This window comes from Syngnathus floridae, chromosome 7 (assembly GCF_059516105.1).
Source record: "Syngnathus floridae isolate MCC-2025c chromosome 7, RoL_Sflo_1.0, whole genome shotgun sequence".
NCBI lineage: Eukaryota > Metazoa > Chordata > Actinopteri > Syngnathiformes > Syngnathidae > Syngnathus > Syngnathus floridae.
In genome coordinates this window covers 14,945,380-15,958,335 of record NC_142419.1, presented here as the reverse complement: position 1 = coordinate 15,958,335, position 1,012,956 = coordinate 14,945,380, and the positions used below count along the sequence as shown (strand labels likewise).

General features: G+C 44.8%; 111 protein-coding genes, 18 long non-coding RNA genes, 5 other non-coding genes and 2 pseudogenes across 268 annotated transcripts; 53 read left to right on the top strand and 83 right to left on the bottom strand.

The window, feature by feature from the left end:
* The first annotated feature begins 4,626 nt into the window (after positions 1–4,626).
* On the top strand, positions 4,627–18,921 carry hic1 (hypermethylated in cancer 1). The gene is made up of 2 exons (XM_088381295.1): positions 4,627–5,041; positions 9,564–18,921. The coding sequence occupies exons 1-2, from the start codon at positions 4,990–4,992 to the stop codon at positions 11,780–11,782; spliced, it is 2,271 nt and encodes a 756-aa protein (XP_088237421.1). The 5' UTR covers positions 4,627–4,989; the 3' UTR covers positions 11,783–18,921.
* A 34,429-nt stretch (positions 18,922–53,350) lies between these two features.
* On the bottom strand, positions 53,351–61,845 carry LOC148395604 (uncharacterized). Its single transcript, XR_015859422.1, has 3 exons — positions 60,976–61,845; positions 58,071–60,878; positions 53,351–54,221 (listed from the first exon to the last, which is right to left on the bottom strand). It is a non-coding gene; the product is annotated as an uncharacterized LOC148395604 (long non-coding RNA).
* A 3,873-nt stretch (positions 61,846–65,718) lies between these two features.
* Positions 65,719–177,763, bottom strand: dph1 (diphthamide biosynthesis 1). 4 transcript variants are annotated; one of them, XR_015859421.1, is made up of 17 exons: positions 177,546–177,763; positions 144,967–145,077; positions 130,775–130,840; positions 111,184–111,278; positions 107,098–107,247; positions 100,192–100,255; positions 89,124–89,245; positions 86,807–86,961; positions 85,266–85,387; positions 82,230–82,298; positions 81,407–81,563; positions 80,372–80,472; positions 76,414–76,492; positions 74,387–74,515; positions 74,146–74,251; positions 71,068–71,187; positions 65,719–66,053 (listed from the first exon to the last, which is right to left on the bottom strand). XR_015859421.1 is itself a non-coding variant. In XM_088380725.1 (16 exons), the coding sequence occupies exons 4-15, from the start codon at positions 111,239–111,241 to the stop codon at positions 74,165–74,167; spliced, it is 1,293 nt and encodes a 430-aa protein (XP_088236851.1). In that variant the 5' UTR covers positions 111,242–111,278; positions 130,775–130,840; positions 144,967–145,077; positions 177,546–177,763; the 3' UTR covers positions 71,066–71,187; positions 74,146–74,164. The 4 variants fall into 4 exon arrangements, 3 of the variants coding, with proteins under 3 accessions (XP_088236851.1, XP_088236850.1, XP_088236852.1); XM_088380725.1 differs by lacking the exon at positions 65,719–66,053 and having other exon boundaries at positions 71,066–71,187; XM_088380724.1 differs by lacking the exons at positions 65,719–66,053; positions 71,068–71,187 and having other exon boundaries at positions 73,771–74,251; positions 177,546–177,762.
* Positions 78,637–82,785, top strand: LOC148395603 (uncharacterized). The gene is made up of 3 exons (XR_015859423.1): positions 78,637–78,874; positions 78,953–79,179; positions 82,391–82,785. It is a non-coding gene; the product is annotated as an uncharacterized LOC148395603 (long non-coding RNA).
* On the top strand, positions 108,422–176,192 carry rtn4rl1b (reticulon 4 receptor-like 1b). The gene is made up of 3 exons (XM_088380723.1): positions 108,422–108,899; positions 172,663–173,114; positions 173,738–176,192. The coding sequence occupies exons 1-3, from the start codon at positions 108,887–108,889 to the stop codon at positions 174,623–174,625; spliced, it is 1,353 nt and encodes a 450-aa protein (XP_088236849.1). The 5' UTR covers positions 108,422–108,886; the 3' UTR covers positions 174,626–176,192.
* Positions 116,643–117,792, top strand: LOC148395602 (uncharacterized). Its single transcript, XR_015859490.1, has 3 exons — positions 116,643–117,049; positions 117,151–117,249; positions 117,420–117,792. It is a non-coding gene; the product is annotated as an uncharacterized LOC148395602 (long non-coding RNA).
* A 10,409-nt stretch (positions 177,764–188,172) lies between the features above and the next one.
* On the bottom strand, positions 188,173–200,588 carry rpa1 (replication protein A1). Of its 2 annotated transcripts, none has more exons than XM_088381594.1 (17): positions 200,403–200,588; positions 200,110–200,157; positions 199,711–199,789; positions 199,512–199,620; positions 199,355–199,443; positions 199,188–199,271; positions 197,535–197,673; positions 197,357–197,459; positions 197,213–197,281; positions 196,927–197,119; positions 196,695–196,831; positions 195,930–196,078; positions 193,198–193,327; positions 190,833–191,009; positions 190,448–190,555; positions 190,290–190,376; positions 188,173–188,766 (listed from the first exon to the last, which is right to left on the bottom strand). In XM_088381594.1, exons 1-17 carry the CDS (start codon positions 200,430–200,432, stop codon positions 188,662–188,664), a joined length of 1,836 nt encoding a protein of 611 aa, XP_088237720.1. In that variant the 5' UTR covers positions 200,433–200,588; the 3' UTR covers positions 188,173–188,661. The 2 variants fall into 2 exon arrangements, with proteins under 2 accessions (XP_088237720.1, XP_088237721.1); XM_088381595.1 differs by having other exon boundaries at positions 197,535–197,643; positions 200,403–200,587.
* A 277-nt stretch (positions 200,589–200,865) lies between these two features.
* serpinf2b (serpin peptidase inhibitor, clade F (alpha-2 antiplasmin, pigment epithelium derived factor), member 2b) lies at positions 200,866–204,183 on the bottom strand. Of its 2 annotated transcripts, none has more exons than XM_088381625.1 (9): positions 203,982–204,183; positions 203,559–203,615; positions 203,436–203,495; positions 202,808–203,039; positions 202,498–202,641; positions 202,246–202,434; positions 202,035–202,177; positions 201,658–201,862; positions 200,866–201,589 (listed from the first exon to the last, which is right to left on the bottom strand). In XM_088381625.1, the coding sequence occupies exons 2-9, from the start codon at positions 203,610–203,612 to the stop codon at positions 201,237–201,239; spliced, it is 1,380 nt and encodes a 459-aa protein (XP_088237751.1). In that variant the 5' UTR covers positions 203,613–203,615; positions 203,982–204,183; the 3' UTR covers positions 200,866–201,236. The 2 variants fall into 2 exon arrangements, with proteins under 2 accessions (XP_088237751.1, XP_088237750.1); XM_088381624.1 differs by having other exon boundaries at positions 203,559–203,629; positions 203,982–204,182.
* A 418-nt stretch (positions 204,184–204,601) lies between these two features.
* On the bottom strand, positions 204,602–214,500 carry wdr81 (WD repeat domain 81). Its single transcript, XM_088381397.1, has 12 exons — positions 214,232–214,500; positions 213,171–213,629; positions 209,623–213,089; positions 209,433–209,540; positions 209,174–209,373; positions 208,930–209,111; positions 208,686–208,851; positions 208,346–208,511; positions 207,498–208,274; positions 207,236–207,381; positions 206,949–207,131; positions 204,602–205,731 (listed from the first exon to the last, which is right to left on the bottom strand). Exons 2-12 carry the CDS (start codon positions 213,530–213,532, stop codon positions 205,405–205,407), a joined length of 6,084 nt encoding a protein of 2,027 aa, XP_088237523.1. The 5' UTR covers positions 213,533–213,629; positions 214,232–214,500; the 3' UTR covers positions 204,602–205,404.
* Positions 214,501–214,879: 379 nt separating this feature from the next.
* LOC148395596 (U1 spliceosomal RNA) lies at positions 214,880–215,043 on the bottom strand. The gene has a single exon (XR_015859688.1). It is a non-coding gene; the product is annotated as a U1 spliceosomal RNA (small nuclear RNA).
* A 509-nt stretch (positions 215,044–215,552) lies between these two features.
* LOC148395594 (uncharacterized) lies at positions 215,553–218,530 on the bottom strand (annotated as a pseudogene). Its single transcript, XR_015859346.1, has 3 exons — positions 218,375–218,530; positions 217,870–217,970; positions 215,553–217,713 (listed from the first exon to the last, which is right to left on the bottom strand). The product of XR_015859346.1 is annotated as an uncharacterized LOC148395594 (transcript).
* Positions 215,594–215,784, bottom strand: LOC148395595 (U2 spliceosomal RNA). Its single transcript, XR_015859690.1, has one exon. It is a non-coding gene; the product is annotated as a U2 spliceosomal RNA (small nuclear RNA).
* A 311-nt stretch (positions 218,531–218,841) lies between the features above and the next one.
* Positions 218,842–225,286, bottom strand: LOC148395593 (uncharacterized). Of its 4 annotated transcripts, none has more exons than XM_088380260.1 (3): positions 225,120–225,286; positions 224,665–224,811; positions 218,842–221,225 (listed from the first exon to the last, which is right to left on the bottom strand). In XM_088380260.1, exons 2-3 carry the CDS (start codon positions 224,765–224,767, stop codon positions 219,310–219,312), a joined length of 2,019 nt encoding a protein of 672 aa, XP_088236386.1. In that variant the 5' UTR covers positions 224,768–224,811; positions 225,120–225,286; the 3' UTR covers positions 218,842–219,309. The 4 variants fall into 4 exon arrangements, with proteins under 4 accessions (XP_088236386.1, XP_088236387.1, XP_088236388.1 ...); XM_088380261.1 differs by lacking the exons at positions 224,665–224,811; positions 225,120–225,286 and adding exons at positions 221,387–221,487; positions 221,892–222,048; XM_088380263.1 differs by lacking the exon at positions 218,842–221,225 and adding an exon at positions 223,251–224,503.
* Positions 225,287–225,449: 163 nt separating this feature from the next.
* On the bottom strand, positions 225,450–228,955 carry LOC148395592 (uncharacterized). 3 transcript variants are annotated; one of them, XM_088380254.1, is made up of 3 exons: positions 228,849–228,955; positions 228,318–228,464; positions 225,450–228,152 (listed from the first exon to the last, which is right to left on the bottom strand). In XM_088380254.1, exons 2-3 carry the CDS (start codon positions 228,418–228,420, stop codon positions 225,991–225,993), a joined length of 2,265 nt encoding a protein of 754 aa, XP_088236380.1. In that variant the 5' UTR covers positions 228,421–228,464; positions 228,849–228,955; the 3' UTR covers positions 225,450–225,990. The 3 variants fall into 3 exon arrangements, with proteins under 3 accessions (XP_088236380.1, XP_088236379.1, XP_088236378.1); XM_088380253.1 differs by having other exon boundaries at positions 228,785–228,937; XM_088380252.1 differs by having other exon boundaries at positions 228,878–228,912.
* Positions 228,956–229,388: 433 nt separating this feature from the next.
* Positions 229,389–232,231, bottom strand: LOC148395591 (uncharacterized; annotated as a pseudogene). The gene is made up of 3 exons (XR_015859344.1): positions 232,082–232,231; positions 231,615–231,761; positions 229,389–231,470 (listed from the first exon to the last, which is right to left on the bottom strand). The product of XR_015859344.1 is annotated as an uncharacterized LOC148395591 (transcript).
* Positions 232,232–232,602: 371 nt separating this feature from the next.
* LOC148395590 (uncharacterized) lies at positions 232,603–235,676 on the bottom strand. Its single transcript, XM_088380292.1, has 3 exons — positions 235,502–235,676; positions 234,441–234,587; positions 232,603–234,286 (listed from the first exon to the last, which is right to left on the bottom strand). Exons 2-3 carry the CDS (start codon positions 234,541–234,543, stop codon positions 232,962–232,964), a joined length of 1,428 nt encoding a protein of 475 aa, XP_088236418.1. The 5' UTR covers positions 234,544–234,587; positions 235,502–235,676; the 3' UTR covers positions 232,603–232,961.
* Positions 235,677–236,020: 344 nt separating this feature from the next.
* On the bottom strand, positions 236,021–240,193 carry LOC148395589 (uncharacterized). The gene is made up of 3 exons (XM_088380249.1): positions 240,010–240,193; positions 239,529–239,656; positions 236,021–238,667 (listed from the first exon to the last, which is right to left on the bottom strand). Exons 2-3 carry the CDS (start codon positions 239,629–239,631, stop codon positions 236,392–236,394), a joined length of 2,379 nt encoding a protein of 792 aa, XP_088236375.1. The 5' UTR covers positions 239,632–239,656; positions 240,010–240,193; the 3' UTR covers positions 236,021–236,391.
* A 2,953-nt stretch (positions 240,194–243,146) lies between these two features.
* tsen34 (TSEN34 tRNA splicing endonuclease subunit) lies at positions 243,147–245,033 on the bottom strand. The gene is made up of 5 exons (XM_088380310.1): positions 244,831–245,033; positions 244,188–244,447; positions 243,985–244,117; positions 243,650–243,910; positions 243,147–243,558 (listed from the first exon to the last, which is right to left on the bottom strand). The coding sequence occupies exons 2-5, from the start codon at positions 244,440–244,442 to the stop codon at positions 243,368–243,370; spliced, it is 840 nt and encodes a 279-aa protein (XP_088236436.1). The 5' UTR covers positions 244,443–244,447; positions 244,831–245,033; the 3' UTR covers positions 243,147–243,367.
* A 1,498-nt stretch (positions 245,034–246,531) lies between these two features.
* Positions 246,532–248,625, bottom strand: gmnc (geminin coiled-coil domain containing). Of its 3 annotated transcripts, none has more exons than XM_088380308.1 (5): positions 248,465–248,625; positions 248,038–248,156; positions 247,837–247,919; positions 247,601–247,717; positions 246,532–247,265 (listed from the first exon to the last, which is right to left on the bottom strand). In XM_088380308.1, exons 2-5 carry the CDS (start codon positions 248,120–248,122, stop codon positions 246,633–246,635), a joined length of 918 nt encoding a protein of 305 aa, XP_088236434.1. In that variant the 5' UTR covers positions 248,123–248,156; positions 248,465–248,625; the 3' UTR covers positions 246,532–246,632. The 3 variants fall into 3 exon arrangements, with proteins under 3 accessions (XP_088236434.1, XP_088236432.1, XP_088236433.1); XM_088380306.1 differs by having other exon boundaries at positions 248,038–248,179; positions 248,475–248,625; XM_088380307.1 differs by having other exon boundaries at positions 248,475–248,625.
* Positions 248,626–251,002: 2,377 nt separating this feature from the next.
* ostn (osteocrin) lies at positions 251,003–252,978 on the top strand. Its single transcript, XM_088380334.1, has 5 exons — positions 251,003–251,122; positions 252,091–252,180; positions 252,327–252,523; positions 252,680–252,789; positions 252,854–252,978. Exons 2-4 carry the CDS (start codon positions 252,091–252,093, stop codon positions 252,762–252,764), a joined length of 372 nt encoding a protein of 123 aa, XP_088236460.1. The 5' UTR covers positions 251,003–251,122; the 3' UTR covers positions 252,765–252,789; positions 252,854–252,978.
* A 119-nt stretch (positions 252,979–253,097) lies between these two features.
* iws1 (interacts with SUPT6H, CTD assembly factor 1) lies at positions 253,098–259,136 on the bottom strand. Of its 2 annotated transcripts, none has more exons than XM_088380251.1 (15): positions 258,885–259,136; positions 257,685–257,767; positions 256,687–257,560; positions 256,569–256,625; positions 256,209–256,422; positions 255,921–255,978; positions 255,710–255,813; positions 255,435–255,585; positions 255,265–255,347; positions 254,993–255,122; positions 254,796–254,913; positions 254,610–254,721; positions 253,830–253,886; positions 253,636–253,747; positions 253,098–253,550 (listed from the first exon to the last, which is right to left on the bottom strand). In XM_088380251.1, the coding sequence occupies exons 2-15, from the start codon at positions 257,709–257,711 to the stop codon at positions 253,425–253,427; spliced, it is 2,223 nt and encodes a 740-aa protein (XP_088236377.1). In that variant the 5' UTR covers positions 257,712–257,767; positions 258,885–259,136; the 3' UTR covers positions 253,098–253,424. The 2 variants fall into 2 exon arrangements, with proteins under 2 accessions (XP_088236377.1, XP_088236376.1); XM_088380250.1 differs by lacking the exon at positions 258,885–259,136 and adding an exon at positions 258,070–258,296.
* Positions 258,525–260,227, top strand: wdr74 (WD repeat domain 74). Its single transcript, XM_088380295.1, has 2 exons — positions 258,525–259,266; positions 259,371–260,227. Exons 1-2 carry the CDS (start codon positions 258,655–258,657, stop codon positions 260,106–260,108), a joined length of 1,350 nt encoding a protein of 449 aa, XP_088236421.1. The 5' UTR covers positions 258,525–258,654; the 3' UTR covers positions 260,109–260,227.
* LOC148395583 (arf-GAP with coiled-coil, ANK repeat and PH domain-containing protein 2) lies at positions 260,203–266,156 on the bottom strand. The gene is made up of 22 exons (XM_088380259.1): positions 265,680–266,156; positions 265,541–265,598; positions 265,110–265,229; positions 264,910–264,963; positions 264,778–264,836; positions 264,508–264,691; positions 264,390–264,434; positions 264,175–264,270; positions 264,010–264,084; positions 263,843–263,946; positions 263,623–263,674; positions 263,416–263,516; positions 263,217–263,328; positions 262,954–263,138; positions 262,774–262,843; positions 262,530–262,618; positions 262,388–262,458; positions 262,135–262,298; positions 261,861–261,970; positions 261,680–261,790; positions 261,348–261,409; positions 260,203–261,280 (listed from the first exon to the last, which is right to left on the bottom strand). Exons 1-22 carry the CDS (start codon positions 265,730–265,732, stop codon positions 261,165–261,167), a joined length of 2,091 nt encoding a protein of 696 aa, XP_088236385.1. The 5' UTR covers positions 265,733–266,156; the 3' UTR covers positions 260,203–261,164.
* Positions 266,157–266,412: 256 nt separating this feature from the next.
* On the bottom strand, positions 266,413–268,956 carry ilkap (integrin-linked kinase-associated serine/threonine phosphatase). 3 transcript variants are annotated; one of them, XM_088380301.1, is made up of 10 exons: positions 268,677–268,956; positions 268,220–268,369; positions 268,013–268,130; positions 267,806–267,912; positions 267,624–267,717; positions 267,428–267,515; positions 267,113–267,258; positions 266,870–266,989; positions 266,723–266,804; positions 266,413–266,582 (listed from the first exon to the last, which is right to left on the bottom strand). In XM_088380301.1, exons 1-10 carry the CDS (start codon positions 268,714–268,716, stop codon positions 266,460–266,462), a joined length of 1,068 nt encoding a protein of 355 aa, XP_088236427.1. In that variant the 5' UTR covers positions 268,717–268,956; the 3' UTR covers positions 266,413–266,459. The 3 variants fall into 3 exon arrangements, with proteins under 3 accessions (XP_088236427.1, XP_088236429.1, XP_088236428.1); XM_088380303.1 differs by lacking the exon at positions 268,677–268,956 and having other exon boundaries at positions 268,233–268,370; XM_088380302.1 differs by lacking the exon at positions 268,677–268,956 and having other exon boundaries at positions 268,242–268,369.
* A 229-nt stretch (positions 268,957–269,185) lies between these two features.
* Positions 269,186–296,482, top strand: tyw1 (tRNA-yW synthesizing protein 1 homolog (S. cerevisiae)). The gene is made up of 16 exons (XM_088380258.1): positions 269,186–269,325; positions 269,789–269,916; positions 269,995–270,126; positions 270,277–270,378; positions 270,449–270,643; positions 270,780–271,055; positions 272,041–272,142; positions 272,721–272,850; positions 273,627–273,679; positions 273,750–273,868; positions 274,467–274,576; positions 274,688–274,865; positions 275,308–275,443; positions 276,747–276,857; positions 280,636–280,803; positions 296,056–296,482. The coding sequence occupies exons 1-16, from the start codon at positions 269,235–269,237 to the stop codon at positions 296,275–296,277; spliced, it is 2,253 nt and encodes a 750-aa protein (XP_088236384.1). The 5' UTR covers positions 269,186–269,234; the 3' UTR covers positions 296,278–296,482.
* Positions 280,811–282,476, top strand: LOC148395581 (uncharacterized). Its single transcript, XR_015859353.1, has 2 exons — positions 280,811–281,014; positions 281,126–282,476. It is a non-coding gene; the product is annotated as an uncharacterized LOC148395581 (long non-coding RNA).
* LOC148395580 (uncharacterized) lies at positions 282,845–285,390 on the bottom strand. The gene is made up of 4 exons (XR_015859348.1): positions 285,283–285,390; positions 284,504–284,653; positions 284,343–284,429; positions 282,845–283,382 (listed from the first exon to the last, which is right to left on the bottom strand). It is a non-coding gene; the product is annotated as an uncharacterized LOC148395580 (long non-coding RNA).
* On the bottom strand, positions 291,749–295,778 carry LOC148395579 (uncharacterized). The gene is made up of 5 exons (XR_015859349.1): positions 295,005–295,778; positions 293,263–293,379; positions 292,881–293,037; positions 292,466–292,555; positions 291,749–291,838 (listed from the first exon to the last, which is right to left on the bottom strand). It is a non-coding gene; the product is annotated as an uncharacterized LOC148395579 (long non-coding RNA).
* A 158-nt stretch (positions 296,483–296,640) lies between the features above and the next one.
* On the top strand, positions 296,641–307,699 carry caln1 (calneuron 1). Of its 3 annotated transcripts, XM_088380330.1 has the most exons (7): positions 296,641–297,438; positions 297,510–297,599; positions 300,649–300,770; positions 302,377–302,520; positions 302,795–302,907; positions 304,319–304,475; positions 305,018–307,699. In XM_088380330.1, exons 3-7 carry the CDS (start codon positions 300,656–300,658, stop codon positions 305,143–305,145), a joined length of 657 nt encoding a protein of 218 aa, XP_088236456.1. In that variant the 5' UTR covers positions 296,641–297,438; positions 297,510–297,599; positions 300,649–300,655; the 3' UTR covers positions 305,146–307,699. The 3 variants fall into 3 exon arrangements, with proteins under 3 accessions (XP_088236456.1, XP_088236455.1, XP_088236457.1); XM_088380329.1 differs by having other exon boundaries at positions 296,641–297,599; XM_088380331.1 differs by lacking the exons at positions 296,641–297,438; positions 297,510–297,599 and adding an exon at positions 298,895–299,118.
* Positions 307,700–307,792: 93 nt separating this feature from the next.
* Positions 307,793–312,156, bottom strand: galnt17 (polypeptide N-acetylgalactosaminyltransferase 17). Of its 4 annotated transcripts, none has more exons than XM_088380269.1 (12): positions 311,995–312,156; positions 311,610–311,924; positions 311,214–311,397; positions 310,983–311,149; positions 310,304–310,478; positions 310,011–310,208; positions 309,706–309,823; positions 309,416–309,601; positions 309,208–309,345; positions 308,804–308,899; positions 308,485–308,653; positions 307,793–308,391 (listed from the first exon to the last, which is right to left on the bottom strand). In XM_088380269.1, exons 2-12 carry the CDS (start codon positions 311,848–311,850, stop codon positions 308,261–308,263), a joined length of 1,803 nt encoding a protein of 600 aa, XP_088236395.1. In that variant the 5' UTR covers positions 311,851–311,924; positions 311,995–312,156; the 3' UTR covers positions 307,793–308,260. The 4 variants fall into 4 exon arrangements, with proteins under 4 accessions (XP_088236395.1, XP_088236393.1, XP_088236396.1 ...); XM_088380267.1 differs by having other exon boundaries at positions 307,793–308,419; positions 308,492–308,653; positions 311,995–312,155; XM_088380270.1 differs by having other exon boundaries at positions 308,492–308,653; positions 311,995–312,155.
* LOC148395573 (transmembrane 4 L6 family member 5) lies at positions 308,143–322,724 on the top strand. Of its 12 annotated transcripts, XM_088380313.1 has the most exons (17): positions 308,146–310,211; positions 310,290–310,515; positions 313,048–313,123; positions 314,266–314,373; positions 314,725–314,852; positions 315,345–315,511; positions 315,713–315,828; positions 315,955–316,214; positions 317,249–317,430; positions 317,561–317,692; positions 318,087–318,386; positions 320,468–320,580; positions 320,935–321,119; positions 321,259–321,327; positions 321,412–321,566; positions 321,644–321,836; positions 322,063–322,724. In XM_088380313.1, the coding sequence occupies exons 11-17, from the start codon at positions 318,358–318,360 to the stop codon at positions 322,081–322,083; spliced, it is 765 nt and encodes a 254-aa protein (XP_088236439.1). In that variant the 5' UTR covers positions 308,146–310,211; positions 310,290–310,515; positions 313,048–313,123; positions 314,266–314,373; positions 314,725–314,852; positions 315,345–315,511; positions 315,713–315,828; positions 315,955–316,214; positions 317,249–317,430; positions 317,561–317,692; positions 318,087–318,357; the 3' UTR covers positions 322,084–322,724. The 12 variants fall into 12 exon arrangements, with proteins under 12 accessions (XP_088236449.1, XP_088236439.1, XP_088236448.1 ...); XM_088380323.1 differs by having other exon boundaries at positions 308,143–310,211; positions 313,048–314,373; positions 320,957–321,119; XM_088380322.1 differs by lacking the exons at positions 308,146–310,211; positions 310,290–310,515; positions 313,048–313,123; positions 314,266–314,373 and adding an exon at positions 314,380–314,627.
* LOC148395575 (polypeptide N-acetylgalactosaminyltransferase 17-like) lies at positions 312,337–316,330 on the bottom strand. The gene is made up of 11 exons (XM_088380266.1): positions 315,972–316,330; positions 315,604–315,787; positions 315,364–315,530; positions 314,722–314,896; positions 314,448–314,645; positions 314,232–314,349; positions 313,565–313,753; positions 313,363–313,500; positions 313,052–313,147; positions 312,816–312,977; positions 312,337–312,737 (listed from the first exon to the last, which is right to left on the bottom strand). The coding sequence occupies exons 1-11, from the start codon at positions 316,246–316,248 to the stop codon at positions 312,600–312,602; spliced, it is 1,842 nt and encodes a 613-aa protein (XP_088236392.1). The 5' UTR covers positions 316,249–316,330; the 3' UTR covers positions 312,337–312,599.
* Positions 316,765–319,251, bottom strand: rhbdd1 (rhomboid domain containing 1). 2 transcript variants are annotated; one of them, XM_088380304.1, is made up of 8 exons: positions 319,116–319,251; positions 318,490–318,666; positions 318,096–318,375; positions 317,742–317,874; positions 317,582–317,670; positions 317,444–317,494; positions 317,253–317,378; positions 316,765–317,049 (listed from the first exon to the last, which is right to left on the bottom strand). In XM_088380304.1, the coding sequence occupies exons 2-8, from the start codon at positions 318,640–318,642 to the stop codon at positions 316,937–316,939; spliced, it is 945 nt and encodes a 314-aa protein (XP_088236430.1). In that variant the 5' UTR covers positions 318,643–318,666; positions 319,116–319,251; the 3' UTR covers positions 316,765–316,936. The 2 variants fall into 2 exon arrangements, with proteins under 2 accessions (XP_088236430.1, XP_088236431.1); XM_088380305.1 differs by having other exon boundaries at positions 318,490–318,663; positions 319,116–319,236.
* Positions 322,714–326,658, bottom strand: ppp1r14ab (protein phosphatase 1, regulatory (inhibitor) subunit 14Ab). The gene is made up of 4 exons (XM_088380333.1): positions 326,244–326,658; positions 323,827–323,907; positions 323,674–323,703; positions 322,714–323,414 (listed from the first exon to the last, which is right to left on the bottom strand). Exons 1-4 carry the CDS (start codon positions 326,463–326,465, stop codon positions 323,277–323,279), a joined length of 471 nt encoding a protein of 156 aa, XP_088236459.1. The 5' UTR covers positions 326,466–326,658; the 3' UTR covers positions 322,714–323,276.
* A 614-nt stretch (positions 326,659–327,272) lies between these two features.
* spint2 (serine peptidase inhibitor, Kunitz type, 2) lies at positions 327,273–331,022 on the top strand. The gene is made up of 11 exons (XM_088380293.1): positions 327,273–327,768; positions 328,437–328,607; positions 328,697–328,780; positions 329,034–329,078; positions 329,162–329,185; positions 329,297–329,458; positions 329,557–329,607; positions 329,684–329,866; positions 329,990–330,034; positions 330,171–330,279; positions 330,387–331,022. Exons 1-11 carry the CDS (start codon positions 327,357–327,359, stop codon positions 330,469–330,471), a joined length of 1,371 nt encoding a protein of 456 aa, XP_088236419.1. The 5' UTR covers positions 327,273–327,356; the 3' UTR covers positions 330,472–331,022.
* LOC148395570 (queuine/queuosine transporter SLC35F2-like) lies at positions 330,416–333,223 on the bottom strand. 2 transcript variants are annotated; one of them, XM_088380297.1, is made up of 8 exons: positions 332,928–333,223; positions 332,691–332,866; positions 332,468–332,595; positions 332,227–332,386; positions 331,942–332,098; positions 331,706–331,758; positions 331,480–331,634; positions 330,416–331,377 (listed from the first exon to the last, which is right to left on the bottom strand). In XM_088380297.1, the coding sequence occupies exons 1-8, from the start codon at positions 332,996–332,998 to the stop codon at positions 331,150–331,152; spliced, it is 1,128 nt and encodes a 375-aa protein (XP_088236423.1). In that variant the 5' UTR covers positions 332,999–333,223; the 3' UTR covers positions 330,416–331,149. The 2 variants fall into 2 exon arrangements, with proteins under 2 accessions (XP_088236423.1, XP_088236424.1); XM_088380298.1 differs by having other exon boundaries at positions 330,416–331,384; positions 332,928–333,203.
* A 2,399-nt stretch (positions 333,224–335,622) lies between these two features.
* On the bottom strand, positions 335,623–342,322 carry capn5a (calpain 5a). The gene is made up of 14 exons (XM_088380265.1): positions 342,137–342,322; positions 341,247–341,409; positions 340,645–340,776; positions 338,642–338,850; positions 338,380–338,572; positions 338,100–338,293; positions 337,950–338,027; positions 337,689–337,884; positions 337,447–337,569; positions 337,284–337,357; positions 337,073–337,195; positions 336,817–336,920; positions 336,606–336,742; positions 335,623–336,533 (listed from the first exon to the last, which is right to left on the bottom strand). Exons 2-14 carry the CDS (start codon positions 341,400–341,402, stop codon positions 336,360–336,362), a joined length of 1,893 nt encoding a protein of 630 aa, XP_088236391.1. The 5' UTR covers positions 341,403–341,409; positions 342,137–342,322; the 3' UTR covers positions 335,623–336,359.
* Positions 339,394–340,517, top strand: ompa (olfactory marker protein a). The gene is made up of 2 exons (XM_088380332.1): positions 339,394–339,560; positions 339,985–340,517. Exons 1-2 carry the CDS (start codon positions 339,492–339,494, stop codon positions 340,414–340,416), a joined length of 501 nt encoding a protein of 166 aa, XP_088236458.1. The 5' UTR covers positions 339,394–339,491; the 3' UTR covers positions 340,417–340,517.
* LOC148395567 (uncharacterized) lies at positions 341,951–344,711 on the top strand. The gene is made up of 4 exons (XM_088380296.1): positions 341,951–342,692; positions 342,879–343,045; positions 343,187–343,547; positions 343,865–344,711. The coding sequence occupies exons 2-4, from the start codon at positions 342,886–342,888 to the stop codon at positions 344,571–344,573; spliced, it is 1,230 nt and encodes a 409-aa protein (XP_088236422.1). The 5' UTR covers positions 341,951–342,692; positions 342,879–342,885; the 3' UTR covers positions 344,574–344,711.
* Positions 342,615–356,245, bottom strand: LOC148395566 (uncharacterized). Its single transcript, XR_015859350.1, has 8 exons — positions 355,616–356,245; positions 355,313–355,547; positions 352,712–352,880; positions 351,177–351,295; positions 350,992–351,104; positions 345,271–345,439; positions 343,497–345,079; positions 342,615–343,428 (listed from the first exon to the last, which is right to left on the bottom strand). It is a non-coding gene; the product is annotated as an uncharacterized LOC148395566 (long non-coding RNA).
* myo7aa (myosin VIIAa) lies at positions 344,885–361,385 on the top strand. Of its 6 annotated transcripts, XM_088380243.1 has the most exons (52): positions 344,885–345,170; positions 346,400–346,488; positions 348,790–348,903; positions 348,966–349,118; positions 349,224–349,241; positions 349,523–349,707; positions 349,775–349,896; positions 349,963–350,105; positions 350,172–350,285; positions 350,344–350,412; positions 350,474–350,558; positions 350,640–350,716; positions 350,977–351,096; positions 351,168–351,310; positions 351,370–351,580; positions 351,647–351,782; positions 351,858–351,964; positions 352,083–352,136; positions 352,389–352,526; positions 352,732–352,890; positions 353,083–353,175; positions 353,604–353,698; positions 353,769–353,853; positions 353,919–354,137; positions 354,207–354,314; positions 354,406–354,615; positions 354,676–354,882; positions 354,963–355,139; positions 355,254–355,343; positions 355,406–355,533; positions 355,661–355,787; positions 355,858–355,977; positions 356,048–356,221; positions 356,285–356,512; positions 356,595–356,762; positions 356,830–356,947; positions 357,016–357,142; positions 357,236–357,405; positions 357,484–357,674; positions 357,756–357,880; positions 357,954–358,111; positions 358,186–358,339; positions 358,416–358,571; positions 358,635–358,740; positions 358,807–358,920; positions 359,006–359,093; positions 359,164–359,270; positions 359,339–359,524; positions 359,624–359,740; positions 359,830–359,913; positions 360,034–360,153; positions 360,316–361,385. In XM_088380243.1, the coding sequence occupies exons 2-52, from the start codon at positions 346,471–346,473 to the stop codon at positions 360,406–360,408; spliced, it is 6,609 nt and encodes a 2,202-aa protein (XP_088236369.1). In that variant the 5' UTR covers positions 344,885–345,170; positions 346,400–346,470; the 3' UTR covers positions 360,409–361,385. The 6 variants fall into 6 exon arrangements, with proteins under 6 accessions (XP_088236369.1, XP_088236370.1, XP_088236371.1 ...); XM_088380244.1 differs by lacking the exon at positions 349,224–349,241; XM_088380240.1 differs by lacking the exons at positions 344,885–345,170; positions 346,400–346,488 and adding an exon at positions 346,793–346,989.
* Positions 361,386–361,540: 155 nt separating this feature from the next.
* On the bottom strand, positions 361,541–366,399 carry gdpd4a (glycerophosphodiester phosphodiesterase domain containing 4a). Of its 3 annotated transcripts, XM_088380290.1 has the most exons (17): positions 366,354–366,399; positions 366,180–366,285; positions 365,931–366,034; positions 365,414–365,507; positions 365,230–365,289; positions 365,024–365,122; positions 364,867–364,960; positions 364,488–364,633; positions 364,338–364,420; positions 363,660–363,810; positions 363,346–363,564; positions 362,962–363,119; positions 362,747–362,894; positions 362,594–362,676; positions 362,375–362,454; positions 362,070–362,243; positions 361,541–362,010 (listed from the first exon to the last, which is right to left on the bottom strand). In XM_088380290.1, the coding sequence occupies exons 4-16, from the start codon at positions 365,426–365,428 to the stop codon at positions 362,137–362,139; spliced, it is 1,443 nt and encodes a 480-aa protein (XP_088236416.1). In that variant the 5' UTR covers positions 365,429–365,507; positions 365,931–366,034; positions 366,180–366,285; positions 366,354–366,399; the 3' UTR covers positions 361,541–362,010; positions 362,070–362,136. The 3 variants fall into 3 exon arrangements, with proteins under 3 accessions (XP_088236416.1, XP_088236417.1, XP_088236414.1); XM_088380291.1 differs by lacking the exon at positions 362,070–362,243; XM_088380288.1 differs by lacking the exons at positions 366,180–366,285; positions 366,354–366,399 and having other exon boundaries at positions 362,111–362,243; positions 365,931–366,028.
* A 3,101-nt stretch (positions 366,400–369,500) lies between these two features.
* pak1 (p21 protein (Cdc42/Rac)-activated kinase 1) lies at positions 369,501–380,651 on the bottom strand. 3 transcript variants are annotated; one of them, XM_088380273.1, is made up of 16 exons: positions 380,481–380,651; positions 374,830–375,031; positions 374,578–374,672; positions 374,206–374,280; positions 374,060–374,132; positions 373,959–373,996; positions 373,500–373,613; positions 372,982–373,234; positions 372,134–372,197; positions 372,011–372,059; positions 371,775–371,887; positions 371,591–371,708; positions 371,427–371,526; positions 371,013–371,209; positions 370,751–370,888; positions 369,501–370,600 (listed from the first exon to the last, which is right to left on the bottom strand). In XM_088380273.1, the coding sequence occupies exons 2-16, from the start codon at positions 375,020–375,022 to the stop codon at positions 370,514–370,516; spliced, it is 1,707 nt and encodes a 568-aa protein (XP_088236399.1). In that variant the 5' UTR covers positions 375,023–375,031; positions 380,481–380,651; the 3' UTR covers positions 369,501–370,513. The 3 variants fall into 3 exon arrangements, with proteins under 3 accessions (XP_088236399.1, XP_088236397.1, XP_088236400.1); XM_088380271.1 differs by lacking the exon at positions 380,481–380,651 and adding an exon at positions 376,320–376,471; XM_088380274.1 differs by lacking the exon at positions 380,481–380,651 and adding an exon at positions 375,459–375,575.
* A 613-nt stretch (positions 380,652–381,264) lies between these two features.
* Positions 381,265–382,763, top strand: aqp11 (aquaporin 11). Its single transcript, XM_088380311.1, has 3 exons — positions 381,265–382,025; positions 382,148–382,264; positions 382,333–382,763. Exons 1-3 carry the CDS (start codon positions 381,428–381,430, stop codon positions 382,407–382,409), a joined length of 792 nt encoding a protein of 263 aa, XP_088236437.1. The 5' UTR covers positions 381,265–381,427; the 3' UTR covers positions 382,410–382,763.
* clns1a (chloride channel, nucleotide-sensitive, 1A) lies at positions 382,753–385,010 on the bottom strand. Its single transcript, XM_088380335.1, has 8 exons — positions 384,629–385,010; positions 384,016–384,152; positions 383,736–383,879; positions 383,540–383,650; positions 383,461–383,466; positions 383,218–383,391; positions 383,022–383,091; positions 382,753–382,956 (listed from the first exon to the last, which is right to left on the bottom strand). Coding segments are annotated over exons 1-8 (762 nt in total). The 5' UTR covers positions 384,748–385,010; the 3' UTR covers positions 382,753–382,955.
* Positions 385,011–385,103: 93 nt separating this feature from the next.
* On the bottom strand, positions 385,104–388,152 carry LOC148395560 (E3 ubiquitin-protein ligase rnf168-like). Its single transcript, XM_088380294.1, has 9 exons — positions 387,845–388,152; positions 387,628–387,703; positions 387,336–387,533; positions 387,043–387,244; positions 386,876–386,940; positions 386,570–386,725; positions 386,399–386,487; positions 386,262–386,334; positions 385,104–386,139 (listed from the first exon to the last, which is right to left on the bottom strand). Exons 3-9 carry the CDS (start codon positions 387,507–387,509, stop codon positions 385,543–385,545), a joined length of 1,356 nt encoding a protein of 451 aa, XP_088236420.1. The 5' UTR covers positions 387,510–387,533; positions 387,628–387,703; positions 387,845–388,152; the 3' UTR covers positions 385,104–385,542.
* A 314-nt stretch (positions 388,153–388,466) lies between these two features.
* On the bottom strand, positions 388,467–392,118 carry LOC148395559 (uncharacterized). 2 transcript variants are annotated; one of them, XM_088380257.1, is made up of 7 exons: positions 391,752–392,118; positions 391,194–391,371; positions 390,797–391,101; positions 390,643–390,712; positions 390,149–390,330; positions 389,498–390,081; positions 388,467–389,390 (listed from the first exon to the last, which is right to left on the bottom strand). In XM_088380257.1, exons 1-7 carry the CDS (start codon positions 391,905–391,907, stop codon positions 388,580–388,582), a joined length of 2,286 nt encoding a protein of 761 aa, XP_088236383.1. In that variant the 5' UTR covers positions 391,908–392,118; the 3' UTR covers positions 388,467–388,579. The 2 variants fall into 2 exon arrangements, with proteins under 2 accessions (XP_088236383.1, XP_088236382.1); XM_088380256.1 differs by having other exon boundaries at positions 390,797–391,104; positions 391,752–392,117.
* A 135-nt stretch (positions 392,119–392,253) lies between these two features.
* Positions 392,254–403,353, bottom strand: LOC148395558 (exocyst complex component 3-like protein 2). Of its 2 annotated transcripts, none has more exons than XM_088380248.1 (15): positions 403,205–403,353; positions 398,548–399,003; positions 398,197–398,435; positions 396,311–396,579; positions 395,984–396,235; positions 395,703–395,821; positions 395,515–395,629; positions 395,088–395,198; positions 394,552–394,652; positions 394,378–394,494; positions 394,131–394,272; positions 393,925–394,047; positions 393,710–393,865; positions 393,515–393,636; positions 392,254–393,435 (listed from the first exon to the last, which is right to left on the bottom strand). In XM_088380248.1, the coding sequence occupies exons 2-15, from the start codon at positions 398,976–398,978 to the stop codon at positions 393,108–393,110; spliced, it is 2,625 nt and encodes an 874-aa protein (XP_088236374.1). In that variant the 5' UTR covers positions 398,979–399,003; positions 403,205–403,353; the 3' UTR covers positions 392,254–393,107. The 2 variants fall into 2 exon arrangements, with proteins under 2 accessions (XP_088236374.1, XP_088236373.1); XM_088380247.1 differs by lacking the exon at positions 403,205–403,353 and adding an exon at positions 402,056–402,279.
* On the bottom strand, positions 403,304–405,865 carry LOC148395557 (claudin-7-like). 3 transcript variants are annotated; one of them, XM_088380327.1, is made up of 6 exons: positions 405,625–405,865; positions 405,093–405,315; positions 404,869–405,033; positions 404,712–404,793; positions 404,501–404,629; positions 403,304–403,451 (listed from the first exon to the last, which is right to left on the bottom strand). In XM_088380327.1, exons 2-6 carry the CDS (start codon positions 405,307–405,309, stop codon positions 403,388–403,390), a joined length of 657 nt encoding a protein of 218 aa, XP_088236453.1. In that variant the 5' UTR covers positions 405,310–405,315; positions 405,625–405,865; the 3' UTR covers positions 403,304–403,387. The 3 variants fall into 3 exon arrangements, with proteins under 3 accessions (XP_088236453.1, XP_088236452.1, XP_088236451.1); XM_088380326.1 differs by lacking the exon at positions 403,304–403,451 and adding an exon at positions 404,011–404,359 and having other exon boundaries at positions 405,093–405,367; positions 405,625–405,860; XM_088380325.1 differs by lacking the exon at positions 403,304–403,451 and adding an exon at positions 404,011–404,359 and having other exon boundaries at positions 405,625–405,855.
* A 268-nt stretch (positions 405,866–406,133) lies between these two features.
* On the bottom strand, positions 406,134–408,969 carry LOC148395556 (presenilin-associated rhomboid-like protein, mitochondrial). Of its 2 annotated transcripts, none has more exons than XM_088380299.1 (10): positions 408,807–408,969; positions 408,086–408,302; positions 407,867–408,007; positions 407,741–407,789; positions 407,570–407,665; positions 407,340–407,489; positions 407,182–407,252; positions 407,003–407,104; positions 406,841–406,938; positions 406,134–406,722 (listed from the first exon to the last, which is right to left on the bottom strand). In XM_088380299.1, the coding sequence occupies exons 1-10, from the start codon at positions 408,881–408,883 to the stop codon at positions 406,599–406,601; spliced, it is 1,125 nt and encodes a 374-aa protein (XP_088236425.1). In that variant the 5' UTR covers positions 408,884–408,969; the 3' UTR covers positions 406,134–406,598. The 2 variants fall into 2 exon arrangements, with proteins under 2 accessions (XP_088236425.1, XP_088236426.1); XM_088380300.1 differs by having other exon boundaries at positions 408,086–408,299; positions 408,807–408,955.
* Positions 408,970–409,365: 396 nt separating this feature from the next.
* LOC148395554 (uncharacterized) lies at positions 409,366–448,586 on the bottom strand. Of its 2 annotated transcripts, XR_015859351.1 has the most exons (5): positions 448,497–448,586; positions 447,572–447,697; positions 437,025–437,137; positions 409,481–409,648; positions 409,366–409,386 (listed from the first exon to the last, which is right to left on the bottom strand). It is a non-coding gene; the product is annotated as an uncharacterized LOC148395554 (long non-coding RNA). The 2 variants fall into 2 exon arrangements; XR_015859352.1 differs by lacking the exons at positions 409,366–409,386; positions 409,481–409,648 and adding an exon at positions 431,834–434,736.
* On the top strand, positions 410,652–446,742 carry LOC148395555 (RNA-binding protein Nova-1-like). 2 transcript variants are annotated; one of them, XM_088380286.1, is made up of 5 exons: positions 410,652–411,342; positions 413,446–413,514; positions 420,395–420,538; positions 434,587–434,753; positions 437,277–446,742. In XM_088380286.1, the coding sequence occupies exons 1-5, from the start codon at positions 411,186–411,188 to the stop codon at positions 438,297–438,299; spliced, it is 1,560 nt and encodes a 519-aa protein (XP_088236412.1). In that variant the 5' UTR covers positions 410,652–411,185; the 3' UTR covers positions 438,300–446,742. The 2 variants fall into 2 exon arrangements, with proteins under 2 accessions (XP_088236412.1, XP_088236413.1); XM_088380287.1 differs by lacking the exon at positions 413,446–413,514.
* A 2,251-nt stretch (positions 448,587–450,837) lies between the features above and the next one.
* Positions 450,838–452,273, bottom strand: polr1g (RNA polymerase I subunit G). The gene is made up of 3 exons (XM_088380934.1): positions 452,052–452,273; positions 451,824–451,965; positions 450,838–451,503 (listed from the first exon to the last, which is right to left on the bottom strand). The coding sequence occupies exons 1-3, from the start codon at positions 452,134–452,136 to the stop codon at positions 450,903–450,905; spliced, it is 828 nt and encodes a 275-aa protein (XP_088237060.1). The 5' UTR covers positions 452,137–452,273; the 3' UTR covers positions 450,838–450,902.
* Positions 452,274–452,534: 261 nt separating this feature from the next.
* On the top strand, positions 452,535–454,812 carry irf2bp1 (interferon regulatory factor 2 binding protein 1). The gene is made up of 2 exons (XM_088380932.1): positions 452,535–453,832; positions 454,025–454,812. The coding sequence occupies exons 1-2, from the start codon at positions 452,838–452,840 to the stop codon at positions 454,308–454,310; spliced, it is 1,281 nt and encodes a 426-aa protein (XP_088237058.1). The 5' UTR covers positions 452,535–452,837; the 3' UTR covers positions 454,311–454,812.
* On the bottom strand, positions 453,836–510,306 carry LOC148395547 (uncharacterized). Its single transcript, XR_015859450.1, has 14 exons — positions 509,638–510,306; positions 506,656–506,868; positions 506,462–506,579; positions 504,731–506,149; positions 504,398–504,657; positions 502,345–503,464; positions 489,779–489,994; positions 477,896–477,962; positions 468,516–468,663; positions 467,716–467,899; positions 467,544–467,608; positions 457,359–457,486; positions 455,355–455,401; positions 453,836–454,329 (listed from the first exon to the last, which is right to left on the bottom strand). It is a non-coding gene; the product is annotated as an uncharacterized LOC148395547 (long non-coding RNA).
* Positions 457,381–462,408, top strand: foxa3 (forkhead box A3). The gene is made up of 2 exons (XM_088380931.1): positions 457,381–457,748; positions 459,455–462,408. Exons 1-2 carry the CDS (start codon positions 457,677–457,679, stop codon positions 460,697–460,699), a joined length of 1,317 nt encoding a protein of 438 aa, XP_088237057.1. The 5' UTR covers positions 457,381–457,676; the 3' UTR covers positions 460,700–462,408.
* pld3 (phospholipase D family member 3) lies at positions 478,563–482,781 on the top strand. The gene is made up of 12 exons (XM_088380925.1): positions 478,563–478,729; positions 479,466–479,536; positions 479,699–479,749; positions 479,826–479,980; positions 480,116–480,299; positions 480,364–480,481; positions 480,648–480,775; positions 480,848–481,045; positions 481,119–481,258; positions 481,509–481,674; positions 481,745–481,844; positions 481,918–482,781. Exons 2-12 carry the CDS (start codon positions 479,510–479,512, stop codon positions 482,103–482,105), a joined length of 1,455 nt encoding a protein of 484 aa, XP_088237051.1. The 5' UTR covers positions 478,563–478,729; positions 479,466–479,509; the 3' UTR covers positions 482,106–482,781.
* On the top strand, positions 483,678–502,088 carry prx (periaxin). Of its 8 annotated transcripts, XM_088380911.1 has the most exons (10): positions 485,437–485,608; positions 487,953–488,008; positions 488,140–488,247; positions 488,797–488,922; positions 489,205–489,373; positions 489,446–489,639; positions 489,793–490,022; positions 490,238–492,465; positions 493,003–500,469; positions 500,661–502,088. In XM_088380911.1, the coding sequence occupies exons 4-10, from the start codon at positions 488,893–488,895 to the stop codon at positions 500,909–500,911; spliced, it is 10,569 nt and encodes a 3,522-aa protein (XP_088237037.1). In that variant the 5' UTR covers positions 485,437–485,608; positions 487,953–488,008; positions 488,140–488,247; positions 488,797–488,892; the 3' UTR covers positions 500,912–502,088. The 8 variants fall into 8 exon arrangements, with proteins under 8 accessions (XP_088237038.1, XP_088237039.1, XP_088237032.1 ...); XM_088380912.1 differs by lacking the exon at positions 485,437–485,608 and adding an exon at positions 483,678–483,750 and having other exon boundaries at positions 489,211–489,373; positions 490,238–500,469; XM_088380913.1 differs by lacking the exon at positions 485,437–485,608 and adding an exon at positions 483,678–483,750 and having other exon boundaries at positions 490,238–500,469.
* Positions 503,147–508,488, top strand: LOC148395548 (uncharacterized). The gene is made up of 6 exons (XM_088380924.1): positions 503,147–503,508; positions 504,033–506,080; positions 506,434–506,582; positions 506,687–506,802; positions 507,219–507,333; positions 507,476–508,488. Exons 2-6 carry the CDS (start codon positions 504,250–504,252, stop codon positions 507,605–507,607), a joined length of 2,343 nt encoding a protein of 780 aa, XP_088237050.1. The 5' UTR covers positions 503,147–503,508; positions 504,033–504,249; the 3' UTR covers positions 507,608–508,488.
* Positions 509,719–512,525, top strand: kcnk6 (potassium channel, subfamily K, member 6). The gene is made up of 3 exons (XM_088380933.1): positions 509,719–510,142; positions 510,583–510,975; positions 511,979–512,525. The coding sequence occupies exons 1-3, from the start codon at positions 509,824–509,826 to the stop codon at positions 512,179–512,181; spliced, it is 915 nt and encodes a 304-aa protein (XP_088237059.1). The 5' UTR covers positions 509,719–509,823; the 3' UTR covers positions 512,182–512,525.
* A 37-nt stretch (positions 512,526–512,562) lies between these two features.
* sertad3 (SERTA domain containing 3) lies at positions 512,563–515,642 on the bottom strand. Of its 3 annotated transcripts, none has more exons than XM_088380937.1 (2): positions 515,527–515,642; positions 512,563–513,974 (listed from the first exon to the last, which is right to left on the bottom strand). In XM_088380937.1, exon 2 carries the CDS (start codon positions 513,965–513,967, stop codon positions 513,140–513,142), a length of 828 nt encoding a protein of 275 aa, XP_088237063.1. In that variant the 5' UTR covers positions 513,968–513,974; positions 515,527–515,642; the 3' UTR covers positions 512,563–513,139. The 3 variants fall into 3 exon arrangements, with proteins under 3 accessions (XP_088237063.1, XP_088237061.1, XP_088237062.1); XM_088380935.1 differs by lacking the exon at positions 515,527–515,642 and adding an exon at positions 515,204–515,363; XM_088380936.1 differs by lacking the exon at positions 515,527–515,642 and adding an exon at positions 514,540–514,801.
* A 388-nt stretch (positions 515,643–516,030) lies between these two features.
* Positions 516,031–525,535, bottom strand: rsf1a (remodeling and spacing factor 1a). Of its 9 annotated transcripts, none has more exons than XM_088380915.1 (20): positions 525,392–525,535; positions 524,744–524,910; positions 523,432–523,523; positions 523,253–523,345; positions 522,893–523,098; positions 522,688–522,812; positions 522,487–522,573; positions 521,786–522,316; positions 521,192–521,651; positions 520,892–521,105; positions 520,555–520,749; positions 520,364–520,468; positions 520,156–520,235; positions 520,037–520,085; positions 519,862–519,965; positions 519,722–519,783; positions 519,449–519,617; positions 518,907–519,118; positions 518,657–518,842; positions 516,031–518,487 (listed from the first exon to the last, which is right to left on the bottom strand). In XM_088380915.1, exons 2-20 carry the CDS (start codon positions 524,895–524,897, stop codon positions 517,790–517,792), a joined length of 3,822 nt encoding a protein of 1,273 aa, XP_088237041.1. In that variant the 5' UTR covers positions 524,898–524,910; positions 525,392–525,535; the 3' UTR covers positions 516,031–517,789. The 9 variants fall into 9 exon arrangements, with proteins under 9 accessions (XP_088237041.1, XP_088237048.1, XP_088237047.1 ...); XM_088380922.1 differs by lacking the exon at positions 525,392–525,535 and having other exon boundaries at positions 521,786–522,158; positions 522,234–522,316; positions 524,744–525,099; XM_088380921.1 differs by lacking the exon at positions 525,392–525,535 and having other exon boundaries at positions 521,786–521,894; positions 521,958–522,316; positions 524,744–525,098.
* LOC148395542 (pannexin-1-like) lies at positions 525,285–528,749 on the top strand. Of its 4 annotated transcripts, none has more exons than XM_088380929.1 (8): positions 525,526–525,691; positions 526,467–526,656; positions 526,728–526,843; positions 526,905–527,092; positions 527,155–527,433; positions 527,501–527,723; positions 527,892–528,114; positions 528,190–528,749. In XM_088380929.1, the coding sequence occupies exons 2-8, from the start codon at positions 526,476–526,478 to the stop codon at positions 528,276–528,278; spliced, it is 1,299 nt and encodes a 432-aa protein (XP_088237055.1). In that variant the 5' UTR covers positions 525,526–525,691; positions 526,467–526,475; the 3' UTR covers positions 528,279–528,749. The 4 variants fall into 4 exon arrangements, with proteins under 4 accessions (XP_088237053.1, XP_088237052.1, XP_088237055.1 ...); XM_088380928.1 differs by having other exon boundaries at positions 527,149–527,433; XM_088380927.1 differs by having other exon boundaries at positions 525,285–525,691; positions 526,467–527,092.
* LOC148395543 (uncharacterized) lies at positions 526,104–527,437 on the bottom strand. Its single transcript, XR_015859452.1, has 2 exons — positions 527,326–527,437; positions 526,104–527,245 (listed from the first exon to the last, which is right to left on the bottom strand). It is a non-coding gene; the product is annotated as an uncharacterized LOC148395543 (long non-coding RNA).
* LOC148395541 (uncharacterized) lies at positions 528,135–529,608 on the bottom strand. The gene is made up of 2 exons (XR_015859451.1): positions 529,153–529,608; positions 528,135–528,300 (listed from the first exon to the last, which is right to left on the bottom strand). It is a non-coding gene; the product is annotated as an uncharacterized LOC148395541 (long non-coding RNA).
* Positions 529,609–529,745: 137 nt separating this feature from the next.
* On the bottom strand, positions 529,746–541,413 carry LOC148395540 (fibroblast growth factor 12-like). 3 transcript variants are annotated; one of them, XM_088381286.1, is made up of 6 exons: positions 540,888–541,413; positions 538,130–538,271; positions 533,834–533,944; positions 532,953–533,056; positions 532,357–532,555; positions 529,746–531,855 (listed from the first exon to the last, which is right to left on the bottom strand). In XM_088381286.1, exons 2-6 carry the CDS (start codon positions 538,263–538,265, stop codon positions 531,677–531,679), a joined length of 729 nt encoding a protein of 242 aa, XP_088237412.1. In that variant the 5' UTR covers positions 538,266–538,271; positions 540,888–541,413; the 3' UTR covers positions 529,746–531,676. The 3 variants fall into 3 exon arrangements, with proteins under 3 accessions (XP_088237412.1, XP_088237413.1, XP_088237411.1); XM_088381287.1 differs by lacking the exon at positions 538,130–538,271 and having other exon boundaries at positions 540,888–541,407; XM_088381285.1 differs by lacking the exons at positions 538,130–538,271; positions 540,888–541,413 and adding an exon at positions 534,761–536,289.
* Positions 541,414–541,518: 105 nt separating this feature from the next.
* On the bottom strand, positions 541,519–546,365 carry LOC148395539 (nucleotidyltransferase MB21D2). Its single transcript, XM_088381420.1, has 3 exons — positions 545,956–546,365; positions 545,476–545,858; positions 541,519–545,400 (listed from the first exon to the last, which is right to left on the bottom strand). The coding sequence occupies exons 1-3, from the start codon at positions 546,206–546,208 to the stop codon at positions 544,519–544,521; spliced, it is 1,518 nt and encodes a 505-aa protein (XP_088237546.1). The 5' UTR covers positions 546,209–546,365; the 3' UTR covers positions 541,519–544,518.
* Positions 546,366–546,948: 583 nt separating this feature from the next.
* Positions 546,949–553,820, bottom strand: gpr4 (G protein-coupled receptor 4). Of its 3 annotated transcripts, XM_088381422.1 has the most exons (5): positions 553,614–553,820; positions 550,436–550,503; positions 549,138–549,691; positions 548,766–549,030; positions 546,949–548,616 (listed from the first exon to the last, which is right to left on the bottom strand). In XM_088381422.1, exons 3-5 carry the CDS (start codon positions 549,264–549,266, stop codon positions 547,898–547,900), a joined length of 1,113 nt encoding a protein of 370 aa, XP_088237548.1. In that variant the 5' UTR covers positions 549,267–549,691; positions 550,436–550,503; positions 553,614–553,820; the 3' UTR covers positions 546,949–547,897. The 3 variants fall into 3 exon arrangements, with proteins under 3 accessions (XP_088237548.1, XP_088237547.1, XP_088237549.1); XM_088381421.1 differs by lacking the exon at positions 550,436–550,503; XM_088381423.1 differs by lacking the exons at positions 550,436–550,503; positions 553,614–553,820 and adding an exon at positions 549,866–550,067.
* A 1,208-nt stretch (positions 553,821–555,028) lies between these two features.
* On the bottom strand, positions 555,029–564,868 carry eml2 (EMAP like 2). The gene is made up of 22 exons (XM_088381484.1): positions 564,686–564,868; positions 562,295–562,519; positions 562,074–562,191; positions 561,895–561,999; positions 559,832–559,860; positions 559,616–559,745; positions 559,272–559,421; positions 558,963–559,032; positions 558,775–558,885; positions 558,609–558,704; positions 558,407–558,541; positions 558,161–558,260; positions 557,930–558,084; positions 557,732–557,857; positions 557,432–557,563; positions 557,290–557,357; positions 557,128–557,216; positions 556,959–557,056; positions 556,660–556,747; positions 556,494–556,589; positions 556,156–556,286; positions 555,029–556,048 (listed from the first exon to the last, which is right to left on the bottom strand). The coding sequence occupies exons 1-22, from the start codon at positions 564,780–564,782 to the stop codon at positions 555,923–555,925; spliced, it is 2,475 nt and encodes an 824-aa protein (XP_088237610.1). The 5' UTR covers positions 564,783–564,868; the 3' UTR covers positions 555,029–555,922.
* Positions 564,869–566,138: 1,270 nt separating this feature from the next.
* On the bottom strand, positions 566,139–575,603 carry pak4 (p21 protein (Cdc42/Rac)-activated kinase 4). Its single transcript, XM_088381396.1, has 11 exons — positions 575,446–575,603; positions 571,144–571,381; positions 570,871–571,043; positions 570,491–570,683; positions 570,185–570,418; positions 569,653–570,102; positions 569,345–569,478; positions 569,113–569,239; positions 568,902–569,027; positions 568,677–568,811; positions 566,139–568,571 (listed from the first exon to the last, which is right to left on the bottom strand). The coding sequence occupies exons 2-11, from the start codon at positions 571,342–571,344 to the stop codon at positions 568,416–568,418; spliced, it is 1,929 nt and encodes a 642-aa protein (XP_088237522.1). The 5' UTR covers positions 571,345–571,381; positions 575,446–575,603; the 3' UTR covers positions 566,139–568,415.
* Positions 575,604–576,221: 618 nt separating this feature from the next.
* LOC148395535 (putative transmembrane protein INAFM2) lies at positions 576,222–578,266 on the bottom strand. The gene has a single exon (XM_088381489.1). The coding sequence runs from the start codon at positions 577,933–577,935 to the stop codon at positions 577,624–577,626; it is 312 nt and encodes a 103-aa protein (XP_088237615.1). The 5' UTR covers positions 577,936–578,266; the 3' UTR covers positions 576,222–577,623.
* A 356-nt stretch (positions 578,267–578,622) lies between these two features.
* Positions 578,623–586,077, bottom strand: ccdc9 (coiled-coil domain containing 9). Its single transcript, XM_088381488.1, has 15 exons — positions 586,023–586,077; positions 585,524–585,581; positions 585,096–585,200; positions 584,850–585,008; positions 583,967–584,296; positions 583,800–583,883; positions 583,425–583,589; positions 583,140–583,321; positions 583,011–583,075; positions 581,326–581,446; positions 581,127–581,232; positions 580,613–581,060; positions 580,278–580,478; positions 579,876–580,037; positions 578,623–579,202 (listed from the first exon to the last, which is right to left on the bottom strand). The coding sequence occupies exons 2-15, from the start codon at positions 585,524–585,526 to the stop codon at positions 579,198–579,200; spliced, it is 2,136 nt and encodes a 711-aa protein (XP_088237614.1). The 5' UTR covers positions 585,527–585,581; positions 586,023–586,077; the 3' UTR covers positions 578,623–579,197.
* Positions 586,078–589,303: 3,226 nt separating this feature from the next.
* Positions 589,304–593,756, top strand: bbc3 (BCL2 binding component 3). The gene is made up of 4 exons (XM_088381889.1): positions 589,304–589,572; positions 590,603–590,819; positions 591,819–592,012; positions 592,680–593,756. Exons 2-4 carry the CDS (start codon positions 590,615–590,617, stop codon positions 592,773–592,775), a joined length of 495 nt encoding a protein of 164 aa, XP_088238015.1. The 5' UTR covers positions 589,304–589,572; positions 590,603–590,614; the 3' UTR covers positions 592,776–593,756.
* A 1,049-nt stretch (positions 593,757–594,805) lies between these two features.
* On the top strand, positions 594,806–597,487 carry aldoca (aldolase, fructose-bisphosphate C, a). Of its 2 annotated transcripts, XM_088380057.1 has the most exons (9): positions 594,806–594,969; positions 595,074–595,199; positions 595,294–595,505; positions 595,644–595,698; positions 595,773–595,933; positions 596,022–596,105; positions 596,177–596,351; positions 596,479–596,678; positions 596,783–597,487. In XM_088380057.1, exons 2-9 carry the CDS (start codon positions 595,088–595,090, stop codon positions 596,873–596,875), a joined length of 1,092 nt encoding a protein of 363 aa, XP_088236183.1. In that variant the 5' UTR covers positions 594,806–594,969; positions 595,074–595,087; the 3' UTR covers positions 596,876–597,487. The 2 variants fall into 2 exon arrangements, with proteins under 2 accessions (XP_088236183.1, XP_088236184.1); XM_088380058.1 differs by lacking the exon at positions 594,806–594,969 and having other exon boundaries at positions 595,055–595,199.
* A 77-nt stretch (positions 597,488–597,564) lies between these two features.
* On the top strand, positions 597,565–601,343 carry srsf1a (serine and arginine rich splicing factor 1a). Of its 2 annotated transcripts, XM_088380060.1 has the most exons (6): positions 597,565–597,980; positions 598,836–599,032; positions 599,342–599,514; positions 599,677–599,894; positions 600,520–600,621; positions 600,910–601,343. In XM_088380060.1, the coding sequence occupies exons 1-4, from the start codon at positions 597,793–597,795 to the stop codon at positions 599,884–599,886; spliced, it is 768 nt and encodes a 255-aa protein (XP_088236186.1). In that variant the 5' UTR covers positions 597,565–597,792; the 3' UTR covers positions 599,887–599,894; positions 600,520–600,621; positions 600,910–601,343. The 2 variants fall into 2 exon arrangements, with proteins under 2 accessions (XP_088236186.1, XP_088236185.1); XM_088380059.1 differs by having other exon boundaries at positions 599,677–600,621.
* Positions 601,344–601,795: 452 nt separating this feature from the next.
* dynll2a (dynein, light chain, LC8-type 2a) lies at positions 601,796–614,504 on the top strand. Its single transcript, XM_088380061.1, has 10 exons — positions 601,796–601,978; positions 602,378–602,557; positions 602,787–605,000; positions 607,432–607,706; positions 607,862–607,904; positions 607,977–608,056; positions 609,040–609,111; positions 612,159–612,297; positions 613,414–613,546; positions 614,438–614,504. Exons 2-3 carry the CDS (start codon positions 602,426–602,428, stop codon positions 602,922–602,924), a joined length of 270 nt encoding a protein of 89 aa, XP_088236187.1. The 5' UTR covers positions 601,796–601,978; positions 602,378–602,425; the 3' UTR covers positions 602,925–605,000; positions 607,432–607,706; positions 607,862–607,904; positions 607,977–608,056; positions 609,040–609,111; positions 612,159–612,297; positions 613,414–613,546; positions 614,438–614,504.
* A 121-nt stretch (positions 614,505–614,625) lies between these two features.
* Positions 614,626–626,796, top strand: hnf1ba (HNF1 homeobox Ba). The gene is made up of 10 exons (XM_088380056.1): positions 614,626–615,298; positions 617,316–617,515; positions 617,928–618,201; positions 618,588–618,814; positions 622,546–622,700; positions 623,283–623,409; positions 623,482–623,664; positions 623,735–623,838; positions 624,035–624,079; positions 625,178–626,796. The coding sequence occupies exons 1-10, from the start codon at positions 614,910–614,912 to the stop codon at positions 625,196–625,198; spliced, it is 1,725 nt and encodes a 574-aa protein (XP_088236182.1). The 5' UTR covers positions 614,626–614,909; the 3' UTR covers positions 625,199–626,796.
* Positions 626,797–629,001: 2,205 nt separating this feature from the next.
* Positions 629,002–642,997, top strand: synrg (synergin, gamma). 6 transcript variants are annotated; one of them, XM_088380976.1, is made up of 24 exons: positions 629,002–629,074; positions 630,045–630,085; positions 630,569–630,744; positions 630,898–631,025; positions 631,135–631,240; positions 631,302–631,413; positions 631,646–632,020; positions 632,377–632,631; positions 633,218–633,298; positions 633,366–633,562; positions 633,641–633,880; positions 633,952–634,091; positions 634,395–634,510; positions 634,578–634,640; positions 635,170–636,051; positions 638,667–639,185; positions 639,263–639,426; positions 639,511–639,564; positions 639,708–639,804; positions 639,872–640,020; positions 640,849–640,959; positions 641,035–641,073; positions 642,008–642,040; positions 642,364–642,997. In XM_088380976.1, the coding sequence occupies exons 1-24, from the start codon at positions 629,040–629,042 to the stop codon at positions 642,493–642,495; spliced, it is 4,245 nt and encodes a 1,414-aa protein (XP_088237102.1). In that variant the 5' UTR covers positions 629,002–629,039; the 3' UTR covers positions 642,496–642,997. The 6 variants fall into 6 exon arrangements, with proteins under 6 accessions (XP_088237102.1, XP_088237105.1, XP_088237103.1 ...); XM_088380979.1 differs by lacking the exon at positions 632,377–632,631; XM_088380977.1 differs by lacking the exon at positions 641,035–641,073.
* Positions 642,998–643,170: 173 nt separating this feature from the next.
* On the bottom strand, positions 643,171–646,291 carry dusp14 (dual specificity phosphatase 14). 4 transcript variants are annotated; one of them, XM_088380985.1, is made up of 4 exons: positions 646,164–646,291; positions 644,997–645,089; positions 644,485–644,659; positions 643,171–644,380 (listed from the first exon to the last, which is right to left on the bottom strand). In XM_088380985.1, the coding sequence occupies exon 4, from the start codon at positions 644,306–644,308 to the stop codon at positions 643,673–643,675; it is 636 nt and encodes a 211-aa protein (XP_088237111.1). In that variant the 5' UTR covers positions 644,309–644,380; positions 644,485–644,659; positions 644,997–645,089; positions 646,164–646,291; the 3' UTR covers positions 643,171–643,672. The 4 variants fall into 4 exon arrangements, with proteins under 4 accessions (XP_088237111.1, XP_088237110.1, XP_088237109.1 ...); XM_088380984.1 differs by lacking the exon at positions 644,485–644,659 and having other exon boundaries at positions 646,164–646,290; XM_088380983.1 differs by lacking the exons at positions 644,485–644,659; positions 646,164–646,291 and having other exon boundaries at positions 644,997–645,505.
* A 10,179-nt stretch (positions 646,292–656,470) lies between these two features.
* On the bottom strand, positions 656,471–662,963 carry tada2a (transcriptional adaptor 2A). 2 transcript variants are annotated; one of them, XM_088382016.1, is made up of 15 exons: positions 662,773–662,963; positions 659,952–660,058; positions 659,824–659,883; positions 659,593–659,684; positions 659,291–659,448; positions 659,142–659,230; positions 658,867–658,939; positions 658,726–658,789; positions 658,536–658,579; positions 657,845–657,955; positions 657,610–657,681; positions 657,401–657,533; positions 657,177–657,220; positions 656,938–657,017; positions 656,471–656,859 (listed from the first exon to the last, which is right to left on the bottom strand). In XM_088382016.1, the coding sequence occupies exons 3-15, from the start codon at positions 659,824–659,826 to the stop codon at positions 656,674–656,676; spliced, it is 1,149 nt and encodes a 382-aa protein (XP_088238142.1). In that variant the 5' UTR covers positions 659,827–659,883; positions 659,952–660,058; positions 662,773–662,963; the 3' UTR covers positions 656,471–656,673. The 2 variants fall into 2 exon arrangements, with proteins under 2 accessions (XP_088238142.1, XP_088238141.1); XM_088382015.1 differs by lacking the exon at positions 662,773–662,963 and adding an exon at positions 660,481–660,643.
* On the bottom strand, positions 660,934–661,097 carry LOC148395526 (U1 spliceosomal RNA). The gene has a single exon (XR_015859680.1). It is a non-coding gene; the product is annotated as a U1 spliceosomal RNA (small nuclear RNA).
* LOC148395525 (U2 spliceosomal RNA) lies at positions 661,715–661,905 on the bottom strand. Its single transcript, XR_015859689.1, has one exon. It is a non-coding gene; the product is annotated as a U2 spliceosomal RNA (small nuclear RNA).
* Positions 662,964–663,531: 568 nt separating the features above from the next.
* Positions 663,532–666,055, top strand: vstm5 (V-set and transmembrane domain containing 5). Of its 3 annotated transcripts, none has more exons than XM_088382032.1 (5): positions 663,532–663,682; positions 663,759–664,008; positions 664,725–665,051; positions 665,114–665,257; positions 665,701–666,055. In XM_088382032.1, exons 2-5 carry the CDS (start codon positions 663,927–663,929, stop codon positions 665,730–665,732), a joined length of 585 nt encoding a protein of 194 aa, XP_088238158.1. In that variant the 5' UTR covers positions 663,532–663,682; positions 663,759–663,926; the 3' UTR covers positions 665,733–666,055. The 3 variants fall into 3 exon arrangements, with proteins under 3 accessions (XP_088238158.1, XP_088238157.1, XP_088238159.1); XM_088382033.1 differs by having other exon boundaries at positions 663,587–663,602; XM_088382031.1 differs by having other exon boundaries at positions 663,532–664,008.
* med17 (mediator complex subunit 17) lies at positions 665,835–672,123 on the bottom strand. Of its 2 annotated transcripts, XM_088382014.1 has the most exons (15): positions 671,734–672,123; positions 671,505–671,639; positions 671,227–671,387; positions 668,736–668,980; positions 668,500–668,663; positions 668,219–668,438; positions 668,005–668,141; positions 667,838–667,919; positions 667,590–667,742; positions 667,302–667,432; positions 667,030–667,214; positions 666,825–666,962; positions 666,639–666,756; positions 666,408–666,567; positions 665,835–666,322 (listed from the first exon to the last, which is right to left on the bottom strand). In XM_088382014.1, exons 4-15 carry the CDS (start codon positions 668,968–668,970, stop codon positions 666,114–666,116), a joined length of 1,932 nt encoding a protein of 643 aa, XP_088238140.1. In that variant the 5' UTR covers positions 668,971–668,980; positions 671,227–671,387; positions 671,505–671,639; positions 671,734–672,123; the 3' UTR covers positions 665,835–666,113. The 2 variants fall into 2 exon arrangements, with proteins under 2 accessions (XP_088238140.1, XP_088238139.1); XM_088382013.1 differs by lacking the exons at positions 671,227–671,387; positions 671,505–671,639; positions 671,734–672,123 and adding an exon at positions 669,151–669,308.
* On the top strand, positions 669,509–677,779 carry cep295 (centrosomal protein 295). 2 transcript variants are annotated; one of them, XM_088382012.1, is made up of 29 exons: positions 669,509–669,869; positions 670,133–670,333; positions 670,430–670,554; positions 670,644–670,737; positions 670,839–670,958; positions 671,023–671,163; positions 671,233–671,416; positions 671,517–671,663; positions 671,740–672,021; positions 672,094–672,188; positions 672,258–672,413; positions 672,484–672,542; positions 672,629–673,586; positions 673,652–673,820; positions 673,891–674,022; positions 674,083–674,274; positions 674,383–674,489; positions 674,892–674,973; positions 675,044–675,252; positions 675,334–675,745; positions 675,881–676,224; positions 676,291–676,458; positions 676,526–676,660; positions 676,729–676,798; positions 676,884–677,065; positions 677,135–677,279; positions 677,355–677,430; positions 677,503–677,602; positions 677,668–677,779. In XM_088382012.1, the coding sequence occupies exons 1-29, from the start codon at positions 669,771–669,773 to the stop codon at positions 677,707–677,709; spliced, it is 5,226 nt and encodes a 1,741-aa protein (XP_088238138.1). In that variant the 5' UTR covers positions 669,509–669,770; the 3' UTR covers positions 677,710–677,779. The 2 variants fall into 2 exon arrangements, with proteins under 2 accessions (XP_088238138.1, XP_088238137.1); XM_088382011.1 differs by having other exon boundaries at positions 672,091–672,188.
* ech1 (enoyl CoA hydratase 1, peroxisomal) lies at positions 677,607–680,641 on the bottom strand. 2 transcript variants are annotated; one of them, XM_088382017.1, is made up of 11 exons: positions 680,511–680,621; positions 680,327–680,367; positions 679,739–679,907; positions 679,412–679,500; positions 679,204–679,328; positions 679,086–679,134; positions 678,943–679,007; positions 678,631–678,701; positions 678,498–678,569; positions 678,250–678,400; positions 677,607–678,177 (listed from the first exon to the last, which is right to left on the bottom strand). In XM_088382017.1, exons 2-11 carry the CDS (start codon positions 680,361–680,363, stop codon positions 678,073–678,075), a joined length of 933 nt encoding a protein of 310 aa, XP_088238143.1. In that variant the 5' UTR covers positions 680,364–680,367; positions 680,511–680,621; the 3' UTR covers positions 677,607–678,072. The 2 variants fall into 2 exon arrangements, with proteins under 2 accessions (XP_088238143.1, XP_088238144.1); XM_088382018.1 differs by lacking the exon at positions 680,327–680,367 and having other exon boundaries at positions 680,511–680,641.
* Positions 680,642–680,667: 26 nt separating this feature from the next.
* Positions 680,668–682,407, top strand: sbds (SBDS ribosome maturation factor). The gene is made up of 5 exons (XM_088382019.1): positions 680,668–681,217; positions 681,392–681,521; positions 681,610–681,810; positions 681,883–682,047; positions 682,118–682,407. The coding sequence occupies exons 1-5, from the start codon at positions 681,090–681,092 to the stop codon at positions 682,241–682,243; spliced, it is 750 nt and encodes a 249-aa protein (XP_088238145.1). The 5' UTR covers positions 680,668–681,089; the 3' UTR covers positions 682,244–682,407.
* On the bottom strand, positions 682,341–683,624 carry LOC148395518 (claudin-4). The gene has a single exon (XM_088382021.1). It carries the CDS (start codon positions 683,622–683,624, stop codon positions 682,950–682,952), a length of 675 nt encoding a protein of 224 aa, XP_088238147.1. The 3' UTR covers positions 682,341–682,949.
* Positions 683,625–684,046: 422 nt separating this feature from the next.
* LOC148395510 (claudin-4-like) lies at positions 684,047–701,105 on the bottom strand. The gene is made up of 2 exons (XM_088382030.1): positions 693,953–701,105; positions 684,047–684,689 (listed from the first exon to the last, which is right to left on the bottom strand). Exon 2 carries the CDS (start codon positions 684,680–684,682, stop codon positions 684,053–684,055), a length of 630 nt encoding a protein of 209 aa, XP_088238156.1. The 5' UTR covers positions 684,683–684,689; positions 693,953–701,105; the 3' UTR covers positions 684,047–684,052.
* Positions 685,020–687,265, bottom strand: LOC148395517 (claudin-4-like). The gene has a single exon (XM_088382022.1). It carries the CDS (start codon positions 686,134–686,136, stop codon positions 685,468–685,470), a length of 669 nt encoding a protein of 222 aa, XP_088238148.1. The 5' UTR covers positions 686,137–687,265; the 3' UTR covers positions 685,020–685,467.
* Positions 687,417–688,455, bottom strand: LOC148395516 (claudin-4-like). The gene has a single exon (XM_088382029.1). The coding sequence runs from the start codon at positions 688,370–688,372 to the stop codon at positions 687,740–687,742; it is 633 nt and encodes a 210-aa protein (XP_088238155.1). The 5' UTR covers positions 688,373–688,455; the 3' UTR covers positions 687,417–687,739.
* On the bottom strand, positions 689,050–690,316 carry cldnf (claudin f). The gene has a single exon (XM_088382020.1). The coding sequence runs from the start codon at positions 690,156–690,158 to the stop codon at positions 689,415–689,417; it is 744 nt and encodes a 247-aa protein (XP_088238146.1). The 5' UTR covers positions 690,159–690,316; the 3' UTR covers positions 689,050–689,414.
* Positions 690,569–691,866, bottom strand: LOC148395514 (claudin-4-like). Its single transcript, XM_088382026.1, has 2 exons — positions 691,635–691,866; positions 690,569–691,414 (listed from the first exon to the last, which is right to left on the bottom strand). Exons 1-2 carry the CDS (start codon positions 691,827–691,829, stop codon positions 690,971–690,973), a joined length of 639 nt encoding a protein of 212 aa, XP_088238152.1. The 5' UTR covers positions 691,830–691,866; the 3' UTR covers positions 690,569–690,970.
* LOC148395513 (claudin-4-like) lies at positions 692,387–693,434 on the bottom strand. Its single transcript, XM_088382027.1, has one exon. It carries the CDS (start codon positions 693,174–693,176, stop codon positions 692,538–692,540), a length of 639 nt encoding a protein of 212 aa, XP_088238153.1. The 5' UTR covers positions 693,177–693,434; the 3' UTR covers positions 692,387–692,537.
* Positions 696,149–697,230, top strand: LOC148395512 (claudin-9-like). The gene has a single exon (XM_088382028.1). The coding sequence runs from the start codon at positions 696,301–696,303 to the stop codon at positions 696,937–696,939; it is 639 nt and encodes a 212-aa protein (XP_088238154.1). The 5' UTR covers positions 696,149–696,300; the 3' UTR covers positions 696,940–697,230.
* Positions 698,309–699,291, top strand: LOC148395511 (claudin-4-like). Its single transcript, XM_088382024.1, has one exon. It carries the CDS (start codon positions 698,504–698,506, stop codon positions 699,158–699,160), a length of 657 nt encoding a protein of 218 aa, XP_088238150.1. The 5' UTR covers positions 698,309–698,503; the 3' UTR covers positions 699,161–699,291.
* On the top strand, positions 700,293–702,049 carry LOC148395509 (claudin-3-like). The gene has a single exon (XM_088382025.1). It carries the CDS (start codon positions 700,390–700,392, stop codon positions 701,035–701,037), a length of 648 nt encoding a protein of 215 aa, XP_088238151.1. The 5' UTR covers positions 700,293–700,389; the 3' UTR covers positions 701,038–702,049.
* A 1,870-nt stretch (positions 702,050–703,919) lies between these two features.
* Positions 703,920–706,040, bottom strand: LOC148395508 (uncharacterized). The gene is made up of 5 exons (XM_088380227.1): positions 705,830–706,040; positions 705,121–705,304; positions 704,463–704,980; positions 704,209–704,395; positions 703,920–704,113 (listed from the first exon to the last, which is right to left on the bottom strand). Exons 1-5 carry the CDS (start codon positions 705,901–705,903, stop codon positions 703,997–703,999), a joined length of 1,080 nt encoding a protein of 359 aa, XP_088236353.1. The 5' UTR covers positions 705,904–706,040; the 3' UTR covers positions 703,920–703,996.
* Positions 706,041–706,043: 3 nt separating this feature from the next.
* On the top strand, positions 706,044–708,759 carry LOC148395507 (uncharacterized). Its single transcript, XR_015859342.1, has 3 exons — positions 706,044–706,087; positions 706,400–706,489; positions 708,230–708,759. It is a non-coding gene; the product is annotated as an uncharacterized LOC148395507 (long non-coding RNA).
* ppp5c (protein phosphatase 5, catalytic subunit) lies at positions 706,566–711,329 on the bottom strand. Its single transcript, XM_088380221.1, has 13 exons — positions 711,171–711,329; positions 710,061–710,302; positions 709,582–709,729; positions 709,334–709,455; positions 709,196–709,261; positions 708,956–709,054; positions 708,659–708,764; positions 708,439–708,581; positions 708,241–708,328; positions 708,068–708,108; positions 707,809–707,987; positions 707,651–707,732; positions 706,566–707,533 (listed from the first exon to the last, which is right to left on the bottom strand). The coding sequence occupies exons 1-13, from the start codon at positions 711,265–711,267 to the stop codon at positions 707,471–707,473; spliced, it is 1,476 nt and encodes a 491-aa protein (XP_088236347.1). The 5' UTR covers positions 711,268–711,329; the 3' UTR covers positions 706,566–707,470.
* On the top strand, positions 708,816–732,952 carry LOC148395504 (cyclin-dependent kinase-like 1). 9 transcript variants are annotated; one of them, XR_015859333.1, is made up of 16 exons: positions 711,259–711,442; positions 711,622–711,684; positions 712,372–712,480; positions 721,262–721,309; positions 723,876–723,966; positions 728,550–728,664; positions 728,967–729,144; positions 729,216–729,337; positions 729,726–729,798; positions 730,036–730,126; positions 730,478–730,678; positions 730,739–730,821; positions 730,894–730,950; positions 731,090–731,245; positions 731,350–732,638; positions 732,759–732,952. XR_015859333.1 is itself a non-coding variant. In XM_088380228.1 (14 exons), exons 6-14 carry the CDS (start codon positions 728,977–728,979, stop codon positions 731,443–731,445), a joined length of 1,047 nt encoding a protein of 348 aa, XP_088236354.1. In that variant the 5' UTR covers positions 708,822–709,511; positions 712,372–712,480; positions 721,262–721,309; positions 723,876–723,966; positions 728,550–728,664; positions 728,967–728,976; the 3' UTR covers positions 731,446–732,952. The 9 variants fall into 9 exon arrangements, 1 of the variants encoding a protein (XP_088236354.1); XR_015859337.1 differs by lacking the exons at positions 711,259–711,442; positions 711,622–711,684 and adding an exon at positions 708,816–709,511 and having other exon boundaries at positions 729,219–729,337; XR_015859339.1 differs by lacking the exons at positions 711,259–711,442; positions 711,622–711,684 and adding an exon at positions 708,819–709,511 and having other exon boundaries at positions 731,077–731,245.
* On the bottom strand, positions 719,955–726,904 carry tgfb1a (transforming growth factor, beta 1a). Its single transcript, XM_088380226.1, has 6 exons — positions 725,692–726,904; positions 721,844–722,128; positions 721,535–721,769; positions 721,308–721,458; positions 721,062–721,172; positions 719,955–720,987 (listed from the first exon to the last, which is right to left on the bottom strand). The coding sequence occupies exons 1-6, from the start codon at positions 726,020–726,022 to the stop codon at positions 720,940–720,942; spliced, it is 1,161 nt and encodes a 386-aa protein (XP_088236352.1). The 5' UTR covers positions 726,023–726,904; the 3' UTR covers positions 719,955–720,939.
* On the bottom strand, positions 731,053–734,706 carry LOC148395503 (cytochrome P450 2F3-like). The gene is made up of 9 exons (XM_088380220.1): positions 734,436–734,706; positions 734,106–734,268; positions 733,632–733,781; positions 733,298–733,458; positions 732,989–733,168; positions 732,784–732,925; positions 732,337–732,524; positions 732,127–732,268; positions 731,053–732,053 (listed from the first exon to the last, which is right to left on the bottom strand). Exons 1-9 carry the CDS (start codon positions 734,610–734,612, stop codon positions 731,872–731,874), a joined length of 1,485 nt encoding a protein of 494 aa, XP_088236346.1. The 5' UTR covers positions 734,613–734,706; the 3' UTR covers positions 731,053–731,871.
* Positions 734,364–739,719, top strand: LOC148395501 (uncharacterized). 2 transcript variants are annotated; one of them, XR_015859341.1, is made up of 4 exons: positions 734,364–736,263; positions 736,336–736,700; positions 736,789–736,997; positions 739,626–739,719. It is a non-coding gene; the product is annotated as an uncharacterized LOC148395501 (long non-coding RNA). The 2 variants fall into 2 exon arrangements; XR_015859340.1 differs by lacking the exon at positions 739,626–739,719 and having other exon boundaries at positions 734,372–736,263; positions 736,789–737,905.
* Positions 734,752–737,861, bottom strand: LOC148395502 (uncharacterized). Its single transcript, XM_088380238.1, has 5 exons — positions 737,780–737,861; positions 736,418–736,676; positions 736,315–736,348; positions 736,059–736,248; positions 734,752–735,979 (listed from the first exon to the last, which is right to left on the bottom strand). The coding sequence occupies exons 1-5, from the start codon at positions 737,823–737,825 to the stop codon at positions 735,618–735,620; spliced, it is 891 nt and encodes a 296-aa protein (XP_088236364.1). The 5' UTR covers positions 737,826–737,861; the 3' UTR covers positions 734,752–735,617.
* Positions 739,720–739,751: 32 nt separating the features above from the next.
* On the top strand, positions 739,752–752,112 carry axl (AXL receptor tyrosine kinase). The gene is made up of 20 exons (XM_088380237.1): positions 739,752–740,087; positions 742,120–742,333; positions 742,727–742,827; positions 742,901–743,083; positions 744,409–744,489; positions 744,555–744,670; positions 745,895–746,090; positions 747,884–748,023; positions 748,102–748,246; positions 748,358–748,366; positions 748,796–748,925; positions 749,001–749,092; positions 749,514–749,609; positions 749,699–749,776; positions 749,973–750,065; positions 750,127–750,248; positions 750,313–750,422; positions 750,508–750,667; positions 750,741–750,877; positions 750,957–752,112. Exons 1-20 carry the CDS (start codon positions 739,952–739,954, stop codon positions 751,435–751,437), a joined length of 2,820 nt encoding a protein of 939 aa, XP_088236363.1. The 5' UTR covers positions 739,752–739,951; the 3' UTR covers positions 751,438–752,112.
* LOC148395500 (uncharacterized) lies at positions 747,246–751,462 on the bottom strand. Its single transcript, XR_015859343.1, has 3 exons — positions 749,670–751,462; positions 748,331–748,419; positions 747,246–748,243 (listed from the first exon to the last, which is right to left on the bottom strand). It is a non-coding gene; the product is annotated as an uncharacterized LOC148395500 (long non-coding RNA).
* Positions 752,113–752,714: 602 nt separating the features above from the next.
* Positions 752,715–755,002, top strand: b3gnt2l (UDP-GlcNAc:betaGal beta-1,3-N-acetylglucosaminyltransferase 2, like). Of its 2 annotated transcripts, XM_088380224.1 has the most exons (4): positions 752,715–752,863; positions 753,302–753,851; positions 754,123–754,238; positions 754,321–755,002. In XM_088380224.1, the coding sequence occupies exons 2-4, from the start codon at positions 753,330–753,332 to the stop codon at positions 754,916–754,918; spliced, it is 1,236 nt and encodes a 411-aa protein (XP_088236350.1). In that variant the 5' UTR covers positions 752,715–752,863; positions 753,302–753,329; the 3' UTR covers positions 754,919–755,002. The 2 variants fall into 2 exon arrangements, with proteins under 2 accessions (XP_088236350.1, XP_088236349.1); XM_088380223.1 differs by lacking the exon at positions 752,715–752,863 and having other exon boundaries at positions 753,255–753,851.
* Positions 755,003–755,119: 117 nt separating this feature from the next.
* bckdha (branched chain keto acid dehydrogenase E1 subunit alpha) lies at positions 755,120–758,447 on the bottom strand. The gene is made up of 8 exons (XM_088380222.1): positions 758,147–758,447; positions 757,367–757,543; positions 757,222–757,308; positions 757,043–757,151; positions 756,814–756,975; positions 756,515–756,721; positions 756,270–756,411; positions 755,120–756,173 (listed from the first exon to the last, which is right to left on the bottom strand). The coding sequence occupies exons 1-8, from the start codon at positions 758,267–758,269 to the stop codon at positions 755,822–755,824; spliced, it is 1,359 nt and encodes a 452-aa protein (XP_088236348.1). The 5' UTR covers positions 758,270–758,447; the 3' UTR covers positions 755,120–755,821.
* A 502-nt stretch (positions 758,448–758,949) lies between these two features.
* On the top strand, positions 758,950–760,423 carry exosc5 (exosome component 5). The gene is made up of 6 exons (XM_088380232.1): positions 758,950–759,097; positions 759,249–759,362; positions 759,604–759,725; positions 759,811–759,951; positions 760,046–760,135; positions 760,265–760,423. The coding sequence occupies exons 1-6, from the start codon at positions 759,004–759,006 to the stop codon at positions 760,358–760,360; spliced, it is 657 nt and encodes a 218-aa protein (XP_088236358.1). The 5' UTR covers positions 758,950–759,003; the 3' UTR covers positions 760,361–760,423.
* A 92-nt stretch (positions 760,424–760,515) lies between these two features.
* Positions 760,516–784,290, top strand: opa3 (outer mitochondrial membrane lipid metabolism regulator OPA3). 4 transcript variants are annotated; one of them, XM_088380233.1, is made up of 9 exons: positions 760,516–760,622; positions 761,249–761,370; positions 763,950–764,110; positions 770,368–770,462; positions 777,031–777,152; positions 778,285–778,383; positions 780,195–780,258; positions 782,977–783,154; positions 783,738–784,290. In XM_088380233.1, the coding sequence occupies exons 8-9, from the start codon at positions 783,013–783,015 to the stop codon at positions 784,064–784,066; spliced, it is 471 nt and encodes a 156-aa protein (XP_088236359.1). In that variant the 5' UTR covers positions 760,516–760,622; positions 761,249–761,370; positions 763,950–764,110; positions 770,368–770,462; positions 777,031–777,152; positions 778,285–778,383; positions 780,195–780,258; positions 782,977–783,012; the 3' UTR covers positions 784,067–784,290. The 4 variants fall into 4 exon arrangements, with proteins under 4 accessions (XP_088236359.1, XP_088236360.1, XP_088236361.1 ...); XM_088380234.1 differs by having other exon boundaries at positions 763,946–764,110; XM_088380235.1 differs by lacking the exons at positions 760,516–760,622; positions 761,249–761,370; positions 763,950–764,110; ... (1 more) ...; positions 777,031–777,152; positions 778,285–778,383 and adding an exon at positions 779,743–779,810.
* On the bottom strand, positions 762,819–770,512 carry tmem91 (transmembrane protein 91). 2 transcript variants are annotated; one of them, XM_088380229.1, is made up of 5 exons: positions 770,362–770,512; positions 767,571–767,622; positions 765,510–767,270; positions 763,934–764,080; positions 762,819–763,188 (listed from the first exon to the last, which is right to left on the bottom strand). In XM_088380229.1, the coding sequence occupies exons 3-5, from the start codon at positions 765,918–765,920 to the stop codon at positions 763,033–763,035; spliced, it is 714 nt and encodes a 237-aa protein (XP_088236355.1). In that variant the 5' UTR covers positions 765,921–767,270; positions 767,571–767,622; positions 770,362–770,512; the 3' UTR covers positions 762,819–763,032. The 2 variants fall into 2 exon arrangements, with proteins under 2 accessions (XP_088236355.1, XP_088236357.1); XM_088380231.1 differs by having other exon boundaries at positions 765,510–767,252.
* Positions 773,260–782,634, bottom strand: ppp1r13l (protein phosphatase 1, regulatory subunit 13 like). The gene is made up of 13 exons (XM_088380216.1): positions 782,456–782,634; positions 778,158–778,220; positions 777,951–778,072; positions 777,397–777,889; positions 776,646–776,738; positions 776,485–776,573; positions 776,043–776,409; positions 775,514–775,935; positions 775,299–775,433; positions 775,053–775,186; positions 774,821–774,987; positions 774,299–774,492; positions 773,260–774,142 (listed from the first exon to the last, which is right to left on the bottom strand). Exons 2-13 carry the CDS (start codon positions 778,192–778,194, stop codon positions 774,107–774,109), a joined length of 2,289 nt encoding a protein of 762 aa, XP_088236342.1. The 5' UTR covers positions 778,195–778,220; positions 782,456–782,634; the 3' UTR covers positions 773,260–774,106.
* Positions 784,291–788,757: 4,467 nt separating the features above from the next.
* Positions 788,758–797,817, top strand: hnrnpul1 (heterogeneous nuclear ribonucleoprotein U-like 1). The gene is made up of 16 exons (XM_088380215.1): positions 788,758–788,925; positions 789,370–789,626; positions 789,770–790,273; positions 790,507–790,720; positions 791,250–791,323; positions 791,414–791,553; positions 791,648–791,747; positions 791,819–791,931; positions 792,001–792,264; positions 792,370–792,492; positions 792,552–792,680; positions 794,919–795,087; positions 796,080–796,337; positions 796,479–796,633; positions 796,764–797,015; positions 797,214–797,817. Exons 2-16 carry the CDS (start codon positions 789,407–789,409, stop codon positions 797,328–797,330), a joined length of 2,832 nt encoding a protein of 943 aa, XP_088236341.1. The 5' UTR covers positions 788,758–788,925; positions 789,370–789,406; the 3' UTR covers positions 797,331–797,817.
* On the top strand, positions 791,039–791,177 carry LOC148395492 (small nucleolar RNA SNORA50). Its single transcript, XR_015859693.1, has one exon. It is a non-coding gene; the product is annotated as a small nucleolar RNA SNORA50 (small nucleolar RNA).
* A 166-nt stretch (positions 797,818–797,983) lies between the features above and the next one.
* rasgrp4 (RAS guanyl releasing protein 4) lies at positions 797,984–805,586 on the bottom strand. Of its 2 annotated transcripts, none has more exons than XM_088380219.1 (17): positions 805,252–805,586; positions 802,858–803,045; positions 802,442–802,553; positions 802,215–802,277; positions 801,988–802,113; positions 801,556–801,694; positions 801,252–801,425; positions 801,069–801,185; positions 800,663–800,938; positions 800,489–800,569; positions 800,098–800,202; positions 799,815–799,924; positions 799,592–799,742; positions 799,476–799,512; positions 798,769–798,900; positions 798,511–798,698; positions 797,984–798,446 (listed from the first exon to the last, which is right to left on the bottom strand). In XM_088380219.1, the coding sequence occupies exons 1-17, from the start codon at positions 805,266–805,268 to the stop codon at positions 798,333–798,335; spliced, it is 2,130 nt and encodes a 709-aa protein (XP_088236345.1). In that variant the 5' UTR covers positions 805,269–805,586; the 3' UTR covers positions 797,984–798,332. The 2 variants fall into 2 exon arrangements, with proteins under 2 accessions (XP_088236345.1, XP_088236344.1); XM_088380218.1 differs by having other exon boundaries at positions 801,556–801,697; positions 805,252–805,583.
* A 1,800-nt stretch (positions 805,587–807,386) lies between these two features.
* On the top strand, positions 807,387–844,227 carry ryr1b (ryanodine receptor 1b (skeletal)). 6 transcript variants are annotated; one of them, XM_088380429.1, is made up of 107 exons: positions 807,387–807,574; positions 808,579–808,652; positions 812,073–812,195; positions 812,271–812,372; positions 812,506–812,526; positions 813,491–813,565; positions 813,639–813,717; positions 813,842–813,954; positions 814,018–814,117; positions 814,219–814,315; positions 814,521–814,595; positions 814,701–814,857; positions 815,124–815,288; positions 815,352–815,473; positions 815,557–815,743; positions 815,812–815,947; positions 816,020–816,115; positions 816,184–816,302; positions 816,365–816,498; positions 816,582–816,823; positions 816,900–817,092; positions 817,168–817,384; positions 817,459–817,563; positions 817,727–817,830; positions 817,921–818,004; positions 818,086–818,245; positions 818,316–818,463; positions 818,526–818,731; positions 818,795–818,969; positions 819,042–819,250; positions 819,377–819,723; positions 819,796–819,931; positions 820,033–820,193; positions 820,264–820,426; positions 820,590–820,676; positions 820,753–820,979; positions 821,188–821,632; positions 821,732–822,259; positions 822,356–822,556; positions 822,623–822,734; positions 822,804–822,947; positions 823,160–823,433; positions 823,537–823,654; positions 823,829–823,961; positions 824,026–824,256; positions 824,322–824,505; positions 824,563–824,674; positions 824,744–824,864; positions 824,946–825,115; positions 825,184–825,404; positions 825,476–825,566; positions 826,045–826,185; positions 826,267–826,430; positions 826,504–826,582; positions 826,665–826,754; positions 826,824–826,961; positions 827,029–827,106; positions 827,178–827,253; positions 827,310–827,433; positions 827,829–827,944; positions 828,013–828,080; positions 828,229–828,350; positions 828,531–828,580; positions 829,118–829,178; positions 829,260–829,386; positions 829,453–829,561; positions 829,644–829,725; positions 829,805–829,935; positions 830,013–830,333; positions 830,405–830,645; positions 830,724–830,811; positions 830,909–831,001; positions 832,155–832,169; positions 833,812–833,982; positions 834,060–834,119; positions 834,314–834,448; positions 834,521–834,633; positions 834,696–834,792; positions 834,870–834,976; positions 835,055–835,106; positions 835,178–835,240; positions 836,604–836,703; positions 836,804–836,883; positions 837,018–837,094; positions 837,259–837,332; positions 837,458–837,475; positions 837,605–837,685; positions 837,899–837,987; positions 838,140–838,268; positions 838,439–838,543; positions 838,689–838,770; positions 838,834–840,140; positions 840,207–840,295; positions 840,396–840,561; positions 840,634–840,720; positions 840,793–841,050; positions 841,312–841,442; positions 841,563–841,605; positions 841,684–841,817; positions 841,890–841,950; positions 842,021–842,167; positions 842,236–842,370; positions 842,456–842,612; positions 842,769–842,833; positions 842,908–843,008; positions 843,124–843,175; positions 843,265–844,227. In XM_088380429.1, exons 2-107 carry the CDS (start codon positions 808,605–808,607, stop codon positions 843,358–843,360), a joined length of 15,174 nt encoding a protein of 5,057 aa, XP_088236555.1. In that variant the 5' UTR covers positions 807,387–807,574; positions 808,579–808,604; the 3' UTR covers positions 843,361–844,227. The 6 variants fall into 6 exon arrangements, with proteins under 6 accessions (XP_088236555.1, XP_088236554.1, XP_088236560.1 ...); XM_088380428.1 differs by having other exon boundaries at positions 835,178–835,258; XM_088380434.1 differs by lacking the exon at positions 812,506–812,526.
* A 634-nt stretch (positions 844,228–844,861) lies between these two features.
* On the top strand, positions 844,862–847,563 carry LOC148395488 (galectin-4-like). Its single transcript, XM_088380135.1, has 12 exons — positions 844,862–845,043; positions 845,180–845,268; positions 845,481–845,685; positions 845,747–845,860; positions 845,943–845,963; positions 846,067–846,117; positions 846,302–846,337; positions 846,447–846,473; positions 846,568–846,597; positions 846,742–846,830; positions 846,986–847,151; positions 847,280–847,563. The coding sequence occupies exons 1-12, from the start codon at positions 844,999–845,001 to the stop codon at positions 847,424–847,426; spliced, it is 1,020 nt and encodes a 339-aa protein (XP_088236261.1). The 5' UTR covers positions 844,862–844,998; the 3' UTR covers positions 847,427–847,563.
* Positions 847,564–847,671: 108 nt separating this feature from the next.
* Positions 847,672–851,386, bottom strand: napab (N-ethylmaleimide-sensitive factor attachment protein, alpha b). The gene is made up of 11 exons (XM_088380134.1): positions 851,164–851,386; positions 850,111–850,190; positions 849,910–850,026; positions 849,781–849,827; positions 849,635–849,712; positions 849,492–849,547; positions 849,326–849,410; positions 849,147–849,251; positions 849,016–849,084; positions 848,861–848,911; positions 847,672–848,603 (listed from the first exon to the last, which is right to left on the bottom strand). The coding sequence occupies exons 1-11, from the start codon at positions 851,259–851,261 to the stop codon at positions 848,502–848,504; spliced, it is 888 nt and encodes a 295-aa protein (XP_088236260.1). The 5' UTR covers positions 851,262–851,386; the 3' UTR covers positions 847,672–848,501.
* A 763-nt stretch (positions 851,387–852,149) lies between these two features.
* On the top strand, positions 852,150–862,616 carry bicra (BRD4 interacting chromatin remodeling complex associated protein). Of its 6 annotated transcripts, none has more exons than XM_088380128.1 (14): positions 852,150–852,245; positions 853,412–853,457; positions 853,559–853,604; positions 854,628–856,727; positions 857,223–857,375; positions 857,777–858,379; positions 858,458–858,680; positions 858,759–858,856; positions 858,982–859,116; positions 859,275–859,321; positions 859,403–859,551; positions 859,629–859,723; positions 859,790–859,895; positions 860,113–862,616. In XM_088380128.1, the coding sequence occupies exons 2-14, from the start codon at positions 853,417–853,419 to the stop codon at positions 861,579–861,581; spliced, it is 5,265 nt and encodes a 1,754-aa protein (XP_088236254.1). In that variant the 5' UTR covers positions 852,150–852,245; positions 853,412–853,416; the 3' UTR covers positions 861,582–862,616. The 6 variants fall into 6 exon arrangements, with proteins under 6 accessions (XP_088236254.1, XP_088236255.1, XP_088236256.1 ...); XM_088380132.1 differs by lacking the exon at positions 852,150–852,245 and adding an exon at positions 854,338–854,403 and having other exon boundaries at positions 853,396–853,457; XM_088380129.1 differs by lacking the exon at positions 857,223–857,375.
* Positions 862,617–862,764: 148 nt separating this feature from the next.
* ehd2b (EH-domain containing 2b) lies at positions 862,765–868,878 on the top strand. The gene is made up of 7 exons (XM_088380133.1): positions 862,765–863,020; positions 863,984–864,215; positions 864,730–864,906; positions 866,260–866,357; positions 866,771–867,183; positions 867,273–867,437; positions 867,511–868,878. Exons 2-7 carry the CDS (start codon positions 863,995–863,997, stop codon positions 868,069–868,071), a joined length of 1,635 nt encoding a protein of 544 aa, XP_088236259.1. The 5' UTR covers positions 862,765–863,020; positions 863,984–863,994; the 3' UTR covers positions 868,072–868,878.
* Positions 868,879–870,904: 2,026 nt separating this feature from the next.
* On the top strand, positions 870,905–878,100 carry LOC148395484 (uncharacterized). Of its 5 annotated transcripts, XR_015859316.1 has the most exons (9): positions 870,905–871,010; positions 871,098–871,133; positions 871,201–871,371; positions 871,452–871,916; positions 872,074–872,184; positions 872,281–873,679; positions 873,745–875,057; positions 875,128–876,172; positions 876,425–878,100. It is a non-coding gene; the product is annotated as an uncharacterized LOC148395484 (long non-coding RNA). The 5 variants fall into 5 exon arrangements; XR_015859318.1 differs by lacking the exon at positions 871,098–871,133 and having other exon boundaries at positions 870,964–871,010; positions 871,327–871,371; XR_015859317.1 differs by having other exon boundaries at positions 870,965–871,133; positions 871,452–871,479.
* A 1,802-nt stretch (positions 878,101–879,902) lies between these two features.
* Positions 879,903–887,678, top strand: LOC148395483 (uncharacterized). 4 transcript variants are annotated; one of them, XR_015859635.1, is made up of 6 exons: positions 879,903–880,021; positions 880,240–880,343; positions 880,414–880,510; positions 880,606–880,923; positions 880,999–881,053; positions 887,070–887,678. It is a non-coding gene; the product is annotated as an uncharacterized LOC148395483 (long non-coding RNA). The 4 variants fall into 4 exon arrangements; XR_015859633.1 differs by lacking the exon at positions 880,414–880,510; XR_015859634.1 differs by lacking the exons at positions 880,240–880,343; positions 880,414–880,510 and having other exon boundaries at positions 879,909–880,021.
* A 2,865-nt stretch (positions 887,679–890,543) lies between these two features.
* On the bottom strand, positions 890,544–898,989 carry LOC148395482 (uncharacterized). 6 transcript variants are annotated; one of them, XR_015859630.1, is made up of 6 exons: positions 898,869–898,988; positions 898,547–898,650; positions 898,380–898,476; positions 897,967–898,284; positions 897,837–897,891; positions 890,544–891,157 (listed from the first exon to the last, which is right to left on the bottom strand). It is a non-coding gene; the product is annotated as an uncharacterized LOC148395482 (long non-coding RNA). The 6 variants fall into 6 exon arrangements; XR_015859631.1 differs by having other exon boundaries at positions 898,380–898,469; XR_015859629.1 differs by lacking the exon at positions 898,380–898,476 and having other exon boundaries at positions 897,480–897,891; positions 898,869–898,989.
* Positions 898,990–900,789: 1,800 nt separating this feature from the next.
* On the bottom strand, positions 900,790–904,683 carry LOC148395481 (uncharacterized). The gene is made up of 7 exons (XM_088381371.1): positions 904,680–904,683; positions 903,984–904,610; positions 903,828–903,910; positions 903,653–903,757; positions 902,719–902,788; positions 902,327–902,465; positions 900,790–901,540 (listed from the first exon to the last, which is right to left on the bottom strand). Exons 1-6 carry the CDS (start codon positions 904,681–904,683, stop codon positions 902,446–902,448), a joined length of 909 nt encoding a protein of 302 aa, XP_088237497.1. The 3' UTR covers positions 900,790–901,540; positions 902,327–902,445.
* A 4,947-nt stretch (positions 904,684–909,630) lies between these two features.
* Positions 909,631–912,686, bottom strand: nup88 (nucleoporin 88). The gene is made up of 4 exons (XM_088380706.1): positions 912,544–912,686; positions 911,399–912,467; positions 910,635–911,214; positions 909,631–910,392 (listed from the first exon to the last, which is right to left on the bottom strand). The coding sequence occupies exons 2-4, from the start codon at positions 912,346–912,348 to the stop codon at positions 909,769–909,771; spliced, it is 2,154 nt and encodes a 717-aa protein (XP_088236832.1). The 5' UTR covers positions 912,349–912,467; positions 912,544–912,686; the 3' UTR covers positions 909,631–909,768.
* psmd8 (proteasome 26S subunit, non-ATPase 8) lies at positions 912,582–914,597 on the top strand. Its single transcript, XM_088380710.1, has 7 exons — positions 912,582–912,743; positions 913,130–913,202; positions 913,284–913,386; positions 913,479–913,644; positions 913,757–913,857; positions 913,988–914,099; positions 914,277–914,597. The coding sequence occupies exons 1-7, from the start codon at positions 912,639–912,641 to the stop codon at positions 914,412–914,414; spliced, it is 798 nt and encodes a 265-aa protein (XP_088236836.1). The 5' UTR covers positions 912,582–912,638; the 3' UTR covers positions 914,415–914,597.
* Positions 912,622–928,291, bottom strand: dhx34 (DEAH (Asp-Glu-Ala-His) box polypeptide 34). Of its 3 annotated transcripts, XR_015859414.1 has the most exons (19): positions 927,193–928,291; positions 926,796–927,110; positions 926,370–926,627; positions 925,853–925,955; positions 925,528–925,745; positions 925,217–925,391; positions 924,957–925,150; positions 924,670–924,771; positions 924,321–924,593; positions 924,058–924,231; positions 923,878–923,980; positions 923,644–923,741; positions 923,214–923,465; positions 922,946–923,137; positions 922,672–922,816; positions 922,389–922,551; positions 917,786–917,918; positions 917,282–917,455; positions 912,622–915,346 (listed from the first exon to the last, which is right to left on the bottom strand). XR_015859414.1 is itself a non-coding variant. In XM_088380705.1 (16 exons), the coding sequence occupies exons 1-16, from the start codon at positions 927,877–927,879 to the stop codon at positions 922,406–922,408; spliced, it is 3,435 nt and encodes a 1,144-aa protein (XP_088236831.1). In that variant the 5' UTR covers positions 927,880–928,291; the 3' UTR covers positions 920,310–922,405. The 3 variants fall into 3 exon arrangements, 1 of the variants encoding a protein (XP_088236831.1); XR_015859413.1 differs by having other exon boundaries at positions 912,622–917,455; XM_088380705.1 differs by lacking the exons at positions 912,622–915,346; positions 917,282–917,455; positions 917,786–917,918 and having other exon boundaries at positions 920,310–922,551.
* Positions 915,450–919,944, top strand: spred3 (sprouty related EVH1 domain containing 3). 2 transcript variants are annotated; one of them, XM_088380708.1, is made up of 6 exons: positions 915,450–915,693; positions 917,314–917,470; positions 917,980–918,148; positions 918,247–918,308; positions 918,396–918,548; positions 918,801–919,944. In XM_088380708.1, the coding sequence occupies exons 1-6, from the start codon at positions 915,683–915,685 to the stop codon at positions 919,800–919,802; spliced, it is 1,554 nt and encodes a 517-aa protein (XP_088236834.1). In that variant the 5' UTR covers positions 915,450–915,682; the 3' UTR covers positions 919,803–919,944. The 2 variants fall into 2 exon arrangements, with proteins under 2 accessions (XP_088236834.1, XP_088236833.1); XM_088380707.1 differs by lacking the exon at positions 915,450–915,693 and having other exon boundaries at positions 916,737–917,470.
* Positions 928,292–928,869: 578 nt separating the features above from the next.
* st14a (ST14 transmembrane serine protease matriptase a) lies at positions 928,870–936,226 on the bottom strand. The gene is made up of 19 exons (XM_088381485.1): positions 935,806–936,226; positions 934,076–934,235; positions 933,448–933,578; positions 933,293–933,363; positions 933,063–933,229; positions 932,945–932,980; positions 932,511–932,745; positions 932,150–932,292; positions 931,961–932,064; positions 931,627–931,739; positions 931,422–931,558; positions 931,200–931,304; positions 931,015–931,122; positions 930,796–930,912; positions 930,540–930,671; positions 930,231–930,414; positions 929,805–930,076; positions 929,556–929,692; positions 928,870–929,349 (listed from the first exon to the last, which is right to left on the bottom strand). Exons 1-19 carry the CDS (start codon positions 935,845–935,847, stop codon positions 929,191–929,193), a joined length of 2,553 nt encoding a protein of 850 aa, XP_088237611.1. The 5' UTR covers positions 935,848–936,226; the 3' UTR covers positions 928,870–929,190.
* Positions 936,227–937,073: 847 nt separating this feature from the next.
* aplp2 (amyloid beta precursor like protein 2) lies at positions 937,074–956,830 on the bottom strand. Of its 4 annotated transcripts, XM_088381081.1 has the most exons (17): positions 956,505–956,829; positions 947,024–947,197; positions 946,795–946,924; positions 944,399–944,511; positions 944,103–944,314; positions 943,765–943,958; positions 943,496–943,663; positions 943,120–943,328; positions 942,853–943,011; positions 942,635–942,763; positions 941,958–942,057; positions 941,100–941,276; positions 940,806–940,841; positions 940,200–940,282; positions 939,400–939,477; positions 938,829–938,984; positions 937,074–938,736 (listed from the first exon to the last, which is right to left on the bottom strand). In XM_088381081.1, the coding sequence occupies exons 1-17, from the start codon at positions 956,574–956,576 to the stop codon at positions 938,635–938,637; spliced, it is 2,292 nt and encodes a 763-aa protein (XP_088237207.1). In that variant the 5' UTR covers positions 956,577–956,829; the 3' UTR covers positions 937,074–938,634. The 4 variants fall into 4 exon arrangements, with proteins under 4 accessions (XP_088237207.1, XP_088237209.1, XP_088237208.1 ...); XM_088381083.1 differs by lacking the exon at positions 939,400–939,477 and having other exon boundaries at positions 956,505–956,830; XM_088381082.1 differs by lacking the exon at positions 940,806–940,841 and having other exon boundaries at positions 956,505–956,826.
* Positions 956,831–957,425: 595 nt separating this feature from the next.
* Positions 957,426–964,164, bottom strand: ddx6 (DEAD (Asp-Glu-Ala-Asp) box helicase 6). Its single transcript, XM_088381306.1, has 14 exons — positions 964,005–964,164; positions 962,501–963,117; positions 962,350–962,413; positions 962,159–962,263; positions 961,948–962,077; positions 961,624–961,770; positions 961,447–961,541; positions 961,239–961,361; positions 961,000–961,128; positions 960,811–960,927; positions 960,641–960,704; positions 960,252–960,353; positions 959,990–960,169; positions 957,426–959,876 (listed from the first exon to the last, which is right to left on the bottom strand). Exons 2-13 carry the CDS (start codon positions 962,692–962,694, stop codon positions 959,994–959,996), a joined length of 1,446 nt encoding a protein of 481 aa, XP_088237432.1. The 5' UTR covers positions 962,695–963,117; positions 964,005–964,164; the 3' UTR covers positions 957,426–959,876; positions 959,990–959,993.
* Positions 964,165–965,129: 965 nt separating this feature from the next.
* On the bottom strand, positions 965,130–983,907 carry bcl9l (bcl9 like). The gene is given in 10 exon segments (XM_088381149.1): positions 965,130–967,399; positions 967,487–969,809; positions 969,905–969,989; positions 970,077–970,251; positions 970,421–970,546; positions 971,949–972,222; positions 972,224–972,343; positions 972,440–972,534; positions 977,828–978,257; positions 983,831–983,907. Coding segments are annotated over 7 exon segments (4,323 nt in total). The 5' UTR covers positions 972,263–972,343; positions 972,440–972,534; positions 977,828–978,257; positions 983,831–983,907; the 3' UTR covers positions 965,130–966,098.
* A 284-nt stretch (positions 983,908–984,191) lies between these two features.
* On the top strand, positions 984,192–985,952 carry LOC148395472 (uncharacterized). Its single transcript, XM_088380507.1, has 2 exons — positions 984,192–985,233; positions 985,291–985,952. The coding sequence occupies exons 1-2, from the start codon at positions 985,179–985,181 to the stop codon at positions 985,641–985,643; spliced, it is 408 nt and encodes a 135-aa protein (XP_088236633.1). The 5' UTR covers positions 984,192–985,178; the 3' UTR covers positions 985,644–985,952.
* Positions 985,755–1,003,510, bottom strand: cdon (cell adhesion associated, oncogene regulated). The gene is made up of 20 exons (XM_088380505.1): positions 1,003,194–1,003,510; positions 1,002,841–1,002,999; positions 994,369–994,508; positions 994,007–994,285; positions 993,568–993,714; positions 993,352–993,495; positions 992,988–993,281; positions 992,648–992,917; positions 991,409–991,656; positions 991,150–991,324; positions 990,669–990,788; positions 989,974–990,177; positions 989,722–989,903; positions 989,269–989,374; positions 988,312–988,434; positions 988,051–988,242; positions 987,685–987,950; positions 987,505–987,584; positions 986,394–986,668; positions 985,755–986,277 (listed from the first exon to the last, which is right to left on the bottom strand). The coding sequence occupies exons 3-20, from the start codon at positions 994,439–994,441 to the stop codon at positions 986,132–986,134; spliced, it is 3,324 nt and encodes a 1,107-aa protein (XP_088236631.1). The 5' UTR covers positions 994,442–994,508; positions 1,002,841–1,002,999; positions 1,003,194–1,003,510; the 3' UTR covers positions 985,755–986,131.
* A 53-nt stretch (positions 1,003,511–1,003,563) lies between these two features.
* LOC148395470 (uncharacterized) lies at positions 1,003,564–1,009,969 on the bottom strand. Its single transcript, XR_015859381.1, has 4 exons — positions 1,009,402–1,009,969; positions 1,008,853–1,008,966; positions 1,005,634–1,005,771; positions 1,003,564–1,003,867 (listed from the first exon to the last, which is right to left on the bottom strand). It is a non-coding gene; the product is annotated as an uncharacterized LOC148395470 (long non-coding RNA).
* Positions 1,009,970–1,012,956: the final 2,987 nt, after the last annotated feature.

Below are 1,012,956 nucleotides of genomic sequence, written 5' to 3'. Positions count from 1 at the left end.
TCTTTCACACACCACTAGAGGGAGCCAGAACGCCACTATTGGTGCAGATTGAGAATGACAGCTTGAAATGCTCACTGAGCTGAGGTCATGCAAGATTTTTCTGCATGTTGTCACCTCTAAAATGTTTCTAGCTCTATGATTAAAAAAAAAATCCTCCTTCAGCTATTTTTTTGGCACACTTAAAGGTCCCACTATACCAGATTGGGATGCCCTCGCACGCTCCATTCCTCCCGTCTCTCCCTTTTGAGCTCAATTCCGAAGACCAACTGCAACGTGGTACATAGCGCCGAATCCAAGCCGTGACTTTGAGTGTTTGGCACATGTCTGCAGTCAGGAGACATGAATGCTGGTGACTTAGTGCTTGGTTGGCCCAAGAATGTCTTGCGGTTCCCACTTCACTGCCACCACACTTGGAAGGCGCCCTGCTGAAGATATAACGGGTGAGATCTTTTTCCATTGGACGCAGATGAAGAGGGCGGAAGAGGAGAAAAAGACGGCAAGAGAGATAAGACAAGGGCCAGCTTTAATAATGATAATAATATATAAAATAGTTTAAAAAAAAATGTGGGCGGAAGGAGTTGGAGGAATGTAGGGGAAAGGGGTGTGTGTAAAAAAAAAATTGCAAATTAAAATAAAAAAAATAGTGAGAGAATGTGGGAGAGTGGCTGGCGTTTATGGATTGCAGATGTGGCGCTGTGGGGTTTTGGCAGGGCCCTCGCGCGCCTAAATCATGCACCGGCTGGGTGGCACCGGGTTGAGAGCGAGGTCAGCGAGCCGCAGCACACAAGCCGTAAAGAGTATCCGGGGGGAAGAGGGGGGGGAGAGCCTCAAATACATACGGCACAACTATAGTGGTACATAAGGGCTACAAGATGGCGGCACATTCCCAATTCTGTTATCAATAAACCTTATTGAAGACACTCGGGGTCGTTCAAGAAGGTGACACGCCTGGCCAACACATTGCAAAGTAACAACCGCACATGAGACTCATTGAACGCAACATTCTTCGGATATTTTGGCACCGAAGTCGATGCGAGCTGGCATGACGTGGCCTGCCGTGTAACCGCTAATTATTTGGCCTCGAGTCTCCCCCCCCTCCTCACCCTTCAAGGTGCACACGTACCTTTCATCCACCTCCCGACTTTCCACCCGCCTGATTATCCAGGTGGGAATGAAATAGAAAGCGAAGGGGAGGGATAGAATTTCCAACGTCCGCCGCGCGCACCCCCGATGGGCCTCCCAGAGTGCTTTGCAGCTGACATCACCTCGCAGAAACCTGGCAAGCTTGTCTCTATCTCTCCCCTTGCTTCCTGGCCCTCATGATGTCACACTCCATATGGTTTTCAGCAATATCAAGCCGGAAAGAAGCGAGAAGGTCTGGGAAGTGTGTGTGCGCGTGGCTCCAAGTCGGACAAGGGAAAACAAAAGATTCGCTAGGGGGGAGGAGGTGAAGGGGCTCCTGCTTTGTGTGAGGCTTAACGAGGAGAATTGGGGTCCATGTGTCGGACACACGTTGGACACTTTATTAGGTACACCTGCTGGCTAATGTTATTCCCTGCAAAGTGACGCTAGTGAACAGTTAAGTGAATGACTGAAAGGTCATTTGCATTAAATGGGTCGGCTGCGATGATTCTCCAAGTGTGGCATGATATCCATCCGTCCATCTATCCATCTTTCCATCCATCCTTCCATCCATACATGAATCCATCCGTCCATCCATCCATTTTTTCATCCACCATCCATCCATCCATCCATATGGTAATCCTTCCTTCCTTCCTTCCTTCCTTCCTTCCTTCCTTCCTTCCTTCCTTCCTTCCTTCCTTCCTTCCTTCCTTCCTTCCTTCCTTCCTTCCTTCCTTCCTTATGTTAATCCATCCATCCATCCATCCATCCATCCATCCATCCATCCATCCATCCATCCATCCATCCATCCATCCATCCATCCATCCATCCATCCATCCATCCATCCATCCATCCATCCACAGCAGTCAAAAATGCTTCACGAAAAACCAAATTTTTGAGAGAAAACAACCGGAGCCCGTTCTCTACCGTCAATTCGTATCGGGAACGGGGATTTTGGATTCTCTCCATCTCCACGTTCGCACGTATCCATCTATGTACCGAATCCACCCAACCAATTTTTTTTTTTTTGCCCGACAAACACATTGCAGTGATCGATGGCAACGTAAGAGAGAGGAGACACCAAGCTTTGAGAATTCTCTCTCACATGGCGATGGCGTCTGCTTTTGAGGTGTTAAGTTTACATGTGGCGCAGTCCTGCATCGTGTCAAGCCTCGTCGCAAGACAATAAAGGCCAGTGGAAATCCAAAGTGCGACGGGGCCTCAGGCAGCCGAGGGGGCCTGCGGCCGATCTGCTGCCAGACGTCCGCGTGGAAAGATGCTTTCCACTTGATCTTCCGTGCCCTGCGCAAGCTCCGCGCCGCGTCACATGGCGTGGACCTGCAACTCTTGCAGGAATGTTGTGTAATTTAGTGGCTGAGCTCTACAGCTTCTGTCTTATGTCCACTTTTGTGCTCTTCTGGGTGGAAAGCTGCCCCGTACTGGACGCTCTTCTAGTGGTAACCCAATTATTCCTTACAACCAGCAATTTGGTGCTTATAAAAAAAAAAAAATCCGACAGCAGTTCATAAAAAGTTCAATGTTTGGGGTTTATTAGCGCCAGACTACGACTTGCTAAAATTGTGTTTTGACAAGTTAAAAGTCCAGCACAGGCCTCAGGAGGCTGATTGATAAGTCAGATAAAGTCTGCAAAGACAACAGCTGCGCTCGAAAGGCACACGTGAAATTAAACGCAGTCGTTTTGACTTTTTTTTTTACAGAGATGGGGTGGGAAAATTTGAGGAATTCAAATTTTTGCCCGACCGCTGTACTGTAAACGTCAGACAAGACAATCTATGTGACAAGTTTTGTAATGACACTGTACTCTATGTGGAAACTATTTTGGACCTTGGATGAAAAAGTCACATCCTCCACAAAGCGTATGCGTTCTCCAGGCCGCTCCATGTCTGTCTGCCAGTTTATCAGCAGTTCATCAGGGTAACATGGAAGCCCGAGACAATGCGCTCGTCCTCTCCTCGGCCCGGGTTCCTCGGGGTGTTGCGGATCACTTCCGCACACCGGCGGCCAGCACCTTGAACCGGGATCAGCCGCCCAGAGGAAGCCACCGGGGGCCTTTGTGACATTATCGCATGCTGTTGCCATCAAAACTAAACAAAGGCGCGCTTAGGAACGAGCCGTTCCGTGGTTGAAAAATGAGACCTTTAATCAGCTCTAGTTCTTTCAATCACACCGAGTGCTTGACACTGAGCAGATTAAAATCTCAGGAACACTCTTTGTTTATGGAGGTCGTGACCTTTGCTAAGTGTAGTGTAAAAAGTTAAAAGAAGTGATGCTAGAAATATATATATATATATATATATATATATATATATATATATATATTTTTTTATCTAATTAATATTAATTATATATATTTTTATATATACATATGTTGAGAGGAGCCAGATGAGGTGGCTCGGGCATCTTATCAGGATGCCTCCTGGACGCCTCCCTGGGGAGGTGTTCCGGGCATGTCCCACCGGTAGGAGACCCCGGGGACGACCCAGGACGCGCTGGAGAGACTATGTCTCTCAGCTGGCCTGGGAACGCCTTGGGATCCCCCGGGATGAGCTGGATGAAGTGGCTGGGGAGAGGGAAGTCTGGGAGTCCCTCCTAAAGCTGCTGCCCCCGCGACCCGACCCCGGATAAGCGGAAGAAGATGGATGGATGGATGGATGGATGGATATATACATATGAAAAAATATTGCAAAGTTAATTAGATAAAATGTTTTTCTATATATATGTATAAAATATACATATTGAAAAATTATACATTTACATATGGAAAAATATTCTCAAAGTTAATTAAATAAAAATGTTCTTGACTCATAGTTAAAAAATATTGTCCTTATCATTATTAATTTTATTGCTGTTGTTATGTATTTGTTTTATAAGCAGTTCAGATAATGGATGGATACACATCAACTGAATTAGGTTATAATTAAAAAAAGAATTCCCAATTCAAGGGGCTCCTCCTGCTATATTTTTGCCACTAGGTGTCACTGTGGAGCCTAAAATGTCAATGTCCGTCTGTGGTTCGAGCGGACCTCAGCAGAACAAGCTGGTCACAAGTGTCATAAAAGTCCTGTCAACTCGACATATTTCACTTTATTTAAGACATCTGATTGCAAACAAAGCAAGCTAAGTTAGGTTGAGACAAACTTTATTCTTTATTCAAGAATAATTGTGCAGTTTATTCCCATTTTTTCTTCTCTTTTGAGGGGACGCAGCCCAGATTTTTGTTTTATTGGAGCTTTATATTATTTGGGGCAAGCATATAAAAAAAAAAAATCAAATATGAAGGGTATCCAATTATAGTAAAGTTTCACTATTCGCGGGCCGGCTGGTCCCTATCTTCCGCGAAGTAAAGGAACTACGCGCCCCCCCCCCCAGTAGAGTTGCCTGTCCCTTTAAGACGATGTGCGTGGAGAAGTTCAAGTTGGGGTCAGTCGAAGTTCCTGCCCTCCGCGTTACCTTCTTGCTTTTTATTATAGACTGACATCACACTGGAGGCGAGCTCACAGAGGCTCCATTATCATCACCACCACCACCGCCGCTCAGTGTGCGCGTTATTGCTGCTCCAAAATAGCTGAGGAAATTAGTAGAGGGGAGAGAGAGAGAAAAAAAAAAAAAAAGAAAAAACAGGGAGGAAACTGATGCTTTTTTGGTTTGGATAGGAGGGGATGAGAAAAGAAGAGGAGGGGCAGAAAAGAGAGAGAGAAAGTGGGTGGGAGGACGGACGTGATCCCGCCGACGAGAGCTTTCGTATCAATTAATAATGATAAAAAAGAGCTGGTGAAAAGCACGCTGGCATGGCTGAGTGGAGGCTGGCACTCGGGACGTCAGATATGACTGCAGCAGCCTGCTGACATGATCATTGAGGCAGACTCGGATGGGATGGCAGCAGACATCGGGCATGCAGGTAAGCCACAAACACTTGCAATTTAACATTTTTGCAAGATCATTTAAAAAAAAACACGTTGTGTTTTAATAGTTTGTTTTTTTCTTTGATTTTTCCACGTTTTGCTTTCACCTGTTTCAACCTGCTTCGATGCAGATTTGCGGTTGCCTCTATTTTTTTTTCTCATGGTTTTGCGACAATACTAAGCAGAAAATCGTAACTGTTTGCGTATTTTTGCTTTTAAAAGTACGCTTGATACGATCGTTGTTGATGGTAATCATTTAATACAGCAAGAAAAAAGACACGGAGTTATAAAAGTGCACGATTAAAAAACTTTTTTTCTCACATTTCACGTTTTTGTTTTTGTATAATATAGTAAGTAATGCAGGTTGTAAGTCACATTTTCCAGTTGCTTATTTTTTTAAGATAAGTCTAAAATCATCTAAGTTAAAAATCACGATGACTTAAAAGTTACTCGTACAAAATTCGGCACATTTTCACGTTTTTTGCTTTAAAAAGTGTTTGAAGTGATCTTCAGTACACAATTGTCACAAAGATTAACATTTCTACTATTAAAAATATGATTAAAATGGCCTTAAAAGCTTCCAGTTCATACAACTTTTACTACATTTTCATCTTTTTGTTTTGAAGTGTATGTCCAAAATGATCATTGACGATTATCAACACTTTAATATAGGAAGCAAAACAAAAAGTAAAGTATCAGATGACAACCCTTAATGAATTCAGGAACTGTAAGTTCCAAAAATCGTCAAGTGGGGTGATCCTGTCACTCATATGCCGCGCAAGTCAAGACTTTCATTTTCATGCTTGTTCCAAAAAGTAAATGTTGACAATTATTAAAAAAGATCTTTATCAATAACTTGTCCTTAAAGGTATATAGAGGGCCAGAAAGTTGCATTTGAACAAATGACATTTGTCCAAATTTTCATGTTTTTTTTATAAATACATAAAGTGCTGAAAATGACTTTTATTGATTAGTTTTTCTTAAATTTTCAAAAACTGTGATCAACTAGTTGTTCAAAAATCAACATTTTCCACATTTTTTGTGGAACGCCAAAAACATTTTGATTGACATCTTATCAAACCAGAAAAAACATTCTTGCTACAAAAAATGTTTAAGTACATAAAATGTGCAAATGATTTTTTTTTTTTAAATCAGCAATGTTCTAATGTAAAAACAGAAAAACATGTCATCACATGCCAGTCCTAGTGCCGAACCGCCTTTCCCCACATTTCCGTGCGTTTTGTTTGAAAAGCCGAGAAAAGCCTTGACGCCCTAATCGATGAGTAACCCTTCAATGTAAAACCCAGAAAAACAGCAAAGTATGTGAACACTTAACAGTGCTGGAGAAATCATCCTGATCGTTTTTCCATCTTTTCATACTTTTATATTTCAAAGTGGAACACGAATCCACCAATTAACAAGACATAAATGTAGAAATAAAAACAACTATGTACACCATTTGGCTTTTATTTATGTATTTTACAGTTTAATGGCGTACATATGTCACTCCATTTGACCTTTTTTTTTTCATGATGTGGCTTTTCTATTGAGGTTTCTGACCAATATACCAGCGTGCTTGTGTGTGTGTGATCAGTGTGTGTGTGTGTTTTCAGAATCGTTAGATCCTCATTTTGCTGTCATATTTTCCTTTTTAATTTCTGGCTTGCCCTGCTGACAGCCAGGGATTTTATTTGTCAGTGTGTCTTTGTGCACTGTTGACATGTCTCATTAGTACAGTATAGAGTTGCTGTTACTCTTTTGGGTGCGGAGAAGACGTTGGGGGTGAGGAGGGGAGGGGAGGGGGGGTGTTACGTGTCTCATGTGTGAAGAGAACGTAGGCCGCCATGAATCGGGAGGCCCATCTGATGCTAATGTGACATACGTGTTACCCAACTTGGTTCCCATCACTATTTTGTCATCGCTTTCTGTGATGGTGTGATTTTTTTTTTTTTTTTTCGATGCAATCAGACAGGAAGTTGACGGGCTTTGCTGATGTGACTGAAGCGTGACCTTTTCACCTTTTGATACATGGGTGGTGAGTGGGGGGGTTCTTCTGCAAACATGTTAGACAAGCAGAGTACTTTTTTTTTTTTTTTTAAAGCACGCCGATAGCGTTAAAGCAGATGTCAGGTGTGTTTATGTGAAGGAGATGAATTTGTGTGTGTTCACGCTGTAAAAAATACAACTTTTTTTGGGTCATTTAAATTGGGGGAAAAAATGGAATTACTGTTGTTTATGGCTACACTGTTAGAAAGTAAACAAGTTGTTTGCTTAAAACTTCAAATGTTTAGTTGAATTGCCCGACATAACTTGAAAATTTGAGTCCAGCTTTTTTTTTTTTTTTTTGACAGTGCACACAAAGTTAAGCAGACACATTTCAAAGGAACATTTACTATGTAAATTGTGCTCCATGTGCATTTCATTCAGCACGTTTGTGTCCTTTTAAAGAAATATTCCTGGGACAGATACGTTCCGGATGCTTAAACATTTAGAATTTTTTTTTTTTTTTTTTTGCACAGGCAGTAAGGCCTTCTTGGGCCGCCGAGTGTCGTCACTTGACTGCGAGAGTTCACTAAAGGGCTACGTTGGGTTTGATGCAAGACCGCGGCTGAAAATTTATGTTAAAATATGATGGCCCCTTAATGGAAAGCAGAAGTGGAAACGCTCCAAAATGACAGCTTGGGAAAGGATCAAGTGTGATGTCAAATTAGTTTCTTTCACATTTTATTTTTTTCCAGATGAATTGGATCCTTTTTAATTAAACATGTCCTATTTGGTATTTTCTTATTTTTTAAATTTTTTTTAACAATCTTTAAATCTGCATTTTAGATGATTTTTATATTTTAAAATGTACTTCTTGATTCAAATGCCTTCTCTAGTTTCTTTTTCTTCCACATTTATTGCCTCTTAACCACATCATTACTTTTAATTAAAGCAGTTTTTTCCTCTTTCACAAAAATATTTTCTTAGCCTTTTATGTCTATTGTGACTGCAAATTACTTTTTATACGCACTCCTCCCCCTCTTACCATGCTAAACAATCAACATAATCAAAACCATGCCGTAAAATCCCAGCTTTGTCAAACTTTTTCGGTGCAAACGTCATTTTCCGTCCCGTCCGAGGAAAAATGTGACGCGCTATTTATTTATTGTCGACTTTGCTTGCGTTCCCAAAAACGCCCCGCCAGGGTCACTTTGTAAATGTCCTCAGATGCCTCGACGTCATGTTTAACACGTGATATGGTTTACTTTAGGAGTGAAGTGGTGATATTTGAGTGTTTGTGTGTATGCGTTTGATCCCCGGGGCCCGAAAAGTGTGAAGCTTTGCGCCATCGAACAAAAATGAACAGTGTATACTTTGCGTTGAGTGTTTTTTTTTTTTAAAAAGGTCACAAGGTCACAAAGTGCACGACGCAGCCCGTTTGTTCAAATCTGTGCTCAAAACCACAAGCAGACTCTAAAATACGTCTTTTGTTTCCTCTTGACTTCTCTCTCTCACGTTTCTCCCGCTGCAGAGGAAGTGAACGTGTGACGAACGGACTTGAATTTTTTTTTCTCATGATGAGAAATGCAGCGGCTCACCTTTTTCACTTCCCGTTGACTTTGAGCGAGCCCCCCCCCCTCCCTCGCCCCTCCCCTCTGGTATGCCTTTCCCACACAGTCGCCCCGCAGCCCGCTTGTTCTGCTGCACAATCGACACGACCGCCGACATATGTCAAACAATTCCGCCAGTGAATTTAGCAGGACCGCAGATTAATTACTTTCATACATGTACGCCGCTTTGTGACTCGCTTCGTCTGTTGTGTTGTGACATGTGGCCGTTCCGCCGACAATGGCTGAAAATGTGGAGATTTGTCCTCGTCTACTGTTGGACGCAAAAGAGGGCCTCCAGGCTCACTCTCGCCACTCTAGTGTTTGATGGGAGTATTTCACACAAACCCCACAAAGCATGTCTTGCTTTGTACGATTTGGAACTGGAAAAAGAAAAAAAAAATCCCAAACAAATTGTCTGAAATTACTTTTGGTTGGCTATTTTATATTACAGTATGAATTGATGTAACCTGTAAAACCAAAACCGTTATGTATAATAAATCAAATTGATTGAAATATAAATTCATGTATTGTTTTAAGAAAATACTTGAGAAAAATTTTATATTAAAGCGAATAGTAAATAGTGAGGAAATCAGCCCTGCTAACTAACTAACTAACTAACTAACTAACTAACTAACTAACTAACTAACTAACTAACTAACTAACTAACTAACTAACTAACTAACTAACTAACTAACTAACTAACTAACTAACTAACTAACTAACTAACTAACTAACTAACTATTGTTCCTTGTTCGAATCAAGGTTCCTGGCGTATTCCTAAAACACACATGCCTAGTTAATTGAAGATTAAAAATAGTCACAGTTGCTAGTTTGACCACGTGTCACTGGTCTAGTTATACCGAGTTCATGTAGTCATTCTAAGAATCCACAACATGAGATCTCACTGCTGCGTGTTTGTCTGTAGGTGGCGGACTGAAGACGATGCTGGATGCCATGGAAGTACCAAGTCACGCTCGGGATCTCCTCCTGCAGCTCAACAGCCAACGCACCAAAGGATTCTTGTGCGATGTCATCATTGTGGTGCAGAACGCTCTCTTCCGGGCGCACAAAAACATTCTGGCGGCCAGCAGCCTCTACCTGAAGTCCCTGGTGGTCCACGACAATCTTATCAACCTGGACCACGAGATGGTGAGTCCTGGAGTCTTCCGGGTCATTCTGGACTACATCTACACGGGTCGTCTCAGCGAGGGGGACCCCGCCTCTCCCAACGAGCCCAACCTGGGTGCTGTTTTAGCTGCGGCAAGCTACCTGCAGCTGCTTGACTTAGTCGCTCTGTGCAAAAAGAAACTCAAAAGAAATGGCAAGTACCCTCCTCGCACCACTCCCGCCTTCCTGCCTTACGCAAAGATGGGCGGCATGGGCTTAGGCGGCGGAGGCCGCTACAGGATCTCCACTCCCGTCATCCAATCGTGTCCTCCCGGGGGGATGCTGAACAGCCACACGCCCCGACCCCCGCCGCTGGAGGAGCTGATCCCCCATCGGCTCGCCATCCACGCCGGCGAGCTGTACGCCCCGACCTCTACTCAGGGCCCCCAGCCCTTCCCGTCCATGCAGTCCGTCCTGCCGGCTCAGCTTGGGCTACGTTCGGCGCTTCCGGAAAGGAACTGCTCCCCAAACTACGGTCTGGACCTCTCCAAAAAGAGCCCCAATTCCCAGTCTCAGCACACCCCCTCACAATCCCATGTGGTCAGCACCCACAATGACGAGGAGCGAGACGGGACACCGAGCGGACGTGCCAGTCCCACGCAGGGAACCAACGGCAGGGCCTTTCCTTCTGAAAAAATGGAGACGACGGATCAGACGAGTTCTCTCACTCCGCCGCCGTTCCCCCACAACCAACCGCTCGGCCCCCACCTTCCCCATCTCCATCGTTCGGGCTCGCAGGGCACCGAGCGCTACCCGTGCCCGCCGAGCCCGGACACCCTCACCGAAGTCATGGAGGCAGGAAGAGAAGTGGGCAACATTTACCGCTGGGTGAAACACGAGCCGCTTCCCTACGCGGCCGAGGACGAGGACGAAGACGAGGACGAGGAGGAAGGCGGGGAAAACGGAGAGCGGCGGCACAACAACCACAAGGATGAGAGCGAGGGTCCGGACGACAAGAGCGGCTCCGGCACCGAGGAGACGGGCAGCAGCGAGGGCCGCCCGTCCCCTTCCGGACCCTTGGGGAGGTTCCACGTTCCGTACGAGCCAGAGAGTTACGGCGACAACCTGTACGTGTGCATCCCCTGCGACAAGGGCTTCCCCAGCTCGGAGCAACTCAACGCCCACGTGGAGACTCACACGGAGGAGGAGCTTTACAGCAACACGGGCGGCGAGCTTGGAAGCGGCAACATGGGCAAGAACATCAGCAGCAGCACCAACGGCTACGGCGGGTTGACCGGCGGAGGCGGTGGTGGCGGCGTCCTAAGCGGCCTATCCCTGGAGACAAAGTCCAACCAGTCTTTGGCTTCGGGGACCATCGGCGAAATGATCCGCCCGTACCGCTGCTCCTCCTGCGATAAGTCCTACAAGGATCCGGCAACTCTACGGCAACACGAAAAGACCCACTGGCTCACCCGGCCGTACCCGTGCAGCATCTGCGGCAAGAAGTTCACGCAGCGCGGCACCATGACTCGCCACATGCGCAGCCACCTGGGCCTCAAACCCTTCGCCTGCGACTCCTGCGGCATGCGCTTCACTCGCCAGTACCGCCTCACCGAGCACATGCGCATCCATTCCGGGGAGAAGCCGTACGAGTGCCAAGTGTGCGGCGGCAAGTTCGCCCAGCAACGCAACCTGATCAGCCACATGAAGATGCACACCGGCGGGGGCGGCGGCGGCCTGACCTCCGAGGGCAAGCTGAAGCTGGACTTTGCCGAGGGCATCTACCCCCTGAGCAAATACACCGCCGAGCATCTGGGGCTCAAGCAGGAGAAGGCCAACGAGCTCCTCCTGCAGGCGCAGCAGCAGTTGGTGGCTGACGCCAAGGCCATGGAGAGCCTTTACCCGCTCTCCAAACTGGCGTCGGAGCACCTGGGGGCTCTGGGCCACGACAAGATGGACGTCCTGTGCCAGGCCCTGCCCCCTCCCCAGCAGGCCCTCTCCGAGGCCCGCACCATTGAGCGCTACTCGCCTAGCTAAGACCGCTTCCCACCACATGCCACACGCAGTATTCTGACGCCGTTCACCTCAAGTAAATAATCCCTCCGCACCTGACTCAAAGTGCCTTTCTATGCATCTAACCTTTGAAGCCTCCTACCCCAAGGAGCGCTGGGCTATCAATTCTGTGACCAAGGGACACTTGCTTGACAGCAGTATTTATGTTTGTATATGCAAAAAAAAAAAAAAAAAAAGCCATTGAGCCAAAGCATCAATTTTTTAAAAAAATGCTTATTTATTTTTTTGTATAATGACGACACCCAAAGAAAAGCTTAAACCCTGTGAGAAGCAAATGGACAAGATTCAGGGTTTGTGTCCACATCAGGTGGACTTTAAAAACAATGGGAGTTTTTCATTCTTGAATTTTCTATGTGTTCATTTGGAACCACTGATGGCGTCGTGGTACACTCGCATGTCGTGGGTTGAATGCGGTTCGGGTTCGGGAATGGCTTTAGGATTAGGGGCGGAGCTACCTGATGGGATCAACCAACATGGCCGCTGTTAGAGATTTACTCACTCCAACTTATTTCGCAAGAACCACACGAGAGACAAGCAAGTTCTTTTAGACACCTGCAGGTGGAGAGTTCACTCGCTCCAGGAATGAAGTCTCAAGCTCTCCCAACTGCAAGGACATATTTATTAAAAGAAAAGGTGGGGGCAAGAGTAGACTGAATAGGAAGCCCTTGTGCTCTAGTCAAAACATATCAGGGGGTGTTTTACGACCTTGTATAGAATGGGATTCATTACCGGTTGCATTCCAACATAATCATACGATAAGGATACTCTGTAAAACCCTAACAGCCGCAAAGTCATTGTTGATCACTCTATTTGCACAAAATAAAATGCAAAACTAAACCAATCACAATGCAAGTAGGAACAATTCCAAAGTTAAAAGCAAATTCAAAATTTAGATTTTTTTTTTTTTAAATTGTGAGAAAGTAAGTCACATTAAGTCCGACTGTGGATCGGATGGTCAACAATGACTTTTCACTTGTGTATGAATGCTCTGGCCACCCCACCGAAAACCTTCTAGCTACGCCCCTGGTTAGCGCTAGCCTGTCTGTCTTTAGCCTTGCCCTGTGATTGACTGGCGACCAGGACTAATCGCTCCATTGAGGTTAATTAAGTCAGTGAACCCCCCCCCAACCCCCCATTGCTACCGTTGACATGCCAAAGTGAGTGTTTAACGCACACGCGCCTTATCTCCCCGGCCCTTCCCCGCTCTATTTCACACACACTTAGCAAAGCTGCTAATCTGTCAGCGATACGAGCACGAGGCCCCGGTTGTAGTCCGGCCCAGCTGTTGTACGCCAGTAATCCCTGTGAAATCTCGCTTGCTCCCGGACAATTCGTGCACACCACGTCCCATTTCATGGCTGCCATCCCCTCGGTGCTACTTATTAGCGTCTGAAGCTTTAAATACAGCCCCCCCTTGTCTTTGCTAATATCAAAACCCCCAAAACAATTGTTTTTTCCCCATTGGGAGCGAGCTGCAGCCAGAAAACAAGAGCAGTTGAAGCTTGTTAAATTCAAAATGCTTTTATAATAAAGAAACTTCCCGAGGACTTTTACCCCCCCAAACACTTTGACTAGTTCTTAATTCAGATGGTCTGACCACTATAGTGCCAACGTCAACCTCAGAGGGTGAATGTGAAGACTTTCAAGCCATAAACACACTGTGATGGATCGAATGACTTTTAACTGAAAAAACTAACCAAAAAAAAAAAAAACCGCAAAAAAAACAATGTGCCTTACATTTTGGGCTGTTTTTATTTTTATGTAACAGTCATTTAAGGCAGCGGTGGGGAACTATCTCAAATTTATGAAGAAAAAAAAATCAAGCTCGTGGGTTAAATATTTTTTAGGCTTTTTATAACAGTTTCGCTCAATTTTTTTTATTATTATTTTAATCCATATGTTGTGTGTTCCCCACCCCTGCTTTAAGGGGCTTCGTTGGTGTACCAAATGTCCAATAGCAAACCTTGTTGTTTCCTGTCACTTTTACTTATCCAGCCAAAGTAGAGCACATGAAAACTAGTGCTTACCTCAGGACCACACACACACACACACATACACACACTACCACCCAAACATACACACACATGCAAACACGCAGTTGTTCTGTTTTTAAACTTGTGGTTCTTGTCTGTTTATACATTTCAGTTTTACAGCAGAGCGATGACATTTGATATTGCTTTTTTATTATTATTATTATGATTATTACAACGCGGCGTACACTTTCCATTGTGTTGTCTTAACAAAAAAAAGGAGAAAAAAAAAGAAAAAAAAAAAAGAGGCGTCTGCGGGTCTGCCCCGGTCGGTGGCTGTCTTCACGGACTGTCTGTGAACATCAGAACCGCACTCGGGGCTGAGCGCCGTGCCATGTTGATGTTGTTTGGGTTCAGAGTGGAGCTTCCAGGGACTTTTCACAGCCCGTTTGACTCAGTGTTAGAGAGTTTCAGGCAACACACACACACTTACACAGTATACACACACCCACATAGGAAGCCGGCGTGTGTTTGGTGGACCCTTTTTTTGTTGGTGGGGTTTTATTTTCCGATATGCGTTTGTGTTATGAGAGTGTGGGAATTTTCAGCCGGCTCATTCACTAGTTTTAATGAAAATCGCCCCCCTTCCTCTCCATTAAAATAACACACACTTTCCTCTGTCGCCTCAAATCTAAGCAGGGAGGGGAAGAGTCAGATAAAACTTTTTTTTTTTCTACAAGGAGAAGCTCCAACCCACACACACACTTATATACAGTACACACACTGGCAGAAAAAAAAGACTTCAATTATAGGTGTTTACTTGGACTGCAATAGGTCCCCAACTTTGTCCCCCCAGGGTCAAAGGTGGCCAAAGTGCTCACCCTCTGTACTCAAGTAGCAATAGTTTAAAATGTTTACTTGATTTAAAAATGACAAAGTACACATTCGACTCACTCTAACACTAAAAAGTAAATATTTTATATTCATGTAATCAATCGTAGCAAATTCCTGTTTTAATAACTTGACACAACAACCAAAAAATTCTCCACAAAAAAAAATTCCACTTTTATTAACTTACTCTGCTTGTACTCAGAGGAAGAAAAAAAAGAGGTCCCTTTTTTTCTTTTTTTTAAATCTAAGAACTAACAGCTTTGGCTCAGGCGTTTATGCTATGAAAACAACTTGTTCCCGAGCTCCCAAATGACTAACGAAAAACACTCAATTCAACTTTATTTATCTAGCATTATCTAGATAATTCTTGAATCCTCCCAGGCTCACACATTGACCTCCATCATTGCAATGGACACATTGTGCTTTGCATAAATCATAAAAGTCAGTAATCAAAATAATATACAAATTTAATATATTTTTTTAATTCAACTATATTATGGCTCCCGTTCCATCTTTTCGACCACTTTCCTGAAATTCTTTTTCTAAATTCTTTTCAAAGTGCTGTCACCAAACGTGAGCGCGCGTGCCCGCGCGAGGTGCTGATGTCGGGAGTCAGCGGGCCGGAAGCGTTCGCTTGTCTGTTTATGCCATCGGAGCTTTTCGAAGCGGGGCTTAATACACGTCCTGGGAATCAAGGCGGGTGCGAAGGAGACGAGCCGAGGAGCAGGAAGTGAACTTTTGGCCGAGGCGCAGGATGTGTCGAGGCAGATAGAGGGAGAGAGAGAGAGAGGGGGACCCAGCCGGGGCGAGCGAGCGCGCGCGCCGTGGAGCCGCAGCTATTGTCCGCCTCTGACAAGCCTGCACGGATTTCTAAAACGCTCCATTCACAAAACAAGTTGACGGTATCTTCGCTTTTCCTTCCTCGCTTTGCTCGTTTGGGAACAGTGTTATGATGATACGGCCGCACGCACTGGAAAGCGTTCAAGCGCTTTGTGGCGAGGATGTTGTGGATTTATCGTTATAGGGAGGGAAGGGGGGTGATGGGGTTACCAAGCATTTAGGTAGGCGATATACCAAGAAAACTGGAGTATACTTATTTAAAAGAAACAATTTCTCTTCCAAAGGCAATGGAATAAACCGCGGAGGCTACACAAATCATTTTTCACTTTGCAACTGTAACAATATTTAGACTGCCTTTGTCACTTGTTGCTAGGCAGAGTTCATAGGGCTCAACCAATTCTGCCCCATAGACCAATACAAAAACAAGACTAATCAGACATGTTTAATTTTCTTTATTTGTTGTGACAACTGCATTTATTTGATACAGAAAATTGCCGTTAGCCGCCCTCCAGCGTAGTTTAGATAAAGCTGTTTTGAAAGTGACAAAGAGGCTTTTATGAAATTCCATTCATTAGGCGAATCTAAATAAACGTCTTTGCGATGTGGGTTATTAGATTTTTATTTGCTCATGCTTGATTACTTACGGCATTTCTTTCCTTTTTAAATGTCATTGCCACAACCATAACTTTTCAAACACTGTCAGTATAGAAATAATATATATATTTTAAAAAGATAGTCTGGATGAATTCCAGCAGCGAGATAGATTTAAATCTTCCTACCAACATAAAAAAAACAATTTTTTTAGCCGCATCTAACCCGACGTTACTTAAAAAAGAAATCGCTCTGACTGTCTTTTCAGTTTTATGGATTCACGCGCCGGCTGTGCAACGTTGCCTTTTAGTGTGGATAATCATAGGAGCCAAAAGCCACCATTGTCCGCTGCCTATTTCATTTTTATTTTTTTTATGATGTGCCAAATTACAGAGGAAAAGCATCCATTTTCCTCCCTGAAGCTAAGAATGGACTTCTTCCTGCATGAGTGTGCATGAAATGAGCTTTGCCGCTGACGTCGGCAGCGTTGGCACTCTTTGTTCACCTGCGCCCCCCCCACATCCAGCCGACCCGCCTCCCACAAAATTAAATTCTGCAATCCTACTTTGAGCTTGAGTCCCCATATAGTGCCAATGACCAGTACACTCTTACAGATTGTACAGCTTTAACAGATTCCCTCATGCATTCATAAAAACTCATTTTTCTCTTTTTATGACACGTCCATCCCCTAAAAGTCCCACGTTTTGCCTTCCCTCTTGCCCGGACTCTCCCTCCCTAAATCTTCCTCACCTTCCACCGAACACAAGTCCCCCCTCCCTCCCACGCCCTGATCCACTTACTTCCAGCTGTTTCTCATGCTGAAGAAGACACTTGTCTAAATGTTTACAGCGAGGGCTACTTTCTTTTTCGCTAAGCCCTGATCGATTTCCAAAACGAACTCTGCCGCCGCATGCGTTGACCTCCGCTGTATGACGGTTACACCCCCGACCCCCCTCCCCACTCCGCCCCCCGGGCCAAGAAAAGGGCCTCAAGGAGGAGATTAAAAGCAGAGGAAATGTGGAATAGGCTTTCAGAAAGATGCCAGCAAAGTAAACATGTATGAAATTGCACAATTGCGCCGGGGCCTCCGGCAGCCAAGTCATGCGCCTAGATGAAGAGGAAAAAGAAGTGAAGCCAGAAAGCAAACCATAAGAAAGGGAAGGGGGGGAAGAATAGCGTCTTGGTGAACTTGAAAGTGTGCTTACCTTCAGGAAATGATGCAGGTCATTGTTAGACGGCTCAGCTGTCATGTCAGCTCGCCCTCACGAGCTCCGCTGCAGCTTGATGAGTAGCAAAAGTGCTAATTTTTGTTGTACTTATAATTCGGGCGGGATCATTTTGAAAAGTAATCTGGTTGGAATTTATTTCCCCTCAGTATGATTTAATATGCGATTATTTGGATTACGATTAACAATAATTCAAACAAAGCTGCCATAGAAATATAGAAAAAAAATAGATAATTTTTAAATTTTTATTTCAAATTTCAGCTGTTGCGATTTGCATATTACATTCCGCTACTTTGCAATATTATTTGGAATTTGATTAACTGAGTCCGACATTTTATTCACTGTCTGCTATGAGTGCCTTATTTGAATTTAGTGGGATCTTGCACAAAAATGTGATGCAATTAGCAGAGAGTTTTTTTGTCGTACTTGAAAATGCCTTTTATTTTTCAACAAAAAATGTAGCAGCTAAAATGTAGCACTTTTGTGGCAATATTTTGCTTTTCATTTTAAAATGCAGGGTTAACCTGCAGACAATACAAGGCAAACATTTTTGCAGCATTCCCTACTAAATTCTCATATCATCATGTTTGATTGACACATATAAAACAGTCACATCTTTGGAGCTTTTCCTTGATTTTTGGGTAAATTATGATTATTATGATGTTTGAATTCAAGTTATGAAAGTGTAGCCACACTTTAAACCCCATAGAGAAAAACTAAAAATATCACAAACTCATATTATGTGTTTTCCTCATTTTTGGTCCTCATAAAATGTCCCTCCAAATTGGTAAAACCAGTGCACATACATCGACGAATACCAAAAACTTAACAGACTCATCCGGTTTTCAGGCTTTTGTTACTGAAAGACATCCCCACAATGTAATTCACGTTAGCCATCGTGCGTCCCCATATTGTGATAAAAACCAGACATACACACACACGCAAACAAGGCTAGCCTGCAGCCTCCAGATTAGATCATCTTTAACGAGGTTGCCCTGCCGCGTTTGGAGTGTCGCTTCTCGTTGGAAAAGTCATCATTAAGAAACGGCCGATCGGAGGGAACACGCGTGCCGAGATCGTACACACCCTCAGGGTCTTCACAAAACACATGCATCAAAGATCACGTGCAAAATTGATGGATTGGGCGGCTGGTTGGATTATGAGCTAATGAGGATGACTCCGATGTCTTGCGCCCGAACAAAGTTCAAATGTGGGACACACATGGAAACACAAACACACACATTTGTATTGTCGCCATTTTGTTGTCTATCCATTGAAGCAATACAACCAAAACAGTATTTCTGCCTTTTATTTTTGACAAAAAAAAAAAGTCAATATGCTTTTCATGAGATGAATGTATTTATTGCATGTCCAAATGTTTTATAGTTATTTTTTTGTGTACATTTCAACTGTGGATTTTTTTATACATATATAAAATGTCATTGAATTATGATCAAAATGATGTCGATAAGGTTTTTATTTTGAAAAAGCGCAATGTGAAAACATGTCGCCATTTCTTTTGTCACTATACTCCAAATCTTCCTCGCAATAAAGTCCAGTTGCATAATAAATTTGAAAAAATATACTTTGTGTTGTGTTTTTGTCCTTTTCTGATGGTACCTAATATTGTAGCTCCACTTGGTGGCACCTCAAAATTTGAGACGCCACACATTAAAGGTCAAATGTCAAAGGGGTGTCTGATGTCAGCCGGCTTTACTCCTGCCTGCAAATCTTTTTATTTTTTTACCAACTTTGTGTGTCTGTGTGTGTCAAAATCCGAGCAAGAGAGAGACTAAATCTAGACAGACATGAAAATAAAATGCGCATTTGTCCGGATGCTGGCTAATTATGTAATAATATTTTGTTCCTTCGTGGGCCCAAGTTCAAGTCATTCACAAGACTTCTAAAGCAAAACGAACATCAGGAATTGATCATAATAATATTCTGCCATAAAACATCGTGTCAATTAGTGCTCACGATGTGACCATGTTCTTGCAGAAGCTTCTGCACAACGTCTGCAAGAGGTCGTGACCTTTCCCAGTTTCCAGTCTGGCACATTTTCTGGTGATGCCTGAAGCTAGGGTTAAGATTTCAAAGTAGGGTTTAAAACTAGGTTTTTTTTTTTACTTATAAGATTCAAGATTTAAGTTTTGATTCCTAGCCATCAACCATGACCTCACACTGTCATAGTGTGGCTCGTAGAGTATTGGACTCTGAAGATGGTGGGTTCAATCCTCGAGCTAGGTGCTCATATCAATATTGACCTCTTGACCTGCAGAGCGTGGCATCATTTATCATTCTTATCCCACAATTGGTGCTCAGTACCATCTAGAACGGAGTTTAAATGTGATGAAATAATTCTATTTTTATATCATATAAAGGCATTTCCACAGTTCCAACGGTTAGCATAGGCGCTAGTTCAATCCCCAGCACGGCCCTCCAGCTTCTTTTCATCAAAAACCATCCGTCTGTATTTAATAACTTGTATTCATTCTGTCAATTTATTTCCAAATGCACTGATTTCCCCACAACACGAAAAAAAGTCAAAACAATTATTTACTCGTGACATTTTGATTTAAATATGGCTTTATTTGCATGAGCGCTAACAAAGAGCCCATGTTGTTGGAGAACGAGGGGCGGAAAGGAAGCCGTCGTCATGACCCTTCCATGTTGTGTGTCCTGGCATGTTCGAGGGCCTGCCTCCACTCCCTTCGAGTCAATGGAAAACATATGCCTGCTCCCTCGCTCATGTGTGCCCAGTTGGGTTGAATCCAGTTGAGTGCAGTGGCTTCCCATCTACCGCTCCCATCTCCTCCAGCGTCCAGAGTGTTCCCTCGCGCCCCGTCCTCCTTTTTTAACAAGGTGGGGCCGCAGCTGAAAACAAAGAAGAAATGCATGAGAACGTGTTCCTCACCCACCAGTGGAACGCTTCCCCTTTCCTCTCCCTTCTGATAGTGAAATTAAATCTTGGTGTCACACCCAAACAACTCTGACCAACACTTACAGACAGTTACCTCCTTCGGGTACAGCTGTCAAAAATGACAAACCCTTTTCAGTGGAAATAGGACTAAAAATGTCTTTTCATCGGAAGACGAGTCACTCAGGACGTGGTGACGTAAAACCTGTAGCGGCTGGCAAAAGAAACAGAGAGGAAGCGGGGCGCCGTTACAAATCGGGTGGCCGCTTAGTTGTGCCAGTTGCAACTTCCTGATTGGACGTTGGCTAATATGAGGGCATCTCCGCTTTGTGGCTTTTGACTGGTAAGTCAAGCAGAGCTCACAAGTGGAGTGTCGTTCCGGGAATCGGGTGCATCCAGAAACACGTTGACAAATAGACTTCCTTTTTAGGGCATCATTAATCCGTCACCAGAAAGATACTGGAAGTGAGAAGGGGGAGCACCCAAAACAAACTGTTTACTGGATGTCGTTGAGTTTTTAGTATCGGGAATACGATTCCAGGTGGGAGAATATGACAATAGTCAATTGTCATGCAACTTGCGTGATTCATCTTGAATTGTTTGGTCTCATTGGTTTCATGTATTGAGAAAATGTAAATAAGGTCACCGTAGCTAGCAAATATTTTTTTTTTAATTTTTGCATTTTTTTCAGAGTATCACAAAACAAACTTATTATATTTATTTTTATTTATTTTTATTTATTTTTATGACCATCATGATCGTGGGATTTATGTGTATATAAGTTACGCTAAGAAAAATAAATTTAGGTTATTAAAAATAAAGTGGTAAATAAAAAAAGAAAGCAAAAAGAGAGTAATCTATGTAAATTAAAAAAAAATTATAAAAAAACTTTTCATAAGAAAAAAAGTCTGAATTTGTAATTTAATGACAATAAAATGTTCTTCTACGAGAACAAATTTTGAAATGTTCTTATTTTGCCCACGCGATAACACCCTTTGTATTTAAGTGCAAAATGCGTGGATGGAAAATTTTGTGTCAATCTTGTGGGAGTTTCAAATAATGAGCAAGACTTGATGCGCAAGTGTGTGAGTAACTCAGCGCATGCAAAAGTGAGACTGAAGCACTTGTTACTGGAACAACAACTAAAATAAAATCAAAACTCCTCCGAAGAGGCTTGCCAGACATTTCATGCAACCTCCCCCCCACACTGTGTCATCAATGGCGGCCTTCCGTCTACCAGTTCCATTTTGACCTGAGAATATTTCCAATGGAGAAGCCTCCATTTTAGAAAAAGCCAGCCGGCCTCACTTTTTCATCCTACTAAAGGCGATTGTGTAACCCATCCGTAGATTAGGAGCCCATTAGTCTGAGTGGATGCTCGGCTGTTTGGATGGAGTGTAAACACAAAGCCAGAACTGGTCCTGGATGTCCTCCCTTTTTTGATAACTCACACACAGGCAGGCCTCCCTCTGTCTCTGTGTGTGTGTGTGCCCTCCACTGGCATCATATCATCTATTTCCTGTGCCAGCTGCAAAATCCCCCCCCCCCCCTCGCCTTTCCTTTCACTCCCGTGGCGTTCCCACGATCTCGCCGTTAAGTGTTTTTGTGCTGAGTCACGAACGCGATGCCCGCATCTGCTGGAAACACGCTCAACAACATTTGGGCAAATTGAAAATTTGGATAAAACACCTTTGCATGTCGTTAACTTCTTTTTACACTTGTGATATTATATAATCAAAGAAAGATGTGGTCATTTGAAACTCGAGGTTTTTTTTTTTTTCGACCCCCTCTGCCCCAGTTTATTGGCAGCGGCCCGACTTTCCGTGCCGAAAGTCACGTCGCGAAGAGAGAGAGCGAGGGAGTGACCGACCAGGGTTCGGGGGGGGGAGGAAAGAGGAGGCCGGGGTAGCACAAAAAGGAGGACACAGGAAGTGGGGACAGATGAAGAGCCACGAGACAATGTGATGCACAGGGGTGCTGAACCAGTGTGGGAGGATGAGGGAAAAAAAAGCAAGCAGAGGAGCCTTGATGGGATTGGAGGAGGGAGGAAGAGTGGGGGAGGGAGGGGGGGGAGGAGGGTGTGTGTGCATCTGGCACAAGGAGGCAGGAGAAAGATAGCGTGGGCCAGGCTGGCCGGACGCGAGTGTTTGTGTTTGATTGAAGAGGGATGTGAGACGAAGACCCCTTGCTGGCTCACTGTTACTGGAATGCTGCCACATGAAAGATGGTCACACACACACACACACATTTGCGCACAGATTTGTGCAGTGGGAGCAGAACAGCAACAGAAAGGAAGCGGAAAAAAAAAAAAAGATGCTAGGCGGAAGGGAATCTTTATCTGCGAGCTGATGTGGTCATTAAAAACCAACGTGGATGTCAGATAGTCACACACTGAGGTTTAAATTAAACCAAGTCACTAAAAGACGGTTGGCTCAAAAAGAACCCAAAGTGGAGGAAGCAAAGGCAAACCAGGAGGAACTAACGAGCCGCCATGACGCTTCCTCACAAACGCCGACGATAACGGCCGTCTTGTTTGTTAGCGAGGTGACGCCAGTGTCAAGGCCGCGTGGCCGTTTGCCAAAACAGGAAGAACCTCAGCTCACCCTGTCGTCGCTTGTTTGCGTGGACCGCCGTGCCCGAGGGGGCAAGAGGGATGACGGGGGAGATAAGCACGACGCCTCCGTCAGACTCGGGTCATCACTTGAAGGTGGCCCTGGATCTTCACCCATCCTCATGCAAATCAGCCCTTCTGTAATAATTTTGTCCTAATCAAAAATATGTCCAATTTAAGGTCACAGAAAGGTCATGGGCTCATAATGTCACTCAAGGCTGGCCAACGGAGAATTTCTTCCCCCCCCAGGGTCACTTCCCGTGTTGCTATCGCCATAGAAACGACATTTGCAAAGTGAGTACAGGAGTCTTGAAACATTGTGCTCTTCCTTATGGCACTCCAGAGGCCACACACACACACACCTTCACGTCTTGAGCGGCCAGTGTGTGGGGGACGGAGCTAGGGGGGGGGTCCATTGTTTCAGATTAGAAGTGTCGGGAGGGAAAGTCAAGGGGAGCCTAAATTTAGCACCTCCGCTCAAGTATTTGAAATATTCATACGAGCTCACGTACGCGCCTTTGTTACTTCATACGATGATGTCATAGTGCCAACAAAGCATATTTCGACTTGATCGTAATGAGCGTGCTACACAATTGGACTTCGAGATACATGTGCAATTTAGGTTTGGGTCATTTCCTGCTGACTGCACGGTCGTGACCCGCCGTCATGGACACACACATACAAACACACACACACACGTTGGACATGAGCGCACGTCCAACGCTGCTCGCCACTTCCTGTCAGACAGCAACAGTCGCTCAGCAGAGAGCGATCTGTCTGCGCTACATCCCTGATGTACAACACAGCTTCTGGGACAGCCCAAGTCGGCTTTACTGGCCCCCGGTGGGCTTTGATGACCCCCAGGTCACCTTTAGAGGCCCCATGGTGGGTTTCCGTGAATGTCACTAGATCTCATCTTTCAAGGTTCTCAGCTGATATTTTTTCATCCAATATGGAGCATACATGGGGTCCCCAAACGCCAATAACTTTTACTAGCTTGTAAACGTGCCCATTGGGGCCCTCACAGAACCTTTATAAAGTGGACTCTGATGACTTTTGCTGTCCCTCAGCAAGATTCTTTGCCAGTACCAATGGCTCCTACATTGGGCCCCAACAAACTTTAGGGGCCCCGAGTAGGCCCCAGGAAGTTCCCCAATATTATTTATTCTGCTTCTCCCAATCCCGACTCAGGGGGGACTCGGCCCCTGAGGAGGTATTGCTCAGTGAACTTAAGTGCTCGGGTTCCACTCTGGGGACGTTTCATTATTTACACAATATTTACACCCAGGTTGGTCATAAACCATTCATAAAAAAAAAAAAAAAGATTAAAGCTGCTCTAGAATAACTTTGCAATGGGCGTTATTTACAATGTTTTCATGATAAATTCCATTTTAATAAGAATAAGAGGGGCAGGTTTGAAAGATTCACGTATAGGAACACACGCTTTCTCACCCGTAAGCGATAAATACAAATCTTATTGGATACGTTGCTGAATTACAAGCGGCGTAAAAGTTAATTTAATTAAAGTTTGAACTCGGCTGGGCGGGCGACCTGCTTGTGTGTCCGTCCATCTGGTTTACCTATCACCAGGGGCCGTGACGTGCTTCCAGCCATTGCTTCATTCGCGGGAGGCTGATGTCACTCGGGGGTTGAGGCGTCTGGGTCAGGGGCTGCGAATAGATTAGATTTGCAAATCTGCCTTTTTTAGGGAGGGGAGGGGGGAATAAATGAGCTGTGTGGGCCCCGGGCTTCCTCTTATTGAGAAGCAGCCGCTCGCTGTGCTGGAGTGTTTACAGTTGTTTCTTATTAACGCGAGTGTTAAACAGCATGGGGCTGCGTCCTGAAAGCAGGTAGAAAAACGAAACCGATGGCACTAAAAAGATCAACACTCATCTCGATTTTTTAAAAGGGGCTTGCGGTTAAAAATAAAAAAACTCGAGCGGCGGGGTGATTAACACAACAAGAGTGTTAAAAAGGTGGACTGAGACTTTTGAGGTGCACATAAAGACGAACTTTTAAAGTTGAACATATTTTTGTCAAGCTCCCTCTAGTGGTAGGCGAAAGAATGATTCAGTATTCAAACTGCACATTATGTTAATGTGGCTTTCACTTTTTATATTGGTTGATCTTGATTGACGTCAATATATTAGCAACGCTTAAACGTGTCGGTATCGTTTTAAAAGTGTCTTTAAAATGCTGTTATAATAATATGTCGAGGATTTTATATTACAGATTTACAGTTCGGTTGTATTTAACTTTACTATTTGCGAGGAAACGGGCCTGGCAATAATCAAAACGTAATTGACGGCCATTGAAATGCTTTGGGACAAAAAAACAAAATATAAAATTATATTGATCGTTAGAATTCGGTAGTGTTCCATTTTGGAGGTCACGCAGGATCCATGTTGCGTAACGCCTTGTCTTATTGCACACAACGATTGCTCATAGTGAGCCATCCAACCGTCACGGCGATGCCCTGCACTTTCACAACCCAAACGAGGAGTTGCCCTGCAACTTCAGCATTGCACAAGCGTGTGTGTGTGTGTGCATTTACATGTGTGTAATGAGAACCAAATGGCGGGGTGTGTGACCACATGGTTTCGCTCCCCTATCTCTAATCAGACAGGCCCCGGGAGAACGTTGCGAGCGAGCGTGGGCCCTGCACATAAATCAAGCCTACTGCCCAATGCACGCTCTGGTCTTTTTTTTTTTTTTGCGCACGCTCGTGTAGTGATTAAAAGTGTGAAAAGTGCTGTGAAGCTGCTGAAACATTGAATTATCCTCTGCTGACTCTCGAGGGAGTCGGGAAGGGATGGGCGGGGGGGGAGTTTGGGTAGGTGGTCTCTAATGAGAAGGCCAGGTATGGGGATAAGTCACGCTCGCCTCGCTTTGCGTTTAACAATCGACATTGTCAATTGCGTCCACTCCTCGTCTTCCCGCAGGAGGTGGCCTAGCCCCGTCCTCCAGCGTTCCTTCGCCTCCCTCTTGCTTCGCCGTCCACATCTGGCCAGGCAGCTGGGGCTGGCCGAGGTTCAGGAGGGGGGAGGGGGCGGCTATCAATTGCAAAGCCCAGGGCACGGATGAAAAAAAAAAATGACGCAAAAGGGGAACTGCTAAAAAGTTTGAAGCGGTCGGGAGGGAAGGTGCATGAGAGGGGCAAGCATTTCGCAAGCTGATTTCCACATTTGAAATTCACCGCCGGGCCAACGGGAGATATGCGCTACCTGTGCACGTACTTGGTGAATGCAATCAAGGAAGGAGTGATGGAAAAAAAGCTTCCTTCTGCAAACGTATGCCGGGTGGCTTTTTTGGCCCACCGTGTTCCTTCATTCATCTTCAACTGGCAAGGAAGCGATGAAACCAAGGAGAGGAAAAAGGCTCCAGGGCCACTTATGACATCTGCATTGTGGAATTCTCCTCCCTATTGTGTGTTGGTTTTTTTTTTCTTTTTCAATTCCACTGCCCAAAGAATCCATATATGTGCCACGGCGGCCACATGTGCTCACAGCTGCTAAACGCTCACAGATGGCATGACACACTCGCATTACACGCGCGCAGATGTCCGCCTTTTGTAGGTACGCGACACGCCGATGATTTAGCGCTCGGTACGTGCGTCATTGTTTTCCGAATTAGAGGATGTGGCTTTCTTGTGCCAGCGCCTTCGGTCAGTGCCAGGGTCAACCCGCCCCCCCCCAACTCGGACTCATTATGGAACCAAGTCAACTGGAAAAAAAAAATTCAAAAGGGCAATCAAGATGATGTGGTTGCAAAAGTGTGCACACCCCCATACAATTGTCATTGCAACACACCTGTCATCATGAAAAGATGATGTGGTTGCAAATGTTTGCACACCTCCCTTACAATTGTCTCAATTGTCATTGCAACACCTGTCATCATTAAAAGTGCATGAAAAGATGATCTGGTTGCAAAAGTGTGCACACCCCCTTACAATTGTCTCAATTGCCATTGCAACACACCAGTCATCATTAAACGTGCATCCGATTAGTGGCAAATAAAGTTCAGCTGGTTTTGTGCTAAAACAGGCCAGTTTTTGGTATTTCCTTTCTGGATCGTTTTTTTGGAACCGCTCCTAAACGCTGCCATCCCGACAAAAGCTGCAGCTGAAGAAAAACAGCCCTTACAGCGTGATACCTCTACCAGCATGCTTCACTTTTAGAGGGGAGGTCAAAAGGTCAAAGTGGGTTCGTCGGACTAGAGGAAAATCTCCCAAACATAAGATGCCGACAAATGGAATCGAAAAGTGATAAAAGATAGGGAGCGGTGGGAAGAATGGGAAAAAAGTCTGCCGGTGCGCTATTAAATGTTCCCGCAGATGGACGGACGGGCTGTTTTCATATGGAGACATGGATACCCTCTGGTCTATTCTCATGACTCCCACCCACACGTGAACATGTGTTTCGCATTCAAAAACGGAGATGCAACGGGCCAAGCGCCGCATTTGAGTGGCAGCTCGCTCCATCTCGCTCTCGGAAAGAACCAACAGAATGCTACATTTTTTTGTTTATGTGCGCGCGGGGGGAGACGGCTGCGGCCATATTGATTATGCATTCCAACGCAAAAACAATGTGGAAGGACTCGGTCCAAAATCACAAAAAAAAAAAAGTGAGGAAAATATTGAGTTGTTCCCCCCACTTTGTAGAGAAAATAGCATACAGTCTTGTGGGACGGCTTTCTGTGGGAATTTTTGTTTGGAATTATTTTTTGACTTGATTATTTGGTGACACGCCTACTTTATACTTTTGACAGAAACATGACGTAGTTGTGTGATTGGCACTTTTTTCACGACATTTCTCGACTGATGCAACAATTCAGTTTGCCCCCCAAATCTCCAAATGAAAAATTCCCCTGTGCCAAAAATGACGTTTTCACCACCACATTGCACATTTTCCACATTTACTCAACAAGTGGCTTATGAGGGAAACAGCCAGCCATGTTTTCTTTTACTTGGAACAAAATATCCTCCAGTACCACCATGTTTTTCTCAAATGCTACCTAACCTTGACCCTTGTGTGACTTGATTGTCAAATATTAAAACCTCCCTCAACATTTCACATCAACTTGTTTCAATGTATCTTAAAATAAAATAAAAAAATTGTTTCTTTGTATAACACGTCAGGGGCGGGTTGGGTGTGTGTTGAGCGGATGGGGAGCAGACACACACAAACATAAACACACATAAAAGGGAGAGTGAGCTAAAGGGAGACAGTGCGAGGAAACACATGGCATGCTCGGTGCGAGAGGGCAGCTCGTGTCTACAAACAAGGAGGCGGATAAGAGAGGGTGCCGAGACGGAGACAAAGGCGAGGATGGCGGGGTGGATGCTGCGTTGGCCCAGGCCGTGTGTGTGTATATACGTGTGTGTGTGTCCCCGGTTTCTTTGTCTCAAGTTTACCCAGCTGGAGAGCCAAAGAGACCCAGACCTCTGATGTCACCTACTGTACCCGAAGCCTCCCGGGTCCCTCACTTCCTGTCCCCGGCCGGCCTCAGTGATGTCACGGGCCAGCTGGGGATGTCACGTCCACACACACCACCGCCACCAACATACTCCACATTACCCTCGGCTGTCTGTCTGTCTGTCCCCCCCCTTCCCTCCCCTCATGCACTTCAATCAAAGTGGTCCTGCTGTGAATCGGCACAGCCGATGGAGCACGTACGGACTCGAGAGAGGTCACAATCGCATTAGCACATGTTGTAGCCATTAGCTGCAATTATAACAATCATTGACAGAATAGAAAAATACAATAAGACTTAATGGATTAAAAAAAAAAAAAAGTTTTCACAAATGGGAGACTAACATTATTTTGAGGAAAAAATAAAATTGACTATCACTCCCAATTATCCCAAAAAGAGACAAGTAATGCTTGCTTCAAGTTTAAAAAAAAAAATTAAATAATATATTAAAAAAAACAAAACGAAAGTTCACTAGCTTGTGTAAAAAGTATCAAAAATCAGTGTAAAAGTACAAATCACCTGGACTCCCCTTTCGAGGTCTTTTCTTTAAATTCAGACCAGATCATTCAATGAGCTCCTTAAAAAAGCATTAAGAGAGCGGCAGGGAGCAACTTGACAGATTTATGGTTTAATGCGACCGCAAAGAGCTCTTAAAGCATGTTCATTCTTTTAATGAAACGGCAGCTTCAACAAGATTTTTCTTTTCTCTGGGCAAACAGGGTCCGGGCAGGGGGTGGGGGGGTGGGGGGGGTCGGCGGTTGTGCCACGTTGCTAACATAACCCAACGTCCATTTTGTGCGTTTAGAATTGTAGCTGCATTTACAGTTTTCATTTATATGTGAAAGAATCCAAGCACAAACTACAGAAACATGCACTTGGCGTATAAAATAGTTTTTTTTTTCTTTATAGAACTGCCATCGGAAATGAGAACAAACATCCTAAACAAATGAACTGAAGCCAGAAGCGTATCATTATTTTTATTTTTTTATTCATTCGTTGTTGTTTGCAGACAAGGTGATTTATGGCGATGATTAAGTTGTTGAGAAGTTTAATGTGGGTGGGAAATGAGAGGAAAAAAAAAAGCTGAAAACATTCATGTTACAAAAGAGCAAACATTTGATTATGAGCTTCGCTCTCAGCAGATGTTATTCAAACAAACTAAACCAAAGTCAACTTGGAGGGCTGTCAGATTTGGATTTGTGGGCAGCGCGGTTGCTTTTTGAACAGTAGGTGTAACAAAAACTCAATTAAAACTAATTTACCTGGAATGGTTGTTTGGAGCAGCAGGTTTGTACGGCAACCTACGATCACACAGAAAAAAATATTACCTTCACATTAAAAAAAGAACTTACTGATGTTCTTGGGTGGAAATGTGGAAAAAAAATCCCTTGGAAAAAAAAATCATCTGGTCAGTCACCTGGGGGGTTGAAGCATATTTCAGAGGAGGCCAGTGCCCCTGCAGGCCCCCCATTAGCTCCGCCAGTGTACACAATATGTACAGTATTTTCAATCCATTTTTTTGCATGTGTTCAAATACAGACTTTAAAAAGTCTGTCAAAGCCGTATTTCCCGAGGAGCGATTTTGAATACGTGCAGGCCCACAGGAACCCCCATGTCGAAGCAGGACACCACAAACATCTACTCCTCCCTCTGGGACGTCCCGCTGCCCTGCCCCGAGCCCACCCTGTCCTCTTCAACAACCAACACTCGCTCGCTTTAATATCCGATCATGTTTCAGCACACTTTGATGGAGGAGGAAATGCTCACACAAACACACAAACAAAGCCATGTGTTGACTTTTCCTAAAAGCTTGGCGATCCCCGCTTGTCCGTGGGGGGGGGGGGAGATGGGGCTTGACCAATGCATTAGCTCTGCCCCTCCCCTTCTATCCTCTCCTTCGCTACAGTCTACCTTATTGTCCGCTTGTTTTCTCCGCCGGGTCCGACGCTTCCGTTCCCAGGCCGGGCCGTAGGAGGCGAAGGAGGGGCGGCTACCTTTTTTGGCATGACAAAAAAAAAGCACACCTGTGGAGTTTACAAAAAAGAAATTGGACATTTGAGGAGCATCATGAAGTCTGCCTAGCAACAATATCATTTTAATTATTAATTAAAAAACTTAGATGAAGAATGATCAAAAACAGATTTTTTTTTTTTTTATTTAAGAAGACGAACAGGATGATTATGAAGTGTTGTAGCGCTGTGAGAACATGAGCCAGCACGCCGCCATGTGCTCCAGGTGACATCTCGCACGCCCACCTTTCATTTTATGCTGACATTTTATCAAAGAGATTTTTTTTTTGCCTCTGGGCAACTTCTAATCTGGTTTTGAAGCGAAGCCGATCAAAAGCAATGAGTCACAATATGTAAGTTCTGCTTCGTATGAATTGAGTTGTAATTCACATGAAAGACTGTTTAATGGTTATTTAGCACAGGTTTGTCTTTTTTTATTTAATAAGGGTTTAAGCTCAGTAATTACAACAATGTGTAAACCACTGAAGCTCATAAAGTAGCTGTGTGAGTTCATAAAGTGTGCAGACATGAGTGCACACAGAGTACACAGGAAACTAAAAGCTGTCAGCACAACACAACTAAGCAAAGATATTAAAAGGCTACAGAAAAAAAGCGACATCACAAATTTGAAGGTCACTTGCAAACATTCTAGAATGATTAAATAAATCTACTGAATTGAAGTCATAGAATTTGTATTAGAAAAAATCATTAAGGCTCAAGAACATATCCCTGTGGAACTCCAGCTACATTTAGATTTAAAATAAAATAAATGTATGTTTTGTTATTTATTTTATTTTTAACTATTTAAAAATTAAAATATATATGTTTTGTCATTTTTTTTTATTTAAAAAAATTGAAAAAATACTTGAAATATTCTCCTACCCCTCAAAAAACAAAGCTGTAAAAAGCAGTGGGGAACAAACTCATAATCACGTAAGCCATGTAAAGATGAATTTCTTTTTGCTGCCTTGTCAATTGTCATGCTAATAATTGTAGTGAATGGCAGAGAAGGATTTTTAGAGCTTTGGGAAATCCCCTTCAAGTGGTAAATCGTTGCCTGCGATACATCGACTGGCGGCTGATCAAACCACTTCAATGAGAAATCTAAAGACATAAAAGCATGACAAATCAAACTGCCATCAGTCCAAAGACATTCACAAAACGGGGATTTTTTTTTGTTATTTCGGGAGAAACGATGAGGTCAGAGCGCTGCGTGAATGACCTTTTTTTTTTTATTTACAAAACTGAGCAAACAAAAAAGGTGACAGGATACTTTGAAATGTTGACGACTGTTTCTACTGGTCACGTCGGATGCGTTCGCCGTGCCGAGTTTGGCTTTCTTGCTCTAAATCGAGGGTGGCTTTTGTAAAACACGGCTCGGCGCAAACACACTTGACCACCGAGTGATTTCATTTTGGCACCGACGTACAAATTCGGAGGAAAAGAATCAACAAAGAAAACTTGTTGACACAACGACTGTTTTGTGTTTTCTTTTCCACAATCGCAGCTGCGGACGTTGAAGTGCTGGGGGCGCTATTTAGGATTTGCTCCAATGGCTTAGCTTCATCAATCACATGATGTTACTATGTTGCTAACGAGCAGGTCTGCATATAAGTCATGAGGTCCACATATTCCAGTGGTTCTCAAATTTTTGTCACTCAAGGAGTCAAAATATGTACATTGGTGCCGTTACAAAAGAGCGCTTGCGCCGTTGTGGGAGTGAACACACCCGGCCAATCAAAGCAGCTCATCTTTAAATTGCATTATCTCCATGATGGAAGCATTAATGACAAAAAAGTCAACACAGAAAACGATTTAAGTCTCATGTCCCCCTCTTAAAAGGCCTTCAAGTGAGCGGATGAAATCCGATTGAATTCCTCACCGAAGGCGCAGCGGGCGAGGCAGGAAGCTGCCAGCCATCTCGGAGATTACTTCGCCTTCCCCTCGGCTGCGTGCACTCGCCGTCACCCCCGTGACCTTCCTCCTCCCCGGCGCGTATGGCATACACACCGTGGGCCGACGAGCGTGCCAGCTGGCCTTAGGAAACACACACACACACACAGACACACACACACAGGCGCTAAATCATTCCATTCAAAAACAATATGGCCTTTCCTGGCACAGGATTGGAATGCTGAAGCGTTTAGCAGACACAACACAGTCACAAATTCATATGTCAATATTTTATCCATAAGGCTCTACTCAAGTACCCCCCCCCCCCCCCTGAACAAATTGTGGCAGTAATTTTCCTCTCTCACTGGAGTTTATGAGGCGTAATGTGAAGCACCTGTAGCCACAAGAGAGGCCAGAAATCACGCGCATGCACGCACCGGACGTCGGCGAGGGTCCCGAAGCTCATTTAAGCTACGTTGCTTAGGTGACGAGTGTCTTCGTAGTGTTGGGATTACGGTAATTGTCAGGAATCAATGGCGTCATGAGCCTGCCAGGCACTTGTGCTTTGAACGTGAAGATTTTTGGCATATCTCAAGTGAGCGAGCAGCAGGTGCATAAATCCTCAATGAGATTTCGGATGACGTGCCATCAATATGTTAGAGCAATCAGCCCCTCCCCCAGGGGGCGCATTCTTAAAAATTCACAATACTTATCAGCTTCTTCGTGATGGATCGGTATCCGGTTAAGAGCAGATGTAAATGTTTCCTCAAGGATAAATTCAGATTTTTTTTTTTGGAGGACAGTTGGTTGGATGGGCTACTTAAAGCATTAATATCGAATTTCTTGGAATGTGAAAGATGAGGTGAGAAAAAAATACAATGAAATACAATGCTAGTCCGATTGTACAAAGGTAGTAAATTTCGTTTTTGATTCGTATTGGAAGGGATGTAATCCTCGTGTGAATGTTGGGAATCTGGCATTTTCATATAAAAAAAATATTCTTATAATCGAAATTTTGAAATTACATCACAGCACCCATCTGCTTAATTTCACTCAGTTTGACTAGATTTAGCCCAAATTTAAAATTGTTCCTCACAGAGGTTTGACATGTCTAAACAAATACAATGAACATTTTTGGAACGGGTGTAAGATCACGACATTCAACTTGCAGCGAAAGCTAGAGGTCATCAATCAGTGTACGACTATCTAACCTCCACTTTCCATTTCATCTGTTTTCTATTAACGCAAGCCGTGGACTCTTCACGGCGTCTGAGTCACCAATTTTGGATGGAAACACAATGTTTTAAATGGCTTTTTTTTCGGGGGGGGGGAATCCGGCTCACTTTCCAGTGAACCCTGGCAACGAGCTAACCTTTCGACCCGCATCCCAAAATGAGCCCCTGGCGCGATGTCACACTGTAAAATCACGGTACACGCTGGCATTATTTTTAGACGACCGCACGCGTGCGGTTTGGGGACGACTTTAATTACGAAAGAGAGGCGACGCGAGGAAAAGTGAACGCTGACTCCTATTTAATTTGGCTAATTAAAGCAGGGCCTGCCACCACACTTGCACCGCACATGGCAAAGACTTCTTGAGCAAGGGCATGCTTTACGACGGGGCTGCGAGGATGCGCTTTTTCCCCCTCCATGCTGTTTAATCACTATTCTCTCTTGGAAATGCTCACACATGGCAACGAGCTCCCGCAGTTAAAAATATCAAAGTCAACGCCCCGGTGTCATCAAAACTGAAATAAATACAGATGAATTTCAAACTAAAAATATAAACTAGGTGGTGTAACAAAAGACAATTTAAATGGATTTTTTTCAATTGAATTATTTCGAGATATAAGATATTAAATTTAATTATTTATCTATTTAAATTAATTACATTTAATATATATTATATTATATTATATTATATTATATTATATTATATTATATTATATTATATTATATTATATTATATTATATTATATTATATTATATTATATATAAGCATGCCCCCTACTACTGAAGTCTGACTTGGGTAAAATTAGCAACATATTTCAATACATAAAACAAATTGAATACGCTTTTGAGACTGACATGTTTCTAATCACACCTGGTGTGCTTGTGTGAGAGCGTGTGGTTTTCTTCATTATCCGAGTCTGTGGATGGTGTTGTGATCCTGCTCCAATTCACTGAGACACGCTGCAGGGCAACACTTTGTTTGAAATAGAAACGCCTGCTGCTCTTCATCTACCCTTCCAGATACCACCAAAACCCACAGTGGTGATTTCCCCTGTTGATTTATCACTGCGGATCAATTGCTGAGCGAGCGGAATTCTTGTGTCATAGTGGGAATGCCATCTGCATGGGGAAAGTTCTCCACGTTGAGGCTTCAGTGCGCTAACATGGGAACATAACAAATGTTCTTATCAGGAGATGCTGCTGCATGGGGCTTCTTTCTAAGCATACTATAAATATGTGTGTGTGTGCTGTCCCCGCATTATGTCTTGTCTTCATCTGCAAGTCTTTTATCAGCTCTTTTTGACAGTAATGCGTGCCCACCCATGTTGCGCTGCCTTGGCTTTTCAAATTCATCCCAGCCTGCATGTGTGTGTGCACGTGTGATGAAGGTTTTTGCTTGACAAAAAGTAGGTCCCCCATTATTGCTGTCTGTGTGTTTAATGCTCAAGTTTGGATTGTGATCACTACAAACAACACTAGGTCCCAACAAGTCCCTATAAATGGATTTCTGTGTGTGTTTAATGCTCAAGTTTGGATTGTGATCACAACAAACACCAGGTCCCCACAAGTCGCTATAAATGGATTGGTGTGTGTGTGTGATGAGCACACATAATCAGACAATGAGAAGAGTGTTAATCCCCCGTTTCTCAGCCAACTATTCTGATGTGTACCCACCATCAGGATGCCGAGTCTCCCGAGATACGGAGCGAGGGGCCGTAAGCGGAGAGAGGCCCTGTTTGAAGTGGAAAGAAATCCGTTTTATAGCTTTTTCTTCTGCGTGCCCCTCTCTCCAAGGAGAAGGATTGTCTCTGTTTTCAGGCACATAAACTTTGAGATTTTGATGATTTATATAGACAAACCAAGGCAGAGAGGGAGCTGAGGGAGGGAGGGAGGGAGGTGGCAGGGGAGGGGAGGGGCGGGTGGGATGAGGGACTCAAACATGATGCAAACCATTTGGAGAAAGGGGAGCGGAGGTTGCCAGCACAGCCTGCTCTGTTTAAACTGGAGAGGAAGTGACCGTATATACAGCATGCCAGCAAACTCCCTCGCTGTCTTCACACACACACACGCACACACACGTGCACAGAGGTCAAATGATGTCCAATGGTTGGAGAGGCTGTTTGTTATTCTAATATTATGTTTCTTTACATCACCGTGGCTAGGCCCATCACCGTTATTATCATTATGACTGTTATTACAATGTGGAAGAATAAGAAGAGGGGGAGGAGGAAGTGTAAAGCAGCGCCAAGGAGTGTGTGTGTGTGTGGGGGGGGGGGGGGGCAGTGAAAAAGGGACAAGCAGAGGTCAGCGTTTTCCCTCAATGCTCGCCCAGTCAATTAATTTTATTCTACTCGCTTCCACTTGAGAGCTTTCCAAGAGAGGAGGATGTGTGAGAGGAGCGACTACACTCGGCGACTGGGCTAAGGTGAGAAACAATTAGCTCGAGGTCGTGACGGCGCTAGCGATTAGCAAAAATAATTTTTTGGACTCTTTAAGGGAGCAAAATTCAAAGATGGCAAAGTCAGTATTTCTTTTTCGCTAGTCCGGGCTACGCTAAGCTGCCGACCGGCGCTCTGATGATGTCATCTCAAAACCCACTTGTGCTGCTAATTGGCTCCCTGTCACCTCCTAATTGGCTCCCGTTGGTTTCCACCAGGGCGGAAAAATCACGGCGCTTTAAAAAGCAGCGCCGCTTCGCCACGGCAAAATGAAAAACTAAACATCATAATATCGGCTTTGCTCATACGGCCGACTTCTTCTGAGAGGCCCGTTTAACGAAGCCTGACCGACGACCACAGATGAGAAGTGTGAGCCAAACTCGAGTACATTGTAACCAAAATAGACAAAAGTAGCCATTTGATATCCTTGCTAGTAGCACAAATGTGACGTCAAGCAGCAGCACACACAACAAAACACAGCTAGAGTGACTAAAACATTCTGTCATGGCAATAACTTCCAAATTTAATAATTTCAATAATATTTCAATTTAAATAATTTTCAACTACCCAGTTGGAGACTTTAGTGGGCAACAAGCATGCCGCATTTAAAAAGAATAAAAGGAACTGGTTAGATTGGTCATGATTGAAATCAACTGACCACACCCACATTAGCGCAGCCCTCCTTTTCACAGATGTGCAAAATGTCTAACATCAGCTTTAAACGCCCCAGTCAGAAAAACAGATAATGGCGAGGAGTTTCATCTCTCCAACCCGCCCAATCGTCAACCCAATCTGCTCGCTGAAAACAATGAAAGTAACCCAATCTGCTACCCAGCAAGCGGGTTTGAAAAGCAAGCCAGCATTTTTGTGTGCCGTTTCCATTAAAGCACCGGGATACATAAGCTGAACATTCTTCAGTATGCAAATGCACGCCCACATCTGAGTTCAACTGCATTTATTTGTGTGTGTGTGCTGATGTTGCTGGTGGCTCAACTTCAGGATTGTGTCTGCGTGTAATAAATGTTCCTGGGCGATTGGGCCCAAAGAGATATATGACAAACAGAGCAAGAGAGAGAGAGAGAGAGAGCGTGAGGATAAAAAAGATGGGAAGAAAAAGGGAGGAAAAAGGGAGTCGAGGGGCAGGGGGCTGCCTTCCTTCTCTCGGGTCCCGCTATGTTTCCCATTATGTAAGCCCTGGTCACCGGCAGCATGCCAGCAGGCAAAATAAAAGAGTCTCTCTGGCTTGGCACGCCTCTTATTTTCCTATCCTCGGCTCGGGGTCAGAGAGGGGTCATGCAGCTGGATGGGGTGCTGGGGGGTAATCGGGGGATCTGGGCCGGGCTCCAAAACCCAAAAGGCCCAAGGTTCAAGTACCAGCTGAAAGCAATCACCGAGAGAAGGTTGGGGGGGCAACGTGGAGGGGCGGGGGGGATCTGGGAGTGCCACAGCTGCGTGGTTCTGCGGACTTCTTCCTTCTGTCCCATTTTTGCCCTTCGGCGCACACACGCACGTTCGACATACTTGAGACATGAAGCAAGAAATCCTCAAGGTGCCTGTGTGTGGGCGCTCGCATGTGTTTGCGAGCATGTGTACGCGAGGTCACCCAAAAGACAAAAAAAAAAAAAAAAAAGGGGGGATGAAAACAATAAGCTGGCCACGTCCAGCCCGCCTTTCGGACTCGGCTGTTTTTCCTCCAGACGCACATGTTGGGTGCGGGCGACTGCTGTGCATCACATCAGTGTGGCTGCAAAAAAAAAAAATTCAGGTGCAGCTTTTTTTTTCCCTTGTTCAAGGTCATGACACTTCATTTGAAATCCAGCAATGAAATACCAGCTTAGAGTACCAGGCAATAAAGCACTTGCCAGGATCAAATGGAGGGTAAAAAAAAAAAAATATCTGATTCAAAACAGGTGTTGTGAGTTTTCCTGTTCTGGTTTTGGTCTAATCTCCCCCCTCGGATGACACAATAAATGCCAACAAATGCAACACCATTTCCCGCTGATTGCTTCCATCCTTCGGAAACTTTCTCACTAGTCAATTTTTTTTTTTTTCCCCTTCTAGTCAGAAGACGGTGTTTCTAGCCGCGGGGGAAGCGGACTTGATTGAACACTTTGATGAAGCTAAAAACAACGTGAAAACCTCACCTCATGCTCTCAGTGATCCTCGCTTGACGTGATGTTTGACGGACTTTTTATGAGCTTGTCAATGTACAGAGCAGCGTAAGGAACTCGGAGGAGCAAAAATTGGAGAATTTGTTTTTATTTCTACAATATTAAAATCATTTTTTTTCCCTGTTACCATTTTCATTATTTTCTTAAATCTTTTTTTTCTTTGCAGCGCCGCCATCCACCGTTATTTGCGGGGTAACGTAATGCATGAATTGCATACTTGCAGATCAGGCCTGTGACAAAAAGCCTCGCGGTTGCGTTCTGAAAGACAGTTTGCGCTTCCAGGCCCGCAAAAATGTTGCTTCCATCAAGACCAAGTTCAGCGTGCTGTCAGTTGGTGCACACTGAAAAGTGTTGAAGTTGTGACACCTTTGATACAAAGTCTGTCATGTGAGACGTTGGGCATGAGCCCTGGTGGCTCGCCGCGCTATTCACCTCATAATCGTGTTCCAGCAGGGCCATTAAGCTTTTGTGTGCTTGCTCATGATGTCTGCTCAAAGTCCATTATGTCTTGTTTAATGGGAGCAGCAGATCCTCTCCTGGCCCGCCGCCCATTCTCCGAGTTGGCACCTTGAGAATCCTCCAGGCCTGCAACTCGTGTTATCATCTGGATTCCCAGTGCTGCTTTCTGGACTTGCTCAACATGTGCCCTTGGCCTGGTCCAGACACTGTGTGTGTGTGTGTGTGTGTGTGTGTGTGTGTGTGTGGGGGGGGGGGGGGGGGGGGGGGTAGGGTTAGGGTTGGGGGGACTGTGGGCTGGCTAGTGCACTGGTTGGAGTTTGGGGGTCCACAAAATAAATCACAGTAAAAAGTGCATAGCTACATACAGAAGAGTATAATTAATGATAATTAAAAATCAATAATGAATCGACAATGAATCATTTAGGATTTTTTTTATTTAAAATTGTCCAAATGCTCATATTTTCAACAACTTTTTTATTTTCAACTAAATCTTAATAAAAAATAAAAAATGTTTGTGTTGAATATTTTTTTTGTAACTATAGGAAGAAGTGAAAGTCAGTGTGAATGGTTATTTTTCGATACGTGTACCGTGATTGGCTGGCTGGTTCTTGCCAGTAAGGGATCCCTGGATCCAAGATGTTCCAGAACCCGTGTGGTGCAAAAAAAAAAAAAAGAGGAAACGGTAGAGACGATTGAGCCGTGAACCAGACACAAAAGAGCATACACAAACACGCATGTGGCTACAAATAGAAGAGGGGGGGCAGGGGGGGGTCTTGCCGATAAGGCACTCGAGGAGACAGTCAGTGGCTTTGAGTGACGGAAGGAGCAAGCGAGGCTGGCTGTCGTCAGGCCGGCCCAGAGCAGGAAGCGCGCTGGGGATAAAGCGGCCATGTGGCAGGATGTTATGGATTTCTAATTAGAATCATTCATCTGTCAGCGCCAGCAACGGCGGCGCTTTCACTCCAGCCACCCGAACGCCGGCCGCACTTCACACTCTTCACTCACACATTCATGTTCTGAGTCAAAAATTGTATTCATTTTTTCCTTGATGGGAGGTTAAGGATATCTCAAAACAACCCCCAATTTTTTTGAAAAAACACTGATAAAGATTCAATATATGTTTCCCTATGGGGAGGCAGTGCCCCTTAAACACCCTTCTAGCACCGCCAGTGGCCTGAGTTGTATATTGTCGATATCACAAACAAAATTGCTCATAAAAAGTGGAACTCTTCCTGGTTGAGTTGAACAAATCCCATGACTTCAAATGACATCTTATCAGCTGCTTTTCTCGAAAACAGAACAGATGACCAACTCACATCTGTTTTTTCCTAAAATGACTAAATCGATCTCTTAATCTGAAATGAGCCAACAAAAAGGAGGAGGATTACATGCGAACAAGCGCCTCTGACTGGTATCACCATGATGATGTCATCCCTGTCAGCAGTTCCAGCGGCTCACAGGGTGCGGCTCACGGGACAGCTGAGGTCAGCCGCTCCTCGGCTTTGACTGAAATGTGACCTGAATAGGAAATATGAAGCACACTTCTCCATAAAGTAGTTGACTGATTGCCATCATACTTCATAGTGCTACTCATAATCCCCTGAGGTTGACATCAGCCTGTGTTGAAAATACTTTTTTTTTTTTTTCGGACCTATCGCAGGTGCTCATTTGCAATCGTGAGATTTGGTGGGAAATGTGGAAGGTGACCCTCCGTCAAATCCTCTCATTCCTCCCTCATCTATCAAGACAGTCAACGGGTTGCGTTGCACCAGTATGAACTGTGCTAAGCATGCATCAAATCGGGAGGAGGGGGGGGGGGTATACTTACGCAACAATAAAGGCAATTCTGGAATTAATAAAGGCAGTGCCAGCATGCATTATTTTCTGTCACACACTAAAGCATCGACGACATCGGTTTGCGGCCAGCCAAATAATCCAAAGCAGCTCAAAGACGGCGAAGGAAATCAATCATCGGCGAGTATAGAAGCTCACAATTTGATGACGCATGAAATTTTCAATTGTTTTATGTAATTTGTACAAAGACCACATCAATCGTTTAGGCCTCGCGGTAATCAGAACGTCGCTCCGTGGATCGTTATTTGCAAAAGCCTGATGCGTTTTCACTAGGAGATTAAAGGAACTAAAAGTGGAAAAAATTAGTTTCGGATTTACGCTGAATGTTACAAATCAGGGATGGTATATTTGATTCCAGGAAATCTGTGATGTTCTTATTGAAAACTTCTGTATGTAAATTTACATTTAATGTGTGGATTGACAGCTTGGAAAATTGCAATTGTCCGAAAACAAAACATTTTCAAGCCTGCATCTTTTGTTTATATTTGTTTTGTTTTCTTACAGCGGCTCGCTCAACAATCGACTACGATGTAACCAAGGAACATGCGAGGGGATTTCCGATAGCAACGTTACAGAATGACTTGAATGGTGATTGATGTGCAAATCTCAAAAAAAGCAACCACAGCTTGCAGCTGCAGAAATTGTTGTTTGATTTGGTGATAGTGTCGCTAGGCAGTTTATAGGCTTCTCGTAGGCATACGTCAGTCATATGACGTTCCAATTGAAAACAAACGTATAAATATAATAAACCACTCAACACACTCAAAGCACAAGCAGGAACGGATTTAAAGAAAAACAACACTTCTGAAGAAGTAAGAGATTGTTGTGCTTCTTAAATATGATTTGAAAAAATGAGCTGTTAATCAGCCACTGGCGGAGCTAGCATGTTTTTCTTGGGGGGGGCTATGGGGGGGTGGCAAGGACATCGCATATGGTCCTCATAATAACTTTTTTTGACAAAGCCAAACAATTCCTTAAAATTTCATTATTAAAATTAAATCAAAATTAAAATTTATTACATCTTGTGGAAATGTTAAAAAAAAATGGGGAAAATGGTTTAATACCCAAAGGTCAATTATCCGGCCTGGGAAGAAAATCGGGGCTAAAGTGGCTTTTGACAAGCAGTGTTAAATGGGCAAGATGACATAAAACAGTCAGAAGAAACGGGTGAGGGTGAAGCAGAAAAAAGGGTGTGAGAGCGAACGTGGAGGGGAGGAAAGACGGGCAGAGAAGGCGGGGGGGTGCAGTGTGAGGCCGGGAACACAGAGCAGCGGCCGGGGGATGTTTAGATAGGTGCAGGCTGCCACTAGGAAGTCCACGCTCCAGTATAAACAGGCCGCCACACAAGCCAGCGCTCCCAACTGTGGGAGAAATCTGCCCCGAGACGCGAAGAGCGCAGCCGAGCCGATGGTGGGAGGCGAGGGAGGACGGGTACACGGCCACTTTCAGATCCCCACTGAATATATACACAGCTGACTCGTTCAGGCCTCTCTGGAAACATTTCCTCCCTCCATCCCTCCCTCCCGCTTGCCTTGCCTGCAAGACGTCCGTGACGGCGGACTCCCGAGGCCGTTTTGGCCGAGTCTTATCTCGAGCCGTAGCGCTCCTACCAAAATACACACATAGATGGACAACAACAAGTTTGAACGCGGTGGAATATTTTAAGGGGGAAAAGATGAGTCAGAGGCGAGAAAACAAAGTGAGTGAGAGCAACGTTAGTAATTGGGAGCAGATATTTCATTTATTTATTTTTTTGTATTGGAATTTGGAAGAAACATGAGGTTGGTTGTGCTTAAGTCGAATCAAGAAACTTGGTCGTGGAATTATGATATTTTCATGCCCCTAAAATCTTTCTTCTTGTGACAATATTTTCCCACACGTGGTGATAATATAACCTTACTATGCTGCTTCATGAAAATAAGATCATATTTGTCTTGCATATCATCTTAAAATAATAGTAAGATACACTAAGATAACAATATTTACCAGTTATTTCTCTGATACCTGTTTTATGTTTCTCTATTACAACATTTATATTGTTGTTAAAGCTAATGCTAAGCTAACAATTAGTGCCACACCAATTTGAACCAGCTAGCAAAGCGTGAACTCCATTCAGTATTGAAAATGATGCTACATCTATAAAACTAATATTAGCATTCCATAGCCTGTTGTTGATGCTAATGCTAACAATTGCAGTCTCGTTACCAAAGCATGACCTCCATTCATTTTTAAAAATGATGCTACATCCATAAAACTAATATTAGCATTCCGTAGCCTGTTGTTGATGCTAATGCTAACAATTGCAGTGACCCTTATTTGCACTTGCCAACCATAGCATTTTTAAAGGATTGTTTACTTTTTTCCCACAGCAAGAACTTTATTCTTTTGGATTTATATTATGATTTTTTTTTGTTACTATTCTTCAAACGTTTCGTGATTTTTGTCCCAATGCCAAAACAAGCACTTAGATACATTTAACAGCACATCTAACACAAGACGCTCAAATGTCATTTTTGGCATTCCGTTGGCTCGCTCTTGATTGGGACATTTGGTTCCTTTTTGCATCGAGACGCAATTCTTCAATTTCCAGGCAATCATACACAGACACACACACACACTTCACGCTGGTTTTTCAGGGGAATTTCCTTTGAACATGAAACCCCTCGCAGCGAGCAAAGACAAACATTCCACGAGCACCAACACACTGGCATGCGTCTCCTCTCAGTCACAGGACCTCCCACTGACATGTTTCCATTCATCACCTCAAGGGGGCGCACAAACAAAACACGCACACCTGTATTTCAGTCACCTCCACACTATTGATAGAATCAGGCCACAGACTTCATCAAGAACATTTACAAAAGAATCCAGCAGCAAATGAAAATTGAAATGAAAATTTTTATTTTTAGGGGGGGGGATGATTTTGCAAGTTCACCAGCCAGGCCTCTCCGCAAGCTTCTCATGACTTCATCATTTGGACTTCACACTTCATCCGCTTGTCGGTACTTCTCACTCTATCTGTATGTGAGTTGGCCAGAGTTTTGCATACAGTTTGGCAGACGCTGCACATGCTTTCGACACAGCGTGAACTACGAAAAGTTCAGTCGACTTCATTTAGCACGCCAAGCAATCGATTCTACACAACGTTGTAGGGGGTGCCCTGCTAGCTTAAACAAATAACCCATAAAACTGGTGCACATCTGGATAACACTGCAGATGGGAGCATTTATGCATCGCTTTTTGTAGTTACAGTTCACTCTTTGTAATGACCATTATCGCCGCCTACAGGACTGGAGTTGAACAGCAAGCCACTCGTGGATTTAGTATTTATGTTTGATCAAAATAAAAATAAACAAATTATCCTGCAAATAAACTAAAAGTAAGATATAACAAAAAATATATTACAAATGCATAAAAAGACATAAAATGTACATTAGCGCTGCCTACAGGACTGGAGTGGAACAGCAAGCCACTAGTGGATATAGTATTTATATTTGATCAAAATAAGAAAAAACAAATGCTCCCGCAAATAAACTAAAAGATATAACCAAAAAATATATTACAAATGAATGAAAGACATATATAAAATGTACATTAGCGCTGCCTACAGGACTGGAGTGGAATAGCAAGCCACTAGTGGCTATATTTATATTTGATCAGAATAAGAAAAAAACAGATAATCCCATAAATAAAAGTAAAATATAATAATTCTAATAAATATAGTATAGAGGACCAGCCCCAAGTTTTCATACCAAGTTATGAAAAGTATCAAAGGGTATGAAAGCTAAAAAGAATACCAAACATCTTCACGTCTCATAACAGACGTGAGGAGGAAGTGGACTCGGCTGCACTCTCGGTGACACACTTTTTTTTCCCAGGCTTCTCGCCGGCGTGCGTCTTGCGTCACGGCTGCTGGTCTCATGTGGTTTTGGCTGCGGTCGCAAAACTGCTCCAGTTCACAGCGCGAGAGAGAGCGAGCGTAGCTTCGAAAACGGCTTGATCGCTGATCCATCCTCACAACACACACAGTCCAAATGGAGAGCAAAAGGGATGATTGGCGGGATTATCCATGAATGAACGACATCTTAGGCCACACGCAAACTTTGGTTTAGTCGAATGACGGCCTGCTGTCGACAAATTTTCCAACCGTGCCTTTTCACTGGCAGATGAAGCCGACTAATGAAATGTTTACAAACCGGGTTTCTCATTCATTGGGGCCAATCGTGGAACGAAGCGACTTTCAAGTTAATCTAGCTATTTTCTAAAACGCAGAGGCTGTGAGCTATGAATAATAACGTCAGACAGTCATGCGGAGAGTCAAGCAGCATGCACTCAACACCTCGCCGAAGTTTTGTAAACTCCTCCGCTTGACGCTGCCATACCTGTGACTCGCACTTGACACGAACCAAGAGGGACTAAATGAACGCTGTGTAAACAGTTAGCCAGGATGAGCTACGACGGGCTCATGCGCTAAAGCCCGCTGTCTGTCTGTCCCCAGCAGTTAAATGCAGAACTGAGACTGGCCAGCGACGACTTGGTGTATAATCAGTCAAACACAGCAGCGTCAAAGCGCTACTACGGTCGAAGGAAGGTTTCGTCTACGTCTGACTCCCGTCGGGCGAGGATATTTTTTGCCGCGTCAGGTAGCAGACGCAGGCCGCGATGACAGATGAGGAGGTGGAATTTAAACATGTCAAAGGGAATTCATTTTTTTCACCAGCACAGACTCATCGGACCGTGGACATTTATCACTGAGGGGAGGGGGGGGGACATCACGGGGGGACTCGTGCATTTGGGATGACAGAAATGTTGCAACGTATGACCGGAGAGAGAACATTTTACAAGGAACGTGATGTGCATAGACGTTCACGCCATGTATCGACTTGAGTTCACATGTTTTGACGACAATTGGCGTGATGGTGATGATCGGGAAATCGCTGAAGTGGGTATAAATTAAGCCTTGTTGAATTCAATCTCGGGTGAGAAGCCAAACTTTTTTTAAGACAACCAGAACAATCTAGTTGAGATCGATTCAATGCCCTGACATTTTAATTTTCCTCATGGGATGAATAAAGCATCTATCTCAGTTTAACCGCTACTCCATCAAGCTTCCCACACTGGAAAAAATGTTTCAAACAAATTAGTTTGATGTTATTTTAAAAGTAAAAACACACTTTTGTATTCCCCTTTTGTTTTGAGAGTGTTTTGAATTTAGAGGGGGGAAAAAAGTACCAAAGAGCCCAGAATATAAAAAGAATTTTGGAAGTTAGTTAGAAAAGATTCTCAAGTGGGAACGTCCACACACACAATCACACACGTGTTGCAACGTCTGATTGATTGCGAGCGTCGTATTGTATGTTGAAGAGTGGGTGGGTGGGAGGGAAGGTGGAGGGGGTTTTGGTTTTTGCAGGTGGCTCGCCGAACTGTTCTGCCAAGAAAAGAGAATACCCCGGAGTGAGCTGGAATAAATGAGGGGAGCGGAGACAAGGGGAAACAGAGAGGAGGGGGGGCTTGATTTAAAACGGTGCTTATCATAATCGATAAAAAAAAAAAAAGTGCTTGCTCTGCTCGCCGGGCCGCCTCTGGCCCCCAGACCCGGGCCGGGTGGGGCTTCTAGAGAAGGGCCAGGCCAGATGACTTCATTGCCATATGCTATCTAACCTCTCAGTCACACTCATTTACAACAATAGCACGCATTCGCCGCTCTCCAAACGCTCCCTTTTGTTACGCGGGCCCCCGAGTCGCCCGGAGACGCTCGGACGGAACCGCAGCCAGGAACCGAGCTGCCGCGCACACTTCACTTCACTCGCATTTCCTTCAAAGATAGTCCATAATTTTGGTATCTTAAGTGGCTGACAGACAATGAACGCTCTATAAAAACACCCTAGTTAGCATTTAGGTCAAGGCTGTAGTTTGTTGAACATACTCGGGGCAACGTAGGGGCCGCTCCGGAGAAGAAGGTGCCAGCAGTGATGACTGTGATCATGGTGCAATGCCTCCACTTGGAGAACATACCCTCGGGCGCATAAATATATCAGACACCAGCTGTGTGTGAAGGCTAGATATTTCCTAGCGGTTAGCACGGTTAGCACGTCCGCTTTGCAGTTTGGAGGCTTCAAGTTCAAAAAAAGCTCAGAATTGAGCAAAATGTTGTATTTGAGGTCCCAGTGGGTCACAAGGTCAAAGTGGAGACCCCAAAAAAAAAAAACGAAAATCGAGGCAGCAGGGGGAAAGGCTGAACTCGCTCCGATAGTGGCACCGACTGTGGAATGCATTACGGAAGTGACAGAAATGGAAAAAGCCGCCACGCAGACAATCTCTCCGACTCGTCCTCGACTTCCCCGCCTCGCAACCTTCACCCTGGCTTCCGTGGCACCCTTTGAGTCCACGAGCATCCATCAAGCTGTCCCGCGGCTTCTCCCTCGGTGCCCAGAGTGGGACGGGGGCCCGCTTGTCTCGTCTGTCGTCATGTCCTTGTTTTGCAACTATTGGCTTTCGCTTTTCTGGCAGCGCTAGAAAGGTTAGCGAGAGTGTGCTGTTGAGGCTCGGGGGTGAGTTATGGGCACTGGAGCCAGGGGGACCCAGAAAGAACATAACGAGCGTACTTTTGGGAGAAGGATGAAAGAGTGAGCCAGGGGGAGGGGAGGGAGGGGGGAGTGATCAGGGTTCACCATGCCAAACGCTGATGTGTTTGTTTTCCATCATGACTCTTTTGGGCAGTGACAAAGAGCCAGAAGAAAAAAGGGTAACGCTGATAAATCACAAGCAGACTTTTCAACTCTTCTCAATGATGGCTCCACAAAGGAATGGTCCTTATCTCCTCCCCAAGGAGCACTCGCGGCTTTCGCTGCTTTTCTTTCTTACTACCAGAGAGACTGGGGACTCAAGTCACATGACTTTGACGACGCAGCTGATAAATTCAGATAGCAAAAAATCGAAACAAGCAAAGTTGGTGACTTAAAAAGTAACTTTTTAATTTGTTTTTGGATTTTTTTTTTGTACAACCAGAGTTTGTTAGCATGTGCAATTTGTTAAAATTTACGATTTTAACGGGTTTGTCCCGCTAACCATAGACGAAAAAAGGAAATAGCTGATGAAAAATAGCTGAATAGAAATAAAACGTGACACGAAAGGTCGCCCTTTAATATCTATCACGTGTTCAAATCTGCAACTTTTCACCGCCCCGTTTCCGCGGCGACCTGTCTACTTTTTGAACACTGTGCAGCACTTTGCGTTAAGTGTGAATACCTGTCTTTATAAGGCAGCGTGTTGCGGCGGTGGCGTGCGGCGACAGCTACAGGCGCGCCGAACGCGGAGGCCCAACCCGGCGAGGTTGCACGCGGGACACGCCGGAGGGCGGCACGGCGGAGAATTAGCTCCATCATCGGCTGACACGTATGGTGCAGCTGCAAATTGCAAAGGTAGACGCAAAGCAGCAGTCTTAGAAATATTTCTGCAACATCACTTGTTATTAACTTGACATGAGACATCAATTTGCCTCCATTGTTGTGTTTATGTGGAAAAAAAACTTTGGAAAATTAATCAACTCAATTCTGTTACAGACCAGCCCCATAATTAGTGAAATCCACAATAGAGGAAATTTAAATACACTGTTTTTCTAGCACAATTTATTTTTCAGTGGTGTTTAAATTCAATTTATATGAACTTAATATTCACAATTTAAACAGATAATATCGTAAGAGAGAGCAAAAGCAATGGATAACCTTTCCGTAGGAAAAAAAGGAAGGATTACACAGATAACATTCAATAACTATCAACAAAATCAACTACTTCTGGTTTCATACTTCTTTCAAATTCAGACTATTTAAAAAAAAAGAGATAATCGTCCTGCTATCTAGTGGTCAAAAGTGGAATTACACTGCAATATAGAGACGTATTAGAGCAAAATGAAGTGATTAACAGTAAAAAGTAAATACAATAAAAGACTAAAGACACCCAATAATAATTTTGAAACTTCACAATTGCGAAGAAAATGTAATGCAGAGCAACAAAAGTGCTTTCATACATTTTTCTAGTCACGCTTATATCGACACTTGTTGCTCGGCAAGAGTTCATAGGGCTCGATCATAAATGCTCCAATATGCGAGAGTACCGATGCACAGAATTACATTTTCTTTCCCATGTAAACGTTTTTTAAGTGTCTATTTAAATTATTCTATTTCCTCAAATAGAGGCCCCTGCTTTAATAGTCCCCGTGTGTAGCCCACTTGCAAAAATAAACACGTCCCCATAATAGCCGCCTTAGAGAAAAAAGGCGGAATTATCTCACTACTTGAACTGCTGAGCCCATTTGAACTCTGTTGCAAACCAAAAAAGCAGCACCTAACAGTCTAAAGATGGTCTATTAAGGCCGACGTGGGGTCGGCTCAACTTTTTTTTTAAATTTTTTTATGCCACAAAGTAAGCAGCACAAGTGAACAAGACAAGTAGGAGTATTAAAAGCTGATTATGGGATGTACGAGGGAGGGGAGGGGGGGGAAGAATAAAGAAACAGAGGAAGGGGAAGACCCCCAGCAGCCCACACAGACCCAACCTATGTGCTGGTCTGACCCGGCCGCTTTCTTATGAATGGAAGGAAATTGTCTCCATAGAAAAAAAAAAAAAAAGAGCCTAGTTAGAAAGCTGGAGTCATAATAATAGAATGGACTTGAGAACGGAGCGGAGAATAGCGAGAGGAGATGAGTAGAAGGTAGAAGGACATGCAAGTTTGTTTTATTAGCCTTCAATAAATATCTGACAGATTTCCTGAGGAAATATCTGGGATCACATGTAGAATAGTTTAAGACTGATGTCAACTGCAGCAACATATGAAATCTATTAGCGAGGAGCCGCAGCAGACGCGGGCCTGAGAGGGAGAACGAGAAAGAAAGAAAAGGAGAGACAAAGGCAACGTTGCTCAAAGTCAAGGGGAAGAGAGAGAGAGAGAGAGAGAGAGAGAAAAAAATATCACAACCTTTCCAAATTCTTCGAGAGGTAAAAAAGTCAGCCAAGACGCAAAATCAGAATAAGGGAGGGGAGGGGGGAGCAGGAGGCACACACACATAGTGCAGAAGTACACGCTGGAGGAGTGATCTCCGCATCCTGTCGGGTTCAAGGCCAAGCGGGGGAAATGAGTGCCCGGACGGCGCTGCCAGCTCCGGGGAGGCATGCCGACCCAAAAAAAAAAAAAAACTTGAGAGTCAGTGTGTGCCCACACAGCGTGGGGCTTTTGGGCCGCTTAGAGTGCCTCGTTGAGTACCCTGAGAAGGAACTAAATGAGAAGATTAATAATAATAAAAAAAAGGGAAGTCACTGTGGGTGCCAAAATACATTCAGAACACGCACACACACACAGTGGTGTTTCTACATTTTGGAAAGGGGAACATTGGGCCAGTGGTGCCAGGATGTCTGTGGCAGTGTGGCAGCCATTGCGTTCCACCACCCTCACCCTCGCTCCTCACCCAAACCGCAAGCCAGAGAGGCCTGCATGACGATACCCACCGCGCACATGCAGCTCGCCAACCACAAATAGCAAGTAAAGAGGCACGCTTGCGGAAAATGAGAGCGAGCGAGGTTTCCGTCTTCACTCCTTGTCTGAACGACGGGGGACCCGAGAGGGCACGAAGAGTTCAAGCTCGGCAGATGAGCGAGGCCCGAACACATCAGAGGTGGCTGTGAAGTTTTACCCACATTTTCTGCCTCCTAGTGAGGAGAAGCCATCCAGAAAATGGATGGATGGATGGACATGATACTCGTAACAGTCCCATTTCCCCTCCTTGCAATTTCCTTCTATTCGACCGTGCTACCCAGCGCAATAAAAGTTTTTTAAATCTCAACCCGAGTAAAACCACCGACTCTGATGTTCTACATCTGTGTTACTTGTTTGACTCCATAAAGTGAATCTGGTTGAGTTACAACAAAAAGCAAATGTGTGGAACACCGTTGACCTGCCTCCCACACCCACAACGGCGCATCACGCCGTTTGCGAGTGTCAAGCTGAGGGTCGCCGCGTACGTTTCCCGGCTTGTGTAACGGGCCCAGCGGATTCAAAAGCGATGAGAAGCCGATCCCGAAGCCCAAACCCGGCCCTTATATGGCGCTCTGGAGATGTTTTCACTCCTGGCCGCTGTCTCGCCTCCTCTCCAAAAGTGCTACAAGGTCGAGAAAGAGGAGAGGACATCTCGGCGAGTCAACATATTTACATATTTTCCGCAAAGTGGGGATATGAAGCAGAGTGCTGGCAGGCGAGCGGCCGGCCGGTCAGCGGGGACGGCTGAGAGTGGACATCTGGGCCCGGGGATTCTGGCAAAAGGCCGTTTGACTCCCTCGTCACCTTATCGTTCCACGCAGACGAAATATTAGCCGGCCGACAGCAGACATGCAGAGATGGGGAGTGGCGCAATGCAAGTACTTGCTTACTCGGTACAATTAAAACGGAGAAAAATGCAGTTGCATAAGTGTGCACACCCTCTTATAACTGGTGATGTGGCTAAGTCCACAACAAAGTAACAATAGTTTGTGTTATTTAAAGGTCAAATTAATAGTGGAAAAGGTTACAAAATGATTTTGCATTCAAACAGGGGTGTGTAGACTTTTTATACCCGCTGCAAGTCATTAAGAGTTGTTTCATTAGTCTCATCTTTTGGGCCTGCCGGGTGCCCAAGGGAACTCTTAGTCCCCCCCACTCCCTCCCTCATCGCTCACAGCTCCTGCATATGCACGGCAGCTCCGTGTTTCTCTTGGCAGAACTCTGCAGGCTGTCCCTGCGTGCCTGAAAACCAACGTTCTCCCCCTCGTCCGCCAACATTCACATTTCTCACATTTTCTGCCTGAGTGTCTTTCGCGCACTCGCTCTCAGCTGCAGCCCCCTCCTCCTCGCCCCCTCCCCTTCCTCCTCAATCTTCTGCCAGCCCAGGCAGGACAGGGTGGGACAAAGACGTCCTCTCGCTAACATTACATCCACTACCCCCCCCCCCCCCCCCTCCCTGACCTGTCTCTCTTTTCTCCAACGTCTGGCTATAATTCACGTTTCCCTCGGTCCAGATCGTGTCTCTCTAGTGGTTACTTTGCCTTTTCGCTCCGATTACGCGAGCCAACAGAGCGCAGGTGTGTTGGACCGAGCGCGCCGTTACGTCTTCTCCGGTTTGAAATGCGCAACTCGTTTGTTTCAAGCTCCTCTCGTGGCACACGATTCAGGGAAGATTCCATTTTAAAGATTGGGTTCGATTCAATTCGATTTGGTACGGCTCAGTGTACGACGTAGAGTTTCTTGCTGTGAGTTGAAATACATGACAGAATAAAATATATCCGATAAAAGACGATTCGATACGTATGTCGATATACTTTAAAGATTCCATTTGAGTCGATTCAGTACCGTTTGATTCAAATTGTTTTTTTTCTGGTTACACCAGGAAACGCCACACATTTGTGACCTGGAAACGTCAGATGACAGGACTGATGACTCCCTGACCCGAATGTGTCAGTGCGGTTCTAAACCGAGGACCCCCCGTCCCCCGTATGAGCAGTTTGGATGTCGCGGTGAGATAAGGAAAGGCCTCGGATTGGGCCCCGCTGTGCAGGTGCAACAAACCACGTTTGGAAGCCCACGTGTGTCTTCACCTCCATCCCACACAGTTTATGTATTTATTCTTTCATTTATTTCTTCTAATTCAGTTGTGGGGGCTGTATTTCCTCTGCGAGGCCCGGCCGGGTCGGGGCATTGCGGCGTGAACGAGCGTTCTCAGAGAAGACGGAGGAGGAGAGAAGAAAAAGTGGAGGCCGTCTCTTGGGTGCCCTTTTTTGCCATCCCATTTCCTATGCATCTGGTCTGTGTTTGTGCGAGGGGGGAGGAGGAGGGGGGAGGGCAGGCGGGGGAGAGGGCCGTCTGGGGCCGATTAATATCCAGTGATTTATAGGAACTTTTATGGAATAAAACAATAAGAAATGTGCATGTGCATGTAGGCGCGCTCGACGCCACGGAGAGAGCGATGCTGTTCTGATTCGGCGGGAATCAAAAAATAAATTAGCGCCGGATAAATTGGACACAGATGGAGGCAGGAAATCAAAATGGGGGGGGAGTATTCCTCGGTTTGCGTCGGACAATTAATCGAGTTCAAATCGACATTACGATGTCGCGGAATGCGATTTTTGAATCGTAAAGGTGGCAATCGGAACAACAACCAAAAATATTTTCCGAAATTACGTTTTGATTCGATGGCGATATTTTCCAAAAAGCTTCACCGGTAGAGGGCGCCGTCTCCAACCGGAGGGGGTGAAAAAGGGAAGAGGGTGAGTGAGAGGACAGGGATGATGTGGAGGAAGAGCAGCGAGTGGGAGGAGGACGTAGAAGGGAGGGGGGGGGGGGGGGGATCAGGGGAGTTCCCATGCCCTGTGCGCAGGAAGTGGCTTGAAGAGCGAGCATGTGTCCGCACTGTACGAGTGTTTGAGAGGGCAATGAGATGAGCAGACCTCTCTCTGGCACACAGCTGCGTTTCCTTGCCAACCAGACCCCAACCCCTCCCACCCTCCCAAACTTTTCCTCCCCATCCATCCATCCATCCCAGCGACACACACACACATGAAGCCGCAAGCCTCTTGGCTAAGTGGCTGTTTGGTGCACTCGTCTCGCCGTGAAGCCGATGGGAGCGGGTGGGCGTCGCACCGCTAATAGCGGGGCCGGGCCGCGTCGTCCCGCATTTGACTGCTCGCCGCGTGGAGAGATTTTGACAAGGAAAGTGCATCCTCATTTGTAGGGAAGCTTTGCTGTATATCTGCGGCTTGGACCACATGACGATAAGATTATTTTGTGAGAAAATTGGACGTGCGCTGTTTGCAAGGGCTGATGCGCTAACTTTTTGTTGCTATTATTTTTTAATATAGGGTGTGTGTAAAAGTTAAAGATTTAGATGGATGATAAAAAAATCTTCAAAAAAAATTTTTTTTCAGCGTTATCTTGAGTTTTTTTTTTAACAAGAACGTCAAGGTGCCACCGCACCGCTCGTTTCATACGTCAGACGTGACTGCAGACGATAAGATCGGGACAGATTATCTGTCAATCACAGAACAGTTGTGAAAGTCAGCTACACATTGCAAATTCCTCCTACAACATTCCTCTTCAAATTAATGTCTTACAGATGATTTGATTAAGAACGGGGAACCACAAGTGCACATGTGGCAAAGTTTTTCCGTAACTTCCATTAACAATCTCACATATTCACCAAGACCTAATACGACTTTCCTATTAGCCACAGCTTTGGGGCCATCTTGTGGCATCTTTGGGAATTGCAGAACTATTTTTTTTCGTAATCAAAAGAAAATATTTGTGCGCCTCCCTGACTTGGATCTGGCGTGTGACAGCCGCAGTGAGCGTAGGCAGCTGCTAGCAAGCACTTTTCGCTACGAACGACTTCCTGCTCTATGGCATCCTTCAGCCCCTTCGAGTCCAAATTGTTTATCGGAATACTGATTCATTTGTTGCTTGTGAAGAAATATACAATGCCAAAAAAAGTGCCCGCCCGTCCACTTTGCTCATCCAATCACAGAGAGTTCCCTTGGCACCGCCACCCACACGCCACTTCCCGTTGACCTTTGTTACCTCTAATGTTGGGTTCGACTCCGGTCGCCCCCCCGCCCGGGGTCGCGGTCAGCGCCAGGAAAGAGACCGGGGTTTTTGTTGCTCGTTGGCAGGGTGGTGGAAAGTGGAGAAGAGATTGGCTGGAAAGTCCATCAGCGGCTTGGATGGCTCTCAGCTGCGCCGCACCGAGCGGCGAGAGCGCTTTGAGGCCTCGTTGTGTTTGTCTTACTGTCACATTTTCGTAGCTTCTCAGCCCTTCAACAGAACAAATGGTGCGGAGAGAAAATATAGTGAGTCCTGGTGTTAACGGAAATGATCATGTTAATGTACAGAAATACCAATGTTAGAAAAAAGACTAAACAAAGGAGAAGATTTTTCATGCTGATCATTTTGATTTTATTGACATCACAAACATCTAAACAGGTTTTTGTAATGAAAATAGTTAACAAAAAAAAAGCACTTTTGAAAAATATGTACTTACAATAAATCTCTGGTGTAACAAGTTCACATTGGACAAACTATTTTCAGACTTTTTAGTTGTAGTAGTATTAAGTCATGTGTGTGATGTAAATTTAAATTCTTCTTCTCTTTTTCTGTGGTACTCTTTGTATCTTATACTGCCCCCAGGTGGCCGAGGTGCTCACAGCATAAACCGATGAAGAAAATGCCAACATTTTGAATTGTATTTGATTGTCAGTCCGATATATTTACATAATTACAGAATTCTATTTTCCTAAATTTAAAAAAATACTACCAAAATACTTCAATAGCATTATAATAATAGTACTCTTGTTAGCTGAGTGACAAGAATCTGATTCGCATGCGGTCGGTTGGGCCAACCAAGCGACATCGTGACATTAGATAACGCAACTTTTAGGAAATGACAGTCAAAACCGTCATCTTTTTCGCTTTCCCTCCCAACCGTCGAGCGACTACTGAAGGTTAAGTCGCTATCGCGGTTTCACAATGAGCTCCTTTGGTCGTGTGAAAATGCATTCTACCTTCGCTCCTGCTTGCCTTAAAGGCTTGAATCTTTGCAGTACAACCACAAAATGTACAAAAAAAGACCTTGAGGGGGGACAACCTGATGGACAAGAGGCCTACATGCTTAATCTATGTGTGTCTGTGCATGCATGTGAAAACGAGACACTTCCGCCCTTGTGGTACGACTAATATGTGCGTATTTGTGACCGCACTCAAAAGGAAAAACAAGAATGACGGGCGTCAGAGATGCAACGGAGATACGTCTGTGGGTACAAACACACACATACACACATACATAGACACATGCACACGCACAGACACACACAACGGCATGCAGTCAGTAAGCAAGCCACAGGTTTCACTTCTGTCTGGTGTGGCAGCACTCTCGAAAAACACCACAGGCACACCGGGGTTAAGGTTCATGTGCGGGTCAGGGCACACACATTCTGCTTTGGTGGTATGATGTTCCGAAAAAAAAAAAAGAACCCCAAGGGGAAAGAAAAGAAAGGAAAAGTGGTGAAGGAATGCCAGCGTGTTCACGTCGCTTACGGGAGGCCGAGCTGGTGAGAGTGCTCAGACTTGCCCGCGTCGCCGCCGGGCGGGAAAAAGGAGGCACACAATTGGGGAATGTTTGTGGATACACTCCAAGCGAGTTGGAGATCATTGACAGGATCATACTGGCTAAACAAAACGCACTTGTTTTTCTATTGTTATCGGTACAACTGGGCACATTTTGGGTGGTTAATTATAAAATGAGATGCTGAGATTGAGCTCAATTTTGTATCCACTAAATGTATGCAACACAATAGTGTGTAATTCACACACTCCTGGAGGGTGTTAACGTGTCAGTGTGTCAGTCCGCTCCATGAAGCGATTTCAGCCATCGTAGCCTGCCTGTCAAAGGGGGAGCCCGCCCCCTTGTGGACTAAACCTGTAACTGCATGTGCTATGCATTCTGTTATGTTTTTTTTGTCACAAACAGAAAACAACTAATTTGAGTTTTTTACTCCTAAATAATTATCATGTGAGGTTGTTATGGAGACAAATGAACACTTAAGCAAGACTACAGAAGTAAATGAATGTATTTAGGAATATATTTGACTGATGTGGACTACTTCTCGGACCCATAATATTTTGTTTAAGGATAACATTGGGCACCACAAGAGCGGCCATTTGTCAACGGCTTCAATACGCTTACGTACAGCGGGGGGAATTAAAACAAGTTTGTACGGTAGCCTGTGGAGACGCACAAATCACCTGTAGTGTCAACACAGTGTTGAGAGTGTTTCCATAGATTATACACACTCACTTGTAGGTGTGTATACAGTAGACGGGCTCTGCCACTTTGGCGAGTGGTGAGGTCATTTGTCTTGCTGTGATAAAAAGTCTACACACCCTATTCGAATATGACTGACAAAGTTTTCCCATAATTATTTTGACCTATAACTTTTATGAGTTAACAATCCTTTCTCATTGCTAAGCTAACAGACTTGCAAACAATGTGGCTTTACCCAGACTGAAAAATGTCAAGAGATCAGAATTGATAAGAGATTTTTTTTTTTTTGGTCAGACATTCATCACCATGAGGTGACACCCTAATCACTTTGGCAATTGGGGATTTTCCTTTCCCCACGCCATGAGGTTCACATTTGTGGCTTATGATAGAAAAGATCGTTGGATCGATCAGTGACGTTTGGTAAACATTCAAGGAGGACGTTTTATGACTTTGGTGACAGCTGAACTTTTTACTTTGCTCCTTTGTCAAGGATGAAATATAAACTTAAACGGCAAGACAATCCACGAGGGAGTTATTAAATAAAATAAGCTAGTTAGCGCACACAATGAATAGCTCACATAAAAAATGTGTTATTGGTCAGCAAAACCAAGAAAAGTGTGCTCTTTTGTTGGCTTTTGACTGTTAGTCTGCTACTGAAGATTCATTTTCGCCCTCTAAACCTTTATTTTGGGTTATATGTCATTTAAAGTTTGAAAAGAATTGTAAAAAAAAAATTGTGAATAGTCCCCGTAATCGTGAAACTATATTTATCCTCTCGAGTGGCCTTCACCTTGAATACCTACTGTCTTTAATATAAAATTTCAATGACGAATAAACGTAAACAAGATCTTAGTCGAGGCACACGAGGCCCCTCAGAACATTGCTAACGCACAACAACGCTGTGACGCACAAAATAATACAAGTGTGTGTTGACAGTAATGAGAAGAGTTCTCGTCTTGTACCAAGAAGCGGCTTTGTCTGCGTAAGAGGCTCGCTTGTCGCTCGTGAGCGCTGTGTGTCCTCATGACGAGAGGCGGTAACCATAGCAACAGCTGCTTTGCCACTGCTACTGTTTCTCTCTACCCACTGATGGCCATCGCATCAACGGAGGGAGCGACTGTCGTGAGTCATGATCAGAAAAACTGATTACCCGTGATGCCTCAAGAGTGAGCTGCGCAGATTTAATGAAAGTTAAAACAATTGAGCTCGCTTCCCGTACGTGTTTTTATGGAAGAAAAACAAGGACTAAATCAACCTGAATCACAACGAACAATATCAGATTTATGATAAATAAATAAAACTAAAAAAAATAAATAACTTATCTATGATTTTTCTATAAAATAAATAAAGCAAATAAAAATAACTTATGATTTTGTATAAAATGATATGTTTTTAAATTACTTTCGACTTGTTAACTTACTAAATACTGTTTCAGATTACAACAATAATGCAAACAAGTTTTCATGTTTCACACTACATAAATAAATTCGAAAAAGTATCATAAAATATTTTTACTTCTCCCAGATTGCATCTGCGATGTTGATTTCAATTCAAATGTGTGTTCTCGCATTGCCTGCTCCTCTTTTTTTGCGTCACACGCGATTTGAGACTCTGTCTATCGTCTGCGAGTTAAAAAGGCCCTTGAGACATATTTGTAATTGTTCTCCGAGTGCGTGAAATTGATTTGACAATGGAAAACCTCAGCGGTCTCCACCTTGTAGCTAAACCTTGCTCGTACACGCGGCAAATTGCTCGGCCGGCCTTAACGCCACATGGAAGCAATATCCAAACAAGCACAAACACGCATCTTGAATCCATCTTCTGGAGAATCTTCCACAGCTTACCTTCCCCTTTTGAGCGGACAGGTGTTACCCAGCCGTGCGCTCCCGGGCGGCCGACGTGCCGATGAAGATAATGTCTGTTGTTTGAAAGGCGACGAGAGACGCAATTGGTCAGCCAAACCTCGGTGGAAGCCAACGACAGCTGCTGGTGTGTTTGATCTGGAACCAGGACCTGACAGCACGTCATAACCACGTCCAATCAGCCTCTTTGGAACAATCGCAAGCATGTAAAAGTCAACGTAGGAAAAATCTAAAAACAAAGAAACGCATCTTGGCTGATCTGCAATGGGGGGTGCTGAATGAGTGACTTCAAGCTCAAGTGTACGTTTTATTGGCGCATAAAAAGCCAATGGAAATCGTGAGATGGTGTGTGAGAGCACTTGAGAATAAAAGCAAACAAGAATAAGGCACAGAGGTCAAGACACCTTAAGATCATTTTATTGGTCAAGGAACTTGGTAACACCCCACAGGAAACCTGTTTGGTGTCCCAAGACAATGAGCAAAAAAAATATATATATATAAAAAATAATATATATAATTAAATATAAATAAATATTCCTGTAAAACATTATATTGAAATACTGAGAAAGTGTGAGTATGAAAATGTATTTTAAAAAATATGCAGGTTCCTCTTTTTGTGAGACTCACAGCAAAATAAATCATGTTCCTGTTTTCGTGCTTTTCAATGTCATCAACATGAGGGGGAGAAAAAAAACATCTTGATTGCACCTAAAAGCTTAAATGTCAATTACGTCTTTCTAACTGGAAGCAAATTGTTGCAGCATTTCCTGGCAAATAATTTAAAAAAATAACGAACAATTATAAATAGATTTTAACTTTTAATGTTTAAAAAGTACAAACAAAGTAAAATGATGCCATTTAAATAGAAGGAAAGAAAGTTATCAGACAGGTACATTTTTTAAAGTTTTTAAAAAATACGTAACTCAAATACTACAATCGTACACAAAGAAATTCATACACTCCTGCAGATCGGCCGTTAGTATTCCTCTCATCCATGCAAAGTCTCGATTTAGCATCTTCACTTCCTCCAAAATGAAGCGCTGTCAATGATAATTTACACTTGCGGCCCACTGCTCCATGGAATGCGATGACACATAAATCATCGGGAGACTGCTCATTTACTTTTGCTTTTAATTAGCCCTCTAAGTGTGTGTGTGCGTGTGTGTGTGTGCGTGGGGGGGCCCCCAAAGTGCACCGACAGGGCACTTGCACACTGCAACGCCGCCACAAAAGACTAAAAAGTCACTTTTGGAACAAAAGCTCAACCATGTAAATTTCCATTTGACTTAGCCGCCATTTTGTTTCGTGACATCGTTCTTTCGTTGTTGTTTGTGAGCGGGAATACGCAGAATTGACTTTCCGTGACATTTTGCGGAGCGGTGGGGCGAGGACAGAGACAGAAATGTTTATTTTGGATGAAATCGCAAGAAACATTTTTGGGGTCATTTTAATTTCCTATAGTCAATTTAGGCTGGACATCTACAATTACAAACCCCTCATGAGCAAAAATGCCACAAGACATTTTTTTGACGTTTGCGAGGGAGATGAAGTGAAACTAGTCACAAAGCGTCACACCACGACAAGCGACAACCAAAAGGTCGCGACCCTGGGTCAAACCAGTGTGAAAAAAACAAAAAAGGATCACTTCTAGAGAAGCGCAAGATATGCTGGGCCTGTGTGGCTTCCCCCTCGCTCACCACTTCCCCGTCTGCAAGGGAAGTGGGCCGGTGCCAAGGTCAAGTGTTTTATGGCCCAACTCGCTACATTCCCACAAGCTTTGGTGACGGCCGATGTGACTTTCGACATGGCCGACCACAAGACGCGTGCTGTGTACTGCAGCACACACAGCGCTCTCATATCTTAAATCCCCAGAACGACGTTTTTAGGTTGCCTCGTCATTCATATATATATATATATATATATATATATATATTTAAAATATAGATATAAAATATATATATAGATATATATATAATATAAAATATATAAATATATAGCTAGATAGATAAAATATATAGATATATAAAAAAATATATATATATATAAAAATATATAAAAATCTTCTTTGTCCCATGCCAACGCACGAGCTAAGGAGGTGCTGGATTCATTCCTTCCACTTGGCTGTGCTTCGTACATCGGGAAGACAAACCTGCCTACAAAGTACCTCGAGGGAACTCACTTGTATTGCAGTAATTGTTGAGGGAATGGCTGAAAAAGAAAAGCTCTACTACTTCGCCTAGGTCCCGGTGCATCCTCGGCCTAGTCACCTAAGCTGGACTAGGGGACGTGAGTATTATGGGTAAGAATTTTGAGATGGTTCCAATTTGCTATTTTAAAGTCCAATATTAACAACGTATGTGGTGCAATGTGCTGTTGCATGAGCGAGGCTACACCTCATAGAAGACTGAGCCTGGATTAAGGTCCTTCCGCTCTGGACCACCACACCCTGCGTGCTTTGTTCCTAGAGTCGGAACTCAGGGGGGCCGCATACTTACCCCCTGAGTTGCATTGACCCTTCGTTAACACCGCTAGGTATCCAGGTCAAGCCGCTCAGGGCAGAAGAGCTGGGGATCAATCCATGATGATCAGAGTGAGAACCAGCCGCGGTGAACCGCTGCCTTTCTCCTCCGATCGAGAGAACTGGAGCCAGCCCTGACTTAGCAGTGCCTCTCCAGTGCTCTCCTCCCGGTTGTACCTACAAAAAAAGCTTCTTGAGAAATCTTCTTTGTTCCATGACAACGCACGACCTAAGGAGATGCTGGATTCCTTCCTTCCACTCCTACAAAGTACCTAGAAGGAACAGATCAGAGTGAGAACCAACCACAGTGTACCACTGCCTTTCTCCTCCAATCAGGGTCCAAGAGCACTGGAGCCCCTGAGCACTTACACCTGGAGTCACCTAGACCTTTCGTTACCACCACTAGATCCTTTAGCTCAGGACTCTGATCAGCGTGAGAACCAGCCTAGAAAAGTATGCTCCAATCTTCTTGATCCAGAATCTCCTTTGTCCTATTAGGACCTAAGGAGATTCTGGATTTAATTCCATCCACTTCCCTGTGCTTCATACACCGCAAGGCCCCAGGGAAGGCCAACCTGTTATTGTTGTGGTTGTTGCCAGAGGGTCACTTTTTCAGAAAGTGACTACACTCACGGTTTCCAATTATTCAGGTTCCTGGTGGCGCCCTCTTGTGGATCCCTTGTGTACTATCTGTCATTCTCCGGCGGTTACTCCAGGTAAATTTGGATATACTTTCAAGCAGCCCTGAGCGTGGCTTTATTGGATTTCCAATTGTTAGTCAAAACCTATTTTAATATTTTCCACCCTGAGTAGTGTGTTTTCAAATATGGCTGCGTCCTTTGTCCCTGTTGAGTACAAAAGTTGCTTATCCATTTCATACCATTCACTACCTTACTATTTTTTTTTTTTTTAGCCCCTACACTTTTGATCTCATTGGTTTTAATGTTCAGCTATCAATTTTATTTTGATAGTTAGTGATTATTGGTATTGCACTTCTACTTTTAATTCAAACATCCAATTATCACATTTCATTATATTGTACTTCAGTTTTAACATTGGGGAGTCCACTGACAGAGTATCCCATTTGATGTGATTCCTTAAGATCACTGAAATTTTCACAGCATCTTTTCTTGGTATCCGCTCTTACCTTATTTTGGGTGTCCCTTACACTCACGGTACCATGATTTTTCCAAAATGGCCGCCACACCGTCCAGTCACCCTCGGGCACCTCCTGGTGGCTATCCCTAGCATTGCGTCCGATTGAATTGAGGTTGGTTAGATTTTTTTAGGTAGTTTTTTGGGGGGTTTAATTCTGCTTTTTTTTTTTTAATTAGGGTTAGGGTTAACCAAAATTAAATTCAAATCGGTCATCCCTTATTTAGAATATTATTGTAACAATTGCACATTCACAATATAAGAATATATATATATATATATATATTTTTTTTAATTTGTGAAGTGGTAAACCCCATTTTCTATCTCCATCAGTGTCACTCTAAATCTCCAGCCGAGCACTCGGCAAACACAGCACCCACGCTGCGTTTAGAACGCTATATTTTGCCACAAAAGTGCAATATTTAACCACAGACGCGCTGCATTTTGCCATATTTTCAAAGCAATTATGGTTTTGCGGTTCGGTAGCGAGAAATTATTTTCATAACAAAGCTTTTTTTCCCCGCCGCCATAAAAATATGTCCGTTTTCGACAAAACCAATCACCTTTCGTTGAAAATCCCACTAAACTGTTCTAATGACAGGCTTTGCGCAGGGTGAGTGCCACCGGCTTGGAGCAGAATGACCGTTTCCAAAAAGCACAGGCCACAAATGTCCCCCCCCCTCCTCACCCTCCTCCTTGTGCTAGTCTCCTTGTGGAGCAGGCCGCCTCCAAATTGAAAAGGACGCCACTGGGCGGCTTTGGAGTGTGTGTTGGCACATTGTGGGAGAGGTTGACCAAAGCAAGATTACACAGGCGGCGTGTGCGGCGCGGCGCGGCGGTTGACGTGCCGCCTCTAAATCACTTTGGATGAGGCCCCGGCGTCGTGACCCGCTCACTCCTTCCCTGCAGGAATGTTAAGTGCGGACGTTCGCACCATACTGCCCACACTACAGGTATGCTCCCTCACCCTTCCATTTTTTATGTCTATTTTTTTTATTATGCATGAATACATCACACCACACTTGTGGAATATTCAGCCAGAGTCAATGAGAGGATACAATAAGGTGGGCATGCAAAAGGATTGGGAGGGGGGGGGGGGGCTTCACACCTAAGGGGGATTGTGGGTGTTTCAACACAACACCCACGCTAGATTAAGGTGTCAACACCCGCATTTCACCCAGTAAAAGGATTCATTAAGCTTCCTTTACCCAGCAACAAGTTTCAATATAGATAGGAAAACAGCTCACCCCCCCCCCCCAGACTTTTTCCTGGGTTGAACACTTTTCTTGTACCCCCGCTTGGCCCATTAGAATGACTCAACACCAGCTATACTAATGGATCAACAATTGGGCTGGAGCAACACTGACATCTACTGGTGAACACGTCACACTACATACTGAAGAGCCAAACATCGACGATGCCTTCTGAAATGTTTTCATACACGATAGCAAGTAAATGAAAATTTATATTTTACTTATACAATAAATCAATGTACCCAGAAATAATTAAAATAATAATAATAATAAATATAAATGTATAGAAGGAATTAAGAATATTTAAATTTTAATTTCAGGAAAAGTGCTGAGGGGACCTTTTTTCCAAATTCTCACATATGTATAAAAAAAATTACATATTTTAGATATTTATGCAAAAATCCAACATATATTGAACATTTGTGTTTTTAAAGAAATAATCACCGCTTTGAAAACGCGTGGCAGACACCACTTAGCTTTACATGCCTACGTGGTCAATGACGATTAAATATTTGAGGCCAAATTCCATCATGGGGTGGGAAAAAAAAAATTTAAGATGAGGACGTAGGTGGTGTGAAGCAGATCCTTGACTATGCCTTTTCACACATCTTTCTGCTTGTGTTCCTCTGTCAAGGTTATCCAGGGGAGATGACACAAAGATGTGTGCATGCGTGGGGGAGTGGAGGAGAGGGGGAGGGAGGGAGGGGGGGGGGTGACTCATCTGGATGAGTCATGTGCATTGTGTGTGGAAAGCTCAGGGATGGATGGATGGATGGAGGGAGGGAGGAAGGATGAGGATTCAAACACCTTCGCATCTCCTTCACCTGTCTGAGTGCTCACAGTAAGCAGATGTGTTACATTTGTGGCGACGCCTCCCTCTCCGATACATTTTGAACTGGAGTAGGGGGCGGGGGGGGGCGGGGGGGGGAGCAGCTCATCCATATTTAAGCGGAGGGACACGAGTGTGAGCAACTTTGATTAAAAACAAACAATCCCGTGCAGATCTGCTCAAGTCAAACTGGAATTTTAAGTTGGTTGAAAAGCGATTGAAAAATAATCCCAAAATTGAGTAAAAAAAAAAAAAAGTTATTCCAAATTTTTGGGGTAACCATAAAAAAAAATTGGGTCAAATGAATAACCCGCAGAACAACCCCTGTTTTTTCTTTTTTTTTGTAATTTACATTTATATTCAACTGTGCTAGTTCCAAATTACAGATACAATCCTTACTGTCCCACAGACAATGTCGTGATGATGCGAGCAAACACATCATTGGCATTCACCGGCTTCCTCTCACCTCGCAAAACACACACTTCCTCTCACCCTCGCAAGTCATTTCTTTCGACACCTGCTGCATTGCGCTCACGCAGCGGCCAACGCGACGTGTTAAGTCGCCATCCACTTTGGGTCGTGACTAGAGTGATCAAAGCAGTCCCAAAGTTTCAGATTGAGCTTCCTCCTCATGAGTCAGACAGGAGTGGACTTGAGGATTCTATCGCCGTCCATACTGTGACAAACACGCCGTCTCCATGCCAGCACTGCTTCACAAGCTTCCGGCTGGGGGGGGGGGTTAGACGTGATGTGAACACTCTAGCACTCAAACTGGATCAAATTGATGCTTGTTGGATTCATAATGGCCTCCGGTGATGTTCACAAAGGCTTACATGTTGTGAGTTATGAGTCAAGTTGAACTTACTGACAGGAACTCAATACTGAATGAGTCAATTACGATTAATTTTTTACCAGCGTTTCAGAGAAAAGGTGTTGTTTTTATTTATTTTTTTAAAACTAACACTTTAAAATGAATGCATCCTTGGATTGTATTAAGATTCGTAACAGATCATCTTTCACAGTCCTAAGAACTCCCATAATAAAAATGCATACATACGCAAAAAAATGGATGAAAATTTGATGTTCTTTGTTTGCACTAAACGGCACGGTCGGTGTTTATCAGCTCCGATGAGGCAACAGAGGCCACGGACGACGGAATCCTCCTCCATCGGTGACGCGGAGTCGTGAGGAACGACGAGTGATGAAGCGGAATACTGATGAGTGGAGCAATATGTGCCAATGCTGACTCCCTCTGAAAATATGGGAGCAGCGAAAAAAAAAGGGATCGAAGACGGTGTATATTTGAAGCTCTGGATGTTTTCATTGGTGGGATGCACGAGTGCGTATTTGGTGGTGATGTTGAGAAATAGTGCCCGGGGGTGAAAAAGTGACGTAGAACATTATTTATTCATGAAACTGAGAAGAGCAATGGTGGAATGCAGCATATCTGTGTGCGAGAACTGACCGGCGCTACCTTTGATTTCTCAACTGGGTTCAACCGGCCTCATTAGTTCGGGTAGCTGCTCGGCACGTTTCTTTTTTTCGTGAATCCAAGAGAGACGAATTGTGCCAAACCATTTAATGAGTGCATGAAAATTATAGAAATGTTTGACAGCATTGCGGCATCACAGTCCCTCAGTTGGTTCTTATTAAAATATTGATTGGATTTGATTAAAGTGATGCACCTCACACGGAATACGGTAAAAAGCGTAGCAGAATCGTAAGCAGGGTCAGACCGATTAATCGATTTCATATTAGCTCTTAAAAATCGGCTGATTTTCTTTTGTGTGTGCTGTTTTTTCAAAGTACAATACAATACGGAATAAAGAATAATATTCAAGGAAAAAAATTTGAAAAAAAATCTGCCGATTTTCCCCCTTTATCCTAGTCAATAATTCAATTTGTAATTCCGATATTTAATATTTTAAGTGAATAAAAAAAATCGATCGCACAAGTGGAGCTAAAGACTATTTCTTGACCATCACCGTATAATGAAGTGAGAACTTTGTCAGCGTTTGCCCGCCCTCGTTCAGTCCAACTCCTCCACACTGTGAATATTTTACCTTGTTGCTTGCCTTGCTCGTGGCTCCAGGTGAATCATCAGTGACGCCACCGCCTGTCTTTTTTTTTTTTCCCTTTAAATCCTTTTAATATCCTGCTACATGCTCACATGTTCATCAACGTGGGAACGGACATCTAAAGGACACCACCTGGGAGGAGATGACATGAATGACACGTAAGAAACATTTATTTTTATTTTGTTTGCGTGCCAATGATGAGCTATGGTTGACATGGTAATTAGTAAGGATTTTAGAACTGGGTATGAATTGAAGTGGGTCATATATATTTTTCTTTTACATGGTCCATCACAATTTCCAAAGTCCTGTAATAATTGTGGCCGAATTGGAGCCAAATTGTCCCTCAAATTGTTTAAAATGTACTTCTTCATTTAGTATTTATTCTTATTTCATATAAAAAAATTGATGATGCAATGTTAATAGTTTTGGGGTCTCCTGTAAAATGGAAAAAAAGAACATTACTTCACTTCTTAAATATTTAATGCAAATATGTTATGCAAAAAAGTTAAATACAACTGAACTGTACTTTTTTTTGCTTCACGTTTGATGCATATTATTTTACGTATGAAATAATCTATTTTTTAATGTACGGAATTTGATTAAATTGTGCAAGTGTATCTAATAGGGTGTCTGGAATGAATTGCGGGGATGCTGAAAGTGTGACGAGAGGAGGAAGCGAAGTGTGTGTGTCTGTGTGTGTGAGACAGTAATGATGATTGAATGTCAAAGACTCAAAGATAAAACAAAGAATAGGAAGATTATTTTTCAAGGGGGTTAAGGTGGCCTTCTATTCTTCATTTCCCCAAATAAACAAGTTTGTCACAGCATGACGAAGCGTCATGAATTGCACAACCAATTTAAATCTATTTTTGAAAGGTTCCATTATTTTTTTCCCATTATTGGCAAATGTTTCCCGCTTGGCTTCGATTGAAGTTGCTCATAAAAATGTGGGTGTCATCCCTGTTTATTATTAGCTGTTATTATTTCCTGTCCTGAGACGCCAAAGCGTCTGCCGATGCCATAACGAACATATGAAATCTGCTCGAGCATATTTCAATGCATGACTCACAGCTCAATCACAACAATTTATTCATTTGAGGGCAATTTACTCACTCATATATCATAACCTAATGAGGATATAAATATTTCAGATTTAAATAAGATTTGAAACACCCCTGAGTGTGAAATTTGCCACAAAAATGAATCAAGTGTGTAAAAATATTCTCGATTACTCCATGATTTTTGAAAAATTGCCACAGCATTAGAAAATAAAAACGTATTAAAAATAAATAAATAAATATATATGTATATATACATACACACATCCCAAATTAATATATACACATATATACTTAAACATTATGTGCAATAAAATACAAAAATACAATACACGTAAACACTATACTTAAACATTATGTACAATAAAATACAAAAATACAATACACGTAAACACAATAAAATCCAGTCATACAATTTTGTATTGAAAAATATTTGATAATATAAGAACTGTGCTAATTTCTTCTTTTATTGATTAATTCATATGTATCGTCTTTCCAATAGTAGCTGCAGCTAAAACAGGAAACCAGCAAGGCGATTGGATAAAAATAGTTTTAGTTTTAACTTTATTTGTGTGCGTGTGCACCGTGCCCCCTCGGGCTAAAGTACCCCCCCCCCCTTCCCCCCCTTCTTCCGCCTCGTACACACACCCCTGCCAGTTTCCTCGATGACGTAGGAGCCCACGTAAGTGGTGCGCGGAGGTGATGCTTCTGAATGAATGAACGCCTCCCCCCCGCCCCTCCCCTCCCCTATCGCTAGTACTACAGCATGTCTATAAGAGCTCAGCCGCGGGACAGCCGGGCGCCCAATTTCAGCGGATGACGGTGCCGGCGCATCTCGATATGATATTTTCGGAAGCGAGGACATTGCATGCGAGCTCACCTCCATCGCACGTGGACATAAAATGGTAAGTCTCTGCATGTTGCATGGATTGATTTGAATAATAATCTGGTGAAAATCGCAAATAATAATAATACTGATAATATCAAAATCATAAATTTTTCTTCATTATATATTTCTTTTCCTCCGTTCTATATTATTTTTGCCGTGCGTATCGTGTAGAAGCTTTACGGTAGCAGAGAGAAGCTGAAAGTTACTGCAGTGTGAGTCACTTTTGCGCACATGGGCCGTCACAGCTGGGCGCGCGCGTGCATGCGTGCTCGCGCGCGCACGTGCGCGGCATGTTTACCGGCCAGCGTGATCACGACTTAGAACTCATTGCTTCCAAAAAACCTATAATAACGTCATATGGTAGAATTATGTGTCCATATCTATTCCTCGACTCTGTCCCTCTCTATTGTATCCCCTCTCACCCCTTGTTTCCTTTTTTTCATCCTTGGAGGGGGGAGGGAGGGAGGGAGGGGGAGAGTAACATCGTGACGCGTTTGCGATGAAGTCAAGTTTGCGTCACTCCTTGCGCACACGTACGCGTCAGCCAATCGGGTGGCAGCAGAGAGTCTTAAAGAAACAGTGCACCAGCGGCGGCTGCACGACTGACGTTTGCCGGGCTCCCTGCAGCGGGACCACGAAGAGGGAGGGAGGGTGGAAGGATTTGGGAGGGGGTGATGCAAAATCCCCAAGGTAACTCCTGAAGGAAAGTGCAGTGAGCAGAATGACAATGAACGTGGTGGGGGAGACCCACTGAGCTCAATCCGGCACGAGGTATACTGAGAGGCGCTGTCCGTGGTGCTGAACGAGCCTCGTTTGAAAATATAAAATCACACTCGCCAGTATCAACCGTCAAAATAGACTCAACCATCCTCCACACTCAACAAAACTGCAACTAAAAAACAGGTGCTGCATTCATGTACCGCTGCTAACTTTTTAAATATTGGGATGGATAAGTTTTGTTCCAGTGATTTAAGATGTAAATTAGAAATTAAGAAGAAAAAGTTGAGAAGGAAGAGTAAAACTGCTGGAACAGGTGGTGGAACAGAGAGCGAAGATAGGCTGGGGTCATGTTGAGACACCCACACATCTTTTCATGATTCACCTGCCAAATATAATTTGGAATCCCAAATGATGTCATTATTAATAGGACAAGTCCTCCGATGAAATCCCCCAACAGTATCAGGTGTAATCCACCCCAAATAGAAAGTCATTCACACTCTAAATCTCACGAGTACTGCTTTCAGCACCATGGACAGCGGCCCCAGTCTTTTTACCCATTTGAGAAATAAGAACAAGACTTGACAAGTATCTTGCGGCCCCAGCTGTTGCTTCAGTCCACTCCCCCCGCACACACACACACAGACACACACACACGTGTCCCACAAAAGAGGAGGGGGAAGAGGAGGAAGGGCCCATGGACAAAAACACATCAGACGAGAGCTCTGACGTCAGTTGAGCTTGCATAAGCCGCCAAAGCCACGCCGCTCCCGGACGTCCATATCCTGTGTGACTCATGGATTATTGGCATCTGAATCAATAAGACGCGAAGGGGAGGGGAAGGCGGGTGTTTGTTGTTATTGTCAAACTGCCTGCCAGCTTCTTGCTTCCAAGCCAAGTTAGCTGCTAGCCAAGTTCTCATCATTGTCCTCTCTCTCTCTCTGTCACCTTGCAGTCAAATGTCATCCTTCCTTTCATTGTGGTCAGTGCATCAACACCTTGGCTCTAGACTGCTTACTGCTAAAAGTCCTTGCCAGTACAGTAACAGTCTACAGTCATGGCTACTGATGCCTGGCGAGAGCTCAGCGGGGGAGGGAGGAGGACGCCCGTCAAGTTTTTTTTTTTCTCTGCCCGACATCACTGGCGCCACGTCAGCCGCCACGGCGACCAATGGTGTGCTGCGGCAGCCTGCACCTCTCCTCTGTCTCCATGGCAACCGTGGCATTAGATTGTTACTGTAGCAACCGCACCAGTGGTAACAGTCTACAGCCATGGTCGCTAGGCGGCAAAAGAAACACCGAGACGGGGGTGGGAAACAAGGTGGGACTGTCAAGTGGAGGACTTTCTGTTCAAAATTAATTTGGTGGTCTAAATGTGTGTTGAAGGAGAGGAGCACAGTAAGTTCATACAAAAGAATTATTGTTAGAAGTAATAAGACCCAACTGATACAATTTTTGACAGTATAAAATTTGCATATGAGATTAATCGGCCAATGCCACCGGTCAACAAATTTTAGTTAATTTTTTTGATTAATTTGTTTGAATTAATTATCTGAATCTGCGGGTGTTTATTTTTCTAGCACATCAAGTTTTTACAATATAATGTATAATAAAAACATAATCATGTCAAATGTCATATTTAGTAATAATTATAAATTAATGGTTGGGTTCAGCAACAGGTAAAAAAAATGTCTGAAATGTTAGAGGTTTAAATTGATGCATGGCAAAATTTGTATTGCGCAAGCTTTTAGATAAAAAATTAAAAAATAAGAAAGAAAATGTTTCAAAAACCTAACATGCTAAAAAAGTTAACAAAAGTAAAATTAGCATCTAAAGTACATTTTGAGACATAAATTAGCTGTTGACCAGTGTTATTCCAAAAAGTGAATAAAATAATCTTTCTCATACCACCAAGAAACAAGTTACTGCCGATATATTCAATTATTTTTCAATTTCAACACTAACAACGCATACTAAGCATAAGTAAACATTTTGACAAAGTCAGATCAAATCAGTAAAACTCCACCCAATTACAATTCTTTTGACGATGAATCGGTCAGGCCCTTACAAATAAACCGCGGCACATTTGTTTAAGATCTCAACCCGAGCGGTTCTACTGTGTGTATGTGATGTACTGTATGCGCCTTTCAAAACAGAAATAAAAAATTCATGCAAGCATGTGACCTTGCTTCATTCATTCATGTGACAGCTCAGGGTTAGCTTTGCAGTCATAAATTTCATGCCACTTATTTATGAACTCAGGATGACGGTGATGGCAGCTAAAAGTAAAAATTCACATGTAGTCTACTTTTAGTGTCCCAATTCGTTTTGAACCAGCCGTAATGGGGGAGCGAATTCAGCTCTATTCTTGCAATTATCCAATTACCTTGTTAACGTTGGTGTGTTTTCTAAAGAACTTTTCCCAATTGTTGCCTGGGCGATAAACTTGTTGCTCTCGTGAATCGTACTTTCCACCAACTGACCTTAATTGGTTGTTGCCGAGAAGGTTGTTACGTGACGCGTATCCGTCCATACATCTACAAGGCCTGAGGGTGGAGCCCAAGCCTCTGACGTGATGGTGGCCATCCATCCAGCTCAAGTCTCTGTGAAAGGAAGCACCTGCAGCATCCCGAATAATAAAACTAATACTCGCCAGATGCTCCATTAGGTACAAATGAAAAATTCTGCTTTCATTGTACATCTGGGAGGTAATGAAAACGTTACAACTAAAACGGACCTCTTGGGTGGGAAAAATAGCAATTTATATTGTATGTTATAAAAAAATAACACACAGGAGTGACAGTAAAATAAAAATGAATAAAATAAAAATATATTTGTAAACTTCTGATGATACGGGTAAAAAACAGAGGGCTTAAAATTGATCCCTGCGGTACACCACATTATTCAAGGAGCATGTATCTACCGTGAAAGTTTTCCAGGATAAAAACTTACCATCTTTAACCTAAATCAAACAATAGTCTGGTCTATGTATTAAAAATGATGCTAAGGTTTAAAATCTTTTCTAAAATATTGCATTAAGACACTTGTCGCTGTTGTTGAGATCAATAAAATCTAAATTAATCCTTTAGAATAGGCCTCACCATCCTAGATACTTAATAATAGAAGGATAAAAAAAAAATCTGACGCTCAACATTCTCCAAGCCAATCACACAGCGAGCCAAGACATCCTCGAGGAGATGAGATGGTGCTCGGCTCTACTTGCAGCAGCAACAACACGCATCGCTCACCAATGAGTCACATTTCCTCCCTGCTCTCTTCCTGCTGTTTTGTTTCCCCTTCCTTCAGTCCTTTTAACAATGACTCAGAGGACTAATGGAAGTTCTTCTAAATCAGCATTATTTTTCATAACACTTGTTCCTGGAGCATCAGATGGGATACAGAAAGGAATCATCAGCCCTCTCAAAGGGCATCTCAGTAAAATAATGTATCACGGGAGCTAGTTTCCTTGAAATAACATTGTACGGACATCTCGGAAAAGGTCAAAGTGGGTTCATGGAGAGGAAAATTGAGGACAGTGATGACACCGTGCTGCTTGTCTAAGTGTGTGTGCGTTGTGGCGGTGGGGTGCTTGAGCCGAGCTCCTACGCAGGATTAGTCATCGCTTTATACCACTTATTTGTTTTCCTTCAAAGACTCTTTTTCAAGCTTCATGCACTCGGCAACCTCAACACACACACAGTGGTATTTACTGTTTAGATTTCCCCAGTGGTCTTTGTCGATGAGCCTTAACTCATGAACTAATTGCATTTGGGATTTTTCTAATTTCAACATTTACACAAAGTTGTCGGCCTTTTCTCGGGTTAAGGCATATTCACACCCTGAAATAATGGTATTGAAATAATCAGAGGTAGAAATCATAAATTTCAGGGGGTCTAGATATTAGTATAGTAGCATTAGCATATGTGCTAACTTAGCCATCAAGTGTTCTTGCACTGCACAAAGAAAAATAATAATAATAATATTGCCAAGGATGCGAAGCAGCTCATAAATGCCTGACAAAGATGTACGGTATCTTCGTAGCATTCCATGACTAGCCGTCATTATAATTGTCACAACAAAATCAAGCAGCCCACTCGGCATCGATTCTTCTACCTCATACTTTCTCAGTTTGTCAGCCACCTACGAAACGTCTCGACAGTTCACACGCAACACGATGAGTGACTATAAATCTAATTAAGAAAGGCTAATTAGAGAAAGCGAGGGGGCAGAGTACTGTTGACAAAAATGATTTACTTCTGCATTTCCTGCCAAACAGATGCAAAACATGAAAAACTGCTTTAATTTTTTTAAATTTCTGTGACAGTGAAAAAGTCACGGAAATTGTTAAGATGATTGTGCCGAACCACAAGGCCACTCCTGAGAGGTGACTCACATTGTTGAATATAAGCTGTGCAAACAGTGACATCTAGCGGTCACGCATGGTACTGCGGTTTAGCACAGATATTTCGAATCGTGATTTTCTGTAGGCTTCTGTCTTAATCAGTCAAGGGGTAAAAATGAGTGTAAGAAAGATGTCAGTTTAAAAAAATATTTGAAAGAAGAAAAATATTATTTTACTTTAATTTTTTACTTTTTGTGAGTAACATGGTAGTCAAAGCCAACACATAATTTCCCATATCAAATAGGAAACCATATCCACAATTGCCTGGCGATAATAAAATCCCTAAATTATTTTGTTTTAGGAAAGTGCAATTGTTATTTTAAAGAAACACTAACTATAATTGTCAAATGTTCCTCCAGTCTCTTGATGCAAAAAAAAAAAGTGCAAAAACCAACACAAAGGTTTCAGCAAGACAGATGATTTCTTCTTTGCTGCTGTGCATCTAACCATATGCTCAACGTGAGACACAAGTCGAGGAGGATCGACGTGTTGCCAAGGAGACGCCGTGGTGGGAAAAGTGTAGGAATTTTTTTTGGGGCATTAAAACCCAATCCCACCCACGAGGGAAGAAAAGGGGGGGGGGGGGGCAAGAGAGGTGGGGGGATCTCAGGTTGTGTGGAGGACAATTTTCCTGCAGCAAAATTTGTATGTTTTTCTTTTTCTTACATATTTATTTATTGACAGAATCCTCCATCCATAAATAATGAGGATGGAAAGAGTCGTGACTGGCAGATATTCTTGCTCCATCTTACATTTGGTGGAAAAAAAAACAGCTGCCAAAAACTCCAACAGAAATATATATATATTTTTTTCATTTATTGTATTATAAATTCCCATAAACATTCTACAGAGAGCTCGGTTAAATAAATAAAGAGCTCCATCTAATAGAGCAAATGCCACAAAGGGACCCAAGTTAAATCAAGGTCACAAGGGTCGACCAAAGTCACTCTGGGTCATTGTCTCTTTTTTTTTTTCAACTTTACATTTGCAGGTAAAAACACCCGTCCGCTTCTCCGAGGGAATATGACTCATACATTAGCATGTAGAAGCTATTATCTCAAGTGCACGCTGCAAAATAACGTATAACGTAATTTGCTGTAAAAAGTGAGAGATTTTTTTTTTTTGTGTGGCATGTTGGCTGGATTAAGTGTATACCCACTTTGTTCCAGTCCAAGTCTTCATTCCGCCTGGCAACTGCAGGGGGCGCACTGCGGCCGTGTACACTGTTTGTTGGCGTTCTGCAGGGAAGCAGCTGGAGAGCGTGCCTGAGATAATAAATCAGACCAAATCAAGACGGAATAGCAGTTTTCACACTCAAAAGAAGAGATTTGGAATTCAAGGTTATGCCGCAGGCGTCACTAGGTGTCAGTATGGCCACGTGCGTTTGAAGATAGCCTCACCTGGGCGCGAGGGGGGCGAGGCGGCTGGTTGGACGGGTGGTTGGGGGTCCACGGCCCCAGGCTCTGATTGGAATAGAAGTCCATGGGGTAGACCTCCTTCCAGGCTGTCTCCTGGAGGGCCACGGCTGCCTGAGGGAAAGATGGCAAGAGTAGATATCACTCAGGGAGGCAAGAGAGTTGGATTTCTCCTCTTCGTCTGCAGCAAAAGAGAATTTTTAAGAGTGTTTTCATGTGCGGGTAAGCAGAGAGATTGACACTACAGAGGAGACAGGTGTCAAGATAGTCAGCTTGGCGCAGGTGAGATGGTCACTGTTTGCTGTCTGCAGCAGCACGGCGAAGACAAGACAGCGCACTGGAGGAGAAGTGTTGCTTTTTTTTTTTTTTTTTACTGTCGACACTTTGTTGACGAAAATAGAGGAAAATTCATTCCAATTTTACTCGTGAACATTGTTGTGTATTTAAAACAACCACGTAGGTTTTGCCTTATGAAAATCTCCTTAGCGTATTGTTTGCAAACAATCCAAAACATCAATGGTGAAGCAAAACTTGTTGACAGACAATATAATACTCACAGGTAAATATTCTTGATCCTCTGCAATGAACTGAATCACAGAAGTGCTATTCATCTTAGTTTGTGTCTGCCTGACTGTAAAATGATCCCTCCTGGTGGCCAATTTCGGCACAACAGAAGGAGCAGTACAATGAAATAGATTGGCGCATAAAAACATGATGACTCCATGCTTTTATAAAGTGAAAAAATAATTGAGATTTGAATGTCTGATGCTTGTTTGTGGTGTTTTTTTACACATAATAATATAATATATATAATAATATTCCCCTGTCTCCCAAAATGTGATGGACGTGATTGTTATTGGACAGCGACAAAACGAAGATGAACAATCCCGCACTGAGCTAAGTGTGATTCTTTTGGCCTCGATAAAAGTCTTCTCGCTATCAATTGCCATTTTCATGTCAAAGCGAGAGCGCTCGATTGAATTTGAATGACACCAAGGTCACTTTTCTACTTTATATGAAGAAGAATCGAAACCGATTCAAATCGGTTCAAGTGAAGGTAATGGGAACAAACTGAAAAGGTGACTATTTCCCCATCTTATGTTTTTGCTCCACACTCTTCTTCTGTCCTTATTTTGGCGCCCCGCCTCGCCATCCTCTCCGCGCATGCTAGCTTGCGCCGCTAATCCCCACTCCGACAAGAGAGCCGAGTGCGTCTTATTGACTATAAATATAACATGAGAGGCCCTGAAAATAAGTGCCCCCCCACACAGCATCCCCTCTTCCCCGAGCTCACTCTCGGCTTCTTCCCCTCCCGCCGCTGTCATCGTCTCTCTAAATGCCACAGCACACGTAAAAGCACTCACTAGCGAGAGACCATGTGGGGATTCGTTCCTTACGCAAGTGCAGCCCGAATGATTTGAATGCAGATGCTACAAGAAAAAAAAAAAAAAAAAAAGCGTCAAGGGAGAGTAAAGCGGACTCCCACATGAAAAAGGGGCTGGTGTGGAAAAACATTGTGGCGTATAATCAGAAGAAAAACAATAAGCATTTCTTATTCAAGGCAGCCAGTCCCCTTGGAGACAATTCACAAGGATGTCGGAATTAATAGCTCACATTAGCAAACCGCTGCCGCAGAAACCAAACTCATCACAATGCAGTTTCATTTTTTTTTTTTTTTTTTAGGTGGGGTTGGGTTCTCTAATAGAGCAGCAGCAAGCTTTGAAATGGATCTCGTTGAGGACCTCTCACTCTCACTGACAGCAAGGAGGGGCGGATGTGCGAGCCGGCAGCCTGTAGGGGGAGCTGCTCGGCCGCTCGCTCGCCACAACTAGGCCCCCTCTGAACAAATTTGCCGCCATTTAAAAACACTTTTGGCACCCTTAGCGACGTAGGCGCTATAATGGTACAACTAGGCATCCGTCAGCGGCGCCGCGCGACCTCTGTGGGCGTTTAAAGAGCCGTGGGTGGGCAGGGCACGAAAAGTGGACGGCAAGAGTGAGTGGGTCATTTACCTCATAGGGAGACAGGAGCGGTTTGGAAAAGGCCGAACCCCAATCGATGGACAGGCGCGGACATGCAATCTGCACCCACCTGCAGGAGAGACGACAAAAATTTCCACAAATCAACCCAACATGTGTCAAACTCAAGGCCCGGGGGCCAAATACGGCCCGCCACATCATTTTATGTGGCCGGCCAAGACAAATTGTGCATCAAATTCGTGTCATTACTAGAATTGCAGTCTTCACTTTTAATAATATATATATTTTTTTTAAATATTTGACCAGTTTTTACTCGTCTGATTTGAAAACGTTTGTTTTGTAGCTTTTATTGAATATAATATGAGGTGCTCATACATTTATTTGGGTTGGCCCTCCGAAAGAAGCGATGATTACAATGTGGCTCGTCAAAAAAACGAGTTTGACACCCCTGCAATAGAACTTCACAAAGTATTTAGACTATGATTTTCTCACAATGGATTTGGTTAATAACCAATGAAGTGACTGAAGTGTTGTCTTTCAGCTCCAAGCGTTCTTCTTCTTTAGCTTAATGCTAGCAGTCAATGGAATGTATTATTGAGAGGCTAGCAAAAACTAGCATTCGATTACTTCCACTCTTCATCTTCATGTAAAAATGTTCCCATGCTGGCTGAAATGGCAATTCAAGCGTTTCACAACCCTTTCGCAAGTTTGCCAAGATGCGATTAGGGAGGCGGGATGCTCTCACACGTAGGAGCCGCGCAGCTTTCTGCCTCTCCACCTGATCTCAGGCATCTGTTGGCGAGATGTGTTCTGATTGGCAAGCAGTGGCGCTTACACGGCGTGACTGCAAAAGCAGTTTGGGGATGAGTGATACTGCAAAAAGAGGGGGGGGTGAGGTCGGGGGCATTTGGGGACAAGAGCAACATAATAAGGAGAGGTAAGGTGAGTGTGAATAAAAAAAAAAGGAGAGAAAGAAGCAGCATTCAGGTCTCCATGGAGGTAGCCTACATAGCTGGCAGACAGAGCAGAGGGAGGGAGGGAGGGAGGGAAGGAAGGAGGATGCTGGGTGGGGTCTGTGTATGAAAGAGATGAGGAAGACACAGATAGCGAAGCGAGGAAGAGCAATAAAGATGGAGCAGATGGAGAGCGGGGCGCTGGGGCACAAAAGGCAAGGAGAGATTGTCTGCGAGAGAAGAGTGTTTACTCTTGAAAATGCATGAGGAGGGGAGGGGAGGGGGGGGATCAGCTGGAGAAAAGCCATGGTGCAGGTTAGCTTAGTCAGATCAATCCCATCTGTGACGTGGTTGCCCACCTCTGATTCTAATGAAAGATGAGGCACGTGTAAAGGCGAAGGAGATCAGGCGAGATGTTAAAGCGCAAGTCGAAATTGCCCAACTTTGCCAAAGTTTGCACACCCGCGTGAGGGTTTTCTCATTCTCACCCGCCCAAACCTTTCCAAATGTTTCTTTTTTTCCATCCCTCGTAATTTGAGAGCCTGCTGAGTCACACGCAGGCTTGCTCGCAACAACCTCCTCGCGTGTGCCCGCCGTGGGTGCGTGACAAAGCGAGCTGTCTCAGAGGCAACTAGCTTGTACATGTTTTGTTTCTGCGGGCCTTTCTGACCCGGCCCTGACGCAATTAGGCTTTGGACATTCGCGAGATGTTAGACGCCGTTTAATTGGGCCGTTGTGGAAAAACTCCAATGGAAAAAGAGATTAAATGCAGCAATGCGTTTTGGCGCTATGGCGGCGGTCTCGGTGAGATAAGCGCGTGCGGCGAGCAGATATGTGTACAATCGTACAAAGCCTGCTCGGGGATCAGCTAATTACACACTTAAGAGAATATGATAATGGCGGCTCTTTTTTAGATGACTATGTGGGTGTCTAAAGACAGAGAAAGCCTGCAAAGGGGCTCCGTGGAAAATTCTCCCTCGTGCTTCCGCGCCTCCCACAATATAAAGCGACGGATTGGGCACACCGCGAGACGCCAGCCCGGCCTTGTTGCGTCTATTGTAGCCGCGCTCACGCAGAAGCTCTCATAGGGAACGACGGGAGGGAGGTGGCGGGAAAAAAAAAAAAGTGGCCGAACAATTTCCAGCTGAGTGGATCAGATAAGCCCAAAATAAACACAAGCGATGCGTATGATGAATTACGAATGCAATTATGAGCTGTCGCTGGCTTTTCGGAAAGATGGCTACCCAGGTCTGATGTGTAAAAAGAGCACGGGAGCGATTAAACACTCGGGTTCACATTTCGTCCTGTGGAAACTATTTTGATTGTAAAAGCGAGACTGCGTCGTTTATCACGCTGAGCTCATCAGCGGTTTCGCCGACGTGCGTCAACAGCTTCAGTTTGCACGGCACAAAGGAATTGGTGTTTATTTAGGTAATCCTTTGCGACTCGACAAATACACGGCGGGTTACATACAAATGGCTCCTGATATGCTTTGCACGTCTGCTGATGAAAGCAGACAACGTGTCACCGATGCCGCGACGGTAAAAGCTGACTAACTCGCCGTGACTGCCAATTATTTTCATGAAGACATAGCCGTGCTTGTTATCTTCTTGTTACAGAGAGCAATTTATGAAGATGCCCACCGAGCTTTGGACTACACGCATCAATTGTAGCAGGATGCGCAATTGCTCTTGGAAGATGCCATCCGTCTGAAGATTGTTTCTTGTTGCATCGCTGATTGACAAATGGTGCCCCCCCCCGCCTCGTCACTTGAGAGGACCAGCTTGCGATTGGAGCGCCGTATGGCGGCAGGTGACTCGCTTCACAATAAGCGGCAGTGTGGCAGGTAAATATTGTTGGAATAAAATGAGGCTTCAAGCTGTTCACGTTGTCAAAATTGAACAACAGATAAACAGAATTACACTTTTACACATACAATGGGGACTTATCACCATCTGTGTGATGTTGCAATGTTTCAAGCAACAGGTTATCTGAACACAAAAGGTGCCGCAGCACATGTAGACAGATAATAGAGTATTCAGATGCATGTATTCTTTATCCTCTGTGAAGCACGACCACTAACTCGGCCATACTGAGAAGACGAGATAAGAGGCGACAGAAGTGTTTGTATGTCGCCACCAGGTGGCCAAGGATATAATTATCATTCTATTTATATTAATATTAGCATTATAAAATAAATAATTATAAAATAAATAAATAAATAAATACATTTTTGGAGGTTGTTTTTTTTGGGCAGGGGAGGCTGGAATGAATTAATGGCATTTCTATTGACAGAAGTGTTTGTATGTCGCCACCAGGTGGCCAAGGATATCATTATCATTCTATTTATATTAATATTAGCATTATAAAACAAATAAATAAAATAATTATAAAATAAATAAATGAATAAATAAATAAATACATTTTTGGAGGTTGTTTTTTTTGGGCAGGGGAGGCTGGAATGGATTAATGGCATTTCTATTGACTTCAATAGGTAAAGATAACTTGAGATGTGAACAAATTCAATTCAGATCTCAAGGCGCACTGTGTACTTAGGTAGGCCTATTTTTTTGTTGGTGTTTGTTTGTAAAGTAGTATTTTAACAAACAAAGTTTCCCAAACTCATTTCTCATAGGCGGGGGGGAAAAAAAACTGACCAAAAATAAAAGGAACATATTATGGCCACAAAAGGAACACTTGTGACCTTTTCAAAGAGAGTACATTAAATCCCCCACGCATCCATTGTGGCAGCCAAACAAAAGGGGAAAAGGCCACAAGGATGCTTTTATTTGCAAGCCTTAAGCAAACAACACAAAGCAAGCTAATATTCATTGTCGTCGCCCAAATAAATTTCAAAAAAATGCAATATCACAAAAGTGCTCTCGGTCGTCACAATCACACGCTCATCATGAAAATGTAACCGAATCGTCAAACTCAAACGTCTTATTACAAGTGGGGAACATTTGAACTTAAGATGTACGTACATGTGACCTACTTTTTTTAAATTTAATCATGTTAGTGTGTATGTCATTACTCACGCGTCAACATCAGGCAGCAGATCCAACTTGCTGGGGAAAATCTCGGACAGGAGAACTCTGGAAAAGCTCCTGCCCACCGACTCCAGCTTTGATTCCAAGTGCTTGAGAGAAAACACAAGTAGAAGTTTGCTGAATTTCTAATTCTTGTCTCAAATCGTGATTTGCTTGAGGGTTAAGTTATGCTCAAATTGAATTCCTCCAATATTAAAAGTCACATTTTTGTCTCGTCCAAGGTGAGCAATCAATTGACTGCCGAATAGTTGATTTTTTTTTTTTTCTCTCCAGACTATACTTCAAGCGTTATCTGGCACTCCACTATTTAATCTTCAGATCAATAAGGGAGAGAAGTTCAGCCCTTAGTAAATCCCGCTTCAATCCTTCCCCTCCTCCTTTATGGTAAAATATAACCTCTCTCTTTCTCGCCATATGTCTTTGAATGTATATTTTACCGATGACATTGAGATTTGCCTCACGTAGAAGATTAGCATACGTGCTAACGCGTATCATACGTTAGGTGCCGAGCGGGGGTCTTGGGGTATCTCAACCATGAAGGTTGCAGGTACCGTCAAGCCCTGCAAAGTTTGATAATGCTCGTGTGGGTTTAAAATCGGGCTGGGCTGTTGGAGCGGCGAGCCGCGGGAAACGTGCGGGGTGAGAAATTTCGATAACGATGATAATGTATCGACGGCGGATCTACACAAATCAGAATATGCACATAATTATATGCACATAATAATATATATTTTATTATATATTTTTATTATATATATATTTTTGACTTTATTATATATATAATTTATTTGATTATTCATGTATATTTTTTTTATCATTCTTATTTTAAATCTGCGGCCCAGTAATGATTTTTAGCATGATTATTATTTGGCTTGTGCTCCACCTTGCTTCAAAACAACATTTGCTTTCCCAGAGATGATTTCTAGCGCTGGGACCTCGTGTTACTAAAAATGTCAAAGTGAAATACAAACTATTGCACAACAGGCCTCGGGACACAAACAAAACACACACACACAGACTCACCTCCAGAACTTTTGGATTTCCCTGCCGGCCCAGCGTGCCCAAAATGAGCCCCCACCTTTGGGCCGAGCGAGCCTTGCGGATGGCGTCCAGCCTCAAGGCGCGCATGGCCTCGTGGTCGTAGTGCTCCCTGGAGAAGATTTTACTGTAGGGGTCGTATCTGCACGTAGGAAAAAAATAACATCGACGATCTGAGCGCCGATTGTTCGGGTAACTTTCCCAACGCAAGACGAGATTAAAAATGCAATCATGGAAACATATCAGGTATGACAGGAGTTGGTGTAAACTGGAGCTACTTCAGAGGATCTAATCTGCTTTGGTAGATAGCAGGCCGTCGCTTGAGATTAAAATCTTGTTTGTGATGGAGACCGCCGAGCTGCGCGGCCGTGCGTTTACCTAGAACACAATTTCACTTTGCATATAAACAAACAATCTTCTAAACTGCATTTTATCCTCGCCGAGTCTTATCAGGACACACAGAAAAAAATAAATAAATCACAGTTTTGATTGATAATGTCAGATATTAATGTATCGATACTGTTACTGTTTTTGTATTTTGATAATCAAAGGCAAAATTTATGACATTCAACAAAGAAAATTAACGGGTGAATCGACAACTAATCGAGTATCAAATTATTCACCAATTATTTTAGTAATCGAGTAATTTTTTCACAAAACAATACAAAATAAGCCATAATAGTCGATTAATAAATTCTGAAATATACAAATTTAAAATAAAATGATTTTTCCGATAATATATTTGATATTGACAGCCCTACTAACAACAATAAATTATTCTTTCATGATGGATGGATATTTCTCATACCTATAGGCAGGAATATCTGGATTTGCAATCATGATGGACTCCAGATGAAATCGTCCATCTCCCAAATAGCTAAAGGAACCAAAAGAACGAAGACAGGAAATCAGGAGAAATGTAAATTCAAAAATCTGTTTCAACCTTTTGCCATCAATCTTTCCCCGCAGGCCACCTTGTAAACAACGACTCAGGACCAAGCGGGCCCGGCGCCCCGAGGCCGAAGCAAAGGATCAGCCTAGCTCGGCTGTCCGGGGAACATGACCCCCCACCGATCGGAACTAGCTGTTTACAGCGATCGCGAGGCCTTTCAATTAACCCTTGGCCTTCGACTGGGGATTCGGCGGACTCCGAGCGTGGGCGGTTTGTACAAACAGAAAGAACAGCCAGGCATGCAAGTGCCTGAAAACACCAGGCAAGGCAGATCTATTTTTAGATCACAATTCTCTCCAGAGAGACAAGGAACTGCATCACGCAGCATATAGCAATAGAAATTAAATCTAAAAAAAAATAATAATTAAAAATAAACCTAGGAAAAAAAAATGCTAATTACATGGGAAGGGAGGGGGAGGTTGCTAACTCAAGCACTTTTCTTCCACATGCTGAGATGGTTTTCTGTTATTGCCTCCCCGGAGAGCGGAGCCGGTCCACTCTGTCTGTGGATTGACATTTATTAGTCCACTCGGCACATTGTCGAGCCCTAAAAAAAACATTGTTGGTAGAATTTGTGGGTGCAGAGTGCAAAGAGGCTTTGGAGAGAGATTGAAGACATTCTCGCCCTGAGTGAGGACATCGCCTGAGGTGGCAACTCCCTCCAGTTGTGATGTGCCACAGAGGAGAGGCGCTGGAAAAAGGCGCCATGCAGCTTTTTGAACAAAAAAAAAAAATCACCAGCTTAGAAACACCTTCTCTGACTAGTCACTCCTAGATTTAAGACTTTTTGTAATTAGCTGTGTTGATCTCAAAATGACAAAACAGCACCATCTACAGGGATCTGTGTGTCATTACAGTAGTTTACAAATCTGGACAGACAAGCTAAACAAAATTCTCTTCCTCTTGGAAGTTCAATTAAAATAAGGCGTAAACACTGGACAGTCCACACTGAGGACGATTTTACCCCCCTCTCATTATTGCATCCGGTCTCGGGAGGGTGTGCAAATTAGCTCACCGATTGCCCAACGTTAATCGCTGCCAGGAAAGAGCTGTTGATGCTTAGCTGTGTACTCTACCTGCACACACACCGGCAAGATTTGATAGCTTTTCGAGTATGTGTGTGTTGTTAAAAGCACACACTAAGAGCTCTCTATGCATGCGTTACATCACACCAAACGATTGATTGTAAAAATGCACTCTGGCGGTCTCTCTATTCCAGCGCTTGAAAAGATCCAAGGACCCGGCGTGATAATAGCGTGAACAATAAGCTAGCTACACTTTTGTGACAGACTCGGGTGGAGGAGGCTGCTTTTGCTAAAACCTCCCTCTCCCCCGTCGATCACAGCCGCCCGCCGCCATCAATAATGTATTCTTCTTATTAAGTGTGCTTTTAGTATAACGTTGTTGCATTATGCAACGCCGCCATCTTTGCATTTGCATATTGAGCTATTAGAAGTGGATGTCGTCGATTTATCAATTATAAATACAGCGCGTAGTGGCTTGAGGAAGAATAACAAATCAAGGATGTGAAAACTTTCAAATGCAATCATTACCGAAATGAATACACGGTATTTAATCAATTTCAAGTTCTTTCAATGCCGGTGAGCAATTTGGTTGATTCGAGTCGGAACGCTTTGTCCACATGACTAATTGGCTCAAATTAAACACGACGGTAAAGTTAAAACAGTTTTGTGGATTTGTCGAGTTATTTTTCTGACATGGCCGATGTCAACATGTTAATTGTATTCGGGAAAACATGAACAGATAAATACAGCTCCTCGATGGAGGTGGAAACAAAATATGTTGTCACGGCAATTATGCAGCTTTAGATGCACTCTGCCGTGTGTTGTTGTTGGTTTTTTTTCCGAGCGATGCAGGTGCGCGGGTGAGCAGAAACAGAACAACGCAGCGGGAACGCTGGAGACAGCCGAGCGTAGCAAATCTCAGACAAACCAATCGATTCTCCGCCTCATCACAGGCCGACACACATCAAAGCAAAGGCATGTTGGATTAGTAGGTGAAGAGCCACAACCCTTTCGCTTTTTCTTTTTCCATCAAAGATACGTGGGAGAGCGCATACTCACACAAACACCTTTGTAGCCCCCTCCCCCCCTCCCCCTCGGGGCCTATCTTATGCATATAGAGTCGAGCTTGGCCTTGTCCCGTCGGTATAATCTCGTACTCTGGGAGGCTTCAAAATCACACGGGCCAACAAGGAGCAAGTGATACGCCTCCGCGTTATTTCACCCGGGAAATGACCTATGATAATATTTTCCAGCACTCTAGTTGAAGTTTACTGTCAAACTAAACACAGAATACAAACAATTATATATCGTGTGCTTAAAAACAACCGTGTGGCCTTTAGTCCATTAGCTTGAGGCTAATTCTAACAATGATTAGCATTTATGTGCTTTTCTGCGGCGGATATTTGAACACAAACGATGCAGCAACCCATGTAGACAAACAATATGGTGTAAAATATCCTGTTTTTTATCCTCTGAGACCGCAAAAAAAAAAGTCAAGACGGGAAATAAGGTTAGATATCACTGTCCCCTCAAAGCAAAAAAAATATATATATATATGTGGGAGGGAAAAAAAATGAATAATGTCATGTCAAGTCTCCTTGTAGTCGTTGAAGGTAATTTATGACTAGGAATAAAAAAAATAATAATTGAAAAGTTGATGTGGGTGTATGAGAGCGCTTGTCTGCTACGATTGCAGCGAGCGGAGTGATGTTATTTTTAGCTTCGCCTGCTTCTGTAAAATAAAATAGGCACCCAGTCATATCTACTTGTCACACTGTGATGTCACAGCCATGATTGGTCGAGTAAAAAAGGGCCACGGCCATGGCGGTCGGTGCTAATAAGAGAAGCGTGGGGGAGGAATGCTCACATGATGGCATTGACGTCACGGTCCAAGCGAGGAGAGGTGCAGCCCAAAATCTCTCCGGGTGACAGAGGTCGACACTGTGGCACCAGCACGTCGTACTCGGGCTTGAGGGCTGCGCTCACAGCCTGCGGGAAAAAAAAAGATAACGGTTGCCGTGACGACGCTTGCCGATCACTTTTTCCATTAGCGTGCGCGTTCCATTAATGCTATGCTCGCTTTTCACGCTATGACATATTCATCAAGTCGTTTGGCTCACAGACATTTTTCATATTTCTTTGCACACGCCGGCGGGCTTTTATCATTGTTCATCGACCCCCCCCCCCCTCTCCCGCCCCCCACGATTGCACACATTTTGTCATGTTTTTGTAGCTCCGCCTACAAATCTTTTCTTCTTTCTATTCCATACAAGAGAGAGGGGAAAATAAATAAATAAGAGCAAGAGTGAAGCCTAAAGCAGGCAAAGTGGGAGATTTATGCAAATTATATGTCGAGATTAAACTAGAGCAGAAAGTCGGAGAAAGAGGTCAGAAAAGATTACACCGGAGACGTGATCCCGAAAGTCATCGTCTCTCGGTCGTTAACGACTTCTTCTCCGTCACAGGATTGCCGAGTTGATTCGGAAGCGGCGGGTTGTGTCATGGAATAAATCCGACTGTACATGGGATGAGAGCGGCCGAGAAGAAATTAGCCGCAGCGCGTGGAGGATGACGGATGAATTGAACGATTAAAAGCTAATTTAAGGCGGCCGACGCCGGGGAGAGAGGCTGAACTCTGAGCTTTTGCCGCCCAACCCGTCGGAGCGCTTCGGCAGCCTACGCCGGTTGGAGGCGGAGTTCATACGGTGCAGCTAAATATGTACACCGGTCGCTCGCTCGGTTAAAAAAAAATGACCCGTGTGGTTTAAGTTTAAAAGCAATTAAATGAGGGGAAACCTTTACGAGCCTGTTCAAAGGATAACATGATAGAATTATAGAATGACAGGTAATAAAAAAAATCAATTTTATAGCTTATGATAACAAGCAGCTGAGCAGGCGTCAAATCCCAAATAAGTTTTCTACGTGTTTCTCCAGTTGAACTCGGTTTGCTTTTTCATAAATTTTCAAGAAATACGCTGGGATATTTATGCAAGCTTACTCACGCAATGAAGACGCAAATACTTGATAGTGTGAAATGGAAAATGTAATGATTGCATCACAGATTTGTGATTACACCGGGAGGTAAGGGAGGGGATTTTCGAAAAAGCCACATTAACAAAAAAAGTGCATGATGACATTGATTATTTTGGGTGAGGAATTCTCTACTTCTCCTTTTCCCTCAAGCGATGGTATGAAATAAAAATGGGCGCGTTTCATCAATTGAAGACCTGATTAATCGATTGACGATTAATCGACAACGAACAATTGATCGAGATTTTTCACAATCGCTTTTTGGTTTAGGAAAACTTGAAAGACCTAAATAAAGGGGACTCAAAACATGTTTTTTTGATTCATCGACAAAATAATCGATTCAATGACGATTCACTGGAGGCTAATTAGCTCCATCACCTGCAGCGCAGCCACAAACTGAATGGTGCTGACGAGCGCCAAGGACTGTCCGGGCCGGAAGTTGAACTTGAGCGTGTCCAGGAAGTGCGCGTTGTCCATCTGGATGTCCACAAACACGTAGAGCATCTTAATCCCGGCGGTGGAGTCGATGGGGACTGCGGAAATCCAAGACAAAAAGAAAAAAGCCGTTAAATAATTCAAACGGTCGTGTCAGGTGAGCACATGCACTATTAATGCCGCCCTCAAACGTGAGTGCACGGCACATGTCGGCGAGGACATACGTGTGATGCATCCGAACCTGGTTATGAATTTGCAGAGGCGGCGTCGCCCCGTTACGTTTCGTATTTAGTGGCCTAGATTAGCGTAACGTGGGAGAGGAATGAGAAATGGATCGCTCCACAAGAAGCGAAAGCGGCCGGAGAAGAGAGGGAAGAGGAATTGTTATTAAATTGAGGATGGAGGATGAGCATTTAACGGCACAGCGTTTCATTTCCGTATGATCCCGGTGACTACGAGCGTTACGAAACAACTGCGTGTTGTCAGATAGCTGACAACACAAGTGATTTATGATATCCGTTCTGAGCGGGGGGGAGATGGATTGGGAATTGGGAGTTTGAAAAAGGACTTGAATGCATCATGAGGGGGGAGGGGTCGGAGAAGTGGAGTGGAGTCTGCAATGGAGTTTGCAACCGTCAATTGTTTATGGGCACTCTCAAAAGGTAAAGGGCAAACAATCGATTGGCGCTGGAGTGAGGATGGCAGCCGGCCGGCCGGCTTTTAAGACGCTACAATTAGAGACGCAGTCAATGAGATGGACAGAACTCACTGACCTCATCACTGCGGTTATTGAGGCTGGAAATTGTGGACGTTGACTTAATGATTTCGGGTGATTAACCAAACGCCTCAACGTCAACTTTTTTTTTTTTTTAATATCTACCTTAGGCTCATTATCAAACCTGATGGGGTTAATTACATTGACGGGCACTGATTCTTTATCGTGATGGCCAAATTTTATATATGAAATGATTTTATAAAATTATTTTTATGAGAATATTTTGAAATTATTTTTATGAGAATATTTTTATTATTTATTATGATTATTTTCATAAAATTGTATAAATGTGGATTGTTGATTAAATGTGTTTTTGGAAAGTACAATAAAAATGTCAAAAAAATGTCTGAAACCAGCAGAGGTGTGTGATTGTCTGTATTTCAAGTTCAGCAAGTTTTTGGACTGAAGAAGAACACGAGACTATAGACCTCCTTCAGATGTTAGACTCTTCCGGTTTGCTGTTCTTATTTTTGGTCTTTGATAAGATAAAAATAACTAACTCGGCTCCTCTCTCTGTTTATATTGAGCATTGATTGAAAGGGACGTGTGAACATTTGTCTTAGAGTTCCAAAGCAATCTATTTTCATTTGTTTTGTTTTCACAATCTGGGTCTACAGCTAGAGGAGCTCCATGATGGGAGGGGGGGGATGACAGCGATGTCGAAAAGAAGAACGATGAGTGAAAACATGAAAGTGGAAGACGGGTCGGCCATGAGCCACAATGGCGCTTTTGATCTCTCACAGGTGTCGGTGGTGATGGAGAAAGGTCAAGACAAAATAGGTATTCTTCCTGGCAAGTTTCAAAAATAGCTTTTAATAACCCGACGCATCGCTTGTATTCACTCTGGACGCCGGCTTGAGCAAATAACATCAAACTTGGAAAACCATTTAATATTTGCTTCTGTTGCGTTCTCCACGCACCACCGTGTCCCATCTTGGATGTAAACATAAAGCGGCATCAGTAAAACATCATCTCGCAAGTGGAGCGCATTAAAATTCCGCTGACTAGTTCTGGTATTTGGAAGAAGCGGGGCGATGTAGCAGTAGCGATCGATTTGGGTTTCCTCGCTCGTTCTGTAAAAAAAGACGGCGAGCCGGGGCCGGAGGGGTGAAGGTCCGAGAGAAGGCGGAGGACACCTCTAATGTATGTTCCTCATTGATCCGCTGGGTCAATACTGGCCCATGTCTGGGCTCCGAAAGGTCTGACGAAGCGGAAGGTATCCTGGTACAAATCTACGTTGCGATTGATCAATATTTCGTTCAGTCAACCATCTTGTAGGTCGTCCTGATCGGACGGTTGTTAGCATTGATTGATTGTCTAAAATTGATTCATCTGTGCCTTGAAAGAATAACGGGAAAATGCTGAGCTGTTTTCTAAGGCTGATCGGGTTTTGTTTACGCAAGATTTGGTTAAGAACGTCGAGACAGTTAAGGACTGGAGAGAGAAATCCAACTTTTGGTCAAAAAATGGAAAAAAAAGACTCACCGAGACAGCTGTGCCCGTAGTGCACCATGAAGTCGGCTCCCAAGGCTCGTGCGGTGAAGTCGTCCAGGCAGCAAGCCCCGTACGTCACGTCCCCCATCACGATGGTATCCGCTTCCGTGAACCTGCCGGCGGCGAGCGACGCTAATTAGTGCAGAACCGACGCACATCCCGCTTGCCTGCCAACCGTCGCTCGGATCGATTGTCGCGGCATGTGAGAAGCGGAGAGTTGAATAAGATCAATCGCGTTCGCTTACGAGCGGATAGAAATGACCAAATCGTACGCGACATCAATCAATGGCCGAGTCGCGGCGTATCAGGAAGGTTTTTCGAGCAGGCTGTGCGAGACAATCCGTCTGAGTCCACTCCATCAATTGAGGCCTTTTGGTAGGATTGCAATTTTTATTCATTAACATCCCGTTCGGCCGTTGGAGTCCCGATCAATAAAATGCTTCCTCGCATTAAACTTTAATGTGGACGTTTAAATAGAATTAAATTTGGTGGTGCTCCAGCCAACGTACATGCAATCTGAATTAGCTCCACGTAGGGGTAAGCATAAGAATCGATAAGTTGATCGTTTAGTATTCGGGGTGTGCGATTCTTTCATCATGAGTGCAAACTTCAAATCAACACGTTCAAGAAAATAATAAAAATATAAATAAATAAATAAAATACAGATAAAAATACATAAAAAAGAAAAAAAATAATATTACGTCAAAAATAATACAAATAAAAACAAGTAAAGAAATAAATAAGCATAAGAATCGATAAATTGATCGTTTGGTATTCGGGGTGTGCGATTCTTGCATCATGAGTACAAACTTCAAATCAACATGTTCAAGAAAATAATAAAATACAAATAAATAAATAAAATACAAATAAAATAAAAATTAAAAATACATACAAAAGAAAAAAATAATATTAAGTCAAAAATAATACAAATAAAACAAGAAATAAATAATAATTCAATCAGTTGCCACTTAAATGGATGCAACCTCTGGAAAAATAATACAAATAAAAACAAACAAGAAATAAATAATAATTCAATCATTTGCCACTTAAATGCATGCAACCTCTGCTCATGGATGAAACAGATGACTTGCACTCCCCTCTCGCCATTTTACAACGCAGTTAACTCCCCGACACTAAAGAAACAAGACGTCTGGCATGTTGCTACGTGTAAGCAATTTAGCGTGTAATGAGGCTCTTAGCAAACATATTTATGATACGAATCAACACAACATGTTGCAGTAAAGAGAAAAGTCGACGCAGAGCAACAGGACCATAAATGCACGTGTGTCAGATCATTTGGAACAAAACATGATTATACCGCTGCCGAAGAAGATTTGTTAAGAACAAATGATCCGTCCCCCTATAGAAAAACGACTGCATACTTTCATTGCTCTTTATAGGCAAATAAAATGCTAAGGTGGATCGTAAAGGTTAACGGAAAATGCTTGAGGCCTTGTTCTTGAGATGGCTTGAAATGAAGTCGCCGTTAGCGAGCTTGATTCTGACAGATTTGAGCGAGGTGCGAAAGAGAGATGAGACAAAAGTGGACGAGCGATAAACTGAACAATGTGGAGATACGGACGGACGCTTGATAATAAGCCTCCCGCTGGCCAATCGTTCACTCGCAGTGTTTATCCCCCGCTTTTGCTCCTCACAAGGGGCTTCAGTCAAAGTTTCTATTTAGCGTCCCCCTCCTTTCTCTGATGTAATCTGGTTTGTTGGCTCCCGGGGCTGCTCCTCATCATGGCGGCGTTTTCGCTGCCTATTTTCACTGTCCCTTTTCCACCTAATGACGGCTCTCAAGTCAAGGGCGGTAGCAGCTGAGCCCCGCAACACACACTGAACGACTCTAAATATTTGCCTTGGAAATGGGAATCACTTACCCCGACGATTGTCGAGGTTTCGTCTCTGTTGTGTGCGTCGAGCCGACTGCGGGGGATAATTACGCTCGCCAAACATTCTCGTTCGCTTCCATCTATTGTTCTGACATCTGACTGCTGGCTGTGCGGAAAGTACTCAAATGGTGGCTGGCCATTGAAAATCCACTGAAATGCTTTTCCCGGGGCCATTGCTGTTCCAGGCTTTGTTTGATTCTTCAGTCTTCCTTCTTGAGGAGGTAAAATGCATCCTCGATTGGGTTCAGATATGGTGATTGACTTGGCCAGCCTGAAATTTCCCTTTGTTGTGTTTTTCGATCGTTGCTCAAGCTCGATAGTTCCGATGCACATTTCTGCAAATTGCTAAGAAAATGGTTGTTTGGTCTACAGGATTCAATCTGCTGCGACTATCACGATTTACATGACAGGAGAACGTCGGAAAAATGTACTGACACGGTTTCCTTGGTCAACAATTGATCTCGATTGACTTTTGAAGTCATTGGAGGTTCAGTATCTCGCTCAAGGACATGTCGATAAGAGTTTCAGAAGGTCAGGATCAGAACCTTCGGGTTGGAATCTGACCACTGCATCACATCAGGACTGCATAATCATTTTAGTTTCCAAACTTAGATTAACTCAGACTAGCTCATTGATGCAGTTAGTATTCCAGCAATTTATGGAAACACAATTTGCGCTCTATTCATAAAAAAAAAAAAAAAATGCCCAGATAATCCACTGCCGAGTATGCAGAACAATGCACACGGCGTTTGTATCTAATCAGCCATCCATCTTCCAGATATACCGTTCTCACGTTCTCTCCTATCTCGTCATTAGCATAGCCGGTGTACTAAACTGCCACGGTAATAAACGCTAGGAATTCGATTAAGAGTCCGATACGAGACACGCGATGCCGCTCGGACACGGCGGGGTAATTACCGAGCCACGCTCCGTCCTGCATCCCGACGGGACGGAGACGAGGAGATGGAGTGAAAGACAGCGAGAGATGGAATGGAAAGAGCATCGGTGTTAATCAAATCTCCTTCGTAATACGTCTAACGCAGGAAATACAGCCGGGTCGTTTTTTCGTATACGTTCTAAGGAACAAATTCGATGAAAACGTCATCATCTTTTCCTTATCTCCGATGTCAGACACTTTTCAGTTTTATGTATGGTTTCAGTCATTTCCGAGCCAACCGAAATGTCATTAAGATCTAATTAAGATGTCAGAGAAGCTTGTGAACTGAATAACAGCTCTTCCTAATTAGGTCGTCAGCGTAAGACTCAATACGGATGAGAAACTACCAAACGATCTGAATCTTTGTAATAAACTCCTGGGTTGCAAAAAAAAAAGTCGAGAACGAGGCGGGTGGATTTCATGGATTCACATACGCTCCCACGCAGAAAGATTTTCAGAGTGGAATGTACTGTTCTTCTGTTTTAGCAACAGTTGAAGACATTAATAAGGTTGACAAAAATAGCCACTGGCATGATTATTATTTTACCGTGGCGGGAGATGGAATGATTCTGGAAAGCTCAAACTTGTTGGCGCTGTGGGATGCGTGTCACAGCAGGCGAAAAGAAGAAAAACCGCTCGGGACCAAAACATGGGCACCCAAACGACTTGGCAAAACAATCGGGACACATATTTTTCTTGAAGAGACCGCACCTGAAATGGCAATCAGTAGTGTGGATCTCTGCCAAGGCCAAATAAACAGCGTGGAGCTGTATTTGTGTTTCTTCGGCCATCTGTTTGTTTGCTTGAGCTACTAACTTTCAAGGATTGTTGACCCAGCATGCAAGGCAAGGATAAAATGTCGCCATTTTGGAGTCAAGCGGATAATTGAAATTTCTCCATCTGCAGCTTTATCTGTAGCAGCCGCACAAAGTTTGTTTTTGGCGTGACTCAGTTGAGTCAAATTGGTCAGAACAATGTAAATTTGTGATTCCTGAACGAATCAGTCCAAATTTGAATTGACAACCCTAAAATAAACCTCATTGAAATATTTGGCTATGACGCTAGCTAATATCAGTAATTCAATAACACAATGTAAATAAAAAAAAAAAAAAAACGGTGGTATTGATGCGAGAAAAGCCACTTGGTCATTCCCTCAATGATCTCGTTAAAACGTCTGAATTTCCAGCGTTTCCATTTCAGCATCAACTTGCCCATTGAAATGTAAATCACGGCCAGCGTGCCATTTTCCTTAGAAGCAATTTACTTCACTTTTCGAGCACCGTTTCACTCGTTCAAATTATAGCGGTTGGGAAGAAGACTAAAATCATCATGCCGGTCATTTTCTTGATCTTTTTTTTCTTGATCAAATGACATGTCGAGGGGTTTGTTTACGAGTTTTTGCTAAAAGGTCGATACCGGCGACAATAATGCAGATTGATTTTTTTATGTGACTGTTTCAAATTTATTTACAGTCCACCCCCACAAAAATAATCAATTTTTTTGTTCTCTTTTGTTTGTCTTTCTTGTAAAGTTCATACTATTTTTAATTATTCGACTAATTAATCGGTTATCAGAACCGTATTCAGCCAAACATCGGAATGTGCATCTGCATCAAACCCGATATTGCTGGATGAATACATTTGCAACAGTGTCAATCAAATTTTTTTTTTTAAATCAGTTTGTGTTCTGGAGAGCACACTTCTTAAATTGCGGTCAATACAACAAACGACACGAATTTCTAATTAGGGGATTTGGAATGTGATGTTACAGCGTAATTAGAATGACCTTTGAAGTAATGTTGCAATATAGATCCATTCACAACAACCTCATGTTGTTTTGGCAGCAGCAAAATATTTGCTCAGCGCGTTTACAAAATGAGTCAAAGGCACTTTTGTTGGCTTAGCATGTTCTCCCAGCGGGTGTGCGACTTTCCTCCAGCAGCTCGCTTATACTCCAAACAAATGCAAATTCGAGGATGGTAAATGTTTGAAAAATTGGAAATCCATCTGCCTTTCACTCAAACCACGCTGTGATGGACTCCAGTAGAAGTTAACCAGATGATCGAAAAAAAATCCAACACTGGTCTCCCCGCGAGCAACGAGACAAGCGGGTCAGCGAGAGGCGCGAACGCCGACGCGACTTTGCCGCTGACAGCTCAAATAAGCGTATTCGGTGTATTTGCATAGCGAGTCGCGGGGTAACGCATCCATCCCCCTCGGCTCATCTCTTATTCCATTACATTTTAGGTATCAGTAACCATCAGTCTATTTTGTATCCCAGAGTGGGCTTTTGGCACCGGACCCGAGCAGAAGAGAAAGTGGAGCAGGGTAAAGCCGGCGGAATTTTATCTTGGTGTAATGTAATGTCTCGGTAAAAAAAAACAAAAAAAAAAAAATGGCAGTGCTCCAAAATTTCCAGCAATAACCACGTGATTGAATTTGACATTCACTAAGTCCCATTTACGTTGGCATCAAAATGGCGCCATTAAGAGGGTCGTTATTACGCCGTCTTGCCGCAATGTGTTGTTATGGCCATCGAGGGACACGTACGGTCGGATTGAGCATTAGATTGTGATTTCCGCACTTAGTGACAAGGGCGTAGTCATTTAGGAGACAACAGATGCTAATGGGCTAGGTGCTAAAAGAGTTGATGGACAAAATGAGGAAAAGAGGGAAACTTTTGATGAAGAAAGAAGAAAAGATGGTTTGGGCAGGATAACGCTGATTTAGCAATGTGGAGAATAAATTGAAGTGCTACTTTTACTTTTTGTATCTTGGTTAAAAACTTCACAAAAGAAATGCTGGTGTTTTTTGGGAGGTACTAGAACGCATTAATGAGGTTTCAATTCATTTCAATGGGGAAAACTGCTTTGACATCCAAACAAACCGGGATTCAATTGAACCTACCACTGTATTTGGAGTTTATCACTCGATGTCTAAATTCCAGCGACTGGATATGATTGTTGGCAAATATTTACAAGACGTGTTGACACTTAAATACCGTACTCGCATCTTTGCGTTCACGCTGTGACAACATTATTTATCAAGCCGCAGCCTTTTAAGCCACGTTTCCCGTGACATGAAGGATGATAAATAGCGCTAATGATTATGAAAGCTCTTTCTGGTTGCAATTGATGAGGACACATCCATCTAATTCCTCTTTCACTGATCCCCAAGGCCGATACGCATCATCTGTCACGCTGCCGGTTCGAGTCATTTCGGCCTCTGTTTTTTTTTCCCTCCCTCCTCTTATGTTGCTTGTCACAATTTCCCTGAGCTGCCGTCTATCATCTCATCTATCATTTCATGTTTGCAAACGGCCACTCGGGCTGAATTTTCGCCGAGCCTGATGAAGTTGTCCTTTATTTACGGTTTAACAGTCGGCCGTTTTTTCTCGTTTCTTCGCTCGGTGGCGAGCGTACAGCGTGAAACCATTAATCGAGGTTCTCGGTTGTCTCGCGGAATAATAATCGACCCAAACTTAATCGCGGTGACGACGTGTTTTCGAAGCATGTGCTTAAGTCTAAAACGTTTCGACAGGTGGTGCGGATCATTTCTCATTCATCCGCCATTTCAAGGACACGTGGGACGAGAGGAAACCATCAAGGCCACGCCGAGTCAACTTCACTACCGCCGTTAAGAAAGCAAAATACGTTTATATCATCGCTCCATAAATGAGAATTCTATCGTCTAACCCGGCGGCCATTTTGCTCTCATTACTATTTGCCTCTTCTCATTTGGAAGCCAAGTGGCGCACATTAGGAATAAACAAACAATCGTTTTTTTTTTATTGTCCAAGTTGAACAAGAAGCGATATTTCCTTCTCGGCTAGAATTTACTTTACTGCCATGACAGTTGAGGTAATTTCCACGTGTGAACCGGCGAGAAGATGGTGTATTGTACCGTGTCAGAAGCAATTGAGTTTTCAAGTCTGTTTTGGACAACATGTCCTCCTGGATGAGATGTAATTTGAGCTGAGTGACTACTTTGGTGCACCGTCGGGGTTTTTATCCTCGGGGTCTCGTAGGAACAAAGGTGTCGCTGATTCGTTTAGCACAACGTTGTCCTGACTATGAAGTCGATTTGACCTTGAAGAAAAAAATAAAACCACCGGCGGTCAGGAGCCGGACGTTGAGTTACGGCAAACGAAGACGCTATTTTTGGGGGTGATAAATAACCGAGAATTATTTCGGTATTATATTGTCGAAGTTAGAGAAGAATACTTAATGTGGCAATCGGAAAGGACGTCACTCAAAAAAGCAGACAGCAATTACTGCTTATCCCGCAGCGAGACAAGTTGAACACCGTCTTAAAAATAAAATAAAGCCATTGTTTACAATTTATCCTGCTCACTCAAGCTGACAGAAAATAAATATTTGTCATTTGAGCAGATTCAATGAAACCACTAATTAATCGAGTGTCATTTCGAGATCACTTATTTAACGAGCAGCCATTTTTTTTTTTTACGACGCAACCTTGGCAACGAGAGCAAAGGACGTATTTTTTTGGGGGGGGAAAATTATTGAAAACACTCATCATATCCACGCCAGTAAATCAATACATGGCACGCCGATATTTATTCCCTTTGAGATGTGTGCTGGCAGCCTAGCATAAAAGGCTTTTCTGCCACCATATGAAAGCTCCAACAAGCCCCCCCCCTTCCTAATGGTAGTCTTGACATTTACCCCGGGAGGCAGAATGCTGCCGCAAAAAAACGATTCGAGCCGCTGTCCAGAATACAGATGGATCTATTTTGATGGAACGGAGACGACAATGACGAAGGACCCGCGGATGCCTCGGGGGGGCTGCGTGGGCAGTCCGTACCTTGATTTACCAACACGTTGCTTCTGACAGGTCTTTAACTTTGAGCCGTCGAATACCCGTGTTTGACAGCCGTCTCGACTTGGATGGAGCGAGACGATGGTCCGAATAGTTTAGGAATCGAAATCCCAAATTCGGAGGTTCTGAAAAGTTATTTTGCTAGTGCACTTAACTCAAGCTAGCCCTCAAGGTGCTAACAGAAAACAAGGTCTAGGCCAACGCCGGTCAACGTTATTTCAGTCCAGCCGGGAAAAGTTTTTTTTTTTTTTGCCGTGGTATTGCGTTTTTCTTTCTGCGGTATTTTGCACCTTTCCACTTTTCTTGGCACTTGTATCCCACTGACACTAAAGCATCTCATCTAACAAGGTAGAGAGCGAGAATGGGTTGGATAGAGTAAGAAAGCTGCCAAGCGCGTTTTAACAGCTTGCGGGTCAGATTGAATCCGAGTGGATGAGGGCAAAAGACGGAGATTTGTCAAGCAAATACAAAGTGTAACAAATCTTGGCCTGGAGTCAACGCGTGTTGCTTTTGGCCACAATTTACAATTATGATGAAGATTTGGTGTGACTCCATCAGCTCAGACTCTTTTGCATTTTAAACGCTATTTATAACGGGGCTTTGCGATGGTGACAAATTGCAAAATGTTGCTGAAAGATTGAAAGCCGGGGCTGGAGGACATGTCTGTGTGGGCTTAGTTACACATCTTTCTTTCTTGAGGATCTTTTTTTTTTTTTTCTTCCTGCTCTTGTTTCTATATGAATAAAAATTGGGCAGACAAAACTGACAGATTTTAGCAGGAAGGATCTGAAGGCTTTTTACGTGATATAAAAATAAATGTGTGGGGGATAGCCGCTAATTGCCCTAAAATATAGAAAATGAGAATTCGCCTCTACATAATCGACTGTTACATAATCAATTAACATGAAGTGCCGATTATTCGGAATTGGATGTTGATTAATCACATCCGGAAGCAATTGAGGCAAAATGATTAGCGAGGTTCCAAACGTGCTCGCTTCGAGGTTGTGACCGTGTGATCAACTCATTTGGACCAGGAGCACAAGTAGATGTGTTTGGCTTGAAGCGGACCAGAACTTGGACGAGACATTTTGATGAAGAATCAAATGCCACGGCTGTCCCCAGGATTTGGACATTCATGCAGCTTGCTCGCTATTGTTGTCAGCCGAGCAGCAGGAGCATGTTGGTGGAGGTAGTTTTCAAAGCCATAAGGAGACAGCTGACACCATCAAAAGCTCCAAACCATATGGTGCGGTGACAGCGTATGAATCACCGCCCGTCCGCACGGGCTATCGTTTATCCTGAAAGCTTTTTGTTTACATCTTTGACTGGCACGCACTGTCGAGATCAACAAACACCGAAAAAAAAGTGAAGAATGAAAAGCTGAGGAAAACCCGACATAGAGCGTTTGCAATAAATCATCAAGTTCAATCGGTGGCGGGAGCTTGGCGTACGATTTATCGGTCTGATTTCAGCCATGACAACAATCGTGTTGTTTTAAGTGCATTAACCGCAGCCGCTAGCTTGTCGTCGGTATTAGCTGACAATTCCACAGAAGCTCCTTAGTCTGAGTGCGGCTTAGCCTTTTTTTATTTGCTCTGGCCACTGTGGACCTCTGCCCCATTGATCCAAGAGGTAAGGTGACAAAAGACCGTCTGCTCGCCGGCCATCACCGCCTCAGTCTAGAGATAACCAATCTAGATAACCTACGTCGACAAGACGGTCAATGAATTCTATTCTGGGTGCAGCAGTTTGACTGTATTGTGTGTTTTAACTATCTGCGGTTGCCAATTTGTCCTGAGTAGGAATAAGCTGACCATCCCACAGAAGCTCCTTTACGCTGAAGGCAGCTTAGCCCTTTTTATCGCCACTAGCTGTTGCGGACCTCTGCTCCATTGAGAAGAGTCGAGCTCGTAAGCTGAAGACTGTCTGACCGCCGGGCCAAAACCCAAAAGGTTACGTCACTGGTTTGACAAAAGCGAGAAATGCCAAACCAGACCAACGGGTTTGACAAAGGGGGACAGGTTCGAGGATAATAGACTTAATCATCTTTGTCCTCTTTGGATAATTTACCACCAGAACAGCCCGATTTTTCTCCAGTCCAGACAAAGATCATTTAAAACCGCTAATCCTGCTAGCCAATTAGCTAGCAAAGTGTTACACCTTCCCGAATTCAATATTTCAACGTTAAATGTTTTCAGACTTTGGACCACCTACTTAAAAACTCCTTTTCACGAGGGTCATTCTGACCCCGCTTACCCGATAACGGCTATTATCGTACAGTCTACTTGGAGGACAGACTGAATGGCGAAGGGGGGTCAAAGTTTACCAGCGTTTGCATCTTGTTTAAACACTTATCACGTCACATAAATACTCGCATTGTTAGATCTCAGGGGATGATGACTTTGCTGAAAAAGGACAAAGAATTAGTCTCGTCTTCGGAAGAGATAAAGAACTCCCATCACACTTTACTGACCTGTGGAGGTCTACTAAAACACTCTTGATTATAGCGCGGCGAATGATTGAATGAGGCCCGGGTGCCAAGGCCCATCTGGTCTTTGCTGTCGCCGTCGCAAAAAAAATAAAAATCTTAGTCTCGGAAAGACGGCGCATTAAATGACTCGAGTCATTTGTGTTTTACTGATCTCGTTAAAGGGAACAGAGTTGATAGAGCAGTCTCGATAAAAGGTTACATTCAGACCTTTCAACGTGGACCGGGTAAGATGGAACCTGGTCTGATAAGACCAAGAAGCCTCGGATCTTTCCTGTTTTCACGATAAGGAAAGTTTCACGGTGCAATAACGAGTATTAGAGATGCGACGATAGACGTGCGATACATCTGGATGAATCCAGAATGAAGTTTGTTATTTTATCATTTTTTTTCCTGACTCTGCTATCCAGAGATCTGATATCCGCTGCGGTTTCGAAGTTCATGGAAGCGCCGGCCGGCCATTATATCTGCTCCATCTTATAAACAGGTTAGTATCGACTTAACATCTATAAATGGAACCCACTCTGGGTGTTTAATGACAGGAGGCATTTCCTTCAAGGCGACACTTAGCAAGCAGGCAGCCTTCCCTGGGAGCAGAGAGAGGAGCGTAGGGACGGCAAGAGAAACATTTTGGTCTGCAAACCCGTCGTGGGTTTCAGGTGAGTGCTTTACAGAACGTGGGACTCTTTTTTTACATGTAGGCCAAACCACAGAGAAGACAAACTATCATGCATGGAGGTCATTAATATCGAGGTTCTTACTAAAGGAAAGTTAGGGGGAAAAAAATTTGTCTGTCCGGGTGATGGAGTACTTCGACTGAAACTAGATGTAATTAACAAGAATAATATCTTCTCAGTTCTCCGTCGTCCCAAACTCATTTTGATCATCTACGAAATTTTACCTCTCGATGATGTCGGCGATGACGCAGGCAAATAACTGCAGGCCTTCTGGAAACTGGAGAGCCACTGGAATGAGAAGAAGAAGCAAATGTTTGGGACCGGCAACACGATATCAACTAAGTGTGGGGCAGCAAAGCTATTCATAGGCCAGCGTGCGCCACTGGCAAGGAATAATGACATTTCAGGGCAATTTCCCTTCTGCCACACTTGCATTGTAGTAGCTTTATTTTACAAGCTGATGGGCTGTTGGAAATATAGCGTGAACTCATAGCCCGCGGCTTTCTTTCAAGGCGCCGTCTTCCTGATGGTTCGGAGCGCCGCGGTGCTTTTATTCATCCGTCCAACGACAATCGCTTTGTTTGCATCCACCGGCTGAATTTGTCCTTTTGCTCACTTCCAAATTTAGGCCACATTGTTGTTTTTGTTATGCAGTCAACAAGGCCTAAAGCAAAGATAAAATATGGATGAACTGATTGATAAACGACTGATGGTCCTACTGATGATTCCGCATGTTTACAAATGAGGGTTGTCCAGTTTCCTGACACGATGCCCGGAATGAGAAGAACCAATGGTGAAAAAGGTATTATTCCTGGTTTCATGTTAGCGTGGGATTTTAATAAAGCAGCCAAAAACCGAGTTGGCCGTCATCATCCTCTGCATTCTGACAGCGGGCGATGATGCGCTGCTCATTCAGGCATGCATACTAATTTAAGGAAGGATTACACAAATGATGACTGGGTGCAAGTTCTGCAAGATTTGCTTATGTAAATTCACGGGGCCAGTCATGCGCAAAAGGGCCGCGACTTCTAAAAGCCGGCTGGCACCTTGAGGAAAAAAAACACTTTTAAAGGCGGTTAAAGTTTTTAATAAACATCTATGAAGCAAATAAAAGGTGAGATTTTTTGGGGGGGAAATTGATAATGGATGGGTGGATGGATTTTAAAAAGGCTTCAAAAGATCTCAATCATAGATATTCATAATTCTAGTGGCATGCAGGTCTTGGCTCCACTATTTGACTGGGTTTATATTCTATTAGCATTTACTAGGTCATACAAGTCAATTTAGTTTAAAAAATATATATAAAATTAAGGCAATAAAATAGCAATACTTAATCATTCAGTGTCAACTATTGAAGTTTGGTGTGTATCTGCAACTTTGTATTTTAAGCATCATTTCTGTTTGTATTTTCCAGTTTGACCCCCTTATGATCAATAAACCTGTGGACAAGAAAGAAGTAAAGAAGGACAAGGAAAAGTAAATCCAAGATACTTACCAAGGGCGGCACAATAAGAACGTCTTTGAGGCGGAAAATATTACAGCTCGCACGAGGACGGAGAATGAACAGCAAAGAAGGATCAGTACGGACAATGTCTTGTGCCTCGCACGCTTCGGTAAGGTCAAAGGTTTCCTCCACCGAGGCGGCCAAAGCTCGGGCGAAAGCCGAGGCAGCAAAAGCACGTCTGTCCTACGCTCAAAAAGAAATGTCGCTCAAGGTCAAAAAAGCGCAACTCGAGGCGAAGATGGATATGCTATCGTTGCAGCAGGAAGCAGCGGCGGCTCTGGCCGAAGCGGATGTCCTAGAAGCTGCCGTTGAAGGAAGTCTTCGGAGTAGTTCCAATCTGAACCTGGAACGGTTATTTGAGCCTCCGGTCGACACTTTGGAGCGCACCAAGGAATACGTAGCCAAGCAGGTCGAAACGCCGCTCCGAGAGACGACGATATGGAATGAGACGCAGCGTTACGAATCACCGGATGTCTACTCTGGTCAACAGAACGGAAGCAAAACACCTTCGAGGTCACAAGACACTCCGGCCACCCGCCCGTATTCCAACAACATGCAAGACAGTCGTGAAGCTTACAGATCAAGCTCAAGTTCTTATCATCTCCCGTCCAGTCAGACACCTCATCGGTCTGTCTGTGATCAAACCAAAATGGCCGACTTTGCGAGATATTTAGCCCGGCGTGAGCTGGTTTCGACGAGCTTGATCAAATTCGATGATCAGCCGTGCGGTTACAGGGCGTGGAAGCAGTCCTTTCTGAACGCAATCAAGGATCTTAACTTGACGCCAAGCGAGCAGATGGATCTGTTGGTGGCGTGGCTGGGGGAGGAGTCAGCGGAGCACGCCAAACGCATCAGGGCTGTTCACGTCAACTCGGCAGACAGAGGACTAAGACGAATATGGGAAAGACTGGAAACGTGTTACGGCGCACCGGAAATGGTGGAGGACTCGTTGTTTGAACGAATCGCCAGTTTTCCCAAGATCTCCAACAGGGATTATTTAAAGCTCCATGAGCTGAGTGACTTTCTCATAGAACTGAAGGCAGCCAAAGCAGATGGAGACCTACCTGGCCTTACATATTTGGACACAGCACGAGGACTACATTTATTAGTTCGAAAGTTACCGTTCAACCTCCAAGAAAAGTGGCTTACTGTCGGAACAAACTACAAACTCCAACACCGTGTATCCTTCCCCCCGTTCGATGTTTTCGTGGACTTTGTTGAAAAACAAGCGAGAATTCGAAATGACCCAGGCTTCAAATTCACAGCTCATCTTGACACCTCAAAAGCAGGCAAAACTCAACGAAAGCCGATTTTCTACGACGGTGTCTCGGTTCATAAAACTGACGTTCTATCTTCTCCTGCCAAGCCACGCTTGGAGATTGACGATCCCGAGACACAATGTCCTATTCATAAAAAGCCTCACCCGCTCAAGAAATGTCGTAGCTTCCGTAAAAAGCCGCTGGAGCAACGCAAGGCATTCCTAAAAGACAACACGATGTGTTTGAAGTGTACGTCTACCCAACACGATGCCAAGAACTGTAAATTCATCGCAAAGTGTGAGAGTGACAAACACATCTCAGCAATTCCTCCTGAACCAACGCCGGGGATCCAAGAACCAAATCCCCCTACGCAGGACGACGGGGAGAAAATCCCAGAACCTTGCGAGGAAGTTAGTACTCGTTGTACAGAAGTACGTGGAGATCACCAGAACTCCAGATCCTGCTCAAAAATCTGTCTAGTCAAAGTATATCCGAGTGGCCGTCCTGACAGAGCGTTGAAGATGTACGCGATCATAGACGAGCAGAGCAATAAATCCCTCGCTTGCTCACAATTTTTCGAGGTCTTTAACATCCAAGGCCCTTCTGCTCCATACTCCCTCCAAACCTGCTCTGGAGTGACAAAAACTACCGGAAGATGCGTTTCAAATTACAAAATTGAATCTATGGATGGAAAGGTGCGCCTCTCGTTACCAACCCTACTGGAATGCGACGGTATCCCGAACAAGAGGTCCGAAATTCCGACACCAAACGCCGCGGCTAATCATGCACACCTTCAATCGGTTGCTAACTTGATCCCAGAGTTGGATCCAAACGCGTCCATCATGCTCCTTCTCGGGCGAGACATCATCTCAGTCCACAAAGTACGTGAGCAGGTGGACGGTCCGCGGGATGCTCCCTATGCTCAGAAACTCGACCTGGGATGGGTCATTGTCGGAAACTTGCATCTTGGAAGTGATCGCAAGGCTGAACAAAAGCCAACGAGAGTCTTCAAGCCCCGCTCGAATTTCTTTCATCTAAAGGAGACATTAAACCAGTTCCTTGCTCCTTATCACCCAAATGGAACCTTCTCAAAGGGATACAGAATGGAAGTTGATGAAAACAGTCCATCAATTGGTAACATCTCGGTCGTCCAAATCACAGAGATTAATTACAAAAAGAACAAGAGGAACATCTGGCTGAAGTTCCCTGACAACAAAGTCCAGGCCTTGGGTGTTTTTTCCTCTCTGAGATACAATTTTGAGAGAAAGCCAAAAAAAAATCTAAGTAAACAAGCTGAACTAGTCACATTGAATGAAGAAAGGTGCTACTATGATCCAAGGAACATCTGTATGCCGTTTTACTACAGCATCCAGCACCAGTCTGTGTCACCTGATGATGTCTTATTGACAGGAACTTGCCTCAACAACAACCATGTTGACCTTTTTCTCACACTTCAAAAGGAAGCTGTCGCCATGACAGCAGACATACATCGATGTTTCCAGGACGATAACCCATCTGAAGACAAACACAGAAAGCGGGTGTCCGTGTCTTTGGGAACTGGTCTGAAACAGTCTGAGAAGTACCAAAAGAGAAGTTTGAACGCATTCCCACCTCAGGACCGTGCAATCTCAATGCCTTAGATCGTTTCATTGATGACGGGTCACGAATCGGAGAAGCTGAACCCCGTTCAGAAGATAATACTCTCGTAATTTTTGGCAAGCACCATGTTTCCACACTTCTGATCAGGCACTACCATCAGGAAACATGATATCAGTCCTGAAGGTGATTTACAAGATGCTGGCTTATGGAATTTTAATGGTACAACATGAGTGAGCAGGGAGATTGATGGATGTGTCACATGCTGTGGATTCCAGTTTCATCAACACATCAGCAATTCCTAGCTATCCGGGGCCAAGTGAAACTGATCCATTCTGATGGAGGAACCAACAAGATTGAAGAGCGACAACACCAACGTGGAAAAGTTCCTGTCTGGTAAACCTTGCAGACTTTAAATATTCCTGAAGCAAATTCATACGAGCGGGCCATGGAACCAGGATGGATCCTCAAACTGACTCTTTAAAGACTCTCCAGTTTTCAAGGTGAAGATCCAAGTCTCAAAAAAGGGACAGGAACACAAAGTTCTTGTGGCCAGTCAAAAACAATTCTACTTATGGGGCCAGAGAAGCCATAGTATTCTTTTGGACATTTACGTAACTTCTCTAGAAGTTGTCCTGTTGTCACCTAGTTGCATCTTATGCTCTACAGAGGAACCTTGAAAGTTATCAGCCAGAAATGCAGGTCTTAAAATAATGGAAAAACATGAGTGAGGTGTGCATGTTGTCGACTTGGGAAAGTAAGCTAGCACGGATTAGCATGTCCATGAAAATATGAGGAAGTTGCTGAGAGAAGTGAAGTGATTTGAGTTATGGCTGTGATCCCGATGATTATCCTCTTAAATCAAGGTACCGCTGTATCTTTTCAATAGTATTTCCAAAGGCGAGGCATAAAAAGATGTTTCTATCACCTCAGCTCGGTAAATCTATCCGATGGAACACGAGCCCCTGCAGTGCGCCAGTTTTCTCACATAGCAAAGTTTGAACGTTTTCCAAAGATCCGGCAGAGGCAGTATTAAATAATAAAAGAACGAGACGGAGCGATGGATGGTGTGATGTATAGAACCGAGCCCAAAGCAGCGTCGGAAAGGTTTAGAGGTCACAGGCAGACAGTGAGAGACAGGTCATTACAGGAGAAAGGGCGGTTTTATTAGCCGAGAAAGGTTTTCATAACACGCCCTCGCCGCAGCTGACAGAGGTGAGGAGCCGTCACTCTGCTGCCTCCGACGAAAGGGTGAAGAGGATGCTGCAGGAAGCGCCTTTCATTTAGGAAAGAAAAGACGAAATCAAAAAATATATAAATAAAAAAAAAAAGTTAAGCCCACTAGGCTTGATTTTGTCATTTTTCCAGCACACGACGAGAAGAAAAATCACACAGAATGAAGAGTGTACGCGAACGATAATCTCGACTCAAAACGTGTTTATTAAGTTGGAAAATCTTCAAAAAATATGGAAAAACAGCTTAAGGGGTATTTCAAAATATTTTGAGATGAAAACAATCTCAGCACTATTCTTTGCCCGATAGTTCGGAAAGTAAATTTATCACAGAAAGTAAAATGGGAAGCCGGTAAAAAAAAAAAAAAAAAAAAAGGACATGGTACGACTTATTGTTTTGTTGCCGTGGGAATGATTTAAGAGCGAGCTTCTCATTTGGCTGCCGGAGTCGTGCGAGGACCTTGGAAAACAGAGCAAGTCCCAAAGCGGTGCACGAGTCTCCCCGGGAAACATGGCGGCGAGCTTTCAAGGATGCCGAGACACTTCAGGGCCGCCGCTTGCCGTCTTTGGGGCCGCATCCACAACTTGATTAGCTCTTTGCTTTTTCTGCGCCTGCCTGATTTAATAGTCATATTTTTTTTTTTTACGGCTGTTGTTTAAATGTTTAAAGCGCAATTTTGTTCACTCGCAATTGTAAGCCACGTATTGTCATAAAACACGCAAATGTTCATAATGTTAAATACGAATAAAGTTGTGATCTGCAAGCTAACGGCAACAGTAATGGATGTCCATAACGGAGTGGTTATGTTATGTCTGATACTAAAATGGAAATGTTAGATGATTCCTTCGAAAGAAAAGAAACATTTTATGGTACAGTCTGTGCCTTTAAAATAAGCGCAGATGCAAATAGTGATATTACAGAGACTCTGTGGCAAAAAAAAAAATCTCTATCATAAACATTTTGATTTTTAAGTCCTCCATCAAAGCAAACTTATCTTTTGTGTTTTATCAAAATAAGACATTTGCATTTTACAATGGGGAAACACTAAGCAACATTTTTTTTCCAAGCTTCTGATGTGGACAAAATAATTTTAATTTATTTTAATATCATGTGACTCAACCCTGCTTTCGCTTATTTATACGCATCGCCAAAATAAAAATTGCTTTTCGCCACTTGAAAAGAAGTGTCTGATTTTCTTCTTGTGTGTCAATGCCAAGGCTGCCGGAGGAACAGATGGACGTAAAGAGGAACAGGAGGAGGCAGAGGTGATACGTCGTCTTACTTCACAGAGAGAACATGAAGTTTGAGTGAAAGAAAAGAAAAAAAAAAACAGACACAGCAAAAACAGTCCTTTGAGAGCTACTGCATAGCCATCTGCTCCATTCCAGCTTCCTCACACATCCCCAAAACATTGAAAACACCAAATAAGTTCATGTCAAATATTTTCTCATATTTACAAAATCAGCAAAAATTGACTGTACCATCTTGTGATTAATCCCATTAAAGCAATCTTATGAAAGATATTTTGCCAAGCTCACCTCTTGTCGCCTTGGCTTGTCTCACTCGCCATACAGTCTTGGGGATTTCAAAGTTGTAGTTTGCAGGTAAGGCTTTCATTGCTTCCCGCAATTCGGGATCCTGCAGAATTTCATCCGGAATCTGATTGGCCACCCGCCGAGGTCTTTGGACTAAATAATAAAGTTTAAGAATGTATGAGCATACAGACACCAAGTCACTCATAAAAATTTTCAGAAAAGAGTGTTCATTAGTTTCAGGTGATTATCTGTACAGTAAAAGTTCAGGAATGATTATTGCTAGTTCTGATAAGCCCACTGTTGCCGTTTCATTAGAATAAAATGCTGTGTTCATTCCATCTGTTCACTGAATAGTTATTGTTAATTGCCTGCGTTTTTAATTGACTTCTGAGAGATGAGTAGCGCAATGCCTGAATCATTAAATAGCTCAGTCAAATTATAAAAAAAAGAAAAAGAAAGGTAATCTTAGTGTGCAGCAACAGCTGCATCAACAGATTGTGGAAAATCAAGTGACATAAACTCGTTTACAAAAACAAATATACATTTCTGGATTTTCGACATGTTTTGAAACCAGTGTGACGTTTAGGTACCCTCGTAAATCTGACTGACTTTTTTTACGGTATTACAAAAGCTATTTTTGAGCGATTAACACTGGAAGACAGTCGATGTTCATAAGCGTCTCTAACGCTTAAGTTTTTAATTTTACAGCAAAGATTATTCACGATTACAGATATTGATTTTAGACATGTTAAAGGAGGACAGATGTTTACAAAACGTTACGTCATGTGACGCTTTGACGTAAACTCCGTCGTCTACTTCGGAGACACTTTTAACTACCCCAATCATTCGTATTAATAATATCTAAAGAAAAAATTGTAATTACCTGCTGTAGGCTTTCTGATAGGAACAAGCTGCCCGTCGCACGCGGGCGCCGCCATGTTTTAGCAGCGCTCAAAACACCAGCCAGGCAAAAGCAGTCGATAACCGAGCGGACTGAATCGAGCACCGATAGACAATTTACGGATAGAATAATCGACGGTTATCTAATTTAACATTACGGTATTAATGCAGCTGAAAATATATAAAATATCAATTAATTTTAATACCCATTCCGATCTAAATCTGACGATTTAATTGAGTGATGAAATAGTTTTTTTATTTCTAGGACGCCTGAGTATCTTGTCGCTCTGCTCTCCTGAAGTTTAAATATAGTTTTGCGCCACGCATGATTGGTTTCCCCGCTGGTATTTGTCTGGCTCTCCAGTGAGAGAGGCTGCGCCTGGAGGAGGGAGGAGGAGAGGGGAGGAGAAGAAGGAGGAGGGTGAGGCGGCACAACATCACTTTCTCCCTCTTTGAGCGCAACGGAGTGCTGCACGGATGCAACGCACCGACTTCGGCACACACACGTTTGTTATCAGAATGCTTCTAAAAAATGCTATTTTTAAGGATCCATGAATGGAATTCGCTGTTTTTATTCTAATCATTATTTAATTTTGGGAGAGATCCAGCTGGAAGGACTTTGACTGGTCGAAAGGAGGATTGTTTTTTTTTTGTTATAGGGGAGAAGCATTCAGTCATCTTCACTGGACTTTCCGACTGACGGAATTGCTGCGCGTGGGTCCGTTTCGGGGATCATCATCCCCCCGATGTTGAAGACTGGAGAATAAAATTACACCTGCATAACGGGAGTGACATTTAAGTGACACATCAAAATCGGATCAACTTCCGAAAGTCTGGAATATTTGGATCGATGATTTCCAGACAGTGGAGCAAATTCACTTAGGTCGGCAACATGTTCAAAAGGGGTGAGTGACACTGAACTTTTAATGTGCTTTTTTAAAATTATTATTCCCTGACGCACACGTGCAAACGTGGTGTGGGTGCGTGTTCATTCCGCTTTCCTGCCTGCCGGCTAAAATCGAGTGCAATTTTTTTGCGCGTGGTGTGTGCATGCACGACAATGTGCTTGTTATAACCCAGCTGATGCCGCACTGCAGTTTATATGACTTGTGCCCCGGTCAGAAAGCTGAAGAATTGTTGTTATGCGATTATTATTGTTGGACTTGGTGGTCCACAAGGTCATTCACCCCCCCGGCCACACACACCAAATGATAATCCAAGACCTTTTTCCACCTCATATGCAACCAAGCCCTACCCTGAAAATACTTTAATATCAAGTTAGTGAAGTGAGAGAGGGAAAAAAACGTGATTTTTTAAATTATTTATTTATATACAAGGGCTTGTCTGCAGAAGATGGATGGCATCAGCAAGACATTAATACTCATAGGTCCTCTCATCTATCGATCAGTGACTGCAATCCCTGCTGCTGCTGAACAATTATTATGAGGGAGTAAAATCAAACTAGACCCCCCCATCCCACCCCAAGGAGGCTTTGATGAGGTCCCCTGCCACCCACTTGAGGAACCCTTGCACAAGTAGAGGCCACCACTAGGTGCGCTGTTTTAACGATCCAAACATTCCAACATAAAGTTGTAAATACGATACATATGCAGTGATTAGCAATCACATTAATTATTCAGAATTTGTTGATGTCATACTAAATAGATTCCACTTAGGATTTTAAGATGTTTTTTTCTTTTTGTTGTAATTTTAATAAGTAGCAGAAAGCCAGATACTGATTACAAAACAAAACCACACGGAAATCCTTGTTTGTGGCCTTGTTGTGTAGTTTTAAAACAAAAATCAGCAAACTCACTTCTTGTTTTTAAAACACAATTGGCGGCAAGTTTGTAAAAAAATAAACAAAGAAATCAGTTCACGTTAGACGATCATGGTGTGGAATGGACTATCAATAGCCCCGTCGCGGCTTAAGCCAGAAGGCGGCCATCTTACGTTGCCAGTTACCCACAATGTCTGTTATTTTTCCGCTGAAAACACTGTTTGCATTTTACGCTGAGATTTTTGTCTGGAATAATGAGAGTAGGTAAAAACATTCAGAATTAGCATCAATTCAATTAGCTCCCTCTAGTGGTACTTCAAAGAATCCCTGTCCAAGAACATTTCTGTTATTTTTAACTTTTTAGTCAAATCTTCCCATAATCAGGCACAGTGTTACTGCTCAAACTACGCATCATGACTATTATTTTCACCAACACATAGACCTACTACGCGACTGTCCGTCAATATCGTGGTGGTACTTGGAGTTTCACCAGTCATAAAAATGACAACCAGCTTGCCATGTCGGGTGAATTATGCAAAGGAGAGTCTGAGGAATCATTATAAATGCTCATTGTAGCATTGCCACAACAACACATCTACTGGTGGCCTTGTACACACAGCGCCGTCTCTTCTCTGCGCCGCGGGTCATGCTGGCACTGCAACACTGTATGGATAGATACCACCGCTCACTGCTTTTAGTCTGCTTTGTCAGACCCAATCTGTTTTGGATGCGCGTGTGTGTACTGTGCCTCAGGGGCAGCGAGAGAAACAGCCTGTTTTCCTTTGCCATCACATCGATTATTGCTGTTCCAAGAGTCGAGATGAAACACACCGCGGTGATGAGTGCTTATAGCTGGAACAGCTTGGGGGCGGGGGAGGTGGGGGGGAGGTTGTCGAAAAACTGCCTTCTGACAGCTTAGTGCAAGAAGTGATGCCATGTCGTTTAAAAGGAGTCATCGTAAGGTTCACGATTGTCTGCAGCGACCGATGTGAGTCACCATGCATATTTATGAACGTGCTGTTTTGGGAGTGTGTGAGGGCGAGCATGCGTGTCCTGTTTTTGTGTGTCATGCTAATGGACGTGCTGGTAGAAAGCTATTATTGGGTCTTCTGATATTTGATTGGCTAGAGTTGGATCCAGGGGTGTGGGCAAAGCCAGGGCGAAAGAATCTCAAAGTTTTTGTATGCAAATGAGCCATCTCGGGATGAAAGATTAATCGAATTTGAATCGACATGCAATTTTCAATTTTGTTTTATAAATTATGTGGGGAGGATTGCAATTTTCATAATCATTCAGCTCCACCATCGCAGGACGTTGGGGGGGGGGGGGGGGGGGGTGATCCTATTGAATTCAAGACAAATTTATTTGAGGTAGAAATTTCCCCAGTCTGCCAAAAAATGCAAGCGTACTTGCGGCATGTCTTGAGTTGGCGGCGAGGCAGAGATGTGTCAGCTTTGGCAGGAACATCGAACAAGTTCTCTGGTGAATTTGAATGACTTTGCACCTAGAAATAACACATTGCAGGGAGTCTGGTTAATGCATGAGGGCCCAGCACTGGCTGTGACACATCCACCATTCACAAACACATACATTGGAAAGAAGGAGGGAAAGGGGAAAAAAAAAAAAGTCTAAGATGATTCATACACGGCGGTGCTCAGCGTGACTTTTCACGGTGGCTGCTTGTGGCTAATTATTACGCTAACGAAGTGGGAAAAGTAGATTTGGCATTCACATGACGTCTGACTGCCCACTGGTTTGTTCAGTTGAGACGGAGGTGGATCGTCGTGGCGACAAGCTGAGCTCTCATGTACTCATGACATTACTATTATATATATTTTGATTGTTTCCCCAGGAAACGAATGAAAATGGAAAAAATCAGTGCGTGCCGCAATAATTGGGTCTTTAAACGTATAGGTTGTCAAATTCATTTTTTTCTCGGGCCGCATTGGAGTCATAGTTTCCTTTGGAGGACCATTATGACAAAGTGATGAAACCGGAGACGAGTAAAAACTGTTCAAATATTTTCAAAAGATCAATGGTAGCCATATAAAATGATGTGGTGGGCCGTATCTGGCCCCCGGACCTTGGCTTTGACACCTATAACAAAGTTTGCAAGCGATTCTTTTCACAACTGCACATATTTCTCAAGAAAGCATCAGTCCGTAAAGACGGCACCATCTGACAGCAGCGGAAAAAAAAAAAATACAAGATGTCCACCGCATGTACAGGACCACGCCATGTAATTCCAGCGCCATGTTCTGTAGGATTAATCGAGGCCGGATCAGTGAGGACCTTCCAATGTCAAGAAGACAAGTTGATCTCATCTTTAACATCATCTTCTGAACTGCTTATCCGACACCCTCTTAGTCCTCCATCCTTCAGAGTGCAGATATGACCCGCGGACGTCAAGTGTTTACGATAACACGTTAAAAAATGGCCGCCGTAACAGCCGCAAATCTACGCTCATTAGCAAAGGACAAACAGCCGCTTTACCGGAGAAGTGAGATACCGAGCCCCCGGGAGCGGGCGAGTGATTAAGTACGATGACATGAATTTGCACGAAAGCAATAAATGCCCATCTGTCACTTAACTACGTCGAAACATCTCCAGGCGCCGTCCAAACCCGGCGAGCCTTAATTCTATTTCAAGAGAATAGCTTGTCTAATCCTCTCAGTGTCACTCGGTGTCAAGTCGCCATTGTCGGACTCGCGTTTCGGACCGCTGACGGGAGGGCTCGGATCATGTAGAGAGCTGAGCAAAAAAAAATAATATATATCAACCCCCCAAAAGCAATCTCCTAAAGCTGTCGATAAGCCGGTTGGAAAATGAGAAGCGAATCAGGACCCGGGTGGGCTTTGCCTTTCCTGTCTTGTTACAGAATGTGTTCATTTATAACGATTAAGCCAATCAAAACGATGGAGGTAAAAAAAGTTGACTACTGGAGGGAATACTTCCGTTTTATAACAACAAAGCAATGAAAAAGTATAAGCAAATTGATGAATTGGTAGTCTGAAGATCTCACCTGGAGCGCATGGTGTCAACAGTAATTTACTGAAGAGCATCACCAATAATTGGATGTCTGACATTTACTTATGCTGAGGAAAAAAAAAAAAAAAAATCGTTGCGATGGCTTTCACATAATGCGCTGCTGGGCACCGATGTGCATCTCAAGCATCACATTTGCACAAGGAGCCATTTACAAAAGAAAAGAATACTCAGTCATGCTGGTCCATCTCGGAGTTGTTTGGATCGGCAATTTTTCCGTAGCGAAATAATGAAAGTAGAAATGGTCATGTAAGTATACAAATATGCAAATTAGTTGAAACAAATGCTGTGCTCATAGCCCCGCCCCCTTCTCATTAAAATTTAGCTTTTGTTGCATTTTTTTTTTTTTTAGAATTAAATAACGTGTAAATTATTAATTGCTAACAGTAATGTTTTATTATGTAACGAATTACAAAGAATATTTAACTTTGATGACATCAGAGTTTCCAGCACCAGTATCGGTACTAAAAAAAAAAAGTTCCGATACAACGACACTGATACATATCAATAAAGGTAATTAATAATATTTTCTAGGGGTCATGTTTTTGCTTTTCGGCATTTTCCCCTGCGAATATTTTCAATCGCCCGTATCCGCCATTATTGCGTAAATCAGATGCAAGGCCAGTCTTTAGCTGAGCATAATGAGGTGAAAGCAATAAACAACCTATGAGCCCTTTTGTTTTTTTAATCATTATTAATAATGAATTTCTAATGATGTGGTAAATAGGACTTTAAAGGTCAATGTGACTTGCGTAGATGGGAAGGAAGCAAGGAGGAGGGCATGGAGGAGTCGGGAGTTCTCCCAGGTGTTCTCCTGTGACAGCCCCCATCCTGCTCCCGCCACCCCTTCTCCTTCCCGAGGCTTCGGGGACTTTTGTCTGCTGTGTGCTGAGCAAAGCAATTCAGCATCAGCACCTGGACGTCTGCCCTTGTGCCATTGAACCGTAGCGTGTCCTCAAGGCCAAGCGGTGACAGAAGAGAACAAGCGGCACGGGGATCCACCATGTTTTCAGGAAAGCATCCACCACCCCGATTTGCGCTTGTTTATCCTGCATCCTATTAATCCCGCACTCCATCCACGTCCGAGTCGGCATTCCGACGCCGGCTAATTCGCTCCCGAGAGTACCTGCGGATTTAGGGAGGATTCAAAAATGAACGATTTCGACGGGCGGGAAATTCCAACGCGGGGTTGAAGATGCGATGAAGCAAACAACAAGTAGGGTTCATCTCGGAGGTTGATCTCACTTCACGGCAAATTATCTCAAGTATGTGTGAAATACACTCCGAGGACTGCGGCTCGGAGATGATTTGAAACATAATTACAACTTCAGTGTGTGTACATGCGAAGAAGACTCTCCGCTAATGACCCAGACGACTCCGCTAGTCTGATTACTTGTTGGATCTTGGTTTTGACTGTTTCGAAATTCAGGGGAGAACTCATCAGTCGTCACATAAATGAAAATGATTAACTCGTTCGCTGCCATCGATGACTATAGATTTGTACCTAAGCTGATGAATATTAATCAATGAATTAAATAGTGTTCAATTCCCTTTCCCACCACAGCTCCATCTACTGGCTCCCAATGTCAACTTCCAAAAGTCATTCCTCGACGGCTACTTTTTGATCCCATACTAACCAAACGTCAGTCAAAAGCCAGCGGCCTTTCACAGGCGGCGTAGGTAATCATCACCTCGCCGCTATCCGAGGTCTCCTCTCAGTGAGAGTTGGCCCTCCTCGCTCGCACTTTAATGAGCCAGCCTGCTGTCAGCGTGTCACCTGAGCTCCGAGCATCTGTCGCCTTGCCGCCATTCGTGTGTCTGCCGCCGTTCGCGTCGAGCTTTAGCGCCGATCGCTTTCACGGTAATTGCTTAACCTGCGAGTTAAAAGCCGTGCACCGGGGGTGTGAATATATGCCGACTTGAGATAATGTATGTTTTAGACCTGTTGAGCAACATCACCAGCACGTGACATCTAGCTCACCTCTAGTTCGCCCCCTGGTGGTTGGTTGACTTGTGATTTCTTCAATTAGAATCCTCCAAGACTCTTTCCCCAGTCACGTAGTTGTCGGATCCAAATCCCTCTTAATTGTCTTAGAAGACTCTTAAAGCCACTTATTTACAGCAGCAGACATGTTTTGACCTTATTACGCTTTGCGTGAAAATGCGGATAAGTGGAATTAGCTGTTTTCATCTCACGTCATTTTCACTCGGCGCAAAGGCCACCTTTGTGAAATTGGATTTTTGGCATACATCAGATTTACACCTCTCGTGCACTTGTCTGGACTTAAGTCCTTGATCACTACTCAAGTCCCCCCCAAGTGCGAGGTGTCGTTTGGAGCGCTAGAGATAAGCACGATAATTGATCAACAACATGGTGGCTGTAACAAGATGTCCTCCGAGGGAAGAATGTAAAAAGCTCCATGGCTGACTTCCTGAGATCCTCTTCTCACGCCGGAGAAGACCACATAGTGAGGAACGAGCGAAGCTGGCAGCTGCTTGTTTTACATTCCGTCCACCTTCACCCTGCAGGGATTCGCTCTTGCATCCCAATGACAGGCTTCTCCTCCCACCTTGCTCAGCAGCTTAAATCCACGCTCGGAAAGTCCTTTGAAAAGTGCGGATGAAGCTCTAAGAGGTCAAACACACATTTGTTTGACTTTCCAAACGGTCTTTCACGAAAAAAAATTGTTTCACACTGACGCCGTTATAGAAACTTTACATTTCTGCTCGTCAGTGTGGGAAAACTGGCGTTGTCAAGTCTCCTCCCTTCATTGTTCCGATTTAAATAGCGAGCAAAAGGGGAAAGCTCAGAGCTGTTTTTATTCCAAAAAGATTTCCATCTGCTTTGCTTTGGCGAGGAACCTTCAAGAGAAAGTCGCTTCCTGCCTCGCCCCCAGTATGAGAGAGAGAGAGAGGGTGGGGGGTATAAAAAAGAGCAGAGTGAATAGATAAGCGCTAACGTGCATTCTAGCTGCTCCTCTTCAAGGCCTTGCCTAGTGCAGTTCAATTCTCACGGGAAGGCGGAGCAGAGAAAGACTGCCCAATCAATGCCATATCAATACTTTTTACCCTTCCCCAGAAGAACCACAAGTCACTTTGCCCTTAGCGATGGCGCTAATGAAGCCGCTAACCCCACATCGTCGCGCCGCTCCATGTTTTGCTCGGAATCGAAAACGAATCGAGAGGGTAGATAGCAGATCATGAAACGATTGGATTTTTAGAATTTTTAAATTTATTTATTAAACAAAAATTTGAACCTGTTGCCATTTTTTTTAGATTATTTTTTTTTTTAGACATTTTAAATTTATTTATTTATCCCAAGAGAGAGGGCGAGAGAGAGAGAGTCCAAGGACACAATATGTCAGGGCTCAAATGGAAGTAATGGAAGAAAGATGTTTATTTTGGTCTTGTTTTTTGCGTTGGTGTCACACCAGCTCTCGCCACCTCTAGATGAAGAGGTCCTTTGGATGGAGATTGACAGGCAGAGCCCAGCCCACTCACATTTAGTTTTGTTTGTGGAGGTAATTGACAGAGAAAAGGAAGCATATAAGATGATGGCAAAATACATCATTAGAATGTCATTAAAAATATATATTTATATATCATAATATTATATATATATATATATAAAATATATATATATATATATATATTTCTTCATGTGACATTTGTGTTATTTTGTGTGTGCTAATATATATATATATAGATCCACTTTTTTTTAAGTACCTTTTTAAGTTGATAGGATTTCCATTAAAGGTAGCCAGAGGTTCATATGTGGTCAATAGATTTTTCTGACTTCATTAAGAGAGTGTGTATGGGGTGTAAGAATGGGAATCGAATGGTGACGGCGGCGAAAGTGGGCGATAATGACACGTGTTATTGACCTGAGAAGCCTGACAATCTACTTAGAGTTGTTGCCTTCCATCCTTATATAGCTTCTTTCTCCAACTTTGAAGGTGCTGATGAGTCAGAAAGAAAACTTTAAAAGAGTTGTCTCACTTTATAGTCGGCCACAAAGCATCTGGCATCGTCAATTGGGGCTACTTGAAGGCATTTAGGACTGGCGTTATATTTCCTCCTCTCCTTGGTGTGGTCAGAATTTCTGAATGAGCTGCAGCTATTTGATGCTCTTTTGATGGAGTCCAGTCAAAGAGAAGAGCACTAATCAAGTTCTCCCGGTCTGCTAGGTTGAAAGAAACGAGCTCTAATAACGAAACGACTAATTAGTTTGTAAGTTGTCCTTGAATGTCTTATTATGGATAACAAAAGTATACGTGGTGGGGAGGGCTGTTTTGCTCGGTCCCCTGATATTCCGTCTTTGTGACGAACAGAACAATGCTTCGAGTGTTTTCAATGCCGCAACAATATTACTTTCAAGGAACTGGAGAATCTTCTGGTTGGCAAATTACAGGAATAAGTAAAAGTGTACGGTATGTATAAATAAGATTCTAACACACACACATTCTGTACATACATTGAAGCGGGTTCTGACAGCAATATTATGGCGCTAATGGAAACGTTTTTTGTGTGGGAGCACTCAGCGTTGTCTGGCCGCGGATGCACAAAGACGCACGCTATTGTTATTTTGCGTATGCAACAGCCTCGATGTTCCCGCTGCCTCCCACCTAGCAGGTGTGTGCCGGACTTCCTCTGCCTCTCATCCTCTCGACCCGACCCTCTCGTCCCACTCAAGTGTGTATGACGGGAACAAAATAAAATATTGTACATGGAACAGGCTGCTTCTCTTCAATCTCTCGCTAGATGTTCTCCTGTTTCCCGACCGGATTTACATACTGTATTTATTTACAGTGGTGCCTTGAGATACAAGTGACACGATTTATTGTTTCGCTTTGACTTGTGAGCATAGACTTGAGATACAAGCGCTCTTTGGTGGTAGTGAACTTAACAATCAGCAGTAATAGTGAATAATAATTCAACAAAAAGGCTTAATTGTGTTAAAAGTCACTCCCAAACTAAACAAAATTAGAGAAAAGAATCACAGCTTTCCTAATGCTAACAAGCAACATCATTGACATGCTAACAGCTAGCATCGCAAGTTGCGGTTTTAGAAGTTTAGAATATTTCAAGCTAGTTGAGGCTAGTGGCTCGCGACAACTTCGTGCACTCCATTTAACCTTCATCCAGTCCTCACGAAATCTCAGGATTAGTAAGAGTGACAACCTTTACTCTGTTAATAAATTGAGTTTCCAAATGTGGTCCTGACTCAGAGTTTCCAATTTGCCCTAATGAACCCGCAGAACCTTTCCATTGCGGTTTCTTCTAATTAGCCACCATTGACAATGAGCTGTCAATCATCAATTTGGCATCAGTGTATTAAATCTGGATCACAGTTCAATTCATTTTTCCTCTCAGAATCACTGCTGCGGGTATAGGTGAACTTAGGCACGTGATTAAAAGTTGGGCTCAACCAATTAATCACATTTTGGTATTTCAAAACAAATACTGAAGGTCAAAGTATTGGAAAACATTTAATAATTCTGCCGGTAATTGATATTTTTATTATTGTAAGCGTAAGGGGACTAAATGAGAAGTTATCGTATTTTCATCGTATTTTCATCGTACATATATATTTTTATTTACTCAACCGATTAATTACAAACATAGTCCTAAAAATAAATATTCGTATCGTCAGGCGCTAATTAATAGCACTAGTGTGCTTGTCGTATGCGCAAAGGTCCGAAGTTCACATTTACGTGTAATCCATAAAGACTACGGCGGCGCCACAGGTCAGCGTGTCGGGTCCCCGCTGCGTTGTAAACATTTGCAAAGGGGCTCCGGTTTATCTCCGGGCACGAAAATAAACAGCACATTGTGGGAAACAGATAAACAGTAGGCCATTGCTCTCCGTTAGCGTAAACGAAAAATGTTACAGCGACCGAAAAGAATCATCTAGCAATTAGTCGTCTCGACGCTAATGCTATTAGCAACAAAACATCGTAGATTTGAGGATGATGCACGTATTAATCACGCGGAACACACGAGATAAGAAAAATGGGATGTCAAGTAGTGTACTAACGATACAAAGATCTCACCTCGGCAGCTTCCGCTCTTCCAAGCCTCCCTGGCAGACACTCAATCGCAAATAATGAATAATTAATGTTAATTGGAAGCGTTGGCAAGAGTGAAGAAATCGCAAGGACTTGTGCTAATTGGCAATTTTTTTTTTTCCTTTTAAGGGGCTGAGGTTTTTATTTTCCTCACTTCTGCTCATACCTTCTTGCCTGTGGTAAGAACTGAAAATTAGCACGACATAATGAGACGTGTTTTAGGTCAGAATTGGGAGGAAGTGGAGCAACCGAGTTAATAGACTTGCGAGCCGATAAAAATTGATTCATTTGTTGAGATTTACTTGAAGGCTTTTCGTTAGCTGCGTTCAATTGCTCGTGATGTAAGACGTCCGACGTTTGTCGGTTCAAAGCGGCGAATTGTGATGATGTCATCAAAGCCAGATGGAGTTTGAACAAGTCAAGGTTGTAAACAACAAAAAAAAGCAGATGGATTCTCTGCATTGACGAATAGCTTAGCCTTGTAGCGCACACACATCGCGCTTGTTAGATTCTACTCCCCCCCTCCCAACCTGTTATTCCTCTAGCTTCTCTCGCTCACTGCAGACTTGCACTCTTCATCTTGAATTATTAAAAACCTGTTGTGATTCCCTGTATGATTGTGAATCTGGGGCTGAGGCTCTTAACATGTTTGTTTTTCTTCTATTCACCGACTTCTCCGCCCACCGCTCATCATCCCGCCATCTCTAAAACCTGATCGTGATGCTGCAATCCTCCGGAAGGTGCAAATGTAACCCTGAAGCAGAATGAGGACTACTAAAAAAAAAAAAAAAAGCGCTGTAGTCCTAAGTGTGAATATTATTCATTTGGATCTGTATTCATGTCAGAGGACTTTTCACAAGGGGATGAAGATGGATATTTTTTTCATTTCCCAGCATGCATGGGTAGCAGCAGCGCTGGGACCCGAATTGGCACACACAGTCTCGGGCGGTTTCTCAGGGGATACGCCTCCCTCCCGTCTCCAAGCCCCAGTCGCCTCCCCAAGAGGGAGAACCTGCCAACGGCGGCCGTTCAACACAACACACACACGCTTGTTTTCTAACCCAAACATGCGGTAGAATCTCCAAGGTCGAAGGAAATTTGTTTCGGGACGCTCGTCTAAATCTTATTTGAGCGCAAATGCAATTTTGGCTCAAGAAAATTATGGAAAATTGTGTGTGAAACTTATGAAAGTTTCATTCACTGTTACAGCAAAATATTATTTGAATATTCCAAAGAGTCATGCAAGGAGAATAAAGCGTTAAGATGCTTTTTTCAGATATAGTGACTTAATAACGTTGGTTGAGTGAAGTGAAAAAAAAGTTATTGTCAACATAAACATTTAAATAAATAAATAATGACATTCCAAACTCATCTTAAACTGAAAAATAAAATGGCTTCCAGATTATTCAAGTCCGAAAAAATTGTGAAGACTCCCAATAATTTCCCCTAACAACCCAGGCTACACTTTTCCTCTCACCAACATATAAATTAGAGCTATATTATTGTACTACTTTCCTTTTTTAGACAGGCATATAGGTTCCACACAAAAAACAAATGTGTTGCATAAAATATTACAAAACTAATAACACTGAATCCTTTGTTTATAATAAAAATCCCCCCCCCCATAATAAAAACAAATGCCAAGCAATGATGCCAAAGCAGTGATGCCAACGTTGATGCGCCAACGTCTCCGAGGGACTGCGGCTGTCCTAAGAAAAGGTTACAAAAACAGCTGCTGGCAGATGAAAAATTCATGCGGCGAGCATTTCATTTAAGCGTCCTCCTCCATGCCTCTCCTCTTAACGCACGACAAACCGGTCCGAGCAACAAACGGCGGTCCGAGGCTCTTTTGTCTATGATCTGCGGGTGAATATTAATGTCGTGTGTGCTGTTGGAGCTGGATAAAACTAAAAAAAAAAAAAAAAAACAGCGAGTAGGGATTTGAATATGGCCCTGGCAGAACCAACGCTCTAATAAGCGGGTGAGGGAAAACACGAGCTGCATTGAAGAAGACATGGCGACTCCGCAAGGTCTCTCGAGCTTGCCAGGCCGGACTTGTAACTCACGCATGAATTTAAATTTTATTTTGCAGGCCCTATTGCATTAATAATGTGCTTTTGAATATCATCAATTTAAAGCGCAATATGTTTGAATAAGCTATCAAAGTGTTTTTTTTTTTTTTTACATCTTGCAGTTCCATGACAAACAGAAATGAGGTTAGCGGGTCAATTTGACCCCGGGGCTTTTTTTGCGTTGAGTTGGGTTGTTACGTCAAGACAATCCTTTACTGATTGAAATTCAACTGTGGCAGCTGGGTTCAGTATAGTAGCTTTAGAAATCCAACCCACCTAATATGGGTCAGTTTGACCCGCAGTCAAAAAAAATTCTACCACTTTGAGGCACCAAAGCCAGGTTCATAGGAGAGTAATAACAGGTGTTAAAGTGATCCAAAACTGAAGTTTAGCCTTAGTTGTTAGCAGTTTTTAATCTACTTGGTGGCAATTAACAAGCAGCTAGCAAACAACAAAGGTGACAATTTTCTTTTCAGATTTTTGCATCAGCACTTCTGGCGCATTATTAAAAAACGAACACACAAAAACATTAGCGGTGTTGCTAATTCATAGTCTAGTGCGATACTGAAGCGAGCCGAACCATTTGGGCATTTAATATCAAATACAAAGAGATTGAGCTATCACACCGGGGAAAATTACATTTGGTTAAGTGTCGTTAATGAAGAGTACCCAAAAAAAAAGCTTAATGCACTGCGCTTTAATTGAAAACAAAGAGGTGGATGTCACGGGATCACGGCGCCCGGAGCGTCTCGGTGTCGAACACTTTATTACGATCAATATGAACTAATGAAAGAGCGATAGGGATTATTCAAAATATGGAGATAAGGACTCTCACAATTTGTACATTCGCTTTATTTAAGAGAGCATCGATGCCGCCTCCGCATTTCAGCCACGCGCTCTCGACGACATAAGGAGCCTTGCTTGCCTTTTGTTCGTGAGGCTCTCAGACACGGCTCGTCTCGATATTATCTGTCGACGCCGGCTGCCAACGGCGTGTTGGGTAAATACAAGCTGCCTAATTGCAGCCAATCGCACCCCCGCAGGAGCTGCAATTTGGAGCGTGAGAAGGACCGCTGGAATGAGATCTTGGTGGAGGCACCCCGTGATCAGCCTTGCTCAAGAGACACTGGAGAGCACTGAGAAGCTTGGTTTTTTTTCCATGTGATTCCAGTTAGCCATTAGCATTCAATCCACAGATTTGGATACTGCGCTTTGGAGAGCAAACATTTGTTTTGACAGCTGTCATGAAATGCCATCCGTGTAGAACACTGGTTTCAAACCCAAGGCCCGGGGGCCAAATATAATCCGTCGCATCATTTTAAGTGGCCCGCCAAAACAAATTGTGCATCAAATTCATGTCAAAACTGAAATTGCAAATTGTCTTCACTTTTGGAAAAAAATGCTAATAAAAAAATTCACTTTTGGAAAAAAAATGCTAATAAAAAATAAATAATAAAAATAAAAAATGCTTATAAAATGCTATTTTTATTAGCATTCATCTGTTTAAAATATAGATAAATAAAATATAAATACTTTTTACTAGTGATTTATTATTTCATCTTGTAGCCTAAACTGTATATAAAAAAAATGCTAATAAAAAAATAAAGAATAAAAATAAAGAATGCTAATAAAAATGCTATTTTATTAGAATTCATCTGTTTAAAATATAAATATAAATAAAATATAAATACTTTTTACTAGTGATTTATTATTTCATCTTGTAGCCTAAACTGTATATGAAAAAAAATGCTAATAAAAAATAAATAAAAATAAAGAATGCTAATAAAAATGCAATTTTTTACTAGCATTCATCTTTTTAAAATATAAATATAATTAAATAAAATATAAATATTTTTGACTAGCGATTTATTATTTCATCTTGTAGCCTAAACTCTATATAATATAAGCACTTATATAGCACTTCAAAGGACACAACAACTAAATTCCAGTCGTTAAAAAAAATACCGCTTCGCTATCAAACCTCCCTGTATAATACGGATATAATAATAAATATAGTGTATAGCGAATAGCGGCTTTAAGGTCAGCCATGCAAGAAATAGCGATTCAATCCTGCACTAATTACCGCACTATATCTTCTTTAGATTCACTCACCGCGGGACGGCGGTATTTGGTTGTATTTTACCGCAATAAAACTGCAAGTTTACGCGTAGGGGGAGGTGGGAAAGCAAATGGTCCTTGAAGAGGCTCTCTCACAGAGGAGCAAGCTTTTGATGTGGTATAGGAGCGTATTCATTACCCGCAAGCCGTCATCTAAGCGTTACCTGGCCATCTACTGGATGTTCCTAATTCCCCGCGCCGCCTCTTGAAGGTCACAGCGTGATTTAAACAAACTCATCTGATGGGCGGAGGTGTATAAATATTGCCGATGCTCTCTCGCTCGCTCTATAAAATCTATCTCTCGGTGCGTCGGAAAGATGAGGTGACGTCTCTTCCATTAGCGACTGATTTGTATGTGTGAAGTAGTCAAGGAGTGTGATTTCTCTGCAAATTGAATATGTTGTGGCAGTTCTAACGAGCGGTTAGCGATATGACGGCCATTTTGCAGCGCTTCATGACCAAGCAGTTCAGAAAAACTGAAGTTTTTAATTAATTATTGGATGGATGGATGGATGGATGGATGGATGGATGGATGGATGGATGGATGGATGGATGGATGGATGGATGGATGGATGGATGGATGGATGGATGGATGGATGGATAAATGAACGAACGAACGAACGAACGAGCGAGCGAGCAAACGAATGAATGAATGAATAAATAAATAAATACATATTGCGACATTTTCAGGGATGTGCTGTTGTTTTTTGGCCCAAGATAAAATGTAATTGCTTTTCTATAGGTGGCCCGTCTATTGGCTCGACTTCAGCATTCCCGATGCATTGATGGACAGGTTGCCGCGGCGACGGGCTCACAAATTAATGTTTTATCTGTGCAAGGCTGTAATTGACTGGGGGGGATGGGGGTGTCATCAAATTGCCAAAATGCGGAACAATCATTCCGGCTCACAACCTCATAAGTAAAACGGCGTCGCAAATAAAACGGACTGCCCCCACGCTGACCGTTATAAAGCAAACAAATTGAGGACAGTTTCGTTTTAGAGTCCGCTGAGTATTCTAGAAGTGCGAGCCACGGGGCCGAATAAAAGTTGAACGACTTTTTGCTTGTTATTGATGGATCAATTGGAACAGTCAGCGACGACCACGGATAGACGGACTCGATTCAAATGGATTTGGGACTTGTCAATAGACCAACATTTGAGATCTGGTGCCTTCAAGTTTCATTTTTGAATTGAGGCAGTTATTCTTCTTGCTTCAAGACGTTTTATGTATCAAAGATTTCCAATTTTCAAGCTAGGGGGTCTCGCTATTTTGTCTTTTTCCTGCGTGTGTGCCATGTCATAAACTATTGTATAAATGTCCCACATTTGCGCTTATTTGCTCGGCTTGCCCCTGCGCACGCTCCAATGTTTGATTGATGCCGAATTAGAAGCGATGTGAGGAGGAGCAGGGAGCACAAGAGCCCCGCTGCGCCGGCGTTCTTTCCGCCACGCAGACATGCTTGTGCACTAATGAACTTCAAAACGCCTCACATCTCGACTCCTACTTTTGCTGCGTGACAGCTCGGAAACGACACAAGCGTGTCTGTTTTTTCTTTTTTTTTTTTCCTGCAGTTTCTGCTGATTTATTCGTACACCCGAGTGGAAAAAATATCGCCGGTCTTACAGTACGCGTGCGTAAAAAAAGGCCACCTCCATCGAGGAGGGGCGATACATTGTTATTTTTTCTCTCTGGGGTTTTCGTGAGTGAATGAAATCAATTTATGATAGCAGATTGTGGGGGGAGGGGGCGTGGCCTCCCGCGACCAAGGACGGACTAATTGGTTTGGAATGCGCAAACGGGGCCGAGGTTGTGAGTGGCGGGGTGTCAGACTGTCGAGGGGGAAAGCAAAGCAATCACGGCTAACGCTAACAGCGGATGGCAGCGATGCAGCAACAACACAAATTCCAGCCACCAGGCATTTTTTTATAAGCAGCTCACTTATTTGTTTCCAGGTTAGATGTTTTGACATATTGCGGTTGTTAGGGCTGTTAGTTTTTTTTTTTTATTCTGCAATTCTAGTCACATTTTTTTTAAATTAATTAATTAATTTATTTATTGTGCCATTTTCCCCCCAAAAAACAATGTGCCATTAGCCCAACGTAGCCATAAATAATGAGAAAAAATGTTATAGAAATTAATTCCTCTTTATACTAAGTGCCAATGTAACTGCCCGCCCAAAAAAACAAAAATGGTACAGTCTACATTTCAGCATTTTCTTATGTATTCCAACTTTGTCATTCAAATCACAATGGAGTTGCTTCCCTCTCCACAGCAGAAAAATGGTAGATTCCAGTACATCTAGTTCTCCTCACAACTTTTATATTTTTCCTACAACCAGAAAGATTTTAAATAACCAGCCGAAAATATAATCACAAACACTTTAACGTCTCCCACGGCTGTTGCCCTTCTGGCTTTTCCAATCAATGTAACTTAATCAATACTTCATTTTTGATGTTGTTTTGGATAAAACGTTACCATGCTAGGATTTCAAAAAGCTGCTGATGCCGCTTTTCTTCCAAAACGGAGCCTTTTTCCATTCGCAGGGTTCAAGTTTCACCGACAAACTTGAGCAGCAATGAACGATACCCCTTAAGGGACTCAAACCTTTGGACCAAACGGATGTCGTTCAAGTCCCAAAGTGACACTGATTAATCGCTGGCGAACAGCTAATTAAACATTGAACATTTCAACACCGGCTAATAAATCCACGTCCGCTGTGTAACAATATAAATTGCTACTGTGGCAGAAAATGTATTTTAATAAGTTTGAGCTGACAAGCAAGAGCTGAACATTTCTTGTGAATGAGTTTACAGGTCAGCAGCACCGCCGCCGCCGCCGCCGCTCTTATCATGACGGATCAGAGTCAGGTTCACCTGCAGCGGCGCAGTCCAGTGATTAGAGTCTCCGATAGAGCGGCCTTTTATTGCCCTGCTTGTTCTCTTGCGTGTAATTCGGATTCCAGAATTCATCACCATTCCCTCCTAGCGATCCATCCGTCTCTTTTGACAGACTGGGATGAGATGAGGATGGGGTGGAAAAAAAAAATGAACCCTCTGTCCTTTTTCCCGTTGCCTTTTTTTTATATCAGAAAGTCATTAAAAGAAGAGGAAACCCAATTAATTCCAGATAGAACCCGTTCCTGATCCACGTCTATGTGATTGAAGGCCTTCCCCAGATGATCAGACCTCCACGCTCACATGGTCTTCTTCCAAAGCACCACGTTGTAGATCCTATTTCATCCTGTCTATTTTTTTTTCTCCTTCTCCTTCCATTGTGAGCTATCCAGGAACAGAAAGGCAGGCCGTCTTTGCGAGATAATGAAGTAAACACTCCCCACAGCGCACGCAAGAAAAAATAAAAAAATGCTGATGTATGCAAATGAGTTCTTAGTTTAGAAAATTGAGCCATATTTTTTCTTCCTGAAGGGTGACTCTGCACATTGCTTCCCTTAATGCTCTTTAGGTGTATTATTTAAGAGCGACAACGACAAATCCGAGCCTGGAGCTGCCTTTTTTTTTTTTTTTAAACCGCTGCAGTGTCCGCAGGGAACGTTTGGATTTAAAGTCCATTGTGCACGTTGACAATCCCACTCAGGTGCGTTTTCGGTAGGTTCGCTAATGGGGTAGATTGCTTTTTAGGATATGTGGATGCGGGATGGAGCTCAGTGGAAGCTTGCAGATGTGGACGCCTTATGCTTATTTTATGAATAGCCAAATGCAAAATGGACAGAATTTGTCTGTTTCCTCATATAGTAGCTTCAATCCATAAATCCTCTTAGCTTAATGCTAACAAACAATGCAAAACGTCATTGACAGGCTAACTGTTAGCATCGATAGTGACGGTTTCAGAGGCAACGGATATTTAAATACAAAGAGTGGAGCAACACAGCTAGACAGATGATATAAATATAAGATAATGACGAATAAGCAAAAAAAAATAGTGGTTGTCTGACTTAGTGTATTATATTGCCGCCCGGTGGTCAGTGTGAGGGAGGGAGCAGCACGATTAATTGTATCGCAGCATTAATTCTTATGGGAGAATATTTTTAAGTGTTTCTTTTTTTTGTTTTTTAAATCGAAGAATTGACTTCAACCTAAGGCGCAGTGTGAAGACAAAAGTTTCTAATGATCCTTCAAAACATCTTTTAGAGAAAAGAAACTAATTGGATCGAATTCATCTGAATGTAGTTTCAAAATATTCTAGTAGAAAAAAAACATTTCATATGTCAAATATTTGTCATACCGCTGTCAAAAAAGATCTGAGGGAAATCTTTTGAAATTTCAGGAAACAGATCCTATATAAAAAAAAAAGAAGCGAGGTGAGGTGATTAATTTAATGATTGACATGCCATAAATCCATTAAATCCGCTTCCAAAGTATTCCTCTCCTTGCCACAACCTCTACATTTCTATTATTGCCTCTCATCCTTTCGTCGTCATTACACATCTGCAAGTTATCACAGACTTTTTTTTTTGAAAAGTTCACTTCAACTCGGCACTCTATTACCGGAGAAGAAAGAGGCGAACGCACATCGGCAAAGCCCTAAAACCGGCCCATTGCTCACTTCAACGGTATTCAAACACAGCTTTGCTCTGCGGGTAATTGAAAATGGCCTGTTGCCCGACTGTCATCAGCCAGACAGTGAAAAGTCATTCCCTCAATTAGACGGCTGCTATTTGCTCACCTGGCTAGAAGGCGGCCATAGTGAGGAATCGCCCGCGAATATTTGTTTTGTCGTCTTTGAAGCTTCCGATCGGTCCTCGTTGGGTTTGAATTGCAACTGTGCGACGCCACAGCTCGTCAGGATCATTAAACCGCCGGGAGGCTCATTTGGATTAAGGATTTGGAAATGGCGCAATGAGTCACCAAAATCCACGGAAGCAAATATCCAATATCTCCAAAAACGTTGGAGGCAAAGTTACTGAGAGGCTAACGATACGGTTAGCATCTGTTTGATAAAAATGAATGAAGGCTTGGATGTTCTAGTCGTGTGACCTTCGCAGTCGGAACGTTTTGTAAACAACCGACTTTGATTGGGATCGCCTGTGACTTGGATTGTAAGAAGAGACACGGAATGAAGATGCAGATTGTTGCTTTAGCTTCTCGGGCTATCCGGACACTGGCTAGCTGCCACATGCTTGTCACTTCTCGTTTGAATTGTTTTGTGCTCCAGTTATCCTTGTTGTGTCTTTACCGACTTCTATCTTTAAAAAGTTGCCTCACATTCTCTAACAGGAAGAGGCAAGTGTGTCATTTCCAAGCCTGAAAATAAGCGTAAACAGAAGCAGCTAGCTTCATGGACGTCGTCATAGTAATTAATCTTTATTTTCGGGGTTACAAACGCTTGGCCAGCTCCCGAATTAACCTTCGCCGAGGTCGTCGGCACGCTAATCCCTTCTCGTTGATGAATGCGGGACGTCATAGCCCTCGTCTTCAGCGAATGTGCGCATGCTAGCCCGCGCACAGATGTTAGCATACTTTTTCTGATGTGCTCAGCGCTCATCATTTTTCTCCGGTAGTCTATTTAGCGAAGTAGAAAGTGGATGGGAAGTTTTAAAAACATGTTTGAAGTCGGGTTGTCCTCTTTCGACCTGCTCTTAGCGCGGTCGTAGCCATCCGCGCGCTCCCCCGAGGGACTTTCACCTGACAAAAATGCTCTCAGGCTTTCTCCTCTTAAATCCATTTTCCTTCCAAAAGAAAATGAGCGGCTTGGTGCGCGTCAACGTGACGGCGAGGGCGGAAGGCGGAGCCTCTCTGACACGCCGGCGGATTACGGCGGGAGAGCGAGGACCGAGATGCGGCGGGAGGCATCAATGAGCGAAAACGCTTTCATCTGTTCGACGACTTCAAAGTCTTCAAAGAAAACGGGCTGCACTCGGAACACATTAACACTCTTAACACGCGCCCGGGATGTCAAAAGATCTCACACGTGCGCACTCCTTGCGCAAACACACAAAGTGACCTTTGCGTGGCACGATTTCAACAAGGACGCTATTAATAACCTCGGCGGCGCTCGTGCCGTACGTTTTTACCAGCCGTGACACGACAGCTGGCAAAACATGGCGGCGGCGGGCCTGTTGTCTCGATCATTTGGCTGACGGTAGCTCGCGAAGGCCCGAAGTGACTCGAGTCAACATTTTTTATGAGACAATCCTCGACAAGATCACATCAAGTTTGGACGCCGCCGACGTTATTTGGTGTCGGCTCGGCGAATTAACACGGCCATCTGTCGAGGATATCTGCTTCCGATTGGAGCTCATTTGGGCTTGATAAGCTGTGGAAGTTTCCCAAAATGGCAGCTTTGACACCAAAATGATCAATTTCCTGTTCAATTTCAGGCATGGCTGCTTTTTTTTATGCATCCTGTTATGATCGACATGTCTGGCCAATTTGGGAAACTGATGCTAGCGGAATATTTTTGCCTAGCTTTCCAGAAAAAAAGACTAACGTTATGATTTGTCCACCTTCGATGGTGGAAGGAAATAAGCAGGCGAAGCCCGTGACCGATTTTGACTACGGTGGCTCATTGGGGTCAAAAAAGCTTTTATTCTGAAATTAATCCTGTGATTAGCCGATGTAAGCTAACAACAAACCGTTCATCGGAATCAAACCCATATTGGTCACGATTTTTGCACCACCGATGTTTCGGTCTCATGAATAAAAAATATTTTTCAGTGAGCTAGTTAGCGCTCGAGGAGGAGGGCATTAGTTTACACATGGAGAGCTCTCTCGAGTGACTTGCGCGAGATCTTTGCCAGCAGCACCGGGACCCGCCCGAGGCCCTTTGGCACTCTCGGAGCAATGTCAGCTTGCCGGTGCTATTCGTGTGTGTGTGTGTTGTGTGTGTGTGTGTGTGTGCAAGGTGACAGCAGTGTTACCTTGGTGAGCAATGAGCAGCAAAGTGACTCGCAGGCCATCTGTAGCAAATACAACCTCGATCCGTGCAGAGGTCAAATAACGCAAGACACGCAAACCACTGGGAAGCTTTTAACGGCGACATTTCGAGAAAGTAACTTTTCAGTTCCGCACATACGTTTTGACTCTTATCATCCCTCGTTAGCATAGCGACGCGGTTCACATCCTACCGGGACGTGGAAACACCTCACGGCTGTTAATCTCTGGTAGCCTCGTCTCATTAAGACCCGGACGTAATCTCATAAGTAAATATGATAAGACTTTGATAAGTCATCTTCACTCTTGTGACCTCCGCTCTTAATTCAATGCTCCATTTTGGATGACACTTGGCTGACTTTTCCATCCGGCTTGTAAAATGAGGCAGTTTAGGAGTGAAAGTGACCCCCGAGGGAGTCATGGCGGGTGGCAACAGATGAGCCAATTGAGTCCACATGGCTCATCTGGCCATCTTCCACCTGTGTTTCCTGCAGCGAAGCACAGCTGCTCACCAAATTCTGCCTCCACCTTGGATTTTTTTTTTTTTTTTTTTTTGGTTGCTTGATGTTTCATAATTCACACATCTGCGCTTTAATCACCTCTAGCGGCTGGCTGTCGGTGCAGATACATGAGACCTGTTTGCAAATGGCGGCAAGTGTTCATACTTGTTGGATTCGTCATAAAGCAATTTTAGAAACACGAATGAGTTTTTTAGACTGTGCAAGATGTAACAGGGGTGAAGCAGCATGTGGCTCAATGCCCAAGTATGTTCTGTTTTAAGTAAGCATATGAAGGATAAACTTACCTGATCTTGTGTTTTTTATTTTTTCCTTTTGTGCCATCCTTGAATGGTGATTTTTTTATTTATTCACTGAAAGAAAGAAAAACAAACAAATGTGGTTATTTTGTTCACATCAAATCTTTTTGTTGGGTTAGGATAGAGGATCTTTTTATACACATATAGAGAAATGTATCATAATAAATACATAAATGAAACAAAAAAGAAAGTAATTTAAAAAAAAATAATAATAATAAATAAAAATAATAAATATAAATAAATTAATTAAAGATACATCTTTGTCATACATCTGGTTAGGAATATTTGGTTCTATGTGGCACGAATAAAAAATTGTTGCCCATCCTTAAGTATTTTGTAACGGATATTTACTTGACATGAAGCAGCATGTGACTCCTTGTTGTTCTTCTATGAACAAATTGCAAACAATTGTAGTTTTTAACCAAAGCCTTGTGCAAACGAGCAAGAAATAAAACAGCAACTTCTACTCTGCCAGTGTAAATATCATGTTGAGCTGCATTTCGTGCTTCTATTTGCAGCAGACTTTGCCGGGGTAATTTGAGCACATCCTATTTCTTCTCCTCTGTGTCTAGTGCAGAGTATTCAGATAAGCTTCTAATAAGCGTCACGCTGCTTACGTCGACCGAAGCCAATATTGTTTCCAAGCTTTTTTTTTCCCAGCCACCGCTCGTCTTCCCGTCTGTCTGAACTCATCACTTTCGTGAGACGGGAGTAAAAAAAAAAGAAATAAAAAAATGGCGCCGCCAATGATCTATTCTCATTTCCATCAACCCTGAATGCATCAAAGGCACAATATCCTCAAAGCACTCCCGGATTGTATATTTATTTCATTCTTTAGAAATATTCCAGAGTTCTTTACACACTACATCGAGCTGACGCAACAAGCGCTGCCAAAAAATTTTTCCCGTCACCGGCCGGACATGCTGGACGATAAATTCCTTCACTCAGGCCTGTGTTTGTTTTTCTATTAATTTCACACTTTGTACTCTTGAAATGCCTCCGAGACAGCAATGGCATTTGTTCAACCTCCCCCCAAAAAAAATTAAAAAACATGTTTTGCATTTTGTGTGTAGTTCATATTAAGACTTTTTTTTTTTTTTTTTTTGGTGATGCATATTGTGAAGGTTTACTGTACAGCGCAAGTTCTGCAAATCTTTCCGGATCACAACTTGGCAGACATCACATGACACCATTTTTTTTTTCAATATCATGATGCAAGATGTCATCATACATTTCGAGGCTTCACTTGAGCCAGAAAAGTTGTCTTAGTCTTTTCTTAGGCTTTCTCAAGCATCACCCGATGCATTGTTATCATAACGGTGTTTTGTTTATTTTGACAGTGGCTAATTTGATTTTAAGCTAGCACGACGATTAAGGAAAAAAATGTGTGAGATATTAATAATCCACAGTTCACGATCACAAAATAAAGTTGCATAAAATTTCAATAAAAAACTTAAGTTGGGGAATCCAACTAAATATTTTAAGTTAGATTTGAAGCTGTTGTGAAAATTGGCTTTCCCGCATTTTACAAGAAATAATTTTCCTTTTATTGTTAAATAAATAATAATAAAAGCATCTTGCTTGCTTTTGCTGTTGCCATAAATGTCAATAATTTATATTTTAAAGTTGCTCCAACTTAAATGACCGTTTTAGCCCGAGGTTATTTTACACAAATATAAAAAAAACGTGTCTTCAAATATCACCCGTACGATCAATACACATTTTGCATTTTTTGGCGCTCATATGAAGAATGGAGGAAGTTTAAAGGGACAACAAAGTAGAAGAAAGAACACTTTAGAAAACACATTAAGGATTTTGCTGCATGTCATCAAACACCCAAAGGGGTAAACATCCACAATGAATACACGGCAAAACTGAAATCACTCTAATATGAAATCGTCCATTGTCGGTACGACAAGTATAGAAATATCTTCTAACGGAGCAGAAGTTACAATGTTGTGGAGAATAAAGACGATGCATGGATTGTGTCGCTGCCTCTCAGACTCCATTAAGGCTGACGCGGCGCTCGTGAAGCGTTCCGGTGCTCTGCCCGCTTACGTTCCATCCCGCACCCGGCGGTGCACAAAGTGACGTTTGAACGTGACACATTCAGGCCACAGCTGGTTTCGCCTTTTCTTCTGCTCATACGTCTGTCATCTCCTCTCCATCGCCGACGTAGGCAAATGGAGACGGAAGCTTCGCGACACGAATTCGGGGACTGGGGGAAAAAAAGGCAGGGAACGTCTCGAGGGAGCTGTCCGTGGTACTGAGTAGAGACAAGTGTAGCGTTTTAGATGGAACGCTGCATAAATGTGTGTGTGTGTGTGTGGGGGGGGGGGGGGTCAGTGGATTTGAAAAGAGGAACATGTGATTCCTTTACACAATATCTGACAAACTACTTGACATCAGCTGCATGCATGTAAATGGTGTACATGAAAGGCAATATGATGAGTGAGCGCAAAAGTCAGTTTCCATATATTACATCGTTGAAAAGATGCTTCCACAATATGTTAATTATTTGGATATAAAAGCCATTTTGAGTGTTTTGCTCAGCTGGTGCGGCTAATTTATTCCATTCCATGCTACTATTAGCATAACGTGAAGGTAGCGCTGGCCATTTAATTAACTTAAATAATTTTCATTTTGTATTTTTAGTTACTAATCTTATTAAAATTCTTTAGGGATTTTATTTTAAATTACAAAATATATTATATATAAATATTTAAATAAGGGATTTTTTTAAGTATGTAGGGAAACTAAATTAATATATAAAATTATTTGCACGCATACACATCATAAGGGCCGTAACAGATTAAATGTTCAATTGAATTCCTGCCCTTTCCATTGATTGAGGGGAAAGTGGGAAATAAAACACACAAACTAAGGAACGACACGACTCAAGGTTATTAAAAAATAATCCTTGAGGAGAAGCAGAGTGGAAGATGAAGTGACAGATGGACATACAGTATCTTTATGAGCGGAGGAGGATCAGCAGGAGAGGAAGGGGGGTGCACATTTTTGCAGTACGTACAGTAAATGTCAGCAAGGAGCATCGCGCTATTTCTGCGGCTTGTGGTTGGCATTCATGTGCAGCTCCGCGAGGTCTTTACTAGGCTATTGCTTTTCATTTTGCCCCATGGACTTGCTGTCATGCTGATAAATCATAAAAGAATAAATCAAAGAAAAATATATATGACAAAGCGCAAACGTTACAGCTGGTTGCCCACTTTTTTAATGACGGATCAGTAGCGGTGCTAGAGAGGTGGCCGTGGGGGGCACTGGCCTCCCAGGTGCCAGGCCATTAAAATGACTTTGGGGTATTTTTAGATTTTTTTTTTTCTTTTCAATGGATAGTTAGAGTGGAGGAATATAGCATGAGTGACATTTCTAGCTGCTTGTGGCCAGATTCCAGTGATGTGTTCTTTATATCAAGCGCTGCTACTTTTCATTTGTATGGAATCTCTCAAAGGTTCTATTACCGCCTCTCGGGCTAAACGCAAGTATTGCATTATGTGAGAGAAAAGCCTGCAGGTGGTAAAGTAAATGAGCAGAGAGAAAAATTTGAAAAACAAACAGCTGCGAGAATCGCTGGCGCCACTCGAAAACTTTACGCCGCCAAGGCGCAAGAATATTCGAACAGAAAGAAGATTTTGCCCTTCGAGTCAGACCGTAGGAATTAAAACGAGCAACATGAAATCATGAGAGATTTAAAGAATCCTGGCGTCATATTCATTTATGTAGCAGGTGCAAGTCCAACACAGGTGCTCTTTTTTTTATTGCATCCAAATGTCGTATCCTAGCAACCAGGCTGCGAGAATAAAGCCCTTCGTCCCGCCCCGAGGTTACAGCCATTGTGACTGAGGCCATTTCGAGATGACTGATGGAGACTCGATGCACTCCATACGTATAAAAAGAACCAAATCCTTCAAGAAAAAACTTGATGACTCAGCATGAAACAAAGTCTTTATTGTGTCTTTTTGCAAAAGGGGTCTTACATAGGATTGAGGCTAACGCTTCATTTTGTGCTCAAGCAAACAAGTACAGACTCTTGGATGTACTTAAGAATCAAATCAGTACTTTGGATTTTGTGCAGGCCCTTTATCTAGCTCAGAGTGGGAGCACGACTGATTTTGTGCTGGAAATCTTGATACGTATTTAGATGGTATTCGGAGAGCGGGAGCAGGGATGCTGACCTACTTCACATCATGTCCAGAGCACAGCTGCTTCATGGCACCCTGCCTCACCCCCGGCATCACCCTTCATCCATCCCCCGATGAGGCCTGCCCTGTTGTTCCGACCTATACGACGCCGTGCGGCGCTCATAAATTCTCTCTCAGCGATGAATTTGACACGATTGATAATGACATGCTGCTCGTCAGAATAAAAAAAAAAAGAGTGGGTGGAGCTTATTGGTTTTAAATAGGTTCAAAGATTGGGATTTCTTCGTCTCAATTAGATGTGAGGTTCCACAGGGGTCAATTCTTGGACCACTTTCTCATCCATTTTCTTGTTTTTTGCACACCTTTTTTTTTTCAAATATTATTTTAGTGTTTCATTTCATTTAGCATTATTTTAGATTTTATTATGAATTTTGCAATTTTTAATATTTTGCTGCTTTTTCCCGTAATACTTCTGCAGCATAAATGCTGTGGAAAGGGGAAATCAATGGTACATTGTACAAAAAAAAAATCAAATCTATGGGGATTAGTCGGGATTCCCATCGTTCAAAGCTCCCGTGTCATCAAAATTCAAATTTCCCACCGATTTATACATCAATCAAAAGAATTCGTTGACATGGTTCAAGTTTAACATCGACGCTGTTTGCTCTGACGAGAACAAATAAACAGTGCAGCTCCTCACGCACTTGGTGTTTGATCTGTCTTCCTTGCACAGAAGAATAATAACATTTCTTTTTTTTAGGTTTACCTGAGAGATCTATGGTGGGAGGGCATATAAATATAGATATAAGTGTGTGTGTGTGTCCTTGGATGTGTGCTGAGTTGTGGTCTTGGGAATCAATCAATACTCGAGAATCGTGTGAGGAGGTCACGGAGACGTGCACCTTTCTCGTTTTTTTTTTCTTTCTTCTGTTGAACACACTCGGGAAATTGATTGGGAAATGATAACCATCTTTGACCGTGTAGAGTTGAAGGCTACAAATAAAAGAAAAAAAACGTGCAGAGTGTGCGTGACTTCAAGTCTATTGTGATGACTGTACTTTGATTGTGTGTGGATTATATAAAAAAAAAAGTAATGCACAACTCTGATTAGAGGAACACATTCCATTTGGAGTTAGTGTCATTTCACACAGAGGCGCTGATGAGCTAACTTAAATGATGAATTGAAATACGAACGCGGGGGGGGGGTTTAGGATGTTAACCTTAATGCACCACGTTCAGCGCTGAAGCTCATAAATATTGATTGGATTTTGGAATTTTGCGGCTGGTGAGATCTTAGAAAAGCATTGTCGTGTTATTTCACTATGCTGAGAAGAGCAGCTTTGTCCGATTTTCTCGGGTCTGGTGATCACATTTGACCCGATTAAACGGATGGGATCCTAAACAAAAGCAGCTCGGCATCCAATCTCCCTTCTTTGTTCTCTAAATGAAAAAGGATACGTTGCGTCGGAGCAGGCTGGGAAAAGGCGGAGCGGCCTGCCATGCTTTTCTTTGCCGTGTTGTGCAGACAACATAAATCATGCAGCGTGGCCACGTATCAGTGATGGACGACCAGAAAAAGAAGTAGGCCAGTCGACATCGCTTGTGATCTGCCGCTTCGTACTGGATCCAAGTCACCGAGGTTGGAGATATATATTTAGTACCGCCCCCCCCATCCCCTCCGAGTCCTTCCACCTCGCCTAGTGCCAGCCGATGTCAGAGTAAATTTGCAACATCCATTATGGAGACATGACATTCGGGCATGTGGACAAAGACGAGTCGGGCGAGACCGTTCTCAAAGTGAAATAGTGAGAAGGATGTGATCGAGGAAGTCCAAGGAGGATTTCAAACTACTCCTGGAACATTTCGGAGCAAAATAATGATAAAAAACGTATCTGATACCGATACCAAGTATCGATACCACTCTTGATACCACCTCCCCGAACAAAAAATTGTGCTTAATAAAAATAAAAGATCATTTTAAAGACCTGTAGTATTTGTTTCCAATATAGAAAAAACTTCATATTACATAAAATCAATGCAAATTTTCCATTCTTCCTATTTTGAATATCTACTTCCTGGTGGCAAAATGGCCACAAGAGGGCGGTAATCATTCAGTCAGTAATTACTAGACCTGAACTTCATCCAGTTTGCGTTTTTAGGACCCAGAAGAGAAGAAACAACTCTCGCAGAGTTTGTTGTGATTCTTCTGAACAACTTGCGAACTCAATCGTGTTCATTGTGGCCGCACCTAACAACTACTGTTAACGATTCTTTTCCCGCCAAAACCAGCAAGATCTTCCAGAAAGGCCATTCGATGTCAGTGAAAATACAAGACAATGGAGTTAATTAAGCGTCAACACAAAACGAGCTTTTCAAGCCTTACCATAGTGCACGAGCGTCTTTTGTGTCAAACCCGTCAACGTTATTTAAAGCGACAACAGACGAAACGCTATTCTGGGAGACGTCCTCACCTGGGAAGGCTTCAATACTCGCAAGAACTCTATGACTCATTGCGTCTTTGTTTGACACGACTGAAACTCAAGTGTTTTTAACACAGCGCAACAGGGAAGGGGAAAATAACGTCTTTTTTTTTTTATCCCAGTTGTTGTCACCACCGCAACTGAGTCTAGACATTTCTTTCCTTTAAGTGGGTGTTTTCAGAAGTAAGAGGTGTCAGATTACCTCGCCTCTTCCCCCAAAAAAAAGAAAAAAAAAAACGTTCTCCTTGCAAGTCTTTGTGATTGAATCATTGAAAAACATCAGTCGGAATTATTATGGAAAGATTTGCCAGACGGAAAATGATTGTGTTGAGATGCTTTTGTGTGACGATTTCTAATAGCACGTCGATTTACTTCGAGCTTTCGAGACGGCCCGCAGGCAACGGTCTAAGCGGAGGGGATTTCTGACAGGCGTATTCTTAGGCTTGCACTAATTCCACCTCCACCGGTGTGCCTAAATACTATGTCGCCTTTCTTCGGCAGGCATTTTAAGAGGGCGAGAGGAATCCGTTCAATATTTCCGTCGACTTCACCCACAAAAGGCTTGATAACTAATATTTGGGTTATCACCTATACTTAAGTTTCAAAAATATTGATTGGTTTAGAATGACAATAAAGATTTGAATTCACATTTATTTCATATTATATATTTAATCAAATATTTTTTTAAATATTTAAAAATGAAATATTTAATAAGATACAATGAGAAGCCACAAAAGGATCTTTCCTGTCATTCATCCCAGCCAACTGCAGTTCAACACATCACAAATCTTCTATTTTGCTGCCATTTTGTTTTTTTTTCCACTCCCTTCGGAGGCAACCCCCCGAGCCAAGCCTCATGACTCAGAGGAGGTTGGCAGCGAGAAGCTTCGTCTTTATCACTTCCTCATCAGACACAAGCGCCCCTGCCGGCTCCGGCTTCGGCTCCTCTGCGGGCCAGCATCCAAAGATGCCTGTTTTAGCTGCCCCGATTGAGAGCCCGGTGGCCTCATTAAAGCTGGACATGCGGCCACAAAATCTTAACCCCCAAAACACCAAACCTCGGGGCTAGAATTTAAGCTTCCAAAACAGTAACTGGATTTTGTGCATCTTCTGCACTGTCATTTTAAAATAATGTCAAATTAAAAAAATGTATCCGATATATCGATTAATTGAAAACAAAAAAATCTGATCGATAATGAAAATAATTACTTTTATGTACATACATGTGTGGATTTAAAAAAGCCACGATAACTAGATGATGAATTGTTTGAGCATTCAATTCAGTAATACTATCATCTACCACTAGAGGGAGCTCGATTACCACTTGCATTACGCGTACTGCAGTTTCTGCTGCAACGCATCATTCCCAGTCGTCGTAACCCTGCGAGAGCTCGTTACATTTTGGTTAATTTGTCTCCTGTTCAGACCGCTCTCTGACCTTTCAAATGTCCTGGCATTTACATTGTGCTTATCCGAAAAGGCAGCCAAAAACATAACACCGGGGACATGCTGAATTATTGATGCGGGAAGCAAGCGAGCCACAACAGCGGACGCCACCTCGTATTTTATACCTGGTCCGTTTCGCTTTCTTGCTTTATCCAACAACGTGGTCTTTTGTCATTGAATTAATTTCCCCCCCATCCCCCTTTTGTTTTGCCTGCTGCTCACGTCGTCATGAAGTCCCGACGGAATACGTTTGGTGGTGAGCGGATGCTCGTCATTGTCATTCAGCCAGAGACAGACGGCGTACTTAACAAGCCAAAGCTCGTTAGATTAATTTCTATTTTCCCCTCGCCCAGCTCCGCTCGGCGTCTGACTATAAACACTCCGACGTGTTGTATCGAGGCTTTTTGAGCCGACATTATTCCGCCAATAATAACAGCATTAGCGCCATTGTTAGCGTAGCGCGCCGTCACAGCCATGCCGCCTCCGGGTCACCTATTTTTACTGCCTTACCACGCCAAGGCTGCTCTGAAAAATATGCAAAAATGATTATTATCATTATGAAAAACTGTGTGTTAAGACTGCATGGGCGTTTGCATCCATTTATTTACAATGCGTCTCACAGCACAGAAGTTGTTTACGTTCTCATTTATCTGGTTCCGTATGCGGCAATCGTATCCGCAACTCTCGCTGATTTGATCTTTTTATTCGCACTGACTTCACGCTATTGCTCCAAATTCACTCCAATACAAAATCTGACAAGACATATAAAGCCAAACAACATCTCTCCCATTTCTGTATCAAAAGTGGAGCAGACGATCCTTGTTGACCGCTTGATCCTTCTTGTTACAGCCTTTGAAACGCATGGAAGGAGCAGAAAAGTGCACATTTTCCTCTTTCGCCGATTATAAAGTCACCGTCGATGCTTGTAACGGAGCCCGGCGGACATGAGCGATTCGCTCCTGCGAAACCAAATGGATGATGTGAGCCAGAAGGTCAACGCAGCGCTTGCAGTAACTTGCGAGACAGCAAAACCGCTCGCTACTAGAAAGAATTATAATCTCGTACATGAACGACACAAGTACTCAAGAAAGATTCACGTGACTTAAAAAGACACCATTCAATAATTGTATCAACATAATCTACAAAGACTCTTGAATACACAGCTAGGCTATAATGCTAACAACTTTACAAAATGGCCGCCACAGTGAACAAGCTAACAGAAGCCAAAATAAAATCTTTCACTCTTGACGTGTAATGTCAAGAAAATCAACGATTGATTCGAGTTTTTATTATTATTTTTTTTTTACTACTAGTACTTTGACTTTGAATTGTTTTACTAGTGAGCACAAAGAAGGTACTAGTAGCTGTACTTCAAGCGCTCACACATATTTCAAGTTTCTACCCTGTTTAATTTCCCATTGGTGGAATTTTTGACTTCCCTCTCAGATGACAGTGAGGTGTATGCCGGTTGTGTAATTAAAATGAACCGTCTCTTGCTCATGGACTCCTGAAATCACATCCTTAATTGCTTTCCTCATTAAAAAACATGCCTTGTGTCTTTGTGACGTGCGCAACATTCAACTAAATTACCGTCGTCGCCACTTAATCATACCTTCATTTATTTATTTATTTATTTTAATCAATATTGTCAGATCGTTTAGTGGCTGCGGAGATTAGCGTTCTCTAATGGGAGATACAATTCACCGCATTTATTTTTACCTTAATCCGAAGGTTCTAACACAAAGGTTGACAAGGTAACGTCGACACGTGTTTCCCGCCTCAAGGCCGTATTATCCGGGTGTTTTGGTTGTTATGGCAACCTGTGCTTTACAAAAGTATACATGACGTTCATACATCACACGTAGTAGTACTTGGACTGCACAAAGCGTCGTTAGTGAACAAGAAGGGGATTTCACTTCCATTTTTATATGAACAATCTTTTCTCAGGAAATTATTTCTTCATCGCTAACCGAGCCACATTATCGGGGTCTTGATCGTAATTTACGAGTCCAATCACCACTAACACCAGCAACCTCCTTGTTATTATGTCTGGATTGTTATGGAATTTAATTACTGCAATTGAATCACATGGAAAGATTTTTTTCTCCAGACAGGATGTTGAGGAAAATGCGACTCTCCAACATTCAATATGACCTTGAGGAATTAAAATGTATGCACGGCAATCTATAAGCGATGTGGGGAAGTCGGTTATATAATTCCCACATCTCCATTATTTCTTGTCAAGCGCAAGGCCAGACAGGACGTTGCGTATTAATGAATCAAAAGTATTGGGACAGGTGTTAGCTGGATTGCTGATAGATGACCTTGCTTTTTAAGGAGGGCTTGTCTCTCCGGATCACGGCGCGACGGTTTGAAACGGCGCTGAATATTTGATGGACCAAGCACAACCATCGTATAAATACAAGCGAGGTAATTAACCAACAGTTGAACTGCTCTGATTTCATACATAATACTTTCTTGTTTTTAGGGTTTTGGATGGAAGTGGATTTCAAATGGGTTTCTTATAACGACGTGAGCGAAGTTCGGGAGTTCATGAGCCTTTTAAAAGGAATTGTTGAGTCTCAAGCTCTTGTTCTTGGTTTTAAAGAGTGGTGCAATCTAGTTTCCTATTTTTTTGTGTGAAATTAATCACCAATATGGTCCAACTTTCATTTATATTGGGTGTAATTTCAATGTCTACCCCTAGATGGCGATATAATTATTTTATTTGAGATGGTGTAAATTTTAAACAGGAAGAACAGTTAAAATATGATTAAATATTTTGTTTAGTGCATACAGGATTGATGTGCTAATGCGTTTTAAAAAAAAATCTGCACAAAATCGCTGACCGCTTCGATTACCTAGTGGCCTGAAGTGGAATAACACCACCAAGCATCATTGGACCAGCATTGGCAGTCACAGAGCAGCAAAGTTACACCCCGATTTATTTAATTTAGTAGCCCCACTTTTGAGTAAGTCTCAACATTTTTTGAGGGGCTTCAAACAGGAGCTCTAATATTCTCCTTCATGGTTTCGAAAGGGGCGCACTTGCCACTTGAGTTGTCACTCTGGCCTATATTACATTCCAATTCAACCCAGACGTGTCTCAAAATGACACCCGGCTGGGAGAAAAAAAAAAAAAAAAAAAATCATATCCCTTTCACTGCAGGCAGATAATCCTCCAAACAATCCCGTCTATTCTCTTCCAGCCTCGTATTACATTCAGGTAATTGTGCTGTTTGACGCAGAGGCGATTTTTTTTTAGATGAGTTCCCAATCTGCTAATTAATTTACAAAAAAAAAGCTCAGCCATGAAAGAGCTGTCTGCTTTTACGTTTCATGCTTCAAGTGACATCATTTCAATATTTTTGCTCTCAAATGGCACAATTAGAAGATGCCTAATGGCGGTGATGAGAAAAAATAACACTTGGAATCAGAAGATGATAAGGCTTTTTTCCAAATGAGGAAAAATATCAAATAGGCGAACAGATTGGATATACTCGCTATTCAGAAATCCTGGAATCAATAAATATCCACTTCGAATTGCGATGTCATTACATTCGGGGAAAGTCAGACGGAACTATCTGCAATGTTTGAAAAGCATCGAAGAAAAGAAAGTCGAAGGTTCACAAGTTCCCACGTGATCTCACTCTTCCAATTTACGGGAATAATTTTCTCTCCTTTCAACTCTGTTGATCGTCACGTCGCCGCTGACATTCACTGCTTAAATGAATCTACAGAGAATTGGCCTTCTCCTTGTCTGGGCCTCAGCCAAATCATCAATCACGTCAGATCATCATTGTGCCGTTCCTTCTTCTGCTGCACGCGTCTTGACTTTCTCAAAAGTGAAAGCAACAAAAAGAAAATGGGACTGTACGGTTTTGTAGAGTTTGTAGTTTGATTTGAATTGGGCTCCAAATAGTGCAACATGAGCAAATTTCAGGAAAGGTTTTTTTTTTTATTATTATTTCTTGAGGACACTAAAAGATTTTGGCACAAATCCCAGTAAGGCTATGAAGTGGTACTCGGGTACGCCCAGGTCAAAGGTCCTGCTGACAAATCCGCCCACAACAGAATGTCAGGAAAATCATTTCCGAAATATTTCAGCAAGATATGAAAGTATGGCAACCACTGGCGGAGCTAGGAAGGGGGCAACTGGGCCACTGCCTCCCCCAGATAATTGAATTTTTTTTTGACAATTTCCACCTGTCTCCAGTGACCATATGATGAACATTTTTTAAATGTTGAATTTGTTGAAAGCAAAAGTTTCCCTCAACTCCAATAGTTGTCTCAAGTCAAAAACAGAAATAACAATCTCCGCCATTTTGTCCCGCCCTCGACTCGCCACCTTTAGCGTACGTTGGGTTGATTGCAGGTTGAATAATGTATTTGTTTGTGGTCCACCGCTTCATTTCCCCGCTACATTTCTCTTTATTTATTCAACATAATAGCATCCTATATGAGGTGTCAACACTGAGGCCGTCATAATGCATTATGCAACAACTTTTTTCCAACCCTACAAACTATTAGAATCAAGTAGGCTTCTCTCGTCTCTCCGGATGTTTTATTATTTCCCTTTCCAGGAGTGCGCAAACACCCGAGCACACACTTTCCGTTTGCACGCGTTATCATGCGACACAGAGCCACTTTGCTAGCTCAGCTAACACAGCGGGACGGACAAAGCGGCCCGCGGAACTTTCTAAATTATCCAGCTGCCCCTGGCTCGGTAGAGCTGCCCTCTGTGCACCGCGCTCATTTATAATAAAAGCCATGTGACAAGCTGCTAGCTACACGCGGACTTTTCCCAGCGCTCATCTAGACCAGTTGTCCCCCCCCCGCCCATTAAAGATGGCCGTCTGCTGCCACCCAGTTGTGTCGCCGATGGTGTGAAAATTAATTCAGCAGCTCATTGCGTATTAACACTGCAAAATGAGATAAAGCGATTAGGGGGGGATACAATTGGCGCGCACACTCATGGACACACACAAACAAACAAACTGTAGCTGTGGGACTTTAACTTTAGGAAGCACTACATGAGGGAAATTAGTTTAGTTTGCTTAATGAATTCGATTCTTAAATGCTGCTGCATTGTTGCTCGGCAGAATAATTATTGCGAAAGAAAAATACAGGATGTCTCCTTAAATATTTCGCAAAACGGAGTTTAAAATTCAAAACGGCTTCTCATCATTTTTTAATCACTTTTTTTTTTAATCTTTCTGTGCCCCGGCACACCTTCTTGCACTCTTCCATATCCACTTGACGACTTTAATTGATAGCGCCACACACCATTAGTGCCATTCTTCTGCTTTGCTGGCTGCTTTTAAACGGTTTTCGGCTGATGATTCATCATAGTTATACATTCAACCTTTACTGTCAATTCTTTCAAGTTTCATCTGATTCTTCGCTTTACTTTGGAGTCCGCCTGGTTATTTTAACGACGCGACCGTAACATTTGGAACAGACAAGATGATACGAGCCATGCTAAAGCCGATTTATGGTAGCAGCAGACTCAAGTTGCATAACGGTTTGGCAGATAACGCTTGTAAATATTCTTCCCCAAAAGAGGCTTCAAGCTGTGTTTTTCACTCTCTCAGCAGGTTACTGTGAAAGTAAAACTCAAAACAAAGCGAGCAGAGCTGCCATGTGCATTTAAAACAACTAGCTTAACGCTACAATGTGAAACTTCATCAGCTAACGGGCTAACAGTTAGCATTTACGTTGGTACCGTTTAGGAACACAAATGGTGCAGCAACATGTAGACAGATCATATAACAATGGGATAATATGAATTTACAATTACAATTTTTTAATTCTATTTAATTGACATTATTGTGTGTTTTTATTAAGTACAATAATGTAAGGTAATATTGTTCTAGGCAAATATTGTAAATTTTTTGCATGCATTTTATGAGGGATTGGAAGATATTGGTGTTGGTGTTGATTGAATTGAACAGTATTTGTTATTAGTTCCTTTTTACACAACAGAGAATAGGGAGCAAAGCAATTTGTCTTTTTAACGCCCAACAGTTTTCCATAAAAGCTGATAAGCAAATTGGCACAACAAGTGGTTGCATTCGACAATGGCGGTCGGCACCTTTTCAGACGGGTGGGCGCATCTCTTCATGATGACATGATTGTAGTCGCTTCCAACACCAATTTAAACGTCGGGTCCACTTAAGAACAAACGGTTTGTTTTTAACTGGGCCTGAAAGGAAGAGAAGAGCCAATTATTTACATTGATAGTATTTGGAAAGTGACTTCATTGCATTTCTCTTGAGGTCGTCTTTGTTTTTGCCTGCCTCTAATTGGGCTTTAACATCTACAGTTTATGCACTGATTTGTTTTTTTAAGCGAGTCGTCGGAATTGTAAATTATATCTAAACCTGATAAATAGCTTGACTTCAAAGAGAACGGATTGATTCGCTTTCCATTATTTCCTATGGGAAGTATCATTTTAAAATTGGACTTCTTTGGAAGATCCACAAATCAACGGTGAGAGTTTGGAATTAAAAGTGAGACGGTGTCTCGTACAAGGTCGACAGGGGGTTTCATATTTTGTGTTGGGGGAAAATGAGTGGATCAAAGTGCTGTGTGGGTTCACTGTCAGGCGGATGCCCGCACACACACACACACGGGGGTGCGCCAGCTCAATGCCCGCTAAGTCGTCTTAACTTTTCACATCCACCCCCCGCCGCGTCGTGAGGGTCACATGCTCTTTGATGCATTGTCTGGCAAAATAGCAGCCCCCTCCTCGCGTTAGGCAAACTGTCAAACGGGGACCGAGATATTCCGAGGCGCTCTGCAGCTCCTTCTGAGTTGTAAAAGATGGATGAGCGGGGGAACTACTAATGGAAGCTGTAGACTCCTGACTCAACAGATGCACACTTTAGTCAAAAGTATTTGGACAGGGTCAATCTGTCATTTCCCAAGTTAATTTCAAAACTTCACTACTAAGCAGGAGATGTGGTGTCCCAATACTTTTGTCCAATGCTTTCGCGTCTCCTTTCGTCCTCTCTCAGCTTCACCTCGTCTCGCATCATGATTCCAACTCTGATCCCCCCCAGTGACTCCTTGAGGGATGTGAATGGGTTTAAACTTTGATTAACCCTAATTCGAGCATGCAAATTCCAATTCACTGAATAATTACCGTCAACGATTATCTTGAGGTGTGATTTTGGGCGGAGTCAAGGTTGGCTGGCTGAGTTCGAATGTTAGCGTGTTGCGTGGCGGCGTCAGGACAATCAACAGCGCTTCTGCTCAATTTCTTCAAGACTACACAGCTGCTGAAATATTTTTGGACGTGGGGGATAAAAAAAAAATAATAATCAGCACCTCCAAACAGAGCAGTGCAGCACGTAAGTGGGAGTCCGCAGGCGATGTCGTTCCGTAACGAGCACATTGTCATACTACAATAGCCACATAATCATTCTGTAATGACACGATTATCTTAAGGTCAAAGGTGAAGCTAACCATGGAGAAGTGGATGACGTGGGTCACTTGCTAGCACACATGAATGGAAGCGAAAACTGAATCACGCATCTATCTGGAAACACAATCGGGATTGAAATATCTTTTGATTTCAGCAAATGAGTATTTATTTGTCTAGCGCCATCTACTGATAGACAGTGAAATTACACCCAAAATGAACAAGAGGCGGAGCAAATTAAATTCGCCTTTCGACTACCATCACCTTGGCGAAAAAAAAGTTGCTCAACCCCCTAAGCTAAATATTTTCTATGCTTTCTATGATGACAAGTTTGATGTTCATTTTCAGGGTTTTCCATAAAACAACCGATTCATTGCTTTAATTAAATTGCTTTCTCTAAATCAATTCATTAAGATGCAAACAAGGAAACTTCATCTGGCTAATGAGCGCTTGTGCAAAATTCCATTCAGAATGTCGAGGAAACGCACGAGGATGTTTACATGTCCATCTAATGTGAGCTAAAAGTTCTCCGTCTTGATTTAACAAACACAAATACTAATTCCCTGGTAGTGTCAATCAAAATGGAAGATCATTATTTTCATCAAGGCAGAATTATTGAGCCCTTATATTTCGATAACGGGCTGTCGCAGGGAAATGACATTTCTTAAATCGTCTTCCATCTAATTCCAGTTTTGTGGTAAATTGCATTTTTTAATTCAAGATGTCATTTAAGAATTGCCATCTAAAAGAAATTGAATCGTGACGAACATCACGACGGAGTAAAAAAAAAAAAAAAAACATTAAATGCCATCAGATTCAAAATAGCTTTTGAGTGTTTTTCTTAGAACTTTGCGACGGCTGCCAGCGAGCTTCCACGTGCCGTTTGAATTGCTGCACAATAATCGCTGGCTCCACCTTCATCTGGGACTTGACATCTTTGTGGGATTTTTTTTTTTCTGTATTGATGCACTAAGTGCACACAGACTCTACCTCGCTTTTCTGAAATTCTCCTGCTGTGTGCCGATAGGAAAAAGCCTCTTTTCCCATCCAATATTTAATACGGGAACATAACACACACACCGAAGCAGCGTACGTTGCACACATATCGGCTCGGTTGTGCAGGAGTGATGTTTACCGGAGAGGACTCGGACAAGAAGGATTAGCACTCTGTCACTTAAGCTCTACTTCTGCTTTGGGACAAGTCAACTTTTGCCCTTAGCCTGATAAGACTGGAGGAGGAAGCTTTGCAAGCACGATGCTAACTGCTAACATGCTACATGCGTTCATGAACGCGGAGCCGTTATGGCCTAGCAAAGCGATTTATATAGCTTACGTGGAATTGAATTGAAAGTTTTTCCATCTTCTGATTGTTTGACCTGAGCTTCTTGAATGGGATTCATAATTTTCTGGATGTGCAGGAAAGGACAAATGACATTAAAATTTCTTTCAAGTTGGCTCAGAATAAATTTGAATTCAAATCTATTAAATTCTTTTAATTTTATTATTTATTTCTAATTATTTATCCTGTTATATTTATTAAATTTGGATTCAAACTTATTCTCAGAAGAAATATTGAATTGATCGTTCATGAGCAATCGAGGAAACGCCTTATTGTGTCAGGATTGAGCAGAGCGACGTGCTAGCGGAATAAAAAAAAGATAAGAAAAGCTGAGGAAACAGGGAGCGAAGGGCGGGTTCCCACAGAGGAGGTTTTGCGAGGTGTGATGCAAGGGATCGGATCTTTCAAACGTTAATCGCTTCACTACCCAAAGGGGAAGACTCCCGACTCTTGACTCCCGACTCCCCGCCCTTCTGAAACAGACGGGTTGAAATGTAAACGAGGCGCATGGATCAGAAACAGGCCCGTGCATGTGCTCACATCTCCATGTCTTGTACTTGTTGGACTGAATCACGAAGAGAGAGAGCAACAATTGCCACCAAAGCCTCTGAAGTGTGTTAAGCTTGAACATATAAGCCCTGTCGTCATGGTAACGAAAGAAAAAACGAGGTATACGACAGAAAAAAAGAATACCTTGACCATTAAGGACCGAGCCTTCCATTCACAAACCGCATGTGGTCCTCAACCCAAGAAGCTTCTAATAGTAGCCCTACTGGAAAATAGAAACGAGTCCTTCTATCTATGTGGTCCTACTCAAAAGTACCCGAGGCACATTTCATCATTCATTCATCACGTCTCTTATCGTTTTGACACAGAGTGAGGAGCAAGCAAGCATGTGCCACGTGAATTTTTTTTTTGGGGGGGGGACAAACTGAATTATTCATTAACCTAATTATAGCCGAGCCTCGTTATCGTAGTGGACTCCGATTCAGAAGTCGTTTTTCAATAAATAGACAATAATTGGGCCCAGTGAAAGAAATTATTTGCATGGAGAACCAGATCATTTCTTCTACGCATATGTTTAAGTGAAGATGACATGCAATATTTTCACTTCATGGCCCTTCGTCTCTTCATCGTTCCCGTCCGACTTCACACTGGCTCGTCGTTAGCTGCAAATATGGCTCGTTTGATGAGCTTCTCACTTCTCACGAGACGGCTCTACTTTCCATCCGAAGTCTGCCACGAGCCGTCGGAGATAATCACGCCGACGTCGGTGGAAGCAAGCGAGCGTCTGCGGAATGACTCGAGATGGAAGGACTGCTTAGTAATTTCTCAAAACTGAGAAGAAGGCAGGTTTATGCTCGCCTATATCAATCAGTTGCTATGACCCCCCCCATCCCTCGGTGGTTTAGTCCCATTCATACATCTCCCCCGCAGGAACTGATTGAATATCAGCGCTGAGTTCTGTGTTTTCCATTTTCAGGAGCAGCCGCCGCATAAAAATGTAAAATCGGTAAGAAATGCTTAAAACAAGATGCAGAAGAAATCCAAGGAAGTGTTTTTTTTCTTGTTTCAAGTGGATTCCGAGAACACTTTAACAATGGAGAAAATTACTTTTTTTTTTTTTTGGGCATTGAGATAAAAACAACATCCTCCATGGCTGAAGCTTTTTCAGTTCAAAACGGTAAACGGCCCTTCTGATGCCATAGCGAGAAGAACACAAAGTGTTTGTAGAATTCCCAAATCCCCGACGGAATATCGTAAATGCCACAGCTGTCATCTAAAAGTAGGATTTAAAAACACATTTGGTGAATGTAGGCCATTTCTTTGACAATGTCGGCCATGAACTGACATCAAGCGATTTCTGCATTTCTATCACGGAGCTCATCTGATGCTGTTGGTTTTTTTTTTTATTCGAGCTGTCCGGAAGCTCCATCCAGCCATGGAGGAAGCCTTCAAATTGAAAAGTTGCTACTCTAAGCCTTTATCATCCAGGACAGCTCATTGATATCGACCAGTAAGACCATTTCACGCCTCACGTTCGAGTACCTGTTGAGAAGAGGAAAGGCTTTTGCGTCTGCATGTTTGGGTTTCAATCCGTGAAAGCTCTGCCTGCTAAAAGGTGTAGCGCTTGTGAAAGGCAGTATTGAGCGTTTAGAGATTTGCGGGTTTTAGCCGCGTTTGATTGCATTTTAAACCGCTATCACCAGTAAACAGATTCTCAGTGCCTCCAATAAACGAGTGGATTACAATTGCGGTGACGCCGGGTTTCGGCAAGATGACTGCTACTAAGGACAAATGAATCAGAGCGCTAACAGCACGGTGTCGAATAAATAGTCCATCCTTGTTGACATTCGGGTGCTAACTTAGCATAGCAGCTTCGCATCCTTGATAGCATCTTGTCATCTCTAATGAGAGCTAAATTATTCTGACATTTGAATTCTGAAAGTACTTTCTCGATTCCGTTTATTTACCCTCGCTGAGACTCTTTCCAAGAGTCGATGTTTAAAATGACAACAGTAAAAGAAACAAGACTGTCAGAAGGAGTTACAAGGTCGCGAGTGGTAACAAGCTAGCTTAATCGACCAGTGTAGCGGGGCTGTTTGAAAAATGGCTCACCAGTGAGATGTGTAGGTTTCTTCTGCCTCATAATTCAAAAGAAAAATCCTTTTCTGTCCCTGCCTTTCAAAAAAAATAATACAAAATTATAAAATAAATGAATTAATTCTAAAAAGTAGCAATAATGTAATACAAATAAAAGCACGAACAGGATCTAGCTTTAGGCTAGCAGCCTAAATGTTGCTGACTTAGCGGAATTGTATCATTTTGCCTTGTTAAGTGTTCCGTGTTATATGTACACTCGCTTATTGCTCCCTTTTGTCCATTTTAACTATTCATGCGCTCATCCTTTTTCATATAATCACAATTGTGATCTTGTAAGCCCGTTCCGCCGTGACTGTCCCCGAGTCCTCGTATCTGCACAAATCTTTTGTTTGCTATTGATCTTTATTTAGCGGCAAGTAGCCTTGTAGATGTAAAGAGCTCAACACTGCGGTAGGAGGAGAAGGGAGAGGGAAAAAAGTGAACATTTGTCACCGCGGGGCTGGTTTACCAGCTAATTTTATTCCGCAACAATCGACTGGCCCTGCGTTGACAGCCAGTGATTGCGTGAGCTCAGCCTTTTTGATGGCGTCGAGTCGATGCAGGAAAATGAGCCTTTGTCACCGCATCTCTCGAGCCAGTCAGCTTCTCAAACAGACGGGGATATTTTACTCACAATATTGACTCATGTCCTTGCAGACATGCTTAGAAGTCTTATTAGAATTTCAATGCGCTAATTTTTGGTGACAAGCTTGTCGCTAATGTATCCATTTCCTCTCAAATAACGGTTCATCTTTTTAATTGGAGTTAATTTTCCCGATATCTAGTAAAATTCCTCTAATATGTGTGAAATGTGGGAAGCTTTATCTGGCATTGTGCTGCAGGATGAGCTACTCGTGATTGGTCAAATGAAGCTTCGAATGTGTTTCATGAACCAGTTGTATTTTTGGATTCCTCTAGGTGGCAGTGTCTGTTCAACATTGGGCTGAAAACACACCAACTTGTCATTTCTTAAACTTCTATTTAAACCAACAGTGACATCTGAAGGAGTAAAAAAATAATACAACTGGTTCGTGAAGCAAATTCGAAGCGTCGTTTTCCTATCACGTCGTTGGCCCATTTTGTAGCAGTAGTGGAACTTTCCCCGATGCAGCCTAGCGATGTCACCTGAGGTCGCAGATGGCGACGAAATGAGCCCATAGAAGAAAGCGAGCACAAGACTCTTAACCCACCCCGCCTGATCACTCTAAAAAATATGAGCATGATGATAGAGCCCTTGAGCATTCGCACTTCAGGCAAGGTCGAGAGGTGGCCGCCATGCTATCTTCTAGTCGAGCTGGGCGGCGAGGCGGGTTGGATCTAATCCTCCAATCTTGTCATTTTTTTCTAAGATCATAGGATGTCGCTCTATGAGCCGGGATTTCACCAATCATCAGGGTCGAATTGGACCTCACTGTCACATAAGAGGAAATGTAGACCAGCTCTACTTTTTGCTCAAAGCAACTTTTGAGAAACCTGAGCGCTCAAGCAATTATTAATAATGACTTTTTCTCATGGAACCGCCCAAATTAAAAAAAAAAAAAAAAAACGATCAAAGACATCCGACGGGGAAAGTTGATTCGAACGGGCCAGTTCTGTTCTGGCTTTTCAAGGCGCGCTTACGCAACGGCTGGCAGGCTGTGAGGAGCCGCCTAAAAATAACATGAGCTTACAAAACAGAGAGGAGACGTCGCCTATCAACGAAACAAAATATGAAGACTGTATTATCTATTGTTGAGCGATCCTGAAGAACAAAAAAGACAAAATGCCCCCGAGAAATAATATGGCCGCCGTTTGACTTAAACAGTGTGATCACGGAGTTGCTTTGTTGGTAAATCAGGAGGATTGATTAGATGCCGGGAGAGCTATAGATTTGACATTTGTGCAAATATCCTGATGACATCATCATCAAGTACGTTTACTGTGAGGAAATCAAAACCTCTCGACACACTCACGCAATCTATGTGAGATCCTCCTCACCTTCCATTCCCTTCCCACCCGCGCACACACACAAAAACATGTGTTTGTGCACCAGCAAACCGCACGGCGAAATGAAAAATTAAAAATGACATCTCTGTTTGCAGTTTTAATTGTGTGTCAACATGCTCCCCGCGCTCAAACAAGGCCGGCGAATCGAGGCTGGAGTGCGCCTGGGGTCATGTGACAACAAATAGCGGCGAGAGAGGGGTTAAGCGAATGTGCGTGTGTGTGTCGACACTATCACTAATTCATGTGTTGTCTTCGCATCTCTTGGGACATGGCTGCCCTTGGATTGCCCTTATTTCTTTCTTTGGAAGGCCATCCGAACCCTTCACAGGAACTATTATGCTTTGATTAAAAAGCAGGCACACTAACGGGGAGCTTGCGCAGGCACATGAATTTCCTTAGTATGTCATTTAATGAGATTATAGCTCGTTCATTAACTGCAGATTTTGGAGGATCCATTTTTTATACGCTGCGTGCGGCCGGATCGAGGCGTACCTAATATTCTGACCTGTGACCGGATGCGCACACGTGTCGGCTCAGACGAGGGCTGCGCTCGTTTGCTTGCTTTGTGGTTGCCGGCGGCGCCCCGCTGAGCGGCGCGTGTCACCGCGGGTGATCCATGGATTGTGAACCGCCTGTCTAGACATGGGGGGGGGGTGACGGAGAAGGCGGGCAACTTGACAGTTGATGGATGTGCCGAAAAAAAAAATGCAAAGCGGCAATTTTTGTCACATAGCTCTAATTATTCATCCTTCTCCTCCAACTCCGTGACCCTCTTCCTGCTGCAACGGCATTAAAAAAAAAAAAAAAAAAAAAAAAAAAGACGAACAAACCACAAGAGATGTCATCTTGACGTATCATCACAGGAGTGCGCTGCACCGGTGTGATAAAGTGCCGATTGTGCTGATATACACTTTGCTAACGTGACCTTGCACCTAAGACACAGTGCTTCCCCCTAGAGGCAGCCCACTGGAATTGCACACTTAAGTGCGATCAATAAACACAACCGTCATCTCTGGCGAAATATAAAACACACAGTGCAGTACTTAGCATTCCCGTCACGTGTTTTACCTGCAAACATGCAAATGAGAACCAAGGACGTTTTTTCCGAGCAATTTTCAAGGCGCAACACCATTAACGGTGTCGCGATTAATTACGAGTTGATTCCATTTGAATGAACGGCATCCTGCTCACATGTGCTGACAGATATGACCACCTGCCTGAAATGAGTCCACGCACACGTGCGTGCAAATTAATGCCATGCACGCATGCTAATGGCGGCTGACGCTTCCCGCAAGAGACCCACCAAGCTGTTAGCGGCCTCACTCCTCGCTCTTCTCTCCGCCCCCCCAACGGCGGCAGGCTGCCTGTTGTGATATGTAAATGATCACAGATTTGACACCGTCAGCCGTAAATCTTCATTAGCGGGCGCTATAAGAGAAAGAATTTTTCGGATTCTTCAAAAGGCTTTGAAAGGTCACGCGTGTGAGTCGCCTCGGTTTGGCTTTTAGCGTCAGGTCGCTAACGGATACGCGCGGACATTGTTGGAGCTCATTAGCATCGTAGCAGTAAAGCTAATTAGCGAGTTCAAGTTGATCGCAGGGGATACATTCGAAACGCACCCACAATAGGTGAAAATATGCAATATAGAGAGACCATAACATTTTTATTTTGCAGTTTTAATCCTCTTGTGCGCTTTAAATGCGTTCGCACCTGTTAAAAGATGTATAAAGCACGGATTTCAAAGGATTCCTTAGCAACCTGTTCTCTTGCTCACGGAAGATTTGGAGCATGCTTGCTTCAAACTGCTTATTTCTCATGTGAGACACTAAAATTAAAGTAGACCGACCAAATTATATCGTTTCATCTACTTGCTTTATTCTAACATGAAATACAAGCTAATGGAAATTAGCATAGATGTTAATCGTCAACCATGCAACTGACTTTAAAAGAGAACTCAAGGCAAAAAAAAAAAAAAAAAAATCTTTGCATTAATATATTCTTCGTGCCCCATGAGACGAAACGCAGCATTTGTGGAAGAAGATTGTTTAGAATAAATGTTCTAAAAATAGATCAAGGATTCATGTGTTTGTTTGTAGCAAAGAAGAAATGTGCTCTTTGTCACTGAATAAGAGTTCCTATTAAAAAAAATAAAAGAGCCAAGCTAAGGTGTAGACATTTCAAAATGCCAACTATCCCCTTTACATCTTCGGAAGTGCCGCAGGAGAGGAAGAAGTCCTTTCCTCGCAGATACAAGGAGCAAAAGTTGGCACTTTACAAAGTCAGCACATTCCCTCGGTCCGCCCTATCAGTGATTCCACTTCACGTTATTAAAACGTTTCAACCCGATAGAATCCCGATGTTTATCACGCTAATCCGAGGGACGGACGACGTTTCCTCACTCCGACTATCGTCTTCTAACTAATCAGTTCTCATTACAGTGGCTCAGGCCGACTGGAACCGGATGACTTCAAAAGCAGCCACGGTGTTGACCAATCACAGAAGGATTTGTGATGGGAAATATCGAGCGGGCTTAACATTTACGGCTGTCGGGGCGGACTCATTTACGAGCACACCACGGGGTAATCTTTTAGGGACATCTGATAATTAGACCTTTGCGGGTTTTGAGCGGCGGTAGGATGGAACAATTACTCAAGTTCACATCCATATCACCTCTCGGGATTCTAATTTGGTGGCAAATCCAGCACAAAGTGGATTGAGTGGATAGTTTCATAGGGGCGTATGCGCCGTGGTGGGTGTGAACTTGTTTCCCAGCCATTGGAAGTGGCTGCAGGGGAATCACCTTTAACCACGGGGGAATCTTTTTGAGAAGAAAGGGGAGGCTGGGACCAAATGCTGAAATTTGGCTCGTGAGTCAGAACTTTGTTTAAGTAACTGAACATAAGGCCTGATTTACAGTTGGATTACAGAACTGGGAAACATTTGCACCATCTTGCGCTCTGTGTGTCTTTCTCTTCGGTTCACTCATGCATGTCACAGAGAATTTAGGAGGGACTTGAATGAGGCAAATCTCAGTCAAAGCCGGTCAAACAGATACAGTGAGAGGCAAGGCCACCCGCTCTGCTTTTCATGCACTGATAAGATTAGGCTTGGATTTTAGCCCGCAGCAGATATGTCACATAAGGAGATGAGTCTTGGAGCTGCGCTTGAAGGTCTCAACATTCTGTCTGTCGCTTTTCTCTCATGCTGGTCCTCATTAGGGTCATATTTGAGAAAAAAAAGTGATATAGCACATGAAGATGTTTACGTTCTATCTCAAAGAATTTATTGAACAATAATGTCCCCGTCATTCCGAAATCATGTACGGCGGGATTTCAACACTGAATAAATTTGACATTGTGCGTATGCTAAAAGGTTATGAGAAAAATCTGTCTTTTTTTGAGAGGAAGCAGAAAGAAGAGATCAGGGTTGAAATCCAATAAAGCTCAGAAAGTGATGATGTTGAACAGAGGCTGCTTTTTCATTTAACACCTTCTCTCTTCTCCTTCCGCTCTCCCGCCGGCTTATTAGCCCGTAGCTCGCTTAGCGAGGGACAACTAAATTGCTACGCCATTCATGAATCCTGTTCATCTTCCTTTTAACGTTGCGTCCCTTGAGGGTGATGCATGCTCTTAACTTTAGCTCAGTCTCGTCTACTTACACAACCCGCATAATCCCACAGTCAGTGACTTTTGCTACCTTTAAGGACCTCTGGAATTTAGAAAGCCGCAACCTTATGAAAACAATCAATAAGGTGAATTTAATTTTTTGTACTGCCCCTCCTGGCCACAGTAAAAGCTACAAAAACTCGTTTTCAAATCAGACGAGTAAAAACTGCTCAAATATTTTAAAAAACTATATATTAAAAATGAAGACAATTTGCAATTCTAGTACTTGTTAGCTGCAGAGGCAATAAGCTACAGCTGTTCACAAACTTGTCAAATCTTAATAGCAACTATGCCAAGGCGGATGTTTATGGAGGTGTTGCCAAGGTGAGAAAATACCTTCCATAAAATGTGTTAAAGTGTAAAATATTCCCCCGAGGAAATCCTGTAAGCGACCGAAGATGATACACCATGTTGTCGTAACACTACGTTGTTTAAATAATTCACAACGATACTTTGAAAATATGGAGTATGCCGTTGACAGAATAATTCCGAAAAATTCCAGCGAGTAAAATCCATTGGGAACGGTCAGTGACTTAAATATGGAGAGATATGAGACAAGGGAAAACAACAGTTACGCAAATTAAATTCAAATCATTATGCGTGCTTCAGTTTATGTTGCTAATTAAGTGCGATGAATTGATTCGCACGCACAACCTCAATTAGTTGGAACAGCAGACGACGAATTATTTTCTTGCCGTAAAGCTTCGTGCAGCCTACACACTCTTGTTTTATCAAATAAGTGTCCGGTCTGAAATGTACGGCTCATCGCGTGGTAACGGCCGCTTCCCCTTTTTACTGCAAATGAGATCGGAACGAGCCGCCGCACTTGAGTGTGTAGGCGAGCGTGTCGGCGTGTGACTAGTTCACCAGGGATCGCCGGTCAAGTGTTTTTGGCTGAGAAAGTCCGCCGAGGGCCCTCTTGGGGGTTAGCGAAAAATGATGGTGACCTTTTACGTTTGGTGTAAAACACATCGGCCATAAATCAAGCGCATTTTTCGGGTGTCGGTACTGGAAATGTAGCATTTCTGCATCGTTAGCGGCATATAAAGTTTTGTGACTTTGTTAATGAACTCATTCACTGCCAATGATGGATATAGACGATTTTAATTGGGCTGGCAAGGAATGTTGTATTTTCTTAACCTGGTTGAATTTTTGTAAATAATGATTCAAACGTGACTTCATGCAGCCGCCCTTGGTGCGGCTTTATGTCACAGATCAAGCAGGACAGAAGAACCCGACTGACGTCGGAATTCAAAGCCGTCACGTCTGGCCTTTGCCATCCACGACGCGAGGCCTACACAAAGGAATCGCGACCGAAAGACAGACGGCCAGTTTGAAGTTGATTGACAGCTCGTGAACAAGAGCGGGGACTCTGACAGCACGGTGGAGATGGAGGCGGTAATAATAAGGGGGACGAGATGGATAGAGAAAGCCGAGTAAACATGGTCACATGAAGAGATGATGAGAGATGATGGATGGCAGGATATGGCGAACGGAGATGGGGAAGGGGGGGGGGGGGCAGTGGCGTGAGGGGGGCGGGGCTTGGTCCAGTGGGTGCTTTGCTCTGTCCGAGCTTGTCTGGTCTCCGTCTGAGAGGGTTAATGCACGCTGCGCACTAGCACTTGAATAATACACTAGCCATGGAGTTAAAATGGATAAACACATAAAAGATTCATCAACCTGTCAAAGCACTGCAAGAGTGTGTGTGTGTGTGTGTGTGTGTGTGTGTGTGTGTGTGTGTGTGTGTGTGTAGTTGTGAATACCAGTCGGCTATGTGGGTCAATTCAGTGATACCTATTACACAGAGTACTGCATAACTTAGAATCCTTCGGGATTCTAGTTAGCTAAAAATGCTCCGAGTAACTGTTATAGTGCCACCTAGTGTTCACACGTGAAGTTTGAATTATTTTGGAAAGTCAGAAAAATATTCATGTGGACAGATTGATGTCAGACAGAGAGAGATGAAGTCAGCGTTTGCTGCAGATGATAAACAGCCAAAGTAATGATACATTGACTAAAAGTAGGAGCGGGCTGTCAATGGCGAGGCGCGGCCTGTCAAAAACAATCGGCGGCAACAAAGGGAAATCTCAATCAAGGCGTTCTGTCTGTGCTGCTGGAAAAAAAAAAAAAAACTCCACCAGTGCTTTGTCATCAACCCTGACAGACTGCAGCGTCATTAATAAAAATACAAATGTGCAAACGCACACACAGATAGACACACACATGAAGAGGATCTATTACATAACTCAAAGCAAAAAATAGTCAGGCTCCCTTGAAAGCCTTGCTGCTCCCTCAGATCAATTAATGGAGTTAGCTCCATCTCTGCGCTCTCGGGGGACTCGTCACTTGCGCGGTGAGAAAGCGTCATTGCCCTGCTTTTAAAAAGGAACAGCGCAACGTCCTCGAAGTGCGAGAAGAATGATGCAAAAGTGACAGCAGCCAATCAAAGACTCCAAACTGATTATTTTTGTTGTTTGCGTCAAACTCTTTGTTGAGACATGCATTCCCAATTGTGTTATGAAAAATAATATAATAATAAAATATAATAAATATAATAAAATAAAATAAAAATAGAATATAATATAATAACATGCATTCCCAGTTGTGTGTTGTGAAAAATAGTATATAATAAAATATAATAATAAATATAATAAAATAAAATATAAAACAAAAATATAATATAATATATAAATTGATCAATTGACGTTTATATCTGTCAATGGTCGTCAATGCGTTAAAAGTAGATATTTACCACAATGCAATAAAACAAAAAATATCAAATATCCACCGGAAAACATGACAAACCACCAAAAAAAAAACAAAAGCAGCAAAGTGGCGCTTGCCGTCATGCGCTCTTGTAGGTTAACCACAAAACAGGAGCAACCAAGCAATAACCACACGGCAGGTAAATGAGGACGGAAACAATCCAAACCAAACCACCCGCTGAGCTTCAAAACAAAAGCAACAAAAAACAAAATGTAGCGCTAATCTCGCCGCGGTATCTTCACCTTCCTTTGGAGAACGAGGATTACACGTTTAATCTATAATTATCTTCTGCTTAAATCACTCGCTATCTCATTATATGACAAAGTGCTGAGCTCGCCAGCCAATCTTTTCCTCGGGAGTCTTTTTCAAGTCATGCACACTCTGGCTGATATATCCGACTTAAATCCTTCCCAACAAATCAATTTAGGAGGAGACACTGCTGAGACAAAGAACATAAGCGGACACACGGAGGGGGTGATGCAACGGAGAGCTTAAAAATCAGAGGCAAAAAAAAGATTTACAAAAACCTGGTACAGAAATATAGATTTTGACGTATACATCAGGTTCTCAGTCTGGGTGTACCCTAATAATTTGAAAATTCAGTTAGGATGGAATGGAAAAGATGCCCTAATTTTATAAACACCCAAAAAAAAAAACTGAACACCTGGACTCGCTGCCCTCAAAACCCAAGCGGGGTAGAAAATAAGAAACAGATTGTGAACTGGAACAATCACTGATGGAAACAGGACGAGGGCAGACAAACAAACAAGCCACAGGTGGGGGAAAAAAAACAAGAACAAGAAGTCAAACAATAAGAGAACATGGAAGGCAGTTGTTGAAAGTATCTATCACTCCAAATGTTTTTTTCCCGCAGTCGATAAATGAGCGTCACTTTCCCCCGTTCAGATAAAATGAAGCGGATGAGTGGCTCAAACAATCATCCATTTAACGACTATTTTTTCTGTTGGATGCCGAGTGTGAGGAGCTAAGAAAATCATTATTCGTAAAAAAAAAAAGTGTGCATTGAAAGTACAATTAGAAATAAAACAAGTCTTCAGGTTGCATTATAGAATTGAAGGGGGCTCGGGATGGAGCCCTGCTGCTCATCGTCAGTAATTGACCAAATAATTACGATATATTAACCAATTACTCTGGGCTCTGAGAGTGCAGTGCAGTCGAGAAAAAAATACTATGAAATATGACGTGAAAGCTATTTTGTGAAACGGCGCTAGTTACATCAATCATGGCGCTGACGTATTTCGAAAGGAAGCAATTGCTCTTTGAAAGTTGAGTCCAGACCGCAATCTCAACTATTTCTTACTTTGCATAAACAAAGAAAAATGCCGCCAAAATGCTGAGGCTTATGCATTGATTCGTTTTTTTTAAGGTTAGGCTCATGATTTATAGATTATAAGGCAAAGTCCTGCTTTTGCCCAGAATATTCTGCAGGTGTTTGCACTTCAGGTAGGAGTAGGAATAAGTGAGTGAGTGTTGGTGCCTTCACTTGTCATGGAGTTCAGCCGGCAGTCACTCTGGGTGAGTACATCGGTGTGAGCTGCCACTCAGCGGCGACTTTCGCCCAGTAAAGATTGACGATCCCTTCAGCCGTGCTTATTATATAGAGGAATAAGATTAATAAAAGGCTGATGTGTTTTTTGTTTTTTTTTAGATGGGTAGATGGAAAAAATGAATACATATAAATATTAATAAGTAAACAAAAAATAAAAGAAATTAATAAAAATAATTTTACAAATTGAAAAGAAATAAATAGGACAGCTTGAGAGATAAGAATATGACCAGTTGCTCTTTTTTTTTTTTTTTTAGATGGGTACATGGAGAAAAATAAAAACATAAATAATGAAAAATAAAACAAAAAATAAAATAAATTAATAAAAATAATTTCACAAATTAAAAATAAATAAATAGGACAGCTGGAGGGATAAGAATATGACCAGTTGCTCTTGTTTTTTTTAGATGGGTACATGGAAAAAAATGAAAATAATGAAAAATGAAACAAAACAAATAGATTAATAATAAAAATCACTAAAAAAAATACATAAATAAATAAATAGGACAGTCTCAAGCTGTCCTATTTATTTATTTAATTTTAGGAATAAGAATATAAGAATATGACCGGTTGCTCTTCCCAATAACTGTCGCCCTGAAGGATGCGAGCTTGTTACAACGCAACATGTGTTAGCACGGGGATACTTGAAGAAATGTGCCATGACTAGCGATGTTTGAGCGTGAAGATCCTCCTGCAGTCAATCAAGCCTCGGAGGAGAAAAGTGTAGAGCGCTTCGACTTAAAGAGGATTTTTTTTTCCCCCATCTTCACTATTCCTCTTCCAAGAAACTTAGTTGTCGCGTACGCCGCCGAGTTTGATCTCCAACTCCCGTGGTCGTTATTAAAAATTCATCGTGGAGATGACAAATGGGTCCAGAAGAACATGAGAATAAAGTGGAACATTTCCCAACAGTGCCGTAAAGTTGCTATTAAAGGGGCTCCATTAACGTCTGGCACTGGAGAAGTTCGGCCTGTTGCCAGATTGCTTGTCTTGGATCTCAAACCCCCCAAAAAAATCAACATTAAGTTTTTCAGGAGATTTGCAAGCGAGGCCGACAGGTTCAGAAAGGCTTTCAACGGAGCCCAGTCAGAACTTACAATGAGTTCTGAGCACGTTGGTGCAAACAAGCAAAGCACAGAGTTTCCCTTTCAACTTTTTTGTTTGGTTGCGGCTCGCTTCTCTCGCAATTTAAGTTGACACGGCTTGACAGCCTGCCGTAGCTCAGATGAAAATATTGGCATCATCAAGCAGCATCATTGCACCAAATCAAGTGGAAAATATACTCAAATTCATTCTGATTGGGATTCATCAATGTTTGCCTGTCAAGGCGCTACGTTTCCATCTGTCTGCTAGCAAACTAATGTAAGAGGTTATTAAGGCGGAGAGCCCACATGCTGATCCCAAATTTGAAAAAAAAATTTCTCCTTAAGTCAGCAGTGACCCAATTGTCAGATGTCTCTGCTGATTAGCCTTCCCCAAAAACCGCGGCCTTTGCGATTTAAAAATTGCATTCTCCCACACTGCAGTCGATTTAAATTCGATTATTCAGCCCGAAAATAAAAGAGAAGCTGGTTTTGTCTCACAAGTCACAAGTCCCTATTCAAATTAAAATAACATATGAGTTGGCAACTAAAATGTAGCTAGCATACAAGCTAACAGTTAGCCTTGCTCCTTTTTTCGACGTGGCTCCGCATTATTCGTTCCTTTCCACTGCGAGCAAGAAAGTATTAAAATATTTGTGTTCGTACCTTCTCTGGCACCGACAGCCTAATTTGCAGTTGCAAATACAAATGTAGGTTCGCGGAAAAAAACATCACGGCGCTTTGCATTCGCCCGCTTTCATCACACGCGCCAGAGGAGAGCGCGGCAAAGAGACGCTTCTTGTGTTGATTACTAATGATACGATTAAACATCTAATTTATGGCACCGGATCAGAGCTACGAGACGCCAGTAGGAGTTTGTGTGAGGCTACGGGAATAGGAAAAAAAATCATCTGGGCTTTTTTTTCGTGTATTTTCTGGAGGGAAAATCATTAGCTGGCTGAAAGAAAAGCTGCTGTCCGGAGATAATGAGCGCCTGTCGTATGTTAGGACAGCCATTAAGAAGATTGTTTGGAGTGTAAAAGGGCCTCAAGCACGAACGCTTTCGCCGTACTAGACATTCTCATAAATATTCTTCTACTGCTACTTGGTTTGCATTGCCGAAGCGTTCCGAGGTGAGGCTTTGTAACCGTGGGGAAATTCGAGTCCAGTACCTGCAATGACTCATGCGTGACATTGCATCAGGTGGGACATTTCAATTCCAACTGCAAGTTTATTACCTCAATGTCATGCAAGGTGTTCTCCGCCTTGCTGTAGCGACTTTGCATTGCATTGCATTTCTCACTGATCGCGTATGAGCTTGTCGATTATTTCCGATTGGAAATGAAAAAACATGGTTATTAAGTAAAATAATATAATAAAAGTCAGATGTACACTGCATTTTTGAGTAGCAGTTAAAAAAACATCAATAGCAATGAAAGATAAGAACACTTCGACAATTAAATCGATATGAAATTAGGTATAATCGAGGGAATTACGTTTTAGCGATGTTCAGCTTTTTTTTTGAATGCGGGTTGGTATATATATTTTTTAATGAATCACAAAATATATAAAACAAGACTCCAAACTATGACAGTTTATGTGGACCCACAAAATACCAAACAGGGATGAGCCCATCGCCATTCTGTTCTTTAGCTAGCAAGCAAGCTAGCAAGCGCACTCGCTTGCATGCTAGCAACCGTAAACTAATATGATGTGTAGGCACCATTCAAAACAGTAAACCGGTGGAATCCATCGTTTCATTCGGGTCATGGCAAAAAAAATATAAATTCAAAAATGCAACCAGAAAGTAAGGCAACCATCGTAACATAAGCTATGTATTATTTCTATCATCGGGAGTACATTCAAGAAAATCTGTTCCAATCTTTACTTGAAATCAGATGCTTAGAGAGAAAATAATCATTATTATTGAGTGTTTTCCGGTTTGCCTGAGGATCAGAAGCAAAATTTTCTATCTGCAGCCTTTCCCCGTTTTTCTGTGGAAGAAATGAAGGCTCTCATTTTGAATTGAATCTTCCTCTGGGTGTTGCCTGCCAGTCTTATTGATGCTTCCAAATATTGAATTGCTGATGAAAGTACGGCCTTCGCACAAACACACAGCGTGCAATATCAAATTATTGATTCTGCACAGATTCTAGTTCACCATCTACGAGCAGAATAAAAAGCACTCCCGCTGCTTTTACGACCGACCAAAAAGCAAATGTGCACATCAGCGCTAATATGATAATGTCTTTAAGGCAGGTGGATTGACGCTTTCTCTCGTCATTTCGAACCGGGCCAATCGAATGGAGCTTTTCCCGGAGTAACGAAACTTTCTCCGTGACCGAAAAAGTCCCAAATCTAACATTTACACGACAAATAATTCTTCTTGATTGAGAGGCTGGAGCTGCATCATGAGCGGCTGCCTACAAAAATAGAACACGGAGTGTGAAAGTGACTTAATTAATTCTATGACATAAGCGCTGATTTACTGAAACGCTCTTTAATTTGCTGAAATACAAAATGTACTCTAACATATTTAAATATAAGACATAATCAAATGGTTACCTAAATACTGTTAAATATATTAAAATCAAACAATTCCTAAAAGTTATTAAATACTCTGAAATCTACTGAACGCTTGCTAAATGTAATTTAACTACTAACAACTAGTTAAATCCAAATAAACTGTATAAGACTGTTTTTAAACCCGTTTTAAATTATTAATTAAATTTAATTTAGTGGTGCAACACTTTAAAAAGCGAGCCCCTGTTGACAATAACATTTTTATATAATTACTTGTGATTTTCATGAACGGTAAACAAAGAAATGACCAATTTAATCCCAATTACTGCCATTAGTGCAGAAAAAAAAGTCAAATGATATTTAGATTGCAAGATCATTAAAACACCAGCAAACATCATACGAATGATTTAAGAATAAGCCTGCTCATTTACGCTGTTTTCTTCAGCGCTGCTTTTCAATTATTCAGCGCCTTGCAGAAGGAGGGGAGAAAGAAAAAAAAAAAACCTCTTGCAGCAGCTCTAAAACTTTATGAGAATCCTTTATCGTGACTAAAGCGCCGAGCCGAGTGTTTGCATCATGAATGATATTCCCTCCATTATCCCACCATGAAATGTGCTCATTGTCTTTACCTCTAATTATCATTAACATGATACTAATCCCCCCCTCCCCCCTCCCAATTTGCTTTTCCAGACAAGATAACTTGCACGCCGCATATTAACAAACCCCGGGCTAAACTACCCACCTCTTGATTTATCTCTCGGACGCCCACGTGTTTTTTCTGCAGTGGGCCCGAAAATAAATAAATAAATGGTGAGCGGGTTGGAGTGGAGCAGAACATCTGCAAGGGAAACAGAAGTGCGCTAGATAGTTGACTTGTTGAGTGTAGCCGAGGATTAGCGGGGCGTTTAGCGCGCCGCTGAGAAAGCGGCATTGTTTTGCAACAAGGCCGACCCAGTGAGAGCGATCCACATAAGCCGCAAAGTGGTTTTATGGCATGGCGCTATAACGTGACGTCGTTGATGATTTATTTACATTTTTATGGGAATCGCAGAGAGATTATTGCGATTCGCTAATGGGGTTCAATGTCGGGAAATTAAAGATTAAATAGACGGTAATTATCGTCGACATCGTTTTCATATTGATTTACTGTTCGGCGGGTTAGTAAACAGGACACGTTATGGGAAATTGATTTCGTGATTGCAGGCGGCGTGGTAAGGTAGTGGTGACGGCGGCTCGCAGTCTGGGGGTTCTGGGTTCGAGTGAACCCTGAAACTGAAGTTCCACTTCATTGTGAAGTGGTAGAACGCTATTTTTAAATCGTAAAGTCTGAAGTATTGGTGGAGGGGAGAGGTTACAAAAAAAAAAAAATAGGACCCCACTAGGTTACACAAACAGACACACACATACACAGGTGCCATTTGTCAAGTTCAACAGAAAGAATCGGTTTTGCAAACGCCACATATTTGAGTTTGGGCTTTTGGCCATTACAGCTCCCCCATGGTTGAGTGAGGCCTGCTGGAACCTTGGAAAGGGCCCGACCGGCAGGTTGGCGGTGAGATGTGGGGGAGGGAGTGGCGCAGAGGGCACGGAGGTGTGAAGATAATGGTCCCGATGGGGCGCCACACGGCGTTAAACTCGCCGTATCGGAAGCTTGGCTGCTCTCCTGTGAAGGAGTTTTGCATTGCACACTGAAAGACAAACAGTCCACTTGAACTTTTTTTTTTCTTTCTGGGAGCGGATCTAGCCGTCCCTCTTCTTGCTTTTTGGAATTACTTTTTGGATTTAGTGCAATGAGGTTGCGGGTCGGGGTGATGGCAAAGAGACTATTAAGTTCAGTTCTTGCTTGCGGTCTTATCACCACTAATCACCACTATGGCGTGACACGAAAAGTCAAAACGAAAACCCGACCTACTTGCGGACAGACCGAATGTTGACTTTTCGTCAGGGTTCGTTCAAGGTTACAAAATTGACAAAAGTCTTTAATGGTCGCACACAGTTTTTCTTGTCACGAAGAAATTTTGATCAAAAGACCTCAGCGATGTTCAACTTTATTGATTTTGCATTTTCTGTGCAGTTTTAACACTGGACTGTAAATGTGGGTGTAAAGCTGTACTTTGCTCCAATACAAACTGAGGACTTGACGTCTTTCAAAACAAATCTACTGCACTTGCATTGTGAGTGATGCCAGGAGAATACATACTTTTATCTTAAGCCAAATGCAGCTTTAAAAAATGTATACTTTATTATTCTTCTCCTCAGGCAGTGACCTGATCTAACAGTGTTTTCGAAGCCATTTCTTCCTCCAGTCAATATTGAACGGCGGAAGAGAAAACAGTCAAGCGCCTCAGAGGCAACCGAGTGTTGTTTTGTTAATGGAAAAAACCTGATGTGTTTGTTATTTGCCGATCGCTGTCAACTAGAGCTGACTTCTTTTTTTTTCAGTTTTAATCAAAGCATGTCCGCTTCTTTTATTCTCCTCCGACTCCAAAAATCAGGTTGTCTGATTTCACTACAGGCACCTTAGAGAAATGTAAGTCAAAGTGTTTAGCATGCTAGCAACTCAAATCGGGTTCAGCGTGACAAATGCAAAACAGAGACTTGCGAACGGCAGTGAGCGCTCGGGCCAAAGGACTCGAAAAGGCGGCCTGGATGTTGCAAGGTTCCGAAGACGGGAGCCCTTTGAAGTGAATCTTGGGTTGGCTACATTGTGCCGTGTGCGTGACTCACTAAATCCCGTAAGCCGCCACGGTATCTCCTGCAGCCAGGCCGTGTTGCCTTTAATCACCGCTAGACAGCGACGGCGTCTCGTGCGCCGAACCTCGGCGCTTTGTACTTTTCGGAAAGGAGCGACGGAATCAATTAAATCGCGCTAGGATAAAGCACCACAAGGGAGCCGCGGAAGAATGCGAAAATCCACTTTCGAAATCAAACGTTTACCGAGGGCACGGCGCTCGGGGCTGAGAAAATAATTCATAAATATATTTTACAATATCAAATAAAATGCTAGAGGGGCTTAACTGGCGCTACATAGATTTCTGAAGGGGGAAATAGCGCCCCCTAGCCTTGTGACTCTTGTTGTCCAATCACCTTTCATCTTCTACTTGCTGCCATGTCAATCTAATCTTAGAATAACAATCCACCAACTGACAGGACCTCCCTCAAGGTGTGTCTTTCAACTCGCTCAGACTTGGTCGCCGGGTCCGCCGCCCGTGGCTCAAACTAATCAGTCACAACGCAAAGAGACAAACATCGTTCTGCTTGATTTGCTTTTTTTTTTTTTCTTGCCTCTTTGAAGACTCTTGTAACTCGAACGTCTCTCACCTGCTATGAATAATTGATCTGTTTGGATCGAGTGCAGTTTATATGCAAGGAGGCAGCAGCAAGGAGATGCAGGGTGGGGGGGGCACTCAAGTAGAACCCCCCCATCGTATTTTTTCAGGTGCAGTTTCAGAGACCCGATGGTCCCAAAGTGCTAGCGTGCCAGTGCTAGATATTAAACCACAAAAAGCTTTTAGCGGCGTTCAAGAATGCCATCTGAACGCTTGTCAAGAGTGTCACGAACGAGCCGGGTCACCTCAAGGTTGGGGATGGGAAATAATCAACGATAAAAAGGAACCCGGGAGATCTTTAAGACAATCTCACCTCCATAGCTAACGCTAGTAGCCACAAACCACATTAGCGTGTTAACCGATGGGCTGATGCTAACGGAAATCTGTCGTAAAGGTTGAGTTAGTGCTCGCATTTGCGCGCCTGTACAACGGTTGTTTATCGGCGTTGCGATCGGCGACAATTGCATCGGCAACGCTTTCCATCAATGTAATGGCACTACAGTATATAAACTGTAGGAACACTTTGGGTGATTTATGTTTGTCAAAAGGAGCCATTAGCTCGCTAGCAGCAACGGGCGCCGGAGTGGTTTTTCCACTTGATGAATGAAAATGATGCTGATTTGGTCACATGACTCATTTTGAAGTGAAGGCCAAACGTACGTGTGTTTGGGTTCTTTGAAGAGAAGATGCGAAGAAGCGTCTGTCAAAGTCAGCGGGTGAATTACTATTCAATATTGATTAAGTCAAGAATCAACGTACTTGATTTCATTCCATCTTTGAAATAAATCAACCTCATCCACCTGCACGCCGTCATCGTTCCAAGCAGATTTTGAGCTTCTTTACGGAGAAATTCGGCTGTCATCTGCCTGAACGCTCGCTACTCATCTTGTTTAATGTTTAGCATCTCCGCTTGTTTTAACTCGCTAGCTTTTGTTTGCTAATAAGCACAAATTCGATTTTTATCTGTCTGGTTCCCACCGTTCAGCTGACTCTTATTGTTCTCCCACGCACAAACAATGTTACTTTTATCACCCATCTCCTTAGAAAAAAGGAGACAAAAGCAAGTTGGTGCTACGCTTATATAAAATGGAGGTGTTTATTCACATGGTAACTTTGAAGAAGAATATTTTTTATAAAAAAAAAAAAAATCCCCAAAATGTTCGGCTTAATAGAGGAGCTGGCAAATAGCAGTTTAAAGAGAAAAACAAAAAGAGGCCAAGTGTGCTTGCTTCGTGCTTTTTATTGCCACCTCAAGTTGAAAACAATCCAACATTGAGGATTTAATCAAACGGCAGAACGTTAGGAGCCAAACGACTGACAAGAAATCCATGGGCACGGTCTAATGTGGGCGGGGCCACCGCAGGAACTGATTAAACTAAAAAGCAGCCATTTGGATTCTAATGCCGCATTTCTGAGCATCATTTGCGCGAAAAACTCAATCACCAAGAAGCTCAGCCACAAAAACAACCAAATGGAAAAAAAAAAGACACAAAATGAGACTATTTGACAAAGCTAAAGCAGTTTTTTAATGGCTCTTTTACTTGTTATTAGGAAAAAGGTCCCTAATGAGGCTCTTAAAGTGTTGGTAAAAGGCGACAACAACAATAAATGGGTGCACGTTTAATTGAAGGCAAACACTTTGCCAACATCTTCAACAAAATGCAATTATACTTTTCTGGAATGTTCATTCCATGGCCATGCCTGCTACCTTTTCCGTTCCTGACTCCCGACACAACTTTATGCCCCGCCCCCTGACAAAAGAGACATACAAAGATGGCGTCGGGATCAAACTTAATGGCGGCAATCAGCGTGACTAACATCATGATAAACATTTGGAAATGTCAACGTCAGATGATTGGTGTTTTGGAAAGCCTGCGAGCAATCGTCTGCCTTTCGTGTGTTCTTCGCAACTTAATTAGCATAAATATGCAATCACTGACTCACAGGAAAACCTTAGAACGGGATGTTTTATTCAGAGGAATGTATTCCCCGCTGGGACATTTTATATAAAGTCGTATATTTAGAGCACGTTTCTACGTAAACCTTATCGCATCTTATTTTTAGATTTCTAAAAATTCAATAAAATGAGATGATGCAAGGGTGGAAGCATGTTACTGTTTTTGACATTGCTTTCTTCTATATCTCGGACAGTCGGACATTTTCTGCTGACGCGGGACGGTCGAGGTCACTTGCCAGCTCGACTCGAGTCTGCGCCTGTGATAATTAATTGCACTTGAAGAGACTCGCATGGCGTGTTATGACACAAAGAGAACAAGTCTTATTAATAATGCACGTTGGGACAATACTGAAGCTGCCCTCCATCGATTCCTCCATCGACAACATTAGCGTTAGCCGTTTTAGCATTCAGCTCACATGCCTGAGCATTGACACCGGGAAGAAAAAAAGCCAAATAAGCTTCACGTAAACAAGCGAGCTAGATCATGTGAAGATGGCAAACAGATTCCCGTGCCAATTTGACATCAGCTTTACACACGCATGACGATGTCGTGTGTTTACAACGGTGGGAGGGATCAACGACTGTCTTCATACATGTTGTATGATGTTGACATATGGAGCCGGCTGATCCCTGAGGCGTCCATCTTCTTGCAATTCAGTGAGAGATGCCAGAACTAGCTTAATCTAACAACCAGCCAGCTTGTAGTCTATGCAACTGACTTGTCTTCCTCTTAAGGTCATTTTAAAATAAAACCATCCTTGAATCGTATCGAAACCCGGTTCGAGATATGATTGTGTACACTAACGTTGAAAAAATTGAGGTCACTTAGAAATCTCATTCTTCAAATAAAATTGCTAGTTAAACAAGAACATTAAAGTAATCAGCAATACACTCTATATATTATGAATGTGGTAAATGACTACTCTGGCTTCCAAAAAACTTTTAATGCAATAGCTCCAAAGGCCCATTCCCAGAAACCATCCCTCAAGACTTCCAATGGTTCATTGTTCATTTTCCAAGAAGGCTAATGGATGATAAGAAAACCCTTAAGAAATTTTGTTTGTTTTCATGGAATATACAACATTTTCTGGAAGACCCTAAACCTTTGAATGGTAACCAAACACACTTGAAACCATCTAACAAAACCTCATCTAAACACTAATTCAAAAATCTCAATTCAAGACGTGCACTTGAGCAATGAAGTAGCTTTTTTGCACAGTTGTAAACACGGCATGTTCGTTCCAATCGTCGTACTCTGGAAATGGGTCCGATCTTTGGGGAGAAACGGGGGGAAAAAGGCGTTTGTCCCGTTTAATGAAGCCACCGTAATGCAGCTGGGCAGTCCTTCCCATTAGCACACATGCTTTATTCATAAGGGCAAATCCGGTTTGAACCTTGTTGCATTTGTATTCCGCCTGATGCCTTCTCATTGTCTATCAAGGGACTATATCCATTCCATTTGGGTTCCTTTATTTTCCACTGCTCAGCCTCGCAGGGGGGAAAAAAAGATGATGAAGGGGGCAAAAAGGGCAAAACAACCTTCCGCAGGGGGGAAAAAAAAAAGAAATTGAGACAGTCTGTCATTTCTGGTCAGTCAGGAAGGGTTAAGGCTTATAATGAGCTAACACGACCCGGAAACAATCAGCAGCTTTCAGGGCTTGTGTAGTATTGTCAAATGATAACCTTGCAAGTCCATTTTGTAAAATGACGAGATTCTCTGTGTTCTGAATTTTTTTTAAAGACAACCACTCGGAAGAATCAGTGCACCGAGGGGGCGGGGCTTCCCTCCCTGCGTAAAACGAGTTGCAAGTCAAAAGTGTGTCAAAATTTCCACATTACCATTCCGTCACACTCCTTTTGTAGCATGCTTATCTCCGTCCGCCTGTCTTTCTCCTGACATTATCTAATTCCATCGACGACATGCATGGAGCAAAACGTTAATGGGAATAGTACAAAAGGAATAGAATTAGTGAAAGGAGAGCCAGATCATTTTCCTGAATAATGGAATCTCTCGGCTGGATGCGCCGTCGCAGTTAGGAAACTGTAATAACAACTATGTAAATGTGAAAATGAAACTTTGCGCCAATGTTTTGGCTGTTGCGTTGATGTTTATTTAGCGTTAAACAGACCAAGATGAGAAAGATCCATCTTAATTACCACACTAAGCTCAAGCGGAAAAAAAAAATGTTGAATAAATAAAGCAAACCTTTTATTTCCCGAGAGCGAGAAAAGCTATTTACTCCGTCGGTCGAAGCCGAGCACGATAGTGATCCCTCGCTACTTTGCGTTTCGTTTATCGCGGCTTCACTTCATTTTTTTTTCCAAATAAAACAAAATTTAAAAGTCAAAATAAAACTTCTAAATTGAGGAAACGTGTTTAATCTTTAGGACAATGTAGTATTGCTCCAAATGTTCGTTTACATTCCTTTAGATGTCCATTTTCGCGTGTTAGCATCTTTCCGATAACTCGTTAGCCTGCCCGGTACTTCTTCTCGGTGACCGTACTTCGCGGATTTCACTTATCGCGGGTGTTTTTTTGGAACCAATTATCCGCGATAAACGAGGGATTACTATACGTCGGCAAAAGATTGAGAAACTACTTTCCGGGTGACTGAAGAAAAAAACTGGATACCGTGTTTTGATAGAGGTCAAAATTGTTTTTATCCGAGACCGATTCTGACAGTGCTCGTCAATGTGAAAAATGTTGCCGCTTCAGGAGGATACGTTGCCCACTGGCAGGGTTTAGCGATCGGGATTAGAGTCGAGCACACGCTTGTTCGGGTGGCGCAACAGCAAGCAGAATGACTGTTAAAGGTCGCTCAATGTCACCATTTGGTCACAGCCTCGTTGCGAACGGGCAGAAAAATACGCTAACCTCCTTGGCAGAAAGTTCTCGGCATAAAGGACCCCTGGATTAGAGGGTTAGTTAAAAGGCAACGGAGGCGTATCGATTAGAAGCAGTGAATCAGCCGTCTTGTGTGCGCTGAATAATAAAGCGAGTGGAAGGCAGCCCGAGGTTTGTCAGACGGAGCTTGCCAAACGGCCCGAGCGTCAAGCTCATTTAAGGAGGCGAAGAAATGTGGCTAAGTCACATCTCTCCCCCCCGTCCTCCAGGAGATGGCAAATCATGTCACCGATCAGGAAGTGCCTGGAAGCTTCTTAACACAAGTTTAAATAAGCGCTCCACGGCCAATTTAACTGGCAAATGGAGAGATGGCGCCCGACGTACGCTGGCTGACAAGTGGCGCCGATAGAATGGAGAGCAATGGCGTCGTAATGGCACGTCCTCATTAGGTCTGTTTGAAATACCTCCATTTGTGTTGCTCGGTGACTCGCCGGAGCGATTATTTGTTCTCTTCGGGCGCCGTCAGCCTAAATGTAACGACTTTGGGCTGTATGGGCCAACGGAGACAATCCTTATGTTTGTGTACAAATTAGAAGCAAATTGGGAAACGGTCCCTCTTGATTCCTGCTTGGCTTCTAATTCTAATTTTGTGCTCAACGCAGGCTGTGGGCTGGAGTTCCTGCTGGTTCTCTGCGGCCTGGAGTTTTCCTGGTCCTGCCCGCGTCACTGTATCTGCTACACGGCACCCAGCACCGTCTCCTGCCAGGCCCACAACTTCCTGACCGTCCCCGAAGGCATCCCGCCTGATAGCGAACGGATCTTCCTGCAGAACAACAAGATCCACCGGTTGCTCCGAGGTCACTTCAGCACCAACACGGTGACACTCTGGATTTACTCCAACAACATCACGTACATCGAGCCGTCGACGTTCCGCGGCTTTACGCTACTCGAGGAGCTGGATCTGGGAGATAACCGCCACCTGCGCTCCCTGGCTGAAGACACCTTCCACGGGTTGAGCCGGCTGAATGCTCTGCACCTGTACCGCTGCGGACTTAGCTCGCTTCCGAATAACATCTTTCAAGGATTAAGGAGCCTGCAGTATCTCCACTTGCAGGTAATCCAAGATCTTTCCTCAAATCCACTTTGACTGACTTGAAAACATTTTAATTTAATCAACGCTAGCTTCTTTAAATAATCTTTAATGGGTTCATCTGCAATGCTTCCGCTTCTTTGCTTGAGGGTTAAGACTACATAAGTGAGGAGGCGTCTTTTTCCAAAGTCAGCACAACATTTCCGACTGTGTTTTAGGGGGGCAAGGCAAAGATGTTTTCTCGGATTTTCCGTCTTCGACAGGCGGAGTCATTACTATTCATTGGGCACAGCTCATTAGGTTTCTACATTTTGCATGAGTTCAAATCAAAAGCCGGTTTATCGGGGTCGACAATGTCACCCGCCCAGGACAACCGGTTGAACATACACCATACGGAAACTATTAAAGATACACATCTGAATTATTGAACTAATAGATCTTGAATGGACTTGGTCCCCCTTCAGACCTCTCATTCAAATTTGCAGAACCTGTTTTCTATGGGACATGACCGAGACCATGACTTCAAGCAAAACAATTACTACCTTTGGGAAGAACTAGAACATAGATGACAACCACACACACATTCTCGTACTGAAGAAACCCATAGCGAATATAAATGACACCATTTTGTCATCTTGTCTCCTCAGCAAAATCATCTGAAATTCCTGCAGGATGACACGTTCGCTGACCTCCATAACCTGAGCCACCTGTTCCTCCACGGAAATCATCTATGGAGACTCAACCAGAACACTTTTCGAGGTCTGAACGCCCTGGATCGTCTGCTTTTGCACCAAAACCAGATCGAGTGGGTTCACCACCTGGCGTTCCACGACCTGAAACGTCTCACCACCCTCTATCTGTTTAACAACTCCCTCATGCAACTGTCAGGAGAGAGCCTGGACACGTTGCCCTCTCTGGAGTACTTGCGTCTCAATGACAACCCCTGGTCATGTGACTGCAAGGCCCTCACGCTGTGGGAGTGGCTGAAACGATTCAGGGGCTCGACGTCCACGGTGGTCTGCCAGGCGCCTGTGGACATGGTTGGGAACGATCTGAAGGATCTGCGCAAGGAGAACTTCTCCAGCTGTTCCCCAAGTTCTGAATCCAGAGCCCAGACCAACAACTTATCCGGCACGGTCAGCCCGCCGTCCATGAATCGCGGGGTAGTGGCGGGCTCTGGGGGCCAGAGCAACGTGGTGAACCCCTCCAGGGCCGGCCGTCCTCGCAACTGCTCAAAGAACCGCAATCGAGGGAGCAAGGGCAAGGGTGACAACGAGGTCCACCACTCCAAGGAGGTCATGGCAGACAAGGAGGATTCTTCTCCGGATTTTTCCGACGGAGGAAAACACGACCATACGTCCCCTGACGGCACCGTCACGAGAAGAAAGCACAAGTGTGTTCCCCGGACCACTGTTCGACCCCCGAGTGGGGTTCAACAAGCCAACAACAGGGCAACCTCATCCCGGCCTTTATTGTACGTCTACGCCCTCGCGGTTGCCTTGACGACAACAAATATTGACATTATTCTGCGCTGATCTTCGGCGGGTCTGGTAAAGGTTTACCGGAAAGAACAAGCCCTTAACACACACTCGCTCCTGGCCCCTGTGTCTTTTATGTGTGAGTGTGACTCTGTTGTATAGGAACCGTAACCATTCAGATGAGCACAAGCATAAAAACATCAGAAGGACTCGCAGGGAGTCCTAAGGTTGATGCAGACCAAGCGTGCACTGCCACTAAAGCCAGGTTTCATGTTCATGTGTTTTTTTGTTGGTCTGTTTCAGCTCTGGAGCTCCAAGAACCAAATATTGGGCAAAGGCAACAATATAATCAGTATAAATTTGGTCTTCAACATTCAATACTGACTGTCCCGTGTAGACTCTATTAAGCTCCAATCTCTTTCTTGCTAGCAGTTGGTCCAAAAAAAAGAACAGAAATATTCATTAACAGAAGTGGGAATGTAAATATTAATTCTAAAAAAAAAAATGGAATTTAAAGCCACTGATGAGTCAAGGCCATAAATAGCACGGCTAATAAGCGTATTCACAGCAAGAAATGGCTACAGCTAACAGCTAACTACACGGTAAGCTAGCAATCCAACGACACGGTAAGCTAGCACTCCAACACGTGAGGCTGCCTTTTCATTGACACATTTGCTCCTGCCCGACTGGATATGAAGCTGCTAATTGAGTCACGAAACTGCGGACCGCTGTCCATTCGCTCGGGGAGTGTCTGTGTGTTGTACTCGTACGTTTTTGTTTTTTTTGTTACTTTCCAAGACACAGAGTGGACCTAGCGATGAACTCGCGCTGCACGGACAAGTGAAACCGGGCTTTGTCAGTTTCCCTGGTGTCGAACTGAGCCCGCCTGCCTGCCGGCTGCTCATCACTTACTGAGGAAAACGTTTTTTCCTGAATCACTTGGTCATACAAGACTCAAGAGGGGGGGGAAAAAAAACGTTGGTGGGTTGTGTGCTATTTGAACTGACTTGTGTGATTTAATCCAAACACAAAAAAAGAATTCAAAAAGGAGCACGGCTAAAGGGGAAAGACTTTTGACCTCATTCTGGGACCGCCGTGTTCCGGGAAAGACTTTTGACCTCATTCTGGGACCGCTGCGTTCCAGGACAGTTGTAAGCGAGGTCCGAAAGGAATTCCGTAAAGCACACGCTGACCGGAGGACAAGTATGAGATGTGCCGGCGAACTTATGTGCCTCCCTCTGATGGACTACGACAGAGTTTGTATTGATGATGTAACATTGGAACGGACTAGAGTGCGGATATTATACATTATTGTCAAACTATGAGGAAAAAAAAAAATATATCAGTGGTATCAATAATGATAACAGGGTTTTGGCTCGTTCAATCGGGAGATATTTTTATTTCATCATTTTTTTTCATGGTATATTTTCAAAACCATTTAAATTGTCGACCTGCGTCCTCTCTGGTTGTATGATTTTTTGCATTTGTGCGTTCTTTACGTTCAGCGCGGTGTCACGGGAAAAAAAATTTATAAAGATATTAAAATCTATATCTTCTTATGTCTCAAAGTGGCAGCCTGAGTCTGTTTATTGGTGTTGTGATGTTTCATAAGCTGGTTTAGAGATGAATCAACGTTGCTCATTTTATTGCAGCGCCATTGCAGCTGTTGTCACTTTTGAAATGTCAAATCTATTCATTCCGACAAACACGCGTGTTTGTCATAGTTGAGTCGGACCAAAACGTGTCTTTCGGGTCCCCTGCGGGGTCCTCCGCCAAGAAACTGTTTACTTATTTGGATGGCTCCGATCTGGCGTGTAGCAAACACGGCGGCTTCCCGCCGTAAATGCAGCTGTGATTTTCCTAATTACAGAACCGCTCGCTCCATGACGTCCTCGCTCACCTGCTCGCTCAGCACACGCGACGCTTCAAGACTCCAATTGTGCGACCGAGCTTATAGAATTAAAAAAATGTTAATTTCAGCAAATAGTTGGGGTTAGGTTACTTAAAAAGAAAAAAGAAACGGCTCAAATATGAGCACCTGTGGTTGAAGTCTTCTTTTATATCAGCATGGCATAAAATTGCCCATTACACTTTATGGCAGGCTCACTAAAATAACATCCGCTCGGACTTTGGGTTTCCATTTGGCTTTTAATTGCCTCACTGTCACCGCTGTGTGGCGTTTAATTAAATGCGGGCAATTAGAAAAAAAAATGGAAAGGGAGAAAGGGAGCGAGCCGGCAAGGAAGACGGCGTGACACTGTGATTAATCGCCCCAAAAAAAGAAAACAAAATGCTTTGCACCTACTTTCTCAAGTTAATCACAAAGTTCACCTCTTTCTCATTCCAGCTGTTATTTTTGGCCTATTTACGGCGAGTGGAAAATTCCCCTAAGAGCGGCGGCGTGCTCCATTTCTGGCGAGCGAGTCGGGGCTGCATAATAAACCCGTGGCGGCCCGAGGCCTTGACGGCACCTGCGTGGATTAGACGCACGCTAATCCGCTCGTCTCTCACCTCAAATCAGACAGATTACGCCGGGGGAAAAAAAAAAAGACAAGTCACCGACGTAGGTGTCCTTGTGACGATGCATTTCGGTTGTTCTTCTTGTCAGATGGAAGAAGGGCGGGCCGGTAGTCAAAACATCAAACGACGGCTCTTATGTACCACCACGAGGAGCTTTTCCTCCACTCTGCTGCAGAATTTTTTTTTTTGTCTGGGCTATTTATGTCATCGTCGGCGTCACGTGTAATCAAAGTTAATTGAGCCGTTCCGCTGCTTTGCTTAGCGACGCCAGACTGCTGCGCCAAACTCGAGTCTCCAGCCGTGAGCCAAAGACGTGTTCCTGACAGACTGCAAAGCTACTTCGTCCTTCTTTTTAAGTTTTACTTCTCTCCTCTCAAATGAGTTTTGATGTGTCCTGCAATATTATCCGAGCATTTTTTTCATCTTTGCTTCTGAATAACAAATAAAGCTGCCTTACCTTGCCTTTGCTTTCCACTTGTGCTCTCCAAGTATGACTTTGGTGTCTTCCAATCAGATCCCTCAGCCACTTTTGTCCTTGCTGTCTCCTCAAGTGACTTGTATTTTGCTTCCTGGACTTATGCACTTGTGTTATTTTGTGTTTCCACATTTTCCATTTCATCCCGGGTCCTCAACCCTGCAATATCGTGACAGAAAGAACAAATGAGAAGTGAAAGAAACCAGGAAACTGACAATGAGGAACACCTGGACAAGACAAAAGTGGCCGAGCGAGCTGATTGGAAGACACAAGGGGGCGGGGTTACAAGCACAGGTAAAAAAATAAATAAAATAAGCCACAAATAAAGAAGACAACTTGAAACCCAACCAAATGTCAACGAAAACATGACATAATCTTAAGCCTCTTTTTCAAAATTCTGTTAAGGACTTGCCAACATTTCTCCAAGTGGAGTGAACTCTCGTCAATGATTGATGTACGCCGGATACTTGGTGGCTCTGCTTGGCTGTCTTTTGATTACTGGATGTTGCCACTCCGACACGCTGTCTGTCTTTATTTCCTGCCGCACATTATCAGAGACGTGAGCAACGTCACTGCCTATCACGTCCGCGCCAAGTCTGGAGTCGGAGTAAATATAGCAAAACCGACCTACCGAATCCAAAGGAAAAAAAAAAGCCCGGTTTGAGCTATTTTTTTGCACCTCTCAACTTTCTCTTATCGCAGAAAAATAAAACTAAGACAGTCATTGCAATTTAAATCAGACGAGGATTCCGTCAGTGGTTGTCAATGCTTCAATTTAGAGGCCAATATTTTTTTTTCTATTTAATTTATTTAATATTATTGATTTTTATTGTATTATTTATTAGCTAACTCGAGATTCTATGGAATTGTACATCATCCGGTCTTTTCCACCGGGGCTTCAAAGGTGTATCAGAAGGTTGCTCACACTCCACAGAGCAACACCAATCTTGCACTCAATACACAGTTAGGACGCTGCAGGGTGTCGGAGGTTGAGTTCCAACTCACTCCCTCACTGCTGGTGTTGCAGCCCCGCAGTGCCGCAACACTCACACACACACACACTCAAACCTCCACAAGCTGCTTTTCCGAGCCCAATAATTCATGCAATAAAAACACATATTTTACATGCAAAGCCCGTAACCTTTTGTGTGTGTTTGTGTGCCTGAACATCTAAGTAGGCTTCTAGCGCCCACGCAAGCATCATGCCGCTGCATTGTTTGGAGAAACAAAGCCCCTCAGATGAACTCAAACGGTGGCCACAAGCCAGATTTCTCTTCTGTGACATGTATGTGAAGGAATACACACAAATACACACATATGTGAGGTGGTGGGTAGGGGGGGGACTGATGTGAATTGATTTTGTGACCACTTTAATTGGTTGGGCCTCCAAGCAGACGGCAAAAGGCCATGACATACACCAGGAGAGCCGCAGGGGTGCAACTGTGCACCCCCGAGTAACAAACGCTACATTCCGTCGTTCAACAGAGATCGACGCTTCGGGTCGGTGACGGAAAAGCGCTCGTACTTAATCACACGTGCCTTGTGACAGTATTGTGACAGCAATATCCTCTCTGGTGACAAGTGTTCTTGTCTGTGCGGCGTGAGCGAAGTTCGAGAGGCAATCGCTCAAACTGACTTGGCTCCAGAGACTTAGCCTCGGGATGAGACGGGTTCAAGAACGAGTCGGATGATGAGTTCAGAACATTGGGAGAGAGCAAAATATAGTATAATAATGTACTATAATTTTATTTACATTATTTTATATATATCATAATATATTATATATATATATATGTTATAATTGGGTTTTTTATTTATATTATATATATATATATATATTTATATTACATTTAATTCTATATTTAAATATATATAATATATATCATAATATATATTATATATATTATAGTTTTATATTTTTTATTTATATTACATTATATATATTATAATATAAATTATAATATATTTATATTAAATTTCATTTTACATATAAATATATAGATATATCTATATACATATGTATAAATAAAAAGAATATTTCTAAAGCAAAAATAAAATGAATAATAAATTTACCGTCAACTCTTTTGATGCTTCTTTGTAGTGTTCTGGTTTTTTTTCACTGATTTTGTCTCGTGCCCATGTTCTCTAATTTTAATAATATTGAAATGAGCTCCCCCACCACAAAACAAAAACCACCGCTGTGTTATTAATGTTCTTTAACCAGACACTATTTTTATGAAGCGATGCAGGAAGGGAAAAAAAGTTACTGTGATCCATTAGCGCAATAAGAGAGCGTTAAATGGGAATTTGACTTGAATTAACTGCTGGGCAGAAAAAATGCGGGAAAAGTAGGAAGTGTGTGTGCACATGTGTGTGTGTGATGGAGCATGATGAATGGCAAGATAGATGAATAGATAAACAGAGCGCAATGAGAATGAAAAATGGTAAGGATTTTTTCTCTGCTTTTTAATTTAATGGCAAAAAATGGCCTGCCACCTTGTGTAATAACTTTTAGAGAGCGTGTTATAAAAATGTAAAAATGTACCCGCCAGTGTGTCCTTTGCCACGTCCCTTGGGGGACTCGAGCTGAAGACGTGAGCGCCGGAGCCGTCACATGCAGGGCCTTGAGTGCTACTCCGTCACAGGAGACTCAAGTCAGCTTCTTCTTCTGAATGCTAAAAATAAGATGTTAAGCTTTTTTTAAAACCAGTCGCCTCCCTTTCCACGTCGTTTGCAAACTTGTCTCAACAGGGAGATCCTTCAGATCCTGGTTTTACGCTCCTCAACAACCAGCAACGAGTGAACCGCTATTATCAAAAGAAGTCTTTGGAAAGCTTTTTGTTAGCAACACCATTTGATACGTTTCCAGAAAAAGAAAAAGCTGTGATGTGAAGAATTCAGGAAGATCCGTTTGCTGTTTTGCCACAGCTGGAAGTCTAGAAATCATCTCTCACTCTGTCTGCGCACCGCAGGATGTTCCTTTCCAAACGGGCAACATCTTTGGACGCCTTCTCAATCATCTTGACCGCTATCTGGCTTGTTAGATGTTAACTGTTACTAAAACTTCTTGTGAACGCGCCTCCTTGAGCTCTCGTAGGTTCTTAGACATGTTTCGTACATGCAGCGAGTTTTGAAAGTGGTTTTTGTGATCTCACAATATGGTGGATTGTTGAACTGGAACGTACCATTCGGGATTAACGGGGGTTCAAACTAAAACATACAATCTGTAAAATAAAAACTTTTCAGACTTTTGTTAACATGCAGATCAAATTAGTAGTCTCAACTGGACGCCATGAGACAAAAGGAAACGGCCGCTGCCTTGCGTCCACTCACGTGTCCTCTGTGCTGTAGTGCCATCTTGGGAAATTAATGTCAAGCCTGTCAGATCAAACGGACCACCTCTGCCTTTACGTCCCTCTTGGAACATGTAACAACGCCCGACAAGGATGGCAGTCAGAAAGATGATGCCTTTAATGAGTGTTTTCAGGAGACGCTGGAGAGAATTTTAATTTTTGGGGAAAAACTGTTTTGTATTTTATCAGGGAAATTTCTTGACGGAATTTAATTTCACCTCTAAAGTCAGGAAAAAATATGAGGATAAAATTTGGTCTCCAAATGCCCACGTGTAAACAAGTCCTGTTGACTCCCACAACGGCGCATACCCCCATTTTATCCATGTGCATCCATGAAAATACCGAATACAGCAGATTAAAGTATGATTTAAAAATGTTATTGATGTAGAGGACTAAAACAAAAAAAGCCGCTTGTTTGGTCAGTAAACTCGACTGCGTTCACTCCCACAACGGCGCATACCTCCATTTTTACCCGTGTGCATCCATGACGATACCAAATACATCAGATTAAATGAAGAAATTAAGCACAATTTAAAAATCTTATCGATGAATTCCATTTATAATATTTACAATCCTACGGGAAAGTGTCATTTTCGGATCATCATTCGGAAGGCCCCCGTTTTGTATCAATGTGCAGCAATCACGTGTTGATCTACTTGCCTGTTATTTTGTCCAAAAAATTTGTCATGAAACAAAAGGCTGCTATTTCTATTTTCTTTTTTTTGTGTGAGTCACACGCACGCCTGCTGTCCAGCGCACTCAGCGCGAGAGAGCCTGCGATGAGCTTTTTATTGTATCGGCTCAGCATCTGTTGCGCAACGCTCGCACCTACGTACATCAACCCACAAGTGTAGGAACGCAATGTCCACACAATCTCGCAACCCACACGCACGGGAAAAAACATCGATGTTGTTAAAGTTAAAAGTCAGCAACCCAGGGACAAAATGGCGTCTCCACAAAAGAATACTTGTTGTTCTAAGATTAATGGATTGAAGAAAAAAAAATACCCAGAGTTAAAAGACTTCACTAACTGGCACTCTTGATAGGCCTCGCACATACTCACTGCGGCTCAGGGGGTGCTACCTCGGGCAAGGTCAGCCGAAGGTCACATTGATTGAAATCCCAACACACGTGCCGGCGCACATTAAAAATGAACGGCGGACGACGGCGAAAATACTTAACGGGAGCTCTTTCTCTCTAGTATAAAGTGAACTGCCGGTGCTTCGGCTTTAATTTATTGCGGCGTAAACTCGAACAAACAAGGTGATGAGCGATCATAACGGCGCGTGATAAACATGACAGCAGTCGAATGAGCTGGAAATGAGAGCGTAACTGTCGTGCATAATGGCTCATCTGTTGACAAAACGGCAGAGGGTAATTATGGGATGGCGAGGACACGATAGGTTGAAAAGTTGCTGGGAGGGAAAAAAAAATAAAACAAAAAAATAATACTCCGAGCAGTGACTCAGCAAGATTTTTCACAGAGGATAAAGAATATATGACATATTCTAAGATGCTTGTGAGATTTTGAAGCTAAAAAAAAATGGCTGCTTGACAGATATTGTTGAAAATAATTTTATTAAATGTGTAATTGGTGAGAGTTTAGTGTTATGTTGACACCTGCTTTCATCACAAAAGCAGCGTGAACGTCAGGTACATTTAGTAGCTGTCAGGCAGATTAGTGTGGAAAATACAGATGGTGTTTATTCGAGAGGAACTTTTTGTTCTCTTTAGCAAGCCTCGAGTTTCTGCATAATGAATGTAATATGTAGTCTTGAGGTAACGATATAAAAGATGTCTCATTTCAAACTTAATTAAGTAAAACTCTTTGCTTGGCTTGACTGATTTGTCTGGCATAAAAAAAAATGGAGTAGTGATTTTTTTGTCATTGTCTATTTTTGAAATGCAACACAAGGTCACTGCCAGAATAAAAAAAAAAGCCTTTCATCCCTTTGGAATTGATTTTTTTGCGAGATGATAAAAATTTAAGAGAAATGAATATATGAATTGATGCCAGCCTTCGCAGGCCTGACACAACCTCGGACTTCTTTCATCAGCAGTGGCCCTGCCTTGATCTTCGGAATGATTTTGTGTCACATGGTCAGTTAAAACCAAGGCTCTTATTTTGGCAGCTTCATTGGACTTGGATACCCAAAAAGATAACAGCAATTAGATGATGCCTGCTCCTGGGAACGCCCGACCCAGAAAGATTTGCTATATTACGGTAATAAACATTGGGGCAAGGCTCAATGATGGAGGGTTAGTCAATCTTACACAGTAACCATTTTGAGTTAATAAAAAAAACTGTCATCTTAGCAAAAAAAAAAAAAAAAAACATTAAACACCACATTTTTCCTTTTAAACCAGAAACTCAATAATTAAATAAATGTATGAGCACCTCATATTATATACAGTAAAAGCTACAAAACAAACTGACAAAAAAATGGTTAAATATTTAAAAAAAAAAAAAAAGATATTATTAAAAGTGAGGACAATTTGCAATTTTAGTAATGACACGAATTTGATGCACAATTTATCTTTGCGGGCCACACAAAATGATGTGGCGGGCCGTATCTGGCCCCCGGGCCTTGAGTTTGACACCTGTGTTTTAAACCAACTCATCTGTTACTACTCTCTTGTTTTAATTTCAGAAAAATGGTTACCAGAAAACTAAAGAGAAATCTCAAGTCCCCAACGTGAAAAGAAAAAACTGATGAATGACCTCATGCAATTGTTTTCCCGCCAGTCTTGACAGTCCAGGCCACACGGACGCACATAAGGACAAATTGTCTCACCACTATTATCAGCCACCTCATGACAGAGATCAGGTCGAAGGTTCTCCTCCATGGCCTGGAGGCGCTAAGTAATTGTCAGCGTGTGCCACAAATACATACATCGGACATGACAGAAGCCTCCGACCCGTAGGTGGAAGGTTTCTCGTCTGCCACTCATCATTCCAAATTGGCCCCTTTAAGTGAACGGGGGTCGAGTCATAACGAGATCTAATCATGTTCGTCTTCACCAAAGGCTTGACTGCTTAAAGCAGGGGTGTCAAACTTATAGTTTTTCTCAAAGGGCCATTAAAATAAATGTATGAATGTCTCATATTGTATATATAATATAGGCTCCACAACAAACTAGTTTTCAAAATAGAGACTAATAAAAACTGTTCAAATATTTAAAAATTAAATATTTGAAAATGATTTAAAAATAAATGAATGGTAATAAAAAATTGCTAACAATAGGTCTATTTTTTAAAAGTGAAAACAATTAGAAATTTTGGAATTGACATGAATTCGATGCACAATTTGTTTTTGCGGGTCACCTAAAATTATTTGGCGGGCCGTATCTGGCCCCCGGGCCTTGACTTTGACACCTGTGGCTTAAAGGAATAGCGCCAGAGTTAAGCTAGCTCCTAGCCGCGAGTCAACAACTACATTCATTCATTCATTTATTCATGATAATTATGACTTCACTACTGTGTTAGCACAAGTTAGTGATAAAAATTGCAAAACAAAAAATTCAGGTTTTGTTACCACAATAGGAATGATGTTGCGTTATTAGGCAAAAAACGCAGTTAGCATTAAGCTAATCAGACTACAGCAGTTTGTTTTGAATGCACAACTTTTAATTGACTTTAAGACCTTCATGGTTCAATTTGAACAGGAAGTGCACGCAAAAAAGTGTGGTGGACTCTCAGCAGGGTCTTCACTGGACGCCGCCGATGGGGGAAGCTACAAAACAGCGAGCGTCTTCACCATCTCAATCGATTAGCGCATTGCTCAGATGCGTTAAAGTGTGACATTATGGCTAAAAATCGATTGAAGCAGCTTTTAAGTCGTTTTAATCTTTAATGTAACAGCAGGGCCGCATAAAAGCTTTACCGTTGCGTCGTTGAGACTCAATGAGAAAATACTTGTTTGATCGCTCAAAGACTTGGAGTGAGCAACAGGTGCGTCTAATCAATCCACAAGAGCTGCAGGCGCAAACACACGCACAAAAAGTTGAGCGAGATCAATAGACGCGTTAATTAAGGGTCAGCTTTGCTCTTCTTATCCTGCGCATGAATAATGACGGCTAATTAGCGATGGCATCTATTGGAAGATGTAGCTAACCAGGTGCAGGAGATGCTTTAAACTTCCTTCTGTTTTTATTTGTGAAAGTATTATACAACTAAATTGTTTATTCCATTTCCCTGCTGCAGTATTCCAGATAATGTGGTCGGCGATGCCGTACGGTCGCAATGAATGAAGTGTTTCAGCAAAATAATTGCTTTTTTTGCTTGTATATGCATGAAGCTTTGAGGAAGAGAACTGCCAATCTCATCTGGGTTACAGAATGTACACCCCCTGCAGCACTTTTATTTTATTCTATTTTTCCCCCAAAAAAACATCACACAAAAAATAGCCTTCATCTCCACAGCATTCCTTACGGGCTTTTTTTTTTTTTATTCCGTCTCCAAGAATGATAATGAGAATGGGGTTGTGGTAAATAGACTAAGTGGTCTTATGAATGACTGGGGGAATGCAAAAATGGGAGAAATAATCAAATGCTACTTTTTTTTTGGTTGTTGTGGGGTAAGAAAATAACGGTGACCGCAACGGAACGCCGTCATTAAGCATTTAGCGGCTATCGCTAGCGCTTATTTAACCTTGGATGTCTAAGTTTTTGTCAAATTCCCCGTTGCTCAACCACTGATGCATTTCAAAGTCTTGTTGGCAAAGCTTTATTGACAGTCGAACAATCTCGCCGTCTAACAATCCTGATAAAACCGGAACCTGACCTTCTTCTTTATCAAGGACGGCTAAGACATAGATGGCGGTTGTTGTTTCCAGCGAAGACAGGCGTGAAAGAAAGGATTACATTGACCCCAGCTAGCATCTTTGCGCCACGTAAACTCTTCCAGCTCTCCATCTAATCCTGAACGGGATTCCATGTGACATCTTTTCTGTCAGCCATCTCTACTCATATACTTGCGTTGATGGGATAAAGCATACAAATAGGTCGGGAACTTTAAATTCGTAACCTCGGGGTCACCGATGGGTCAAAAGACTTAAAATTTAAGAGTATGGTTGCTTGTTCTGGAAGAGACATAAGCACCCACACAAGAGCGTTATCTCCGCCATTACAGACAAGAACGTATCACCTCGAGGCAGAGTTGGCATTACCGTATATTTCTTTAAAATGATGTCGCACCTTTATTTTAGCCAGCTCAGAAGTGTTATAAAGCATCCTGTGGTTTTGGCCTGCTATCTGGATTTTTTTTTTTTTTTGCACTTTGTTAGTCAAATGTGAAGCCAAATGTCTTGCTTGTGATGATGTGAAAACACAGCTGCGGGGCATCTGCCGAATGAAAGGCACGGGAGAGTTGGCAGAGCACGGGATGAGGTCCCATGACAGATGGCAAGCGTGCACGGCGGCCCACAATTAGTCGCTTATTCACTTGAAGCAAAACAATCATTTCAAGTCCCACATCAGAAAATGAACTGAGCACCTGCGCTGCCAGAACTTTCCTGCAATCTATTTTGTGGCTCTGCCCAAAGTCATGTTAGATGTAGAACAACAAAGAGGTGACACTAGTCAGCGCCCTCCTCCGTAAAGTTGATCCTGAAGCCGAACACGGGTGAACGACACCCTTGCTAATCGGTCCAGGAAAAAAAAATAATTGCATTGGCGCATCCCAAATTATTTGCGTCATATTTTTTTAACAAGCTTCAGTCTATTTTCGGGTATGCTGACAAACTCACAAAAGTTACCAACGTCTGTGTGAATATTTGATACGTTTTGGGCTTTGCATTTATCCGAATATAGCTTGAAAAAGAATTTGCAAGTCATTCCGTTTTGATGTTTTTACACAGTGGCCCAATTACCGTACTTCACTTTTAGTTTCGCGATTCGCAATCTCCAAGCAAGGACGTGTCGAAAGAACTTCAACACCGGCGACTTGCAGATCTGGATTTGAAGGGACGTCAAGTTAGCGTCCCGCCTTCTTTATGACAGTAAGTTAAGAAGTCAGGAGGGTTGATGGAAGGGTGGGGGTCACTATAAATGTGACACAGTGTTACTGCGGCGAGAAAAATGACTGTGTCACCACGCTGCATCAATCAGAGCATCAAGGGGGCTGAACTACTCAAATGTTTGGTAGCCAGGGATCAAGGATGAGGAAGGGAGGGGGCTCGCTCCTCTCCGAGCCGGCCCTACTTGACATGGAGATATAATCTGCAAGCCCGGGAGAACAGCGGGGAGGCACGCAAATGTTGTTTTGCAAACCGAGACAACTCTTGGCATGAATTGGAATAAACACGCGAGATATTCAACTTCTACTGCACTGAACATTGCTAGGGTAGGTTTTTTTATTAGTATAACGCTGAGTTTTTTTTTAAAATTACCAATCTACCTACTATCGGGCCTATTGTGGTTCTAAACTGGAGGCCTCGTCTTTTTATTGTCATGATGCCGTCAGGTTGTCAATTTAATCACGAGTTGTTTGAACTCGGATGAGACGACGGCCCGATGAAGAGCAGCGGAGGCATCCAATTAAAGCCGGCGTCACTACAGATAAGGGTCACCTGCGCCTGCACGCGCAGCACAATGACATCCCGACGATCTCGTTGTCGCTGCTGAGGGCTTTTACAAAAGACTAACAGCAAACTTCAAAGCTATTTTCATATCGGACGGCGTCATCGGAATAGTAATTTCGACCCGGGTGATGCTGAAGCTTTGATGTGTCCTCTTTTATATTTATTTCTTTAGCCTTCTTCAACGTAATAAGAATGTGAAAATGGCGCCATTGGAGGCGCCCACTTGGTACTGATACTGGTTTTGTCCAAAATAAAATGGCAGCAGGACAACCCACGAATATTAATCATTCATATGGAAATTGCACTCGAGACTCTCATTAGATCTCACACATCCCCAAAAAAACAAAAAGTTTTAACTGACCTTGATGGTACTTTTTATTTTTTTAACAAAATCCCATTTGATTAACTACCTAATATGATCAGCCTTAGATAATAAAAAATGCATTAGAGTTCAAAAATTAATAATTCACCAATCACATTATTAAAATATACAGTTACGAAAATAAAATGGTTGACTCGGACAGGAAGTTTAGTGACTTTTTTGGGCAAATAAAATGAAAGCAAAACATTATTTAATAACATAAAAAAGATGAACCTTTTTCGGGATGAATAAAATGCCCGACCATTGAGAAGGTATCCGCTCCATCGCAATGAAAGCCACACTTAGCTCCAAAAGACAGAAAAAGTATTTTTATTGGAGAAACTAACATCACATAAACAACAAAAATGGTGATTACACAACTACATGAACACGTCAAGTCAAAAGCCAAAGTGCAAAAAAAAAAAATGTCTTGCAGAAACAATGTAAGGTCTTTTCAATCCAAGAGGCTCTCCGGCGCAGCGTCCTTGTAAGTCAAAAAAGGAACTTGGAGAATAAACAAAACTAATCAGGGCGAGCACAGGCTCTTGCAAAAAAGAAAAAGGAGGGGGCCACGACCACGGTGCCGTCAAGCGACGCCGGGCAGACTTAAGACAGACATCGTCTTGTTCGTGCTGGCGTGACTGAGCTTAGAAAACAAGAACTGTTCAAACATGACATGCCCGACATTCATTCTGTTTCGGGTCAACAGGATTTCTCACAAGAACAGAAATAATAAAAAAAAAAAAAGGAACTGCACGCTCAACTTTAAGCGCAAGACGTTAGTATATATTTCCAAGGGGTTTCTAATTGGTGGCCATTTTCCTGATGTTCATGATCAACCTTTTGCAGTATTCTTTGTGGTCCACGGGCTTCACGTCCATCGCCGTCGCCTTGATCCTGGACTCGTCCTAGCAGAGGACATCAAAATATGGGCGACTTTTAAACGGGGTCTGGCGCAGGGCTTCGTTTCCGCCGGGCGCTGCGACGGTTCAATTCGAGAAGAGGTCGGAAAATTCTGCGATTGGCTGGCAAGCCCCGCCTACAGTTACGTTTGAATCTCGGTTCGGGACTTCCTCTTTGGGTTTGAAATGTTTCGAAATGGAAACATTTGATTCGGTTGGGTTCGGTGGGATTACGATTCGGTGTAGGATGCGATCAAATTCTTGTCGTCTGTGCTGTACATTCCCTTCAAAGTTTTTAATTATTAATTTTTTGTGAGTTTTTTGACGATTCGTGCCTGACAGATTTTTTTTATTGACTGGCAACAAGTCCTAGCAAGCTTTAAAATTGCAAAAAAAAATTGGCCAAATGCAAATTCAGTATTTTCCAAGATGGCTAAAAGAAAATCCTTTTGTGAACAAATTTACTCTGGATGAAAATGCATCCCGATGTAACAATAGTGCAAATGTAGCGTGTATGACATACAATGGCTAATGGAATATTTTAATCCTCCACTACAAAGTGCCGAATGTGACAGCAAGCGGCGAGGTGAGCCAAAATGCCAAGAGCGCCCCCGCATCCGTCTAGACGGCAAAGGTTAGCCGTTATTCCTCGCCAGTAAACAGGTTGTGCTCGTTTTGTCTCCATTAATCCCCTTAAAAATATAAAAAAAATCTCAAGCTCGACTTTGGTCTGGTGCCCACGCTCAAGAACGAGCGTGCTGCGCCGCTGGCTTGCTTATTATGATGCAAGTGGACGCTGGATGCAGATGACATGACTGCAAAATGGCAGCATGCTTGAGATCAGGATTTATTATTATTATTATTATTTATTATTTCTGGTTGTTGGCATTGAATGACCTTCAGATATGCCAAGAATGCATACTGGTGCCTTAATGGTGTTATGATGACATCACGCTTCTCAAAAGGGCAGCTGTCAGACAAGCTAAAGCTTCCAAAAAAAAATGTTAATTAAAAAAAAAATAAAGAAAAATAAGTTTCTCTAATTAGCATTTTGCCCACTGTTCGTTTTACGTCTACAATACATAATATATCATTTCTTAGCACGTCAAATGTGAAAATATTTCATTCTTTCGACTTTTTTCTACGCTACACCTGGAGGAAAAAGTTTGGACAGCCCCGGTGGGAGCGACGCTGATGACGCTCGCCGCCACACAATGGTTGGCCGGCGGCGGTGAAAAGGAGGTTTTTGCAGGTGTCTCTGTTGAAGAACAGAGTGGCGTTTTGGCAACGGGAGCGACACACTGGCCTGGTCTGTGCCACGCCGGCGGATGCGGCCGCTGGCTGGGCTCCAGACTTCCTGCTCAGTGGGCCCAGCCCAATCAATTCTTTTATGCGCCGCAAAACAAAACTCTGTCTGTGTGACTGCGACAAAGCTGCGTGTATGCGCGTGAGTGTACGTGTGTCTTTCGAAAAGCCACGGAAAAATGAGCAGCGTTGGCAGGCCAAAGCAGCACACCGACCGTACTTACGTTATACGTTTCCAGCTTGACTCTGGTGCGGAACACAAAGTTGTTGAAGTTGGCTTGCTGGAAGACCTCGTCAAAGGCGGCTTCATTCTGAGGACAAAAGAATTATTTTGTCGAGTCGGACAGTGACGCAGGTTTCTAGCTTCAAAATGGTGTCTTACGGAGTCCTTGAGCTGTCCCAGGTATGCTGCGTTTTGGCCCAAAATGGCCTCGGCGCTCTCCTGGAAGCAGGTCACCCACTGGTTGTCGCTGTGATCTGCAATATTGGCCTGGTGAGAAAAAAAAATAAAATAGGTTAGACGCTTTAGCATCAGGCTGCTTTTTATTTTGGTGCCCAACAGATGCCGGCGTGATACCACAGAAGAAGAACATCTCAGGTGGAGGGCAAACGTTTGCTTATATCAGCATTTCTGTGACAAGGACGTTTTGTCTCAATCCGCTTGGGGGCATTTTTTTCTATAACAGCATTTATTTAAAAAAAAAGAAAAAAAAGCATGCACATCAGAACGTCTCGGGCCTGAGGGAGCCCGATGCTGAGTCACTCACTGCTAGGATGAGGCGGTACTTGAAGTTGGGGAATTCTTTGTCGCACTTCTCGCAGCGGTACATGCCGTTCTGCTGGTCCAACACCTTCTTGTTGCACTCTTGGCTCGGGCACGCCTGATAGAGGCACGACTCTTTGCGCATGTACACGATGGTGCCGACGCAGGTGAAATAATCGGCCTGAAAACGAGCCAAAAAAAAGTCTTCAAAAAAAGGTTACATGTCAAAACTGCTTGTGCACTCTGCTTCAACTCTTTCATGACCTTTCAATGCTGCAAGTATGAAGAGCGCAAAATCTTTTTTTTTTTTTTTGGCGCACTGGGTGCGGCGTGTCGGTGCAGCAGAATTCTAATGGCACTGATGCAAATGAGCGCTGGCTGCCTCTGTGAGCCCGAGAACGGCGGCTGCACATAAATAGCTTTTAGGAGACATCCCTCGTCGGCATGGGAAATATCCAAAGCGGGGGGGGGGGGTGGAAATGGATTTCACGTTCATAAATAGATGCGCGTGAAAAAGAGCGGAGGTGCGGAAATGAAGAAATGAAAACTGGGAGGGGCCTTTGCGATTCGATTTAGTGATTGTTCGACAGCAAAGCATTTAACCCAAGGAGCTTTTGGAAGTGATTGATGTCTTGAGTTTATCCCAAATTTATTTCTTTTTTTTTTTTAAAGACAACTTGAATTGGTGTCCCGTCCATTCCAATCCCTGTCAAACTTTTAGCCCACGTTGAGATTTTTCAAGCGCCGTTCCAAACATACAATTTCCTCCAAATGAAAGCGACTCGCGGCTTGGGCACATAACTTCTTCAAAATGGCGGTCAGACGATTACCGGTGCAATGTAACCCCCGCCGAGTCGGCCTCGGCGGGGGATACAAAAGACAGGATCGCGCCAAAGGCAAACATCCCCCCTTGAGGCCCATCTCCTGTTCCCGTTTCCCAGCCATTGTGCTGCGGCACGGGTGACATTTAATCGTAATTAACGAGGAGCAGGAAACCGAAATGTCGCTTTAGATAAACCGGGACAGACAAATAAAAAGTATGAAGTGTCAGAGCTGACAAAACCGTGACGTGTGGGCGCCGGCTAAAAATAGTCCACCTATTCACCTCTCGAAAGAGGCGGCATTCATCAAGTAAATCCCCCTTCAATTAGGACGACGCTGACCAGGGGAAGCGTCTTGGGACGAGGGACGGTCTTTGTTGGCGGCAGGTAACTGTCACCGGGGGGGGCAGGAGGTGGCCACGTGGAACTTTGCGCCACTGACACTTGGTGACAGGGCCAATTAATCGTGGCGGACTTCCTTGGGGGAAACGAGGTCTTCGGAGGCCTTGACCGCAATGTTTGCCTCGACAGCTTCAGCTCAGCTCTTCTGTCATCGCACGGGAAGAGCGCGAGCTTCGAAAGGCCGAGGGTCGACGCCCGCACGACAGCCGGCTAAATGCGGTCTCGGCGAGGAAATACGAGGACGGCTTAAGCAGCATTTTTGGCACCCCGGCTGACAGAGGAGCTTTAAAAATTCAACTCAAAAAGAAGCTTAAAGGTGAAGCAATAAGCCCAGGAAAAAATTAACAACAAAAAGAGTCAAAAGTGGTTCCTATGTTGACCTTAAACAAATTAGTGGGCAGATGCTAACACAGCTAGCACGCACTCAAACTAGCATGAGAATTAGCAACAATGGTAGCTAGCGAACAGCTTCCCTCAAAACTTTATCATTGAATTGAGATGTTTTTTCCTCCAAAATCTCAAGCGTGATCTTTGCGCCCTGCTTGGCGTGTCCGTGTCACCGCTTCCCAATTTGCACGTTCCCTTACTTAATCCCCCTCCTTCAACATATTGCGATTCCTAAACGAGCGCTAAATCTGGTTAAATGGCGTCTGCTAATACCGCGGAGCCGGCCGTCATTTTCCGCTCCAGTTGATTTATACACTTCCGCGAACACCATTTCCCTTTTGCAGTACAAACAAGCGGCGAGGAAATTAAAGAGCACATATTATTGTACTTATCCACGGGCGGTAATTTCATTACCGAGGGCAAAGAAGGAACGGGTTGGGGGGGGGTGCATATGTAATCGATAGCAGAGATAAATGTGACTTTGAGCAAGAGCAAACAGGCAGACTGAGAAGACAGCAGATTAATGAGCTGGTAGAGCAGATCGGGAACCTTTTCAGTATACATAACCCGCCGCCGCTGCCGTTTAATAAGACGGCGGTTAGAAAGAATCATCGGCCTGCTGGCGGAGAAGAACCTTTGTGACGTGACAAGGTTATGACGAGGAGGGACTAAACATGTACGTGTGGGCGAAGGTTTGGAGTCTGGAACACACTGTCCTTGTGCAAAAAATAATAATAATAAATAAATAAACACGTGTACCTTCTCTCCATGTCCCAGGTGCTCCGACTTCACGTCAGACAAGGTCTTCCAGTTGGAGTTTGCCATGCCGCCGCTGCCTCTGGACTCGGTCAGAGAATGTCCTTCCATGCTGTGGCCTTCCTTGTCAAACCTGGGGGGGGGAGAAAAAAAAAAGTCAACACGTTAGCGCTAAGCAGCGAGGAAGCTAATGTTCGATTCCAGACGACTCGTTGAAATTTGTGCCACTGCCACCTGTCATGTTAATCCAACCTAAATGGAGGGAAGGTGTCGAGCGGAGTGGCAAATTGTGCGCTACTTTGATACATCACAACTCGAGTGCAATCCTTTCCACCAGAACATCCATTTTGTGTGCGTGTTGCGTGATGGCTTTGTGGAAAGCGAAGGCTTGAGAAATAAATCAAGAGAAGAGGGATAGCAAAGTCATCCAGGGTCGGGCTTGTTGCAGCCACATCAAAAAACCCATTTTCGCACAGTGTCCTCTGTAATCCAGCGAAGACAACAGCGAGAAAAAGAAGCAGAGAAAAAAGTGGTTGGGGGAGAAAAAAAAAAAAAAAAAAAGATTGGAGAGGAGGGGACAGTGCAAAATGGTTGGCGGGATCAAAAGTGTCGGCTAATGTGTTGGGCCACGAGGCACAGCAGCACACAGGTCGGGTTGTAAAGACATGGCTTGCTCCTCAAGGCGAGACTAATTGAACGCATCCCTATTAATGCGACCGAGTGTTGCCGAGGCAACGTGCCAGCTGCCGCCGTCCGCTTTTTTTGCTGACTAACGCCAGCAAACTAACACCACGTGACGATGTTGAAATTTGAATAAATTGGAACTTGAGTCTTTTTTTTTTTTAAATATAGGAGGAATAAATATCGGTGCTCTGGATGACAAGACTTGGTAAAAACACAATCGATGGCATCAGCGTGCGGGGCGACAAACGGGCGCGTCGCAGTCACGCAACAGCGACTGCATGGAAACAAATGAGATGCGACGGAAAATGCGCAGCTGTCATTTGAAAGTGGGTGAGACAAACTAGCTCGCTCGGCTGCGGGTTGTCAAGATACGCGTGTGCGCGCCTTACACGTGTTCGACATCGCCGTGTGGAGGGAAGAGGAAGGAGCTGGAGCTAATGCCTATTTTGATATTAAAATTCCAGTAAGTGATGAATTGAAAATATATTGACTACAATGACAAGGATATTAAAAAAAAAATTGATTTAGTGGTAGCAATAAAACAAACATGTAAAGTAAACAGGAAAGAAGGGCAAGCATATTTATTGCATGTACACGCCGTCCCGGACAAGCAGTCGAGTGCACGCATGAGCGCATTCGCACCAGCCTGCGACCACACTTGAATTTTGAAACGACTTTCGCTTTACACAGGGGGGAAAATCAAGCATAAGTAAATGGAGTCCCTGAGTACGAGTTCAGCCAGTGCGGCTTTAAAAAAGGTTATAATGTAGGCGCGGGAATAAGGATGGAATGATAAAGCCTAAGGGTCACGGGACTGAGGCGAAGGCGCCTCGTTTTCTTCTTTCCCCTGTCACGGCGGGCGAGTGAAGGTCGGAGTGACGACGAGGCTGACAAGAAACACTCGCCCGGCGTTGAGTGACAGCGTTGGAAGCTTTTGACGCCAACGGCGTGTGGAAGTTAAGTAAACACAAGCCTGTCTTTGGGGCTGTGAGGTTGTTTACGAGATGTGCTGTTGTCACCTACTGGCAGAAAACACCAGCGCATGTGTGATTTTCCACAAGGAAAACAGAAACTCGCTTTGGTATAATTAGAATTCAGAAACATCTCTTGTTCCCCAAACTTTTGTCTTTGACATTTTCCATTGGCCTAAAGGATATTGACAAAGTACTTTTGGAGTAATCCCGCTAAGAAACAAATCAGAAAACAAACCAACCCGGGCGGAGGCGATTAGCAAAAGCTAACGTTAGCGCTTGAGTCAATAACCAATTGAGCAAAGACAATTTCGCAGCCGATTGTCCCGAAGGAGTGCGCGGGACGCCTCGGCGCTAACGACACAATGGCTGCTGAAAGGAACCAAGAGTTGAGCGACTCCCGAGCCCGATGGAAAAGAACCATCACAAGAGTCACTGGGAGCTTAATTGATTTGCTCCCCTTATTCGGTTTTCCAATCAAAGCGGGGACGCCGGGTGTGTGGCGGCGGCCGCGCCGAGACCGAGGATTATTAGAACGGCGACAAAGCGCGCCGGCCTTGGAACGTCTGAATGAAACGAGCACAATGCGACTTTGAGAATCACAAGACTGGATGAAAGAAAGAACCGAGACCTCCTTTGAAGCCTTTTCTCGCCCGGGCCGCCTTTTCCTTCAGTTGGAGCTGATTTGGTTTGTGAGCAAGCTACGTAATTAGCGTGATAGCAACACAGCGCTAACGACCGATGAACACCAACGTGAGCCTTGAGTTTGGACTCGATGGGTGTAAAGGCAATTTGGAGCGAAGCACAGAACCTGTGATCGAACAATTAGAGCGAGTTGAAAAGTCCGATTTAAAAAGTGCTCTTAATTTGCCTCCTACTTAGCCGCAAAGTAGAGTCACAACTCTTTTGTGATTGAGCAGATAAGCTCTCGTGATCAAGTGGAAAACACTCGCGGTCCAGATGGAAGCCAGCTGCAATCGGCTCCAAATGGAACCGACTTTATCCGATTTTTTTTTTGTTCCAAGAAATTGCTCGGATGTAGAGGGTAAGCGATTTCCCGAGGTGTGTCATCCATCTTACCAGCCTCGCAGCTTGTAGGCCTCGGGGATGTCCGGGTTGATCATCATGCTGCTGTTGAAGGACACGGAAAGCGAGACGCCGCCAAAGTCGGACAGCTTGGCGCTCTTGATGGCCACCACGGGCTGAGAGCTGCCGTCAAACTTCTCCGCCTGCATGACAAGAAGAGATAAAAGGAAAACGTGGCGAGTTGAGGTTCTGAAACATTTAGTGAGGCATTTTTACATGAGTCGTACTGTGTTAGTGCTGCTTGACAAAACAGAATCATAATAGATTGGATACTTGAACCAACCAGACTAAGTGAAACGTTTTAGTTGGATATTAGCGGGACACAAAGTAAAGTAAACACAAAGCAAAAGTGTGGTGGTGGGGGGGGGGGGTGAATTTTTCTTCGCTCTGCCTTTGTAAACAAATAAAAATCGGGCAAACTGAGCACAGTCCCCATGAGCAGAAGGTAAAGAGTCCAAATCTGGAGAGACAATATACGGCGCTCAATAATATGACATTTAAAAAGTGGCGTTCTTTGCACAGAATGAAGATGAACACCGCAGGGATACGCAGGAAGATTTCTGCGGTCAATGCGGATTAATGAATCCTAAAGTGTGGATTTATATTAAGATAACGTTGATGTGTCATAATCGAAGCAATATAGGATTTAAAGGACACTCTCGAATTGTCTGAATAAGAACTCTACTGATATATATATATTTTTTTACGCTGATGTTGATTTGGGAGATGAAAATACAGACACAAAAAAAAAAACCTTACCTCTTCGCCCCACAAGGTGACGTTCACCATCTTGCCCGACGTGTCCATCAGGTTGAGCGTCCGCTTGGACACTTCCCTGTTGTTCTTTGTGGTGAGACGGGTCACCTCGTCCACGCTCTTGCACACACCGATCACGTCTGTAGGGGAGGGGGGGGGGGGTTCGATGGTCAACGGCAAGCCGACGACAAAGTAAAAAAAAAAGTTGCTTTGGTCGAATCGACGTCTCCCTCACCCACAACGGAATCCTTCTCCTTCTTCTCCAGATCGCCGATGGAGATGAATTCGCACTGTATGACGGGGACGTCGCTGTCGTCCTCGCACGGGATGATGGAGGTGTCGCCGTTCAACGTGATCTCGTAATCGTTCTTCACCGAGGTGTACTGCTTGTTGGCCACCTTCAGAGCGCCTTTGGACATGTAGTAGACCTGAGATGCAAGGAGAAGGTGTTATGGAAATAAAACTTTGGATCAACTGGACTCATTTCCTTATAAAGAAAGAAGTTGGATGAAGAATCCCACCTTGCCGACCTCGATGAGGTCAAAGAACTTGTCGACTTCTTGGTTGAAGCCGGTCACCCTTATCTCTCCCTGGAAGCGTAATCGAGTGGAACGTCGCAAGGCGTGATATTTACGTACTCATAAACGTACGCTAGGAGCACTCACGGTCTCGTCCACGATCTCCATGGAGAAGAGTTTGCCGTCGCCGCGCGAGTTGCTCCACGTGCGGATGCTGCTCTTGTTGGTGACGCGAACGCGGATGGTCCATCTGAGGGAAGGAAGACATCTTTACTTACTTCCGGATGGTATTGAACTTCTGCAGATGTTTTGGCCGAGCACGTACTTGGACAGGTACGGGTTGAGGCTGGCGATGGGCACGACTTTGCCGGGGCCGCCCGGCGTGCCGGACGCGACGGGCTTCTTCCCGAAATCTTTGCCGCCCGCTCGGTTCACTGGAGGGAGGGAGGAGGCGGAGGAGGGCGCTAAATGGCGTGTGAAGAAGAGCGGAGTGAGATGTACTCGCTTGATGCTGCGATGACCTTTTTCGCAGCAGTCATTTTGGAACGGTGACACAAAGTCGTGGGAGAGACACACAAGCTTTGTTTCACGCCTCTGGTTCATTTTGATTAGAGAGAGGCGGCTTCCTGTTGCTCTCATGTAAAGTGAAGTTGTTCGAAACACGCTAACATGCTAATATGCTAATGCGCAGTATTTTAAGCTCTCACTATGACAACTCAAAATTTACGTAACAAGCGCGGCAGAAAATATAAACAGCCAATTACCTACTAACCAAGCCAAATGATGACCAAAAAAATAAAAACCCCATCTTTTGCAATTCTACCTCAATAAAATGCCATTTTGAATTTGATTATTTACTCAGCCTAATATTACTCGTGGTCACGATGGAAGTATTTGAAGTATTTTTTCTTCTGAGTGGTACTTGATAAAAACATTTTTAGTGCTCCTGTATTAGAGGATATGCGGTATTGCTCACTTTTATTTTATGGAATCTGTTTTCTTGCATTGATAGCCAGCATGTGCATTTCTAAGCGGGGGGGAAATAAATGTCATCAATGATCATGTAAATGCGCAGCTGGCGACTCAAATGCAGCAGAAGGAAGCAGCACATAAAAAAAAAAAAAAAAAAAAAGTGCGAGATGACAGCCTGGCATTGCGAGAGATGATTCACAGAACAGAGGCGAGTGTGAAACACTGTTACCTCCACCAAGGGAGCGCTAAAGAGCAGTCCAAACACGTGAGCCTCCCCCGTTTTGACAATTTTTTTTTTTTTTTGCGTGCAGCTCACGCAGAGGATTAGAGTTCAAAGTGTCCGCTTAAGTCCTCCCACTTGGCCAGCGGCTGCACATGCGCTAATTAAGCCCTGGGCTCGAAGTGCCGACAATGACCGCGCTGATGAGGAGGATGCTCGCCCCAAAACTCAATCCCCCTTCTGCATGGCGGATTAGAGGGATGAAGAAGACGCTATGACACTGGAGAGCTAAGAAGATGGTGGTGGGGGGGCACTCTGAATAACTCCCGGTACAGGTTCTGCATTGACTTTACGTGGTAGGCGTGCATTCAAAAGACATCATTTAAAGAATTATTTCGGTGTTGTGACCGTTTTTGGAACCCCAAAACTGGAGAAATTGTTTCCAAATGAGTTGTAAAAATGTCCTGCCTGGCACTGTATTGAGAAGACTGAAGAAATGCTTCCACCTGCTGGTTGACGTGAAGTACAAACGCATTTTCAAGATGGCAGTTTTTTTGTGTTTCATTCCTAATTATATCAGAGGTCGGAGGCCTTTAAAAAAAATTACATTTCTAGAGTTTCTAAGAACACTTATAAACTACAATCCACTATTCCACTAAGAGTTAAAATATTTAGTTAGTGGCAATGCAAAGAAAGCATAATTCCAATGTTATCAGAGAAAATACGCATAATTCCAAACCTTCAAAACTTAACATCTTTGAAGCATTTCAAGGAAGGAAGACTCACGGTCATTTCCAATTTGAGCCTGAAGTGGAGGACGGCTGACGGGGGCGGCCGAGGCCGGGGCCTGCTGGGGGGCTTTCATGTGTCCTGCACGCATTTGAGACACTGTTGAACTGATGAAATGATTTTAAATTCAAATGATTTTATATTCAAATGCTTTGAAGCGTTACCATCGCTGTAGGGCATCGGGTTGCCGATTTTGCAGTTGACATCTGCGGCGGACCTGAGGATCTCGAGCTCCAATATGATTACCACACGGCTGGCGAGAAGATGAGAACGCGCAAAATTATCTTCCGTCATTTTGCACCCTTATTGCGAAATTCTTACCGATCATCCTTGAGAATATTGGTCACGTGTCTCTTGAGAAGAACAATGCAATTGGGGGCCAGCTGGTTGTCTTGGGCCAAGCGGTTGAGTTGCGTGCAAAGCATGAACGCTGCGTAAGGGCAAGAGAAAAAATATGTAACACCAAAGCGACGGACTCGATTAAGATAATCCTAGGGCTGAAAAAAAAAAAAGCTCTCACAGGACATGGTGTGTCGGCCATCGCTCATCATCACGCGAAAGCGAGGTGGGCCGTTTCCACCCTCAATCTTACGGATGCTCTGAAACAGAAGAGAAGCCGAGATTTATCAGGATTTAGGCTTTTATTAAAGGGAAGATCTTAAGAAACCTTTTTCTATCGTATATTCAGCCATTTTCTACTAAATGCTCATAATTAACCTGGCTAGCCACCGGTTACTCGAATCATTGCTTTGTGTTCAACTTAGCCGATTTCACACTGAGTAAATTGACACAATCAATATTATTTTCATCAATATGTGTACTTTTACTGCCATTTTGTCAGGCGGGATTTTTCCTCATGTAAAAGATGTGCCTCAGCTCATTAAAGATTATGAAATGTATGTTAAAGCTTTATACTTACCACCAACTGAAGCACTGCGTCGTTTCCACCATTTCCACTGGCCAAGGCCTGAAAAATAACAGCAAATGATTTGTTTAAATGCACAGTACGTTTCAAAACTTACATTTAAGTTAACTTCATGTAATTATAACCAGTGAATGTTTTTGACACGACCGACGACAACAAGAACAACAATTAAGACTGTAGCACGTCAGAAACATTAACTAACGTCTGACTGTTTTAAGCTAGTTTCGTTGTTACCGATAAAAGCAGCACAAAAGGAGCGGAACCAAAATAAAATAGGCTAGCCATACCTCTATCGCTCCTTCTGTCAATTTTATCATTTTTCCGAAGATTTTGTTGTGTTGTTTAGGATAATTATATTTTCAAGAAAGAGACTAGTGTACGTATTCTTGCTTCTAGGCTGTGAATATCACCAATGGCGCCAAAGCTTCGTCTGTCCCGCCAGGTAGCATTTACTTCCTTCTTCCGGTTTGTTGAACTGATCCCGTTGCAGTTCCGCTCGGCAATAGATGACGTGCAGAAATGAGGCTCGAATGCGGCAGAACTGATTTGGGATCAGTAAAGTGACAGAGCGAGCGGAAGGCGCACTACGTCACAAAGACGCCTTCAAGGACTTAAACAAAAATTGGAAATTTTAATTTCGGTATAGTGTAATATTCTGCTGACTTGACACCTAAATTTAACAGGATAAAAGGAAGTGAGGAGGAAGAAAGGAACTAAAAGTATATCAAGACAACAAGGCAATATGACAGATTCTTCAAATTCAGCCACATTGTATTTATTTAACGTATTTTATAATTACACAGAATGGCTGATATGAGATTCAACTGGCCATACATTTAGACATTTGAACTAAAACTCCCACTTGAGGCATACATATTTTTTTATACTGTAATTTTAAAAAAAAAAAAAAGAAGTAATCATGATTTTGCATCTACACCAACATTTTTTGAATAGTATATTCACACAATGGTGGAAATCTAAACAAATGAAACACGGAATGACATTTTTCACATTTTAATCGAGCTATCTCGTATTGTACACTTATTTTGTATAATCACAATGCTCTTGCTCTCTTTTTTTTTTTTTTTTTAACCAAGTGGCATCTGAACACGAGAACGTCGCTACTTGGGAGGGCCTCCCAACGCGCCCATTTGATTCATATCACTTTGCACCTCATCTTTATCCTTACTCTTTTTTTCTCCTCTCGGCAAGACCGCCGCGTCGGGATTGGGGTTGTTGACGACGCCCATAAAAATCGGCACTTTCGTCTTCTCCTCCACGAGGGCGAAGAGGAAGGGGTGGCTCAGGTAGAAAATCGGACTGGACGAGCGCGAGATGACGACGGTGGTGGCGGCGGAAGCCTCGGCCCCCTCCTCGTTGATCTCCATGGCGGCTTTGTGCTGGATGCTGGACACCAGTAATGGCCCGTCGGCCATGTCGGCGAGGTTAGGGCTGGAAAACATCTCTCCGAGGCCTGGTGTGGAGGACAAGATGGATGTCGCTTGAAATGTGAAGACTTCAGATTGCACAAATGTGACTTACCCATTTTGGTGAAGACCTCCTGCAACTCCTGAGCGTACTCCAGCTTGAATTTGGGGACTTTGACGTGAACGACTCTTTGCTTGGGCAGACGAGAGTAAACGCTGGAAATATTCAGCTTAGGAGCAAGCGAGGAAATGTTGACGTGGCCGGACATGGGCATGATTACTAAAAAGCTCATCCCCCTCACAAACGGGAAACTTGCGACCTGCGTGGAGAAGAAGAAAATATGTCATAAAAATGTAAATCGATGGGATGGAGGCAGATTTGTTTCTGATGAGTCGGAGATGAAAGCTGCTAAGATGACTATAATCGTCTCACTTGCTCAATACTCGATATGGAAAGTTGTGAAGTCCGATGGAGAATATCAACCTTCTCACCTGGGACTCGAGTTCACTGTCGAAAAGAAAACTCAAAGGATGTTTGACATTTTCCATGATGTCCACGTTGACCATCTGCTTGTCGTTCAGGAAGAAGGCGCCGGTGGTGGTGGCCTGCGGGTCGAAGCGAGCTTCCCATTCACCTGAAGCAAAAACAGCGAGAACTTTGCGGTTACAGAGAGCCATTTTGTCGCTTGAGATGTTGGTTGACCTTTGAAGTGGACGGCGTTGATGAGCATGAGCAGCATGTTAGGCGGCAACGCAGACAGGAAGTCCTTCATCTTCCCGTTGGTGGCGTTCTCCACCCAGTCGTTGAGCTGCTTCAGGTTCTCCAGGACGGCCGGCTCCGAGTCGTACAGGCGTTTGGATTCCTCGAGGAAGTCCTCCTTTGGAATAAAGCCTACAACAAAAATGTACGTTCGATTTGAAATCTACAAGAATGAATCAAAGTTTTTTTTAGGACCTTGGCGAAGGAAGATGCGGGTGCCGATTTTCAGGTCACTGTTTCGGAGCAGTGTCAAGACGTAATTGACGGCATGGTGGTAGCACGTGATGGTGTTGCCATGGAGATGTTGCATCAGAAGCTCCTCGGTCTCGTTGACTGCCCCTGCGGAGAAAAGCGGGTGACAGGTTATGAAATCTGGGTGTCAAACAGATGGATGAGGAGATGGAGAGCCAATTATTCATAATCGTTTTGGATTTTCAGACCGATTAATTGATTATTACGCTAATCGTGAGTGATGGCACCGATTTTATGACTGTCACAATCTTACCAAGAGCCAACTGGGAGAGCGACAAAGCGATGCTGAAAGGCGATATGATGACATTGGGCTGCTCGGGCGTGGTCTTGAGATGCTGCAGCAGCTCCATGCCCAACTTCTGAACGGCGGCGGCGACAGCATCGCTGGACTCCGAGCTGCGGCCGATGACCGCGCAGCCCTCGTCCTCCTCCGAGTCCTCCTCGTCGGGTGCGGGCGTCGACAGCTCTGGCGTGCTTTCGTTTACCTGGACGGCATTTTGATAAAGGTCAATTCAGGTGTCAAAACACAAAAAAAGTAGATTCAGGTTGTGTCCTAAAGTACAAGTTGATAAAAAAGTACAGACAGAAACGCACTTTGTACCCATGTAGATAACTTTTTTTTTTTTTTTTTAAATCGACACAATTTTTATTTAAGCTGTTTGTTCCTGAAACGTTGCTAATATTCTGAACTGAGCTACAATAAAAATGCTAAATTAGCAAATAATGACAACATGTGTGTTTTTACGATCAGGCAAAAAATGTTGCCACCAAACAATAATTCTCATTTCAAAAAAGGATTACAAAATAATGGTATAACTAAAAAAAATACTGAAGTACAAAAATACTGACAAAGTATTTATACTTCATTCCTTCCTACTGACCTTTTGGCTGGGATTCAGAGGCACCGATGGGGTCGACTCTTCTCCTGCCACCTCAGCATTCTGTTGAGAAATTAAAATGTGAATTTTATGATAGAAAACATTGAGAATATTTGTGGCACTTACAGTCACTCCTTGGTTGTAGAGACAGATGAAGAGGAGTGTCAAGCGAAGATCCATCTCCTAACGAAACGTAGCTTGTAAAAATATTTTTTTTTAGTCCAGTGCACAAAATGTTCCAATTCGGGGTCAAAGTACATAAAATATTTTTTTTTGTTAGATTTTGCTGGTTTTAGAAAATCATTGTCGTCGGCCAACTTGTGGGAAACTAAGTCAGTCACAAACCAGGTTTCAGATCAATTTCTCGATCACATTAAATCCTACTTAATTTTGACTCCGAGAAATGTTCCAAAATCGAGAAAGCATCGAGTTTAGTTGTGCGATGGGTCAGTTTGTCAGGCCGTGGCCTCGTGTCAGCAAAGATCAACAAAAGCAGAGTAGACATCCAACACACTAATATTTTCCGTATAGTCAACATTTTTATCTTACCTTAAATTTAAATTAGTGTATAAAAAAAATAAGTAAAAAAACAAAAAAAAAGCTGGCGTCTTGTCCAAAAAAAGGCGCGACTGAGTGCAGATGGCGGAATTCCTGAAAGTCAAAGATTGGTTGTCGCACGGCAAACGGTTAAAGATCAACCCCCATTGATCGGGGCCTCATGGTAGCCACTGTTTGTAAACGCAGCACTCCGAACCTCCAGCACGATTAAATATCGAAGCTGCACAACTTGCGAAAAATACAATCGTAACTAAACGATAAACGTTTTTGTTTTCTGCTGGGAAATATGACAGCTCGTTTTGAAAGGTCAATACAATGGGGCACTTATTTTGGGAAAAGAAAAAAAAATCATGAGTCATATTGGATTTTTCCCAGAAATGAGGAAACATTGGGTTAAGGAAAGGAAACTTTTTTTTTTTTTGAATGGTCGTGACGAGTTTCTCAATTAAAAGTCCTATTTAAGTAGTAACATGAGAACACATGACGCTCCTCTGCAAACACGCCGGGGCACTTTGACCAAAATGATTCAGCCTGAGTAAAATACAAAATAAGTGTTACCTCTTGATCAATCTGGAACGACAAATGTGAATTTAAAACACGACACCACTGGGTCAATTCATGATTATTGAACTTTAGTGAGAGTCAAAAAAAAAAAAGTTACACTGACGTGTCAGGGGATTTGAGATTAGAAAAATACGATAAGACAGCAGAAGCATACAAAGTAACACAAAAATCCATTTGAAGTGTTTTAAGAGTGCATTTTCTGTACAATTGACCTTAAATGAATGATTTTTGCCATTTCCTAAAAATGTTCAAGTAGAAAATCTTGGCGTGGACTCAGACCATTGATATGGTCAATACTGTTCGGAAAACAATTAAAAAAAACTAAACTTTATTAGTGGATTAAAATCATTCGAGCTAAATATTGAGGCGAGGCAGGCTTCACTTGAGACGAAACAAAAACACAAAATAAAGATTTGATCTAGAAATACTGCATAGTTTAGTCAGTGCATTACGGGTAAAGGGTAAGTAAAAAAAGGTCACCTTTTTTTTTTTGGTATGTCGATTTTCGTGGTGGGTTGTACGAAATGTACAACCAAAACATGAATAAATGTGTATATATATTAAGAATTTGTGAGTTACATGTTTTGGGGTTTCTTAAATAACAGTTCCTCTGAGGTTTTATTTGAGTTAGGATTAGCATCCAATGCTCTCACAGGCCATGTTTGGCCCACGGGCCGTAGGTTGGCCACCCATTTTGGAATAAGACAACATAAGAAGTGGTCCCTGAGCAAGTCCGTTTTCAAACAGCATCACGGACAAGGTCCGAAAATAATCGAGATAGATTCGTCGGATTCCTAAAAAAATGCTTTTAGAGGATGTACGGGAAGATTTTCAATCGAGCGGCGCTTGTTCAAGCCAGCAAGCGGATGGCGCCGTTGTCCGAGCCCAGGAGCAAGAGCCTCTTGGTGGGCAGCACGGCCAGGCTGGTGAGCGTGCCGCGGAAGTTCTCGGAGCTCAGCTTGGTGCTGCTGACGGGGCTGAGCGAGATGTCCACCACCGAGTACACGCCCACTTTGTTGGCCATGGTGCCCGTCACGATCTCGGAGCCGTAGAAGTCCAAAGCGTGGACGGGGTCCGACTGCGACTTGTACAGCCGGAGGGGTTTGTTTTCCAGATCTTTCCACACGGCGAGGGTGTAGTCGGTGGACGAGCTGATGACCAAGTTGCCTTCGGCCGCCTGGAGGGTGACACACAAGAGCCAAAGTCAACTACCTCCAGAATTTCAATCAAAACTTTCGATCAATTGGTTACCGATTAATCGTTTTCTTTAAGTGATTGATATCAACTCTGAATTTGTGGGTTACAAAATGTGAGAAAAACATGCTGCACTAAAATGAGACAAATACATTCGTTGTGTTTCGCCACGATTGACACTCCAGGGCAGAACGCATTTATCTTATTGTATTTTATTTTTAGCGTAACCCCCGTAGACGGTTATTTTTTGTTTTTCAAAATGCAAGTTTTTTTTTCTCTATTAGAAAAATCTGTTTTGATGACATCTCACAAAGTTGTCTGTCTATTGAGCAAGTTGTATTTTTTTTTCCCTCAATTGAAAATCACGTGACCTTGTGTCCTCAGAATCTGAGATTGAGAAGAAAAATACAAAAGGTTCCGACACAAACCGAGCGTGTGCGAGCGAACGCACGTCGCTGCTTGTAATCTGAAGTCCGAGGGTGCCGACAAGAGCCGCCACGCTCCTTCTAATGAGTAACTTGTGTCCATATTTGCATAAACCTGGACACTTTAAAAGCACAGGCACAATCCTTGACCCAATCTGGGGTTAAATAAAGTTTGCTCATCCTTTTGCTCTGTTGACAGCAGATTGGCTCGGTACAACATTCGCCCACCCTCCCTGCATCCGCAAGTGTCAATCCTGTCAAAATAAAAGCTTGCTCTTGGGTCTAAAAAAAAAAATAAATACTGATGAAGCTCCAAAATAAAACAATTTGTGACGCTAGTTCCTGATAAAGTTCTATTTCCTCATATGACATCAAATCATATGAACGAATCAAAAACTGGATTCTTTCGATGATGACACTCAACATGTATTTTTAAAAAGATTTTTTTTCTTTTGGCGCCTGGCTCATTTGGACTGTTTTGGCTAAATAAACGACAGGCGGTGTGACCCGGGGTCCTCCGGCCCACGCCTTGTTCAAACAGAAGATATTTTCAGGGAAGTTGCAAAAAAAAAACACTCCAAAAAAAAAAAACACATTTGCTTCGATTAGTATCTGAACTGGATAAATCAAGACTTACCATTTCCTGTATAGTCTGTGTAACTTTTCATAAAATTAAATAAATTCTGCCTTTGTGCAGCAACACACAAATTGATTGTAATTTGGCCATCATGATGGTAACTTCCATCGTTAAATTTGTCTTCCGCACTCATTCTACCTTCATTTGGAGGATGTCTCCCTCATGCGCAGGCCATCCCCTCAGTACCAGGCCCGTGCGGGCATCGAGCAGGACGATGAAGCCGGATGAGAACCCCGCCGCTACGGTGCGTCCCGTCGGACTAACGGCCAGGTATCGGATGAGCCCGGCGCTTATATTGTTGTAAGCCAGTCGAAATTCATGCTGAGCGGACACAGAGGGGAAAATTCGTCACTGTCGAACGGCAGATTTTTACTGCGAGGACATTTGCCTCGAGGGGGGATGCGTCGGCGCGGATAATTTAGTACCTGCAATCCCGGCTTGCGGGGATCAATGAAGCGGAGGACGGAATCGGCGCTTCCGAACACCACGCTGCAGTGCGGCGCCGGCATGGTGGTGACGGCTGTAATTGGATTCTTCCCATCCACTGCTTCGTACGAGCGGATCTGTCTCCCTGGAACAAGAAGAAATGGCGTTGAAGCAAAGAAGCGAGTCCGATTGTAATATTCGGGCCTTTGTAGCGTCACGTTAGACATGAGAGGCGGGGAAAGGTTCCGATTTGTCCCTCACCCGTATACTGGTCCCAAAGGTGGACGTTGCCGTCGCAGCTGACCACCTCCTGTGAAGCCTCCAGTTGTCCCACGTAGAACACGGACTTCCTATGGTCCGTATACGTGAGCCTGGGTTCTACTTCCTGCGTGCCGTCGCCACGGTTATAAAGTGGCCACAGCTTCACGGTTTTATCTTTACCCCCGGAGAGGAAGTAATCCTCCCCGACCAGCGGCGCCAAACATTTGGTGGCGCCCGAGTGACCCGGGAAGCTCTGCAGACGTATCTGGTGGAAGTGGAAGTGAGGGTCTTGTTGGTTCAGGCCGATTTCGTATTGCCAGTAGGCCAGCCAGTTGCCCTGCAAGGAGCGTCCGCTACGAGCTAACTCCTGCTTCAGAGCGCTGTCCTCCGGAGGGGGGCCCGTCACCCAGGAGGATGAAAAAGGGGCCACCCCGACGGACGCGCTTGAGATGGCTGAGGTAACGGTCGCGGTGGCGTTAATGGCGGCGGTATGGTTGGAGCGTCCCCAAGAGCCGGCCAAACTCATGTTAGGGCTTGACACTTGGATTCGGTTCCCGACAAGATGGCTGCCAAACGTTCCCGACTCAGGAACGGGGTCTCCGAGCGGGTTGGAGTTAGAGAAGGAGGGGCTGCAGCCTGGCATTCGACTGAAATCCGAAGAGGAGGACGGCGGCATGTCCACTCTCGGTGCTGCAGGACTTACGCTTTGGTGGTACGAGGAAGCCAACTGCCAGACCAGCTCGTGGTTGGGAACCACTTTGCGGATCGCCATGTCACCTGCGGAACCCACAACAGGGTCTGTTTTACAAATCAGATGCTTAAAAAAAAAAAAAAGAGGCGGTCCTTACCAATGAGGCAGTAAAAAGGGATATACGAGGCGTGCGCCATCTCGGCGTTAAACACCGACTGCAGTTCCTCCAGGACGGCCAACTCGTAGGTCTCACTGGAACCTTCAGGTGTGCTCACGTCCACCACCGTGACCTCCCCGACGACTCTGCGGGGTGCGCTTTCCATCTGCAGTGTGGAGGAAAAATGGAGAAACTTTTCAAATACTTTCTTTCCCACTTCAATTCCAAGTTTCTATTTTTAGCCACGTGTGCCATTTCTTATAAAGCAAGCCACGACGGGACCCCGCCCCGCTGAAAGCGTTCTGGAAATAAACTCGGCTTGTGAATTCCAAACGTGTACCTGAGGCTGCAGAAAATGCAGCAGTGAGAAAACGGCAAAGAAGCGGCGCAGCGTGTCGGCCATGTGCTGCTGCACCATCTCCCTCCCGATCCGCAAGCAGATGAGAGCCATCAGGCTGAGTGTCTTAAGACACACCACGGTGCGTGTCTGCCCCCCGCTGGGGAACCTGGGCACAGCAGGAGGGTGCGAAATTAAATTAAAAAAAAAATTCCCTCGCAATTGTGACTGTCAAAGAGTTTCTTACCCCATGTGAGGGTTGGTGAGAAGGTCAAGGAGCGGCAGTAGCACGTCCCGATTAATTTTCATCAGCATGTCCATTAGTGTGGTATCGGAGAGGAAGACCACGATCTTCTGAGTCAGCGCCACAGCTCCCAGCAGGCTGGCCTCCTTGCGCGTGTTGAGACGCTGAGAAGATGGCGGAGACACCTGCGGGCATTTTTTACTTTTACAGTCCGTTTGATTGAATTCGCTTAGTCGGCGGGATTTACCAGGTATCCGATGTACGGCAGGTATTGATAGGTGAGCACGGGTTCGCCGTAAAGCTGAGCGATGTAAATGAGGCAGTCCAGCACGGACGCGGCGGTCTGGTCGCCCACGACGGGTCTTTTCTCGTAAACGCTGCCCATTCCCACGCTCTCCAGGGTGCTCTCCTCAAGTCCGGGACTGATAAAATGATGACTTTCGGGACCTGCGGGAAGCAAGGTGACGCTCGTTGATTGTTTTGGAATGCTAGCTTTGTCTACGTACCGATGTAGCAATTGGTGAGCAATCTCAGCAGGTTCCTGGCCACACATCGAGACGTCACGGTCGGTCCAAGTTTGGCAGAGAGCCACCGCACGGTTTTGCAGACTGTGTCTGTGGAGAGATTTTTTTTTTTTGAAGGGGGATTTAAGTAAAAAAAATGATTTTTGAATGAATCATTTCATCACAGGCTCACCTAGAAGGATTTTTTGCTCCTTGGCCAGCGATTCCTCCGTTGGATCCTGGTCTGCCTCTTCCACCTGCTCACCCATCATCCCTTTATCGGTTTCTTCCAGTACCATGGTGTTTACAAACTCACTCTCCAGATTTGCCACGGTAGTGCCTGAAACTTCTGTGAAACCGGAGAAGGAGAGCTCCAGCTTGGGGGTCGAAAGGTTATCCGCCGCCACTTTAAGATCATTGGTGGTTTCCTCCTCTTCCAGTTCTGCTCCTTCCTCTCCCTCGCTGGCCTGTTTCAGGTCCTGGCTGCTGTCAGCTGACTTAAGACTGGCTCGGTCCCGCATGGAGTCGGCGTCGCCCGACGAGAGCTCGCTCGCGCTGCTTTTGTCGCTCAGCTTGCCCACGCTCAAGGACTCGTGGTCGTGGTCCTTGGTAGAGGAGTTCTGGTCCGGCTGTTTCCCGCTCTCTCTCGCTTCGCTGTTAGCATAAAATTCATTCTGAAAGTCCTCGGCCTCGGAGAGAAACACCTGGTCGTTGAGACTGATGCCCGAGGAGTAATCGACCAGCCCGGTGTCGCCGACCCCCCCGCTGGCCCCGCTGCCACCGCCAACGTTCCCGCTGACAGATCCAGATGAAGACCGCGCGTCACCAGCCTGGAACCCCTCCTCTTCCTCTTCTCCTAAAGTACAAGTCGCACTCCGCATCCCTTTGCAAGCTTCCCCGGCGGAACCGGAAGTCCAGCTTTCGAAACCGGTCAGGACCAGCAGCACGTGTGGGAGGAGGTTAGACAAGAAGGCCTGCAGGCCGAGCCTCACGATCAGTTGCAGGACGAAACAATCGGTGTAGAGATAGAAACGTCCCCGTAGGCAGTGAGGGTTCTCGAAAACATTAACCAGTGGTTTTAGAAGGTACTTGTTTGCATTCCTGGGGCCCAGGACTCTGGAGATGGGTTCGAACAGGTACCAAGCGGCGTAGACGGCGGTGGACTCTTCGAGCATGAGGGCCAAGACGAAGGGTAAGAGAATCTCGAGACCCTCGGCCGTGATGTTGCTTCGCAGGAGCGTTTCTAACTGCTGCCACAAGTGGAAGACCACGTCCCTTCCGTGAAGGTTACACATCGTCTCCATCTTGGCGTGGTAGGAGAAGATAAAACGATGGAGTGCTGAGAAGTAGGACGGGAAAGGGAACGGAGTGATGAATGCGTTGAGTAACTGGGAAGGCGTTGGAGGGGGAAGGCCGTCACAGATGGGATCGTAGTCGAAAAGAAGAGGGCGTCGACACCGGTGCGTTTCTTCGGAATGCTTCTCCGTCGGTAGGAGTTTCTCAAGAGCGTGATGTAACGAAAGCGGGACGTCCCGGAAGCCGAGCGAGCACATTTTCAAAACGGCCTGGAAACGTTGTCTGAGCGGGGCGCCCGGTTTCAAGCCTCGGACTTTTGAGGAGTAAAATATCTCAGCGATGAGGACGCCCAGGGCTTGCATGTCTCTTTCGTAGAGCCTCGTGAGGGACGGCGGCGTTTGGATTACTCCGAGCTCACGTTCGGTGGCTCCTTCAGGGTGCAACACTTGGGCGTGCAGACTCTTCACCAGAAAGTTGTTCAACTTCTCCAGCTCTTCTAAAGGCTGCAGCGGGTTGAAGCCCTCAGGGAGGAGAATCTTGACGTCCTCTGTGGTCACGTTTCCCTCCCCGTGCTTTTTGTTCACCGGCCCACCTCTTTGGAGAACAGCGCTGCGCAAACCAGGTCCTAAAGCGCTCGTGAAATCACCGGAGAAGGAAGTCGGCGAGTTGGACATGAGAAGCGCCGCATCTCCCATCTTCCCGCTTGTCGTATTGATACCGGGAGGTGGGACGGAACAAGCGGCGGAGTTCGATGATCCCGTAGATATTAACGAGTCCAGAGCTTCGGTAGCTTGCTCCAGGTCTTCGTCTCGGTCTACCATGGTCCAGCCACTGGATTCGCACCCCGTGGACTCTGGCACCAGTCCATCCACAGAATCCGCCGCCGTGTCGATTTGCGGGATGTACAGAGAAGGCACGTCGAGGGCGGCGAGGCCGACGAGTGGAGGTTCTGCTGGGGCGTACTGGGAAGTGGATAAGCGAGGCGGGTGGGCCTGGTCAAATAACTGGACCACACCAAAGGTGGTCAGATGGGTGTGGTTGTCCACTAGGTGCAAGCAGACATTCTTGGCCTTGACTGCGTCTTTGCCCGACAGCTTGTAGCCAAAATTAAGGTCGATCCAGTGGTGCAGGTTCTGAGACACCTCCCTGCTCTCCAGGAGGCGCCGATGGACCTCGATAAACTCCTCGTAAGACTTGCACCAGGAAGGCACGTCCAGGTCCGGCATGTCGGGGTGTATTGATCGGAAGATAGATGGGTCCGTGTAGAATTCTGGAATGCACTCGTCGGGGGTCCAGCTTTGCATGCGCTCCATACTGGAGGGGTATTCATTGGGTTCCCACTGGGACCTCACGTGGTTGCACAAAACCCATTTGGGCGTTTGCCGGGCTTTGTAGACGTAGTACGTGATGTCTGAGAGAACATCTGATACGTGATGAGGTACATGGAGGTGGTCCGGTTGCCCGGCCGCACCCCCACTGTCTCCCCCGACACCGCTGCCCACGGCGGCCGCCAAAGCCTCTTTGGTCATCTCATAGGTGAAGTCCAGTTGCTTATCCCCCTTGTTGAGTCTGAACTTGGATCTTCGGAGGTCCCGGAATTTTCCAAACGGCACTGTGAAATCCACCACCCACGGCAGGACCGGGTGGTAATTTGGGTCTCCCTCTCGTCGCCCCGCTAACCTGTTGAGCTCCATCAAGTATCTAAAGTTACTGACCCGCCCGTGGACCCAGTCGAGAACTAAAGTTTTCAGCTCATCAAAGCAGTCCTTGCAAAGTGTTTTGTTCGGCTGGCTGGAAAATATGTCGTCGCTCGGAGGAGCGCTTTCGGGATCGTCGGCGCTCGGAGAGTCCAGTTCCTCATAATGGGCAAGGTTGATCTTAAGTCGGCTACAGAGCTGCTCGTCCACAGCGACGTCCAGCGGGGAGAGGTCCCCGCAGGACAGACCCGAAGCGTGGCACGCCTGCATAGCTGTTAGCAGCTGGTAGATAATAAACAACACTTTGGCGTGACTGTTGGCGAGCTTGGCCGGGCTGAAGGACACGATGTCGTGGAGTGAATACTGCGTGTAGGGTAGAACCACGTAGAGCATATCCGCCGTCTCCAGCAAACATTCCGCCGATAGAACATTGGGACACAAATGGTCCGATTTCGACTTGGAAGAAGTGGATGAGAACGACGGCAAGATGTTTTCCTTTTCTTTGGCCGGGGAGAGAGATGGTGAGACTTTTTCACATGAGATGAACGTAGAGTTGAAGAGTTTTTGAAGAGCGTGTCGGACCGCGTCCGCAGCCACCACGTGCATTTGTTCGCTCGCTCCGGCGTACGGCTGCACAAGTCTGGAGTGGGCTTCACGCCATAGATTCCTGGAGGAACATAATTAAGGGAAAAAAAGTGAGGCAAGCTTTGACGAAATATTTGGCTCAGACATTTTTGTCCTTCAGTACCTGACATTATGCAGCGACACGTGCTGCATGGTGCTAACGTACGACTCCTTTGTCGACGAGTCGTTCAGTTGAAGACACGGGTCTCGGACCAGTTTGTAGCTCAGCTTGCTTTTCCTCAAACCTTGCACGCACACTCGCGTCCAGCCAGGAGGCAGCTTAGCCTGGGAACACTGAAGGTATGTGCGCACTTCCGCTTCGCTGATACTTTCCAAGCGGACGAAACGTAAGAGCTTCCTCTCCCGGAGGGCCACCAGCCAGCGCACGGGCACCAGGGCGACAAGCTCCTGACGACGCGGCCCGACGCTGAGCTGCCGCCGGTCGATCCCCAGGTCCTTTTCCACGGCGTCCACCAGCCAATCCATTGTGACGTGCTCAGAGCTGCTAAGTGTCTGGCTACATTCACGTGTAGACAGGTCTCTTTAACCACAGCGGGACGTTTAATAGCTTCTCACACATGTCCTGAGAAGATAAGGGGAAAAAAAAGACAGGAGCTCACATGATGCGCTGTAGACACTCGTATTGCGTTGTCATTGAGGTCATTTCCTACTTCTTTAAAAAGAAACGTGGTATATATATTAAATATACACCACACTGTATGGACTGTTGATTCCAATTTCTTTATCAGGATCACCTTTTTTAATAAATATATTTTTGCGTTGAGTCATTGAGGTCATTTCCTACTTCTTTAAAAATAAATGTGGTGTATATATTAAATATAAAACACACTGTATGGACTGTTGATGCCAATTTCTTCATCAGGATCTTTTTTAAATGAATATATTTTTAAATATTCTAAAATATATTTTATCATTTGTTTTGTCTATAAGCGAAGATCCACTGAACTTAAATTATGCAACCTCACTCAAACAGAATATAAATGATTAACTGTAAAGTCACACTTTTTAAAAAATGCTTTTACTTACAAAAACGAGAAGCAGCCTTGAGCTTGGAACGAGTACGGAACGAGTTAACATGAACGTCAATTCAAACAGTCGTGTTAGGCATGAATATAGCACGCTTTAATGTACTTGGCATTAAAAAAAATGGAAAGATTAACTCACCTGGAAGATCTTTGGAGTTCTTCACGGCTTTGTCGAACGTCCCAGCTAGCGTCAAGCTACCGACAGCGAGTCGTCTCAAACTTCGCCATTGTGAGTCCGTTGTGACATTTGACCGCCTGAAGTGAGGCCAGGCCCGAAGGGCGATGGCTGTCAGCGCCGTCTGCTGCGGTATGAAGTCGTGTGTCAGCGACCAAACGACGTCCAACTTGTCCGCGTTCCTGCTGAATACGAGTCGGGGGCCATGTTTGGAGAAGCGGCATGTCACGTGACACAACACCAACCCAGTGTCATGTGACTCACGTGACCAGTAAGAAGCGGCAAATTTTGGCTTTGCGGTGTAAAACAAAAATAATGTACGGTTTGCAAACATATCTGCATATATTTTTATTTAGCTAAAACCGGAAAGCAACCAAAATGTACTAAAATAATATTGTTTTGTTATACTATTGTAATAATGTTATTAAAACGGATTTTATCCAGGGGCGGTGATAGGAGGAGGTGATTTCGTCCCGTCACAAATACGCGTAGTCCCGATTTAGCTCCAGAATTCACCCAACGATATAGTAACAAGGTTTAATTCACCTAGTGCGATTCAGCACTGATAAATTTAATATCTTGATGACAATATATTGTTATTAACATTTTAATCAGGGGAGAGCGCGGACGCAGTCCCCCACTATCAGAAATTATGCAGTCGAGATTCCCACATTTGGGGAATTCGCAGGGGTCAGCACAACCGGAGTGCAATGGTTGAGCCTCACCCTGGGTGAACCACCTTCTTGATCATGGTGTCTCCCCTGCCAGGTAAGTATGAGTTGCTAAAGTCGCCAGGCTGGAGTCTTTACCCGACACACCATCTTCAGTCACGGGCAAATTGGCTACAAACGTGTGAGCACACTCAGTGGATAAAATAGCATTCGAAGAACTGTTTACACAGTACTTTTTATCATTACAGTAATCAAACCATTATAAATTATGTTTAAAAACAAAAATCTGCAAAATAGTTCCCAGCATGCATTGCTTCTTTTCTATTTGCTGCTGCCATCTAGTGGTGCAGGGGCATTACTGTACGCGTTTTGATCATCCACCAGGATAGAAACGCTTCATTTGGGAATTTACATTTGGAATCATTACTCATATAAACACCATGCATTGTAAATGTTATTTTCATTCAACTCTTTTTCAATTGAGATTTTTTTTCTCAAAGTATGATTGGTATTCAATGAACATCTCACAGAGTTCTCCACAGTAAATGTATAATTCTACAAAATTACATTTAAAATATTACAGATATTGTCGATGCAATTAATATCAAACTAGCTTCAAGAAAAGAGTATTTATTAATTTGCATTTACAAGAAGAAAGGGGTACACCGTTCCTGGAGGTACTGCAATACCAGGTCGATGCGTGGAGTTGACAGAGCAAGCCCCTATTCCATCTCCCTGATCCAAAAATCAATTTAATATATGGTCCCCAGATAGGGGACGTATCAGATATTAAACTGATAAGAACAGATACTACACTTGATCTTAGCCAAAAGGCCGAGAAGCGACAAAAGTACTCCGATACTCTGGGACAGCGTCATTCCCAACACTACAACCTAAAGTGAGAGTGGCAAACTCAACTGGAGACAACAACACAGACATTGTAAAATGTGACTTCACTTCCAATGCCAAGACATTATAAGTGAAATGAGAACAGTTGTGCCGTTTTTCGGCCCATAAAAACAAATAAATATTGAGTAATTTCTGGGTACGACAAGTCACGTGATCCCAGGTGGTCCAATGAAAAAGCACAAATAAAGTTAACTCTATTAACGGCATTACAATGTTATTTGACACTCAAAGAATCTAACTACAGGTTATATTGCAAACATTACAAATACATGGTGGATTGTAATAGGTCATGGATGTTGCTTTACATGCTACAAATAAAAAATGTTTAAGCTATACCTCGCAAGTCATGTGACCCAGCGTGTCAACGTGAAAGAAAAGTCCTTATGAAAGTGATATTTTTTTAAAAATCTTTTTACTATGTCCAGCTGCCCTTTTTATACCCTTTAAGAGAAAAAACAGGGATCTGACAATTGGAGGGAACTCGTGAGCGTTAGTGTTGTGTTGTTAGCGCCGTTGTTTGCGCACGCGTCAAGTGCGAAAAAAAACCAAAACATTTTAATGTCACGTGATCGACCAGTAGTGGCTAGGCGATGGACCGGTCGATCGCGATCGACGTGTTGGGCACCCCTGGTCTAGTATCACGGAATTTGTGGCCACAAGCTGAGCATGAAAAAGGTTTCTCACCAGTGTGGATTTTCGTTGTGTGTGTTTTTAAATGTTTCCTACATGAGAATTTTTCGCCACAATCTGAGCATGAAAAAGGTTTCTCACCAGTGTGGCTTGTTGTATGAGTTTTTAATTGTGACTTCAGTGAAAATCTTTGGCCACAAACTGAGCATGAGAAAGGTTTCTCACCAGTGTGGATTCTTGTGTGCCTTTTTAGGCTTGCCTTCACTGAAAACATTTGGCCACAAACAGAGCATGAAAAAGGTTTCTCACCAGTGTGGATTCTTTTGTGCGTTTCTAAATGTTCCCTCCGAGAGAATGCTTGGCCACAAACAGAGCATGAAAAAGGTTTCTCGCCAGGGTGGATTCTAGTATGACTTTTTAAGGTTCCCTTGTCAGAGAATTTTTGGCCACAAACTGAGCATGAAAACGGTTTCTCACCAGTGTGGGTTCTTGTATGACGTTTTAAATTTCCCCTATGAGAGAATTTTTGGCCACAAACTGAGCATGAAAAAGGTTTCTCGCCAGTGTGGGTTCTTGTGTGCGTTTTTAAGTGTCCCTTCTCAGAGAATCTTTGGCCACAAACTGAGCATGAAAAAGGTTTCTCGCCAGTGTGGATTCTTGTGTGCGTTTTTAAATGTTCCCTCCGTGAGAATTTCTGGCCACAATCTGAGCAGGAAATGTTTTTCTTTCTTGTGTGGATTCTCATGTGTTGTTTCAAACGACTGCTATCAGCAAAACAAATTCCACAGCGAGAACATTGCCTATGTTTGTTTTGAGACTCATCAGCAGCAGCAGCATCAGGAACATGTGACGACACGTCATCACTATCTGAATGTGGAGCTGCTTGTGATCCCCCAGAGTGGTCTCCATCCCCTTCTCTGGTCATTTGATGACTTGAGCTGCAGCTTGGAGGCTCCGCCCCTTTGCTCACATCATGTTCACCCTCATCTAAACTCTTCACAGGAACACCAGTCACTGGCATAATGCAGGTATCTTCCTCCTCCTTTTTAATGTTGCAGAAGTCCTCTCCCTCCTCTTTAGTACAAGGCTGCTCCGACTCTTCCTCCTCTTTTTTAGTGCAAATAAACTTCTGCTCCATTTGTTCACTGAAGTGGTGGACCTCTTCGGCCACATCTTCCTCTTTAATGTTTGTGAGCTCTGGCTCCTGCTGCTTAGGATGAAGAGCTTCACTGATGTCTGCAAAAAAATCACATGAACATCAAAGGTTACAATTAAAGGGGGACTGCTCAAACCTATACAAGACCTTTTTCAATCTGACAATGACTTTGACAGAATTCTACTAAATATAAACACTGGAAAAGGAGTCATAATAGAAAATAGCTGTGTACTGACCTACTCTGTACAACACAACATAAGGCTGCAGCCAAAGAGCTTCCAGTCGTCGACGACTATGGTCCTTTTCCTCCACGTACTTTGCTGTGGTCATTTTCACACTGCAATCACAACACTTGTTCAACGATGTTTGGCTAACAAGAGTGTCTTTTGGACAGTGGAAAGCAAGCTATCTTTTGAAGTAATTGAATATAGGTTATCCCGTATTGACGCAATAGTGTTTTGTGTTGTGCTAGATAATTCGGCATGAAAATAAATTTAGCAAACGTGATTACGCGTAATCACCTGGTCGAGTACATGAAGGTATTGAGATTTAAAATTGGGAGTATGCCTGCCTCATTTGAGATCTAACATTTGTCGAGGATAATCAAACTACATATCATACAGTTAGCACTGTGGTAGCTACCATGCTAATGAAAGCGGGCCTCATTTCTGTACTGCAACCAAGCATTACTAAAAAAATAACGTTCTAACATGATAACTTAGGTCCATCGTCGTAACTTACCTCTTTCGTCGTTGTCGCGTAGTTAAGGTTAACAATTCACCACATAAGTTGCGTGTTTATATAATGCACCTAAATAGAAGGCGACAAGCTTCTGTTACAGTGCTTAAGGGCAGTAGATTTACTTCCTGCTACGTAATGATGACGTCATTTAAGTGAGGTCCCAGACGCCCTCTAGCGGAAGACCCTGGGACGTTTTTATGTTGTGGACCAGCAAAGTTGGAGGCGAACTACACTCACGTACTTGCCTGTACTTTGCAAAGATACGGCCCAGTCATTTTCACATCAAGCATATTAAATAAACGCACCCCAACTTTACAGCAAAAGCGTACATATTTGGATATCAAAGTCAAGTCAAAGTCAGCTTCATTAATATTTAATAAATATTAAAACAGATATTTAAATGTCTGTTTAAGTTATATAAATGTGGCTAGAGCACGTACAAGGTAAGAGGTTGAGACTTCAATGAGTACTGTGAAGTAAACAATTCTTTAATAAAATGTCTTAATATGCATCTCAAGTACATTTTAAAGTGTTAGTAGCAAGGCAAAGTAACAAAAAAGACAAATGGGGGATGTTCAACACATTTTTTTTCATTTTATGGATCCACATGAACACGAAAAGCGGAACAAAACAAAATCCTAAACAGACACTAATAAAAACTAAGCAACTTGCCCGGAATAGGAATGAAAACTAATTGTGGTTAAAAAAACACCACTAAAACCAAAATAAACATCAAGTATAATAGAAAATACAAAACTATTATCATCCCGAGGCCGGTTAACTTTATTTTCAAATTCATGACTAAAACTAAAATATGAACTTCTCACTGTAATAAAAGAAAGGAGTTCAGCCTCTCAATCAAAAGGTACATACTAGAATAGAATTATCATTGATGCATAAACTCATAAAGTGTGCTCAAATAGAAGGTGAGAACTTCACGGATCACTGCTCATCTCCCCAAGACACTCAGAATTCTCAACAGAGACTCTTTGGCGACTGACTGAGCAGGCAACAGGGCTCTCGCCAGAGTGGATTTTTTTAATGTGTGTTTTTAATCGTTCCCTCTCAGAGAATTTTTGGCCACAAACTGAGCATGAGAAAGGTTTCTCACCAGTGTGGATTCTTGTATGACCTTTTAAGTGTTCCTTCAGTGAAAATCTTTGGCCACAAACTGAGCATGAAAAGGGTTTCTCACCAGTGTAGATTCTTGTGTGCGTATTTAAATGTCCCTTCTGAGTGAAAGTTTGGCCACAAACTGAGCATGAAAAAGGTTTCTCGCCAGTGTGGATTCTTGTATGACTTTTTAGATTTCCCCTCTGAGAGAATGTTTGGCCACAAACTGAGCATGAAAAAGGTTTCTCACCAGTGTGGATTCTTGTGTGCATTTTTAAATGTTCCCTCCGTGAGAATTTTTGGCCACAATCTGAGCATGAAAAAGGTTTCTCGCCAGTGTGGATTCTTGTGTGCTTATTTAAATTTCCCCTCTGAGAGAATTTTTGCCTACAAACTGAGCATGAAAAAGGTTTCTCGCCAGTGTGGATTCTTGTGTGCCTGATTAAGCTTTCCCTATTAGAGAATTTTTGGCCACAAACTGAGCATGAAAACGGTTTCTCACCAGTGTGGATTATTTTATGTCTTTTTAAGGTTCTGTTGTCAGAGAATTTTTTGCCACAAACTGAGCATGAAAAAGGTTTTTCACCAGTGTGGATTCCTGTATGACGTTTTAAGGTTTGCTTCACTGAAAATCTTTGGCCACAAACTAAGCATGGAAAAGGTTTCTCGCCAATGTGGGTTCTTGTATGGCATTTTAAGGTTCCCCTGCGAGAGAATCTCTGGCCACAAACTGAGCATGAAAAAGGTTTCTCGCCAGTGTGGATTCTTCTATGACTTTTTAGACTTTCACTCTCAGAGAATGTTTGGCCACAAACTGAGCATGAAAACGGTTTCTCGCCAGTGTGGATTATTTTATGTCTTTTTAAGGTTCCGTTGTCAGAGAATTTTTTGCCACAAACTGAGCATGAAAAAGGTTTTTCACCAGTGTGGATTCCTGTATGACGTTTTAAGGTTTGCTTCACTGAAAATCTTTGGCCACAAACTAAGCATGGAAAAGGTTTCTCGCCAGTGTGGGTTCTTGTATGGCGTTTTAAATCTCTACTCACAGAGAATTTTTGGCCACAAACTGAGCATGAAAAGGATTTCTCACCAGTGTGGGTTCTTGTATGGATTGTTAGACTTCCCTTAAGACCGAATTTTTGGCCACAAACTGAGCATGAAAAGGGTTTCTCACCAGTGTGGATTCGTGTGTGCGTTTTTAAATAATCCCTCCGTGAGAATTTTTGGCCACAATCTGAGCACGAAAAGTTTTTCTTTCTTGTGTGGATTCTCATGTGTTGTTTCAAACGACTGCTATCAGCAAAACAAATTCCACAGCGAGAACATTGCCTATGTTTGTTTTGAGACTCATCAGCAGCAGCAGCATCAGGAACATGTGACGACACGTCATCACTATCTGAATGTGGAGCTGCTTGTGATCCCCCACAGTGGTCTCCATCCCCATCTCTGGTCATTTGTTGAGTAGAGCTGCAGCTTGGAAGCTCCGCCCCTTTGCTCACAGGAACACCAGTCAATGGCATCTTGCAGGTATCTTCCTCCTCCTCCTTTTTAATGTTGCAGAAGTCCTCTCCCTCCTCTTTAGTACAAGGCTGCTCCAACTCTTCCTCCTCTTTTTTAGTGCAAAGAAACTTCTGCTCCATTTGTTCACTGAAGTGGTGGACCTCTTCGGCCACATCTTCCTCTTTAATGCGAGTGCGCTCTGGCTCCTGCTGCTTAGGACGAAGAGCTTCACTGATGTCTGCAAAACAAGACAATCACATTAACAATAAAAGTTACAGTTGAAGAGAAACTGCTCAAACCTACACAAGACCTTTTTCAATCTGACAATGACTTTGATAGCATTCTACTAAATATAAACACTGGAAAAGGAGTCATAATAGAAAATAGCTGTGTACTGACCTACTCTGTACAACACAACATAAGGCTGCAGCCAAAGAGCTTCCAGTCGTCGACGACTATGGTCCTTTTCCTCCACGTACTTTGCTGTGGTCATTTTCACACTGCAATCACAACACTTGTTCAACGATATTTGGCTAACAAGAGTGTCTTTTGGACAGTGGAAAGCGAGCTATCTTTTGAAGTAATTGAATATAGGTTATCCCGTATTGACGCAATAGTGTTTTGTGTTGTGCTAGATAATTCGGCATGAAAATAAATTTAGCAAACGTGATTACGCGTAATCACCTGGTAGAGTACATGAAGGTATTGAGATTTAAAATCGGGAGCATGCCTGCCTCATTTGAGATCTAACATTTGTCGAGGATAATCAAACTAAATATCATACAGTTAGCACTGTGGTAGCTACCATGCTAATGAAAGCGGGCCTCATTTCTGTACTGCAACCAAGCATTACTAAAAAAATAACGTTCTAACATGATAACTTAGGTCCATCGTCGTAACTTACCTCTTTCGTCGTTGCAGTTGTCGCGTAGTTAAGGTTAACAATTCACCACATAAGTTGCGTGTTTATATAATGCACCTAAATAGAAGGCGACAAGCTTCTGTTACAGTGCTTAAGGGCAGTAGATTTACTTCCTGCTACGTAAGGATGACGTCAATTAAGTGAGGTCCTGGACGCCCTCTAGCGGAAGACCCTGGGACGTTTTTGTTGACCAGCAAAGTTGGAGGCGAAGCACACTCACGTACTTGCCTGTACTTTGCAAAGATACGGCCTACTCGTTTTCACATCTAGCATAATAAATAAACGCACCCCAACTTTACAGCAAAAGCGTACATATTTGGATATTTAAATGTCTGTTTAAGTTATTTCAATGTGACTAGCGCACGTACAAGATTTCAGTATGAGTACTGTGAAGTAAACAACTCTTTAATGAAATGTCTAAATGCATCTCAAGTACATTTTAAAGTGTTATTAGCAAGGCAAAGTAACAAAAAAAGTGGGATATCCAACACTATTTTTTTTTCATTTTATTGATCCACATGAACATGAAAAGCTTAACAAAACAAAATCCTGAACAGAAACTAATAAAAACTAAGCAACTTGCCCGGAATAAGAATGAAAACTAATTGCAGTTAAAAAAAACACAACTAAAACCAAAATAAACATCAAGTATAAGAGAAAATACAAAACTATTATCGTCCCGATGCCGGTTAACTTTATTTTCAAATTCATGACTGAAACTAAAATATGAACTTCTCACTGTAATAAAGGAAAGGAGTTCAGCCTCTCAATCAAAAGGTACATACTAGAATAGAATTATCATTGATGCATAAACTCATCAAGTCTGCTCAAATAGAAGGTGAGAACTTCATGGATCATTGCTGATCTCCCCAAGACACTCAGAATTCTCAATAGAGACTCTTTGGCAACTGACTGAGCAGGCAACAGGGTTCTCGCCAGAGTGGATTTTCTTTGTGTGTGTTTTTAATCGCTCCCTCTCAGAGAATTTTTGGCCACAAACTGAGCATGAGAAAGGTTTCTCACCAGTGTGGAATCTTGTATGGCTTTTTAAGCTTCTCTTCACTGAAAATGTTTGGCCACAAACTGAGCATGAAAAAGGTTTCTCACCACTGTGGGTTCTTGTGTGCTTATTTAAACTTCCCCTCTCCAAGAATTTTTGGCCACAAACTGAACATGAAAAAGGTTTCTCGCCAGTGTGGAGTATTGCATGCTTTTTTAAGTTTTGCTGGTAAGCAAATGTTTGGCCACAAATTGAGCATGAAAACAGTTTCTCGCCAGTGTGGATTCTTGTATGACTTTTTAAGGTTCCCTTGTCAGAGAATTTTTTGCCACAAACTGAGTATGAAAAAGGTTTCTCACCACTGTGGATACTTGTGTGCCTTTTTAAGCTTCCCCGACGAGAGAATTTTTGGCCACAAAATGAGCATGAAAAAGGTTTCTCACCAGTGTGGATTCTCGTATGACTTTTTAAGTTTTCCTTCAGTGAAAATCTATGGCCACAAACTGAGCATGAAAACGTTTCTCACCAGTGTGGATTATTCTGTGCGTATTTAAATGTCCCTTCTGAGTGAATGTTTGGCCACAAACTGAGCATGAAAAAGGTTTCTCGCCAGTGTGGATTCTTGTGTGCCTTTTTAGATTTGCCCTGTGAGAGAATGTTTGGCCACAAACTGAGCATGAAAAAGGTTTCTCACCAGTGTGGATTCTTGTATGACTTTTTAAGTGTTCCTTCAGTGAAAATCTTTTACCACAAACTGAGCATGAAAAAGGTTTCTCATCAGTGTGGATTGTTCTGTGCCTATTTAAATGTGCCTTCTGAGTGAATGTTTGGCCACAAACTGAGCATGAAAAAGGTTTCTCGCCAGTGTGGATTCTTGTGTGCCTTTTTAAGTCTTTTTTCAGACAAAATTTTTGGACACAAACTGAGCATGAAAAAGGTTTCTCGCCAGTGTGGATTCTTGTGTGATTAGTCAGACTTCCCCTCCGAGAGAATTTCTGGCCACAAACTGAGCATGAAAAAGGTTTCTCACCAGTGTGGATTCTTGTGTGCATTTTTAAAATATAATTCCATGAGAATTTCCGGCCACAAACTGAGCATGAAAAAGGTTTCTCTCCTGTGTGGATTCTCATGTGTTTTTTCAAACGACTGCTATCAGCAAAACAAATTCCACAGCGAGAACATTGCCTATGTTTGTTTTCAGACTCATCAGCAGCAGGAGCATCAAGAACATGTGACGACACGTCATCACTATCTGATGATGGTGGAGCTGCTTGTGATCCCCCACAGTGGTCTCCATCCCCGTCTCTGGTCATTTGTTGACTAGAGCTGCAGCTTGGAAGCTCCGCCCCTTTGCTCACAGGAACACCAGTCACTGGCATAATGCAGGTATCTTCCTCCTCCTTTTTAATGTCGCAGGAGTCCTCTCTCTCCTCTTTAGTACAAGGCCGCTCCGACTCTTCCTCCTCTTTTTTAGTGCAAAGAATCTTCTGCTCCATTTGTTCACTGAAGTGGTGGATCTCTTCGGCCACATCTTCCTCTTTAATGCGAGTGCGCTCTGGCTCCTGCTGCTTAGGACAAATAGCTTCACTGATGTCTGCAAAACAAGACAATCACATTAACAGTGAAAGTTACAGTTGAAGAGAAACTGCTCAAACCTATACAAGACCTTTTTCAATCTGACAATGACTTTGATAGCATTCTACTAAATATAAACACTGGAAAAGGAGTCGTAATAGAAAATAGCTGTGTACTGACCTACTCTGTGCAACACAACATAAGGCTGCAGCCAAAGAGCTTCCAGTCGTTGACGACTCCAGTCCTTTTCCTCCACGTACTTTGCTGTGGTCATTGCAGACATGATCACACCCCAACCACTGTCAGGACTAAGTAGGAACAGACGCACTGAAACAAAGAGGAGAAGACAACCAGTATTTATTTTACTCGCGAGTTTTTTAAAACCATCGCGAGCATGCCTGCAACCATCAGTGCTAATCCTCGACTTTGAGTATTCCCACAGTGCAGTACGGGCAAGAACTAGCATGTGATGATGGCTGATTTGAGATCCAACATTGGTCGAGAATAAATATCATAAAGTTAGCACTGGGGTAGCTACCATGCTAATAAAAGCGGGACGCACTTCTGTACTCTGACCAAACAGTACTACCACGGTGCTAACATGACAACTTAGGTCCATAGTATTCGTAACTTACCTCTCGTCGTTGCAGTTGTAGTGTAGCTAAGGTTAACGATTTACCACATAAGTTACGTGTTTATCTAATGCAGCGGAATGGAAGGCGACAAGCTTATTTCGGTGCTCACGTGCGGTCGATTTTACTTCCTGTTACGTAATGATGATGTCATTTGAGTGAGGTTGCCCTCTAGCGGAAGACCCTGGGACGTTTTTATGTTGTTGACCAGCAAAGTTGGAGGCGAAGCACACTCACGTACTTGCCTGTACTTTGCAAAGAGACGGCCCACTCGTTTTCACATCAAGCATAATAAATAAACGCACCCCAACTTTACAGCAAAAGCGTACATATTTGGATATTTAAATGTCTAGTTATTTCAATGTGACTAGCGCACGTACAAGGTAAGAGGTTGAGATTTCAGTATGTGTACTGTGAATTAAACAACTCTTTAATAAAATGTCTTAATGCATCTCAAGTACATTTTAAAGTGTTATTAGCAAGGCAAAGTAACCAAAAAAAATGTGGGATATCCAACACTATTATTCTTTCATTTTATTGATCTACATGAACATGAAAAGCTGAACAAAACAAAATCCTAAAGAGAAACTAATAAAAACTAAGCAACTTGCCCGGAATAGGAATTAAAACTAATTGCGGTTAAAAAAACACAACTAAAACCAAAATAAACATCAAGTATAAGAGAAAATACAAAACTATTATCATCCCGAGGCCGGTTAACTTTATTTTCAAATTCATGACTGAAACTAAAAGATGAACATCTCACTGTAATAAAAGAAAGGAGTTCAGCCTCTCAATCAAAAGGTACATACTAGAATAGAATTATCATTGATGCATAAACTCATAAAGTCTGCTCAAATAGAAGGTGAGAACTTCACGGATCATTGCTCATCTCCCCAAGACACTCAGAATTCTCAACAGACACTCTTTGGCAACTGACTGAGCAGGAAACAGGGTTCTCGCCAGGGTGGATTTTCTTTGTGTGTGTTTTTAATCGTTCCATCTGAGAGAATTTTTGGCCACAAACTGAGCATGAGAAAGGTTTCTCACCAGTGTGGACTCTTGTATGACTTTTTAAGCTTCTCTTCACTGAAAATGTTTGGCCACAAATTGAGCATGAAAAAGGTTTCTCGCCAGTGTGGATTCTTGTGTGCCTGATTAAGCTTCCCCTATGAGAGAATTTTTGGCCACAAACTGAGCATGAAAACGGTTTCTCACCAGTGTGGATTATTTTATGTCTTTTTAAGGTTCCGTTGTCAGAGAATTTTTGGCCACAAACTGAGCATGAAAAAGGTTTCTCACCAGTGTGGATTATTTTATGTCTTTTTAAGGTTCCGTTGTCAGAGAATTTTTGGCCACAAACTGAGCATGAAAAAGGTTTCTCACCGGTGTGGATTCCTGTATGACGTTTTAAGGCATGCTTCACTGAAAATCTTTGGCCACAAACAAAGCATGGAAAAGGTTTCTCGCCAGTGTGGGTTCTTGTATGGCATTTTAAATCTCCACTCCCAGAGAATTTTTGGCCACAAACTGAGCACGAAAAAGGTTTCTCACCAGTGTGGATTACTGTATGACGTTTTAAGTTTTCCTTCATTGAAAATCTTTTGCCACAAACTGAGCATGAAAAAGGTTTCTCACCAGTGTGGATTATTCTGTGCGCATTTAAATGTCCACTCTGAGAGAATTTTTGGCCACAAACTGAGCATGAAAAAGGTTTCTCACCAGTGTGGGTTCTTGTGTGCCTTTTTAAGGTTTGTTTCAGACCAAATTTTTGGCCACAAACTGAGCATGAAAACGGTTTCTCGCCAGTGTGGACTATTGCATGCTTTTTTAAGTTTTGCTGGTAAGCAAATGTTTGGCCACAAACTGAGCATGAAAAAGGTTTCTCACCAGTGTGGGTTCTTGTATGACTTTTTAAGCTTCCCCTGTTAGTGAATATTTGGCCGCAAACTGAGCATGAAAAAGGTTTCTCACCAGTGTGGATTCTTGTATGACTTTTTAAACTTTCCCTGTGAGAGAATCTTCGGCCACAAACTGAGCATGAAAAAGGTTTCTCGCCGGTGTGGATTCTTGTATGACTTTTTAGACTTTCCCTCTGAGAGAATGTTTGGCCACAAACTGAGCATGAAAACGGTTTCTCGCCAGTGTGGGTTCTTGTATGGCATTTTAAATCTCCACTCCCAGAGAATGTTTGGCCACAAACTGAGCATGAAAAAGGTTTCTCACCACTGTGGATTACTGTATGACGTTTTAAGTGTTCCTTCAGTGAAAATCTTTTGCCACAAAGTGAGCATGAAAAAGGTTTCTCACCAGTGTGGACTATTCTGTGCGCACTTAAAAGTCCACTCTGAGAGAATTTTTTTCCACAAACTGAGCATGAAAAAGGTTTCTCACCAGTGTGGATTCTTGTATGGATTGTTAGACTTCCCTTATGACCGAATTTTTGGCCACAAACTGAACATGAAAAGGGTTTCTCACCAGTGTGGATTCGTGTGTGCGTTTTTAAATAATCCCTCCGTGAGAATTTCTGGCCACAATCTGAGCAGGAAAAGTTTTTCTTTCTTGTGTGGATTCTCATGTGTTGTTTCAAACTACTGCTATGAGCAAAGAAAAATCCATGCTGAGAACAATGCCTGTGTTTGTTTTGAGACTCATCAGCAGCAGGAGCATCAGGAACATGTGACGACACGTCATCACTATCTGAATGTGGAGCTGCTTGTGATCCCCCACAGTGGTCTCCATCGCCGTCTCTGGTCATTTGTTGACTAGAGCTGCAGCTTGGAAGCTCCGCCCCTTTGCTCACAGGAACACCAGTCAATGGCATCTTGCAGGTATCTTCCTCCTTTTTAATGTTGCAGGAGTCCTCTCCCTCCTCTTTCGTGCAAGGCCGCTCTGACTCTTCCTCCTCTTTTTTAGTGCAAAGAAAGTTCTGCTCCATTTGTTCACTGAAGTGGTGGACCTCTTCGGCCACATCTTCCTCTTTAATGCGAGTGCGCTCTGGCTCCTGCTGCTTAGGACGAATAGCTTCACTGATGTCTGCAAAAAAAGACAATCACATTAACATCGAAGGTTACAATTAAAGGGAGACTGCTCAAACCTATACAAGACCTTTTTTCAATTGACAATGACTTTGATAGCTAAATCAAAGCTAAATATAAACACTGGAAAAGGAGTCATAATAGAAAATAGCTGTGTACTGACCTACTCTGTGCAACACAACATAAGGCTGCAGCCAAAGAGCTTCCGGCCGTTGACGACTCCGGTCCTTTTCCTCCAGGTACTTTGCTGTGGTCATTGCAGACATGATCACACCGCAACCACTGTCAGGACTAAGTAGGAACAGACGCACTGAAACAAAGAGGAGAAGACAACCAGTATTTATTTTACTCGCGAGTTTTTCAAAATCATCGGGAGCATGCCTGCAACCATCACTGCTGATCCTCAACTTTTGAGTATTCCCACAGTGCAGTATTACTCTTGGGACGGGCAAGAACTAGCATGTGATGATGGCTGATTTGAGATCCAACATTGGTCGAGGATAAATATCATAAAGTTAGCACTGTGGTAGCTACCATGCTAATAAAAGCGGCTACACGTCTGTACTACAACCAAGCAGTACTACTACGGTGCTAACATGATAACTTAGGTCCATAGTACTCGTAACTTACCTCTCGTCGTTGCGGTTGTAGTGTAGCTAAGGTTAACGATTTACCACATAAGTTACGTGTTTACCTGATGCAGGCAAATAGAAGGCGACAAACTTCTGTTTCAGTGCTTAAGGGCGGTAGATTTACTTCCTGTCACGTAATGATGATGTCATTCGAGTGAGGTCCGGACACCCTCTAGCGGAAGACCCTGGGACGTTTTTATGTTGTTGACCAGCAAAGTTGGAGGCGAAGCACACTCACGTACTTGCCTGTACTTTGCAAAGATACGGCCTACTCGTTTTCACATCAAGCATAATAAATAAACGCACCCCAACTTTACAGCAAAAGCGTACATATTTGGATATTTAAATGTCTGTTTAAGAAATATCAATGTGACTAGACCACGTACACGGTAAGAGGTTGAGACTTCCATGAGTACTATGAAGTAAACAACTCTTTAATGAAATGTCTTAATATGCATCTCAAGTACATTTTAAAGTGTTATTAGCAAGGCAAAGTAACAAAAAAGAAAAATGGGGGAGGTCCAACACTATTTTTTTTTTCATTTTATGGATCCACATGAACATGAAAAGATGAACAAAACAAAATCCTAAACAGACACTAATAAAAACTAAGCAACTTTATTTTCAAATTCATGACTAAAGCTAAAATATTAACTTCTCACTGTAATAAAGGAAAGGAGTTGAGCATCTCAATCAAAAGGTACATACTAGAATAGAATTATCATTGATGCATAAACTCATAAAGTCTGCTCAAATAGAAGGTGAGAACTTCACGGATCACTGCTCATCTCCCCAAGACACTCAGAATTCTCAACAGAGACTCTTTGGTGACTGACTGAGCAGGAAACAGGGTTCTCGCCAGAGTGGATTTTTCTTGTGTGTTTGTAATCGTTTCCTTTGAGAGAATTTTTGGCCACAAACTGAGCTTCAGAAAGGTTTCTCACCAGTGTGGATTCTTGTATGACTTTTTAAGCTTCTCTTCACTGAAAATGTTTGGCCACAAACTGAGCATGAAAAAGGTTTCTCACCACTGTGGGTTCTTGTATGACTTTTTAAGCTTTGTTTCAGACAAAATGTTTTGCCACAAACTGAGCATGAAAAAGGTTTCTCACCAGTGTGGGTTCTTGTGTGCCTGATTAAGCTTCCCCTATGAGAGAATTTTTGGCCACAAACTGAGCATGAAAACGGTTTCTCACCAGTGTGGATTATTTGATGTCTTTTTAAGGTTCCGTTGTCAGAGAATTTTTTGCCACAAACTGAGCATGAAAAAGGTTTTTCACCAGTGTGGATTCCTGTATGACGTTTTAAGGTTTGCTTCAGTGAAAATCTTTGGCCACAAACTAAGCATGGAAAAGGTTTCTCGCCAGTGTGGGTTCTTGTATGGCATTTTAAACTTTCCCTGTTAGTGAATATTTGGCCGCAAACTGAGCATGAAAAAGGTTTCTCACTGGTGTGGATTCCTGTATGACGTTTTAAACTTTCCCTGTGAGAGAATCTTTGGCCACAAACTGAGCATGAAAAAGGTTTCTCGCCGGTGTGGATTCTTGTATGACTTTTTAGACTTTCCCTCTGAGAGAATGTTTTTCCACAAACTGAGCATGAAAACGGTTTCTCACCAGTGTGGATTATTTTATGTCTTTTTAAGGTTCCGTTGTCAGAGAATTTTTGGCCACAAACTGAGCATGAAAAAGGTTTCTCACCAGTGTGGATTATTTTATGTCTTTTTAAGGTTTGCTTCACTGAAAATCTTTGGCCACAAACAAAGCATGGAAAAGGTTTCTCGCCAGTGTGGGTTCTTGTATGGCATTTTAAATCTCTACCCACAAAGAATTTTTGGCCACAAACTGAGCATGAAAAAGGTTTCTCACCAGTGTGGATTAGTGTATGATGTTTTAAGTTTTCCTTCAGTGAAAATCTTTTGCCACAAACTGAGCATGAAAAAGGTTTCTCACCAGTGTGGATTATTCTGTGCGCATATAAATGTCCACTCTGAGAGAATTTTTGGCCACAAACTGAGCATGAAAAAGGTTTCTCACCAGTGTGGGTTCTTGTATGGATTGTTAGACTTCCCTTATGACCAAATTTTTGGCCACAAACTGAGCATGAAAAAGGTTTCTCACCAGTGTGGATTCGTGTGTGCGTTTTTAAATAATCCCTCCGTGAGAATTTTTGCCCACAATCTGAGCAGGAAAAGTTGTTCTTTCTTGTGTGGATTCTCATGTGTTGTTTCAAACTACTGCTATGAGCAAAGAAAAATCCACACTGAGAATAATGCCTGTGTTTGTTTTGAAACTCATCAGCAGCAGGAATATCAGGAACATGTGACGACACGTCATCACTATCTGATGATGGTGGAGCTGCTTGTGATCCCCCACAGTGGTCTCCATCCCCGTCTCTGGTCATTTGTTGACTAGAGCTGCAGCCTGGAAGCTCCGCCCCTTTGCTCACAGGAAATCCAGTCATTGGCATAATGCAGGTATCTTCCTCCTCCTTTTTAATGTTGCAGGAGTCCTCTCCCTCCTCTTTAGTACAAGGCTGCTCCAACTCTTCTTCCTCTTTTTTAGTGCAAAGAAACTTCTGCTCCATTTGTTCACTGAAGTGGTGGACCTCTTCGGCCACATCTTCCTCTTTAATGCGAGTGCGCTCTGGCTCCTGCTGCTTAGGACAAATAGCTTCACTGATGTCTGCAAAAAAAGACAATCACATTAACATCGAAGGTTACAATTAAAGGGAGACTGCTCAAACCTATACGAGACCTTTTTTCAATTGACAATGACTTTGATTATATTCTACTAAATATAAACACTGGAAAAGGAATCATAATAGACCTGCTCTGTGCAACACAACATAAGGCTGCAGCCAAAGAGCTTCCAGTCGTTGACGACTCCGGTCCTTTTCCTCCACGTACTTTCCTGTGGTCATTGCAGACATGATCACACCGCAACCACTGTCTGGACTAAGTAGGAACAGACACACTGAAACAAAGAGGAGAAGACAACCAGTATTTATTTTACTCGCGAGTTTTTTAAAACCATCGCGAGCATGCATGCAACCATCAGTGCTAATCCTCGAATTTGAGTATTCCCACAGTGCAGTATTACTCTTGGGACGGGCAAGAACTAGCATGTGATGATGGCTGATTTGAGATCCAACATTGGTCGAGCATAAATATCATTAAGTTAGCACTGGGGTAGCTACCATGCTAATAAAAGCGGGACGCACTTCTCTACTCTGACCAAACAGTACTACCACGGTGCTAACATGACAACTTAGGTCCATAGTACTCGTAACTTACCTCTCGTCGTTGCGGTTGTAGTACAGCTAAGGTTAACGATTTACCACAAAAGTTACGTATTTATCTGCTGCAGCGGAATGGAAGGCGACAAGCTTGTTTCGGTGCTCACGTGCGGTCGATTTTACTTCCTGTTACGTAATGATGATGTCATTTGAGTGAGGTCCCAGACGCCCTCTAGCGGAAGACCCTGGGACGTTTTTATGTTGGTGACCAGCAAAGTTGGAGGCGAAGCACACTCACGTACTTGCCTGTACTTTGCAAAGATACGGCCTATTCGTTTTCACATCAAGCATAATAAATAAACGCACCCCAACTTTACAGCAAAAGCGTACATATTTGGATATTTAAATGTCTGTTTAAGTTATATCAATGTGACTAGACCACGTACACGGTAAGAGGTTGAGACTTCCATGAGTACTATGAAGTAAACAACTCTTTAATGAAATGTCTTAATATGCATCTCAAGTACATTTTAAAGTGTTATTAGCAAGGCAAAGTAACAAAAAAAGTGGGATATCCAGCACTATTTGTTTTCCATTTTATTGATCCACATGAACATGAAAAGCTTAACAAAACAAAATCCTAAACAGAAACTAATAAAAACTAAGAAACTTGCCCAGAATACGAAATAAAACTAATTGCAGTTAAAAAAAACACAACTAAAACCAAAATAAACATCAAGTATAATAGAAAATACAAAACTATTATCGTCCCGAGGCCGGTTAACTTTATTTTCAAATTCATGACTAAAACTAAAATATGAACTTCTCACTGTAATAAAGGAAAGGAGTTCAGCCTCTCAATCAAAAGGTACATACTAGAATAGAATTATCATTGACGCATAAACTCATAACGTCTGCTCAAATAGAAGGTGAGAACTTCATGGATCATTGCTCATCTCCCCAAGACACTCAGAATTCTCAACAGAGACTCTTTGGCAACTGACTGAGCAGGCAACAGGGTTCTCGCCGGAATGGATTTTTTTTATGTGTGTTTTTAATCGTTCCCTCTGAGAGAATTTTTGGCCACAAACTGAGCATGAGAAAGGTTTCTCGCCAGTGTGGAATATTGCGTGCTTTTTTAAGTTTTGCTGGTAAGCAAATGTTTGGCCACAAACTGAGCATGAAAAAGGTTTCTCACCACTGTGGGTTCTTGTATGACTTTTTAAGCTTTGTTTCAGACAAAATGTTTTGCCACAATCTGAACATGAAAAAGGTTTCTCGCCAGTGTGGAGTATTGCATGCTTTTTTAAGTTTTGCTGGTAAGCAAATGTTTGGCCACAAACTGAGCATGAGAAAGGTTTCTCACCAGTGTGGAATCTTGCGTGCCTTTTAAAGCTTCCCCTATGAGAGAATTTTTGGCCACAAAATGAGCATGAAAAAGGTTTCTCACCAGTGTGGATTCTTGTGTGCATTTTTAAATTATCCCCCCGTGAGAATTTTTGGCCACAATCTGAGCATGAAAAAGGTTTCTCGCCAGTGTGGGTTCTTCTATGGTTTTTTAAATGTCCACTCATTGAGAATTTTTGGCCACAAACGGAGCATGAAAAAGGTTTCTCGCCAGTGTGGATTCTTGTATGACTTTTTAGATTTCCCCTGTGAGAGAATGTTTGGCCACAAACTGAGCATGAAAAAGGTTTCTCGCCAGTGTGGATTCTTGTGTGCGTTTTTAAACTATCCCTCCGTGAGAATTTTTGGCCACAATCTGAGCAGGAAATGTTTTTCTTTCTTGTGTGGATTCTCATGTGTTGTTTCAAACGACTGCTATCAGTAAAACAAATTCCACAGCGAGAACACTGCCTATGTTTGTGTTGAGACTCATCAGCAGCAGCATCAGGAACATGTGACGACACGTCACCAATATCTGATGGTGGAGGTGCTTGTGATCCCCCACAGTGGTCTCCATCCCCCTCTCTGGTCATTTGTTGACTAGAGCTGCAGCTTGGAAGGTCCGCCCCTTTGCTCACAGGAACACCAGTCAATGGCATCTTGCAGGTATCTTCCTCCTCCTCCTTTTCAATGTCGCAGCAGTCCTCTCCCTCCTCTTGATTACAAGGCCGCTCCGGCTCTTCCTCTTCTTTTATAGAGCAAAGAAACTTCTGCTCCATTTGTTCACTGAAGTGGTGGACCTCTTCGGCCACATCTTCCTCTTTAATGCGAGTGCGCTCTGGCTCCTGCTGCTTAGGACGAAGAGCTTCACTGATGTCTGCAAAACAAGACAATCACATTAACAATAAAAGTTACAGTTGAAGAGAAACTGCTCAAACCTGTACAAGACCTTTTTCAATCTAAAAATGACTTTGATAGAATTCTACTAAAAATAAACACTGTAAGAAGATTCATAATAGACGTGTACTGACCTGCTCTATGCAACACAACATAAGGCTGCAGCCAAAGAGCTTCCAGTCGTTGACGACTCCGGTCCTTTTCCGCCACGTACTTTGCTGTGGTCCTTGCAGACATGATCACACTGCAACCACTGTCAGGACTAAGTAGGAACAGTCACACTGAAACAAAGAGGAGAAGACAACCAGTATTTAGGGTGTTTTAACACCTGGACCCTTTTAAAAGAACCAAAGTCAGGCCTCTTTAAGTGGACCAAGAGTAAAAAAAAACTCAGTTCTTTTTGTGTTCACATTGTGAGTGTATTTCAAAGAGGACCGAGTTCTCTTTCTGGTTCAGTTCAGCCTTGATGGGGCCTCAGTCCTCTTTCTGTTCACACGAGGTCCTCTAGAGCTCTCGCACTCCCACTGCACTGCATTCTGGGTAGTTTTCAGTTGTTTTTTTCACTTTTATTCTGCATTGAATAGAAGTTCTATCAAAACCGGCTGCTTTCATTCTCTCAGAAAATTCTTGAAATACTTTCGCAATACGGTGGGTCGTAAATAGTTGTGATTTAATGCTGTCGTCGTTCCAAATTTCCAAAAGACATTCCGTTTCGTCTTCTCCCCAAACTATGCCACGTCCAGGTGCCGTGGCAGAACTTTGAACGGAGCATGCTTCTCTACGTTTACTATTAGAACCACGGTCACGACCACGACCTGCTGCTGCCATACGAAGTGAACCCAGTGTGCTTTGTGTTCACAATGCACAGATTAGGTGAACCGTACCGTTGACTTTTTAGCGAACCGTACTGAGGTGGTTGGCGTGTTCACATATGCACAATAAATGCTGAGTCATCGATCGTTTAGAGGGCTGAAAGGGACCAAGTCTGAAAACACCCTAAGTCTTGGTACGGGCAAGAAGCAGCATGTGATGATGGCTCATTTGAGATCCAACATTTGTCGAGGATAAATACCATAAAGTTAGCACTGTGGTAGCTACCATGCTAATTGAAGCGGGACGCACATCTGTACTCTGACCAAGCAGTACTACTACGGTGCTAACATGATAACTTAGGTCCATAGTACTCATAACTTACCTCTCGTCGTTTCGGTTGTAGTGTGGCTAAGGTTAACGATTTACCACGTAAGTTACGTGTTTATCTGCTGGAGCGGAATGGAAGGCGAACAGCTTCTGTTTCGGTGCTCACGTGTAGTCGATTTTACTTCCTGTTACGTAATGATGATGTCATTTGAGTGAGGTCCCGGTCGCCCTCTAGCGGAAGACCCTGGGACGTTTTTATGTTGTTGACCAGCAAAGTTGGAGGCGAAGCACACTCACGTACTTGCCTGTACTTTGCAAAGATACGGCCCACTCGTTTTCATATCAAGCATAATAAATAAACGCACCCCAACTTTACAGCAAAAGCGTACATATTTGGATATTTAAATGTCTGTTTAAGAAATATCAATGTGACTAGACCACGTACACGGTAAGAGGTTGAGACTTCCATGAGTACTATGAAGTAAACAACTGTTTAATGAAATGTCTTAATATGCATCTCAAGTACATTTTAAAGTGTTATTAGCAAGGCAAAGCAACAAAAAACAAAAATAGGGGAGGTCCAACACTATTTTTTTTTTCATTTTATGGATCCACATGAACATGAAAAGCTGAACAAAACAAAATCCTAAACAGACACCAATAAAAACTAAGCAACTTGCCCGGAAAAGGAATTAAAACTAATTGCAGTTAAAAAAAGACACAACTAAAACCAAAATAAACATAAAGTATAATAGAAAATAAAAAACTATTATCGTCCTGATGCCGGTTAACTTTATTTTCAAATTCAGCACTAAAGCTAAAATATGAACTTCTCACCGTAATAAAGGAAAGGAGTTGAGCATCTCAATCAAAAGGTACATACTAGAATAGAATTATCATTGATGCATAAACTCATAAAGTCTGCTCAAATAGAAGGTGAGAACTTCACGGATCACTGCTCATCTCCCCAAGACACTCAGAATTCTCAACAGAAACTCTTTGGCGACTGACTGAGCAGGCAACAGGGTTCTCGCCAGAGTGGATTTTTTTTATGTGTGTTTTTAATCGTTCCCTCTGAGAGAATTTTTGGCCACAAACTGAGCATGAGAAAGGTTTCTCACCAGTGTGGACTCTTGTATGACTTTTTAAGCTTCTCTTCACTGAAAATGTTTGGCCACAAACTGAGCATGAAAAAGGTTTCTCACCACTGTGGGTTCTTGTATGACTTTTTAAGCTTTGTTTCAGACAAAATGTTTGGCCACAAACTGAACATGAAAAAGGTTTCTCGCCAGTGTGGAGTATTGCGTGCTTTTTTAAGTTTTGCTGGCAAGCAAATGTTTGGCCACAAACAGAGCATGAAAAAGGTTTCTCGCCAGTGTGGATTCTTGTATGACTTTTTAAGTTTCCCTTCCCAGAGAATTTCTGGCCACAAACTGAGCATGAGAAAGGTTTCTCACCAGTGTGGATTCTTGTATGACTTTTTAAGGTTCCCTTGTCAGAGAATTTCTGGCCACAAACTGAGCATGAAAAAGGTTTCTCACCGGTGTGGATTCTTGTATGACTTTTTAGATTTCCCCTCTGAGAGAATCTTTGGCCACAAACTGAGCAGGAAAAAGGTTTCTCACCATTGTGGATACTTGTATGTTTTTTTAAGGTTCCATTGTCAGAGAATTTTCGTCCACAAACTGAGCAGGAAAAAGGTTTCTCCCCAGTGTGGATTCTTGTATGTTTTTTTAAGGTTCCATTGTCAGAGAATTTTTGGCCACAAACTGAGCATGAAAAAGGTTTCTCACCAGTGTGGATTCTTGTGTGCCTTTTTAAGTGTCCCTTCACTGAAAATCTTTGGCCACAAACTAAGCATGGAAAAGGTTTCTCGCCAGTGTGGGCTCCTTTATGCCTGATTAAGCTTATCATATAAGAAAAGTTTTTGCCACAAACTGAGCATGAAAAAGGCTTCTTACCACTGTGGATTCTTGTATGACGTTTTAAGTGTGACTTCAGTGAAAATCTTTGGCTACAAACTGAGCATGAAAAAGGTTTCTCACCAGTGTGGATTATTCTGTGCGTATTTAAATGTCCCTTCTGAGAGAATTTTTGGCCACAAACTGAGCATGAAAAAGGTTTCTCACCAGTGTGGGTTCTTGTATGGATTGTTAGACCTGCCTTACGACCAAATTTTTTGCCACAAACAGAGCATGAAAAAGGTTTCTCACCAGTGTGGGTTCTTGTATGTTTTTTTAAGCTTTGCTTGGAAGACAATTTTTGGCCACAAACTGAGCATGAAAAAGGTTTCTCACCAGTGTGGATGCTTGTGTGCTTCTTTAGATTACTCATCTGAGAGAATTTTTGGCCACAAACTGAGCATGAAAAAGGTTTCTCACCAGTGTGGATTCTTGTGTGCATTTTTAAATGTTCCCTCCGTAAGAATTTTTGGCCACAATCTGAGCATGAAAAAGGTTTCTCACCAGTGTGGACTCTTGTATGTTTTTTTAAGTTTCCCTTCTCAGAGAATTTCTGGCCACAAACTGAGCATGAGTAAGGTTTCTCACCAGTGTGGATTCTTGTATGACTTTTTAAGGTTCCCTTGTCAGAGAATATTTGACCACAAACTGAGCATGAAAAAGGTTTCTCACCAGTGTGGGTTCTTGTGTGCATTTTTAAACTATCCCTCCGTGAGAATATTTGGCCACAATCTGAGCAGGAAAAGTTTTTCTTTCTTGTGTGGATTCTCATGTGTTGTTTCAAACTACTGCTATGAGCAAAAAAAATTCCACAGTGAGAACATTGCCTGTGTTTGTTTTGAGACTCCTCAGCAGCAGCATCAGGAACATGTGACGACACGTCATCACTATCTGATGATGGTGGAGCTGCTTGTGATCTCCCACAGTGGTCTCCATGCCCTTCTCTGATCATTTGTTGACTTGAGCTGCAGCTTGGAAGCTCCCCCCCTTTTCTCACCTCATGTTGACCCTCATCTAAACTCTTCACAGGAACACCAGTTACTGGAATCTTGCAGGTTTCCTCCTCCTTTTTAATGTTCCAGGAGTCCTCTCCTTCCTCTTTAGTACAAGGCTGCTCCAACTCTTCCTCCTCTTTTTTAGTGCAAAGAAACTTTTGCTCCATTTGTTCACTGAGGTGGTGGACCTCTTCGGCCACATCTTCCTCTTTAATGCGAGTGCGCTTTGGCTCCTGCTGCTTAGGACAAATAGCTTCACTGATGTCTGCAAAACAAGACAATCACATTAACAGTGAAAGTTACAGATGAAGAGTAAAGGGAAATGTGCTTTTGGCAGTTTGCAAACATATTTTATTAAGGCTGCGTTAGACCTATATATAATAACATCAATATAATCTCCAGTAGTAGCTGTGCTTGTATGATCACATGATCAGCGTTAAAGGAAATGTGCAGGCAACTGCACGAAGTTGTTTTCTTCTAAGTGTTGTGCAAACGGGATGTATCATCGGTCAAGCGTGATCGGGACAAACGCGCAGCTGGCGAAAACATCTCGAGATAGGTGAGAAACGAGAATAACACCCATGACCTTGTGATCGAGCTTCGCGAGAAAGACCCAACCACCAGAACAGCTGCACTCAGCGATAACATCCCGTGGGGAAGAGACGGCCATCGAGCAATCATCACACAATGTTTTACATGTTTGAATATTCATATTGTGTTCCTTTATAACTGGGCAACCCGGAAGAACTTATTGTCTCTTGATGGGCACAAGAACACACGAGTTTTAGTGTGAGGGACCCGGGACCCAGGTGACCCTGTATTAGCTTGCTTTGTTAGGAATAAGCAATTGGTAAATGGGGTCTGATTGATCTACTGGTCTTCTCTCTGACTGAACGAACTCGCAAAATTGTTAGGTGCGCCAGTGTGTGGTTTAGGATAAAACAACTCATGTGTTAAGTGTTGATCGCAATTTGGAGTTAGATCAATAACTAGAATCCGCTGCCTAACAAGAGAAACTGCTCAAACCTATTCAAGACCTTTTTCAATCTGACAATGACTTTGGTAGCATTCTACTAAATAGAAACACTGGAAAAGGAGTCATAATAGAAAATAGCTGTGTACTGACCTACTCTGTGCAACACAACATAAGGCTGCAGCCAAAGAGCTTCCAGTCGTTGACGACTCCGGTCCTTTTCCTCCACGTACTTTGCTGTGGTCCTTGCAGACATGATCACACTGCAACCACTGTCAAGCCTAAGTATGAACAGACATTAATTCACAAACTAAAACAAAGAGGAGAAGACAACTAGTATTTATTTTACTCGCAGGTTTTATAACATCATCGGGAGCATGCCTGCAACCATGAGTGCTAATCCTCGACTTTGAGTATTCCCACAGTGCAGTATTACTCTTGGTACGGGCAAGAACTAGCATGTGATGATGGCTCATTTGAGATCCAACATTGGTCGAGGATAAATATCATAAAGTTAGCACTGTGGTAGCTACCATGCTAATAAAAGCAGGCCGCACTTCCGTACTCTGACCAAGCAGTACGACTACAAATAACGGCGCTAACATAATAACCAAAGTCCACAGTCGTCATTTACCTCTTTCGTCGTTGCGGTTGTCGCGTAGTTAAGGGTAACAATTCACCACATAAGTTGTGAGTTTATATAATGCAGCCAAATAGAAGGCGACAAGCTTCTGTTTCGGTGCTTATGTGCAGTCGATTTTGATTCCTGCTACGTAAAGATGTCATTTGAGTGAGGTCCCGGACGCCCTCTAGCGGAAGACCCTGGGACGTTTTTATGTTGTTGACCAGTAAAGTTCGAGGTGAACTACACTCACGTAATTGCCTGTACTTTGCAAAAAATACGTCCCACTCGTTTACACATATAGTATAATAATATATAATATTTATTATGTTATTTGTTTATTTATTATTTATTCATCGCTCTTATTTATTCTCTTTGTATGTCTTGGCATGTGAAGAAATCGACAATAAAATACTAAATATTCTTTTAATTGTATTTCTTTTTTTTAAATAAAAGTGAGTTTTTAAAAAATATTTTAGTCTATCCCGTAGACGTCTAAGGGATAGACGTCTAATAAACTTTTAGTCCTTTTTTAGCCGAGTTACAGCCTAGACGTCTAGGTAGCAAATATAGACTGCTTTTAGACCACAAAATGCTCACAGGTTTATCTTACGTGTGTCGTAAAATGTTGGCAATTACTCACATCTTATGGATCTCCATTTTTTCGTGCATCACATGACGGGTGTCATCTTTCGTCATCGTTTAATATCATTCTACAATCATTACATAAGATTCAATACTTCACCTTTCTACATAGTTTAATGTCATTCGGTATGATTCGCTCTAATTTCATGATTCCAAGGCATTCCACATGCTTTCATATTTTGTCATTCGGCATTTCTACACAAATTGCTTCATCTATTTTCACTGCAAAAATGAAAAGAATTGGAAAAAAAGTGTTTTGCTTGCTTCTGATTTTTTTTCTTTACAAGTCTTGACAAATATGGGGGCAAAAATGTTAAGATGAACAAACATGAAAAGCTGAACAAACACTAATAGAAAAGAAGCAACTTACTCTGAATATGAATTAAAAGTAATTACAATTAAAATCCACAACTAAAATCAACATCAGGTAAAATGAAAACTACAAAACTGTTATCATCCCGAGGCCAGTTAATGACATCATCATCGATGCAAAAACTCATGAAGTCTGCTCAAATAGAAGGTGAAAACTTCATGGATCATTACTCATCTCCCCAATTCTCAATAGAGACTCTTTGGCTACTGACTGAGCATGAAGAAGGTTTCTCGCCAGGGTGGATTCTTGTATGACTTTTTAAGGTTCCCTTGTCAGAGAATTTTTGGCCACAAACTGAGCATGAAAAAGGTTTCTCACCAGTGTGGATTCTTGTGTGCCTTTTTAAGCTTCCCCTATGGGAGAATTTTTGGCCACAAACTGAGCATGAAAAAGGTTTCTCACCAGTGTGGATTCTTGTGTGCCTTTTTAAGCTTTGTTTCAGACAAAATCTTTGGCCACAAACTGAGCATGAAAATGGTTTCTCACCAGTGTGGAGTCTTGTATGTTCTTTTAAGGTTCCCTTGCCAGAGAATTTTTGGCTGCAAACTGAGCATGAAAAAGGTTTCTCACCAGTGTGGATTCTTGTGTGCATTTTTAAATGTTCCCTCCGTGAGAATTTTTGGCCACAATCTGAGCATGAAAAAGGTTTCTCGCCAGTGTGGATTCTTGTATGCTTGTTTAAATTTCCCCTCTGAGAGAATTTTTGCCTACAAACTGAGCATGAAAAAGGTTTCTCGCCAGTGTGGGTTCTTCTATGGCTTTTTAAATGTCCACTCAGAGAGAATTTTTGGCCACAAACGGAGCATGAAAAAGGTTTCTCGCCAGTGTGGATTCTTGTGTGCTTATTTAAACTTCCCTTCTCAGAGAATTTTTGGCCGCAAACTGAGCATGAAAAAGGTTTCTCTCCAGTGTGGATTCTTGTGTGCATTTTTAAATGATCCCTCCGTGAGAATTTTTGGCCACAATCTGAGCAGGAAAAGTTTTTCTTTCTTGTGTGCATTCTCATGTGTTGTTTCAAACTACTGCTATGAGCAAAAAAAATTCCACAGTGAGAACAATGCCTGTGCTTGTTCTGAGACTCAGCAGCAGCAGCATCAGGAACATGTGACAACACGTCACCGCTATCTGATGGTGGAGCTGCTTGTGATCCCCCACAGTGGTCTCCATCCCCGTCTCTGGTCATTTGTTGACTTGAGCTGCAGCTTGGAGGCTCCGCCCCTTTGCTCACCTCATGTTGACCCTCATCTAAACTCTTCACAGGAACACCAGTTACTGGAATCTTACAGGTTTCCTCCTTTTTAATGTTGTAGGAGTCCTCTCCCTCTTCTTTAGTACAAGGCTGCTCCAACTCTTCCTCCTCTTTTTTAGTGCAAAGAAACTTCTGCTCCATTTGTTCATTGAAGTGGTGGACCTCTTTTCCCACATCTTCCTCTTTAATGCGAGTGCGCTCTGGCTCCTCCTTCTCCTCTTTAATTTCGCAAGAGTCCTCTCCCTCCTCTTCCTTCTCCTTTATGGTGCAAAGAAACTTCTGCTCCATTTGTTCATTGACGTGAAGGACCTCCTTGCCCACATCAAGACAAACACATACACATTAACAATGAAAGTTACAGTTGAAGAGAAACCGATCAAACCTATACAATGACTTTTTCAATGTTCCAATGAGTTTGATAGAATTCTAATAAAAATAAACTGATGATGGCTGATTTGAGATCCAACATTCGTCGAGGATAAATATCGTAAAGTTAGCACAGTGGTAGCTACCATGCTAATAAAAGCGGCTGCACGTCTGTACTACAACCAAGCAGTACTACAAATAACGTTTCTAACATGCTGCTAACATGATAACTTCGTCGTAATTTACCTCTTTCGTCGTTGCGGTTGTCGCGTAGCTAAGGTTACCAATTCACCACATGAGTTGCATGTTTATTTGACGCGTTTGAGTGCTCAAAGTTACCAAGCGCGGTTTTGTTGTAGTCGATTTACTTCCTGCTACGTAATGATGATGTCATTTGAGTGAGGTCCCGTACGTCCTCTAGCGGAGGTCCGTGGGATGTTTTTTTGAGTGACGTTCAGGTCCACCTCGGACTTCTAAATTTCATTACTTAAACAGGAAAATAAAGTTCTTCCAATGTCAAAATCATCATTATATGTATTATTTGACTGCTCAGTGAAAAGGTACAATATGACTCAATGGAAGTCTTGCACAACATTCGACAATTTCTTGTGAACAAAGGAGTGAATGAACTACAAAGCATTTTTTAGTTAGACCTGTTTTAGACCAACTTTATTTTTCAGCTCATGTGTAGCTTCTGGTCCACAGTTCTAACCCTAACCCTCTCTCCCATTGTCCAATCAGACCATTCCGCTCCATTGGAGCGATGAGTACGTCACACCCTCACCATGGCGGTTGGGCGAGCACAAGACCAGAGTCTTCTTGACATTGGAACCAAGGCGAGCAGCAGCCAGGAGTTCCATCAGTGGCACACGTTCATCCACGTCCAGGCACATGCAGATGAAGTGTGCGTGGAAGCGCAGGGGGTCACCTGCAAACACAAAACAAGCCTATGAAGGCAAGCTTCTCTTCCTTCCTGCTTTATTTCCTGACTTCCTTTCTTATTTCTACATTCAGCATACCAGGATAGACGAGGAAATCTCCGCCAAACTTCCCGGCCGAGGTCAAGTAGAAGCCCCGCCCCCTCAGGTCCGCAAACACCCGGTACCTGGTATCGGCGGCGGGCGTGTGGACAGCACGACACGCTGGCCCCGGCGAAACCTGGGCCGGCCCCACCCTGGCTGTGTTTAATTGGACCGCTAGCGCAGTGCGTGGGAAACTAAATTGACGCTCCAGAGCTTCCAGGCGGTGCCGCGTGTCCTCCTCGCCGTCGACCTCCGACCCTGAGGGCAAATCACGATGAAGGGGTGTCATCATTCAGTCTCAGGGTCATAAAAGTCTGGGATTTTTTCATCACCTGGTTGTGACGAGCCGAGCGCACGTAGCACCGCCGCCTTTCTGTCTCGGAGAGCGAGGACTTGCTGCTCTTGGTAGTTTTGCTGCAGAGATTCCTCATAGAGCGCCACCTGGCTAACTCGCTCGACCGCATCCTGAAGACGGTGCATTCGTCACAAATAAAATTCACTCCAATTTGCACTCATCCGCAAGAAAGCCACCCACCGGTTGGGAGACGGCGGTCTCGGAGGCGAGGGCGCCACACTGACGCAGATATTGCTCCTCCTCGGGGAGTAACAACAACGGGCGTCCCAGACGTACATTCTGCCGGGGGGTGCGCGGCAGCGAACCCAGCAATGCCCCCACCACACCGACAGAACGGGCTGCGGCCACGTCCTCTGTACGCCACACCAGGGATGCCGAGTTACACTGACTGACGTGCACGGGCCGGATGGGAGACTCCGCCTCTTTGGAAGACATCACCGCTGTGTCAACACAACACTTAGGTTGGTGATCCAAGGTAAAACATTAGTTTGTCAGATGTAATTAATCTCCACAAATTATTTTATAAACATGAAGCCTAAACATATTACACAAATAAATGCCACAAAAGATAAACGAGGGTGTTTCAATTTCCGAGGTTATTCCCATAAGGGTGACCGTTGCCATGACAATTAAAGTTTTGGCCAGCAGGGGTCAGGGTTGTGTGCACACGAAGCTTGGAGAAATGAAGCTTTTTGGGGAAGTTCGACAAAATCTTAATGAGTATTTTAAACATTTCTACAGTAAATGACAATTATGAGAATCGTGTTGTACAGATTAACACACCGAACGCACGTGGAAACGCTTCATTGTTCGACGTACTCACGTGTTTCTGTTGCCCCAAGTTTTTAAGACTTTTTTGGGCTCCAAAATGACACGTTGCACATCCGCCCAGCAACCGAGGAATTTATATAAACACCGCGTCACGACGTAATTTTGTAGGTTAGCAGCCAAACGCTGTTGTCACCCAGCAGCGTGTTTTGATTGTTAGCTTTTGTGCCGTAAAGCGATGCTGCTGCCGTGCTGTTTTTACGTCACAACATTTGACAGTCGCCGTCATGATAAATGACCGCTAGAGGGAGCCTCAGATGCTTGAGGGTGTGAGGGTAACAATGCAGACGTGTTGTTTTGTTTTGTTTACTTAATAATGTTTTATATCAAAAGTATTCACCAGTTTGAGCAAAACGATTGTTTACTGAGTTCTGATATTTTTGAGTTTTGATGTAAAAAAATATCATCAAATAAGCATTCTTCAAGGAAAACTAAAAATGAAAAATCTCCTAGTAGTGAGATTGTAACTTTATTCCTGCAGACAAACTGAAGCTATTTGGGTTTGTATTGTGTGGTATGAATGAAGCCAACAGAAACCGCATCCCAAAGCAGTTGGCTTGCTTCCTCCCGACCTGATAACTTTGGTTTCAGAGCTGCACAGAGGAAACTTAACACTTCTGCTCAACTGGTTATTAATTGCACTGTACTTGTGACAAAGATCTCCACCATTTAGTTGCGCGCTTAGAACACGCGCCTGTTGATATCGGATCCAAACCACTCAACTCTGCCTCACCCATTTTAGTACATTTCATTATATTCTTCCTGAATGTGTGTTTGACAATGTTCTTTAGTCTAGTTTATATTATACTTGGTTCTTTAGTGGAAATATTTTGGTATAGTTTCAAATGTGCTTTTAACTAGCGGCTAATTAGCCTGTAAATTAGTTAGTTTTGGGGTGCTTATTTACCCAGTTTGCATCTTTAGCCAGTTGATGCTAACAGCTTTTTTCTTATAATAGTGTTCAACTTGGTTTATTTAAAAAAATAAAAACAAGAAAAAAGTTAGCAAAAATGCATTGTGGGAATGGTTAGTGGCAGACGGTATGACATCACAAATAGGGAACAGTGGCTCATTTAAGACACTTGATTTGAGGTTAATGCAGCTCCTCAGAGAATTAACGTAGGGTTATTTTGTAAAATGGGCAGTGGGCGTCAAAGACCCGTTGAGTGTTCAAGCTGTCAACTCGCTCGAGAAGGCTCATCCGAGGACAGATTGAGTTTCATGTCCATCCTCCTTAATGACCCGTCAGCGGAGAGGGTCGCTGCGTGATCTCTGTGTGATCCCCACCACACCCTCCTTCACATTCCCGCGATCCGCTCAGATGCGACCAATCTGGCTGACATCTGCGGCCCACCCCTGGCCTCACCGTGTTATTACCCATAGATTGCTCGGACACCCCGCTTCCGCAAAGCCTCCCCGACGCATCTCAGGGGACGGCTCGGTCTTTCGTGGACCACCCCAGGGAGATGAACCCCCTCCACTGTTACATGTGGAAGGAGGGCTGGGGAGGCGGGGGTCTCCGGGGAGTCACTGACCACCAACTGTTGTGAAACACCAGGAGGCGGCGCGCTGCCCGAGCTTGTAAGGGAGCTAAAGGACAGCTAATGCGCTTTGACGCCGGGTAATTCTTCCATTTCAATCCAAATGAGTTGTCATTGTTTGCAACACGAGCATTTTAGTCACTGAGTCGACTAGCTACGGTAGCCTTAAAGAGACAAAAAGCATTTAATGAAGACCTTGAATGTAGTCAGTGGTGATACAATTTTGATTTCAATGGACTTCAACATGTCTTTGTCCTCAAGTCCTGTCCATGTTACTGGAGGTGTGTGTGGGCAACCAAGTGAAGTTGTAGTGCCCTTGTGGGTCCCTCCTGACAAAAGCCTGTCCCTGAGGATAGCTAAGGGTCTTTACGCTACTGGCAGGGCTCAGGGACATCGCAAAAGCCAAGTCTGGATGTCCACCTTCACCCCGACCAACTTGCGACGGACTCTGGGGCGACCAAGAACAGTTCAGGACCGGACTGTTAAAAGGAGTCTGGCCAAAGTGAGTCACCTTGGAGATTGGTGGTCCTTGAGGTGGACTCCTGTGGTCTGGAGTGGATGCCATGAAGGCAGGATGACTTTGCGGACTTTCTGTGCTACCATAGCTGCAATCTGACTGTTCCGGTGAGAAGTTCTCCTGATACACAGTCGGCATAGAGGATGTGTCGATGGTGTCCGGGTCTTTCAGACCAAGAGTCCTCAGAACCCAAAGGTCCAGCTCAGAAGAGGAGGAACTGGATTCCGCGGAACTGAACTCAGTGGAATTGAACTCGGCGCTGAGGTTCCGGCAGATGCGTTTGCTGACCTGAAGGTGGCGCCGAACGGAGTTTTGGAAAGACCCACCGTTGCATGGCCGCTTCCTGTTTAGATTCCAGGTCTTGTCTGGAATCTACAACATTTATTTGAGTCTGCTTAGCATGAATGGAGACTCAGGGTAAAATACAAATACTATACGAAACAATAAAAGTAAGCACAGCCTTATATAAAAATATCCATATTTGGATCCACTTAGCTTGTTTGCCTCCCTAGTGTCATGTGACTCAATTTGGTGTTTTTGTTCTCACACCCATGTCAGGGGTGTGCAGACTTTTGTGAGATGCTGAAAGTGTGAATGTATGGTTGTCTACGTTTTGGCCAGTTTGCTTGTCTAATTTACCCTAAAACTGACTGATGACCAAACTGTTATTTGTCGACATCATCAAAAAAGTGCAATGATTGTCTCACTCCGGCTTTGTCTTCAAGATTCCTGACGAATGAAGAGTTGAGGAATTGTCGCAGTTTGTGGTTTTCCTCCTGGAGGCGACTCAGTTCCTCTTCCTGCTGCAAAAGCGCGTCCTCAAGCTGACCGCGACCATTCCATACACACACAGAGAGCACAATGAGCAACCTTTTCATTTTTGTATTCAAACAAGCACAATTTGATCTGATTTGCTAGAAAAGATTTGACTTTGACTTTGTACCTGTTTGTTCCTTTGGAGGTGAGGCGAGGGCTGCTCTGACCACTGTCCACCAGCAGGGGGAGACCTGTTAAACACACACTCCTCTGACACGTGCACGCGCATTAACCTTTAACATCAATTTATGCCTAAATAAACATGGTCACATCACTGAACACAATAATAATGAAAAAAAATCTAAAATTACTAAATATTTTGACTGACCCCATGGACACGAGGAATGCTTGTCTGCAACATTGGGGACGTTGCACTGATCGATCAGGGACCACGTGTTGGTTAGGGTTTCCATAGAAACAGAAATAGATGACGTCCTAAAGATCCCTCTGAAGGGGGAATCAAAAATATGCTGAAATAAAAAAATAAAATACATGCTAAAAAAACATTTAATAAATATTGTTTTATTAAAAAAGAATCAAATGCAAAAATATTAAAATACAATTGATATATTTTGATTTTAAAGTAAACCAAATTATATTAAAAAAAACTCGTTTGCTTAAGTAGTTTTTTAAATAATTATTTCAAATTAATTATTACATAACGGTATCCTTGCAATTTACAGATTGGATTCTTTTTTGTCGGCCCCATAAATACATTGCATACATAGCATGAAGCGTGAAAGTCACCGACTTACGTGAACTCACCGCAGCCACGCGCAACGGCGGATGTTCCCCACGTGCACGCGCGTCGCCAAACGTCCTAAGTCACAGAAAGTTAAAAAAAATCAAATGTGGAAATAATTGCAGAAAAAAAGATGAAGAGAACACATGCTGCTGCTTCTGAAGATGAAGATCCTCTGACCTCTGCTCGTAATAAGTCACACACACACCCTACTTAATATACATGCACACACACAAAACTAATCACAGCTCACCCAATCACATTCACGGACGGTTGTGACGTCATTAGACCATGCAGGTAGGACACCACCTGAGGATGAGAAGATGTGATGTCAGCACATTTGTTATAAGACTTTAAGACATAAATAAAATATGATTGCATTAATGAATGACACATGAATGTATGAATTATAAATCAAATTCACAAAAGAACATACCTCATAAAAACACCAGTTTGCATCAAAACAAAAATTTGTGTAAACAACTACGCAAGGACACAAGGTACAAATGAAAAATCATGTTTCCTCAACATTGATGTCGTGAATGTGACTATCACGTGGAGAAGACCACAGAGTGACCATCAGGTGTTTCATACATATTATTATGGGATGGCACAATAACCTTGTGTTCACCATATGTGCCAATCAAATTCAGCAACAACTGCGGGTGCTCATACGCGCACCGGGAGGGTGTCACTCAGAACTTTGATGTCCGGGTTGTTGCTACGGCGACACGTCGGGCCGCTCGTTTTCCAATTAGCCCCCGGGTTGCCGTACTTGCCGGCGGCGGGATGGCGGATTACCCATTTGATAGACTGGTGACCAGCTGCTAGCCTTTGGTGAACCCTGGACGGACAGCCAGGTGGACCCTCATCCACTTGTTGAAGTTCAACTTTGGTTCCATCCAACATGAATGTAAGTGAGTCTGCAAAATTTTGAAATCAAGGATGAACTTCTCAGCCATAATTCAATGCAAACACTGAACATCAGTAAAAGGACACTATGTCTCATCCAGACTTGAATCGTCAAAATCCCCAATAAGTGACTCGTGGGACCACAGGTGGTCTACCTGGTGGTCTAAATCTAGTTGTGAGCACAGATGCTCAATCCCGCCCGGCCCGCCTCCCGTTTAACGTCCCCGCTGGGAACCTAATGACGGGGGGGACGGCCGACGGGATTTGTTGGACAACATCAACGGCTGCCTAGCTGCCGGCAGTCTGCTCGCCGCTGGCCAGATAAGAATGGTGCTGGTCGTCGCCACAGTCGCTCGTCTTTGTTGTTGAAGAAAAGTCACGCTCCAGGTTAATCTCGAGTGTGTGAGATGTCCCCTGAGGAGAAGACGACAAGCTGGAGCATTTGACTTTTACACAGGAGGTCACTGCAGAAATAGACCCCCCCCCCCATCCCCGCTTAAATCGCGCTAAAAATGTGAAAATGCCGCACACACACAAACTTTGTTTTCATGCGTGCGTCCATTGGAAAATCGTAATACAATTGAGTGCCTGGAGTGGTCGCCCACCTATTGAGTGTCAAATTAAACCGGCAAGGTGTTTAAGTGACTCCAAGAGCTAAATCAAAAAGTGACCGTGGACCTCTGTGGAAATCTTGACTTTGGACTTATGCACTCTTACCTCTGTCATCGATATTTCTGCCTAGTTGTTCTTCGCAGAGGATAAATAATACACGCGTCTCCTTTCAACTTTCCTTTCTTTTAAATGCTCGAGACTTGTAATTCTATGATTGAAGACTCGTAATCCCCATGAATGCATTTTACTTCCAAACCGAGTTTCGACGTTCTTTTCTCCAGAGTGGCTGGAAGCTCCGCCTTCATTCCTGCAAATTATTGTGGTCTTGTTACATTCATCCACAAAACATTATTTCATGAGGATTATGTCCAGCGGGAGCGGCGGCGTAATGATAGGTTACAACGCCTCCCGAAAGCTCGGAGGGCTCGGGTGTCGTCCGGCGGCATGCCTACCCGCGCGCCAGGTGACCTCATCGACCTGCGGGTCTTCCGATTGGCTGCTCGGTCGAGGTCCCCGCCGGCGCGTGCCAGAAGTGAGCATTGTGAACACCTTTTTGTTGAGCTAGAACAAAATGTTTCGTGGCTGGTAAGGTGCGAGTTGAGATTGGATCATTCCGGCCTGCAAGCGTATTGTGTTACAATTAAGTCCATGACCGAAACGTAATCGAACGGAAGTCCTGTGATTTAAATTGACATCCCCAGAAGTCCGTAAGAAAAGCTTTTAGTCTACGTTTCAACGATAAATTAGAGTTACTGGAAAGACAATCAAATTTTTTTTTGTTTTGCGACTACATGGTTAGGAATGCACCACGGTCGGAAAAGTGGGGTGCAGAGGGCGTGGGCAGCGTTGGATGACATCAGCGCGACCCGAGAAGGTCGTCAGCAATTAGCGGTCAAGTTATTTCCATCATTATTAGCGCGTTAGCCGCTATTATTAGCGCAGGTGTGTTTTCTCAATGAGGGCGAGCGAGACGAGGAGATGGAGGTTGCCAGGCACCCCTACTAACATGAACACATTTACCCAATGGAAAAGGGGTACAGGAAGTGATGTCACGTGGGAGGCTGCACGTTGGAAAGACACACGGACAGCTGCTATAAAACCTGACATCAAGTCAGCGCACGGCAACAGACAAGAGGACTTGTTGAAGGTAACGCGTGTGTGTGTGTGTGTGTGTGTGTGTGTGTGTGTGTGTGTGTGTGTGTGTGCATACAGGTGTCTGCATGTAGAGAAAAAAAAGTTTTATTTTCATACTTGTTGTTGGAATAATTGCAATATTATCGATTATATAAAATTTTGAATGCTTAGTAAATGCCTGCAGCAGATCATAAAATGAAATATTCTGATCTGATACCACACTTTTTTTTTAAGTAAACAAATTGAAACTTTTTTTGTATTTTTGCATGTCATGTTTGCATGTTGGTGGTATTTTAATAATCTATACTTAAGGAATGGCAAGGCAGATTAATTTATACACCACATTTCATACATAAGGTAACTCAATGTGTTTCAAATAATTCCAAAAACAACATTTAAAGGTTAAATCATGTCATGTAATCATCATTTACTTATATAATTTATAATTAACTTTTATAATTTTATATAATAATTTTAAATACAAGAAATACTTTTATTACTCAGACATAAGTCTTCATTTATTTATCAATCATGGCTGCTCTTTAAATAAACTCAATGTCAAAGAAAAGTTTAAAATGTTGAAGGTGAGGGAAGACCAGGGTATTTTTGTGAATGGAAGAATTTCCTGCATGTGTGTCATGAATGGGACATGCATCAGCAGTGTGTGTGTGAACCTACAGAGTGCATTATCAAGAATGCGTTTGACGTTGGCGGCATGCGTGTGCGCACTAGCGCACATGAGCGTGCGCCTCGGGGGAGCTCGTTTTTGGACGGTCAAAAGGCGTTTATTCGCAGAGATGGAAAATGCTAAAATTAGCCCGATGTTGCTGGACAATACGCATCCCCGTCAGCAGAGCTAAAAGTGGTCCGTCCGTGTGTGTGTGCATGTGTGGATTCCACTCCAGGTGTTAGCGCGCGGTACAAATGTGTTTGTAGGCTAACATGCTCAGGTGGGAGGTGTGATGCGTTTGTGTGTTGCAGATGTACTTGTGCGGCGTTCTGCTCTTCATCTGTCTGCTGTCCATCAACATGCATGAAGGTGACGCTCACGAGCTGAGGCGACCACAACAGGTCGATTCCTGTTTTCTTTTTTAGCCATCCATTCATAATATGTTTTTTATCTCGTGTTGAAGCTGTTGAAGAAGCAATTCGAGGTGTTCCAATACTTCTGTCTATGTGGCGTACCTGATCTCACTTACCTGTGTTGGCGTTTGCAGCATGAAGATGCTTCGACGAGGTCCGGGCCCGCCGCATTAGTCCACCCGGACGTGACCAAAACGCTCCAGCCAGATAGTCGAGCGAAAGCAGAGAATGATGTCACGGAGAACAAGAGGAAGACGAGTTTCCTCGGGAACACGCTGGATCGGCTGTCCATTGGCGCCGTCAACTCCAAACATGCGGCAAACAGGCAGAGGTCAGAACACATGGAAATGAAATTAGGACAAAGTTCTGATCTAGTGAAATAAAATAGTAATTTTTTTTTTAAACTTTCCAATCTTATTTTATTCTTGATATTTATTTCTTGGGATGTGTTGTGCAGTACCTGAAGTGTCATTTGTCTGGCTATCAGAGTGATTGAGTTGCCACGGCGACGCCTCAGCCTCCCTCCCATGGACAGGCTCGGGATGAGACACTTGCCAAATAAAAGAGGATGAGTGACCCCATCTATGGAGAATTAAGGTAGCACGTCTTTGCCACGCACTTCTTTAACTATTAATACTCAATATGCTCCGCCCCTTCACAGGCCTCAGCCAATCAGCAGCTAGAACACTCGGAACCGGTCAATCGACGCATCTGGAAGTCAAGACTTTTTTTTTTAATACTTTAAATAGATGTCTGGATGTGTCGAAATATATTGCTGCCCCTTTTTTATGTTTTAGTAAAGAAAAAAATAGTATAAAGATTGTAAAGAAAACTGGGTTTGTTGAGTGTTATTTCTTTATAGCGACAACGATGACATTTAAGCATGAGGGAGAGATAGAGGCTAGTTGATTTTAACTTTTTTTTTATTAAAAAATATCCTGGACCCACAACAGAACAGTGCACAGAAAAGCTCTACACTTAGACCTTGGACATCAGCATGATTTAAGGAGGCAGCAACGGTGAGGATGTGACATCACCGGTGACTTCCCGTTTAATTTAAGCCTCTTCCCATTGACAACTTGACATTTCACCTTATCATGGCGACAACTGAGAAGGTCTTACCAAGTTGACGCTCTGAATAGACGGGGATTAAAAGAGTAAGAACTCTTGTGTAGAGCTGAACAGAACAAAAATCAACTGAGAGAAGAAAAGAATTCCTAGAGAAGTTAAAATCAGAGTGGCATGCGATTTCCCTCCACGCTGATTTTAACGGCATGTCCTGTCTTTGTGAGGCGTCGGATGTCCGCAAAGCGCCGCATCTGCTTGTCCACTCGAGACAAGCCCTTCTTCGCAGGACCCTGGGGAGAAAAAATGGCAACTCATTTACTTCCTTAGTGACAACATTCCTATATAGTTTTCAAATTGCAAAACATGGTGACTCACTCTGCTGGATTCCATCTCGACGTTCCATTTGGGTCGAACGACGTAGTCTTTGTTGGAAGGCATCGGTACTCGAGCCCTGGCGCAGAAACCCGGGTCGCCTGGTCGAAGCGCTCTGTGGACACGTGCACGATATGTTAGGTTGTCTACTTTGATTGTTGTTACTTGAAATATTTGATGGTCTCCACTAAGCTTACTTTTCCTCTCCCGTCAGCTGTTTCTCCAGGTCTCGACGGGGAGTTTGTCCCGCAGAACTGCAGAGACAAAAAAAATGGAAGAAGAGGTCAGCTTGGGCGTGGACGCGACCGACCGGGTCTGTTCGACCCAAGTCTCATGCGGGTTACTGCAAACAATAACCAGTAAAGAAAATAATTCAGAAGTCTGATAAGTAAAAATAATTTTCCCTGTTTTTTTTTCATTTTTAGGTTTTGTTAATGGTAATAACCTCAGTGCACACGCGTGTTGGAAAACAAACAGTTAGTTCGGCATGACCTCTATTCTAACAAACTCATTCAATTCTTCCAATTTAGGGGATTGTAAATTCCGTTGTAGGCCCCCCCCCCAACCCCAAGCGAAGGAAAAAGATCAAGCAAGTAGTCACATGTTTTGAACATGTAACATGCGAGATGAGAGAACCTGCTAGGTGGAGAGAAGACATCCGGTTCCTCGGCTCTCTCCACCCTCTGTGGATGACTGAGGACGAAGAAGAGGAAGGTAGGAAAAGGAGGAAAGAGCGAAGAGCAGACAATGGAAAATAGGGCTGGGCAAATTTGCCAATTTTTTTTTTTTTTAATCGATTCAGGTTTAATTCTAAGGATGATCTGACTTTATATTCTAAGGCCATATTGCCCAGCCTTACTGGAGAGTAGAACGTGGTGATGATGACTAGTGAGGACTCGAGCTCGTATTACAGATGAAAGAGGAAACGTTAAGGCAGGATGTGCAGCCGAGGAAGGAAGCGCTTCTTTGGGGTCTACCTGAGTCGTCTGCGCTGAGGCATCTGTTGGTCAAGGTCACGCTGCTGCCGCTCCTCTCTCGTCATTCCCTTGTAATTGGACGTCAGGCCGAAAATGGGCCGCGACCACTCGTCTGCGACGTCAACGACAGGAAGTGAGTTTGACGAGAAGAGGAAGAAGCGGCTTGTGTTAGTAAGGAGGTCTTACTGATGAGCTTGAGGGCCAGGTCTTTGTTGGATCTGGACTCTTTGGGGTGCTTGTAGAGGAACATGACGGCGCGGCCGATGCCGCTGTGCTTCAGCGTCTCCTGACTGACGCTGGGCAGCTGAAGGCAAAAGTTCAAAGCAGGTGTTGATTGTCCGTTTGAACCTTTGTTAGAACACACTGGCTTGGTTTGTACTCACTTCCTGCAGGATCTTGAGCAGCTCCTCTCGGATCCGGAGTGCCGGCAGCGACTTGTCGGGGAGCGGGCTGATCCACTCTTTGATGGCCGACATGACGCCGCTGTCGATGAACGTGTCTTTCAGATCCTGCCTGAGCAAGCGAACAAAGGAGACCTTGGATTTGAATCTTTGATATCTTCATTTGTGGCATCTCGGTGCAACCGAGTGAATTGAGAGTTTCATTTGTACAAAAAGTTTCATTCTACGTGCATAAATAAGAATTTTCTTTTTACTTTTTTAGATGCATGACCACTTGAGGCAGCAGAGTGAGCTTCTTGAGCGCCGGTTTCTTCGCACTGTTCAACGTTCTGTCCTCCTGGAAGAAGAAAAACAAAATGAATTTAGGATGATGGATTAGCTGCTAAATGGTTTTTTTTTTTTCGTGCAAGTTTGCCGGTCAGACCTCCGCGGCCTCGTTCATCTTGACGATCATGGCGCTGACCACGTCGTCGGCGTCGCTGATAAACGTTCCGCCGTCTCTGTGACGCCGCCGCTTGCCGCTCATGGCCTTCTTGCGAGCCAGCATGATGTCAAAGTCGGACATGAAGCTGATACTGAGTACACACAGGCAAAGGCAAAAGTTAAAAACAATAAAATTGCTCTTTCAATGTCCAAAAATTTTCCACTGAGGGATCTATACAAAAGAAAATAGAAAAATGTGCGTGTGTCAACGCCTACTCTTGGCCTCTGTGACGGATTCCCTCATCAGAATCAGAGTCCTCCATCTTCTGCAGCTTCTCCTTGGCCTCCTTCTTATCCTCCAGGTCCTCCTGGTTGAAGCCCTGCATATACAAATACACATGTAGCATTAGCATGTAGCATCTGGCACACACACAAACAAGCTGGTGTAGATGTAGCACCCACTATGTGCTGCACGTGTAGTACTCACCGTGAACTCTTCCTCCTCCTCATCGCCAGACTCTCCAAAGATGTCTGCGATCATTTTTCTTTAAGTCAAAAAGAACACAGATCAGATATAAAATCATTCGAAGCCCCCCCTGGCCTGAACTGAAGGTGAAAAAAATATATGAGTAACAACGTAACGTATTGTACAAAAATCCTGTCTGCTGCGTTGAATATGATTGACATTTTCGGGGGTGGACTTAAAGTCTTACATATTTAAATTCAGCTCATAAAAACGGGAGCAAAAACAAAAGCTACAAGATGGTGCACTCACTCCTCCTGGTTGTCGTCGTCGTCGCTGTCGCTCCCGAAGAGCGCCTTCTCGTCTTTGTTCTCCCCCGCCGCCTTATTGCGGTCGTCGTCGTCGCTGCCACTGTCGGAGCCCAGCTCCCGGAGCTTGGCGGCCATGCTCTTGTCGATTCCGCCCGACTCGGCGTCGCTGTCGGAGTTGTCGTCATCGTCGGAAACTGCGCGACTCCTCTTGACAGCTGAGGATATGACAAGATAGGATTGGAAAACTGGGTCATTTACAGATAAAGAAAAAAATTAAAGTCTTACTATGTAATTTTTTTTTAAATTTAAACTAACTATTTCACAGGACAAATTAATCTAAAAAGTAACATCCCTGTCTCACCTGGTTTTTCCATCTCATCGTCCTCACTGTCTGACACGATGGCCTTCTTCCTCTTCACTGTAACACAAACAATTGATTAACTGATCAATTGAGGTCATCAGTATTTTGAGTTTATTACCTGGCTGCTCATCATCATCACTGTTGTCCGAGCCTTTCTGCTTCTCTTGCGCTTCTCCGTCACTTCCCACGACATTGGCGGCTTTCTTCTTCTCCTCGCCGCCACCGTCCTCCTCGTTCTCACTGTCCGACCGCATGACGGCCTTCCATTTGCCTCCCCCACTTTCCTCGGCCTCTTCCTGGCGTGCATCGGACTCATCGCCAGAGTTCAGTGCCGCCGCTGTCTTGCGTTTGGGCGGCGTCTCTGTGTCAGAGTCACTGTCGGCAGCGGATTTTGCTTTGGCGTGCTCGTTGTCAGAGTCACTCTCCACCGCCGCTGCTGCTTTATTTCTGTCCTCCTCCATGTCTGAGCTGCTCCCCCTGCGCGTCACGGGGGGCGAAGCCTCCCGTTCCTCATTGTCTGAAGCGGCGTGTTTGACCGGCGCCTCGTCCTCCGACACGCTCATTCTGCGTTTTCCCACAGAGTCATCGTCGCTGTCAGCGGGCTTTGGGCGTTCCGGCTCCGAATCACTCCCCTGGTTGTCGCGGCGACCCGGAGCCTCGGCCTCAGAGTCGCTCATCGGATCGTCGCGGCGAACCGGAGCCTCTGCCTCGGAGTCGCTACCCTGGTCGGCGTGGCGACGTGGAGGCTCGGCCTCGGAATCGCTCCCCTGGTCTTTGTGGTGAACAGGGGCCTCGGCCTCAGAGTCACTTCCTGGGTCATGACGGCGAACGGGAGCTTCTGCCTCCGAATCGCTTCGCTGGTCGTTGTCACCATGGCGACCAGGCGCTTCCGCTTCGGAGTCGCTGTCACCACCTCGTCGGACGTCATTGTCCGAGTCGCTGTCATTTTGATGTTTGTTGTAAGACGCCTCCTCGTTGTTACTCCCCTCGTCCTGAAGATGAAATCATGTTACATCAATACAAGATTTCAATAACCGCTAACCACAATATGGTTGGCTACTTGCAGAGTTGAGTAACCAGTTGCCGCTTTGAAGTTATATGTTAAATATGTCTGACCTCAGAATGATGTTTGTTGCTGCTCATGTCCTCGCCATCCGATGCCTGATGTTCATCCTGAACAGGAGTTCCGCCTCCGTCATCTGTGGCGAAAAACATTTTTAAAAAAATTCACGCTGTTCATCATGCTAAATAATGCTAGCATCGCTAAAGGTCGCTACTGACAGATTCGATTTTCGCCAATATTCGTAAGAAAAGTTGACGAGTTCAACAGGGTCTGAAGATGGTTGATAAACAAAACACTTTTTGAGGAGAAGACGTTTTTGGTAAATAGGTCACTCTACAAGTGATCAAATAAAATCACACTGTGTACGAGAATGAAAGAGTTTTTAGCTAAATGAAAGAACTGCGTGTGCTTGTTATGTACCAAAGACAAAGTGTTTACCGGAGTGGCTGCCAGACATGAATTCGTCCTCTTCTCCGTCCATTTCCAGACGAAGACGGCGTTAAGTTTAGACGAAAGGAAAGCACGACAACTCTTTTATTAACCACACTTTGTTCGGATTGAGGCGGTCAAAGAAAACGTGAAGAAATAGAGACGGTTGGATACCAACTCAATGCCCGCCTGTAGTCGGAGGAAGACAAGCCAAAATGGTGCGGCCCGGCCATATACGCATGCGCAGAGGTCATCGGCGACTACCAGTGACGTAACATTACAACCAGATTTAAGAATATTTTGTTTTTAAAAAAATACACATATGAATTCAACCAATATCATGATCATTGAATCTTTAACCATAGTGATACTAATAGATTTTTTTTTTTTAATTTTACAAATGACTACTCGTGTTTTTCTATATTCTCTTCCTCCAGTAGATGGCGGTAAAGCAGCAAGCAAAAAGGAAACAAATTCATGACGCAATTGACATGCGACTCGGCAACTTGCGACGAAACGCGTGTTTGGATCACGGGGGTCAAAGCGTCGAATCCGGCCACTTGAACGCGTAGACGCCGTTGTCGAACCCGCGAGATGGGTGAAAGCAGTCGGCCATGCACCGTGTGGCTGGGCTCGGAAACGGGCATTCTGAAGGGCGTCAGTGTGTCCCGCAGACAAGCCTTCAACTTCTGCAACAGCTCACAGCTGAGCCGCCAGCACGAGGTCCGGACACTGTGCTGGGCCGACGCGGCCGAGAGCGAGCTCCTGGTCGGCGCCGTAGACGGAACGGTCAAGACATTCAGCGTGGAAAAGGGAGAATTTACCAACTTCCGTAGCTGCGCTGATCCCGCCGAGGGCTCTTTCGTCGGGATGGCGGTTGCGGACGGCGGCTCAACCCTGGTGACGTGCGTGGATAGTGGCGTGCTCAAAGTATGGAGAGACGAAAGCTCCGAGCCCGCCATGGAGATCCGCGTAGGGAGCGACGTGGCCCGGATGAGACAGAACACAGAGCACCCGCACAAGGTGGCAACCGGCGGGAAGGACAATTGTCTCAAAGTGTGGGACCTCGAGAAGCCCGACAAGCCCGTTTTCACCGCTAAGAACCTGCGGAACGACTGGCTGAATCTACAGCAGCCGCATTGGGTCAAAGACATGGCCTTCATTCCAGGATCCGACAAGGTGGTCACCTGCACGGGATACCACCAGGTGAGTCCCGAAGAAAATTCCTTGCTGTGAAAATAAAATTGAAGTGAAAGGTACTCATCAGCTTTGCAATGCAAATCAATCGCTATTCATATTTGTCTCACCAGATCCACGTGTACGACCCCTCCACACCCCAACGTCGTCCGGTCATGGAGGCCACCTACGAGGAGTATCCACTGACGTCATTGTCTCTTCCTGCCACCGGAGGTTCAGTGGTGGTCGGGAACACGCACGGTCAGATCGCTGTGCTGGACTTACGAAAAGGCCTGGTGCGGGGATGCTTCAAGGGTCTCTGCGGGAGTGTGCGGAGTCTGCAGTGCCACGCCTCGCAACCCCTGGTGGCATCTTGCGGCCTGGACCGCTTCTTGCGGATCCACAGCCTGGAGGACCGGCGGGTGCTGCACAAGGTTTACCTAAAATCCCGCCTCAACTGCCTCCTGCTCGCCAGCCGAAACTTGGAGGATTTGGACGACGCCGAGGACGCCGGGCAGGAGGTTAAGGAGGAGGACAACGATGTGGATGAAGTATGGGATGCCATGGAGCAAGTGGAGGAGCAAGAGGAGAATCTCAAGAGGAAAACATCCGAGGAGGAAGGTGACAACTCCAAGAGGAAAGCACTAGAGGATGAGAATTCCAAGAGTGTAACTTCTGAAGAGGAAAGAGAGAATCCTGAGAAGGAAACACCAGAGGAGGAAGGTGACAACTCCAAGAGGAAAGCACTAGAGGATGAGAATTCCAAGAGTGCAACTTTTGAGGAGGAAAGGGAGAATCCTGAGAAGGAAACACCAGAAGAAGCGGAACAGCCGAAGAAGAAGAGGAGGAAAAGAAAGAAAGCTCAAGCCTGAGAGGTGTGTTAAGAGACATTTAAAGATAAATGATGTCATGGGAGTGTTCCCTGGAGGATTTGCATCTTTTATCATTTTTTAACTTTAATTAAAATGGCCTTTTAGTCCGTTTTATTAAAGTGCCTGGAGATGCTTTGTTATGAATATTAACAGGGAAATACAATTCATACATGTAAGGAGGCAATACTTTTTTGTGGGTTTAAATTGTGTTTAATACACAACTAACATTACATTAGTAACAGTCAAAAGTGAAATATGTTCTAGTGGACATTGAAATGTTTCTTTTCTTTCTTTTAGCAGCAACTCATTTGTAATTCTTCATTAAGATAAACAAACATGAGCAGGCTTGTGAGACGTTCACTGTAAAACATTTTTAAATGTTAAAAAAAGGCAACATAGCTGCGAGGTAAACATATGTGACCTCCAAAGTGATCACGTGTTTAAAATGAGGCAAAAGTTCCCTTTGTGACCTAGTAAACGTTAAAAATGTCACATCATGCGTGAGCTTTGCCGTGAGGCTAACAAGTTATGTGATCCCGCTCAAGTTCTCATTTCTTGCTGTTTGAGTGCCCGTAAGGTAACAAGAATAGCTAATGTGGACGACTTCACAATTAAAATTTGTTCCCATGAATGACCAATAGATAAACACAAATGTTTGAGGAAATTTATTTAGTTAAATTAATAATTTTGGTTAATTTATTTATTAAAACAATATTTTTTTAATTAATTGGTTAATTATAAGATTAACCAATTGAATGGACAGAATATATCTATTTTTTTAAGGTATTCTATTATAAAAATCACATTTATATCTAGGTAGTTTAATTATGATTCATTATCAAATTTATAATATTCAAATTTAAGTAATGAACAGTATTTAAATGGTTATACTATCATTGATATCATTTATAAATATTAAAATAAATGTTTTACATTTATCATACCATTTGCAGCATTGTAACCACTGATAAGTTTTGTCAACATGATGTAAGTTTGTGCTCGAGTCAGGTGACAATTAAGACTGAGAAGGACAATTGGACCAAGCAGGTGAGACACTCACGGGTTCCCATCATTTCCATCGCGGCTGAACGTTCGTCTGGCCAGCTTCTCCGGGTCGTGCGACGCCATGTTGCTGAAGTCTCGGAAAATGTCCTGAAACGTTTGGTCGTCTCCTGGAAGAACCGCAAGGACGCCGCTGAGCGAATATCAAAACGAAATTTTGGAATTTCGCTGACTTACCCGTAGCTCCGAACGCTCCTTCGGAATCTCGCATTTCCTCGTTCATTCGGGCCATGCGTAGCCTGAAGAAAAAAGAATCAGCCAAGATTACTTTTTAATGTCCACCTATCAAGTGTCAAATTAAATCAGTCATCTAACCTCCTCCTTCACTATGACATCACAACTGGGCTAATTTAAATAATCCCGCCCCCACATAGGTCCTCTTAATCGATGGAATATTTTTAATTATCCATTTGGGCACAGTTCAGTTCCCAGAATGCAAAGAAGCACCGCCAAAGTTACAAAGCTACAGTGTTAGCGCAGATTAGCATTAGCAAACCACACTAACTCACAACGTGACGATGTCCGCGTGCGCCGTCTCCACGGCGATGGCCAGTGGGTCGCGTCCGCTCTCGTCCACCGCATACTGGTTAGCTCCTCGCTTCAGCAGCAGACACACCTGCCTGTGGCAACCAATGGGAACGTCACATTGAGTGCGTTTGCGTATACGCGCATGTGTGTGCGTGTAGCGACCCGGTGTGTCCGGCGGTGGCTGCTGCGTGGAGAGCTCCTTGCCCTCTTCGGTCTCTGTGGTTAACGTTGGCGCCGTTCTGCAGCAGGAACTCGGACGCCAACAGTGACCCCTGCAGAGAAATGTCAGATGACTCAAAAAGGTGCAGGAATAAACACTTTTTGTATTATTCCTTCTTTGACTTTAAAAAAAAAAAATGTTCTCATAGTGTCTTCCAAATTGATTTAAAAAAAAAAAATATTATTAAATAACAGTGACTTCCTGCTGTGCACTCACCCCTTGCGCCGCCCCGATGAGAGCGGTGCGTCCTTCCTCCTGTGCTACACTCCCGTTTACCGGCGCCCCCTGGGCCAGGGCCGCCACCAAGGCGACCAGGTCTCCAGCCACCGCCGCCCGGTAGAGATGCGACAGTGGCGAAGCCTCGACGTCGTCATGATGCACTTACACAAAAGGATTTAGATCACATTAATGATGGAAAGAAACAAGTCTTGAAATAATCTACAGTTTTTTTTCCTGCACTGAACCTTACTTGCGCCATCATTCCGCCTCACAAAAGCCTTCTCCACATACTTGTCTCGTATCCAAGCCTCCTTCTCAGCACTGACAAAGAGACTAGCTGTCACTCATCGGGTATCGAACACAGATTGATTGACAGGCGTGCGGGTGTTTACTGCGGGCTCTCCGTAGTGGGTTTGATTCTGTCGTGACACCGCGCCTCGTAAATATTGTTAATGGCGTCGTTTCCCAGGACGCACAGCAGCTATGACACAAAGGCAGGAAGTCTTGTTATGATACGGAATGGTGAACCCCTTTCACATACATAACGACAGAATTCACACAACTCCAAATTGCAACTTACCCCTTAAAAAACATGTAAACGATAAAATGTGAAAGGAGCTAAAGATTTTTTTTTACCTTGAGTTGCTCCGCTTCCCATGAGTCCAGCGTGAGCGAGCGCACCTTGGACACATGGACGCCGAGACTCCTGCACACAGGAAGAAAAAAAAGAAAGTCTCAATTTTTTTTTTTTTGGGGTATATGTGGGTACTTTATGTGTGTGTGTGTGTGTGTGTGTGTGTGTGTGTGTGTGTGTACCGGTGAATGCCAGAGCACTGAATGCACACGGTGATGCCCAAATTAACGGCCGCCCATCGCGGTTCCTCCTCGCCGCAGTCGCAGCAACGGCGATTTCCGGCCCCCTGCAGAGCGGCGCCCAGCACCGCCGTCTTCTGATTGGCCGCAGCGTTGTCGCCGCCGCTCGACGGGTGAGGCTCCTGAGGCTACAGGAGACTTTCAAGATTATTTTTCTTATTTCTACAATTGCCCTGATGAGGTAGCAGAGTGAACGAGGAGCGTGCCTGTGCGGGAGCGGCTTGGCCTCGCTCTCGGTACGCCTGATCGATGCTGCCTTGTAACGCTCCCATCCACGCCAGCCTCACGTGCTCAGAGTCGGCCTGAAGGGCACAACACCTGATGGGACAGAATAAAGAGCATTATGGGACAAATATGGGACACAACATTTGTCTCGTCTTTAGTTGTGTTACATTTTTGACTCACTTGTGAACAGACATCAGCTGGAAGCAGAATCGTCGGTCCAGGTCGTCCAAAGACTTGATGGCGCATAATCGGAGGTCCTCAAAAAGAAGCATAGACACGTCCTGAGGGGCCAATCGGAAAATTAGTTGTCAACACTTCCTGTCATAAAAATGAACAGCATACATATTATATAACTTCATGATTAATAGATGGATGAGAATGGTTTACTTTGTGTGACTTCCTGTAGATGAGTTGGTTGTCCCTGATGGAGAACCAGCATCTGCACAAGAAAAAATAAATACAATTCAAACATGTTTGTGCTTTTGGCTCCCTCTTGTGGAATCTTTTGGGATTGCCTGCGTTTGTGCCCCTTAAAGCTATGGTCGCTTTTTTTTTTTTCCCACTAGGACAGAAATGAGTAGATCATCAACACAAGGAGATATGTGACCTCTTCCACGTTTTCAACTTCCTTCTGGATCGTTTGAAGAGGTAACCTTGAATGATGTCATCATTCCCAACACACAATCGGAATAGCGTCTCTCCGGAGGCATCCTACACACAAACACACACAATTTGTGATTTTTCCAGTGCCAGAGATGTTTGAAGGCAACTTACTCTTTGCTGAACCAGCAGGTGATTGTGCTCCAGCTCTTTCCTTTTACTCGCACACTCGTCCGACCGCTCACACAACTGAAGACAGAGTCAAAAGAATTAAAATGTTCAAATCAAACATTCACAATTCAACTTTGTGTTGTAAGCGATTGTGTGTTTGCATCCGACCTGCGTGGCCATGACCTTCATGGCGGGCTCAAGGTCTCTGAGCAGGTCAAAGCCTTGATGGAAGTACGTCAGCTGAGCGTTGACCAAGGAGAACACCTAAACACAACAGCACAACTTAGTCACACTGCAAAGACAATTTTTGACTTAACTTCTGCTTTAAATCATGAAAATAGGAACTGCGTCCCAATATCAATGCTAAGTAATAAATGGCTCACCGAGTTCAAAATGTCCACCTTCTGCTGAGTCTTGAACGTGTTGAGCTGCACGACAAAAAAATAAAATAATATATTTATGTCCATGTCTTATGTCCTGTGTGTGTGTTTTCAGCACTACCTGCAGACAATAATCCAGGGCGAAGTGCTGATAGCATTTTCGTGTGGCGATGAGCAGGTGACTCGCTCTTTCGGCCTCGGCAGTCTTGTGTCGAGACACCTGAGCGTTCTTCAGCGCCGCCGTGTCCAGATCGTCACCGATACGCACAAACTCATCGCGCGTTTCCGCCAGCTGAGGGAGGAATCTTAAAAACAAAAATAATCAATTGATTAAGTTTGAGAGACCATCAAAAAACATGATTGGTGATTAGGATTTGTCGTGTGTACTTACTGCTTGCACAGGCTGCTGAGCTGATGACTGATGGCTCGCTGGCTCTGATCAAGCAACATCTGAAAACGCACACACATAAAAGCATGACTTCCGGGTGTCGGCGTTTGTGTGTCTGCGTGTGTGCGCTCTCACAGCGTGGAAAGTGAGCAGCTCCTGCAGGCCTTCCTTGAATTGGCTCAGGCAGTTCTAAGACATGAAAAAAGATGCAATCATTCTAAAGTGTGACTTGCGGTTAACAAGCGCCCTCTTGTGGCTGGTTGAAGAATCAAACCATACTACAAATTCATTTAAAACATGAAATGCAATGAAACAAGTTTCCAACTGATCCTCACCGCAATCACACCGTCCTCCTTGTGTCGTGTGAAAAGCTCGGACAGGCCGGCGAGGAACATCTGATTGGCTGTGTTGTACGCTTGTCCCGCCTCCACCATCTTGCCGCACAACCTCATGACCTGATTGGCGGCACGAAAAACACTATTTATACCAATAGCTCACTGAATTAAAATATTAAATCCAATGAAGCCTACATTATAGTGAATTGAGGAGCTTCATTTGGGCATACATGTTTGCTGCCATCTTGTGGCATCTTGGTGCTAAGGCACAATGTCTCATGTTGAGGATACACTTAAACAAAAGTATCGGTGCCAAGGATTTTTTTGGGAGTGACAAAAGAAGTGATTTGTTGCCATTTTGAGGCATCTATAGACCATTCTAAACCGTTTGTGCGGATTCTGGCTTCTTCAGGGTACAGTCAGTGTCCCACCTTGTCTAGTTGTGTCTGTAGAAGAAATACATCCTCCTCAAACTGATCCAGGTTCAACCTGAACAACACAATACACGAAAAATGAGGCATCAGTCCATGCTCGTCGGTGATGGCAACTCATCGGGCGAAAGCTGCTCACCTGAAGGCAGGAGAATCCGAGACGCACTCAGAGAAGTCCAGCAACGCGTCCATGTTGAGGGCCTTGGAAACTTGACCGTCGCCGAGTGCGCTGTCCCCACACTAATCTGTAGCCGGATACTTAACACTCACTAAGACTGCTCATAGTCAAAACAAATCCGTCCAACATACAGGCTAACGACAAAGACGAGATTTACAGTTTTTTTTATTTGTTGTGTTGCATGTAGCTAAACTTGTGTTGACGATAGAACAGCTGTCAACATCCCATCCCTCCAAAAGTGATGCTAACGCTGACCGCCCCGCGCTGCGAGCCCACATCCGGGTTATAATCAGCATGCAGAGACATCTAGCGGACGGGAGATCTTTAATTTTAAAAACCGGCAGTTAAATGTTTTTACTGAAAATAAAGGAGAGTAATGTAAATTTGACATCTTTAGCCACTCTGGGTCCGTATACTCTTTGGGTCGCTAAAACCACCGGCCGGAAGCGCACATAGTTGACATAGCAACACCGCCATATTGCTCAGGCAAATGACGTCATCAGGATGCGCGGGTGGAAATACGCACAAACCAACTAATGAAGGATCGCAATAATTACTTTAATGAACTAAAGTTGGAAGGAATTTTGCGCGAAGGATGTTGGCAACCCAGATTGATGGATTTTTGCTACACAAATTCTTCATTGCTTAAGTGCTCATTTGTATCATATGTGAGTAAGACACACAACAATAAACATTGACAGTAGTCAAGTATTTTATTGAAAAACAAAGTCAATGGATGCATCAGAAATCAATAGAAACCAAGATGACGGTGACATTATCAGCGCAGCCCCGTCGCACCGCCTCGCTGGCCAGTTGTTGGCAGGCCGCTTCATACAGCTCCTCCTTGTCTGTCACCTTACTGTCCTACAACCACACAAAGCTACATGTGACATCCGTCATGTGTAGAACCACAAAAACCCCTTAGGCTCATGACTAAGCAACAAAAAAAAAATTGGTGCTCATCTATCATTACTCACAAAAAGTCTCAAGAAGTCAAAAGATACCTGAAGGACATCAAGGACAAATCTGACAGCTTCATCTGCGGAAAACACTTTGAACAAGCCGTCACAGGCCAGGATGATGAACCTGAGGAGTCCAAAGTAGTCATTATCTGCTTCTTCATGTGTGTGTGCGAGTGTCCCTGTTCTTGCCTGTCATTGGCCGTCAGCTGACACCTTCTGAGGTCTGGGGTGGAAATGACGCCGCATCGCTTGTACTGACCGTCTCCGATGGAACGCGACACCTCCAGAACGCCAAGCACACGCCCCTCCCTGCCACATAAAATACCCACAGCCATAAAAACCAAAGAGAGAGAAAATATTAAAGTAAAATGTCTTCATTAGTAGTTCCGACTTGGGATATTACATTCTAAAGGCGGACGTTTATAGTGGTACCTGACGGTTCCTCCGGCTCTCTGGATCCTCATCCTCTCCTCGTAGATGATGGGGTTGTGTTCTCGACTGAGCGCCAGCGTGGTCGGCCTCCTCTGCCGCCCCTCGGGGGCGTCTCCCTCTTCCTCCTCCATGCGACACATCACCGCCTGCCAAGATGCTCCATTAGAAACTAGGAGAGCATTTCTTCTATATCCCTGATATTCATCTTAAGGTCCAAGTATTGACATGCTCTTTGTTCTCACTATCTTACCAATTAATGCTCAAACAGCTTTATCAAAAGCCATTTGAGGATTTGTTTGACACACTTGAAATTACCTTGCTGTCTCCCAGGTTGGCCACGTAGACCACGTCATCCAGCACTAGCATGCAGGTTGCCGTGGAACCATCTTTCCATGCTGGTTTTCTGGGGGGAGGTCCAAAATAAGAGATCAGATTTTTGTGAAAAAAGAAACAAAACACTGAAGTTTTTTTTTTTTAATGAACTCCCAAAACAGCAGCTAATCAGTCTTACTGGCTGGATGCTTTCTTCAGAAAGTCCTCGTCCGTCTGACGGAAAGTGTCCACCAGGCATTTTTTAATCAGCTTGTCCAAGTTCTCACTCTCAACTTAAAAAGACACACAAACATATTCTGCACGTTCCTGCATTTTGTTCCCACAACCATACTTCACAAAGACTGTATATTTACTGCTCACCTCGGGGAAAGTTTTTTGCCAAAATGTGGTGAAGATGTTCGGCTGCAAATCGTGATGCCCGAGTGCCACCATGGCCATCAAAAACGGCAAAGTAAGATGCCCCGGAACTTTGGAAACACCAGACAATATTCACAAATATTAACACCAGGAGAGAAAAATAAAATCACATCGATGTTTATGTGTGTAAATAATGAAAGTGTTTGTTACATTTGTGCTGGCAGCGGCGATAAACAGCTGCTCATGTCGGGAAGTAGAACGTGAGCATCCTGCATTTCTTCACGCTCGCCACGCCTCGCGGCCACGAAGCCTCGCAACATTGGGAGACCTGAACATGTACACACAAACAAAAACAGAGTAAATCGATCTGCGTCATGGATGCCATGCATTATCAAACATGGTGGCAACAGCGAAAACCTTCTCTACAAACTTTCTTGACCTCCTCCTCTTCTGCTTTTGAAGGCACATCACATTCTTCACCCTGTCGTTTTCGTTTGGTGCTCTTCTCCTCCTTGTTGATGTTTTTGGCCGATCTAGGCGAGACTGGAACGGCGGCTGAGCCAGGTCCTGACAACACACAAAGAAAACGTGGTTAAAATGCTGAAGTCTCAAAAAATCTGGAAATTTAGTCATTCTACATTTTTAAACGTATAGTAGCAAACTAAGATAACATTGTAAAATCAAACAAAAGGCATCTTAAAGTTATTAATATTATTATTATTAACAGTAATAGAAGTAATTGGTAAACAGTAATTTATGTGGTAACCCATAACGAGCATTTTATGAGGTGACGACCACCTCGTCAGTTGTCATTAAACCAGGGCTACTGCCGAGGTGGTCTTCTTCGTTTACCCGAGAAACCGCCATCACTCACCGGTCTGAGTGGGCTCTGGTAGATCGTCAAATAGATCCATTCTTCTCCGGAGCTATCTTAGCTTTTTAGCCCCTCTGTCAGTATGAACAGGCGAAGGTCGTACTCGCAATAGCGAGTATGGTTTACTAAAAAGTGATATGATTATAAGATTAAATTCCCTCACTAGGTAAAAAAAAATCTTGACGCTATATGGTTAATTTTTCATAAATTAAAGCTTACAACTAAAGGCACACTGCAAGTAACTGAAGGTGGCGTCTTCTTCGTCTTCATTTTAAAATGTTGGGAGGGCTGCAGTAGTGACAACTGCCCTCTAACGGTTTTGAAGTTAACTGCAATATGGCGCCGCAACTATCGATAATGAATAAAAATAGAGTTATTGCTTTTGCCGTAGTATAATATGAATAATAATTCATTTATAGTATAAATAAACATAATAAAACATATTTTACGGTGTTATGCGTAACCGCTTTGGTTTTAGACACTAAGTACTTCATTTCCCATGATGCTTTTCGGTCAGGGGAATGGTTCTGTACATCCCCGCCACCGAGGACTTTAACTATGTGTTCAGCTAAAGCGTTTGCCGCCATGCACGGTTTTATCGTCATCGCCATCCTTTTCGGAAGTTGTGCGACTACGTCTAACACTAAAGGTGAGTGTATATAAACTTTTAATTCAGACAGAAACCAAAGTTATGTGGACCAAACAATGGCAACGCTAGCTAGCTCGTACGTTAATTAACACACACTTGTCAAAGCAACAGCAGGTGATTTCCAGTTGTATCTTAGACTAAATTCACCCGAATTTTACACAAAATGGACTAAATAAACACACATTATGTCTTTTAAATATCAGAAGCATAAAAAAGCCTAAATATTTCCTCTCTACTTCAAAGTATCATGAAACTAACGAATTAGCGCCCCCTCCTTGTTGCCCTCGTCGTAATATAAACCCAATGCAAATGCTTTTTGAAACCGACATTTTGGGGGAAATAGACTTATGTATTTGTATGCAGATAGTTTAATAAAGAAAGTGAAATGACACAAACAAGTACAACTCCAAGTTTTTCCTTCTCATTGTATGTGTGTTAATTGTGATAAGATTTTTGTTTCCAGTACCGCAGTCTTCCCATAGTGCCTTCGAAAACTACGCCACGTACATTTGGCACAACCGGCTCTACCTGTACGTGGCTGCCGCGCTCACCTTTGCCCTCTGTTTTTTGCTCAAGATCCTCCTCAAGAAGGTACATTGCCGAGCGTATTCAGAGACGTGTGTCAGCAGTCATAATAAGACAATAACACCTATTTGTTTTGTCTATTAGAAAAGCTTCTCAAAGGATGTCAGCCGCTTGGTCCAGGAAGCCCTCAAGAAAGAAGATCGCTGTGATGAACGTGCTGCAGTTCACGTGTCGGGAGTGAAAATCTTCTTTGGCTCTCAGACTGGAACAGCTCAAGTATGAATATTTTTTTACACTGATCACTAGTCCGTAAAGCTGAAATCTGCATCAAATTTTCAAAGTGGGAAAGTTTAAATATACACTTTGATATTATTAATCAGTTCTGCAACCAAGCCTGTAACTCACCCCCTCCTCTGAACCCGGCAGAGTTTTGCAAAGGAGCTGTCAGCAGATGTGAGGAGCCTGGACCTCGCGACAGAGGTCATCGACATGAAGGAGTACGATCCAGACGATCGGCTGGCTGATGAGGTAAGACCGAGGCTCCTTTGGCGAAGTTCCGAGTGGGCATTCTTTTGATTCTGTTGTTCGTATCACCCAGTGCGGCAGCAAGTGTGTGTGCGTGTTCCTGGTGGCCACTTACACGGACGGGCAGCCCACCGAGAACGCAGAGTGGTTCTGCAAGTGGCTGGAGGAGGCGTCCACAGACTTCCGTTACGGGAAGACGTACTTGAAGGGTCTTCGCTACGCCGTGTTCGGCCTGGGCAACTCCCTTTACGCCACCCACTACAACACAGTAAGTCTGGGCCCATATGGACTCAAAAAATAATGCACCTTTTTCACAAAGTATCTCAAATACATTTAAATTTTTGTGTTGCTTCTCTGTCTAGAATTTGTGAAAACAAATCATGACGTACAACTTCTCTGTCCAGGTAGGCAAAAATGTAGACAAGTGGCTGTGGATGCTGAGTGCCTCTCGCATCCTAACTCGCGGCGAAGGCGACTGCAACGTGGTCAAGAGCGTCCACGGCAACATCCAGGCTGACTTCCAGGCCTGGAAGCTCAAGTTCCTCAAACGCCTGCGGGTTCTCTGCCAGGGCGACGACGACAAATGTTGCGGGAAACGCAAGGAAGGCGCTTCCTGCATCAAGACGGACGCACAGGAAGTGGAAGAGGAGATGAAACCAGATCTAGATAACTATTGTGAGGTAAGAGGTTCAGAAACAACTACAGCCGTTAAACAAGATAGTGGCAGAGCGCTGCTTTTGTCCAAATGACACTCCCCAACTCACTTCAGCATGGCTGTGGCGCCATCTTGTGGCGGATTGTTGCCAAACTAAAAAATGAGTTGAGGAGCTTCATTTGGACAAAAGTAGTGGTTTTCTGTTCGTCCATATAAAATAATTATCAGGTTGTTTCCCAACATGCGCAGGGAATGAAATAAAATTCAAGACCTGAGGAGTAAATATTTGTAACGGGCTTCCGTCCACACATATGTACGCGTACATAATGCTGCCGTGCGTCTCTCTTTAGTCGCCTTGGTTCCAAAATGTCCCACACGCCTCGCACCGTGACATTTCTGTCAGCTCCTCTGTCCGTCCTCCAGACGCACTCTTTGCTCTTCTCACCAATCACTGCATTTTCACACACGCGCACGCGCCGACGCACATGCACACACACGTAAAGCCTGACAGCTCACAGATGACCCGTTGCCATGGCAGCGGACACCTCGGGAGACGACTGTGTCGCCGAGACTTTTTCCCGGCGGCAGCTGACAAGCACGGCCATCATCTTTTTTCCAGCCTTTTAAAGCAATTTTTAGTTTTACACTACTTCCAATCTGTCATTTGACGGCCGGATGATGGCGAGAGGCGTCTTCAACACAGACACGGTTTTCAGGTTATTAAGGGAGATAAAAGTTGCTCATGATACATTTCGTGTCAGTCAAACAGTCACATTTACAATGCAAAGTGTCACATTTACACAAAATCGTTTTTTGTCGCTCATTAGTAGCGAAAAGGAAAGAAGGTGTTCTTATTTCAAGGCAAACGTTTGCGCTCCAACTTTTTCAATGAACCTCATGCTCGTTTTTGGACAAGTATCATCCACAAAAGTGCAAATCTTTCTGATTTGTCATTTCTAATTTCTTACTACATCTCTGAAGTTTTTCTCTCTTTGCGGCACGTCCTCCAGGAGGAGCCCATGGAGTCCAGTAGCGACGAGGACGACTCGTCAAGCTCCCCTTCCGTGTTGGACGTGGAGGATCTGGGCAGCCTGATGAGTAGTGTCAAACAGGTCAGTGAGCGGCCCGTTCTTATTTGCGTGCCTCGAAAGCAGCTTCGCCTCGCGCGGAAACGGCAGATGGCTCGGTAGACTCCACACGCCGGGCCCTGGCGTCAAGACGGGGCTTGCGTAAGAGCGCGGACGCCCACCGCCATGACGGCTGACTCAGGGGACATATCGTGGAAAATGCAAGACGCTATATATGATTTATTTTGAGTATATTTTTCATGTTTTTCTTTTTTTTTTCTTTTTCAAAAAATAGGCAGCGCTCTTGAATCGAGAAGTTGAATGATGGAAAATGAAATTCTACTGATAGTTGATATCCATCTGTCCATTTTTCCACTCCAAGCTACCTTGGAAGGAGCTTGCGTTGCAAACAGTGCCAACCTGAACAATTAGAGAATCAAACCTTCTGATTCATTTCATGAATTTGGAAGCACACCTGGACCCTGTTTTGTGTTTGTATCCAAAGCCAACGCGTGTTATAAATATTGATTTTGGAGCTGGGTCACATCAGCATCCGCAGCTAATTCCAAAAGTGGTTTGTAATACTAATATTCCTTTTTGTATCTTCTACAATATGTATGCAGTCCCAGACTCCCTCAAGCGATGGGCGGGTAGCCAAGCGCTCCAGGAAGGTGGCGAGCAAGAGCCAAGAAGAAAAAGAAGAGCGACGGGAGATGATCACCCCCGCCCTGAGAGAAGCTCTCAGCAAACAAGGTAGCGCCGCTCCGCCGTGCTCCAGCGACTCCCCAATGTTGCAGCGAATGGCTTTTTTTTTTTTTTCCTCTCCACGGGAGCATCTGCCAGGTGTTTGTGCGTCATGATAATGATAATGATGATGAAGCCAGAGCGTCATTACTCGCTAGTAATAAAAATAACAGGTTCTAAAGGGAAGGCGGCCAGATGTTTCCCGCCACTTGTCTCACCTTGTCCTCACAAGGACGACAAAGTTTGTCGACTTGTGCTGTAAGTCTGCCAACTTTTCGTCATTTTGCCCGAAAGTCAATGACAATGTAATCAAGCCCGCCAGAGGGCCGCTTGCCCGCGTGTCGCTTTTTTATTACAGTTGGTAATGCGAGACTCGAGAGCTGAAGTTTCAGAGCCATATTGTGACAAACGCAATGCGAGACAACGTTGCTTTTTACTCAAGGTGTCTTTGGAAGGTTTTAATTTAGCGCCCGAGCCGCCGCTTTGGCTCGCTTGCCCGCGTCTGGCAGCTTTTCAGCTTCTTCTCCCGCTGCTAGCCTTCCACAACAACCGCGCTATAAATAGCAACAAGTCACTCCTGTCCACCCCAAATGTTGACCTGCTGCGTTTTGTTAGGAACGCCGGGACATTGCTTGCTGTCATTGTGCAACACTGCTGGAGAACAAAACACTCTTCGCTATCATGAAAACCTTTAAGAAGTTGCAGTCGACAAGATCCGGCTACAAAGCGTGTGAAAGTCATTCAGCGTGGATGTACCTAATGAGCTGTCCCGTTTGTTGTCGCAGGTTACAAGTTGATTGGAAGTCACTCAGGTGTGAAGCTGTGCCGTTGGACCAAAGTACGAGACTTTTAGAAAGCATTTTGTGTAGCATGATTGACACTAGCTTATTGACACTTTTTTTTTTTAGTCCATGCTGCGAGGCCGAGGCGGCTGCTACAAGCATACCTTCTACGGCATCCAGTCCCACCGCTGCATGGAGACCACGCCCAGCCTGGCGTGTGCCAACAAGTGCGTCTTCTGCTGGAGGTAAGAACGGACGCTCTCCTTTAGTTTCTAAAAAAAAAAAATACAGAACTTGTCCGGCTAACATCTCTCACGCTCGTAATTGAGTGCGTGTCGTCGTAAGCAAGCAAGCAGCACTCGGTAGGCATGAGGCAAAGGTGGATGCTGAGTCACGGCGCCGTTGGCAACAAGCGAGGTGTTTGTCACCCCCCCGCTGAAAGGTCGCTGTCAGTGCACAGTTCCCCCCCCCCCCCTCCCTGTCGCCACATTTTTGCCACAAGTGGTAACGAAGGGCGACAAGACATCAGTTCCCCCCTCCTTGGTGCACCCACCGTGCACCTCCTCCCCCGCTGACAACCTGCAAAATAATGTCAGTTTGCCGACTTCAAAACAAGTGTTAAGTGTTACGGACTTTTTTGGAACATAAAATCATTGAATCGAACATTTGTCTTGGACGAAAATGGATAGTAAAATCTAACAAGACTTCAATTTTATAAAGCTCCTGTACCTTCCAATTTTGCATGTGTACCTAATGATGTGTCCTCTTGAGGAGCAAAAGTTCAGATGAAATCCATTTGGACATTTTTCGTTTGCTTGCGTGTTTGCCTGCCATGACCACAAGGCACCACACCAACCCGGTGGGCACCGAGTGGCGATGGAAAATGGACCCCGCTGAGAAGATCTTGCAGGAAGCGCTGGACAAGCATCAGAACATGATCCGACAATTCCGAGGTCAGTGGTGCAAGATGTTCTTGAAGGAGCCGTCTTAACATTTCTGTCAAATTTCAAGTACAAATGAAAAATTCCTCCTTGAATTCATGGTGACGGGTTTTGTCTCGCCAGGCGTACCCGGCGTGAAGTCGGATCGTTACGAGGAGGGTCTGACGGTGCAGCACTGTGCGCTGTCACTGGTGGGCGAGCCCATCATGTACCCCGAAATCAATCGCTTTGTCCGCCTCCTCCACTCCCAACGCATTTCCAGCTTCCTGGTCACCAATGCTCAGTTCCCCGAGGAAATCAGGTGGCGTAGCCTTTCCCGCTGCCTCGTAGCCAGCTGCCATCATTTGGTGTCGTGTTGTTTGTCAAAGCTTTGCAAAAGTAGCAATACGCGGGTATTTTCGCTGACTTTGCTGATTACTGAGCCATTTTATTGGTTGTTTGTATTGATTCTGCCAAACTAGTTATTTGCTGTAAAAATAATACTTTTGAGTTTCTTGGACTGATTAATTGAATTTGTATAACTTCCTATGAGAAGTATTGCTTTGGTTTTTGTACAATTTGATTCGAGGCAGTTTTTGAGCAAATTAATCGCAACATTCACGATAGATCAAATCAATTTTCCCCGTTGACATCATTCAAAATGCCATGAATGTGTTCCGCGACACTCAACTTGGCCAAATTCCTCCTCCACACTGTCTGTGGGAGTTAATTAGTGGAGGCTCAGTCGTTTGCGGTGCTTTCAGGAGCCTGGAGCCCGTCACTCAGCTGTACGTTAGCGTTGACGCCAGCACCAAAGAGAGCTTGAAGAAGATTGACAGGCCGCTCTTTAAGGACTTCTGGACGCGATTCCTGGATAGCCTCAAGGCCCTGGCTGAGAAGGTAAGACCACTTTACCAGATGACAAACTCGAATCCACCAATGGTTGCGCTTGTTCACTTGAAAAATATATAATAAGAAAAATGGCATCATTATGCAAATTCAGTTAAAAGGTGCCATAAAAAAATTATATATATATTTTAAATCATTGCATATTTATATTTATCAGAATTGGAAAGAAAATTAGCGATGCTTGACATATTCTTTGAAGTCACTAACCTATAATGTGAGTGTGTTTGACAATAAATGTCAAAACACTTTGGCCGCATCGATCCACTCTTATCGATGGCTTTAAAACGTCCAACTTTTGTGTCCGTTCCCTCCGGATGTGAGGCTGTGCCAGCATGCGTCCATTTCTATTTACAACGTATCCGTGTCTCGCGGGACCGCTCGGATAAAAGGTCTGGCTGGCCTTTTCCTTTTCAAGAAAAGAGACAAAAATCCATTAGCGCAGCCGGCGTCCCGCGGCACCCTGGTCCGCCTCTGTCGACGACCTGACGTGTACTCTAAAGAAAGAGTTGTTTATATTTGACCTTTGCGATAGCTACTCATCTGCAATATAGAGTTGGGCTTAACAATTAATAAAATTATTGATTTTTTTTTCATAATTGGTGACCAATCAGTCCACCAATTAAGTAAAAAAAAAATCAGTTTCTGTGACTTTGGGAAAGTGATCACGCAAAATCTCGCTCTATAGCGAAATCTCAGCAATCTAAAAATAAACGCAATCATATGATGGTGAAAATTGATATGATTTCCACAGTCCTACCGGCCCTCAGCGAAAATGAGTTTGACACCCCGGCCGACGTCATCCTGCACCATTCCAACAGCCCTCGTCCAACATTTTCTCCGGCTTTTTTTTTTGTAATCTGCTCAGGGAAAGTTCACAGTGTACAACATATCCCCTCATCCAATTGCTTTTGTTGTAGCATTAAAATGCCGGGGCGACCCCTCCCTCCTTTTCCATTCTATTTCTATTCCCTCTCTCGGCGCGCACCGCAGCGCTGCGGCGGCGGCTTTCGCGCGGAACACTGCGAGTTGTGTTCCCAGAATCAACAATCGAGTCTTGGCCAAGCACCAAAGAGGGAAAGGGGTTTTTGTTTTATTACAAATTACATTTCAGGACGTCCTTCATCGTCGTCCCCTCACTTCCTCGCCTGCCCTTGTCTTAAAAACAATCTGCCATTTTGTCTAATGTACATAAGCGGAGTCATCTTATTGTTGTCATGATTTTTTTGCATAGATATTTTTTTGTGTGTTTTATTTTCGCATGTTTCTGATTCATGTGTGTTTTGTGGGGGAACAGAGGCAGAGGACGGTGTACCGGCTGACACTGGTCAAGGCGTGGAACGTGGAGGAGATGACGGCCTACTCGGGGCTTGTCGCCTTAGGCCAGCCCGACTTTATCGAGGTCAAGGTAGGATACGGTTTTTGTTATTGTTCGAGTGGATTCGTGCGCTTTGCTTGGCACGCGTCCACATGGCGGCCATCTTGAGACATCAGTCAGCCAAGTCTTGTATTTTCTTTTGATAATGCGCCCAAATGCCAAAAGCACCCGCGGCTGGTTCAAGCAAAGTTGCTGGCACGCAATGTGCTGTTTGTGCTGACTTCAAACTTATTTTTTCATGAAGCGTGAAAAACGGAGTATATATTGATTTTTTATTTCTGAGAAACAATTAAATGATCTGTTTTATTCAGGCAAAAAAAACATGTTTTGCTATTTTAGAAATGTGATGATGTTTTTCTATTTATAGATGTTTTTGTAAGATTTTTTTCTAATACTTTTGTTACCAACTGTTTGGCTTGCTCTATAGTTTTTGTAATTTTTTTTAATTTGTTTCGATATTTTCGTGACGCGCCCAGTATTTCAATTATCCAACTAAAAGCATGTGAAACAAAAACATGAGTCAAAACCCAAATCACAACTTGTATAAGAGTAAAAAAAGCCCACTAAAACCGTATCTTGTCAAGTATTAGGATTCGTTTTTAGCGCAGCCAAAAAAACACGAAGGTTTCATTATTTAAGAATGTTTGAGTCCTTTTGCATGCGAGTCTATTTATTTTTGAAGACGCCGATGAATAATTGACTTAGTGAGGGACTGGTGACACGTGTCCTCATCAGCCAGCGTTTGTCCTCTCGTCAGCAGCTCAGGCTGGATTGCTCAAGTGTCACAATTCGGATATGCGGAAAGAGGAAAAAATCCGATGTGCAAATCTGGACGTGGAGAAAAATACGATGATCAGATGAGGTCAGATTTTGGCATTTCTGACTGCAGCTTTTTTGTTATTGTCACCATCGTTGCGTAGCCCCTTGACACCAAGATGCTACTAAATGGCGGCAAATCACTACTTTTGTCCAAACAAAGCCCTACAATACACTTAAAGTTCCTTGACATCATACTGATGGCAACAAATCTCTACTTTTGTCTAAACAAAGCTCCTCTATTCATTTCAACTTAGTTCCTTGACAACAAAATGAAAACAAATTACAAACCGTTGCAAATGATACTATTTCTGTACAAGGTCAAAAATGGCCATAAGCGAACTGAAACATTTGTCCTGCCAAGGGTTGACTCGCTCTTTAAACTTGCAAATGATGGCGATTGGCTTGTTCACAAAGCACACAGAAATTATATTGTTGTGCCATCCCAGAAGGAAAGAGCACGCAAGGCTCTTTGTCGGCATTTATGAGGCAGCCTCGCGGGAGCACGTCCTCTTTTCCTCTCATTCATAATCAAGAGCACACCACGTTCCCCCGGCCTCTTATTTCCCCCAGGGTGAGCCCGGAGTCCGTTTGCAGTAATCAGGCGGCAGAAGGGGCCCCCTAAATGATGATGGAAGGCGGGAGCGAGCGGTGAACCGCTGCCCGCCGCCTCACACGTGTGACAAACTCGAGTAAATAATTGAACAAGATTTTTTTTTTTTCTTGTAAGTCTTGCGTGAGGCATTTTGTTTTTCCGCAGGTGCCGGGGGGTGAGAGGAGCAAAGCTCCTTCCTCGCAGGTGTTTGCTCTGTGGTTGTTTTTTACAACAGTGAAGTGGATGGAATAGCAATGCAACGGCGTTTACACAACTTAGTAGTTTAGTTTACACAACTAAGTATTAGTTGTGTGCCATGGCAACCACTGCCATTTTGAAAGTTTAGTTGGGGCCCCGCTATGCCTCTTCTTTTTGCGTTTTATTCCGCTGCATCTCTTCCAGTAGAGCTCAGTGCTGCCACGCAGGTTTGTGGCACAATACGGTACTACAACACAGCAACTGAGATACATGAGGAACAGACTTTTCTGTTCATACTGTCAGTTTTTAATTGGTGAAGAAAAATGCGGCTGCTGACGCATGGTAATATGCAAAATGTGTGAGGCAAACACTTCAGTGCATATAAAGTACGACAGCGAGTCCAAGGGACACATATGGGCCTAATTAGAAACAAAACTTTCTGACTCGGTGTGACAAGCGTGTTTCTTGCTATGAATTGTGTTTTGAATTCTTGCTTACTTTGCGCTTTGCAACCACATTAAAACTAACAACCTCAACCTGCGTTAGCGCATCCGTCCTCCTCCCAGCGCCTCGCCTGTTGACGTTTTGGTTTGCTCTTCTCGCAGCTTTTTATTTTGGCTCGTCGTGTCCGCTTACCCGGTGTGAACGAGTCAATCAAGATGATGGCGTCAATCTTAGATCATACACTCAGCAGGCATTTCATTAGGAACACCAATCTATCTAACAATGCCCACTGAAGTTGTAAAAGTTCAGATGGAGACTTTAATTACAAATGTATTTTTCATACACATTTCAAAATGTAGTGTCAGCGTACGTTGCTTGGAGACAGTGATCTCTAATCCTTTTTCTTTTCTTCCTCTTCCTTCAAATATTGATTCAAGCGTGCTGTTTACAAGTCCGCCGCCGCCGTCTTCGCCGAAGAGAACGTGGCCGCGCTCCTTCAAAATGATATCCGCTATCGATTAGCACCGCGACCTTCTCATTTGTCAAGTGCTGACTAATGTTTGCAACAATAATGCTACCTGACTTACTCACTGGGGATTTTTGTGCCTCGAGCGGGCTTACCTTAACATCCCTTCATACAAAGCACATTGTTTGGTATTGTTTCATCTCAATTTATCCCCAAAAATATGAGCCCAAAAAAAAAATACAGTTGACATTTAAATCGCAAACATGATTTCTTTTCCAAATAGAAAGCAATTCACCGCACACGAGTGCAGTGTGGTGCATTCCCGGTGTGCCTAATGAAGCGTCCAGTGAGTGTACATAATGTGTTCTTTAATTTATCAGGATGCGTGCGCTTGCAGTGCAGAAAGCAAGCAATAATTGAATTCAGTGTCACATTTTCTTCCTTTTTGTCAGAGGAGATTTAGCGTGAATCATTTTCTTCCCTTTTGGTGTCTCGTGCTCGTTGGAGGGCCGATTGATTGTCTGGCTGCCGCGTCAATAAGTCTCATTGATTAAACAGACGCACCGCTAAATTTGCTCTCAACACAACCCACTCCATATTTTATACCCCTTACGGATTCACAGACTTAAATGGTGTGAAAAAAAAAAATCCAATAGTGGATAGAATATATTTCTAACATTTGCCCCAAAATTTCATCTGTAGCCAGGAAATGTCCATTTGTTTTATCCCCCCCACAAGACCAGCAAAAATGTTTCGGGGAAATAATTGCAGGGTTTAAAAATATCACAAAAATACATCATGAAAAATGTCAATGCTTTTTCACATATGTTAGCATTATGCTAGTGGACTTTTGATTGACGTCTATGGCCTTCAAAGGCAGTGAATGAATTAATCCCCCCCCCCCCGGGTCATGTTCAAGGCTTTGACTTATTAACAAGCAAACAACCTCAATGATGGGAGCACAAGCCAGCAGTCACATGACCTCCCGAAGGATACACGGCTTTTCATATATCGCAGCCATCATCCGCTCCACGGACCCCGCCGGCCGCCGTCTGGGCTTGTATCTACCGGGTGATTTATGGCGCGAGCCTCCAGGTGCAGCCGCCACCATCTATTGCGTTCCGAGTGCACAAACAATCGGCAAAGGGAGGAAATGTCAGCCCTCCAAAAAAATAAAAAATCCAGTCACCTCGACGCACAGATTTCCAATCATTACAGCTCCAGGTTTTGCTGTCTGCAGAAACCCACCAAAACCAGTTCTACAATTTGAAGTCTTCCTGTGTTCTCAGGGTGTGACCTACTGCGGCGAGAGTTCGGCCAGCAGTTTGACCATGGCCAACGTCCCGTGGCACCAGGAAGTGGTCACCTTTGTGCAGCAGCTGGTCGACATGCTGACCGGCTACGAGATCGCCTGCGAACACGAACACTCCAACTGTCTGCTCATTGCCCACAACAAGGTAGACCCTGAATGTGTCCCGACTCGTCTTATTTAGACCCGCTTCCACCAATTAATCCACTTTTACAGTTCTTAAATGGAGCTTTACACATTTTATACGGCCCATCGCCTTTAATAGTTGCGGCTCGTTTTCTTCAACCACATCTCGTCTCGGTTTCTTTGGTGGGGAAACAGTTCAGTTGAGGCGTGGGCTGATGTTTGAATATTGAATGGTGAGTCATTGTCTTGATGTTCGCACACACACACACGCACACTATTAGAATGTTCAAAGTGTCGTTTTTTTTGTTTGTGTGTGTTATTTTTCCTTTGGCCACCACCTGCAGATGTGAACCAGCGGCACTGCATGGGATCTGAGCGCCACTGCACACACACACATTTACACACTCCATCTCGCTTACACTTGCTCTTTTACTCATACACACACACACTCTTACTCACCTACTGTATCTGTCTTTTACAGACACACACACACCTCAATCACTCTTGCATACCGTGACACACACACACACTCTTGCACTCATAGACTTTCGACCCCCCCTCCCCATACACACACACACTCAAACAGTTCCTCTCTCTTTTCATCTTCTCGCTCTCTCCCTCACTCTTCCACACAATGAATATTTGAACCCCCTCATGTTTCCTGTCCTGCGCTGCAGTGGCCATTTGCGCGACAGCCTCAGACTTTGCTTCATTTGCACGTCCTTCTCGCCCACGCCTGTCAGCGTTTCCTAATATACTCGCGCACACTCGCAATCTTTGCACTCGTAGCCCAGATTGCCGTGTTGCGGCCTGATGCTTTTTCTCCAGCAGACACGCTAAGTCCGAGCCGTCACTCTTGTCTTCCGTTCAAAATGGACGCCGCTGATTTGAAACTTTGTCCTCCTACTTGATGTGCCTGCTTATTTGTGGATAACTTGAATGTGAGAAGACAAACATGCCCATGTGGGTTTATAAAGTACCAACAAGCGATCACGATCCGAACGTCGGTCCGTTAACCGCACAGACGTGCAGGAGTGACGCATTGACCTGTCGTGTGCTCTCGCGTCATTTGCTCGTCAATGTTCTGCCCTACAAATGCATAGAACCTTCACTCCACTCGGTGTGTGTGAATGAATGAGGCCCAATGAGACGGCACTACCACAGCTGTATATACGTGTTCGTGACATGTGGAGCGCAAAGCACAAAGGTTCTTCATGAGGTACACCTGGACCATACAAGAGTTGGAAAGCTCTCAGGACAAATGCATCGTTAGATTTGTTAGTGCAACATTTTTAGTGGTTAGAAATGAGTGTAAAGCCCGTGATGGGATGTACGGAATTTTTGTCCCGTTAGCTTTAAGCACCCTTCGCGCCTCGGCGGACATTTATTGAATCCGGCTTATTGAATCTACCACCCGCGCACAGCGGGAAAGACGAGAGGTCACTTGCTTATCTGCTTTGCTTGGAGTGGCGAGACGCACACACACACACACACACACACACACACACACACACACACACACACACACACACACACACACATCCTTGTTAACCTCCCTCTGCAGGACCCAAAGTACTTTACTGAGTAGTGGGGTCCACCCTTTCTAGTGGTCCAAGAACTATGAAAAAAATCAGGCAAGTCCCAAAAAAAATCTTGATATTAAAAATCACTTTCAATGAACACAATTCGAAACTTTTTTTTTCATGTCAGTTTTTCAGTCACATGAGGGGCCTGTTTCTAACATTCCGGCTTTGCGGGGTCCACATTTACACACATAAGATTTTTAGTCAGTTATGGGGCTCGCTTTTAATATTTCAACCTTAAGAGGTCCACCTATACACACATTATTTTTTTAGCCAGTTATAGAGCTTGCTGTTAAGATTTAAGACTTGTTAGGTCTGCCTTTATAAAGAGGATCTATCAAGTTCAACCCCAACCCTAATCTAACCCAAACATGCATTTGTGTGGACTTGATCATTTCAGAAAACCTAAAAATTTTGTTAGTGTGAATACTTTCATCTGGCTAAATATACTAGATATACATTGAAATGTGCATTCTAAAATACATTCTAAAGTCTTTATTCAGATTCTGGTCCATTTTCCTTGGTCACAGTCTTAATATTCTTCAATTTGTTCAGTCATATTGGTACATTTTAAAATAATATTTAAATTCTGCATTTTAGCTAACTATAAAGTACACAGGATTTACAAGTAATAATTGTCTTGAGTCAAAATTTTAAATGGACACATTACAAATGTAGCCAATGAATAAAGGAACTTATTTAATCTAACATTTATGAACAGGAGAAGTGGAGCATAAAAAAAAATCACAAACAAATAGTGAACAAATGGTGAAACAGAACCAGCCATGTGTTTCTATCTCTGTTAAGGGAAGCTGTTTCACTCATATTTTCTCCTCATGGTGGTTATTCTCTTTTTGACAAAGTACTTAACAGCTCAGTGCTTGTGGTTCTGCAGCAATGCATTTCTCGCAGTCAAGCTTACCAGGAACCTGATTTGTCAATATATACTTCCTTGAATGTTTATTTACTGCAGCACATTCCTCTGGGGTCCAGCTTCTTTTCACAACTTTTCCGTTACCTAAGGGCATAAGAAGAGCACTTTTTAGTTTACAATTTAATTAGAACAAAATTGCATAAAGAATACATTCACTTTATGTACAATTATCCGACAATATAATTTAAATGAGATATTTTATAACGTCAACTATCTTTGTCAACAGTGATGAGCCTACAATAGACATAAGTAAATCAGTTAATATCTGAGATATTACTCCGGTCATTTAAGTTGCTAGGTGGTCTTCAGTGTCAGCTGTTTTGATATTAACAAAATTAAAAATAGATGCACAAAAGGGTAACATTAGAATGGCCCCAGTTTTGGTGGTGGGGGAAAGAGGTCTCTCATTTTCTTGACTACTTTTAAGCAGTTTTGCATTTGATCAGAATGTCACTGCTGGTAGATGAAGCAATTCCTGGACCCTACAGAGGTTGCACAGGCAGTCAAACTCCACCATGGCAGCACATTGGGATGCACCATTTCTCTGACAAAACCATTAAGAACAGATACAAGTTGTTGCAAAATCAGGGAAAATAAAAATCTGTGAAAAACTTTTTTCAGACAGTGTTTTACATGTATGGGGAATTTGCTTTGATAACGTGCTACACATAGACAAACAAAGATGATAAAAGTAAATTTGGAAATATATAGTGTGTAAAAAATTAAATGTGTCATGTATACATTACCCCTATTTAAAAATAGATGTAAACAAACATCTCACATATAATCAAGGTTAGCAATGACCTGTAGCTCACATGAGAAAGGATGGGTCAATTTTCATTTTATAACAAAATTCAAAAGTTTAGACCTTACATGTCTAAGAAAAAAAGTCAAGTGGTGTTTAATATATCTTGCTTGGGTCATCTAAATCTTAGTAAGAAGCATATGTGAGGATAATTAGATACTGATACAGTAGTAACAATTGGGCAATTTAAAAGCAACTGTGATTAAGTTATATATTGAAAAGGATTACTCTCAACTCACCTCTCTTTTTGGCAGACTTTTCATTACTTGGGCCACGAGATGCGGAGGTACAAGAGGTCACTTCTATGACTTCTGGGATCAGCCCATCTGAAATGATGATTTTAAAGTACAGAAAAAATACATACAGTATAGCAATATTCTAAAACAAAAATTAACTGCACCTGTATAAGAATGCTTGGTCAAATTTAATATACTCTTGTTTTGAGCAGATTGATTTGCAGAGGTACAGAGCAGTCCTTTTGGGAATCATTGTCAGTATCATCACTGTCTGAGTAGTCCACTTTGAGAAACTCCTTTGATAATTGATAGCTCTATGGAGGGAATTAAAAGAAATGTGTTGTTAGTTTCTGCAAGCTACTCTTATATGCTGTATTAATATAAAGACTAGAATTTCTTTGCTCAAAATAATTAAAATTTCTGTCCAATATCTTAACTGGTAGATGACCGGTGCTGTACACATCCTCTGAAATATGCCAAAACCTTATATCACATTCAATGCACAGGAAATTTTACATATAAAACATGGAAAAGGCTCCAAAATTTACAACAAAGAAGCCACAAGAAACCATATTTCAGAAATCTGTTATGTGTGTGTGAATGATTGGCTTTGTTGGAATAACCATGACAACCTTAAATCCATACGGAGGGCCGCATAAGTAGCCATATTTAAGAAATCTATTATGTGTGTATTTGAATGATTGGCTTGGTTGGACCCCCATGGACGCATGTTTCAACAATCCATCTATAAGTGTGTGTGCCACTGGTTCGTTTGGGCCCTATGAGGAGAACCACTAAAACCGTGTGATCCAATGGTTGGCTGAATGCTGTTTAAGGTACCTTCTGACTAAAGAACAGCTTTCCAACTAAAAGCTGTAAACTAAGAGAACAAGAAAAGGTCTACAAAGTTTAGTTCTTACAACAAAGTCTAACTGAATGGTACCTGTTGGCTGGCATCTTGTTTGATGTTATCATCAGGGTCAGAGTCCTGCCAAGTTCTGGCTGGTTCAGGCAGCACACCATCAACAGGAGCCTGAGAGCCTGTCACCTGGAATTAAAACCACAAATAACTTACCAACATCATACAGACACCACAAATGACAGACTCAAGACCTGTAGAGTTAAATCATGTGAAGTTAGTCCCCAAAACCAAACAAGCTTTTCTAACTAAAGTGTTCCAGTCAGTACTGGATGTCTAATCAGGTCCTATGACAGCATCTTTATGGATGTAGTGGAGCATCATTAAGCATGACACTTCAGCCATTTAGCTGTTGAGGATGTGTGGAACTATAGCTGTAATATAATCAGCCTCCAAAATGTCCATAACCAAAATATGATCTAAAAACATGAGACAACCTTCGATCCATACGGAGGGCCCCACAAGTAGCCATCAGAAATCTGTTATTATGTGTGTGTGAATGATTGGCTTGGTTGGAATAACCAAGACAACTTTAGATCCATACGGAGGGCCCCACAAGTAGCCATCAGAAATCTGTTATGTGTGTGTGAATGATTGGCTTGGTTGGACACCCATGGGCGCATGTTTCAACAATCCATCTATGGGTGTGTGTGCCACTGGTTCGTTTGGGCTCTATGAGGAGAACCACTAAAACCGTGTGATCCAATGGTTGGCTGAATGCTGTTTAAGGTACCTTCTGACTAAAGAACAGCTTTCCAACTAAAAGAACAAGAAAAGGTCTACGAAGTTTATTTCTTACAACAAAGTCTAACTGAATGTTACCTGTTGGCTGGCATCTTGTTTGATGTTATCATTAGGGTCAGAGTCCTGCCAAGTTCTGGCTGGTTCAGGCAGCGCACCTTCAACAGGAGCCTGAGAGCCTGTCACCTGGAATTAAAACCACAAATAACTTACCAACATCATACAGACACCACAAATGACAGACTGAAGACCTGTAGAGTTAAATCATGTGAAGTTAGTCCCCAAAACCAAACAAGCTTTTCTAACTAAAGTGTTCCAGTCAGTTCTGGATGTCTAATAAGGTCCTATAACAGCATCTTTATGGATGTAGTGGAGCATCCTTCAGCATGACACTTTAGCTGTTTAGCTGTTGAGGATGTGTGGAACTATAGCTGTAATATAATCAGCCTCCATAATGTCCATAACCAAAATATGATCTAAAAACATGAGACAACCTTCGATCCATACGGAGGGCCCCACAAGTAGCCATCAGAAATCTGTTATGTGTGTGTGAATGATTGGCTTGGTTGGAATAACCAAGACAACTTTAGATCCATACAGAGGGCCCCACAAGTAGCCATCAGAAATCTGTTATGTGTGTGTGAATGATTGGCTTGGTTGGACACCCATGGGCGCATGTTTCAACAATCCATCTATGGGTGTGTGTGCCACTGGTTCGTTTGGGCTCTATGAGGAGAACCACTAAAACCGTGTGATCCAATGGTTGCCTGAATGCTGTTTAAGGTACCTTCTGACTAAAGAACAGCTTTCCAACTAAAAGAACAAGAAAAGGTCTATGAAGTTTATTTCTTACAACAAAGTCTAACTGAATGTTACCTGTTGGCTGGCATCTTGTTTGATGTTATCATTAGGGTCAGAGTCCTGCCAAGTTCTGGCTGGTTCAGGCAGCGCACCGTCAACAGGAGCCTGAGAGCCTGTCACCTGGAATTAAAACCACAAATAACTTACCAACATCATACAGACACCACAAATGACAGACTGAAGACCTGTAGAGTTAAATCATGTGAAGTTAGTCCCCAAAACCAAACAAGCTTTTCTAACTAAAGTGTTCCAGTCAGTTCTGGATGTCTAATAAGGTCCTATAACAGCATCTTTATGGATGTAGTGGAGCATCCTTCAGCATGACACTTTAGCTGTTTAGCTGTTGCGGATGTGTGGAACTATAGCTGTAATATAATCAGCCTCCATAATGTCCATAACCAAAATATGATCTAAAAACATGAGACAACCTTCGATCCATACGGAGGGCCCCACAAGTAGCCATCAGAAATCTGTTATTATGTGTGTGTGAATGATTGGCTTGGTTGGAATAACCAAGACAACTTTAGATCCATACGGAGGGCCCCACAAGTAGCCATCAGAAATCTGTTATGTGTGTGTGAATGATTGGCTTGGTTGGACACCCATGGGCGCATGTTTCAACAATCCATCTATGGGTGTGTGTGCCACTGGTTCGTTTGGGCTCTATGAGGAGAACCACTAAAACCGTGTGATCCAATGGTTGGCTGAATGCTGTTTAAGGTACCTTCTGACTAAAGAACAGCTTTCCAACTAAAAGAACAAGAAAAGGTCTACGAAGTTTATTTCTTACAACAAAGTCTAACTGAATGTTACCTGTTGGCTGGCATCTTGTTTGATGTTATCATTAGGGTCAGAGTCCTGCCAAGTTCTGGCTGGTTCAGGCAGCGCACCGTCAACAGGAGCCTGAGAGCCTGTCACCTGGAATTAAAACCACAAATAACTTACCAACATCATACAGACACCACAAATGACAGACTCAAGACCTGTAGAGTTAAATCATGTGAAGTTAGTCCCCCAAACCAAACAAGCTTTTCTAACTAAAGTGTTCCAGTCAGTTCTGGATGTCTAATCAGGTCCTATAACAGCATCTTTATGGATGTAGTGGAGCATCCTTCAGCATGACACTTTAGCCGTTTAGCTGTTGAGGATGTGTGGAACTATAGCTGTAATATAATCAGCCTCTATAATGTCCATAACCAAAACATGATCTAAAAACATGAGACAACCTTCGATCCATACGGAGGGCCCCACAAGTAGCCATCAGAAATCTGTTATTATGTGTGTGTGAATGATTGGCTTGGTTGGAATAACCAAGACAACTTTAGATCCATACGGAGGGCCTCACAAGTAGCCATCAGAAATCTGTTATGTGTGTGTGAATGATTGGCTTGGTTGGACACCCATGGGCGCATGTTTCAACAAGCCATCTATAGGTGTGTGTGCCACTGGTTCGTTTGGGCTCTATGAGGAGAACCACTAAAACCGTGTGATCCAATGGTTGGCTGAATGCTGTTTAAGGTACCTTCTGACTAAAGAACAGCTTTCCAACTAAAAGCTGTAAACTAAGAGAACAAGAAAAGGTCTACAAAGTTTAGTTCTTACAACAAAGTCTAACTGAATGTTACCTGTTGGCTGGCATCTTGTTTGATGTTATCATCAGGGTCAGAGTCCTGCCAAGTTCTGCCTGGTTCAGGCAGCGCACCGTCAACAGGAGCCTGAGAGCCTGTCACCTGGAATTAAAACCACAAATAACTTACCAACATCATACAGACACCACAAATGACAGACTCAAGACCTGTAGAGTTAAATCATGTGAAGTTAGTCCCCAAAACCAAACAAGCTTTTCTAACTAAAGTGTTCCAGTCAGTTCTGGATGTCTAATCAGGTCCTATAACAGCATCTTTATGGATGTAGTGGAGCATCATTAAGCATGACACTTCAGCCTTTTAGCTGTTGAGGATGTGTGGAACTATAGCTGTAATATAATCAGCCTCCATAATGTCCATAACCAAAATATGATCTAAAAACATGAGACAACCTTCGATCCATACGGAGGGCCCCACAAGTAGCCATCAGAAATCTGTTATTATGTGTGTGTGAATGATTGGCTTGGTTGGAATAACCAAGACAACTTTAGATCCATACGGAGGGCCTCACAAGTAGCCATCAGAAATCTGTTATGTGTGTGTGAATGATTGGCTTGGTTGGACACCCATGGGCGCATGTTTCAACAAGCCATCTATAGGTGTGTGTGCCACTGGTTCGTTTGGGCTCTATGAGGAGAACCACTAAAACCGTGTGATCCAATGGTTGGCTGAATGCTGTTTAAGGTACCTTCTGACTAAAGAACAGCTTTCCAACTAAAAGCTGTAAACTAAGAGAACAAGAAAAGGTCTACAAAGTTTAGTTCTTACAACAAAGTCTAACTGAATGTTACCTGTTGGCTGGCATCTTGTTTGATGTTATCATCAGGGTCAAAGTCCTGCCAAGTTCTGGCTGGTTCAGGCAGCGCACCGTCAACAGGAGCCTGAGAGCCTGTCACCTGGAATTAAAACCACAAATAACTTACCAACATCATACAGACACCACAAATGACAGACTCAAGACCTGTAGAGTGAAATCATGTGAAGTTAGTCCCCAAAACCAAACAAGCTTTTCTAACTAAAGTGTTCCAGTCAGTTCTGGATGTCTAATCAGGTCCTATAACAGCATCTTTATGGATGTAGTGGAGCATCCTTCAGCATGACACTTTAGCCGTTTAGCTGTTGAGGATGTGTGGAACTATAGCTGTAATATAATCAGCCTCTATAATGTCCATAACCAAAACATGATCTAAAAACATGAGACAACCTTCGATCCATACGGAGGGCCCCACAAGTAGCCATCAGAAATCTGTTATTATGTGTGTGTGAATGATTGGCTTGGTTGGAATAACCAAGACAACTTTAGATCCATACGGAGGGCCTCACAAGTAGCCATCAGAAATCTGTTATGTGTGTGTGAATGATTGGCTTGGTTGGACACCCATGGGCGCATGTTTCAACAAGCCATCTATAGGTGTGTGTGCCACTGGTTCGTTTGGGCTCTATGAGGAGAACCACTAAAACCGTGTGATCCAATGGTTGGCTGAATGCTGTTTAAGGTACCTTCTGACTAAAGAACAGCTTTCCAACTAAAAGCTGTAAACTAAGAGAACAAGAAAAGGTCTACAAAGTTTAGTTCTTACAACAAAGTCTAACTGAATGTTACCTGTTGGCTGGCATCTTGTTTGATGTTATCATCAGGGTCAAAGTCCTGCCAAGTTCTGGCTGGTTCAGGCAGCGCACCGTCAACAGGAGCCTGAGAGCCTGTCACCTGGAATTAAAACCACAAATAACTTCCCAACATCATACAGACACCACAAATGACAGACTCAAGACCTGTAGAGTGAAATCATGTGAAGTTAGTCCCCAAAACCAAACAAGCTTTTCTAACTAAAGTGTTCCAGTCAGTTCTGGATGTCTAATCAGGTCCTATAACAGCATCTTTATGGATGTAGTGGAGCATCCTTCAGCATGACACTTTAGCCGTTTAGCTGTTGAGGATGTGTGGAACTATAGCTGTAATATAATCAGCCTCTATAATGTCCATAACCAAAACATGATCTAAAAACATGAGACAACCTTCGATCCATACGGAGGGCCCCACAAGTAGCCATCAGAAATCTGTTATTATGTGTGTGTGAATGATTGGCTTGGTTGGAATAACCAAGACAACTTTAGATCCATACGGAGGGCCTCACAAGTAGCCATCAGAAATCTGTTATGTGTGTGTGAATGATTGGCTTGGTTGGACACCCATGGGCGCATGTTTCAACAAGCCATCTATAGGTGTGTGTGCCACTGGTTCGTTTGGGCTCTATGAGGAGAACCACTAAAACCGTGTGATCCAATGGTTGGCTGAATGCTGTTTAAGGTACCTTCTGACTAAAGAACAGCTTTCCAACTAAAAGCTGTAAACTAAGAGAACAAGAAAAGGTCTACAAAGTTTAGTTCTTACAACAAAGTCTAACTGAATGTTACCTGTTGGCTGGCATCTTGTTTGATGTTATCATCAGGGTCAGAGTCCTGCCAAGTTCTGCCTGGTTCAGGCAGCGCACCGTCAACAGGAGCCTGAGAGCCTGTCACCTGGAATTAAAACCACAAATAACTTACCAACATCATACAGACACCACAAATGACAGACTCAAGACCTGTAGAGTTAAATCATGTGAAGTTAGTCCCCAAAACCAAACAAGCTTTTCTAACTAAAGTGTTCCAGTCAGTTCTGGATGTCTAATCAGGTCCTATAACAGCATCTTTATGGATGTAGTGGAGCATCATTAAGCATGACACTTCAGCCTTTTAGCTGTTGAGGATGTGTGGAACTATAGCTGTAATATAATCAGCCTCCATAATGTCCATAACCAAAATATGATCTAAAAACATGAGACAACCTTCGATCCATACGGAGGGCCCCACAAGTAGCCATCAGAAATCTGTTATTATGTGTGTGTGAATGATTGGCTTGGTTGGAATAACCAAGACAACTTTAGATCCATACGGAGGGCCTCACAAGTAGCCATCAGAAATCTGTTATGTGTGTGTGAATGATTGGCTTGGTTGGACACCCATGGGCGCATGTTTCAACAAGCCATCTATAGGTGTGTGTGCCACTGGTTCGTTTGGGCTCTATGAGGAGAACCACTAAAACCGTGTGATCCAATGGTTGGCTGAATGCTGTTTAAGGTACCTTCTGACTAAAGAACAGCTTTCCAACTAAAAGCTGTAAACTAAGAGAACAAGAAAAGGTCTACAAAGTTTAGTTCTTACAACAAAGTCTAACTGAATGTTACCTGTTGGCTGGCATCTTGTTTGATGTTATCATCAGGGTCAAAGTCCTGCCAAGTTCTGGCTGGTTCAGGCAGCGCACCGTCAACAGGAGCCTGAGAGCCTGTCACCTGGAATTAAAACCACAAATAACTTACCAACATCATACAGACACCACAAATGACAGACTCAAGACCTGTAGAGTGAAATCATGTGAAGTTAGTCCCCAAAACCAAACAAGCTTTTCTAACTAAAGTGTTCCAGTCAGTTCTGGATGTCTAATCAGGTCCTATAACAGCATCTTTATGGATGTAGTGGAGCATCATTAAGCATGACACTTCAGCCTTTTAGCTGTTGAGGATGTGTGGAACTATAGCTGTAATATAATCAGCCTCCATAATGTCCATAACCAAAATATGATCTAAAAACATGAGACAACCTTCGATCCATACGGAGGGCCCCACAAGTAGCCATCAGAAATCTGTTATTATGTGTGTGTGAATGATTGGCTTGGTTGGAATAACCAAGACAACTTTAGATCCATACGGAGGGCCTCACAAGTAGCCATCAGAAATCTGTTATGTGTGTGTGAATGATTGGCTTGGTTGGACACCCATGGGTGCATGTTTCAACAATCCATCTATCGGTGTGTGTGCCACTGGTTCGTTTGGGCTCCATGAGTAGAACCACAAAAACCATGCGATCCAACGGTTGGCTGAATGCTGTTTAAGGTACAACAAAGTCTAAATGAATGTTACCTGTAGGCTGGTATCCTGTTTGATGCTATCATCAGGGTAAGAGTCCTGCAAAGTTCTGGCTGGTTCAAGCAGCGCATCATCAACAGAAGCCTGAGAGTAATTCAAGTAAAAGAGATTGATGCATCAATACTAGGAAAGAAAAACAAGAAATCAAACATTTTGTATCATATAACTAGTCTTTTAGTAAAATAAAAGTTAGCTTACAGAAATAAAAACTTGCAACATTTCAAAAGAAAAGTTGAGATGGAAATGTCTTTTTGAACGTCAAAGCACTAAATAAAAAAATTGTTAATTCCACAATCCTGATGTGTTATTGAAATATTGCTTCTGAGTGACTCACTAATATAGGGTATTTTATTCCAGTCTCTTTCTAGAATTCATAATTCTTGTATAGAAAATATTTGGATATACATACCACCAGTCATGATTCTGCCATTCAAAGTCAAAGAAAAATGTACTCTCCTTTTCAGAGTACTTGGTTGTTTGGCATTTTTCTGCCGACAGAAGTTGACCCCTGTATTCTAAGATGAAATCTCCTTGTTCAAAGGGCTGGGTAGCACACACGCCTCTTCCTGCAAGGACATTTTATATAAAACCATTGGTTATGAGAAAATATTTCTTTAAGATACACCTTTAACCAAATAATTGTGGTGTTATCTTACAATTTTAATACTAAGTTCTCGCTTAGAAACAGAAATACAACAACCAATCTGAATTTGATTGTTGTTTGTGTCATTTTATAAAATAAATAAACATATATACTTAATGGATAAATGGTCTAAAAATGAGTTTATTACCTTTTTGATCATCAATAAATCTTTCCACTAGTCCAGGTTTGTCCTTTGAGGATTGAATGTAAAAGGTTGCTTCATCAGCAGGCTTTTTTCTTGCTTTCCTTTTGGACATTTCTGTCTCTAAAAAATAATTCAAAACATGGCAGAGAGTACTTTAACAGGCACTCTATATTAATTTTAAAAGATTTGTAATCATCCACTGTATAAAGACTGAAGGAATAAGCCTGGCCTGAGAACTAACAGAACAAGAGTGATTAAAGAAAGAATATTTTTCTATAATCTTTTTCAGAAAATACTGATATATTAATGAAAATGTTTGTCGGTTTGAAGCTGAGCTTTGTTTCTTCTAACTAGTCACAGTTCCAACCAGATCCAAAAAAGGACTGAAACAGCCCTTTACCTAAGTGCAGGGGTGTCCAAGTCCAGTCCTCGAGGGCCGCATTCCTCCATGTTTTCCAAGTTTCCCTCGTTAAACACACCTGATTCAATGATCAGGCTCCTGCACAGGTGTGTTTAACGAGGGGAAACTCGGAAAACATGGAGGAATGCGGCCCTCGAGGACTGGACTTGGACACCCCTGCCTAAGTGGGTAGGTGTGTAGAATGCACACAGACTGAGAACTAGATGTACAGACACTAAATAGTGCAAAAGCACCATTTACCCCATTATTATTCAATTGGGGTACTCCACCCCACCAACAAGACCTCCCTAGACCCCCCCAAAGATCACAGCATGTAGTAATTCTACATGTTCACAGCTAATTTTATTATCTCAATAACAACAGGTAATGTCATGAGCTATTTCTGTCTCTACGTGGTCACTCTTCTACTTTCAGCTCTTCCTTGAGTCAATGTGTGTTGTGAACTGAATTCTTACAAACCCAAAAGCTGGACAAAAATATGCACGACATAACGCTGACATCCTGCTGAGTCACGTGTAGGCATGTCAAGACATGTCTGTCAGCAGGCAAGAGTGCACAGGAAAACATATTACAAAAACCAGCAAAGTAGGCACATGTATCATTACTTTTATAATGCAGTAACTAGATAGTAACTCAAATACCTTAAATGAGAATAACTTGTAACTATAACTACCTATTTTTAAAAAACTAACATGGCCAACACAGCACAGCAGCAGTGCTGCATCCAAAGAAAAGTTATTTCAATAGTTTTACCAGTATAACTCATACTTTACAGGAGCTACCAACTCGTTTTTATTATGTTTCTGTTTGAAAAGTGAACGTAGCATCCTGATTAGCGCTAGCTAATTAGCTAATTTCCGGATAGTTTTATTTGCGTCAGAATGCTTGTGTTATCTAAAGAAAGCATTCTTACATGATAGAAAACCACCGAGACATACAGAAGACATGCAGATATATCATAACACTGAGCTTTACCACGTGTTTAACGAGTTTTGAAGAGGTTTCGGCAATTACGGCCAGAGTCCGGTTCTGGGGTTAGCAACTATGAAACATTAGCACATCGAAATCACCCTGAATATAACACTGAGCAATTATACATGCTGTCGTTCTCTTTTACACCATTGTTTTTAAAACAACTGTAAGCTAAGATGAATGACAAGTTAAAAAGCCAGACTTTCTGAGGGGAAAACGTTACGCCATCCGAGTGGCAATATACCGAATCCGAAGCCATAATCATTGCATATAAACCCCTCGGGGTCTGGACAAAAAGCATTTCTACATCAGTTTCATGTACTTAGTATTTACATGCAGTTGATTTACTCACCGTGTATGTTGTGTTTCGATAGGAGCAGCGTGTCTTCGTCGCGGAGCAGTCTCAGCCTTGCGCCGTCAAACGTAGCGAAGTGCCGTTAAGCCGGCGGTTTTAGCCGCATGAAGCTAACACATGCAATACCTGCTGATTAAACTAATATGTAAACTGATGGTAAAGAATAAATTACTATTTATTTATACCTTTATTTTTATGTTTAGAACATGAAAAATGCACGAGACAGTTTTTAAAATAAGCCTAATAGAATGAGCGTATTTTTATAAAGCAAACAAGTGTCATGAATATTAAATAACATGTAGATAAATTGCAATTGTAATGCAGGAATTTTATGTTTACACTATTATTTTAGCTGCTATGGTTACTAAAATAATAATTACCTGGTTTAAATCTACAGGAAATAGCATTTTATTTTCTTAATCAACACTCGGATCACGAGGTGCCCTGATTGGTTGAATCATACACACTTCCGGTAGTGTGTATACTTGCAATACCACTTGCCATGGTCGGGGGGACGCTACTGAGCACACACACTTCACACACACATTTCTCAACATTGCGACCATGTGGGGTAAGTGAAAAAAATTCGTGAGGCATGTTGTTAGAGCATTTCAAGCTGTTTTAGAGTGGTTTCCCGAGTGGGGTCCAGGATTTTGGACCCCACAACGACACAGGGCCCCACTTTGTTGGTGGGCTCCCTGTCTTCGGACCCCCCATACTAATAAAAACAAGTGCACACACACACACACACACACACACACACACACATTGCATCAACCTCCTGTGGGCCCTTTAACAAGATGGATGGCGGCTTGGCTGCGAGAGTCATGATTGATAAGAAAGGAAGATGCCCAGAGAGGAGGAGGGAATTTTCACATCTTAACAACATATAGCACAACCTTGAAAGTTTGCTGACATTTATTCTGAAAGAAAAATGACCACAGAAGATAGCATCTGGACAGGAAGTCAGTAGAGAAAAGACCACGGTGGGGTTTGCTAGCTAGCTAGCACGTCTAATCATCCATGTGCTTTGTCACTCTCTTTTCAGTTCAAGGTGGACGGCAAGTGGCACACTTGGATCGATTACGATCGTTTCCAGGACTTGGCCAAGGCTCACCAGGAGAGCGGCGGCCTCGAGACTTTCTCTTCGTCCGACTACGTGGCCCGGACTCCCGACTGGGCGCTCTTCGGGGCGAGCCAGCAGGGCTTCGACCCGGCCGAAACCCGTTTCCAGAGACGCAACAAAGGCAAAGATGTCTCTGGATGCTGATTGCACTGCATAGATGAGGACTTTTAATTGGCTTTTACTTTCAAGACATTCCCTTTCCTCATTATTGGGCTGCTTGCTCTCCCTCCCTCCCTCCCTCTCGCTTTCTTTTTTTTTCTTTACATTTTTCTAATGAACTGACAGAATTAAATCTGGTGAGCGTTTGATGCTGGTTGATTAAATTAAATTGATCTTCTCTGCAGCTTCATTAGCGGCCTCGTTATAGAGCGCAGTTGTCAAACTGCAGGCTCGGGGACCCGATCGGATCCACTCCAGCTTGCTAAATGGATTTGTTCCCCTCAACATGACCTTTTTTCCTTTTCCTTTTTGTAGGTACAAGCTTTTTCGACCCCACACTCAATACCTTCTTAACATAAAACCAACAAATCAGTGTTTTCCCACATCCAGATTGACTGCACTTTTTTCCCCCCTGTAAACCTCCAGGGGGCGCTATTGAAGAAAGACTAACCTTCCAATCAAGTGTTTATTCGTAATAATAATTTTGATTCTCTTTATGAAATGAGTCTTACACATTGACGGCAGTGCGTTAGTTTAGCATAACGCTAAAGGCCGGCAGTAGTGCGATGATTCACAGCCGAGTGTGGGATGATTGACAGCTGTCATATGGTCTGCCAGAATATTCCCATCACACCTTTTGAGCCAACACCATGCTGAATTTGCTCCTTGCTAAATGTGGAATGGATGCTGCTTCCTTATGCGTCTTACACACATCCATCTGGAGCGGTCTTTTTGGTTTTTGGGAAAGAATTTTTACACAGCTGTTTTAATTCCTCCTAGGACTAAATTGGTCATTTTGGCTATGCATAATTTGTGACAGACTCAAACTTTCCCCTAGGTTGATTTACATGCGAGTTCCACGTGCGCGTTTCCTTTTGAGTCCTCATTTTTGCGCTTTAAAAAATAATAGTTGGCGGTAAATCCACACTGAACACATGCGTGGCATATCAACAAAAGTGTGTCATTATCAGACCCAAAAAAAAAATCCCAGACAGGGCGATGACGTCACCAAAGGAGCCAATCGACGCGCGCGCGCTCTCTCATCCGTCTTCCTCATCATCATCTTCATCATCTTTTTCCCGCCGCAGGAGGAGAAAGAGACAGAGGATGGAGGGAGAGCAGCAAGCAACATGTCGTCAGGGAAATGTAATCTTCATATTTTTGTTTTTATGAGACATGTCGGAGACGTGGAGGCAACAGACGTCTGCGAATTTTAGGAAGTAGGACAAGAAGAAAAGCAGAACCTGGAAGGCAGCGGATCACCGAGAAACCCAAAGAACAGAGGACATTGGCACACACACACACTGGTAAGTTGGCACCGTTTGTGGATGGGTCATCTCATCACACCTGTTGGATGATCGACGTGTGTGTGTGTGTGGGGGGGGGGGGGGTCGAGGGGGGGGGGGGCAGATCAAATTCTGTGTACTTAGTCCCTCTTAAATGGAGAGTTGCGCTGTAGGACGTCGCTTCAAACTGCGTTCATGGAAGAACACGACATTCTTTGACGTGATACTTTTTATTTTATTTTTTTTTAGTCCACTGTTGTGTTTTGTTTGTCCCTCTCCTACCGTCTTTCCAGCTCTACCTTTTATTGCGTCTTTCTTCTACCACTGACTGTTCAGTATATTACTTTCCTTAAAAACAAAAATCAATAAAATATTTTTCCCCGAATTATATTCTGATTTTTAAAAGACCGGTACAACTATTATATAGTGAAGTCAATTTCGTCATATTTGTTTCCAATCTGGGGTTTTGCAAAAAAATTTCCCCAGTGACTCTCTCTGTGGGCCTGTTCTAAAAATAGTTTACCAGTGATGGGACATTGTGATTTTCTAGGAACGATGTCGAAGCGATCATTTTGAAAATGTGACCACAATTTGTCAAAATTAAGTGTTGCATATTGATACTTATTATTTTCTAGTTATTGTGAGATTTCATAAAAACAAAAAAAAACAATGGCCTCACACATGAAGATAATTCCAACAAAATGTCAAGAAGTAGCTCTTAGTTTCATCTAGAGTTTTAGCCAATCCAGATTTTTTTTTTTTTTTTGTATCTCACATCAGGCTGTGATGCTTTTCTTGCCCCATAATAGGACCAAGGTGGGGTGCTGCTACATTCCACCATCTGACTGCTTCATCTATCTCCTCTCTACTGTCTCCATTGAATCTTTTCTTAACTTCTATCTTGACGTTTCTCTCCCTTCGTCCTCTCACCTCTCTTTCAAAACTGTCAGTTTCTCATATCTGTCCCTCTAAATTTTCATGTCTCTCTTCTGCGTCTCTTTGTCTCTACCTTCATTCTCCATCTCACCACCTGATCTCTGCTTCTCATGCGTGTCTTTACGTTTGTCTCCAATCCAATCTCTCTCCGGTTTCTACCTTTCCTCCTGCGTCTCTCTCTACCTTCTCTTTGAGGTAAATGTTTGCGTGTCTGTCTGGAGTGTGTCTCATTGTTTCTCAGTGTGTAAGTGGGACTCAGGGAGCACTCGTGCATCTGGAGGAATGTCAGTACGGTGGGAGGGAGTCTCTTTGAGGATGAAGAGAGAGGCGGCGGTGGCGGGAGAGGGTAGAGAGCGGGACGAGGAGTCGGCGTTCGGTACCTGCTGCTTTCACGCTCAAATATTCCAATCCGTACGGGCGCCGGTCGCGCGCACGTTGTCGTCGGGGATGAGGCTGCGGGGTTGCCGGACGGATTTGTGATGGAGGAGGAAGGAGGGGCAGCGGTCGAGGCGAACGGCGACCTGCCGGGGTACCTGAGGGACAGCGAGGTTTCCAGCCACCTTCTTGCGCAGTATCCTGGCGATTTACACGGCGGGCTTTGTGGGTAAGAGACCCCGCCGGTTTGTCACGGTCCGCTTGAATGGAGTCGCAGGTAGCTTTGTAAGATTGAAAGCAAATCACTGCAGTGTTGTCGTCCAACCGGTCGCTTTGCTGTTGAATATCATTCGGCTTTTAATTTTGGGTGGCGTTTGTCCTTAGTAAGGTCGGGGGGGTTAGCTGTCCCAGCTGACGGGGTGTATCCTGGACTGGCCCCCCCCTAGCCAATGTCAGGGTGGGTCCTGACTGGGTCCGATTGTGTTGAGACCAAAAAAAGAACTGGTCTGCAGTCAGAAAATGGGCTGGTCACTAGTCACTGTTAAGAGACTGGTCGCAAGTCAACATCAGAAGACAATGGATTGGTCGCCAGCCAGTTCATATTGACAAACAAGACGTGTCCTTATCTGTCAGGAAGTGACATCTATGGAGACACAAAAAAACACTTGAGTTGAACCCATTGTTACCCTCTTGTGTTATTTTCTGTGTGTGTGTTGCAGCCAGTGAATTGTTGGGGTGATTTACTATTATGGGATGTCAGCGGTGCTGAGGCTCGGGCGGCGTTAAATGGCATCGTATTTAAGGGCTTTTATGCCGCACATAAAACACTTTCACGCTGTTTTAGTGCGCACATGAGTAAATCGGGTGATGGTTAATACACACACACTACATCAAATGTGTAATTTTTAAATATGACTGATCGGATGAGAGAGCACAACAAGCCTTTTAGAGAAAAGAGAATATTGTATGTATTTTTATTGTATTTTTTCAAGAAACAAATGATCTTGCGTGAATAAAGTTAATCACACAATAATAGTCATTTATCTTGTAGTTGAATAGAATAAAATCATATTTAATATATAGAACAAACAAAAGAATAAAGTCGTATATCTTGAAAAGTAGTTGTAATGGATAATTTTGAGATTAAATTTGTGCTTGTTGCATAAAAACATGTAATTTAATGGGAATAAAGATGCATTTAAATAAATTTACATTTTGTTACAATAATAAAACAGTTCTTTTTCCAGATTTTGACAAGACAATAAAAAAATTATTTAAAAAATATTGTAGTCGTACAAATAGGGCACAAATAACCATGTTTTCTTTAAAAAGAATAAAAAGTAGTTTTAGACCCATTGCGTCAGGAGACTCCCTGTGAACCATGATGCAACACACACATACACACACTTAGTAGTCTAGCAGTGTGTCCCGCTCTGTGACTTTTCCATTTAGCGGATGAGTTGCGCTTGTTTTATTGTTGTTTACAGCCCTCTTTATGGAAGAGCTTGTTTTAGCTGGCACACGGTACCCGAGAGGCGGCCCCAGTAGCCTGTTCATCACCTCCGTGAACATTTCACTTAACGGAACAAATTTCAAAACACTCAAAGTTCAAGTTGACATAAGCGGCCCAGAGAATGGGTGGATAGATGTCTATCATAAATCGACCCACCTCCCCCCCAAAAGCAGATGTGTTCAAAGCTGATGAACCACATGCTGCTTCATCAACATCCTGGATCTGATCTCGTTGTGTTGCTGGCAGAGAGAAGATGCCGTTCCACCATGTGACGGCAGGCCTCCTCTACAAAGGCAACTACCTGAGTCGCTCGCTCTCAGACACCGACAGCGACGTGTTGGCCAGCATCTCCGTGGAGGAGCTCCATGGTGAGTCACATCTCATCATATTTTCATTTCATAATTATCTTTCGATGTGACAAACCTGAGACCAGGTCACATCACTGGAAACAACACAAGAAGAAAATATTTTAGCTCATCATGAACCCTGAGCCCAAGCTCTCCTCAAAAGCACCTCGTTCATCTTTTCTGTCAGGAGTTTCGAGTTAGCCTGAAGATGTTTTGTTATTTTCCATCAAGCATGTTATTATAATCCAAAAGTGGAGTGTCTGTTAGTGCATGTGTGTGTGTGTGCGTGCGTGCTTTTTCACTTTCTCAAGAAGCCGGCGAGCAGTGCAACTAAACACATCAAAGTCAGAGCAGAAAAATATGGCCTGCATACTAATCGACACACACACACACACACACACACACACTTCTGCAGCGCTACATCCACACCATGCAATGCAGTATATAACATACACACCACCATGTACTTTACATATCGTCGGCCTCGTTGCCCAAGTCATTTTCCAATATTTTTTAAAAACAAGAATTAAACATACCTTGGTATTTTCATATTGCCATTGTAACAAAAATTATAACAACACAAACCCCCCAAAAAAGGCAACACTGCCTCTCAGTCAACATGAAGGTCATTTGAAGGCTATCCATCTGTCTGTGCTCTTCTCTGGCGGCCATTTTGCCGATAGGTCTATCCTGACTTGACTTTTTATTTGCATTGTTAATAACGGCGTTCGCCGCTAATCGCGCTTCACGCACATGCGCGCCGTTAACTTTTATTTTACAGGCTGATGTTGTGTACTTTGTTTAGCACTGTGACCGCTAAGAGGCTCAAGCACCTGATAAATGAAGACTGCGCCACACATGCACACGCACACGCACGTAATGGGAATCCAATGGTGTCACATTAAGGCGCCACCTGGAAAATTGCTTGTGCAGAGCGAGCGAGAGTGAGAGGCTGTGTCGAGTGTTAATATGCTGGCAAGCATCGGCGCCGCATTAATAGGTCCATATTCCATTCATATTCATATGGCTGGACAATATCTGCAACACATTACTAAGTCCATATTTTATAGATAATAAAGTGTTCCCCTGCTGGATTGGTCCTCCTCCCTAGTGCAGTCAACGTATTGCAGATGTTTTTTTTTTATAATGAGTTTTTACAGTGTGCAGGCAAGTCCCTATTTACTTTTGTTTACTTTCCCTGTCAAGAAATACGAGACTATTGTGTAATATCACTTTAAGGGAAAGAAAAGAAAGTTCTTGCTTGCACAGGTCACTAAATAAGATGCAAGGTGTGCTTGCTTAAAGCTGTTTATTTTGCAGTGGAACCAGAAATTTTAATTCCGTGGCATTTCTTCTGCGAGAGGTCAGTGCTGCCGGGGCATGTTGGTGGCGCAACGTGGTACTACACTTAAGTCGTGCACTTCTAAACTAAGCAACTTGCTTAAGAACTGTAAGATAGCATCACTGTAATATTGTAATTTAGCATAACTGGCTAAATGTGTCATTTAAATATTTTTTAGATCACTAAAATGTGTCATCCTGCATATTTAACACAAAATCAGTTTGATTTGGCGTGTTAGGTGAGACACAGGAGGTTGACTCGGTTCACTTCCTGTTTGTGTGGCAGAGATCCGGGAAGCCTTCAAGGTTCTGGATCGCGACGGCAACGGTTTCATCTCCAAGCAGGAGCTGGGAATGGCCATGCGTTCCCTGGGATACATGCCCAGCGAGGTGGAGCTTGCCATCATCATGCAGCGCCTGGACATGGATGGTGAGGGACACACATTTGCATGGCTGGTTAATAATTCATCAATAGTTGTCACTCCAGACGGAAACTAGCATTCGCTTGATGATGCAACAGAGCAAGCCATGTGTCCATTTTTAGTTTGAAAGAGTAATTGTGTAACAACTTTTATTTTGAAAGCACAAAGAACCAACAGCCAAGATAAAACACTTGTGTTGTGGGACGTTTTTGGGATGAAGAATTTGAGTTTTATTTTGAAAAATAATTATTTCTATTTGTTAATTTATGTTATGTTGTGAAGGCGATGGCCAGGTGGACTTTGAGGAGTTCATGACGATCCTGGGACCAAAACTTCTTTCTTCTGAAACCAGAGAAGGTTTTCTGGGAAGCACCATCGACACCATCTTCTGGCAGGTATTGTGAGTCCACCAACACCTCTCCTCTGTGTTTCACATTTGCCGAGTGTTAAGTGGACCCCCACTGGAAGATTTTATTGCTCTGATCATCGTCCGTGTGATGGCGAGGCTCTCAGCTGACCTGCTGTCAGAAGCACTTTGATTTTTTTTTCTCTCTCATTAGAGCTCAGTGTGGCGGACTCTGATCATTTAATTCATCCATATGCAAATGAGCTGTGACACAACACAGCACAGTGAGCACTTGCAAATGAGCTAAAATCGTTTATAGCGATGTTGTGCCCATTTTTTTTCCCAATTGTTTCATTTTTTTTTGCATTGATGATATGCTGGCTTTCCCTGCATTAAAAAACAAAACAATAGCTGCACTTTTTTTTTTTTTTATTAATTTACTTCATTAAATATGCAATGGTCCACATCTTTTTTTTTTCATGTAACTGCAGACTTTATTTTTATTTTTTTGGTCACTAAGTATATTGTCTGCGTTGTGTTACCTCCGCCAAGGACAACAAAGTGTGAGCCAGAAGATTTGTTTGGTTGTTTGTTTGCGGCGGCGTTTATCGAGCGTGGCCGTATCTGCGGCGCGCTCGGCTAACGAGTGACGAGGCCCCTGGGCTTAATAAGCGCTAATAATGAATCACGCTGACACTAATTGGCTATTGATGACTTTGCTCTTCACCTTCGAGCTGCTAAACGACGTCGAGAGACACGGGGAGGACTCTCAATCTCATGGTCTCGCCCCCCCACTCACCCCGCCCCCACCCTTCCTTTCCTCTATCTCATTTTCTCTCTGTGGCAAACATAAAAGAAAAAAAAAAAACAGCGACGCAGTTCTGAGACAGAGCGCAGATTGAAAATAGATAAATGAAGTGCGCTTCATGACTGTGTTACACTTTAAGACCTTGATGTCTTTTCAAATCTTTTTTGTTGCCGGACTTAGTCAACAGACTCTGGTCATTTTCTAATTGGATGCTTTTGATTGTGGTCCATAATATTATTATTATTTTTTTTCCTGGCTGTCATCGCCACGGCCATGTTGTCCCATTAAGGTCGGTCGGCGCTGGAGGACAGCAGGCGCTGGCTGGTGCAGGGAAATAAATTTTTCATATTTTGCTTATCTCCCACCACCTGCTCCTCCCCATCGCCAGGGGCAACCATCTTAGGCAGCAGTAATAGGGTCACTGACCTCCCCCAAGGATAGGTGACATGCAGGTTTGGCTCGCGTGCTGCCAAACTTGCGTCACTCTGTTTATGATCAGTCAGCATATTTTCTTTGTCCTTCCTGACACCGCTCATCGAGTCCATTAGGAGGACACGCTTCAATTTGCACCCTAGTCTCAAAATGGTTTTTTTTCTTAGGAAAGTTTAAATTGCCTTCAGTGCCATCATTTCATATGTGCATGCGTTTGCAGTTTGATATGCAGAGGATCACGCTGGAGGAACTGAAGCACGTACTCTTCTACGCCTTCCGAGACCACCTGACCATGAAGGACATTGAGAACATCATCATCAACGAGGAAGAGAGCCTCAAGGAGAACGCGGGAAACTGTCAGACCGAATTTGAAGGAGGTACCTGTGTGTGTACCCGTGCGTTTCTGCATGTGTCTACTGGTGGTGGGGCTGTCGGAAGATATTTGACATTTCCTCCTCAAATCTCCCATCACCTACTGATTTATTGATTTGAAAATGCTGTCAACTCTGTGGGAGGAGGCGAGGAGGTGAGGATGAGGGCGTGAGGAGGATGAGCAGATGGATGGAGGGAGATTAGGATGAGAAAATAAGACCGAGGAGATGAGTAAGGCGAGGTTGGAAGGAGGATGATAAGATAGACAGACAGATAGGATGATAGCTAGCTAGAAAGTTAGCTAGCTTGTTGGCATTATTCAAAAATATATCAAAATACATGTTTTATTGTCAATATTATTATTATTTTTTTTTTGTCTTCAAGAAAAGTAAAGTGATGACCACCGCCAATGGTGACTCAGCGCTGGATTGATAAAAATGAACCCTGATGAATTATGAAACAGTTTTGGGTTGTTGGAATGCTGCGTTCAAGGACATGTCGTAAATGCCGGCTCTCCAGCTTGACTGTTATCATCTTTGTCTCTTAGTGCACCCGTCCAAGAAGAACCGTCAAACCTGCGTGAGGAAGAGCCTGATCTGCGCCTTCGCCATGGCGTTCATCATTAGCGTCATGCTGATTGCAGCCAATCAGATGCTGAGGAACGGCATGGAATAGCCACGCCCACTGTGACATACACACCCACGCATTCATTTTTTTTCCTCAAGCTCCACCCCTTTACTCCGACAGCAGGGACTCTCAAGGGCTGCCGTTACCCACAATCCTCCTCTGACCTCTTCGGATGATGCAATAAGACGGCGCCGGCGGCAGGAAGGAGCACTTGACTTTTGTTTGGACGCCACTTACGGCAAGGAGCCGCCGAATGTGGTCAGAAGGTCCACGTGGACAGCATCAAGATCCGTGTGGAGGAACAGGACATGTCCAACCTGGCGGCCTCACTCAAGTATGGTGAACACTCGTTCTGGCTACCGCAGGGAATGCTGGGAATTGTTGTTTTTTTTTTAAAATACAATTTGTCGGTGTGGACTGTAAGTCCTCCAAGAGGGGGATCAAACAGGGATCTCTTTGAGACAAGAACCCCAAACACTTAACGTCCTCCTTTCTCGTCTTCCTCCATTGTCGTCCTCTTTTTCGTCCTCCTCCTTTCCCCTCTTCTGCCCTCATCCTCTACTTTTCTTTTCCTCCTTTTCCCTTTTTCCTCAGAGCATGAATATTCTCCCCGTTTGTCGCCATCTTCTTCTGACTTCCCGTTTCTCACGGCAACCGAGTGTGTCGAGGAGACCAGGCGGCGCCGTCCCGTCTCGTCCATCTGTGCTGTTTCTGTGCGCGCGTGTGTCCTTTTCCGTCTTCTGACTTGATGAATCAATTCACTGTTATTGACTGATTAATGATTGATTGACGAGTGATGTTGCAGGTCACTTTGCATAATAAGCTTTATACATGATCAAGCACACATAGCAGCAATACTGATACCACAATACAATATCCATTTTTGCCAATCGGACTCCTCGTTAAGAGGGCCAACTGAACACTTGGCAGGAACAGTGAGACTCACCCTGGACTGGTCGCCAGCCAATTGGCAGACAAACCATTCCGATTCACGCACCAATGTCATGTCATTAACCTCTGTTAGCTAAATGCTAACACATAATGCGATAACGGAAATCAGCATAGATGGTCACGATAACACGTTAACACACACGGTGCAGCAACACATATAAACCGAGCATACAACTATACGCAGAGACATATTTTTTCTGCTCTGTGTGAACTAGTAGGGTAGCTAAACTTTGCTGTCTGGCGTCTTGGCACAACTCTGAATTGGGACGGCTCTATTTAAAAATGACGGGTTTTAAATCTGCGATCTTGTGCTTGTTCACTGTAAAACGAAGCAACATAAAACTAGCAGCACCTTTACTAAAAAAAAGGAAGAAGCCACGTGGTCTCCTAGGCCCCGCCCACACGTGTGTCTGTTATATGTGAATTCTATGAAGTAACAAAACACTGTGACTGCACAACTACAGTAACACTCTTGCGCCGCCGGGTGACGTCACTCTGAGGCGGAATGCGTGTTCCAAGCCATAATAGACTCAAACGGGATGACCAGCAAGCTTTGTTAAATTGCGCCCTCTTGTGGACAGCACGCAAACAGCGTGTTTGTTTACGCCACAGTATCACATTTTAATTTAACAATTTGTTTATTATTGTCGTCATGATACAGTGCACTTGTACAAGCACAATAATAAACATATTGTTAGTTTAATAATGATGAAGTGAGCATCATAGCTAGATTATTTTTTTTCTTGTTTGATGGTGTACCTAATGACTTGTCTAGTGAGAAGTGTCAAGGGGTGGGCAAACAATATTTTAAAAAGAAAAGATAGGCCATGTCATTTGTAGACGAGATACGTCACCGTTAAAACGTGTATGTAACACATGTAAAATAGTTTTATAAAATAATGGGATAATTATGCTGCATTGATTCATGATTACAATTAATTGCCAATTATTCCTTCAACCAATAATTGTCACATAGCGTAAATAATAAGTGATGGTTCATTGCCATTTTAAAATAATTACTATATTATAACCAATTATGTATTTTAAAAAAAAGTAAAATGCATGTGTAAAATATTTAAGTAATAATTAATTCTCAATGTTTTCATTTTCATGTAATAATATGGATGAACCAATTATTTATTTACACAAATAATTACATTGTAAATGCATGAATAAAATATTTTATTTTGTAATAATAAACCTATTAATTCTGGTTACATTTTATAAAACAGTGGGCCATTTTCTTTGCCCACCCCTGGTCTTACAGCAGCGTTTGCGGTTATTTTTTTAGAGCGTCCCATTTATTTTGAAACACAAAATTAAAAACTGAGCATCAAACCACAGGGAGTGGCACATTTTTAGTATTTGCCTCCCATAGTGTGTGTTCTTGTTCCATTCAGACAAACCAGCCTTGCAGGAATGTTTGCATGCCTCCTCCATTCCTGAGCTTTTATTTTGGCGGAGAAACGGACGCTGGTGTCTCTCTGGAGTAGCATGAACTCTCACAATATATTAACCAAGCACACACACACAAATTGCATGTGCGACAATGAACACAAATATACTTTAAGTTGTAATATTTAACAAGGCTCAGTGTGTAGATACTGAACATGCGTACAAAATCATGCAATAAATCTTTGTTTTTGCAAAATGGTTCTACTTTTTTACCTCAATGGGTCGTGTGACCTGTGATTAAAAAAAAGGCCACAAATCTCTGCACGACAACAGAACAAAGCCCCCAGGCTAATGAAAACAAGACATAAAACAAATTTATTTGGAGAACTTCTTTAAAAAAGTGAACAGCCCAAACAATACAGGCAGTCATACATTTCGGGGTTATTGCTATTTGACTGACACACACCAAACCCGCTCTTGCTGCATAATAGGTCACGAGAGGCTTGCAAATGAGCAATGAAGCCATCAAAGCTTCAGCACATGGAGCCCAAGCAATTTTGAAAGAACAAAACATTACCCCAACATGGGACTGTTGTGTTTTTGATCCATTTTTTGCATTTTTTTCTACGCTCAAAATATGTCTTTACTTGTATCGCTGGTCTGTAAGCACCTGCTTCAAAATCATAAACCAGGTTGATTTATTTTTTCTTCCAGCTCACTGCCCAAGTAAAAGTCAACAGGGTGCATTAGCATCCGAGGCAATCATCACTGTCCCAGAAACTGGTCCTGAGGTCTCCACACTTAGGAGTGTGTGAAGCTACGATGCTAACCGAACTTCAGCACCATCCTTCATGGTGTACTTGATGGTCCACCGCTGTCCAGAGCAGAACTTCAACACCGCCTGGTGGCCGAAGTTCAATTTGGTGGGCACTACCTCCAGGCAGCGGCCTGAGACAGAGTTTACTATGGAATTACCCTACAGGGGGAAAATAAACAAAGCTAAAAGGTGACCTAAACTAACTATTCATGAGAAGAAACTACCTGTCACCTGAGTGAAAATCCACTTGGTGTAGTATTTGTCTTTCTCTTTCTCACAGTCTATGAGTTGCGGGAACGAGGTGGCAGGATCGTCCGCCACGCAGCGAGTGACCTCCCCGAGACTGCTCAGGGAGCCCAGGAACAGATGACCATCTTTGGTGTAACGTCCTTTCTGAGAAACAACACAGCTGTGGGAACTAATGTGTCTTTTCCTTCTCCTCCTCAGTCACTGTTTTCAACCTCCGGAGATGACGGCAATCCTTTTGACTTTTTTGCCACCCTGATAAGCGAGTACTTCAGGTCCAGTTTCTATCCCACTTACCTGAGGATTCAACCCATGGCAGGGGTATAGGGTGGCCATGCGGTTCTCTTTCATACCGTCGTCCAAACACAGGTGACTCGCTTCGGAGTTGCGCAGCTGAAATGCCAAACGTAGCACTTTTGACTTGATCAAAAATGAATGTTTGAGCATTTGAGAAAATCATTGACTAGCATGCTGGCTAACATCTTGTTTACCTTTCACAGTGCTAAAGCTAGCTAACAGTGTTAAGCAAAGTTTGATTAGCATGCTAGCTAACTTGTTTACCTTTCACTGTGCTAAAGCTAGCTAACATTTACCCAGCGTTAAGTACACGTAACATCATAGCAAAAATGTTCAGCCATCCATTTTGTGGATCCAGGTCTTAAGAGGATTTGGGTGGAATATAAATTTGGTGTGGGACTCACCTCGCCATAATAGAGCGTGTCGCTATACGGTTTCAACTCGGGGTAAATGTTGTCCAGGTACCACTGGAAATTTTTACACTGCAGACTCTTCCTGAGCGCCACCCTCTCGGAGATGTCTCCAAAATCGATGCCGTGATCCTGCAGTTGTCACCATCAGATGAGCGCTTCGCGTGGATTTTGTATCAACATAGACGATGTGGGGCCTCACCTCCATGGGGAGGTTCCAGGCCAGGTAGACGTTGGACTTGAAGTGGTCCATCCAGACCTCAGCCACGCGCAGGGCGTTGCGGCGCGTGTATATGGCGATGTTGCTGGTGTACGGCTTCTTCGAGCGGGCGATGTGAGCCACGCGGGAGCATGGCAACACCTCCATGCTGCCCCCGCACATCCATACCTGTAGGGGGCGCAGTCGTGCAACACTCATTGGCAAATGACTGGATCATATTTTTATCCCTTGGGAACTAGCTGTGTGAACATTTCCACTGCGACAACACTAACCTTGATGCCCAGTTCGATGTTCTCTCCCCCATAGACATCCATGCCAGGGTCCAGCAGCCCAATCTCGCCAAAGAAGAGCCGATTGACCACAAAAGAGCAGCCAATCATGGCGGGGCTCCTGTCTCAACAAAGGACACTATCATTTGGAGATCCCCCACAAGATTGCATATGTTGAACATCACTGACATCCATTTTTGTATTATCATTTATCCTGTCTATGGAGTTCCCCATGATATGTTAGCATTGAGCTAGTCGCCATTTGTTGGACGTCATGATATAAACATCTATACGTGAGGCGGGCCCACCTAATGGGTGCCGTGAGGTCCCCATCGTCCCACCATTGTTTTGGTGGGCTGATATACATGCACCACAGCTCCCAATTGAAGCCGTGGGCCGAGTTGTCATAGCGCTCCACTTCGAAGGTGTCTTTGTCGATGTTGTCAATGGACGGCAGTATAATCCTCCTGCGGTCCTCCTTGATTCGGGTCAGAACTGGCTCGGCCCTGGTGAGTAAAAATGAACATAAATGCACATCGCATCATTTTAGCGGATGCAGCAACGATGACTAAGGCGTTTTTTTAAAGGAACGTTGGCTCACCAGAAGGGTGTGAACTCCACGTGGGCATCAAAAAATCCCGTCACCTCGGCAGTAGCTGCCTTCCAGCCCTCAATCCTGGCCCGGATCAGACCCTCACTCTTGTGGTTTCTGACGATCTTGACCAGACCGGGGTAGCGCATCTTCATGTAGTCCTCCAGAGGTCCTTTCAGCTGCTCTGCATCACAACAACAAAACATCTTCAACTTCTAGAGGTAAGACATTTTTTTCTCCTAATCTACACCATAGCTAAACTTTGAAGAAATCCAATTTGGAATGCAAACAACAAAGCGGCGCCTTTTGATGTGGGACCGAAATACTCGCACGCACTCGCTTCATCATCATCATACACCATTTTTAAGATGAGGAAGTTTTTCTAATTTGCAAAGGGACACTGTGAAGTAGCTCAATAATTAAAATATTGTTATTAAAGAATGATAGCTGCATTTCCTCTCAAAATGTGTAATCACATTATTTTCACTTCTTGTTTCTGGTAGTGTTAATGTTAATAAAGTGAAGTTGACTAAATCCAATTCCCACTTGACGTTTCGGTAATTTGCATATATTGGAACTTTGTAGTTCCCAAATGAATACATGAAAAGGGAATTTTATAGTGACGTTTCCACCAAATCTTTCACGTCTTGGAACTTGTAGAATTAGAAAGTGTATTTGTTGGCCGCACCGTCGTCGCTGTGATCATCCACCAGGATGATTTCTTTGAGTAGGTGGGCCGGCGTGTGATTGACAGCCGAGTGGACCGAGCGCAGGATGACGGACAGGGCCTCGTTGACAAAGATAAACACCAGCGCCATCTGGGGGAGATTCTGGGAATGGCCGACATTTGGACATCTAGAGAAAATACAAATAAGAACTTTTCAGAATGTTGCTCAAACAAAATGCGGCGGTGTCTAACCTGTCGGGTCTGTAGTCCGGGATGGTTCGGTCCAGGGAGATGGTTTTGCTCAGGTAGGCGTTGTAACCGTATTTTTCCCTCAGGTACTTGCTCTCGCTCTCCTCACTCGGAGAAAGGGTGGCTGCCAAGTCACCTGCTCTTCGGCCCCCGAAACCCTCAATAAGCCCCCAAGATTTGGACAGACCTCAACACAACAAAAATAGGAAATTATTAGAATCATGCGTGGGTGTTGAAATCCGAAAATAGGTTGGTGCTGAGATTTTCAGTAGAGCCACATTCTGCCGGTGCGCATGGTGCTCAAAGCGCAACATTCTAACTTTAAAGTGTTTCATCTCGTGCGTCATCTCCATCAAAGCCACCCCAACCAATGCTGAGTAAATGGCCAAAATTTACTACCCTGTAACTGTCTGTAAACGACGTTCTCCAGCGATCTGAGCCTATCGAGCAGCCCTTGGTGGTTGGCGGCGGTTCCGTTGGCCCGACTCGCCCTCGTACGGTCGGCGTCTGGAGCGTCCGGAGTAGCCACGCGGACCGTAGGCTTGCGCGCGCTACTGCAGCGGCTCCACAGCGTCATGATCCCGGCCAGCGAGAGCACGCTGAGTACCAGCAGAAACCTCCATCTTCTCAAAATAGCCATGGACAGCCAGGGCGGGTTCGGTTCCGGCCACTAGCAGAACACGAAGGGAACTCAGTGCGGCGAGCGTGTGACGGCTGCAGGGAAACGGTGATCAACATTGATTTTTTTAGTGAAGATGCTCCGTCGTGGTTCGGCGTCGTTTACCGTTGCGGGGTTTATCAGGCATTCCGCGGGTCAGCGCTCTCAGGCGGACAGCAGATGTTCCCTCCTCCGTGCCGGTATCAGCGACAACGTGTCAAAGCTTGTGGGGATGTTCGAATTCGCTTCCGTCGTCGCCAGTGATGATGATAATGCGCGTGCACGGGAGCACGCGCGCGCGCTTCTCTGATGATGCACGTGATGAGTGAATCCGTGTTGACTAATCAGATTATAGGGCGGTGTTATGTCAAAATGATATGCATTGGTACGTACGTATGCTAGATTTTTTTTTATTAATACAAAATGTGAGAAAACGGCGGGTGATGTCACAAAGTCAGAAAATGGTCATTTCAGTTCAGCAGTTCATGATAACTGCAAATGATATTTAATTATGTACATTATGAAACATTGTGTAAGTCGCCCCCTTCCCTAGAGAAGCCAAACAATCTTTAAAAAAAAAAAAATCACTAATGATGTACAAATATGGCCAAATAATAAACAAACAAGCTTGCATGATAATAAAATCAATGAAGGGTTAAATGTGATCTCAAGTGCGCACACAATAAATATGAAATATAAAAGATGCCCTACAGTCCAGGAACAGCAACAACTCAGAAACTTACGACGGGAATTGTTAAATTCCACCTCTGGCCCGAGCATTCCTGCATTACTACCTTGGAGAACGGGCTGGTTGGAATGGGCACCACCTCCATGCACCGTCCCGTGCCGGTGTTTTGGATCGGCTGACCCTACGTAGGGAACAAGATTGACACACTTTTAAGTCCAAACTGTCAAATATGACATCACAAAAACAAAGTACACGTTACCTGTTTGAAATTCCACTTGGTCATCGCAATGTTTTTCACCGTTTTGCAATCAAGGAGCTGCACTTCAGTGTTTGGGAGAATGTCGGCCATGCAGCGGGTGTCTGTGACGCTGTTGCCTAGCTGGCCCAGGAACAGCTGATTGATTGCGTTGTAGCGCACCAACTGTGGAACGAGTGCACAAGTTCTTTTGAAACAAATGACTCCCCTGAAAAATTGTGTTGTGATATGCTAGGCACCTGAGGACCCCAACCATGGCAACTGTACAGAATGACGGCGTGCCCCATCGGGTCACCCTGGTCCAAACACAGGTTAGTGGCGTTGAAGTTGTACATCTGAAATTACAAAAAAAGCCATTTTTCATCTCTGAGCCAAAATTGGCTAACACGTCAACCCAAGCCAATATAGACACATGAAGTCGGCCATTTTGGTTCAATATCTTCTCTCCAGTGACACTTAAAAGACAGACTTGTTCTAGAGATTCTGTCCCAATCATATTAGAACCACATATTTCAGACCGATTGACGTCACAAAATTGTGTTGGCCTCACCATGCCGTAGAGAAGAGTGTTTTGGTGCGTCTTCATTTCAGGGTAAACGTTGTCCAGGTACCACTTGAAGTTCTTACACTGCAGTCTCTTCCGGAGTTCCACCCTCTCAGTGATATTTCCATAATCGATACCGTGACCCTGTACCAGATATCACGTCAAGTTAGAATTAGTCGAGTATTTTGATTGGATCTGTGGGTGTTACCTCCATGGGAATGTTCCAGGCCATGTAGAAGTTGAGTTTGTATTCATCCATCCAAACCTCAGCCACGCGAAGACCGTTACGCCGCATGATGACCGCTAGGGAATCTTTCAGGTAAGGTTTCTTTCTTCGCGTGATATGCGCCACGCGTGAGCACGGCAGCATCTCCATGCTACCACCGCACGTCCACACCTGCAGAAAAGGCAACATTTGACCAAAATGTTGGCTGACCACTTCTTGTGAACAATGATTATAATTGTGTGCTGTGTTTTAGCTCATCTTGTTTTAATGTTTGACAAAGCACTGAGTGAATGTTGACTACTACGTTAACATTTATGCTAGCCACTAGCTAGCTTTTGAAGTAGCCACTAGCTAGCTAAACTGCCTCGTAAGTGTTTTACACTTTCAGTCCACCTTGTTTGTGATGCTTGACAAGATGGTGTATGTAGACGACCAGATTTGCTTTTGTGCTAGTCACTAGCTAGCTAGAACGACTTATGCTTTTCACATTTTCGATCCATCTTGTTTATGATGTTTGACAAGATGGCACATGGAGTGAGGTACTAAATTAGCATCCAGGACCAGCTGCTAACTAACTATCCAATGCTATATGATTGTCCCTGAAGTTTTTGGGTTGGGGCCGGGTGGTGAAACCATATGACATACTAACCCTGATGCCCAGTTCCACGTTCTCTCCCCCATAGATTTCCATTCCAGGGTCAAACAGGCCCAGCTCACCAAAGTAAACCCGGTCTACCAGGAAGGAGCAGCCAATCATAGAGGGAGTTCTGTCAAGTGACCCCAAAAAACAGGTTTACAATGACATTTTTTCTACGACATTTTAAACAGGAATAAATTGTAGGTTCCACGTAGTGATCCGGCCCACCTGATGGGGGCGGTGTCGTCATTCAGGGCCTTCCATGTTTTCGAAGGTTGTATGTATTTACACCACAGCTGCCAGTCGTAGCCATGGGCCGGCTGTCCATAGGTCTCCAACCCAAAGGTATCATGCTCGATGTTGTCGATAGCCGGCAAGATGATCCTGGTGCGGTCCTCCTTGATTCGGGTCAGAACCGGCTCAGCCCTGATTGGAGAGGAATCACATGGTTTGGTTAGCAACAGACTTGGTTGAAACTAACTTATAAAGTAATTTGCCTCACCAGAAAGGAGTGAACTCCATGTGGGCATCAAAGACTCCTATGACCTCGGCGGTGGCCGCGTTCCACCCCGCAATCCTGGCCCGTATAAGACCCTCCCTCTTTTTGTTCCTGATGATCTTCACCAGACCAGGGTAGCGCTTATTCACGTACTCCTCCAACGGTCCTTTCAGATTCTCTTCAACACAAAATAGAAACATCTTCTTGGGCAAGTTCAGCGCCCCCTGCTGGCACCAGATGTCACTGGCGCAGAGATTTGTTCTGTGGCTTCGCCAACTTCACTGATTTGTGAAGCAGAAGTGTCACATTTTTATGCAAATCAGATTTGATGTCATTTGCCCAGTGTAAATAAAGTACGTTTGAAAGATACCGTTAGCGCCTGGAGCTGATGAAGTATAATCCACAATCAAGGTGTGACAGTCATTAAAAAGAAGGCAAACTTGTCCTTTTGTTTGTTTATCAAAAGCATTCCAAAGCTATGGGAACACTCACAAGCCCGAGCAAAGCTCAAATTATCATGTCAAAATGTTTCTTTTGCTGATTGTCACTTGATTTCAGACTTGGTATATTACTCGCGTGTTGGTTCATGATCACTATGCCTGTTTTGTAACCTGTCCTGATCCAAGAAAAGGGTCTAGTCCATACCATCATCGCTGCAGTCGTCTACCAGGATGATTTCCTTCAGCAGGTGTGCTGGGGTGTGATTGACGGCCGAGTGGATGGAGCGCAGGATGACGGACAGGGCCTCGTTGACGAAGATAAAGATAAGGGCGATCTCGGGGAGCTCTGTCGGGTAGGTGTACTCTTTGCATCTACACGCAAACATACACGTATTATCAGAAGCAGAAATTGATTATTTTTTTTTTTTTACTCCAGTGTACTCACTTGCTGGGTCTGAAGTCTGGTATAGTTCGATCCAGCGAGATCTTGTCGCTCATGATGGCATCATAGCCGTACTTGTCCTTCTGGATTTCCGCTTGGATTTGGTCTTTAGGAGACAGCGTAAAGAGAACACCGTCTCCGCCTGGAGCATCGAAGCCCTCAACCAGACCCAAAGATCTGGAAAGACCTGAACACAACACAACCCGTGATGCAGACAAGTGAAAATCGGTAATTGTACTCAACAACATACATTGTACCTTGGCTTGTCTAAAACTACTGGGTTAGAAATAACTCAAATTAGTTGAAATAGCTAACTAAAATTCAAAAAGAAATGAGCTTTGGTTTTATTGTCAGGATTGGTGGAGTCCTACCGCCCAGGTATTTGAACACGATGTCCTCCAGGTAACGGAGCCGCTCCCTCAGACTGTCCTGGACGCTCTCACCGGTTCTCTCCGGCTCCATTGTCGTCGTCTCCGGTTCTTGTTCAGTCACCGGCTCTATCAGCGGTCTCCTCTCCAGCATCCTAGTAACATCCGGAACCGGAGGGTCATCGTGGGTCCATTTGATGTTGGACAGATAGAAGATTCCCACCAGTCCCAGCATGTTGAGCAAGAGTAAGAGCTTCCATTTTCTTGCCTTGAAAACCATGACAGTGGCGACGTGTGTGAAAGCAAACCAACTGGATGAGGTGTGTGTTGGTGAGTAGAGTCAAGTCACATTTTACACACCCAAGTCAAATTAGCAGAATGGGTGCCTTTGAGAATGTCAAAAATGAGATGAAGCCACACCTCTTACATGTATGCGTAATACAATTTTATACGTGTGTGTGTGTGTGTGTGTTAAGACCTTCTCTTAACCACAAACAGACATCACCTTATCTGCAGGTAATAATCTGGATGGAAGTTGATTATCATTGCATCATTGCTAACAGGCAACAATTCTATTCATGAGATAATTAGCCAGAAACTGACGTTACACTTGGCGTGTCACCTCACCAAACAAGAAGTTCCACTGAAAAGAAGAAACTAATTACTAAGTGCGAGTCCATACGTCAACAACTCAGCTCCATATTTAGTATCTTTTTTTACCATACAATGTAGGGAGATTTTGTGTTTGGATGTTTCATATGTATGCTTTTTTGCACCTTGAATGGGACAACAAAACGATTTTTATTACAAATGTTTATTGACAGTCACCGTGAGTAAATAAATAAAAAAACAAAAAATGTCGGAATAGAAAAAAGTGCTTCACAAACATCCATCCATGAAAAAGTTTCCAAAAGGCCAAAGCTTCCAACATTCCCGAAAGATCTGAGCTCCTCTTCTTCTTTTCTTTTTCACATGAACGCGTCCAATCGCATCAGCCTCCTGGCACGGAGCTCCTCATCCGTTAAGCGGAAGCCATATGGAGGTGGAGCGGGAAACTGAGGCGAACCATCACCGTGGCGTGCTGAAAAACACATTAGCTCGGTCGTTAGCGTCAACAAAGTCTCATGTGTTTGCTTTTATGCGACACTAAATATAGTGTTTTAGCCGACTAGCTAATTAGTGTTTGGTATTTAAGCCCAAATTAGCATCTAGCGCTAATCGCTCTTGGTGAAAAATGGAAATGTTGTTACTGTCGTAACAGTAATAATATTGCTCTATAGCCACCTGTGCCATGAAGACTGTTCCTGATGGCCGCCGCCAGCTGCTCCTCCTCCGTCATTCCGCCCGTGTACCTTGACGTCCCATCGTCCGCCGTGTACTGATCGCTTCTGGAGCTTCTACCGCTGTAGCCTACACAGAGTGACAGATATAGTGTTGTAAAAATTCAAAAATCGATAATGTGGTGAGTGTTTTACCTGAGGACGTGAAGTGCGTTCTGGGCGTGAAGGTGCGGGATGACATCAACCCTGATGAGAAGAGCATGTACAGTATTCATCCATCCATTATCTGATATTTAATTTATTCATTTATAGTGTTCCCATGCTCAAGCTCACCAGCACACATCTTCATCATCTTCTTCAATGGTCCAGCAGTGTAGAGGAGGCCCACCAGGATACCCGCAAGGTGACCAATCAGGGACGTCCTGGTGAGGAGGAGAAAGAAAGGTGAATACTGCCCCCTGCTGGCTTCTTGACTCCATTACAAACAACTCACCCCGGTGCTGTGATGTGGATGAGGACCAGCTCCACCCAGCTGGCGTAGCGGTTGGAGACAGGGAAGCCCATCACATATGTCACGCCGCCGGGATGGTAGTAGTTATTCAGGACCTTCAGTGAAAAAATCACCCCTAAAACAAATGTTCATAGAAAACATAAAGATGAATTCACCGTGAATGTTTCTGTAGTGTTGTTACATATTATTTTTCATTCGTTCAATGGGTCAAAAACAGCAAAAAATCTCTGCTAATATTTCAAGGTTACTTGTGGTGTAGTGGTGTATTATTGATTTAATTAGTTCATTGTGGTAAATTCAGTCAATAATTCTCCTTTGTTTGTGTAGAAGTCCGACCTGAGAATCCAACAGCACAGGCGGCGCTGTACGACTGGTCATCGGTAAGATGGGTGAGCCCCGCCTCCAGCGCCAGGTAGAGCGCGCCGGTGAGCAGCGAGAAGACGGCTAGCACGTACGCGAACCAAACGGCGCCCAGACGACGCTCCAGGCGGATGCCTTTCATGACGAACGACACCATGTTGAAGTAGAGGTGCATGTCGTCGGCGTGGTGGAAAGGAGACAGAAGGAGGCGGCGCCACTCGCCCGACCAATACGCCTGATGGACGCTCACGCATGCCTATGGAGAGGGTGAGCCAAAAAGTTTGTCACATTTTCAGTCTTGCTAACTTTCTGGAAATGTGCTGCATGCAAGTAAATCTAAATTTGAATCGGATAAACGTGCGTCGAGTACCTTCATCAGTGGAGCTACAGGGAACAGGAAGAGGTAGGCGTTGAGGCCCAGCACAGCCAGGGTGACAGGGGGGATGTTGTCTAAGCCCACCTGGTAGAGCTGCGAGAACAGCAGCAGAAGGCCGAGATGCGAGCTTCTGTGGCGGCCCCGCATCTTCTAAAATCGCGCCTCTATCTGCTTCGGAGCATCAATACAAAATGCCAGCTGTCATACGTCATCATCAGCTACAAGTGACTGATGCAATGCAAATGTAATAGCGTTACAAAAACAAGTCATATTCAAGTAAATGTTACGGCTACGTTCTTTAGATTATTCACGATGTGCTTAAAGTTTTCACTTGTCTTACTTTTATTACGGATGTTTAAACTTTCTATTTCCGCCACAAGTTCCGAGCTGCAGTGACAGCGTGGAAATGAACACTTGCGTTTAATCACCGTGTAATGACACTGATATTAATGCTTAGTAACGCTTGTTTTTAATGGACGGTTTGTTTAACGGATCGTTATAATGTATCGATTTGTATTTACGTGAACATGACATGTTATTAAGCAGGGCGTGTACAGACGAAATAAACACAACAAATGTAAGGCTATATGTCCCTGGCGCAGTACGCAAAATTGACCTACTTTCGTTTCTGTGTTGTTTCTTCGTCGAGTGCTAATGCTAATGAAGAAGTGTCCAAACTGACGCTGCTTCAAAACTTGTGACGACAAATACAGGAAGTGCGCGTCGTAATTTTTTTTTTTTTTAAAACTATCTTTATTGAACGTCTCAAATAATCAGAAAACTGACAAATATATAATACACAGTCGATACTAGGGTGATTTGAAATAAAAACGTGAAACAAAGTGCAAAAAGCAATAATATTTAAATGTTCATTTTGGTCGTGTGTGGGCGGGGCTAGTTGAGTGAGGGGTGACGTCAGCAAAGAGGGGCCGCACTAGGTTGGATTCTATTTAAAAATGTAAGAAAATAGGTTTTGAATGATTAAATTTAGTTTTGTGTAAATCAAAGTTCACTAAAATGATTAAATTCGCATGGGAAGGAAACTCAACAGTACATTATTTTTAGAGTGACTTCAGAGTCAATAAATAAACACCAGCATTTGTTTCAGGGGACACTTCACAAAATAAACACTCAACACGTGTCAAATTTAAAAAGACAATATTTGTCAGGAAAGCACATATGTTTAATTTCAAGAGAAATTTCCCTTGCTCTATTTGTAAAAGAATATTTCCCAACTGAAAAAAACAGAACAGTAAGCAATCTTTTTGATTTAAAAAAAAACAACATATGCATTTACAAATTTATTGTGAAAGACTGCCATTTGCTGAGGTAAGCCTAAAAATATCTGCGTCATAAATGTGATATTCTGCCACTTCCTACTTGGTCATATATGACATAAACAGCGAAGAACCACATTGCTGAGGTTGCTTCTGGTGCCGTCACTAAGTGAACTAAGTGTCAAATATGTGGTATGGTTTTTCCCAGGGGCCTTTGCTGCTCTGACATGACTCGAACTTTAGTGATACAATTTAAGAAGAACTGAAAATAAAAAAACCAGGAAGTATCTATTTTCAAGCTTCATCCTTATTTTTAGCATCTGTTATGGTGATGCTGATGGTAGCGCTAACAAGAGTCATCTCGGCTGGTCTACCAAATATTTGAAATTATGAAAGTAGGTCATCTCCAGTTGTCTCAGCAAGGTCAATGATTGAAATGCAACAAACTGTTTTTCAGCTGTTTTGTTACATATTGTTGCTTTAATTTGGTCCATGCATCAAATTTAGCAGATATTTTTGTTGCTTCTTTTCCATGCTTTTTGCCTTCATTTCAGATACTATAACATATATCTAATTTTTGAGTGCAATGAATTGCTTTATGTATTTATGGATCAAATGTAGGTCAGTGCAGTGTGATGGAAGTGTTTCCTCCTATGTTATTTATGACCGCCGGACACTTCCTGTTTCCTTATAAGGAAACCGGACTTTTCCTGCATCCTTATAAGGATGTTCATGTGGGCGCGTGTCCTAATATATACATCTCAGGGTTCCTCTTCCGATCCACTCAGACGTGGACATCCATCAAATGGTGAGTGGACCTGCGCATAAATTTCATAATAACGATATCAAATATAATTTATGAACTTATGTCATTTGAGTGAATGGTGAAGAGCTGAATTGACATGGAATTAATACTTTAATTATCTCTTAAATTTAAAATTTTAATCTCAAAATGTAGGAATTTGGGAACGTGATGAATGGATATCCGAAATGAGTAGAATATTTTGAGGCTGGCATGATTTGAATTGGAAAAAATGTAATAGTAAAAAATGAAGGATGAGTAAAATAATTGTTTTTTTTAATTGACGACTTTTACCATAAATATTTAGGAATTTGGTGAAACTTTACTGACACTAGATTGCTTTGCTGTGGCGTATTTCAGATCCTGAGATGTGTGTGTCCAGGTGTCTGCGCTGCGTAGGCGTGGCTCTGGTTGCCTTGGCAACCGTGTGCGCTGTGGCCAACGTCCTGCTGCTGCTGCCTGACCTGAAGGTCCACTTCCTCTTGGAAGGTCACGTGACCAGAGAGGCCACCTGGGCCACGGGACTGTGGAGCTCCGGACTCCTGGTGAGACCACACGCCGGGCTGGTCATCATCATGTTGCTGCCGTGTGACTTGCTTGTGTCTTGTGATGTTTTGGCTCCTCTGAGGTTCTTGTGGCTCTTGTAAAACCACCTGGAGAACATATTGTTGCTTTAATTTTCAGGTTGTGCTTGGTGCTCGAGCTTTTTTGCAGAGCAGCCACACAGCGGGATGCTGTGCCTTCAGGACACAGGTAACAAACACTGCAGTGTGTAATGGAAATAGTAGCAGTAGTAATGGTAATTGTTGTTTTGTGTTGTTTTGTGTGTGTGTGCAGATGTTGCGTCAGGCCTTGTACTCGTGTGCATGTCTGCTGTCTTCTGCTTTCTGTTGTCTGGTTAGCTTCACAGGGCTGGTCCAAGGTCCTCATTGTCTCTACAACACTACAAGTGGACCAGCCTGGGGTGTGCCACTTCAACCCACCGCTGACAGGTGACAAAAAAAAAACACACATACACACACTCACACATACACACACTCACACACAACTTACTATTGCATTACTACAGGGATGCCGGATACCTATACAACAGAAGTCTTTGGTCAGGCGTATGTTTGGAGCCCAAGAGTGTGGTCCAGTGGAATGTAATTCTCTTCAGCATACTAGGGGGCGCTAGTGGGTTGCAGGCTCTCCTCTGCGCCGCCAACTTCATCAATACCTTGCTGGGTGTCGTCTTGGGACGCGGTGTGGGTAACAATAAGGTATGTATGAATTATTACCTATATATTAAAGAGTTGATTCATGTATTGTATTATAATTAATTACAAATAATATAATAATAAATGTAATAGGCTGTTTTGGTTGGAAGAGTCACATTTATTTATTTTCTTGAATAACTGGTAGACCAAAAATATTCGAATTAATTATGAATTAAAAAATAAGGATTAATAATTTGTAAAAAAAAAAAAAAAAACTTTGTTGTTTCAGGTGGGCCCTGTTTCAGTGTGACTGTAATGACATCAGGTGAACGCCACTTTTTTTTAATTGACTGCACTTTACAATTAATTAAGCTGAACTCCGAGCACAAAACTTGAAGAAAATAAGCTAATCGACATCTAATAGATTTGTTCTGTTTGTACATCAATTTATCATTAATTCACGTTGAATTCATAAGAAAATGTAAGTATAGAGACATGATTGCAGGTTATTTTGGTCCTCGTTTCCTGCCCACAGAATTATTTATTAGTCGTAGTAATTGTTGATTATACCTGTTTATTTTTAACTGCCAATCCAATGATCATTATTTAAATGGTGTTAACAAGCTTCACTGATTCAACTGTTTATTTATTTTTAATGTCAATGTAGCTGTTTATAACATATTACAAATGCTTTAGCATAAATTAAATACAACCGTTTTTTAATACTATTCTCGTTTACACTTAAGTGACTGGCAATACAGTATTCTACCTACAGGTGGTGCTGTTTCCTCTGTAAAACCTCAAGAAGCAATAGTAATGAATGTACTTCAAATTAATGTTCTCATATTTTGTACATTTATTTTTTTCTGTCAACCAGTTGATTCATTGTGGTCAATTGTTCCAAACTCTTGCCTGAAGTACAAAATAAAATACCATAAAGTGCAACTAGAATCCTTTCAAAGTGAAAGGTTTTTTTTTTTTATTTCAAAACATTTACACAGACGGAAAATCTGAACCACACAAATTTATTATGTATAAAACGTGTGCATTATGTGTGTGTGTGCGCGCATGTGAGTGTGGCTGCAAACAAGCCCACATTCACAGACGCACACACACAAACGGCCTTGAGAAAGTCTGTGACTTAACATCATACGTTGACAGTTCGAAGAATGTGTGCCCATGTGTGTTTGACCGAAACCAGGAAATGAAACCTGTAAAAATGAAGGAAAAAAAAATTGTGCTCAGATTGTTTGTCAAGCATAATGAATGCTTTTAAATCTTAAAGTTCTGATGGTCCACTTCCTGTGTGCTTTGAGGTTCTTGCTGGTTTGGGAGCGAGTCTTTTGGGAGGTGCAGTTGATGCTGAGGTGTTTGGAATTACTCAACACATTTGGAGGTGGATGGATGTGGGATTTAGACGTGCTTGTTTTGTAGTCCAGCTTCCTACTGGCAGGTGGCCGGGGTGAGGTACATCATGATTGTACCCCTTGTACATTTGCTTTTTCAATGCAGCACCTCCCTGTCGGCCGATCCGGGGCGGGCAGGGTAGATGTGGAGCTGTGGTAGGTCGATGCCGTCGTTGTGCAACTCTTCCTGCTTTTGGAGGCCGTGAAGTTTGGCCACCAAATCGGCGATGAACACCTGCCAAGACCACACAATGCAGTAATTTCATTAGCCCATCTATGATGTTTTGCATTCTGTGTTAGCATTAAGCTAACACATTTTTATGAGACTATGTGATTTGGTTTATCTTTTTTCACAACGTGCTTTTTTTTTTTTTGCTCGCAACACAACGGAAAAATATTTACCGCGTGACGTCGCAAAACTAAAACAACTTGAAGGTATGCTAATCTGGTGCATCAAAATGATTACAAGTTATGAAATGGAATGTTTTGTTTACCTCAGTGTTGTTGCACGAGTGAAGAATCTCCTGGAATGAACACACACACACACACACACACGTAAGGACACAACACGTTATAATTCTGATTCTGGACACTTTATTCAGTAAGGATGAGTAATAAGAAGTAAAGAAGAAGTAAAATAGCGCCACCTGCAGTCGGTGCGTCCTCTCAGCATCAGTCTTCAGGTCGAGAAGATCGTCGATGTTTACCTCTTCAGGCATGTCCTCCTCCTAATCATCATCAATACAAACAGTGCTAAAAATGCAAAATGTTTTAATTGCACTTCCTGTGTGTGCCTACAGGGGGAGACAAATTCAACAGACGGGAGATGAAAGAAGGCGACAGCAGGTATTTTTCATGCTTTCATATGCGCACACTGAAAAAAAAGTGCATTTGAATCCAGATGATTTTATTTCGTGCAACCATTTGCCAAAGTATAATTGAGTAAAATCAACTTTTTTTTTCAGTGCATGTGTGCAACATGTTTACTTTTCTCTCACACATTGAGTGTGGTTGTGTGGGTTTGTTTGCCGTTCCTTTGCGTCATTACTGTTTCCTGTCTGATCTGTCCGTGTATGGTCAATTGCCAGATGTGTGTGTGTGTGTTTATATTGATTAAGGATGAGTTATGGACTTACCAACTGTGATATTATTATTGTAACAGAAACCAAAACCATCAGGGGGTAGCAGGTGTGTGTGTGTTTATGAGGGGGTTCTAAGCTCCGCCCCCTGTTGTTTATCAGCTGCAGACATCAGTGTGATGTCATCACGTCCAAGTAATGAAGTGTGTGTGTGTGTGTGTGTGTGTGTGTTCAGATTATTGTTCATTGACTGATTTGTGGTGTCAGCAAGTGTCGCTATACACACAGGCACACTAATCTGCGTGTTGGTCCATAATAGAAGCTCTATTTGACCTCGTTAGGTTAATGCTGACTCCTTTGTGTGTGCTAGTGTGAGTTGTGTAGACAACGTGTATGTGCGCGCGCATGTGTGTGTATTTATGTTGTGGGGGTCGGGGAAGGTACAAACTTAGAAAAACACGACCAGCTGCAGCAAAGACAAAAACACGCACTCACATTCGTGGACACATTTTTGCTCTTGCAATAGTAGTACTAGTACACACACACACACACACACACACACACACACACAACAGACAGATGTCAAGCTAATAAATCAATAGCACTAATAGCTGTTAGCATCTGTCTTCTTTGTCCTCTTCACCTTAATTTGCATGTCAGAGGCTTCCCCAATTGTTTCATTGATTGATGACTAATCGGTCAAATATTCTCATCATCACTGACATCACCAATGGAACGTCATCGAATAAACGAGTTGTGAGGTTTAGTGTGTTATCATCATTGCATGTGTGTTTATTATATGCAGTGATGGATTTGTGTGTGTGTGTGTTACCTTAACCAGACAAGAGTAGACTGAAGCATCATGACTTTGTGTACTCATAGTCATAACATTCTCAGCAGCATGTGTGTGTGTGTTTGTGGACCCAGATGGGACGTCTGACAGGAAATGAAGCAAACGGACAGATGTAATTATCTATTTATCACTGGACACATGGACACACACACACACATTCAGTCCACATGCACACACACAGTAACTGGCTAATATCAGGGGACAAATAATTGTCTTCCTCCTTACCTTCATCTATTATGCATTGAGCGTGAGTGTGTGTGAGATGAACAAAGACGACCGTTTGGACGCTGACATTATCAGTCGAAAGCCTCATGTATCTTCACATTTTCTGACACTTTAATAACCCCACTCTGTTCAATGGTTCTTGAATGAAACACACTCGGGAGTGTTTGATAAAACATGGAGTCCATAAACAAATAAATAAAAGGAAAACAGTTGGTGCAAATTACGCCATCTTTTTTATTAAGCCCTCAAACTCGACTTCTGAAGGCATATCAAAAACTGCTCATTACATAATGTTTTATATAAGCACTATAGTAACTAAGTTGTATTATCAATAGTAATCGAGAATTAACTATTGTAGAAGTTGGACGGTTAATTCTTGTGTTAGGAGTTAAGTAGTGTGTTAGTAGTGGTCGCAGTAATGTAGTTGATCGGATGGAAACTTAATACGGAACGATAAAAACACTCGAGCTGACCACGGGTGGCACTCTCACGTCAACATACCGAAATATTCTCCGTGAGATGTCAAAAAGTACTACAAGGATATCTGCACAACACACACACACACACACACACGCCTGCAGCTGCGTCTGCGCTGTCAGTTCCACTTTGCATCCACGCTGAACACTGCAAAGACTCTTGCAATCCTCCGTGTGACCTTTAACCAGGTTTCTACTGTGCACACATCCTTGTCATCTCTAATCATTACTTTTACCGTCTATTTATTTACATATAGTGACATTCATAAGATAAATTCATCTCCACATTGAACAGCACTGTTTTTAAGGGCATCTTCACAATAATATTAAAGAATTTGATAGAAGTAAAGTGATAGTACTCATTGTAGTATTAATAGGGTAGTAAGTCTTTGTGCCGCTGTTTTGGTCAGCAACTGTGGTCCAGTACTCACCCGGCCCCTGTAGAGCTCGTCCAGGCCGCAGTCGATCCACTTCTCCACGTCCAGCCTCCTCTGGAGCTCCTTGCGGTTGTACTTGACGGTGACTCGGGCCTGGCGCCGCTGCAGGCTGTGGCCGCCCGGTTCACGCCCGCCGCCGCTGCTGCCGCGGGCTCGGTTGGGTGACTGCTGGTTGCACACCTTGTTGACCCGCCGCCCGACCCGGTTCGCCGCCATCGGGAATGCGTAATTACTAAGAGGATGACTTAAGACAGTACTGATTATCTAAAAACGATAAGAGTAACTAGAGAAACTAACACATTGAGTGTTATTTTTTTCCTTCAGATGATTAAAAAAAAGAGAATTAAAATACAGAGAAATAATGCACGTTGGCCAAGGTACGTACACACACGCACAGGACTGATGAAGCGCAGCGGCAGGGTGGGGAACCACGCGGTGGCTTTCGTTGCCTTCACATGCTGTGGGAACCTGGAGAAGTAGCGATATTCTCTTTGACTTTCGATGCTCCCAGTAATGGGATTTTCTAGTTTCACTTTGAGCAAAACAATATTCACGCAAAACACAATTGCATTAAAAAACGTTATAGTCATCCGATTTTGAAGTGCCGCTATCAATTGGGTTCAGCGTCATATTGTCTAATTTACTAGTGGACATTAAACACAACATCACCTCATACTCTTTAGGTCCTAGCGCCGATTAGTTCAATGAAGTTTGTGAATAATTCATAAAAGAGCAACAACAGCGCCACCTGCGGGTTCAGTTTAGTACACGCATGAGTGTCGGTTAATAATTACGTCACTGATTATATTTGTCAATAAATGTCTGCAAGGGAGGTAAAAAAACATTTTTTAATTCAAATTTCTTAATCTATCAACAAATATCAATTTACAATTTACTTAAATGTCAAATGTGTTATTAAATGGAAAAAAATAAAAGTAGCAATGTTGCTGGAAAACGTCACCGTTTTTGTGGGCGTTCCCAAAGCTGACTCACCTGTAAAGCAGGTTGATTTTGCTGCGACACAAAAAAGCAGGAAGTGAATCTGCTCTCTCGCGAACTTGTTTTTCGGCTCTTATCGAGTGATTTTTTTTAACTTTAACATAAAATATGAAACGTAAAATGTCGCGTGGGAGCTTAAGACGTGTTTTGAATTTTCTCTGCATAGGCCTGGTTGTTTCTTGCGAGTGGAAGCCTTTACCAGACGATGTTTGGCAAATCCCGTCCTTCGAAGCCGGAGCTCAACAGGTGGCCGAGTTCGATATCTCCGACCCGGAGGCCTGCCGGCAGAGATGCTGCTCGAACGCCCTTTGCTCCGTGGCTCTTCTGGGCTACCCGGCGGACACCACGGCGAAGTGCATTCTGATGGGGTGCATCGGCGGATGTCAGCTGCGGCCCAGCTCCCAGTTTGAGGTGGTCGGAGTGAAGCAGCCGCCGATAGCCGTGCCACTTGATGGGAACTCGCCACCTGTCAGAAATGAAAGGCTTGCCGAGGCATCGGAGCCCTCCAAAAACAGCACAAGTAAGAACCATTTGAATTTTTCATTAAGTTCTGAGCAGTGATGGGAAGTAAAGAAATACAAATACTTTAACGTACTAATACTTATTTACTATTCTAGATTTGTTCAGGCTTCTCATGAAGGTATTCATTGTGCCAATTTATCAAAACAGATTATTGACAGTATTTATTTTTGCACTTTAGTATGCATAATATTCCTGCCATTTAAATTTAGATGTGATATTCCACTATATTCTGATTGCTTCAAAAAGAAGTCGTCGTCGTTGAGGAATGGCTTTTAATTTTTAAATGACGAGTGATCGTTTAAAAGTGTTGTGTTGTGTGTATTTTACTTGTTGTTGTGTTCTGATGTTTTCAAGTAATTCTATTAATTGTTCAACTGACTCAACAGGAAGTAATCCTACATTCTTAGAAAAACACAAACACACCCTTAATCTTATCCATTTCGAGGTATTTCTGTTTGTCCTTGCACAATTCTCTGGGAACATATTTGTCATTCTCGACAATGCGTGAGTTTGTCATACCGGTCCGACCAGTTCCTTCCAGCTTGCCGGACAACACCTGTAAACAGAAACAAAGCTAATCCGAGCTCAAATAAAAAGATTGAGGTCAGAGATCACCTCTGAGGAAATGTTTGTGTGAAAATTTTATTTTGTGGATTTTTCTTTCAGTTGCCTGTCACCAGCCCATGACAGTGGGCTCGTGTCGTGCTGCCTTCCCCAAATTCTACTACGACATCGACAACCAGACGTGCCGTAGCTTCACGTATGGCGGCTGCGAAGCCAACGGCAACAACTTCGACAGCCTCGAGGACTGCGAGGCCACTTGTAATGGAGTCACAGGTGATTTGTTATAAAAGCTAATCCTACAGGTCAACAGTTCATGGCATTGTTTTAAAAAGCTAAACTACTTCTCTCTGGTTTTTCCTCAGGATCCGTTCTTCCCGACGAGTCGGCAGCACCGACATCTGACGATTCGGAGAAATCCGTTCGAATGGCTCAGATCCCTTCTCTAAGTAAATATTTACAACCATACAAAATGCGGGTTAGCAACTTAAGACTTGACGACAATGCAGTGTTAGCGTGTCGCTAGCTAAAGTAGTAGCCCAGTGAAGGCTGAACATAGCAACAGTACTAGGCTAGCAAGATAGCTTAGCCTATCAGGGTCGGTACAAGGATTAGATTGCACTACATTCAGTACCAGGTTTAGTATATATATCAGTATTTGGACCAGTACCAGGAGCAGTACTCAGTATTTCGTCTTTGCAGATGCCGTGATGGCCGATGATTATGATGGTGATGTTGAAGATAAAGGTAAGGTGTGAGTGACTGGTCGCCTCAATACTGAAAGACCGCGTCATGTGACACAGTTGTCTCTCTCTCTCTCTCTCCTGTAGTGATCTCTGCTGAAGAATATTCTGGTATGTTACCCTTTTTTTTTTTTCCCTCTCTCTCAAAGTTAAACATTACTCAGTGGTGACATTTAGTGGGCATCGTTGACAAGGCTGACTAACTTTCTGTGGCCTAATCAGAGCGTTGCGAGGCGGAGCCAATGGCGGGTCCGTGCAGAGCTGCATTCCGCCACTGGTACTACGACAGCCTGCAGCGCCAATGCAAGACTTTCCTTTACGGAGGCTGCAAAGGCAATCAGAACAACTACAAGACCCAAGAGAGCTGCTTGGATGCGTGCCACGGTAACTCCAATACTAGTTCCAAAACCTACAAAGGGATTTTGGGTTAGCATCTGTACAGTATGTTATTGTATTGAATAATGACATTGTGTATTCTACAGTGAGTGTTGTCCCCGCCCCCAAGAAGCTTGCGTCACCTGACTCATCCTCAGGTACTTTCAACTTTGACCTCTTGTCAGATGACCTTGAACAAGTATTGACTTGGAATGGTACTGTATTTTTTTTTAGATATAGAAGAGGAATGCTTGTCGTCTCCCGACTCGGGTCCTTGCCGCGCCGCCTTCCCCAAGTTCTACTACGACCCGGCCACCGACAGCTGTCAATCATTTATCTACGGAGGTTGCCGTGGCAATAAAAACCGCTACAGCAGCGCTGAGGAGTGTCAGACCCGATGCAGTGGTGCCGCAGATGGTAACCACATATTTTTATTTGCACTCTCACTAGTATTTAGTACCAAGGTGGATACTCGCCAGGATAGGGACTAAAATCAGGCCTAGTTTTCTTCTCTTATGAGGTGTCCTCTTCTTCCGTCAGGTTTCTTGGCAGGTCGTGAAAAATCACGCAGTCGCTGGACCGCAGGTAGGTTCTCACAATCCTACACACACCAGCATCATCTTCTTCTTTTATGCTAAGGTGGAAGGTTCACTTGAAGTTAGCATGTAAACACATATAATAATATAAAATATTGTTTTTCCTTCCTCTCTGTGTTGTCCAGCATTTTTTGTTCTCTTGACTCTGGCGGCCATTTGCACTTTGCTGGTGTCCGCCCTGGTGGTGACCGTGCTGAGACGTCTGCGCGTGAGCCGCAGAACCTCTATCGTCAGGTAGGTGGCGCCATTGCGCCAGACATGACTCCTCGATGCCTTATCTCAAACAATGCCACTAAAAGCTGATTTGTGACTTTTTTTTTTTGCTTGCTTTGTCTCTTCAGTGACAAGGAGGAACTGCTTCCAGATGTGCGTTCATCTTTCGAGTCTCTGAGCGTCCCGACCTTGCCAACCTTTCGCAAAGCCTGAAACGTTTGCGGTAATCACTTTATTAGGTACATCCTAATGCAAACTACATATTGAAATTTAAAATTAAACATGAATCACTGGAACACAATTAGGATAATAACCAATATTACTTCATTAATTAAATGTTTTTGTATTGGATTGTATTAGGTGATGTAGCTAATAAATTGAGTTTGAGTTGAGGTTTGAGGTCTATTTCCTACTTCCAGCACAAAGGTTAATTGTAGGATTATTTTTTTTGTCATTTATTTTTCAAACGTTGATTAGTATGTGTACCACTTGTGGGCTTTTAATGTTATTGCTAATGAGCAGTAAGCTGCCTTAGTCACCTTAGCTTCCAAATATTTAATCATTCTTATCGCAACCTTTAATTAAATACTTTGGGCATGGTTTTGTCATTTGTATGTGACAACTTGTCAAAGTTTTAGTTGCATATTTTTATTTAATCAAAATTTTAAAGGTCAAATTACACAATTTTGTCACATTTTCAGGCTGAGTGTAAAATTTCAATTTTCTGTTCGTGAAATCATCAATAAACTTAACTATGATTTCGACCAATTGTTTTCCATTTGTCTTGACAATTAAAACATTGAAAGAAAGGATATTGTATGTGAAAAAAAACCACAAATGCAAAGCCAAAATTAAGATTTTGCACGGAGACCGGAGTTTTAAGTGAGCATTTCAGCTGTGCTTTGTGTAACAAATCTGGAAAAAAGTTTCAAAATGAAGTGCAGTCAACAACGTGAATGCTCTTGCTCTTCTCCTCTTCTGCCAATTCGACTTCCCTTTTTGTTGGCTCGTCTGCCGTGCTGTCATGGCAACCGTTGTCAGATGTGGCTGGTGCGATCGGTATGGCATTAAAGGTGATGAAGCCAACAAAGATGACCACCAGGGACACCACGTACAAACCTGAAAACTGCAGCAAGTAGGCTTAGCTCTTCAGAGTAGGGCTTAAAACAAATCTTCATGTTTCAAAGCAGGATTTCAAGAGACCATTAAGTCCAGACTCACCTTGTAGTGGAAGATGAAGATTCCGCAGAAGATGCTGAAGACGTCAGCAGTCAGCATGGAGAGGTTGATGGCGGCGGCGTTGCTGTCCTCTATGATGACGGGCATCAGGCTGTACAAGGTGAACATGCAACATGCAAAGGCCCCAAACAGCACAGCTGACCACAACAAAAATGAAGATTTATTGGAAGGAAAAAAAAAGAAAAAGAAAACCATGCGTAACACTGACCCACTTGCCAGCTCCAATGGATGATGGACACCTGATGAAACTCCAGGGCCATCCTAAACAACACAGACCAAAGACTTGTAAACATATAGAACTTGCAGAACTAGACAAACAAAGCTCTTCATCACTGGTTGATCATCTCTATTAGGCTGGCTAAAGCAAGACTAAGTGGTAATATTAAAAATAATAAAAATACATAAGTACATCACAGATGTTTACTTACATGTATATAATCTTACATTTGCACGCCGCTTATGACGGAACCAAAGAGCCCAAGCATGCCCAGGAACTCGAGACGGCTTCGGTTCTTGACGGTGTACTCCTGCCATACGTTGGATAGACCGTAGAGGGCAGCACTGAGCAGCACCAGGCCGTCACCCAGTAGAATGTTGGAGGCTGATGGCACCGAGACAACCGACTTTTACTGACGCAAAATATTTTTTTTTTCACAGTACTTTTTTTCAAATTTGGGTTATGATTTCAAAGTAGGGTTGAGATAAAAAAAAAAAAAAAAGTTAATTTACTGGAGCCCTGGTCTCGACCCGCCAGTAGGTCCGCCCCCACCATGGCGCCGACGCCCAGCAAACAGATGCAGACGGACACAAAGTGGACGGGACGGTAGCGCGTTTTCAGGAACCACCAGGACAGGATCATCACCACCGGGATCACAAAGCAGTCCAAAAGCTTCCAAAAGATTATGAACGATTATTTTAAACAATGCAATGATCTGGTAAGATGTGATTGGTCGGTGCGTGTTTGTGTCACCTGTATGCTGGTGAGTGTCGTGTATTGGTAGGCTTTGACCACGCTGTAGTTTGCCTCCACGTCCACTAGGCCCAGAAGAAAGTACTGAAGCCAGCGCTTACGACTCATCTGGAACACACTCCTCGGACCTCGCCATTTATAAAAGGGGACAAGACAACTGTTTCTTCCCATTGTGTGTGAACGCATCATTTGGAATCAGATGGTGTTGCGTTCAGTGTATCACCTTTCATGCAGAACATCGCCGGTGTGTAGACGAGGCAGAGGAGTGCATAGTGGATGGCACTCTGAAGCATGGGTGCGTCCACCTGGTAGGCGGAGCTTAAATACTGAGACGACACGGCCGTACCGCATACCAGCACCGCCAGTACCTGACCCAGGACCAGGTTGCGAAGCAAACGCCTGTCGCCAGAAAAAGCTCACAGGTCAGACGTCACGTGGTGGCGCTTCCCGGCGGACTCACCACGTCAACGCCTGCCTGATGCTGGCCAGCGTGCATGAGTCGAAGCATCCCGTCCGAGCGTCCAGAGACATCTTGGAAGATTCCGCTAGCTGCCAGGAACTAATGACTTTTTGTGTCTTCAAGGGATGAATGATTAACTATGGGTGGGCAAAAGTCACACGTTACTTATACGAGTATCTAGAATGACATGACACAGCTACTGTTGACATAAATGAGCCAGTGATAACTAGTGTGGACACATTCTTGCAGGTGAATGACTTTAACCCTTAGATGCATAAACATTTTCATATTCCAAGTTTTCTCCAACTTTCTCCAAATCTGACATTTAATTAACTGCTTTATATGACAATATGTGTATGTGTTTTACGTTGTGTAATGCGTGTTGGTGTCCCCCAAAATAAAGAGCACATTCTTGACACGAATAAAAAATGCATAGTTATTAGGTACACCTAAAAATGGTGGTGTACCTAATGGAGTGTCCGTGTGACGTCACAGATCAATCAGCCAATCAGAAGGTGGGGGTGAAGAATAACAGGCCACCACTAGGGAAAAAAATTAGGCGGTGTACCTAATGGAGTGTCCGTGTGATTCCCTCGTTAAGTGCAGGTGCGTGAAAACTTTTAGCTCCTTTTGACCGTGAAAGAAGCTAAAAGTTTTCACGCACCTGCGCTTAACGAGGGTCACTTGGAAAACATATTGGAACGCGGCCCCGTGGACTAGAGTTTGACACTTGTGACCTTTGACCATGATATTTCCCTAATAAAGTGGCCTGTTATAAGGTACACTTGAAAATGGTGCTGTACCTAATGGAGTGTCCGTGAGATTCCCTCGTTAAGTGCAGGTGCGTGAAAACTTTTAGCTCCTTTTGGACGTGAAAGTGGCTAAAAGTTTTCACGCACCTGCACTTAACGAGGGTCACTTGGAAAACATGTTGGAACGCGGCCCGAGGACTAGAGCTTGAGACCTGTGACCTTTGACCATGATATTTCCCTAATAAAGTGGCCAGTTATTAGGTACACTTGAAAATGGCGGTGTACCTAATGGAGTGTCCGAGTGATTCCCTCGTTAAGTGCAGGTGCGTGAAAACTTTTAGCTCCTTTTGACCGTGAAAGAAGCTAAAAGTTTTCACGCACCTGCGCTTAACGAGGGTCACTTGGAAAACATATTGGAACGCGGCCCCGTGGACTAGAGTTTGACACTTGTGACCTTTGACCATGATATTTCCCTAATAAAGTGGCCTGTTATAAAGTACACTTGAAAATGGTGCTGTACCTAATGGAGTGTCCGTGAGATTCCCTCGTTAAGTGCAGGTGCGTGAAAACTTTTAGCTCCTTTTGGACGTGAAAGTGGCTAAAAGTTTTCACGCACCTGCGCTTAACGAGGGTCACTTGGAAAACATGTTGGAACGCGGCCCGAGGACTAGAGCTTGAGACCTGTGATCTTTGACCATGATATTTCCCTAATAAAGTGGCCAGTTATTAGGTACACTTGAAAATGGCGGTGTACCTAATGGAGTGTCCGAGTGATTCCCTCGTTAAGTGCAGGTGCGTGAAAACTTTTAGCTTCTTTTGGACGTGAAAGTGGCTAAAAGTTTTCACGCACCTGCGCTTAACGAGGGTCACTTGGAAAACATGTTGGAACGCGGCCCAAGGACTAGAGCTTGAGACCTGTGACCTTTGACCATGATATTTCCCTAATAAAGTGGCCAGTTATTAGGTACACTTGAAAATGGCGGTGTACCTAATGGAGTGTCCGAGTGATTCCCTCGTTAAGTGCAGGTGCGTGAAAACTTTTAGCTTCTTTTGGACGTGAAAGTGGCTAAAAGTTTTCACGCACCTGCACTTAACGAGGGTCACTTGGAAAACATATTGGAACGCGGCCCTGTGGACTAGAGTTTGACACCTGTGACCTTTGACCATGATATTTCCCTAATAAAGTGGCCTGTTATAAGGTACACTTGAAAATGGTGCTGTACCTAATGGAGTGTCCGTGTGATTCCCTCGTTAAGTGCAGGTGCGTGAAAACTTTTAGCTTCTTTTGGACGTGAAAGTGGCTAAAAGTTTTCACGCACCTGCACTTAACGAGGGTCACTTGGAAAACATATTGGAACGCGGCCCAAGGACTAGAGCTTGAGACCTGTGACCTTTGACCATGATTTTTCCCTAATAAAGTGGCCAGTTATTAGGTACACTTGAAAATGGCGGTGTACCTAATGGAGTGTCCGAGTGATTCCCTCGTTAAGTGCAGGTGCGTGAAAACTTTTAGCTTCTTTTGGACGTGAAAGTGGCTAAAAGTTTTCACGCACCTGCACTTAACGAGGGTCACTTGGAAAACATATTGGAACGCGGCCCTGTGGACTGGAGTTTGACACCTGTGACCTTTGACCATGATATTTCCCTAATAAAGTGGCCTGTTATAAGGTACACTTGAAAATGGTGGTGTACCTAATGGAGTGTCCGTGTGATTCCCTCGTTAAGTGCAGGTGCGTGAAAACTTTTAGCTCCTTTTGACCGTGAAAGAAGCTAAAAGTTTTCACGCACCTGCGCTTAACGAGGAAAACATATTGGAACGCGGCCCCTCGAGGACTGGAGTTCGATTGGCTGGTTGATCTGTGACATCACACTCCATTAGATACACCGCCATTTTCAAGTGTACCTGTTGTGTACCTATGTTGCATTCAGTGTGTGTGGAAACCTTTGATTCATAATCAGCTTTATTGAATGAATAAGAAAGTGTAGCAATAAATGAATGAAAAGAATAAACTTGGAATATGAGTTTAACAAATGAATAAACAAAGGAGATAGTAGTACTTCAAAAGACACACATGCGTAAACAATGGCATTAAAGTGATGTTTCTTGGTTTGTTTAAAACAATCGTGCGGGGACATTTTATGACACTTGAGTTCATGTTTGCTTGAATAACAAAAGTAGTTGTAAGGTTGTAGAAAACTACTGGATGTAAACAAAATAAATGGTGATGGAAACAATAAATCATATTAGTGTAGTAAAGTTATCTTTTGGAAGCTGTACAACAGCGACACTGTTTCAAAGCAACAAAAATATAATCAAATTGAAATGAAATACTAATTGAATGACAAAATGAAAATGTCATATAAATATTCAAAATGACAAAAAAAAAGGTTTTAAAAAAATTGATTCAATAGAAAAATAGAATATTATATCAGAATAAAATACAAGCGGTGAAATAAGGAAAACAAAAAAGAAATATAAAATAAATGAAAATAAAATAGGATGAAATAAAAAGTTATTTGGTTTGATTTGTAGAAATGAAATAAATATGAAAAAGTAAACTTGGAATAAAACTTAATAAAATAACGTGCATAATTAAAAAAAAAATGTTTAAAAAGTATTCAAATAATACCGTCAAACTGGAAAGAAATGTAACAGAGGAGAAGCCTAGAGTGCGTCGTCTCAGAAGCTGGTGAGCACGGAGCTGCTCACCACGACGACGCTGAGGGTTCCGAGGTGCTCCAGCGGCTGGCCGCTTTTGTTCCGCAGTTGCATCCTCTTGCTGATGTCGCCCGCTTCAGTGGACAGCGTCAACTTGCCCAAGAACGAGTCCATCAACGTGTTCCGGTTATACACCTGCTCCCCCACCCACCACCACGTCAACACTTTGCATGAGCACTTTATGGTAGCACAAATATGAACACACACCTTGATGACAATCGAGTCGCCGCTTTTCTTCCGGTAGAAGATCCCCTTGGTGTCAAAGTTGGGACTGCGAGTCTCGTCGTGGACGGCGGAGCGAATCGTGTCTCCTTCGCAGTGAACGGTCACGTACGTGTTGTTACCTGCACACGGATAATAATAATAATAATAAATAATAATAAAAAAATCAAGCGATGAGGTGACACTGCAATCTCACCAGTCAGTGCGTTGCCTTCGATGATATGTACTTGCGAGACCAGCGATGGGTAACCGCACAAACCCGTCCAACAGGTGCGAGGGGGCTGATCTTCACGCAGCTCCCTGGCGTTTTCAGAATTATGAATGACAAACCACAAACATGCTGGTATGATATTAAAAACAAAAAAATGAGTGTTGATAGTGTTTAGCTAGGAATTTTTTATTTGGTCGTGTTTTTTTCCTTTTTTTTTAAAAAATATTTTAGTCTTTGTTACCTGCAGCGTGACGGCACATCGGTGAAGATCCGCAACAGGAAGTTTCCCTCCAGGTTGGGCTCGAAGGTGGTCGGCAGGATGACGTAGCGGCCCTCCTTCAGGTCAACGCGTAGGAACACAGACCTATGGAAAATGTATTCAAAATCTTTCATATCCATGTAAAAGCTGTTTTGTTGCTAATCAAGGCTCCACGTGGGCTTTGCCTACAAACCTGGCGTTGCTGTAGGTGCAGCCGGCCGCCTTCTGCTGGGGAGCGTGCATACGGTACTTCCGGTTCAACTCCACCTGAGCGCACACGATGAGGAACACGCTGTAAAACGTCATCAGCTGCAAACTTGACAATAAATCGACTTTGTCCAATTAGTATCTCTGACCTTGTAGATTTCAAAGCCGATGGCCAGGTTCTCTCCTCGTCCTTCCTTCAGCGAGGCCCTGCGGTCTCTCTGCTGCAGACATACGAGAGCCTCGTCCTCGCTCTTGGTCACGTCAAAGATGTACTACGACAAAAAACATGCAGGCAACAAAATGAACAATCGAGTCTCAGTTCTTGACTGTTAGAGAAGGAAGAGAGGGATGAGACCCTCCTCCAAGGCTAAAATGTTAAGGTGAGGAGCACCTGAGGGTTTTGGAGGAAAGTCTGCTTGTTGTTGGCGCAGCCGCCGGCCCGGTTCTTCAGCTCGTCGTCATGGCGACTCCAGGAGCCACGCAACGTCACCTCCTCCCAGGTCTTGTGCAAGCTCAGGTAAGACGTGTTGATCATGCGGCACAGGATGAGGTCCGTGAAGTTGGAGATGAAGTCGCTGAACGTCATCCTGAGCGGGGACAAACGAGGACGTCAATAAGCGCGTCCACGGTATGACGTGGCGCGGAAACTCACCAGAACTCTCCGTCATTTTGCACCACGACGCCGAGGTTCTCGCGTTCGCGGCTACTGACCTTCTTCCACTCTTCTGAACTGTGAACGCAATCACTTATCGTCATGTATTCATCTTCAGTGGCCTTCAAAGTGTACATTTGGGTGTGTCACCTGTCGCTCCAGGGTCCGCTCCACTCGCTGCGCCCCCAAGGGTTCCTCAGGCGGATCATTTCGAGTTTATTGGACTTGAAAAAGGCCAGGAAGCCGTGACCGAGTCGCACGCGTCGCACGTCCGTCACGGCGTAGGCGTGACCTTTGACCAGGCCGTTGGGCATGCGGGCCTCCATGTCGGATGAGCTGCTCGCCTAAGGGACATCGCAGTAAGCCATGTTAGCGCCACCTACTGGCAGCCAACAAGTCATGCATGAAATATGGAGTACGAGTTGCTCACCGCTACAGAGGCGCTGATGAGCCCTCCCCTCTCGTGGACTTTGAGCACTCGCCTGAAGAGCTCGGCTTGCATCTCCACGTTGTCCTTGGCGTCGCTTTCACTCACGCATATGGACTGCGACACGCCGCCCGTGAAGTCCACCAGCGCGTCCGCCGTGTTGCCGCCGTTCAGCGCCTCGTAGCAGCCGCACGTCCTGAAATGACAACCAAGGACTGTCTAAAAACTTTTGTCCACAACAGGAAGTGGGTGTGAGTGTCCATACTTAGCGTAGGCCTTCTCCACCAAGGCGCTCCAGAACTCATTGGGGTCATTGGAGCGGCAGTAGACCAGATTACCGTTGAGTGTGGGCAGCCGGTCGTCGATCACCACGTCCACCCACTCGCCGAACCTCCAGAAGCGGAAGTGGAAGATGCCGGCGTACAACTCCGGGTGGCTCTCGTCCCACTCTTGGTCCTTCCAGTCGGGAATGACCTGGCACAGATTAAATTAGACATAGCTGTGGCCTCAGTACAAATAAAGAACGAATCACCGAAAAACAAGACGATGCCATGAACATGCGAGGCTTGCTGGTAAATTTCTCTGCACGGCCTTGAGTGACACGATCCCAAAACGGTGACACATGTTCACTGAAACGGACATGCGCACACATACTCTGATATAAATAAAGAAATAAGTGATCCATTGAGTAGAGACGGCCCCTGGGGGCGCCAGGAAACTCCCAGAGTTCCCACCTGTACGTCATCGGCGCCACCTGTTGCCTGACAACAATACACGCGCACACACGCTTGACTTCCTCCTTCTTTCTTGAACGCTGCAAATGAATCTTTTTTTTGTTCCAATATAGTTACATAACTTGACAAAAACATTGATGTTATGTCCTCTCTGCTAATGTGAGGGTCAATCAATAAATGTTGCCGACAGGCCTGCGTGTATGTGTGTGTGATGGAAATAGCTGTGGAAATGCGAGGTGGGAGGGGCCAATGTGGAGAGAAACAAAAAGCAGAGAGTCCGTGAGAGATGCCTCATAACATCCGTCTATCCACCCGTCAAAACATCCACTCATAACTATTCATCCATCCATCCATCCAGAGAGGAGAGGACGGGTGCGGGACATGGAGGAAACGGGAGCGGCGTCCGATAGCGTGGTGCTGGAATTTAAAGAGGACACGGCGCTGACGGAGGTGAGAGCCTCGTTTTGTTTCAGGAAAACAAAATCATATACAAGCAATAATTAATAAATCATGCTAAATGTCCATATCTTTTAAATGTTATAAATTTTAATTTTAAATAATGCCTTAATTTTGTCGTTTTGCTAAATCTTTAAAAATCTTTTTTAATAATTTCCTGATTATATTAAAAGTATCTTGTTGTAATCATATCTTTACTATTTTACTTATTGACCCTGCCAGAGATAGCTAAATCCAATTTGACACTCCCCCAAAAACATTTATAATTGCCTAGAACTGCCATAAGATGGCGCCAAAGCACTACTTTTGTCCTTAGCTCATTTGACACAGAGATGAGAGTTGGCAGCAAAGCACCTGAGCATGCCACAAGACGTTGAAAGTGAATCTGGTGGTTAAAGACGTCGCTGTGATCCCACAGAAGATGCGTCTGCGTGTTTCGTCGCTTCAGTGCTCGGGCCAAAAGCGTCAAGATGGCGAGCGACTGCTGCTGCCCCACGAGGCCGTCTACCGGCTAGACTTCCGGCGGCAGGACCTGAGCTTCCGTCGCTGGAACGTATCTCTGGGCGGGCACGGGCGCGTCACCATCACGGGCATCTCGCAGCACTGGACGCCCGACCTCACCCATCTGATGACGCGCCAGCTCCTGGAGCCCGTCGGCACCTTCTGGCGCAACGCCGACGACCCTGACGGCTGCGGCCTCAAGTGGTTGGAGGCCGACATGCAGGAGTTCGGCGAGAGGATCGCCGAGCTGGCCAAGGTCCGCAAGGTCATGTACTTCCTGTTTGCCTTCAAAGACGGCGCCGAGGCGGCCAAGCTACGGTGCTCGCTGGCTTTTTCCTCACAGGAATGAATCTCGCGTTCCAGGCAGTCCAACGGAAACAAACACTTGTCTCGTAGAATTGTTGGTTTGTGTATAGAAAGCTAGAAATAAATCTTTATCTATGCACGACTGTATTTTATTTGGATTAATAATGTCATTCTATCATCGCCAATTATCTTTTGCTCCCCCAACGGATTTATTTTGGTCTTAGCAATCGTGTAGGTGAGGTTTAGTATGTAAACAAACAAGATGGCTGACCTTCTGCCAAAGACCATCTTGCGTCGCCAGGGTGGAGCAGGCTGCCACGAACCAACAGTTTCCCAGCTGGCCTTGGTGGAGGTCGTGGGCACTCAGGCCGTCCACAAAGAGGTGCGGCTCTTGACATAACTCCTGCTCAAACAAAAGTCAGTATGAAGCCTACTGTTTAGTTAAGCTCGGACAAGGATGTCATTTTAGTATTCAGCAGCAGGGCGGCGCCGCCATTCAATCTACACTAAGTAAACACACACGTACTTTGTAAATCCACTTCATCATCTATCAATCAAAGTTCCTGACGGAAACACAGGAGCATATTAATGTGGAAACAACACAGCAATGAAATAGCAAGAACACGTGAGAAAGGTCATAGGAAGTTAAAACACACTAAGGAATCAAACAAGGAAACATAGGAAAAGGAAACACAGCAAGGAACAGAGGAACAGAACAAGGTAACGCCCTCTGATTATGTTTCGTGAACCACAGGGAGCCTCAACGCTGGCAGCCAAATGAGAGAACGTAGAAAAACCACAAACACACACGGGCGCACACACTCCCTCCCTCCCTTCTTCTAGTTTGTCCTTTGAAAAAAGTTAAAGTGGTACCTGCGGCCTCTTCCAGATGATGTTGCCGATGCGGTTGGCCTGGTAGAAGAGCGATTGGTCTGTGGCGGGGAACAGGGGGTCTTCAAACAGGCGGCCGTTTTGGCGACATTGATTTCGCAGGGAGGTGAATGATTGGCCCTCGTAAGCTACCACCATCCTGACGCTATATCATTAATTATGAAAAAATATTGTTTTGCATGAGTGGGATGAAGATGTTTGTGAAGAAACCAAAACATGGAGATAGAAGGCGTGGCCACCACCCACTGTACAGATGTTCAAATATCATGTGTGACCTTTTTTGGGACCACATGACACTAAAATAGAATTTTTGCAAACCTTTTAACTTTTCTCGTGATTACAAAAAAAAAGGAACTATTTTTGCCTCTCAAGTGGTTTGGAGACATGTCAAACCAAACACAGGAAGATGGCAGCCAAAGGGAAGTTAAAAAAATCCATTTACAAAATAAACGGGAGTCAAAAGCAGTTTATTTTTCTCCTTTTTTTAACCGGGTAAAAAAAATAATTGAGATAAAATATCTGAGCCTAAATACATGTTGTTGTTTACTCTAATTTGTGGTGCCTTCGTGGACCTTCTGATAAAATGATTAAACAAAAGTAGGGGATGTCACGCCAAGTTTTCGCTTTTATTTTGAAACCTCGTATTGGAAGTAGTCTTATTTACGCGAACTAATCGATCAAACATTTTGTACGATTTGCCACATTCTTTGGTCATTTTTTTCCAGATGTAAACATCTATTATCTAACAACTTAATTCGTTTCACAGTGAAAAGAAGTGAAAGTAAACTCACACACGACAAAGAAAAGACATTTAAACCAACCGTCCACATCTAAAAGAAAACTTTAAAAGTTAGCTAAAACTGGGCGCTTACCTCAAAAATGTGGCTGTGACGTCAGCTGTGTTTTTTCTCGTCGTCGCTACCAGAAAAACTTTTCGTCTTGTTTTTAGTGTTATGAAGACGATGAAGTTTGAGCGTTGCTCTCACCCAAGAGACAACATCAGGGAGTCACCACTTGGTGGTGCGTACATGGACTATCTTGTCAAAATAAGGCGCGTGCAGAAATTGGGGTCGCGCGGTGCATTATGGGTAATGGTGTTTCTAGCTACCAATAGGCGGAAAGCAACATTTGGACCATGTTTTTGATTTACCTCGTTTACCTGCTGGTTGGTAGAAGCATCTGTGGCTAAAGCCAAACTCTGGTAAGGAGTTTAATTTCTGGGCTTGGATTTGACAACTCTGACATTCACAGATATTAATCTTTAACATCTTCATCTTTATGTGTCATGTGAGAAAGTTGCACTTTACACTCGCATGTTTCTAGCTGGAGACAAACTCACACACCTGTCAAGACCAGGAAAAAACAAACAATACTTTTATTGAACTTATATTTTTCATTACTATAATATTTTGTATATTTTGTATTCATGTAAGTATTCTTTTTTTATGTGATCTTTATTGCTGGGCACTCTAATTTCATTCACATGACTGAATCAATACAAATGATTTGGGACGATTTGGGTCAATGATTTGACAAGTGGGAAAAGCAAAGTAATCTTTCTGCTTGTCTTTTTTTGTTGTTGTTGCTCATATTATAAACTGCGCCGACTTGCAGCTTTGGAATGTTGGCCCGTTGCTTCATGGTCATAACATTCCTGGCTGTGTCAACCTGTCCCGGGATACCAGGACGCCCCAAGGTCCCGATGGTGGCACCCACCATCGAGGTATATGGTCACCCACAGGCGGTGGTGACTATCAAGTGCGGTGATGGTGGCAAGGCAGGTTAGTGACCTAATCAACACCTATTTTCGTATTCCACACTTTAAAAACACTTGGGTCAAAAACAAACACAATTATGGGTCAAAAGGTGACCAACCGGCACTTAGTTCAATTTGACCCAACTTTTTATTATTCTTTGGCCAGCAGGTGTGGTGGTGTACTGGCACACCCCCTTCGGACCCTTCCACTCACCAGGCCTCCACACAGAACTGACCCCGGTCCACGTGCGCCAGTTCGGCAGTCTGGTGGTCCACAATCTGAGTGACCTCCACCAGGGTTTGTATTACTGCCTGCTGCAGCATGACGACGGGGGGTCCACGCTGTTCCCCTACGAGCTACACGTGCAGGCAAAAGATGGCGAACGTGGTCCGAGGTCCAGGAGGGCCCTGAGGAAACAGGAAGCGGTTTCTGATGAAGTGTTTGTAGCAGCCGTGACGACGGCGGTGCTGCTCACCTTTGTGTTTGGGTTCAGCGCAGGAGCTCTGAGCAGGAGGCCTCTTCTCAGGTGGGCCCTCATCAACAAGCAGTCAAATCAGACTGACTCATAAAAACTCATCTTTTCTCTGCATGCACTCTACTTTCAGTCCATTTAAAATTATTTTTTTAGTCGACTTGTAAATGTACTTTATGCCCACTAATCCACTCACACCGTGATTGCAAAGCCATTTCTACATTTGCTGTCAAAAATACATCACATTAGCAAAACCGGCCAGCAGGTGTCAGTGTTGTACTGTTACAAAAGGTATGACTTATTTTGGAGGCCTAACGTGACTTGCAGTTTTCAACAGAACCATCTAAACTCGGATATATTTGTTCCTGCAGATGTTTGAGGGCGATCACTAAGCGACGACGATCACCACGGCAACGCCGCCCTGACATTACTATGACGACCCTCACCAACTGTCCTTCGTCACCATCTTCACCATCACCATCATCATCATCATCATCCTTACGTCCACCTGCCAAACCTCAGAGAAGTTTCCGGGACAAACGGAGCCAGGATGAGAAGGGGGAAGACAATCCCGCCGCCGCCTACCTGGAAGCCTGCGACCACGTAGATGACGAGAAAGGAAGAATAGCATTAAGAGGAGGAAGTAAAGGTGAAGAGGGGAGGAGGTGGAGAAGCATGGAGGAAGAGAAGGAAGTGCATGAAGTTCCTTCTTATGATGGGATGATGGAGAAGAATGAGAAGGAACAAAATGAAGATGACAGAAAGAACAGAAATGATGATGAAAGAAAGAATAGGAGGGAAGATGGAGATGAAAATATAATCAGTCAGTCTTCACAATCAGACAATGACAATCAAAACCAGGAAGTAGAATCATTTTCTCGCCCCCGCCCAAGTCGGGTCATCCGCGTTTATCAGTATGACCAAGATGGCCACCGTTACAGCCACCTTCCCGACCCTGAGCCGGGCCCCGTTGCCAGAACCAAGCAGCGCTCAATCTCCCTATCCCGCCTCAATGCCATCATGGCCGCCGCCTCAGCGGGGCCCATGGACACCCCACCCCTCCCAAAAGACACTCTTTGACATAAAATTTGAAATCAGGTCAGACACTTTTGAGACACTTATCATCTATTTGATCAATCAAATTAAAAGACAAACTAAGATGACTAATCTGAATTCTCAAACAAAACAAATTAAATATATTTAATATTCAATTTCTTGTACAACCAGATTAGACTAAATTAGAATCTAAAAAAACAGAATCTTGCTGTTGACTTAATAAAAAAAAACATCCAAATCAGCTCATGTGTTTGTGTACAATGTGTGTGCGTATGTGTGTGTCTGATTACACCCCCTGTAGTGTTGTAGTGTGCCAGTAACATGGGTCAGTGACAGTGAATGAGTTGCTCACATGACGCCTTAATAGCGACGCAGAGGAAGGAGGAAGAAGTCGAATGCTCTTGAAGCACGTCCACAAATTGGCATGACATCTTTGAAGACCGCAGGAGGACAAGGACCGGCTGGAGATTAGGTAAAGACCAAGACAAGGACATAAACGGAATGGACTGAAGACATCTGGAAGCAAGCATCTGAAGACAGAAGATAGAAAGTTTTTTTTTTTTTCCATTCCAGTGTTGGAGTCATTTTTCATCACCTGTTATTTTCATCACATCATGAACGGTGAGAAGAAGCTAAATTTAATGCACTGCATCACGCGAAGAGCCGAGTCTAATATTGACTTTTTGTTAACTTATTACAATGTATCTTGAATTTAACTTACTTGAAATATTTTGACAGGCCCCAGATAAATCTAGATATGAGTTGACACAGCAAGATGGCAAGTACGAATAACAAATTCAGGCCAGTGTGTCCCTCAGTGGGGGGTTCAGGACAGGCAGGGGGGCTGCTGATGGAGATCCCCTCAGGCTGTGCACTGACTAGATCAGGTTCTGGGGTGTAGACAGGAAATGAATGGGACAAGTCAGCGTATTGGTGAGACACAAAATTGGGTCAGATTGTTCTGGTTCGCCTTTGAGAAGACCAGACCACATATGTGACAGAAGCAAGCTAAATGATGCTAAAAGCTAACACATTGGGCCACTTGCCATTCACTAATTATTGTGTTTTCCACTTTTGCTCCATTTATCTTCCATTTTAATACACTTCTAGTTCTGTTGTCATCGTTGAATCTTTGTCCCTCCTCTCTCTGTGGTGGCCATTTTGATGGTGTGATGGAATTTCAGATGGCTTCCAATCAAATGCTTCACTGCCCTTACACAAAGACAACATGAATGGAGACATCCAAACTCCTTTCACATTGTCTGACTTTGCTCAGATGTGACTTTCAATGTGATCAAATGTAAAGCTAACATGCTAAAATATGACTTTTACGATCATGCTAACGTGATCCTAACATGCTCAAATATGACTTTCATTGAGATGCTAGCATGCTAAAACAACCATCTCAAAGAACTGTGTTGTTGACCCAGAGTACATTTAGTACAAAGAGAGCTTAAAAAAAAAAACCTTGTAGTCGGGTTGCTAAGAAAGTCAAACGATCAAGCTGACAGCATATAATGGCGACATCAATTATACACACACACAGTCATGCAGGCGTTTACGCACACACAAATACACGCAAGTAACCGTAACCGTGTCCAAGCTCAATAATACATGGAGAATACACACCACAAAACAAAGAGAAAATAGATGTATACTAATTAGCTTCATTAATGTAAACTCAAATTATCATATCAGGTCATACCAGGTAAAAACGTGGGCGATGACAAAATCAGAATAAAAAATCCATTAATTAAATTTGCACACTGCTGAAACAAATATCCAGCATGGATTCCCGAATGACTAAAATTTTAGTAATTAAAATAATTTTTCTTTTTTTTTTCCCCCAGAAGTAACACACTGCTGTTGATGTCCTGGAGCAAGAAGAACAAGAGCCAGAACTTAAACCAGAAAACGAATCATGGTCATCCTGCAGCAGGTTAGAACACACACACTAAGTGTGTGCTTGTATATGTGTGAGTGATGTGTGTTTGTTACACTCATTAGGGAGCAGACAGTCATTAGGTTGCACTGTGACATCTTTGTATTTGCTTTTTCATTTGTGCATGAGTGTGTGTCTGTGTGTGCGGTTGTGTTGTGGATGCATTGATGGACTCATCAGTCTTTCTGACAGACTAATTTGCTAGGACAGCGGCCCCATTTGATTGGGGTGCGCTTTAGTAGGGCGAGCCAATAAAATCAGGCAACACACACACACAAACACACACATCGTTAGATATCCTGCATTGTGGACATTTGACTTGTGTGGTCACATTGAGTAGGACAGCAAGTGTTTAGTTACTTTAAAATACTAAGGAAGTTCCATTGTGATGTCGTAACCATGGCAACCACATCCAAGAGAAGGGGCTCCAATTGGCCCCTGGAGGGCTGGGACCCCAACATACGCCGTCTGAGCTACAAGTACTCGGCGGTCATCAAGGTAAACTTTTTGTGTAGTTTAGCATTAGCATTAGCACATGGCTATCTGTCACTCTGTGACCTGTGTCTGACACCTCTATCTATATGCAAATGAGTAAATGACCGTCTCAATTATACATGCTGCTGCTTCACTTGACACGCTTATGCAATTACGGGTTTTACCCGCAGGGGGAGCTAACACTCTTCAGGCGCCTGTCTAAACATTTTAAATTGCAAAAGTACATTTCATTATGGTGAAATATGACTCTTATTTAATAATAAATATTTTATGTGCTGGCATAATGTGTTTATAATTAGTTTTTGTGTCATATTTTTCTAATTTAGAAGTGGGGGAAATTTTTGATTTGTTTTTATTGGATTTTTAGAGCCGGGTCATTTTTATAGAATAGGTGAAACAATTAAATGAGGTATGATATATCGTTTTGTATTATAATATTATTTAGAATGAATACATTTATAATTTTAGATTTTTACAAATATTTTTGTAGTTTATCCAAATAGTCAATGTTAATAATGAAATAATAATCCTCACTTATTGTGCTATTTTTAGTGAATGCGATTCTAATCCCTTCAGCAATTATGTGGTATTTTTTTAAATTCAAATGTAAATGATTTATTGAGTTAAATTGAATAAAATCATTAATCATAAAATAATAAATACACGAATCACCAAGTTATTTTAGAGAAAAACTAATGCAACAGGACTTTTTCAGTATGTTTGCATTTGATACACTCTGATGAATTACTACTGGTAAGTGAACACCTGCTTGAATAATTTATTGATAGAAATAGATGCGCTTGCGGTGCGAAAACTGTCCTAGGGACAGTTTAATTACGACAACGTGGATCATCAATATTACCTTCGGTGTAAAGTAAAATATTACAGTGAAGAGTATTGATTATTTTAGAACGTTAAGTCAACATATTGGCAGCATGCGTCGTCATGGCGATAAGAGGCCACGACCGGGAGACTCACTTTAATAATGAATGCAGAGCAACCGATCGCCAATGTAAACAAACACGGGTTGATCTTTGACAACACACACGCAATAGAGTAATCGATTTAATAATATGGGAACTTTGCAAAGGTAGTTGAAAGTTAGAGCTGGCTTTCAAGTTAGGTTTGCGTTTAAAGTCAAGTGACAGTTAAATGCTAGTAAAGTTTAGATGTGGATTAAAATCACTTTGCAGTTAGGTTTCAAATTGAATTTGGAGCGCAGGTCAAAACTAGATTTAAATTTGAGGACAAGGCTGGATGTAAATTTAAATTGAGTTTGGTTTTCATTTTAAAACTGGTTTAAAATTGGGGTTGCTGTCCAAGTCACAACTTCTTGTCAGGATGAGCTCTTAGTGTCTTCAAACCAGAAACCCAACACTTGCTTGACACACCTCAAAGGAGGAGGCGGCTTCTTGTTGCCGATGACAACCAAGCCGAGTGTGTGGGAGTCAGATTCAACACACACACAAGAAAATAGTGATGGATGAGAAAACCAGGATAAGCTTTTGCATTAGGTGATCAAGCCAGGAGATAAAACCCACAGTCTTCACTTTCTGAATTTTTGACGGGAACAACTGGCCTGGATCGGAACAAGACTTTTTAATCGCTAAGTGTGTGTGTGTGTGAGAAACCATGTACAAACGTCGGGACTATGTGGATCTTTACGAGAAGGATCAAGCCAAATGGGCTCTGTTCCGAAATGTCAACACTGTGGTGAAACAAAGCACGCTCTTACCGGTATGATGTGAATAATCTGCATATTGACTTTTTTTTTAAATTTAATTATGTAATTGTCTTTTTCAGGGCGACTATGTGTGGTTGGACCTGAAGACTGGTCGGGAATTTGAGGTTCCCATTGGAGCAGTGGTCAAACTCTGTGACTCGGGACAGATCCAAGTGGTGGATGATGAAGGAAATGTGAGTCATCTCACCATCTCCTTAAAAATTCAACCCTCAATTTTTTTTGACTGTTCCTCCAGGAGCACTGGATCTCCCCTCAGAATGCCACCAACATCAAGCCCATGCATCCCACCTCCATCCACGGCGTGGAGGACATGATCCGTTTGGGGGACCTGAACGAAGCCGGAATCTTGCGCAATCTGCTCATCAGATACAGCGACAAGCTCATCTACGTGAGTTCAACCAAGCTGATGGAGTTCTACCTCATCAAACATCTTCTCATTCTTCAGCATCTTTTCTATCTTTTGCCTTTCTTTCCATTCCTTATTCCTCAAAAGACAAACTGTGGTGGCAGGGTAAGTCTGCGACGCCATTGGCTGAGGCTTAACGTCCTGCTTGCGGCATGTTTTAAATGTTAGATAAGCTACAAATGTATGGATACAAAAGTTGACAGATGAACACCACCGCCTGGTGGTAAACGAGACGTGCACGCGTGCATGTCGACCCTTTCCAACATGGCCGCCTCTTCTCTCGTGGCCGACAGCGACACGCTCGTCTTCCACCCGAGATCCCGGACGCATGTTATATCGCACGCAGCTCTTGTCATTGTCAGATGAACTTTCCAATTTCCTTCTAGACCTACACGGGGTCCATCCTGGTGGCCATCAACCCATATCAGCTGCTCCCCATCTACACGGCGGACCAGATCCGCCTATACACCAACAAGAAGATCGGCGAGATGCCTCCTCACATTTTTGCCATCGCCGACAACTGTTACTTCAATATGCAGAGGAACAACCGTGACCAGTGTTGCATCATCAGGTATTCCAGCAAGCTCACTTGCTTTAGTCAGGTTCCGAAACGTTGGTTCTGATTTGCAACCCGATAGTGGGGAGTCCGGAGCGGGAAAAACTGAAAGCACCAAGCTGATTCTACAGTTCCTGGCAGCCATTAGCGGTCAACACTCATGGATTGAGCAGCAGGTCCTGGAAGCCAATCCCATTCTGGAGGGTAGGTTACCCTGAGGGGGAGGGGGGAGGAGGATCTTCTGAAACCAAATCCTTGCTTGTCCCGCAGCCTTCGGAAACGCTAAGACCATTCGCAACGACAACTCGTCACGCTTCGGTAAATACATCGACATCCACTTCAACAAGAGAGGAGCCATCGAGGGAGCCAAGATCGAACAATACCTGCTGGAGAAGTCACGGGTCTGCCGGCAGGTTCGGCTCACGGCTGTCAATCAAACACCATCTTGATACCGTTACTAAAACTGCTTTTGTGTGCAGGCTCAGGATGAAAGGAACTACCATATCTTCTACTGCATGTTGAAGGGCATGGCGGCGGACGAGAAGAAGAAGCTGGGCCTCAGCAAGGCCACCGACTACACCTACCTCACCATAGTCAGTCAACATCTCGATCTAAAACAATTGATGAAAAGCTAAATCGTGCTCCGTGCAGGGAAAGTGCACCGTATGCGACGGCCGCGACGACATGAAGGAATACTCCAACATACGTTCGGCGATGAAGGTAACACACTGACTTCCTGTTTGACACCTGACTTCCTGTTCAAATGTCACATTCGTTGCAGGTTCTGATGTTCACAGACAAAGAGAACTGGGAGATCTCCAAACTGTTGGCGTCCATCTTACATATGGGCAACCTGCGCTATGAAGGTCTTTTGAGAATTATTTGAAGTCAGATGTTGACCTTTGAACTCATTTTTGTTTTCGTGCCGACAATTTACGTGACTGCAGCACGAACGTACGACAACCTGGACGCCTGCGAGGTTGTACGCAGCCCGAATCTCTCCACCGCGTCAACCTTGCTGGAGGTCAGTATGCTTTGTCACTTAACACTATTGCAATACTACTACTACAAAATAAATTTAATTTAATTTAATTTAATTTAATTTAGTTTCAAATTTAAATTTAAATAAAAATAATAAAAATAAAAATTTAAAATAAAATAACTAAATAAAAAAATAAATAAAATGATAATTAATTATGATGAAAATTCAAATGTGAATGTCAATGTCACGTGTGTGTGTGTGTGTGTGTGTGTGTGTGTGTGTGTGTGTGTGTGTGTGTGCAGGTGGACGGCAAGGACCTGATGAACTGCCTGACGAGCAGGACGTTGATCACCAGAGGAGAAACCGTTTCCACGCCGCTCAGCATGGAACAAGCGCTGGACGTGCGAGACGCCTTCGTCAAGGTGCAACACTGGAACAAATCAGAGATGTTTTCGGAATGTGACAGCTGACATTTTTGTGTGTGTGTGTGTAGGGTATTTACGGTCGTCTGTTCGTGTGGATCGTGGAGAAGATCAACGCCGCCATCTACAAGCCTTCGTCCTCACACAGCAAAGTCGTCAGACGCTCCATCGGACTGCTGGACATCTTTGGCTTTGAGAACTTCACCGTCAACAGGTACAAGACACACACACACACACGTATACACAACATTAAGCATGTGTGTGTGTGGTCAGTTTCGAGCAGCTTTGCATCAACTTCGCCAACGAGAACCTGCAGCAGTTCTTCGTGCGTCACGTGTTCAAACTGGAGCAAGAGGAGTACAACCTGGAGAACATCAACTGGCAGCATATCGAGTTCACCGACAACCAAGACGCTCTCGACATGATCGCCATCAAGCCCATGAACATCATCTCACTCATCGACGAGGAGAGCCGATTCCCCAAGGTGCCATTAAACACGCTCAAATGATTCATTGAGAATCAATCATCAATAATTGTGTGTGTGTTTTAGGGTACAGACAGCACCATGTTGAACAAACTCAACTTCCAGCACAAAGTGAACACCAACTACATCCCACCCAAGAACAACCACGAGACTCAGTTTGGCATCCAGCACTTTGCCGGCGTGGTCTACTACGAAACCAGAGGTACCAACTCATTGTCACTGGGTCCAATTCTTGCTTCTGTTCCGACCCAAAACTTTTGTGTGTGTTTTTTTTTAGGCTTCCTGGAGAAAAACCGAGACACGTTATACGGCGATATCATCCAGCTGGTTCACTCGTCCAAGAACAAATTCATCAAGCAGATTTTCCAAGCTGATGTTGCCATGGTAACATGCATTTCCTTGCGAGATGAACAAAAATGGAAATTGAATTTTTTCCTCTCTTGCATGATTTCCAACATCTCCTTCTGTGTGTTGTTGGCATGATTTGTTGCTTTCCTGACAGTTTCTGTGTGGTTTTGCTCCTTGTCTACATCTTCCATCCAGTCCTCTCCCGAAGGTAAAAAGTCAAAAACATGTGTCTTCCTCTCTTTCACATGCACACTTTTAAATGATAATAATTTGTCTTAATAATAACTTGACAGGATTCTTTATCCTATGCAAAGAACTGATAATAGTGCTACACACAGGCCATACTATGTTCTACCCTCACTGGACCCATCAATATTTTTTTTTTTTTTACATTTAGACAAAGAGGAAGAAGCACAGGAAGGGCAAACGCCACCAGCTTTATGTGTGTGTGTGTTTTTAGGGGGCCGAAACCAGGAAGCGTTCTCCCACTCTCAGCAGTCAGTTCAAAAAATCTCTGGAGTTGCTGATGAGAACGTTGAGTGTGTGTCAGCCGTTTTTCGTCCGTTGCATCAAACCCAACGAATACAAGAAGCCCATGGTGAGTCCCTGTGTGTGATTGTTTTGTAAATATACCACAATGTCTGATATATTTTCTAGCTAGCTGTAACATCTTCTAACATGTAACTGTAACAGCAACTTCCTAAATGTGACAATGTTAGCCACTAAATAGCTGTTACATGGAATAATTTGCTTTTACACACAAACTGTTTACGTGTGTGATACCTTAATTGTGTGTGTTCCAGCTGTTTGATCGGGATTTGTGCGTGCGCCAGTTGAGGTACTCAGGGATGATGGAGACCATCCGCATCCGCCGCGCAGGCTATCCCATCCGCTACACCTTTGTGGAGTTTGTGGACCGCTACCGTGTTCTCATGCCTGGAGTCAAGCCGGCCTACAAGCAGGTAGCGTCAAAGCACGTTATCATATCGATGCCGTTGAACACAAACGATGCAGAAACACATGTTGACTGACAATATAACAGTCATACATTATTTGTCGTCTGCATAGATCAATCTGTATTAGTGCCGTATTGATGAGCTGAGAGCTACTAAATGGCGCAATGGAGTGATATTATCGACATGTGCTTCTTCCAGGAGGATCTGAGAGGAACCTGCCAGAGGATCGCTGAGGTCGTGCTCGGCCGAGACGACGACTGGCAGATGGGAAAGACCAAGATCTTCCTCAAGGTGATATTATTATTGCTTCTTTTGCATGAACGCAACTGATTGGGAATAATCCCAAAACAGGAAGTAGTCCGTGTTGGTGTTTCCCAGGGTTTGTGTGTTTGGGCTTCAGGTGAGCTAGCTAATATTTTCTGTTTTGATGTTTTTTTTTATCAGCTGATCAGTATTGTGTCAGGGTTTCCGTTCTCTTTCGCATAGAGTGACACATTTCCATACAAGTCTCCGGACTGCTTTCAGGAAGCCTGACAGGAAGTAGAAAGAGCAGGAAGGAGCTTCATGCTCTCCTTCCTGACAGGAAGCTGACAGACAAACCGCAAAGCAAAGGCTGGAAGAATAAGAAAGGACTTATTTTACAGATTTGCAATTTTAAATCAGGGCCCATGTACTGAATGGTCTCCACGGAAACGGCTATTGAGTTGTTGGTTCCTCAGGACCATCACGACATGCTGCTGGAGATCGAGAGAGACAAGGCCATCACTGACAAGGTCATTCTGATCCAGAAGGTGGTGCGAGGTTTCAAGGACAGGTAGGGTTCTGCATCCATGATTTCCATCATTTCTGTGAATTCAGCAGCTCTTCTATCTATGTACCATCAGATCAAACTTCTTAAGGATGAGGAAGTCGACGATGCTGATCCAGAAGACTTGGCGAGGATATCAGTGCAGAAAGAGCTATGGAGCTGTGAGGATCGTTGTGTGTCATCCGGTCCTGATGTCGTCCCTAAATCTTGGTTCTTGTCCTTTCAGATGCGGGCCGGCTTCTCTCGCCTCCAGGCTCTGGTGCGCTCTAGGAAGTTGTGTGCGTCGTACCACGTGGCTCGCCAGCGCATCAGCGGGTTCCAGGGTCGATGCCGAGGCTTCCTGGTCCGCCGGGCCTTCAGACATCGACTGTGGGCCGTCATCACCATCCAGGCGTACACCCGAGGGATGATTGCACGCAGACTCTACCGGAGGCTCAGAGGCGAGGTACAAGACATTTTTCTATGGTCTGACCAAAATTGGAACTTACTTGGATTCTCTTCTGCCTTGCATCAGTACCGAAGACGCCTGGAGGCTGAGAAGATGCGTCTGGCTGAGGAGACCAAGCTGAGAAACCAGATGTCTGCCAAAAGAGCCAAAGCCGAAGCGGAACGCAAACATCAGGCACGTCTTCAGAATTTCAATTGGCCCAACTGCTGTTGGAATCTCCAGAAAAAGTAAGATTTCCCATTTGAAATCATCATCTCCTCTGCAGGAGCGTCTGGTCCAGCTGGCCAAAGAGGATGCCGAGCGTGAGAAGAAGGAAAAGGAGGAAGCAAGAAGGAAGAAGGAGATGGTGGAGCAGATGGAGCGAGCCCGTTTGGAGCCTGTCAACGACTCGGACATGGTGGACAAGATGTTCGGCTTCCTGGGGACCACCAGTTCCTTTCCTGGCCAGGAGGGACAAGCTCCTGCCGGATTTGAGGTCAGTTAAGTGCTTAAAAACCGGGATTTCACTGGACTGATCTCTCCACCTCAACCACAGGACTTGGAGCGAACCCACCGGGAGCTGGAGGAGGAGGACTTGGACGAGGCTCTTCCCTTGCCGGAGGACGACGACGAGGAGGATCTATCGGAGTACAAGTTTGCCAAGTTTGCCGCCACCTACTTCCAGGGAACCACCACGCATACGTACGCCCGCCGACCACTCAAGCAGCCGCTGCTTTTTCACGACGATGAAGGAGACCAGCTGGTGGGCCAACGATGTTACGTCCAATCAATTTATCAGTTCTCGAAATGATGATGACCATGTGTACCTCAATCCGGTTTTAGGCGGCTCTGGCCGTGTGGATCACGGTGCTGAGGTTCATGGGGGACCTGCCTGAGCCCAAGTACCACACGGCCATCAGTGATGGGAGTGAGAAGATTCCGGTCATGACCAAGATCTACGAGACGCTCGGGAAGAAGACATACAAGAGGGAGCTGCAGGCTCTTCAGGGAGAGGTAGAGGTGAGGCTGGAGAGATGAGCTTCTCATGAAATTCCAGGATTAAATTCTGAAATTTTAACCGAACTAAGCACACATCATCTCAGTTTAGTCCCAATTCTGTTTGGCCATCTCCAGACTCCTCAACCCGACAGTCATCGCAAGAACAGCATTCGACACAAGCTAGTGTCGCTTACCCTGAAGAAGAAATCCAAGATCACAGAAGAGGTAAGCGGAAAGATCTTTGCCTTTTTCCCGATGCAGAGTTCAAAAGCATGAACCACTTTCAGGTCACGAAGCGACTCAACGACGGCGAGCACGGTCTCCATGGCAACAGCATGCTGGAGGACCGCCCGACGTCAAACCTGGAGAAACTTCACTTCATCATCGGTAATGGAATCCTGAGGCCAGCGCTCAGGTAATAAACAGCACCTAAGATCCGATCCGGAATGGAATAGGATTTACTAGGATCCAAAGAATCTGGATCAATCTGGACTTACCTTGGAAGACTGGGCTCAGTGATGTTGATGTTGTCTGTGCATTAGGGATGAGATCTACTGCCAGATCTGCAAACAGCTAAGTCAGAACCCATCCAAGAGCTCACACGCTCGAGGTTGGATCCTCATCAGTTTGTGCGTCGGCTGCTTCGCGCCATCCGACAAGTTCCTCAAGGTCAGGACAAAGACTTTCATCAAGTTACCAGAATAGTGCCAATGTGGTGTTGTGTCGCATTTATCTGCAGTACCTAAGGAACTTCATTAACAGCGGACCCCCAGGTTACGCTCCATACTGTGAAGAACGACTGAGAAGAACTTTCGTCAATGGAACCAGAACGCAACCTCCATCCTGGCTGGAGCTACAGGTACATACAAAAAACGTTGGCTGGGTTGGAAATGTATTCATTCAAATGTTGTCGTTAAATGTAAATCCAGGCAACCAAGTCCAAGAAACCCATCATGCTGCCGGTGACGTTCATGGACGGAACCACCAAAACGCTGCTGACGGACTCGGCGACCACCGCCAAGGAGCTCTGCAACACACTGTCCGACAAGATCAGCCTTCAAGATCGATTCGGCTTCTCACTCTACATTGCGCTCTTCGATAAGGTTGAGCAGCACGTTCAAAAGTTTCTTCCTGAAGGTTTTCACCATTCCGATGGTGTCGTGTAGGTGTCGTCTTTGGGCAGCGGGAACGACCACGTGATGGACGCCGTGTCACAGTGCGAGCAGTACGCCAAGGAACAAGGAGCCCAGGAGAGGAACGCACCCTGGAGGCTGTTCTTCAGGAAGGAGATCTTCACACCGTGGCACTGCGCCTCCGACGACACGGTCGCCACCAACCTCATCTACCAGCAAACGGTCCGGGGCGTCAAATTTGGAGAGTACCGTTGCGACCGGGTGAGCGATTCTGTTCTGGAAACAAAAAAGCCTCTTCTTGTCATCTTAATCCAAAGTCAAGAATCCACTTCCGTTATCCCAGGAGGACCTAGCAGAACTTGCAGGCCAGCAGTACTACGTGGACTACGGCTCAGAGGTCCTGCTGGAACGCCTGCTGAGCCTCATCCCGTCCTACATCCCCGAAAGAGAGATCAGCACATCCAGGACGGTGGAGAAGTGGGCTCACTTCATCATGGCGGCACACAAAAAGGTGCGCCTCATGAGTCGTTATTTCCGTTAGCAGAGGAACCAAATGTTATTCTCTCTTTGTTCTTCAGGGCATCTACACACAGAAGAGGTTTGATGCCCAGAAGGTGAAAGAGGAAGTGGTGGACTTTGCACGCCACAAGTGGCCTCTGCTCTTCTCTCGGTTCTATGAAGCCTTCAAGTTTTCTGGTGAGAATCAAGCCCCAGTTTCACCATCAAGTATTGATCCCTGATAATTTGGTTTCAATGCTCAACAGGTCCAAGTCTACCCAAAAACGACCTCATCGTGGCTGTCAACTGGACCGGCGTTTACTTTGTTGATGAGCAGGAGCAGGTCTTGCTAGAACTGTCCTTCCCAGAAATCACTGCGGTGTCCAGCACCAGGTAAGGCATGCTGGGAATTGTAGTCCGTTCTGGGACCTGTTGAAGTTAGCTTGGAGACTGGAAACTAACGATCAATGTTTGTTGCTCTTTGAGGGGCGGGAAGTTGCAAAGTCAGAGCTTCACGTTGGCGACCATCAAAGGAGAAGAGTATACCTTCACCTCCAACAATGCCGAGGACATCCGCGACCTGGTGGTGACCTTCCTGGAAGGCCTGAGGAACAGGTCCAAGTTCGTCGTGGCACTACAGGACAGTCCCAATCAGAGTATGATCTCACTGGACTTGGTGATGTGTTTGAGAAGCCCGCAAAGAGGTCACAAGCTATCTTCTGACTGTTTGGCAGATGGGGAACCATCTACATTCTTGAGTTTCCAGAAAGGAGACCTGATCTTGCTAGACCAGGACACCGGTGAGCAGGTTCTTAATTCAGGCTGGGCGCATGGCGTCAATGAGAGGACCAATCAGAGAGGAGACTTTCCAGCCGACTCGGTCTACGTCCTGCCCACCATGACGCGACCGCAGCAAGACATTGTGGTGAAATAAAACAACCTGGAATTGTTCCGAATCAACCGGGAGACGACTTATTGATTATGCTGATGTCATCTAATCAATCAGGCCCTGGTTACCATGACGCCAGATCAGAGGCAGCAGTCAGTAAGGGTTTCACAACTTGTCCTGCCGGACACTGAAGACTCCATCAAACCTTACACACTGGAGGAGTTCTCCCATGACTATTTTAGGTACCTGCACGTTGACAGTCATGAAACCCCAACACACTTGAGTGTCGTAATATAATCGATGTTCTTGCTGCAGGCCTCCCCCAAAACACACTCTGAGCAGGGTAATGGTCACCAAGAATCGAGGTAAGGACAAATTGTGGAGCTGCACCAGGGAGCCTCTCAAACAGCCACTACTAAAGAAGGTGGTCCACCACGAGGAGCTCGCTCAGGAGGCCTGCATGGCCTTCATTGATATCCTTTTCCATCATAAACCAATTTGTTCCGGTACCAATCAGAAGCAAAACGTTCCTTAGCACGTGTCCTACCTATGATGAAGTACATGGGCGACTACCCATCCAAACGCACTCGCTCAGTTAACGAGTTGACGGACCAGATCTTCGAAGGCACGTTGAAGGCCGAACCCCTGAAAGACGAGATTTTCTGTCAGATCATCAAGCAGCTAACGGACAACCATGTCAAGTGCGTGCTCATATTTGACGTCCATGAAGCTGACCTCGTCTAACGTCTCGACGTCCGGAACTGTTTGTGCCGGCAGGTACAGCGAGGAGAAAGGCTGGGAGCTTCTGTGGCTGTGTACCGGCCTCTTTCCTCCAAGCAATGTTCTGCTGCCGCACATCCAGCGCTTCCTCCAGTCAAAGAGACAACACCCGCTCTCAGCCGACTGCATGCACAGGCTGCATAAAGCTTTACGGTAAAGTTCCATCCCACTGATGGGCCAATGAAAAAATAACGTGTCTTCAATGTGGACCAACAGAAACGGATCCAGGAAGTACCCACCTCATCTGGTGGAAGTGGAAGCCATCCAGCACAAGACTACGCAGATATTCCACAAGGTTTACTTCCCGGACGATACAGACGAGGTGGGACGGGCGCACAAGTCAAGAAAACAAGAAACATCATGTTAAGATCATAAATGATCTGTGCAGGCTTTCGAGGTGGAGTCCAGCACTAAAGCCAAGGACTTTTGTCAGAACATCTCCACCAGACTACTGCTCAAATCCCCAGAAGGCTTCAGTCTCTTTGTCAAAATCTCAGACAAGGTCCTTTTTTTACTTCTCCTAAAAACAGGATCAGATTAATTTTGTGTCTTACTCAGATTAATTTATCTCTACCATTGTGTGTCAGGTGATAAGTGTTCCAGAAGGAGACTTCTTCTTTGACTTTGTCCGACATTTGACAGATTGGATCAAGAAATCGCGGCCGGTGAAAGACGGTATAAATCTTTCGGCAGATTTTTAAGACAGATCCCGAAGTGACTCAACAAAATCTTATTTACCCTTCAGGAGCTGTTCCTTCTCTGACCTATCAGGTTTTCTTCATGAAGAAGTTATGGACCAGCACCGTCCCGGGGAAGGACTCCTTCGCCGATTCCATCTTCCACTACTACCAGGTGAGCCCTGTTTGGCAGAAGACGAGCAAAGAAAGAGAATTTGATTTTGTCATGACACCTCTGAGCAGGAGCTGCCCAAATACCTGCGTGGCTACCACAAGTGTTCACGAGACGAAGTCTTCCAGCTGGCGGCGCTCATCTACCGCGTCAAGTTCGAGGACGACAAATCCCACTTTCCGACCATTCCCAAGATGCTGCGTGAGCTGGTCCCTCAGGATCTCATCCGCCAAATGTCCCCAGATGATTGGAAGAGGGTAAACCTGGAAATTTCTTGATATTTCTAAGATGAAACAGCAAAGAGACTTTTTAGTTTTTAGCTTATGTTGGATTTTCATTTTGTGTGTGTGTGACAGTCTATAGTGGCCTTCTTCAACAAGCAAGCCGGCAAATCCAGAGAAGAAGCCAAGTTGATGTTTCTTAAAATCATCTACAAATGGCCGACATTTGGCTCCGCCTTTTTTGAAGTCAAGGTAAAAATGGAAAGCACCTGCTTATGTCACTTCCTCTCTTCAACCCAATGCTGCTTCATGCTCAGATTCATCGTGATTTTTGTCTTCAGCAAACCACAGAGCCCAACTACCCAGAGATCCTCCTGATCGCCATCAACAAACATGGAGTCAGTCTCATTGATCCAAAGAACAAGGTTTGATCAATTTGACAGAAAATTAACAAGATTGTAAAATTACAGGAATTGGAAATTTTCAATGAAAATAAACAAAAATGGGTTGGATCTTAATCTGATGTCATTGTTTTGTTCCGACAGGACGTTCTGATCACTCATCCCTTCACCAAGATCTCCAACTGGAGCAGCGGGAACACGTATTTCCACATCACCATCGGAAACCTCGTCAGGGGAAGCAAACTTCTCTGCGAGACTTCCCTGGTGGGTCACAAAGTATTTCATAGGAAAAAAAGTCAATAAAAAAAATCAGGGCTAGAAATTCTGCCTAGCAACAAGAGCAAATAATTCAGTGAATAAAACAAATTCTGACACAAGTGGATAAACTCGAGACTTACTAACATTTGTGATCAACATTCCTCTCAGGGCTACAAGATGGATGACCTGCTGACGTCATACATCAGCCAGATGTTGACCGCCATGAACAAGCAGCGGTCTGAGCGTACTCACACCAAGTGAACGTCTTATTGGCAGGAGGCCGCCGAGCTCGCCCGCCTGCTGCGCCCCATTGGCCAGCACTGCAGCTGGGGCCGGACCTTCGGCCACCAGTTGTGGTGGATGAGTCAACGACCTTCTGTCAGCTCAGAACCCTGGAAGCTCCCCGGGGAGAGTTCGGTCGAAAGTGAAAGTGATGACGACCCTGGCGAAGGGCCCAGCAACTACAAGCGTTACCGTGCCGACGAGGATGAGTCGTCCAGTGAGGATGACTACCTCTAAGACACACTTTGTAAAGTGTGCTAACTGGTCCATGCTAAGCTAACCTTCATTTTTTTGTTAAGCTTGGCTTTTGAACAAGAATTCTTCCTCAGAACAAAAAAAAAAAAGTAACATGTTACTATGAAATACTATTTGTCAATTTGTAATTTTCTATTCGACCAGACTTACAGGTACAAACTCTGCCGAGTAACAAGTAGCATTTTTCTCAAGCATGTCATGTGACCAAGAAATTCTTTGACAGTAGTATTAAGCAACTATAAGTTCGGAAACTGGCTTTATCAACATAAATTAAAATGAGCAACAAAATAAAATGTCACGAGACCAGACAATACTTTTGTATTGACATGTTTGATTTAGCATGTTAGCATCCTAGCTCAAGCGGCTCACAGACACTTGAGGTGACCTCAATTTTATTTGCCTCAAAACATTTCACTGTGCCAAACTTTTCATGTAGTTTTGTTGTTTTTCTCAGCGCAAAATTTTTGTTTTTTTTAATAGTATTTAATCGGTATAAAATCTTAATTGTACTCACAAAGGGGGAGCAGACCACGTATTTAAAGAAGGATGTCTCATGTTGGTGGTGTCGTTTTTGTTTGTTTGGTTTTACTCTGTACAGTAATATTTTCTTTGCAGTGTCGTCTTTGGATCTCATCACTCGTTAGCCTCTGCTAAACACTAGCCACAAATAAACAATAAAAAGTGCTCCAAACCACTCAAAATGGCTTTTTTTTTTTTTTCCATGACAGCTCACTTGTTAACTGCTTTTATTTTGTGGAAATGACGAGGAAAAATAAAATCTCCGACTTGACCAACACATTCAGAGTCGCTAAAGTTCCACTCAAATGTTAAAATACATGACTGCTTTACAGCTGGCGTCATTTTTGTTGGGTCAGGCATTTATTTCATAACAGCACCCCAAAAAAAACTCATGAAATGACGTCGGCTTTACTAATTTGGCACAAAACGGAGAATTTCCGTTCCAAACATGACCTACATTCACTTTGTAGATCAATATAAACTAATTAGCTACCTTGAGGCGCCTCCAGTTGTACATTCACTTTGTCAGTCCATCGAGCGGTGTCCATTAAATCCCACCAGTTCCAAAGTTTTTGGTCTAATGCAATGGGTACCTGTACAAATTGAGGAGAAACAAAAATAGTTTGTCTTCTCCATCAGCTTTGAGTCCATCCCGTCCAGAAGACAAGAAGCAGCTGATGTAGACGAAAGTTCATGCTAAGCGAAGTTGTCACTCCTCGACGATGGTGGGCAGATGAAAGTGCGCCGGCGTCGTGGGCTGGTCCTGTGCGGCATTGACACTGGAGATGGACCAGACGTCGCTCAGCTCTGGAAAAGTTCAAGAGAGGTCAGCGACATCATCTGTGATATCAATCATGGATGTCTACCTGGAGACGCCCGGTGAAAATGAAGTGACGAGGGAGCATACAAGGTTTGGACATGAGGGGGGGGGGCTCATGCGGGGTGCGATGGGTTGAAGACCAAGGGGAGGGAGATGAGGGATCCGCTAGGGGCGTCAGAGTGGAAAGGACTCCAGCGACTGCAGAAGGGCTCCAAGGAGTCTAACGTACAACACATACAGCAAACACATTTAGACACATGGACATAGGAGCGTGCAGGGATCGCCTGTTTTTTTTTTTTAATTCTGCTAATTGTAATTAAAAATAAATTCAGAGACAGAAGGTCGTCATACCTGTCCTGAATTTGCTGTATGGTCCGTTTTCGTGCGCCTGACGACTACCAGACAAGTAGGGCAGACCTCTTTCTCGCCACCTTTAGCACACACACATTTATTTGTTGTGTCTTCATAAAAAATATGCTAAATACATATACAGGAATCCATGTTCATGACTCAACATCACTCAGCCACAACATCTAAATAAGTTGAATTTTCGTATTGGTATGTACGCACCAATGGAAAATGAAAATGGAGACGACCAGGACTGCAGAAATGACATCGGTCAGAATCCAAATCATGTTGTATTCCTCAGGAGTCTGGAAGGAGATGAATATGAAGATTCTCACCGCAGACCAAATGTTGGCCGATGTTGTGTGAAGTTCTCACCATGAGAAAGAGAGGCTTGCGGATTTTGGCCAGGATGTGTATGGAGTTGGTGGTAACCGACTGCGCTCCGGCACACCAAGCTAGCGTGTAGAGCCACGGCTGGCTGATCACAAACAAGTTGGTGCTGATATTCGCTGAGCCGTACTTGCTGCGGACACGTCAAGAGAGATGTTAGCGGGCTCTTCAGCGAATGCGGTTTTGTCGTTGGCACGTACCTGATCTGTTGTTGTGACATCTTGCTGTAGTGCAGATTGAGAGTGGCGATGTGCTCGTTCATCAGCTTCTGAATGGAGAGGCGCTCTGCTGACGTTTGCACCAGATCGGGGGCAGCGGCGTGTACCAGATGCCGGTCCTTGGATGAAAGCCAAAGCACCTGCACAAAAAGGAAAAATGCATTGAAAAGAAAATGCCATGAAGGAAAATCATTTTTAATATCAGATAAAAAAAATTCTGTAACTTGCTACCTATTTTTTTTTTGCTTTTTACTATTATTTTTTATTTATTATATTTATTATTTATCAATTAATTTATATTAATTATTCATTACATTTATTTTCCTTTAGCAACAACGCTAACGCCATTTGCGACTGGATGCTAACCTGAGAAGAGTTGATATGGGCCAACACCACCTGCAGGGTGACGTTGGTGTACGATTTTTCATAAGGGTGTCCAGCAGGCGGCGTGTGTAGGTCAAAAAGAACGCGTCGGCCGCTGCGCGACGCCACGTCCAGGAAGTCGGCCAACGAAGGAATTGATTGGTTCTTCGCCTGCTTGCGGTCTCCCTCGCTCAGGGAAGACGCGCTGCCAAATGGGTCCTTCTGTAACAGAGAAAAAAAAATTCCTTCAGAATCCGATTCTCATGCTACAAATCAGATTTTATTGATTTATTTTTTTGTGTGCATGTTTTTCTTACAGACAAGAACCATTCGCCAGCGTTCAGCTGCTGTAGCTCAGCCCAGGTGAACATGGAGGCTTGCAAGTGCGTTCTGTTTGGGAAAACATCGGCGACGTTGGTGGTTCTCCTCAGGGTCAAGTCGTGCATCAGGAAGGGAACGCCGTCATAGCTACAGAGCGCAAACACAACAATAATAAACATTTATGATAAACACAATATTCTTGCCGATAAGGAATTACATTGACTTGTGCCGAGGAACTTTGATTAGACAAAAGTAGTGCTTTGACGCCATTTTGGTGCCGAGGTACTATAACGGTGTAAGATGAGGAGTGTCATCAAATTAGCATACAAATACATAAAGAATACAATCACAAGCCTACTTTATTCGCGCTAACTCCAAAAACTCATTTGGGGCACTTTAAAGCAACACCGAGGCTCGCGCCCTGCTAATAATCCTGTTTTGTTTTCCGGCCGTGATGCGGTGCGCTAACCCGCCAGGAGTTGTTGGCGCGAGAGAGGGCTAAATGGATTAGCGTGGCGCTAATCATCTTAGCGACCTGGGCAACACGCTAGCATCAGGTCACGCCATATCCGCTCAATCGCCACCCACGAGGCTTTGGCGTTAATTTTAGCAGCCAGAGAGAACATAAGATGACCCCAATCCTGCATTTGTTTGGCATGAAAGTGAAAAAGTACCTAATGGTCACATCAGTCTCCAGTCCGTCTCCCCCAGCCTCCACCGCCTTCTCAAAGGACATGAGCGTGTTCTCTGGAGCCAGCTGACCCAAAAGAACCACAAGAATCACTCCTGACCCTTCGTACACGGGAGTGCCTCAGGCGTCTCACCATGGGCGCCCCCCTGTGGCCGATGAGCGTCGGGGCGGCTCCCAGCGTGGCCTCCTCTCTAATGCACGGCGAGTACATCCCCAACGGGACCAGGTAGAGAGAGAACAGACCGGACAGGTAGAGGCCAAGAACAGCAACCTGACGCGCTGCCGGGGAAGATTTTTGTTTCAATTATAAAATGCAGTATGTTAAAAACAAACACAAGAAATTTAGATTGCGTGACTTTAGTGTAGTACCACGTTATGCCACAAGAGGAAGCCAGGTAGCATTTGAGGCTCTATAAAATGTATGCTTTGTTTTAAACATGTCAAATTCCTTATTGATTGGATAACATTTGATAATGTTAAAAAGCTATTTATAAGACCACAGACCAGTATACCTCTCTTGTTCATGCGGAAGAAATGTAAAGCGACGGGCCAGGAGATGGTCAACATGACAAAAACGGCAGCGACGTGGAGCACAGGTGCCGTGACCTGATGGCGGATAACACAATGAGCCACTGATGAGTCTTTTTTTTTTTTTAAATTCGTGTCAACCTGAAGTGAAAGCAGCAGCGTGGTCCATTCATTGCTCCACAGGTGGGACACGATGATCATGGCGAGCATGTAGAAAGCCAAAGTCACCATGATGCCAGTCTGACACAAGAAAACACACTGAGTGGTCACCAATTTATCAGTTAATACAAAATATATATGATGAATAAAATAACTTTTTTTTTTTTTTTTTTTTATAAATAATCTACCTTGTGGCTCCAGTGAAGGTACAACCGTTGGCTCTCAGACAGAAGACACACGGCCAACACCTAAGTGATATTTATACATCTCACATTATTTAGACAAATAAAACAAATTAAAAAAAGTTCTTTACTGTAAAATTTTTTTTGGTATGATCCATTTGAAATATTTTTGTGAGCATATCATGCGTACCAGCAGGAGCGCCATGTACGTGAAGAGTGCAGCAACCACCACAAGCAAAACCAGCGACCACGGGAACCAGAAGCCGAAAATGCCAAAGCTGAACCTACGATGGGAAGCCAAAATTAAATCTTTTTGGAGGACAAATATGATTTGTGTCATGCTGAGAACTTGTTAGGGTTTTCAGGTTAGTTCGATCCTATGATTATGTTGGAATGTAACCTGTAATAATTAAACTCGCTTGAAGAAGAAGAAGCAATCAAAGTTGTTTTGTTCACACAACATCGTGAAGGACCCCCTGCTGTGCTTTGATCAGCCAGGGGCTTCGGCCATTTGTCTACTCTGACCCCCACTCTCAACCCCCACTCTGTTTCTCTTAATAAATATCCCCTCGCAGGAACGAGGGTTCAGACTTCATTCCTTGAACGAGTGAACTCTCCACCTGCAGGTGTCTAAAAAGGACTTGCTTGTCTCCCGTGTGGTTCTTGCAAAATATTGTTTGAGTGAGCAAATCTCTAACAGAACTCACCAGTCAAAGTCATTGTAGTCATTTTGGGCTTCGATCCAAAAATATAGGAACACAAAGCTCACCAAGAAAGTGAGGATCAGGAGGCCGAAACTGCTGCACTCCACCTTGAATACAAAAAATAACAAACCTCAATTTAAATTGGAATTGTATTTACTGAAAAAAAACCTCCAGTCAAATAATTTTGAAATCAACAAATTGATTTAATATGAAATAAATATTTTTTTTTAATCGTGAATATTGTGTCTATACCTTGCTGCAGCAGCACTCTCCCGGCTGGACTCGAGCTCTCTGGTACCGTCGCCATTGGCAACCGTACAAGCCGGCCAGGCAGGAGACAAAGGGCTGGTGTTCATACCTGAAAACAGACCCGACACGTTGGGGCGCGCTCACGAGTGGACCGAAGCCAGCTTGACGATGGGCTACCTTTGCAGCAACTGCCGCCGCACCACCTTGAGCTTCCCCAGCTTCGAAACGGTCGCGGGACACCCTCAGCCGTCGGCTAGCATCACACGACGACGAGGATGCGCCACAGACTCCAAATGTCTCCACTTTGCAATCTTCACCTGAGAAAACAAGTTACCAGCATCATCTTTTCTGACTTCCTCTTCAAAGTGGTGCATGGGTCCTTGACTGCATCCTGCAAGCTGATTCAAGTGGAGTCTTTCCACGTTGCTATGGCAACCGTGACATCACGTTTTTACTGCTGCTGCTGGGAAGGAGGGAGGAGACGACAGAGTAGCAGATGGATGAATAAAGATCGGCAGGAGTTGTTAAAAAAAATTGGTGATGAACAGGCGATAAAACTCAATGAGGTCTTCAAAGAATTTCCTCTCAGGTGGATGAGAACAAAAAGTTAAATCCAAATTAGACATTTTCCTATAAAATTTCCAATATGCAAAATTGAAATACATTCGATTGTGCGGACGCTAGTAGGAGACAGGACGCATGATACAATGGTCCTCTGTGTGTGTATGTGTGTGTGTGTGTGTGTGTGTGTTTGTTTGCATTGCTGTTAATTTCTGTAGCTACGCTGTGTGAGAAAAACATTAAGCGATTGTAATTAAAAATGAATACGTTAATAGACTTAAAGTGGGATTTTAGTAAGCTCCTTACAAAAACAACAAATGAACGGGCGGTTGATTTGTTGTGAGCCTATGATGACAAACAAAAAGAGTAGAAGATAAAAGAGTACAAAGAGATAGATAGAGTAAAGAGTTAACAAGAGGAATTAAAAGACAGAGTTCCAAGTGTGAAAAAAAAAATTCCAGTTGCGAACTTGGCAGCTACTCGCTGCGTGGCAATTAAGCAATTTAAGTGCGTTGGAATGTTTGTCGTTTGGAGACAGTGGATGGCTGGGAAATAAAATAAAATAAAATAAATATGTATAAACAAGATCAGAAACTGATCGACTGTTTTGCTGAGTAAAATGAAATGAACTATGATCAGACCCACAAAAACATCTCACGGCCAAGAACAAAAAAAGACACAGGGAAGTTGAATATAATTTCCAGTTTGATATAATTTTCTTTAAGTCTGATGGGCTCTTTGAAATGCCTGCTTTGAAAATGCAGCAAGTGACGCCAGTTTGACTCAGCAACATGAACATTGGTAGGAAGGTCTCACATGAGCTGTGCAGACGCAGAAAAGAAAAGTGTGAAAAATGGATAAGAACAAAAATCTTCCCCCAAAGACAGATTCACTAAACATCAAATCTGGTAGACCGACAAAAAAAAAAAAGTCAATAGACAGAAATAATTTTGATTTAAGGTGGTAATTCATTGCATATTTCTATTTAAACTTGATGCAATATTATGCGCAAATACATTTCTGAATGTGCACTTTTTATATTTACCTAAATAAAGCAATTTCTTACCGTTTCATGAGCGCTAACAATTAGATGACGTAAAATCAGCAGAGATTCACGCAGTTAGCTAAACAGTAAAGTATATGAACAGTCGTCATTTTTGCGGCACAACCGTTTGTTTACCCTGCACAACGCTAACCGGCGTGTTCGACGTTTAAATCTCAACAAATGACAATAAGCGAGCACAATTCTAAATTTTAGCAAAAGAAGTGTTCATAAATCATCCTTACCGAAATGCACCACCGACTGACGCTGCCGTTGTATTTCGATGAGCTCCAAGCGCGCCGCCGCCGCAGTGGCCGAGTGCCCGTGCGCGTCGAGGAAGGGCGCGCGGATAGTGCCACCTTGAGATGATGAAGAAAAACTTTTTTTTTAAACTATTAAACACAAAATACATAAATATGAGATTCGGGGTGCGTTCCACCTTAACAACAAATCTGGGGGGAAAAAAAGGTGCAATATCTCAAAATTAAATCAGGTTTGGAAACCGTTTGAAATAATTCGAACATTTATCACTTACCTGCAGGAGGAGAGTTTAGGAACCTCTGGTATGTGTTATTGCGGTGATGCAAAATACATATTTGACAATATGACGCATTTTCAGTTAAGGTGGCGTATAATTGGTCATGACAAAGCTTTGCGTCGTTACGTCGGGCACAAGCTATACGTTCTGCGCGCGTAATGAACTCGCAAGCAGTATTTCCATGGTAACCTCAGTGCAGACACTCATTTCCGATAGTTCTATGAAGGCAACGTTTGCAGTTAGCTACATTACGTAAAAAGTGCGGTGCGCGCTAATCCATTAGTAAAAATATCGGAAGAGATACGCCAGTACGCTGTACTGGCCTGGCTCACCGACGTGCACACTTGGCGGCCATGTTGGGAGGGGCGACAGCCCCATTAAATGTATTAAGTTAGTCATTCCTAATCAATTTTCATGACGTTGACGTTTTATGTCAATATCAAAACATGTTTCATTATACACAACATATTTGTGCATGAATAAAAAAGTCTTTTTTTTTAACGCGAGATTGTTTTTCCACTATGTAAATGAGTGAATTTGCATTTTTTGCTCGTTTGTGTGTCTTCGTGCCTTGCGTGTGTTAAAGTGATTGTGTGTGTGTGTGTGCATGGAGAGTGTGTTATTCATCTCTCTGCAGTGCTCTTCCTCTGCGGTGGTGGCTGTTATGTAACGTAATGAAAAAAAAAAAGGGGGGGGGGCGTAAGAGGGGTACACTGCAACAAAGAAGGCTCGATCAACCACGCACAAAACACACAGGTGCTTTGTATACGTACTTCATGTTCAAGCAGACAGAAACGCAGGGTAGCGTGAGGAGAAAAAAATACAAATTAATTAAGAAACGAAAAAAAAAAAAGGTTACACCCTGATTGTGTAACATGAACCGCAAGCAGCAAATTGAATAATTAGTGATACGATTTTGGAGTGAATAATCCTCAAGGGAGAGGCAATCATCAGAAGAGTTGACTTATTTCTAGATTCAAAGTGAATATATACATAAAGGATGAAAGAGTCCCTTGTGTTTGTTAAAAGCAGAAATGTTGTCTTATCGTAAGATGAATAAATTAGTATAGAAATAAGTTGATTATAAAAATATGATTCATTTCATAGCGTTCAATTTTGATGGGTTGTATGTATACCTCGCAGCCATGTGGTATATTTTCAAGGTAGAAAGCCAAAGACTAAATTGACTCATTATGGTTTATTTCTTCATTTGTACACCAGCGTTCTTAGGGAGGAGTCGTCATCACTTTTCTATCGTACCGAGAATTAGAAAAACAAAATCTAAACAAAAACATGCACGTTGTTTCTCCGCATAACTGACAGCGCTTGATGATAGCTAATCACTAGCTAGCTTTCATTAATAATTGAAGACGTTTTCAATTTGGGAATCTTTAAAAATCTATGTAAGCCCGTTTTAAGAGAGCTGTTGTGTCATGCAAATGAGCCACAGCTCACCGGCCACATTTTCATTTTCAACATAATTTCACACTTGATGGCAGGGCAGGCTTTTCACAAAGGAAAATCCAAACTTGATCTCTGCCACCGAGTTCAACGACTTGCATTTTTCCCCCCGGCAAACCTGAAGAGCATTTGCACGTAATTTCTTCATCGCATTCTGAAGCTCAGGGGTCACCTTACAAAGGAGTTTTTTTTTTTTCTTCAACCACGCACACAATGCCAGAAAGCTTTACTGTAGTCGGAACAACTTATTGGGCCAGTTTGGTTAAGTTATTGGCAGGCTGGACTTCCAAATAAAAATCCGAGCTGTGGCTTGTGACCCCCAGTTTGAGAACCCGTGTTGTAATTATTATTTTCACTATTATTATTAATCATCGTCTCTAACTCACAGTGCCGATTGGACCACGGGCGTAGCTACGCAAAGCTAAGCTAAGCCGTGTCGATGCTACAATCACTTGATATTCCAGCATTACCGTTTCTCCCCCCCCCCCCCACACACACACACATACACACTGATTTAAAAAAAGATCAAATAAAAACAAGACATTCAGATAGCAGACGATACACACGCAAGCACACATATAGAAAACAGTGAATTGAGTCCTTCTCTCTGCTGATGACATCACTGATCACACCAATGACATCATTGGCTTGGTCCCTGCCGCCTCTGAGAGTCCAGTGTCGAGCAAGAAGAGCAAGAGGAGGAGAAAAAGAAGAAGGAAGGTTGGCAGGCGCAAGTTAGCGGTTGTTCTTGGCCGCCTCCTTAGCGGCCACGATGAGCGGGGTCAGGCTAGAGAGAGGTTTGGCCATCTTCAGGAACTGGTGCTGAGCAGGAAAGGAAGAGACTTGATTTTACCCCCAAAAATAATAAAAGACCATCATGCCTGCGCTATAATGTAGATTTAGACGCATTTTAAATTGTTTTATATTTCAACCTGGAGTGAGTTGAGTAGTGCTTTTTTTTTCCCCTGGTACCTGCAGCAATTCTTTGGCCGAGCCTCTCTTCTCCACGTCCATCTCTAGACATCGATTCAGGAAATCCCTGAAGGTGGCTGACAGTTTCTCGGGGTTCTGTAACTCCGGCGTCCCATTGGTGGCGATCAGATAGAGTGCCTGGACCACCACATGACAACACATTTTTAACTACAGTGACCCCTGGTGGTGATGGAAAGTTAAACACTACAAAAAAGAAAAACTATTCTTGTACGATAAAATTTTTCTGGAAACTGTATCTTACCCTGAGCGGGTTTTCATTGAGGTATGGCGGCTCGCCTTCCACCATCTCGATGGCCATGATGCCAAGGGACCAGATGTCCACTTTGGGGCCGTAGGCTTTGCGGGTCACCACCTCCGGAGCCATCCAGTAGGGCGTGCCCACCATGGTGCTCCGTTTGCTCTGCTCTGGAGTGATCTGAGCGCAGAAGCCGAAGTCAGCTGCAAACAAACAAAAAAAAAAGGGGAGGGGGCAACAAATTTAAACTAAACTTCACTTCAAAAAACTATGGGGAGCTGTAAAAAATGTCTAAATAGCACCAGAGTGCCTCCTTCTGGTTAAAATTAGCAACATCAACCAGCAAGACTGCACACACAGAAACATGCAATAATGCCAATAAGATTTTTTTTTCTTCTTCTTCAAAAGTGGACCACTGACTGAGCTTGACGGATCCGTCCATCCCGAGCAGGATGTTGTCACTCTTGATGTCTCTGTGGATGACTTGGTTGGAGTGGAGGAACTCCAACGCTTGCAGACACTAGGGGGCAACAAAGGCCGTCACAATACTACAAGTACTCCTGAATTTTTTTTTTTTTTTTTACCTCTCTGCACACGGCTGCTATCTGAGCTTCATCCATGCAAGTCTCTGTGACCACATCAGTTAAAGAACCGCCGGCCAGGTATTCCATCACTACCCACAGCTCGTCACCAACCAGGTAACTATGGCGACAGATAACATAACATGAAGCACGTGTTTAGTTCGGCAATGCCAAAAGGTCATCTGACCTGTCCAGGTAGTTGACGATATTGGGGTTCTTGTTTTCCCTCATGACCAGGATCTCATTGATGATGAGTTCTTTCTTAGGCTGCTGTTGCAGATTCATCTGCTTGATGGCCACCTGATGCACAAAAACATCAAGTGTCAATCTTGCGTAGCATTAACACAGTGGTGTCTCATTTGTAAAGTAAGTCAAACAAAACTAGCCAACAAATTGACCAGATAAACCAAATAATTAACCAACCTCTTGTCCAGTGGCGATATCGATGGCTGTATAAACTGTGCCGGATGCGCTGGCGCCACAAAACAACAATTAAATGTCACTTTTGCTACTTTCCAAACATCAACAAAATCTATTTCTACTCACCCTTGTCCAATCTTCTCAAAGCGAGTGTATTTCTTTTTTGGGTCTCCGACACTCACAATGGTCCCTGTGTGACACACACACGGAAATACTGAAGTGGTAAATTCTCTATTGAGGTTGAATTAAGATGATAGAACACTGATATCATGTGTCTATCATCTTTCTTCATTTGTGAGACTCAGCTGCATGCTGACTGACGTGAAGAGAAAAACAAAGAGAGGTCACAAACAATATGGAGGGATAAGGAAATGCCCCCCACAGTAATAAAACCCAATATTATTGAAAACAGAAAGGGATGAAATAAAATTCAAAATAGTATTGGAATAGAAATTAAACAGAAATTAAAATGTAAATATTAACTAAATAGATCAGAAATTCAAGTCAAAATTAGGTGTCAAAGTGAAAACAAAATGATAGTAACTGGAAATGAAGTAAAATGTATGCAAGAATTGGAAAAGAATAGAAATAAAATGGGTGATAAAATATGAAAAGCAATAGAATAGAAACAAAACAAAAATATCTTAACAAAAAAAAAAAATAGAAATAGTAGGAAAGCTTTGTTCTGCGAGGTAACCACACTGGGAAAGTTTTGGACAAACCCCCGAAAGAACAGCCAATCAGATGAGAGGATTGGACAAAAGGGGCGGGGACAGTGTGCGGGGCCCAGTCAATTAGACTGACAGACAGTATCCTCATCTTACCAGCAGAGGGCGGCCTGAGTACATCTTCACAGGCGTGTGCGGTTTAGGGAAATACAGTACATGTATCAACGTAATTTCTATTCTTTTCTACATTTTAAAACCCCAAAATTCCAATGTTATTGACCGTTTTTGATGACCCTTGAAACTTACTGAGCTTCTCCAAGATCTCCTCATCCGACATCTTCTTCTTGCGTCCTTTGTCCTGAGGGCGGGGCAGGGAGGGCCCCGGCGCAGGGGTGGCCCCCGGCGGGCTACTGGGAGGGGCGCCTTCCGTGGCAGAGCAACCGGGCGGGGTGACGGCTGTGGCGGACGTCGTGGAGGAGGTTGGCACCACGATGGGGGAAGTGGCGGCGTCTTTGGTGGGAGGAGGCGGAAGGGGCTCGATGACGGAGCGGGTGTAAATCTGACAACATACAATTTAAGATTACTTTTTCATATTTTGGATTGCGCATTTGTGTGTGTTTGTTTAAACAGTCTGAGCAACAGTCCAATGATGGGGAAATAATTTGCCACAATTTAAATCATCAGTGAAAGTTTGCGTGTTCCAATCAGGACTAATAGTCATCACCATGGAGACAGACGCTGGAGGGCACCATAGCAGCAGCCTGTCGACCGCCAACATGTCTGAGAGCAACTATGTGCGTGCGTGCATTAGCGCGCCCTCTTACCGATTTAGTGTGTTCCGGCCGTGGGGCGATGACGGGCGGCGGTTCGGCTTCGTCCTCGTCTTCATCCTCCGACACGGTGGCGATGGCGGGCATCTCCGAGACGCTCTTGGAGATCTGTGACAGACGAGGACAGAATCATCGGTGACATCACTTCCTGTTTGGCTGAATGCTTTCTTCATCATGTTAATTTTCAATATTTTCTCAAAACTACTGTGACAGGATACTAGGACAGTAGGATGCAAGGAGACAAGGATGCTGGGCTTGTTTCCAAGCTGCAGAGGCAAGAAAGCTCAAATGTGCTGATTCACGTTGCAGAGAAAAGCAGCAAAGTAAATAAATTTGAAAAAGTCTTGCTCATCACTTTCTGTCCTCGCCTTCATTGTCACCTTGTCAGCATCTCATCAACAAATCCAATACAAGCCAACGCTTTCCAAGAGAGATCCTGATAATAACACTTACCGTTGTGGTGGACGAAGCGAAGACATCTGCGCTTTTGTCTGTGTAGGGGGAAAAAGGAAGTTACATTTGGCCAGGAGAGGTGTGTGTGTGTGTTTGTGTACCTGTGAAGCTCATGTATTTCTGGCTGTTGCTGGTTTCCTTGGAGTCGTAGAACTTGAGAACGTCAAGCACAGCCTGGAAGAACATGGCAGTCATGGAAGTTGGTAGGCAGGCAGGTTCTATTTGCCAATGCTGGTATGATCTTTACCTGAGGATTCTTCTTTTGCTCCAGTTTGGTGATGTTGGACGTCTGCAGGAGGCGGGCCCACTGCTCGGGCATGCCCTACACAGACAGAGAAGATGCTCCATTTGCAATTGCAGAAATGGGTCGCGCAATCTTGCTCTCAGACTGGGTCAGCACATGAAAGTTTACACTTGATTTCTTTTTCTGCTTAAATGATTCAGCCGGCGTGACTTGACTAAAACAAAAAAAAACTAAATATACACGAGCGCAGTAGCCAAAAGAGGTCAGTGAGGCGGATCGAGATTGAAACGAAACAAGGCCTCTTTGTCTGATGGGATTATTCAAAGCAACAAAAAAAAGTTCACACACACACACACATTTTGGTCGCACACTTACGGTAAACTCGCCCGTGACGGCGTCAAAGCCGACATGGATGGTGTGTTCAAAATCAGATGGGAGAGAAATCTCGGGCCGCTCTTTCTTTTTATACGCTGAAACACAAATATTTGTTCTGTGTCATGGCGGTTATAAGAAAACATTTGCCCATGCGTACATAACTGAGATTGGTTTAGCCAATTAGAAGCCAGAGCGGGAAAAGGCACATAATTCTGCAATGTATGATTTTTTAATTTTTTTATTAGTGCTCACTCTTGTCACCGCCGCCCGTCAGGATGAAGCGAATGGATCGGTCTTTCTTCTTCTTGTCCTCAGGGTTGGGGGGCAGCGGTTTGGAGCCGTGATTGACGGGGGCGGGGTCTTTGCCGCACGAGCCAATCATCGTGCTGGTGTTCCTCATGGGCGGGGCCGGCGGCTTGTCCTCCACCTCCCCGTTGTCGCACATTTTCTGTTCCTGAGATTTCACACCGATGTTAAACATTGATTCATGAATTCATTTTCACACTTTGTCCATGAAGGCAAATTCATTATTAATACATGACAAGAGAAACATTTGACGTTCACACACATCTAAACTGCTGTGCAATCTGGATCGGATCTGGATTCAACGTTAGCCTGCATACACACATCCTGCTAGATTGAATAATACAATTAGAATAAAAGGAGATTTAACTCTACACAATTAAACTTATTTTTGTTTCACACCAGATTAATTAAATGTTTCATGTAAAGATGTTTAATTTCCCAAAAAGGGATTCAAATGAATGATGCCATTTGAATTTCAAGAAATAAAATAAATATACTTTGTAGTAAAAGGCCTGAGATTTAAAAAAAAAGTTTGTTTCCAAATAAATAAATAAAATGCAAGATAAAGATCTTACCTGAAACGAGACACGAGCACCACGAAAACCAAACCGCAAGTGTAGCGCACAAGCACCTCGGACATCTTTTTACACAACCCTTGTGTGATGTCACTCTGTGATGTCACGAGGTGAGTCACATGACACACACATATATACATATACAAACAGTGTCATGTGGCATTTCCCCTTCAAAAGACAATATGACATTTGTGTGACCCAGACAACAATCAAACCAATAAACTTTACTCACATGCACTGAAACTCGATCGGAAGACTCGCACCCGGCCACAAAGTGCGCTTTGTTGACGGCCGTTAGACGTTCAAACGTTTGCGAGGAAGTGACCCGATCTTTGTTGGTCTTGAACACACACACACAGGTGTAAAGCTAGCGTATAAGGTCTCAGCTTTTGGAGGAACTCACTCAATAGAACGTAACTTGATACAGGTGAGTCCTCTTCCGACTGTTGCCATTTTGCACACACAAATATAATACGTACAGTGAAGGCAGTTTTCATAGGCAAAAAAATCTTTCTGCTATCCAGATCTTCATCCTGACATAACCCGCTTTCTCCACTCTAGCAAACTTTGCCACTTGGCGAGGTTCCACAACATGACCAAGATTTTATTGCGACTGTACTTTGAAATGAAGATTCAGGTAGGTGCAAAGTTCAACGGGAAACGAAACGTTTTATTTAGTGTGTCACTTGATTGTTGTCTGGCACACACAAGTGTCATTTTGTTTTTTGGGGGAGCAAACACCACATGATACTGTGTGCACCTGACGGCAGTGTCTGAAATGAGACACCCCGTCAGCACCTCCCTGCTAGCTTCTGTTTGCGTGTGCGTGTGTATTTTGTATTGTGTTGCAAAAGAACACACCTTCTTGTTCATCCTTACAAAGCTGTGCTTGTTCTTCTCAGTTTCGGACTTCCTGCATCTTGGTCTCTTAACATCCAATCTACTTATGCTAGACGTGCCAAACTTTGGTTTGCTAAATCAAACTAGCCTCAAAAACTGAATGTTCCAAAGATGGCATAAGAAGAAAAAGAAATGGGAAGTCACAAGTGAAATGGTCCAAGAAACCAAAGTCTTCATCACTGTGTGTGGACAGTAAGATGTGATGTGGTCATCCGCACACAAACACACACACACACACACTTTTATAACTTCCTGGAAGGACACATCACGGAGTAACAGCCAAGAAGAGCTCATTGCCTGCAAGGATGCATGACGCCCCGCCCAACAACAACAACATCACCACGGCAACCACAACCTCGAACTATGTGCGAGTGTATGCGGTCATCAATTAGACAACGAGAAAGTAGCAAGGAAAGAGTAAAGACTTGAAAATAAAACTATTGTGGTAAATAAAAGGACAAAAAAAATGCACACACACGCAAATACACACATCTAACACCAAACTCAGGCACTTAACATATCACACACACTGTAGTCACAGCTGGTCTTTAAATGCAATATAGACGGGTGCATGACAGATGGTTGTGTGTGTGTGTGTTGTGCTCAGTTAAAATTGGAAAAAAAAAAGTATGACATCATCATAATAATAATGCACTGCATCTGTTTCATATCAGGGTTAATATGTGATGGACACGCCCAAACCAGATCAGCATCTTTTACTAAGTAAACATTACACACATACTAGGTCAACTCCATGGGAATATGAATAAACTCAAAGGCTGTATTTCATACGAACATACTATAAGCATTGCCCAAAAGTTACAAAGTTAGTTGTTGCTATAGTGACCAACACTAGAAATAAATGAGGAACAAAATTTTCACAAAGTAACAATCATGGCAACAAGTAGATGCTACAGTTGCTATCAAGGCCATAAGTAGAAGCTAGTGGCGAGGGAAAAAAAACAAGCAAATGGAAAGCGTAGCCAAATGTAGAAGTCACTGGCAGGAAAATAATCTCCGCCAACAAGTAGAAAATAGAAGGTGACATTGAGGTTGTAATTACAAGCTAATAAAACAAGCTGGAGCAACAAATACAGTATAAGATAGTCGAAACTAATAATTTAAAGCTAATAGAACTAAAAATAGAGGTTAGCATTGGTTAGCGACAGTTAACGCAGGGTGTTGGCCAGGGTGGAGGTTTTAAAGCCAACATAGAAGAGCCGGGGCGACATACTGATGGATTGTGATTGTGACTCGCTGTCACACTCCACTAAAATCACATTCATGCTCCAGTTCGCGGCTAACGACAACAAAGACATGCTAATAGACCTCTGCTTTGTGTAGTGAAACTTTCCAAAAACGTCCCGTTGGTGTTTACTTAGTCATCGGGTGACTTCCTGGTTCTTGGTCGATGACTCAAAAGGCAATGAGGGGATTGACGCTGCCTTTTGGAATGATAAGAAAAAAAAAGAGAAAGTGGCGCCGATTGAGACCGCTCTCCCTTTCTCGCATATTTTTCTGTGTAGCTGAACCTTGCCCGCCCCCTCCCGCCTTCCTTTTAGGACATTGTTAAGCTTTTTAAAGACTCTCTTACATTCATTATTACACACACAGCTGTCAGGGTGGTTGCCGTGGCAACCTCATCAATAATGGAGGCCACGCTAGTGCATGATGGGAGGGACCTAGCTTGTCACAATGTAAAAAATTGTTTTTAAAAATCAAGTTGTTGCTTTGATACGGCCAGCATTGACCTAAAAAGTTCTAACTGACTGAAAAACTTCAAAAGTTCAAACTTGATTGTGTTTTGTAAATGAAGCCCTGCAGGTTCACACTCATGTTGTTAGTGTAAGCAGTGTGGGGACGCACTTTCAAGTCAAAGAAAAACACAAACGTGAACAAAATGCTGGCAGCTGTGCACACGTTCACACATCATCGATACAATAAACATGCACAGACACACGCACACACAAACAAACACACACACAGTCGCGATTTAGACGTAGCTAAGCTCTTATTACAGCAGGCTAATGCTGCATTTCGCCACCTGTGAATCTACTTTTCGTCTACGCGTGTGTTTGTGTGTGTGTGTCTGAGTGTCTTGATCACTTATGTCAAATACACATACGCACACATTCAAACTCGCAGTGACAGTCGGCTTTTCTGAAGCTTTTGCTAATCGTACCGCATGCTAAGCATCACAGACACACAAAGGTGTTAAAGTGTGTGTGTGTGTGAGTGCACATGAAGGACACGCAAAATGTGTGACACGTCGGCGTCGTTTGCAACCCAAGTGCGAACAAATCAAACGTCCCCTTTGGCTGGAATGTGGGCAGGGGGGCACTTGGGGGTCACTGTAGCTGTGGCTAAAGATGTCAAAATAACAAGAAAAAAAACCCCACATTGGTTTAACCAACTAACTTGACCAGGTGATTAACTAGCTGGTTGACTTACAGGTCAATTAACTGACAAACAAACCAAATAACTAACTGCTTAAATGATTTAAAAAGTTAATCCACTGACTGACAGACTAGTTGAATAACTAACCAATTGACTCATTAACTGGGTGACAGATAAACCAGCTAACCGACTACCAAATCAACTGACTAATGAACTGGCCAAATGGCTAAGTAGGGGTCAAACTTACGAACATAACTAACCGGACTTACTTCGTGACTGTCTTACAGACCAACAGCTTGACCAAGTAATTGACTGGCTAAACTACTGGCCAACTAACTGACAACTAACAAGCCGAATGACAAACGAAGAGGTTAACACACCTGACCGAGTCAATCATATTCCACTCCAATCCTTTAGGTGGCAGTACGAGCATTTCAAAACACTTCAAGACTGCAGAAGACAACTGCCAGTCTCTTAACCTAGATTCTCACGAGAATACTCAGCGGCTTCTTAATTTTGCCGGCGGTCCTAAACGTCGTTTTAAATTCTTTTCAGGGACCAGATCAGGAGAGACTTCCTGTGTGATGGAGTATTTATAGATGACGATGTTAGCGCTGCTTCACTGCACACGTCAGACACACAAGAGCTGGAAAGAGCTGCAAAAGGCTGAGGAGCAACACACTCGTCCATCCTTTTTATCAACACACTTCACCATGATGTCACATTCTTTCAGGTAGCAAAAATCGAGCTATTCCTTTATGAGATTTTATTTTAAGGCCAAATCACCCTAACAAAAACAGGCAATAGCCACGAAACCACAGTAGAAGAAAATTTATCATACTGTTGCCACTGCAAAAAAACACAAGGCAAGTCGATATGGACATTAGCAAACTTGTTTCCATCCATGCAAGAAGTGAAGACAAGTCACCACAGATGTATTCTTTCATTCCTTCATTAAGTCATCCATTGATTGATCAATTATGCAAATGAGCCAACTGGGCGCGAGGTGCTGAGGCGTGCGGAAACTGGAGCCACGTGACCATCTAGGAACGTTCATCGCCATCCATCAGCGCAGACACACACTGACTCGCTTCAGATTAAAACACCAACTTGTTACCTGCACCAAGGAAGAGCAGCTTAATTTATCTGCTTGTTTGTGTGCAATTTTTTCCTATGATCGACATCAACCTGGTGTTCTTCCCACCATGGCAATGTCTCCACCCATTTATTAGTCCTTCTACCTAACTATCCTTACAATATTTCATGCATTCATTCATTCATTCATTCGGTTCACGGGTAGTTGTAGTAGTATCCACCCAGCTGTCAAAACACCACATAAAACCAAGTTGAATCCAGATCTGATCCCAATTGCATTTACACTGATTTAAGACAACAATGCCTTCTTCTTGCTGAGGTCTCTGCAGCACCTATTAAAACTTCAGCGTGTGTTCTCCTCGCACTTTGTCATCTTGTAATTAATTTATTGAACACAAAGTGACCACAGCCAATCTGACATAAAAGCCGATATGACCACATCAAGCACAGCTTAATAATAGTTTTAATCATGAGAATAATAAAAGCATAAAAAAACACATTATGAAAGCAAGATAAAAGCTCTGTTTCAGTTTGTGTTCTTAACCCTTCTTGTGCTGCTGCTCCGCCACACCTCATCTCGTTCGAACATCGATCACAAGTTGAATGAAAAAGTAGAGAAATGAAGCTCACCTTTTGTCTGATGGCTGGTCAAAATCCGCAGGGAGGGGAATAGGAACGAAATATGGATCCAAGACGGTGCCACGCCGTCTGAAGTCGCCCCTAAAGTGACTCCGCCACCTGTGTTGCTTCGTCCTGCTGCCCCAAGCCGAGCTGAGCAACCTCTCCCGGCCTATTGTTAGCTAGCCACCGGGGTGCCTCCCCGGCGATGAAATCCCCGCCTCCTTCTTGGCAGAGCGGCCACGCTACTGGTCACTGTGTCCTCTTCCTCGTTGCTGATTGGTTGTTGAGGACGTTCCTTAAACACCACGAGGTTTCCACAGGATAGCAAGGAGGGAGCGCAGGTGGTGCGTTCAGGGACAATGGGGAATTACGTCGGCGGCATGCGCATGAGCTGGCAACGCCTTCCTGGCTGTCATCCACCTGCTGTGATTTTAATATTTCATGCCACGCGGTCACGTGACACGTCATTAACAACCAAAATCATATGAATAATATATTACAGTTATAATATATTATAGTTAATGTTTTCTTACTGTTTGTTGATCATTTTTATTTTCTGTTTTGTCGGATAAAAAAATCTGACAATACAATTGGAAGCAGTCAGTGTTTTGCTACACAAAGGACAAACAATTCTTCGGTTGCTGACTCCATTTAATCAGATTCGAAGTCTGTAGCAATATTTACTGTCTGTCTGTCTGTCCGTCTGTCTCTCCAGCTATTCATCTCTCATCTCTTGAAGACTGAACAGTAGCGACATCTAGAGGCCAAAAAAAGGGGGTCTGCTCCCCACTAACATCCCAAAGAGCAGAGGGAGGACTTGCTCACTTCCGCACCATGTGACCGATCCTGCGACACTGACGCTCCTTCGTGCCGGGCTGCACCCATCCGTCCCTGGCATAGAGGAGCAGCAGGCCCCGCTAATAAGCCAGTGACGGCCAGCCGCCAGATCACCCAGCATGTCCGCGGACGTCGCGGTGTCTCTGGCGGTGATGGCGTCGGCCGTCGTCCTGAGCGACGTCGCGCGCCGGATCTCCAGGCACCTGCTCCCGAGAACGAGCATGTGCGAGTACGCGGCGGAGTTTGCATCCGCCTTCCAGTTGTGCTGCTGCACAAATGAGCTTCGACTCCTGGGCGAGACGGGTGCTCTCCGAGGCGGAGCCGCACTGGTGTTGACTTACGCTGCCGCCGTGGTGCACGCGCTCACTTTCCGTGGTGCTACTGGAAACCCCATCGCTGTGCTCGAGCACGCGTACCGCGGCAGGACGTCGGGAGCGCGCGCACTGCTGGGCATCGTCTGCCAGTTCTTGGCCGCCGCCGCCTCGCGCCCTATAGTGCAGGTGCTCTGGGGGCGGGGCCTATCCGAGATGCACGCACGCCACGCGCTCAAAAACTTCCAGTGCGCGAGCGCCATTCGCGCGACGTTACCGGAGGCCGTGTGCGTCGAGATGGCGTGCGCGTTTGCCGTCCAGAGTGCGCACGCTCACACCCGCAGGATACAAGAGAAGTACCGAGTTCATGTCGTAGCCGCTGTCATCACGTCTGTTGTTTACGCAGGTATGTGAAGTACACACGTGATCGTTACTGAGTGGAGTGTGCTTGTTCCGGTGTATGTTGATCTTAATGTCCATTAATTTACAGCTCATTGTCCTGGTCCTGTTTGGTGTGTGTTCATGCAGGTGGTAGCATGACTGGGGCAGTGTACAATCCTGCATTGGCTTTCTCAACTCAATTTGGCTGCATTGGAAACTCGTTGGCGGAATACTGCATGGTCTACTGGATGGGACCCCTGATGGGTGAGACACGTGAAAGATGTGGAAGACAATCTTGCGTTCTCATCCTCACCTTGTACTTGTTCCTGCAGGCATGCTGGCATCCGTGTTGATTTTTGACCCAACATCCAGCCAGCCGTCGCCTCAGCATGTCACCAAGAGTAAATGATGAAGCTGCATCAACATGAGCACAAACTAAAAAACACAAGTTTCTTATCTCAAGTGTGAAGAGCTTTTAGGATTTGTTCATAGTAGTTCACTGTAACACTGTTATGTTCTAATCATAACTTTTTTTGAGGCCACTAAAAAGTACAATGTTATCCACATATTAACTGTTATTAATATTTGTGGGTAGCTATTTATAACAAGTGGTTAAAATTCATTATACACTTGTTAGCCATGCTTTTTGTTTACAGTATTCCTCAATTCTAATACTATTCAAATTGATCAAAGGTTAGATTTCCCAGCAGCCATGAATGCAGCACAAATTTTGTAAATAAAATACAAAAACATTTCTAGAAAACGTAATCTTTTATTGAGAATTGACTACAAACGATGCCTCATTGTTACAGTTGTTTACATACAAAAAGTAACTTGGGGAGGAATGAACTATTTTGGTTAGCAACAACACAAGTTAGGATGACTGACAGCGACAAACAGGAAGTGCCCAGGACGCCTTGAAGGAGTGCAGCTGCCACGATGTATCCGTGGTCCATCTACACACAGGACAATCTATTTAGTAAAAGTTCTATCTACGTGTGTGTGCATGTGTGAGACTGACCAGTGGTCAACATCTGCATCCTCAAACTGTCCTGCTTCGGCATCAGCGTCTCCATCTACCTCCATGCCATCTACATACGTGTAAAAAAAAAAACATCTTCAATAGTAGTACCTTGACGGACCAGTTCAGTAAAAACAAACCACGAGTGACTCCAGAGGCAATGTCATCTGGAAAATCAAAGGTACTCGAGTCCCACCTTCAAAGCGTCCGTCTCCCTGCTCGGTGCGTACACCGCCCATGTGGTATCTCTGTGCCACGCTTTGTGCCAACATGCCCTCCAGCCTCTCAAGCGTGGCTTGGCCCTCCTGAGTCAGTGAAGAAAGACCCTCGTCACACGTGTAGAACGTCGGGATGTCGGCGTGGCCGTGCTCTGATCCAAGGATTGAGACACACTGTTAAAAACGGGTTCAAGCTCAGCGAGTGTGAAGGATGCTCTTACCGGCCTCTGTAAAGACACACAAGGAAAGACATGGTAGTTAGTGTGTGTATGAGCGTGGATGCCTGCGTGTGTGTCTTACCGGCCTCCTCCACGTCATACTCTTCTCCTTCAAAGTCATTGTCAGAATCCTCATCTTCAGGGTCAGGATGCAGCGCCTGACACTCGCACATTGCTGCAAACATCGAGTCCACTGGAGACACGCAGGTACAAGTGTGTCGACACAAGAACATAACACGACCGCAACGATATCGTGGCAATTTTAATATTGAACTCACGCGCTGCTTTGTCACCGGGCACAAATCGAATCTCCGTGATACCTCCTTCCTCATCATCTCCACCATCATCTTCATCTTCCGAACTACCCACTCCGTCATCCTCATCTTCTGCCGGCTTCTCTGCCATTTCGGCCTCATTCTCCTCTGGTAGGAAGGTAGTATATGGAAAGCCACTTAAGCATTTATTCCATATCTTTGACAAATAAATTCTTATTTTTGCATAGCAAGCCTGAAGGAATGCACAGAGCGTTAACGACAAACGCTGTGTAGAAGTGCTGACCGCTGAGTTTTCCGTTGACCATGACGTAGAGATGTTCTTGCGGGTACGCGCTGACATCTCTGGAGATGGCGTGCAGGCCGATGGTAGGGTACTCCAGACTGAACCCCAACCCCGCACCATCAAACCATGACAAACGCCTGCAAACAGTTGAGCAATGTGTACATTTTATCCAACACATGTTTTGTCTTGTTAAATTAAAACGCAATGTGAATCGTTAGGATTTTGTCTTTGGGTCAATTTTCTGATTCTTATTTATTTTGAAGTTTTACTTTATATTACAAAAAAAAAAAACGAAATGTTATGACTCAGCCATCTTAAAGCATTTTTAATATCAACCCAAGTAAAGCGGTTCTCAAGCGTTCCGTCTCAATTCAAACTTTTACATGCTTTTATTTTACAAAATTTCCGATGCTAGATTTTACCGGAAGTTCCGGTTGCTGCTAGTGTGTGAGTAAAGCTCACATTTATGTCTTTAATGTAAATCAGAATAAACACAAATAGTTTCGAACACCAATACAATTATTTTATCATCACTTTAAAACACGCACACGATGAAACAAGTTGGTGAAAAATTGCATTAGCAATAGCATTCCGAAATGCTCCGCAAACTTACGTTTCGGCGACATAAAGCGTCCCGTTACCCAGCTTGTGTCCGTCCAAGACGGCCGCCGTGTCGGCCTGTTGCAGCCGAATTCCTTCGGTAGGAGGTCGGAGGTTCTTTAGCAAAACCATGGCGCGTTTGCACAAACGAAGACGTCAACAACCTCAAAGCTCTCGTGGCTAAACCTTAGCTTAGCTTACGTGGATAGAACAAATCCCTTTCATGTATTTATCCCGCAGAGAAGCTTAATCAGCCAGCCGGGCTGTGCGTGAGATATCCAGACTTATAAAACCGAACTTGTTGGGTCCAGAAAGCGCCAAGGCGAACTGGGTCGACGACGTGCGACGTTTGCCGCTAGATGCTGCTACAAGCGTGACGTTTATACGTATGCTTGAAATCTCGCGAGACCAGTGTGACAACGTGGCCTGGCGTGGTCTCGTTAAAAACCACACAGAATGAATAAATAATGCATAAATAAAACGAATACTTTTCAACAACTCTTTAATTACAAATCTATAGTAGCAGCATCCACACCAGGAAGTGATGTCACAAGCAAACATAACGAAATGACATTGGGCATATTTTTAGTCTGAGCACAAAAATAGTAAATAAGTTTTTCAGTCATCATTAGATAGGTTCCTCCCCAAAAATGTGGCAAGGCATATTTTCAAGTGCCAAACTGAATATGTTGGGGTTCACTGTAAATGCCATAAATTGGTGACAAAACAATATTTTCTTTTTAAATATGGCTCAGCTTCCCCTCTAAAATTTGCAAAGAGGTGAACTTGCAAATGCCGCACTGCAAAAACACGTGGCTTGGCTTTATTAAGGCTCATATTAGTCTCTTTCAGCAGCTTTTAGATCCCATTGTGGGGTGAGGGTCACACAGGACCCAGACTCGGTTGAGGGTCTCCTTTTAAGGGGCTTCAGCTGCCCAGGTCCGAAAACATGTCAGTGAGGGTGGACTGTCTGCTGCTATCATTTTGAGAGGAGGAGGTGGACACTTCTGAGGAGGAAGAGGACGATGACGAGGAGGAGGAGGAGGTAGACAGTGATAAGGGGGAGGTCATACTAGTCCTGGAGTTTCTCCTGCGGGTGTCGGGGCCTACGCGTCTGAGCAGATACGCGTCTATTGTGCCTTTTCTCCGGTCAGTTTGCTGCTGCCTCTCCTCTTGGTCGAGCTTCTCTTGCAGGAGCAGTGCCATCTGCCGGTCAGCCTCCTCCTGCTGACGGCGCCGCTCCAACTGGGCTTCTAGTTCCGCTTGTAACACCAAAGCGCCCTCTAGGGGCGGAGCCGAAGAAGATGACGAGGGCAAATGGAGGCGGACTCGCTTTGCCTCCTCTTCGTCGGCAGGTTCAGAGCTCTTCCTCTTCGACGTTCCTGCATCAGTGTGACGGATTCGGCAGTATCGCGCCTCCAGCGGCGAGGCCGGGCCGGGACAAGGGGGTTCCGGTTGGTCCTGCTGAGTCCTGTATAGGTCCGCTTGAGGGAGATGCTGCCCATGGGAGAGACGAATATTCTCCTGGAAAATGTCAACCGATGATCTTTTGTCAGCAAGTAGTCTGTTTGGCTTTGGTGATTTCAAACAAAAAAATCACCTGTTGCAATCATAATAAAGACATTGCTCATATGTTTGTGACTGACCTTGTTAGAAATCAAAGTGGAGGTCGAGCTGCACTCTGATGGGCTGGACTTGGACGGAAGTCGACACAAGAACCTACAAATATTCAAATGGTTTAAGACGGCCATATTGTATCCCACGGCTTCATTACACAACTGACTTTTCAATGTGTCCCGCCGTGTTGACTTTCTTCTTGGCCGGAGTGATGTGAGCACGATGATGGTTGTCAGGGGAGACGGGAGCGGTGTTCTACAACAAGAGAAGTCAACATCAGTCAACGTGTTTACCCCCCCTGCAATTATAGAAGAGTAGAGACAATGCCGTGACTGACCAGCTCTTTGTTGAGCACCTTGGCCAGCTGCTCATCTTCCTCGCTCCTCTTCCGCTCTTCCTGAAGGATCTCCTCCTCCTCGGCCAGGAGTTTGTGGATGTACTCCTCGCTGGCACGCTGCTCCTCCTCTTCTAGCTCGCGCTTCTCCTCAGACAACTGACAACAACGACACAAGTTGAGATCCCTCCCTTGCGTCGGAGGCCTTTGTAAAATAGCAGATTGATGTCATCATTTCTGAGGGGTAAGAACTCTATGTAATAAATAAAATTTTAAAAAAATGGGACGGCTGATGTTTAGCTTACTTACTTTGTTGATCTGCTCCTGATATTCTTGTCTCAGCTCACCAGGCTGACTTGTTCTGGGGGAAAAAACTAACACACACATACAAACATGGACAGACACACACAAGAAAGACAAATACTTAGTATCGGTGTCTACTTAAAACTCATAATGGCAGGATGCCGTGGTGGTACCCGTCAGGTCGTCATCATTGACGGCATCCTGCCCGCCGAGACGTCGTTGGCAGTGCTGCGGGAAGCTGAGCTGGATCTGTGTCCACAACTGCTGGTTGACCAGAGTCTTGTTCTTGTTGTTCAGCCGAACCCATGTGGACACACGCTTCCTGCACATGGGACAGCACAACGCGCTCTTGTCCACGGATTCCAAGAAGCAAGCCTGACCACAAAAACACACAATGCATGTTAAATGCCTCTTTTTCTCAAAGGTTTAAATTGATGGTGTAAACGAAGCGTGTCTGAAGACTCACCTTGCAGAAGGTGTGCATGCAAGGAAGCGTCACCGGCTCAAGAAACAAATCCAAACACACTGGACACAGACAGTCGTCCAGGGACAGCGGCTCCTCTCTCTTCCCCTTGCACTTCCCCTTGCCTTTACCACTCGACTGGGTTGGGTCTGGCACCTCGGCGTCTGAATCTGGCATGATCTTCTTCTCTCCTTCTTGCTCCTAGTGGCCAGTGGAGGCAGACGACAATGCGGTGAGGTTTCCACAACAAATGCAACAGCTATTACTCACTATGAGATATTGTAATAATCAATACCGAATGTCTTAATTTTCCCGGCTGGTCTTCGTCCCAACATCCGCGAACATCGAGGGTTGACTGCAAATAAACTTTCCTGGAAACATTCCAGCACAGATCACTTTGCATGTAGTACAAACGTGTCAAAGCTAATCTGCATCTCTTTGACAACAACCGGTCTGGTGTCACAACTCCAGGCAGTCAACAAAACAGAATAGTTACTTCTAACTAGTATTACCTCTTGAGTTGTGTCCTCTCAGTAGCTTTAATGGACGATTCTTAAATTTGCTCCTAGTCCCAAACAATCCCAGTTAGCCGTTAGCTCTAAAGCTAAACCAAGTCAGGCCGCCACAACTCCCGCTCGGACGGACGAATAAAGGAACGCCAAAGTAATCTATTAATCAAGTTTAGTCGATATATAATGATCTCTCAGGTGGGTGAGTTTACAATGTGGTTAGTAGTTAACTTGGGAAGATAATGCTCTACCATTACCCGCGCGATGAGGATGGTGACGTCTGCGCACGCGCATGACGAAACGTCTGGAAAAGCGGATGACAACATTTTGAGTGCTGCTACTTGTAAAATATGTTTTGAACATTTATTAGACATAGTAATGTCATGTCTAATATTTACCTTAAATAAATAGACAATTATTGTGGCATTAATAAGTGGTGTATAAATCATCTTATACATTTTTATTCTTGACCATTCAAAGTATTGGCGAATCACCTGCACTCTTTGACAACAAATATGGCGTTCATATGGTTTGCTCAAAAATGATGTTTGGGAAATACTAAAGATTTTGAAGTAACGAAGCATAAATCAGAAAATGCCGCTGCGTGGATTAAAAAAGTCATATATAATTTGGCTAAATAATTTTTATTTGTTTTTGTGCTGGTGTTTGTTTTTATTGTGAGTGAATCATTAACATTCCATTTCAAGCTGGCACTTTTTCCACCATTTCTACGATGCATCACTCGTTGACGAAACCGTCGCTCCAAGGGAAAACTGCGCTTTTCTCCTTGTTGCATTTGCTTCCGGACTGGTGCGAGGCCTTCGCCCCGTCGCCACAGCGGTGCTTCTTGAGCTGCCTGGAGTCAGAGAACCCGCGGCCGCAACTCTGGCACGAGTACAGCTTTACGCCCGTGTGGATCTGCATGTGCGACTTGAGCTGGTTGGACTGGCGGAACTTGCGGCCGCACTGTTGGCACTCGTAGGGCTTCTCGCCCGTGTGCACCAGGAGGTGTCGGTGGTAGTTCTGCGTCGTCCTGAAGGCCTTCCCGCACTGTTGGCACTGGTGCGGCTTGACGCCTGTGTGCAGCAGCTCGTGCTGGCGTAGCTGCGACTGAACCAGGAAGGCCTTCTGGCAAAAACCGCAGACGTGCGGCCGGTCGCCGCTGTGCTGGCGCATGTGGTAAATGTACAGGTGGCGCTGGTGGAAGGACTTCCCGCACGTCTCGCAGACAAACTCCTTGTGCTCGGCGTGGCTCTTCTCGTGCGTGCGAAGCGTGCTGACGCTGCTGAAGCTCTTGGCGCAGCTCTTGCAGCTGAAGGCCTTCATGCTCGCCGATGCCCGCCGACGGCGCCGGTTGCCGGCGGGCGCGCCGCCCGCCTTGGCGTGCTCCTTGTTCTTGTGGACCACGAGCTGGTGCTTCTGCAGCTGGCAGTTGTAGAAGAAGGTCTTGCCGCACAGGTCGCACATGAAGGGTTTCTCCACGCCGTGCGCGAGCATGTGCGTTTTCAGGGCCCACGTTCCGGAGAAGCCTTCGCCGCACTTCTCACACCTGCCGCACATGCAACAATGACTTTTTAATGTGGATGGATGGATGGATGCTTTCCATCAGTTTTCCTTTTTTTGGTGTATCTGTGTGCGAACTTAAAGTGATCTTACTTGAAGGGCTTTTCTCCGCTGTGGAGGCGCAGGTGCCTTTGGAAGTTGTACTTGAGTCCGAAGCTGAGTCCGCAGGTCTGACAGACGAAAGGCTTCTCCCCCGTGTGGACCACACGGTGCTGCAGCAGACCCATACGGCACTTGAAGGCCTTGTTGCACTCGCCGCACGAGAAGGGTCGCTCGTCCGAGTGCGAGCGCTTGTGGACGCGCAGGTTCCCGCTGGTGGAAAAGCGCTTGCCGCACGTCTGGCAGGGGTACGGCCGCGCCCCCGTGTGGACCGTCTGGTGCTCGCGTAAGCTTTTTTTCCTCAGGAAGCCTTTGCCGCACACGTCGCACATGAAGGGCTTGACATCAGCGTGCGAGATCTCGTGGTATCGAAGCACAGCCGCCGAGGTGAATGTGCGGCCGCAGGTGGCGCAGCGCAGGGGCGTTGCCTCCAGCCGGTGCGACGCTTGATGGGCGCGCAGCTGCCGGGCCAGACGGAATTTCCGATTGCACTGCTCGCACGCCAGCATCTTGTCAGGGTCTCGTTCCTGGGCCTCGCGTAGCTGGTGGGCCTGCTGGTGTTTGTGCAGTGTTTTTGCCTTTGCAATGGGGGGGAAAAGAAATCAATCCACAATCTTTATTTACAGATTCTTTTTTTCCACATACCTGGTAGAAGCCTTTGTCACACAGCGTGCACGGGAAGGGTTTGGTGTGGCGCAAGGCGTGTTTGCGAAGCTGGTGTTGCTGGTGGAAGCCTTTGTCGCACAGCTCGCAGAAGAAGCGCTTGTTCTTGTACTGCTCACGCCGGCGCTTATTCTCCAGCTCCTTCAGTTCTTCTTCACTTGCAGCTACATCATAAAGAAAAAAACGTTTAGCCTCCAAAAGCGAACTGCATTTTGGAACTTGAGCAAGATTTTCTATTCAATAAAATGAATTCATTATTTCGGCGGTTTATATTTACAGCATCGCTTTGATATTCGTGCTTGTGCCATGTTGTTTTTTATTAACCTGTTGAGTAAACATGGATGCTCACTACTTTTCCAAGTGCATTGTGGCATTCTGAGTGCCCTTCGTTTATCCTTTCAGGACATTTGGACACCGCAAAAAAATATAAATACTTAATAGTGTGTTTTATTCATCCCGTAATGGTAATGAATTACCTGGTTGAGTGTGGGTCACCCTCTCCTTTTCTGATTTAACGTCAACTGGTTCTGCCGTCTTACTGGCCTCCTGAACGACAAATAAATAAATTAGTGACCAAAACTGACATAGTGTGAAGGAAACTGGAGAGAAAAACAACAAAACATGCCCAACCTTTTCGTGAAGCTCCGTCTCGTTCTTGGTGGCCACCAACTTCTCAGGCTCCAGCTGCTCATCCACGACAGGAAGTGACATCACGACTTCACCCTGAGCGTGATCTTCAAGGTGGTCTTCAGATGGCGTCACCAAGGGGAAATTTGGGACCCTGAATGTGCTGTGAACCGGCGAGCTGATGATGACTAGAGGAGCCTGAGCCGTACCGCCGCCGCCACTGCTCGCTTTGCTGGAAATCGCTTTGGCCGAGTTGATGATTGACATGGCGAGGCTCATGGGGGCAGCGACCTGTCGTTTGTCGTCTCCTGCTAAATGACAATGAACAATTAAGTTTGAGTTCAATTATACCCATTTTGGTTAAGGTTGAACAATTCTGAAAAATAAGCTACTTTCTTACTCTTTGTTTTCTCCATCGTAGATGTTTGCTTGTCCCTCAGCTCAACCTCCAGCTGCCCCACTTTGTCTCGAAAGGTGTCATCTTCCTTGGGCAAGGTTGCCAGGAGCTGTCCAAACACACTGCAGATTTGCCGGACTGCCTCCTTCGCTGCCACACTCAAGATGGATGTTAGCTGACGCTGAGGAGGGAGAGGACATGAGGCTACAAGCACATATGCGGGGCCCATAATTTGACAAAGGAAATTGCGCCCTCTTCCGTTTTGGAGCGTATACTACAAGTTATTTGAGTTGTGACAGCAGTTTGCTTGTCAATGTAACCACGGTCGATTTGATGAAATACATATAGAATTTTTTAAAATATAAAATTATATTAACGTAACTGATAAATAAATTCTACTTATTGATTTATTTGCCTCGGCGAAAAGGGAAGTGAGGACGGGATTGTTATCTGGCTCTCGTTACTCTTCTCCTATAAACTTCCAGCCTCCCCTCCGTTCGTCTTCGTAAGTTGATAAGAATAAAACGAATATTACTACAATTAATAACAACCGCTGCTTACCTTCAGCTCGGCGTTGTCTGCAGCCTGGATCTGCCCGCCAACGAGGCTCCTGTGGAAAACTCCCACAGCTGCATCCACCGCCATCTCCATGATGAGCGTCGCCTGCGAGCGGAAAGTTTCGGCGATTGTCGCCTCGTCGTGGCTAGGCCGCTCCATCCAGACCTAAAGCAGGTCGCCAGGACGGATGTAAAATTTTAGAAAAATATTTATTATAATGAACAACTAATTCTGGTCTAACAAATTTGGGTCTTTAACAAAAACAGAGGCAATAATTCGGGATGGTTATCTGCGTTCAGACGTCCAATATGTCTGCGATGTTTACATCCGGGTCACGTCGGAGTCGTTTGAGAGTCGAGTTCGCAGCTAATGTGTGACGTAATTAGGAAGCGACAATTTTATTTATTTTTATTTTTTCATTCATTACGTGTTGCTGTCGCATAATTGACGTAATGAAACGTCAGCTGGTGGAACTGCGGTAATTTATGAATGAAATAAGGAACAATTTGATAGACAGAATCTTTTTTATTGCCGTTAATCAATTTACATAAATCCACATATACAAAGTCAACAGAAGAGGAGTCAGTAAACTTTCATTTCGGTTTTATCTTGGAAAAAGTGCCTAATGGTGGGCAGATAGCTACTGAGTAACTCACTCTTAATTTTCAGCGGAATGTTCATCAACAGCAAATATTTCCATTGACAAGAATCAATGTCGTTCACTACTAATAAATTATGTGAGTTAAAATCGTATTTTCCAATTTTGATCTCTGAAATTCTTACAACAAATCTGCGTGTACAATAAAAGGTAATCATTAGAATGTCAGTTAATTTGTTTTTTTGCACTACATCTCAATCACTGATCATAATTAACCACCCAAACATCCTTTATATGTGGGTTACACATTCCCTTCATCTCACTTTTAAATACAATCAATATGACGTCATCTAGTACCATGATTCATATTTCTAAGCATTCTCTTTTTCATGTGCAACAATATAAACAAGAAGAAAAAGAAAGACAGAGATCCTGCTGGCTAAAGTGCTCCCAAGAAAATTAAGAATGATGATAGAAAGAAGAATTCTCAAAATATCAGTCACATAAAAAAAATCCTCTAAGACATTGGGAAGCGTCAAGAAGTGTAGTTTGCCACAAAAGCTCCTTATTATTGCATCCATTCAAAAAGCATTAGCTAGCGTTCTTTCTTTAATGTGGTTCATTCTTAAAACCTTTCAGAAAAGTTTAGCTTTGCTTAGTTTACCATCAAGGTGGCTTGAGGAGAAACAAAGAATAGAAATTGTGGAGGCATCTCATCCAAAAGAAGGCTTTCCAAAAGTCTTTCTGATCTCGCCTCCACTTCAGAGGATGTCATCGCCATTATCGTGCGTCGACGTCCGAGCCTTTCGTCCACGGGGTCGCAGTGTAGCGTAGCAGGAGGAGGCGGCGAGGGCTACGCGGCTCAGGCCCACGTTCAGGCAGTGAACCTCGGAAGTCACAGGCACCTCGGAGAAGAGGGCGCGGTCCCGGGTAATACGGGCAGGACCCGCGGCACCGCCATCTGTGACCGTGCCGCCGTCGCTCGCCCCCGCGCCGCTCTCGATGTCCTTGACGATATTGAGGATTTCCTGGCGCTCGCGTTGTCGCGTCATGCCGCGGATGTTCAAAATGGCCGACACGTGCTTCTTCCTGGAAAGGGGTAAACGAAGCGTTCACGGACAAATAATGGAGTCGTTGCCAGTCAACGTCAGGCCGCATGTCGACTCACCTGATGTCTGGAAACTCTCGGGCCAGAACTCCGACCTCCATCTGAATAGAGGGAATATCCTCGAGTTGGATGATCTCCGAGATGTGAGACAGAGCTCCATCTAACCAGCTTGACGGAGACTCCTGACACACAAAGAATAATTTTAATATATTGTTGGTATTTCTTTTCTTTTCCTGTGAACAGCAACACACTGACCAGATCCTTGAAGAGCACTTTAATCTGCCGTCCTTCATCCCGGAGCCGTCCGGCCATCCTCTTCCTCTTCTTCAGTGACGTGCAGATGATCCGCCCTCGCATTACCGAGCGAAGGTACTCCATCAGGACACGCCGGTGAACTTCCGCCACAAGGAGCTAAACGCAACAATCAGTTACATCACCACACAATACACAAACAATATTTGTGTGCGTACCTGGTAAGGAGGTTCATCCATCCTGTGATATTTCTTAAAGTGTTCCTTGATCACCGCTTCGATTTGTTCGTACGCCTCCGTGTTGCTTAGCCACTTTCTCTTCACCAATCGCTCAAAGAAGGGCTGAAGAAACACACAAATTCTGAACATGCTCTTCGTGAAACTTACCCAAGAAACACACTTGGGTCGAATGCGTGTGTGGTTACCCTGATATGGAGGAAGAGGCGTTCCGAGAGCACTCGCACCCCCTGCTGGACGATGTGGTCGAGTGCTTTGTTGGCGCGCTGCAGGGACTCGTCGCTGGCTGTCGTCAATGTCTCGCGAGGAACGCATCGCTGAATGAAACCCCTGCGCACACACACAAACTGGTTAAATCATCAAAAATCAAGAAGTCTCATTTTTTCAGAACTATAATGAAGGAGTGTGGTGTGAGAGGAAGTCCAAAGTAAAAACCTGAAGGGCGGGCAGCAGTTGACAAGCGCCACGGTTTTGGATACGTAGCCATCCTCGTGCTCTCCAAACATTCCGCTCTGCATCCCCTCGTGAAACAGATCCACTTTACGCTGGAAACTGAGAGTCCACATCATCAATGACAGTGTGTGCATGTGTGTATGTTTTTGTGTGTACCTGTAGAGGAAGTCCGCCAGGCCGTTGAGGCTGCACTGAGCTACTCGAGAGCCCAAACTTCTGTTGATGGTGGCGGAACGTTCCAGATCAACTTGCATCCTCTGTTATAAATAAATAAATAATGAAAAATATTTACTTTATTATGCAAAAAGAACTGTATATTTGGGACAAATGTATCTATGGAAAAAAAATCGAAATAAAAATATATGTATATATAAGGATCATATTTTTAATAAATTGAAATTTGTTGCAGAAATCCAAAGAAAATTCTAAAAAAAATGATTTAGTTGTGTACTTTCTGTGGCCACTAAGAGGCACATCTGCTCTCATAATGATGTGTGTGTCTGTGTGTGTGTAAGAAAAGGAAAGCTGCTCATGTTGACTTTGGCACTAGCTGGAGGACAACGTCAGATGATAATCAGAGAACAAAACCCAGCGGAATGCACCTTTACGTAACAACATTCGGGAGACTAAACAGCTCGTGTGTGTGTGTGTGTTATCACAACAATAAAGAGGGTGGCGGGGGGGCTTGTCACCTGTATGATGGTTCTTGCCAGAGGGATGTGGTACTCCTCCGTGTGCATTGTCTCCAGCCACCTCTTCTCCTCTTCATCCAGGACTTGACTCAACTCGGTGGTCACTTTAGCCTGCAGGGACGAGCCAATAGATAAACAAACACACCTTGACAGCCAGCTGGGAAAACATACTTTTCCTCTTCTCGGCCACAAGGTGGCGCCAAAGCTGCATTTTTGCATTAGACATTACTTTGGCTTGATCACAAAATAGGATAGGGCCCAAAAAATATCTTCACGAGCTTCCCAATGGAAATTTAGTAGAACCTTTTCAGAAATTTACCATAAATTGTCCAACCCGAATTGACCCGCTCAGAAGTTCCAAACCCAGAACCAGTGACACGTTTGATCAAAATTCAGCTTTTTTATGTGATTATCTTATGTGTCTCACTCTGACTGAGTTGAGGCAGTCTTGTTCCAGCCTGTCCACGACATCCGAAGCAAGCAGAGGTCCCAGCTGGGAGCCTCTCAAAGGATCCGACACACACACTTTTGCCAAAACGTCCCTAAAACACACAAACACGCACATAACATGAATAAGCATGGACACACACGCACGTGTGATCAATGTGTGTGTACCTGTTATATATGTTGTGTAGCCAGTCCAGCAGTGAGTAAATGTCGGTGATCTGCAGCTGCTGCTTGGTGATGGCCTGCAGACGCCTGGCAACCGCCTGGTGGTAGCTTTGTAAGTACACCTGAAGGGTCATGAATCAAAAATTGAAACATTTGAAAGAAAAAAAAAATGTTATTGATACTATATGTCTTTGGGAAAAAAAATAATAATGGAAAAAAAGTCACATGACTAAGGACCGCCAATATCGAACGTCCATGCCTGAATCCCTTATTTCCCTACTCACCTGCATCGCCTGATACTCCTCAGGGTAGATGTTGACCACGTTCCTCTTAGCAGCATCTAAGTCGTCCACCACGCGAGCCCGGATGCGGTCCAGGTACTTGGCCAGATCCCCGGCTGTGAACTCGGCTTTTTGAGGAAGCGATCCGTCGGCCGCATCCTCCACCGCCTCCCTCCATCGCCGCTTCAGTTGCCGCGGTCTCGGTCCGCCCGTCGAGGACCAGTCCACATCTACCAGCTCCTCCTGCTGCAGGACCTGTGTGAGATCCCATAAAGTTTTTAGAACTCATTCAATCTTGCTTTGTCACAACAAAGGCTTCGGCGCCCTCACCTGAACCACCAGGCCGAGGTTAGGCCCGGCGGTGGGCGAGCGTAGAGACTCCCGGACCACCGCCCACAGCTCCTTCTGCAGCTCCTCGTACAGCAGCTCCACATCTTTAGCCTTCCGCCGCCCGCCGTCCTTCACGCCGCCGGCCGGGCTGCCCAAATCCTCCGGAGACGGGCCACCCTCGGGCCCGTTACACTCCTGCTCCAGCTCCAGGATGTGACTGTCGGCCAGGAGGAGATCCCGTTTCTTCACCAGCTGAAGGATCTCCAGCACTGGAGGATGCAAGGAGATGAGGAAACAAGGAGATGAGGAGACAACGGGGACATATGGGGACAATGTACATGGCGGACCTAATTATGTGTGTGTGTGTAGGGGGGGGCAGGGGAGGATGTGCAGATGTGATGTTTGTCTGGCTCAGCGTCCGCAGAGGAAGACAGGATGGCACACACACACAGGAAGAACATGAGTAGAACGGAACAATGCGGGCCCAACATGGCAGGTTTAAATGCAGTTTTCACTCGTATCCACTTCCTGGTCCTTTTTTAAAGGGGACCATGATGTCACATTATTATCTAACAACGAGTTGAACGGTTAAATTCACAAAACGTGTACATGGATGCCTTTGTGGGACTCTTTCATTCTCCATGAGATGAATGCCGAAATGGCGAAAAGCGCCGAGTTCAGCACAAACAGTGCTGGGCCACTGTAAGGTGATATCAGCATACTTGAAGAACCTTCACTCCAGACAAGACACGCACGCACGCGCACACGTGTATGTCGTAGCGGTGCGCCAACAGAGCTTTTATTGTTCCGCTGCAGGAAATGTTTTCCATCTGGGTGGGTGATGCCCCACCCACCTTCACCTGCTTCCTCATACCGTCGTCGCCATACACTAAATTGAATTTATGGACAGCTGAGTCAGCGTTTCCTTAGGCGGCCACCGGAGGCATCCTGGTGACAGAGTGTTCAGAAATGTAAATGTCCTTTTGTACTTGAAAGCAGTATTTGAGTCAAATAAATAAATAAATAAATAATTCTAGATTGATTAAATGATGTTCGAATTTTGTGGTGTCATCACAAGGCCACAGACGTCCTTCATACCACAAGGATGGACTTTGGATGGTGGCACCTTTCTGTTCTCTAAAGGCGTGTTAGGATTGATTAACGAGTAGTCAAAGTTTTATGGCGGCGATGACCTGAACCGAGGCAATCATTGACCGGCCCCATCAAACGGAATGTGAGAGTCTTATTGGTAATTGGAACTTACGCAACCGGGAACCAGATAGAACACCGCAATGATTCAGTGGAAACGGTTAAGGGAGTTTTAAAGTTCAGATTGACTTTTCAGATTTTACTGGAAGTTTAAAAAGAAATTCACACGAATCAGAAAATGACAGATTAGCATGCGTGTTGCAGTCGATGACACCTTAAGTTAAGTTTGGGTTGCTGTGGGTTTTTTTTTTTTTTCCGCATTGTTATCAACATGGCCATCAAAAGCCTGCAGAGAACTTCATCTCTTCATCTTTGCCTTCTTCATGCTAACGCGCATGACCACAACAAGCACAACAAAATCTTGTTGGTTCTTGTCTGCTTCTAAAGGTCCTCCAAAGGACACTTCTAGCTGGTTGGCTTTCACTGTGGCGATAGCGTGAAAGGGTAGAAAATGGCGCATCGCAGCCCTGCTGCTGGCCGTGTGTCAACAGTACACAACCCTGATGAAGGTGCAAACAGGATCGTGTTTGGAAATCACACATCAACACGCGTCAGATGACAACAAGCCCACACATGAACGAACATTCCCAGTAGGAACAAACACTAGGAGAACATCTAGAACACTCCTGGTCAAAATAAATAGTAGTGGAAGATCTAGAACAATCCCATGGATTTACCTGACAGCGGCTCCCTGGGCTTGACTTCCACTTGGGGTTCCTTGCGCACCAGCTGGTCCTCAGGACCCTGCATGGAGGGATCGGCCCCAAGCTCTCGCTTGGTCTTGCCGAGGCCGACCATCTTCATGAAGGACAGGCGGCGGCTGGACGAGTCGCACTCGCTCTCGGAGCAATTGACGTCACCGTTGGCGAGAGTCTCTTTACGGAAGCTGAGGGTGTCACGATATTTGCCTGCAAACCTGCGAAGGGCACAAAGATTATGTCGTTACTGTGACTGTTCGCTGTATCTGTGCCTGCAAAAGTCTGACACTTTTTTTTTTTTTACGCAAAGTTATGCTTGAGTGTGTTTACTTCAGTAGACTTCCTTCGGAGCTCCTGCGACCTCTCTTCTTCTTGTCCCCCGGTGACGGCGTCCCCTGCGGCGACGGCGTGCCGTCCTTCCCTCGCCCTGACAACCTCAAATTCTTCCCTAGCTTCCCCAAACTCTTCAGGGGCGACTTGATGAAGGATCCCTTCCCCGAACCCCCTTTGGCTTTCTTGCCCTCGTTGGCCGCGTTCTCATCCTCCTCGTCCTCGAAGGGGTTACGGTCCCCGGGAACGCTGCCGTCCAGGAAAGATCCGCCCGCCGACCAGGATTGGTCGCCGCGGCTGTCGTCGTCGTCATTGTCAAAGGGGTTGTGGTGGCGGGGGTTGATGTTCAGGCTCATTCTGCGAATGAACAAGGCGTTGTCCAAAGTGGGGCCACCTTTCAGGCGCACCGGGAGGTTCTTGAGGATGGGCATGGTGGAGCTCGGGGCGGGGAGGATCCTGGAACATGTTAAAAGTTTTATTTATTATGTCGAGGTTATCATAATAAACTGGCGCGATTGCATAAAATAGATATGTGGACGTATGTACACACCCTGCTAACAATATGTTGTAAAAGGCGTACACACACACACAGACACACACACACACCACAACTTGGAATGTATTTGTGCGCGTGTGTGTGTCTGTGTGTGCAAAATGTGCATATGCGGATGTTGTTGTCATGTAGTCAGTTTCCAGTCCCACCAGTGCAGGACACACTGCTGTTGCCAGAAATAGACACACACACACACACATACGTACACATCATCCACTAGCACACACACACAGATGTGTCAATGCAAAGCGGGAAACAATTCCACGGCGTGGCTTCCATAAATACCCAGCAGCCTCGGCGGCAGGCCAGGAAATACACGCCGAGCCACCGCGCTGTTTTCTTCAAGAGGGTCGCAGGGCATCGCGGAAGCGTGCCGACACAAACAATGAAGCGGAAAGGACAGCGATAGTGTGAAGGACATCAACAGACGGCTGGGCGCAGGAAGGGGGCGCCACTGAGACGCTCCCCGTGCCAGGGCGCTGGTGCTAAGGTGTTTAGCTACCTTTTTCAAGACCCTGACAATCACCAAAACTTAATTTTCAGAACTGCTCCACACCAACTGTGAGCCAAGAGGTTGTCATCTTCTAATATCACAAGACACAAACAGGAAACCAGGAAGATGATAGCCAATCAGACGACAGCCCAAAACTCAGCCTTGGCCTAACCAACGTGTGTGTGTGTGTGTGTGTGTGTGTGGCGGGTGGGGCTCTACGACTAATGACAATATAGATAAGTCGACGATGTCAAAGGAAGCAGACAGCAACACACAACAGGCACATAAGTCATAAAGACTTCCTGTAAAGTTTATCATCACTTCCTCTTCAGCGCTCATCTTTTATTTGTGCAGCAAACACACAGCAGGGCGTCACATGTCATGTGATGTGTGAAAGTGACATTTCGGGACGAGGGGAAACGATCTCGATACGGACGGATGCTTTCGAGGAGCGTTATCTAACAGCCGAGATGAAGAATTTGAACTAAACAAGAGCCAAAATAGCAGACTTCCTCTGTTTTTTTTTTTTTTTAGCATGGCTACTTGGGATTTTTTTGTGAGTCTACTCATGATAAACATGGCTGCCAAATTCCATGTTGCTAAGGCAACCTGGTTTCAGGGGCTGAATTTTAAGAGAATTCTGGGAGGCATTTGCGAGTCAATTAAAAAAAAAAAAAGAGCAACAAATGATGACAAATAAAATCTTGTGCATTTATGACTTACAAATGTCCAAAATCTCATAATACTCCCAGGCAGCAGTCCGCCACATGATGACTGCAGCCTGCAGTCTGACATTCCTACAGGATCAACGAGTCATTCTTTGGGATCTTTGGTGACTTTGGCCAGCATCAAAACGTGAACAAAAACATCTGCGGCCAATCCCAATGACGGCCATACTCAGGAAGTCTGTCCGGTTGATGGTGATGTCACAGGACAGCATGCCCCGCCCACAATCACTGTAAATTGCATCCTGGCTGTCAATCATTCATCCTAACGGTGGAAATATTTTTGAAATGATTAATCATATAATTTTTTGATATTACAAAAACCTAACATTTAAACAGGGGTGTGTAGACTTTTCATAACTACTGAACGTCAGTGTGTTGATTTCAGTCGGGTGTGTCGGAGTTTATTATAGCTCAAAGTCCGCATTGAGTTAGCGCGGGGTGATATGGCCTAAAAGCAACTTCAACAACCCTTTAATATATTACATGTGATAAGAAATAATTCTGATAAATATGATTTAATGGCCACAGCCATAGAAGCGGATAGTAGCAGCTGGTGGTTAGTGGCTAGCGGTTAGCGGCTAGCTGTGGGGTCAACTCTCAGCTACCAGGGTCACACGAGTTCAATGGAAAGTTCTTTGATTTTCACGAGGAAGTGAAACATGCCAACATAAGCGAAAAGAAAACAACCCCTAGGGAGCTCTTCTTCTTTATTTAAAAAAGAAACCATTCTTTTGAGTTCTTTCTGGCTCATTCATTCATTCATTGGTTCATTGCTGGACAAAAAGGCAGGAAATTGAGAGATGAAAAACGACGGATGTCAACTTTCAACTGGCTTTTCTTTCATGTGCCAACAAACAGTCCAGATTTTTTAAAAAAAATCAGCGTGAACATGCCATTGAAGGACAGACGACACACGCACTTTTTGTCTTTCCTTGACAAGTGCGAAAATTCCAGGGAATGTTTTGTCTGAGTCAACTGGCATGCAAACAAGTTCCATTGTCCATCACAGTCAATCATTTATTCCGCATGTCAGCCTGCATACTAACAGTTTTATTTGTCACACCAGTTTTTTTGTCAACGTTCCTCTAGACACCCGAACACACCACCAGCACCAGACACTTCATTAGGTACGCCTTAAAAAGCATGACAGCAACAATACCCAGAGGATTAACAATATTAAGCTTGAAGTGTCTAAACCTTTATCATCCATTTTTCGATTGGCTCTCATTGGACGACGTGTCTAATGAAATTTCTAGTGAATATTCTTGCATTGAGCTTTTGAGGGCAAACACATTGTTAGCCATTAACCTTCAAGTGCCTCACCCACAATAAACATCAAGTAAAGGTGACAACTCAAATAGTTGCTATGATGTAAATAAAAAGCTTAAGCACGCCTGTCAATGATCAACATGTAGTTAATCAACAGGTCGAGTTTTCCATTATATTGAATTCAAACAAGGATCATAATATACCACATTTCAACAAAATAATTTTAATCTTAATGAAATATTAATGACAATGCTGCGTTCACTGACTGATAATTCCTGTCGAAATTTGCAAAATGTAATTTTAATTGTGAGCGTAAATGTAAATGTTAGTCGTGCAATTAGGATAATTATGTTATGCGAAGCCTTTCAAACAAACTACGCGTATTTTAACTCCTTTTTGAATGTCTTTTAACTCTTAATTGAAAGACAACAAGGTGAACGATGGGGTTCGAACACGCTCACTCACCGCTGCGAGCCATGTTGGCGGCTCAGTGGTTCAAAAAGGCTCAGGAGAAGAAGAAGGAGGAGGTAGAAAACCTCAATATGCGTTTCTCGTGGAGAAGGTGGCTCGGTACGTTTCCCTCGTGGAAGAAGAAGTAAAATAGAGTGGCACAGAACTGTGCACCGTGCTGCGTTCACAGCTACTCGGAAATGTCCAAATTAAAGTTGGGTGACGCTGAGTGACACCTCTACTTCCTGTCTCTGGAGGTCACATGCTCGTCCTCTAAATGGACCACGCCCACTACACCGGCAGGAAAAGTACAATGTGTGTGTGTGTATGAGCAGTTGATGATTGATGCGCGTGCACGCGCATACCCACACACACACTTATAATTTAATTATGAAATCTACCTCCAAATGGGTGGTTGAGTGTGACTGTGTGTATAACGTCAAGCAACAATTTATTTCTCCAGTTCATCTTTACACTTTCACTACTTTGCCCTTATGACATGTTGCGTAACACGTCTCCACATACACGTGCGCGCGCACACACGCACGCACACGAACGCGCGCACACACATCCACGCACACGATGCAATAAGACCTAAAACATTTCACTTTGACTCGTTAGAAATATTAGCCTTGACTTGAAACCTCAATTTTGGAACCCTAACCCTTGCTTGAAACCATAATTAGAAGTCCTAATTTGACACCCTAATACTCATTTGAAAATTTTGCATTGACTTGAAAACCCAATAAGGAAGCCTAACTGTGACCCTGAAGTATAATTTAACACCATAAAAGCTATTTGAAAGACTAACCCAGGCATGCAACATTATTTTGAGATGATAGCCCCTGTTTAAAAACTTGAAACTGCATTCGATACCTTAACCACTGTTTAAACGCTAACCCAGACTCAAAACAATAGTTTAACACTCTAAACCTGTTTGAAACCCTAATTAGACACCACAACGTTGGTTCAAAATGCTAACTTGACACCCTAACCTTGTTTGAGAGTCTAACTTTGACTAAAACCCTAATCGGCACAGTAACCCAAGCTCAAAACCCTACTTGAAGCCGTTTAAAGTCCTGCATTGGGTCCATAATGTGAATCAACCAATCAGCACTCGGCATTCATTGATCAGCCAATCGATGAAAAGAGGGAACTTTTTACCTTTCTTCTTGTATTGTGATGATTAGAAGAACATTCCAAGATGTTTCCTCACGACTCCAACATTTCCCTGACAAGTGTGCGTTTGTGTATCCAAGCTAGGTTCTGGTCTGGAGTGTTGGTTCTGGTCCTGGTGCCTCACGGTCTCCTCTGGTTCCCGGTCGGGCTCTCGGAAAGTTGTGCTACTCATTTCCTGTTTGCTTTATTTTCTAGCAGCAACAGGAAATGGTCATCCTTTCCTCTTCCTCTCCTGTTGACACACACACATGGATAAACACACACACAAGTGTGTCTATAAATAAACGTGATGCATATACAGTAAGGAGCTCGAAATAGACTAAACAATGATGTCACATCATGAATGGAGCATCCCTGGGGGTTGCTACAATATGCTGTGATTTGATTTCCGGGACAGATGTATCTAATAAAGTGTCTGACTTGAAACCCTAATTTGACACCCTAATGAATGGAAATCCTGATTGAAACAACCTCACCAAGGCAATGAAACCTAAAACAGGTTTGAGAACTGTTATTTAAACATCAACCCTAACTTGAAACACTAACTTAAAATCCTAACCCTTGAACTGTGTACAAAAGCCGACTTTGGGACTCAAAAGCTGGCTTGAAACCATAAATGTCTTGAAACCCAACCCCCCCCAAAAATATCCGCCATTTTGACACTTTCAACAGTGCTAATATGGGCCGATTAAAATGTCAAACCAAAATCCTTGAAACCGTAATTTGACACCCCAAACCTTGTTTGAAACCAAATGTCAATAATGCCTGTACATCTTGAAACAAAACAAAAGTTATGCGGTTTCCACAAACATCTTTAATATAAAATGAACATTAAATATTTTAATCACTAAACAGATTATTCTACGATCAACTTCAATAAAATTGCTAGCCATTAATTTATTTACACCAAACAACGTGCATGATCTCCACCATGACGTAGTAATACAAAACTCAAATCTTAAAATGGCTACTAAAACATGCAAAGCTCAAAATGAACTGCTGGAACCGCCGCAATGGTGCATTCAAGGGCCGCCTCACACGTAAGCTTTGGTGCTGTCGTTGCTGTCTGAAGCGTGTGCCGCTCTGTAGATGTTCACATTATGACCTTGACCGCTTTTGGAGTAGTTGTACGAAAACTGTCTGGGGGGGGGGGGGACAAATGATGTCGTCACATGATATTCATGAATATTCAAATACTGGAATAGGAACAAAAAGAATGAGTGGTGTGGCAGCGCCCCCTGTGTGCAGTAGGGTGACCTGCAGGGTGGATTTAAAGTGTACCTTGCATTTGGGAAGGGTGATAATGATGAGGAAGAGCTCCCCCTGTAGGAGCAACACAGCATTGCGCCTCCCATCAGCGCCAGACCGGAAGCTGCCCAGCCCAGGTAGAGACCCGTGCCCAGCTCGAACCTGCAATGGACGCAGGTGTCCATCATCATCGGTGTTGGCATCACCATAATCATCACGTCATCGTTGTAAACACGTTCGTCACCTGACTGCACCGTATAACGGATAGTAGAAGTCATGGATCACCTTGCCAGCATACCAAGACACGGCAATCAGGGTGGACACACCTGTGAAGAAAGACAGACGGACAGTCAGACAGACCGCCACGCGTGTGCTGACATTTGCCCCTCGCGTCCGTTCACCTGACAGGATGAGCATGACCCCTCCACTCAGGAGACACTGTCCTTTAACTTGTGGAGAACCTCCGCCCACCTTACTGCACTTCAGACCCAAAATGGACACGATGATGGCGGCCAGGCCCACCACCAGCGATGACATCATCAGAGCGCGACACACCTGCACGTGCACTGGCGAGACACAAAGGATGATGACAACAGCGGGATGTTCAAATGGTGTCGTGACTGACCTGGCAGGTCGAGGAGCGTCTTGAACTTGTTGCACTGCAGCGATCCCATCGAAGTGGCGGCGCAGGTCATCCAGAGGCCCTCATACTGCCATTGGCTGCTCATCAGAGACTCCGCCTGGCTACGCACCTTCCACTGCTGCGACGACGTGCAGCTGGACTGAAGGCACCACGACAGCACGCCCGCTACCAGGCCGCAAATCTGAAGGCCCGTCGACATGATGCGCTGCACAAATTTCACTGGACCTGTCTCTCGGTTTGGTGCCACTCAGTTGTATCTAACGGAATTAAAAATAATTCAGCCTTCGATGCCAGTTTGATGTCACAACATGAAATTTGGTAGATATTTAAGATAGATATATAAGATATGGTAGATAGATATATACGTTTAAAAAAAAGTGAATTGTTAAGACCTCAAAGCAGCACGAAATTTGGCAAATGGTAAGTCTGCAGTCGAGTATTGGGTTTCTCCAAAAAAAGCAATCCGGTTCCAATCTTGAAAATAATGAAATGACCCAAATGGTCAAGTTCTTACCGTTCGTGTAAGTCTGGAGTTGGAGTAAGAAGGAGGAATTTATGATCTTCTCCCGCAGTGTTTTCAGGTGACCTGTGTGATGCGATGTGAAAGTTGATGTGAGGCCTTGAGGCTCTGAGCCGCGTTTCGGGTCGACGAACTCTGTGGAAGGCCGACCCTCTAGAACGCACGTCACTGTTTACCCGTCAAAATCGTAGTTTCACTGTAAATCTCTGCAAGAAGCTCAAACACAAACATTTACTTCAGGTTAGTAGTACAATTAAACAACTTGGAACTTCATTCTAGTTATTAAATTGGATTTTTTTTTTTCTCCATACTAAAAATCCACCTTGTGAGAGTTAGAGAACTGGTTTGTGGACTTCAGACTGTCAAACATATTTTGTTTGCAGGTCATCTGTTGTCAGTCAACGTTGATTCCTTCCAGAACAACACTTCCAGAAAATCACATGAAGGACATACAAAGTTTAACGGTGATTTATGTTAAAAATAAGTCGAGATTTTCTGGCATGTTTTGGTTTTCTGGCTTCATATTGTGCCTTTATTGGTGTCGCATAAATGCATAAAACAACATTCTTATTAATAAATGTCGCCCATAGGGTGAGTGGCTATCTTGCCAAAGTGCCACGCCACGATGTGACAGTTTAACAAGTAGATTTGTAAAAAGTCGCCAACCCAGACTTCTATTTAACTCAAAATGGTTTGTTCCACATACATTTTTGACCTTGTTATTGATTAACTGCTGAAAGTCAAGGTCAACCCTTACCAAAATAGAATTCGCTATGTGACTTGTACTTTGGCAAGACAATCGGGAAAAGAATAACAAAGATTGACGATCATGTTACGAAACAACTAGACGTTTTGATATATTATCGAGGAAGAAGGTTGGATCTGTACAGAAACTCTTTCTCAAATTTAAAACAAGTACTGATCAAGTCTGGAGAACTTAATCGTTCCCATGAGTCCATTCAAACGTCCTACGCGGCGCCTCCTGGCTCGCCTCCGTTTCCGCCACCTCGACCGGTCCGCAGCTCGTGCCAAATTTTGACAAAAGGCTCGCGGTTCTTCCAAATGAGCTCGTGTCCGAAGAGGATGTACCAACTGGAGGAGGGAACACGATAGATGCAAACACTATTTCACCCAAAACAGTTTGAAGCACAAAAATGCGCTTTTAGCACCATCATGTGGAGAAAATGTGTACTGCAGCATTTGGACTCACATGCCAAACATAGCACCTCCCAGGTGAGCCGCGTGGTCAAAGAACCGCCAACCCAGCACCAAACCAGCCGCATCCATGGCAACGATCCCCTTTAATGCCTGCAACGGAGACAGATTGACAGACGAGTGAACGGAGGACAAGTCAGCAGAGTGACGCTCTTACGTTGGCCGCAGTGAACGTGAACATCGGGAGGAAGATGATGGCCAGTTTGGCTTCAGGCATTTTCGTGCAAACTGCAGCCAGGATGGTCATGATGGCGCCCGACTGAAAACACACACATCGTGTGTCATACAACGTACTGACATATATGTCAAGGCTTCATCACGCAGGAAGTGACTCACCGCTCCCAAAGAAGGACCAAACCTCCCGGTGGCCATTTTGCTCACGTAGCTGAAAAAGCTAGCAATCACACCTGAGTCCGCCCACACACACACATAAGCAGATCAGAAAAATGTATGTAAAGATAAATTGTCTCAAAGGTGTGTGTTTGCGTTATTACCGGCCGACAAGTAAACGGCCACAAACTGCTCCCTCCCCAGCATGGAGACAGCACTGGTGGAGAAGCTCCACAGCACGTACATGTTGGCGGCCATGTGGAAGAAGGACACGTGGCTGAAGGTTGACAGCAGCATGGGCGAGCACAACGTCTCTGGAGTCAAACACACATGTATGAACATCAAGAGGAATTTGATTGCTCTGAGAAAGTGCCAAGAATGACGTTTGTCTGACTGGAGGCGGGGTCTGCGGTGAAGTACTTGAACATGGAGCGCTGGAGCCACGGAACTCGCCAGCAGCAGAACACCACCACGTTGGCGGCTAGGATGGCTGAGAGACAAATGCAACAGATATCATGAAGAAAAAAAAATAAATTGTGACAAGACACACAAACAGTCATCTCACCTGTGACTGTCTTCTGTCCCTCACTCAAACTGTTCCACCATTGGTTGACCTAACACACAAGGAGCCAATCGGAGTTGTGATCAAAGCATGAGTAGGCGGGGCATGGATGTCAATCAATTTGCTTGCCTCCTTGCGGACGTCCCCTCGCTTCTGCGGCCGCACCCTTTCCAGCCAATCGGCTCGCAGATCGTTATAGTAGCTCTGCACGCGGGACTTGAGGGACTCGTACTGCCAGATGGCCGCCGAGCCGAAGGAGCAGCCTGTAAACTGACAGGAAGTCAGCACAGGTGTCGCTTGGAGGAATTGATGTACTGTAATGCCCCGGTGCCTGTGGTGCCATCTTACCCCCACGGTGAAGAGCAATGGGCGCACCAGCCGGCCAAAGTCTCGTGGTGAACTAGAGGACGGAGGAGGAGGAGGCGATTCCCAGTGAGGGGCGGACGTTCGCCGGTGGGACGCCGTTTCTGATGAGTCCAAAAGTTCATTCTCCACATTTTTGCTTTCAGGTTTTCTGGCGACTTTGCGAAAACCAGAACGTTGCTGGAAGTTGTGAGACCACCTGCTAGACACAAAAACAACAACAAAAGGAACTCATGACTGGTCCATAGTCTGGATCTGTCAAGACATTTGGAAAAAAAATTAGGTGAAGACAGTGCGAGAATGATTAATTTAGAAAATGTCTCCATTCATTTCAACACAAATATTATATTTATAATTATGGCAAAAGTAGAACTTTTCGAAAAGTGAAAAATGGTTCCCAGGTGTTGAATATTTTGAAGTTGAATGGTCTGCATAGGGGGGAAAACGTCAATAGTAATAATGACATTAAGAATAAAAAAAACACTCTTTAGTATTTACAAACTTTACTATTTATACACTTAATAATAAACTTCGCAGACATGTCAGTTACTTTACAAACGAGGCGACCTCTCAAAACAATCTATCATTTGGCGGCTGGCTCGCATCCGTTTCATTTCCACTGCTTTCACACTACTATCTTAAAGCAGCGGAGGTTCGCCTGTGTGACAGCCACCCAAGGATCTCTCCATTCGGCCACGTTCCTCACCTGCCTCCCCTTAAACTCCGGAAAACGTCCTCGCCGCTCCGAGAGAGGAAGACGGCGTAGGTCCTCCACGCCGCCATGTTGGAGCGACTGTTCACTTCCGGGTCAGAGAGCCGACAACTGTCAAGCGCAGCTCAAAGATGGAAGTTTGATTTCTAAACACAGCGACACCATGAGGAAAACTCATAATCAGGCGGACTATGTGTTAGAATAGGCTTCTATGGCACATTTTATTTGTTCATTGAGGGATCGCTAGGAGAAAAAAATGTTTAAGTTGTGAGATAGCTCAAAGTTAAGTATCCCCATGACTACCAGGATACTTATTTTACCCGAAAGAAATAATGGTGGAGAAATGAGCTTTCCTAAACTGAGGACTCAGCGCTGCTCTTGCGCATCTTGACCTACAGATGGCGCCAGAGGATGAACATCTGCTAGTGGAATCTCCAGACTTGGAACTGACCATTACCTGCACAGATGTTTTTCCGAGTCCAAATTAAAACACTTCTTGTCACATCCTGTGTTGACTAAACTACAGCTTTTAGAATAGAAATATTCTTTTCGAGTTGTGCTTTTCGGACTCTCCCTGTGTTGAGTACAAAGCGACACAGGTAAAAATCAACATTGGTTAAAAAAGAAAGCCTAAACGAGAGTCTGGCTGGCGCATTATAACGACCCACCGTCCCGTTTGACTATTTTTTTCCACATGGCCAGCAGGAGCGTCTGGTGAAACATCTGGACGGATCCTGGGAAGGCAAAGGTGCCCATTGGCTATGCCGACCCCAAATGAACTGGGACGTGGTCCACTCTCACGCCCTTGCATTCTTTCCTGGACGTGGGAAATCACGCTGCAGAGAAAGCACATGCTTTAGAAACATGTTTTCAAAAGTCACTTATTAAAACACACCTTAGTGTCAAGAAATGCATCTTCCAGCAGAGCTCAGTGGTGCCCCGGAGGTTGTGGCAAAACATGGCACAACACTCAGAGTGCATAACTGAATTGGAACTGCTTCAATAATTGCTTACATTTTTGCGACGTCGTGGGCGTTCACCGAACGTGCGTGTGTGTGTGTGTGCGTGCGCATGCAGGCAATGTCACCTTGACTACAAGCTCCAGGAGGCGATGAGGGTACATCTGTGCACTGGATAGAGGAGAGAGAGAGTGATTGCCTGTCCGTTTGAGTGTGTGTGCGTGTGCATGTGCGTGTGCGTGACAAACAGCCGGAGAGGAAGAGCGAGGAGGCTGACTCGCTCCCGGTGGTAAGATCGAGCGGCGACCGGAGATTCACCTCTCTTGTCAGCGGCACCGACATGTCAACGCACTCAGGTGGGTCACGTGACCAGTCCCATAACGTCCATCTCATGTCACCGCATCACATCGTGCATGAGATATTTTAACACGAGACATTTCAGGACGATTGTCCAACACTTTACGGAACTTCACATTCCATGTTTGGATGAGTTTGTTAAGGAAGAGCAAGCCCACCAAACCTGTTAGGAAGACGAAGAACGGAGATTGCAAGATATCCAACACACGGTCAATCCCACTTTGTTAGGGATGAAAAATAGAATGCAGTCCAACAAAAAATAGTTTGATATTACAAATATTTTACCAATACAATAAATGTATTATCTTCTTAATGAAATAGGGTCTTTGAAATAACTAATTTCCATGGGGCAAAAGTGGCATGAATAAAAATGGTACAGTAGTTTTAATGTAAATGTGCGTCATATTGTGACATTGCCGTAAAGAAAATCCCAAATATGTTCCTTCACGAGTGAAGCTGGAGTTCACGGGAAGCTCGTGAAGGCACCGCGAGGGCTTGTGACGTCAGCGCCCCCTCCCTCCTCTTCTCTAAGCATCGAGCGCGAGTAGGGATGCTCTCCGAACGCGAGAGTGACTGCAGCATCTTCAGCGAGACGACGCACAGCAGCACGTCGCTCTCTTTCTCCTCCGCCTGCGCACTCCCGACGTCACGCACGCGCGGGATCGCTCTTCTTTTTCTACTGCGCATGCCCTGCTGCTTTCCCCATCTTTTTTCGCTCGGATTTGACCCGTTTCGTCGCAATGACACGCGCGTGATGGAAGACTGACGTGAACGCGCTCCACCAGCCTCTCCTGGAATCTTCTCCCCCCCCCTCCCTTGTCCACCTTCTCCTTCAACCCACCCTCCTCTTCCGCGCGCAGCATCTCTCCTAAGCGCGTGCGCGAGAGCCCCACACCGCTTTCTTGTCTAGTGCGGACCCGCGCGCGCGCGCCACCCTCCCGAGGACTCGCCCGCGCGGCCACGCTGCGTCAAGAGAAAGGGAGAGACAAAAAAAAGACGAAGAAGAAGAAGGGGGGGGATTTAAGCGGACCGAGGCATCATCCGAGCGAGCGCAAACATGATGGCCGGCGGAGCAGTGCAGCAGAACGGCCTCTTCGCCACCCCGCACCACCACGGCCAGCAGCCGCACATGGAGGCCGACCCGCCGGACTCGCGCAAAAGACCCCTGGAGACTCCCACCGAGGCCAGCAGCACCAAACGCACCAACACGGGAGGTAAGAGATGCGCGCGGGGGAGGGAGCGACCATTGGCCTCCGCTCGTCTTGCCCTCGGAATGGCGACGCTTTATTATGATGCCAATGATTACGATTACCGCGGAGCCTTCGGTTCTGCTTAACGGAGCGTTTTATTGGCTGCGTGAAGGGAATGGGACAATGAGGCACGACCGGGGATGCAAAGGCGAGGCTTCCGCGGCTGCCTCGCCTCCACCCGGGCTGTTTTTCTCCGCGGAAGCCCCGCGCCGGAGGAACAAGTGGGACGTAAACAAGTGAAATCCGGATGCGGCTGGTGCGTGAAGGCATCATGACCTTGTGTGTGTGTGTGTGTGAGAGAGAGAGAGAGAGAAAGAGAATGACTGAGATAATCTCACACATCAGCCGCCATCGCCCGATTAACAAGCAAGTGCGTCAGTGTGCACTCACACGCCACCGAGTCCCTCTTATTATGATTATGATGATGACTATTCTGGTCAGTATGTCGCCATGGCAATCTCCATTCTTGTTTTCTTTTTGTGTTTACATGCTGTCATGCATCCCATCACAGCATCCCAACCATCATGCAGTCACATATGATCTACATTTATACAAATATGCTACATAAAGCTAAGATTGAAACAAATTGGAAAATCTGCAATGTTTATTTTGACAAATTTTGTACAATGTTTAAAATGACCCCCTAAATGTGTGAAACGCTTACTAGCCACAACTCCTCAGATCTTAACTTACCCTTTTTGAATTATGCATTAGGAAACTAAAAATACAAGAGGCAGGTTCTTAATAGGAGTTCAACGGAAGGTTCCAGATTCTTACGAGTCAGCGTTATTTAAGCAATTCAAATTGTATGGAAATATTTTTTATGAAGCGATTTTGACAAACAGGAGTTGAGAGATCCTCAGACGAAACTATACTGGCCTGTGATTTAAAAAAAAAAAAAAATGGAACATTTAAATCGTCTCAAATCCGCTAAATCTGCGCCGCATCAAAACATTTGCCGAGTAGTTCTGCGTGACCTACTTGCCGAAAACCTCACGGAGACCAAGCTTGTTTAAGTCAGTCGTGTTTACAGCCGTTACTGTTGGAGTCAACTTTGTCCTTTACAGCGTCTATGACGAGTGATGTTTTCATGGACTTGCAGTAACTTGCTAACATTTTAAACAGCGAATTAAATCACCTTCGATTTGATGAGCAACTTCAATCGGTTTTCTTGTGTTTAATTGTGGGGCAAAAAAGATTTGTGGTAAAGTTGCGTTTCTATGAGTGCCTTACGTCACTTGGTATGATTTTTAAATAAAAGCAGCAATATTTTTGGCTAGGGACTACAATCAGCTATCTTTTGATCACTGATTGTTTTGATTTGTGATTGATATCAGTTACGCTGAATTAAATTCATGTTTTGATCAGTGACTTCATTCCTGAGTCAAACCAATGAATCTCTGCGTCAAATGAGTGATAATTTTCATGAATGAGTTAAGTCCATCGTATTTTGATTAGCGGTTTAAATCGGACCTTAATCTGTGAGTTGGCTAAATCGGTGATTTATAGTGAGTTAATTCTATGCAGTTTGATTTGATCGGTAACGTTTCGATGAATTAAATCGTGTTTTGATTAGGAAGTTAAATTGGTCACGCGTGAGTCTCGACGCGTGCGTAAAGCCGACGATATTCTGATTAGTGATTTAAATCGGCTATGTTTTGACGACTGACTTCAACGAGTGACGTTTTGGTTTGAGTGCAGCTTAGTGCTGCATGTAAAAGCTGCCCCCCCCCCCTTCCCCTCCCTGGGGATGCTGAGTGCAGCGGGCAAGCAGCCCGTCCATTTAGACAAATGAAAAGGTTGGGATGATGATGAAGAGCAGGATGAAGAGGAGGATGAGGAGGAGCGACTTAGCTACCTCAGCCAGCAGACTGAAAGATGGCAGTCTATTATTGACCAAAGCTAAAATCGAGTTTATTTACAAAGCTCGGTGTTTTTAGCGTTTAGCTTAGCCATCCTCTTGGTTTGTTTCTGTGAACAAATTAGTTGACGCCACCAAACTCCCCCCCCCCCCCCCCCTCCGACCCTACACCCCCGCCCCCCCCTCTCTGCTTCCTCTCTCTGTAGTGGCCTTCCTGCAGCCGCTTTTTGAAAGCGAAGGCATTGTTTTCCCACACCAAGACACTGAGAGCCATGGTAAGACTCCTTCTTTCTACCAATACCTAACCTTTATACAGACACACACACAACACACACACACACAGCGCATACCATACCAAGACATGCTAACGTGCTTTCTATCGTATCCATGACACCCATTTTTTTCCATATGTGTTTCCTTTCTCCACACTGCCAAGCTGGTGAGTCCTCATGACCTTTGAACTCATGCCAGCCATGCCATCATTTGGGCTTATTGTTTGTTTAATTTGTCACACGCAGGTTGTGTCGAAGGGATTTTGCCACGTGGGAAACAACAATGGTTACCTATTTTTATCTCGAACAATATAAATATACAATGGAAAAAAAAGCAGCTCTTTTCTAGCAAGAACTAACATTTAGAAGATAAAAAAAAAAAAAATTAATTGGGAAAAAAATGGCAAAGATAATTTTCAGGTGTTAAAACCATAAAAACCAACAACCACTGCTGTGTCAAGACTCAATAAGATAGCAAGAGATTCATATTTAGCCACTGTACACGTGTGTGTGTGTGTGTGTGTGTGTGTGTGCGTGTCCGCTGTCAGGTGGTCTGTGCGTGATCCAAATGGCCGCCTGCAGCTCATAAATCACGGCAAACGTCACATAAAGAGGTGAAGGTCTGAGAGATGAAAAGATCAATGAGGAGCCGCTGTTCCAAGCATCCCCCCCCTAACGTCCGCCCGGACAAGCCCCCCAACACCGCTTTAATCCGCAGACCCTGAACTCACCGTCATGTCAAGCAGACAGAAAGCAGGAATTAGAAATGTATTACATCTGCGCTATTTAGCACATTCCAGGCAAAAGGACAACAAATGAGAAAATTAGACGCTAACTAGGGATCAGGAATTTGACGGATATGTAAAGACAATTTATTTCAAAATAATTGAAAGACTTGCGCAGTTTAAGAACAACACGATCACTTCATGACATAATAGCCAAATGGCGCTAATTGCAATGAGACGGTTGTGCAATACTTAAATTTAATTAAAAAAAATAAAAACGTAAACAGATCCGGATAAAGATATGTTACGGATGGATTTCCCTTGGGCAGCGCCTGAAGTTGAAAGTTCGGGGAAGGAGCGATGCGCTAAACGAGTGAGGCGGGCGAAAAGGCCATTGACATTTGCGCTAACGCTCGAGATGCTAACGAGCGTGTCGGCCATTAAGCAAGAACGCTCAGTTGTGACCGTTAGCATGATGATTATGATGATGAGGAGGAATGAGGAAGAGGCTTTTTTTTTTTTTTGCTCTTGTTTTTTTGTTCGAGGAGGAAAGATGGCCTCGAGAGGAAGGTTTGAACTTTCAGTTGCTATGGCAACCGAACTGGATCAGCTTTCTATTTCCTCCCCTTCCCATTTCCTTTTGACTTCATTTGCTCTTCTTTTGTTTCATTGTTTGCAGTCAATTTCTTTCCATGCTTTAACTTTTATTCTTTTGGGTCTTTTTCCCACTCCAAACATTTCCATTTACTGTTTGTTTTACTTTTGTTTGCTTATCTTTGGCTTTTCTCCTTCTTTTTCCTTTCCTCCTCCTCCTTTCCCTTCAATGCCACGTTTTCTACCTTCTCCTCATTATTCCTTGTCTTTCATCTTTTTCTGTTATTTCCACGCTCTTCTTTTCTGTTTTCCATCGACTTTCCCTCCTCCTCAGTTTTTCTTGGTCATTCCTTAATCCCTTTGTCTTCTGTCCTTTTCGTTTTCCTTGACTTTCCACTCTCGGCTGTGCGACGTGTTCCAGTTCAATCTGTAAATTGTTGGACTGACGCAGCGTTTTTTTTTTTTTTTCTTTCTCCGGAAGGTCGAGACAAGGAATACAATCACACGCACATACATGGAGTCGATGAAAGCGACACGGAGTTGAGCGAACGTCTTCTTTTGTTCGTATTTGTCGAGTGACAAAGAGCACGTAGGAAGTTTATGAGTGGATACGGTGACGATCGCAGTGTCGCAAACGTCGGGGAACATTGCGTTCCCGGCCAGCCTTCTCCTTGCCTTCGTCCTCCTCATGCATTCTAATCAGGCTGTGTTCCAGACCCACACGTCCTCACCCTCCTCTTCCTCCTTCCATCCATCCGTCCATCTATCCATCGCCCGGCAACCGCCGCCAATCGATCGGGCAGGGCGGTGAAGCCAATCACTTCGACCTCTCTTCCACCTACGCCTTTTTTTTTTTTCCTTCAAAATACTGCATAAAAGTGAAAAAAAAAAAAAGACGAAGAAGCCAAGAGGCGGGGATGTTGCAGCTGAGCGAGCCCCGTGATTGGCTGTTCAGGGCGGCGATGAATATAGATGAGAGGGGGCGATAAAAAAAGGCTGAGCCAAGCAAGGAAGACTATTGCGCACCTCCCCCTCATCTAAAAACACACACACATACACACACACACACGGACTCACACTCTACAGGGACAAGGATGTTAGCATCATTAGCATAGCCGCTTTGATTTCATCTGATGAAGTGTTTCATTGAAATAATTGTAATTAGTGACTTCTCGCTCTAGCTAACTCGCAGAATAGTTCAAATCTTCATAATCGCCTTTATGAACAGTTAGAGATTCTTCCTCGACAAATGTGCCATTTTTTTGTGGTTCAACAATCACACACACAGTCGCAGTATTTTTTTTAGCCGCAATAACAATATACGATTCACAAAATGCGTCATGTCCGTATCTCCGTCATACAGTGGCTTAACAGAAGCTGCTCAAACATGTCATAAGTAAGATGCCGAGGTGAAACATAGACAACACACACACGGCATCAAATGACCCCCCCCAAAACCCCTTGATGAGCTCCGAGTGTATTTTAGCGTATCTTTCTCTCGGTAGACAGCTGGTGGAGCCTCTCTGCATTTTGAGTGTGTGTGTGTGCATGTGTGTGTACGTCGCCGTGTGCAACCCCCCAACAAAAGACCCCCAGGATGAGGGGATGTTAGACAAAGCATGTCTCCCCCTTCCCTCTCCCTTAAAGATGAATATTTGAATTCCCCAGAGGCCATGCACCCACGCCAGAATCCCCCACCACACACACACACACACACACAAAATTTCGATTATTATTATTTTTTTTTAATCTGGCGTTCCCATATATATCGGAAGGCTTCAAACTGGCGTCGAAGAAACGCGATCAAAGCGGCGAGCATTAACAAGCTCATAAAGCGGGCTCTGTCCCGTCTGGTTTTGCTCGTTACGAGCGAACGTTTAATCCGGTTGTAATCTGAGACCCCGGCGGACATTACGACGCTCAAACAGCTACATTTTAGCCCCGAACGTATTCCTGCCAAAAATTGGAAGGGTGGACTATCCGTGGGAAAGATGCGTTTTGGGGTGTTAGCGTAGCTAACCAGCTAACTCCACTTTGCAATTGCATAACCGTCGATGTGAAGGCCATCAAGTTTCAAAATGGTGGAAAAACTTTTGAAAGCTAGCCAGTGAGGATGACATCATTCAGTCTTTCAACAATTCTCTCGAAACAAATTTCTGAATCCACTTTACAGGCTCTTGAAGTTTTTAATTGTACGTGCGCGGTGGCGAGGATGAGGACGGTGGAAGCGGTTCGGAGAAAGAGGAGCCCCCTTTTCCTTTGCCCCGGGGACACAAGATCCCCAGGATTTAAGCCCTCAATCCCGCAGCATGTGGCGCCTATTCTGGGCCCGCTAGGTCGGCGCGGGCCTTAGCAACAGATTGCACTGTTTACTCGCACCGTGATGGTGTATTATTTATGATGGAGCACCCACACACATGTTGAACTCCGCTTATGAAATCTGCAAATAGCACACACTCAGGACAGTGGGGTGAAGTTGACATGCACGCTCGGGCAATTTGTTGCTTTAAAGCACAAAGTCCTGCCTTCTGCTTTTAAAAAAGCCTCCCCCCCCACAAAGAAATAATTAAAAATCATATATATACATTAAAAAATATATAAAGAATATAGTTTACAAAGTTAAAGAATATTAATATAATATTAATGAGGAAAAAATTAAATTATTAATTTAAAATATTGTAAAATTGTAAAAAAACTGTAAAAAACTGTAAAATTATATATACGTACAAATGTCAAAAGTATTATTAATGCAGTTGGGTTCATTGTGATAAAATGTTTTATTTTACAAGAAGAATATGCTTACAATAAAGTATTAAAATTTCAAGAATTAAAATGCAGAATTCGAAAATAATAATAAAATAAATTACTGGAATATATATAAAATAAAATCATCTTTCTCAGACAGCCACTATTCACATTTGCATGTCCTGTGCATGGATTAGCGAGACGCTAACAAGGTCGGGTCGACCTCGGCCGGATCCAGAGTGTATGCACGTGTGACGTAATTTATCTTGTTTTGGAAAGAAGATTTGAGATGTAAGATTTGTTTGTCGTAAAAGCTCTCAGCACCCAGGTTTATTAGCTCCTAAAGCCACAAGTGCTTAAACTGGCAAAAGCATGGCGTCCCTGTTTGGACTCTGCTGCCCAAAAAGAAGTCCAAGAACAAAATCATTTAAGTAAGAATGAATTACAGGAAAAAAAGATGTAAGGCAATAATAGTCATGAAATCCCGGGAATGAAGAAAATTACCAAATTTTTTTTGTGCCATTCCGATTTACCAATCTCTGCCTCCTTGTTAACACAAGTTGGTTATAATTAGCTAGCCTTCATCTAAAATAGGTCAGCGCCAAGGCTTCGCTTCGCACAAGTGGGTCATCGCGGCGAGGAGTCGAGAATCGAGTGCATGATGGGAAACGCCGAAGGGAAGGAGAAAACACACTCATTTGTTACATAACAGATTTTACGACACTACCGAGGACGAATACAACTAGCGGGAAGTTTTGAAGCGCTACTTGGTCTTGGCGCTAGTAGTTAACTTGCATCATATAGCCCAATTGCTAATTTAGGCCCAACTGCTTCGAAAGAAACGGATAAGTGGAAAGTTAGAAAAGTCAGAGGCAACCAAGTCGGATTTGGAAAAGAAAAAAAACTGAGTCTGGTGAACGTATGCGCTCCCTGCTTTTTGTCTTTCGTCGCCGGGCCGTCAGTGAGTGTTGAGGAAAAAACCAGTCGAGGCGTTTCCTGCCTCATGTGACCTGACGCAACGCGAGAAGCTCGCCGACACGTCGTTTGTTTGACTCGTAAAAGCAAGTGTGTGAAACAATGACGCCTGTTTCTTTTTTTAATACGCTGGAATGCCGCAGGGATTTTGTTTATTTCTGTCCACCGGTCGCCGCGTGGATTTGTATGTGAGAAGTCTGCAGACAGGAAGTTAGTAGCCTGACGTCTCCTTTCGAGGACAACAGTCCATGGAAAACACCTGTGGCGTCACAACAGAAGACTTTCAGAATATTATCACGGGACCGTAAAGAAATGCCAAAAATGACTCTCACGCCGGACTTTGAACACACCTGCCTTTTTGTTTTCACATCCATTATTACTATAATGACGGCATTTTAATAAATGTGAAATAAAAAGATACTAAAATATAACAAATACAAATTAAAAAAAGGTGAAGAATATACAAATATTGGAAACATTCCAAAAAACTGAACATTTTAGACAAAAATGCCAAATAGAATAAAATACATTACTGCCACCTACAGGACTGGAGTGGTCATGTCACATCCAGAGGGCCAAATTTAGAGTACCGTCTTTTTCTTGGCGGAGGTATCTCTCGTGACGTTCCCCATTTGCATCGGCCCCGCCTTTGCGTGAAAGTGTGGCACTGTAATAATAATCCTATTTTAATCTGCTACCCCCCGAGGTTACGTGTCCCGGATTATCCAACATGAGGACGGCACATGGACTCAAATTTGACGTGATACACTCGCTCACTGACCTTCACACTCTTTCATGACCAGGGGGCATTTAAAAAAAAAATTGCAAGCTGCATACCACAAGATGTATTCTTTTTCAATTCGTTCTACTTCCTTTTCCCATCCTGGTTTAAAAGCTAGCTGACGACAGTCTGTAATCAGGCAGAAAAGAGAAATACATGTGTCTTCATTTATTTATCAATTCGTGTATTTATTTAAATATTTATGTTTGTTTCCGTTGTGAGATCATCTCCATTATTCTCCCGCAAAAAGTTCTCGGCTCAGGCCCAGCTCACAGACATTTTCATGTAAATCTGTAATTATATGAAAGTGGAATGCAAACAAAAAACACATTTGCTTTGCCTTTTTTTTTTTTTTTTTGGTCGGAGGACCCTCCCACGCCAAAACCCGCGCTATGCTGTGGAGCTATGCGTCCAGCGGCTGGGGCTGGCCCCGATCCGATTAGAAGCTCGCTCCTCGGCTCCTTGTCGCCGTGCCAACACGCTGACGAGGACCAGATTCCTCGGGCCTGACGCCGAAATTAGATCAGGGCCGATGGCGAGGCCGCCGCGTTCAAAGGCTGCGCGGGGAAAGCGAGCAATAACGCCGGCAGGGAATCCTCACATTATGGAAATAATGACTTGTCGTGGGGATCGGTCATCCTTTGATGGACACTTGAGACCGAACGGGAGCTTCCTGGAACTCAATTTCCATGAAATGTAATTGGAATGAAAAAAAAAAAGAGATGGCAGGCTTGAGGACTAAAGTACAAACAGGCAGCGAACGTCTGTTTTAAGTGATTGGTGAAAATGTAAATTCACCTGCTAAGAGGGAAACAATTTTTAAAAATGTTAAAAAAAAAATGTGGGAAAGATAACATATAAAGTAAAATTAAAGCAACGTCAGCTAGCTTAATGCTAACATGTAATACAAAATCCATAATATTGAATTAAAAAAAAAATGTCTGGCATGAGAGCAAAGGTACAAACGGACTCCAGCTTTTTATTTTTCTGTCACGCTGAACTGCGCATGGAGGGAAAGATTTCCCTGCCGCCTAACTTCCCGTTTCCTGTTTTCCGGCCACAGAGGAAGGCGAGTACTTCCTGAAGGTTTTGATCCCTAGCTACGCGGCGGGCTCCATCATCGGCAAGGGCGGACAGACCATCGTCCAGCTACAGAAGGAGACCGGAGCCACCATCAAATTGTCCAAATCCAAAGACTTCTATCCCGGTAAGAACCGGCGTCCCATCACAAACGCTCGGCGGGTTTATTTGACTAGATCTTGAGATTATCAATTAAAGATGGACAGACGGATCAATGCAAAGATCAAAGATGATTGGTTGAATTTATGGCGGCTTGATAGATGCAAGATGGTTAGTTGTTTCCTGGAAAGATGAATGGATGATGGATATGAATTGATTGTGATGGATGGATGGATGGATGCATCAATATGGTCGATAAAAAGACAAATGGAGTGATGGTTTATCAATATGTAGGATTTATGTTATCTATGCTTGGTCGTCAGTGGAATATTGAACAGTGGCTGCTTGATGGACGTATGCATGGGTGGTTTATTGATGAATTGATCAGCTGTTTCCTGGAAATATGGACGAATGATTGATGATCAATAGTGTATTGATGTTTTGATTGGTTGTCTCGAGGGATTATGGATAGATGCATGGATCAAAGATTTGCTGGAAATTATGAATGGAATGAAAGTGTGTTTGGCGATGATGGATCTCGAATGGTGGTTAGTGGGATAATGATTTTATGTTTCCGAAATGATGAATGAATTTGTGGGTAAATAAATGCTCACTCATGGTTGCTTGCTTAAAATTCCCACCGCATTCAATTCCACTGCAGTGTTGTCATGGCGACGGCAGTCTGTGTGTGCCGCAATTGCCATTTCCCAGTCAATCACAGTGCCAGGCTGTGATTGTGTGTGTTTACCCGGTGAATTCTTGAATGTAGCCTCATGCTAACACGTCTCGCTATTGGTTTATTCGTAACATAGGCGGCCATTTTGTTTGTTTGCACCCTTCGATGCACAAACAAGGCGCCGTTGTTGTTGTTTTTACACATCAGACTTGCCTTGCCAGCTATGCACACACACATGAAAACACACACATGCACACACAGACACACAAAATTGCAGCAGGTGGGCCTTTTGATTTGTCACCCAGGAAGAACCTCTAATTTGCATACAGATGCCCCCTTCAGCGGCAACAACGCACACACACACACACGCACACACACACAACTTCTTCAGTGGAGTGCACAAGCGCCTCATTCTTTCTTTCACTTGTCGTCCTTCCTTCGCCCGGCCAGCTCGGCAAAGCCTTGCAGCTATTTTGGCAGAGCATATGTGTATGTGTGTGTGTGTGTGAATATTATTTACGCGCACTACTTTCATCTTGGATGTATGGCAGCTCGTGCTTTGGTATGTGCGTCTGCACGTGCGTGTGTTGGGAATGATCCGTCGCGTCTGACGAAGACAAAAAGGACATTTAGTGCAACGTCTTGGCCGGAGCGTCTCATTCCTGTCCTCTCTCGCTACTCGGAAGACATTAGTCACTTTCCTCCCCCACTCACATACACACACACCCCCACGCTCACACACACGGACCCTAACACATCCCCTCCCTCCCTCCTTCCCCCTAAAATGGAGCGTACCACTTTTCTCTTATCTGAATGAGAGGTTTGAATGAGACATTGAAGCTTGAAAATAACCTTGGCTTCTAATGAGGAGAGGAGCATGTGCTGTTGCCACGGCAACGCAAGAATACCTACTTTTAGACACCTGCTTACAATTCCTGCATGCCTCAAAGCGACTTGCCTTCATTGCCGTCTTCCTTCACCTCTATCTGCTTTTTTGTTCTGGGACTTTTCTCGTCTAGTCTCGTTCCCGCAAGTCTCCTTACATCCTTGCCTCCTTTGCTTAAAGCTTCAGACATTTTTGCTTCACTTTTCTGCCTCCCCATGTGCTGCCCCCCTAGTTTCCCTCTCCTGGTGTCCTTCCATCCCTCCTTCCCTCAGAGCCGTGTCGTCCTTTCATCCGAGCATCCTTCCATCCCTCCCCCGGCCTCATCCATCACATCTCTGAGGAGAAAAGTGCAGCAGCAGCACTTTGTCCGCCAGTGCGAGCGCAGAAGATCTCGCCGCCATTCTTTCGGTTGATTCTCGTCCAAATATAACCTCAGAGGACAAAGCGGCAGTCCACCATGCGGAAGACGTCGTCTCGTACATGAGGACCGGTTTATTCTTTTTTTTTTCCCATCTTGTCACGTTTCTCATTCGACGTCAGGCTCGCAGCTGACGGGACTTTTGCCGCTTCATCACTTTGCGCTAATGAAGCCGAGGCCCCTTCGCATTAAATATTTATCCCTTACAACTGTTTTCTTTTTAATTACAATCGACCCGTTTGCTTCCTCTCGCGATATTGAACACACACTTGCACTCACGCACACACACAAGCAAAGTCATAAATTCAGAAAGTGAATTACTATTGGTTCCACCCCCCTATATTTATGAAGGTTATCAATATGCTGAGAAACAAATCCTGGTTAGTGTTTTTGCATCTGGTATTAATTAATTAGCGAACATTTCTGGTTATTTCAGCAGAAAACTATTGTCGAGTTCAAGAAACTTATCTGACATGTATTATTCTTCTTCGACGGTTTTAGGAGTGACAGTGACTTCAAACTGTGCTACATCGCCACCGGGTGGTGCAACATCATAACTGCAATTAAAGCTGACACTTAACGACGATGCGTTCACAATCAAAGGCAATCTGAAAAACGATATTCTTGCCATGTTTTTGTTTTTACGCACGCTGTACTTTTGACCACGTGATGCCGCAATCTCCCGCCGCAGTCACAGCGCGCCACCATTTTAGAACATTGCCGGTAATCCTGCGCCATGATTGCAGCTCCCGACATACAAGCACATCTGTCACACATGGTGACGCACACACCTGACACGCACACACTCGCACACGCTGTTTGCATCTCTGTAAGCCTCTTATAGCACCGCTAAGCTCTGCCGCCGCAAAAACATCACAGAGCGAGGCAAACATGGCCGCCGTCGGCCTGGCGCTGTGATGTGTCGCGGGGAACTCGTCGGGCAGACCCGCACGAGCCCGTTGGTCGTCTTTTTCCGATGTTTTTCATCCGGCGGATAAAGTGTAGCTGTCACATTTTTTATTTCTCTTTTTCACATCGCCTTTTACATCCAGATGTCAGACAAGACAGGACAGGTGCTTGCTCCCTTAGTCACTTCAGCACATCAGTCAGCGCCCCGTGGCCCCGCTGACAGGCACGACTAATCGATCCGCTCGCGGCATCTGCGTCCCCGACGGGGTCAGAACCGGACGCGCCCTCCACGCCCCCTCGCCTCCCTCTTCCGCAACGGTCACGTCGCCTTCGCAACTTGCAGGACTGACAGCGGAGCGCGGAAAGGATGACGGATGGCGCTCGGTGCTCGTTGTGTTTGGCCTTTTAATGAGGAAGCGTTGAGGGTCCCACAGAGGCCTGAGCATAAATAGAACGGCGGGCCTGGCAATCGATTCTGCTGCTGCATAAAATGCATGTGTGCGTGTGTGCGTGTGTGTGTGTGTGTGTGTGTGTGTGTGTGTGAGCATTGCATGCGTGCATGTGGTGGGATAATGTTGTCTTCCAGTGAAATATGATCTTAGTAAACCCTCAAACACTTTTGCTGTCTCTCATCACCCCCAGAGCGCAGATATACACACACACACACAGACACACACTCACACACACAAATGAGAGGCCGAAAAATCAAACTGTTTCGCAAACACAAGCATAATCGGCTAGCTCGGTTCCACCAGTGAAAATTTCTGTCAAACAAGTTGAGTTAAAAAATACCAACTTTCCCTCCGGTCCTCATCGTAACAAAAGCCATACTCTGAATTTGTGTGACAGAACCCCCACCCTTAAAAAAAAAAAAAAAAAAAAAAGATGATTTCACCCTCAGCATGCTGTAATGGCTTTGCATGTTTTGACATAACGTCAAATACTTCATGAAGACATCAGCGACCGCTTTTAAATTGTGATAAAAACGCATCATGTGAACGCTGTAAAATAACTCTTTGCCTCTATGTGTGTGTGCATGTGTGTGTGTGAACACCGCAGCTCATCAAAATGTTGGCGGCCTCACCGCGAGACATGAAAAGTGCAGCACATGTTGGAAATAAAAGTCAAAACTTAAGCGCTCATGCACTCATTCGACTCGGAGCTGACACGATGATTCATGAGCGTGTGCAGCGTGAAACGTTATGTGATCGGATTAAAGACTTCCAGCTTACTGCAGGACGCACCAGAAAGCACACCGACGTTGAAGCGAGCCGTCATTATTTTTCTACAAATGGAATCTGTCAACGGTCCATCTATATGGAAGCCAAATTTCCTCCCGTGGGAAATAATCTGTACAATGTTTAAGTCAAGCTCACTGTGAGCGTCTGGCACTTTTTAAAAACAGCAAAACCAAAGTGACTATGAAGAAACGACTTCTGTGCAAAAAAAAAAAAAATACATCCGTCAAAAGCCAAGTGGATTATTGGATCTCCAAAAAAAGTTGAGTAATATTTTGATGGATCTAAACGAGAGTGAACAACAACAAAAACAAGTTAAAAGTATAAAGTTGACAGAAATTTATTCTGATCGCCTTTTCCTAAACACTTATATATTAAATTGAAAAAAAATGCTGCAATATCTAAACAAAAAAGCATAGAAAAGAAAAAAAAGTTAAAAAATTATAATAAAAATATTCAAAAAGATAAATATATCTGTTGCCAATTTTAATTGGTGGAGCCACAATAATAATATATTATTACTGGTTTGTGTGTGGCATTGGTTTCTATCTCTAGTTTTCTTCTTTTGAAAAAAAAAAGGCAGTAAATGCTTTGTTTTTTCTTTTTCTTTCATTCCACAAAGCTTTGATCCAATTCTGAATGATCCAACTTCAGCACTGCTCCAAACCCAAATCATCAATTATGTATCAGATCACGTGTGTGTGTGTGTGCGTGTGTGCGTGTGTGTGGGTGTGTGTTCAGTTCATCACAGCCGTGAGGATTGTTGTCAGCAGCGCAAAGCCAAGCCAATGTTTGAAGCCAAACAGTCCAAAACAAATAAAAAAAGATGTTCCTGTTCCTGGCAAATCCCATTTAACCCTTTTCTGTTCACTTCAAAATGAGCAGCAAAGTTTTTTTTCCAGCCGATGCCAATAAATTCCCGATTAATCATACGATGAACTTCAAACATACTTTGTATGCATCTAATAATTGAAATAACTTTTTTCCATTAATACTTACAATAATATAATAATTTGACGGTTATAAATTGACTTGTTTGAAAAAAATTGTTGTTCCAATTTAACATCAGTCAGGGCTTAGTAATATTATACTTGTATCTCGTGTTCATCTTATTATCAGACTTCCTCCGACTTTGTGCTGATCATGACGTTTTCTCTTTCCATCAGTCGTGTCCAGCTGTGCATGTGATGATGAAGAAGAGGAGGAGGAAGGGAGGGAGGGAGGGAGGGGGAGGAGGTGGAACAGCCAAGGAAAGCAGAAAGGGCAAAGAAAAGACAAGAAAGGAGAGGAAAGTTGAATGTGCAGAGGTTTCTGAGAGCTTCAATGGCCACCAACTGTCGGGGACAATAGAGGGGGCGGGGCTAGCCGGATGACAATAGCGCCTTTGACCCCGGTCACCACGGGGAGGGGAGGGGCCGGGGTTCCCATCTGCCGCCGCGCAAGGGAGAAAGTGTCTCGGAATAGAACGGGAATAAAAATACGTGAGAAAAAGCCTGAGAAATCGGGTCAATGTCCATCATGGGAAGACCCACAAAAAAAAAAAATCATATGTTGTTCACATGTTCAATCGCAGTGACATGACAACAAATGCTATTGGTGAACCCTCCACGACCCCCACCCCCACCCCTCCCTCGTGAAAAGCATAGCCAAAGGCCACATGGAGTCAGCGGAGTTTAAAGTGATGGGTGCCGCCGTGTCACTTTTCATGACGGCGCCAGACTTTTTTGCTTGCTAAGCTAAACAAATGTCACCATGCATCTTTGTCTCACACACTCTCTCTCTCCCTCTCATACACACTCTTTCACTTCCTCTCTCACAAAAAAACACTCTCACACACTCACAGAAGCTTCTTGTAAATAGCACATACATTGATTTGTTTCTGCGTTACCGCGGCGACACACACACACTGGATTGTGGGATGCCCATCGCCGTGGTGATGGAAATCAAAGTGACAAGCGCCGTGCAGCCATCGCCCCCACACACTCCTTCCTCTGAGCGACCCCCTCCCCCACTAGTGCTCCCCAACCCCCCCTAGCAGGTGTAAGAGCGCTAGAGAGAGAGATGTCTTTCTTCACATCTTGGTCCCCGTCCAGACCCTCTCGTCTTCCGCCCCCCCCTCCCCTCTTCCCCTCACAAAGTGTGTTTATGAGTGCATGTGTGTATTTCGAGCGACTTAATAAGACATCAGTTCCTCCAAATTAATACTGCAGTAAGAAAACGACATGAGAAAATTAATGCGAAATAAGCAATATTGCCCGAGAGAGAGAGAGAGAGAGAGAGAGAGAGAGAGAGAGAGAGAGAGAGAGAGAGAGAGTTACACCGCTAATTAGAAAACAAGACAACATCCACGAGGAGCGCTTGAAGACAACACAAAGCTCTTAAAGCGACGCAATACTATTTTGAAAATTGAATGCAACACAATCAAATACTTGGTGCGCAGTTTGTGTGTGTGTGCGTGTGCGAGTAGGCCTAAATCCAAACATTCAAATGAAAACAGCATGTTAAAAGCGATCCCGACACACACACGCACACAAACACACAGTATGTGCTGCATCCTGATTGGCCCTTGACAACAATGACTCTCAGCGTTGCCGGTCGCCTTGGCAACCTCCCCCGACTGGCACAAAGGGGTCACATTTAAAAGGTCCAAATGGGCTAATGTCTCGTCTTCTGAGTACTTTCTCTCTCGCTCGCTCGCCACAGATGTGTGCTCTTAAAGGGGCAGCGTGCCCTATTTTTTCCCCCTCTTTTCTTTTTATGGCGTGGAGTGGGTGTAGAGGAAGGAGAAGAAGGTGAGTGTTGCAAACAAAGAGGTGTATTGATGATGCTTTTTCATCTCTGGTGAGAGGGGGCGGCCCCTTCTGCACACGTGCATGCACACACACACATACGACAATAGTTACCCCTCCCGCCCCTTCTTCCATTATTTTTAATCCTCTAAGTGAAAGCCCACAATGCCCATCTTTACAGCCCCCCCCCCCCCGGCCCCGCCCCTTTATGATTAACACCCCCTCGCTTCTTATAGTCTGGGATCCCACAAAGCCGTCAGCTGTCACGACCACTGGACTTTCCCTTTAATTATGTGCGAGTGTCTCTGGTGTGTTTAAGGACATTTAGGATTTTACAGTCCTGTGACGAGTGTATTAGTTCTTGCTTCCATCCTTGTTCTTTTGCATTCCTTTTATTCTAATTCTTTCCTCTCCTTATTTCAATCCTTCCTTCCCGAATATATTCCCATCCTTCCTTTTTCCCCTTTCCATTCTTCTTTCACCTCTTCAAGTCTTTTCTACGCACATCTTTAAAACGACTTCTGTGTGTGTGTTGATGTTTGTCTTGACATAAATCAAAAGTAATTGCCTTCCATGTGCTTTTCATTCATTGCTATGAGCGCATACACACACACACACACACACACTGAGGATGCGCTACTGGAGCTGAGGAGGTTCGAAATGTGAAAAAAAAGGCGCAATTACGGAACTGAAATGCCCTCACATGTGGGCAAGGAGAGTCCCATCCTCCCCGAAGCACTTTCAGCTGTTAACCAAACTCACAAATACAAAACAAAAACACTCCGAAGGAACTTCCGTAAGCCAAAAGTGGGGCCCGGCTGCTGACAGTCAAAGTACCGCCGCATAAGAAATGTCCGCTTAGAAAACACCATCAAGGCAAATTTTCATAACTAACGGCCATGTTGGTAACTATGTGGTCACTTGCAGCAATGACATCATCCCCCAAAAAGTTCTGTTGGCGACGTTTAGGTCCATGATTCACACGCCAAACAAAGTGAAACAATATGGCTTCGCGCTCTGGGCTCGGCAGCCTGTTAAAAAAACGTGTTGGACAAAGTCCACGCCGCCAAGGGCTGCTTTTGTTTTTCTTGGTTTGGAATTAGGAATGTCATGTCCGACTTTTTTTTTGCGGGGGGGGGGGGCAATGAGGATGTTGTGACAATCAGAGTGTGTGTGAATGTTGCAGCGGCTGCACACACAGACACACACACTACTGTGTGTGTGTTTCATTTGTCGGAGCGTGAGCTCTAAAAAATAATGGCCCTGATAGCCCCTGATACCTATGTGAAACACACATATATTTGTACGCATTACACATGCACACACACCCTGGAACAAATGGGGACCAGATTGTTGATGAAGATGATGTAAAGGAGCAGGCATGCTGGTCTCCATGGCCAGCGAACTGTGTTGAGTAAATGTTGCGTGTGCGTGGAACTCGCTGTGTGATTAAGGCAGATGATCGCAAACCTGGGCCAACGATTTTTTCTTTTCTTTTGCTGCACGTCACTTTTTGGACATGGTGGGCTAAAGAACATTTATTACGCAACTCAAAGATGACATCTTCGTTGGCGTGTGTGTGTGTCCAAAAGTTTTGATTTACGTTGGAGGCTGAAAATGAGTTAAGTGTTGTTTTTATTGATACTTAGGTTATTGATGGTTACTTGGATACATAGCAGACATGCTAACTATGAAGCTGACATTGCCGATGTGGTTTAAAGTGAAAGAAGGTGCGTGTTAAATTGAAAGCTGCAAAATGGAGGACATGAAAAATGATTTTTTTTAGGGATTGTCCCAACTGCCTGATTTTTTTATTTTATTTTATTAAGTGTATTTATTTAAATGTATTTATTTATTTATTTATTTTTTTAAAAAAAAATTGACTACATTTAAAAGATCTAAATCTAAAAGAAAAAAAGGGTGCCCTGTTGACTCGGTGTTGACATGTTCGCATTCCAGGCGCTAACAAACTGTCAGCCTTGTCATAAACAACACGTCGTAAAATGTCGCAAAGCGGACCGTTGTGCTCTTAACGTGCGATGTTACGGTATGGCGTGTTTAGGAGAGCGAGGCTCCGGCGGAGGGCCCGGTTCGAACTGGTGCGAACTTGTTAAAATGTCATTGAGGTAGTTTGCGAAGCAGCTGTTAGCGTGCATGCGTGTTCACGCGCTTGTGTGAGAGAGATTTTTGTGAAGATATTTTAACTCGCGATATATTTAGATTAGCGTCATTAAGTCATTCAATAAGTTAATTAGACAGCTGGCCTGGTCTTGAGTGTGGTTGTGTGTTCATATTTTCCACACTAAAAATGTAAACCATTTGCATGCTCCGTCATGTCTCCGGTTTTACCGACACTTAGCATCAATTATAGACCCCAAATTTCTTTTGGGACTCATTAAAGCAGGGCTTGCTGACGGAAACTTTTGTCACACACATTTGATGTTTAAAAAGAGCAGTCGCTCAGGGCCTCGGGATTGGTCGCTTACCTGAGTGACTGTGATGCCATTTTCCACAAAATGGCCGCCTGCTGGGTTTGGATAAAGACGGGTTTGTTTAATTTATATTTCACAAACACGATGGTCACTCGTATACAGTTTCAGACGCATACGTAGAACACGACAATTTTTAACTTGACTTCCCCTTTTACCGTGTGTGTGTGTGTGTGTGTGTGTGTGTGTGTTGGACAGTGTCAGCTGTTCTAAGCCCCCTATCTCACCCTTACAGACTGCAGACCCCCCCAAAACCATCCCCACACACCCCCTTCATGTGAACACAACTGCCCCTCTCTATCCTGTCAGCTGTGCACACACACACACACACATACATACACACACGCACACACACACACAAAATGCCAAAGATAGACACGCACGCGTTAGAGATGAGGTTAGAGGGAATGTTTAGATAACTTTGAGGCTTTGGGAGGTCAAGATTCGTAGACACTGGAATAGATTGTGTATGTGTGTGTGTGTGTGTGTTAGCCCATACAAAGACAGGTGCGAGTGCACTAATGCAGTTGTGCGACACTAGACACCAACGAGGAAGATTACGCTCAACGAGCTGAAGACAGCCACTGTTATTATGGAGTGTGTGTGTGTGAGTGGTGTGATGACACAAAAGGCATACACACATGCACGGAGAAGGTCAACATGCTAAAGGTGACCCGGCGCGCCGCTCAGCAAGGCGGCGTGAGCAAATGTTGCACGTGGAAGAGCCGGGAAGTGGGGGGGTGGGGGGTTGGGGGGGAGTCGAGGAAACGTGTCTGTGAGTTCGCATTCCTGCCGGCAAGTTTGGAGCGTCTTCTCCAACTTCAAGTCTGACGCGTAAATCATTCGGGCGTGAACTTTTCGCTGCTTTTGAGCCCTGCAGCATTGAGCCATAAAAATTATGGCTATTTTTCTATTTTCTTCTATTTTTTCTCTCATGAGGATAAACGGTTCAGATGGATGGATGGAGAACCTGCTTTTGCTCTTTGGTTTTCTCCATTCAGGGGTTTGCTTGATTTTTCCTGATACTAAACCAGCTTTCAATCATTAGTAACTTTTTAAAGGGGCGTGGCCTAGTCAGTGGAAGCTCATTGGACAATTAGTCCAAACGTGAGCATACGGACGTGAGTTGTGGGCTACAGCTGCCACCCGTAAACGTTTTCATTTTCTCTTTGTGTGTTTGGTCCCTTCAATCAACACGGTCAGCGGCTGTGGTTCTTCTTCACCACTTGGAAGGTTTTCACATGACACCTTAATTGCGGAGGAGCTCTGGGGGGGGGGCAGAACTACTTCCCGATACCAAATTGTCGGATGAGTAGGGGCAAGGCAACCAGTCTACCCTGTTAGGACCCTATGAGATCATTTGGGGAGCATTGTGTGCGTGTCAAGGTAAGATCAGAAGAGCACTGAACTCACTGGGTTTGAGCAGGAATTCACACCAGGTCCAGTTACTGAGCCTGCGTGCGCCTGTGACAGATGAGGCCTGGAGTGATTAGGTGTGTATATATAGTCGTGTGTGTGCTCAGATAAGCAGCGCTGTGGGTGCGCGTGTTTGTTTACAAAGCACTACAAGCCACAATTTTGATCATCTTGATTTTAAAAATATGGAGGAATCATTTAAAAACTAACATCCTAAATATTAATCATAATAAAAAATAATAAAATAAATAGCTAACTAGAATAAAATATCACAAAATATATTTGAAAAAGATCCTCATGTGCCTCTTGTTGCTAGGCGGATTTCACTGTGATGTGCCGGGAGGGATAACAAGAGATTTAGGAGGGGTGTGAGGAGGAAGGAGGGGCTCCTTGTTTGCTCACCACTGGCGCGGTTGCTCAGGGAAACAACAGACATCCTTGCGTCCAAAATAAAAGAGCACAAGGGAATCATGGGAAATTGTGTGAGGGGGGAGGTGGGGGGGTTAACGGGGGCGTCCTGAGTGTGATGGGAAACGGGGGAGGAGAAGAGCACGAGTGAGGATGGACAAGTAGAAGTCAAAGACTAATTGGCCTTGGGGGAGGTCTCGGCTTTGCTTCTGCTCATATCCGCTCTCATCGTTTCGTCCGTTTTTTTTTGGACATTCGAAAACTTGCGCAGGCTCGTTCAAATGTCATTTTCCAAGGGCCTGGCGGTAATTTGGGGCGAGCTCGTAGGTGACTTAGGAAAGTCTGGCGTGGAGGGTTCCTTACATTTTGTTGTGGAGGCAGCAGCTGCAGCAAATGAAGAAAAGGTGACATCAGCGGGGAGGAATTCTCTCTCCCTTTCTGCCAGCTTCTTTTGTTTGCCGTGATTCTTTACGTTCAAGCTGCTGACACATGAAGGGCAGCCGGTGGGAGGTGGGAAGGGTGGGGCAAGGCGGGGGTTAACGTGGGGGTCGCCACACTGTAAAAGGTCGGGGAGCCTTTACCGATAAGGTCATTTGGCATGCACACATGTGGAAGCTGTCAGGTGCACACGCCAGAAGAATTTCACTTGCTCTCTTGTAGAGATCATGACAATGACCCCGGCCGTCAATTTTTCTCCTTTCCTAATTGGTCCTCATTTGGACCTTCAGTGTGTGTGTGTGTGTGTGTGTGTTCTAAGGAAACCATCACATTTTGATCCCCACAAGACTTGAGCGAGAACACATCCAACTTTCCTTCCTGCTCATGATTACATCAGCACATGATCGCACGCACGCACACATGCACACACTTTTCGCACGCGCTTATGACATCACCTGCAGCTGTAAAAAATCTTGCGCCCGAGTGTATTTTCTACATTTTCGCAGTTTGAGCATGGGAGTTTGTCGCCAGGGTTACAGCAGCAGACGGCTTCCGTCCAATCAGGTTTCATGTGTCATGTGATGTCATCGGTTGCCTTTTCAGGGTCTTAAACTCTGCTGGCGTTTGCGCTAGGATTCTCCAAAGTGGTTTTCCAGAAAAGTTATGTTTTCTGGGGTCACATTTTGAAAGAAAACGTTTTTATTTTAAAAAATAAATGTCAAAAATGTTTTGCTAGATTTGTTTGTATTTCATAAAAGGCAGACAGGAAAGGAGGAAAGGCCGTTTAGCGGCGGGCGTTGCTAACAGTCGGCTAATCCATCAGATGCGATCAAAGGTAGCCGACTAACGCCGGCTTATCCTCCACCTTGCGGCGATCACCTTAATAAGCTTAAAGTAATCAACGCGCCTCTCTTTAGCACCATCGTCTATTCCTCCCAGACGCGACTTGCATGGACGTCGTGAGAACATCCAGTGGAGATTTTTAGTAGCGACTGTTTATAAAGTTTGTGCTGGCAAACAATAATAATGAATAATGAATGATCGATGATGGAGAAACTGAACGCTGCTGAAACACTTTGTCCTTTAATGGATCTTCTGCTGGGAATGATTGCTAGCATTAGCATGGCGGTTAGCCCCACTGACTAGTGCCTCAGTTAAAATTTCACTTCAAATATCGCCTACACAGTTATAAAATTTTACAATGGTTGTACCGTGAAATTCTTTCCAAAAGGGACATTTATTAGTTTTGAAAGAAATGACTCAAAAGTCGAGCAGTGTCACGCCAAATGGATCGTGTTCCACTATAATTAGCGTGCTAGCAAATTAGCGGCCCTACAATCAACAGTGAAGCTCTTCGGGTCATCAGGGAAGCGAAGAGGAGGAGGAAGAGAAAGAGGAGGAAGGAGTGAGTCATACGAGCAGGCGTTTAATAAAAAGCAGCCCGCATAATGATGACGATGATGAGTGTTCCGCATGGTCGCCGTGCGCAGAAAGTGACCGACGGTCAAAGAGTTGTCAAATGAAAACGCACAAACGAATCCAGCACACAACTCAATTGAGAAGACACCCAACTTGTAAATCAAGGCAACGCTGCATGTGCTACTTTTTACGCGGCTGTCGGCAGCCCCTCCGCGGACATCGCCCTCTAGTGACCAATTGTGTCACTAAGCATGATTTAATCGTGAATCATTCATTATTGATTCATTTAGCGATTTGAATGACTATTTGATTCGCGGTTGGTCCCTGGGGGGGGGTATGAAGATGCGGCAGCACAGCTGGGCCAAAGCCTGGTCTCGAGCTTCCCCGAAAATATCCTGTTCTCACACACACGCACACACACACACACTCTCATGCCAAGACAATGGCCTGCTAATCCCTGCTGTTGATTGGACGAGAGCAGATTACCCAGAGGGCACCAGCTGTCGGCGAGAGGCGAGGCCCACTTTCTTTCGCCGTGTTTCTCTTTCACTCACACACACATGTACACGGGCAGCCATGTCACTGCTCAAATGCTAACGGTGACGCATGTTGATGTCTTGTGAAGGGACAAAGCGGGCAAGGTAGATAAAAACGTCAGCTCCGGCTTTTATTTTTAGCCCGGCCGTCCATCTTCATCGCACATGAGCTACACCATCTTTTCCGAGTAACGATAGTGAACGAAGTCACACGTTCATTGGACAAGTTGGTCTTTAAAAGACCGGGTGGAAAATTAGCGTAAAATAGCTGCTTCAAACTAAAATGGCAGACTTCCTGTGTCTTTTGGTCCATGTCTTCCCGAGATGTTTTTCTGGGTCGACTCATGATAGACATGGCTACCAAATATCAATATTGCAAAGAGAAACCTCGAACCAATTCCCCATGCAAACAAAGCTAATAATGATCATGCATTTGTTGTATTTATGTGTGCAGGCACCACAGAGCGGGTATGTCTGGTTCAGGGCACGGTGGAGGCGCTCAATGGCGTCCACGACTTCATCGCAGAGAAAGTACGAGAGATGCCGCAAAGCAGCCAGAAGTCGGAACCCGTCAGCATCTTACAGCCCCAGACCACGGTCAACCCTGACCGCATCAAACAGGTAGAGTGTGGAGGGCCATCAAAACTTGAACCTGAAGTCTGGCGTGAAAGTAGGGACCGGAAACCAGAAACAGGAATAGGAAGGTGACTAAAAGTTTGGAGAGTTGGCGTGAGGCAGGAAAACGCCACACAGGCACACACAAACATTACCCCTGCTCAAGTTAGCAGCAATTAGTCTCATAGATCGCTAACTTGGCCATTAGCCCGCTCTTTCTCTCTTCACGATAGCCGCCTAGTCGAGTCTGGCAGTGATAGTGTCTATTGACAGATGATGTCCGCCAAAGGGAAAACACACACTCACGCGAGCAGCATGCGATTAATTAAAAAGCTGGTTTAGCAGTTAGAGGCTAATGATGCTAACGCAATTAAAACGATCTAGCCACTTGTTGTGATGTTAATGGAGTCCTGTAGATACCCTGATACTCCCTCAGGGGGACGATCACGCCAAAGTCACCGTTTGCCAATTCGAATGTCCTCATGAAGCCTCATAAACGTGGACTCGGCACATCTCAGTTTTGTTTTCTTTCAATAAGACTAATCCAAGAAACAGCACGCTACATGCTAACCGGTAACCACGAACACAAAGAATATACCCGCGCGTCAACAATTTGTCGAGGGCAAGTCAAAGAATTTCTGTACTTTGTAAATCATCTCGATGAACACCAGCTGCTGGTCACGGTGGCGGCTGTTGGCTAACAAGAGCGGTCGCCGCCTATCAATCATCACAACGTCGCGTTCCCTTTTGTCTCGCCGCCATCGATATGGACGAAGAGAAACATTAGCCACCCCTTCAAATAGACTCAACGCTCTATTATTCGTGTGAGTGTGTCTGTGTGTGTATAAATAGTACGCAGAGTGACACGAGGCTTCTCCCTCCATTCCAAGTTAAAGATACGTAGTTACCAAGTCCCTGGCTGAGTAACATTTGTGTGCGGGTGGTATTATGTAAATAAGAATTTCTTTCAGTAAGCGTCAAATAACTAAAGATTGACTCTGTTGTTTAATTTCACACTTGTTCGTTTCCATAATATGTAAGTTCTCGAAGACTAAAAGAACAACTAGCTCCTTTTCATGGTGACTATTTAGGGCTGTGAAGTCTTAGACATGCACACAAGCACACAAACTTGACCGCAGTTTAGTCACTTCCTGTGTCCATTTCCTGTCACCTTTGACCTCAGCCATGGACACCTGTTTCCTACTTCCTGTTATTGCCTCTCCCGGTAGGAAGTCCACAAAATGTCACCCTCATGTTAAATTTGTAGACTGGTGCTTTTGTTCGAGACGGATCTAAAAATATATAGTAGCATTTTCTGGCAAATTTGAGTCTTGTAAAATTTGTCGCATTAATTAAGATGTTTTCCCGCCTAAGATGTATTTGATTTTTCAAATCCCGTAATTAGATAATTGCTTCAGTTAGTTATCATGAATAATAAACGCAACCGTAGTAGTGGGAAAAATGAGGATGATGTAAACGTGCGAGAAAAAGGGGGCGCTCATTAGTGCAGGAGGCCATGCGACCGACTAAAACGATGGTAGAAGCGAGCCATCGATCGTTAGCAGACGTGGCTTCTGTTTCTACTCCCACGACTTCTTCTTCTCCTCTGTGTGCGTGGGAGGAAAAAGCTGATGGGTACAATCTTTTCGACTACCTCCCTCAGTGCCTGTTACTTTTTGTTTTAATCGTTTTTTTTCCTCTCTTTTACTCGCTCCTTTACAAAACACTGAAGGTCGAATCGAAGCTTTTGTTCCACTTTTCTCCACTAGGTGTCACTAGTTTGTACTCCCCGTTTCTCCTCACTGAAGACATCGCCCCCTCCTCCTCCAAGGCCAAAAGTCTTTTCATTTGCACTGCATCTTTTCATTCACTTCAAAGCTGAAGTTGTTCATTGTAAAAGTCTCCATTCAGCCACCCACATTCATGTCGGGCACAATGCACACTTTGCAACTCACATTTCAGAAAGAAAAAAGAAACTAGTAGTAAAAGCTCACCAGTCCCCCCGCCCAAAATTTACTATTTGCCCACAACTGTCTTTAAAAAAGAAAAGGTATCCTCATAAAAGATTTCTTTTCTTTCCAATTAACTCCACTAAACTGTGTTTGTGCGCACTGGCTGCCTTTCACTTGCCTCTCATCTCAATACGGTCGTGGAGCTGTTTCCATGGCAACAGTGACCCACCGAGTCTTGTTTTTGCGGTGAAGCAGCTTTTTACAATCCCCTTCTCTCAACTCAACGGTGTCCTCCGCTCTCTATCGTGAGTGTTTTGTTTTTTACCTTGTTGCCGTGGCGACGCTGCACCGTCCTCCACATCTCCTCCGTGCACTCTTTCTCGTTGCATCCAAATGTTACTTCACGTCCAGCGGGAGGCTTGTTTGAGGTCACGCCATCTTTAAGAAATTAGAGAATGCGCACAATGAAGCGTACCAGCCGCATTATTGGTTTGCGTGAACAACCTAGTCCGTTTTTGCATGCGCAATCCTTCAGTATGTCAAATGTGTAACGTGCGCTTGTGGTCCCGTTTGGCAGGCCAAGCTGATCGTGCCCAACAGCACGGCGGGCCTGATCATCGGCAAGGGCGGCGCCACCGTCAAGGCGGTGATGGAGCAGTCGGGCGCTTGGGTGCAGCTGTCGCAGAAGCCGGAAGGGATCAACCTGCAGGAGCGCGTGGTCACCATCAGTGGCGAGCCTGAGCAGAACCGCAAGGCGGTGGAGATCATCGTGCAGAAGATCCAAGAGGACCCGCAGAGCTCGTCCTGCCTCAACATTTCCTACTCCAACATCACCGGGCCCGTGGCCAACTCCAACCCCACCGGCTCGCCGTACGCCAACTCGGCGGAGGTCATGCCGGCGGCGGCCGCTGCGGCGGCGGCTACGGCTTCCTCGCTCCTCGGCCAAGCGGGTCTGGCCGGGGTGGGCGCATTCCCCACGACCATGTCCAGCCTGTCGGGTAACGACCTGCTCACCATCACGTCCGCCCTCAACACACTGGCCAGCTACGGCTACAATACCAACTCTCTCGGGCTGGGGCTCAACCCGGCCGCCGCCTCGGGGGTACTGGCTGCCGTGGCGGCTAACGCTAACCCCGCGGCCGCCGCCGCCGCCAACTTGCTGGCATCCTACGCCAGCGACGCGTCCACCAGCGCCGCCCACCAGGCCGCGGGACTGGGAGGCTTCTCCTTGGGCTCGCTGGCCGCCGCCACCGGGGCCACCAATGGGTACCTGAGCGCCACCTCGCCCCTGGTGGCGTCCTCGCTGCTAGCCACCGAGAAGCTGGCGGAAGGGGCCAAGGAGGTGGTGGAGATCGCCGTGCCAGAGAACCTGGTGGGCGCCATCCTGGGCAAGGGCGGCAAGACGCTAGTGGAGTACCAGGAGCTGACCGGCGCTCGCATCCAGATCTCCAAGAAGGGCGAGTTCATTCCGGGAACCCGGAACAGGAAGGTGACCATCACGGGATCGCAGGCGGCCACGCAGGCGGCGCAGTACCTGATCAGCCAGAGGATCACCTACGAGCAGGGGGTGCGTGCCACCAATCCCCAGAAGGTGGGCTAACCCACCACGCCCACAAGGAATCGCGAGAGGGAAGAGGAGAGGAGAGCGTTTTTCTTTTGTTCTTTTTCAACCCCTCTGGGTCGTCTTCTCAGTATTACCCCCTCGAAAAAAAAGTGCTGGGATGACGAAAAAAAACAAACATGTAAAATGTAAATAAGTTTTATTACTTAACGTCTTTACGGACTTTTTATTCCTTTTTGTTGCGTAAATTAAGATGTTTGTTTCGTTTGCGTACTGTGGACACGCTGAATGACAGGAAGTAGGGGAGGGGAGGGGAGCCGCCCCAGCCTCCCCACCCACCTCCTGCAGGGTTTCAGTTTGCCCCTCCCCTTCCCTCCCCCCTCGTGAGGGTTCCGTGACTGCACAGGTGTGCGTACGGCAGAACAAATGCACCCGCCCCCTAACCCCAGCCCCACCCCTGCCCCAAATCTTCCGTCCCACATTGATGACCTCACGTAGCGAGCGAAACTGTGCTGCGCGGCGTGACGACATCATCGCTATTTATTCTTATCAGAGGAGTTGAATGTAAATGTTTTAATTTAATGTTTTTGGACTGCAGATGAATGCTAACGCCACATAGTGTAATATATGTCTTATTTAAGCCGGGGGGAGGGGGCGCCGCCTATGTTAGGGGTCTGCTCGTTAGCATCCCCCCCCCCTTATCTTGACCCGGCTTATCCTCCCTGGCGCTCGCTAAACCATAAAATGGAGTCCTTGTTGGCTAAAAAGCACTTGGGGACTAACTACTGAAAAACAGGCGGCGAAGGTGGCAGCGGTTACTGGCGTGCTCTGTTTGTGCGTTCTTTTGTGCTGTTGTTTTTTTTTTTGTCTGTTTTTTTACGGTCGGAGTACACTGAATTGTTGTCTTAATGCACTGTGAAGCGAGGGGACGCAACTGGACGACTTTTTGCATGGCAGGGAACACTAGCGAATATGAAATATCAACTATTATACACAGTATGAATATTCCGGAAGGCATATGGAGAGCCGGGCGTCAATCGGCGGAGGTTCCTTGGGGAAAAGACGGAACGTCTGGTGGGAGCCAGGAAGGGGTGGGGGAGGGGGGGGGGGGGCAATTTCCCTAAAACAATAGAACATTTCCCCATGATGTCACACGTACTTCCGGGTGGCAAAGGACGGATAGGATTGAATGAAACCACGTCAATGGCTCGAAATTAAGACATATCAAATAATTATTGCTTGACTAGCGGATTAATCAGCATAATTCGATGTCAGCTCCATGTTAAGCGGGAATCCCCAAATTGTTCTCGAACATGAACTGGGTTGACACCGTTGTGAAAAAGTTTCGTTTTAACCGACCGGTTAGGTTATCAGCGGTATTTTGTTGCTGTTACTACATGAAGTGTGTCCTCCTTTCTCAAAATGGCAACACACATACTAGCTAGCATACTAGCCGTTTTGCTAAATGACTCAGAGGCAACATTAGCTCCAAAAGCAAACTTCTGGATTTAAAAACAACCAAACACTCTCAATAGTTTTTCCTCATGCCCGTGACCCTCGCGAGGATAATTTCAGATGGTTTTCATTTCAAGTCAGTCGCCCGCTTTTCTGCCACCCGGAAGTCCCCTGGCGCTAATTGTTTACAAACAATCGAAAAAGGTCTTATTGAAGTGAATGTAAAAAGTCAGCAGCGGGGGTGCGTTGGAGTCATTCACCCCGGCGACCGTGCCCGAGTGGGGATTCCTCTCCTTCCTCTTCCTTAGTTTGTCTTTCGGAGGCGCCGCTGGGCCAGCCGGCGAGGCTGTCTGGTAAGGAGGCTTCTTTACTCCATCTTTAACTCCATCTTCACGCACTCCCCCCCAAAACACCCCCCCCCCCCATCCCGACGCCGCCCACCCACGTGCCCCTACCACATCGCTCCACGGGCGGCGGCCATGATGCATGCCTCCTCTTCTCGTCGTCTTCTTCTTCTCCTTCTGCTGCTGCTGAGGATCTTTGATGAGTCAAGCAGGAGGTCTCACTCTTCTTCTTGTAGATGTTGTCATGGCGACCATGGGACCGTTCCACTAGCTTGTTGTAGGACAACGGTGAAGCCCTGCATATTGGCGGATTAGGGAATCTGCAGATTTTTTTTTCCCTATCTTCTGTGATTATGAACTGTTTTTGCGCTCAGGCCAAAGCAATAAAAGTATTACTTTGGCGCCATATGCTGTCTAGGAACTACGCTGAAATGGGCTGAGGAATTTCATTTAGGCACTGCTGCCGTCTTGTGGCATTTTAAGGAGCTATGTTGAAGTGCATTTAGGAGTTTTATTTGCACACAACTAGTGCTTTGTTGCCATCTAGGTGTCAAGAATCGAAGCAAGTTAGACAGAACCAGGTCTTTCTCCACTTGTGGCATTTTGAGTCAATTATAACGCTTTTGGGAAGGGGTGAGGGCAGCCATTTGCGGATTTTTGCGGGTTCACGATATCGAAGACATCTCAGCTGAGTGGTGACTCGCTGAGCATTTTAGCAGATTTGCATGCAGCATTGCGGACTTCCTGCGGGGGCAGTGTTGTGCGTTCAACCTCCTTCTGCCCCTTCATTTGATTTGATGAAGGGATACGTGTTGTCTCGTCCCGTCCGTTTTCCCGTCGCGACGCTATTTTCCCGACTGATCGTAGTTTGGTTGTTTCTTTGTTTTTGTGTTGGTGGGGAAATGCTGCTACTAAGAAATGCTAACTGAAAAACATACAAAAAAAAAACACATATCGAGCGCAAGTTTCAAGAAAAAATAAGTCCTTCTCAAAGCTGTGCCAAATTTTTTTTTTGATTTGATATCGCAGACGTACAGTACTTTTTTATACCAGGAAAAATGTGAAAAAGTGCCAAATGAATGACGCATATTCTAAATCGTTTCTATCAAAAGCAGGGAAGCACTTCATCAGTGTTAGCCTGGACGCTTCGCAAATGCAACGGTTGAGGGAATAAATAAAACAGAGGGATAGCTTAGCGTTACCATGCTGGAATATGGAGAGGAAAAATAATGTGACTCCATCGCATTCTTAAACCCTTTTCTAGTGAAGATGTATTTTGTGGGACTCGATGTTTAACTTTTTGCACGTGTATATTGCATGACGTTAAGTATGGACAACAAAAAAATGGAAAAAAAAAATCACTTTAGACTTTGTGTCGTTCATTATCAACAAAAACATCGAACAAACCCCCGAGAACAAATCCCCAAAAGTCCCAAATCACTGCTATTTTTTTACGTCGCTAACATGGATGCTAACGTCTACTTCGAGCTCGGCCCACCAGTGCGTCCCTGCACACGCTCCGTGCCGTTTCACTTTTTGATGTTTTTTTAACGTAAATCAGTATTTGATTAATTTCTTGATGAATCTGCCTAAAACAAACTCAAAGCAGTATTTAAGTTACGATGAAGCATCCCTTTCCTGTCAAATTCGAACAAAAAAAGACATTTGCACTAGTTTTCGTGTGGCCAGGGGCCAAGCTGGGGAATCGGGGAACGTTTACTACAGTTTGTGCCGTGCATGCTCGGTCTAATCGTTCTTTTTCACGCCATTTTTTCACCACCGCTCTTGTGAGCGGCCAGCAACAGTCACCTTATCGCTAGCATGCTAATATGCTAACTAGATGTTTGCGACGTTTCCATGAAAAAAAAAAGACCTTTTACTACTTTCTACTCTTACCACACATATTATGGGACCCTGGTCAAACCCACAAGCCCCCCCCCCCCACCCAAAAAAAAAAAACTTGCCACCAATCACCCCTCTCAAAACTACCACTTTGAAACACCAGCAAGTGTCGACTGCATTTGTCATATCACTGTTTCCTGTTTTTTCTTCTTCTGTGGTTTATTTTGCTCGTTTGTGTTTCACTAACTGACAAATTGCCATTTTGTGTGTGTGTAGCCTGTTTACTCCCAAAACAGACACCAAGCCCTTTTCACACAAAATTTTCACCAAAAAATTGGTCATTTCATCAATAATTTCCTCGCTCTCAACTTTCCACTGTCCTCAAAGGAAGCATTCCGGCAAAATTTGGGGGTTTGACTTCAACCTCGCATTCCGTATCGGGAACCTTCACACAGCGGAGTGAGCTGGGGAAAAATCTGGCTTTGATTAGCAGTGAGAAAGTGAAGATTCATGATTTGGATTTTGCTGCTTTTGTTAGCATTGTTGACTCGCAAATGCGCTGGTAGACTTCGGCCCTCCATTGTGTGTCGCGGGTGAAAAGTTGGTGTGAAAGGGACTTCATTCATGACCTCTTTTTTTGTTGCACTTCACTGCCCACACACACACGTTGCTCCTCTTGCTCCTCTCTCCGTTACCAGTGCCAAACTTCCTGAGGACGCCCCCCACCCCAAAAAAAGGGTGCCACCGATCATTCCGAGCTTCGCGTCTCTCTCGTATCGGGACAGCCCGTGAAGTCAGCATGCACCGCCCTCCCCCCCCTCCATCACATGACGACACCACTACCACCGCCACCCCTCCCACCACTCCCTCCTCCTCCAGCAGGATTAACCCTCCCTACCCTCCGTTCGTCCGTGCGTCCGTCCGTCCCCGGCCCAGGTCCGTCCGAGGAGCCACCCATCCCCGCCAGCTGCTTCCTAACTCTTGTCATGCTGTTCTTCAGCTGTGGAGCTCCTCATTGATCGTGTGCCATAGTGTCAGGGGGCACCTGTCACCCCTTCCTCACCCTTTCTCTCTGTCTCCTCTTTCGCTCCATTTGTTGAAAAAAAAAAAAAAGATTGAAAACTCCCCCATTTTTTCTAACGACAAAGACTTTGGAGCTGATTTTCACCCCCCTCCTCTTCTCCACCACGCCACCACCCCTTGCTCGCTCGCTCATGAACTTTATTATTGATCTTCCTCCTCCTCTTCCTCCTCCTCTGCCTCCTCCTGTGTTCATCTCCAGCTGTCGGGACAATAACTCTCCATTCCATAAGTCCAAAAGAAAAAAAAAAAACCTCTGTGAGACTGTGCAATGCTCGCTGATATGACTTTTTGTTTTTTCTTGATTTCTTTTTTTTTTTTTTTTTTTTGCGGAGCCCCAGACATGACATGGTGAAAATAATTGATCGCTGCTAGCTACAGGGGCAAGACAAAAAGCTAATTTGTGGTCACAAAATATTCAATTGTAGTCACAAATTACAAAATTGTGGCCACTCAATACTAATTTGCTAAATATTTTTCATTTTGTGCACGGTTGTGGGCACATATTAATATTTTGCGAACACGACATACTAATTTAAAGTCACAAAATACAAAATTGTGACCAATAAAATACTAATTTAATAAATTTGTATCTTGCGCGCACATTATATATATTAGCGTTTTGTGTCCTGGTCATATCGGCATTGCGGCTACAATTAAAACATTTGCTCTCCATTTCATGTCCGAGGCTCCGTATTTTTTTGGCTCATCATCGGGGACAGAAAAAAAGAAAAAAAAAGGGGGGGGGGGGGAACAAAAAAGGGAATTTAATCATACAAAAAAAAAGTTGTTTCTTCACCCTTTTTGTTGTCATTGTAAATAAACTTTCTTTGTACAGGGTGGGGCAGCATAAAGACTTTAGCTGTACTCTTGTTAGTCGTGTTTGTCGTAGCTGCTGTACCGCCCCCTCCGTTTATGAAGTCCCCCCCCCTCGTAAGACATATCACTTCACTCGTTTAGTTTTTTTTGCTGGCTCGCGGCGCTGCTAACTTTGTGCAATACAGTCGGGTTTCCAGCCAGCCATCAGCACATATCCTCTTCCTCCACGTCATCACATGATCAAAAGTATTAATAACACCACCAGTGACAATAATTGTTCATTTCACCGCATGGCTCTCTCTGACTTCCACCCCCCTGATTTTATGCTGCCCGTCGCCCCATTTCCAAACACACACGAGCTATTTATTTCCTAACTCATTTAAAACAAAAAAAAAAACAAATGAGTCAAAAGGGAACGACTGGAAGAAGAGAAAATATTTTTTGGTTTTTTTAGTATCCAAGTAGTGGTTGCTTTTTAACACCGTTGATGAGCTGACGTAAAAAAAAAGAAAAAAAAAAGAAAAAAAGAGTATTGAATATTAAATGTAACTGTAGCATTGTGTTTGTAAAGAGACAAAAAAAAAGAAAAACAACATAGTGAGTTTGTGTTTGTTGACTTGTGGATTACCAGTGAAGTGAAGGCCATCTAGTGCTAATAATAAGAATATTAATAATAACTACTACTATTATTATATGATATATGAGGTCATTTTCTAAGATTCTTATTTTGCCACAGCAACAGCAGTCATTATAAATGTTCATTTTAGCATCACCTGTCTTCTGTTGTCTTATTCTTCACCTTCCACCACACTCTGCATCATCACACTTTAACACATCAGGGGCTGAGCGTGCCTGCGTGTGTTTGTTTGTAGGACAGGTTGGATGGATGGATGGACGGATGAATGGCTGAGGGTGGGATGGGGATTTGTTTTGTGTCCAGTGTCCACCAACAAGCTAAAACCAGTCAGGCTTCCATAACCCCTCATGGAAGCTCCTGACGTCGTTATAGCTGCCAACCATGTGACCATCATGTGATCTGACTCAGCTGACTGTCCATAACCCCGCCCCCCGAAACCCTCCACTCACCACCAATCAATCCACCACAGCCGCACCACCTTTCAAAGTCACCTGACCAAACCAAAATCAACCAATCACTGTCCTCCTCCACTGCTGCTGCTGCTGCTGCGCACCATATGATGTTCTCCATTGATAACATACTACTGTACTACTAGTGGCACCGTATGCGCTCACGCGTCTGCAGGCCTGGGGAAGAAAACAGCCCTTTACAGGACAACAATCGGCTCAGTGTATGTCCACTTAAAGACAATGATAGCAATTTCGTTTACATCCCTTTCAGTAATCCCCTCTATGCAAAGTACGTCGTATATAGGACAACAATCGACTTCCATGAATGTCCCTTTAAGGACAACAATCGGCTCGTGCATGTTCTTTCAAAGACAAAAATCTTGTACAACAATCAGCTCCATCGACACAAAGTTGGACCTGTGTATTTCCTTATGAAGACAATAACCGGCTCAGTCTAATCCTCGAAAAGGACAACAATTGCTGGGATATATTGCCTTTCAAAATTTCAGCTGCAGCAAACTAACCTCGAGATTATCGACCGCAACATTCTGACAAACTTTCCACTAAGCAGTGTCGGACAACAAGCTAGGCATGTCCCAGAACCAAATTCGGTACTCTGAACCAAAGTCGATACGGTTGTTTGGTTTATGCTAGCATGCTAGCTTGAACACTTGACAAAAAAACAACAAAGACAGCTGGCAAAGCAATGGCAGCACAATTTATTTTAACGGGACCAAACGATGCATGAGCAGCTCAAGTTCTTACTCATAAGTGAGGGAAGTATGGATCTGTGATGGACCACAGTGTAGGGTTGGGGTCAGGGTAAGGAGCAAGAGCCAATTAGGTTAGATCGGCTATTCGAAGTAACTGCTACAAGGTCCCTCCAGGGGCTTTGGGCCTCGGTCATCTGGATCAGGCTTTATTAGTGATGTTGTCTCTCTGGTGAGCTATTCATGGGCATCTCCTGCCAGGAGAAGACTCACTGGAGGGAATTTTTGTCTTTCAGCCAGCCTGGAAATACCTCAGGAGGTTGCCTCGAACAGGGAAGTCGAGGCTACCCTGCTCAAAATGCACTCCTCGCCATGACTTGCGTAGGAGCACTTACGTAAGGCGATCCCGCCTACAAGATGCAGAACAATCTCTCCCAAACGAAACTGCTTGGTGGAAAGGTGTCAGGGTTCGGCGCTGTCCTCCCCCGGAGCTGCAGACTACACTAGAGTTCATATTGGCGTACGTGGCGCTACGAGGTCCACCTTAACCCGTTTCCATGCCAACTACAGCGGAGTCAGTTGCACGGCAACCAGCCGCCGGTAGAGGCCCGGAGGAAGGAAGACGAAGTCAGGGGCGTGCTGCCGATTCTCAGGGTGTTGTCGTAGTTCTTGAAAAGAAATTTTAGCGCGTCTCCTCCCGACCGAGCCCAAAGACCAGTCCGCCCTTTTGTCAGAACCAGCCGTCAATCGATAGCATCGTTTCTCCGCAGAGAGAGCGAGAGAGACACTACTAACTTAATGTTTACAACCCAAAACGAGACCAACAACGCTGTGGAAAGAATGTCAAGCGACAGAGGAAGCGAGCGGACGCTTCTTTGTCGACCTACATTGAACTTTTCCGCTTACTTTTGTCTGTGACGTGAGCTCATGTACTTTTTTTTGTCTTCAAACCATTGCATGTGACTGTGAGAGTGTGCAATGAAACTGTGGGGGCTGGACGATGACGATGATGATGATGATGAAGGTACCCTTTTCTGTGACGTCCGTCCAGCGACCGCTCGTGGACCAATGAATGCTATTCTGTGACCATGCAAAGCTGTCAAGTTTTGTTGATTTGTACATGGTCCAATAAACCATTGAAGCAAAGTCGCATTTTTAGTCATGTGACCACAGGTAAGTGGAGGTGGTCTGGTTGGGGGGGGGGGCCCGTTACGCAGAAGGGTCCGTCCGTCCGTCCTCTTGACATATCCATCTACCCACAATCCTCCTGTGCACCAGAGCCATCCGATCAGCCAACATCCGCCATGACTCCACAACACGCCGGGTTCCTGCAGCCGCCCCCCTCTCCATGCCATCGGCCGAGCGGCTTCTTTCCGGCAGTTGTCGCAAAGCCTTCTGGGAAACGGAGTCCTCATTCACAGCATGGTCCGACCAACCTCCCGTCACTTTCCTCCTCCCACACTCTTCCTCCTTCCTCCTCATCCGCCAGATAAAGAAGCTCCTCCGGTGACAAGGCGCGCTCGTAGAGTGTTACCGCAGGATTTTAGAATTTTAAATATTCAACTAAAAGGTCCTCCTCATAATTATTGTCCATGAAGATGAAGCCGTTTGGGAAACACTTGCTTTTGACTGTCTCACATCTACTAATTACCACCAAAACATTCAATATTCGCCACGTAGGTTCTTTGATTTCAGAGTGTTGGATGTGCCAAAGTTTGAAGGTCTAGCTCAAAGATCTAATTAGATACACTGTCATTAACAAACGTTTGTTTTTGTTCAAATGCAGAGGGACGTCAAAGATTTAAGTGGAATTTTAAGATAACCATAGTTGACAGCAAAAGGTAAAAGCAATAAAACTCCATAACATCTCAAATTTGATAATAACTGACTGTTAAAGTGAATGAGTGTTATGAATGTTTTTGAACAAATGTCACAAAAATCCAAAGAACAAGCAAAGTCATTTGTTGACACTCACTTTGAGATGCGGTGCGTTCAACATGCCCAACATGGTATTTTTTTATGTCGAGCTGTAATCACGCCCAAGTGCCTCATGGGAGCACTTTCTGCTTCCCGAATTGGCGTCAGATGCTTCTTGTTGATTCTGCAAGCACATCAACGCTCATTTAAGGTCATTTTGTTAATTTAATTCAGGGGTGACACAGTCAAATAGTGGTTAGGACAACTGCTAAAATAATAATATGTGAAATTCAGTTATAGTCATTGAATAAAGCCATTAAACAAGCAATATAGTTTATATTAAACTCACACAAGTGGCCTTAAAGCGCTATATTGGCAGCTAAAACCGAAGCTCACAAGTGATCTTAAAGTTGTGCAATGTAAGAAATAAAGGTGATGAGAATGTTTATAATGTGTGCTAAATATGATGTACAAATAAATGTTTGTTGTACTAAATCATTTTTCCAGTGGGTGCTTCATGTGGGCGGGACCAGCAGCAGCAAACCAAGAGCTAAAGGGAAGGTAAGTTGTATGTTTTAGTTCAACGATGGCGCCCCCTTTGGTAACTTACTGTACGTGCACCCTGCAGAGCAATCAAGCAATAACGCTATTGCTTGAGTCACGTGACCTCGATGAAGATGATGAACCTAAACTTTACCTCACCAAATTAAACTTTAACCCAAACCAAAACTGAATGTAAAACAGAATAAACCTAAAGCAGAACGAGGAACAATTTGAAACAAACTACAGCTAACAAATAAACCTAACAAATACTCAAGTGGAGACCAAACAAACGAGGACTGTACATGAGCCCATGAACCAAGAAATGCATTTAAAAGGGCGTCTCTTTGTCAGTTGACTAGTGACGACACACTTTCATAATGTTACCAATTCATTTGTCATAAATATGTACAGTTAACATACAAAGTTTTGACTCAACTTACACGACTTGTCTGATGAACATTAGCTTAGCTAAGATGCTACGACGAACGTCATTCGTGTTGTTTCCAACCATCAACGCACCTGTCGGCAACAGCTTGTGTGTGCATCCTGGTGATTGACGCGTTCACGGGCAGCTCGGAAATGTGTGTACTGATATGTTCGACGAATTGAATTATTTGAATGGCTGTAAAAGTGTTCACGTGTGTATAGATTCAATTAGATGGGGAATATTTTCGAGGTTGCGAGTGTCTAATAATAATAATAATAATAATAATAATAATAATAATAATAATAATAATAATAATAAAATAATAAAAATAATAAAATAATAATAATAATAAAATAATAATAGTAATAATAATAATAATAGTACACACTGTCCATCAAGCAGCAAAGGGGAAAACATCCCAAACCCCCACCCTTGCAACACAAACAAAAACACACACACGGTCTTTGAACTAAACCTCGACAATGTTTAATGGGAGTAACTCTTAATCAGAATGAATCTAAGACAAGTCTAAGATTTGACTGTCTGAGTGGATTAAAACAAGGCAGCAGGGCAGATAAGAATGTTTTATCTTGCCTGGATGCATCTGCTATGAAGGACACATAAAGGACACACACACGCACACAAGCAAATAGGTCCACACAATGGGGGTACGTGGTGATGTGGTTTCCAAGGCAACAGCAGCAAGCTGCAAAGGGAGCTGCTTAGAGAACATATGTTACTCTTGACTGATCACACACACACACACGGGTGCACAGCCTGGCAACACATTCAATGTCTGCAGGCAATCACAAAGAATTCTGATTTTGAAGACTCGGTCCCGATCCTCATACTGGTCGTCAATCTACTGATGCTTAACCAGGCCCTGGTCTTGTACTTGATCATGGGTCACTTTCAATTTCCTTATCCTGCTCAATTTCGATTTCCTGATTGGAGACAATTTCCTGCTTCTGATCTTCATTGTGATACTGGTTAATTTCAGTCAGGCCACATTTATGATGATATTGTTTCTAATAAAATGATTTAACATTGAACTTGTGTCCGTGACATCGCCATAGCTGACATGATTGACTCCCGGTCTTTCGTCTTCGTGTGTGCTTGAGCGTGTACTGAATGGTGGTCTGGGCCATATTCATTACAGTCAGTAAGTGAGTGGGCTGGGGGGGGGGGGGGGGGGGGGGGGGCAGACATAAAGAGGGGGGCACAACATTAGTAGGCCATCAAGTTGCTGCTGCAGTAGCAGGGAACGACTACTGATGTTTGCCGCAGCCTCACACACCAACACGGAGAACTGTTGTGTCTTCTGGTGTGTTCAAAAGTGAAAAGACGGGTTAGGGTTCTTTCATGCACATAGTGGTCCACTGCACGCAGATTTTTGGTCCAATGGGGACATTGGTGACTCCCCCCTACACACACCTACACTTTCCCACCAACACACTGGTCCTTGGCAGGTCCCCATTGCCATAGCAACGCTCCCGTTGCCGCAGGCGAGCTGCAACGATGTGCACTGCTGTTTGCAAATAAAAGAAAGTGAGAGGGAGGAATGGGGGAAGGGGGGTTGGCTCGCCAATTCATTACCTCTATATAACAACTCCCCCACCCCTTGCTATTCCATGCATCAGCTGAGCCCAGCAAAGGCCTCAGCATCCGCTCAGCAGTCCGAACACGTCGCAGACAAACTTCCAAGCTGCATTTATTATTCATCTGCCAAAATTCGTACATGTACAGAAAAACGGCAGTCTGAAGACTGAGTCGAAAAGCGGGACACAGTACAACTAGTTAAACTCCGCCAATATATAAGTCATTCATGTTTTATGGCGAGTCAGCCCAGCTTTTGTAACGGTTCAAATTTGGTAGCAATCCAACAAAATCTCAAAAATGTGTGCCATGTCCATTTATAACGGTCTCGATCCCCGCATGAGCAGATGCTGGAGCTTTTCAGTAGTCAGGACCACACACTGGTGCAAAGACAAGGCCCAATACGCTCTTAACTAAACACATGAAAACACACAAGAAGCACACACTAACGGGTTGAGGAACTGTGAAGCTGTAGCGCCACCTGGAGGAAAAGGTGGATTCTGGCGCCACCTGCTGGCCACGCTAAGAATGAATTGAGATGTGCTTGAGAATTTTAAAACTAACGCATATGTGGGCTAAAAAAAGTACACAGAGATATGAAAATACACACTTATTATATTTCTTTTGTGGCATCACTTGTTGGTATGTGTGCATCACAGTCAAGAGGTTCCTGGTTCAATTCCTGTACAGAGTTTGCACGTGCAGCACACATGTCACCAAGAGTCAGTGGACATGGACAACATGATGGAGAATAAATGTTTGTTTTGGACTCTTCTGTTTAATAAAAAAAGCACAATCAAAGTTCAGTCTGAGCTGATGACAGTTAGTCATCAGCTGTTTTGCTTTTTTTCTTCTTTTTCTTCTTCTTTGCCAAGCCGTCCTCTTGGTAAAAAGCGTCCGCATCCACTTCAGTCTTCACTTCCGCAATTGCCACCTCTTCCGTGTCCTTTTTCCTCCTCTTCCTGCTTTTTCCCTCGGTATGTTCCTGGGCAGGTTCCTCAACTTCCTGTTTGATCATCACTTCTTCCTCCTGTTCCTCTATTTTAATTTTCCTGTCTTTCTTTTTCTTCTTCTTTCTCTTCCTGTCCTCAACCTGTGTCTCCTGCGATGTGGTAGGCGTCTTGCTTCCGAAGGGCTGGAATCTCTGTTTGAGTCCGGCCGGGATGGCCGGCGTGGGCGAGGCGTGGACGACGCAGGGTGGCATCTGGTCGCCCCCGTAGCTTTCACTCACACTCAGTATGCCAGAGAAGGCGGGCCCCACCGCCGGCGATGACGAATCTGTGGTGAGCAAGCGGAGATCATTGGTGCAGTGACTGGATGCCAGGATGTTGTAGACATGTTGGCCGTGGCGTTCTCCTGCGTCCGCGGCAGAAGGAAGCTTCAGCGTCTGAAAGCCGGAAAGATTCACGCTCGCTCCTTGTAAACTGCGAAAGCAAAATCCAGGAGTTATGCTTCATACGAGAATAGTATTCCGTAAGCATTTAGATTTTCATCACAATGATGATGCAAGAACCAAAGATTTACATACTCACAGATTTGGGAGGGGGCATTATTCACCCAAAAAACGAATCTTTTAAGTTTCTTTGTCCATGACAGGTCATGGCAATAAAAGTAACAAATGCCTTTTTTAAGACGTCCTAATTTGTTGACGGTCCTTTAATTGATTTGACTATTTCTTTGGAGCTTTAATGCGACCTAAGTGAGTGAAAAATGGAAAAACAAAGCAATTAAAGAAGCGACAAACCATCGTGGATCAAAGTTGGCAGGGGCTTTAATAAGCCAAAGTTCGCTCTTTTTTCTCTTCAAGCGCTCAGTCAGCGTGCTTCGGCAAGGCTTGTGGTCGAAGCACACGAAGTCATCGGGACACTGATATTTGCTGCTCTTTTCTGTCAAAACATAATTCAACGCCTCGTAAAATACATTTAAACACATTTTAAATTTAGGAGCTATCCATGTGAAAGTGCCAACTTACCGCTTTCCTTTTGCCCTAACGACGGTTCTGCGGGCGGGTTATCCGCTTCGTCCTCGCTCGACGAGGATGAAACATCTCGAGGCATTTTAATATTGATAGATTACATAAAAGTCTTCCAAACTGTATTTGCTGGGGTGCGTGCTAAAAAGGTAAATGCACATGTGCGTGTAGCCACAATTGAACTGTGACCTTAGGGTACCGCACAACGTCAGCCATGTTTGTAGTTCAATAACCAGACATGTTGAATCAGTTCGCATTCAAGGTCCAATAAATAGACTACATGACCCACAATGCACCACGCCAGATTACGCATTTATGCTGCGCTTTTGCGCAAATCATGGAAATATCGCGAGAGCGGTTATCAGAAGTTCCTGCTGCAACTGCCCAACTAGCACACGTGATGCGTTGGTTTGTATTGAAAGAGCGCGACTTGATAAACTACATCGCCCAGAATGCACCCCAAAGCATTAGGTAACGCTCCAAGCGTTTTTTTTTTTTTTTTTTTTGCAAGAGCGGGTTGACAGCAGTCAAGAACAGGCCGAAGTGGGTAAACAAATTGGGTATGTGTGGAAGAAATCGTCCAAATCAACAAAGTTTTATCTCGCTTTGTATTGATGGTATGCTCGTGGTTGTTCCCAAACGTGCCCGAGACAGTTGAAATAGAAGCTAATTAGCAAATAGCGCTCTTAACGCAACTTTTTAGATAAATAGGTTAAGTTAGCTAACGTGTGCTAGCTCGGGTTAGCCGGCTAGCTCGCCTGTCCGCTGGCTCGCTGTCCGGCCGTCATGTCATCGCCTTCCTCGTCCTCGCGGCGCCAGTGGTGTTACCTGTGCGACCTGCCCAAGATGCCCTGGACGGTGGTGTGGGACTTTAGCGAGGTGGTGTGCCGCGGCTGCGTCAACTACGAGGGCGCCAACCAGATTGAGTTCCTGATCGCTAGCGCGCGGCAGCTGAAGCGCAGCCACGGCATGCAGGACGGGAACGTCCGCTCGCCTGGACCGGGACCCTCGCCTCACAAGCACGCCGCGCCCGGCCGCGGAGAACCGGCGACAGACGGCCAGCGGTCGCATGGTGAGCGCTTTGACCGTGGTGGCAGAGGGGAGAGTGGCAACGTGGCCGCCGCTCGCGTACCGCCGAACGGGCTGCACCGCGACGGGCAGCCGCCGCAAGAAGTGAACCGCCAGAGTCCCAGTGGGAGCCGTAGACCCATGATCGGGGCGGCCATACCCCCGAATCTAGTGACTCAGAGCATAGCGGGGATCCCCCACGGGCTGCTGGCGGGCATGCCGGCGGGCCTGACTGCCAGGACGGCCCCTATGAGCAGCCCGATGATATTCCCGGCGCCGGTGCTGGCTGAAATGAACCGCCGCCAACTGGGCATCGGCATGGGCATCGCCCCCTTCATCACGCCGGAGCTCGAACGGGAGCTGAGCTCGTCCCAGCCCAAGTCGCAAACCCAGGGCCACGCCGGCTCCAGTAAGAGCGCCGGCTTGCCCTCGTCATCGGCCTCAGTTAGCCAGACGAGCCCCAAGCCAGCGTCGTCCCCGGCCAGGCAGCCGCGGCCTCTCACCGCCCGCGCCGGAGGGGAGCCGCTGTCGTCCGGCAGCTCGTCCGAGGCGGCCACCACTGCCGCCGCTGCGTTGCCCCACAGCGGCGCGTCCGAACTGGGCTCCACCTCGGCCGCCAGCAGCCTGACCGGAAGCACCTTGTCCTGCACGCTGTGCCACGAGCGGCTGGAGGACACACACTTTGTACAATGTCCGTCTGTGCCGGGACACAGGTATGTATCTACCAACACACTATATTTAATGTCGTATATATTGTCGATAAGGGGTAGGCAAAAGATAATAAAAATGATCAGCCTATTTAGAAATGCATCCTTTTCCTACGATATCAGTCAAACTTTTCTAACATGCAAAAAGGAAGTATAATGTTGCATTTATGTATTTACTTTGTATGTATCTACGTACAGGTTCTGCTTCCCATGCACCAGAGTGTACATCCAGAGCCGGCGGGGTGACGGTGAAGTATACTGCCCCAGCGGTGAGCGCTGTCCGCTGGACACGTCAAACAACAGCCCCCCCTGGGCATTCATGCAGGGTGAGGTGTCCACAATCCTGGGCACTGGTGTGGGGGGTGCCCCGTCAGCCGCCCCGCCGGGAGCGGGGCCCGGTGGACCAGGGGGGCCTGGCGGTGGTGCCAACGGAGCCGCGGCCCAGAGCGGCGACGTCACCGTCAAGAAGGAGCGGGAGACGTGATGATGGTTTCTGTGGCAACCTGGAACAAAGGCAGGCAGGTGGAACACACAAACATGATTCTCCTACTCGTTATAACCTCAGCGTGGGCCACCAAGTGCACACGTAGGGTGATAGCGCATGTTAGTGACAGAAAATCAAGAATACTCTTATTTTCCTCACGAAAATTACGGTGCTCAAACTAATTCTAGCATTGACATTGTGTGGATCGGACAAATTGTCCACTCAAAAATGGGAGACCAAGGGTGATCCCACTCAAGATACAAGTCATGGTTTCCCTGTATGGACCAGCCAAAACATCCCTTCACAAAGATTGAAAGGCATGAAGACAGATGACCTGTTCAATCTTTTTTAATTGCCACAAGATGGCAGCATAGCACTACTTTTGTCTCAATAAAGCTCCTCAACTCACTTCAATGTAGTTCCTTGTCATCAAGGCCAGTCAAAAATGTCCCCAAAGAAATACAGCACCACTTGCCTCACTAACAGAAAGACAACAAAAACATTCATCAAGCAATTAATCAATGGACGCACACAATTATTGTGTCATGTGACCTGCCTGCCAGTGGGTGAATGTAGAAGACAAACGAGTGTTTCCTTTTAGAAGGTTCCTGGTTGTTTCAAGTGCAATCCTCCAATTTACAAGCTGTTATTAAAACGGTTGCACGACATTACTGACAAGTTTTGTTTTTGTAATAGTTTGTCTTTTTTTTTCTTTCAAAAAAAGTAATTTAGTAGTTTGTTGGAGCTTTTTTTTCCTTTTTGCAGAACCAGAATGTTCCTCGCACAGACGAATCAAACCAAAGCCAATGTATGTGTATACAATCTATACGGCTATATGCTAATGCTAACGGTGTAAGACAAGTGCCTTGTGCAGAAGTGTCCCGCCTCCTCGCGGCGTCGCCATGGTGACGACCAATCTGCTCTTTCGTCTTTTGACTGCCGCTTCTTGTACAAAACGACCCAGTGGGGAATAAACCAGATTAAAAAAAGACACAGTTGTCTGGGTGTTTATTTTATCCCTTCAATTAAATGTCATCCACTGACCTGGTGCAGAGGTCATCATCTTGACTGGGATCATCTCATCATGAGGTCTGTCAATTAAGCAGAAATTATTTCATTTTAAATAAGTTATTGCGGGAAAACTTTGAGTTTTGTATAACAATTGCCATATCAATAATCATTTAGAAACGCGCTCAGCTTGTACTGTACAGTCGCATGGGCTCTAAAAACGATCTCCATATAATTTTGACCACTAGACGTCGCCGTTGAGCTGCTGAGTGATATATATTGTACCGCACTTAACTGAATCGCCATGATGTGACGTACTGCTGAATCTGATGTTCATGTTCAAGGAGAAAAGCAGCGAGAGGAAATGAACGTGGAAGTGGCTTTCCTAAAGTGTCAACTCATTACCGCCTTTGTGGGGACAATTATGCACGTGCTAATGTGCCACGAAGGGACTATTGACATGCAAAGGAAAGCAACCAGGGAGGCCACGCGCACACACAAAACACCCTCCAGATGCGAATTTGAAATCAAGTACTTAATTTGAACAGTCGTTGAAAAAGTCGTTTTTCGTTGTACCGTTTTTTTTTTTTTTTTTTTACAAGGAGTTTTAAAATATTTTTTCCAAGCCTTTTCTTTTGGCAAGTTTTATTAATACAAGAAAAAAAGTTTTATGGAGAAAAAAAATGTATATCACGACATTTAAGCTTTCAAGCTGATGCGTAAAAAACATTCAATGGTACTTTCTCAAACGTTTATCAAAATTCCCAAGAGTATTTCCAATTATTTCTCTAGTCGTTCCTAAAAGTTGCCTTTTCCTTGCGTAGATGACGTCACTAACAGAATTAGCTGTTGTAATTACATCATTACGCACGCACAGAGGTGTTCCCCTTGATCCTTCCTATCCTTGATGCAGCAGGTGCAAGCGTGTGTGCCCCCCCCCAGCCCCCCCGACCCTTTCCCTGCTGTATTAATCCCCGCCGACGACCTCCTGCGTGCGCGTCATTACATGTCCATTGAGACGGCCGCCATTCACATGCACACGCCCGGCTGTCTTGTGTATTCCAGCCCTGCGCATACATTACATTAATAAGGATTGAAAATAAAATAAAATAAATAATTCTCGCATCGTAATTCTATCATGTTGGCCAACTAGAATACTACATGTAAGGTGAGTTAATTTATATTTAAATTTGTATTTGTATTTAAATTGTACTGGCGATAATTACGCAAGAAAATGCAAGCAAAAGGCCAAAGAACATAAAATAATGAAATGTTTCTATTTCTTTAATATGCAAAAAGAAAACCCCATGAAAATGATTTTAGTTGGCATTACGCATTAGAAATGTTGCATTTTTCCAATTCTTATATTTTCATTTAGGGAGCAGTTTGAAATAAACCGACCACTCAATTCTAATTTATTTTCATTTTCAGCATTCTATTTGTTCTTGTGCTATTTAATAATTGCTATTTAATAATTGCTCTTGACTTGAGACGCATCATGCATGCATTCTAAATATTCTTATTAATAAACTTCCTATAACTAAGCATGTGCATGAGTGATTTCGTTTGATTTTATGGGACTTTTTAGGCAAATTTGCAGCTTTGTAAAAGTCTTCCTTTTTGCCAACGTGTTAAAGCTTCCAAGAAGGTGACAGCCGCGGGAATTAACGACTTTCACGCCTCCTCTATACACCCCACCCCCACTCCAACCCTCGGGCCACAAACTGACGGATCCCCCCCCCAACTTTTCTTCCCATGCGCACTTTTTTTAACTTGATTTCACTTGCGCGCTTTAAATGCTGCTATCTTAACTTTTAATGGGCTTTTTGTTCGGGGTACTGCTGCAACCGGGGTGGCCGCCAGTCCGACCAGGCCAATAAACAGCACGCCAGGGGGCCACATCGGCCTTTTTTGCGCGAGCCTTCTTCCTGACTGGCTCCACATTGAAATGTGCAGGACGGGAGGGGGGGAGCGGGGTGGGAGTGGGTCTGTCGAGAGTGGGAGTGGACTGTACCTTGCGAGTGGGGGAGTGGACTGTACCTTATAAAGGAGTGAGAATGAAGCTAGCGGTAGTCCTCACGCCGTTTTTTGCTCTCCTCACGTCCCGTCTGACACCCAGCGTTCTCCGGGCCCGCACGTCACGCCACGGGCCTCCAGTCTGCAAACAGCTGGGAAACAATGGGCCGATGAACTTTTAGTTACTTGACACAACTTTTCCATATCAGCGGATTGTTTTTTTTCCTTTAATGTGTTGCCGAGGAGCGTAACTTTTTTTTTTTTTCAAACGGAGGAAAAAGTGTAAATAAAAAAAAAAAGTGCGAGTAGCTCGTCCAGTTCTCCAAGTGTTTCTTTGTGGGGATGTTGAGCTCTGTGAAGATGGAAGCCCACGACCTACCTGAGTGGAATACTTTCTACAGCGAGGCCAGTGAGGTGAGGACAAGGAACACTTTATTTTACTTTGCACCAACACCGCTCCAAAAATTTAAACACCTACCTCTTATTGGTGTTGTCCAGATTAAAGATGTGTTTTTTAAACTAATGGAAAAAACTTCAGTTTGCTCAATTGCTTCATTTACTTTCATCCATAGGCTATATTTAGTGTTTCAAATTAAGATTACGAAATTATATATCATGAAATAATATAGAATGAGCTATAACTAGAGCTAAGGGCCAAAAAATAGCTGCGTTTAAACACGTTTTTCAGGCTGGAAAGAGCGCATAAAAATTAATAATCAGACATTTATATGTCAAAACAACAGTCAATAATTAAAATTAATTTAAAGGCCCCAAAGAACACAAATATATCTAAACATATTACACCACAAAACCTTATATAAGAGCAGCATAAAATACACAGAAAATAAAAATATACAGGCTAAAATTAACAGATTAAAAAGTGACGAGTATTTTCTATGCCGGAGAATAAAGAAAAAATAAAATAGGCCTACATATGGTACAGGAAAGGTACAAAGAATTTAATTTGCATTATAGGTAAAAACAACATAAAATACGTGACGTTTTCCAGGCCTAACTAAACTTGACTTGGTATATTTTCAATTTATTTATTTATATTTATTTTACCTTTCCTTAGATCATAAATAAGTTTATTTCAAACGCCAAAAGTATTTTTTACCTGACAAAGGTAAAATAATTCAATCTCTATTTCACAGTGCCAATCGGAACATTGTGTATTTTTTTTTAAAGATGAATTGTTCCCATTTAGTGACGTAATTGCAGTTTCGTTTAAGGGAGAAAACTTAAATTCAGACGCATTCACCTGTAAAGTATTTCAAACGCACAAAAGTTTCAAGTAGAAGTGATAATTAAATTAAAAGTTAACGTAATCAACTTCTGATGAAATTACCACGTTGTTAATATTTAACCCAAAGTGCGCGTGAGGGCTCAACTTTTCTCACTTCGAACTTCAAGTGAAATACTATAGCTCATCTTTATACATTTCTTTTTTTTTCTTTTTTTAAACATCTCGAAATTTTTGGGAGCTCCTTGCGTTTTTCCGTGCACGGCGAGGAAAGTGAGGGGGGGGGGCTGCGTGCGGGAGCAGTGTGACGCGCTTTTTACGCACTTTGACGTTCACGCGTGAGTGTGAAATCCGCGCGCACTGAGAGCTTCATTGTGCATTGACGCGAAGAAGAAGGCACTCACGAAAAGACTCCTTCACAATTTCCCCCCCAAAAAACTTCACACCTTTCAATTTATATACATTTATTTTTCTTGGTAGTCCAATTTTGGGTGGATTCAAGAAAATAGCAGCAAAATACAAAATGGCCACAAACCTTACGCGATGGACGTCCCTCAAAGGCGCACATCCAACACAGTGATCATAAATACCCACAATCCTGTCTTTTTAAAGTTTTTGTAAAGGAAAAGTTAGTGCATTGTTAAATTCAAATATTACCATTAAAAAATTAAATTCAAACATGATGGGTTAGAGAAGAAACAGGGTAGATTCAGAATGAACAACAAATAAATCTACAAAATTTTACAAACATTTTTGACCAGTGTGATCAATTAGTTATTGAAAAAATTACTGACCAGCGGGTCTAAAAATCGGCTCAGATAATAGCTCACCTTAATGAGGAAAAGTACAATAGAAAACGGTGTTGTCTGTGTTTCAGATGTATTCCTCGCCCAGCAGCATGAACGCCGCCTTGGCTTCGGTGAGCTCCATGGGGCCCATCAACAGTTACATCAACCTTAATCCGGCAGGCAGCGGTGGGGGCGGCGGCCTGAACATGGCGTACCCCGGCTCGGGGCTCAGCACCTCCCCGTTGGCCTCCATGGGCTCGGGGCCGGCCCACATGCCGCTGTCCCCAGTGGCGCCCTCTCTGGGCTCGAGCTCGCTGACCCAGCTGGGCCCGAGCGCCGCCCCTGGCTCCCTGTCCCACTACGGGAACATGGGTCAGTCCATGAGCCAGCTGGGTTACACGTCGGGCGCCACTCTGAGCCGTGCCGGGCCCAAGGAGATCCCGCCCAAGCCGTACCGCCGCTCGCTGACCCACGCTAAGCCGCCCTACTCGTACATTTCGCTCATCACCATGGCCATCCAGCAGAGCGGCAGCAAGATGCTAACCCTCAACGAGATCTACCAGTGGATCATGGACTTGTTCCCGTACTACCGGGAGAACCAGCAACGTTGGCAGAACTCCATCCGCCATTCGTTGTCTTTCAACGACTGTTTCGTCAAGGTGGCCCGCTCGCCAGACAAACCGGGCAAAGGCTCCTACTGGACTCTGCACCCGCAGTCGGGCAACATGTTTGAGAACGGTTGCTACCTACGACGCCAGAAACGCTTCAAAATCGATGACAAGCTGTCCAAGAAGGCGGGGAAGGATGGAGGCAAGGGGGGCGACGCGTTGGGCGACCGTAGCCCGGCTGGCGGAGGCTCAGACGAAGCTGACTCGGCCCACTCGGACAACTCCCACCCGGGTTCGTCTGACGACCAGTCGCTGCCCTGCGGGACTGCCGTCAGCTCCTTACTGGTGCCGCTTGACTGCCCGCCCCCACCGCCCGCCCCTACCGCCGTGCCGCCCACCTCCTCCGCCGCCATCTTCCATTCCCAGTCCACCCACCTCCTACCTGGCGCCATGGGCCAGCACATGGACCTTCAGAACGACGCCCTCAAGTCCCTGGACCCCCACTACAACTTCAACCACCCCTTCTCCATCACCAACCTCATGTCCAATGAGCAGAAGATGGACCTCAAGTCCTACCAGGACCAGGTGATGGCGTACAACAGCTACACCTCTAGCGGCTCACCCGTGGCCGCCAAGCAGATCTACGACAGCCCCGGACCGGCGGCCATGGACTCTGGTGCCTACTACCAGACCCTCTACAGCCGCTCCGTGCTCAACGCATCGTAACCTAGCACAATACAAGATGGAGGCTTTCTGAACAGACTCTAAAATGGCCGACTCGTACGGAAAGCCATCTGAGACTGTACTCCATACCCTTGAGATCCATTTAAATGTCCGTGTAGTAGGACAATTCTAACCTTATCGGTAAACTATTTAGCTGAACAGTCACAGAAATAAACCCAACAGTGCAGTAGTAGAACAACTATCGCTCATATTTTTTTTCAATGCTGAGTCAGGTTTTGTCCCACGTCAATTTTGACCTACTGGTGCGCAATTAAATCTTACTAGTAAACTATTACGCTGCAGTAATGGCACGACTAGCCCTAACTACTTGCTACATATTGGAACTTGGACCTTTTGGTGGCCATCAAGAATGTGGAATAAATGCCAGGTCAGCTTTCGCTAGCCATGTTTTGAAGGACCACGTTTCCCCCCCCCCCCCCCCCTTATGGAGACTCTCTGGTTACACACAATGATGAAGTTGATGACGGCGATGACGATGGACTTTGTAGAAAGTGTAAATAGTGGCAATGTATGTGCGTACGTGCGTGTGTGTGTGTGTATGAGTGTGTAAAAGGGGTATTTGCATTTATTTATAAAGGGAATAAATTTTAATATATCTTATATTCTGCTTTGTCCAAACAGTTACAAACATGTGCTTCAGGTGTTACTTTTGTGCTTCATGTTACAATTTTTTTTTTTTATTGCCTCCGCCACCATTTTGGGTTTAATCTGGAATAAGGGATGTTTCGGAATGTTTGAATATTCTACAATACAGAACATTACGGGACACAGATGTTCTGGTTTGGGAATATTTTAGAATAGGAATGTTCTAGAATGCAGATGTTCTGGAATAAATGAATATTCTGGAATAAGGGAAGTTGTGGGACACAAATGTTCTAGCATGGTAAAATTCTACAATAAGGATGTTCTGATAGAAGAAATTCTGGAAATAGAAATGTTGCGGAATATGGGGATGTTCTGGAATATTAAAAAAAATAAATGACTAGAATAAGGAATGTTATGGGACACAAATGTTCTGGTGTGACAAAATTCTTGAATGGGAAGAGGAATATTCTGGAAGGAGGACTCTTTGTGAAGAACAACATTATTGGTGTATGAAGATTTTGGGGGAAGGAAGGAGGCAACGTAAACTGTGGTAAAGAATTTCAAACAACATTCCGCAATTTCATTGCCCCCTTGTTACCTGTTAGAGTGGATTGGCTCGGACCTGACCATTTATCCAAGTGTGTGTGTGTGTGTGTGTGTGTGTGTATGAAGCCAGTTACAAATACAAGGGGGGGGGGGAGATGCACTATGGGAGATTTACATACAGTACTTTGCACTATGGAGCTCCCACTGACCAGGTGGGCTGATAGTGTGTGTGTTTGTGTGTGTGTATGTTTGTGTGTGTTCCAATTGTGAGGGGGTTGGTCTATCTGAGTTTAACCAAAGGTGTCACATTGCAGTCCAAAAGTGTCCCCCCGCCCCTTTCCACATGATCACTTATCAATAAAGTGAAGGATGATAAACGTTCAGGTCACATGACAGAAGAAAATATGTCATATTTAAGCTACGTGGTCGCTTTTTTGTTTTCACAAACTACTTTTTTTTTTTTTTAACTGCGAGTGTCCTTATCGTATATTGTTTATTCTTCTTTTCAGTGTGATGGCCATCATTCATGTTTCTTAATAAAAAAGGTTAAAATGGGGCAACTGCTGTGTTGTGTTTTTATGATATTTGGATGCAGAATTTTGGGGGCAGAAATCTTGGACTGCGAGCGATGGTGGGCCCAGAAGAGCCACCGAGGTGGTCGGATGCGTCTTGTTGAGACAGCTCGGAGCCAAATGGACGCGGCGTGCGGCAGACTAAACATGGCCGCCTCACACTGAGAGCCTCAAAGAGCGATCTGGGCGAGGGCCGTCGGCGCACGGATCCTGACCCCGGCACGACCCCGGCGCCGAGTCAACAAAGACGGCAGGGGGAGGAACGCCGCTGATTTTTGGCTTCTCGGCGCAACTGACAACGGCCATCGACGAGGCTACGTGCGGCGCAAAGATGAGTGACGCGTCGGAATGGCTAAATTGCAAAATTGATTGAAATTATCTCCTTTTGAGTTTTAGTGGCAGCATTGAAAACAAACATTGTGATGCCCAAAAAGTAAATAAAAAAATAATTTTATTGCATACAAAAGGATTGATGAAAATTTCGCTCGTCAACCGTGGCTACAAACTTATTTATTTACATTTAACTTATTATTCAAAGCAAAATTATTAAGTGCTGTTTTTTTTGTTGAGAACACGTTACAATTTTTTTTGTTTTTTTTTGGGCGACGGGTAATTTTCATTCGAGAAAGATGATTAGAGATTGGCGTCATGGAACAAAATGATGTAATTTCTCAACTTTGACTTCGCGAGAAAGAGAAAATTAAATAAGAAGATTGACCTGAGGCAAAAAAAGTTTTGCATATGTACTGATAAGAAGAGGAGTGGAAGAAGAGGTAGAGGAGGAGGAGAAAGAGAGAAAGGGCGCCGGCGACACTTCATCATGTTGAATATTTGCCGCCTCGGGGCACAACAGACAACTCACCCTCATGCACGCCATTAAATGACTAACAGCGAGAAAAAAAAAAAAGGGGGAGCCAACAGAAGACAAAAAAGGAAAAGTTGCGATAAAAAGTCCTAAAAAGAAAGAAATGGCAAAACGTGCAAGAAAGAGAGAAAGTGTGTGTGCCTTTTCAGGCACTAGGATGCAAATGAAACGGCGCATCCTGGATCCTGTTAGGTGGATGCTGTGTTTACTCTGCTTATTGCCTCTGGGGATGGAGGGAGGGAGGGAGGAATGGGTGAGGAGGGAGATGGAAGGAGGGAGGGAGGGAAGGATGAGGGAAGAGTGAAAGATGGGGGGGAAAAGGGACGAGAGGCCGCAGGGGTAGGAAAGGAGGAGGAGAAAAGCGGCATTTACAGTTCTGCCTTCGGGTCATACACTCCCTTTCTTAATGGGTGACATGAAGTGACACACACACACGCCATAACTGGGTAAAAATATAACACGTTCAATTTGAGCATGAACGTTTAAATTGGTGACAAGTAGGAGTTGCAACTAACCGACCAGCTAACTAGCACAACTGAACTCTTTATGTTTTGTTTTAATCACTTTTATTTATTTATTGATTGCCGTCATCCCACCAAGTTAAGAAACTACAATCAACTGCTGACAATCGCTCGGAATGAAAATAAAAATTCTTTTTCGGCCTACGCATCAAGTCGTTTTACAGTCTTTTTAGCGTGCGCTCGTAAATTCCAGCTCACTTTGATGAAAATACAAGCGTGGCCAAAGTTAATCATTATTTAGTGACTAAGTTGCCTTTGAATCGTGAATGATGAATGCCGAGTCTCAGGGATATATGTCGCAATGCATTCATTTTGCAGATTGGTGAACATGCAGGTGCTGTAAACGCACGCACACACACACACAGACACACACACACAGGGAGTTAGTGTGTCAGTCAGACGTTCAGATAAACATTTGGACTTTGTGCTGTCGGGCAAAGAGAGGCCTGATAAAAAAGAATGTTCTGAAGGGACACGCAGACTAGAGTGATTGCGTTAAACACTGAAGGCGTGTGTGTGTTTGTGTGTGTGTGTGTGTGTGTACAGTATATATGGATTGACAGCAGGTGACCAAAAGGTTGCTAGTTGCCCCCCACCATTTTTCTTCTTTTGAACATTTTAACGTAGCCACAAGTTGCCTCGTGCTTTTTTTTTTTTTTATTCTTGCGACTTCCCGTTGCCACTGACCCACTTTCCCTCCCTCCCTCCCTCCCTCCCTCCCTCCCAGAATCATTAAACGTTTTTTCTTCTTATCAACTTTCTGTTCTCTGTTATGACGGCACACCTGCACACGGAATGCTCGCTGGTACAACATGGGAGATGTTTCTAAACGGATAAATGACATTCAATTCAATCATGGCTTAACGATTCCAAAAGTCTCAAAACGTGCCGAAAAGAAAATTTTGAACAAGCTGAAGAGTTGGGCCGTGTTCTGCCGGTGTCTTGGGGATGTTTGTTCATGCGTCAGACAGGAGATGTCAAGGCAAATATCCTCAGGACCCGAGGAGGGAGGGGCGATACGATGAGGCTGAGCGACGAGAGCAGCTCAAGCGACAACGACAAAAACGAAAAACTGGTGAAGGTAACAAACATGATTGTTAGCAACTGCCACCAGTAACCAAATCACTCCGTTACAGTTTGTGCATAAACTAGAAATTATTTTAAATTAAATTCCGTGGTGCTGTTCTGGTGTTTCCACTTCTCCAGGCCCAACTTCTGCTCGGACCGAGTTAAGTTGCTTCCCCGGCAAGCCCATAATCATATCATAAAATATTTGTCTGACTGCAACATCCGCCTTTTTTTCCAGCTTTTTTTTTTATGTCTATGCTGTTTATACAAATAATTGTCGAAGCTGATTTAAATAAATAAAATAACAGATGAAACGCTTATATGGAATGTGTGTGTGTGTGTGTGTGTGTGTGTGTGTGTGTGTGTGTGTGTGTGTAACGCAGCATCACAAGTGTGACTTTGCAAATAAGCCGACAACACAGATTAGTTCGCTGCAAATATTTGCAGCAAATCAGAAAATTGGTGTTGTTTGAGAGTAGCACAGACAAACTCTGATTGTGTAATATGACAGCGGCTCATTGACTCGCCGAACTTTCACTGGCCACTCCATTAGGTACACCCCCCCCTCACCTAACTGTAATGTACTTTTAATCGACATTGTCCGATATGTTCGTTATCGTGCTTGTATGAGCTTTTAATCGTCGAGTTGCCAGAAATGTACCTAATGAAATGGCCAGAGGGTGTATTTTATGCAGTCGGTGGAAGTGTATACACACACACACACACACACACACACACACACACACACACACACACACACACACACACACACACACACACACACACACACACCAAGCCCAGAAGTTATCTTATCACCCATCACAGGTGCACATGTTGGAGGGACCCCACCCATTACCGGTTTCCATCTGGGAAGCGTGTGTGTGTGTGTGTGTGAGGGTGTGTGCGATTTTGATCGCAGCACAAGAAAAATCCAACCGTGATGACATCATCAAAATGGTGCCACTTGCAGATCAAGCAGTGGTGAGCGGCTAGCGCAGCACCAGAAGAAACTGAGGAGCCGAGACGGTCATTAACAGAGTGCGTGTGTGTACAGCTGGACACACAAAACACACATGCACACACACAGACACACACAAAAGAAAAGGGTGGAATGAATGCATGCCATGCACAATAATGGGAAAACCCTCTCACCTGCCGGCTTTATACTTTCTACTGATATCCATTCTGCACAACTTTTTAAAATGAAAACTTAGCTAAGCTAGTTCTTTTTTTACTTTTGTTTCTAAAAGTGTGGAGGGGGGGCCCAATTCGTGACAGCTGCAGGTCTCCAGACGGACTCTCCCATCCTCACAGGAATTCCATTCTTACTTTCACCCCTCTGTGACTTGATGTTGTTTGTACGTCGCCTCCAATCGGAGGACCCCCGGCCTGCCCCAATTAACAAGCCCCCGTTGGCCGCCCCCCCGGCTTCCCACACACATACAGATGCACCGAGTGTGGCACCCAGCTGTGTCAGATTAGCGAGCCTCCGCCCAGGCCATTAAGATGGATGCTTTGAAATTAACACTCACACACCAGAGACGAAAAAAAAAAAAAAAACTGTGAAGAGGACACACGTGTCACCTGAGGAGGATGTGACGCCACTCTCGTGTCTGGCTCAAATCAAAATTAAGCAAGCTACAAATGAAGACTGTGTTTATTATTGATAAGCTAACATTAGCGCGTGTTTTTATTTTTATCAGCTCAGTTAGTTGCAAAGCAAAGCAAAGTGGAGACTGCGGATTACAGCATGGCAGCCTCCATGAGCTAAGGCGCAGCACCATGCTAACCTAGCGTTAGCATGCTTATTCTGGCATCCAATTTGCTCAGTAGTTTTACAATGATGACACCAATATTGGAGTTATGCATGTTAACAGGTTGAAATTTTATAGTTGATTAGCTACGTAGCACGAATCAGTCGAATCAGGATAGCTATGCTAGGCTACATTTAGCTTGTCGGGCGACAGTGATGGGCGACTCGATTAAAAGGATGAAAAAAAATGAGAGGGAGGATGGGGGAGGAGGGGATGAATGAATGAATGCTGCTGTGTCTTCAGTACATGCGTGTGTGTTTTTAGCCAGGTACACAAGCTCTTCTTATTTCTAGGCAGAAACGTGCAGTTTGGCCCTCTGAAGCCACCGTAGATAAGGTGATTCGATTTTATAAATGAGTAATGGAAAAATCGTAGTGTTTCAAGTCCAGTGTTTCATCGGAGAGATTGTTCACTAGTCACTAGAGTGAAAATAGAGGCAACTATTTGAGGAAAAAAAAATATTATTACAGATTATATTTCTTTTTTATTTATTTATTTTTGAATGGAATTTTTGTGAATGAGAATCATTTAAAATAAAAAATGGGACTCTAAATTAGAAAGACTATCTGGCCCAGCAGGACAAGGCCAATCCCTACAGCTTTGCTACTGTTATAGAACATAAAAAAAAAAAAAAAAAAAAGCTTCCAATGTGTGCGGTGTTAACGAGGAGGGAACATCAACAGTTAACCCCCCAGGCCACATGCAGGCGGGCCTTGAATCGTCTCCATCGCCTGCCTGCCTGCCTTATAGTTCACCACACCCAGCAGATAAACCCAAACCAGAAGCGACCATCACCTTGGTCTTTTCCTCCCTCCCAGTCAAACAGAGAAAGAGAGAGAGAGAGAAAGATCCTACCTGAGCTAAATATTCCATCTCTGGCTGTTCCCAAGAAAGAAACCCCCTTTCACACTCACTGCCTCCTGTCAAAATAAACACATTGCGAGCTCATTTAGCGTGTGTGTGTGTGTGTGTGTGCGAGTATTTATAACACACGGCGTGGTATCTGACATAAGCGGCGGCGTTGGACCTTCCTGGCAGATAGAGGGGCCGGCGGTTGGCCGGCCCGGCCCGCAGCCCGACGGGGGGAACTTTCCTGGCTCGGGGAAGCCTCGGGACAATCCCACCTTTCATGGGGGCTGGAGAGAAAGCTGCCGCCATGGGCCCGGGGAATGTCACTCTCTCTCGTTCTCTACTCGCCCATCTCAACTCCCCTAAACATGCAAATGTTAGTCAGCATAATATTCATCAACTGTTTGCAAATAATTTGATTTAGTCTTTGCTAAATTACGCTGCTCCAAATTATCGTGCCGAGAATCGTGATCTAACCCCCCCTGGTTCCAACTGAGTGCCAAGCAGGGAGGCAATGGGTCCCATTTTTATAGTCTTTGGTCGGGGTTTGAACCCACACCTTTCCAGTCTCAGGGCGGACACTCTACCACTAGGCCACTGAGCGGAAAAATAAATGGATCATTCCGGCTAATATCAATTTGGGTATTGGTTAGCACTCTAAAATACCATATTGGCATAGTTTTGCAAGTGACGATATTTACTGAGAATTTAGAGGTTGTATTTTTGAATTTTCAAAAATGATTTCAATCAAAAATGACAAAGGACGTCTTACTTGAAGTCACAGTTGGTGTGTAAAGTTTGAAAGCCTTGGTGGAGGTCATCCCCCTGTTCAAGTTCTTCAGTCAACCTCTTCGAAAATGTACATATGAATATTGCTCTTGTATGTCATGTTCTGCCGGCTGCTGTAGCTTCAAAACATTCCTTCATCCGCAACTTCCCCCCCATAATCTCCCCCCACCTTGAGCTCCACAAAGCTACCTTTTAGCGCCGTTTAAAATTAGAACGTTCTGCAGTAGTAGCGAGAGAGGGTGGGAGACTTTTCTGGCCGGCCGAAGATGCTGCCGTCGCCGCTGCGAGCTTCGCCACGCTCTTCCCGTAAGGACGCTGAGTGGCGTTATTCAAAGAACTGCGGTAAGAAAAAGATCCAAATAAAGATGGGATCAACGTGGATAGAGAAAGAGGTGGAAATTCAGAAAGGGAGGGGGGGAGTAGGAGATCCAAGCCACCTGGGACACGGAAAATGTCCAGGAATAAATTACTGGAAAAAAAGTAGTGTTATGGCCATAAGTATTGGGACACGGATAGAGTACATAACACGACGAGGCAGATTTATCAAAGGCTGTTAAAGTCAGCGACATTTAGGCAGCTCCACTTCCTGTTAGCGCTTTTATTTGAAAAGCATTCACACGACTTTTTAGACAAATGCTGCTAACTTTACAATCCGTGTTTTTAATAATAGATGCAAATATTGTTAATGGAAGTGAAATAGCGTGAGAGGAGGACATGATTTTGATGATGTAAGCGATTGGAAGCCATTTTGATGACTTGAGGCTCGCATCCTGTTGTCACGTCAGCCGTTCTTGATCCCTTCCAGGAACCTGCCTGGCTTTTCACCTTCAACAATTGTGTACTCACGCATGACTCACTCACTGACACCATCAAACCTGCGTGTGCGTTAGTGGCTGGAAGACTTCAGATTTTCTAAGAGTTAAAACTACAGTCACGAGATAAAGTCAAATTTGAGCCAATGAGAACCCGAGTGGGCGAATTTTGCCGTTTTGATACGATTTAAATTTGTCACACACGTTACTAAGACATCACAAAACGGCCAACTCACTCTATCAGGCACTTGCTGGATATGGATGGCAGTGCTTGCCAACACACTCAATGTGTCTTTCATGAGTATCGATGCTGAGGTATCTAGGTTGACGTATCTATGGGCTCATTGAGCGTACGCCGCGCGGCCAAGCGTATCGCTGTCACGCTGCCGCCGCGCCACGTCCGCCAACATCTCACAGATGAAGAAAAGAATTCTGTTCAGCTTTCTAAGACGTTTTGTAAGGCGGCCTCTGACAGACAAGCGGTCAAAATTGGTTTGACGGTTCAGGAAAAAAAATTTTTGGCTATGGGGTTAAAAATTTGCCAAAAATCGACAACAGGATTGAACACGGCACGAAAAATGCTGCCGAAGAACCATTTCCGAGAAAGAAGCCTGCGCCCGTGGCGGTAAAGAAGGTTGAAATGTCAAAAAAGCGGAGTCGTCCCATCATCCTAAAAGCAAACACGGGTAGTTCCCGTTGTACACTTGGAAAGAAAACAAGACAAAGTGAAGGCGGGAACAGAGCCGCTGGTTGTGAGCAAATACGACTGGTTCAACTGGTTGCTGCACGGAACATTGCGTGGAAGCCGCAGGAAAGTTACTGCCAGGGAACGGGATGGACTTTTCCTCCTTTGGAAGATTAATCATCAACACTTTGAGATTACAAGTTACTATTGTTAATAATGATAAATGTCCGACATTAGTCATTGTAATTGTGCCAGTAAATATGTCAATAAAGTGAACACGAAATAGGAGATAAATATGCTAATTTAGCACGATAGCTATTAAGGGCGCTTGACGTTAGAACTTTCGTCGCAACTCCCCTAAATATAGAAAATTGGAGCAGTCGAGCAACGTAAAGAATACAAAACGTCAAATGTTGACTCTGAAGTTGTCTTTGTTTACATTTTTCTCGGGCATGAATGTCAGAATGTGTGCGCGGGAGATTCGGTTGGCATGTGGCGCAAATGTAAATACGATATAAATATCACTCAAACGATTCGATTCCGCTCTGAAATGAGTCCAAACACGGAACAGGAAGCGCTTAAATATTCACCTTTACGACATCTCCACCACATGTTTGACTTTTTTTTTTTTGAGAGAGAGCAACACTTTACAGGCGAGACGGAATTTGTGATTGGCCGTGCAATGGCTCGCTGCGAAAGGAGAATTGCGCCAAAGTCCGCAAACAACAACATTGATTTTCCTCGGCTGCGTGAATGAAAACAACAACAGAGGAATCACACGGCCGAGCTCCACGCGCACACACAGCTATACAATTCTACAAGTGCATACACACACTTACACTTGTTCCCCACTTTGGGCCAGGAATAGCAAAATAAACAGAAAGATGTTAGCTGAAAGGAAAAAGGTCAGAGCGGTTCGCAGGCAGCATGGAGGAAAACAAACCTCACTCGACCCCAAAGGGACCAAAACATCGTCGACACCACAACGATGTGAATTTTTGTTCCTTTTTATCCCTATACGGTACTTCACAAAAGGAAGAACAGCCCTCACATTTTGGAAACGCTCCATGGAATAATTCCACGGGAAAACTCAACAACAACAAAAAAGTCCTAATTTTTCAAACTTTCTTTCTTTTTTTTTTTTTTCAGAGCCCAGAATCCTGTTATTTTATTAAATACATATTTTTAGATAGAATATAATTACGACAAAAATAATGTCTTGTATTTTTCAAGAATAAACCGCATTTCTTATTTTCATTCATTTATGAGCCTCACAAAAAAATAATGGGAGGTGAGCCAGAGGACAGGGATGCCAATCACGATGATCATGGTGATGTTCTGGCAGTGAACGCGGTCGGACTGGATCGTTGTTTGGCGTTAAGAATTTAAATCAACAGAGAAGCGAGAGCGTGAAAATGCGTTTATTTAAATATGACGATGAAGTGTGTGTGTGTGTGTGGGGGGGGGGGGGGGCAAAATGCCACACTAACAAGCTAACGAGGCTGAAAGAGCGAAACAGAGCGGGTCCAGTTGAGCCCGAGGGTACAGTTAGTGCAGCTCCATCCTCCGAACGTTTCCTTCAAAACATCCGTTGCATGAATCGAGACATCTTATTTCGCCAGCAGCCTCAGCCCGTTGGCCCCTCCCGTCCCTTTTTCGTCTCATCGGCCCAGGAAAAAAAAAAAACTTCTTGAAAGGCTTTAGGTTAGTTTAGTGGCTTTTTTTCTCGCTCCCTCTCTCAAAGCGGCCATTAGACTCAATGAGCAAGCGGGAACGAACAACCATGCAAATGTTATTTACGACTTTTTTGATGAAGCGCATAAACGATATCAAAGCAAAACTTGTATTTACGATGTTTTGGATGGATGGATGGATGGATGGATGGATGGATGGATGGATGGATGGATGGATGGATGGATGGATGGATGGATGGATGGATGGATGGATGGATGGATGGATGGATGGATGGATGGATGGATGGACTGCCAATAAATGTCTTTTTGGACAATATATATTACAAGATAAATGCTAATATTTTGCATCATCACTATCTTTCGTTAAATAATAAAAATGCTTTTTTTAATGGATTTTTTTTAACATCTATGGAACGTGCCACATACTTCACCCGTGTCGATACAGCTGGAAATTTGGACGTATGACAAAACGATTATTTCCCTGCTCCGTCATTCAACGGCATGTCGTCGCTGAATCGCAAACTAAAAATATTGTTTCCTCTCTTCACTTTATACACACACACACACGGGCACGCACACGCACAGCAGCCCCACAAGGCTGCAATTAAAGTGCATTTCATTTTAGTCTCATCGAGCACTGCGCTGGCACAAAGGCAGCAGTGTTGGCCCGAAATGGGACGGAACACAGCGAGGTATTGATGCTGATGGCCGCAGTCTCCTGTGGAGGGAAGTCAGCAAGAAGAAGAAGAAGAAGAAGCGGCGGCGGAGAGAAAAAGCTTGCAGTTTTGTCACCATCGTCTGGAGGGTGTTGTAATATCAATTAAAAAAAAAAAGACAAAGTTAAAAAAATGAATCATTCAAATGAAATTGTTTTGGCCATCATTTTGACATGCTTGCCACCAAATTGGCCGACTGCCTGTATCTTTTCTGGTCTGACTTTTTTGCGGGCCTACTTATGATAGACACACCTTCAGGGTTTTTCGGTGCCAAGTCAAACTGGCTTCGGGGGGAGAGTTTCCCCAAAAAAAGATTCAAAGAGTCATCATCACACTTGAAAATTTTGAATAAACCGTGTCTGGAAATGGGATATTCAAAAACAAAATGGCAGACTTCCATTGTCTTTTCAAAAATGGCATGGTGAGATTTTTTCCGTGGGTGTATGCCTACCAAATTGCAGGTTAATAAGTTAAACCAATTTACCTAAAAACAACAAGGAGAGAAGAACTCCAAAGCGAAACTAATAGGATGTTTTTTTTACGGCTTCGATTCCAGCTCTACTTCGACTCCGCCCTGGATTTCTGTTCATTGTTGCCGCTTCAGGTGTTGCGTTAATGGTTAACAGTGGGCCGGGCCCTTCCCGGCGGAGCGAGCCGAAAGGCGGCGGCGACGGCCGCGAAAGAAAACGGTGACATTTGGCTGCCATTATTCACGGCAGCTTTTGTTCCTGCGGCAGGCGGGAGTGTTTGCATTGGGATGAATGGGATGGGGTGTGGAGGGCGGCCATGTTTTTTGGGGGGTGGGAGGGGGGGTGCCAGGTGAACAAGTCATGGGGTTTAAAACTGGTTTAAAGTGTGAGACACGTTTTGAGGAGAGGATAAGACACACAAAGACCTCTCTGTGTTTCTCCGTCACTATTTCACACTTTTGATGGCGGCCTCTTTTGCTTTGCTTCTAATTTGGTCCGACACTTGGCCGTATACGTCACAAACACATATGGCCAGCACGGCCATGTTTGCATGGTGTGTTTGCACAATATGGTGACAGAGGAGGAGCGGGGATGCTCCCCAAGCCGGAGGGATGCGCCGTTCCTGCACTTCTAATGACAAAGCGGGAAGTCGTGCTGGTGGTGGTGGGAAGGAAGCTACGCAAATACAAATATTGACGTCAAAATTGCTTTTGATAACAATGTCGTAAAAGTGATCGTTTCTCTCGGCTCGATATTGATAACCGAAAAGCTACATTTGGATAGGATGTACATTTTTGAAACGGTGAGTTAGCTTTTGACAGAAAACATTTATTTGGTGTCTGTAAATGGCAGCTGTTTTGAGGCGTGCGTGCAAAGCGCCGCGAGCGTTAAGTGTTTTCGTCGTAGTGGTTATGCAGTTCCAAGCAAGGAGGCGACGTGCATTACGCCAGCGGCGGGCGGCTTAACTCAAACAGCGGCTCTCCCCTAATGAATAAATAAAAAGACACACGCGTGGCTTCTAATAGCCGAAACCGGCTTGTTGCGTGTTAGCGCGTGCACATGGGAGCCCTGGAAAGGGGGGGGGGGGGGGGGGGGGGGGGGTTCTATATTCTCTCACAGTGGAGTCTCAGAACAATGGGCGGCTTTGACAGAGGCCGACTGACAGGAGGAGATGGGCTGGAACCATTGTCTGGTGTGTTTACTCAGACTCACCTGGCACTGAGCTAATAGCGCACGCTCTATCTATCAGTGCAGGGGGGACCGCCGAACAACCAGCACACCCTGACCCTGCCTCCTCCCTACTTGTACACTCGCAACTAAAAGGAAAACAAAATCTCATTCTGTGCATCAAATTTCAAGTATGCATTATGATGTCGGTTTTTGGAGTTCGGGGTGTGTGTGTGTGTTTGTGTATATGTGTGTGTAGTCGCACCTGGATGTCCCGGTAGGTTGCGGTGGTGGTAGAGGAGGGTTTGTGGAGGAGAAAGAGGTGAAGTTGAGGGGAGGAGGGGAGGTAAAGGAGGATTCTTTCAGGTTTTTACTACTGTGCAAACACACACACACACTCACACAGTTGATAGGTTTGATGGGATCAGTTGGAAGCCTCACACATGACCCTGCCCCAACCCCACCCTTGTTGGATCCAGAGAATATGAGTGTGTGTGCATGTGTGTGACATTATGAAATTATTTGGATTTTGACAACAACGCATAAACACAAAAATCATGCACCCACACACTCAAAATAAATAAAATAGATTTTTCCCTCCTTCTAATTGCCCTCGAGCACAAAGGTTTGCCTACCCCAGCGGTCCCCTCACTCCCGACCTCAAGGTTCGACTAATCAGACGGCTGCTGATAGTTTTTTTTTTTTTTTCCCTACGCTTTTCAAAATCCTAATCTAGGCTGCCTGCCAAGTGATAAGGCCGACGCGGGGCATACCTGTCGCATTAATGATTACTCAACCTGCCTTTATTTTCATATTTCTGTTCAGGCACTAAGCGGAGAGCCCTCTCAGTGTAGAAGATTGCAGACGGGCAGCTCAAGCCGGCGGCCATTAACATCAAACAGACTTGAGTGGGCACTAATGGAGTAGAAGGGGTGTGGGGGGGTGCAGGGTCGTTATCTGGAGCGCCATCAGGTCACAGCGGCGCGCGCCCGACTAGCTGAACGCCCGGATGCCCGCCTTGTGACATCACACGGTGGAGAAGACCATTAATCAGGGAAATGTTAGTTTGGGAAATGTGCATGTCTTGTTTGTGGACTCAGGTTGGGCATTCAATTACATTTGATCAATTATCCGTAAAATAATTGTAGTTTCATTGAAAAAATATACGATATTGATTTTTTAAAATGTCAGGGTGCAAAATTAATTTGACTTAGTAGCATGGAGGTCCATCATGAGTAGACCCACATAGAAGTCTCAAGAAGCCAAACAGAGTCAGCCATTTTCGTTTCAAGCCAAATTTAGATTCAGTCCAGTTTGACAACACAAAATTTGGTTGCCACTAATAAAAAAAAAACACACACAGAAGATTGGTTAGGACTAAATTCTAGTTTTGAGGTGCGCCCGAAAGCTAACGCTGCGGGTCGGCCAGTGACCTGCTGGTTGTCTGGGCTTGATAAAGGAAGTCCTGGTTAATGAGTAATGAGCCTGGGCGCTACAGGTGGGGCGGGTGTGGGGGGTTTCGGCCAGGACGCCGCGCTGATAAGAGGGGACGGGACGACAGAGTGACTTTTAAAGGGGGGTGGCAGCAGTAAAAGACTGTCGCCTCACATTAGCGCATCCATGCTAACATTAGCGGCGAGCCAGGCGACGGAAAGATACGGAAAAGGATAGAAAAACGTCTCAAATGTGACTTTAGGAAAGTGGCTGGAAGATTAATGGTCACGCTGAGAATATTAAATGAATAATAAAATGATTCCTTGCAATTCTACTATATAAAGTTTTAAAGCGGAAGTGCTACAGACACAGAAAGCTAGCCAATCACAGCCCACGCATGATTACAAAAGAATAAAATGGCGGAATGTGACGGTGACTGATGACATTGAGAGACCGATAAGACCACTGATAGTGACCTAAAAGGGGTTGCCATGACAACTCGCTTCCTTGTAACCTGGCTAGGGCTTCTCTTCCTCATTCTGAATGGCCAAACGTGGGAATGAACATGATGAAGTCACTAAAAGGTGTAAAAAAAAAAAATCATCTTTGTCATCCGAAACCTTCTAAAGGCTCCAAATCCTGTTTGCCAAAGCGGCCAACGGACTCCTCCTTTAAGAGCTCAACTCCCGCCGTGTTTGTGATTCTTGCGTCTTAGCCCAACAATGCAGAGGAAATCCTCGGCCGTGTCAAAGCTTTAAGGGTTAAAACTCCCGAAGAGTTTAGGAACCGGGCCTTCCTCTGTCCGCCCTCACCTGTTTTGACTTTTTTTTTTAATTTTCTAAAATTCTATTTGAGAAGATTGCCACTGTGTTGGTTTATGTAATAAAGGCCAAAAAAAGCTTCTTTTTTTTTTTTTATTAATCAGTAGTTTCTGGGCAGGATTACGCAAAAAATTGATTTCCTTGAAAGCATGTACAAAGGTGATTCCTTTTCAATTTTAGGCGTATTTTTTTTTTTTATAAACTATCACAACCTTTCCTCAAATTTAGAACCTCTTGACTGGCTCTATCACGCCGCAATTGATTTGAAATATTTTAAAAAGATTACACAAGAAACGCAGCACAGAGGAGTATCTTTGCTCTTTCTCGTGTGTTTATTCTTCTATTTTGTAATCATTCAGGGCGAGCTCCGCTTTCCCGTCATTGGTCCGCAAGTCCAAAGAACTGCCCCGTTCTCGAAATCCATCCGCCTCTTTCCACCCCACCCAAATATGGTCCTTCAAACATCAAGTCAGCTCAGATTTTTCCCAAGCTTGTCTTTGTTCTATGATCCTCTCATCTAAACTTGGGTCCCCTCCAGTTCTACGCCAAGATCGTCCACTTCCTGTTGGTGGCGTTCCAAGCGTATCCCCGAAGCCTCAGGTTTCGCCTCACTTCTTTTCGCGATTTTTGACAGCGCGCTCCACGTGATCAGGAATCGATTTTGACTCTCGTCCAGTTCTTTCTGACCCCTGCCGCCCACTCTCTGTGCGAGCTGGACTCTGAGACCAGGGAGGTGGGAACACGGAATGGGGTAAAATGGTGAAGGGGGGGTCAAGGGGGGTTGGAAGGGAGAAATGGACTGGCAGTTTCGCATCAGGTGAAGGTTGACAGATAACCTCTTTGCAAGCACGATTGTGTGCAGTTTATCACTTGCAAAGCACAAGCACTTTTTTTTACCATTTTACTGTCAATTAACCAAACCTACAAACACAACATTTTTAATGAAACAAATATAAAATGTATAAATGATAGAAGGCCTCGGAGGACCAAAAAGACCCACTTTTCCTCATGTTCCTGCTTTGTGGCCCTCACTGTGCTCCGTGATGCACACACCTACCTCGACGTCAAAAGTTAGTCATATACTTACATAAACAACTCAGCAATGACGTCACTAATGAGTCATTTTATACCACTGACAACCTTGCATGGAATTTACCATTAAGTCGACGGATTAGCTTAACTACAAAAATCATACCTTGAAAGAAAAACCAAACATTTCACTGTATTAGCAAATTAGTTCGAACTTCTCCAGCAGATAACATAAACACGATTGTGTATCGAGTGTACTAAATGGCGGAAATACAATATCAAGACTAGCAGCTTGACTGTGGAAGTCAGCGTTTATGACTGTGCCATAACCGGGCATCGTAGCGACCATAAACGTTAAATGAGTCTGGGAAACAGAAATGACACACATTGCTTCTAACAATAGATAATAGCACACAAGTTTGTCAAGCAAACTGTCTGACAGTACTTGTTTTAACTCTCAATTAAATGGGGTGGTTCTTTTCCCTTTTTGAAGTGATAATCTTGGAATTTCTTTTCTTTCTTATCAAAACGTTAAGTTTCAGCCCCCCGACAAAACAAATCGGCAATCATAGACACACATTCCACACTCTTAACCCTGAGTGCTGTTGAAAACACACGACATACTTTCTCTATTGTATTAACATTTCAGGTATCATTTGGTCAAATGGGAGCACAGTCAGGCTTTGTCAGTTTAAGGTTTGCAGCGGAAGGCCTTTGACATATGAATTTTTGTGTACTCACCAAAGCTTTTCAAGAAGTTGCTTTATTGATGTTTCTAAACGGTACTTCAATGGCGTCGTCCCTGTTCCTGCCAATAAGCACAGAAACACGAGTTAATTCTCATCCGGGTTTTTCTAGTGCATTTTCTACATCATTTTGAATATTTTTATTTTCTGGCTCTTTTAAATGTTAAAATAGAAATACTGTATTAATTCAAATACACACACGTTTTTGCATTCAGTCAGTGCAGGTATAGCTAACTCTCAAATCAAACACAATATTCGGTAAGATTTATTCGTTTTGTCTGCGTGTGAATTGTTTTAACATTTTTTTTATGACTTGTACTAATATTATTTGACCGAGCGTGATTAAATAAATATTGATGATCGAGAGTTATTGACTACTTTACCTTCTCGGTTATCCGTTACAATTCCCTCACCACTCTTATTAACATATTTGTCAATCGACATTTGTTTAATTTCAAATAATAGAAAGTTATGTCGCCTGCGGGGCAGATTCAAATTCACATCACCTGGCAGGTACTTTTCGTCTTAAAGGTTTGATATAAGCGGGATGACAGCGATATCTAGCGGTAGCATTTGGAACTGCATGCAAAAACCGCTAACTCGCCCTTGCGCGTCACATGACTCTCCTCCCCGCTTCATTGGCTTACTCAGGTCACATGACTGTCACAGGCGCTTTACTACTGAACGGAGTTTTGCCTGTTGTGATCATTTTCTTTGTTTTTGTTGAAAGAAATCGTGAGGAAAGGTGATTTTAAATGACCATTTTTGTCTTATTGAAATACCGACGTTATTGACTGGGACTTCAGTGAAAAGACAAGATTGAAAAGAGGTGCGTCAATTCTTTTTTGAAAGCTTGTTTTTCTTTTGAAAGCGACGTGTTTGTGCAGGCTCAGCAAAACAAGCGAGTCTGAATGGAAGTTGTGAATTGAAGTAAATAATGGATCTATTTATTATTAACGTCGTGTTCTTTTTATAAAAAAAATACTTAACAGCGTTGGTTTGCTACTTTGGAGAGTAAAAAGAGTCAAATAATGTTATGTATAATGTAATTGTGTAAACATTTTAAAAATGAAGAAAATGTAAAGCTTTTTAAAAAAGTAAACTCTTTTAAAAACGTTTAAAAAAGTTTTAAAAACTTACAGTAAATTCTAATTTACTTAATTAGTGCTTATATTTATAAGTTATAGGTGATCAAATATAATTCGTGCTTATATTATATTTATAAGTTATAGGTGATCAAATATTGGTACATCCGCATTGCTGTGGTTAGTCACAATGGAAATATGCACTAATATGCAAATATTTTCACATTTAATGCAATGCATGAGATTATTTGTGATGAAATCAGCTAAAGTCGAAGTGAAAAAGGGAAGTCTTGCAGTTTCCCAATCTTTTAACTACAAAACCAACCATTCTCTCAATTCCTCATCTTCAGAATTACTATAAGTCATCAAGTGATGTTGAATTCAGGAGCAGTGTGAAGTAAATGGAATCCTAGAAGCTTCTCTGTGCGAGTGTGTGATCATGTGATTCTTTGTGTTGAAACGTCACATGCTTTTATTTAGTGAAGTCCTCTGAGGATAAAGGCAGAGAAACTTGCTGTGTGAACATGAAGATTGACGTGCCCTATGAGAAGGTACCAAGTTCATTACTACTTATTTGTGTGAGATGCACAACATTGGCGTGACATCTCTAACAATGATCTAATAATCACTGAAAAAAAATGAGAAGATGTCTTTGTATCAGTAGGAAATGATTAACCTCAGTTCCTTTACTAGTATTCGTTTTGGTTCCCCAGTTGTCGGACGTGCTCCAGAGGCGGTCGGACTCGAACAGCAAAGCTCAAACGGTACGACACGATCCGACACCTGATTCAGGTTTAAAGGTCGCCTCACACAATCGTGTTTTGTCCTCTCTACTGGCAGTACTCCTGCTGTTTGGTGGCAGTAGCCTCCATCGCCACTTTGCTCCTTTCCGCCACGGCGCTCTACAACCTGCTAGCACCTGATGCCTCCACTGAAACATCTAAAATCGCTGGTGATATGCGACTTGACCTGAAGTCCTGCTCGGACCCTTGCAAGTAAGGAAACAACATCTAAAGGAACAGTGACTAAAAAAGGATGAAAGTGCTGTGAAATTAAAAAAAAATGCTGCGTTCAAGAAAACTGGGACATCTGAATTGTCCAAACTAATCTAACTTGATCCGTCCTTTCAGGATTTCCCTGGTGGAGAGCATCCCCGAGGGCTTGCTCTTTAACTCCAGCGACCCGTCTCACGGTTCCATCTACCAAGCATGGCTACAGCTGATGCTCCAGGCCCGCAGTAGCATAGACATCGCCTCCTTCTACTGGACCCTCACCAACCAAGACACGGGCACCCACGAACCCAGCGCAGATCAGGTCCGAAAACTTCTTTTCTTGTCCGCCCGTCCCTTCTTTAACATCTTGTGTTTTGTAAGCGCAGGGTGAGAACGTTCTGAAGAAATTGGCCGAGCTGTCGGGTTCCTTGACGGTCCGCATCGCCGTCAGCGCCCCGCAAGACGGTCAGATGACCGAAGATCTCAGAAGGCTCAATGATTCAGGTTACTATCAAAATATACTTAAGTACTCCTGTGCAGACATTAAAAATTATGTAAAATTCTACATTACATTTGTCAATAGTTGAATAACCAAAAGAGCCGCCGATGATTTAGTTAAATTGTTCAGGTAACCCATTTGAAAGTTGAAAAACTAATTTGTGTGTATTAGGGGCTGACATCAGGATGGTGAAAATGAGGGAGCTGACCACGGGGGTCCTGCACACCAAATTTTGGGTGGTGGATAAGAAACACATGTTCATAGGAAGCGCTAACATGGACTGGAGATCCCTCACGCAGGTAGACAAATATGAAGAACATCTCTCGTTGTTTGCAAACAGACTCAAAGTTGCGTTTGAATGTGATTGTCAGGTGAAGGAGTTGGGCGTGGTGGTGTACAACTGCAGCTGCCTGGCCGCAGACCTGGGTAAGATCTTCGAGGCCTACTGGTTCCTGGGGACCAGCCAGTCCATCCCATCACCCTGGCCCTCCAGCTTCTCTACCCTCTACAACAAAGAAACTCCACTCAAACTGAGACTCAACAACACCCCGTCCAACGTCTACTTGACGGTGGGGAACAACATCAAACTAAACTTTGTCTCAGTGGTTGTTGTCGTGTTAACAACTTCTTCTCCTTCAACAGAGTTCTCCTCTGTCCTTGTGTGCCACTGGCAGGACGTTTGACCTGGAGTCCATCTTGAACGTGATGGAGGATGCCCAGAGTTTTGTCTATATCGCAGTCATGAACTACATGCCCACCATGGAGTTCTCAAATCACAAAAGGTAACGCAGGCGACACCCACACATGCAACAAGCGTTAAAAATCTTAACGGGATCATCCGGCCGAGATCGTCTGGATTGTTATTAGCAATGGTGGATCCGATGCTAATGGCTAGCTGCTCAACCTAAGCTAAGAACCTGGTTGATTGGAGTTGAAGAAGCTAGGCTAACAGCTGGTGTAACTAGATTGTTGCGATTAGCATTTTTCTTTTAGCGAATGACTTGATTGACATGTTCCGGTTGAACGTGGCAGGTACTGGGCTGATATTGACACCGAGCTGCGACGGGTGACCTATGAGAAGCAGGTGCGAGTGCGCCTCCTGATCAGCTGCTGGTCCAACTCGCCGCCCGCCATGTTGACTTTCCTCAAGTCGCTGGCTTCAGTCTACAACTCAAAGAGCAAGCTGGACATCCAGGTGGTGAGTAGCCGTGTTTTGTGGCGAGTAATCCAGACGCTCAGGACAGTCACCATGTCTCGATTGTCAACAGCGACTCTTCGTGGTTCCAACCAGCGCCGAGCAGAAGCGGATCCCGTACGCCAGGGTCAATCACAACAAGTACATGGTGACAGACCAAGTGGCTTATATCGGTAGGACGTGATTGCTAACGTTAGCCAGCTGACTTAATAAGGGACTGATGTCAGGTTGCTTGTATTTCTTAAGGTACGTCGAACTGGTGCGGCGACTATTTTGTCAACACTGCAGGCTCCGCAATCGTGGTCAACCAGACGGCGTCCTCGTCCCTTGAGCCAAGCGTTCAATCGCAACTAAGGGATGTTTTCGAGAGAGACTGGAACTCGGATTACAGTGTCCCCCTCACGCAGAACACCGATATGAAAAACCTCTGTTAGTCCGCACGTTATCAACGAATATTTCGTTGAGGAGCTCATGCTGCCAAGGTTAAGGAACATTTTCACAACTAGAAAAGCTGCTTTCGACAAGGACTTGGTACATCGCCATTAAGACATCTTCCATCAAAGCTCATCTCAGGGAGAAACTGGACATATTTTTTTTAGAGTCTGCTGTGTGTAAATACATGAGATCACACGTTTCAAAATTAAATTCATTTGTCATTAATTTTGTCGGCATGACCATGGGTGTGGCAACTGTTAAATGAAGCATAACAGAAAGACCAGAAGTAAACTACTCTAAAGAAATTTGTAATCACAATTGATAAACTCCAAATATTTTGTTTTTTTTAGTCAAGTTTGGATGCAGGATTTAATGACTTGCATTGACACTAGGGGGCGCTCCTTGTGCTGTATGATCAACTCAAGGGGACCTTGTTTTTTTTTTTTTTTAAGGTAGCACTGGCTGTACACCCAAAGCCTGAAAATTCCAAGTTGTCCTGGTTCAAGCAGAAAAAAGATCAGGAAAAATTTCTAAAATTTCCTTAACAGACAGAAAGGGCTGTGATTCCTAAATATTTTACACCATTAGAAAACCTGAGCAAGGTAACATGCCACAAACACGCTAATCATAAATCGTACTCTGGTCTTGCATTAAATTGTTGAATGTTCTTGTCCACGTAGTCTCCCTGGTTTTACTTACTCCAGGTTCTGTCCATGTCCTCCCCTCCTCCCTCCAAAGTGGTCGGAATGCAGTGGAGGGTCTATTTCCGTCTCCATGTTGTTCTTCAACCGACTAGTGAAGAGGTGTGACACGACAACACCTCAAGGCAAAACAAGCAAAGTTCTCACACTGTGAGGCTAACGCTAATTAGCTCTTAATTATGCTGCACCTCTTGCAGTTGAGCTCAGTGCTGCCTGGCATGTTGTGGCACAATTTGGTACTACACCAAAGGCACGCAATTTTACTTCAGTCCACCCTCAAACTATAACTTGCAGACCCGCCAGGGGGCCACAATTCTAGAATAACGTGTTCCACAATTCTGTGCAAACTTTCTGCCTCACTACTTCTTGTCCAAACCAGAGCAGACATAATTCATCCGCTGGTCTTGTCGAGCCAACAATGGAGAATAATGTGTTGATTAAAAAGGTGTCCTGATGCCGCAGTAATCAACACGCTGAGCTTTGTACTCTGCGCTTGGGGTCAGTCTGCCATCCAGCATGCAGACCCCCCAACTAAGCCCACCAACAACAGCCAGTGCTAAAGCCTCTAACGGTAACAACAATGAGAGCTTTGCAGGGACACTGAGCAAAGTGCTGACGTTCCTCAACTGCTAATGCAGGTCTATTCTGTGTGGTCTATGCACACACACACAGACACACACACACACAGAGTGGTTGAGGGTGCAAAGTTGGGTATTGGATTGGACCCCCCTACCATCTTTTCCATCCCCGGTGTGAACCAAATTGAGTGCGTCGCCGGTGTGCCGGCCCCAAAGCGTCAAAGCCACCCCGGGATCGCCTCCACCTCGAGAGCCCCGAGTGCAGGCTGCTGTGTTGGTGTGCTCCAGTGGCATCCTCCTGCAGACCATGTGTGAGTGTCTCCGTGGAATATTCCGAGTCACCTGGACACCTTCCTCTGATGCAGGTTAGGATTGAAAACTTTCAGTCTGGATCGGCTATAATTCCCAGAGATTGAGATCCGCCAAAGACATCAAACTGATACTTGGGTGATCAGTTTTTAAGTAACTAAATGTGGCTAATTGATATCTTCAATGGTGATTGTTTCCTATTCACCATTAACTATGTTGCCCCTTCTCTTACGACTTTGCTTAAGACTTAGTTGAGATGTGTTGATTTTACTAACAAGTTGTGACTCCAGATTAGTGTTACCTTGTAACCATTGTTATGTAGACATGTAACATTGCAAGATTCTTCTGATTTCTATCATTTCACTCAATTAGACATCCATTTTTTGGAATAGTCTTGATTGCTTGTCTAGATTCTTGGTTGAACACGTCACTACATATCTGGGTGGAGTTCATTCTTATCTTATTTCTATTTGGGAAGTAACCTAGCAAGGCAACGGCAAAACTGAACAACAGCGACCAGGCAGCACCAATGGCTGAACCCCATCCAAGTCCAGATACCCCAAACTGAATCATGGAAATACAGGTTTTGTGTTTCAAAGTCCATGTTTGCTGACAGTCATGGCAGCCGCCCCATCTCAACACAATCCTGATACCAGACCAACACAAAACCATCCAAATGTTAATCCTTATATGGGCTTCTTGGATTCATCCTCGAGGGTTATTTTATAAAACATCTCGACAAATTCCTAACACTCTACTGAGGCCATCTCCACAACATCCCATCAAAATCCAACGCCATTCCCAAAACCTCTTGGCTAAATCCTGACACTCTACAGATGCAATCGCTACAAGATCTTGACATAATCCTAAAACCAATCCAATCCTAACCACAACAGCACCTCGACAAATGCCAAAGGCATTCTGAAAACTTCCCAATGCCTACCTGACAAATTCCAACATCTTGAAAACCATAGGTCCCAGTATCATCCTGACTACATTCCAATACCAGGACTGCAGTGTGATACTGGATTTGATTTGTAGCTACAGGAGGAAGTCACACAATCTACCACGAAGGAATTTATTATGCTGACGGTTCAGTCCTGATATCAAATATACACTCTCCGTTTCAGATTATGAGAATTCTGGGAACACGTCTTGTGTTTTGTCAACAATCCACCTCATCACAAGGCAGGAATTTGATGCTGGGTTTGTTTGTGCGGTTGGGCGGACTCACTGTTTAGCACACTAATAATACGCACTCAGAAACACACACTAATAATAGAGAGGGGCACACACACACACACAAACAGTGTTGCAGCTGCTCGAACATAGTGAGAGGAAGCTTCACCCATTCTCCAAATCCCGTTCTTTCTATTTTTAGACCTTTGCTTTAAAAATAATCTGTAAACATCTCCCGCCGGGACCGTCATTCTGCAAGACCATCAGAGTTTTCTCTCCACATACCTAAAGTTCCTACTTTATCGACATTGGCTCAAAAATGATACCCGCTTTTGAAATAATGCTTGAGTGAGTAGCACCACATTCAATCTTCTCACAAAGCCACTTCCACCATGTCCCAAACCTTGTTATCTCTTTCTCCCTCCCGACTTTATCAGTAATGCAGTCCCCACCTCCCGCTGGCCTAATATGGTGCATCTTCCTGCCTACCGGCCAATCAGCAAGCCGGCCCCGTCCCTCCTGGAGATGCTGTGGTCCCGTGTCGGCCCGGAGGCTTTCAGTGAGGGGAGCCATGGGCTGGCTGGTGACAAGGGATAAACGTTATTGACAGAAAGCGAAAGGGGGCAATTTTAAGATATACCACCAAGAGTGAGAGACTGAAAGTTCTAGGGCGGGAAGAAGACAGAGGCTGAGATTGGAGTTCTGAAGGGAGACCCTGAGAAGGCTGAGAGGAAGGTAGGATGGAGCTTCAGCTTCCTTTAAAGCGCCGTTGAGTAGCTCTGGAGAGAAACGTCAAGTTTCTGTCCTGTAGTTGTCATGGGAAGTTTTGCGGAAAGTTGCTTGGCCTGCACAGTGCGGAATGGCTGCACATGGCGGAACAATAGCATGCTGTTTCAACAAACACTCGAGTAGTGTGTGTGCCACCATAACTTTTAGAGTGTTTGGTGACAAGACCTGGCCAAAATAAATGCTAGCTCCCTCATTCAGTATGTAGGCAAGTCACGTTGGGTAAGCTTTGCAGAATGTCAGAATTTCAGCGTTTGTGAAAAACACCAAAAATCTGCAGAAAATAAAATGACGCAGAGCTGTCAGAGGTTCTGGCATGGCATTGATTCAGCCTTCGTTTTAGCGTTACACACCAGTGACAGCTGCAGCATGATGGTCATTGGATCCGTTTGCCCCCTCCTACACAGAAATGGACCCCCCTACCAACCTTACCCGCCCCAGCCTGGTATGTCGGTATGGCGAGGGCACAACGATGACACCCAAGATAGTTGCGTCTGCACTAGAAGTGTTTTGTATATGTAGACCTTGCAAAGCTTTTTCAATTGAGCGGTCGTATTTAAGACCCATCACTATCGATGCTATCTGCTATGGTTTAGTCCATGGGCTCTATTTTCGTAGACTGTGCACGTGTATGGGTCTTGATTTTCGTGCGGATGCAAGCCTCCTTTAGCATGTTTGGGAATTTGTCTGCGCCGTTGTGGGCGTTCCGACACCCCAGGCACACCCGACAGTTTGTTGTCTGAAAGGCAGGTCTAAGTACAAGGTGGTGTAACGTGATTTTGGTGAATTTGTTCGGACAATACACACTCAAGTATAGATTCCTCAAAAATCTAGTTTGGTACATCAAGCAAGTTTTTGTATATTGTTACTTCCAACCACTGGTCACTACACAAATGGAATTTCAGTCATGTCTTCATGGTCAGATGTAGTGTCAAGCTGCTTCTGACATGTGAAGCCTCCATGAGTCCAGCTGGTGTGACTAAGGCCAAGAACTGGATTCCCCTTTTTTTTTAAAAAAAAAAAGGTTCAGAGCGTAGTGGAAGCAGCTCGACGGCATCGCATGAACTCTTGACGCTTCGGCGTAAATATGGACCACAAGTGACATGATGGATTGCAACGGTGGTTTCCTGGCGTCCGCCGTCCGGGCGGTGGCTGTGGTGCAAGTGGGTGAGGTTCATTTTTGAGCAGGAAGTTGGGTCAAGAATGGATCTGGGCTTGGGAAGGCCTCGCCCCCTTTCCATCCCATGAGGAAACAATGTCTGACATCTGAAGGAGGATGAATCCGTGAGGGAAGAGCCCTGTCAGTGAATTTACTCACAAATAGGTGGACATCTTTGTCAGAAAGACTTTCCTGTTTACATGGAGCCATTTCCTGCCCAGAGATGGGCCGATCTGATTCATGGACCTTCAGAACAAGAGCTGGCTTTACACACTTGATCCTAAGGAGGATTGGTTCCGTCTGCACTTGTTTTTTTCTTGTCTCATGACTCAGACAGGAAATCAGAGGATGTTTCCCGTCTGTGTTGGAAGTAACAAAATACAAATACTGGACTCGAGATTTTTCAGGTATCCATACTCGACAGATTTTTCTGACGTTTGGTTTTAAGGTTCTGCACCTTTTTAGTGGTTTTGTCTTTAACTTGGTTGACGTTCAAATATCCGTGGTTGTTTTTAAAGTGCTTTCCAAATCAAGTTCAGTTCAGTTGAGCGTGTGTAGAAACCGACATCCCAGCACGTTAACATTTCAGGAATGGCTTGGCTTGCAGTCACTGCGGGCGGACCTTCAGCTATTTCATGTGATCACTTTCTAAGGACCTCGCTTTGGCTATGTATGTTCCATGCACCTGTGTGCGTAAATTCATCCGTGTGGAATGGCGAACCCCGTTTGGGGTGTGTAGATGAGTGTCCGGTAACCAGCAGGTCACAAGATGACATAACTCGCATTCTGTGGCGCTCACTTTAATACGGAGCGACCCTTGCTGCAATAAAGGCCCGGCCCCTATATAAGTCGCCAGCTGCGTCATCCACTCAAGACAGATAAACGCCTTCCTTTCGCCCTCTTCAAGATCTACATGCATTGCAACTTCACAGATGCAATTGTTTACAAACAAGATATGACATCTGTTGCTAACCAAAACAGAAGCAACAAGCGAGAGGCATAAAACAGTCTCTGACATTAATTTAAGTCCTGCAAACTGACAAATGGGCAACCATGTTTATGATATGGACAGCTAATTGCTAAGCAACATGGTTTAATATGTTTCCTTTGTACGTTTTGTTGTTCCCCTTCCAGACTCTGACAGAGAAGACGACGACGGCCATGTTTACTTTGCCAGCAGAGATCACACGGTAAGCAAAAGGCATCTCAAATGTCGAGCTACACCCTCACCATTTAATTTGTTTAGCAAAGATACTGCTTCCTTTCCATTGAGACACATTGAAATATACGAGAGCCATCACCGTGTGGTTCTTCTGCACAGGTGAAAGATAAGAAGCGTTCTCCCCCGTCCAGCAGACCCCCCGCCGGCCCACAACGCAACCCTCACCACAGCGCTTCTGCAGAGGAACACGAGAGTCCAGAGAGAGTGGTGAGACGCAAATTCAGACATATACTGTCGCCTATTTTTCTTTTTTATCAACCTCCCATCCATAATCTATACACACAAACACTATGAGCTCTATCCCAACAAAAATATTGGAACAGTGTGGAGTTGCTTCCACCTTCTATTCTTCTGCAAAGAGTTTCAACAATGGATCAATGGAAAAAGGGTGTCTCCAGAGACTTTTGTTGGCTGCCACTCATGAGCTCAGCCGGCAGCACAGCCTCACTATGCTATTGTGGAGCACAATGGTCGGGCCACATAAACAGCTTTCATTTGTGCGGAGTCAGCAGAGTTGTCAGCAGTCTTTACACCAGGGCATCAACAACAAACAATGTGGATCATCTTTGATAAATTACTCTAGAGCCAGAAATAGATCTTACCACGGTAAGACTGCTTGGTAGGGTATGGGCAAGACAATTATTTAAAATATTGCTGACACACACAAAGACACGAATCAATGTTACCAATTTGAACAGTAATGATGGAGATGAAGGCATTATGGCGAATGGCAAGCTCTTCTTGCTTTGTGCACAGGAGCAGAAGGAGAAGCTCCATGCAGAGTTGAAAAAGGTGCTGAGTCAGAAAAGAAGTCACCTTAGAACATCCACCTGCCAACTGGCCCAACCCGAGATGGACCCAGAAACTTTCGACGAGCAGACGGTAAGTCCCAATAGCCATCATACAAAAATCGATCCGGATTCAATTAGAAACATTTAAGTAGTCTCCTAAAAATACAAACTATGCAAAAAATGCTACTGTAAGCAAAGGACAAAGACAAATTCACAACTAAGAGGCAGACGTGTTAGCCACGAGTCCACCGTCTTGCCCCTATGAATGAAGTGCTAACAGTTTTGCTGCTGATGCTCACCATCTTGATTTGTAGCTTGATGGATTTCACAACAGTGACAGTCCAGACTGAAAAACCTTGCGTTTGTGATTGAGGACCAGACCCCGGCGAAAGCCGCCGAGCCTCCGGTGGAGATCATGGTGGAGACGGAAGCGGAGGCCGGAGCTAGTGGCTACAGCGTGACCGGCGGTGGAGAGCGAGGCATCTTCATCAAAGACGTCCTCAAGGACTCGCCAGCCGCCAAACATCTCAGTCTGCAACAAGGTGCCTGCATGCTACCCTATTTCCTCCAACTACAGTCAACCCTAATTCTTGCTGACCTCCTCTCCACATCAGGTGACCAGCTGCTTAGTGCCAAGGTCTACTTTGACAATGTGCGATATGAAGACGCTCTGAAGATCCTTCAGTGCGCCGAGCCCTACAAAGTCAGCTTCCTGGTCAAGAGGACGATCCAGGGGGAGGATGTCTACTTACGTCCCCGCCTGCCCAGTGTGGACATCAAAGGTCCCAAAACCAAGGTGGCCAAAATGGTAATCAAAAAATGTCATTTGTCCCATGTGACTTTCTAGCACCAGTGTCTGAATTAAACATATTGCCTTTTTCAAATTGAAATTCAATAACAAGCTTACTATGACTTTAAAAAGAGGCCTAAGGTGAAGGGTGACTGACCTTGTATGTTTCAGAGCGTGAAGGCCATCAAGCCATTCAAGGCCAAGAAGAAGCGAGGGGGTCGCTTTGGTCTGAGGAGGCTGAAGGAGAAGCGGCGTGAAGAGCTGGTGATCGAGGGAACGCCGCCCCGGCTGGACATTAGCGATGTGGACGTGGAATTTTGCCTCCCCAAGTTTAAACACAGGCAGAGCGGGCACCTGGAGGCCGATGGGGGTTCTGCAGCAAAGGAAAAGAGGAAAATCAGGTTGGTCAAGGTGTACTACATATTATAGGAATTTTTTAAGAACATATCTTGTGTGTATATATAATAATATACGTACAATTAAACGCTCCTCCACTGAATCAGAGAAGGTTCAGTTCATGTGTGTCCACCTCTTGCCATTCACCATGATATGGTGTGCAGTCAGAATTCTCATTCTTTTCTGCAGCAGTTTTCATCCAAATAAAATGTCTTCTCAGGTTTCCTGGGATGAAGATAAAAGGTCAGAGCGGAGGAAAAGAGGACAGCGGACGACTGGAAGCAAAGGTGAAGGTCTCCCCGGCTGAGATTCCTGCAGCCAAAGTGAAAGCCAAAGGAAAAGCTCCCAAGTTTGGAATCAACTTTCCTAAGAGTAAGGACGCCAAGTCTGGATCTGTGGAACTGAAGAAGCCAGGTGTAAACATTGCGTCGCCATCTTTAGAGTTCAGTTTTCCTGCTGGGAAGGGAGTAGAGGTGGAGATGGGGGGAGCGTCGTTAAATTCCCCGGATGTGGAGTTTGCCCTCCCTTCCATCCAATCTGATGCATCTTTGCCCGCCGAGAAGGGAAAGGTGGAAATTAAAGGTCCGAAAGTTGAAGTAAGAGGAGCCGACGCCAAAGTTTCAATGGGGAAAGTTGATGTGGAGACAGGCAAAGGTGATGGAAAACTCCAAATGCCAAAGTTGAAGCTTCCCAAAATGAGACTATCGCGTCATTTGGATGAGAAAGATGACAAAATGAAAGTCAAAGCAGAAGGAGAAATCAGCGTTCCAACGGTGGAGGTAAAGGGTGGAAGTGGTATTGTTGTCCCTGAAGTACACGTCACCAAAGGAAACATTCCATCTTTGCCTACTGTTGACATCTCTTTACCCAAAGTCAAAGGAACATCAGACATGGATGTAAAGACATCAATTAAGAAGCCTGGAATGGACTTTTCTGTGCCGGACGTGGACCTCCATGTAGGGAGAATTCCTGACGAGGTGGAGGGAACTTTTAAAGGACCAGAAATTTCCATGCCCACACTGGATATCTCTTTACCAAAGATGGGATCGTCTGATCTGGATGTTGCAGAAAGTAGAGGGAAATTTTCTCTTCCTTCTGCTGAGATTGGAGTAGACATGAGTCATTACATCGGTGGAGATGGGACATTCAGCTTACCCAGTTTTGATGTATCTCAATCACAAACAGCTCATCTGAAAGGACCAGATGTTAAAGGTGAATTCAAGATACCCAGTGTGGACCTGACGCTTCCCAAAGGCAAAGATGTGGACCTCAATGTGCCATCAATCAGTCTTCCAGAGGGTAATGTAAAGTTGAAAGGTCCAGAATTCAAGGCTGGGAGGATGGAGATGCCAGATATTGACGTCTCACTTCCGAAAGGAAAACTTGAAGGTGGCGTTGAGCTTCAGGGCCCTGATATCCAAGGAGGAAAGTTCAAAATGCCATCGTTGGATGTTTCTTTACCAAAAGTCAATCTTCCAGAGGGTGGTGTCAAACTAAAAGGTCCAGAATTCAAGGGTGCAAAGATGGACATGCCGGACATTGATGTCTCGCTTCCAAGAGTTGAGGGAGATTTGGACATTGAAGGCCCTGATGTCAAAGGAGGAAAGTTTAAATTACCAACATTTGATGTTTCTTTACCTAAAGTCAACCTTCCAGAGGGTGGTGTTAAACTAAAAGGTCCACAATTTAAAGGAAAGATGGAAACCCCAGATGTCGATGTCTCGCTTCCCAAAGGAAAATTTGAAGGTGACGTTGAACTTCAAGGCCCTGATGTCAAAGGACCAAAGTTCAAAATGCCATCATTAGATGTTTCTTTACCAAAAGTCACTCTTCCAGAGGGAAATGTAAAGCTGAAAGGTCCGGAATTCAAGGGAGCAAAGATGGATATGCCGGACATCGATGTCTCACTTCCCAAAGGTAAACTTGAAGGTGGCGTTGAGCTGCAAGGCCCTGATGTCAAAGGTGGAAAGTTCAAAACACCAACGTTGGATGTCTCATTACCAAAAGTCAATCTTCCAGAACTTAAAGGGAAGACGGAAATTCCAGACGTTGATATCTCGCTTCCAAAAGCTGAAGCAGATTTTGACATTGAAGGGCCTGATGTAAAAGGAGGAAAGTTTAAAATACCAACATTTAATGTTTCTTTACCTAAAGTCAACCTTCCAGAGGGTGGTGTTAAACTAAAAGGCCCACAATTTAGAGGAAAGATGGAAACCCCGGATGTCGATGTCTCACTTCCGAAAGGAAAACTTGAAGGTGGCGCTGAGCTTCAAGGCCCTGATGTGAAAGGAGCAAAGTTCAAAATGCCAACGTTGGATGTCTCTTTACCAAAAGTCAATCTTCCAGAAGGTGGTGTCAAAATAAAAGGTCCAGAGCTTAGAGGAAACATGGACATTCCAGATGTTGATGTTTCGCTTCCAAAAGCTGAAGCAGATTTTGACATTGAAGGCCCCGATCTCAAAGGAGGAAAGTTTAAAATGCCAACATTTGATGTTTCTTTACCTAAAGTCAGTCTTCCAGAGGGTGGTGTCAAACTGAAAGGTCCAGAACTTAAAGGAGGGAGAATGGAAATGCCAGATATTGATGTCTCACTTCCCAAAGGAAAATTTGAAGGTGATCTTGAGTTTGAAGGCCCTGATGTCAAAGGAGGAAAGTTCAAAATGCCAACATTGGATGTTTCTTTACCAAAAGCCAATCTTCCAGAAGGAAATGTAAAGCTGAAAGGTCCAGAATTCAAGGGAGGAAAGATGGATATGCCAGATATTGGTGCATCTATTCCCAAAGGACAATTGGAAGGTGGCATTGAGTTGGAAGGCCCTGAGGTCAAAGGAGGAAAGTTCAAAATCCCAACGTTTGACGTTTCATTACCAAAAGTCAATCTTCCAGAGGGTGGTGTCAAACTTAAAGGCCCTGAATTCAAGGGGGGCAAAATGGAAATTCCAGACATCGATGTGTCACTTCCCAAAGGAAATGTTGATTTTGAAGGCCCTGATGTCAAAGGAGGAAAGTTTAAAATGCCAACATTGGATGTCTCTTTACCAAAAGCCAACCTTCCAGAAGGCGGCATCAAACTGAAAGGTCCAGAATTCAGAGGAAAGATGGACATTCCAGATGTCGATGTCTCTCTTCCCAAAGTTGAGGGTGATTTTGACATTGAAGGCCCTGATGTCAAAGGAGCAAAGTTCAAAATGCCATCATTGGATGTTTCTTTACCCAAAGTCAATCTTCCGGAGGGCAATGTCAAACTAAAAGGTCCAGAACTTGAGGGCCGTAAGATTGAAATGCCAGACTTGGATATTTCATTTCCTAAAGGAAAAGCAGAAGGAAAACTAGGAATTGAAGGACATGGCAAGGGTGGAAAGTTTCACATGCCCTCTGTTGATCTTTCTCTTCCAAAAATAAAAACAAAAGGTCCACAGATCAATGTTGAGGGTCCTGAATTTAAGGGTGGAAAAGTCACTTCCCCATCTGTGGATGTTTCCCTTCCCAAAGTTGAAGGTGAGCTAGATCTCAAAGGCCCTGATGTCAAAGGAGGAAAATTTAAAATGCCAACATTGGATGTTTCTTTACCCACAGTCAGTCTTCCAGAGGGCGATGTTAAAGTAAAAGGTCCAGGACTTAAGGGAGTAAAGCTTGAAACTCCAGACCTTGATGTCTCACTTCCGAAAGCTGAGGGAGATTTTGACATTAAAGGCCCTAAAGCCAAAGGAGGAAAGTTTAAAATACCGTCACTGGATGTTTCATTACCAAAAGTCCATCTTCCAGAGGGGGGTGTCAAACTAAAAGGTCCAGAATTGAGGAAAGGGAAGATAGAAATGCCAGACCTTGACGTCTCACTTCCCAAAGGAAAGGTTGAGGTTGATCCAGTAGACCTTGACATCAAAGGAGGAAAGTTCAAAATGCCGACAATTGATGTTTCTTTACCAACGGCCAACCTCCCAAAGTTTGATCCCAAATTGGAAACACCAAATATCAAAGGAAAAATTGAAATGCCACACTTGGATACTTCATTTCCTAAAGGAAAAGTTGAAGGTGACCTGGATCTTGAAGGACCTGATGTCAAAGGAGGAAAGTTTAAAATGCCGACAATTGATGTTTCTTTACCAAAAGTCAGTCTTCCAGAAGGTGATATCAAACTAAAAGGCCCAGAACTTGAGGGACGGAAGACTGAGATGCCAGACTTGGATATTTCATTCCCGAAAGGAAAAATGGGAATTGAAGCGCAGGTTGGGAAAGGAGGAAAGTTTCATATGCCCTCTGTTGATCTTTCTCTTCCTAAAATGAAAACAAAAGGTCCAGAGATAAAAATGGAAGGTCCTGATTTTAAAGGTGCAAAAGTCACCACCCCATCTTTGGATGTTTCCCTTCCAAAAGTTGAAGGCGAATTGGATCTTGAAGGCCCTGATGTCAAAGGAGGAAAGTTCAAAATGCCAACATTAGATGTCTCTTTACCAAAAGTCAATCTTCCAGAGGGAAATGTAAAGCTGAAAGGTCCAGAATTCAAGGGAGGAAAGATGGATATGCCGGACATCGATGTCTCACTTCCCAAAGGAAAACTTGAAGGTGACATTGAGGTGCAAGGCCCTGATGTCAAAGGAGGGAAGTTCAAAATGCCAACGTTGGATGTTTCTTTACCAAAAGTCAATCTTCCCGAGGGTGGTGTCAAACTAAAAGGTCCCGAATTCAAGGGCGCAAAGATAGACATGCCGGACATCGATGTCTCACTTCCAAAGGTTGAGGGAGATTTGGACATTGAAGGCCCTGATGTCAAAGGAGGAAAGTTTAAATTACCAACATTTGATGTTTCTTTACCTAAAGTCAACCTTCCAGAGGGTGGTGTTAAACTAAAAGGTCCACAATTTAAAGGAAAGATGGACATGCCAGATGTCGATGTCTCACTTCCCAAAGGACAATTGGAAGGTGGTGTTGAGCTTCAAGGCCCTGATGTCAAAGGAGCAAAGTTCAAAATGCCATCATTGGATGTTTCTTTGCCTAAAGTCAACCTTCCAGAGGGTGGTGTTAAAATAAAAGGTCCAGACATTGACGGACGAAAGATTGAGATGCCGGACTTAGACATTTCATGCCCTAAAGGAAAAGTAGAAGGAGAAATAGAGATTGAAGGGCATGTTGGTAAAGGTGGAAAGTTTCATATGCCCTCTGTTGACCTCTCTTTTCCTAAAATAAAAACAAAAGGTCCAGAGATAAAGATTGAAGGTCCAGATGTTAAAGGTGCAAAAGTCACGATGCCAACGGTTGACATTAAACCTCCTAAAGTTGAAGGAGACCTGGATATTGAAAGCCCTGACTTTAAAGGAGGAAAGTTCAAAATTCCAACATTTGACATTTCATTACCGAAAGTCAATCTTCCAGAGGGTGGCGTCAAACTGAAAGGTCCAGAACTCAAGGGAGGTGAGATGGATATTCCGGACATTGATGTCTCACTTCCCCAAGGAAAACTTGAAGGTGGCGTTGAGCTTCAAGGCCCTGATGTCAAAGGAGGAAAGTTCAAAATGCCAACGCTGGATGTTTCTTTACCAAAAGTCAATCTTCCAGAGGGTGGTGTCAAAGTGAAAGGTCCAGAACTCAAGGGGGGTAAGATGGATATGCCGGACATCGATGTATCACTTCCCAAAGGAAAACTTGAAGGTGGCGTTGAGCTTCAAGGCCCTGATGTCAAAGGAGGAAAGTTCAAAATGCCAACATTGGATGTTTCTTTACCAAAGGTCAATCTTCCAGAGGGTGATGTTCAAATAAGAGGCCCAGAGTTCAGCGGAGGGAAAATCGACATGCCAGACCTTGATATGTCATTCCCGAAAGGGAAAGCAGGAGTCAGTGGAATTGAAGGCCATGGTGGTAAAGGAGTCAAGTTCCATATGCCCTCTGTTGATCTCTCCCTTCCCAAAATGAAAACAAAATCTCCAGAGATCAATATTCAAGGCCCTGACATTAAAGGTGGAAAAGTCACCATGCCAACGGTTGACGTTTCGCTTCCAAAAGTTGAAGGAGAACTGGATCTTGAAGGCCCTGATGTCAAAGGAGGAAAGTTCAAAATGCCAACGTTGGATGTTTCTTTACCCAAAGTCAATCTTCCAGAGGGTGGTGTCAAACTAAAAGGTCCAGAACTTAAAGGAAAGATGGACATTCCCGATGTTGGTGTCTCGCTTCCAAAAGGAAAACTTGAAGGTGGCGTTGAGCTGCAAGGCCCTGATGTCAAAGGAGGAAAGTTCAAAATGCCAACGTTGGATGTTTCTTTACCAAAAGTCAATCTTCCAGAGGGTGATGTCAAACTAAAAGGTCCAGAATTCAAGGGCGCAAAGATGGATATGCCGGACATCGATGTCTCAATTCCAAAAGTTGAAGGAGATTTGGACATTGAAGGCCCTGATGTCAAAGGAGGAAAGTTTAAATTACCAACATTTGATGTTTCTTTACCTAAAGTCAACCTTCCAGAGGGTGGTGTTAAACTAAAAGGTCCACAATTTAAAGGAAAGATGGACATGCCAGATGTCGATGTCTCACTTCCCAAAGGACAATTGGAAGGTGGCGTTGAGCTTCAAGGCCCTGACGTCAAAGGAGCAAAATTCAAAATGCCATCATTGGATGTTTCTTTACCCAAAGTCAACCTTCCAGAGGGTGGTGTTAAAATAAAAGGTCCAGACCTTGACCGTCAAAAGATTGAGATGCCGGACTTAGACATTGAAGGCCCAGGTATCAAAGGAGGCCAAATTAAAATGCCCAAACTTGATGTTTCTTTGCCAAAGATAAGTCTACCAGAGGGTGGTGTTAAAATGAAAGGTCCAGATTTGGGGGAGGTCTCACTCAAAGGAAAAACAGAGGGAGAAATGGGTATTGAAGGTCATCTTGGTAAAGGAGGAAAGTTCCATATGCCCTCTGTTGATTTTTCTCTTCCCAAAATGAAAACAAAAGGTCCAGAGATAAATATTGAAGGGCTTGATGGTAAAGGTGGAAAGGTCACCATGCCAACTATGGATGTTTCTCTTCCCAAAGTTCAAGGTGAGCTGGATCTTCAAGGCCCCGATATCAGAGGAGGAAAGTTCAAAAAGCCTACTGTTGATGTTTCTTTACCGAAGGTTAGTCTTCCAGAGAGTGGTGTTAACTTACAAGGTCCAGAATTCAGAGGAAAGATGGAAGCACCAGATGTTGATATCTCAATTCCCAAAATCGAGGGGGATATTGAGGGACCTCATGTCAAAGGAGGAAAATTCAAAATCCCAACCATTGATGTTTCTTTGCCAAAAGTCAACCTTCCGGAGGGTGGTGTCAAATTAAAAGGTCCAGAATTCAAGGGCGCAAAGATGGATATGCCGGACATCGATGTCTCACTTCCCAAAGGAAAACTTGAAGGTGGCGTTCAGCTGCAAGGTCCTGACGTCAGAGGAGGAAAGTTTAAAATGCCATCACTGGATGTTTCTTTACCAAAAGTCAATCTTCCAGAGGGTGGTGTCAAATTAAAGGGGCCGGAGATCAGTGGTGGGAAGACTGGGATGGCCGATCTGGATGTGTCATTCCCTCAAGGAAAAGTAGAAGGAGAAATAGGATTTGAGGGGCATGTCGGCAAGGAGGGAAAGTTTCATATGCCCACTGTTGATATTTCTCTTCCTAAAGTGAAAACAAAAGCTCCAGAGATAAATATTGAAGGTCCTGATGTTAGAGGTGCCAAAGTCACTATGCCAACGGTTGACGTTTCTCTTCCCAAAGTTGAAGGTGACCTGGATCTTGAAGGCCCTGACGTTAAAGGAGGAAAGTTCAAAATACCAACATGGGACATTTCTTTACCTAAAGTCAATCTTCCAGAAGGTGGTTTAAGAATGAAAGGTCCGGAACTCAAGGGGGGCAAAATGGAAATTCCAGACATGGATGTGTCACTTCCCAAAGGAAAAGTTGAGGGTGATGTTGATTTTGAGGGCCCTGATGTCAAAGGAGGAAAGTTAAAAATGCCAAAAATTGATGTCTCTTTACCTAAAGTCAATCTTCCAGAGGGAAATGTAAAGCTGAAAGGTCCAGAATTCAAGGGAGCAAAGATGGATATGCCGGACATCGATGTCTCACTTCCCAGAGGAAAAGCAGAAGGAGAAATGCGAATAGAAGGGCATGTTGATAAAGGAGGAAAGTTCCACATGCCCTCTGTGGATATTTCTCTTCCTAAAATGAAAGCAAAAGGTCCTCACATAAATATTGAAGAGCATGAAATTAAAGGTGGAAAAGTCGCCATGCCAACGGTTGATGTTTCTCTTCCAACAATCAAATCTCCAGAAGTAGACTTCAGTTTGGAAGGTCCTGATGTAAAAGGTGGAAAACGTGGGGCAGTCAAACTTCCAACTGTTGACATCTCAGCTCCAAAGGTGGATCTTGACTTTGGCCTCACCAAACCAAAAGGTGACGATGTGGAAGTGGCGCTTCTGAAAGCAGAGGGAAGTCGGCCATCTTCTGGAGGAAGTTTTGATTTGCCTAATGTTTCTCTCAAAGCCCCTAGTTTTACGCTTCCCAGGTTTGGTGGAAAGTCCAAGAGTGGCCGTTTGGAGGTTTCGGGACAAAGCTCTGAGGGTGACATTTCTCTCAAGGCGCCATCCGTGGAGTTGGGTTTGGACAGTACAGTGAAGGGCAAAAAAGGTAAACTCAAAATGTCCTCCTTTGGAATATCCCCAGCAGATGCCGATGTGTCTGTGTCTTGTCCTGAATTTGATGTCAATACAAAAAAGGGGGGCATTGCCATTCCTAAACCAGATGTTGATGTCAAGGGGAAAGGTCACTTCCATGCGCCTGATGTCACTATCAAACTCCCAAAGTTCTCCATGCCAGGAAAGCCAAGTGGTGACCTTGAAGCTAAGGCCAAGGCCAAGATGCCCTCAGTTGAGCTATCACTTCCCGCCACTAAATCACCAGAAATGGAGGTTCTTCTCCCCAAAGCAGAGGTAGACGTATCCCAGTGTGACATCCAAACCTATGAGGGAGACCTGAAAATTCCCAAAAAGCCTGGGATTGATGTGACTGTGCCTAAAGTTGACCTAGATGTGCCACTTCCCAAAATAAAACTCGAGTCCAGTTCTGAGAGAGGAGCGAAATTTAAGATGCCTGATGTGGACTTATCCCTACCAAAAGGAAAAATCGGCAGCCTGCCAAAAAGCAAATCTTTAAAGATGGAAGCACCAGAAGTTGAACTTAAAATGCAGTCAATAGACGTGTCCCTACCCAAGCTCCCAGATGCTGACGTACATGGAGATGGACGAGGCACCTTTAAGACGCCACGTGCCGACATTGACCTACCAGAAACGACAATGCCAAAGACAGACATAACCATGAAGATGCCAAGACTGGATATTACAGGTCCAAAGGGGGACTTGGAGCTGGATTTGCGACTTCGGAAAGGAGACACCAAAGTAGATGTATCTGATGTAGAAACCAACAGCAAAGTCAAAGGGCCCAAAGTCAAAGGAACAAAATTCAATATTGGAATGCCCAAAAAGAAAAATGGTGGTGGTGTCAAAGTTGAAGTCTCTGGTCTGGCATCCACAAATCACAATGGACACAAAGACGGAAACGTTAATGTCCAAATACCAGGCGTTGCGTTACCAAGTGCAGGTGTGAAAATCCAAGAAGGCTCAGCAGAACGGGACCTACCGTCATCATCTAGTGCAGTCCCCAGGATTCCAGACATAGACTTTGATATCGGCACAGCACAAGATGAAGATGAGGACAAATTAGGAAAGAGGATAAAAATCCCCAAGTTTGGTGTCCCTCTTCCCTCCCTGTCCTCCCCGGAAGGAAGACTGGAACTCTGTGGGTCGGAGATCAAACAAGAGGGCCCCAAAATAAAGAAAGCTGTTTTTGTTTTAGTAAATCCACCTCAAACAGACAATGTGACTTTAAATACAGGTGACGTCAAAGTGAAGACTTCCAAGTTTCAAACAAAGACCATGGAAACATCTGTTAGCACAACTGGAACATCGTTGTGTGCCAGTCCAATCAAGACAGAAGACCCAATGTCAAGGTTCCATTTTGAAAAAGATTCAAGACCTCATAAGGGTTTCAAGAGCGAAGACGTGGCTGCTAGTGGAAAAGTCAAACTTCCAAAGGTGGAATTCACTTCTCCTTACGGAAAGAAAGCCGCAGGAGACGCCAACTTTGAAATGGCAACCAGACTGGGCAAACCTTCATTGTCAGGGGAAGCTTCTAAAGGGCTCCAGATAAAACCCGGCAAGGTTTCATTTGAAGGATTTGCTGAGGAGTCCTCAAGGGAAGTTGTATCACACCACTCCAGAACAGAAAGGCTGGATCAGGACACCTTTGGATCACCAGCTGATTTTACCATGGGGTTCAGCTCAACAAAGGTCCAAACCTGGAGCGAGGGAGACACCATAGAAGATCCCCAGGGAACAGAGGCTCCCTCTTGGTTCAAGGTCCCGAAGGTCACCCTGAAACCTCACTCCACAGGTAGGCCTGGTTTGAAAGCAGTCGTGTCTTGTATTTTTGATTTTTTGGGCATTTGTTTATTTTCGTTTTATTAACTGTCCCATCTTGTGTTGTCTCTCTGCTACAAAGGCTAACCTTCCCTTCTGTCTTACATGCTTCTCCTACTGTTTTCCTTCCTCACCTCTTGTCCTTTTGACCTGGCCTCCTGGCAGGCTTCCTCCAGATCACGCCAGAGGGGTCTCCTCAGGCACAGCGGCGAGGGGAGCTGGGAGGCGAGGCCAACTTGTCAGGCTCATTCTGCCAGCAGTCCTCCGAAGTCACCACAAGGGAAGTGTCTTCCCCGAGGGGAGGGGGCACAGTTACCGTGGTGACCAAGACCACCAGGACGAAGCAGCACTCCACGCCGACCGGGACGTCAGCGGGTCATTGGTTGGGAACCACTCACCCGCCGTCAGACCTTTGAGGAACCGGACACGCCTACAAAATCCAAGTCTATATAAATACAGACACGTCCCACCTTACGAGTTATGTTCTAGGAGGCTGTTTGTATATTCAATTGTTTGTAATTCGTTACAGAGCTTTATTTTAATTTGCAAAGAACCCTACAATAACTATGGTGTGACAGTCTTTTTACATTTTTAGGACGTTAGGGGAAATTTTGCCATTTTACTATTGTCACTACGTATTAGTGCCTGTTCATTTTGCGCATCTTTGTTGAAAATCTGGTCAATCCAGTCTCATTAGTGTACAGTTCTTCATATTACAACGTAGGAATAAATACGATTTTACAAGCTACAGGATTTTTTTGCAACGCAATTTCATTGTAGCTGAAGTAGTTACATTTGACATTACTGCCAGAGGACGATGTAAATAGAAGTTTGTTCCTTGTGGAGGTAGTTTATTCATTAGAATTATTATCACATTCTCCAAGAGTAGTGACGGGAATGTTTTTGTCACATTGATTTGTGTGTCTTTGAGGCTTTTTTGACATTGTGACACATTTTGTACTTTTAGCTTGTCAGTCATGCCATTTGTCTGGATCATATCTGTAAACTTTTGACTGGTGGTCAATCATTCAGACCAAAATGCTGCTGTTCTAGTTCATTTTTTTATTTTTCTTGGACCCCAAATTAGGAATATCTCGCTAAATTTAAATGCTTCTTTTCATATGAATTATATGGACACAGTTATCAAGCTATTTGAGTGGGATAAACAGTATACAATAGAAATGAAAGGCTGATTGTCCATATAGTGAATATACACCTCACCCTCATATTTACCACAGAATACAAGTGATAGTTTTCATAAAATGACATTTTGTAGAATTAAAAAAAATGAAAAGAATATCTGACAGCACTACCCATCATCACATTTCTTATGAGTAACATTTGAGAATGTATACGCATTTGTTTTTGACTCCGGTTGCTGCGCCTGTTTTGCAGGTGAAATTTAAATTTTATTTTACAAATGCTGGATAAAGAGTATATGTCAGCACACACTGAGATATTTGTGTAGAAACGAAGACTTTCGAGTTTGACGTATTTGTTAGGTGGTATAGTAAATGTGTTGTCATGACTGCATTGGAGAGATTGTTGGTGAAGAAAGTACATGAATAAAATAATATATTGACACAACGTGTATATTTTGATAACATATATATTAAGCTGCAACACAAAAAACTTATGACTCAATATAAAAAAGAAATACAAATTAACTAGCTACGAGATGCCGGGGTTCGTACGGCACGATTAGCATTAGCACAACTAGCAAATACCAACAATTTGTCGTAAACTCGACATAAACGTATTTTACTCGACATAAACGTATTTTTAAGAACACACATGGCCTGCTAACAAGACATAATCGGAACGATAGTGTAATTTATTTATTACATACCTCTTAAAAAGTGAAAATTATTAGGGAAGAACGACGGTAACGCCGCAGCTGGCGCCAATCAAGATTTTCCAGTCGACTTCAGTCACTGCCAATAGATCGCTGCACAATGGATGAGGAGAAACCATTAACAATATGCTAAACACGGTGAATTAATTATCAATGAACCCTTAAATATACTAAAACACTTTCAATAAACAACTATTTATATAAAAAACATAACAATTTGGGGATATTTTACTCCTTACGAATAACAGCTCAATGGCCACTTAATTCAAGGCATTGCGAATCGATCGCTGCACTAAAGATCAGTGAATTCGCCCTCTTAATTATCCCATTAACCAATATTCAAACGTATTTCCTTGTTTATAACTTGAAATCTAAGTACAGATAATGGAATTCAATTATCTTTTAAATTGATTTTTATTTTAAATTAAAAAAATATCGTGATAGTATTTTTTAATGCTTTTTATTACGCATTTTATATATGAATGACTATTCTATGTGAAGCACTTTTAGGGAATAATAAAGATTAACAGTAATAATAATTCAATTCAGTTTTAGTCTTTCTGAGCGCTAAGGGATACAATAGGAACATAAGAAAAAAAAGCAGTATAATAAAAAGAAACCAAGATTTTTCTGAAATGAAAACAATTTTGATGGATATTGTTATTATTGTGATTATAAGAAATGACATTACATTTTCACACTTTTGCATCAATTTTTCCTCCCTTTGAGTGACAGCCGATGGGCTCCGCCTGCAGCCCCCGCCACTGATGGTTAGTGGGCCGTCCTAGGCAGCACGGGGGAAGGCTGGCTGGCTTGGGCTTGCGATTGACTCTGCGAGTGCGTGGAAGCGAGATGCGGTGATGATGCGGCTTCTCTCACGCAGTGCATGTCGCAGATGACGCGCAATGGCCGCAGTGGTGTCGGTACTGGTGCCGCTTGGGGGGGAAGGCTGACGATGTTGAGGGAGGGCAAAGTAGGAGGAGGAAAGACGCCTTTGTGGAGCTATCGTGTCTATTTTAAGCCAGCGTGGAACGGGCGAACATTCGGTGGATCATCAAGGCCCACAGGGAAGATGGGGATGCTGCACAACCCGAGGAGGACGCACAATTTCCTCCTGTGATTACGATAGAATGCAAGACAATATAATCATCAAATTGGGTGAGCAATTATTTATAATCTTTTTTTTTTTTAGTGTGTGGTCAATGACGTAAGTGACGTGCAAGCTTGGATACGAACGAGCGTGACGGCCCACGAACGACTATTGTGTCACTTTGTCTTTTACATGCACACAAGGGTTGTATAAAGCTTTTTTTTTTTTTTACTCCACACGTGGAGCAGTTGCTCCATCTGATAACATCCGAAAGAACAAAAAACATATAAAATATGAGTCATAATAAATAGATTTGATGCAGTAGCAGCAGGATCCAATTTTCCTATTTAAAATGCAAGAGGGTTGAAATGATCAGCACGACGGTAGCTGCCTGTATGACTTTTTGTCCAAATGCAGCGTTTTTTCTCAAAAATATACACCCCCCCTATTTTTCTTTTCCTTGAACCAACTGTACTTTTCTGATTGAGTCACTGTATGATGCTGATTTTTCTTTTTACATTCACTGTAGCTTGAACACTCTTTTGCGAGCTTAAAGATGTAAATAAAAATGTTTTATGTTTCTTCGCCCCAGGTTGTTCATAAAGTGAGCCAGAAAGACTGCGACGCTTGAACTCATCCACATAAACTTCTTGTTACCTCCTGGGCGTCGTCACCAGGAGGACCACAGGGTGGCACGCAGAGGACTCGTTTTTTTTTTATTATTATTATTTCCAAGCACCCTTTCGAGACTATTTGAATGACTTCCGACTGAAGTTGTTTAACAATTATTAAACAAAACGCCTCTCTCGATGAGGCTCACGTGGAGCGCCATGCTGCAGCACAACAACAATAACAATTACCCGTGCCTGAAGGCGTCCCCTCGTGAGGCCCCTCTGAAATGCCCCTTGGGCTCCCAGCCACTCCCCAGCAGGCTGGAACTCGGCTTGGCGGACCTACCGCTCATCCGGGGCCTGCGAGCGTGGGCGCTGTGCTCCAAGAACCGACAGAAGGGCGCCACTCCTCCGAGCGGGACAGCAGCACCAGTAACACCCCCCACCAGTCGGAGGACTTCTTGTCCCAGGCCGGCGGATGTGCACTTGAGCGGGACGTGGGGTCCGGGGTATGGCCTACCCCAAGCCGGGGCAGGCGCTTTGGTGACGGTGGCCACTCTGAAGACATCCGAAGGCAACGGGAAAACGCAGACTCAGTGTCTCTTTCTGCGAAATGACAAAGGTTTGTACTCAACGTCTGGTGGGATCAACGGGGCCGGAGCGTGGCTCAGAGGGAAACCTGGTACTGGACGGCGGGACGTTTCCGCTCCCCAAACGCAGACTGCGGCGAGCCGAGTTCGAGTTCGGTCGGGTCGCAGATGGAGAAAGTCCACTCACCCGGTTGGCCGAGAGAAAAGACATCCTGATGGAGAAGTTTCTGGGAATCAGGAAAAACAAGGCAAACCCATTCTGCAGCGTCTCATCGCTACTGAAGAGGAAGGCTGTCGGGAACAAAGAGGACCAAGACAGAAAGAGGGAGCCTGTCAGAAAATCTGCGGACCAGCTGCAAGTCCTGAATGCCTTCAGAATACTCCCAATGAGGAAACCCTGAGGAAGCCAAGTCACGTGGTCGGCCAAGACAAAAAACCTCTTGAGGATGTCACAGAGAAGCAAGAAAGGGGAAACAAATTGGACCCGGTCTGCCAGACCAGTCTTGATGAGAGTCCCTGTCTCCTAGAACTGATCGGATGCTTTGAAAACGCTTTCACGAGTGAGAGGAAGTCTAGTCATGTGGCCTGCCAAGACAAAAGAGTCCCAGAAGAGGAAGTCACCAAGAAACAGGAAGAGCCAGACAAAGTCAGTCCGGAGCACCTCGCGAGTCCTGCATGGGGACTCTGTCAGGAAAGTCGAGAGCTGCGGAGTTCTGGATGCCATCGGAATGTTTGCAAAGAGGAAAGTGCGAGGAGAGAGGGCACTTTGTGTGGGGAGATAACAGAAACAAAGAGAGAGTTGGAAAAGAATTCAGAGGAGAACGAGGAGGGGAAGGGTCTCTGCAAGAATGGTCCATGTATTTTGTTGGGGCCCAACCCAGACGTGGAATTTTCTCACTCTCACTCGGAATGTAAGGTCGGCAAAGACTCCATAAACATAACAACGAGACCAGATGAGGAAAAGAGAATCATCCAGACGCCTTTTGATGACATCACAGCCTCAAGCAGATGCATCGAGGATCCAAAAGCAGAAGGTGAGCTTTGCCAGGTTGGGAGAGCGCTCGGAAATCTTTGGGCTGACCCGGAGCCAGAGCACAATGTGACCAACACAACAGAATCTTCTTCAAGAAGAAATGTTATAGTGGACTGTGAGGAAGGGAAAGAAACTGATTGGACGCCAAATGAAGTAACTCCCGTTGGCCCCTGCCTGCATAATCCCACCCTCGCCCTGCCCAGCTCGGGCGCCATGGCAACCAGTCAGCCCTGCGTCGAGTCAGAAGAAGTAGAAAAAAGAGGCCAAGACGGGATAGAGCTGGAGAGCCGGGACAAAAAAACGGAGGAAGAGGAAGATGAGTTTGGAGGGTTTATGCAAGCAGATGGAGAGGAGTGCAGCCGGGGCGTCGCCGAGTCCGTCCCAGTGTCTTGTGGGAGCTCAGCGGGTAAGTTTACACAACTTTTAGCATGTGTTCACGCACCAGACACTTCATTAGGTACACCACGAATAAGACCTAAAAATATATATATAAAAAATAATAATAATTCTACATTCCCATTATTTACAGCAGTTGAAATCTTCTACATGATGTGAAAAAATTCCAAGTGAGGTCAGACCTTGAGGTTGAGCTGTTGGATTACATTTGTTTACTTCTACTCCTTTCATCTACCTAATAACATTTTTGGAATTATTGCTCGGGATTAGGCAGTCTTGTGCTTCTGGTTTTAAGGCCATAACGGAGAAATGGAACACATCCAGTTGTTTTATCAAATGGACAAATCTCCCTTTTCAAAATAGAATTTGCGAGCAGTGATTGGAAGCCCACCTGGAAGGGAAGTACGGACACATGGACGGCTTTTCCACGGGATGTGTGGGACCAGGGTCAGGATTTGGTGGGACAGTGGTGGCCCGACGAGGAAAGGACGGATGAGGTAGATCACAAACTGGTAAGAAGGTTGTCTCATCATTGAAGGGCAAACACATTCCATGAGCGTGCCATGACAATGGCAGTTTACTTACATAAGACTGACGTGGTCTCGCCCTCCTGCAGGGTTTTCTCTTTGCCACGGCCTTTCCTTCGCTGCCCACCTCGGCCCCACGTCATCCTGCCGACGTCATTCCTACATTGACGCAGCTCCTCAGAGAAAGCAGCAGTCAGGAGCAGCGGTGAGTCAAACAGAGGATTTTGTTGATGTTGATGTAAATACCGCCCTCGTGTGGCCTTGCGGTGAACTGCATCATTAAAGAGGCAGTTGGGTGAAAAAAAAGCATTCATCTTTTGAAATAGGAATTTATCATCTTGCTATTATTTCCCTTGTTTTATTAGTCATAATTTATTGATAACCAATTATGTAATTGAACTTAAATATCACATTTTTTTATTTATTTACAATAAATCAATGAAGACGTTTTCATTTTGATAAATTAATATAACATGAATAATTACATCCAAATGAATTATATTTCATATAATAAATATTGTAGCCACTATTACTTAGTCTTCATAACAAAACGCACTTTGCCCACCCCTCCACTAGGTGGCGTTCAATGACATTTTTATGACAATTTCTTCATGACTCTAGGCTGTTGGAGGGTTTACATGACGTCAGCAAAATGTCCAACCACAAACACAAGCGAGGTGTCAGCGTGTCCCGAGGTCTTCTGCTGAGCTCCTTACACATGGAGCAGCCCAGCAGCGTAAGTGCATATTAGACCTTACAGTGAATATAAAAAGTCTACACACCCTTGGTCAAATTCCTGTTTACAATACTTTGTCCTTCAGTTTGCAAATAAATTGGCTGAATTTTGCCAATTATATCTCGTGATTTCATGTGTACAGGACAACCGAGCCACCAATAGGTGGTCGAATCGGCGCCCGTCCCCTGGACTGCACTCACCCAATCGGTACACTCACAACGTGGTGGCCAAGCGGCGGCTGTCACATGACTACAATAGGAGTGGGCCAGAGTGACGCAGGCATCCGGTCAGCATTCAGTATTTTTTTTTTTTTTTTTTTTTTACAAACAAAAAGATTTCTGGATGAGGACAAGAAAATTTTAAGATTCACCACACGTATGAAAATACAGGAGACTGGTGTCACATGTAATACCCCGCTGCCACCACTTGTCAGAAATGATTGCTTCTCACCTTTTAGGAATTGTCCCAGAAATTCCTGTTCTGCCTTTGTTCTTTTCACTAAGTGTATTTCTCCATCTTTTGCCAATATTTTGTGTATTTTTTTTAAAATGTAGGTTACAAGAATGCTTTTTGCATACAGAAGATTGCTGTCACATCTAGCACACAACCACTCAGTAGAAATAACTAGCTTTTTTTTTTTTTTTGTTACACCGCTGATTGTTGTCATACGTAGGACTCAGCCACAAAGCTCCGCAACTCCTTTTTTTCAGGAAGTGGATTTTTTAAAATGAGGACTGCAACCACCATTTTGTGTTTTTAAAAATAAAAAACACCATCCATGCCTGCTCAATGGTCAACCCTCAGTGATCGCTTTTGGGCAGTAGATGGCGCTAAGGAGCACTCACATGATATCTCTGTCATCTTTATATAAGGCCATGGTTTGTTTTTTGGGCCTACTCCTCCACATTTACAAGGTGGCCCCGAGCAAGAAGTCAGCTCGCTTCCAACTCAACTCTCCATTGGCTGTATTCCACTTTCCGTCCTTTCCATGCTGTCAATCAAAGTGTTGCTATGGGAACGTGCTATGTTTACTTTGTGGACTGAATGGCTGTCACTAGTTTGTTTGTGATGTCCTGCTGTGTTTGTATCATAACAATTTTCATTGCAATGAGGAAAGCCTTGACCAGATAATCAATAAATTGATCCTGCTTCCTGCGTCTTGTTGATCAAATGACATTAAAAATCTAATTCAAGTCAGATCTCTAAGAAGAACATTTGGGTTAATAGGCAGAATTTTGACTACTAATATGGACTCACATGACCACTGAGAAAGAGACAGCTTGGCTTGCAGCCAAAAAAACACAGTGGACCTACTGTAAATCAAGTGTTGTCTTTGAGGGAACATCTAAAAACAGTTTTCCTTTAAAAAAAAAAAAAAAACACTAATATTCATCTATCTGGTTAGCTTACTAGTATCTATCAATCCTAGCCTATTCATAACATCTTCAGACAAGATTATTTTTCGCACGTGGATGTCAAGACTGCTACGGCGAGGTTGCGTTTTTCTCACCTCCCTGCTAATCACTTCTAGTAAGTATGTTTTATTTTTCTGCTTCTATGAACTACGAGGTAAGAGTTAAAAAATTTTGCTGAGTCAACAGAGCAGCAGGATGAAGAGAAGTGCTTTAAGCTAGAGAGGAAGGAAAACAAGGTTGCATAAAAAGAACACCCCAAGAGTGAAAACAAGTTAGATGAGATGAGGTTGAACAAATACTCATGTGATTCCAAGGACAATCTGGGTGGAAAATAACAACAGCAAATGGATTGAGATCTTTGTCATGTGTGGCAGTCACAAGAAAGAAAATGTGCACGTTTTAATGGATTTGTTACTATATGCGTCAGATAAATTGAGCTTAGAAAGGGAGCACACAAGGAGAAAAAGAAAACTCACATCAAATGTTTGGTGCATTTTCGAGATAAGTAATATAAACTAATAACACCAGTTCCCAAAATGGACATGCAAGTGCATAGACATGTCTATTAATAAGTGATGCAAGAAAAAAGTCTCACAAAAACCCAACTGTTTTTCTCTGAAGCAGTGATTTTGGAGTGGTTTAAAGAAAAATACACAAAAAGTAATTTGTGAAAAATTAAATGAGTGATTAATTTTAACTTTTTACAAATGAACACCAGGTGGGACAGAATTTTAGGTTGAAATTCAGATTAGGTGGTGCAGGTGTACCTAAAGAAGTGTCCACGTGGAGAAAAGTACGGAATAAACTTTTTTTTCCCCCGCTCGAATGTTGTTTTTCAAACACAAAGCAACTTTTCGTCTGACGATTGTGTAACGTGATCGTGTGATACCGTAGATCCGGGATGAACCTCCAGGATGAACCTCCGGGATGAAGCTCCAGACGAACTTCCTCCTCCTGTGTGGGTGGAGGATGCAGGCGACGGGGCGGGGTCGTCGTCCCAGCTGGAGCTCGGCCCCCTCAAAGTTCCATCTGGGAGGTTGGAGTGTCTCCGACCCGTCCCGGTTTGGTGGCAGACATGCATCCCCTGGGCAAGTCGTGGCTGCTCCTCACCGGCTTTGTCATCTTCTACGTCATCTACCTCTTGTTCGGTGGGCTGGTTTTCTCCAGCCTCGAGCGACCCGTCGAGGAGCAGCTCCGTCGGGACATGGACGCCCTGAAGCAAAGTTTTCTCAACCAGAGCTGCGTGTCCGCCGCCGCCCTGGATCACTTTTTGGACCAGGTGCTGGCGGCCAACAGGTACGGCGTGGCGGTCTTCCCGAACGCCTCTTCTGACACCTCCAACTGGGACTTGACCTCGTCCATGTTCTTCGCTAACACGCTGGTTACCACCGTGGGTGAGTCAGGCAAACTTTTTTTTTTCTTTTTAATCACCTTAACCTTCCTCCTGCAAACTTTGAACTTCTCGAAAAGCACCAAGAAGAACCTTGGTGGAGGAAACTCCATTTTGACCAAAAGTTGCCACGTGGGTTCTTTTTGTTTCGTCACAATCGTGGGAGAAAAAAAAGAAAAAAACACGAACTCGTGAGACCTTCATGCTCAGTAGTCCTTCAAATGCTTTAACTCGCGTGTTCTTTGTGTCATTGAGCGGGAAATATAAATTGATTTTAATCGTAGTAATTGCACTCAACATCTGGGACTATGAATTGAAACATTCTGTGATTTCCGATTGTCACTGAAGGCAACACTATATGATCTCTATAGAAATGGTATTGTGCAGGTCGGCTCTATTCAACTTTTTAATAGATGTTTGAGAAGATAATTTTGTTTTATGCAGGTTATGGTCATACTACACCGCTGTCGGACGTGGGCAAGGTCTTCTCTATCGTGTACGCGCTACTAGGCGTGCCCTTCACCATGCTTGTCCTGACGGCGTGCGTGCAGAGGCTGATGTACCCTCTGGTGGCGGCCCCCCTCAACCAGCTCCAGCGTTGCGGCCTGGAGGCCCGTCCGGCCGCCGCCTTGCACTTCCTGTTGTTGCTGGCGCTGGTGCTGCTGATTCTGTTCGCCGCTCCGGCGGCCGTCTTCCGTACCCTGGAAGACGGCTGGTCCTTCCTAGACGGCTTCTACTTCTGCTTCATCTCGCTGTGCACCATCGGCCTGGGGGACTTTGTACCCGCCGCCAAGCCTCAGCAGGATTTCAAACAGCTCTACCAGGTTGCCGTCATGGGTGAGTTTTTGAGGTCAGAATTTCTCGACCTTTTTGACCCCAGGGGGTGAATAAAAATCCTCAAGATGCACCACTGATCAGAAACTGGAGGCTGGTGTCACACGGACTTGCGAAACAAAAGGGCAGACTTACTCGTGACTTCCTGGCATGCGTTCTTGAGAAATATTTATATCTCCTGTTAAGATGGACATGACCATCCAATTTCCTGTCAATCAGTCAAACTGGTTTCAGCATGTGCTTCTCGAAGCGACTGCTCTGTTCATGGCTGATTCTTTGTTCTTCAGAGCGGGACGTGGCGTCACATGAATGCCCGGGTGGCGGCGGCCCTCTTCTCCACGTCCATCTTCTTTAATTTAATCAGAGTGAATGCTGAATGGTTTTTTGTCTCCAAATGTACCGTTTTTGACAATTATGAGGGACATGTCAATTGATTGTCTTTGGCTGGGTATCGTTGGATTTTGCGTTGAACAGGCTCGGATCTTCTATTCTGCATAGAATGGGATTTAAAAAAAAACAAAAACATGAGACTAGAAACTAAAATCAGGACAGATTTTGAGCGAATGCTATTCCTGGAATGTCTGTAAAAGTAGCTTTGCTAATGTTTGCATTGAGCAAATATTTGAGTTGGGACTATTTGACTGGGAGTTTTTTGGGTTGATTTCCTCACGTGTTGGAATCTCATTTGGATAATGTATTAAGGGGTATCACTGTTACTTTCAATTGCTTCAAATCGGACAAAAAAGTGAACTAATCCTCCGGCCACTGTTCACTCTTGGTCATAATCCCTTGGTCTTTTAATGGCTGCTGGGTTGTGGGCGGAGCTTGTTGCTTGCATGTGACCGCATGGCCTTGAGATCAAGAATAACAGACCTTGTTATTGTCACCTTTGGCATAAATTTCTCTTATGAGATTTAAAGGAGACATTGTTTTAGTGTGTTGAATACAAATTGTAGCAAAGTTCAGTACTCACATTTAATTTTTTTTTTCCCATCATGCTTTGCAGTCTACCTCTTCATGGGTTTGATGATGATGTACCTTTTGCTGCGCACCTTCCACAAGATGGCCGACCTCCACGGCCTGACCACCTTCCTGCAGTTGCCGCGTTGCGAGGAGTCCGACCAGGATGAGTTCCGCGAGCCCATCGTGGAGAAGGGACACACCGCCGCCCAAAAGCGACCCTCGTATAATTCCATCGGCGACCGGTGACACGGGAATGGACGCTCTCCCGAGGATCTGAAGAAAAAAAAAAAAAATTTAATGAGAAGTCTTGACTTTTTCGGGACGATTTGAGGTATGCAATTTTTCGATGAACTTTCAAAGGAAGCCTTGCATCCTCAGGACGGTCCCTCTGATGCCAAAGTATGTTTTTCATGTTTGTTTTTGATTTTTTTTTTGCATTTCACAGCTCCTTATAAAATGTTCATGATGATTTAGGGCCAAATACTTCAAATGTTTAACACTTGAGGCACTTTAATGTGCATTTTAAGTGAAATACTGTATAGTTGTTTGAATTGAATGCAGATTGGTTGGTAATAAAGATGTTGAAATAAGTATTGATTGGTGGTGGAAGGGACAGACTAGACAGTATTTTCATTATCACATTTTACTAAAATAGTATGGTGAAAAATCAATTACAAATCTCATCTTAAACAGGAAATACAAAGTGGACATTTTGCCCTTTGTTTTAAAACAAGCATGAAAAATACGAGTGAAAACAAAGACCTGTTTGAGGCTTACTGAAACTTGTAGGTTGTAAACACTTGGTGTCAAAAGACAAAAAAAAAAACTCAGTGGCGCATATTAACAGTTAAAGATGTCGATTTAAACACTTGGTGTCAATGAACAACAAAGTAATGCATCCTAACAATTACAAAAAAAAAAAAAGTGCAGTTATTCCAGCAAGGAAAAAGGTCTGAGATCCTTTCCAGGAACGTTTGTGAATACGAAACAAAAATTGTAAGACATGCTTGATAAATATGTGACGAAACTTTTCTTCACGGAAGACTCCACGCGTTTTAGTGTTGACACTTGTCAGCTCAGGTTCGTCCGGTAACAGATTCATAAAGTTGCTTCATTGTCCACGGGCAGATGACAAGACTATGGAATGCTCAAATGGCTTTACATAATACTTATCAGCATTAGTATCAGACACCCTGATACCCTCTCAGGATTCGACCAACATGGTCATCAAGTGCTCAAGATCCAGTCCGTCCCTGAATGAGGTCGGTGGTGAGCTAAAGGACGAGAAGGACGGCAGGCCCTTGGCACTGTGGTACGGGAGGTATTCCCTGGAGAGGCATTCATCATTCCTCAGGCCCAGAATCCCCATGTCCCTCTCCAGCTGGGATGTGTCTATGTCCTGGAACATGTCCTCAGCTGTGACATCCTTCAGGTAGCTGGAGCGCGCCGCCTCCACGCCGGCCTCCCACTCCATGGGGTCCTGAGTCCCTCGGACCTGCTGCCTCGGCCAGACTCCGCCAGCGTCCGAGCAGGCCTGCAGGTTTTCCAGGGACCTGAGGGCTGCCCGCGGGGACGGCAACTGCCCGCTCACGTCCAGGCTGGAGTCCAAGCCACTGAGGATGGACGAGATCGCGGGCGAAACGGCGAAATCAGGGTCAGCGGACAGAGAGCTCCAGTCCTCCGTGTCATCAGACGACGCACAACCAGATGCCACCCGCTGGCATTTGGCGGGGGACGGCAGGTCATTCACGCTGTTGGCTATCGGTTGCTCTGGCGACGGATGGTCGGGTGGAAGAGGCGCCCGGATGTCAGGGGAGGACACTCGACACGCTTCCACTTGCCGCAGGGTGTTGCTGATGAGGACGGACCGCCGCAGGCTGGGCTCGGGCAACTCTTGGTCCCGCTGATACTTGTGCAGGGAGACGTTGAACACAAACTGACGTTGACGCTCCCACGCGACAGCGCTGCCGCCACCCGGAGACTCATCGGAGGACTCCGACTGGAGCTTGCGCTTGTGCGTTTTCATGATCATCTTCACACTGCAGGAGAGAAAAAGTGGTTCAATTATTTTTGGATTAATTAAGTGTTAATTAGGAATTCAGTCATTTGGAAAGAAATCCAAAGTCACTTTGAAAATCATGGGCCAAAACATCAACAACTTTAAATAAAAACGAACTCAGGGTGAAACTACTCTAATACACATTACTGTGCAACATGTGTTGTATTTGAGTCTCACAAACACATTCGTAGACACATTATAGCAAGATGCTAAAGCTAACATGGCTACCTATAGCACCTGCCCCGCCAAAAACATCCCAAATGTTACTTTTTCAGTGTTGTTATGGATTAAATAGTTGTTTTGAACCATTAACGTATATGCGGGGAGAACATTTAAATATGCTTGCGTCCAAATTTGCCTTTTTTTAACAAAAATAAAACGCAAGACTTAAAAGAAAAAAAAATCTGTGTTGCGGTATAAATGACGTCATTGGGTGCGAGTTTTACGTACGCAGTTGATAAAAAAATTACTCATGTTTACGTAACTAAAAGGTTAACTTTAAACGTATGGAAGGAAAAAAAACGCGTCAAAGTTCAAACACCGACCTGTTGCTTCTCCAGCTCCAGCTAACATTAAAAAGTGTTCATTAACACTCACTCTCTTCCTCGCCTCATAAGCAGCAATGTTGAACGTAAAAAATAAATACCGTATATACGCGTCGGATTTTAAACTTTAAACACTGCCACCATTTTCTTGCTTCCTCCTTCTCCCGCCTACGATTTAAGCAAAAAAAAGTCTGAGTATTGGAGAGGTGCATCATGGGTAATGTAGTTTTAGCATGGCGGGCATACGGTGGACGTTTTTTCAAAGTAAAATAAAAAGCTGTAAAATGGGCGTTCAAGACGATAAAAATCACACTCCGCGTCAACGGTACACATATACAGACAAAATTAGTGCTTTTCTACCGTTGTGTTTGTTTAACTGGCGTGTTTCATTACAAGTTGAGTTGCCGTAATTCCAACACGATGACATCATCGATGAGGAGAGACTCCCATGTGCTTCGCCGTGTTAAACTTTAATTTAAAACGAAATTAACGCGTAGATATGCGCTTCAATTCATTAACATATCGGTAACAAACTGGCAATAACTAGTACAAATAAACTTTTATGAACTTCAACACGTCAACGGGCGGGGGTGGGGGGGCAACGTCTTTCGTACAAGATGACAGGAAATACAGCATTTAATATTTAAATGTGACGATATCTTACCTGGAATAAGAATCTTAGTTGCTACAAAACCAGGCGGAAGCCGTAAAAATAGTGAATATAGTGAAAATTTGGCTATTTCAATTTTAAAATCCGCTGTTCGACCTTTTGCCACATGAAACTCCTTCAGCCAATCAGTGAGACAACTTTCCGCCGGATGTTAATCATCACAGGAATTTCAAAACAAACGTTTAAAGCCTTTAAAAGTTTTGAAATCACCTTGATTGTGAGTCAAACAACATTTAATTACAATTTTCTGATTGTAGTACATTATAAACCAGCTTTTTGGGGGTGAAGGAATTGTAGTAGGTTCGTTATGACCTCACCAGATTTTATTTTGAAGGGAAGATTCAGAGGGCGAATTTCGGTAGTGCGTATGTTTTTCCTGGGCGTGATTTTGAACTTGGCGGGAGTTGCGTAATACGTATCGATAGTTGAATTAAGCGATTAAAGCGCGACATCACGTATTTAACACGTAATTCAACGGCTAATGTTGCTGTTATAAGTATAACGTTTATATCACAGTTGGACGAAATAAAACGTGGTGGCCTTGTTTTGACGACTCATGCGCAACAAACGGAAATGACGCACGAACTCCTAGCTTCGTAACAAACAATAAAAAAACTTTCGTAATACCGGAAGTGTTTACGTTCTGCGTACGATAGCATTTGATCATATTGTATTTATGACAATTTACTCAAGTGTTAAAAAACTTTCTTTTCTAAGTAAATAAGGGATATTCATGTACTTATGATTTAGTACAATTACCGCTCAAAGGATTATCCATCGTCTTCGGAACCGCTTACCAATAACAGAAAAAACAGTTACAGTGTCTTTTGAGGAGATGCTCGCAGTGCTGGTTTTTAATAACTTAGACAACATTGAGGTGACACTACAGTAACAGAACAACAGAGTCACACGTCCTTGTCCAGTCCGTTTAAATCCCGACTAAGGTGCACTTAGGAAACACGACCACTTTTTTTTTCTTTTCTGTCTGATTCAGAGTCAGGGGATTTGTTCACACCTAGGCGACAAAGTGAATTCTCTATAACAAAAACGGTAGAAAAAAAACAGCATCCGTAAAACCTGCAGCTTGAATATAAAATATGAGATGCAGAGAATCTACATTTAATGGCCAGAGGAAGGGACTTCATCATTTAGTTTTGGCTTGACTTTACCAAGCTAAGAGCATAAAACAAGCACAAATGATGTTCCAAGAACTTTGGGTATTGAATATACAGTAACTACAGCACTGGCTTTTGTTTTTTTTTTTCCTGCGACAAATAATTGCAGTTATTTACATTTCATTCCAGTGGGACATCTTTCTGTAAGCCAAACTATTGCTGCGGCCTGTAAAAAAAAATAAAAGATAGTATAAACATCCTTAGAGCTCGTATGGAACGTCATTTGAGCCTTTATTCAATATCTAGCGTGAACCACTTTAAGTACAACTGCATGCTACTAGTGAGGCAATACTGCACTAGTTGACACCAGTGTGCTATTAGTTCTCGGAGTGAAGCTGAACTAGCACACAGACTAGTATCATATAGTTGTTCGACAAGTTTGTTGATTGCCTTAGTAGTGAGGATAAAGCCCATACTAGTACAACATGGGACCTTAATGTGGAAGTCGTATTTTTTTTGCAATTTTTTGTGCCCCCACTAATCTAAACATGGTATAATGATTAATATTTGTAGAATATGAATTAGCCAAAAAAAAACCATCTGATTTTAGCCTCAGGGTGCTGCCATTTTGTCCTGTACTGCCACCTGCTGTCGACCAAAATTGACACCACAGTGTCCATGGGAAGATGACCTCAAAAAAAAATAATTTTGTATTAAAACCAAAACATTGAAAGGGGGTGTCGCAATTATATCATTTTTTTTAAAGCCTGAGCTTGAGTGATAATTACTGAATGAAAATTGACCGTCCATTTACCAATCAGACTAATGCAAAGTGAAATGAGAGCTCCCCTTCTACCTGACATCTTTATGGTCGTCGGGGGGTGGCATCTATCCTCTCCGCTTTTTAAGGCGTCTGTCTCAGCGTGTCAAACTGGGCCTCCACCGACCACCGCAACATTCCTCCTCCTTCATTGAGAAAATAGAACACTATATTTTACAAGTGGACTAAAATGCAACATCTATTATTTTACAAAGAGAAAGTGCACGGCCGGGCCACACGCTATATACAGCAGTGTCGAAAAGTCACTTCAAGTCAGGCGATCCAGAGTGCGGAGGCCGGGGGCCATAGAACAAGTGCTGCGAGAAGGAAAGCGAGGCTCGAGGGGAGAGTCAGGTCCGTGATAATCGTGTGATCACCTGCTGTTTTTTTTAATGGTCACAACAACCTGTTTGGATGGAGGGGATTGCTGGAACTAGCCTTCTAGTAGCTTGGTGGTTGGTGAAATAATTTGCATTAAATTATGTTGTACCATTTTACAAAGTAGGGACCGGTCGACCGATAAACAAACTTAATAAACGAATTACAATTGTTAAAAGCTCAGCGAAAGCTTTGGGAAAATGTCTCCCCTGGACCTATAAAGTTTGGGAACCCCGGGTTTAGAAAGCAGAAGCCACGAAGAACGGATCACGAGAGCGGACTGTTGTGGACAGAGTTTAACGAGTCTGACTTGGCCTCTTTGTCTTCCTCTTCCTCGGCGTGCAAGGGGCCGTTGTGTTTGTCCTGCCCACCCGCCGCTGCAGCGTCCCGGGGCGCGCCGCCGCGTGCGGCCCCCTCAGAGCTCCCGTGTTCGCTTTGTCCTCCTCGCTCCTCGTCCCCAGCGTCACTGTCGTCTTTCGTCTCCTCCGAATCCTCTTCCTCCTCCTCCTCGTCTGAGTCAATGCGGTTGAGTCTTTTGCGGACGGGTCGGTCCTCCTCAGAGGAGGACTCCGATTCGTCGGACTCGTCCTCATCTTCGTCCATGGAAGGTCTTCGCTTCTTCAGCATCTGAGCCAAACGCTTACGCCGCTGTTGGGACAACATCTCCCGTCTCTTCCCTCTGCCCATCTTCTCCGGGTCATCGTCCTCTTTACCCGTCCGCCGGACGTCCCTCCTTTCGTCGTCGTCTTCTTCCGAAGTTTTCCGTCGACGCCTTTTCTTTCTGGCCTGGCTGTCGTCTTCTTCCTCCTCCTCTTCCTCCTCCTCTCGGTCGTGTCGCCTTTGCTTGGCTTTGAAACGGCGAGCGCGGACGTCATCCTCTTCTCTTTGTCTTCGCTGCTTCTCTCGCTTCCTCTTCCCCCGATCGCCTTCATCCTCTTCCTCAGAGTCCCGTGAGGATGACGATGCTGGGAGAACAAGTATGATGATTTTAAACATTTTAAAATACACATTGGAAATTATCTTGATAGACTTGGGCACATTACAACTTGCGTCCAAATCCAGTTTAGGAATGAAACTAGTGTAAACGGACGACTTCCTGTACTTAGGTTTACGATTTCTGTGGGGAGCACTGACCGTCACTGTAGTCGCTGGAAAACCGTTCCTTACGCGGCCGTCCGCGCTGTCTCACTTCTTTCTTTTTGGCAGACGTCCGCGAATTGTCTGACGACTCCGACGTCTCCCGGTAGTTGACCTGCTGCCGCTGGCCGCGCCTCAGCCCGCCGCGGGCTTTGTCCGACATGTCGCTGTACTGATCGGAGTCTGTCAAAGAAAAGCGCGTGAGCGTATTTGAATCCTGCGGCTTCGTGAGATCCATGAGACTCACCTTCGTCGCTGCCCTCTTCCTCTTCCTCAGAGGAATGTCTCCGGCGCCGCCGTCCGGGCGGCCTCCCGACTCTGTGTTTGGTCCTGCCGACTTTGTGTTTGGCCACTGCTTTCGCTGAACGTTTGGGCCGCGTCGCGCTGTCCCAGCTGGCGCCGTCCTCATCGTCATCGTCGTCGTCGGCCCCCGAGCCGCCGAATTCTTCCTCCTCAGAGCTGAACAAGGAAAAGTCAGCAAGATACAGTTAAGAATAATCTTAACGAAAAAAAAAGCAATTCATTTAAAAGTGTATAGTGTAAAATTCGTACATATTGTATTTAAATAATTAATACATGAATGATAATAATATATTAATTATGGTATTAATTAAAAAATATATGTTATAACTTTTTAAATAGATTTTCATATCAGACAATTTGATTGACAAAACTTAAATATGACTAAATTAAGAAATGTTAAATATCACAAGTCTTGATAATGTAATTGCGAGATGACAATTGACAGCCTCGCTCTAAATGTGCAGTATCGTGCAGCGATGATGTCACCTGTTGCTGAGCGTGAAGTCGTCTTCACTCTCCGCCGCCGTGCTGTCGCTCTCCAGGTCGTTGAGACGCCGCCGCTTCCTGTTTTGCGCGGCAAGCATCATGGGCCGGCGGCGGCTCGCCGTGCCGTGTTCAGACAAAGCCCCGTCGGCGGCGATGTCGCGGCCTTCCCCTGACATCGGCAGCATTATTATTTTTTAATTAAAAAAACATTTGTTGAAACAAAATGAGGAAATCCAGCAAAAACCACCAGCGAGTGAAAGTGGACCACCTCACCAGTGTTGTCGCCAACGTCTTCCTCGATGGCTTCGTCGATGGCGTCGTCAAAGTCGTCAAATCTGAAGCGCGAATGGTCACGTTTCGTTTTTAGACCACAAAAACAAACTATAAACACATTCGCCAACATCATCAGTCACCTGTAACTGATGTGCTTCCTCGTTCTGGTTGACCTCCTCCCTAGATTCTTACTCTTCTTGGCATCCTTTTTTTTGGGTGTCTTTTCATCTTCCTCGTTTCCCTGCTAGGACACAATAAAACTCGTCAGTCTCCATTGCAAACTTGAAGGCGTCCGTCATTTTGCTGTGGACTCACGGGGATGATGTTCTCCACGCTGATGCCCACGTACACCAGCCGCTCCCGTCTGACACAGAGAGATGTGTCATTCCATCAACTCGTTAGTGTACGTGTGTGTGGTGTGTGTGTGTGTTTACCTCCTCTCAGCACGCTCTCGCTTCTTCAGCGCGCTGTCCAGGTTCAGCAGCTGCTCTTCCAGTCTCTCGCACAGCAATTTCTGCAGTCACAAAACATGGGATATTAGCAGCACAGCTAATGAGTTAGCATCAATACAACCATTTGATTGGCCACATAAACTTGTGTCAATGTTGACACCACAGGCACAAAGGACATATTTTGACTTACGTGCTGGCAGGGCGGGCAGAACCACTCGCCATCAGGGATGAGCATGAGCGGCGGTCGGAGACAGGCTGTGTGGTATCCGCTGTCGCACGAGTCGCACAACAGAATCTAATGATGACAAATGAGCTGAAGCGTCAACAAACCTCCAGCGATGACATCATTCAGGCGAAAAAAAAAAAAAAAAAGGTGCGTACAAGTTCCGGGTGGTTTGGAAGGCCGCAGTGGGTGCAGGCGTCCTCCTTGGGAACGTCCTCGGACTGGCAGGAGTCGTCCGAGTGGCTTCCTCCTTCGCTGGGCTCCTCGCTTCCTCCAGCTTTAATGGCCTCATCTTCGTTGTGTTTGTGGCGCTTGATGTTGGACCAGCGGGGGTGCCGATGTCTCCGTTTACCCTGAACATGTAAAAAAAAAAAAAAAAAAGCAGCGGTGGAGAGTCATAGATTAGATTTTTTTTTTCCCCCAGTCAGATTTGAGTGTTCATGTGTTGCTATGTAAGTGCAATCTGCCCACGGAGTGTAGAAGAGGCTACGTTACCCTGCGCTTCCTCATTTGGTCGACAGCTTTTGCTTTTCTGTCTACGCTGGCACCGACGCTCTGTTCTTCATCGTCGTCTTCTTCCTCCTCCTCCTCCTCTTCTCCTTCCACTTCTTCTTCTGCCTCTTCGCCCTGCTTTTGTTGGCCTTTCTTTTTTTTCGGGCTCTCGGCCGCCTTGGAGCTTGGCCTGTGAGGTTGACACGGCAAATGTGCACTATAAAACACGGAACGGCTAATCAAGTTCTGCTTTCTAGAATTTCTGTGGAGAACTTTTAATGACAGGTGAGGAGGGTGACAAACCTGGAAATCCTGGCAGACCTCCTGAGGGAGCCCTCCCCCTCCGACGACTCCTTCTGCTGTGCCTTGGCCTTCAGCTTGTTCCTGCGATGAGGCGGGATCTTAATTTTCAAGCGAATTCCTTCCTTCTGGAGCTCCGAGGAGGCTTCCTCTCGTGGCCGCGGCTTCTCCCCGGCACTCTTCTCGCTTGACTGATCCGGTAGCTCGCCATTGACGCCGTCGTCTTCCTTTAACTCTGCTTGCACTTCTCCTAAAGTACTGACATCCATCAGGTGTTCATCTTGGCTTGCTTCTTTTTCCACCTGAGGTTCTTGTGTGCCCACATCAGCGGCTTCTCCCGGAAGGACACTTTCATCGGTTTCTTTGTCGGCACTTGTGTCCGCGTCTTGGTCGCCGCGTGCGGTCTCCACGACGATGGGCTCATTCCGCACCAGCACCGACTGGCGTCCCACCTCCAGGGTTCCTGCGCATTTCAAATGTCAAAATTCCACACCTAGTAGAAAGCGATTGATCTTAACTGTGAAACTTGCAATTATTGACAGCGAGCTAATTTTCCAGACCCGAAAAACGAATGAGATAAAAAAAAATTTTGCATACTTTCCGTACTTGCGTTGGAACCCTGCAGGTTCTTCTCTTCCTCTGCCGCTTTGCAGCCATTCGCTTCGTTGGACGTCGGTCCACGGATGACCCCCACGTGATGCGACACAATTGATGATCTCCCGTTAGTCAGCTCGGGATGGTTTTGCACCGCCGCCGCTGCCGACTGACCGCCAGCTGGTGCTGATGTGTCCTTGCTTTGTATGACCGAGGGATTGCACACTATGATGCTGCTGCCGCTGCCGTTGTTGTTGTTGAGGTGGTTGTCCTGGTAACTCTCGGCTAACTTCAGCTCTCTTTTTTTCAGCGGTATCTTAGCCTGTTGGCTGCTCCTGACTACGGCGCGCTCTGCCTCTTCCTCCTTGTTTGCGTCCTGCTTGGGCGCCGACGTCATGACGACAGACACATCCCTGCAATCTGATTTGATGACGGAGGTGATGGTGCTCACGTGGTTATCGATAAGAGGCGCTTGATCGCTGGTCTCCTCCTTTGCCTCCTGCTTGATGCTCGCCGTCTGCTCCGTGTTTCCCGCTAGAAGCAGGCAAATTTTTCCCAACAAAAATTCCTTTTTTATTTTAATTGTATAGGAGTGCTATCTACAGCAATCCTTGAAAATGCCATACAACATTTTTATAGCAAAACGGAAAAAAAATAAATAGTGTCATGTTGCTTTAAGGTTGCTTAGATCCCATTAACCTTACCTTGTTGAAGGGGGTTCTCCTCTTCTTCAACCTTCACATCGTCAGCAACATCCTCTGAGGTCTTGTGGAGTTTGCCGTCTTCATCTACTTCGATGCCACACGAGAAAGAATCCATCAATTGACTTGTGCGTCACATTAATTTGTGGTTTCAATATTTTTGGGGGGTAACTTGAAAATATTAAATATTATTTAGTCACTTACCTGATTCTCTGTAAGCAGGACTGCTGCTCCCGGACTCAGCCAGTTTCTCCTCTTGGTCCTGGTTCAGGTTGGGAAAGACTTGGGCCTTTAGGAGCTCCAGAGCATCAGCCAGGTCGTTGCGAGTCCTGAGGCGACCGTCGGAAAGAACGCACAGGTTGAGAGAAACGCAAATGGGATGGCAAAACCAGTCTTTTGGTTCCAGTACCTGACGATGCACCTCCAGGTGGAGCCGTCCAAGTCGTCCTGCTCCTCCGTGTACAGCCGGATGTTTTGCTCCTGGTCCAGCTGTAACCAGTACATCAGGCCTTGCTTGTCCCGCCCGATGGGCTGCAGGCGCATCTTCTCCGGCTCCTCCTCATTGATCACCCCTTTGAACTTCAAGTTCTCGTCAAACTGGCACTCGCAAAGATACTGCGAAAACACACAACAATACGATCGATTCCCATCGTCACAAAAACTTTTTCCCATCACATATTTATGTATATGGTGAGACGGGCACACAATCTTTGAGAGGTCTGATTGCAACACTATCCTCCAGTGCACAATTTGAAGATGAATGTCATACTTTGAGGATGCTGGACTTGCACTCCATGGACATGTCCTGGTAGCCGTTCTGTTCCAGCTCCCATGCCCAGGCGCTGTTCAGCTCCTGGCAACTCTAGAAGAAAATCAACATCAGATTTGGAAGCCTCACTCTAGCGCAGATCACGAATCAACTTTGGACCGACTGCGTGCTTCACTTGCTTTGGCCAGGTATTTTTCCCAACGCTCCGTTGTAACCGTCTTGCCGAGCTTTCGGAGCAGTTTCACGTGAAGATCTACGAGAGGTTTGGGAACTGAAAAAGAAATGGAAAATTACTGAAAATTCAAAACTTGAAAAGTATGCACACATGGTCCACTTGTTTCGACTACTTTCAACAAAATAAACGCTATGATTTGACAATTAGACGATAGATGGAGAGAGAGCGAGGGAGATACAAAGAAAATGTGATTTCAGACTGTCGCCGAACTGAGCTTCGATGTAATTGATTATAACATAATAACAACAGTAAATTTAAGTGCAACCAAGCAGATAGATACTTCATTAAAACAATAAATTTAAGTAGATATTCCACTGTGGTTGGAAGTATTGTCGTAAATCGCGTTTACGGCGTAGCGCGACATTTAAATTTTCAATTAAACTACTCGATTTACAAAGCAAGCTCAAGCAGTGTATAACATTGAAGTAACACTTCCGTTACGATTTATTACGCCAAAAACATAACAATAACCATAAATTCAGCTTGTTTCAACTCTCAGCATCAATGCTAACTTCAGGAGCTAGTTAGCTGTGAAGGCCCCTACTGCGCATGCGTACATTTGACAGCCAGCGATTCTCATCTACTGTTTTTATCTCTATCCTCTTTTCTTTCTTCAACCGTGACGACTACAAAGATGTAAAACAAACAAGCACGGTTGAGGTTGAACGTCAGCTTAAAATTCAGTTCCTGTTGCCTATAGCCGCTGAATTAAAGCAAAAAAGTACACCTGACTCGAGTCGGAGGAGCTAACCAGACTCCATCATGGCTACCTTCTCTTATTCACATTTACACATTTAAAGTCTTCCTGTTCCTCGTCTTCTCTTTAACACACATTAATCTTCGTCTCAACACTTGAAAATAACAATGGACTCCAGTGAACCGCTAAATAAAACTCGTTGCCTTTTTATTTCCACGTCAAAATGAGAGTAAATGTTTTTAAGGGGCGCTAGCTTCGTGTTAGCTTCGACCGTTCCTCCGCGTTCAAACTTGAGAACTTGTTTTGGGATTGCTTGTGTGTCAAATGGCGCTAGACTGAAAAGCAGGACTAAAATGTCGCCATGTGGTGCAACGTCCTAAGTAGACTGGTGATGTTCACCAGGGCCAACACATCTTCCTCACCGTCACCATCCTCGCGATGATAGTGGTGATGGTGCCCGGGTGCCCCCCTTCTCCTCCTCCTTCTCCTCCTCCGAGTGTCGCAGCTTTTCCGCCACTTCTTCCCTTCGCCACAATATTGACAAAAATGAGCCTCTCACCTGACGTCTTATCGCGTAGGTAGTCCTCCATTTGCGGGAACGTCATCTCGGGCAGGTCGAGGACGGCTCCGTAGCGCTCCAGGAACGAGCAGACCTCCGCGAAGCTCGGGCACAGCGCCGGTTCGGAGCTCCTGAGCAACGCCGGAGCAGCCATCTTTCCAGGCGGACTGAAGCGGGAGGGGAGGGCCGGCCGCGGTTGGGAGGGATGCGAGTCAAAGGGAATGAATGGGGCACACGGGCGGGCAAGGCAGCGGTTGTAGAAAGACTACAACTTCCGGATAAGCTTTTCAGAATAAACCTACAAGCCCCAGAAAACAGTTTTTGTGGGCTGATTATTTTTACATTGATAGCAAATCTATAGCGATATTTCTGGTGTGTGATTGTAACTTGACTCCAAAGTGAGACGTTCGGAGTGCTAAAAATTTATCGCGATAGAAAAACAGCAGCAGCAATCCTTCTTGTTTTTTGCCTTAATTAAGCAAGCGCGCACAATAAAACAATATTAAACTGCTCAGTGTAAAGTCATTTACGTTTCCGTAGCATAACAACGTTTTAAATTAAAAGTTGGTGTTATGCAGCGCGTCTACAACGTAGAAAAATAAATACAAAAGCAATATATTAGAGCTCTAACAGTTGTGTGTGTCTTACCCAGAATCTTTAAAATTCCTTTAAACAATACTTGTCTTTCTTCATCCTAATAAAGTAACAATTTAATAAACCCTGACAAATAAATCAAATTGCGGGTTCAGCGCGCTGGTGGTTTGGAGAACTTTTCGATGAAGGCATCGCCGTAAAGAATACCGGAAGTGATTTCATAGTGAAAGTTATCTTTTGTTTCAGCTGTTGTATGTCGCCGGGCACATGTTCTTCTTTAACTCAGCCTAGTTAACTCTAAACGTGTAAACAAAGTCATGTAAGAGTAGTAAACGACTTGCAAAGAGCGGAAAGGTGAGTTCTCATTCATTTCGCCGATTTTACACATTTAAACTAGCCGATTTTGTTAATTAATTTTCAGGAAGTAATGAGTGATCCATTCAGGTACATTCTGCAAAAATTAATATTAAAAACTTTGTTAAGATTACCGTGAATGCAACTTGTATTAGTTCTTGTCGCATCTTGTGTTGTGCTTATTTTTAGCCTGCAAGCAGACAGCTGCACATGCAATTGTGCTGCAGGCATTTTTCCAAAGTTTTTACTAACTCACTATTAAATACACAGTGATTGTACACACTATTGATTCTGAGGGAAATTACATTGATTACGATCGTTATTACGCTAGATCTTTTTGTTTACTTTACTGATCACGCAAGAAATTAAGGAAGTTTTCTTCGCGCGATGTTTGTAAACACACACACGGTACTTCACGAGATGACTGTCGCATGTTTTTCAGATCACAAGTCATGAGTCATATTGGGCGTCATGTTTAGCAAGTTTAACCACACATCTGGTAGTCTGCATACCAGTGTCAATGATTGTCTTATGACATGTTTACCATAATAAAAAGCTGCAAGTCGAAAGTCATAAAATAAATGCCAATGTCTTAACTAGTGTATTAATAGCACTTATACAAAACAAAATGGAATACCTCAAAAACTACTGCCCTGGTTGGCCAAAATGTGCACACCAGAAGGAGCCACATAATGTCCAAAGCATAAATCCAAACTGTTTCACTTGATATAAATCTAAGATGTTTTGATTGTATTCTTCCTAATTTTTATCCCAGAGCGTGATCATGGCCATCGCCCACGTAGCCACCGAGTACGTGTTCAGCGACTTTCTCCTGAAGGATCCCAACCAGGCTCGATACCGCAGCGTACGCACCGAGTTAGCGGTGGACAAGATGGTGACCTGCGTGGCCGTGGGCCTTCCTCTCCTCCTCATCTCTCTGGCTTTCGCGCAGGAAGTATCCGTCGGTCAGTGGCGTCTCAATCTCCAAGAACGAGAAAAAAGCATGCATGTCTTCACAATGGGGAATTGGTTACAGGGACTCAGATTAGCTGCTTCGCTCCCAGCAACTTTTCATGGAGACAGGCGGCGTACGTCGATTCGTACTGCTGGGCGTCCGTGCACACGCACACGTTGCCTCTGTGGTTGCACAAGGTACCCGCTAGCTTACGCGGTCACACTCGTGCTCAGACTGACACGTGTGTTTCGGCCACAGTTCTTCCCGTACATCCTGCTGCTGGTGGCCATGCTGACTTACAGTCCGGCATTGTTCTGGAGGTTCTGGTCGGCACCGTTGCTCCAGTCGGACCTTGGCTTCATCATGGAGGAGCTGGACCGATGTTACAACCGAGCTGTCACGCTCGCCAAGCGAATGACCACCGACGCTTTGCAGGGCGCCGACAGGTACTTGAAAATCTTTCTCCTTTTCACTCCGACTATTCATCACCGTCGTCTTAAAGTTGCAGCGATCCGACGGAGGGCTGCTTCAACTACCCATTGGTGGAGAAGTTCCTGACGACCAAGCGTTTCTCTCACGTGCTGCTGACCCGCTACCTGCTGTGCCGAGGTCTGACGTTAGCCACGTTGCTGTGCGCTTGCCTCTACCTGGGCTACTACCTGCGCTTAGCCTCACTCACCGACGACTTTGGCTGCACGCTGAGAGTGGGCTTGCTGGTCAACGACTCCACTGTCCCGGACAAAGTGCAGTGCAAGCTCATCGCCGTGGGAGTCTTCACGCTGCTCAGGTACGTCCAACATGAAGAGGATAGAAACAGAGATTTTCAAAGTATGATGGAAACATTCTTCTACCAGCCTGGTCAACTTGATCATCTTCTCTGGGCTGATCCCCTTGGTGATCTACGCCAGTCTCCGCCCCCTTCTGTGTCATCGGTACGCCCACTTCCTGGAAACCTACCAATCGTTGCCCACGGTGAGCGTCCTGCCCACCCCCACCGGCCAATGGGACGACCTCTCCCTCTATCTGCTCTTCCTGGAGGAGAACATCAGCGAGCTCAAGTCTTACAAGTATATCAAGGTCTGAACGTGTATGACGCAAAATTCGAAATATCACTTTTTAATTTTAAGTCCTCATTTTGTTTCCACAGTGTCCTATGTTGTTCAACAATGGCTTCCATTACGTTCCATTGTGTAGCACTTTTTGTTTTTTTGCCCCTATGACATTTAATATCTTGATTGTGTGTAGGTGCTGGAGTTGCTGAAGAAAGGAGGAGAATGTTCCGGTGAGGACTTTGACGCCATGGGTTTGCTGCAGACACTGTGTCTCGTCAAGATGGACACCGTGGACGCCAAGAAAGCCGCGGCCAAACCTGACCAGCTCGTCATCCACGAAGAAGAGCCGAACAAGAACAACAGCGCAAGACGCAACAAGCACGAGGATGAAGGAACGGTGGGAACCGAAATGCAAGGTACGATGCTGGACAGGAAGTTTATTTTGACAGAGTGAGTTTTATTTTGAAAGGTCTAAGAATAATTTTTTCCAGAGTTAACGCCTTTGGTCCCTGGAAACGGCGATGTGACGGACGGCAAAACAAACAGCGGAGGCGGGGCTCTGCGGCAGCGGGCCATGTGATTGGCTGTCTTTCCCGGCAAAACTGCATAACGACAGATATGCAAATATCCATCCAGCTCATTTGCATGTTGTTTCGAAATACTTTGTGTTTGTGCTGCTTTAGCTTCTTTATTATGGAATGTACCGCTCTCAATAGGATCACATGACCATTTCTCCCATCCATAAACTAATGACATTATCAGAATGAGACTTGAATTTTTATTTACTCTGTTTTTCGATTGTTAAAGTATATTTCTTTGTGTGTAATGTCAAACTCATAATGCTAGTTTGACTCTGGATATACTGGAATAATGTAAAAATAATAATAATAATTACAATGGCGGTACAAAGGATTAGTAACACTAGAATGGATTATGGTGCTACATATCACTCAGCTGTTTTGGTGCATCTTTTATACTGGCCACATGAATGTAAAATGGACCCTAATGAAGTTACTTGGGATATTTTGCATTAAACTTTATTTTAAAGTGATACCATTTGTGCTTTGTGTTGATTTATAATGCCTTTCTATTATGTTGTCCGTGTAACGAATATGGGATGGTTAAGGATCAAATTATTTAAATAATTCATTATGAATTAGTTAAATATTTAATGATTAATGGCAGCGTAAATCTACTCCCAGCAGTACAATCAACCGCCACTAGGGGCACCACGTTTCTCTTTTGTTTAAGAAGGCTTAAACAAATTTTAAAAAAAAACTCAAATCCTGCCACACTTAAGAATATCATCAGATAGACGAGATAAGCAATAAAAAAAACTCAAAAGAGTAGTCTGTACATGAATTGATGTTAATGTGCCAAAAGGTGAACCAACTTAACTCCTATTCCCCCAAATTTATGCACCCATATTTTGTACATTGGTAAATTACACTCACTGATTGTCTGGATGAGCTGGGAGGCGGCTTTGAGATGTCTCTGCAGTGGCCATGCAGGAAGAAGTTGGCAAAAAAATTGAAAAAGGCCGTGTCCGTCCTCGCTTGGGTCCTGGGATGGATTCTGGCGCTCATTCGTCGAGGTCCGGGTTCCGTAGACCCGCAGGCATGACCCACAGTGCTTTCACAACCAAAGAAGAACGAGCACGTGGCAGGTGAGTCTTGTATTAGAGTCCAGACGTGCCCATGTGCTCACCTGTAAAGTAAACAAAGGTGAAAGGCCTTGGCCTCCACCCCAAACTGATGACATCATCAGAATGAGACTTGAATTTTTATTTACTCAGGTGATAAAAAAGGGCCTGAGGCAGTGCAGAGCTTCAAGAAGAAAGTTCCAGGAAGCAAAAGAGGAAGTGGTTCGGCTTATAAACTCAAGAAACCCGCCTCCCGCTCAAGGATAGGCTGAATGAGGCAATGTCAGCCCATATGCAAATAGTTGTACATAATTTTTTAAATCTAATCCAATCATTTTCTTAATATATATATTTTTTTATTCCGGCATTATTTGTGAATTTCCCAAAAAGAAAAACAAGCGATAATTGTTGTATCATTCCTTTTTATTTTTCCATCATCTTTTCATCCTGCTGCTGAGTAATTGCGATATTTTCTACTACATGATGAGTGTGTCTGGAATAAGCAGAAACATCAGCAAACACAAACAAGAACGCAAAAGAAAAAAAAAAGACTGCGGCAGGTTCAACAACGGTTCAACATGATCGAGCAGCTGTCTCTGGTTGCTCGTTTTTTTTCCTTTTCCAATCCAAGGCTAAAATGATTTCAAGTGAGCAAGTTTGTTCCAACTAGAGAACACAAAACATAATATTAAGACACTCTCGTGATAACCTTGACTAACGAGTACACCGAATTTACATTTTAGATTTTTCACAAAATTAGAACGACAAGCAAGCTTCAGATAAACCGCTTGTAATCTTGCAATTGAAAAATCGTGTAAATTAGTGTAGTCGTCCTCGTACTTGCTTGACATCTGCTTTATTCTCATGAATAATTTCCAACATTGAATTTGCAACCCTCAAAAGATTGCGACTAGTCAGAGATTATTCCAAAGCGTCTGACATTCTTAAATGATGCCCACAAACTCTGATTGGAAGACTTTCTTCGAGGCAGTGAGACGTAGATGGTGATTGGTCCGTTGCCGCGCATCAGTGTTCCACAGACAAAACGACAAAGCGAGCATGCATCACAATTCAGCTGTCGGGGTGGATGGACACATGCAAATATTCTGCGAAGAAAAAATAAAAGTTTTTGTGTCGGAAGCAGTCGGACTAATGGGAGGAAAATATTTCCATCAGAAAATCAATAAAAAATAAAATGTCCATGATTATTTTTAAATTTGTGTTTTACATGAGAACTAACTCAATTTGGGATATTTTTCCGAATGAATTCACAGATTTTTTGAAAGAGAAACCCAACATATATGACAAAGAATGTTTTAAATAAATAGAACTAATTTGCTTCAATCACTTGAAATTTTAAGACTTGAGTGTCGTGATCATAAAATGGATTTAAGTGGAATGCATTAATTCCATATCCGTGATATTCTGATTAAGTTCCATATACAGGTATTAGAAATGACAAATAGCCAAGGCCCTAAAGATGGATGCATGTCTTTTTCTACGATTGGCTTGCACGCATTTACGCTCAAAACTTTTTTTCCCCTCTTGGTTTGATTTGAACCAATCAGAATCCAGCTCACAAGGGCAATAAAAACAAATAAAAGGGGTGTCGAGTGCACGCAGACTCATCTGCTAGCTTAATGGATTCGACTAGCAGCATTCGTCTAGCCTAGCATGCACACTGCAACGCCGTCCAGTCCGGACTCTACGGAACATTCCTTCGGGAAGTGACGCAGACGACACGTGGATGAAATATTAGCAAAATAAAACATGCTTGATATGAGATACAGGGAAGTTGTCTGGATCTTAATGGCGTACTTTGGCAGCGTTACGTTTTACAAACAGAAAGTTAAGTCAAACCACAGCCTGCGAGTTTAACATCTGAATGACGACCAAACAATCTGGTCAAGTTCCTCTCGTCGGGGCACACACAACTTTCATCAATTCAAATTATAGGCTGCGATGTGGCAACGCAAAAAAGCTTAAGTGTGAAAGTGCTGAAGTGTTTGCATTGCTAGAGAGAAAAAAGCGTATGATGATAATGGTGACGTTTCTACATGGCTTAAAGCTTCGGAGTTCTCGGCGCTCGACCGACTCGGGGTGGGGGGGATGCTTTGTCGTCACGGTAACGATGACGATGAAGAGTAGATGTGCTAGCCTCCGGGCCTTTTGCATAAAATGTACATCGTCATCACCAAAAGAAGATTGAAAGAGGATTCTTCGCTTCTTTTTTTTTTCTGCTTGTTTGGGTTGGCGTTTCCATCGTCATGGTTGTTGGTTGGTGCTGAACAGTGGGGAGTGTTATATGGGAGTTCTCCAGCGGGGGGCGCTGCAGGCTACGAGCCCTCCCGCTCTGTGAAGTCCTCGTCGTCGTCGTCTTCCCGCTGCCCGTCTTGACCCGCTATGGCTCTCTGGGGACTCCGGCCTTGCTCGTCGCCGTTGATGGTGGGACTCCGCGAGGACTTGAGCAGCTTCTCCTCCAGCTCGTGCAGTGACGGCTCCTTGTACATGCACACTGACGACAAAAACGAGCATAATAGCAGTCGATAATACTGAAAAAATTCTTTAATTCAATAATACCCATGTTCTTAAAATAAAACATTACGGCCAGTGTTTTGTTTCTCGTCCAAGCAATTTGCTGTTTACAAATAATAAGGCCTCGAGAGATGTGCATGAGAGTAATGAGGTGAAGCAAGAAGTGGAAGAGGACAAGGTTGAAGGACAAAGAGGAGAAGGAAGTTGACAGATATTTTTAAATGTCGCCATGGGAGTGAGGATTGAGAGAGAGAGAGGGCGAGCGTCTCGCACGCTGAAAGCCGAGACGGAGCTCGACGTTCTCGCTTGAAACTTTCGAGTGCGACACCGGACGACCTCGGCCTGCAGCCAGCCTGCTAAGTCAGCGCGATTAGCGAATAGCTAATGAATATAACAAATGTCGGAAAAGAAACAATTTAAGAGAAATCTGGTTCCGCAGCACAACGGAAACTATCCGAGCCCTCCCGCGGCCAGAACATACCTTCAATGGGTCTGGGCACAAAGTGCGAGCAGGGTTTGGTTTTCTTGACACGGTTGCCTTTCATGATGACGCCCTCCTTGTTGAGGCCCAGGAACCAGGCCCGGCCCGACTCGTGCTGCCGGTACAGCGTGGACGAGTAGATGACGTAGTAGTTCTCAAACACCGACTCCTTGAACTTGCACTCGGCCGTGAAGATATCCTGAATGACGAGAAAAAGAGAATCTAACATTCTATATGTTTATATTATACTAAATCCACAAAAATGGATTGCTGGGAAAATAAAACAGTAAGTTGACTCGACTTCAATATTCTGAGCACACGTGAAGGCAATCTAACATTTTCCCTCCTGCACGAGTGCGTCAGCAAAGAATGACATTTTAAAGTTTCATGCCAGCAGAAGGCTGAATAATGTATAACCCGGCATCATGAGCTCCACCGAGAAGGAACTGTTACCGTGAAGATGGAAGACAATTTAATGTTTCCATATATCAGTCCAAAAAAAATTCACATCTATTTCTTCACAATGGGACGGTTTCTTTAACCGATCACATCTTCATCCTCACATTGATGATGATGATTTAGTCGCATGTTCTTACCGACGTGTAAAGGAAGCCCTCTGCGTTCATGGCCATGTAGAGTCCCGCCTTGACCCCTTGCATGGCCACCACCCGTAGACCCACCGGGATCAAGTTGAAGAGAGCTGCAAACGTGAAAAAGTTGATGAGTCAAACTGCTCATAAGTCAAGTCACTCTTATCTCAAGGCAGTGAAATAAAAAGCTTCAACCCAGTAATCCATTTCGACACGTATCTGTGCGCATGTTTAAGCCTGGATTGTTGCATAATTCTGCTTTATGATCTTTGGAGCCAATCAGCATCCAGGATGATGATGAACCTGCTCCATAAAGGAACATCAACATTTTTTTTTTTTTTAGACAAACGATCATGAATGTCGACGACACGCTCAGAGATAAAAAAAAAAAAAGGGTGAAGAGGAGGAGGCGGAGGAAGAAGCCCGTGGCGTTAATCCTCTCCGGGAGAACTGGGAGACAAAAGAGCATGTGAGATGAAGAAAAAAAAAAATCTCATCTCGCTTGCTCGCCTCTTCTTTTTGGGAAGCAGTGGAATGCGTTGAACATGCATTTACACTGCATATTGCACCACGCAATTTCCTTTTAGTGGATTTTGCTTTCAATATTTAATTTACTAAAAAAAAAAACATTATTCTCCTGTTAGTACTTTGGTTTCAAAAATTAATTTAATAAAAGAAAAATTTTCCTTTTAGTGGATTTTAGTTTCAAGAATTAATTTAACTAAAAAAAATCATTTTATTTTATTTATTTAAAAAAATCCTTAGAGTAGAGTTTGGTTTCAAGAATTAATTGAATAAAAACATTTTCCTTTTGAAAAATTAATTGAATAAAAAAATATATATTTTCATATTGCAGGTGTCATGTTGCCAAGTGTTTTGGGACTCACTGTTGTCGCTGTTCTCATCCTTGTTCCCGCTGATGGTTCCATCAGGTTGCATCTGCAGGAAGAAGCCCTGCTCGCTGAAGAGACGCGTCACGATGCCCTTCAGTTGCGGCTCTGCAACGCACACGTGCAAAAGTATCAAAATATGTTCTTTGGGTGAGTGCTACCAAGCCACGGGCACCCATCTGTGCACTCTAAACACTCTCAGCGCATTAATAATTCAAGCCGGGGATTATATTGGATGTTAGCGCAACCAGCTACATGTGCCGTCATGTCGGTGAACATTTTACCTTCTCGCCCCCCTCCCCAAACTTGGCTCCTCGGTGTTTTTTTTCTTCTGATAAATGAACCCAAGTGCAAGCAACTATTTGTGTCATGTCCCTTTAAGAAGCCAGCTTGTGATATCGCCGTGGAAACAAGGCGGTGCATCAATGTATAAAACATGAAATTTGTCACATGTGCTGACTTGATGTTTCTCCGGCGGAAAACGTGACGATAAAACCAGGCTTTGCAATCGCAGCTGGGAAAATAATGACTTTTCTTATCGAGTCAAATCCAAAACAGATGTCTGGCTTCAAAGTCTTTTATAATTAAAAATAGTCCAGAGCATCTTAATAAAGACTTAAGTAGGATGCATAAGGGTGCTATCAAAAAAAAATTGTTTTTGGGGGTGAACGCTGAACCCAACTAGGATCGATTCCGACACACCCGTGATGACCCCGAGAGGACAATGGGGGGGAGAAAATGAAAGGATGGATGCTACAATAGACTTGAACCCGATCCTCGAACTCGATCACGACTGATGTATCAGGTATTGTGCTAAGCTCATTCCACCGTTGCGAAGAAATCATTTTTTAATTTTATTTTTAGGTAAGCCAATAAGGTTTTTCATTTCTTGACAGGGGCGAGATACGGCATCCGGCAACACACCTGGTTTCCGTCGTACCGGTTTCTTCTTGCCGCCGCTGTTGCAGAAGCGGACTTTGCTAAAGACGCTAAAGATGTGCCTGAAGCCTCGGGGCTCTTTGGTGGGACTGGACCGCCTCTTGTTGCTGGTGACCTTCTCGCTGTTGGACTCGCGGGCCTGACGCTTCTGTCGGATCAAGGAGCTGGCGATGGCCGCCGCCATCGCCCCTGTTAGGCCCCCGAAATGTTTTTTTCAGTCCGGGACGGGCGTCATGTCAGAGGGGCTGAAATGTCCACTGCTGTCACAGCGCCGGAGGAAGTTCTGAAGATTCCTTGATGGCAACTTTTTAGGCTTGGGTTTCATTCCAGATGACGATGTGAGTTTTTTTTTTTTTTACGGCAAAGAGTGTCGTATCACGTGAAGGATCCTTGATGGCTGATTTTGATTTCCAATCCAGATGACGATTGAGCTTCTTGGTAAAAAGTTGACATCATCTGCGACCGCTTCAGCCGTAAACTTTTTTTCCCTCAATAAAAACTGTTGCGTCCAAAAGCTTCTATTAAAATCCCGATTCTTTTTTTCTCAACTAAATCATGATTTCTTCCGATGATGAAGAATCGAACGTGGTGGCCATATCTGAATCCATTGGAGTTACATCCGACAATAACGAAGGTGAAAAGCACGAAAATAATAACGGATGAGCTGGAGTGAAGTGTAAAAACTTGCCTTCATCCAAGTTTAGGGACGCCATAGTTACGATGCATCCTTGGTAGCTATCTCCGGCGGGCACAAAGAACATGCACCGCACAGAAAAATAAAATAATGAAAAAAAACTGAACCTCCGCTTTAGCTTTCTCCATAAATATTCATGAGGATAGCAGCAAGCGCTTCGACATGCCTGCCAGGAGGTTTCTCTGCGGCTTCAACTTCAACCGGCACAATGCGGCAAGTCACAAGTTGATGGCGAGGAGAGAGAATCCAAAATGTGGACACGGTCCGGATGCTCCATCGGCTTCGGTCCTCGTCGCCGGCTGAACGTCGCCGAATGTGGCGGGATTCCGAGAGAAGAAGGGTGTGAGAGAGAGAGAGAGCGATAGAGACAGAGAGAGGGGAGGGAGGTGGAGGTGTAGAAGAAGCTCCTAAAAATAGTCAGCCTGATGTTTCATGTTGCTCCCACATCACAACGTTTCTTTCCATCCACACATATGCCGACTCTTAGTGAAAGAAAAAAAAAAATTCAGTTTGTTGAGAACGTAAAGGAATCCATTCCACTCCGATGCAGCGGCGTGATTCAGAAACTTAAAGGATGAAAAAAAAAAAAGGTGGATGCAGCAGAAGCAATTTTGTTCTCCTCAGAGGCTGCGCCAAAGACATACTCCTGAGATTTCACGTTGGGAGACGCCTTTGAAAACACTTCCAAGGAAGATGTCTTTGAGGTCTTCATTAAGTTGATTTTTTTGTGTGTGAAAAATAATCAAATGTAAAACAAGGACTGCAGTCCTCAAGGTTCTTTAAGCGCTATCGTGTTGAGAATTAACATTAAGCTGACTCGTCATATCTTTTCTTTAAAAAAAAAATCACCCTCATTATTTTTTATCATAATACAACTTTTTTTCTTGGCAACTTTTGAATTCCTCTCTTATTTAGGGGTACACTTGGTAATTATGTAGGGCTATACGAGGGAGCCAAAAGTTTGAGAAACAGCCATGTTTGGATGTGCGGCGAGCAACATTACACAAGCAGCTTTTAAGCGCCAAACGCTTGCTCGCTCGCCGTTCACTGAATATTTCAGCAAGCAGCACAAACACTTTGATGCTATTAAAAACTAATCCAGCACAACCAATCAGTTTGCCCGAGGCGGCCACATGCACAGTACAATGCGTAGATAAAGTAGAACTTCATCATCTGGAAGGAGGGGGGGAAAAAAAAAAAAACAGGTCAGCGCCTTCAATTACCGATGTGTATTTGTGTACCTGCGCACTGGGATGTGCCTCTCACACTTCAACATGGCCGCCACTTTGCTTTTAACGCCGGTGCATAATGACAGCTTCATTAACTTCTACAGTGCAAACCTCGCCAATTATGATTATGATCATAATGGTTTTTTTTTTCAAACACTGACCTGCTTTGTCATCATGCACACACTTTGTGTGTGTTCGCTCATGAGTGTGATGCAGGTATGTTTCCTGATCAATACACAAAGTGCCAACGTCAGAGGGCAAATTAAAGTCATCAGGTAAAGACGAAACCTCCAAGCAGCTCACGCGCACGCCGATAAGCCAAACTTAATGATGGGCTATTATTAACGGTGTTAGTAATATTAGAAGAAAATCTGGGCCATGCATTGTCATCATAGAGTTTTTTTTTTTAAAAGCCTTCAGATTTTTAAATACAGTGTGAAATGGTGGGGTAGACTCGTTAGTCAATATCACACATAGAAAATGATTAATCACTGTCAAGGAACACACAGAGAACAAACGGTTGCACTTTTAACTAAAGATATGTGGGAGCCATCCAAGCTGATTCGAACCCAGAACCTTTTCACTGTGAGACAGATAGATGTCCCTTAAACACTGGTGCACTATGCTGCCGAAATGACAGGTGGTGCGGAGTGGAGACACGTCGCCATCTGCTGGACGTAAGCATAACTGCAAGTGCACTTCTCACATTATGGGAAGTGCTAGATCTACATCAGCACACTACAACTAGTCAAGTGCTAGATTTTGAATAGCATGATTTGAGTCACTCAAATTACTAGTAGCATGTCAACTAGAGCAAAGTTTTGTCTCACGAGTAACATACACGCGAGCGCAGGCACAAATTGCAAAGCAATGTAACAAAGTTCATCCTAAGCGTGCATGTCTTAAATATTTGATGGTAGATCCTTAATTGAGGACCTTCTGCTTTTGCAACATTTATGAGTGTGAAAACAAAAAAAAAAGAGAACAAGCGCCGAGTGATCGTAGTGTTCTCACGTATACGCTGAAGCTCTTATAGTCACTGAAATACGGACACTGTACTCACATTATTATTGATCAATATTTATACGCATCTCTATCAAAGTCCTCATCTTCTGTATCCGAATTAAACAGTTCGCCATTAAACGTGCCAAGTTCCCTCTCATCATATCTTTGTATCATACAAATCCTCACTTAGGGCATAATACTTTTTGTGGCTTTGCCAGCAGAAAGTCAATATTATTTAGGCCGCTAGAGGGAGACATAGAAAGATTCAACATACACACTGGTTAACTGGTTGAAGTACTGTTAATCAATTGTTAGACGTGGTCATAGTCTCAGGGTGTTAAAACAAGTCTGCTAATTCTAACCAAACCAGGAAATGCAATTCCTTGTTAAAAAACAGCAAGCTGTTAAAATATCAAATATGCTGACCTAACTGACTTGACCGACGTGACTGACGTGGTCGTCGTGACGCCTCACTGGGCTTGCAGCTCTCTTTGACGACGTTGCCCTCATCCTGGTGCACCTCCTCGCTCTTCTTTTCGCAGAGACCGCAGTACGGACTCATTTGGCCCTTCAACGGACGGATTAATTGGGAAGTTAGTGAACGGAGAGCTGAGTGCCGCTCGCTTCCCGACCAAAACACTTCTCAGCTGTTTTCAGTGCAACACTTTTAGCCACGAGGTATCGAGGCCAACCGTGGCACCCGACCAGACGCTTGACCGGAACTCGATACGCCGACTTTAAAATGGTGTTAGCGTGTGCCTATTTTCAACTGAGCTCAGTCTGCTCTCGCTAGATAAAAGATCTTTTTGATGCACGTCGAGTTTGTCTCTGGAGCCTGCGATTGTGCGATTCACGTCGGGGGCGAAGAACGTGATGTGTCAGTAAAGAGAACAGCTATTTTGGGACTAGAAGGTGAAGCGGGGACTATTTATATCGGGAGCGTTCAACAAACACTGTCAGAAGGCGCTGTCGTCCCCGCGGCTCCGAAATGCAAAATCGTGTCAGGAAACGCCGCAGCTAGAAACTCAGGCCTTGTTCCCTGGATTTATTAAAAAAAAAAAAAAGCAACGTCATTCAGGAAGTGATGCGTGGCCGCAGTGGTGATGTTGAATCCGCCGGGGTTGATGGGAACGTTAATGCAGCTCTGCCATCCATCTGCTGCAGCCACATAGTCGCATTACATTAAAGTGACACATCGTATTTTATAGCGTAATCGAAAGCTCCACAACGAGTCGCGCACTTTCAGGGTATCGCCACTTTGCCATCCTTCACCGGTCTCCATGGCGTTAAAGAAGCACGACGTTCGGCCGGTGAGGTCAAACGGCTTGAAGTTGCCCGATAGGACCGCAAAAGCGTCAGCACGAGGCTTCACGGTCATGTCGTCCTTGCACCTCGGCGCTGATGATCCATGCCAGTGCAGCAACATATTTTAAATTTAATGGGACTTTTTAATCGATGGAGAACACTTAACAGCCGTAAAAGTCTCCTCTGGCTTCTCGCACATAATCTGACTCCTCCCCCTACCTATAACCGAAGTTGCTACTCCAATACGTAGCATGGACAATAAATGAAGTTAGCTGAGGTAAACGAGCGGAAATTATTAACTAGTTAATAGATAATTGTGGAACTTGAGTGAAAATTACTGGAGTTAGACTGAAGTTCGATAAAGCTGAAGCTGGCTTAAGGCAAAGGAAGCTTAGTGGAAGTTGATTGGAGTAAATGGAAGCTAATTGGAAGCTAATGGAAGCTAATGGACGCTTATTGACAATCGCGAAAAACAGTGGGAGATATTCAAGCAACTGGTTGAATTTAGAATCTGAAAGTTGGCAGAAGAAGGTAGCGGAAGGTGGCTCAAGTGACTCAGACTGACATCTTCATCGGGAATGACTGCTAAAAATCCATGAAAAGCTTATTAGCGGAATTATTCCAACAGACTGCCATTGACGGTGGCAGAGTGCACTTGGCACGGACGTCTACAAACCGTGAAGAGTTTAGCGAGTGACAATCAAGCCGACGCACGCACAAACGCGACAAGAGGAACACACTCGTCCTCTGGGACGCAGTCTCTCAGGTTACTGGCGGCGGGTCACAACATTCCATAACGTTGTCCATCCCATCCCGCAATCGATACAAACACACAGACTGATGTCTGGCGAAAACAAACCCACACTGAGGATGACGATTCACTGATCCGTACGCTAAATGACTCGACTTCAACTCGCCTTACATTTTATGGGTCCTTCACGACATATTCTTATGGCGGCCATGTTGGGTTTAGGACTTCCCGCGGGACCCAAAGTGAATGAAGGCTGCGTGTCGGCAAAACACTTAGGATCAAAAGTGGGAATGACTCAGCAGCAGTCTGCTCCTTGGAGATGCCGTTCCGGCTGCTAAGTGGCTTCTTATTGCACCTCACGTCGACTGAAGTGGAATTCCGGTAAAGGAAAACTTGATATGCTTCAGAGACAGTCCAAGAAATGTCATGAGGTTAAATAAATGTTCTTGCCATGGTGTTGAGAATAAACTTGAGGACAGTGAGGACAAACATACATGTTTCTCAAAGAGAACGAATGATGATTTTCCATCAATTTGCCAATTTCTCACCTTGGCCTGTCTTTTTGTCTTCATTGGAATCTCCACAAATGTCTCCTGCTGTTGTCACTCATTACCTGTCTGTCAAACTTCCTGGAAGTCACTATTTGTCTTTTCCAATCAAATCTCTCTGGAGAGTCATCTTCCTGTCTGTCTCTCACGATACCTTTCTGTCTCCCTGTATTTATTTACAACACTGTCTGGTTGGAATCTGTCTTGCTGCCTCCTGCTTGTCTGGTTTACTCAAAAATATCTTTCTTGTCCACCTTGTTCTTCGTCTCCCTGCTTATTGCTCATTCTGTCGAGCCTGCCTGTCTATCTCCCCTTGGCCCACCTGTCTTACTGAGTTTTGCTGCATCAGGATTTTTTTTTTTTTAATAAACTGCTGGGCCCATAACAAACCCAGCACACACAGGCTGGCTGCACCAGATCCCATAATAACCACACCTAGGATGTGTGGATGAGCAGCTGCATTGAGGATACCGCAGTGGAGTCCACTTCTACCCAACATGCATCACGGTCGTCCCCACCCTCCGCTCCCCAACTTCCCTGCCCGCCATCCCGCATCACAAACTTGCATTGCCTTCCTTACCTGCCGGTGCCTTTTCTTTGCTTTCCATTTCACGCTCGGCTCAGCTTGCTTCGGCTAAGCTTTGGCTGGCGGCTCAGTCCGGCGAAGTGTTGGCACAATTCCACTCGTCGTCGCCGCCTCCCTCGTCGTTTCCCCTCCTTCCTGACTCAGCTGGACGAGTCGACAGGCGTATCCGGTGGGTCAATAAAACCCGGCCGACAATGTCCACGCCGGAATGTGGCGAACGAGCCAAAATGGTGGTTAAAAGAGCGGGCGAAGGGCTGCGGATGAGACGACTTGTTTTCCCGCCGAGGCTCGTGCGTTCGTTCACCTGTGCCGCTCTCTCCCTCTTCCAATGTCTCTCAGCCCTCCTTCCTCTCTTCCCACTGTATTCCAATCTCTCTCTTCCACCCCAACGTCTCTCTCTCCTCTCTCTCTCTCTTCCAATGTCTCTCTCCCCTTCTTTCTCTCATCCAATCAAACGCTCCCATTCGCTTTCGCCTTTTCAATCACTCTCTCTCCCTTTTCCAATGTCTCTTTACCCTCTCTCTCTCGTTTCCAATGTCTCCCTCCCCTTTCTCCATCCACCCCATCCCTCTTTTTCAAGGACTTGACAGCAGTGATTAAAAAAAAGGCTTCGCAAACAAGCGAGTTGTTGTTAAAAGACTTTATAGTGACTCTACTGTACAGTGAAGAAGAGGAGTGGGAGCCTTGCTCCATGGTGACGTTTGCATAAAGAAATCAATGGCAGAGCAGCAACACAAGAAATCACAGTTCAAATGTTCTCAACAACAAAAGAGCACTAAACAAATTACGTCGCAACCAACCACAAGTGTGTGTTTGTTTGTGTGTGTGTGGGGGGGCACTTGTATGTTAGTGGTGTGGAGGGTCATACATTGTTTGTGAAAGTTTTTTTTTTTTTTCACTAATTGCACTTGAGGGTAAGGGAATGGGAATCGCAAGACCACGATTACATTTTCTTTGTAGTATTACAAATATGCTGGATTCTTTTTTTCAGCCTTTTCACAACACGTATTTCACAGGGAAAAAAATAAAAATCGTGTTCAAACCAACCAGCTCAGGAAGAATTTAGTCCCGGGAGCATTTAGATTATTGATAATACTTGTTGCATTTATGTCGCCGTCCCTTAAATTTAGTTAATGAATGAAATTATTTTGTAATTTATCTTGCTTATTAATTGACAAATGCATTCACACTATAATTAGTACAATATGCAATAATAGATTTACTTCTTAAATTGATTAATTGGTTAACTTGCCCATATGAGATAATTAAAAAATGACAGTACATGATAAACGGGTGTGTCTGAGCTGGTTGTCGACAACAATTAAGAAAAACATCACAAAATATACTAATGTTAAAAAAAATCCAGGTCATTGAGGCTCAACAAAAACTGATTTACAAAGTCCACAAAATACAGCAGATATGTCCATTTGGAGCTAATACAAGAAAACATACAAAAGAAGTGATTTATAGCTGCAGCAGTGGAAAAACAACAACAATCCAAGATAGAGGAGATATTAGTGCACGTTGTCTACGAGGAACATTCTGTCACGATGCAGCAGATTTTCAAACCTGAGTGCTGACGAGCAGCGGGTACCGGATGCGGCGGTAAAACCGGGATTGGACGTACAATCAAAGCTGAGCCCCAGTGTTTGCATAAAGACCAATCCTGCCGCGTTGATCGTACGCGTGCGTGCGAAAGGGGAGGCAGCTTTAAATTTTTTACGCACAATTAAAAAAAAAAAAAAAAAAGTGTAATAAGCATGTCAGGCCACTAGTAGGCAGCATTGTGACGAAGATACATGTTCACAGAAGAAGGCGTCTTTTGAATACTACTCAACATGGTATTTCAAAGTATTCTTGGTACCTAAATTATTCAATGTTTTTTTCAATGTTCAAGCAAGCAAAGGCTTGTACCTAGAAAAACTCCAAGGTTGGGGCACTTGTGAGTCACGGTACCATTGTATATGGAAAAGTGAACCAAGTTTGAAATTCAAATCATTCCTGTTTTAAAAAAAAATGCTAAAATACAGTTTGTTTTGTCTCACAAAAGAATTTCAGTATTTAGTCAAACTCGCTTTCAAAATGAGGCCTGTTTGCAAACAGGAACGTGTGAACGAGTTAGCGGTGGTCTCACGAAGCGGGAATGTGGTTTCGGAGTGTAGCTAAAGGCCCTGCAAACACACTGACGCTAACACACACATTTACGAACACAATTGTGACAGCAACATGCTCACCTACAAACAAACTTCACATACATGCTCTTAAAATGGTCGCTTGCAAACATCCACGCCAGCACATATGCTAACACATGTGGACGCTAACACTTGCAAGCTAACAGACACACTAGAATACTGTACGTACGCTAACATACGCTCCCTCGCATATACCCGCTAACACATAAGTATGCTAACACGCATACTAACGGAAATATTCATGTAGGCTAACACACACACAAACAAACAAAGTAGTGTATTTAGCACCGTGGCTCACGAGCGTGACTACAATCAAGAGGAGTGTGGTTGGTGCTTTTTTTACATTCTGTGCAAAATATGAATTCGATGATAAGCAGTAGTCGGTACCGTTCTGGCTTCTAGGGATTATTTACATTTGAGTACCGTCCAGACAATCGACTATTTTTCCTTTTTTGTAACAAAGATGCTTGTTGACAATCGTACAGTAGGGGGAAAAAAACTTCACGGTGATAATCCAGCTGCTGTTCCAAAGTGGAATTGAAAAGAAGTTACAAATTTGTCCCACAGCTTCACGTGGAGGCCAAATGGAGTTCAAAACGTAGCATGTGATTTTACATTCAGACATTGTGGTTTGCAAAATAAGAAGCCATTTCACATTCAGTGTGTGACAACAAACATAATGAAATTGCAATCGTGAGTGCCTAGCAATTAGCACTTGTAATTAAGATGAGAAATCTTTCTCGCTGATTAGTTTCTCATTAAAAAAAAAAGTTTCGAGAATGTTTTCATTCTTAGTCTAGCAGTTTAACACGTACATGTTTTTAGATATGCTTTTAGTCCCTAGCGCCACACTGAACAACAAAGATACGACTTTTGTTGCCGTGACGACCGGACCTCCGTGCATCGTGATGTGGTTCTGATGGGTGTAGCAACTTGGTGTAGATTGGATCGTTTTGATTTTCTGCAGACCAGTTTGGTGTCTTTTCACAGCATCCCTGATAGCCAAGTGAAGGTCCTGGTGGGATTTCCCCGGGCAGACGTTTGCACGGACGATTTCTCCATCTCAATTTTTCCAGGTGAAATTGTCCAAGTGGATTTCTCTTGCAGGTTTCCGCCAGGTTGAGTGTCAATTTTTGCAAGTGGGTGGACAACACCGGGTAAATCGCTCAGGGTGGTCAATCCAAGAGGATCAAAGTCAGGTTCTTTGGGTGGATGAAACTGGGTGCACGGCTCCTTTTCGATTTCTCCAGGCAGGAGATGTCAGCCTGAAAGCAGAGCGGACATCCCGAAGGATTTCTCCGGGTGACTTTATGGATGTCATTCTGAAGGCCTCCGGCAGGTAAGTACACAGTGAGTGAGGAGAACTAAGAAGACTATAAAATAGACACCTGACTGACAGCGTGGCAAAAATGTGGGGCAAAAAAAAAAAAAGTTTAGAAGAACTTATCATCGATGCGGAAGTGCGGCCGCGTGACATCATCCGGGTTGATGAAGACCGAGATGGACTTCCCGGGGTTCTCCGTGACCAGTTGCTGAAGCTTCTTGGCTAGGCGATCGTCGGGCTGGTTCTCACCGCCCGCGTCTGACTGCGGCGACGGCAGGTTGCCGGTGCTGCCGCGCCACTGCAGCTCCACCGTCAGCCTGTTGGCGGCCTTGGCGTGCTCGATGGTGGTGCGCAGGTGTTCGGCCGGGTCGGAGCGCACCGACGAGAGCTTGCGGGCGTGCAGAACGGCCGTGTCGTCCGACAGGTGCTCCAGCATGTTGCACTGCGGGATGAAGTAGTTGGGGCAGGTCTTGTTGACCAAGCAGTGCTGCAGGTCGTCGATCAGACCCAGCAGGAAGTGGGCGGAGAAGTCGTCCTGCGCCAGGTAGTTGGCGGGCAGTCGGTCGCAGGCCCACAGCATGACGCTCCGCAAGTGGTAGGGGCTCACCGCCTTGGGACGTGACAGCAGCTTGACGATGATGGCCTTGCACGCCTGGTACGCCTGCATGAGGCCGGGCGAGATGCACTTCTTCAGCTGCACCTCGCTGCGGGCGAACGACAGCCGCCACTCGTTCTCCCGCCGGCCCTTGTGCGAGCAGGCGGGCACCAGGTAGAAGCCGCTGATCACCTCCTCCTCTGTGATCTTGCCGTCCCAGAAGTGGTTCTCCATCAGCCAGCTTTGGGCCACGGCCGGCCAGCCCTTGAAGGACACCACGGGCACGACGTCGTAGAGCATGCGGCTACTGCCCACGCCGAGGATGACCGACACCACCGTGCCGTTGCGCTCCACCTTCTCCACTCGGGGTACGCCCCTCTGCGGCTTCTTCTGTACCTGTAAGGACGGAAACATTGCAGAACAATTAGAAATGCCTCATAGCAGTGAATATTCTCAGAAACAAAAACAGACCTCCAGAAGCACCAGCGAGACGGCCTGGTAGAACCAGTCGGCCACCAAAGTGGGCGAGAAGAAGTAGTTTGCTGCTCCGCTGATGTGCTCCACCACCGTGCAGCAGTCTTTCCACTTGCTAATGGTGCCCTCGTCAAATAGTCGCAGGCTGAGCCAGGAGTGTCCCAACGCGGAGTGCCTCATGTCCAGCGTGACCGGCTGGTTGCGGTCGTGCAGCTTAAGCGCCGGGACCAGCAGCGTAAAGTCCATGTCGTAGTCGGCACCACGCGCATACACACTCAGCTCGTCCGGATCCATGTCCACCACGCCTTCGCGGACGCCACCCGACAGCAGCAGGTACTCGTTGGCCACAGGCAGCTTCTGGTCCAGTTTTTGGACCATTCCTGGAGGACCCGACAGGACAAATACAATAAATGTAAGCTTGTGTATTTGTGTGTTACTATTTATGTATGGATTTTGATCTTCGTGTAGGCTCCTCACCTAGCATGGAGAAGATGAAATCCTTAGCCGTGTGTATCTCCAGGGCCCGCTGATCGTCGTACTCGCGCTGGTCGTGTTTGCTGAACTCCTGGATGAGCCTGTTCAAGTCCTCCATGCGGGCCGCTGACCTGAAGTCCAACTCGGGGCCGACACCGCTGCTGCCGTGGGGCAGCCTGCCGGTGGCGGCCATGGTTGGGCTGTTCCCGAGGCTTCCCGCAGAGCCGGCGCGACTGGAGAGAGCGGGGGCGGCCATAATTCCTTCTCCACAGGGATTTCAGCGGTCTTTCACACTTTGCTGCTGCCCGAGATGATGAATCGAAGCGGGCGTTAACACTCAGGACGAACAGCAACCGACCGCATCCAAAATCACATGCACATCAGCAAACACAACAACCGGAAATACGAAATACACTTCCGCTAAAATGCTTTCAAAATATAACCTTAATTCATCGCGAGTGTATTCAGATAAATAACCTTAATCCTATTAAATAGGAGTAGGGCCGCTATTAAATGCACTGATTTGATTTATTTTATCGACACCGTGATAACAGCTGAATGGATATCCTGTTTGTGTAATTTTGTTAATCAGACACAAGATGGCGGTGTTGGACAGAATTTAGTCAAGTTTCTCTTTCGGTGATTTTTTTTTTTTTCCAGTACACAAAGATTGTCATTATTACACACTCCGTATGACTGCGTTATTAAAAAAATATATTAAAATAATGTTGCTTTAGTTCAAAGTATATTAAAAAGTTCAAACCAGTTTCCATGGTGTTTTCATCTGGGCTAGGGTAAACATCTAAAGTCACGTAGCCCGATATTCTTTACTGCAGCGTTTGTTTGTTCTACATGTAAGCCCTCTGGGTACCGTGAGAAAGTTTCTTTTCTATGCACGTTCTAAACAGAAACACATTTTCTGAGATACAGATAATGACAGGGTTGATTGATCAGGGCCATGAAAGGTCAAAGGTCCATCACACCGACAAACCTCAGGACTGGCTATCGAATGTCTGACGACCTCGGTGCATCCAATGTTGATGTTAACAGAGCTCATGCTGACCCTAACAAAGCGTTTTTTGGCAGGAAGTTGTGTTTCTGTTCCCCCTATAGAGCAACCACAATAGCATTCCCAGGCTTGAGTGGACCGGAGCCATCTCCAAGGGGGTCCGAACATTTGAAGATGTTAAAAAATAAGGCACATTTGATTTTTAGGTCCCTATGGAGCAGCCTTCTTATATCCAATAGAATAATTTCACATGAATGTGTGGTTTGCAGTGCTTTTTTTTCTGCTTTTGATCTGTAAATGGATTCTGGGTCACATTGGTCACGCTGGTAGGAGGAATAAATGGCACACATTCAGAAGCTGTAACAACTGGATTAAACCTGTTTGCATTTTTCAAACATCCATCCAAAAATAAATATACGGTCGTTATCCAATGATAAGAACGTGTTCCTGAGAAATATACGCTTTTCTTGGTATCCCTAAAATTTTAGTGAGCGTTGGTGAGGTGACATTTTTTATTTTGCTCATAAACAAAACAATGAATAACTTACAAGCTTTAACATTCATAATAATTAAAAAAAAACTGAATACATATTAACTAGAGTGTCCATTTGTGCATTAAAATTGCAAACATCGGCCGATGTGGCCGACAAATGGATGGAGGAAGGAATCTTAGCATCCGAAAGACGTTGTCGAAGCTTCTTAAATTGTTGCGGTCAAACACACTTAAGCTTGCTTCCTCTTCAACAGGAAACGTCATGTCCTCTGTCACTTTTGCAAAATGGTGTCTTCCGCTTTGGAAATGGTGTTTGCTCAATGGTGACAAATTTTGCCTTACCTTACCTTCACAACAGAAAATTAGTCAGCTCATTTGAAACCCAGAATTTCAATTTGAATCCCAATCCTACTTTTTCATTTGATGTCCTTCTTATTCTCAAATCACTGTCTGCCCGCGAGTATGCTCATCTGCAGACATTCCTCCTTGAGCGCCACCACTTCACTTTTATATCCGGCGGCCTGGCCGGCGTCGGCGTAGCCGCACGGCTGCTTCTTGGCCGCCAGGGGCGTTTCCAAGGTGACGGAGGCGCCGTTGAGCACGTCGGCCTGCGACGGCGTGAAGGAACCCCTGCGGCACGCCACCGACATCAGAGCGGAAAGAGCTCGGCCCACGTCGTGCCTGGCGCCCTCGTTGACGAAGCAGTACAAAATGGGGTCGGCGACACAGTTGAGGCTGGTGAGAGCCAGCGTGACGTGGTAGGCGGGGAATAAGCGTTCCTCCGATCCGCAGTCGCACGGCCTCTGAAGAAACATCACGCTCCGCACCAGCAGGAGGACGTGGTACGGCCCGAAGCAGAGCAACACGATTAGAATCAGACTCAGCGCCAGCCGCTGGATCTTGGCTTTCTCCTGCTGTTCGGTGGAGACGTTGCAACGCACGGCGGCCAGGATGCCGCGGTAAGCCACCAGCATGGCGGCCCACGGAGCCAGGAAGCCCAAGAAGATCCGGTACAGGTTCATGCCCGCCACCCAGTCCTGCATGGGGTACTTTTCGAAGCAGAAGGTGTGGTTGAAGCGGCCCTGGAAGAGCTCGTCGTGGAAGAGAGGCGCCGAGTTGGCTATGATTTCCATGAGCCACACTGTGGCGCTGACCAGGATTGCTGCATGGGGCCGAAAAAAAAAACGCTTTTCTTTTAATCAATTAATTTTTATAAATTTTTAAAAAATGACCATGTAAAGTAAGTCTTTTTTCCGTAAAAAAAGACCATGTATAATAATTCTTATTTTAATTAAAAGAATTGAGACATACCTGTCTTGACACGTCGCACCTTGACAAACCGAAGCGGGTAAGCCACCGCCAGGTAGCGGTCCAGCGAGATGCAGCAGAGGAAAGCGATGCTGACGTAGATGTTGGTGTAGAAGATAAAGCCAAAGAGTTTGCAGCTCTCCTGGCCGTGGATCCAATCGTCGCGCTGCAGGAAGTAGTCGATCCACAGCGGCAGCGTGCCGATGTACAGCAGGTCCGCCACGGACAGATTAATCAGGTACACGCCCAGCTCGTTGTGTTGCCGCACCTGGAAGCAGGACGAGGTGGCACCGCATCAAACCTAGCACCCTCTAGTGGCCCGGCATGCACACTGAGCACAGCGAGAGTTTCTTGACTTTATTCGTCAATGCTCACCTGCATGTAGGCGGCCCACAAGGCCAAGCAGTTGGTGGGCAGGCCCAGCACCATGACGATGATGTAGAGCGTGGGCTGGAAGTACTGATCCACCTTGCTGTCCACATTACAGAAGGAGATGTTGCACATTGTCCTCAATGTGTGTGTGTGTGTGCGTGATTTATATGTGCCAAGTCACTCTCAGCTTTGCGGCTTCCTGCTCGTCCGCCATTTTAACAACAACACGGTGTCCTCCTCCTCTTCCTCCCAACCGGCTCGGGCCGAGGCGTCCTTCCCGTGATCTGTCATGACAACCGATTCCCGTCCAAGGGCCCTAAATTTATCATCATCCGCCGCCTCGGCCACGCCCCTTGTCAAGGCGCCGCGTCTGATTGGAGAGACCGGGGCTTGAATGGCGGTGAAATGGAAGCCGTCTTATCGACGCTGGACCGGGCCTCGTGGGGCCTGAGTGGGCCTCATCAATCTTTCAGAGATTAGCGTGTGCTTGTGTGTGCGTGTTTGCAGTCACTGATGCTCTGGCTGGTCGACGACCTGACACAGCTTGTGCACGCCACCTGGAACACAAACATTAACAAATACGCTCAGACGTTTGAGGTTCGGTATTGAAGCATGAACAAAAGAACCACATCATTCATAAATGAGGTAAATAAAAGAAGGATGAATGAGGCATGATGATATTCCAACCAGGAAAAAAGAAGCCCTTGAAAAAAAAATGCATGACAAATCACCAAGTTGGCCCTCCTGGAAAGGAACTCTAGAAAACCTTTCAAGGATCAAGCATGTCAGCAATGTGCTATCTATAAATAGACACCAGCAGACCCAGGTGCTAGGGCCAGACTTGACTGGAGAACCAAACAAAGACGGGAAGTCCACCGCGTTTGCACAACTGCGACAGGAAGTGAAACCTGACTCATTTTTAACACAAAGAACCTGAACTGTATTTGGACCTCAGTGACACAGGTGAACCAAATATGTTAGCTAAGCGTGAAGTACTCACAACAGGAAGTCAACAAATACTCAAACTCACTCATTGTCTCATAGGGAGAAACAGCGCCCCCTTCAGTCATTAGGCAGCAAATATGGAGAGACTTAAGATTTCAAGGTATTAAATCAACGCAGTTTTTTGGCTGATCTCAAGTGTCCGCCGCTTTTTTGTATTTAAAAAAGGTCGACTTGACTTATCATGCTAATTATCAACAATAAGACCATTTGGAAACGGAAACTCTGCGTGTGTGCATGTTACGAGCATGTTCAAATAAAATTATGGCTGACAGAAACACACAAAGAGACACACACACCTCTTTCCTTCCTTCCTTCCTTGGAATGCCTGAAAAAGCATTTGTGGAATTTCAGGTGCGGTGCCAGACTGGGAATAAAAACACGATGACATCAGTCAAGTGAATCTGTCACTTCCTGCGTGGAAGTCCAGTAAAGCCAGTGACCAAATAAAGAATCAAAATATTAGGAACGCTTGCCAGTGGCTTTCTGAATGACAAGACGAACAAGCCCCAAAAATAATTCCAGGTTGCAAAAAAATCATCTCTGATTAAAATTTGCAGTCGACCAGGTTGATCTCATATAGAATCTCATTCAAAAGAGTGTGCCTAATAAAGTGACAGGTTGTAAATAGCGGACGATTATTTCCCACATGGGCGGGCCCGCTCGTTAGACTTGCCTGGAGGCCGAAAATGAACGACCTTAATAAACGTTCTGCTTCATTGATCGCATCTCACCGTGATCGAATAACCAAATGGGTATGAAAGAGATGATGTATGATATCTGGTGGGTCATTTCATTTCGCTTGTAGCATCGGATTTGTTGCCGGACAAGACCAGCCAGCTTCCTAATAAACAACCTATGCACACACACACACACACACACACTTGCTAGTAAAAGCCAATAAACATGAGCGCTGCCTGGCAAGCGGCCGCACCTCGGACAAAAGGACGTGAACCGAAATGAAAGGTTACACAATATTTGGATTCACAACATGAGGAGAAACTTGAGTCTGTTCACACACAAAAAAACGTCATGTGAGCGAGAACATTGGCACCCGGAGAGCGCAAGTGAATTTTCCGAACGTCTCTCCTGTCTTGCAATGATACAATAGTGTGTGTGCTACAATGGCGGGTTGCTCGTGTGTGTTTGTCAGTGGGCTTCCTGGCTGCCTTCCTGTGTTCTGTCTTTTTGTCTGATTGCCCGCTTGTGTTGTGGTTGCGCATGATGAGAGACATGTGCTCATTTTTTTTTCTTCCCTTTCTTTGCTGTCCTCGTTTTCACAAGCGACATTGATGGAATCGGATTTATCGGCAGACAATTTATTTTATTAAGCCACGAAGGGACAAATGAAAGCTGCTAGAGGCCTTTCGCGTAATATTTTTTATGGGGAATCTTCAAAATGAGAATCATATGTAGAATTTTCCGGGCTGAGAACGGGATGCCAAGAACAAAAATATCCTCTACTTTCTGCCTGAATTATTTAAATGCAATTCTTCTGTGATTGACAGCAAACATTTTGTATTTCCGAGCATCCCCCGCCTGCGAAATACATTTCTCGCCACTATAAATATATCCCATCAAAAATAATTTATTTTGATTCTTCAAGAGGGTCATTAATGTTTTAGTGAATCATCCTTGATGCTTTTCAAAGTGCTCAAGACAAACAACAGCAGTCAGGAATTTCCCCATGCTGAATTCCCCGCATCACGGGACTCATTGCTGTTTGATTACTAATTTTTATAGTCCCTTAACTGTGTAGTTACGTAAGCAGAGTTCAGAGGCTATTCAAATAGTACATCCAATTGAGTGAGAGTTGATTTTTGAAGACCACCCGGGTCTCCTCGACTTCAACGCGAACCTCAAAAATCAATAAAATGGCATATTGATGTCAGATCACCGTGGCAACGAAGCGGTCAATCAAATGGCTCCACGTTACAGATGAAAAAAAAGGAAAAGTCATGTTTCGTAAAAATAATAACTTCACATTCGTTTAGCCGATTTTTTTTACTAAGGTGAGCGAATGTTGTTGTTCCGCCATATTTGATCGATTTGAATACAAAACATTTAGATGGAGGACAGGGAACAAGTCGGTCCTGACATCCTGGCGACTTCCTGTCCAGTCGTCATGGAGATGGAGGAATTACGCAATAGTAAGTAGTTGCTGCTCTTTTTATCTAATCAACCAACGAGCGGTGACGTAGAAACATCTGGCTGATTGTCTTTGCTTCTCATGACATCCTCTCAAGAACTCTGACTTTTATCTTCCATGCATACTTGTTTTATTTTTGGATAGTTTCTAATTGCACGGAGGGGGGGGGGTTAGGAAAAGCCTACTAAAACATCTGAACTTTAAAAATATTTTTGATACATTGCCTGGCATTTGAACAGGGGTGTGTAGACTTTTTATACTCACTTGGTCATCATTTCTTTTTAAGCGGTAAGGCTTGTTTGTCTCAAATGAAGTGTGCAAAAAAAAAAAAAAAAAAAAAAGATCAAGCATGTGGACCGCAGACGTCTGTCCTGTCCAGCTTGGAGGTCGCAGCTCCAATCCTTCCTCACGGGCAAACGTTTAAGTTTGTACGCTGCTGACATCACTACGCTCATTAAAAAAAAGTTTACTACAATATATTTATCCGACATTTTGTTCTATTTCTTCTTCTCAGTGGAGGAGTATAGTAAAAAATGCCGGTGTTGCGTTGAGGACAAAGACCAGCAGAGAAGATTGGGGGAAAAATGCGCAAAGCAAGAATTCTGGAGGAGGAACTGAGTAAGCATTGTTGATTGTTGAGAACGTCAGGAAACGTTTGGGATTAGCAGACACGCACACGCGCTTGGCATTGTCGCCTACTTGACTCGATAATACTAACAATTTACATCTGGGGTCACTAACTTGGTGCCCTCCCAAGGACCTCATGAGATATTGTGATTTCCTAGGAATGGTATACAAGTGACATTACTGGCCCAGAGGTTTTTGCATCTGTGTCACATTGAGCCCAGGTTGACCTTTGTGGTCCAGTTTGGCCCCAGCTTGTTTGAACTCACAGTTGTCAGCCCCTCTGGCACCGGCAACAAACTCTTTTGTGTTTGTTGTGTGGACAGGTTTTCTTTTAAACACACACAAGCAGTTCTAAAAAGGAGGATTTGTGTGATATGTGTGTAATCTAAACCTCAACACAGAACTGGTTTGTGTCTATTCTAATTCTAAGCCCATTCATTAGAAGTGTTCAAAAACGTATTTACCTCCATTTAATACATTATAAATCTTGTAGAATGGCTTTGCTTGCTGTCTGTGTGTGTTTAAACACAATTTAAAAGTGTGGAAAAGAGTCATAATATTATTCAAACAAAAATATTACCCCAGCCCCAACCTGCACGTCAAAAAAGATTTATACAGATGAGAATGTGAATAAGAGCAACATTAGTCAGCGGCACAAAAATGTGTTGATGGAAAAGCAGACAAATAAAGTTTCTACTCACATTCACTTTTCAGTCCACAGCAAATAAAATAAGCAGTCAAATCCAACACAGATGTGGGAAAAAAATCTATTAAATAAAAAGGCCTATTAATTAGTTGCCGCCGGTAAAAGAAAGAAGAGTATCATGCATGTGAGTCGAGGGGTGGCCGCCTGCACACTGAGACGAGCGAGAGAGACCACCGGAGGGAGGGGGGGGCGAAATGAGTGAATGAGGGTGGAGACGTAAACAGCTGCTACGCGACTTTACTTCCTGCGAGCTCGGCCAACATGTGCACCCTCCTTTACATTCTTCCTATACATGGACGCCGTCTCTCTCTCTCTCTCTCTCTCTCTCTCTCTCTCTCTCTACCCACATGCAATCCATACACAAGACGCGCACATGGTTTGCCAATAAACAATCAATGCTTTTTAATGAAAACGATGTGCAGGAATGTGACGAGGGGTCAACGAGTCCTCCTCGGTCTTTATATCCAAGTGGAGTCCACACAAGATGCCACTTTTTGTTTTCCTCACAGAAGGCGAAACCATCGTGCGCACTTTGACGCAAAAATGTAGTCCGAGTAGTTCTTGAATTTTTTTTTTTTTTTAAATCGTAGCCTTTGAAAATTGCATTCCATAGATGTCTATTTGGAGTTGATTAATTGTTCAGCAAAGTGCGTCAAGCAAACCACATTTACCCATGACACTGTGCGCGTGAGCGCGCGTGCAAAAATAAGGTCGGAGCTTCAGGGGCAGTCGCTATATTCCAATTAAATGAAATGTTCCAGAATGTTTGCTCTTCCCACGACTTGTTGTCACATAAACACACAGTCAACAAAAGTATTGAGACACAAAAGCAGCAACTGTATCCGGGAATTTCTTGCGCGTTGGCTGGTTTTATGGACTTCACTTTGTGTAGCCCAAAGTTTTATCAGCACGCTAAGAGAGAGAGAGGGGGGAAAAAAGGACATTATTCTGGGCATACATTCAGACCAGCAAACAGAAGGGACCTCATGAGGCAGCTGAAAACAAATGATACAAAATTATTTACATATTTGGTTGACAGCCGAGTTTATCACGGCTTTGACTTCAAATCTTAATTTACGAATAAATCCTGCTACGTCTCTGCACTGCGTGTGCCATTTTAGGATTGCTAGCGCTGCTATTTTTTTTTAATTGGATAGATCTCTCTGTTTATTCATCACATGGCATTATGAACGATTGTGTGAGAGTCATGCTTATGCACGAGTGAGGGCCACAGCTTGGTTCACTCGGACACACTCAAATATTGTTTACTCAATGAAACAGCCCCCTCTAGTGTTACATAATAGAACTGCATTCTCATTCATTTGCTCAAGGGAGGGAAAAATGAAAACACCGCGATTAATATTTTTTTTTATTGCTGATGAGAAGACAAAAGAAACAAAAAATGCCATATTTGGTTAAAAACTTTATTAACAAATAAAAAGGCCACACAAACACAGTTAAGCTGCCTGTCAACCACTAGAAGCGACATGCCCACATCAGACATATCCTATTAAATATATTAAATGCTTCAATATTAAAATAGCACAGCCACTCGGATACACCGCATTACACATATATGTATTTTTATAATTTGTATATATAGTGCATTTTGTAAATCTATTGACCACTTTAGAAGCAACTCGCTCATGCACTAGTTGCACTGTAGCGCCACCTGGTGCACATTATGCACTTCTATGAACAGTATGACAGCAGGTCAGAAATCATCATTGGACCTGAGGGACGAGTTCGAGAGGGAGGAAGAGAAGAGTGGTGATGGAGAAAAAAGGTGGTGAAGGAGAAGGAATAGAGGAGGATGGCAAAAGGAGAACTAGGTGAAGCTCACCATCTTAGTAAGCGAAAAGGAAGGAAGAGCATATTGCTGTGGAGGCGAGAGACAAGGCAGCCGGGCCACTCTTAAAGGGACAGGACGCTGTTTTTGTTGTTTACATTCACAACTGTGTATGTGACATCTGCGAGGTCGAGCTTGCACCACATTTTTAGCATTAGCGCTTTTTGCATCTACAATGTTTTAAAAGGAGCCCAGCACAGCCAGCAATTCATCTTCAGCTCTTCACAGTGATAACGAAACAAAGCCCACATTAGGATACAGGCAGTTTGCGCGCAAATGATACTTTTTTTTTTGTTACATTTAACATCCTGCTGCTCTTTTGAACACTAACTAGAAATTTATGCACCATAGTAAACATTCATTTCATCCAGCGTATGCGTGTATAACGTGCAGGCACGTAAGGAAAAAAGAGTGCTGCCCTCCAGTGGACAGGAGGCCACCAAAGTAGGAATTACCTAAGCAACCAGCCACTGGAGGATGCTGGCGTCCTTTCCTCCGGTGGAGATGAGGCGGCTGTCATCGTGGAGGAAGGCTACACTGGTCACGTGACTGCTGTGGCCACCGTATTCGTGGCCTGGCGCCTAGAATATTTAACAAGGGTTCAGCAAAGTACCACAACCAGAATAAACCCATACGGATGTTAGCATAGCAAGTTAGCACGGAAAACGAGAGGAGGGGGGGAACTCACCCTGGGTTGGGAGCACGGGTACGACAGCAAATGCACTTTGCCAAAATCGTCAGCCGATGCCAGCAGGGAGTCGTCGTGTGACCGGCACACGCCGTTGATGTCTGTGCCATCTGCGCCGTCTGGCCAAATTCCTGTAAAACCATATAAAAAAAAAAATGTAGGCATGAAAAGCAGGATTTCAGCATTTAATAATTCTCAAGAAAAACAGCAGACTAGCCTTGAAATAAATAAAACCAAATATACTGCCATCTAGTGGTTGACAGTGGTATTACAATAGGATACAATCAAAATAAAAAGGTTCATAGCGGGACCACAAAACTGGGAATGGCCTAACCTACCAAAGGTGTTGAAGCTCAGCGTGCAGGTGGATGTGGCCCACGTGAGGTTTCGTACGGCGTCCATGTTGGTCACGTGTTTGCCGCTGGGTGCCTCCCCTGGAACACGCAACACCTTTACCATGTATTCATGTACGCACAAACACAAGAACGGGAGGAGAGCACTCACAAAAGAGGATCTCATAGTCTCCTGAGTTGGTGACCAGGTAGTGGCTGTCAGAGGACCAGTCCACGTGTGTCACGAAGCTGGAGTGACCCTGAGGAACACATTTATAAATGCAAATCATAATAATAATCATTACAATAATCTGTAAAGTTGCGAGTAGAAATAAATGACACTGGCACCCCCTGAAAAACAAAATGTCTTCTAAACATTTGCCAAATTTGTGCCCGTAACCACGTGAAAAATATTTTCTGCTGTGTTTGCTCATTGTTGCTAGGCAGATTTTTTTTTTTTTTGATACTCACAGTACATTTTCCTGTGCGGTTGTACTTGCGTCCGTTCTCTGTCACGGCGTAGATGTAAACAAAGTTGTCGTGGGAGGACACCGCCAGGAAGTTGCCGTCTGACACAAAGGCATTGTGGTCAAGTTAGCGTCAAATGCTAACAATCGGGGAGATTTTATTTGTGTTTTACCTGGAGAATATTTGACGTTGGAAATGATCTCATTGCCGTCTGTGTGCATAGACACAAGGTCACGAGTGTCTGTGTCCAACACTAACCATCTGAAACATACACACACGCACAGATTAAGAGGGAAACACACTTTTGCAACAAAAAAATATTAAGGTCACGTACCTTCCAGTCATGGTTCCGACAGCCAGAACTTCACCGTTGGGATGAAAACATGCACACCTTGCAGGATCCTACAAACACAAACTTTTGTAGGACATTTGGAACATCTTGTTAATGCTACAAACGTTTTGCTTTTTTAAATGACCTCAATGCTCTTGGTCCAGATGGGCTGGTGGGAGTTTGTGTCCCACAGGTGAACTTGTTTATCCTGGCAGCAGGTGGCAAACTGATCCAGATTCGAATGCACAGCCAGACCCCAAAGCTCGTCCGTGTGACCCTGAGCACAATCCCAGGGGTACATCCCACAGTCAGTTAGCATCAAGCATGTCAGCCAGTTTAGCAGGTTAGCCCATGCTAGTCAAATTAGCATCTTAGCATGTTAGCTGCTGCAATTATATCCAAATATGCAATTTAGCATATTTTATTGTAACAGTGTTAAGTTTACCTGCACAATGGGTGTCAGTGTGTCAGGGAAGGCCGCTTTGAGAATTGCGTTCTTGGTGGTGCCGATGAAGAGTTCACCTCCTTTGCCTTCTGTGATGGCCCGAACTGGACCAAACGGGTCACCCACCTGTAAAAAGCGGTTCATTTAGATTCAGTATCGATGCATACCGCTATAATGTAATCCTAAACTCATCCTGACCTCCATGTCCGCTTGCTTGCGATAGTCCCGGTCCCACAGCGCCACCTTGCGGTCCTTCCCTCCTCCAGACACCATGGTGCCGTCTTTCAGGACACAGATGGAGAAGATACCGCCTTCGTGGGCCCCCGGCAAGACCTGGCTGATGCGATTCCCACCTGTTTGTCCGCCCCAAGACGACTCATCACAACTTGCACACGCTTGCTACACCTTCGGTATTTAAACGTGGTGTACCTTTGGCCCAAATGTAGATGTTTCCACTGGAGTCTCCGGTGATGGCATCTCCGTTCTCGGCAAACGCCACGCACAACACATATTTTGGTTTCTCATGTTTCTACAGTGGAAAATAGAGCGGCATGGAGTACCTCAAGGCTTAGTACTAATCCCACTATTTATATATACAACATTTTATTTCTGTTTTAAAAAAACATGTAGACTATTAAGGCCAAAAAGAGAGCGTGATGTTATTGTAGTGATCACCTCAAAGAGTCCTTGCTTCTTGGCCAGCGTGTTTCCCTCCAAGCTCCAGAAGTTGATGTGTGATTTTCCGCAGGTGACTATCAGGTTAGCGTCCATGGGGTGGAAGACTGCCGCTAGCACCGAGTCGTTAGAGCACTGCGAAGATGTCAGGATGCCTTTAGCGTTCCAAAAAGCAACAACGAGGTGGACTTCACACGCTAACCTTGACGTCAGCTAGTTGCTTCTCCTTCTGCCAGTTCCACACAGACAGGATGTGGTCGTTGGCATCATCGACAGCACACAGGAAGCTGCCACCATTCTACGGGGTTGAAGTCACACTTTGAAACTTTGACCAAATGGAAAGCTGAAGTCTAGTTGGCGCTACTTACAGATTTGGAGAATGACACACAGGTGACTGCTCGGTCGAAGACACCGACACCCAGCACGTGAAGAGTGTTCAGGCTTACTGAGTCCCACACCCGGACGTGGGGCGCTAGCAGCTGAACATGCACAAAAGTATTTTTTCATAGTAGCACATAGCATTTTGTTCACGTTTAGCATCTAGCATGCTGTGTACCTTTCCATCTTTAGTATTTCCTGCCACTTGTCCCGTTGCTATGGTAACCATGTCAGGATGCACACTCAAGCTGAGAAGATAAAGTTAGCCCATTGTGCATGTTAGCCAAACATGTTTTATTTGCAATTTTTTAGTCTGATATGCTAAACGTGTAGTTTAGCCTCTGGCTGAACATGCAGTACATCAGGTTAGCCTCTAGTATGTTCGCCGAGTAGATTTTTAGCATTTTACGGTTTTCCATGTTATACATTTTAAATATATACTAGTTTAGCTTCTAATTTGTCAAGAGATGAATTTGTAACATCTCACCACTTGACATCGTCATTGTGCCCCAAGTAGTGTCTCTGCTGCTGTTCGTCGGTATTGTACAGGACCACCACGGAGGCGTTGAAATAGACAATCTCCCCAGTAGGCAGAAGGTACAAATTGGAGCGACAATCACGCCCACGGTAGCCGTAGCTGTAGCCGCGCCATCACGGAAAATAAATATAATGTAGAATACCCACATGAAATTGAGATGCGGAAAATGCACACCCACGACACTCTAAAATTATTGGATATGAAAATAGCCATGGGATAGCATAGCTTAGCATAAAGATTTTTTAATAGCTGCTAAGAGGAAAAGAGGGCGGAGCATTTTTGTTGAAGGATACACCCACTCCAGTTTGAGCTTGTGGTCGGGTAGCGCCACCTTGTGGTCCAAGCTGTAGCTCTCCCTTAGCTGGTCGGGCACATGCATGGTGACAGGACGGCCGCGCAGGAACATCCTCACGTAGCCGTCCTCTGATGGAGGAAGAGAGGATGAGATGATTAAAATTTCAAACTATCCAGCTTATTCCTGATCCTTTGCATGACGGAAGGTCTCTTACCTGCATTATATGCGCATTCTTTGGATTTACTGAAATTGAGGAAAGAAAAGCATGTTAGAGTTTGTTAGATGTTAGCCAAATATGTTTTAGCATGTTCGACCCAATTCTCCAATCAGAATGTTTGTTAGCAGGAGGTTAGCCTCAAGTTATCCAAAAGTTCCTTTTAGCCTTTAGCATATTAGCCTCAAATTCATGGACACTCTTGTTTTTCTGTTCCCTGTCTGGAGAGTTTGACTTTTTCTGGCCGTTTCCACGGAAACGCTGACTTGATGCCAGGCTGAGAGGCTCATCAAACACACAAAGAGGTGTTTTGTCTCCAATAACGCGTGTGTGCGTGCCCCATTTCTAGCCAACGCAGTGAGACGTTAATGAGAGGAGTGCATGCTGGGTACTTAACCACAGCCAAATGGTTGGGGCACCAATTTGATGAGCACTTATCAGAACCAGTCAGAGGTCGCCCACGGATGCGTGCCTTCACGATTCAGTCATGTGTGCTGCTGCTTATCATCATATTAATATAATCCTTTCTTTAGACTCCCCCCCCCCCACACCCACACACATCTTTTAAGAGATTGGTGTTGCATTCACACATTTAGTGTGTAGTTTGTTCCGAACACATTAAATTGATTAAAGCTTAAGTTGTGTGCCCTGTGTCAGTTGTTTATTGATGTTTGTTCTCATTCTGGTTCCAACCAGTTTTTACATGTGCATGAAATTTTAAGATTTTCTTTCTTTTTTTTTTCGATTTGAAGGGTGTGACTGATGTTTTTCATTGTCGGCCATATGGGAAATGTTAATGCGCTGTTACTTTGCTTCTAATGGACTCGCAAGAACCACAAACTGCACTCCATAGATATTTTTTTTGCGCGTCTGAGTGCACGCGCGTGCGGATGATGTAATCACATTTAAACAACAAAACACTGCGGCAAAACTAACAACACAATGTGTGTCTGCGACGCTCATATTTAAGATACTTAATTACTTCTTGCTGCATAAATTATTACCAAACGCATGCGAGGAGCACTTGAACGCAGCACAAGGAGACGCTTATTCAGTCGCGCTCGTGCGCGTCCAGACTGACGCCTTCCAGCATTGGCTCCAGTCAATAAATAAAACCAGTGTGTATGAATAATGCACACACATACACAATAAAACTTTAGACAACTTTGCAACACAAAAAAACTAATTTTATGTGTTGTCTCCCTCCACCCCCGGCTCGATATTCAGTTGTTGAAAGTTCAAATTACACTCAATAAAACATGAACTTGAACGCAACATCTCTCACGAAACGTCCAACTTAACATTGACAAGCTGCACGATGATGCGAGAGATTGATTACATAATCGATCGGAAGTTATAAACTCTTACAAAGTTTACCTGCTTGATTTCTTCATGGCTGCTTGCGTCCGCTACGACAAAACGTGACCGTTACTGCGCGTTGCTTGCGTGTGTTTGCGGCGCTCAGCAACACTTTTTCACTTCCTCATTAAGTCTGCCAACTCATATTCGGCTCTCGACCAATCAGAAGTCAGTTTCTAAACTCGCAACCCCGCCCCGCCCTCCGCCCCCTTTTCCAATGGAGAAATACGATGCTATCAGCGGCTGAAACGAGGAGCACTGCACCATCTCGTTCTCGTCTCACGTTCACTTTTCATGACTAATTGTTGTTCAAAAATATACAACTCCATCATACTGGCTGTTCCTAATATTTTTAACATCTTGTCAATGGAAGCAATATACAAACACAGTCATGATTGATTATAATGAATTGATCTGTCAATCAATAGTGAGGCGAAAGTCAGCAAACGTGCTGCGTTCGCTGTTCCTGGGACATATCGATTGTTCACAAGAGAATCGCATGAAAAAATGTTGTGTCATGCTGCGGTGCAGTTTCTCACTCGCCCGCTTGTCTCCATCATTCTAAGCAAGAGGAAAATGGTATATATGCTGTACTGCAAAGATTCCCCTGGATGTATTGATTAGCATAAGTATGATTAAAAATATATATATACACATTAAACGGTTTTAAAATACTCGTAGGTAAATTGTAGAGTGAGATTCACCTTTTTCCGCCTGTAGAACTACTGGATGAAGTTGTTCGACTTCGACTCTCGGCCGCTGCCACTTCCCTCCTGGCCAGCGTGAGGCGCTCTGTCGACATGCTCTTCCTGAACAGACACGTGGCATTATAGTATATAAATCAATCTATGCACACATGGATCCATGTTCTAATATTAACTACCGCTTGATGGAGTTCAGCACGTCCTTCTTGGGCGAGGACGGTGATGAGAGAAGGCGTTTGTGTTGTACGTATCCGTTGCTCAGCGGCTTGGAAGGAAGAGCCTGAAGGAGCTGACGAACTGAAAATAATTTTACTCCAATAAATGTGTGGCTGTCAGTGCATCATGCGATTTGTGCACAAACGAGCTAATTAGCCGTAGCCACTCTCACAACAGTACTCACCCTTGGCGGGCGGGGCCGTGCCGGGCAGAGACCGCCTCCCGGTGGCGTGGATGCCTCCCGGCTGCGAGGCCAGACTCTTCTCCTCGCAGCAGCCGAGACGGCGCAGGGCGTCGGCCAGAGCCGCTTTCAGGAGCTGGATGTCGTCCTCCTGAAGCTGAAGCCGCTGCTCAAGGTGGGACACGCGGTCCTCCATCTCCATGTTGCTGGCTGCCGACATGGTATCATCTGCACGGAGGAACACATTGTTTTAAAAATTGAGAAGGCCGCAGCCAAGCCCAATTAATTGTTTTAAACCCAAATGTCAAGACTTCCTTGGTCTCCTCGGGTATTTCTTTTGGTTTGTGAATGTGTCAGGAGGTAAAGGAACAATAAGAGCTTACGGGAAACCTGATCATGTTTAATAATTCAGCGTCTTCGTATTACAATTTAACAATAAGACGACCCATCAACCCTAGCACCTAAATCTACCCATCTGGTCCAATCACGTCACTGATAAAGTCGACAGGAAGTAATTGGAGACTCTTTTGCTTAAACCAGATCAAGATAGTGAACGTATGAACAATGAACCGGTCGACAGTATTCAAAACATCTCAGGTCCTTAACACAATTGCTGCTATTGTTGCTTTAAACACGGACATCCTTGACAACTCACTTTCAACGGGGCCGTTTTACATCCTAACTGATAATGTGCTCAGGACATTGGAAAATAGTAATTGCTAGTGCTCCTAGATTTCTTGTTCAAGTTTTTTTTTTTCCAAAATAATAAATTCATTACGATTAATATAAAGTAATATCAATGTATTATTAATATTAAGTAATGGGGAAAGTACATGTGGTATATGTGGTGAAGTTACACTACGCTAAATTGCGACTCGCCTGTATACGATAAAAACCCGTAAAATGAATTCCTAAAAAATCTGCAACATAATATAGGGGCGCAATCCACGGGTCTCGAGCTAGCAAAGTGTAGCTAAACCGGTGCCACAAAAGAGGTTGGCCTGAGCTATATAACCTTGAAAACTATACACACACACACGTAATATCTGCTTGCTATTCATCCAGCACCACGGATAGCACCAGGGTGAGGTGGCAAGGTGAGAAAAAGTCCCATGATCATTGTCAGGAAGCTAAAGGATGATCACAATGAGGATGGAAAATGGGGAGACATTGATGATGATGATGATGATGATGATGGAGCAGGTCCGGCCTACCTGCCATCTTGCTGGTTTGCTGGCTGCTGTCCATCAAAGACTCCGCAGAGCAACTATCAGGCAGGCGCGGCGTCCACTCAGCACAAACCCCTCCCCCAGTCTCTTCCTCATCACCCAGACCCTAGCCCCCCACCACCAACCTCATGCTCCTCCAGCACCCTAAACCCCTCCCGCCTGCACTCACACCCCTGCAGGACTATTCGTTGAAACCACGCCCACTTCCTGCTTCCATCACCCTATCGCTTCCTTACATGCACACAAGAATCAATAAAATGAAGCACCACTAGGAAGAGATGCTGCAAAGTGCACAAGATCAACACACATACGACTGCATGACAGTGAACAATCAGCAGGTGGCGCTGTCGTATAGAACAAACATCCAAAGAGTAAGATGTCTGATCTCAGTGGCCGGTTCATTAGCTACACTAACACGTCTTTTCCAAAACTTGATTCTGTGTCAATCGAAATAAAATTTCTTGAATTAATGATCAAAGTATGGTTAAAGCAACAAACCGCCTTGAGTGTAACACTCAAAAGCAAGTGCGTTAAAGTTATACAATGTAATGTTTAGAAAAACAAAATGCCCTAATTATTAAATAGGGCAAACAAAAAAGGCCTAATTATAACATTGAAGACAAATAAATCATGTATTTTTTGTATTACTTTCTTCCTCTTGTTTGATTATTAAAAGGGCCTGACAATTCTGGTCTCCAGCGCCACCTGTTGCTTCGGCAAGCATGCTGCCATAGCCAATTCAAGCACGTTTTTGTAAATACTTGTTGAGTGAGGAAATAATAATACAGACAAATTAATACTAAAACATTTTCACCACATCAGAAAAAATGCCACTCACGACACCAAAATGTCCAAATATCAAAAGGGACCAACACATTTAAATCAACTGAGGGGATTGTGAATTGATTGACGTACATATATTGTCCAAATATGTTATAATTGTCGCAAAATATAGCTGAAAATAACACGTTTCATTCCAGTGATATTTGAGATCAAACTGAGCATTTTAGGCGTCTTTATTTTCAATTCGATTAACATTTTGAATATATTCTGGGGGATTTAATGCCAATTTGAGTGTCTAAGATTTTAAATAATTGGCCACAAACGTGTCGACCGTTGTATATTGTGATTCAGTGAGTGTGCGTGTGCGTGTGCGCGCGCTAACCGTTGTTGCAGTACTGCATAAGCAGGTTGTTGCTGTCGTACAAGCTCCCGCACGAAGACATCATCTTCCTCTTGTCCGATCCTCTTCTTCCGTCCATCCTGTCTTTTGTCTTTCTCCTTCCTTCTCCTTCGCACCTTTACCTGCTGCCGCCTTCTCGTTCCTACCTCTCTGACTGACTCCAAGTTAAATTGACACGTAGATCCGCACTTCTGCTGGGGTACTTTCAAAGTAAAGACAGTAGAACAGCCTTTGTATATTTCATAATCAGATACACGTACCCTGATGTTTTTAATGTTTTATAAAAAACAGATTTGGAGCCCTACTTATCATTTCTTGAAACCCTACTTTAAAAACCTGGGTTGAAAATTTATTTCAAACCCAACCCATTGATTTCATAATCCACGACTATGATTTCTAACCTCAACCATGTCCTGAAACCTGACTGAAGCTCCAAATCAGGCCTGAAATAATCATTTGAAACCTTAATCTTGACCCATTACATAATTTTTCAGATTTTACGTTCCTATTCAGTTTTAATTTGAAAAGCAAAGATGTTGTTCTGAAGTACTTTCCGTTGACTTGATGAGACCTCCTCACCTCCATCTGCCTCGTGCAACAGTGCTGCTGTTTCCATGGCAACAACAGCCTTCTCGTGTTCAATCGTTGAAGCACACTGTGTCATGTGACCAAGGTACAATTACCTACACCGGAAGTGTCGAGGAGACCAATCAAATAACGTCATCAGTTAATAATTCACACGAGTTGCTGATTGAGCCTTAACACCATATGGGCAAGCAAAATTGCAATAAATTATTAAACATGGAGTATTTTTTTAGCATCACATTCTTTAATATCTGCAAACAAACCTTATTGAATTTTGCAGTCTAATTACCGGGTCAGACCACCCCTGTTGCAGGACGTCAAGTGACCACCTGGAGGCAGCAAACGGCTTTGTTTAAAAATCAAAGCTCGTCAATATATTTTTTTTAAATGATTTTGTAATGCAAGGCGCAGAATGACGTCATCGATTAGATCACTGCGCTCTACTCTTCCCTAAATCATAACACGATTAAACCACAATATTTACTAAAACAAGCACATTTATGAACAATTATTTATTTAGACAATTCTTGAGGGTTCTGTAATGATGGCATGTACATATTTACCCAAACTAATATTTTGTTGTAGTTTTTACGCGAGTGGTATATACAAAGTAAAAGCAGCAGGACTTTGTTTTCAAATGTTTTAGTGAGTCTTTTTCCTCATCAGTTGGGTGTCTTCCGTGTGGTTTTCTGTTGTTTCCGTTGTGGGACTAAAAGTGCTATGTATAAGCTTGGCATATAAACTACTCATTTTGGGAAAGGAGATGGGCAGACAGATAGATGAATGAGTGAATGGACAGAAAAATATAGAGACAAACTGACAGATATTTTTCCCAAAATAATAAAACATATTTCAAAAGCAAAGTGTTTTTTATTTTGTCGCAAATCCCAGTGACAACACAGACAGGCGCTGATGATGTCATCAGCTACCAGAATGGAACTTTTGCTCTATTTACACTGAAATACCCATCATTTAGCCAGCGATGACGTCAAAGCGTCCACGCAAGGCAAAGAAGGCACTCAAACCAACAACGGCTGTAGAGACGATGGCAATGGAAGAAAAACATTTGGGAACAAGATCTGGAGAGAGAATGAATGGAAGGTCGGTCGCAGTACGAAGTTATGCCCTGCTTAGACTCAAAAACCCCAAGGAAAATTTTGTCAACTTTCGAGGGATTTCCCCATGCACGCCATATTGTATAACGTGACGTAAAACTAGCCTGTCAAAGGTAGTCAGCATGTTCTACTTGTTCAGACTCCAACTTGGCACACAGTACAAGTGAAAACTTTTTAACATGTGAGGAATGTTGTGTAAAACTAGCTAGCTGCAGTCGCTAGTGTTAGCTAGCTTTTTGGGATGCCACCTTGCAGCTATAAAGCATGATAACATTTTCTACATGCAAAGAAGTTTAAAATGGCACAAAACTAGCTAGTTGGCAGTGTTGGCTGGCCATTTTCTGTGATGCTAGCACAGCAGCATTGAATAACATTGTTACTATGTTCTACTTCTTAGACGCCATCTTGTTGCACAAAAAGCCAAGAAAACACTTTTAAGGTGCAAGGAATGTTGTATGCGTCTTAGTGTCTTGGATCTAAAATTAGCTGGTCTAGTCATTTTGTTCTGCTTTATGAAAATCATTTAGTAACTCATAAAACACAAAAAAATGAAAACAGGAATTATTTTTCAAACAATAATGGTCTAAAATTCCAACTAGTCGTACTTGCCAGCGTTAGCTAGCCTCTTTCCGCGACATGCTAGCTTGCCGTTACTGAGCATCTCATTACGTCCGAGTCCTCACCAAGGCTTTTTTTGTCAATACTTGTTTTAATGTAACAGAAAAACATGAGTTTTCCACACATTTGTGCAGAAAGGTGGTACTTTAATTTTGGTGCATTCGAGATTTATACTAATATTTTGAGGGTATAGTGTACAAATGTTAATGACACAACTTGGATACACATTCAGATTTTGGGCCCTTGAGTGAGGTTTTGGCTCAAAAGAGTGTCTTCTTTGTTTTTAGCGTTACCAATTTCAAGTGCACCTGATTGTCGCTTCACTCACGAACTGTCAAACTACAAACAAAAAAAACAAAAAATAATAATAATTGCAGGCTCTCTGAGTGGTTAGTGTTTTGGAGGTCAAATCTACAGTACACATGAAACATTTTGTTCGGATCTAGAAGAAACAAAGCAAGGATAGGTGTGCACGCTGCCCCCTGCTGCTTGGGAGGTGACCGGGGACGTACCAGCTAGTTCTGCTACATAAGCACATTTCCATGTATAAAAATAACAACATATATGTTCTGTGCTACGTGCTAAAGCCATGTTTTTGTTTGGTATCAAATTAGGTTCGTCGTTCACGGCAGGGAGGGAAAAGGAAGCACCGCTTGTAAAGTTGTCATAAATCCTCATCGCTGTATCAAATAGCGTCATCTATTTCCTTTTGTAAAAAACTAGTGTGATCTAAAAAAGTTAATTAAAAAACAGTATGTACACTCATCAGCCACAACATGACAATCTGTGTGTGTTTGTGTGTGGCTGCATGTTTGAATTAATTGTCAAACTCATATTGCAGTCATGTTGTGGCATGTGTGTGTGTGTGTGTGTGTGTGTGTGTGCAGCTTCTAGTGTTGACAGTGCTTGAAAAATCATCATCATTATCCTCATCATCACCATAATCATCACATCAAATTATCATAAACATTAAAAATCAACTCAAGACCTTATGACAGTGACACTCATCATACGTACACGCAGAAAAGCAACAAAATCAACTCCAGTGTTTACCTCTGACTTCATGTTTTGCTTTTTTTTTTCTCCCCCCCGCTGGTGTGCACCCTTCAGTAGTCAAAAGTCCAGGCAGGGCCAGGCTCGGGACCAGTGTCTCCCCGTCAGCATTCAAAATCCAAGCCGGGTCCAAATAATAATAAAAGTTCCAGGTTAGGCAGGTTACGGTATGTGTTCTTTTCATTAACAGTGAGAATCGTGCTCGAGTCGTGAACACACACAAACACTCACGCAGTCACTCAACCCAAATTATTGCTTTGTATCCAGAGGAAAACACGCACGCACACACACAGTCCCCCCTCCCCCCCACAGTAGAAAAGCCCAAAATGTACAAGTAGTCCTCATCTCAAGCGGTTCTGCCTCATGAGGGGCACGATGCAGGACGGTGGGCCGGCCTTGCTCAGGAAGCTGTGTTTCAGGAGCTCGCTAGCGGAGGCGCGCTGGGACGGGTCACGCACCAACATGCGGTCCAAGAAGCCCTTCAACACCGGGGACACCTGAAAAGAACAAACAAGTCCGCATATTGTTGTGTCATTTTCGGTCGGCAGCAAATTGGCCATCCCTTGAGAACATAGACTTGTTGTATTTAGCAGCGACGCTACCTTGTGTAGGTTCTTGAGTTTGGGTGGGAGGTTATCTCGGATCATCTTCATGGCCTTGAGCGGTGGCTCGTTAAAATACGGCGGCTCCCCGTCCACCATCTCTATGACCATGATGCCCAGAGACCAGATGTCCACCTGACCAAAGAGGTGGAACCCGAAGAGAGATCAAAACATGGTCCTCTGGAGGTCCAGACAGGGAGTGAAAAAAGGAGGCTGGAACGGTACCTCGGGACCGTAAGGAAGTCGTGATATGAGCTCAGGCGCCATCCAGTACGGCGTGCCCACCAGAGATTTCCTGCGCTGCACTTCCTTTGACACCTGAGCGCAGAAACCGAAGTCGGACAGCTTCACCTGGACAACCGGAAGAGAAAACATCAGCCACTTTTTTTTTTTCCCAAGCCGCCTTACAGGTGACACATGAAGTTAATGTTTGTACCCGGCCGTCGTGCGTGAGCAGGATGGAGTCGCTCTTGATGTCGCGATGGATGACGCCTTGCGTGTGCAGCACCGACAAGGCCTTCAAGACGGACAGGCACACGGTGGCAATCTGTTCCTCGTTCATCCTGCAAAGTGCCACGAAAGAACTTATGAGGTGATTGGACCGAAACCGACTTGACCCGACTCTTGAGGTGTTACGCTCCAATTCGCAGGGGTCCTTCGGCTCTCACCTGGTGTGCGTCACGATGTCCGTGAGCGCGCCTCCCTCCAGGAACTCCATCACAACCCAGAGCTCGTCACCCACCAGGTAGCTGTTGTACATCTCCACCACGTTCTCGTGGTGGTAGTCTCGCATGATCACCACCTTAAATCCACACATGGAAGAAGATGGTGAAGCGATACAAGTTTTCACATTTTTATATAATGTTTATACATTTTTGTAATCCACTTTCCAATCAGGCTGTAACAGAACACAATGTGGACAAGGCAAAGCTCTGTGAATATTTTCCAGATGCTCTTTAAGCGTGTTAGCAGTTACCTCATTGAAGAGCAACTCTCTGCGCTGCTGCTTCCTCAGGTCCATTTTCTTCACAGCTACCAGTTTTCCCGTGGTCTTGACGGTGGCGATGCACACGATGCCCGTGGACCCCTCTCCGATCTTAATGTAGTGATCCAAGTAGGTGCGGGGGTCGCCGGGATCCACCACCATCTGCAGAGCCGTCCGGAACTGCTCATGGGAGACCCTCTGCGGCTCTCTCTGCGGGGAACGGGCGTCGGGAGGCGGCGGAAGGCCGGAGGGGGCCGGCGGCCGTGGGGCCGGCACGCCAGGGTGAGGGGTGTGCGGGTGCTGGCCGGCTTCAGGTGTCAGGCTGGGATGCGACGAGGTGTGATGAGGGTGCGGGGGGCCGACGGGAGGCTTAGAGCCGGAAGACCCTCGGAGGGGGACGGAGGGGCCGTTTCGAGGGGATGACTCGTTGGGGCGCACCGGCTGGAAGGAGGTCAAAGATTGTCACCAACGTGTCTGCAATGCATTAGGGAGGTCCATTGGGATGTTCTCCTAGCGTGCTTACCGGTCCGGTGGGGCTGCGCCCCCCGTCGCTCTCCGCCCGAGGATACGTGTTGAACGGCCGCGTGGTCTGCTGTGCGGTCTTCACCACGCCGTCGGTCACCGGCAGGTTAGGCGTGCGGATGTTGGGCCCTGATAGGGGCCGCTTTTCACGGGGGGACTGAGGGCTGCCATGCCGCACCTGGTAGCTGGACTTTGGTCTGTGTTCACCATGCGGATCGCGGCGGACAACCTGATCCTGAAGACAGCAAGTGTAAGGATGAAGAATAATAGAAAGATTCTTCATGAACATCCTCATCCGGGGTCTAACCTGGTTCTGGTCCCGATGCTGTCGGTCTCTGTGTGGAGGTGGTGGCGGGGGACCGGAACCCGGTCTGTCCCTGTGGACCCAGCCCGGCTCTTGGCCTCGAGGTTGCTGCTGAGGCCGAGCGTGGGGCCCGTCTTCTCGCTGAGAGCCTCGGTGGGGTTGCAGATTGTGGCGGGGGTCTGACCCCAGGCGCTCTCTATAAAACAAAACACGGGCGTGGTCTCCAAAGTTTCTTTCATGTTTATTTAATTTGTGGACTGGGGATCCAGTGGTCTGGTACATGGGTGGGCAATAGGGGAGAAGAATTTTGAAAAACAATCCAATTGCGATTTTCCCCGAGCATTGCGTGAAAGTTTATTTGCGTTAATTCTGACTTGTCTCACCTGTCGAATTGCGAGGGCTGTCGTTGGTGGGGGTCTCCGTTCTCCTGGCGAGGCTGCACGGGGGGGCTGCCCCGCCTCAATGAGTTGGAGCGAGTCACCGACATGGTGTCAAACTCGTCCAGAAGCCAAGTCAGGGAGCCATCCACCCCCAGCTTTGTGCCGCGCACGATGGGCTGAAGACAAAAACGGAATTAAAATAAATACACAATATTTGATGGTTTCATATTTACGGCTGACAAATGTTGTTCGATGAAGCCGCGGTGCTCGTCCCACCTTGTGCGGCTCGACGGTCGTGATGACGGTGGCGTCGATGAAAGGCTTGGGCCTCTTGGCCGTGTCCTCGATGAGCGATTGCCATTGGCGGGGCAGGCCCACGAACTTCTGCTCTTGCTCGTCAAAGTCGGTGTGCACGCGGTGCTCAAAGTTGGACGGCGCCGAGATCTGGATGCGCGACTTCTTCTTCTTGGTGAACATGGCGGCGGCCGGGGCGGCAAACAGCCGAGCATCAGCGCTGCGGGGAGGGAGGAGAGAAACCATGACGTCGAGGTGCGCAAATCGACAATGGATTGTCGCGCAGATGTTCAGCACGTGCGCTGAGGATGAAGCACCTGCATGCTGACTTTGCCAAAATCACCCCCCCCCCCCTGACTTTGATCTTAAAAACAAAAGTTACTCCCAACAGAGATCCTTTGTTCTGGAAAATCCATCCGTGCGTGTGAAGGCTAGGGCAATAAAGAAGAAAACCAACCAAGACTACAATCAAGAAGAAAAGGAGTGGGTTGACTAGGATTGTCCGGGGCATGACCAAGAAGATGAGGAACAGGTGGAGCAGGATCATGACAATGAAGACCATGAAAAGAAGAACCATAGAGCCTAAAAAAAGACCATGGCGCCCAGTCAGCTGGTGAGTCAGACACTGAGAACATTTGAGGTTAGCAGCACTTTGATGACACCAAGCGCTGAAGACATGTCAGCCTGTTGACAGAACTTTTAACCACGGGGCTAATTTAACCTCAATGAAGTTAACAGTTAAAGTTGACAGCTCAGGGTGAAAGTGTCTTACATGCCTCTCTGCTCAGCTAATGAGAGTTTCGACGGCTCGCATGCGGGCGACAAAATCTCCCTCACCAGCCAATCACAGAGCGGATATAGACTAACGACCAGAAACGGCCATTTCGCTCTCTGCCGCACGTTCGCCTGGCCGAGCTGCGAGAAAGGATATCGAAAATCATCGGAGGAGCACGGTGACCTCATTCCACTTCTATACATGGGATGGATGGATAGGTAGAGGTGCTATGAATCCAACTCGGCCGCACTTGTCCTTGTTCGAACGCAGTGGAGGAGAAAGACCCGGCTTGACTTTCAAAACCAGACGTCCGCTCGGTGAAGTCGTGTTTGTGAACCCGCGCTTTGAAATAGAGAAAATGCGATAACCGTCAAGACCAGAATCGGGGATAAAATAAACTAAATAAAGCAGAGTTTATTTTTCTCTTTCAGCTCCTTCCAACTTTTCAAAGTGGGAAAAACAAAGGAGGACTGACCAAATGTTTTAAAAAGCCCCTAAAGCAGGAGATTTCAATTCTTTCAAATGTGGACTAGCAGGTAAATGTCACGTAAAGGTAATGTAAACAAACCTGAGGGCAGGAAGTCCAAACTGCTCTCCTTGGTTAAATATCAGCAGGGACAAAAGTTAGACAACTTGTCTCCTGCGGTGATACTGTAAAAATACCTTTTGAAAAAAAGAAAAAAAAAAAAGGCATAATCGTATTCTGCTGGCCTTGTTTATCTCTCTGTGTGTTTAATGGCTTTTGTTAACCATTGACAAGTCAATTTCATCAGCTAAACAGGTGCTTGAGAAAACTAGCATGTCCATGCTATCACCAACAAATCCATCACAAGTCAATTACCTTTCGAATAAATAACCAAACGTGACACGCTGAAAACACACAAACACGTATGAGGAACTTGAAAAAGACAAACAGGTTGGCAGCCAATCACGAGATTTCTTTCAAACAAAAGCACGGAGGGCCGTGGCCAATGGCCGTGAGATTCCAGTGACAGGTTGTGGAATGTGGGACAGCCAATGACACACAGACACACACACAGAATTCACACGGTAAAATGTGCGATGAGGAAGTTTCGCATCTCTCGTCATCAGCCAATCACATGACACAGCAGAAGTACATTCGTGACTCATGAATCCTTACAAAAGACACCTTTCAAACATAATGGACTGATTCAAACTTCAAATCCAGATAAATACTGGGTCAAATGGGCCCTGCCATTCCGTGTCAATGCTTTAATACAGTAGGCAAATCTAGTGGGCTTAGACCGGAGCCTTGATGGACTCCAGCAGTGCAATTAGCGGTACTTGGAAACTTTGCCTTGTTTCAACTGTGCTTCCTACTCTACTTGTAGCATTCCTGTAGGATTCTTTGATGATCCTCACATATTTCTCTGCTACTTCTCTCTGGCAATCCTCCCGCACACTTTATCATAGGTCAATGAAAGCCAGATGCAGGTCGGCAAATTTGCACAACTTCTCAGTGTGTGCTGTTAAAAAATTAATGCGGTCGCACTTTGGAAGTGTTCAACTTATTTATACACGTGAACCTCATTTTCAATGTTGCATTTTTGCAGTTTTTAGATTAACTGTAGCAGCCGGAGTTACAACAATGCTGTGTCCATTCACAGTCAGAACCATGCGGAACATTCCGGTTCAAAAAAAAAAAAAAAGGTTCAAACAGACAAAAAGGCAGCTCTTGTTTACTCCCACCACTGTTCTCTGCTACTTCAACACCACCGGGACATTTTCTAATTTGTGTGTTTGTGAAGAGCACGTCCTATCTTGCCTTTTTTGGATTGGCATTAAAATATTTTTTTCATGTTATTCGCATATGTGAACATTGGGAGGAGACCAAACTGACAACAACACAAAGGAATGCGGCGGGAACGCTTAGCGCCCTTGATAAGGACGCCGCTAGTTCACTCTCACTCAAATGGTTTTGTTTACCTTTTGTGTATTTTTACCTCTGTTCCCAAACGAGGTGGGGTGTTGATATTGGGTCCAGTGTGGAGTGAAGACCCACCCCCAAATCCGGCCCTCCAAAAGCAACAAACCTGGCCGCCCCTCCCTGTGTTTGTTCTGCTTACGCACTGACTGAATTTTGGCTGTGTTTATTTCATCAGCTTAACTTGCCGCTTCATGCCTCCCCCGCTGCTGCGGGCCACCCCTCAAACAATTCTGCGATTGGCGTGGAAGCGTTGTGAGATTAAAAACATGATCAATCTGCACAAATTAAACCTCTTTACATCAAGTTAGCCAGGAAAGCCTAAAAATAAAATCTCAGATTTCTACTCACACAATTTAAGTTTCCATGAGAGCAAATAATGATAGTGTTAACTTACACGGAAATAACAAACATGTAAAGAATATATATTTAATAGATTATGTGAAAACCAGTTTTTCCTCTACCAGGTGTTAAGACATGACTAGCTAAGACGATGACTGACTGGAGTTTAATTGGAAGTATGCAAATCAATGTCCTCCACTTTTCTTTTTAGTAGAACTGTACTCTTGCCCGAGATGTTTTCATCAGGCACTGCGAAGGGCAGCTCCTCCCTTGTGGTCATTCAGCAGCTGTGTTTGCCTCAAAGCGAGTCAGATGACTTCAAACTAACCACAACACACACTTCAAGCAGGTTCAGCCTCCCTGCTGAGATGATCCCTAACTCCAAAGAACCCAACCCACAAATTGATCCGCTGAGATGTATAAAAGCTAAAATGGTATCATATTTTTGACAAACATGAATGCAAAAGGGCTTGTGAGGTTAGCCCATCCCTGAAAGAATCATTTAGGCGACAAATTGCTGAGATAATTATCACCCCATCATTCCATGTCAGTGCCTTTCACACAGCACAACAACATCGCTGTTACCACGCAGATACTGCCCCAAAAAAACGATCAAACTGATCAGATCATCAAAAAAATTGTCGATAATAAATAATAAAGAACTTATAATGTCCATGTGGGCTGAAGTTATTTTTACCCACTTGAGGTCACCATCCTCACAATCGGAAAAGTGCCCGATCAACTTCTTCTTTCAAAATTTCGGCAGGCTTACTTTTAATCGCACCATCGGACCAACATGTCAAAAATAGTAGGGAGCGACGAACCACTCTTTCGTGGATCCGAGGTATCCCGGGAATGTGAGATACTCCCAACACACGCAGGAAGAGATTTTAGCATTTAGCTTCGATTTTAGCCCTTGCTGGAAATTGAACAGCTGTAACTCTGATGCTTCCAACAACTCCACCAGGAAGTGTCTCGTCGATTTGATTTAAAACACTAAACCCGCTTTAGAAGATATAAACATCAGCAATAAAATCTTTTTGTGACATCATATCGAGGCATAAAGTAGGAAAAAGTGAGCGAGCAAAAGTAGGAGGAGAAGCTAACGTTAGCAAGTGATAGCAGGTAAAGGAGAAAAGCGCCCCCCCCTCAACTCAAAACTCGAACACAAGAAGCCGCTGAAGTTTTGCTTTATAGGTATAAAAAAAGAGAGCTTACTCACCACGTAAGATCCCCGGTGAACCGTCCGTGGCGCCGCAAAGAGCGCAAGAGAGCCCCGGGAGGACTTTATGAGAGCCGTAAACTATCAACCCAAAGTCTCACTTTGCCGACGCCATGTTGGAAGCGTCAGGGGGTGGCGGTGAGGAGGAAGGGGTGGGGGTAGACTACATCCGGGAAACTGCAGGGCCGCTGTCATGGTAACCGAGCAGTAATTCGATGGGAACGACATGCGACGTTTCAAAGCTACGATGGCTTGAAATGGGTAAAAAATGCACAAACAATAAAAGACCAAATATATCATCATCAGAACGAATAAAAATGATATGCTCAAATGAGAAAAATAGAAGTGAAAGGCACAGATTGGAAAAATAAATATTAGTCAAAAGAAATAAATGTGAGAGGATGAATACAGGAATATTGAAATGTTGAAAACATGTTGGAAAAAAGAAAAGATACATAAATTCTGGACAATACGTGAGAAAAAGCGGGGAAAATACACAACTACTATTTTAGAAACAAAGTAAAGATGATTAAATGTGAAAGGAGAAAAAATAGGATAGTGAACAATCTGAAAATGGTAGAAAAAAATCAGAAAAATACGAACTATGGATACAGAAAAAGTCACTGCTGTGCAACACCACCACATAGTGTCCAAACCCTGTACTGCATGATAAAATTGTTTAGTAGAGTTTACAGTATTATCTAAATCACAGTCAATCCTCAACATCACAGTGTTGCGGAGTAATGGTGACATCACACAAAAAAAAAACACCCAGACAGGAATAAATGCATAGTTTATCATCATAATCATTGTCGCAATCAACAAAACAGTCACTGCGAGCATAGAAAGTGCTGTCACAAGATACAATGAAGCTCCATCCAAAGCGTTGCCACAGCGGAGCTATACAAACATACTACATGATGAGGCTACGTGTTCTGCTACACTTGAGATATTACCTGAATAGTCTTAAATCAGTGCACATACTGTAGTGAGACGTCTTCTCACAAGAGCCAAGCTATATTCTAAATCAGTTCTGCTAATAAAGGCAGGTTTCCCAAACTGAGGGTCCCGGGTACATTTTGAACGGTGTTTTGGTCAACGGCAAGATCACGAAAACTGAATTATTCTGAGCCCACTTAGATTATATTTAGGACATTACGTGAGGAAAAGTGATTTTAGAAATATAACCTGAAATATGCTAATGTGGTTTATCATGGTTGATTATCAAGATTATACTTTAACTGATGGCAGAAGTTAAATTCAGGACTTTGTAGTAGGGCTCGACCGGAGTTTCTGTATGTCCTTAGCTTTCTTTTATGTACTAATTTACCTTTTTTTTATGAAAAAAACTGGCCATTTTTTTGTCAGAGATATCGTCACATTAAATTAGCCGGACGATTCAGTCATGCCTCATTTTTAGGGTCCAATTTTGATCAAATTTATGACATTACATAACAAAAAGCATCAGTAGGTGACTCACATTCCATAATCCTGCAACATGTAAATGTTTCAAGTGAAGTTATTTATAAAGTGCCCACAGGTTTTTTTTCCCAATACATTATACATGCTTGAAGATAATTGTTGAAAACGTGTGACTGACAACTAGTAAAAAGTGGCACCCCCAAAAAAAATGAGTTTAAAAAGAATAAAGCTATCCTGGAGGTAGTATAGTAAGGGTCCACAGGGAGGTACTTCGAGGTAAATAGAGTGTTTAACTAGCTTTGAAGTAGGGGGGGGGGGGGGGGGTACATACTAGCTGAATCAGGTTTTATACATATTAAAATGAACGCTTTTGGGGAACATTCCTGAAGGTCCTTCAAGGTAACGTGTTTAAATATATCTCTAAGGGGATAGCTACATAGCTGATTTATAAATATTGAATAGGAACCCAGAAGAGTCCGTTCCCGGAGGTCCGTCAAAGTAAACAAAGTGTTTAACCAGCTCCAAGAGCGGGCTGCAAGGTCAATATGAAATCCTGGACGTCCTTCAAGGGTAGCAAAAGGTTGCGAGCACTTCGGGGTCTTTTTGGTGCATCATACAGCATCACCCCCACACCAAAAGCAGGACGACCCTCTCCCTCTTCCTCCGGTGTCCTCCATCCACGCATTCATCCATGCGTGCTCCTGCCGCAGCCTCACGCAAAACCCGCCCGCTCGCATGCGGTCACCTGCAGTTCAGTCATCCGAATTTAGGCGCGCAGTCAGTGTGATTGTGCGGCTCCGTGACGCCGCTGACGCCAGACGCGCCGCTGCTGCTGGTACTGTTGTTGTGCGGGTCAGGCTTCCAGAAAAAGACGTAGTAGATGACCAGGATGAAGGCGGCCACGGACACGCATAGGAAATAGGCGATGGCCATGGCCACTTTGACCCACACCTTGGCGGACATGCTGGCGTGCTTGGCGCGCGGCTCCCCCGGGTAGCTGGGCCTGCGCTTGGGGTCGCCGTTCAGTTTGTCCACGGGAACGTTGGCCCCTCCGTCGGTTGCTTTCATCTTGCAAGTGGAGCCACTTTCCACAACGGCGTGGAGCTCATCTGAGGTGGGACGGGTGCGGAACCGAGAGACGCCCCTCGGTTCCACTATCTCCGGGACGTGCAGGGGCGCAGTGTGGTCGGCTTGAGGAGACGCTCAAGTGCCGCCGGATCTGGTACTGATGACTCGGACGCTTGTCCTCTGCACTGAGCCGGACAAGTGAACTCAGGAAGGATGGCATCCGCGGGACGGGACAGCTGTCAAGCCCGCTCAGGGACACGTACAGACGTTTCCGGAATATGTTTCAAAATAAAAGCAAAACCGGAAATGAGCATACATACACACGCCACAACTATTTCTGGGTCATCTGATTTCACTAGGAATGTTCTAAGAAAATTATTCTGAAGGAGGAGAATCATTTCTGACCACCTTAAACTTGAAATGGGACAAGGTAAAAAATGCGGGAGCTGAAAGTGCGCAACCATTAATTTTGTCCCGCGGCTTGTTAAACGTGCATGGCAACATAACACAAGATGGAGTCTGTAATAAAAACAAAAATAAACACTCTTGCACTGATGAGTCACTTGCTTTGTTTCAGTCCTGCAAGGTCAAAGTGGCCCACTGGCAGCAGCTTTAAACACGTCAATGTGATGGATAAACAAAGGGGGGGCGGCGGGGTAGCAACAAAGGTGGTCTCAAACGTGGGCATTTTAAAATCCTCATCAGATTTACATTTTAATTGAAGTCATGACAAAATAATGCAGTTTCTTACCAATATGAGTACTTGGAACATATACAAGATGACAAAATCTGTTGCATAACCTGCATTATAGAAAGTTTGTGTATTTTAATTTTGCCCACATCACATGATCCATTCCAAGCGCCAACCTTTTTGGACAGCAAACCTAACATTTCATCGTTAAACTGTATGAAGGACTGTATAGCAGTCATAAATCCAAAAACTGATCGCAATATTTGCTAAAAAAAAAAAAAAAAATCTTGAAACAACTGAAGCCTGTTAAAGGGTCCCTGCAAAAAAAAAAAGCTCACTGGACATTGATTGGCTTCTGTAGGCTTGTGATTGTTTGATAATGTGTCAGCTGATTCCAGCAGCTCCATTTCATTTTTTTTCTCCCGCCGCTGACGTGAGAGAAGACAAAGCGTGCGACATAAAAACAAGGACTACGAGATAACCTTCTCCGCAGCCAGACTGCGTGAAGGCAACTCTCCTGCTCGTCTTGTTGGGAGAAAATCATGACATCACTCCAGCAATGTTGTCCTCTTCAGACTGTTGACAAAGAAAAATAGAAAAATAGTCAGTTTCATAATGCGGTAAAGCAGTAATGAAGTTTATACAAATGAAAGTCTGCTGTAATTTTACAATGAGGAAACGCTGCTTTAGTGTTGGTGTGTCATCCATCTTGAGATTTAATCCAATCACGTTTCAGCACTTTGCTCATTTGCAGGCAAAAACCTAATTGCGCCTCTCATCTCGGCATTTCTCTGGTTTCCTGTTCCCCGCCCTGAGCTGACCGCAGCGAGAACGAAACGGAGAGGTCTTGGGACTTCTCAGTCAAACGAGGGCTTTTAAAGCCAACAAAGACGCCACTGGGTCTCACCGGAAAGCATTTTGTTAGACTATATGTCAATCAAACAATTGGCAAATGGATAGAGGCGGGGTCGCTGGCTGTGACAACTTCTCAAGTGATCCATTAGCCCACGTGACGCCACCGCAGCCGCAAGCTGAGTGCTAGCCGCGGTGGTCGCTAATGGTCGGTTCCCAATTGACTGGATTAATTGCTCAAACAAGATTTGGATTGAAGTCCTGAGTTGAACCTAGAAGTTTGATCAAACACTTTGGACAATTCGATGCTTGCGACTCTGTGGGGCCATCACTTGCTGAATGAGGAAGTCGGTGTGAAGCACTTTGACGGCCATTTGCCATTGAATGAGTAGCAAACCTGATGGCTGCTCAGAAGACGTCTCTGCTGTGATAGCGGCGTCTGTGTTCACGTTGGCCGTGTTGTCGTCTTTCTCATCCTTCTCATCTTTCTCATCTTTCTCTCCCTCGGCTTCGATGGGCTCAGTCACCAAGACGGTGGGGGTTGGACCGTCTGCTTTGTCTACAAAACAAAACAAAATGACTGGTCTGATGTTGGGCTGACTGAGTTAATAAAAAAAAAAAAAATAAAAAAAAAAATCAAATTTTATATACTCAATATTACAATTGCGATTTAAAAAGCAATCCTTCAAGACCATGTATTTTATAACAAACACAAACAATGAATCATCTTCATTACAATAAACAGCCCTAGTCTGCGACATGTCACCAACACACACACGTTTTTGTAAGTGATGACAACCTTGCGAGGGGGTGTCAGGAGCATCCTGGAGGTCCTCAGAGATGTCCGGGGCCGTAGCGTCGGCCACGTCTGTTGGAGCGCATTCGGACGGCGATGCGTCTGATGCGAGTGAGGGCGCAGCTTCTGGCTCGGACGCCATGACAACCTGCTGGGCTTCTGACGTTTCTGGAGGTGGTGCAACAGATATGTCGCCACTGGGAACTGAAAAATAATTAAAATTACGTGTGACCCCCCCCAAAAAAAATCAACAGGACTCAATGCCAGCTTTTGTGTGACACACTGTGGTTGTGCTTAGTCATGCTCTTATTGTTCTGGCTTTTGTGTATCAGAATTACCAGAGTTGTCCTCGATGGGTTCGGCGGTCTCCTCCTGCTCCTCCTTTTGTGGAGGGCTGCTCTCGACACTCTGAGGTTTCATGGGGGACTCCCCCCCCATGCTGCTCCGTGGCGACTGCATGTCCATCTCCTCGGCCCAGTCCGACACAGGCTGGTGTCCGTCCAGCAGCTGGAACGGGCTGATGGGCTTTCCCGCCTCTGGGGTATTTTGTGAGGGCGCCCGGGGTGAGGGGATGTGGATCTTGGGTCTCGGCGTACGCTGCTCACGGGGGCTTCCGGCAGACGGCGGAGGGGAGCGAGGCGAGGGTGGCGCGGGGGTGCCGTGGTCTTTATCGGCTTCCTCTTCCCCCGCATCTTTCTTCCCATCTTCGTCGGACATTTCCTCCTCGCCCTCGCTGGCGTCTTCCCACTGGTCGTCGTCCTGCTCTTCATCTTGTGCCTGCTCCGCCTGAGAGAAGACGGAGTGAGAGTCGTTCTAACACGACCGGGTCTTCCCTAGATTCCGGCTGCCCACCTTCTGTGTTGGCTCAGGTGTGGATTTCTCCTTTTTCTCCCGCTTGGGTTTGTCTTTTTTCTCCTTCTCGTCATCTTCCTTTTCTTCCCAGCGATTGTCGTGCATACTGTAAAAAAATGGGACGGAAAAATTCATTTACCAATTCATGATGGGATACAGTGAGAGAACAATTGAGTAATTTAAATATGTGTCCTCCTACCTGTAGCTGGGCTTCCCTCCTCTGCCCTTGCCTCGACTCCGCTCCCCTCGAGGCCCCTGGGACCTGCCCTGGGACAGGAAGTCGCCAAATGTAGGTGCTTTGGGCGGATGCTTGCTATCATCTGTTGGAGGACACATTGTCGCAAAATGTAAAATGCACGACCGTGTTAGTGGGAGAGAAAACACTCGCATGCAACTCAATGAATTTAAAATGACATCACAGAGCCTGTGCATCATACTTTGCTCCCCCCCCTCCAAAAAAAAAGAAATAAACGCTGTGGTTTTGAATGAACGAACCATCAAAATAACATCAAACATGGAATTTTCGGAAATGGACAAAGAGAAAAATATAAAGCAAAGAAGTGGGAGATGTGGCGTAGCAAAAGAGAGGAAGGTCACAGCTTTGTAGGGATGGAGGAGGAGAGGCGGGATAAGTGCTTGAAGAGCGAGGCGGGAGGTGATGAAAAGGTTACACAGAGAAGGTAGGAAGCAGAATCAGCGAAAAGATTAAAAAAAAAAAGACTGGAGATGAGGACACCGGAGTCATCCAGCCAATTAAGAGTCAGAGAATGATGTAATACAAACCACACTCCTTCCACTTAAGTCTGGCAAAGCCTCAGAAAGCAGCAGTCAAGTGGCGCTAAAAATAATTCGCAGCTTTGATCCGTCACACCTCTCACACCAACCACTCTTCACCCACATCCTGTGTGTGTATGTAAAAGAGAGGGCGAGAGACTACAGGACTAATGAGAATGAATGAGTAAGAGAGAAAGTGTTTGTGAGTGTGTACACATTTGGGTCCGACCGATATTAGCTCCTTTTAGCAACTTATGATTTGTAACTACATTAACACGAGACTAAGAACTTCAATCTAGATCTTCCTCTCCTTAGTTTGGGTCAGGTTGCAAGGCCAGAAAGCTCAGACTTCCCGCTCCCCAGCCTCGACCGCCATTTCCACACAACAAACAAACAGCAGCCACACAAACGCAGAAACAAACACACGAGTGCAAACTGCTTGGATAAGTACGCACACACAGACCGCATTGCAATGGTCAGTAGCCCACACTGGGGGTCTAACCTGAGGTTCTTCCCCGAGACCCGCCGCCGAAGTTACGCCCTCGGACTGCGGGGAGGACACACAAAGCATCACTCATGATGGGGAAATAACATCGAAGATGCATTGTGGGTAATGGGTCATTTTTCAGTATGGACCCAGGCCGCTTATGAGGTCTCCAGGGAGGTCTCAACTCCACTCTGGGGAAATACAACCAACCACTTAGCTAATGAACTTAATAAAGGGCCACTCGCATGACGTCACTCGCTACATGGACACCGAAAGCGAGAAAATGTGACCCTGCTCTCCGCTTCTGTGGAGACGATGGGAGGTGTATGCTGCCTTTCCATTTGTGAGAGTGGAGAACTTGTTTTCACGGGAAAAGGAAACCAGCGAGCGAGCCTGAGCGTACGTGCGAGTGTGAATGAGCACGTGACGTTGCAAGTGAGAGCAAGCGAGTAAGGGGAAAGAGTGATGGAGTGCGTGACCGGGAACACAAAGTGCTATAAAGAGATCCAAGTCACGTAAGGAAACAAAAATGGCTCCCTGTAGTAAATTATTTTTAGGAATGTTCAATATTTCGGTCCCGAAAGTCAATGGCGTGTTGTGTTACCATGGCAACAGTAACATACCTCTTCTGCCTCCCTGCTCTGGCGTGCTACCGCCCTCTGCTGCCGCATTCGCTTCCTCCTTGAACCTGTGGACGAAATACAGGTCTGCACACGGCTGTAATGGCGAGCCAACGCTGCTTCTTGTCCTACATGTTCTCCGTCTTCTGCGCGTCCCACTCGCGTCTCCACTGTCCGGTGGCGTTGCGATGGCGCGCCAGTCGCTCCTCGTCGATCTGCTCGCGCTCCTTCTTCCAGCGCAGGTACTCGGCTCGCTCGCGGCCCGTCATGGACATGGTCATGTCCATGGAACCTTTGGGGCCGGGACGCCGACTCTGTGGAGAAAAGCACAACACTGCGTGCTTAGACTCACGCAAAATAATGTGTGAATTGGATATTTGTGTCTATTGGCATGATCCATCTCAGTATTCCACTCACGGTCCACTCTTTCTCCAGATCGCCGCCGGTCTTGACATTGTCAAAGTCCAGCCCGCCCCAGTTGCGTACGTGTCTCCTGCTGCCCTCCTTACGGTCGATATCGGGGGCAGGGCCGGAGCGACGTGGGTCATCTAGGAAGTTGCGCAGGGGCTTATCACCATCTGCCTGAGGAGAGAAAAACATACTTTCTTCTTCTTGACAGATTCAACCAACAAGTAAACATGGTGGTATAATGCCAGAGCAGTGATGCACTTTGAACAAGAGAAGCTTCTAAAAAATTGTCCTGACAATCAAACTCAAATTAATCCATATAATGGATTCATCGTCCAACACTAGCAGAAATGAATACGTATGGAACCCAAATGTGTTTGTTACCCGCTGGCCTCTCTCATATTCTGCTATTCTCTCCATTTCCTCGTTCATCTTTTCAATGTTTTGTCGCCTCCTCTCCTCCCATTCCTGCTTGGGAAGAAGGAAATGTGTCACAAATGGTGAAACTGTAACATTAGATTTTTTGTTTATTAAAAAGAGAGACAATCCACCTTGGACTTTCTGTCCCCACCGCCTGGTGTCCCGCCTGTGTCTCCTCCTCCCCCTGCTCCTCCTCCTCCACCTCCTCTTCCCCTCCTTCCTCCTCTACGTCCTCCTGCGTCACCCGGCTCTCCATCTCTGGGCATGCGCGGTTCTCGCGGTCTTCTCTCCTGGCGGCCCCCGCCTCCACCTCTGGGGGTCCCCCCTCTTGCTAGCCGACCGGAGCCCATCCGTCTGTGGGGGCTGTGGCCGTCGCTGGGCCCTCGGGGGCCGTCATTCTCCTCCGACGATCGCCGGCCGTGGGGCGTGGCGGCCTTCCAGTCTTCCACCACTCGCTTGTCCTACAGCCAACAACAAGTGGCTGACACTCAGTAAGTGCCTTCATGCTTTTTGGCTCATGAACAAGGTTGATTTTATTTTAAGCTACACTGTAGTTGTGCAAGTAAATGTGTAACAAAATATATTTGATGATATAAAGTCTTTCAAATGTGGGCCAAATTTCTGGGGGCTCAAAGTGCAAATTGAAAAACAAAGCATGGGCTACCTTCTGGCGAGCAAACGGAACAGAACATAAAAGCGAGACATAAACAAATTACAGCGCCTGTGTGAACGTTATAGCATGTTGATGCCGCTGCTCTGGTTTCCAGCCGCTGCCAGGGAAGGTCGTTCCGTCTAATGTTGATCTTTTTACAAGGCACGCTGCCAGACGAGAACACAGACTCGGCTCTCCGTGAAGCGAGCGACAAATGCAGTCCAATGCCATTATCGGTTGTTTGATTTGTCATGAGCAGCTTTGCATGAATGATGCAAGGTAGGATAATTAGGAGATGACTTGATTTATGTCAACAGCAATGTTTGCTGGAAAAGAAAATCAGGTTCTACATTCCAACTTACCCCCCCTGCTGGGGACTTGGAGAAGTCAACCGTGACGGTGAAGTTTTCCTTTTCTATCCTCCTACGGTCCGATTCTACCGGCTCGTGGCCACGAGGCTTCCGCGGCGTGGTGATGGCGATGCCCTCCTGCTCTGCCTTCTTTTTATCTTCTTCTATTTCCTGTTGGCAACAAAAATACAGGCCGATGAGTCAACATCAAAATTTAGCATCCTCCATTAGGAACATGTATTAGAGCTGACCACGTACTTGATAGCGCTTGACCAGAGCTTCGTTCTTCTTTCTCAGCGCTTCGATCCTTCGGTCCAACTCTGCATCCTTCTCCTCCTTGGTTTTGAGGTCCACTGCTGAAGACTGACACGCATAAAAAGAATAAGAAAGTGAAGTGGTTATAAGAAGACACAAAAAGAAAGAAGGAGAAAACCAAAGATAAGAAAAACAGTAAACAAGAAAACCAAAAAGAAGGTTAGTTGGCACAAAGTGGACAGAAGAAGACAAAAAGAGTAAGAAACACGGAATTGGAAAGAATAAAAGACAAAAAAAAAACACAAAAGACCAACAACAGAGTAATGAAGACAACCAAAAACACAAGCTAGTAATTAATTGGAAACATGTCACTAGTGAAACAGCACCACCTTGTGGACGCAAAGCGCAAGACATTAAAAAAACAAACTCACCATAGCTGCTTCTGTCTTGTGGTCATACACAGGCGATGGGCTAATTGCTTTGAGTGCGCTGGAAAACAAACAACAGTCCAAACCTTTACATTTTACTATTTAATTTTATGGGCCGAATAGTTGTTTGCATTTTAATGGCAATAGCAAGGTCACATGAAGCTATTTTAGCTCAAGTTGAACTAATCCCGAGCTCAGGTGAGGGAAACATAGGTTGGCGCATGCGTGGAAACAAATCCTTCCCGAGGACCCGCTGCCAGCGATCAAAGTGATCAAAGTCGGGCGAATACGAGTCACAAAATACACAAATTAAACCATTAGAAACACACTTTTAAACAACGACATATTGGAGAAACATCGTCGTTTATATAAAGAGCTTTCCCGCTCTTTCCTAGACCCTTCATGGAACGAATGTCTGATTTTAACGTAATGTAAGCACGACAAGCCATGACACAAAGCGACCCACAAGAACCGAGCCGTAAAGTCGAAGCGGACGACGGACCGTAAATCAAGCGAGTAGAACGACAACGTCGATAAACGTAAAGTCTTGATTTTTATAAAATAATTACCCAGTCTACGCCTGCTGGCGATGAGTTTTGTACTAGTAGCTCCCTGCCACTTCCAGCACCGCACGTTAGTTGGATTCCGGTGAGGTAAGGCTCATTTCCTGCCAAAAAGTGAGCCCAACTCGGCGGATTTAAAGCGACAGTGGCGCTAGTTTTTTCCAAGCATGTTATTTTTGTTCATTTTGCAAAATAGCTGTCATTTAAGGTTACATACATCCTCACTGTTATGTTTTCACTCACACCAAAAATCAAAAGTCGACGTTAGAATTTCGAAGTTTTTTTAAAGCCGCGAAGAAAATGTAGTACGGAGATTTTCCGATGGATGGCGCTCGATTGCTACAAACTCGTTTGTTGTCTATCTGTTCATGTACTGTATGAAATCAGTTTCCTTTTTACCGTCAAACTATATATATAGATAGTAATTTATTATATGACACATTTTATTATACTGTATTTGTCAATATAAGTAAGCCTATTACAGCAATATTGTTTATGCTGGATTGTTTTTGTTCATTGATGAGTAATTTATAGAATGCCTTCACTGGGTCACGTAAAGGTTACACCATGATGACACATGATTATAGTGGCATGACATCAGGTGGCCAGTTTGATTATATAATATGTAGAAGTTGAACATAATAACAACATGTTTGCAAGGGTCAGTGGTCGTCCATTTGTGCCAGTCATGCTCATCACTTCCTTGTTGGAGGAGGTGAAAGAAGGTTGAGGGAGTTCGAGGTGTGGGGTGCTGGGCGATGATCTCATTGTCGAACGAGCCAAACAAGCTCCCGGGAGACAACATCGGAGCCCTTGAGGTTGTGATCACGGAGAGATGACACCAACGTTAGCCACTTTTGTTTATACACAAGGCTGTCTCTAGGGTAGGGGGTAATGGAAATGGCAGTGGTGTGTGTCTCCGGGCAGTTTACACATGCAATAACCAAAAGCACTTAAGTTTCCTCCAGCTTTAATCCAACTAGTGTGAACTTTCTGGCTTGTTAATATGACTCCCATCTCTACACACCTGCAAAAATGGCAACAACAAAAAAAATGCAATATGCATATTAGTTCCCATGAGCTGTAACGGTTATGTACGTTACCACTGGGCCCGGACTTTTCTTGTAACTGTTAGTGCAAGTCCATTTAATAGTATTACACAACAATGTCAATCAGCACCAGTTACACATGATATTGTTTGTGTGAAATGATAATAGGTGATACTCGTCCGGGCATGTACCTGAATGAAGCTTGTCTCCCACCCTCAAACCCCCAATTCAGCAGCCCGAGGACACAGTGCGTGCGGAGGCAGGGGATGAGGGGGGGTTGGTGGGGTCATTTCCAGCTGATTAGACCGCCTTTAACCCTGCAACAACCCACCCCCTTTCTTCCCTCTCTACTCTGCAGCTGGGGTAGACAATGTGTGCGGGGTGAAAGGTCACCTCGACGGGGGCGTCACAAGTCATTTGTGATGCTAATGCTATTCTATGATGTCACTGTAAACACCGCTACTACTACTGCCACTACTCCGAGTGACATCATTTTTTTCCTACCATGCGGCGCACATGTGTGTCACAACAATGTAAACAAAACAGGAAAACAAACAAGCTGTGGAGAAAGCTACTCAAACAAGTCATTTGAAACTCTCAATTAGCTTAGCAACAGCAACATCAATTAAAGTGATGTCATGCTATGTGTTGTTTCTCATCTTGTCACATGAAATCTCAACATGACTGCTGCAGGCCACAAGCACATGACGAAAGGATGGAAATTAATCCTTGAGGTTGGTCATACGGGAGCCCCAAAAAAAATTTCTGTTACAAAATGCATTTACTATAGAATCATGTGATCGTGCTGAATCACTATTTACAGGGTTTAAGGTTGAAGTCCTGTACATCCAAAATGCTTATAATTGACTATATTAATAGTTTAAGCCCTAAACATGCAGCAGACTAATATCCAAAAACAGTTAAATAACTTAATTTCAAACTCATTTTACCACATTACTGGGTAGGGAACTATTTTATGATGCAAGAGTATGGTAGCCATTGAGGGTCAAGCCAAAAGCCTTTTTTCATAGCACTCCATTAATGCACATTTTTTAGAACACTGACAATATTTTGACTCTACAGACGATTTCTGATCTTTACACATCTGACCAAACATCAAGAGCTTTGCCTGCTAAGCAGTCTGTAGATCGAAAGAATTTGCTTCAAGGATGAGGCCTAAAAGCCTGACTGCTATCTCCGGACGTTTAGTCACATGTTTGTAAGGCGTGTGCGTTGGGGGATTCCTCAGTTAAGTAGATGATGTCATATTACACTTGTTTATGCATTGCCATCCCGTGCTCGTTCAACAAGTTTTGCTGCCTTGTATTGAGCGTGAGCCTGAGTTGAGTCATTATTATTATTACAAATGCCAGCAAGCATGTGAGGCAAAACACAGAGAAACCTGACACCCGAGGCTGACTCATTGTTAGGAAGTGGAGGGGAAAGCCGGCCAGGGGAAAGCCTGCTGAGGGGGTTGGGGGATAAAGCTCAGCATGGGTGCAGGTTTGTTTACATGCCAAAAAAGAAACCAACTGTTAAAATGCAAACTACTACAGGCCCTGTTTGATGACAATGACAGTTTGCATGCAAGGAGGTGGGTTAGTGACATGCAAGTGTGAGTAAATACTAAGAAAAAGTGTAAAAAAAAAAAAAAGAAACTGTGAATGAGGATTGTAAGTTAGAGGGGGCGGGAACAGCAGCTGGCGGCAGGGAGCATGTCAGCACTTGTTGAGGATAGGAAAAGCGAAAGAGACTAAAAATCGGAAGTTAAAATGAAACTCCGTCAAAATAAAAGAGCGTTTCTTGCGTTTACATTTTGTGCATTAACACTTGTTGCATAAAGTTTTCATGTCATTTCAATGAATATTAGGATCACACTGGGGGAAAATCACGTATAAATTGTAAAATTTATTTATTCCCTGGGATGTCTTTTTTGTTTTTAAATAATTCAGACAATGTAAGTATTTTTTCACACGGGGGAGTAAAGAAGGGTCTGGAAATGGCTTTAAAATACAAATCAACACACTACTCAAAATTTCTAAAGTCACATGGAAGAAAAATGAATGAAAAAACTGAAAATTCAATTTCAATTTACAGACTACTGTTCACGAGGAAAATATCCAGTCAGATTTATTTTGAAACTTCAGACCGGATGTTGCTACAAGTATATAACCAGGGGAACCCCGCTCGGCGGCAAAGACTCGAAAAAGACGGAGACCAGTAAACATGTTAACCACTGGTCGGTAGCGGTCTCATTAAATGGACTCGTAACAATTTTCGACGAGCCTCCTAAAGTCATCGGGCGAGATCGTCTGACATGAAGTGACCTCCTTGAATCGACCGCATGACACTTTTTTTCCCAGCGGCCCGCCTCTGATGTACCCGGGTTTGCACCTCGACTTATCGACCCGAAGAGAACACGGAGAAACACCACATAACGGTAAGACAAAATGGACGATGAACAACTGCACCCTTCACTGTACAATGTTAAATTAATCGTATTTTAGCATCCTAGCAAGGCTACTAGCACTTTACAGTTATGAATAGCGTCTTATCGCCATTTAAGTAAACCCCACGTGTAAATGGAGTAGTACGTTATCTAAATGTACCTATTTGGGCTAAAGTAAGTGGATTTAATTAAAATAATAATTATTTAATGGATTTATTAAAATACTTTGCGTGTTTTGTTTACAAACACGGGAATCTGAAAAGGGCTAGGTGCTGCCCCCTGGCGACCAATAAAGGAATTTCGGTTACGCATGGTGTTCGAAAGTAGTTTGGGTGGATTATAAATACTCGGCAGTTTTTGGACGTTTTATGCCATTTGGAACTCTTATAACGTTTAGGTACCTAAAGTAATTGAATCAACGCCCCTCCAATATTTTATTTAACATTAAAATACAGTAGCATAGTAGGTCATAGTGTTCATTAAAAACTGCCCCCCCAAAAGTGTATTTAATATTATTGCAATCCACAACTTTATGTAGTTTCATTGCTACGTTTGAATATAGGGAAGTTGAAAATGGTAAAATAAACATTCAACTAAAGCTTTCATGAAAATGGATTGAACCTAAAAAATAAATAAAAGGCAGGGATTACTGTACCATGATTTGCAACTCTCATGTTCGTGCCTTTTTTTTTTTTTTGCTAACTTGCTTTTGATTTTAGCCGAGTTCGTTAGGGTGATGTCAGTCCAGTTATTGTGTGTTTCCTGTTTGCAGAATTATGCCAAAATGTTCAACATAAAACTAAATGGCTTCTTCACTTCTCCCAATTGGCTGCAAGAAATTGTAACCACAGTAAAAAAAAGTATACATACAATAACATGGTGTGGAACAGTATTTGAACCCATGTCTTGAAAATAAAAGCAGAACTTCTAGCCACTACACCACAAGTGATGCAATGATTATGCAAGCTGATTGTAAAAATTGTAAAATATGATTGAATTTGTTATTGCGCTGTTCTCTCAGGCGACCAGTAAGATGGCTCGTGCTGAGACAGTGGAGAGCGTGGGAGAGGCTGCCAGAGGGGCGGGCGGCCCGCTGCCCCACCAATACCCCATCGCTTGTCACTCCTTCTTGCACAACGTTCCCAACAATCACCACCAGAGCCAGCAGCAACCCAACCTGCCCACACCGCCGCCTTCCCCACCCGGCCATCCAAACCCCATCTCGGGAGAACAATCAGGTAGGAACATGAAATTCTCCTAAAGCACCCAAAAATAGTAACAATTGGAGTCAACTTCATCCTGCAAGTGCAGAGGTCAAACATATATTTCTCAGGGTCTCACTAATTTTTGTTAATGTCATTTAAAAGAAAATGCAGATTTCTGTCTATTTTGAAAAAGATAATACTACCCGATTAATTAATCCGACCTTAATGATTCGGATTTCTAGTAGACAAAAAAGCTTTCGAGGAAAATCTATAAGTACTCATTTCATTTTGAAGACAACATTATTAAAATCATTTGGTTTTATTTCATTGACCGTATTTGACGTCACAAGTCATGGAAACTTGGAGGGTGTCTGTTATTGCATCTTGTAAAGAAGCGACATGTTGGTGGCTCAGCTGGTTGTGTGGGAACCCCCCCCTTCCTCCCCCCTTCCTCCCTCCCTGTGCTTTAGTCTCAGCTGTGGGGCATGTTGAGACTTGTCCTCCGCAAGCACCCAAAGCAGTAGCCTTCACTTCCTGCTACCTCACACCCTCAATTGAAACACACAAAATACTGTCATTAATGTCCCTTTCTATCAAATCAAACTGTTTCATAACTGTCAAATTAAGATCAATAATTTGAGGAAATTAACCGGCGCCAACGCTGCATGATACTTGGTGACACACGTTTTAGTCGTTAATATGCTTGTTGCTTTTATTCATCGATTTATTATTCAAAATAATACTCAAACATTTTAATTAAACTTGTCAAGCTAAAAAAACTTAAATATAAAATTGACTTGGATTGTTTTTAGTTACATTTTTGCATGGCGTCGCCTCAATATACTTTATCGATTAAGATTTTTCAGGAAGTTGGCCAATCAGAATGCAGGGTCCAGCTCCATCTGCTAATCCTCCCACCTCTAAAAACTGCCCGGGTTACTGGGGGCTACCGATTCCATGGCAACAGGGCGGAAATACCCAAAAAAAATACATCATAAGTCAACAAAATCAAAACTTGTTCTTTTTGTTTAGACCAGCGGCAAACTCAGGCAGCCCACCGGCGCGGTCCCCTGCCAGACCTGCTACCCCGGGATCAGCGCCCGGTTGGGGGTGGGTCACACCCCAGAGGCGAGGCCACGCTGGAAGCGAGGCCCATAGACACCACAGCCGTGGGCCTGCAGCTCCGGACCATCGGCGATCATTTCAACGCCTCCGTGCTGAGACCGGTAAGCTATCTGACTTGACCTCATCGCGTGACATCATTGCGTCACAATGTAGTGTGATGTCATCGTGTGATGTCATCGCCTGATATCACAGCTGGAGTCCTAACTGCCATCATAGCGTGACGTCTGGGTGACATCTCACTGCGATTGGCTGCTCGCTGAGCTGAGCCCTTGTGCGAACCACTGATAGTGACAGGTTAATAGGTTGGTTACATATGACTGGTGCGGCCCCCCCCTCCTTGTTCTTTTGACATCCATGTGACAGGCCGACACGTGGACTCGGTTGTTGTTGTAATCAATAACGGAACATCACGCACGCACACGGCGCACGTGCTCAAGACTTTATAATTACTGTTGATGTGCTGCCTTTCTTATCTCCTTCCCCCTCCTCACACTGGCTCGCGTGAGGACTTGTCAACAGACTGCCTTCGCACAGCCCCCCCTCACCCCCCCCCCCCCCCCCCTTCCCTCACAGACGCACACAGGCTGCATGTCTGAGCGATGACATCATCTTTGTTTACATGCTCGAGGCTGTGCGTGCGTTTGTAGACATCTCGACCGGCCTGTTTGCATGTGTGTGTTAGATGGTCATTTTAACTGGGTGGCTAATCTACTTAGCATGTTAGCTTACAAATATGTGATTTATTGTGTTTGTGTGTCTGCCCTCCAGCACGCCGCCCCCCACTGGCAGGACTGGATCGACGCCGGTCGAGGCTTCCTCAACCTGGCAGCGCGCACCCTCAGCGCTCTCTACAGGCTGACCTAGACGTAGGCTAAGCCATAGAGACTGGGTTACCACGGCAACCACTAGCCGGCGGCGTGAGACTTTGGTGTCTGCTGGTTCGGACTGCAGACAACACGTTTTTTTTTTGTTTTTGTTTTTTTAATTAACTGTGAAAGTGGATCCAAAATCTTTTACATTTGTCCATACCTGATGCTAAAGCTAATGGCGAGCTATTTATGTCAAGTTAGGTTATTTTTTTGGACAAATGAGTTTTATTTTTATTTTTTTGCCCCAGCATGAAATTGTTTAGTTTCAGTGTGACCCATCCAGTGCCTTTGTACTGACCAATCACACACAGACGCACACACACACTGTTGGTCCTCCATGTTGTTTGGAGCGTGTAAATATTTCTTACCAATCCTACACAAAAAATTGTGTTGCAATGATGATTAGAAAATAAATCCAGTGGATTTGAGATGTATGTCACGCAGAACAAGAAAACACATTTTGATTTGAGTCCCGGAAAAGTATTTCACCATGTTTTGAAACGATTGTCTGATAGATAATTTATTTTTGTGGTAGCATATTTGTAGCCTATTTTTTTGGTCATTGTTTGTCTTGTTTTCTATGAATTTTTTTAATTTATTTTGTGTTCTCAACATTCCTGCTGTGCGCGACAAAATGGGAAGCCGCAAATCCGCCGGCGATGTTACCCTGGTGGAACGCAAAAAGTGACGAAAAGATTTGCCAGTTAAAGAAATCTTCTTGTACTTTGATCAAAGTGCACTTTTTACTTCCAATATTGTTTTCAGTGTTTATTGACATTGTTTAGCAAGTTTACCGCTTTGCTTTGGTACCGTTTGCTGGGCGCACGTTTCCTCATGATGTGGTCAGTTCCCGTTGGGCCGCTTAGTTAGTGGCCACTCAACTGAAGTCATCCACTTATTTTGTTTTTTACTGTTGTAAAGTTTCTACTGGAATTTTCTACTTTGTTCTTTTATATAATAAAGTCAATTGAATAAAGTTTGGTTTCGATTGTTTTTATTTACATAATAGGCTATCCTCCAATATTGAAATTGTATTTCACCTACAGGCATCTCTGCTTATCGAGTAGGTTATAATAGTGGTTATAAAATGTCAACACACCCTTGATCAATATATTTGGATAATATATAAAAATGAGACTAAAAATAAACTATTTTGAAAGAACAACACCATTAATGCGACTGTACAAATCATTTGAAAATATAGTTTTGACAAGGGAAGGAAAAAATGAACTGAGAATGGGGTTGCAGAAGTGTACACACCCTCATAATCGATGTAGCTGTATTGAGAATGCACCAACCTCATCAAACTCACTGGATTAAGCACACAGACAACTGCAAACAAACAAAAATGAAAATCTTTCCTTAATAGTATCTTCGCTATATTGCGTACATCACGACCAATTTCAAGCTGACCCATTTAGCAGGGACCCGAACCAGCCAGCCAATGAGGGCGGCCTCAATAAGAGCACCAGATAAAGTAGGGTCATTAAGTGTTTTTAATTGGCTGACAGTGACGGCGTCCCAGTGGAGGAATCCACATGTAATTGCTGTTCTTGATCTATTTCACACTCATGAATGGGAGCGACATGAAATGTCTCTCGGGTTTTTGTTTTGGTCCACCAAGACCATTCGTGCGAGCCACAATGACCCACTGTGGGACGGCTGCAGCCATCATTTTAGAATAAACCAATATACATGTAGCGACCAATCATACCATCCAAAAATCCGCGTGACATCATGGCAAAAACTTTTTGGACTTTCGATATCTCACGCACAGATGAATTGCTTTGAGACCGTTCAAAAGACCTTTGAGGATTCCAGGGTGAGGACCCAAAAATCAGGAGGGTTGACCACAGCCTCCCAGGGGACATTTGAGCTAATTAGAATATAAATAGCAACGCGGTTAAAGGCACAAATTGGGTTGCTTTAGGCTCCTTAATTTAATACATCGTGTTAAACGTGGCATTTGATATTTAGTTACATTTACTTAACGGCCAAGTGGCTTTTATTTTATAACTATCATGATTGGAACAGAGATTGTGCCTAACTGTCATACCCATATTTGGTATAAGACGTGATGAACAAGCTCCGCCCACAGTGCTGGAGTCAGTGAAAAGGCCGCCGCCGTCGTTCCAGTTCGTCCCATCTTGAGAGAACCTCCGTGGTCGTGCACTTCGTCTCCTGTCAAGGTAGGAACCACTTGCTACTCTTTCTGGGTTTCATTTGCTAAAATATAAATCATATTTTTTGTTTCATTTAAAAGCGATTTGTGTGTTTTTATTTTGTCCTTTAGAATCGTTCGTCAATATGACGCACCAGTTTGCCGCCTTGTCTGAAGCTCAGAAGAAGGAGCTCCACGAAACGGCCATGCGTATTGTCTCTCCGGGGAAAGGCATCCTAGCTGCGGACGAGTCAGTAGGTCCGTTCACAACTCGAGGGATTCATTTCACTTCAATGGGTAAAATTGATTTTGTGTTTGAACACAGCTTAAGTTTTTACGTTTTTCGCGGCAGGCAGCATGGCCAAGCGTCTGGCCCAGGTGGGCGTGGAGAACACCGAGGAGAACCGCCGTCAGTTCCGTCAAATCCTGTTCAGCGCCGACGAGCGGATCAACGGCTGCATCGGCGGCGTCATCTTCTACCACGAGACGCTCTACCAGCACTCGGACGCCGGGGTTGGCTTTGTCAAGATGATCCGAGACAAAGGCATCCTGGTCGGCGTTAAGGTACTCTTATGGAATAAGAATGTGGTGTCCAAACTACGGCCTGGGAGTCATTTGGGAGCCGTTCGTTTTTAGCGGCTGGTTCGACAGGAAGGTTATTGAACTGATTTGGACTTTCGTGTTTTGTCTTTTGTCGCTAAGGTTGACAAGGGTGTTGTTCCTCTGGCAGGAACCTGTGGAGAAACCACCACCCAGGGTGAGTACTGGAAATTGATTCCATTGATTCATTTCCTGCATCTGTGCTGGATCATGCCAAAACTTTTTCCACAGGGCTGGACGGATTGTCAGAGCGCTGCGCCCAATATAAAAAAGACGGCGCCTCCTTTGCCAAGTGGCGCTGCGTGATGAAGATCAGCGATGCCAACCCATCCAAGCTGGCCATCCGTGAGAATGCCAACGTTATGGCTCGCTATGCCAGCATCTGCCAGCAGGTTCCTAAAAATGTCATTTTTGTTGTAAAAGCTCATTTGACACAAGATGGCTGTTACATCTCCCACATTGCGATGCCTTCTTCTCCAGCAAGGCATGGTGCCCGTCATCGAGCCTGAGCTCTTACCCGACGGAGATCACGACCTGAAACGCTGCCAGTACGTCACGGAGAAGGTAAACAACCGATCACTTTCATCTGTAAGTTAAAGGCGTAAAAAAAAAAAAAAAAAACTCTTGGAATTTAGGTGCTGACGGCAGTTTACCAAGCCATGTCAGACCATCACGTGTACCTGGAGGGCACACTGCTCAAACCCAACATGGTCACCCCGGGACACGGCTGCAGCAAAAAGTACAGCCCGGAGGACATCGCCATGGCAACCCTCACCGCCCTGCGTCGCACCGTTCCTCCGGCGGTGACAGGTAGGTCAACCCCAAAACGTTTTTGATGGCACTCATACTTCTTCGACATCGCACATCTGAATCCCCCAACTCCATAGCCATCTAAATAATCTTCCTGGATACTAAACATATTAACCTTCTCGGATAGGCGTGGCCTTCCTCTCGGGTGGCCAGAGCGAAGAGGAGGCGTCCGTGCACCTGAACGCCATCAACAACTGCCCCTTGACCAAACCCTGGACTCTCACCTTCTCCTTTGGCCGTGCCCTTCAAGCTTCGGCGCTGCGGGCCTGGCGTGGACACAAAGAGAACGAAAAGGCCGCCATGGAGCAGTTTATCAAGAGGGCCGAGGTCAGAGGGGGGAAGACAAATGTCAGATCGTCTTTGTCCCTGTTTGCAAATACACACGATATATGTGAACTTATCAAAATGATTTTGGTTCGTGTGTGTTTCAGGTCAATAGTTTGGCGTGTCGAGGAAAGTACAAGGGTGCCGACAACTACGCGGATTCTGCGCATGGCGTCTACGGATCCTGTTACTCGTACTAAACACGGTCATGAAGCTGGGAACTCCTCCATCGCCATACACGTGGGAATAGATATAGTGATATAGGCAGATGATTTAGCACCACATAGCAATCGTACTATACTTGAAAAAAATATTATTTGTCTTCACAACAACAAAAAAAAGATGAGGGTATTTGTATGTAGTTAGAGGCCACATATTTTGGAAAAAATGATGGATATAAATTGTTGCTTTAATCCCTAACGCAGACTTGAAACCTTTACTTGAGTCATTAAAAGGATCTTTAAACCCTCCTTTGGAAGCCTAACTATTGTTGTTTTTAAATCTAGAATAAAAACATTGCCCCCCCACCATATCTATTATTATGTCCTTTTAGCATATTCCTAAAATACTTTATGTCCCAAAATCATGCTCCTGCACAGTAGAAATTTGAGGACATAATTATTTTTATTTCTATACTTTTAAATGTTTTCAATTATTTTGCTTTTACATGTTGTATTTTGCCTTTAAATGTGTTTTGTAACAATGTGAAGAACATTGAGTCACCTTGTGAATGAAATGCGGTATATAAATAAAGCTGCCTTGGCTGAAGGGGCATTCACAGAAAAAATAAATTATAAAAATCATTTATCAAATTCAAATTGATCATTTTAATTGACATATGAATAAAGACTACTTCGTTACGCGGATGTAGTTGCATTTCCGAGTCACACCGGAAGTTCGGTGTGTGGCGGAGGAAAAAAAATGAAGGCTGTCTGACAGAGGGAGGTAGCTTGTAAACCGCAAGCAAAACAACCGACGGTGCGTGACCAACTCCTCCACATCTAGCAGGGCATTGAACGACTAATTTCTGTTCGGGACGACATATTCATTGGGATTTATAAATATTTATAAATCAAACCCGAGCAGCAGAAGCAACGAACAAGCCCCATCCAGAACAATGTCTGGCGTTGTGCGAGGCCCGGCGGGGAACAACGATTGCCGAATTTACGTGGGTAACCTCCCGCCCGATATCCGCACCAAAGATGTGGAGGAGGTCTTCTACAAGTACGGGAACATTCGTGACATAGATCTAAAAAATCGCAGAGGAGGACCGCCATTCGCTTTTATTGAATTCGAAGACCCGAGGTAAGGCGCTACTTGATAGCTTAGCATACTTCGGCCAGTAGGCCGCCATTTTGTGGCTAACTGCTAACATTTTATCCGCGGGTCCGGAAAACACGTTGAACCCTTTTTGCAATTTATCCTAATCTGAAATTATTTTTTTATTTTGTACTTTATCTGTCTGAGTTATTTAAACTCACTGTCATGATCATCGAAAGATACCAAGGTGCTGAGCATGTTTTTCTTTGCATAGCTTCTCATTCTGGTTCATTGTGCAAAGGTTGAATTGAGATAACTTGAATCTTTAATTTGTTGTCTCAACATATGGAACTACTAACATTATTTTATTCTATTACGTCAAGAACTATTGTAAAAAAAAAAAAAAACATGTACACCACTTTTGTAGCATCCGAGCTATTTGTTGTCCCTTTAATGTGGTTCAGTCTATTCTAAGTATTTTGAGTTACGATCAGTCACTTAGCCAGATTTGTTTTCCCTTTGAATTTTGCAAGCTAAAAATACATGCAAGCTTCAGATACTTCAGATGTCCCACCACTGGAGTGAAGTAAAAATAAAAAAATATATAGTGCTGTCACAACAACTTTAGCTGTAACAAAAGCGCTTTCCAAAAATAACAGTACAACAGAAAATATCACCGAAAACATTCGCAATAATATGAACATTAACTATCCTTCCATATGCTTTGTAGTTTGAAGCTCTTATAGATGAAAGAGAGAGTCAAAGGTGTCTGCTCCAAATTCCCAAAATTTCCGTTTTAGACTTATGACAAAATTCCTCAGTTTAACTTTCCAAAAGGACTATATTTGTTTTTATTGCTCCCATTTCCACTGTTACTTACATTTTCCCTTTCACGGGCAGGGATGCTGGGGATGCCGTCTACGGCCGCGACGGATACGACTATGACGGCTACCGGCTGCGTGTCGAGTTCCCCCGCAGCGGCAGGGGCGGAAGAGGTGGCAGCTTTGGCGGTGGCGGCGGCGGGGCCGGCGGTGCGGCCCCCAGGGGCCGATACGGGCCCCCGTCCAGGCGCTCCGAGTACAGGGTGGTTGTGTCCGGTAAGCCTGCAGCGTTATCGTGTTATGGCACCAACATTGATCGTCGTACTGTTTTAATTTTAGTTTTGTCTAAAAATAATCTTCCTTTAATGTGTGCTGCATACACTTCAAAAAAGTGAGGGTGGATTTTTTTTTTTTATGGGGATTGGGATGAAAATCGTGTGTGACACGGAGGTATTTGAAGCCAAGCAACTTTTATGCTTTCAAAGCTCAAAGTGTTTTTGACTTAAAAATGTGACAAATCCGTATACAGAGGAAATGGAATGATTGCATCATGGTGACATAATGATGGCCGTCTTGTGTGTTCAGGGCTCCCTCAGACCGGCAGCTGGCAGGACCTGAAGGACCACATGCGCGAGGCGGGCGACGTGTGCTACGCCGACGTGTACCGAGACGGCACCGGCGTTGTAGAGTTTGTGCGCAAGGAAGACATGACCTATGCCGTCCGAAAGCTGGACAACTCCAAATTCCGCTCGCACGAGGTATGTTGTTAGCGTCACGGTCTCTTGGCACTGTGGATTTGTGTGCGTGTGCCAAGTGAGGTGAGTAGCCCTTCCCAACCTCCCCCTCGATCCTCCCCCCCGCATCATCCGCCCATCTTCGCCCTTCCACCTACAATGTGCAGTTGTCTTGTGTGCCGCCAGGGAGAGACAGCGTACGTTCGCGTGAAATTAGACGGTCCCCGCAGCCCGAGTTACGGACGGTCCCGCTCTCGCAGCCGCGGCAGCCGCAGCAGGAGCCGCAGTCGCACGCCAAGCCGAAGCCGGAGCCGCAGCGACTCCCGAGGACGCGGACGGGCGTCGCCACGCTACTCGCCGCGACACAGCTGCTCTCGATCCCGATCACGCTCTTAGAAAAGCCGGTGGCCATCCTCCCTCTTGCCCTGTGATGTAACTAGGGTTGCAAACGGGTGGCGAATGGATGTATTTTCTAGAAAGTTTGCGGTGAATCTTCTAAAGGCTTCTGTCTCCGATTGTTTGTTTACCTGAGACACGCAGCGGTTTCTTGTCAATCAAGTTCGAGGCGGAAGAAAGGGACGGACGAGTTTCTTCGTCATTGGCAAGAAATTGTTTGAACAAAAAATGCGTTTCCGCCTCACAACACAACTTTCAAGTTCCTCATCGGGTTGCTAACTCTCAATTTGGTCGATTTCTGTTTTATTCCCGTTGATCAAATTCCTGTTACTTCTTGTGGAACGTTTCCAACCCCTAATTTTGCAACCCTAGATGCAAACCCAACACTTTTTACCGTTTTTTTAGGCCTAGTAGACGAGTATGGTATGTATGTAGTTGTACTCCCCCATCCCTCCTCCCTCCTATTTCCTTTCCCCCTCTTCGCTCCCCTCTCCCAAAATGTGCAAAAATGTTGAGCCACACAACGTTTTTGCAATTTTAGAGGGGGAAAAGGGAAAAATGGCTACTTGACATTGGATATTTGGACAGAAAGACTGACGCTTTAACTATATTCTACCTTGTGTCTTCCTTTAGACTTCTGAAGAGAAGGATTAAAGTGATTTGGAATAAAAAACCCATTGTGGTGGAGCACATTTCATTTGTATGGTCAGGATAGGACATCAAATGGAGGCCATGGTATGCTTCACATTCCGTCAATCCATGTCATTGTTTTATTCTTGTTGTCGTGCATGTCATAGAAATGAAAAAAAAAAAAAAAAAACGCCGCTTTGGCTTGTGACACAGACAAAACGTGTTGTGATCTAAGTGTAACATCTTTGCTGTCATATGTAAATGAAACAATCGGAATTGATGCAACGTGTTAGGGATTTTTTTTTTTATCTTTCTCGCATTTTTTTTTGCCCCCCGGTTTTTGTACGTTCTGTTCTAACGGTCTGCCTCTGATTTTCTTCCTGGTATTTCAAGGTTTTGATTGGAGAGGAGTGGCTCAGTGGATCGCAATCCTTTGGAGCTGGATCCATTTTTAGGAAAGGGATTATAGGCAAGGATGGATGCTCGGGAACGGGATCAGTTTTCCAGGATTTCCCAACAAAATTTTCAGAACTAATTAACGGGGACCTCCCGAAGCAACTTTTTTTTTTCTTTATTTTTCTTTCTTTATTTTTTAATAGCCTGCCACCTGCCTATCTTTTTATAGAGTTTTTCAGTGATATTGGCGAGAAAATTGACGAGAGAAAAACAGGACCAGGAAGTTGGATCAAAGGATGGAATCGTAGATGCCTGGTATGCGGGGAAAATTTGGGGAGGGTTTCATACGGGGTACTCGTTTGAATGTTGATTTCTTTGCTTAATCCTTTTTTCTTCTAGTATTTTCAATAAAAACACCTGAAGGCCATAAAGACTCTTACATTTTCTTCATTTATGCAGTAAGATATTGCAATTTGTATGGGAAAGGAATGAGCACAAAACATTATTTTTAAATATTTACTGCAGTATTAAATTTAATATGTAAATGTATAATTTTAGTTTAATAGTACTTTTAGTAAATCTTGGGTATTTTATTCTCCCTTTGAGGTGACATTTACCAACTCCAGATGAAAAAAATAGTCTTTGGATGATTCAATATTTTTACATGTACTCTATCTGATATAAATAAAAAAAGAACAAATATTTTGAAAAGATTTTAGTGTAAATTATCACAATATTTTAAAAAGGGAAGAAAATATTGTCTACGCCACGGGTGAATGTTGCATTGTGGGACGAAATAAGATGCCGGCATAGAGTGGCTGATGGAAAACGCCTGCACAGCGCGGGGAGGCGGTGACTGGCCAATAGGAAGCCACGACCAGCGACGGAGGGGCGGGGCGGGTCATCGGAGCAAGTGAAAGTGAAGCGCAAACATACCTTTCTACAACAAGCTCAAGCGTGCTTTATAAAGCAATAAACCAAAACAGCAATTTAAACAACGTCTTGAACAACTTGGCCACCTATATTCACATTTGGAACGCTTCGTTTCCCTTTGTCTCAAACACAGGTAAGCTAATATTTTCATTAATTTATAGGGCTAGTCTCAATTGAATGTTTAATATTTGACGTTGTCATTTTCCATGTCTAAAACATGTAACTCGTGAGATACGTAAATAATGAATGTTAGAAAATGGCGACTACCGAATGTGCTTCTCTGCAGGAGTGATTTGGCGAAGTAATGTCACTCCACCTGTATCAAGTTTCCCCAAGTCATGTCTGTGACGCTTTTTTAAAAAAAGTTCTAAAACGCAATAACGCCTCTTTCGGCTACATTATTAGCTAGGCTACATGTTTAGCTCGACGGTGCTAATAATTCGTCTTGCGTTTGATTGACAGGTCATTTATGTGCGTACGTTGACTTCCACTACGTCATAACGTATGTGGTCCCTCTTCCTCCCTCTCGCAGGTTCCATCCTCCTCTTCCTCCAGCTTTATCTTCATCGTCTCCATCGTCATGACTGACAGGAAGGCTGTCATCAAGAACGCAGACATGTCTGAGGACATGCAGCAGGACGCCGTGGACTGCGCCACGCAGGCCATGGAGAAGTACAACATCGAGAAAGACATCGCAGCCTACATCAAGAAGGTGACCGGGAAGTTGCAGAATCACATTTTGGAAAAATTAAGTCAAATAAAATAGCTAGCGGAATAGCTAGTTAACGAATCAACAAATCACTGAATAAAATAAAATTAGACGATGTGATAAAAGAAAATGGAATAAAAAATAAACTCACGATCATAGCACCTATAATTTTTTTTAATAACTGTCCACCCTCGCGATTGTTGCTCACGCTCATCTTTCGGTGTTTTGTCAGGAATTCGACAAGAAATACAACCCCACTTGGCACTGTATCGTGGGTCGGAACTTCGGCAGCTACGTGACTCACGAGACCAAACATTTCATCTACTTCTACTTGGGCCAAGTCGCCATCTTGCTCTTCAAGTCGGGCTGAGACTTGTCCTATCCTTTTTTTCCTCTCCCTCTTTTAGTTATGTTCTTGCTTCTCGAAGCTATGTGAGGCAAACGCATCTCGTTTTCGAATAATGACAACATAACGTAATGATGCGGCACTGCATGGGCGACAACTTTATTTCGTACGTACTACGTCTTTGTGAGATGACTTATCGGTTGCCAGTCCAATGCAAATCATACTTTTAATTTTTGCTCAAAATGCTTACAAAACATTACCACATCATAACAGTTAACGACAATCCTCCAATTTAGTTGAAGATAGCGAAAATAGTTTCTTTTCAAGGTTTCTTCGAATTTTGCTATCACAAATATTCATATTGAAACATTGATTTGAACTAATTTGTCTAACTTTCACATATCGTCTACCAAATAGCAGTGGCATTGAGTTTAATTTGATGAAATCTTAACAATTACAGCTTATTTATTTTGACCAAGTAAGAGCATTATTTTTTCAAATTTAAATGAGAAATGTTAGTTTGAATGTCTGCTACCAAATTGGCGGATCATTCTCATAAAGATTCTCATTAACTTATGTAATAATCAAAATAAATCTTCTCCAATTTTGTATAAAATGTCCATAAATTTCCTTTGACTTTTGTCACTTTAACATAATCGGTAACAGTTTTTTCATTGTCGTCATCTTGTCAAAAATTATTACGATTTGCGCCAATTTGTTAATTAAAAAACCTTACCAGTAAACAGTCATTTTTTTTCCAGTCCTTTGAAGGTTGTGGATAAACACGATCGTAAAAAAATGAGTTATATCTTTGTTGTATTAAAACATCGCTCCATGTGAACAATTAGTGCGATTTGTTAATTTGGCAGAAGAGACCTAACTTTTGAATTCGTGCAACTCCTTTCCCCACAATGTGAAACTGTGATCTCAAGCGCTTTTGTTTGTCGCCACAAACAATCACCGCTGTTGAATTAGCTTGTTGCCTGACTTGTTTCCATTTTATGTTTCTGCGCGTTTTCTTAAACGGGTAACGTTGTCTTTCATTTTGTATGCAAAGATGCACCACATATTGGATATAATGTGGAAGAAGAGTTTTTGTTTAAAAAGTTTTTCACTTTATGTCAGTCATTGCATCCAAATTCCAGCGGCAGCGCTAACACAAGCTAAACATTAGCTTCAACTGTGATTTTTCTTTACAAAAAGGAAGTCTTCCTGTTCCTTTACGGATTGTTTCCCCCCGGAATGTTGTTGTTGGCGTCGTTGTTGTAAATATTGAAGCTGCTGTATGCACAAAGCGCGTCCGCCTTGAGAACAGTCACTCACCATTTACAGTTAGCTGTTGCTAAAACAAAACAGCATAGAAGACTCCAATAAAAAAAAATAATTAACTTATAATTTCTTCAATTGTGTTGTCATTGTTTCCACTGAAAACTAGCAAATTACATAGTTCAATATTCTGACCACAAGGTGGCAGACTTGTCCCTCATCACTCATTCCTGAGAGGTAAAGAGTGGTGAGACCTTACACATTTAACGAAAGTAGCAAATGTATAATATATACAATATCGGGTCCACAAAAATCTAATTATTTAAAAAAAAAAGCCTCATGGATTTTGTTGAATGACTGTAATGCACAATAATTGCTCCCATAAAATAGAATTTACTAAATTTAATCCAGGGGTCTCCAACAATTTTCATGATTGACATAAAGCAATCCAACATCAAGACTTTGAAAGATGAAACGACTAATGCACAACTTTGACATCATGCCTCAAAAAAAGCTTTTTTTTTTTTAAGTAGCTGCCCACTGTCATGAAGTTTTTACAATGTTATATTGCAATATGCCGAAATACAAATGCATTATTTTGTTAGTTATACTTGAAAGACTGAATACAAATCTCACTTAAAGGTTAATGGTCGCCCTGTTACAAATTAATGTGTGTGTCTGTGTGTGTCAGTTGTCCTTGCGTGTAGGGCACCCTGAGGGGAGGGGGTTGAGACATGCTTCATAAATGACGCCCTCCCAACCTCCCTAGCCGGTCTGCTTTGCTGCACCATGGAGCAAGTCTGTGAGGCGGTCACCCCGTGCAGTTTCGCTCAGGTGCGGTATCGCTCACATGCCATTAGGCTCATTAATGGAGCCATTCAGAAGATTAGAAAAGGAAGCAAAGACCTTCGGCTTGGGAGACATTTGCATTGTTGCAATATTTTGTTGACTTTCGGGTCCTTCCTGAGACACTAAAGCATAAGCGAGTGGGTCATTCCAGAACTAGAGGACAGTTAGGAATAAACAAGCAGAATGTTTGCTTGCTCATTTTTGTTTTGGTTCCAGAAAAATTCAAGTTTTCCCTTCAAATGAATAGAGGGCTTCCGTTAAAATATAAAATTATAACGTGTTCTAAGGCCTGACCGATGAATCGTCTGGACGATTAAATTGGCTGATTATGACCCTTCAATCATTGGCTGTCTATATCTAATATAAAAATATTGCTTTAACGCCACCTAGTGGCAGTTTGAAGAACTATTTAGGTTTTTGTTAGCAAAGCTATGGAAATTTAGTAGCGTAAAAGTTCATTCAAAGCTGGCTAATTCTTGGTTTATAATTGACAATTTTTTTTTTACTTTTGTAACTACCGATTTTTCCTTTTACATTAGTATCCGTAGTTCTACTCAATTACTTTTGCTGAGTTTGAGTGCTTGTATAAATCATGTGTTTATGATTAGTGGATGATTTTTATCCTTGACAGCAACGGGATTACGAGGTGATGAGATTACGAGGCGATGAGGTGTTGGACCATAAAGGGTTTGGCTCGGATAATAAAACTTTTGTATGAATGCGGTGAGGAAGACTTTAACTCATGTCTTTGACATCCAACGCACTACGGAAGAAAACAAACACAAACTATGGTTTGAGCTACGTGATCCACTAGAATGAACTGTCCATATGTTGACATGTTTGTAACATGCTATTTGTGCTATCATCTCAAACCATAAAAAGATGGCGGCCCTATGAAAGGAAGTCCCTTTTGTACCTTTGGACCTTCACTGCCGCCGGGTTTGAGACGATCCACTCACTATACTGGTCGACTTTGACTTGGGTGGTTTCATTCATTCCGTAACCATCATTTGTATCTGAAATTAGCTTTCCCCATTGAAATGAATGGAAATGCCATGATCATTCATTTCCTCCACCCTGGAATTGAAAAATAAATGGCAGGGTCCAATTAAACCGCTAGCTAGCTTGTTTTTAAAAATGGTTTACAAAATATTTGCTATCTTAATTCATGTTAGCATTCGTTTAGCTAAACGATTTGATCTTAAATTAGTAATAATTTTGAAATTGTGACGAATGAACCGAGTGCGTTGGTGTCTTACACCAAACTTCCAGCCTATAAATTTAATTTGAGCGGTTTAATATGGCACAAAGTGCATCTGTGGTTCTGTCACCTAACACTTGAAGCCTTTCAAAGAACGCATGTTACTTTACATTTTCATTTGTAAACACAATCAAGTTGTAACGCTCTTCTATCATACCCTCTCACGTTATATGTATTTTAATTCAGAATTGGAGTTTGAAATAAACAATTGAATTGAAAATAACCCTCAAGACATAGCTCGATAGGTGGTGTCAGACAGGTAAATGATGACCTATAGATTGCCCCCCCCTCCAAGTGCCATAAAAGCGACTTTTTTATTTGATTGCTTTTTAGTCTGTCCCTGACTCTAGTCAAGGTTTATTTAAAGACAAAGGACACGAGAAGGTATGTGTTGTGTTGGGAGGGTCACGCAGGGGTAAGTCACACAGGTAGGCGACCTGGACACAGGCGGTGGGACTGTGCAGTCACCGTGTTCTCAATCTACAAACTGGCTTTGCATGAGTGGCCCTGGCCAAGCCGCCTAATGGCCCCCCAATTATAGTTTCTCTGTCCTCCACAAAGCAGCCAGTGTTGCGAAACCTCCAACCAATAAGTCTTCCCCACCAGCCCGTAGCAACAAATGACACGCTGAGAAAAAAGCCATGGACACCAGAGCTAATGGCTCGTTTGTATAGTTTTTGAAAATTCAGCCTTTGGAACTTGTTTGAGTTGGCAGCATAAAATCTGGTTGTCATGACATATTGCCATAAGAGTAGATCCACAAAAAAAAAAAAAAAAAAAAAGTCGAAAGAAGCCCGGCCGGAAAAAGCATGGGAAGGTCATTTTGCGTTTTGGTAGTCATTTTAGGGTTTGATGATTCTCTGTAGTCATGATATTTTGTCTGATTGCTAATAAATTTGTAAACTTATTAAATAGCAACATGAATTTTGGTTGACATGCCTATCATGAATAGACCCACAAAAAAAAATTCAAGAATTTTAAATTTAAAAGGCATCTTGGCTTGAACTAGCCATTTATGAGTACATTTTTACAGATTTTTCTTCCTTCCTTCAAATTGAAACTTTGAGATTTTCACTGATCCCGATCCAAGCGACATATGCGTGATAGTCTTGTGAATGGGGTCCCACCTAATATTTTTTTCTACTCTTCACTCAGGACTTTAGGGTGACGCTTCCCCATCCTTGAGCTAAACCAACAAGCAGCGCGATGGTGGGAACACAATCAAGGAGGCAAAGGTCAAACCGATGTTTTGCCAGCAAGCTTCAGTGGGATGTTTTTTTTTCTCTTCTTTTTTTCCAAGAGGATGCCTCCCGAACTTGGGGGCTGGGGCTTAATGTGCTTTTGTGCCACTCAGAGATGTGCATGTGAATTAATTTTCAGGATGAGCAGAGGAGCGTGGAAGCTGAGGGACAGAGTCCACTAGAGGAAAGGTGCCAGGCCTAAATTATTAGATGGGTGCTTCATTTTTAGGCTGTCGTGACTTAGCTAGTTTTCACGATTCAGGTTTTTGTAGTAGTTGTCAAACTGCCCTTTTTCAAGATTTTTTTTTTTGTCACACTTGTCTGTTTGTGCTTTTTTTTTTCAGGCTTTTGTGTGGCAGGCCGCTGTGTAAACCCCAAAGTGTGAAGGTGATTTAAAAACTTGTCAGCAGATCAGTTTGTTGATCCCTCACAACTGAACCGCTTATCTTCCTCATCCAGTTGTCGCCGGCTGGTCCATCATCACCTTCATGGTCTCCACACCCCGCAAAAAATTAAACTTTGAGCAGTCGCCAACGTCGGTGAGTGTCGCCAAATGTCCGTTTAAAGAGTAACAGACACTCGACTGCATCGCAGTGATTTGAGAGGGAGAACGTGAGGACGAGGTTGCTTTTAGATGCCACACCGGGACGGGACAGGACAGACGTCGCGGTCCACCGAGTGTGAAGCCATCCGTCTTCACTCATGAAATAATAGATAACTGCGGCTTGCACATTAGGTGGCACCAGGCCAAAATTGAAATCCTTCTTGAGCTGACTCAATTTAAATTTAAAACGCACAAATGTTGATTTAAGAGGTCCATTTTTAACAAAAACATGTCCGACACGTTCAAGTGAATATACGTCTTTATGATGTCCGATCATCCGAAATCTATTGACAATGACGACGCTGGGTCGAATCGATCTGCGTACGACAAAGAGGAAATGTGCTGATTCCTCCGCGGCCGGGTTATATATTAACTGTCAACAGCGAACAAGAAAGACGGAAATAAAAAAACAAAGAGGCTAGGCTGCTACTTGAGATAACCTGCTACTGCGTCTTGTCACACCAATGGCTGACAGAAAGAATAATCTCCACACACTAAAGGTCGACCGTCACATTTCTCTGCTTATTGGACATTTTATGGGACAAAATAAAAAGAGACGTTTTGCTCGTAAATTTAAGCGAGGCCATGAAATATGCCGGAGATTGCTTTCTGCGCACACTACAAGTGGTAGTGAGGGAAAAAGATAACAAAAACAATCTGAGACGAAACATTTAGAGAAACTGTTCCTGAGTATTTAAATAGGGACCGACCGATTTATTTGCCATCTGATTTAATTCGTCAATTAAAATCGGCCATTTTTTTTTTCCTCTGTGAACATCCCTGAAAGTGAGCTGCAGAGATTGATAGGAGACTCCAAAAATAAATTGCAATTCAGCTCGGGTGAACTTGTGTAATATTGATTGATTTGACGTCTCAATTTTTCTTCGCCTGATCCAACTTTGTTTTTTTTCCTTTCAGATTATACTGACTGGGATCCAACCTATGAAACCGAAGGTGATGACAAAACCTCAGTTGTGGTTAAAAGTGCAAGTAGGTATGATCCAGTATGAATATCCAATTTGATTCATCTTAAAGGGTCCAAAATTAAATTCTGAGCAATTGGATTTTTAGGACCCCCCCCCGCTTACCTCCCTCATGCTTCTCGTGTTTTTCTTTGTGAGAAAAGTCATTAGCTGCTCGACTTCCTCGACCGCTAAGAGTCGAAGTCGTAGCGCGGCTCATTAATGCAGTCGCATGCACGCACGCCGTTAGCGCCACGCTAGCACCGCGCTAGCGAGCCGCCACACATGGAATGTTCTGGACAAACATTGCATTCTGAAGGACGCTCAACATTTGACTTGAACGTTTGTCATATTTTTCATCATATTATGAGACTTTAAATCTTCTCTTTGTTGAGTGTGCGAACTTTTGAACTGTTGGGCCACATTTGATTTCTTTTTGGGGCTACCTCATTTGTTAATTAGATCATAAAAAAGTTTAAATATGTGAATAATTTTTTAAAATGCAATATACATAGAAGTTATATTTTTATACATTTGGTTTTATTTCATATAAGTTCAGCACAAAGTAATTTTTAAAATTCTATTGTATTACTAATTATTTCATTTAAAATGTTAACTATATGGACCTACAGTACATATAAATACAATGCATATTTACTAAGCCTGTATATAATAAAAATTTATTAAACACATGAATACTGATAGTAAAACTGTAAACAATTACTATGACTAGTACTAGCACTACTGCTGCCACTATTAATAATAATAATAATAACAAAAATCCTAGAAAATACTAAAAATCAAGTAAAATAATGGAACGTCTCATTGGATGGTGCAAGTGTTTGTTCCCTGCGGTACACGAGGGGGCAGCAGTGAGTTCAGCAAAGGAGCCATCCAAAAGGCTACTAAGTTCTAACAAAAGAGGACTGTCCTGTCCGGCACTGTGCCGTTTCTGTAGTTCCACTCCACTAGGACCAGCACACAACTATGCAAAGTGTGATCTTATGACAGCTTTACCATCTGCATGCAAATGTTGAACTTCACGAATAGGTTACCTAGCAACACATTTGAATGATACTTGCATCCCTTTTTGGAAATCCCTCTTTTATTTGACCAGTTGAAAAAAATGATATGGTGTTATTATCATATGAATAAATTATTTAAAAAAAATATGATAATTATAAAAAAGGCTGGAACCAATGTATGTTTTTATTAATTGATTTAAATAATATTTTCCTATTTTCAATTTCATTTATTATTCTAAAAAATAATTTTTTAGTCATTTCATTTTAGTTTTTACAATTTTCAATGTATTGTAAAGATGTTTTTTAAATCATTTTAAATTGATTTATTTTATGGTATTTGCATATTTTACCTTTTGTGAAAACTAGAACACACAAGTTTAAGCCCTCACAATATTCAACCAGTGAAAACTACTACCACTAACTCTATCCTTGGAGTTAGCCCTCTAGTTCTCAGTAGCTCAATTGTTAAATGTGACCCAGTTTCATTTCGAGGGCACGAACGCAGGTGTACCTAATGTCATGTCCCGCCATAGCAGTGCGTCTAGTCACAGTGAAACCAAAGCAGCGAAATGGCAGTGTGACAAAGTGCTTCTCGCTTCCATCCCTGAGTCAATATTGACCAGCGGCCTGCGTGCAAGAGAGAGTGACGAAGTTTGGGACGACTGGGGGTCCTGGTGGGGGTTAATGGTGCTAGCCGCCGTCAATTTAACACATTTCAGGTTTAGCGGACAGAAAACGCTGTCCAGTCTACTCCAAATGACCTTTTGTAGAGTAACTGTCAAAATCTTTTCGTTCCAGTTGAGAGCAGGCTAACCTGGCAGCCATGTTGGCAGGGGCAACGTTCCCATCAATGGAAAGCATTGACATTAGCTTAGCATTGCCGGAGTCATGCAACTCAAGAGGGTCGAGTATACTTGTAAAATTGGTTGCTCGTTGTGTATACATCTCCTAAACATACAATATTGATTTTGCTATAGTTAGCAGTTGTTCCTTTATGATGTTTACACTTGACCTTGGTTTTGTCATTGCCCCCGAAAAAAAGATCACCCCCTGAAACTTGCCATTTTGTTTTGAAGCTGCCATTTTAATGTTATTTTGGCCATTTCCTGCTTTTAAAAAAAAAAAAAAAAGTCCCCCAAAAGGCAATTTAGTTGGCAGAATGAGAGCGATGAGAATGTATATATATGCTCCCAGGACATATATTTTTCAGTGTCATGACTCAGAATGTTCAAAGCTGCTACAATGTGACTCGATTTAAGAAAAGAAAAGAGCAGGAAACACTCAATCCTTGGCTACACACACACACACACACGCACACACACACTTTGTGCAGAGCAAACACATCCGAGTGACTTTCAAGTCTTGGGCCTGATTCCAATCTACACACACACAGACACACACACTTTGCTGTGTTGACAGAGCGCACACGTCGCAGCCCACGAGATTGGTCGCCTCGGGCCTCAGCGTAGCCAAAGATCACCGGCGGGTCATGTTTAGGAATCGGGAGGGGCACTTGGATGCCAACCTCCTCCATCACTTTCCTCCAAAGAACAAAAATTCTCTCATATGAGTGGCAGTTTCAAATCAAAATGGTGGACTTCCTGTGTCTTTTCAGGTCTGAGTTCTTACGACTTTTTTTGTGGGTCATGAACGACATGTCTAGCACATTTCATGTTGCAAAATCCGACTTGATCTGGTCACTGATTTTTTTTCTTCTTGAGAAGGACATTTAATTGATTTGCCTGTTATTCTACACCACTGGCATAAATAGCTATTTATGATATATTTTTTGTAGGAAATAGAAAACGGTGAAAACCTGATCATTTCTCTTGACCCACTTGGTGATCTCATGATTGGTGGAGGCAACCTGTTGATTCAATCTCGTGAGCTTGTCTGGGATCAAAGTCGCTGCCAGTGTCGGAAAACCGTGATGCAATCACGGCGCTTTTATAACATTACAAAATGGCCGCCGCATGATTTGCATGATTAATTGGGTTTTTGCGCGATCGGGTCTTATCTTTGACTTTTACGAGGCGTTCTCTCCTTGCAGGAATCTGTTCCCTGGCCGCCACTCCCTGTTGTGTGGCTGCGTGAGTGGACAAAAGCCATCGAAACAGAAACTTTCTTTGATTCCTGGAGGCAAGAAAGGAGAGAAAAAAAAATCAGTGTTCAAGTTGGATGATTAAAAGGTAAAAAGTCCACTCATACGAACAAATGTTTTCATGAGCAATATCAATAAAGTTTTTTTCTGACATTTATGACAATATATAGAAAATAGCTCTCAATTAGAGCCACAAATAAATGCTTAGAAAACTGAATAATAAATAAAATTTAAGATAAATATTTTTTACAGCTATATTAAATGCACAGGATCATAAGGGCCAAGGTGGTGGTGGAGGGGGGGCATGGGGGGGTGTTCAGAGAGTTCAGGTTGAGGCTAAGGTCCGACTCACTGTGCGGAACGCTGCATGGCCGCTGCTTCCTGAATCTCACGCACACGCGATGTAGCCCTTGCCCTTTGGAGCTCGCTAACGCTCCCAATGTTCCGCTTCTTGCACCCACGCGGCTTGCGAGCCACAGACGGACAGAAAAAAAGGTTGCAAGAGGTTATTGGAACGTGTCCATGCCACCTGCTTGCCTTTATTCTGACATTTACAGTAAATCTGAACAATAATTCCGAATCGGTGTTTGACAAAATACATTTTGGGTGATTGTTTCCCCGAGACTTTTTTTTTTATGAGTCTATTCATGCGCGACTTGCCTGCCAACATTTTTGTTGCTACCGTACGTCAAGCTACAGGTGATGCACTTTAAGAAAAAAATAAAGGAGCTACTGAGCCAAGTTTGCAATATTGAATATGAAAACACGAGTCGATCGACTGGTCTCAAAAATAATAAAGAACGGTTTACGTAAACAGGTGAGCGTGTGTTGAGCATTGGATGTTCTGAGACTCGCTCCAGTGCGCAGGTCGCTTTCACAACAGGGCGGGATGCTCCTCTGTGTACTGGATCAACTTTTTCCAGATTTTTGTTATTATTTGCTGTTAATGGTTGATGGATTTTTACATCGTGGAGACTTGAGAAAGTGTGTGTGTGTTATCCTAAGGGGCGTCTGTGTTTCTTGGCTTCCTTCTGTCTGACCTCCTGGCCTCTGAGTCATGCTTAAAACACAAAATGTTACACTGAAAACAATTTCATATGCGCTCAACATGTATCATAAATTCTCCCTTTACAAAAAAAAAATATCAAGGTGGCTTTTGCGTTTGCTCGGCATCCACGCCACTGTCCTGTTTTGTCTGTTTCAGGCCCAAACATGAGACCAATATCTGAAAGAAAAAATCTCAGCTTCTTCTTTTTGCACTTAATTGCACTGCATCTCTTCCAGTCCAACTCAGTGCTGCCCAGGATGTTGTGGCACAACGCGGTACTACACCAAAGGTGAGAAATTCTACATTTAGACTTTCTTTTACACTGTAAAAACTCATCAAGAAATGGAATTGACAAAAAAAATAGTGTGATCTAGCAAGGGTTGATTTTGTCGTTCTTAACGGCGGAGCAAAGGGCGGCTCAGGTGTGCAACTTTATATTACAACAACAACAATAGCGGCAGATAAGAGAACATGCCGTTAAGTCTTTGAAGGTGCAGAACAATACAATGGATTTTTTTTTTGCAGCCACCATCAACATCACGGCCCATTTATCACCTGATGTTTACGTGTAAGGTGGCTAATTTAGCAGATAATTCACAACAAAGCATCCACGCAGTATTACTAATGATCAACCGTATTGATACTACATCCAGCCAGTACTTAGTTAACCTGCAGTTGTGGGATGTAACGTGTTTCCAGTTTGTCTGTCATGCAAACAAAAATAGAATAATACATGTATGGGTAGAAAGAGCAAGATAAATGTTTGTTTCCATAGCAACTGCTGCTTGCATTTTTATTGATCCAAGTCTGACCTGTTTTGATAATTGATAGCAATTAAAACAAAAAGTAAATGTTATTCTGTCACCCTGGAATTGGGTCACTGTTCCTAAAGTGACACAATAAATTTAAAAAAATGTAAATAATTATAATTAAATGTGAACAATTTCATGTCGAAAATATAAACATTTCAAAAAATGAAATGAATTAGAAATAGACAAAAAAATGACGTTTACTTAGAAATGACAAAAACACTTGTTAAATGGCAAAAGTGTAATGCAACAAAATATTCTCTTTCATAATCTCTTCATTTTTACACATTTATAAAAGTTCAGATAGAAATCGAGTTATCAGCACCAGGCCGAATTTGATAGCAAGATTCCGATTGATTGTGATTCTTCAGATGGTGCCGAAGAGAGGAGCTCCTTGCGTGCAGCCCGCCCGCACGCGCACGGAGCTTGCTGGCAAAATGTGCCGCTACATGCTCTCTCTTTTTATGACTCACAATAAGCCGTCCAAAGTCCAGCAAAGTCGCGTCTCTGATAAGCGGAACCAATAAAAGCTGCAGCAACCTGGCAGTGTAAACACCTCGGGCCCGGAGAGGGCCTCCACCTCCTCCCTATTCTTTTTTCTACTTCTTACCTTCCTCGTCTTCATCTTCTTCTTCTTCTTCTTGAGTTGCATTTACATATTAAGGCCCCCCATCAGCCGGCCCCCTCATTAGCATCTTTTATATCCCTGGAGCAAGGCGGCAGCATCATGGCAAAGTAGATCCATCCTCCTCGCCCTAGAACAGGTGTCAGCTGGACCGAAGAGCCCGAACGGAACCTATACACTTCTTTTTTTTCTTTTTTTTTTTTTCTATTATTTTTTTGATGTTCTCCAACATGGTGTCCAAGCTGACGTCCCTGCAGCACGAGCTCCTGAGCGCACTGCTGGATTCAGGGCTCACCAGGGAGGTCCTGATCCAGGCGCTGGACGACATGGACCCTAACCCGGCCGGGGGCTTCGGGGTGAAGCTGGAAAGGCTGCAATCACCGCTGTCTCCGCGCCACAAAAACAACACAAACGGCGAGTCATGCGACGCCAAGCCGGTGTTCCACACACTGACCAACGGCCTCGGGAAAGCGGCCACCAAACTGTCCGGCGACGAGGGCTCGGAGGACGGCGACGACTTCGACACACCGCCCATCCTCAAGGAGCTGCAGTCCCTCAACACCGAGGAGGCCGCCGAGCAGCGCGCCGAGGTCGACCGCATGTTGGCGTGAGTCACTCGGCACTTCTCCGTTCACTTCATTATTGTTGATATTTGGAGGAAAAGTAACGAAAATCGGCGAACGTGCCTCCGAGCAATCCCGCACTATATAGAATAATCCGTTTAACTTTTGGAATTGTTTCAAAAGTGACAAGTTTATCTAGGTCACGCTCCCGCAGTACAGAAACTGGACACGTCATTTAGTATATCAAAACATATTCATTTTCAACATTAATAATAACAGTTTATCATTTACACCCTGCAATGATAAAAAATAACAGAAAAAATATAAAGGAGACCCCTACTATACTGTACTACTATTTCACGCTCTTGCCACTAACACTGCTACTAAATAATAATAAAAAAAATATTTTAACGACATCTCTCGAGCGTAACAAAATGGAAGTTGAAGACAGTGTTAAGAAAAAAATTTAAAAAATATATCGGCCTACAGTAATAATAAAACTACAACAACAACTACTATCCATACAACTGCTATTAATACTACTTCTAATAAGATAAGAATATTTTCTATACTTTCGGCCTCGCAAGGTTAAAAAGGGAAGTTGAAGGTGAAGCGTTAGGTAACAGTAGCCTAAACATGGTCTACTACTACTACGATTAATAATGATAATACTAAAATGGTAATTTCTACTTTCCACCTTGCAATGATAATAAAAAAGTCGAATGGGAAGCATTAAAAAAAAAAACGCTATTTTTACTACTTCAACTAGACACAACGAAATAATAATGTATACTTACCACCTCGAATTAAACGAATTAAGAAGTATTATAAAAAGGTGTACAGTAACAATATTATTAATAATTATTTAGAAAAAAAAATAAACGGATTTTCCGCGATTGCGGCGGTGCCGAAAGAGAAAATTATCCGAGCAGCACCAACGGCAGCAAGTCAAAACCACGTGGAACCTGCGAGCGAGCGAGCGCGTGGACTTCTTATTAATTTTATTCTATAAATCATCAACTGGAAGATACACAGTGTTGCGATTAGGCTTCAATGGGAATCGGGTTATTCATTGTCAAAAAAAAGTTATATACTAACATCTCTCACACTTCCACACGCGGGGCTCCACATTCTCAAAACAAACACAAGCACGCGTGTTGTTTTTCGTTCTTAACGGAGTTAAAATTACCCTCCAAATGACTTAATAAGTTGTTTATTCAATTAATTGCATTGCTTTAGTGCGGTGATTCTTTCTGTATATTGAAATGCTTGTAATGGAAATTGCTCATTCACAAAATGGCTGCCAATATTCAGTGAGAAATCTTTATCATAACAGTTTATTCTTGTTGTTGCTATTTTGGGTATTTCTAACGACAATTTGCCAACGTGACGCATTTTGTCAACATTTAAATCAGAATGTGAAATTTCAGGTGTTTTCCAATCCAATGCTGTTCTGTAAAGTTCAAAGTTTTCCATGCGGCCCTTAAACGCACCTTTTGAAAATATTTACAGCAGCCTATTCAAGCTGCAGTGATAGAATGGCCTCCCCCCCCCCTCGCCCCCCCCCACCCAAGTTATATAGCTCCTACAACCAGGTCAGAGGGACGTCGTGATCTTAGTAATAAAAACTATGGATATAAAAAGTGGATTCTCATACACAGTTGTGCAAAAATCTCTGATTGGTCCATTTTCAGGGGTGGGGAGGGTGGTTGAGGTCATGTAGGTCACTGGTTCTCAAACGTTCACCAAATTTCCCCCAATTAAAAGAGATAAGTTTTTTTCAATTTTGTATTCATTAATTGACCAATTAATTATCACCAGCCTAAAAAAACTTTGCTCAGGCTCTTGTAATGAACTCAAAAGTTAAATACAACTAAACTGTACTTGAGCAGAGATGAATTTTCCTACCACTAGAGGGCACCAGCACAACACCAGTGGTACTCATACCACACTTTGACAGTGATTTGTTTCGAATAATTCTTTGCCAAAAATGAAAACTAGTCACGAGGTGTAGTGTGACGTTTTTGTGTTGCAGAGTTTAACTTTTTCTTTTTTTTATAGGGAGGATCCATGGCGCGCAGCCCGTATGATCAAAGGTTACATGCAGCAGCACAACATTCCACAACGCGAAGTGGTGGACATCACAGGCCTCAATCAGTCGCACCTCTCACAGCACCTGAACAAGGGCACGCCCATGAAGACCCAGAAGCGCGCCGCCCTCTACACTTGGTACGTGCGCAAGCAGCGGGAGATCCTCAGACGTAAGTCACCAGACGAAAGAGAAAAAATTCGCCCACATGGCACTGGCACATGTGAGCTTGACCCAAGACTTTTGCACAGCAGGGGTGGGCAACCTTTGCCCACAATTCTTCATTGCTAACGTTTATTATCAGCGTTTGTGTGGATATATTTTAAGGGGGCTTTATTTGATATAACTAAAACCCCCAGTGCGTCATATTTTGCACCAAATTTGACACACGTGTTCATCATGACAGGATGCCCCCATCGGCACCTACTGCCCTCATAGGTCAAAGGTTAACCAGCCCTGCTCGAGTGTGTTGTCACATGCCATTGGATTGTCTTGGAGTGTTTCTTGAGTGTCTTGACAAATATTGCGCAAAGCCATCGGGGCCATCATAACAAGCGCATGTGTGCTTCTTCTTATTTCCACAGAGTTCAACCAGGCTGTGCAAGGTTCTGGCAGCAATATGACAGACAAAGGCAATCAGGATCCGGTGTTTTTTTTCCCAGAGTTCAACCCGTCCGGTCAGGGCATGGGTCAGCCCGGCGGCGGCGACGACACCGGCGGCGAGCCCTCCTCCAAGAAAATGAGACGTAATCGTTTCAAATGGGGGCCCGCCTCGCAACAGATCCTCTACCAAGCCTACGAGAGGCAAAAGAACCCCAGCAAGGAGGAGAGGGAGGCGCTGGTAGAGGAGTGCAACAGGTTGGTCCACTTCCTTGTACACATCGGAGTAGTAGAATTCAATTCAGCCCCAAAAGACTGATTCCCTGAGCTTAGATTCACGAGTTGAGGAAAGTTCCTCTTTGAAGAACCCCTGGAAATGTCCCAAACGAGGAAAAATGTTAGGCTGTTCAGGCATGGACTTTTTTGTGGGTCAACTCAGTAAAGAAAAGGCTCAAACTGGAATAAGAAAACAACAAATTTTCTGCAATAGTGGTGCAAAATAATGGACTGTCCCTATAGGTCAAAACTGGAACTACACCTTGATTTAAAACAGTGGTACCTCTACTCCAGTTCTCATAGGTGACCGCCGTTATGTACGATATGAAAATTCTGAGCCATCCTAATCACCGTGGATATTTCCCTAGAGCTGAGTGCCTCCAGAGGGGGGTGTCGCCATCCAAAGCTCAAGGTCTGGGCTCCAACCTGGTGACGGAGGTGCGGGTGTACAACTGGTTCGCCAATCGACGCAAGGAAGAAGCGTTCAGGCAGAAGCTGGCCATGGACGCCTACAGCACGCCGACCACGCACAGCATCAACCCGCTGCTGTCCCATGGCTCACCGCACCATCCACAGACCAGCGCTTCACCTCCAAGTAAGATCATTTGCATTTTATGGTTAAAAAAAAATGGCGGGTCATTTTCTTGCTAACTGCTTCCTTGAAAAATTACAGTTCTTATTAGAAGAAACAGAAGCTCTTTAGTTATTATAAACAACTCTATATTGGATATAAAATAATAATAATATTGTGGAATTCCCCAATTTGTTTTCCTGGGTCGCATTACACCTTGTTGCTAGGCAGAATTTGTAAATGTGGAATTCCCCAAAAAAAAGTATATTAAATAAATTTGTTTATCTATATTTGTGGAAAATAATCTTTAAATAATTGTGCAGGTATTAAATTACCAATTAATAAATGAAATGAAACAAAATAATATCATGAATAAGTAACGGTAAAATAAATGAATTGGACCAGTTGTAAAAACCATTCAAATGAATGGTCGCCAGCAGGTCCGAGAGCTGTTGTTTGACGAGGCCGCACGCGTTGATGCGATTACAGAGCGAGAGAAAGACAGACGAGTGATCAATGAGCACCAGTGAGTGGTGCTGAGCAAATGCCATTGTCATTCGGATCTCTGACAACACACTGAGAACAATCCGCATTGTACCTGCAATCTCCACTCCAAAGTCAGCGCGCCGGGCAGAGAGGACACAAAGGGCGGCCGTCCTGTGACGGGCTCGGGGTCAACCCGGGGTCAGCCAGCCGGTTTCGGGGAGGGGGCGGGCGAGCGGGCGGCGGCGCTGCCACTTCCGCGTTGAGTCGCGAGGAAAAGCGGTCACCGTACCGCCGTGACCATTTCACCCCGACGCTGGTGTTTGCCTTGCGAGTGATTGGTGTTGACAAAGTCTACCTGGCGTGTATACGACATAACAACAAAGCTGTTAGCTTTATCCGCCGCGCCATCACTCAGCATCCATAAAAGTGGTGGCGAGCGACCTATTGTGTCCACTCGTGTCCGAACACGAGGGAAAACAAACTGTTTGCCTTGGCTTTGCTCTTTTACCTTTTTGATAAACCGGTCGTCTATTTACCTTCTTTTCTCCTTGCCGGGCGGAGCGATATAGCCGGAAAATAACAAGTTTGTCACCCAAATCGATTTTCAATTTTAATCGAATTTGTAAAATGCAAATTACGTGCGCAGTTGGATGTCATCATGGCCACCCTGTCATAATTGATACATCACAATGCTAACTGAATCTTGTCGCTAAGGTATAAATGCTAACATTAGCCAAAAATATCCACCCTGTCAGCAAACTCACATATTTCATATTTCACATTATCTACTTGTGTTTATATTTATACATGATTAAATAAGGGGAGGGGCTAATTGTCACTATTGACTCCCCGGATCAATGTCCAGCTTGGGTCATTGTGGTCGCCGGGCTCACCTGACCAGGCGTTGACCTCCACGTCGGGCCTGGCTCTCAGCTGGCCGCTTACAAGGTGTCCTGCTGGCATCCCTCCCGACGGCATCAGCTGTTTTTCAGTGTCGGACCATAATGTCCCGGCGGGGTGTCTCATTGCGTTGCTGGGGCACGGCCTGTATTATGCGAGCTTAATGGACAATTAAAATCCTCCGCTACTACATCTCCCAGGCCTTTGATAAGGAGCTGCTCGGACTATACCCTTCCTCGGCGGGGAGCCCCATTGTCTGCTGTATTAGATGACTGCAAACTAGGTTCATTTATCTCTGCTGGTCCCTCAAGGAGTGGGGGTCACATTTTACACCCCCTCCCAACCCCTTTTTACCTTTATGGGCTGCAGAGGCTGGTTGCAGACTTGGAGCAGCAGGAGCTGTCCACTGGGGTATTGGCTCTTTTTGGGCCGGATAGGACTGATGAGCCCCTTAGAAGAGGGGTGAGAGATGCCCCCCCCACCCAGCCCCTCCCCTTTCTTTGCCGCACCTTCACTCACGCCCGAGAGTTCATCAGTGGGTCGGATAAAAGAACTCTCCTCTCGCTTCGGCCATTTGCAGTGGTCCTTCAAAGATGTTCTAGCCAGAGAGATTTTGGACCAACACTGACTCATTTGAACACAAACTTGGATATTTTACTTCAAGGTCGTATCATCCTGCCCAGTTATGAGTTAAAACAACGGGAGTATTTCATTGTGATGCAAAGACAACACAACACGAGGACTATTAAGCGTCCAAACGTCAAATCAGTGTCCGACTTCATATTGTCTGAGCGGACATACTGGAGGCCCCCGCAAACCTCGGCCGGGCCTTGTAAACACGACGGTGGGACAATAAAGCACTCCATTGGACCGCTGACCCCCGCTCGGCACACAATGGAAGGGCGCTCATAAAAGGGCAGTTATCTGGTCCTCTTCAAGTATCAGGAGACCATTCAGGCTCGCTTTGTTCGGAGCCGGTCATAACTCCAAATGCTGGGAGCCAACTTGAGAGACACACATTCTGCTAAATATACTTTAGCTGCCCTCACGATGTCCGGCCTGTAGATGACGGACCCCCTGGGTCTCCTCCGTCGGACTTCTTCCAGGCCCTTTTCTCAATGCTGCCTTGTTGTCGAGTTAGCCTGAGGTGGCCCACCATGTGCTTATAAAGCGTGCTGACTCAAGAAAAGCGTAATCGGGGGTGTGGGAAATAATTTATCACATATCGTGCTGTATTTTTTCTGCCCAGTGATGCTAATAAGCAGGCCATGGATATTTACGTGAGGTACTCCTGAAAAAAAAAAACGTTAGCAAGCCCCCCCGTTCAGCATTTGGTTGCTAAGTTGTGGGCAAATGAAGTGATTATAGTTGTGTAGATTCACACCTCACTGTCAACCCCTAAAAACAAGACTGATGACTTAATTAAGCTCAGTCAACACAATTAGCAGTTAGTGCAGCGTTGGGCAAACATTGCAAGCTGCACGCTAAATGCTACGCCGTACTGTCACGTCACCGTACATCACAAACTGAAGTCAATTCTTCGAAATCAGAGCTGGTGAAATTACTTACAATCGTATGTAGAAAAAGAACTAATTCAACGCCGATACTTAGGTAAAGAAAAAAAGTCTTTACTAGTGTGTAAAGTTAGTCGTTCCGCTGTCACACCTGGGTCATGGACAGAGGAAGATGGGAGATTTGGAACGCAAACAGTCCGTGTGTGTGCACGCACGAGTGTGTGTGTGGATAAGAATGTGTTTGACATTGCTTGTAATTGTGTAATGTTGACTCTGTTGATATCACAGCAGGGGCCTTGCATCGTCAAACAGTCGACTGTCAGTCAGCGTCGCCGCCTAGCATTCCACCGCATTAGCTTAGCCTAGCTTAGCTTATGGCGCGGCGGTGAGGAGGAGCGCATGTCGTCACGCTAGACGGCCTTGGCCGAACGAGTTAGATAGCGGGGACCGGGGCAACGGGGGCATTGTGTTTGTTTGCTCTGTCGGACTAAAGCCCGTATCTCGCTGAGCGCAGAACGTTGGCGAGTGTTTGCGCACAGCCTTAATGTTGATTTATTTTCGTCAGAGTTCGTTCAAGGTCGCAAACGGTCGTAAAGACATTCACCAGACGTTTGTCAACAGTTTTTCTTGTCACAAAGAAATTCTCAACATGTTCAAAAAACGCTTTATATAAATCAATCCGAAAGATCTAAATTAGCAGTGACAGTAGCGAGTTAGCTAACACATAATAATATTTGTTGTTCAATTCCATAGGCTCCTACAAACTTGTTTTTTTGAAGGAAAGTTTCCTCTTGTTGTTTACTCTAAGAAAGCTTCCCTTAACTTTATGTATGTTTTATTTTGTTTGTTTTTTAGTGCGCTACAGCCAAGGCCCTGGCGAGGTGACGTCGTCCACTAGCATTAGCCACCACCTTAGCAGCGGCCTGGCCACTAGCCAGTCGGTGCTCCAGCAGGTGTCTCCAGGGGTACTGGACCCCAGCCACAGTCTGCTGTCACCCGACGCCAAGATGGTGAGTGAGCACACCTGGGTGGCCGCACCTCTGACATTGCGGCCCTCAGATTAGATAAGAGCCACTCGGTGTTTTAGCACAATTAGCACATTATACTGCCATGTCGGTCCCTCGGCAGACAAAGAAACGTTCTGTCCCCATCGATTAAACGCCACGCCGACAGATAAATGACGCATGCGTTTATGTTTTTTTTTTTTTTTGTTGGTTCTCCACTGTGCCCTGTTCAAATGTTTACCTTGAGACAAGGGAATGCTAAAAAGATGCAACACAGTTTTCAACAACACATTTGAAATCCCACGTATAAATATGCCAGAACAACAAAAATGTCTGGAGGTATTTTTATCCTAAATGTTTTTAAAGCCACCTTTTGTTCCTTATCACTGTTTGAGTTTGTGAATGTGTGTGTTGTTGCCCAAGCATACACACACGCCCTTTCATAAAAGAATTTGAACATGAAGTCAGTGAACACAGCATTAGGGACACCACAGTATATTTGCAAATACTTTTTTTTTTTTTTTTTTAAATCTTCTTTGTGTTGCAACAGTGCAAAATAGAAGTTCTAATGGTACATTATGCTTTCAGATTTCGGGTTCAGGCGGCGGCCTCCCTCCAGTGAGCACGCTGACCAACATCCACAGTTCCCATCACAGCCATCAGCAGACGCAAAACCTCATCATGCCGCTTTCTGGAGTCATGGCCATCGCGCAAAGTACGCCCAATTAACCACGACGTACATTTGCCGTCAGCACCTTGACTTGAAAGTCAAACTTTTTGTCTTCAGGTTTGAACACGTCGCAGTCTCAGTCGGTGCCGGTGATCAACAGCGTGGCGGGCAGCCTGGCCGCCCTTCAGCCCGTTCAGTTCTCGCAGCAGCTTCACAGTCCTCACCAGCAGAGCCTCATGCAGCATTCGCCCAATCACATGAGCCAGCAGCCGTTCATGGCCGCCGTCACGCACTCGCACAGTCAGTAACCACATTTCTTATTCTATATTTTTCCCCCCATTCATTCTAAACAGAAGCTTTCTTTTTTCAGTGTACTCGCACAAGCAGGAGCCGCCGCAATATTCACACCCGTCGCGTTTCCCGTCGGCCATGGTGGTGACGGACGCCAACAGCATCGGTACACTCAGCAAAACGGTCAGTCCAAAAACGCATCACGTCACGTTCGCTTCATTTCAATAATAGACATATTTTTGTAACGATCTTCAAAGTTTTTTTTTTTTTGCTCAACATTTTCCTTAATTTCTCAGTCATCACCTTCTTTACACAACACACACACACAGTGTTTTCATCTGATGGCGTGTTGACTTGTTGACTTCCTGTCACACATTAGGATGCTCCGGTAAACAAGATGGTGCAACTCGGGGGTCTTTCCTGGGTAAATACTTTGTTTTATTAGTTAATTAAATACACACACACAAATATACTCCTCCATCCTTCCATTTCCTGTCCAATGTGCGTCCCGTTCCTTGGAGCTGAACGCACCTTGATTGATGGCGTGAGGAAATGAGGCTCCTAATCCAGCTTGGTGTCATGCTACAGTAGATGGTGGGGGGGGGGGGTCACTTCAGTGCTTTGAAAACATGGACACGCTTTTTAAACAAATTGGAAGCATACAAAAATAGTGTCAACTAGAACTAGAACGGTCTGAAGTTTGGTTTTCACTGCACCTCTTCCCCTTTCTGCCCGTGGCCTGAAATGTCGTCGGTGCGTTCACACGCTTAATTTCCCACGCTGAGCGAGGCCCAACGCTGATGGCTCCACACGGCGTGACAGATGGGAAGGGAGGGAGGGCAAAGGAAAGTAGCTTCAGATCACTGCTTATCATCCTATCCAATTTAGGAACAAATATCAAAAGCGAGCCAGGATTGGAAAAAAACAAAATTGGGCTGTAATAAAAAAAATGAGATATAGATTAGTATCTATATATACACTTATGCAAATGAAGACACGTGGATTTCCTTGTCATGAAAATATTGGAGGTTCAATCAAGCACTTTTCTATACTGGCTGACATTATTTATTTATGCAACAATTAACTGGTGGGCCCTCCCAGGTCTTTCCTTATCAGGGCTTTCTTTATCCAGGCCTCTTCTCACGACACTTTTTTTTTTTTTTTTTTAACAACACTCCCTGTTTACCCACAAAGCCTCCATTATTGCACCTGACGCTGACCACTTTGCCCTGCGGGTCAGCTTGTTATCATCTGTTTGCGCCGCCAGTCGGGTCCAAATAAATTCCACAAACAATCTCAAACAGACTCTTTCTATTTGGTCAGGTGTGTGGTAAAAGTACTCGCATTGTGTATTCGAGTAAAACTACAGATGCTTTGCTTTGAGTGAGATGTAGTTTGAATCCAGGTTGCATCCATGTTTGTTTCCATGAAAAATAATCAGGAGCCATTTTGTGCCCCTGAGCCTCGGTTTGTAAACCTTTGCCCAACTTTTTATCTCATGTCTGCTGTTTTTCTTCCACAGTGTCCTCTTCAAGCGTGGTGAGAGCGTGTCCACCTAACCTCCCCCGCTGCCCGGCAACCCCAGTGCATTTTTTCCTTCTTCTTTTTTTTTTTTCCACACTACCCGCTTACCCGTCACCTTGGCGACGGATGACGAATCCGGCGGGGGGGGGGGGAGCAACCAAAACCTTGTGACGACCGTATGGCAGAACGGACCAGAGCGTGGACCACAGTGCCTGCCAGGCGACGATCAGGGCCTCAAAGATGGTGTAAACCTTTTCACTGTGACGTCACACATACTTTCGGATGGCAGAAGATGGAACTATTAGCTAGTTTACCGACCGAGAGGGACATGAATTTGAAGAAAAGAAGAAATGGCTTCAATCATAATTTTTTTTTTTGCTTCTCAAATCTGATTATAAGGTATATCTTCCACAGAAACCAGCAATAATGCATATTGTTGATCTGAAATTATGATTACCGGTTAGTGACCGATAAAATAAATAGGATACTAAGTAAACAGATATTAGTCCTGCATATTTAAAGGCTGGCCTATCCTATTCACTTTTTCTCTGTGATGCGCGTGCACTTATGGCCCTCAACGAGGCACTCTAAGCCAGCCAGGAGCTCAGGATTTTAGATACCGCGGAGGGTCGAACTTTTCATTTTCGCCGACTGGTGCTGTTAACGATAACCCAAGAAAACATTTTATACATATCTGTGAGAAGACGTCTTCCTTCTGGTTATGTCTGTCGTTTTTAGTTCAGGTAATCGATAGTCACTCACTTTCTGCCACCCGGAAGTAACCTTGGCGCCTGTTGTTTACAAACATTCTGAAAAGGTCCATTCACTTGCCGAGCCCACTTTTTTTTTTATTCAAAGTGACCGCACAAGGAAAACAAATCACGCCTTTGGACTGCACGACAATCCCGACCGATGCTTGTTGATCTGGCGTTTTATCGCCACCACAAAGTCTTCCTGTTTGGAGCTCACTTGTGTGTCTGTGTGTGTGTACATACTGTGATTTTTGTTTGTTGACAATCTTCAGAGGACTATGCAAAGATTCAGAGCAGGACGATGAGAAAATTTATATATACAGTACATATACTGTATGCACTACGTGAGTGACAGCACCAACAACTTGCACAAGCGTCTTTTCTTTTTTTTTTTTTTTTGCTTAACGCTGCCTGCAAGATGAAGGAAAAAGGCCAAAGTAGACAAGAATTTTCTCCTCATCACCCATGTTGTGATATAAATATTGTTGATGATAAACTTGGACCCCCCCCAGGTTGAGAAACGACCGCTCCTTTCATTTTGTGACAGCAGCTCACTGGAATTCAAGAGTGGGGGAGGAAGGGGGGGTCCCGACACCCAACAGTATTAGACATTCCCATGGAAACATTAGGTCATGATGTTGGTAGCGCTTTGACGCTTTCTTGACTGTTATGAGGTGCATGTGCTCACTGCCGTCCGATCCAGGGGACGCTCACTCATACCCACATTGTGCGTGTGCATGCGTGTGTGTGATTTTATTCTCCTCTTAATGTATTATTTTTGTATAAAACTGAAATCAATCCTAAATCATTATTTATATGTGCTGAGGCAATGTTGATATTTTGAGTAAAGGTTTTTCAAAGTGAATATTAATGGGTCCTTGTTGTTATTTTGCTTGACCATGATTTTGTTTTGTTTTAATGCTTTGCTTTCAATTTAATGCTTTAGAAATTGTTTTGGTTTTATAGCTATCTTTTTTTTTAATTTTGCATTTATTAAGGTTTTATTTATAATATAGTGTTTTTATTTACATATATTTTATAGTTATTGAATGTTTTTGCATTTTCTGTACAACCAAAATGGCAGACTTCCTGTTCATCATGTGTGCAGAGAGTGGGCAGCTAAATCTGATGACTCGCCATAAAGCCCTCAGTTGGGGTTGAAGTTGTCCCTGGTGCAGTGTGACGCCTCCCCCCCTAGCCCAAGTATCTCCACACAGCATGTCCTTGTATCCCCGTTGTGACCTGCAGCCTGGCATCCCACAGGGCTCAGTCTTGTAATCCCCTGATGTTGCTCAATTTGCTTTTCAATGAGGCCTTTGATTTTCACACCCAGGAAGTCTGCAAAGATCTGAGCAGGCCCTTTTTTTTGTGTAAACTTTTTCTCCTGTCAGCTACAAAGGGGGTCTTGCACGCATCTGTTAGGAAAAGTTCTCATCATCCCAACTCATGTAGCTTAAATGCTAACTAGCATCTCCACTGACTTTAGCTTCTGTGCTGATTTATGGCAATGACGATGAATGACAACACTTCATCACTTCACCATCAGCTAGCTAGGACCTAGCTAGCTAGCGAGACACTTATAGATGTAAAAACACTGACAACACTGTAGGTGGTGCTCCAAAGCGTTACCATGGCGACCACTCTCATCTCCATGACTGTGCAGGCATCATTATGAATCAGCACAACAGCAGCAACAAGAAAAGAGGAGGCGTGATGATGGAAGAGCTCCGTGTCGTGCGCAAGTGTTAGCGCGTCAAAGATGAGTCTCGGGGTCGCAGTGGTGACCAATTAGCCTCCCGACCCCTGACCCCTGCTGTGCCGCCTCCTCCGTGAAGCCCTTTGGGGCACAGCTGGAGTTGATGTAGCATCCTTTCTTGTGACACCGCCAAACATGCCGCCACATTCAGCACGCGCCTTCCACTTTCCGTCTCGTTGCGGACACCGTCTTCAGTTTCGCCACAAGGTCATCCACAATTCAAAGTTCATTTTTCATATATGTTTTTTTTTTAACAGTCCATTTTATAAGTACAGTTCAGTTGTATCTTCAACTTTTTCATTTCCATCAAGGTGTCCAGCCTGATAACACAACCTTGCAGAGTTGCACCACCAATTTTGTTCCATCTGTAGGCCTACTGTAAAAAAAAAAAAAAAATTCTTCCATTGTGATGCAAGGTGTTAAACTGCTCACACGTTTAGAAGCGAATGTCTGACAGATTGATGTTGTCATGCTGATGCTGTCGCAGCTTTGTCATGATTTACGGCACACTGGTTAATGTTCACCTTTCTCGGCCCATCACTATTCACCAGTATAGGGGTACAAGAGATTTCAGGGGGGGCCTGACCTGGAGGGGGGTCCACTCTGATCTGATCCCAGACCGGAGGAGGAGACAGCCACAGCCACAAAGTGATGAAGCCTCATCGGGCTTCTAATGAACCTCAATTGGAGGCGTGAATACTTGCAAACATCTGTAATGGGTTGCAGTGTAATCACTAATGGGTGACATCGTTAATCACTCTCCCGGGACTAATAATGGATGTTCAGCTATTGAGATTCAAAGTGTTGAAAATATGGTGCCTCCACCTCAGCTGCAAAGTGCTCACTTTGGGGGGGTTACATTTTCAAACCTGCATCATAGGCTGAAATAAGAGTTATGATTTTTTTAAATTAAGGTTGCAAACAAAAGTTGGAGTTTCAAGTAGTTTCGGAAATTTGACAATCAAGCCAAGGGTTTTTCGTTTCACGTAAGGGTTTCGAACAAGTGATTCAAATTAGGAATTCAAATCTAGATTAGAATTGAAAACAAGGGCGAGTGCTTCTTGGTATGGTTTCTAGTCTGAGTTAAGGTTTCAAATTTAGGTTTGGCTGCCGTGACTGTTCCATTTTATTAGCCAGCCTGGCAGGTGGCAACAATGCAACTGCTTTGTTGTGACACTCAATGGCCGCCGCGGTTGTATTTACCGATGGAAAGATAAACACTGACACCTATCAGTCAATACGTGCACTGCAGCAACCCACACTAGGATGCGCCTGCGAGACCGAACGCAGGGACGTCACTAAATGACGTATAGAATGACGTCAACTCCGGCCTTGTTCCTGCCCTTCTCAAGATGGCGCTGCGGCCGGGATCATCGGGAGGCGGCAGGTACTCAAGTACCTTTACAATCCTCTTTATCTCCATTTTGTCATGTTTTTTTCGACATTTATCTACACCCTACAAACGCTTAGCCTCTATGTGGTCACCGAGGTGGCTTAAGAGCGACGTCGACACCGGCAGGTTTTGTGGTTGAAGCCAGCTGACGAGATGGCTGGTTGCCATAGCTAACGTTAGCAGCTGGCTTCTGTCACATGAAGAATCGACCACGATAATCAAGACAGGCTGAATCTTTATATGTTTTTTTTTTTTTTAAATGATCAGTAACACGAATCGAACCAGCTTTGACATGTATTTATGACGTTATATGTGAGTGATGTTGCTTTAATAACGTAAATGCATGGGCCCATAGCAGGAGCTATTCAAACAATACGCCAATACTGTACTGTAATATTCGAAATAAACCGTCTTGTTAATAATAAAACAAAACCAACGAATTGAACAAAGTCTAATGTCTGTTTTGACAGAGTAAGATGAATAAAACAAAACACGAGTCATGTAAAAAATAACCTAAAATATCCTCTGGCAGCATATGTTAAGAAGCATTTTTTCTTTTTGACCATAAACAAAGAATATCAAGATGAATACAAATAATGAAAACAAAACATTTACGAACAATATCAAGAATACTATCAAGGTAGCAACATTTTCACAGTTTAAAGCGTTATATGTAGATTGCTTTTATTCTGAAAGACTAAGCGCACTACTTCCGGTGGTGTATTACTGCTAATTTAGCCATTGCTAACTTTAAACTGATTAACCTCACATAAAACTCTACCAACGCTTTACCCGCTTACTGCAGAGTAAAGACATCTATCATTTTCATATATTTTTCATGCTGTGTGCCTGAGCCCCGTAAATAATGAATGAATGGACGACAGTGATACTGCACAGGTGAAACTGAAGCTCAGCCAGTGTGGGTGGAAAGATCATAATCCGTTTTTGTTTTCTCCCCCTTCAGTTTCATGTATCCTGTTGGAGGGAACTTGGGACCGCCGCAAGGTGAGCCACAATGTTTTTTTGTTTTTTTTTGACAGCCCCCCACCCCCTATCTCCCAACTAACACGGTGACTCGCATGGTAACTCCAGAAGGCTCCGACAGTCATGTATCTCAACGTCTGCTCTGGCAAACATTGCATATGATCCCCCCCCCCCCTCTCTCTCTCTATCTCTCTCTCTCTCTCTCTCTCTCTCTCTCTCTCTCTCTCTCTCTCTCTCTCTCTCTCTATCCTCTTCGTTTTGCTCCAAGCTGTCGAAAAACAGATTGGCCTCATGTTGGTCTGATCTTTCCCAAGCTGCTCGACAAGTTGAATCACCAAGTCGTTAGCTACTTTTTTATCAACTTTTCCCCCTCAGTGCATATAAGTGATGGAAAGTAAAAGTACAAATACTTTGTTTCTGTACATATATATCACTTTTTTTCCCCCTGGCGTGTTTCAGATACTGTAAATAAACACCAATTTATCCTTTTTGTTTTGTGTGCAGGCTTGGTGCCCTTGCAGCAGCAGCAGCAGCAACAACAACAGCCGCAGCATCAGCAGCCGCAGCATCAGCAGCAGCAACAGGGTTTCCCAATGGTTCAGGTCATGCAACCGAATATGCAAGGCATGATGGGAATCAACTTTGGGGGTCAGATGCCTCCAAGAGCCATGCCAATGCAGGTGGGTTCCCGACACAGTCGACAGAACTATTCTCACTTATTCTTCATCCTCTGCTGCTTACTGTCTTCATTTCACTAATGAATTAATCGTAATGAAACAACGATTGAATTCTTCATTTAATTGCGTGATGGGAAAATGAATGTCATGTCACAGGCCGGCATGGCGATCGGGATGCAGGCCCCCGGAATGCCGTTCATGGGTCGGCCCCAATTTATGGGCATGAGACCTGCCGGCCCACAATATACCGCCGACATGCAGAAGCAAATGGCCGAGGAGCTTCAGTAAGAGAAACGCGCCTTCTCTCTCTCTCTCTTGAGAACATCTTTCATCTATTTATAGAATTACATTCTCTAAGTTGTCTGTGTTACAGATCCATTTTGTTTTTTGTAGGAAGCGTTTGGAGCAGCAGCAGAAGATGCTGGAGGAGGACAGGAAACGGCGGCAGTTTGAGGAGCAGAAGCAGAAGCTCAGGCTGCTCAGTAGCGTCAAACCCAAGGTGACATTCGGTAGCCAGCTTTTGCTTCCAGTCACTCACACTTACTTTTTTTTTTGTACAGATGGGGGAGAAGAGCCGGGACGACGCCCTGGAGGCGATCAAGGGGAACCTGGACGGTTTTAGCAGAGACGCCAAGATGCACCCCACGCCGTCGTCACAGAGCAAGAAACCAGGTACAGCTTCATCTGACGTCCCAAAGTTGAGCTCCACGTTGGCCACATTTCATTTGGATAACAAACAGATGGCTCAGATCACCAATGGGGGGAAAAAAGTCTAATGGATACGCAGATGATTCTACTACAGCGCCCTCTTCTGGGAGGAGGAACTGCTGTTTGAACCTGACTTCATTTGTCATGCACAAGTCTGTGTGTGTGTTCCATCATCGCGATTTGTTCCTTCTTGCAGACCTGACTTCATCATCATCATCATCACCATCTTCATCCCACTCATCTGTCGCCACTCCCTCCCTCCTCCCACCTTTGTCCAAGGACGATGATGAATTTAGTGACTTTCAAGGGCCCACCTCTTCCATCTCCTCCTCCTCCTCCTCCTCTTCTTCCTCTGCGGCCTCCTCCCACAGGACCGTCATGACGGGCTCCCTCACGACCGTTTTGCCCGAGGAGGACGAGGAGTTTAGTGACTTTGTTCAGGGTCCCGTTGGTTCGGCAGACTCGCGCCTTTCCTCTCAAGTCCTCCCTTCCCTCCCTTCCTCTGTGTCCATTCCCACTGCCGCTCCTTCACACTCTGCCATCAACAGCAGCTCACAAACTTCATTTCAAGGTAAAGTATATGATATGTTGTCCCCGAGTCAATTAGCAAATTAGCTAGCCTGCTAGCTAACATCAGCTTCGAAGCTCACTTGTAATCTCGGCGTTCATTAATTAGCCCCTCCTTCGATGATAACAATAATTGGTCTGAATTTCTAGCACGTCTGTTTTTAAAATCAACTTACCTGATGAAACACAAATTAGGGTCAGCGTGCTGTCTCCCAAGAAATTACATCGTGTCACATATTTTTTAATTGACACTGATGAGCCGTGAGTCAAAAGCTGTTTTCTCAGGTTCCTCAGTGCTCATCCTTGGTCAAAAGACAGCTGATAAAAAAACACGCTTGTTCCCCGTTCGCCCCCCTCTAGGCCCGTCCCTGGAAGAGAAGCTTTTCTCCTCTTGCGACCTCACGGCCGGCAAGACGGCGCACTTGAACTTTAAACCCAGGCGGATTTTGACGGAAATGAGTCCCAGAGCTAAAGTTTCCGCCCAGTTTCAGAGCAGCAGTAAGTCCAGGAACTGGGCCGCGCCCTCCGGGGACTTAAGTCTCCAGTCGGTCTTCGTCACAGAAAGGCCGCCCGAGTCCGCTCCCGAGGCCTCCCGTCCGAGCAGTGGTCACAGCGGTGAGAGAAGCCATTTTCTTCCAAGATCGCCGCAGCTTCTTCTGCCACTAAAAGCGCCGCTTCCCTCTTGGCTTTCAAAGCACATTTTTTTTCCACAATCAAATCAAACTGACATCTTGAATAATTTTGATGGTTGTCAAGTGGGGGCTTTTCGGGTACTCTCATCTTTACAGCCTTTCCGCTAGACTTATTTGCAGGTTTTCTACATCCAGTGATTCTCTTGAGGAAATCTCTTGCTGCTTCTTTCTGCTCGCTTTGGCTTAACATGGATGCGCATTGACTTTTTTATTTTGTTTTTCCTCCCCTCGTTTGTGTCATCAAGGCAAACACCGAGGCTGTTCATTCAAGCTGCTAATCACGCTAGTGCCTTGTCTTTCAAGCTTATTTCCTTCTGTGTTATGCTAAAAAAAATAAAATAGGCCAAAAATTGATATTTTGGATAGTTGTATTTTTGTGTCACAGCTGCATCAAGCTTTCTGGAGAAGGTTTTTGTTCAGTTCTGGATTCCAGCAGCTACTTGGCAACTAGCAACTTGTATTCTCCTTCAACAAATAACACTCTGTGTGTGTGTGTTTGATTACAACAGGGGCCGTTGGTGTGTATCCACAACAAGAACACATGCAGTCCATGCCGCCAGCTTGGCTTTACAACGATAGCCTCATCCCAGGTGAGCTTTGAACGTTCAAATTGACTGGGGAACATTTTGTCAAAATGGCTTCCTTTTCTGCCCTCAGAGATGTTCAAAAAAGTTCTGGAGTTCAGTATGACTCCGGCTGGCATCGACACGGCCAAGCTGTACCCGCTTCTCATGTCGTCGGGTCTTCCTCGGGAAGCTTTGGGCCAAATCTGGGCATCGGCCAACCGCACTACGCCCGGCATGCTGACGAAGGAGGAGCTCTACACCGTGCTGGCACTGATCGCTGTCGCACAGGTGAAACTCGAGTCACAATGGCAATTTTGAAATGTAATTTGTATTTATTTAATGAAATGTGTATTTGATGTGTCTCAGAGCGGCCTGCCTGCAATGAACGTGGAAATCCTCAGTCAGTTTCCGTCCCCGCCGGTGCCCAACCTGCCGGCCCTGGCTATGGCCTTAGCCCCCGTCATGCCCCAGCACCAGCAGCCCATGATGACCCACCCGCCCGTGTCCATGGCCATGCCCACCCCGACAGTCATGCCCCCACCCATGACTGCGCCACAGGCTCCTCCTGCACCTGCCAACTTTGTTGCAAATTTCCCTCCTGCCCAGGTAACATCTCACCTATCAGTGCTCAGTTTTTCCACTGATGCAGGCTAACAAAACTATACAAACACTTCTAGGGGACCAAAGTGGAAGACGACGACTTCCAGGACTTCCAGGAGGCGCCCAAGGCTGGAACCGGTGACCAAGCCTTCACTGACTTCCAGGGCGAATCCAGCGCAAAGTTCCCCGCCAGCACGGCGACACAGCATCAAAACAGGTAACGCTTTCATATTCACACATCAGTCAGCCATCATTTTCCACCTTGGAGGAAGCTCCTCGGCATCACAATGAGTTTGGGTCAGCTACTAATGAATTAATTTCACCGGGCGCTCCGTCAATTCACAGACGGAAAAGCAATTATACATGGAGATGGCGATGAGGCGGAACGAAATTATCTGGCATCAGAGCGGTGTTGAGTTGCCCTCACATTTGTTAGGACGGTGGAGAATGAAGCAATGAAGCAAAGACCAAGATTGTAGTTCTCACCATCCTTGATAAACCCAACCCTGATATCTTTCAGCGCGCCCGCCATGTTGACTCCTCTATCCGGGGCCTCGTCGGCCTCCTCTGATAAGTACGCCGTCTTCAAGCAACTGTCCGTGGAGCAGCCCTCAGAAGTCACGCTCCCTCCATCAGGTACACGTTTGTACCTCATTTCTTTGTGTCTTACTATTTGTTGAATGCATTTTCTCCTCACATCTAGACGGAGGAGACAAGTACAGTGTGTTCAGACACTTAGAAAACCCTACAGACAAGAAACCACTAGGTAAGAATTTTGTAGAGGCTCTCAAACTTTTTACACAAAGTATCAAGAATGAGTTGCTTTCCACGCCGTCATTTCATTACCTTGTATTTGAAATTATTTTTAAAGATAAGTTGGCCGAGGTCAGCACTACTTGTTTTTCCACAGCGTCGTTGTTGATCCCAATTGTTTTGCCCCTCCCCGTTTCATTAGAACAGTTTGGAATGGGGACCAGTCTTACGAGTCCAGTAAGTCATGCCCTTAGTCTGCAGTGAACTAGTGCTCGTTTCTAGAGTGTATTCTGCGTGTTTTTTTTGTTGTTGTTTTTTTTTGTGGCATGTTCCGACCATGCAGCAGTTGTTGCAGCGGTAAACTTGACTTCCTTCCTGACCATGCACACCGACCCAAGGCAGATTTTCTTTCTTTTTGATGGAATATTTTATATACTTGAGGACTCGTTTTACCCCTAGTGTGCTGTGTGATGATCTCTTTGTTGAGGGTTTCGAATTTCTTTCCGTCGCCAAAAGTTTGTGTTTTGTGTTTTGCTCCGCAGGCGAGGGATTTGCCGATTTCAAGTCTGTCCGAAGCGATGACGGCTTCACGGACTTTAAAACCGCAGACAGCGTTTCTCCACTAGAGCCTTCGGAGCAGGCCAAGATCTTCCAGCCTACCTTCCCTTCTGCTTTCCCAAACTCTCAGTCTTTGCAGCAACAACAGCAGCCGCCGCCAGCCGCTTCGATTTCTCAAGGCAAGAACCCTCTCAACATGGCAGACCTGGATCTATTCTCCACTATCGCACCCTCCGCTCCGCCCGCCTCCGACACACAAACTGGCACATTAGCAAATTCTCTGGTGCCCCCACCGGGCGCCGCCAAGCCGCCCAGCTTTGGGGACTTTGGCCTATATGGCGCTTCATCCTCAGATGCCGCTCAAGCTCCCGTGGCGGCGCCACCGCAGGACGACTTTGCCGACTTCATGGCGTTCGGGAGTTCTGGCGGGGAGCCCAAAAGCGAGAGTAGCCCGGCCGTCCGCATTGAGAGCGCCTCTCAGCAGAGCTTGGACAAGTACGACGTGTTCAAGCAGCTGTCCTTAGAAGGCGGCGGCGGCGGCGGCCTGGCCTACGACGACGCCAAGGACAGCGGCGACGATTTTGCCGACTTCCAGTCGTCTAAATTCTGCACGGCGCTCGGCGCCTCGGAAAAGACCCTGGTGGACAAGGTGGCCGCCTTCAAGGGCAAGGAAGACTGCGCCTCAGTCAAGTCCCTGGACCTCCCGTCCATCGGGAGCAGCAGCGCCGGAAAGGACGACTCTGAGGATGCGCTGTCGGTGCAGCTGGACATGAAGCTCACTGACGTGGGCGGGGACTTGAAGCACGTGATGTCGGACAGCTCGCTGGATCTCACTGGGCTCTCGTCCCACCAGCCGCCCGCTACAGGTGAGGAACTAGTGCGCTTGCTCTGGTGAGGAGCCCTCTCACTCTTACACACACACACACACACACACGTACACACATACACTTACACTTACACACGTGCACACACGATATTTCCAATTATTCATGATATTGTAACATATCAAATTGGATGTTAAGCACCATCCTCCATTCCAACATCATCCTAGTTATTCATTCATTCAATCATTTATTTATATATGTATTTATTTATTTATCTAACCATCTATTTATATTTATTCATTCATTTAAATCCTGTTGGTTCTAGTAGAATTTTTTGCTCCATCACATTGTCCCCCCCCCTCCCCTCTCGTGATAATTTAATATTGTCCACTTAAAAAAGAAAATTGCTTTTTTAAAGCCGCTAACAAGATTTGAACGTCGTCTGAACTATTCTGTCTCACACTTTGTCTTTTTCTTCCTTGGTTTCTTTAAAAAAGAAAAAAAAAATCTTTTGTAATCATTTCATCTCCTATAGCTACCACAAGATGGCGGCACAGCACTTTTTTTCCATTAGACACGAATTTCATGGCCTGACTAACTCAAGCTACATTCCTTTACTTCAACATCATTGCCACCACAAGATGGCGCCAAAGTAACATTTCCATATTAGACATGGCTTTGACCTGAGCAGAAAATTAGCACATGGGAGAGTTTTTCAGCAAATAACCGTGAGTAGGGGCCTAACCCATTCATTCACTCACTGATCAACCATTCTTTTTTTTTTTTCATACACATGATGATTGAATCCAGTTGTGCAACGTCATTGCCTTATAAATAAAAACATTTAGGACATAAAGAAACAGTAACACAACATGGCTGCATTCCAACGACGCTCACTAGTCCTTCCGTAGTGGCTCCGTTCAAATATATTTTTATCGAATGCAGTTTTTGAAGAGCCACAGAGCATCTCGTGTTGTTCAACTCAGTTTGACCGCCGCCTGTTTCTGAACACGCACGTACTCGACGACGTACTCTTAAAGAGACAGTATTCCTTTTGTCAAGTGGCTTCCGATACGGTGTACAGAAGGAAACTGTTTTTAATTCGAGGTTGAATCGTCACATCCTTGCTCCTTGGTTGCTATTTCCCATCATGCCCTGCTTCCTGCTGCCTTTTTTTCAATTTGTGAAATTGACAAGTACACAGACCACCCTAGATGCCATTTGATGTGATGGGGGGGGGATTGAAATGAAAGATATCTGAATCGTATTTTTACGACAGTGATGAGGCACAAGTTGTGATAGCCGATAGATTCAAAGACATTTGTTTCTTCGAGAGCACCAGGTTCGCTAAGACGACTCTCAAACCGTCACTAAAGGATACTGTCTCTTTAAATCTTCTTTTCGGTTGTCCTTTTTGCAGTTTTTGGGCCGCTTTCTAATAACCCTTTGAGTGCTTAACAACTTGACATAATTGTTTAAAAGCACAGAATGTGACCAATTTACAGCCTCTCCATTGCAATTTGTTTTTTTCTTTTGTCTTTTTGAGTCCTCAAAGGGTTTCCGTAGTGTTTCCTCGTTGCTTTCCAAACTGGTAGTTGAATGGATCTGCTCACCTCCTCTTTCTCCGAATGACTGATTTGAGTCTGTGAATGTGCCTTCTCACTCTGCTTTTGTGCTTTTCATTTTTTTTTTTCTTTTCTGCCCTTTTGCTACCGACTCTGCATGCCCGAGTACAATGCAACAAATCTGAAGTCTAGTTTTACACTGTTAGTTTGCCAAAAAGCTCTTCTTGTAACAATAGACCTCAATTCTACTTTGTGACCTTTTCTGGCTCTCTTCTCTTCTCTCATGTTGTGGTAATAAATATTCCTCTTGGTATGGCTCAAAAATGGGTGCCGTCTTATTTTTCCTTCTTCTTCCTTTCAATGTTTCACATGCAGCACTAGATCCTTGTCAATTTCACAAATTGCTTTTTTTTGGGGGCTGCTTTGGACGCTACAAAAAAAATGTTGGGCAGCATTTAAATGATGCTGCTGTGCTCGTGCAGGCGCGCGTGTGTGTTATTATTGTTAATTTATTACAGAGTAGGCTTTTTATCGCTACATTTTGTTATTTTTATATCTAATATACATTATGTTGACATTTTTCCCAATGACCTAATTTAGGTCATGTATAATTTAAATCTCAACACTGAACACAAACCCTGACCTAGTCCTGAAACTCAAATTTGAATAATTGATTAAAGGGGAAGTCAAGTCGAAAATTTTCTTCTTGAAAACACGATATTCTGATTAATATTGCGTTTTTTGGAATACGAAGAAACCAGCAAAAGGGGCCGACTGTCAAATGAAAATGACATCACAGTTGCTCAGGTTACAACCAATCACGGCTCAGCTTGCGATAGTCACGTGACCAAAACAGGTGGATAAAGCTCTTCGTGTATGAAATTCTCCCCCCCACACATTTAACATGATCACAACGAACTAGTCTGCTATTTTAATACCAACGTACAGTCAGAGGCGCCAGACAAAGCTAAAAATTATGATCATACTCTTCTTTCCCTTCTCCTTCGTACCATTCAAACAGAAGACACAACACCTTAGGATAGGATAGCGATTTTTTTTTGTCTGCCATGGATGTCTGTGTTGTCTTTGCAGAGGGAGACGACATAAAATTCGACCCGTTTGGGACTTCAGGCCTCAGCAGCCTGGCCAGTTACGACTGGTCGGACCGGGAGGAGTGCAGCACCGGCGAGGTCCAGAAGCTGCAGGGCCACGTTGGCGCCGCTGCCGCCCCGCCGCCTTTCACGCCCGCTCTAAAAGCTGAACTCAACCCGGAAAGCGTCTCCCCGTCCGCCGAGATCGCCTCGTCCCTCCAAGCAGAGGACGACGAATTCAAAGACTTCGCCGACTTCACCGGCAGCGAACAGCAGGGCGGTGAAGACCAAGACGACTTTGGGGACTTTGCCGGAACCGGTTCAGAGAAGCCCGACTCGCCTCCTGAGACCGGCTTGGAGGCCGGCCTGAGCGACACCTTGGACGACTTTGGCGCCTTCCAGGGAGACAAGCCCAAGTTTGGCAAGTCTGACTTCCTGAAGGCCAGCGCTCAGCCCAAAGTCAAATCCAGCGAGGAGATGATCAAGAACGAGCTGGCCACATTTGACTTGTCTGTTCAAGGTGAGCTTTTTTTCCACCAAATCAAGCCAGTCACGTGTTTGAACTTGATTAAAAGTTCTCGCTTGTCTGACCTTCAGGCTCCCACAAGCGCAGTCACAGCTTGGGTGAGAAGGAGATGTCTCGCCCGCCCGCATCTCTGCCTCCAGAGCAGCCCTTCCGAGACCGTTCCAGCACCCTGAGCGAGAAGCCCACCTTGCCCGTCATCCGGGACAAGTACAAGGATCTGACGGGGGAGGTGGAGGTGAACCTCAGCATCTCAACCACTCGATATTCTCATTATTATTTTTAATCTGTTGACTGACGCCTCTATTTTGTGACGTTGCAGGAGAGCGAGCGCTATGCTTACGAGTGGCAGAGGTGTTTGGAAAGTGCTCTTGAGGTTTGGACGACTTTTGATTTGCACAAATTAATTAGGTGATACTTTCATGTACCACTAGAGGGACCCTGTGTACTGCTAATGTTACACCTGAAGAATTCATGCTTTATGCTTTTTTTTAAATAATGCGGTCGTTCTACTTGAAGGTCATCACCAAAGCCAACAACACGCTGAACAGCATCAGCAGCTCCTCCGTGTGCACGGAGGTCATCCAGTCCGCCCAGGGCATGGAGTATCTTATGGGTAAGCCCGGCCCACGCACGCCTCCATGCTACAAGGCTTATGCTAACGACCCGTACGTGGTTTTCAGGTGTGGTGGAGGTCTACCGCGTCACCAGACGGGTGGAGCTGGGCGTCAAGGCCACGGCGGTGTGCTCGGAGAAGCTGCAGCAGCTGCTGAAGGACATCAGCCGCGTGTGGAACAACCTCACCAGCTTCATGTCGCTGGCCAAGCTTGTGGTGAGACCACACATTGTTCAGACTCCACTTGGAATCGCCTAACTTGACTTGAGTCATGATGATCATTTAATGTTCCGTTTTAATTCTACATTTAATTTGTCCCTCGGCTTTTTACCACAATGTCCCGAAATCGAAGCTTTCTCCGACGCTCGTAAACAAATCCTTCGGTGTAATTTGAAACGAGTCAGGAGTGATTGAGGAAACGGCTAATCGGCCTAATTGAGGATTTTAGTCTTCTTGTTTTAATGGGTCTGTGGGAAAGGTTAATTGCCACCAAGGGAGACGCTATGCAGGCTGTCACTTACGTTTCAACAGGTGAATTGATTTAAAAAAAAAAAAAAAATAGCTTGGGTTAAAATTCAGACAAAATGATTTTGGACTCGCTTAAGACTTGAAGCTTGCAACACGTGCGACTCCATCCCGTCCGTCACTGCCCGATCGACGCTCGCCTCCGCTTTCAACACTCGCCCACGCACCCGCTGCCAATAGAGCAGCAACAATCGCGTGTTCCCGAACAGAAGGCCGCCGATAACGTAATGGAATTTGAGCCGACGCGCCGCGTGCACGCTCGCTCCGTTAACTCCGGATCGATCCGCCATTGATTCTTTTCGTGTTCACAACAGCGGGAGCGACAATGCAGTCATGGATTTATTAAGCGCTTGTGTGTAAACAGAGCAGAAGACCTGACAAGATTGGCCGTGCTCATCCATGCAGAGCGGCAAATGGTGTATAAACTCATCCCCAGCCGAGTATTGATGGGCAAAGCCGCTTGAGAGCGTTTGGGGCTCACAATATTGTTTAAGTGGCTTTCTGTTGTGTCTTGCGCAGCCCGATGAAAGCTCTCTGGATTTCACTTCCTGCATTCTGCGGCACGGCATTAAGAACGCCAAGGAGTTGGCGTGCGGCGTGTGCCTGCTCAATGTGGATTCTCGCAGCAAGGTTGGCACACGTACACGCACACACACACACACACAAGCAGTGTTGCCAGTGTCTGACTGTGGGACGTATTTGCAGATGAAAGAAGGAAGCACGCTGGGACGTCTTTTTAAACGAGTATGAGAATTGTGGTTGCACTCTGGTGGGGGTTAGGTGTTGGCTGGCCTGTTTCTCTCGAGTGGATGAGCTTGGTGTGGCGGGATGTGTGTGTGTGTGGGTGGGGGCGGCTAAATTGGCTCTTATTTAACTTGCTTCCAGTTATTCTTTGTTGTCTGGCTCTGTTTAGTGTGGATGTGGCCTCTTATTTGTTCCCAAAATGAAAAAAAAATCCATATGACTTCTGGTAAAACCTCCTTTTAAATTCAGCCCCCAAATTTAAATGAAGTTTAGCTTCGGAGCGTCCATTTTGGATCTTTTCCAGGGTTCCTTCGTTTATTCAACTTGATGATTTCTATTCTCTGCCGCAGCGTAGAAATGCCCAGTGAGGCCCGTCGTCACTGCAGCAGTCGGAGAAATCTGAAGCTTTGACATTGCGCCTTAGTAACTGTTGCCATGTTAGCCATTGAGCAATCAGCAGTCGGCGGGGTGCTTTTAGCGCACAATCAATGTGGGTCATTGTTGGCTGCTCGCTCTGAGTCTTGAAAGGTGAGGAGCCACTTGCCATTGTGGACTGCTGGCTTGTTTTTGTTGGGGGGGGGGGGTGTATGCATGCAAAAAACAATGAGACAATTCTAAAAGAGCCAATGTCGAGCAAATAACATGACTGGCTTCTTAGTGTCTCCTCCTGCACTCATTCATCTTCTTTCACCAAGTGGAATGGGAGCGTCCTTATTGGATGTCACACTGGCAGACAAGATGGATTCACACTTTTTGGCCATTTGGCATTTTCATTTGGAGGGGACGTGAATAATGAGCCACATGCTGCTTCACCAAGTCTGCAGACCAGCTTTCTAGTCTAGCGGTGGTTGTGCTTTTGCTGTGAGGCGACATTGTAGGATCGTGGTGTTTCCTCCTCCTCCTTTTTCTTGTGTTGACTGTGTTGTGATTTCAGGCGTTGACTCCAGAAAGTGTTCGGAAGTCCACGGTAAATATCGACTTGAATTTCTTCTAAAATAGCTTCAGCTGCTTCCATATTGTAGATTTGAACTCCCAATTTGAAACCCATGTTTGACGCCCTACTTGAACCTCTCAGTCCGGCTTGAAACGTATTTTGGAATCGTAACTCTAGGACTTGAAACCGTATTTTGTTTGAGACCCAAATCAAGGCTTGAAAAAAATAAAAGAAGATCCAATAAATACGTACGTGTAGAGAGAATATTTACACATACTATGATGTAACATTCCTAAACTTTTCCAATGTTTTCTTAAAAAAAATAAATGTAAGGATTATTCCCTCCTCTTCTTCAGGCGTTCAACTCGGAGACAGACAACTTCAAGCTCGTGTACGGCGGGCACCAGTATCACGCCAGCTGCGCCAACTTCTGGATCAACTGCGTGGAGCCCAAACCGCCAGGTCTCATCTTGCCCGATCTGCTTTGAGTAACCAACTTTCACATTTTTGTTAATTTATTCATGTAGTCACGTCCACTGGCGGCCATTTTACTCTTTGTGACTGGATCCTGTCAAAAGCTTGAAGTTAAAAAGTTTAAAAAAAAAAAATCATTTGGTGACCTAACACCCTGTTTCCACCCCTTACACTGAGTGCCAAGCAGGGAAGAAATGGGTCCCATTTTTATAGTCTTTGGTATGACCCGGCTGGGGTTTGAACCCACTTCCAGTCTGAGGGCGGACACTAGACCACTGATCTGGTAACTCTGGAATGTAACAAAACAGATGCTGACTTGAATGTGTTCTTCTTTTAAATGTCACTTTCCATGTTTTTAAATTCTTCTCGGCTGGAAGACACATTTATTTTTGCTTTTTCGTTTTGAATGTCTACCTGGTGTACATTTTAACTAATCGGAGGCTGGGATTTATTTGGGCAAAACATTTAATTTATTTGAGTTATGTGAATGTAAATAAACAAGTGCAGCAGTTTGAATTTCTTTTTTTTTTTTACTGTGAACCTTTTCACATCTGGCAATTTTTTTTCCCTGCATGCATTCTAGTGCAGTCAGACTGTCCTTTTTTTTTTCTGATGGTGGTAACGAGAAATCATATAAACTGTGCAATCTCGCCCGACATTTAAAAGCTTAACGTGAATATAAATTGTAGTCGTGTTGCGAAGAAGTCTTTATTCTTTCTTTTTCCAAATTCAAACACAAACATTGCCACTGACACAGTCCATTGATGTCAAAATAATTTTTGTAGCGGGCTACATCGTTGTTATGGTTTTTCTTCATCGGGCCTTTATGACCGTGACTGTAAATGTATCACATATGCTCAACAAATTAATAGACTTGTTTTTAAAATCAGAAACCAGTAAAAAAAAATATACTTTTTGACTATTTTAAAAGGTTTTTAGAGGTGCAGACAATTTGCAATTTGGGTAATTTTTTTTCTATGACCTTTGAGGTTGCTTTATTTTTGAGCGGTCACATGTGAGTCAAGATACACGGAACGACTCAAACTCAGGGGTCTCTACAATGCTCTCAAAAAATTGCTACCGTACACGTGACATCATGACAAGCACAGTCAACATTAGGAGACCGACCACACCCTTGTCCTGGTCCAGCCCCGTCTCTAGAGTTCATTGAATAACCTTTTCTTTTTTTTTTCACAGTCCCCAGTAGGGCGCCAGACTGCGGCGGTCCCGCTGGTAGACGTCAGGGATGACCCCGTAGGGCGTCTGCACCATCTTGACCGAGTTCCTTCCGAAGAGCTTGCGCTCGTACTCGATTAACTGGCGCCAGAATCCGCCGTTAGGCCGGATGACGGGACGGCGGGCCTTGACCCAGGCGTGGGCGTCAGCCAGCGACACGCGGTGGTACTTCATAAGGTAGGCCAGGCACAGCGAGGCGGAGCGGCTGACGCCAGCCGCGCAGTGCACCAAGACGGCGCCCCGCTTGCGGCCCACGCTGTGGATCTTGTCTGCCACGCCGTCAAAGTAGAGCGAGATGGGCGAGTGGGGCGCGTCAGCCAGCGGCACCTTCACGTACTCCACGTGGGGCCAGTTGAAGTTGGGTAGCTCCAGCGTGGCGTTGACCACGCACGTGATGCCCTTGGACAGGAGCAGACCGCGGTTGGATGCCACGTTGCCTCGGCTCAGGAACAGGCCCGGTGTGATCTGGGCCATGCCGCCTTCAGGCAGCAGTCGGGGCACTGGCGCCACCGCTGTCGGCAGAGGCGCCAAGGAGGAGCTACGATGGTGATGGTGGTGGTGCGGAAAGTAGCCTTGACTGCGGGAACCCATGGACGAAGATGACGAGAAGTAAAATAGGAAAATCCCTCAGGAGCGGGAAGTCATTGTAGAGAAAAATGACTCCTGGAAGACAACAAAAGCCCGCAACAGGAGACGGTTACGACTCAGAATCTTTGAGATGTTCTCCTTGTAATCCTGACTAATTGGTCACTACATGAAAAGCGCACCGAGACAGAACGATGCAGATGTTGCCGTGGCAACCGATAGAGCACGTGAGCTGCTGTCTCCTCTGTAATCTTCGGCAATCCACTCTCAATCAAACCAATGAGCATCAAGCACCTTCCTTCCCGTGTCACTCGCCTCTTTCGAGAAGCATGTGTGAGAGTGCATGTCCATGCGTGCCTGTAAAGATTCCTTAAGGTTCTGGTTCGCCAGGTCGCACAAACTGGGAAACTCGAGCCAGCAAGTGATGACATGAAAAAGTAGAGCAAAGCACTTCTTGTAACTTTAGGAATGATTGATTTAGCTTGAATGTGGGCTGCAAAAGAACTAAAATGGAAGTGGGTGGAGTGCATACCTCCCCCAAGGCTTAACGGTGTGAAGCATCAATATGGAAGCAGGCCGCTTCCTTGTTATTTATTAGAAAAGCAATATATACATTTATAGACATAATCATGCATCAACAAACTGAAACGTTTGATATGAAATAATACTGGATAAATGTAAATCCGCCACCTACCACAAATGAATGAAGAGGAAGCTGATGATCGTGACGGTTTCCTCTTCAACGCAAAGCCCGCATCACAGTGCGCCGTGTTCGGCACTCAGTCCGCTAAATCACGCCGAGGGAAGGAGTGGGAGGGAGTCGGAGAGAGGTGATGGGAGGAGGGGGAGGAGGTCCACGTGAAGTGCACGACACGCCAACATGACGACAAAGTCCACGCAAAGGCGTGCACGCCACACGCGCCATCCACCTTCGACTCGCACTGCTCTAGTGTTGGCTCGTGAGTGAACGATTCGTTCAAAAGAACGAGTTTCTTCAGTGAACGAGAGTGAACGATCAGTTCATATGATCTCAACCAGTAGGTGTCAGTAATGCGCATTGAAGCTGATGCTACCTCGCCGTAAACCAAAACGAAGAAGAAAATGACGTCATTTCCTGTTAACGAACGAGTTGTGAATTGCATTTCCCGTTCGCCAACTCAACGTATCTGTGAGTGAACGAGTCAGTGATTTGCATTTCCAGTTCATCGTGAGAACGGATCAGTGAGGGAACGAATTCTGACTTTCCCGTTCGTGAACGAGTTCATGGGTCAACTGCCTTCCTTCCCGTGTATTAACGGATCAGTCAGGGAACGTGTTGCGTCTCCCCCTGGCGTGAACTATGTAAGCCAGAATGTAGATTTACGATTTGCCAAGGAAAGAAAGAACTCACACACTGAAACACCACTTCTTTTAAGCGCGTTTTCTCCAAGCTAACGGCTAACTTTATTGCATGAAAGGGATGTGCCGTTATGCAACAACGGGGAGATTATGCTTCTCTTTGGGTAATCTTGATTTTATAACACTTATAGTAGTTTTTAAATAACGTGTATGCATATATACACCTAAACATTGTTATCCAATATATCTACTGCAATTTCACATTGGATTGCTGGTTTGAAATTTACTTTTATTATTATTTTAATAAACATTAAAACCTGTTCAAACTTGTCTGGTGTCTTATTCCTTGTTTTTATTTTTTTTGGGCATGAAAACAAAAATCTGACATTTGGTTAACTGACAATATGTATATGTGTTTTACGTTGTGTAAAACGCTGTGTACTACACGAGGTAAAAAAAAATAAATAAGAATAAATAAAGGGTTAATTGCACAATAAAAGCACACTTCGATGAATTCTCTCACCTGGGATCGAACCAAGTCCTTACCAAGTAAGAGCCCGTGTCACTAACCAGTCAGCTATTTTGACCTGACAGACCACATTAGTCTGCACTCAACTCAATGACTCAAATTGTACCTAATGTCCGTGTGATTCCCTCGTTAAGTGCAGGTGCGTGAAAACTTTTAGCCACTTTTGAACGTGAAAGAAGCTAAAAGTTTTCACGCACCTGCACTTAACGAGGGTCACTTAGAAAACATATTGGAACGCGGCCCCGAGGACCTGTGACCTTTGACCATGATATTTCCCGAATAAAGTGGCCTGTTATGAGGTACACTTGAAAATGCCGGTGTACCTAATGGAGTGTCTGTGTGATTCCCTCGTTAAGTGCAGGTGCGTGAAAACTTTTAGCCACTTTTGAACGTGAAAGAAGCTAAAAGTTTTCACGCACCTGCGCTTAACGAGGGTCACTTAGAAAACATATTGGAACGCGGCCCCGAGGACCTGTGACCTTTGACCATGATATTTCCCTAATAAAGTGGCCTGTTATTAGGTACACTTGAAAATGGTGGTGTACCTAAGACTAGAGTGTCTGTGTGATTCCCTCGTTAAGTGCAGGTGCGTGAAAACTTTTAGCCACTTTTGAACGTGAAAGAAGCTAAAAGTTTTCACGCACCTGCGCTTAACGAGGGTCACTTGGAAAACATGTTGGAACGCGGCCCCTCCAGGACTGGAGGTCAACACCCCTGGTTTAAGTGAAAAGTGCCACACCCGCCCTCACCCCCACTTTCTGATTGGCTGTTTGATCTGTGACGTCACTTGGACACTCCATTAGGTACACAGCCATTTTCAAGTGTATCTAATAACTTTATGCATTTTTTGTTCGTGTCAAGAATGTGTATTTGACTACTTGCTCTTTATATTGGGGACACCAACACATATTACACAATGTAAAACACATATACATATTGTCATATAAAGCAGTTAACCATGAAAAATCATGGCCAAAGCTTAACTGAAAGTGAAAAGTGCACCCTCAACCCCAGCTCCTGATTGGCTGATCTGTGACGTCACACGGACACTACATACCTAATATATACATACCTGTACCTAATAACTTTATGCATTTTTTGTACGTGTCAAGAATGTGTATTTGACTACTTGCTCTTTATTTTGGGGGACACCAACACATATTACACAATGTAAAACACATATTGGCATATAAAGCTGTGTCAAATTTTTGTTTTAATGTTTATAGGAATAATAATAATAAAAGTAAACCAGCTAATGTGAAATTGCAGTAGATATACATACACATATTGTCATATAAAGCAGTTAACCAAATGTCAGATTTTTATGTTTTAATTGGCGAATATAAAAACAAGGAATAAAACACCAGACAAGTTTTAACATAAATGTTTATCAAAAATAATAATATTAAAAGTAAATTTCAAACCAGCAATCCAATGTGAAATTGCAGTAGATATATTGGATAACAATATTTAGGCGTATATATGCATACACGTTATTTAAAAACTACTATAAGTGTTATGAAATCAAGATTACCCAAAGAGAAGCATAATCTCCCCGTTGTTGCAAAACGGCGCATCCCTTTCATGCAATAAAGTTAGCCGTTAGCTTGGAGAAAACGCGCTTAAAAGAAGTGGTGTTTCAGTGAGTGAGTTCTTTCTTTCCTTGGCAAATCGTAAATCGACATTCTGGCTTACATAGTTCACGCCAGGAGACGCAACACGTTCACTGACTGATCCGTTGATGCACGGGAAGGCAGTTCACCCATGAACTCGTTTACGAACGGGAAAGTCACGCTTCATTCCCTCACTGATCCGTTCTCGCAAAGAACTGGAAATGCAATTCACTCACTCATTCGTTCACTCACGAAGTGACGTCATTTTCTTCTTCGTTTTGTTTTACGGCGAGGTGGCACCAGCTTCCATGGGCATTACTGACACCTACTGTTTAAAGTCATATGAACTTTTTAGAACAGCGAACTGCGCATGCGCATATTGACAATTATCCTCAAAGCATCGCCTGATCTTAAGCTCCCAAGAGAGCAAGGAAAAACTCAAAAACCCAACTAAAAGAAAGAAATAGTCATATCATTTTATTTCATCGTACTTATATATTTATCATAAATGTATTATTTATTCATACAAAGGCCGGTCCGCAAAAATATTTCTGACATGTAACCGGTCCGTGGTGCAAAAAAGTTTGATCTATACTTGTGAGCTACTCCATAAAATCATATATATTCCAAGCGAAATGAGTGAGCCTTTTGTAGAGTTGTGGTTAGTTCGCTGGGCTCTCACCCCACCGACCCTGGTTCGAATCCCACTGTGGCCTCAAATTTTTGGAGCTAGGGTTAGGGTTCACCCTAGCTCTAATGCTAAACCTAACCCTAACCCCAGCGACCCGGGTTCGAATCTCACTGTAGCCTAAAATTTTTGGAGCTAGGATTAGGGTTCACTCTAACTCTAGCTTTAATGCTAACCCTAGCCCTAAACCTAACCCTAGCTCTAACCCTTACGCTCTATGGTTAGAGCTAGGGTTAGCGCTAAGGTTAGGGTTAGAGCTAGGGTTAGGGTTGGGTTAGAGCTAGGGCTAGGGTTAGGGTTAGGGCTGGGTTGGGTTAGAGCTAGGGTTAGGGTTAGAGGGTTAGGGTTAGAGCTAGAGTTAGAGGGTTAGAGGTAGGTTTAGAGCTCGGGTTAGGGTTCGAGCTAAGGTTAGGGTTAGGGCTAGGGTTAGAGCTAGGGTTAAGGTTAGGGTTAGAGCTAGGGTTAGGTTTAGGGCTAGAGCGCTAACCCTATAGCTAGGGCTAGGGTTAGGGTTAGGGTTCACCCTAGCTCTAATGCTCTAACCCTAGCCCTAAACCTAACCCTAGCTCTAACCCTTACTCTAACCCTTACGCTCTATGGTTAGAGCTAGGGTTAGCGCCAAGGTTAAGGTTAGAGCTAGGGCTAGGGTTAGGGTTAGGGTTGGGTTAGGGTTCGAGCTAAGGTTAGGGTTAGGGCTAGGGTTAGAGCTAGGGTTAGAGGGTTAGGGTTAGAGCTAGGGTTAGGTTAAGGGCTAGAGCGCTAACCCTAGAGTTAGGGTTAGGGTTAGGGTTAGGGTTAGGGCTGGGTTGGGTTAGAGCTAGGGTTAGAGGTAGGTTTAGAGCTCGGGTTAGGGTTCGAGCTAAGGTTAGGGTTAGGGCTAGGGTTAGAGCTAGGGTTAAGGTTAGGGTTAGAGCTAGGGTTAGGTTAAGGGCTAGAGCGCTAACCCTAGAGCTAGGGCTAGGGTTAGGGTTCACCCTAGCTCTAATGCTAACCCTAACCCTAGCTCTAACCCAAGCACTGAGCCTAGCTCTAACGCTAACCCTAACCCTAGCCCCAACCGTAGCTAGGGTTAGGGCTAGGGTTAGAGCTAGAGCTAGCGTTACGGTTAGGGTTAGGGCTAGGGTTAGAGCTAGGGTTAGGGCTAGGGTTTGAGCTAGCGTTACGGTTAGGGTTAGGGTTAGGGTTAGTGCTAGGGTTAGGGCTAGGGTTAGAGCTAGCGTTATGGTTAGGGTTAGGGTTAGGGCTAGAGCTAGGGTTAGAGCTAAGGTTAGGGTTAGGGCTAGGGTTAGAGCTAGGGTTAAGGTTGGGGTTAGAGCTACGGTTGGGGCTAGGGTTAGGGTTAGGGTTAGGGTTAGGGTTAGAGCTAGGGTCAGTGCTTGGGTTAGCGCTAAGGTTAGGGTTAGGGTTAGCATTAGAGCTAGAGCTAGCGTTACGGTTAGGGTTAGGGCTAGGGTTAGAGCTAGGGTTAGGGCTAGGGTTTGAGCTAGCGTTACGGTTAGGGTTAGGGTTAGGGTTAGGGTTAGGGTTAGGGTTAGGGTTAGTGCTAGGGTTAGGGCTAGGGTTAGAGCTAGCGTTACGGTTAGGGTTAGGGTTAGGGCTAGACTAGGGTTAGAGCTAAGGTTAGGGTTAGGGCTAGGGTTAGAGCTAGGGTTAAGGTTGGGGTTAGAGCTACGGTTGGGGCTAGGGTTAGGGTTAGGGTTAGGGTTAGGGTTAGAGCTAGGGTCAGTGCTTGGGTTAGCGCTAAGGTCAGGGTTAGCATTAGAGCTAGAGCTAGCGTTACGGTTAGGGTTAGGGCTAGGGTTAGAGCTAGGGTTAGGGCTAGGGTTTGAGCTAGCGTTACGGTTAGGGTTAGGGTTAGGGTTAGGGTTAGTGCTAGGGTTAGGGCTAGGGTTAGAGCTAGCGTTACGGTTAGGGTTAGGGTTAGGGCTAGACTAGGGTTAGAGCTAAGGTTAGGGTTAGGGCTAGGGTTAGAGCTAGGGTTAAGGTTGGGGTTAGAGCTACGGTTGGGGCTAGGGTTAGGGTTAGGGTTAGGGTTAGGGTTAGAGCTAGGGTCAGTGCTTGGGTTAGAGCTAGGGTTAGGGTTAGGGTTCACCCTAGCTCTAATGCTAACCCTAACCCTAACCCTAACCCTAGCTCTAACCCAAGCACTGACCCTAGCTCTAACCCTTACCCTAACCCTAACCCTACGGTTGGGGCTAGGGTTAGGTTTAAAGCTTGGGTTATGGTGAGAGCTAGGGTTAGGGCTAGGGTTAGGTTTAGGGCTAGGGTTAGAGCTAGGGTTAGAGCTTGGGTTAGGGCTAGGGTTAGAGCTAGGGTTAGGGTTAGGGCTAGGGTTAGAGCTAGGGTTAAGGTTGGGGTTAGAGCTACGGTTGGGGCTAGGGTTAGGGTTAGGGTTAGAGCTAGGGTCAGTGCTTGGGTTAGAGCTAGGGTTAGGGTTAGGGTTCACCCTAGCTCTAATGCTAACCCTAACCCTAACCCTAACCCTAGCTCTAACCCAAGCACTGACCCTAGCTCTAACCCTAACCCTAACCCTAACCCTACGGTTGGGGCTAGGGTTAGGTTTAAAGCTTGGGTTATGGTGAGAACTAGGGTTAGGGCTAGGGTTAGGTTTAGGGCTAGGGTTAGAGCTAGGGTTAGAGCTTGGGTTAGGGCTAGGGTTAGAGCTAGGGTTAGGGTTAGAGCTAAGGTTAGGGTTAGGGTTAGGGTTAGAGCATGAGTTAGGGCTAGGGTTAGAGCTAGAGCTAGCGTTACGGTTAGGGTTAGGGCTAGGGTTAGAGGTAGGAATAGGGCTAGGGTTTGAGCTAGCGTTACGGTTAGGGTTAGGGTTAGGGCTAGAGCTAAGGTTAGGGTTAGGGTTAGAGCTAGAGTTAGGGCTAGGGTTAGAGCTAGAGCTAGCGTTAGGGTTAGGGCTAGGGTTAGTGCTAGGGTTAGGGCTAGGGTTAGAGCTAGCGTTACGGTTAGGGTTAGGGTTAGGGTTAGCATTAGAGCTAGGGTTAAGGTTGGGGTTAGAGCTACGGTTGGTGCTAGGGTTAGGGTTAGGGTTAGGGTTAGAGCTAGGGTCAGTGCTTGGGTTAGAGCTAGGGTTAGGGTTAGGGTTAGGGTTAGTATTAGAGCTAGGGTGAACCCTAACCCTAGCCCTAGCTCTAGGGTTAGCGCTCTAGCCCTTAACCTAACCCTAGCTCTAACCCTAACCTTAACCCTAGCTCTAACCCTAGCCCTAACCCTAACCTTAGCTCGAACCCTAACCCGAGCTCTAAACCTACCTCTAACCCTAGCTCTAACCCAACCCAGCCCTAACCCTAACCCTAACTCTAGGGTTAGCGCTCTAGCCCTTAACCTAACCCTAGCTCTAACCCTAACCTTAACCCTAGCTCTAACCCTAGCCCTAACCCTAACCTTAGCTCTAACCCTAGCTCTAGCCCTAACCCTAACCCTAACCGTAACGCTAGCTCTAACCCTAGCCCTAACCCTAGCACTAACCCTAACCCTAACCGTAACGCTAGCTCAAACCCTAGCCCTAACCCTAGCTCTAACCCTAGCCCTAACCCTAACCGTAACGCTAGCTCTAGCTCTAATGCTAACCCTAACCCTAACCTTAGCGCTAACCCAAGCACTGACCCTAGCTCTAACCCTAACCCTAACCCTAGCCCCAACCGTAGCTCTAACCCCAACCTTAACCCTAGCTCTAACCCTAGCCCTAACCCTAACCTTAGCTCTAACCCTAGCTCTAGCCCTAACCCTAACCCTAACCATAACGCTAGCTCTAACCCTAGCCCTAACCCTAGCACTAACCCTAACCCTAACCGTAACGCTAGCTCAAACCCTAGCCCTAACCCTAGCTCTAACCCTAGCCCTAACCCTAACCGTAACGCTAGCTCTAACCCTAGCCCTAACCCTAGCACTAACCCTAGCCCTAACCCTAACGCTAGCTCTAGCTCTAACCCTAGCCCTAACTCTAGCTCTAACCCTAACCCTAACCCTAACCTTAGCTCTAGCCCTAACCCTAACCGTAACGCTAGCTCAAACCCTAGCCCTATTTCTACCTCTAACCCTAGCCCTAACCCTAACCGTAACGCTAGCTCTAGCTCTAACCCTAACTCTAGCTCTAACCCTAACCCTAACCCTAACCTTAGCTCTAACCCTAACCCTAGCTCTAACCCTAGCCCTAACCCAAGCTCTAACCCTAGCTCTAACCCTAGCCCTAAACCTAACCCTAGCCCTAACCCTAGCTCTCACCATAACCCAAGCTTTAAACCTAACCCTAGCCCCAACCGTAGGGTTAGGGTTAGGGTTAGAGCTAGGGTCAGTGCTTGGGTTAGAGCTAGGGTTAGGGTTAGGGTTAGGGTTAGCATTAGAGCTAGGGTGAACCCTAACCCTAACCCTAGCTCTAACCCAAGCACTGACCCTAGCTCTAACCCCAACCCTAACCCTAACCCTAGCCCCAACCGTAGCTCTAACCCCAACCTTAACCCTAGCTCTAACCCTAGCCCTAACCCTAACCTTAGCTCTAACCCTAGCTCTAGCCCTAACCCTAACCGTAACGCTAGCTCTAACCCTAGCCCTAACCCTAGCACTAACCCTAACCCTAACCCTAACCCTAACCGTAATGCTAGCTCAAACCCTAGCCCTAACCCTAGCTCTAACCCTAGCCCTAACCCTAACCGTAACGCTAGCTCTAGCTCTAATGCTAACCCTAACCCTAACCTTAGCGCTAACCCAAGCACTGACCCTAGCTCTAACCCTAACCCTAACCCTAGCCCCAACCGTAGCTCTAACCCCAACCTTAACCCTAGCTCTAACCCTAGCCCTAACCCTAACCTTAGCTCTAACCCTAGCACTAGCCCTAACCCTAACCGTAACGCTAGCTCTAACCCTAGCCCTAACCCTAGCACTAACCCTAACCCTAACCCTAACCGTAACGCTAGCTCAAACCCTAGCCCTAACCCTAGCTCTAACCCTAGCCCTAACCCTAACCGTAACGCTAGCTCTAGCTCTAACCCTAGCCCTAACCCTAACCCTTACCTTAGCGCTAACCCTAGCTCTAGCCCTAACCCTAGCCCTAACCCTAACCTTAACCCTCGCTCTAACCCTAGCCCTAACCCTAACCTTAGCTCTAACCCTAGCTCTAGCCCTAACCCTAACGCTAGCTCTAGCTCTACCCTAGCCCTAACACTAGCTCTAACCCTAGCCCTAACCCTAACCCTAACCTTAGAGCTAACCCTAGCTCTAGCCCTAACCCTAGCTCTAACCCTAGGCCTAACCCAAGCTCTAACCCTAGCTCTAACCCTAGCCCTAAACCTAACCCTAGCCCTAACCCTAGCTCTAACCATAACCCAAGCTTTAAACCTAACCCTAGCCCCAACCGTAGCTCTAACCCCAACCCTAACCCAAGCTCTAACCCTAGCCCTAAACCTAACCCTAGCCCTAGCTCTAACCCTAACCTAACCCAAACCTTAACCCTAGCTCTAACCCTAGCCCTAAACCTAACCTTAGCTCTAACCCTAGCTCTAGCCCTAACGCTAGCTCTAGCTCTAACCCTAGCCCTGACCCTAGCTCTAACCCTAGCCCTAACCCTAACCGTAACGCTAGCTCTAGCTCTAACCCTAGCCCTAACTCTAGCTCTAACCCTAACCCTAACCCTAACCTTAGCTCTAGCCCTAACCCTAACCCGAACCGTAACGCTAGCTCAAACCCTGGCCCTAACCCTAGCTCTAACCCTAGCCCTAACCCTAACCGTAACGCTAGCTCTAGCTCTAACCCTAGCCCTAACTCTAGCTCTAACCCTAGCCCTAACCCTAACCTTAGCGCTAACCCTAGCTCTAGCCCTGACCCTAGCTCTAACCCTAGCCCTAACCCTTTCCGTAACGCTAGCTCTAGCTTTAATCCTAGCCCTAACTCTAGCTCTAACCCTAGCTCTAACCCTAGCCCTAACCCTAACCTTAGCTCTAACCCTAGCTCTAACCCTAGCTCTAACCCTAGCCCTAACCCTATCCGTAGCCCTAGCTCTAACTTTAGTTCTAACCCTAGCTCTAACCATAACCCTAGCTCTCACCCGAGCTCTAACCCTAGCCCTAACCCTAACGTTAACTCTAACCCTAACCCTAGCTCTAACCCTAGCCCTAACCCAAGCTCTAACCCTAGCTCCAACCCTAAACCTAGCCCTAACTCTAACCCTAGCTCTAACCATAACCCAAGCTTTAAACCTAACCCTAGCCCCAACCGTAGCTCTAACCCCAACCCTAACCCAAGCTCTAACCCTAGCCCTAAACCTAACCCTAGCCCTAGCTCTAACCCTAGCTCTAACCCTTACCTTAACCCTAGCTCTAACCCTAATCCTAACCTTAACCCTAGCTCTAACCCTAGCCCTAACCCTAACCTTAGCTCTAGCCCTAACCGTAATGCTAGCTCTAGCTCTAACCCTAGCCCTAACTCTAGCTCTAACCCTAGCCCTAACCGTAGCTCTAACCCCAACCCTAACCCAAGCTCTAACCCTAACCTTAGCTCTAACCCTAGCCCTAACCCTAACCTTAACCCTAGCTCTAACCCTAACCCTAGCTCTAACCCAAACCCAAGCTCTAACCCTAACCCTAGGTCTAAACCTAACCCTAGGCCTAACCCTAGCTCTAACCCTGACCCTAGCTCTAACCCTAGCCCTAACCCTAGCGCTAACCCTAGCTCTGACCCTAGCTCTAACCCTAACCCTCTAACTCTAACCCTAAACCTAACCCTAGCCCTAACTCTAGCTCTAACCCTAGCTCTAACCCTAGCCCTAACCCAAGCGCTAACCCTAGCTCTAACCCTACCGTAACCCTGGCTCTCACCCTAACCCTAGCTCTAACTCTAACCCTAACCTTAGCTCTAACCCGAACTCAAGCTCTAAACCTAACCCAAACCCTAACCCAAGCTCTAACCCTAGCTCTAACCCTAGCCCTAAACTTAACCCTAGCTCTAACCCTGACCCTAGCTCTAACCCTAGCCCTAACCTTAGCTCGAGCCCTAACCCTAGCTCTAATCCTAACCGTAACCCTAGCACTAACCCTAGCTCTAACCCTAACTCAAACCCTTACCCTAACTCAAACCCTAACCTTTACCCTAACTATTACTCAAACCCTAACACTAACCCTAAAATCACAATTATGTAGATGCTCGCACCTGGGATCGAACCAAATTCTTACCGAGCAAGAGCCCGTGTCACTAACCAGTCGGCCATTTCGACCTGGCAGCCCTTAGGCGTCTTCTGCACTGTTTCGTTCACTGAATCGTTTCCTACACTATTCATTTTTTACCTCGTGTAGTGTTCCTATTGGAGTGTCCATGAGGTGTACCTAATCACAGGCCACTTCATTAGGGAAAAAACCTTAAGTGAAAGTGAAAAGTGCCACACCCGCCCTCACCTCCTAATTGGCTGTTTGATCTGTGACGTCACTCCATTAGGTACACCGCCATTTCACCGCCAGGCCACTTCATTAGGGAAAAATCATGGTCAAAGCTTCACGGAAAGTGAAGAGTGCCACACCCGCTTTCAAATAATTTATTAAAATATTTCTTCACGGATAAATTATAAAATTTGTAAGTGTTACAAATAAAAGATTACCTTTGAGATACCACTGTAGTTACATAACAGTTGACACATACAAACACAGTGACAAGAATGTTTATGCGATAGAAAAAGAAGGCCACTGACAAAAAAAGGGGGGGGGGGGTAGAGGAGGATGCCAAGACACCATGTGTTTTTGCAGGGCTGCCACAGCAACAAGGATGAAGTGCAGGCAAGATCGAAAGGGAGATGTCAACAGCAGTAAATTAGATGATTTCTTTTTTTTTTTTAAAAAAGGAGATAGACACCTGCAGTGTATTGGGTAATTTCAAACATAAAATATGACACATTTACAATTTCACCAAATGCAGGAAAATCCCCTATCTTAGTTCCCATGTAAATATTTTACCACAAATTTTATGTAAATTTCCCAAACATTTCTGCCCCGAATTAAGAGCCGATGTCCAATTTTTTAAATTCCTGGTTTATTCCCATTCATTTGGACGGAAAGCTTCCAGTTTGGAACATTTTCTGTAAATTTCCCAGTAATGTCTCAGCAACTGGAATGTTCATAATTGTGATTTCAGAGTTGAAGTCCGTCGGTCGAAAATGACACTCATTGTAACAAATATGTTGTGGTGACAAGGCGGCGGTGTCGCATCAGCGCTAGGCCTTGGTGATGCTTCCCTCCTTGATGAGGAAGTCGTAGATCTTGCGTGTCTTGTTGACGTCGATCTTGATGAGCGCTCGCGCCTGAGCCAGACGCAGGCCGCCCTGACGCCGACATTCGTTTAGCAAGGCCTGCTTGTACTCCAAATATGCGCCGGGCACCAGGCGCACCACCTGGCACAACTATGCGCAAAACAACAACACGTGTCACACATTCACACCATCTGATGGCACCTTGGTTTGAAGCAGGGCTTCAAATACCTCTTTCTCACGTTCGTTGAGCTTCTCAGTACCAGGCAGTCCGGTCAGGTTGAGGGGAGGCGCGCTCCTTCTGCCTGTTGCTATGGAGACAGGCACAACACAACACAGTGAGACTGCAACACAACACGCTTGGTCGCACAGTCAACGTGCCGGTTTTATAATCCGCCCGACCGCGCCCCCTCGACAGTTCTTGGCGATGTTCAACACAATAGACATCAACAACTCTAAATAACGCCTACCTGATGTTGTGATTGTGGTGACAGCCGGTGTGATGCCAGCATCTCTGCAGGCGGGAGATTAAAAGTCACACTATTAATAAACACGCACACACGTGCAGTCACGGTAGATTGGATCAAACACAAAGGAGAAGAAAAAAAAAACTGTGATGGGGAAAATGCATTGTTTTGAAGGCTAAAAATACCAAATGGAATCTGCTGGTGGACACACATTGTCTTTGTCTTACATGGCGGCTTGCTTGCTGAGCCACTGCTGGCACGCTCGTCCATCCTGGATGTATTGCAGCATGTCACACAGCATGGTCCTCTTGCGACGCTCGTCCTCACGCATTCGCTTCACGCGCTCGTACACTTTGGCACCTGGGCAACGCACAAACACCATCGCTCAACGTGAGCTGTTGCCAAACAGCCCTACTGTGTTTGGGCTGCGACTCACTGCAGAAGGACTTGATCCCGGCCTTGCGGTACTCCTGCAGCCTGCGGATCTCTCGCCGCAGCTCAAACTCCACTACAAAAAAAAAAACAAAACAAAATGAGGAATTATTCAATTAATCACTGGTTGCAGCTTGAATTTGTTGCGAAATGAGAAAAGCGCACAGAAAAAAAAATTCTGGACTGAAAGGTTTTGCGTGAATAAAACACAAAACAGTGACGTTTGGTCAGATACTGACATGCGTGACTCTCGATGAATTTGTCATGCTCGACGGGTCCTGTGACTCTGGCGAATCGCCTCATGATGTCGTAGAGCTCCTGGACCTCCTTTGGGTAGCAGTGCTCCAGCACTGTGAGGAACACAAATGTTGTCACTTGCTCAGAAATGAAGGCAACAATCATCAGCCACCATTTAAACTCACACGTGACGTGCATTTCAATATGACCAATAAATTCTGATCCACGTCCTATTTCCGAGAGGGTGTGTACACTTGTGTAACAACATTATCACTGTTTATCCTACTATTTGAACAGTGTGTGCAGACTTTTTATAACCACAGTACGTCAGCTCCGACATCTTTGCACCTGTTGTTGCAATAACGCGTGCTGCATTGGCCACCTCGGGGCTTGTTGTGTCTCAAAGCTGAGGGGGGCGCTTAGAGAGGAGCTGTGTGTGCCTCTCACACACGCAGACACCTGAGCGTGCGCACGGTTTCCGACAGTCTCCATGACAACCGTTGGGCAGCTTGACGGCGAGCTTGTCTTTTGTCTGCGGAGGGCCGCGAGTGATGCGCAGTGACGCGATGCGGGGAGCTGACATGAATAAATCATACGCGCGCAACTTCAACCTCCTTCAAACTCATTTGCGCTGCCCATGTTAGAGCGTAGCCATGGCGACGGTGTGAGCGCGCATGTCAAAGGGCAACTCACTCTGGAATTTGCGCATGTTGATGAGTCCGTGATCGCGAATAATCCTGGGAAAACAAAGACAGAAAAATACACGTCAAAACAATTCAGTGATTTTAGCATATCGTGAAAAAATCGACTCGATAGAAAGCAGTAGTGCTTTTAAGCGGTTAATGATGCCACCTAGTGAGCGACTGGCATTATTACAACTTACTTCTTCCTGCGTTGTCGCTCTTTTAATCTGGAATGGTAAATATCCACCACGGCCAGTTTGAGTGCTGCAACACACCAAACGGAAAATAATCGTCGCACAATGTCGTGCGGGCTTGACCGTCGGTCGGCAAGCGCCACCCACCACGCAGAACGTCGGAGTCGTCGTCCACAAAGTCGATGTCTTTCAGATCCCATTCGGCGTAGTTGTCAAATTCCTGCGTGGCCGGACGGACGAAAAGATCCTAATTATTATTTTGCGGCTGCTTAGTCATCTGGATTTCCATGCACATATTTGACAACAATGTCAGAGTGAGAGGGTAAATGTTAGGATGAGTCACTGCCTGCTAGTGTGAGTCACTCCATCGAGTGGACTTCATTCAGAGTCCATCGGGAGCAAAACAAGCCTCAATCGCTCACCTCCATGAAGTCAGCGCGGGCCGGCATGTAACCCGCCATGTCCCTGGAGAGCACTGAGTCAAACGTTGGCCGAGGTGGTTCTTCGGTCGCTGTAACATTAAATATTATTCTTATTTATTAAAAACCAACGTTGATGCGGCGTCACTGACGTTTAAAGGGAATGGCGCCGTCGGCGAAGCGAGCGTCTTTGGTCTTGCGCAGGCTGAGCAGCGTGGAGGAGAAGAGAGGATTGTTGATGAAGTTCTTCATGTAGTGACTCTCGCACTCCTCCTTGCTTTTGCTGCGCATCTGGTAGGCCACGTCCTGCCTGGCGAGTAAGAGCACAAAAACAATGAGCCGACATTTCGGAACAGGTTTAGTAACATCCCAAAATGAGTTCAACTGGATTTATTGATCTTTGTGTTTAAATAATTAATCAATCTAACCGAATAATTCTCAATACTTGACTGACCAGTTGCCGAAGCCGCAATCCATCACAGCCTCGAGCAGAGCCATCTCCTCCTGCGCCGTCCAGCCGGGCTCCAGAACGGGGAAGTCTGACGTCTGAATAAACAAGACCAAAGGAAGATTGCTCAATCTGATTTTGTAGATTATTTTAAGTTTTAGGGCTGACATTCGTAACTCAGCATCTCAGTGTTGTGTGTTAGAAGTATGATGTCCCTGACGGCCACTCCAAATTTACCATGATTTCATACTTGTGGTCACTCTGATGTTTCTTGTATTCAAAGCCTTTGGTGAAACACTGGGAAAAAAATAGAAAGAGAGGTTATTCAAGAGGAGCGTCTTTACCTGGAGTAGACATATTGTCACCTGGAGGCAGAGGAGGAAAGGTGAAGGTCCACATTCTGCACACTTGATGTAAGGCTCGGTGAGGTAAGACGAGCAGCCTCTGCATGGTGGCTTATCAAGAGGGTCGTCTGAGGGTTACATGAACAACAAAATTGGCATCAAAACTTGGCAAATTAGTCCACAAGGTCGGTGCTGTCCTGTTTTTCTTAATCTGGATTATTCAGCACTAACATTTTCAAAATTGGCGCTTTTGTCTGTCGTTTTAATCACAGGCCACTAGGCGAGTACGGCTAGCATATTTTTGCAGCTCTCCCAAAACAATCGAACGGCTAAAAGCCCCGTTTTTTTACCCAACAGGGAGCCTTGTATTATTTAAAAAAGAACTATCAATTTTAGCGACACAATGTCTTCTTTCATAGCTCCGTCAAATCGAACAAATTCAGTCGTTGCCTATATCGCCGTATACGCTAGCGTTAGCAAAACAATGCTAACGCAACTGTTGTCCAACGTAACGATTAGTCAACATGCCTCGGATAACAATAGAACTTACTCCCGAAAGAAGAAAGGTGATCCATGTGACTTTTTTTTAGAGTTGTACTTGATAAATCAGTAAACGAAACAAAAAGGGCTACAAGGGACGTTACGGTGTGATGGCTCTTTCTGGACTCGGCACGTCGCCCTCAGTCCAAACTAATCGAGCAAAGATCGCGAGAGCTGGGAGGGGGGGGCGGTTAATTTCAGTTCGACTCCTAGATGGTAGTGATGTACGTCACTTGGTTATCTTCCTGGCGGGGCTTTGAAACACCAACTCAGTGGCCTAGTAGTAGAGTGCCCGCCCTGAGATTGGGAGGTCGTGGTTTCAAACCCCGGCCGGGTCACGCCTAAGACCTTAAAAATGGAACTCATTTCCTACTCTGCTTGGCACTCAGTAGAAGGGTAGGAATGGGGCCTCAAATGACTGAATCGTATTTATTTTTTTTTATTTTAATTTTCACAACTTAATCAGGGGAGAGCGCGAACGCAGTCCCCCACTACCAGAAATTATGCAGTCGAGATTCCCACATTTGGGGAATTCGCAGGGGTCAGCACAACCGGAGTGCAATGGCTGAGCCTCACCCTGGGTGAACCACCTTCTTGATCATGGTATCTCCCCTGCCAGGTAAGTATGAGTTGTACACGGTCGCCGGGCCGAAGTCTTTCCCACACACACCATCTTCAATCACGGTCTTATTTTGTACAAACGTGTGAGCACACTCAGTGGATAAAGCAGCATTCGTAGAACTGTTTACATAGTATATTTAGTCATTACAGTAATCAAACCATTATATATTAAGTTTAAAAACAATAATCTGCAAAATAGTTCCCAGCATACATTGCTTCTTTTCTATTTGCTGCTGCCATCTAGTGGTACAAGGGCATTACTGCACGTGTTTTGATCATCCACCAGGATAGAAACGCTTCATTTGGGAATCTCACTTTGGAATCATTACTCATATAAACACCATGCATTGTAAATGTTATACTTAATTATTTTCATTCAGATCTTTTTCAAATGAGATTTTTTCCCTCAAAGTATGATTTAGTATTCAATGAAAATCTCAGACTTTTCCACTGAAAATGTATACTTCAACATACAATTTAATGAAAAGTGTTTAATTAGACATCCTCAAAAATTATATCCTCCTGAGTTTACGAACAGTCGCATCCAATCAAACAGAAATGGACAAATCCTGACGCTAGACACGTCATGCATCTTTTCCAAAAGGTTTGATTTAACATCTAGAGGGGGGTGCACCGTTCCTGGAGGTACTGCAATACCAGGTCGATGCGTGGAGTGGACGGAGCAAGCCCCTATTCCATCTCCCTGTTCCAAAAATCAATTTAATATATGGTCCCCGGATAGGGGACGTATCAGATATTAAACTGATAAGAACAGATACTACACTTGATCTTAGCCAAAAGGCCGAGAAGCGATAACCCGAAAACGGCAGACGGGGACTACTTAAATCTCGGCACTACAATCTAAACTGAGAGTGATAAACGTCACCAAGCAACGACAACAACACAAATTTACACAAGAAACAACAACATACATTGTAAGTGAAATGGATAGGTGTGCCGTTTTGCAGCCTACAAAAACAAATAAATATTGAGTATTGATGGGTACTACAAGTCATGTGACCCATGATGGTCCAATGGAGAAGCACCAGTACACATATTCCTTTTAATGGCATTATTTTGTTGTTCTTTGACAATCAACTAAGCCAGTCACAAATATTCAAGAATAGTGCACACATAATGGGTCCAAGGAGGACATTTGTGTTGTTTTTCGAGAGAATATTAGGAAATCGATCGCCTGTCACGTGATTCACGTCGAAGGAAAAGTAATTTTACTTTAACTTGATCTCGTTTAACCACGTGAAAATAGTCTTACATGAATCGTTAACAGCAAATTACTTTCATTGCATGAGCAGATTGTTCGTGTAATACTGTGGTGAAAAGTAGTTTTACTGCTTGACCGATATATGTGCAAATTGTATCAGGTAGCGTCACATCTATGCTCCGAGTCACCAAACTACTTCCTGTTTACGGTTTAACTGGCAGGTATTAATACTAGAGCGACACCACAGTCGTGGAGGAGAACTACACATACGTTTACATCAATCGCTTTACAAAAATGCAATTAAATAGATTTCTCTTTCCACAAGCGAGATTAAAAACTTCAGTAAACGCACAATTAAAGTATTTACTATGTATTTGTTACAAAGTTTCACTTTCTAGTGTAGAATTGTGTGTATGTTGAGGAAATTGAAGGTCATAAGAGTAGGCCTAAAATGCTTACCTGTTCGGTAGAAGGAGACGTACAACAAATTTGTCTTCAGTAAAAACCCCTTAAGAGTCACCTGAAAAGCATTTTGAATATTCACCAAAGCATTTTCGTCCGGAGTGATATTTTTTCGTCAGTATTCGGTGCCGAAAAACCAAGTTTTCTCCTCGAAGTCCCTTGTTACCTAATTGACTCAAACCACACCACCCGTTTTTTTTTTGTTTTTTTTCTAAGCGACGTTCAATGTCATCTTGGACATTTCGATTTTATTACGCAATACGTACATCATTAATCCATTATTGATGTTTTCAATAATTTAAATCAAATTGACGTCAGAGATTGCTTCCACACATTTTATGCAATCATAAGTGAAAATAATTTGTAATTTCTGTCTCACACTTCATCAAATAACACTTAATCGTGTGCACAAACTGATGAGCGACCGCTCCTGTGCAAGAACTTGAGAGTTATGCTAAATCTGGACTGACATTATATACTTACTGAAAAATATATTCATAAATTTTGTTGTGATTGCTATTTCTCACTTAAAATGGGTAGAAAGGCCTTCAAATAAATACTCAAATGACTTCCCACAGTCAAACAAACTTCCAAACATCGGCCAGTTGCACTCTCTCTCTCTCTCTCTCTCTCTCTCTCTCTCTCTCTCTCTCTCTCTCTCTCTCTCTCTCTCTCTCTCTCTCTCTCTCTCTCTCTCTCTCTCTCTCTCTCTCTCTCTCTCTCTCTGTCTTTTTATTTTTTTGAAGTGAGTGCTTCCTGTTTAGCACGTTCTACCAGGTGTCACATAATGCGAGGGGCCAGGGGCTTCCAACCTTTGCTGATAGCTGGTATGGCTCCAAAGTGCCTGTTTTACTTGTAACTCCCAAAAGCGGGAAGGCCCGACACCGTGTGGCCTTTCTTCACCTTGGTGTGTGAGTGTGGATACATGTTTACTCAATAATCTCCGGCTCAACCTGTCTGATCGGTGCGTGCCGGCTGCGCAGGTATGAACACACACTCAGTAAACGCCTGAGAGGACGACGAGGCACGAGGAAGACTGTGAGAAAATGTCGGGATCCCGATTTGTTAAGGACTGAAAAAGCCCACTAAAAGGTCAAGTGAGCTGGGGGGAGATTCTTCTTGGTGCTCTTCAACCAACCGATGGCTCTGAGATGCTAATGTTGTACTACAGGCTCTGGGATGTACACGACGTTGCTGCGCTCTTTTGCTTTTTGTTGTACATGTGCCAACGAGGTAAGCACTATAATTGTTCTTATGACGGGAACGTCTCAACTGGTTTTTGTTGAGGGCCACATAAGCAAAAAAAAAAAAAAAAAGGAAATAGTTCCAGTTCAGCTTTTTGGTGACAGGATGACAGTAGCTAGACTCTTAACAATCCAAATAAATAAATCAAATCTGACAAATTAATGGTTACACTGCTCAATAATGTGTGATGTCAAAGGTCTTGTTTAAATGTCATTTCGATAAGATACTTAATTCTGCTTTACTTCTGAATGTCATCTGTTTGTAAATGCTTTTGTTTCTTTGTCTGTGTGAATTTTGGAATTAGTACTTAATTACAGTAGTTGAATCAGACTATCTACCGTCACCAGTTTTACTTCGAGCGTGACAATATTTGCTTCCTGTTTATTATGATGATATTTATAGCTACGTCAACGAGGATGTTAAATCTATGAGCAATGGCGCTCCTTTTTTCCTTCTCAGTGCCTTGGCATTCTTGAGTAGAATTCCTTCTCCATGCCTCATTGAGCAAACAGCAGAACCACAAGGTCCACTGAAACTTCTTTGGATAAATTTGATGAGGTTTTTAAGGCTGCCCAAACATACTTTATTAAAAGGAGTGACCCCCTTTTAGAAAGTTCTGCCAGGAACCTGTCACGTATTGCACGTATCTGAGTGCCAAGGAATTTTCTGGCTCAAAAAGTACTTTTTTTTTTTCTCCTTCCAAGCTGGAGCCATCTCCATCGAGTCCCCCGATCACAGCCTAACCCGGTCCGTGCAGGAGGACGTGTTCTTCTCCGTGGATGTGGCCTGCAATTGCACCCCCACCATCCAGTGGACCTTCATGTCGAGCTCGGTGAGCCGCGCCATCGGCATCTGGCGGCCGGGCGTCTTCACCAACGTCACCGATGACTACACCAGTCGTGTAGAAGCGCATGACAACGGCTCCATGGGATTGTCGGACCTCCGGTTGCAAGACACCGGGTACTACGTGCTGACGGTCAGCGACGAGATGGGCATCAGTAAAGATGTTGGATTTGTCCTCAAAGTCAATGGTGGGTGGAAAAAAGACAGGTGATGCATTTTTATACTTAAATAATAATAATGTTCTTCGCAGAGGTTCTGTATGAGGACCTGCAGTACCTGTCGGTGTCAGCCCTGGCGCTGGCCTGCATGGCGGGCCTTCTCATGCTGGCCATGTGGCTGTTGGACAAAGCCTACAGGAAGATTGTAGCGTGGCGACGCAGGAAGGAAATGCCAGGTAGGAGTCTCATTCATCTAATCTTCTGCTTCTAACCACAGATTTTTTTTAAGTAGTATAGAATAACTCATGTTGCATTGGGGCCAAAGGTTATCCTGGTCGGTCATTGTGGCCTTTGCTGCTGTAAATGGTAAACTCGGGATTGCAATTTTAAAAGTCTGATTATTGTGGAGTATTCGTGCCTCCAGTTTGTAAGCAGCATTCAAAAATTGGCCAAATGCCAACTCATATCAAGGTACCATTGTATAATAAAGACTTGTTTGTACAGTACTTGGTTTATTCCCACTTCTGCCTTTCTAAAGCTTCCTTGCTCAAATAACTAGTCACAAATCGTGTTGGGCCGTCTGGCTGTGAATGGAAGTTGGCATTTTGGGCGTGTTTTGGAGTACAAAGGTTGCCTAGAGTCTCAAATGACTGCCTCCCCCTTTTTTTTCTTTCTCCAGAAAATGACGCAACGGAGCTGCAGCGTCTTTGACACAAGTTTGTTGGGACTATTTTTCATTTGTAACAGGAAAGACTTTTTTCTCCTTCACCACAATGGATTTGGTCGAGGAAAGAAGAGACTGAGGCACTCAGATTTATTTTATACATGTGTACTGTAAATATAAACTGTATTTATTGCCAAAATAATATTGTTTCAAGTAGGTCAAGTTCTGAGCTGAGGGAATTGAAGTTTGATGTGGAACATTTTAGTAAGTGGGGAAAAAAAAAAAGTGAACAGACGTGGGCAGGGAGCCAACAAAAGTCTTGTAAAACTCCTCCATGGAAGAATAAAAAGGAAAGGGGCGTGGCTTATCATACATATATATTTTTTGTAACATGGCTAAGTTGCTGGTCCACCCGGGGAGTATTGAAATTAAGGGCAAGGGGTAAGGGCGGCCATGAGGAGCTCCATCTTGTAGACAAAGTTGCGTCCCTCCATCTTGTTCCAGTGGACCTCCTTGTACGGACCCCTGAGGTGGCTCCACTTGCTGTCCTGGATGATCTCACTCTTGGGCAGGTCCTTGGTCTGGTTGCGGGGGAACTGGACCAAAACCCTGCACCCGCTCTCGGGACCGTTACGCACTAAGGGGGGGGCGAAAGGAAACAGATAAGAGCAGCAGATAAGAGAGGAAGCCATTTTGGGTAAATTTAAAGTGAGCAGTCTCACCTGAGATGGCGTACTCTCCGTTGGGAGACGCCACGGTGACGGCCGAAGCGTTCCCGATGCTCTCCACTGGGCCGAGGCCGACGTGGTTGCTGAAGCTCAGCACGTGCCAGCCCATCACTTTGGCCAACTGCTGCACGGCGTGCACCTGGTGCTGGGACATCTGCCGCGAGGACGAGCCAGGGACACCCATGAAGCTCTTGATTTGGAGCTCGGTGGTAAGAGTAGCCATACCTGGGAGAGGAGGAAGTCCTGCAGCTCCTGCTCCTGATGCGACAGAGTGACCACGCGGCCGTCTCGATGGACCACTCGAATCTGCTCCACGCCAATGTTGAGCTGCAGCTGGATGGACCTGAAACATGCGATCAGTACATTAGCCACACCTTCAAATCACCTTTGTGCCTTCCTTCCACAACTTACTTGCAGATTTGCTCGTAGCTCTGAGAGGTGATCAGCACTTTGACGCTTGACTCGTACACGTCGTTAATGTTGGACCAGTGAGCTTGAATTTGAGGGTCTTCGATGCGGCTGGCCAGGCTGTCGATGGTGCGCGCCGTTCTGACAAATCCACAAAAGATACACGATAAATGATGGCGTCGTTTGAAAAAGTAGAAGCCGGTCTTACCGGCTCCGTAGGAAGATGTGCTTGGCCTGTTTGATGATCTTCTCCAGGAGACCTTCTCGTTGCTGCAAGTTGCTAATTTCGGCCTTGTCGTAGGCCATCGGACCTGCCAGACGCAGGCGCTTGTGGCCAAATGGGGCGGTGGCGGGATGTGGCATCACCATGGAACTCAGCTGCTGCTTGTGGAACTGCAACACAGATGAAGGAAACCTTCATTCGATTCAATCAAATTATAGTCAAAGTATCCCTGAAAGAAAGAAAAAAAAAAGTCTCACCTCTCGCATCATCTGATGGAGGTTATGTTCCAGTACGTAAAGATGATCATCTGGTTTGGGTCTTTCCGGTGAGGCCCGATGGTTCCTCTTCTCTGTCGTCGAGTGGCACAATGAGATGGAGAGTTGCAAACCTACAAACAGAATTATTCAGTCAGTGGCACAAAATGTAGAAAAACGAAAATTGCTTCTTTTGTTTTTCAGACCGATGCAGATTTGAGAAAAAATAATTATAATGGTAATAAATACGCGATTAGTATTGGTTGATCGTAGTCACGAGCGTTCCAAGACCTGGGAAGGGCTGTGAGATGATCTGATTCTTCACGACAATGTGAGGGATTTGGGATTTGATCTGGACGGCTTCCCGAGACAACTGCGCAAAGATCTCCTTGCAGAGCAGAACGTTCTGAGCCGCCTCCAGCTTCACGTGCCACGGCTGCGAACCTGCCAATGTGACACATTACCAAGATGACGTGCGGAATTAAAAAAAAAAAGAACTTTCATGATAAACAGTAAGTAGAGTTGCAGCAAGACCACACCTCCTTTGGTTTTTGGTTGTCGCCTGAACAAATTGACTGTTCCGAGATCACCAATGTCTGGAGCTTGCTTCTGGATGGAAACCTGGAACAGTCCCAGTGGTGATTCCACCGCTTTCTCCAATATTTCTTCATACAAGTCAGTATGAAAATGTGTGTCAGTCCTCTACCTTGATGTAAGCAGATCCCTCGAGATCACTGGGGATCTGCACGTCAAGGGGACAGTAGTCCTCCGGGATCTTTTTGTCCAGATCGATATCCGTGTTCTTGATCACCTCAAATGAGCCGTGATGAGGAAACAGTGAGCCTGCGTGGTTAATGACATCATGCAGCTTTTACAGACTGGGATGACAAAAACAATCACTTTATGGAGGTTTTAATAACCTGCACTCCGGTAGCTGAGGTCTCCTAGGATCTTGTCGCCGACTTTGCGCAGTTTCCACTGCGAGCGCAATCGCAGCAGCTCCGCGTTGAAGTCTCGCTGTCTGCGGTTCTCCAGGTTCTCCGCGACAGACTTGTTGAGCTTCTCGGCACCCTTCAGGAGGAGCTGCGCTGCAGTGGCCAGCGATTTCTTTTTGCTCATCAGTTGGAACACCTGAGGGGTCTGAATCAAAGCAATACAATGTGGATATTGAATTTAAAATGTGCCAGTGTTTTCATTTTACCTTGCTCATGGACGGATCTTGAGACACTGGGTCTAGCGCCATGTACTTCTTCTCCTTCACCACGCAAAGCACATCATAGAGGACACACATTTCAGTCAGGGAACTACGCAAGTTGTTGCGGACGGAATCCCAAGGCCACAGGGAGGGCTGGAACTTTACTGTTCCTGCATAAAAAGAAAGAGTGGAAAAGAAGAGTCATTCATTGTGCATTCAATACAAACTTGTCTTCATGATACCTTCTTCTTCCTCCAGGTCATGCTTGCACCACTCGCGATCCCGGGATTCGCTGTTGGTTCCCTCTTCCTCAGAGTCGGATCCTTGGCTGAAGTCAATCCGCTGCGCCAACTTAGCCAAGTTCTGGGACATGGACAGGGGTGGCACGTACGTCTCAGTTCCATCCAGGGCAACCTCCTGCACCTGCTTCTCACAGAAAGACTCTATGCTGACCCTCACGCCTGGACCGCTGGCCATGATGGCAAAGCTAAGCAAGACAGGGAAGGGACAGCAAGAGAAAGACATCATTATACGACTGCTTTGCTATCCAAATCGGCTAGCGTTAGCTTTATGCTAATCACGGCGTATTTGGTTAGAACACTAAACAGCAAAATGAAAACGTTGAAATTAATAACATTTGATTTAAGCACATCTTACCTCTGATTTTAAGCAATTGCTAGGAATGTAAATATTGCTCCTTTGAGTTGTGTTATTGTTTCTGTCGTGTTTCGATTATTCTACGCACGCTACGTGCTCTTCTTTGTTTTGTCATATATGGCTGCTAATTCTACTTGGGACAATAGCACCCCCCTACGGTGAAAGGTGTTGCTGCAGCTGTTAAAATTGTAAAATACTGGATACATGTAAGCTTTTTTTTTTTTTTTTTAATATATATGGGATAGAATTCTTGCTGACGATTCAAGAGTGCCGATAATTAATAATGATAACACATCTAAATAATATAACAATGTGTCGCGACAAAGTGCGCGAACACGGCGGGACGTTTAAACCGACGGATGTGACGTAGGAAGAATTCAAAGCGAACTCTTCGCGATCGCACAGATTTGTGTGCTGCAAGAAAATGTCTTTTATTTCGAATTGATCGCATCAGAATGTATTCAATCTGACGTCTATAACTTGATATGATCCTATTTCATCGATTAACTCGCGTCTGAGCGGCGGAACTTTGCGATCAGGCAAAGTTAACCAATTCAGGCCAATTAGCTAAGCCGCTAGCTGCTTATGTTGCTACAGAGAAATGTTTACGCTGAGAGACAATGGCGAGACGGCTGGGAAAATTACGACTGAGCCCCAACGAAGAGGCCCAATGGATGCAAGAAGAAAGGGGAAGAAGGAGAAAATTGCGAATACAACAGGTAGTGAGAACATAATCGATTTTGCTTCGCTTTCTGACGTTTAACTTCATTGTGACGTCATTATATGTTCAGTTATTTCGTCCGAACTCTGCATTGCTTTTGACTCACTTTGATTTGCCACCCATTGAGTCATGTCAATCCCCCGAGCCAAACAGTTTGTGAGTTTTCAAACTTTTTGTGATCAATGCTCTCATTCGTGCAAGCTATTTTTGCAAACGAATTATGCAACATTTAACTTATTCTTGAACCTGTTCCTCTCTTAGGTTCGTGAGCAGCACAAGAACTTTGCGTTCCAGACACGGCAGAATGTTGAGCGGAGACGTCAACGTGAGCTGGAGCTGCTGGGACAGGAATTGCGGGAGCAATGGGAGCAACAGCAAAACGAGAAACTGCGCAGGCTGCAGTTGCTTTACGAACAGACCCTCCAGATGGTCGGCCAAGGACAGAGGATGGCCAAAGAAAATGTAATGCAGTGTGACGTCAGAAAGACAGAGGGCACTGCTCTGTATATAAATCATAGTCTTGCAGTTGGATTAAAATGTCTTTTTGATCTGTAAAAGGAGCCTGATTTGCTGGCCATAACTCGGAGAGAAGCACTGAATCACGCCAAAGCGGAAGAGCGCTTTCGAGATGCTCTGAAAGAGCTCAAGTCGCAGAAGCTTAAAGATAGTGAGATACAAAGCCGGTGAGAATTTTTCAACTTTTTTGAATGTGACTACCAGACTAAGAGAGAGAGAGATGTGTACATTGTTTTTTTTTTTGTTTCCTTTGCAGAACAATCAATGCTCGGAAGAAGGCTCTGCAGGTAGAAAAGGAGAGATCGACAAAAGTGGCCAGCCTCCCGCCGCCTCCCCCAAATCCAATTTTAGTAAGTTGCATTGTTGTACTCAAAGGTTGCGCTTGAAATAGTGTGAACATTTAACGAATGACAAAACTTGAAATGAATTGTTATTGTCTTCCCTTTCCAAGCAGGCCATTGAAGCCGGAAAATCGCACATGGGAAAGAAATCTGATGTCAGTGCCTTTGCCGGCACGCGGCACCACATGCCCCCCGGGGTCACGGTGGACCGGGCGGCAGACACGCAGCAGGTAAAGAAAGGCATGAACCACATGTTCCTGTTTGGCGTTGCCATAAGTCAACTTTCTCAAATAGGTGGATGCCCATGAGGGAGCCGAGCTGGCCATGAAGAGGCATCTGGACTTACAGAGGGAGGAAGAGAGGAAGAGAGCCGAACGAAAGGAGACGGCTCGTGTTCGAGGGAAATCGGCTCTGAAGAAAGAGCAACTGGCGCTGGTATGAAGTTTGTGTGTTGATCTCAAGCACCATCGATCCAATGTCAGACCCCCGTATTGGTACCTTTAGGATCGCGAACGGCTCCTCGTGGAACTGGAGCACATGCAGCACGCCGACATGCTGAGGAGGCGGCAGCAGGCCTTTCAGATAGCGCCGCAGATCTTCCAGCCGCCTCACAGGAAGCAGGAGATGAAGGATGACTTCCAAAGAGACATGGAGGTTGCCTTTGAGGACATGTACACCAGAGAAAGAAGTAAGAACTCAAAACTTGGTGTAGTTGTTGATTGGATGGATTGTTTACATATTTTGACATGTGATAATTAAATACAAATTTATTTCACCTGAAATTCCAGGAGTCCAAAGTCGGCCCGTCCCAGAACCTCGTCCTGCCATCGGCGCCGACAGCCAAGACCCGGAACTGGATGTCACGCTAGACGAGGGTGTCACATCTGAACGAGAAAGGTCCACAGAGGACCCTGGATTGCAGGAAAATGCCCATGGTATAAATTAACATCACCAGTAAAGACATTACTAGTACCACGCCAGCAAAGACATTAACAACTTCTTAACCTGCAGTGGAGAACATGCGAGCAGCTCCCAGGAAGGCCTTGACCAATCTCCTCAATCGCATCAGGAACCAAAGAAGCGAAACGTCAAGCTGTGACGGCGGGATCCCCGTCGCCAGTCGGGGCTCGGAGCAGGACAACAAAGTGATCCCAGAGCGGGATGCCGTCGTTCGGCCCGAGGGAGTTCCCGAAAGGGTCGAGGCGGCAGCTAGAGAAGTTTCGGAGGAAGACGTGACCATCGAAACGGGCTCGCTCAGCAGCCAGCCCGCCCAGGCGCCATCGTATCCTCAAGGTAACGCTGCTTTCCTGACGCTAGTACAAAAGTCATAATTAAATATAATGAAATATTTGTTTTTATTAGCAGCAAACGCAACAATTCAGCCAATCCCATCAGACAGTCAAGATGGAGATTCCCTCGCCTCCAAAATCCTGGAATTTGAAACCGAGCGAAAGAAAAGGGTAAGGGACCGCTTAAATGGTCCACTTTGTATTTGCATTTTGCTCAAGGTTTTTCGTCTTCTTCTGCAGGAGATGGAGCTGGAGAGGGAGAAACAGCAGCAGATGGCCTTTCTACAGGAGCTGGAAGAGCAGAAAGCCGAACTGGAGCGATTGTTGCTTGAGTCTCAACAACAAGAAACCCTTCAAGCGGGGGTCCATGATCAAGAAATTTACCGACATCCAGAGGTAAGCCAAAATTTGAGAATTATGTTTTTGAATTCTAAATCAGAAAAAAAAAATCTCAATGATCCCACAGACTCCTGAACACACCAGAAGAATCCGAGAATGTCAAGAGCGCCTCCTAGAGCAAAACAGGTACGTTGCATCATCAAGGAAAACGTATCAAAACAAACTTCCAGTTTCTGATTCTAATCCAGTCTTACTTTTTTCTCAATTTAAAGAATTCATCAGCAATCTATGGACCTGGCTCGACGACGCCTGGAAGACTACCAGCGCTTTCTTCAGAACCGTCACAACGGGACCACTCTGCCCCCTCCTCCTCCGCTGCAGGAGCCTCAAATCTCCACCGACTTCTCCTCCCAAGCATCGGCTGGTCCATCCATGCCACCGGCTTTTCCCTCCTCCAGCTTCCAACCCGCAGAATCATTTGAAAGTTCAAACCTTCCGAGGCACCACCCACAGGACATCTCTGATCCCGACCCTCTGACGAGAAAAGTTGTTCCGAGAGTCCCGTCGACCACCACCGAGTCAATTCCTCCCAAAGCGGTCATCCGAAAAGTACTTCCTTCTAAAATGGTCACTAGAGAGTTACTAGCTCCTCAAGTGGTCACCAGAGAGCCCGTTCCTCCTAACGCCACCACCACACAGCCAATTCCTCTCCAAGTTAGTGCCGCAGAGTCGCTTCCTCCTCAAGTAGTCACCAGACAGTTGCTCCCTTTTAAAATACTCACCAAAGAGTCACTTCAACTTAAACCAGTCACCAGAGAGCCGCTTCCTCAAGCGGTCACCGCCGAGCCATCTCGTCCTCAAGTGGTCACCAAAGAGACTCTTCCTCTTCAACCACTCCCTCTTAAGAAAGTCACCCGAGAGTCATTCCATCCCACACCAGTCATCAGAGAAGTTCTTTCTCCTCAAGCGCTCACCAGAGAGGCCTTCACTCGTCAACCCACCGAGTTTCTCCCTTCCACCAGCTTTCCAATCCAGCCCATCCAAACGATCACACAGAGTCACCTTCCGCAGGTTGGATCACCTGCAGAACAAGACCAGCAGAGGCCTCAGGACTTCCGCAATCGGCAGCAGGAGGGCAAAGAAGAACTGCGGCAAAAACAGCCGGAGAGTCTGGGGCTCCTCAGGCAACAAAAAGAAACATTACGGGCTCTGATTAACGTTGACGCTCAAGTAAGTTCACAAATTGTCTCCTCTTGTTCCATATCTTCTTCGGCTCAACGGTGATGTTCTTGCAGCCGCAAAGCGAGCTCGCCACACCAGAGGACGCCGCTCAAATGCGATTGGGACTACTTACCTCCCTGCTCAAAGTCATCGAAAAATCCAACGGGGGGAGCTTGACCCGCCCGGGGCATCTGCAGACAGAAGACGACCCAAGTCTTCATCTCCCATCCACCAGCGAGACGGGTACTAGCGCGTAGCATTGATAGCGTGTAGCATAATCCCAAAAACTGATTTTCACTTATTTTTTTCCCAGCCTCACTTCATGCTCCCGCCCGAACAGCAAAACCCCCAGTGACCCGAGTCCGGCTCGGCACGATGAGCGAGCAGCACGAGCTCAGCGCCATTCAGGAAGTGGAGACGCCAGTGGACACCAGCCTGGCGACAGGTCAGTCCAAGAACTTGGCATCTCACGTCCTGTCATCACTGACCCTGATTCTGCTCTCAGGTCCAAGCGATGTTTTTTCTGCGCCCCAACACACAATGGACTGGTCTCTGCGGGAGCCATACGAGTCCCCTGTGACCACAGAAGCAACTCTACAGACGTCGTCCATGTCCAGTTCAAAGAGGTCCACCTCATCGCTTAATGGAGAAAAACAAGTGATGGGGTCCGGAACATCACCAGACACTTCTGAGCACGGTACGTTCACTCATTTTAGCAATTCAATGAAAATAATACAATCAGAACTTGGTTGTCACCTACTTTTTTTTTCGTGAAGGTCCATTCAAATCGAATTTTGTTGTCCAGGTTCATATCGCCACTTCTCATTGGACTTCGAGAGGGAATCAGACTCCTTTGGCCCGGCGGTCCCGATCAGCGGCTCCTTCTCGGATGCCAGCGGGTCACCTGGAGAGGCAAGTTGGGTTTTTATTTTGAGTCAAGGGTCTGACATTGCATCCAGGTACACTTTTCACCCCCTCTGAGGTTCACAACTTGTGGATCAATGATGAAAAATAGCCAAATCTGAGTGCCTTGGTAATGTCTTCCTTGGCCTGTGATTATGCATGAGAAGCTTTTTGTATGTATGTTTGTCCGTCTGTCCGTGTGTGTGTTTGTCTGTCTGTATGTGTGTTGTCTCTTGAGCGATGATGTAAACAAAATTACCTGAATTGTATTTTTTTTAAAAAATACATTACATGAGGGTTTCTACACTTGAACTGAGCTCAATGTCCAATTACTAAATTATTTATGAATACATGGTAGGATTTGTAAATGCAACCACCAATACTAACCGAGTGTGTGTGTGCGTTTGTCAGTCTGCACATGGACGTTCTGATCGATCCATCACACCCTTGTCCACCGGCAGCTACATCACCAGTGACCCAGACGCCAACGCAGGTGAGGAAAAAAAAAAAAATAAATTAGTCAAGCGACCTCTGGTCCAAAACCATTGTGGTGTCATTATTAGGTAAATCTCCAACCCTTGTCGCCATGGAGACTTCTCGCCTCGGACCCTCCTCCAGTCCCGCTGCTCTTCACGCCGCTTCGATGAGCGACGTCCAGCGTATCGTCGAGCAATACGCCCGAGAGCTCAGCGTCTCTTTAAGCACAGGGCGAAATGATGACGAAGCATCTGGTGTGACTTCTCCTTCTCCAGCCGCCCACACAAGTGTCGTGGTCAGTGATCCACAAAACCGCCTTAAACTTGATTTACTCTACTCGAGGAACATTTTGAATTCTTGCTTGTTCATCTTCCAGAACCGTGACCAGGCGGTCCAACCAATCTTGGGGCAATCCTCGGTTTACGAGGATCAGGACTCGTTCAGACCTCTGATTGGTCAGCCAGGGGATCAGTCCTCCTACCTCATCGCAGAACAAAGAGACAGCACCATGGAGCGGCTGCTGGGTCAGCCGTCAGCTCACTCGTCTGTAATCGGCCAGCCGCCCGGCCCGCCGCTTTCCGCCAGATTGGACTTGACCTTGAGTCGCATCATGGAACAAATCTCTCGCGAGTCGAGCCAGCGCGGATGGAGAGGCCAGCATGAACCCAGTGTGGCTCAGTTGCCGTCCCACACAGAACGGTCCTGGTTGGACGAGCGTCCGGAGAGTTCGATGAAACCGCTTGTCGCTGAGTTGGACTTGTCTTCTGGCCAGGACAGTGGAAGCTCAGGTTTGAGAACTTTGCAAACAGTAAATAGATCCTGTCATACCAAATATATTAAAATTATTACAGATTATAAAAAGTAATAGAAAAAATGAAATAATAATTGAAAAAAAAATTACAGATCATAATTTTTTATTTTAGATGAAAGAACTGGCTTGGATCTCAGCACCTTGACAGAGGCCACCATTCCCTCGCATCCATCCTTACCTCCCGAAGCCTCACACGGGGCTTCCGTCCCGCCCGGCGCAGACTCCTTTCACCCCCTCCCGTCTGAGGTCACCAACAACGAGACAGCCCCGGACCCGTCCGCCGTGTTTCGTGACTCTTCCGAAGGACGCCTCTCGAGCGGCGAGCTCAGCGTGTCAACACATTCCGACTCGGCGTCTCAAGGCGGGGCTTCTGAGAGCGAGCGCTCCACCGACCGCTTCAGGACGGAGGAAGGCTCTCGCCGGACGTCCGCTTGGCGTCGCGTCAACTCTCCTCAGGTTGTGTGTCTAATTACGCATGTGTGTCTGCGCTTAAATGAGGGCTAACATAATTTGTGATTACAGATGGTGCGGCTCTCCCAATCTGATGCTAGCAACAATTCGTCTGCATTCAGCATCTTGCCTGAGGAGGCTGTAGAAGAAGAGCAGGGGGAAGTAGAAGTTCCCATTCCTGACATCCCTGCAGAAGAGTGCACTTTGAACTTGAGGCTGGACCTCAATGCTAGGCTACGGGTACAATTTTGTGCTGCTCGATTTTTGTAGGTGTTTTTTTGTCTTTTTTGATAACTTGTATTTCTAGGAGGCCGGCAGTATGAATGGCATCCTGGAGCAGTCCCAAATAACACTGGTGAGCTTGACAGACACCACATTGCAGGACAGCATAGTGCTCGAGGAAGAATTCCCGTGGGAGGAGGAAGAACAAAAAGGCCAAGAGGTACTCGTGTTGGCATTCCAGGACCTTCTCAACTCTGTCCTCGTATGAACTTATTTTCTATATCGTAGGAGTCCCAACCAACCTTAATGGAGAAACCTCCAGGAGCTTTAAAAGCCGATCAGAGCCCGACACATGCAGGTAAAGTCTGCTATGTAGGATTTATTTCGAGGGCTTTGAAGGTGGAGAGTGGTTTATATTGAAAATGTCTGTCTGTTGGCATCAGGCATGCTCCTCGAGTTTAATTGGGGGTCCCAGCATCAGGGAGTCTTTGAGAAGAAGCGCCAAGCTCTTCTAGAGAGGTCAGCCCGCCGGGCGGAACAAGTTAAGGCCAAAGGGGCGATGGTCAGGAATGGAAAAGCAGCGGAGGTTAGCGTGCAGTCTGAGGAAAGGCCTCTGCAGACCAAGGTTGAATGAAATAAAAGGAATGAAATACAAATTAACGATAAAGTTAAAATAATTGCAACCTTACTGCAGACTCAGTCGGACCACCGAGTGGAACAAATCAAAGCTAAAAGGGTGCCGGGCAAGGAATGTCCTCTGCAGAGGCAAGCCAAAGCTGACAAGTGCAAAACAGCAAAGTCCACTTTGGTCAAGGAACAAAAGCCCCCGACTCCTCCAGGTAGGAAATCTGATTAGTAACAAGACGGGACAGATACAACTGTGCCCTGAAGTTACGTCTTAATTTGCTTTCCAGCAGCGAGCACGTCAACAAAGTTGAACGAGCAGAGCCAAGTGAAGAAAGTTGCCGAGATGCACAGACAAACTCGGAGGTACTGCCATATTTGTTTTCTTCTTCCCCATGACATGTCACCACTGTCTCAACACCGCATTTGTTCTTTCAGACTGTACGAGCAGCTTGAGGAGGTCAAAGAGCGGAAGGCGGTCCAAAGCCGTCAGGAAGCTTCTGCCAGCAACAGACAGAAAGCCAAAGCCTTCCACATGGTAATTATTTTTTTTTTTTAGGCATTACGCCGACGGCACTCAACTGATGTTTTATTCCCCCACAGAAAACACTCCAGAAGCTTCGTGCCAAGCAGACTCAACAATGAGCGACTCAGAATGTTCCCTGTGTAAATGTTATAGTTTCGTTTATCAATAAAGTTTTAACTTATTCAAAGATCTTTTGTGTTGTGTGTTTACATAATACTTTATATTTAACTTTCAGCACCTATTTATTAGATTCATACAAATATTAAAATCATATACACGAGTATTTTACAATGACAAAGATAGAAATTATCAGGCATCGGCATTTGACGACTTTGTCCGAAGAGCACTTCATAGCTTATTTATGAATCATAAGACTGTTCGCACATTCTTATTTTTGTTTGGTTAGGCAATCTTACATTGGCCCAAGAAGCCCAGCTTGAGAAGTGCTAAAGAGCTTGTTCAGTAAACATCCTGACCTCTTTTCACAGTTTGGAGAAGGTTATGCTCTTGACACTCTTCTTCTCCATGGAGGCTTGAGCGGATTTCATCACGTCTGCAGTCTGAAGCATGCTCATGTTCCACGTGGCCTAGAAACATGGACCATTCAGCATTTACACAATAGAGTGTGTTAAGTTTGAACTTCCTGAAGTTTTCCTTACCATGTAGTCGAGTCCCTCGGCGACACTGTGGTCTCGGGAGTAGATGAGGTTGACTTTGGTGCCCTGCACCGCCACAGGGCTGCGGGCGGCCATCTCTCCGGCCATCTCCAGCGCGCTTGCCATCATGGCCTCCTTATCCGCAAACACTCGGCTGGATACCCGACGAGTAAATGGGAAGCTTCCTTATCCTTCATCTCCATCAAAAGGGTGCCTTAACTATTTCAAGAAAAAGTCCAAAATCACTTTACCTGACCAGTCCACTGTTCAAGGCCTCATCGGCGTACATCTTCCTCGCTGTCAAAGCCAGATCGTTCACCAGGCTGGAGAAAACGTGGGAATATTTTAGATGAACAATTTCAAGTGTGTTAATGAGCTGTTTACCTGCGGCTGCCGATCACTTTTGGGAGCCTCTGCAGCGTTCCGACGTCCGCTGCTAGCCCGATGTCCACTTCCTGCAACATCGTAACCGAGGCAACAACCTTTAGCATCTTTGTGGCATCGCCCCCAAAAATAGATTCTCACCCCTTGACTGGCCATATTTATTTTTGTGTTCAAACCCCAAAAAAGAAAGATACCGCTTTTATGAAGCTCGCATTCTATACGTAGTATTTGTCTGCTGGATGTGTGCCTTAAAGGGGCGTGGCCTAGTGAGTGATGAATGTTAGGCGATGCTCTAATTTACACGGGACATACTTTGACTTGGAACCAGGCATCCTGGGTGCACAGGCGGATGTCACAGGCAGTGATCAGATCCACACCTGATGATGAATTTGAGTTTTGAAAAGGTGACAGTTGAATAATTTTAATGTCGAATAGTTCTGATGATGTCCTCCTACCTCCTCCCACACAGGCTCCATGAACAGCTACCACAACTGGCTTTGGACACTGGAGCAAGAAGATCAACACTTAAGTAATAATAAAAATGATCATAAATTAATCATATGTGTGACGGACCCTCTCGATGACTGAGAAGGTGTCCTGGTATTTGGTGATGTTCTTTCTAAGGTTCCAAGAAATGCGGGCCGTGTCATCTCCGTCTGGTTGCAGCACGTCGCCGGCCATGTCCATCAGGTCAATACCTGGACCATCGGCACACAACTGAGAATTAGATTTGTTCTTCAATTGATGTAAATAAATGCAACTTTGACAAGACTTGTAACACCTGCTGTGAAGACCTTCCCTGCGGCAGAGACCACAACCACTCTGCAGTCCGGGTCACCGGAAATCTCATTAAAACAGTCCACCATCTCACTGAGAGACAGCACAACCATGCTCAGTTTTATTGTCATTGTCATCTAGAAATTTATAATATATTGATTTAATGTTTGTGTTTGTTAAAACAATATATTGGAAGAGGGCCCTGATATTTTCAATCGCAATATCAAATGGGGACGGGGGGTAGATTATTTTTATAAACCCCTTGACACAATTCCAAATTATTTCCCCTCATATGCCATCTTTTATAAAATCTATTTTAAAAAATTCTTGCCTCCAGAATGCTTTGTTCATTGCATTGCGCTTGTTTGGACGGTGGAGCTCCACATGCGTGATCGTCTGTGCTGGGCGGCTGATGGCCAGGGTGGTGTAAGGGGCTGTGGGACCTCCAGACGTCGACATGGTCCGGACGACTATTTGGCTGCAGGGCCCGAATCCCCTGTCTATTAAAAAAAAAAAAAAAAATGTATTCAAGATTAAATACATATATTTTACTACTGTATTACTTAGGCAGTTGGTGTTGTAGTACAAACTAGGAGAATAACTACACTAATCACACCGTAAGAATTCAAAGTACGTTTTTAATGGAAAATATGGCTCATATGTGAACCAAATTAGACACAATTTTGAGAATACTAATTAAGCGGGTGGGGGCCATTTTGGGGCAGGCGGCAGTGAAATGTAGTTATGGGAAAAGTAAACAAAAATGCACATGAGTGAGAACAAAGACGGACTCAACCTAAACTTTCAAAGAAACACACAACTAAAACAATACCAAATTAAAACACGACAGTTGTTAGATATTGACAAAACTGACTCAATATGTGACGTTTATTAACGTAACAGGGCGCTGTTGACTTACATGTTGTGAAAGCAGACCTGGCAAAGAATGACAACATCGCCCTTGAAACGACGAAGGTGGAGTGGGAAGAAAAACAGACAAACTAAAATCTTAGCAAACACAATTTCAGCGGACGCGACGTTTTACACACTGACGGAAAGTTAAAATAAGTTAACTGTGGCTAGAATTCAAACAGGTGCCTCACCTAAAGTAATTTAGGTCCTTTAACGTAGGCAGAAGCGTCTCCGCTCTTCTTCTTGTTTTGTTGGTACTGGCGACTTGGCACACTAGCACCCCCTGTAGTCAAGTTGACTGGAAGTTTTGCGTACCTTTCACCCACTTTCTTGATGAATCATCAGTTTTTTTACATCAAAATATCACGATTGTAAAATAGTGTTTGCCGATTGAAATACATGCTTTGCGACGTTTGTGTAAAGAAAATAACGTCATCATAAACGGAACTATAGTTCCGTTACTGTTTCTCGAGGGGCTCCGCGTCAACGGTGACTGCAAATTTACTTTTACGATACTTTATTGTTTGGGATTGTCACGAACCGTTTTTGTACACCAGGCAAATATTTACTTAGTTTTTCTCTATTTTTTAAAAACTTTTATTTCAATGTTTCGGATCAATTACCGTGGTCAAAAACATCAGAACTCTCGTTCGCCATTGCTTGTTTTTAACGGACTCTAGGTGTGGTAACACAATAACAAGTGCGTCACGGAGGCTATCGTTTTGACAACGCACTTTTATCCTCAACAAAATTAGTAGATAGACGTAAAAATGTCTATATTTACACCGACAAACCAAATCCGACTGACAAATGTGGCAGTGGTGCGGATAAAGAAAGGAGGCAAACGCTTCGAAATCGCCTGTTATAAGAATAAAGTAGTCAGCTGGCGCTCCGGAGCGTAAGTACAGCATCAGATGTTGGATTTAAATTGTCTCACACACCTTTGTTAATGCTTATTGTCTTAATACATTAATATATACACTCTAAATGTTTCTGTTTAAACCCAACCTTTATTGATCCAACGAGCTGCATGTCAAACACAAAAGTTTCTCCTTTGTGTTTTTGTCTGCAGAGAGAAAGATCTGGATGAGGTTTTGCAGACCAACTCAGTTTTCGTTAATGTCTCCAAAGGGCAGGTGGCCAAAAAGGATGACTTGTGTAAAGCTTTTGGCACAGATGACCTGACCGAAATCTGTAAACAGGTACAGTAACAATCTCCGGTGTAACTGATGAAATAAATAAAGCACTGATGTTTAAAAATGACTTTTCCTCTGTGTTGCGTGCAAACAGATCCTGGCCAAAGGGGAGCTCCAGGTGTCTGACAAGGAGCGACATAGTCAGCTGGAGACCATGTTCAGAGACATCGCCACCATCGTGGCCGAAAAGTGCGTCAATCCCGACACCAAGAGGCCGTACACGGTCAGCCTGATTGAGCGCGGGATGAAGGACATCCACTATTCGGTCAAAGCCAACAAGAGCACCAAGCAGCAGGTGATGCAAACATCATACGAAAAAGTGCGAATAATCAAGCATGACGAGATGACGTGATTTTGTCGAATGCAGGCCTTGGAGGTGATCCGGCAGCTGAAGGAGACCATGCAGATCCAGCGGGCCCACATGAGGTTGCGGCTTCTGCTGCCAGGCAAAGAGGCTAAGCGGCTCAAGGAGAAAGTCAAACCTCTCCTGCAGGTGGTAGAGAGCGAAGATTTTGAAGAGAACCTCGAAATTGTGAGTTGGTCCCACAATTTGGATTCAATTTTTAGTTTGACTTTTTGACATTTACATTTTTTGTTGTCAGGTGTGTCTGGTGGATCCCGGCTGCTACAGGGAGCTGGGTGAGATGATTCGCTGCGAGACCAAAGGCAAAGGCTCGGTGGAGGTGATCAGCCTAAAGGACGTGGAGGAGGGTGATGAGAAGCTGTAGGGAATCACTTCAACACTTTTGAAAGATGTTGGGAACTAATTAAGTAAAAATTAAAAACTCAACTTCTCCTTTATGCTAAAAGCACACTCTTTGGGAATCTCTGCTTTGTAGCACTTTTTTTTTTATTTTTTGCACACAAATATTAAATGCAAATGTGTATTTAATGTCACTTTCTTTTGAATCAAGAGCAAGTGAAAAGTAGTTACAATGTCCACAGGTTAACAATCAAAAGTTCTTCATTGGTCAAGTAGGTCAAAACTGAATTTCTGTACCATATAAAAAAAAAAAAACTAAACTTATACATTCAGGATGTATACACAAAATGAGCCCATTTTAATTCTTCATAAAAAGTCAAATTTACAAGAATAAAGTTATATGTGAGTAAAACTTGAAATGTTAAAAAAAAAAAAAGAAAAAGGTAATGAAGATATGAACTAATTGTGTCATCATGAGGAGTCTGCTCTATTGCAAATGCACATTTTCAAAATTGAAAATTTCACAGTTCGGGGTTTGAATCTTGGCTCGGGTTTCGTGTGCTCGCATGGATCTTCTCTGAGGAGTCCAGTTCTTGCTCCAGCATTTCAAATGGGGAAATAAGATTTGAGATTTTCACCTATTGCTTACACACGCAACCCAAAATTGGCTCACCCTTGACCAATCATATCTAGTTTTGTTGAAAACACAAGGGAGAAAGGGGGGGGGGGCATCAGGAGGGCACGGACCCACGTTGGTACTGGCTATGTGTGAAGTTGGCCCTGTTGATCCTGTTGAGTGGGTGCATCGTCTCCTCGGGAAGACGCGTCCCGTGACCCTCAACGGGCGTGTCCGGTACCTCGGAGGCGGTGGGACACAATGTGGTGAGAAGGATCCCCCCGGCGATCATCAGCGCAAAGGCCACCCATCCAAAATACAGCGCCGGTCCCCAGTCCCTCCTCAGGTGCACGGCACCCGCCAGCGGCTGGCTGCTGTGCTGGCAGGTCCAGGCGATGGGAATCAAAATGAGAATCCCGGATAAAACGTACGCGGCCCCGGAAAACACTTTCACCTGCCCCCGCTTGGGGAACCACACGGCTCCGGCCACACCTATCAAGGTGGCAAACGCCCCTGCGCCCACCGCCGCCATGATGAAGGCCCTCCACGTGCGGAAACTCCCAGAAAGCGAAATAAGCGTCCGATAGAAGGAACAGTGCAGCTCCCCGTCATGGGCCAGATCCCAGTGGCCCCATTCCAGCCACACCCCGTCCCAGTAAGCCGGTAGCGTCGCCGTGGAGTTATCCAGAGTGCCGCTCACCGTCCACAAGGCCACGCAGCGAGTCAAGATGGCGCAAAGCCACCCGGAGAAGGCCAGACCCAGGCCCGCCAGCTCCAGACGCCGGCGCATGTCGACTCGGGAAGCCTAAACCACGGGGGTGGGGCGTCCCAACCTCTATCTGGCTGGGTTTGTTATGGGAAACCAGTTGGACGGCATTAGGGAGCAGGGGAAGGCGTAGCCTGGGTGGAATGTTTTGTTTGTTCTGACATCGTATCAAAACAATCCGACTCCCCCAGTCTGAGTTGCCGGCAGGCAGGACAAAAGTGCCTCTGTGGGCTTTTCTACTCTGACAAGAAGCTGATTTAAAGGAAACGTCTTGTTTTTTTCTTCTTCACACCTGTGTACAAACGGCTTTTGCGATGTAGACCAAAAAAAAACATTATATCAAACATTTCACAGTATGACAATTCTATTCATTTTGTAGCATTTGTTCGTTTTCCTTTTTTTGGTCCAATCAGATTTCAGCCTTTGTGTGTTGCCATGTCAATGTTGCTAACCTAGACATAGTTCTTGATAGCGTAGCTGCTGTTTGTGTGCGTTCTGGCCGGGGTGTAGCCATCAGGACGTAGCCTCGGTGGTGGCCGACTTGCACATAAGATGCCCCCGCCGCAGAGTAGCAATCCCGACGCGACAAAGCCGATATAAATGGCCGCCCCGAGTTCCCGTTTGAGTACGTCGGGGACGCGCGGGTTATAGAAGTCTCTGATCACATTGTTGGCCGTCCAGGACACGGCCACGGCGCTGGCCAAGCCCGCCAGGCCAAAGACGAGGCCCGAACCCAACACCACCCGGGTCTTAATGCGTGGGTGGTTCAGGCACTTGGTGCAGCGAGCGCCCAGGAGGAAGACCAGAAAACCGAGGCACCCCAGGACCAGGCTGATGCAGACCAGGCCGCGAGCCGCCTGCAGCTCCGGAGACAAATCCAAAAGGGCATCGTAGAGCTTGCACTGCATCTGACCTGTGTACTCACTGACGCACGTCATCCAAAGACCCTCCCAGAACACCTGCATGACCACCAGGCGAGTCCCGATGAAGGCCGTCACCTTCCACATGGGAAGGCCGCAGATCAGCATGGTGCCAGCCAAGCCCAGCGTGGCCAGAACGATGCCGAGCTCTTGCAGGGCCATGTCGCACCTAAAACCAGAGGTGGGACAAAGTCAACTGTCATGTCATAAGTCAAATCTCTTCACCTTTAAATTTCAAGAAAATCCGACTTAAATATAGGACTTAAATAAAATAAATAATAAAATAAAATTGTACTGTAGTGGATTAAAAACAAAGTCTAAGCTTCTGCACACAGACCACAAGAGGGAGCCACACTCAAACTACACTGGTGTAATCCATTTTCTAAGTAAAGTCTATCAGTGGACTAAAAGTATTCATCTCCATCAATTTTTTACACTGCTAACCCAAACCATACCCCCCCCCCCCACCCAAGCACAGTAGATAAAGAAGAGGAGTAAGTGGGTTATTTTTGTTTTATTGGGGTCCTATGCCCAAACAAAGTAAATAAATATATATTTTTAAATGACATTTTTCTCCAGAGGAAATTATTTTGTGGACCGAAATTATGTCTTGCAGGAACCCTCATTTTAAAAATCACTGCTTTAGTTTGTTCCAAAACAGAGAGTGTCATCCAAGAGGCCAACAAACCGGTTCTTCTAGAACTGAAGTCAACAAACAAGAGGCATGAGAAACAAAAAAAGCACATTTACTGTGATGATAAACACCAAAAATTATGGGCAAGTTCTTAAAACACTGACTTAACTGTCCTTTCAGGGTCAAAATAAATACGGGGCAATCCAAAGTAGGTAGAAGTTTTTTTTTTTTTTTTATTGACCTCACCCCTATGGATGAATATTTGGGGTAAAACCACCCACTGTTGACTTTTGAAGCTTTGGCTTGACTCATCTCAAATGTAGGTTTTTGTGGGCGTGTACGAGCCCATGGAGTCAACCTTGCTATACGCTCCCATGGACCTGTCCATCAGGTAGTGCACAGATGGTGCCTCGTCCCTCTTGGGGGGGCAGCTGGCGCACAGGAGCGCCCCTCCCAGCAGCAAAAGCCCCCCGGCCCCCCAGCCGATGTAGAGAGAAGACCCCAGCTCCCTCTTCTGGGCGTCCACCACCGTCGGGTTGTAGAAGTTCCTGATGATGATGCTGGCGGTCCAGGACACGGGGATGATGCAGAGGAACCCGGCGATGATCAGGAGAACCCCGCCGGCCACCGACGCCCTGGCTTTGGCCCTTTTATCTGGGATGAAGCTGGTACACTTCCCGCTAACGAAGGCCAACAGAACACCGGCGAGCCCCACGATGATGGAGACCACCACCAGGGCCCGGGCGGCCTGGAGGTCCTGGCTCAGGGCCAGCATGGAGTCGTAGACCTTGCACTGCATCTGGCCCGTGCTCTGAACCACGCAGCTCATCCACAGACCCTCCCACATGGTCTGCGACGTGACGATGCTGCTGCCGATGAAGGCGGTGACGCGCCACATGGGCGAGCCGCAGGCGATCAGAACCCCGATCCAGCCCAGGAGGGCCAAGGTGCAGCCGGCCATCTGCATGCCCATGGAAGGCATGGCGGCGGTGATGCGGCGCCTCGGAGAGCTCACCGAGATGATACCGGGAAGCGATCGGCTGCACGAATGCGTTGCAGACGGAGAATGAGAGGCGTGAAAGTGAAGGCCCGAACAAAAGAAGACCTGCCGTTCAAGATTCTTTGTTGATTGTCAAAGGTGTTATTCTTCTTCCTCTGCACGGAGGATTGGGTTACTCAGTCCGCTCGATACTCACAAAAAAAAAAGACACAAAGTCAACATTGTAACCGGAAAGCAGCCATTCATGGAGAGAGGAATTCTGCTGAAACATTTTTTATTTTTAACTCCTACTTGCCATGAGGAGACATGTTAAGATTTCAGTAGCCGCTTTGAGAGAGCAGGAACACAAAATTGGACAAACCTGAAACCTTTCAAGACCATAAAAGTCACCTGACACAATTTCACACTTTAGTTGGCAGCTATTAGACTCATTTTTGATGAAGCCAACGTATCTGATAAAGTCTACTTTGATGAACAAAGCCGAAAAATGCAATCAGCTGACGAATTACGTGACTTGTGCATTAACATAAGAAGAATGCAAAAATAAGTCTGAGGTGTGGTCACACTATAAAATTGCACGTCATGCTGCAATGGTTAAGAAAAATCTGCTGAAAGTATGATTCATACAGGAACCAAATTTGGACGGATCTCGTCCATCTGACACAGAAGAAACCATCTCTAAGATTGAATTGAGCAATTTGTTTGCGTGTGTGCGGTAGCAGGACACTTCCCGGTTTACGTACCGTCTTCTAAATTTTATTTTATATTTATTTATTTCAATATTTATGAATAATATATATTTTTTTATTCTGGGTTAATTGAACAATAACCAAGTCACAAAAGTACAAAATAAATAATCACCTCCTATAAAATAAAAATAAAAAATTGGCTTGTGGATATTTGAACACCAACGGTGTAGCAACACATGTAGACAGGTAATGAAACAATAAGGAGAAGCAGACTAAAAAGTGAGGGGGGGGGGAAAACTAAAAGTAGCTCTCAGCATAAAAAAGTTTGTTGAGTTCTTTTGTGTTTGGCACAAAAGTTTCACAAATATGCAGATGTGGTGCAACCGGCTGAACTGGTTGAACAATCCACATTCCGGCTCTTCTTGATGACCTACTTCAATATTAACTGACAAAACCTTGCAATCAAATTGCTAGTTTATCAAAATACATTTGGTAATTTTTTTGCTGAGTGACTCCAAAATGTGTTCTGTTCCGATTCTGATGTGGTTGAAAAAACACATTGACAAAATGGCGTCAGCTTAAGTATATGCTTTATTAAAGCAGTGACGTTGGTAAAAAAAAAAAAAAAAAAGGATTACGAAAGAACATTTTCCATGCAAAACATTCATAAAATAATATCTGGCTGTACAAATAGCTTCGGATCATACTTGTTAGTTTCTTTTGGCACAAAGAAAAAAGAAAGCACATCTGACTGTTCCGTGCAGATGCTGGGACAGAAAACACAGTTCGTGAACCGGAGCAGAATTTGCCGGAAAATCGACTTGTCCACGAAAGGGGTGGGGGTCGTCCGCGAAACGAGGTTGGCTTGTACTTCAAAGTCTTTTCCTGGTCAGTCCTCAGACGTAGGCCCGGCTGGTGGTTGTGGATCTGGCGCCTGAGTACTTGACGGGGTACTCGGGTCCGTCCTTGGGCGGGCAGGAGCTGCACAGGAGAGCACCGCCCAAGAGGAGCAGAGCCGCCGTGCCCCAGCCGATGTAGAGTGCTGCGCCCAGCTCCCTCCTCTGCGGGTTGGTCAGGATGGGGTTGTAGAAATCTCGGATGATGGTGTTGGCCGACCAGCACACGGGGATGAGGACCAGGACCCCTGCGCAGATGAAGACCACGCCCGCTGCCACTGCCACTTTAGCTTTGGCTACCTTATCGTCCACGAAGTTGGTGCATTTCCCTCCGGCGATGCCCAGGATGACCCCGAAGGCCGCCACGATGATGGCGATGACCACCAGAGCCCGGGCGGCCTGGAGGTCCTGAGGAAGCGCCAGCAGGGAGTCGTAGATCTTGCACTGCATCTGGCCTGTGCTCTGCATGACGCAGTTCATCCACAAACCCTCCCAGATGACTTGCGCCGTCACGATGTTGGCGCCGATGAAAGCCGTCACCTTCCACATGGGAAGGGCGCACACGATGATGGTTCCTAAGAAGCCGATGATGGCCAGGATGAAGCCCAGCATTTGGCGGCCCAGCGACACCATCTTGACGTCTTTGTGTTTGGTTTTTGAAGAAGTAAGCGTAAGATCTGAACGAGTCAGTTGAGCGGAAGGAATAAGCAGCCCGGAGTCTTCCGCTCGGCTTTAAGGACGACCAACCCTACTGGGGGGCGGAGTCCAGGAGCCAAGTTTTACTGAAACCGGTAACCTATGACATGAACCTGCCTAGCCAGATTCTTCACGGAGGGCCTAGTAGAGTTTCGATGAGATTCACATCCTCATTTCCTCTATGACAGGATGTAAATGAGGTTGCAAACTTGATTCAAATAACGTTGGCTCGTCACCTTCTTCCGGTTTCCAAATGACAAACCTTGCAGGTGCGGTAGTATCACGAGGTGACGCAGGTGGCCTTGTTTTGGAAAATGAAAATGACGTCGGCAATCATGCTGAGACACGAAACTCATTACACGAAATTTCCTTCTTTGTTAATTTATATATATAATATTAATTATGTAGCTATGGGCCAATAGTATCCCTTTAAATGACTGAAACAATATTACATTATACTTAAAAAAACATGGATTAATAAATACTGCTATAAGAAATTGCAATGAATCAACTTTGTTTGTTTACACTTTCGAAAGTGTTGCACAAGCTATTTTTTTCTTTGTTTTTAGGGAAGTGGAGCTCTTTATAATTTAATAACCAATGCCACAAAACAGTTCTGGTGTTCACTCAGACATTTTATTTCACATTCAAAGTTATTTACACAAAATCAACAGAACATGAGTTCAAAAAAACATGAAGATAATTTCACAATTGTAACGTCCAGTGCAAATGAGCAAAAAAAGCTCATTCAATTTTTCAGAAGCGTGAATGCACTCAATTTGGGTCGTAAAAAAACAAAAAATTATTAAAGTTGAAAGCTTTCCATGGAAATTACAAAAAATACAGTAGAATCTTGATATTTGCTTTTCGAAAATAGCTCAAATCTGCAAATAATTGACACTTATATAATAATGTCACATTCCAGTCTTTCCTTTGTTTTTTGGTAGTTTTGATCCAGGATGATTTTAGGTCGCCCTGTTTAAATGTACTGCCGCGGCTCGTATCCGGAGGGCGCCACGTACGGCTTGCTGGGATAATACGAGCCGCTTGGCGCGTAGGGCTGGCTGGAGGTCGGTGCGTAAACAGGCGCGTACGTCGACCCGTTGCCGTACGCGGACCCGTACGGGGCTTGGTATCGGGGGTATCCGTACGTGGGCCTCTGTGGCGGGCACGAAGTGGTGAGGATGATGCCGCCCACCAGGAGAATGGCCGTGGACCCCCAACCGATGTAGATGGCCGCTCCGATCTCCCTCCGTTGCGTGTTGATGGTCAGGGGGTTCTGGAAATCGGTGATGGTGATGGTGGCCGACCACGTGACCGGGATGAGGACGAGCACGGCGGCCAGGATGACTAAACAGCCGCCGATGATCACCACCTTGGACATGGAGGCTTCCTTCTTCAGGCAGCTGGTGCACTTTGCGCCGATGAAGGTGACCATGAAACCGATGAAGCCGAAGACCAGTGAGATGATGACCAGCGCCCGGGCCGCCTGCAGGTCCGGGGTCAGCCTCATCACAGACTCGTTGAGCCTGCACTGCATCTGGCCCGTGCTCTGCATCACGCAGTTCATCCACAAGCCATCCCATATGATCTGGCCCGTGACGATGTTGGCGCCGATGAAGGAGGTCACCCTCCACATGGGAATGCCGGTGGTCACCGCCACCCCTACCAGCCCAATGAAGCTGATGATCTGACCCGCCGTCTCCTTGCCGATTTTCCCCATGGCCAAGAGGCTGCGTTCTGGACACGATCGAAGCTTGGAAGCGTATGGGTGGAAAGGGGCGGTTCCTTGCTCGCGGTGAACAGGTGAGTTCTTCTCGCCTAACCGGATTCTTCTCCTCCAGTTACAGGAGTGGCATCGAGAGAAAAACACGCTTTCATATGCGCGCCATGGGTTTATAACTCTGATGACGTCAAATATTTCATAGTTATTTAAGTAGGTCAAATCTTCACGCAAAATCAGTGGTGTACAGCAAAGTGGAATTTACAATAATAGCCAGCCTTTTAAAAGAATGACCTATCATAAAAGTGTTGCACACATTCTCAGCCATGATGATAACCATCGGCAGGAGCCAACAAGAAGTTTGTCACCAAACAATCTGCACCACCGTCAGGCATCACGTGACACACAAGTTAAGTATTTACGCAAACGTGACTTCATTCGCTTCCGCTTTACATGTCAGCCCAAAAATCCAATCAGCGGTGACAAGTCATTGATTAAACTTATTTTCTAAATCGTTCAGCCACCTCAAAAATAATAACTAAAATCCTACAATTTAACAAGCAACGAACGAATAAAGAATCATTAGGGAAAAAAAAGTGCATAACTGCACTAATGCAGGAATAATTTTCTCCTACACAGTGCTTTTACGCCATCTTGTGGCATCCTGGGGTATTTCAGAAAGAACATTTGCCAAACAGCAAAAAAGTCAATTAACGCAAATTAAAAAAAAAATTGTGGGGTACACAATGCAGCAATTCACCACAAATGCTACTTGATTAAGTTTCTAACTTCCAAGTCCCATCAACCATGTTTCACACGTAATCCCTCGAAGTGGGCGCCGAGTTCACAGCCGTGAATTTGGTGACGTAGCCGGGATTCTGGTGGTGTTTGGGGGGACAGTTCCAGCAAAGGAGTCCCCCGCCGATCAGGAGCAGCACGGCGGCCGCCCAACCCACGTACAAGGCCGCCCCCAACTCGTAACGCTGGGACGCGAAGACCAGAGGATTGTAGAAATTGGTGATGATGACGTGGGCCGACCACGACACGGGAATAAGGCACAGGAGCCCGGAGACGAGGAACAGAACCCCAGCCAGGATGGCCGCCCTGGATTTGGAGGCCTCCTCCTGCATGCAATTGGTGCACTTCCCGCCCACGATGGCCAGCATGACCCCGAAAATCCCGGTGATGATGGAGATGATGATCATGGCCCGGGCGGCCTGCAGGTCCTGCGCCAACGCCAGGATGGAGTCGTAGACCTTTTATCAGAGTTCAAATGACTAATAATATCCAGGAGAGTCGGAGCAGAAACATTTAAATTTAGTCTAATTAGCCATTAAGCTAACTTTTAGCTAGTCACGCCCCATTCTCTCTCTCTCCACAAAACATGAAGCATTTTAACATCATTGCTTTAAAATAAACAAAGACAAAAATTATGCTAATGCGCTATTAAGCTAACAAGAAAAATGTTCCATCAACCTTGCACTGCATCTGTCCCGTGCTCTGCACCACGCAGTCCATCCACAGGCCATGCCAGATGGTCTGCGCCGTGATGATGTTGGCTCCCACGAAAGCCGTCACCTTCCACATGGGCAACGCGCACACCACAATGACCATGGCCCAGCCAACCACCGCCATGGAGACACCAATCATCTGAACGCCCTGAGACACCATCGTGCCGGCTTACGTGAGAGAAACGAGCGGGACGAAGCCACCTTCTGTTTTTATAGTTTGTTGGGGGGTGAAGCGGAACCGACGGCAGAGAAGCGTGTGAACAGCGAAACCCGGCCTCCTATTGGCTGTGGTGAGTTTACACGAAAACACGGGTCTAGTCACCTTCAGTGGTGCTGAGTCTGCTGACCACCACAAACATTCCAAGGTCAGAAGGTTGCCATTCTTGTTGTCCAACTTCAGGTTAAATATGCATCAAAAATTAAATTTTAAATTAAAAATATTCCTGAAAATTTGTGGTTGGGATTGTTAATACTTTTCCAAAGACTATTAAAACTGGTACATTTTTATTGGTCACTGTGGCGACCACTCTCCCAGAAATGGTTACCTAATATTTACGTAACTTTTAATCAAATTACTTATTTACGTAACTTTTAGGCAGTATTAGGAACATTAGAGTGTATATTGTAAATGTACTAATTTAGAGGTCAATTGTTTTCATCCAACTCTTTTAATTATGCAATAATAAATTGAAAATAACACCAACAGTAAAGAACAGATGATCTCCATGACAATTTATTGACATATGAATATGTGTATAAAAACATGGAAATGATCAACTCAAGAAATATTTTGCCCATTTTCCAGTCAACAAGCAAATTCTGGTCGCCAGGTGCGGCTCGAAACGTGGGCAATGATGAAACACTGGCTTCAAGTGAAGTTGTTGGGAGCAGACGAGGGTGGGGACTTGGTGGGGTAGTCGTCTTTGGGCGGGCAGTTGGCGCACAGGAAGACACCACCGAGGAGGGCGCCGCCTATTATGAGCAGGGCCGAAGACACCCAGCCGATGAACAGGGCGGCCCCTAGCTTTGTCTTCTCTGGGTACCCAGAAAAGTTCACCGGGTGGGAAAGGTCCCTGATGACGCTGTTGGCCGTCCAACACACGGGGATGAGGCACAGCACCCCCGCCAGGATGAAGAACACACCTGAGGCCACGCAGATTTTGATCTTGGTGCCATGGTCCCGCACACAGTTGGTGCACTTGCTGCCCGCCAGGCACAGTAGCGACGCCAGCGTGCCCAGTATGATGGAGGCGATGATCAGAGCCCGGGTGGTCAGGAGATCCGAGCTCGGAACAAACGTGGAGTTGAAGACCTTGCACGGAATCTGTCCCGTGCTCTGGAACACGCAAACCATCCAGATGCCCTCCCAAGTGGCCTGCCTCGTCCAGATGAAGGGGTCCGCTGAAACCCTCACCTTCCACTGGGGCAGGGCGCACACTATGATGGTCCCCATCCAGCCCAGGGTGCACAGGACGGCGCCCAGCATCTGACAGCCCGCCAAAACCATATCCAAAATCCGATGGAAGTTCGAAAAGAAGTGCTCGAGTGAGGCTGGAGTGCCACTTTTAAGCACTCAACACACCTGGGCGCCTTTCCCCCCGGGCATGTCGCATCATGTCAGGCGAGTGTGATGGCCATCATGTGACTCACATGTTGAAACAAACACAAAAAATTCAGCCCCTCCTTCTAGGACAGGGGTGTGTGTAATTGTTTTCATCATGGAGCTCAAAAATCAAATTGTGAGGAGTGAAAACACATTCCAAGAATTCGTTTGAAGTTCACATTTGGGTTCACACTCAGGACTTGACCTAGTAGGTTCCTGGATCTTCAACAGGAACTAAACTGACTTCACGCGACAACATGCAAATTCCACACAAGAAGGAAGAAGCTGAATCGCAAAGTGCCAGCAACACAATGCAAACTCATACCACAATTGCAAACAGTTTTGTGATAGCAAAAGTGAGCCGCCCAAATTTTTCAAAACTGAATGCATATGAAAATTAAAAGACTGCTGCAAAATGATCACTTGCTCTGGTGTTGCTATTTATATTTCACAAAAATCAACAAACGACTCACAACATAACTCTCCGAAAGACAAATAGCAGTTTTTTGGCTAAACTTGAAAACAAATATTGCTGAAACTCAACATCATGTAACATATTGTTGATTTAAATGTGATTTTTTTGCACTGAACAAATCCAATAAAAAAAAAAAAGTCAGCTATTCACGTCACATGACCCAATAATGTCCACACACATGCAAAGTCATAAAGTTCAATCTGACCTGTGGCTGAAACTTCAAATCCAATCCAGTCTCCGGTTTTGTCGATGAAGACGATGTAAGCGTTCCCAAACACGAGTGAGTCCGCCCGACAACGAGTGCGCGTCCAAGAGTGCCGCCCAGGGAATCAGATTGTCCCGCAAATGAATGGAGGCAGTGTCCCGGAGCCAAAAACGTGGACTACAATCCCTTCGTTTGATCCACGCTAGAATCGTTGGACATATTGAATTCCAGGAGGAATGTCCACAATTAATACTCTGAGGAAAGAAGCTTTCAGACCACTGGAGAAAGCTCTTTGTGAATTTATCTGAGTCTTTCGGGTATAAAAGTTGAGGAAAGACACGACAATGAATTGAAGTAGAAGAAGAAGAAGTAGAAGAAGAGAGTAGTGTTCGGCCATTTTGTTTATTTAGCAAACCGGAAACAATTCATCATAAAAAAGTTTTCAAACTTTTTCTGCTTCTCTGAGTCAATTTACTGTCACACTAAACATAAAAAATGAGAATTAGACTTTATGTATTTAAAACAAGCACAAAGCTTTGACTGCTGTCCGCTTAGCTTGATGCTAACAAACAACGCAAAACACCTCTGACATGCTAACGGTTAGCATAGTCATGGTTTTACTCAATAAATCAATAAGGATTGGACAAAATAGAAAAAGTTGAGGAAACGCCTTTCCATATGGTTAATTCTCTAATAATGCATTTGATTAAAACTGCATTATAATTTGATTTTATTTAAAAAAACACACAAATATGGAACTGTGATTAAATGTTTGATTTAAGTTTGACCCTCTTCAATGCAAGAGGTTGAAAAATATAAGTTGGGTTGTCCGTTAGAAACAAGTCGGCGAAGCGGTCCAACTGGCTCCGGCTCCCACCCAGGTTAATGTTTACAAACAGCAGCCCTGCAAGCCGCTACAGGTTTAGGCCGTGAAACTTTTGGACTGAATGTCTCATTATTATCATTCCTCCAACCTTTAGACTTAAAAAAAATCCCACTGGGTCTTGTTTTTATACAAAATTGTTGTCAGCCTTCCATTAAATGCCAGCAGATTACAGCAATGGTTGGCCAACAAAACTGTTATGATTCACCTCATATTTGGATTTCGATTATCTACAGACTTGTACTTGTCTGATAAAGAAAGATACCACGGGAAAAAAAATCCTGTTTTGCCATAAATATTTTTGTATTTTTTCAAAGTGGTGCATGGCAACCAGAAAGGTGCCAATTACGTTTTGATTGACAGTGTTGAAAAGGGGGTGCGCCAACTTTGTTGCAGGGGGAATTGAAAAGTTTGAGAAAAGCTATTATGAAATCACCATTAATGTCTAGAAAAGTATTTATTAATATGTTTATTAATATTCTTAGTCATGTCCAGTTCCGAGGGGGGTGCACCGCTTTTGCACTTTAAATCTTCGAGCTTTGGCTAAGTGGTTTGCGAGACGGCGGTGCCGGGTCTGCTCATTGTTGCCGCTTGACATTTTGATGGCGTAAAAAGTAGAAGCCAATAATCCTGCCGTGACCGCTCCAACATGAAAACGTTTTGTGCAATATATTTTGAGGTCTACTTGTAGTTCTCCTTTTAAGTTCCAATTTTAGCTATGACAATTGATTTCTATTGACGTGTGAAGAGGCAGCTGCGGACGTCCGCTCCAACATCAAAACGTTTTGTGCAATATATTTTGAGGTCTACTTGTAGTTCTCCTTTTAAGTTCCAATTTTAGCTATGACAATTGGTTTCTATTGACGTGTGAAGAGGCAGCTGCAGACGTCGAGGGAAATGATCACCTTGATTGGTGAACCACGGTGACCTTAGTAAATGAGAAGAACCATTTTAATGACAGCTGGTTCACGTTTCACAAAGAACGAGTCATTGCAAGAAGGCCCTGGGCGAGTGTTGCCGTACAAATAAGTCCAGTTGCTGGTGGGAGCAGTAAAGAAGGTTTGCATGAAAGTTGGCAAAACACACAAGAACATGTATTGTTCTTTTTTTACCCTTCGAAGCACTCAGATCTCATTCCAAGAGTGATTTCTGGCATTCATAAAGTCTGCTCAAATCCACCCGATCAGACATTAATGCCATTGTCATTTTTTTCCAACAGTTTTTTATTTTTGACGTGTCTTGACTACTGTTCTTCAGAAAACATGACCTATATGGATTTCCTCTCTTTGTCTGTCTGGAAGTATTTCCTATCGTTCTTCAATGCCAGCTTGACAGCACCTGGCGCTGACTCCACCTTCGAGCTGTATAAAGGAGGTCCAATCTCCCTCAAGAAGGACTCGGGACCTGCAGCCGAGGGGATCTCATATCACCTGCGAGACGGCGGCTCCCGCACTCTCCCCCAACGATGGCCTCTTCTGGCGTGGAGATCCTGGGCCTGACGCTAGCCGTGGCGGGCTGGCTGGGCGCGATGGTGGCGTGCGGCCTTCCCATGTGGCGGGTGGCCGCCTACGTGGGCCAGAACGTGGTGCTGTCCCAGGTGATCTGGGAGGGCCTATGGATGAACTGCTCAGTGCAGAGCACTGGCCAGATGCACTGCAAAGTCCACGACTCCATGCTGGGGCTCCCCCGGGAACTCCAGGCGGCCCGAGCTCTGGTGGTGGTCTCGGTGGCGCTGGGCGTGGTTGGTGTCGCCCTGGCAACGGCCGGGGCTCAGTGCACTGACTGCAGCCGGGACGTGAGGGGGAAAAGGCGTCTGGCGGCGGCCGGGGGGCTCGTCTTGACCCTGGCGGGAGTGCTAACGCTGGCGGCCGTGTCCTGGACGGCCCACGTCATCGTGTTGGGCTTCTACGACCCGCTTCTGGAGGAGACGGGCAAGCGGGACTTCGGCAACGCGCTCTACTTCGGCTGGGCCGCCTCGTGCCTGCTCATCCTTGGGGGGGCGCTACTCTGGTGCACCTGTAGCCCCCGGAGGGACTGGAGACCTGCTCAGGTGGACTATTCATCTGTTTCTCGCCGTGGGTACAACAAGCGAGACTACGTGTGATGAAAGTGTTGTGAATGTGACCAGCAGGGGGCGCCAACAAGCAGTTGTTTGAAGGACCCTGGACCTGTTTTTGTCTTTTCCAATCCATGTTTCCTTGGTGGTGGGCGTCATTATTGGCTTTTATATTCTTTGGGATGCAAGGCTAGAAAAGTTGCTCGTCATAGATGTCACGCAAGAATTTAGATTTTTAGACAAACGTTTTTAATAAAGTAAAACAGCTGACAATGGTAGCAAAGTTATGAAATCATGTAGTCATCATTTAGCTCTCAACTTTTTATGTTGCTGATTTTTTTTTTTTTTCATTAAAGTCACTTCTACTATAATAAGCCCCTCACCTGTGTCAGTTGCTATGCAGAAAGAACACACACACCTGCTGCAGCCCCCCGACATGAGATATTTAGTTTCGGGGGAAACGTAGCGAGGAGACAATGGGGGTCTTGTTGTCTTCCTAACTCGCTCTGGGATAATCAGCCAAATGTGCAACAGATACCCTCACAAAGACTTCATTGATCACCTGGTCCCTGCTAATCTCCAAAGACCCCCCCCCCCCCCGACCCCAATGGGTGAAATAAAACTCATTTAGTCAAAAGCAATTTTGAAAAATAATCGAATAAATCGAATCTAATAATCTCTCAACATTGCAATCGCCATTTATTATTTATTTTCTTTTTTTCTCCATGCATTTTTTTAATAAATAGAAGCAAAATATTATTCTGATTAACAATAAGAAATATCAGATTAATTATGCTTTTAGGCTCATGCTAAAATTGAATTAATGAGTCTTTTTAAAAATTGCATTGTCCACACAGCCATTTTGAATTCAACACATTATTGAGTGACCTATTTTATGAAGTCTAAACAAACAAATGTGGCCTACTTGGCTGTTTTTTTGGAGTTGTTGTTTTGCGAGCTAAACATTTTTTTTCCTCCCAGTATGAGTTATCAAACCGAAAATAGTTTATCAGTCTTGCCACGAATAATGAAAAGTATATCTTAAAATATTTTGTATCAAAACAAAACCAAGTGATACATAAAAAAAATAACCCAAAGGCAAATAAACCTTTCAAAACACGATGACCTTCAAAAGAAGGACACTGATAAGACCCCCTGCTCCCCCCCTCCCACCACCTGGCACCATTGTAATTGTCTATTTACTTCCTGAAAAAAAATGTGTAGACATTCAAATTTTAATATTTTAATTACCTCCAAGATGATGCACGCTGCCTAGTCACTTTATTAGAAACACGAGTTGGCTTGCAGAAACTTCAAAGATGGAGCTGCTCGTGTTAGCCCGAGTTTCTTTTTGCTAAGGAAGGGGGAAGTCAGGGCGGCAGATCAACACTGGTGCTGATATTCACTTTCAATCATTCATCGGCAGGTTCTTGACCACCTCTGTTACTCTTTAACCGGTCCAGTTCTGAGATAGCCACTTTGTGTGTACTCGGGAACGCTACAGAGGGGGTTGAATGATTAAGCCGAGTTTTTTTTTAGATGCTCCACCACCCAGAGGGAGACAGTTTGAATTTTGATTCAAGCGCTTGCTGAGGATCGTAATTTTTGAGACATGCCTTCGGCGGGATTGGAGATACTTGGACTGGTGCTGGCCGTGTTGGGATGGATCCTGGCCCTGACGTCGTGCATTCTGCCCATGTGGAGGGTGACGGCCTTCATCGGCAGCAATATCGTGACGGCGCAGAACATCTGGGAGGGGATCTGGATGAGCTGCGTGGTGCAGAGCACGGGTCAGATGCAGTGTAAGATCTACGACTCCATGCTGGCCCTCAGCGGCGATCTACAGGCCGCCCGGGCTCTCACTGTCATCTCCATCGTGGTGGGCCTGGTGGGCATCCTGGTGGCCATGACGGGGGCAAAGTGCACCAACTGCGTGGAGGAGGAGCGGGCCAAAGCCCGGGTGATGATCGGAGCCGGGGCGGCGTTCATCCTGGCGTCGCTGACGCAGCTCATCCCGGTGTCGTGGTCGGCCAATGCCATCATCGCCGAATTCTACAATCCCGTCGTCCTCAGTGCACAGAAGAGAGAGATGGGCGCCGCTTTGTACGCCGGCTGGGCCGCCGCCGCCTTCCTGCTCCTCGGCGGGTGCATCCTGTGCTCCAGCTGCCCATCGAGGCCCGAGAAGAGGTACGGGCCCCCGGGAAAGATCGTATACCCGCCCAGCAGATCCATCCCGGCGAGTGGCTACGAGCAGAGAAACTACGTCTGATGCGGCTTTTAATGGACACTTCTGAACTTTTGACCTCTATTGAAAATATTATTATAAACTCATCTTAGATATCAACCAAAAAAAATGTACACAACTATTATTTTGTATTAAAGTCTGTTTGGATGCTTGAATGCCTGAATCATTTTAGGATCTTTTACAATGTAAAAAAAAAAAATCTCAACAATGTGACTATTTCTCGCTACATTTCGAGACAACGAAACCTTTCCAACTTTGTGGTAACAATTCGTGGAAGACTATGTTCTAACTTGACTCGACCCACATCCTCCACCACTGCTCTTAAGATAGAAATGTTCTTCTGGAATGCAAACGACCTCGTTCATTCCAACCGGGGGATCTTCAGATCTTCTCACAGCAACCATCTACCTGGCTGTTTGCTCCCAGATAACAAAAACGGCCGTCTACTTTGTCAGCCCGTGACACAAAGGACTTGCTTCATGGTGGAGAGAATGGGAAGGGGGTGAGGGGAGGACAGAAGGCAGTTAGTGGAAAGGGGAGGGGCGGGATGGGGGGGCGCCATTTCTAGAGAGACGCTCATTCCGCCAAAGAATTCCAAGGGCATCCCGCAGACAGACGGTGATTAAAGGCCATCCAGCAAGTTGGGGAAAGTTCCAGAGTCTAACCGCCATTGTGTGTTCAAAATAAACAGCAACCCACGCCGTATTCATTCCGACCCAAACTTCTGTAAATACCTTCAATACTTGTCTGACATCTGTACTCTAAATCCAAACGCAAATTGAAAGTCAAACTTCTTTTATTTCTTCTTCACTGCCAACCAATCAAAAGGTCTGGTGGTGACTCAGGTGGGCTTTGGTGGTAGAGTTACTCAATGATAATATTTATTCAATCTAGGATGGAGTCCGGAGTCGGGACACCTGTAAGATTGGACTTTGTGGGGAGAGTCTGATGAAGACCCTTGGAAGTTAGAAGACCATCCAAAATGTTCTTAGCCACACTTGCCGACGTGATAAAAGGCCCCATTGTGGCCCATTGTGAAAGCCGAGAGCTGAGTCTCTTCTTCTCCCCGTCTTCCCCCCTCCCTCTTTGCAGTGAGGTCAGCTCCTCCAAGGACTCCTCCCATCCACCTGACCCGACTTTATAAAGCAAAGTGCTCCCGTCTTGGCTCCACACACACACACAAACACACACGCACCGGGCGCCGACTTCCTCAAGAGTTTCTCCGGCGTGACGTTGGTGGAAGAGCTCGCAGGATGTCCGTGGGTTTGGAGTTGCTGGGCATCTCCCTGTGCATCCTGGGATGGATCATTGGCATCGTGGCTTGCGCCCTTCCCATGTGGAGGGTGACGGCCTTCATCGGCAGCAACATCGTGACGGCGCAGATCATCTGGGAAGGCCTGTGGATGACCTGCGTGGTGCAGAGCACGGGCCAGATGCAGTGTAAAGTCTACGACTCCATGCTGGCCTTGAGCCAAGACCTCCAGGCCGCCCGCGCCCTCACCGTCATTTCCATCCTGCTCGCCATCATGGCCGTGTTGATCGGCATCACCGGCGCCAAGTGCACCAACTGCATCGAGGAGGAGGCCTCCAAGGCCAAGGTGATGATCGCTTCCGGCGTCTTCTTCATCGTATCGGGCGTCATGCAGCTCATCCCCGTCTCCTGGACGGCCAACACCATCATCCGGGACTTCTACAACCCGCTGCTGACCGATGCCCAGAGGCGGGAACTGGGCGCCGCGCTCTACATCGGATGGGCGGCCGCCGCCCTTCTGATCCTGGGCGGCGGACTGCTCTGCTGCTCGTGCCCGCCCAGCGAGGCCCGCTACAGCAATTCCCGAATGGCGTATTCGGCCACCCGGTCGGCGGGGGGGCAGGCGATGGAGAGGAAAGACTACGTGTGACCGAGGACGGACGGGGACACCAAGACTGGAAGGCCATCCCGGCCGGAGGACGATGAAAAAAAAAATTCATATAATTGTCACGTGATTTGTGTACATTTTTTTTTTCCTAACTGTAAGTCTCACGAATGACTTGCTTAATACTCACTAATGACTGATGTTTCACAAAGTCTTCTGAGCCAAGGCTCATATTTTAGAAAAATCTCGCCAACATTGAGGTGGAATTAAAAGAAATTGAATCTGAGCAAGAAGTAGATTTACTTACATAAAGCAGGGACGGAACGAGTTAAAAAATGATAATAAATTATTGACATTTAAAGCGACATTGTTAAGCAGAGCAAGCAAGTCTGCCAATTTAAAAATTTTAGCAAAATTTGTTGTTTTGAAATTTTGTCACTATGATGGATGACTATGTCATTGTTTTGTATTCGTCGCTGGAATCTAACATTCAGTTTTGTAAGCATCAATTTTGAGTTCTCAGAGAACTGGCACGTTTTTTTTTGTTATTTTGAGCCTGCCATCAATTTTGAATCTCTACTAACCTAACAAATATGTTTTGTAAACTTTGAGGACAACTTGGTGACTTTAGTACATTGTTTCACAACTTTTATAAAGCCGAGGCGTAAATTTGAAAATTCTCTCGGCACATTTCCAAACGAAAATATCACAAAAATAAGGATTCAGATGGTTCATCGTACCTTCTGCCAAGTAGTGGAGGAGTATTTCATCGTTCTGCCTGTCACTATACATCGCCGACAAAGATAGATGGGCAAACGGCACAGAATATTGCTCAATATTGTGATTTAGACGCCATAAATTTCCCGCAATGTGTTCTAAGTTAACTTGAAATAATTCAGCGGGGTTATCAGCAAGCATATATTTAGTAGACAACAATAAGAGCGTGATTAATCGAATCACGTGACACATGTACTGTGACGTCAACACTACAAACGTTGTTCAACATGCAACTTTTCTGTGCTTGTATCTTCTGACAATAAACACTCTCATGTTTGAATTAAGGTGATCTTTTTTTTTTTTTTTTTTGGCGCGCTCGCAGAGACCTTTAGTTTTATGTGGCGATAAATTATGGGGCTCCTACTCAAACAAAGCGCTCCATTCACGAGAGGCGCTCTTGTTTGAGTTGAACTTTCTAAGTCACCATTTTAGTTTGAGACAGCTCAGCTAGCTGGTGTCCCTAATAAAATGGCTTGTGAGTAGAAATGTAGTTCTAGCCAGTATGTCACACCCGGCAGGTGGCAGGATTCTAAAATATTGATGGAGGATTGATAAAACGAGGTGCGTCGAGTTACGGTTGTGTATCAGTGTCGCCGTCCACAAAGAGTCAGTGTGACGTAGGCGCTGTAATTAAAGCGGCTACAATGACGTCACCCAAGAAAATACATCCAAGTAACAAAAAGATTCAATTTCTGTAGAAATATGTCTGTGAAAGCCGATGACGTGTGGAGTTAATTCAATGCTATCATAATTTAAATTATTTATAGATGCAGATATAAATGTGATCTAATTCATTATATTATTAAATCAGGCCTTATTATATTTTCTATTGTAACTTTTTTTGTAACTATTTTATTGCAACAATGTTGCGTTGGTGTGTTTGTGATCTACTAACTTGAGTCAGACCCTCAGGCTTGTTTAACCACCATTGAGGTAATCATTGACCCTCACAGCAAAAAAAAAAAAAAAAAAATGCAATTAATTCCCAAGGGATTGTCACAGTACAAATCAATTACACGCAAGTATTACATTTGCTGCGGATTTATGTAAATTAAATCTGACCCGCAGGAGTTTGTATATACAAACAGTGAGTGTTCTAGTTATTTTAGATGAGGGTCTGGTCGCGTTCGGCTGGCTCTGGCTAAAGGAGGCTGCTGACAAGTGGTCACATGACCGAAACCGGGGAATGTGGAGGGCTGAGAGGTTGCCTGGCACCTGAAGTTGGAATGAAAAGGAACCCCCCTCCCTTCCCCCAATCCAACGGCCTGGAAATACACAAGCACACTGTGTCTTCTCATGCATGGAGATGCAATAAATGTGCTCATCTGCAACAGCAAGACTTCAGTTTTTGTTTTACTATACTAAATTCTGCTGATTTGAAAAGACCTAATATTGACCGATTATTTCGCCCATCCGATTAAGCCTCCAGCCTTAACCTGTAAAGTATTCTGTTTGAGCAATTAATTTTGGCATGTAGTTAAACCAATATTCATTTTGAACTTCTGCAGGTGCACCGTTGCTATGTGTCCATACTGAAGGCCCAAGAACAAAATTATTATTGACATAACATCCACAATTAACAGAAATAGGAAGCTCGACTGCTGACAAAAAAAGGGAGGACAGAACGGTGTGTTGACTTTGTTGGGTCAGATTGTACTGACGTTTGTAGTTGTGTGTGTATGTGTGTGTGTCTGGGTGTGTTGTGCTGGAACGTTCAGCCTATTAGGTCAGCACTAAAGAAGCAGATGTGAGTTAATGCTTGCTGATAAAAGTTCAGGCAAGATGAAGAGGCAAAAAAATCCCTCCCTTAAATTCCAGCAGACAACACAGATAGCAGGCCAGCGCCGAGACACTCGGGTGGGAACGGAAGCTGGACGGGAAACCTGGTTCTTGGGTTAAAAAAATACAAAACATCACCTCTGTGACCTTATAAAGTAGCCACAGGTGTTGTGCGCAACGCAGATTGCGGCAGAACAGGCAAAGATCTTTACTGCCCTCTAGTGGTCATAAATATATGCGCAATAGCCCAAGCACACGTGAAGGAAAGTTAGTTTTAATTCCATTTTTGTTATCACACTTAAATTGAACAAAAAGTGGTTGCAGGAAAAAAAGAAACCTTAAAAAAAAAAACATTGAGAACAGTCCCCTGATAACATCGGTAATTGTGCAAATCAATGTGATCCACGTTTTTATTAAAGAGCAAAACAACAACAACAAAATTGTGGCATCACAGCTTTTCGTCGCCGTCGCTGAGTGTGTAGAAATACGCTGCGTCGTCCTCCTCGTAGATGATGGCTACGGTCTCGCCGGTGTCGCACACGCTGGCGCTGTTCTGGACGTACGCCTGAACATGAAAATAAAAGAAGTTAGACATAGCTCTGCAGCACCATCTTGAGAAAGATGAGATTCCAGAGATATTGAGAATGTGATGTTCCTCACCCTCTCCAGGAGCTGCAGTCGCTCTTCAGTCATGAGGTTTTTCTGCCTCATCTGACTGACGGCATTCTCCAGGCCCAGCAGTTTGTCCAAGTGGCGCCGGTGCTTCTGCTGCAAGACCTTCACTTTCTTCTGCAGCTCGGCCACAACGGCCTCCAGCTGCTCCTTGCTCAGCCGGTGCTTGTGGTAGCTGTCCCGTTAGTTAATCAGGATGTGCATGTTCATTCATGTCTGAGAGTCACACAAAAACATCTCACCAGTGCTCCTCCAGTTGGTGGTCCCAATTGTCCACGTCGTCATCGTCGTCATCCTGTTGGTCGGAGCCTTCCTCGAGTTGGAGTGGCGGTGACGACGGCGGGGCGGCGTGTTTGGACACAATAGGCAATGTGGACGCAATGGGCTCAGCGCTCAGAGCGGATGACAGCACCGTGTTCGAGGAGACCAGCAGGTGGTTGGGAAGTACGTTGGGTGTGGTCTCCAAATAGGCGATGACCTGAGTTTGGCACAGCTCCTCGACAGGTACTTCTTGGAGCGTAAGTCTATGGGCGGGGTTGAAAAAGGCGCCCGCCAGCTCCCCTTGGCAATCGGCGGGTAGCAGAACTATCTCGCCGCCGTTGTGCCCAACCGCCGCTTGCATTAAGGAAGGGATGGTCGGTAGCGTAGGTAGGTTAGAGAGGTTCGCGGCCGGGTTCGGCCCGCCCGGCTCCTCCGCCAAGACCGCCTCCCTGCGAAGCACTTTGGCTTTCTTCTCAATGTCATCCATCGATTTGCGTTTCTACAAAGATGCGGAAATCTGGTTTGGCATTCACAATTCACTGGAGGTTGTGCATGGAAGCAATGTTTATGGGATATGTAAATTAAAATGATTCCAAATTGTGTATGGAAGAAGAGAGTACTTTGTTGCTCGTGTGTTACCTCGACCTTCTGGAAAATGGTGGGCACGGCGTTGGTCTCCAGGTATCGAATCCCCCAGCGTACCCTGAAGCACGATGACTCAAAGTGCTTGTGGCAGATGTACTGGTGTCGAGACGGGGTCCAGTTGTCCCGACCGATGTTTCTCAGCCAAAGCTGCAGCCGCTCAGGATCCTGCAGCGGGAACCTAGTGGGACCAAGTAAAATGCGTGTTCTTAATGAAGATAAAATAGGTGGATTTTGATTTTAAATTGATTTAGAAATGCAACACAGGTTCAATATTGAAGTGGATTACAAATTTAACACAATTACTATACGGAACCACTATGGAATCAGTAAATTAGAAATTCAACAGGCACATGTATAGGAAAGAGTAGCGTTGTCACGATTGAGTAGAATAAATTTTTACAAAAAGTTGTACATGGGTTCGAAATCTCTGGCCACTTCGTTCGGGTATCCTCGAGAAGTAACACGTCATGTATGAATAAACGAAAATGACTCCGGTGTCAAAGGTCAAAACATAGCACACGTACACGTCCTCAAGTGGATTCTCCAATTAAAACCCGTTCATGTTTTCCTTAGCAATAAATGTGCGAAACAGAAATTAAATAGTAGTTTAAAGTTAATACAAGCAAAAACAAAAGAGAAACGCGGTCACCCGGGACGACCGAAATGGCTTCACGTCAAACGACGCTTATCCAAGCTGTCTTACTTGTGAAAGCTTTTTCGATCGCTGCCGCTTGTTGAATCATTCTTACAGTTTGGCACCGAACAATATTTGGGCATGTTGGGCCTACTCCTCGTTGTCGATGTCGGGTCACTTCATATGCGTGTCCAGCGGGATTGAAAACAAGGTGAAACTCGTGCAATGTTGACAACGCGGTGCGCACCTGACGTCATATCGGAGTGACCAGATAGGCTGCTCGATGACGTCATAAACACGCGACTGCCACCTGCGCGCCGTATTATCGTATGTCTTTTTTCCCTTTATTATTTTCTCTCAAGTTTTATACTTATAACAATTTGCTGTCTGAATTTTATATTTCTTGTATTCACGTATGGATAATAATGATAGTCTTACAATTTCTGAAGATATTTTTTCACGAATGACTTCCGTCGCACTATGCTACAGTTGTGGCGCGAATTTTTTTTTTTTTTACGCCATACACCTGAAAAGAGATTTGTACTTTTTTATTCTATTAAAATAGACTTGTAACTTTTTTAAATGTCTACCAATGACTACCTACATGAAAATGACATACATTTTAATGTTTGTAAACAGGTACCAGGGTTTATTTGGGTGGCATAATGCCAGTGACTGCTGCTGACGTGAACGGAAAACGACGCTAATCCAGCTGAATATAAAGATAAGGCAAGTCAAAGCATGTTTAAAATGACCACACAATATAATTCTTAATTTCTATTGTCCAAAATTAAGGACACAAACATTTATAAAATCTCTGAACTGATTTTTAATTGTTTTTTTCTCCAAACATTACATGGAATCTCAATAATGATACAGTATATATACATACACATCAGTGTATATCTTTACCTAAAAAGTAGAGTCATCAGACAATGCGACTGTGCGTTTTCAAGACAGGGTTACATTTTGGACGTTTTTACATTTTTGTGTGTGACTGGAATAAATCCACGATTCCGGGTGACATGTCGGGTGTTTGGGTTCGGAAAACGGGGGCAGTGTGTGAGCTGCCAGGGTGAGAAGATGGCAGGGCGGAGAGGGAGCAGCGGTATCTTCCTTCGGAAGAAGCAGCAGCAGTGCAAATTAAACGTTGACCACGTCTGTTCTAGCTAACACGTCAAAAATGGTAAACAGCACCACGGTGTGAGCCCAGAGTCAGTCTCTCTTTTTGAGCTGGGATCGTTACATGTACGGATAAGCTTGTATTCCTGAAAAGAACGTGAAAAAAAATGACATACTATTAAGATACATTGACAGAAATGCCGCTCTTGAACCATATTGGATGTATGCACGTTCTAAACTCTTTGAGAGTCGCTCCTGGGTGAAACCTTGACTATCATTCAATTACAGATCTTTGGTGTGGACCCGAGAGGTGATCCATTTAAAAATAGCTTCAACAAAATCTTAAGAGACGCATCCAGGATTTTGAAGGTTGAATTGATGTATGAGGCGAGCATACGCTGGAAGTGTTATCCAGTTTGGAAGTGGTAAACTTGTGGACCAGGCGAGGGGGTTCTAAGGGATCTCCCTCATTAAAGCGAGGGGAAGTGGGATCCCTTAGGCCCAAGTGGGAATCGGGGAGCACTGAAGGGCGGGCGTGAAGTGTGATGCTTCCGGTGGTTTTGGCGGACCGAGTCCTTTTTCCAGGGTCTACATCATCCCCAGCTGCATTAGCGTGTTGGCGTACGCCATGGGCTTGACATTCGGATGAGGCTGGAAGGCAAAGTGAGGAAGAAACCATTTATATAATTGTTAACCAGTACTTTGGTGCTGTTTGTATTCACACTGAGTGCTCCCATTGGACAGAGTGTAATTATGCATGATACTGACCACAGCAGTGAACTGGTGGAACTCTGGCTTGAGATCGGATCCCCTGAGGTGGATGAAAGCTCCTTTGTTTCCCATCTGGTCACTAGGGGACGGCGGAAGACCAGTCGTTATCGACCCGTGGCGCTGGGTCATCCAAAACGGGGCAAGGGGATACTCACCAGTAGTTGGGTGCCGAGAAGACTGTGATGCACTTTCCTGAGTGAGTGACCTCGTAGCCCTCCGCCTTGACTTCGTGACTTCGGATGATGAAGTCCAGCTTGTTCTGATCCAGGAAACGCTCAGTCACGTCGGGCCCGAACTGGCAGCTCACGCCTCGCTTGCTGATGGATCGGCCGTTCTGCATCAAACACAGGCGTTGAGAACATTCTTTCTGGAAGTTATTGAAATAGGCTCATGAGGTCCTAGGGCAGCGCTGACCTGAGGCTGGGGGTCCGACCAGAGGAGGTCACACATGGGACCTGCGAGACAGAAACGAGGGGGAAAAAAAACTTAAGATATAAACCCCAAATTTTTATTTTGAATAAATATATTGTTTATTGTACGACAGATTATTTTATTCATTGTTTGTTCAACACACAGGGTGACTGTACCTGAGTCTGGAGGCTGTCTGTTCCTCTCGATCTTCCTGAGGTCCTCCAACGTGACGCCGTCTTCACTGAACAACCCACCGTGCATCACCTGAGGTACAATAAAACCAGATCTTGACTGTAAAACACTTTATCGAAGAAATACCGGATTAGCACAGCGTGTTTTAGCAACGTCCGTTCCCACATTGCGGCGCTCCCTACCAGTATTTTGCTGTTGATGCACTGCGCGAGTGGCAGCCACTGGAAAACCTCGCTGAACAGCTGGAACATCTGCGCCGTGTATTTGGCTTTCACCTCGCCCTCAAAGCCGTACATCTGGTTCATGTTGTCCGTCTCGTGGTTACCTGCGGATCGGCCATCTTAGGTTATCGCCGCAGAAGGCAAAATGGGCCGACGTGCGTGTTTCCGCCTTAACGCTCACCTCGAAGTAGGTGAAAGTTTTCGGGGAAAAGCAACTTGAAGCCAAACAGGGTGAGAATCACCTCCACGGAGAAAGAGCCGCGATCCACAAAGTCACCATTGAACAGCTGATTTTAACACAGTTAAGAAAAAGTTATAAGATTTGAAGTTGCAAAATTGCTATCAATGCTAATCTTTAGTGAGTCAATGGCATTTCCCATTCATATTTGCATTAAGCTAGCGGGCCAATCTGAAACCAGGTTGTTTGTTTTTAACCACATAAATATTGACAGTCAAAAGTTTGAAACCGAAAGGATACGTAAGGATTGCTCTCCGACGGCAGGCCGTTCAACTCGAAAATGTTGAGGAGATCGTAGTACTGCCCGTGCGTGTCGCCACAAATTGTTATTTTTTCCGCCTGTTGGAAAGAAAAGAAGAATCAAGAAAGAATTTACTTATTTGATCACGGGGCAAAAAGTATTTACATTCACAACTATGATGGACAATTTAGACCCTTCAGTGACTTTAGACCTTAAGAAACTAAAAATGACATTCTCACCTCTTGTAATGTGACTTCAACGAGACTTGGTAGTTTGGATAAAAGGTCTTTCACTTGCACTAAAATCTGCAAAAGACAAAAGTTCATTGCACATCTGCTTGTCTCTGTCTGCACTTTCTAGTGTGAGCATTGCCTTACCTGATACGCGCACTTTCTGTGCAATTTCTTCTGCTCCTTGAACCAGTCCATCATTTCCTTCATGAACTTCAGCGTGACCTTGCCCTCCTCCAGCTTGGGGCCCGTGTAGTCGTCCTCGATCGCTACGACGCGAGAGGGGCATCATTTCAGAGCAAGAACGACACACTCTTTGGATGGGGTATGTAATTTGAATTTACTTGAATTTTTTTTTAAATAAATGTACTTTGCACACTCATTTTGCCACTTACTCATGCTTTCAATGTCCAGCGAGTCGACGACTGACTTTTTGATCTCGTCGCTGGCGATGGCTCTCTCGAAGGCCTTCTGCTTGACGATCTTATTACATTCCTGGTACTTCATTTTTGCGTCCTTGTCGTTTGGTCGAACGCGCACTACCTGTCGTCACACGACGCATTTAAAAGTTGCTCTTGTTTGACTTTATTGCAGTATTGACACTCACCCAAATTTGAATCTGCTGTTATTTTAAAACTGAACAGCTTGATTTTAGTCATTGTTCATCAAGATATTTCTTCAAAGACATGCAGAGTGCCTCAATAAGGGATTACTTGCATTACTCTTAAAGGAAGCCACGACACCGACACTTGCACGCTCAACACTTTGGCATCACGACAGGATTAGCTCATAATCCCTCTTTCAAAATGTAGAGATTAGATGAGCGTAGACCTGGCAAGGCCTTTCGGGTTTCCTTCTCTTCAGCCCACCTTACCGTCTCGTAGTCCTTGAGCGCTGCCTTGAATTTGCCCAGTGCCATGTTGGAGGTGGCCCGGCGGTAATAGCCTTTGATATAGTTCTTGTCAATATCCAGGGCCTTGGTCGCATCCGCCAAGGCGTAGCCGTAGCACTCGGTGCGCAGGTACGCCAGGCTGCGGTTGCTGTAGTAGATGGCATTGGATGGATTGAGCTCCAAGGCCTCTGAGTAGAACTTGATTGCATTTTCATAGTCTTTATCTGCATATTCAAACACAAACATTCTCAGTCAACCTGGTCATGGTCATAGGGTACATGTTGATATATTAAAAATCTAACAATCCTGCAAAGTCAATACAGTTGCCGTCTCATTGAAATCAAAGAGTGCTGTTGCTCAAAGTCTTCTTTTTTTTGTTACTTCAGAGAACAAAAAGACCTTGTCATTCAAGGAATAGAATCCTATTTTTTTGTGTAAAAATAAGTATTTTCCAGAATAAAAAGCAAAATTTTATATTACTGTTGCTCGCTAATTAAAATATGACTATTACCTTATTGAACATTTAGAAAATTACGACTCTTGTTAGATTCAAAAAAACTTTAATGTCATAACATTACGGCTTTTCACCCCTTCTAAAATGATCAATTATTCTGCTCGTTCTGCATTTACGATGTTTAATTGACCTTTGGTAAAGATAATATTGGCGAGGAGAGAATGCCGTTGATCATATAATGATTCTGCTTATTTAACGGGTATATTCTAGCAACTTCTACACACGGCAAGTAACGTCAATTGTGTCTTGCAAAATCTTGCAAAACAATCGGTCATGTAGATTAACGAATCGGGGTCAAAGCGACTGTGAAGTGAACTTGACTTGCACGGGACAATGACTCACGCGGTTTAAGACGAAGTTAGCCGGAGCTAGCCGAGTGGGCTAAGCGCTTTCAGGAGCTCAATGAATGGGCTTCACGCGTTAGCCTGCCTCGCTAGCCTAGCATTACATTGACGTGGGGCTGTGATCTGCGCCGTTTAAAAAGCATCATTAACCCCCTCGACGCGATCGGCGGGGACGCTCTTGTCTGCGTTCGGCCGCTGAAGCGAGCCAACAACTTGACAGCGCTGCCTGCTCACCTTTAAAGTATTTATTGGCCTTCTCCTTGAGTAGCTCGGCATCGTTTACTCCCTCCGCCATCTTCTTCACGCTGCCGTATTCCGACGCATGCGCCATTGACGGATTGTCGCAAAAGTCGCAAAGTAGCTCGTGGTCGAGCCTAACTAGCTTTTGTCTTCTAATGTAATTTTGATTGAACAAGTCAAAATATATTATAAAACACAACTTCTTAACTAAAACTACAATTAACAATGTTTGCCAACATTAGGTAGAACACAAAACACCAAACGACGTAAGTACCTAAGTATTATTGCCATTATTTTTAAGCTAATGTTGGTGTTAAATATTATTTATGACATGAAACTGAACTAAAAATCAAAGTTGGCACTATTTTCCTGTTGTATTTCCCGTTATAAGCCTGTAGGGAGCACTACTGACATGGAAACTTGTCATTGCTTCACTCAATTTCAGAAAGAATGTGAAACATCGCCTAGAACATACAAAAAATAAGAAATAAACAACGTCTCTAAAAAGGTGGGAACTGGTATTGTATTTGTTTATTTTTCGATTGCCCATTCAATTATATTTTAGATGTATATTTTGCTACTAACCAGTAGGGAGCACTATAGACATTCACAAGCGCCTCAGGATTCAGAGGTCAGTTGTTTTCTTTCCAGAGTGTGTGTGTGTGTGTGTATATATGTGTGTGTGTTGATTGATAGGCCCAGTGGACCGTGTGACAACCTAAAACCAAAACCAGCATTCCCCAGCTTTATTTGAGCCAAAGCATGAATTTTACATTACAAACGTCTCATGCCACACCACCAAGCAAAATTGTCATCATAGATATACAACACTGTACTAAAAAATTGAGGATCAATCTCCTCATCGTCTACTTGTTTTCCCAGGCATAGGCATATAGATACATTATTATTATTCAATAAATCACAACTGTCCCACCAATTACGTGTAATTGGATCATAAAACAGTGGTTAGGAATCACTGAACTAAACAGAGTATCCTGTATGTGATATATGCTCAGAGTCAACCATTTAAAATGTTCTAGAAAAGTTCTAAGCATACCATTTACTAACATTATTAATTACGAGGGAATATGTGGCTTGAAGTGCTGTGAAATGACACATTCAGTATTATAAAAGAACAAGCCTGAGAACAACAACCAAAAGTACTTCTTCACACATTTTTTTGGTCTTCTTCCAGGTGCCTCCAGTCGTGAGGATGTTGCTCGAGATGTTTCCTGCCATCTGGGCACAGCAGGTGACCTCCGGCCTCCGCAGATGTCAAAGTGAAGAAGACAAACAAAGCGCAGGTGCGCAGCCACACAAATGCAGGCACACGTACACTATTTACTAAAGGTCAGGGGGTATCGGGCTTTTGGGTGAAATGTCAGGATGAAGCTAAAATTCCCTTCAAGCCTTTACAGGTGAATTTAATTCAGCACAAAACTACTTGGACATTCTCTAGACTGAAAAGCCTTGTTTCCACCGACAGAGAAGGTCAAATTAAGTTCAAGTAAGTATTGTATGTTCATCCTGAAATCTCACCAGAAAGGCCAAAATCCTTAATGTTGTTTACACAGGCACACACTGTCGCCTTAAAATAAGTCGTTTGCCAAAAACATAACACAAGCTGAAGCAGAGAGTCTCGCTTTTCCACGCCAGAGCTCCACTGGACAGACTAATGAGAGTGGCGCCCCGGGAAGAAAAAGGCCACTTTTGATTTAAAAGTTTGTGGCTTACTTCGTTAACGAGGAGCCCATGAAAAGTTTCATAAATTACTGTGACGTAGACGAGTAGGGCCCAGTCGACTCTCCTTGCTCTGACTCACAAAGCAAATCCCGCAGTCGAGAGTAAGAGGCCCGGCAGCCAGGTGAGTCACTCCACGGTGACCCCCCAGTGATCACTCACTAACCCCGCCGTGTGAGTTCACTAACTTTCCCCTAAGCTAGAAAAGCGATGACTCGTGTCTCCTGCCGAGTCATATAACCAGAGGTGGCAAAAGTACTCTCACTCTGAACCTAAGTACAAACTAAATATTTATATAAATATAATAAATATTTAAAAAAGACCTAAGTATGTGCAGTACTGTCTCTGTAAAAGAGGTTAAGGTTAGGCCCAAGTTTTTTTCTCGATGACGTCACAGCGCCTCTTACTGGCGCACTGACAAATTGCCCTTATCTGTGGCCATTTCTGGAACTACATTATCAGACTTTGGCGACTGGGATGTCCCGAGAGGACTAGATACTATTTTCTTTCCCAGTAAATTAAGGTTTTGTGATTTCTACATTTCAAGAGGAAAAATTGATTTTACAAACCGGTAAATTGAGTTTCATGCTTGGTCACGGGACAAATTATACTAAAAAGTCAAGGCACCGCCGTATTGGTTACTTCCCACCACTTAAGACAGCATAACGGGGCTCCTGTCTATTTTACTCGCGTGTATATATAAATAGACGAAGGTGGGACGGGAGCTGACGTGAGCGCCCGCCCGAGGCAAGAGTAAACGCAGACGGTGAGTGGGAGAGACGCCGTAGGAGGGAATTTGGCAAACCGGGTTAGTAGAGGAGGAAGATCGCTCTCCTCTCCAGCACGGAGCCTCTGGGGGGTCCTGAAAAAGTTAAACAAACATAAAGCGAGCCAGCGAACACGGAGACAGACGAAGGTCGCCGGAATGTGAGTGACATTCCTTGGCCACCGGCCAGCGAAGGATGAGGCCTAAAGGATGGAAGGCGGTATATGTTACATAGGCCTGACGCGGAGCTCGGCGCTATTTAAGACCGCAGCCCAATCGTGTTTTCTCTTCAATCCCCCGGGGCGATTTTTCAGCGGCTTCCTCTTCTGAGCTGAAAGATAAGATGAATCTCCCCAAAGTTTACATACTTTAGCGATCCCGACTTATCTTATCGCCGGTTTTGCAATCTTAAAAACAGCCGTTATCAACACTTGCGTGTGTTACCCGTCTTGTTTTTTGACGTTCTCGCTGAAACATTCAAAATATGCGGCACTTGTATAAACCGCGGAAGTTTTCCGATTTGGCAAACTAGATCTTAAAGTTTTGCGATTAATATTTTCACAATTTGGGAAATGTGTCATTTCCTTTGTAGTGTTCTAGACACTCATGTTGACTCAGGAGCAGTTCATTAGTAATTTTTCTGGAAATCCCATCTCACCGCCATGACTACCAAATAATAAACCGAATAGCCAGCTAACATTTTAATTATGTCGGGTATTATTGTTGAGTCTCGTCTGATCAAGTAGGTCACCAGTGAGAGCTTCAGCTTTGAAATGTAAACCATGTGTTTTTTTTTTTTTCCCCGTCCAGTGGGCAGGACTTTAGAAACTAAATTTAACATAAATTAGGAAGAGGGTTTATCGTCTTCCCCGTGTGCTATTTCCTCCTCTATCGCAGACGTTGGGTTCCTGCAGAAGTCTGCATTTTTTAGGTCCCCCTTTGAGTCATAAATGAATCCATGCAGCCAACCTCCTGTTGATCAGTAAATCAACATCCTGAGGTGACACATTGCATGCTGAGCCGACGGGGGGGGGGGGGGGCGCAGAGCACGGAAATTTCATGTAAGAGGAAAAAGAAATGTGGCACATTACCTGCCCCGAGAAGTCTGCTGCTGCCCTTTTTTTTCATAATCTTTCCACATTTAAATCTGTTTTTTAAAGCCAGTTAAAGAAAGCATAATTTTATTTCGCTCCAATTTTTATGGGCACATGTTGTAAGTAATAAAATGGCTAATTAAAGATGGAGGAGGTGATAAAAGTAGATGACCAATTTTAATATATAGTTTTTTTAAACAGTACAGCAAATAATACGGTTATTATTAAAAAAAAAAATTAAAGTCATGCTACGTATGGAGTCAAGAAAAGTACCGGGACTACATTTTATTCAAGTTTACAAAAATATTAGGTTCTAAAATAAACACACACACGCGGGGGGGGGGGGGGGGGGTGAGTCAGTCACCTCTGTCACAGAGTGGCCTTGTTATAACGAAAGGTAGAAAATGGCAGATAATTAAAGCAAATAAAAAGTAATTGCCCAGGGAAGTGAAAGCGGCCCAGATTCCTTATAAATTAAATTACGATGGAAAACAATCCTGCCAAATGAGATCAGTTCCAAGCCCGCGCTTGTGGTTATTAGCATAATCAACCACTTTATATTTCCAAGCCTTTTTATTTTACTTTTTAGTGTGCCTATGTCATCTCCCAGGATTTTTTTTTTCTCGCCCCCTCGCTTCCTTCCCGGCCAGTCACATTCTCACAGACCTCGTGCCGCTCGTCGTCTCCGTCTCGTTGCCATCGCGAGCTTTTCATGTGCACGCGAGGAACGCATCATCTGATGCAAACAGGAAATGAGAAACTCAAGCAACTATGTATGAGAATAGAACATACATGAGAAGAAGCTTGTATTTTTTCCCCATCCAATTAAATTCACACTCTTGCATCCGTCACCAAGGAGCCGCGTTTTTTTGCGAGGGGTTGTCAAAACAGCTCACTTGGAGTCAGACAGGCCGCTTGGGTGTTTGTTTGCCACCACACCAAATAGTCGTACCAAAGTGCCAGACGGGCAACCGGTTAGAGCGGGAATCCCTCGGGATTACCCTTCAAAGCGACGGTGGCGCTTGCCCTTGCGGCGGGGCCACCGCCGATCTTTCATCTGCCCTTGCGGTCGACCTTTTCTCACGCCGTGTTGTCGTAGCGCGTTTGTTTTACTCGAGGCGGCCTTGAGCATTGCACGCATGGTCTGAGCTTTCCCACAGAGAGGACCACTAGTGTCACGATGAGTCAGAGTGTGTGGCTCCACAAGACTACTCGGTTGTATTCTTTTGGGTCTATAAATTACTTTTATTTTTTTTCCCCATAGTTTAGCTGAGACTTAGGTGAGTCTTGAGCTCGGACTGGCACCCCAAAGTCCAAGTTCCCTAATTGACATCAGCGCTAATGCTTCCAAAATATGTTGTCATGGCAACTGATGTGTGACATGGCTCGTTAAGCATGGCAAAACCGTTATCGTTTTGTTTTGTATGCCAGCTGTAAGCAACAAATGCAGCTACTGTAAATATCCAGTTTCACACTGACAAGCCATCCAGGATGTGGTGGCGCTGTGTGCGTGTGTGTATGTGTGTGTTGGAGGCGGGGGGGTTTCCTCTTCCTGTTGTGTTACTGTTGGACTTTCCTGTCAGTTAGTATTAACTACTAATAGAGCTTTGGGTGCTTCCCAGACGCTCCTAAAAGATGCTTCTCTTTTTTTTTTTTTCTTTCTTCTTAATCTTCAGTCAGTTTGATTCCTTCCAGCGCTGTCTTAGATCACATCCTGTGCACTTGGGTGGCCAGCAATGGAGATGAGAGAGCAGGTAGACGAGTAGAACACGTGTTCATCAGATGCGACGTGATTGTTTCCTCTGCTCGTCTCGTCGAGCGTGTGGGAAAGATGAGCTGTTTGTTGTTGAGGTCTTTTGGTCATGTCTTTTGTCATGAAGAATTTGGGTGACTTCTCACATCTGCGGGAGATGAAGTCGAATCGTTTTCATCAGATGACCACTTTTGGATGTGTAAACTCAACTGTGGCCACTCCCCCCCTTTGTTTATTTAGACAACGAGCGCCAAAGTGCTGCCCGGCGGTAATACCAAGATGGCTGCCAAATGGCGGGCTTGCGCCAAACATCATCTTGAATTAACTTGACCGCATCGTTTAGAGAGATGTTTGATTTAAAGTGGGGATGGGCGAGGCTTTGGTCTCCAGGGACGCATTTGGCTTCTAAAAACACAAAGAGCGGCCAGGCCAGTCATGAGCTAAATACACAGCGCCGACCACCAAATCTGAAGTTTATGACGGCTGCCCTAAATCGCTCATGTTGGAACAAGAACACGTTTGATTTTGAATGATTGATTAACTCATGAAGGTCAAGAACGGATTTAGTTCATCCATCCGTTATCCGTCCGGCCGGATTTAGCGTGATGCTAAATTCAGCCTTTGCGAAATGTCGCGCTAACGTAGCATTTTGAGTCATTCCGTTGTGCACCTATGAAGCGAACGTTAAGTCGGAATTTGTTGGATTCGAAAATGACCATCGACTTTAATCTAGACCGCAATGGAATTGCGCCAAGAGGAATAACTTCATTTTCCCTCGTGGCGTCCCGATCACAGGAAGTGGGCGTCGAAGGATGACTCATTGCGTGTACTTTGACCTCCAACGCCCACGACAACACCCTGACACCCCCACCCTCTATAATTAACCGACTCCCCCTCCCCGTCTGAACCTCTTGATGCGCGACCTCGGAGGAGAACGCGTCCTGGGATTATGGCGCTGATGACTCATAGTGACGCCCCCCCCCCTCCGCCCTTTCTCTGGTAGGGTGGGGAACAGGGGGTCCCGAATCCCCACCGCTTGTTGCAAAATTTGGGGTGGTGGATTTAAACATGGAGAAACGCACATGCAGCTTCAAAGTGTAGTGGAAGGAGGAATGTGGTGTCGATTTGGGAATTCAAAGCTAGCAGGAAGGAGAGGGTGGGGGGGGGTTGAAGTAAACCCCTGCCGAGTCTTGTTTTGCTTATTAGTTTTATTCCCTGGAACCTACCATCAACTTGCTCCAAAACTCTGCTCTTGGTGTTTTTTTCTGTGCTCTTTGTGAAATACCTTAAGATCCCCACAAGATGGCACCAAATCAAAGTAGTATCGGTGTCAAGGAAGTCTTTGATGATCTTTGTCTATCTACACATGCAGGTTAAGATAAAAAAAAGAAGATCAATGATCTCCAACCAAAGATCTACAGTGGACCTGTCACTCGTTGAGGATTTGTTCCAGATATGCGGTCCTTAAAGTCTTAAAGATGCTTCTCTCTTTGTATTGTTTTGCCCGTTGCCCCGGTTACCGGTAGGCCCGCTACCAAGTCCAGACTCGTGTCCATATATCATCATCAATCACTTCGAGTCTCATCCGAGGACGGCTTCAGTCGGATCCCACTTTGAGCCCTCTGAGAGCGGAGGATGTGAAGATCCAGATGTAATTGGTACCTTCCCTTTTTTAGCGAACATTTCTCTCTCACCCCGAGTGAGTCAGAGGAGTTTGTTTTAGAAGCACTCAGGCATACTTTCCCTTTGTACGTCTCTCTCTTTGAAGAGTTTCTCCTTCTTGTGTTTTTACACCGACAATAATGATGAAGGCAAACTAAATCCTCGGACAGGAACATTAAGCCCGTATGCGAAGCGTCTCCAGGGCGCATCCGTGTGTGGTCTTTGGGTTCCATCTCACCCTCATTGGAGTTCTCTGCCCCCATCGGCTGCCACGCTTCAAAACTCCCAACGGTGCCTTCAAAGAGCTGCCAAGCTCTTTGGGCCACAGACGTTTGCGAGAAAACTCAAAAGGATAGAAATGCGATGAGACCCCCCGATAGAGGTAAACTGCAGGTGTGAGCTACATCAATCACAGTAATGACAATAAACTAAAGCTAAAAAAAAAAAATAATACACGCACCTGCCATAATATTAGCAACACATTGTTTGGCAATTCTCTGTCAAAGTCTTCTCCTGACCATCTGGGAATTGAGTGGCCGAGTGAATTATTATCGTGTTGTTTTGAAGCAAGCTCAAAGCATTCAGGAATGATACCGCGTGTTTTTTTTTTTTTTTTTTTGTTAGCCACCTGTAGCATCAATAGCCACGGGCAAGCAGCTGTATGCAGCAAGACTTCAAAGTGTGTTTCTAAGGTTGCACGCGAGCGGGAGTGACTCGACGCCGCTTCGCTTGGGCATCCCGGCTAAACTCACTCGTTCATCACGTCGAATCACCAGTGGTGACACAACACCTGCTTGACTCGGATTACGTGGAAACACTTGAGATTTAAGTGTCCCCCCCTGATGTTCTCCATATGCGCGGGGCAGGCTAGTTGTCAGCAGTTTTTCAGCCACCCCTCATCAAAAGCCAGGAAACGGCTTCTGAGAAATGAGCGATGCCTTCGAGGATGAGCCCACTTGTGTTCGCTTGCCCTCCGGGAGCTTTCCATTTACACCGTGACAGATTTACATGAGCCTCTTCACGTTGCCACGCTTAGTCATCACATGGGAGTACAATTTCAATGTTGTCGTTCCCCCCCTTAAGCCCCGCCTCCAAAAAAAAAAACTGCTTGTTGTGCTTGTTGTGGTTTGTTAATGATGCCTTCTTGTCCTTGTAACATTCCAATTACATCTACCCTGCCAAGGCACCACAGAACATCATGTACCTCGGGGGGTAACAGTTAAAAGCTGGCAACATACCTCGTCTTGTTTAGTTGGAATTTGTTTATCGTCCTCAAAAGAGTTGGCCCGCTCCTGAAGAATTCTGGCTAACTCCAGCTCGTTTTTAAACAAGACGGCACAGATCGTCGTTACCTTGTTAGCCAAATTATGGAAGTTCCGGGGGGGGGGGTATTAATGTCAGCGGGTTCAGTGTTTGTTTTTTTTTCACCCATGTTTCATTTTCCATGTAGTCACAGCCCCTAAAGTCTGGGCCGTACCAACGGGTCCGGACCTGCGCTCGTCATTCCCAATCCCGCCTCATGGGCTGCCGGTAATCCTCACCCATTTTAGACGCATAGGTGGGGCCCCATTAGGAATGAGGTGCACACACGTTTAAAATTTTTGCCGTGGCGTGCGTCCAAAGATTTGGTGCCAAGAATAGCGTTGCATATCTAGGAATGTTAGCATTAACCGGGTTCACCGCAGCGACGGTCGAAACACTTTCGGAAATCCAAATGCACAGCGAGTAAAAAAAACAACAATGTTGCGCAACACATACACAAGTACACTTGTAAAATCAGTGTTTATTTCTTTTTGTATATTTACAAAATCTTGAAATATGCAGCATGTTTTTGCTTAATTCCTAAAATACCTCTTTGTTGTTTTTATGTGGAACCTAAACCCCGTCCTTGGATTTCCGAAAGGCACATTTTTGTGCTCTTTCTGTAACGCCCTTAAGTGCCTTTAGATGGCGCTAAAGCCCTGACTAATAAAAAAATAGTAATAGAGTCAAAGGAAATACGTGATACATCGCAACTTGGGAGGTCTCGTTATTGCTTGACGAGGCGCTGAACATTTTCAGTGCAATTTAAAAAAAAAAATCCTCTGTAAGGCATTTATTTTAATGAATTCGGGTGTTTTGTTATTGATAGGTTGCGGTGTATTTACAGTTGAATTTTTGGGGTCACAATTTTCACAATTAGTCTAGTAAAGGGAGGGATGACTATAGTGCAAAAAAAAAAAAAGAAATTTCAGATAAAAGACAAGCCAGTAATAGAAACTACGGCGTCAACTTAAGTCTATTTGTGACCGCACGGAAAAAGCTTCATTTGTATAAGCTGACATTCATTCATAGAAAGCGACCAAAGATATCAGAAAAGACTTTAAACAGACGGAAAAGCAAAGTCAAAATCAGTCGGAGGGAGTTTCTCTCATCCCTCGTGCGCCGTCCGTGCCTGCTGTCCTTTGTAAACACACCTGCCGCAACGGGAAAACCCCAAGAACAACAGCAGCTGTTTTCCATGCCTCCAGCTACATGACCTCGGTGGCAAACATCTCTCGTCCCATCCGCGTGGCCCACGTGACACTTGTCCGTCCCAAAATAAATTAAAAAAAAAAAGTATACACAGTAATGACATCAATGGAAGGCGAATCACGCTGCGATTCCAACATGGCTGACTTCCACCGGAGCTCCTGCTCGTATCTCCTTTTCACCATCAGTGTTCCCAAAGTGAGCTTCTTCTGTGTCATTTCCAAGTCTTGCCATTTTTTAGCTACACTTGCAGGACTTGACAATCATGTTAGAAAGCTGCTCCACCTAAAATCCAAAAGAACCCGTTAAGAACAACGCTAGGGTGTTGTGGTACGTTAAAAAGCGTCGCGCCGATTGACCTTGTGCTGCCTGCCGACGTAGTAGAGAATCGGAAGGGGCTCCAGCGCCTGGGGGACGCAGCACGGCTGGGCCGACGCTCCCGGGTTGTGGTGCTTGTACAGGGCCAGAATCTGATGGCAAGCGAAATTGATTTCTACAGCGCCGTTCGGCCGAAATTTTTTTGAAAAACGTCTCTAATTGCCGATTTTTTCATTCGCAGAGAGATGAGCAATCACGAGGGAACAGCTTCTGCCGTGGCTTCCTACCTGTGAGTATTTATTCTCAGCGTTCCAGATGTAGGTGCAGGATCCCATGCAGTAGTTGGCGTGGTAACCGGTCGGCCGGTGGATCCACTTCCAGCCCAAGTCTTTCCTGAAGTCGATGTAGAGGCTCCTCACGCAGCAAGTTTCTGTCTGACTATTAGAAACAAACGCTTATTGTAAGATTTGATTTCGCAACTTTTTTTTTTTTAAAACTCTGTAGGACAACTTACGCCGAGCAGGTGTCTCGCGTGTCCGTCGAGCGTCTTTTCCGCGAGCTAAGATGGCCGCTGACGCTTTGTGGGATAGACATGGTCAAGATGAAGGGCGGCTGCTGGGTCATCTGCTTTAACATTCCGATGTCGCTTCGGTCGCCGTCGATCCCCGAGATGGAAAAGCTAAAAGTGGCGTCGGGGCTCGTCTGGCTGCATTCGCAGAAGAGACGAAGTTCGAATCCCTGCTTGTCCTCTGCCGAGACAAACGTTCAGATCTAAATTTGCCCTAAAATTGGCCAATCGAGTCAAGCCATGTCCCAAACTGACCTTTGCCTTGGAGCCAGTACTGTAAAGTCTCGGTGACATCAAACGAGAGCCACTTGTCCCTCAACTGGTTGGTGATGAAGCGGGACCCCAGGTATCGGGCCGCCGGGCCCACGCCACGGTACAGCTCCACTCGTTCCTCAGTGAGTATGGTGGGCTGCTTGATGAGCATCCGCAGCTCGGCCGTGGTCAGCAGGCGACCGTCTCCAACGCTTTTCCGAATATCCGAGATGTTGAACGATAGCGAGACGTTTTTGGAGTTCTTGGTGCTCTCTGTGTAGTTACGTTCTGACGGATTGAGAAGGAAAAAAAACGGTCCCTTTAATTACAGTGTACGATCCCCGATCGACGTGAAGTCCAGTAACAACGGGTTCAAGTAACACGGTTCTGTTCATCTGCCCCGTCGTGATCGAAGATTCATGTGTTTACCTTCTGATGTTCACTGAAGGGTTGAAATGTGCGCATTACATAACGTAACTGTTTTTCATCGCCAATGTCTTTCCCAGCTGCGCACACACATTAGCAAAATTGAATAAGCGCACGCTCGCCGAGCGGAATGGCAGCCAAATATGAATCGATTACACAATGTTGAGCGTAAAGAAAGAGGGTTTTGTTTTCATACTTCTTTTGGGGGTGGGAGGGTGACCCCCATTCCTCCCTGCTTCCCCTCAGAGGCCGACGGAATACAGAACCATACAATAAATCAGGGGTGTCCAAAATGTGGCCCGTGGGTCATTTGCAGTCACCTATATGTTTTTTTTTAATTGGCCAACAACCTTAGGCCCGCCCCTTTCAATTTCATGTAAACAAAATTTGGCTGGGAAAATTCTAAGATTATTTAATAATAAATAAATAAATGCTAAGATTATTATTATTATTTTTTTTAATTTTACCAGTGATGACCTACATCATCTTGAATTGTGCGCCTCCCTCTTTTGCCAATTTTTGTGCATGTTGCCCTCAGTGGAAAAAAAGTTGGACACCCCCGCCATAGATTTGAAAGGATGAAACTAAGCAGAAATGGGTGACTCTGGAAGGCAGAAGAAGACGAATGTATGTGGGATTAGTAGTGAAGTAAAGGAGGGTTGCAAAGGTGGGTGGGAACGGGGGCGGGGGGTTGGAATGTTTATCGATGCTGCTTGGTCTTGGCCCGCGCCCCGAATCCTCTATTTTGCTTGCAAATGCCAAAGCTATGATTCTCTCCTCTCCTCGTTTCACGCATACTTTCCGGACTTGGATCGGAGCCGTACCACAATCGCAGGTCCACGTCTTGTGCAAGACTTTTTACCAGAATTTGCACTGGCGCTCTGACACGAACAGTCCAGAAGGCCCGAAAGAAACCGACGGCTCGTGAGGGGAAACCAGATGACATTTTGGCAGGCGCCGCCCTTGCCAGAGGAGAAAGCGAGCGATAATTGAGTCAAGTGAGATAAATGTGCCAAGGGTTAGAGAAGTGAAGTGAAACAGGAAGTGAAGTCACTTCGACTCAGAGGACTGCGGTCCGGTCTTCACTTCTACTTTTTAATTAACAAATCAGACCTGAGATTGAACTTCTCCCGTCACATGACTTGTCGTGCACTACTCTCGCTTACTTACAAAAAAAAACAAAACTAACAAACACATGCACACACATGCACACAGGTGCTTGGGGAGGGAGGTTGTGAGCACTGATCCGCAGGTAAGCCGGGGAACAGCTGTTGTGACAGGCAGGCATGCAGCTCTGTAATTACCAGTGGAAAGAAATAGATTCCAGCAGGCGGCTCCACCCTCACCCATCACCTCACCCCCTGCTCCCCTATTCACTCCCAGACATCACATAGTATGATATCGATGCCCAAAAAAAATTTCATTTTTTGCATTTTCCTTGTGTTCACGCCCACTACGGCGCAAACAAACCTTTTTTAAATGCATTAATACCTACACTGTTTTTGTAATCTAATAAAAACAATGTTTAATGAACTTAGTAACAACTGCACAAGATGTATCTTCTGACTAGGACTAGAAGGATAATATATATATTTTTTTTTTTTTACAGAAGAACCCTGAACTAAAAAAAAAAGAAAGGGCCGTTGAAAACATCCTGGAGATGGAATGAAAGCGGACTTAGTCTACGCCGCGAGCAAGAGGTGAGTTCTCAAATTAAAGTAATGGCTGCCGTAATTATCTTTTGCATTTTGGGTAGGTCGCGTTTTGTTTTCATTTCTGCCAGCTTCCTTGTTTTTCAGTCCTGTCGCTTCTTGATTCATTTTCACACCACAACTTGCAGAATCATGAATTTGCTTGGCTTGATAAAATACTAGATTTAGAAAATCCTTATTTGTGTAGTCTCATAAAAAACAAGACAAAGTGGACGTTTTGCTAAATCCGACTTGATCTGAGTCCCACGCCCTCCCCGTGTTGAAACACAAACTAAAACGATTACATCCTGAAATTCGCATCCCTGAGAATGGTGTGTGGAAAGTGTTAGTCATACAGTAAAAAAAAAAAAAAAAAATTGAAAAAAAGGGAGAGTTGATGAAAAGAACAGAGAGACGTTAGCTGGTGTCCCACGCCCGTGTTTTTTTTTTTTTTTTTTTTTTTAACAATTACAGAATATTCCCCCTCACGTCCTCTCATGCGGCTGACCGGGGCCAAGCGCGAGCCAACGAGAACCAAAAGGGTTTGTTTGAAAAGGAAGCCGGGCCGAGGCTTGTTCTCTGGCATTCCGCTCTCCACGGGCACCGGACCTGAGTCACCCTTGAGATCTCTGCGGCCATCAGCCCGCCTTCCTTCCTGCCAAGCTAACCCGTCACGCTCGCCAACGTGCGAGCGCGCTGATAGCCCGCTCAGGAAGCCCAGCGAGGAGGAGGAGTGACCCGGAAGGTTGAGGGCCGAGAAGTCAAGTAGTAGTTATCTGTACATTCTTTCCTCGCCAATTACAAAACGTCTTTGGTGAATGACAATCATGGAAAGAGTCCATAAAAAGCCGTGATGGAGAGCAAGTGACGGGATATGCGAGGGAGAACCTGACGCTCGAGTTACAGGAAACCCAAAATCCCTCAGGAGAAAATGAAAGGGGGAATGAAGCCGGGTGAAAGAGTGCACGTCATGTCTTCATTTCCCCACTCTGCTCTTTTCCATTCGAGCCCTTGCGAAGAAAAAAAAAAAAGCTCATTTTTTAAAAGCGCCTTTGTTTTCCTTCTGGATGGAGGTTGTCGTTTGAAGTGGTGGAGAAGGGAGGCAAAAGTGGACGCGCCATGACGCATACAAACAAAGGAAGATGTGTTTATGGTCAAAGATTGCGAGGCCAGATGCTTGGTGGTGCTAACATGTCGAGCGTGTCATCATGTTGGGTGGAGATCAGAAGATCCTTTATGGGCCAAATTGCGCTTGAATCGTCGCCATCTCACATGAGGTGCTTGCGTTGAAATGCGAATATTCGACCAGATGCTCCATGATGATACTTGGAATCGTTTGAGCACATTTTTGAACATTGATAAGACAATATTTGTAACTTCCCTCGGCACGTGTGTGGAGTTAAAAAAAAATATTGTTATCTGGCAGGATGAGGCAAGAACTCAATTCTTCATTACGCAAGCACAAAATAATTTAAAATGGACAGTTTTAAATCAAATTTATGTCCTGATTAAGTGAGATATTTTAGAGGGCACTATATAGAGCAAATTTTCTTTTAGAAGCAAAACAAGGTGCAAAAGTAAATTTGGAGATAAATGGTCAACTTGTAAAGTCATGTGGTTGAAGCTAATTCGAATTTCAAGTCATTCGGAAACTTTAGCCAAGCGAATCCCTCGTCCCAAAACATTTGTCCGTCAGTCGTCTTCGATGAAGACCAAGAGGAAGGTTGTACTCACTGGTCATGTTAAACTTGTGCAGCACCTTGGCAAAGTACTCCTCCTCCTCTTGCTCCGTGGAGATGTTGGTCTGGCCCTGGGCCTGCTGCTCCCTCAGCATCTCCTTGGTGCTGTTGTAGAGTGACATCAGCGTGGAGGGGATCTCCTCCTCGTCCCCCTCCTGGTCCTCCTCGGGCTCCTTGGGTAGACGCAGCTTGCTGAGGATCTGACTCCTGATGGCCTCGATGCGCTTCTTCTTCACCATCTCCAAATCCAGAGTCTTGCACGTGGACATGCTGCTCCCTCGGGCCACCGTGTAGACGGCCACCGCGATCAGGAGGGCCAGCTTCATGGCGCGCCGCTGGAGATGTGCCTCGGCCGAGTCCCGCCTCCGCGCTTCCCTCCCGGCGGGCCTGGAGACCTCGGATGAAGTGATTCACAGGTGGAACGGGGCGGCTGACGCAAGGTGTTTACCCTCAAGGGGGGGGAGAACAATTAAAGCAGTGTGGAGAGTCTCGGAGGTTCTGGACTGTGAATGGCTCCTAACATTTGGGTCTTCTGAAGGGCGGGCTGCTGGAAGCCCCTGACTCAGCAAGGCCGCTGGTAGCACAATGACGCGTGAGCTGTCAAAAGCCTCGCACTCACCCACAAGCAGACTCCAATATTTGGATAACCTCCGCACGTAACCTCTACTCGGACCTTCTCCTTGCGGACGGCCACCCTCCCTCCATGTGTTTTAGTGTCGTCGGGCTCGCCAGGCAGTTTCTCTTCACATGTTCTTTTCAAAAACACTCAGCCAAGCAAAAAAAAAAAAACCCCAAAAAAACACCACTTCCTCTGCTCTTCAACACAACCCAGGGACTCTGATGACCGAAATAGGGAGCCCAGAAATGGCCGCTCGGACGAGCTGCTTTGTTTTAAAAGTCACTCACAAGCTGGCATGGAGGTCACCACGGAGCTTCTCCCTTTTTTGAGCAACAAACATGTGACCTGGCCGCAGCTTCACGTACATCCTCCGCGGCAGTGGCTGAAAAAAATGCTCGTTCCCCGAACTTTGACACACCTTCTCTTCCAGACTCAGCAGCACCACTGGGGGTATGGGGGGGTGTCCGTGCGTGTCCTCCGTCTATCCATGCGTTTGGCTTTCACCTCCGTTTTGTTGCATCTCCGCCTCCCCGTGACACGGCTCCCTCTACACGCCTCTTTTTTACGAAAAGGGGGGGGGTAACAACTTTCTGCCTCTGTCACAACTTGCCTGTGACAAAGTGATTTGTAGGATCTTAGCTCAGCTAACTTTTCACCCCACCCTCCGCCTCCTCTTACTCTCGAAGCCTTTTCTGGTTCCTCGTCTAATCGAGGGCAGAGCTCTCCGCCCAGGAAATGAGGCTAACTGTTGCAGCGTGAAACATCTGCTCTGCTGTCTGCTGCCTTCTAGCGCACAGAGAACTTTTTAATGAATGCTTGGCATTAGCGTTGGCATGGGCTGCCCACACCAGGTTTGTCTGTGGGTCAGCCTCATGACTGACAGGTCAACAAGCTGTGCACAGCGCCGGCGTCACAGCGACTGACCACCACATTTAGCCCATGCCTGTGAAAGTTCAACGTCTGCCAGGCCGGAGAGCTTAAAGGCCCCGATGTAAGAGCTGCAGCTTTCCGGAGCGATGATACCGCTTCATCTTCTTCTACTGGTTTTGACTTTGACGTAGGTTTTCCGCCTACAAGTCGAGAAAACAAGCCACTTTTATCCATTTGAGTTGTAAATGACCCATAAAAGTAACCAGTGAGCATTTCATGAAGTGATTCATCACGGAAGCAGAGCAACTCAATCGACTTTGAAGGACATGCTGTGACCGCCTGGGCCTCCGCCACTGTTTGATGTGGCACTTTGTGGAGGCAAGGCCGGTCTGGGCTAGCTTCCTTTTCCCATGAGTGTCACTTGTCATCTCGCCACTGTTGAAGAATGAGCCATTCATCGGAGGCCGACACTGAAAGGGGATCTTTAGCGGCGAGGCAGGCGAGACAAAATCCCCTAAAACAACCACTGTAACACAAACTGAAAGACAAAGACCAGACACAACATTTCCACTGAGTCAACAGATGATGCGTGCCAGTAAACAAATAACTGCCTGTCCGTCCCATCGAAACCATGTGTGATGATAGAAGTTTTAAAAATAATATTCATATAACGATATAATATTGTTAGGTATAATTCAAATGTGGAAAATTGCTGAAATGTTCTGTTCTTCTCATTAAAAATATTAAAATAATAAATATGTTGGTTTAATAATAATAATATTATATGTTGGTTTAACACATATATTATTTATGTGCAGGCTATATACTTGTTAGATTTAATCTGTTGTTTTTGTAATGTTTTTGTGTACGTGTGTGGTCATATGCTGCCCCCTAGTGGAAGAAAAGTTTCGGGTTAGCGCATCCTGTTTTGCTGTGCCGGATTTAGCACGAGTCGTTTATGTTTCTCTGGTATAAGGAGCTGGACGGATCAAATTAAATGATAGTTAACAAAAAAAAAAAAGTCAAAACAGATAATTAATGTTATGTTCAAAATGTGTTGTCTAAATTGTCCTCCATTTCTGGATTTGCTCACATATTCTGCAGTTTTTTTAATAACCCCGTGTTCAAAATTAAAAAAATTTATTTGTTTTCATAACGAGTCGTATTTCACACTAAAAACAAACAGCAACAGCGACTAATTCTCGCAAAACAATGTTTTCGAAGCTCCGTCAGTCTGCCGTCTGTCTCCATGGTTACCACGCAAACAACGACATGGTTACGCCTCTTGTCGCGCATTCTGCGTTGTTTCTAGGAAGCACCCCCCCTCTCCAAACGCTGTCTGTTTGTCACTTTTTTTTTTTTAGTGTCTGCATTGACGGAGGCGAAGAAAACTTATTCAAGTGTCTGAAGGACGTCGAGAAGCGGACGGTGCAGATAGTGACAGCCGCGATCATCTCACCGCTGAGTCGTCCGTCCATGGTGAGTGCACATTTAAACCTTATCCGATCTATATTGGCCATTTTATGTGTCTGTTATTGCAATCCATGAAAAGTCCTTAACTAAAAAAATTAAAAAAATTGACAAGGGAACCAACATCATGTAATATTGTTAGTTTCCAAAACAGGCATTAAATGACAAACAATATTTCAATTTTAAGAAGTGAGAGCTACTATAGTTTTACTGCAGTATGGAGGGAATTTCAAGATTTCAATTTTCTGCTCTCTTATCAATACACCGAGATCAATTATGCCAACATTTTAAACACGCTTTTCCTCCCTCAGTCACTGCCCAATGGAGAAATACGAGAAACTGGCCAAAATCGGAGAAGGCTCTTACGGCGTGGTGTTCAAGTGCAGAAACAGAGACACCGACCAAATTGTGGCCATCAAGAAGTTTGTGGAATCCGAAGACGATCCCATGATCAAGAAGATTGCGCTGAGGGAAATTCGCATGCTGAAGGTGAGCGAATGACCTGGTTGACCTTACATAGTCCGCCTTGCTTGACGCCGCATCCTCTGCTTGTCCTGCAGCAGTTGAAACACATCAACCTGGTCAACCTGCTGGAGGTGTTCCGCAGGAAGCGACGCCTCCACTTGGTCTTTGAGTTCTGCGAGCAGACGGTCCTCAACGAGCTGGAAAAACACCCTCGAGGGTGAGCAATGAGCAAATTTTTTTTTTACGATTCAGTTCAAATCATTTTGCCCCAGCCCGAAAGCCTTTAAAGTCAAAAGTCCGGCCGCCGCTACGTCATGAAGGTCATTGGTTGTCTCATCCTTTGCAACCTACACTGGAGTGTGCACGGAAACCCGTTTACGTAAACTGATGTCACCCAACAGTCTGCTGCTTTAGGCGGCCTGACCTTTTTTTCCTCCACGAGGCAGAAATCGTAGCCGCTTGTAGGGATGGGCTGAGGGTTACCATGACAACGGCATTGGATAGACTCTATCAATATTTCCATATCAGGCATCAGTAAAATTTTGTTCCACGTCGATGCTGAATAAAAGTTGGGCGTCAACATTCCTTGTGCTCTCCTTTCACAGTGTTCCTGAGGCCCAACTGAAGAGCATCGTCTGGCAGACGCTACAAGCCGTCAACTTCTGCCACAAGCACAACGTCAGTCAAATCTACCTTATGATATGCGTTATGATTTTTTTTGTTACCCTACCACCCCCAGACACAATTTAATTTAACTTCTTATTAGCAAAGATGGGAGTCGTCACAATTTAAGTCTTACTCAAGTCATGTGACCCCAGCTCAGGTCATTGGCCAGTGAATGTATAAAAAGTGTGTATGTTGCGCGGTGTTGAGTGTCGGCGCTAACGTGAGCCGTGCCTCGTGTTTGTGTTGCAGTGCATCCACCGTGACGTCAAGCCCGAGAACATCCTCATCACCAAGGCCGGCGTCATCAAGTTGTGCGACTTTGGCTTCGCTCGCATTCTCAGTGGGTCCATTGCGTGTCTGTGTGCGCGGTGTGCGTGCATTTACCGACCCTCATGACTTATTCAGCACCGCCTCCTCGCTTTCAATGCTTCGCCCCGAGTCAATTAGCGGCGACCCGGCGAGCCGTCCCGTGTTGGGTTTCCATATGTGCTGTCACGCTCGGGAGGCCTTGTAATCCCTCCACAATCTTGTCTTATTTAGTGCTCACCATGAACAGAAGCTCACGTTGCCCGTCAAAGAAGGCGTTCGGAAACGACCTCCCAATCACGCTATTCTTTTTTTCCAAGATCACATCTATCCCAAAAATTCCTCACAAACGAAATTTGTGTCTTCCATGGTCTTGTGCGCTCAGCGGGCCCAGAGGACGACTACACGGACTACGTGGCGACCCGCTGGTACCGGGCCCCTGAGCTACTGGTGGGGGACACTCAGTACGGCCCCCCCGTGGACGTGTGGGCGGTGGGCTGCGTCTTCGCCGAGCTGCTGAGCGGGAATCCTCTCTGGCCGGGGAAGTCCGACGTGGACCAGCTCTACCTCATCCGCAGAACTCTCGGTACGCCGCTAAGATTCCGCACGTGAGGCCGCGAAATGACCTTTACGACCTTGGTCGCAGGGGACCTCATCCCTCGACACCAGCAGGTGTTCCGCTCCAACGTTTTCTTCAGCGGAGTCAGTATTCCCGAACCTGACACCACGGTACGAGTCACGTCTGCGGCGAAGCTTTGTTTTAAAGCGCGCTGATGTTATCATTCTTCTTCTTATGAATAGGAAACTCTGGAAAAGCGATTCTCTGGCGCCTCACCCCTGGCTCTTCAAGTCATGAAGGTATGTCCACATTTTCCACACTCCTCGGACTGGTCACACACACTCACATTTGGACAATTTTGTCTGAGCCCGACAAATCTTTCAATACTTCCTTGACACCGATTCGTGTACCGTTCTATTTATTAGTCTTTGTGCGTAGGCGTGCGTGGTGATGGATCCCTCGCTCAGGCTGTCGTGCGAGGAACTGCTGGCGCTACCTTACATCCACGAGGAAGGCGGCGCCGGCTGGCCCCGCGACGCCGAACAACGGCCCCCGAGACGCCATGACAAAGGCGCCCGTCGCAGACAGACAGGAGTGAGACTCGCGGAAATCGACCAAGGCTTCTCAAAATGTTTCAGTCCGGGGGAAAAAACAAAATCCAACTTCTGATGAGCTCATTTCTCTTTGTGTGTTTCTAGGCTCAATACTTGCCCCAGTTAACCAACAGCAACATGTCGCCGGCGCCGGATGTCAAGAAGCCCGCGAAGCACAAATATCACCTGCCCAACATTTAGCCAATAACCAGCAGACATTTTGTGTGGGAGTGGCGGTTCGGTCTGGTAACACTTACGACACCAAGCTGTAGTTTTGAAAAATATTTGTATAGTTATATAGTATATATATATATATAGTTTTCAAAGTAAACATTATCATCTTTATAAAAGAAGATTTCTCAATAGATGGCGTACCTAATTAAGTGTCCAGCTCCATTCGTGTGCTGCCATTTTGTTTGTAGCATAACATTTCCAAGTCATTACTTGTGAGATTCCAACTTTCCTCCTTAAAAATAGACTCATTTTGCATTCCTATAATAAGTCTACACACGTCAGGATCATGACGAAAGATTTCTCTGAGGACCCAACAAATTTGACAATCGTGATAAAGATGACTAGCGATATCTCTTATCAGCTGGTTAAGGATGCGCCCGGCCGGCGTAGATCTCAGCGCGGCGTGGCGATGATCTGGTGTCGTCGCGGTGTGTTGGCGAAGCTGCTGTACTCCGGGGTCAGGTCCAGGCTGTCCGGACCGCCCGGGCAGGAGAAGCTAAAATGTTGCAGCAGGGACACCAGGAAGATGAACAGTTCCATGCGAGCCAGAGACTCCCCTACGCAAGCTCGTTTTCCTGGAAAGACACGTGGTAACAACTTTTAAAAACATTTTTAAAAAAAATCTGACACCTAGAACCACACACATACCAGCTGAAAAGGGCATAAACGCCGGGTTCTTCTTAAAGTTGCCGTTGCGGTCCAGGAAGTGTTGCGGATTGAAGGACTGAGGTTCGGCCCACTGCGTCTGGTCTTTCAGCACAGAGTGCAACAGTGGCACGATGATGGTGTTCTGTTGACCACCCGACATTCAAACAATCAACCCAACTTGGGGATTGTGGACTGCGCGGCGAGAACTACCTTGGGAATGGTGTAACCTCGGAAGGAGACGTCCCACAGCGTGTAGTGCGGCAAGCTGAACGGGACGATGTCCAGAAAGCGTTGCACCTCGTGGATGACGGCGTCCGTGAAGGGCATGGACTTCCTGTCCTCCATGTAGACGCAGCGGTCTCGGCCAATGATGGCGTCGATCTCCTGCTGCATTTTCTCTGTGCAGGACAATCCGAAAAATAACAAACACAATTTTTAGTGTCAGTCTAATCTGTGTCCATTTTCCTCGCTATTTTTAGACGCACCAGAAAATCTCAAGATCATGATGACAGGTAAGAGAACTTCTCGTTACCCTCAAAAGTCATTTCAAACTTGTCATCAAAGAAAGCAGTCTTTTGGATTAAAGGTCAAACTCCTTCAAGAACCAACAAGCATCCCAATTTTTTTCACAGATCATATTTTTGCGGGAGCCTGAACCTTGTATTTCTGGATTTTTGATGAGCACGCTGAGAGCATATCGCATGGTGGAGCCCGTGGTTTCGGTTCCCGCCAAGAAGAGATTCATGACTGTGGCCACCAGGTTCTCGTAGAAGAACTCCGTGGACTCGTTGTCCTTCTCCTGCGAGAATAAATTTAGTCAGAAGCCCTTTTGTTGTATTCGGTCCTTTCTGTTCTTTCTGACCTGTTTGATGCGGTTGAGGAAGCAGTCGATGTAGTCTCGAGGTGGCGTGGAGGGCTCGAGGGAGTCTTGGTGCTGCTGGATCTTCTTCTTGATAAAAGATCTTATCACCTCCATGTGGCCAAATACCTTGTGCTGTCGACCGGGAAGGTGCTCGGTCAGCCATGGGAAAACGTTGTACATCTGTGGAAGGACACGGTCGTTTAAATACTAAACATTACATTAAGAAAAAAATTGATATCGAGTTTTCGGGGGAGATTTTAAAATAAATCTGTTTTTTTTTTTTCCAGGGGGTGTGTCAGTGTCACCCACCTGCCCACGAGGGCTGGCCAAAAACTGCACCATTTCCGAAATGATGGCCAACAGCCGCAGGAAGTCGTCGTCCTCGTAGTCGAAGCGTTGGCCAAACACCAGGCAGCAAATCACATTGGACACACTGCAGCTCAGCAGGAATGAAGGGTCAAAGGGTGCAGCTGCAGAGGGTAAATAAAATAAGACTCTGAGGGAAATGCAACAACATGGATTTCACACGCTGATGACATCATCAGAGGCAAACAAGTATGCAAGGAATGCTTTTATTTGTTTTTGTAATTCCAGATGGAGAACCACGCAGTCAGATTTTCACAGAGTGGAGCTCCAAATGTACCTTTTTGAGTCTCAATGTGGGCCCTCATGTGTTGGCTCTCCTCTTGGATCCACTCCTCCATTCCTTTGCGACCCATTCCGAAATCTCGGAGTGTGGTCAGGGTGAAACGGCGCAGCTGACGCCAACGCTCGCCGTTTGAGATGCCCAAACCTGACAAAAGAAAAAAAACAACCATTGGATTTTTTTTTTTTTTTATCAGGTCATTTTAAGGTAAAACCATTTTACTTATGTCAAGCATTTATTTCCCTTTAGAAATCTTTTGTTTACATTAATCATGATTAATCATGTAAATGCTGACAATTGCCACAAGATGGCAGCAAAACACTTTTTCAAGCGGACAATACAATAACTTAATCCTCCTCCCCTCAGCTCAATCGTCCTTGGCACCAAGATGGCGCTAACTAAAGCAACATTTCATATTTTGAGACTATTTCTCACATGGGATGAAAATTAATCCTATAGTGCAGCCCTCACCGTAGCCCTTGGTGGCTTTGACGAGAAAGGGCAACTGCATTCTGCCTGTGAAGTCGTCGGCCTGATCCACCAGCGCCTCTTTGACGGTCTCGTAACCCACCAGGACCACCGCGCGCTGCCTGCCCAGGTGCACTGTCATCACTGGGCCGTATTTTTCACTCAGCTGGAAAAAGACCAGTGACAATGATGTCGTCTGTCTACATGTGTTGCTCCACCATTTGTGTTCAAATAGCCATTGCATGCTTATGGCGTTTTGCATTGTTTGTTAGCATCAGGCTAATTGATTACTGTATTTTCCAAATTGAGTTTGGTGTTGCCAAAGCGTCTCACCTTAAGGAGGCTTTTAAAAGGAACGCGTTTGTCTATTTGTGGCAGGTTTCCTATGAGAGGCAACGCAAGCGGGCCAGGAGGAAGACCGCCCTTCTCGCCGCTCTTGTTTTTCTTGTCAAGTAACAAGAGTAGAGCCAGCAGGACCCCGAGAAGCAAAAAGGCCACGGAAATATCCATGATGAACGCTCACTCAGACGGCGGGAGATTTCTCATCTGGGACATGCAGGAGGAACCAGTCAGGTCGGTTATGTGACTTCGTTTGCACCTTTGCTCCCTTTCCGTCGGCCAGAACAAACAAGTTTGACCTCAATCAATATAGACCAAAACACGACTTTTATTTCATAACAGCCTTATGTTCATCTGAGGCTATAACGATTGACAGTTGGAATTTTGTTTTTTTATTTAAAAAAAATGCATTATTACGAAAAAACATTTTTGTTTTATTAATTCTTTGGGGGGTTGAGTAATATTTTCTGAGGGGGTGGAGATATTTTTGCGTGGGGAAAAAAATGACTTGACATTTTCTGTGGTAAACACTAAAGTTAGGTTTTAAAGCCTCATTTATTGTGGAAAATAATTTTCAGTGTGTGAGGCCACAAAGAGGCTTGACCCTTTGTGTGTTTTTCCTGACCCGCCGTTAGAGCGAACAAGAGCTTGATCTTATTTCCATCATCATCGTCTCACTCAATCAAATCTGAACTGCGACATGGGGCATGGGACTTTGTTACGTAATGCATCAAAGTATGTAAGGATTAAAGCAGCAGTATTGGATCAAAAAAATTTTTTTTCAATGCATTTTAATGAGAATCAATTACGTATGCAATTAAAGTTGTGTGTTTGCAGAAAAACAACACACTCGTATTGGACGGCTTTTAATATAAAATGGAGGTAAACACAATGGATTGATCATGAATGATTTACCTGAGGAGCGTAGGCATGCAGAGCCCGGAAGAACGCCAGAAAATGTGGTAAAGGGGAACCAAACGCAAGATAACAAAACTTTGTTGTATTTCAAAGAGCACCAAAGGATCAGGGGAGGAAAGCGGGAAGACTTTGAGATGGTCGCCAATTATTTCCAAAGCCGCCTGTGAAGCTTTTAAAATCACAAAGTGGTCTTTGATAAAAAGTCCCAAATTGTTTGAGAAGCCCTGCTTTCACGCGCTGGCCCAACGCAAGCGTCTTTCAAAAGGCAAAGCTCCCGCAATCAAATGCGTCAAAGTCGGAGTCGCCTTCAAAGTCAAAGCTGTTGAAGTGCGTGTCCGAGTCCACGTCTTGGCCGCAGGCGTGAAACGACCCCCCGGCCGGCATTTCCGAGAAGCCCCCTGAGCCTGCGTGGAGCATCTCGGGCGCTCTGCCGGCTAACGGCGAGGACGGCGAGCAGGAGTTGAGGTAGCCCAGAGCCGAGGAGGCCGCCGCCCCGCCCATCAGCAGGCACACCGCCCGCACTGCTCGGGCGTCGCTGCTGTTGCCGTGGCGAAGGCAATCCGACACCCGGTGAGGGGGGGCCACCGAGACGCTGCGCAGGGATCGCCGGGGTCCACTAACTGATGGAAAAAAAACATCAATATAATTCTACCCATCTTTGAAACAAATGTCTGATTCTGTAAAGATCCAAAAACCGGCCTTGACTCTGCCGTCTCTCTCTCAGCGAGCCGCCTCTCTCTGTGACGTGGGTCGACGGCGGCGTGCTAGCCTCGCTGGGCCGAGGCGAGCCAGGGTCCTTATCGCTGCTGGAGTCGGGCAGAGGATCCCTGTCGGTGATGCAGCGGGCGATGCTGCGCTGCCTCTGCAGGCCGGCAGGTGACATGACGCCCTGGAAACGGACACGGTTAGTCAAAGTATATGTCAGTGCAACGTGGGAAAAAAAAAAAACGCTCACCTCTCTCACTTTTCTTATCAGCTTCAGCCACAAACTGGAAGGAAAATATAAAAAGTCATTTCTGCTTGGAAAACGGACTGTCGGATATCACGGCGAGACCCACGCGCAGTCGTCCGGGTTGTCGGCGAGCATCAGCAGAAACTTGCTCTGCTGAAGGACGAGGGCGAAGCAGCAGTCCCTGCGGCCCCCCGCCGGTAGCCTAGGAAGGTCCAAGATCTCGCGGCCCTCCACGATCATCTCGCAGTGGCTCTGCAGGTCCACCACTTGGTCGGGCGGGGACTCGCCGTCTCGGCACACCAGCAGGCTTCCCTCCACGCTGAGAACCACGTACTTGTCCTTCCACTGTTTGAACATGAAGCCACCTGACCAAGGAACCGGAACAGACTGTGAGCGCCTTCATTTGTATCTTTTGGCTCCAGAAATTATGACAGAAGTAATTGGTATTGTCTGGGTTCTCCATTTTTTTTGTTCCAGGGATGCTCTCCATCCTCACCTATTCCTCAAGCCTGACTAACGTTCTGACTACGCAACACTGTCCATTTCCAGGCCAGGACACACGTGACAACATCAGAGCACAGTCTGCCGCTCATCCTGTACTAACCATGATGATGATGATGAAGATCTGCTCTACTTCTCTACGTGGAGGATTAAACGTGATTTGGCCAAGAGCGAGAGACACAAAGGTTTGACTTCACAGCGTGTCGATAAAAGTATTCGGATACACTTCATTATTTATTTCCTTGTAGTGCAAGTTTATGAGAGACACTAATGTTTTGGGGTCACTTACAAAGGTCAAATGTGTGGATGATCATTTTTACAAAAGGGAGTTTGTTGTTGTGTCTACAAACTTCTAGGTTGCAATGTTCTCATTCTGACTGAATGATAAGATTAGTAGTCTGGGTGGAACAAAAATGAATCAGAATCACGTCATCCGATTTTTTTAATGATGCGCACGATCACAGAATGAATTAAATTCAGCACGAGTGTAACTTATTAATAATAAAAACTATATTAACAGTTTTTAGATTTTCTAATATTTACCGACTCAGCACTTCACTTAGCAGAGCAACGTGTAGGCTGTGCTAAAATCCAATCAAAAAAGTTTTATGGACTGAAAGAAGCATGAATTGATTTGAAGACACTTACAGTGCAAATGTTTGGCTGCTGATAATAAGACCTCAGCTTTTCATTTTTCTAATTCATACTTGTTCCATTGAAGTCACCAAAAGGCACTTTATCATCATATTGACACTGAGCTTTTTCAAATGCCAGCCAAGATTTCTAACATTAGCATGGAAAAACACTGCAGGACACATTTTTGGCAGAAACAAACAAAAACACACAGCTAAAAAAATCTGATACAGAAAAAGCCCATGTGGCCTCTGAATGTACTCAACTATAACATTTAACATATTAAATTACGGCCTCTGAGGCTGCAGGATTGTGGGCTCGCTGAGTAGCCTACCGTATTTCCTGAGGTAGCCTCGGTGAACGCCGCCAACTGTGTTCATGGCTGCTCCAAAGTACACAAATGAAGGCTAGAATTTGGGATGCCGGAAAATAGGATGAGAGAGAGAGAGAGAGAGAGAGAGAGAGAGAGAGAGAGAGAGAGAAAATAATCCCCTCAATTTAGGCCCTTCCTTTTTACTCCTGATGCTCGGAACGGAATCATCCTGCCGACCCGCCGCCAGATTAGAACAGGGATTATCGAGAGGGCCACAGCTGGAGGGGGATATATATATATATATATATATATATATATATATATATATATATATATATATATATATATATATATATATATATATATATATATATATATATATATATATATATATATATATATATATGTGTGTGTGTGTGTATGTATGTATGTATGTGCGTGTGTGTATACTTTGCATATATGTATATATATATATATATATATATATATATATATATATATATATATATATATATATATATATATATATATATATATATATATATATATATATATATATATATATGTGTGTGTGCACTGTTTTTTTATCCCCCTCTTGTCACTGCTTGTAAAAATAATATATGGAGATGATCTTCAGTTTTTATGTGTGAATAATGAAAAGCAGAAGTGCTCTCTATTTTTCTTCCCTTTTTTTTAAAGACGGTAGCCATTATTCATTGCAGATCTCACTCGCTGAACTGAACACATGTACGACAGTAAAACCAAACAGATGTTTCCACCCTGGCTACACATTAGGGACAAAAAAAGGGGGGAAAAAACACACCCCACCTCCCCCCAAAAACGTCGCTCATCCCAAATAAAAGTGGAAATGGAAAGTTGTGTGAAATACAGTGAGTAAAATCAGACATGAAAATAGTTGTGTATTATATACAAAACAATGGAATGTGTAAAAATATATATTTTTTACTAAATTAAATTATTATATTTGTACTGTTTGCAGGCAATATTGGCAGTGGCAGTAACGAGTGATAAGAATATTTATCACCACCAGAGGGCGTTAGAGTCACTCATTCCTCATAGCTCTCTCTGGTCACATGTTCAGAGGACCCCTGTGACGTATGTGCAGGTTTATTTGGCTGGGCTGGCGTGGGGGTCTGGCAGGGTGTTTGACTACAAGTAGAAATTCGATTTAATTGTGTGCCCAAAGTTTCCTGTGTGCAAGCAACAGTTTTGTTTTGGGTGTCCAAGCCTGATAACCTGACTGCTGCAACAATGTGCTTTCAAACCTCTTAATCCACTTTAGCCTTGCCGCCAAATCCCCTGTAAATCTTGCAATCAGGAATGCCCCCCCACACACACATACACACACAACCCCAAAAGCCATGGAAGCCTCAGAAGACCCCTCTTTTTGCCCCCCGCCCCCTCCCTACTTCTCTTATCTGGGAGCTGTTGGAGCGCCCATTGAAAAAGTTGTAAATACAATGAGGCTCTTTTAAAGGAGCCATTCTTAAAGGGACCCCAGCCTGCAGGCCCCCAGCGTGGGAACGAAAAGGGATGGGGTGGCGGGTAGATACACAAAGGAAAGACACAACAAACATCACACCTATTTGGGAAAGTCACGTGACCTGCGGATGGTCAAGTGCAGCACCATCTTAAAGTAGGTGATGTGGAGCAGGTCCTTGTTTTTTTTTTATTCCCAAAAAACAATGTTCATCAGTTTGACTTGACTTTGGGGTGTACCCAATTCAATATAGGATAAAAATGATTTGACATCTTTACTGTAATTGGGGTTTTATTTATATTGGTTTCCAAGAGGAAATGATTTTCATTTTATTTGCAGTTTTTGTATCAACATGTATGAATGCAGGCATCCTCCAAAGAAAAAGGGAAGACGAAAGTGGAGGAGGAGGAGGGTGCAAAGAAGCTGACTTGTGGAATTTGAGTCCTACAAGAAAGAGGAGGAGGAAGAGGAGGAGGAGGAGGAGGGAAACGAGGAAGGAGGGAACGGAGGAATGTACGCACACTGACGGAACCGCGCACCACAACCCGTCGCTCCCAAAAGTGGACAAAAAGTTAACTTGGAGTTTCTTCTTGTTGCCTTTGTCATCTCTTTTTTCGGTGGGGACAACAAGTGGACTTCATTCGTGTCACGGACGAGTTTCTCCCGCTTGAAAAGTGCGACATGATGAAGAGATGAAAAGACTGCAAAGAGCGATGACTCAATCGAAGAAGGAGACCACTTTTCGGGGGGAACCGCTCGGCTGCTGTGGGTTCGTCTCGCTCCTCTTGATCCTCTCCGCTTCCCTGGCAAAGGTGGCCTGCTTACAAGGTAAGCAAAAAATAGCAGAAATCTGTTTCTGTTTTTAAATGTCTTAAATATTGACACTCGTGATGAGGATTAAAATAAATCTGTCAATTAGCTCTGATGTTGGAGCACAAAGGAGAAAGTTGTTGATGAGTGTGAAGAGGTGAGGCAGGTAAACATCATGCGCTCAACATCCTGCAGCGTCCTAACCGGAACTTTTTCAAATTTATTCCATTGATTAAAAGCTGCAATACATATACAATAGTAAAAACGTCAGAAAATAATATTTTTGCACATATTATACATCAAAGTGATTTCATACTGGAAAATATATTTAATAGTGAATAGTGCTTACCGTTAATTAAAATAAATATATTTAAATTAGTATGAATATAATATAACAAATAGAATAATGAATACAAATATATTCATGACAACTAGGTAAAGAGTTTCCATGAAATTAATGAACTTAAATCACAACTCTTATTTTTGTTCAATTATAAGAAGTAGTTTGTTATTTTCCTCTTTGTAAACTCAGAGTCAAGTTACTTTAAAGCAACTTTCTAAAGTTGGAAAAATGAATGACACCTTCAATAATGAACGAACCCCTAGGAAGTGTTGCGAAAATCAAAACACACGTTGCTGTCAAGCTGGACATTTTTTTTTTGCTGGTTGACACGTGGAATGTTTCAATGGATGTTTTGTTAGCCTTTAGCAGGTGAAACAAGAATTACTGGAACCATTTAGAGCAGAGATGTCCGAACCTTTTATCCCCCGAATTACTTTTATATAACAAGAATGCTGAGGAATTCATTTGTTCTGCTTATAACTCCAAACACCCAAATGATTTTTTTTTCCCATCGAAATGGATGGAAAATGCCATGAATAGCTGCTCTTTCCTAAAAATAGCTCGCGAGTGATGACGTTGTGATTTCCCGGGAATGTTGTACAAGTGCTCCGTGGTAAATGTAAACACACACACACACGCACGTCCCCACATGTCACAAAGTTAACGCATGTTGAATTGTCTTCCTGCCTGTAATTTGTTATCGTTTAGCAAACTTCTGTAGAGCAAGTGTTGAGTTGAGTTGAGTTGAGCCCCCCCCACCGCGTCACCCTCACATGGCCCTCAGGTGACCGTAGGCACTTGTAAATCAATAAGCGTCCACATTTTTCCCCAATGAGCCAAAGAGAAGGATGAGGAGGGTCTGCTTATGAGTCACGGACGCCCTCTGTGACTCACACTGTGATGGGTAGACGAGGAGAAGGGGGGGGGTGATGAACCCAAATAATAGCATGGCAAAAAAAAAGGGGGCGAGATAATGAATGGGAGGAAGGGGTGAAGAAGGCACCCAATGGGCTCATGTTTGCTTGCGTCCCACTTGGCAGAGAAACAAAACAGTGAGAGCCAGAGGGAGTTTGGCGGGACACAAAAGAGGAGGAGAAATGGAGCGTTTAAAGGCACATGCACGCCATGCCACCAAAAAGCATTTTGAGACTTATTACTCTCATCTCAATGCATTTGTATAACCCGTGCCCCCCCCCTCTAGCTCCACCAGTGCTCTCCAGAGTTTGCAATTGAAAGCTTAGCAACAAATAAATATTGTTTATGGTTAGGTACATAAAAAGCTTCAAACTGATATGTTTTTTCTTTACATGGAAGAGTCCAAAAAACACTTTGTAACTCCTATGAAAAGTCTTTTTTACACATTAAGAAACATTCTGCACTTTGCTGCTGCTTGTCAGCGCACAAGTGGCCTTTGTCCTGCTAGCAAGGTCAAGCCGCCATCTATCAGTGAGTGTGTGTGTGTGTGTGTGATTAGTTGAGTTGTTTGTCATGTCCCTGATAAGCTTGATCAGAGCTGATGCTTTAGTCACGTTATACTTAATTCTCACAGAGACTGGATTCAAATGTGCAAAAGTATTAAATTATTTTTTCCTGGCCAGAAGCTCAGCAGCACCCCAAAATATCTGGCAAATAAAATGTGTCTAATCAATGTTCTTGCAAATTTCAACAGTTGGTTTTTTTTGTAATCATTTTGTCCTTGCTGTTTAGATGTGGAATTTGAGAAACAAGTGGCCACCATCATTTCATCCGTGGGCAAACCGGTGAGGCTGGAGTGCGACCTGTTAGCCACGCTCGACGACGGCGAGATTCCGCCCAACGTGTACTGGCTGAAGGACGGCGAGGCGCTTCCCTTCGCCGAATACGACGACTACCAAATGCCGGTTGTCGGCATGGACCGCTGGATCGTACACAGCACCCTCAGGTAGAGGACGACGGCTCGGCAAATCTTCACCCCGACTGAAACGAATTAAGATGAAGCTTCGTCTCCTGCGGCTTGGCTCCTTTGTGATTTTGAAAACCACAGCGATGGAAATTCAACGCCATCGGGATGTGGCTTTTGTCTTGCTTTCAGTTTTTAGCCAATATTTAAAATTAATGTGTGGGGAGGTTTGTGGAGGAAAAAAAATGAGAAGAACTCACAATCTTTAAGTGGAGAGGTGGCCGTGACTCTTATCTACCCATTAATAAAATAAAAATAAGTTGACGAGAACACTCGTCGACGAGATCTTGCGTCATTGACGAGTATTGCCATAAAAAAAAAATTGCAATGAGGCTTGTGAAGCAATTAATGAATCTAATCAAATGTTCTCCATAGGATTAAAAGTGTCCAACTTTCGGACATGGGCACCTATCAGTGTGCGGTTGATGTGGAAGGTGAGCAGATTTTGTCCTTGGACGGAAGCATCATGCTGGAAGGTGAGTGGCCTCACACCCCGGACCCGGTATCCACACCCAGACCCAATTCTGACCCGGCAGCTTTTTCCCCAAGGTCTCCCTCACTTCTCCACCGAGCCGCATCACATGTCCGTGGAGGCCAACGTGCCGCTGAGCCTGCACTGCGTAGCCCACGGACCACCAGAACCGGTCCGAGTCATCTGGCTCCGGGACGGCGCTCCTCTAAACACGGTGGACGACCCGGTGGCCCTGTCGCCGTCTACGCTCAACATCACAGGTCAGCTTGGTCTAACTTCACTGACAATATTCAACAGTACCACCTTGGATAAACAATATTGGATCAGAACTTTGAAGGCACGTTGGAATTTTTGGAAACTAGTCCACTTAACATTCCCCCTTCCAACACGTCTCAGCTCAAACACGACAAGAAGATTATCAGCAAGGAGAAGCCAGAAGCTATTGGGCCGAGAGCCGGCCCAGGGGTGTTCTTCTCAGACACGAGGAGGAAGGGGGGGATGAGGAAAGAGGCCACGGGAGGGGGGGGCGGGGTTCATGTATGGGTTGAGGGCTCCTTTAGGGGAGAACACAAACAGTTGAAGACTGAAAAAGTTTGAAAAGAAAGCATGCAAGCGCTCAGGCTGGCAGAGCGGGCTGAGTCACACAGGAGCCAATTTGACGGGGCTGGCGCTGAGGTGCCGGGTTCTGCTTTGACTCATCGGAACCGTTGTGACGGTTGCCGACCGGGAATCAACACTCACCTCTGTGGAATGGCCAGCTGTTCCAAACTGCACGGAACATCTTCCAGTAGGCACGGCGAGAAAGATGGATTCAAATTCAGTCGGGGCCTCCTCAGCCCAGTCGATTTGCATATTTGGACTCAAGTGCAGTAGCAAAAAAACTTGCGACTCCCTTATCTTTTTATCTCAATGGACTTTAGCTCCAGTAAACTCGGTTTAAGTGTGTCACTATTCGTAATCCATCTCTTGAATGACACCATTTCTTGGTGCCACAGGAAGCTGCTCCATTTAAAAACAAGATGTTGATCAACATCCACGTGGTGCCACTGTGTGTCTGGGCAAAAGTTGCGCAATCTCCATATGACTCCCTCCACACACACACACAATTTCTTTGAGCTTCGCCAAGCAAACGGCGGAAGTGCGCCTTCTTTTGTCCATCCGCCTCACAATGGAGGCTTTGGTGCATGTGGCCCGCCATGAAGGACACACTGGTGGCAGTGTACGTGTGTGGCTGGCAACAACACTGCGAGGTCACATGATGCCCATGTTGTGGAATGTCTCAAGTGTGTGAGCACGCTGATGTGACAAACTCGTTGGGCTTCGGAATCAAACGAAGCTCTGTGGAGCCAACGTTGGCTAAAAGATGTTTTTAGGAAACAATTGTGCTGCGTTTGGGATGGTGATAAAAAATCCACATGAACGGAAAATTCGTGCTGACTCGCGGCGCACAGTCATCCGCTGACTCACGTTGCCATGGAAACCACAACTTTCTTCACTACCTTTTTTGTCTCACATGAGCCTTTCACTTTAAGCACCGCCAAAACTTTCCCCTTCTCATGCCTACTTTTTTTTTTTTCCCGCTCAGGTTTGAACCGGACCAGCAGTTTTTCCTGCGAGGCCCAGAACCGCAAAGGCGTGGCCGCCTCTGGCTCCGGCACTGTTACCGGTAAGGCGCCGAGTGTTACGGTAAACTTTAAATCATATATACATTTTACATTGAATCTTTTTTAGTGCTCCCTTCCGCTCCTCACCACTTGAGAGCCGTCAACATCACGCCGACCAGTTTACAGTTGTCATGGCAACCTGGCTTCGGAGGCGACTACCCGGTCATCCGCTGCACAGTACAGGTAAGTTTTCCAAACGTGTTCTCCTTCTCCAGATAAAGACCAGACACCCCCCCCTCCTCCCTCCCAATTCCCGAGTCCCACCCATCTTTGTCCTCCTGGAGCAACGAGATCAGGTTTCACTCAGGGAAAGCGGGCCTCCCTAAACTAATCTGACGCAGCGACCCTCCCTCTCGGTGGCCATTACGGCGAGCGGCGCCACCCCTAAACGTCTGGTTCTAATAAAGCTGCTCCTCATACCTCGCACCCCGCCCCCCCTCCCCCTATTTCCCCCTCATTGGGAAAAAAGTCAAGGGGCCAGGCTCGGCTGAATAGGGCAAAAAAGAAAAGGGACTTCTTAGAGGTGGATAGTAACACACTTTTTAACTTTCACTTGAGTATTTTCTCAAAGATGATATTTTACTTCAATACATTGAGCTACACGCGCCTCACTACTTTTGTTTTGAGAACAGCATACCATGTTCTGACTATGTTCTTTTTATACCGCCCCCTTGTGGCCAAGGCTGGCACACCAGCAGGAGCAACAGAACCCATTGAATTGAAACATGAAATCAGGATACAGAAATATCCTGTTTGATTTTGTTTTTATACATTAGTAGTAGTAAAAAATATTTATTTTTCCTCAACTGTCCAGTACAAAACCGTGGCAACTCATTTTCGACATTGTGACAACCCTCAAAACTCTCTTCTCCAAGTGATGTCTGGGGCTCCAGATGAGTACGAAAAAAAGATATCTTAAAAACAGGAAATGGCATTAGGAATGATGTGTGAGCCGTACGAGGGGGAATGTGCTCTGACTCAACAAGATGAAACGCTTGTTTGCAGCCTGGACGTGACTCACGGGGTCAGGAATGATACAAGTGGCTTAACCGGAGGGGGGGGGGGGGACTAATAGGACACGCCCCCAAACTCACTCAATTGTTTGAGAGGTCAAACACCTGCACACACACTACTTTACCTACACGCACACACATACATGCACACACACACACTGACACTGGAAACGAAGAATGCTGACTTCCAGCCCTCGAGTGCTCCAAAGCCACAGCGGGGAAGTTGCATATGGTCGGAGCGGTCCAAGTGGACCACAGCGAGATTCTGCCGAGACAGCATTCAGGATGTTTTTGCATCTCCACAAAAACAAAACAAAAAAAAATCCTCCAGGCAGCATCAAGTACACACGCTTCTACTTAGCTTACTGGGCTTCTTTTTTTTCGACTCTTCCAGGTCAAACATGCCGAAGAGCCGTTCACCGGAGGTCCGGATGAGATGATCCTCAACCAGAACTTGAACGTCCCTCCGAGCGAGTACCTGGCGGAGGACTTGGAGCCCCATAGTGTGTACGCCGCTAGGGTGGCGTGTCACAGTAGCCAGGGGCCGTCGCGCTGGACGTCCTGGGTGGAGATGCGCACGGCCGAAGGAGGTCAGTCAGTCATTCGATTTCATTCTCACTCTTTACACAAATTTACACATTTCAGCGTTGGCACCCAATTTCTTAAGGACAGAGGGACGGTTGTCATGGAAACATTACCACCCGTGAAAAGCGACTGTTTGGATGGCCCTCACGTTCGAACCGAGGTGCTATATTTTCCATGCCAACTCCCAGCATGCACTGCCAGCGGAAATAGAGGCGGGACTAGCACGCCAGGGAGGCGGGGCTCCGGTGATCAGTGCTTTCCATGACCCCGCACAAAAAAAAACCACCAAAAAAGAAAGAATGAAAGAAAGAAAGGAGAAGCGGCGCTGCCTACAACATGCAATTGAGAAGTTTGCGCTCCTAAATAAACCTGTCGAGTTTCACTTCTTCATCAATCAGGCTTTTGTTCCTTTTCACAGGAAAATACAAAAAAGTGCGGTCACTTTGCGGTTCCCCATTTTTGTTCAATTTCTCAGGGAGGTCACAAAAAGCCAAGACGGGAGTTAATCTTTGCTACATATGAGAAATAGGCCCAAAATAATAGGTCGCGTGTGCACGAAAAGAGGAAGTGAGAAATGTTGTAATGGGACACTTGTCAGTTGTTTCCAAAATTGGATTTTGATACTGGATTTTATTCATTGTGTCCCATTACTTTTGCAGCTAAAATAACAGTACAATTCCCCCCCCTCCCGTCTCTTTGCCGCATGTGTTTCTCATCGAGCGACAATGTTCTCGACTGTCTTCTCCTCAAAAGTGTCATCCAGAAGCAAACGTTTTCCTCCTGCGCTCTGCTATTTCGGTCCTAACCACTTGTTGACTTGGCTGGACTTCTTCAGACGGCACCACCGAGGAATTCTAGAAAAACAATCCAGCCTCTCGCTCGTGCTCGCTCCAGTTCTCCAGTCTCTCGGCCTGTGTCTTTCGCTTCCCCCATTTTGGCTTTGACCTCGCATGAGCTCACATGTAGCAAGGCACTGTGGGAAAACAACTGAAAGAAAAAAAAAAGTGGGAGTAGGGGAAAGGGGAGGTGGCAGTACTGTGAGGAGCATTTACTATTTTCCCTTTGAATAACTTACAACAGTTTAAACTGTAAAAACACCAAAAGGCCCCACTAGCTAATGTTTATTAGCATCTATGTTACAGTGCTTTAAGCACCTCATTAAAAACAAAAAGCACAGCGACATGTAAACAGACATATTCTTTATCCTCTGCAAAGAACAATGAGTATAAGTGCCGCACTGATGAGTCCAGAGCAGTTGAGATGTCATCATACAAGGCAGCTAAGTTGACGTCCGACTTGCCGTGGGAGCGCTGGATTTATTTTGAGAGTCTCCCAACTTTCTGGCCTCAATGTGACCTTTCTCCAAGACGAGAAACAGACACGCAAACAAACACACCCACGTACGCAACAGCGCCGCCTTCAGCGCGTTCAACAGTAGTCACGCGCGAGGATGACGTGCGTGCTGGAAACGATTCCACGTGCACTGATGGGAAACATGACGCGCTTTGTTTTGGAGAGGAAAAAAAAATCCCGCCTTTCTTCTTATTTTGCAAACTTGTTTTCGTAACAATGTCATCTTTGTTCGCTCGAACGTAGCCTAGCATAAAAGAAAAGAGGCTCGGCCGCAACCAGATGGAAAAGCGGGGGGGGGGAGGGGCGCTTGAGTTGTTTTGGCTGCCGCGCCAGAGGCGAACCAGCGCATGTGGAAACTATCAAACGCCAAACACTTCCTGATTACCATCATGCTCCGACACACACACATGTAAATCTCCTCGCTGATGTGCGTCGCTCGTTTCAGTTCCCGACGAGGCGCCGGGGAACGTGACGGCGCTGGGGAACGACACCCGAGTGTTGCTGGCTTGGGAGGAGCCCTCGGGGAAGCTAAACGGAGACCTACGCGGTTATTTAGTGGAATTGAGCGCGCCCACTGTCAATCAGGTGCGTGCATTTCTCACACACTTTGAAAGACACATAAAACTTCCTCTCACACATCATGGCCGCTCTCTCTGGTAACAGTTCGTCTTGGACGCCGGACTGGACACGGAGCTGTCAATCAACCTGTCCCTGCCGCTCTCCAACGTGACCTTACGGGTGTGCGCCTACACGGGGGCGGGGCGAGGACCCTGGAGCCCCACGCAGACTCTCACGCTCGTCTCTCCTGGTGAGGAACCGCAACTCAAAACTTTGATCATTTTAATAAAGAAGCGGTGAAAATAAAGTTTTCCAAGCCAGCTCGAGTACAAACCTCATCTCTCTTCTTTTTCTCCCCCAGAATTCCGAGGTGAGTGCCAACCCAGTGACAAACTTCCCTTTCTTCCTACCTCCTTCCCTCATCTGTGGAAGAAAAAGGGGAAGAAGATGAAAAGAAAAGCGAGGCGAGGTTACGCTGGGGTGAACCGGGACGCCGCTTCATAAATATTTAGAGCGTGGGCCGTCTCTGTTTGCTTAGGCTAATCGGGCCAGACGGACGATACAAAGAGGCGAGATAAAGACGGGCAAGACTGAGGAGGCTTTATTCAGAGCCACAAATACGTCATGTGTATTATTGTGAACTGTAAATAATGTCATGTAAAAAAAAATCATATATATTATTATATATTCTAAATATTAATAATAATATACATATTTTTATAAACATTTACTTAGGAAAACAAATGTTAGATTAAAAAAATATATTGTTAAAAACATTTTTTTTTTTTTCACCGCGCAGGTCTTTCATCTCCGCCAGCTTTCTCGTGGCACTGGTGGTACGTGGTGATGGCCGCCACCGGCGCCGTGGCCCTCGGCGCGCTCATGGCCGTGTACGTGGCCAAACTACGGCGCAAGGAGACACGATTCGGGTGCGTCCGGTTATAATTAATTCATTTATTCATTCGGTTTTTTTTGTGTTAACCTGTTTTCGTGTTTGTTTTTAGTGATGCCTTCGAACCCATAATGCAGAGCGGCGAACTGGTGGTCCGTTACCGGGCGCGACGCTCGTACAGCCGTAGGACCACCGAGGCCACGCGTGAGTTTTGACGCAAATACAATTTTGTTTCGTAAGTTCCCAAGTCAGGTCGCTTTTTCCAGCAGATGTTTAGTCTCAGGCTGTGTTGTGTATGCTTGATTATCATCTGCAGCAATCCAGTCTGTAAAAACAAATCTTGTGTTACTACAAACACAATCTATGGATGTCTCGCAGTGATTCCAGACAACAACACACACACACACACACACACACGGTTGTGTTATGGCAATTTAGTTTACAAGTCCCAGCTTGCCCCGAAGATGCGGCGAAGGAATGTCCCGGCATTCTCGGCCCCTCATGACAAAGTCGAGCCTCAGCATATGCTTGCGATAAAATGAAGGCCGTGTTATTTTTTTCTACTCCAATTAGCAAAAAAAATTGGTTGTCATAATTTAATATTTTTCCTGCTATGCACACACAGTGAACAGTCTGGGCATCAGCGACGAGCTGAGGCAGAAGCTCCAAGACGTGATGGTGGACAGACACAAGTTGACGCTGGGCAAGACGTTGGGTGAAGGTAGATTGATTTTAAAAGCAGCAGCATATTTTTTAAAAATGGACCATGTGTGTTTCTTACGTGAGCCGTGTTGCCCGTGGTGTCTCCAGGCGAGTTCGGCTCTGTGATGGAAGGTCAGCTCACGCAGGAGGAATCTGTACTCCGAGTGGCCGTCAAAACTATGAAGAGTGAGTGGAGGACCAACTTTTATACATTCAAGCAGTGGAATATGCAACATCTAAAAAAAAAAAAATGCTAGCACTAGCCACCAAGCTAATAGAAAAGTTGCTTTCGAGAAACAGGAGACACATCTCAAAATCAGTTTAGATTTGGAGCTATTGAATTTTTTTTCTTCTCGTTTCTTTCTCGTGGCTCTCATCCCAGTCGCCATCTGCACGCGCTCAGAAATGGAGGACTTCCTCCGGGAGGCCATCTGCATGAAGGAGTTTGACCACGCCAACGTCATGAGGCTGCTCGGTGAGACTCCGCCTCGTCGACGGATCGGAACCGCCGGAACTGATGTGTGTGTTCCGCACAGGTGTGTGTCTGCAGACGGTGGAGAGCGAAGGCTTCCCGTCGCCCGTGGTCATCTTGCCCTACATGAAACACGGCGACCTCCACACTTACCTGCTCTACTCACGCTTGGGAGAAAATCCCGTGGTGAGTAAAGCGATGTGTGAAATTCAAAAACACCTTAGGCTGACACAAATGCGTCTCTGCGCAGTACCTGCCGTCGCAGATGTTGGTGCGCTTCATGACGGACATCGCCCGCGGTATGGAGTACCTCAGCAACAAGAACTTCATCCACAGAGACCTCGCCGCACGCAACTGCATGTACGCACGCCTCCGCTCGCTCCTTTCACTTCCCGTCCGAGGTCACCGTCGGTCGCTGAACTGAAGTATCCAAAACGCATTCCAGGCTGAATGAGAACATGAACGTGTGCGTGGCCGACTTCGGGCTCTCCAAGAAGATCTACAACGGCGATTACTACCGGCAGGGGCGTATCTCCAAGATGCCCGTCAAGTGGATCGCCATCGAGAGCTTGGCCGACCGGGTGTACACCACCAAGAGCGACGTGGTTGGTTCCGCTCCCATGTGACGTCATCACCTTGTCACGCTCTTTGTTCTAACTTCCACTTGATGCTGCTTAGTGGTCGTTTGGCGTCACCATGTGGGAAATCGCCACCAGGGGGCAGACGCCGTACCCCGGCGTTGAGAACAGCGAGATCTACGATTATTTGAGGCAGGGAAACCGTCTCAAGCAGCCTCCAGATTGCCTGGACAACATGTGAGTACATATTTTTTGTGGACATTTAATATTTTTTAAATTGATTTGATAAAATAAGGACGTTCCTGCTCTTCCTCAGCTACGCTCTGATGTTCTCCTGCTGGCTGCTGAGTCCCAAAGATCGTCCGACATTTGAATCGCTTCGATGCGAGCTGGAAAAAGCCCTCGATGACCTGCCCGACCCGCAAGACCCGGACGAGATTCTTTACGTCAACATGGAGGACTCCTACATCGAACCGGGGGCCGTCGGCGGCTGCGACCCCCTCGGAGGCTCCGCCCATCTGGGCCTGAAAGGCCTGGAGGTGACCACGGCGGAGGTGCACCAACCCAACCGCTACGTGCTGTGTCCCCAGCACGACAGCGGCCGAGCGCTGGCTGACTCCCTGGAGAGTCTGGACGTTCCCTCGGCTTTCTCGGCCGCCACGCTGCCTCTGCGCTACTCCCGACACTCCACGCCCGACGTCACCAGTGCGTCGACGCCCGATATAGCCCGGGCGGCCACGCCCGCAACCGAGCTGCTGGATGAGCGAGAGGTGACCCATAAGGTCGCCTGGCAGTGATGAGCGCAACTGGATTGAATCGTACCTATCGAGTAAGAGAATGGAATTTTAGATGGTGTGCCTTGGTGAGCACAATTTGCACGCAAACACACACACACAGACACACACACTTGAATGCATTCCAGGATGTACGCCATTAAGAAGAATGTAGCTCCCAAATGTTCACGTTTGTAAAAAACACCAAAAAGGAATAACTTCCAGCCTATGCTTATCCTACATAACAAAAACAACCTTAACCCCTAACCCCCAAAATATAGTGATACCGTTTTTCCATTTTCCACACACACCACAAAAACCTGATGGCATTCCAGCAATTTTTGATCCTTCTCATTTTGACATTTTTCATTTTGTTTTTCATTTATCCACAAATATTTTTCCCTATTTCATTGGCCAGCGATCAAATGAAGCAAAACTCATTTCCTCTCGTCACACTCCCCTTATTCCCCTAAAAGTAGCACACGGTTGTGGAAAATTTGGATATTTGAATGGGAGGAACTGCATTGCCACAAAAACTCAAGGAAACCCACTCACTGAGGATCTCCTCGCAAACCAGGAAAATATCACTGCCAGGACTCCTTGAAGCCTTTGCCCCACAAAGGTACCAAACAGTCCAAGATCTGAATATTCTGAGGTGGACTTTAAAAAAAAGAAAAAAGAAAAAAAAAAAGACAATAAGCACATTGACTTTCTTTTGTACCCTGATTGTTTTTCTACTTTTCCAACTTTGCACTAATGTCTTTTTTTATATCATTTTGTACGTTTGTCTATTGTGTGTATACTTTTTTTTTTTTTTACTTTGTAAACTCCATGTGATGGACGAGACCTTAGTATTTTTTTACTTCAAAATTTGTATTACGAGCAGCCCAAAACAAAACAAAACAAAACTGAACAAAATTGACTTAAGCAGTTTAAGTCGAACAACTCCATTACTAGTGATGCACTAGTTGACAACTGTGGCTATGTTCTAAAATTGTACTAGTTAACACCTAGATAATCTAGTAGTGAGTTGTCCGCAGATGTCAATTAGTTTTGCAAATATGTCAACTAGTGGAGGAAAAAAAAACAATACTAGAGTTGTTCTAAGGTCAAATATTCAAAAACAAGACTAAATATTTCCATCATTGACTAAATTCCAGTTGGAACGAGTTACATAAAAAGGTACTATTGGGAGCTGCTGAGGTCTAATGTAATTTTCTATAATTGTTTTATAATTATATTTATAATTATAAAATAAATAAAACGACGAGAATACGGCGCAACGAACCAACCTTGGCCACTGTGCTTACTCCGCCGCGTAAACTAGTTCCTTGCGCGTAGTTCCTAATTATTTTGGACATGCTACTGATGTTTGGAAGCCTCCAGGTGAAAGTACGTCGTCCTCGGCTTCGTGGAGCAGCGCAAGCGGCTTCGTGAAACTCGTCTTTCAGTAAGTTTTCTCTCTTTTTAAATTATTATTTAAGGATGTTTTCATTTCTAAATACAGCGGAGTGCTTGTTTGCGTCTACTTGCAATTAGTTCCTGGTTAATTTCATCGCGTTTATGATGCACGTCCATGAAGTTCATAACCAAGACCACCACGACAATTTATGGAACAAAATCAGGCTCCCCAAATGCGTTTTTGACCATTTACTTTAAAATGACTGCATTTAGATTTTGTTTTTTAATTTTAAAATTGTCCCACAATGCTTTTCTTCTCTTAAGTGGGTCATGAAATCAGCTGTGTTCCGAGTTAAGGAAGTGGAAGCTCAGAGGACATGTAGACCTCTGTCCCTGGTCCCCAAATTTCAGTCTTTGGCATTCAATTCGGTGCTGAAAGAAACATCAATTCAAGAATGACCCTCACCTTCTTGAAATTTGCACACAGGTTGGTCCTCCATTCCCATAACGTCCTCATGAGACTCCCTCGGAGGTGCCGAGTATTGCTCCTTCTGTCTATGTTCCTCTTGGTCGTCCTCTACTCCAACTTTCGAAAAGAGGCGATCTCCCAAGTAAAAGAACCTCCAAAGCATGCTGTCCTGCGCCAAACTGAGGATCGACCGCTGGTCCAAACCCAAATCCCAACCAAAGTCCCAAGTCCAGTCTTGACCCCACCCTCTGTCAACGTATCTTCTGAGTTCAGGACTTCTATCCCAGAAAATGGAGCATACTGGAATCAGCTTTTGCACGCCCGACTGAAACGTGCGGAACGGGGCGAGAACCCATTGAGCCGGGACCCGTCCTGGCCTCGCTGCCGGGACAATCAAACCAACGTGAACGACGTGGCCTCCTACTCGCTCCTGCTGCGGAACTTCCTGTTGGGGATGAAGTGCCGCTCGCCTCCGTTCCTCATGGACCAGCCCGACAAGTGCAAGGAGAACACCACCTTTCTGCTCTTCGCCATCAAATCCATCCCGGCCCATTTCGAGCGACGGCAGGTGTGATGATGATTCAAATGTATTCCACATAAAAGTGAACTAGATATTATTCCTATTAAGGATGGAGCGAAAACCTGAATTTTGATTTAAATGAACTGAATGAAATTGTTTCTGCAAATGTATTGAACATAAAAATTCAACTCAGCTTCACTTAGGCGGTGATTTTTCTGTACACCACTAGAGGGAGCCCGTCTGCCACTAATTGGCACCACATAATCACTGAATAGACAATTTTTTAAAAATTTTTTGGCAATTGATTTGCTTCATACAGGCGGTGCGTGACACCTGGGGCCGGGAGTACCTTCATGATGGTGGCCTACGTGTGAGGACGGCCTTCCTGTTGGGTGCCTCCTCGCCGGATGACCCAGACATCAGTGCGCTAGTCAGGTCAGTACTGTCAAAATTACGTTGCTAAGTATTTTAAAGGTTGTCTGAAAAGCTGAGTGCTAAGTTGACATCGCCGGCTCAGGTTCGAAGCCGAGCGTTACGGCGACATCTTGCAGGCTGACTTCCACGATTCTCTCCTCAACCTGACCCTCAAGATGAACGCCTTCCTCCGGTGGACCCTGGAAAGGTGTCCGCGAGTCTCCTTCGTCTTCAGCGGGGACGACGACGTCATCGTCAACACCCCGGCCCTCCTGAGCTACCTCAGCTCTCTGGATTCTTCCAAGGCCTCTCGCTTGTACACCGGACACGTGATAAAAACGGCGAGCCCTCTTCGGGACCCCAAGAGCAAGTACTTCATCCCCACGAGCTTCTACAAAGGACCCTACCCGGCCTACGTAGGCGGCGGCGGGTTTGTCATCTCCGGGGCCTTACTGCGACCGCTCTATTCCGCCTGCGGAGCCATTCCCTTCTTCCCCATCGACGACGTCTACATCGGCATGTGCTTCAACGCCCTGGGGGTCTCGCCCCAGGCCCACGGTGGCTTCCACACCTTCGACATCCGAGAGAGAGATCGCGAGAATCTGTGCGTCTACAAGAATTTGATCTTAGTCCACCGCCGGTCCCCCCAGCAGGTGAAGAAGATCTGGAGGGGCATCCACAGTCCGCTACTGAATTGTTGAGGCTTTTTTTTTTTTTTTTTCGGGGGTGAGTACATGGATCACATTGCCACTGACAAAACACATAAAGGATCAGACCATGTTTAACATTGTGACACATTATTCAAGATCAAATTAAGAAGGGTAAACAAATTTTAGAAAACAACAAAATAGTAAATGGAAAAACAAGGCAAACCAAGTTTAAGTTACAAAAAAAAAACAAAGTCAAGTTGAATCTTTTATTCTCACACAAAACAAAGTGCAGGAGAGGAGCTACCTTGGTGTGCTATTGATTTTTGTAACAGTTTCACACGAGCGCTAAAACCCGAACAAACAAAAGTATATTACTTCCATCTACGCACGATGTCGACAACCGTCTGTTTGCATTTAGTGATAAATGATAAGGAAGTGTGCTAACCGTAAGGCACCGAGCAGAACATCCCACTCCTCATCAAAACTACATTGTTGTGCATAAGTAACTAGAAAGTAGGGGTTCTCAAACTTTTCTCACATTTGTTTGTAAAAAAAATATCAATTCTGTAATGTGTCTTTGTAGAAAAAAAAAATCTTCTGAAATGTAACCTGTAGGTCACATTTTTGTTTCTCGTTTTTAATTGGTCCAAAACTAACGTCGGGAGTCATAATTAGCCTATGTTTCCATATCGTTAGCATAATAGCATTCGCCCTCAAGACACATTTGAAGGTTTTCGGGAAACTACCAGGAAAACAAAAAATGAAAAAAAAATCAATATTTAGCAAGCACATTCCTATTTTATTTCTAATTGGACTGTAGCTTCGAACCGGCATAGGCAATTATGCCATTAGGCTAACGATAGGTAAGGTATGCATGTTTTTTTTTTTGACATGACAATTTATTGCAAATTATTTCGGAGACCCAAGTTTGAGAACCCCACTAGTAAAAAGTCTTCAGCCCGAGTCTTTGTCGTAGAGGTCGAGAGGGTAATGCTCCTTGTACTGCTGCATGTGCCGCATCAGCGACTCTCGCTGCTTGTTGAGGGCGGGCGTCATTTCCTCGTAGACGTCGGTGAAGAGCAGCTCCGGGTTAGGTTTCAAACGCTTCTCGGCCCGTTCGAACACCTCCATAACGGTCTTGCGCGACTGCTTGCGCCAGGCGCGTTCGTCCTCCTCGCTCCACCAGCCTCTGGACGCCATGTAGTGGCGAAGGCGCGAGATGGGGTGGTCCTGCTTGTCCCAATAGTTGACTTCGTCCACCGAGCGGTACGCCGAGCTGTCGTCGCTGGTGCTGTGGTGGCCGATTCTGCGGAAAAATGATTTGCCACAAATATTAGAATAGATTGAAAATATAATCTAAAATGTGAAAGGTCGTGACCCGTGATGCTTTCTGCCCACTCACCTGTACGTCATGGCCTCAATGAGGAAGGGCTGGTTCTCGGCGACGGCTCGGCGCCGAGCCTCCTTGGTGGCGTTGTACACGGCAAAAACGTCGTTGCCGTCCACGCGGATTGATAGCATGCCGTAGCCTGGACCGCGAGCAGCTGGTAACCAATAAAAAAGGTAAGGTTGGCACCGATACACCTCTCCATTATTTTATCTGTCCAGTTATTTTGCAGGTTAAGAGGTGCGGAAAATGTTTTTTACCGATGCCGTCGCCACGATACTGCTCATTGGTGGGGGTGGAGATGGCGTAGCCATTGTTACGGCAAAAGAAGATGATGGGGCACTCCAGCGTGGCCGAGAAGTTAAAGCCGGCGTGGGCGTCGCCCTCGCTGGCCGCCCCCTCGCCGAAGTAGCAAATCACAGCTCGGTTGATGTTCTCCCGCTTGAAGGCGTACGCGGCTCCCACCGCTGGACGACAGGAAATAGGACGTCACCTGCCGTGCGCCGTGGGGGGTCTCGAGTCAAAACTGCGCCCGCACTTTGCGGGACCGCAAACTCACCTTGCGGGATCTGCGTGGCCAACGGTGACGAGATGGTGACAAAGTTGAGGTCCCGTGAGCCGTAGTGGACCGGCATCTGGCGGCCTTTGCCCAGGTCGTCGACGTTGGCGTAGCACTGAGCCATGAAGGAATCCAGGGGGAAGCCGCGATACATCAGCACGCCTGCGGGAGGCGCTCAGTAATTATGACACAAATCAGTTTTTGTCGTCAAATTAAAATGATTACAAACCAGCTTCTCTGTATTGTCCAAAGACCATGTCGGTTGGATCTAGAGCGGCGGCGCTGCCAATGTGTGTGCCCTCTTCGCCATAGTTGGTCATGTAGAAAGAAATCCTGCCCTGTGATTGAAAACATTAAAACCATTATTTGCCCAATACTTAAAAACAGGAAGTGAGTGGCAGTGAGTACCTGTCTCTGAGATTCATAAAGAATACGGTCCATTGTGTTCAACAGTGTCATCTTCTGGTAGAAGTTCAGAACCGTTTCTTTGGAGAGCTGAAGGGAACAAGAGCAATTACAATTTGCTCTGGACAGTAAGGTGAGCAGGCTCTACCTGAGGGTCTTGGGAGGGGTTGATGATGTTGCCCTGGCGGTCCATGACTCGGTATACTGGGATGCCGGAGATGACGTTGGGCTCGATGAACTCCAGGTGGTCCACAAACTCAGCCGAAGCGCCAGGAAACTGAGGCTTCTCCAGCGTGGAGTCAAACGGTTGCTGTCTGAGTGCAGCCTGGAAAATATCCATTATTTTAGTAGAGTTGTGCCATATAATATATATTATAGGTAAATATAAAATAAATAACCTTTATAAAGACATGGAAATATGTTTGCACGAGATTTAACACAAAGATAAACTTGTTATACCACATGACGTCATTTTGGACGCTCCCACTGCTCGACCAATCAGAAACAACCTTGTCACACTGGGCGTTTTGTCACCTTGCTTTATTGCTCCGAATATACAAAAAAAAAAAAAAACATACGGTGCACGCCTTCCTGCCAATCAAACCATTTGAGTTTAAAATGTAATTGTCGTCTAGTGTTGCTAAACTGTAAAAGTCGTCTAGTGTTGCTAAGCCATTTGGGTGCCAACGTATCGCGAGACTTGAAGACGTCAGTTTCAATAAATTGAAACCACAAGAATTTTAAATCACAGTTGGACACAGTGGAATAAATCAAATTTGATCACGCGTTTCAGTCGACCAAATCGCTCTTCCGGGTTGCCACGCTCAATCCACATCATAATACTTTAGGGGGCATTCAAGCTAACGCGACCTTCGGGGTTGCAAAGCTGAGCCACACTACAAAGTACAAATATCATTTATGTACTTACATTGACTCTGAAGGTCCTGTGGTGAAGCAACCTTGACGCCTTCAGGGCAGACGCTTGCCGAGCTGCGTGAAAACATGCCCTATACATTTTATTCACAGGGCTAATGCTGCTAACAGCTGCCATTCGGGCCGTCCTCAAGATGGTAGAATGGCGAAGTTGTCCGCGGCCGATGCACGTTTTGGGAAAAATAATATTTATAATCCGATCACGACACTGGATTTTCCACTTTTCAACAGGCACGCACACGGGAACAAGTATGAGGGAGGGGTAAAAAGCTAACCGCGCTGCTTCAAGACGTGCACCGTAACGGAAGTTAAATATGAGGCTTCAAAATAATACTGATAATTTTTCTTTTGGTTTTTAACCCTATAATTTTGTCCTGTGTATGCGTAGCGTAACAAATTTAAAAGTCACTATACAGTGATAGAAACTTAACTTTTTCCATCAGGAGTTACAACAATAAAATTCAGATATGTTCATGGTAAGTTAGAGAAACTTCACAGGATATGCAATCAACTTTTCTGCATAGTTGTCATTTTACAGAGATGATTAAAGTATTCAGGATTTTTCGTTAACAGTGAGGATTCATTCGAGTGTTTTATTTTATTTTATTTTTTTGCATCTGGTTCTGCGTCCTTCACTGTAACTAAAAAATAAATAAAATAGCGGCTAAATTGGTCATATTTGTACAATTCTGTACTGATATCTAAGTTTGGAAGTGTATTAAATATCACTAAATAATACTTAAAAAAGGGAAAGACACTGAACTGCGTTAACGTGACGTCATCAATGAGCGACTCCTCAATCGGTAAACAAGAGTGACGAAAATAATTCGCGACTGACAGTTTGTCGGCACGATGGAGAGCACTCCGTCTGCAGTATCCCTCAGAGAATTTGGCTGCGAGCAAAATTTACTCTCACGTCCTGATGGATCGGCGTCTTTTACACAAGGTAAAAAACAAGAAATACGACTCTGATTTAGTGGCCTAGCATTTGGCTAGTTTTCAGCGTGAATAGTGGTGCCATTCATTGTGTAATAATTTTACTGCGGTGTATCACAAATGATATTTTCTATTTCAGTCACACTACTTTTTGTTTCAAGGTGACACAAGTGTACTGGCTGCAGTATACGGACCAGCTGAAGTCAAAGTCAATAAGGAGATTTATGACCGGGCGACGTTGGAGGTGATCATCCAACCCAAAGTGGGACTTGCAAGTAAGTCCTGAGTTTACCGCTACTGTCATGCTAAAATTCACCAACAGGTGGCGTTAGTGTGCTATATTACTTTAAATTAACTTGGGCCAGTATCCCCTTTAACAGTGCTTGCAAATACTAAATACTAGAAATAAATATATGTGCTTTGGTTAGATATTGTGTAATGCTTTGTTTCTGATTAGTTTGACAGTAAACTTCAACTGAGAGTAAAGAAGATTGTTAAATAAGCTTTTTTTTGTAGGCGTGAAGGAGCGAGCTCAGGAGCAGTGTGTGCGGGAAAGCTGTGAGGCATCCCTGCTTATGACCCTTCACCCTCGCTCGTCCCTCACACTCGTTTTACAGGAGCTCCATAACGATGGCTCTGTATCCTTCTCTCACCTAACTTCTGCAGCTATTTTTCCGATATCACGTCAGGTCGTCGTGTTTTTTTTCCTGACCTTCTCTCCAGCTCTTATCCTGCTTCTTGAATGCCGGCTGCATGGCTATGATGGACGCCGGTTTGCCAATGAGCTGCCTGTTCTGCAGCGTCACTTGCGCCATCCACACAGACGGAAGCATCATCACCGATCCGACCGCTGCTCAGGAAGCGGTAAGTGTGACGGGAAACTTGACAAAATGTCAACATCAGAACTATCGATTCTAAATCAATTTTGACTGTGCTCGTCTGGCTTTGCACTCATCAGGAGAGTCGAGCTCTAATGACCTTTGCCATCGGCAGCAAAGAGCGCCAAGTGATGATGACCTCAACCAAAGGATCGTTTTCAGTGCAAGAGGTTCGTGAAATGAATCGGCGGTTCTCAAAATGTGCCATAAATCTGAGCTCTGCAAAACCATTTGCAATATTAGTATGTTGTAGCATTTTCTTTTTTTGTGTGTGTGTTCATGTGTGTGTGTCTGTACAGATGCAGCAGTGCATCGCCATCAGTCAGGCGGCGTCTGAGAAGATCTTCAGCTTCTACAGAGAATCCCTCAAACGGCGCTACTCCAAAAGCGTCTGATTTTTTTCTTATTCTACTCGCCGCACAAAGTCCACTTTTTATAATAAAATATTCATCAACCTATTTGGGCCTCCTCTGCTTGCATTAGTTTGATATTAAAATGCTCCATATCTAAAAATAATACCTGCCCTGTGCGCTTTGGCCTCTATGTGGCAGTGTCGTGCACACATTAAGCTACACTTAAAAGGAGTAGAAGAAGAAAGTGGCGCGCTTCGCGAACATTTTTAGCTCGTCTTTCGTAGATTACGGAGAAAATGGACCCGTGAGTATGATTATATTACCTTTTTCCGCGTGTTACCACAACGTTTGAGTATGAATATTTGTTATTTGAAGGTAAATACCTCCTGCGATGTGCTAATTTGTGTTAGCCTAATTATCCATTGAGTGCTAGCATTAGCGCATACAAACGGTTGTATTTAAGGTGTCTTTCGTTATACAGTAAACTCCAACTGGGCGGTCAATAAACATCTTAAATGACACTTATATCATTGGATAGAGTTTTGAAACTTAAATAAACTCTTTTTTGTAAGAATCAGTTAAAGATTAAGCATTTTTAATTACACTTTTTATGTTGTGAGTTGGATAAAAACTATTCAATTTTTTTCCCCTACGGTGTCTTGAGCGTCTTAATCCCAGACGTTGCCAAGAGCCAACGTGGAAATCTCTTTCATTTGTGAAAAAATTTAGTTCAAAGCCACAGAAAATGCCTAAAACAAAATGCTGAAAAAATTTCCTAACTGGGATGTGGCGATTATCCATTCAATTTGACAATTGGAGCACTATTTGAGGCAATAAAACATGTAAATAAGCCAAAGAATTTTCAAAGAAGTGCAGTTTTATTTATTGGGATTCACTGTTTTTCCTTCCCACTTTATTTACATTAAACAGAAGAATGTGAGCCCAGAGAGCAAGTCCACATGTCGTGTGAGAAGGAGTGAGCGGTCCACGCGGAGTCTTTTGGGCTCAGAAGACGGCGGAGGAGGATTGTCGTGATGTTGGAAGCTGACGAGGTATCACGGGTCATCTGTTTATTGTTCACGCACAGTTATTGTTATTACGTTTGATCATCATCGGTGCACCCTACGATAGAAAAGCTACATCTACATAGAAAATGTGGACTTTTCCCTTAAAATAGTCATTGGCTTACGGTAATGGCACACTGAAGCTCAAGCCAAGTCAGGTGAGGGACTCATGCTGGACATCTTTTTGTCTCTCTGGAAATTCCAAAGAAATAGTTGAGCACTCTTTTTTTTTTTTTTTTTTTGCAACCTTAATTGACTTAAACATAGAGTACATACTAACTCGCATTTTTTTGGCACTTGCGTCCATCTCTCATGGTCCTCCTAACTTCTCTCTCACAATAGAAATCTTCAAATTCAACACAGTAGGTCCTGATCTTAAGGGTGATGATCGTTTTGAACCTGAGCACACGAGTTAGCATCTTGTGTGAGAGTGCAATATGATAAAATGCATGATTGTAACTCGGCTGCACGAGACCATGACTTGTGCCTGTGGGGTAGCGTCGGATACAACCTGAGGTAAAAGCCTGTTTCAATAAGGTCTTGCAAAATGACCAAATCTGACCTAGCTGACTTTGCCGTTGACCAAGGCGTGGTATTGCCAATGATTAGATTTTTATATCGATTGTGTGTGAATTTCTTTACCTGTGTAATCAATGTTGAAACAAACTCAACGACAGACATTGTAGACAAATGTCAACATGAAACCCGGCCAAATGCATATTATATACTGTATGTCTTGTTTGTGAATGATTTTGCCGACATGCAACTAGGCGGTTTTTCAGTGTACATGAGATGCTAACTCAAGCGCACAAGATGCTAGCTTGTAAATGTGGGACACGGGCTATCAGAAGACGACTACTCAGCAAACATGGCAATAGATTTTTTTTCCTGAATTGCATTGTTGTTCTTTTAAAAGCCTCCTGGAGCCCCATGGGAAAAAAATGAAATATTGGCCACCATATACTATGTCATTGTAGGGGCTCCATATTCTTCTCATCGCTTAGGTTTTCATTTTCGAGTTGTGGCGTATTTTAGAACTTCACCAGCCCACGGCGAGGTCCTCCAGGATTCACTTCTCTGTCTTTAAAGTTTTCTTACACGCCCTTGTTTTTACCGTGAGGATGATATCTACAGTGGTTCTCTTCTAACTTTGGTACAGCTAATGAGAGTCCAGAGGGCGGCGGGGAGCTGCAGGTTGTAAATCAAGCGCATTTCCACTAAAAATACATAAAAGAATAGCTTACAATTGATCATGCGCTAAGCCACGCCCCCTAAACGCAGATTGGCCAATCACATTTCTAATAGAAATAAAGGGCGAGCCGCAAAGCTAATAAGGTTAGCTATGTGTTCGCTAGCCGGGAAAATCTTGCTGCTTAATATGATACTTCAGAATGCATTTTTTTTTCTTCTTAAGCGTTTTTTGTTATCTTCATGATTGGGGTCTGGAAGAGATCAAATATTTTTCAAGATTTTTAAGAAAATCTTTGTTAAGGAGGGGCGGGTCTTAGCGAAAGGCCAATTAATTATGGTTGAGGGTAGAAAGGCTGATGTGCTATAATGTGATTATTTTACAAGTATCTGTCGGAGGCATGTGCACAAGGTCCATTTTTTGTTAGCTTCAGCGAAGCATTCACAGCTTTTTTTTTTCTTTTATGGCGGCTTGGCAGATAGGTAGGAAATGAGGGCGGCGATGGCGCAGATGTAGGTCACGATCCCGAACACGATGGAGAGCACGGAAAGCCACAGGGCCTGGCGGGACGCCGCGTTGGCCCCCTGGAGGTCGCCCTCGGCCGAAGCCTTGTTGGTCTGAAAGAGGACACAAAAATTGGAGTCACCAATGGCTTTTTTTTTTTTTTTTTTAAATATAAAGAACCTGTTACTGCTCCGACGAGGCCGTTTTGCCGCATGCCTGTCTTTGACTCTGACTGCTCACGCACCCTCCCAACCTCCTCGCCTCCCTTTTCTACCTCCACGTGACACGATTGGCTCTCTGTCACCTTGAGGCTTCTTATTATGACTCTAATTAAACCTTAATGAAGGCCATTGATTCCGTAGGACGGCCTTTGCTACTTTGCTTTACAGAAGCGTTAATGGGATTTTTACACGGCTGATGTTGTCCCCCCCCCCGTTTTATCTTCTAGATGTTCTAGATCCTCTCGCCACTTTCCAATTTATGAGGATACTTCACAGTCCTGACAGAGGTTTATGTGCATTACATAATTGATTGCATTGCTAAGAACCAAGATATGACTCACTGACTCCCCGAGACCACAGTTTGAGAACCACAGCTTTAGACACTGAAACAAATTAGATTAAAAAAAAAAAAATCCCTTTTTATTCCCAGCACATTTGTTTTACATTTTAAAATTGTGCTCGCAGTCTGTGTGTGTTTTGATCCTTTGTGGTTAACTTAATCCCGCAAATCTAAGTAATCCCTGCACTTGAGTTGCACTTAAAACAGGGAGGCTGTTGTTAGTCCATTGCTGCCAACTCAAGTGCCAGGTTGCATCTCGTCAGCTTGGAACTAATGTGTGTATGTGTGTGTGTTCACCTTCTGCGAGAGGTAGAAGGCGGCGATGCCCAGGGGCCAGAAGCAGCAGAGCATGGAGAAGAAGGCGAGGCCCAGGTAGTCCTGAGGGATCATCAGGGGGAAGTTGCTCTCGCTGTCGCTATCGCTGAAGTCTTCCATGGACGAGTCCTGAGGGGGGCCAGTGGACACAGGCGAGAGGTCAGAATTATTATTTTTTTTAACATGCTGGTTAGTTGTCAAGGACCTTTTGAATTCTGTTGCTTAACCACTATAAAAAACATTATATAAATATAATAAAACTTAAAAATAGATCAATAAATAATGAATAAAATAATAATAATAAAATAAATAAACATACGTCAACACTGAACCATCTAAGTGGATGTCGGAGGCCTCAACCAAATATTTAGTTTTTAAAATCACACAAAACTGATAATGTTCCATTTTTTAAAGGGGTGATGACATCACACATGGTATGAGTATAAAATGGCAATACACATGATCAATATAGACAATTTATTTTACAGAGCAGATGCCTTTTCAGCGTTTGTCCGGCAGCATCGGAACTTTACTGATACCATGCGACTAAATGAGGTCATGTGACCGATTGAGGTTAGCCCGAACGACGTGACTCACGCGTCGTTGGCGAACGAGGGTTTATTCAGTCTGACTTCCTGTATGTCTCGCTTTATCGCATGAATGCGCGTGTGCACATGATGCAGCTGCGGCTAATAATAGGCAGCCCCGCATCACACTTTTTTTTTTACATCTTTGGCCATTTTAGCTCTGCTTTTGCTTTTAGAAAACAATGATGGACATTTTTGCAACTGAGAAAAAATTGTATGCAAATAACCTATGATCAACAATAAAATTCGGAAATTGCCCGCTTTTCGATACGCGTCATCAAGAGTCAGTGCAAAGACAATCGTGCTCATGTTTGAACTTCAGGATAAATAATGTGATTTTATGCTTGGCTTCTTCCTGTCTGCTTTAATGTATCAACATGGGCCATTTTCTTTTGCAAAACGTTTTGGGCTTGGCAAAGTGCAACGAAGGAGAAGAAGATGCCGTGTTGCCTTTGAGGTCACTGCGAGGTTTCCTTCCCGCAAGACGGCACTTTTTGCATGACTGGACTGCCGCCAGAATCCCAAATGAGCTTTTTGTCTGTCCTTGAGGAGCAAAAACTCTTTTGATAAAAGTGTTTAGAGCAGTGCACATCCAAACAAATGTAAAATCGCCTATTGTCGGATTCAGATGCAACTTTTCAAATTCAGTATTTATGTTCCTTGTGAGCACCGTTGAAAGGAGAGCCGTCATGCCACAATCGTTACCTGCGCAATGTGACTCCTTGACAGCTTTGCTTCGTCGCTGTCCCCAAAATACTTTTGCTGGCACGCTTCTATTAATAAATACAGACGCTTGTGCTTATAATGCAGTTATCCTTCTCAGAGCAACAGCAGCAGCAGCAGAGGATGTGTCACACCGCTAAATGATGTCATTAAATATTGCGTCATGTCTCAAACTCACAATTTACTAACACGTAACATAAAATATAATGTCAAATATTAAGGAGGAATCAGGCAGGACGCCGACTTACGTCCGAGTCGGGCAGCAGGTCGTCTTCGTCGTCCATGCTGTAGGTGGCGCTGTGGAAGTCACCGTGCGCCTCGGCCAACAGCTTGCGCTCCAGCGTGGATCCGGGCCCGATGTCCACAAAGGTGGTCTCCAGGTAGTCCTTGCTGAGAAGCGAGTCGGCGTGGCTCCAGATGGGCGCAGCCGGGTAGAAGGACTCGAACGTGCGGGGCAAGGAACATGGGTCCAGAAGCTGATGCGGTTGCTGAACATCTGGCGGGTGTCCGCAGTAGCCCCTCCATGCCATAGGAGGGTAGGCCATGTCCTCCTCGCACTTGACCAGCATTCCCTTGAAGACTCCCCCGGGAGCCGGTCCCGACGGCAGATGCGGACTTTCCCCCAACAGAGGGTGCTCCAGCTCATCGCGATTCTCCATCGCTGGCTTTGACTGGCATCCACGCCCCAAAATGTAATCTACGGAATCGGACTGGCTCCCCCCCCCCCGATGAGTGCACAATGGGATTAGACGCTTTGCCGGCTGCTAGTGTTTCAGCGATAATCCATCTTTAATCCAATTCTATGATTTCTCTCGGTGAAAACTCAGGCGAAGAGGACGACAACACGCGTTGTATCCGTCGTCCCCTGCAGGTTAGGAATTCCAAAACCTCGGATCTTCAAGTCTTCCTTTCTGATGATGGACATCCAATGAAGAACCCTTTCAGGAAATCCTGGAACAATCCGTTCGGACGTTACGATGTCGCACTTAATCCCAGGTCACTGCTAGTCCCGCGGTTCACGCAGTTAACTACCAGTTGACCTTTGCTGTCGTTCTGTCTTGGCCTTTGATCGTTTGGGATATACGAGGAAAAGTTCTTGTTGGAAATAACAGATAAAGATGATTTCAAAGGTGCAGTTTTGTCAGTGACTGGCGACCAGTCCCAGGTGTTAATTTTGAGAAATAGTCTCAACGAAGGGATGAGATTGCGGACTGCTCCGATGTAGATGCTCAGTTTTGTTGCCTTTGTCTTTGCGGCTGACTGGCGACCAATGCAGGGTGAAGGATTATCAGGATTATCTTTTCTTTGCAGATTGCAAAAAAGGTTCTGGTGTGGAATGACCACAAAGACTCAGAAGCTGTTGTGATTTCCAGGTGGCATATGGTTGAACGGTGACCAAATCAGGATGCGGGATTTATAGATCAACTAAAGAGTTTGAACCAAAGTTATTAAAAAAAAAAGGTTTTAGGAATGATCGTCAATGAACAAAGTAGCTTCGGGACTTTTCAAGGTGCAGGTCGGTGGTCTCTCATATCCAATCTAGGTATGAAAATGGCCTCGGATGGATTTGAAAAATAGCAATTGAGCCGCTCAGATTGTCTTTGAAAAATCAGATACAGGTTGAATGCGGACAAAGAAATGGGAATTGAGCTGCAGTGAGTGTTGATTATGCCCGAGCGTCACTCAAACTCGTGGCGCCGTGGGCGGATTGGGGCCATATTGGAGGGCAGTTAATCTGTAAAAGCAATGAGACTCCAGAAATAGAATCCTAGCGCCTACGCCGGCGGTTCAAACCATCCGCCGGCATACAGCGTCCATCGCTGCATGGCGTCACGACGAAGAAATCAAACAACCTCCGTGTTGATTTACGGCACGCCGCCTCTGCCGCTGGCCCCAACTCCTCCGGGACGTGTATTTTTAATGTGGTCCATCCAACTTCACAAGCTTTAAGTCGGGACAAATGAGGAGTGCCAGGCTCTTTATCTGGGCTGCTACAAGGAAGAGGAGCTCTATTAAAAAGAAGCAACAAAGACATTTCAGCATTGAACGTTCGCTTGATCTACAAACCATCGTCCTGCAGGAATACGCCGGATCGATGCGCGTCAATAGTGAGCCTGTAGAACTATCGTTTCCTTTTTAAAGTCAGTCTATGTGAAGTATAAAAAAATCCCAGAGGAACTTGAAATTAAATTCTGGAGCAGAGCAGATGCGTTCCACATCAACTTTATATAAAGCAGACCTTTGGGTAACACAGCGCTCGCTCCGAATTTAGAAAGTTAGTTTTCGGATCAATAGACTGTAACACTTACTTAGTTCAGCTTGATGTCTTCCAGGCGTCCTCAAATAAAATCAGGAAGGGCTCTGCGGGGACACATAGAGATGTATAAAAACAATATTTGAAAATGTCAGCACAAGTCAGAGCAACTTTAAAATACATTTTGCTGATAGATTCCAACTATGATGCACATTTTAGATTCGACAAAAGCCGGTCTAACTTGCGGCGCAGGTGATGTAATGCGATACAAAAAACTATGAAGGCAATCAGTAGCACATGAATGGAGCATTTCATTACACTCGGGAGGGAGAAGAAGAAGGTGTGATTGCATCATCAGTCATCTTTCACTCTTCTCCTACTCGACTTGCGCTCGTTGGATCCACGCTTCCTGTTCTCCCAACGACTGCATCTTCATTCCAGTCGCGATGCACTCAGCTTATTACGCCCCCACCCCATCCACTTCCTCGTATTCCGCAACGCTAATAAAACGGCGACAAGGACACGGCCACAAATCACAAACGGCGTGTAACAAGAGGCGTGCTTTTATTTAATGAGGACAATGCGCGTTTTAACAACCAAGCCGGAACGATACAGTATATCGATATCGCTCTTGTATCGTCATCTCGCAGTGGTACCACTTGATTCTGTGGATCTCGAATTCTTTTGGGCCCAGGGAGAAATTTCTCATAAATCCCATAGAAAAAAAAAAAAATACTTTGAAGTACCTGCACAATCCCAAGCTACAACGCTCCACTTTGAGACTCCAAATAAAGCTAATAAAGCTTTTATGAGGGCCAAAAGATGATAATTATTTGCATTATTTCCTGAGGGAAGCCGTGTATGCTAACAATGGCGAAGCTGAGGTACAATAGCAAAAAGGAAGCTAAACTGCTGCTGCTGCTGACTCGCTCTGATTTTCAGCCACTCTGCAGTCTCACTCGATGCGTTTCGGCACACGCACAATGCAAAGTGCCGGCGGTCCAGTAATTTGCTCCAGCACAAACGAGCGGCCAGGGACGGGATGCGGGAAATCACACTCGCTAATGAAAACACATGTATGCCCCCCCCCCAACCTCCTGGGCTGCTCGGACCCAAGCTGGGGTATAAGTGAGGCTTACACGAGGCTCATTGATTTCATCTCTGTGATAAAGATGCAGCTCGATGACTTAAAAAAAAAAAAAAGAGGGAAAAAAATGACACAGCTTTCTTGCCGTTTGCAAAGTAAGCTCCTGTTCCTATGGAAACGCATCGAGCCGGCTGGATGAGAAGTGAAGGGCGGGCTATTTATTTGCCACTCTATCATGACACTCTTAGTAAAACTGCCGGCTTAAAAAAAACAACAAAAAAAAGCAAATTGCTGTGACCAATCCTATTTGTGTCACACTGAGGTCAAATTAGGATATGTGATTAACGAAGATTAATAAGGATGCGCTCCCTCCATCTAATTTTGAAAGACGCACACTTCTTAGCCTGACTAAAATAAAAGCAGGATATAATTAATGCACATTTATTTTATTTTTTTTTAAATTTAGTACATTTTTAAATACAGTTCAGTTATATTTAACTTACACTGCAGCCTTCCCATACTGTATCCGAGTGCAGGGTTAATTTTCATATTCTTTATCATCATAATATTAAATATCCTGTACTGGTTTTTTACTGTCTTGTAATGTTTGTTGTTCTGCTGCTAATTGGCGACCTTATTTGTATTTTTTTGCGGTAGCGTAAAAAAGTTCAAGTTTGAAAACCATGATTAGACACACACACACCAAAAATCTAAAAATACTGCCTTGTGCAATGAAGTGTTTTGGACATGGTGTTCTGTGTGGAGCACAATGCTGCGTTGCTGTCGTTTGTGCACGCCTGTGTGTGAGTGTGTGTGTGTGTGTGTGTGTATACAAATGAGCCAATGATGTGTGGCTGCCTCCTGCAGCTGTTTTCCAACCCAGTTTGCATTCATCATGTCTTCTGCTTCTGAACGTTTTAATTGGGAGGCTGATGTCACTTGGTGCACGTCTTCCAAAACACAAAAAAAAATAAAGTGTGCGTGTGTGTGTCATGTTTCAGGTGAGCCAAGCACACAGGAACAAAACAAGGTAGTCTTATTTTCGTACGTACGTGAACTCAGCTCGTGGCAATCTTGAGCTTGCGTTTGCAATATCATCATCGCACACAATTTGCCGTGTGTGGCATGTTCTGTCACGCATGTGACACCAACTTTCTCAAGTTTGGTGAAATGAGAAGACAAAATATTGCATCTTTCTCATTTTAAAATATTATTTATAGTATTTATACGATCGTCATGACATGAAATGTCATATGTAACATATACATTTGTGTATTGCTATAAATAAAACACCATATCATTATTAAAAGGATGGGTTGAAAATGGATCGACCTGTTTATTTGGCACAAATTAGATTTTATTTTTGCAAAACAACCCAAAATTCATTCAAAATAACCCAAATTCTTGGATCGGTCCAATTTTAAGATTGTATTATATCCCTTGTGTGTATCCTTAATCAATTTTGTACATCTATGCACGTACACGTATTACAATTTTATGCCCTATACGACAATATTGCAAATACTAAAACCTAATACTGTCATGTTTGTACATCTTAAGTTTCATTTTCCACATATTTCTTCAATCATGAAAAAAATGGCATGCATGACACTCGGGGATAAATGCAATATAAAATGAATGTATAAAAATAGAATAGTAACTGGCTGCTGTAAAAAAAGGAGGAGCACACAAAGCCAATTCAAATGGCTCGTGAATCCGCATGCGACGAATGAATAATCTCGTCATATTGTCGCCTCACCTTCAGGTCGGCTTCTCTGCTGTCTGGATGAATCGTCCGACGGGGAAGGAGACAATCGTCCGCTCGTCCCGCATTGTTTTGCATCGGCGCTGGCGCGCACGGTAAGACGTCAGTGCTGCATCGGACTGCCTCCCCCCCTCCCCTCCCGCGTGTCGTCTCCTCTCCCATCCTCCTCCTGGCTCCTCCTCAGTGGAGGGAGCATGGCGTTCCTCTCTCGTGACTCCCCAACTTCTCTGTGAGCCTCATTATCGCTGCCCCCCCTCCACCCCCTTGCGCTTTGCAGCTCTTGCATCCTAAAATCTCGTTCTTTAAACGCGTGTGTTTCAATTACTGCAAAGGGGGGGGGAAATTGCAACGGAGCATGCTAAGTGAGGACATTTTGCCTTTTCTTACTCATTTAAGAGGATTACAAAGGTCAAGGCTTGATTTTGGGTTGGAATTAGGATTGGGGTTAAGACCAGAATTGCAGAGGGGAGGGAAGGGAGGGCTTTAAGGTTAGCAAGTGTGTGTGCGTACGTGGGTGTTGAGAATAGATTTTTTTTTTTTAAATTCAGGCTGTGTTATTTTAAATATGTGTGTACTTTGGAAGTTTCATCTCTCTCTCTCCAGCATCAAACCATTCTCGCTCTCTATCTGTCCATCATTTGTTACAAACCAATTTTAGATTGGTTGTGTCTATCTGTCCATCCATTAATTTGTCTGATAGTGGTAAAAAAAAAAGGATTCAAATTTGGAAATCACAAACCGAATTTTAAGGGCTCGCGATTGAGCACAAAACGATACGGATAATTGACAACTTCCCTGCACTGCATTTAAAAATGATAACGTGCAAATGTGCTCAGCAGGCGTGAGCAATCTACATAAAGAGGTGGGAGAACAAAAGATGCAGGGGGAGGTGCTTAGTGCTTGTTTGTTATGCATCATGGGTGCATGTGTGTGTGTGTGGTGTTATCTTCTTCTTTCTTCCATGCCCACTTCACCATTTCTCTGACCCACTTTGGCCCTCCTGAGTCACACTCAAGAAGGCATCAGCATGCATGTGGATAAAACGCTGCAGTCAACCAATCAATGGCCTGGCTGCCGCTAGCTTATGTTGACTATTTAATGAGGCGGACACGCACAAACTCACACACACGTACACACCTCAAAATCCTTTTTTTTTTTTCGTTATTTGTTTGAGCGGCCGCAAAGCCGTCTGTCTGAAAGGGTATTTGTCTTCAGAATCCATCACGGGGACGAGGCTCAAAGCACTGAGGGATCAATTCTCTTGGCTCTCTTTTTTTTTTCCATATTCCCAAAAAATATAGACTCTGCTTAAAATAGAAATGCTGATTCAACTCTTAAGTAAAATAAAAAAGTTTTATTTTTTACTCGTTCCCAAAAGATATCGACTGCTAAAACTAGAAATGCTGATTCAACTCTTTTAAGTGAAATAAAAAAAGTAAAATGGACATTTTCCCGTCACAGCGCGATGAGCATCTCACCTCCTTCGCTATCGCTCATTCCCTCCAAGCCAATAATCAGCTAACGGGAAATTGGGGCCAAAAGGTCGCGACCACCTTGCAGTTAGGCAACCATTGACTTTTCCCGAGCTGCCAATGCAAGACGACTAAACCAACTAAACTAAACACCAAAACATTTTTTTACTTCCAGCTCCAAAGAAGTATGAGCCAGCTCTGTACATAGAAAATAAATCGAAAGCTTGTGTTCTCTTCCCCCCCAGGAGCGCCTGAAAGGCCACCTCAGCAAACCTCGAGTTTTTCAATCGGGGGGGACAATACCTCGCTTGGGGGGCGGGGTGTTGACAGCCGGAGGTGATAAGTAGCTCATTAGGGAGAACACAACTAATCCAATTCTTCTCCACAGCTCCAAAACACGCTCGTCAATCTTTACGCTCCCATTAGATTTCGTTGCAACCTGCTTTTTGTTGTTCTCAAGCAGCCCCGAGCAAAAGAATCACGTTTGGGGAATTGCTCTTCCTGCGTGAGGTAAAATTGGATACATGCTGTAGCACAGATGAGAATGTTCAAAACACGATGCACGTGACAAAAAAAAAAGCACATCTCGTTTTTTTTTCCCTCTCCCTCTTTTGCAAAATCTCTATTTTGATTTTTTTTTTGTTCCACGCCATGAATTTGTCGACCTCACTATGAACCGATACGGCTCGTCGTTACGGTCATTTGCGAGGAAACGGGCCAAGATGGCTGCTAATCGTGGATTGTGATGGCGGCAACGAAGCAGAAGCAAATAACGAAATAATGAAAGCCCGAGTCGTCGTTTAAGGGGATTAAAAGTCTTTTCCGTGAGGATGGACTTGAGTCACTGTCACGGAAGACGAGAGCCAACAATTCAAGATGGAGGCACAAGCGGTGGTGGGAGGGGACGACGGGGGGGGATTCTGCTTTCAGGCTTTCGGGCAATTAAAGTGATTAATATCCTCCCTGTGGAGGTTTGTGGTGGTTAATGGTGGCAGATTATCAGGGAGTGTTGCTCCGACTGTTAGCAAGTCAAAGAGGCTACGCTCCTCTATTTACACTCGTGACAGGAGAAACAATGAAATTGGAACTTGTGAAGAATAGCTTGCTGTCCAAATTTCCCCGCGGAGGAAGTACGTTTGTGAGGACATTGAGATCGGATACGTTCTCATCCTCCGCCGTGCATTCGGCGACGTGCTGAATAATAGACAAGTACTTTTTCGCCCTCCGTTCCTCCGCAGTTAATCCCGGCTCGCCGCGGCTGCTCTCGTTACTTGAATAAATCATTCCGGCCTTCGGGATGACAAGTCCATCAGGGTGGACTAACTCTGCCATCTTGTCTTGTTACACAGTCTCCCCTCCCCTTCGGGTGGCCTTCACAGGCTCTTTGGTTGGTACACGTGTGCAAAAAAAAAAAAAAAAGTACAACACAATACAACTTTATTTGGAAATGTAACAAAGCACTTTTGTTATAACAATAGGGACAACCGCAAAGACAGTAAACGGTCATGTGTGTGATGTTAAAATGTCTCAAAAAAAATTTAATCCAAAGTGCCATTTGGTTGTATTTAACTTTAAATACCCTGCTCTCGGTCCAAAAAGGAACAGAGCCAGACCGCTGTTATTTATACCCTCGGTGTAGTTTTTGCCCAAGGTCGGCTGGAAAAGGCTTCAGCTCACACACACACACACACACACACACACACACACACGAAATGAAGAAAAGGAAAGAAAGGTTGGTTTGATCACATTACAGAGGAGCACAGTATTAATACTACTTGATTAGATGACGCCGCCTTGTGGTCAGCATTGGGCATTGCACAGTCATTAAACAACATATATGTACATAGTCTGTAAAATAATACAATCATAATACAAGCAACCATCTCCAAAAACACACACACATTTCATACTACTAGAAGACTCATTCTTTTTTTTTTTTTAGTTCCTTTCCAGTCAGATAACCAGGCTTAAAGTTGGAGTATATTAGGCATCACACTAAAAACATATTGAGAATTGATGAATATTGAAATTCACAGAATATTAGAGAAGCTGTAAAAAAAAATATATGCGGACCACTTCCTTGTTTGCCAACCTGAAAGCTATCCAACATTATGTGGTGGTGAGCGGGTTCTGTGTATGTTGTGTTAAAAAGCAACTAAAGTGAAAAAAAGAATACTGAGACTCGTCCTTCAACCGTCTTTGACTGAGCAAATCCGTGAAACACACAATACATTGTGCGCCGCTTGACCCAAGTGCATTTTTTCCAGCTAAGAGAGAGACTTTGGTCGAACCTTGGGGAAAAGCTGAGGGAATAAACACACAAGAATAAATAAGTTCCTTGTTCACAGGGACCATTAAAAAAACTAAATCAAAGGCTTGGCATATTCATGCCAGGCCAGTAGTTGGCGATGTTACCTCTAAGGGGTGACAGTGACATATGGGACATAAAATTGTCTTACCCCAAAGTAGTTGCTGGGTACGAAGCCCTCGCGGCCACACAGTGAGGCCCACCACCAGTCGGAGCCGTCAACCTTCTGCAGGATGGTGACCATGTCCCCCTCTCGGAAGGTGAGCTCGTCCGGGGCCTGCGCCGGGTAACTCCACAAGGCGTACAGCACTCCGCTGTTCTCCGTGCCCATCGCCTCCTCCACGCCTGACAAAAGCATCATAGACACAAACATGAAGTCAGATAGGAACATCAAAAACACAAACGTGAAAGATAGGAACATCAAAGACACAAACGTGGAGTTTAACGTCAGCATTGTAGCCTCGAAATAAAATCAAAGACATCAACGACACGACAAACGTGGAGTTCAACGTCCGCGTTGTAGCCTCAGAATAACAAAAGAAAAACAGAATGAAATGAATTATGGCGACATCAAAGACCCAAACAAAAATAAAAGAAAAACTTTGAAATTAATCATAGCAAAATCAAAGACACAAATGTAAAAACAGTCTATATTTGAATGTGCGTGCCTCACCTCTTAGGAAGCTCTCGCACTCCTCAAAGCCGACGGCGTACGGGTCGCACTTCTGTGCGGCCGTGGCGCCGTCGCTCTCCGTCATGGCCATGACAGCCGCGCCGTTCCTGACCAGGAACTCGCACAGCGGCCGGTCGTTGCACGACGCCGCGCAGTGCAGCGGAGTCCTGCCGCACACAAAACGTCAAAGCGCTCTGACGTTTTAACGATATGCCCCCATGTAGACATTTACCATCCGTGGCTGTCCGGCGCGCTGACATTGGCGCCGACGCGAACCAGGAAATCCACCACATTGTAATGGCCGCCGCAGATGGCGTTGTGGAGCGCCGTGATACCCTCGTCGTTAGACTGGCTCGGGTCCGGCATCTGCGGGGACGCAGAAAGCTCCCACTTAGTCATAATAAAAGACTTTAGTCAAACATAAAACACACAGCTTCCCTTCCAATGACAGTGGTAAAATTAGCATTAGCATTAGCACCTCTTGTACAGCCCGCTGCACTGTTTCCAGCTCTCCCACCAGCGCACCATCCAGCGCCAGTACCAGCGGGCTCAGGCGGGCTCGTCTCCCGGAACTTTTGCGCTCCCGGCTGGCCCTCAAGATAGAATGGTAGTTCTGAAGGGACAAACACGGCTTGAGCTGGGATTCAAATGCATATAGAGTAGGAAAGGTCCGGAAGGTTTCTGTTTTCGTACTCTGCAATCTTGGAGGGTGGTGGCCTGGGGCGGTCGCGGCGGAGGAAGCGCAGCGCTGTTGTCCTCCCCCTCGGAGGAGCTGCTGGTCTCACTGCCGCCTTCCTCGCCCTTGTGCCTCCGCTCCTTACGCTGGAAGAGTTTGTTGATGAGCTTCTTGTACTGGTTGGGTTCGTACTGCGACGCCTTCTTCAGGGGCTGCGACGGTTCCACCGAGCCGCGCCTCTTCAGAGGTCGAGGGATCTCCGAGCGGATGCGAAGCAGCTCTTCTATGTCGGGAATTTCCTGGCTCTGGGCCTCGGGGGCCACCACGGGCTGGAGCCGGGTAGGACTGAGGGGCCGGGGAGGGCCCTCGTGGATCATGGGTACGTGGTGAACTAAGTCCAGTCTGGACAGCTCAGCGTCGATGTCACCCGGGTTCAGTGCTGCGAAGAAGGAATGAGACAACTTGTTCATTGTGTGAATGAAGACTCTTGGTTCGGGGAACCTTGACGGGAGGCAAATGTTTGAAGATGAAGATCTTTTTTTTTACCGTCGCTGTAAATGGCCGGTTGTCGGAGTTCAGGCGGCGGCTGCATGGCGGCCTGGTTGAGGAAGAAATTTCTGGATCCGCCAGTCTGGTAAGGAGCCTCCCACTGGTCTCCATGGTGGCCCCCTGGAGTCATTCTGGCGGACGTGGCGCCCCACTGGGGGTTCTGGAGACGCATGATGACGGAGAGCGGGATGGGCCTGCGTTGGCGAGATTGGCCGGCAGCGGGCGGAATGGAAATCCGGGAAATGATGGGTTGCTGGTGGTACTGATGGGATTGGGTTGACGACGGCACATCCGGGTGGACTGACACCCGAGTGTTCCTTGGCAGGGAGCTGTGAGAGAACTGGACAGGCGGAGCACGAGGGTTCTGAAAAGGAAGACAGTCATTTGTTTTGGTCTCAGAAAATTGGTTGTCCCCACAAGTCGGACTTTTCCTTCACACCTTTTTGGGGCTGGGGGCCGGTGAAGGGCCATCTAGGTTGGACTCTCTCCAGTTACTGTTGGGCACGGTGGCTCTGATCCAATCGCTTTCTGGAAGGAGACAAAAGGTCCATTGGGTGACATTTTCTACTCGTTTGTCCCAGTCGGCACACAAGGACTGACTGTCATAAGTGTGGTGAGGCTTGCTATCGAAGGACATGTCTAGATCCGTCTCGTTCCACTTGCCGGGACTCTTTTGCTTCTGCACGCCCTCATCTGGGAGAAACCACATAACAGGATTGAGAGGTTTTTCTTTTTGTGTGCCTAGCAAATTTCATGTCCCTTTGGAAAACTGATTTGGTTTTGAACAGCACAGCAGAAATGATCCCAAAGAACTCCAAATGTCGATTTCTCAATGGGACTTTTTTTAAGTGGGTGTGTACTCGTGCCGTAATTATAAGTATTTTGATTTGAGCTGATTTGTATCGTGTGCCCGCTGGGATTTGTCAAATACAGGGTGGGTATGCAAACCTGTTCTACAACTCCGTGTGTGTGTGTTTCCCAATAGATGGTGAAAATCATCAGATCCGGAGAAACTCACTCAGCAATCGAGCAGCAGCAGCAGCTCCACCCTCCTAAGCAATGCGAACCCTTCTTGCCACGTTGTTACATCACGTCCAACACAAATCGGTATGTTTACTTAGTGCAGACTCGACGAAAAAGGAATTTAACTGATACTGTATTTCTTCATCTAGAGGCTGCTGTTTGTTTTATTGATTCAGATTCAAAGGCGGGAAGGTCTTTTCCACGTTTTTTTTTCCCCTGACAATTTTTTTTAAATTATTTTCAGATTTTTATTTTTGCAATGAAAATTATAGCGTAAAATTTGTTTTGTCCATTATTTTTTATGACAGTCAAATGAAAAGGTCCTCACCTGCTTGTCTGAAAGTAAAAGCCCGAGGAAGCGTTTCCGCCGCGGGATGATGAAAAGATAAAGGCGAGGGACCCCGGTCGGGCCGAGGTGACCCGCGACCATCGAAGGGGCTGAGCCGGTTCGGCGAGGGCAGGGGTCGGTGAGAGGCGGCGGTGCGATTGGGGGACGAGCTCCTCTCCATGTAGCCCAGCGAACCGCGGGGACTCAAGTCGTAGCTTCTCCTCTGGCTTTGGGGCGAATGCTTGGGGCTCAAAGCACCCTGGGGCAGAGGCGAGGCGGCCCGACTGATCTTGGGCGAGGAAACCGAGCTGATTGAAGGCACCGGGGAAGTGGGCGCACTTTTGATCATGGTGACCATGGAGTCCATCGGGTGGAGGGTTGATGCGCTGGGCGTGTACGGCGGTGACATTGAGCTGATGTTATTCCAGCTGCTCGACCCCCTCAGTGAGTTGGACGTGCTGGATGGTGAGGAGATGTGCTGCTGTTGAGGAACCTGCGCACACACAGAAACGTTTACACCCTTGAAGCTCCAAACGCTGTGTATCTGCGCGTACCGGTCCACGGCGCTGTGTGTCCGGTGGTCCAGAGGAGGCCGCCTTCATCATGGAGCTGAACTCTTTGTCAAGCTCGTCCGCGCTAGCCAGCGATGCACTCAGGTCATCGTTCATAGTCTGGACTGGAGAGCGCCAAATCGCAAAGCAGACAATTAGCTCAAAGGATGATTGACAGGGTGATTAAATAGAAATGGGGGGGGGACTCACACAGTAGGTTGCTGCCATAGATGTTCTGAGAAGCCATGGCTGTCAGGCAGCGACGTTCAACTCCTGGGAAAATGGGATTTGTTTTTTTATCTTTCTATTTCCACGTATTAACTCATTTTGTGTACAGTTACAGTGCCAGTTGGACCCTTTCAAGCCGGGATGGTCTTTGTTGTTCTACTTTGGTGTGGTCCCACCTCGCTACTGAGGAGCCTTGCCCAATTGTCAGGTATGTTGAACCGTTTACGTCCTCCCCGAGGGGCAAACGTGCAAAAACCATCCACACCCTTTTTGTTTGTGTCGAGGTGAGGCAGACATGCCAAAAGTGCCCAGACTATGATTATGCATCCACTTGTGTAAGTAAATAAATAAAATGATAGAAAGTTGAATAATTAAATCACTAAATTAATTGATAGATAAACATATTAATTGATTAAATTAAATATCAATCTAATAAATATTAAATAAATAAATGTATATGCACTCACCCTAGATAAATAAATAAATAACTAAATTAATTAATAGATAAATAAACATACGATAGTTAAATAAATAAAATATCAATAAAATGTATTAAATAAATAAATAGATGGATGGATGAATACATAAATATATATGAATAAATAAATGCATACACACACACCATGTGCAGATAAGTAGTACTGAATCAACTCTAATGAGAAATAAAGTCAAGTGTTTTGCTAACATAAACGTCCTCAACACTAAACTTTGACTTTGTCAAGTGTTGCCACTTATACATCACATGCAACACGGGTGCATATTTCCCGGTAGATAAACGAGTGGCACTGTGAGCGACATCTGGCAAATTTGAACCAACATTAGCCAGGCACCTCGGAAGAGGTTCACACTATCGATAAGATCGGCCGTGCGGGACTAACAGTCGCATTCCGCAGCAGACCTTCAACGTCATCCCTCCCCCTCCCACACACACATCTTATCTTTGTCAAGAGAGTGCGCAACACAAAGCCAGATCACGCACAGGTCACATCATGGTCCAGCCCCTCCGCTTCCTGGCATGACACCCCCACTCCGTCCCGTCACCCACCACTCAATGTTTATTGGACTGCTCATGGCGCTGAGGGTTCTTGTTTGCTTTCTGTCCAAAGGTCATTTGGACGTCACCACTTTCGGGGAAGTCACCCAAATTGACAGAGAACCCTATCAAACAGCGGCAGTGTATTTTAACTAATATTCGTCAGCAACCTGACCAGTTCAATATGAAATTATGGTTTCCCTTTTTAATTGAATAATTATTATAAAATTAAATATTATAAAAAATTGAATATATATATATATATATATATATATATATATATATATATATATATATATATATATATATATATATATATATATATATATATATATATATATATAAATTATTATTATAATTTTGTTGACAGAGATTAATACCCGGATTGCTTAACAGCCCCACCCATGTTTGACTAAGTGAGACAAAATGCGGTCGCAGTGTCCTCCATTCCCACTTTGTTAACCTGCTGATTCACTTTTGGACATTTCTCAAGAGCAGTTGTGCAAAAGGGATCACGCCGCTCTTCCTCTTCCCACCGTTAAGCATGCAACAAAGATCCTTTCACCGACAAACTTTATGTGTAACAGTTCAGGACAATCACGGTCAGTTGAGCGGAATACCGGGGTGTGTCTGCTACAATCACTGCTGTGTGTGATTCAAATCTTCCTCTGAGATCTTACATCACCTTTTTTGATCTTATCCGTGTTTCCACAATTTCCTTCCACCTGAATTCTGCTGGCAGGGGATGCAATGCCAGATTGTCATACTTCCGCAAGACTTGCTGACATGTGAGACTTGCCTAAATCCCACGAGACCGTGGCTAAAACAAATCCCATGAACCTCTACGAAATCTTCTAAGGTTGCATATTCATTGTGTAATAGAGGCCAAATCTAGCTCGCAGCAGATCCTCAATTCCATCATGTTGAGCTAAGTCTGCGACCTGTCACCGACCAAGAATGCCTCACTCAGTCTTTTCTATTTGCAGACAATGACAAGAGTTACGCCCTAGTTCCTCACAACAACTCTCCACTGCCTTGCAAGCCACAGAGGTAGGTGCTTGACGTTGCCTCATAAAAAAAAAAAAAAAAACGTACCAAACAAGCAAGCACACATTCTGTTCACAAAAGGCAAGGAAAACAGGACCGGCAATAATAATAATGTTTCTCAATCTGTGTGTGATTTATAATCACCTTTTTGAATTGGTCATCAAAAATCAAAAGATTAAAGATAATATATATAATATAAAAATAAAATATATATAAAAAATATATTGTTTATTTATTTTCAAGCTAACATTGTGTTTCAATTCTGGGCTGAATATAATTTTAATATTTCACTGGTCGGGTCTGCGTGACCCGAAGTATTGATTAAAGATTAATTTGTACATGTTAGCCTCCACAATCATTCAAGCATGATTCAAATTGGAAATTTGTTTAAAAGTTTTCTTCTCTGCTATGTTTGCTGCACGTGACTCAAGAATCTGTCAGTGCTGCAACACATTCTCAACATTTCTAGACAACAAAGCAGACGGCCATTACACAGATTTGCAGGTTGTTCCCCCCAATTTATATTCCTCTTCCAAGCAATTATGGGCGTTTTTTTTTTCTTTTTCGGTCGGCTGCCAAAAAGCGAGTGTCGGTGCACAGGAGCAGTGGTGGTTTGGGGCAACGGGCTTTGTGTGTCCTTCCCAAGTGTGATTAAACGCTTTGGGGTGAACCGTACAGAACATGTGTTCCCTATTTGCAGCTGCAAGTTTCACTTTTCCCACCGTGTTTTTTAAACCACTCTAAAAACGCAGAGGCTTAATCATTATTACAGTAAAACCTCCTCCCCCCCTGAGGTTGTACAATTGGGAATTGTGCTGAATTTTTCAGAAGCCTCTTTCAATTTGAGTCACTTCTCAACAGGCAGCAGTTTGGCAAGTTCTTCAAAAAGAAACTTCAACTTGATTATGTCCACTGCTGGTTGAAGCTTGCTGTCAAACTAAACACAAGACAAATGAAATTGCGCAATGTTTAAATCAATCTGGCTAACTGCTAGTTTGATGCTAACACATAATGCTACAGATAGGCTAACAAATAGCATTAATGTGATAGAATGGTTATTTGAATACAGTTGTGCAACACATAGATGATAAAAAGACAATATGACATATTCTTTATCCTCTCCGGAAAAACTATTACACCGATCAAGAGCAAATTTTAATCACTGATGGCTTTATCTCGTAAAACTAAATCACATTGCATTACATTATATTGTTGTTTTTTGGGGGAGGCTGGAATGGATTAATTTGATTTTCATTCATTTCATTTGTCAAGGATGATTTGAGATAAAAGTCTTTTGAGTTACAGACATCTTCACAAAATCGATCACTTTGGAGGAATTTGTGTTGTTGTGCTGAACATGAAATTGCGGACACACAACACTTGGCCACGCACCACTCGGACATTCTGCAAGCAGGTGGATTTGCTTGCAGACGTGAGTTGGCTTTGCGCATCCCAAGTATGTGTCAATCCCTCGTGTCAAGCTTCAGGCCAAAAATCCTTCAGGGTTCGAGTTCTGAACAAGTCCTGATGTGTTCCGCCAACACAGCATTTTGCACTTTAGGGTCACGGGTTACTATGACAACTTAGTCTTCTATTGACCGAAAATGTTTTTGAAATCTGAGAGCAAATTTGAAAAGAAAAGAAAAAGTCACGTAAGCACAATGCAACATGCAAAGAAGAATTTCGAACCTTGAACATCCAAATGATGAGGCAGACGTGTTAATCTGCATTGTCCTTATCATATCTCAAGTAGGCCTGACCGAGTCTGAATTTTTTTTGTTTCACAAACAAGCAATAAAGTTTTTGCAAATACTTTCTGAAGCACCCTCAGGGATTTGTTCAATCAACATTTACAATCATAACAAATCTGATTGTACTTATTACATTGTCATAGTCCTAAATTGTGGCAATAAAGTCACATGAATGAACATGAAATTGGTTCAAATCGGAATGAAACTCAGACAAATCTGGGTTGTTGCTTTGATGCCCGCATGTAATTAATCGTGCAGGAACAGGCTGTGGTATTTCAATAGATGCAAGCCAGACGGTTACAAAATTAGTTACATCTGATGTTCATTAGTTCCGAACAAAAAATAAAACCACCCTTGCCTCTAAGTATTCCACACAACGGACCGTAACGTCACTTTTGAGGGGGTGGGTGTTACTTTCCTTGCAGGAATGCACATGAGAAGTCGCTTACCTCAAAGAAAACGGAAAGCTCTGGTCCTCCTCCCTTTGAGACTGAGAGAGAGAAAATCTGCGTGTCCTGATCTGGAACACTTTTTTTTCTAAGCTTCCTGAAGTCGGCTGCCCAGTCACAGTGTGTTATTTCCTCCAGGCGTGCACACACACATAACTCTAGGTCCGCCCCTGCTCCTCCTCCCTTCATAAACGCAAGTAACCCGAGCCAGGTGTTTGAACCACAACTGGCCAGGTATAACATGCTGCCCCTTCATTTTTTGTGACAGATTTTTTTTCTTGCCATTATTTTTTTTTTTTTGTATATGTTATTCATAAAATGTATGCATTTTTCAAATTTCCAAACTATTAAGTAAGTTAAGGTTTAAGTTTGAAAACTAGACATAGTAATCGACTAATAACGTAATCAAATGAATGTAGTCTTTGTCGTGCGTGCTTTTGACAGAACAGCGTCACCGACGTGCCAGCGCGACCTCTGATTGGTGACCTGGCTAACCATGTGATTCGCTTTTTCACACCTAGGCCCGCCCCTGAACGTGAACACACTTCCGCCCCAAGATGGTCGTCGGCGCCTTTCCAATCGCCAAGCTCCTCTACCTCGGAGTGAAGCAGTTGAGCAAGCCCGTCGCTAACCGGATAAAAGCTGGGGCTCGGAGGAGCGAATTTTTTAAGAATTACATCTGCATGCCGCCGGCTCAGCGTGAGTAACCGATCTTTAAGGGTGTCTAGTGACCGCTAGACGCAAGTGTCAGACATGCACGGACATACATTCGCCGATGACCAATGAGAATGCTCTTGGTAAAACCTCATATCCAATAGACGTCGTGAATACACGTGACTGACCAATAGTAGACAAGAACAGGCAGGCTGGGCGGTTCTTGATTGTCATTGAGTGTAGCTAGTCTAGCATCACACGGCGACTTGTAGTTATTAAATTAAAAAATAGCAATACAATTTAATTTAAATTGATCAGGACACCTAAGTATTGATTGTCTGGCTATCATGTACATTGATGTAGTTACTTGAAGCACCTTCCAGCTAAATGCCATTAAATAGAAGCCATAAAGTAGCTTATGAGTAAATATAGTACATTTACACGTTTAAAAAAGAAAGCCATTTTAGCCTCTGTCCATTCTTATTTAGACACCAATATAGGCTTTTGGGGAAAAATCTAAATAAAAACAAAACATTTTCCAGTATTTCAGAGAACTGAATCATACCAGCCACTATTTAGGTGCTTGTACCACCTTATAAAATATGCAATTTTATCACTGTCATTGCAGTGTACCACTGGATCGAGATGAGAACCAAGATGCGCATCATGGGTTTCCGTGGTGCCAGCATTAAGCCACTGAACGAGGAGGCAGCGGCGGAGCTTGGCGCCGAGCTGCTGGGCGAGACGTTGATCTTCCTCGTGGGCGGCGGGTGCATGGTGCTGGAGTACACCAGGCAGGCGGTCAACTCGCGTAACAAGGAGGACGAGCTCAACGAGACGCTCACCAGCCTACAGACTCAAATAGCAGAGCTCACGTTCACCACAGAGACGCTAAGCGCCCAGCTGAGAGAAGTGAACAGGCAGCTAGCCTCCTTTCCTACGCCCACCAAAAAGTGAGGAAATGGCGTAAACGTGGTACGCGTATGGACATAAGAAGACTTGATGGCAACATGTAAAGCCTGAAGCTGCTACTTCACTGCTACTCCTGCGTGGAGGAAGAAGTGGACATAACATCAGGGCGATGTGTTTTGGAATTGCAACTGTGTGCAAATAAGTGGATTGCTATGACATTCATAGTGTATTTTCTGTGGTTGATATTACATGCTCATTACAAAGTGGAATGATTGGTTTGAGAATTGAATCAACAAATTCAAAAGTTAGTATCTGATAATGGCATCTGTTTGGATATTTAATAATTTAAGAGAGGCTCAGTTAATAATTAACATGCCTAGAGTGTAAAGGGGGGGAGCACTTAGTCAATATCACTGTGAATCACTTTGCTGATTTATGTGTAACTGCCATAAGGGGTGAACAATGGTGTAAAATAAAGACGATGATGCCATTAATAATGAATTTGCTCTAAAAACAGTGGCGCTTATTTTAATGTCATACTCTGCTACAAAACTCAATGTTTACCCCATTTTTTAAGCAGATGAATTTATTGATTATCAGAGAAATTAAACTGCACGCATAATTTTGCTTCATGTGGTAGATATAGGGCATAAAATTACTGATGAAAAAAATGCTCTTGTGGGGAATCTCAGACTACATTACCCAGTATTCTTCAACCATCGCCACTACGTCACTTCCTCTTTGAAACGCGCGTTCTCATTTACGATACCGCAACCAATACTTCATTTTCATGATGAATTAGTGTTAAAACACAAAATCCGGCAGTCAAATATTAAATGGTTGAAATTACGTTGTTTTTTTTAACTCGCTCAAACTCATCTAATGGCGTTAGCTGGCTGGTCCGCTAGAGGGCAGTCGTCGCGCTTTTCATCTACCTCGCTTTTGTTGGCCACGAGACGAGCGGTGGGCAAGGTACAAATCATTGCAGGACTTTTGATTGTTTTGTTGCTTTGACACGCGAATGCTCAGCAAAATGCCCAACTTGCATGCGAAGCCAATGCACGTTTTCTTTTCAAGCGGTAGTGTTTCGCCTTGCGCTCAATGCATCGTAATGAAGCTTCCCATAAGCTAGGTATGGCTAATATCAAACGCGATTAAAGCCAAAACGATAAACAACGGGATTTATACACCTGTATAAATAGTAGGCAGTTTTGTTTGGTAACGCTTATAAATACCCCGTTACCCCCATTCCTTACGTGTTTTCTTAATTTACAGTCGTTTAGCCAAACTAACAAATATTAGCCATATTTTTGGGGCGCCCTTTTAAGTTCATTACAACGCTGTAAACTTTGCCATATCTCATCCCTGCGCTTTTTCTTGCCAGCCTTTGTTTTGCGCGCACGCTAAGCAACGCGATGAGTTGCGACGTGATGAAACTGAAACTAAACGAGCTCAAGAGCGAGCTCCAGCGTCGCGGCTTGAACGCCATCGGTCTGAAGGTGGACCTGGTCAGGCGGCTTAAGTCGGCGCTGGACAAGGAAGCCCTCGGAAGGGACCAAACGGAAGAGCTGCAAGGTAAACACACCCTGGCATTTTAACACACAATTTCACAATTCAATATTGATTCAGCAAGTTACCTAGCAAGAGTTTCAAGCTATTTATTGATACAGTAAATAAAACAGGATAAATGCAATAAACCCATTTAAGTCACGTTTCTCTGCGGACGTTCACAGCTTCTGCTGGAAGCGACAGCGATCCACTGCTTGAGGAAGATAGAGAGAGTGACTCGGGAAGCTGCTACGAGGAAGAGGAGGCAGAGTTTGAGGAGGACTCAGAGTCTGGCTGCAGCACGATAGACTTTAGCACCAACGCCGAGCTTCCTAAAACTTCCCCCATACCTGAGATGGTGGTCAAACTTGAACTGGATGAAAAGGAAGACGTCATCATCAAACAAGGTGCGTGACGGTAAAAAATGTCAATCTTTGAATATGTGATGAGTGAACTGCTTTACTTGAGATGCTGCTGTTGCAAATGTTATTAATTGGTCCTTCATTACAGAAATGAAGGAGGACCTCAGAATTGAGAATAACCCAGAGACACAGAAGCAGGTGGAGTCGGAGATAACTGGACAGCACGGTCAAAAGCGACGGCGCGAGGAAAGCAGCGGCGACAACAACTTTGAACAACCCAAGGAGAAGAGGTACGCATTCAATATTTCAATAAGCTCGTTCTTACTTTGATCAAATGAATGGTTGCCAGTACTGACGGAATTTACAGATCATGGAACATGCAAAGATCTCCCGCCAGCTGGCAGTCTGGAGACGAAAGGTAAAATTAGTATATATATGTATTTCCTACATCCCAGTGCAGTGAAAAAAACTTATTTGTGATTTGTATATTTTATATTTTGCATGTCAAGCAGTGATTCCAGTTCCACACCTGATGACAGTGTGAACAAAGGTAAAAAAAAAAAAATCCTGCATCTCACACCACAGCAATGTAATTTTTTTTTTAAATTGCATCTCATTTATATAATTTACAGATGTATGGAGCAGAGATGATGTGGAGGACTGTAGCTGGCATGAAGCCGGCTGGGAACCAAATCAATTCTCCTTCACCGCAAGCCCCGGACCACGGAGCGCCGCCGCCGAGTTGGATTCCACCTCGCCGGCCGATTTCCTGGAGCTCTTCCTAACCGACGAGCTACTCCAACAGATCGCGGATTGGACCAACATGTACGCTACTCGCTATTTTCAAGCTCAGTCCGAGCGCTTGCCGCATAGCAGGAGTTGCGGCTGGAAACCCGTGTCAGTCGAAGAACTCAAAACTTTATTTGGACTCACGTTTATTACCAGTTACGTCAAAAAGCCAACAATTTCATTATACTGGAGTATGGATGAGGTTGACGCCACGCCCCATTTCGGCCAAACCATGCCAAGGAACAGATTTCAGCTCATATGGAAATTCTTTAAATTCAACAATACCACACCGCAGGACAACAATGACAAAATGTACAAAGTCCGTCCAGTGTTGGACTACGTGGTGGAAAAGTTCAAGGAGATGTATCAACCAGGACAAAACATTTGCATTGATGAGGGGATGATGCTTTGTCGGAGCCGCGTATCCTTCAGAGTGTTCAACCCTAAAAAAACGGTCAAATATGGAATCAAGTCATACATATTATGCGATTCCGCCACCGGATATTGTTTCAACCTGCAACCCGATGTCAAGGAAACTCCGATGACGTCGGAGATTGTCTTCTCTCTCCTCGATCGTCTCCCAGGTTATGGTTATTCGCTGTACATGAACGAGTCTTACAATTCCGTAGCAATGTGTGAGCTTTTATTGGGAGCGGAAACGAACATCTGTGGAAAACTGAAGAACAATAGGGGGGAACCGAAGATCTTTAGGAAGGTGACAAAGAATGAGTTGCGTATGGAGGACAAGGTTACACGACACAATAAGAAGGTGATGGTAGTAGCGTGGCAGGGAAAGCTCTATGTGACAACTTGCCACAAAGATATATTGAAGGAAGTGCCCCAGAAGGGACAGAAAGATGAGGGTCCTACCTCAAAGCCGGAGTGTGTCGCAGCGTACAACTCCTCCATGACTGGGGTGCAGAAGCTGGACCAGAAAATTACATACTACCCCTTCGTCCGGAAGTCGACAGACTGGTCCAAGAAGTTTGTTGCTTATCTTTTCCAGCTATGCATGTTTAATGCTCATGTCATCTACAGAGCAAGGCACCCAGAGGAACGTATAACCCTCTTGGAGTTCATGCGCAGCGTTGTCAAGTCCTGGACTGTGAAGCGATACGTTCTGGCGCAGGTAAGAAAGGATGAGGAGGGAACGTTTGAGAGGTGTGGGGACTTGGTGGCTCACCGGCCTTGTAAAAGGGCACCGCCTAGAACTGACCCAGACAGCAGGCTCGACGGGCAGCTTGCCAAGCACAGACTTGAATACGTGACCACAGCGAGCAGGAGCGTAGATCCACCAAAGCGATCTGGAAGGAGGTGTAGGGTATGCGCTCGCAGAGGTTTACGCAAAGATACCAGAATGTGGTGCGTGTCCTGTTGTGTCGCTTTGCATCCAGGAGAATGTTTCACAGCTTACCACACTAAACTCAACTATTCTGAATAGTTATGGAAACACAGCAAAGCTAAAAGCTGTGGACAGATTAATTGAACAATTCAAAACATCATACATCTTTTTCATTCGTAAAAATTGTACATAGTTGTGTATGTATAGTAAATATGTTTTATGGTGTCACCAAAGCAGAAACAAATGTTTTTGACTGTTTTTTTTCTGCAGGTGTTCAATTTTTGGGGTCAAAACCAAAGGTCAGAGCTGAGATTACAACCCAGAATTCAATCAATGAGGCATAAGTGCTGGTGTCCTTCAAAATTATTTATTTGAAGTTATTTATTCTTCATTAATTGTGGAAATTGTGTTTTACTGACAGTAGTTGAGGTAATTGTTCTATAAACGTTTTAATTGTGCAATAAGAGGTACTACGGCATTGTAGCAGTTTTATTTAAACACAAGCAACATGGCGACTGTTGGCGGGCATTCTCTTTTAACTACATTACCCAGTATTCTTTAAGTATTTTACGTCACTTCCTTTTAATGCACGTGACCTTAATCCGTCATGATGCCGCTGTCACCAAGTACTGTATTTCTTTAGTAATTCGGTGTTAAACTACACTAATCTGCAACTATAAATGGCTTAAAAAGTCACAAAATTAATGAATAAATAATATAAAATAATAAAAAGTAACTCAATGGAAATTGGTCGAAAGGCAACTTCCGGTAGTCTGAGGAAGCTCGGGAGGGCGCTAGAGGGCAGTCGTTTTACTTTTCGTTTACGGCGCTTTTATTTGCCCGCGAGACCCGCGTCGAAAGAGGTAGGCCCTGACTGGAATTCCACAATTTGCCGTGAAACTTTTATTATTCCCGACGTCAACCGTACCTTGGGTGCACAACCTGCACGTAAAGCCAATGCATATTTATTACGCTTATTGCGCTTTTCAAGTGGCAATGTTTCAACTCGCGCGCACTGCACCGCATGATTGGCCCTTATGCTAAGCTAACATCGAAGGCGAGATAACGAGAAAACGGCAAAAGCTTAGTTTTCATATACATGTGTATTTTGTTTGGTAAGTGTTAAAAATAGGTAATTAGTACGAATGTAGTCCCTCTGTAACGTTTTTTTAAATACATTTATCAATGTAGCTGAATGGCTAATATTAGCCTAACGCTCCGCTGATGGCGCTGTCGCATAGCGTCCTTGTAAGTTGAACTCGACGTCGCCAACTTTCCAGTCTCACACCCGCGCTTTTTCCTTCCAGTCTTTGTACAGCACGCTCACTCGCACCAAGTAACACGATGAGTTTCGACGTGAAGAAATTGAAAGTGAATGAGCTGAAAGACGAGCTCCAGCGTCGCGGCCTGGAGGCCAGTGGCCGAAAGGCGGATCTAGTGGAGCGGCTTAAGGCTGCGCTGGAAGAGGAAGCCCTCGCGGAGTCACCGGACGGAGGAGACGAGGAGCAGGGTGATGAAGGCGGGGAGGGCTACGAAGTCGATGATGACATAGATGATCAGCAAGGTAAACCACAGATTTACATTTTTCATTAAATATAAACATAAGGTCTCGCGATGTATGTTCACCATTTATCAATATACTTAAAATGTTGACCTGTTTCAGTGAATGAGCAGCAAACCCATCAAAGTTTCTTTGGGTATTTACAGGTGAGGATTTTGCTGAAGGTGACGGCGATGCGCTGCTTGAGGAAGACGAGGGCAGAGATTCCGGCGGCTACTACGAAGAAGACGAGGTCAAACCGGAGATTGAGTCTGAGCCGTACGAGAGTCGGCCGGCATCCGACTCTGGCCACAGCGCGCCAGACCTCAGCACCCAGGACCTCAGCGCTCAGGATCTCAGCGCTCAGGATCTCAGCGCGCCAGACCTCAGCGCGCCAGACCTCAGCGCTCAGGACCTCAGCGCGCCGGAACTCGGCGCGGAGGACCTCAGCGCGCAAGACCTCCGCACGCCGGAACTCCGCGCGCCGGAACTCCGTGCGCAGGACCTCAGCGCGCAGGATCTCAGCGCAGATGCTGACTTAAGCGCAGACGCTGACTTCAGCACAGACGCGGACCTCAGCAGGGACGCTGATCTTCCCCAAGCCGCTGCCGTCAATGAGGCAGAAGTCAAATTTGAACCGCACGAGGAAAAAGACATCAAACCCAAACAAGGTTTGTGACAATTAAATTCCAGACGCACTCGGGATTGTATCAAACTTTACAAATGAAAAGATGCAGACGCTGTTATTATTTATTCATTGAGGAAGTATTGTTGGAATTGTGTAGTCCGAAAGTTCTCGGTTTCTCAGTTGTGATGTCAACATAGTTCCTATGGCACCAATTACGACCATCAATCCTGGTTGGACCACAGGCTGACCAAATTAAATGTTTGTCGTTCATCACAGAAACTAAAGAAGACGTCAAAGTTGAGGACACACCAGAGGCGGCAGGTGATGATGGCTCAGAGAGCCGTGGGTCTGAGCCCAAACGTGAACAAGATGGTGACGGTCCGGCAGAGCAGGTGAAGATGGAGTCCGAGAGAAGCGGACAGTACGGCCGAAAGCGACCGCACGAGGACAACAGGGGCTACAACTACTACGAGCATCGCGAGGAAAAAAGGTATGCGTTCGTTAATTATCCAAAGTAACCTTGATGGCTCAATATGTTGAACCAGTAGTGACGCTCCTTTAAAACAAATTGTATTACATTGTACCCTCATTTATCGCATTCTTCGTCGCAATCACTTGGTGTGTGAAAAGTCACAAGGCCCATTATTATATCCACAAACTTTGTTATGCATTTCAAGTTTTATTTTGAAGGGGTATTATTTATGAGTGCACAACATATGCTGGATTTTACAGTCGGTCCATCATTTGATGAGTTTGAACACAAGCTAAAATGTTTCTGCCTAGTATTGTTTTTGTTTTACGGGGTTTTTAGCACTGTCTTTGAACCCGTTTGGTCCAACCCGTGACAACTCGGGCCAAGCGTCAGTGCCAAAGCAAAAAGTAGGCTTGTTCATAACTGGGGCCTCATGGTCGTTCTCCAAGTGGCTCCTTTAAAGCAAGCTACAGCTTCATATCCAGCCGGCCAGCCATTAAAGAATTTATATATTTTTTTTAAATGTCTGATTGGTTCTATTTTGAAGGTCTCGGACGCCACAGCCACCGGCAGAAGACGAGGAAGAGAACATTGATGACACTCTTATTACTATCGACACATGTAAGTGGAAAGCTGGGCTCTGGTTATGTACACTATTTTTTTTTTTTTAAGGCTACGCTAACTGGATGTCCAATTTGCTTTGGTTCGCAGACAACTGCGATCTGCACTTCAAAGTGTCCCGGGATCGTTACAGCGGCTACCCGCTGACCATTGAGGGCTTTGCTTACCTGTGGGCGGGAGCACGTGCCACCCACGGGGTCACTTGTGGCCGCGTGTGTTACGAGATGAAGGTATTTTAAAACATCCAAAAATCTGAATTGGTCACAATTGTTACAAACTATCTGGAGTGACCGGATACATGTCGTATGTTTTTTTTTTCTTCAGATCAATGAGGAAATTCCCGTCAAGCACCTTCCCAGTTCGGAGCCGGACCCGCACGTCGTCCGGATCGGATGGTCCCTCAACCACTGCAGCACTCAGCTTGGTGAGCTCATTTAAAGGGGTGCAAAATAAGAACCACCTCCTCATACCAACTTCCCTTGATTCTTGTCCTAGGAGAGGAGCCCTTTTCCTTCGGCTTCGGCGGAACCGGAAAGAAAGCGACCGAGTGTAAATTTTCCGACTACGGGGAAAGATTTGGGGAAAATGATGTCATCGGCTGCTACATCGTAAGCGACCGCAACCTCGAACCTCAGCAGCTTCGTCCAAAACGCTAACACCCGCTCCAATATCGGCAGGACTTTGACCAAGGCGAAGAAGTGGAGATGGGATTCTCCAAGAACGGCGTGGAGCTCGGCGTCGCCTTCAAAACCACCAAGGAGGCTTTGGCGGGCCGTGCGCTCTTCCCCCACGTGTTGGTGAAGAACTGCGCCGTGGAGTTCAACTTTGGGCAGAAGCAGCCTTACTTCCCGCCGCCCAGCGGCTACACCTACATCCACAGCGTGGCCCTGGAGGACAAAGTCAGAGGCACCAAGGGACCTGCCAGCAAAGGCGAATGCGAGGTAAGGACTTGAACTTGATTTTGAGGCCGTCATGATTTAGCAATGTTAAATGATTACAACGCAAAGATGCGGACCCCATTGGAAGTTTCTACTTTGGCTTTTCAGATTCTGATGATGGTGGGCCTGCCCGCCTGCGGAAAGACCACCTGGGCGATCAAGCATGCAGAGACCAACCCTGAGAAGAAGTACAACATCCTGGGCACCAACGCCATCATGGACAAGATGAAGGTGAATTATTATGATTATCATTATTTTTGAATTCTCTAACACGTGTCCGTGCCGTGCAGATGATGGGCCTGCGACGCCAGAGGAACTACGCCGGGCGCTGGGACATTCTCATCCAACAGGCCACGCAGTGTCTCAACCGCTTGATCGAGATCGCCGCTCGCAAGAGACGCAACTACATCCTGGACCAGGTAGTGTAGCGGCAGTCGCTCGCGCGCACACTTGAAGCGCTCAGCACCGTCACTCATTGATTACTCTCTCTAATGGACTATCTATTTATTTTTCAGGGGGGCTCTGTGTATTGTAGAAGTAGTAGAAGCCGCATTGAATCTCACCCTCTTTTGTCACTTTGCTTGTCTTGTATTGTAATCAAAAGTGACGGAATATTTTACTCCATGTTGTCATCCCTCGCTATCTATACATATATATATTTATCTATATTTTGCACTGTCATAAAACAATATACTGTTTGTCTTGTGAACTGCGACAATGTACAAGTAGACCGTGACTTTGTAACGATGTTGAGAAACAAGTAAGCTCTGACGCTGGTGAGTAAGAAAAACACCTTCTGTTGCTAATTCCTAAGAGAGAGCTTTTTCACTTTAAAAGCTGTTTTGTTAACTACAAGTGAGATACACGGAACTGTTGAGTGTGTGTTTTAATTAATTGACCCCCCCAAGGTAAGTAGTGACTAACAGGGTTGACATTTTCAGGGCTTTAGTTTTTGGGGGGGGCGGCAAAGGTAGGTAGGGTCAGATAGCGACATTGCCATGGAGACGTGAGTATGTGCAGGTAAGTTGTATCTGTGTTGTCATGTCCAGTGGGATACGAGCTCCTTGGAAAAAACAGGTAAGCCCAAGTAGGTATCAGGGGTGGGGGGCCCAAACGCGAGAACCAATTTGTGTCCTTGAAAGATATTTCTATCGTATCGTATTGCGTCGATTTTCACGTAAAGCCGAGCCAGGCGTTTGATGTACTTTAGGACCGACGTTGGCATTTTTGTCTCTTGTAGTTCCGACGATTCATTGCTGCTTTGCTCTTTTATATCTACTAACACTGGTGTTTCCCAAATTTGGACTCGTTTAATGATATTTGCACACTTGTTGCACGAAATGGCGTTTTCGCTGAGGCAATCCTGTCGTTAGCCACCGAAGCACTGCCGTTTTTAGCGTTGTCAAAAAAAAGCCTGTTGAACATAATAAATATGTCAGATTACTTAACATCTGTGGTGTACTGCTAATGGTCCACATTAAGAAGACTGATGTTAAATGAGGAACAAGCACAAGTTGAACTCGGTGAATTTAATTGACCAAATTTGGACGTAGGACGCTTCGGTTTGATGATGACCATGCGTTGCGGATTTATCTGTGGATGTTTTCTCGTCTGTTAGGGATTTCTAGTTGTGAACCGACGTTAAATTATTTTGTCTCTTCCGAAGAATCTTTTCCCGATCATGCGCTGAAATCGATTCGTTTGAACCAGCAGACACCGTGTTCGCACATTTGTAACGCCACAACTTGTGACCTTTTTCTGTTTCGCGTACAGAAGATGTGTCGATCAGAAAAACAAAGGCTAACTTGTCATCCTCTTATCTCGTGACATCACAATATATGCTTGTCAATAGCGACAAACTTGAAAAAGAAATTCTGCGGGAACAATAGCATTGTCATTTTGAGACTCGTTTCCGCGGATTTTGTGCGTAAAAATTAGGTGTCTTGTGGGGGGGGTTCATACAGTAATTTTTTTTCTGGTGTTGGTGCGGCACAAATTTATACGAAAGTTGCTAACACATTACGAGAAACATTGCTAGGCTATTAATATGGAAGCCGTGACAATACATCCAAATGCTAATCTGCAAGCTAGTTCATTACATGTTTTATGTCGGGACCCTGAATGTAGCACAATTCTTTTACCTTGCTTTTGACTTTATTCCCGACTGTTTCAATCTTAATAGTACAATGCTTGAACGTTTGATCCATCTGCCTGAGATCTGCGAGTCAGACATGTTAACAACTACACCCAACATGCTAAGTAGCTAGCTCCCACGTGGTGCCGCTTTAAATAGCCAGTTAGCATGCTAACAGACAGGTTCTCGTTTTCAGGGTTTTTTTTCTTCCCGACCTTTTAACCTTGCTTAGCTCACTAACATGGCTAAAAATCACCGTAGAGTTTTGTTGAAATGAGTAACTCAATGGGTCCCCCCCTTCCCCTCGTTGGTCCGCAGCGAACGTTGGGCAGCAGATAACGGCAGGTAAGCGTTGTGAGCGACGCGCCCTCTAGCAACCGAGCTAACGCGTAGCCTCATCCCAGCCAAACAAACTTGTGTCGCTTGATGATTGCAGGGTTCCAGCTTCCCATTCCAGCGGAACGCCTTTGCAAGTAAAACAATAACAAACAAGCTTCTACCTCTTTCTTGTCGCCATTGCTAGACAAATGTATATGGATCAGCAAGGAGACGAAAAATGCGTCCTTTTGAGGGTTTTCAACGCAAGGCTATTGTAATTTGTCCCACGGACGAGGATTTTAAAGAGCGAACTTTAAAGCAAACCAATGAGCAGGGGAAGGATGTGCCCGATCATGCTGTGTTAGAAATGAAAGGTAGGACCGCTGTGGATACAAGCAACAAAACACCAGATCTACTTTTTTTTTTTTCTTTTGTTGTTTTTTTCTATGTGTAAAAATCAAACTTGGAAGATGAAACCCCCTTTTGCGTCCCCACTTGCTTCTCTTCCCCTCCCTTCCCCATCAAGTTATCAGAACTGGACATATTTATAAGTCGTGATTATTATTTTTTTTCCCCCCCTCTTTTTGCCTCCTCCCTGCCTTGCAAACTGAGGGGGTGCAAAGTTTTGCTTGTAGTAATCCCTACTAAATTCACAAGTTCGCCAATAAACTTTTTTTTTTTTCACGAGCGTATGTTGTAACGAACTCAATCGAAAAAGCAGTTGAGATCGAAAAGATGCAAGTGTGTCGAATCGGAACAGATTCGAATTGTTCCACTTTGAAAATATCTCAAACGGAGCCACGCCATATTGATTCAAATGGTAATGCCCACCGAGTCGAACTGAATTGAATCGTTTCTCTTTATTTTTTAGGTCAAAGCTTATCGTTCTACTTCAAAATCAGTTGTACAGCACTTTGCGTATGGCGATATGTAGAAGCTAGAAAAACACATTTTGACTAAGTGCCAACCGTTTGTCAGTGCAGAGCTAAGTTTAACCTAAATTGGTTGATACTGTTTTTTTAAATCATCTATATGCCATTTATCATATCAAATTCTTGTGCTATACCGAGCAGTGCCAATAAAGGGAATGGCTTGAACATGTTGATTTGCATCGAGTTGCCCTCCTTGGTTTGCAGCGTTCTTTCCTAACCCCCCTCCCCCCCCTGTGTCTATTTCCACAAATGTTGCCTCCACGGAGGAAATGTTTGCTCCCTGTCACTTGATCTTTATGCTCTTCCCGCCTCTTCTGCGCGACACTAATTTGTCTCCCCTTTGTTTTTTTTGTCCTACGGTGGTGTGGCTGCTCCGGTCGTCACCGCATCCCCATCCCTCTCCCCCTCTCTCTCTCTCTCTACCCCACCTAAAGCCAACTTCACCTTGCCTGAAACCTGCGACTTCCTGGAAGGGGTCACCTATGTTGAGCTGCAGCAGGAAGATGCCGAGAAGCTGCTAAAGCAGTACAACGAGGAAGGGCGCAAGGCAGGGCCCCCGCCTGACAAACGCTACGACAACCGGCAGGGCGGCTATCGTGGCCGTGGCAGCTTCCCGCGCTACGACAACCGCGACTCACCCCGCGGGGGCGGTGGCTACCAGAGCCGCGGTGGAGATTCGGGTGGATACAGAGGTACCAGCTTTTTTCTCGTGTAGCAGTTTTGATTTCAAGCCATTTTCTCCCACATGCTTCATTATGAATGCACATCTGTAACTTAAATCCATGCAAAGCCATAATTTACCTGAAGGAGCATAAAGGATGGCCTTTCCACAGGTTACAATCGGGGAGGCTACGGTCAGAGCCGCTGGGGCAACAACGGTAGCAGCTACCGTGACGGCGGCTCCGACTCCCGCTCTGGATACCGCGGACAGTCGTCAGGAGGTAGTTACAACCGGCCAGCTCCTTACAACAAAGGCGGCTACAATCAGGTAAGCCTAATTCTATTGTATTCTGTGTTCTGTTTTTCCCCATCTCGGTCAGGCTCTACTTGTAAACGATGTCACCGAAGTATGTCGATGTGCTCTTTGTCCACTCGCTCACTTTGCACTCTTCGGGCAGGGCTACGGCCACGGCTACAACCAAGGCGGCTACAACCAGGGCGCCTATAACCAGAACTACTACGGCAACTACAGTCAGTACCCGGGCTACAGCCAGAGCTACAGCCAGCCGGCCGTCGGCGCCCAGTCGTACGGCCACCACCAGCCCCCCGCTCAGCAGCATCAGGCCCCTCCGCAGCAACATCAGGCACCCCCTCAGCAGCAGCAGCAACAGCAGCAACAGCAACAGAGCTACAACCAGCAGTATCAGCAGGTAAAAAAAAGAAAAAACGAAATTAATACCAACTATAATGAATAAATACTTTTTTTTTTCTCAAATAAAAAAAAATTAAATTTTAAGTATGAACAAAAAAAAATTAATAGTTCTATCATGCGATACCAAAACCAAAGAACCGCAAAATTTTCAAGATAGAAATCCTGAACTGCGTGTTTTTATCTGTTGTGCCCACAGTACGCTCAGCAGTGGCAGCAGTACTACCAGAACCAGAGCCAATGGAACCAGTATTACAGCCAATACGGCGGCTACCCTGGACAGGGCAGCCAAGGCTCGTCTTCCGGATCCCAGTAGCTCCCTACCCCTGAGGCACTTGGGTGTGCTGACCCCCCCTTCCCCACCCCGATTCTTCACCACCTTGTTTTTTCCCTCTCCCTTTAAATCAATCTTGTATGAAGCCGTGGTGTGGTGATAGATGCTAGCTAGCCTTGTGCTAACCCTTGCAATGCTTTGTACGGATGAGAGAAGAGCTGATTTGTAGACGCACCAGTAAACAATTTAGGTGGGGGGAGGGTTGAGGACAAAAGCATGCTTTTTACTTTTCGTTGACTTTTTTTTCTTTTCAGTCACACATCACCAAACCACCATTTTAGAAGCCATCGTATTAAGGCGTTGACACTTTTTCAGTAGAAGCATTTTTGCTTTTCGTTGTTTTAAATCTTCTTGTGGTCATTGTAGTTCATATTCCATTATGTTTCCCGCAAATTTTCTTTTCTACCAGTGTGAAAAATATGATCAGTTTCTTGTCTTTCTACAATAAATGCAGTTGTATACACCTGAAGGCAATGTTGGCTTTTCTTTGTGACTAATATTTGAGAATAAATTTTGACTGTAAAAAAATATTTGTTTGGATTTAATTCATAATAAATTAGAGTTTAATATTATTTATAAAATAAATCATTTTTATTCAGGCTCATGTACTTCACAGTCACATATGCCAAGTAAGTCTTTGTAATTTTTCTCTTTTAATTCTTCATCCTTGGTGGGGAGTCACAAAATACATCACAGCAATGAGATTCAGATACATGAGAACTGTCAAAAAAAATGCATCTTTCCTTTCATACACTTTGAGCTTTTTTGTGGTAGCTGCCACACTTCAAAACACACCCACACACATAAATGAATGGCAATTCTGCTTTAGTGTTCATTTTCCTCCACACACTCAATCCTGGATCCGGAAACTGCTCGTGATATTCCCAAGAAACGTAGCACCAGAGACATCATGACCGGAAACAACAACAAAAAAAAAAAAGTCTATTTGTGGTGGAGAAAGTTCATGTGCCTGCCGCTCGATGGTCAATCGGGCTCCCGGCTCTTCTCCTTGCAGAGGTGAAGCTCCTCCAGCTTCTCTTGTAAGAAGGAGATGGGCATGGAGCACCCACGACTCCTTTGAGGAGGCAGTGTGTTGGCCTGACACACACACACACACGTTAACATGTTAACTTGAAGTCAAAGTGCAGGCTTGGCGTCTCACCTGTCCAGGAATGGTATGGTTGTACACCCTACGCTCCTTCTTCTCCTGGGGGGTCCACAACCCGGGGTCCGTCTGAGTGGAGCGGTCCCACAGAGCCGCAGAGTCTGGGCTTTTCCTGAAGGGGGCGCAGCCCTTGGGGTGTTCGGAGTCGTTGCCGTGGGGGAACACGAAGGCCTCTTCCTCGGAACCTGATGGGGGTAGGGGGGTTAGGGTGCATGGTGGTGTAAGAATTGTGGCCTGGGAGGGGGGGGTACGTACTCCACACACTCCCTTTAACTCGGGAGTCAGCGGCGGGGGTGCACGGGCAGGAGCCGCTGGAGCTTTTATGTTTCTTCAAGCACTCCATCCCCACCAGATCCCGGCAGTGTCTGTGGCAGTTCATCCCGCAATCTGACGAGAAACACAGCTTTAATCATTTCTACTTTTGTTTTCCGGACTTCAACACACGACACTTTTGTAAAGGTTTTGCAGCAAAATCAGGATCTGTTGGATCTGGTGGAGTCTTGACCATAGTTTTTGTGTGTGTCCCCTCTGGCCATATTTAGGTACTGCACGTAAGGCAGTGCACACCTTGCAAGGATCAAAAGTAAGATGGCCGCCGCAAGTCAGGTTCATGTGTGGAGTGTGCAGGCAGGCCACTCTGGTTGTTTTTTCTTCTTCTTGATATTCAACTCAGTATTTTGACATTTTGAATAACTTTCAAGCTGGGAAGATTGGAATAGTTTCTACGATTATTTATTAAGCCACCCTAAAGCTGCTGTGCTTCTTGACCTCACCTCAACAAACAAATAGTGAGTGAATGCTTTGAGTATTACCATGCCTTTGAATTTATGAAATAACTCATTTGCAGCTTGCATTATTACTCTTCACGATACTCAAAACTGCCATTTTGAAAATGTGTCTCTGGGAAAAGATTTAAGCTATCACTGATGTGCCTGGTTAGCCATTTTTATTTGCTGACTTACCTTTACAGTGGTAGCCTTGCTTGATGACGCCCCACAACTGCAACATGATACAACCATGTTAATTTTCATTCCAAAAGGTTTTAGCGTTTGTTTTTTTTTTAATTATAAAGACTGACAAAGCCGCCGCAGGTGTCGCAGAAGGTGGGCCTCTTATAAGTGGTCTCGTGGAAGTTGTGCGCGTCGTTAAAGTTATAGCCCAGCTTGGCGCACACCGACATCCCACGCATAAAATAAGATGTCATCTCCTCTCGGCTGATTTCACCATGCCTGAGGAGAACGGCCATTTTTGAAAATGTCGCTTTGATAACAAATTGTTGGATATTATCCTGTAAGTGTCACCTGTCAGTTTGCTGCGTGCAGAAGGAGAAAGGAAAATTGGCGGAGATGTTCTCAAAGTCCTCCAGTGGGATGTAACCGTCCTGCTTGTGGGCGTAGTTTTTCATAATGGACTATAGGGGGCGACAAAGAGTGTTGAGAACTTCTCCTTTGCTCTACCAGTTAATAAGGAAGTGAAAATCGAGTGTGGGTGTGTGTATGAGAGCCCATGAGTGACATTCACAAATCTATAATTACCTCTCACATAATCACAGAAAAAAAAAATACCCTCATATGTTGTACTCACATCCACCATTTGTTTGACGTGTTTGGAAATGGTGTCAGGGTCCAGGCGGGGGGTGACCCCTGACCCCCACTCTGCCACCACCGGTGGTTTCACTGGAGTGACAGGCTGCAGTCATAAAAGAAAACAAAAGTAGTTGAGCGCAATCACACACGCGTACACGTCGTTACACCCTAACTTGATACTTTGATGCGGTTGAGTGACGGTTGCACTTTGCTCGCTTTTCTCGTACGCCCACACCGCTCCCAAACGTAGTTTTCAAACATTAAGTGAGGTTACGGGTTTTTTTTTTTTTTGTGGAGTTAGCACCCATGAGGAGGAAAAAGCTTAATAGGTCCATGAAATCCATTTCAGAGGTTGAATAGCACAATTGGTGAGCACGGAGGAGACTGACCTGGATCTTGGGGTTCTTGGGTTCCTTGGTGTAGGAGAGTTCGTAGATCTGGTCCTCGGTGTAGTAGAGATCTAGAGAGAGCTGAAGCATTAAAGACATCATTGGTGACATTCCTCCATTGAGGTCTGGTTCTGGCTCCGGTTCGTGGTTCGGGACCAGGTCCGGGTCTCCTACCGTCAAAAGATGCAGGAGGTCTTTGTTGGCCTCGAACGGCGGCGTGAGGCGGTGCAGATCCAGGAGCTCGTTGACGTTGCTGTGAAGGTGCTGTAGCTTGCTCAGGTTGATCTTGTCGCCGTCCACGTAGTCGGGCAAGGCCTCGTTGAGGGAGATCAGGTCCTTGAGGTGCACCCCCAGGATGGGAACCTTGAAGCCGGTGCACTCGCTGTATACACGGCGGTAGTTGCTGTAGTTGCTGCGCGATGACAGGAGCTCCGTCATCTCGCTCAGTGCCTGATGACGTCACGGCGGAAGGTGCTCAGAAAAGATTCGGAATTGTTTAGACTTTTGGACTCTATATTAATTTTTTTTTCTTCTGGTATGGTTAACTGACGTGAAAGGTTGCCGCGAGCCATCGGTGTACCTTAGTGACGTCAGGAGGCAGAAGGTTGTACGTGTCTTTTAGACGGGAGATGGCGCTGTGGCAGAGGCCTCCGGTGACGGCCATCAACGTGTTAAAGTTCTGCAGAACTCGGAGTCTCTACGCATACATTGTGAAAATGATTTTATAACTCAGGGAAAGGAAGAAGCTAAAAATGTCACCCACCTGAGCTACGTGAATGAACTTGGTGAAGACTTGTGCCCTCTGCTGGGCCGTGTGCCTGCTGAGGATCATGAGCTGGACCCATTGGGAGACGCCGTTGCACATCATGACCGAGCGCTCCAGCGCCGGGTTGTCCCGCACCGAGCCGCGCACCACGTAGCTGCGGTAGTCCAGGAACTGCTCAATCCACAGCCGTCACACATGTTGTAAAAAAAAGTGGGCAAGAAAATTTGAAATCAAATTCTTGCATACAGATATCTTTAGAAGTTAAAATTGAGTGTCCTTAAAAGAAATACTTGAGTCTGACCGAAACGCTGCAGAAGTTTTTGAACTCCAAGTAGCTGAGGTGCTCGGCCATCTCGTCGGGCTCCATGTGGTCAAAGATGAGCGACACCTTCCGTTTCTTCACCGAGGGCGAGGGGCCCTGTGACACGTTCACGTGGGGGCTTCTGGGAAAAAAGATTGACCATGTCACTCAGAAGCTACTTTTGGACTTTAGTTTACAAGTGTGGCTGTTAAAATGATTTAGGGTCAAGATAATTATTCGTCCTCCATGAGCCCAAACATGTAGCAGTTTTTTATTGTATTAATTTTTTACGACATTGATCTGGCGGAAATTAAGGGAACCGCACTGAGTATGTTTCAAATCCAAACCGGGAGGGGCAAGTCAGGATGTGAGTGTTCCTTTAAAAACAGGTTTGTGCAGAAGCCAGGTAGTAAAAAAACAAAAAAATCTCACGGGCACGACGTGTCGATGATCTGCGCCTCCTCCCCGTCCGATCGCACCAACGCCCACAGGTCCCCCATGGTCTGCTCCAGAAGGGGGTCAGCCTCAAACACGGCGGGGAACTGGCCGATCCAGGTCCTGGCCGCCGGGGCGCGACAGCAAAGTGTGTTTAGTAAGCACAAAAACGGGGCGGGAGGAAAAAACCGGTTCTGTCAGGACTGGAGTGAGTTGTCACTCACCTGACCAGGTGGCATACTTGACCCCGCCTCAGGCCTCGCTTGTCAGGGGGGCTGTCCTTATACGTGAGAGACAGTCAAGGAGAACATGTTCCTTCCTGCTTATTCTGGAATATTTCTCACACTTGCAAATTTGGACCTGCAGTTCAGCCTCGTCGTGAAAAAGTCACGTGTGCTATTTCAATTAATTTGACCGCCAAAGTGGCGCCGCCACGTGACCACGAGGATATAAGGCCAGGAGCTTCTGGGCGAAGGTCTGCGACGAGACCACCCAACTGTGCATCATCAGCGTCATGTGGACCATGTGGGACCCTCGCTGGCTGCACAGCTTCCCCTCCGAATCTGCGCAACACGTAGATTTAGCGTTACCTCCGCCAAGGAAGCGGTATTATGGCAATTCATCAAACAATCTAAGCAGGGAGGGGGGGGGGGACTATTTTTTTTTTTGTGGCAATGAGGTGGTCATTCCTATCGCCTTTCGCTGATCACATGGTCCCTGGAGCCCAAAACTTTGAGACCCCCCACCTCCCCACTCACCCCTTGGCAGAACAAAAAGCCTCATTGTGTGAGAACCCCCCCCCCCTCTACTTCCCTGTACTGGCCCTCATTTGCATAAGCAGGTTGTGATCAAATGTGCGCGACTGACCGAAGCAGCCAAGGCAGCGGAGAATGAGCTCATCCAGGCTGGCGGCGCTGGCGCTGGGGGCCGGCGAGGGGCCCTGCAGGGCCCGGCTGATATCCTGCGGATTGGGACATGTGTTGCGTCTGTGCGGCACTTTCTGCCGCGGCGACTTCCTGCTCTTCAGCGCGCCGGTACTCTCACAGTTGGGCTTCCTGAGAACAAGTAGGCCGCAGATAAGTCCAACACAATGCGGTCACAACATTTAGTCACGCTAACAGTCGTCGGCGGGTGCTAAAAATTTGGGATCTCAAAATTTGGGGGAAAACGATTCAAAACCCGCCGACCACCCTGTAGAATGAAATCGAATGAGACACTGATTTAGTCCCAAAAATTGTAAAGCTCCAAAGTTAAGTTAAATAAAGGGAAGAATGTGATTTTGTTTGTGTATTTGCGTGGCTCCAGCGTGTTGTGTGTAATGTGTAGAAATGTGTGTGTCGCGCATGTGTGCAACCGTACTGCTGCCAAATAATATTGTGACATTACCAGGAAACGCTGCGAGTTCAGAGAAATGACGACAAGTTCCCTGAATGGCCAGACCTACATCCCCTTCTCTTATACACGCACACGCACACACACAAACGCACACACTCGAGCGCTTACACAAGTAGTGAAAAAAATACACGTCGGTCCAGTGATGACTACATTCATATTTCTACTGCAGGAAGGACAGAGGCACAACAAGTCACTGAATAATAATCTGCAATTACACTACTCAGAAAAACTTAAAAAAAATATTCGATTAATCGGTCAGGCCCTAAATTGAACATCAAAATGAAGCCTAAAATGAAGAATATGCAAATATATCGTCCTAATTTACTTCTAATAAACTCAAATCTGTTGCTTCAAGTATAGCTACTGCAAGATGGAGGCTAGTTTGTGTTAGCATTAAGCTAGCAGCCCGATAGGCTAAAATAGTTGGTTGTTTTAACGATTCGTGGTGTAATTCTTTTTATTTTGTGACCGTGAACTTCAACTGGAAGTGAAATCGGTCTGCTGTACTTAACGGATAAATCCATATTTCAAATGTAAATTTGCAACGGTCGTTTTTGTTTTGAACCTTTTCTTTTCACTTTATGACTCATAGTAAATGTGACTATTTTATTTTTTCTCGACGTGGTTTTTGGGTATTTCCCCCTCGTCGCACATAAACAGCAGGTGAGAGATATCAAGAATGAACTCGCGAGCTCGGAAGTCGTTCACCTTTTCCTCACTGACTTTCTTCATCCCCCTGCTTCCTACTCAAGTTGGAAAACTGCTTCCTCTTTGGAAACCCCCCTTTTTTTTATTCCCAGCAACAGCAAGCCCACCCGAATCCCCCCCCCCCTTCCCTCTCCTGCCTCCACACAGGCCGAGCGATATGCAAATTCACCCTTTCTGTCCCTAATTGATTAATTAAAGCCCATTTAAAGGCCGAGATTAAATGAACGATTGCTTTAAAGCATGTGAAATGCTCTTACATGCTAACGATATTTTAGCAGCACCCGATTAGAGTATTGAAACTGGCACCGCATGATTTTTTTTGGCAGCACGACCTGTCACGCATCGTTGCGTGTCGATCGCGCCATCTGATAAGAGCTGTGCTCTGGGCGCAAAAGAAGTCCTGAAGCATTTCCTGTAGCAACATCAAAAACCCTAAAGTTCAGTTGTATTTCACTTTTATGTTGTAATTTTCATATAGGTGTATTGTTTATGTTCATTGCATAGCGTTCGTTTCATGAACACTTAGACCTACTAGGCTACTGTCTTTTCAAGTTGGTCATTATGGAGGAAGCCAAAATGTTTCTTTTTCTTTTTCTTTTTACAAATGTGTTTCAATACGCAGATTTTCACTATTTGCAGGTCAGCCCGGTCCTGATCCCCCGCAATTAGTAGGTGTCAATTACACGCTCTTCCACTAGATGGCAGAAGTCACCTTGAACCTTACTTCTACCGGCATATCCAGCTTTTACCATTTATACAATAGAAAAACCTCCTATTGAATCAAACAGGCCTCGATTTTACACCGAAGCGCTCGATTTGTTGAGTAAATTGCAACAAGATTGTCATAATATTTTTTTGCACTATTTTTAAATCGCAAAGGTGAGCTCAGGAGACTGTTGAATGTTGAACTATCAAATATACTGATATGCAGGTCAAATAGATTAGCTGTGTGTGTCTGTGTGTGTGTCACCTGTCATCACCTGCTATTACTCTTGCACCACAACACTCAAATGGCTGATGCAAACATAAAACTCCCCAAACAAATTAACACTTTTTTTTTAACCACAGTGCGAGAGTCATGACCTCAAAACCTCTCACCCACACATACACACACACACACACGCGGACTTGTTTTAATGCACTTTTTGTTTGCGTTACCTCTTGGTCTTGTTCATTGCGGCTTCTTTCTCTCCGCGGCCTCCTCCTCCTCCTGCCCAGCATCTGAGCACGGCGTACCTACAGCTCCATGCTTGACCCCTTCTCCTCCTCCTCCTTCTCTTCTTCGTCGTCCTCTTCAAAATCTTCACCTTCCGGCCATCCACAAAACCGCCCCCCCCCACCTCACCCCGAAAGTCAGTCAAGCCCCTCGCCGAGCATGTGCGGTGAGCACAGAACAGCAGAGGCAGACTTCATGCACCTGTCATCAAGGAGTCCTATGCAGAAAGAAGGCCGAGCACCAGTGTGGCCAAACGTAGAGCTGGGGGTGGGAGGGGGGGAAGAAAAAAAAAGTCACTTGTCGCGTCTACATAAACAAGTCAGCATCTTAAATGGAGGAACTGGCTCTGGCAGATAGGGGAACTTGCATCAGTTTCTCTGCGTGTGTGTGTGTGTGTGTGTGTGTGTGTGTGTGTGTATGCAAGGGGGAGGGGTGAGGCCATAGAGAGAATGGTGCACACATGCAGCGCTTGTATAGGAAGGAGGAGAGCTGCAGGCAGCTCGGCCAGCAAAGAGGGAGGGGGGGGTGATGAACAATCATCAGTGTACCCCAGGAAGCAGCCTCTGCTGCCTTGTTTGAGCCACTTCCCATAGGAAATCGTGGAAATAGAAAAAGTCCGCTTGCATGGGCCAGCTGTCTCCATCGTGCAACTTTTATTCACCCCACACAAAATGTTTGGAGTGACCTTTTTTTGTCACGTGACTGAAAAAAAAAATTACCGTAATGAAAGTCGGCTAATTGGGCCGAACAAGTTAAATTTAAATTGACGTTGTCAGACTTGGCAAAAGTTGCAAATGGTAGAAAAAAACAAGTTTTGCTTCATTTCTTTATTTTGTATTTACATGCAAGCATTTTCATTATTGACTTGAACCGTGACTGGTGAGGTTCACTGCTTAACAAGTTTAGTCAACATGTTTACATATCAACGTTTCATGAAACAGGAAAACTTGAAGTGAGAACACCACTAAATTGTTTGTACAAAAATAATGAGTAATATTAATTTATTGTTATTATTATTAGTAGTATTATCAAGAACACCTGATGTGCTCGGAAAAAAATGAGGGCAAGGTGCAAAAAAAAAATCGAGTTCATCATCAGCGTTTGACAAAAATGTTGATCATTTATCATGCCGGGATCAAGATAGGGCTCGCGGACCCCCAGGTTTCCAGGAACCCTGATTTGAGACGATCCCCATATCAGGTTGCCGCTCCTGATGTCTTCTTTCTTCTCCTGGAACTGTCATGTGTGAGGGTGGCAAGCGAGCAGACAGGCCACGTAGTGTTTGCACTTGTGAATGTGGCCGTGCAGCTGGACAGGGGCAGCTCAATGGCATCCTTGTTTGAACATGAGGAGGACATTAATGCACCCCAAGTGTGCAGAGGTGGCCTCTTTTTTTGCAGCAGGAAGCTAAGCTGCCTGGCTTGGCACGGAGGGGCGATATGGCATCGAGAAGCTTCAGGCAAAGATGCAGAGCGGGTGAGTGAGCAGACGTCCTACAGTCCGTGCATACAAAATCACATCAGGAGACTCTGAAGATAAGAAAGGCCAATTTACTACTATATTGCTGTGAAGTAGCAATTCTGCAGTCATCTTAAAGACAAAATAAAGTGAATTCAGATATTATTTTGTATTGCATTTCACTTTTTCTGGTTAAGAGCATCAGGGTTTTTTTTTTTTAAATTGTACTTTTGTTGATTTATTTATGCAAGATTTGAGGATATTTTTGCTCCACCGGTGACCTGAACTAGAAGGAAGTGCTTCGTCCTGTTTTTCCGAGCACGGAAGGTGGTGCATAACCTCTTTAGTGTGACACTACTTGTTGGCTATTAACCTTTTCCGCTCTTGTGTTCTTATTTTTTCGACTCATTTTCATTTGTGTTGTTTTTATGTCTTAGGTGGCCATCACAAGTATTTCCATCTTTCCTCGGCATCTTCCCGGCTGCATAGAAGAGCGCAATCCCTCCACTGAGCCCGAATATTAACACAATGTCGCCATCTATTGGCGTAACAACGCAACTACACAAGTAGACGCCAAGTCATGACTTGGGCGAAAATGGAGCCTAGGTTGGAGCTGGGTTGCACTAGGAACTTCAATTCCCATAATGCACCTCGCGTGGTCGTCTTTGGTGGCGCGTCACCAAGTGGTTGCTTGTCTACGTCCTGCCGGTGGCAGGCGGCGGTTTTGTCCCTCCAACGCCTTCTCCCTTACCTGCCGCAGTGGGCGATGGAGGAGAGGATGACCGACGCCATATGGATGCCGAGCAGGTAAGAACGCCAATGTGTGGGAGTGTGTGCGCGTGCGTGTGCTGCATCTGCATGAGGACTGTCCCTCATGCAGATCCACCTCCCCTGAAATGATTTAGGCAAAATCCAGTGTTTCCCCAACCTATACTGAGCCAAAGTCCATATTTTACATTTGGAAATATACCACCAATAAAAAAAACTACCTGTTTGCGCTTGGCTAGTGCAAATTTGTGTTGTGCTTTTTCTTTAATACCACAAGATGGCGCCAAACGCCCTAACTATTAGGAAAGTGGTCATTTGTGTCAGGAAAGTATGTTTACATGATGCCTTGACTGTTCTAATAATAATTAGTAATTTTAGCCTGGATTGTTTGAGTCCTCATTCCACGTGTATTAAAAAAAAAAATTTACCTGCTTGCCATTTCTATGCTATAATGGGATTTTAGGTGTTAATTATTTTGTTTTCTGAGGATTCACTGTTAATGGTTATTTTTATGATATTTCTGCAGATTAATAGTGAATTGGATCAACAAAAATCATTTCCATTAATTTAGGATTCATTTAAAGCTGACAATGCAGAAAATAAATTCAATTGTGGAATTGCAATTGTGTTATTTGATCAAACACCGCTGATCACTAACCACTTTGCTTTCACTGAGGATTACAGAAATTTAAAGGCTAAAAAAAGGAAATGTCAAATTGGAAATTGACGTGAGTTTCTGTACATGTACAGCGGCTGCCCCCCCAATCCTTTTTTAGCTTCAGACATGACGAAGGAGGGGAGGGAGGAGTATGTGTCAGCGTGAAGGAGTGGCACTCCTTCTTCTACAAACATGGTGGCATGGCAAGGTGGCTGCCCCTCCCTCCCTTCCTCCCTCTCTCGCACTGTGAGAGTCGACCCGGACGGGTGCTGTCCTCCAGCACAGCCACACGCTCTCACACCCGAGAGAAACCAAGAGAGAGGGTGGGAGAAGAGGAGATCACGCAAAGCCAACTAAAGGATCTTGTCTTGTCTTGTCTTTGGAGGTGGTGCCACTAACGCGCACTGAAGGATGGCGGAAGGGGGCGAGGGAGAGGAGGAGATCCAGTTCCTGCGAACGGTGAGTCTGCAGAAGAAGTTTATAATGTAGTTAATATCGACCCATTTAAAGTTACATTGGTCACCAAGACTGGTTTGGATTTGATTGACAGGGCAGCATATGGAGACTGAATTCTCATTGCACCCCAAAAAAAAAAAAAAAAATCTCATCACACAGTGGTCAGTGCATCTGTTAGCACAGTTATCTATTTTTACCCGAGGAAAGGGAACTCAAGTGTTGCTGGGAGCTGTCCAGATGTTGCTCAGTTACAGTAAAATCCCCAAAGTTGCTGGTTGACTTCTGATTTTTTTTTTTTTTCGGGGAAATTCATTTGGTCATAAAGTTCAGTCTTGTTTACATCGGGCCGTGACACATTTCTCCACAAAAGCAGTTGATCAGGGGTGTGTAGACTTTTGATATCAACTGTAATGGATGGAAGCAAGACCTGTCCATTCAAGTATTTCACTGCTCGGTCCTCCAAAGGTTTATTATGAAATTTTAATAAGTGATGGACATCAATGACATGGTGAGGGTGATGCGTTCAATGACCACAAAGTCGGGACACTTTGAACTCACTGCACTTCTCCGCTTTGCTTAAATCCTCATCACATAGTTTCCGGACGCCATGTTTCTATGAAGTGGGCAATATTTGGAAAAATGGAGTCATTAGCCATTTTGTGAACGCTGGCCGTGCTTCTTCTTCTATTGAATATAAAAGCTTTGTCATCGTTTGCGCCTCTCGTGGCCGAGAAAGACACTTTCAAGTTGTATTTGAGTTTCAGTCTATAATTGAAGCTGCTTTTTATAGTGTGTCACTATAAGTGTGCACCCTGGAGGGAGAAGCTGGAGCATTGGCCTACTTGCTAGCATCTTTTGGGACATGCTGGTTTTTCTCCGAACAAATCAATTTTTTTTTCATAGAAAAAAACCCCAGATGCCTTTTAAAACATCATTATGTGACTTGAATGTGAATAATATTCAAATAAATCCATCTCTGCAGTCATGCAGAAGGATGATTTTTATTTTCTGACTATTTTCATCTTTCCTCGCCATCAATGGTTTCTCTCCCTCACTTTTACCTTCATCACTTTGCATCTTTACGTGACTATATTTTCAAAAGAAAAATCATTTGACTCCGACACGGATGCTGCCTTGATCCGAAGGATTTTGCTGGCAAAGCGGGGCTCCATAAGTGTTGAGCCCAGCGGACGAACACATCCAGAGAGACACACACACGCACGGCACCTGTTCCCGCTTATGTACACAATGAACAGGTGGGCTTCTCTTGTCTGACATCAGGCTGAGAGCTAATTGTTGCGCCATCCCGCTAAAGCTAGCTAGTCATGTGGATTTTTTCCGATCGATGATTTCCACCATCAATCCCATCGATTGATTTTCCTTCTCGTCAATTGTCGTCCATTTGACTTGATTGCTTGTCCTGCTTCTAAAACGTGTTGCTGTCTACTCAGAAGCTAGCGCCCAAGTATCTGCCGGTCAGCAGAAGGAGGCAACGTGATCTCGACAGGTGCAGCCGCCCAAAATAGTCGGAGCGGAGCGAAGGGCTCGGGCCTCAAGCGCAGGCAAAGAGCCGATGGCGCAAAGAAAGATCGAGAGAGCAGAAAGCATCGTGCTCCCCCGCTGAGTCATTTTCAAAGGAGAAGTCTTAACATTGTTTCAGTTGCGTTATGGATTTTTCAATGCTTTTTTGCAAGCAACACAATTGAGGCACCACTGCAGTCACCACAATTGTTTGTTATTGCATATATGAATCATTTAAGCCACAAATATACTGCAAACTATTTCCCCCCCCAAAAACTGTTTGATACAGTAATTTGTATAATTGCAAACTTGTCTAACACTGTTGTTAAAAATAACTGGCTTTCCGATTTGATTTAGGAAAAGTGAGCCGGAAATAATTGTGAATGTCGCCAAGAGATAAACACTGGCGGTGCTAGGATTTTTTCTTTCGAGGGGCAGGGCCTCCACAGCCCCCCCCTCTCTAGCTCCACTGATGATAACGCCTCCATCGTTTGTTTGTTAGCATCAGGATTTGAATAGTCACTTAGCAGCATACCTATAGAGATGCTAACTAGCATTAAGCTAGCAGAAAATTGCCTGGTTGATTTTGGCCCCACCATTCTTTGTCTGTAAATACAGAACAGTGACATGCCTGTAAAATTCCAACATTTTATGGACTACTGGAGCTCGACATTGGTGTTTATGTTAAGAGTGAGGAGCCCGTTGTGCGTCATGACAACTTGGCATAGCTTGCGGCGCGTGGCGCCGGCTTGTTACACCATTTGAGGGCTTTACATGGCTTTAGATGTCAGTCCATCAAATTGTCTCCTGCATGGTCCACATGTTTGAGTCAATCCAGCAGAAGTTGGAGTAAGACCTGCTAAACACGTAAGGATTTTTCAAATCCCAAAGATTGCTGATAGACAAAATTAATTTCCACAGTAAGAGGAAACAAAATTGTCATAGGATATTACAAAGGTGATAACCGGACATCCTGACCTTGACTCAGAAATGTCTCGACTCCTTGGAACGTGGGGAGATTATCAAATAATCAGGGCGTGTGTTTGGCTAGCTGCAAAGTGTCAACCTTCAAATGCGGAAGGCGGCCTCTATTAATAAAGCGCTGAGTTAAGTGGCAAAATTTGTGCGGCCTCTGCGCTAGCTTCCAACCTGGACAACTCGGTGGGAAGACGAGCGAGTGTCTTCCCACAAAATCATCCCGAACTATTGAGCGAGCGCAAGACTGTGCTCCGAAGGCCGGCGGACATTTTGGGGCTGAGGAACGATAGATGATCAGGTGCTTGCGAGGGGACACCGTTCGGCAAAGGCCTGAGGTTTTACGAGGTCACCCGTCTGAGTCACTTTCCATTTTCCCGCTGTGCCTCATAAACAGCAGCGTGTGGCTCTCGACCCAAAATTTGAACATCTGAAAGCATGTGAGCAGAAGTGGGCGAGAAAAAATGAATCAGGTTAAGTGGCGGATCTTCTTGCGTGTGTAATAGCTGAGCGCAGGCAACAGCTGAGAATGGCAAGGGGGGCGAGGGGGGGGGGGGCGTTTATCGCTTGTGTTTTGCACCAGTCAAATTACCGTCTGGACTGTTAGCGCTCGGCTCGGGGCGTGTGCTCACCTCGTTTCCTTTCTTCACCTACGTGACGCAAAAAAAATAAATGAACCTAAAATAACACAAACCAAAACAAAACAACACAAACCAAACAACACAAACCAAATCAAAACAAAAGAAAACAAAACACAAAACAAAATAACAAAACAAAACAAATGAAAACAAATCAATACAAACAAAACAGAACTATGAGACACGTTCTCCTCCACAACTTATTGTCTTGAACGACAGACGTCGGTAACGTGAGGTACGAGAATTTTTTGCAGTCTCAGCATGTGATGGAATTTTTTTTATTGTGCAGGACGACCAGGTGGTTCTGCAGTGCACCGCTTCCATCTTGAAGGAGCAGCAGATCAAACTTTGTCTGTCCTGCGAGGGCTTCGGGAACCGCCTCTGCTTCCTGGAGACCACGTCCAACGCCCAGGTGACTCATCGCTCACCTCCAACAATTTGAAACCAATTTTTGATTGTCCGTGACTCCTTTTTCTTTCTCTTTCAGAAAGTGCCTCCTGATTTGGCAATATGCAGCTTCATTCTGGAGCAGTCGCTGTCGGTGCGTGCCCTGCAAGAGATGCTGGCCAACACGGTGGAGATGACCGAGGTAGGAATCCAGGGAAAAATTTCCAACGATGTAGAGATTGTCTCAAAATATTTGTCATCCAAAACTTCTGCTACATTTTTTTATTTTTATTCGGCGATGGTTTTTAATGCTATGTGGACACCCTCCCCCTCAGGCAGTCGATTTGGACAAATGGGTATGTGTGTGAACATCAACCTCGATCTCTCTGTTGACATCTTCATGTTCCCGTCCTTGCACATTTGTGTCTGTTTCGAGCAGGGCTGTCATCATGTTTCGTCAATTGTATTTGAGATCTACAAATGTCTGTGATGTCATTGGCACTATGTCTCACGTGATGTCAGTATTATTATTATTATTTTTTTTTTCTCACGCAACAATGGCATACCCGGCCTTGATGCATATTCAAAATAGACATCAAAACAAATGAAAGCGCTCCGTTTGCAGCGTTAGCTCCATGTCGGGCAGCCCAGATGAAGATTAGCAAGGCGAGTCGGGAGGTTGAGAATAGCATGGCATGCGGCCCAGTGGAGTGCCCGGCCCACCTCTGTCGGAGGGGCAACGAGACACCACCCGAATTGACCCCTCCCCCTCCCCTGCCTCTCCTCGACACACACAAGCACGACCACCTGTCCTGACAAAGTTAGCGCCGGAGCTAACAGTGTGACGGTAGTACTTGACATACCTGAACCGTGTGATCCGTGGGGATTAGAAATACTTAACCCCGCATGAAAGGCCATTGTCGTCACCCTGACTGAATTGTTTTGGTGAAACAATCCGTCCTTGTGGCATGTCGAAAAACCGCAACAGATTTAGTCAATCCCTTTTATCGTCGTTCCCGTATCATTATGATTTATTATTGGTAGGGCTGTTCGATATCAATTCTTTAAAGACCGATACCAGTACGACACTGATACCAAGAACCGATACCACTAGTGTACTTTTGATACATAAACTTTCCCCCGAAATAATGACAGATGATTTTTGAAAAATACTTTTCAATATCAATATTGCATGAAATTAATGGCAATTTTCTTTTCTTCTAATTTCTAGTTCCTGATTGTGAAACGGTATCGCCAAAGTTGCGATACCATTAACTGTAGTTATCTGTTTTGAATAATTGTTTTATTGCTCCCCCCCAGTCCTCGCAAGGTGGCGGCCATCGCACCTTGTTGTACGGTCACGCCATCCTTCTCAGGCACAACCACTCGGGCATGGTAAGTCCAATTGTTTTTTTTGTGTGTGTTTTTTTTTTTGTATAAGATTTCTAAATCCAGACTCTCCCTCCAGTACCTGAGCTGTTTGACCACATCTCGCTCGCTCACAGACAAGCTGGCCTTTGACGTGGGCCTGCAAGAAGATTCCACCGGTAAATTATTTGCATTGTTCCTGCTATCTGTAATGCCTTCAAGTGCCAGAAGATGGCGCCAAAGCCTCGGTTGTCTTACATTGTAACATTTAAACTCGCCCGCCTCGATGTTCTCGCCACGCAGGCGAAGCGTGTTGGTGGACGATTCATCCCGCCTCCAAGCAGAGGTCTGAAGGTGAAAAGGTCCGTGTGGGGGATGACCTCATCCTTGTCAGCGTTTCCTCCGAGAGATACCTGGTGAGACTCCTCGTAAAAGCAAACCGGTTTGTATCGAGTTGACCTTCCTTCTTTGTCCCTCAGCACTTGTCCTACGCTAGTGGAGATCTGATGGTAGACGCCTCCTTCATGCAGACTCTGTGGAATATGAACCCCATTAGTTCTGGATGTGAACTCGCTGAAGGTGCAAACACACATACAAATACATTAACAATAAGATAGTAAGATGAATAATTAGCATTGTTAAGCTAAGCGTGTCGGGAACTCCTACATTGTTGTTTTCAGGGTTCCTGACGGGCGGTCACGTTCTTAGGCTCTTCCACGGTCACATGGATGAGTGTCTGAGCATCTCCACACCGGAGGAAGGAGAGGAGAAGCGAAGGTAAAATTCCTTCTTTATTTATTATTATTATTTTTTAATTTGTTATTTTTTAATTGACATTTTATTGGTATTATTACATTTAAAAACTTTCTTTTACATATTTGTCATGTTTATGTTTTTTTCTCTAGCTTAAACTTTTATGATATAACAAAATAACAAAAAATGTATTGTCTATTATCGTCCTGTCATCTTTTGTGTGTTCCAGAATGGCTCACTACGAAGGCGGTGCCGTTTGCAGCCAGGCTCGTTCATTGTGGCGGTTGGAGCCTTTGCGAATCAGGTGACTAGAAACAAGTCAACTTTAACAAGTGACTTTTATTTATCCTCCCAAAAACATTACCTGAACCACAAATGACTTTTTTTATTTCTCCGTTTTTTTCTCCAGTTGGAGCGGGAGCCACTTAAAGTGGGGGCAATCTTTCCGCATCCGCCACATCACCACGGGCCGGTACCTGTGTCTGGATGAGGAGAAGGGCCTGATGGTGGCGGACGCGGACCAAGCCAACACCAAAGTGTCTGCCTTCTGCTTCCGCGCCTCCAAGGTCTGATAGGACCTTTTTTTTTTTCCACAAAAATGTCCTCCGACATCCCACAACAGGCCTTTTAAACTCACATGCATTCAGTCACAGCTAGTACACCCCTGTAAAATGTCACAATAGTGACCTCTAGTGGACAAAAAGAACATTCCATGCATTCACGAAGCTGAAAATCAATATTTGGTTGCTACGTTATAGATTTGTCTGAATCTTTTTCTCTGAGTCGTGTAGCTCTGTCATTCTTTATTTTCTAATTGTTCTCCGGCGAGCAGGAGAAGGTGGACGTGGCTCACAAACGAGACGTGGAGGGGATGGGCATCCCGGAGATCAAGTACGGCGAGTCCATGTGCTTCGTGCAGCACGTGTCCACCGGCCTGTGGCTGACGTACGCCGCGCTGGACGCCAAAGCGGCGCGTCTGGGGATGATGAAGAGGAAGGTGTGCTTCTTTGAAGAACCTCCACATATCGGAGCCGTTCCGTGATGGCTCCTTTACTTCCAGGTCATCCTGCACCAAGAAGGACACATGGACGACGCCCTGACTGTGTCTCGCTCCCAGACCGAGGAGTCCCAAGCAGCTCGGATGATTTATAGCACCATGGGTCTCTTTAGGCAGTTCATCAAGTACGCACATCAAAGTTCCTGCTCATCTTCAGACCAATGCTTCAAAAATCATCGATTGGTGGATTTGTCTGCCTTGTCTCCAGGGGTTTGGACTCTCTGACCGGCAAGAACAAATCTCCAGGGCCTTTGTCTCTCCCTCTGGAGGGCGTCATCCTCTCCCTGCAGGATCTCATCTTCTACTTCCGTCCTCCCGAGGAGGAGCTGGAGCACGAGGAGAAGCAAACCAAGCTTCGCTCTCTTCGTAACCGGCAGAATCTCTTCCAGGAGGAGGTAGGCGGCGTCACGTGAGTTTCGGACTTGAGCTTCTATTCCCGCTGGTCCGTGTCTTTCTCCGCCAGGGGATGATCACCATCGTGCTGGAGTGCATCGACCGGCTCAACGTGTACAACACGGCGGCCCACTTCTCGGAATTTGCAGGCGAGGAAGCGGCAGAGTCCTGGAAGGAGATTGTCAATCTTCTCTACGAGCTGCTGGGTAGGACAACCGCTGCGTGAAGATCAACAAAAGCATGCATGTCACGTGATGACTTTGCCATCTTTTGGAAAGCTTCGCTCATCAGGGGCAACCGCTCCAACTGCGCCTTGTTCTGCGACAACCTGGACTGGCTGGTCAGCAAACTGGACCGCTTGGAGGCCTCATCAGGTATCAAATCATCTGAACAAATATCATGACTGTAGATTTTTTTTATTTATATTTGATTTGTTATTTAGGTATTCTGGAGGTGCTCTACTGTGTGCTCATTGAAAGCCCCGAGGTTCTAAACATCATCCAAGAGAACCACATCAAGTCCATCATCTCTCTCCTGGACAAGCATGGACGGAACCACAAGGTGCGTTTTGGAGATTTTATCCTCAAATTATATTTTAGTCATGTATGTATATATTTTTTTAGGTTCTGGATGTCCTGCGCTCTCTCTGCGTGTGTAACGGTGTGGCTGTGAGGTCCAATCAGAACCGCATCACTGAGAACCTGCTTCCGGCTCGAGATCTCCTGCTGCAGACCAACATTGTAAATTATGTAACCAGGTACTCAATCCAGTACCGATACCAAGAAGCACCGACACCACTTTAGATACATCAACATACTAATCGTGACGATGTGTGCTCAGCGTCCGGCCCAATATCTTCTTGGGCACGTGCGAGGGCTCCACGCAGTACAAGAAGTGGTACTACGAGATGATGGTGGACTACGTGGAACCCTTCGTGACGGCGCAGGCGTCGCACCTCCGCGTGGGCTGGGCCATGACGGAAGGCTACAGCCCCTACCCCGGAGGCGGCGAGGGCTGGGGGGGCAACGGCGTGGGCGACGACCTCTACTCGTACGGCTTTGACGGCCTCCACTTGTGGTCGGGTAAGATGGCGGACCGTCGGAACTCGAGGCTGGATTTCCCGACGATGGAGTTGCGTTTTTTTTTTTCCTCAACCAGGCACGGTGGCGCGGCAGGTGGCGTCACCCACCGCGCACACTTTGGCGGCGGACGACGTGGTCAGTTGTTGTCTGGATCTGAGCGTGCCCAGTATCTCCTTCCGGATCAACGGGCACCCCGTTCAGGGCATGTTTGAAAACTTCAACGTGGACGCCCTTTTCTTCCCCGTCATCAGCTTCTCAGCGGGAGTCAAGTAAGATCAACAGCTCCCCCCTCCCTTATTTGTTGGATGTCCGTTGACATTTCCCACGCCTTCTCTCGTCTCCAGAGCTCGCTTCCTGCTGGGCGGTCGCCATGGTGACTTCAAGTTCATGCCGCCGCCGGGTTACGCGCCGTGCTACGAGGCGCTCCTGCCCCGAGAGCGGATGCGCATCGAGCCCATCAAGGAGTACAAGCACGACTTCAGCGGCGTTCGCAACCTTCTGGGGCCAACCCTGTCGCTCACCCACACCTCCTTCACGCCGTGTCCCGTGGACACCGTTCAGGTAATTAAAAAAATAAAAAAAAGCACAAAATGATTGATATGAATATTAATGACCTTACCCATCTACGGCTGCAGATTGTGCTACCGCCACACCTCGAGAGAATCCGAGAGAAGCTGGCGGAGAATATTCACGAGCTGTGGGCGATCACTCGCATCGAGCAGGGATGGACCTACGGGATTGTGAGTCTGGAATTGGATGACTGTAATAACTCAAACAAAACCAATTAATAATAATAAAATAAAATAAAAAACTAATAATAATAATAAAAATAATAAATAATAAGTAATATATATTACTCATAAATGGTAATAATATATTTTTTTATTTGATTATTTTTCACAGTTGAGAGATGACAACAAGAAGCTTCATCCCTGCTTGGTGGACTTCCAGAATCTCCCGGAGCCCGAGAGGAACTACAACCTGCAGATGTCCGGAGAGACGCTTAAGTGAGCTTCTTGTTGGGATTTGAACTCGAAAGGACTCAACGCTCGACTTTGACTCGGGTTGATGTCTGTTTTGGTGACGTGGTCTCACAGGACTCTCCTGGCTCTGGGCTGCCATGTGGGCATGGGTGACGAAAAAGCCGAGGAGAACCTCAAGAAAATCAAGCTGCCAAAGACGTACGTACGGTCTCCAATATGTTTTGACAGTCATCACAAATATTTGACGTGAAAAAAAAAACACATTTGTGCTTTGTGTAGCTATATAATGAGCAACGGATACAAGCCGGCGCCACTTGACCTCAACCACGTCAAGCTGACACCCAACCAGAACCAACTGGTGGAAAAACTGGCCGAAAACGGACATAACGTTTGGGCAAGAGATCGCGTCCGACAGGGCTGGACTTACAGCATAGTGCAGGTACCGAAATTTACCACGTCGTCTCGGAAGAATCACTTTGACAAAACCTATTTGTGGACTTTTGTTTCAGGACATTCTCAACAAGCGAAACCCTCGTCTGGTGCCTTACAACTTGCTGGACGAGAGAACCAAGAAGACCAACAGGGACAGCGTCAACAACGCCGTCCGCACGCTCATCGGCTACGGCTACAATATTGAGCCTCCGGACCAGGAGAGCAGTGAGTCCAAACAAAAGCTTTTGACAATCGGGCCAAGGTCTTAGAATCTTCTTCCGCCGCAGCCGGGCACGGCCTGGAGAACATCCGCGGCGATAAGGTTCGACTCTTCAGGGCCGAGAGGTCGTACGCCATCACGCAAGGGAAGTGGTACTTTGAGTTTGAGGCGGTGACCACGGGCGAGATGCGAGTGGGCTGGGCTCGTCCCAACGTCCACTCCGACACCGAGTTGGGAGCCGATGAGCTCGCCTACGTCTTCAACGGCAACAAGGTGAGTCCGACTCAATCTGTGAATCAAAAAGTGTTGCGGTTCCTCACATTTTTCCGTTTTCAGGCGCAACGGTGGCACATCGGCAACGAGCCCTTCGGCCGCCAGTGGCAGTCCGGTGACGTGGTGGGCTGCATGATCGACCTGACGGAGATGAACATCATGTTCACGCTCAACGGCGAAATGCTGATCAGCGACTCTGGCTCGGAGATGGCGTTCAAAGATATTGAAATTGGCGAAGGTGAGAAAGAAGAACAATTCGACATGATCTGGAAGTGGTTTGAAATATGGATTTTTTTTTTTAACTCCTCAGGTTTCATCCCAGTTTGCGCTTTGGGCTTGTCCCAGGTCGGACGGATTAATCTGGGCCAGAATGTGAGCAGCCTGCGCTACTTCGCCATCTGCGGCCTTCAGGAAGGCTTCGAGCCCTTCGCCATCAACATGAAGCGGGACATCACCATGTGGTTCAGCAAAAGCCTGCCCCAGTTTCAGCCTGTCCCCACCGACCACAACCACCTGGAGGTAACTTTCGACTGTCTCTTGACTATCTCAAATCATCTTTCCCCATTGAAATGAATGGAAAGGCAATTAATCCGTTCCATAAAGACTTCTAGACTGGACAAAAATCCCTCGGTATCAATTCCTTAGGTCTCCCGAGTGGACGGGACCGTGGACAGTGCCCCCTGCCTGAAGCTGACCCACAAGACCTTCGGCTCGCAGAACGCCAACACGGACATGATGTTCCTCAGGCTCAGCATGCCCGTCCAGTTCCACGAGATCTTCAAGATCCCGGCGGGCACCACGCTGCTCACCCGAACGCTCACCATTCCCGAGGACGAAGTGGTGGTGGTGGAGCCCGACTCGGAGTATGAGGTCCTCAAGAAGTCAGCCAGTCGCAAGGAGCAGGAGGAAGACAAGAAGGAGCCGTCTGTACCCAAAGAGATCTCGGTGGAAAACGAGAAGGACGCCATGTCAGAGAAAGGAAAGAAAAGAGGGTAAGATTAATAACTAATCCATTTTAAGTGCTGATGGACTCAAACCAAACAATTCTCCTTTCTACATCTTAGATTTTTCTTCAAGGCCAAGAAGGCGGCCATGACACCTCTCGCGCCTCCCCCCGCCCCTCCGACCGTGCCCCGTTTGGTGGAAGACGTGGTCCCTGACGACCGAGACGACCCCGAGATCATTCTGAACACCACCACTGTAAGACACACCGTGCCGTTTTTGGTTTTTAGTTGTCCATAAATTGTAATTTGCAAACATTTTTAGGATATTTCTAACTCTGCCTGGCATTTTGCTTCCAGTATTACTATTCGATAAGGATCTTTGCCGGGCAGGAGCCGACGGGCGTGTGGATCGGTTGGGTTACTCCTGACTACCACCAGTTTGATCCAACTTTCGATCTCTCCAAAGTACGGAACGTCACTGTCACTGTGGGCGACGACAAAGGCAACATCCACGACAGGTTGGTTCGTCTCACGTCGTTGCTGGTGTTCGTGAAGTTTCAGCGGACGGTTGTGATTGTTTCCGTGCAGCATGAAGCACAGCAACTGTTACATGGTTTGGGGAGGGGACCTGGTCAGCACTCAGCAGACCCGCTTCAGTCAGGAGGACATGGTGGTCGGCTGCCTGGTGGACTTGGCCACGGGGCTCATGACCTTCACGGCCAATGGAAAGGAAATTAACACCTTCTACCAGGTGAGTAGCTGCAAAATTATATTTCTTTTCATTTTCAGGGAGAGCTGCCCGAGAGTCTCAAGTTGACGGGATATTACGTCATTATTTTCAATGACGAGTTTTCTCGTCACTAGGTTATAAAGAGTTAAGTGTGGAAAATAAAACCAGCAATTTTCCGTCTCAGGTGGAGCCCAACACCAAGCTGTTCCCTGCTGTCTTCATCCAACCTTCCAGCCAGAACATGGTCCAACTGGAGCTGGGAAAACTCAAGGTCCGATCCCGACGCCCACATTTCCCCTTTCGCTTCCCTTCCGACACTCTCAAACCTTCTTCACTCCGCCCCTCAGAACATCATGCCCATCTCGGCCGCCATGTTCCGCAGTGAGCGCAAGAACCCGGTGCCCCAGTGCCCTCCGAGGCTGGACGTCCAAATGCTGACCCCGGTCATCTGGAGCCGGATGCCCAATCGCTTCCTCAACCCCGAGGTGGGCAAAGTGAATGAGAAGCTGGGCTGGATGGTAGAGTGCAGCGAACCTCTTGTCATGATGGCTCTGCACATCCCTGAGGAGAACAGGTAGGACGGCAAAAATAATCAATCGATCTGTAAATCTTGCTATCTAGCTAGCTAATCTAGAAAATGAATCCGATTTTTTGAAAGGTTTGGTTGATTTGAAAATTTCAGTCTACTATATCAAAATGTCAAGTTGAAATCAGTGAATTGTTCAGCGCTATTTAGAAGTGTGCAATTGTCCTAAAGATGAAGCAAATGTTTCTGCGTTCAGGTGTATTGACATCCTGGAGCTGTCGGAGCGCCAGGACCTGATGAAGTTCCACTACCACACCCTGATGCTCTACTGCGCCGTATGCGCCCTGGGCAACAACCGCGTGGCCCACGCTCTTTGCAGCCACGTGGACGAATCGCAGCTCTTCTACGCCATCGAGAACACCTACTTGCCGGGTCCTCTCCGCAGCGGCTACTACGACCTCCTCATCAGTATCCACCTGGAGTCGGCCAAGCGGGCGCGCCTGGGCACCAACAAGGAGTTCATCGTGCCCATGACGGAGGAAACGCTCAGCATCAGCCTCTATCCCGACACCAAGAAGGCCCATTCCCTTCCCGGCGTGGGTCTCAACACCTGCTTGCGACCGAAACTTCATTTCTCCTCCATCAATTTTGTGGGCATGGATCCGGATTTGTATACGCTGAGTCCAATTTTCCCACTGCAGGTGAGAGTCAAGAAGAAGTTCATGAACGTGGGCCACCAAAATGATTTGATGATTTTTGGGGCTCTGTAATGTTTTTTTATTTCTTCCCGCCCACTTCAGGAGCTAAAGACGCTAGCCATTAGCATGCTAACGGAAGCTGTGCTAGACGGTAGCCAGGCCATGCGCGACCCGGTGGGTGGTAGCGTGGAGTTCCACTTTGTTCCCATCCTCAAGCTGATCAGCACACTGCTCATCATGGGCATCTTCAACGACGAGGACACCAAGCACATCCTGAAGATGATCGATCCCAACGTGTTCAGCGGGAAGGAAGAGGAGGAAGAGGCGCCAACGGAGGAAGCCAAAGGCCAAACGGACGGGGAGAAGGAGGAAGGGGATGAAGCCGAGCTGGAGGACGAGGGTGTGGGGGAGGAGGAAGAGGAGCTGAAAGCTTTGGAGAAAGGAGAGCACCAGGAGGACAAAGAGCCCAAGGAGGAAGAGACCAAAGAGGAAGACGAGGCCAAAGGGGATAAAGCAGAAGAGGAGGCGAAGAAGGAGGCTGAGTTGCTGGAGGCAGAATTGAAGGAAGAAGAAGAAGGTCTGGAGGAGGGATTGCTCCAGATGAAATTGCCGGAATCTGTCAAACTGCAGGTTGGACACTTCTGAGACTGCTTTGAAAAGATCAGCTCCGAGACTTGTTTGGGAACACCACCCGAATGTTTTTTTCTTTTGTGAAATCTTTCTCAGATGTGCACGCTGCTGCAGTACTTCTGCGACTGCGAGCTACGCCATCGCGTGGAGGCCATCGTGGCCTACTCGGACAACTTTGTGCACGAAATTCAGAGCAACCAGCGCGTCCGTTATAATGAGCTCATGAGAGCCTTCACCATGTCGGCCGCCGAAACGGCGCGCAAGACTCGCGAGTTCCGCTCGCCGCCGCAGGACCAGGTACAGTGAGAACACAGGAACATGAGCGAAAATATGTCAAATTGATTTCTTTTTGACGACTTTCAGGTTCTTCTGCTGACCAATTTCAAACACAGTCCTGAAGATGAAGATTGTCCTGTGCCCGAGGATGTTCGCGACACTCTGGGAGAGTTTCACAATGACCTCCTCCTTCACTGCGGTGAGGACACCCGCAAACATCTCCCGCTCTGCTTCTTGTTCTAAACCGCTCTTCATTCCCCTCCCGAAGGCGTACATATCGAAGAGGAGACGGAGGAAGAGGAGGTGGACACCTCGCTGAGTGGAAGACTTCTCAGTCTGGTGGACAAAGTGACAAACTTGCGAAAGAAGGAAGAGGAGGAGAAGCCCGAGGTGGAGGAGGAGCCTAAACCCAGTAAGATCCCACACATAGAAAAATGTGAATCATTGGAGAAATGTGGAAAGAAGGAAATATCGGCAAGACTTTTAATTCTTCTTAGTAGGTCACAATGTCCCGTAACTGCTCACCCCTCCCCTCTCTGCTCTGCCGAGAAGGAGAGAAGAAAAAGTGAAGCGGCCAATCGTACTCCATACGGAAAAGTCTTTTCAAAGTTTCTCACCACGCAGGCACCCTTCAGGAGCTGATCTCCCACACCATGATCCACTGGGCCCAGGAATCGTTCATCCAAAACCCGGAGCTGGTTCGCCTGATGTTCAGCCTGCTCCACCGGCAGTACGACGGCCTGGGCGAGCTGATCCGGGCGCTGCCCAAAGCGTACGCCATCAACGCCGTGTCCTACCAGGACACCATGGACCTGCTGGAGTGTCTGGGCCAGATCCGATCGTTGCTCATCGTCCAGATGGGCCCGGAGGAGGAGCGCCTCATGATCCAGAGCATTGGGTCTGAATTGAGAGCACTTGGTTCACATCCAAAGTCATAAAAAGAAAAAATTATAACAAATATTTGATGTAAACTAAATTGACCTTTTTTTTTTTTTTCTCAGCAATATCATGAACAACAAGGTGTTCTACCAGCACCCCAATTTGATGAGAGCTCTTGGTATGCACGAGACGGTCATGGAAGTGATGGTCAACGTGTTGGGTGGCGGAGGAGACTCAAAGGTAAATAAATAAACAAAATAAAAAATAAATATAGATATTTTTAAGATAAATAAAAAAAATAAAAAAATAAAAATAAAATCTGCATCAAAGGTAAATATATATATATATATATTTTTAAAACTCCATCATGCTGTGTTGATGGAGCCACTCACTATTCCACATTTTGTTCGGCAGGAGATCCGCTTCCCCCAAATGGTGACCAACTGCTGCCGCTTCTTGTGCTACTTCTGCCGAATCAGCCGACAGAACCAGCGCTCCATGTTTGACCATCTGGGCTACCTGCTCCAGAACAGTGGCATCGGACTGGGTCGGTTATCTGTCCAAATGGAAACTCTAAATCTTGTTCTGATAATGAACCGAAATATTTGTAGGCATGCGGGGCTCCACTCCTCTGGACGTTGCGGCGGCCTCTTGCATCGACAACAACGAGCTGGCTTTGGCACTGCAGGAGCAGGACCTGGAGATGGTGGTGACGTACTTGGCGGGCTGCGGCCTGCAGATGTGCCCCATGCTGCTGTCCAAGGGCTACCCCGATATTGGCTGGAACCCTTGTGGAGGGGAACGATATTTGGACTTCCTGCGCTTTGCCGTCTTTGTGAATGGTAACGGTGCCGACCGACTCCATCTTGGACCGGCCACTCTCTTTATCCTTCCCGTCCCTTTTTAGGAGAGAGCGTGGAGGAGAACGCCAACGTGGTGGTGCGTCTTCTCATCCGCCGGCCCGAGTGCTTCGGCCCGGCGTTGCGAGGTGAGGGCGGCAACGGTCTCCTGGCCGCCATGGAGGAGGCCATCAAGATCTCGGAGGACCCGGCAAGGGACGGACCCACTGTCAAAAAAGACAGACGCTTCATGTAGGTGTCCATCTCAAACCTTTTTGGGTCCAGAAAACTCATTTTTTTTCTTGTCAGGTTCGGTGGTGAGGAGCAACAGGAAGAGAGCCGCGTGCATCTGGGGAACGCCATCATGTCCTTCTACTCGGCCCTCATTGACCTGCTGGGCCGCTGCGCCCCGGAGATGCACGTGGGTGGAGATCTTAGTCCTCTCACTTCTCCAGATGTAGAAACTAATGCGTCTTCATTCGTCCGCCAGCTGATCGAAGCAGGCAAGGGCGAAGCTCTGAGGATCCGAGCCATCCTGAGGTCTCTGGTGCCCATCGAAGATCTTGTTGGAGTCATCAGTTTGCCCGTACAGATTCCTTCGCACGGAAAAGGTCAAGTACAAATTCTAGATTTTGTTTTGATTTGGGTGATGCGTTTGTCTGATTTCATTTTTTTTCGTTTCCGTGTTGCAGACGGTCAGGTTGTAGAGCCCAAGATGTCCGGAAGCTTTGTGCCCGACCACAAAGCCTCCATGGTGCTCTTCCTGGACAGAGTCTACGGTATCGAGAACCAGGACTTCCTGCTGCACGTGCTGGAGGTCGGCTTCCTGCCCGACATGCGAGCTGCGGCTTCTCTCGACACCGTGAGTCCTTCGGCGGAGCGACCGTTGGTCTAGCGGCAAACCGGAAACTCTGAACTCTCGTCTTCCAGCCGGCTTTCAGCACCACGGAAATGGCGCTGGCGCTGAACCGCTACCTCTGCTCGGCCGTCCTACCTCTGCTCACCAAATGCGCCCCGCTGTTCGCCGGCACCGACCACCGCGCCATCATGATCGACTCCATGCTGCACACCATCTACCGGCTGTCCCGCGGCCGAGCCCTCACCAAGGCCCAGCGGGACGTCATCGAGGAGTGCCTCATGTGGCTCTGCAAGTCAGTCGGGTCGCCAAAGCGGGCCGGGTCAACGCGACCCGTGTTGCTTATTTGTGACGGATTGTCGGCAGGTACCTCCGGCCGTCCATGCTTCAGCATCTGCTCAGGCGGCTGGTGTTTGACGTGCCCATCCTCAACGAATATGCAAAGATGTCGCTCAAGGTTTGCCTCATCATTTATTTTATTTTTTATATAAGATGTCAAACTCATTTTTGTCGCGGGCCGCATTGTTTGTTATGAATGTCAACCCAAATAAATGTAATAATTTTGAAATCACAATTATTAATTCTAAAATTTAAATTATTATATAATAATATTAGTAATATTTATATGTTAATATAGAATTATATATTAATATATTCTCTAGATATAAATATACTATAATTAAAATTAATATAAATAATAAAACTACAATTTCTATAATTTTCTCCCTGCTTTCTCCACGGTCAGAGGCATGAACATTAAAACTGTTCAAATTATAAAAAGGAGATGAATGGTAATAAATATTGTTAGCGACACCTCTACTTTTTAAAAATAATTTTAGTATTGGCACATAAAGTCGATGCACAATTCGCGGGCCAAATATAATTTACACTGCGGACCAAATTTGACACCACTGAGATAAACGATTACCCTGCAGCTTCTGACCAATCACTACGAGCGCTGCTGGAAGTATTACTGCTTGCCGAACGGCTGGGCCAACTTCGGCGTGACCTCGGAGGAGGAGCTCCATCTTTCCCGCAAACTCTTCTGGGGAATATTTGAGTCATTGGCTCACAAAGTAAGAGCAGAGCACACCAACCTTGTTCCTCCAAGTGCATTTCATAACTCCACTCTCCTGCATCCATCCTCTACGTTGTAGAAATTCGACGCGGAGCTCTTCAAAATTGCCATGCCGTGCCTGTGCGGCATCGCGGGGGCCATCCCGCCCGACTACGTGGATGCCAGCTACTCCTCTCACATGGAAAAGAAAGCGTCTGTGGATGCCGAGGGCAACTTTGATCCCAAACCGGTGGAGACCACCAAGTGAGATTTACAAAAAAATAGACGATTGAAAAAATGAAATTGGGAGAAAAAAAAATTATCCATTTGTCGACAGCACCATCATCCCCGAGAGGTTGGACGTCTTTATCAACAAGTACGCGGAGCATACTCATGACAAATGGGCATTTGAAAAGGTTCGTTCTAAAAAAAACATATATATATTTATTTTTTCCTTCTTCATGTTCACGAATGTTACTTCAACTGGTTTATTTACAGATTCAGAACAACTGGACCTACGGAGAGGTGCTGGACGAGAACGCCAAGACTCACCCAATGCTCAGGCCGTACAAAACATTCTCAGAAAAGGTGACGGCCCTTTTGACATTCTTTGATCCGAAGATATTTTCATTTTCATTGATCCCACTTGCTCCACAGGACAAGGAGATCTACCGCTGGCCAATCAAAGAGTCCATCAAAGCCATGCTGGCATGGGAGTGGACCTTGGAGAAGGCCCGAGATGGCGAGGGAGACATTGAAAAGGCCGCCACACGCAAACTCTCCCAAACTGCTCAGGTACTGTCGTTCAGGCTTGTACTTAATTAAGAAGAAAAAAATAAATATATATATCTGTGTCTCCAAGGCTACGTATGATCCCAGCCACGGTTACAGCCCTCAACCAATAGACATCACCGGAATGGCTTTGTCCAGAGAGCTGCAGGTATGTACCACACGTCTGTTCTCGCCCTTTGACCTCCACCAGATGCTGATCTCATCTCTCTCTTTTTACAGTCCATGGCAGAGCAACTGGCTGAAAACTACCACAACACGTGGGGCCGGAAGAAGAAGCTGGAGCTTCAGTCTAAAGGTGAGTGAGGTTTTTCCGTCACCAATGGAAAGTTGCTGAGGGACGTCTCCTTCCAGGTGGCGGCACGCATCCTCTGCTGGTGCCTTACGACACCTTGACGGCTAAGGAGAAGGCCAGAGACCGAGAAAAAGCACAGGATGTCCTCAAGTTCCTCCAACTCAACGGATACGCCGTCACCAGGTTGGTGTTAAAATGTTTCCCGCCTATGACATGACATCATAGTAATGCAAGTAATGCAAATGTACTCAGTCACAATAAATATTAGGAGTGATATCCTTTTTCATTCATCAAACCACACCTTTTTTTTTACATCTATTTAATAGATATAAATATTAATAAAACGAGTATAATTATAACTAAATATATAATTAATATATTAATTAATATATAAACGTATTATTATATAATTTTATGATTAATTATTATATAGTATTGGTAACAATATTAATATTTATATAATATATAATTATATATCAATATATTCTATATATATAAATATACTATAATTAAAATTAATATAATTAATAAAACTATATATATTTCTTTTTTTTCTCTCCCTGCTTTCTCCACGTCAGGGGCATGAAGGACATGGAGCAGGACATCTCATCCATCGAGAAGCGCTTTGCTTACGGCTTCCTCCAGAAGCTTCTCAAATGGATGGACATTGCCCAGGAGTTCATCGCTCATCTGGGTGAGCGAGACACAACTTCACCACCTGAACCTTGAGGTCACATTGGTTCACGATGTTTCTTTCCACAGAGGCCGTGGTTAGCAGTGGGCGAGTGGAGAAGTCACCACATGAGCAAGAAATCAAATTTTTTGCCAAGGTGCGGCAAAGAAATGTGACTTTATAAGCAGTGGTTGTCAAACCTGGGTTCGTGGGCCCTTGCTTGGCCCCCACTTAGCTCCGCCCCTGCCTGCTGGACCAGAAGGTCACACAGGCCGTATCGGACTAATTAGATTTTTTGCCCACAGATTCTCTTGCCACTTGTGAATCAGTACTTCAAGAACCACTGCCTCTACTTCCTCTCCACCCCTGCTAAAGTTCTGGGAAGTGGAGGACATTCCTCCAACAAGGAGAAGGAAATGATCGCAAGGTGGAGCTCAATTTTCATTTTTAAATATCTATCTAATATTTCAAGCAACTGGTGTGTGATGCGTCTGTCCTCTGCCCTCTCGCCCCTCCCAATGTCGGCTTTCCACGTCACCTCAACCATCTTTCCTTCCCCGGTTGTCTCCTCATCGTCCTCTTCCTCTTATTTTCTCCTCCGTGTCAGTATCTTCTGTAAGTTGGCTGCTTTGGTGAGGCACAGAGTTTCTCTTTTTGGTAAGCGATCTGCACGGCGCGAGTGTGTCTGTCCTCCTCCGCATCTTCCTTTTTTCCGTTTTCTTTGCCCTCTCGTGCTCTCATCTAACACAAGTCTTTGTTTTTTTTTTGTTTTCCCCACTAACAGCCTGAGTGTGATTTGAATGTGAGTTCGTCACAATGTTGTTGCGATGCCAATTATGATATTTGGCAGAATAAAATGCAGATAGTTGATTAACTGGCCAATTAAAAAAATATTTACTGCATTTTTTTGTTGATTAATTGCTTATCAGCTATATTCTGCCAAATTTTGAAATTGGTGGTCTAAAAAAAAAAAAAAACATATCAATGCAAAAATAAATCGTGAAATATATATTTTTTAATTGTTTATTTTAATTGAATGATTTTGCAAATTTTTCTTATAGGAATTGACTAGCAAGCTGCATCCTGAAAAAAAATATTTTAAAAAAGTAGCGCACGAAATTTTGGTAAATTTGCTAAATCACAGGAGTGGAAAAAATATTTTTTAAAACTAAAGTACCCTTGACCTCCTTCTAGGAACGGATGCAAGTGCCATTGTCAACTGCCTTCACATTCTGTCCCGCTCGCTGGATGCCAGGTGCGTTTCGTCCTGACGTCTTCAATGTATGCTTCCAGTTCTGGGAAAAAAAATATTTTTTTTTGTGGGTCGCCCTCTCAGGACCGTAATGAAGTCAGGGCCCGAGATCGTCAAGGCCGGCTTGCGTCAGTTCTTTGAGAGTGCCGCCGACGACATTGAGAAGATGGTGGAGAATCTCAAGCTGGGCAAGGTTTCCAGCCGCAACCAGGTCAGAAGCCGACCTGATAATCGGGTCATCAAAAACGACTCAACTGAACCTTGCCGCTTGTCGTAGGTGAAAGGCGTGGCCCAAAACATCAACTACACCACCAACGCTCTCCTCCCCGTCCTCACGTCGCTCTTCGACCACATCGCTCAGCACCAGTTTGGAGACGACGTCATGAGTGAGTCTGGGTCCGCTAATAGTCCTCACGCCATATGTTTGTTAGCACCCCAGAGTAAGACTATTGCTTTCCTTCTCCTCAGTGGACGACTTGCAAATCTCCTGTTATCGGATCATGTGCAGCATCTACTCGTTGGGCACGGTCAAGACGCCGCATGTGGAGAAGTAAGTAACCTTCATCTTCACCCCCCCCCCCTTCAAGATATTCATTATCCTCCCTTCCTCGCCCCCCCCTCCCGTGCAGACAGCGTCCTGCTCTTGGCGAATGTTTGGCACACTTGGCAGCCGCCATGCCCGTCGCCTTCCTTGAGCCCGAGCTGAATGAGTTCAATGCTTTTTCAGTTTACACCACCAAGACGCCCCGAGAAAGAACCAGTGAGTCCAAAGTTCAATTTCATAAAGTTGGTTTGCCCAAAAAAAAAAATAACATCCAATTTTTTTTTCTTCTTCAGTTCTTGGCCTCCCTAGCCAAGTGCAGGAGCTGTGTCCCGACATCCCCGAGCTAGACATCCTCATGAAGGAGATCTACGACCTGGCCGAGTCGGGGGCGCGCTACACGGAAATGCCCCATGTGATCGAGATCACGCTGCCCATGCTGTGCAATTACCTACCACGCTGGTGGGAGAGGGGCCTGGAGAACTTCCCCGATCTGGAGGGCCAGATCTGCACCGCCGTCACCTCGGAGCACCTCAACCAGCTCCTGGGTAGCATCATGAAGATCGTGGTCAACAACCTGGGCATCGACGAGGCCTCCTGGATGAAGAGGTTGGCAGGTCAGTGGCAGCCATCTTGAAATGTCTTTTGAAATCCGAGAAGAGAGCGAGATGTTCGATCTGGTCGGCAGTGTTCGCCCAGCCCATCGTGAGCCGGGCCAAGCCGGAGATGCTCAAGTCCCACTTCATCCCCACCATGGAGAAACTGAAGAAGCGCTCAGGCAAGGTGGTGGCCGAGGAGGACCATCTGCGTATGGAAGGCAAGACGGAGGTGGACAGCGAGAACGGGACCATCCGGGACGAGTTTGCCGTGCTGTGCCGCGACCTTTACGCCCTCTACCCTTTGCTCATCCGCTACGTGGACAACAACAGGTAGACGAGCCCATGTTCCGAAATGTTGCAAAGAGGAGCCGGCGAGGTTCCCGTGTTGTCATCACGCTTCGTCCACAGGGCGAGGTGGCTAACGTGTCCCGATCCCGACGCTGAGGAGCTCTTTAGGATGGTGGGCGAGGTCTTCATTTTTTGGTCCAAATCCCACGTGAGTTTTTCTTTTGTGATCTTCTGTCAGTCCCAAACTTGTGAGGTGAGCCAATCACGTGCGAGCGTGACACTCGTGCGGTTCCTACCCCTTGCAGAATTTCAAACGCGAGGAGCAGAACTTTGTGGTGATGAACGAGATCAACAACATGTCCTTCCTCACCGCCGATAGTAAGAGCAAGATGAGCAAGGTGAGAGAGGACACACACACAAACACACAACCTCATGTCCACAGCCATCAACTTTTATTCACCATTAATATGGATTTACACTATATGGGTGTCCCACAAATCCCAAATGTAATTTATTTTATATTTATATTATTTATGTATTATATTATTACTATATTTATATATAATTGTATAGATTTTATATTATTTATATAATTATTTTATATTTGTTTTACTTCTAAGTTTGAATTTTTGTTGAACACTGAATAGAATGAGAACCTGGTACGCTTAAATTGGATTTAAAGGAGACACTTGAGCGCCGTCTAGTGTAGTCGATCAATATGGAAGGAAAATTGAAGTGAAGTAATGTGGCCATTACCTTCATTAAAGAAACAAAATGGCCGCGTTTGTGTTATTGTGAACATACGTGCTGAGCTTGGTCATTATTGGACACGCGCAGTGTAAATCCAGGCCAACATTTCATTCACTCCATTTGTAAAATAACGCATTAAGGAACTAATCTCTGATCAACTAACTAACATTTGCAGACGCTGCAAAACGTACAAAACATACTCATGTCAGCCTCGTGTGTCTTTTCCTCTGTTTGGTTATTTGAAACCGAACCAGCCACAACCGACAGTGCAGCCGGAAAACATCGACATTGCTCCCTCCGCCATGTAATTGCTTATAGTGGCCACAAGAGAGCGCCAAAGCAATTTGTCTTGTCTTAAAGAAGCTCCTCAACTCACATCAACATGGCTCTACTATGCCTTTCATTCATCGTCATTATGGTGTGTTGGGTAGATTTCTTTAAGGGATAAATGGATTCAAATAATATAAATGTGAAATAAATTGAATCAAAATAATAAATCACTCAATAAATAAATGCAAATCAAAATAAATAAATCTATAAATAAATCACTCAATAAATAAATAAATACAATTTAAATAAATAAATAAAAATAAAAATATATAATCTGGAACCTAGCAAATGGGTGAGATACAGTGTGAATATTTTCCAGCTGCACTGTAACTCTTGAGCCGCGATTGATACGGCAAACTCCCAGGAGCGTTGTTCAGAGGCACTTTGTGGTGGTTGAGGCCAGACGCTGGCGTGTGGCTAACTGTGCTCTCTCCTTGTATCCTGGGTCGGGGTCGGACGGCGGGCCGCTAGGCCGGAGACGGAGAGGTTAGACTGTGTTTGTGCACGAGCGCTGGGCTGACCGCATGGGCACCTCCTGGCTTTAAGCCAGGCTTCTCGTCACGCTTCCTGGATCGCAAAAAAAATCACAATTTGATTATCTTCCAAAATTGTTCAGCCCTAGTCAGTGTGTGCGTGTTTGTGTGTTAGCGAGCCGGGGTCGGCAGTGGCTTGATGAAATTTCTGCGCTGTTGTAGACTGTAGTGGCGTGACGGGTGCAATGGCGCTCGGCTTAGCAGTTTCACGCCATTTTGAAACGTGATCGCCTGCAGCCGAGCGCCATCCTCCCACTTTGTTTGATTCATAAAAACGTTTGTTTGTAGATAGTTGTGGTGGGATGGGGGGTGACGTTGGGTTTCGAGTCACCTGCGTTGTTACTATTCCAGGGGTGTCCAAACTTTTCCTCTAAGGCCCGCATGAAAAAAAAAAAAAAAAGCATGAATGCGGAGTACAGGACTGCAGTGCCAGGCTGAGTCAAATGTTGTTTTGAGCATCGGGGAACTTTGGACACCCCTGTTGTGTTTGCACCGAAAAGCCGCATTCTCCTCCTTTGCTGTCACCGATGGATCTGCGCAAGCTAGACACGTCAACGGGATTTAAATGCTAGCGACGGTAGCAGGTAGCCTCCAATACACTTACTAACCGGACCCCCTCTCCCCCCTTTCACGTCTAATTCATTGACACTATTAAACTCGATCAACCATTGATTATGTGTTTGCGTGAGAAGAGCTCCTCGATCCCGGAGCCAAAGCCAGAACCTCGTGTGTGTGCGGGGTGTCCGGAAAGTATTAACAGCGCTTCACTTTTTCCATAATCTTATCACAAAATGGCTGACAGTGAACCCCCGTTTATTGCGGGGGATTCGTTTGAGACCCATTTTCTAAAGCTATACATACAGTTCTTGTTCTGTCAAGGGATTTTTATATTTTAAATTATGAATATAGTGAAGCACCGAGAATATTTTCCAGATGCAATCCGTGCGTGCGACTAACGGCGAGGTTGCATTTAGCCCGACCGAATCTTACGTGGACAAGAAAGTGTGCTTGTTGCTCTGAGGAACGCCATTTCTATTTCCTGTTGAGTCATTTTGTGCGCATGCCGTGTCACTGCGCATGATGTGCATCTGGCCATCACATTGCATATGTTTCTTGTTCCCTTTTCAAGCCTTGCCACTGATAGATCGTATTTGGTGAAATTTTATATGGTGGACCCTTTTCATGTGATGTCAGACTACTCAAGGCAATTGTAGAATCAAAACAGCACGTTCAAATCAAATTTTTTTATGCATTTGGTAAGCTAAAGAAACCATGCCTATCATCTTTGTTCATGTATAGTGGTTCTAAAAAGTCTACACACCCGTTTTCAAATGCCAATCTTCTGTGTTTAAAAAACAAAAACTTTCCCCCCCATTAATGTGACCCACAACCTTCAAATTCAGTTGCAAACCTAAAACTTTACAAGCGGGGAGGTAAAAATAGTAAACGATAATGCAGTTGCAAAAGTATACACACCCCAATGGCTAGTAGTGGCTGTGCAATTGAGCAAAATTGGTATGACATGACTGAAAAGCGTCTACAGCGAGCACAGTTGAGAGGCGGGAGTGAACGTTTCTTTTTGTTACCCCTTCTAGTCCGGAGGCTCCGAGCAGGAGCGTACCAAGAAGAAGCGGCGGGGGGACCGCTACTCGGTGCAAACCTCGCTCATCGTGGCGGCGCTGAAGAAGATGCTCCCCATTGGCCTCAACATGTGCTCACCCGCCGATCAGGAGCTCATCAACTTAGCCAAAATCAGATACTCGCTGGTACTGTCACACGTGGAATGTTTGATGGCTCCGTTATCAGGTGGTGGAAATAATGACATGAAAACTTTCTCTTGTAGAAAGATACTGATGAAGAAGTGAGGGAGTTTTTACACAACAATTTTCATCTCCAAGGCAAAGTAAGTCAGTTATTGTCTACGGCAGGGGGTTTTCAACTGGTTTTCACCACCATTATAACCAAGAAGCAACTCGGGGACCACTGCTTTGGCCTGCAATGCCGTCTTGGACCACTAGAGGGCCACAGACTACCTACCGGTTGACAATCCCTGGTTTATGGTATACACATAAAGGTTGCGAAATGTGCAACTTGCAGGTGGAGGACCCGGCCATGCGTTGGCAGATGTCCCTCTACAAGGAGATGTCTGGAAAGGCGGAAGATGCTGAGGACCAAGAGAAGGTGGTCAAAAGGGTTCAAGAGGTGTCTGCTGTCCTCTACCACATTGAAGTGGTGAGTACCAAGATTAGAAAACGTCTAGTGGGTAGATATGCGTGAAGGAAAGCCTCGCTCTTCGTCTTCTAGACAGAGCATCCCTTCAAGTCCAAGAAGATGGTGTGGCACAAGTTGTTGTCCAAACAGCGGCGAAGAGCCGTGGTGGCCTGCTTCAGGATGACGCCCCTCTACAACATCCCCACGTAATTATTCCCCGACGATGATCACTGTCATTTCCGGGCTCGGCAAAATATTTTCTCCGCAGGCACCGAGCCACCAACATGTTTCTGGACGCCTACAAGCGCAACTGGCTGGAGACGGAGGGCTACTCCTTCGAGGACAAGATGATTGACGACTTATCGGTCTGTCCTCTTCCCCTTCTCGCCGTCTTTTCAAATAAACAGAACGTGAAGGTCTAACCCGTGTGTCCGTTTGATAGAAAGCCCTGGAGGAAGAGGAGGAGGAGGAAGAAGAGACGGAGACCAAGCCCGACCCGCTTCATCAGCTCATCCTGCATTTCAGCCGAACCGCTCTCACCGAGAAAACGTAAGAGCGGCACGGCTACTTCTTCTCATCCTCTTTTGAACTAAGACTCAATGATTTTTTTTTTTTTCTCCACCGCAGAAAACTGGATGTCGACCACCTCTATATGTCGTACGCTGACATCATGGCAAAGGTATGCAGAAAATCCAAAGAGTATCACGGCGCGTCTTTTCTCACCTTATTCCCGTTTTGGTCTCGTTGCAGAGTTGCCATATGGGTGAGGATGACGAGGAGGGAGAACAGGAGGGGGAGGAGCCATCCTTTGAGGTGCGGCAGACAGAGATGGTATGGGGGGACCAGGGGAAGGGGAGACAGGGGAGTCAGCGCAGAAGCAGCTCCCCGTGCCACCAGTGACCATACGGCATCAACACACTCGCACCCGCCCCCCCCAAACCCAGCACACCCCACAACAAACATTCGTCTTTTTTTTTGTTATTATTATTTTTTTAATCTTCGTGTGGTCTCTCTCACAACATATCCTGCGATGGCGGACTGAGCTGTGCATGTCTTTGATGGATTCGGAACATCGCAGAGTTTTTATTTCCATCCCCCAAGTGGATCTCCCTGGCCCGACTCACCCCCTCCCCTACCCCTTTTACTCACCACCTTATTGGAACGTGTCTTACTTGATAACTGGGAAACTAACCGTGATATTGGTTTGATTTTGTTTGTCCCCCTATTCCAAAAATCAGCCTTTGTGATTGGATAATTGCATTTCAAATGATTTTTAGTTCATTGCATTGTTCAACCCTCGTGCATGGTCCCGCACACACTTCAGATTTTGTAATTGGAAAATAGATTCGGGACATTTACAAGCAGGCAGGTGTGTGATAGGGAGGGACAAGATGGAAGTTGGGTGGGAGTGTGGGTGGGTTGTTGGATAAATGAGTCGTGTGTTCCAGACTAGTCATGTGATTGACAATAGCTGCATTTGAATAATAGCACACAGGGATGCCTTGAAATACGAGTAACACGACACAACTAGCATAGCTGCTGTTAAAATTCATTCAGGCCAAGTCCTTAACAACAAGAAAAAAAAAAAACTATTATGATTGTTATGCTAATATTGCAGCCTGATTTATACTGCCCCCATCTGGTCATAGTGTGCATAGCAGAAGGCACACATTACTATCTCAAGGCACCGCTGTACGTTAGGGCTGCTTTGAAATATGACGCAACAATGTTTTGAACTACCATATTTCCGCATATTGTGGCACAGGATCTTATTTTTTATTAGATTTATTTCATATATGACAGCCCTTTATTGGAGGTACAGCCACTATTTGAGGAACTATGGTACGTTGACAGTACATCCAATTGACCTTAACGAGTTAAGAGGACTCATTGGCTCATTTTTAACATTGAAGCACAATCATCAGATTTGACACAATGTCCCTTTTACTCCGCCAACGCTAATGAATGGTACGAATGTTGCACTAGCTTAAGTTGCATGCTGGAAATGAGTGTGCAGTATGTTGGGTGCTGCTTGGAGCTTGTGGAAGTTATCAAGCTGCTGGGATAGCTTCCGAAACTAATGCACACAGTAGAAGCGAGTGTGTGTGGAGGGGGGGTGGTGCAATCTGCGTGGGCGTGGTTACAACCGCTTCCCTCCTGCTCTCCTCCCCATCAGGAAAAGGAGATGGAGAAGCAGAGGCTCCTCTACCAGCAGTCCCGCCTGCATGGCCGCGGGGCCGCCGAGATGGTTCTGCAGATGATCAGCGCCTGCAAAGGTGGGCTGCCTCCACATACAGTGGCGGTGCTAAGGGGGGGACGTGGGGGCACTGAAAAAAGTTAAATGTGTGGGCATGCAACTAAGCCAGTTTGTTCCAGGTGAACCGGGAGTCATGGTTTCTTCCACTCTCAAACTGGGAATCTCCATCCTCAATGGAGGCAACTGCGACGTGCAGCAGGTCAGTCGATGCCTAGCAAGCAGTCACGCTGCTCTGACCTGTTTTTTTTTTTTAAATCCAAAAATGCAACATCATAATAGAAAATCAATGCTGTTATGGCATATCATAGTTTTTGATTTTTTGCCTCCATGCAGAGAATGCTGGACTACCTGAAGGACAAAAAGGACGTGGGCTTCTTCCTGAGCGTTCAAGCTCTGATGCAAAGCTGCAGGTCTCCAACACATCCATGTTACTTTGAATATTTGTCGGGGTTCTCAGATGTGAAATTGATAAGTTGCAGCTTCATCAAAAAGCCCTCGCTGGAATGTGTTGCTAACCAAAACAGCAGCACAAATATGGCAGATTTTTGTTTGACTGTGTGTGCTTTGTGAGCAGTGTTTTGGACCTGAATGCTTTCGAGAGACAGAACAAGGCTGAAGGACTTGGAATGGTGTCAGAAGAGGGCACCAGTGAGTACATTCCACACGTGCACGAAAAATGACTTATGAAGGAAATATCACTCGGTGAGAATTCTCCGAGGTCTATGCACTCACCGCATCTCTTGTCTTCTCTCTCCTCCCGTCGGCGCTGTCAGACAAGAAGCTTGAACGTGGTAAATGAGCGTCGCTAGTTTTTTTGCATGCTAGCCAATATTCTTTTCTCTCAAATCTGAGTCATTCAAGCAAATGCTCAAAAGTCACTCAACGTGGTGTGTTCACTTGCATCCAATTTGTCCGTTTAGATGAGAAAGTGATGGCGGATGACGAGTTTACGTGCGACCTCTTCCGCTTCCTGCAACTGCTCTGTGAGGGTCACAATAACGGTGAGTCAACTTCTTGTCCAAATTCTGGATTGGAACTATTTAAACACAGTTACCAGTTCCAATGTAATGTTTTTTTTTATTATGATATTCATTTTTAATTGATTATTTCTATGGTCTTTTTGACACCTTTGACAAAATTGCATGTAAATGACTCCGAAAAACACAAAGTCAATAAATAAATCCATCTAAAGGTCATCTCCTGTCATTCACTAGACTTCCAGAACTACCTGAGGACCCAGACCGGCAGCACCACCACCATTAATGTCATCATTTGCACGGTGGACTACCTGCTACGACTTCAGGTGAGCAGCCTGGATTAAGTTTTCTAAAATTCCCCCAAGTGGTAATTTTTTTTAAGTGTGGGTAAAAAATAAATAATAAAAAAATAATTTAATTTAATTTTAAAAAATCTAAAAAATTGTCTTGGTGTAATGAAAAAATTGTCGTCGGGCAGGAATCCATCAGTGACTTCTACTGGTACTACTCGGGCAAGGACATCATGGACGAGCCCGGCAAGAGGAACTTCTCCAAAGCCATGACTGTGGCCAAGCAAGTCTTCAACAGCTTAACCGAGTACATCCAGGTGACAAACATTCGTTGGTTGCAAGTAACAACGTACAAAAATGTTGCCCCTCTACTTAAGCAAAGTATGCAAATTCCTTTTTCCTTTTTTTTTTTTTTTATTGAAGGCAGGTGTGTGTACTACTTTTGCCACAAGAGGTCAAAGTTCAAAAGTTGCGTTTTGTCTTTCAGGGTCCGTGCACGGGTAACCAGCAATCGTTGGCGCACAGCAGGCTGTGGGACGCCGTGGTGGGCTTCCTCCACGTCTTTGCTCACATGATGATGAAGCTGGCTCAGGTGAGACACATCATGTATTCTTTTTCCTAATAACTCCGGACCCAGGATCGTTTTTGGAGGAACCTTTGGAAGGACCTGGTGTCTTCATCTCCAAAGAATATTTTCTCGACTATTTCTTCTTCTCCGTGTTTCGGCTTCTCCTCAGGACTCGAGTCAAATCGGGCTGTTGAAGGAACTGTTGGATCTGCAGAAGGACATGGTGGTGATGCTTCTCTCTCTTCTGGAAGGTAAGAATTTTACGGAAAAGAGTCAATGAAAGCACGTTGGCCTCTCCTCTGCGCTCCTTCCAGGCAACGTTGTGAACGGGACCATCGCCAAGCAGATGGTGGACATGCTGGTGGAGTCCTCCAGCAACGTGGAGATGATCCTCAAGTTCTTCGACATGTTCCTCAAGCTGAAGGACATCGTCGCATCCGACGCCTTCCGCGACTACGTCAGCGACCCGCGAGGGCTCATCTCCAAGAAGGACTTCTCCAAGGCCATGGACAGCCAGAAGCAGTACTCGCCCACGGAAATCCAGTTCCTCCTGTCCTGCTCGGAAGCCGACGAGAATGAAATGATCAACTTTGAGGAGTTCGCCGACCGCTTCCAGGAGCCGGCCAAGGACATCGGTTTCAACATCGCCGTCCTCCTCACCAACCTGTCGGAGCACGTGCCGCACGACACGCGGCTGCAGAACTTCCTGGAGCAGGCGGAGAGCGTGCTCAACTACTTCCGCCCCTTCCTGGGCCGCATCGAGATCATGGGCGCCAGCCGCAAGATCGAGCGAATCTACTTCGAGATCAGTGAGGCCAACCGCAACCAGTGGGAGATGCCGCAGGTGCGCGAGTCCAAGCGCCAGTTCATCTTCGACGTGGTCAACGAGGGTGGCGAGAGCGAAAAGATGGAGCTCTTTGTCAACTTCTGCGAGGACACCATCTTTGAAATGAACATCGCCGCCTCCATCTCCGAGCCCGAGGGAGACGGCGCCGAAGAGGAAGATGACGAGGAAGAGGAAGAAGAGGCGGCCAAAGAGGGCGACGGCGGCGAAGGCGAGGAAGGCAACGGCGAAACTCCGCCTCCGGAATCCGCCTCGGCCTTTGCCGACTTCCTGACCAGCGTGGTCAATTTCTTCAACATGTTCACCTTCCGTAACCTGCGGCGGCGTTACCGCAAGCTACGCAAGATGACAGTGAAGGAGATGGTGATCGGCCTGGCCACCTTCATCTACACCGTCCTCATGGGCGTCCTGATGTTCATCTACAGCATCTGCAAGGGCTTCTTCATGCTCATTTGGAAAGCGCTCTTCGGCGGAGGCCTGGTGGAAGGCGCCAAGAAGATGACGGTGACCGAGATCCTGGCCAGCATGCCGGACCCAACGCAAGACGAAGTTCACGGCGATCTGCCGCCCGAACCGGGAGCAAGAGAGATTCAAGATGCAGAAGGAGCAGCTGACTTGGATGCGGGAGGGGGCGAGGAGGAAGAGGAGGACGGCGAGGAACGGGAAGGAGGACGCCTGCCTGGTTTCAACGCCCCCGGCGGACTCGGAGACTTTGGGGAGACCACGCCGGAAGAACCGCCCACTCCTGAGGGCACGCCGCTGCTCAAGAGGAAACCGGTACGTCAATAGAACAACTTTATTCGTATGACCTAGTACATATCTTATATGCGTCGGTTGCCACAGTTGCCCGAAGAGGGTGAAGGTCAAGAAGAGGCAAAAGGAGAAATTGTCGAACCTGAAGAAGAGGCCCCTCCGGAGACAGAGAAAGCAGAGTGAGTTGTGGACCGATTGTGTCGGCCATTTTATGCTGTAGATTTGGATTCAAGCTAAATGCTACTAGTGGCTAGCGAGTCTCATTTGTCTCCTCCGCAGCACCGAAGCCGACGAAAAGAAGCCCGAGAAGGTTGAGCCCGAGCCCGAGGTCAAGGAGGAAGAACCCGAGAAGCCGACGGTGAAGACAAAGGTGAAGGAGAAGAAAGCGGCAGAGGAAGGTTTTGAGTTGTGGAATGAACTGGAGGTCCAGAGGAATAAATTCATGGTGAGCAATTTACACTTCTCAAATGGGTTCTCGAATGCTCCTCCCCTCATGTCTCCTGATATCTCCTTGCAGAACTACCTCTCTAGAAACTTCTACAACCTGCGCTTCCTGGCCCTCTTCATCGCTTTTGCCCTCAACTTCATCCTGCTCTTCTACAAGGTTTGCTTTTGGATGACAGACTTAGAAAAAAAATCATCCAACAAAATATCACGAGTCCAATGACCTCCTCAGGTGTCGGACAGCCCGCCAGGCGAGGAGGAATTTGAAGGATCGGGTCTTTTCGAGGGCGGCTCGGGACTGTTCGAAGGCTCCGGCGCTGATGAGGAAGGATCCGGTTTCGAAGACGGCGGCGAGGACGACGAAGACGAGGGCCCCCTGTACTACTTCCTGGAGGAGAGCACCGGGTACATGGAGCCGGCGTTGGCCTTCCTCAGCATCGTCCACACCATCATCTCCTTCCTCTGTATCATCGGCTACAATTGCCTCAAGGTGAGCTCTGTCCTCTCTGAGGCCACACCGATTAATTGGATAGTCCATTTAATTTACTCTTACAAAATGGAATATTATTTCTGGGGGATGTTTGAACGTCAATATCGTTGTCTTATATTTTAATTTGTTAAAAAAAAAAAATCTGCCAATATTAAACAATCTAATATCATCTGATTAAATTGACAGATTAATCGGTCGGGCACTACTCACGTGCATATATTGTTTATCCTCCATCTGAAATAACCTCGTCTCACCCTGCAGGTTCCTCTGGTTATCTTCAAGCGAGAAAAAGAGCTGGCCCGGAAACTGGAGTTCGACGGCGTTTACGTAACGGAGCAGCCGGAAGATGATGATATCAAGGGACAGTGGGACCGACTGGTGCTCAACACTCCGTAAGCGATTGTTTCACCCAACAAGATGGGTTCGGAATTTTACTCTAGCAAAAATCAAAATCCGACATTACTTTATGTAGAAAATGTGAAATTATAATTGAACATTTTCTGTGACTTCAGATCTTTCCCCAACAACTACTGGGACAAGTTTGTGAAAAGGAAGGTGAGTTCTTCCGACTGTTTTCATTGGAGGAACTGTCATCAAAAAGCATTTTCATTGGTTCATTTTTTTTTTTGTTAGGTGTTGGATAAATACGGCGACATCTACGGAAGGGAGAGGATCGCCGAGTTGCTGGGCATGGACTTGGCCTCCCTGGACGTCAGTGCCATGACGCACGACAAGAAGCCGGAGCCCGACAACTCAATCTTCAGCTGGTATGTTTGCGGCCCACTTGACTTAAATTTGAACTTCTTCTCACCTGCATATGTGACATTCTTTCTCTGCAGGATAACATCCATAGACATCAAGTACCAGATCTGGAAATTTGGTGTTGTGTTTACGGACAATGTGAGCTCAGGAAACTAAAGCGTCTGTTTTGGAATTTATATTAGTGCCTGACTCTTTGGTCTCCTTGTAGACCTTCCTGTACCTGGTCTGGTACATGCTCATGTCCATGCTGGGCCACTATAACAACTTCTTCTTCGCTGCTCACCTACTGGACATCGCCATGGGAGTCAAAACCCTGCGCACCATCTTGTCCTCGGTCACCCACAACGGAAAGCAGGTGAGAGCGACATCAAACAACAAAACCTGGAGCCTGTGGAAGACTTCTTGGGGTTATGTCGTCCCCAGCTGATGATGACGGTGGGTCTGCTGGCCGTGGTGGTGTACCTCTACACCGTGGTGGCTTTCAACTTCTTCCGCAAGTTCTACAACAAGAGCGAGGACGAGGACGAGCCCGACATGAAGTGCGACGACATGATGACAGTGCGTCGTGCCAAAATGTCGTTTGATCATCATCGCCCGACTTTTAGTGTGGATGTGGATTAAGGCTCCTCCCCCTCCCTTGCAGTGTTACTTGTTCCACATGTACGTCGGCGTCCGGGCCGGCGGCGGCATCGGAGACGAGATCGAGGACCCGGCCGGAGACGAATACGAGCTCTACCGAGTGGTTTTCGATATCACCTTCTTCTTCTTTGTCATCGTCATCCTGCTGGCCATCATTCAGGGTACAAACTTGTGGAACTTTTCACACTGCACTTAGCAAGCCCATTCATTGAATACATTTAATTTCTGTGCCTTTTGTTCGACAAGAAAATATCTTAGTGTTGATTTGGGACTGGCAGATTGTCGTGTTGTTGTTTTGAGCAATTGTGGGCTTTCAGGTTTGATCATTGATGCCTTCGGCGAGCTGAGAGACCAGCAGGAGCAGGTCAGGGAGGACATGGAGGTGAGTTTCCCCCGTTGCTTCCCTTCGTCCGCGTTCTTTCCCTTTGACGGTCTCGTCTCTCGTCCCTCCCGCAGACAAAATGTTTCATCTGCGGGATCGGCAGCGACTATTTTGACACGACGCCGCACGGCTTTGAGACGCACACTTTAGAGGAACACAACTTGGCCAACTACATGTAAGCCTCTCTATTTTATTTTATTTTATTTTATTTTATTTTATTTTATTTTATTTTATTTTATTTTATTTTATTTTATTTTATTTTATATTTATCAGTCTTTGTTGTCTTGTAGGTTTTTCCTGATGTATCTCATCAACAAAGATGAAACGGAGCACACCGGCCAGGTCATGTCAAGTCTTTCTACTCGCTCTCACTTAAATTCAGAATTTTCAGACCAGCAACTGAATTTGGACCTGTCTTTTTATTTTCTTAGGAGTCGTACGTGTGGAAGATGTACCAGGAGCGCTGCTGGGACTTTTTCCCCGCCGGGGACTGTTTCCGAAAGCAGTATGAGGATCAGCTGGGGTAACACGGGTGACAAAGATGATTGGCCGATTGATCTGAATCGACAAGTCAACTATGCTATGCACACTTTGGCTGCGGCATCCAATTCGATCAAACGATAATCACGTGACGGGATTTTTTTCTAAATTGCCTTGCTTGTATAAACGTCGGCGTCACGGCTCGTCTCCACGCCGAACTGTGCCTGAACGCATCATGTTCATTGAACGGACTTTTAGTGCCTAGAGCAAAGTAGCTGCTTTCTTCGTTTTGTTTCGCTGAGAGGGAAGATGCTTTGTTTATCGCGGGAACGCTTACGAACCGTTTTGGCGCCATCTGGTGGCATCCGAGTGCCAAATACGTAAGGTCGGCAAAAGTATGTTTAATATGTTTTGATGGAGGTCTGCATTTTTTTTTTTTTTTTAAATAATAGAGCATAATTTGACTGCAATTTTGCAGACCGCCTTTTTGAGAAGAAGACTCACGGAGGAATGAGCAGAGAATTATCAGCGTGCGACGCCATTCTGTATGTACAGAAACTTTGAAGTCTTACCAATTTATTTATTGTTTCTCTGCCAACGACTGTTTTCGAACCTTCCAGCTAACGGCGAGCAGGAGCGAATGAATGTACGTATTTAAAAGCGGCCATTTTGAATAGGAGGCTTATTTTACATACGATAAATTTATTTTTTTCTTTGGAGGATTCCAACATGTCAGATGTTGTCTGTGATGTGCGTGTGTGTGTGTGTGACGCGTGGAGGAAGACGATTTTGGAGTGCGTGTTGACTCTCAGGTGTGAAGACGCTGCCACACAGCATTTTTGGCGGCCTTCCAAGCCGACACGTTGACTGAACTCTGTTTTGCGCTCACAATAAATGGGTTCACTCAGCAACTATGCCAGCAAGTGTCCTCGTTCGTATACAAAATCGTACTTTCGGCTTGCATCGAAATTAGATGGAACACACCAGCAAGATAAGAGTTTTTGTGTTTGTCTTGGGTGGGCCACATTCCTGCACTCGAACGAACCATTATGTTTTTTTCTTTTTTTACAGCACCTTATAGTTCACATGGAATATTTATCTTCTGCCGGGTCAATGATTAATTCGTATCTCACGTCTCGGTTCTTTACTTCAGCCCATAGAGTATTCACATTAACAATGTAAAATTATTAGTTGTAATCAAGCCAGAGTTGATTGCAGATTTGTGATAAACTCAAAATCTCCAAGAGGTGCATTAATAAGAATGCTAATTGTTTTAAACTAAAATGGCAACAACAAAAAGTGGAAGATTTAATCTAACCAATATTACAAGACTTTTTTAAAAATGATTTGCAAAATTAAATAAAACTGAAGTCATAGTGAATTAATTTATTTGAGGCATGATTAAAATAAAAATTTTGAAAATTTGTATTTATCACAAAAAAAACATATTTAACTGTTTACAGTTTTTAATACATCATTGGAAAATTAATTATAATACTTAATGAAGAGTAAATTAATTCATTCAAAATCAGGTGCGGCCTTGCAGTGCAATATTTAGCCCAGCCCTGTTCCAAAGTAAACAGCGCACGTCCTCCTTGGTCGCCCCTCCCTGCTGCCCGGTCGGTATAAAACAACCGGCAACGACCTTTTCGCCCGCCTGCTCGTACGTCTCAACGACCTCCACCATGTCTTTTTTGGCTCCTCCTGGTTACCAGCCTGTCTACTCCCCTGTGAGTATCCTCAATTTGACTTTTCTTTAAACACACACTTTTGTCATAACAGGGTGTGCAGACTTCTGCAACCTCAGTTGTTCAAAAACGTAAGGTGTGTAGACTTTTTGTATTCTTTCTCCAATGTGTTGTACAGAGCATTCCGTATCTGGGGCCTATCTACGGAGGTCTGCGGGAGGGAGCTTCCATCTACATCCAGGGCTCGGTTCCGGACAAAATTACCAGGTGAGTTCAGCCCACTGGCTTGTCACACCGTGACTGGGTGGGTCGTTTTTTTTTTCCCCATTGAAGGAAATGAAAGGAGCTTTTACGGCATGCTCCTCCCTTCTCAACGTGTGCGTGGTCATTAGCAGGCAGAGCAAACATGTTTTCCGGGTGGCCCAACCCAAACTGCCCCCCCCCGAGCTCCATAACTGACGCGCACCCGTCTCCATCAGGTTCTCTGTGAATCTGCTATGCGGACAGTCCGATTCCAGCGACGTGGCCCTGCACTTCAACCCGCGCTTCGACGGCTGGGACAAGGTGGTCTTCAACAGCCGGCAGAACGCCGCGTGGGAGACGGAGGAGAAGATCCGCGACATGCCCTTCAGCAAGGGCAAGGCCTTTGAGATGGTCATTGTGTGCTCCCTGGAGGGCTACCAGGTCTGAGTGTTTTGGGCTGGCCCGGCCGTGACCTATGACCTGACAGTAAATGTCTTGGCAGTTCAAAATTAATGGGAAGGACTTCTACACCTTCAAGCATCGCCTCCCTTTGGCCAGAGTGCGCGGCATGGAGATTGCAGGAGATGTTTGCATTCAGACCATTAACGTCATTGGGGTGAGATGAATTTCTGTTTGTTTACATTGATACTCGCCATCACTAATTGCAGTAAAACTTTTTTTTGTAACTCTTTTTTTAGGCTGGTGGCTCGGGAATGGGGGTAAGTCCATTAACATTACCTTTTTTTTTTTCCCCTCATTCTTTTTCTTTTTTACTGCCATGGCATGAAATATCTTTCAAATTGAAAATGTCCCCACATGCAGCAGCAGGGAGGCGGCATAGGAGGCATGCCAGGATGCGGGGCTGCAGGCCCTGTGAGACATTTTCATTTATTCTTCATGTAATTATTCAACGATGCAGTCATGAAACACTTTTTTTTCCAGATTGTGAAGGGTTAAGATTGATCTTGGCATTTCAGTCGGGCCCTAAATCCTATTGCAGTGAATTAGTTTGATGCCAAAATAGATTTATTGTGATGCTTTGTTTTCTTTCTGGCAGGGTGGCTATCCCGGGGGCATAGAAGGCATCATCGGGGTATTCATCTGTTTGACTATTTTTCAATAATTTGATTGCTAGACGTGTGGGTAGGCTACTTCATTAGGTACAACTCCTCAGTCAATTCTGTCCTTTTTTGCCCTATCAGGGTGGATACCCAGGATCAAATCTACCGGTGAGGATATGTCTTATTATTATTATTATTATTATTATTATTATTATTATTATTATTATGTTTAACCTTATCTCTCATGCTAATTTTACTGCAGAGCATGAGCGGCCAGCCGATTTACAACCCTGTGAGTATTTATTGTAAACAAAAAAGTGAAAGGCCCCCAAAAAACCATAACCCCAAAAATAAATAAAAAATTAAATACCCTAATAAATGTTAGTCTGGCCAGTTTTCTTGCAGTCCATCATGTGATGTTGTCTGTGCTGTGCAGCCGATCCCGTTCTCGGGCATGATTCCAGGAGGAATGTTCCCAAAGAGGACTGTCGTCATCCGAGGCATGGTTCCCCACCATTCAAAGAGGTACTAGCTGTGCTAATGACGTATCATGACAGGCAGGACAATTAAATTCTCTTCCACTAGAGGGCGGAAGACAATTGAGGTTGCAGATTTTTGTATCAATCATAACAATTTGGCAAAGCTGAGCATCAATGCTCACATTAAGTTGTATGTTTTAGGTTCAGCATTAACTTCATGGTGAGTAGATCTGGTGACGTCCCCTTCCATATGAACCCGCGCGTGGAGGACGGCGTGGTGGTGCGCAACAGCATGGAGGGTGGCTGCTGGGGCCAAGAGGAACGCCAGCTTGGGGCCAACCCCTTCGTGGAGCGCCAGTACTTTGACGTGAGTATTTGGCAAAATACAACTGGGGTGTTTCTGAGTCATAGCTTGTTAAACAAAAATGATCATGGTGTGGTCGATAGTGGAATTACACTTAACAGAACAAAAACTGGTTTTCCGTTTTTGTCAAGATGTCCATCCGTTGCGGCACCGACCGCTTCAAGGTGTTCCTCAACGGGCATCCGCTGTTCGATTTCACTCACCGCACGCGCGCAGTCACCGAAATCGACAAACTGGAGGTGGCGGGTGACGTGCAGATTTCCTACATCCACTTCTAAAAGCACGCTCGGTTTGTACTCGGCACCACACTTGTGCGATATCTCCATGGCAACCAACATCAGGGCCAAAGATTTATTTTTTGTACTGGAGATACTTTATCAAAGCTTGATTAATAAAAACACTTGAAAAAACGTCACTTGTAAAGTCAGAGTACCACTTTTTAACGGGAACGCAAGCCAAATATTCTTCGCGTCCACATTCTTTCATGATTGTGACAACAGTGAATAAACCAAGGAGGCCGTCATTTAGAATCTTTAATTTTATTGTATTATCAGTAGGATGTATATATATTAGCAAAATCTGTTAACTGCTATTTGACATTTTATTTTAAAATGCAATTTGAGAAACAGGACAACACAATGCTCGTTCACTCATCAGTCAGTGCCTGATAAAGGCCACTAGGTGTCAGTATTGCTTTGCAAAAACTTTACTGTCCCCTCTTTGTATTGCGTCTATGATAGTGTAGTTGTACTTTGGAGTTTTGTACAGTGGTTAACTTAAATGTTGCACTCCCATGATAGTGGCGAACGTTAAAGTGTGACTTAAAACATTGCCTGTTTTACTTGACATTAAATAGTTTCCTGTGGGGGAGAGGGAAAGGCAGGGGAATTGGATGTCATCGAGGTCAGGAGCTAAGTTTAGCCTGGGTTGTTACCAAGTCTTTGTCACATAGGGCACTTTTTTTTTTTCTAAATCAAATCACTTGTGAGACATTTATTGGGAACGTAAGTTAAGTTTGAAATGATGTTACAAGAGTTTTGGGATGTGTGGTGTGAAATAATGTATCTAAGAGACCAGCACTGAATATCAGACGAGGGATCAACTTATGGCAGAGAGGTTTTTGAAGTGCAGACAAGATGTTGTGGGCTTCACTTGGGTTTTTTCACTATTTGGGGTAGGGATCAGTCTCTACTCAATATGACAAACTAATAACCATTTAATGTACTTGGAAGGATAGTGTTCATATTGAGAGATCAGATCCTGGAGATGTTACAAAACGAGCATACAAGGGCTTAAAGGTAAAGAAGATGGCGAGAGAGAAAGTCAAGGCAAAAACGCGAGGGGGGGGAGGAATCAGCGTAGGTCACTCTCATCCTCCTGTATTGTCTTCTTGATGCGCAGAAGCATGGTGGTGAGCCACTGGTCAAGCCGTGAGATGGTGTCAAATTCCTTAACCTGTTCAAATTTGGGAAAAATAAATCAATCTATGGATAAAACACACTTTAGTTGAGACAAAGCTTATTATATAGGTAACAAAAAATAAAACAACTAAAATTGGAAAACAGTTAACAAAACAAAATAATTTCTTTAGGGGGAAAAATCTGAAACTATAACATTTATAAACCTTAGCTGAAAGATAAAGCACAATAAAAACTTCTTATAGAATGAAATAACTTTCATAACCCTGGCTGACCACAAACGTGTCCACTCACTGAGTCGGTGTAGGCGTCCACGTTCTGTTCGTCATAGGCGTCTAAGAGTTTCTGGTCAACAAAAAAACGGTGTCACAAATATAAACAGTTCACGGATGTTCTTAACTGTCGTTGCAATGACAAGCGGGCGACCAAGCGCCGTAGACAAAACTTACCTTTACCAGCTTGCACTCTCGAGAGTCGGAAAAGGCCGGGAACATTTCTTCATACTTCTGCACCGCCAGCTAAACGATGATTATTGTTAGCGTGACGGGAGGTTATACGCATCGGGGCCGCTGCTACTCACTTTAGCGTTCAGCATGTCCACGCAGAAGTGACAAAGTGCCGCCTTGAAGAAGTGATCCTTGGCGCTGTATTTGAGCAGCGTGCTGTCCATGGCGTGAGTGGCCACCTTCAAACGACAATCGCAACGCTTCAGGGACTCAAACTCCCCCGCAAGTAAGTATATAAGAGTTTCAATCTGACCTGCTCATAGATTTCAATGGCTTTGGGGTACTGCTCCAGCTGGGCGGCATAGGTGGCGACCTTCAGGAGGCACTTGTTAGCCGAACTGTGAGAAGAAGCAAAGAGCTGCTCAGCAAAAAAAGGAACCTCATGATGACAGACTGGTTTTACAAGGGAATTTTTTCACCTGGTGGACTCTTCGCCTTTGTAATAATCTGCAGCTTGTTCGTAGTGGGCGATGGCCTGCGGCGAAAAAACACACCACGTTTGATTTACCCCAAACATGTACAAAAATGTTCCATTTTAATTCCATCCTTTGACTTGTGGCACCTTATCGATGTCCACCATCTCTGTCTCGTAGATCTCGGCGATACTAATGTGATGTTTGGCTGCAATAGTGAAGCGGCCCTGAAATGACCCAAATATATAAATCAATCACATACAAGCGGAACATCAAAAAAGAAATCCAAACTCACCATGTCTGTATATATCTCGATTGCTCGGTTTAGACAATTTATGGCCTCTGTTGAGACAAGGAAAGAAAAAAATCAAGAACATTCAACAACCACGATGTAATGAGATCCAATACAGTAATCCCGTTTTACCTTGCGGGTCAGCTTTTTTGAAGGCATTCCCGGCGTCTATGAAGTTGGTAGCTGCGTCGTGTTTGCTCTGCATCTGCAGGTGGAGGCGAGCCGCTTGGGAGAAGGCGTTTCCTGCCGCTGCGAAATAAAAAAAGGACATCCCATGTTTAATCAGAAATAGAGGAGCAGCGGACGAGTTGATAATCAGGTAAATCTACATACCACACCAGTTCTTGGCCATCTTGAACATGTTGGCGGCCCTCACGTACAGGTCACAGGCCTCTTCCTGCTTGGAGGACCCCCTGCGCATGACACAAACTTAGTAATGTTTGTCGTTATCTTCTTCAACGGCTGGCTCGTAATTTCATATTAGATATTTCGCACATTTCTGTAGCATTGCCAAGACGTTTTGCATTTCTTTCTACGCACTTTATTATTTGTTGGTAAACATGGAAAATGTATGGAAACCCAGGTTGTACTTGGGCACGGTGCCCCCTAGTGTTCAGAATTGTCATTGTCAATTGTCATTTGCATAAATAAAATGCTTCATCGCAATTGTAAAACATCATGGCATTATCAAATATTAGTACTCTGTATTGTCAAGTACTTATGGCTTGACACTACCATTGATACAAATATAAACGTTACTTGTACTCGGGCTGAATAAAAATAGTATCGGTTCATCTATACTTTATTTATGTTCTAAATGCGGATTTTGTAATAGCTGTTTTCCCCTGGATGGCTGAAGGTCCGTTCCTTCTTTCATTCATTCATCTTCCGAACCGCAATCGACCCTTGAACACGCCTGTTCATGTTCATGCAATAGAACAATTCAATCTGATTGGTTAACACGACTGTAAACAAATGTTGACCGGTGTTGTGGCCTCATACATCCTGACGACCTTCTCCACTAGATGGCGCAATCTGATTAATGTTATTCGGTTTAATACCGAAATAATTCATGTTGATCATTCGCTATTCTTGTGATGAGCTTTTTGTAACCATAAGCATCCTCGGAACAAGCAATTCACCATTTTGTGCATATTTGTCATTAGAATGCTCAATTCAGCGTATACGCACTTTTGAGTCTTAACCAGTGACTACATAAGGCGTACATCTCCTAAAATGGCCATCAACGACCAATGCACACATAATATATATATACAGTGAAATGAATAGAGAGGGTGTTAATTTGATACACTGGTCAAGTCTCGTCAGCTGCCTTTTCCGCTTAGTTGGCCCTTTAGCTAACGCGGCTACAGTGGTGCGACTCACCCGAAAAGCGCCCCAAAAAACGACTGCGAGGACTTCAACTTCTTTTCGGCCTCGGCAACCAAAGCCGCAGCTTCTTTCTCTTTACCGCTGTTGTCCATGTCGGTAGCGAGTCTCGCGGTTTAAAGAGAGGAGATGACAAAAGGGTAAAAAGTCAACAAACTTGTAGCATAAACCGCAGCCGTTGATTTGTCACTCGTCACCAGTCACGTGACATGGGTAGACCAGAAACACGAGAAACGCACTCCCTCGGTGCGTTCGCTGACTGTCCGTAAAACTGAGCTGTCAAAAAGACAATTTACGTATACGTCAATGGTTGGATTTACATCAATGTTTACTTTTCTTCGCCCACTCAGGCGGTATCTCCTTCAAGCTCGGGTCAGGGAGCTTGAGGGTTCTGCGCAGGAGCTTCGCTGTTCCCAGTATTACCCTGTCGGATGTTGTTCATGGTCTCTGCTGGAACCACCCAACCCAGTTGGGGGTATCTGCCCCCAGTGCCCCGATCACTGTTGCCTTTACACATTATCTCTAGTTCTTCATCTCCCATATCTCCAGTTCTCAAGAATTTCACCGAACTTGAGAATTAAGTGGAACTTAAGTTGTGTACAATGGGAATGTCTTGATTCTATTTCTATTACTTGCTCCTAAAAAAGGTAAAAAAATAAATAAATTTCAGTGATTGATATTCCCAGAGGAAGTAGTTTTTCTGTCATTTGGGCTCAGTGTTGTTTTTTGGTCATGTAAAATAATGTGCCTGCCTTGGCAACAGAAAGGTTGGGAAACACTGCACTCGTCCACTGTGCTGCCGTCTTGACATATAATCATTTTGTTTGTTTATTGTTTGAAGAATTTCCTTTAAAAAATAAACACTTTTCATAAATAACAAAGAATACAAATTTCAGCAGAACTCTACAGAGAGGCAAAAATGAATTCGCTGTTGTGAAATCACCCATAAAGCGGGTGTCGATTTTCCATCAGGCAAAGCGGCAGTGGCCTAAGTTCCTTGCCTGTAGTTGGGTCCTGTGCAGCAGCCCGTGCGAGGCTGTCCTGGAGACCCCGCGCTGCCTGCACCTCTATCGTCTCGGGTGAGTTTGTTACAATGTAGCAATTTCTCTATTAATCGCAATAACTGCAACAAAGCTGCATTTATTCACGCACTGCGTGTGCTACAGTTTAGTGCACGGCGGGTGGCGTCGACTCGCCATACTGCTGCACGGCCCGCCAAAAACGGGGGGCTCCTTTTTCCCTGCGAATTCCCAAGCATACCCCCCTCCATCCAAGATTATTCCAACATTAACTCATATTTTTTTGCTCGCCAGGAGACATATGTTGTCTCTCGGCGGGTTTGCCATCTTCCACGTCCCAGCTACGAGCAGCGTCTCGGGCCGAGTGTGGACGTGCAAGCCCGGGCGTTTAAACCGCCTCTACTGGCGGTTTGTTTTGAATGTCAAAGGCTGTCGAGCTAGCGATACACGTCCGAATATTGTTGGTAGCCTAGCTGTGGCTAGCAGGCTAACAAGCTAAGGCTAGCCAAACGGAGCCCGGGCGATATGAGAAATTGCGGGTGTTACAGCTGCAGGCTGGCCGTCTTTTCCGTCACATGAACACCTTGTGCTGGTTTTGGGGTTGTTATCGTAATCGGAACGTGACGGGATAAGTGTTATTACGCAGACGTAGATCTTGTTGGTAGACTCGTTAGCATTTAGCCCGCAGCGTCTCCCATTCATATCCTGCGCAGTGGCGCCGCTAAATGGCAAGTATCCGCTGTCTTTTGCAGAGAAGGAAAGTGTGTGATGTGGTCTTGGTACATTTGGGTTCTGTGTGTACCGTGTGGATAGTGTATTTGTGTGCATATGCTGGGATCGTCCGGGGGAAAGATTGCAAGAGACCGCAAGCAAAGATGCTCAGGATATGTGGAACCCGCGCGTTTTCAATTTGTCAAATTATTACACGATGAAGCTGTTTTGTCTTTAAATCACACGAAACGATTTTATTTTTTACCAAATGTCCAATGTCATCATCTGAAAACAATATATCTGGTGACCTTTTGCGTTCATCTGAGTTTCCCAGTTTCTGAACTTTAATTTAGTTGTAATACTCCCTTGCTAAAAAAATATAACTTCATTCTTGATTTTTTTTTTTTTATTACCACAGTCTTGAAAAACTCTTATCACAGTCTTGTTCTTGCATGTTATGTTGAGCTAATTTCTTGGTGTGTTTATTTGATGCCATTTCATGTCATCCAAAACAGTTGTCATGGATGATGAAGACGGCAGGTGCCTTCTCGATGTGATTTGGTAAGTTGTCTGAAATAAGATGCGACATTACGATTGTGCGTCTCGTGTTTTTTTCTTTCGTCATGCATTGTTGTGAATGTCACTTTTGTTTATACCGGCAGTGACCCGGAAGCTCTCAATGACTTTCTTCATGGATCTGAGACCCATGTAAGTAGATCAAGTGGTGATGGCTTTTTATTGGATGATGACGGTGCTGGTAGATAGTCGTGAGGCAATTGCTGGATTTTTTTTTTTTTTTTTTGTCTTCTAATATGTTTACAATCTCTATAAAATTGTTTTCACGAGTTTATATGTATTTGGAGGGGTTTTATCTGGTCTCTGTATTTTATGGAGTTCGTGAGTAGATCTGGAACCTAACCAGCGCAATGATTGGGTCTCACTACCATTGATAGAAATATAAACGTTAGCGTGTTTGCCGGCTTTGTATGGCCACCCATCGTTTCAAGAGTTAAACTATAAATCTGCGAGTAGCAGGCTATCGATTCGTGCGCCTTCCAGCGTCGCGTCCTTTTTTGCTTACTCTTTTTCCCTCCCACTGTTTTGGCTGCGTTTGCTTTTTGAATGCACTGTTTGTAGGTTCAGCCTGTCCTTTCTCTTTTTACTCACCTAAAAAAAAAAAAAACGAGAAACTAACGCTTCCCAAGTCTACCAAACCCTGTGGATGTGCCTGTCTTTCCCTCAACTTTTGGCTGGTTCCTTACAATCTTGGTTCTCTTTTCTATGTTCTGTCCTCTTCCTCTCCACCGCCTCCCCACCACCACCACCACCTCCTCTCCTCCTCCTCTCCTGTTCCGTTTCCCTGTCCTGGTGGCTTTTGCCTGCTGGTTTTGGGGCGCCGTGGGGGTTCTGTCTGTCCCATCCCGGGTGCGCGTGTCTGTAGTTGGACACTGACGACCTTTTGGATGGTTCGGGTGATCCCGCCAGCTCGTTCTTCTCCGCCACCGGGGTGAGTAAAATTCCCCCAATCCCCTTCCACCTTATCTGTGTAGCAGCGCATGCACCAACCCCTCCCCCCTCCACTAACACACCTAGAAGGTTTGATTTTCTTGTTTGTGGGTATTGACGTCTGACAGTATGTATATTAATGTATGTCTCTGCCAAATATGTTGGGCTCAGTGTCCAGTCTCACCCCTAAATTCCATTTTGCTCTTGTTTACTGTTCGATTTAAGGGCCACGTTCCAGAGGTCCAGCCTACAGTTCAGCTCTCGGCCAATGAGGCCACGGGTCTGCCCAGAGTCAGCGTTGACTTGGACTTCCTGGAGGATGACGACATCCTGGGCGGATCCCCCGACGGGGAAGGCGGGAGCAACGGCATCGGGACCAACCACGAGCCCTGCGACATCCTCCAGCAGAGCTTGGCCGAAGCTAACATCACCGAGCAGAGTTTACAAGAAGCCAATGCGGAGCTGGACCTGGAATCGTTTGGCATTTCCGCTCTTCCGCAGGTGGTTCAGACGCTGCCCGACGCCGGCCTCCCCGGAGCGGCGGGCGCGACTGTCGGCGTAGGCATCAGCGTCGGGGGGGCGGCGGCGACGGCCATATTCCCTGGCTCGGCCCAAAGTGCCACGCCCACTCCCCCGAACGCCACCGCTGACATGCTGGGCTCTGTGCTGGCTCAGCAAGGTCTTCAGCTCCAACCGCAGGTTATGAACAAGGCTATCAGCGTTCAGCCCTTCATGCAGCCCGTGGGCCTCGGGAACGTGACGCTTCAGTCTATTTCGAGTCTTCAAACGCTCCCGAACGGGAGCCAGTCTGGACATTTGGGGATTGGACAGATTCAGGTTGTGGGTCAACCCACCGTCATGACTATCAATCAGTCCGGGCAGCCCATTCTGGCCAAAGCGATGGGAAGCTACCAGCTGCACCAGTCCGGGCCAGAGGTTTCAGGGGCGACGACTCAGACTGGGCTCGGGGCATCGGGAGGTGGACTTCTCATCCAAAGCAACAAAACCACGTTGGGCTCGCCATCTTTAAATGGACCGCCCACAGTTGTTAGCAGTACAAACAGTACCAGTAGCTGCACCATGACCGCACCTGCTGGACTTCTGGGCTTTGGAAGTACATCCCTAAGTTCAGGAATGCCGCCCCAATCTCAAACTCAAGGCCAAATCATGCACAACGTGATTATCCAGCGCACACCGACTCCCATTCAGCCTAAACCTCCTCAAGGAGGAGCCCTCCAAACAAAACTTTTCAAGCCGCAGCAACAACAACAGCTGCAGCAGCAACAGCAGCAGCCGACGTCCCAAAACCTGCAGAACGACACCACCAAGGCCCTCGGGCTGCAACAAATTCCTGTTTCGGCAGCTCAGAATGTAACGTTTCTGACTGGAAAACCAGGCTCAAATGTCGTACTCAGCACCCAAGCCGCCACGCAAGGCTCGCAGTTCCAGCAAACCTTGTTCAAGCAACAGGCGACGCAAGCAGCCGGCAAACCGCTCAGCGTACACTTGTTAAACCAATCGGGCAGCATCGTTATTCCCTCCCAGACGGTTCTGCAAGGTCAGAATCATCAGTTCCTCCTGCCACAGTTGCAAGCGGGCGGACAGATCCTGACCCAGCACCCCGGGGGCCACATCATAACCAGTCAGGGCCCTGGTGGCCAGCTCATTGCCAACCAGATTTTAACAGCCAACCAGAACATCAACTTGGGTCAAGTTTTGACTTCCCAGGGACATCCCGGGGCAGCCCACATTCTATCCGGACCCATTCAGCTTCAGTCTGGTCAGATGGGCACGCCCACCCTGTTTCAGATGCCCGTCTCGTTGGCTCAGACGCAGGCCCAGACGCAGACCCACACCGTCTCGGGACACGGTCCAACGGTCATCCAGGGCATGCCTATCCAGAACTCCCTGACCATGCTCGGTCAGGTCGAGGGCTTGAGCCCGGCCGTCAGCCTTCAGCCGGCTCTGCAAACCCAGCCAGGTGGAGTCCCCAGCAGCAGCAGTTGTAGTAGCAGCAGTAGCGTAAGCGGAGCGGCCACCATGGCGGCCACCATCACGCAAGGGCAGCCGGCAGAGTGCATCACAGTTCTGGGGAGCGCCACCGACCAGGCCGCCCAGCAGGCCTCTATCCTCTCCATGCAGCAAGCTCCTTCCGCAATCACCGCCGTATCGTCCTCCGCTCCGTCCATGTCCCTGTCTTCGCCAGTGACCGCGGTCGGGCTGGTCTCGCACCAGGCTCAGCACAGCCCGGGGAGGCTTTTGTTCACCAACCAAGGCTCCAGCATGATCCTGAGCCAGGAGTCTCTGCAGATGTTCCTTCAGCAGGTCAGTGTTTTCCTCTCGACTCACCTCGTCCTGAAAAACATTCATTAACATTGTCACCGAGTGGGCTGTGTTGGGAATCACTCCCGAGTCTGTATGGCCATTTTGCAATTTTTGCCGCGCTCTTCAGATATGAAGTGCGCCATCTCTCATATAGTGCCCTCCATCATCTTGAAAAAACAGATGGTTGCTAGAAAAGGTTAACGTCAATATTTTGGAGGGGGAAGGTAAAGCAGCTGATGTTGATCCTGTACATTTTAATTATGCAAAAGCGACGATGTAATTCCATAACAGCGCGGTGGAGTATTTTCTGAAACTTATTTTTCATTTTCTTATCTAACAATTCTTAGATTGTGATTAGAGAGTCATGATTAAGTGAAAGATTCCAAACACAGCCCTGGTCTGACCTTTCTGGCTCACCATTCTGCTTCTCATCCAACTTCCCCCCCCCTGTCATTCCCTCTCTCTTCCATCACCCCGGGAACGGTAAACTATTAGCCGGAGAACAGAGAGGGCGAATCGACCCCCTCGGTGGGGGTCCCTGCGTCCGTAATCGTCAGCGGCCTCGGCGTCACAGCTCCGGCCCACACTGTCCGTGACAGCCAATTAAGTGATTCGTTGGTAGGTCGCAGCCCCCCAGTGTTAAAGCAGGTAGACATGCCCTCTATGTCAAGCGCCCCCCCGTCCACTTGCTGCTGCCGCCACAGCCCTTAGACGTTATTCCCCCCCCCTCCCCACTCGCTGCCGTGCTGTTTGTAGGCTTGCTTCCATGTCGCTGTACTGTGGTGCGCAAATAGCTAACGTGCTTGCAGCTTGTGTGTGTTTGTGTGTGTGTATTACCTCATTCACAATCAAATCAAGAGACAATTTTTAAATTGTTTAGCCATTTCCAGATTTCTTGACTGATTGAAGCAAATCCAGTGTTTTGCGTTCAACAGTTCAATTCATTCTGCAGCATTTCAGTTCAGCTTCAGCTTTTGACACAATTTGTAATTTGTTAATTTTTGTTCGCTCCAAATTGCACGTTAACTTTTCATACGTCACCTCGGCAGGTACCCTCCAGTGGACATCAGCAGCCCTTAAAGATCCAGAGTATGTCCCCCTCGCCAGCCTTGAGCGGTCACGCCACGGCACCCCCTGTGGCCGACAGCCCGCAGCCCTCGCAGTCGCCGCTGACTCTCAGCCAACACATCCAGTCGCCGCACCACCAGCAGTCGCGTCCTCCCTCGCAGCCCCAGCCGGCGTCGCAAACGCCCTCCCGCTCCTGCACGCCCTCGTCACACCCGCCGCCCCTCTTCATCGTCCACAACCAAGTCGCCGAGGCCCCTTCGCAGCCTCAGGTGGCCCAGCCGCAACCGACCCAGATCCAAGTCCAGCTCCTCCCTCAGCCGCGGCCCGCCTCCCAGCCAGCACCTTACCACCAACAGGAGCAGCCCCCCATGTCGCAGTCGCCCAAGCCCCAGCTGGCGCACTCTTTCGCCGCCCCTCCCGCCGGCGCGGCGCCACCGGCCGTGTTAAAAGCCCAAGTCCCCGTCCACAGCTTGACGGCGGATCAGCAGCAGCACCTGGCGCTGTTGGGATCGCAAATCCAGACGCTGTCGGCCATCAGCCAACCCTCGCTGCAGCAGAAGCAGCTGCTGGATAAGCTCCACCAGGTATGTGCTGACCTTCCAAGTTCCTACCTTCCAGACAAATTCGGCTCACACTCTGCTGCTGTCTTTGCGTGCTTCCAGATCCAGCAAAGCATCCTGCTGCAGGTCAAGCAGCCGGCTCAGGCTCAAGTGCAAGCTCAGGCCCAGGCTCAGGCTCTTCCTCCAGCCAGCAGCCAGTTCAGCTTGCAGCAAGACGTGCCTGTGGATAAAGCGGCGATCGCCTCGTCGGCCAGTGCAGCCACACCCGCTCAGCTGTCCTCGGCGCTGCAGCCCACCTCTGTGCTCATTACAAGTCCCGCTACAGGTAAGCCTCCGTCACGCCCTCGCCATGCCAGACCGTAGCGTTTCGCCTTAATGAAAGTCTCGCTTGTCTTGTTTGCAGCCTCAAGTGACTTACAGGTAGTCTCTGGAGTCCCGGGACCAGCTGGAGCCAAGGTGAATCAGAGTATCGCTCCTGTGAGCCTTACACAGCCTGCACAGGTCAGCTGTTTGTTTTTTCTATATTTATATACCCACACAAAATCTCACATATACATTTTTTTTATTTTACAAATTTCCCTGCTATATCACAGAATTTATTTTCCTTTAATTTTTTTATTCCACAGATTCAGCCAAAGCCTGGAGTGATCAGCTCGGGTGGAGGAATGACTCTTGGTAAAGGTGGCATGCAGATCCACGTGTTAGGTACTAATGTCACCCAAATGCCTGCTCCACAACCTCCAGTTCTTCTACAACCTCAAGTAAGCTTCAAAATCTGTATTTTGATAGACTCTTGTAGAATCTTGTAGAATTATTTGATACTAGCACACGTTGCAGACAAATCTGAATTTTGTCAGCATTACAGCTGCGGTAAAATTAATTCGATTAAATTTTTTTTTTTTTTTATGTCACATTGCAGACAACAGCAAAGATGCCTTTCACAGCAGAGCCAAGCAAAGAAGCCAGGTTGGTTGGTGACACTCGCGCCGATAACATTTTTCCTCTCAATTCTCCTTGCGCTCAACATGTTGACTTTTTTTTTTTCAGGTTGCTGGAGCAGCTGAGGAAACATCAAGGCTTGGTGCTTCACCCAAATTACAGCGCTCCCTTCGTCTCCTTCGGGGACACGCTAAACCGACTGCTGCCTTACCATCTCTACCAGGGAACTGCCATTTCCTCTCAAGATTATCAGAAAGGTAATCAAAGATTTTCAGACTCAATCAATCAGAAAAGCTGAATCACAAAACGGATGTGATCAATTTGTTGTCCACAGTGGATGATGAATTTGAGAGCGTCTCCTCCCAGCTGCTGAAGAGAACGCAAGCCATGCTTGATAAATATCGATACCTGCTCTTTTCCGAGTCAAAGGTGCGTCAAGCCGTTGAGTCCCGAAAACCCCCCCGCCCGGAAACTGAACTGACGTTTGAATTGCAGCAGAGACTTGGCCCCTCGGCAGAGATGGTGATGATCGACCGCATGTTCATCCAGGAGGAAAAGCTGGCCTTGAGTCAGGACCGGATTTTGGCCAAGGAGAGACCAGGTAGGCATTGCCCATCAGAAAAAAATGCTCGGTGATTTCAAAACTTTTAACACCAAGTGAACCCTTAAAAAAAAACTACCAATATTTTGTCATGATTTTTTTTTTTTTTTTCTTTCACGAGCTGTTTAGTTTAGCATCATTTAGTTCTGTCCTGAGAATATGCGGCAGGCTTACTAGAAATTCTGTGCTAACTGAAGTTGATTGTGTGTGATTGCAGAGGAGTTTGTGGCTAATGCTCGTCTGTTGGAGAGTTTAGCTGCGTCCCAACACAAGTCCCCTCCGGCCGAGCCCACCTCCAATGTCACTGGTGTCACCGTGGCCGCCGCTGCCCAGCCACCACCGCCCCCGCTGCCGGAACCCGCACCTCCCATTCCGGCTGTAGCTTCCCACGTCCCACCAAAACCCCCTCCCGCCCCGAGCGTGTCTCCAGCGCCGACTCCCGCTCCTGTCGCTGGCCCCCCTACCGCCTCCTTCCCTCCGACAAAATTGGTCATAAAGCAGGGTGGGGGAGGGGCCTCGGTGTCGTGGTCCAGTAGCTGCGCCCCTCCTCCGAGTGGGTCTGAACCGACAAGCCAGAGCCCTTACTCATCGCGTACCCCTGCGTCATCGTCGTCGTTCTTTTCCTCCTCCTCCAACTCTAAAATGGACGACGATGACGACGACGCGCTCCCGCAGAGGACCAGCAAGCCGCCCATCAAAACCTACGAGGCTCGGAGAAGGATCGGCTTGAAGCTGAAGATCAAGCAGGACCAAACGGGCTTTGGTAAGGTGGTCCACAACACAGCCTTAGACCCCGTGCACACGTCTCAGCCCAACACTCCCAAATCCCAACCCCCGTCCACTCCCACGCCCACCGGGGTCATCAGGACCCAGTCGCCCGTGTCGGTCACCACGACGACCACACAGTCCAACCCATCCCAGAGCTCGTCCTCCGTGCAAATGAACGGCACCCTGGAGCACCATAACCCGACCTCCGCCACCCCCGCGCCCTCGCAAACCACCTGCCGCCTCCCCCTCCGAAAGACTTACCGGGAAAACGTCAGCCCTCGGGTTCGGCCAGGCGTCCCGGGCGGCGGCGGGGATGACGACTCGGCGCCCTACCCCACCCCCACCCACGAGAGGACAGTCATAGCCAGCGTGAAGGTGGAGAAACGAGGTCAGGACCCTGACTCGGGCTTGGACCACGTGGCCGACGTGTTCAACCACGCCGTCAAGGGGGTGAAAGGGATCGGGGAGGATCGCTCGGAGCAGGACGCCGACTTCCCCAAATACAAGCGGACCGGTGGGAAAACCAAACAGAGACAAGCGGGGACTTTTAGGATGGACCAGCACGCGCCGGGGCCCCCTTCGCCGGAGTTCCCTTCGCTCCCCGCCAAGCGCAGTAAGTCGGATTCGCCCGACATGGACAATGCCAGCTTCTCCAGCGGCAGCCCCCCCGACGACTCCCTCAACGAACATTTGCAATGCGCCATCGACAGCATCCTCAACCTACAGCAGGAGCCCACGCTACGGGGGCACCACCACCGCAAGGGGGGCAACGGCCGGACACATTCACGCTCGGTGCCCCCGCACAGACCCTCGGTGCCCCCGTCCTCTTCCTCCGCCTCGTCCTCCCTGGCCCAGCATCCTCAGGTCGGCGGCCGCGGCCACAACGGCAGCCTGGTGCCGCAGACTCAGAGCAGATAACGGCCCCCCCGCCCCCCGGCCCCGCCCGCATGGACTGAAGGGGGCCGGGTGGCGCCCCGGAAAATAGGAAGCGAGTCTTGAAGACTCTGCCAAGTTTGTCCGCAGTATCCTCGAGTCACGTTTTTGTGGTCTTGTCCTGTCTGGGCTTCTTCTTGTGTTGTCACATGCTCATGCCCCTCCCTCCCTCCCCTGAACCCCCGCCCCCCACATTCCCCTCTTGTCAGTGTTTCCCAACTTTCATTGAGCCAAGGCACATACTTTACGAGGCAAAACTCTCACGGCACAATAACAAACTGCAACTTTTATGAAGAGTGTTAATATGTATACCTTGGAACGGCAAGGTCAATGTTGAAGAGGATGATGAATGTATGTCGCTCCAAGGTATGTAGCAGCAAGCTAAACGGCAAAATTCACACCATAATTGATCCTTGAAAATTCCCCACAAACATCCACTCGCATGCCTCCCCCCCTGTGTCTCTTGCAATAAGGCGCAAGTTGCGCAAAAAGGCCAGAAAGATTAAACAACCCAAAGCGCACATTCGATTGCGTGACGAGCACATAGCACAAGCCGAATGATGACTAAGACAACAAAAAAAAGGTTCAAGGCCTACAATCGTGGTTATAGAAACATTCAAGTACCAATTCTTATTTATTTATTTTTTTTACTTAGTTTCTGACCTTGTTTGACCTGTAAACTCATGAGGTTCTGATTTCTTTCGGTCAGCAGGGGGCAGGCCAGGCTCATCCCTCAACTTTCACCTCTGTCCCATCCTTCCCTGTGTGTCTTTTTTTGTGTTTTTAAGTGTAAGCCCGCTGGACAAATCCAACTGAAACACAGCACAAACGTACGGAAACGGCGGGGAGGCGGAGAGGGGAAAAACAGAACAATAATAATGTACAAAAAAGACCGCAAGAGAATTTGAAGTATAGTATTACAGATTAATTTTGTATTGTATTTATTGTGTATAAGGATACTTTTTAAAAAGAAATGTACATTTACTAAAACTGTAAATTAAACCTTGCTTCTTTTATTAATCATGTTCCTTGTTTGTGGAGGTTTTAAATGTTTCAGGAAATGACGGTAAGACATTTCATGGTCAGACTAGATAGTTTTGTATCACAAGTAGCAAGATGTCATGTGAAGTCCTCGTGTCAGTTCATCAAAAGATAAAAAGGATGTTCCGCTCCGCCCAAATACTTTAATCATACTCTCCGCCCTCTGTCAGAGTGTTTTGTGCTGCCCACAGCGTTGCCAGGCATCCCCGCTTACATGCAGAAAATGGGAGGAGGAGGAGGAGGAGGAGGAGCATCCAAGTAGGAGCGAGGAAGAGAGAGAAAAAAGAAAAGCTGAGAACGACATCAAACCTTGCAGGAGAAGCAAGCAACCTTTTACCTCCACCTACGGCCTGTTTTCTTCTACCAGGGGTACACCCATACATGTAAGTGCTTTCACATACTTTGAAATCCTTACCCCCTTTTCTTTTTTTAATATAAATGAATGCATGAAGCTTTAAAAGTATGACGAAACGCACAATTGGGCTTAAAAGTCAGTTTTACAAATGTTGGTGTTTTTTTTCGAAAAATGTCATACTAGTTGTGTTTCATATACGACAGTGACGAAAAGATTACCTGCCGTGTAAACGTTTCGGGTAAATTGGAAGTCTTGCTTCACTGTCATTAAAAAAAAAAAAAAATGTTACTTTGCACTTATAAATGTTTGATATTAATAGGGTGTGCCCCCCCTAGTGGTATGTAAAAGTATTACAGAATTAAGCTTCTTTGAAATGCCACGAGTGAATTGCCCAGCCTTAAAACGTTCCCACAAGTCTCCTGTTATTGCTTTAGCCATTTCAACACCAACTTTATTTTCTTGCACGGACCTTGTGACATGTTTGGATTGCATTTTTTTTCCTCCCCCTCTACCCGACCAATGACTCCAAAAATGGAAAAATCAACCACCGCCACTCTGCTTAGCGCCTTTTCAGTCAAAATGAGGATTCCCAAATGGAACTTGCACCCCCCCCTCCCTCCCTTACATGAACAGAGTGGACGCTGTGAGGCAAAAAAAAAGCAGAAGGGGCCGAAAAGGAATGTCTTACTCACTTTTGCACGGGAGTCATGGGCTGGGTTTGAAAGGATTCCAGCTTGGAGCACCAGCTTTTTCCAGGCATGCACTGACAATGTTAGGCAACCTCCTGGAGGGCTCAAAAAAAAATTCCACATCTGCACTCGAGGTGCAGCACTCCTTAATAAGCAGCTGCCTGTCTCAGGCGCGTCAGTCTTCAAATGTTATCTTCAAGTAGATATGTTTTTTTCCTTTTACTCGTTTTCATTTATTCTTCTTTTGAAAATGATCGAAGCTAAAAAGTGATTATTCCAAAGTGTCCTTTTTCCTGCTCTAGATCCCGTCGAGATGTCGCGCTGGGGGCGTAAGAATGTGAAGAAGGCACCGGAGGTGATCCGCACGGTGACCGAGGGTCTCAAGTCGCTGTACCGGAAGAAGCTGCTGCCGCTGGAGCAGTACTACGGCTTCCACGACTTCCACTCACTCAGCCTGGAGGATGCCGATTTTGACAACAAGCCCATGGTGCTGGTGGTGGGTCAGTACTCCACTGGCAAGACCACCTTCATCAAGTAAGCCACTTTCACTTCACTGGGCCAAAAATGTGTTTACTGGACTACAAATTAGGTTCCTTTGTCTCTTCATTAATCATCGATTCCAATGATACACAGTGACAATTAAATCATTTTTCATGATATGCCAATTAAATTAGTTCTGCACCCGCAGACTCACCTATTCGTAAACTTTTTCAATATTTATTTAATTTTGCGTATTTTTTTATCAGAAGCCAACCCATGATTTTTACCCACAGTTCTTTTTAGCTGTGATTTTTGCTTTTTTTTAAAAAAATAACGATATGAATTATAGGTAGAATATCTTATAGTTTTGCAGTAGTTCGATTTTTTTGTGTGTTGAAAAATATCTGCAAAAAACAGCATTTTTTGCAAATTTTTGCTCATTTTAAAAAAGAAAAATTGCTCATTTTTGCTCAAAAGAGCTCATTTCTGCCGATTAAATCAGCTGGCCGATTAATCGTTTTTAATTATATTACCACATTTATTTACATAACCCAGATGTGATTGACAGGTACCTGCTGGAGCAGGAGATTCCCGGCAGCCGCGTAGGGCCTGAACCCACCACCGACTGCTTCACCGCCATCATGCACGGCGACGTGGAGAGCGTCATTCCGGGCAACGCCCTCATCGTGGACCCCAACAAGCCCTTCCGCAAGCTCAACCCTTTCGGCAACACCTTCCTCAACAGGTGAGCCTCACGTGGACGGCAGCGAGTGTGTATGTTGTAAGGGCTTTGGAATCTTGGCTCCGCCTCCTTGCCTTATTTGCGGAAAAGAGGAGAAAGGGAACATTGTCAAGAGGGAGTGTGATGAAAGCATGGAGGGGAAGTATAATGGTTGGCGGCAAGGCAAAGTTTATTTGTATAAACCTTTTCACCATGACCTCATACGTACGTCCGGGTGTCAAACGCTCAAGCAGTGAACAACATTTTTTTTTTCTGGAGTGGAGGCAATGCACTTCTCGAGTCACATGCAAACGAAGGCCGAAGATGAGAGGCCGATAAGGTCAGAAGGGAGGAGGGCGGTGAGGTCAGGACAAACGAGCCCGGTGACAGATTTGTGAGTCTCCGAGAACCCGAAGCAGAAATCCTCGTTGTTTTTTCTTTTCACTCGATGGCGTCACAGGAAGACGGGCAAAGAAATCCCGGGACTCCCACTTTCGTGTTTGTCTTTGACATCCTGTCTTTGATTGGAAAGCGGCGCGCTCGTTAATCTCAAAGGGTCACTATCATAAACGCTTTCATTGAATTCATTCAAGGACGTGGGCGATTTTTTTCTTCGCTTGATTTTGACATGAAGCCAATTAATAATATAAATATTGCCAAGCCGAAACAATCACACACTATCACCTCTTTGATGTTTCGCACAACTCAGCGGTTTCCCCATTTTCAACTAAGTGTAAAAAAGCAGGAAGTGAATGACTATTAATGTTGATGTAAAAACAATAACACACTTGAGTCACGCGCAAGCCAAGACATTTTTCTTTTTTTTTTTACATTCTTAACAAGCACAAATACCATCTGCGAGTTATGCATCGAAGAAATCCCAAAACTCCCGCACCAATGTTGTTCTTTGTTTGTCTTCCCATCCGGGCGAGGGTCGGGAAACGGGGCGCTCGTTAAGTTGGCGGGCCACGGGAAGTGTCGTTGTTGTTGTTCCAGAGGCGCGACATTATTAGCGAGCCTTATTGTTTGATTCTGGCAGCGGCGATGGCTTTTTTCCATTCAGGAAGTGGGAAGCCATGAGCGCTCCCTGACACAATGGAGCAGGCGTTTTCCATTCCAGTCTCAGCCCGTCCGTCGTGGGTTGAGCTCAGGCGGGGTCGGGCCACATTGCAACTTGCAAAAATCTAGCTAACTGGCTAACTCACAACTTTTGACTTAAGTATCGGTGTCTGATATAGGCAATCTCCACAAACATTCGATACCTTGAAATCAGCCTGATATCATTTCAATATCGATACGTGGTATAATCACTGCCCTCCCCACCTCCTTTTTTTTTTTTTTTTCTTCAACCTGATGTGCATTTCTGTTGTGTTGCAGGTTCCAATGCGCCCAGATGTCTAACCAGGTGCTGGAGAGCATCAGCATCATCGACACGCCCGGAATCCTCTCAGGAGCCAAACAGAGAGTGAGCCGAGGTGAGAAATGTGGAATTCAAGGATGGGTGCGTCTTTAATAATGAGCAAAAATGTGTTAAGAAACGAGTGCAAAAAGTAACACGTTGAGCTGTTGAGAAACCATTGCAAAAATTCGCACGTGCACATCATTCCTCCCTCCACACATTGGCACACGCGCCTTTGGTCCAAATATGACATCATGTTTCCACATAGTGAGTGGCAGTATGCGTGAGTCAAATGTTCCATCTGGTGGCATAACCAAAAATGGTTTTCATTAAGAGCATTACATGAATTTGACTCTTTGTCAAGTAAACTAAAGTCAAGCATAAATCATTATATTTTCTTTTGGGCTGCAATGTAGTAGTACATATCAAATTACATGACCTATATTGTGTTTTATATATATTGGTGAACCCGTCTGTCCTTGCCCATAGGCTACGACTTCCCCGCCGTGCTGCGCTGGTTCGCCGAGCGCGTGGACCTCATCATCCTGCTTTTTGACGCCCACAAGCTGGAGATCTCGGACGAGTTCTCGGAGGCCATCGGCGCGCTCAAGGGCAACGAGGATAAGCTGCGGGTGGTCCTCAACAAGGCCGACATGGTGGGCACCCAGCAGCTCATGAGAGTCTACGGCGCCCTCATGTGGTCCCTAGGCAAGGTGTTCGGCACCCCTGAGGTTCTGAGGGTCTACATCGGATCCTTCTGGTCCGAGCCGCTCATGGTGTCGGATAACCGCAAGCTGTTTGAGTTGGAGGAGGAGGATCTGTTCGCAGACATCCAGAACCTTCCTCGCAATGCCGCTCTACGCAAGCTCAACGACCTGGTGAAGAGGGCACGCCTGGTCCGGGTGAGTCTATGGAATTCACGGGAACTCGCCTGATTTAGTTAAAAACACGTGACGGACGGCGAGAAAATAACTGCGTGTTTCATGTTCAGGTGCACGCTCACATCATCAGCTACTTGAAGCAGGAGATGCCGTCAGTGTTCAGGAAGGACAACAAGAAGAAGAACCTCATCTACCAGCTGCCCGTCATCTTCTCCAAGATACAACTGCAGCACAACATCTCCGCCGGAGACTTCCCCGACTGTGCCAAGATGCAGGTGGGATGGATGGACGGATGGACGGACGGATGGATGGATATGAAAATGATCTTTTTTTCATTATGGTTGTCAGGAGCAACTGATGGTCCACGACTTCACCAAGTTTAAAACCCTGAAGCCCAACCTGATGGCGGCCTTGGACGAGCTGCTGTCGGTGGACATCGCCAAGCTGATGCCGCTTCTGCGCCAGGAGGAGCTGGAGGCCGGCGAGCAGCCCGGCGTGCAGGGAGGTGCCTTCCTGGGCACCCGAGCCGGACCCTTCGGCGAGGGCGATCCCTACGGTGACGAGGACGAGGAGCCGGGCGAGGGCTGCGAGGATGAGCCCGACAGGTGGGTGGTGACCAAGGACAAGCCCAAATACGACGAGATCTTCTACAACCTGGCGCCCAATGAGGGCAAGCTGAGCGGCACTAAGGCTAAGAACTGGATGGTCAGCTCCCGCCTACCCAACTCCGTGCTGGGCCGCATCTGGAAGCTGTCCGACGTGGACCGGGACGGCATGCTGGACGAAGAGGAGTTTGCCCTGGCCAGCCACCTGATCGAAGTCAAGCTGGAGGGTCACGGTCTCCCGCCGGAGTTGCCCAACCGTCTGGTGCCGCCTTCCAAGCGCAGGCAGAAAGGCTCTGATGCCTGAACGGGATGCATGCATGGATGGATGCATGGATTGGTTGGGTGTATTGGATGGATGAACTTATCAACAAATAGACAATGGATGACAGCTAGACAAGATTTGTGGGGGACGGGGAAAGTTCAGACAAGTTTCTTCGTAATACTTCCTCGATGCCGATTACTACTTGCGAGCCAATTCTTGGGGAATGAATAGATCGATGTCAAATGAACTTGCATGAACATGGGCGGGCTAATGGATGTTAGCTAGTCAGACACAAGCACCTTTGCCCAAGAATCAGAAGAAAGGTTCATTTCACAGACACGTAAGTGCCACACCTGGTGGCTAACCGCATTGCCAAGGCTAAAAGCGTTTGACATCAAAACTCTTTATTTCAATTCAAAAGATGATTCTATTTTCCAAAACACAAATATCTTATAAGGATGCGGTGAGTTACGTCGCGATACTGGCAACACATTGGATAGTTTTTGTTTGTTTTTTCAAAGAACTTTGGCTAAAAAAAAAAGTTTCCGAATCGTGAACTATATACAATCTATCTTATTTATCTTAACTCCAAAGCGTAATGTAATATAGCCATTTGCCGTGCACGCTGCTTCCTTAGCTCACCTGATGTGTATTTTGAGGCTTCTATTAGCATATATTTTGCTACATTGTTTTATTTTCATGTGTTTTGTTGTGTGGCTGTATCTCATTTGCTGCTTGTCTTCACACGATTGTGATAAAAGCGTCCACAAAGACCGAGAATTTACTACTACTACTGTGCACAGCACCACCGCCTGGCTGGCTATACAGCAATAAAGTTACTTGAATGTATCTCGTTTTAGCTAATCTGTACTTTCCTCTTACAAGTGGTGTTTTGTTCTACAGGATGTCGGCCATTTTGTTTTGAACACGCCCTTTTGGTTATATTTCCACTGCTCAAGTCTGCTTGTTAATTCAGCCAAATGACCGTAAATTACAATTGAAGAGTGTTTGATATCAAAATGCATACCTGGATTAACACGTCATACAAACTACACAGGAACCATCTTTACGTGGGCTAATATGGGAAGAATCTGCCTTTGGAATGGACATTGAGTATCATGTTCTCTAGCAGGCCGTCCTGATAAACACTCCGTGACTCAGTGGTGCCGATCAGGCCAAGTGTGCATAGCGCCTTTATTCCAACCCCCACAAATCACAACATCAGCCGCACAAAGTGGAGTCTATCCACATCACTATTTGTGTACACTACGCCTTGGGAGCTGCGTGTGTGCGTGCATAAAGTTTTCCATCTTTTCCCGAGGAGGACAGATAATTCCACTCCTCTGTGGAAAAGGGAGGCAAATGAGAAACAGAAGCCATCCTCCCGACTTGGTGACTCGCTGGGTCTTTAGCTGACTCATATGTGAAGAATGCGGAGGGCCGAGCCACGAGTTATTAATATCTCTTTTCCTAGCCTCTGTTAAGTTTTCTTTCACAGGGTCGACGCGCTGTACCTTTAAGAGAAAAACCAACATGCCTCCCTCCCGGCCCTCTTTTGGGCCTGCGAGTTCCAGTAGGTCTGATGACTTATCATGATTATGTACGGTATGGGATTCAAAGTTAGATTTTATTCTATTAAAAACAATGTAAGGTTTTGACCTCGGGTTCAAAGTAGGGTTCACAGTGTATTCAAACTAAGGTTTGAAACTTGGGTTAGGGTTTCAATGTATGGCTTTAAAATGGCGGTAATGTTTCAAACTAGGATTAGGGTTAAATAAGGGTTTCTGCTTATCAGTTTGTAAAAAATTCCTGTTGGAGCTTGTTACATAATCACCCAGCTGAGTCACCAAAAGCGGTCCAAAACAGATGTGCACGAAAACTGGGAACCACAACAACCTGCGCACCCCAAAATAAATCGTGCAAGCTCAACAAAATAGTGTTGGCTCGTGAGTAAACAATTCGTTCAAAAGAACGAATCTTTTCAGTGAACGAGCGTGAACGAATAACTTCCTGAAGTGATTCGTTCTTTTTTTCAGTTCATAACTTTAACCAGGAGGCGTCAGTAATGCGCATTGAAGCTGGTGCCACCTTGCCGTACAACAAAACGAAGAAGAAAATGACATAACTTCCGTTCACGAACGAGCCGTGAATTGCATTTCCAGTTTCCAGAGGGCACGAATCTCCACTTTCCCGTTCGCGAACGAGTCAATGGGTGAAATACCTTTCTTCCCGTGCATCAAGGGATCAGTCAGTTGGACGTAGTGATGTGCATTCCAGTTCTTTTAGGTGAACGAATCTTTAGAATCAGGTTCACTCAAACGATTCGTTCAAACGAATCGTTCAACGAATCCCCCCCCCCCCCCCCAGGACGGGAAATTACGTCACTGATTCGTAAAGTCCCTCCTCTATCTAACCCTCGCTGGCGCTGCTGATTGGTCGTTCGCGTAGATTCACGAGTGAGTGACAGACAGCATTGCTGCTATGCCATTGCCACCCGACACATGTTATGCCGACATTGATATTTTAATTTTGTATTTGTTGGCTTGTAGTTGATGGTGTTATGACACCGAATGTTTGTGTTTGAATAAAAGGTTGGAAAAAAAACGTTATGCCGACATTTGTTATTTTGGGGGATAAAGCAGTTGGCCAAATGTCAGATTTTTATGTTTTAATTGGCGAATATAAAAACGAATAAAACACCAGACACGTTATAACATAAAGGTCTATTAAAATAATAATAATAATAATAATAATAATAATAATAATAATAATAGTCCAAAGCAACCCTTTCCACAGTAGTCACCATGACAGGCGACCACCTGGTGGCGTCAGTGTGCCGAGCGCCGTTGGACGATCAGGAGAAGAAGATTTGAATTGACGGACGTGACGTCAGGTCTTTAGGTAAATCGAAGGCAGGTGTGCTCAAGGGGAGTTACCATATGCAGGTGCCACCGAGCGCGTGGCGGCGGACGGTTTCTCAGGTAAGCTAGCATGCTAGCAAATGTTTGTCGTCTCCTGCCGTTTTTCACGACGGACGCCGTGTTTGTTGCACGATTTTCGCGCTCAAGGGGAGTTCTCAAATGCAGCGCGTGGCATTTTCTCAGGTAAGGGAGCAAATGTTTGTCGTTTCTTGCCGTCTCTCACGACGGACGCCATGTTTGTATGTTGCAGGATTTTCACACGGCGACTGTAGGCGTCGAAGTTAACTGGAGACCGCAAGGAGAGTTTTCAAATAGGCCCCAAAATGTGTGGTTTGTTGCCTTTTCTCACAAGCCTTTTTTATTTTGTTTGTCGCAGGATTGTCGTACTCTCGTGACTCGGCAACGTCACGTCCACCTGGAGGTAAATTGTAGGCCGCAGGCAATTTAGCCCGTGAGCAAATGTTTGCAGTTTCTTACGATGCCATTTATTATTTCTTGCAGGATTTTGGCTGTCTCGGGAGTGCTTGAGGTTTGGGCACGGCACGCCACAATCGACTTTGCGTCGCGTCGTTGCGCGTTTTGGTGGTATTTCAAATGTCTTTAGCGTTATTTATTTATTTTATTTTTTTTAATGCTGGCCAGCATTTTTTCATTCGTTTGTTTGTAGAAGTTTCGTAAATGATGAAGCGCGTGTTTGTCTGACTATAGGAAATGTTAGTTTGACTCTAGTCAACTAAACAATGTTTTTATTATTTTATATTATGCGTGTGCCATTTCCATGTTATGCAAACTGATAAATGTAACGAATTTGTTACGTCATGTCCAAATGTGAGCAAATCCATTCAAAGATGGCACCCGCCCGCCCGCCCACCCGCTCTCGTTCCGTTGCGCAACAAACATTTGCGCGGCTTATTTTCTCCCATTTTGGACGCCGCCAACCTGGATCATCCATCTGTCCAATGTGAGGTGTGTTGATGAATTATAATCCTGAATAATTATTATAATTTACTACAATATAACGATTATATATTTTTTCAACTGCAAAACTCAACTTAGTATGTAAAAAATTAAAATACATAAATGTATAATATTTTTGTTGCAATAACTTCTTTGTCTTTTGTAGCACTAGAAATGACTGCCCAGCCAGCATCCTTCTATACAAAGCAAGCAGGAGGCTCTTGAGGAGCTATTTCAGTGATGCTGAGGACACTGAGGAAGAGTAGTCCTAAATCAGGTGAAAACCTGTTTTTGTCAAGTTTCAACTTCCCAACACACAATGGTTGTCGAGTTTTAGCTTCCCAGCACATAATTAATGGCTGTGTTTTTGTAGGCTGCAAGAGGAGCCGAATGGGATAATTCCATATGAAAAGGCACAATGGCCTATCCAAAGGAGCGATGGCCTGTCCAAAGGAGCCATGGCCTATCCAAAGGAGCCATGGCCTATCCAAAGGAGCCATGGCCTATCCAAAGGAGCCATGGCCTATCCAAAGGAGCCATGGCCATATGCAAAGGAGCAAAGGAGCAATGGCCATATGCAAAGGAGCAATGGCCATATGCAAAGGAGCAAAGGAGCAATGCCCATATGCAAAGGAGCAAAGGAGCAATGCCCATATGCAAAGGAGCAAAGGAGCAATGGCCATATGCAAAGGAGCAATGGCCATATGCAAAGGAGCAAAGGAGCAATGGCCATATGCAAAGGAGCAAAGGAGCAATGGCCATATGCAAAGGAGCAAAGGAGCAATGGCCATATGCAAAGGAGCAAAGGAGCAATGGCCATATGCAAAGGAGCAATGGCCATATGCAAAGGAGCAATGGCCATATGCAAAGGAGCAATGGCCATATGCAAAGGAGCAAAGGAGCAATGGCCATATGCAAAGGAGCAATGGCCATATGCAAAGGAGCAAAGGAGCAATGGCCATATGCAAAGGAGCAATGGCCATATCAAGTCAAGAATCAAGCATCGCGCTGTAAAAGTCGACGTGTGCGGATCATGTGCCCAGGAGGGGGCAGTGTGGTTGCCTTTGGTTATGGGTGCACGACGGAAAGGTTGCAGGTGTGGACAGTGTTTAGGGCTCTGATGGTTGGTCTTGCTTTCGAGGTGCGCTGTGGTTGTGGCTGGTCTGGATCCAGCGTTGTCTTGTGCTTGGTTGCCATTGACGGCCCACTTGGGGTAGGACGTGGTTCCGTGGATGGACACAAAACTGAACTTTGACGTGGAGCTGAATGTCCAATTTTGCCATACGACTTGTACCATTGTGTATCTTTTTCTAACCTGCCACTGTCGTAGTTGCTGCGTTCTTTGTTCTTTCCCCTCGGTGTAGGGTGGCGTCGGAGCGAGCCGATCCCGAATGTCCAATTTTGCAATTTGACTTGTGACATTTTCTTTTTCTAACCTACCACTGTTGCACTTCGTCTAACCCTAACCTACCACTGTGGTACTTGTGTTCTTTGTTCTCCCCTAGGTGTTGGAGCGAGACAGTCACATTGTGTCTTTTTCTAACCTAGCACTGTCGTGCTTGATCGAAGCCTAACGTACCACTGTGCGTCCTTTGTTCTCTAGGTGTAGGGGGCGGTGTTGGGGCGAGCCGGTCCACGGTGAAGACTTAATGATGTGAGCAGCGCCCAACTCATTGCATGTTCTACCTTTTGCAGGCCGGACGCAAAAGGGGGGTGCATGGCCCGATTCGACCCGGTGACCGTCACCAAGAGTACCTAACGGCTGTGATCAAGTAAGCAAGTGACCTACAACTTGGGGTGCTCTTTGAGTTTCTAACATTTGTTTCCGTTTGTGCAGATGGCGACCGGGACGCGACACGATCTGCTCAGAGGTGGACGGACCGCTGTGGCATCGCTCTGAAGTAGCAGAGTTCTGAGGGAGACCCGCTTCCCTGGAGGCGTCGACTTGCGCAGCTTCAGCATGTGAAATGGATTTTTTTCTTTTCTTTTTAGTTCACACCGGCGGTGTCCAAATGTCTGTTTGAGGGCTGCATACTGAATCAAATTGAGAATTCTTTGACACAAATTCATTCAATCCATCACAAAATGTTGCCATTCATATTTTGTGCTACAAAGCAGTGTTGCGTTCATTCGTGTGGTGTGTTGACCAAGTTGGCCCGAGGCTACCATTTGGACACCAATGGTGACGTGTGTGTAGGGCTGCACCTGGATTGGAAAACCGTCATATGGTGGTGTAGGTCGTTGACATGCACTTTAGGAAAACAAAGATTTTTTTTCTATTCATGTGGCAAATGAAACATGTTTTCTGGCCTCCTAACTATTTGTAATGAGTTTAGAAGATAAGTCATTGATGCAAGTTAAAGTTAACTGGTCTAAGTGATGTCATTGGGATCAAATAGTTCCTCTCCATCCTAGAATTTTGCACAACTTTGCTCAATGCTGTGGTCTGGCCCAATACTGCCATATTGTTGGTATTCCAAAATGTTGTGCAGCCCTCATTGAGTGCCAAACGCGCAGCGACGGCAAGCGACCGCGCAGCGACTGCAAGCGCAAGCGACCGCGCAGCGACTGCAAGCGCAAGCGACCGCGCAGCGACTGCAAGCGCAAGCGACCGCGCAGCGACGGCAAGCGCAAGCGACCGCGCAGCGACGGCAAGCGCAAGCGACGGCAAGCGCAAGCGACGGCAAGCGCAAGCGACGGCGCAAGCGACTGCGCAAGCGACGGCAAGCGCAAGCGACTGCGCAAGCGACTGCGCAAGCGACGGCAAGCGCAAGCGACTGCGCAAGCGACGGCAAGCGCAAGCGACAGCGCAGCGAGACTTTTGTGCTTGTCTTGCAAGGTGGAAGAGACGATGTATGAAACGAAGAGCCGGTGGATGGAGGCCACCAGACCCGCGATTGGTGAGCGGGGTACAAAGGAAGGAATCACCCAAGGAAAGCAGTCGCCAAGTGTTGAAGAGGAGCCTGATGCACGACTGGCCAAGGCTGGCCAGAGGTGGTGGTGACATGGCAATCCAATATGCAACACTTGTTAGTTTTAATATGATTTCCTTATTTTTGCCGTTCAGGGTTGCCAGGGCGGCGGATGGGACGAGCACCAGCCTGCACCGAGAGGGACTGGGCTGCACCCACAAGACCAGGGAGGGGGCAGGTAATGAGTACGTTGACAGAAGTGAACCGCATGCAACTGAGTGCCGTTTGTCTTTTTGCACTTGTGCGAGGCGAAAGAAGAGTCCAACACCGGCCGGAGCAGACCCGGACCTTGGCCTGTGACGAGCGGCCCACACGAGACTGATGGGGGCAGATGCAGCCAGCGTTTCAGGGGAGTATGACTTTGTTTTTTCTTTTGTGCTTTCCCTACCCCTGTCTGTTTGAATAGGGTAACTAGTAGCACGCACGGGCATTTGGGTTGCTGTGACCCTCTAGATACGAATCGGCAAAGTAGACACCCCCTGCCTGCCTCCCTCCCCCCTTCCCTTCCCCCCTCTCTCTCTCTCTCGCTCGCTCTCGCTCGCTCTCGCTCGCTCTCGCTCTCTCGCTCTCTCTCTCTCGCTCTCTTTCTCCAACGCGCCCGGCAGTACCTGCATGGCCTGGTGCACTCAGAATGGAACGTGGCTATACCTTGCCCTTTGTGGAATACCAGGGTATAATGTCTGCCAGACTGGGTCCCAGTGTCGTCGACGGTGTCGAGGACAAGGAGCTTCTCCGTGACGCTCTCCGTGACGTCACGTTTTCCTCTTTTTTTCCTCTTGGGGCCAAGCCAGCTCTACTCAGGGGGAACTGGCCGGTTGCGCTTAAGTGCGCACCAAAGCCTCTTCTCATCTCCTCTCTCTCTCTCTCTCGTTCTCTCTCGCTCTCTCTCGCTCTCTCTCTCTCGCTCTCTCTCGCTCTCTCTCGCTCTCGCTCTCTCGCTCTCTCTCTCTCTCGCTCTCTCTCTCTCTCGCTCTCTCTCTCTCTCGCTCTCGCTCTCGCTCTCGCTCTCGCTCTCGCTCTCTCTCTCTCGCTCTCTCTTCCCCCCCCCCCCCCTCCCTTTTTGTAAGGGGTTAAACCCGGTAACCCGGATCGCTCCAATCCGACATGCGCCAGCCCGTGCGTGCCGCTAGTTACCTGATTCAAACTTACCTTAGTCAAGGTTGGGGGGCTGCTAGTGGAATTTTTCCCCTTGCCAAAACCAACACAATATGTCTGCCTTTCAGGATTGCTGGGGCACTGGATCGGACGAGTGCCTGCACAGAGGGGGACTGGACAGGACCGCGAGACCAGAGGGTAATAATAAAAAACTTTATTTGTAGAGCACCTTTCACACATGAAATGCAGCTCAAAGCACTTTACAACAAAGAAATTATAAGCATTGAATTCTTCATATAGGAACAGACATAAAAAGAAAACAAAAACATTCATGTGTACATACGCTATTAATAAAGGAGCTTAAAATAGGAAAACGCTTTAATAGACAGGTAATGAGTACGTCCACAGAAGTGAACCGCGTGCAACAGAGTGCCGTTTTTCTTTTTGCAGTGGCACGAGGCGGAGGATGAGTCCAAACGTCGAATACCGGCCGGGGGGGGAGCCAACATTCGCCCGTGATGAGCGGCCGACACGAGACGGACGGGTGCGGATGCGGCGAGGGCAAAACGCCCAGCCAGCATTTAAGGAGAGTATGACTGTTTTTTTCTTTTGTCCTTTCTTTCCTAAATCCCTCCCACTTTTTCACTGGGTGTGCACACTGGCTATCTGCATGATGCCTCTTTCTTTCTCTCTCAGCGCCGCGTCATTTTGCAATATTGTTGTTTTACTGTTGTTTTTTTAATCATGAAATGAACTGTTTGTACTGTAATTGTGTGTGTGTGTACCACTGAACTGCAATTAAACTGAACTGAATTCAAGTGGTCCATTTTAAACATTGGCATTGGCAGTCTATCGCGCATACAAACTGGAATCATTTGAGACATTCTCAATGACAAGACAATTGTAAAGTTAGGCTGAAACAAAATTGACTTGTTAAATATGCAGTGTCAGGCTTTTTATTTATTTTTTTAACTACACAAAGAAAAGCTGCATGCATTCTAAATTGTTGACAAAAGCCAAGTAGCCAGACACCCATAGATGCAAACGACAAGTGTACAAACGGTCTCTGTTGCGATCAGTAAGTCATCTTTGGCAACCCTGCTTTAAAATGGCCACCGAACTCAGAATCTTGCAGAATGTTGGTACATTTTTCTGTACGAGTAAAAGCTGTTTTAATGTGGTCAGAGACATTTTTTGGTTTGTTTTGAATCGTCATGCATCATGTGGGCATTCTCGTGAATAAAATCAACAGTGGTGTGTTTGCTTCCTGTTGGTGGTCTTGTCAATAAAGTCAACTTTGGTGTCATCGTTCGCGATGTGCCTCAACCGATGGTGCATCTCTTGAATGTGAAACTTCTTGCATGTTTTGTTGCAGGGCTTGGCGTCCCCATTGGCTGTCCGACTACAAAGAAGGCTGCTGCTGTCCAGTCCAGGTTGCTGCTATAGTCAATTTAATGTATAAACATAGCGTGTAACTTCCAGGACCTTAGCTTTCAATTCAAAGCAGTTGCGTAACTACACGGCCAGCCTCGGTACATGTACTGGGTGGTACCACTTTTCAAGGACTTTTCAAACTGAACTTTGACGTGGAGCTGAATGTCCAATTTTGCCATACGACTTGTACCATTGTGTATCTTTTTCAAATTCCACTGCAGACCTCAATCGGAAATCAAATTAAGGGGGTTTTTATTTCAAAGTTTGCGCCCCTAGTTGTCTATGTACAATAAGAGTCGAGCACGAACTTATCGATGCTGCACTTGCAGCTTTTTTTAAATAGTAATTAAAAGGTCGAATTTCCTCCAATATATAGTTTTAAAAAATGTTACTGAATGGGTGAAACGTATGAGAGTTTAAAAGATAAATAAAATTAAAAAAAGGCTTGTGGAGCTTTTGTTAGCACTGTAGTGCCAGCAAGGGGGGGCTGGGCAGGGTGGTGGGCGACTGTTCCATAAAAAAGAAATGATCAGACATGTATACATTATGGCACAAGTCCTGCACAACTTGATGTATGCTTCAAGAATGTACATTAACATTATGATTTGTTTATTGAATTGAATTACATCAAAATTATATCTGTCTGTGGAAATATGAAATATGGTGATGTCTAAAATCAGTCCATCCCTTCACTTTGCTATTGTCTTCTTTCCCCTCTGAAGGTTTTTATAGATACTGATGATGGTGTTACAAATACTTTCATGTACAGTGTAAATCCCCTTCAAGGAAATTTAATTTATATACGTGTGTATATATATGATAAATCTGAATCTAATGGTGACCTCAAGTGTTTTTAAATATTTCCATCTGTTAATTTCCTTTGGGCCGAGCCCCCTCCGGCCTGCACCTGTAAACTCCTCCATCATAATACATTTCCAAGCTATGTAAAAATGAAAAAATATTGCCATTTACTACCATATTGCAGGTGCGGGAAAAGTTTTTGGTCACTTTCACGTTCCGCAGGAGCTAAAAGTTTTCCTGCAGGTGCACTTAACGAGGGAATCACACGGCCACTCCATTAGGTACACCGCCCTTTTCAAGTGTACCTAATAACAGGCCACTTTATGAGGGAAATATCATGGTCAAAGGTCACAGGTGTCAAGCTCTAGTCCTCGGGGCCGCGTTCCAACATGTTTCCCAAGATTCCCTCGTTAAGTGCAGGTGCGTGAAAAGTCGTGTCATCGTGTTTGTCGTATCATTGTGTGTGTGTGTATCACTACTGCAGTGTAGTGTTGGCTCGTGAGTGAACGATGGGTTCAAAAGAACGAATGTTTTCAGTGAACGAGAGTGAACGAAAAGATCTAAAGATCTTTGTAGCCATGAGGGAAAAACTTGTTTGGACCCGTTTGAAAATCATTGATTTGATATGACTCAAGAATTGTCTCTGTGCAACGGTGTGGTGTTTCTTAGCAACTGACTTGACAATGAGTCCACGGGAGCACTGCAACGGCGGCAGAATTTTTGCAAGAACAATTCATTTTAGGATGAACTCTCGGTACAAATATTTTCATTTGATTGAAGGCAATGGCGTTAACCACTCGACCAGAGCTCTTGCTGTGCTTAGGGTTTGTGTTAGGCTTGCTCTCGCTTTTGCTGTGCTTAGGGTTAGGCTTGCTTATGCAACCAAATCACCTCAGTTGTTTATCACTTCCTCTGATATTTTTGAACTTACCGTAATTTTCGGACTGTAAGTCGCACCGGAGTATAAGTGAGCAGCAGGGGGGGGCCCCATTTCAACCCCTTCCACTGAGTGCCAAGCAGGGAAGAAATGGGTACCATTGTTATAGTCACTGGTATGACTCGGCAGGGGTTTGAACCCACAACCTCCCAGTCTCAGGGCGGACACTCTCCTCTTAGGCCACTGAGCTGGTAAACACTTGTGTCGTAGTATAACACTTATAGTCGTTTTTAAATAACGTGTATACCTATATACGCCTAAATATTGTCATCCAATATATCTACTGCAATTTCACATTAGATTGCTGGTTTGAAATTTGCTTTTGATATTATTATTTTTAATAAACATTTATGTTAAAACGTGTCTGGCGTCTTATTCCTTGTTTTTATATTCGCCAATTAAAACATAAAAATCAGACATTTTATATGACAATATGTGTAGGTACACTACACTAAATAAATAAAGGGTTAATTGCACAACAAAAGCACGTTTACAAATATACAATACAAATATACTCGATACAAATATTTTCATTTGATTGAAGGCAATGGCATTAACCACTCGACCAGAGCCTGCTCGGGAACCAAAGGAGATTTGGTCATATTGATAGGGTATCCTCCATCCAAACATGTTCGGTGTTGAAAGTTTCAACGGATAGTCCGAAGCAAGCCTTTCCACAGTAGTCACCATGACAGGCGACCACCTGGTGGCGTCAGTGTGCCGAGCACCGTTGGACGATCAGGAGAAGAAGATTTGAATCGACGGATGTGACGTCAGGGCTTTAGGTCAATTGAAGACAGGTGTGCTCGCTCAAGGGGAGTTATCATATGCAGGTGCCACCGAGCGCGGGCCGGCGGCGGCGGACGGTTTCTCAGGTAAGCGAGCATGCTCGCAAATGTTTGTCGTCTTTGTCGTTTAAAAAAAAAATCCTCTTTTAATATTCATGATTTCCTTATTTCTTAAAACTGACCAAATTTAAACGGATGTCTTCCTTTAGTCCAGCTCGTTCCAGCGGCATTGGTCTTGTGTATGTATGATTTTGTGTGTGTTTTTTAATAACGTTTTCATACTTTATTTTATTGTATGTAAATAGCTGTTAGTCACGTGACCCAATGTGGAGGTACTTGTGGGCGGGGCCTGCTAAAAGACCAACTACGGAAGCTCCCCAAGTACTGATGTGCATTCCAGTTCTTTTAGGTGAACTGAATCTTTAGAATCTCTTTGAACGAATCGTTCACTCACGAGCCAACACTATTTGGGTTTTCAGTGTTGAGGTGAGCGTTGGTTGCCCTTCTGTCACTGTCATGGACACGAGTCTTTGGTCAAGTGGTAAACGTCATTGCCTCTAACACGATGGAACCATGGTTCGGGACCCGACCTTACCCGCGAGCTGTGCTTTGTCGATTTTCACTCACTTCTGCATAAAGTTTGTGACTTTTTTTTTTTTTTTTTTTTGAAGGCAGGTTTCAGTCTTGCCTGTCGGAGAGGTGGGCGTGGTCAAGCCAATTTCAGTTGCGCTGTGATTGGTCAGACTGAATTTGGGCAGAGGTAGGAGGCGGGCAAAGTGGCACTTAGGTTTTTGAAGGCAGTTTTCAGTCTTGAGGTGAGCGACAGGTGCAACCGCCCGCGTGTGAAGTGGCCTGTCACGTGGTACGCTAGTGTGCAAAGCACCATTGGACGAGCAGGCGAGGAAGATTTGAATTGACGGATGTGACGTCATGTCTTCGGGTGTTGTCAAATACCGGTGCAATCACCCGCGCAGCGGGCGGTTTCTCAGGTAAGCTAACATGCTAGGAAATGTTTGTCGTTCATTGGCGTTTCTCACGACGGACGCCTTGTTTGTTTGTTGCAGGATTCAAGGCGAGTCATCAAATGCAGGCGCCACCGACCGTGTGGCGGTTTCTCGGGTAAGCTATCAAATGTTTGTCGTTCATTGCCGTTTCTCACGACGGACGCCTTGTTTGTTTGATGCGAACAAATATCTTGAAAATCTTTTCACACTCGTCCCGGCCACCGCGACTGTCGTTTTGCCGCTACAGTATTTCAAACCTCTTTGGCGTTGTGTTTCGTCAAATTAACAATGTTGCATTACATATAGTGTGCTATTTCCGTGTTATGCAAACTGATGAATGTGACAAATTTGTTACGTCATGTTCAAATCTATTCCAAGATGGCGCCCGCCCGCCTTCCGTTATGCAACAAACATTTGCGAGCGTGATTTTCTCCCGTTTAGTCGACTGCTCGATTCATGCCGACATTTTTGAGTGAGTTGATGGATGATAAAATTAAATTATTATAATTCGGATACTTTTGTAATTATTATAACTCATTACAATATACTGATAATTGTATACATATTTTAAATATAAAACTGGAGTTGGTATGTGTAATTGTTGCAAAAATATCATGCCATTGCCACTCTACTCAATGTCTATAATTGTAACTCCCAGATGCAGAGCAAATAGTATGGTATGATATTGTATGGTATTGTATTGTATGTATTGTATTGTATGCATTGTGTGTATGGTAGCGTATGGCAGGGTATTGTATGTGTTCTATGTCAATCAATCCATCCATCCGTCCGTCCACCCACCCGTCCACCCACCCACCCATCCAGCCCATCCAACCCATCCAGCCCATCCAACCCATCCAACCCATCCAGCCCATCCAACCCATCCATCCACCCACCCATCCATCCAACCCATCCACCCACCCATCCACCCACCCATCCATCCACCCAGCCACCCATCCATCCAGCCACCCAGCCATCCACCGCTTATCCGAACGTCGGATTGCGGCGGCAGCTGCTTTAGGAGGGACTCCCAGACTTTCCTCTCTCCAGCCACTTCATCCAGCTCAACCCAGGAAATCCCAAGATTTGTATGTATTGTTTGTTTTGTTGTTTTTTGTTTTTTTTGTTTTTCTTGTTTTGTTTTTTGTTTTGTATGTATTGTATTGTATGTATTGTATGCATTGTATTATATGTATGGTATGTATTGTATGTATTGTATTGTATGTATTGTTTTTTGTTTGTTTTTTGGGGTTTTTTTTTTGTTTTTTGTTTTTTTTGTATGTATTGTATTGTATGTATTGTATTGTATGTATTTTTTTGTTTTGTTTTTGTTTTGTTTTTTGTTTTTTTTGTATTGTATGTATTGTATGTATGTATTGTTTTGTATTGTTTGTTTTGTTTTGTTTTTTGTTTTGTATGTATTGTATGTATTGTATTGTATGTATTGTATTGTATGTATTGTATGTATCGTATTGTATCATGTATTGTATTGTATGTATTGTATGTATTGTATTGTATTTTATTTTATTTTTATTTTTTTGTTTTTTGTTTTGTTTTTTGTTTTGTATGTACTGTATGTATTGTATTGTGTGTATTGTATGTATTGTTTTGTTTTTGTTTTCTTTTTTTTTTTTTTTTTTGTATTGTATTGTATGTATTGTATGTATTCTGTATTCTATGTATTGTATTATATGTATTGTATTGTATGTATTGTTTTTTTGTTGTTTTTTTTGGTTGTGTTTTTGGTTTTTTTGTTTTGTATGTATTGTATTGTAATGTATGTATTGTATGTATTTTCTTTTGTTTTTTTTGTTTTTTTTGTATTGTATGTATTGTATGTATTGTTTTTTTGTTTTTTTTTTGTTTTTTGTTTTGTATGTATTGTATTGTGTGTATTGTATTGTATGTATTGTTTTTTGTTGGGTTTTTTTTTTTGTTTTTTTTTTGTTTTTTTTGCATTGTATGTATTGTATTGTGTGTATTGTATTGTATTGTATGTATTGTTTTTGGGTTTTTTTGTTTTGTTTTTTTGCATTGTATGTATTGTATGTATGTATGTATTGTATGTATGTATTGTATTGTATTGTATTGTATGTATTGTATGTATTGTATTGTATGTATTGTATTGTATGTATTGTATTGTATGTATTGTATGTATTGTATTGTATGTATTGTATTGTATGTATTGTATTGTATGTATTGTATTGTATTGTATTGTAATGTATTGTATTGTATGTATTGTATGTATTGTATTGTATGTATTGTATGTATTGTATGTATTGTATGTATTGTATTGTATGTATTGTTTTTTTTGCATTGTATGTATTGTATTGTGTGTATTGTATTGTATTGTATGTATTGTTTTTTGTTGGGTTTTTTTGTTTTTTTTTTTTTGTTTTTTTTGCATTGTATGTATGTATGTATGTATTGTATTGTGTGTATTGTATTGTATGTATGTATTGTATTGTATGTATTGTATGTATTGTATTGTATGTATTGTTTTTTTTGAATTGTATGTATTGTATTGTGTGTATTGTATTGTATGTATTGTTTTTTGTTGGGTTTTTTTGTTTTGTTTTTTTTGCATTGTATGTATTGTATGTATGTATGTATTGTATTGTATGTATGTATTGTATTGTATGTATGTATTGTATTGTATGTATTGTATTGTATGTATTGTATTGTATGTATTGTATTGTATGTATTGTATTGTATGTATTGTATTGTATGTATTGTATTGTATGTATTGTATTGTATGTATTGTATTGTATGTATTGTATTGTATGTATTGTATTGTATGTAATGTATTGTATGTATTGTATGTATTGTATGTATTGTATGTATTGTATTGTATGTATTGTATGTATTGTATGTATTGTATTGTATTGTATGTATTGTTTTTTTTGCATTGTATGTATTGTATGTATTGTATGTATGTATTGTATGTATGTATGTATGTATGTATTTTTTGTTTTTTTTGTTTTTTTTGTTTTGTTTTTTGTTTTGTATGTATTGTGTGTATTGTTTTGTATGTATTGTTTTGTTTTGTTTTTTGTTTTGTATGTATTGTATGTATTGTATGTATTGTTTTTATTGTATTGTATGTATTTTTTGTTTTTTGTTTTTTTTGTTTTGTTTTTTGTTTTGTATGTATTGTATGTATTGTGTGTATTGTATTGTATGTATTGTTTTGTTTTGTTTTGTATGTATTGTATGTATTGTATGTATTGTGTGTATTGTATTGTATTGTATGTATTGTTTTGTTTTTTGTTTTGTTTTTTTTGTTTTGTTTTCTTTTTTGTTTTGTTTTTTGTTTTTTTGTATTGTATGTATTGTATGTATGTATTGTATTGTATTGTATGTATTGTATTGTATTGTATTGTATTGTATTTGTATTGTATTGTTTGTATTGTATTGTTTGTATTGTATTGTTTGTATTGTATTGTATGTATTGATTGTATGTATTGTTTGTATGTATTGTTTGTATTGTTTGTATTGTATGTATTGTATTGTTTGTTTTGTTTTTTGTGTTTTGTTTTTTGTTCACCCACCCACCCATCCATCCACCCATCGATCCAGCCACCCATCCAGCCAGCCACCCAGCCATCCACCGCTTATCCGGACGTCGGATTTTTTTGTATTGTATGTATTGTTTTGTTTTGTTTTTGGTTTGTTGTTTTTTGTTTTGTTTTCTTTTTTGTTTTTTGTTTTGTATGTATTGTATGTATGTATTGTATGTATTGTATTGTATTGTATGTATCGTATTGTATTGTATTGCATTGTATTGTATGTATTGTATTGTATGTATTGTATTGTATGTATTATTTTTTATTTTTTGTTTTTTTTTGTTTTGTTTTTTGTTTTGTATGTACTGTATGTATTGTATTGTGTGTATTGTATTGTATGTATTGTATTGTATGTATTGTATTGTATGCATTGTATTGTATGTATTATTTTTTATTTTTTGTTTTTTTTTGTTTTGTTTTTTGTTTTGTATGTACTGTATGTATTGTATTGTGTGTATTGTATGTATTGTTTTGTTTTTTGTTTTGTTTTTTTTGTTTTGTTTTCTTTTTTTTGTTTTTTTGTATTGTATGTATTGTATGTATTGTATTGTATTGTATGTATTGTATTGTATGTATTGTATTGTATGTATTGTATTGTATGTATTGTATTGTATGTATTGTATGTATTGTATTGTATGTATTGTATTGTATTGTATGTATTGTATTGTTTGTATTGTATGTATTGTATGTATTGTATGTATTGTATGTATTGTATTGTATTGTTTGTTTTTGTTTTTTTTGTTTTTTGTTTTGTATGTATTGTGTGTATTGTATTGTATGTATTGTTTTGTTTTGTTTTTTGTTTTGTTTTTTTTGTTTTGTTTTCTTTTTTGTTTTGTTTTTTTGTATTGTATGTATTGTATGTATTGTATGTATTGTATTGTATGTATGTATTGTATTGTTTGTATTGTTTGTATTGTATTGTTTGTATGTATTGTTTGTATGTATTGTATGTATTGTTTGTATGTATTGTTTGTTTGTATTGTTTGTTTGTATTGTATGTATTGTATTGTATTGTATGTATTGTATGTATTGTATTGTATGTATTGTATTGTATGTATTGTATTGTATGTATTGTATTGTATGTATTGTATTGTATTGTATTGTATTGTATGTATTGTATGTATTGTATTGTATTGTATGTATTGTATTGTTTGTATTGTATTTGTATTGTGTTGTTTGTATGTATTGTATGTATTGTATTGTTTGTCTTGTATTGTATGTATTGTATTGATTGTATTGATTGTATTGTATTGATTGTATTGTATTGTATGTATTGTATGTATTGTATTGTTTGTTTTGTTTTTGGTTTTTTGTTTTGTATGTATTGTATTGTATGTATTTTTTGTTTTTGGTTTTTTGTTTTGTATGTATTGTATTGTATGTATTGTATTGTATGTATTTTTTGTTTTTTGTTTTGTATGTATTGTATTGTATGTATTGTTTTGTGTTTTTTGTTTTTTTCATTTGTTTTTTCTTTTTTGTTTTGTACGTATTGTATGTATTGTATGTATTGTTTGTTCTGTATTGTTTGGTTTTCTTTTTTTTTTATGTGTTGTTTTGGTTTTGTTTTTTTGTTTTGTATGTATTGTATTGTATCGTATGTATTGTATCGTATGTATCGTATGTATTGTATGTATTGTATTGTTTGTTTTGTTTTTTGTTTTGTATGTATTGTATGTATTGTTTGTATTGTTTGTTTTTTCTTTTGTTTTTTTGTTTTTTGTTTTGTTTTTCTATGTATTTTTTTTGTTTGTTTTTTTTTGTATGTATTGTATTGTATGTATTGTATTGTACGTGTTGTATGTATTGTATTGTATGTATTGTTTTGTATTGTTTGTTTTGTATTGTTTGTTTTTCTTTTTTTTTTTATGTTTTGTTTTGCGCCGCGTCATTTTGCAATATTGTTGTTTTACTGTTGTTTTTTTAATCATGAAATGAACTGTTTGTACTGTAATTGTGTGTGTGTACCACTGAACTGCAATTAAACTGTGAACTGAATTCAAGTGGTCCATTTTAAACATTGGCATTGGCAGTCTATCGTGCATACAAACTGGAATCATTTGAGACATTCTCAATGACAAGACAATTGTAAAGTTAGGCTGAAACAAAATTGACTTGTTAAATATGCAGTGTCAGGCTTTTTATTTTTTTTTTTTAACTACACAAAAAAAAGCTGGATGCATTCTAAATTGTTGACAAAAGCCAAGTAGCCAGACACCCATAGATGCAAACGACAAGTGTACAAACGGTTTCTGCTGCGATCAGTAAGTCATCTTTGGCAACCCTGCTTTAAAATGGCCACCGAACTCAGAATCTTGCAGAATGTTGGTACATTTTTCTGTACGAGTAAAAGCTGTTTTAATGTGGTCAGAGCCATTTTTTGGTTTTTGAATCGTCATGCATCATGTGGGCATACTTGTGAATAAAATCAACAGTGGTGTGTTTGCTTCCTGTTGGTGGTCTTGTAAATAAAGTCAACTTTGGTGTCAGTCATCATTCGGGATGTGCCTCAATTGATGGTGCATCTCTTGAATGTGAAACTTCTTGCATGTTTTCCTGCAGGGCTTGGCGTCCCCATTGGCTGTCTGACTACAAAGAAGGCTGCTGCTGTCCAGTCCAGGTTGCTGCTATAGTCAATTGAATGTATAAACATAGCGTGTAACTTCCAGGACCTTAGCTTTCAATTCAAAGCACAGTTGCGTAACTACACGGCCAGCCTCGGTACATGTACTGGGTGGTACCACCCAGTTCAGAGTGAAGTAAAGGCCAGAGTGGTCGTCTTAATACTAGCATCCTCATGAAATTGACCATATCAGACAGGCTAGATGAATTCCAAGTGCTACCACCGGGTGGCAGCGTATGCCTCAAGCTGTTTGGTGCTGGGTCAATGCGACGCGTCTTTTGTTGTTTTGCCCAAAGCAACCTAATACACAATATTTGCCTCAACCTGTCTGACGCTCCATTGAACTGTATGCAATAATTTTTAACTTGAAACAACTACATTACAAATGATAGGCGCCCTAATTAGACAGCTGGGTCAACGTGACCCGTCTTTTGCGGTTTGTTTTGCCCAAAGCAACCTAACGCATAGGTACTGCCGCTATCTCGTCGATGTGCATGTCTCTAAAATGTACAAAGCAAATTCATTTGCATAATAAACTTCCAAACCAAGCAATGCTTCTTTCTAGGTCTCCTCATGTCCTCAGCACTGCAAACCTTTGTGCCGGTACACCATATGAAGTAAATGATGGAATGTTTTTTTTTTTTTTTACATCTCTAATGTGTATCAAGCATACCAGATGGTGTTTTAGAACAGCCTAGAATATTAAGTTACAAAAAGTTTAAAAAAACTTACTAAAGTGTAGAAAAAGTTATTGATTATATATTTGCTCCACGGAGGGAGTATTGACAAGCGTTACCTCCTTCATAGTCTGCGCATTGTGTGCTTCGCAGCGCGGTGTGGATAGCAGGGGGCGCAGGCGGCACCGGGAGCAGCGGCGCAGGCAGCAGGGGTGGGGAATCGAACCCTGGATCTCAGGTGTTCGAGCGCAGCGACGGAGCCACTCGCCAAGCGTGGCGAGCTCGGCAGTGACCCCGCTTTCACTTCGAGTCATTCTTAGACGTTCAGTATTGCGCTCCGCGCGCGCTGGGTAAGTACAAAAGAGAACTGGCGGCCGCCAGCTGCCAGGTCACGCTGGCCGACCGGTTCGTCACACGGCCTCATGCACCGTACAGCCCTGGTTCGATCCCAGTGGTGGGAACTTTCTCCGGCCCACTTTTGTAAGCGTCTGAATACATGCATATAGGTTGCATGTCGACGCATTTATTTATGTATAAACGCCCAGTGTGGCCCCGCCCGCAAGTGGGCGGGGCGATGCAGCTGGCCCCGCCCCCATCGAAATGGCGCCACCCCGGGCCCCGCCCGCAAGTGGGCGGGGCTATGCAGCTGGCCCCGCCCCCATCGAAATGGCCCCGCCCCCTGCCCTACAAAAAGACGGTAGGGTAGGGTAGGGGCGAAGCCCCGCCCCCTGCCCTACAAAAAGACAGTAGGGTAGGGGCGAAGCCCCGCCCCCTGCCCTACAAAAAGACAGTAGGGTAGGGTAGGGGCGAAGCCCCGCCCCCTGCCCTACTGTCTTTATATACAGTATATATATATATATATATATATATATATATATATATATATATATATATATACAGTATATATATATAGTGTATATATACAGTATATATATATATACTATATATATATACTGTATATATATATACAGTATATATACTGTATATATATATACTGTATATATATACAGTATATATATATACTGTATATATATACAGTATATATATATATATATATATATATACAGTATATATATAGTATATATAGTATATATATATACAGTATATATATACTGTATATATACAGTATATATATATATATATATACTGTATATATACAGTATATATATATATATATATACTGTATATATATATACTGTATATATATACTGTATATATATACTGTATATATATATATACTGTATATATATATACTGTATATATATACAGTATATATATATACAGTATATATATGTATATATATATATACTGTATATATATATACAGTATATATATACAGTATATATATATACAGTATATATATATACAGTATATATATATATACAGTATATATATACAGTATATATATACAGTATATATATATACAGTATATATATATATATATATACTGTATATATACAGTATATATATATATATATATACTGTATATATACAGTATATATATACTGTATATATATATACTATATATACTATATATATACTGTATATATATATATATATATATATACTGTATATATATACAGTATATATATATACTGTATATATATACAGTATATATATATACAGTATATATACTGTATATATATATACAGTATATATATATAGTATATATATATATACTGTATATATACACTATATATATATACTGTATATATACTATATATATATATATATATATATATATATATATATATATATATATACTGTATATAAAGACAGTAGGGCAGGGGGCGGGGCTTCGCCCCTACCCTACCCTACTGTCTTTTTGTAGGGCAGGGGGCGGGGCTTCGCCCCTACCCTACTGTCTTTTTGTAGGGCAGGGGGCGGGGCTTCGCCCCTACCCTACCCTACCGTCTTTTTGTAGGGCAGGGGGCGGGGCCATTTCGATGGGGGCGGGGCCAGCTGCATAGCCCCGCCCACTTGCGGGCGGGGCCCGGGGTGGCGCCATTTCGATGGGGGCGGGGCCAGCTGCATCGCCCCGCCCACTTGCGGGCGGGGCCACACTGGGCGTTTATACATAAATAAATGCGTCGACATGCAACCTATATGCATGTATTCAGACGCTTACAAAAGTGGGCCGGAGAAAGTTCCCACCACTGGGATCGAACCAGGGCTGTACGGTGCATGAGGCCGTGTGACGAACCAGTCGGCCAGCGTGACCTGGCAGCTGGCGGCCGCCAGTTCTCTTTTGTACTTACCCAGCGCGCGCGGAGCGCAATACTGAACGTCTAAGAATGACTCGAAGTGAAAGCGGGGTCACTGCCGAGCTCGCCACGCTTGGCGAGTGGCTCCGTCGCTGCGCTCGAACACCTGAGATCCAGGGTTCGATTCCCCACCCCTGCTGCCTGCGCCGCTGCTCCCGGTGCCGCCTGCGCCCCCTGCTATCCACACCGCGCTGCGAAGCACACAATGCGCAGACTATGAAGGAGGTAACGCTTGTCAATACTCCCTCCGTGGAGCAAATATAAAATCAATAACTTTTTCTACACTTTAGTAAGTTTTTTTAAACTTTTTGTAACTTAATATTCTAGGCTGTTCTAAAACACCATCTGGTATGCTTGATACACATTAGAGATGTAAAAAAAACAAAAACATTCCATCATTTACTTCATATGGTGTATCGGCACAAAGGTTTGCAGTGCTGAGGACATGAGGAGACCTAGAAAGAAGCATTGCTTGGTTTGGAAGTTTATTATGCAAATGAATTTGCTTTGTACATTTTAGAGACATGCACATCGACGAGATAGCGGCAGTACCTATGCGTTAGGTTGCTTTGGGCAAAACAAACCGCAAAAGACGGGTCACGTTGACCCAGCTGTCTAATTAGGGCGCCTATCATTTGTAATGTAGTTGTTTCAAGTTAAAAATTATTGCATACAGTTCAATGGAGCGTCAGACAGGTTGAGGCAAATATTGTGTATTAGGTTGCTTTGGGCAAAACAACGAAAGACGCGTCGCATTGACCCAGCACCAAACAGCTTGAGGCAAATACGCTGCCACCCGGTGGTAGCACTTGGAATTCATCTAGTAGCCTGTCTGATATGGTCAATTTCATGAGGATGCTAGTATTAAGACGACCACTCTGGCCTTTACTTCACTCTGAACTGGGTGGTACCACCCAGTACATGTACCAAGGCTGGCCGTGTAGTTACGCAACTGTGCTTTGAATTGAAAGCTAAGGTCCTGGAAGTTACTCGCTATGTTTATACATTCAATTGACTATAGCAGCAACCTGGACTGGACAGCAGCAGCCTTCTTTGTAGTCAGACAGCCAATGGGGACGCCAAGCCCTGCAGGAAAACATGCAAGAAGTTTCACATTCAAGAGATGCACCATCGATTGAGGCACATCCCGAATGATGACTGACACCAAAGTTGACTTTATTTACAAGACCACCAACAGGAAGCAAACACACCACTGTTGATTTTATTCACAAGTATGCCCACATGATGCATGACGATTCAAAAACCAAAAAATGTCTCTGACCACATTAAAACAGCTTTTACTCGTACAGAAAAATGTACCAACATTCTGCAAGATTCTGAGTTCGGTGGCCATTTTAAAGCAGGGTTGCCAAAGATGACTTACTGATCGCAACAGAAACCGTTTGTACACTTGTCGTTTGCATCTATGGGTGTCTGGCTACTTGGCTTTTGTCAACAATTTAGAATGCATGCAGCTTTTCTTTGTGTAGTTAAAAAAAAAAAAAAAAAAAAGCCTGACACTGCATATTTAACAAGTCAATTTTGTTTCAGCCTAACTTTACAATTGTCTTGTCATTGAGAATGTCTCAAATGATTCCAGTTTGTATGCACGATAGACTGCCAATGCCAATGTTTAAAATGGACCACTTGAATTCAGTTCACAGTTTAATTGCAGTTCAGTGGTACACACACACAGTTACAGTACAAACAGTTCATTTCATGATTAAAAAAACAACAGTAAAACAACAATATTGCAAAATGACGCGGCGCAAAACAAAACATTAAAAAAAAAGAAAAACAAACAATACAAAACAAACCATACAAAACAAACAATACAATACAATACATACAATACAATACATACAACACATACAATACAATACATACAATACAATACATACAAAACAAAAAAAAAAGAAAACAAAAGAAAAACAAAAGAAAAAACAAATACATACAATACATACAAAACAAAAAAGAAAAAACAAATGAAAAAAACAAAAAAAAAAACAATACATACAATACAATACATACAAAACAAAAAACAAAAAATACATACAATACAATACATACAATACATACAAAACAAAAAACCAAAAACAAAACAAACAATACAATACAAACAATACATACAAACAATACATACAATACAATACATACAAAACAAAAAACAAAAAATACATACAATACAATACATACAATACAATACATACAAAACAAAAAACCAAAAACAAAACAAACAATACAATACAAACAATACATACAAACAATACATACAATACATACATACAATACATACAAACAATACATACAAACAATACAATACAAACAATACAATACATACATACAATACAATACATACAATACAAAAAAACAAAACAAAAAAGACAACAAAACAAAAAAAACAAAACAAAAAACAAAACAAAACATACAATACATACAATACACACAATACATACAATACATACAAAACAAAACACAAAAAAAACAAAAACAAACAATACAATACAATACATACAATACAATACAATACAATACAATACAATAAATACAATACAATACATACAATACATACAATACAAACAATACAATACAAACAATACAATACAAACAATACAATACAAACAATACAATACATACAATACAATACATACAATACAATACATACAATACAATACATACAATACAATACATACAATACAATACATACAATACAATACATACAATACAATACATACAATACAATACAATACAATACAATACAATACAATACATACAATACATACAATACAATACAAACAATACAATACATACAATACAATACAAAAAAACAAAAAAAAAGAAGAAAACAAAACAAAAAACAATACATACAATACAATACACACAATACAATACATACAGTACATACAAAACAAAAAAAACAAAAAAAAACAAAAAATAAACAATACATACAATACAATGCATACAATACAATACATACAATACATACAATACAATACATACAATACAATGCAATACAATACATACAATACAAGACATACAATACATACAATACAACACGATACAATACGATACATACAATACATACCATACATACATACAATACATACAAAACAAAAAACAAAACAAAAAACAACAAACCAAAAACAAAACAAAACAATACATACATACAATACATACAATACAAAAAAATCCGACGTCCGGATAAGCGGTGGATGGCTGGGAGGCTGGCTGGATGGGTGGCTGGATGGATGGGTGGATGGATGGGTGGGTGGATGGATGGATGGATGGATGGATGGATGGATGGGTGGGTGGGTGGATGGGAGAACAAAAAACAAAACAAAAAACAAAACAAACAATACAATACATACAATACAAACAATACATACAAACAATACAATACAAACAATACAATACAAACAATACATACAAACAATACAATACATACAATACAATACATACAAACAATACATACAAACAATACATACAAACAATACATACAAACAATACAATACAAACAATACAATACAAACAATACAATACAAACAATACAAACAATACAATACAATACAAATACAATACAATACATACAATACAATACATACAATACAATACAATACATACAATAATTACAATACAAAAAAACAAAAAACAAAACAAAAAAGAAAACAAAACAAAAAAAACAATACATACAATACAATACAATACACACAATACATACAAAACAAAAAACAAAACAAAAAACAAAACAAAACAATACATACAATACATACAATACAATACAATACACACAATACATACAAAACAAAAAACAAAAAAAACAAAAAACAATACATACAATACAATACATACAATACAATACATACAACACAATACATACAATACAATACAATACAATACAATACAATACAATACAATACAATACAATACATAGAATACAAACAATACATACAATACATACAATACAATACATACAATACATACAATACAATACATACAATGCAAAAAAAACAAAAAAAACAATACATACAATACAATACATACAATACAATACATACAATACATACAATACAATACATACAATACAATACATACAATACAATACAATACATACAATAGAAACACATACAACACATACAATACATGCAACACATACAATACATACATACAATACATACAATACATACAATACAATACATACAATACATACATACAATACATACATACAATACATACAATACAATACAATACATACAATACAAACACATACAATACATACAATACATACAATACATACAATACATACATACAATACAGACAATACAATACATACATACAATGCAAAAAAAACAAAAAAACAAAACAAAAAAACCCAACAAAAAACAATACATACAATACAATACAATACAATACACACAATACAATACATACAATGCAAAAAAACCCAAAAAAACAAAACAAAAAAACCCAACAAAAAACAATACATACAATACAATACAATACAATACACACAATACAATACATACAAAACAAAAAAAAACAAAAAAACAATACATACAATACAAAAAAAAAAAAAAAAAAAAATACATACAATACATACAATACAATACATACAATACATACAAAACAAAAAAACCAAAAACACAACCAAAAAAAACAAAAAAACAATACATACAATACAATACATACAATACATATAATACAATACATACAATATATACAATACATACAATACAATACATACAATACAATACAATACATACAATACATACATACAATACATACATACAATACAAAAAAAAAAAAAAAAAGAAAACAAAAACAAAACAATACATACAATACACACAACACAATACATACAGTACATACAAAACAAAAAACAAAACAAAACAAAAAAATAAAAATAAAATAAAATAATACATACAATACAATACATACAATACATAATACAATACATACAATTACATACAATTACATACAATACGATACATACAATACATACAATACAATACATACAATACAATACATACAAGACATACAAAACAAAAAACAAAACAAAACAAACAATACAAAACAATACATACAATAAAAACAAAAAACAAAACAAAAAACAAAACAAAAAAAATACATACAATACAATACATACAATACAATACATACAAAAAAAACCAAAACCAAAAAGAAAAACCAAAAAAAAAAAAAAAAACAATACATACAATACATACAATACAATACATACAATACAATACATACAATACAATACATACAATACAATACATACAATAGATACAAAACAAAAAACAAAACAAGAAAAACAAAACAAAAAACAACAAAACAAAAAACAACAAAACAAACAATACATACAAATCTTGGGATTTCCTGGGTTGAGCTGGATGAAGTGGCTGGAGAGAGGAAAGTCTGGGAGTCCCTCCTAAAGCTGCTGCCGCCGCAATCCGACGTCCGGATAAGCGGTGGATGGCTGGGTGGCTGGATGGATGGGTGGCTGGGTGGATGGATGGGTGGGTGGATGGGTGGGTGGATGGGTTGGATGGATGGGTGGCTGGGTGGATGGATGGGTGGATGGATGGGTGGATGGGTTGGATGGGTGGGTGGCTGGATGGGTTGGATGGGTGGGTGGCTGGATGGGTTGGATGGACGGGTGGGTGGACGGACGGATGGATGGATTGACATAGAACACATACAATACCCTGCCATACGCTACCATACACACAATGCATACAATACAATACATACAATACAATACAATACAATACAATACATACAATACAATACAATACATACAATACATACAATACATACATACAATACATACAATACAGACAATACAATACATACATACAATACATACAATGCAAAAAAAACAAAAAAACAAAACAAAAAAACCCAACAAAAAACAATACATACAATACAATACAATACACACAATACAATACATACAATGCAAAAAAAACAAAAAAAACAAAACAAAAAAAACCAACAAAAAACAATACATACAATACAATACAATACACACAATACAATACATACAAAACAAAACAAAAAAAAAAAACAATACATACAATACATACAATACAAAAAAAAAAAAAACATACAATACAATACATACAATACAATACATACAAAACAAAAAAACCAAAAACACAACCAAAAAAAAACAAAAAAACAATACATACAATACAATACATACAATACATACAATACAATACATACAATACATACAATACATACAATACAATACATACAATACATACATACAATACAAAAAAAAAAAAAAGAAAACAAAAACAAAACAATACATACAATACACACAATACAATACATACAGTACATACAAAACAAAAAACAAAACAAAACAAAAAACAAAAAAATAAAAATAAAATAAAATAATACATACAATACAATACATACAATACATAATACAATACATACAATTACATACAATACGATACATACAATACAATACATACAATACAATACATACAAAAAAAACAAAAAACAAAAAACCCCAAAAAAACAAAAAATACATACAATACAATACATACAATACATACAATACATATAATACAATGCATACAATACATACAATACAATACATACAATACATACAATACAATACATACAATACAATAGATACAAAACAAAAAACAAAACAAGAAAAACAAAAGACAAAACAAAAAACAAAACAAAAAACAACAAAACAAAAAACAACAAAACAAACAATACATACAAATCTTGGGATTTCCTGGGTTGAGCTGGATGAAGTGGCTGGAGAGAGGAAAGTCTGGGAGTCCCTCCTAAAGCAGCTGCCGCCGCAATCCGACGTTCGGATAAGCGGTGGATGGCTGGGTGGCTGGATGGATGGGTGGCTGGGTGGATGGATGGGTGGGTGGATGGGTGGGTGGATGGGTTGGATGGATGGGTGGGTGGATGGATGGGTTGGATGGGCTGGATGGGTTGGATGGGTTGGATGGGCTGGATGGGTTGGATGGGCTGGATGGGTGGGTGGGTGGGTTGGATGGGCTGGATGGGTGGGTGGGTGGGTGGGTGGGTTGGATGGACGGGTGGGTGGACGGACGGATGGATGGATTGATTGACATAGAACACATACAATACCCTGCCATACGCTACCATACACACAATGCATACAATACAATACATACAATACAATACCATACAATATCATACCATACTATTTGCTCTGCATCTGGGAGTTACAATTATAGACATTGAGTAGAGTGGCAATGGCATGATATTTTTGCAACAATTACACATACCAACTCCAGTTTTATATTTAAAATATGTATACAATTATCAGTATATTGTAATGAGTTATAATAATTACAAAAGTATCCGAATTATAATAATTTAATTTTATCATCCATCAACTCACTCAAAAATGTCGGCATGAATCGAGCAGTCGACTAAACGGGAGAAAATCACGCTCGCAAATGTTTGTTGCATAACGGAAGGCGGGCGGGCGCCATCTTGGAATAGATTTGAACATGACGTAACAAATTTGTCACATTCATCAGTTTGCATAACACGGAAATAGCACACTATATGTAATGCAACATTGTTAATTTGACGAAACACAACGCCAAAGAGGTTTGAAATACTGTAGCGGCAAAACGACAGTCGCGGTGGCCGGGACGAGTGTGAAAAGATTTTCAAGATATTTGTTCGCATCAAACAAACAAGGCGTCCGTCGTGAGAAACGGCAATGAACGACAAACATTTGATAGCTTACCCGAGAAACCGCCACACGGTCGGTGGCGCCTGCATTTGATGACTCGCCTTGAATCCTGCAACAAACAAACAAGGCGTCCGTCGTGAGAAACGCCAATGAACGACAAACATTTCCTAGCATGTTAGCTTACCTGAGAAACCGCCCGCTGCGCGGGTGATTGCACCGGTATTTGACAACACCCGAAGACATGACGTCACATCCGTCAATTCAAATCTTCCTCGCCTGCTCGTCCAATGGTGCTTTGCACACTAGCGTACCACGTGACAGGCCACTTCACACGCGGGCGGTTGCACCTGTCGCTCACCTCAAGACTGAAAACTGCCTTCAAAAACCTAAGTGCCACTTTGCCCGCCTCCTACCTCTGCCCAAATTCAGTCTGACCAATCACAGCGCAACTGAAATTGGCTTGACCACGCCCACCTCTCCGACAGGCAAGACTGAAACCTGCCTTCAAAAAAAAAAAAAAAAAAAAGTCACAAACTTTATGCAGAAGTGAGTGAAAATCGACAAAGCACAGCTCGCGGGTAAGGTCGGGTCCCGAACCATGGTTCCATCGTGTTAGAGGCAATGACGTTTACCACTTGACCAAAGACTCGTGTCCATGACAGTGACAGAAGGGCAACCAACGCTCACCTCAACACTGAAAACCCAAATAGTGTTGGCTCGTGAGTGAACGATTCGTTCAAAGAGATTCTAAAGATTCAGTTCACCTAAAAGAACTGGAATGCACATCAGTACTTGGGGAGCTTCCGTAGTTGGTCTTTTAGCAGGCCCCGCCCACAAGTACCTCCACATTGGGTCACGTGACTAACAGCTATTTACATACAATAAAATAAAGTATGAAAACGTTATTAAAAAACACACACAAAATCATACATACACAAGACCAATGCCGCTGGAACGAGCTGGACTAAAGGAAGACATCCGTTTAAATTTGGTCAGTTTTAAGAAATAAGGAAATCATGAATATTAAAAGAGGATTTTTTTTTTAAACGACAAAGACGACAAACATTTGCGAGCATGCTCGCTTACCTGAGAAACCGTCCGCCGCCGCCGGCCCGCGCTCGGTGGCACCTGCATATGATAACTCCCCTTGAGCGAGCACACCTGTCTTCAATTGACCTAAAGCCCTGACGTCACATCCGTCGATTCAAATCTTCTTCTCCTGATCGTCCAACGGTGCTCGGCACACTGACGCCACCAGGTGGTCGCCTGTCATGGTGACTACTGTGGAAAGGCTTGCTTCGGACTATCCGTTGAAACTTTCAACACCGAACATGTTTGGATGGAGGATACCCTATCAATATGACCAAATCTCCTTTGGTTCCCGAGCAGGCTCTGGTCGAGTGGTTAATGCCATTGCCTTCAATCAAATGAAAATATTTGTATCGAGTATATTTGTATTGTATATTTGTAAACGTGCTTTTGTTGTGCAATTAACCCTTTATTTATTTAGTGTAGTGTACCTACACATATTGTCATATAAAATGTCTGATTTTTATGTTTTAATTGGCGAATATAAAAACAAGGAATAAGACGCCAGACACGTTTTAACATAAATGTTTATTAAAAATAATAATATCAAAAGCAAATTTCAAACCAGCAATCTAATGTGAAATTGCAGTAGATATATTGGATGACAATATTTAGGCGTATATAGGTATACACGTTATTTAAAAACGACTATAAGTGTTATACTACGACACAAGTGTTTACCAGCTCAGTGGCCTAAGAGGAGAGTGTCCGCCCTGAGACTGGGAGGTTGTGGGTTCAAACCCCTGCCGAGTCATACCAGTGACTATAACAATGGTACCCATTTCTTCCCTGCTTGGCACTCAGTGGAAGGGGTTGAAATGGGGCCCCCCCCTGCTGCTCACTTATACTCCGGTGCGACTTACAGTCCGAAAATTACGGTAAGTTCAAAAATATCAGAGGAAGTGATAAACAACTGAGGTGATTTGGTTGCATAAGCAAGCCTAACCCTAAGCACAGCAAAAGCGAGAGCAAGCCTAACACAAACCCTAAGCACAGCAAGAGCTCTGGTCGAGTGGTTAACGCCATTGCCTTCAATCAAATGAAAATATTTGTACCGAGAGTTCATCCTAAAATGAATTGTTCTTGCAAAAATTCTGCCGCCGTTGCAGTGCTCCCGTGGACTCATTGTCAAGTCAGTTGCTAAGAAACACCACACCGTTGCACAGAGACAATTCTTGAGTCATATCAAATCAATGATTTTCAAACGGGTCCAAACAAGTTTTTCCCTCATGGCTACAAAGATCTTTAGATCTTTTCGTTCACTCTCGTTCACTGAAAACATTCGTTCTTTTGAACCCATCGTTCACTCACGAGCCAACACTACACTGCAGTAGTGATACACACACACACAATGATACGACAAACACGATGACACGACTTTTCACGCACCTGCACTTAACGAGGGAATCTTGGGAAACATGTTGGAACGCGGCCCCGAGGACTAGAGCTTGACACCTGTGACCTTTGACCATGATATTTCCCTCATAAAGTGGCCTGTTATTAGGTACACTTGAAAAGGGCGGTGTACCTAATGGAGTGGCCGTGTGATTCCCTCGTTAAGTGCACCTGCGGGAAAACTTTTAGCTCCTGCGGAACGTGAAAGTGACCAAAAACTTTTCCCGCACCTGCAATATGGTAGTAAATGGCAATATTTTTTCATTTTTACATAGCTTGGAAATGTATTATGATGGAGGAGTTTACAGGTGCAGGCCGGAGGGGGCTCGGCCCAAAGGAAATTAACAGATGGAAATATTTAAAAACACTTGAGGTCACCATTAGATTCAGATTTATCATATATATACACACGTATATAAATTAAATTTCCTTGAAGGGGATTTACACTGTACATGAAAGTATTTGTAACACCATCATCAGTATCTATAAAAACCTTCAGAGGGGAAAGAAGACAATAGCAAAGTGAAGGGATGGACTGATTTTAGACATCACCATATTTCATATTTCCACAGACAGATATAATTTTGATGTAATTCAATTCAATAAACAAATCATAATGTTAATGTACATTCTTGAAGCATACATCAAGTTGTGCAGGACTTGTGCCATAATGTATACATGTCTGATCATTTCTTTTTTATGGAACAGTCGCCCACCACCCTGCCCAGCCCCCCCTTGCTGGCACTACAGTGCTAACAAAAGTTCCACAAGCCTTTTTTAAATTTTATTTATCTTTTAAACTCTCATACGTTTCACCCATTCAGTAACATTTTTTAAAACTATATATTGGAGGAAATTCGACCTTTTAATTACTATTTAAAAAAAGCTGCAAGTGCAGCATCGATAAGTTCGTGCTCGACTCTTATTGTACATAGACAACTAGGGGCGCAAACTTTGAAATAAAAACCCCCTTAATTTGATTTCCGATTGAGGTCTGCAGTGGAATTTGAAAAAGATACACAATGGTACAAGTCGTATGGCAAAATTGGACATTCAGCTCCACGTCAAAGTTCAGTTTGAAAAGTCCTTGAAAAGTGGTACCACCCAGTACATGTACCGAGGCTGGCCGTGTAGTTACGCAACTGCTTTGAATTGAAAGCTAAGGTCCTGGAAGTTACACGCTATGTTTATACATTAAATTGACTATAGCAGCAACCTGGACTGGACAGCAGCAGCCTTCTTTGTAGTCGGACAGCCAATGGGGACGCCAAGCCCTGCAACAAAACATGCAAGAAGTTTCACATTCAAGAGATGCACCATCGGTTGAGGCACATCGCGAACGATGACACCAAAGTTGACTTTATTGACAAGACCACCAACAGGAAGCAAACACACCACTGTTGATTTTATTCACAAGAATGCCCACATGATGCATGACGATTCAAAACAAACCAAAAAATGTCTCTGACCACATTAAAACAGCTTTTACTCGTACAGAAAAATGTACCAACATTCTGCAAGATTCTGAGTTCGGTGGCCATTTTAAAGCAGGGTTGCCAAAGATGACTTACTGATCGCAACAGAGACCGTTTGTACACTTGTCGTTTGCATCTATGGGTGTCTGGCTACTTGGCTTTTGTCAACAATTTAGAATGCATGCAGCTTTTCTTTGTGTAGTTAAAAAAATAAATAAAAAGCCTGACACTGCATATTTAACAAGTCAATTTTGTTTCAGCCTAACTTTACAATTGTCTTGTCATTGAGAATGTCTCAAATGATTCCAGTTTGTATGCGCGATAGACTGCCAATGCCAATGTTTAAAATGGACCACTTGAATTCAGTTCACAGTTTAATTGCAGTTCAGTGGTACACACACACAATTACAGTACAAACAGTTCATTTCATGATTAAAAAAAACAACAGTAAAACAACAATATTGCAAAATGACGCGGCGCTGAGAGAGAAAGAAAGAGGCATCATGCAGACAGCCAGTGTGCACACCCAGTGAAAAAGTGGAGGGAGGGAAGGAAAGAAAGGACAAAAGAAAAACGCAGTCATACTCTCCTTAAATGCTGGCTGGGCGCTTTGCCCTCGCCGCATCCGCACCCGTCCGTCTCGTGTCGGCCGCTCATCACGGGCGAAGGTTGGCTCCCCCCCGGCCGGTATTCGACGTTTGGACTCATCCTCCGCCTCGTGCCACTGCAAAAAGAAAAACGGCACTCTGTTGCATGCGGTTCACTTCTGTGGACGTACTCATTACCTGTCTATTAAAGCTTGCTCCTATTTTAAGCTCCCTTTATTAATAGCGTATGCACACATGAATGTTTTTGTTTTCTTTTTATGTCTGTTCCTATATGAAGAATTCAATGCTTATAATTTCTTTGTTGTAAAGTGCTTTGAGCTGCATTTCTTGTATGAAAGGTGCTCTACAAATAAAGTTTTTTATTATTACCCTCTGGTCTCGCGGTCCTGTCCAGTCCCCCTCTGTGCAGGCACTCGTCCGATCCAGTGCCCCAGCAATCCTGAAAGGCAGACATATTGTGTTGGTTTTGGCAAGGGGAAAAATTCCACTAGCAGCCCCCCAACCTTGACTAAGGTAAGTTTGAATCAGGTAACTAGCGGCACGCACGGGCTGGCGCATGTCGGATTGGAGCGATCCGGGTTTAACCCCTTACAAAAAGGGAGGGAGGGATGGAGGGGGAGGGAGGGGGGGGGGGGGAGAGAGAGAGAGAGAGAGAGAGAGAGAGAGAGAGAGAGAGAGAGAGAGAGAGAGAGAGAGAGAGAGAGAGAGAGAGAGAGAGAGAGAGAGAGAGAGAGAGAGAGAGAGAGAGAGAGAGAGAGAGAGAGAGAGAGAGAGAGAGAGAGAGAGAGAGAGAGAGAGAGGAGATGAGAAGAGGCTTTGGTGCGCACTTAAGCGCAACCGGCCAGTTCCCCCTGAGTAGAGCTGGCTTGGCCCCAAGAGGAAAAAAAGAGGAAAACGTGACGTCACGGAGAGCGTCACGGAGAAGCTCCTTGTCCTCGACACCGTCGACGACACTGGGACCCAGTCTGGCAGACATTATACCCTGGTATTCCACAAAGGGCAAGGTATAGCCACGTTCCATTCTGAGTGCACCAGGCCATGCAGGTACTGCCGGGCGCGTTGGAGAAAGAGAGCGAGAGCGAGAGAGCGAGAGCGAGAGAGCGAGCGAGCGAGCGAGAGAGAGAGAGAGCGAGAGAGAGAGAGAGGGGGGAAGGGAAGGGGGGAGGGAGGCAGGCAGGGGATGTCTACTTTGCCGATTCGTATCTAGAGGGTCACAGCAACCCAAATGCCCGTGCGTGCTACTAGTTACCCTATTCAAACAGACAGGGGTAGGGAAAGCACAAAAGAAAAAACAAAGTCATACTCCCCTGAAACGCTGGCTGCATCTGCCCCCATCAGTCTCGTGTGGGCCGCTCGTCACGGGCCAAGGTCCGGGTCTGCTCCGGCCGGTGTTGGACTCTTCTTTCGCCTCGCACAAGTGCAAAAAGACAAACGGCACTCAGTTGCATGCGGTTCACTTCTGTCAACGTACTCATTACCTGCCCCCTCCCTGGTCTTGTGGGTGCAGCCCAGTCCCTCTCGGTGGAGGCTGGTGCTCGTCCCATCCGCCGCCCTGGCAACCCTGAACGGCAAAAATAAGGAAATCATATTAAAACTAACAAGTGTTGCATATTGGATTGCCATGTCACCACCACCTCTGGCCAGCCTTGGCCAGTCGTGCATCAGGCTCCTCTTCAACACTTGGCGACTGCTTTCCTTGGGTGATTCCTTCCTTTGCACCCCGCTCACCAATCGCGGGTCTGGTGGCCTCCATCCACCGGCTCTTCGTTTCATACATCGTCTCTTCCACCTTGCAAGACAAGCACAAAAGTCTCGCTGCGCCGTCGCTTGCGCTTGCCGTCGCTTGCGCAGTCGCTTGCGCAGTCGCTTGCGCAGTCGCTTGCGCAGTCGCTTGCGCAGTCGCTTGCGCAGTCGCTTGCGCTTGCCGTCGCTTGCGCAGTCGCTTGCGCCGTCGCTTGCGCTTGCCGTCGCTTGCGCTTGCCGTCGCTTGCGCCGTCGCTTGCGCTTGCCGTCGCTGCGCGGTCGCTTGCGCTTGCCGTCGCTGCGCGGTCGCTTGCGCTTGCAGTCGCTGCGCGGTCGCTTGCGCTTGCAGTCGCTGCGCGGTCGCTTGCGCTTGCAGTCGCTGCGCGGTCGCTTGCCGTCGCTGCGCGTTTGGCACTCAATGAGGGCTGCACAACATTTTGGAATACCAACAATATGGCAGTATTGGGCCAGACCACAGCATTGAGCAAAGTTGTGCAAAATTCTAGGATGGCGAGGAACTATTTGATCCCAATGACATCACTTAGACCAGTTAACTTTAACTTGCATCAATGACTTATCTTCTAAACTCATTACAAATAGTTAGGAGGCCAGAAAACATGTTTCATTTGCCACATGAATAGAAAAAAAATCTTTGTTTTCCTAAAGTGCATGTCAACGACCTACACCACCATATGACGGTTTTCCAATCCAGGTGCAGCCCTACACACACGTCACCATTGGTGTCCAAATGGTAGCCTCGGGCCAACTTGATCAACACACCACACGAATGAACGCAACACTGCTTTGTAGCACAAAATATGAATGGCAACATTTTGTGATGGATTGAATGAATTTGTGTCAAAGAATTCTCAATTTGATTCAGTATGCAGCCCTCAAACAGACATTTGGACACCGCCGGTGTGAACTAAAAAGAAAAGAAAAAAATCCATTTCACATGCTGAAGCTGCGCAGGTCGACGCCTCCAGGGAAGCGGGTCTCCCTCAGAACTCTGCTACTTCAGAGCGATGCCACAGCGGTCCGTCCACCTCTGACCAGATCGTGTCGCGTCCCGGTCGCCATCTGCACAAACGGAAACAAATGTTAGAAACTCAAAGAGCACCCCATGTTGTAGGTCACTTGCTTACTTGATCACAGCCGTTAGGTACTCTTGGTGACGGTCACCGGGTCGAATCGGGCCATGCACCCCCCTTTTGCGTCCGGCCTGCAAAAGGTAGAACATGCAATGAGTTGGGCGCTGCTCACATCATTAAGTCTTCACCGTGGACCGGCTCGCCCCAACACCGCCCCCTACACCTAGAGAACAAAGGACGCACAGTGGTACGTTAGGCTTCGATCAAGCACGACAGTGCTAGGTTAGAAAAAGACACAATGTGACTGTCTCGCTCCAACACCTAGGGGAGAACAAAGAACACAAGTACCACAGTGGTAGGTTAGGGTTAGACGAAGTGCAACAGTGGTAGGTTAGAAAAAGAAAATGTCACAAGTCAAATTGCAAAATTGGACATTCGGGATCGGCTCGCTCCGACGCCACCCTACACCGAGGGGAAAGAACAAAGAACGCAGCAACTACGACAGTGGCAGGTTAGAAAAAGATACACAATGGTACAAGTCGTATGGCAAAATTGGACATTCAGCTCCACGTCAAAGTTCAGTTTTGTGTCCATCCACGGAACCACGTCCTCCCCCAAGTGGGCCGTCAATGGCAACCAAGCACAAGACAACGCTGGATCCAGACCAGCCACAACCACAGCGCACCTCGAAAGCAAGACCAACCATCAGAGCCCTAAACACTGTCCACACCTGCAACCTTTCCGTCGTGCACCCATAACCAAAGGCAACCACACTGCCCCCTCCTGGGCACATGATCCGCACACGTTGACTTTTACAGCGCGATGCTTGATTCTTGACTTGATATGGCCATTGCTCCTTTGCATATGGCCATTGCTCCTTTGCATATGGCCATTGCTCCTTTGCATATGGCCATTGCTCCTTTGCTCCTTTGCATATGGCCATTGCTCCTTTGCTCCTTTGCATATGGCCATTGCTCCTTTGCATATGGCCATTGCTCCTTTGCATATGGCCATCGCTCCTTTGCATATGGCCATTGCTCCTTTGCATATGGCCATTGCTCCTTTGCATATGGCCATTGCTCCTTTGCTCCTTTGCATATGGCCTTTGCTCCTTTGCTCCTTTGCATATGGCCATTGCTCCTTTGCTCCTTTGCATATGGCCATTGCTCCTTTGCTCCTTTGCATATGGCCATTGCTCCTTTGCATATGGCCATTGCTCCTTTGCTCCTTTGCATATGGCCATTGCTCCTTTGCTCCTTTGCATATGGCCATTGCTCCTTTGCTCCTTTGCATATGGCCATTGCTCCTTTGCATATGGCCATGGCTCCTTTGGATAGGCCATGGCTCCTTTGGATAGGCCATGGCTCCTTTGGATAGGCCATGGCTCCTTTGGATAGGCCATGGCTCCTTTGGACAGGCCATCGCTCCTTTGGATAGGCCATTGTGCCTTTTCATATGGAATTATCCCATTCGGCTCCTCTTGCAGCCTACAAAAACACAGCCATTAATTGTGTGCTGGGAAGCTAAAACTCGACAACCATTGTGTGTTGGGAAGTTGAAACTTGACAAAAACAGGTTTTCACCTGATTTAGGACTACTCTTCCTCAGTGTCCTCAGCATCACTGAAATAGCTCCTCAAGAGCCTCCTGCTTGCTTTGTATAGAAGGATGCTGGCTGGGCAGTCATTTCTAGTGCTACAAAAGACAAAGAAGTTATTGCAACAAAAATATTATACATTTATGTATTTTAATTTTATACATACTAAGTTGAGTTTTGCAGTTGAAAAAATATATAATCGTTATATTGTAGTAAATTATAATAATTATTCAGGATTATAATTCATCAACTCACCTCACATTGGACAGATGGATGATCCAGGTTGGCGGCGTCCAAAACGGGAGAAAATAAGCCGCGCAAATGTTTGTTGCGCAACGGAACGAGAGCGGGTGGGCGGGCGGGCGCCATCTTTGAATGGATTTGCTCACATTTGGACATGACGTAACAAATTCGTTACATTTATCAGTTTGCATAACATGGAAATGGCACACGCATAATATAAAATAATAAAAACATTGTTTAGTTGACTAGAGTCAAACTAACATTTCCTATAGTCAGACAAACACGCGCTTCATCATTTACGAAACTTCTACAAACAAACGAATGAAAAATGCTGGCCAGCATTAAAAAAAATAAAAAAAATAAATAACGCTAAAGACATTTGAAATACCACCAAAACGCGCAACGACGCGACGCAAAGTCGATTGTGGCGTGCCGTGCCCAAACCTCAAGCACTCCTGAGACAGCCAAAATCCTGCAAGAAATAATAAATGGTATCGTAAGAAACTGCAAACATTTGCTCACGGGCTAAATTGCCTGCGGCCTACAATTTACCTCCAGGTGGACGTGACGTTGCCGAGTCACGAGAGTACGACAATCCTGCGACAAACAAAATAAAAAAGGCTTGTGAGAAAAGGCAACAAACCACACATTTTGGGGCCTATTTGAAAACTCTCCTTGCGGTCTCCAGTTAACTTCGACGCCTACAGTCGCCGTGTGAAAATCCTGCAACATACAAACATGGCGTCCGTCGTGAGAGACGGCAAGAAACGACAAACATTTGCTCCCTTACCTGAGAAAATGCCACGCGCTGCATTTGAGAACTCCCCTTGAGCGCGAAAATCGTGCAACAAACACGGCGTCCGTCGTGAAAAACGGCAGGAGACGACAAACATTTGCTAGCATGCTAGCTTACCTGAGAAACCGTCCGCCGCCACGCGCTCGGTGGCACCTGCATATGATAACTCCCCTTGAGCACACCTGCCTTCGATTTACCTAAAGACCTGACGTCACGTCCGTCAATTCAAATCTTCTTCTCCTGATCGTCCAACGGCGCTCGGCACACTGACGCCACCAGGCGGTCGCCTGTCATGGTGACTACTGTGGAAAGGGTTGCCAATTAAAACATAAAAATCTGACATTTGGCCAACTGCTTTATACGACGATACGTATGTGTTTTACGTTTTTATATGAGTTGGTGCTCCCCAAAATAACAAATTTTATAATTTTATATAAATAACAAAATAACATAACGGATTTTTTTCAACCTTTTATTCAAATACAAACACATTCGGTATAATAATAACATCAACTACAATCCAACAAATACACAATTAAAACAATGTCGACATAACTGTGTCGGCTGGCATAGCAGCAACGCTTCGCGAACGAACCTGAAAATGGCGGTGTACCTAATAGAGTGTCCGAGTGACGTCACAGATCAAACAGCCAATCCGAAAGTGGGGGTGAGGGCGGGTGTGGCACTTTTCACTTAAACCAGGGGTGTCCTCCAGTCCTTGAGGGGCCGCGTTCCAATATTTTTGCCAAGTGACCCTCGTTAAGCGCACCTGCGTGAAAAGTTTTAGCTCCTTTCACCTTCTGCAGGAGCTAAAACTTTTCACGCAGGTGCGCTTAACGAGGGAATCACACAGACACTCCATTAGGTACACCGCCATTTTCAAGTGTACCTAATAACAGGCCACTTTATTAGGGAAATATCATGGTTAAAGGTCACGGGTTGTCAAGCTCTCGTCCTCGGGGCCGCGTTCCAACATGTTTTCAAAGTGACCCTCGTTAAGCGCACCTGCGTGAAAAGTTTTTGGTCACTTTAACGTTCTGTAGGAGCTAAAACTTTTCACGCAGGTGCGCTTAACGAAAGAATCACACAGACACTCCATTAGGTACACCGCCATTTTCAAGTGTACCTAATAACAGGCCACTTTATTAGGGAAATATCATGGTCAAAGGTCACAGGTTGTCAAGCATTAGTCCTCGGGGCCGCGTTCCATCATGTTTCCCAAGTGACCCTCGTTAAGCGCACCTGCGTGAAAAGTTTTAGCTCCTGCAGAACGTGAAAGTAGCTGAAACTTTTCACGCAGGTGCACTTAACGACACACAGAGTATCCAAGTGACATCACAGATCAAACAGCCAATCAGAAAGCGGGGGTGAGGGCGGGTGTGGCACTTTTCACTTTCCGTGAAGCTTTGACCCTGATTTTTTTTTATTATTGATTTATATATATATAAAAAAAAAAAATGCGTGTGTGAGGGGTCGATTCGTTTGAACGAATCTTTTGAGTGATCTGATTCCAAAGATTCAGTTCACTTAAACTGGAATGCTCACCACTACAACAAAAAGCGAGAGCTCCTCTGTGGGCGTCCTCATGTGGAATTCCTCGCTGCCTGGGAAATCCTAATGAAAGGAATGTGGGACACAAGTGACCTCTACTGGACAAAAAAAAATACAACACGGACAAAATTATGTATGTATGTATGTACGTATGTACGTATGTATGTATGTATGTATGTATGTATGTATTATGTAGGTATGTATGTAGGTATGTATGTATGTATCTAATCTATCTAATTTCTCAAAAAAAAGAAAGGACACTGAACCTAGAAAAAAATTTATTCAACATATTTTAACCCACATATAGCATATCCAATTATTTGAAAGACGCTTCCAAAATCTTGCGGCATTAGAAAATAGAGTGCTGTCAAAAGTAGAGTCGGTGACATCGACTACGTCTCACTTAAGGTCCAAATACAAGTCGGAGCTCCTCATGGCGATGAGGCAGGACATCTCCTTGACTCTCTTCATCATGTCCACGATCTGCTGGCCTTCTTCTCGAAGCACATCCTGCACCACCTTCTTCTGTGGGCCACTCAGCAAGATGGAGGCCCGCCCGGGGGCTTCACCGGCAGCCAAGGGCGCGTCCTTGTCCACCTGTGTCTTCTGGTACTCCATCTTCATCTTCACCTGCTTGATGCAGATGTCCAGGTGGCGCAGTTGCTCGCTCATGGCCTGCAGCTCCTTGCGCATGTCCTTCTCGCTGTTGGACAGGATGGGCAGGCGGCTCTGCTGGCCGGCCAGCGTGCGCTTGATGCGCTCGGCCAAGGCCTCCTGCCGGTACTTGGCGTCCTCGTATTTGTCAGCCAGCCGTTCGGCCGTCTCGCGCAGGCTCCGGCGCTCCTCTCGGCACTGGGCCATCTCCTCCAGCTGCTTAGCCCGCTGGCCTCGCATCAGCTTGACGCGCTTCTGGAGCTCCTCGCGCGCCATGTCCTGCTTTAGGATGTACTCCTCACGGAACACCTGCGTGGCTCGGCTCAGGAGTTGAAGGCGTTCCTGAGGTGACGGCTCCCCATCGCCGGCCTGAAAGAAGAAAAATTTCACTCAGTCACAGACCATTTGTGGTTGTCAAACATTTGGCACCAAGTATAGTGAGCCATGACCAGCAATAAAATGCAATGGTAAGTGCAAATTTGGAATGTTATTCTTTTACACCACTAGAGAGAGCTCCCATATCAGTTATTGTCTTTTAATTGTTTGAATAAGCTGAGAAGAGAAAGGGTCATGCATCAAATAGTGCACTGCCCCCTCAACAAAAGACTTGCCTTGAGCAGTAGTGGGTTGGCGGAGCCCCTCGCCAGGATGTTGCGGACATGCTGCTCAAAGGAGCTCCCCGCCAGGCCGCGCAAGGGCGAGCTGCCCGAGCCCGGGTTGGACTGCGTGCACAGCAGCGGAGGCGAAGGTGCCCGTACAGAGCTCAGCAATGGCAGCAGGATGCACTCGTAGGAGGCGCTGACGCAGATCATGGTGGCGCCCAGTGCCAGGTCCGCCACGATGAGGAAGCCCTGCACCGGCGCCGGGCGGCTGCTGGCCAGGGGTCGTGTGCACACGATGTGCTCCACGGCGCAACGGCGCTCGGCTGCCAGCTCGGGCAGGCCATCCTTGTCGTCGTCGCCCGTGTGCAGGAACGTCTGCAGCTTGTCCAACCAGATGAGGCCCACGCTGTGCACGCCCGCCTCGTGGGTGCAGTGGTAGCGCCGTGGGCACAGCGGGTCCCGGTGTAGTCGGATGGGGCAGGAAAAGTCAGACTCTTCCTCGGCGTCGTCACCCGGTGCCACCCTCAGGGTGAGCTCCAGCTCCACGCACTCAAACACGTAGAGTGCTGGCACACCGCCTGCTATCCACCTACAATTGCAAAGAAAACAACACAGAGATTTTCAATTTGAAATTGATGGGAATTAATGAGATAAAATTTACTCAATTGAAGGAATAAATCGATATAAAACAGTTGGGGGGAGTACATGCCATGGAAATCCAGCCGAAACTTTCCAGCCATGCTCCACCCCCATTGCAAGCCGTTTGCCCCCACCTGGGCACCGTGTCATCGTCGTCCTCAGACTCCAGCACCACACAATGGTACAGCTTGCCCGTCTCCGTGGCGATGACCAGGATGCTGGGCACGCATGGCAGGCAGAGGATTGCGCAGGCGTCGTAGCCGTAGTTGTCCTCGGCAGCCGGGTACATGGGCAGGGGACCAACGCGCTTGCTCACGCTCACCCTATTCGTCTGGCTGGTGTGGCACAGGTACGTCTCGCCGTTCTCGTAGAGGATGTAGAGTGGGTAAACGGGCCTCTCCCTGACATGGGTCACCGGGCCAAAGTCAAAGGCCACGGCGATCTCCCCCAGCGAGGCCGCGTAGGAGCGGGCAGTTGCGCGAACGTTGCCACCGTCGTCATCAGACACTTGCACCACTTTGACAGGGGCCAGGGGGGCCCGCAAGCCATAAAAGCGGATGGTGTTGTCGGACGTCAGGAGCACTAGCATTGGCTCTCCGGTCTCGCTCGGGTACCAGGCCGCCTGGCGCAGACTCACTGACGGCGAACTGGTAAAGAAGCGTTCGGCCACCGGGGTAGTCCTACAGTTGACGCGGCTGCTTCCCCCCTCGAACTCTGACCTCTTGCCCCACCGCTGCGGGAGCTCCAGCACCGTGGCCCCACGCTGGCCGACCAGCGCAACGTGGCCATGCGTGGGGCTAAGGAGAAGTTGGCACACAGGGAAGCGAGGCGGGTTGATGCACAGCAGCGTCTGGAAGCTCCCGCCGTGATCCTCCGCGTCGTTCAACTGGCGTAGGTTGGTCGTGTAAAAGACGCGCTCCACGTCGTCCCATAAGAAAAAATCGGCCCCCAAACAAAAGGTGAGGTTCTTAGCGAGCGCTCGCTCTGAAGTCTTGGGCTCCGAGTCCAACCCGTCGCGTATTTTCTTGAAAATATCGTGGTTTGCCAAACTATTGAGCCAGCGGTCCGTACCGAACGCCGCCATCTTGAAAAGTTTTCAAAGCGGAAAGGGGTGGAGCTTCATACATGTAGGATGTACATAGAGACCTCCACTAGTAGTTGCTTGGGTGCTGAGATACATCCGCCATATTTGATGTGTCAGGTCTGCCCAAATATCGGAACAACTAAGGTCACTTTTCCACATCCAACATGGCAGCAAAATTGACGCCTATTTCGTCACCTGAAACGTTGCTTGTGGGAAGCTCGTGGTAGTTTTACGACACACGTCTGCCGCATTCCGTCGGCCGGTGTCGTGCTGTTATTTGCAGAATCACCATGGCGTTGAGGGAGACAGCGGGGCTGTATGATACGCTTAAAGCAGAGTGGAACAAGAAAAGCCCCAATCTTAATAAATGTGGCGAACTACTCACTAAACTCAAGGTACAGCTCTGCGATTAGGACTGTTATTTTTAAATACTTGCAGTGGAACCTGTAACGTCTGTTTATTTACGGCTACCATGTTACCAGTGTCGTGAGCTATCGGAAGGCTAAGCTTGCTAGCTGGTATATGTTGACTCTTGACTTGATTAAAACTTGCCAATTGGTATTTATTTGATACGTTATTTCGCAAGGATATGTATAAAACCTACTAAAGGTGTTGTTGTTAGGGTTCAAATGTTTGCCAAATGTGTGTAATATCTAGTTGACGTTCGTGTATACGTTTCTCGTATAGTTCGATGATTTTTCAAATTCAAGCATTCGTTGATTATTTTTTCCCCATTAACTATATTTAGCAATGTGGCATATTCATGTTTTCATTTTTACAGGTGTCATTACTAGAGCTGAACTTTCTACCCACAAGTGGCTCCACGTTCACTAAGCAGCAGCTTATTTTAGCGCGTGAGTATTTCCTTATGATTTATACCTGTAATTATTATAAATTAAGATTTATCCTGAACATGGCATTATTCCCCCCCACAGGTGATGTCCTTGAAATTGGAGCCTTGTGGAGTATCCTGAAAAAAGACATCCCCTCCTTTGAGAGATACATGGCCCAGCTCAAGTGCTACTACTTCGACTACAAGTAATGCTTTCCATTTTTGTTTTTAATTCTTAAATCAATGTTTTTTATGATGAAGATGACTGACACCTACCTCCTGTTGATTTGCTGTTCAGGGAGGAGCTACCGGAAGCGGCCTACATGCACCAGATTTTGGGACTCAACCTGCTCTTCCTGCTCTCGCAGAACCGTGTGTCCGAGTTCCACACGGAGCTGGAACGGCTTAGTGCACGTGACATTCAGACCAACGTGTATATCAGGCATCCTGTGTCCTTAGAGCAGGTAAGATCAAGTGATTTTATTCACTGTATGTTCTTTTAAATAATCGGCGGAAATGATCTCTATTGGCTAAGCCCTCTCAATAATGACATCGGTCTCTTGCTGTCTTTTTTAGTATTTAATGGAGGGAAGCTACAACAAGGTGTTCCTGGCCAAAGGCAACATTCCGGCAGAGAGCTATACCTTCTTTATCGACATCCTGCTCGACACCATTCGGTAAGGAAAGCTGTGCTAACCAGAGGCTAGTGCTTTTCTTCTCATTTGTTTCACGCTACTCAAGAGGAGAAAACAAAGACATAGGTGCCCCAACTTCAGCGTTTGTCCACTTGTTTTTTTTTTCATGCAGGGATGAGATCGCCGGCTGCATCGAGAAAGCCTACGAGCAGATTCAATTTACCGAGGCCACACGCGTGCTTTTCTTCACGTCATCAAAAAAGATGACAGAGTATGCTAAAAAGGTACCTGTGCTTTTATTCCGACACAAATAAATAAATAAATAAATATGCACACTCACCAGGAACTCTTGTGAACCACAACTCACAGTGCGACGCTCACGACTCGATTCCATTTCCTGATTTGTCGATTTTCTGGGAACTGAACCTTCTGAAAAACTCTGCTCTGTCGTTGTCTTTCAGCGAGGCTGGATCTTGAACGCGGCCGGTTGCTACTCGTTCAGCAGTCAGCAACAGCGCACGGAGGAGGTCAGCATCCCGTCCACGGAGTTGGCGCAGCAGGTCATCGAGTACGCCAGGCAGCTGGAGATGATCGTTTGAGCAAACAGGACAAAGTGTAATACGTTCAGATTGTTATTGCCTTTTTTTTTTTTTTTTTTTACCCCAAACTTACTGATGTTTGTCTTTCTACAATGACATCTGATGTTGTCTGTCTTGTAAAATTCAAACAGAACCCCTACTAATTGTAATTAACTACATTAAAAAGAAGAAAAAAAAATCAAACTTGTTGGTTTTACTTGCCTCTTGATGCCACACCTTTTACTACATGAATTAAAATTCCACCATGGTTATGTCAAATGAAGGAAAAATGCTTGTTCTGTCCATCAAGATATTTTGAAGGATTCATGGATAAAAAGTGTGTTGGAGAAGGGCAGCAGAAAAGTCATTCCAAGCACAGGAAAGGTTTAAGGATACATGACTAAAAAGCAAGTCTGAGTGAGGAAGGTAGGATGCAACGAACAAAGAAAATAGAAAAGTGGGGGGAAAAGCAATTGAAGGACACATGAATTATTAAAGGACAACATGAAATGAACAAAGGAGGAAAAAGAGGATGTCAGAAAAATACCAGGTGGCATGAATCAAGGTGGGTCTGAGGGAAGTAAGGAATGAGTAGAAAGTTGGTTCAAGCAATGGAAAGCGATGTAAGGATGCTTGAATAATGATAAGGCAGAAAAAAAAGCAGTGCAAGGATGCTTGAAAGTAAAGGAAGCATAGACGCATGAATAAACAGCAGGTATTATGGAAAGAAAAAAGCATGAATCAAAAGCGGACTTGAGGGGAGGAATGATCTCACAGTGTACCATATACCTACTTTTGTCCAAATCCCCACCTTAGTCTTGTGTGAATGACCGGCGCTGTCCATGGTGCTGCTGCCTTTGCTCTCCTCATCGATCCCGTCGCGCGCACACCCTCGGCCGCTCCACGCGTAGCCATCCCACTGTGCCTCACATGGCCGCGCCGCGTGCACGAGCCTGTCAATGATTAGTGCGGATGTGCAGCAGGTAGCGCGGGAGAGAGAGAGAAGGACGGAAGGAGGGAGGGAGGGAGGGAGGAAGGAAGGAAGGAAGGGACCGAGGGAGGGAGGGAGGATGCTGCCAGCGGAAAATGGCTGCTGCAACCTCCAGCCTGTCCTGATCGGCCGAGACGACGTCGAGGAGGCCCCGGCGGAGAAGAGGCCGACTGCGGGGAGGTGAGCGAGCGGATGCGGGGACGATGTGAGCCCCATCGGCGTGTGTTTGCTGCGAGGAGGCTGAGCACAGCGAGAGGAGAGCCCGCGGTGGGCTCTGGCGAGCGGGCAACGGCGAGCCATGGAGGGCGAGTAAGTCCCCCGGAATGAAGAGCGCGATGTGATTTTTTTTTAAAATTATTATCATCATTATGACTAAAAACAACAGCAAACAAGCAAACCTACGTGCATTCATGTCTGCCGATGCATTCTTCCTATTATTTGGTGTTCCGAAAGCCGCCTACATGTTCATTAACACGTCATCTATACATGAATGAAAAGGGACATGCATGCAACACTAGCAGGCAAAATAAATCATAACGATAAGGTGAACAACTACGTGGCTTGACGTGATAGAAAGGAAGGATAAAAGGAAGGAGGTACAAAGAAAACAGCAAAAATCGCGAGTTTGTCTTTCCAGGAGGGGAGGATGAGGAGGAGGGAGGGAGCGTCGCGCCATTCAAGGCGAGAGGAGTCGTGATTTTTTTTCTTATCAACGTGTCTCAGCCTTTCATTATGATTTTTTAAAGCCAAACTTTATGAATGAAATGTGATTTCCCCCCTCCCCTTTCTTCCCTCCCCCTCCCCCCACCACACATCCTCATCATGATCTGTCCTTCTCCCCATCGCGCCTTTTCTTATTACAAAAAACCAGCAGCAACCTCGCCTTGCTTTTTGCTCCATTCATAAAAAAACAACATATATGTCTTCTTAATGGCTTGCAGGGGCGGGATGGAAAAGAGGAGGGAGAAAGGAAGGGAGGAGGGAAGGGGGGAAGCGTCGTCTGATGGAATTATCGCGATGTTTTCTGACGAAAAAAAAAACGTGCGCGCGCACACGGCGTTCATTGATGTGTAGCTGGGGAAACGCTTATTCTTCCTCCTTGTGATTTTTCCCATTTTCTTACTTGGCACTTGAACGTCGCATATATGCGCGGCCTGTGTTCGGAATCATTCATTCATACGCGCTATACCAATGGACTCTATAGTTCATTATGAAATTTCACGTATAAAAGACTACATTGGGTTGAACGATTTAGAAAAATAATCTGATATTGACCCGCCCAATAATACGATTGTGAATCGTGATTTTATTCAAGGTCTTCGCCCTATGTTTTTTTTTTAAAATATATATTCTATATCACAATAATCAAATGTATTATACATAAATGTTTTGGTTTTATAGAAGTCACCCATGGGATTTGAAAATTGCATTCTATTACATTGCAAAGTCGATTTGAATATTGTTCATCACTATAGTGGACTACATGCTCAAAATCTCTTTGGCAGCTAAAACAGGACATCCGAGTATACCTGCTTTGTTGAAAATGGATCGCTCAGACAGCGTAATAAATTAGCATATTTAATTAGCAATTGTCGAGATGTTGGAGCCATCGCTATGTGATGTCAATTAAGTCTGAAAGGGCTCAGACTTGCCGAAAAGTCGGAGAGACAAGTCTAGCCAACCCTCGCTACAATTAAGGGCCAAATTGAAAATAAAAGCCTGCCCGGGCATTAAAATTCCTGCATTATTTGTTAAGATTTTTTTTTTTTAATTGGTGGCGTTCCCGTCATGCATAGCACGGCTGCCCAAATAAATGGTAACCCGGGGTGGACAAAAGAATTCCTCGAGCATTATGTTTTTAAATTATTCGAAGACGCGGCCGTGGTCACGCTCTCACCATCTCACGTTGTCTTTTCCGGCCTCCTCCAGCGTGCGTGTTCGAGCCGTGGTGATGACACGTGACGACTCCAGCGGCGGCTGGGTGCCCCTTGGCGGGGGTGGCCTCAGTCACGTGGTGATATGCAAGGGGCGAAGCCACAAGCGGAGAGAGTACGTCATCCGCGGGGAGAGGCTGCGGGACCGAGCGGTGAGCACAAGATGAGGAGGTGGTGGTGGAGGAGGATTTGGTCATTTTGGGGTGGGCTTGGAATATTGTTATGCAAAAAGTTTTGAATGGAGGCCAACTGCGCCCTTGTTGGTCGTCCAAGGTTACCCTACACCTTTAATTCATCTGTTTAAATAATTCCGGGAGGTTTACCAGATTTCCCCTGAGCGATGTCATTCCAGCCCAACAAAAAAATAAATTTTTCGTTGTGAAAGAAAAATATCATCATATTGCACAAAACTAGAAGAGACTGTAAGGAAATGAAGTGGTTTTATGAATTGAAATGACTATAAATACCAAAAGGGGCGGGGCCTAGTGGTGACATCTGGAGCTGGAGTCAGGTTATTTCAGCAGGAGCATCTGGATGGGAGTTGTGGCTTACAGCATCTCCTTGCAGATGTTTCCACTTCTCCTTGCAAATTACAGAGACCTTCATGAACGAGAAACGACACAGACATGTTGAGATCACTTGCTTGCCTGTGTGTGTTTAGCCGGTGCTGGAGTGTTCTGTGCAAAGGGGGCTGGTCTACAACAAGGTGAATCCCATCTTTCATCACTGGCGGGTGGACGAGCGCAAGTTTGGTCTGACCTTCCAGAGTCCCGCAGACGCCATCTCCTTCGAGAAGGGTCTGCAGACAGTCATCGACAAGCTGGACCAAGGTGGGCGTGCACCCCGCTAAGCTTTAGTCTCTAGTATTCTTTTTATTTGAAGTTCAAAGAGGTGGGGGGGCAGTTGAAAAGTCACTGATATGTTTTAGGCTCAGACTCGCCCTCGTCATCAACGCCGGAAGAGCCGGACACAGAGGACGACGGACAAGCTGTGAGTGTTTTTTGTTTTGGTTCCAGTTCATGTCTTGCGACAGGCTACATTTGGTGGAATCACACAATGATGCACGACCTCTGTCAGTCCCATACAGGCAGCGAGTCGTCGTCAAACAGCAGGAAGGAGATGCTACCCAAGCCCATCACCATCGTGACCAGCGAGTCGTCCTCCACCTGCTTCGTGCGGGCCGAGGAGTTTGCGTTTACGTCCGGCGGAACCACGCAGACGCCAGCTCAGGTAGGGCGCAGTTCCGTTTGGGAGGGTCAAACGCCAAGCAAAAAAGAAAGAAAAGGATCTAAGTAGCTTCGGGGCAGGCAGTGGGTAAGTGGGGTAACTTTACACCTGAAAGTGCTGCGTTCGTTGAGGCCGTGCAGGAAGTGAAATGAAGATGAAAGTGACCTCTACTCAAGTGAAATGTGATGCCAATTGAGACGTGCTAGCGGCGGGCTGTTGTCTTCCTGACTCTGTAACTCGACACCCTCTCTGCAGATCCACGCCAGGCCGGGGCAATACCAGCTCTCGCAAATGACCAGCGCCTTGAATCCCCCGTCACCGCCGCCCCCGCCTCCGGCGCCACCGTCCCCTCCCGCGGGCCCGCCGGCCTCGTCGCCTCTGTCCCCCCTCTCGCCCACCATTTCCCTGCTGGAGGAGGGCGACCTGCGCAGCGTGGACCCCTGCAAGGACCTGTGGGGGTCCCGAGGATACGAGGACTATCGACGAGCGGGAGCCACCAGGACTATGGTCGGGGGGCTGACCGGGGGCGTGGTCGTAGGTAGCGGGGGGAGCCTGCAGGACAAGTCGGAGCTGTGCGTGGTCCGCTTTGAGAAGGAGATGTCCGGGTTGGGTACGGCGGGCTGCGACGTCACAGTGAGTCTGGACAGCAAGGCGGCCCAGCGTCTGTCCTCGCCTTCGCCCACCTGCGTGTCCATTCCCAACGCTGTGTCGGGCGTGTCCTCAGGGGCCGGCTCCCCACAGGAGACCGGCAAAGGCTCCCCCTCGCCCTGCTGCATCCACACCTCCCTGGCCACGCCCCGCTCGCGGACTCGGAAGAGGGGTGGCGTCGGGGCCTGCGGGGACCCGGGCGCCATCTCCCCCGACGACGACAGCCCGTGCCCGCAGGCGTCGTCGTCGTGCTCGTCCCGCTGCGTGTACTGCCGTTCTGTGTTCAGCGCCTCGGAGAATGGTCGGGGCCGCTGCAGGGACGCCCCCGACCCGGCCCTGCACTGCCTGCGCCAGTGGACCTGCGTCTGGTGCGCCGAGAGCCTGCTCTACCACTGCATGTCGGACTCCGAGGGCGAGTTCTGGGAGCCGTGTTCGTGCGACGACTCCATGGGGGGCCACCCGCACCCCCTATGTTGCGCTCGCTGGCTGGCTCTGGTGGCCCTGTCGCTCTTCGTGCCCTGCATGTGCTGCTACCTGCCTTTGCGCGCCTGCCTGCGTTGTGGCGAGAGGTGCGGCTGCTGCGGGGGAAAGCACAAGGCGGTACGATGAGACCGGGTGTGAGGCGGGAAGCGATGGGGGGGTGGGTGGTAGGGGGGGGTCGTCCCCTCGACGTGAGCCGAACCTCCAAAGCCACCCCCTCTCCCAAAAGCCTTCCGCTGCATTCCGCTCTTTCTCTTTTCAACCCGGGGGGCCTTCTTGTACTGGGGGTGCATCGCACTCAGACCACCTTTCATGGAGCCTTTCATTGCGGATCTACGCCGACCCCGAAACTTAACGCAAGAACGAGGGTGTGTTAAGGTTTTGAAATGTCCGTCAAGAGGGAAAAACATTTTTTTGACACTCCCCAACTTATGAACAAGTGAAAGGTGGCTCATACTTTGCTGGTCATAATATTTTTAAAAACTTTTGATTGTCGCGCCTGAGTTTTCAACCTTTATCATGCCAAGGCACATATTTTATTGTACTACAAAATCTCATGGCACACCAAACTAACTCACCAAAACTATACACATCTCTTTACACTGGAGTTGCGCCTCTCCAGATTCCAACTTGAAATTTTTCTTTTTACGGAAGAGTTCAAATTGTTCATAACTCGGGGAGTGTCTGTAATTGGTCTATTTTATTACTTGTCACAATGAGTAGCCCCCCCCCCCCCCCTCCCCTCCCAAAGGCACACACAAACTCCCAGGAGGTCCTCCAGGGGTTTGGTGTTAGCTCCTGTAGTACCCTGAGACATCGCCCTTTACCTCCGAATTTACCTCACGGCGGGAAAAGTAAATAAATAAATAATAAATATGAGAGCGCGAGCCTTAGAGAAAATGTCAACAAATGCATGAGGACAATTATTAGTAAGGGGAAAGTTGCAATGCCAACCACTAGCAGTAATGACGATAAGGAACACGTGTAAAAAAAAAAACTACTAACGTGTCAATACCTCCACCCGGAAAATTGAAAAAAAAAGTGCAATGAACAATGTATTCAAAGAGTATTTTTGTACGCCACGTTAGGGAAAAAAAGTGAGGCCAGCGCAGACTGTCGTTGTTATCGTGAGCAAGAGGCCGCAACATTAGCTACGCCCGCAGAATCCAACCAGATCAAGTGCAAGAGCAAAGGCACGACAATCTCACGGCACACCATGAAACAAAAACGGCACAAAAATTATAGCTAGCCTTCCGACGGAGAAGGACGGGGCCCTTCCTTAGAATTTCCCTATGAGATGGCGGCAAAGCGCTACTTTTGTCCAAATAAAAAATCACTAATATCATTGTTTTGGCACCAAGATGCTTCAGGATGGCGCCAAAGCAATTATTTGTAAAAGACGATAGGCAACACATCTACTTGAGAGATTTTTTTTTTCTTCCAATGAGTGCAAAAACGGCTTCAAGGCGGTGAAAAATTAAAGTTCCACTTCCCTGTAGTTATGTGACATAACTTTATAACCAAATTTTGTCCCTTATTTTTCTGCTCTCATATACAGGTGCATGTCAATAAACTGGAATATTATTAAAGTTAATTTATTACAGTAAGTCAATTTAAAAAAAAAGTGACATTTATATAGATTCTCTAGTAAACAAGAAAATACAGTAATTCGATCGGAATTGGTTTCCGTATACCAAAAGTATACCAAAAGTATAAAATCATGAAATAATTAAGTCAGTGTAATGAATTAATCTTTCACAATTAGTTTTTTTCCGCCGTATTGAGATTTATATTCTCGCCATGTTTTTGCCAAGCAGTACTGAAAAGTGTACAATGACGATGGAATATAATGTGAGCGGTACCGAACTCGAGTCCCCAAATTTGTGAATCCCCGCCGTCTACACAGAAACGTATGCCCTGCCCCTAAACAGTCACGTAAATATTGTGCATTTTTTTCTCCCTTATTTGATCTCCTCTGCAGCTGCCAAGTTTTGAAAATGACAACCGAGATGGTTCCGCAAAGTTCTCTCTCTCTCGATCAAAATGGAAATATTTCGGTTCGAGTGGAATTAGTTGAGACCCGCCATGATACCACCACCACAACAAATTGCTCCAGGAAAGTAAACTGCCATTTTCCCCAACCGTCCCACACACACACGCACACACGTCCACTGGCCGACTTGAAGACGCAGATGGACCAAAGCCGTAAAAAGAAGCCATCGTGCACCCGAGCGCGCGCACACACACACACGCGTTTGTTACTTCCGCTTCACACACGCGTTCCCATCCACACACACCGGCAGGCCCCCCCGCCCATTCTTACATCTTAATAAATGTGCCTTTTGATTTGAGTAATCAATACCTTATGATTTACCTGAGTAACTCTGTATATTCAGTACTGTTTACCTTGTTTCATTTCTGCCAATGTGCATATTTCCAAATGTATTTATGATTCTGAGTTTCAAAGTAATTAATGAGATATGACCTGTTTTATTATTTATTTATTGCGATATTTATTCTGATTCTTTTTTTTTTTTTCCTCTCCCTCGAGGCAGGTTTTTATCTTCCGTGCTGTCTTACTTCTGACTTTGTGCCAATGTGCTGCTTTGAGGTGTTACATATCGTGGGTTTGTATCATTATTAAACCCTCACTCTATATTTTAAAACACTCCTTCCTTTGACTGAAGTTCATTTCTTCACCTCAATGTTACTTACTTCAATGTAATGTGATGTTACTTAGTGGAGTACATGTGTTGCCTTTTGTGCTTGAGGATCTCCGTGGACGTCAGCGTCAAGTCCTGGTTGCAAACGTCGCAGTGGTACACTCGGCACAGACTAGAGGAGGACGATGACGAGATTGGCTTTCCGACATCCGCCCCTAAGGAAAAAAAAAATCGGATTTCAAAAGAGGGACAGAAAAAATGAGATAAGACTTTTTTTTTTACTTTTACGACTTGCACTAATGCAGCTTTGTGGTGAAACATAGAAGTGCCCCCACCTTCATCCTGCTCTTGTTGTTCCCCTGCCGGCCTGCAGGTGGTCTCGTGCTGCATTCGCTCCAGTGGTGTCAGCGGCATGTAGAGCTCGCAGTTGGGACAGTTCCAGAAAGTACGCAGGCAGTCGCTGTACAGGTCCCTGGAATCCTGAACAGGAGTGGAAAAAATATCTTTATTCATGCGAGATGGCAAAGCGCTATTTTTGTCTAAATGAAAAAGCATGAAAAGCAAATCAGACAGATTAACACCGGTATGGCAAAACTGTACGTTACTTACAGTCAGGCAGTTGTAGGTGAAAAAGTTGGTGACGCGCAGTCCTCCCTTGATTGGGTCCGGCTTGGACTCAATGCCTGGAAATAGCGGCGTGAGACCTGCGCTGGTACCGTGAGAAAGTTCAGCCTCGGCCTGGGGTCCGACGTACAGGTTCTGAATGTGGAGGGCGGAGAGACGCCGCAGGCTGTAGTTGATCTAAAAACGACAACAGCAAACGTTGTTGGGAAAATGATCCATATGACACGCGGCCAATTTGCAGAGACGACCGTACCTCGGTGTAAAGCAAGAAGCGGACCAAGCGCTCGCTTAGCTTCTGAATGGCCTTGCGGGACACCTCGGCGGTGGGACTTTGGCCCAACTGGGCCTGCAGGAGGCGCTCCCACTCGGCCCGGAGGGAGAGCGCCGTGGACAGGGCCTTGAAGGCTTCCTCGGGGACCCTCAGCTGCAGATCCAACCAACCGTCCACCACCAGACGGGAGCAGTCGGCATTGCTGTCCAAAGAGTTGGCCACCAGCAGCAGAGCCTGCGGACGCAATTTTCTCTCAAATATCAATAAATACAAACCAAAGAAGTTTAACGACATTTGTCTAATGTTAGCTCGTTACAAAAAGAAAGCGCTAATTATTGTCACATCGCTAACGGCGGTCGAATCCTCTGCGTTACTTTTGTGCGGAAAATTTGTGGTGAGAGTGAGAACTCACCTGCAGTGCAGGAACACGCACACAGTTGGACAAATAGGGCCTGTTGGTCTCCAGCAAGGTGACGAAGGCCAGCAGCTGATGTTTGCCGCTTTCCCGTCCTTTTTGGTCGGCGCACACAAACAGTCAACACAAAGTCAGTCATCGGTTTCGTTTATAATTACAGAATCATAGAACTGGAAATGGAACCGACCGGGACACTTAACGGTATTTAGCAATTTAGAAAACAAGGCTTACCCGTATCGCGGATGTCGTCCCGCACATGTAGCACCTCGGGGTCGCTGGCAAACACACTGGTGGGATGGATGACGATTCCCTGCTTATTCTTGGTGTGGAATACCTGAAAGTAACAGTCCAGCAGCAACATTAGAGACGGCTCACGATAAGCAAGATGGCGGTGTGAGAGGAGATCCCGACCTGCTCGGTGTCTTTGCGGGTGCCGTTGTGCTCGTCGGGCAGAGCCAGCTGAGGGTAAAGACCCCGGCAGAGAAGAAGCTTGAGGAGAGCTTGCTGGAGGGATGACAAATCCTGGCTGGCATAGACAGCGTCCTGCAGCTCTGATACGTTGTGGCGCAGTTTGAATTTCACTTCCTGGTGGAGGAAAAGCAAACAATTAAAAATTAACTGGACTTTAAGCCAAATTTCTTCTTCTTTATTAGGCTTTGGTGGAGGGCTGTTACCTGGATGTCCACCTGAGCTTCATTCTTGTCCTTCTTCCTGCTCCGCCCTCGTCCCGCTTGCTCCGTGTCGGATCCGGAGGAGAACTCCCCTTCCTGGCCCTCTTCCATTTTGAGGACTTTGCGTTTGGTGCCCTCCTGCTGCTCGTGATCTCTCTTCATCTGATGGAGCTTCCTCCTCTCCATCAAATGCTGTCGCCGCTGCTGCCGGTCGCCGCGTTTGTCATCGTCGGCCTCCGCCTCCGCCTCCAGCAGGCTGTGGCTCCTCAGCAGCTCCTGTTCGCCACAAGGAGCCGTGACTTCAACGGCGTACAAAAAAGTTCCATAAAATTGTAGGTAAGCATGGTCTTACCTTAAATTGTCTGCGCAGGTTGACCATCTCGTAGAGCCGCTGCTCCTCCAGGCCTCGCCGACGGCACCACTTCCTGGAACCGCCGCCTCGCTCGCCCTTTACCTGTGGACATCCAAAACAAACGACACAATGAGAGCGATTCTTCAGGCACGGCCCGTGGAGTGACAAAAGACGTGAGAGGCTGCGCTAGCTCATGTGAAAATCATCATCTAATCCAAATTCACAGGTCACTCGATTAGGTACACCCAAGCAGTGAATTTCCCTTTTGTCTCTCTCTCTCTGCTGACCTGCACCCAGGCGTTGAAGGTGTTGAGCAGCGTGAAGGGGTCCCCCTGGTTGCAGTGCAGCGGCTGGCGAGCGGTGGCGCAGTCCGGGTTGTGCTGCGAGCTGCGCAGGAACGGCGACTGCACGCTCAGCGCGGCGGCCACCGTCAGTATGGGCTCCACCAGGTTGAACAAGGAGCCCAGCACCAGCATCTTGCCTGGGCGAACACACAAAACGGTTTAGTGGGAGTCTACAGGATGGCCTAAAGATGAGATGATGCTACCGATTACGACGTCAACGGGAAGCTGGGCCAGCACACTCCCAATGGTGGTCAGCTCGCACTGTTGGTCCAGCGCCCCCTGCTCCTTGAGGTAGGTAATGGCGGTCTGGATGCTGGCGGCCGGCGGGGGATCGATGAAGACAAACGTAAGTGGATCTCCGAGTCCCATGCTCTTCATCTGCGGGGGAAACAAACACACTTGGAATAAACAGCAGGGACGTTGGTTTTAGGTGTAATTCCATTGTCGGCCACTGGAGGGCAGCACACTAAATTTGAAAGGTGAAAACAGGAAGTTTACTCTAGAGTGAACACACCTGCAGAACCAGGGAGTCCAGCGCCACTCGGTGGATTTCAGGTACAGGGTAGGAGGCGAAGGCATCGTAGTCGGACTCGGCATAGAGGCGGTAGCACACGCCAGGACCCGTGCGACCGGCGCGGCCCTTCCTCTGCTCCGAACTGGCTCTGCTGATCCAGAACTCCTGAAGACGCTGCATCTTGGCCTTGGGGTCAAAACTCATCTCCTTCACCTTGCCTGCGAAAAATAATCACAAATGAGGAGACATTTAAATTTTGTGAATAATTACTGCAGCCAGAGTCTTCTTTCACTCGAATGTGAGTTCTTTTTCCACTTCTGCCCACCTGAGTCGACAACGAAGCGTACGCCATCTATAGTGACGGAGGTCTCTGCGATGTTGGTGGAAATGATGCACTTCCTCACACCAGGAGGCGCTATGTCAAACACCTACACCAGTAACACAAGGTGAAATACAATGACAAACAGCACTCTATAAGCACTGCTAAATAAAAAGAGCTAGTCAATGTCATGATTTTGCAACATTAAATTAAATTCAGTGGGCATTGAGTTGCCACTTTTGGTGTGCGCACTCTGGCCAGCAGGGGGCAATAGGATACATCATTGTACATTAAAAAAAAAAAGAAATGAAAATATGCCTAACGCTAGTCTGAAAAATATTATTTAAAAATAATTAATTTTATTCATTGTATAGGTATTAATATATATCATATATTAATTTTATTCATTGTAGATATATATTTTTAATTAGGCCGAACATGATGCTAAATATCGGAATCGCAATCAGCCTAAAAAAAAAAACAGTCGGCCATGGACAAACAGTCTAAAAAATGGTGTGGGTACCTTGTCCTGCTGGGCCAGCGAGAGCGTGCTGTGCAGCGGCAGCACAATCCAGCGCCGTGTGTGAGTGGCGTACACCTGACACGCCTCCTGGATGGCGCCGATCTCAGCCACGCCGCTCAGGAAGATCAGCAGGTCGCCACGCTCCTCCGGCGGGTAGCGCTGGTCGATGGTCTGCAGGATGCGCAAGTACGGCCGGGGCTCAAGCTTCTCCATGCGGGACGACGCCTGCTCTTCAGGGGGGATGGGCTGATAGAGCACCTGAAGGATGGATGCACATTTCAACACTTAATTGTGAACGATTCACTTTCTTGGGAGCCAGACATGGATAATTTACAGAGGGTAAAAAAATAAAGATGTTTTTCGCCTATTTTCTGCTATTAGAGACCAAAACATTCCTGAGCGTCCGCCTTGTATGTGTAGGCTTACCTGTATGGGGAAGAGCCTGCCCGGCACCTGCAGCACGGGAGCGCCGCCGAAGTAGTCCGAGAACAGCTTGATGTTGATGGTGGCCGACATGAGGATGAGCCGCAGGTCGGCGGGTCGGTCGGCCAGCAGAGAGCGCAGCACGCCCAACAGGAAGTCACCGTGAAGGTGGCGCTCGTGCACCTCGTCTACAATCAGCACCTGGTACTGCTCCAGCATCTTGTCCTGCTGGATCTGCCTCAGCAGGAGACCCTCGGTCAGGAAGATGAGCTTAGTGGCGAGGGTGCGCGTGGTCTCAAAGCGGATCTGGTAGCCCACCTATGGAAACACGGTTGCGTGTTTGAAGTCATAGATGTGCCAGTGATAGCCTTAAATGTAGGGGATGCAGTCGAACTCAAACCTTTGAGCCATACTGGTTCAGACTCTCAAAGCTGACCCTCTTGGCCAGGGAAATGCAGGCGATACGTCGGGGTTGGGTGCAGGCTATCTGCGTGAACCCGGCCGAGAGGAGATACTGGGGCACCTGAGTGGACTTGCCACAGCCGGTATCTCCTGCCACCACGACAACCGAATGTTTCTTGACCAGGTCCACGATGCGGTCCCGGTATTGGAAGATGGGCAGGTTCTTCTGGTCGCGCTGCAGCTTGGCCAGCTTGCCGAAGCTCTGCCGCTGGCTGAAGTCCAGGTAGTGCAGCAAGGACAGACGGAAGTCCGAGATCACTTGAGCGTTCGGACCCGAAGAGTCGCGCCTGTCGTGACTGGGGTGGGATCGTCCCAGACGCTCCTCGATGTCTCTGGTAACCAGGGACACATTGATGCGGTACCGGGCGTCATACTCCTTAGGGAGGTCTAAAGACCCCGTTTTGTCTGAGTGACTGCCCTCATCAAAGCTCGGATCATGTCCACACATGTCCTTCTTTAGCTTGAACCTCTGGAAGCGGTCAAAAAAGGCCCAGAAGTCTTTGTGTTCCTGGCTGCCGGCTTGGATATAGTCGTTCTGACGGAAGAAAATTTCGTCCAGCTGAGCCCGGCAGTATGAACTGTCCCAGTCCCAAGTCCGATTGCGGGACCTCCCATCTATATCCATGGTCCCAGTTTCAGTCCCTTACTTCCCGCTAGTGCACCTTAGACCACCTGCACTTCTTAAATTTGGCTTAATACTCTACATACACATTTTACTACAATGTTTTTTCTGTAATACTTTAACTAACGGCGAAAAAATAGCACAATGTATTGTTATTCTCGAGTTAAACTGGAAGATTGTATCAAACATAGTCGCTATGCTTCAACCCCACATTAATGAGAAACTTCACCACCAGCTATTAACAAGACCCTCTCCATTTTAAACACATTTGATGAAAACGAACACGACTAACCGGACATTTTGACATTTACGTTAAATATATCTCAACAACAACCGTGAAAACATCGAAGTCTTACGGCAGAGAAAGTCGAAATTGTTTGAAATCCGGACGGAAGAAAACGAACGACGGATTAACTTCCGGTCCGACTCTAAAATTGTCCGACGGAGAACATCGTCTTAAAAATGTTCTTGATTGAATTACTTCCCTGAAAAAAAAAAAAAAATCTCATAGTTTACTCCCACCATTTCTCATAGAAATTTGGTAGATATACAAACATAAATCAAACCAAGGATTATATTAGAAATATTTTATTTAAGATAAAACGTCCAGAAAATGAACTAAGATATAATATAATATATATACTATATATATATTATATAATATATATATTTGTATTACTACGCCATTGAAGTAAACAAAATAAAAATCAATATCTCAGGAAAAAATAATATACAGCGCAGAAAATATTTAAAAGCTACGATAATACATTCAGGGAACTCCGTTAATGTTAAGTGTCTAGATAAAAATGTCCCTCCTTTGCTTTGAAAGAAGCTAAGGAGAGACATTTTTATCTAGACTGTCAACTAATAGACTGTTTAGTTTTATGGTATTATTTACACGTTGATTGGAACTAAGTATATGAACAATGATATCTAAAAAATATCTGAGTAAAGTAAATTCTGGGACACACTACACTTAGATAAGAGGTAGGATGGATTTGATTTTACAGTTGTTGAAGTTTGTGAGGAAATACAGCAACAAGAAAGACAATTGCAATGAAACAAAAGGATCAATATTTCACATGTTAACAATATATGTCATCTCAATTGTAAAATGCAAAACATCAAAACAAAACCATGAGAAAAGAACTATTTACAATTTATTAAGACAAGAATAATAAAATCACAGTGGTCTTTCAGCATCGCATGCAGTGGTGGTGCTTCTTCTTCTGGGACATTAAAAATCCCCACTGCAGACACTGCGAGTCACAGTCCATATTTATGTCCACGGCCCTCCGTGTGGCCTTTTTTGTTCTACACACCCGTCTTCTCATTGATCCAGCCGCGAAATTTGGTGACCTTCGTGTAGATGCCCGGCTTGTTGCGACGAGCGCAGCCGTCGCCCCAACTGACCACACCGCCCAGGAACATGCGGACGCCCGACTGAATGGAGAGTGGGCCACCGGAGTCTCCCTGACGCAGACCAACGCACAACATAGTTAAAATTTGAATTTTACTTCCATTGTTAAAATTAAGGCCCAATCCATTAAATGGATGATTTGGTTGCTGCCTTTTTTTTTTTTTTTTTTTTACAAAGTTAAAAAAGTTGTCTGAATTCGGCCGAGTTTGATGACGCGCATCCCCAACCTAAATAAGAAATGATTGGCAGGAACAACTACCTGACAAGCGTCGACGCCTCCGCTCAGAATGCCGGCGCACATCATCCTGGTGGTCAGCTGACCACCCATGAGCGAGTCACACACCGTGTGGTTAATAGAGCGCACCTGCGCTTTTTGCAACACCGTGGCTGCGAATCCTGAACGGTACACAAGTGGAAGACCCGTTTGAGATGGGAACCATCAAAATCCTCCGACGTCGCGCCCAATCTTGCCAAAGCGGCCGCTGTCGGCGCTTTTCGGGGAACTCACCTCCTTCCCGAGTGGCGCCCCAGCCAGTGATCCAGACGACGTTCCCGACAGGGAACTGGTGCTGCGCGGCGGGCAGGCAGATGGGCTGGATGTAGTCGCTGTACGTCACGGGAGCGTCCAGCTCCATCAGAGCGATGTCGTTGTCAAAGGTGTAGTCGTTGTAGTTGGGATGCGGAATGATCCTCTTCAAGTTTCGCTTCTCCACTGACTTGCTGATGTTGCGCTGCGAGTGAAGACCCATGTAGGCCTCCCAAGTGCCCGGTTGGGAAAACCTGTTTGGAAGAAGATTTTCTTTCATTGTTAGCAGATGACGTACGGCGGGAGTGGGAAAAGTTTAGTTGACTCCCACAAATCATTTGGCTCAGCAGACTCTTATCACAGTTGTGTCCCCTTCTGTTGCGCGTAGCTAGCCAAAGTGAACTCTACCTGGTCTTGGCGTCGTCCTGCACGCAGTGGGCGGCGGTGACCAGCCAGCGGGAGCTGATGAGGCTGGCGCCACACACGTGTCCGAAACGCTTGACGTGCAGGCTGACTTGCCACGGGAACTCTCCTGCTAGTGCGTCCTGGCCGCCGACGATACGTGACGACTTGAACTTGCTGCGTCCGCAATCTGCCAAAGCAACGTAGGATAGTCAAACAAATATGCATGCAAAAAAAAAAAAAAAAAAAAAACTTACACACACATACACAAAATGACACATGCACCAGCAACACAAAGTGAAACCAAACACGTACTGCAATTGTCCTCGTCTGAGCCGTCCTTGCAGTCGTGGGTGTCGTCACATTCCGGGTTGACTTTGCTGACGCATTTGTTGTTCTTGCATTTGTATGTGAGGTCAGTACAGGCCACAGAATCAGAATCAGAACCTACACATACAAACAGTGATTAAGGAGTTGGGCAGTACTCCAACAAGGCAGCGACAAATGCAATGAAGTAGTTAAGCTAACTTCTACCAAAGTACTCAATCAGGGTGTCCCGATCTGATATTACCTCGTCCACAGTCGAGCTCATCAGAACCATCGCCGCAGTCGTTTCTCCCGTCGCAGCGACTCTTCTCCGAGACGCATTTGCCGTTTGCGCAGGTGAACTGTCCGGTAAAACACGTGCCTGTCGGGACAGCAAGCGTAATTTATTCTTAATTATTTTTCAGACTCCAAAGTGGCCAGAAAGCACGATTTTACTGAGATGCTTCAAATGAAGCCGCCGTACCGCAGTTCCTCTCGTCGGTGCCGTCGCCGCAGTCGTCGACGCTGTCGCAGCTCCAGAACATGGGCTTGCACAGCCCGTTGTCGCAGTGGATGTGACTCGAGCTGCACTCTGGACGAGGAAACAAGCAATGATTTGAACACGCTAGCTGGCGAGCCCGACGGTCAGCCGAGGACGAAACGCCTTACTGCAGTTCAACTCGTCGCTCATGTCGCCGCAGTCGTTCCAGCCGTCGCATTGGAGTTCCGATTTGATGCAGCGCTGGCTCTTGCACTGGAACTGCTTGGGGCAAGCTGCGGAGCACACCGTCGGGAAATCATCACAATATGTCGTTCTTTTTTTTTACGGTGGCTCATTTTTAAATTTGGGGTGAAAGCCCAGATTTCGATATGATTATTATTGCTGCTTACGGTCGGCCATGTCGACTGCCTCGTATGTAGCGTTGAAGCCTATGTCCACGTAGGATCCGTCGGAGACAAACTTAATTGTCATTTTGTTGTTACGGCTAGTCTCTGTGAGCTCATTTTCAGCCTTATCCCCGCAAAACCTATTAAAAAAAAAAAAACAACGGACATCAGATGGGCTGGATTTTGGTTCATGTGCACCAGGACTTACTTCTTGCCGTTGATCTCCACATAGTCCTTGCGGCAATCCTTGCTTCCGTCCTGGCCCGGTTCTAAAATGAAGAACTTTTTGAAGGTCACCTTCACTGACTTCTCATCAGGAACCTAAGAGATGAACAGACTGCTGGGGTTAGTAATGCTACTCTAACAAGCTACAAGTCTGAACATTCATTATTATTATCAGCCCTGCCAATTGATGTATCTGCTCACTACCGCCACCTACAGCATAGGAGTGCGACATTTACTGACTTTTTAAAATATTATCTGAATCGCAGTGAGACTCATAAATAAATATTTATTTTCAGAATGTAGTGCCTACTCCTCACCGTGATGGTCCACTGGCAAGATGTGCGAGGCGGGTAGTAATTTGGGAAGTTGGGTGAACTAAAATGGCCTACTTCTCCCGTCAAGTGGGCGCCGCATCTTGTGCCTATTTAAAAAAAAAAAAAATTTACATCAGAAAAAACGTGACATTTCACTTCCAGGTGTGTTCATGTCTGTGCGTGGCTTCCTACCTTTGCTACCACGTCGCACCTGCGACACTTGTGCTTGGAAACCCGGGTAATTCTTTTCTTGGTTGGTCGCCATGGTGATCAGCATCACGTTGCCAGAGGACACGAAGGTCAGGGGCTCGCTGGGTGAGTAGTAGCCGCACATCCTACAGACAGAATGGAATGTCCATAAAAAAAAAAACAACTCCACTCAAATCCTTGAAAATTATTTTCTCCAATCTACTATTTGAGTTTTTTGCTACTGTATAATATGTCATGTGGCTCTTCAGCCCTGACTCTGAAGTGTAGCTTTGCCACATAACCAGAAGGGGTCGCCCACACACCACTGTCATTCTTGAGCACTGCGACTTCAAGTATGACTCACTCCTGCAAGACGTTGGCTTCGATGGCGACCAGGGAGTCGTAGATCTTGACAAAGTCGTTGTTGCAGTTCTCCTCCAGGTTCATAGTGTCAAACTTCAGCTCGATCACATGGTTGGGGTCGGCCCGCAACTGCCACTGGATGAAAGAGTTGGCCGGGTACGGGCTGTCGGGGAAGCCAGGCGACCTGATCTGGCTCATGAGGTTGGTCCTGGTGTGCTCATTAAACTTCAAGAATCCTGAGAGGGTTACATTGAAATGACCATAACTTGCATCAAAACGTATTCAAAGGCAATCAAACGTCACAACTTGATTTGCCAAAGAGGCCCTCAATATGTTTGCGTACATAACATAATAAATATGGTGATTTTATCACATTTGAACATATTTTTCCATTTGCTGACATCATACATTAAACTGGTAAGGTATCAAACTTACTGCTGAATTCCATCGAAAATAATCGGGAATCAATCTCTGTAAAACAGAAACACTGGCAGTTAATCAACATGACAAGATTGCGAGTTTTTTTTATTTCTTTTGGGGCAACTCGTCATACCCGATGACACGACATCTTCCAAGAGCAAAGAGTTGCCCGGCCTGTAGATGCTGCGCTGCTCTTTGTCCACCAGTTTGTCCATGGTGGACATGGCGCCGTCCACCGCCGCCTCCTGGCCGCTGGGAACGCTGAACTCGGAGATATAGTAAGCGATGACGCTGCCTTCGCTACAAGAAAGATGGAAATGAAATGTGAGTGCTAACATGGGACATCATCGCGACATGTCGTACCTGAAAGCTTGAACCGTTGAGCCCACGTAGTATTTGGCTAGCTGTGGGCTCTTGCTGTAGAGCGTTTTGAGCTGTGAAAGACGGAGGACAAGCGTGAGGGAAGAGGACATGCAAAGACACAAATGTCCTCACGGTGGCGCCGGTCGCGGCCGCACCTGCGTCTTGACCTGCGTGGCCAGCGCCAAGAACTCGGAGCTGTTGGCATTCTCGTAGGCCTCCTCAAAAGCCTGGTTGGTTATGCGCATAGAGCCGCTGTACATCTTCTTGACGCGGACGTTTTGACGGACTGCCGGGACAAAAAAAACTAAATGTGAAAAGTATGCAAACATTTTCATCTTTTTCAGCCCTTGATGTCTTAGCCTGACTTTTTTTCTTCTTCTTCTATCTGATAAGCCTCTGAAAGCCCCCACGGATTGCGCCGCGTCAAGGCTGACGCCTCCTCCATAAAAGAGCATCAAGAATACATGAAGAAGAAGACGAGCGCAACTTTCTGCCGCTTCATCAAAAGCAGCTCGGCGGGAGACACCCGGGGGCCGAGGGGAAACAAAGCGAGGAACGCTTTCTGTGATGTCGACTTTTATTTCTGTTGATACGTTCTTGCTTTTAACGTTTGTTTCGCAAACACGGCAGAGCATTTAGAGAAGCTCTGAGACTGAGAAAATAGATCATTCTAGCCCGCCAAAGATATCACGGCGTAGTTATGGATGTATTTTATTTTTTCATTTGAGCATCCAAATATATGAAGATGTGTTGTGTACATTGGAAAAATGGGAATGCGCTTACAGTGGAAGTGCCAGATCAGCAGGCCGGCCATCAGCGCTATGACAGCGCATAAGATCAACACTCCGATCACGGCTCCCACTTTCCCCGGACCTTTTTTCTTCTCCAGCTTCTTGTTGTCCGACGCCGGCAGGAACTGGACAGTGGTGTCCCATTCCTTGTTCTGGAAAACACACACAAGCGAGCACTTCAAATAACATGGAACTTACAAGAGAGATATCATTTATTTTCTCTGTACATGCAGTCATAATTCACTGACCAGATTGTTTATGTGCCTCGCTAGGTGCTGCTGTTTTGGTTAGCAGAAGCGGAAGCTATATATAGTCGCTAACGTAACATCACAACCGCAATTGTAAACGTCGGGCTTCTATGTTTCCACTTAAAAGCAGCTCCTGAGCGATGTTCAAGTGATAACACGGTAAGTGACAGCAAGTTCCTGCTTGATTCTTCAAGGAATGTTTTTGTCTCTTTAATGACCTGCAAACGTAGCCTGTGCAAAGACACCAAATGTACAACGTCGGTGGGAAATAATTACACTTTCCTAGCGCCACTCACACCAACAGCAAACTGTTTCACTGCTCACTTATAAACTCAAACGGTAACTTTTAAGCGTGAGTCACCACCACTTGGTGCATTGACGTTGAGCAAGGAGGAAGAGGAGGAGCGGGGGCAGAGGGAGGAGGAAGATTTCACAGAGTCAAATCCTGTCAAACCTGCTGAGAAGCTGAGGTGCACAACAACACAATGACACGGCCGGCTGAAAGTTTGCCGATGAGCCCGGCTACTCAATCGAATGACTTGCAACCACCACAAAACAATTTGAAGAAACGATATTTGCAACTCAGTCCAACTTGGCTCCATGTTTGTTATTGTAACGAAACACATTATCAAGCTGAAACCCTCACACACTAGTTTTACACACTGCTTAAACGTCTATCTGCAATCTTGGTGAGTTGCCAAGCCGCACATTCATTGCCGGCGGGGGCGACTCTTAATTGAGGCAGATGCAAAATTGAAAACAGAATGAACTAACACGGAGACGTGTCACAACACATTGCTATCTCTTACGAACACACACTACGCTGACACCTGAAAATACAACGGTGCCTCCAATATGTTAGATAATCTTACCACACTGAATTGAATGGAAGTGACAATTTAGCAATTCTTCAAAATAAATCATATATTTTATAATAACACATTATTAACGAATAAAAATTAAGTATAAAAGAGTTTGCCACACTTTTGTCCCAAAAATGAACACCTCACAGCAGCTACTATGTCTTATTTGTCATTTTGTTTTTGTTTTCAGTTAACTCTGTTGTTGGAGCGACTGCATCCCGGTTCTAACAGACAGTAAAAGGACTCCTGAAACAAGTCCAGACAGGGTGGACGATCGGGAGGAATTTAGAATTGGATCTGAACCGCCACCATGGTAGACTGATCACAACCGAGAAAATGGCTGGCTGGAGGACTTTCCACACGAATACTGGAGATGTCCAATTAAATGAACACTGACGTGAAACATTTCAATGACATCACGATGCATTATTAAATATACCGTACAATATATATCTATATAACATATTTCTATGTCTATATTCCTATCTTGCTGCATAGTGGTAACTATCATCTATCGCTCTATCAGCATCGTGATGTCACGCAAGAGGTGCGTTCAATGTCATCTTTAATTTAATTGAACACGAGGACCGAACCACTACTGCAATTCTTACCTGGTTAGGAGTGTACTTCAAACCGCTGTCCATGTAGTCCATTTACGTGCAAAGAGGAGGGAGAAATGAAAACACCTGAACCGCTTCCGCCGCTGTTGTTGGAGCTGCTTGTCCTCCTCTTCCTCCTTGTCTTCTTCCTCCTTGTCTTCTTTCTTGAAAAGCTTTCCAATCTCTGAGGCCTCCTAAAGTGGTCAACAAACTCAGAGGCCTCCTAAAGTAGTCAACAAACTCAAGTCAAAACGCCTTTAAACGTTGTGATATCGATGTAAAGGCCTTTTAAAAGTTGTTTTATAAAATGTCCAAAAATGTCACCGAAATATAGGTCGACAGGTCGTGTCCTACAATGGGAAAGAAATGACGCGAAAGAGCAGAAGGGAAGAAGGAAAAGTCTTCCGGAAAGTACAGGTTTCTGTGGGCGTGGCCGTGCCTTGCCGCGTACCTGTTGGGACTTCCCTCACGAAACTCCACCTTTTAAAAATATACTTTCTACAATAAAATAACCCGTCAAAACAGCAAACTAATCACCACTGACAACATAGGTTCATAGTAAAAGAACACGAATGGTGCTAAATTTCTGCATTTTGTAAGGTGTAATTTCAAAACGCGCAGGGACTACTTTTTCGTGCGGATTTGCCACGGTTGAACATAAGGTAGCGATTTAAATGACAGCTAAGCTCGCTCATTGGCGGATATATGAGCCAAATATAGATTCAATTTTCGTGCGGTCTGTTTGTTTTGGTATCGGTTGAGTGATTTAATCGCAATTGTAAAGGTGATCTATCCACCAGCGCTGACTCACCTGCTTCCAGCCATAACACAGGTTTTAATTTAGAGAAATTCCCGGATTTCCAAGTGGGAATACTGAGTAATGTCTTGCGTCACCGTACGCTAGTGGTCTGCACGCTTGCCTCACAATTCAAGTACTCGTGGGTTCGAATCCTTTATCCAACTCCTTTTCACTTTTAAAACAGATTACGCCATGGATTCTTATTTCAGGAAAATGCCGTAGATGTGTAACATGCATATTAATTAATTTCACAAATAGTAATTATATTTATAAAAGTAAAATATTTTATTCAACGTTTCAAGTTATAACTGCTTTAGAATGCTTGTTTTTTTTGGCCACTGGAAAAACATAAAATTTAACGCTATTATTTTTGTATTTAACGACTATTGTGTCAAAATATTTGTGCTTAATCACCATTGACACACTACTAAAATCAGAATTCCATCAATGTCAATCTGTGCGAAAAGACGACACAAGAAAGTGGAAGTTGTGACTTTATTGACACGTGTTGTCCCCTTTACCACAAAACTGTTTGTTAACGCCACTCTCTGATGACTAATAATAATATTACAAATGAAATACAGCATATTTTAGCCATGTGTGTGTTGTCTTGCCACACAATCAAACAGGCAGTCATATAGTTACAAGACCGAAGCTGTTTTTTTTTTTTTTTTTTCTCGGGGGTGCATAGTGAGACGTACAGAGCTACGGTACTGTCACAAGAAGAAGAACAAACAAATAGAAAAAGAAATGTAAAATAGATATATATATTTCTATGTAGAACATCATTTTATGTATCAGAACAATGCACACCAGCACAGAAAAAAGTCCTCTGGAAAGAAAAAGCCATGATTGTAACAGCAACTATACAAAGAGAGCAGAGGGGGAAAAGGAGGCTTAGTTTAGTTTTCAGGGTATTTGAAGCTTTGGTGACAAATGTTTAAGCTTTGATTACTGAGTTGTCGTAGATCTCTGTTTATGTACATCATTTGTCCATGCTGTGTTTTAATGGGGAGGAACCATATTTGTAAAATGGGAAGCTTGAGTAGGAAAGGTTTGCAAAAAGCCTGCAAAATAAAATCTAAATCCCCATGCAAAAAGCGAAATGATTGAAAATGAGATGTGGCTCAAAGCGACCAAATTTGGCTTTTGATGAGGTTAAAGTCAATCCCTATCACAATCTAAAATGGAACATTTCATTTTACATTCAATCTCGGAAAGAACGGCAGGAAATCCTGCTAAAACGTTTTTCCGCTCACTGCATTAAAAAATTGAAATGATTAAAGTTGAAAATGTTTAAGAGCTTCCCCAACATTAGTAGCTTGCAAATACAGCTCTGGAAAAAGTTGAGACTACCGCCACAAAAAAGGCTCCCTCTAGTGGTAAGCAAAAGAATAACTGCGCGAGCATAGTTCAGTAGTCTTTATTTTTTTTCCCTCAAAGTACGATATATTTGCATTAAATTTTTAAGAATGTATTTACTTGATTTTTAATTGAATTATTGAATTCATAACAGCAATTTTTCAGTGGTTTATTTCCTTTTCCCAGAGCTGCAAATATATCTTTCTATTATATAATCCATCCATTTTTTATAGTGTTTGTCTTTGGGCCTGTCAGCCAATGGCAAGATATATATTGCCATCTTATAATATCTATATCTGTAAATAAATGTCTCCCCCCTCGCCCTCCCCCCTAATCCGTTGTTTCAGGATACATTTGAATCAGTACAAATAACCTTCATTTACAATTAAGCTATCAAGGAGAAAAATACAGAGAAAACGGCGGTGTTGGCATAAAAAACTGCTTTTGAATCACGTCTAAAAAAAAATAAAATCGGCAGAAATGTTATACATCTTTGATCCAACCTAGTGGAAACGGCAAGAGAAAGAACTCCTTGTAATCAAAAATGCAAAAAAGAAGAAGAAGGAGAAGTGTTGTTTTGGATATTTGCAAATGAGTGGAACAACAGCATTGTTATGGTCATTATCTCATCATGGAATTCTTGGTCAGTAGTATGCGCTGCCACGGCGCCCCCTGTAGGCTCAGATCTGCATCTGCTCCAGATATTTGTAGGTGGGGTTCTCGTAGCCATGGTTCTGCATCTTGTTCAGGTGGCGTTCCTCCGGCGTCAACATCGGGTCCACCTTTAAACGTGGAGAATTTAGTTCCTCTTTAAATTCCGCAATTCAAATGCGTAAGCACAAAGGGCAACCATTTTGGAGACACGATGGCTCACCTCCACGATGCCGTGGCTGATGGTGCCGTATTGCCTCTTCCGCAGCAGCACCAGGCTGATTACGATCACCGTCGCTATGGCGACCGCGATCACCAGCAGCCCGATCAGAACGCTGCTGCTGAAGCTGAAGTCCTCGCCCAGGGGCCTGTAGGTCTCCTGGTGGGAGGGGGCGGGAAATCAAGTTAATGTCTATTGACATAAAAATAATGCGCTTCGACTAAATGTTTGGACACGATGCAGGTGAATTGTGTGTTTTGGTGTCCGTGCGTCCAACTGCACAACTACAAGTCTCTCGTTCCAGTCACCATCCGACACATATGACGTCATCATATGTGGCGTCACATGGCCCAACGGCATAACACGCATGCACACATGCTCAAACCAGCACGACGCCTGAAGAAAATAATAATAATTTCACAAACTATATAAGAAGGTGTGGGAATTTAAATTCTGGACTTATTACGTGTACACCGGATTTCGACTACAGTGGAAGCTCTCAAGTCAAATGGGAGCAATCAGTCGATTAAATCGGGGCCCAACGGGGGCCTGTAGGGGGCGCCGCCATACTCACCAGCTCATCATCATGCATAACGCGGATTCTCTCTGCACTGTAAACAACTTCTTTAACATCCAGAGACTCATCAATCACCTGTCAACACAGACAGGGCAGCCCAGGTTACTGCGTGTGTGTGTGTGTCTGCGTGTGTGTGAGACAGGTGGAGAGATTATCAGTGCGGGGGCGATGTTGCTGTCTTGGGCAAGCTGGAAGGAGAAGAGTGTGCGTGTGTGTGAGTGTTAAAAACACTCCTGGGTAGGCGCACACACACATTTTTTCACGACTGAGCGCACAAACCTTCGGAGGAGGCGCCGCCTGTGCCAGGATGTTGATGTTCTCTGTCTTTAGTACAAACATCGCCACAAAGACAGAAACACACACACATGCATGCGACGCAAACACGCCAACTGCTTGTAGATTAGCGGTCAAACTTTTTGGCAAAGCCCAGTTTGAGGCTTGTTAACATGCGACACACACGCATGCAGCAGCCAAGCACATGGAGACGGGTCGCATGCACACGAACAAAGGCTCGAGCTGATTGTCGGCAGGACCCGCACGCTGCCGGTTTGCTGTAACTATGGCAACAGAGTTCATTTTGGAGTTGTGAGGAAGCTGTGTGTGTGTGTTGTCTTCAAATATCAAAGTGACGTTAGGATGTGAGTTAAGTATTGCTGAAAAATGCTCATTAACGACAAATGACGGTTCTCGCCCATCTCTACTAATGATGTTTGGCATCAAAATGGCCGCTTTTAAATATGTATATTTGTACGTGTGTGTGTGCTAAATCAGATTAAAAAAGAATATAATGTTCTTACCACGTTGGGTCCCATCTTGGTCTTGCTGTTGATCAGTCTCTCCTCAGCACCGATCAGCCCGTCCAGGCCGGACACGGCAGAGCCTACGAGGGCGAGAGAGCCGACTCAGCGCACATCGATAAAAGCGCGACTCCAAATCATCACGCGCATGTTTGGCTTGTCTCCGCAGCGTACGGAGGAAGATGACAATTAAGCTCTTTCTTGGGTGCAGCACAATGCGAGTGTTGTGTTGACATTTAGCACAAAGCCGAACAATACTGCATTCAGACGATACTCGTCGACAAATGCTTGGCTCGTTTTAGAATCAGGAAAAAAACCAATAAATTACACCTATTATTAATATAACCTTTTTGGATTACCACAAATCAGATGATTGAGAGCTATGCTATGATGCTAACTGTTAGCATGCTAGCATTTGAGCAATTATCATCTGACAGGAAAACATTTAAAACGTTTTCTCCGTTCAGGTTCTTGAAATTGATATGATTGCCACTATTGAGAACACGCTGCTTTGTCCAAGTTGCGGCATAAAAGCAACTTTGAGAAACATAATGGAAGAAAATGTGGAAATAAGGAGTGAGAGAAGTCGCCTTGATTGGCACCAACCTTTTTTGAACGCTCGCGGCGGGTCGGACAGGTCGCCTTGTTGTTAACAAGAGACAGAAAATAAAGAATAATGAAGAGGGAAAGGAGGAAAAAGTTGAGTGAGCAAAGAAAAGGCAAGAAAAAGAGATGAAAAAATCTTTCACTGCCACTGACAGCTATTGATGGCTACTGACTTTAAAAAGTCATCATTTTATTATTATAAAAATAGGCATCTTTTTGATTCCTATGGCTTTTAATGGTAGTAATGTTTAATTGGCATTAAGATTACGAGGGTGACAATAAAGTCATGCGCACCTTCTGGTTCCGGGCGGGAACCTAAAGAAGTGACCTGGATGGGCCGGTAGGGTTTCCCCTCGGACACGACGGGCACCTCGGAGCTCTCCTCCGACGACACGGTGACATCAGGCTGTGACTCGGAGATGGACGACAGGAACTGGTCCATGTCGGCTTTCTGCTCCTGGAGGAGCTCATCTGGCAAAAAAATAAATAAAAATAAATGGGAAGACTCTCGACAACCCCAATCATGACATGTTTTTGTTTTTTTCGCTATATGTGGCCAAGAATTAGCATTTTATAGGCCGATTATTATGGCCACAATGACATTTTCTGTTCCCAATTCGTGTTTGGAGATGTTTATTTCCACCATCATTAGTGTGAGCAAAATGTTCACAGAACTCAAAGCACCTGCTCACCATTCTCCGCTAACTGGCAATTAGCATTTGTCTGTGTGTTTTTTCCGAGGGAGTCTCCCAGCAGGAAAGCGGCTCAAACGTGACCCAGTTCTGTCAGCGCACTCGCTCGGCTTTCATCTCCGTGCCGACACGCCGCGACTTTCATCGACGCGTCCGCGCTCAATCTTTCGCAGCGCTCAGAAACAACAACACGTTTAACCGTTGACCTCGACTGCTTCATTATTTAATCAATAGTTTTTCTCTTTTGCCTCGCCAACAGTTTTTGTTATGGGCCATATTGTGGTTTATATAATGGAAAGGCCAAATGACAAGTCAACATTGACAGCTGCCGTTATAGAACCCTTTAACCGTTGAAACACAAAAGGTGGAGCAACACATGTAGACAAATAACTCACTGGCGTATACATTGCAGTGGTAGAAGAAGTTCCGTGATAATACCGGTTCATTCAAAAGAACTCACCGATTTCATCCTGGATCTCCTCGGCCACGTAGGGGACCTTGTAGAGTAGGGACAGACTCTGGTTCATCCTCTCCTCGATCACATGGAGGTGAGTCATCACCTGACAAATAAGAAGACAGGAAGTCAACTTTGACACACATGTTGTGACAGTGAGTCTCATAATGCAAATTAGCGCCAAGTCTGAATCACACACAACATCCTTTATCCTGTCAGTCTTAATATGAATCATGCACACACACAGAAAACATTCGAAGGTGCATGCAGGAAACAACACAGCCAACAGGTGGCGATAATGTGCCAATTTATTTCATCGTGTGGCCTGGTCTTCACTCCCTATTCTGTACACAAGCCCAGCAAGTCTAAACCTGATCGTGGCCTCCTCACTTCACCCCCACTCCAAGCTGTTGCGTGGAAATAAAAATGCCGGCAATATTGTTGGCTATCTTCTTCGCAATGATTTGTCACAAGTGAGTCAGCAGTTTCAAGGTACTGCTTGTTTTACAGACACGTGTCTCCACTTGAATTCACACTTATGTAATCAAGTTTTTGCCAAGCTTTAGTCAGCCAAGGCGCATATTTTACCGACATGGCACGCCACCTGAAATTATGATTAAAAAGTGTCTGTTTACTGTGTGTATGTTTATCCATCCATCTGTCGCTCAACAACACCCACCCACCTGCGACTTCATCTGAGCTGCCTTCTCGGGGTCGACGGCCAGGACGTGCTGGTAGTGGCGGATGGTGTGCTGGCGGTCCTTGTTCTCGGCGCGCACGTAGCGGCGCAGCGCCTGCAGGATGCGGTGCGGCTGCGGGTCGCAAACACCGGTTAGCTGCTGACGTCACAGCCGCGGTTCCCCGATGGCTGCGACTTAGGGGTCTGCGCAAAAACCCTCACCCTGGGTGGGTCCGCCTGCAGGGCCGCCAGGTAGTTCTCCAGGGCCAGACGGCGCCGGTCGTTCAGCATGGCCTCCACTCGGGCCAGGTGGGTCTCCACCAGCTGCTGCTTCTCGCTGGCGGCTTCCTCCTCCAGTGACTCCACCATAGCCTGGAAGTGCTGGGCAAAAAACACAACGTTGTCTACGGGTGGTTGTCGGGCGGGGCACATTTTTGGACTCAAGGGCCACCTGATAAAAAAATAGTTGATTTAAAAAAACTGACTAACCTGGACTAAAGTTTGTCTCTCGGCCTTGGGCAGATTCTTGGCCTGGCGGTCGGCCTCCTCCCACTCCTTCCTCACCCTCTCCATGCGGTTGCGGTGCCTGATCTCCAGCTGCTCCTTGGCCCTCTGGAAGCGACTGTGCTCCTTGTCGTCCGCCGGCGTCTCAAAGTAGATGTCCACGTCGTCGGCGGGCTGAGGCGTTGGGGGCGTGGCTGCCCGAACCAAACAACCATCAAATCAGTTTTGAAAAAAAAAACGTGTGGAATATATAATATACTTGATATAGCGCTTTAAAAAAATAAAATAAATAAATACTCTGAATTATATTGATTGATTCTGAAATTACCATGAGTAAGAAGAATATTCATTCACGGCTCACCGAGTCGCTTGCAGACGGCCATGCAGTATTCCTCGGAGTCAAAGTTGTTACGATTTCCGGCGCAGCCTCCGTAGATGAAGCGCAAGCATTTCCTCTGGCTCAGGTCAAAGTGCCAGCGGGGCATGGAGGCCCTGCAGGGGCCCGTGTCCGCCTCCAGGGTGCACACGGCTGAGGGGCGGTTACATTTTATATTGGTGTCGCAATTGAATCAAGTGTCTGCACACACTAATTGCCATTGGGAGAATAGAAAAACACAAAAAAATACAAACCTTTGACTTCTTGCAGAGTCTTGTCTTGGTCCTCGCGGCTGTCCGACATTCTGCTGCTGTCTCGCTTATCGTCTTCCTCCTTATCAGCCTCATCCTCGTACACATAGTGGTAATCCTCCTCTTCTTCCTCGTCCTCATCCTCCTCATCTAGCGGTTCCTCTTTCTGCGTGGGTTGCTCGTTGGACAGGGACTCGCTGCGATACGGACACAAAATCTACTAAGATATTTTTGTGGTGACAATTGTTTAGAGTAAAAGAGGAGGGTTGATAAGCAAAGAAGAAGAAGACAAGAATGTTCACATAGACTCTGACACATTTTGGAAACAGAACTCAAAGAACCTGTCCTCGCGGAGGGTGTCGTCCTCTTCATCCAACTCGGCCTCGTCGATCTCCTCATCCTCCATGTCTTCTTCCTCCTCTTGGGTGGAGTCGGCCGACTCCTCGGCACGGGAGGCCGGGCAGCAAACGAACTCGGTGCCGTGGAACTTGTCGGTGCCGCACGGGAGCAGCATGCCGTAGCTGTGCAGCACTGTCTTGCTGGTGGAGCACGCCTGAGGAGCGTGGCGGGAACCAGTCACTTCAGATTGCGCAATCAATCCCAAAAGTGACAACAAGTCACGTGTTTTCCGTCTTACCTCCTTGGCCACGCCGTGCCACTGCTGGTGGCTGGCGCACAGGTCCATACGCTCCTTATGGAAGAACTTGCACTTCTCTGGAACCAACAGCACGTCGCTCACAAACTCGCCCACTGCAACGTCGCAGAGAAAACATCTCGTTAGCGCTGCCGATGTCGCATTGTATTGATTTTCCCCTTCTTGATTGGTCAGTGTGACTTTTAAGTGCGTTGTGAGTGTACCTAATGTAAAGGCCCGTGAGTAAGCAAGCAAGTATGCCGCCAAGCAGGGCCATTATGAAGAAAATAATGGACAACAGTTGGAAAGAAGTGGGAATAGAAAGGCTTCTGTTGAAGAGAGTGAGGACGCCCCCCCCCCCCTCCCGGAGGAAAAAAAAAAAGGGGTCTGGGAGGTTTCGTAACCAGGGAGGCAGCGCTCTGATAACAGCTCGTTTGGTGGTTTGTCCGGCATGGAAGGGGCTGTTTTGGAAAATGAGAGGGTAGGATGGAAGGAGAGCTGCAAATAGCAGAGCACTCTGCAGCTGCTGCCCCCTCCCCCCTTCCGGCGCTTCAGGTCCGACTCGCTCGCTTCTAAAAAGTACAACTGCGTGCAGAGACAGACGCTTCCAGTTTGAGGCAATTAAATCGGCGCCTGTCATGTGCGCCGCTCGACGGGCCGCTCACTCTTCTCTCCGGTGCTTACAAGAGCGAGGCTCTGAATCACCACACCGAATCACGCACACGCGGCGGATTAGCGTCCGTGACGACAAACGGGGGCGCCGTTGAGGCTTTGGAAATCGAAATCAAAGTCGACAGCCGAATCTGAAGCTTGACTCATTTTGCTGGCTAAATTGCAACCTGTTAGCTTATAACGTTAACTTGAAAAGTCATTTCATTGGTTGAACAATGTTTATTGATGTCGTTTGCAGCGGTGACACACTGCAATGCATCATCATTGAATAATAAAAAAAAAAAATCACAACTGAAATGATCTTTTCCAAGGTCACTATGTATTATTTTTTAATATTTATTTTTATATTTATATATAAATAAATATATAGAATGTATATAATTATATATATTTAATTTATTTTGTATTTATTATTTTTAATATGTATTATTTTTAATGTATTATTTTTAAACACACACAATTAATAAAAGAATCGGTGTTTGTTTGACAACTCGCGCTTGACGACCGCCACACAACTCGTCTCCAGCTCTGCTTTGGCTCTTTATCTGTCATCGAGTGGAAAAATTCAGCTTGAAATTGTCTTCATTTGTATTCTAGGCTCGGCCTCTCTCCAGCCGCGATGTTTGCCGTGCGAACATTAAAAAAAAAAAAAAATCTCACTAGCCCTTGCCTTCTGCCAAGAATGCTCATGAATTGTCGCCCATTTCACAGTCCGGCGCAAACGCTAATGGATTTTTTCAATCGCCGACAGCGAGCCAGCGGCACGACTCAATCAGCAAAAAAGGCTTCCGGAAAAGTGGCGGAAAGCTGGTGCGGCACAGATGATTTGATGTCCCCCCTCCCCACCCAAACTCACTTTTGTTTGCGATTCTCGCCAGTCAGGCGTGTGTTGTCTTGCTCCAAATTGCACACACAAACGAGGACAGTCACGTGACATCGCATTCACTATTCTCAGCGCTTTCACTGGTTGCACATTTTATTATGTTATTGTCATAATTCCAAAACAAAAGTAATCAATTACTATTGAACTATTATAAGAAAATATTTGTTTTTACTTTTTACAAAAAAAGTTCACTGTGTTAGTTAAAATATGACAAAATATATATTTTTTTACTATTTGAATTTTTGGAAAAAAAAGAAAGAAAACCCATTTAATCTAAAATACAATTCTTAACAACAGAGTTCTTTTTGTTTCTCAAACTGCATAGCGACCGATTGCGTGCGACATATCAGGCTGCCCCAGTGCCAAAGGTTGCCCACCCTTGCAAGTCAAACGGCGCCAGGCCAAGATGCAGCAGACCTCCTGGGCGCTGCCCCTGCAGGACTTTACGATCTTTGCCTGAGCCGGAGGGGGGAGAAAAAAAATCCGATTGTGCTTTATTGCTTAACAAGCCTCCTCGGCAATAATAAATAACGAGCGTAGCCCCCGGAGGCCTCCACCGTGACGGATGGAAGTAGTCTGCAGCTCCGTTCGGGATAACATTAGTCACCTCACATCCAGGTTCAATATTGAGACTAAGCTCTCACACAGAAAGACAAAATAAGGACACTTGAGATGAGCTCTTAGCAACCACTCGGATGGCATCGTGATGATGACTTTGTTTCCGGTTACATTATTCCAGTCAATTTTTTTTTTCTCAGGAAAAAAAAATCTTGTGTAATTTAATAACTAGGGTTGTAATATTACTAATAATTCTTTTTTTTTTTTTTATCTTGCATGGACTTACCGAGGCATTTATAAGGCACCACGGTGTGGGCGTGCCCCTTGCACACCTTCTTCTCCTTCTTGCACCAGTTCTCGATGCGCAGCGGCTGGTTGGCCTCCACCACGTTGGTGATCTGGAGGTCTGGGTACATCTGCCAAAAAAAAAAAAAAAAACGCCAAGGGTTCATTAAAAAAAAAAAAACACAGACGTTCCTGTGAATCTTTTCATCAGCTTTTGCTTGGTGACTCACCTCCTGGCAGTAATGCAACACGCCCTCCTTGGTGCCCACGCAGCTCTTGGTCCCGGACGGATCCGGCTCCCAGCGGCCTGTTTGGATGTTGATGTGCATGTTGAGCTTGCCGCAGAACATGGCCACCTGTGGCTCGGCCACGGCGAACCCGGTGCCCGCGTTGGCTGCCAGCGCCTGCAAGATCAAGATAGGAAGCACAGTGCAATAGTCATCGTTGTTATATAAACCTACTGCATTCTATGAGTTCGCCACTAGAGGGCGATACACTCTACACACTGTCCCTTGAATGCATATGGTACATAGTGTAAATGTTTTTGCAATGGTTGTCTTATAAATCAGCAGTTTTTTTTTGTTTTTTTTTAAGGCAGATGTACCAAAAACGCAGCTAGCTACTGTTGATAAGGGAGCGTTTTGTTTGGGTGAGGTTTTGGTCTGGTGGGAGGAAACGCCTCACTGACGAGAACATTTCTTTCTTGCTCCTCAGACGGATCATTCACTCCTCCTGCGAGGTTAAATTAAGTCAAGGCTGTGGCCACAAGATTCTTTTAGCAGTACACCGTGGTGGAGTGGTTAGCGTGCCTGTCTCACAGTTCTGAGGTTCTGGGTTTGAATCTCGACTCTGGCCCTCTTGTGTGGAGTTGGCATGATCTTGCCAGGCTTTTTCGTGAATATTCGAGATTCTAGGCATACCCCCCCCACCTCGTGCTGATGACAAGTGCAGACCAGTACAGAGCCATAACAAAGCAAGTGCTGCGTAATCAACATCAGAATGGCTGGAGTGCACGACGGGCTGCCGTTGACACGCACATAGACGAACACACACACATCCTCATTTGCTCTCCAGAGATGGCAACGGGCAATTTCGGGGACGAGCACCAGAGGGGAAATCAAATGCGGAATCAGAGAAATAGCGGCAACGTCTGAGAGCGGGTAGCTCTTCGCTCTCATACCGAAAGTGACATTTTCATTTGAATATATTGTGGCAGGGGAAGAAGTCAAGCAGTCAAGAGTGGCTGCATCATCGTCACGGTCGTCACGCATCATTGCGGGAGGATTAGCTCCGTTCCAAGAGGCAAAATGAAGTTCAAAGCAAAAAATGAAAAAAATAAAATATGAGTCAGGAACTCACGCTGAGGAAAACTAAATGAGACTTGCATTCATTTTTTCTCCCAAAATGTCACCACTCACCAAATTACACCTTTGCTTCTATTGTTTTTTCTTTTTTTTAGATACAGAATAACATTCTCTCAGCCATGCTTGCTCTTTACTTCCTGCCCATGTCCAAACAGCCATTCCAAATGTGCATGAAACTATCCAATTTTAAATTAATGTCTATTACGTACAAATAACGCTATCTGCAAGATGGCAGAACAATACAATCTTTTTCCACTAGGTGGCAGAAGACGCAATTACTACTGTCAACCTGCTGCCAGTCAAACAACTCAACTGTTGTGTTCAACTCAACATGCTCAAATTTGACAATACCGAGTGATTTTTTTTTTTAGGGGGGGGTGTGTGTGTGTAATACAAATGCAAACACAACAGCAGGTGTCCATTACTAGGCGTAGATGGCTCTTGGCACTAATTAACATTGTGGGACAAAACCAGGATTCAAAGGTCACGCTGAAGCTGAATTAACGTTTAATCAGTAACTGCGCTGTTATCGTGACACATGAAGATGGAATCTTAGCAAGCCATCCAAAACAAGAACTGAATCGGGGATTTTTTATCCTATAACCGATTCCCCCAAAACTATTTTTTATATCCCCAAATAAATAAGTCCAGTTTTGCGTGGGTGTGACAGAAAAACAGCTGACCCAATAACACACAGCAATGCCCGCCGGGATGCGTGATGATGTCACACACGGCACCCACCCATCCCGGGAGGAAGTAAACAGGAAAGACGAACGGACGTATCTGGACTTTGTGGACTGCATGTGAACTTTCCAAAATGTTGGGCCTGGCACCCCGCGCCTCCCTGGACCGTCGCGGTTTAGGACATTTCCCAGAATGCTTAGGGGCCATGTGACTGCAGCGAAATGCCTGGTATGGTGAAATCCGCCTAATCCTTCCCCGTGGTGACTAGACGCTTAAGTAAGATAGTCTGGTGTGAAACCACACACACACGCACTCACACTGACACACACAGACTCACTCACTCACTGTATGCCGACAGATTCTGGCGCAACCTTTTGAACGTATCGTCAAATTCCGCAGTCGCTGTAAATAGGCCGACAGAATCCTGGCATGTACACACACATGCACAGACATCCACAAAAACACACACATTAACACAGTGACATGATTCACGGGGACAGTGAAGCCGTGGGAAGGCCGAGACCTGAGACACTCCACAAACATCACTTGGACACCAGGATAGGGTGGAAGGACGCCATTCAATGACACCCACCCTCACACGCACACAGGACAAGCCCTTCCTTCCCTGTGGCAAAGGGTGGACAGTAAGAACAGAGTCATAAAAGGAGAAGAAAAAAAAAAAAAGAGACGTCATGCTCTGAATCCGAAGGGCAAAGCCTCGCTGGAATGCAAATAAGCTTGTCCGTCCCACTGAAACTCTCTTTTGTCCTCACGGCCGCTGGACACTTTCCCTGCCAACGCAACAAAAAAGTGGGAATGACGTTTGGTCCCTAGCTACGCCGAAACATTCCTGAGCTACAAAACAACTTGAAAAAAAATATATTTTTGTCTCTTCAATATTATGATTTAATATGTGATTCTTTTTTTTTCAAACTACACTTCAAAATGCGAAAGACAAGCGACTAGGGCAAGGGAGGACTGCTAATTGGAGCAAAGCTCTTCTTTCCTCTGGCATGCCGCGGCGGGTCCCATTTGGGAAGGAGAAGTTCCGTCTGGACTATTTATAAGCTTCCACTGGGGTTTCGTCTTCCCGCCCGCAGAGCCTCAACGCACAGTGGGATTTAGTATTTTCCTTAATACGGATATCGTCTAAATATTGTTCAAAGTATAAAGCGAAAGGAGAAATACGATTTTCTTTTTCATGGCGCCAGGAGCGCCATGAAAAAAAAGCTGTTTGCATGTAAAATCAAACAGTGCAGCTCAGTTATATTGTTGCAGTTCTCACTAATTTCCCCAACTAGTTCGCCAATCACCAGCTTGCGTATTAGTTATTATTACAACGGACTGACGGACCGACAAAGTAATTTCCTCGGAAGCCATTTAAACATACAAAGTAAATTAACAAATTTTCTCTCGGGTCATCCAAAATGAAAGAACAAACAAATGAGCTAGCTAGCTAGCTATGTAATTTTAACGTAATTGCTCAGTGTTTTTAGGAAATGTGTGTTAGTGAGCAGATTAGATTTATTTTTTTTATTTGTGGAGTGGACCACCACGTGCGATGCGGAGATAATGAAATTCCTAATTAGAGCCAGCTAAGGTTTTCCTAGGCTACGCAGATGTTTGATAAGATAAATCGATCGGCAACAACTACTTCCCACAAAAAGCGAGATAATTACTTGTCATGACAGACACTTGGAGTCCCGTCATGATCGTTGGCTTAACGTCATGAGAACCCTCTCCACCTGTGACTCCCCATGTGAGCCGTCCATCCCAGCTTAGCGTCCATGTGTCCTCCAGAGGATTACGCACCTGACATCACCAGATGTTTCGGGCTAAAATAGATCTAGTACGCGTTAAGTCTCACATTTGTCGAACCGAAACGAACCGCAGAGCTCATTGTTCACGTTAGTTCCATATGCTTCCTTTGACGTCTTCGTGACGTTAAAACTAAGCTAAACTGACAGGCTTTGTCCTGTCTTACTTTTTCATCCGCGTGGCGAGCGGCCGCCGCCGCTGCGAGGGATTGACCGGTCGATAAGCGTGGTGCTGTAACGCAGGCATTAGACTGATTAAATTAGCTGTGCGAGGCGGATGGGGCGACCAACGCCAAAGCGTCCGGTCAATGAAGGCCTGTTATGGACTTAAACGAGATGACGGCGCTTGTCTCGAGATTGAAGCGAGGGCGGCTCGCTGTGTTTTGGGCAACAGTTAAATCCCCTCGTCTGTCCAGTGCGTTGCGCAAACTCAGCAGTTTAAAAAGAGCGGGATTAGCCGCAGGAGTGGGGGCCTCCATGAGGTCGGCCGGCTAATCTCCGGCGCTCAGGAGGAGGATTTGGGGAGGGATGAGAGGCGCTCGCCTCACTTTCTCCCGTCCTCTGAGCCAAAAGTAAACTCCAAACTGTTTTGTTATGATCCAAATTTTGCACGTTTACATTTCAAAGTCAGTTGATTGTGAAAGAGAACAAATTGTACAATTATTACTGGAGCAAAATTGTTGAACATGTAACAACGAGGTCATCTTTTATTTCCTCCAAAATGCGGCTCTTGGTTTTAATTTGGACTTTGTTGGTTGTTTGCGTGTCGATATTGCTGCGGTGAAAATTTCACTTCTCTCATAGGATGACTAAATTATTTATCTCTGCATGCAGCCTTACATCACTCCCACTATTTTGCAAGACGTGGAACGGACGAAAACAACACAAAGGCGTGAGAGACGTGAGCTTGCTAGCACGATCACGGAACCAACAGATAGATCATTAGAGGGATCAATAAATAGATTGACAAAATCGGCCCCATCCGACACATTTGCAGTCGGACAGAGAAGAGGAAAGGCTGCTCCGAGGGTGCTAAAATTAGCCACGGAAGATCAAATGACTTTTAATGGCTTCGTCGGACTATTTCACGTTTGGCGCCGGCGGCTAAAATTCATCTCGGTAATGGAATTCTGGTCCGAGCTTGATTGCTTTTTATCCCAGATCCAAAATACCAGACATGTATCATCTCGACGGGCCATAAAAAGTGCAAGCAGAGGAAGCGAGCAGATATCAGAAAAGAATCGATTGAAAGTGAATCGAAGCCGCTAAATGTTGACGACTCGGCTAATTGATATTTTAGAAATGCGGCCGCGGGCTTTTAAGAAAATAAAATCCTGAGCTTGAAAAGATCAACCTGACACGCCTGCGTGAATAATACAAGATTGGATGACTCAATGATGCCTTGTGTAACCCAAGTGATGGTTTGTCACAAGTGATTCAAAGTTGTGTCTGAGAATTACCGGTGTCAAATTAATTACAAAGCACTAAAGTAAGCAATGTGGGATTACCATGGCAACCGTGGCGACGCAATTCCTCTTTTTACGAGCCAGGGGAACCATCAACATGCCCGCCAACGCAGCTAAAAGCTTATTTGAAGTGCAATTCGACACGATGGGGGATGATTAAGACGGAGGTGGTGGTGGGGGGGGGACGCCCGTGGATCTTTCTTGTATTTCTCGGGTTCCCCGTCAGGCATCCGAGCAACATTAAAGAAGAGCACAGACGGACTGTCATTAACGCGTGCCAGATTACACACACAAATCTGACGCTTTTGTGTCTTCCTGTGTGGGATTGAATCCATGGCATGAGCGGTTTAGAAGATGATAAACACTCCCCCCAACCGCCCCCACATATCTCACACAAGGGGGGGGCGTTTGTCCTTGGCCACCTTCTCCTTGAGAAACGCTGTATCAGGCGGCGCCGGCCTAAAGCAATCTCCAGAGGGGGGTGCATTTATGCCTCCCAGCAGACCACCTTCTGCCTCACACGGAGATCAAAATGGTGGTCGCGTGGACTGAAATAAAAAATGCGATTTGGAGAGAGCGAATCACGATATAGCCGTATCGGTTCGACACAGCATATCAGCAGTGACACTGATTGGACAGATGTCAGGTAACAGTTCAGTACAGTCCATTTTGTTAGGAAGTCACGTGACGTCCTCATCACCCATTAAGCAAGGAACGTGTCTTCACATTTCCTCCTTTCCTATTCCTGCCGCCTTCTCTTTTACTGCTGCTTCCATCTTTCACATTCTCACATCCTGCTTCATTCTTTCTACCCCCCCCTCTACCTCCTCGCCTGATTCTGCTCCCCATCTCCAGCTTCAAGTCCCCCTTTTGTTCCTCCAACCAGCATATTCTCCATATTGCCGTTTCCCCTTGCGTCTACTTGTGACATCACCGCTTCCAACGGTATCAATGGCCTTTCACCTCATTTACCCCCCTTGCATCTTCTCATATTGCCGTGTCAGGTTCCTCTTCCTTTAGGTGGACACTTTCATTCCATATTCTTCCTTTCCCGTCACCTCTTCTTGAACGCAAACATGTCTGTGAGCGCCATCCAAGCTAGGGAGGGCGAGCTAATCAGTGCGGCGGACCCGCAGGGGACGGATGTCCTCACGAGCGGACAGGCGGGGACTATTTGGGGACAGATGGACCTGAGGCGGGCTTGACAAGAGCTCTATCACTCACTTGATGTTTTATTAATGGAGTAAAAGCGTGCTCGCACACACGGAAGGGTGAGCGGGTTTAAACCGCCGGCGTTGCCTCGCGTCCCCCGATGGCGAAAGCATGAAATAATAAAGTCGGGGGGGGGGAGGCGGTCCTGCTTCCAGCGACGTTATTGGTGGTGGGAGGGGGCAACTGGGGAGGGGGGGGGGAGGTTTTGTCTAGCGACTGGCTCCATGGCAGGAAGAGCGCTCGCTCGCAGCACAATATGAGCACAAAGCGCCGCATTCCTGCACGCCCGGCCACACAAAGAATATGGCTGCACAGCTGTTGCAAGGACACACAGGTGTGCTCGGCGGCCATCTTGTCCTACATATGACCAAAAAGAAATCGGGTGCTTCATGTTTCAATGAGAAGCTCTTGTTTGGTATGGCCGCCAGATGTCCATCGGGTCATTTTTTTTTTAATCAGAATCATTTTCCAAAGCTAATCAAAATTTCCCTGTTCAAGCTCTCATGATAACAAAATGGTTTGTTGATCCATGTGTGCAGTCCAGCAGTTGCGCTATGTTCTCCTAGCGGGTAATGAAACCCCAGCCGAGGGAGACAAAGGCAAGCGCGGCGAGAACAAGGCTCGCCTGATGAGCCTTTTGCCTCAAAATCCGCACGATGAGCTTTTATGAGCGTCTCTGACGGCGCAGTCGCTGCGGGAAGACGAGCGCCGAAAGGAAGAGAGGCGGGAAGCTCGCCGAGGAGGCTTTGAGGGAAGGAAGAATAATTCCTTCCCTGTTGTCGGTCACAGGCCATTGTTGCTAAAATGTATTCTTACAAAAAATTTGGGGGCAGGGTCTATTTGCACCCAAAACCTGATAAAAAAACGGCAACATTTTCAGCCAATTGAACCGCTGAGTGCAACTGATACTTTGTCCTTCCTACTGGCACACTCAAGTGTTTTTTTTCTTCTTCTTTTCACTTAAGAGGATTCGCAACAATGAAAACAAGCTTTTACCTGCTAATCCACCAGCAAAGGGCAACGGGGGCGGCAGATGATTGACACGACAGAAGGCAGCCCGAGAACATGATTAGCAATCTAAAAAGCTCTTTGGAGGGAGGGTGAATTGATTTATCTGCCACCAAGACAGCTCACACAACAAAACAAAGCCTTGGGACGGTCCCAAAACAAAAGGACCTACGCAGGGTGCTGGTAGGATTCCACTTGGCTGTGCCCCCCGCCCCCACTCTTGAAAAAAATGCACCGATATAAACTTGACACAAAATGCTGACGGTCATGTTTCAGTCCGTAATCATTTTTTATCACAATGTAGCAACAATCCTTTTTAGCAACTGTATTTCAAATCACATTTCCCCATTGACATGAATGGAAATGCCATTTTTCCGTTCCAACTTCAAACCAAAAAAGTGTTTTTTTAAAAAAAAAGGAAATTAGCGCTTTATAATTCTGTACAGGAATACTGTACATTATCTAGTAGTGTTTGATTTCATCTTGCATTTTTGCAGAGCAGGTGGGTAGCTGACGCACAATGATGGAGTTTGCACTCAACCGAGTGCTCGAGCGGTGGCCGTGAACAACAAGAAGGCGAGCGGGGAATAAAACACGCCTGACATGAGAAGCGAGCGAGTCTCTCGGGAGCCTATAAATCAAAAGGTCAAGGCCGGCGCAACGTGGCAGCATCCACCACGTGACATCTATGCATATTTTTAAAAGTTATATCTGTTTAGTGCTGTAAATAAATTTCAAGCAGCAACATGCAGCACCCCCCTCAAAAAAAAAGTGCAAGTCATTCCACCATTTTAATCACGCTGACTGATCAGGAGGAGAAATGTGTTTCCTCCATTAATCTCCCCCAGGGGGAGTCTGTCCTGTATTGACCGCCGCTTGGAGGCATCGATTTCGCTCGGCTCGGCATTTTTAGGCCTCATGGGGGAGGGAGCCTGGCGGGTGGGCCGGCTGCCAAATGGCAAGAAACAGCTGGTCAGGTGGAGACGTCTGGGTTGTTGTCACACATGTGCGATCCTGAGCGAGGTGTGAAAATGGACTTCCAGGTGGGTGTGAAGATTAAGGGGGGGCGAGTTAGTTTTGTTTGGACAGGCGACAGACCACCAACCACAGTTTCCCAACCTCACCCACCAGCTATCTTTCTGTCCTTTTTTATTTTTATTTTAAATCCACAGCATAGTGTTAAATAAACTACATAGAAATTCTGCAACTGACAAATTTGCCACTTTGCCATCTCACTTATTGAGATGGTTTCTAACAACTTTGACCATCAGCTTACGTAAACAAAAATAATCAGTAGTGTTCTTGTCCTGGGCCAAAATCAATGAGGTTGCTGCTATGCCAGAACAAACGAGCCTAAATTTGAGGAGATGCCAGTGTAACCCCTGGCAGCTATTTCATGTCATATATATATAACCAAAAATCTGGTTCTTGGCTAACATTATTTCTTCTTCCTTTTTTTCAATTTTAATGTACAGTAATCCCTGTTTATAGAGTGTGAGCGATAGAGGGCCCATAAAAGAAAACCTCCTACACATTGTAAAAAATATTTAACTAACTGCAAATATAACCCAAAGAACATTAGCAGCAATAATGAAAAGAAAATGGTTGCACACCTAAAAAAAAAACGCATTCTGTAACACCAAACGTTGTATCAACAGAGCCGCAAAATGACTTTTAACACAAAATCAGCAGTACAGTCGTTACCGCGACATAACCGAGGGATGACCGCACAACACCTGGCAAAGCAGCATGTAGCTACGGATAGGGAGGGTGGTCAAAAGGGCTCCAAGTAGATTAGAAAACGTCCTCCTGAGTGTTAAAGATAGACTGTTAACAGGCAGCGCGGAGGGAGAGAGGTTACTGTGTGTTATCTGCGTGGTCCCCGAGGCCTGACAAAGCCACTCGTCTTTCATTTGATCTCTGCACCACGAACCTTCTCGAATGAAACTACCAGGTGGCGAGGGGGGATATATCTCTTATTACTCACTGTTTGATGTCTGGCTGATATTACCATTACTACTAATATATTGCTAAAACAACAACAACAAAAAACGACCAGACATGTTCCAGCGCCAATAAAAACACAGAACATTGTTGACATACCTATTTAAGGTGGTACGTCGGTCCAAAATCACAATAAAAAAAAAAACGTCAACGTACCTCGATGTATCCGGCCAACGATGGCACCACGACGGCCAAAAGCAGAGCTGATATCACTGGGACGGAACCCATCTTCCACGGGCGGGAAATAACTCCTTCACGGAGCTCTCCGGCGTCAAGAAGACGCGCTTAAAACGTCCCAGGGAATGCAACGACGATATCTGCTCTTCGCCACACGACGAGCGGGAGCGAATCCTGCTTCTGCTTGTTTGGACGAGTAGAGGGGAGAAAAAAACGCAGGGAGGGCACCGAGTTACGGAGTGGCTCCGTCGTGGAAATGTGGGTAGAGATTATTGGGAAGGCTGCTCCGTGGATGGTGCCTCCTCCCTCATAGATGTCCTCCCTCCTCTCTCTCGCTTGGGCCGGTCGATATCCACTCGTCTGGACGCAGCGCGCCTCCTGGGGGCATCCAAGGGGAACTGCAGGACAAACACGGCGAAGCCGAGTGATATAGATATTTTTTAAAGAAAATGTAGAATTTGTCTTCGAACAATCTTTTTTTTCTCTCCATAAAAAAAAAAAAACTGGAATACTCCAGTATTAATCAAATTGCCTGTGAGCGAGCCGGATTGGGTGGGCTGGCGCTTTTTTTTTTCTTTACAATTTTAAAACTCTTTCGTGGTTTTTAATTGGAGCAAATGGAAGCTCGTTTAATGTATTCGTGGATTCTGGAAAGTAGAGGGCAGACGGTGGTTCCGAGTGTCTTGGACTAGGCAATAGAGTTCCAAATTTGCGGTTCAAAGTAGTCCACATTGAAATGAGTGGGATGGGTAACAGTACCACATGATCCCAGTAGAGGGCGCCGTGACACCATGGTTGGTACAGTGGGCTAACAAAACTTAACAGTGTGAATTCAGCACATTGAAATGAAATTTAAGCCTTGACTTACTTTCAAAGTCACACAAAAAAGGAGACCAAAAATTAAATTCAGTGAGCTTTATTTTGAACCAAACTTTCAATCTTTAAGCCTAATAATAGACATTTTTTGTTTTTCTTAACTCAACTTTGTAAAATTTGCCTCACTGAAAACTCTGCCAATTGAATTAGGACCAAATTTTCATGAAAATAAAAATAAAAAGAACTTAAAACTTGAGTTTTTCACTTGAACATTTTTTGGGCAAAAACAAAACAGAATTCAAAATAAGGGAAACTTTTTTTTTTTTTTTAACCCTTTCCATGAATTTGTAAACAGCCCCCCTCCCGAAGTGTACTAATGCATCAGCAGCATCCTCCTGGACAGAAAGTGACGCCGAACCCAATTGGACACAAAATGTGTGTGTAGTTTGCTTTAAATTTGTCACCACTATCAAGGAGGATTTGTGTGCATCAGGGCAGCAAGTGAGCCAATTCACCCTCCCCCCCCCAAATTTAAAATGACCTTAAAGAATGAGACAATTGGGTTACGAAACAAATCCAATTGTAGAGTTGGGCAAGATGCTTTTGTCTCAGTCTCTAAGGTTCTCAACATGGCGGCCGCCGGCAGTAGGCAGCATCCCGTTACATCCGCTCGTCCTGTCGGACCGGTCCTGAAAACCAAACCAAGCTGGAGTACTGCCGACTGGCCGCCAGGCCGCAGACGGCTGCCGCGTGTCTGCAAAAATTTTGCCACCCCTGCTCGCTCGCAATTTGTTCAACTTGAATATTTTCTTTAGACACAAAACCCTCCCTCCCACCCCGCCAAATAGCCGAATTGGATGATTGAACTCTTCAGGGGCCGACGTGATGCGAGCGGGCAGGGGAAGCCGCCGTTCTGAAACAATGAGGACTTGAAGGGAACATTTTGAAACAGTCGCTCTTGGTCAAAACAGTTGTAGGAGCATCTCGCCACTTGGGGGAACCGAAATTTTCCAAAAAGGCTCCGAGGAACCTTTATGCAAAATCAGGTTTTTGTGACTAAGTATAACCAAATCCCCACATAGAAAAAAAACAAAAAAACAAAACAAAAAGGGCAGAAATATAAGCCAGTAACTCAGTCCGAGTTTGCAGTCCAAGCCATGTCGTCATCCGTCGTAGCCATTCCCCTTAGTCTTTTTTTTTTTTTTGGATTATAAGGAATCTTCGAGCGCAACATGTTCATGTTGGCATGGCGGATCCAAAAAGCCGTCCATGTTATTGCCTGAACTCAACTCTGTGCGTTGTCAAGTGCCAACCCGTGTTGCTTTTCTTTTCTCCTCCGTGTCGTCGTGGCGAGAGTGAATTCCTGCTACATGTCATCCCAGGTGAGATGTGTCCGTCACTGATGCTTTTCCACACGACATTCTGCTTGAAATCAAAATTGGCCGCTGTCATCTTCGTTGTATGTAACAGGTGAGGGGGGGGGGGGGGAAACAATCGGCAAAGCAAATCCGCAGCGAGTCGGACAATGCAGATGGTGGCGTCTAAACTGGCGAAAATTGCACGACTTCAATTTAAGTGCAATTTTCAATGATGACACTTAATGCCACGTCATGCACTAGGGTTTTTTTTGATTCTCAATCATTCTGCCTTTTCTAAAATTATAAATAAAGTCACAGGCCAATAGGCAGTAAAACAGTCTCTCCAGTGCCAACAAGTATGCGTGTGTGTGTGGCAAGGGTTGGTATATTGTGTTGCAGCCAGACTTCTTGTCAACTGTCTTAAAACAATCTTAAAATTAAGGTATATACACAGGCTCACAGAGTTAAGTACGGCCATCCATAGGAAGGTGAGCAGGGTGGGGAACTGGGAAGAAAAAAAATAAAAAAATATCTCCACTTTTTGAGGAATCCTCATGACTCTAGCTGTTGATTGGCTGCACCATCAATTGAATTTTGCTCTGCTGCTGAAGACAGGAAAGTGGCGGGTTCTTCTTGAAGCAACTGAAGAAAAAAAAATCATGGACAGTCTGGCTTTCCTTCTCAGTTAACAAAAAAAAAAACTCCAGCATATTTGTCCACTGGGGGCACGGGGCTGTGGGAATCCATGTTTGTCCTGCAATGTGAAGCCAGACTGAAAGCGCAGCAGGACCCCGGACAGGCAGAAATGAAAAAGTGGTTATGCTCCATGACGACGAGGGTTATTACTTCACAACGAGTTGGACTGCTTCTTAAGGCACTTCATACAAAATGGGTCCAAAACAAGAACAGAAATGAAGGTGGGGCTTCTTTTTTTGGAGGGGCGGGGGGATTGCGGGGGGACTGGCTTCACGTTAGATCTGCGCGCCAGGTTTTCGCATCCACTCGGTCCCGCAGGGGTGTCTTCAGTGCAGGTGGTGCAGCATTGAGCCCTGTGAAAAGGGAAGAGTTCTTCCAAAACGCAACTTTCACATTCCTCATGATTTAAGAAAAAGAAAAAGAAAAAAAGAAATCCAGGCTGGGGTGGTGGGGTCTAAAGGGGAATGGAGGATGGGCTCATCTGTGAACGACCAAAAGAAAAACAATATTAGCCAAAGGTGAACTTTAAATCTCAAGGGAACATACGACAAAGCTTCAAGTTCTTGGAAGTCAAACATCCCGAAAATGACTCACAGGCTCATGGCTTCACTTCTTCGCCGCTCTCGCTGTGGTACTCGGCCACATACAAGCTCTTGTCAATGATGCCCGGTATGGGCTTGATCTCCGTTCCCAGCTGCTCTTCGATGCCTTTCAGGTTGAAGCGATCGTCATACGTGATCAGGTTGATGGCCAGACCCAAGTGTCCGAAGCGGCCTAAAAACACGAGGAGGAGCGTTAACGCTCGTTTGTTTTAGCTTGCATACAGTGAGCGAACGTTACAAGAGCGAAGTCTCACCAGATCTGCCAATGCGATGGAGGTACGTCTCTCCCAGCTTCGGGAAATCAAAATTGATCACAACATTCACAGCTTGAATGTCTATTCCTCTTGTGAAGAGATCTGGAAGAAAACACACAATGAACATTCTCAACTCGAAAGCAAACGTTTGCCCAGCAAAAGTGCTTTGTGCTAATAAAAAAAAGCAGTTGTGCGACAACTATGCTGCACACAACTAACTGATAATGCAGCAGGTGCGAGTCAAACATGCTTAACCTCAACCGCAATGTCAGCCGAGGGGAAAGAAATAGCACTCGTTATCTCCTGAGAAGAAAGCTGGAACGAGCATCTGCCTTCAACTCGAGCTGCAAAATTGGATCTTGAACAATCCGAGAGGGTGCGTGACTCACCGGTGCAGACGAGATTTCGACACAGACCGTTCCGGAAGTCGTGGAACACGCGATTGCGATGTTCCTGGGGAGAAAGAGGAGTCCAAAATTACTTTCACTGAGCATTTTAAGACTGACAGCCAAGCTTCATCAAGTGCGCACGAGGGAGGGAGGGAGAACTTTGTCCCAACCTGTCTCATCTTGGCATGAATGTAGAAACACGAATAACCAAGCTGGGAGATCTTCTTGGCAAGGAGCTCAACTCTCTGAGAGGAGTTGCAGAAGATTATAGACTGGTTGATCTGGAGCTAGAAGATAAGTCACATACATAGCGTTAAGAGTCTATTTTTTTCTTTTCTTCCTGAAATAAAAGGTCTTACCCTGGAGAACAAAGTGTTGAGGCAATGCACTTTCTGCCTTTCGGTGACGTAAGCATAATACTGAGTCACGCCCTTCAGCGTGAGCTCCTCCATGAGGTTGATCTCGTAGGGCTTCTGCAGGTGCGAGTTCTATAACCGCAGTGAGAACCGGTTCGTAAGAGAGGCAGCATGGGTGGGGGCAAACGAGGCCTCCTTTGTCAATCATTAACAGCCACAAGAAAGGTTGAACTACAACGTACCATGAACTTCTGCACACTGAGCGGGAACGTAGCAGAGTAAAGCAAAATCTGTCTCTGTTTGGAAAGGAAGCCCAGAATCTCTTCCATCATGACCACAAAGTCCTGAGACAGGAGTTTGTCAGCCTGGTGGAAAATGAGACGAAGAACAGAGTTGGTGAAGCAACAACAAGAATTGCGGCCTGACCGAATAACGAAGAGCACACCCCACCTCATCGAGAACAATCATCTGCACTTGACTGACTTTGGCCACTCCTTTCTTGATGAGGTCTAAAATCCTCCCTGGGGTTGCGATGACCACATGAACTGGGGAGGAGAACCAAAAAAAACCCGTTGAGCTCACACAAATGCAATCACACGAGTCTCACCCGGCCGCCCAAAGCATTACCAGTTTCATCCAGTCTCATGATGTCATCGCGTAGGTTGGTTCCACCTGTGGTCGCCATCACCTTCACTCCTCCCATGTGTTTGCTGACCTGGATGCATATTTGGCTTACTTGCAGAGCCAGTTCTCTGGTGGGCACGATCACCAGCGCTGGGGAAGGAAATATTACAGTCACACTTTGCTTGTCGACAAAATATCTAAGCTGCATCATTAGCTCTGGTACATTTGCACTCGAGGGCAAGTTTGATGTTAAGATGGGACGGCTCATTGGATTTAAAAGGAATGTAACTGACGCCCGCAACTGCAGCAGATTTCAAACATGCCCACCTTGTATGTAGTCCCTCTTCAGGTCGATGCGTTCAAGTAAGGGAATGAGGTAGGCTCCGCTCTTCCCTGTGCCGTTCTTGGCCCTGGCCAAGATATCCCTGCCTGACAACGCGATGGGAATGCTTTCCTCCTACGAGCAGCAGCAATTGATACTTTGGTGAGTTGCTCGCCATTGTGGCGTGAAGATATGTAACGTAAGCAGGAAAGGCACCTGAATGGGAGACGGCTTTTCCCAGCCCATCTCAAAGATGCCCATAAGCAGTTCCCTCTTGAGGCAGTAATCTTCAAACTCGTTGCCCTTTGTCGCAGTCACATCCTGCGGGGGGCGCCGGTAAATGTGACCATTTAGAAGCTTGTCAGGGGTTTTATAGATTAAAAAAATATATAAATAAAAATACAAACCGAAGTTCTCATCCTCATGTCCTTTGGGGGTAACTTCAAATTTTTCTTCCAGTCATCTCCAGGCCTGCAAGAGTCCAAACGCTCATGAGAAACCATTTAATGAAAGCACTCATTTGTCAATTTTTTTACATTTCTCCGACACACAACTTACTTGATGACAGCGTTAGTCGTGGGGGCTGTCTGGGCATTGCCATTGTTGATTGTGCCTTTCATCTGGTTGAGTGGCTGGTGGGGGCCTCCTCCGCCTCCACCCGGTGCTCCAGCCGGCTTCACCGAGCCTCGGAGCTGCCCGTTCTGATTCGACAAGCCCAAGATAACCGGGTTCTCTGTCCTGGCAGTGCTCATGTTTCCTCTTTAGCTTTTCAGTCCAATAAAGATGAACCACAAGTGAGGAGTGAATCCACTCAGCTGGAAACACTCTCAATTGAAGGTAGTCCTACCCACTCGGGGCTGTGTTTACTGTACAATGCGTCCAAATATTTATTCCTGCCACTAGCTACACTATATTGCCGTTTCTGGGACATGAAGCGATAGCTTCTTTTCAGTGTTTGTCAACAGATTACTCTTGGAATAAGGGGGCGCTTGAGCAGTTCAGTTTGAGTGAGGTTGGAGCTTGACAACAGTTGTCTGAAATCCAAACTCAAGTTGTCTGAAATCCAAACTCCAGAAGGGCTAAGATGGCTTTTCAAGCACAGGCCGACTTGTTTGAGCTGGTCATCTCAGGGAGGTCCAAGCCGCTGCGCCCTCTTCGTCGGATTTATATGAACCCTAAAAACCAAAAGTAGTTAGTCATACAGCATGTTAAAAAAAAAAAAAAAATCAACTGCAGGACTAACCGCCCTCCTCCAAACAGCATTAGCTGCTAAAGATTAACGCGAAACTCTCCCAAGGAAAATTTACACATAATCGGACTTAAAACCAATAGGCCTCAGACAATATCAGACGGTCCTGTAAAATACATTAAATACGGTTTGGCTAATTAGTTGGAGAGTTTGGATGGTATTGTCAAAACAAGCTTTTTAACATTCACCGACGAAGGAGCGAAACGAGATAAACTAGGGAAAATTCCACCTTGACAATCTGTATTTTCCTTATTCAAACTACCATATAAAGGAGTTTGACTGACAAGAGTATCTGTGATAAACGCCACACAGTTAGCAGCTAGCGCGAATACCTCATAACGTTAACTTGGGAAAAATACACAAGGTCGCGTTCATTAAGACTTTAAAGATGAAAACTGAATAATTCTCAGACGACACAAAATTGGCCTCGACAACAAAAAAATGTTTAACTGGAATGGAGTTCGAATAAAAACGATGACGTAGAGGTTGCTAGCACCAGAAAATTAGCTTGGCCGAGAAGTGGCCGGAAGACGAATCTTTTACATTCTTCTTTTTCTTTACTACTATCGACACTAACTCGACAATGCGTATTATAAAATGTTGGCAGAGATAGCAATTCCACTTTTGTAGTTATTTTCTTTAAGTAACACTAACGTTCAACGTCACGGAGTGTTAGCTCGCTCGCCAACTAGCTAGTTAGCTAACGACGGCTAAATACGACGTAACTTGTCTCAAACAACGCGACGCGGGTGACTCAGGCTTACAACGGAGAATTCAACACACACATAACGTCCGAGCTGAACCCATCGTTACCTCAGATAAGCGAAATAAATTGTCTTTTTGTGTTTTTCCTTTTTTAAGCTTTCTCAAATGGTAGCCGAGACCACGAATGAGGCTTCTTCTCATCCGAGCCTGCAAGATGGCGTCCACTCGTATTTGAGCCCGCCTCCCACCGCCACGATCAGCTGATTTCATTTCTGATTTCAATAAAAATAATGAATGTCTCCCTTAAGTGTGGTATCGTTAATAGTTTCTTTTCCTTTTTTAATAAGCGTAAATGTTCTGCATCGAATGTAGCCGTCGAGGTTGTTATTTACACTTTGACCTGAATCTGACGTCACCGCTGAGACGTCACTGAGCCAGGTTACCAAATACCCTATTACAATTGGTTTTAACTCTTAAACCTCTCACTTACATGTGATTATTAACCTTTCTAAACTGTTTCATTCAAAGTGCCCCCATAAAAGTTGTATGGGCGTGCCTACGTTTGTATCTGTTAAAATGCACCTTGAGACACTTCCGTGGGTACCCTAACTCAGTGTTTCCCAATCTTTGAACTTGAGCATAAACATAGTTTATATTAGAAAAAACACGGACACAGCAAAAAAAAAAAAGTCCAACTAAGTGGATTCAGTAACATGCGGTTTGCACATTTGAGTAATTCTTCCACTTACCACTAGAGGGAGCCTCGTACCAATAATATCACAGTTTGAGTAAATATGATAGGCAGTATCAGAAATACTCACACTGTTGCCTTCTTCTTCCTGTCTTTGTATCAATTTAGCCTGTATGAAATCCATCATGGTCACATCATGAAAAAGCATTTCTTTTTGTCTTTGTATCAAGTCATTAAATAGCAGTGATGGGTTCCTATTACACCGTGACACGTGTCGTGGCCTTTTAATAAATGGGTAGATTGCTTTTAATCCCATTGCTTTTATCTCTGTAATATAACTATAATCTTTTTTTAAACCTATGAACCTGCCTTTCAAGTTATCTTGAAACAAAATTTGTGAGTGGTGTTAAACTTGATACCATGCAACATATTGTTAAATTAATAGTTCTCAGATAGTCACTTAAATGGTCCTCTTAAACAAAAAAAAAAGATATATGATATTGTAAATTCAAATGTGGCCAGAAGAGTCTTCACACACAATATAAATTATTAAGGCTTTCATTTATTTGACTACAATCATGTCCCATAGTCTATTTATCAAACAGCAACCGCCATCCCAAGTAAAACCCACCATAGAGATTCTCACTTTTTCATTTCTTTTAGACTCCTATTAAAACACAGTTATACAGAACGAGAGTGCAAACAATCACAAATTGCATCTTATATACAGCAGGTATATATTATTTTATATCATTATATATATATATATTATATATATATATATATATAATATATATATATATTTATTCCTTTGCGCAACAGTTTTGGTAGCTGGAGAAATAAAATCTAGGGAAAAAAAAACACATTTTAGGCACTCCTCTTAACTGCCATGTGATTCCTGACAAACAAGCACATCTCAGAAAAGTACATGACAGTTGTCTGTTTTTTTGCATTTTTTTAAAAAAAGCTCTTGAAGATTTTTTATATCGAACCATTTTACAGTGCTCTTAAATATTTCAATGTATAAATCAGTAGCAAAGCTCGTTACTGATGTTCGTAATTTCTCTTCTTCCATCGAAAAAGTGTTGACACGCTAATCCGTGCAAAACCTGTTCTATTTCTTTTCAAATGGCAATCCAAAACTTAAAAAAAACAATGATTATCTAATCGTTTCTTTTTTTTTTTTAATGTAATACAAAAGAGCGGGAGACAACAACCTGATTTTTCAGTGTTCAATTAAAAATAGAAAATGTAAAACAGGGCACAGGACTGAATACGATTTACATATGTAATTGGTTGCCTTTCCGTGACCTGGAAATTTGGTAACAAGCGTTACTTGGAGAAGATCCATTCGCCTGTTAACCATCACAATGATATCCATTTGTTCTGTTATACTAAAAAAAAGTCAAACCTTTTGATTTTTGACTGCCAATTAAAACGGAAGGAAGGACTGATACCTGGATTGCCACAGTAACGTAAAAGAGACACTTGTCCGGGCTGCGTGGGGCCGATCAAAAAGGCATGTTGGCCATACCGTCGGGACCGTAACCGATGGGGCTGTCCAGAGACATCCCCCGCTGTCTGAGCGACTGGGGTCCCATCATTCCAGTCTGTGCGTGGGATGGGGCCATCAAGGGACCCTGAGGGGACATTAAAGCAGCCTGGGGGCCAAAAGGGTCTCCCGGCATGTTGCGCTGCTTGGCCTGCATCATCATCATGTTTTGCCTCGCCATCAAATTGTGCTGGTGCTGCTGAGGCGACATCATTCCCGGGTAGGGGTGGTGGAGAAGACTGTTGGGCATCATGGCTTGCTGTTGTTGGGGAACCATCCCTGTCCTTCCCAACATGTGTCCCATGTCTGCGTTAGACACCATTCCCCTGGCGTCCCCCTGGAGAACGGCCATGTTTTGGCCGAGTCCGCCGTGCCCCTGGTGAGGCGGCGGCGGCGGCTCCCCCATCATGTTCTGCAAATTGGCCAAGTGAGGGTTGGATGACGAGATGTGCGGAGAACCAGAGGAAGACAAGTGTTTGAGAAGCTGCTGAGAAGTCGGCTGCTGTGACCCGGGCCCCTGGTTTGGTTTGCTCTTGGGGAAATACTGCAGAGTGCTGCTGGGCTTGTCGGAGGGAATGATGCGGGACAGGTCGAACTCGGGAATCCCCGAGTGGGTCGGTCGTATGACTTCACTCAGATCTGGGCCATCGCCCATGGAAAGGGCTGGGAAGGACTCTGAGGGATGACGGTGGCGTTGGTGCAGCCGTTGAGGTGGGAGGATGTCCTCGCCGGACTGAGAGAAATTCTGCGACATTCGGCCCATGGGTGAGCGAATACGGCCGTGAGACGACGGCTGCATGCGGGGGAAAGCCGCCATCTGGTTTTGAGACATGGGTGAGACGTTGCAAGGACCGAGGTCATCGCTTCCTCCGACCATCATGTTGGAACTCAGAAGAGGAAGGCCCGTCGGGTTTGGGGAAGACAGCATGTGTTCCGAGGCTTCGTGGGAGAGTTGCTGCTGACCTTGGCTCGGGATTCTCACGGGGCTTTGGGGATCACTTTGGCCTCCGATGCTAACACCGGGCAGAAGAGGTCGATCGGGCAGCATCTCGTCATCAGAAGTGGCTATTGTCTTAATTGCGTCGTGGTAAAGAGGAGTGGAACTGGGCAGGGTGTACTTGGACAGCTGAGACATGATCAGCGACAACGGATTTTTTGCTTTTGAGCCGTCGGGCGAAGTCGCAAATGTCATACCGGGATTCATCGAGCCTGGTTGGGTACTCGGGGTAGAGTTGGAACTCCTGGGGGGGATTGATCGCCCTGCAAAAAAAAAAAAAAAAAACCATCAGAGTAAAGGTCATCAAAAAGTATGAATGATGACTTCAGAAAACATCATTTTGAATCTACCTGTCTCGGAATGACTTCCACCATTGCCCGCCGCCCTTACGCCGGTGAGGCCGGCCGGACTCGAAGGATCTGTTTTGGGAGACATCCACGCAGGAGAGCCCATCGCCACAGCCGGGGACTTGAGTCGTCCAGGTGAGATGGATGGGGAGTGCAAGTCATGGTTTGAAGAGCCCATTATCTGGGGCGATTTCACAGAAGAAGAGCAAGGTGTCCCCGCACCAGATGCAGGGGGAAGAGGGGGGTGAGAGCCCGCGGGGGCCATCATGGAGGGTGACTTCTGCCCCGGGGCCGACGGAGAAGGAAGAAGCGTCGGCGGCTCTCGGTGAAGGGATGGCGAATTGAGCTGGACCGTAGGAGAGGTCATCGGGTGAACGTTGACCGATAGGTCGGGAGGATGCCGAGGACCGGGAGCGACTCCTCGGAGGTCTCCGGCGATCGGCATATGACTGAGCCGTGGCGTACTTCCCATCTGATTACGAGCCTCCAGTTCGGGCCCAAACATCTCCGGACCGGGCTGCGGAGGATACGGCCCTTCGCCCGCTCCACCGCCGTAAGGGCCTTGCGTCGGAAAACGAAAGGATCCATCGGGTCCCGAGACCATTCCCATATTTCTTCTTTCATTTTGTGACGCTCGTATTCTTGCAATTTCGCCAGGAGTGAAGAACTCACTTAAAGTCCCCACTCTTCCTGGGCCTCTACGGAGTTTTTGCTGGAGAGCCATATGCTGCTGCTGCTGCATATTCATCTGTGGGTTCATGTTGATGGAAAGGTTGCTCCCCAGAGGACAATCGATTAAGTCTCTAATCTGAGGCCCTCCTACGGGAGAGCCCACCATATCCCGTGAACCGAGAAAGTCCATAGGATCTCCTTGATTGGAAGGGGGACACCTGCCCATACCCACATTGGAGAAGTCTGGGACTCCAGGATTTTCCATAATTCTTGAAGCCATATTGCCCTGTTGCTGCTGCGCCATAATCCGGTCAAATTCAAACCTAGGAAGACCCTGCAACTGCCGCTTGTCGGAAATGCGAAATAATTCCTCGCGGGCTAAAAGATGTTCTGGCTCATCCAGCAAATGTTGAGGCGGGTAGCGACCGTGGAATGGGCCTCCGCCGTCCATGTTGTTGGGCATATTATCGAGCCAAATCCCCGGCCTGGTCGGTCTTTGGGGTCCGAGACCGTCGACGGGTAACATCCCTCCTGGACTGCCGGGAAAGCCCGCTCCACCCGGTGGGCCTCTCTGCACGTGTGCTAGGAACCTCGGACGTCCAGGTCCTTCTTGGTGCATGGCGGCCATTCGCACATGTCCAGGCATTGCTCCTCCCCCCATCATATTTGCAGAAACCCACTGTTGATCTCCAGGCTTACTGTGATATGGGGGAGGGGGTCCCCTGATCATCATGGGACCTCCGTGCAAGCCCGTTTCAGTCATCATCCTAAAGTCCTGTGGACTTTGCATTTCCTGTTGCCTCCTTTTCTCCTGGTAGTACTCTTCTTGGAGTTTCCGCCAGGCGATTTGCTCTTGGGTCAGCCCCTCTGGTCCAAGCAAGGGGCCCATGTCCAAGCCAGGCGAGGATAGCTGCTGGTGAGGATGCTGCGCTAGATGATGGCGAGGGTCCATTTCGGGGCTGTGAGCGGCGGCGCCGAGCGACTGCGTTTGTGACATGATGGACTGCAGTGGCTCTTCAAACTTCTTCATGGTTCCCAGAGACGCCAACGCCGACAGCGCCATGCTACCGCAATCTCCAGTGTTTGTACCGTTGTCGCCGTCCTCCAGAATAGCACCTCGATCGCCGCTACTGTTGCTCATGACGTGGGAAACGTTATTGGCGAGGTTACCGGTGGGAACCCCCGCGTCACCGTGAGGGCTCCCTCTCGCTCCAGTGCGTAGTAACAACCTCTCGATGTCCCTCAGTGTCTGCAAAGAACGCTCGCGGTGTTCCAGCTGCTCCTTGGAAAGACCGCCTGGGTTGCCGGGGCCGCTTCTCTGTCCCGTGTCGCTTTGTAAATGCGCAGACAGGATGGAAGGACTCCCCGACGGCGAGAGACTAGCAATGGGAAGACCCTCACCGTGGACAGGGACCGAGCCTAAAGGCGTGCCTCTGCCATCGCCCTCTGGCCTATGGGAGGGAATGGAGAGGCCGCCATGTCTGCTCCGAGGGGAATCGTTGTCAGAGTGGCCACCCGATGTCGGCGTTCCCGCCGCAAGTGCGGGGACGCCACCTCCCGCCGAGCTCGGCCTGGGAGTTCCGCTTTTGGATTTAGGGGTGGCTGCGGGAGGAGAGGCGCTGGAGTTCACCTTCTCGACGAGCCTTGCGTAGCCCTGCAGCAAAAAGAAACAAACATTTTGAGGATTATGCTTGACTCCCACCAAAATAGATCTATAAAGTATAATTGACTCATTTGTTATTGGCAGACCTGCTCTAACTTGGTTCGTGGAATATTTTGCTGATGAAACTGAAGAATGGAATCAGTGTTTCCTTTCATGACTGATTCTGCAGCACTGTTGAAGCAAAAAAAAAAAGTGGTAAACCCCAAACTAAATTTAAGTGCTTGAAGGTCTATTTGACTTTTGTAAATGGAAGCTTACCTGTTGGCCATGCTGGTTGTGAAGACATACAACAACTGCTGCGAGGACTGAGGTGGAGGCGGTCCTGGCTTCGGTCCAGGTGCTGGTCCGCAAGCCATTACAGGCTCAGACGTGGCTGGCCCCGCAGGCGGATGATCTGGTTGCGCCTGCCTGGGTCCCGGTAGCACTCGCTCTCCTAAAAAAATAAAAACATTGACGCACATTTTGCAAACACGAGTTAAACCACACGTAAAATTAACTGAAGGAGGAGGCCAGTCCACAAACAATGAAAAAAAAAAAAAAAATATATATAAGGGGACTATTTCTTCATGAGATCGTAAAGTCCAAAGTGAGTTCTGACTCACGTTGAGTTGTTGACAAGCGCGGCTTGTCTTCGTCGTCCTCCGTGTCGGGTCCGGAGCACCACTCGTCTCCACTGTATGGCTGCTTCTTCTCCAGAACGCAACGACGCTTACTGCGTGTGACTCCCTCTTCAACACACATACACAAAAACTTGTGAGGATCTTGTCCTTATTTTTTTTTTAAAGAGAAGTTCTCAAACTTTTTGGGTCTTTGGATTTAGAAAGTTGGCCATATTCTTGAAAAAATGGGTAGGTTAAAAAAAAAAAACATTTCATGACCAAAAAAATAAAACAACCTTCACAAGAGCAAAGATTTATTTTTTTGAGATAAAGAGGAGAATCGAGTCGTATTCTGTTGGCATAAAATGTTGTCATTGTGTCATATTTTCTCAAGATAAAAAAGTAATATGATATTGCTGTGAAAGTTCAACGGGGCAAGAAAGTAAAATTTTCCGATGACTTCATAAATGCAACATCATTCCTCACGGAGGCCTTTTTTTCTGAAATAAATCAATCAAACGGTGTAAGTACACTTGCAAGGCAGCAGGGGGCGCCCCTGACGATTCAACGGCAACGATTGCTTGTTTTCCTGCCAATGTTATGTTGCCAAGGGCGACCGGATTCTTTTCACAATAAAGTCAGTCATTGAGCCAATTTGTTTGTCTTGGTCACGGGCCTCGTCCTGCTTATTGCAGCTCAGTGGTGTGCACCACAGATGAATGCAGGTTTGACCTTTGTTTCAATTCAAATTCTTTGATACAGCCCAAAAAAAAACAAAAAAACAAAAGACTGGTACAGAAAAAACGAACAAAAACATACCGATGGTATTTTCTGTAATTTTTTCATCAACTCATGTTTGTGTTAATGAGGACGTCTCACTTGGATAGGTGATGCACCAAATACACAAAATAGTCATCGTGTTTTTTTCAACAAGGGGAACTCAAACAGGCCCATGACCTTGCCATCGAGGACATGCAACGAACGCCTTTTCACGTGAAACACGTCATTGCTGCTATCAGAAGCCTTGGGGGAGTCAAGGGAGGAAATTCTGCCGCTTCACTGAAAGGTCGGGGCATTTTCTCTGCTATTACGTTTACTTCCTGTTGTGGAGGATGTCAAGAAGGCACGTCATCTCGAGAGTTTTTTGACAGATTGAAACCGATAGCAGGGGGAAAAGTGACCTTTGACATTCTTAAAGGAGGGTTGATGTTTTTTTTTTTTTTTACGTATTAACACTTTGATATTTACAAGTTAAAATGACTGTTTGCAGAGCACAGGTTTTGATAACCTTGTGGGGGTGGGCGACGTAGCGAGGACGAGCTAGTGATGACAACTTTGTTTAAAAAAAATATAAAAAAGCAACAAGCAGAGTATAATAGTTTTTGAGTTATCGGGAATTCCAAAATTGCCTGTATGTATGTGATGTTCACCACTCCTGGTCCAGACTACAAATGAATCACCTTCACTATAAAGAAAAATATAAAACTTTTAAATTGCAGGCGATGCTGAATGAGAAAAAAAGAGGTCTCACCTGCTTTGGCATCAGCTTCCAGGTTTTTAGGAGCAGCATGTTGTGGTTCACCAGAGTCCACAGACACGCTCCTCTCCCGCTTACTTTTGGTTTTGAGCAGTCCTCCGACGCTGCTCACCGATTGGCCAGCGCACTTGGGCCCGGGGTTGCTCTTGTTGACGCCGTGGCCGCCGGCCCCGAGGCGGCTCTTAGGGCCCGGGTGGCCGGCGGGTCCCTGCTGCTGCTGAGCCTGCAGGTTTACGGCGGCCATCTGAGCTCGTCCGTCACCAGTGACCTTGCTCGCCATGATTGGCCGGCTTATTGTCCGTGTGCATTTGATTGGCTGCTGAGTAAGGCTTAGGAGCGGCGTGGAGAAGATGTCGGTCGGCCGGGGCTCACATTGCGATCAGGCAACGCTAGAAATAAAAATTTAAAAAATCATTATTTTAGATCTCAATGATGAACCATGAACTATTGCAATCTTAAAAATCTTCATTAAATGAACATCAAACCTGTCAATGATTGTAAACACACTCAGGTTTGCGGATGAGGCCCGACATCGTCATTGCGGCTCTCCCGCTTCATGCTTCAGTGGATGCGCTCAGACCTGGACACAGGGAGAGAGAGTCATCTCGACAATCATCGCCGTGTTCCTCTGCCTCGGTGTCAACATGGACTCGGCAAGGGAGTTGGACAAGAACAGTGATAAGAGCCTCGCACGGTCATCGCACTGCGTCTTTAACAGTGAGCCAGCCGACAGTTGTTTGGACTAAGGGGGGAGGGGGGGGGTTGCAGTTCGCCACGGTCCAAGCAGCCCAGCAGCATTCTGGGTCGGTAAAGATCTTCACAGTACATTCCGCAACACTTTGTGTAGCGATACCTGACTCACCCGCCGTCTCACGGAACAAGCATGCCTGACTCATGACGTGTTTTGCTATGAAACCTTTTTGCTCACATGACCTGCAAGGGGCATAACGGCAGACGCTGCTTTTATTCCCCTGTCGCTTTCACACAGAAGCCAGAGGAACCTAAAACAGACCTTCAAATGGTCAAAATTTTGTTCAAGTAAGACATCGACACTTAAAATTTTGCATGTATGGGAGGAGCGGGTTAGGCGTGGGCTGTGCGTGGAAGTTGCTTCAGAACTGTGAGGCAAGAGCTAACCAACTGGCGCTTTAGATAAAAATGGTGGAACCCTTGACTCAAATCTCAAGGAACCTGCTTCTGATTTTAATGTTTGACAGATAGAGTGAAACAAATGATGGGGGGGGTGCCTTTCAGAAGGCCATCACCCCCCCCACTCTAAAGTCTTTCAGACTCCAATGATGAATAAACTATCTTTTGTTCGGTCTTTTCGTAACACTCGGTTGCTAAACGGCCCCAAAATGAAAACACAATGGTGCCATTAGTCATTAACTCACCAACTAAAGTCAAGAACAGGGACACACCTTGTGCACCGGGGCCAGGACCTCATCACTCATTAACCTAGCGGGGCTGGTTAGATGTCGCCCCTGTTTACAAATGTGACTCACTGGCTTTGTGCATCACACAGCCGGAGGGTGCGTGGGGTGATGGGGGGGGCAGACTAATCACACAACGGGCTGCCGACCTTCGAGTAGACGGCCAAGATGAGATAGGGCCTATCTGGGAGTGAATGCCGACCTGGGGCGATAGCAACCAGACGCTGGCTTGAAGGAGAGTCTGTCGAGGTTGTCGCCAGCAATGTGCCAGCTCTTTCGCTGGTGCATTTTGGGTTGGGAAAAATAAAAAAAATTCAAAACTTGGTTTATCTACCTGGTCTCTAAAAGAGGCAAAAAGACAAAAAGAGAAATGACATCACGGCGGAGAGGGAGCCCATGCTGCAGACACGCCCCCTTTTTTATAAGACTCGTATAAACACAAATCTGGCGCAGGTACTTTTTTAAATGGATTTATCAATTCAGAACAATTGCCAGATTAATGGGTTATTAGTTAAAATAATCAGAGAGCAGCTTTAAAATGAAAATTGTGCAGCTAATCAGTGTAATCAGTAATGGCATGGGAAGCACGATCGGAAGAACCCTAATTAAAACATATAAACGATCAAAAATATTTTATGCCTTACCATTTCAGTGACTTCAATTCAAGTATAAATTTCCTCATCTACTAAATATCAAATTTCATTTCTCTGACTCACTCATACCAGTCGAGCTCGTTATGCAAAGCAGCCGAGGCTAATTAGATTGTGTCGTCTGATTGGTCGCTGTCACTCGCGCTAATCTCGGAACAGACACGAGGAAAAGAAAACAACTCATGCAAGTCCTGAGTAGCGTGAAGTAAACAAGCAGACTGTTTCTGGTGGACCAGGCTTTCATAAACTCATCGATTATCCTATTTTTTTTTGCCAAACGTAAGAATTGTCACTGGCCTCCAAAATTATTTGGTGCTTCCACTATATTTGGAACACAGCGGAGTGCATTCATAGAAAGTGGGGGTCCCCCCCCCCCCTGAAGAATTAGCCCATTACCAAACATGGGACTGGGGAGGAAAAATAAGTCAGAGGCCAAAACAACATGTACGACCCTTGACGACATAAACCCACCAAGTGTTTTTCTTCCCCCTCCGTGGAAAATGTTGAGCTTTACTTAATCTGTGCGATTAATTGCTGCGGTGATGTAAGATGACATGTTTAAAAAAAAAAGTACAAAAATTTTGCCGCTATGCGCTTGATTGACAAGTACTTTTCACACAAAAGGCGTTGACGCCAGCTGTTCGTTCTGCTAAATGATTTTTCCAGTGATTGACATGCAAGCTCCGCAAGTTTTTTTTTGAATGAGCAAGCAAGCCTGTGTCGACTTTCTCGGAGAAGAACCCGCTATGACAAAAGGTGACAGAAAGAAGTCAGAGAAATCATTTCAAGCAACATCTTGGCTGCCTTTTATGAAGATAAATGATTAATTCAATCATCAATGTGGTTGTGTAACGTTTAAGCTTGTGAGGAATTAATGTCTCGGGCAAGTTGCGACTCGCTGGCAGGAAAGCAAAGGCAGCATTATGTGCGCGTTCTTCACACGCCTCCTCCTCCCCTGCCAGCCCCCGCGTTTGCCGCTGACGTTGTAACGGGAAAGGACGTCACGGCTCAGCAACATCAAATGAAAGGAGGCCGTCCGCCTATCGCGAGCCCTCGACCCGCCGGTTGGCCTCGGCTTGTTGTGTTGCCACGGCAACCTGCTTCCAAAGCCTCTAACGCGAAGGCTGTTGTTTGCCCGCCGCCGCCGCTCGGTGCACTTTACCCCCGACAGGCTCGGCGGGATGGCGGCGACGCAGATGAGCGACGCGAGCCGAGTAATTTGCGGAGGATGGAACTGATAAAGCGCAACGACGTGTCAGATGTTTGCGCTCACGGCCGGCGACCTCAAGTAAACTCTCGCCGTGTCCTCCAAAAAGCTCCGTGAGCGTCGGCAAAACACACATGTTGGGAGACTACAAAAAAAAATGATGTGATTATGTGGACAAAAGTGTTTGGGCGCCATCTTGTAGCATTTTGGCAAACGGAGCAAGCAAATAGGAATGACATGGAATGACAGAGGGAGATGAGTAAACACACTGTGAGCTTGTCCTTGTCACGCGTGTGCTTTCCCACATATAACAACCGGGTCAAGAAGTTCAAACTCACGCGGACCAGGCACCGGCGGAGCCTTCGGAAGTAGCGGGTGATATTTTTGCCCGGCGGCTAAACGGTTACATTCTTCGGAGGGCATTCTTGGAAGCCTGCCAATTAGAGCAAGGGAATGTCTGAAAATGCAAACTCATCAACTGACAACAAACCTCCCCACAGAATTTTTTGCAATCGCCCAGTTTCGGGATGTACATCTCCCTCTCTCACCGCTAGAGTTAATTTGATGAGCTAGCAGGCGGCCGTTTGCCGCCGCGGCCGGAGAATTTCATTTTCGTGCGGCGAAGCGTGTCAAGAGACACCGGAGAGGGGATGGTCACACCGCAGCGTCGGTCGGGACAACAACAATGACGGGAAGAACGCAACTGGGGACGAGAGGAGGGACGTGGCTAACGACGGCGGGTGACCAATTAGCGCTAGGTGGTGTGCGAACATACCTGCCGGTGTCACCTGAGGCCAGTTAGGCCGCCTCACTGGTTGCTCCTTTAAGCTCACACCAGAGACACGGCACAAGCGCATGACTACAACAAATAAACATTGTTTACTTTAGGACGTCTAAACTGCTTCCAGAGGGCCACAAACAGAAAAATGGAACATCACATTTGCGATATGCTGCGGGTTGTCGTACACTAAGCAGTTAAACACATTTAATTAAAAAAAAAACTTATTGATGACAAACTGAACATTTTATTTAGAGGTGCAACAATTAATCACCATCTAGGCAATTGTCAAATTGAGTGACGACTTTGATAATTGATTGCTTGGAGACATTACAATAAAAAATGTTCAATCTTTTGAATTTAAGTCTCAACAACAAATAGTCAGATTTCGGAGGTGAAAGTTTGTGTTTAACCTAAATACGACATATGCTCCTTTTAGTTAGGAAAACTATTCTACATAATGTTCTACCAATAGGATTTTATTTCATCATGACCGTCACATGCTTTTCCTTTCAAAATCAATTAATTTGTCGCTCTTGTAGACGGAAAATACAGGAAGCTGAGTCAGCACCACACGTGATCCGACTTGCATTTTTCATGTACACCACCTTCTGTCTATACAAATGCAACCAAATGAGGTCAAACCTAGTCAATATGAAATATTTGGCCACATCAACAATTCTGACGTATGATTTATACTGCGTGGATGAAGTCTAACAACCGCCACAATTTAAGACAGAACATAAAAAATAATTGTGATTGTTTGGAAACTGGATCCATGTAATTCACCACCTATTTGTAGTTTTCTATACTCATCATTACGTACTGTTTTGGTTTATTATTGATGATTTCTATAATTGCAACATGATAGTGGTGCTATTAAGGAATGGAATTAAGTCGGGTAAGTCTCCACTAAAGGGTAAACGGCAAATGCACTGCCCGCCACTGAGTTGTGCAAGACAATTCGGATCGAGTTGCAAACTCTGTTAGTGGACTAAATATAGCTAGCCGGGATATGAGAGCTCCAACACGCATGCAGGCTGCGTGTGCGTGTGTGTGTACTTAAAGCCGGAGCAGCGGCGTTATGGCAACCATGCATGCAACAGGCTGCAGGCTTGTTGTCATCGTCGACGAACCACGCATGCACGCACACGCATGGCGGGGAAGACGAGCCAAGAGCCGGACGAGAAAACACGCCTCACCGGTGATTGCTTACCGTGGCTGCGTGGAACATTTTGAATTGACGATTCCTCTCCCAAAAAAACACGAGTTCTTTGAATCAATCCCCCCAAAAAAGTTGAATAAAATGTCAAGTAGTATTGCCTTAAAATGTCACAGTCAGATGGTTAATATGACAAGTCATCGTGTGCCCACACCGGCTGTGCGTGCAAGTGTCAGCCGCCTGTCACCACACACGGCTCGGGCACCTCCGCTTCCGCTGTCTCCCTAATGAGCTAGCCGACAGGCTAATACGAAGCAGCGGTTACGGAGCACGGGGTGGTTGACTGCATCCGTCGGACTCGGCGTGAGATCGGCCGAGGGACACTTGTGTTGCCCGGGGAGGGTGTGTGGGGCTTTTGCGCAAAGGACGCTGGCCGGTGGCATGGAAGCCCACTCAGGCGAGCTGGATGCGTCAGATGCTATCTTAGCTAGCATGCTAATTGACGTCTACGCTGGCTAACTCAACTTTTGAAACCACCAGCAAACATTTAATTAAATAGAACAAAAAACAGCAAAGTTTTCATTTAACCAAGACAGTGGTGTGGTGCGTAACGGTAAGAGGTTAAACATGCGGCGTACTCTACCCCACCTGGCTGCTGTGTGACACTCGTGGAGGAGGAGGAGGCCGACGTCAGGGGCCGACATTCCCCGGGGGTGGAAGCCGCCGACAGCGCTCGCTGAGCCGGCTCGGGTAGCAGCCACAGCCGCGTCCACACTCGCTGGAGTAGAGAGCGGCAGTAGGGGGTGAGGAGGGGGCGCACGGTAGTCTCGCCCACCACGGAGCTTTCAGCTAGCAAAGCGTGGCGTGGCACGTCTCGCTGGAAGTTTGGGCTGAAATCAGAAGACGCGTCGCCTCGCCGCAGTTCATGCCTTCCAAGCAAGACAAGTCGCCATCGACGAGCTGACAATCACTCGAGTGTCCACACGGGCATCCGTAAGTCAGTCACTGACGAGTGTCACTGCGTGGACTTCCCACAGTGACACTCTCTGGACACTTCATTAGGTACACCCGCACTGCATTTAAAAAAAAAAAAAAAAAAAAAATCAACAACAGTAAAAACGGGCTTGAACAAGGCACATATTTGGAAAAATCTCACTACTCCATCAAACAAAAATGTCACGAATAAATGTTCTGAAATAATGATGGCCTTCTCTCAATGTATTCCCAAATTTATGTATTAAATCTGGATCTGTTTCGTTGAACATATTCTGTATGCGTGGCAACAGGTGAATATTAATTGTACCTTCTGCCATCTAGTGGAAAAGCATTTAATTGTTCTCCTAGTCCACTATTTGTGTTCAATAATGTGAAAAGGTGTACAATTAAATACACATTTTCCCACTATATTTTTATTTGTTTATGCCCCAACGTGATAGTTTTCTAAATCCAAACATTAAAATTCACTCTCATTTTTAAATGTAATTAGTTTGATCATATTATTCGCAATCAATCTTTTATTAGATTATAAATGAGATAAATGAATATTAAGATCTGGATGGAAAGTTTTGCCCATCTCTGGTCGATCGCCCACGTTTGATTGACAAGTAGTCATTCAACAATGTGTTCATGATTATTATTGCGGTTGTGGAGGGCTGCGCCGCATCATGCTGAGAGCAAAATGTGGCTAAATATGCTTAGCAAAATATTAAAAGCAGCTGTTGCTGTGATGCAGAGCAGTCGCACACAACCACAAGAGCAAACATATTGTCAAATCATTGCTTAAATCGATTAACATTATCCCATCGTGACATATTTTGAAAGTTCAGACAACAAAAAAGCACTGAAATAGTTTTTTTCCTTTACACTGACATTTTTTTTTTTGGATTTGTATTTACTGCATTTGTAATAATTAAGTTCCAAGTAACCTGACCTACATTTTTTTTGTGATACCAGTCATTGATGAGCTGATTTTTTACTTTGACTTGAGATACAAGCGCTGTTTGGTTAACGGGTGACTCAAAAGACATCACAGGCATATATTCTTTATCCTCTGCGAAGAACATCGAATATTAATGCCGCACTGAGAATCTCAGAGGAGCTGTGTCTCCAGAACAAAACAAAAAAAAAAGCCATTGTCTTATACTTACGAACACCTGAATGAGGTGGAAGACCAACCAAGATCGAACTGTGCCCAATGCACTAAATAGATGGAATGGAAATTTATGCCTCAGCAGAAGGATGAAGATGGCCTGCAGGCTGATTTCTTTGTCATCATAAACATGTCATCCACTTTATGCGCGCCCATCACTTTTCCTGCCGCTATCTGGCGAGGACCAATTAGAGTCGGGGAAGGACGGGGGCGGGCCGCGTGCTTTTTTATCTTTGGGGGGGGTGGAGAGGGCGAAGAAAATGAAAAGAGCGATGGAAGGTCAGAAGAATGCATGGTGGCAGAGGATGAGAGAGCGAAGTCATGTTGTCATGGAAACTGGCATGGATGTGAGGAGACAAACAAGAATGTCAGTGGGGCGCGCTGCGGGAAATAAATGTTGAGGTGCGTCCATTTTAAACGATGTGCGTCATGTAGAGAAAATTATCCAGACTATTCATCAATACATGCCCATCCATTTATTTATTCATTTATTTTGTGCTCGAGTCCATCTCAACTATTTCTGGGGGTAGTTTGGGCTTTTTACTTATAATTAGCATTTGTTTCATTTTGACTATTGTTTTTGATGTCTTCTAAAATGCTTGGCTTTAGTTTTCACTAATTGTTGTGAATAAATTAAACTACATTTCTGAAGCGCTTGCTTTTATGTCTAGGTCCAAGTTTTACTCAAGTTTCATGTGCTCACATTTTACTGGAATTAAAAGTGTGTTACAGGTAAATATACTTTTTGGGAATAAAACCTCTGCCTTGTTGATATATTATGCTAACATCGGTCATGAAAGCAGCCAAATTTCAGCCTTGCGTGATGAAACGCATTTTCAAATTCAGGGACGTTTTTAAAACGTTATATTCAAAAATGAACGGGCAGTTGAGTATGCGAAAGGATTTGTTTGGACGACTCCTTAAGAATGTTCAAGTGGCCGAGTGAGTGTTTGCTCCAGATGATAATGATGGTTTCCATGGTGACACGTGCTAGACTTTTGTTGCCTTTGTGTGTGGAGCCACTTTACCTGCTCAAACGTCTCCGCTCACATTCGGTGCGGACTGCATAATTTAAGATGGCCATTTCCACATTCTATCAAATGCCAATTTTCTATTCCTGTTACATATTTGTAAATGCTGGCTGAGTGTAAAGCAGTGTCTCCAGAAAGAAAAACGTTATTTTTCTGAAAGCTATGCAAGAAATCTTGCAGACTAATAAATACGAGCTTCCAAAATTAAAACCAAGACACTCAGCAACTCTCTCCACACACAGACAAAGAAACACGCGCATATACTCGGTCCATAAAGAAAAAAAAAATCAATTAAAAAAGACGAGGAAAACAGAACGTGTCCAATTGGTTAGCTGCGAAAATGCAAGTGGCCACTAGATGGCAGCAGAGGTTTTTTGCAGTACAGGTCACACGACTGCTACTGATTTCATTTCAACCTTCACAACCCAAAAAAGAAAAAGACAATCTGGCTAACTAATTAATTACCTCTCTCACACACTAACCCAAATCCCACAACAATTTTACTCCTGAACTTACTCTGGAGCAAGAAGAAGATGGCTCGCTGGCCATTGCTCCAAGCCAAGGTCCCGAGAGCCTGCAGCTCAGGCAGCGGGCAGCTGGCAGCGGGCGGGCATTCACATCTGGAGCTGCCACAAGCTTCTCGTTAAATAGCCGAGGAGGCAGCGAGGCCATCCAAAGACCAGATGTACAGTGACAGTCTCACGAACACTCATACTAAGACTTTCTCTCTCTCTTTTACACACACTTCCACACAAGCAGTTTGTTTAGTATGTGAGGATCTACATGGATCCCACCCCCCCATCATGCCCCCGCCCCCTCAGTTTCTCTGTAATTGATCCCAGACTGGACATTGGCATTCATATCTTCCTTACTTTATCTTCCAGACAAGATTTCTACTGCTTCCAGATGCCGACACCACTCTTGAGAACTCAAAAGTTCAAGTCAGTTTTCCGGGGGGGGAGAAAAGAAATAAGTGCTGCTTTAATGTCTTCGACGTCCAAAAAAAGCTGGGAGCAAGACGAGAGGCCGACGCAAGCAGAAGGTAGAGCGCATACCTGAGAACCTGCTTTTACTGTCTTCGGTTTATTGTTCCAAATTCTCTTCCAACAGCAACAAACAACCAAAAATGTTGACCGTTTATCATAAAACAAGTGGAATAAATCAAAATGTCACTAGCAGATGCCACAGCGTAAATCAACAGAATACAAATATATATTTTTTTTACTCCCCAAGCCAAGTCACACGTTCATATAGTCGCTTGTTACTAGGCAGAAATCTTAGGCCTTAATCACACTGTCCCAAATTTGGCTGTTTCAAAAACGTAAAATACATTCGTTAGCCCATTACATTCACTGCTGTGTATTTAATATAAATGAGAAAAACAAAACACACTGCTGGGTCAAATTAACCCAATTTGGGTCACACTGACTCAACATCACTCACTCAGTGATCACGCCCGAGTGGGGGAAACGCCACAAATAAAAAGCGCAGCGTTGCAACACTCGCAAATCCTCCCGAGCTCAATTGGAGCAACACAATTGGCTTTTACTCAAACTATTTTTACGACCCGAACGATGAGAGTGGGAACAAGAGCAACATTTACTTTGACCGGCAAGGATCATAAAGCGCTAAATGTGCGGTTTGCGAAATGGGGTCCCTGGACGAGCCCGCGTTTGGACATCCGCAATTTCCTCTTTCTTATTTTGTATCTACGATATTACGGTATATCACGATAAAGTGCAAAGCGACATATGGGGACCAGTGTGCCAATTCGAGGTCGTTATATTTAATTGGTATTAGGACTACGAGGGGGTCTTATAAATATTTCCCCGCTTTAAGTACCGCCAAAGTTTGCAAACCACCGATTAGCGTTACAGTGCTGTTAACGCTACCGGCGGTAACGACAACCGCACTTGAACTCGTCCCGCGCCTTTTACTGTACAGGTGGTCCATGCTTGGGCCATGTGGGAGCCTAGCGGGGCACTAGCGCATCGCACGTGTTGGGGGGCCGTGATGTCTTTCGCAGATACATTCAGAGTGTCTCAGTCTGCTCTCTCATCTGCTGCCAAAAACAAAAACCTCCATTTTGACTTTGAGACACTCAGTGGGAAAGCACTTGAAAGACTACACAGGGTCTCCATAAAAAGTTAGCTAGCTAGTTAGCGTATGAGTTTCCGTGTATGTTACGGTTTGTTTGTTTATGTAAATTGTTTTATTAGCTGTTGTGGAATGCGCCACATAATTAAAGTTGTATTGTAACTTGGAGTTGTTAATTTAGCAAGTTAATTGGTGAGTTAGTTAGCATGCTAGCCGGTGTGCGTTACTTTGTTCCTAATATAGAGGGCATGGATTTCTATGTTAATTAAAATGTGTGACTTGTGAGTGCTAGTGAGCAAATGACGTGATTGTAAAATAAAATGTGTTTAAACCGGGTTGGTAGTCTATGATCACATGACCCCGATAATATTTTCCAAAATTTTATTGGCTATAAATAAGAGATAAGACTACGATTAAATGAATTGGAAATGACTGGGAGACTTGTAATTGGTCCTGCGTCAGACTTTTCATAGCCAAAAGTGCTTTGACGCCAAAGAAAAGCATTTGGAAAGGCCTCGGCGCTTGTTTGTGTTGACTTTAGGCGAGCAAACCCAGTTTGTTGTCATCTGGAACTTATTTTGACTGTTGACATATAATAACAATAAATGAGCCAGTGGGACTGATGATTCATTTTCATTGAGACAATACGAAACAATACGTTTGTTGTTCCTGCTCCATTTCTGACGTTCATGTTCTGCATTCACACTCACGTCTTTATTAGGCAAATTTGACACAGAAGTCTTGAAGCATACAAATAAAACGTAAAACGATCACTTTTTTGGGGGGGAAGCATCCTACGGAACGGATGAAACTAATTTTATAAAGAAAAAAGGGCCGGAAACTTAAGACAATCACATTACTTATTGTATTGAGTCACTGGTTCAATGCAAATGATGGAAAATCAATTACAATTTACAACAGGTCAGTTTACATTTGGGCAGCACGTTTGAAGAGTAGTGTCAACATCTACCTCACAGATTTTAAATTGGAATCTCGTTCTTTAAATTTAAATTGAATGTATTTTTTCATTGTTTTTATGATGGGACCTGAGTAGCGGAGGTTAAGTGACCCAACATACGAGTTTCTGAGATACGAGCCGTCAATCCGATTTTTTTTTTTTTTACTTTTCAGCGCAAATTTGGGATGTTAAGATTTATGGTGGCACTAAACTCAATTTAAAAGACCCGAAGTTGACTAATGCCACCCCAGACGAAGTTTACTGTCAAAATAAACCTAAAAACACAGCATTTTAAACAACCAAACTACCTTGCCCAGTCGCAATTTAGACAACTAACCCATTTAGACAACGTGTATTTGAACATTAATGTTGGAATAAGACATTTAGAGAGATAATAATATCAATACTCACAGGTATACATTTCTTTATCCTCTGAGCTCTGAGAGAAATTAAAAAGAATTTTACGACTTCTTACACTTACTGAGGAAGTTTTTTCTTCTTCGTTTGTGTCTGCGCGGATGTCTGACGGAGTACTGCCTCCTGGTGGCCAATGCGGGCATACTGGAAGGAGCAGCACAATGAATTGGATCATAGCAATAAAATCATGATGCAGAGCAGATATTTTTATATTTTGTCAAGATAAAAAATCATAATTAGACAGAACAAACTATATTTTTTCACAATAAAATATTTTTACCATTTCTGATATTAAAGTCAAAATTGACAAATGCCTTTTTTTTTTCCCAAACGATTTTGCAGACTCTAAAGCTTCTATAAGGACCCCAGTTTGATAACCACGATTATGTCCTGAAGTTGACATCCTTTTCTTTTAGTGTAGCCTCACCGAACCTCTACCCCCGTCCTTTCTTCCTTCCCCACCAAGCCAAACTGCTTAAATGGCATGCAATGCTGCTTGCAGCTGGCAAGCTTCTGCTCCATATCAAGGGCCCACACATCAAGAAGCACCTTTATTAGCCATTGTGCCCGTTGGGGTACAAAGCTTTGTCGTAGGGGTGGTATCCTCAACTGGTTCTACTTTTCCACCCTTGACACTCAACTCATTAGCCATTATTGGCTGCTGGGCAAGCAAATCTGGAAATATATTCTTATTTATATTTCCCCCTCACAAGAAGGGCTGGCAATGGAAATAATTTGTTGCAGGCCATCATAAAACCATGATTAACTGTATGAGTATGAGATGAAGACAGTTTGGCCTTCTTAACTTTTAGTCATGTGCTGGGTCACAAAGGCATCGTGCAAAGATGTTTGCAGTTGAGTTTATTTAACTGTGCTACAAGTGTATAAACTCACTCCCTCACCGTGCCGTGCTGCAGGCAAAAATGTTCATATTATCAGTTGGCTAAGGTTTACAGCATGTTTGTCTATAAATAGTGAGTGCGGTGGCTCCCCTGGCCCAAGCGAGTCCAACTGTGAGTACCGACTAATTAGAGCCTTCTCTTGTGTCTGGGCTCACCTCCATGAGAGCAACTTTACAGGGCACTCGCAACTTTTGAGCCTGGGGCACCTTCAAGGCTCTCCTCCTCACACCGCAACCACTTCAACAAATAAAATACATGAACGTGTCAACTGGTGTTCTCTCATGACAACAACTTGCGGCAGCTGATTAAATAAAACATGAAGGCACACAACATGTTCCGCCCACTAGAGCAACCTGCTGTTCAATATTTCAAGAAGGCAGTTCAAACACGAGCCAGAAAGAATCAGCGGTGGAGAGAAATTGCGACCACGGTGTGACAAGATGTTTCCTTCAGTCTGCCTGCTGGCCACTTGGATTCTTCTTCTTCCACTCCAAGGTGAGCGCTCGACCTGGTCGGTTAGTCAGTTACTCGCCAACCGTGTCGTCCCCTCAGCTTTAGATCTTTTCGACCCCGAGGAGGTGAAGTACGTGACCCTCAACGCGACCGTGACCGCGGGGGGATCGGTCCGCTTGGACTGCGGCGTCGACCCACCCTCTATCTTCATCTGGGGTTTCACCAGAGCCGGTTCGGACAGCAACGTGGCTCTGGCCTACGACTACGGTCATGGTCTCAAGCTGCAGGCTCGGCCGGACGGCGTGGTTAGCGTGCGCGTGCCCCTCAACACCTCTGCCCTGGTTCTGGAGAAAGTCCAGCGGGAGGCAGAGGGCACGTACACCTGCCAGGCTTTGTACCACGCGGCTAGGGTGACCTTCTACTACACCAGGCTGGATGTGGACGATGACTAATGACGCACAAATAAACTCAGAGAAGTTCCTCCTTGTGTCACTCGCTTTCTAAGAAACTCACTCACAGACGCACTCATGTTTTTAAACCGTGAGGAAGGACAGTGTGCTGACTTACTCTTCCTTATCGTCTCTTTATATTATTACAAAACTTTACAAGTCGCTAAATCTCCGTAACACAAAACAGTTCTCGGGCCAAAAACAAACAAACAAAAAAAAGCATAAATAATATAAAACTGACAACTTTGTTCTTTGACACAGATACATTCATATGAAATAATAGTTTTCTACTAGAAAAAAATAAATAAGTCATCTGAAGGAGTCTTTGGGAGTTCCGCCTCAGTCTGTGAAAGTTTGCCGTCCTTGTCGGACAAAGTACTCTCTTAGGTCCATCGACTGTCTTTTCTCAGGTACTCTGGCTGTCCTCTCTTAGGTCCTCTGTGACATCACCACAGCAGCTCTGACTGTCCAGCTGTCACGTCGCAGGGACCTCAGACCTCCTGGAGACTGGCCTGGATCAGCTCACCCCCGCCAGACATCCAGCAGGGCTTTTCATCACAGTCCGAGTCTGGAAGGCCCAGATTTTCCCAGCACGGGATTGGACAGTCCTGATCCACGCAGTCCAGATCCTCCTCCGCTGCACAAGCAACAAGCAAACAACACGTTAATCATTTGAGGATGATTTTAATAAATCAGAAATTAGTTCATCAGTTCATTTATTTAAAAAAAAAAATGGAATAATGATAGACTCACCAGTGCCATCCGCCGGACATTCCGTGTCATCTCCCTCGAGACAACACGAGCGTTGCGAAGGCGACGAATCTCGCTGCTCGTCGTGCGGGTGCGGGACTTGGAGATTGTCGAGGTCATCGGCACGCAGCTCTCCCGCGGGGGAGCAGCGGTGGCGGCACGGAGAGGTTGCCGCCTGCTTCAGAGGAACCATCTCCAGACCGTCCTGCTGACAGGGCGCCGCTCGGTGCATGAGGGGAAGCGTCCCGCCCGAAAGGACGCCGTTAGGCTTGTAACACCTGAAAGAGGTAGCAGAGATGCTATTAGTGTTAGCATTAAGCTAGCAAGGCCTTTTTTTATTGCGTTGTTTTATACAGAGAAAGTGTAGATGTTTGTGTTTTATGTTTTTAGTTTGACATAAGGTGGGAGTGGTGTTAAATCACTTTTCTGAAGAAGTGCACAAAGGGGAAAAAAAAACCGACTGTCAGTCTGTGGCTTTCTAACCAGTAGCCATTGTGTTTATATTCAAATTCACAGGAGCGTCCTAGCATAGTAAGACACTGGGTAAACCCTCAAAGTAATTTTCCGAATCCCATTCAAAAGCGCAACATCGTGTTTCCCCGCGCTTCCTGCTATCGGAGCCGCCATCCTCGTTTTCGTTCCCGCCAGCACAAATAAATAAACAGGAGGCTCATTAGCGTAGCCCGTGTGTTGGCTGGTTGCACACAGGGTAAACTGTGATGCCGCTGAGCCTTGAGCACATAAACAGGAGCAGCATGTGAATGTGGAGCGCAAAAAAAAAAGGAGCTGGCCTTCTTCCCAACGACACGCTGTGTGACAAAGTCCTAAACAAACCATCGTAAATTGACTTGATGGAAAAGCCATCGCGAGGGGAATAAAAAAAAGAAATCGGTCTTTTTAAGAAGGTTCTTCTTTGGTGCTTGACAAGACAGTCATATCCCTGATTTACTATTTACCAGACATTTTTATTTTTCATGAATTCAGTCAAATAAATATAAGGTATTCCACAAGGCTCTGTTCTCTTCCCATTCCTGCATCCAAATAATTTGCCCTCAGCTGCATCTGCACATCATTTGAGTACTTGCATGACCCCACCAAAACTCGTAAGCGTTACCTGTTATTGTTGCACAGGTTCTGACAATTCACACAGTCTGAGGATTCCGATTGGGGAAGAGCCGTGTACATGCCGCCTCCCTAAAAATAAAAACAACAGTGTTTAGTGCGGATGAAGACATTAAGTCGTTCAGCAACCGGGACAAAAACAACAAGAACCCTCGGGGGTCCCCGCACTCACATTGTGGTGGTGGTGAGGGTGGGGCAGGGTGCCATCGTGGCCGTGGGAGTGTCCGCCCGGGTAGAGGCCGCCGTTGCTGTTGTGCAATGGCAGGCCGTTGGGGTGTTTGTGGTGCAAGTGGTGGCACCCCGAGGGCAACATGCCGCCGTGCCCGAAGCCCCCGTGGACGCCGCCGTTCATGCGGCCGGTGCCGGCCAAAGCGGTGTACTCTAAAACGTGTCCGTTGATGTCAGCCGGCTGGTACAAATAACCCGGAGGGTCGTATTCTGCAGGAGGAAACACAAGGCATACCACAAGGCTCAATTCCCATCCCGTTAGATTTTCAAATTGCTATTCTGTTTATTCGAGGCGAGCATTGACACCCACTGTGCATGTTGTTGTGCTGTCGGTTCCTCCACAGGCACATGGCGATGAAGGCCAGCAGGATGAGGACCATCACGCCCAATACGCAGCCCACGATGAGGTACAGCAGACCCCCGGGCGGCCCGGAGGGCTCCTGCGGGTGGGGCCACGGCGGCGTGACGGGCCGCTGGCTTGGCGAGCCCGGAGACTGGCGTGCTGCAATAAAGGAACAGGAGATGTTTTTAAGAATTTTTTGTGATATTTGCTTATAGGGTCTCTCCTTACCTCTGGTCTCGCAGATCATGACGTTGCTGTAGTCGCTCTCGCCACCGTCGTTGAAGCACTGCATCTTGATGTCGTACGACGTCTCCGCCTGTAGGTGACCGATCATGTGCCAGTCTTTCACACCTGAGAAGAGAAGCGGGTGGGTGTGACTAGAGAAAAAAAATTGAGCGTCGACTTCCTGGAAAGATCACGGCAGCCGCGGCTTTTTGTGGAGACTTTAATCCTATCTTTTTTTTTTCCTCACTTGGCTGAGGTCATGTTCTTTCATGTGCTCTTTTGCCCCCCCCCCCCACACAAACATGTAATCACACTCTCGCAGTCGCAATCTGAAAGCCCATGCAAACTTCACAAACACAGCCACTGTCGGAGCGACACAAAAACACAAATACGCACACAGACACACACTCTCGTGTCAGTCCCGGGGGCCTTCACACAGTTGCTGCACTCTGGTTCAGCTCCATATATGGCAGCTTATGTTTGTGCTGGCTTAAGTCCAGTATTAACACAGACGCACAAAGACACACACGTTACATATAAAACACACACACACAACAAGAAAAAAAAAATCACATACTTTTGCATTATTGTGATTTGTATATATTTTTTAATCATGATTGTATTTTTTAAATGTATTTTTCAGCTATTATTCCAAAAGGCTTTGGAATCCGCAGACTGGCTGACCCGAGTTGCGAAAGTAACCGACATTTACGTGGAAACCTTGACTGAAGTTTGACCTGCGGTAAAAGGGGAGGGGCCCAAAGATACCAGCACCACCACTTCCTTTCCTTTCCTTTCCTGCGGCGCGATGACCAGTTAGCATTCCAGACAGCAACCCGAGCCGCTGCGTAGCTCTGCTGCCCGCTCTCGTATTTCAACTCCGGCCAATTAAGTCGAAAGCCATTCACAGTAAAGAAGCCGACGCTGTCACGTTTGTCTGTTTTAGACATTTACACGCACCTTCGACCACGTCGCGCTTGTAGTCGCTGTCGTTGTCGCTGTCGGTGGGCCGATAGTAGATGTAGAAACCTTGGATGGGAGTGTTGTTGTTACTCGAGGGACTGTACTGAAAGCGGAAGAAAACGGAAAAAAAAAATGGTTACATTAGCCCACAATTACCCTTTTTTTCCCCCCTCCTATCAGCTAATGGAGCGGCTCGCTATCAGCCGTCCGCTCTCTGATTGCGCGGAAGTCGACCAGAGATAATGAGAGTCGGAGGTTACGGAAAGGGCGGCAATTATCTGCGCCCGTCGGCGCTCCAAAGTTTGCACGATATGAATTAATCACCATGAGAACGACAAAAAAGTCCCTGTGCTTGTTGTCATTTGGTAATGGCCTCTATTTAACCTTTCCGTACGTTTGCAGGTCTTGGTTCTCATGGAAAGCAATTTGGAACTTTTGTGACATACTCACAGTCCAGCGCAGCATGATCTGTGTGTCGCTGATGGCGTCGGTGGCGGAGATGTGCGGTCCCACCACCGGCCGGTCGGCCATACGGGGGCTGGCTTGGGGGACCTGGTACGGCCTTGACGCCACGCTGCGAGGACTCTCGCCGTATAAGTTCATGGCGGTCACTCGGAACCTGTAGGTGGCGCCTGAAAGACGGACAGAGTTCAACGACACCTCCGCCGACGGCTAAGCAATAAAAATGGAGTCGAGGCTCACCGGGCTCCAGATTGCGAACTTCCACTGACAGCTTGAGCGGCGAGATGTTGTCGGCCGCCACGCCCCACTCGGTGTTGCGGCTGCGTTTGTACTCCACCCGGAAGGCCGTGATGGGCGAGCCGCCGTTGGCTCTGGGGATCCACGTCACGTAGACGGAGCTCTCCGTCGCCATGGAGATGGTGGGCCGATCGGGCGCCTCGGGCACTATAAATGAAGGCGAGAAAACGGGTTAACCTTTGAACAGTGTCGCCGCATCCCGACTTGGCGGAAAGGATGGAAGGAATTCGGAGAGGAGGAAGCGGAAAGGATAAATCACGGGAGGAATGCGTACTTACGGCAGCAGCTGAGCGGCACGCACTTAAAGAAGCGGCAGAGGAAGACGGAGACAATGGTTAGTGGAAGATTAAGAAAGTCTCGTTAGTCATATCACCGCATCCATACTGAAATTGAATGTTAAAGATCATCAAACTATTTTCTTCCCAATAGCTCCGGAAAAAAATTAATGAAGCCAGAAAAGTCCACTGCCCCAATTGAAATGATTGAAAAGGCCATTCAACCCTTCCAGCCCACCCCAAAAACTATTTTTTGGAATGTATTTAACAAAAATAAAAACACTTTATAATATTTCTATAATAATAATTGTCAGCGCATCAGTAGCAATAAAAAAGTTTAAGATGGAACATTCCGCACATTACCTCTGTCGTGGATCACCACTCCAAAGTGCGTGTTGGGCATTTTGTCCTCAGGGGCTTTGGGCGGCATCAGGACCACTGGAGGCTTGTGGGACGGATTCTTGTTGGACGATACGCTCTTTTCTGGAGGAGAAGGGACTTATAAGGAGGAAGCCAAACAAAGTATCACACATGTTCCTAGTTGTTGCCCCCCGCCCCACCAGTCAAAGCACTCTGACACCACCCCTGAGCCTCTCCCGTTTGATCAGGAGCCGGCTCGGGTTTCCGCCACTGTTTTTCCTTGCTAATAAACGTCTTGCTTTATGAAAAGCTCAGTGACCGTGTAGACTGAAACCTGGATTTAACAGAACCGGACCCTACAGACTCTGGCTTTAAAGGACTGAATAGTGTGTCGTTCCTTAGTTTGTTCCAGAATCGTCCGAAACTGGCGCCATTGACCAGTTCTGGCGGCCATGTTGGTAGGGGCAATTTTACTAGTACGAACCTTTTCCGGTGCGAAAGGTGAGCATGGCCGGCTGGCCCTCACCCGCCGAGCTGCGGGCCACCATGAGGACTTCGTACAGGCTGGATGCCTCCAGTTCGGAGAGACGCAGCGAACGCTCGCTGCCGGGCACTCGCACCGTCAGCCAGCTCTCCATCAAGGTGGCCATCTCGTCCACCTGAGCGACAACAGGAAAGACAACCTTTAAGTAATGCCACAGTGGTGTTTTGCTTTTTTTGTGTGGATCAGTCAAGAAGCTCACCTTCCGATATTTGACAAAATAGGCATTGATGGGGCTCCCGCCGTCAGGCCCCGCCCTCCACTCCAGGTCGTAAATGTCGGGTTTGTACGTCTGGGGCGGGCTGGTGATGATGGGCGCGTCGGGCGTGAGACGGTGGGCGCCACCATCGGACGGCGGCTCGTCTTCCTCCTCCGTCAGGAAGCGCTCGCTGCCCTCATCGCTCTGCATGGGCGGCAGTGAGGGCCAAACGTCCACGCCGGGGTTCAAATCTGAGAGAGAAAATGTTTCTTGTAGAACCATAGCGCACTTTGTTTTTGCTTTGTGATGGCGGGTCAGCGCTAACCGCCAAGACTTTGACTCGGGTGCTAAAAGCAAAGAACAACAGTCCTTTACGATCCAAACATTTGGATCATGGCACCTTCTGACATTGTCAGAAACCCACGCGTGAGCACGGCACGGCTGCACTTTGCAAAAGTAAACAAGCCGGGAGCTGGTAAGACTAAACCTGATTCCGGGAACGTCGCCAGCTGCCACGCATTCCCCACACGGGCCATTAAAATAGCGGAGAGAAATTCTCTATGTAGTCCTGAGGCTGCCACGCCAGAGGAAAGATGTCAAGGAAGTGATCCCAAATGTTAAAGGAAGTCTTTCAAGGCAGAAAGGGAGAACAAAGCCACGAGGGATTCGATTGGTCAGTGCATCGATGGAGAAGAAATATTTGGATTCTCAAATGAGTTTTTGCAATGTACAAGCGGAATGTTTTGGATCACTGGTTCAAACTGACTGGCCGCTACCTCCCAACACTAACGCTCTTATCATCTTTGCATTCTTTCTGCTTGCATCTTCCAGGGGAAACACCACGCAGGGATGGAGGGAAGGAGGGAGGAGTGGATGGAACGGAGGGGTGGAAGGACGCCACCACGTAAATACAAGGCGGTTGTGTAGCACGTTGACAGCCGGGGTGGTCTGCCCCCCGTCCTAACCCTTCACAGCTACTCCTCGCATTCCAGCATCCGCGGGGGCTTATCCCCGGGCGGCGTGCACAAAGCTCACTCTCACGATCCAGCTCGGGGAGAAGGAGGGCGTCCTTGGCGCGATACGCCACCCCCGAGCGTGAGGACCGCCTCCAAACGTGGACAGCTTAACTCTTTACAGCACGGCTTCTGTTGAGATATTTACTTTCGCCGACTACGTCACTGTACAAGTGACCTGAAGTAACCGATTTCACAACATACTTTCTTTTTGTTTTTTCTGACATACCTGACTGCACACTCAGCATTCCCGATGACTGCGCCGACCCGATATCGTTGTCCAGCAGACATTGGTACACGCCTTGGTCCCGCGGCACCACACCCGAGATGACCAGCTGGCCTCCTGAAATCCGTACCCGGTGCGAGGCGGCCACGGGCTCGGCGTTGAACAGCCAGGTGACGTCGGGGGCGGGGCTGCCCGCGGCCACGCAGCTGAAACGTGCGGTTGAGCCGGCAGCGACGCGCTGGTCGGCGAGGCCCACCAGGATGGAAGCGGGTTCTACGAATCGGTTTCCCCATCAGACTTTTAGAACAGCGGTTCTCAAAATAAAAAACTTCCGAGTCCTCACCGAGGATGTTGACAGTGTAGTTGGCGCTCATCACCGTCCCTTGCTCGCTCTCAGCGGCGCAAACGTATACTCCGTTGTCGTCTGTCGTCACGGAGACAAATTCCAAATTGTCACGCAGGTGTCGCAACGAAGGCCCCAGTCGGACCCGCTCGCCGTTCTTGAACCACGTGGACGACGGCGTCGGACTTCCGGAAACTACGCACTCCAGCGTGTACGACTGGGACCGCTGCAGTGTCACATTCTTGGGGCTGGTGGGATAAACTATCCTCACTGGAGAAGAGGGGGAATCTGTATCTAAAGACAACACAAAGACATCAACTACTGTGCTTATAAAATAAAATAAAAGAATTCTAGCGGGACTTACGTTGGACAGAGATTTTGGTACCGTGGGTCTGCATGACAGTTTCCCCGGTGACCGGATTGTACGAGCCACACTTGTAGACGCCCCGATGGTGCAACGAGGCGGACGGGATCTGAAGGTTGCCGGACGGAAGGACTAAGTAGTCGTCTAATAAGAGAGACACAGTTGGTCAACAACAAGGTTTCAAAAAAAGAATAAAATAAAGTCTGAAAAAAGAACCTGTGGATGCCTCGACGCGCTCGCCCCGCACTCGTAATCGAGGGAAAGCCGGCGGCACGCTACGGGGCAGAGGACACTCGACGATTGCCGCATCGCCGACCTGGACGGACAGCGAGCGGCGCTGGCTGTCTTCGTACTGGGAGATTTCTGCGAGACCCGACACAGAGGGAACATTAGGAAGCGGCGAGTGCTGTTATGACTGAGCAAAGGAAAACCCAAAGGCTCATTAAGGATGTCAAAACTCCTTCTGCTTCCTTCCCGTCGCCGCTCGGCGGCAGGCGTCCTCGCCCTTTTCAAAAGCACCTTCTTGGCTTGCTGCCTCGCTACTTTAATGCGGTGGTGGCAAGGAACAAACGACAAAGACTAGATTCTTCAAGTCTTCAAGTGGTGAGCAAAGGGGGGGACCGACAGGGCGATGGCCCCCGGCGCGTCCACGTACCTGCCAAGTCCACACGTGCGTAGCGGCTGGCGACGGCCAGCCCGTGTCCTGAGCGCGCCACGCATTGGTAGACGCCGACGTGGGCGCGCTGCAGATTAGCGATGGTGAGCGTCCCGTCATTCAGCTCCACGCTGGGCAGGGTGTCACCGAGCAGAGGTTGGCCCCGGAAGCGCCAGGAGAGCGCCGCCGACTGGGGGTTGGTGGCGCAGCGCAGGCGGGCCGGCGAACCCGGACTCTGGACCAACGAGGTGGGCTCAGAGCGGAAAGATGGATAGTGAACTGAGGAGGGAAAGAGTGGGTGATGAATGGAGGGAGAAGAATCAGATGGAAACCAGACAGACAGACGAGCAAAGGTAACTGACGTGTGCAGGTGACGAGCAGGTCTTGGGTGAGACAGAGCAGAGTGGACAGGAAGACCCTGAGGCCACCGTCCATGGTGCCCTCGGACCCCTACCGCCAGCCGTGATCGCCCGGCGTGCACGCCCTCCTCCGATTGACCGACCTGAAAGAAGAGAAGGGGCATCTCACTGTACTTCCTTGACACCAATATGGGGTGGGGGGAGTATGCAGTCACTCTCCATAGCACTCTCCTGTCACACAGCTCTGCGTCCTCATAGATTCACTCTAGCCTAACGTCTCTCAGCGGTCCCCGCTGGACAAGCCCCAAAAAAGAGGGGGGGGGGCGTATTAAGAAGCATTCCTCCATCCTTTACAAGCAGCCCCCGCCCACATCTCCTCCCCCTTTCTCCTCATCCTTCTCTTTCCAAGAGTAATCCAGGCCGGGCTTTGATCCCGGGGTTCCTGCTCGGTAACCAGGGCTCGAGAAAACCACAATGGCCGCCCAGCTGTGATATTGATGGCCGTGCTTCAGCGGAAGAGGCAAGCCGAGGGGGCAAATTAAAAAGATGACGAGTGTCGGGATGAGGCACCGCAGGGAGCGCGAGCCTCGGGCTAAAGCTAATGCTATTTATGTCATGCTATTTGAAAGCCGCATTTGGCAAAATGTAAGCTGTTCAGTATCAATCTTGTCTGACTGTGATTCAAAAGGAATCAGTCAGAGTCCAATATTATTGTCACACACACACTTGAGCGCACATACACACTCGCACACATCCTGGAAAAACAGGTGTTTAAGTGCTTAAAGAAACAATGAAAGCGCTAAGGCAACAGAGTTTGGATTTCAGCGGGCTACTGTGTAATCTGGCGTCACGTATACTTTGTGGCATCTCACATCAAAACCGCATCGCCGCGCCACATGCTGCGACAGGCCCCAGGCTTGCTGGATTCATGATATATAATTACAATAATAAGACACGGGGGGGTCGACAAAACACGGGACCGGTAACGCCGTCCCTTGTCTACTGTATACCAGGAATGGGCTGTTCCCTAGTCTGGCCCTTTGAGCATTGACATAAGATTTGCAGAATATCCTAATTTGGTCGTTTAAAATGGTCATTTTATTGATTTCTTCTTTCAAATACATTTAAAAATATTAAACAGTACATATTATTATTGTCCATATCTACAAATCTGTCAGTTCATGAAATCAATAAGTGGCCCTTGAGTACAAAAGTCTGCACCCCCTTCCTTTGCGCTATATGCTAACCGCCTGCCATCCGTTCCTTCCGACGCTATGGCGACCGGTCGCCCTTGTATAAACACACACACAGCTGCCTATCGGCCCCGTCCATCTGGCGCTGTGAGGAAACGCACGAGGGCATCCATCTTCCCGCTTATCTGCTTGACTTTTCTCTGACATCCGCCACCATGAAGACACACACGCCGCTAGGATATCTGGTGTCAAACCCAAAATCCCATTAGCGAGGCTTCGACCCATGCTGGCGGCAACGCATTGCTGAGGGTGCGGCTACCTGTCCCGTCAACACTTTTTTTGGACGCAAAAAGCAGCAATAGAAGTATCCAGGCTGGTCCAAACACTATAATAAACTTAAAAGCAAATGTTCAGACATCAAAAGAGTCACTTAATTTGCAACTATCTGTAATTTAATGTTCCAGATACTTCATACAACTCTGAAACGTAGCGCTAGCAACAATGCTAAGGGATAGCACCACAGAAGAGGTGTCCAGGCTGCTACAAAAAGTATTCCAGACCCAAGTCACTTTATTTTACTAACTATTTATTAGCTGCAATTTAATGCTCCAGATACTGTATTTAATTCTGATCGTTAGCATAACCGCTAAATGCTAACACCAGAGAAGAAGTGTGCAGAAAGGTTTAAAAGTACTAAAAATTGATGTTTAATCACACCATTCCTCAAATACTCATAAATGTTCCTTATAAGGGAGGTAGGCTAGCACCTTCTATTCATTGTGATGCACAACTCCCACACGGGGATAGCGTCATCCATCTCCACTGGTGGATAAAGAGGGAGTGAAGGTCCTGACACAAGAGAAAATAAACACAGTGACAGGTTGCCCTCAGGGAAAGCAGAGGAGGATCAGGGGGGGAAGGGGGTTCAAGTGTACCGTGTGTCGGAGCACCTGCAGGAACTCCTTTAAGCCCCCATGTGGGCCCGGCCCATACCCCTTTCTCATTGGGTAAAAGGCGATGCGCTGGAGCATCAAAGAGCTGTGGGGCAGAGGCACAACACGTCGCAACTGGCGCTCTCGACTCAGCTTCACAAGACGGCACAGCTGAGTGGAAGCCAATGACAAACAATGTGGGCCAGTGGGAAGATCAAATCTCCTCACCGCACTGACACCGACACACAAACCAAATCCAGGAAACTCCACTAGACAATTTGGCGCTGCGAGAAAGGACGATGTAAAGACGATGATTTTTCAGGTCAATCCTGGTGCGCCGGTCGACTGATCTGACCTGCTAGCGCAAGCCGACCGGCATGCTATACCCCGAACCTGCCCGCACTCGCCCCCTTGGATCCGCGAAGGGAGTCTGCATTCCTAAACTCAACACGGAGGCAAAGCCAGCGGACAGGACAGACGCAACGATGGGAGATAAACGCAAAAACAAGAAGACGGAGAAGGGGGGTGAGGGTACAAAAAGGTCTGCCAAGCCTCAACGGCTATCTGAAGCTTGTTCATACCTCAAATCAAGACCTATTAACTCATTGGGTATGGCCTTCGTGAGTTGAGGTGTCGCTGAATTTCCAGAAAGAGTCTCCTTGCGGAAAGAAACTCCAGGGGGTCCATTATTCGTCAGGATGAACTGGCCAAGGCAGTCTGGGGCCACGGCGGAAACTAATGAGTGGAGGCATCGGGCTAACACCATCTGCTTCACCCATTCAAAGAAAGAGGCGTGATTTGGAATCAGCGCAAGGAATTAGCTCCAGAGGAAGAAGAGAGGGGAGTCGTTAAACTTGGATGGTCTCGGCCGCAAGAGGATAGAAAGTGGACCGTTGAGGCGGCGCTGGGGTGATGATGAGGTCAGACAGGTCTCGAGACGCCGCGGCCGTGACACCGTGGCTGCGATGCAGGATCAGGAATGAAAATGGGAGGCCTTGGGGGATCAGACAGTCACATCCCACAAAGCCTTGTTTACCAAGGACACACACTGCCCCCACCCCTCCTAAAAGTGGCACGGCCGAGACTCGGGAGACGACGCTAATTCCACCCTGAGGCTTTTTGGCCGCGAAAGCAGAGGCAAAAGAAGGGGAGGAGGCCGATGAGACCGTGGCTGAATGGTACAGTATGTTCGGCTGCTCTTAATTGGAGATTGTTCTGCATTGTCTTGTTTCCCTTGGGAATCTGCGAGGGAGGGGGCGGGGGCCAGTGGGAGGTCCACTCGTTTCCCAAGGTCCTCAGAGAGCCGGATTAGCCAACAGTGACGAAACTCAATAAGGGCCTCGGACACGGGAAACGGATCCCAGGGTATCGCCGCCATACAAGGCCACCTCCGGACCTTTTGCAAAGTAACTTACAACCCGACGCCTTTGTGGGAGCGCTCGGGGTCCTTCCAGCTGACTTCACAGGCCTTTCAACCCACAACGGGACGTCTGCTCCGACCAAAAGGTAATTTCGATGGAAGAGAGGAATGCCCGAGGGGGGCTTTATGCCCGCGGGGAGTGTTATAATACCCCCGACATGTGCCAAGAGTCTGACTCCCCGCACCAGGTGAGACATTCCTCCGAGTCAGCTTGGACTACACAGATGATGGCGAAAAGGCGTTGATGCAAGGGGAGGATCAAGTTTGCCAGAAAGTTCACCTTCTCCAAAGGGAGTTGGAATCTGTTGTGTCGGGCATGTGGTGATCTGATCCAGCTGCCACCCCCCCCTCCCGACGCTCCTGGATTCCATCAGTGTACATGTCTCCGCGGCAACAAGCGGTAGACAACATTCTCTGGTCAGCCTCCTCCTGATAGATCCATGGCCAATGCCCAAAAAGTTGAAAAACAAATATGAATGTGTTTTTTTTTTTAAGAAAGTCAAAGGAAAGCAGACTTTGGGAGAAACTCGTGATAAATGGGTCTATGTGGTGTTCCTCACGTTGCGGGGGCAGGGCGAGGATTTACAGGATGAAGAACCTGCAACTGCTCCGGTTGGCCAGCCAGAATAAAAACAAACATTTATGAAGAGGTTAAATATAATCAGTCTTCCTCACCGACGCACAAATCTCTTGCAAAAACCCAAACAAACCAGCACTCAAAGACAAATATGCAGCGTCCGCAAATGCTCCTTATAGTTTGTCAAAATGTTTATCCTCGCTACTCTTGCTTGTTGCGCGCCAAACAGGAGATCACAAAACAAACCGTCTGGCGTCAATAAACAGATGTGTCGGCCACGTCTCAACTTCCTGGCACTGGCTCAGAACGTCTCGAAAAATCCAACAGCCGAGGCCAAGGATAACAAGACCTCCTGTCAGCAACCGAGAGGGCGTGGTCTCATGTCGCGTGTGCCATCTTTCGTAAGTGGACCCCGACGGAGTGATTGATGCGAAAATGACAAAACTATATAAAGAAAAAATAAACAGCGCAGTAGAAAATGAGTGGCTGGAAAAAATATCCACATCAATGCGTTTGAAATTCTAGCACTTTTGGTAGCTTAATGGAGAAGCTCTGGTTTTGTGTCGCTTAGAAACTGCTACCGTTGACCGCAATAGAGAAGACAGTGATTGATTATCACAGGAGGCCAATATTCCACAGATCGGTGCCAAACAACGCCTTGGGCCCGATGGAAGCCGCAGTTTAGCCTGAATCCGCCAAGGCGCCGATCACCGGGACAACAAAGTCGCAGATGGCCGCTCGTTTCGGCCTTAATATAGTCCGCACCGAAACCGAAGTCAGATGTGACTCGTTGGCTTTCGAAACATTTGAAATAGAAAGCTGCGGTCTATATAAAAAAAAAAAGAAGCTCACTAGGGGCCCCGCCGCCGAGGCATATTTAGTCGGCTCGCTTTCGGGAATCTCGCAAACAGGAAGATGCTGAGGATTAAAGTTCACACCAGACACAATGAACCCCGACAAGGTATTTTTGTTTTGCGTCAAAGCCCACGTGGCGCTCTGCAACATGTTCGCCGCACGTCACAGCTCGCCAACAGGCGCTCCCTCAGATGGTTCCGAGTACATAATAAAAGGGTATTTATAGTCACTTCAAATAGCGTGGCTTAAGGAGGCGGCTTCACGCAGAAGCACAGACGAGTTGAAGAAGACCCCGTTTGACGTCGACTTCCACGGTCATTTCTTGAGTTGTGCGTTTGTGGTTTGCGTCCTCTTATCGTTCTCGGTGTATATTTAGAGCCAGTCTGTATTTTCATTACACCAACAGGCAAAACCTCAGAGAAGAAGCAGACCTCTGAGCCGGGCTCGCATCCAGCCGGTACCGCCTCGCCCTTGCCCAGCGGTCGTTGCGGAACATCTGCTTGAAAAAAAAGTTGCTTGTTTGCCTTTGCAATCACTCCAGCCTATATTTGTCATTTAAGTGTTGCAGTAAGGCACAAATAAAAAAAACTGACAGTTGCTGATTGATTGAAAATGTTTATGATTGCCTCTATGAATAGTAAATAGCATAGCACAGCTACTTGTCTTGATGCTAATTTGCTGGCCAATTTTTCCTACTTTACAAGATGGTGTAAATGTAGCATTTAAATGTCTGAATCTCTATTATTACCCGGAAATCATCACATGGACTCAATTTTGAGAATAGCTCGTCATTCCTTGTCGCCCTCCCTCAGCTACTCTTGACTGCTGGGTGTTGTCAATCAGCACCCGGAGAGTCCATGATCATGGGGGCTTTTTTGGCACTCCTCCACCTCCCCTCTAACTTCCTCCCAACGGGGGCCCGGGCCTTGATAAATGGCTGCCGGCGTTCGCTAACAGGCTTGATGGAGAAGTTGAGGTCAAAATGCTGGGAAGCTAATTTTGAATCATTTGGCTATTTAGGATACAGAAGGCGATTTGGAGAGACGGTCATTCCCTATGTCAAAATATTGTGACAGTGATGAAAAAAATCGGAGATTTATCTCCGTGTTTTTATGGCTCTTGGGACTTCTCTCAGCCAGAGGTCAACTCAGTGACAGAATGAAGTGCGAGCTCAAATAAACAAGCGAACCATGCTTTGATTTAACTCGCTTTACAAATTGAGGCCCACAGTAATCTGTTAATAAATTTTTTTAAAAATTCTTGTTAAAAACATACCTATTCGGGGCTATTTTTGTAACGCCTTGCTAGCGGAGAAGAAGCGACGTTAACCCCTCGCTGATAGTCGTCAGGTTAGATAGCAAACAGCAGTCAAGGAAAATTCCGTCCGACTATTATTAACTAAAATCAATCATTTTAATGAACAGGCTCGCGAATAATAACTAACCTGATCAGAAAGCCGCAACTGAATGGTAGACTAACAGGCAGATTGTTAGCACAACACACAAGCATGATTAGCGTATTTTGCTAGCAGGTACAGTAAAAGTTTAAAAATAAACTTTTAGCTGCTTTCAGATGACTGAACGTAGAAGGGGGGGTGTAATGCTAATAGCTATTGCACGGAGTATCAGTACTTGTCCTCATTGCTATGGAAACCCGGCGGGTGGACTTTAAAGTTCTTGTGTGGTTCTAATAGCGCATGTGTTGCCTGTGTGAGCTTGGTACCATTACACGCTCCCATTGGAAATTACCCACTTAACATAGCTTTGCTACGGCAACATGTGTTTGTCATTAGCGGGCACACTAATAGTCAAAAAAGTGGCTTAATCGCACCGTTGTGCTTTGTTCATGGCCTGTCCGAAATGAGTTGGGCCCGCTAATGGTTAATTAATGTCCCTGGATTCGTGGAAACAAAAAACAGGAATCAAGACAGGGTAGCTAACAGTGGTGTTAGCATCGCAACACAAAATATACAATAGATATACAAAAAAAAAAAATTGTGATTAAATACACTGGTGCTTGACCTTGATGTGGTCTGGTATCATTTTTCGGTATACTACGTTTTAATTTAATTTGTTTAGGAGAAAGGCGCCAACTCAACAATGACGACACTAGGAGGGAATTTGTGCAAAAAACTGCTGTTATACAAGTTTGGGGGGCCAGAATTGAAAGAAAACACGTAATGAGGATTTCCACGTGATTCGGTGCAACAAAAGAGCAACCCGTCGATATCAGCAATCCCTGAAAGGATTTGAAAGGCGTCGGAAGTGTCTGCTTGTCGCCCATTGACACCACAAAGCGGCGGCCGGCGTTTGAACTTGGAGGCGTTTTTTATGCGCGGGCGCCCATGTGTGTCACCCCGATGCTGCGCCCCCATTGGATCCTTTGTTCCCCATCACTTGTTTGGAGTGTTCAGTTTACTGACAAAAAACATGAAAGTGGTTGGCCATTCATCAACTACCTTGCAATGTACTTAAACAGCAATTATGTGAATGTGACATATTAATCAGCAACAACAAAAAATAAGACAAAATATGATTTAATATTTTTTTCTAATGATTCTGGCACAGTTGTCAAATTAAAAGCCCAAGAAATTATTCCTGCCTTAGGGGGGAAATATCAGAAGTACTGTGTACATTTATAGAGCTTTACAAGTACAAATCAGCCTTCTAATTATGATGACAAACCTAAATCTACTTTAATCCATGCAGATTTGACCTTAAACTCAATCAAAAGTGGTCTTTGGGTGCTGAATCACGCCACACTCGATTTAAAACAATCAAAACTCTCTGAGCTGAGAGAAAAACTTCAAATGTTTCTACAGCAGAATTAATGTGGCGGAAATATGGCTCCCCGAAGTGTAACTGCCAGTTTTCTTTTGGTACAAAGTGATAATTCAACGCTCCATGTTTGGACTCTTTTTTTTTCTAAATTAATGTTGTTGACACGGCACACCAACTGAGGACATAATAACCATTTTTAGTCATGTTCTCCGGTGCAGAAATATTTTTTCCTGCGTGCAGACACCTGAAGGTGTCAATGTGAGGAGCAAAAACTTGTTAAATCACTGTAAAGAGCAACATGCCCAAAGTTCTCTCAAATCCAGCCACACATCGTTTCGGGAGCCTTGCCCCGCTAGGTGTCAGAACTTTCCCCGGGATCTAATGCACCTTGCCCGGCCTCTTTTAGGTCACTCTGCAAGCCTTCCTTAGGTCCTCATAGTGAATCTTTGACGGCCACTGCAAACATCCTCTGGTCTCGCTCTCACTCAACAAGGCTTTCTGAACTTTCCACGGCTCTCGGTGCAGCCTTCATCGGCCACTCAGCGAGTTTTCCCCGCGGCTCCTCTCCGAACTTTCCACGGCTATTTAGCAACACTCTCCGGACACTCAGCAAACCTCCTTCCCCGACTATTCTCCAAACCTGCCTGCTAGCCAGACGTCCATCCGTCCTTCGAGCCCCCAGGGACAATCAGTGCGACCTTCTCCCCGATGTTCTTACCTTGTTTCCAGGAGCGCTGGTTGCCGTGGGCCGTATCAGCAGCCAAACGCATTCTCACGGTGCAAAATCCGCGCGGGGCCCTCCATTCCACGCGGAAGACACGGAGACCACCGCACCGGAGAGTGTGGAGACTTTCAGTCTCGCAGAAGAGTCCGCAAACTTCGGGACCAAAGTGCGATGAATAGAGAAATTGGAGAAACAAAAAAAAAAAAACGGAGCTCAGTTGGTGGTGGACGGTGGAGCACTTCTCACAGGTGTGGACGTTATTCCACTTGCGTGTATTTGGTATTGATAAACAAAAACATAACGGGAGAAGAAGAAAAAAATCCACTTTGTTGGCTACACACGCTCACTTGTCAGGAGCCGCCGAGCAGAGGGAGGCGGTTTGGGGCTGCACTCGCACCTCTGGAGCCAGTGTCTGGTCGCTCCGTAGATCATAGCAGCAGCGGCCAGGCTGGAATGTCCCAACCCTGCTCGCTTGCACGCTGCTCCCACCGGGAACGGGAGAGAGGGAGGGAGAGAAAGAAGGAGGCGGAGACAGGAGGTGGAATCTTGGAAGACGGCAAGGAGGAGGTGGCCTAGGAGGGACTTTGTTGCCCGAATGGATTGTATGCATTGCGTTAACACTTGGACGGAATGTGGCCGAAAAACACAAGGATGACCTAGATGTCTGATTTACATTCATTAAAAAGATTACAAAGGGCATTTAGTGAAGGTCGTTTATTTAATTGTTAATATTTAATTAGTCGTTAAAAGTGTGTAAATCTGGAGCAGTTGCACCAGTGAAAAAAACACACAATCAAATAGTGTTCTAACCAGGCTCATTAAAGTCTATGTGGGTGTGGCGAGAGGGTCATTTTTTGGCACCCATTCCAATATTGGTCGGTCGGCCGGGGTTGACACAACCATGTGTTGTGCATGTGGACGTGAGTCAACAAGATGATCACATAGGCCACGGCACGTCTCAGACGGCAGGTGCAGCCTCGCTAGGTGCGATCCGGTCCAAAGGCAACAGAACAGCAAACGTCTGACGGAAAGAAAGAGAAACAGCAAAGGAGGAGGAAGAAGACTTCAATTTGCCCCAATTCTGCTATGATCTCATTTCCGTGGCAACCAAACGAAACAGGATTTTGTCCATAAAGCTCCCTTGACAGGTCAAACTTTTAAACATAATTCATTCCAAGTTCGAGCTTGATTTTCATGCCAAGTGTGAGTATGGCGGGATGTGTGGACTAAATCTGCGCCGGGGCGGGCGAGACTAAGTTTTGGTATCTTCACAGACCCATGCAAGCTGCTGCGGCATGGCTCATTTCAAAAGGGGTGTTTAGACCGTTGTGGGGGTGAACACAATTATCGAAATTGCGTTACACTACTCAGATGTGCTTCTGGCAGGCAAAAATTGAGCCTACTAAAATGTCAGGTGCACGTGAAAGCAGACGTCCAGCATGGCACGGCGAGAAACCACATTCCTCCGCCACCCAACTCAGCTGGGATCAATTCCAGCTCACTCTGGACCTTGAACAAGATTTTTCCGTGTGATGCATTCAAGGAAGTTTCCACAAAACACGAGCGGCCATTATCAGCTAGTTTGTAATAGCTTACGAGGGGGGCGTGTTTTATGAGAGCTTCATCTTTTCGTCCCTCTCTCGGTGTGACTGGCCGCTTGGAGACGTCTGAAGTTTTGGGGAACGAGGGGGTGGCGGTGATTGGACACAGTCGCATGTGAAAGGCCAGAGAGTCCACGGGGGAGCGGGGCTCCGCACACAAAAGGGCTAGGGAGGGGCCGGCCGTGCGGGAGGGGCCACCGCTGGGAACCAAAGCTGACAGCACAAACCCCCCCCCCCCAATCTCAGCGGTATTTACTCACGTATAAGTGCTAGGACCTCTGACCCACATTTAACCGATAGAGGCTTGTTTGCTCCATGTCAACAGATTACAACACTTTCATGTTGAAAACGGAAAAATGCTAAACTGGCATCTATTTTTCTTAAGAGCTTTGTACTCATCACAAACAGCTAGCTAGCTAGCTAGCTACACCTGCATCGCCAAGGTGCAGCTTCCCTTCGAATCATCCGCAGACGTGGCTGATTTAGAGCGCCTCGTTGTCCGCTGTGAGTGCATGCGTGTCACAGACAGAAAAGTGGGCGAGCGAGGAGGGGGAACCAAGTACTGAAAAAAAAAAATCCCCAAAGTCCCACCATGAAAAGTGGCCACGTTAATCATGTGTCTTTGTCGTTCGTCATTAAAATTGGCATTATTTTGCACATTTTACGAATACTTGGAACACGCACGAGTCTAATTGAGGTTCTTGTGGTTTGCAGCGGATGCATGTGACCCTGCCGTCCTTTGGCGTGAGGATAACGACCTGGCAAAAAGTGTCAACGGAGTGTTTATGAGCTGAGCAAAGCAGTTGTAGCCCATGGTTGACTCTGCCAGAGGCACGCTCTCAACTCCAAAACTTTTAAAACGCGGAGAGAGATAACGAGCACAAAACAATTTTTAGATAGCCACAGCCCCCTTGCCCCCCCACCTCTGCACGCCCCTGGTTCAAGAGACAAATATTTTTCTATTTTCTACTGAGTTTCTCGTTACTTTTGCTTGTGAACGGGGTTCAAATTTGCCAACATTTTTTCCACTTTGACTCAATGCAGGTGAAGACAAAGCGGTAGTGTGAAAATGTCACAATTTCATAACGTACACTCAACAAATCCCTCAACACAAAAGCTGAATGTGTATATTGTATATCATGATACAGACACGTGTGTGTGTGTGCATGTGTGTGTGTGCTCGCACCTCTCTCCATCTGCTTTCTGCATCACTGGCGTGGGATCTCTTTCTCGCTCTCTCTTTCCGTCGCGGTCCCCCCGGGAATTCCATCAATGTGTGTAAGGTCTCACTCGTTTGCACTCCATCAGATGAGAGCACGATTGTCTTTGGAAAGTGACAAGTTGTGAAAATGATCTCATTAGAGTGCGGTCAGTGGATATGATCATAATCCAACAAATGAAAAAGGCAATTTGAGCATTTTTTAATAAGTGACATTTTTTCACTTCATACGCAAATTTTACTCCATCTATGTTGCTAGCGCTATGCTAGTTCCTCTCTCACATCCTGCTAGCAGTTGTTGCTAGCAAGGCGTTATCTGGTCTCATGAGATAAGCTAACAGTCTCATCCTCAAACTGGCAAAGACGAAGATTTGTGTAAAAGTACATTCAGGTGAGCGGAGAATAAAAATCTTATTGTCCTCGGAAGTAACTTGTTGCAACCGCGTGCGCTTGTGAATGAAAGCGAGTGTGGTGACCTGTGAGAGCGCCAAGGCTCCTTTAAAAAAAGCCACATGTCTGGGGTCCCGGAATGAACCCTGGCCCTCGCAGACACCCGGCCGGCCTCCAATGGGAAAGCGATTGTTTATTTAACTAGGCTTTTATGGAATAGCAAGTCACAGGAAGTCCTTAAAACAGCCGCGGCTACTATTTAGACAGTCCCCTTTGGGAGTAAACACCCTCCTGACCACCATCAACACCCCCAGCAACCCCCCCCAACCTCCCCCAAGCACCCCAACAAGCAGATACCCCGCCGTTGAGGAATGCGTCTATTCACAGGCAGACGGCCATCTTGGAAGTTTAGCTTTTGCATCCCGTTGCCGTGGTAACACTCCCTCATCCAGCGCCAAAAAAATAATCATGATGCAACTCTAAAATAGATGATTGTCAATCAATTTCAAAAGGTCAACCGCAAGGTGAGCTCGAGCGGAGGTTTAAAAGTGCAGCGTGCATTCTTGTCGAGATGACGCGTCATAAAATTGAAACCCAACGCGTTAGACGTTGACAGAAAGCTGTCACAGAGAAGGAATAAAAGCGACGAGATATATTTTCGTCATAAAATCCCGCGGATGTGCGCTCGGCTCTTGAGAACGCATCTGCTCGAGTCGAGGTCGAGGGCGGAATCTCTGCTTTGGGGTGTCTACTTCATGCACGCAGACGTGAAGCTGTCAGCAGGCATTCCTGTAAACAAGATTTCCAGAAGCCGTTTGCGCACATCCAGCATTCCCAAAATGTCCGCCTCTTTAAAGCCATTTCATCTGCAACTAAACGTTTTTGTGAGACTGCCAAATTGTGCACACCCGCAGGGGTGTGCAAATGATACCTCCAGGGCTTTCACAATAATAAAACTTTAAAGATACATTCTGGAATCATAATGATGCATTTACACATTTTTCCCCCTCCCAAATGTGATTTTAATTGGCCAGTTTAAAAAAGTCTAATATGAACTGGTGCACCCTCCCACCTCCTTGCCCACCACTATATATATATATATATATATATATATATATATATATATATATATATATATATATATATATATATATATATATATATATATATATATATATATATATGTAGAGCAGTTTTATTGGTTTATCATGTTTTGTTTTAGTTTAGTTGAAAAAAAAAATGTTAGCAACAAAGTCTTTGCCCTCATTGCAACAGTTTGTTTGTGCGCTCCTTCACATGTGACACGAGGAGGGAATTGTAATCGGCGGCAGATAATCAGTGTGGAGCCAGAGGAAAATGTCAACAAAGATAGTTTTTTTTTTTTTTTAATTCTCGCAGGTTGCCGGGATCATGATGGGGGGCTCGGGGTGGTGCGCTGTGTTTTGTCTGTGCGTACACATTGCTGACAATGGGCCAAAGCAGAAGTCAGTGACAAGACACAAGATATGTGCCGGAGCTCGTCTAATCCCAGAGGTGTGATTTCCTCCCGGAACAGGATGAGCTTTGTGGGGAGATTCGGAGGCAGATGTGAGGCGAAGACAGAGACAAGCGATGTCTTCATAATCTCTCGTTCTCCCTCCAACCCGTCCTCGCGCCACTGAGACGACGATAGAGCTCCCCGAACAATCTGTTCTCCGAGGGCCATAAATCTCTCAAGCCTGCCCGGGACTCCTGCAAGGAACCATCCGAGTGGCTTCTGTTTCATACGAAGCGGTCTGGACAAACAGAAGAGGATCCATATCTGCTCTCCTTTTGTCCCGACTCTGAGAGTCGGCGTCTAATGCGTGCGTGGTCGCCGCTCCAGAAAAGACTAAAGCGAGTAACCGCGCAGAGCAAACAGTTTCCAAAGAGGAAAATACTTGCAACACAATCAATGGCTCCATTCATTGAAAATAATTGGAGGGTCATTAGCTTCATGACACAGTTCTCCAAAAATATTGGGACAGTGAAGCCAATGCATTCATTTTAGCCTATGGGAACATTTTGCAGATGAAGACGCAAATTTGGAGGCTAGGCTGGACTTTGACAAAAAGCAGAGAGACAAGAAATGATAGTCGTGTTTTTTTTGTGCTTGCAGAACGTCTGCTGGGACGGGCCGACTAATCTTGATTGATGCAACACGTGATAGCCAAATGAACTCAGAAAAAGTCTGTCAAGGTCTTGGAAGACAAATGCAGTAAAATAATGTAATATAATTTTATTCTGTCTATAATGATAGCTCCAAGGAAGGATAACCTTGGCAACCTCACCTTGCACAGTTTGACTTTTAAAGACAACTGCTATTCCATTTGAAGAGAAGAGCGATAGGGAGAGAGCGAGCGAGAGAGAAATGTTCCCCGACAGCGAGGAAGAGTTATGGCCCAACTTGGCTCCTTGGTCTCCTTTGTGGTGAGTTTGATTTCATACTTTCATAGGCATCTGACTGCAGATTTATAATTTGTGCTGTGCTCCTTCTGGGAATTTGACTTAGGAAGGGCGGGAGGCTTTTTAAAGTCTTGACTTTTTATGTACTCTACTTTCCTCTTGAAGTATATTTGTGCCATCAGAATTTCAATTTCCGGAGCTTGAATCCGAATTTCTAACACCGTTAAACTTCAATTCCTGATTTTTTTTTTTTTTGAGCTCCTCTCCGGATGAGCAGATGGAATTCTCATGGACACTGACACACTTAATCTCCTCTCGGTTAATCGGCCTCACGGATATTAGGAGCAGCCTCTCCGGCCGCCGTCCCCTCACCTTTGACCCGCCGTGTAATCCGCCTGCGCCGTGGGCTCATTAAGCTCGGGGGAGTTCACACCTCTCGTCATGTTGCCCGCAGCTGCCCGAGTCGCTGGCGGCCTCTGATCAAGGCTGCAAAAAAATATGAACAAAAAAAAAAAAGTCATAAATCAGCAAGAAGAGGTGAATTGGTCTAAAGTGCTCATTAAAGGGGCCGGCAAGAACATGTGCAGAGAAGCACGGAGGCTAATAAGACAAGCCTGTCACACTTGGTTAATGACTGATGAGGAGCAAAAAGGCCGGATGGAGTGTTAACTAACGCTTAAGTGCGCCAGGGGTCAAAAAAGCCGTGCGCTGCAAAAATAACGCTCAAAAATCTGCCATGCTTTATCTCTCGCTAACATCAGTGAATACGTTTTGTTAAAACTGCAAGGATTGGACCGAGTATTGAAATTCCATTTTTTTTTATCCTGGCAAAATATTTTACAGGCTCCAGCGAGTGGACAAAAAGATGAACCCAAAGCCATCCCACAAAAAAACGTTGTAAACAAAATAGCAGTCAGACACCCTGAGGGATTGATGTTCTGTTGAGTTCACTCTTGTCCAGGAGACAGAAAACAGATGGAAGTCCATCACGCCGGCACTCCTCGGGAGAATTTTATTGAAATATCGGGCGCCTGCGAGCTGAGAAAGAAAACCATCCAGGCGAGAAGAAATTTGGCTGTGCGCCACTTGGTGGATGAAGAGCAGCCTGGCAGGGCCTCCGAGTACCACAGTACCAAGGTGTGTTCTCTTTCCATGACTTTCTCCAGCGCTTCCATCTCGGCCTTGATTTAAAGCAGCCGCACGAAGGCCGACCCGTCTGACTGATTGAAATAATCAACGCTGGAGTGTGCGAGGGAGTTTCGGAGAGCAGACGGGAGTGTTTTGCGTGTGAAACTTGGCAACGTGGAGAAGTTACCATGCCTTGGAAAGATTCAGCGCTGGCCTTGAGATCAGGGGTTCTCAAACTAAGGGGCTGGTCTCAAAATGGGGCCCGTTTCATGGCGGCCATGCCACCAGGACAAACTATCATAAAGCAATCAAATGTTCTGCCTGTAAGTCATATTTTCATGACTGCAAGTATTAAGAGAACAAATATGAAGTTATTTTATCGTTATAATTTTTGTAATTAATTTGGAATCCTGTTTTTTTTTTTAAGATACAATTCTTTTTCAAAAACCTGAACGAAAAAGTAGGCAAAAACGCGGTTGGACAAATACCTTTTGTGTGTGTGCACGGACGAGGCCTGGGAGAACGTCTCGCTTTCCAAACCATGTGACCTCCATGCGGGGCCTTGGACAAGCCAAGCGGGAGCCAGAAAAGCACATCTGTGCCTTATTTTGTTGCTGTTCAAATGTTGCGCTGGTATGCGTGGAGGGCAACAAACAAAGCACAGTTCCACCTTGTTTCCATATCCAGCCTCCCCCCCGCCTCCTCCCCCCTCCCTCACCCCACGCTTGGAGACCCACTCGGACATTAGCGGGAATGCAAAGGTACGGCTCTTCTATATTGCGGCGGCATTCCAGCGGAGCCCCCGCGGGGTGGATGACAGGCTTTTACTTAAAAGAGAGGAGGCATGAAGGAGGGAGGGGGAGAGACGTGCAGTCTGAAGAGGATATTAGAAAAATACTCCGGAGGAAAAAAGTTGCCTCTGGCAATCTTTTTTTCACTTTCAGGAACGATTTGGTACCTTGGGATGAAAAAGAAAACCAAAGCGGGGGCAGGAGGAAGCGGGACAGAATCTCAGAGTAAACTGTGATTCCCCAAACACGCTCCACGTGTTAAATGTAACTGTATTTTCTTAACGCCAATTACTACTTTCCTATTATCCCAGACTTTGGTGTAGGAATGCCTAAAAGGACTTGGAAGGGAGGTGGGACTTTATCCAAAAGAAAACGAGTCACAGTGGATGGAAGAATTGAAAAAAGTCTGAAGAGGATATTAAAAAAATTACACCCAAGGAAAAAGTCGCCTCTGGCAATGTTTTTCACTTTCAGGAACAATTTTGGACATCGGGATGAAAAAGAATAACGGCGCAGGGTGAGGAAGGGGGAGCGGAGGGAGGGGGCGGGGGTCTGGCTGATTTGTGAGTAGTTTTGAAGTGCAGAGGATGTAATGAGAACCAACTGGCCGGCCGTCACTATCCATCCATCGGGCAACGGGACGTGCGGAAGAAATGCAGGCCTCGGGCTGACTGCATCCAGACGCAGGCACAGGCGCAGAGCGTCATGCCCTTGAGGAGGACCATCACCAGCAAAATAGGAGCTGATGCTCATTACTTGACGTTTGATCAAATCCACTTCCGGAAATGTGTCACTTTTGGACTCACATCCGGACTTTGGATGTGGTCCCTAAATGGTCCCTTCTGGTCACCAAGACACAAAAAACTATTTTGCAATGAAAAATCGCTGAAGTTGTGCGCCGACTGAAAATAGTTTTTTTTTTTCTTCAATCCTAGTCTGCTATTTTTTTTGTAGGCCACAAAAAATGATCAAGTCACAGTTGTGTTGAAGAATTCATGTCAATAAAATATCCTGGCCGGTTGAGAAATTGGAATGATCCATCTTTGAAATGATGGCTACACGCCTGATGACACTTTTGGCTGATACACACGTTTAGAAATCATTTGCGTCAACGCATATGTTGAAAAAGTTTGGAAATGAATTAGTGACCTGACCTGAAATAACCTTTGGCTGACCACGGCTGTTCTCTTGTGGCTCGCACCCAGTTGGCCGCGTCAGCATTTCTTATCTCCGTTTTTCCTTCTTCAGATCTTTTTTTTTTTTTTTTGGGGGATTGTCAGATGTCAGGAAGAGGCCTGCGGTCCAAATGGTTCGTTCCTCCGCAAGCAGGACGGGCCAAGGCGAGGCGGGCCAGATTGGGAAATGCTTTTCCCCTCCAGATTCCTCCAGATAACATATCTGGTTCCTCGGACTCCTCGGTCACGGAGGCGTTTTTTCTTTTCAGAGCGTCTGGTGAGACAAAGTCAAGCAATCAAACTTACTTAGTGGACTGTGTAAACGCAAGTTTCTTCTTATCTGGAAACGAGGAGAGGAAACAGAATCAGCACACGTGGAATCTCATCTGTAATTAGCTTTCACGGTATCTTCTTCTTGATTGTTTGTAAAAACGAGACGACCAGCTTTGAACTTTTTACGTTTCGAATGAAATATTGTCAGATTGGAAACGTTCGAAACTCAATTTATTTCTCCAATCAGACGATCCCGTTAACATGACAGCGGCGTGAACGGACGTGAGTTGGCGACAAGCATCCGAGCCCCCCTGCTGGAGATCTAACATCTGCCGGTCCTCCGTGTCCAATCAGAGGGGGGCGATCTCGGCCGTGACCAATCGGGCCCACTCGGTGATCTTTTCAGGGGATCTTGCTGGAGGAGTGGGAACAAAAGCCAACTCACCCCCCCCTAAAGTAGAGCTTCAAACAGCGCCACCCACCCCCCGCTCCTTGCTGCATCCTTGCTCTTTGATATGTTAGACCCCTGCATGGAGAAGAACCCCCCCACCCCCGCCCTCCAGAAAGTTCCACAACCCCAAGTATGGAAGATTTACATCAACATCTCCATGAGAAGTGTCCATCCTTCATCAGGAAGGGAGAAGCTCCCTCAGTGGAATTCCAGGGTCACGTCTTATCTTTTTGACCCTGGTGGAGATCAACTCCAGAGGCCACTCTGGCACCGCGCTGGAGGACGTCAGCGCGCTTAAGTGCAGGAAATCAAATAAATGCTCGACATTCATGAATCCTTTTCAAGTTGATGCTAATCGTTAGCCCGTTAGCCTTAAGGCCCAGTGATCTTAGCGGTACAGAGTCGGGTCGCTTTCTTGTGTGAAAGCAGATGCGCGAGCAGACGGCTCAGTAAGACCCGTCTCGACAGCGGATCAGCACCGGACCGGCCCTCTTCTCAGCAGGCCGATGACAACATGTGAGGAGTTGGCAGTCGGGCAAAAGGATGAACGGGAAGGCCGGGAAGGATTGTGAGAGCGCAGGGTAATTATGGGATGGAGTAATGGTGAGACGGACTTTGAGGAGGGGGGGGGGAAGTATGTGGCAAAGGCCCCATTGAC

What these genes read in the sequence shown, in the direction of transcription:
- tmem91 (XM_088380229.1), bottom strand. Translation starts at nt 765,920, where the DNA reads ATGGAGAATCGCGATGAGCTGGAGCACCCTCTGTTGGGGGAAAGTCCG. An exon ending in ACCTGCTGCCCGACTCGGAC is followed by an intron (nt 764,081 to 765,509) that starts GTAAGTCGGCGT and finishes GGCCCCCCTCAG; the next exon opens with GACTCGTCCATGGAAGACTT. An exon ending in CCTTCTACCTCTCGCAGAAG is followed by an intron (nt 763,189 to 763,933) that starts GTGAACACACAC and finishes GTCCTCTTTCAG; the next exon opens with ACCAACAAGGCTTCGGCCGA.
- exosc5 (XM_088380232.1), top strand. Translation starts at nt 759,004, where the DNA reads ATGGAGAGCACTCCGTCTGCAGTATCCCTCAGAGAATTTGGCTGCGAG. An exon ending in ACCCAAAGTGGGACTTGCAA is followed by an intron (nt 759,363 to 759,603) that starts GTAAGTCCTGAG and finishes TTTTTTTTGTAG; the next exon opens with GCGTGAAGGAGCGAGCTCAG. An exon ending in AGCTCCATAACGATGGCTCT is followed by an intron (nt 759,726 to 759,810) that starts GTATCCTTCTCT and finishes CCTTCTCTCCAG; the next exon opens with CTCTTATCCTGCTTCTTGAA.
- spint2 (XM_088380293.1), top strand. Translation starts at nt 327,357, where the DNA reads ATGAAACGTAAAATGTCGCGTGGGAGCTTAAGACGTGTTTTGAATTTT. An exon ending in CACTTGTAATGGAGTCACAG is followed by an intron (nt 328,608 to 328,696) that starts GTGATTTGTTAT and finishes GTTTTTCCTCAG; the next exon opens with GATCCGTTCTTCCCGACGAG. An exon ending in CGCAGAACCTCTATCGTCAG is followed by an intron (nt 330,280 to 330,386) that starts GTAGGTGGCGCC and finishes TTGTCTCTTCAG; the next exon opens with TGACAAGGAGGAACTGCTTC.
- tyw1 (XM_088380258.1), top strand. Translation starts at nt 269,235, where the DNA reads ATGTGTTCAGCTAAAGCGTTTGCCGCCATGCACGGTTTTATCGTCATC. An exon ending in ACGATCGGCTGGCTGATGAG is followed by an intron (nt 270,379 to 270,448) that starts GTAAGACCGAGG and finishes CGTATCACCCAG; the next exon opens with TGCGGCAGCAAGTGTGTGTG. An exon ending in TGCTCATTGCCCACAACAAG is followed by an intron (nt 280,804 to 296,055) that starts GTAGACCCTGAA and finishes CTCTCTTTTCAG; the next exon opens with TTCAAGGTGGACGGCAAGTG.
- eml2 (XM_088381484.1), bottom strand. Translation starts at nt 564,782, where the DNA reads ATGGACGGAAGAAGAGGATCGGACAAGAGGAAGATGATGTCTTCGTGC. An exon ending in CAACGTCAAATATTCTCCAG is followed by an intron (nt 557,057 to 557,127) that starts GTAAAACACAAA and finishes CCTTTGTGTCAG; the next exon opens with ACGGCAACTTCCTGGCGGTG. An exon ending in GCTGAGCTTCAACACCTTTG is followed by an intron (nt 556,287 to 556,493) that starts GTAGGTTAGGCC and finishes ATGGTTTTACAG; the next exon opens with GAATTTGGCCAGACGGCGCA.
- st14a (XM_088381485.1), bottom strand. Translation starts at nt 935,847, where the DNA reads ATGGACTACATGGACAGCGGTTTGAAGTACACTCCTAACCAG. An exon ending in GGTGCGACGTGGTAGCAAAG is followed by an intron (nt 932,065 to 932,149) that starts GTAGGAAGCCAC and finishes TTTTTTAAATAG; the next exon opens with GCACAAGATGCGGCGCCCAC. An exon ending in CAGGACGACGCCAAGACCAG is followed by an intron (nt 930,077 to 930,230) that starts GTAGAGTTCACT and finishes TCTTCCAAACAG; the next exon opens with GTTTTCCCAACCGGGCACTT.
- dph1 (XM_088380725.1), bottom strand. Translation starts at nt 111,241, where the DNA reads ATGTTCCTGCCAAAGCTGACACATCTCTGCCTCGCCGCCAACTCAAGA. An exon ending in ATCGCCGACATCATCGAGAG is followed by an intron (nt 89,246 to 100,191) that starts GTAAAATTTCGT and finishes CGCCGCCGGCAG; the next exon opens with GTTCACGGAAGCGGATACCA. An exon ending in CTCGCCCCCCTCGCGCCCAG is followed by an intron (nt 74,252 to 74,386) that starts GTGAGGCTATCT and finishes TTATTATCTCAG; the next exon opens with GCACGCTCTCCAGCTGCTTC.
- hic1 (XM_088381295.1), top strand. Translation starts at nt 4,990, where the DNA reads ATGATCATTGAGGCAGACTCGGATGGGATGGCAGCAGACATCGGGCAT. An exon ending in AGCAGACATCGGGCATGCAG is followed by an intron (nt 5,042 to 9,563) that starts GTAAGCCACAAA and finishes GTTTGTCTGTAG; the next exon opens with GTGGCGGACTGAAGACGATG.
- LOC148395509 (XM_088382025.1), top strand. Translation starts at nt 700,390, where the DNA reads ATGTCCGTGGGTTTGGAGTTGCTGGGCATCTCCCTGTGCATCCTGGGA.
- vstm5 (XM_088382032.1), top strand. Translation starts at nt 663,927, where the DNA reads ATGCTAATGTTGTACTACAGGCTCTGGGATGTACACGACGTTGCTGCG. An exon ending in ATTTGTCCTCAAAGTCAATG is followed by an intron (nt 665,052 to 665,113) that starts GTGGGTGGAAAA and finishes TGTTCTTCGCAG; the next exon opens with AGGTTCTGTATGAGGACCTG. An exon ending in ACGCAGGAAGGAAATGCCAG is followed by an intron (nt 665,258 to 665,700) that starts GTAGGAGTCTCA and finishes TTCTTTCTCCAG; the next exon opens with AAAATGACGCAACGGAGCTG.
- ilkap (XM_088380301.1), bottom strand. Translation starts at nt 268,716, where the DNA reads ATGGATCTATTTGACGATCTACCAGAGCCCACTCAGACCG. An exon ending in TCGCCGCTGCCAGCACAAAT is followed by an intron (nt 267,913 to 268,012) that starts GTAACAAACACT and finishes GTGTTTCCAAAG; the next exon opens with TTCCGGGGCATCTTACTTTG. An exon ending in GGCAAAAAACTTTCCCCGAG is followed by an intron (nt 267,718 to 267,805) that starts GTGAGCAGTAAA and finishes TGTCTTTTTAAG; the next exon opens with TTGAGAGTGAGAACTTGGAC.
- sertad3 (XM_088380937.1), bottom strand. Translation starts at nt 513,967, where the DNA reads ATGATCATGAAAACGCACAAGCGCAAGCTCCAGTCGGAGTCCTCCGAT.
- ddx6 (XM_088381306.1), bottom strand. Translation starts at nt 962,694, where the DNA reads ATGAGCACTGCCAGGACAGAGAACCCGGTTATCTTGGGCTTGTCGAAT. An exon ending in AAAAGCCGTCTCCCATTCAG is followed by an intron (nt 962,078 to 962,158) that starts GTGCCTTTCCTG and finishes TGCTGCTCGTAG; the next exon opens with GAGGAAAGCATTCCCATCGC. An exon ending in TCAACACTTTGTTCTCCAGG is followed by an intron (nt 960,928 to 960,999) that starts GTAAGACCTTTT and finishes CTTATCTTCTAG; the next exon opens with CTCCAGATCAACCAGTCTAT.
- ppp1r14ab (XM_088380333.1), bottom strand. Translation starts at nt 326,465, where the DNA reads ATGGCGGCGAACCGGGTCGGGCGGCGGGTCAACAAGGTGTGCAACCAG. An exon ending in ACGAGCTCTACAGGGGCCGG is followed by an intron (nt 323,908 to 326,243) that starts GTGAGTACTGGA and finishes GATGATGATTAG; the next exon opens with GAGGAGGACATGCCTGAAGA. An exon ending in AGAGGACGCACCGACTGCAG is followed by an intron (nt 323,704 to 323,826) that starts GTGGCGCTATTT and finishes TGTTCATTCCAG; the next exon opens with GAGATTCTTCACTCGTGCAA.
- gpr4 (XM_088381422.1), bottom strand. Translation starts at nt 549,266, where the DNA reads ATGTGCAACATCTCCTTCTGTAATGTGGACAGCAAGGTGGATCAGTAC. An exon ending in TGTGGGCCGCCTACATGCAG is followed by an intron (nt 549,031 to 549,137) that starts GTGAGCATTGAC and finishes TCCTGCTTCCAG; the next exon opens with GTGCGGCAACACAACGAGCT. An exon ending in GGTGCGACGTGTCAAGACAG is followed by an intron (nt 548,617 to 548,765) that starts GTATGTCTCAAT and finishes GGCCCCATGCAG; the next exon opens with CAATCCTGGTCAGCGCCACA.
- spred3 (XM_088380707.1), top strand. Translation starts at nt 917,198, where the DNA reads ATGGTAACCCGGGGTGGACAAAAGAATTCCTCGAGCATTATGTTTTTA. An exon ending in CATCGACAAGCTGGACCAAG is followed by an intron (nt 918,149 to 918,246) that starts GTGGGCGTGCAC and finishes GATATGTTTTAG; the next exon opens with GCTCAGACTCGCCCTCGTCA. An exon ending in CAGAGGACGACGGACAAGCT is followed by an intron (nt 918,309 to 918,395) that starts GTGAGTGTTTTT and finishes GACCTCTGTCAG; the next exon opens with TCCCATACAGGCAGCGAGTC.
- LOC148395555 (XM_088380286.1), top strand. Translation starts at nt 411,186, where the DNA reads ATGATGGCCGGCGGAGCAGTGCAGCAGAACGGCCTCTTCGCCACCCCG. An exon ending in CAAACGCACCAACACGGGAG is followed by an intron (nt 411,343 to 413,445) that starts GTAAGAGATGCG and finishes CTCTCTCTGTAG; the next exon opens with TGGCCTTCCTGCAGCCGCTT. An exon ending in ACCCTGACCGCATCAAACAG is followed by an intron (nt 434,754 to 437,276) that starts GTAGAGTGTGGA and finishes CCCGTTTGGCAG; the next exon opens with GCCAAGCTGATCGTGCCCAA.
- LOC148395567 (XM_088380296.1), top strand. Translation starts at nt 342,886, where the DNA reads ATGTTGGCCCGTTGCTTCATGGTCATAACATTCCTGGCTGTGTCAACC. An exon ending in CGGTGATGGTGGCAAGGCAG is followed by an intron (nt 343,046 to 343,186) that starts GTTAGTGACCTA and finishes TTCTTTGGCCAG; the next exon opens with CAGGTGTGGTGGTGTACTGG. An exon ending in AGCAGGAGGCCTCTTCTCAG is followed by an intron (nt 343,548 to 343,864) that starts GTGGGCCCTCAT and finishes TTGTTCCTGCAG; the next exon opens with ATGTTTGAGGGCGATCACTA.
- LOC148395540 (XM_088381285.1), bottom strand. Translation starts at nt 534,959, where the DNA reads ATGGCGGCGGCCATCGCCAGCTCCTTGATCCGACAGAAGCGTCAGGCC. An exon ending in GGATGAGAACAGCGACAACA is followed by an intron (nt 533,057 to 533,833) that starts GTGAGTCCCAAA and finishes TCACGTTTGCAG; the next exon opens with CTCTCTTCAACTTGATCCCG. An exon ending in AGGGCTTCCTTTACACGTCG is followed by an intron (nt 532,556 to 532,952) that starts GTAAGAACATGC and finishes CTCGTCATTCAG; the next exon opens with GATATCTTCACGGCCGAGTG.
- LOC148395535 (XM_088381489.1), bottom strand. Translation starts at nt 577,935, where the DNA reads ATGAAAGCAACCGACGGAGGGGCCAACGTTCCCGTGGACAAACTGAAC.
- dynll2a (XM_088380061.1), top strand. Translation starts at nt 602,426, where the DNA reads ATGACTGACAGGAAGGCTGTCATCAAGAACGCAGACATGTCTGAGGAC. An exon ending in TCGCAGCCTACATCAAGAAG is followed by an intron (nt 602,558 to 602,786) that starts GTGACCGGGAAG and finishes GTGTTTTGTCAG; the next exon opens with GAATTCGACAAGAAATACAA.
- LOC148395557 (XM_088380326.1), bottom strand. Translation starts at nt 405,309, where the DNA reads ATGTCGACGGGCCTTCAGATTTGCGGCCTGGTAGCGGGCGTGCTGTCG. An exon ending in GGTCATGCTCATCCTGTCAG is followed by an intron (nt 404,794 to 404,868) that starts GTGAACGGACGC and finishes CTTTCTTCACAG; the next exon opens with GTGTGTCCACCCTGATTGCC. An exon ending in TCACCCTTCCCAAATGCAAG is followed by an intron (nt 404,360 to 404,500) that starts GTACACTTTAAA and finishes CCCCCCCCCCAG; the next exon opens with ACAGTTTTCGTACAACTACT.
- LOC148395556 (XM_088380299.1), bottom strand. Translation starts at nt 408,883, where the DNA reads ATGGCGGCGTGGAGGACCTACGCCGTCTTCCTCTCTCGGAGCGGCGAG. An exon ending in GGCCGTTTACTTGTCGGCCG is followed by an intron (nt 407,253 to 407,339) that starts GTAATAACGCAA and finishes GGGCGGACTCAG; the next exon opens with GTGTGATTGCTAGCTTTTTC. An exon ending in TCACGTTCACTGCGGCCAAC is followed by an intron (nt 406,939 to 407,002) that starts GTAAGAGCGTCA and finishes TCTCCGTTGCAG; the next exon opens with GCATTAAAGGGGATCGTTGC.
- sbds (XM_088382019.1), top strand. Translation starts at nt 681,090, where the DNA reads ATGTCTATATTTACACCGACAAACCAAATCCGACTGACAAATGTGGCA. An exon ending in ACAAGAGCACCAAGCAGCAG is followed by an intron (nt 681,811 to 681,882) that starts GTGATGCAAACA and finishes TGTCGAATGCAG; the next exon opens with GCCTTGGAGGTGATCCGGCA. An exon ending in TTGAAGAGAACCTCGAAATT is followed by an intron (nt 682,048 to 682,117) that starts GTGAGTTGGTCC and finishes TTTTGTTGTCAG; the next exon opens with GTGTGTCTGGTGGATCCCGG.
- hnrnpul1 (XM_088380215.1), top strand. Translation starts at nt 789,407, where the DNA reads ATGAGTTTCGACGTGAAGAAATTGAAAGTGAATGAGCTGAAAGACGAG. An exon ending in TCTTATTACTATCGACACAT is followed by an intron (nt 791,324 to 791,413) that starts GTAAGTGGAAAG and finishes TTTGGTTCGCAG; the next exon opens with ACAACTGCGATCTGCACTTC. An exon ending in ATGTCATCGGCTGCTACATC is followed by an intron (nt 791,932 to 792,000) that starts GTAAGCGACCGC and finishes CAATATCGGCAG; the next exon opens with GACTTTGACCAAGGCGAAGA.
- ryr1b (XM_088380428.1), top strand. Translation starts at nt 808,605, where the DNA reads ATGGCGGAAGGGGGCGAGGGAGAGGAGGAGATCCAGTTCCTGCGAACG. An exon ending in CGGCCTCCACTTGTGGTCGG is followed by an intron (nt 816,824 to 816,899) that starts GTAAGATGGCGG and finishes TTCCTCAACCAG; the next exon opens with GCACGGTGGCGCGGCAGGTG. An exon ending in GGAGGAGGAGCCTAAACCCA is followed by an intron (nt 822,948 to 823,159) that starts GTAAGATCCCAC and finishes CTCACCACGCAG; the next exon opens with GCACCCTTCAGGAGCTGATC.
- dhx34 (XM_088380705.1), bottom strand. Translation starts at nt 927,879, where the DNA reads ATGGATATAGATGGGAGGTCCCGCAATCGGACTTGGGACTGGGACAGT. An exon ending in CCTTCAACGCCTGGGTGCAG is followed by an intron (nt 924,772 to 924,956) that starts GTCAGCAGAGAG and finishes GGATGTCCACAG; the next exon opens with GTAAAGGGCGAGCGAGGCGG. An exon ending in ACAACAAGAGCAGGATGAAG is followed by an intron (nt 922,552 to 922,671) that starts GTGGGGGCACTT and finishes TTTTTTCCTTAG; the next exon opens with GGGCGGATGTCGGAAAGCCA.
- med17 (XM_088382014.1), bottom strand. Translation starts at nt 668,970, where the DNA reads ATGGCCAGCGGTCCAGGCGTGAGGGTCAGCATAGAGTCTTTCTGTGAG. An exon ending in AAGATCCGTCCATGAGCAAG is followed by an intron (nt 668,439 to 668,499) that starts GTAAAATGAAAA and finishes GCTTTGATTCAG; the next exon opens with ACCCCTCAGGTGTTCCAACT. An exon ending in CCTCAGCTACCGGAGTGCAG is followed by an intron (nt 668,142 to 668,218) that starts GTTATTAAAACC and finishes TTAACCACGCAG; the next exon opens with GCTCACTGTTTCCTCATCAC.
- cldnf (XM_088382020.1), bottom strand. Translation starts at nt 690,158, where the DNA reads ATGGGGAAAATCGGCAAGGAGACGGCGGGTCAGATCATCAGCTTCATT.
- ehd2b (XM_088380133.1), top strand. Translation starts at nt 863,995, where the DNA reads ATGTCGCGCTGGGGGCGTAAGAATGTGAAGAAGGCACCGGAGGTGATC. An exon ending in GGCAACACCTTCCTCAACAG is followed by an intron (nt 864,907 to 866,259) that starts GTGAGCCTCACG and finishes GTTGTGTTGCAG; the next exon opens with GTTCCAATGCGCCCAGATGT. An exon ending in CCGACTGTGCCAAGATGCAG is followed by an intron (nt 867,438 to 867,510) that starts GTGGGATGGATG and finishes TATGGTTGTCAG; the next exon opens with GAGCAACTGATGGTCCACGA.
- clns1a (XM_088380335.1), bottom strand. Translation starts at nt 384,747, where the DNA reads ATGGTTTTGCTAAAGAACCTCCGACCTCCTACCGAAGGAATTCGGCTG. An exon ending in ACGCTTTATGTCGCCGAAAC is followed by an intron (nt 384,153 to 384,628) that starts GTAAGTTTGCGG and finishes AACTGTTTGCAG; the next exon opens with GCGTTTGTCATGGTTTGATG. An exon ending in GGTCAACGGAAAACTCAGCG is followed by an intron (nt 383,880 to 384,015) that starts GTCAGCACTTCT and finishes CCTTCCTACCAG; the next exon opens with AGGAGAATGAGGCCGAAATG.
- kcnk6 (XM_088380933.1), top strand. Translation starts at nt 509,824, where the DNA reads ATGCATCCCCTGGGCAAGTCGTGGCTGCTCCTCACCGGCTTTGTCATC. An exon ending in CACGCTGGTTACCACCGTGG is followed by an intron (nt 510,143 to 510,582) that starts GTGAGTCAGGCA and finishes TGTTTTATGCAG; the next exon opens with GTTATGGTCATACTACACCG. An exon ending in CTACCAGGTTGCCGTCATGG is followed by an intron (nt 510,976 to 511,978) that starts GTGAGTTTTTGA and finishes CATGCTTTGCAG; the next exon opens with TCTACCTCTTCATGGGTTTG.
- LOC148395539 (XM_088381420.1), bottom strand. Translation starts at nt 546,208, where the DNA reads ATGGCCGCCCCCGCTCTCTCCAGTCGCGCCGGCTCTGCGGGAAGCCTC. An exon ending in TTTCATCTTCTCCATGCTAG is followed by an intron (nt 545,859 to 545,955) that starts GTGAGGAGCCTA and finishes CGGGTCCTCCAG; the next exon opens with GAATGGTCCAAAAACTGGAC. An exon ending in TCTCGCTGGTGCTTCTGGAG is followed by an intron (nt 545,401 to 545,475) that starts GTCTGTTTTTGT and finishes CCGTCCTTACAG; the next exon opens with GTACAGAAGAAGCCGCAGAG.
- LOC148395593 (XM_088380260.1), bottom strand. Translation starts at nt 224,767, where the DNA reads ATGTCTGCAATGACCACAGCAAAGTACGTGGAGGAAAAGGACTGGAGT. An exon ending in TGTTGTGTTGCACAGAGTAG is followed by an intron (nt 221,226 to 224,664) that starts GTCAGTACACAG and finishes CTTGTTTTGCAG; the next exon opens with ACATCAGTGAAGCTCTTCGT.
- irf2bp1 (XM_088380932.1), top strand. Translation starts at nt 452,838, where the DNA reads ATGTCATCGCCTTCCTCGTCCTCGCGGCGCCAGTGGTGTTACCTGTGC. An exon ending in CCGTCTGTGCCGGGACACAG is followed by an intron (nt 453,833 to 454,024) that starts GTATGTATCTAC and finishes ATCTACGTACAG; the next exon opens with GTTCTGCTTCCCATGCACCA.
- prx (XM_088380913.1), top strand. Translation starts at nt 483,693, where the DNA reads ATGTGTGAGTGTCTCCGTGGAATATTCCGAGTCACCTGGACACCTTCC. An exon ending in AAGGAAAAGAGGAAAATCAG is followed by an intron (nt 490,023 to 490,237) that starts GTTGGTCAAGGT and finishes ATGTCTTCTCAG; the next exon opens with GTTTCCTGGGATGAAGATAA. An exon ending in CCTGAAACCTCACTCCACAG is followed by an intron (nt 500,470 to 500,660) that starts GTAGGCCTGGTT and finishes GCCTCCTGGCAG; the next exon opens with GCTTCCTCCAGATCACGCCA.
- aqp11 (XM_088380311.1), top strand. Translation starts at nt 381,428, where the DNA reads ATGTCCGCGGACGTCGCGGTGTCTCTGGCGGTGATGGCGTCGGCCGTC. An exon ending in CACGTCTGTTGTTTACGCAG is followed by an intron (nt 382,026 to 382,147) that starts GTATGTGAAGTA and finishes GTGTTCATGCAG; the next exon opens with GTGGTAGCATGACTGGGGCA. An exon ending in CTGGATGGGACCCCTGATGG is followed by an intron (nt 382,265 to 382,332) that starts GTGAGACACGTG and finishes TTGTTCCTGCAG; the next exon opens with GCATGCTGGCATCCGTGTTG.
- cep295 (XM_088382011.1), top strand. Translation starts at nt 669,771, where the DNA reads ATGGCGAGACGGCTGGGAAAATTACGACTGAGCCCCAACGAAGAGGCC. An exon ending in AGAAAGAGCAACTGGCGCTG is followed by an intron (nt 671,164 to 671,232) that starts GTATGAAGTTTG and finishes TGGTACCTTTAG; the next exon opens with GATCGCGAACGGCTCCTCGT. An exon ending in AAGAACAAAAAGGCCAAGAG is followed by an intron (nt 676,661 to 676,728) that starts GTACTCGTGTTG and finishes TCTATATCGTAG; the next exon opens with GAGTCCCAACCAACCTTAAT.
- LOC148395481 (XM_088381371.1), bottom strand. An exon ending in CAAGACCAGGGAGGGGGCAG is followed by an intron (nt 903,758 to 903,827) that starts GTAATGAGTACG and finishes CACTTGTGCGAG; the next exon opens with GCGAAAGAAGAGTCCAACAC. An exon ending in CAGGACCGCGAGACCAGAGG is followed by an intron (nt 902,466 to 902,718) that starts GTAATAATAAAA and finishes TTCTTTTTGCAG; the next exon opens with TGGCACGAGGCGGAGGATGA.
- LOC148395488 (XM_088380135.1), top strand. Translation starts at nt 844,999, where the DNA reads ATGTCTTTTTTGGCTCCTCCTGGTTACCAGCCTGTCTACTCCCCT. An exon ending in AGACCATTAACGTCATTGGG is followed by an intron (nt 845,861 to 845,942) that starts GTGAGATGAATT and finishes CTCTTTTTTTAG; the next exon opens with GCTGGTGGCTCGGGAATGGG. An exon ending in ACCCAGGATCAAATCTACCG is followed by an intron (nt 846,474 to 846,567) that starts GTGAGGATATGT and finishes ATTTTACTGCAG; the next exon opens with AGCATGAGCGGCCAGCCGAT.
- hnf1ba (XM_088380056.1), top strand. Translation starts at nt 614,910, where the DNA reads ATGTTCTCCAACATGGTGTCCAAGCTGACGTCCCTGCAGCACGAGCTC. An exon ending in GAGGTCGACCGCATGTTGGC is followed by an intron (nt 615,299 to 617,315) that starts GTGAGTCACTCG and finishes TTTTTTTTATAG; the next exon opens with GGAGGATCCATGGCGCGCAG. An exon ending in TCGGTACACTCAGCAAAACG is followed by an intron (nt 623,839 to 624,034) that starts GTCAGTCCAAAA and finishes GTCACACATTAG; the next exon opens with GATGCTCCGGTAAACAAGAT.
- ccdc9 (XM_088381488.1), bottom strand. An exon ending in ATCTGGAGAAAGAGTGGACC is followed by an intron (nt 583,322 to 583,424) that starts GTGAGTGGAATA and finishes TTTTCTCCACAG; the next exon opens with AGTCGGCGTCCCGGCCCCAA. An exon ending in TCCTGACACCCCCTCGCAAG is followed by an intron (nt 580,038 to 580,277) that starts GTTGTCATCACT and finishes TTTGTTTTGTAG; the next exon opens with ACAAAGCAGACGGTCCAACC.
- bicra (XM_088380131.1), top strand. Translation starts at nt 853,396, where the DNA reads ATGTCATCCAAAACAGTTGTCATGGATGATGAAGACGGCAGGTGCCTT. An exon ending in TGCAGATGTTCCTTCAGCAG is followed by an intron (nt 856,728 to 857,222) that starts GTCAGTGTTTTC and finishes GTAAACTATTAG; the next exon opens with CCGGAGAACAGAGAGGGCGA. An exon ending in GCCCCCCAGTGTTAAAGCAG is followed by an intron (nt 857,376 to 857,776) that starts GTAGACATGCCC and finishes TCACCTCGGCAG; the next exon opens with GTACCCTCCAGTGGACATCA.
- napab (XM_088380134.1), bottom strand. Translation starts at nt 851,261, where the DNA reads ATGGACAACAGCGGTAAAGAGAAAGAAGCTGCGGCTTTGGTTGCCGAG. An exon ending in CAAAAAAGCTGACCCGCAAG is followed by an intron (nt 849,828 to 849,909) that starts GTAAAACGGGAT and finishes TTGTCTCAACAG; the next exon opens with AGGCCATAAATTGTCTAAAC. An exon ending in GAGAGTGCAAGCTGGTAAAG is followed by an intron (nt 848,912 to 849,015) that starts GTAAGTTTTGTC and finishes TTTGTTGACCAG; the next exon opens with AAACTCTTAGACGCCTATGA.
- rpa1 (XM_088381594.1), bottom strand. Translation starts at nt 200,432, where the DNA reads ATGATAAAATTGACAGAAGGAGCGATAGAG. An exon ending in ACGCAGTGCTTCAGTTGGTG is followed by an intron (nt 199,790 to 200,109) that starts GTAAGTATAAAG and finishes CTTCTGTTTCAG; the next exon opens with AGCATCCGTAAGATTGAGGG. An exon ending in TCAAGCTGGAAACGTATAAC is followed by an intron (nt 188,767 to 190,289) that starts GTAAGTACGGTC and finishes GTCCTCTGCTAG; the next exon opens with GACGAGTCCAGGATCAAGGC.
- LOC148395558 (XM_088380248.1), bottom strand. Translation starts at nt 398,978, where the DNA reads ATGCCCATCCTCAAGAACCTCCCGGTGCGCCTGAAAGGTGGCCCCACT. An exon ending in GCCCAGGGAGCCGCTGTCAG is followed by an intron (nt 396,580 to 398,196) that starts GTAAATCCATGG and finishes TGCATCCTCCAG; the next exon opens with TGCTGGAGATCCTTCAGCTG. An exon ending in CTACACAACATATATAACAG is followed by an intron (nt 395,630 to 395,702) that starts GTACACACACAT and finishes TGTGTGTTTTAG; the next exon opens with GGACGTTTTGGCAAAAGTGT.
- opa3 (XM_088380233.1), top strand. Translation starts at nt 783,013, where the DNA reads ATGGTCGTCGGCGCCTTTCCAATCGCCAAGCTCCTCTACCTCGGAGTG. An exon ending in CTGCATGCCGCCGGCTCAGC is followed by an intron (nt 783,155 to 783,737) that starts GTGAGTAACCGA and finishes CTGTCATTGCAG; the next exon opens with TGTACCACTGGATCGAGATG.
- LOC148395511 (XM_088382024.1), top strand. Translation starts at nt 698,504, where the DNA reads ATGCCTTCGGCGGGATTGGAGATACTTGGACTGGTGCTGGCCGTGTTG.
- pak4 (XM_088381396.1), bottom strand. Translation starts at nt 571,344, where the DNA reads ATGTTCACCAAGAAGAAGAAGTCGCGCATCCAGATCTCGGCGCCGTCC. An exon ending in GAGAGTTGCTCTTCAATGAG is followed by an intron (nt 569,479 to 569,652) that starts GTAACTGCTAAC and finishes TGTGGATTTAAG; the next exon opens with GTGGTGATCATGCGAGACTA. An exon ending in GACTTCCTTACGGTCCCGAG is followed by an intron (nt 568,812 to 568,901) that starts GTACCGTTCCAG and finishes CTCTTTGGTCAG; the next exon opens with GTGGACATCTGGTCTCTGGG.
- ostn (XM_088380334.1), top strand. Translation starts at nt 252,091, where the DNA reads ATGTACTTGTGCGGCGTTCTGCTCTTCATCTGTCTGCTGTCCATCAAC. An exon ending in AGCTGAGGCGACCACAACAG is followed by an intron (nt 252,181 to 252,326) that starts GTCGATTCCTGT and finishes TGGCGTTTGCAG; the next exon opens with CATGAAGATGCTTCGACGAG. An exon ending in CATGCGGCAAACAGGCAGAG is followed by an intron (nt 252,524 to 252,679) that starts GTCAGAACACAT and finishes TCTGGCTATCAG; the next exon opens with AGTGATTGAGTTGCCACGGC.
- psmd8 (XM_088380710.1), top strand. Translation starts at nt 912,639, where the DNA reads ATGGCGTTGAGGGAGACAGCGGGGCTGTATGATACGCTTAAAGCAGAG. An exon ending in TGCTACTACTTCGACTACAA is followed by an intron (nt 913,387 to 913,478) that starts GTAATGCTTTCC and finishes TTTGCTGTTCAG; the next exon opens with GGAGGAGCTACCGGAAGCGG. An exon ending in ATCCTGCTCGACACCATTCG is followed by an intron (nt 913,858 to 913,987) that starts GTAAGGAAAGCT and finishes TTTTTCATGCAG; the next exon opens with GGATGAGATCGCCGGCTGCA.
- bckdha (XM_088380222.1), bottom strand. Translation starts at nt 758,269, where the DNA reads ATGGCAGCTGTTAGCAGCATTAGCCCTGTGAATAAAATGTATAGGGCA. An exon ending in TGGACAATACAGAGAAGCTG is followed by an intron (nt 756,976 to 757,042) that starts GTTTGTAATCAT and finishes CGCCTCCCGCAG; the next exon opens with GCGTGCTGATGTATCGCGGC. An exon ending in ATTGAGGCCATGACGTACAG is followed by an intron (nt 756,174 to 756,269) that starts GTGAGTGGGCAG and finishes ATTTTTCCGCAG; the next exon opens with AATCGGCCACCACAGCACCA.
- LOC148395518 (XM_088382021.1), bottom strand. Translation starts at nt 683,624, where the DNA reads ATGCGCCGGCGTCTGGAGCTGGCGGGCCTGGGTCTGGCCTTCTCCGGG.
- LOC148395472 (XM_088380507.1), top strand. Translation starts at nt 985,179, where the DNA reads ATGTTTCCTTCAGTCTGCCTGCTGGCCACTTGGATTCTTCTTCTTCCA. An exon ending in TCTTCTTCTTCCACTCCAAG is followed by an intron (nt 985,234 to 985,290) that starts GTGAGCGCTCGA and finishes TCGTCCCCTCAG; the next exon opens with CTTTAGATCTTTTCGACCCC.
- LOC148395573 (XM_088380313.1), top strand. Translation starts at nt 318,358, where the DNA reads ATGGACGCTCACGCATGCCTATGGAGAGG. An exon ending in CACGCATGCCTATGGAGAGG is followed by an intron (nt 318,387 to 320,467) that starts GTGAGCCAAAAA and finishes TTTCCTTATAAG; the next exon opens with GAAACCGGACTTTTCCTGCA. An exon ending in TGTGGAGCTCCGGACTCCTG is followed by an intron (nt 321,120 to 321,258) that starts GTGAGACCACAC and finishes TTTAATTTTCAG; the next exon opens with GTTGTGCTTGGTGCTCGAGC.
- LOC148395510 (XM_088382030.1), bottom strand. Translation starts at nt 684,682, where the DNA reads ATGGCCCTGCAAGAGCTCGGCATCGTTCTGGCCACGCTGGGCTTGGCT.
- pld3 (XM_088380925.1), top strand. Translation starts at nt 479,510, where the DNA reads ATGAAGATTGACGTGCCCTATGAGAAG. An exon ending in GCAAGCTGGACATCCAGGTG is followed by an intron (nt 481,675 to 481,744) that starts GTGAGTAGCCGT and finishes GATTGTCAACAG; the next exon opens with CGACTCTTCGTGGTTCCAAC. An exon ending in AGACCAAGTGGCTTATATCG is followed by an intron (nt 481,845 to 481,917) that starts GTAGGACGTGAT and finishes GTATTTCTTAAG; the next exon opens with GTACGTCGAACTGGTGCGGC.
- aldoca (XM_088380057.1), top strand. Translation starts at nt 595,088, where the DNA reads ATGACGCACCAGTTTGCCGCCTTGTCTGAAGCTCAGAAGAAGGAGCTC. An exon ending in ATGCCAGCATCTGCCAGCAG is followed by an intron (nt 595,934 to 596,021) that starts GTTCCTAAAAAT and finishes CTTCTTCTCCAG; the next exon opens with CAAGGCATGGTGCCCGTCAT. An exon ending in CGTTCCTCCGGCGGTGACAG is followed by an intron (nt 596,352 to 596,478) that starts GTAGGTCAACCC and finishes CTTCTCGGATAG; the next exon opens with GCGTGGCCTTCCTCTCGGGT.
- LOC148395570 (XM_088380297.1), bottom strand. Translation starts at nt 332,998, where the DNA reads ATGTCTCTGGACGCTCGGACGGGATGCTTCGACTCATGCACGCTGGCC. An exon ending in GGCGATGTTCTGCATGAAAG is followed by an intron (nt 332,596 to 332,690) that starts GTGATACACTGA and finishes ATAAATGGCGAG; the next exon opens with GTCCGAGGAGTGTGTTCCAG. An exon ending in CGACACTCACCAGCATACAG is followed by an intron (nt 332,387 to 332,467) that starts GTGACACAAACA and finishes ATCTTTTGGAAG; the next exon opens with CTTTTGGACTGCTTTGTGAT.
- dusp14 (XM_088380985.1), bottom strand. Translation starts at nt 644,308, where the DNA reads ATGGGTTCCCGCAGTCAAGGCTACTTTCCGCACCACCACCATCACCAT.
- LOC148395517 (XM_088382022.1), bottom strand. Translation starts at nt 686,136, where the DNA reads ATGCCTTCCATGGGCATGCAGATGGCCGGCTGCACCTTGGCCCTCCTG.
- LOC148395503 (XM_088380220.1), bottom strand. Translation starts at nt 734,612, where the DNA reads ATGGATATTTCCGTGGCCTTTTTGCTTCTCGGGGTCCTGCTGGCTCTA. An exon ending in TCCTCAACCGCATCAAACAG is followed by an intron (nt 732,926 to 732,988) that starts GTCAGAAAGAAC and finishes TTATTCTCGCAG; the next exon opens with GAGAAGGACAACGAGTCCAC. An exon ending in CAAAAATCCAGAAATACAAG is followed by an intron (nt 732,525 to 732,783) that starts GTTCAGGCTCCC and finishes TGTCCTGCACAG; the next exon opens with AGAAAATGCAGCAGGAGATC.
- rtn4rl1b (XM_088380723.1), top strand. An exon ending in TGCAGTATCTCCACTTGCAG is followed by an intron (nt 173,115 to 173,737) that starts GTAATCCAAGAT and finishes TTGTCTCCTCAG; the next exon opens with CAAAATCATCTGAAATTCCT.
- cdon (XM_088380505.1), bottom strand. Translation starts at nt 994,441, where the DNA reads ATGGACGGTGGCCTCAGGGTCTTCCTGTCCACTCTGCTCTGTCTCACC. An exon ending in GCGCGTCGAGGCATCCACAG is followed by an intron (nt 993,496 to 993,567) that starts GTTCTTTTTTCA and finishes CTCTCTTATTAG; the next exon opens with ACGACTACTTAGTCCTTCCG. An exon ending in AGATCATGCTGCGCTGGACT is followed by an intron (nt 989,375 to 989,721) that starts GTGAGTATGTCA and finishes TTCCGCTTTCAG; the next exon opens with TACAGTCCCTCGAGTAACAA.
- rhbdd1 (XM_088380304.1), bottom strand. Translation starts at nt 318,642, where the DNA reads ATGCGGGGCCGCCACAGAAGCTCGCATCTCGGCCTTCTGCTGCTGTTC. An exon ending in CTGTAGCTCCACTGATGAAG is followed by an intron (nt 318,376 to 318,489) that starts GTACTCGACGCA and finishes CCCTCTCCATAG; the next exon opens with GCATGCGTGAGCGTCCATCA. An exon ending in AACGCACTTCACGTCCTCAG is followed by an intron (nt 317,379 to 317,443) that starts GTAAAACACTCA and finishes CACTCTGTGTAG; the next exon opens with GCTACAGCGGTAGAAGCTCC.
- aplp2 (XM_088381081.1), bottom strand. Translation starts at nt 956,576, where the DNA reads ATGGGTTCCGTCCCAGTGATATCAGCTCTGCTTTTGGCCGTCGTGGTG. An exon ending in GGAGATCCAGGATGAAATCG is followed by an intron (nt 941,277 to 941,957) that starts GTGAGTTCTTTT and finishes TTTTTTTGCCAG; the next exon opens with ATGAGCTCCTCCAGGAGCAG. An exon ending in TTCCCGCCCGGAACCAGAAG is followed by an intron (nt 940,842 to 941,099) that starts GTGCGCATGACT and finishes GTTAACAACAAG; the next exon opens with GCGACCTGTCCGACCCGCCG.
- LOC148395542 (XM_088380926.1), top strand. Translation starts at nt 526,476, where the DNA reads ATGGCCATCGCCCACGTAGCCACCGAGTACGTGTTCAGCGACTTTCTC. An exon ending in GGAGTCTTCACGCTGCTCAG is followed by an intron (nt 527,434 to 527,500) that starts GTACGTCCAACA and finishes TTCTTCTACCAG; the next exon opens with CCTGGTCAACTTGATCATCT. An exon ending in GGTGGGAACCGAAATGCAAG is followed by an intron (nt 528,115 to 528,189) that starts GTACGATGCTGG and finishes AATTTTTTCCAG; the next exon opens with AGTTAACGCCTTTGGTCCCT.
- caln1 (XM_088380331.1), top strand. Translation starts at nt 298,994, where the DNA reads ATGGAGGAGGAAGGAGGGGCAGCGGTCGAGGCGAACGGCGACCTGCCG. An exon ending in CTCCGTGGAGGAGCTCCATG is followed by an intron (nt 300,771 to 302,376) that starts GTGAGTCACATC and finishes TTTGTGTGGCAG; the next exon opens with AGATCCGGGAAGCCTTCAAG. An exon ending in TCAGACCGAATTTGAAGGAG is followed by an intron (nt 304,476 to 305,017) that starts GTACCTGTGTGT and finishes TTTGTCTCTTAG; the next exon opens with TGCACCCGTCCAAGAAGAAC.
- LOC148395514 (XM_088382026.1), bottom strand. Translation starts at nt 691,829, where the DNA reads ATGGTGTCTCAGGGCGTTCAGATGATTGGTGTCTCCATGGCGGTGGTT. An exon ending in CGGGACAGATGCAGTGCAAG is followed by an intron (nt 691,415 to 691,634) that starts GTTGATGGAACA and finishes CTCTGATAAAAG; the next exon opens with GTCTACGACTCCATCCTGGC.
- rasgrp4 (XM_088380218.1), bottom strand. An exon ending in AAAACTTCTGCAGCGTTTCG is followed by an intron (nt 801,426 to 801,555) that starts GTCAGACTCAAG and finishes TGGATTGAGCAG; the next exon opens with TTCCTGGACTACCGCAGCTA. An exon ending in AGTTAAAGGGAGTGTGTGGA is followed by an intron (nt 798,699 to 798,768) that starts GTACGTACCCCC and finishes TACCCCCATCAG; the next exon opens with GTTCCGAGGAAGAGGCCTTC.
- tsen34 (XM_088380310.1), bottom strand. Translation starts at nt 244,442, where the DNA reads ATGTCTTCCAAAGAGGCGGAGTCTCCCATCCGGCCCGTGCACGTCAGT. An exon ending in AGACCGCCGTCTCCCAACCG is followed by an intron (nt 244,118 to 244,187) that starts GTGGGTGGCTTT and finishes CACCGTCTTCAG; the next exon opens with GATGCGGTCGAGCGAGTTAG. An exon ending in AGATTTCCTCGTCTATCCTG is followed by an intron (nt 243,559 to 243,649) that starts GTATGCTGAATG and finishes TTGTGTTTGCAG; the next exon opens with GTGACCCCCTGCGCTTCCAC.
- rsf1a (XM_088380915.1), bottom strand. Translation starts at nt 524,897, where the DNA reads ATGGCTGCTCCGGCGTTGCTCAGGAGCTCCGAACCGGCGCTGTGCCCG. An exon ending in TTCCAACGCAAGTACGGAAA is followed by an intron (nt 521,652 to 521,785) that starts GTATGCAAAATT and finishes TGAAATGCGCAG; the next exon opens with GAACCCTGGAGGTGGGACGC. An exon ending in TTCCAAACCACCCGGAACTT is followed by an intron (nt 520,469 to 520,554) that starts GTACGCACCTTT and finishes TGTCATCATTAG; the next exon opens with ATTCTGTTGTGCGACTCGTG.
- gdpd4a (XM_088380290.1), bottom strand. An exon ending in CGCTGCTGCTTTCACTTCAG is followed by an intron (nt 364,961 to 365,023) that starts GTTGACACGAAT and finishes ATCCGCCATCAG; the next exon opens with GTCACGGCACCTGTGCTCCA. An exon ending in ATGTCACAACAACAGATCAG is followed by an intron (nt 362,895 to 362,961) that starts GTACGTGCCAAC and finishes ACGTGTCCGCAG; the next exon opens with CAAGTACGGCTCAGCGAATA.
- LOC148395512 (XM_088382028.1), top strand. Translation starts at nt 696,301, where the DNA reads ATGGCCTCTTCTGGCGTGGAGATCCTGGGCCTGACGCTAGCCGTGGCG.
- LOC148395513 (XM_088382027.1), bottom strand. Translation starts at nt 693,176, where the DNA reads ATGGTTTTGGCGGGCTGTCAGATGCTGGGCGCCGTCCTGTGCACCCTG.
- LOC148395516 (XM_088382029.1), bottom strand. Translation starts at nt 688,372, where the DNA reads ATGGTGTCGCTGGGCCGCCAAATGCTGGGCTTCATCCTGGCCATCATC.
- wdr74 (XM_088380295.1), top strand. Translation starts at nt 258,655, where the DNA reads ATGGGTGAAAGCAGTCGGCCATGCACCGTGTGGCTGGGCTCGGAAACG. An exon ending in CCTGCACGGGATACCACCAG is followed by an intron (nt 259,267 to 259,370) that starts GTGAGTCCCGAA and finishes TTGTCTCACCAG; the next exon opens with ATCCACGTGTACGACCCCTC.
- tgfb1a (XM_088380226.1), bottom strand. Translation starts at nt 726,022, where the DNA reads ATGAAGCTGGCCCTCCTGATCGCGGTGGCCGTCTACACGGTGGCCCGA. An exon ending in GCACAAGTTTAACATGACCA is followed by an intron (nt 722,129 to 725,691) that starts GTGAGTACAACC and finishes TCAATCCGTCAG; the next exon opens with AACGTAACTACACAGAGAGC. An exon ending in CTGAGAATAAATACTCACAG is followed by an intron (nt 721,173 to 721,307) that starts GTAGGAAGCCAC and finishes GCTTGCCATCAG; the next exon opens with ATTCTGGCCCTGTACAAGCA.
- tada2a (XM_088382015.1), bottom strand. Translation starts at nt 660,505, where the DNA reads ATGGATCACCTTTCTTCTTTCGGGA. An exon ending in CTTTCCTCCTCTGCCTCCAG is followed by an intron (nt 659,884 to 659,951) that starts GTGACAATATGT and finishes TTTTTTTCCCAG; the next exon opens with TGTTTCACCAAAGGCTTTGA. An exon ending in CGGCGCCATTCCCTTTAAAC is followed by an intron (nt 659,231 to 659,290) that starts GTCAGTGACGCC and finishes TTAATGTTACAG; the next exon opens with CGACCGAAGAACCACCTCGG.
- pak1 (XM_088380271.1), bottom strand. An exon ending in CCGTCACGGGCGAGTTTACC is followed by an intron (nt 374,281 to 374,577) that starts GTAAGTGTGCGA and finishes CTGTCTGTGTAG; the next exon opens with GGCATGCCCGAGCAGTGGGC. An exon ending in GGCCGGAACACACTAAATCG is followed by an intron (nt 373,235 to 373,499) that starts GTAAGAGGGCGC and finishes GTATGTTGTCAG; the next exon opens with ATTTACACCCGCTCCGTCAT.
- LOC148395575 (XM_088380266.1), bottom strand. Translation starts at nt 316,248, where the DNA reads ATGGTTTTCAAGGCAAGAAAATGGAAGCTCTTACTCTTGCTCAACATG. An exon ending in ATGGAGTTCACTCCTTTCTG is followed by an intron (nt 314,646 to 314,721) that starts GTGAGGCAAATT and finishes CTCTCCAATCAG; the next exon opens with GGCTGAGCCGGTTCTGACCC. An exon ending in GCCATGGTTGGGGTCCTCAG is followed by an intron (nt 312,978 to 313,051) that starts GTGCCTAGCATA and finishes CTCGTTCCACAG; the next exon opens with TTGGTGCGCTACAACGCAAT.
- LOC148395559 (XM_088380256.1), bottom strand. Translation starts at nt 391,907, where the DNA reads ATGGAGCGGCCTAGCCACGACGAGGCGACAATCGCCGAAACTTTCCGC. An exon ending in GGTGACCCACACTCAACCAG is followed by an intron (nt 390,331 to 390,642) that starts GTAATTCATTAC and finishes TTTATGATGTAG; the next exon opens with CTGCAAGTGAAGAAGAACTG. An exon ending in AGCGGAGAAAAGCCCTTCAA is followed by an intron (nt 389,391 to 389,497) that starts GTAAGATCACTT and finishes CATGTGCGGCAG; the next exon opens with GTGTGAGAAGTGCGGCGAAG.
- galnt17 (XM_088380267.1), bottom strand. Translation starts at nt 311,850, where the DNA reads ATGGCTATTTTGAGAAGATGGAGGTTTCTGCTGGTACTCAGCGTGCTC. An exon ending in CGTTTACAGACAGTTACAGG is followed by an intron (nt 311,398 to 311,609) that starts GTAGTAAATTTT and finishes TGTTGTGTTGAG; the next exon opens with GTCTGTCCAAATCTTGGGGG. An exon ending in ACACGCTCTATTATGGCGAG is followed by an intron (nt 308,900 to 309,207) that starts GTGAGTCCCACA and finishes TTGGCATTTCAG; the next exon opens with CTGCGCAACTCCGAAGCGAG.
- axl (XM_088380237.1), top strand. Translation starts at nt 739,952, where the DNA reads ATGAAAAGACTGCAAAGAGCGATGACTCAATCGAAGAAGGAGACCACT. An exon ending in GATGCGCACGGCCGAAGGAG is followed by an intron (nt 746,091 to 747,883) that starts GTCAGTCAGTCA and finishes CGCTCGTTTCAG; the next exon opens with TTCCCGACGAGGCGCCGGGG. An exon ending in ACACCACCAAGAGCGACGTG is followed by an intron (nt 750,668 to 750,740) that starts GTTGGTTCCGCT and finishes GATGCTGCTTAG; the next exon opens with TGGTCGTTTGGCGTCACCAT.
- ech1 (XM_088382017.1), bottom strand. Translation starts at nt 680,363, where the DNA reads ATGTTGTCATTCTTTGCCAGGTCTGCTTTCACAACAT. An exon ending in CAGGTCTGCTTTCACAACAT is followed by an intron (nt 679,908 to 680,326) that starts GTAAGTCAACAG and finishes TTTTTTTAATAG; the next exon opens with ACAGGGGATTCGGGCCCTGC. An exon ending in AAAGTGATCGGCAGCCGCAG is followed by an intron (nt 678,570 to 678,630) that starts GTAAACAGCTCA and finishes CGTTTTCTCCAG; the next exon opens with CCTGGTGAACGATCTGGCTT.
- LOC148395504 (XM_088380228.1), top strand. Translation starts at nt 728,977, where the DNA reads ATGGAGAAATACGAGAAACTGGCCAAAATCGGAGAAGGCTCTTACGGC. An exon ending in CTGGAAAAACACCCTCGAGG is followed by an intron (nt 729,338 to 729,725) that starts GTGAGCAATGAG and finishes CTCCTTTCACAG; the next exon opens with TGTTCCTGAGGCCCAACTGA. An exon ending in ACTTCTGCCACAAGCACAAC is followed by an intron (nt 729,799 to 730,035) that starts GTCAGTCAAATC and finishes TTTGTGTTGCAG; the next exon opens with TGCATCCACCGTGACGTCAA.
- LOC148395502 (XM_088380238.1), bottom strand. Translation starts at nt 737,825, where the DNA reads ATGAACACAGTTGGCGGCGTTCACCGAGGCTACCTCAGGAAATACG. An exon ending in TGATAAGAAAAGTGAGAGAG is followed by an intron (nt 736,249 to 736,314) that starts GTGAGCGTTTTT and finishes GTCCGTTTCCAG; the next exon opens with GGCGTCATGTCACCTGCCGG. An exon ending in AGAGAGACGGCAGAGTCAAG is followed by an intron (nt 735,980 to 736,058) that starts GCCGGTTTTTGG and finishes TTTTTCCATCAG; the next exon opens with TTAGTGGACCCCGGCGATCC.
- LOC148395592 (XM_088380252.1), bottom strand. An exon ending in TGTTGTGTTGCACAGAGTAG is followed by an intron (nt 228,153 to 228,317) that starts GTCAGTACACAG and finishes CTTTTTTTGCAG; the next exon opens with ACATCAGTGAAGCTATTCGT.
- ppp1r13l (XM_088380216.1), bottom strand. Translation starts at nt 778,194, where the DNA reads ATGGCTTCTCAGAACATCTATGGCAGCAACCTACTGT. An exon ending in ACCGGCCATTTACAGCGACG is followed by an intron (nt 775,936 to 776,042) that starts GTAAAAAAAAAG and finishes CCTTCTTCGCAG; the next exon opens with CACTGAACCCGGGTGACATC. An exon ending in TACCCAGCAACTACTTTGGG is followed by an intron (nt 774,143 to 774,298) that starts GTAAGACAATTT and finishes TTATTCCCTCAG; the next exon opens with CTTTTCCCCAAGGTTCGACC.
- LOC148395548 (XM_088380924.1), top strand. Translation starts at nt 504,250, where the DNA reads ATGAGGCTCACGTGGAGCGCCATGCTGCAGCACAACAACAATAACAAT. An exon ending in ATGAGGTAGATCACAAACTG is followed by an intron (nt 506,583 to 506,686) that starts GTAAGAAGGTTG and finishes GCCCTCCTGCAG; the next exon opens with GGTTTTCTCTTTGCCACGGC. An exon ending in AGCAGCAGTCAGGAGCAGCG is followed by an intron (nt 506,803 to 507,218) that starts GTGAGTCAAACA and finishes TCATGACTCTAG; the next exon opens with GCTGTTGGAGGGTTTACATG.
- LOC148395590 (XM_088380292.1), bottom strand. Translation starts at nt 234,543, where the DNA reads ATGTCTGCAAGGACCACAGCAAAGTACGTGGCGGAAAAGGACCGGAGT. An exon ending in TGTTGTGTTGCATAGAGCAG is followed by an intron (nt 234,287 to 234,440) that starts GTCAGTACACGT and finishes CTTGTTTTGCAG; the next exon opens with ACATCAGTGAAGCTCTTCGT.
- gmnc (XM_088380308.1), bottom strand. Translation starts at nt 248,122, where the DNA reads ATGGAAACCCTAACCAACACGTGGTCCCTGATCGATCAGTGCAACGTC. An exon ending in GCATTCCTCGTGTCCATGGG is followed by an intron (nt 247,920 to 248,037) that starts GTCAGTCAAAAT and finishes TGCACGTGTCAG; the next exon opens with AGGAGTGTGTGTTTAACAGG. An exon ending in ACCTCCAAAGGAACAAACAG is followed by an intron (nt 247,718 to 247,836) that starts GTACAAAGTCAA and finishes GGTCGCGGTCAG; the next exon opens with CTTGAGGACGCGCTTTTGCA.
- ppp5c (XM_088380221.1), bottom strand. Translation starts at nt 711,267, where the DNA reads ATGGCGCATGCGTCGGAATACGGCAGCGTGAAGAAGATGGCGGAGGGA. An exon ending in CGCTCAAGGACTACGAGACG is followed by an intron (nt 709,730 to 710,060) that starts GTAAGGTGGGCT and finishes GTGTGACGACAG; the next exon opens with GTAGTGCGCGTTCGACCAAA. An exon ending in CAGACAGCCTCCAGACTCAG is followed by an intron (nt 708,109 to 708,240) that starts GTACAGTCACCC and finishes TCTGTCTCGCAG; the next exon opens with GTCCCATGTGTGACCTCCTC.
- synrg (XM_088380976.1), top strand. Translation starts at nt 629,040, where the DNA reads ATGGCGCTGCGGCCGGGATCATCGGGAGGCGGCAG. An exon ending in CAAGAGCCATGCCAATGCAG is followed by an intron (nt 630,745 to 630,897) that starts GTGGGTTCCCGA and finishes GTCATGTCACAG; the next exon opens with GCCGGCATGGCGATCGGGAT. An exon ending in CAAATTTCCCTCCTGCCCAG is followed by an intron (nt 633,881 to 633,951) that starts GTAACATCTCAC and finishes AAACACTTCTAG; the next exon opens with GGGACCAAAGTGGAAGACGA.
- b3gnt2l (XM_088380223.1), top strand. Translation starts at nt 753,270, where the DNA reads ATGACCCTCACCTTCTTGAAATTTGCACACAGGTTGGTCCTCCATTCC. An exon ending in CCCATTTCGAGCGACGGCAG is followed by an intron (nt 753,852 to 754,122) that starts GTGTGATGATGA and finishes TGCTTCATACAG; the next exon opens with GCGGTGCGTGACACCTGGGG. An exon ending in GACATCAGTGCGCTAGTCAG is followed by an intron (nt 754,239 to 754,320) that starts GTCAGTACTGTC and finishes TCGCCGGCTCAG; the next exon opens with GTTCGAAGCCGAGCGTTACG.
- capn5a (XM_088380265.1), bottom strand. Translation starts at nt 341,402, where the DNA reads ATGGTGGTAGCTTACGAGGGCCAATCATTCACCTCCCTGCGAAATCAA. An exon ending in CTTTCCTCCAAAACCCTCAG is followed by an intron (nt 337,570 to 337,688) that starts GTGCTCCTCACC and finishes TTTTTGTCGTAG; the next exon opens with TACATCTTTGACGTGACCAA. An exon ending in TCGGCTTTGAAATCTACAAG is followed by an intron (nt 337,358 to 337,446) that starts GTCAGAGATACT and finishes GTGTGCGCTCAG; the next exon opens with GTGGAGTTGAACCGGAAGTA.
- ompa (XM_088380332.1), top strand. Translation starts at nt 339,492, where the DNA reads ATGGAGGAAACGGGAGCGGCGTCCGATAGCGTGGTGCTGGAATTTAAA. An exon ending in AGGACACGGCGCTGACGGAG is followed by an intron (nt 339,561 to 339,984) that starts GTGAGAGCCTCG and finishes GTGATCCCACAG; the next exon opens with AAGATGCGTCTGCGTGTTTC.
- wdr81 (XM_088381397.1), bottom strand. Translation starts at nt 213,532, where the DNA reads ATGGATTGGCTGGTGGACGCCGTGGAAAAGGACCTGGGGATCGACCGG. An exon ending in GCTCACCAATTGCTACATCG is followed by an intron (nt 209,374 to 209,432) that starts GTACGTAGACAA and finishes TGCTTCCCGCAG; the next exon opens with GTCCCGAAAGTCATCATTTT. An exon ending in CCCTTTTTACTGCCTCATTG is followed by an intron (nt 208,275 to 208,345) that starts GTAAGGACCGCC and finishes TGGGTTCCGCAG; the next exon opens with GTGACATGGCGATCCGCAAA.
- nup88 (XM_088380706.1), bottom strand. Translation starts at nt 912,348, where the DNA reads ATGGCGGCGTTCGGTACGGACCGCTGGCTCAATAGTTTGGCAAACCAC. An exon ending in GACGATGACACGGTGCCCAG is followed by an intron (nt 911,215 to 911,398) that starts GTGGGGGCAAAC and finishes TTGCAATTGTAG; the next exon opens with GTGGATAGCAGGCGGTGTGC. An exon ending in CCAACCCACTACTGCTCAAG is followed by an intron (nt 910,393 to 910,634) that starts GCAAGTCTTTTG and finishes TTCTTCTTTCAG; the next exon opens with GCCGGCGATGGGGAGCCGTC.
- LOC148395583 (XM_088380259.1), bottom strand. Translation starts at nt 265,732, where the DNA reads ATGGACGCGTTGCTGGACTTCTCTGAGTGCGTCTCGGATTCTCCTGCC. An exon ending in CCCTGGATTATTGTCTGCAG is followed by an intron (nt 264,435 to 264,507) that starts GTAGTGCTGAAA and finishes TTTGTCGTGCAG; the next exon opens with CTCAACACGTTCAAGACTCA. An exon ending in CAGTGCTCTGGCATTCACCG is followed by an intron (nt 262,844 to 262,953) that starts GTACACACACAC and finishes TCCTGTGTGCAG; the next exon opens with GAGTCTCGGCGTCCATGTGT.
- myo7aa (XM_088380240.1), top strand. Translation starts at nt 346,891, where the DNA reads ATGGCAACCACATCCAAGAGAAGGGGCTCCAATTGGCCCCTGGAGGGC. An exon ending in ACGATGAAGGAGACCAGCTG is followed by an intron (nt 354,883 to 354,962) that starts GTGGGCCAACGA and finishes ATCCGGTTTTAG; the next exon opens with GCGGCTCTGGCCGTGTGGAT. An exon ending in TTGTCAAAATCTCAGACAAG is followed by an intron (nt 358,921 to 359,005) that starts GTCCTTTTTTTA and finishes ATTGTGTGTCAG; the next exon opens with GTGATAAGTGTTCCAGAAGG.
- foxa3 (XM_088380931.1), top strand. Translation starts at nt 457,677, where the DNA reads ATGTTGAGCTCTGTGAAGATGGAAGCCCACGACCTACCTGAGTGGAAT. An exon ending in TCTACAGCGAGGCCAGTGAG is followed by an intron (nt 457,749 to 459,454) that starts GTGAGGACAAGG and finishes TCTGTGTTTCAG; the next exon opens with ATGTATTCCTCGCCCAGCAG.
- polr1g (XM_088380934.1), bottom strand. Translation starts at nt 452,136, where the DNA reads ATGCCTCGAGATGTTTCATCCTCGTCGAGCGAGGACGAAGCGGATAAC. An exon ending in GTTAGGGCAAAAGGAAAGCG is followed by an intron (nt 451,966 to 452,051) that starts GTAAGTTGGCAC and finishes ATGTTTTGACAG; the next exon opens with AAAAGAGCAGCAAATATCAG. An exon ending in GCCAACTTTGATCCACGATG is followed by an intron (nt 451,504 to 451,823) that starts GTTTGTCGCTTC and finishes TTGCTTTCGCAG; the next exon opens with TTTACAAGGAGCGAGCGTGA.
- bbc3 (XM_088381889.1), top strand. Translation starts at nt 590,615, where the DNA reads ATGGCTCGTGCTGAGACAGTGGAGAGCGTGGGAGAGGCTGCCAGAGGG. An exon ending in CATCTCGGGAGAACAATCAG is followed by an intron (nt 590,820 to 591,818) that starts GTAGGAACATGA and finishes CTTTTTGTTTAG; the next exon opens with ACCAGCGGCAAACTCAGGCA. An exon ending in ACGCCTCCGTGCTGAGACCG is followed by an intron (nt 592,013 to 592,679) that starts GTAAGCTATCTG and finishes TCTGCCCTCCAG; the next exon opens with CACGCCGCCCCCCACTGGCA.
- serpinf2b (XM_088381625.1), bottom strand. Translation starts at nt 203,612, where the DNA reads ATGGATCTTCGCTTGACACTCCTCTTCATCTGTCTCTACAACCAAGGA. An exon ending in ACAGTGAACTCGAGTCCCAG is followed by an intron (nt 201,863 to 202,034) that starts GTGAGAAGGTTG and finishes TTCTCCACGCAG; the next exon opens with GTCGCAAGTTTCCCGTTTGT. An exon ending in GGAGGTCTTCACCAAAATGG is followed by an intron (nt 201,590 to 201,657) that starts GTAAGTCACATT and finishes CCTCCACACCAG; the next exon opens with GCCTCGGAGAGATGTTTTCC.
- srsf1a (XM_088380060.1), top strand. Translation starts at nt 597,793, where the DNA reads ATGTCTGGCGTTGTGCGAGGCCCGGCGGGGAACAACGATTGCCGAATT. An exon ending in GTACAGGGTGGTTGTGTCCG is followed by an intron (nt 599,033 to 599,341) that starts GTAAGCCTGCAG and finishes TTGTGTGTTCAG; the next exon opens with GGCTCCCTCAGACCGGCAGC. An exon ending in CCAAATTCCGCTCGCACGAG is followed by an intron (nt 599,515 to 599,676) that starts GTATGTTGTTAG and finishes GTGTGCCGCCAG; the next exon opens with GGAGAGACAGCGTACGTTCG.
- LOC148395589 (XM_088380249.1), bottom strand. Translation starts at nt 239,631, where the DNA reads ATGTCTGCAAGGACCACAGCAAAGTACGTGGAGGAAAAGGACCGGAGT. An exon ending in TGTTGTGTTGCACAGAGTAG is followed by an intron (nt 238,668 to 239,528) that starts GTCAGTACACAG and finishes CTTGTTTTGCAG; the next exon opens with ACATCAGTGAAGCTATTTGT.
- LOC148395560 (XM_088380294.1), bottom strand. Translation starts at nt 387,509, where the DNA reads ATGCCAGATTCAGACGCCGAGGTGCCAGACCCAACCCAGTCGAGTGGT. An exon ending in ATCAGGAGCAGATCAACAAA is followed by an intron (nt 386,726 to 386,875) that starts GTAAGTAAGCTA and finishes CGTTGTTGTCAG; the next exon opens with TTGTCTGAGGAGAAGCGCGA. An exon ending in ACGGCGGGACACATTGAAAA is followed by an intron (nt 386,335 to 386,398) that starts GTCAGTTGTGTA and finishes GAATATTTGTAG; the next exon opens with GTTCTTGTGTCGACTTCCGT.
- iws1 (XM_088380250.1), bottom strand. Translation starts at nt 258,112, where the DNA reads ATGGACGGAGAAGAGGACGAATTCATGTCTGGCAGCCACTCCG. An exon ending in CATGTCTGGCAGCCACTCCG is followed by an intron (nt 257,768 to 258,069) that starts GTAAACACTTTG and finishes TTTTCGCCACAG; the next exon opens with ATGACGGAGGCGGAACTCCT. An exon ending in CGATGAGATGGAAAAACCAG is followed by an intron (nt 256,423 to 256,568) that starts GTGAGACAGGGA and finishes TCATATCCTCAG; the next exon opens with CTGTCAAGAGGAGTCGCGCA.
- LOC148395508 (XM_088380227.1), bottom strand. Translation starts at nt 705,903, where the DNA reads ATGCCCAAATATTGTTCGGTGCCAAACTGTAAGAATGATTCAACAAGC. An exon ending in CACCAACTGGAGGAGCACTG is followed by an intron (nt 704,396 to 704,462) that starts GTGAGATGTTTT and finishes CTAACGGGACAG; the next exon opens with CTACCACAAGCACCGGCTGA. An exon ending in GACTGCAGCTCCTGGAGAGG is followed by an intron (nt 704,114 to 704,208) that starts GTGAGGAACATC and finishes TTTCATGTTCAG; the next exon opens with GCGTACGTCCAGAACAGCGC.